The sequence below is a fragment of the Ambystoma mexicanum genome, chromosome 2q (genome assembly GCF_040938575.1).
Source record: "Ambystoma mexicanum isolate Mex_15411 chromosome 2q, UKY_AmexF1_1, whole genome shotgun sequence".
NCBI classification, from domain to species: Eukaryota; Metazoa; Chordata; class Amphibia; order Caudata; family Ambystomatidae; genus Ambystoma; species Ambystoma mexicanum.
The window spans coordinates 201,772,690-202,767,182 of NC_090924.1; the positions used below are offsets into that span (position 1 = coordinate 201,772,690).

General features: G+C 47.0%; 1 protein-coding gene across 2 annotated transcripts; it reads left to right on the top strand.

The window, feature by feature from the left end:
• Positions 1-38,514: 38,514 nt before the first annotated feature.
• On the top strand, positions 38,515-762,692 carry NTAN1 (N-terminal asparagine amidase). 2 transcript variants are annotated; one of them, XM_069647129.1, is made up of 10 exons: positions 38,515-38,674; positions 155,367-155,469; positions 204,163-204,228; positions 319,770-319,893; positions 383,265-383,338; positions 483,533-483,586; positions 542,781-542,834; positions 599,873-599,970; positions 652,702-652,815; positions 761,043-762,692. In XM_069647129.1, exons 1-10 carry the CDS (start codon positions 38,522-38,524, stop codon positions 761,220-761,222), a joined length of 1,020 nt encoding a protein of 339 aa, XP_069503230.1. In that variant the 5' UTR covers positions 38,515-38,521; the 3' UTR covers positions 761,223-762,692. The 2 variants fall into 2 exon arrangements, with proteins under 2 accessions (XP_069503230.1, XP_069503231.1); XM_069647130.1 differs by lacking the exons at positions 38,515-38,674; positions 155,367-155,469; positions 204,163-204,228; positions 319,770-319,893 and adding an exon at positions 382,514-382,628 and having other exon boundaries at positions 761,043-761,362.
• The last annotated feature ends 231,801 nt before the right edge of the window (positions 762,693-994,493 follow it).

Here is a 994,493-nt window from a genome sequence, read left to right on the forward strand (position 1 = left end):
AATCCATGATGTGAGGGATGAAGGAGAGAGCAGAATCGAAGATGACCCCAAGGTTTTTGGCTTTACAAGATAGTAGGGGTAGAGGGCCCAAGGAGGATGACCAGAGGGAGAAGGTTGGAGGGAAAGAGGGTGCAGGTGTCCAAATCAGAAGGATCTCTGTCTTACTGACATTAAGGCAGAGATAGTTAGCTGCACACCATGCCTGAATGGTGGACAGTCGGCATGAGAGAGGAGGAAAAGGGGGAAGTTTGAAGGAAAGCTGTACTTTGACGGAAAGCTGTACGTCATCGGCATAACACTGGAAATGAGGAGAGAAGGAGGAAATTAGGTGAGCAAGAGGGGCAAGATATACATTGAATAGCCAAGGTGATAGGATAGAGCCCTGCATCCTTTAATTCCTCTTTAAGGCCCTGATAAAACAAAACCGTCTGTTTCGTTTCTGGCCAATCAGTCTCAATTATAAGCCTATTGATTGGGTAACGTAAGAGACTAGGTCCCTCGCCCCCTGACGCAAGGCCAATAGTTCCTTGTCCTCTGTCAAAGCCACCTCCTGCCGATCAAACAACCTCCCAAACTCAGTAATGAACAAGTCTCAATTGTACAACATAGGATTGTCTTTTTGGATTAAGGGCATGGCCCATGCAGCAGCCTCTCCCGTCAAGTACGAGATGACAAATGCTGTCCTGGCCTGGGTGTTTTAAAATTCTGCAATTATACACAAAAAGTACTACTGGCACTGCCTCCAAAAATATTAAATACTTCTGAGGGTCCCCTATGAACAACTCTGGAGTAAAACAAAACTGGAAAGTGGTGTTCTAAAACAGGACACTCCTGCACACCTTGACCTACCTGTCTGCCGCACCGACTGGCTGTTTGGATACCAGACTCTCCCTTGATCAGTCACCCCTGCACTGCCTCTGGGCCTTCCATGCACTTAGGGGCTGTAACTGTAACCTAAACAGTCCTGTACTTTCTTGCACTTACTCAGAGCCGCGCTGCCAACTTTTGCACTTACTCAGAGCATTGCTGCCCCGTTTCCCCTTCCCTCTCCCTGACCCTTCTCCCCCTCCTTTCCCCTTGCTCTTCTCGTTGTCGTACTTGCACGATCTGAATGACACAAGGCCTAGGAAGATCGTTTCTCTTGTCCTCCCCTATCTTCCCTCCTTTGTCTTGTCCCGCCTAGAATCACTGTTGCGCCTAGAATCACTTGTGTACAGGTGCGTTGTAAATGACTTAACATATCACCTTAATGCTGTAAAGACAGATAGTCACAATCTCAAAAAAGTATATAGAAAAAAGCTTTTTATATTGTAGAAAAATGTATTTCTGCAGAGATTCATGTGAAGTGGTGAAGCTTCTTTACTTTGTAAAGTCGACTGCTCAACAAGTTTCGGGGACTATATCCCCTTGAGGAGAAAAACTGAAAATACAATAGTAATGACAAACTTAGACTGACTAAAAACACATACATGACAGGCTTATTGTTGCATAAACAGCAAATTCAAAAAGACCACCTTGGTCATCCATAAATGTAAACCCCAAACTTAAATGATTTAAGAATCGTGGTCCCTATTTGAAAAAGGAAATGAAATGTGTATATAGTAAGCCACCCACCCACCAACCAACAGAGTAGCAGACGTGGAGGAGGAAGTGGTGACTGGTGGAGGTCTGGTGTCTACAATGTCTATTGTTATTGGAGGAGGAGCACATTTAGCCTCCCAGTGCACATTACCCCGAGCGAAGTGCGGAGCGCGGCGCCGAGCAGAAGTGGAGGAGGAAGTGGTTACCGGTGGAGAGGTGTGGAGGGGAGACTAAAAGCAGAGGTCAGTAAGTTACCTGCATCCCCATTTGTGACTGTGATCGCGATGGAATAGAGGCTTCCGCCTGCACTCAAGGATCTTGATTCTCTCCAGCAGCACAATCTCTAGCACAAGCTTGAGTATCCGAGAGAGTACCCGACGGAATCTCACTCCTCTGAAGGCCCGAGAAGGGTTTGGGGTATGCCATTAAGTTTCCTCCTCCGTCAGCCCCACTTAACTTTCAACAACTGTACGTGAGGGAGGGACTAAGGCTTCATAAGCCGTCAGGTGTTCCCAGGCCTCCCCACCCCCTCCGTGCGCATTTGATCTGAATCTGCCTTGGATTGAGACATTGGCATTTGACCGCACAGCGGGTTATAGCTGCATCTGTTTATGGATTTTTTGTCTACTCACTTACACTTGAAGTATTTTAGCCCGTATAGGATAACTGGAAACAGATGCCATTGTAGGCCAATTCCTGGAATGCTTTTATAGTTTTATTGTTTTTAGGTGTGTTTTTGTTTTTTTAAGCTCATAGATTTTTACAAATGTTAAGCTTCCTAAAGTGCACTGTATCTGTATTTAAATTGCTACTAATATGGGAAAAAGGAAAGCTAGGGATGAGGGCAGACCGGGGAAACTGGCAGCAAGAGCAAAAAAACTCAAGCAAACTAAATGAGTGCAGGAACAAGCAAAAGACAAACCCCACCTCACACAACTTTCCCAGGACCTGTATGTGGAAGACATGGCTGGGAAAATTGAAAGTCGCATACTTGTCACTGAAAAGGCAATTTGGGATGCTGCCTTGGGGCTATGGGGGCACACCAAGGGTGGCATTAGTATTGACCAGAATATTTGCATGCATGGTTTGGGGAAAGGTCAGAGCCTGATGAACAAAGATAAGGAAAATGATGCCCAGGTAACAGTGCTAAGGGAAAGCGCTTTACCTGGTCAGGTAGCATCGGGTGTTACAGAAGTAGAAGCGGAGGGGGATGGAAAAGGCAAGGGAGAAGGTAAGGTAAGGTGGGGGGCACAGAGGGGTTCTGCTGTTGCTCATGTGAGACCCCGGCAAAGGGAATGTGTTGGGATTCAAATATCTCCGCTGCGGGAGAGGATGACAAGCTCTGGTTGGAATCCCTTCAAGACGAAAAGCTTGAGCCCTTGCAGCTAATATGAGTCGCTGCAAGCGTTCGAGTGTGGGATAATGAACACCCTGGCTATCTTGGATGACTCTATCAGAGATCTAAAGAAAAAAGTGATGGAAAGTGGTTTGGATAGGGCCAAGGAAAATGGTAAGGTAGCTGTGGCGGCTGTTGTGGGAAAAGAATCGGGGGTGAGGGGGAACAGGAGCATGCAATGGAAGTAGCAGGGCTATTAAAGCCAAATCCTGTATTAACTAACTGGTCAAGTTGGCGACACAATGATTGAACCAAGATTTACCTAGGGACCTTTGGAAGGTGAACATAGGGCTGGAAGGACTTTTGGGAGATGGAGGAGTGTATTGAACCTACTGCCCGCAGCTGCCCCACTTGTGGGGATTATCATGGGAGTAACCAGGCTACCCAAGTGGGGGTTTGAATCCACAATTTCGTTGATAAATAAGGCGACCCATTGGATCAATGTAAACTTGTTGGCACTAAGTATAGATCCCAGCCTCGTCTTAATGGCCAGAAGGGTAGGATGGGTAGGTTTAAAACAAAAAATGGTGGAGGGTGACTCCATTGTGGTCTCCTTTTCGGACCCAACAACTGTCAATTATCTGAATAACTCCAATCGCTCCCGAGGGCTCAAACCCAATGGCCATAGACTTCATAGTAGGCTGGTATCGCTGGATTTTTTCAATCCTTATACAGGGAGGGTGGCTGAACAAGTGAGTGGCCTGGGAGAGCATGCTGGGATGACGGAAGAATGGAATGGCGCCCATCTGCGGGGGACTCCTTATTTAAACTCTAGTAATAGACACATTCCTGGGCCCAGGTCCACCTCAATGTAGAATGACTGACAAATTTTAAAGAGTATAGGGCCAACCACCATGGGAGTCGAACTTGCTAACCTGTTTGATCCTCTAACTTTTTGCGAAAAGTTAGATTGATGGACGGCCCTCCGTCTTAGTAAAAAGGACCGTGGGGGGAAGTTAGGAGGGGGAGGGCGCCACCGGCACGGAAAAAGGGGTGGTTCCAGCTGCACCTGAGGCTGCCCCTCTGGTGGCAGGCCTGTTGTCATGGAACATAGCTGGGGCCAGGGAAAAATTTGAAAAGGAAGACCTTGTGGAGTTTCTAAAGTCTTACGATGTCATCCTTTTGCAGGTCTCCCTACTAGATGGGTTAGTATCCTATGGGATACGAGCAAAGAAAAACGCCAGAGGCAGATGCTTTGGGGGCATGGCTATTTTGATTAAGGCCTCTTTGACCTGCAGGGTAAGGGCAGTCGAGACAAACATGTACTACTGACAGCAGATATGTATTTTTCCTCCCTGGGGGGACCAGGTAGTGATTTTAAATCTCTATAACAGCCCTAATAAGGCAGAGGTGAATAGGTTGAAAAAGCTCAAGCTCTTTATCGACGGGCTATTAATGAATAGGAGGAGCAGCAAAGCAAACATTATATGGGGCAGAGATTTTAATCTCAAAATGGGTGTCGGACCATCAGCATTTCTGCTCGACCCCTTAGAGGATCTGTCACAGAATATCCCTAACCCTATAATGAAGGATGGGCGGGTATGCGCAAAAGGACTGCAGATGCGTATCTGGCTTACAGAATGGGAGATGTGTTTGGTAAATGGACGCATAGCTCCCGATATCCCGGGAAATCACACTTTTAACAATCATCTGGGCTCGTCTACCATTGATTATCTTTGCATCTCGTTAGAGCTGTGGGACAGGATAGAGGGCGTCGAAATGATGATGGACCCCGGTAGCGACCACAATCTAATCAGCTTGAAATTAAGTGGCATTATGTGGGGGTGGGCAGGTCCGCCAGATAGTCTTCCCTGTATGGTAAAAATGATTGATGTGTCCAATAGCCAGCACCCCCAGGGCCCTCCAGATTCTGATCACGGTCTACGTGGCCTTTATGAACAATCTAGGGCTAATATAAACTCCACGAAATCAGCCGGAATGGGGTGTGTGGAAAGGAAGAGGCTGGCAAAGATGCACCCAATGATATGCAATTGGGATGGTATTCCTAGAGACAATGAATTTGACTATCTAGGTGTAAGGTTCTCAGAGACAGTCACGGGCAATGCCCACATCAAAAATACAATCTGTGTAGATGAGCCAATATGTAGGAGGGATTTTGCGCTTTTTGCCCCGCTGTCAGGGTCAATCCCTGGATGTAGTCGTAAAAGTCTATGCAGCGCAGGCTAAGGCTGTGAATTTGTATGGGGCACCACTATGGGGTTTCCTTAAAGCACCTGAGATCCAGGCCAAGGAGAACAAGTGTTTTAGAAGGCTATTGGAACTCCCGGGATCCGCTCCCTGTATCTCTATCCATAGGGAACTGGAAATTGATTTCTGGGAGGACCAATGGGCCTTGGCACAAATTACTTTTTGGATATATCTCTGGGTGAATGAACATGCCCAATGTATGTAATTTCATCATTAGGAAGATTATGGCAAGGGGGAACTGAAGAAAAAAATCCCCAGGCTGGTTTTTATTGATGAAGTTCTGTCCTGAAACAATATTCGGACACTATTTCCACCTGACAATTTGTTGACCTCAGGACAAATGAGATCCTATAAACTAACTCTGGGCCGGGCAATGAAGGAGAAAAGGTATTTCAAAGAGTTTGCTACAAACTCTGATAGAGCACATGCAGTGATCAGCAGGGTGAATGAGATCCAGCCTTATCTCCTCTGGAGTTCTAAAAGGGGAGATCGTTGGCTGATCACACGTACCAGATTTTAGTGCCTACAGCTGAGGGGAACAGCAAAATGGTTGGGGGTATCCTGATACAACAGGATGCCTGGCGTGCAGGGCAGCTAGAGGATCTGAACCACCTCTTATTATTCTGCCCAGCATACAATATTGTTAGACGGTCCACTCTATTGCCGGTCCTTAGGTCATCCAATATCCACTCTTACAGGCCAGCAGTGTTTTTTCTACTGGCTGCGGACTCTGTTTTGATAGTGTGGGCATTATCCTTTTTGAAAAGAGCCATGTACCAAAGAAAGGGTATTTTGGCCCACTTGAACTAAACTGAATGTAATAATCCACGGAACATGCACTGGGCACTATAAACTGGCTGTTTTTAGTTTTTTCAGGTGTTGTAGTGTGTTTTCAAATTGTTTTTAGATTTAGATATGCACACTGCAGAGTGAGAAGAAATGGCAAATTCTTATATGTATTGTGTTTCCATTTGTATGTGTTTGATGGATGAATTGATCCAAATAAACAATACTGGCTGACATAAATATGTACTTCATGCCAGCACCACAGCTATTATACCAAGAACAACATTCCAAAAGTGAACACAAACTGAAGTTACCAAGACATATAAAATCAACAACACCCATGCTGGTGTGAATTAAAAGCTAAAAGAACACCAAAGTGCCCAATATTCAAAAACCTCACCAGCAGATTCAATCTACATAGCCCACGATCCTGACATCAGGCCAGAAAATTTAAAAGAAAGGAGGAGCGCCAAAGCTCATGGTTTGCTGTAAAAATGAAGGTATAACTAGGCTGCCGCTCTAGTTAAATGTAAACAGCAGAAGAAGGCTTTTAATTACTCAACTTGCATACTTGAATAAGGTTCACAAATCCTTCCGCTAAGCCACTCGATAGATCATGCAGAGTATGCTACCATGATCATCAACTACTCATTGAAAGCCAAATTCAACGTGACCATACCGATATCGGCATCCTTTCTTATCAATACTAATTACAGTATGTTTACACATGGCAAAAGTGAGAAACGCAGCCAGCATCTGAAAGTAACATTATAGGAAACTAATGGTGCCTGTCTGTGCTTCCGCGAAAATCATGCCTGCAGGGGCCAGTGCCCCCGACAGGTCAGACCTGCCCAAGCAACGGCCCCTGCAGGCATACTTGTAGTCTGGCGGTCCAGAAAGGGTACTGTTACGCTGCTACCAGCTCCCTTATTTCCAGACCGCAAGGCTTGTAATGAGGCCTAATGTATCACAAATCAAATTTATGATAATGAAGGTTGTTTGAACTCCCGGCCGAGGTGGTGAGTTTAACACACGTCTCCTTCAATGTGAGATGAATTGGTTACACCCATTGGACATGGTACAGCCCAACGGCATGAATGAGAATTTCAGATTGCATTGTTTTATATGAATCTGTTTGAATAAGAGGTGTGATAAGTCCATACCATGTGTTGCTTGTTAATTGGACACCCTTTAAAAAAACGTTTATATCAACAGAGGGGTATTGTGTAAAGAATCTTGGCAATGTCCATCTGTGTTATAGTCTGTATAATATGTTCAGAGCTCTTCTTTATTTTGATGAAATACTCCGTTTTCATTTTCGAGTGCAATGTAAAGGTTTGCTCCAATTGTTTTTACTGTGCTCTAAATTGTAGTGTAATTGGGGGTGGTAAATCAGAGAGAGAGTACTCATTGCTTTATCTATTTAGCATGTGTCAACATCTATATGTTCAAACATCAATCCTATTGCCTTTGTAATGAGACAAGTATTGTAACAGGGGTGAATATTAGGTGTGGATAATGTACAGCATGCACTTACTGATATAACTATCAAAGGTCTGCTTCATAGCCTTCTCTTTCCTGGGAATGTTGCGTTTTTATTTAATTATGAGGTACATGATTTAGATGTGGTCACCGTGGAATATGGATGATGCGTGTGAAAAAATACACATGATGGAAGTTGAATATTTGCATTGATACATCTATATTATAATAGACAATGTCTGGATTTTACTCCTTTCTTTTGAAAAAATAATTCTTCTGTAAAAACATTTCTTTACTTCTGCCATTTGCGGTCCATCATTGAATCACAGTATATAATTTTATGTTCAATCATTTTTATTAATATCTCTAAATGTTACAATTAATTAAATAATAAATAAATTGGTTAAATACAAGATTTTATAAAACATGTTACTACAATAGAGAACAATTGCTTGGGGGGATGAAATACATTGTTAATTATTATATTTCAAGGTTATGCTTATAAGATTGAAAATATTAGCAAAATGGGATAAGACTGCAAAGGGAGACGAACAAGAAAAACTTAGATACAAATAAAGAAAAGAAGAGTGATAGGGTGCTAGCACAATTCAAAGTAAGATCAGTATTTTACATTAAATATGATGTAAAGATATTCCATTTGGCATTAAATTTGGGTAGATTTTACAAGACAAATCATAAATTTGTTCAATTGTATGGAAAGTACAAATGGAATTACACTAAAAGATTGTATGTCAGTTTTTTCCAGTTTGAAGCAATAAGATGAAAGGCAATATAAACAAAACAAAATAAATCTGGTGAGGGGATAGAAGTCATAAAATGATTCACTAAAACACCAATCATTACATTGGATAACATTAATGGTTCATGAAATGAAACATATTTTGTAAACCGTTCCAGATTTATTTAGCAAAAGGAGAAGACAAATTTGCACTTGAATATAGTATGAATTAAATCAGCGGATGGGGAATGACAAGACCAGCGTACATTTGTGATACTATTGGAAATTCTTGATATCCAGAGTGGTGTTAGGTAAGCTGTATGTAGAATGAAATAGTATGATTGTGTTAAGTTAGCAGCAACAGACGTGGAAAAACATTGTTCCCATATCTTTACCCAAATATCTGGTGAAATTTGCAGATCCCAATCTAATTCCCATTGTGTAGTAGTTTTAGAGGTGGGACAGCTACTTTGTTTGGGTTAAGAATAGAATATAATTTTTGGCAATAAGGAGGAATAGCTTTTATAATTAAGTTCACAAAGGTGGTATATGTCTTGTGGTCAGAACGATTGAGCTTGAAATTAGCACATAATTGGGGGGAAAGGTATAGGTAAATTATTTAGGAAAAGATGTGTAAGCACGAAAATTCCTGCAGAATACCATCTTTGCAGCACATCATATTTAGGTCTGAACGTGAAGCTTTTGTTGAACCATAAAACGGCATTGGAGGCATCTTGAACAATGAACAAGCAAGATAATAGGCTATTCCAAGCATTTTTGAAGGTATATAAAAGAGGGAGTTGTTAATGCTAAGCCAAAGCCATGAAGATGCCTGAAGGAAATGAGACAAAGAGAGAGGGGCTATATATTTAGATTCTAATTTGATCCAGGTAGGGGCATCTGTCAAATTAGGTTAGTTGAATTGAAATACAATGATTTGTCATAATAAAAAGGATCGCTGATGTTTGGGAACATCCAGGAATTTAACCCTCCTCCCCCCGGCACCCCATTCTTTTTATTTGCTTTGAGTTTATTAAAAGCAATTTTGGAAGTGTTATTATTCCAAAGAAAGTTAGGCAAAAGATTAACAATTTTCTTAAGAAAGATAGTTGATATGAATAAAGGAACCATAGAAAGATAATAAAGGATAAAAGGGCCAAGTGCCATTTTGATGTAGTTAAGACGACCACACCAGGACAAAAACAGAGGAGACCAATTATTTATATAAGAATTTATTTTTTCTAAAATATAATTTTGGTTTAATGTTAGGGTAGAAGTGATATCTTTAGCTATAGGGATGCCCAGATATTTAACAGATGATAGGCACCATTTCATTCCATATAAGAGAATATTAGACCTTCTCCAAAAGTTGATTAATGGCAACATTTCCAATTTATCAACATTTATTTTGTATCAGACACTCTAAAAAATTGATCAATACAAGCCATAATCGCTGGTAGTGAGGTGGAGGGTACACATAAATAAAGAAGAATGTCATCCCACAGGCAGAGAATTTGATAGAAATGTCTTTTATAGGAACTCCCTTGATATTTCCATCAAAAGTAGTGCTTTGAAGGAAAGGTTCTAGAGCTAGGATAAATAGTAATGGGGATAAAGGGCAGCCTTGCCTAGTCCCGCGAGATATGGGAAACAATTGAGGAAAGGTATTATTTAAAAAGGTCTGGTAGATGGTGAAGAATAAAGAAGTGCAATGTATCTTGAGAATGTAGGGCTAAATCCATGCAATACAGATTGAAACATAAAGGGCCAAGAGACTCGATCAAAAGCATTCTCGGCATCAAGTGGAAGAGCGATAAGAGGGTCAGATGATTTTTGTGCATGAGAAAGAACATTAAAAAGAAGTCTAGTATTAGAAGAAGAATATCTACCTTTAATAAAGCCAGATTGATCCACATTGACAAGTCTAGGCATTATGGCTAATAGTCTATTAGCAATAAGTGTGGCAAGAATCTTAGATTCAGAATTTATAAGAGAAATGGGGTGGTCATTTTTAACAAAATAAAGGTCTACAATTAATAGAGCTTCTCAAAAGGTGCCTAGGCTTTCATCAAAATTTTAAAAGTGGTTAATTAACTCAAGGAGTTTAGGAGCAAGAATAGCTGAAGAGGAGCGCTAGAAATCAATAGGCAAGCCATCAAGCCCAGGAGCTTTACCAGTTTTAAGATCAAGAATAGATTTTTGAATTTCTTGTACAGAAATAGGAGCATCTAAAAAGGAGAGAGCAACAGGATTATCAGTCATTTTCTTGTTATTATGTAGAAAGTTGAGAAAATTATCATTACAAATAGTCTCATCAGAAGAATAGAGTTGAGAGTAAAATTCAAAACAATTATTATTAATTAGTTGGACTCGTAACTCTAGTACCTTGTTAATTGTTAAACGAAAAAACTATTATTACATCTATTATTTTTTTGAGAGAGGAAGCTAATAACTTCCCAGATTTATTAGACGCACCATCAAACTTAGCTTTTGTTCTCAACATAGAAGAGCATGCTTTATTTGTATTGTATATGTTAAACTCAATACGTTTTGAAAAGAGGCATTTAAAGGTAGCATCAGTGGGATGATTAAAATATGAGGATTCAAGTTGCTTGGTTGAGTGAAGTAAGTCATGAGACAGCTTATCATTTTGTTTGTTTTTAAATGCAACAAATTGTATAATGAAACCTCGTAGGGCAGGATGGTTTTAGAGTATGATAAGTTAAATTAGAGGGTAGGAAAAAGACAGAAGGGGACGGATCACAGCAAGAAAGGTAATAATAATAAACCTTATTGAATGATGTAGCAGTATATGTAAAATAAGAAAAAATTATGACCAAAGAGAAAATTAGATAACCATTAGGAGCTGCCTGTCATGAGATGACACCTTGAAAGGAGAGGCACAGAACACCCAGGAAGGGTTTCGGGTGGTTGTGCCGAAGTAAGGTGGACAGAATAATACACACACAGCTGAAAGTAATGAGAACGAAGAGTAGTCAAGTGTAGCAAGGAACAAGATACAACATAATGGATTCCCTCTAGGGGTGTATGCAGATATAGGAAAAGAGTATTCCACGAACCTTAGGAAAAACTCTAGCCTTCTGCACAGTTTGCTATAACAGAGGCCCACGCTGTTTGCTCATGGCTTGGAACAGCAGCTATGGGTGTCTGTAATGTAGAAACGAGACAAGGGAAGGGGCAGAGGTTGACTGATGGGAACCAACAGACAAGCTCTGTACAAAAGGGTCTACAAACAGTACAAGAGAAGATACTTACAGACAAATCCAGGAAAAGGAGGTTGATAGCAAACTAGCAGAAGGAAAAGAAGGAAAAGTCGTGTAACAGGATAGGATAGCAGAGGACAGTAAGGAACAAGGTTGAGAGCTCAGAGGAGCAGGAAAGCAATGAGCAAGCCCACAGGAGCAGGGCTGTAAGGTAGAGAGCCCAGAGTGAAAGGGCTTAGGGCAGCAGAGTAAAGCAGGCTGCACGGCAAGGAACCCAGAAGGGCCGGGCAGCAAGGATTGAGCCCTGAGGGGCAGGGCCGCTGACCGTAGAAGGTTGCAGAGGACTGTAGAGGGCTGCTAGGCCGAGAACCCAACGGAAAAAGGTAGGTAGTAAGCAGCGGAGCGTGATCAGCTGCAAAGTAGGAAGCCCAGAGGACAAGGGCTGTAGGCAGCCGGAGTGAGGCAGGCTGCAGAGCAGGGAGCCCAGAGGACAAGGGCTGTAGGCAGCCGGAGTGAGGCAGGCTGCAGAGCAGGGAGCCCAGAGGACAAGGGCTGAGGCTGGAAAGCAGCAGAGCGTGGTCAGCTGCAATGTAGAGAGCCCGGCAAGGCAAGGGCGGAGGCTGGAAGGCAGCAGAGGGTGATCGGCTGCAATGTAGAGAGCCAGGCAGGGCAAGGGCGGAGGCTGGAAGGCAGCAGAGCGTGATCAGCTGCAATGTAGAGAGCCCGGCAGGGCAAGGGCGGAGGTTGGAAGGCAGGAGAGCGTGATCAGCTGCAATGTAGAGAGCTCGGCAGGGCAAGGGCTGAGACTGGAAGGCAGCAGAGCGTGATCAGCTGCAATGTAGAGAGCCCGGCAGGGCACTGGATCCAAAGTCGGAGTAAGGAGGAACCGCAAACAAGATCCGTAGCTCAAAGCAACAAGGTGCCGGTAAGAATCCTAATGCAAGAGACTGAGCTCCTGCAGGCAGCAGCATTTATACTGCCCAGCCCAGCACAGAGGCAGGCTAATTGGTCGCACCTGGCTAAGCACACCTGTAGACAATCGGCCACCTCCCTCTCTGTTCCTGAGCTGGTGGAAGCAGAGGAGATCCCTAGGGATTCTGGGGATTGTTGTCATGATGCCTACCCCCGGAGCACCAGGCCAGACCCAGCACCCCCGGGAGCAGGCATCACGCCCTCGGGTAAAAACCCAGCGGCCCTTTATAGGGGCTCTTTGGACTCTGTCCTGGCGCTGTTGGCGCCAGGCTCATGTTGGACAATCAGCCCTGGCGCCATAGGCGCCAGGCTCATAAGGGGAAGTGTTTGGTGCACTTACCTGAAGCAGACCATGCTGCACACTCACCTGATGCAGACCATGCTGCATGACGAACCAAGCCAAATGAGGCTTAGGAGGGACTATTTTTCTGAAGGAACTATTTTGTTACTTGGGTGGGGTTGCGGAAGAATACTCACCTGGAACTTCTTCCAAGGCTATTTAAGCCACGCCCGGACAGCCACACGTGCTTCGCGTTGTTCTGCATCCCAGCAGCTGAACGCTCACCGTGTCTGCTCCTGCACCTGGACTCCAGCCACGCCCGCCTCGAACCTGGAACACCTGTAAGGAAAGAAGAGAAGAGAAAGGTGAAAACCAAGAACTTATTCAACCTTCTTACCTGCATCCGGAGTCTTCACGCCAGCATTCCTGAAGGAAGACTTCCATTTAAAAGCACTGCGCTGCTCGCTGCAGCGCAGCGCTTCACTCACCTGTTCCCGAGACGCCGCCCGGCTCCATCGCGGCTCTCAGCACCGGTCACCACATCTCTGCACCTAGGGAAGAGAAGAAGAGACAAAAGGTGAGCAAGGGAACACAAGAGGAAAGCCGAATTTTCAGCCATATTACTTACCGGCTTTTCTTGGTGAACCATTCCACATCTCGGGTCGGCGCCGCATCTTTGGCAGGTACCGCACCCCGGCCCCTATGGGGAAAGGACAGTAGACATTACTGGGGAATTATAAAGACATTTAGAGGGGTCGCCCTCATCACTAACTCACCTGATTTTACCACCGGCAATTTAACCCCTCAACGCATCGCCTTTGTTCTGCACCTGAAATAAAGGACAGATCACAGGTTAAAAACAACATAAAAGGAGGCTCACACTTGAACTTTTGCATCTTCATACTTACGGCGTATCGCTCAGAAAAGTCAAGTGGATTTTCCAGCGCCATTCTGAAACCAGTGAAGTAACTGGACGAATGCGCGCCCCTGCACCAGAAGCAGGATGGAGAGTTCATCCTTCCAAACCATAAGGTGAGCTTAAACCGGGGGTTTTGGAGGAAGTCAGAGAAGAACGAAGGGGGGAAGGGGGAGCAAGCACACTATTCAGCAGACAGTTAATCCCCTTTCTCATCTGCAGAAGGATATTCCTACGGGCCAGACAAGCAAGATTTGGGGGTCCTGTTCAATCGGTGGTCCGAATTCTGCGCATCACGCTTGAAGAGGCCACAGCAACCCAGACCAGACCAGTGCCTCCGTGGGAGCCAGTTGAGCGTTACAGAACGCAAAGCCTTCCTACAAATTCCCACCCAGGCGCTATGGAAACCTCTGAGACTGACCAGTTGGCTCAACTACTGGGGGAATTACGGGCCGAAGTACACGCCGCTCGTCAAGAGACTAATGCTCTCAGGAGGGAAGTGATTGTAACAAAGGAAAGAGCTGATGACCTGGCTAGACAGCTTTTGCAAGGTCAAGCTGGACAAACTCCTTTACCCGGTTCCGGAGGGAACCCCGCTCCTGTGCTTTCCAGTAACCCGGTGCAGATTAATCTGCCTGGAAACATGCCGCTGGCCGCACCCGAACGCTTTGCTGGGGACCCCAAATGATTCGCCATATTCATGAATCAGTGTCGTTTGCATTTCCTGTGCAGACCTGGGGCCTTCCCTAATGACCAGACCAAGGTAGCCTTTGTATTGTCATATCTCAGCGGCAGTGCTGCCGATTGGTCAGTTCCACTGGTAACTCAAGATGATCCGATTCTTCGTGATTTTCAAGGATTTCAAGCAAGCATGGAAAGGTTATTTGCTCGTCACTCCCAGGGGCAGGCTCTATATGACGAACTTCTATCTCTGCGACAGGGCAATCAAGACCTCCTTTCCTACATTGCAACCTTTAATAGACTAATTGTGGAAACTGGGTGGCCAGAGGATAAAAGAATCACGTTATTTTATCGAGGTCTACGCGGAGAACTTAAAGATGTCCTGGCCCAAGTTGTAAATCCGCCCCAAGAATGCTCAGAATATATAGACTTAGTGGTCCAATTGGATCACAGACTGCAAAACAGAAAAGCAGATCGGTCCAAGTTTGAGACCCGGGTGTTAGTCAAGACCCACGCTAACCTCAAGGGGGCTGAAGCCTCTGAGCCAATGCAAATCGGAGGAGTTAAAGGACCTTTAACTCAAAAGGAGCGTGAAAGAAGACGGCAGATGCACTTATGTCTTTATTGTGGTTCCTCTGGACACTTTCTACGAGGTTGCCCGGCAAGGCCGCCCAGGAAGGTGGTAGGAGCCTCTGATAAAATCCATGAAACCTCTGTATCGGGAAACGACCCCGCCCGACAAGTTAGGGGTCCGCTTGCCGAGCTTGAAAACAAACTCTCAGACCTCGCATTACATTGTGCTAATGGTCCTTGTAGATCCGGAACAGCCTAAGCGGTTGCATGCAATAAAGGCATACATCGATAGTGGGGCTATAGGAAACTACGTGGATCGTGAATTGGTCTCCAGGATTAACCTCCCTCTGCGTCCTAAAACCAGCAAAGATGTCATCACCACAGTTGATGGTACCGAAATTGCCTCGGGACCGGTAACACATTCCACAGCTGAGGTGACACTTGTAGGTCCGGACGGCCATCGGGAGGCAGTTGTGTTTGATGTAATCAAGGCTCCACAGATTCAGGTTATTCTCGGAATCCCTTGGTTAGAGACACATAATCCTCAAATTGATTGGCGAGCGAAGTGAATAACCTTTCCGGAGTGTGCACGAACCTGCTACCCAGAAAATCTGAAGATCAGTCTAGCATCAGTAACCTCTGTCTCCATGCAACTACCTCCGGAATACCAAGACTTTCAGGACGTCTTCCAAAAGGAACAGGCCAACACGTTACCTCCTCACAGATCGTACGATTGTCAAATCGATCTGGCGCCCGGTGCACAACCCCCTTGTAGCAGGATTTATGCCCTTACTGAGCCGGAGAATCTGCATTTGAGACAATATTTAGATCAATACCTAGCCAATGGTTTCATTCGCCCGTCAAAGTCTCCGGCATCCTCGGCATTGTTCTTCGTGCCAAAAAAAGAAGGCGACCTTAGAACTTGTATCGATTACCGCGCATTGAACCAGATAACTGTTAAAAATCGTTACCCTCTGCCTTTGATCCCTGAACTCCTTGACCAGGTGAAGGACGCTTGCATATACACCAAGTTAGATCTCCGGGGGGCTTATCATCTGGTACGAGTAAAAGAAGGCGACGAATGGAAAACGGCCTTCCGTACAAAATATGGACTATTCGAATACCAGGTGATGCCTTTCGGGTTGTGCAACGCGCCTGCTGCCTTCCAATTCTTCATGAACGATGTCCTTCGGGAACTCATCGATGTCTGTGTTGTCGTGTATATCGATGACATTCTGGTGTACTCCTCTTCGGAATCAGATCACAGAAAACATGTCAGGGCCGTCCTTGAGAAATTGCGCCAGCACAAACTGTTTGCAAAACTGGAAAAATGCATTTTCCATACCACCGAGGTTGAGTTTCTTGGATTCATCCTGACACCTAAAGGGGTCCGAATGGACTCACGGAAAGTGGATGCCATCCTCAAATGGCCATCACCTAGGTCGGTGAAAGGTGTCCAAAGCATGCTTGGTTTTGCCAATTTTTATCGCAGGTTTAACCCGGAATTTTCACGGGTGGTGCAACCCATCACTGCACTCTTGCGGAAGAATAAACGTTTTGAATGGACCGAGGAAGCTGAACAGGCCTTTCAGCAATTAAAAGCTAAATTTACGTCCACACCTATTTTGAAACACCCGCGTCCTGATCTCCCATATATAGTCGAAACCGACGCATCCATCTTAATGGGAGCTGTCCTGTCTCAGAGAGACCCCGAAACCAACCAACTGCACCCCGTAGCATTTTGGTCCAAAAAGTTCTCGCCGCCGGAGATAAATTATGCAATCACAGATAAGGAATTATTAGCCATTAAGTCCGCCTTTAAGGCTTGGCGGCATTATCTTCTTGGCGCCAGGCATACCATCACCGTGATCACTGATCACCGAAATTTACAATATTTAAAAACTGCCAAGGCTCAGTCTTCACAACAGCTCCGATGGGCTTTATTCTTTGCTGAGTTTGATTTTGTAATCACTTACCGACCCGGCTGTAAGAATGGCAAAGCGGACGCGCTATCTCGAATTGGAATGGGAGAAATGGACACAAACTCAGAACCTGTGCCGATAATTCCCGAACAAAGAATCTTGGGGATAACCACTTTACAAACCCTTGAAGACATTCAAGCATGGGTAAAACTATTCCTGAACTCTTCAGCCTTGCAGGATTGGATCAAAAGGGGGTCTGACTTTTCAATCAACGATGGCTTACCTTACTTCCAAGGATGTTTATTTTTGCCAGAAAAGGAATTGCAAGAACTGGTTATTTCCCGTCATCACGATACACTGATGGAAGGACATCCTGGCATTTCCAAAACAGAGGAAAAAATTAAACAACAATTCTGGTGGCCGTCCTGGCGAAAGGATATTAAATCTTTCGTGATGTCCTGTGGATTTTGTGCCCAAAACAAAGGTCAAAAAACAAAACCCGCCGGTCTTCTTCAACCCTTAGACATTCCACCAGCACCTTGGCACATCTTGTCACTAGATTTTATCACGTCCCTGCCCTCTTGTAATGGATACAATACTATTCTGGTTGTGGTGGATTTATTTTCCAAGATGGCCCATTTTATTCCGTTGAAAGGATTACCTTCAGCTTTTGTTCTTGCCAAGGAATTCCTCGAAAATATCCGTCTGCATGGATTCCCGTCCATACTAATCTCCGATCGGGGAGGCCAGTTTATTTCTCATTTTTGGAAAAAGTGTTGTCAACTGGCACAAATTGACGTAAGACTCTCAACCAGCCACCACCCACAGACCGATGGTCAGACGGAGAGAACAAACCAGACCCTTGAACAATATCTACGATGTATGTTGCACCAATCGGAGGGTAATTGGAAGGATATTTTATGGGTGGCTGAATATGCATACAATAACTCGATACACTCTGGAACTGGTCAGAGCCCCTTTTATACCCTATATGGACATCACCCTCGTACTTCAGACTTGGACTCACCTTTGAGCCTCGAAATGCCCGCAGTGGACCATTCGCATTCTACGATTATTCAAGCCTTCAAGGATGCTACTGCACACTTACAACATGCGAAAGGGAAATACACAAAGAATGCGGATCTGCATCGAAAGGAGGCGCCTCCATACCAAATAGGGGATCAAGTATGGTTGGCTACCAAACACTTATCGCTCAAGGGACCTTGGACTTTTAATCCAAGGTATTTAGGCCCTTACTCGATCAAAGCTATAATTAACCCAGTGGCAGTCAAGGTAGATCTACCAGCTAACATGCGGATTCACCCCGTTTTTCATGTGTCGCTTTTGAAACCAGTGCAACCAGGAACCAGATTAATAAAGCCACCAGAACCAATCCAGATAGATGGGGAGCCTGAATTCGAGGTGAAGAACATTTTGGACTCTAAGATCTCAAAATCAAAACTTTTCTATCTAATTGATTGGAAGGGGTACGGGCCTCAGGAAAGATCTTGGGAACCCAGCGATCACGTACATGCACCTCGGTTAGTAAAAAGGTTTCATCGGAATTTCCCGAACAAACCGAAACCTCCTGAGGGAACGACCTTGGGAGGGGCCTTGTGGGGGAGTGCTGTCATGATGCCTACCCCCGGAGCGCCAGGCCCAGCACCCCCGGGAGCAGGCATCACGCCCTCGGGTAAAAGCCCAGCGGCCCTTTATAGGGGCTCTTTGGACTCTGTCCTGGCGCTGTTGGCGCCAGGCTCATGTTGGACAATCAGCCCTGGCGCCATAGGCGCCAGGCTCATAAGGGGAAGTGTTTGGTGCACTTACCTGAAGCAGACCATGCTGCACACTCACCTGATGCAGACCATGCTGCATGAAGAACCAAGCCAAATGAGGCTTAGGAGGGACTATTTTTCTGAAGGAACTATTTTGTTACTTGGGTGGGGCTGCGGAAGAATACTCACCTGGAACTTCTTCCAAGGCTATTTAAGCCACGCCCAAACAGCCACACGTGCTTCGCGTTGTTCTGCATCCCAGCAGCTGAACGCTCACCGCGTCTGCTCCTGCACCTGGACTCCAGCCACGCCCGCCTCGAACCTGGAACACCTGCAAGTAAAGAAGAGAAGAGAAAGGTGAAAACCAAGAACTTATTCAACCTTCTTACATGCATCCGGAGTCTTCACACCAGCATTCCTGAAGGAAGACTTCCATTTAAAAGCACTGCGTTGCTCGCTGCAGTGCCGCGCTTCACTCACCTGTTCCCGAGACGCCGCCGGGCTCCATCGCGGCTCTCAGCACCGGTCGCCACATCTCTGCACCTAGGGAAGAGAAGAAGAGACAAAAGGTGAGCAAGGGAACACAAGAGGAAAGCCGAATTTTCAGCCATATTACTTACCGGCTTTTCTTGGTGAACCATTCCACATCTCGGGTCGGCGCCGCATCTTTGGCAGGTACCACACCCCGACCCCTATGGGGAAAGGACAAAAGACATTACTGGGGAATTATAAAGACATTTAGAGGGGTCGCCCTCATCACTAACTCACCTGATTTTACCACCGGCAATTTAACCCCTCAACGCATCTCCTTTGTTCTGCACCTGAAATAAAGGACAGATCACAGGTTAGGAAAAACAACATAAAAGGAGGCTCACACTTGAACTTTTGCATCTTCATACTTACGGCGTATCGCTCAGAAAAGTCAAGTGGATTTTCCAGCGCCATTCTGAAACCAGTGAAGTAATTGGACGAACGCGCGCCCCTGCACCAGAAGCAGGATGGAGAGTTCATCCTTCCAAACCATAAGGTGAGCTTAAACCGGGGGTTTTGGAGGAAGTCAGAGAAGAACGAAGAGGTAAAGGGGGAGCAAGCACACTATTCAGCAGACAGTTAATCCTCTTTCTCATCTGCAGAAGGATATTCCTACGGGCCAGACAAGCAATATTTGGGGGTCCTGTTCAATCGGTGGTCCGAATTCTGCGCATCACGCTTGAAGAGGCCACAGCAACCCAGACCAGACCAGCGCCTCCGTGGGAGCCAGGTGAGCGTTACAATTGTAGTTCCGAAGATGGCGAATAGGAATGGCCAGGAAAAGATGGTTATAGCCAAGTGCTTTGTGGTAAGTGTAGTTAAAGCCTCGCAAATGGGAAATAAGGTCCATATTGTTCGTAAATGTATGCGCCCATGGCGCAGGCATGACACTGCCATAGGCAAGAACAAGATGGCCCACTGTAGACCTATCAGCCAAACGGAGCTGGCTAAGTAAGAAGATCAACAAACTTGTCCATAACGATAAAATAGTGGTTGCACCACCACTTAATGAACAGGTTACAAATGCGGTAAAACAAAGAAGTAACTTTAACTGACTGGGGCCACCCCCTCTTGCTCAATTTACTTGACAGGAGATCTGGATTTGTCTCTGTTTGTCTGGGCTATCAAAAGAATTTGAAGGCGGATTATGATCAGATCTACTCCTAGAATGATGTGTGTTACCAAATTTGAACTTATTACGACGGGATAAGCTGTGAACATGGAGTGGTTTTGCAGGCCAGGGCCTGTTGTCGACGAAGACGCATCGCAGGATGAAGTGTCCATATTGGAAGATTGAAAAGACACTTCATCCTGCGATGAAGTGTCTATATCGGAAGATTGAAAAGATTTAATCAGAGCATATCATTCATCAGGATCTGAGTACTCTTTGGTGATGCTATGAGGTGGAGTGATGAGTATTCTTGCGGGTTGCAGTAGGCCATATTTAATGTCCAGAGTCTTCAAAGCTGGTCTCATGTCCAAGAATCTTTTTCTTTTGTCTTGCCTGGTTTTTGAGAAATCTGGAGTGATAAATATTTTATTTCCTTGGGAGGTTAGAGGAGATAGTGTTTTAGCTGCTAGGAAAATTTGTCGTGCTTGTTAATGATGCAGCACACAGGCAATGAGTGGTTCTGGGGATAATCTGTTGCTGGTAAAACGTGGTTTCATTCTGTGTGCCCTTTGAAATTTGAGAGGAGGGGAGAATGGGATATTCACAAGTTTAGGAAGCCACTGTTAAGAATAGAATGGGGTCATTCTGCTCTGAATTTTCTGGCACTTCATACATTCTGATATCATCTCTCTTCTGACAACTTAAATGCTCCTTGCCGAATGCAGGATCTAGTCGCCCCTGTGTCAACAAGAAATGAAAAAGTTTTGTCACCTATCGCCACCCCTATGCGAGGTTTCTCTGCAGGTTGGGTGTGATCGACAGGATGGGACACATTAAGTTCGTCTGTGGGCTGTCCTATTGAGTACATAAAGACATCTGATTCCCTGTAAAGGGGTTGTTCCCCACCATGGTAACTCCTCCCAGTTGTCCAACAGGAACAGTTGCCATGGAAGCCCATGTGTGCTGCTGCGTCATTGCTCTGCATTTGTACCAATTGCTGTGTGTTTCAGCGAACCTGTGGTGCTTGTAAATATTGCGGTACTGGTGCTGGCATTTGTGGTATCTGCGTTTACATCTGTGGTGCTTGCATTTGTGTTTGTGGCATCTGCTGGTGTGTGCTCTGTATATGTCCTTGCTGTTCTTGGTCATGTGTATAGTAGTCGTCCTGGTCCCCTTGATATGGCTGCTGGCCCGTGCTCCCCTATTCTGCTGTATCCCCCCTGCTCCTACATACACTCGAAATGTGTCCTAACTGCTCACACGTTCAACACTGTGGTGGCTCCCACCCTTGCCCTTGGAGAAACCCCATGAAAAATCCCCCTGGGCCCTGCTGCACCTGCTTCCCGTATCCCTGAAACTCTCCTGGAAAGCCCCTTTGGTTGTGATGCATCTGTGGTCTGAACCCGCGCCCTCTCAGTTGTTCCTCTCTTCCTTGAAACCCTTGTGATGCGTTCCCCTGCCCCATGAACCCTCCCCCTGTGGGCAGTGCAAACTGCTGTGGTTTTTGTGGCTGCTGCAACTGTCTCTGTGGGGTGGGGCTGATTAGTACCGCCTCTTCAATCACAGACTTCAATAGTTTATTCTGTAGTAGCTTTGCTTTGTCCATCTTCATGTCCTCTGCCTTTTTCTTGAGCTTCTCCTGCCATAGCCTACAATGGTGAACTATTGTTGTATTTCTGGCCATCCTCTTGTTTCCATTCCTACCAACTTCTTTAGATGTTTCTGGATGGGCTCTGGCAACTGCTGCACTAGTATGTAATAGAATATTAATACTGTTTTGTCCCACGGTTCTCGGGTTTCAAAGCACCAAAGCTCTTGAATCTCCTGAATATACTGCAAGGGGTCTTCGTCTTCCCTCATTTTCCAGGACATAATCGCTGCAATGTCCGAGGTGTCTGGGTATTGTCTCCTTAATGCTTGCCTATGGCAGCTGTGCAGTTTGCAAACGGCATAACATTGTGCACCGTGTTTTGTGTTGTTACTCCCGGGAACCCTGCCCTTTTCCATACATCAGAAGCAGCGTCCACGAGTATTGCCACTAGTAGTCCCTTTACGTCTCCAACTGCTAGCCTGTTTCCCGCTGTCATTCTTTCCATCTCATTAATCCACTTCCCAGCCCCTGCACTTAATGAGGGCAGCCTACACTTCACATTCTGCTTGTCTGCATGTTTCCATGGTACATACTGAGGTTGCTCCCATCCCCTCTCCAATAAGGGCACCTCCTCCCCATGCGTGCCTCTAGTCAGTCTGACCTGCCTGTCCCCTCTCTCACTTTCAATTCCTGCGCATACATCTATTGGTTCTAGTATGAGAACCCTGATGCTGTCGTCGTACCTCCTTGTTAACCTTCCCCTAGAGCAAGCTATGGCTGTTTTCCCCTTCTTTCGTCCTGGGATGTCTCTAAGCCCATCAATATATGTAGCAGCATCATGTAGGGTGTAAGTCATTTGCCAGCCGTGCCTGCTCATCTGAGCTGCCCCCCCTTCTCCTTCTGTCTGCATCCTGTGCTCCCATGTAATTCGCTTGTCTGTCCCTGTTGACTGGGATCTGTATTGCTCCCCCCTCTAGTCCCCACTGTTCCTGTCTTCATTGTCGGACCATGAACCCATGTTACGGCAAAAGTACTCTGTAAAACTCAGTCGCCTAGATGTCAAGTCCGTATTAGGCCTCATGCTGAGGTCAATATCTCTCAAGTCATACCTGCTTCCTACCCCCAGTCCCCTAGGCCTGCTACATCTCTTTCCGCTATGCCCCTACCCGTGAGCTTGTGCTATCTGGTTCTGTTTGTCTGTCCCCATCAAGTCTGTTGTTTCCCCTGTCAATTGCTCCTTGTGTCTTAACTGCCCTTGTTCCTTGCTCATCCTCCTCCCTGCGCATGCATTCCCTCACCAGTCTATCCAGCTGTAACTTCCTCTGTTCCCTCTCAACCAACTTGTGTTTTTCCTGCTCTGCTATTTCCCTTCGCCTCTCATATCGCTTCTAACTCCCCCGTCTTTCTGTCCCGTTGCTCCCACTCCACTCTCTTCCTTTCCTTGCGATCCCTTTCGATCCTTTCTTCTCTTTCCCTCTGCACCTGCTCCTTCTCCTCCTCCTTCCTTTGTTCTCTCTCCAGCTTTTTTCTTTTCTTCTTTCTCAGTCTTCTTTCTAATATCTCCTCCTGTTCCTTCTCCCTCCTATCTGCCTCATTCATTATCTCCACCCAATCTGATGCTCCATTGATTCCGTTCAAACCTTCCATTGCCTTAGCAGCCCCTTCTGCCTCTGTTTTCCCTTCCAGTTTCGATAGTATCTGTCCCCCTATCCACTCTTTCATGGCTATGCTCCGAGACCCTCCTTCGTGCCATTCTACGCCCCGCCGCTCGCCTCTCGCTCAATAGCTGTCTGCCCTGCGCCACTCCTCCTTTGTATATGGTGGTGGCTTATATGTTGGATTTGCGTACCCCTCTGCTGCTCTCAATTCCCGTATTGGGTACATTCTTTGCTCATCCTCTGTGTCATCGGATACTACACTCAAAGGGACATGGGGGGGAAGCGGAGGGGTGAGCCCCTGCCTCCTTCACCTCCTGCTGGCTCAGCATCCACTGACGCCTCGCTGCATCCTCCTCACCCTCTTGCAACATGCACCACAGTTTGAATATGGCAATGCATTTTGCTAACATCTTCCCCTTATAGGCACCCTGTATGAGTGTGAGTAGTGACTGCTGCATGTCCTTCTGCAAGGTGGCCACGGTTTAGTTCACTTTCCCTTGGTACTTTTGGAGCATTCAATGCTATATTTAACGATCTTTTCCTGGTAGGATGGGAGTGTCTTATACAGATGCTGTAGGGGTGTGTCAACCCCGCACTTCTCCGAATACATTTTCTTTCCTTTACCTGACCACAAGTCGAGGGTTTCGACAGTCCACTGTTGAGGGAGAAAGATACAATGTAATAACAATATTTTTCCGGTTACTACGAGCCGCTCTAGCTCCACAACTTATCAGGCTTGCTCGGTGCACCACCCCTTCATGAACTCACCATCAATGCCGCCTAAGGCATGTCCGCAATCTTGTGAATGTGCCTTCCGCGCATGTTATGACTTGCTGGTCGTGTAGATGGTGAAACCTCCGTCCCCAAGTACTGCACGGGCAAAATAGTATTATTAATGCCCGAGCAATCTTTGAGGCCACAGGTGTAGATTACTGTCAGCCTGGAACCAGGAACGCCGGAAGGACCCCCTCTGACCACTGCAAAGGCAAGCAATGAGGTTAGACAAGGAACCCGATTCCAATACAAGCAGTACAAGGGAACAGAAAAAGGCTTACCCGAATACAGGTGGCAGGTTGCCCAGGATGTGGTAAGTAGGCAGGGGTCACAATGGTCGACGGCAGAAGGCGACAGTTGTGACACAGGATGGCACTCTAGTTGGATGTCAATGGTACCTGAGTAGCAAGGAGCATGGGCCAGAAACAATGACAGGAGGAGCCTTAAATCAGTCCAGCAAACGATCCGGGGTCAAAAACCATGAAGACAAAGTCAGTTGCAAGGGAAGATCCAAACAAGTATCCAAGGAAAAGCCGAGGTAATCTGAGATTGCACAGGTACCAAGAAAGAGACGTGAAGGAGTCCGTGAAGCAGTCCGAGGTCGAAGTAATCCTGAAAACAATATCTGTGAAACACCAAACACTACTGATGAAAGCAGCTCTGAAGCGCTGGTTGAATGTCCGTTCACTCATTATGAACCCGCAGGTGCGATCACATGATACGGTCACGTGACAGCGTTCTGTATTGATGCTATGGTAAACACTTACTGGAGTTGGAACGCTTCCTGGAGACGTGACTCGTGTTCCGCGTCCTACTGCTCCAGTCAGGCTGTTTCCTGGTCACTTGATGACTCGCGTGCCAAGCCCCCAAGCTGCGCAGGCACGGTGTGGCAAGGCACCATGGCATTCGCCAAGCAAGGAAGGGAGACCGCGCAGGGTATCAGTGGAGTGCCCACTCGCCGCCGTCGGGAAGGAACAGGTAAGTGGGACGGGGTTGGTTTGGCAGCTAAAATGTGCAGTGCTAGCGGGGAAACTAACGGAGGCGTGACAGCGCACCACCGCTGGATCCACCTCGTCTGCCAATCCCAATTTTCCAATACTAGCTCCTCACCGTCTCATGCTCTCAGTGTCCTATGTGCAACCCTAGGGGTGACGTCACCAGTTACTAAGCAAGGTAGTGCTGACAAATCAAATACTGCACGCTCACTCTTATAGCATATTATTCCCAAAACACACACAAACCTACAGCTGTCTCCAGGCAGACTATACCAATATTCTCTTGTGATTGAACTGTACCCGCTGCGTCCCCTAGCGTCTCACTCCAGGAGACTTAGCCAGTCGACTCACCTTCCACAATCTAGGTCAGCTTCCCTCGCTAACCCTTATGGGCATACTGTTAGCTATGACTCAAGCTAAAACACCCAACCCACAGAAATACCACTATTTACATATCTTCTGTCATTCGTTCCCCTCGAGTCAATAGTCAAGGGTATTCACCAGAACCGTTTACCTCTAGAACCGAATGTGCCCTAAACATAGAAAAGGGACTTCTACCTCCACTCCTGTCCCTACTAACTTTGACAATATTATACAATGCTTTGACAATACTCAACGATAACTCGACATTACTCCACAATAAGCAATATCATCCTTCACACCCACAGTTGCCATTTGACTGGGTCAATACTTACATGCTGTGGTCTGCTGGCGCTGCTCGGCAGCCGTATCCTCCAGAAGATGCTCACTTCCTAGTCCTGGCATGCCTGGACTCCTCGCTGACTTCGGGCAGGATGATTTTCAAACTGGCTCCTGACAGCCTTTCCATGGGTACGCATTTCCCATCTTCTCAAAATATGCGAGGGCCCTGCAGCCTCTCAGGTTCTGCGGCGGAGGAGACGACCTTTGCCGGGGTGACGCAGGGAACCATCGACTCTGCTACCAACTTGTTGGGGGTAAATCTCGGGTATGCCAGAGCTATGCTGGGAGTTCGCGGACTTGAAGGGCCCAACTCCTTCCACCAGTATACATGGAGGACTCAGTCATCGGCAAGTCCAAACTGCGGTTTATTACAGCCAGAACCAACCGGGATCGATACAAGAATTCAGGAGAATTCCAGCATGTCACACAGTAAATGGTGCACATGCCAGTTTTGTCTAGAAAACACGCCACAGCTCCGTCCTCACTTGGGCCTCTCTCCAAAAACCTATTGCGGCGTGGGATGGGCCGTCAGGAGCATAATAACCTATATGAGTACATATACATGTTATTCTACTGGCTCTTACATGTCAGGTGGCTGAACTGTCCCTTCCCCAAAATCTAACTTACTACATTGTTGCAGAATGATGGGCTTGCCATTGGCTCTCTCACGTTGCTACCACCCCTACGGTACTAAACTGTGATTGGCTAGAGCCGACGTCCCCATGCCTGGGACCCAAAATGGTTCTCAGCTCACTGTGCACCTTTTCAAGGTGATGTGAGCGATTATGTGTCTGTATTGTAACTTGTGCGCACCACCTTTGCCTATGAGGCCATGTCCCGCTTGTCGCCACACTTGTTGCAGTCTGTGTCTGGCTGCCTGGATTCGGGTCTCCTTTCTCACCAGTGATCACTATTGTCTGCTTCAGCTGCATCACATGTTTAGAGACCATAAGATTGAGTTCTGCAGCTCCGAATTATGAGGATTTATTCCCTTTCTCTGCAGCTGGTCCCCTTGTCGTCTGAGGATTGGAATATCTCCATTTCTCTTGCCCTTGGCTGTGGGCTCTGCCTCACACGTCTGGCTCGCTGTGCAGCCTGAATCAGATCAGCTTGTCTCTTGCGCAATGAATTGAGGCCTGCTGTCATTTTCCTAAACTCTATAATGCGGGTTCTACATTGTCCACGTTATACTATATTCTCCATAGGATAGTCACACTTGGCTCTGTCAGGTCCTATAGGTGCTCCTGCAGTTCCGTAGAGTTATTCGCGTTTAAGCGCCTGCAAACCTTTTCTCAGGATCTCTTGTCTCTTGTCATTTCTGCGTGGCAATGACAGTATGCATATGTGTCTGTCCTCTAACTATAGAACTATACGCTTGTGTTCTTCATGTATTTCGAGTGTGTGTTTGTGTCGCGCTGTGCGGATTGCACGTGTGCTTCATGTCTAACGCTGCTATGTCGTGGTGTCTCTAATGACGTCAGCAACATGGCTTCTTAGTGCTTAGTCCAGGGTGTCCACATAGGCGTCTCTGACCATGGCCTGCGGCTCTTTATTCACCCATGGATACATTTGTACCGCACCTGGTCTGTATGGCTGATTGAGGGGATACCGCTCAGTGTATTTATCGATCATTGGTGCATTCGGAATTTGCCCAAAGTAGAATGGGTGGTTGTGATGTTTTCTGGCCTTCCGTCTTGTCATGAACTTGATGGAGGGGTGGTGGTCCCAGGATCCTGACTCCCACTTCAGGTGAGAGCATGGGTTCAGAACCTGGAGGAACTAGCGTCTGTGCGTGTTGTTTTGCATGTGGGGGTTTGTGCGAGTGGCCTAGTGCATTGTAACCGTATTGGGAAAGATTCAGTGCCTCGGGTGTGTGGTAGTATTTTATGTTGGTGTTAGTGTGTTGTGTGGGGTTGTGGTGGGTAGGGTTGTGTGCACTGCTTCGATAGTGTCCATAAGGGATCCAGAGTCACGGGTGGTCGTAGCTGTAAGATAATCCGGTATCTTGGGGTGTAGTTGTCCTGATGTTCCACAGTACCACCAGTAACTCCCATCCCCCCCTTGTGTGACATTCCCTAGTGCCACTTTTAACTCCCATCATGTCACTGGGCATTTCAGGGAAACGCTTCTGCACACTGCCAAGAGAGCCCATCATACCATTATAAGAGGGGATTGCTGGACTCTGTTGCTGCGCGCCTGGCGCTTGCATCAGCCCCTGCCTGCTTTAAATGCAGCTTATCTGAGACTTACAATATGGCTGCCGCTTAGGGCTGCTCTTCTACCCTCTATATGGCTGACAATATGCCCATTTGGACACTAAAGGAACTGCAGGCTAGTAGCAAGGGGGGGGGGGCTCTCCTATAAAAGCCACATCCATGCATCCTTCACTGCTTAGTGTTTTTCTGCCGTTCACAGCCTAATGCTTACCGCCGCTCCCACATCAGGAATCGCAGCTCTGAAAGAAAGAAACAAAGGCAAGTTAACATCAAGATCCACACTCAGTGCAATCGCATACTGCAATATAACGGATTACTTACCATGCGGAAAATGCCGCAATCCGCAGTGTTCACCCTGACGTTGCATGCATTTATCCCTGGAAGCAGCAGCAATCCAGCTCCTCTGCCCTCTTCAGTACTAGGTGCACAAACCTGCAAGACAAAGGGAAGAAATCAGAGAGGAAAAGACAAATGTGAAAGGGAAAGAACTGGCAGGCATCCTGCGCAAGTGAGAGGTAAACAAGAAAGCAAAGAGAGAACAGAGGCACGCCCCTGCAATGAAAAGCTAAGGCAAGGGCCTATTTGGGCAGAGCAAGCACACCCACCAGAGGCAAGAGACTCATTTGCTGGGGCAAACAAACTTTCGACAGGCACAAGAGATATTCCAGCTGGAAGCCCTAAAAGCATCCCACTAAGAGACAAAACTAACTTAAAAGCTACAAGCTAGAAGCAACAGCACCCCACACACCGCAGCAGGTCTGGGCATCGCCATTGAAGTAACTGGTGCGGATCGGACCCGAGTTCACCTGCTGAGTACAACAGGTGAGTCCAGTCTTCCGTGGGAGGGGGTAGACAGGACTCACCCATCCACTGTGACCTTATACCCATAGATACATATACCTATGTTTTGGTTTTAGGAACGTTATCACCAGCATCCACACATCCAGCAAGGTACTGGGCGTACCTGAGAGTGCAGCATCCAACAACGAATTCCCACTCCTTCGATTCCACACCCGGTCGTGTGTTACAACTGCCGTACACGGGAGTCGAGGGGAGGGGGTGTGGAACTAACATCAGGGAACTCCGGACGCTCCCGCAGAGACTAAAGGTAAGCGTTACTGTAGTTGCCTTGTTCATGCTGTTGTTCATGCTTTTATGGGCAATGTGGGTGGTTCACTCTGGGTGTGCTTCAGCATAGAGAGATACTTGGTGTAAACATATTATTGATCCTCTGATTGTTTATGTGTAGTGTTGCACATGCCACAGCGTCTAGCTGAAATTGTCTGTTCTACTCTTTTCCTCTCATATTTCAGCTCAATGTTTTCATGCATGTACTGCATAACGTTGATGGTGTTTTCTCTCTTACTCTCTCTTTCTCTCCATACATACACACACACCAACCCTTTTTAACCTGGGATTAGGGTGGAGTTTTTGAGAATGTATGGGCCAAATTAGGCATGCATCGCAGGCAGCAGAAATTCCCAGGGTTTTTGATTTTCAAATGTAAGCAGGTACGCATGTACAGTTCTTGGTATTCGTTGCCAGAATATGTGGTAATAATAAGGCAAGACATAGTGTGAAGTGAAGGGTTTACTAAGGAGACGCAGGGGCACACAACTAGAGGGCAACAAAGTGGCAGCAATCACAAATTGAATTTGAAGCTCGTGAGCAAAACACTCTAAAGAGGACTGCATCGGTACTGTACCGGTCCTCGAAAGTTTTAATATCGGACGATGCATCCTTTGCCCCACTGCAAGACTCATGGTGCCTCATTACAAGAATGGCGGTGCGGTAAAAAATTGGCAGTAACGGAATTACCTACACTTTTCCTGCACCACCATACTACGAGTATGGCGCTGGAGTGGGAGGATTTACCTCCAGCATCATGCTCCTGATAAATCCTGCCATGTGCGGAATTACTGCGGTGGTAATTACACCAGCGGTAATTCTGCCAAAAATGCCCAATGGACTTTAGAAAAATAGGGATTAGCTCTGCCAGTGCCACTTGTAATCCGGCAGTAATTCCGCCGGACCAAAAAGCGGTAACAGTAAACCCGTCGGGCGGTATTCTGGTGGATTTACCACTGAAATACCACCCAACTCGTAATCAGGCCCTTGTCGACATCTGCTTGATTTATTTCTTTTTCCATTCGCCAATATGCTAAAAGAGAAAGTAACTGCATTTCTCTGCAGTATGGCACTAAAATGAAATTGCGCTTCCCACGTGTAAGGTTTTAACAAAGCCGAATGCATGGTGACGTAAGGGGATGTATTAAAGCTCATCTGCGATTCTAAGGGCTTCACTTGCACTCCATTGGTTTGGCCAATGGATACAGCATGGCCTCTGATTAAGGAGCATTTGTGAGAGCTGGGTTTGAATACCACTTGCAATGCCTTTTTGGAATTGGCCTTTGTGGCAAGTCAGACATAAGAGATGAACAAGAAAACATGGTTCAACAAGTTTTATTAAAGAAAATGAAGCTTAAACTATCCCTATAGCTATGAACATGGGTTTTCCTAGTTTCACAAACATTCTGTCCTCTGTCCAAACCTATTATATCCTATCCTCAATCCCTACCACTTATAAACTAAATAACATCAATCTTAGCCTAAGTAAGTTTGCTCTCACTCTACTTGGCTTCTGGTTGCTGGTTTCTGAGCCCACCCAATTTTATCTTTGGATCTCTCTCTCTCTCAGGCTTGCTGTTACAGTCCTTTAAGTCTTCCACTCTTCTTAGAGAAGGTTGCTCAGGACCACCATGCAAGCGTTCTTATCAGTTCAAAATGTGAATCTCCACATTGGAATAGATGTTGCTCTAAACCTGTTCCTTAATTGCCACAACAATATCAATGAGTCCTGATTGTTCTGATTTCATATACAGTCTTTTTTTCACCACTACTAGGTCTCTTAACCTCCTCTGGCTTTTCACATCTTTCAGTCCGGCATGGACTATCTGGCCCTTCAGGGCATCTGGGTACGGTATGGCATTTTCCTCCTCGTGTGGTATTCTGTGGTTTAGCCCCTGGTGGGCTATCCAACCTCTCATTTTGTCTGGTTATCATATGGCTTTTACCCCATTGTGGAGTATTTTCTGGGTTAGCCGCTCGTGAGCTATCCGACCTCTCAGGCTGTTTGGTTCTCAAGATTTATTGTATCTGTGTGATTTGGCCATGGCATAATTGTTCGTGGCAGAATTGACCATAGTCGATTTCGCTGCAAAACCAATTTTGCTGCAGCCAAACTCTGCTAATCTATGCCCCATCCACCCCCCAAATTCATCCCCCCACCCCCACTTACCTGTTGCACGTCTGCTTCCTTCTCCTGACCCTGCAGTGTCAGTTCCGTCTCTCTTAAGTGGGTCGGTTCTGATGCCGCAGGGTCCCCTTTTCCCTTTTTTTTCGGACTCCGCCTCCAATCCTCAGCAAGCGGGGGACACCCCACAAACCTCCCAAGGCCATCAATACCCAACATGGGGAGCGGGGACACCCCTGCAACTCCCACGTCCCATGTTCGGTATTGATTACCCAATTTGATTGAATTTAATCAATAGACTGGTACTGGCCGAATTCAGCCAGATGTACCATTCGATCAATTAAATTCGATCGAAATCGGGGAGTACTGATGCATTCACCCCCTCGTGGATTATTTTCTGGGTCAACCCCTTAAGGGCTGTCTAGCATCTCAAGCCGTCAGATTCTCTGGTTGCATTCACTCCCTCTTGTGATTTTCTCAAGGTTAGCACCTCGTGGGTTGCCTTGGTTCCTCACTGCCCTCGTCCTGTGTCTTCCGATCTGCTGTGTACCTGTTCTCTTGTGGCAGTGCTAGTAGTGTAAGGTGGCCTCTCTGTTCGCTGCGGAACTGTGACTCTGTCATCTTTGTGGTTGGGTCTCCTCTTTTGGTGACTCCTGCCTGTGGCCGACAGCACTTTGGCGTCAGGGCAGTTGGACGCTGGTATGCTGCTCCGGCGGTGACTCGCTTCTCCCTTGGTTCGGTGACCCAGCGCTCCTCTCACTCTCCGCCTTCCTAGATGTGGCAGCGTTCCGTGGACTCTGGATTTCCTCTGCCCACCATGTTCTCTGCATGGTCCTACCTGTGGGCTCCTCCTGGAAGGGAGACGTGCACTCCTCTGCGCTCCAGCATAGGCTTCTTTGTTTCACCCTCAGGCTGACTCTCTCCGTTTCTGAATGGGTCTCGGGTCTTTTAAATTCTTTCCTGGAAGGAGAGACAATTGGTGACATTCTTCAGAGATGAGTGTTAACAGAACTGTGTCAGAAACCAAGCCAGTCACCTTTAAAAGGCCCTGCACATGATGACACTGCTCACTTCTCTTATATTCAAAATATACTTGGGACTGCGAGTTAAAGGGAGGTATGGTAGCAAGTTTTCTTTTTCCTTGTTCCCTATAAGAGGGGATGCAATCCACAGTGAGATCCTGCTTGCCCTGTCCCTTAGGGGGTGTTAAGCAGAGTGGGCTCACTTCCCTAACCCAAAGGGGTGGTTCCTCCTTGGAGATAAGGGACACATTCCCTGGATTTGTCACTGCTTGTGTTTTTATATGTTTTAATTGTATTTATTACATAATTAGATTTTAAGAAAGCAGACTGCTGTCTTCAGCAATGCAGTATTCAACTAACAATGGTAAATGCATCTTAAGTGGTTATAAGCACAGTACTGTAAGCTGTGAATAGTATTTGTATTTTTATTTCAATAGTCTTTTGTATTTTAATCGATCGAAGACAGCAAAACAAAAGCAGCAAAATACAATTTTTAAAAAGGCCAGTTCAACAAGGCCTTGGCTGAGAGTCAACCCTTGCTCAGAGGAGAACCCTCTCGCTGCTTCAACACCGTTACAAAGATAAAGTGCACAAGAGCATCAATTCATCTGCATACATCACAATCTACTCTCATACAAAGTGGCAATCGCTTTGCACCGTACTAATGCAAGCAAAGCTCATTGCCACTCCAAGAATCTTTCCGTTTCCATTACACGATTACAAAACTAACAAATACAACCACAGGGAAAGCACGTTTTGTTTTTTGTATGCATGTCTGCAACATGCGACTCTCTTGGTGTTTTGGAGTAAAACTCCTTTGATCCCTCATAATTGATAATGCAACCTAGGGCTGATGTGAGTTGTAGTCCAAAACATTGGCGAGCCAAAGGTCTATGGCCACAAGTGTGCTGAGAGGTGAGGAGATTGTGACATAGCATCTGTTCCCAAATATAGATCGGTCCTGTCTGGTGGGCGTGGCTCACTCAAACAAGCACTGTGATGAAGAGTTGGACTAGATTACCTGTAAATGATCTAGGCATTACAAACTACCTGTGAATAAATTGCCACCTGGCGCTGGCTGTAGGTGCTTGGGAGCATCTGAGGTCCCAGTTCAAAAGGATGTTTGGGAGGTCCTTTCCCATTCACTAGGAAAAACGTCTGAGACATCTATATGGTGCATAGATCATAATGGCACCATAACTTTTATTTTTGTGGCAGACATGGGTCCATCACTCAACATGGTGCGAAGTTTTCCGCCACGTTTTGGTGGGATTCATCTTAGCAGGCTCCTCTACGCGGAGGACCTAGTTTTAATAGATCTGACACCGGTGGGTCTTCAGCAGCAGCTAGATCAACTAAGGAAATAGATAGAGGAAAATTACCTCCAGATTAACACAGAGAAAACAAAGATCTTGGTGTTAGAATAAATATCTGGGAACCATGATCAATAACAGCAATGTCGAAACCCTGACAGTGGATTTCCTTCGTAGTAAGACCAAAGCTCTGGCGAGCCAAGCCACCAGAGTAAATATGAAATATGAACGCTTCACAGTGGTGCCGGTTTTAGACTTTTTAAAAATGAAAGTTTTTCCAACCCTCACTTATGTTGCAGAGGCAATTTTGAAAGTCCCGGATAACCTATGGCTCAAGCTCGAATGAGCATTTTGGAGGGACTTCCGATGTACATTATGCAAAGAGAACTAGGCACCCCCTCTCCAATGACAACACTGGAATGGAAGAGACTGACATTATATGGGAAGTGTCTCGGGGCCTTGAGGTAGGTATTCATTTCTTTTATATACAACGAAATAGGGAAATGCACCAACGGGCCATTGAAGGACTGGGTGGATGCTAACAATCTCAAGTTGAAGCATATTGGCTGCACTACGGAGGACCTATTAACTAACCCGTGCAGAGTAAAAACAAAACTATACAAGCTTGATTAGATCAGAGCCCTGGAAAAGGCTTCATCATACAAATTGTATTGGCAGGTGGATCATGAAGTAAGAAATGTGGGTACTTTCCCCAAATATCTGGGGAAATTCCCAAATAAAACAACTTGGAAACCAATTTATTTTTTTTTCTTCCAAACTTTATTTATTCAGTCACAATCATTATTCTGTTACAGTCGTGGCACAGTACCTCAATAATTGTATCACACACGCTTTACGGTAGCCACATTCACTTATTTAACCCTAGGTAGGGCCCCTACCTTTTCCATAGCCATTACATTCCACATTTTTGGTAACCTATTTCTACGGTCAAGTCAGTGTCAATTTTGCTCAGAGATTGGTCAAGTGGAGACCTTGAAGCATCTGCTGCTGTTTTGCCTAGGGCTGTCCGAGGTTAGAACTCTATATTTTGGTTCGTTGATCCGGGCCTTCCCATCATTGTGTCCAGAGGAATGGTTGGGCGCCTTGACAAAAGGCGATATGGTCTCTTGAGTCTGGTCATTTGTCAACTTTCTGAACAAGGTCCTTGTAACAGACAGTCTGTAATGGAATCCTTTGAACTGATGATCCTTGACCTTTCTGTGAATTGGTGTATGCCATTGAGAGTACATCATTTGAACCATGTGGGATGGAATAGCTGAAATGTAAATTGTAAACGTTTTTTTTTAATGAACTAATGCAAAAAAAGAAATTGTCATACTGGAGTTGTTGCCTCATGAAAATTCCAATGTGTGATTTCCCTGCTTTTTTCATTGTGAGGTTGCATAAAACATGCCTTGACTTGAACTTCAACAATCTCCATGAATATTCACTGCTCCACACCCAAGAACTGAAAGTAGGGTAAAACAGTCTGTCTATGAGTACACATTAAAATTTACAAGGCCCTTTGTGAAGACTGATTATTTCATAGGGAATTTGTGCATAACATTATCTCCAGACTGGGACTCAAGTATGTAGTCAAATTCTAGATAACACAATGAAGGGGTAGAGTAGGAGCTCCACAGTATCACATGACACGTTTCTTGGCCCTTACATAGCAGAACAGAAATAATAAAGGCAACCAATGTGGAGCTGAAACCCTAAAGGACCACTTAAAAAAGCTATTAATCTGTGTCAGAGTCACATGGGATGCCCCCTCCCCTCCGTCCGTCCGTCCCCCCCCCCCCCCCCCGAGTGGTGTCCCATTTCAATTGAAAAGGTGAAAGAGCCTGATGCAGGAGCTGTCGCTATGTAGCTGTGCCAGAATGTTGTCCTGTCCTGCTGGACATCTATGAATGCTGATTTGTGATTAATGCAAGGTATCGGACTGACAGCGCAGGACAATATTGATGAGCATTCTGAGATCTAAGCTGAAGCTCATGGGGATGGCTGGATACATGCCAATCCTCTTGATTTAGCCGGGAGACGCACACATTTTCTATGAAAAATGTTGCTTTTCTTTTACTTTTTCACTCCCAAAATATGCCTTACTCCAATGCAATTCAATGGGAAAATGTTATTCTCCCACTTTCTTAGACAATATCTCCCTCCCAGGTGATCCAAAATGTTGGCATCTATGCGGCTGGTGGGTGCATAGTTGTCAAGTTGTCCTACTTTGAGCCAGTCCTGGTACACCCCACTGTGTGCTTTGATTTGTAGTCTTGTGCAGGTCAGATAGCACAGCGAGCTGAGTGCTCATTTCTGACCTCTGTACGTAACCTGCTGATGCAGGTTTGAATCCTGGCTGGGCCAACTCAGCCTTTCATCCTTCTGGGGTCGATACATTTGAGTACCACACGTGAGTACCACACGTGAGTTATGATATCAACTGTTATTACCGCGCTTTGATGCCCTAGGGTTAGCCAGCTCTATATATAAACTGGTATTATTATTATACTTACAATGTGAAAAAGTACAAGTCCTAGTATGCATAGCTCTAAAGTCGCACGTTTTTCGCAAGAGTCACTGCCAAGCTCCTAACCAGTCCATGTAATTCAATGGGCTCTCATTCGCCTAAAACAAAATCATCTGCTTTCACCCATCCTGGGGGGCTAAAAGGTTGAGTGGTTTGCAGTATGTAATGGGAAAACTCACAACTCGCTTGAGGTGTCACACATAACGTAGTAATTTGCCAGCTATGTGGGTGGTCGCTCCTGTGTAGAGCTAAGAGTAACTGGGGACCCAAAGTAACTGAATGTATAATAAAGCTTCCTGGACTTCCCAAACTAAGAGGCTCACAACTGGTCTGTGCCTGGACTACCATTCATCTTCTCTTTGGTTACTTCACCTTGTCGAATGAAATGCGAAGTATGTTTGGGTTTTCTCCTACTATTTTTACAAATGATTGTAGCCTGTTGTGGGGGCTGGACCTTAGATCACACAGGCCAGCCGGGTCAGTGCTGGGGGCACCCAGCACACCAGGACTCTGCTGTGGTCACGCAGCTGAATCGTTGTATCGCCACGGTCACACTGACTTTTTTGATTGCCTGGGGCACCCAGACTTCAATGGAGCCGTGAGCACACGGATTGACAGTGTCCTGGGGGCACCCAGGTTACAAATACAGGTCCCAGATCAGCGTCAACCTGCAGGTTCAAAGGAGGCACGGACACTAGAGTTTCCAGGCATGGAGTCTGCCGCCGTAATAACGCATGTGCCTGCTGAGGCTCCTTTCATTGGGAGCCAGTCATGACACACACTCTTAAAGGGGACATCACTACATTCCTCCTGTTTCATAACAGACAAAATAAAGACAATATCAATGAACATTAAATAAATCAAGAGTCACAAACAGCAATACCTGGTCCACTTGGGAACCGTGGGGTAAAACAATAACCACGTACATTAAAAACACCTGCAACTGCTATTAGACCTCTTTACTTACTTTGCGGGCAATGGTCAGAGTCAGTGGACTACTTGTGGCATATAGGCAGTTCTAACAAACCCTGATGACATGCTAGGTTACTGGGCGCATTTTAAACATGCAGGCTCACAGCATCCGTGTGATGACTGACGCATGGGAAGCCAAGCGCCCCCCCCTTTTTTTAAGGATAAACACATGGTGTGCCACGTGTCACCAACATGAGCCTTAGCAGGGGCTTGAAGTCACAACAGGGTAAATGTTATAGCAATGACATATGAGACACAGTTCCGAACACTTCTGTTACATATTATATCTTTGGTCATGTAAATTATAGACACCTTCTAGTCGGACAGTTGATCTTAGGGCCGCACACACATCATGAGGGAAACTTTATTAAGCTAGCAAAGTGGGAACTTCCCCAACAGACGACACTGTGATCCGTTGCTGGATCCATTTTAAGCATGCAGATAATATGCGGGGTCACAGCTTCACATACACATAATTACTGTGACCACTTTGAGCACATCATTAACACGTAGGCTCACAGCACCAAATGTACAGCTTTACTGAGTCCTCTTTAGGCACTTGGGGACATGAAGGAAACCAGCTTGATTTCACACTGCATATACATGCCATCCCTCCCGATTTAGGCATAAACTACTGATTTTTCAATGATAAAATAGTGCTTTTTTTTTTTACTGTCTCCGGCCTAAAATAATTATAACCCCAATGCAGTCCTTTGGGAAAATTGCATTCTCCCAATTTCTGGTGTGAAATCTCCCTCTCAGGGGCTTCACAATATTGGCATGTCCGAGTCATGGTGTTCGGAGTCCACTCACTTTTATTAGTCCAAAAGAGATATAGGGGATCCTGCTCCCCTACGCCAGCAGGCAAGTCGCTCCTGTGTAGAGCTAAGAGTAACTGGGAACCTAAAATAACTGAATTTATAATAAAGCTACCTGGACATCCCCAACTAGGAGGCTCACACCTGGTCTGTGCCTGAACTACCATCCATCTTCTCTTTGGTTACTTCGCCTTGTCGAATAAAATGCTAAATATGTTTGGGCTTTCTCCTACTTTTATAAATCATCGTGGACCACCTCGCTTACGTAAACCGTTCTAACGCTGTTCTGTCCAGCAGCTACACGACAGTCTCCTCGTATTCTGAAATTATTTGCAGTCTGGTCCCTTAATCGAATTGTGTGTCATAGCTTGTAAACGTAGTCTTCTTTCTATAGCAATGGCATAGGCGCGGTCAGCAGTCTTCTGTCAAACGTGTATTTTTTTTTCTAGGCCCGCCGAAGGTGCGGCTTAAGCCTTTTGTTGTCAAATCCCTCTTCTATGTCTTTGCCCCACGCTCCTCCGCCGCTGCATCGCATGAATATTGAAGTCGGTGTGTCTGTTCCTGCTGACATGCCTCTGTTTATTGACCGTCACAGGATAGACTTATCGCAAACCGTTTCTCAGTTGCTAGAGGCGAATCCCCGCCTGCAGGTAGGTTCATGGGTTGGCGAATCTGTTAGCGGTACAAAAACGGTAAGCGCTGTAGCGGCTTCACGTGGATTTGTGGAAGATGTTGAAACTATTACTATAGTCAGGAATTGACATTCATTTTTTAGTACAAACTGGAGCTGCTCTCTGCACGGTATTGACATGCAGTGGCATGAACTAAATGTATAGTTGGTACGGTTCGTCATTTCGCTCTAGCCTGCTACAGAATGACTAGTCTTCCCCTGCTCCACAAGGTGAGTGGTTTGCACTGCTGACTGCATGCGCTGCGTATTTTGTAGCTAGTTCCTGCGAACCCCACCAGCAGGCATGCACCAGCTCCTTGCCTTGCATATTGAGATGCTGCACGTTTTACCCTCCTCTGCAGCTATCACCTCGCCGTCCCTCTTCCTCGTCCCAGTACTCATTGATGGCAACTTTTGATTTTCATTACGGGGCAGAAATTCCCATACCTATCCCCATGTCAAAACAACCAATTCAATATATTTTTTGTAGCAAGAATTGGAAATGAGCCATAGGATTTAAAGGCAGATCTAGACATATAACATTTAATTTCGTTAAGTCCTTTCTGCACTTGCACGTTCTGAATACTCACAAGGCATAGTAGGTAGGTTCGTCCCTCTCCCTCTTCCCACTCTGCTCTTAAATATTGTGTTGTAATGTATTTCCCTCCCTCCCTCCTTTCCCTGTGGGTGCCTTGAAACAGCATATTCTTATTAAATAAGTGCCTAACAAGCAAACAATAAATAAATAAAATAAACAACCAATAAATGCAACCAACATTAAAAACCTATTTAGAACAACCAATACACAACTATAATAAAAATACAATCAGATGCAGCAATGCTATGTCAAAAGAATCCTCTTTCTAATCATTTCATCTAAGGCATCCAGGAGACCACTCCGGGGGGTTAGTGCCCGGTACAAATATCCTTTAACATTAACATCCTTAATAAATCAAGCTGCATCAGACACACATTTGACATAGTTCCTATACATAAAAAGAGCTATAGCATCCATGCCTGTCCATATTTTATCCTCAATGAAATTAGGTCTTAGCCACTGTTTCCTTAGCTTAGTCAGAAACGTACAGTTCATTAAAAAAGTGCTTCAGATCTTCAACACAACACAAACCACACGATCAAACCTTCCCCAGACCAAGCCATGGCGCCCTTGTTCTAAGTGGTCACATGCTTAAACTATCCATTAAAATATATCTATGACGCTCAGCGGTCTTAATGTTTGTTATAGCGGGGGCCGGCCTGCATCGTTTTGGGCGTGGAAAACTAATATTTCAACTAGAGCAGTTTCTTCCTTTTTTTTCTCCAATGAGCTAAATTCCAACTCTACTGCTCTTTCTTTAAGAAGAAGCCTGCACTGGGTATGCGTTAGATGAACCAGTGCCATTGCGTTCCCCAGCCCCCAGTGTTTCATTAGACTAATCCCACTGTTTTACCAGCGCTTATGACCTTTACTTACATTACGCAGAGAGTCTCCCATTGCGTTAGTAATATTTGGATTTATCGGGGTATTTAACTGGGCATTCGGGAAGAATTCTAAAAATCTCTGTTTGTTGGGCTTGGAGTGTTAAACAATCCCCCGTTCATTTCACATAACATCCCCCGGAGCACTGGTGGGAGGGAGACCTGTGATCCTCTGAAGGCCAGAATTTAGCAGGATTTCCAAACACCAACAGGCGGATGCCCCCCAGACCTCTGTGCCATAAAGGACAGCCACGTTAAATTTTGACCCCATCACCAGGACACACTTATCCAAACGTTTCCCCCCAAATTGGGGATAATAATGGAGAAGCCCTCTTAAACCCAGAGCCGTGTGCTTGGCCACCGCATTTATATGACTTCACCAGTCTCCTGTTTTGGAGAAACTCAGATTCAGATACTTATATTCGTCCACCATGTCAATTATTAATTTGTTCAGGACCCATTTGAAATTTGACTTTCCTTTACCGAAGACAAGTATTCTTGTTTTAAGAAGATTCAATTTAAGGCCTTTTTCCAAGAAATAATTATAGGAGTACTCTAAACTCTTCTGTAACCCAACAGGCGTTTAATCCATAAGCACTGTATCATCAGCGTACAGTAGTGCGCTGAATTTATTACCATTTAACAATGAGTGATTAGACTGTGTCTGGCATTATGCAGATTAAAATCACAGAGAAATAGAATAAAAGCGGGGCAAGTGGGCAACCTTGCTTCACCCCTACTTTTGTCTTTAAGTCTCCTGAGTACTTATAATTATTAGCACACCTAAACGTGGCTGAGGTGTCCTCATAAAGCAGTAGAATTAATTGGAGGAGCCTGGGTGGGACCACAATCCTCCCTAGTTTTGCCCACAACAGTTTACGGATTATGTTCTCAAAGGCCTTAGTTGGGTACAGAAAAGCCACAAAGAGGCGATTCTTCCTCCTTCTTGTGTACTTCTCCACAATCATATTTAATAAAAAAACATCGATCGATGGTGAAGCCCTTGCGGAAGCTGCTTATATGTCTGGAAGTATAGAGTTATTCGTTGCCCACCCTTCCAATCGCGATGCCAAACACCCAGCAAAGATCTTATTAGAGGCATATAGTAAGGCAATTGGGCGGTAACAATGGGGATCAGACGTGTTGCCTTTTTTAAACTGAGGGATTTTTCTACTTGTTTTCTATGAAATTGGGTTTGAGGGTGCAAGTGATTAAATTAAAAACCTGCTGGAGGACTGTCGTCCACCAGTCCACTGCTATACTATAGGCTTCAGGTCTCTAACTGCCTGGGCCTGCTGCTTTACCCTTCTTAAGGCTTCTTACTTGTACTACAATTTCTTCTTGCGTGGATAGTGCCTCATTATAATCCTTAATTCCAGATTGAGAGCCTGCTTGCAATCGAGCCTCTAGATCAAAAAAGATCTCTTTTAAATGTGAGATCCAACATGCCCTGCATCACCCTCAGGACCTTCTTCAAAGGCTTTTGCAACCATCTTCCAACATGTTTTAGGATTGTTTTCTCTTACTGTCCTATCCTAATGGTATGATATGATAAGTTATTTATAACGTGCTTAATACCCAGAGGTTTCTAAGCGCTGACCCGGGGATCGAACCTGTGTGGCTGTGTCCTCTTGCTTCCAAAGCGAGCATGTTGCCGCTGAGCTATCCTCCCGAGAAATGGTCCCATTGTGCCTCTATAAATTGGCTCTTTTTAAATTTCAGTAGACTTCTATAGGATTTTTTTGAAGGGAGTGAAGATGACCTGGCGGGGTTCCAGTTCCCAGGGAGGTCAGATTGAGTGTCCTTTTTGCCTGTCTACATTCGTTATCATACCAAGGTGCATTTGCTCTAGTGGGACCCAAGTTATTACCTGTATCACCTGAGACATGAGGAACAATATTATAAATGTGGTCCTGCACAAGCACAAAAAGGTTCACCACCTCGGAGTGAGACTGCAACTCTAAGAGCTTATTACGTAACTCAAGGGTCATCCCATCTTGGAGCAGGGCTAGCATCTCAATATTCTCAATCCTTTGCATTGGATACGACTGAGTCTGGTTATGTCCAGATGCCACCTTAGCAGCAGTGGATTATGATCACTCTCTGAGCGATCTTGAGTCTAAAGCCACTTGGCTTTATGAAAAGAAAAACGGCTAAGCAGGCAGTAGTCAGTTAAGGTTTTCCTCTGTCCAGCCTTGAAGGTGCGATTTGGGAGCATACCCCTCAAACATCTGTCGTTCAGCTCCACAAAGAGGTATTTGACCATAAACGTGTCCATTAAATGGCACATCGCTGGATGAGCCCAACTTTACCTCTTTGGAATTCCATATAATTCTTCTACCCTAATCTTGTCTTGTGGGATTCCCATATTCTGGCCTAGCTTTGCATTAAAATCGCTGATTAATAATATATCATCTTCCTCGACATTTAGCTGGCCCTTGGGGTTGAAAAATTCCTTGTTAAACTTACTAGTCTGCATGGGTTTAGGGGGGGACATAGATATTTATCACTGTGAGTTTTTGGTCCAACAGGAACTTGCATTTGGAGAGTGACACTGCTAGAAAGACTGAGTTGGAGGACCATTCATGAGCTGTAAGGCTTAGTCACTAAAACCCTTCGACCATTTTCCCGTCACGAGCGCACTGCTTTTACCAAGACGATATTAAAGCTGGGGAAGCAATCTTTCATATATCGCTCATCAGACAACCATGTCTCCTGTAAACAGATCACATCATGCAGGTTAAGCCATTTGATACATTCAGCATCCATTAACTTTATTTTTTATGCCAGCGATGTTCCAGGTTACAATTCTTAAAAACGATCCATGAGCAGCCCCCCTGTAGCACATGTGAAATGTTACCCATTAAGCTAATGTTTAACAGTATTTGGGGAAATACAGGAGGCACGTTGGTAAACGCTTTCTTTTGCATGCCTAGAGATAGCACAACAAGGACGCCTGCCCATCTCACTAGAACTTTACGATGCGATAATGCTCCGTCTATCCATGGGAGGTAAAATAATTTAATGCGCAGAAATGCTACACATAATGAGGCGCTAAACGGTCATTGCTAGTTTCTAGCCACAGATCGTGTAAGGGGCAAATATTAAAGCTTACATCCGGAGACGATACTGTACATCTTGATATGAGAGCCTCTTCACAATTAAGCATTGCCTAATATACCTTTCTCCAGAGATGATCCTACTGCTTGACTTCGGGGGGCACCTGTTCCTGTTCACTGCTGTTGGCTTCAGTCGCGTGTTACTGGAGCTGCAGACGTGGAGTCCTGCTGGTACTCCTGCAGAGCTTGGGTGCCAGTTGAAGAGGCTGCAGGTGCAGCTGACCCAGATGTGCTGGGGCAAGCCTTGCTGTTGAATCATCGACCGAGGACAGGAGTGGGGCTGGAGGTTATATGAATGATTGGCAACTTTGTTTTGCTGACCTACACTTTTGCAGAATTGTTTTAACTGATTGTCTTTTTTTGTTTTTTTTCCCTCACTTTTTTAGTGCAAAATGCAGGGCCTTACCCTAACCTACCATCTGCATTTTATGGCAAAAACAATTGTTAAAAAGAATTTGGTGAAAGTGTAAGTCTGCGAAAGTAGGGAATACCGGGCTGGACCATGGCAGATTGGTCTCAGTGGTTTCCTTGGTCTGGTGATTAACCGGCCAGGAACTGGCGCCAGTAGGAGGGGTTGGGCTTTTAGCCTGCATGGGAGGTGGCATTGAAGGCCTCTATTGTCATGTTCTCCTTTAGAGCGGCAGTGTCCGCGTGGGTAAGATGGTCTGGTCTGATATGGTGATCAACCCCCAATTGGTGCACTGTGCCGCCCATCTTACGTTCGGCAGAGGCTGCAGTACAGCATAGGCCTGAGCCTGTCAAATATTTAAGGACACATAGTGCTGAGGTGGAAGAATGACTGCCTTAAAGAGAAAGGAGAAGTGGAAAAATAGGGAAGAGGCAGATGGGCTGTCTTCCATGGAAACTCAGCCCCAAAAGAGTAAGAAATGGTCTGGGCCCATAAAGAGGGCAATAAGAAGAGTAAGGACCTTTCTAAGAAAGAAGTCCAGCTAATTGTGAAGCCGGCTCTTCATGAGCAGAAGCAGTCCAGAAGAAGACGGAGGGATCCCTCTTCTACATCATCTTCCAGCACAAGTTCCTCCTCCTGCTCTTCTTCCTCTTCATCAGAAGAGGATCTTGACCCTAGAGGGAAGTAGTTGGACAGAGAGGAGGTTGCCAAGATACTTCTGCAAGTATCGGAATCCATGGGATTTTTTTTAACCAATATCTCCAGGCCCTTTCTCAGAACCTTGGATTCGCCTGTATAAGCATTTTCCTAAAATCGACCCCTCCCACCCCCCTGATTTCAGATATCAGGCACAGGGTTTTGAATGAGTGGAAGGTTTTATCTCTAAGCTTTATCCTCTCAAGGGCGAGACGTCTATGCCTGAATCAGTGAAGGTGGACTCTATTCTTTCCAGTTTAGTGGGAATGTCTCAGTGGCAGCGGATGAGACGTCCGTCTGGGACACTGTGGACAATAAAAAGGATTTGGCTCTCAGAAGGCTTATGCAGGTGCTTTCTTGGTCCTTTGAGCCAATATGTACGGTTCCTACACAGCCAAAATGGTACTCAATGGGTTCTAAAACCTTCAGGCTATTGAGTAAGGTAGTGAGTGTGCCCTTATTCTTGGAAAAAGGCAAAAACGAGTGGAATGACTTTCAGACATTTCATGTGATAGGGTTTGAGGAGCAGCGATGGAGTTGGCCATTTCCGGGCAAAGGTATGTGTTAGGAAAGATTTCATTTATGTGCAATTTTCCCTCTATTTATAGACCCCCCCAAACCTTTTGCTTGTGTGACTATCCTAACTTGACTTTTTCCAGTGGAGCCCAGCCTTCAGCTGAACTCCCCTGGGCGTTTACTCACTTGCTATGGGGAAACTGACACATCCTTCAGACTGTCAGTATTGGGAAACAATGTTTCCCTTAGTCTTTAACTATGTTGCTATTTCTTGGTAACTTTTTAACAGTGCACAATGTACCTTCCAGTACTGTGTGCTGGGGTCCCTTTTTGTTTTATGGCCCTAGACGCCCTCGAAGGATTTTTTATTGATTATACGAGTAGGCCTGGGACGAGCTGGTGGCAGCAGTTACTTTTCATAATGTTTTACTTCTTTTTACTGAGTTAAACTGCGTTTACGGCAAGGCCGTGGCCAGGTCCGAAAATGGACGGGCCACAAAGTCTTTTGTTCTGTCCCATGGCCATTTTGTCCCTTGCCTTCATCCAGGTCGAGTAACCTAGGTTTTCCTTATTTGGGCATGCAGCCACCCGCAAAAAACCTTCTGCCTGTCAGGTATGTGTGCCAAGGAAGAGGGCTGGGACTGTCTAGTCCCAATCCACACTACTGCTGCCAGTATGTCTGGAGTGCCTGAATAACTGAGATCACTATGGGCCGTGATTGGTCCACGTCTAGGATGCCTGCAAAAAAGAAGATCTTCTATTGGAAGTCCTTGATTTTGGCGCAAAGCTTATCTCGGATACGAGAAGGGGCTCTGCAGCCATTCCAAGTCCATCACCTGTGCTGTCACCGAACTACAGAAGGAGCCAAGTCTCCTACACAAAGAAATGGACTTATGAAACCGCTGGAGACGCTTTGGAAGGTTTTGGCACCCTTTGTCTTCTGCTGTCCCGTCGGACCCCTGCTTTCTTCTTTGTTCAAGAAAGCCTGCCAAGGCGCTTTGCCCCTTTGGAGTAGTGGGAACAACTCGTCTCGGCGCCCGCTGCTTCCCCACCAAGCGAGTCCCTTCGGAAGTGTTCCTGGGCCATCAAGCAAACTGTCCAGCTCTACCTCAGGGTAACCCGCTGCACCGCCGCCGTCTCGAGTGCAGACCAGAGGCTTGGGACATTGCTTGCTTGTGGTCCCATGCATTCTCCCACCAAGTTTTGCAAGCCTGGCTCTTCTGGGTCCCGAATTATGAGAAAGCGTAATGCTGCCCGCATCCACGATTCCTGTGTCACTACCTGGTGGTGACGGGCACTACAGATCCCCTGCTGTTCTGCTCTCCTGTCCCAGAAGCCAGCTACATCAGAATTTTCTTCATACCACCTTCGGAAGCTGAGAAAAGGCAACTGTCCCGTCACGGACAATCGTTCTCCACCGCAACTGCTGAGAGCCGGTGCAACGTGAAACTGCAGGACTCGAACCTACTAGCAACCTCAACTAAACTGGCAAAGTTTGTTCTGGATTGTCCCGATGGTCGGTGAGTACTTGCATAACTTACCGGTGGCGCCCTGGCACAGCCGAGTGTTTTTATGCGCGATTATCCCTTAAAGGTACTCGAAATTGGCTGTGTTAGCCTGCGCTCCTTAGCTATTCTCACCACTTGAATACTGCCTTGGCGCCAAGGGCAGGGCCTACTTGAATTGTGGGAACTTATTCTTAATTGCCTCAAGCCCCTTCCTGACTTGCTACAGCCCTACAAAGAAGACCCGCCTTTTGTTTCATCTGCACGATTGTGTGTTTTATGCACAACTGTACTGTTGAGCACAAGGCTGCCCTCTTCTTAGGGTCAAACTCCAGTTAGGCAACGAACTCTGAAGGATTACCTATTGCCATTTGTATGATAAACTTAACCCTTTCTTTGCAGGTTGTGGTTGTAGGTTCTAAATAAATCGCACTAGGAAATGTAATGTGTGTGTATATACTGTATAGATAAAGGATTGTGTGATATCTGTTTTTCTCATTGCTAAAGTTACTTTTTTCTATTTGGTCTGGCCGACAATAAATGTATAGATATTTTTCATATAGACTTGTCTAAGAGTAATTTGTGGTTTGTTGCTGTGTGTGCTCATTGTGGGCTTCCGATCACTCTCGCCCCTCCTGAGACTTAGTCTTGACCGCCTGCCAAATTACCTAGATTGGTCTGGCTTGTCTAGAAGGTTTCCCAGCTTCACTAAACCGAGGGTGACCTCCTAAACCTCTGCCCATCACGTCAGAGTTTAGAAATCCATTTTAAAAGTATGTTTACATAAGAGACTTTGCACAGATGGGCCCCAGTGAGCGATTGCACTGAAATATTCCTTTGAGGTTAGTAAAGTGTTTGAAGACACACTGGAGGAAAAGTTCCACAAGTTTCAAAGGCAGATACGCATGATGACAGGCTCCAGAAGGAGAAGAGGACCACAGGAGCTCAATAACCTCTGGATACCCCAAACCTGAGAGCAGGGATGTACCCAGACAGAACCAGGACAGTACAGAAGATCATAGATGGGCCTCGCTTCAACAAGGTTAAGGGAAGGTTTCTGCAGGACATTCAGAAGTTCTGACCACCACTGTTACCTTGTGGGGGGCATGTTTGCCTGTGACGTTTGGGCCATCAGGATGGTCAAGTGGGGGTTCAGGATGGCTTTCTCTCAGACTCTAGGATTACGCGGGACACTGTGGACACCATCACCACGCTCAGCAGCAAGAGGAGGGCATTGTACCAGAGCAGCCGGTAGCATCTGAAGAAGAGGGCCATAAAGCGGGTACCTGCCGACGAAGAAAGGCTGGGTTATTACTAAATCTTTGTGGTACCCAAGGACAAAAGCAAGTTCCATCTGATCATGGTTTTACAGGGTGTGAACAAGTTTATTCACAAGGCACCATTCAAGATGGTGGCTCTCCAGAAAGTCCTGCCATTCATAAGGGGATTGACTTACATCCATAGACTTACAGGCTGCTTATTGCCAAGTGATGATGTTCAGCAGAAATTCCTCTGGCTTACAGTTAAGGCGATGAACTTTAATTTCAGGGTTTTTGCCTTTTTGTCTCAGGTCAGCGCTAAGGGTCTTTACCAAACTCTTGGCTCGTCTAGTGTTCCTGCTACACTTGGAGGGTATATGGTTGTTATCCTATCTAGACAACTGGCTTGTCGTTTCGGAAGCCAGGACGGTTAAGTAAGTTCAGTTGCTGAATGTGACCCTGAGGGAAGGTATGTGTTGATCCATGGCACCCTCCGCGATAGGGAGATAGTCTTACTTAACATATACGGTCCAAATATTGATGACCCTGACTTCTTTTCTACACTATTTGAAAAAATGGCAAGCAACCCCACGGCCTACCTGATATGTGGCGGGGACTTCAACACCATTTTAGATGTACACTTAGACCGCACTTCATCTCAGCCAAGAGCACAATCCAAATCAGCACAACAGATACTCATTCACATGGCTGACTTAAATCTGAGGGACGCGTAAAGAGCACTAAATGTCACTAAAAGGGAATACACATATTACTCCACAGTGCATGATTTGCACTCCAGAATAGACCTATGGTTGGTTGCCAATGAAGCATTGAGCTGGGTAACAGGTGCCAATATTTACCCCAGAACATATTCTGACCATTCGCCAATACAGCTAACATTACAAATCCCTGAAATCACAGTGAACAGACCACCATGGAAATTTAAAGCAGCGGCCCTTCAAGACCTGGTCTACAAAACGACAATGGCCCAGCAAATACAGGAATACTTAGACATCAATGAGGGCTCCGTATCCAGTCAGGCAACACTATGGCAAGCATTTGAGGTTTGTGTATGAGGCAATGTCCACTGAATTCGGAGTCCTCAAGGATATCCGTAACAATCTGGCGCGCCTAAAAACACAAATTACCACCTTACACTCCCAGTACGCTCATTCCCCATCATCACAGCTGTGTTTGGAGATTAAAATTAAACTGGACGAATATAAAGAAGCGGCGGATCGTGAGATCCGTTACTTCGACAAACCGGCAGCAGCACGTCGATATGGGGAGAGTGAGTGCCTGGGAAGGCTACTGGCCAGAACGGTGCAGGCTGAAAGGGGCTTGACAACTATACCATGCATAAAATTGTCAGATGGTACGGAGAATACAAATGTTAAGGAAGCATTTTACGATTACTATAAACAACTGTACTCCCCTCAATGCAACACCACTGAAGAAGAGATAGACCAATACCTCTCACAAATACCAGCGACACTACTTGCTGGCGACACTAGGGAAGCCCTTGAAACCCCGATCACTGAGGCCGAAATTGCAGAAGCAATAAAAATGCTTCCTAATGGGAAGGCCCCGGGCACAGATGATCTTGGGGCGGAATTTTATTAAGAATTCAGTCAACTTTTAGTACCCAGATTGTACGCAGTATGGATGGAAGCCTAAGTCAAAGGGGAGCTACCCAAAACTACCAGGGAGGCGGTCATCACGTTATTGCTCAAGCAAGGGAAATCCCCGGAAGAATGCGGCTCTTATAGGCTGCTATCACTAATAAACACGGATGCTAAGATCTTTGCAAAGATTCTTGCAACCCGTTTAACCCCTTATACCCTACATGGTTCATGAGGACCAAGCTGGATTTGTTGTAGGTAGATCCACAGCCACGAACATTAGACAGTGCCACAAAATCCTGGCGACAATACCCGCAGAAACTCGGGCGATAGCGGTTTCCCTTGACATGCAAAAAGCATTTGATACAGTGTACTGGCCCTTCCTGTTCAGGGTACTACAGAATTACGGATTCGGCCCCAACATCATCAACTGGATTCGAATATTATACAGACACCTGTTAGGAAAGATTTCTTAATTGTGGGTAATTTTCCTTCCATGTGGCAACCCCTAAACTTTTTGCTGTTGTTTTCACCATGATCTAGACTTTGCCAGAAAAGTGCAGCCTTCTGCCGCACTCCTCTGGGCTTTCGCTCCATTCTTACGGGGAAACTGACATGCCCTTAAGACAGTCAGTACCGGGAAACGTTGTTTTCCGTAGTTCTTTTATCATGTTGCAGCTTTCGCACAACATGGCACAAGAGGGCACTGTAAGCTAAGTTACAGCTCTCTTGGGTCTCTAGTCTTCTACAGGCCCTAGACACTCTCTTTGGATTGTTAACGAACGGTGCAAGTGAATCACGGATGGGACTGGTGGCAGCGATCGTTTCTTTGTGTTTTGAGCTCCTTTTGGCTGGAAACACCACTACCATGTCGATCTCCTGAGTTCTCACGAACAAAGGGATACAGGAGCCAAGTATCCTGCAACTACGAGGCTGAACCGAGGAATCGCTGGTGACCCGCTGAAGGACTGCTTCTCTGCACTGCTGTCGCTTTGTGAAACCCTTTCTACCTCTGATCGAACGAGAAGGCCTGTACTGGTACTTCGACCCTTTAGAATAGTGGGAACAACTATTCTCTGCATCTTCACCATCTCCTGCACGTAAGCCTTCGGAAGTGTCTCTGGGCCATCCAGTGGACTGACCAGCCTACCCAGGAGTCTTGCTCTGTAACCGCCGTCAGGTTGCTGCTGTATTACGAGTCCTTGCCACTCTCACACAATTCGTACACTTGGCATTCCCAGGTCTGAAGTGAGCAGTGTACATTGGGCTGAAATAAACACGGCCGCTCCGTTGCCCTGCTGTGGTAACAAACTGTGTGGGTTCACTGCGTTTGGGACATCATCAACTCTAACTTCTGCTGCCCCGGAAGCTACACGACACCGAGACGTCCCCTGCTTGTATCTGAACCTGCCAGCACTGAAACTGATGCGGAGAAGCCTGGGTCAGCCTGCATCGGGGACTGGTGAGTAGCATCGCTAGGAACTGGTCGCCCTCCTGCAGTAGCCCATATCTTTTCCCTGCTGTGTCAAACAGCATGCCTTTCCATACTCGCGCTCTGCTTCTGCCCACAGTGGAGGCTGCGCTTGAGTCGCTGAGCTCTGTTCATCTTCATTTGTTCACCGAACTGAACTGCCCGATTCCCTCGAGGAGACTCCCCTTTGCCCGTTGGCACCCGCGTGTGCAGGTACTTTTGAGCACAAGGCTCCACTCTTCGTAGGGCTCGGACTTCCTTCTAGTTAGACCCAGTCCGCCTTCAGAGGCACCTAACTATTTTCGCACTGCCTGTTTTCCTCCCCATCTAGGTGGTCTGCACATTTCGTGCATCCAACTCGTTAGACTCGTTGGTAATTGTATATATATTGTATTTGATTGTGATGTGTTGGTTTACTTGAGTTTTATTGTGATTTCTCGCTACGGTCAATGTTACAAAGGCCTTGTAAGAAATGTGTCTATATTTTTAATATAACACCTGCTTGGAGTAATTTGTAAGTGTCCTTGCTTTGTGTGCTCATTGCGGGCTTTCAGTCACCCTCACCCCTCTTGAGACCTAGTCTTGACCGCCGCGATTGCTACCTTGATTGGTCTGGCTTGTCCAGATGTTACCCTGTTCCAAGAAACTAGGCTGGCCTTCTGAACCTCTGCCCCTCCAGGACAGAGTTCAGAAATCCATCTTAACAAATTGGTGTACAGCGGTGGGATACTACTGAAGGTATCCAGTGTTGCGCACGAGCGAAGGCATTTCAAGTTATTCCTACCAGGACACGTAGTGAATTGTCGTAGTATAACTTTTAAAAGGCCATAGTCCTATCTATCAGTATGGAAACATATACCTTGTTAACTTTGAATGCTTCTAAATCCGAAACATTGAAAAAGATGTGTGCGGAGAGAGGTGTCTCCTCTCAAGGCACCAAATTGGATATGATCCAAAGAATCGTGGCGTGGCAAGAAGCTCAGCTTGATGCTATAACTTCTGAGGACAGTGCGGGAGGAGGTGGGGCTGCTCTCACTGGTAGAACCAACGGTTCTGCCGCTGCACTGGTCCACCGCGACCACGAGGACAGGGAGGATGAGATGTCTAATGTTCCTCTGCCAGTGTTGATGGGGAGGCCATGCTTGAATTCAAGAAGCAAGAGCTGCTGTTTAGGCAGAAGGAGCTTGATTTCAGCATGGCCAGGCTAAAAATCGAACATGCAGAAAAACAGAAAGACCGGGATCGCCAGTTGGAACTGGCCAAGCTTCAGGTTGCAAATGGATCCAGGGGTCCTGGACATGGGTCTGGGGCCTCCTCTCATCCACGGTTTCCAAAAGATCTGCTCAGTGTGTATGAGGAAAAGAATGACATTATGGACTAGCTGAATACGTTTGAGTATGCATGTGAAGTTCAACAAGTTGACAATGCTGATAAGATTGCCTGGTTACTCAGCAGACTGCCCCATTCTGGCTGCAGTGCCATTATGGAAACGTCGAAGGCTGAGCGAGCGGATTTTGCAATGTTAAAGCAAACTCTCATTTTAAAGGTTGGAAAGACTCCTGCCCAATACTTACAACGATTCCGAGAGTAAAAGAAAAAAGAAGGTGGTACTTGGGTATCTTATGTAACCGAATCCTTAAAAAACTTGACTGGCTGGGTCGAAGGTTATAAGGTTTCTACCTTTGAAGGCATGATAAGTCTTGTCATGCTGGAACATATTTTTGCATCTTCTTCCCCGGAGCTTAAGGAGCATTTGGCCGATTCGAAGGAGATAGATCCTAAGAAGCTTGCCATTGCCGCAGATTTATGGGTGTCACATCGAGTGTCCCATAAGGACAAAACTCATCCTGGTAAGCAGAAGGAAGGGAAAAAGTCCAAAGATAAGGAGGGTGGGGAATCTGATAAATCTTCTTCTCAAAAGGGCCACAAAAAGAAAAATGAGGGTAAGGCACAAGAGAACTCACAGGGTAGTGGAGGTCAGCCTCCGAAACCGAACTCTGATTACAATAAGCCTCCCTATGTAAACAGACCCAATGGATCTTGTTTTGCTTGTGGAGCAACTGACCACGTGAAGGGGGATCACCGGTGTAAGGTTAAACCTTTGGGGGGTCCACTCCGCTAATCTGGCCTTCTCCTCCTATGAGGAAGAAGAGATTACAGGAGCATCCTTCTCCTCAGACTCCTTCCCCAGCGGGATAGAAGCTGAGGTAGTTTTAGTTTCCCTGGGTTCCTGGGAGCCTAAAGTCGCAGAGGCTTATGCTTGGATTCCAGATAATACCAAGCACTACTTTAAAGACAGTGTGCTGATCAATGGAGTAGCTACTCCAGCTCTTAGGGATAGTGGGTGCAGTCGAACTGTAGTGGATTCTACCTTGGTAGACTCAGAGGAAGTTGCCAGAGCTACTCTGATGCCCACTAAGTTGGCTGACGGCCCACCTCGCATGTTTCCAGTAATACCTGTAAATCTTACTTTAAATCAGGGGTGCACAAATGATTTTGACAGAGGGCCGAAAGTACCTTACATGAGGGCTATAGTGGGCCGAAAAGTAAAAGTGGGCGGGGCGGTAGGCGGGACATGTCAGGAGGCTTTTTCAACCACCAATTTGTATTAAACACATGGAAAAAGATATGTTTTTGAGGGGTAACGATTTTTATTGCATTTCAAACTTACATTTTGTACTACACATTTTCCATTGCTATCATTTATTTCGATTTAGTTATTGTATATCGTCTGTTTAATTAAATTATATATATTTTATTGACCCTTGATTGGACATTCCGTTATTTTGGACTGCTATAGTTTGCCGTTTGGGTTACCCAAGAGGAGTATGGCCTTCGTTGAGTCAGGTTTCCTCAAAAAAGCAAAGGATGTACATCTCCTAACTGTGCCTGTTTTAGCTTTATTATTGAGTTCACTCTTGGAGTGCAACACTATTCCCCATGGCTCCCATCCCCAACCAAACACTATGCCCCATGGCCCCCTCACCCCCAACCAAACACTATGCCCCATGGCTCCCATCCCCAACCAAACACTATGCCCCATGGGCCCCTCACCCCCAACCAAACACTATGCCCCATGGGCCCCTCACCCCCAACCAAACACTATGCCCCATGGCCCCCTCGCCCCCAACCAAACACTATGCCCCATGGCTCCCATCCCCAACCAAACACCATGCCCCATGGCTCCCATCCCCAACCAAACACTATGCCCCATGGGCCCCTCACCCCCAACCAAACACTATGCCCATGGGCCCCTAACCCCCAACCAAACACTATGCCCCATGGCTCCCACCCCCAAACACTATGCCCGTGGCCCCCTCACCCCCAACCAAACACTATGCCCCATGGACCCCTCACCCCCAACCAAACACTATGCCCCATGGGCCCCTCACCCCCAAACACTATGCCCCATGGCCCCTCACCCCAACCAAACACTATGCCCCAAACACACTCAAGCATGCACCCATACAGACCCGAACCCCCACCCCCCAACTCAGCACACACACACAAACATGCACCCATACAGACCCGAACCCCCCCAACCCCCCAAATCAGCACACAAAAACATTCAAATCAAAACATTCATGCACATCCGACACACATCCGACACCCCCCACCCCCGCATCTCAACATACACACAAAATACATTCAAATACAAACATTCACCCCCCCCACATCTCAACATACACACAAAATACATTCAAATACAAACATTCACACCCCCCACATCTCAAAATACACACAAAATACATTCAAATACAAATATTCACACCCCCCCACATCTCAACATACACACAAAATACATTCAAATACAAACATTCACACACATCCGACACACCCCCCCACCCCCGCATCTCAACATTCACTCAAAATACATTCAAACACAAACATTCACACACATCCGACACACCCCCGCACCCACGCATCTCAACATACACTCAAAATACATTCAAACACAAACATTCACACACATCCGACACACCCCCTTACCCCCGCATCTCAACATACACTCAAAATACATTCAAACACAAACATTCATACACATCCGACACACCCCCCCACCCCCGCATCTCAACATACACTCAAAATACATTCAAACACAAACATTCATACACATCCGACACACCCCCCCCACCCCCGCATCTCAACATACACTCAAAATACATTCAAACACAAACATTCACACACATCCGACACACCCCCGCATCTCAACATTCACTCAAAATACATTCAAACACAAACATTCACACACATCCGAAACACACCCCCCCACCCCCGCATCTCAACATACACTCAAAATACATTCAAACACAAACATTCACACACATCCGACACACCCCCCCACCCCCGCATCTCAACATACACTCAAAATACATTCAAACACAAACATTCACACACATCCGACGCCGCCCCCCGCATCTCAACATACACACACAAACATAAACCAAAACAAACCCGACACACAAACACAAACAGACCACTTACCGGAGACGTGCTGGAAGGCAGGTAAGCTGGAAGTCGCTGGAATCGTACTACGGCTGGCGTGGTCCAAGGCTGAAATACCTTCCGGCATCAAGCCTTATGGGCCACGCCAGCCGTAGTGCTGGCCCTCCATTGGTGCAGCACACACGCGTTACGTGGCTCGTAGGAGCGACGTGATGCGTGTGTGTGCTGAGCCAATAAGGGCCAGTGTTTTCACCGGCCCGGAAGACAACAAAGACTTTCCTAATGGAGGGCGGCCGAGGGCCGCCCTCCATTAGGAAAGTCTTTGTGCCTCGCGGGCCGGTCAAAAGGGCATGGCGGGCCGCAACTGGCCCGCGGGCCGTATGTTGTGCACCCATGCTTTAAATGGTACAGCAGTCAGGATTCCAGTGAGCATTCAGAGAAACGTCCCAGGAAAGGTCTTGTTAGGCAACGATCTCAGGGCTTTAGGGCTTGTAGGAGACACTGCCGACAGACCCTGCATACGGTCTCAAACACGGGCAGCATTGGCCAAGACCAATACGCCACCCCAGCCGAAGGGGAAACCCAAGGCGAAAGGAGTAAGAAAGTCAAGACGAGGGAAAGAGAACATTCCCCCGAACTCGCCTACCACTGCGGTGGAGGAAGTTGGTCAATCGCCCGGGCCTGACGAGGAGGTGGCGATGCCTGACGTATTTGACCCCAACGACCATCCTGAACTGAAAGACTTGTTAGTAGAAGGTGGTCCTGACAGGGAAGAATTCAGTAAAGGCCAACGTGAGTGCCCATCTCTGGAAGGCCTAAGGAGAAAGGCCTGTTCCCAGTTTGAGGGTGAACCTCCTGGGACGCATTGGATTTATTGGGAAGATGGACTCCTGTATAGTGAGCCCACAGAGTCTACAGAAGGCGACCATAGGAGGTTGGTGGTTCCCCTTGCTGTAAGACCCTTCCTCCTGCAGCTGGCGCATGAAGTGCCCCTTGCTGGTCACCTTGGTATTAAGAGGACCAAGCAAAGGTTATCCATGCCCTTCTACTGGCCCAAGATGGGGGTGCAAGTAGAAAGTCACTGCAGGAGTTGTGCCTCCTGCCAGTTATCTGGTAAGAGTGGCTCAACAATCCAAGCTCCATTGGTACCACTCCCAGTCGTGGGAATACCATTTGAAAGGGTAGGGATCGACATCGTTGGTCCCCTTGACCCGCAGACATCCTCAGGCAATAGGTTTATCTTGGTGCTAGTCGACTATGCTACCAGATATCCTGAGGCTATCCCATTGAAAACTGTAACTGCTAAGTCAGTTGCAAAAGCGTTACTTGGCATCTTTACTAGGGTTGGCTTCCCTAAAGAAGTTGTCTGACAGAGGCAGCAACTTTATGTCAAAGTATATGCAGGCTATGTGGAAAGAATGTGGGGTCACCTACAAGTTCTCTTCTGCATACCACCCACAGACCAATGGTCTGGTGGAACGTTTCAACAGTACGTTAAAGAGCATGATTGGGGCTCTGGAAGAACCTCAGAGAAGAAAATGGGATCTTCTTTTACCATGCTTACTGTTTGCCTACCGAGAGGTACCACAGGAGGGTGTTGGCTTCAGCCCCTTCGAACTTCTGTTTGGTCATCCTGTGCGGGGACCCTTAGCCATAGTCAAAGAGGGATGGGAGATGCCCACTCCCCCTGTTACTACCAACGTAGTAGATTATGTGCTGGGGCTCAGAAAACGGATGGTACTTCTGATGGGCTTGGCTAGTGATAAATTGAAGGCAGGACAAGCGCTGGTGAAACATTGGTACGACCAGAAAGCTTCCCTCATCAACTTTACACCTGGTCAGCAAGTCCTGATCATGAATCCCATAAGGCCTCGAGCTTTACAGGACAAATGGTCAGGCCCTTACACAGTGGTGGAGCCCCTGGGTGAGGTCAACTATTTAGTGGACCTTGGAAGGCCTGGACAGGCTCCAAAAATGTTCCACATAAATAGGCTGAAGGCTTTCGTCCCAAGAGTCGAAATCGCGACACTGCTACTGGCTTCAGATGTTGAGGAAGAGGAGTCCGAACCTCTCCCCGACCTGGTCCAAAGCGGTCTTTCAGATGGCTCCTTTTGAGGGTGTCCGAGTGGCCCCTCACCTGACTTCTGATCAGCAGGCGGAGGTGAAAAGTTTGCTTAGGCAGTTTTCCCCCGTTTTCACAGTCGCCTGGTTTGACACCTTGGTGCAAACATAACATAGACACAGGAGACAGTGTACCTACCAAAAGTAGGGGATACAGGATGTCAGACAAAGTATGGTCTTACATTAAGACCGAGGTCAACAAGATGTTAGACCTTGGGGTGATTGAACCCTCTAGTAGTCCTTGGTCCAGCCCTGTGGTTTTGGTTCCAAAGGCAGGCACTTCTGAATTGAGGTTCTGCATGGATTACAGGGCTCTGAATGCTGTCACCAAGACAGATGCAAACCCCTTGCCTCGAACAGATGAGCTGGTGGACACCTTGGGTGCCTCCAAGTACCTCAGCACGTTTGACCTCACTGCTGGCTCTTGGCAAATAGCTTTAGCAGAACATGCCAAGGAGAAGACAGCGTTTTCTACTCCAGACGGTCTTTACCAATTCAGGGTAATGCCGTTCGGGTTGAAGAATGCACCTGCCACTTTCCAGAGGCTTGTGAATCATGTGTTGAATGGGTTGGACGAATTCTGTCTTGCATATCTGGATGATATAGCAGTTTTCAGTGCCACCTGGGAAGACCATGTGAAACACCTCGGGATTGTGCTCCAGGCTCTTCAGAAAGCACACTTGACCATAAAGGCTAGTAAATGCCAGATTGGACAAGGCTCAGTGGTTTACCTTGGACATGAAGTAGGTAGAGGAAGGATACAGCCTCTTCCCAGTAAAGTACAAGCAGTACAAGACTGGCCTACCCCCACTACACAGACCCAAGTGAGAGCCTTCTTAGGACTCACAGGGTATTACCGCAACTTCATGGCAGACTATGGCACCATAGCTGCCCCTCTGACTGCCCTCACCACTCCGAAGAAACCCAAGAAGGTAACTTGGACCGACGAATGTGAGAAGGCCTTCAACGGCTTAAAAGAATCCTTGTGCCAGGCCCCTGTCCTCAGGGCCCCTGATTATCAAAGACCTTTTATTGTGCAGACGGACGCCTCTGACACTGGGATAGGAGCTGTACTATCTATCACAAGTAGATGAGAAGGGTAAGGAACACCCTATTGGTTTTATTAGTCGCCAGATTAAGGAGAGAGAGCTCAGATGGTCCACAGTGGAGAAAGAATATTTCTCTGTTGTGTGGGCCCTATGAAAGCTGAGGCCCTACCTCTATGGGACCCACTTCACTGTGCAAACTGACTATAAGCCCTTAAAGTGGCTGATGAACAAGAAGGGAGAGAATCCAAAGTTGCTTAGGTGGTCCATAAGTCTACAAGGCTTTGACTTCACTATTGAGCATAGGCCAGGTGTCCAACATAGCAATGCTGATGGGTTGTCCAGAATGTTTAACCGACCTGAACAAGAGACTCATCCAGGGGTGGATTAGTTCCCCCTGTCCATAGTCTGGGAGGGGCGAGTGTTAGGAAAGATTTCTTAATTGTGGGTAATTTTCCTTCCATGTGGAAACCCCTAAACATTTTGCTGTTGTTTTCACCATGATCTAGACTTTGCCAGAGAAGTGCAGCCTTCTGCCGCACTCCTCTGGGCTTTCACTCCATTCTTACGGGGAAACTGACATGCCCTTAAGACAGTCAGTACCGGGAAACATTGTTTTCCGTAGTTCTTTTATCATGTTGCAGCTTTCGCGCAACATGGCACAAGAGGGCACTGTAAGCTAAGTTACAGCTCTCTTGGGTCTCTAGTCTTCTACAGGCCCTAGACACTCTCTTTGGATTGTTAACGAATGGTGCAAGTGAATCACGGACGGGACTGGTGGCAGCGATTGTTTCTTTGTGTTTTGAGCTCCTTTTGGCTGTTTAAGCCCGTTTCTCGCGCTTAGCCCAAAATGGAGGCCTGGCTTCCAAAATGGCCAGACCACAAGGCTCTTTGTCCTGACCGTCTTGCCCCCTTCACCTTCCCCAGGTCGAGCCGACCCGGGGCCTTCCTTATTTGGGCATGTACTTTCCCGCGAAACACAGATGCTTTCGCGGGCTTCTACAGGCCTTGTGTGTGCCTCCAGGATGTGGGCTGGGATGTCTGGTCCCAATACACATCCTGGGTGCCAGAGAGTCTAGTGTGTCGTGAATGCCTGGGACCACCGTGGTCCGTGATAGGTCCACGTATGGTGTGAGTGTTTTGTGAGCAGATCTCCCATTGGGTCCTCTCCGTTTTGGCGCAAAGGGAACTGTGGATAAGAGGAGGCTGGAAACACCACTACCATGTCGATCTCCTGAGTTCTCACGAACAAAGGGATACAGGAGCCAAGTATCCTGCTACTACGAGGCTGAACCGAGGAATCGCTGGTGACCCGCTGAAGGACTGCTCCTCTGCACTGCTGTCGCTTTGTGAAACCCTTTCTACCTCTGATCGAACGAGAAGGCCTGTACTGGTACTTCGACCACTTTGGAATAGTGGGAACAACTATTCTCGGCATCTTCACCATCTCCTGCACGTAAGCCCTTGGAAGTGTCTCTGGGCCATCCAGTGGACTGACCAGCCTACCCAGGAGTCTTGCTCTGTAACCGCCGTCAGGTTGCTGCTGTATTACGAGTCCTTGCCACTCTCACACGATTCGTACACTTGGCATTCCCAGGTCTGAAGTGAGCAGTGTACATTGGGCTGAAATACACACTGCCGCTCCGTTGCCCTGCTGTGGGAACAAACTGTGCGGGTTCACTGCGTTTGGGACATCCTCAACTCTAACTTCTGCTGCCGCGAAATCTACACGACGCCGAGACGTCCCCTGCTCTTATCTGAACCTGCCAGCACTGAAACTGACGCGGAGAAGCCTGGGTCTGCCTGCATCGGAGACCGGTGAGTAGCATCACTAGGAACTTGTCGCCCTCTTGCAGTAGCCCATAGCTATTCCCCGCTGTGTCAAACAGCACGCCTTTCCGTACTCGCGCTCTGCTTCTGCCCACAGTGGAGGCTGCGCTTGAGTCGCGGAGCTCTGTTCATCTTCATTTGTTCACCGAACTGAACTGCCTGATTCCCTCGAGGAGACTCCCCTTTGCCCGTTGGCACCCACGTGTGCAGGTACTTTTGAGCACAAGGCTCCACTCTTCGTAGGGCTCAGACTTCCTTCTAGTTAGGTGCCTCTGAAGGCGGACGGGGTCTAACCTTTATTCGCACTGCCTGTTTTCCTCCCCATGTAGGTGGTCTGCACATTGCGGGCGTCTAACTCGTTAGACTCGTTGGTAATTGTATATATATTGTATTTGATTGTGATGTGTTGGTTTACTTGAGTTTTATTGTGATTTCTCGCTACGGTCAATGTTACAAAGGCCTTGTAAGAAATGTGACTATATTTTTAATATAACACCTGCTTGGAGTAATTTTTAAGTGTCCTTGCTTTGTGTGCTCATTGCGGGCTTTCAGTCACCCTCACCCCTCTTGAGACCTAGTCTTGACCGCCGCGATTGCTACCTTGATTGGTCTGGCTTGTCCAGAGGTTACCCTGTTCCAAGAAACTAGGCTGGCCTTCTGAACCTCTGCCCCTCCAGGACAGAGTTCAGAAATCCATCTTAACAACACCCCTACGCCAAGATTAGAGCAAACGGCACCCTAACGGACACCCTAGAATTACTGGGAGGCACCCGACAGGGCTGTCCGCTTTCACCACTATTATTCGCCCTAATGATAGAACCCTTGGCAGACATACTCAGGGCCCGCTACAGTGCACACGGATTGTGGATTGAGGGCAAATTACAAATTATAACACTATACGCTGATGATATTCTTCTGTATCTGATGAATCCGGATCGGGCGTTGGGTAAAGTCTTGGCAGAAGTTAAGTAATTCAGCGATTTTTCTGGCCTAAGGCTCATCCCCAATAAATCTGAGATTTTCCCACTCACAAAAACCACAGACTGCCCCAAGACATTCATGGACTCATTTGGAGCCCGATACATATCCAATATCTAGGAACATAAATGGCCAAAACCGCCCAACTGTCCCGTGCCTTAAACTACAACACATTAGCGGATACCCTATGCGTGAAGATGAAGCATTGGAGCGCCCTGCCTATCTTAATGATGGGGAGAATTGCCCTTATAAAAATGATAATACTCCTAAAACTATTCTATCTATTTACAGTACTGCTATGGCCAGGTTGCGCACTGCTCACAAAAATGAAAAGTGCCTGCATCACGTTTGTGTGGGGAGGGCATCCCAGACTAAGCTGGAGGACATTAACGGACACATACCCATGGGGTGGCTTGATGGCACCAGATGTAGAACTCTATTACCTAGCAGCACAGGCACACTACGCCGCTCAATGGGCCATGAGCTCACCCCAAGAACGGCACGCACAAGAATCCACTATAATACTACACAAACTGACGAGATCATGCCCCAAGCACCATAACTCCATCGACCCTACACAGGTAACGATCACGGCCTGGGCCAAAATTGCCAATATATTTGACACCGACAAATTATACCATCCAAGCATGCCAATTTGGTGTGACCCCCATATGCCATTCGCCCTGGATGGAGAGGTAGCTAAACACTGGAGTGCTAGAGGCATTGTTCAATGGGGACAGCTATTTCCGGACAAACGCTTTGTGACGTGGGAGGACCTCAAAGATATAGTGGGGAATCCAACCACACGCAAGTTACTGTACGTGCGCATAAAAGCAGCTATCAAAAATGCATGCCCCACCTTCCCAGAAGAGCCAGAGATAAACGTGGGACTGGGATATATATTCACAGGTGGAACGGGGAAAGTCACAGCTTCAACATTATATAAAACTATAGTTCGAACACGCCAAGCTGGGAATCACAACGCCAGAAATAAGTGGGAACGAGATCTGGGACAACAAATAGAAGACCACCAATGGACACACATATGCACATTGACCGAGCATGTATCATGTAATGCTAGATACAAACTGATACACTATAAAATAGTGCACAGGACACACTATACCCCTGCGAGACTCCGCATTTATCCCGCAGCGTCGGGAGGCTGCCTGAGGTGCCGAGCCGAAGATGCAGATATCTTCCATATGCTCTGGGCATGCATAAAACTGGAATAATACTGGGCAGGGATTTGCACCGCCTTGGGTGAAATGGCTGACCAGCCCATGGAATGGACGCCACGGTTGTGTCTTCTGGGCGCGGTGGAAAAGATGAACCCGACATGGCGGAGACTGCTGAACTTGAGTCTGTTAATAGCCAAAAGGGCAATATTAATGAGGTGGAAAAGCATTATACCACCAACCAAGGCGGACAGGGATATGTTATGGACAAATGATACAGAGGAGCTATATATAGACTCAGTACTACCCATGTCCAGACCCAGAAACATATGGGCTAGATATAAACAGTACCTATCAGACAAAGCTGAGACCGAAGACCCAGATTCAAATTGATTGTAAATGTGTATGATGGAATGATGAAAATTCTGAACATTTGTGTATGTGCTATACCTGTGTGCAATAATAAATAAAGTTTTAAAAAAAAAGTTAAGTTCAGTTGCTGAGAACTTGTCAGGTCCTGACACAATGGGGGGATCCTGATAAAGCCGAATAAGCCCCATCTAAAACCATCTTGGGCTGTGACCTTTTTTAAGGGCCTGCTTCGCTACAAGAGATGGGAGGGTGTTTGTTCCGGAGGTCAGGACCAGGAATTTGCAGAGATGTCAGAAGAAAGTCATCAGGGGGTACTTGGCATCAGCCAGGCAGTGCTCCAGATAAGATTTTGTGGTGGGAGTATTTTACTCCCTACTTTTAAACTTTGGGAGTGACAGAACAGGCAATTATGCAGCAGTAGCATACATCAATCACCAGGCTGGAACAGTATCCCGATCCCTGGCGGCTCTGGCATTGGAGATTGTTCACTGGGGATGGATGGTCACTTAGTATCCCTAGAGGAGGCTCATATCTGAGGTGTGGACAATTCAATGGCAGTCTTCTCAGAAGCATTTGTACATGTTCCCATGAAATGTCTCTACACCCACACACCTAACGGAACATATGACCCAGGTTTAGGACTCCAATTCCTGATCTCTTTGCTTCTCCAGAGACCACTCAGCTGGGGACATTGCGCTCCAGATTACCATCACAGGTGGTTTTGGGAGTGGTGCTTTGAGTTTGCAGTGGCCCAGGGGACTCCTCCATGCCTTTCCTGTGATTCCTCTGATTCACATTGTTCTGTAGAAGATCAGGTCCAGTCTCGTGGATCTAGTTCTGGTTGTGCCTTACTGATGGAGGGGTTGGTTTGTGGTTCTGCTGGAACTGGCAGTGCTACCAATGTGGTAGGTTCCCTCTTTGCCTCCTGCATTGAAGTTGCAGGAAGGTGTTCTGCAGGGGAATGCAGTTCGCTGGGCGGTCCGGAGATTCAAAGTAGTGGTTTGATGAACTTGAGAATTTCTGATCAGGTGTCCCTTGTCTTTGCAGAAATGTAGTTATCCAGCTATGGTCCATTGTTATGAGCAGCATTGGGCCAATTTCAGAGCCTAGTGTGAGGAGATTGGGTTGTCGGCACTAGTGTGTGGTCTTCCTTCAGTGTTGTAATTTGTTCAGGATGGTTTTGAAGAGGGTTTGTTTGTGACTTCCCTGGGGGCCCAATGGGCAGCCATTAGGGCCTTTTAGGGAGCAGCTGATCTCGTCCCCCCCTGCATGTGCGGGGACCTCCAGCTGGCCTCTTCCTTTAGTTTTGGCCTCTCTTCAAACGGGCCCGTTTGATCCCTTAGCGTCAGTTGATATCAAGTTTTTAACCCTAAAGATTGTTTCTCGTAGCCCTTACTTCTGGTCGCAGGTCAGGGGAAATAGGAGCCCTTCTCGTATCACAGCTATATATTAAGGTATTGCCAGATGCTCTTATACTGCGATCTGATCCAGGGTTTCTTCCAAAAGTTCTTGCCCAGATTTCATAGGTCCCAGGATGTTGTTTTGGTGCCTTTTTTTATCTGAACCCATTCTCCCCAGATGCATTGTTGGACATTCAGAGAACTGGTCTGAGTCCCTGTGACGGTCATAGGCTGCCAGGAAGACGGACAGTCTATTGGTGACTTTGTGACAGCATGGGGTGGCTCATAATTCTTTAGTGGCAAAAATGTGCAAGTGGGTCAGGTAAGTCATTTCCATGGCCTACAGAAAGATGGGCACATGCCCTCTGGGAAATGTCCAGGGTAGTTTCACCAGCGGTATGGCAGCATCCTGGGCAAATTCTTGTCGTCTGCCTGAAGGAAATATGCAGGGCTGCAATGTAGGATGACCCAAACACCTTTATCAAACACTATAGGTTTAATGTATAGTATGATGCTAATAGGTCCACTGGTGCAGGGGTTTTGCGTTTGTGGGTGTCATTTGAGACTTGGTTCCCTGAGTTTCGGTACAATAAAGTATCTATTGCAGCAGTAGTCTAGGTTGTTTGGAGTTGTTCTCATGGACCTCTCTTCGGATGCATTGGTATATCTCACAGTTAAGTACTTACTTAACTGGGACATGGCGGTAATGCTATGAACATTTATAGTTAATCTGCATTACTCCTAGTCCTAACTCTTCCTTGTCACAGTATTAACTTCCCATCCCACCATTCAGTTGTGGAGGGGCCAATGATCCTGGTGGGTAAATTAAAACTAGGGATTGTGGGTAAGTGGGAGGTATTTATACGTCCGGGGGGAGAGGTTAAGAAGTTGGTAGAGGGGTCCTCTCAGAGAGCATGGGGGCTAACAGGTAAGTACTGGGACAAGGAAGAGTAGGACTAGGAGTAATGAAGTTTACTGGTAAGTAATCATAGCACTATCTTTTCTGTACATTGGTCAGCAGATGGACTACTATCTGGGCTGGCTGAAGATGTTTGGGGACCCATTTCAAAATGTATGGGTCTCCCTTGCGTTCAGCTAGGGAAAAAAAAACCTGCTTCCATATGTCAGCAACAAAATTGTACAGATGTGGATTAGGCTTTTCAAAAGCAAAAGGACATTTTCAAATAACTAATTTCAAAATAATTGAGACCACTGAAAGCGATCACAACTTGCTTAAAGTGACTTGGATGCTCCCACACAGATTACCTCAATTTTACTATCCGCATGAGATAACAGTAAACAACGGCAGGAAAAGAATCAATTGGACTGTGCCAAAAATTGAAAATCTAAAATCTTAAAAATGAAAAAATCCATTCAACTGAAAGCAATAGTACATTGCCCAACCAGGGCTACAACCACTTTTGAACATTAATGGCAACTGTGCCTAAATTTGGTCGACCAACATTCAAACATAAATATTCCAGCGACAATTAAATGAAAACTTAGAAATCTCCCCTTTTTAATTTTTTTTTTCTTTTTCCTCCTTTTTAATTTTCTGTAAATATGGTGCTTTTAGTATATTTTGGCTAAGAATTGTCTTGCTAATTTTCTGTATGGATTATTTTTTTTTCTGTTTTTTATTTGTTCTTCTGTAATTTATGTCAAATTACAATAAAATATTTAAAAGGAAAGAAGAAAAAAAAAATCCAAAATGAGAATGGTGATAAAAAAAACAAGCTGAACTTTCCTGAACTGAATGACTAACAAATCTCTAATGCAAGGATTAAAATGAAGTATAAGAATAAAATCAAACAGCTCAAAGCTATGAGAATTCAAGAGAACAACAAATGCATGAAATATGCTCAAGCCTCTTAAGGCCAATGCGCAGATTTGGAAGCTTCTTAAAAATGGCAATGATGATAGTGTTCAATGTCAAAGACTGATGACCATCGGTGAGAAAAAATGGCATGAATATTATAAAACTTTTGTTTTCGGGCCCTAAAGCTAACACCATTGAAGCGCCATTGCTGAATAATGTAAAAGAGCTACACTTTGACCACCTGGATTTAGTGCTCCAAATAAAAAAGCTCAGCACATTTCGGGTTCCTGGCCCCGATGGCTTATCCAATTGCATCTTAAAACGTCCCCCTGAAGAATGGGCATCTGCCTTACAGCTAATTTATCAGAACATCGAAACTACTGGTAAAATACCCATCAATTAGAAACAATCAATAATTATACCATTGTTCAAAAACGGGGACAGGAACAACCCTACCAACTATAGACCACTGGCCTTATTAGATGTTCCCTGGAAAATCTGTGCTTGTTTAGTGCTTTGTGAAATGCTTTGGCTAAAAAAAGAAAAAAAGATATGGATTATAACCTATAACCAAGCTGGATTTATCTCAGGAAATGAAATGGCATTGCACCCAATCTGCTGATAGAAGCTGTGCTGAAAGAACCATCCATCACAGCCAAGACTCCTAATCGCCTTTGTGGACTTCAAACAGGTGTTTGATTCAGTCTCACGCTCACTATTGTGGGAAAAACAGGAAAACGCCCATTTTCCCCCTTACTTACTCAACTTAATGTGTCAGTTATACTCAAACACCTCCATAAGGACCAAGCTTAACCAAAATGGCTTACTGTCTCAACCTACCAACAGACAAAGGTCTCAAACAAGGGTGCATAATAGCTTCCATGCTTTTCAATTCTTATATAAGGGACATAACAAAATACCTGATGGCTAAAAATAAATTTCTGCCGAAATCGGGCCAAACTAAAATAGCAACATTGCTCTATGCTGATGATTTGGTCATTTTTGACTTAACCCCTATAGGCCTACAGAGGCAACTTTCTGCACTCTGAGTATGCCTGTGCTAATCAACTCAAAATCAATGCTAAAAAAACGAATATTATGAAAATGTATTCCAACAAAGGCAAACAGAAAACAAATCCTACATTTAATTGGTTCATTGGTTCTGAAACTGTATTACAAGACTCTGAATACAAATATCTGGGAGTAAACATAAACAATAATTGTCATGAAACCCCCTACAAACTAGAGATAAGACAGAAGATGCCACTGTTATCATCACAAGCCAAGATTGTACACATCAAATATGGAAAGTTTTCTTGCAAACCCATGTTACTATATTATAAACCGAAAGTAATCCCCCACTATCATCTATGGAGCTCAGTCCAAACCGCCACAATCCTATCCCAACTGAGAGTTCATTGGCGTTTTTTGGAAACGCGTATTACCAGTACCTATGTGCTTTCCGATTGCAATAATCGGGTATGAATTCGGCCCAACGTCTCCAAGAGGAAAGGTATGGTGGAATACATTACTCCTATATAGAAAATGTCTCATGTCGGAAGCCCACCAAAATTCCTAGATCCCTGCAATTTTCAAATCACTTAATCAAGACACATATAAACATCTTAATGAATGGAGAAATCATTGTCTGCTAATCATATCTACATATTACACAGAGGAGTCCTTGCTCATAATGAATTCTGGAAGAGCAAAACGAAAACTATTTCACATGGACAAGATAGGAACTATGGAAAATGTCAATTGTATAAAGCTTTCAAGATGTCTAATTTACATATAAAGTATCCTGATAAAATCTACCTAGCAAAATCATGAGAATGAGATTTAATTCATGGCCCACAAGATCGCTCCTGGTGGAACGGGCTAATGACAATACCATTGATTCTTCCTGCCGATTCTGTAAAAACAAGCTTCAACATTTATTACGTGGATGCAAAGATCTATCTGAAACTTGAAAAGACTTGTATCGAAGCACTTCATCGCTTATCTGAATGTGTCATACAATAATGCATGGAAAACAATAATAAATGCTGAATATGTCTCCTTGAACATAGCCACAATATGATTCCTTGACGGCATGAACCTATAGATGATTTGCAATGAACATAAACATCAATGTGGTTGTCTCAAACCTGACACATACTAGTTAAAATGCTTTTGTTTTAATCTAATTCCTTGTCTAATTAAGATGAAATGTTATATGAAATATAACAACTAATTGACATGTTTAGGAAATGCAATTAATCAAGTGACAATTTTATATGATAATGTGAAAGGTTTAAATGTAACCGAAACACATTTTAAATACATTTAAAGAAAAGGGCATTTGTTTTTTTGGGGGGGGACTAGCAATGACAATTAGTCCATTTTTTAATTTTGAATATTATGTGCTGGTTAGGTGCCACCTGTAAGCTGAAACTATTGCATTAGAGTACATATAAGAGAGGGATAGGATGTTGTCATGATGCCTACCTCCAAGGAGCCAGACGGGGCCCGGCACCCTCAGAGGCAGGCAACATGTATACTAGGGAAGTCCCAGCCACCCCAGATAGGGGCTCTTTGGACTCCGTCCTGGCGCCGTTGGCGTCAGGCTCATAAGGGATAACAGTCCTGGCACCATCGGCGCCAGGCTCATACAAGATATGGAAGGAAATGTGTTTGGTGCAAACTTACCTGGCAGACCATGCTGCAATTTCCTTACCTGGCAGATCATTCTACAACTTCCAGATGAAAAATGAACTACTTAACCACACGGGTGTGGCTGGTGGCAGGATACATACCTTCAGTGGAAGGATACATACCTGGGACTACTTGAAAGGCTATTTAAGCCACGCCCAGACAGCAAACCACGCTTCGCGTTGTTCTGCTCATAGCAGCTGGACGCTCACCGTGCCTGCTCCTGCTCCAGTCCTCGACCACGCCTGCCAGCATCCTGGAAACACCTAAGGATAGAAAATGGAAGAAGAAATAGGTGAAAACAAACCTTACCTGTTAAAGCTGCATTCCGGATTCAGCGCGCCAACGTTCCTGCAAAAAGACATCATTTTAAATACTCACCGCGTCGCAAACATCTCGGCGCACTTCTCTTACCTGCACGTGGCGCCTTCGGCTCTGCGACGCCCATCCGGATCTCCTGCAGCATTCCAGCACCTACGGGGAGACGAAGAGAAGAAGGCAAGGTGAGAAGGGGAAAATAACCAAGAAGCACTTACCCGCCAAGCTAATTCTTCTTACCTTCGGGTCGATGCCATTCCTTGGGCATTTCAGCACCCCGGCCCCTATTGGGAAAAAGCAAACAACACATTAGTGAATGCGAGAACCGTAGCAAACGAACTATTTTAAACTTACCTGCTTACAGGTCGGACTCAGCTTCTGCTTCGTACCGGCTCCATTTCTTCGGCATTCTCGAACTCCGGCCCCTAAGGAAAAAGAGAAAGGAAAAGACAGTAGTGGGCCTACACCAAAACTAACCTGAAATCAGGTTTTCGACGGAAACCGCCCTCAGCCCGGAGTCTTCCATTACCTGCAAAAGAGAAGAGGAACAGTTTAGACTCAAGCTTGCCATAAACATTTACGGTACTTACCGGAACAGACAAGCAAACCCGAACTTACTATCCAGTGACGTAACTGGATCCCAACGCGCCCCTGCATCAGAAGCAGGATGGAGAGCTCGCCTTTTCAATCCCTAAGGTGAGTCTCCACAGGGAATTACAGAAGGGTTGCAAGGAGGGTGAGAAGGGGAACGGGAGATCAACACAAAACCCGCAGAGTATTAACCCTTCCTTTTCGCTCACAGAAGGGTATTCATCCGAGCCAGACAAGCCGGATTTGGGAACCCAGCCCACTCCATCTTCAGGGTGCTGAACATCTCCTTCGAAGAGGCCACTGCCGTCCAGACCACGCCCACGCCTCCGTGGGAACCAGGTGAGCGTTACAGATGTTTGGTAGGACACCTAGCTTGTAGGTGTTGGCCGAAATGACTAGTGCTCTGCAGGAGCTAAAGTGGAAGAGTATTTGCCAAAATGCATACTCGGCTTCACACTACTTCTAAACCAGCAGTGAGCCCAATCATAAAGGTGAAATGGGCACAGCCCGAAAGATATGCCTCCTTTGTTATTTGTGGTATTAGCGGTTGAGCGCAGCTGTGAGCTGATGATGGGAGCAACCCAAACAACTTAAGTACAATGGCTCCAAAGTAAAAGTTCACCAAAATACTGTTTTGATCAAACAATAAAATGCTAAAAGTAACTAAAAACACAGGCAAAAACAGATCCCTTAATTGGCATAATGTCAATGCTCAAGAATGTCTTTGAGGAAAAAGTCAGAGAAGGGAAGGGGGACTTAAGTCATCAGTATTCTTGTCTTTGGGATGCCACAGTGTAGAGCCATGCTTTTAGAAGCTTCACGAGGAGTGATTCAGCATTGAGTTGGTGAGCTGTTAATTTAGTCCAACATGCAGTGCGGTGTAAGCAGCAATGGTGCATGGTACGAAGAATCTTGTGACAGGCAGTGTATATCCAGGTGTAGCACTCTAACGGTTCGATGCAGTAATCTGTGCTCAGAACTGTTTCTTTAGTTTTGTTTTTCTTGGAGGCTCTCTTTAGGTGCTTCAGGGACAAGGTGCAAACTTCTGTTCTGCACTCCTACGCCAGGGAGCTTGACTGGCGCCTACAGGGGATCCTTCATCCGCAACAAACCTGAGCCTGGTTCCAGTGCAGCCAGTAGATACTCCTTAGTCCATCAGCAGTCATGCCCAGTGTTCCTTTGGATTGATTAGGTTGCAGAGCTTTCTGCCTTGAGTGCCTTCTGTCTTCACCTCTCTGGCAGAAGACATTGGAATGGGCTGCACTCCCAACAGGTCAATATTTGTAGCTGTCTTCTCTTGATCCAAAAATGAATAAAAAAATGAGTGGGTATCTCTCTCCTTTTAAACGCAAAATGTCCACAGGGATTGGTCTAAGGAAAGCCTGCTGTAAGGGGGTCCAAACCCTGTTATAACAAGTGCCCTCTCCCTCATGACATCACACCCGAGTACCTTGCCCTGCAGGAAATGACGGAGGGGCGGGGGACAGGAACAAAGAACAGAGCCCCAACAGAAATCAAGATGTTGGAACACCTGTCTCCAGGCCTACTTCCCTTCTCTAGCTATTGTAACCCCAGCCAATACCCCATGCCTGTTAGCTTCAAAGGAACTCCACTGATCAGCACCCCAGTGTGAAGCTGGCTTTGTTATGTTAGTGCTGCCTTTGAAGCAGGAGACCTCCTGAGAGAAGCTTCAGCCTTCCTGCCTGATAAACAAAGAGGCTGCATCCTAGCTGTTGTTCCACATAGCAGCCTAGACACCAATATACATCAGTATTGTCGTAGCTGGCCCTGCTGACAGAGCTGACACAGTTGTGGTATCAAATTGCTGTAGCTGTATAATTGTGTGTCCTTAGAATGCTTCACCATGCCACAACCTGGCAAGCTTTTAATTAAAGATGTGCCACCAGACTGAGTAAGGCATACAATGAGTACAATGTAGATCTATAAGAGTAAAAAGCCACCTCTGCCTACCAGCAGTCTGGGATGCACATGTGACCTTTGAACCTGCCACCGGAGGGCTTAGGTATGAACATGTAGACTATCTGATCAAAGGCACATGTTTGCACTATAATTCTGCATGGAACATTTATGAAAGGGGGTTGATTTAGCAGGCCTCCCTTTCAGAAACCGAACTGCCTGCATCATTTTATTTTAATAACAATAAAAAGCCAGGCCTTTCAAACTGTATTAAAGTTGCTAATTCAGCGCCAGATAGGCGGGTGCACCAGCCATCTTCGAGAGTAAGCAAGGGGGGGGACTGGGCACCTTCTGGGGGGTGGGGGGAAGAAAAACAGGTACCCACACAAACTGCAGTCAGACCATAAAAGAAGGCCTCACGGGGAAAGGCGGGGTAGGGATGCATCGTGTGTACCATTGGCCGAAATGACCTTTGTATTATTAGCACAAGAGAGGGAAAAAATGTCCTAGGTAAACCCATTTAACAGGGATGCCCAAGAAACCACTCTCTGGAATGATCAACACCCTGCTTGCCAGGGGGGGGGGGAGACAGAGCTCAAGCTGCGTGTCACAGGCAGACGGAGACAACAATGGGTGTTGCCATTGCAGGGCGGAAATCCAATCTAGCGGGCACACATGGGTAGAGAGTAAGTGGATCAGAGCCAGTGAAGCATTCACATGGCCACAAGTGCCCATCGGCAGATGGCTGTGGATCATTTATGGTACGTTTCTGTGTTCCTGGGAGGTGGCTAGCCTTCAGAGTATCCACCACAAGGTTTGCGAAGGCTGTTCTCCAGCAGGTACCATATGAATGTCACCCTTCCCACCAGAATTAGGGTGTCTCCTGTTCTGTTCTCAATGGTGCTGACCAATGGCAGTATAATAAAGTTCTGGTGGTCAGCACAAATGTTATTTTACTAATTGCAAATTGTCACTGGGAGGGGTGAGAAGCAATGTGGCGCCACACGAGGAGGCGATGAGTTGGGATACCGTTAATCTATTTGCTCCAATCATGTTTTACTAACATTAGCACTAAGGAACTGACATAGCCTAGCCAATGAGATTCTTGGGAAACAACAAAAATACGAACATACTAAATTGCAAGTGTTTTTAAGTGTCTTGACCATTGTATTTTATCTATATAAATTGCTTCGAAATTTTGACACAAAGTTGCATTCGAATAGGCGCTTGTTTTTATACACCTCCTATACATAGATGTCACACTTGTGACAGGTAAAAACATGCTTTTACTGCAAAACAGCGCCATCTGTTGGACGTAAAAGCAACACACGCTATTTTACGATTCCATTTCAATGCTCAAATATGTGCCGAGGAAGCAGCAGAGCGACGTGCAGCCAGACTTTAGGATACATGGTTGCTAGCGCGGCAATCGCGTTCTGCAGCTTCTGATCTGCTTCGTTCTCAACAGAAAGAACGCGACAAGCTGAGAGTGGCTGAAAGACGTCAATGAGAAACAGCAGATCAGCATCAAACATGACTCCGGGCTCAGCAATCACGCATTTACAATCGCCTTGCATTCCGGTACAACCCAGCTGATGATTATAGTTTGAGCCGGCATGTTCTCATCGGCACCATGACGAAGTGTGTCCTTATTGCAAGGCATGGAGAAACGAAAGGAATGTGTCGCGCTGCCGTGAAAATTAAACTGCTTCAACTTGGAGAACCGCCAAAGGCATTTAAAAACTACCCACAAGCATTGTCAAATTAAACATTAGAAACGTGCGTTTTCTCTTTTCTTTCTCTTCCATTTAACCAGACTGAGCCACAGCCACGTGTGGCCGGAGACAGCTAGTAGTATAATGTTCGCTGTATGGACAGATGTCCGCTCTCAGCAATCGGCTCCAGTCTACTGTTTTGTTAGATTTGTGCTCTCCCAGCTGTAATAAACAGCGTTGCTTCTTGCCCGTGTGTGCTCCTTTTTGATTACAGCTTTTGTATGGTGTGATCGGAGCACTCCCGAGTACAACACCCTTGCAGCTGTCTTTCTGTCAGTGTTATATGGACTAGAACACACCCATTGTCTGACCTCTCATGGCCATGCTAATCCCTGTCATACCCACCCACTACCTGCCTCTCACCACCCAAAACACTCTTTCCTTGAATCTCTTTGCGCAAACTCTATCATGCAATAACATACTTTTTTATTAAGAGTTGCTAGTTTTATTTCTAAGCAGTGTTGTTAAAGTTAATGGCTTACTTGCCAGTATCTATTGTAACAAAAACATCTTACCAGGTGTGTCTCCAGTCACTTAATTTATAAGCATTGTGTTCCTCGCATCTGTTCCATGCACTGAAGTCCTGTTAAAAACAGGCGATGACAAAGCCAATAGTCTTGGTTTGTGTATAGAATTAGAATTGGCACTGCCTTCATATGCCTGGGCACCTGTACCATTTTACAGCTGTGCCCATCTTATAGCCAGAGAGTATCATTATGGTAGCGCCTTGAAAATGCCTATTCCATTCTTGAATAAAGAAACAAAACTTTATTCTTTTAAAGAATCTCCACTGCGATCATTTGATCACACAATCAATATATGGTATGTTCTTTGTCTGCTCGCAACACCACCATAATGGTCTTAAAGCACAGAGCATTATCTATTCAGAAGGGAATTGTGACCCCCACCTAGGGTGGCATCCAGACCATGGTCTGTGGGGAGAAAACAAAAACTGGGCGAAGCAGAGTGGGAGATGTCAGGGAGATAAATTGTATTGACTTAACATACAACATGTAGAGAAATTAAAACGTAAGGGTGAGTGGTTTTTAAAAAAAATGTCTTTATTAACATTTAAACAAACAATTCAACCAAACTTGCAGTGTGTACATTAACATATTCCTTATACATTGTTCAGTCGCGCCCACTGCTTCCCTTATCCCTTCCTTCCGTTATGAGCCTACTTCTACTAATATTCTAAGCTGCACCTTGTGATGGGGGGTTTCTATCTGTGAGGTCCATTGAGTCTGGCCCAGACCCAAATAGTTCTGCTCTCAGCAGTTTCCAGGTCATGAGGGTCTCAGTTTCCTCCTCCTCCCCAGCATTGCTGGCCTCCTGCCATACCGTAGTTTCCTGCTCCGTCCATTTCTGCAGATCATTCCACCACATCTACAACCTAGGTCTGTGGCATGTTTTCCACCCCATAACGATTCTTCTCTTCGCAAGCGCATATGCTAGGTCCTTCAGTTTGCTCACGTGCATGAGTTTCCTCTGCCTATGGAACCCCCCCAGCAGACAGGCCCACACATTATCCACCACAATCTTAATGCCCTTCCCTGCTAATTTATGTGCAACCTCCCCCCAGAAGCGCCCAATGACCGGGCAAGACCAGAACATATGTACCATGCCTGCGTTCTCCTCACATCTGGGGCAGGCCTGCCGTTCTGCATTTTTTTTCCAACATTGTTTTTATTGTTTTGGCATAACAAGCTATACACGTTACGAACAATACTGATTTTCACTTGTTATAGAGAAGAAAAAGCAACAAAAGAAAACATCGCAAAACATAACTGAGATATTGTGAAACATGAGATTTCATCGAAGTTAAAGTCCAACATGACAACTGGGGGGAAGGAGGGGTTGTCTAGGACTGAATGGGGGGGGGGACTGCTTTTTTTCAGCGTTGGCGAAGCGTCAAGGCTTCGAAATTCCTTTGTAGCTGGGTGTAGGATGGGTTCCTTCTATAGGGACTCTGTCTGCTAGGTTCGTGGTTCCAGTCTATTTAGTCTTTAGTGACTTGGGGATGTTCAGGAGTCTTTCCGCATCTCGGCCCTCGATTCTGTTCCCTTCTTTTCAGTCCTGGGTTTCCAACCAGCGCAGCGTCGGGGGGGGGGGGGGGGCGGCGGGCTGTCTCGCCAAACCAGGGAATTGCTGCACAAAGTCTAGGATGAGGGCCCAGATACGTTCAAATTTGGGCTTGTTGCCAAGTCTAATAGCCGTGACTTTCTCGGCTGCCACAATGTCCCAGCTTTTGGCCAACCACATTTGCGCGGACGGGCCCTCCGGATTTTTCCAGAGTCTGGCAATGGAGATTTTAGCGGCTGTGAGGAGATGGGAGCAGCGATCCGCCAGGGCGCCTGTCAGGGGGAATTGGCCGTCTCCGGTCGCCCCCAGCCACACAATTCCTGGGTCCCAGGGGATGGTGAGACCAGTGATTCCTTTGATCTGGTCCAGGACCTTCTTCCAGAATTGGGTAGCTTTCGGGCAAGTCCAAAATAGGTGGAACAAGGTTCCTCGGTCCAGACATCGCACTGGGCAGGAATGGCTGTGTTGCATTTGTTTAGAATTTGGGGGGTACGGTACCATCTGTAGCAAACTTTAAACGCACTTTCTTTATTAGTCACGCACTTTGAGCTCTTTTGTGCACGGGACCAGATGTGCTGCCATTCCTCGGGTTCAATCGGTCTGCCGATGTCTTCACATTTAAGCATATATGGTTCTTTTATCGAGGGGTCAGTCCTGTCCAGTATTTTGTACAGGGTGGAGATTTTCCCTCTCGGGGGGCTTGCTGACAGAGTGTGCTCTAATGCCAATAGCTCTCTGCTGCCGTGCTTCCTTACTTACTCGTTCAACATCCAGTGCCTCAGTTGTGTGTAACGAAACCTTTCAGTTTCCGGGATCTTGAACTTTGTTTTGCACTCCTCGAAGTTTAGTGGGCGGCCGTTCTCGAAGAAGTTTGCTATGGTCTCCAGGCCCCCGGTTCTCCACTCTGCGAACTGGTTTGGTGCGATTCCCGGGGAGAAGTCTGGGTTGTCCCAGACCAGCGTAAGGGGTCCCATAGTGCTCCTGCATTTCCATAGGCGGGCTGCCTTTCTCCAGCTGGCCACCGTATTCCTAGTTGATGGTAGTGGGCCCTCGTCTTGGGGCCCCTTGAGTTCTTTGCTGTGGGGCAGCCGTTCAATCAGGGTTTTGCTCCAACCTTCTTCAAACTGCAGCCACCGGGGGGGTTGGTTTGGAGCTTCCAGGAGAATGCTGGGGCCAGCTGGGCTGCCAAGCAGTACCTCGCCACGTCTGGGACCCCCAGACTCCCCAGAGCAGCACTACGGAGCATAATGCGTTTTGGGATTCTTGACTTCTTTCCTTCCCAGACGAGGCTCAGAATCTCCCCTTGTAGCTTACGCAGGGCCTTCTCCCGGATCGCCACTGGCAGAGCCTGAGCGAAATATAGCAGCCGTGGGGTTAGGTTCATTTTTATCGCCGTGATCCGGCCAAACCAGGAGATTTCCTGGTTTCTCCAGCGCCCAATGTCTTTTTTTCAATTCTTTGAAGAGTGCCGGGAAGTTTGTCTTAAACACCTTCTCTGTTTTGTTGGGGAGCTGGACTCCCAGGTAGCTGATACTGCTTTTTGACCAGGGGATCTGGAGCTCGGCTTCCAGAGTGGTTTTAATCTTCTTTGGGATGTTGATGCCCATAGCCATGGATTTGTGGATATTTACTGTGAACCCCGAGGCTGCTCTGAATTCCTCGAGGGATTGCCATAGGGCCCTTATGTATTCCGTTGTTCGAGTGAGCGTGAGCAGCACGTCGTCCGCATATAGTGCTATTTTGTATGACTCATTTTTGACCGTGAGCCCGTGTATTGATGGGTTCAGACGGATCCTGTCCGCGAATGGCTCCATTGATAGGGCAAAGATAAGGGGGGAGAGTGGGCATCCTTATCTCGTGCCTCTGGTTATTTTGATTTTGTCGGATTTGGCCTAGTTTAGTTGCAATCTCATGTGGGGACTTTGATAAATGGCTAGGACCCACTTTATGAAGTTTGGGCCGAAGCCGAAATGTCTTAGGATTTCCTTCAAGTACCCCCAATCCACCATGTCGAATGCCTTGTGCGCATCCAGGGAGAGGACTGTCATCTTTGAGCCCATCCTATTTGCTGAGTCTATGATGTTGATGGTTCTGCGGATATTGTCCTGGGTTCCCTGCCCCGGGATGAAACCTGTTTGATCCGGGTGGATGATCTCTGGGAGGAGTGGAGCCAGCCTGTTGGCCAGGATTTTGGCGAATATCTTCGCATCGTTGTTTGGGAGAGTTATGGGCCTGTATGATGTGCATCGCGTTCGATCTTTCCCAGGTTTTGGGATTAGCACTGTTATGGATTCGTTCATGGATGCAGTAGTGGAGCCAGTGGAGAGGAATGAATTGTAAAGGCTTGCCAGGTGGGGTGCTAGCAGGTGAGCAAACTTCTTATAGAATTTCGTGGTTGGCCCATCTGGCCCGGGTGTGGTATTCTTCAGCTGGCGGATTGTTTCGCTGATTTCTTCCACCGATATCGGGCCCTCCAGGTCGGACATTAGGGGAGATGGTTGCGGCTTTGGGATTGGGGCTAGGAACTGAGCGATGGAGGGGCCTGGGGTTGGAGGTCCCGCCATGATTTCCTCTTGGTGTTGGACCATTATCTTGAGCTTTTCTGGGTCTAGGTGGTGTAGAGAGCCGTTTTTATCGAGCAGAGCCTGGATATGGTTCCTGGTTTGGAGCTTTTTCAGTTTGTGAGCTAGGAGCCGGTTCGCTTTGTTGCTATTAAGATAGTAAAACTGTTTAGTATAGGTTAATGTTCTGGCGGCCCAGTCTGCCAGGTGCATCTCCAGCTCTCTCTTTGCTTTTTTTAGTTCACGGTTCGTTTTCTTGTAGCGTTGTTTAAGCTTGTTTTCCAGTTCCACTAGCCGCTCCTCCAGCTTTCGCTGCTTCAGCAGATTTTGCCACCTGAGTCTGCCTGTGCTGTCCATTGCCACCCCTTGGATCACTGGTTTCATGGCGTCCCACACTGTTGCCGTTGAGGAGTCTGGGGTTGTGTTCTCAGCGAAATAGTTTTGGATCGCCTCGGCGAGGTCAGAGCTAGCCGCTACGTTGGCCAGGATATAGTCCTCCAATTTCCATTGCCGCTGGGTAGGTTCTGAAGCTCCGTGGAGGAGCAGCGTCATCGTAACCGGCGCATGGTCTGAGATCGCAATGTGCCCAATTTGGGTTTCTTCCACACAGGGAGCAATGGCACTTGCGACTAATAAGAGGTCGATCCGCGAATACCCGCTGTGGACATGTGAGAAGAAGGTATAGTCCCTTTCTCCCTGGTTGCGCAGTCTCCAGATGTCTATAGTCTCGGTTTCCTGGAGGAATGGCTACGGATCTGCTGAAGTCTTCCCTAGAGGCTGGAAGCGTCTTATCCATATTCGGGTTTGGGGGAGGTTAAAGTCTACCCCGATTAGTAAGTATCCCGTGGAGAAGGCGGTGATGGTAGAGAGGAGGTTGCGGAGAAATTGGTCTTGGTCTTTATTTGGACCATAGAGTGCTACTAGGGTGATCGGCAGTTCGACTAGGAGGCCTTTTAGGAGCAGGAATCTCCCCTCCGGGTCTCTTTTGACGGTGATCCGAGTTAATGGCAAGTCTTGGCTTAACAGGATTGCGACTCCTTGTTAGGGAGAATTCTCTGTAAAGGCTAATTTCCCAAACCTAGTGAGTTCCCCCAGCAGCTTTGCTGGATTTTTGGGGTTTATTTTTTTCTCCTGCTAAGAGTGAGACTCTTTTTCTCCCACTCTTAGACATGATTTGAGGTGTTCCTTTGACTTTGTATGTGTTTTATGGGCTATGGGGTCCTTTACCCCATAGGGCTTCATGTGTTTTTGGTATGTGGGTTACACTGCACCCTCCATGCCGTAACCCAGGGGTGTCGTAGCGACCCCCAAACATAGACTTCATACCCTGGGACTGACTACTGTCTCCCAGGGCATGTAAAGTCACCATTGGCTTTACTAGTCTTAAATTGTGAACAGAACCAGTACAAATCATCCTATTGTGGACGTACTGGTCGGGGCAATCAAATTGCCCCGGGGTCTGTTGTTCGAGTGGGCACTGTCCAGTCCCCCCCGACCGAGTTTTGGCTGGTGACAGTGGATACTACTTTTTATATTCGACCGCGAATATATTCCTATGGGATTTTCCCATTGTTCGAGGCTACCACTTTTTAATATAGCCTCGAACATACCGCCGGTTTATTAAGTTAATATAAATTCACCGGTTGGTATTTTTTGCCGAAACTTGGTTCCAAAATGGCGTTTGTGTTCGCTTCTGTGACTCCAACCCAAGTCGAGCCCTTTGTTCCACTTTTTGGCAGGCTTCTCCACAGTGGTGCCACTCTGTCTGGGTACCACAGGGGGTGTGGGAGGGGGTTTAGGCACCCTGGACTGAGTTGCCTCTGCAACTCAAGTCGCACTCTTGTGTGATTGGCCCAAGTGGTGAGCCGCCCGGCTCATCACTTAGCATGTTTGAATGACAGCTAGGCTGAATGAATGGGGGTTTTCTGCATAAAAGCAGGGCTTTGGGGACTGGAACTTCAGAAGTCGCCACAGGACCTAAAGAATCTGAGGAGGGAGAAGCCAAGCCGACCTGCAACGACGACACCACCGGTGGAGCCCTGCTGAATCGTCTTGCCACTTTTCCCAACGACAGAGGAGATCTCCAGGCCGGAGAGTCTTCTTCCTTTGACTGGTGGGGATAACCAGTTTGCCCTTCTTTTCGCCTTCCTGGACCATCTCGTGGCCGCCTTGCCCGTGCCAAGCACCCCGGCAACCAGAATACCACGGTTTACCACTACCGCGATGAAAAGGGTAGTACCTTGTAACTGAGAAACTCTGCGGCTGGTTTCTTCCCTGGCAGTGCACCGACCTTCAGCTTTCCTCCACGTCGAGACTTCCTCTGGACGAAACACCGACTTGCACCCGATGCCAGGAACAACTGCCCCCGCTGGAGCTTTCTTCCCATTTTCAGGTACTGTGTCCCGCCTGACTTCCCTTGCGACAGATCGTTCGGGTGACAGTAAATCCTCGACTTTCTAACCTGGGTTAGCCTGGGGCCTGTTAACTAACTTTTCCTGACTTGATCTCAATCTTTTATGAACTATCTACAAAGACGCTTTTGGCATAACCCCACTGTGTGATCCTGGACACATTTCGCTTGCTCTCTCTAAGAGTGGGCCTGGCATTTGAACTTCCTTGCTCTCCAGTAGACTTTGCCTAACCTGCCTCACTGTGGTTCTTTGAAAAGTATTGAAATTTGTGTGCTTTCATAACTTTGCCTTTTCCCTCCCTTTTTCTATAACTTATTAGAGTGCCATCTTATGTTAAGCGCTCACCTCTGTCTGAAAATAAGTGGTGTTTCTCATTAAGACTTGTCTAATAAGTAATCAGGGTTGTATATATATATAATAGTGACTGTGTGTTGAAATTACTTACCTCTTTGTGTGCTAGTGTAATTTACAAGTGTGTCCTTAAATAAATAATTCTATACTTTTACACCAAAGCTCTGGTCAGTGTTTGCTTGTGCTACTGTATCTCTGTACCTATTGTGTATACGCTATATACTGCCTAACTCATCTTGAGAGAAGTCTGACTGCTCAGCCACAGCTACCAGGTAGATCTGGGTGGTACAGACTGCTACCAATTGGGTTTACTGCCAACACCTGTAGTCCTAAATCTTTTTCAGTGGTCCCTAAGGGAACTGCACAGGTTTCTGCCTAACACTCCTCTTTTTTTTCTGTGGGGCTGAGGCGAAGTAGCATTTCGGGTAGCGTTGAAAACGGATCCGCTTTTCATCCTCTCCTAACAGGTGGGTTTCCTGTAGGAAGACAACGTCGGCTGCTAGTTGGTCCAGTCTGTGTTCCGCCGACTTCCAATTTCTTGGCGCATTGTGACCCTGAATGTTCCAAGGCGTGATGGTGAGAGATTTGTTTAATGAACCCATCCTTTGAGCACAGGGTAATTCAGCTCATAGTCTTCCCTAAAGGTTGAATAGTCCGAGTTTCTCTGTGCCTTCTTACGACAGTCCCCCCCCCCTTATTGAGGAGCTCCCCTGGCCCCACCCCCCAGACAATAACAAGGTTTCCAGACCAGCCTTCGACCAACGGGGCAATTGGCCGGACCGGTATAACAGCTTCAATGGAGGCATGACATGCCTCTTCCGTTGACCAGTAAAATACAGGTTGAAAATATTCGGCCTTTGTCCAATGGCGGAGATGGAGCTCCGTTTCCGGCCTCGTGAGAGTGACTCGCCCCGGTTTAGGAAGGCAGATGGACCGCCTGGGAGGTTAGACTTGAGTGGCATGAGCGGGTAGTTAGTCCTTTCGGAGGAACAGCTCGGGCCAATTCAGTTCCGTTAACCTCTGTGTCAGTAATCAGTCTAAGGGGGAGCGCCGGGCCTCCCCCCCTGTGTCAAGGCTGTAGCTGGGGGGGAACTTCTTCCTTAAAGGTTGTTGTCTCTTTTTGTTTTGCTCGGCGGACCTCGGGGTCTGCGGCGGCCCGTCACCCCAGTCCATGACCCAGGGGGGCCTCTGTGGGGTCTCCCCGAGGCTTCCCCAGCCCCTTCGGGGATTTCCCCCTCGGCATCCGGGTTCATAAAGCGTTCGGCTTCCTTGAGGGAGGAGATTAGTCGTGGCTTGCCCTCCCAGTTGAAGATTAGGGCTGTGGGGAACCCCCATTGGTAGGTTGTTTTCCTGTCCCGTAGCCATTCGGAGAGTGGTCTGAGGGCTTTTCTTTTGGCGAGTGTGACTGCTGCCAGCTCCTGGTACAAGGATATTTCGGCATCTCTGAAGCCGATATGGGCTGAGCTTCTAGCTTCCCTCATGGTTTCTTCCTTAACCTTGTAGAAATGGACTCTTGCTACAACATCTGGCGGGGAGGTTGTGTTTAGTCTGGCTCTAACCCTGTGAACCCTATCCAATTCCAGGGGGGCTCTGTCTGGGAGCGTAAGTATGAAGCAGAATAAGTCGTTGACATAGTGGTCGAGTTCTTCTTTGGAGACAGAGAACGGGATTCCTCTCAGTCGGATGTTATTGCGCCTAGACCTATTTTCCGCTTCTTCTTGCTTATTTTCCAGGGCTTCGCATTTGGCCTCCAGCGCAGCGATTCTGTCCGCCACCTCTCCGATTTCGAAGTTTTGCTCAAACAGGGTTGTTTCTATTTCTTCTGTCCTAGTTTTGACTTCCCCTACTCTCCTGTCTAGTGACGGGATTTTGCCTTTCAATTCTTCTGTCCCTTTTTGGTATGACTTGGTAATGGCAGATAGGAGCTCCTGGAGGTCTGCTTTGGTGACAGTTTGGGCTGGCATCTCGGTATTGGGTTCAGGGGGTACTCCTGCAGTGTCGTGGCGCTCCCCTTTCTTCGTCTTCTCCCCCGTGGAGGCAGCCAGCAGGGTCGCTATGTCGGTGTGTTTGGGTGTTTTCGGGTTCCTGGACATTGTGCCTTGTATGTGTAGCGGGGGGACAGGGCCACCCCCTCCCCCCTCCGATGGCTGTTTTTAGTCTTGTTCACCAGACCAGACCTAGGGGTGAACTGGCCCGCCTTGTGGCTCTACTGTTAGGTGCTTAGCGTGATTGGCCGCTTTATTATGTTATTTTGTTGGAGCCCTGATGAGAAGCGGTCGGACTATCAGTCGTGTCCGGCTTGCCTCACTTCTGCAGGGGCTAGGGAGAATCGCCGGGCTGCGGGACAAAGGTTTGCTGGGCTCCACGGGGCCTCTGCACAGGATGAGGGAGGAGGGGCACAGCCTCCTATGTAAGTTCAGGTGAGGGCTCCGCTTCTGTGGTGGGCCACTGCCACTAGGGCACCGCGGGCCCTCCCCTAGGAGCTGGAGATGGGGAGCAGAGGCGTGGGCCCGTGGCAAGCTTCGATGATTGCGGCAGGTGGTGCCCTACCTTGCTTCAACTCAGGCACTGGCTCGTGCGGCACTTGGGGTACACTCCTTCCCAGCTCCGGGCTCCACAGACCCCGGGCTTTGTAGGGGCAGCTGCTCTCCACGTCCTTGCCCCCCTGGGAGGTGCCGGCGGCTACAGGACACCCGCGGGAGCCCGCCAGCATCCATTGGGCTTGCAGAAGGCGGAGAGGGGGGGCAGAGGACACCCGCGCTGTCCCTCTCTGTGGCAGACCTTCTTCTGCCGCTGCAGGGCCGGCTCCGCGCTCGGTCCTTCAGCGCTGTAGTGTTCCTAGTCGGAAGCAGCTCCCGCCGCTGGCCGGGTTGGCCGCTACCTGTTAGTGTGTCACTCTCCCGCGGAGGGTTGACGGGTGGCTCCGCCTCCCGTCCCCTTGACAGGAAGCGACCCCCCCCACCGGAGCGGATGCAGAGTTGCCGCCAGGAGTTGAGGGAGTTGAGAAATCGGGAGGGGGGCCACGGAGCACCGCTTTGACTCTCTCCGTGGTAGGGCTTCGTCCGCAGCAGGTGGCCGGATCTGCTCCCGGGCTCTTGGCGCAGTGCTGCCTGCTTGGGACCACACAGTGGGTTCTCGTGGAGGAAGGGGGACACCCACCGCACCACTGCTGGGTGCTGTTACTGCTGCTCGCTGGTGCGCCGCTCTCTCGTGGGGGAGTGCCGAGTGGCTCCACTGCCCTTCGGCTCGGTGGGATCACTCGCTGCTAGTTCCCGGGCTTACTGCTGCATCTCCTGCTTAGATCAGGCCATCGGCAGAAGGAGGGACGGACCGCATAGCACAGCAGGCCGCCATCTTGGGGTCGCGTTGTTGCCGCGTCTTCTCACCGGGCTGCACAGACAGAACTCGGTCCCCCACTGGGTTAGGACATCGAATTCGAGGCCAGAGCTGGAGCAGCCCCTGGGCACTGCCGGGCGCCGGTTTTGCTTCCTGGAACGTGTATTTTACCGGGGCATTTTCGGTTAAAACGCGGTCGCGGCCGGGAGCTCTCACCGGACCAAACCGCTCACCATGGCGCCAAGCCACGCCCCTGCCGTTCTGCATTTTTTAACTTGGCTATCCTCTGGGGTGTCAGGTACGCCCTATGCATAATATACAACTGCAACTGTTTAAGTCTTGCGTTCCTGGACACTTTTTTGTGATACCCTTGGGCTGTTCCTCCATCGTGGTACCCACTTCTTCCTCCCAGTCTAGTCTCAATTGTGTCACCTCCTTTCCTACTTTGGACATCATCATCTCATATATCCTAGATATCTCGTGTCCCCCTTCTGCTATGTCATATATTACATCTACGTTGGCGTCTATTTCTTCGTCAAGCACCAATTCCGACCACGTCCTCTTGATCTTCCGCACCAGTCTATGGTACGTGATATACTGGCCGTTGTGCAGCCCAGTTTCCACCCTTAATTCCTCAAAGCCTGTTATAGTGCCTTCTCGCCAGATATCTCCCATTGTCACTACGCCAGCCGGCTCCCAGTGATTCCTGATTATCACCCTCAGCTGCTCTTCTCCACCTGCCAGTGCCACTAGCGGTACCTGAGGAGAGCACGGGCATGGGTTGCCCATCAGTTGGCATGCCCTTTTCCACATCCTCCATCCCAGTAGCAACATCTTGGGGCGTCCCTCTAGTACAGTCTGGGGTAGCCAAATTATCTCCTTCAGGTAAAACAGGACACAGTCCTGTCTGAACAGCTTGGTTTCCGAAGTCACATCCTCTGAGAGCCATTTGGCAACATATTGTAGTTGACTAGCAACATAATAAACCTCATAGTTAGGCAATTTTATACCCCCTTTCTCGTAAGTGTTCTGTAGCTTCCAGAGGGCTACTCTATTCCGTGTCCCGTGCCACAGAAAGTCCCTGCATATGCCAGCCAGTTTACTAAAGAATTTCTTTGGTATCCTAAATGGGATATTCCCAAAGTAGTGTAGGAGCCGAGGCAAGACCACCATTTTTAACATTGCACCACGACCCATCATTGCTAAGGGCAGTTTTACCCAGAACCGCATACAATTCTCTATCTTAGAAATGGCTACTTCTGTGTTGCGTTTATGCTCTTCTTCCACCGTGTGATATACATCTATTCCCAGGTAGCGAAATGTGCTGGTTGCCCATGGCACCTGTAGCATCGGTAATTGTTCCAGGAGGATTCCTTTGTATCGACCCAGCGGGAACATGCTGGACTTATGAGGGTTCACCGCTATTCCGGACATCTCTGCATATCTACCCATCACCTCCAATACATATTGGAGGTTTTCTTCTGGATATCGCAAGTACAGTAGTATATCGTCTGCGTATAATGATATTAGGTGTTGTGTTCCCCCAACCGGGATGCCTATCATGTCGTATTGCTGTCTTAAGTAAATCGCTAGGGGCTCTAGGGCCAGTATATGGAGCATGGGGGACCATGAACAGCCCTGTCTGGTTCCTCTGTGCAGCTTCCATCTGTCTGATATCACTGACCCCATTTTGACCCTGGCCAGCGGTTCACTGTACAGCATTTTGGCCCACTGTAGGTACCCCGGACCTATCCCATACCCAGTCAAAGTCGCCAACAACCACGGACATTTTACCGAGTCGAAGGCCTTTATTGCATCCAGCGACACAACTGCCAGTTCATCCTCACTTACGTTACCGTATTCGATGACTCGGAGCCTTCTGAGGTTATTGGAGATGTTCCTATTAGGGACGTAGCCTGTCTGGTCTGGATGTATCAGTTTACTTATGACTCTCCTCATTCTAATGGCCAAGACAGCAGTCAGAATTTTGCTGTCTTGGTTCAACATTGACAGGGGTCTGTAAGAGCTACCAGCTATGTTCTAGCTTGTTTGGTCTGGGAAGTGGTATTATAATCGCTTCTCTGAGCGACTCTGGTAGCCTGCCTAACTCATACGCTTCGTTCAAATTATCTAACAAGGGGGGGAGCACTTCATCTTTGAATACCTTGTAAAGCTCGCTTGGGAGTCCATCAGCACCCGGGGTCTTACTAGTTGGCAACTGTCTCACCGCCTCTTCTAACTCCTCCAAAGTGATCAGTGCGTCCATCTCCTCCCTGTCCTCTGCGCTAATCTGTGGCAACCCTATGTCTTCCAGCATTTCGTCTATTAACGCGCGGTTATCCTCTCCCCCATCCCCATATAGCAGGCCATAATAGGTTGCAAACTCCCGATTAATTTCCTCTTGGGTATCCACCACCCTACCGTCTTCCCTGATTATCGATCTGATCGGGGACCTGGGGGTCTCACTTTTGTACAGCCATGCCTAAATCCTCCCTGGCTTATCTCCTCCAGCGTGCTGCCTCTCGATATACATTTTATAGTTAAGGTTGCATAGTCTTTCCCAATGCCCTGCCCATTTTTGCTGCAGTATCAGGTCACTGTCTGGGTTGGTATCATTTTCTCCTCTGAGTGCTTTTTCCAGCTCACCTTCGGCTTCATGTAAGTCCGCCAAAATCCCTCCCTGCAGCCCTTTGGATTTCACTATAGCCGCTCCCCGTATCACAACCTTAAAGGCCTCCCATAGTGTACCCGCTGACTCTACACTGCCCGTGTTCATCTCAAAGTAGTTAACTATCTCATCCCTCATGTCTTGTCTAAAAAGGGGGTCTCTAAGCGCCTCTGCCCTGAGGCGCCATGTCGGAATTCTCGCTCTCGGGGGACAGTATTGCCATCCAAGAATCAGAGGCGAGTGGTCTGAAAGGACCCTCACTTTATATTCAAATTGCGTGACTTCTGTCAATATATCTGGGGTGATGAACACATAGTCCAGCCTAGTATGTAGCTGCTGCGGGGCGGAATAATGCGAGTACTGCCTATCGTGAGGATGACATGCCCTCCATACATCTTCTAAACCAAAATCATTCAGGAGCGTCTGTAACGCTATGGCTGCTGGGGCAGGTCTATCTGATTTCCCATCTGACCTGTCCATGCTAGGGTTTAAAACGCAGTTAAAGTTCTCCCCCTCCCCCTCAAATCATTGCGCTTCCCACACACTTGCTAAGATTATTACACAGCGTTTTAAAATTTGTTGCAGTATTTTGGTTTGGTGCATACGTGTTTATGATACTTATTTCTCTATTCTCCACCAATCCCCTCACCATGAACATCCTCCCATCCGTCTCTACTGACGTCTGCACCAGTCGAAACGGGACGTGTGGTGCCACCCAAAGAATCGCTCCCATGGCATATGCCGAATAAGGCAAGCCCACTACTGTTCCTATTCCTATCCACTTGTTTTTAACTAACTCCATCTTGTCCCGCGTCATGTGCGTTTCCTGCAGCAGGGCAATACCTATATTTTGTCTTCGTAGGTATAGCATAACCCTATTTCTCCTCAGGTAACTATTGAGCCCCCTAACATTCCAGGTGACTATTTTGAGGTCCCCCATGATACATGTGTCCCTCTTCTCTCCCCCACTTGTGTAGTCCAGCTTCAGTTGCTTAATCCTTTCATATAGGCTTGCATCCCAATTCAAACACCCTCTAACTATATACACAACAACCCTTACCGCCTCCCTCCCACCTCCCTGCTTTTCCCAAACAACACCCTCCCCAACTGTTGCCCAGCTCTATCCCTGGATCTCAGGCACCCACGCATCTAGCCCTTTCCGGCAAAGCCTGTACTCGCGGCTCAGCAGGGTGAAGTCGCCCTAATGGCTACCTTACTACTAATTCACGGGGGTAGGCAGCTGCCATCTTGCGGCTCCTGTTTATTCTAAGTTTGCTACGCCTAGTGCTCCCGTGCTCGTTGCACTTTTATTCACTATATTCCAGTCCAACAGGGTCATAGAGTCCAAATGTTACAGGTTATCGATCAAGCATCTCAGTGTCTTACTAGGACTCCCCTCCCACGTATCCTCCCAATGTACATGATATAGTATCTTCACTTATCGTGCTCCTGGCGATCTTGCTCCTCATCTTGTCCCGGACAGCCCTGCAGGTCCAACCATGACGTTGCTTCCTCCGGGGTATCAAAGAACAGCGCTCTGCCTTTGTGCAAAACGTTCAACCTTGCAGGGTACAATAACATGTACCTGATGTCCGCTGTACGCAGTCTCTTCTTAACCGCCACGTAGCTATATCGCTGTCTTTGCCCCAACATAGTATAATCGGGGTATGCCGTGATCTTGGAGGAAGCTCTTTCTATCGTTCGCCCTTGCGAAAATACTCCGGGATCTTCTCTCTGTCTTTGTAGTTTAAAATTTTCGCAAGTATCGGCCCCGGTGGAGCCCCAGGTTGTGGTTTCCTCATCAGGGCCCGATGTGATCGCTCAACCGTGAACCCTTGCAAGAGCTTGGCTGCTCCTATCACTTGGAGGATCATGTTCTCCACATAGTCCGTGGGGTCCTGGCCCTCTTCTCCCTCCGGCAGGCCGACCAGCCGGATGTTGTTCCGTCTCGCCCTCCCTTCTGCTTCACTCGACTTTCAAGATTGGCGACCTGTTTTAGTACATGGACCTCTTTTGCATTATGCGTGCTTACTTCCGTGTTGGTCTTCACAGCGCTCTCCAGGCCACTGGTCCTTTCAGCCAGCGCTCTGACATCTTGTCGCAGCAGCGGGACTTCGACCCCTACTGCATCTATTTTGTTCTCTAGGACCGTCCGTAGTTCCGCCATTGCCGTGTCCCACTTTGAGCTTAGATCCGTTATGGCTGCTAGGACCTGCTGGTTTTCTCCGTCGGGGGTGCTGTTCCTGGAGGCCGTATCCACACTTTGTGCTGGGGTTGAGGGGGTCCGTTGTACCTTTGCAAAGGTGTCCATAGTAGGTTGTTTGTTCCTGGCCTTCAGCCCTTTCACCGACATCATGCAGTCTTGCTTCGTGTCTGATATGAGCTCACCAATGTTATCATGTCTTCACCAAATCAATGTAGTGCCGGGGCGCCCTCCTCAGTGGACTGCGCTGCAAGGCGACACACAAGGCTGCACTTGGAGTTGGCTTTGTCCTTCCATGTCTTTTCTTTGGACACTGCAGTCAATATTGCGATAGTTTACTCTCCGGGGCCAGTGGGCATACGCAGCTTCTCATACAGCACTGCCTGCGCACCTGATGCTGGGGTGCCAGGTTACATGGGTGTCGCTGTACTATGGCAGTGTTTCAACATCAATTTGCGTCCTCTCTGCAGGTCTTGGCCACTTTCAAGCCCCACAACGGTACATCAGTTCTTGGGCCCTTGTTACATGAGGGCTGGATCTCCGGTGCGCCTCGGGCGTTGTTTATCCCTGTGCCTCACGTGGCACTGCTTTCCAACAGTGCCACAACAGGATAGCTTGTCAGCCCGAGTTTACTGAGCCCCAAGGCAATGGGGGGAGCCAGTTTTAGGGCCTCTATTGTGAGAGGGCAGGCTGTTCAGTGCTCTTCCTACGCCCATTTCACTGCACCCTGTGTGGCACTCCTCAGCAGTATTCCCATTAAATAGCATGCCTTTCCTTACTTGCCGTGTGCTATAACAATGCTAGGGAATATTCCATAGCACAAGCGGCCCCCTCGCTCGGTGCAATTCGGCGCTCCGTTTTCATGTGCTCTGTGCATGCAGAAGCGTTCTGTATCACTGGCGTCCGGGGGCCCTGTTGCCGTCAATTACACTCCCCTTTGTTCTCACTGCCGCCCGCTGTTCTTGCTGCCAATTGTAGCGTTAATCTAGGTGCTGGGAGCTGCGCAGGCATGCAGCGTTTGGCTTCCATAACACAGATACAGTAACCGTTTCTAATCTTTCGGTCCGCTCATGTCACTACCATGTTGCTTCATGTGGTGGCTGGGAGCCGCGTGAGCGATCGGCGTCCGTCCATCTCTGCACCAACACAGTTACCAGTTACAATAATTCAATTTGTTCGCGCCTGGGAGCACCTTCCCGTCAATGTTGTATATTACGGCCGGGGGTTGCGCAAGCATTCGGCGTGTGTCCTCCGGAACACGGACACAGTAGCAACTTTCAATCTTTTGGTCCGCTCACGCTCGGGAGCACCACACCGACACTGCTCTGCATTAAAGCACAATTTGGAAAAGTTTCATCCGGCGGGTAGTTTCGTTTACAGTCCGAGTGTTTCAGCTGCTTTCAGGTCACCTCGAGGCAGCAAGTACGCTTCCTTTGTTGTCCGCCATCTTGACAGCGATTTATCCGCACAGGCGTCCCTTCAGAATTCCATTATCTCACAATTTACAAATGCGATGCATTTGTGTCCCAGGATACTCGGAGAGCATAGATTAAGACGTCCATATTTTCAGTAAGAGGCCATTCGTAACGTTTCTCAGCGTAATTTCAAGGATGGATGCCAGATCAACAGGAGCTGGACACGAAGGCACGTCCTACTCCATGGCTGGTTAGCCACGCCCCCTAAGAGTGAGTGATGGTGATTGTTAGGAAACAATTTATTTTTCAGTGTTTTGACCAGAAGAATATGTAATAAGGGATGAGAACTTCCCTTGTGGAACGGCAGAACTTTCATAGAGGCCGCTACTAGTATGTTGGTCGTGATATTTATTACTTTGTGATGTGGTCGATATATAGCAAGGAATTGGAAGAATTGTAGGAAAATTATTTTTGTTTCTCACACGTCAAGATATGCTTAACATTTTCATTACTGGGCTACAGATCTCCTAGAGAAACGTAATGATGATGATAATTTGGCTTTCTTAGTGAATAAGTGTATGCCCACAGCCTGAGCTTGTACCTGATCCTGTGTCAAAATCCTAACTGAAACAATGCAAGGGTTGTGTTGCTTTCCAATGATCAAGGGACACATTAATTGTCCTCTGAGCAGCAGAACAAAGCAAGGCACCCAACATGAACATTATGCTGCCTTTGTTAGTTTCAGACACAGCCCCCTACACTGAGCTGTGGGGATGTATTTCATTTGAAAAAGGTGAAAGGCCCCAAAGACGGTTCTTCCTACTAGCCTAGTGTTTTGGGGCCTTGGAGCTTTCTGCTTCTGCAGTCTCTGAGGCACATTGATACATTTTCCCAGTTCTTAACTTTGAGGAACTAGTGGAGCAAGGAGGTGGTGTATTCTGTTTGCTGGAAAATGATGAATTGGGGAGTCATTTTGAATTAAAAGCTCCTCTAGTGTGATATTTCAAGAAGCTTTTAGGTGCGCCACATAACTTGTGCAAAACCTACACGACCTGTCAATTGTAGCTTCTTTTTATCTAGGATACACTGTGTGAATTGGGCGGTTCAACTCATTAAGAATGACAGTTAAGTGAAAGCTAAGAGTTGTAAATCACAACGGAGCTCTGCTCGATCATAAACTCTAGGGACTGTTTTCATACCTAAGTGTGTTGCCTTGTCCAATTTAATTGTGTTGAGGTCTAAGAATCTACCCTGTCCTTTGGTCCGCTGGGGTTTACGGTCTCACTAACTAAAACCATTGCAGGCTAGTAATAATTTGACACTACTTTGCATATCTCGAACAGCATCTTTTTGCATCCTATGCTATCATGCAAACAATCCTCCTCCTATTAGCAACCTGTTTCTCCTCCATTCTTCTCTCCTTTCATCTCCATCAATTCTGTCCACATTTTCATGGCCATCACACTTCCGAAAACTGAAGATGGCAAATTCATTACTGGCTTGCAGCATGGAATGGGGCAACTCTGTGCATACGTGAGGTATGGTGTGTTACAACCATAACCTCGCCAGATTAGTACATCTTGACGCTGCCCATTAAGTGCCCCCTCAACAATGTGACTCATCAGTTCAGCCAGGCCGCTCGCTAGCTTGTACAGGATACAAAGTCTATTGTTCTCTGCTCAATACCACACAGTTTCAAGAGACTACTTATTGCTTATGTAGGAAACTGAACCTTGTCAGTCAGATTTTATTGAAAGACCTTCCCTAACAAATAACTTGGCTGTATTCTATGTGGTGACCTATTGGACAAACCAATGTTTACCAGTTTGAAATAATACTTTACAACAATTATTTACAAAGCCACTCTTTGATAGACTGGATGCACTTGGGATCACATACACAAACTATGCTGATGATACCCAGGTGCTCCTTCCCCTCACTGGGAGCTATCTCAAAGACGCTTCTACCCTTCAACAAATTTACTCCACAATCCAAGCCTGGGTGGCCACCAATGGATTATGCCTCAACGGGAATAAAACTGAAATCCTCATTCTCGGCCAAAAATCCACGCTAGCCAAACTGGGTCCGACCTATCAAAACTTCTGCATTGACAACTGTATCATCCCAGTCCTATCTTCAGTTAAAACGCTCGGAGTCCACATTGATGCTACACTATCTATGGATAAACAAGTTAGCGCCATTGTATCAGCCTCCACTCTGAGTACCAAACTAATCAACACCATAAAGCCGTTTCTAACAAAAGACAATTGCCTCTCCATTGCGAGAGCCACCAAAGGAGCTAAATTGGATTATTGCAACTCCCTCCTAGCTGGCACATCAAAAGAAAAACGTAGCCAGACTCCAAACCACTCAAAACAACTCTCTCAGAGCAGCTCTCAGTATTCCTAAAAGAAATCACATCTCTCAACCAAGAAAAAACGCTCACTGGCTACCAGTTAAAAACCGAATCTCCTTCAAGATTCTCTCCACCGCACACAAATGCATCAACCTAACGGCACCCTCTTACTTATCTGACACTTTAGTCAGAACACAATCCACTAGACCCGAGTAAACCAACCAACTCACAGTGCCACAAATCACCAGGGCCAAGGCAGGAGGACTAGGATTCCCCTATCTGGCACCTAAACTCTGGAACACACTACCCACAGCCCTCAGAGCTGAAACCTCTCTCCAGGCCTTCCGAAAAAATCTAAAAAAAATACACTCTTCAACTAGCTGCTAGCTCACTGTATGCACCTGCGCACCACTATGCTCCCTGCACCTATGCGCTACAAGCCACAATGCCATTTCATGCTGTATGTATTTACGTGACTACTGTAACTAAGATATGAACATCTACTGTAACCAGCGCCACAATGCCCACGGGCTGCTGTGCGCTTAACAAATGTGAATGAATGAATGAATAAATAAATAAATACACTACTGATAAGTGCATAGAATGGACCAATACGTTTACAGCTTTCTTCATGGCAGGCCCTTTCGACTATTCAATGGGGATGAATTGTACCAGAAGCACTCTGTTGATCTTGAACTTCTTAAATTACCCTGGCAGTTAGTGTTCTATCCTAATAACGCTTTCATAGATTTATAATCCCAAATTGTTTACTTGTAAGCAGTTTAGAATCAGTGCTGTTCTTTTGTAAACTATACCATATAGTTTAATTATAGCTTTTTGTGGCCTTGCTTTATTAAAATACTTTGTTACTCTGAATTCTACATACCCCACAGGGCTTGAAATTAAGATGATATAGTCGGGAGCTAAAAGTAGTTCCTTTGTATCCAGCATTCACCAGTGACCAGGAGCTACCAATGGGGAATGTGAAGATAGTGCAAACCAGTTTGTAAATCCAACTTCCACATGAGATGCACATATAATGTTTCGTCCATTTATTTATGACCCCTTATGCTTTAAATGTGGTATAGATGTGTACTAATGTGCATGTATAAATTGTCCTAAACACATAGTTTAATTTACACAGGTGTATTTGTTCGATATCAGTTGCCCTTGGGAGCCAAAATTAGCTCCTTGGAGCTGTTGGTATCAAGCTAACCAGGATTTTGTAGGCTCAAGCAGGAGTTAAAAAGCTCTGAGCTTCCCTCCTTTTTGAACCGTGCCCGGCTAGCCTAATGAGCTCTTTTGATGGCAATGATACTGACCACTACGTGAGCCAAGAAAAGATAAGTACAACCTGTTGGCTTAGGTGTAGAAGGTGACCCCGATACACTGGTCTTGGGGAATCCCCCACATATTGACTGCCTGGAATTATGATGCCCACTGATATTTTCGGACATTATCAAATCCTAAACTTGTAAGCTCCATGGGTCTCTAGAGAGTACCCATGGAGTTCTCTGGCACCAACTCAAAGCTTCCCTAGTGTTGTCTCAATCCATTTAAAATAGTAATTCAATATGTTGCAGGAATATTTCTGTAGTATATAAAGGAACCAAGATCATTTTAAACATAGCTCGATGGGCCCTAGAAATGATTGGCTGAGAGGACCAGTCTCTTACTTTCTCCACTAGTTTCAACAAAGTTTTATTACAGGTCCAACTTAAAGAACCCATCTTTTTCCATGCTGATTTGGATTCCCAGATATTTGAAATCTGGTGCAAACGGCCAATCTGCAATCACTGGTCATATCCCTACCCTCCCTTTCAACTGCGAGACTGGGACCATAACCAATAATTGTAGTGAGATGATGTATTAAAATCTTGTCGTTACGAAGCTACAGGACCAATTTCGTTGTCTCACATCATGTCAATTAGTTTGAAGAAGAAAAAAACCTTAGTTCCCTCAAACGTACCAGGGTTATGTCTGCATGTAAGGTTATCCATTCTTTAACTCGCTGATCCCCCTTCTAAGCCATTCATTATACAGTTGAACCTGCCCTACCTTCCTTTCAGGAGAAGGACGAGAGAATCACAGAGGTCTGCACTCTTTTATGCCTTTGTAAAGGAAAGCCTAACCATTTACATTCACTCAGTGACGGAAGACATTCTAGTCAATTCCAAAATTGCTATTTTGTACAATAGTTGTCTTCTACAGATGGATTATGCAGGAGGTTCCCTGTTTTATGGTATTTATTTTTTCTACATTTCGGTCTGTAATTATCCCCAATTATCTTTTTATTGTTTTTAGCTGCCAATATTTTTCTATATTATTCAAATGTATATTTCTATACTAACGTGTAGCAGTCCAGCATTCTTTTCAAATGTAATATTCCTACAACAATTTGCTTATACAATAAGCCACATTTTTACATAGTGCTTTCTTCCAGATGCTTCCTGCTTCTAAGTGCTTGGATAAGTCGTCTCCAACTCGCCAGTTTTCATCATTTAAACATGCTGAGGTGAAGCTATTTAACAGACAAGCACAACACACATGCCACACTTAGCTTTAAAAAAAATAGTTTAACAAAAAATCAAATTTAAAAACACATTGGGTACTGTAAGGAACTCATGGTGGCAACAGTAAAGACAGACACAAGTGATCACAGTTCAAGGGTGTTTATTTAACTGTATAAATGGGTGAGAAAAACACCTAATCTAAACTTGGGAGCAAGCTACGACCATCAAATAATAATAAAGCAGTCCTTGTGGCGTCTTGTCAAATAAAAAGGGCCTGTAGTAAAAAAATAACTATTGCCAATCCTTACCGCTAAATTACGAAATAGTGTGGGATAATGTTCACCAGAAAAGAAAGAAGTGTTCACAAAATGATAAGTCAGGATGGTATAGCTGGGGTCTCCCTTCCCCATGTTTTTAGCACGGGACAAGGCGGGACTCCTGAGCACAACACACAACTGGGCTTCTCCAGCACGAGGTTACAGTTCTTTTCAGCGATATCAGGACCTTCGGTGGCCAAGTCTTTTTCATACAAAGTCTCTTGCCTCCGAGGGCCTGATGGGTCAACAATAACAAAACAACAGTTCCTTGACTCTTTACCCTTGGATGCTCCTCAACCGGCCTCCGATCCTTCTTGAATGTTAGCCTGCTTCTGTTGGGTTCACTACGGCCTTTTACTCGCAATATTTTCACCTGTAGTGTTCATGAGTCTCAATGTCTTTTTAAACAACCTTTCACTGTGGACATTCCTCAGCCGGGTTCACTCTTGTCAACACAATGTTCACTGGGTTATTATGTTTCAAGACTTTCGATTGTACAAGGGGTTTTACTCGTCCCTTGTATGACCACTTTGACCACTTATGTCAGGCTCTCCTAGGGCCTCCTGGTATTTGTAGTTTCAGCAAAAGAGGACTAGCCAGAGACTTTCGAATGAGCACTGATGTGGCGCCGGACCACTCTGTAGCTGGTCGTTCCCTGTGCTTTAAAAGTTCAGTAACACAAGTTCTTTGTTCATAAGTTCTTTCATTTCATATCATGTTGCCTTTGCAACCTTTGCTCAACACAACCCTGTTTACACAGCCCTGTTTACTATCGGTTCTCCCTCCGACTCACCGGCTGTGCTGAAACCCTTGGTGTTTCTTGTCTCTGGAGTCAAGGACAGTATCACGCGTGTCTCCCCGTCTTGGTTATCAGTGCGGGAGGGTCCTGTGCACCGTTGACATCTGTTACACCACACACCAGCTGTAGTTCCCGGTCTTATGATTCCTTTCACTGAGGCTTTGCGGGTCTGGGTCAAAACGGGCAAGGGTACTTCCCTCTTTTTCGTCCTTTCAGGTCTCGCCGCCTTTCTCCTCCTTTTGAACTGCCGTCCTGGAATGGCTGTCTCCTCATGCGGTTTGCCTTGCTCAAAGTGTGCTCTCGTGCTCCACCTTTTATCCCTGTGGGGAAGGGAAAGGGCCATAGGGTGTGTGTAGTTACTGTCAAATGCGTGACTCTTGTGTTGGGACATGTCAGGTAAACGGCTCTGGTGTTAGTCCATTGTCTTTCATGGTGTAAGAAAGTGTTTGTGGCGGAAAGGGTGGCGTGGGGTAGAGCTTCTAAATATCCCACGGAGTAGGATGGGGAAAAGGTGTTATAAGGAAGGGGGTACCGCGTCTCATCCGACAGTGTCCCACTTCCACTCCCCGAAGACCCCCCATCCAGGTGATCCTCCCCCACTGGTCCACCCCCAGGAACTGAATCCAATAACGATGGCCGGGTCCTGGCCACCTGGATGATACACCTTCGGGGACTAGTGGGTGAGACACCTTCAGGTTTCTCACAGTACAAGAAGCTTGGCTCCCAAATCAAGTGTTCAAGACAGACGATGTTAGAAACTGTTTCGTAAAGACACCTGCCTGTATTCCTTGGCAAGTAGGTATTCACCGTGACAAAGCAAGCCCTTTCTTGAGTGCTAACGAGAAGACGTCACAAAGAGCAAATTGTTACAGGGTTAACTTGATTGTTCATCTTGATTGTTTTAGAGAAAAAGGTCCAGATTATACAATGCAAAGGCATCCCGAAGTAAGACACAGACAACCGACTTAAAGTTCAAAGCAAAATACATTATTAAATCCAATGTCAGGATGATAGAAGGCCTAACTGATTTTCCAACCTGAACGAAACTAAGGAAAGTCTGAGTCAAAGAGTTCAACTTAAGTCAGTCTGTGTCCAAAACCTATACTTTCCCTCACAACTAAAGTTATTCAATGTGTAGGGATGTCAAAATTAAAAGAAATAGTGTTAAACTCAAAGTTCAGAGCTCCTTCCAGCTCGCAGCTTTCTCTCAGCTCCTCTTTCCAAAGTATAAACAAGTTCCACGGAAGACTCTCAAGATTACCTTTCTCGTGTTCATGGCGATTCAGTTCAAAACCAATCCTCGGGGGTTCCCTTCCCCAAGTTACAAGCACCACTGTTCACAGAAAACAAAATGTGTTAAGGTTTGTTCTCAAGATCACATATGTAGCTCCTCAAGTCTCAGGGTTCCCTTCCCCAAGACTTAACTTCATCATCATCATCACCTAAAGTTCCAGAAGCAGCTCCAAAACGTTCCTCTTCTGCACTGCTTTCTCTCTCTACCTCCACTGCTGACCTACCTGCCTGCTGTACCAACTTGTTGCTTGGCTACCCTCCGAGTCTCACTGGGTACCAGGCTCTTTCTTGATCAGTCACCCTTGCACTCCCTCCGGCCCTACCACGCTCTAGGGAGCTGTAACTGTGACTCTATAGTACCTTGTTCTCCTTGCACTGCCCACAGCCGCGTTGCCCTGGCTTCACTTACTCAAGAGTATTGCTGCCCTGTTTTCCCCTCCCCTCTCCCTTGCACCCCCCCTTTCCTCTTGTGCTTCTTGTTCTCATACTTGCACGATCTGAATGACACAAGGCCTAGTAATATCATTTTTCTTGTGCCTCCCTTGTCTTGTCGCACCTAGAAACACTTGTGTACAGGCGCGTTATAAATTACTTATTATATCACAATGTATTTGGGCTTTCAACATTTAGGGCTCATTGGTCTAGGTGCAGTTGTCGGACCAAACGATCCGCCCATTACAGGTTCCCTAACTCTCAGCCTCTTGGCTTTGATGTGTGGATTCACAATCTTCTGGCTTCTCCTTATCAACCTCTTGGCTCTGCCACAGGTGTTGCACACCCTTTCCAGTCTTTGGCCTTGTCACACTGCTTTAATTCAAGTTTAAGGGTGTTTTGCTCACACCCACCTTCTTAGGGCTGTCTGTCACACTTGTGCCTTTTTCTGTAATTCGTTTTCCCCTGGGCATTTGGGTTAGTCACTTTATTTAATTGGCCCATGAAGGTTTTTATTCCATTTAACACTTTCAATGCTTTATTTTAGCGTTCCATTCAATTCAGTATTCGATAAGCATTAATGCTGCTTATTTGTAAAGTCCATTAATTTCGGTATTCAATAAGTATTGGTTTTGCTTGATTTTAAAGTTCCATTCACTTTTGTATTCAATGTATATTTGCAGGAGCGCCCCTGTGTGCGAGCGTCCTCCCCGACACTTACCTGCTTGCGGTGTCTCCTTCCGGCAGTTCCCTTGGTTTCTCATTCGCTGCTGAAGCTGGGAAACTCACCCTCTGCTAGCTCTGCTTGCCCTCTGCATGTCTCTCCCTGCACGTCGGCAGGCAGAATGCTTCTTTCTGGATGCGGACAGCATCCTTTCTTCTTGGTGCTCTCTCGCAGCTCCTGCTTCAGCTCCTCTGTAAGGAAGTCTCCCAAACTGGCAGCACTTACACAGCCTACTGGCTACGGGCTGTGTAAGTCTTCTGGGAAGTTTACTGGCATCCTGGCACTTTATCTGGTCCCACCACAGCTGCCTCCTCTGTAGCAAGGCCCCCTGCTGGGCTCTCCCACACTCATTGTTCTGCTCCCATGGTCTCTTTTTATTCACCTGCATCCCCTTGACAGGCTGCAGGTGTGAATCTCTAATGAGACTTGCCTGACCATAATTGAAGGGGCATGCCTGGCCCTCATAATCCTTGTAGCTATCTTCCTCGTCCCAGTACTAAAGGGTGTAGTGTTCATTACTCTTGGTTGCCTCTTCCTCGTCTCAGAACTGTCAAGTGTTGTATGTGGGGAAATGAGGGGAACAGCTTTACAGTGGGGAAGGGTCTGATTGATTTTCAACAGGATAATGGGGATACCAAGTCTCGCCTAAGGGTACTCCCAGTTCCTAAGGACCCTCCACTCAGGTGATCCTCCCTCGCTTATCCACCCCAAGAGTCTGGATCCAACGGACCTAGGAGTGAGAATACCCTAAGGTTTCTCACAACAAGCAATGTGTTTGAGAATGTGGCAATGTCATTTCAGGGCCCATTCCCCACTCACTGCCCTGGTTTGCTTTCAATTCTGCTTTGCACACAACGGTTATACATTGAAAAACCAGCACTTAAGAGACCTGTTAAGAGATTAGTATTTGCCAGGTCAACGTGCACTCTGGCTTCAAAGTCCTTTTGAGTTTCCCATGCTGCTAGTCTGTGCGGCCTTGTGCATCAAGCCATGACAGACCAAGTGGGAAGATATACTTTTCAGTTTTTGTATGGATTTTACACATAAAGACCGGAAACAAAATGATTTCGTCTGTATGTGTAAACAAATCTGAAAAACCAGAATCTGGAGCCCAGATTGTACATAAGAGTTTCATCCAAAAGTTCACAAACATATATTTCGATTCTAGATGGTCAATAGCCTGTTCAATTTCCAAAGAGACCATTGCAAGAGGATCTCCATGCCTTCAACCATCTCTAACACATGACATATATTTCTTGGGTTCTTCAGTCTCATTGATCTTTCTGGCACAAAACTATTCTGGTCACTGCGGTTGCTTTCTGGCAGTACCTTATCTTACTAGATAATTTGTAAAACCATGGTAATATAGAAAGCACACGAAAGTCTGACCTAAAATCCTAGACCACAATGTTCAGCATGCAATCTGCACAGTTTTGAGATGAAAAAAGTAAACATTGTTTTCCTTTTCTGGGCATATACTAGTGTATTTAGCTCTTTAAATCAAGACAACACATGTTTTTCCCGCAGTTGTTTTTTTTCAAGGTTACACACTCTGTTTAGAAAAAAAGGAGCAAAACAAAACACGTATTGAAAAGTGTTCTTCTGATCAACAATGGGAGTTTGCATTGTAATTGTGTTTGGCTCTGAAAAAAAGGAAGGGTGACTACATGACTACTGCTCTGAAGGGGTAAAGGGATAATTAATGGATAAAACTACTCAGCCCCACAATACTACGAAACCTGTAGCACTCCCAATCAGAGTTGTAACGGGAACAGCCGTCAGGTTTACCTCCTTTGCCTATTTAAGATTTCATTGCCTGTGGGCAGGCTAAAATTTTCAGGAGGGATGTGAGCTAGCAAAGAAGCGGACCAAACAACAGTATCACTATGGCATCAACATGAGTGCCCATTTAATGTTCTATAAAATGGAATTCTTTAATTAACCTAAAAATACAAACACTAATCAAAAATGCTATAAGCCGCCCATCTAACTGAAGACACTGCATAAGAGGAGCTTGTAATGAAAGGGGGCACTTTGGGTCTGAAGACAGGGTAGCACCGGCAAGAATGTCAACAGCAATAGTCTGTTGAAAAAATACCAAAAAAACACCCATTGTAACCTCTTTACCCCACTACCCTTTATTTAATTAATGGTCGCCGTGTTTTTCTGTTTTTGTCCACTCTGAAATTGACCACTCTGTTTTGTTTCATATATTTTGACTGGATACCTTTGCCATGCCATTCAGTTATAGCTCTCACTTTGGAAAGTGTCCATCCTTCCCTATGGTGGACGGAAAGCCATTCTCAGTTTTATAAATTACTGCAATTAGGCAGGCCAGCAATCAAGTCTGGCTAAACGTAATCTAGCACCAAGTAACTCTTTTTTGGCATACGTGCACTTCAAAAATGCAAAGTAAAGCTGAGTCCTGTGTTCCACAGCTGCAGGTACCATGGGGTTTCAAGATGTCTGATGCCGTTTGGCTGAAGCCAATGACAGACGTCTGTTTTCCTGCTTACTGACCATGTCAAAAGACCCATGGAATCCGGATGAAGTGGTCATCAACTGGTATCGGCATTGAGTGGCTCAGGAATCAGAGAAATGTGGTCCTGCTGCCATGTGCAGACGGACAACGAATTTGAGAGAACCTTTTTGGTGGAGAACTGACAATGAGCAGCTCACCAGCAGCAAGGTCAAGAAAAGAACCCTTACCAGTGGTTGGGGAAGGTGTGAGTGGGCAGCGGAAGAGAGATAGCAGCTACTAGGTTAGAGCAGAACATGCAGAGTGAGACCTGGCAAGTGGATCCACACGTCAGCGGACCTGAAGACTAGGAATAGGCAAAGCCCAGAATTGAGACTGGGACGGGGGTTCATGGACGAACACTGAAAGCAAGCAGGAGAAGCCGGGTGAAGACAAAAACTGAAGAGTTGCATCCGGAATCAAACCCTGAAGTAACACACTAAGAAAGGGGACACCAACAGAAAAGCTGCAGTCTAAAACTTGAAGTGTCTTCAGAGCACCTTTAATAAGGTGTATGCTTGCAATTTAAGTTCCTATAGCTTATTGAGAAGTAAAGCCAAAGTTAAACTGTGCATGCTGGAACTCTAGGGTAGAGTTCCTGTAATGTACTGAGAGACTTCAAACACAGAAGATATGATGTGCTGCATGCAAGTACTTGGAATGGGAGACACCAGATAATGTTTCGAAAGTGATTAAAAAGAATCTCTGCAGGCAGGAAGCTGGAGTTCCTAGAGCACATGGAGAAAGTGACAACAGTGCATGGTAGTGCTAGAACTCATATTTCGTGAAACTTCCAGATGCCAACAGAAAACCTTGCATCCAAATATTGACAAGAACTGGAAGGCCAGGATAACCAGTCCTTAAATGAAGAAAAAAAAAGATTCCAAGATGGCCACCGGAGAGTGAAGTCACACTTCCCTGTGCTCCGTGCCAGGCCGTAGTAAAAGGGGCAACAAAGCCAGCTGAAAAGTTATAAAGCAGGACGTTTCTCTCCCCGACATAGAAAGGAGTTGTGGAGAGCAGAGGAGTTGAAATATACCTCAACCCCCCCCCACCCCTCGCGGGAGCCGGTTGGAAGAGGAGCCGACGGAAGCTGCAACCCTAGAACACCAGAGAACAGCATGCTTGTGGCGGACAGCGGACCCCTGCAGTCAAGAGGGATTGGCGAGGTAAACGCAGCCGTCTCGGTGAAAGCGGAGACAGTGGGCCAGAAGTATGCAGAAATTGAAAGGTGAGCCGCCGGAGGGGCATGCAGCGAAAGGAGAGGGAAGAGAGGCGGAGGATTCCAGACAGTAGCATGGGCGAAACAAGTGAGACCGGGAAGAATGGAAGTGTGCGCAGGGCCCGGGGGACACAATTCGGGAAAAAATCGATCCCGCTGAGACAAGGAGGTCTGGGATCCCCGCATGCACGGTTGGAGATAAATGACTCAAGCCCCCAGGTGCAGATTAAAAGATAAAACAAACACCCGACCACAGCGATCCAAGCCCCTTCCCCTCCACCTGCCACAAGAGAAAGTAGCAGATCCCGGTAAGCCAAACCTGGATGGGGAAAATATCAAAGTAATACAATCAGGAAGTCCGGTGGTGAGGCCCTGAAACACAGAGACAGTCTGATATCAAAAGGGCCACTCAGTAGAAGGAGTAACTGTTGCACCACACACATGGAGCCCGGGGGCAACACATGGGACCTTCGAGGGACTGTCAGGCCACTGGGAACCCACATAGAGGAGCTGCATTTTAACAGCCAACAAAAGCAGCACGTGGGCCTACAAATTTCGGCAATAGCATATATAACTGCACCCTAGGAAGCCCCTGTAAAGCGCTGCTAGGGGGACAGGAGTCACAGGAGAACTGTTGAGGGCCACCAGACATACAACAAGACCTCAAGAGCAGTTGAAGGCCTTTTATCGTACTCAGATGCCAAGATTGAAAGAGAAACTGACTCCAGCATTACAGGGAGCAAATAAGGGCACAAAAAGGGGCCAACTGGAATGGTGCTGGTGGCAAAACCTCAAAGAAAATTCAGTAAGCGAGACAGAGAAACAACACAAGGGAGGTGAGGGTCCCCAGGAGAACAGCGACATGGCGCTCAATAAAAAAGACTTAAAGGACTGCCTTAAGGGTTTGGAGGAGAGGATGACGGCGACCTTTCAGGATCAAATGGCGAGCCAGAAAGAAGAACTAAAAAGTTCCCTGAAAGAGGTTGGGGAAGAAATCAACACCCTGGGAAACAGGGTAGACATTACGGGACAGGGCCTGTCCAAAATCTCCAACGCTGTTCGGCAGAACTCAGACCTGTTAGAGCAAATCACCACGGCAATGCACAATTTGGAAATTCAGGAAGAAGACCTCGAAAATAGATCCAGAAGGTCGAACATAAGAATCAAAGGCCTTGTGGAATCAAACATGGACGTAGAACTAAAAGTAATTGTGCAACAATGCTTCGCGAACCTCCAGAGGAAATTCGAATTGACCTCATAAATAGGGTAGGCCCCAAAAGGTCCAGACCAGGAGATAGACCAAGAGATGGGCTGGCAGTAGTACTGGCCTCATATCAGGAGAAAGAAAAAATCCTCTGTGCGGCAAGGGGACAGATGTCCATCACAATAAACTGATCTGGTCACAAGTCCTCCTGTTTCAGGACCTGGCAGCGACTACACTACAGAAAAGAAGAGCAATGGGTCCAGTGACGAAGGCACTATCAGATAACAAAATCCTCTACAAATGGACATTCACTTATGGCTTACTGTTCTCTTGGGATGGGAAGCAACCGAGGACCACTACATGCACCGAAAGCCTCCCAATCCTAGGGATGGAGGAGGTGGAGGCAGTATCCAGTGAGAATAGGCGAGGGGCCTCTCGGCAAAGGAAGAAACCATGGGATTGGTCGACCACAAGCTGGAAAAGGGGAGACAAACTAAAAGGCCCTCTCACCAAACTGAGAGGGGACGACGACCAATAAAGACCAGCAACGTAGGGAATCGGAAGAAATTACTCTTAAGAAGCACTGGGAGGGGGCGTGGCTAACCGCCATGTAAGAAGGACGCGTCTTCAGTCGGCTCCAGCGATGTGCCCAACATTTGGCCGCTAAATCAACATTTTGCCGCAGCAACCACTCCTGACTTTCACGCCAGAGGCAGGGGTCGGCTGGAAGCGCAGTCTGCCGAGGTTTCGGACGTCTGGAGGACTCCGCCGAAGAGAAACACCGTGGGCCCGGCGAAGCGATCCGGCGCGCAAAATGGCGGCGGTGATCGGCACTGATCGGCCTGAACACCAGGAGGCTTGAACCCATCGAGCTCCGCTGAGATCGGAGCACGCTTGACAAGGAGCAGGCGAGCTGCGGAGGGGATCGCTGGCGGTGCGTGGCTCTGGACCGGTCCTGGGTTGTGCGACCCGGGCGGCGGAGACCTGGAGAGGCCAGAGGAGGCAGCGCGTGTGGCGGTCCCGACGGAAGAGAAGAAGCGGCCTGCCCTCGCCGGGCCGGGTTGATCCTCGCCTGCGGCAAGTCGCAACCTACCCGCAGCTGTTGGACATCGGTGAAATACCCCACCAAGAAGTAAGGAGGGGGCGAAAGGGGCGAGGGGGCCCGGACTTCGTGGTGTGAAAGTTCTAGATAGGACGGGGAGGCCCTTCGCTCTACACAAGCCGAATACGGGCGCAGCCCCTGGCTGGGAGTCGGGGCAAGTGACTGACATACTTAAACACCCTACTCGAGCGACCACCCCAGAGGACCCCTTGATAACCCCGGAGACCCTCCACTTCAGTCAACACCTCATGGGCAGCAGGCGCGAAGGCTTATGCGAGGCAATGGCCACCAAAGGGCCCAGGAACAAACAGAGGCAGACAACAATGGAGACCTACGCTGCCACGGGGCCTGCGGGGGCGGATGCCGTTCCTGACCATGGAGCAGCGGCGAGCAACGGGCCCCTCGAACCCGCTAACTCCCAGCTGCTGGAAGCCATCATGACGTTACAAAAAACGATGGAGAGTAAAATCGACGCAGTTGCTATAGACTTAAACTTGCTAAGGCAGGATGTACGATCCATAGCGGGCAGAACCGAAGCGCTAGAGACTCAAGTTAAGGAAAACACGGAGGCAAAGACGCTGCTCCTCAAAGAGGTGGACATTCTAACTCAGAAAGTTAAGAATTTAGAAGACAGGGCAGAGGAGGCGGAGGGGCGCGCACGCCGAAACAACATCAGACTCATCGGCATACCGGAGGGAATCGAAGGGAACGACCCCACCAACTACGTGGAGAACCTCCTGATCCAGGAAATTGGAGCTGGTAACTTGTCCCAAGGATTCACCATTGAAAGGGCCCACAGATCCCTCGCCAAGAGGCCACCACCTGGAAACCCACCCAGGCCGATAATTGCCAAGGTACTTAATTACAGAGACAGAGAAACGATCCTTGCTTTTTCCAGGTCGGGCGGCAGCATAATCAGGAACTCAGTGAAAATCGCCATCTACCCGGACTACACCCTCCAGGTTCAAAGGAGCAGAGCCCAATTCATCCAGACCAAAGTTAGATTGAAAAACGCAGGCCTGCGGTACATGCTCCTATATCCCGCCAGACTGAAGGTCCTAGTCAACAATAAAGCCCATTTTTTCGATACACCTGCGGAAGTATGTGAGTGGATGGACAAGGAACAAATTCCGGACATTGAGATCGGACAGCGTCGACCACGCCGGTCGGAGCCCTGACCACGGCCACACTGGCCCTAAACCTGTCGACGACGACACACTGCATGACACTCTAAACGCGGCAACACGGAATCAACCGGAGCCATACTGAGGACCAACGGCGAAACATTAACCTGTTGAGCCAACCTTTCTTTTTTCCCCAGTAACTCTTTTGGGTGACTAACCCACCCGTAGGGCACCTGTAGACCTAGGTCAAAAGGAGCGGAAACGGGATAGTCAGAGGGGGGGCAACCCCACTAGACAGGTTTTATTGGTTAAAAGTTTAATGGTTCTATGTTCTGGGATCTCGCAGTTAAGGGGTCATGTTTGGGGACCCGTTGTTACAAAAGTCTTGAATACAATGAGGCAGGGGACACGAGGGGGTGAAGCCCATGTTGGGACCTTTAGTTTGACCACACCGAGACCACAGGAACACTTCTTAACAGTAATATCACTTGTAAGGCCTGGGCCCGAGCAAAGGACTATCTACAGATATCATGACACCCATGGCTGGAAGCATTAACGTTTTAACGTGGAACGTCAGGGGCTTGAATAGCTTTGTTAAGCAACGCCGGATATACACCTACCTGCGCAGATGCAAGGTGGGAATCGCCATGCTACAGGAAACACATTTAACAAAGGACAGACAAGAGGCTATGGCCAAAATATGGCGTGGAACCCTAATTGGATCCCCCTACTCTTCATACGCTAGAGGGGTCCTGATATGGATAGACCCATCCATTCCTTTTAAAGTAGGGAACACCAAGACAGACAACGAAGGCAGGATGGCACTGGTACAGGGGACCGTGGAAGGGAGGGAGATATGTCTGATTAGCACGTATGCACCTAACCATGACGCCACAGCATTCTTCCACTCCCTTTATCCCAGGATTGGCCCCTATGTAGACTGCACAGTGATTTGGGGGGGCGATCACAATTGCACGTTGGACCCCCTGAAAGACAGGTCCGACTCTAAGCACTCCCGCCCTTCCCCCCCAGCCAAAGTACTCTCTAAACTAATAACCCAACTGGCACTATGTGACCTGTGGAGGGAGCGGAACCCGGAGGAAAGAGAATATTCCTTTTTCTCCCCACCTCACAAGGTCCACACCAGATTGGACTATATCTTAATAAGCCAGGGGCAGCTTGATAGGTTTGGGGATGCACGTTACCTGCCCAGGGTGCTGTCAGACCACTCTCCCATGCAAGCCACCTGGGAGGTATACCCCCCTAGACCCCCAGTTCCCACGTGGAGACTTAGAGCTGAGGCCCTATTGGACTCAGCCTTTAGAGAACATATAAGAGACAGCACAGAGGAGTACTGGCATAACAACTTAGATAGCGTGGACTACATCGGAACAGCTTGGGAGGCTTATAAAGTGGTTATGAGAGGTGAGATGATAGCCACAATTGGGGGTACCCTGACGTCCATCACATCCTCCCTAGTGGGCGCTGAAAGAGAACTGAGGGTGCTGGAGGGTGGGGCAGACTCGACCCCGGAACATATACAGGAAATTACTGAATTGAGACAGGCCTGCCTGGCTCACTGGGAGTCGCTGGGAAAATTGAGCTTTGCTAAACATTCCGAAAGAACGCACGCACTGGGGGACAAACCTGGTAAACTATTAGCTTGGCTCTACAAAAGAGAAGTCCCCAGGTCACCCATTTGCTCCATACTCAGACCAGATGGCACCACTGCACATACCCAAGAAGAGATTAACTTGGTCTTCTCCGAGTTCTACCGAGAACTCTACTCCAAATCCCCGCCCCCCACCGACACTGAAATAGAGGATGCCCTGAGTAGCATAGTGCTACCTTCACTAGATGCCCAGACGGCCGAGGCCCTAGAGGAGCCAATTACCCCAGATGAGGTGTTAGCTATAATCAGATCCTTACCAACCGGAAAAGTGCCAGGCGCAGATGGCATGCCAGGGGAATTTTATAAGACATATGACGACGCCCTCGCCCCAATGCTAGCACGGGTTTTCAATGAGGCATATGAGCGTGGCACCCTCCCTGACTCCATGAGGGAGGCCATAATAATCCCTTTGCTAAAACCTGGGAGGGATGGAACAGACTGCGGGTCTTATAGACCACTTTCTATGCTAAATGTGGACTGCAAAATTTTAACAGCACTTCTTGCGAATAGGCTACGCAGAGCGATCCCCCAGCTGATCCACAAAGACCAGACTGGCTACGTACCGGGGCGCTCTATTACCGAAAACCTGCGTAGGTTGCACCACATCATATATGCCACTGAGCATAACCCCCGAAAATACGCGGTGGCGTCATTGGACGCCACCAAGGCCTTCGATTCGGTGAGATGGGAGTGGTTGTATGCTACTATGGGCAAAATGGGGATCGGGCCCGCCTTCCTGACATGGACCCAATTGGTCTACGCCTGCCCCACCGCCAGAGTGCGCACCAACAGGACGTATTCTGATAAATGGCCCCTTCACAGAGGCACCCGACAAGGATGTCCACTGTCCCCTATGCTCTATATTATTGCGGCTGAGCCGGTAGCAGCGTATCTCCGACAAGAATATGGTGACGGTGGCATTGAACTGGATGGGGTGACTCATCTTGTGTCCATGTACGCAGACGACATGCTGCTATACCTTCACAATCCAGAGCACCTCCTGCCCTACATACTAGAGACCCTAGAATGTTTTCATAAACTCACGGGCATTGGGATCAACAAGGAAAAATCATGTCTCTACCCCTTGGCTGCTTTACACAGGGACGAACTGGGATCCCTACCCCCACTAGACCTTAAATGGCAGCCGACTTCCTTCAGATACCTTGGTGTCACCATACACCGCAACCCCAGCACGGAACATATCCTTAATACGGTCAGAGCCAAAGACTCCATTGAAAAGTCCATGGTCTTTTGGGGGAAACTCCCTCTATCGGTGGCGGGGAGAGCGGGCCTACTCAAGATGGTTGCACTCCCACGTCTACTGCATTTCTTCACCAACGTTCCCTTCAACATTTCCCCCTCCTTTTTCAGAGACCTGAACAAACTTTGTAGAAGATTCCTCTGGCAGGGGAGTAGGCACAGAGTAGCGCTTGAAAATCTCCAAAGACCCTATGAGAGGGGGGGGCTGAAGGTCCCTAATTTCGAGCTGTATTACTTGGCCAGCCAGCTTAGACACGTGACACAATTGATGGCCGACGAAACCACCATTGACACCCGACTTCTCCAGCCAGCCCTGCCTACCTTGCTACTTAGGGACACATTGTGGGTTGAAAGGAAGACACTAGGGCATTACCCTTATCTAGTTAAACTGGGGACCCAGCTCTGGAGGCGTGCCTGCGTAACAGTGGGATCGGCGGACCCGCTCTCCCCGCAGATTCCTATCGCCGCAATCATGGCCAAACACCCGTGGGGGCACAAGGAAATACGCACCCTATGGGAACCTTGGGGGGTGGCGGTGCTAGGGGACCTCACCAGTGAACAGGAACTAATGTCGTTTATCGACCTCAGTGAGTCTACAGGCCTACCCACAGGCCAGTTTCTGCTTCACAGGGCAGTACTCCAAGCCATAAAGAAGAGATGGCCGGAAGCCGCAAACCAGTTCATAGAAAACGAGACCGTAGAGTCCATGCTTGACACTGCTGAGGGAGGCCACGAAACCTCCAGACTATATGAGGCGCTGCTGCAGGGCACAACCACAAACGAACTCAAATGCAAGAACAGATGGGAGACCGAATTGGGTAGAGAGTTTGAAGATAAAACATGGGAAAAGATAACCCACTACCACAAAAAAATATCTAGGAATGCCCGCCTACAGCTCATACAACTCTACATTACTAATAGAGCCTACCTCACACCAGAAGCCATATCCAAGTTCAAGGGAGCCACAGTCCAGACATGCCCCAAATGCAATACGCCAAAAGCCGGAATGACCCACATGTTCTGGGGTTGTCCCTCTATTCAAAGGTTCTGGGCCCAAGTGAAGGAAAAGGTAGCACATGCTGAAATAGTAATAGACATTCTTGACCCAGCAGCCTGCATATTGGGTAGCTATACGAGAAACAGCAAAAACAAACCCCTCAACAAGCTCAGGGACTTAATATACATAACGGCGAAAAGACGTATAGCTATGAGCTGGAAAAGCGCAAGAGGCCCGAGTGAAGCCTGTTGGTGGGCCGATCTCAAAAGATGGATAACGGCCGAGACTGCTGCGTGGGAAACCGCAATCCAAGTACAGAGATTAGAATCTAGTGAAGAACTACTCCGGTGGGTGGCATTAACTGTGCCGCTGCTCCACCCAGCAGCGCGAGAGAGCGCTTCGGAAAGCTCTGACAGTCCAGGTCCGTCGATGGTCTAAAACAAAGATTGGAGTTCTAACTGTGGTCTCGGGAGAAACGGGTGGGGAGGGAGGGGGGTATTTGTTTTAGGTTCCTTTGAAGTACTCACGTGGCATTGATCGACCATTGATTTTTGGTGTATATTTTGTTGTAAAAGTTAATAAAGAAATTTAAATAAAAAAAAAAAAAACTTTGGAGCCACTCGAAAAAAAAAAAAAAAAAAAAAAGAAGCACTGGGAACACATGGGGAAACAGCGGGGTGGGGAAAACGCATAAAAGCAGGGAGAGGGAAGGTAAGAGAGTCCGGCTGGTTTACAGGCCCAGAAAGAGGCGTGAATCGGGGTACTAATCGGAATCATTAGTAGGTTGGCGCAACCTTAGTTTATCCGGGATAAAACGTGGGCCGGTTCCCAAGTCTATTGCGATGAATTGCAGGATACTGAGCCTAGACCGGAAGGGGGGAGGGAGGGAGGTAGGGAGAGAGAGAAAAAAGGGCTTTCTGGGGGCCGGAAGGTGGTAGGGAATAGGGGAGCGCACTGGAAACGACAGGGGAGGCAGATGCAAGGGGACCAAATGTATATACACATTTACAGGAACAATGCCATTAAAATTCCTTCACATAACATACGGGGCCTGAACATCCCTGTAAAGCAGAAAAAACTGGGAAAAAATTAATAGAGAGGCAGCGGACATCATATTGCTACAGGAGACCCACATTAGAAGGGGAGACAGATCCAGGCTATATATACACCAGTTCTCACAAATATACCAGGCGAAGGCTAAAAATAAATAAAATGGCCGGGGTCCTGATAGGCCTCAAAAATACGTTGGGAGCCAAGGTACTCCACACACAAGTAGACCCAAATAGTAGATACATATTCATCCAAATTCTTCTCGAGAACAGGGTATTAACTATAGGAACCTTATATGCCCCCAATTCGGGACAAGATGCTTTTATATACAAGATCCTGGGAAAGCTAGAAAGCTTTGCAGAACGTGAGATACTCCAGACTGGGGACTTTAACCTAGCCTGGGACCCCGGGAAGGACAGTACTGGACAAGTGGCCAGGGCCTGTCGAACACCTTATGGGAAAAGCTTACAGCAATGGCACAGAAAGAACACTGGAGAGCTAAAAAAAAAAAAAATGGGAGTGAGGCAGGGTACACATGTTTCTTCCACGTTCATCGTACATTTTCCAGTAAAGTCTATGTCTGGGGAACTCCAGGGTTCTTGGGGTCATTGATGGAGATAGGGGTAGATCCGATCTCTCTGTCAGACCATGCTCCCATAAGAGTTCAACTAAGGGGTATTGAACTGCGTAGCCTGGCGTGGTCATGGAAGATGCCGAGAAAAAAACCATATGACACCGTAGTAAGAGAAACTTTGGGAGATATAATTAGAGATTACTTTGAATAAATAACACACAAGTGCCCCCCCGGACAATGTTTGGGACGCCTTTAAGGCAATGCTCAGGGTGGAAATAATATCTCTCAACGCACAAAGGTCCAAAGAGAAGGATATGCTTGAAAAGGACATTGAGGTTAAACTTATTGAAGGCCAAAGAGAATTAGCAGAAAAAAAGAACTAGGAGAATTCGAACAGGATAAAAGACATCAATAGACAATTAGAACTGTTACGGACAGACAGGGCAGAGAAAAAATTACTCAATCTTAAACAGCGATTCTATATCAAGGCAAACAAGGCAGACAGAATGTTAGTGAGATTATTGGGACAACAAAGCGGTAAGCGTAACATAGACGGAATCAAGTAAACAGATGGCACAGTATCAACAGAATCATCATGAACTCCTTCTTGATATTTTACAAACCGCTCTACTCCTCAGAGCGACCTCATCAGAAAATGATAAAGGAATACCTAGACAAGTTACAGATGCCAAAGGTGACCCTGGAAGATAGGGGAAAGCCCCTACAAAGGGAAGTAACGGAGGAAGAGATAGAAAAGATGATAAAGCTACTCCCAAGCAACAAAGCGTTGGGACCAGATGGGTACCCAGCGGTTTTCTACAAAATGCTATGTAAAGACCTTGCACCATTTCTAACGAAACTATACAATTCGTTCCGGCATAAGGAGAGAATAACAAGCTCTTATGTTGGAGGCGAAGGTGAACCTCTTTGGGAAACCAAAAAAGACTTAACAAGCTGCAGCTCCTACTGGCCCATTGCGATCCTGACAGACAGATTAAAAACCGTACTGCTATATGTGATGGGACAAGATCAATCCGGCTTTATTTCGGGGGGACAAACTTGGGATAATACGAGAAAGGTCATACACCTGATAGACAAAACAGAAAACAAACCGATACCGATGACACTGATCTCTCTAGATGCAGAAAAGGCATTCGATAGGGTAGAATGGCCATATCTTTTCCAGGCAATGAAACACATGGGGTTTGGACCACATTTTATTCAAATTGTAGAAGCGAATTATAAAGACTTATCGAAACGGTTATCCTTCAATGCACAGCTATCCAACAAAATACAAATGGAGCGGGGGACAAGGCAGAGGCGCCCTCTATCTCTCCACTTATATGCAGTCTATTTAGAACCACTTTTGGGTTCAATTAGACTAGACGAAAACATAAAAGGTATCCTGTTCGGAAGGGAAATACCTCTGCATACGCAGACGACATGCTGATGACACTGGAGGAACCCGAAACTTCGTTCCCGGCAGTGATGGCGTTACTGGGGGAACAAGAAAAAATCTTGGGGCTAAAATAAATATGGCTAGGTCAGAAATGCTAGAACTCAGTCTAACAAAGGAACAAACTACCGCTGTGCGCAGGTGTTCTCCCTTCAGATCCGCCGCTGGTAGCATTGCCTACTTAGGGGTACAATTAACCAACAAAATCTCTTTACTTTATAAAGCCAACTGCCGGGATCTAATCAAGAAAGCCCAAGAAGATTTCTCAAAATGTACTCCCCTCCGAATCTTATGGCTGGGACGAATAACAGTCAAAATGGTGACTCTCTCAGACTTGTATACAAATTTCAAACCCTCCCGATTGCAGTCCCGCCGAAATTCTTTCAAACAATTAATGCAATGATATCCAAATTCATCTGGCAAAATAAACGCCCCAAGGTTGCCCTAGACTTACTTATGACCCAAAGGCAAAGAGGAGGACTGGGACTACCAAACATAAACAGATATTATGAAGCAGCACAACTGAGTGGTGCGAGAATGGTTTACGGAAAGCAAGGAAAAGGTCTTGACCCGTATGGACAGGGTAGTAGCGGGGATATTATGGCTAGCAGGGAAAGATGCGCCACAGAGCGCCAGGTGTAGTGCTGTCCTCTGGACAACCTGTGACATATGGGATAGATGGCTAAATAAGGGTCATCTTTCAACCTGCCCCTCCCCATTTACTCCCATGTTTGGGAATCCCAGCTTCTCCCCGGATATGGAAAAGGGAAAATGTAGCCAATGGCGGAAACAGGGGTGCTTGAAGATAGGAGACATGGTGTGTGATGGAGAGGTAGCAACGTTTGAAGAATGCAAGACTCGTATTAGAATAAAAGAAACCGATAGATATGAATACACACAGCTGAGGCACTGGTTAAGGCAACCCAAGATACGTTGGACAGCGACCAAACAACTGATGAAATTTGAAACTTATGTAACCACACATTCCAGAGACAAACAATTAACATCAAACATATATTCGATTCTACAGCAATGTTCAGATCTTAAGATCTGGCCATACCAAGAAGTAGGAGAAGGTATCCCACGGGGAGCACTGGGAAGGGCTGTGGAGGAACATTCTGAAACTGACCCGGTCCATACATCTGCAAGAAGCATGGTACAAGATGATGCTACAATGGCACTACACACCCAGGGGCCTGGAAACATGTGTGGTGGGACTACCACACAGTAAAGAGATTTAACTGTCAGATTACTAGTATGATGCCTGATTTGTATATCCTATTCCTGGGAGAAAGCATATGTGGACTATTAGATCTGGAATTGCATTCAATATAGAAACCCCAAAAGAGAGGCTTGATGACAATACAGATAGACGCATGGCTGGTGATAGCCAAAAATTGGAAACAAAAAGATCCACCCACTGTGACGACCTGGCTACATAAACTCTGGGGTATAGTGGCAATGGAGTGGATCACATACCGGATATAAGGAGATGCAGAGAATGATAGGGGAGAAGTGTTCGATTATTTGAAAAGCGAATACATGCAACATTGGTGCCCACGAAACCTTAGAATACTGGACTTAAGCTGAACATATTTGAAAATCAGATACGGCCCCATAGAAGCACAGGAAACGAGTACGACGGCTGGACTTTATTTGCTAGGACACTGCATGAACCTAGGGCGGGAGCTGGGTGGTTTGGGGGTAGATTAGTGGTTGTAAAATGCTGTAAAAATGACAATAACAATACTTTAACGAAAAATAACTTTGGAAAAAAAAGTCAGAAGTCATTTTATTTTTTAGAACGACACCACTTTGCTGAAGTAATTTCATTGATTTGGTTGGTCATAGTTAATATAACTACCTCCATGGCCACTTTTCAGGTAAATCGCATAATTATTGTTTTTAGTTATTTTGTTTTTTAATTGACTTGCAAGATGGTGATAGGCCCTAAAAGAAACTTTAAAAGATCCCCCAATTACAAAATGGAACAGAATCCCTTGCTAGAATTGTCAGACATGCTGCAAGGAACGTGGGTGTTGTACTTTCTGTGGCATTCCAACATGAACATTTCTAATATGACTGCGGGAAGACTGTGCTGGAAGCAGCACAAAGACTGGAATCCTAAGGACGTGTTATCAGTTTACCGAAAGTACAATACCATATAGGGCGACAGCGGGCACTCTCTCACAAACAATGTGGGCACAGACATATGCCTATTCCCTCAACTTCTGATTAGAGGAGCATGTAAGGAGGTAAGCGCAAACATCCATATTCCTGATATTGTTGTTGTTGATTTATTTATGGCTTCTGATGGACATTTGGAGGAAATGCTGATCCAAGGGGGTACCATGTCGCCTCATGTATTTACTAGCTTTCAGTCTCCTAAAAGGAGAAGTAGAAGCAGACTTCAGACATATGCTGAACGTAACTGGAGGAGGACATAATCTTCTCTGCTCCAGTGGTCCCTACTGCAGTCCCAAATGAATTAACTGCATAGCCACTTGCCATTACTGCTGCACAATTTCAGAAAATAGTGGAAGACTCTGAATGCTGTGTGACAAGAGATTCTTCCCCCAAGCAAATATGTTTTGCTTCAGATCAATTTCCTGAACTAGAGGAGGTGGCTGATGGTGATGGCTTCAATTCTGATGTAGACTCTTCGGCAAGTACCTTTGAAAGGAATAGCACCCCACTTGAAGAAAAATCTAGGGCGGCAAGATGCTTCTGTTCCTTCCACATCCGAGATGGGAAATTCCCAGGTTGTGAGGACCTTCTAGTGGATATAAGCGCTCTTTGGTTACTGAAAAGGTATGGGGGACTTTTGTGGGGGATACCAAAATCCAGTCTCAGCACCCTCTTTGGTTACTGGACTCTGTTTTCTACAAGGTATGAGAAATATCATCATTTGCCATGAATTGGGAGAAAGAGAACATTAGGACGCAATCACTCTGATCTTAACTAAATGTATTCTGGGGTTCAAAAGGTAGAATCCGTAGTGAAAAAATGGGTACAACACAAATAGAATGGCCAAGTTTTGACTGGGGTTAGTACTGACAGAAGTAACAAGCACAGAAATGAGGATCAACCAAGAAAATCTCATTCACAAAACGTCCTCTCCTGCTGATCCATTGGGTATTGATGGGGTTGGCCTGTCACTGTTCCCCATAGGACAGGTTTCTCCAACCAGATGCTTTTTTCCCTAGAGCTCAATGTTCCTTCTCTCAAGCTTCTGGTTAAGGACTGTTTGGTGTGATCTCTATGGGCATTGCGACCAATTTAAGATTGAGATTCTAAGCAAAATAGTGGAAGAATGGAGGGATAAAACAAATTCAATGTAAGGGCCCAAATTAGAAGGGCGAGGCCAAGCCCCATGCTTTCCTAGCTCCTAGATATCCACCCAGGACATGGTTCTCCAAGTTAGTCGCAGGGATTTTTAAGTGTTCCAGCACACTTTTTAAATCTTTGTATTCACCTTTGTTTTTACCTTGGTGTTTGCCTTTATCCCCCACATGAGGTGGCAGCCTCAAAACAGAGACTGTTGCAATCCCTGCTTTGTACCCATCTTATCCTAGGGATTCTGTTTTCTAATACGTGTAGGAATTCTCACGCCTACCTGGGTACTTCTGGGTAGGTTTCCATCCACCCCTACCACAGTTGTCAAAGGTTTGCAAGATTTCTTAATCTGGGCTAATTGCATTGCAGCTGCCACGAGAGTCTTTCTGAGCATGAGCCCCCAAGCCAGCTTCTGCCCAAGCACATATTTCTTTTTTAAACTATTTTTAATAAATGGTTGGCACAAGGAAAATTATAACAAGAGAAAAATAATCACAGAAATTGTATACAGCGTATCACATATCGCATAAAAGGTACAGGATGGAAACTCATCCCCTCCCCCCTTCATTTCCTGCATCAAATTCCCTCTCAGGAATGTTGTCCCATTATGGGTTCCCAGACCGCAAATAAAGTCTAGCCAGCCTAGGCTTGAATTTTAAGACCGGATAGCTCTGGTCCTAATCCAGCAGGGGAGCCCATATGTTGAATTGGTGAAGTTTGACATCCTTTGCAGCTGTAACCTTTTCTGCCACCAGCACGTCCCACACTTTAATCCACCACAAAGAAAGATCTGGACCGTCAGGGGACTTCAAGCAGCAGGAAATCGTGATGCATGCAGCCAGCAATAACTGGGTAATAAGCTTCGCCCGCTACCCAGCTTAAGGATATACCCTTCACCCCGGGGGCCCCCAGAAGTAATGTTTCAGGACACATCGGAAGCTTTCTGCCAGTGATGACAGTGACAATGGCACCCCATAAATCGTGAACAAGTGGACAGTCCCACCACATATGAAAGTATGAGCCTTGAGCGCTGCATTTTCACCAACATGTGGGCACAACGGAGGACTTAAAATGATGGAGTTGAACAGGGGAATAATGCCGACGAAATAGGGGTTTTAGGGTATATTCATTGTTGGTCACACACCTGGAGGAAGAGTTGTTCCTGGACCAAATGTCTAACCATGCTCGATCCGCCAATGGGTGGCACAAGTCTGTCTCCCAACGGCTCATGTAAGATGGGCGCACAGTTAGCAGATCATCTCTTAAGAGTTTATAAAGTTTGGGAACCCTTCCAGGGCCCGGTCCCTCCGAGACGGTTAGCTTTATTGGGTTCAGAGCTTGTGTTGCATTCTGTTTAGTCTCTGGATGTGTGATCCATTGTCCTAGTTGCCATATGAAAACCTATCTGACTGCGAAAGTTGGAATGTCACTTTACAGTCTTCAGAAGAGCATGGGGGATCCCCCTCAAAAAGCTGAGTTAAAAGACCACCCCGACTCTAATTTCATGGATGCAAACCTGGAGAGAAGGCGGGGTTGTGAAAGACCGGGGAGAGAAGGAGCTGGCCTCTGGCAATCTTTTTCTGTTTCAGAGCCCCATCCACCCAGCCCTAAAGGTGACTTTCGTCAAGGAGAGCAAATTCTGCCAACATTTTCGTAGCATGTGGGAGACGTAAGGCAGGAAACGGAGGGAAATCGGGAGTTTAGACTGTTCAATCTCGGCCCACTTTGGAAGTGGAAGAGGGGACATCCAAATCAGGATGTGTGAAATGTGAGCGGCTTCCACGTATTTCTGTAAATTTGGGACCCCGAACCCGCCCAGTTGGCCGCCTCCCATCATCACCATCCAAGGAATCCTAGCTCTCTTGCCTCTCCAAATACATTTCTAAATCTTATGCTGGAGCCAGTCTAATTAGTTTTTTGCGATTTCCACTGGAAGAGACGAGCACATATACAGAAACCGGGTGAGTAAATTCATTTGAACTGCCGTAATACGCCCCATCAAGGAAATCTCTTGGTTCCCCCACCTTTCCCGGTCTTTTTCCAGCGTCTTAAAGAGGGGGAATGTGGGGTGGGGGGAATTGGCTGCAAATAAATCCTTAGGCGAGGCTGTGATCCGAACGCCCAGATATTCAATAGATGTGGCATCCCACCGGATTGGACAGTGAGATTGAAAAGAGCTAATGTCCTGTTGAGATGGACCCACCCCCAATGCCACTGATTCCCATAATTTATTTCAAATCCTGCGGCTTGGCCAAGGGACTGCAGCTCTCGAAGTGCCACCTGAAAAGGACGAATGTCAGTTATCGAAAGTAACACGTCATCTGCATTAAGAGAGACCTTGTGTAGAAAGCCCTGAATCATGACCCCTTGAATCGCTATAGTGCTGTATATCCACTGGGCCAAAGGCTCCACAATCAGAACGAATAAGAGAGGGGAAAGGAGGCATCCCTGCTGTTTCCCACACGTACTGGGGAATGGGGACATTTGATGCCCCTTACATGGCATAGGTTGCAATTTTTACAAGAGTCGGTGAATGGCAAGAGCACGCACATTTTGAGGTCGGTATCGAAGATTGGTGTCAGTTTTTAAAAATCCAAGTACCTCCGACCAGTCTTGTTTGACTTTCGCCTGATATCCCTGAATCGAGTATGTGATCCATTATAACGTGACAAAGTTCCAGATTCTATAAAGCTATTCGGCAAAAAGCAGTGGATCCTTCGACTTCCATCTCTGTGCTATTACTAATACTGAAGCCAATTGTAATACAACAAAGGTTATACATTTTTGTTTCGAACATCTTCACATGCTAGGTTAAAAAATCAACAGTAGGTTTGACTTCAAAGAGAGAGGCTGTGATACACCAAATATTAGTTTCATGCTCTTATCAATTTCTGCCCAGTATCCTGCCAAGACCGACATTTCCACCAAATATGCCCCCAGTCCCCAAGCACTCCACATTGTTGCTAGCAGTGTTCCGATAAAGAGGTTTTGATTTTGTGCAAGCGAGCTGGAGTATAATGCCATTGGGTTAGGAGCTTTATACCAAAATTCCCACAACTGAATAGAGCAGGTGTATTCAGGGATATCTTTCCATAGCCCTTCCCATTCATTTCCTGTGATTTGTAGTCCCAACGTTGGTTGCCATTTTGTTCTATAATGTGGGAGAGAATTAGCGGGACACTCCCTACTTACTGCCTGCTTAATTGAGGGGGCCAGGATCCAGTGACATACCTGGAAATATTGAAAGCATTCTGATTCATTCAGTCACATGTTGAGTTTGCATTGAACAAAGGATTTAGGATACCTTGCCCGAAACGTATCCCGTACTTTCATGCAACCTGCTTGTTTCCCTTTAGGGACAGCGCTGAGGGTCTTGGCTGGAGCGAGAGCTAGGCTTGAAGAATAGAGGTGTGAAAGGTGAGGGGAATGTTGTGAGTTTATATTGTTTTACTGCAAGGTCCCAAACATCTTCCACTAGGCCTGTGATCTTACTCTTGTGGATATTAGAGGGCGGTCTTTTTTAGGAAGCCATAGACTTTCACTTAATTGCGGTCCCGCATTGCGCGTTCCATCTGCAACCAACGTTTCTCTACGTCTACACCCCACCAGTCCATTACTATTCAGAGTTGAGCCGCTTGATAACATTTTAAAAGGTTAGGTAGACCCAGACCGTCTTTTTTTTTTAGTGGGAGTGGTCAAGACCTTGTATGCTACCCTGGGAGTTGTGTTATTTCATACTTAAGCAGAGATCCTTTTCCAAAGCATTTTAAAAAATGGGGGCGAACTCGAATTGGTAGTGCCTGTAAAAAATATAATATATTAGGAAGAATAGTCATTTTTATCACATTGATTCGTCCTAGCCAGGAGATCGAGAGTGGACCCCATTTCTCCAGTTGGTTCACAACCAATTTCAGTAGATGGGTGGGAGTTGGTTTCATGTATGTCGGCTAAATCGGTGGTTAGAACGACTTTCAGTAGCTTGATTTGGTTTTGTGCCAAACCAAATTGTGTACGAGCTCGCAGCGAGCATACCTCATCAGGGGGCAGTGATACGTTTAGTATTTATGATTTTGATAGGTTAATTTTAAACCTGCCACCTGGCCAAGTTGTCCATTAATCAACAGACTGGCTATTGGGGATTTATAATTTACCTTTATTTTCTCTATGAATTGAGGTCCAAAACCCATCTTGCCCATGACCTGAAAGAGAAATGACCACTCAACCCGGTCAAAAGCTTTTTCAGCATCTAATTATGCAGACTCGCTGGGATTCTAGGATGTGGCATGTGCGTCTGATGTTATCATGAGTCTGTCGAGTTTTTTATAAAGCCCGACTGGTCTGGGTGTGTAATAGAGGGGAATAATCCTTCTAACCTGTTAGCAAGTATTGTAGAATAGATTTTGGCGTCTAGATTAATCAGTGCAATGGGGCGTAGGATCCGCACCTGCAAGGATCTTTACCAAAATAGTATTATCTTTGCCTCCTCCATTGTGGCGGAAATACATCCTGATCTTGTGAACGAATTACAGAGATATACAAGCCTTGGTACTAATACTTGCCGAAACATCTTAAAGAATGAAGTGGGGAATACGTCCAGGCCTGGGGATTTATTTGGAGGTAGCGAGTCTATGACCCTTGTCACTTCTTCAGGAGTAATTTCTATTTCAAGAGAATCCTGATCTATTGCTGAAATCCGGTGGAGGGTGACTGTTTCTAAATAGGACCCCTGAGACTGTTCGTCTGGGCCTTCTGTGCAGTACAAAGTCATATAAAACGCATGGAATTGTGATATGATTTGCAGGGTCTCCGTTACTATGTCCTCTTCTGTGCGTAAGATCGACTAAATGGTTTGCGATGCTATTTTTTGGCATAGTGGTCTAGCTAATAAGCTGTCTTCCCTGTTAGCCTTAACATAGTAAAACTGACGCAGACGCAAGAGGGATTTTTCTGCCTTTTTAGCTTGATGTAAATTTAGCACACCCTTCACTGTTCTATATGCTTTTAAGATTGTTGGACCTGTATTCCTCTCCATTCTCACCATTATTTGTTGGAGTTCTGACTCGGTTCAATTTCTAGTGCATGTCTTTGCTTCCGTATATAAGCTGCCTTTGCTATAAGGATCCCACGTATCGTTGCTTTAAACGCGTCCTAGGTTATAGGTTATGTATACTGAAGTGTCGTGCGACTGATTCAAATAAAAAAATTCCTCTATTTTGTTATCAATTTTCCCCTTTATTACTGGGCGCTGAAGTATCTCAACAGGGAATCCCCAGGACCACACCCTCTGAGTTGTCCCTGCAATATCGATATCTGTAATCGAGGGTCATTGATCCGAGTGTTATTGGTTGACAAGTGACATGGGTAACCCTACCGAGAAGAGTTTTTGAGACACAGACGTAGTCAATGCGGGAAAATGAACGGTGCACATGTGAATACAAAGTATAACCTTTTGTTTCCCCCATGAGCGCTGCCATACATCCACCAGTGTTAGAATTTTGTTTTAGCAATGACAAGTGCATCAAACTGGTAGTCGTGCTCCGATCGTGCAAAGTGCTACAGGCTAAATTGAAGTCACCAAGCAAGATTATTTCCCCTTTGCTAAATGCTACTACTTGAGTAATTACAGACGTCAAAAATCCCTCTTGGCCCGTATTGGGAACATAAATCGAAGCCACCGTAAATCTTTTGGGGCCTATTCCCAAAACTGCAAAAACATACTGACCCTCTTTGTGAATTTTTGTTTTTAGCAGCTTACAGTGAGAGTTAGATTTCAACGCTAATAACACAGCCGCAACTTTACCCACTGCATTTGCCTGTAACACCACCGGATAATGTCGAAGACGCAATTTATTTCTGTCTATTACACGTATATGCGTCTCTTGAAGTGCCACCAAATCCGATTGGTGACGCCCTAAGAGAGCGTTGAGCTTTCTCTGTTTCGCCGGCATGTTCAGGCCCCTTATGTTAAACATTTTAAACCATCCCATTCGACTGGCAAAAACGTCAAATCAATGCAGTTTGTGTGCTCCTTCTGACCTAAGTTTGTCATCAACAAACACCATGTACAACCATCCCTACAACCCCCTCGCACCCAGCCTCACCCACCCCGTTTCTCCCCCCACCACCCTTCCCAACGCCAACTCTCCCACTATATACCCCCCATAGAGTTCCATGGTGTGCGCCCCAGTATCTAACATAGTCCGAGGCTGCTAACCCCAGCTGTGGGACCACTAACTCCCCAGGGCAACGTGCTGGGTAACCTAGCACCCCCATCTGTTACTTGAACAGAGATTCCAAGATGTGATGTTCCGACTCTTCCTCCAGATATTTCGGCATTGTATGGTCAAATTCAATGTATGCTGGCTACTTCCAATAATGTAATTTGCTCCGGATTAGTGATGGGGCCTCTTGGGCACGCCTTCCAGTCATCCTTTTGTTGCGCTTTTTGCCTTCTCCCTCAACGCGTTGCGGTCGTTCTTTCCCAAAGTTTAGATTGATGGGTCTTACGCCTAAACTTGGGTGCAGACGCACCTTCCACTTCCTCATCTACGATTTGTAGCAAAGCCATGCCGGAATCTCAGGAAGTGATCCTGTGCTGGTTGCCATCGAGAGAGAAGACCATTCCAAAGCGAAATGTCCATTTGTATTTGATCCATCGGGACTGTAATACTCTGACCACCGGCTGAATATCCCGCCTTTTTTGGAGAGTCATCTGGGAGAGATCTTGAAAAAGCTGGATCTCACTTCCATTGTAGGTGATCGAAGATTGCTCTCATGCCTTCCTTAAAATCTGTTCTTTTTGGAGATATGAAGAGCATACTGTAAGGACGTCACGTGGTCGAGCCCCCGGATCGTTCCTTTTTGGGCCGGTTCTCTGTAGACGATCCAGTGAAATTATAGGGGTCTCTTCGCATGGAAGCAAATCTGCAAATATACGAGTTATAGAGTCTTTTAATTCAGAGTCAGTAACTGATTCCTGTAGGTTTCTTAACAGGATGTTCGAGCGTTGAAATCTGTTCTCCAACTCCTCGTATTGCAATTCGAGGTTGCCCTAGATAACAATTCAATTGCCATATCCAATTGCTTACTCTTGTGTGAAAGTTCTTGAATTGCCTGCTCGTTCACATCTATCCGTTCGCCAAGAGTTGCTATGTCTCTGCTAAATTCTGACAATGATTGCCTGATTTCCATACTGAAGGCAGTAAACTGCCTTTGAAAGGAGGCTGAGAATTTGTCTTGGAATAATTGGAAGCTAGTTGTAAAGTCTTCCTTAGCTGCAGCCGTTGTAGTCTCTGTAGCTCTATTGTCTTCACCGAGATAGATAACCTTAATGCGCCTGTAGAAACTGTCTCTTGGCCCACTGTCTCCCAGAGTTTTTGTAGAGAATTTTGTTTACCGTGGGGGTCCATGGAGGGCCCCTGTTGCATGGGTTTCTTTTTTGCCCTCGGCATAAAATGGATGGTCTAAAGGGGCCGTGAGTCTGGGAGCAGAGAGTGCAGTAACGCATGTTGAGAAGTGTTGGAGAATTGAGCTAGACTGTACAACCTTAAGCCAAGGTGTGAGTAGCCTTGCCTAGTGAACCTATGTTTGGATATGTGCCTTTTCCTTCCCTCAAAAGCTGCAGTGTAGTTCAATCCATAAAAGGTTGTTCCAAAGTAAAGGCTGTATGAAGCCCAGCACAGACCTCTAATTGGCCCCAAAGTCAAGTATCCTTTAGTATACTGCACATGCCAGCAGTGCTTTTATGAGCTTCCAAGTCATTGACTTGGAGGTATGCGAGCCACTGTCCCTGCGGCTTATGATTACTTTTGTTTCAATATTGTCCACCTCAATCCAATGCTTCTGTCCCTACCGCTTAATCTATGCTGCTCCCACGGGCTTCAGAATGTTCCACGCATTAATGCGTTCAGCGGGAGGATGGGAGACTGGAGCGAGCGTTTATTTCTCTGCAAAAAGTCTCTCAATGGGGAAACTGGCACGCGCACAAAGTGCTCGCATCCAGTGAGGTGCCTGGGTCTCCGTATTCCGTGCCTCGAAGTGCGCAAGTACACCTTAGTGAAAACACTGGGCGATGGGCTACTTATCTGAGAGCGTCCGATATGCGCGGTGTGCTGCCCTGCCACCTCAGTGTTGATTGCAGAGTAAATTTAGGATTGAAATCCTTGGTTGCAATCCTACTGCCTGTCACCGCATCGGAGTGCTGCTATGCAAATAAATATAAGACATCCTCTCGTGTCCACAGGCTTGTTTTTGTGTAGAGGGAGAGGGCCGCATTCATTGTTGTAGGAGGAATCACCCGGAGAACACGTCCTCAAGGTGCAGCGGCCATTTTGGAATCGTGTTACGTTTTTTAGCTTGGTCTAATCTCCTCACCAAGAGTCGATTAGCTTTGTTATTTTTGGCATAGTAGGCTTGTTTCGTCATTAGCAGGGATTGGCCCGTCTCCTCAGCATAATGCGCCTCCAGTTTATTTCAGGCAGTACGGAGAGACCATGTTTTTTTCCCCCAAAAGTATTCCTGTATCGCTTTCACTACCCCATCCCTCAGGGCTAGGTCATTTAAAATCAGGTCATATAATCGCCATTGAGGTCTAGGGGTGGGCTGGGTGCCAAATTCTGACCTTCAAAAGGACCGGGGCATGATCGGAGATAATCTTAGGAGCAATAGAAACCCTAACAATAAATGTCATGAGTTGGAGTATACTAAGATTAGGTCTATACCTGACGAGGAGCGATGAATATGGGAAAAGAAAGTATAGACCCGCCTCTCTGGATGTAACCCTCCAAGAGTCCACCACCTCCAGTGATTTGAAAAGATGGAGGATACCCAAGGCAATCCTAAAATCCTTAGTTCAGGGGTCATGTGTTTTGTCTTTGATGGGGTCTGGGACCCCGTTAAAGTCACCCCAAATAACGATCTGGCCCTCCAAGAAGGGGAGGAGCGTAGCCTCTAGGTCTCCGAAGAATCGAGTCTGTCCTTGATTGGGAGCATAAATCGATACTAGTGACTACAACTGCCGAATAACATACCTTTCACTCCAATAGATCTGCCTCTCGAATAATGTCCAGTTCTCAAATTAGATATCCTTCGCCAGCATGATCGCCGTTCCCCCCCGCTTTAGTGCCACTAGAGATCAGAACTTGCTTGGGGGAATCTCTGCTCCGCAAGCGAATGTGATCCACAGGAAGACGAGTCTCTTGCAAAAAGATTACTGACCCTTCCAGATCTTTCAGCTCCTCTCCCTCCACCCCGCCCCTTGCCGGGGCCTCACTGAGGCGGATTCAGCTGGGGCTGAGCCCTTCATTCGGGAAGGCAGACCAGACGGCCTGGACTGAACGCAGGCCTCCTGACACAGGAAGATGGAGGTGTTGCACCAGACTAGCATATTGAAGCTTCCCTTCCTTTTTTAGAAGCATTATAGCGCCAAAATGTAACTGGTTCTCAGTTTTGGAGACATCCTTCCTAGAGATTCCCTTAATCTCACTCTTAATGTTCTTAGTTCGGGATCCTACGCTTGGCTATTAGGATGTATTCAGGAGTGTGACAGTACATCCACCCATTCACATGGCCAAAAGGTTAACACATATGTAGCTGTTGGATCCCAACACATGGTACCATTTCCCTGCAACAAAAAAGATAGTCCTCTTAGACTCGAGTAGTCCTGTAGATGTAGTTAATGTAGTAGAGTAGCAGTAAGATAGACTGAAACTAGTCTGATGATATGTCACCAAATAATCATGTAACTGGGATACTGTCTATATGGGGATCCAGTCAGTTGGTAGAAAGACATGTACATTTACAGTACTATATTTGAAGAATGGAGCTTGCATGAAATTATAGTCAATGAGAGAAGGCACTTGATTCCTTGTTGTTGAATGTTGCAACAAGAACATTGAAATATAATGTGAGCAAGAAAAAATGTAAGCAGTGTTAAACAGAAAAATAAGCACTTGAGAGGAATAGATCATATTTAAAATGTCACTTGTGGTTTGGATTTTTTAATGGTCAGACCCTGTTAAGTACTTCTCATTGTGCTAATGCATCAGCATTCCATTTGTCGTTGAGGGCTTTCATGGGCACACCCCCTAGGAGTTCACTGGTCTTGTCCATATCAATGAAATAAAGTTGATAAATGTTCTCCGAATCATGTGCTATGGACCAGTTTTCTGTCATCGGGTAGCTTGCATCATTGTTCCTTATTCCCCGCTATGGCTCCAAAATGTGTCAGTTTAGCAGTCTTTTGGGGCTTACTTTCTAAGTTGTGTAGCAAGCACATAAGTATTTTCACAACTTGTTAATCGGCAATTGATATGGTATTGACTATTGATGACCAAGCCTAGGGAAGTGCATTTGTATTTATTTGAAGAACAAGGATGCCAATCTTTGGCCACAAAGGGTGCCTGTACAATAGCATAAAGATGAGAACAAGTAGTGAGCCAGTTTATGATGGTGTAAAAGTATTAGAACATATATCTGGGAAAAAACATCAGAAACAAAATGTATATAGTATAGGTGATACTTACAAAGGTAACATTAACCCAAGAAGATAAGGGCTTCAGACTAAAAAGAAGTACTAATTAAATATACAAAATTACATTATTAAGCATCACTGGAGGCAGTGGTGGGGTCAGGTAGGGATGATGGGAGAAGAGAGCAGACAGAGCTCCCCCTTTGGCAAGTAAGTGAAGTTTAAGACAAGCTTTAAAGAGATCCATATTTGGGCTGGCTTTGATTGTTAGAGACAGTGCGTTTCATTGGAGCGGGACGAGCAGGGAGAGAGAGAGTGAGAGAGAGAGAGCGGAAGCAAGAGGATGCACAGAGAGGGTATGGGAGGGTGAGGTTGAGTGCAAAAGAGGTTCGGAAGGGAACGAGATGGTGAGTAAACTGAAATACAATCAGACCACTACCAAGGAGCAAGACCATCAATGGCTTTGTAGATTAGGAGAATGAACTTGAAAAGAGAGCGTTGTGCATTCAGATCCAACCAAGAAGTGACTTTGGAGGTTTCGGTGCATATAGAAAGACCTGTTGAACATGTGCAGCATTTGAAGAGGCTTATGGGTTTGATGGTGAGCCATCTGTAGAAGTTATAAAAGTAACATGTATTGCTACCCAGAAACTATACGCAAAATATACCAGGGATATTTAAATCAGTTGTGACATTAACACACATGGCTGCCAGGCCTACACGTGGGTTGTTCTAATACCACTATATTCTCTAAATCAAAAACTGAAACGAAAGCTTGAAATAAGTATTACAACGCTTCCCTGTCATCTCAAGCCCAGTCCCATTACATCTGACTCCAATCCCACAGTGGTTCTTGGTTAACACTGAAAACTGACAAATATAAACCCGGAAACAGTGTCCCTTCACAAGTACAGCAGTAGGGACATGATACAATCACTACCCAAACACTGGTTATGACTGCCTCTACAATCCTCCTCCATCCTGCTGGAAAAGTGTGCATTTCATCCTTTTTTCTTTTCTTCAAGTAATATGCCCATAAACCAGTTGTAATTCATATTGGTGATTCTTAATTAATATTGGTGATAACTTCTTTGATGGAATGCCATCTGTGAGGATGAAATAGCATGAGCTTTTTTGTTGGTTTTTTAAATTTAAAATTATGCAGGGAGATCAGTTTTTAAAAGTTGGGTCTGCTAATCTGGCCCCATTTTTTTCATAATGCTCAGTGCCGAAAAGCATAACATAAACCTGTAACTCTGCAGAGCCGTGTCTGAGACCTCTCAGCAGCTGTTTTCTAGTTTGGAAACATGGTAGTCACAAAGTGGCGTGTTCCTTTTTGCCAACATCTGACCAAAAGTCCAGCAGTCCGGGTCTGTCTTTAACCGTAACTTTCATTATGTAATTGTGTGTTCCCGTAGTGTGGTGGCTTATGAATATCTATATAATCTATCTCTGGTTTTGACATGGTCTTTGTCAAAACAAAGTTATACTGGACAAAACCAATTGGCATCATATCATTGTCTGCTGTGGTGCTAGTGACTCACTGACCGGGCCTTCTGTGCATCATCGTCTTGGAACTGGGTTTCACCCAATAAAAAACATTGGGGACCTGCCCATCTTTCTTTTTTTTATAAAGCAGTTAAAAATAACAACGCCACCAACAAGGTGATAACCCCCCACCTTCCGCCCCTGAACATTTAGAGCACAGCGCAGTGTATTTTCACCATTCCAACCTTAACCATTGTTGCCAAAGGCATTTGACCCGGGTCTCTCCTGTGTGGCACAAGTATTAACAGCGGCAATTAGTTCATCTCTACCAAGTTCTTGCAACAGCTTGTCTTACTGTTCATGGAGCCTTAAGAGGCCAGACCCCCATTGTTGCCAGTGTAAGCTTCCAGCTATACGTAGTTCTATGTAGTCTCATGGGGAGGGGGTCTCCCAGTTTCGCGGCTCCCACCCGGGGTAGGTGAGTTCTGCATCCTTTCAGCCAGGTCATTTTTAAAGGGGCCCCAGTATTCCTTTGGGCTGCTGGTGTTTGGCAGTAGTGTTGGATATTGCGATTCTCTGTTCTCGCACAAGTTCATGGAGTTCAACCATCTCTGGAAACATGGTGCTCTCTTTCCCTCAAGTCTTGGCAATTATAGATCTAGTCAGTGATGCCATCCCCAACACTTTCTTTCCGCTCGGGAACCACCCTCAATCGTTGCCAGCAGCCACAACTCTGTGGAATTGTGTCTTTGGGTCGTTAACATTTGAGACATGGCATGCTCGACCTTTTCCCAGAATGGTCTGATATGTGGACAGGACTAAGCGACATGAAAGAAATCAGCCTGATCTGGTGGGCGGGCGAGTAATAAACCTGATGCAGAAACTTAAAATGGATTAATCAGAGGCAGTTATTCCGGGACAGGTAACGGGTTTGCATGCATATGGCCTTCCATTGTTCTTCAGCTATTAACTTTCCCAGCGCCAGTTCCCACTTTACTCTATAGTTTTTCCCTTTGCATTCTTTCTGTGCTCTGATCAACTTGTATATAGAGGAGACCAGTTTCTTGGTGGTCAGTGGGGAAATTACATATTGCAGTATTGAGGAGGGCGCAGGGGCTCACAGGAAATCTGCACATTTAGATGTTCGAATCTCCCTTAGTCAGAAATACTGCAGCATAGTCACTGCCGTCCACTCTCCCTTAGCTTTTAAAGCGTCCCATGTAATGATGAACTCCCCGTTTTGTACAAGATCCCCCTGGGTTAGGACACACAGTCTGTCAAAATGGGCCTGGAATATTTTTTCATGGGTGATAGTGACACAGCGGACTTTAAATATGGGCAGATTTTGGGAATAGCAGGTTCCCTCCCCCACCACCCTGCACACCTGGAGCCACGCTTTACATCTGATTTCTACTGGTTGGATCTCCAGTCGCCCCGTCTTCCCCGGGTTTCCCCACAACAGTCGCTTCAAGTCGTTCGGGTACGTTATTGCTCTTTCTAGGTGTGCATGCAGGAGTTCCACAGTAGGGGACCACCACCAAACGGAATATTGTTTTTGTGCTGCAAGGAAATAAATATACAAATCTGGGTACTCCATCCCACCATGTTCGTAAGGAAGAGCCTGTTTACCCACCCAGGCAAGCCGAACCATCAGGTTTCTTAGACGGGACCAGAAGCTCGCAGGGGGCCATGTGGGCACATTGTTGAATATGTGGTGCAAATTGAGGGATTGGGGTATTCCACAGGGTTTGTTGGCGATAATTATACATCTGCACAAGTCCACTTTTATACAAGCACGCTTGAATCTACAGGGGGATTTATCTTCAAAAATTGTTACAAAAAAGGGGGTAAGACACGGTTGCATAGTTGCCTCTTATCTCTTCAATATGTTTATGCCAGATCTATGGAATTATATAATGAGTTTCTCTTTTGTAGCTCCAACGATGGGTGATCAAAAAAATCTGTGGACTACGATACGCAGATGCGGTTGTTCTGGTAGGCTGTACGGCAATTGGTCTCCAGAGATTGATCGATGCTTTTGCGAATTATGCAAAGGAGAATGATCTACTGATCATTTCTCTTGAAACCGCAGTAATGGCAATGAAGCCTACAAGGAAATGCGGCTTGGGAAAATTTAGGTGGACCTTAAACGACTTTGCATTGCCCATAGTGAAAGAACTAAAATATCTGGGCTTTCAATTTCGATGAAACCCAGCTACAGAGACTTATCTTGGTGGGAAAATGTGCCAACTATGTAGCCAAATGAAATTGATTTTTCATAGATACTGCGCATTTACCATTGTTCCTCTTCTTAAATTCTATAGCGGAAAGGTGATACCAATTTTAATGTAGGGATGGAACTGGAAACCTTGGTTGGAAAAATCAATTGGTCTCGGTTCGAAGGTGGATTGTGGAAAAAAAGTGCTTAACCTGCCACCTTCTTTGCCGATGTCAAGGCTGCGATATGAATTAGGTATTCAAACGCTAAGTTCACAAGCAGCATGGAGAAGAATTTCACTATACAGGCTAATTTTGGTTCCAAGGCAAAACTCTCTATATGTAGATGCCAAGAAACGATGGACCTAAATTCGAACTTGGTTCATCTAAACTCCTGTGATTCCTCGGAAAGGAATTGATTGAAAATCCACTAAAAGTAAACAAAAGAATGGCTAAATGTGATTGGATCGCTACAAGGGCTGCTTTTGTAGACAAAACATTTTTTGAATCGAAGATACCTTTCGAAAAAACTCTAGGTCAACTAGAGGCTTATGTCTGTAGGTTTCCAAATCAACATTGGCGAGCAAATTTCTTGCGATTTAGAATGAATTTAGTGGACACTAGTGATCTGTTAAGAATCAGAAATAATGGTCCTGTTATAGATAGAATTTGTAACCGATGTGATCTGAGGGTAAAACTAACTGCTAAACATTTGTTGATGAATTGTCCGGGCATGATTCCATAGAGAAATGAGTACTTCTCTTGCTATGTTCACAACAATGATTGGTTGGCTTCAGAGGAATTTTGCCTATGTCTGTGGGTGGCGGGGGGAGACCTTTCTTTGCCTGGAGGTGCTAAGATTTCTAAAAGATTGAATTATCAAAAATATTGTGAAAGCTTTCCTCTTTTGTTATAAATGTGATATATTTTAATTGAATATGTGATGTATTGGAGAAATTGATTGGATGACCTCTTCAACTTCCTTTTTCCTTTTTTTTTCTCGAATCGATTGCATGTATATTTTAGTTTTGATTATTCAATGAATTTGATATGTACATTTTATTAATATTTGTGATTGTTTGTGAAAAGTCAAATTTGGACGAAAACGCAATAAAAAAAAATGTATATTACTTTTGGAAGGATCACCATTTTGGCTAGGGATATCTGGGCAGCTTGGCAGATGGGTAGAAGAGTCCATGATCCCACTCTATGCTCTAGTATTTCAAGCGTCTTCACATAATTGTCACCATATAGGTCACATGTAGATGGGGTCACAAGGATGCCCAAATACTGTATACCCTGTGGACATCAATTGAATTTCTCACCCATATCTGATTGCTGTACCCCTGGAGTTAGAGGAAGTACCTCCAATTTGGACCAGTTTATTTGCAGCCCTAAAAGGTCCCCGAGCCTACTTATTTCCTGCACCAGCTGTAGTATATTTTGCCCGGGGTGTGTCACATGTAGCAGTATGTCGTCCGCATATAGGGAAATAATGGAGAGATGCAAATGAATTCTGATGCCATGGTGGGAGTGGTACACCTATATACAGCAGGCCAGCGGCTCAACAGCTAGGGTGAATAGGATTGGCGACAGTGGGCAGCCCTGTCTTGTTCCCCATGTTTAGTAAATGAATTCGGAAGTCATTCCGTTAATGTATACCGCCGCTCTGGGTGCAGAGTACAGCAATCCAACCCATTGTAAACAAGTTAGCTCAAGACCCGACCGGCAGAGGACCTCGAACAGAAATGGCCACTCCAGAGTCAAAGGCCTTCTCCGCATCCAGAGTGGCCAACACGATCGGGATCCCCAGGATTTACGTTGTGCATGAACATGAAGAGCCGCCTCAGATTATTTTGGGTGGACCTTCCCGTGATGAAGCCCGCCTGGTCTGGGAGGACCAATGCTTGCATATACGGTAGGAGTCGGTCAGCAACTATTTTAGCTAGTATTTTATTATCCATATTGATTAGGGAAAGTGGTCTGTACGAGGCTCAAGTTAGGGGGGTCTTTATCTGATTTAAGCAACACTGTCACAAGGGCAGTTCTGGTGGACTCTGGGAGGACACCCGAGGATCTCGCTGCTTCGTACATGTCCTGTAGGTATGGCAATAGAGACTCTGCATGTGCATTATAGAATTCAGCGGTTACCAGGCCAGGGCCCTTCCCGTTTGGGAGGAAGAGTATCGCGTTGCGGATTTCCTCATCCATGGGAGGGGCATTCATGCCCTCGCCCTGAGTTGGATCCTGCCAACCCAAAGATATTCTGTCTAAGTATTGCGCTATGGAGTCCTGTCCAGTGTTCCCCTGGGAAGTGTACAGGCGTTCACAGTAGTCGTGGAAGACACCATTTATCCTCTCAAGATCCGTACTAAGGGTCACGCGGAGTCCTCCACCTCAGTGATAGCGTCTAGTTGTCGCTCCTGTTTAATGGCCCAGGAGAGTGTCCTGCCGGGGCGGTCGCCTTCACCATATGCCATGGCATTTATAGGGTCTCCAATGAACCACTCCTCCCTAGATGCCAACAGGCCCATCTCGTCTCTCTTAACTCGTAACATAGTACGTACAGCTGGAGAATCGTGTGTTCCCTGTTGCGTTTCCAGGTCTTGGATTTCAGTCTGTACTGCAGACATGGACCTACGTAACACCTTTAGGACACCTCCCTCTTTGGAAATACAGCAGCCGTAATGTATACCTTAAACGCCTCCCATACCACCCCAGGGTCAGGAACAGAGCCCACATTGGCTGGACCTGCCCATCTTGAATTGGTTGCACCAAGAGGTCTAACAATGTGACGCAGTTCCCCCACTACCTTTTATCACTCATTGAAAGCTTGTCACTCCCTTTAGAAGACATGAATTCTCCTCAAGGGTGTAGCTGGGAACCACTGCTTCAAAGGCAAGCCCTATCAGGGACAATGGAGTGCCCACGCCAAGGTGGTAATTAACAGACTCTTTGATGTAGGCAGATGGGAGAAGGGGATGGAGTGGAGTAGTCCAGCAGAAAACTTTCCAGCAAGAGAGCAGTTCACCATCTTGGGATTTCTTAAGGCTCCTAAAACTCCTATACACCCCTACCCTCTGTAGAAAAGGCACTATGGGTATATCAGCAGGCAGAACAGTATACCCCTTTACATAAGGCAAGAAGGGAACCTATATGCTGTATAAGATTGCCTATTTACAGTGGTGAGACACGCAACCCCCACCCCCTCAACCCGTTGACACCTTTTTGGACTACTGAAGAAGGATTACATCTGGAACTTTGTTAGGGGTATAAACTGCTTCAAAGTGCTCCACCATAGAGGTGCAGACAAAGGCTTCCAAGGAAAGGGCAAGTCTTTTCCCTCAACCATCCCATAGTAAAATTTGAGGTGGTGTGGTGGTTGGACAAGGACTAGCAAGCTAAGACTATGGATGCCCAGGAACTTGCTCAATGGAGGTGACGTATGCTGAAAGAGTTCTTTAGTAAACCTGCTGACTTGGAATGCAAATGAAAGGACTTACCTTGCCCCTAGAGTCCCTGGATGCAGTCCCTGGCCAATAGGCCGCTCTGGACCCTGTTTCCAAGCCAGTCTGACTGACATTAGAAGCTTTTCAAGCTTGTACCAGCAGCCCTTGACGCATGTCTTTCGATCCGCTATTGAGCCACTGATTCAGCCCATCACCTGCCTGCACTCCTGCCATTTGAGGTGATGGCCATTGAAGAGCTGCATCACGTTGTTGGGCATGTTTGTGCAACTGATTCAAGAAGCTGAATCAACCCATTGCCTGCTGGTTATGACCCAATGATTTGAGCAGATTACCAAAACAGGATCGCACCACATCACTAGACCTCAAGCCGACTCGACCGCCTGCGATACATTGGGAACAACCAAATTGAAACGTCTCTACATAGACTAAACCATTTAAAGCGCCTAGAAGCCTGGCTTGACACCTACGACAAAAGTATGACTGTCCAAAACTAGGTATAACCTATCAATAACAGTAAAGCCTCCACCTTGAGCCTCATTACCTGCCTTTCTTGAGAGTACATGTGAAAATGTTTAGGGATCATGGTGTGAAATAGGACAAACAACTTCTGCAATACAAGTGCCCGTAATAATAAGCATTATATCACGAAACCTGGTTCTAAAATATCCTATATCTCGGATTGTATATCAATAAGAACTGTGGCATATTGTGGCAAGAAATCTTTCACATGGATTTTAGATGTAAAGGGTAATTACATTGCTGACTGGGGATAATGCCTCTATTGATGTGTTTGAGTTTTTCTGCAAGTTCTCTTTTTTTGTATTGGTGTATAACTGATGGTGGTGATCCCAAAGAGCTTGAAGGTCTTTAGGGATACGTGTGTGTTTTAGAAAAGTAGATGATTGCTTTTCAAGCTCGGTGTTCCTCATTTTCTAAAATAATGTCAGCCCTGTGTTTAAGCCATGGATGGGCACTGCAGTGAACCAGGAGGAGTCTGACTCGAGGACTTCATTTCAATGGTGTTTATTTAAATTGAATGGAAAAATACTGATCTGGCCCTATGGCTAAGCGGGATTTCCCTCCCTATAGAGTAAAACTAAAGGTGCTTATCGTACGTCAAAACAAAATGAGCCCTCAATCCAAAAACCTATTTACTATCTGGCCCTATCACTTTAGGAAAAAAGCAACACAAATGTAAGCCAGCTAAATGGCCTCTTAGTTCAGGCTCTGTCCTGCCAATGTTACTTGGATCTCTTTCAGGGTATTGGTCAAAACAATGTTCTTCACAATTCATCAAAGAAACGTCTTCAGCTCTCTCTTGAGGCTCCTCCAAGAAAACTTGTAAATCTTTATACAAACTAAATGTCTCAAGCTCTTTGAGTGGAGGGATGATTTTCTTAGTCATTCTCCACCAACCTGGTTGTTTCCTTTCTAACAGTTTTATGGCTTGGACAGACTGGTTGAACCCTGCAGTTTCCCTTCTTCTCACAGGTTGAAAAATGTCACTTAATTCCTTTGGGCTCTCCAGACTCCTCCGGCCCTCTGGCTTATTTAACTTTTATGGTTGTGTCTTTTGCCTCTGACAACTGCATTCTGAATTGTAGGGCTTACGTAACCCTCCTTGTCACTCTCTCTTCTTGCGTTGTTCTGCTCTCCTCCCTTCACCCGGGCAACCATGGTACCTTTACTGTCGTCGGGTGTGCTCCAGTGGAGTGGCGTGGCGTCCCATAGGGGATGTGGTGGTTCAGCCCACTCTTCAGCGTCACCATCTCGTAAGGATTTGCTTCGCGTATTCTTCCTGTCGCAACACACTTAGCAGGCCTTGCCTGAGAGCAGAGGATTCTTTCCTCAGTTGGCTGCTGGTCTCGGCATCTGTTTGCGTGCCCCAGGCCCACCACAGCTGCAGCTTGGTCACGCCACCAGGCAAGACGCTCTTCCTTCCGTCTCCTTGTCGGCAGTATCACCCTTTCCAGTGGCTGCCTCTCCCAGTCTCTCTTCCTGTCTCTCTTCTCTTTCTCCCTTTCATTCTCCCTCCCGCCCCCTCACCCTCTTAAATGCCACAATTGCCATTGCCTGCAGTGATTTGGTGTCTCAGCAGCTGTTGGAGATGTACAGGTGACCTTTGAGTCTTCCTTGTGGCACTGCACAGCTGGCACAGGGCGCACTTGAATTTTGGCTTGTAGCATTTCTTAAAAGGGTGGTCTGTATAGCAGACCTTCCCTTCAGAAACCGAATGACCTGCATCGCTATATTTTAATGTAAAAGCACAGGCTTTTTTGATTTATATCTTCACAGAAAGCAGCCCGCTCAGTCCTCCTCCTGTACTTAAGCCCATCAATGTGAGTCTTATCCTGTCCCTTCCCAGAACTTAAATATAGAAGAATGGCAAGCTTTAAAGTGGCCTTTTGGTTGTAGCCCGGGAGAGAACCTCGGGCTACAACCAAAAGGCTAGCTAGCCCTGAGTCCTGACAGTCCCGACATTAGCGTAGCCCCCGATCTTTTCCAGACCTAGCAACACCCCTGACTTAGGGGCTTGTATGGCGCGTGGGAGGGGGCGTAACAATGGGGTTTGTGGGGATGAGGGACAGGCATGCAGGGTATATAGTTCCACTAGTCCTTCTTGTGCACTTCGGCCACTGGTTTAAACCAGCTAGAGTCATTCAAGACTCCATAGAGAAGCCTCATGAGTCTAATCAAACAGAATCACCAAATGTCAGATTAGGCAAGAATCGGTTTGACGTAATTCGAGCCATATGTAGATGTGGATTTTACAAAAGGATGATGAAGATTGTCATATCAATTTTTAGCACCTCTCACCAGTTGCGCCACAAAAAACCTGCGCCCTATTCTCAAAGAAGTGCATATTCCGATGCTCCTTTTCACACCCTTTGCACCAAAAAGGGTGTGTTTCTGGCATTTCGAAGTGCATACCAAATCCACAAACTGAATGCTCTTTGAAATGTGCAGAAATTAGTCACATTCCCGTGCACATATTTGGTAAAGGCACAAGGGAATGCGTACATGACCGGGGTCATTGTCGACCCAGTCATGCATGGTTCTTTCGAATGTAACAGCAGTGACATGGACCCTCTGCTGCCCCACTGGCATTTCTATGACTCAAAGAGGGAAAGAAAAGCATTTTTCTTTTTTTTTTTTTAAAGTCACCATTCACAAAGTCGTTAAGGCTCGCCACTGTGAAATGCGTTGTTGGGAGCCTGTCATACACTAATGTATTATTTTTTTGTGAAAACTTTATTTTTGGATTTTGCATACATCCGGTATACATTTGCACCACCTGGGTCCACATTCAACAATACTAACTCGAACCCCCTTACCAGGCCGCTCTCTCCCCCCAATGTCCACCATCGTTGTTATACTGCTGAGGTGGGCCATTCACACGCACACCGAATGACAGACACAGGAGCCATTGCCTCTCCAACCTTCCCTTTATTCCTCCATGCTCTTACTGCCTTTCCCTTCCCTTGCTCCTCCCCTTCCTCCTGCCTCCCGCTCCCTCCCATAGTCCTGGGCTTCCTTCTTAAAGGGGCTCTGTCCTTTTTCCACTTACAACACCTCCCCCTTGCTTAACATGAGACTTCCCGGGTCACATTTGTTCGATGAGACGTTGGGGCCTCTTTGTGGCTCGGTGGGGCCTGCTTGGTTGCTCTTGGGTCTCTTCCCCGCTCTCTTGTTGCAGTGTTTCATAAGTCTTTGCTCTCTCCTCTTCCTTTCTCTCGATCTCTTCTCCTTTCATTGGTTCCTGCTCTTCAAAGTATAGCTCGTGGAGGAGGGAGTCCTTTGGCGTCATTTTGCCGTAGTTCTCTGTCATAGTTGTCACCTGCTCTTTGGGCACGTAGTCCTTCTTGTGGGTTACTTTGAATGACCTGTAGTGGACGTTGATGAGTGCGTGCTGTAGTGCTGTACGGTGACTGAGACGGCTGTGTCCTCTGGCGGGACTTGGTATCATGCGGATGGTGTCCAGCACTCTGCGGTCTCCTTGGTTTGGGTCACGTCGTGACTGTCCTTTGGTCTGTTCTGTCTGTGCTGTCCTCCATTGGGCGGCATTGTCTTGGGGTTTGTCTAGGGGGTATTCTTCCACTCTTGTCTGGTACGGTTGTCTTGTAGTGCAATTTTCTGTGACTTCTATTTCCCCCCCCTCGTACGATATTTCCAAGGGCACTGGGCGGTTGCGAAGCTCATAGTCCTCTGGCAGAACGGGTGGGGTTCTTGCGCCAAGTGCTGGTCCGTAAGGGTCGAGGGGGTGTGCATTCCTGAGACTTCTGGGTGGGCTGGTGTTCACGGCCTTGATGTCTTTCCTGATGTCTAACCGTGCTCTAGGTGCACTCGGGTCTCTTGCCTGGGGTGTGGGTTGGCATGTCGAGCTTGTGGGTGGTCTTGCCCTGCTCATTCTCTGAAGGTGGCCTTCCTGGCCACAGCGCCAGCATGTTCGTCCAAAGGCTGGGTATGGTTGTCTGTGGGTGTGTTTCCACCCTCGCCCGTGGTATTGTTCTGTGTCTGGGCTTTCTGGCCAGTGTCTTCTCGGTTTCCTCCTTGTCCAGGGTCGAGTGGGCTCAGAGTATTGCGGTCGCTCTTCCGTGAGGGCTGCGATGGCGTCGTGTTCCATTTTCCTTTCAATGGTGTCTGCCTGTACCTCAACTCTCTCGTATGTTTTTGCCATATTCAGTATTTTCGCTAGGGGTAGGGGCTTTATGAGAAGGTGTTTCCTGAGCGTTGACGAGGTGCACCCTTCTATGATCCTTAGTCTTATAGCTTCTTCATCATTGAAGTTGGCGAAGTCGCAGTCTCCTATCTTCTGCTGGAGACGTATGACGAACTCCCCAATCGATTCGTGTGGACGCTGCCTGTGTTGGTTGAATGCAAGGCGTTCGTAGTCTTTGTTGGATCCTGTTATGAGTTTGTCGTTTAGTGCACCGAGGAGACGTTGGTACGTGGTTTTGTCTGTAGCTGGGATTGTCTTGATGATGTCCTTTACCTCTTTTCCTACCAGGTTCCTAAATATGCTAAGTTTGTTTGGCGGGTCTTTGTTCCCAATTGCACCTACAAAGTCCTCAAATTCTTCCATCCACTCTTCCCATCGTTGGCCCTGGTCGTGACGTGGGTTTAATGTGAATGGGGCAGGTCTCCTCATTAGGCTTGCGTGAGAGGAGGGTGCTCCTGGTACTGGTGGTTGGGCATTGGGGTCCGCTGCATCCGGGGCCGACATGATGGTGTCGCTTGGTCTGCTTTCGTTAGTCGGGTGGCACGTGGGCGTTGGTCACAGTTGACTCTTGGTGCTATGGGTTCCTGTGTGGGTCTCACGTGGGAAGCACAGGCTTTCTTTCTTTTGTTGTGGTTTGGTTTAACTGTATGGTCTCTTTAAATGTTACGTGTGGGGAGACACGGGGTTTCCTTCTCCCTCGTAGCGTGGCTCACTCCTTTATTTTTGAATGTCACTTGGGGAGACATGGGGTTTCCCTCCTTCTTTGGCTTTGGGAGTCCCTTCTTTGTTTTGGTTTATCTCTGTCGTCTGTAGGGGTGTCACCCATGGGAGACACAGGGTTCCCCTCTCTGCTGTGGCGGTCTCTGTCGCACAATTGCTTTAATGTCACACGGGGAGACACAGGGATTCCCTTCTGCCGTAGCGTTCTTAGCTTCTTATCCCCTTGGGTGTCACGTGGGGAAACACGGGGATTCGTATCTTTCTTACTTAATTGTCCCTTGGGATGTCACGTGGGGAGACACGGGGATTCCCCTTTTCCGTATTGTAGTTTCCCCGTATTATTTTATGTGTCACGTGCGGGAGACACGGGGATTCCCTTTTGGTCGGAATGTGGTTTTCCCGTATGTGTTTGAATGTCACATGTGGAGACGCGAGGTTCCCTTTCCCCGACACCTTACTTGCTGTGTGGTTGCCGCGGGCCAGCGGGTCTTCTCGCGTCACGGTGTTGGCTCTTCTCTCCTGGGCGCACGGGCCCGCCTGGATCCTCCGGCGCTTTCTCCTCGCTTTCCAGGCACACGGGCCTCTCCGTCTCGAGGCGCACGGGCTTCACCTTCACGGCACACGGGCCTCCGGTCGATGACGGGCGCACGGGCCCTCTTCGTCCTCCCAGGCACACGGGCCTCTTCCTCTCGAGGCGAACGGGCCTCACCTTCTCAAGGCGCTCGGGCCTCAGCTTCTCAAGGCACACTGGGCCTCAGATCAGCGACGGGCACACAGGCCTTCCTCGGTCACTTCTGGGCTCACAGGCCCTCCGACAGGGCGCACAGGCCGCTGTTGGGCTGCGGGGCACACGGGCCCTTCAAGCTGCTGGGCACACAGGTCCTTTTCCTGTGTTCCTCTTCACTGCGGGGCACACGGGCCCTCCTCCGGAGCTCCTCACCGGTCTCTCTCTGTTGTGGGCGAACGGGTCCTCCGTCTCCTCCGTTGCTGGGCACACGGGCCCCTCCTCACTGCAGGCGCACAGCTCTCGGCAGCTGCCGGGCACACGCGGCCACCATTGGTTGCTGGGCTCGCAGGCCCGTCTGTCTTCACTGCGGGCTCTCGGGCCCCCGGACACAGCTGGGCACACGGGCCCCTGTTGCTGCTGGGCACCCGGGCCCTCCACTACTGCTGCTGGGCACACGGGCCCTCCACCACTGCTGAGCGCATGGGCCCTTCCCCACTGCTGGGCTCACGGCCAGGGGCTCTTCCACACTGCTGGGCTCACGGGCCCTCCTCCACTGCTGGGCTCACGGGCCCTTCCACACTGCTGGGCTCACGGGCCCGCTTTCACTGCTGGGCTCACGGGCCCACTTTCACTGCTGGGCTCACGGGCCCGCTTTCATTGCTGGGCTCACGCGCCCGCTTCCACTGCTGGGCTCACGGGCCCACTTTCACTGCTGGGCTCACGGGCCCTCCTCCACTGCTGGGCTCACGGGCCGTTCCACACTACGGGCGCACAGGCCCTCCGTTACTGCGGGCACGCCGGCCCTCGGTCACTGCGGGCACACGGGCCCCCGGATGCTGGTGGGTATGCAGGTCCTGCACCCGTACTCCTCCGTTGCAGGGCTCCCGGGCCCTCCGTCTTCCTGTTCTGCTGGGCGCACGGGCCCTCCATTATTGCTGGGCGCACAGGCCCCTACTGCTGCTGGGCACCCAGGCCCTTCTACCTCCCGCATGGGGTGTCACCCGTACCATTTCCTCCACGGCGTGGGACGTTTCCCTTCGTCGCCAGTTGTTATACTGCTGAGGTGGGCCATTCACACGCACACCGAATGACAGACACAGGAGCCATTGCCTCTCCAACCTTCCCTTTATTCCTCCATGCTCTTACTGCCTTTCCCTTCCCTTGCTCCTCCCCTTCCTCCTGCCTCCCGCTCCCTCCCATAGTCCTGGGCTTCCTTCTTAAAGGGGCTCTGTCCTTTTTCCACTTACAACAATCGTACACTCTGATTCATTTCCTCGTCTGAATTCCAGGTTCTAACTCCAGTGTTATTATCATAGTTCATACTCCCAAAGCCCTTCCTTAAACTCCAGAGGTTTCGGAATCTGATGTCTCAGTGCTGTTTAGTAAATATGTTATGTACGGTCCCCAAATATTGGGGGGCCGCGCGTGCAGTGGCAATGTTCTTATAAATTCACTGTCCATATCCTGACAATATGTAACGTCCTTTTTCCAGTCCCCAATCTTCGGTAGTGGGCCGCGGCCCCATGTCATGGCGATTCTCCTCCGTGCCAGCACCATGAGAAGAGCTGCCGATTTTCGTGATGCGGGTTGTAGGTATTTAGTGAGACCTAGAAGGGCTCCTAGTGGGAGTGGGGTCACCTGTCCGCCTATGATATCGGCCGTTATTTGTAAAACGGAGGTCCAGAAATGGTGTATTCCTGGGCAGCTCCAGGCAAGAAGGAGAAAGTCAGCGTTTGCTGCTGCACATCTTTCGCATTGGGCTGGGACTTCAGAAGTCGCCACAGGACCTGAGAATCCGACGAGGGAGAAGCTGAGCCGACCTACCACGACAACACCACCGGTGGAGCCCTGCGGAACCGACTCGCCACTTCCCGACGACAGATAAGATCTCCCGGCTAGAGAGGCTTCTTCCCCTGACTGGTGGGAACAACCAGTTTACCTTCTTCTCTTCGCACCCCACCCCGGCTTGTGGTCGAATTGCCCGTACCAAGCACCCCGGCAACCGGATAGCCACTTACCACTGGACCGTGAACTAAAGGACGCTCCTTTTACCTGAGAGCTCCGCGGCTGGTTTCTTCCCTGGCAGTGCAACGGACTCCTGTCTTCCTCCCCGACGAGATCCTCTCTTCCCCCGGACGAAGCACCGATTTGCATCCGCTGCCAGGAACAACTGCCCCCGCTGGAGTATTCTCACCACTTTAAGGTACTGTGTCGGCCAGGCATCCCTTTCTAAAGATTGCTACAAGGTAATAATAACCCCTTAACCTTCTGGACTGGGCTGGCCGCCTTGACCTTCTAACTGGTGCCTTTCTTTTGGTCCAACTCTTTTTGAACCTTTGCAAGACTCTTGTGCACTGCAACCGTGTGACCTTGGACACATTTCATTTGATCCTCTTAAAGTGGATCCGGCCTACTTAACTCTAACTTCACGGTTTTACTTTGCCTTCCTCTCTTGTTGTGTTCTTGTAAAAGTGTTGGGATCTGTTTCAATTTATTCTCTGCTTTTCTCTCCCTTTTAAAAACGAATTATTAGAGTGCCATCTACGTTAAGCGCTCACCGCTGTCTGAAAATAAGTGGGACTTTACTTAAGACTTGTCTAATATTCTTTTAAGGGAGTGTATATCTTTTAGTGACCATGTTTTTGAATTGCTTACTATTAGTGCCTGTGTGTTTTTCTAGATGTGGTTTTAAATAAATAATTATATCTCTTTTACACCAAGCCCTGGTCAGTATTTACTTGTTCCATTGTGTTCTTTTTGACCTATTGTGAATACTCTGTATACTGCCTAACTCTTCTTGAGGGAAGTCTGACTGCTCAGCCACAGCTACCAAGTGAATCTGTGTGGTACAGACTGCTACCAAGTGGGCTTACTGCCAAACACCTGTAGTCTCTTAAATCTTTTGCAGTGGTCCCAGAGGGAACTGCACAGGTTTCTGCCTAACACGCAGTCAGAAGTAGATGAATACATCGAGGGAGGTGTTCCCTCCTGTGTCCTTGGCCATTTGTGGGGTTAGAAATTGTGGCCATTTGTGGGGTTAGAAAGGTGCTCTCTGGGAAAAGGTCCCCAAAGGATTGGATTCCTACTTTATCTGCCGATTTAAGGAATACTTTTTCGTTCGTGAGGGGGATGCCAGGAATAAATTTGATTGGCAATAGAGGGGAGAATCTTATGGTGACTCCATATTTGTTTGCTATCTTTTTCCAAATTGCGTATGTGGATAGGACCGTGTTTAACGTTTTGTGTGGAACTGGGATATGACTGATTATGACGGCTCTTAACAGGTTGGGGGAGGCTAGGGCTCGCTCTACTTGTACATGTGGGCGAATTAGTTGGGTCGTGTACCAGTGGCTCAGGAACTGCGCCTGGGCCACCCAATAATATTTTTCAATGTCTGGGAGCGCCAGGCCGCCTTTTGACATTGGTAGTGTTAACGTGTTGTAGGCAACACGTGCAGGCTTCCCTGCCCATAACGGCTCTAAGATTAAGCTTTTAACTTTTTGGTCATTGGATTTGGGGAGAAGTAGCAGAATATTCGTAAAGAGATAGAGAAGCTTGGGAAGGATGACCATTTTCGTCAGGGAGGTCCTGCCCCAACGCGTTAGCGGCAATGATTCCCATCTCTGGATTCTTTCCTGCAGGGAATGTAGTGTGTTGACATAATTGTCTCTATATACCTCGTGGTAATTACGGGACATGTAAATACCTAGGTAGCGAACCTTTGAGTTGTTCCATTTAAACCCATGATCATCTATGAACTCAGTTGTATTCGGGGTCAGGGGGAACACTATTGATTTGGAGTGATTTAGTTTTAAGGCCTGACATTTTACCACATTTTATTACTTCGCGTATTACCGGGTTGAGATTGTCTTGGGGGTCGCCGACAAACATGACGTCGTCGGCGTACAGGGAGACAATTAGTATATGGGGACCTAGCTGAAGGCCCCGGTGGTGTTGGTCGGCACGTAGCCTCGAGGCCAAGGGTTCCATCACAAGGGCAAAAATAAGGGCCGAGAGTGGGCAACCTTGCCTAGTTCCGCGCTCTAGCGTGATGCTTGAGGATCTGGTGTTTCCCAGTGTGATGTATGAGCGAGGGTCATTATATAACAAGGATACCAACTTGATAAAGAAATTGCCCAAGCCCATTTGCCTGAGTGTTGCGAACATAAAGGGCCATTCTACTGAATCAAACGCTTTCTCAGCGTCGAGCAATACTGCTCTTGCCTGGTGAGTTGGGTCTCGGGCCTTGATGACGCCGAACAGTCTTCTGATGCCATAGGTTGTGCTGCGTCCTGGGATGAAGCCGGCTTGATCACTGAGTACAAGAGCTGGCATTAGAGGGAGTAGCCGTTTAGGATTTTAGCCAGGATCTTACTGTCTAAGTTGATCAATGGTATTTGGTAGGGGTTTTATCGCCTCCAGGATTTCATCTGGGGTCATAGGCGCGTTCAGGGGTTCGCAAAGATTCGAGTTCACCCAGTACAGTTCTGTGTCATTGAGGAACTCTTGTATTGATTCGGGGTCTGAGGTGCCCTTGGAACTATACAGGTTTTGGTAGAAGTCACGAAATGCGTTGGCGATTTTTTTTTCTTCTGTATATACCAGTTGACCTTGTGTGTCTTTGATGTATTCGACACGAGTTGGAGTTTTATCTATTGTTAATAGACGGGCTAACAATGCGCCTGGCTTTTGCCCCTCTCTGTATTGCCTGATCTGGTGTTTGCGGCCTAGGAATTTTAGTTCCCGCTGCTGTTTCATTGAACTTCAGAAGCTCTTCTTTTAATTCGGCCTAGGTACGGGGGTCTGAGGTTGTGGAGGATTGAAGCTCTAGTTCCTTCAGGCGCTGTTCACTACTGGACAGTTCTCTGCGGATGAGTTTTAATATGCCGTTTTCTTTTGCTAGGCATATTCCCCGCACGTAGCATTTCAATGTTTCCCAAGTAATACTGGCTGTGACAACAGAGTCCTAGTTTATTTCTATAAAGGATGTTATTTCTTGGCACAGTTCTGCAGCAAATATGGCATCTGTGAGCGAACCAGGTTTGAATCTCCAATTGAGTCCAGGTATAGTCGCGCCGGCTAGGGCGACGTTTAGTGTGACCATTGAGTGGTCTGAGAAGGATCGTGGTAAAATTTGACTCTCTCCCCAGTTGAACGGGCTATGGGTTGATGCCAAAATGTAATCTATTCGGGAACTGGTGTTGTGCACGGCGGAGTAGAAGGTGTAGTCTCTGGTGTCTTGGTTATGTTGTCTCCATGTGTCGGATAGATCAAAAGTTTGACAGATCTCTTGAACTTGTACTCTGGCTTTGGATGTATTTCCTGATGTATTGTGGAATTTATCGAGTCTGGGATTGATTGGGGTATTGAGGTCTGCTCCCCATATAATGGTTGTTGTTGCATTGGTCGTTCCTAGTTGGGTTATCACCCAGTTGAAGTTGTTTGGTCCGTCGGTGTTTGGAGCATAGGAGTTCACTATTACTACTTCTTTTCCAGCGATTATCCCTCTCACTAGCAGGGTTCTTCCCTCTGAGTCCTTCTTTGAGTCCTTCTTTGAGTCGATAAGGCTGAAGTTAGTTCTTCTATCGATTAGGATCGCGACTCCTCTAGCATAGGACGAGTAAGATGAGAAATACCGATGGCAGCCCTAGGATTTGGCCCATTGATGTTCTGATGAAGGCAGAAGATGAGTTTCTTGTAATATGGCAATGTGGATTTTGTGTCTTCGGAGGTATTGGATAATTCTCCTAGTTTTCGCTGGTTGGTTGCCGTCACGAATGTTCCAGGTGGCGATCTTGAACATTGTCAATTGGTTGAGGTTGGGTCGGGTTGGGACTCGCGGGTATGGCTGGAGTCTTGATTCATGTAGGAGGTCGGAGGTCTTGGTTTTTGCCTGGCTGGCGATTTGCTGCATAAGTGTTGTAGAGTGAGAGATTATAGGAGGCTCTGTAGAACTAGATTCCCTCCCTTGAATTGGCAACCCCCAACTGGCCCACAAAAAACAGTTCCTTGTCAACAGAACAGACAACATTGCTGTGCTTGGGGCGCTAGTGGCCCTCCAAGAGGAGGCTAGCTCCCTACCACTGATGCAATTTGGGTCTGTGGCAGTGATCTCGAAACATTGATGATTTTGGTATGCCTTTGTTTTGCGATTCACGTGGAGTGAGTTTTATGGTGGGTTTCTCCTCGGCCGTTCGCCCCTTTGTGGTCTTCCGTTGTGTGTGGCGGGCCTGCAGCCGGAACGGTCGAGGTAGTCACTGGTTTCTTCTGGTGTATTAAAGAACTGGGTTTTACCTTCATGCTGAATGCAGAGTTTCACCGGGAAAAGCATTGAGCATTGTATCTGGTTTTCTTGTAATCTGCGTTTTACGGCTGTGAACAATCTCCTTTGCGCCTGGACTGCTTGTGAGAAGTCTGGAAAGAATTGGACCTTGTAACCTTCGTATTGGAGATCACCTTTATTTCTGGCGGCCCTAAGAATTGCATCTCGATCCTTGTAGTTTAGCAGTTTTGCTATGATGGGGCGAGGGTTTGTTCCTTGGATTGGTCTTGTGTTGGGAACTATGTGGGCTCTTTCGACGACGAACAGCTTGGAGAGGGTCTCTGTTCCGAATAGATCTGTGCAAATCTTCTCCACATGTTCCTCCATTTTGGTAGTAAGTTGTTGCTCTCTAACTCCGACTATCCTTATGTTGTTGCGCCGGGAGCGACTTTCCAAGTCTTCGTTCTTAGCACTTACTACTTTCATTTGCGCTTCTAGTGAGGATACTCTTGAAGTTAGGGCTCTTGTTCCGTCATCGCGTCTGATACCCTCTGCTCAACTGCATCCAGCCTGTCTGCGTGTTTGTTCAGCCGGTGTTGGAGCTGGTCAACTTTAGAGGAGAGTGTATCGAGTTTGCTCCTCAGGCCCCCTATGCCTGCTTTGAGGTCGAGAAGTATTTCCCTGATGTGGAAGTCGTGTGTTTCATCTTCAACTTGGGTCGGTGCTTGAATGGGTGATTGTGATCTGCTGTTAGTAGGAGGCATTTTGGCAGAGGAACAGCTTTCAAAGTTCAATTTTCTTTGTGACTTGTCAGTTTTCCCCATGATCGGTGTAGATGTGGACGCTGATGAGCTTAGGGGACGGCGTGGGTCTGGCCAGGGAGCCTCAGCTGGATGGTTGTGATTATCTTGTGTTAAATGCCACATTATAACAGGCAGAGCAGGGCTCTTCGTCGAAGGTGCTGGTGCGTTGCCACCATGCTATTAATGCTTTGGGATGGTGTTGAGGCCGGGCCTCGGACTGCGCCTGTTATTCGTCTCCTGGGCGCAGTATTGGTGCCTCCGGTGGAATATGGCCTTCTTAGGTATTCTGCCGGAGACAGGGATGTGTGGGGGATCCGGGGTGATTTCTTTAGGTCTGGGCTGGATAGTGTAGTTGTGCGGAAGCCAGGCGCTGCTGGATTGCCGGGTTTCTCTGCTGTTGCTTCGTGATCATGTGTTGATGCGCAGATCAGTTATGGCCTTTACCTCACCAGCTCGCTGACCGGCGCGCCAGCGGTGGGTTCATGGGGTACGCTTGCCACTGTTTTTGGGCACCCGCGGTTTTCCCTATTTTGGGCCACCCACTCCGGGACTACTGCAGTGCTGAAGAACGTGCTTTTGGGTCATTCGGGTCGTGTGACCGCGACCCTCGCTCCTCCTGTGTATGTGGCCTTGGGCGCGGGGTTTCTCAGGGCCCCGGCAGATGTTAATAGATTTAATGTCACTTGAGAGGACCGGGGTTTCAAGTGGGTCTGCGGCGTGGGTGTATGTCTTTATGGGTGCGCAGGGCGCTCGTACCTTGTCTTCCGCTGGGCGCCGGTGCTGTTCTTCTCGCCCGTGCAGGTCTTTTCAGGCCTTGGAGGTCTCTGCCTGACACCGCGACTTCGCGCCCGCCGGCTCCACTCTGTGGATCAGAGCTCCGGCAGGGTGTGACCGGCGCTCCTGCGATGTTCCCTTCTGGTGCTGGTCAGTCCCGCGGTCGGCCGCCTCCAACCTGCAGGGTCCTCCTCGTCTCCGCCGGAGTCTGCTGCTCCATGCTGGCAGGGAGGGAGGGGGGGGGCTCTTCCCTTCGCCGGGCAAACGGTGGCGAGCCGCTGGCCGACAGATGGTTTGTCCGCTGCGTTTTATGTGGAATCGCCTCGGCAATCGATGATAGGCAGCAGCCTATTTAAATGCCACAGAGGCTGCGATTGATCAGTATTTTACGGGAGCTACACGGAGCTCACAGGGAGGCCGCCATCTTGGACGGCTCTCTAGCACCCTCTGTCATACACTAATGTATGCAAGGGAGCAGGCTGTTTCATCATTTGAACTGTCGCACAGACTCCCTGAAATGCACAGCCCCCCTTTTTGTGGTGATTCCTTTTTTTGTTCGTTTTTTGTTACAAGTGAGGAGATGTGCTTGTGCATCTCATCACTTGTGCCAAAAAGAGTTCACCCTATTCTCAGAGTGCGTGAATGTACGTATCACAGATGTCAATACTGAAATGCCCCTTTTCACCCTCTTTGTGCAAATAAGGGTGTGTTTCTTTACAGTGGTAACCAGGCCAGAGTATCTTCTGTGCATTGCTTCTAGAGGTGTGTGCAGAGGGCCTGCAAGCTGGTTCGCATCACTGATCCAGATTTAAATGAGCTCACCACTATCGGGGCAGCATAGGAACAGCCAAACGGTTTTCCAAGGTTGCAGGCAGTGATGATTCACAAAGACAGCATGACGGCACCGTCAACCCCAAAATGGCAGACAGGATCTATAAAACCCTGCGGCCCATATTAAAATGCTTGTTCAGGTAATTACAGCAATCGAAAGGAAGAAAAACCCAAACACCTGAAACTACTAATAGGAGAAATAGATACTCATAGAAAGGGGGTGGAAATCGGGAATTGTGACCCATCACATAAGTCGAGGAAAGTGCTCAGCCCAATCCCCTTGCAGTATTACCTCATTTAGATAGTATTTAACTCTTCAAAGGGGAGCTGAGACTTCAGATTTTGGCAAAGGTGCAATGGAGATCAAAGGAGAATATGCACACGCCCTGACCCCTAAAAGTGTAATGAGTATGTGCTGTCGGTACTGTCCTGGGAACCTAACCCAGTTGGGGTCTATATTCAAAACCATGTAGAAATCCAAAAGACTGGCCAATTAAGCTCAGCATTGCCTGATGAAGATAGCCCTAAAGGATGACTGCCCCCTGGCTGGTGAGTGAGAATTATGGCATTCCCCCAAGTACCCTGGCAGGGAGGCGCATTTCTATTGGTAAGGTATCCCCCAAAGGAAGGGTGAATAATACATTCTTGCCAGCTGACGTCGATTCCTAAGAGGAGTCAGGTAAGACCCACCACGGCTTTGGAGGGCCTGCTAAGGGCTAAAACCCTGCAACTGGGAACAGAGTATTAGAGAATTGGACTTGGACATTAGGACCAAGCACTTGTTTTATTTCACCAACCGTCCTGACAATTTTTTGAAGTAGTAAGGTTTAGAATCTCTTAGGATACAAAGGAGTCCACCCGACTCATCCCATCTCCGTGTGAAAAAGGTGTGCAACCTTGATCGCAGTGTTTGAACCTACACCATCACAAAGGCTCCTTGGAGAATTCCTAGCAAACTACTAATGAGACCGCCATGAAAGGAACATACAAAACGTAAAGCAGGTACAAGTGAGTTGTATGAAAATGCTTCCAGCTTTCATGGAAGATGTTTTGACTTAATCAATTGTTCCTTTAAAGCTACCAGAAACTTCCCTTTGCTATCAGAGACTGTAAATGCTTGGAGGTGCAACCACCTATCATTGTGTTTGACCTGTTGTCTTGATCTGCTACCTATTTCCGTTTAGGGATGATGGGTCCTATATTTGTCAGCGATGATTGAGGTGACCTTCAATTCGGCGTTCAAACAAGGGGTTGCAGGGTTAAACCTATTAGGTTATAAAAAAAAATTCCACTTTCTTCAAGTTCACGCTTGCAAATTGTTGTCGATCCTGTGAGAGGAATTAGTGCTTTTGTCTGGAGGTAGAGTGGGAAATATCTTAGAATTATTGGCTGTCCCATGTGTCCTGTGTTCATCGTGGCCTTATTTTATTTTGGTTCTCGTGAGCATTAATTAGAAAGCATCATCTGACGTGTACATTAATATATGGGATATATGCATGTACATTGCCACAGCCCCCACTGCTTTGAAGTCCTCACAATACTTTTAATTTGGTATTATACTAGATAACTAAATATTTGGCCTAGGAGGGCCTGTGGCTGTTGAGTATTTTACAGCTTCACAAAAACCCTAACAAGGGGGAAGAAATAGTTACTGGTAGAAGTGTGTCACAGTAATATTTTATGGCAACTGGGTACGAAATACCAGAGAATAATTATTTATCCTGACTGAGCGAAGTGGCATGGTTAACCTCTGCGAAGTGCTTGTGAAACTTGCCATGGGTTGCTGACGGATTGAGGGATGACCGCCAATTGTTATTAAGTAGGTGGATGTTAATTACTTCAATTAGCTATATTAGGAAAAACATGGATGAAGCCAGCCATAGACTGAAGTTGGGACCAGGCTACCTCTTGAATAAAAACAGATTTTGTCTTTGAAAGGTTCCTTGATGCTGTGAATCCCCCCTACGCAAGAGCGTTGGATCTCAGGTTTAGGATGGGCATTTGTGGGACAGCCTCATTTACAAAGTCATGGGACAATACCAGTATGGTTATTTGCCCCCTGTGTGGTGTAAGGAAGGCATGGTGTCAAAGTAAGACGGACACAAATGACTACACATTCAAGGGTATTTATTGAGCTTTGTCAAGGGTTGATAAAAGCCTATCTAAACCTAAATCTAAGATGGGAGCAAGCTACGACTCTCAGAATAATAATAATGCAGTCCTAGTGGAGTCTCATCAAAATAAAAGGACCTATACTAAAAAAACTATTGCCAAATCCTTACCGTTAAGTTACAAATATTGTGGGGTAATGTTCATGAAAAAGAAAGAAGTGTTCACAAAATGATAAGTCAGGATGTTCAGGCCGTTGGCCTCCCTTCCCCACGTTTTCAGCACAGGACAAGGTGGTTGACTCGAGCATAGCACACTGGGGCTTCTTCGGCACGAGGGCAAAGTTCCTTTATAAGAATCGGGGCCTTCTATGCCGAAATCTTTTAAGTCATCAAGTCTCTTGCTTCAGAGAGACTGATGCATCAAACAAATGAAATGTTCCTTTCCAAGTATTCACATAGGGTGATTCACTCGCACCCTGGATCCCCCTCAGCCGGGCTCAAATCCCGTTTGTACCACAAGCTTTTCTCGGGTGACTCACGGTTCACCCCGGATCCCCCTCCGTCTGGCTCAGATCCCCTTTTCACAATTAGTCTCCCTAAGCCGGGTTCGGACCAATTACAGTTCGTATTAGCAATCAAAGACTTTCGAATGTGCACAGGGTTTGGCTTGACCCATTGCAGAACCACTTCGATTTCACAGTTCCCAATTTTGCACTCTCAGTTGGATGCCTAAAAGAGTCCTTCGAATGAGCACCCATGTGGCGTGGGACCACTGTGTATATGGCACCTACCTTGGTTTCAAACGTTCAATCACTCCTTAGAGGTTCAATTATATTTGCGTCGCTCATCACATATGCTTTACACTCTGTTCTTTACAGATTTCTTCATACACTGTTGCTGCTTGCAACCTTTGTTCTAACACAGACAGGTCTGATATCAGTCTCCCCGACTCACCGGCTGTGCTGACTTTAATGAAGCGGCTTAGTTGCAGGAGCCAAGGGCAGTACCATGGCATCAATCGCTCTTCCCCGCCTCGGCTATCGATGCGTAAGAGCCCCGGGTACCTTCGACACACAGTGCACCTTTCTGCAGGTTCAATTCCCGCTCTTCTGTTTCTTAGGGGTTCGTGAAAGTAGCGGATTTCTTCCTCTGAAAAGGCCAAGGGCAATTCCCTCCTTGCAAACATTTCTGGTCTTGCCGCCTTTCTCCTCGTGTTAAACCGTCATCTCGGAACTGCTGCTTCCCCGTGTGTTTTGCCTTGCTCAGAGTGTGCTTTCATGGTCTGCCTTTTATCTGTGTGGGGGAAGTGTGATGGAAGTCAGGTGTGTATAATTCTCAGTAATTGCCTGACTCTGTCTGACCCTTGGGTTGGGGCATGTCAGGTATACGACTCTGGTGTTAGTCCATTGTCGCTCACGATGAACTGTCCGTGAGAAAGTGTTCGTTTCGGGAAAGGGGGTGGGGGTTGAGCTTCTAGGTATCCTACCTGGTACGATGGGGGAAAAGGTGTTACAGGGAAGGGGATACCGCGCCTCTCCCTTCGATGTTCCACTTCCACTCCCTGGAAGACCCCTCATCCAGGTGATCCGCTGGCACTGGTCCACCCCCAGATATTGGATCCAATAGCGCTGGCCGTGTCCTGGCCACCTGGATGACAGATCCCAAGGGACTGGCGGGTGAGACCCCTTCAGGTTTCTCACAGTGGCCTAGATGAGGAAACAGACCATTTTATGTTTTTCTATAACCAGCTAAGTGCCCTGAGAACTCTTTACTTGAAACCGATGCTTAGAGCGGCTTGCATTTGTTCAATTCCAGAAGCTGTAGCCTTTTGCAGAGGGACCTCGGACTTGGATGTCGTGCACTGCATTGCCAGATATATCCATCTGACATGGCTACTGTGAGAAACCTGAGGGTATCTTCACACCTACTCTCGTTGGATCCTCTTCTCAGGTGGCCAGGGAAAGGCCATCGCTTTTGGATCCTAAACCTGGGGGTGGAGATGCAAGGTAGGATCAGCTGAGGGGAGGGATTGGGGAGAGGATATTCGCAGACAAGTCATGGTATCCCCCTTTTCTGTTAAGAACCTATTTTACATTCCTCCTGCTTTTAAAGGTTGTTACCAATCACTTCCCATCATTTCCCCACATTCATATCACCATAGTACTGGGACGAGGAAGAGGCAACTAGGAGTATTACAAACTGACATGTCATTTCACCTCTCTGGTACTGAGACGAGGACGATGCCTGAGAACTGTTGTGAGGATCAGGCATGTCCCAATAACTATGGTCAAGCATTTGGAGATAAACGGAAAAATCAGAAGCAAGAACGTGGATCCAGAATGAGATTGAGTTCCAGCTGGTCAGGAGAGCGCAGTAATCCGAGGTGGAGCAGGCAGAATATGGGCCGGTGAAAAGGACGTTCCCTACTGCAAAGAAGCCAGAAAGACGTTAAGGCCAGACCGGGCCGCGAGAGGGTCGGAAGCTGTGCAGAGCCCTCTGCTGTGTGTTCCCTTTTGGGAGTAGGGAACACAGACTTCCCCGACGCATCCAACCACTGCAAGAGAGTCTGGAAGCAAGCACTGCTCGCTGGAGCTCCCCAGCAGACAGAGGAGCAAGCGAGAACCCACGGGTGAAACCAGAGCACAAAGAGAAGCGACCGTACACCAGTGAGTAACAGGGAAGGATCACTCGGGCCGGGGCGATCCAGGGGCATGGTGTGTGGAACGGCGAATGTCGGTCAAGTGAAAATACATGACAAATGGGTCTGGATACCAAACGGGAACTATTGAATATCGAACAAGATGTCAAGCATGTAATGAGTTTTGAATGCTGAACTGTCGAAAAGATATGAGAATGTCGTACGAATGAAACAGCAAATGATGTGCGTTTGCGAACAAGATACATTTAAAGAGATAGTATTTGCGAACAAAGTGAAACACGTAAAAAGCAAAATACTATTGGGTAGTATGAAAGCAAAGTGGTAACCAGTAAAGAAATACCACAAAGGAAAGGGTGTGAGAATCACATGTTGGTAAAGGCAAGAAGCTGTTAAACTGAACCAGAAGCACATGTGGACTTATGACACAGATACAGAAAGGAAACCTGTGTTGCCGAGGAGTTTCTATGGGAATGAATGAACTGCTGTAAAGTGCCAAGGGTTATTGGGCGGGCGACCTTTGATGGGTGGACCGTGTGGCCCAACAACGGCTCCTAGACAGCGGAACCCTTACTTTGAGCAAACTAAGGGAAGTCAAGAGGTTGAAACTGGTTGGCCTAAGATTGTTCAAGTGACAGAAAGAAAAGGCAAACTAAGCAGTTGATTTGACTGCAAATTTGAAGCCAGAAGCGCTGCCTACTTAGGGAAGGGTACCCCGAGATGCTTTGTGTGAAACTGTGTTGAACTTGGGGAAGGGAACCCTGAGGCCATTTGGTGGAACCTTCTTGAACTTGGGGAAGGGAGCCAAGAGCAAGCCAGAAGCTGGCAAAAGCCTCGAATTTTTGTTTAAACACGGTTTCTTTGGTTGCTGATATCCCTGCGCATTGTTTATCTTTAGTTGTGAGGGCAAGCATAGGTTTTGGACACAGAGACTTTTAAGTTGAAATTGCTGATACAGACATTTGAGTTAATAAAGATCTTTTGTTTAAACCTTGAATCTGTTGTCTGTCTTGCTTCATGATGCCTTCACACTACGCAGGACAACAATAATGACAAACTAGGCAGGTGGAATATTTGGGATTTATTTAATTCTTTTTTTACTTTGTGCTGCTTTGTGCTGCTTGAGGTATAAATGTATACCAGTAAGGTTTTTGTGTATTAAAGGGGCTGTGAGCATTCTCTCCCCTTTTTGTTTTTAAATTCTAGCATCATCCCATTTTATATTTTACTACAGTTTTTTATGGCATTAGTTGTCTATTGTTTAATGACACTTTATATGAAGATCCATTTGTATTGCATGCTTGTAGATGTATTATCTCAAATTAAATATGAAATCTCTATCGAAATAATGGTCTGAAATGTTAATGTAACTTATGAAATATATGCTCTGTGTTTTTATACATCATAATTACCTTCTGTATTTTGTTGTTTTTACAAATGTGTATCATATAGTTTTTGTAAACCTTTAATGCTTTTTGCTGAATAAAGTGTTTTTGACCGACTGACTATCCTCTTAGAGATTTTTAATCCTGAGCAGTACAGAGGTGAATGACCAGTCACTTAGAGACTTGCAAACTTAAGTAAGGGTACATAGGTTAATGTAAAACCTTTGGGAAACTGTTAAGTATTTGTCGTATCACAAATAAATGTTTTCTCTTATTGAAGTGAATTTGTCACACAGCAGAAACTGAGAAATGCTGCAGTTTACATAATCTAATTGACTTGATAGTTTCTGTGCTGGGTATCTATAGTGCATTGCTACTTTATTGCCTTCAACATGGTTTCTGATGTATGCACAATAGATTTAGAGTCACTTCACACACGCTTACTCTTTGGGTTCAGTGCACGCTCAGCAGCTTAATTTTTGTTTCTTTTGGTCGTTTTTCAGGAAGGAGCAAGAACTCTAAAGAGTAAACCTGCTCAGATTGTCGAACCGAAAGGTCTTCTTTATGTCCAGCAAAGAGAGTTTGCTCTAACAACCCCCAGCGATAGTAAGTATTCGTGACATCAAAAACTGCACATTTTGCATCCTGATGATTTACAACATAGTTCCAGACTACAATAACACATTTACCGTTCATGAAATTGTGCAGTATACTGGCTGTGTGGAAACCTAATGGAATTTCTTTTTTAAAGGATTTAGCCATTTCAGGGTCGGTATTTGCTGTGCAGAAGGGCCACTTGAGATTCAGATTAAGAGTGGGAAGAAGAGCAGCTAGGCAAGAAAGAGAGATGAGAGAAGAATTAAGGCCCTTAGTTGATATACCCAACGGGTCCACTACAGATCCTAAAGGCTGGGCGGGTGCAAATGGGAAAGTTGAGTGACTGGCACAGCAAAGGGATCAGGGTTGTAAACTGCCTAAAGGCCATATTCTGGATTGGATTCTGGTGATGTATGGGGGTGGGCGGGACAGAATGGAAATGGAAGAATCTGTGTTACTATTGTGACCGAATTTGAACTGATGCAGGGCTTGCAATCGATATAAAAAGTGTGACCTCATGTCTTTCATTGGGCAGTTTCAGGCACTTCAGGAAGTGGTCAGATTGGTTTTGGATGAGCTACAAGAAGATAAAGTTAACCCCCTCCCGCCCCCTGGAGTAGCACTCCAGAACAGACAAATTATCTGCACAGTTAAGCAAAGTAGATAAGTGAAGTGGACCGATTCACCCATGAATTAGCTGCACACTGTGTACACACCTGCAGAACTGGTACCAGAAAGAAAACATTTGCTTAACACATCTAAAAGAAAGTCTTGAAGTGTAAGGGTGCGTGCAGAAGTAAGGCTCGGACACAACGTGACATATTTTTGGGTACAGACTTTTATTAATCCAGAAAGGGTTGGAAAAGGCCTCTGTATCGCTAAAGCTGAGAGGGTATCCCTGCCTCAGAGGAAACTAGTGAAATTGTCAGGATGTCAAAAACCAAAAGGTTTGTCATGGTCGTGCCTCTGTCCTAACATTAACAACTTAAACCAACTGTGCAAGGATGATCTCTTCCCAAAGTAAAGTGTTCATGGTAGTCCCAACAAACAGAAAAGTTTGCAGTCTCTTGGGCAATCAAAAGTGATTAAATAAACAGGGTTCACAAGTATACAACTCCAAGGCTAGGGTTCTGTTCCTTTCCCCTAGACGTCTACTTTCATTCCTTTTAGGCTTCTGAGCCCTGTATCCTTTTAGGTAAATGTCACTAGGTAATTTACAAGGAAATTCTTCTCAGCTTCACAGTTTTTATCCCAGCTTCTTGGCACACTTCCATAACCCACTTACCTACCAAGCATAGGATTATGTCCTTTTCACTTCCAGAGTCTTTGACCTTCTTGTTCCTCGTTCCTTCAGGCCCTTTGCCTTTCACATGGGTGCAGGTCCCAAACTCGCAATGTAGGGTTGTATCTGCTTGGCGCCTCTTATTCTTGGTTTCTCATATGGGTGCGGGTTCAGGACCTGCACTTTGTGGTTATATCTGTTTGGTTCACTCTCCTGCCAAACATACGATTCCTCTATTTTGGTTATTCATGGGGTCCCAGACCCTCTTATTATTTGACTTTCAAACAGGTGCGGGTCCCAGACTGGCAGTCCCTTCCCAGGGTTCCAGACCCTCTTGCGTCAATCCCTTGCCTCACCCCCTTGCTTCACCGAACCTCCAGCCCCTCTCGTGTAACCTGCATACCTGTTAGCTTCTTCGTTGTAGGTACCAGCGTTTAGCGAGCAGCTGCGTTGCTTCTCAATGTTCCATTAGCGTTCAGGTGAGCGGCAGGGTCTGCAGCGACTCAGCAGATGTCTGACCTGCTCACAGGTGGGGTTCCCAGAGGTCCGTTTCAGCAGCAGCGCGGGTGACCCTTCTCGCATGGCCCAGGTTGTGTTCTCCTTTTCCTCCGTTCATGGCTTCATGTTCTGCTCTCGTCTTCTCAGCTCCCGCAGTTACTCCTCGGAGGATCGTTCTCCTTCTGCGTCCCAGCTGAGCTCATTTTATTTTCCTGCGCTGGTTTGCTGCTTTCGTTTGGGCCAATGACATCACGTGAGAAGCTAGACCGCTCACGCTGATCCTCCAAAGTGATCCTTGGTCACCTTCTTCTACGTCACAGTACTTTTTAAAACCAGATGCAAAGTACCTAGTTTATATTTGTCTTGTCCAGTATATTAGTGTGACTTATAAGTATGTAAAGGAGGACTTACTATTGGAGAAGGGGTTGGCGGTACTGAGGCACGGGTATACCGCTTCTCCTGAAAAAAAGACACTTTTCCCAACTTCAGGTTCACTTCCCTTCCCACTCCTGGTTTACTCTCCTACCATGATGTCACAATGTTTCACAAAGTTCATTTCTTCTGGTGGTTTGAGCCCCAGACCCACTCTTTGCCTGGTTCACTAACCTGCCAGGACCTTTCCATTCTCTAACTACTTTCTTTGTCATCCACGAAACAATCTTTTCTAAATATTGGGTCACCGACCCTTTCTCATTTCAGTCAATTTCTGCTTTCACTTCTTCCTTCCGATACAGGGTCCCAAACCCTTTTCCAGCACTATTTGCACTCAACACCAATTCCTGTTTTGAAAAGTTGGGTGACCAACCCTTTTCTAATATTGCTTGCGTCTGCATTAACTTCTTCAATGGTGTTACTTAACACGACACAGTATTCACCTAGTCGAGCTCCAGTAACCCGTTCCCTTTCTCTGGGGTTACTGGGCGGCTTCAGTGTTCTTGGTGTCTTCCCTTTTCCGTCTTCTCGGGTTCGCTGACTCAGCGTGCTTGCTGTGAGCCGGTAAGCTTTTGCTTTGCCCTCCTCTGCTGCGCGCAGCCCTCGCTGCTGCGGGCCCTTAAGCGGTAGGCTTTCTTTGGTTTGCCTTTTGTGCACGCTGTTCTTGTCCACCTCAGAGCAGCTTCTGCCAGTCTACTTGTCCTCTGTGTTCTAACCGGAGTTAGAACAAGTCACTGACAGAGCCAGCCTCTACCGCTCTCTTCATTCTGGTGTTCTCTCAGCTGTGTCAACTTTAAACTTCCCGGCACGGTCTAACTCTTTCCAAAGACCAGAACTCAGCGTTGGCTTACTGCTTCTGATCATCTTCATTACTCCACTCCTCTTCCTCGTCTCAGTACTCAAAAGGGGGTGGGTGAGGCACATACGGTGTTTGATTGCTGTAGGGTGGGATTTCTTCATTTATGCCACAATAAGACATGTATGCATGTTGCAGAGGAATATATTTGTCATTGGGAATTGTGACTGCAAGACTATTCTGATCTAGTGTTCTTCTGTCCCTCTGGAGGTTGTCTTCCCTTTTGTGGTCCTCCCATAGTTAGCCACCCCCAGGGCCAGAGTCGGGTAGCTTCTGCCTTTCCCTGGCCACATGAGGGAAGCTTCCCACCAGAGAATCAGTGATAATACTGCTAGATTCGTCACAGTATCTAGGTTTGCCCTGACTGTTTTGTCTTACAGCGAATCCTGAGAGCAATGTTCTGCTTGAGGGTAAAATTAGCAAATCAATTGAATCTAATAAGAACCTATTTTCTGATTGCTGTCACAAAATGAACATCTTACACTTATCTTGAATCCGCACAGCTGTGATGTACCTAGAGGTATGACCTTTCAAAGTGCCCTGAAATTGACTGTATTAGCATTTCTGAAATATTTAAGTCATCCCCCATTACCATAGATCACCATGAGATGAATGTAGGCACTGGCATGTGTCAGAGGTTCAGGGACCTAGCCCTGTCAAGAGGGGATGGGGAACCCTCTCAACCTGGGACAGGAGGCCTTACAGGGTGCTTGCTGAAGCCGGTCCTGCCACAAAAGTGGGATGTGGCAGTTGGGAGTACCCCAATCTAAGCCCCTTCTACCTGTGCCTGGCTAAAATATTGAATTACCACTTTTACTTGCCTCATAGCTGCTATGCAACATGCTAGCCCATGGTCTTTCTTTTTCTCTAGGACCACGAGTTCCATGATTCCTAGCAGTAGAGACCCAAGCCTGCAGCACACTGCAGCAGAAGAGTGGTGGTGACAAGTAGAATGGAAGATGAAGTTTGTGCAAATCAAACCTACAATCCAGATGCTCTACTTAATCCAGATGCAAACTAAGAAATTGACTGTACCTTTGGGGGGCTGCTATTCCAAGTTGGTGGGCCTGTGTATGAAAAGGGGTGGGGCTTAAAACCATTTATATGTTCTCTGATGAATGTAACCTGGCCTCAGGGAAAAAAGAAACCAATGGTTGGCCCAGGGAACTAGGTGAGGGGGAGAACCATTGGAAGGGGGGGACAATAAAAAGGGACAGAAAGAGTAGTGTGTGGGTAGTTTGGCAAGGGAGGAGAAAGCGAACCAAGACACCAGGCAGAGGAAGAAAGGTACAATGTAGTGTGGAGGGCAGAGAGCATGTGCAAAGCGAGGTATTGGTTAGTGAGAGAAAGGGGTACTTGGGTGTGAGAGTGCATGCAAGAGACTTAGTGAGGCTAAGAGAGACTGTAGGGGAGTGAGTGATGGTGGTGTGAAAGATGACTTGAAAAGTGAAAGGTGAGTAACTGTGGGAGAAGTTGTGGGTGGAGTATAGTGTAGTGGTAGGGAGGGTGAGTGGGACATAGTGGGAGGAGAGGGAGTAGAAGCAAATACAGCCGAGGGTAGACTTGCAGAGTAAAGGCGAGAGGGAGCATATCAGCGGGACAGAAAAGGGGGGAAAGGAAGGGAGTGACCGACGGACAGTTGCAGGAAGGGTAGGAGGCAGAAAGAAGACCGTTGTGAGGAATACGAGGGTCTGAGGGGGGAAGGACATGTGGAGCCTGGGCAATTGGAAGGCACCTATTCCAACTGAAAAGATCATTGTTATTCTCGTGGGAGGTTTAAATTGGATCCACCTAGGAAATCCCATAGTGAGACAGCTGGATAAGGCGTTTGCCTTCAGCACATAACAACTAGCCACTCGGCTATTAGATAGTGAGGGTTACCGTTCTCTCTGTGAAGACCTTCTCCAAAATGTTAACAAAATCCCTTGAACCATCTTCGAGAGTTGGTGTGTTCTCGAGGCCATCCGTGACACATCATCCTCCTGCTACTGGTGATGGAACTTTACCAATCTGATTGGCTGAAGGTCAAATACAATTATTGGACTTGTATTTTCCATGCCAACTAGTACACAGTTTTCTTTCTGTGACTGGATTCTCTGACTGCCATCAAATCTAAAGGAAGAATGTTTGGGATTCTCTGTTTCTGTATTTGCTTTATTTCCAACAGCTTACTTTGAAACTAATGGTAGCTCTTGCAATTGGTTGATGGACTCTAGGTCCTGTTTGTGTGTGTGCTGATTGGAAGGTTGGTACTTGATTGTGTTTTTTGTGTGTTGTAACTTGATATGCATGACCCAGGTCAAGCACACTACTTCTCCTGGACTCAGTATTTTTAAGGTTTAAGGCTCCCTGTTTTCCATTTGTACTGATTTTAATATAGAAATGCAGATGGAAATCATTCCTTTTCCTTTCAGCATTATTTGCAAAAAATTGATAAAAACAGAAATGCATGTTTCTTGGTGGGGACTTTAAGTGTCAAAGATGCATGGCAGGTCAATGGCTGTGCAAAGCAACATAACATAGGTTGAAAAAGTAATGTAATGGTTTCTTAATTTCTTCAAATAGATATGCAGACCTTGATTTTTGTGTAAGAACGCAGCTCTACGAGCTTCCCATTACAGTCGCCCAATTGCTAATGTGTTTTTTTTTCAGGTAAATACATGTGGAAAAATACTAGTTACAACTTTTCTTTTCATTAAAAAAATTGAAGTACAGAATGGCCCAAAAATAAATACGGATACAGATGGAAATGATACAAAAATAAATACCATAAAACAAGGAGCCTTATTAATGATGTATCAAAACAGCTGCCCACCTGCCCAAAAGAGACTGCTGCTAAAATGCCCTTGAATTGTTATCTATTAGTCTCGAGGAAGTGACCGGTGTAATGGCTGCCTTTCAAGGAGTTTCATAATGCAACATATACCACCACTAGAAGGGCTTTGCGCTTAAGGGAATGCCACACAATAAGTGCTGGCTTTTGATAATTTCAGTGGATATGCTGGGCACATAATTGACAATGTTTGGTAAAATAGGGGGTGGTCTGCTATATTACCTGGTTTCCTTGTTCGAATGGTGTATTAAAACATTTTGAAAGGAAATGTATTACTGATCTATTTTGTAGTTCGCTGCACCAGAATGAATGAAACGTGCAAGTCCTGCTGGTAGATGGTTGGCTAGGCTGCCACCGAGACAATACAGCCAAGGTGCAAGCAGGGAAGATAAGGGAACATCAGGGGCCACATGAGAGGAAAACTTGGAGGTTCTTCGTCTCCCAAAGCTCTTCTCTCGTGACTCATGGTCATGACCATATTGCCATCCTGCCATTGCAGGCATGTACTAAACTGTAAGTCTTCCTTTCTAGGTTCTAAATTCCCTTGTTATCTTGCATATGCAAATTAACAAGGGGGGTCCTGGGAGTCCCTCTGCCAGACATTAGTCCTGGTTGCGAGAGACTTACCCAGAGTCTTTAGCTCACTATCTTTCACAGAGAAGAAATATCCTAAACATATCAGTCTTTGTCCTGCCCTGGGGCAGTCCAGCACCGAAATGCTAGGCAATTCTCCTCTGGACAAGAGTACCAACAGCATCCCCAGACACGTGTTTCGGTCTGGTTGGACCTCATCAGTAGGGAGGAGCTGTGCCTCTCTAAGAATAGTGAGCAAGGGGTCCACGTCTGGATTCCTCTAGTAACTTAGGGTGAGTGCCAAAGTTACTTGCATATGCAAATTAACAAGGGGTGTCCTGGGAGTTAGTCTCGAGGAAGTGACCGGTGTAATGGCTGCCTTTCAAGGAGTTTCATAATGCAACATATACCACCACTAGAAGGGCTTTGCGCTTAAGGGTATCCCACACAATAAGTGCTGGCTTTTGATAATTTCAGTGGATATGCTGGGCACATAATTGACAATGTTTGGTAAAATAGGGGGTGGTCTGCTATATTACCTGGTTTCCTTGTTCGAATGGTGTATTAAAACATTTTGAAAGGAAATGTATTACTGATCTATTTGGAGGTTCTTCATCTCCCAAAGCTCTTCTCTCGTGACTCATGTTCATGACCATATTGCCATCCTGCCATTGCAGGCATGTACTATACTGTCAGTCTTCCTTTCTAGGTTCTAAATTCCCTTGTTATCTTGCAGACATGCCTCATATAGTCATGTCAAACATGGGATCCTATGCAACGTGACCTTGTGTTTGGCCATTAAGAGGGAACACCCAATATAGCTTGCTGATGTATGTAGAAGAAGAAAGAAACCATGACCAAAACTATCAGGCCCCCTTTAATGACAACTAGAAGCATAATGGCACAATCCACATCCTTCAAGGTGTATGTGGAGCCACTGGGAAACTTACTTGGACACATGAAATGCGCCTCGCTTTTATCAATACTCAGATCATAGTTTCAGTCACTATCATGCAAGGCATTATTTGTTAAAGGGACTTGCATTGGATGGCAAGTTATTTTAGATGGCTTGATAACAAAGTGCAAGCTCCTACTATGAAGCAGCTGGAAGAAAACTCAATCGGTCACTCTATCCATAAATGCTCATTTCCAAACCCTAGATGCCATTTGTCTTGACTGAGATATTATAATTGTTCATTTTAATTAAGGATCAAGCAGAGACATTACTGAAATACTAGTATACATCCGAGGGTCTCCTAAACCTCTAAGTCTACTTCCATACAGTACTCCAGTCAATGGTCCTCTCTGGCCTAGATTATGCTAGTCAAATTTTCACATAAAAAGAGGCCTGGGAGCACCTGTACCGAGAACAAACATGGCCAAATAACCTGATCTTTGTTAAGGTACTTTTCACTTAACCCTTCCAAAACACAACAGCCACTCTAAAAGCAGTCCAAAATACATTTAGTAGCTTCTTTTAAAGCTTTTGCTAAACAAATCAGCCATATCACCAGTTAGTGAGAAGGGTGACCCTTCCACCATCAACAAATCAAAAAAGATGTGGATTATTGCATTAAAGAACAAGGCAGCAGGTTCCGTGTGTAGTGCTTTTTTGTGAATCAAAGCCAAAAAGAAATGGAACACGTTCAGAATGAGTCTTGTTTTAAATGGTTTTGGGGCCAAGTAGGGCTATATCCCAAGTCATTTAAATGTCATAAAGAAACTGCAATGTAATGTCACATTATTATTGTTAGGGTATTTATTGAGCATGGACCTATCTTCAGGAAGCAACAGAGTGCTTTACAAATAATTAAGGGAAGGTTACAATGGAGCGGGAGAGCAAGCATCACACAGCGGGCATTGATTGACAAACGGGCCAGACCATGCAATCTGATAATTACCTTCCTTTTCCCCAGCCTCATGGGTTCTCCTTCTCCCAGCTGTTAGGACTGTTGGGGGTTGGTGGTCTATCTTGCGCCGCTGGCGCAATTGGACTCAAGTTAGCGCTGTCTTCTACAATCCCTCCAAGATGGCGCTGATGAATGCTGGTAGTGTGCTAGTTTCGATTGGCTTCCCAAGATGGACTCCGCCCATGGTCTCTCACAGAAACACTTATCAAGGCTGTGATCCACACACACCTCGCGTCACTTCTCCCCATAGAAGACGCATCGTGAGTTACCCATCTAGAAGGTACTGTTTCTATTTTCTATCTGCATGTACATCGTTCACGATCTCTATCGGATCTTTCTTTCACAACGCTAACAGTAACAGTGTTGGCGTCTTCGCTGAAGCCTCATTACAGCTCTCCCTTGCGGGAACGCAATCATGTTGCTTAGCAACGGTACAAAATCACTACTCTTCGTTGTATTTCCTACACACTATTGTATCTCAGAAGGAAGAGATCTTGCGTGTAGGTTCGATCGTTCTTCACGAAGACTGGATACACACGCTCTCCTTGTCTAGCGACAAAGATTATTTGAAGACATTTCAAATCCGAGTTACGGTAGCAACTCTCTCTCTATTCACTCTTTACTAACTCACACAAGATGTCCCAAACATTAACATTCTATTTCTGCCATACTGTAGGAAATCCAGCTCTCAACCCTGTATGCTGTTCCCAAGCTACCGACTCCCTGCTAAAGAACAACAGTTCCGCTATCTTGGTACGTACCTTCTTTTCTGGATAAATCGTCCATGTCCAACCCCACACATTCCTTAAACCGTCATGTTCATTAATCCTTTAGATCACCGCCATTTCAGGAAAACCTCCATGATAACTGGGTCCAAGTTCCTGAAGATTAGCGGTTAACCAGTCTCCTGGATTTGTGCATGCTCCAGCCATCTGCAGACTTCACCGACCAGGGTTTTGTTCCCCATAGGGTTTCTCTGAGGGTTCTTAGTCTTCTCACTCTGTGTTACAGTGGAGGAGTCGTAGGGCCTTTAGGGGAATTCCCACTTGCTTCTGTTTGCGGTCTGATCCAGGTTAGTGCATTAAGCTTTATTGAACCCATTTTACTTCTGGGAGTTATACAGATATAACACCAGCACACTCGGCCCCTTAACTTCTCACCTTTTGGGTTTTCCTTTACCAAGCCTCTTGTCTCCTCCATACTCCAGTATTCTGGGACTCTCCTCTGGCCTCTTGTTTCCTGCTCTCACCAAGCTCCACAGGCTCTGTGCCAGTCTCCAGCTCCTTTTCTTTCCAGCCAGCAACAAATGAGCTCTTCCTCCTGAAGGCTACTGGCTACTAACTGAGCTGTTGAGATATTATGGGGCTTTGACCCCTCTTAGCCTGCCTCTGGTGGAATGGGGATCGGGTGTGGGGGGTTCATTTAAGGTACTTGGGAATTGTAGTTCTCTGGGCCATGATGGGTCTGGACAGCAGCTGTCTGTCTGTCACAGAGGTATCTTGGTCTAGCGCACCTTCAGCACCCGCATGAGGGAAGTTGCTCATACCAGCGCTGCCGGCTCTGCAGTGATGCCGCTCCACAATTTTCTTAAAGGGGTCATAGTAGCTACTGACATTTTGTGAACAAGTGCCCTTTCGGAGACCCCATGTAACGCTCACCTGGTATCCATGGGGACGTCACTCAGCCTGTTCTGACCTCTTACGACCTCGAACCCTTCCCTGGAGGCTATTCGACTGGAGACTGGGCCTGAAACACAGGATTGGTAGAGTTTAACTCCATATTGTCTCTGTGCTTGAACCCCTTCTTCCCCGGGCTCCAACCCTTAAAGATCCCTTTGATCCACAGCTCACCTTCTTTTCTTGGATAGTGTGCTCTCAGTCCTGCTTTCAGCGCAGGGGCGTGTTGATTGATGTGGGCTCGTTGCTGCCTAGTTACTTCACTGGCAAGAGTCCAACAGGTAAGTATAATGAGTCTTTTGAACAGTTCTCTAACTTCGTTCCTTTCCTTCCTTAGATGATGGCCGGTGTCTGGGGATGGCGGCGTGCTGCTAAGATGAGTAGCGCTGAAGGTGAGTGAGAGCGCGATGCACCCCTTTCTTATTTGCATTGAACTGAGTTCTTTTTCTGTGTCTTTTAGGTGCCGCGACGTTTTCAGCGTGGATGCCGGTTATGAAGAACAAATGCGGTGGGTAAGCGCGTTATGCAGCGCCTCTAGATATTTCCACGCTAACCTGAAGTGTCTTTTCCCTCTTGCAGATGGATGAGAAGTTCCGGAGACAGAGTTCCCCCAGAGCGGCTGGGATTCAGGTAAGCGTTTGAAGCTCGTACAGTATTTAAAAATAAGCGAAGATTTGCAGAATGCTTACTAATGCCTTTTTTCTGTTCTTTTCCCTTTTCCTTAGGAAGCGGCATGCCGGGATGGGAATGACACTGCCGAAGATGCCCGCAGAACAGAAGGAGCGATGAATGATGGGCAGAAGCGCCGGAAGGTAAGGCTGTTCCTAACGGTGTTCTTGTTCTTGCAGGAGCTGAGCGCAGAAGAAAGATGCAGGCCTACTAGAGACCGATCCGAACACGGTGAGTGTCACGCTGTGTTAGGCAGAATCATGTGCAGTTCCCTTGGGGAACACTGCAAAAAGATTAAGACTACAGGAGCAGCAGTAAATTGGTAGCAGTCTGCACCACCCAGATTTACCTGGTAGCTGTGGCTGAGCAGTCAGACTTCTCTCAAGAAGAGTAGGGCAGTATGCAGAGTATACACAATAGGGCCAAAACACAGTAGAGCAAACAAACACTGACCAGAGCTTTGCATAAAAAGTATATAGTTATTTATTTAAAACACACTTTAGGTAATACACTAGCACTCTCAATGAAAAGTAATCTAAAACACAGTCAGGTAAGTATACACACCTCCCTTGATAACTATCAGACAAGTCAGGGTTAAACCACAACTATTTGTTAAGACAGAAGTGAGCGCTTAACCTAGATGGCACTCCAATAGTTTAGGTTAAAAAGCGAGAGAAAAGGCAGAACATAAAATAAAACAGTTCCCAACACTTTTAAGAGTTCAGAGCAGGGGGAGAAAGGCAGGTTATACTGTAGAGCCAAAGTTCATAGGCTTGGCCCACTTTAAAGTGAGCCAAGCGAAATATGCCCAGGATCACACGGTTAAAAGTGCACTGAAAGTCTTTGCAGAGTGTTCAAAAGAGGTTGGGGTGAGTCAGAAGATCTAGTTAGAAGGCCTGGCGCCAACCCAGTTTAGAAGCCAAGGGTCACCTTTAGCAATCTTTAGAAAGGGAGGCCAGGCAGGACACAGTACCTTAAAGAGGAAGGAAGCTCCAGCGGAGGCAGTTGTTCCTGGCAGTGGTTGAAGTTCATGGTTCCGACCAGGGGAAGAGGAGATCTCGTCGAGGAGGAAACGTGGAGTCGTTGCACTGCACAGGGATGAAACCAGCCGCGGAGTTCCCGATTAAAAGGTGCGGTCCTTTTATTCGCGGTCAAAAGTGGTGAGCTTGGCTATCCGGCTGCCGGGGTGCTTGGCACGGGCGATTCGACCAAGGGCCGTCTTTGGAAGGCGAAAAGGGTGAACTGGTTGGTCCCACCAGCTCAAAGGAAGAAGACTCGTCCAGCAGAAGATCTTCTCTTGTCGTCGGGAAAGTGGTGAGGTAGCTGCAGCAGGGCTTCACCGGTGGTGTCGTCATTGCAGATGGCTCAGCTTCGTCCCTCTTCGGATTCTTAGGTCCTGTGGCGACTTCAGTTCCAGTCCTAAAGGCCCTGCTTTTATGCAGAAAAACCCCCATTCATCAGCCTAGCTGTCAATCACACATGCTAAGTGGTGAGCCGGGTGGCTCACCACTGGGCCAATCAGAGTACAGTGTGACTTGGGTTTCTAAGGCAATGCAGTCCAGGGTGCCAATTCCCCTCTCCACCCTTCCTGTGGAACCCAGACAGAGTGGCACCATTTGGAGGGCTTCTGTGGAGAAGCCCGCCAAAATAGTGGAACAAAGGGCTCGACCATGGTCAGAGTTACAGAGACGGACACAAACGCCATTTTAGAATCGAGTTCTGGCAAAAAGACTCAACCGCTGATTTAATATTAAATAAATAAACCGGCGGTATCTTTAACATTGCACCAAAAAGTGGTGCGTTTAAAATGAATGGGAAAATCCCATAGAGAATATTCAGGTGGAATATTTTGCGTGGTAACCACTGCCACCAGCCAGAAACTTGACGAGGGGGGACGGGACAGTGCCCTCTCGAAAACAGACCCAGGGGTAATCGAATTAACCCTTACCAGTACTTCCACAATATGATGGTTTGTACTGGTCCTGTTCACAATTTTGGACTAGTAAAGCCAATGGTGACTTTACATGCCCTGGGAGACAGTAGTCAGTCCCAGGGTATGGAGTCTATGTTTGGGGGTCACTGTGACACCCCTGTGGTACTGCACTGAGGGTGCTGTGTACCACACATACAGAAAAACAGATGATACCCTATGGAGTAAAGAAGAAACCCCATAGCCCATAAGCACATCATAACAAGTCAAAGACATACCTCAAATCATGCCTAAGAGTGGGAGTAAAAGAGTCTCAATCTTAGCAGGAGAAAAAACAAACCCCAAAAATCCAGCAAAGCTGCTGGGGGACTCACTAGGTTTGGGAATTTAGCCTTATAAGAGAATTCTCCCTAACACGCTGCAGGTGCAGAAAACGCAAAGCATGTTTCTCAGCCTGGGTGTGGCCTAAATAGTCTCTGGGTATCCCAGGTGTCTCTGGGCTGAACCACACCCAAAAGACTAGACCGCACATGCAGTTCTGGGAACCGAAATATGTGGGGGCATCCATCTTGTCCCCATCAATGCACTATGTTATCCTATGGGAGTGAGTGAGTCTGGTGCCACAAGCGCCAAGTCTGACTCCAAGTGGGTCTTTGGAGGGATGGAGAGGCCCTCGAGGGCCATGTAGGTGATCGTGGCCTGGCTCCAGCCTGACATCCTGGAGGGCTAGGGACATGAGGGGCAGGAATCATGGCAGGCCACTATCCACCAATTCAGTGAGATCGGGCACGTCTTCATGGCAAACACAGATAATACATGTAGAAAGAAGATCTAACCAGGAAATAATAAACGTGACTTGCCCTCAATTCAACATTCTACCTACCCATAGAAAGGCAGAACCATTGATTGGCTCGTTGCCCACAATTGCAATATCATCTGCAAAGCCCCCCAATCTCTCGCATGGACTGACCATCTCCTCATTTCATTTGACATTAGCATTAACAACCAGAACCACAAACAGTGCCCCCCTGCACCAGCATGTCTGACCAGAAACAAACGCAACATTACCGCGGAAGCCCTTACACCACTGGTTCTCCCTATCCTAAATACGCTCCCCAACACTGCGGACCTCAATTTACTAGTAAATACTTACAATGACGCCATGACCAAAGCCATTGACGCCGTTGCCCCACTAAAGCTACGCAAAGGTAAACCCAGAGCTCATCTGAACTCTTGGTACACACCTGAACTCAAAATACTTAGAAAAAAGAAAGCGAAGATGGAAACCCTATGGAAAATGATTCCATCAGTGGAAAACAAAACCAATCTCACGAATATCTCCTCCCTTTATAAAGAAGAGATAATCTGCACTAAGAAGGAAGCCTACAACGTCAGAATAAACAATGCAGGATCCATTGCTAAAGAACTCTTCACCATCCTAAAGGAGTTAGAAAACCCTAACCCACCGACGGACACGTCCGTGAAAGACCAACCATGGTGCACGAGCATCCAAGATGCCCTTGCTAACAAAAGCACTGGCTTGCAAATGAAAATTGAGATCAAAAGACTACAACTTTCCAACAGTAACTCCTTCACCGCTAGCATACCTACTACCACTAACACCACCTCTGGCTTCACATTCAAAAAGGTAACAATACCAGAAGTCCAAAAAATCATAACATCCCTCAAACCGTCAAACTGCAAAGGGGACAGCTGCCCTGCACAGATCATCAAAGATGCAGCAAGAGACCTATCCCCCTTCATCTCTAAACTAATAAACCTATCATTCTCCACCAACTCAGTGCCCAACAACCTGAAACAATCGTGGGTTCTCCCTCTTCTAAAAAAACAATCTCTAGACCCAGCCATTCCCACTAACTACAGGCCTATAACCACAGTTCCTTTCCAGCTAAAAATCCTTGACAGAGTTGCCTACCTGCAAATTCAGGATTACTTAGAAACTAATCAACTGTTAGGATTGCATCAATCTGGCTTTCGACCTCAAAGTGGAACAGAAACCGCCCTTGTTGACCTCAAAAGTCAGATTGATGACATTAAAGACAAAGGTAAGCTTGCCATCCTACTCCTCCTAGACCTCTCAGCAGCTTTCGACCTGGTCGACCATAAAATACTCTGTAACCACCTCTCTTCTGCTGCCCATTTCTCCTCCTCTGCTGTCACGTGGATACAATCCTTCTTGGCCAACGAACCATGAGGGCTTTTTCTTCCGCAGCAGCAGCAGACCCCATCCCCATCACCTGTGGTGTCCCAAAAGGATCCTGTGTTTCCCCCATTTTATACAACATCTTTATAAAGCCTCTCTTTGACAAACTGGATCTTCTTGGTGTCACCTACACCAACTATGCGGATGACACCCAGATACTCCTCACCATCTCTGGCAAATACAGTGATGATGTCACCAGGATTAACAAAATCTTCTCCATCATTCAGGCTTGTATGGCCACACATGGCCTCTGCCTGAATGATGAGAAGACTGAACTTCTCCTTGTCGGATCACCTAATAACTTACAAAAACGGAGCCCTGACTATTCCAACATCATCATCGACGGTAACACTATCCCTGTCGCTAAACATGTGAAAACCCTCTGCTTTTATCTCAACGCCAATACTAACCTCACCAAACAAGTTAACTTGACCGCCTCAGCAACCGCCCGCGCAGGGAAACTAATTAGAGCCTGCAGAACTTTTTTATCCACTAATAGCTGCCTCACACTGGCTAGGGCTCTTACACAATCTAAGCTAGACTATTGCAACAGCCTCTACCTAGGTGCCAACCAATCTATAATCAATAAACTTCAGGTTCTCCAAAATAATGCGCTACGAGCAGCACTAAACATTCCTAGGCGGGAGCATATATCCGCCACCAGAATATCATGCAAATGGATTTCCATTCAACAAAAAATTGACTTAAAAACTCTTAGCCTCACCTACAAAGCCCTTAACCACCTAGCCCCTCCCTACCTTACCAACAAATTCACCATGAAACCGGCCATCAGAATCACTAGATCTTGCAACATTCTATGCCTCACTGTGCCCAGATTAACTTCTAAAAGAGCCGGCGGTTCTAGTTTCACGGTCCTCGCCTCTCAACTCTGGAACACCCTGCCCTTGAACATTAAATCGACTAAATCCTTCCAGTTATTCAGGAAACGTGTCATTGGGTGGTTACTGATTAAAAACCAACCTTAAGATAGACTTAGCCTACTACAAACTGTATATATTGTACATGCCTCACCTATGCCTTAACTGCAAGTTTTAACTACCTCTGTCTGTATATACTGTACATAACCTTACTAATGTACTACTGCAAATTTTATATATATTGTGCCTTGTAACTTCTCCTAAGCGCCCTTTTACTCCCGGGTCTGGAGCGCTATACAAATAAAATAAACAAACAAACAAAACAAACAAACCCAGCTGTGCATGACAGAAAAACAAGCAGAAGTCCTCATGTGAGACAACATTGAAGGAAAACAGCAGAAAATATAAACAAAATATACAAAAGTAATGGTAGACAAAATCTTATTGTTTAAAGCATATTCATAAAAAGTGCTTTTGGAACATTTGTGAAAATCTCCAGGGAACTCTGGAAGCCAAGTGGAGGCTAGATGAGACTAACTATTTTCTGTATTATACAGGTTTTGTGGTAAATTATGGCAGGTTTGTCTAGCTAGAAATCTATCAGAATAGAGTACAAACCAGGCATCCGTGTTTATGTAGCACAATTTACAGCTTGGGCAGTCTGGTCCTTAAAGTATAATGAATTGGATGGGTATTTTGTAACAATGTATCACTCTCTTAGGTTTGAGGAGTGGCATGCAAATACTTTTGTTTAGCTCATCTGACATGCCACTGACCACCTGCAAACCGCAAGTAAGTGATCACCTTTGTCTTGAGTACATTTTGAGGCTCTAGAAGTGTTCCAACAGAGTGTGGTCTTGGAAAGGCACTTTGTATTCTGGTCCTATCATTTGAATCTAACCCTTACTAGCACCAGCCTCGCCAAGATGTCCTACACACATCTGTAACTCCTAGCTTAATTTGAAGTCTCCAAGGCAAGCGTTACATGCCTTACAAAAACGGATCCAAAAATAAAGTAAAAACCCTCAACAATGCTGAGTACAAGAAGCATATCCAGTGTTGAATGTGTAATGCTTAGGTGCACTTTACCGTGACTGAGGAAAGGGGTGTACCATGGAGTTTGCCTTGTTAGGCAGCCAAGAGAGAGGAAGGAGGCTGCACTGTTTCTTGGGGATTGCTGCTTCAGGCAGCTCCCGCAGGGCAACAAGAGGACACCATCCAGATTAATAATGACCCAGGCCTCAATTGATGTGGAGGCAGCCGGTGTGAAGGTGAGGCTCGCGCTGGAACCCGTGTCATGAGAAAGCCATGGGCTGCGGCATCAACACAGCGGCCTGAGTGAAGGTGCGGCCCATCTGCATCTGGCAGAATGGCTTGAGATGGACTTTGTGCAGTGAAGTGTAGAGGAGCGGGCTGCAAGAGATTTAGCCTGTTAATGGGGTTGTGGAATAGAGCCAGGGCCTACCCATGACGCGTTGGACTGTTTGTCTCAGGACATCTGTGCCATTTTTCTCTACCCAGGTAGGCGGTGGCCTGATCAGGGACTGGAGAATCTGTATGGCACAACACCAATCAGAGTATGTGAAGCAAGAAGAGAGCAGCACTTGCGCAAGCCCGGGCCTGCCGCTGATCAGAGGAGGCGGATTGAAATATTGATACGCACCAACATGGGGCTGGCTGGGTGGGTCTGTTTGCCAAGCACCTCACTTGTAAATTTGATGTGAGCAGCAATGCTGGAACACGGATCTGCAATACGTCTGTGTTTCAATGGGCTTGACCACCAGCGGCTGGTTGTCAAGTATCTACAGCCACCAGCAGAGCAAAGGTTCACTGAGGACAATGATAAAGTCGTGGAGGGTTGGAGTAAATGGAGGCCAACTGCAACATCTGATTACTTGATTTGATGGTATACCATGTTGGTGTTCATTTAAATAGTAATATTACTAATATGTGAAAAGTACCATTTCCGGATTTGTTGTACTGTTTTATGATCGCTATCGTCGGAGCTCATTTGGAGCTCTAGGCATGCAAGATGGTTTGTGGTGTACATGGTCAAGATGGAGGTCGGTGCCTGAGCACCACATACCTGTCCCATCATTCCCTTCGCCCTCTGCTTGAGCGTTCAAAGGGGCACAGTCTGGGGTTGGGCATGAGACCAGGGTTCTTGTAAAACTGGAAGTAGATATGACACTGTGTGCACCATAACAATGATATACTGTATTTATTATTAGAATGCTTTTACTGTTATATGGTACAGGGGATTGACATCAATACAACCCCCTTGGGCAGAGTTGCAATGTCATTGCCTTCTAGTGAGCTCCGGATATAGCCAGTCTCCTTTTATAATTTGTACTTTAAATTCCAATGCAGGTCGCTTTACTTGCCATTTGCAGCTGATCTGAGTGTTTGTTTTTTTTTTGTTAATGGTCCTTCCTTGACGGCATGGGTCAGCCCGCAGGCCAATGGCAAAAACACCTGGGATACATATCGAAATACAGGGAGCAGTTTTGCAAAAACTGTGACAGTGGCTAGCAGCTTTCATAGCTATAGCATGTGCTCCGTTGTGTCTGTGTGAGGCTTGAGGAATTTGATGCAGCCAGCATGTCCTACTGGCAACGACCATAGTTTCAGACCTAAAAGCCCTGTTCCATTTTGCACATCTACACCCTTCAAATTTAGAGTTCTTTGTGTCAACCCTGAAACAGAAGCCGATGCTGGGATATATGCATTCTGACAGTGGCAAGCATCAGCAGGAGAACCCACCCTGCAAACCAGAGTAGCGGCTTTTAAGTGCACCACAAACATATGCAGCACCTTGTGTCGTACCAGCGACTTTGACTCTAGCAACTCCCACCCATGGCAGATTTTAGGAGCAGAAAAAGCAACTAGCAGCGTACCTTAGGCTCATCCCATGCTCCTGCCCCAAGCAATAAGAAGTCCCAGTACTGAAGTATTTCGGTCAAGATGGCAGCGTCCAGACAAGGAGAGCTGGCCCGATGCAAGCACCTGAAGGCGTGTTGCTCATGTGTGGGTTATATACTACTATGGCAAATCTCTACATAGTACCTGGAGGACTATGGATCAGGAACGAGGGAAGCCTCGGTTGGGGCATCAGTTTTCTGGGATTACTGTTTAAAACTTTGTGCCGACCATTATGTAATGACCATTATGTAATTTAAACATCAATTAAAACAAAATCAACAACTAAAGGGAGCAAATATTAAGCCCAACCTTCAAATAAAGCGTTATGAGAGAACATACCAATCGGGACAGGTAAAGCAAGATACACATTGGAAGAACCAACCCTGGGCCGGCTTAGTAAATCACCCACATGCCTAGCGCCGAGGAGAAGACTGGGAAAAAGCATACCTGCTTTCATCCGCTTCCTGGATACACTGGGAGAACAGTACCTTAGAAAAGGTAGTGCATTTGGGAACGGTTGAGGAGTAGTTACTCTGGCAAGGGTATGCCAGAGGGTCCTCCAGAAGAGGTGGTTCTGTATAGAAGAGGGCATGTAGGGACAGGCCCTAGCCTTAGAATTTGATAGAAGCTAGAATGCCTGAAAAGTAGGTGTTTCTTTGAGGAACCTGAGAAGGACCCCTGGCAGAAGGGTGAAAATATAGTATGTCTGAAGACCCTGTATTGGGGGGGGAAATGCCGATTTTAAATAAATGTGTGCTGAGTGAATAAATGGTTGTGACAAGACCGAAAGAATCCCAGGTCATGGAGAATACAAGGTTGTGGAGAGTCGTATGGGCATTCTGAGATAATCAAAGGTTGTGGAGAGACCTGAGGGCAGTTCAAAAGCCTGGAGGACATTAAAATGACTAAGAGAACCCAAGATTGTGGAGATATCCACAGGAAGTCATTGTTAATGAAGACTAATTAAGAGAATTATGCTGATTAGGAGATTCCTTAAAGAGATTTGAGAGAGTTGGCCTAAATGAAGAACTTGAAGTTGGCAACAGATCTTGAAAGTAGATGTATCAAGAAGAAAAGTGTGTTGCAACCAGGGGTTGGGAAATAATTCTACAATGAGTGAGAGCTGGTGGAGAAACTCATTGCATCCAAAGCTGGGGAAGGCCTAACAGAACTCTAATGCTGACCAAACTGACTCATGAAGAGAAGCCAATTGTGAGTAACCTGGGAAGGGATCAACATTTGATGTTTACTTGTTTCTTGGGTAGGGATAGGTTTATGAAAAAATGTTGAAGCCAAACTTGGAGAAATTTTTCATTGTAGGTTAGGGTTAGTGTGGAGGCCAATGCACTTATAATGAAGAATATTCAAACTTTCTGTTGGCCTTACCCTTTGAAGAATAGGTTCAAGAATGAGAATAACTAGATTAAAGTATTTGATGTTGCATGACCTGCTCAATATGTGGCACAGGGAGCATCTAGACCACCTCGTTTTGTTATCCGTTCGTTGACACTAGTTTATTGAGGACTTTCTTATTATTTCTAGGACAACACCCTGGTACATGTAGGCATTTAACTAGCCCAAAAACTGATATTTGCCACTCTTAATGAAGGCTCGATACAAATATAGCCAACTTCAGTGGTCTTCATTTCTTGGCATCGTCACAACCCTCACCCCTGACTTCCAGCAGTATGGCAAGGCCCTATGTGGGTTCATCCAGGAACGTGTTCTGGATTGAGTCAGCTGGTGGTAAATATGTTCTGTAATATTTCAAAAAAGGTAGCAGGCGCTCCTCTCCAGAAAGAACATGGCATGATAACCTGTTCTGAGATGAGTTTGCAGCACACGCTTTTTGCTCACCTTTCACAGATGGGAAATATCCAAGGAGGTCAAAGAGGCAATAGAGATAAAAGACAGCCCCATTCTAACTTTCAGACCCAGCACCCAAAATGTTACATCAGCAGGACAGAACAAAACTACATGTCCCATAAACCACTACGGGAAATGGAGACCAGGTGGGGGAAAAGATAAAATGAACAAAGGGAAGCGGTATAGGTACAGCCCTGTCATGCGGTACAGTGACAGATACCCACATAGCAGTACAGGTTGGTATGGACAAACAGTGCATGGAGCAGGGGGGAGATATGAAGGCAAGCTGGCTGCAGGTGTGGGACAAACGGTGCATGGAGCAGGGTGGAGGAGTGAAGGCAAACTGGCTGCAGGTGTGGGAAGTGGGCAGGAAAGGCGGGTGGAAGCTGAGAGGAGGGGAGGAGCAAAGTATGAGTTAAAACAAGCCCCGGGAAACTCATCAGCTGTCTATCATTACAGCAGCAGCCCTGGCCGGAGACCACAGAGGAGTGGGAGGAATCCCCAGGTGATGTACATTGGGCGTACTAGGAGGCTGAATGCTCGGCACCGCAGAGATCCTTATCAAGAGGCAGAGCCTCCACAAGGAGAGGCTCGAAGAGCGGCAGCGCCGGGGCACTACTGAAGCGGATTCACTGACTAGGAAAGTCTGGCCGTAAACCATTTTCAAAGGACAGTGTTTCCGTGGGTTTACCCTCTCTGTCTGTTTTTCCTTTTTTTCAAAACCCAGTTTGGACAGCTGGCGAAGGAATGGAAAGCTAGTGTCCGGGGAATGGAATTTATGTGACCTGATTAATTTTCTTTCAAAGAGGAGCCAAGCTTAAGAGGACATTCATGCGAACTCTGAATTGATCCACCCTTTTTCCGAGCAAGCCTGCTGAACCACATTTAAGCATGTATTGTTGTTTATAACGAGAGGCTGTGTAAACATTTAACTCAGCAATAAATCATACCTTGTGAACCCTGCATTCCGACTACAGTCTACTACTTTACAGTTACTTTGGCCCACTCCCCTCAACTGACAATTTGATGATCAGTAAAGACACTCATCTCTTCTTCCCGTGAGACTTTTCTTCTCCCTCCTTAGAGCTAATTTCCTTGCAACTTCTGCACTTTTCCCCTAACTATCCTATTCATCTACCTACCACCTGGTACAAACGACCTCCTCTCTGACCTGGACATACTACTTGAAACTCTCCCAGCTTATGTCCCTTCCATTAATATGGGTGACCTCAAATTTCTATTTCACTTCAAGGCATTTCGCTTGACCTTATCTTCCTTTCCTCTACTCTCACCGTCTCTGCTTTCTCTGTTGATGTTTCACCACTTGTTTATCCACTTCACTGTTGATGTGCCCATCTCACCTACCACACCATCTTCTATTGCAAAATTGGCCTAATAGTTCTCTATCTTTTCCTTTTCCGGACTTCTCTCTGAGCATGCCCGTTCAAGCTTGCTTCATTTTAATACTCTTTTTAATTAAGTGCCAGGGCCCAAATATTTTCTAGCGGCCCTGGGACACATCGGCCGGCAACTCCCAGCCCACTGCTGCCAACACCAATGATTGTTCCCCCACAGTGCCTGCATATTAAGGGTTAACGTTGCAACTCCCACTTGCTATTTTGGGTGTTGGATTCCTTCGCCATGGCAGATGTGCAATTTACAGATGCCAAACAACATAAAATACTTGTCTAAGACAAATGTTTAAGTGCTTCTTTAAACACATTATCATTGCTAACATTTTGCTCTTATTGTATTGGAACATGTTGACCATCTATCCAAAGAAAAACCAGCAAGCCTACTTTCCTAATAAGTTTAATTGATTGACACATGAAGGAAAAATTATTACTGAACTGTTAAACTTATCTGTCAAACATTGCAGTAAAACCTTTGTCTATGGTGTGATGACCAGGAATGAGATTTGGACACACGGGGTTCATGGTTTTGGTCAAAGACTTTTATTCAAGTAAAAGCCGATGGAGAAATGCCTCTCTGTCTCTGCACTAGAGGTGTTTCTCTACCTAAAACCAAAACTAAGGTCTTTCAAGGTCAGAATATCCAAAGTAAAACCACCCTGTGTTCAAAGTACTATTCTGGCCCTCACGCTCTAACAAAATATACAGTAAGGTGAAAGGGATAATATCTTTAGAGTTCTTTATCCCAGAGGGTGGTTGCCTTCCCCTAAATTTCTCTTCTATCTGTTGTAGATTCAAATATATCAGTTTCTTCAGTTTCTCTTGTTCCACAACACAATTGATACACAAAACAATCTTGTTTTTTGACCTTTCCTTATAAGACTACCTGGTGTACTCTCCTACCAGTTTTACTCAACCTCTTCTTGGTTTCCCACAGCCCTTTTACTAGTTATCGTTCTCAGGACCTCTGTTCCTGTACACTTTTCAGTTTGTCCATTGCCTGGTATACAGAGCTGTTAGGACTTTCTTAAATGCACGCTCCTGCACCTGCCTGGTATACTCTCCTGCAAGGACTGTCTCGCAACTTTCCCTTGCCTGATGCACCCTCCTTCCAGGGCTTTTCTCGTGTGCGCTCTGCACACATTCCCAAAAGTAAGAATTTCCTATGTTTGCTTTATCTGACACTGTGTTTGCCTGGAATGTTATCTTTGAAACCAGGCCTCTCGTAATTGTATGGACCTGGTCCGTTTCAGGATGTTCCTCCACAATCCTTCTGAATGGTCCCGACCAATGTCCTTTCCTGTTGTTCCGTTCCAGGCTGCTTGGTATGGCCATACCTTATGATCTGAGCATTCCTGAAGAATCGAATATGTGTTTGGGGTTAGTTGTTTGTCACCTGAATGTGTGGTTATATATTTCAAATTTCGTCAACTGTCTGGTCGCTACGTGACGTATCTCTGGCTGCCTTAACCAGTACCTCAGCTGCATGTATTCATAGCTGTCTGTTTCTTTTATACCTATGTGGGTCTTGCATTCCTCAAACATAGTTACTTCTCATTCCCACGTCTCCTATCTTACTGCACCCTTGTTTGCCATTCACTAAATGTGCTCTTGTCCATCCCCGGGGTGAAGCTAGGATTCCCAAACAAGGGAGTAAATGGGGATGGGCACGTTGAGACGTGAGCCTTCTTTATCCATCTATCACAGATATCACATGTTGTTCGGAGGACCACACTGCATCGGTATGTTATCTTGACAGGGCTTTTCACGTATGGGTATTGCATACACTCATCACTTTGAAAGTTCCTTGCTTTTGCTCTCTTTTCCCCTTAAAAGAAATGCTCAAATCTTCTTTCTCTCTCGTATATTTCATGGGCTTTCCTTGCAGTCATTTGCCTTTGGCAATATTGCCAAAACACTCCAGCGTCTGTCTTTCCCTTTCTGGGACTCACCGGCTCTTGCTAGCGCCGAGCCGGTGGCAGGCTTTCAGTGATTCTTCCCATCTCGCCACCTTCATTCGGTTTCTTTGCCTCTGGCGGTTGGTGCTGGGCTCTTCTGCTCCGTGCTGAGTGTCGGTAGTGTAACTACTGTCGTCCCCCGCCCACATGGGGATAGGTCACCGCCGGGAAAGGAGTGGTGACTCCATCGGATTCATAACAATAGGTTGATATTCATGAAGGGCATTCCTCTTAGGCAGTGTTTCTTTACCTGGCCTTTCCCCTGTGTTGATACAGCTGTCTGGTGACTGTGTTCTTGTTGCCAACCCAGACTAATGTTGTAGTGTTGCTGCGTGTTGCAGTAGTGGAGGAACTCCAGTGTTATGCAGGAGGACTGGAGGTGTGTGTCGGCATGTGTGTGTCGCGTGTGTGTGTGTCAGCACAAGCATCCAGCAGTGTCACCTTCAAACTCATTATCAATGAAAATGGATAACCACCACTCTGCTGTCTATATGGGTCATCAAGTTAATAATGATGCACTGATACATGGTGAAGAGAATATGCCCAGTGCTTGTTGTGTCACAACTGCTGAATAAGATTTAATAAAGTTGCCAAAACCCAACGTCATAATCGGACTGAGTAAGTCCCGGGGCTGAGCCCTGGCAAACACCCCCACAAATTCAGCACGGACTTGCTGCCACCTTTGACATGCAGCTTGCGCTGCCTTCCGTTCTTGCACTCAACCATGGATCACCTATGCCATTCAACAGGTGAAGACCACCATTTGTCCCACTTTCATCACAATATATAAGGACTCTCTCTCCTACTGTTCTTGATGCGGCCACATTCTTCTACTTCATCTATGTCCTATGTTTTCTCTGCTCTCACCCTTGCAAGCTGTTAATGACCCTTCAAGCTGTTAATAAACCTTCAAGCCATGTTTGACACCACCCTAATTAACTGCCTACCCTTCCAGGCCTTTCAATCACTTTGCCTGGCCTTCCCAGCCTCCTACAAGGTGGCCAGAGGCATACCCACCTTAATATACCTATTGCTAACCCTAGCCATTCTACCAACCTGTCTCCCTTAATACCCATCGCTCACGAATCCTCGATCGTGATTTTCACACACATGGTCAACTACCTCAAGCAACTCTTACTTTCTAACACTCGCAATTTCAAATTCCACTGAAACTGGAATTGTCCAGGTCTCTGACTTTTAAAACCACTGCCCTTCTATGACCTATCCTTGGCTGCCTTTACACTGTGGATCATCCCTTTCTCTTCCAAGCCCTTCCTCTCTTGGCTGGAAGGAATCTATGCTTGATTGGGTGGCCTTCTATGTACATCTGCTTGAACTCGAATAGCTTCTTTCCCATTCTCCTTCCAGTTGGCGTCCCACAAGAATCCATCTTGTTCTCTCCCCTCTTCATTCTCTACTCTTCTTGCCTGGGTAATCACAGTTCATCATTTGGCTTACATTCCCACCTCTTTACCGATATGATATCCAAATCTTTTTTTCCTTTCTTTTCTTCACCCTGGATATCACGGAATGCGTCACTGTCTCTCTGCCATAAATCACTGGATGGCCCTAAGATGCCTGCTGCTTCACTTTTCCGCTCTTACAGACTTCAAGGCTAACCCCACCCATTCTTCCCTCATCTCCTTTCCTCCAGACTCCCTCATGTCTTCACCAAAGACATTCAACCCTGCGGGTTCTATGTTTCCCCGCAGGCCGATTTGATCAAATCCCGGTTCACTGAGAATAACTGGGCTGCAGGGTACATTATTTCCCTTGTATGCCCCCTCCCCAACATCTTCCTATGCATGAGACACCCCTGTAGCCCCCATAATCTCTCCTGCACTCCTCCTCCCACTACTTACTACTTACCCTTTGTTCTACGGTTACACCCTGGTCCGCTCTCCGCCCGTTCTCCCTCCTCTCCACTATTACATTCACATACATATACATACAACAACACACACACAACTAGCCCCATTCCCCCTCCTTACCTTCTGTGTCTGTCTTTCTTCACTTCTTCGTTTCCGGCTGGTTTGTTTGCTGCAAGCAAACCGGATGCGCCGTATTGCACAGTGCATGGTTGCCTGTGAGTTTGTGGCAAACAAATCGTCTGGACAGCCCTGGGCTCCCCTTTGACATCAAAGTCAAACTTGCACATATCAGTACTGCCACAGCGTCCAGGATTAACCTTCTAAATATCAGGAAAATCTGCCTGCATCTTGTCAGTTGGCTAAATCTCTATTCTATACCTTGGTCCCGAGCAAACTTGACTGCTCTAGCCTACTCCTGGGCCTTCCCCTATACTCCTGCGTACCCCTCTACAAAGTATTAAACGGTGCTATAGACACCCTCTACAATCTACCTAGATGCTCTCCCATATCAACTTACTGGCACGACACTCGATTGCTCTCAATATGAAAACGCTCCCGCTTCAAGTTTCTACTTCTTTTCAAATCGGTTCACAATATTTACCCCCTCTACCTTGCAGACTGTTACTTTTAACTCTCCTTTTGAGCTGTATGCCCCTCAACTTTGAACAACCTATTGGTCCTTTGTGCCATCTCCCATTGCTGCTCCTTCTCACTAATAGCCCGTTTTCAAGTCTATGCTCAAGTTCCATTTGCAACCCAGCGTGCAGGCATCCCAAACACCACAGATTCCTTCTTTGTCTTATCGCCCTGCCTGTTCTACCTGATCATGATTCAAATGTAGATGTGTGCATTGCACATTTTGTGAATACAAGCCCAGATCTATAGGTTTATCATATTTGTGTATTGTTCCCTGTTACATGTCCTCTCTGTGTACTACTGCATCACCCCATCAAAAACAGGCTTGCTTTGATCAATAGTCACTGTAACTTTGTAAAGGCACCCTGCCCAGGAACGCTGTCTGCTGTCTGTAACGTGCACTATATGGAATGTCTTGTTTATTGTCTGCCAAAACCACTAAATAAATAAAAAGTGGTTGCCTGTGCAGACATGGCAGCGTTTGCCATCTGTGCACTGCAAGCCATTACACTCTATGTCCTCCCCATCCTTGCCTGAAGGAATCATTGTATCCAGGAAAAACAATTCCATGCTGCAACTCAGACAGCAGCGTGAAGAGAACTGAGGTATTGTAGACTGATTATCAACCATGTAGGACTGTCAGCTGGCCCCAGGGACCACTGAGCCTCTGTTACATGTGACCTCCCTACGTTGGTCCTCCTCCAGGGACTGTCTTGGAAAGTAACAGTGGAACATATGGTGTTGAATGGGGTTCAGGGGAAGATGCCACTAAGGACTCCCAGGTCAGGTGGGATGGGGTGTGGGGCGGGGGATGTCTCAATCTTTGGCTAAGTTGTGCTAGCCAATCTCTGTAAGGTGGTGTAGATGCTGCTCATTCAGGAACTAGTTTACAATCCCCAATCATTGAGGAAGAGCTCTGTGGAGAAAAGTGATCTAAGAATGGAAGCCTTCCATGCCCGTTTTCCCAAGAAGTGGGTAGGTTACATAATTCAAAGGCAGTGCTATTCTTAGGTGAGGAAGAAGGTTACAAGAACACTTAAGGATAGTGGGAGTCAAAGCATTCCCTTCAAAAGTCGTCTCTGACCTAAGCCCAGAGCAGAGAATGGGCCTGACAGCTGATTAGAAGAAGCTTTGATATGGCTGATTAGAAGAACCTTTGATAAGGACAGACTAGCGCTTCTTTCACCAAATGGTGGGGCAACACGTGGAGGTGTTCAAGTTGGCTTTAGGGGTGATGGCCAGCGAATTGATGAACAGGTGCTATGTTAGTCTGCCATGCATCATTTATGAGGTATGTTCTTTCTCCCTTCGCCATATGTTCTTGCTTACTGCCACTCCATTTACAAGCAGAAAACAGTCAGACCCTCACTATACTTATTCCCTTTCTGCTTGTAATATAAATCCTGTGATTCACTCTTATCGTTTCCCTGAATTTCATACTATGCTGTTGATTGGTTTAGCATACTAACGATAACGGCTCCAAAATTGCTGCTGTTGTATTTGAGGCATTAGATCATTATTTTGTTTCTTAAGTAGAAAAGAAAATACTACTTTTAAAATGTCCCCTCTTTTAAAGGTAAGACTGTGGGGAGCATCTGCAAGTATGTAAACTCCCCTGACCGAGGACCTACTGTGATTGTCCCATTTCACCACATGTTTAATACCTGAATTCTGATAATAAAATGGTATGCATTGGTTGCAGCCTTGGCTTGAAAGGCTGTTTGGGAGTTTATTCTGTTTGTTTTACGAAGAAGGAAACCAATCTTCATGTTCTATTGTGGGGTTGTTTACGTTGTTGTTCTCTCCTGTTCATATTGTACACAAATCATTGTTGTGAACCGGATTCTAATCTGCTAGAGGTTAAAGAGGGTAATGATTGGAATCAAGTGAGTGTAGGCCAATAGACAATTGCATCTAGAAAGCCTGAAACAACCTGAGTGACACTCCGATCAGACCCAAGAAAGGAAAAACCTCCACAAGATGGAATGTGTTGGGAGAGCCAGATATGAAGATGACATTATGACTCCATTACAGATTCAGCTTCGAATGAACAAGGAAAATATTCTTATAGCCAAGAAAAAACAGGTCTACTCTAATCTTTCTAGCAATATTCCACTGGAGCTGTTTAAAGTTCGTAAGGTACTCTTGAGCACTAAGTGGCACAGTCCGAATCCCTCTTCAGCAATCTCGCATAATATTTTGCAGACCTGGTCAGAGACCCCTCTCAACCTGGGGCAGGAGGCTTACATATACGTTTTTGTAAGCGACATAGATGGCATCATACATTGGCAATATTTGGTATGTTTTACAGATGAGGGAGGCATTCGCCCATAGAAAAATCCAACTAATCCACATTGGAATTAGGTTATTTTGCCCAAAAAGGTCAGTGAACTAAATACATTACCATGATTCATTCATGAGTGCTCGTTCTGAGAAGTACATTCTAGTTACACTTTTTGTGTTTGTCATTTTTTCTGACGGTGTTGAGTCATCAGCAACATATACATCTGAAGAAGGGGTCCTAGAAGCCCGAAACGTGTAGTGTGAAGTATTGACTGCATCCATTACGTCTAATTTATCAGATGTAGTGGAAATTAAGAGGATCAATTTATAAACGTTACTGGACTGTATTGATGATGCATGTTTTTTGAAAATTTCTTCTGAACAGACCCATCAAGATTGTGAACATCATAGACTGTGAATGATGTAATTCACTGTATATCTTATTGGAGCATATATCCAATAAGTATATGTACAAAAACACATGTTTTGTTCATAGTGAAAGAACTAAAACATTTGTTTATTTTACATATGCATAAGTAAATCAAATCTACTTTGAATTTGTTTGGAATTATTTTTGAAGAGGCTAATCCCTCGATTGGAGTGACCAGGTTTTCACCCCAGTGATTTCTGAGGTTTTAGGATTGTGATGTTTCCAGCTCTTATTTTGAGTAGCAAGAGCTCAACCTGGAGCACCATAATTAATTTGAATTTCTTATTAAACCACATTAGAGATCGTGAACTGTAGTGCACTGAGATTAACAGTTTATTATTATAGCGTCAGATCACGTCATCACAGTGGCGCTGGACGTTGCCGACACAGGGTTCCGGCAGATGGGGAACCGTGCCTGCCTTCATCACCAACATTGGATGAAGGCCACAAATTTCCGCCAGGAGGTGCAAATGAAGGTACTGGACATGCCTTTCGACAGAGATGACCGTTTTGGGAAGGTCGTTGACGATTCCTTGGTGGCCATCAAGGTGGATACGGAGAAGGCCTGTGCCCTGGGCACCCTCCAGCAGCACCGCTCTTCCTTTCGCTCCTCCAAAGGAAAGTCGGGCAGGTCTTCAAAAGGTTCTCCTCCTCGTAACCTCAGCCTTCCAGATCTACGACCCAGGAAGCCCACAGAGGCCATTCCTACGGGGGAGGAGGACAATGTTGGTTGCCAGCAGGGCAGGGTGCTGGTGCCGAATCAAGTCTGATCCGGCCAAGACGTTGTGGGGAGGCCGGCTGATGAGGTTCATCAGCGTGTAGGAAAAGGTCACCATTAACAGATGGGTGCTGGACGCTCACGCCCTAGGACACACCCAGGAATTTCAGCACAGGTGTCCGCGGATACCTCCGGTGGCCTGTCAGAAGCAGCACATCCCTCAGCTCTTGGAGTAAGTACGGGCCATGCTATGAAAAGGGGCGATAGAGCTGGTTCCCCAGCGACTCCGGGGCTCCAGAATCTATTCCAGATACTTATTGGTAAGAAAGAAGACGGGGGCTGGAGGCCCATTATAGACCTGCAACGTCTGAACAAGTACCTCAAGTCTCAGAAATTCAGGATTGTCACGTAGCTGCATATGCTCGGCCAACTGGAAAGAGGGGAGTTCTTGACGTCGCTGGACCTGGAGGATGCCTACTTCCATGTCCCCATTCACAGAAAACACCAGGGCTTTCTATGGTTCATAGTGCAGAGACAGCACTACCAGTTCAAGGCCCTACCCTTCGGCTTGAAGTCGACCCTGTAAAGAACTCATGGTGGCAACAGTAAAGACAGACACAAGTGATCACAGTTCAAGGTTGATTATTAAACTGTATAAATGGGTTGGAAAAACGCCTACTGTAAATCTAAGATGGTAGCAAGCTACAACCATCAAATAATAAATAAGGCAGTCTTAGTGGCGTCTTTTCAAATAAAAGGGCATATACTAAAAAGAAAATATTGCCATTTTCACAAAGAGTGTGGGATAATGTTCACAAGAAAAGAAAGAAGTGTTCACAAATAAGTCAGGCTGTTATAGCAGGTGATCTCCCTTCCCCACGTTTTTAGCACGGGACAAGGCAAGACCTTTGAGCACAGCACACTCCTGGGCCTTGCCAGCACGAGGTTACAGTTCCTTTCAACGATGCCAGGACCTTCTGGGGCCAAGTCTCTTTCCGGCAAGGTCTCTTGCCTTAGAAGGCTTGCTGAACCATGAACAATAATCAAAACAAAAGTTCCTTTGATAATCTTTCACGCTGGGTGATTGCTCTTCACCCCTTGGATTCCCCTCAGCCCGATCCTTCTTGCAACGTTACCCTCCCTCAGTCGGTTTCAACAACTATTCATTGCGTGTATATCACTGTATAATCACAATTTCCAGGCATCCCTCCGTCTGGTTCACATTTGCCATTCTAACAGAACAGGACCGCGAGACTTGTCCTTGGCCTCAAGCACTGGGATTGTATCTCTCCAGCTCTGAAATCCCTTCATTGGCTCCCAGTGGATGCAAGGATTACATTTAAAACCCTCTGCATTGTCCACAAGCCTTTCGGGGGCCTGGGTCCAAAATACCTTCAACTGTCCCTCCGTAAATACCTCCCCTCCCATGCCCTTTGCTCCTCTACTTCAAATTCTCTCCGGGTCAGTCATTTTTCAAAGAAACGAGCTGGGGGTAGATCTGTCTTCGGCTTGAGCCTCCCTTTGGAACAGCCTCACTGCCACCTTGAAACTTGTGGAGAACCATCTCCGGTTCCGGAAGCACCTCAAGACCTTCCTCTTCGCTTCTTCCTTTGCCCCTCTTCTGCCCTGCTGACCTGTTTTCTCTCTTGGCACCCTGCACCTGGCCACCCACTGTCCTTCTGGCCCAGGTACCTGCTCACCCTGCCTCCCTCCTGCACTGCCTCCGGGCCACCCATTGCACTGTGATCTGTATCTGTACCAATGCAGTCCCCCACCTTTCTTCTACACTTATCAGATATACCCTATATGACCAATAATGCACTTGCCACTTGCTGGCTGCACTACCATCTTTTCATTACCTGTATTTATTTATTTCACTTATGATTTATTCTTTTCTCTTCTCTGTTCTGCACTTTCCCCATTTCCCCTTCTCCATGCACTTGCATGTTCTTAATGTCACTGGGGCTAGTAAGATCGTTGTTATTTTTCTTTTTTTGTTCTCCCTTGTTCCCCTCCATTTGCTTGGTCGCGCTCTGAAACGTGTGTACGAGCGCGATATAAATAAAATATATCATAACACAGTTCATGATTCAATCATTTTATCAGAAAAAGCGGGTTTATTCCCTTCCCCTAGCTTTCTTTCGGCACAGATCACAAGACTCCTTAGGTTCTTCCTTTTAACTAAGTTCGGATCTCAGCCCCCAGTCGGGCTTTCCTTAAAGCCTCCAGCCATGCTTCACACAGTTTTCCTGTGTCAAAGACTTTCGAGTGTACAAGGGGTTTTGCTCTACCTTCGTAGGACCACTTTGACACATCAGACCAGCCTCTCCTAAGGCTGCTTGGTTTGTGTAGTTTCCGCCAAAATACAACCCAAAAGGGCTTCAGTCATAGTCCTTTTTCGAATGAGCGCCCTGCGACGCCTGAGCACTTTGCTTCTGAATCTTTTACTAGGGTTTCTTTAAAGTTCAATTACACAAGTTCATTGTTCAACAAGGTTGCCGCCTGCAACCTTGGGCACAGCACAGTTTTGTTTTACTATATGTCTTCTTCGTCTCACCGGCTGTGCTGAAATGCTGAAGTTTCTTGTCTCAGGAGTCAAGAACAGCAACACAGCAGCAATCGCTTCTTCCCACTTTGACTATCAGCGCGGGTGGACCCCGTGTGCCGCTGACACCTGTCACACCACACGCCAGCTGGATTTACCGGTCTTATGCTTTCCCTTTCAGAGGCTTCGCTGATCTGAGTTGCAAAGGGCAAGGGCAATTGCCTCTTCGTCGTTCCTCCAGGTCTCTCTGCCTTTCTCCTCCGCTTGAACGGCTGGTCTGGAATAGCTGCTTCCTCCTGCGCTGTTTGCTTTAGTGCTCTGCCTTTTATCCCTGTGGGGAAGGGAAAGGGCAGTCAGGTGTTCATAGTTATTGTTAATTGCCTGACCCTTGTGTTGGGACATGTCGGGTAAACGGCCCTAGTGCTGGTCCGTTGTCTAGTTCGGTGTAGGAAAGTGTTTGTGATGGAAAGGGGGGTGGGCAGGGTAGAACTTCTGAGTATCCTATGATGTAGGATGGGAAAAGGTGTTAAAAGAAAGGGGATACTGCGTCTCACCCATCGGTGTCCCACTTCCACTCCCCCAGGACCCCTCATGGTCTCGGAAGGATAGCTCAGCAGCAACATGTTCCCCTTGGAAACAAGCTGCCACGGAGCAACACAGGTTCGATCCCCGGGTCCGCGCTTAGAAACCTCTGGGTATGAAGCGCATTATAAATAACCTATCATATCATATCCAGGTGATCCTCCGGCACTGGCCCAATGGCCGTGTCATGGCCACTTGGATGACACATCCCCGGGGACTAGTCAGGGAGATGCCTTCAGGTTTCACACAACCCCCAGAGTGTTCACTAAGTGCCTGGCATCAGTGGTTGCCCATCTGCGTCTATGGGGGATTCACATATACCCGTACCTTGACGACTGGCTCATCCGGGCCCGCTCATGAGCGTTGGCCATCGAACTCAGAGGCGGCCGTCAAGCTGCTGACGGTTCTGGCATTGTCCAGCAATTATCCAAAGTCCTGCTTGACACCATCGCAAAACGTGCTGTTCCAGGGGGCCAGACTCCATACAGTGTCCTGCCTAGCATCACCCTCGGAGGAGAGGGTAGTAGCCATTCACAGGAGGGTGCAACGGCTGTTGTTGATGAAGACGACCACGGTGCGGACCATCAAGTCGTTGCTCGGAATGCCGTCCTGCATCTACCGCATCCGGCTCTGCAGGTTACAGATGCAACCTCTTCGGGAGTTCCTGGACACTCGCTGGATACAAGTGCCCGGAAACTTCGTGGACAAGATCACTCTGGACGAGTTCCGTTGGACGATAAGGTGGTAGGGCGTACGCTCCAACATCGCTCGGGGCACAGGGTTTCAGAACCCTCCATTCCAGGAAATGGTCACAATGGAGACTTCCCTGGAAGGCTGGGGAGCCCACAATGGATGTCTGCACGCCAGAGGCCTGTGGCTAACGGAGGAGAAGGATCTCCATATCAACATTCTGGAGCTCCGGGCAGTGTTCTGGGCCCTCAAGTCATTCCTTTGGTCTCTGAAGGGCAAGGTGGTGAAGATCTTCATGGACAACACCACCACCACAACCTTCTACATCAGGAAACAAGGCAGCACTCGATCCCCAGTGCTCTCCAGGGAAGTGCAGGAATTATGGCGCTGGGCCGTCGGACAAGAAATTTTCCTCTTCACCTAGCGGAAGTCAAGAACACCATCGCGAATTCCCTCAGCAGGGAATTCGCTCCTGCCACTAGTGGGAACTTCGGCAGGACCAGGTGGACCACATCTTCACCCCATGGGGCAGGCCCCAGATCAATCTGTTTGCGTCGGCGGCAAAATCTAAATGCCAGAAGTTTACCAGCAGATTCCACCAACCGAGGAGCCTGGGAGACGTGTTCTCCTTCCCGTGGGAAGGGATGTTTCTGTACCCGTTTCCTCCGTTGCCTCTCCTGCTACGAGTCATCAATACACTCAGTGTCCGTGCAGGATGATACTCATCGCCCCAGCGTGGCCGAGGCAGAATTGGTATCTGGACCTTCTCAGCCTGTCGGCCTTGCCTCTGATCAAGCTACCAGCGGTCCCGGATCTTCTCGCCAGAGAATGGGGTGTGGCCCTGCATCACAACCCAGGATCGCTCAACCTGAGGGCTTGGCTCCTGCAGCCCTAGAGTATGGTGGATATGAGTTGCCTGCCGACTGCAGGGAGGTCCTCGCCAAGGCCAGGGCGTTATCGACTTTGAAGTGGTGTCGGTCGCAGAGGTTTACCCATCTGAGGGTCATGGCACCGCAGATTCTTCCATATTTGCTATCCTTGGCCAAGGCCAGACTGGCTCATGCCCCCATTAACGTACATCTGGCAGCTATCTCCCACTACACGAGGTCTCCAGGAAAGTCTTCACTTTGGTTTCATCGACTCGACATAGAATTCCTCAAAGGACTTTTTCGTTCTTTCACGATGGTGAAGGCTCCTGCCCCGGCGTGGGAACTCAACGTGGTTCTGACAAGGCTCATGGGGGCCCTCTTTGAGCCGATGCATCAGGCCCCTCTTAAGTTCGTCTCGTGGAAAACTGCATTCCTTGTGGCCATCACTTCTGTCAGCAGAGTGGGTGAGATACAGGCCCTATCCTGCAAACAGCCATACTTTACTTTCCACGAATCAAGGGTGGTACTGCGGACGAACCCCTCTTTCTTGCCGAAGGTTCAGTCGGAATTCCACCTCAACTAACCTTTGATATTACCTGTTTTTTTCCCAAAACCTTCGTCACCCGGCTGTGAGGGCCTTGCACTCGGTGGACGTTGCTTGTGTCCTAAAGTTGTTTGCTTGAGGCGAGTCTGTTTCAGAGGTAAGAGTTAATTGCTTCTGTTGATCCTTGCCACCTCCCGTGGTTGTGTAACAATGTACTGTTGTGTATTTGTTATTCATGAGCATGTGAATCCATGCCAGACCCAATGCTGGAGAAGGAACAAGTTACTTACCTGTATCTATTGTTCTCCAGCATGGGTCTGGCATGGATTCACAAGCGAACCCTCCCTCCGTCCCCTCTGCGGCTCTTCTTTGTCATACTGCTACTTTACGTACTTATCAAATCTGATGATGGCTGCCAGAGGATGGGCTTAGGGAGAGGGCTGTCATTGGATGGGGTGCAGTATGACCCAAAGGAAAGTTATTGGTTTAGAGGAGAAATACAGTTTGTGAGTGAAGTGAAACTGTTTTTCTTTTTACTGAGAATTCCCATCCTGACAGGGTATATTCATGAGCATGTGAATCCATGCCAGACCCATGCTGGAGAACAATAGTTACAGGTAAGTAACTTGTTCCTTATCTTCCCCGATAACCTCTTTATGTTTGCTTCATGAGGTCATGTAGCTCTTTCCGTATACTTGTGGGCCTTGCCTTCTCTTTAATGCCAGCTTTATGACAGTTTTCCTTTAAATAGTTTCTCGCACTCTGGTTTTTACTTGTATGTCTCTTACATTCTTCAAGGTTCACAAACCCTAGGTTTTGTATGACCTGTAAGTGATCAAGAGTAAGACTCGGACACAGTGAGATGTTAAGTAAAACACTTATCACAAAATAATAAGGGAGTTGGGAGAAATCCTATCCCTAATCCTAAGAGGGGTTCCCCTGCCTCAAAGAAACTAAGGAATGTCTGTGTCAGGATGTTTAAGCAAAAGAGCGTCCTCCGTCCTGTGTCCAAAACCCCAAACTGACCCTTACACACTAAACACAATGTAAGGTGTAAAAAGGGGATTTCTGTTAACTAGGTACTTGTAGCTTTCTTTCAGAGTTCAAAACCTAAAGCTCTATGGTATTGAAAACAAGGAAATAAAAGTTCCACCAGGAAAGGGGTTGTCCCTTCCTTTAGATTTCTTCTGGTAGTTACAATGTCACTTTATTACAGTTCAAGGAGGAAGACTCTTCCCTTGAGTCTCCTTCAAATACACAGTTCTTTTAAATATTTAGTTTATACCACTTTGTATCTCAATTAACCTTAAAGGGGTATGGTTCTTCCCTTTTCCTTTAACTGTTACTCTTTTCACCCCTGGTGTCCTCTCCTGCCATGGTATTGCGACTTTATCACAGATCCTTCAAAGGGGTATGGGTCTTCCCTTTTGTATACGTTCTCACTGTTCCACGGTTTCAGGTGTACTTCTCTTCTCACTTCTGGTTTACTATCCTGCCAGGATATCACAATTGTGTTTCTTGGGTGTGGGTCCCAGACTTGCACAGTGCCTGGTTTACTCTCCTGCAAGGACATCACAATTATTTTTCTTGGATGCAGGTCCCGGACTCGCACCGTCCTGGTTTACTACTCTGCCAGGACTTTTTCGTTCTCTACTCACTCTTTCTTCCATCCAAGAAATAATGCTTTTTTCAGTATTGGATCACCGACCCTGTCTCAGCAAATTTCTTATTGGTATCCACTCCTCTTTTCAAATTTTGGATCACCAACCCTTTCTTAACACTGGTCATATTTGTGTCCATGATCTTTTCCAAGCTTTGGATCAGTGACCCTTTCTTCACATGGTTTGTATTCATATCAACCTCTCTCTCCAAGTATTGGGTCACCAAACCTTTCTTAACACTATTTGTATATTTCTCTTTCTCCCAGTATTGGGTCACTGAACCTTTCTTAACACTGTTTGTATTTGTATCAATCTATTTTCCAAGATTTGGGTCACACTGTTTGTATTTGTACCAGTTCCTCCAATTACTTGATTTGGGCTTTCTTGCGCTGTTAATGATATGTGACACTCGCTCTCAAGCACTCCAGTAAGCCACTTGCTCTCTCTGAGCTTACCGTGCATTCTTGTCCACCATCGCCTGCATATGTTTGGTATATTTCGATAACATATGCTCGCAATCATCATTGTCTGCAAAAGACTTGAGGATCTGCTGTAAACATGGTTTCAGCTGCTCCGACCCAATGTCCTTGAAGTTTCTACTCCAGACTTTCACATGCAGGTTCTCTTGCTGTTTAATTGGGGGGGGTCTAGCAGTATCTCGAAAGTGACCAGAATATGGGCAGGCCAGATTTCTTTTTACCCTTGATGATCGTAAGTTATTCGTGCAAATCCAGTCCAACTGGTTTCCCTGCTGGGTTGTGGGTTCATTGTTTATTACTTAGAGCCTAAGATGAGTAACTCAGTTTTTCCTCCTTTCAGCAGAGCTCGTGATGTGCCATCCAAGCCTGGATAACTGGATAAACATTGTTAAGGGCTTTTGAATCCGTCGTGTAGTCACCAGTGAAAGGGATGAGTATCTGGGTGTCATCAGCATAATTAGTGTAGGTGACGCTCAGATAGTCGAGAATATCAAAGAGTGGCTTCGTGAAGACATTATACAATGTGGGTGAGACACATGACCCTTGCGGGACCCCACAAAGGACTGGTGAAGGTTCAGCTGATGCGGAGGGGGAGAAGACCCGCATAGTTCTGTTAGCCAGAAAGGATCTGATCCAGGATGTAGCTTAATCGGAAAAAATGGGCCGCAGTTTTGAGGTGGTGTCAGAGAATTTGGTGGTTGACCAAATCAAATGCTGCCGATGGGTCTAACAAAAGTAGAAGGGCCATCTTACCCTTGTCATTGAGGTCTCCGATTTGTGATTTTAAGTCTGAGGGCAGTTTCTGTTTCATGCCTCGGTCGGGATCCAGATTGCCGGAGGCCAAGAAGTTTATTGGATTCTAGGTAACCCTGGATTTGTAAATAGGCAGCGCGGTCCAAGATTTTCAGTAAAAAGGGTTGCTAGGATTTAAGCTAGGTTTTTTTAATTAGCGCGATGGCCCACGCATCCTTGAGGTTGTCGGGGACAGTGCTAGATTTGAAGTAGGCATTGATAAAGGTGGTTATGAATGGGGCCAGGTCATGGGCAGCATCCTTGATGATGGGGGGTGGGGCAAGAATCACCTTCACAATTCAAAGGTTTAAGTTTTTTGATAATGTTTTCCACTTCAAAGATTAAGAGAGGTGAGAAGCAGAAGGGTTTGAAGGAGTGTGTGGTAGGTGGGATTTTGTTGGTGAGGTGGTCAGGTAGCGAGTCGGAGAGAAGGCTGCATTTCTTGGCGTTGATTTTAATTTGGAGTGCGGAGATTTTATCAAAGAGCGCTTTTAGGATGTTAGTACACCAGGCGGTGTCAGAGTTGCAATTGTCAAGCAGGGGCTATGGGAGATTCAAGTTCCTTTAGTATCTTGAAGAGCTCTTTAGTGTTGGATTCAGCCTGATGGATGCGCTTATTGTAAGTGTCTTTTTTTGCAGTGAATATCGCTTCTTTGTAGTTAGAAGAGGCTAAGATCAGGGAGCTTTTATTGGCATCCGTAGGAAGACTTTTCCAACATGCTTCAGCGTTTCTTTTCGCTTTACGTAAGTCTCTCAGGTGTGGTGTGAACCACAAATTGAGATGAGCACGGGGTTTAGGCTTCCGCAGTTTCAGTGGGGCTATGGTGTTTAGTGCTTTTGGTTTGGTTGTAGGCATCTACTAGTACTGTAGGGTCCGAGCAGGATGCTGATACTTTATTAAGGAGGAGAAGGATAAGCGAGAGCATTTTTTGTGATGATCTGACCACATACAAGGTGTGATAGACACTGTATTGATGCTACAATTCAGATCAAAGAGCCAATCAAGAGTTCTACCTTTGATATGGGTAGGTGCATGAATCTGGTGGGTAAATCCTAGGTCTGATAAGGTACTGGCAAGATCATGGACTTTGGAGTCGTTTGGATCTTGGAATCCAAGGTTGAGGTCTCCCAGTAGTATAATTTGGGACTTAGGTTTGGTATTGGGTACAAAGAGGGATGTAATGTCATCAGCAAAGGTGGTGATAGGCCCTGGCGGTCGGGATATAAGATGCATTGTGGCTGTTTGATTAGGTGATGTCTGCAATTTAACGGATAGTAATTCAGCTGAAGGGATCTTCTGGTTAGGAATGGGCCTGAGTTCAAGGGATTTTTTTTTAAGGATAAAAACAACACCACCGCCTTTAGCGTGGTTGGAGTTCCTATCGCATCTAATGATGGCATAATTATCCGGGATGGCTAAGGACAAGGAATGTCCGGCTGCAGCGTGTAGCCACGTTTCGGTAATGGGTAGGAAGTCGAGATCTTGGGTGATAATAAAGTCGGCAATGCCAAGCGCATGAGCAAGGAGGGATCTGGTGTTCACGAGTGCCCCTTTGACCATTGTGTCTTTAGCAGGGTTAGTGCTGTCGTGGAGGGGAATAGGGCGTCTTTAAAGTTTAGAGGTGTGGTGTGGATAGGCACCGATAATGCTGAGCGATTACCCTGGATATTGTGAGGTTTGGTATTAGTATGGTGGTGTGAGTGTTGGGTTTTGTTGCAGAATCTAGAACCTAGTCTGGAGTTCCTAAGGTGGAGCGCGACAGGCTAACAATAACAGGTGCAGTAGGTTGCGGGCAGTCGACAAGAATATAGCGTGCCTGACTATACGTTGATAGAGACAGAGACTAGGCATATACACATGCATCACAATGATATAGCACAGTTATGGCAAGTGAATGCAGACACAGAGATTAATCATATAAAGTCATAGATAGTATACAACACCTTAAGAATGTTGTGGGGTTGCTATTTCAGGAACAACGTGAACATCAGGGATTCAGAGTGAATCATTATGTGGTTCTTATCACTAAAATCATAGACATGTCAAGGTTATGGAACATAGTCAATATACACGAACATTCTGTGCGGTTTATAGTCAAAATCTCGAAAACAAAATCTCGAAAAAAAAAATATCGAATTTTTTTTTCAATGCGTTTTTTTTCGAAATGGGAGGGTTACCCCCCAACCCCCCTTTTTTCATTTTTTTTTAAATTTTACCCCTTTTTTTTACTTACCTGACCCCAAAAACATATATAAATAAATAAATAAAAAATTCGATATTTTTTTTTCGAGATTTTTGTTTCGTGCTTTTTGTCATTCGAGATTTTGTTTTCGAGATTTTGACTGACCACCATTCTGTGCATTGTTGTAGGTGAGACCTCTGGCGACTATTAGTTTGAGTCGGAATGGGGCGAGGAAATGTATCAAACAAACGGTGCAGGCTTGTGCATTGGGTCTGAGTATAGAGTGGGCAGGTAGGCCGGGACTGTGCATGACCACAGTGACCCAGTTGGCTTCGTAGGCTCTGACCGTCGGAGCCTACGAAGCCTGCGTCCCGTTAGCCGTTTAGCTACAGCTTTATCTTCCTTTGCTTCGGTGGCTCCAGCTGCCTATAGCATTAAAGCGGTGAGCTTCTCTTGGCCTGGTCTCTCTGCACGCCATTCTCGTCCGCCTCTGTGCTGCCTTCCACAGTGTGCTCACCTCCAGCGTTCCAACCAGCATCCACAAAAGCTGCAGTCTCTGACTTCCACTTGTATTCTGTACAGCTGTGTGTTTTTAAACTTCCCGGCATTTGTTAAAACTTTGCAAAGACTAGAACGTGACATTTGCTTACCGCTTCTGGTCATCCTCATTGTTCCATCCTTTTTCCTCATCTCAGTATTAAAAAAGGGGTCGAAGGTAAATAAGGTTGTTGGTGAAGAAAACTTGGGAATTCTTTATCTGCGTCACAATAAGCCATACAGGCATGTTTCAAAGGCCCATGGGTGTCACTAAGAATTACATCTCAAGGTTTATTTTTTATTTATTTGTTTATTTTTATTGGCATTTTATGTATATAACAAACAAGCTTTTCCTATGAAGGTTTATTTTGATTAAGTGTTTTCCTGCCTCTGGAGTTTTACGTCCTCTACATGGTCATTCAGCAAATGGCCACCACCAGGGTCAGAGTCAGGTAGCTTCTGCCTTTCTTTGTCAACATAAGAGAACCTTCCCTCCAGAGAATTGGTGACATTGTTGCTAGGTCCGTCACAGTCCTTATCCAAATTACGAGTCCCCCTCTCCTGTGTTTTTGGTATTGGATTCTCCCTTTTATGATTCTGTTTCCTTGACACCAGTAGTCGAAGTGAGCGGGAGCGGTGCTCCTATACTTTTTTAAATTACCCTGTACAGCTCCTATACTTTTATTTTAAAAAGAAACCGTTCCGGGATGGTTTTGTTTTAAAATAAAGTGTAGGAAGAAGTTGAAACCTTCACTTTCAGTGCACTACACTGAACGTTCCCTTAAACAGCAGGTGCAAGTTCCACTACTTCTTTTCGTGCACTTCGACCACTGCTTGACACACTGATTTCACAATACTTTTTACCCTTTGCAGTGGGCTCGCTCCTCTCTTCAAGTCTCTGTACCTGGAGATTTCTCCCAGGGTATTCAATTCCACTTGTTATCTGTTTCCCAAACAGCGTTATTTGTCACATTCTGTGTGGATTTCAGGTATCTCCAATTCTGCTCACTTAATGTTTGACTTTCCTATTTGTAACTTTGAGAGTTTTTTCTTCTTTTAATACATTGCCTGGGTAGCCTCCTGCCTCTCCCGTTCTCCCTGGTACATTTTCTGACAATGGGGAACCTTGCGGGCCTCGGTGCGCACTTCGGTATTAAGCTTCTCCGTTCCTCTTCTCTCTGCCTGGCCTTGCCAGCGTAGCATTCTCAGCTCCTCTGACTTCGGGTGCCGTCTACACGTGTGGCATGCAGGTAGATGACAGTACTTCCTTCTCTGGTGGTCTCTGCATCGTTTGTTGGGTGTCTCGCCCACCACAAAGCAGCCATGGTCACGCCACCACATTGCATGGATCTTCAGTCCCCGCTTAGGCAACAGTTTTCCGTTGCAGGATTCGTCGGCACCTCACTCTCTTTTCTCGCCTCTCCAAAAGTTGCTGGCTCTGCAACTTCATTCTGCTCCACCTCTCCAAGATGTAATCACGTATGATATGATATGACAACATTTCAGATAGTGCAAGAGCTAAAACATAGATAAGGAAGGCTGGGGGAGAGTGGGAAGGAAAGGGAAACAGACAGGCGACTACCGTACTAGGCCTGACGACATTTCTGGTAGATCCGGAGAAAAACAAAAGGTGAGGGAGAGGGGTGCAGAAAGGAAGGGGAGGAACAAAACAAGTGACTATCGTACCAGGCCTGACGACTTTTTAGATACTGCTGAAGGGGGAAAGTGAACAATTAAGAGGAGGAGGGAGGAGACAGACAAGGTTGCTATCATACTAGGTCCAGAGAGTAAGCCGTCAAACAGAATGGAGAAGCAAGAGGGGAGAGCGAGTACAATTGCAGAAGTCAGTAGTAACACATAATGTTACAAGCCAGGATACAAGATGACATAATGGGGCTTCCACTGTGTACCATACACTCTCTTCACAATAGCTACTCGTCCCAGCTATATTCACGTCTCTTTTTAAAGAGGCATCTCTTTTTCCTTGGTATGTCTGTTTTGTTCCCACATTGCCTGAAGCCAAACATAAGGATGACAGATTAGTCTTCATAACAGTTAGTCCCATATATGCAGATATGTTATTGGTTCTAGGGAAATCTTCATCGGAATGTGAGTCTGTGTCCCCTTTGGGGGAAGTCACTCCCATTGAGGTCCCACTTGCCCATACCCATAAGGAGGGTCTTGCAGAGTGGGATCACCTTCCTAGCCTCAAAGCGGGTGGCTCCCCCAGAGGAGAAGGGACGAATACCCTTTATTTGTCACAGCATATTAGGTATATCTTTCTGAAGTGCATTGGCTGATGAGACCTAAATCGCTCCCACACACAGACATCTGACAGGATAAGGGATAAGGGCCTTTAAATGGGTTTTGCAATATTGTCGTTGGGCAATAGATGACTATGAGCATGTAGGGGGTTAGCCTATGTCTGCCTCGGACAGGGTCAGCAATACTTATGCGCAGGTATGAGATTAGCAGGGGATTAGCAATTAGATCACGTAGGGCAAGGGTAATAACCTTAGCAATAATGTTAATAAAGATCACAAGTCTGGAGGGAACTTGCAAACAAGACATTGTATTACTCGGGTATCCATCAAGCCTCAACTCCTCCTTCCTCACAGACAGTCCAACCTCCTAGGCACATGGCTGCAGTCCATCAATAGCCTCACTTGCACTTCTCTATATGCTATCCAACCAAACACTCCAGCTGACACATTCCAATGCTCCACCCCTCTCCCAAAGACATTTCCCCACTCTGTATTTACCCAAACAGGCATAGTACTACTCTTCTGCCAAACCACCGTAGGCATTTCCCAAAAGTGTGACAAACTTGATTACTTATCTGCCCCTTTGAGGAACAACTTTCTTCTATCCGTACAATGCACCCAGAAACGCCACCTCTTACATCCATACCCCTAACTGTTGCATGGTCATCTTTCCTTTGGAGCACACTGATTTGGGCACAAATATAGTACAGCAAAGAGAAAGGTGAGATTGGGGAAAGGAGGAAGAGGATGGGCAAGGAAGGAGAGGAAAAAGAAATGTCTTGTGCTTTGGTTACTTAAATGAGAACCAGAAGAGCTGGTTTCCAAATCGGCTTCCGCACTTTACCAAAATTGTATATTCTGTGTTAATCATTAGAAGAAAAAAAACACCAATAACACACTTGCTTAATCCAAAAGTACTGCCTAGGATGGAAGGGATGTTTGTCTAATGCTAAACTGCAGACTGGTATTACAGGCTCTAATCGGACTTCCCTCTTCACCAACATTGTGTGATCTTGGGGATACATTACTTTAACTGTGTTCCATGTCCCTTCTCTGTCCAAAACAGAAATGCATAGAAATCATCTGAGCACAATAATAATGTTCTACAATAAATCTAAAACATTACAGAGGCGTAGTAAGGGGAAAAGACTAGTCTATCTGCAAACTTTCTAATTTTAGAACAAGATGATACACATTCTTATTCCAGCTTCTCCATTTGATCAAAACTTTTGATCCAGGGCATACCACCTAATCTTCTTTTTTATTCTCTTATCTATCAAGACTTACGTAACTGTGTGTACTGTATGGGGTTAGAACAAAAGAAATGCTTAGTAAAGATGTGGTTTAGTGGCGAAATCATATTTGTAATGCATGCAAGCACTGTGGATAGTTTTGAAATGCCTTTGATTTAGCAAATATGATTACTGATCAGTTGTCGGCATTGGGTCATTGGGAATTTGTACCTATTCTAGGTTCCTGTTTATTAACTTGCTGCAGCCTCAGTTTTCCAATAGTTATTGTTCAAATACCTGCAAAGGCCCGTCATTGCCCTTGACAGTGATTTGATTGCCTTTCCTGTGTTGTTATTGAGGGATCAAGGGTTCTGCAATGTCGCGTTCATGACCCCTATGGTCTTGGAGAAATAATGCCAATATTTTTTAAACTGGTTACAGCGCTTGTCTGAAATTATGCGATTGTGTGGAAATATCTTTTCCCCTCTTTTGAAATTTTCTTATTTAGGAATGCTTTGTAATAACAAACTGGCCATCAATATGAGGTGCTTTTTAAAGTAAAAGGTTTTGAAAGGAAGAATGTTTGGTCAAGTGCCAAGTTGGTGACTTTGTACCATAATATCTGGATCCTAATCTCATATTTTTCCCTTCCTTACCAAAGTGTGTAAATCCCTATTTGCCCATGCTTGCCACCTTCTCTGTCACTTTTTGTCCCCTTGTAAAATCAAATAACTTTACTGCATTTTAATGTGCAACTCTACATTCTATGGCCCTCATTACGACCCAGGCGGTAAGGGGTTTACGCCGGCGTAAACTTCGCCGACCCTTACCGCCTGAGTACGAGTTCCTGTAGCGCCATGGTGATTTTAACGCCTGCTTTTAGCAGGCGTTAAAATCCATGGCGCTAAGGGACCTTGTTGTTAATTACGCCACCGTAATTTACAGTGGCGTAATTAACGCCTTCCCCACTCCCATTATGCCCTATGGGGCAAAAATGGGAATGGGGAAGGGTAAATGGGGATTGGGGACTTACCGCCCCGCCAAGGTCGGAATGGGGCGGTAAGTCCGCCAACCACCATGGCGGAGTTGGCAACTTAGCGCCATGGACCATGGTGCTAATAGCACCATGGTTCTCCGCCAAGGTCCTAATGAGGGCCTATGTATTTTAAAGTTTTTAGGAGGCTATAGCATATCTTTTACATCTTTCATTGTCATTGTCTAGGTGTTGACACACTATGTGTGAGTTAAGTCATTAAAACAGTATTTTCTATTATTTATTTATTTGTACATGGATTAAAATAAACCTTTACAAATAGTACTAGCCAAGTGAACAAGATAACTTAACATTTTGTCATAAAAATAGCCACAAAACTGCTAAAATATTATACAACCCTTTACATTATGTTTAATCAAATTTTCCATTAAACCAGAAAATATAGAGGATAAAGGAAGAATTAATTACTATTTTATCATAAAAATGTAAGAGAATTGCTTTTATGGATTATAAAACTTGCAGTGTTGCAAAAACTTCACTACTGCCAGTTTTAATGACACAATTTCCATTCAGCATATTCTTCCACACATTCTCAGTATCAATGCAAGCTAACTTCTAAACAAATTTTCCCAAGTGTGTAATACGCAGAGATAAAAACAGTATTTATTTTTAATTTACTTAAACTTGCGTGAGGGGTAAGCTAGCAGTTGTATGTTTGCAGCCTTTGATCAGTCGTTGATCAGCATGAAATATTACCTACAATGTGGAAAATTGCCCACTATCCTAGTTTTGCCATTTTTTGCACAGTTGCATCTATATGTATGCTGATGATACACAGATGTTGCCAAGCCTAGCCTAGTTATGGCTTCCAGTAGTCCTTCACCAGCTGCACGACAGCAGTAAACAGCTGGATGGATTGCAAGAGACTGCAATGTAACTCTAGCAAGACTGAAACAATGATTTGAGCCCCCTCTCAGAATATTAAAAATCTTAGTTGCTGGCTGCCCGTTCTGTGGGTAGCCCCCTTTTCCTATTTATTTAGCTACAGCCTCCTCAGATCAGAGGGTAACTTTATTTCGCTAACCTTCTGGTGACCAAAAGAGGGGCACAGCCTAAATCACCCGAGTATTTAAATAAAAAGGTTTTTAAAAAATAGGTTTCCTTAATATATTTTAAAAAAGCTTATGAAATATGCCACTCTGGTACATAAGAAGCGCATGGGGACCCCCAGAAGTGACCTCTGGAAATATATGGTCATCAGTTAACAACAACACAGCTTGAAGGTGACATTCAACAGTTAATATAACTCCATGGCAGAAATGACCTACTACAGAATATTTGTGGCACTGATATGTTTATTGAATTGAAATGCATAAAAGTGTGTGCAACCTAGAAACAGGAAAGATCTACACATTCCTTATGCCTTTAATTTAACATCCTCTAAGTTCACCACCTGGCTGGATTCCAAAACAGTAAAAACCAGCAGGCACCTAAAGTTCCTAGTATAGTGCTCCCCGAACCTCACTGCTCTTTATGGCTTCTCGCTACATGCCTCACATCCTCAACTAGCACATGCTTCTGTAGTAAGAACTGTCACACTCTCCTTGACCTAGCTAGGGGTGTGGGGGCATGTAGAGGCAGGACACAGTGATTTTCTGGGCCACTGGTTATTCATATGCTAATCCGTTAATGATAACTTAGACTATGGGGCATCTGTGTGACCTTTTGTTCAACATTAGATGGGCAGATGCACCCACATTATCCTAGTTTGTTCTGATACATAACGTTAATGGATGTAAGAAATGCAGGGCTGATTAAGGAGCAGGTAGACTCTCATGCAGAAAACAGAAAATAATTGAGGGAGTACCTGTGGGGGGGCTTATAAGTCCTAGCTCTCGTACAGTATAACTAATAGTGGATGCATTGAGGGTTGGCTGTGATCCACACCATCTAACAACATACATTTGAGGAGGTGCTTTGGGGCCCAGCTTTAATCCACACCCTTTGAAACATAAATTAATGCTAGTATTTTTTTCTGCTGGGTATTTGAGTAGTGTTTGAGCAGTTCATAATCAGCCAGCCTATTTTAAGTTCGACGTTTCACAAATAATTCTGCCGAGCCTTTTTTAATTTTAGCTCATTCTTACTATAACTTCACCATAGGCTAACTCCCAAATATTCACTCTTTTCAAGGGTATAGTACAGCAGCTGAAACCATCTTTATAGTATGTTGTGGATTCCGTCCCCACCTTGGGAGAGGAATCCCAATTATGTTTTTTCAATGGAAAATCCCTTCGTCCTGGCACATATCGATGTACCTTAACCATGAACAAACTGTTAATTGAACCCTGAATTTGGTTGTCTGTCCCGCCTGTCAAATTTGATCAATTGACATCCTCTGATTGCTCTTATCAACCATCATTCTATATAGATCATCCCCTGTTGACCAGTTACTTTGTTCACCACACCTCCCTTTGAGGTGAGGAATGGGTCACTTTAGTATAGGGCAGGGGGGCTGACAATGGAATGCCAGCGATTTTACACCCCTGATCCAGGAAGTCAAGAGAATGTACCCGGTCATCTAGCACAAGACTCCTAAAAGAAAAAATTAACAGACCATATGCAAAACAGTCCTCAGCTACCTCCGAAATGTTCAGGGGATTAGATCTGTCCTTGCCCACCCCAGTCAAATAGTTTTGTTATATGGGGCTGGTTACTGACAACCACCTTTCACTGGTAGTCCAAATCAGTGAAATAGATCCGTCTTGCATTGCACAACTCTGATCCTAAAGAAAGCTCTGTCATTTTGTCTCCTTTCCACATTGTCACCTTGATGAAAGCCTATGTTGGCTTTAGGCAAGCCTATTGCAATGCAGTGTACCTCGCTTGTCTTTTGCCCTGTATACCAGAATCTTTGAAGGGTAAGCCCACTCAGCAGCTAGAATTCCCTTTAAGCTTCCAATCCATACCAGTCAAACTCTGGCACACCGCTGTTTCCATTAGATGCTGGTGGAAAGACTAATTTTCCTGCAAAGCAATCTGCCATTTTCACAAGGCCCTTTGTGCCTCCTCAAGACCTCCTCTTCAGACACAGGTTTACATTTTACAGGCCCATATCTTGCTCGGTCTGCCTGCATCTTATCCACCTCCCTTTTATACCCATGTTGGGGCGGTCCTGCCTTCACATTTCAACCCTTCGCCTCTGGAACAAGAGCAAAATACTTCCAAAAATAAAAGATTAATAGAACCTGTGAATCTTCATAAAAATACCCATTCTTACCCAGCTGAACATAACATAATCCAGGTGTACCGGGCTAAACCTGAATGTTAACTTGAGAGAAGTGAAGATTTGTTGTCTTTGAAGACAAACAGTTGTGCATGAAACATATGTAAATGTTGTCTAATCTGTGTTCTAATTGTTAAGCTGATGTAGCATTATAAATGTATAACAAACTATGGTATATTTTAAACAGGATCTGTGTCAGTCATTGGTTCTGAGGATGCAACAACTTGCCACATATTGGTACTCCGCCACACAGGTATGAGAAACCACAAGAAATAACCAGCTTCAGTGTGCAAAAAATATTGATAGCAAATAGCCAGCGCATCATAATTTCTTGTTAAAATGGCGAATTTGTGTGCCTAGTGAAATCTGTGTGCAAACTGCAGTTCAAAATGCCAAATATTGTCGGGTTCACTCAGCCCTTTACCCATTCGAAGTTGATTAAATACTTTTCCCTGAGTTGGATATAAGTAAAACCACATATTGTACCCTTTAGTAACAAGCTTTGAATCTTCTGTTAAGTGCTGCATAAAAACAGTTTTTGGTCTCGTTATGGATCAGATACTGCTTGTTGGTGGTAAATTAGAACTCCAACAAGAACATATTCCTGCTCCGGTGAGGGGGTTGGGGGGGCATTGCCCTTTGCCTCTTGCTAACATATAGTTGGCAAAAAATCCTCAAGTACAAAAGAGACTCGCACCCTCCATTTGTTTGCAAGGGCAGAGGCTTAGCTCATTATTACCCTCACAATGTGTTGTGTAGAGCATTGTGGCCGTACCCTAAGCCAGCGAGGATCTTTGCCTTAATTTTCTCATCCGCAATGAAAGGCCAGTTGGTAGACTGTTTGTTAAATATGCTATAACTCCAGTCCTGCTTCATGTTTCTTGATCTACTTTGCTTGTTTCTGGTCATTAGTGTTGTCTCGTTAAAGCATTGTTCCAAATGCAGAAGTTGTAGCTTAACCTGAATATAGCTGAGAAAAGTCATTTTCCCTTCCCGTCAGAAGAGTGAAGGTCCTTGTTAGGAAAGATTTTCTTTTTGCAGCTTTCACTCCATTCGCATCAATGGAACCCCACAACAGTTTGCTAGTGTTTGATTCATGTTCTGACTTTTGAAGGTAAGTAAAGCCTTTTTGCTTTTCTTTCCTTCCGTAGCTCCTCTACTTTGGGTCACTGAGCATTCCCTAGACTACAACTGCAGGGAGTCCCCGTCTCCCTTTATAAAATACCTAGTTGTTTTTAGACTGTACACATCCCCTTAAAGTGATGTGCAGCAGGGGTACTTTTGTATCCCTTTTACTTTTTCTTTTAGTAACTTTCTATTTCTTACACAGTGTGTCCAAGACTGGTTAGTGCTGTTAGTTTTTCACACGTGCACTTCTGCATTTTATAGCAGAATGCCATTTGAAGCAATATGTCCAATCACAACCCAACATGTTTTGTTACCAGCTGATCTGTAATACATTAGTCCAAAGTTCCAGACAGATATTTTAGATTGTCACCGACCTTTGGACTCCTGATAGCTGGTGAACAAATATTTTTCCTTAAATTGCACGACGTCTATTTTGGTGCTTCACCAAATTTTGGCCTTCTAAACATTTAAAGCAGAATTCACTGGAAGCGGTTTCCTCAGTTTGCAAACCTGAGGAAGTGGCTCAGTCTAAGCACTTTTCCTTTGGACTTATGGGCTTTCACCAAAAGTCGGCCTAGCCACTGTAAATTGTTTAAACAGTGGCACATTTATGTTAACCTGTGTGTACTGCTATATCCCATTCTGTTTTCTACATACTTGTAGGATATTCTATCTACTGAGTCAGCAGAATGCAGATTCCTCCTATTAAACAGTTCAGTGGAATATTGATTCTATTAGACCAAGAGGCAATTATTGTGCTTCTCTTTCTTTACTTCTCTTTTTAACAGCAAGTGAAAAGTCTAAACATACACTACATGTCTCTGAAAATATGGGCACTCTCCGTAGTTTACAACAAATTTGTAGCATTTTAACATCATCTGACATTGAACAGTTCAATTCTGTTGTGGCCTGATCTCCCGATGACCTCCTGTGCTAGCCCTTGAACTTCCCTTTTCTTCAAAGCAACTTGGAAATAAGTCCCAAATGAAAATAAGATGGCTGGCCTCAAATACTCCAAACAGTCCAAAAATAGGAGCCCTGTCCCCTGAAACATTAACACACAGCTCCCAACAGTAGGGATCTTCACAGCAAACATTAAGGAGATTGAGAACAACTCTGCCACTAAAAACTCTTTCCATACGTTGTGACAAACCCGTGGATGTTCCGTTTTCACCATGGGCTACCCCTTTGCATGAGAACGACGACGACTATCCTTGGGGGAATGCTGCATTCTGATAACACATCACCATTCCACACACACTCCTCCCCTGTCCACTTCACCTCTGTATCAGACTCCCTTATGTATGTTGGTAGGCTTGAGAACTCGGTCCCCTTTAAAAGTCCTGGGACAAGGAAGAACAGGAACTACCTAAATAGAGCCTCATTACCAAGTACTGAAATGAAGAAGATCCTACTATACCCAAGAGAGAGTTCTAGGATAGATATTGAGACAGCGAGAAGGGGGAGGAACGGAACCATGAAGATTACTTTTAGAATGAGCGGTCTAGTGGTTGCTGGTTACTCATTGGTTCAAGCAGAGTAGAAAAGGAAAAGAGACCCGGGAAGCAGTTGTCTAGTCCTCCCTGGAGGAGTGGCAGGAGCCAGCACAGTGCAGGAAGGTGGAAGGAAGCTGACCAGGACGCCAAGAGGGGATCTGGAAGGACCAGGGCCAGTCCAGAGTGGAAGGACCAGAAGGCAAACTGGCAGAGTGAAGCTCCCGTTGTTCCTAAAGCCTGGGAAGCGTGTGAAGGAAAAGCTGTGCTGCCCAGAGGAAGATTGAACTGCAGTGTTTCCGGGCAGACCAGAGCCCACTGCAAGGCTTCCTAGAGGTAGGGGGAGAACTTGGCTGGCTGGTGGGAAACTAAGAAGGTGCAGTCAGCATCTTCATTGGTACCTACTTTTGTTAGTTCTTAATTGAACGTTGGTTAACCACCCACCTCTGAGTTACAGTGTTCTGTTCCTTCCTACTCGTGACAGGACATTTCGGATCCAAAGGCATCCCGAGTGTATGCTGTAAGGGAGCAGAAGTAAGAGTCGGACACAAAACGCAGTATGATTCTTGCTGAAATTGTGTAGTCCCAGTGGCCGTTCACCATGGGCCTGGTGGAAAGGAGCAGCTGAATGCCCAATGAATGACACAGGGGAGAAGAGGCACCTGCCCGGTCCATATTATGGCAGAGTGGAGGTATGGCCCCTCTCCAGGGGTCGGTCGATTGTCGGCAGTGAGGCTGTATGAAGAGGAGGCGTGGTGTCGCAGGGGCCGGATCCCAATACAGGCGGCCCAAGCTCAGATGGTGGCAGAGAGGGAAGAGGCGGCTGGTCCCTGCTTGAAGGCGGAGCATGGAAGCCTTACACCAAAGCCTTAGCTTTGAAACATAAACTGGTTGACCGCGGAGAGAGGAGGAGGAGGAGGGGGGTTTCCGTGGCCTCATCGGCCATGTGTAGTGGAGGAGTGGCAGTGTTGGGAGTCTGCGGCCAGGCACGGGCAGGATGATTGCACTGCCTTGTGAACACTGAAGCCCTGCATGTGATCCTGGTTGTGGTGGGGTCCACCCGGCTGGCTAGTAGAGGTGGCAAGGCCTGCATCCCCCCCCCCCCCTCTTCAGCTCCCCTTCTGTGGCCTCATTGATGTCCAGACTGGAATGTACATCTCCAGGCCGGGCGGCCAAAAGAGGCATTGCCTTCAACAGCACACCTGAGTCAACAGACCGAGCGGCCATCGGACAGGGCCCCTCAGCATCTAAAGTGTGGGCACACAGGAACATCTAAATATGGCTAAACACCCCAAAACGGGAGACATCTTGGCACTAATGTCTGTGCTAGAGAATCTCAAAAAGCGCGAATTGTCAATTACCGGCCAGGTACACGTGGCAGAGATCATCCAGAGGATGCCCTGGCCACGACAGTGACCTGCGAACCCTATTTGCCAACCTCAAAGAAATACCGGACATTATGAAGGGTCTGACCAGCAAGGTCATGGCACTGCATAGCCGGCCTGGGTAAGCCGAACATCACATTAATGATCTTGAGAATGTTGCCTGTGAGCAATCATATGACCTCTCTAAGCTCACCAACAGTCGATGCCCTTGAGACAGTGCCTTGACAAAGACAATTTGTCGAAACACATGTTGGCTGAAGGGCTGAAATGTTTGACTGTCAAGAAAAATTGACAACAATTAATCATTAAAATTCTTTATTCTTTCAATTTACTTATGAGTACTCCACTGACAATTACTTAGGGTAGCGCAACAATCCAGACGCACCATTACACTTTAACTGTTTACCTTTGGGGTTGGGAGTAGAGCCTCAGGAATCTGGATGTGCAGCAAGCCAGACTATAAGTTAGGACGTGAAGCGCACTACTAGTAGGATCTACTTGAGCTGTTACGGATTTTGCACAGGCTCTTTTGCAACTCATGGGGGATCTGAACTTAATAGATACATAGAGGTTCCAACATGCAAAGGAAAGGGATTGCACCTTCTTTTCCCACATCCACAGGGGTTATTGCCGCATAGATCTGCTCCTGTTCTCTTAGTTTCTATAGTGTTGAGATCCAGCATAGGTATCGGGGGTGTCCGGTCAAAGGATCGAATGCGATGTCGCGCATGCGCGAGCCGCGCATGAGGAGCTAACAGCATCGGCTCCCGGCGGCCGCAATAATATATCCTGTTAAACCCCTGTATTTGTCGGATTACACCCGACTCCGGACAACGCAGAGGCAGCGGACCTACCCAGGCAGCGACTCCTGCAACCTGGAGCAGAATTGGACCCGAGACCACGAGTAACGTCCCGAAGTCCGTCAGCGCGAGCCTTGCCGCCATTGCTGGGCGGATGTGAGCGGCTGCTCCGCCCCTACCCCCTCGAGCAGCCGTGGCCTTGGGGCCCCGGGGAACGGGCGATCCTTGGACCGCAGCTGGCGATATCACGCCAACGGACCACCGCAGGGGGGACATCCTCTCCCTCCCCCCCAGCTGGAATTCAGAAAAGGCGGCCAGAAGCGGCTCCGAATCGCGGCACGACCGCGGCCGACATCCCGCGCCTGCAGCTACCGCGACCCAATCCCCTGGCGAGGGACGGCCAGACACCCGCAACACAGGGCGCCCTTTCAGTGGAACGAGAACAGGCCCTCCCCCCCCCCCCCGATCAATGAGACTGCAACGCCTGGGGCCGGGACACAGCGGGGAAGGAGAGAAGGCTGGGGGCAGTGCGGCGCTGCTTCCCCCCCCCCCAACGACATCGCAAGGTACGCGCAGCCTCCCCCGCCAACCCTGCAAACAAGTGGACAGTGTCCCGCGCTGGGGAAGAACACCTGCCTGCGCTGCCGGCTACACGAACCGGGATGAGGCACGGAGCTGGAACCCCTCCGCCCTCCTCCCCACCCCCATCAGCGAGACTGCAGCACCTGGGGTTGAGCTGTGGCGTGGACACGGGCAACGTGGCGCCGCGCTCCCCCAACAGCAACAACAAGGTACGGGCAGCCCCCCCCCCCCGATCTGGCGAATTGCATAACGGCGAACCGCACGAAGGAGGCGGCACATCCCACGATAACTACAGTATTGGGCGGCGGGGACTGAAGGCGCTCTCCCCCTCCCACCTCTATAAGCACCCGGTGCTGGTGTCGACGCCTGCAGCCTCACCCCCACACTGCGAAATTGCTCCAAGGCCCAGAGGACTGGCCATCTTTGGGGCACGATTGTTGGGGGAGCGAAGGCCCTTGATGCAGGGCTCATAGCCCCACAGGCATAAACCACTGGACATACACCCCACAAAGGGGGAATAACTGGCTGGTGGGATCACGCACTGAGACACCCCCCAAACTCTACTGGGCCATCCGAGATCAGGGGTCCTGGGTACCATTACCGCTGGGAGATTGTGCCGCTACCCTACAATCAACGGCCCACGACAATCCCGGAGGGGCATCCACACGGTCCAACCGGGCCCAAATCCTCATGCAAATTACCGACTGTGCCATGGGCAAGGACCCTGCAGAGTAAAATGGACCTTTACACAGTGGAGGCCCCCTCTCGCCAGGAGACACAAAACCTGGCGGAAGCAGGCAACAGGGATGAAACTCAGGAGCCCGAAGACAGTGAGGGCAGGGCACGTCGCAATAACCTCAGGATTCTTAGGATCCCGGAGGAAGAGGAAGGCCCCAGTGTCGAACTTTTCCTAGAAGACTGGCTGACTCACATTTTCGCTCCCAAGATACTGTCGAAATTCTTCTCTATTGAAAGAGAACATAGGGTACCCACCGGGCGACCTGCCCCAGGCGGCCCGCCCAGAACTATAATTGCACGCCTCCTCAACTGTCGGGACCGAGATGCTATCCTGCAGATGGCACGGGCCTCCGGTCCAATCACATATAATGGCTACAAAGTGGGGTTTTGCCCGGCCTATACCAAAGAGGTCCAAAAGGCCTGCCAGGGATTCGACTCTGTCAAGAAGAAACTTCACTCCTTGTCAATCAAGTTCGCTCTCTTCTTCCCGGCGATGCTCAAGGTCCATCACGAGGTCACGACCCACCTATTTCACAACCCCAAAGAAGCATGGGATTGGCTCGAAACACAGATCCTCAATGGGCCAGCGGCCTGACGCTCGCCTGCTGGACCGCCCGCTCGCAAACCCGGGCCCGGGCAGAGCCTGCCATCCCTTACTCAGATAGACCTGGAAACCGAATCGCTGCAGCGTCCCACCAAAAACACCACAGGGAACGGATGAGGTCTGGGCATCACAGAACGGAACTTGCCACGGGATACCACGGAAATTACACTATTGCCGCCGCCGCAGTCTAGGCACCGCAGTCTCAAGCGCAGTCCGGGTGACCCCACAGAAGTTACCACCCTAGTTCGGGTCATCCCGAGGAAGTTTAAGTTCACCAAGTTATAAGTTTAATGTTTGGGCGACAGGTGCTCCCAGTTTGGGGGGGGGGGGAGTACAGAGTGGGGGGAGTTTTGGGAACCCAAGTAACTGAATCACGAGACAAGAAGGCTGGAAGCCGACGAATGCAGGCAAGGTAAACAAACACTGTCTTTGACCTGGACCGTGTACGCAATTGTCTGCCAGTCATCTGGCACTTCAATGCGAGGCAGCCCCGGGATGTCTCCCCTGAGAGGAAACCGACATATGCCCCCGGAAAATGCGCAACTGCCACTAATCCTTCCAGACGTCCCAACAAGTGGACTCACGCAGATAGGATGAACTCCAACAAGGTAACCATACTGTCCTGGAACGTCAACGGCCTCGGCTCCAGCATAAAGCGGAGACTGGTGCTCCAGTACCTAAACCGACACTCACCAGACATTGCCCTCTTAAATGAAACACACTTGATAGGCACAAACACCAACTTTTTCAAAAGATCCAACTACTCGCATACTTACCATGCCGGATTCACGAAAGGTGCTAGGGGCACGATGATACTCGTTCACAAGCGTGTCCCTCTCCAAATTAGGAAGATCAGGACAGACCCCCGGGGCCGCTATGTACTGTTGCTGGCCGACATCTGGGGTGAGAAATGGGGCCTGGCAGCAATCTATGCCCCCCCCATGCTGATGAAAGAACTACTCTCCGAACTACAGAGCCTGCTCTTGGAAGAAGAGGCTGATATGTGGCTGATTGGGGGGGACTTTAATGAAGTTATGGACATCGCAGTTGATAGAACCCCTAGGAGATCCGGAACACGCCCCACCTCCACACCGCTCGCCGCGTTCGCCGAGGCCTTGGGACTGACGGACACATGGCGCTCACTTCATAGGGACGAGGCAGGTTTTTCCTTTTATTCGGGTGTCCACAAATCGTTCTCCAGGTTTGATTATGCCTTCATTCCCTGCAACATAACCCACAGGCTTCTCGACGCTGAATTCCTCGCGAGAGGAATTTCGGACCACTCTCCGCTCCTTCTAACCGTTAAAAACTCCTCTCGCCAGCCAGATCGTAATTGGTGCCTAAACGCATACCATCTGCGTCTCCCTGAAATTGCTGAGGAGCTGGAAAAGAAGACAACGGAATATTTCGAACTCAACGAGGGCTCCGTGGACTGCCCGATCTCGATCTGGGAGGCGTACAAGGCGGTCCTCCGGGGGGAGGCTATCTCTGCGGTTTCCGCCTACCAACAACATCAAGTCCAGAAGGTCAGAGAAGCAGAAGAACGCGTCTTGGAGTGTGAACGACAAATCCTAATACACAGCACCCAAGAAGCAAAGGAGATGATGCTCACGGCGCAAGATGCCCTTAGTAACTTATCTCTAGATAATGCGCGAACTGCTCACCAATTAGTCCGGAGCCAAATATATGAACGGGGCGACAAAGCTAACTCTGGCCTGGTTGGAGAGACGCGAACAAAGCAGGGGACACGTAAGGGCCATCAGATCTCCGGATGGAACACTATTGACCGAAGACTCTGACATTGTCGAGGCATTCGCCGCCTACTACCAAAATCTCTATACCCCACCCACCGGGAACCCGCCAGTTGAACCCTCACGTTACCTCGACAGAGTCGAGATCCCGATACTCCCACAGCACCAATCGGATCTCCTGAATGCTGACATCACCGACACTGAGGTGCAAGAGGCGCTGGCACAGCTCCAACCCGGGAAAACTCCGGGCCCCAATGGATTCCCGACAGGGACATGGAAATGCCTCGGTGGCATGCTCCCTACCCACATGCATCGCATGTTCCTACGCAGCAGAGAACTAGGAGCACTCCCCACAGACCTCAGGAAGGCATGCATAGTAGTCATACACAAGCCTGGGAAACCCCCGGAGGAATGCGCACCCTATCGTCCGATATCCCTGATCAATGGCGAAGCGAAGGTCCTCGCCAGAACATTCGCTAACAGACTACTGCAGGTGATTGAGACCCTCGTCCACCCAGACCAATGTGGTTTCATGCCCGATAAATTAACTCGAATGAACCTACGCAGAGTCCAATTGGCGCTGTCCAGGGCAAAGGAAATACCAGCCCCATTTGCCCTCCTGGCGGTGGACTTCGAAAAGGCGTTTGAGACTGTGGGGTGGGATGCCCTGTGGGAAATCATGGCTAGGATGAACCTGGGGCAGACATTTATATCATGGGTAAAACTTCTATATGCATCCCTGGAGGCCACGGTGAGGGTGAACGGCAGGTCCTCCAAATCATTTCCCTTGGGTCGGGGCACGAGACAGGGATGCCCACTATCCCCACTCCTCTTCCTGCTGGTCATCGAACCGCTGGCGATTGAGCTTAGAGCTAACTCCAACTGGACCGGTTTCGCTTGGCCGGGAGGGGGAGAAGACCGCCTTTCGCTCTATGCGGATGACCTGCTCATATACCTCAGTAACCCGAGCATCTCGTGCCCGGCTGTGCCTGTCAGGGAATATCAGTACTTTGCGGGCCTAAAGGTTAACAATGCCAAAACCATCTTCTTCCCGATTCAGGGTGGCGAATCTGCGATGCCGGAGATCTGCCCATACCATGTCTCTATCAGGGAATTTAGATACCTGGGTATACGGCTTGACCCGACGCTCGATTGGGTTCCTCCGACTTAACCTACAACCAGTAATTGAGCGGTTCAAGAGAGACACCCCCCATTGGCAATCGCTTCCCCTATCGTTAATGGGCCGGGCCATGCTATTCAAAATGATGACCCTCCCCAGACTGTTGTATGTTCTCCAGAATGCCCCATTCCCCATCCCCCGAGAAACCTTCGCACTTATTGGCAAGAACCTGCGCACACTGCTATGGGGGGGGAACAATCCAGGATTGCCCTTGACACGCTCCAGAGATCAGTATGGGAGGGAGGCATCGGTTTACCCTGCATACGCACCTATTACCTGGCCACACAGAAAGGAGCAGTGAATGACTGGATGCACGCAGACCCCTCACTACCACACACCCGTATTGAGCTCTACGCCACCCACGATCAACTCCCGGCGCTGCCCAAAATGACCCACCACATCCCGTCGCGCCTGGCGGGACGCACACAAACTAATCGGCTGGAAAGGACAGCCAACACTGATACAACCTATATGGCACAATGCGCTCCTCCCGGAAATAGTAAAAATAGGCTCCTTTGGTCACTGGCAAGCAAAAGGAATACACACACTAGCACATGTGATACAATTGGGTCGCCTCCTGGGCTTTGAGACTATGCGAGAACAATTCGACCTGGCACCCATGGACCGGTTTCGGCAGGCGCAACTGACCCACGCCATCCGCACCCAATTCCCTGACACGACGATCATACCCCCCTGCTCTCCCATTGAGACCAATAGTCTCCCGTAACACATCTCTTCTAAGGTCACCTCCAATCTCTATCAGGCCCTTAACTCGTTTGGGGCTGCACAGCTCGACGGGCTCAAGGCAAAGTGGGAAAGGGATGTAGGTCCCCTGGAACCTGAAGACTGGGTGGAAGCATTAATGTCCCCCAGAGAAATTGGTATAGAATCCAAGCTTAGACTAATACAGTTGAGGATCCTCCATCGCTCATACCATTCATGCGCCGTAATGGCCAGATGGGGAGGAATAGAAGACGGGACATGCCTCCGATGCAAAACTGTACCCGCCACCTTCTATCATATGATATGGGACTGTCTGGTGGTACAGGCCTTCTGGGGAGACTGTGTTAACACAATCTCAGCCGCTCTGGCGACACCAATCCCTAGGGATCCCAAGATGGTACTCTTAGGCATTGGAGGTGAAGTAGACCTGTCTAAATATGGGAAAATGTTTCTGGCAATTGCGCTGGGAGCAGGCAAAAGACTTATTGCAGCCAATTGGGGATCTTCCGATCCACTGAGCCTGAACCGTTGGAGTAACGAGTTGGACAGGTGCGCAGCCTCAGAGCACCGGATCTATAATGCACGGGGCTGCCCCCGTAAATTTGAAAAAGTATGGGGTAAATGGTTGGATGCTCACTGAGACCTGCGGGTGGGCGTACACCAGTAGCACTGCTAGCATTGATTGCCTGCCTTGTCCTATTGATGTCCTCGACCTCGTGGGCCCATGCTAGCTGTTATTATTGCCATATTGCCTTCATCCTATGTATGCCGATGATTCATGTCTCATTCATGTTCGTTTCTTTATGTTGTGTTGTTCAAACTCAATAAACAGTGTCGGAGAACCTGCGTGTTTACCGCTTACAGCTCCAAGTGTCCGTGGTGGATGAAAGATGCCCCCTAAAGAGATGATGAATTGTGTTTTTTGATATTAACTTGATGCAGGGGATGCCACTCAATACAGTCTGGGATGCCTTCAATCAGTTATAAGGGGAGAATTAATTTCAAAGACCACGCTTACTTCCCTTGTAAAAGAGAAGATTAGAAAGGGACGGGAAGCCGAGGTGAGCCAATGCAACTCATCCCTTGAGGAGAAGACCTCGCTTAAAGCCTAAAGCTCCCTCTGTAGTAAGCCTGTACAGCCTTTAGTAAGCTTGAGGCGCTCCTCTCAGATCGCATAGGGCACACAATAATTCACACGTGACAGTGATTTTACATTCATGAAAATAAAGCAAACCGACTTCTGCTGAGCTACATATTATAGAAAACCCAAAATAGGAACTACATAGCAGAACTACGGGCTAGAGAGGGCAACACACACTCGTCTGAAGAAGCAAAACTAGAAATAGCTCTCCACTTCTTTGCCCAAATTATGTCCGGAGATCCCCTCCATCGATTTGATTAGCAGGAATACCTACTCTAGCTATCTGAGGGGCAGAGAGCCCTACTGGAGGATCCCATAACATAGGAGATGGTGGGACTGGCCATCCAAAACCTCCTCCCCACAAAGGCCAGATGGATTCACCCCCACCTATTAGAAAAATCTTCAGGCCACACCTCACACAACATTGCAGCTTGAAACACTTGTGTATAAGCGCGTTATAAATTCCATATCATATCTTACCAAGCTGTTTAACTCTTTCCTGAATTCGGGAATACTCCCCTCATCTATGGCAGAGTCGGTTACTACCCGCATCCTCAAGCCGGGTAAGTCCCCATTGGACTGTTATTCTGATAGGCCCATATTGCTCTTAAAGATTGGCACAAAGATTTACAGGAGAATCCTGGACAACTGGTTAGCCCAGGGTTCTCCCCACACTCCTACATCCTGACCAGGCTGGCTTGGTTGTGGGCCAGTTCCCACATAATGACATCGGAAGAGCCACTAATCTTATTAGCTGGGCCACGCGGGAGGAAGTGCCTCTGGTTTTGGTCGGGCTAGATACCAATAAGGCATTCGATAAAGTAGACTGGGGGTTCTTGCTGGAGGCAATTATTGGTATGGGATTTGGCCCTAACTTCCTAGCCTGGGTTTGCACCCCCTCTTAAAACCCCTAATACTAGGCTTGAAATCAGCAACCGCCCCACTCCAAGGATTGATCTGACCAGGGAAGTATGCTGGGGTGCCCTCTCTCCCCACACCCCCTTCACCTGTTTATAGAGCCTTTTGCACCTAAAATTAGATCAATGGTGAAATCAAGGGCCTTGTAGTACATAAGGTCCCCCGTACAATTATACACAGACAATATTCTTGTGTTCCTAACAGAATCCAATTGATCTCACCCTGGTGTGATGGCGGAACTCTGATTTTGAAAAGATAGTGGGATTCTCAATAAACTGCTATAAGTCAAGCTTTTTAAACATATCGGAGGTGTACCTCGTGGTTAACACCTTGCGAGGCACCCTACCCTTGCAATGGGAGTCCTCCTGTCTTGACTATCTGGGAATCAGGCTATCAAAGGAGGGGGGGAATCTTATGTGCCACAATCTGGCTCCCTTACTTTTTTTTTATAAAACACTTTTTATTTGCTTTTTTCATAACAAGTAGAAATAAACAAGTCCAACCCCCCCACCCACATCTACTTGTTACCCCTGGACCAATCCCCATGAGACCTCATTCTCCTGCTTCAGCTCGCTAGTCCCCTCCCGCCTTCACTTGCAGTAGTCGGCCTCCTATATCTATTCCCCCTCGAGGGTCACTCTCACCCGCGTCATATCCTCAGTTTCCCTTCCCCTTCCCTACCTCCTCTCGCCTCCCCTTTATCCTGCTATTCATGGTCGTTTCAGGTCATTGGATTTTGCTAGATTGTATTTATTCCATGTGTCCCTAACCGCCTTGAACACAATTGTGATAACAATTCAGGCCCTCTCCGATGTGGTGGTAATCCTCCCACGCACCTCTTCATGACTTCTCCCTCTGGTTGTCCCCTTTCTAGAACCGCTTGCAGTTGCGCTGCTATAAAGTATTTCTCATAGACCGGTAGGCCCAGCCCACCTCCCGATCTTGGTCTCCGCAGTATTACTAGGGACACCCTCCCCCCCACTTTTTTCCATAGTAGCTCCCCTACTTTGCTGTCTAGCATTTTGAAGATTTTCTTCACTACGTATGGTATGTTGGCGAAGAAGTAAAGCAATCTCGGTAGGATCACCATTTTGCTTAGTGCCACTCTACCCATCGGGGAGAGAGGTAGGTCCTTCCAGAACTGAACTGAGTCCCCTACCCTCGACTGTGCCCTCCCTGTGTTGTGTACAAAGGTTTCTTCTATCTCATGAAATATCTGTATGCCTAGGTACTTGAATGATTCCGTTTCCCATGTAATCCCTACCGCCGGTAGGCCCTCCACGGGACACCCTTGCAGCCCCCCTAAAGGCAACAACAATGATTTTCCCTCATTGATTCAGAAGCACAAAATATGTCGGAAGGTTTTTTAGCACTTATAGGTCCATTGGGAGGTTCTCCTGCCGGTTGCTCACATGTAGAAGTAGGCCATCAGCATAGAGCGATACTATGTGCCTCACATTCCCTGGGTCGATCCCGGCCTTTCCTGTCGTAGGAACTCTGCCAGGGGCTCCAGGCCAAGAGCAAATAGTATTGGGGACGTCGCACATCCCTGTCGCGTCACTCTGCTTAGTTCCCATTTTCTGGAGACCCAGTCATTGGTTCTTACCATTGCTACCGGCTTGTTGTACAACAGGCCTAGCCACTTACAGAAGTTTTCCCCAAACCCAAATTCTTTTAGCACTCAGAATAACCATTTCCACTCCAGCAAATCAAACGCCTTCATGGCATCGGAGGAGGCAATCACCATGTCCTGTTTTCGCTATTTTATATAGTCCATGATGTGGTGGAGGCGCCTGATGTTACCCAGGATCTTCCCATCAATATTCAATAAAGATATAGGTCGGTATAACATACAGTCGAACAGGTCCCCCCCCCTCCTTTAGGATCACTGTTATTATGGCTTCCCTCATAGATTCAGGGAGGCTCCCCATCTCGAACACCTCGTCTTATACCGTCTTAAGCCATGGAGCTAGGAGATCTATGAATTCTGAATAAAATTCTACGGGAAACCCATCACTACCAGGCACCATGCCCTTCCTCATGGAGCGCATTGCCCATTTGATGTCCCCTTCCTCTATTGGGGCCTCCAGTTCTTCCCTCATGTCTCCTCCCAGTTTAGGTAACTGTATCATGTCCAGCAGGTCCTCCACATCCTCTTCCACATATCCCCTTTCACTAGTATATATTTTCCCCATAAAATTCTGAGAAAGTCTTATTAATCCAGTCCTGTGTACCCACTACTTCTCCCAATTTGGTCCTGATTTGGGTTATGACCCGCCTTGGATTTTCCAGCCAAGCCAATCATTTCCCTGCTTTGTCAACCTTGCCATGCAGTAGTACATCCCGTCTGCTGTTATCAAAGTGTGCCAGATCCGTTAGGGTCTTATGGTGAAGTGCTAGGTTCTGCGCCAGTCTGTCTCCAACCTGGGTACCCCCTGCAGCTTCCTTATCCAATTCCGCCACTTGCCCCTCCGTCTGTCGTAGTGTTTACTGCAGTCTCTTTCTCATCTCCACCATCATTGAAAGGCACATCCCTCTAATACTTGCGTTGAAGGCCTCCCAGAGTGTCGCCATCAATCTCACTGACCCTTCATTTAGCTCAAAATAACTTTGAATCCCCTTGCGTATCTGATGTTTGAATCCCCATCTTCTAACGCCTCTCTTTGCATGCACCACAGCCGTTGTGGGGGTCCCCACCCCAACCCCTCAATTTGGCCACCAGGGGGGAATGGTCATAGAGAGTGCGGCAAAAATATTCTGGCCCCTCAATTTGTTGAGTGTTCCCTTCCTGTCAGGAGGTAATCCTGGCGTGAATATGACCTGTGTATCCCCGAGTAATACGAGAACTCCCTCTTCTCACTGTGCTTTTCCCTCCATACTTCCACCAGGTCTAGATCCTCCATCACCTTGTAAAGTAATGCTGCCATGTGTTTTTTGCTGGGTCCCCTTCCCCCAGTTCCAACCAGGTGTGCATCTAGGTGACAAATGAAGTCCCCGCCCCCCCATATGATCATCTCCCTTCTCTACGCCCGACCATCTGTAGCACTAAGGGGGGGAAGTATTCCTTGTCCATGTTTGGTACGTATGTATTTACCAAACGCACTGAGCACCCCTCCCATGACCCCACCAAGACCACCGTCCTCCCCATTTCATCCCTCAGTACCTTTTCCACCTGTAGCAATACCCCTTTGGCTACCCAGATTAGCACCCCCCTTGTCTGTATTAAATAGGACGTGCCCACCACCTGTCCGCCCCATAATGTCACCAGGCCCACTTTATCAATGTGTGTCTCCTGTATCAGAGCAACTTGTATCCCTTGTCGTTTCAGGAATTCTCCTATATTCCTTTTATTCTGTCTCGTCCCCAACTCCTGAACGTTGCATGTTCCGATTTTCAGCCCTTCGGTCTCTCCCATCTTAGTGAACTAGTTAGTGTCCCCCAGTCACCCTCCGGGGTCCTTCTTTTCTAGGTTCTCCTCTCATCCACCTTGGTCCCTCTTCCAGAAATTCAATTTTCTTAATAGTGCTTACGTCCTGCTTCCCTGGTCCCCTTACCGGCCCTGTACCTTCCCGTGTTAGTCCCTGCCCAGGTCCCTTGGTCCCTTCTTGTCTCCCCTTCCAAACTCGCCTATCTCCGCATTCGGTCTCTTCTCAAGTTCCTTACTCCCATCCTGCACCATTAAATATTCCCTGAACCTCAACCCTCCCCAACTTGGTCCCCCCCCAACTCCCTTCCTTCCCTCCTTAATCCTTCCCCTCCTTCTCCCCCCCCGTAACTCTTCCCCTCCCCCAACTCCACAAACTGCATCTCTTGGGCGTCCCCTTGCCGGGTTCCATCCCGTCAACCGTGACCCACTAGACCCCCTGACTTGCTTATCCCACCTTTCCTCTTCTACTCGTGGGTTAGCAGCCAGGAGTGTCATCTAAGGGGTGTTCCACGTACTCCCGCTCCCACCCACCTATTGCAAATCCCCTCCTCTTACGTGTCCCCTTCGTGGCGAGTCCCCAGCCTGTAATCCTGGTCATCCCCGGCTACCCTCAGTCACCTGCCCCAGGTTGTGTTCCCCCGACCCATTCTTATTTTGCGTCCCCCTCCCCTACCCTGTGGTGCGGTGTCTAGCCAGTCCCACACTTCTGTCGGGGACGTACAGAACCATGACTTCCCTTCCGATATGATTTTCATTTTAGCTGGAAAGAACATCATATACTTTAAGTTCAGTTCTCGGAGTCAGCGTCTCTGTGCATCGTACGTTCTTCTCTGCCACTGTATTTCCAACGTGAAGTCCAGGAAAATACACAGTTTCGAGTTCCCAATTTCATAGACTCCCACTTTGCAAGCTTCTTGTAGTATAGCATCTCGGTCCCGGAAGTTCATATTCTTTGCTACCATTACTCTTGGCGGGCCTCCCGGCAGCGAAGCTCTGCCCGGCACCCTGTGGGCGCCCTCAACCGTGAAGAATTTGGACAGTCCTTTTATCCCTAGCACCTTCAGGATCAGGTTTTCCACAAATAACTCTGCACTGGATCCTTCTTCTCTCTCTGGCACCCCAACCAATCGTATGTTGCAGCGTAAGGAGCGGCCCTCTGCATCCTCCGCTCTTACTTCCAAAGTCCTGGTCGCTCCCACCAGGCCTTCCACCTGGTTTTTGAGGTGTTGGATGTCATCCTCCACCGTGCTGACCCTTTGCTCCACTTCTGTGACCCTTTCACACACCTTACGGAGGTCAGCTCAAATTAAGGATACGTCTACCCCCATCTTCTTAATGCTGCCTTCAAGGGATGCTCTGGTAGCATGGATCGCCGCCATCAACTTATCCAGGGTCACCCCTCTGTCTCCACCTCCTGTCGCACCTTCCTTCATGGCCCGGTCCAGCCCCTCCTGTCTTTACGGCTTGCCCTTTGTTTCCGTATACTTCTCCATCTTCTGTTGTTCTCTCACCATACTGGTCTCTTCTTCTGTCGGGAACGCTTCCGGTCCCTTGGTGGAGGTTTTACTTCGGTTGTGTTTCTCTGTTCTCTTTTTATCCCCAACTGGTATCTCCTCTCCAATGTGATTCTTAGTTTTTCCCATGCAGTATTCCGAGGGTTATTGTGGTGTGACCCCTTCTCCAGCTCCTGGATTGCTCCAGGCCACCCGTTCTGTCCAACCAGCGTTAGCCCTTTTGCAGCTGCCGCTGTTAGGGAGAATTCTCTGTTTAGGCTGAATTTCCTAACCTAGTGAGTCCCCCAGCAGCTTTGCTGGATTTTTTGGGGTTTAATTGTTTCTCCTGCCAAGAGTGAGACTATTTTACCCTCACTCTTGGACATGATTTGAGTGTGTTCCTTTGACTCTAGATGTGTTTAATGGGCTACGGGGTCTTTTACACCATAGGGCTTCATGTGTTTTTGTGAGATGGGTTACACAGCACCCTCAGTGCAGTAATCCAGGGGTGTCATAGTGACCCCCAAACATAGACTCCATACCCTGGGACTGACTACTGTCTCCCAGGGCATGTAAAGTCACCATTGACTTTACTAGTCTTGAATTCTTAACCATAACCAGTACAAACCATCATATTGTGGACGTACTGGCCGGGGCAATTCGATTGCCCCGGGGTCTACTAGTCGAGGGGGCACGTCTCCGTCCCCCCTGATCGAGTTTTGGCTGGTGGCAGTGGATACTACTTTTTATATTCAACCGCAAATATTTCTCTATGGGATTTTCCCATTGTTCGAGGCTACTATCTTTATTTATTTAATTACGATAGCCTTGAACATACCGCCGGTTTATTTATTTATTATTAATTCTCCGGTTGGTATTTTTTGCCAAAACTCGGTTCTAAAATGGCGTTTGTGTTCCCTTCTGTGACTCCAACCCAAGTCGAGCCCTTTGTTCCACTATTTTGGTGGGCTTCTCCACAGAAGCCTCCAAAGTGGTGCCACTCTGTCTGGGGTACTTAGGAGGGGAGGAGGGGGATTTAGGCACCCTGGATTGAGTTGCCTAGGCAACTCAAGTCGCACTCCGTCCTGATTGGCCCAAGTGGTGAGCCGGCCGGCTCACCACTTAACATGTTTGAGTGACAGCTAGGCTGAGTGAATGGGGGTTTTCTGCATAAAAGCAGGGCTTTGGGGACTGGAACTTCAGAAGTCGCCACAGGACCTAAGAATCCGACAAGGGAGAAGCTGAGCCGACCTGCCACAACGACACCACCGGTGGAGCCCTGCTGGACTGTCTCACCACTTTTCCCAACGACAGAGGAGATCTCCCGCCGGAGAGTCTTCTTCCTTTGACTGGTGGGGATAACCAGTTTCACCGTCTTTTCGCCTTCCCGACGCATCTCGTGGCCGCCTTGCCTTTGCCAAGCACCCCGGCAACCGGAATATCACGTTTTACCACGACTGCGAAATAAAGGGTAATACCTTTAACCGGAAAACTCTGCGGCTGGTTTCTTCCATGGCAGTGCAACAACCTTCATCTTTCCTCCAAGTCGAGATCTTCTCTGCCCCTGGACGACGTCGAGACTTGCACCCGCTGCCAGGAACAACTGCCACCGCTGGAGGATCCTTCCCACTTAAGGTGCCGTGTTCCGCCTGGCTTCCCTTGCCACTGACTGTACGGGGTAGATTTAGCCCCCGGCTTTCGAACCTGGGTTAGCCTGGGACACCCTGGCTAAACTGTTCTGAGCCTCTCTAAACTCTTTTCGAACTCTCTGCAAGACTTTCAAAGCCTAGTGTAACTGTGTGATCTTGGGCGCATTTGTGCTCTGCTCTCTCTAAGAGTGGGCCCAGCCTATGGACTTTGGCTCACAAGTGACATTTGCTCTTCTGCCTTGCTAAAAGTGTTCCTAAATCTTAGAGTGGTGTATTTTCACATATTCTGCCTTTTTCCCTCCCTTTTTCATGAATTTATTGGAGTGCCATCTATAGTTAAGCGCTCACCTCTGTCTGGAAATAAGTGGTGTTAACTAACACTGGTCTTATAAGGAATAAGGGTTGTATATATCATAATAGTAACTGTGTTTAGAGTGATTTACAAAAAGAGTGCTGGAGTGTTTCAAACAGTGTGTGTTTAAATAAATAATTATATACTTTGATACCAAAGCTCTGGTCAGTGTTTGCTTGTGCTATTGTATCTGAGTGCCTATTGTGTATACTTTGCATACTGCCTAACTCTTCTTGAGGGAAGTCTGACTGCTCAGCCACAGCTACCAGGTAAATCTGGGTGGTACAGACTGCTAGCAAGTGGGTTTACTGCTAACACCTGTAGTCCTAAATCTTTTGCAGTGTTCTCAAAGGGAACTGCACAGGTTTCTGCCTAACAGCCGCAAGTTAGGAACTACTATTCCTCTTGCTGCTCATGGCTCCAGCGATAAGTCTGTGCCCCCACCTTGTTCTCCTCTCTCCCCCTTTGTGCTCTGCACAGTGTTGGGGGGGGGGGAATAAGTGATGGCCCGCAGTTTGGTCCTAGGATGTCATGGCCATGGGCCGCTTCTCCCTGCTCACCTCTTTTCCTTGGCCCGGATCACCTTGTTGCAGGACACTTGCTGTGTTCCTAAATGTGGCCCAGTGCTTCAGCGCTTGACATGTCTTGTGGTGGAGTGGGATAGCGCCTCTTTTTGGTCCTCCTGGTCAATGCAGGCCCTCAGTCTAGCTCATCCAGCAGCACTCCATCCTGTGGTGTATTATCCTCTCCTGAGTCCTTCTGTTGCCCAGTCCGAGCCTTTTAATCCCGTTCCCAGCCTCAAACATTTCCCCTCTACCCGATCTGTACCAGGGGTTAGGAGGGGGGCTGCTTATCAGAAGTGGGGGGGGGGGGTTGGGAGAAGCGCATAGTTAGTCGCACTCCTGCTCCTCCCCTCTCTGTGCTCCTTGTCATATGGCAGTCCACCGACTCTGAGCCTCTTTATTTCATGCACTCATTCAGGTCACCGACGGTAGTCCGTTGGTCTTCTAGACCTTGTGCGTCGGGTGCAGCTCCCCTCCGTTCCTCTTCACTCCTTCACTGGTGGGCAGGTTCGGGCTAACCGATCGTCCCCACCCTATGCGCTATTTTGCTGAGCCCGCTCTCTTCGCATTGGTCTACCGTGCCTCTCGCTCACTTCCTCTTCACTGCTTGCCGTTGCTCTGTGCGGTTCTCGACCTGATATTTCGATCCCCCGTAGTGGGGAGGTAGTCCCGGTATCTCCGAATTCCACAGAGCAAGCGGGAGAACCACACCAGGTCTTTCTGGCCCCCCAGCCGTCTTGGAAGCCCCCACCTTCTTCCTCGATCTCTTCGGAGCAAAGTTGACTCTGCTGGGGCTTATTGTCTCAGAGCCCTCTCCGGAGGGCGGCACAGGCCCAACTCCTGATCGCTCGGGTCGCTGCTGGTGTCCACTGCGCCCTGTTAGGCTGTGGCGATGGCCATTTTGCCTCCATGTCGTGGTATCTCGCCTCTCATCTTCCAGCTCGATTTACCGCAGGTTGTACTCCACACTTCTTCCACTCCGGACCTCCTCACGTGGCTCCTGTTTGTCCTGCACAGATAAGGCTGCTTTTTGCACAGTTTGTGGGTTTTAATATCGGATTTCGGCTAGTGGAGCAGGAGCTCTGTGAAACTATGTGCTCATCGCACACTGGCTAGCCACGTCCCCTGCTGGCTCCCTTTCGTAAGCAACTTAGGGCAGACCTCAGGCACTGTGCCAATTAAGATATCGCTTGGATAGGAAGGTTACACGCATTGACCGCCTATGCGGCAGACAGAGAGACCACTGCTTGCCACCAGGCACACCGTAGACACATGGGATAAAGCACTGAAGAAAAAAGGGGTCGCTAGAGGACTGAGCCCCTCATCGCCGGTATTTCATAACCCAATTTCTTCTCCGGGTATGAACCCCCAGAACTTTCAGAACTGGATTGCGGGGGGCCTGGAATCGCTGGGGCAACTGTTTTCGAGGGGGGGGGGACCGCGCACGTTCTTACAATGCAAGGAGACCTTTCGACTTCACGAGACCGACAGGTTTTTCCCACATCCAGCTTCGCCATTGGTGCTCCCACCCTCAAACTCGCCTTGCAGCAGGCCGCCCTCCTACAGCGCTGGAACGAACTCTGATGGATCTCCCAGCCCGAGGTAAGATCTCTGCCCTACATAAACGTTTCCAGGGGGACTTCCTCACCTCTAAAACCCACGCCATGGCGCAGTGGGAGGCAGACCTAGGCCATCCCATAGAGGACCAGGCCTGGATGGATATATGGTCCCGGGCACACTCATCCTCAGCCTGCATCACCAACAGGGAATGTGCTTATAAAATATTGTTACGCTCGTACTATTCCCCCCTGAGGCTCCACCACATGAACAGTTCCCTGGACCCGGCATGCTGGAGACCATGCAGACACACGGGGTCCTTCCTCCACATGTGGTGGACATGCCCACAAGCCCAACAATTTTGGAAACAATGCTTGAATATCATTGAAGATATTACTCAAACGACGCTCCCCCTAGAGCCTGAATCCATTTTGCTGGGTGCTCCAATCCCGGGATTATGCCCTAGGTCGGGGGCCAAAGCCAAGCTCCTATCCCTATGCATTCTAGCAGGAAGAATAACAATTGCCCGCTCCTGGAAAGCCAGAGAGGGACCACTCCTGCCCTTCTGGTGGACCAAAATGTGGGATATCCTCATCGCAGAAAAGGTGACGGCGGCTACGGCAGGGACTCTTCACCGCTTTCAAAACATTTGGGGCCCATTTCTGGACTATGACCAAAAATTCCCAGCTCTCACATACAAGCCCCAGCAAGCTAAGCGGATCCTGTATAGCGGGGACACACTGATCCTTCTATTGGGTAGTGGCCAAAACGTGGAGGAGGAGCATATTTTCCCCTTGCCCACCTCTAGATTCATCATGCATTCCTTAAATGCTGCTAGACTCGCAATATCCCATTGCTGGAAAAGCTCAGTGGGCCCCTCGTTAGGCCTGTGGTGGTCCAAACTGTGGAGCACCTGGTCAATGGAGAGAATGTTCGCAATACTCCAGGGAAATATGCCAAAATTCCAGAAGGACTGGTCCCCTTTTGACACCTTTTGCTCATCAACACTGTCCAATGCCCACAGACCAAATCTGTTCCGATCCTTCTCTTTATTTTAAGCGTAATCTAGCCCTAACACACCGTGATAGAAAGTATTGTGGCCTTGTACTATACAATGTCTAAATTTTTATGTGCATGTTACTTTGTTTATGTGGTGTTGAAATTAGCCAATCCTGCGTATAAATATCGTCCTTATGAAATACTATTTCTGTTACGCCTTTGATGCCCATTGCTCAATCATGTCTGTTTGTTTTCCCCTTGGAAAATCTAAATAAAGTTGAGTTAAACAAAAATGCTGTTGATGCATACAGTGACAAGAACACCAGACAGACATATTATGTTAAAGCAAATAGGGCTGACCGGTTATTGGCAAGACAGCTGCGTAAAAAAACAGCGGTGTATTCTATTCAGTCGATTCTATTACCCGAAGGAAGTATAGTAACGGAAACCCCACAAATGATCTCGCAGTTTGATACTTTCTACTCAAATCTCTATCGTTCCGAAAACCCAGGTGAACAGTTCAGAAGAGGTATTTAGAAACAATTGTCCTTCTCCCGGATAGCGGTTGTGGACCGGCTATGTCTTAAAAAGGACATAACTTCAGAAGAAGTAGTTGGGGTTATAAACTCTCTTCCTCCAGATAAATCCCCAGGGCCGGATGGTTTTCCCGCGCTGTTCCTTAAAACGCATCGAGAAGTATTAGTACAGAGACTTGTCAATCTTTACAATACATTTATAGAATCCGGCAGTATATCTACAACTATGGAGGAAGCAAAGATAGTATTGTTCCCAAAGCCGGGTAAGGACCCTAGTAGATGCAGATCTTATCACCCCATTGCACTTATAAATTTGGACGCAAAAATATACTCGAAAATTTTAGCTAACTGGATGGTAGACTTACTTCCTACGATCATACATCCAGACCAATCAGGTTTCATACAAAACCGACTAACTCAAGACAATATTAGGCATGGCTGCCACATTTTAGAAAAGGTGGCGAAAAAAGAGGTCCCTGCTGTCTTATTGTTACAAGACGCCGAAAAGGATTTTGATCATGTCGAGTGGTAATTTCTTTTTCAGGCTTTGGTTAAGATGGGTTTTGGCCCTCAATTTATAGCTAGAATAAGAGTAAATTATAAATTTCCGGTAGCCCGTCTACTAATCAATGGACAACTCTTGTCTCCAATCGCTCTTCAAAGGGGAAAGAAAGAAGGATGTCCGATGTCACCATTATTATATGCAATAGGGTTGGAATCATTCTTGGCCAAGATTCGACAAACAAAAGACATCTAGGGTATAAAATTCGGGGGGGAAGCGCATAAAATCATGGCCTATGCGGATGATATGTTGCTAGCTTTATCTGAACCGGTATCTTCTCTGCCTGCAATAGAACGTGAGCGTGAGCTTGTGCAATATGGTGCGGTAGCAGGTTTAAAAATGTATCTGGCAAAGTCGGACATTTTGAATTTATCTCTCCCTGATTAGGAAGTATTAACACTGCAAACCCAAACAAAATTTGGGAGGCAAAATCCCAAATTATGCTGCTGGGTGTCAACATATCTCCTGACATAACAGGTTTATATGAGGCAAATGATCCTCTCTTATTCGAAACTATAACGAGACAATTAGCGAATTGGGGCCCATTGACATCTTGGTTTGGGCGGATCAACGTAATCAAAAAGTCCATCCTCCCCAAAGAACTTTAACTTTTTCAAGCACTCCGTGTCAGGGTTCCTGACTCGTTCTTCAAAAAACTTCCAAAAACAATATCTGGATATGTCTGGAACAATAAAACCCGAAGGGTAACATGAGATTGTAACCACTTCTATTAGAAAAGGAGGCATGGGCCTCCCAGAATTCGAGAAATTATACCAAGCAGCGCAAAACCGAGTAGTGAAAGATTGGTGGGAGGTAGAAGGGGAGAAAAGCTGGGGCAGATGGAACTTACATTGGGACATCCACAATTAGGTGAACTTTTATGGCTCCCTAAAAAAGATGACCCCCCAAATAGAGTAAAATTACGACTTTAGTGGAAGAGACTTGAGACTCTTCAGCCAAACAATATGGCCGAACGACTTTTCCTTCACCATCTACGCCACTTTTATTTAACACAGATTTTCCACCAGCTATGCATCCCCGTGCTTTTGTTAAGTGGAAACAAGTGGGCTGTACAAAATTGCGAGATGTGTTCTTTGGCAGACACCCTAAGCCTTTTGCTCAATGTAAATTAGAACTGGGACTAACTGAGGCTGAGCACTTTCAATACTTTCAGGTCGCCATTGTATACGTGCCCCATCAATTAAACAAGCGACCACCAGGGAGTTGACCTCATTTGTAAAATGTATAACCACAAATACAGGGAACAAGGCATTATTATAAAGATTAATAAACAATACCTCGCCCAACACTACCTATCACTACAGGGCAAGATGGCAATTGACGCTAGCAGAATGTATTACGGAAACAGAATGGGAGGGGCTATGGAAAGACAGTCCCAAGTTTACCAGCTCAATACAAACAAGGGAGTTCTGGTAACACAATGGCACTATACTCCGGCCTGTCTGCATAAAATGAAAGCATCAATATCTGAGCAGTGCTGGAGACAATGTGGTGCATTGGTAGATTGGGGGATTGGGGGTACATATGGTGGAATTGCCCAGGCCTCGCGGGATACTGGGTGGAAATTGATGTCTGTATGAAGCAAATATTTGGAGCGTTAAAACCTAGTTCAATTAAATCAAACTTACTGTTGATACTAGAATCAAAATTGCGACATAGCTCTAAACAAAAATGTATAACTTTTGTAATGTTACAATTGGCAACACTTTTAGGGATTGCACAGAAGTGGAAATCCAGAGTTCCACTGCAAATAACTGAATGGTTCTCTAGAATCTGGAATTTTGTTGCAGTTGAATGGCTCACATACACGATCCAAGGAGAACAGTTGAAGTTCTCTCAAGAATGGGCGGACGTACTCTCATTCTTACAAACAGACTTTAATGTTCGATACTGGTGACTCAATTGGCTCCATGCATGGACTAAGGGGGGGGGGGGGCATCCAGCTGAGAGGAGAAGAAAGGTGGGGAATTGTTTTGTCACTGTAAATCTGAAATGCTAATAAAAGGAATTAAAAAATTAACTTTGGAATCACTCACTCACACACAAGTGCTGCTTCTGCTGCTTTGCAGTAGTTTGGTATTCATAACTGTTCTCTGAACTACTTTTACTTCTACGTGAGCGTTGCACACTCGCCGAACGCATGCTTTCAACACACGAGCGGGGACAGAGCACTCCTGGGGCCACTGCCAGCTTGTGAACTCACTGAGTAAGACATGTGCCTTGATTCCACTCACCGCTCACAGGGCGTCTGCTGTGGTGGCTGATCGCGACCCAGCAAACTGCTTCTGTTAGTCCGCCTTCGCCCACACCACCTACAATTGGAGCTCCTCTTGCTCCTGAGGCTCTCTGGTGGACGTCAGCCACCTGAGACAGCCTCTTACATGCTTCCCGCTGTGCAGCCTCTGCAGACCAGGTCACAAGGCCAAACAAACAAACAAGGGGGCAAGATTTCCTCCTGCACACTTCCCGCCGTGCAACCTCTGCACTTCAGATTTCTGGAGAAGCACTCTCCCAGCACTGGCAGCTGATATTTGCCAAACAGTTGTCCCGGCGTCCTCTCTCTCCTCCAGCTTCTGCCTGGCCTGCCAACATGAGCCACGCTGCTTCTGGCTTCCGCTGCTCTTCACCAACAACACCAACTCTGGCCTGCACCTGAGGGGGCCTTTTAAGCCTCTCTGTCCCCCTCAGGTGTGGGTCATCTGCATTAATGAACTGACTACTCCTGCAACATTGTTTCTCTTCAGCCCTCTTCTTTGTCCCAGTACCTGGGGATTTTATGGGACTTGATGTCCTGAATGGAAAAAATCGTTTTTCCTATTTCTGTTTTACAATAAGCCATTAGAAGAGTGGGGCTTTGGGGAAAGTTGAACAAGAAGTTTCCCATTTTTCCTGACTTGCTTCCCCCCTCGTGTGATCCTCCCGCAGAACAACACCCCCAGGGTCAGGATCAGAAAGCATCTGCCTTTCCCTGGCCACATGAGAAAGGTCCTAAGCCAGGTTTTCTGGGGGAATTATTGCGATTCATCACTGGGCATTGTGGCTCTCCCTGCGGCACAGCTTGCTGATCAATCTCATGGAGGGATCCCGCTGCTTTTCTACTCTCCACCAGTAAGATGGTACTTGCTGAAGTCCTCCGCCCTCATTGCTAGCAGACCATTGCTCGGACACTAATGCTGCATTATTTGTCTGCTGCATATCTGGGGTTTTCCTTTGTCATTGTTGCTGCAACAGAGGTATTTTGTCTTTTGAAAACCTTATGTTCAGCCTGATGGTTCAAAATCTGAGGTGTGATGGTAGACCAGAACCACTGGACCCTGCTGTCAAAAGGAGCAACCTCTGAACCCTGACACCTGAACCCCAATGCAGCAACCAATTCCGAGAACCGGCATCTCCAGTGGTCCTACCTACTTGCAGTCATTGGTCTTCTTGGTCTGTGTTTGGGGCCATGCTACCCCCCCTATTTCCCATTGAGTTCAATAGTGTCACGCCGCCCAACCCGGGCTTGTTCCAGCCCACTTACCTGATGCGGCGTGCCACGCCTTGGAGGGTTTACCCCCGCTTTCGCCTGGGGGGTGCGGGGCGGTCCTGGGTACCGGTTGCTCCTGGATCTTCGGGACGCTTGGTCTCGCGCGTACGCGGTCGGCCGCTCCGGTTCCAGCGCTCTTCCGGGTTCCCGGGGCGGGGTACACGATGCTCTCGGCTCCCGGCCGGTTTGCGGCCCAAGCCTCGCTTTGGGCCTCCCAGCACCTGGGAAACAGCACCGCTTGCGTTCCAAGCCTCCCGGGTGTGGGAGGCCCTACTTAAGGAGCCCGGCGGTTTGATCAAACCACGTCTCAACGTGGTCTGACCGGATCGTTGTTTTGCTCCTGCCTTGACCTGAGTTCCGCTCTGTCCTGCCTGGTTTTTCCAGTCCCTTCTGTATAGACCTGCCCTTCCTTGCCCGGGTAGGGGGTCTCCCTGGTTCCCTTCTCCTTGCTCCCTTCCTGCTGGGGTGGTTCCCCCCTTCTCAGTTGTTCTCTGTTCTTCCTCTGGGTTCTTGGTCCTCCTTGGTTCCCTTGCCTTCCCGCCTTCCCTTGCATTCTGCTGCCTCCTGGATTCCTGCTCCTGGATTCGACTCGCAACTCTTCTTGCTCCAGTTGTCTGCAGAGAACTTCTAGCCAAAGACTATCAGGCTCCCCCTGTCAGTGCTTGCACTGTCCTGATGCCACATTAGTCAGGGGTGAGCTAACCTGTGGCATCGGGAGCTGGTTCACCTCCAGTCCAGTATCCATTTGGACGGGAGTTGGTGTCATGATCTCTGCTTCCAAAAGGTCAGGGTTTTCCCAACTCCCTTGGAAGCAGATCCATAACCCAGGTTCCGAGTGCCAACCAGTCCCAATTGGGACCTTTTGGACCCAGTCCTGGCGCCAGTGGCACCAGGCTCATAAATATGCCCAATCCCAGCGCTGGAAGCGCCGGGCTCATAATGCTTGGGTGGACTTACCTGCAGCAGACCATGCTGCTTACTTGCCTGCCAGTTGAGCCTCTGATCCTCTTCTGTTTGGAACTACTTTTCCTGTTGGGTGGGGCAGGAGCCACTCCCTAGATTCAGAACACTGGAACTCTTCTGGAAAGCAGGAACTCTTTTCTTACCTAGGCGTGGCTGTGGAAGGAGACACCTAAGCACTACAGGAGGCTATTTAAACCACACCCGATGGATGAATCTTGCTTTGCGTTATTCTGCATCCTCTGCAGCAGAACGCTCATCGTGTCTTCTGCATCTGATCCTGGGCCTAAGGAAAAAGGCTTACCATCCTGAATCCAGTCTTCAGCAACACCTATAAAGACAAGAAAGAACAGGTTAGCATTACGGTCTTCAGTGACAGCTCTTCACTTACCTGGTCCATCGGCTGTCACCAACGCCTCGCGCTGCATTCCGGCATCTGAAAGACAAAAGCTTACCAAGTCTTTGCACGCTCCGGAGGCCTTCGGCGCTGCATCCCGCATCTGAAAGACAAAACAAGGTGCGTTTAAAGACATTGGGGAACTTTAATACTCACGTGCCATTACTCCTTTCCACATCTAACCCAGTGGGTATTCCGGCACCCTGCAGCCGCTCCGAACTTGTACCTGCAAAATAAAAAGACAGTTAGAGCGCATCGTGAAGCAGGCAACAAGCGCTTACTTACGTGCTTCCAGGCACTTCTATTCATCACACGGGCTCCATCTTCAACTCACTTCAGCCCGTCATCCGCCATCGCCGGAACCCTGCAAAACAAGAAACATCATTACTAAAGACTTTAAAGACATTAGAATTACTCGAAACTTACCATTTGTGCAGTAAACGACGGACAGCAGTCCTCTGAAGTCAAGAGGCCTGCTCCCCTTATCCAGTGAAGAAACTGGTTACAGCACCCTGCCCCGAGGCAGATGGAGAGCACGGCGTTCACTTACCTAAGGTGAGAGCGTTAACCTTTGGGGTTCTACAGGAGAAGAGAAAGGGAAGAAGAGAGAGACGTTCAATAACCCAGTTCCTTAATCCCATATTTTCTATCTGCAGACATCTTACCCTTCGAATCAGACATACTGTGCACAGAGGTCCAGCCCAAAGAGCCAGCCGTGTGTTACACATCACCTTTGAAGATACGGTATACGCCCAGTCAAGACCGGCGCCTCTACGGGAATCAGGTGAGCGTTACAGAACGCAAAGCCTACCACAAAACTCCCGTCCAGGCGCTATGGAAACCTCGGATACCGACCAGCTAGCCCAGTTACTTGGGGAACTAAGGGCAGAAGTGCATGCAGCCCGTCAGGAAACGAACGCTCTAAGAAGGGAACTGATTATTTCCAAGGAGCGAACAGATGATCTCGCTAGACAATTGCTACAGTCACAAGCCGGACAGACCCCGTTACCCGCATCTGGGGGAAATCTTCCTTCTACATCCTCTATGAATCCAGTGCAGATCAACCTACCTGGGAATGTACCTCTGGCTCCGCCCGAACGATTTTCTGGTGACCCAAAGAGGTTTGCAGTATTCATCAATCAGTGCCGGTTGCATTTCTTATGCCGGCCAGCAGCCTTTCCAACTGATCAAGCTAAAGTAGCTTTCGTGCTTTCGTACCTTAGTGGCAATGCGGCAGACTGGTCGATCCCTCTAGTAAATCAAGATGATCCGGTCCTCCATGATTTTCAAGCTTTTCAGCTCAGTATGGAAAAACTGTTCGCAAGACATTCACAGGGGCAGGCCTTGGACAATGAGCTTCTTTCGTTGCGACAAGGTATTCAAGACCTTTTGGCTTATATTGCGTCTTTCAACAGACTGATAGTGGAAACTCAATGGCCTGAGGACAAAAGGATTACGCTGTTTTATAGAGGTCTACGTGGAGAGCTCAAAGATGTGTTAGCCCAAGTAGTGAATCCCCCACAAGATTGTTCGGACTATATAGACTTAGTCGTTCAAATAGATCACAGACTGCAGAACAGGAAGGCCGATCGATCCAAGTTTGATGCTCGAGTATTTTCCAAACCGCCAACTCCTTCCAAAGGAGTAGACTCCGGGGAACCCATGCAAATAGGGGGTCTGAAAGGTCCTCTAACACAAAAGGAGCGGGAAAGGAGAAAACAGTTGCAATTATGCCTCTATTGCGGAATCTCAGGGCACATTCTTCGAGACTGTCCGGTGAAACCTGCCAAGAAGGCAGTAGGAGCTGCAGTTACCAAAGTTACAAACTCTGAGCAGGGAAACGACCTCGCCCGACAAGAATAGAGGTCCTCTTGCCGAGCGTGAAAACCAGTTCCGTGACCTCGCATTTCGTGATACCTATGGTCCTCATTAGCCCTGATAATCCGGATCGATTACATGCAATTGAAGCTTACGTCGACAGCGGTGCCATCGGCAATTATGTGGATCATGAAATGGTTTTGAGGATGAATCTAACTCTTTGTCCCAAGGCTGTAAAGGACGTCATTACTACGGTGGATGGTACGGAGATAGCCTCCGGGCCAGTAACGCATACCACTCAAGAGGTGACGCTAGTAAGTCAAGATGGACACCATGAGAAGATCGTGTTCGATGTGATCAAGGCCCCTCAGTTTCAGATTATTCTAGGAATACCTTGGCTAGAGAAACACAATCCTCTGATCGATTGGCGAGCAAGAACGGTCCAGTTTCCAGAATGTGTCTCTACTTGTCACCCTCCACCTGGTGTTGCACTGGCAGCAATTTCTTCAGAGACTCCCCAGTTACCTCCCGAATACCTAGAATACCAAGATGTTTTCCGGAAGGATCAGGCTAACTCTCTACCTCCTCATAGGTCTTATGACTGCCAGATAGACCTGATACCTGGATCTACTCCTCCTTGTAGTAGAATTTATGCCCTCACCGAGCCTGAGAACCTTCACCTTCGACAATACCTGGATCAATACCTGGCAAATGGGTTTATTCGTCCTTCCAAGTCCCCTGCTTCTTCAGCTTTGTTCTTCGTTCCAAAAAAGGAAGGAGACCTTAGAACTTGTATAGATTATCGCTCCCTGAACCAGATCACCATTAAGAATAGATATCCGTTACCTTTGATCCCTGAACTCCTGGACCAAGTCAGAAAAGCATGCATATATACAAAGCTGGATCTTAGAGGAGCTTACCACTTGGTACGAGTAAAAGAGGGCGATGAATGGAAGACGGCCTTCCGCACCAAGTATGGGCTATTTGAATATCAGGTCATGCCCTTCGGACTTTGCAATGCCCCGGCCGCCTTTCAATATTTTATGATCGATGTCCTCAGAGAGCTCATAGATGTGTGTGTTGTTGTTTACATTGACGACATCCTCGTTTATTCTTCATCGGAATCTGAACATCGGAAACACGTGAAAATGGTCCTCGAAAGATTGCGTCAACACAAACTTTTCGCTAAGTTGGAAAAATGTGTTTTCAACGTGACTGAAGTTGAATTCTTGGGATTCATATTATCACCTGGCGGAGTGCGTATGGATTCAAAGAAGGTCGATGCAGTTCTCAAATGGCCATCACCATCCTCCGTAAAAGGTGTGCAAAGCATGTTAGGCTTCGCTAACTTTTACCGCAGGTTTATCCCCGAATTCTCTCGAATAGTCCAGCCCATCACTGCCTTGTTAAAGAAAAACAAACGTTTTGAATTGTCTACCGAGGCGGAACAAGCTTTCCAGGATTTGAAGACTAAATTTATCTCTGCACCAATCTTAAAACACCCTCGCCCCGAACTCCCCTACATCGTGGAAACTGATGCTTCAAGCCTTGCCATGGGGGCAGTTCTATCACAAAAGGATCCGGTGACCAATCAGTTGCATCCCGTGGCATTTTGGTCCCGCAAATTCTCGCCTCCTGAAATCAATTACACGATTACTGACAAGGAACTTCTGGCTATCAAGTCTGCCTTTAAGGCTTGGCGGCATTATCTGCTGGGGGCCCGACACACCGTTACTGTGATTACGGATCACCGAAACCTGCAATATTTGAAAACCGCAAAAGCCCAATCCTCTAGACAACTCCGTTGGGCATTATTCTTTGCCGAGTTTGACTTCATAATTACCTATTGACCTGGTACAAAGAACGGTAAAGCTGGTGCCCTTTCTCGGATGGGAGTGGAAGAACACTTGATCAACCCTAAACCTGTACCAATCATTCCCGAACAAAGAATTCTGGGTGTAATCGCCACAGAATCCATAGAGGAAGTTAAGGATAAAGCCAGGCAACTTGTAACTCCAGCAGACATACAGAATTGGCATCTGCAGGGAAAGGACTTTGCAGTAAAGGACAACTTATTGTATTTCCAAGAACGATTATACCTACCCAGCACAGATTTACAGAAAAAAGTAATCTCTTGTTATCACGATTCTTTAATGGAAGGACATCCCGGTATGGCCAAGACCTCAGAAAAGATCAAGCGCTACTTCTGGTGGCCGTCTTGGAAAAAAGATATCAGAGACTTTATAATGTCCTGTGGAGTATGCGCCCAAAACAAGAGTCAAAAGGAAAGACCAGCAGGCCTCTTACGCCCTATTGACATCCCACCTCGCCCTTGGCATACGCTTTCTATGGACTTCATCACCGATCTACCTCCATGCTCCGGATACAATACGATTCTAGTAATCGTGGACTTATTCTCCAAGATGGCGCATTTCATTCCGCTCAAAGGCTTGCCAGCAGCAGCAACTCTGGCCCGAGAATTTCTCGAAAACATCGTCCGACTGCACGGTTTTCCTTCGGTTCTAATTTCGGATCGAGGTAATCAATTTATTTCTCATTTTTGGCGAAGTTGCTGTCGGTCGGCTCAAATTGATGTGAGACTATCGACCAGTCACCACCCTCAGACCGACGGACAAACCGAGAGGACCAATCAAACTCTGGAACAGTATTTACGCTGCATGCTGCAACAAACTGAAAAAACTTGGAAAGACATCCTTTGGATAGCCGAATATGCCTACAATAACTCTGTCCATTCGGGAACTGGGAAAACCCCGTTTTTTCTTTTGTACGGCAGTCACCCTCGAACCTCGGAGTTGGATCCCCTCCAAGATCTTGAAACACCAGCAGTAGACTACCTGCATTCTACAATCACCCAAGCCTTTAAGGAAGCTGTTTCTCACCTTCAAAGGGCTAAAGAACAATACAAGAAAGGAGCAGATCAACATCGGAAGGAAGCACCTCAATATCAAGTAGGGGATCAAGTCTGGTTATCCACCAAATATCTACCTCTAAAAGGGCCACGCACATTCAACCCAAGATACCTTGGTCCCTATTCCATCACTACCATAGTAAACCCAGTAGCGGTCAAGTTGGACTTGCCCCCGCACATGAAGATACATCCGGTCTTCCACGTCTCTCTATTAAAACCCGTGCAACCTCAAACCCGACTAACTAAATCTCCAAAACCTATCCTAGTTGATGGAGAACTCGAGTTTGAAGTCAAAAGCATTCTGGACTCCAAGATCTCCAAATCTAAACTATTTTACCTAATTGACTGGAAAGGCTATGGCCCCCAAGAGAGATCCTGGGAACCTGCTGAATATGTCCACGCTCCTCGCCTAATCAAAAGATTTCACCAAACATTTCCTGACAAGCCAAAACCCCCGGAGAAGCCCGGTTTGGGAGGGGCCTTGAGGGGGGGTACTGTCATGATCTCTGCTTCCAAAAGGTCAGGGTTTTCCCAACTCCCTTGGAAGCAGATCCATAACCCAGGTTCCGAGTGCCAACCAGTCCCAATTGGGACCTTTTGGACCCAGTCCTGGCGCCAGTGGCACCAGGCTCATAAATATGCCCAGTCCCAGCGCTGGAAGCGCCGGGCTCATAATGCTTGGGTGGACTTACCTGCAGCAGACCATGCTGCTTACTTGCCTGCCAGTTGAGCCTCTGATCCTCTTCTGTTTGGAACTACTTTTCCTGTTGGGTGGGGCAGGAGCCACTCCCTAGATTCAGAACACTGGAACTCTTCTGGAAAGCAGGAACTCTTTTCTTACCTAGGCATGGCTGTGGAAGGAGACACCTAAGCACTACAGGAGGCTATTTAAACCACACCCGATGGATGAAGCTTGCTTTGCGTTATTCTGCATCCTCTGCAGCAGAACGCTCATTGTGTCTTCTGCATCTGATCCTGGGCCTACGGAAAAAGGCTTACCATCCTGAATCCAGTCTTCAGCAACACCTATAAAGACAAGAAAGAACAGGTTAGCATTACGGTCTTCAGTGACAGCTCTTCACTTACCTGGTCCATCGGCTGTCACCAACGCCTCGCGCTGCATTCCGGCATCTGAAAGACAAAGGCTTACCTACTCTTCGTGCGCTCCGGAGGTCTTCACACTGCATTCCGGCATCTGAAAGACAAAAGCTTACCAACTCTTTGCACGCTCCGGAGGCCTTCGGCGCTGCATCCCGCATCTGAAAGACAAAACAAGGTGCGTTTAAAGACATTGGGGAACTTTAATACTCACGTGCCATTACTCCTTTCCACATCTAACCCAGTGGGTATTCCGGCACCCTGCAGCCGCTCCAAACTTGTACCTGCAAAATAAAAAGACAGTTGGAGCGCATCGTGAAGCAGGGAACAAGCGCTTACTTACGTGCTTCCAGGCGCTTCTATTCATCACACGGGCTCCATCTTCAACTCACTTAAACCCATCATCCGCCATCGCCGGAACCCTGCAAAACAAGAGACATCATTACTAAAGACTTTAAAGACATTAGAATTACTCGAAACTTACCGTTCGTGCAGTAAACGACGGACAGCAGTCCTCTGAAGTCAAGAGGCCTGCTCCCCTTATCCAGTGAAGAAACTGGTTACAGCACCCTGCCCCGAGGCAGATGGAGAGCACAGCGTTCACTTACCTAAGACATCTTACCCTTCGAGTCAGACATACAGTGCACAGAGGTCCAGCCCAAAGAGCCAGCCGTGTGTTACACATCACCTTTGAAGATACGGTATACGCCCAGTCAAGACCGGCGCCTCTACGGGAATCAGGTGAGCGTTACAAGGATGGCGGGAAGGTGTGTTTATATATAAATGTTTATAATATAGCAAAATACGATAAACAGGAGTTACAATGTATTCTTGCCTAGACAGCAGTATGCTAAGTAGTTTTGTCCTAAATGGGAACCCGGCCATGCAAGAAGGAAGACTGCAGTGTCCTTTTTAAGGAAGAAGGGACCGTTTTGGATGAGCTATGCCAGTATCCAGTGACCAAGTAAACAGTATACAAGGCGCCTGCTTAGCACCAGTCTGGAGGACCTGGTAGCAGTTGAGGGACAGAATATACCGCTCAGGAGCAGAGTCCTTTGCCCCATCCTCACTTCTATACAGATTAAAGTTTGTTAACTTTACAAGACTAAGATAATCCCCTAGGTGCATTCAATCTGGTGTGAGCATAATTGAGGGACAAATTTATAATTAGGGTTACCCTTACAGGGACTCCCTTTCAGTGGTGACCCCCACGTGACCTCGGTCTTCCCCCATACTTTGCGAAGGCCTAGTCACCAGGGAAAGAGCCACACCCATCAATAGTGATCGGCCCCCTTAATAAAAAAAACCATCTATATTGAGCGACTTTAATAGGAGCCATTTGAAAAGAAATCCTCTCTGCTCACTGAAGCAGAGCGTGGCTCCCGAAAGACAAGCCAGCTTCGTAACGGAGTAAACTCGAGTGAACAACGCCCACGTGAGTATACTCTTGCAAGTGGTAACAACATGGGAACACGTATGTATGATATGGTGATGTGAATGATAGTATGGTGATGTTAACTAAATATTTGGCAATATGAATGATGTACAAGGTCAATGGAATAGATGGAATAGGACTTTTGGTGATGTATTATGGAATAGGACTTTTTGGTGATGTATTATGGAATAGGACTTTTTGGCGATGTATTATGGAACAGGACTTTTGGCGATGTATTATGGAATAGGACTTTTTGTTGATAAGGAACAGATTGGATAGGATAGATTGGATAGGATTTCCGGTCATGTGTTAAGGAGTAGATTGGATAAGAGGTTGGCTATGTATTGAAATTGTCACATTTCTGTTTGTCTCCTTTTTATAGTGGAAAAGGGAACTTCAGCATATAAAAGACTGAGATGAAAGGGTACCTCAATGTATACAACACTCAGATGAAAGGGAGCCCCAGCTTATAAGGATTGGGAGCTAAGGGATACTCCGCTATAACAGGTTGAGAAGGTAGTAACACACACAGTTGTTTTATGACGATAAAAGCAATAGGTGGTGTTACAAAAGTAGTTGCTCAGTATAAGGAAGGGCCTGGATTTTAGTCAATTTTTTGTATATTTTCTCTTGCTGTCTTTTGTGGTAAAAAAGGAAGGAAGGTGGATGAGTCGCGATGTGTGTGTAAATGTGTGAAATCAAAGTGGAGAAAATATAAGGCTGGTGGGAAAAAAGTGGGTTGATCTGTATTTTTGTGTAAAAAAAAAAAAATAGCTGCGTGTGCAGCATAGCAATAGGGTCTAAGTGAAGTATTAGTGGCGCGTGCAACATTATGGAGGAAGAAACTCCAATAAAAAACACATGCATAGGGTTCTGCCACTGTATTGTGACAGAATAAATAAACAATGGATAGTAGAAACAAAGGAAGCGGTGGGGGGTGTCCTGCTCCTGGCCAGAGCAGGGCTCCCATAACAGAAACATGCTAGAAAAAATGTCCACCTTTTTAGCAGCAAAATATAAATGGAACAAGTCCCAAAAAATATAATAGATTTTGGATCTTTGGGAATTATTCAAGGATATGGAAGATAAGGAAGGTGAAAAAAGAGATCCAATGTAAGGGGATATACCCTGTAACGCCTAAACCTGCAGTAGGGTATACAAACTCAGTCTATAAGCGTCCAGTGTTAGAGAGAGTGTCAGCAGGATTATCAGGATTAGCAACTGGGGGGGGGGGGGGCTCGAGAGCTTTTGCACCTCCATATAACCCATCCACAAATGCTAATATGCCCATAGCATTGGTGTACCCAGAGGGTCCACAAGTAGACATAGACAAAGAGTTAAGAGCATTGCTGGAAATGTTAGTCAGGTTACAAGAACCTGAAGAAGTATTACCAGAAATATGGGTACCAGTGCAGAAAATAGGAGATTGGAAGACAGGAGCTTTTTTGTTTAGATTTAACCGTGGGGCAATAAGGAATGTTTGTGTTGAAAAAGTTGATGGGCAGAGGGTCTGGACGGTCCTGGGACAAGAAGTAGAACAAGCAAGGGATAATGGAGGGGAAGATCAAGGTGGTAGAAATAATAAGGAGGCAGGGCAAGAAGGAGAGGAGGTGGCGAGAAACCCATCCCTGCCACAATAGGCAGTAAGCAGGGACGGACCAAAGAAGAAAAAAGGGGTAGATGACAAAATAGATATGCAGATGCAAGGAGTAGGGATAACTCAGTATGTGCCGTGGCCTCAAATGGACAAAAATAATTTGATTAAAGCTCTCCTCCAGCTTATAGCCGGAGCTAGTAAATCGATCTATGAATTTGAAAAACAAACAGCAGGGGTAGCCTTGGCACTAGGAGATGAGTCTACTGGTCACCAGAAGTGGAGACCAGGCTGGGTACATATGGGCAGGGGTGGGGTACTCTGGGATAATTCTGGCAGATAATGAACATGGTGGAGCAGCCTTTGATGAGGTAAGGGCAAGGGTATGGGATGCCCTGAGAAGGATGTACCCAAAAACCGTTGATTTACATTCTTTAATGCAGTGCACAATGGGTGATGATGAGGTCCCAGTTAGGTTTATTCCTAAATTACAGGAAATGTGGAGAGTTGAGATAGTACAATTTTTCTATTTTATTGTAAAGAGGGGACTACCAAAAAAGGTCCAGAAGGAAACTAGATAAAATTGTGAGAATTGAAGCCAAAGGGCGGACAGAGATACAAAGTATAATGGTCCACAATTGTTAGAGACTCAAAGAGCGGGACAGGGAGACAGCCCAGAAGTGGCAAACGTATGAGGCAAAACTAGTGGAAAAGAAACTAAATAAGGTTGTCGTCCAAGCACCAGTAACGGCACCGGTTCAGGGGGAAAGGACAGGAGACGCTCAACAAATTGGGAATGCCACAATTGCGGCACTATGAGGTGGAGGAGGACAGGGACAATGGGGTGGGGGACAGTACCACAGTGGCAGAATGAAGGAACACCAAGGGGAAGAGGAGAATTTCGAGGAGCAAGAGCAGGAGGATTTGGGAGGATAGGGCCCTGGGGAGGAGGATTGGTAACATCACAGTGCTGGTATAGCAGGAAATGGGGTCATTTTGCAAGGGAATGCAGGAACAGGCCTGGGATGGGATTTGATTAAGGGCCATCACCTCCAGAGCAGGGATCTCAAGGGCCTCAAGGAATGGGACAACAGCAATTTGGGCAAGGGGGTCAAAAATCAGTTCCCTTATGGGGCTGACAGGCAAGGGCAACATGGGCAACAACTACAGCAGGGTGAGGGAACACAGTTTAACAGGATGGCAGGGAGAACAGGCGCCCCATTCCAAGGAGTTACAATGATGAGGCGGCCCTTTTTCATTCCCCGAAACAAATACATATTCTGATTAAGACAGCCCACAGAGAGCACTCGCATGTCCAATCCTATTGACAACTGCACTCCCTGAAGGGCAGCCCTTGGAGGAAGAGGAAATAGGAAACGGGTAATTTATATTTATGGTACATTGAGGTGCAACTAAATCATGCATCATGGAGGGACATTTTCCATTATCAGGTAAAACTCTTTACACGCAGGGACTCTCTGGGGCTATTTCTGCAGTTCCATACACCGAGGAGCTGGATATAAAAGTGGGAGGGGAGGTAGTACGAGCCACCTTGTTATATTCAGAGTTCCCCTGTGAACTTGTTGGGCAGGGATCTGCTCAGTAAACTAACTATATCATTTACAGATCAAGGGGTAGTGTGTTCCACTCCAGGGATGTGTGTAGCTCGAGTAATGATACTAATCAATGCAATAGCAAGGGAGTCAGTAGTACATGGGGTTCCTTTGGTCCCAGATATATTTTTCTATGGTATTAAAGGTATTAGTTAAAGCAGTGCCTCCAATTGCGACAAAGTGTTGGCAAGCGCCTACAGATTTTATTTCCCAACCCATGGTTCCACCCGAGATGGTGGCATGGAAATATTGTCAATAGGTTTATAAGGACTAGTAGTATCAGACACAAGAGTAGTTCTGATTGGAACAGACCAGGATGGGTGCGAGTGGCACACAGTCCTATGTGTAGACCCGACAGTACAATTAAATGACATGACGGATAAGGAGTTATTTGAGCACAGTGAGCAAAATGGGTAGATTATTATGGAACTCTGCATCCCCTGTGATATCATGGTGCAGTATAGGGAGGTACAGTGCCCCCTGATGGCAGTGGTGACCCAGTCATTTTTATTTTTTGAGGAGGACATGCGATATGTGCCAGCACAATTATGGACTGTTAATCAACATGATGATGGATTACTGAGAGATAGTGTCCCCTGTACAAATTGCATTGAAGTCAGGTGCTTAGCACAATCATGCAGTATGTGGATGAATGGTTGGTATGTAGTGAAAATGAACATCAGCGCAGGATGGATTCTGTGGCATTATTGAAATTGCTGGCTCACGAAGGGTACAAGGCAGATACAAAGAAGTTACAATACTGCCAACAGGAGGGACTATACTTGGGACAACTCATTTTTGCAATGGGGAAAAAATATTACCAAATAGGGCGGCGGCAGTACGTGCCGCCCTTAGGCCCAGTACTGTGAAGCAAATGTAGCAGTTTTTTGGGCTTATGTAATTATTGTAGGGCATGGATCCTAGACTTTGCGGTCTATACAAGGCCACTGTTACAAAGTCTCAGGGAAGGACAGAGGACTTAAAAGTACATTTGAATAGACCGACAAAATCACTAGACTATTTGAGGACTTGAGCTATTTGCCCGGCCCCTGTTTTAGCAACTCCAGGTTATATACAGGAGTTTATTTATTTTCCCATTCTGATGAACAGCTCATGCATTGACGGAAGGATAGATACTATATGTTGATGGGTCATAAATAATTGCCCAGGTGACGGAACGGAGGCACACAGGGGCAGTAGTGGGGCACGGTAAAAGGGGGTAGAAATAGTGACCACCCCTGTAGAAAGCGAGATCACAGTTCCATACACAGCATTGCCCATATTACAACTGGAACATTATTACCTGGGAAACTGATCAGACCCAAGGTTAAAGGTCCATATGAGATGGTGTTCTGTACTCCTCTCGCTGTCCGTATGAAGGAGTTGATATTGGGAACATCTCTCGGATGTCTGAAGAGCACCTGAGACAAGGCAAAGTTTAGTAAGGGCATAGCTAAAGCAGAGACATTTTTGAGGATCCATGCCAGGGTGGTATGCAGTGGAAGACGCCTGAATAATATTTTTTCCTTTTTTTTCTTCATTTTTTATTGTTTTTTCTTTTTGTAATTTTTTTTTTCCAATTCTTTTTGATTTTTCAATTTTTTGAAGGTCCAGAACCCGGTCGCCCCTTGCGGGAAAAGGGTCTCTCTCTCTCTCTCTCTCTTTCTCTCTTTCTCTCTTTCTCTCTTTCCCTCTTTCTCTCTTTCTCTCTTTCTCTCTCTCCTCCAGGAACAAGCAAAGATGGCTGACCGACCACTCTTATGTAGGGATAAGTAACCATGACGTATGATTTATATAAGGGGTTGGGCTTTGACACTATTTCTGACATCCAGCATTTAGAAACATTGAATAGCTGGTACTCTGATATGCACATTGCAGGAAGGAATCTAATCAATGACAACATCTTTATGTTCAACAAAGTTATTTATAAACAGGAGCAAGGCACGGCCATGGGTGCTAGATTTGCACCTGTATATGCTAACTTGTTCATGGGACACTTCGAGCTCAATCATGCATGGCAACATCCTGCATTTGATGGAAACCACATTGTGTACTGGGGTCGCTATATATTGACGACGTATTAATGATATGGAATGGAGACAAAACAAAACTACAAGAGTACATTAAACATTCAAACCCAAACAGCTACAATATACAATTCACAGACAAAACTAGTTCGGACACAATTGAATTTTTGGACCTTAAACTCTATACAGATGGGGAAAAGATATTGACAGACCTTTCATGAAACCGACGGCAGTCAACAATGTGTTACATGCAGGAAGTAATCATGTTAAACACATTATTGAGCATATCCCTATGGGGAAATACTAAGAATTAAACGAAATTGTAGCACAGAGGATACATTCAAATTACATGTATTGGATCTTAAAGAAAAGTTCACTGAAACAGGATATCGAGTAGATGACTTAGAACGAGCAATAAGAAAGGCTGAGAAAATACCCAGGAACAGTTTATTGGTCAATAAAAGGAAAACAGTTAATAAAAATACAAATGTCAATTTTATTACCACCTACAAAAGTGAAGCATTCATTTTGAGAAAACTTCTTAGGAAACATTGGTATATATTGCATACAGATGAGACACTTAACAAACACATAGAAGATAAACCTATGATGGTTTTTCGGAAAGCTCCAACTCTAAAACAGAAACTAAGCCCAAGTCATCTTAAAGGAGAAAACACCAACAATCTAAGCAAGTTTTTGACAGTGCCGGCATCAACAGGAACGTATAAATGTGGCAGTTGCACAATTTGTCCAAATATTGAATGGAGTCAAAAAGATAATTCTACCAAATGGGAGAAAACAGGAGATCAAACAATATATCAACTGTAACACCAAATTTGTCATTTATGCCATCATTTGCGGTAAGAAATATGTAGGGAGCACCATAAGGGCAATGAAGATTTGTCTCCTTGAGCACCTGAGAGCCTTAAAAAATGGAGATACAAGATACCCTTTGGCGACACATTTTAGTCAAGTACATCAACTGTCAAAAATCAAAGACATTAAATTCTTGGGCCTAGAAAAAGTGGAGACACCGGAAAGAGGTGGAAATCGTGAACTACTACTACTTCGAAGAGAAGCGAAATAGATTTTTGCTCTAGACACATGCCAAACAGCTCTAAACACAGAGCATGAGATGGCCTATTGGCTATAGACAATGATTTTCACAAAAAGTCAATGCAAAGTAAATGAGTTTAGTTTGTGTGTTTATTATATGCAATGTATAGTCATTGTCCTTTCCTTGCGCAATCAAATCTTATGCCTCTTTTCTCCTTTCTTCTTGACAAACCACACATTGATACATAGATATATATGGGTTGCAAAAGAGAATAGGAGTATCACATTGAGAAATTAAATATTGAGGAAAACATTTGTGAAGAAATAAATTGTAAAAATTATCAATTTCAGATAGCGTAGCAATTTGTATGCAAGCTATGAATCTAACTATACCTTTTAGTGGACTAACATACAGAAATAGTATTAAATTTAAAAACTTTCGGATTTCGCTGAAACTCAAAACGAGGGACAGCACATGCATCAAATAGCATTAGCAATTTACTTTTACACTTCAAAACGGCCACAGTCTGTATTCATTTATGCAAGACCATAAGCGGCAGATTTTTGCACTTATAAATGGCCGCCGCACGTACATACAACACGTGATGTCACCACGTTCACATACGTGATGACGCCATGGACGCAGAGTATTAAATGGATACGGAAATTATAGAAACCAGCGCGAGTCCTGGCGTGGACTATCAAGCAATCGGACCAGATAGCAGGAAGAAAAGCTTAAAGGTAAAATCTTTTGGGTTAAAAAAATTGTTATGCTGAACACTTTAGCCTTTCTGAATATAACTTAGACTGCCAATTGCTAATAGGGAAAAGCGGCATGACAAACTTCCAGGCCTTCTTTCAGTGTAGGCTGCTAAATATTTTCTGGACGGTGGTTACAATATCCCAAACTGGGAAAAGACACATTCACAAAAATAAAAAGCAGTTTTAAATAGATGTTGCCATATCACATAGACAAGGGATATTACCCCTGTCTTCCCCAAAAGCTGACTGGATCCTCTGGCTTTTCTTAATAGATTTGCCACAAGAGGCTATATCTTATCTCTTCCAGCAGAAAACTGAGATTGAGATAAAGAGGATGACCATCCTCTAATCACCATTCAGAGGATAATTTTGAACAAATGGTGAGTGAACGCACGAAAATAAATATATTTGCCTACAATGTTGAAATACTATTTCAAAGTAAATATAAAATTGTGTACCTCCACTCACAAGGTTCCTTTTTCCTCTTCCCTTTCCTACCTTTCGTTCCTTCTTTTTGTACACAGTATCTCTCCTGATGAACCACAGACAACACTGTGGGGAAACACGTGTTGGGAGATAATGAAAGAGAAAATACGCATGGAGATAAATAATGCATGAGAACTTATGAAAAAGAGTTATGTGCAAGATACAGTTTTTTTGTTCTGAATGTATGAAATCAATACATTAAAATAACTAACTTTTGGAAAAATATGGAAAATAAAAATAGCAGTATTCGACAAACTGGATGTGAATTATAAAAAGAAAAGATTTGTGAATTTCTTTACATGGGGAGCGCACTCTGCATAAGTGCTATTCCAAGTGAAAACACCACAGTGATGTGCCCTGCAGATGGACTGATCGAGTACAGTGGAGAAGCAATATCCCAAATAGACTATGTGTGCGCAAATATGGTCCCAACACATCAAAAGCCTGACACGGATTGCAACAATGAAGAAGCCAGTTTGAGTGCATAGAGCCATAGACTCAATGAAGGAACCGTTCCTGGTGGTGCAAACACACAGTGCAACCACACTCTTGTGATCCCTGATATGATGAAAGGTATGGCAGTGGTGATGGATTACTACTGGGTTTGTGGCCAACAAGACTAATTGCACCTCCCACTCTCATGGAGGGGCAAGTGTTCACCGGCCACCCTGCACTGAGTGCTACTAGTAATCCTGCAAGAACACCTGAAGGGAGAAGAAATGCCTGTCGAGGTGCCAACAGCCACTCTAGCACCTAAAGAAGCTTGCAGATCACACAAGAATTTGGTATGCTGCCAGAAAAAGGACAATTTCAATGGTGGGGAAGAAAGAAGAGATCAAGCTGTCTCAAAGGACTGCTCCGCACTTCTCAGAGGAATACCTGATGAGTATCTGCCTTTTAGCTTAGCAGAGACTTTCTTTTTCATCTTTTTTGGCTCCTGGGGTACAAGCAGCTGCTGCACTTACCTTCCCCTGAAGGATGCTGAGAATGGGTCACTATCCCACATCATCAAGGCGGTGCACAATCTAGGTGTTCAAATGGGTGTCTAGTCAAATGGTCAACAGACAAATGGTCGACACAATTTGGTCAACAGGACAAATGATCAAATTTTTTTTTTAGTTATATATATTTTTGTAGGTTTTCGTTTAGGGGAAAAAAAGGGGTTTTAGCCAAAAAAAGGGGGTTAGGGGGACCCCCCCAAAAAAAAAAATTGAAAAAACTATAAAAAAAATTCGATCATTTGACCTGTCGACCTTTTGGTGTCGACCATTTGTCCTGTCGACCATTTAGATTCGACCCGTTGACCTACAACCGTTCAAATGAAGAAAGAAGGTGGAGTTCAGAACACAGATTGGCTATTGCTTGCCTTTGATTGGGTCTCGTCATGGCTGGGGGCAGCAGTAAAACTACTGGTGCCTGTGATCATGTTCTTCTTGGTTCTCTTGTGCACGTGCCAATTGGGTCTCCGATGTTGTGTTCATATAGTCCCTAATAGTGCAAAGATGATGGTATCAATTGGGGGATCTAAAACACCTTGCCATACAATAAACAACGAAACTCAAACTAATATTTCCGGGATTGTAGATATATCAGGTGGGGAGGAGTTTGTTACTGTAGAAGTAACGAAAGGGGGGAATGTTGGGGAGTAGCTAGCGCCTTGGCTAGCACCTTCCTGCACCCCCAGGTCCTTTAGAATTAGGTAAGAGTTCTCTAAGCACTATAGCACTGAGAAAGCTTTTTTCATGCAGGAATAATCACACAAAGGCATGGCCAGGCACTAACTGAAGAAAGTTAGTATTTATATATGAGGTGCAAATAACTATTTAGCTGAATACATTTGTAAAAATGTTAAATTGTAGTTTGTTTTTCTCAGAGCACGGTAAGGAGCTCTGTGCCAAAAGGAATGCAGCCTGTGCTAAAAAATAGACTACAGGCACTGCTGTAGTGTTAGTTTAGGCTGGTAGATAGCACGAGGTAACTCAGCAGCTGTGTCCTGTCCATCAAAACACCCAGGCAGGCTGAGGCTCATATACACAATGTAAAATAACAGAAAAAACAAGGTTTTAAGGAGAATTACTGGATCAGATATAATAGGAGTATATTGAGTGAAGTGTGGAGAGGATGACGGGAAGGTGTGTTTATATATAAATGTTTATAATATAGCATAATATGATAAACAGGAGTTACATTGTATTCTTGCCTAGACAGCAGTATGCTAAGTAGTTTTGTCCTAAATGGGAACCCGGCCATGCAAGAAGGTAGACTGCAGCGTCCCTTTTAAGGAAGAAGGGCTGTTTTGGATGAGCTAACGACAATATCCAGTGACCAAGTCAAACGGTATATAAGGTACCTGCTTAGCAACAGTCTGGAGGATCTGGGAGCGGTTGAGGGACAGAATATACCACTCGCGAGCAGAGTCCTTTGCCCCATCCTCATTTCTGTACAGATTCAAGTTTGTTCTCCTTGCAAGACAAGACTCTTGGCCTTAATTCCCTAGAGGGGTACATTCATTCTGGTGTGAGCATAGTTAAGGGACAAACTTGAAATTAGGGGTACCCTTACAGGGACTCCCTTTTCAGTACTGGGAATCTGACTTTGTACAACCTGAAAAAGGAGACTGACTTTTGGCTCTAAAAAAAATGGCTGAAGTACAGATTAAATGTTTATAGTTGTGAAACATATATGATACAGTTAGCTACTAATACTAACAGTGGTATTTTTGTCCAATATTGGTTACACCGTAAACAGAAACCAGATTATGTAGTAGCATATCCAAACAGCTATATAGTTCTTCAATAGTTGCTCTTAAAATGTAATGTTACTAACTTACTTGAGATATGTGGTCCCAAAATTGGTTTAAGCAGAGAGAAACAAATGTGTCGTCTGTTTGGCTGTCTGGAAATTGAGTCCATAAAGTGCATTCTAATGCACTGTGAAACCCTACATGAAATGGAAATTAAATGGAACATGTTGATGGAGGGAAAAAAATAAACTTGATGGTTTATATGCTCAAATGTTATATTAAATGTGTAGATATTTTAGATATTTTGACATATGGCCAGTTTTAACCTAAGAATGAATTTTATATAAATTGAGATTTGATAATGACCAATTGTGAACCATTGAATGTTTGATATGATTTTATAGTCTTACTATATGTCATGTCTGTATATACAAAGCCTGTCAGGCTATAAGTATATTATAATAAAAAATAAATGAAATACCAATGCCCCCCCCCGCACCCATCTCCTGCAGTGTGTTCCCCAAGGCTCATGTGTCTCCCCGATCTTCTACAACATTTTTACCAAACGACCCCTCTACGACCTTGACTCAATCAGTATCTCCTATACCAGCTACTCAAATCCTCCTTCCCCTCACAGGTAACTACTCCGAGGATTCTGGCACCTTAAGCACTGTCTACCAAACCATCCAGGCCTGGATGGCCACACACCTATATCTTCATGACGAAAAAACTGAAATCCTCCTTGTGCCCCCCCACGGTGCACCAAAATCTTAACCACCAATATGCATTCTACACCATTGATGGTATTTCCATCCCCGTCTCCCTGACAGTCAAGACCTTAGGAGTCTACCTTGATACCTCACTCTCTCTTACTCACCAAGTGAATGCCATTGCCTCCTCTGCTGCCCTCACCACGAAACTGATCAACGACTGCAGACCGTTCTTATTTTCTGACAGCTGCCTCACCATTGTGTGAGCCGTCATGGGCTCCAGACTAGTTTACTGCAACGCAACTTTCGCAGGCACCTCTACTTGCAACATTCAAAAGTGGCAAGTCATACGGAACAACACTCTCTGCGCTGCCCTCAACATATCCAGACGAGATCACATCTGTGCTGCAAGAAGAAATGCACACTGGTATGAGAACAGGTCACCTTTAAAATGCTCTTTGTCACTCACAGATGCCTTAGAAACTCTGCCCCCCTTACCTTACACAGAATATCACAAAAGTCCAGTCATCGAGACCGACCAGCTCTGCCTACTCTCACCGCCTCATGATGCCCAAATTTAAACAAGCTAAAGCTAGTGGCTCAAGCTTCCCAGTTATTGCAGCCAAACTTTGGAATACTCTCCCACCTGCCCTGAGAGCCGAGCAGTCTTACTGGACGTTCTGAAAGCTCCTGAAAACCTGGCTCTTCAATTAGAACACTTCTGGATCCGTCTACCACTGACACCTCTCTGACAATTTAAAACCTTGATCATACAACTTGTAATGCATTAGTGCACTATATAACCTGAACTGTTAACAGCGCCTTGATGGCCATGGGTTTAGCGTGCTTTATAAATGTAAAAATAAATAGACTCCACTTGACTGTTGCCTTGAGCCTTATGGAATCGTGTATGGGAACTTTGGTAACTGTTCTGAATCCCCTCTCTGCCCCTCAAGTATTTTAAACTGGTTACTTACCATGAGTTCTGGTTGAATATTCATTCCTAGGATAGGGCAGAACTGCTTATGTTTATTTTCTATGTGGTGGCGTGCCATATAATTTTATAAGTCTGATGACAACTCTTAACTTCCAGCCTTGTAAAAGTGTATTCCATGATATGAGTATTTTTACCTAAAGTGCGGATTGTGTCCGAGTTGGACACCTATGTTACTGTGTGTGTTGTTTGTTTCTAGGGCTTGTGAATATGCTTTAATTCACATGCTTTGCATAGGCCGCCATCTAATGTTTTTCTTCTGCCATTGGTTGGCCCCTTTGACACGGAGTACAGAATTATTTTACCAGCAACACCATTTTGCTGCATTGTTCAAAGCCTAGCATTGACCGACACTTAAGACCGAACAAATGGTGGAGCCAGAATCTTAATCCTTGTAGATTTCCAACATCAGGCGGACATTAGGGATACAGGAGGGTGTCTTTACAGTTATTGATAGGCATTTGTACAATGCCTCTATTCTCTTCTCCCACAGCCTCCCTCGGTTTTGATCCACCTCTGGTGAATACCCCTTTAAGTTCTGGCCCAGTTGTCACTCAAAGTTTCGTTGGAAGGATACACACCACACCGCATGAGTAACAAATGCCTTCTAAGGGACCATGCTGAAGATCGATACCACGCGTGCAAAACGTTCAAGCCCAAGACCCTTATGGAGTGTTGAACCAAGTGCTGTGCAGCTTAAGTCATGCAAGACGAAAAGGAGCCGAGAGAGGCCTCGAAAGTGAGAATACGTATCAACATTGATCCTGAAGAGCTGCATCATGAGGTGCCAGGGAGCAAAACTTGTCAGCCCTAAGCTCCAAAGGCTTGGCATCGAGTCACAACTGAGCGAAAATACTTAGCATACTAGCATACAAGAGACTACACACTTACACACGCCCAAACACAAGCTAAATTCTGAGGGCACCCGCTCCGAAGGTTTGGCGACAACTCAGAAAACGCAGTGTGGGCCGGGCGTTGAGCATAATCTGCGCAGACGGACAAAACCACAAACATTCCCAGTCGGTACAAGGTAAGTGGAAGAGATTGGGGCATGATGAGGGGCATCCCAAGATTCAAACATCTAACCCATACAGAGCACAGTCAGAATTGGGACATGCATAGATGGAGGGTGATCTCTTATCTCTTTAAGGGAGAAAAGGGGTCTACAGGAGTTCTCAGAGTCAGACAATTGGAAGGAGGGGGGAGGAGGAGGAAGTTTGGAATCTTGAAGATTTGAATGCCACTTGGTCCTCCCTAAAAGAGACTACTTTAGACAAACTGATCACCGAACAAAAAAGACCTGAAGACACATTGCCTATTGATGGCCATCAACACAAGATGGCTACAATACAGACAGATCCCCCTTCAGCGCCTCAGTAACATGACTGCCAAAATCTGGGGATGATGAGCATTATCAGCAAGAGCACCCTGCAGATGAGAATGATTCTATCAATTCAGAAGAATACCCTATAGTTTCCGTGGGATGATGACACCCCCAAGTTACATCCTCTCCAATGGAGTATCCGTTTCAGTACATGACTTTGCTGAAAAGAGCAGCTAGTAGGTACAGTATTACGGTGCACTAGTCTGAGGATTTTTTTGAAGACATCCTTGAGGAGACAAAACAGGGTCTCCCATTTCATTTCCTTGTTGAAATCTGTCAAACAACTGATTTTTCCCTTTCTACTTAAACCAGTAGCTACAAAAGCTATAAAACCAAGAATAGAGAAGTATAAGCAGTTTCCCTCTGACCTCTTAAGTCCGAGCCAACCTATTCCAGACTTGTCAGTCAATGCTGCCAGCAAGTGGTACAGAGCTCCACCTGCAATGACTGATCACCCTCCAAAATAGAGTAAGAGGGTTCATTATTTTGGGGGAGTTATGGCCACTTCAGCTGGTTTTATAATGTCGTAACACCAATGCCCCCACATTAGTGGCTGTGATGAATCCTATGGAGTCATCACTGATTCCCTGACAAAGATCTCCTCTCATGTGGCTAGGGAACGGCAGCCGCTACCTGATCCGGCTCCTGACCCTGGGGGTGGTATTATGAGGAAGGATCCCGTGGGAGGAGACGGCTGTCAGGGAAAGGTGGTGACCCTGTCAGGAGAGATGTGGTATTCTTACCTTCCAATTCTTGATGGCTTGTCACTATACAAGTCCTTCCTGTCATAAACCTTCCAAAAACCCTTCTTGCAAATCACTCTAGGCAAAACCTTATTCGTACCTCATAGACTAACAGACATTTAGCTTCTCCTGTCTCCAAGGGTTTTCTGAATATAAATTCTAAACAATATCACATTGGAAATCGTAGAAAACCTTAGGTACTGCAACGAGGAAGAGGAGAAAGGAGTTAATGTGGATCAGAAGAAACGCAAAGTCAAGCATGCAGGCTAGTTGTTTTGGGGTTTCCCGAGTAAAGATGGTATCCGCATTCAGATCAGGAGAACCGGAGAAGAAGGAAGCGCAGCCGGAGACGAATGAAGCAGAGCTGTGGCAGACAGCAGCATGCGCAAGGACTGTGCTGGAGAAAGCAGGCACTTCTACTCCGCTGCTCGCAAGCTTGACATACCAGTGTGGCGTGAGGTCAGAACAGACAACGCAGGCACAGTGAGAGAACTGTCGAGTAGCTGGCAGCAACAGCAGAGCTGCCGGGAACGCAGTTGTGCAGAGCAGCGGTGGACGTGCTGGCCGGTGAATGCGAAGCTGTCCGGAGAGCTGGAAAAAGGTCTTCAGTGCAAGAAGGAACGTTCCGAAGTGGGAGCTTCACCGCAGCAACGTGCCACAGGTCGATAATGCTCAAATACACTAGTGAGTCTGTCAAGAGCCATTGGGGGACCCCGGGGCATACCGACAGGCATATGAGTGTTACGCTCACCTGGTTCCCACAGGGGTGTCGATCGGACCCGGACAGCTGCAGTCTCCACCAACGTGATGCGTAGTGCAGAGATGACAGTCTGGACTGGCCCGCCTAATCTCGTCTGTTTGACCCGTAGTAGTATTCTCCTTCAAGTGGAGAAAGGGATTTAGCCACCAGTGGATTTTAGTGATGGCCCCTCCCCACTGTTCTCGTTCTCCCCACTAGTCACCTCCGATATCCCCTTTTAGTAACCTCACCTTATGTTTTTAAATGATGAGCTCTCCATCCTGCGTGGCATGCAGGGGCGCGTAGATACCAGTTACTTCACTGGTTTGAAGGTACTGGAGGAGTTCCGGAGGAATATTGACTCCGGGGTTTATAAAGTTCAAAGAGTTCAATATGTCCGATGTTCACTCTTGTTCCATTCCCTTGTTGAATTGCAGCTAAAAAAATTGTCTGGAGGCTGCTGATGGCGTTCAGGTAAGAGTCTGTATTACCCAACACTGTCCGGTAAAAGTTGCACGAGTTTAACTTGTTGTTTTCTCTCCCTTTTATAGGTGCGGCATAAGAAGATGTGGCGTATTAAAGGGTAATGCCCCCGGTGGTAAATCAGGTAAGCCTATGGTGGTAAAAGTGATTGTATTTGTCGGTTCTCTCTCGGCTCACCTTGTTATTCCTTTTGTTTTTCCCCAGGTGCTGGAGTTCGCCAAAGAAAATGATGGAGGCAGCGCCGAATCGGAAGATGCTGTGGACTGGTGAGTATGACGAGACGCTGCTGCTGGCGATGCGACGCGTGCTGAAGTAATGTCCTTTCAGGCTCGGAGACGTGCTGGATCCGGAATCAGGTAAGGAATTAAAATAACGTCCGTGGTCTAACTTTTTCTCCTTCTTTCCCCTTTTTCTAGGAGCTCCGGATTCGAGGCGGGCGTGGCAGAAGACTGGATGCTGAATTGCAGGCACGGTAAGCGTTACGCTGCAGAATGCAGAATAACGCAAAGCGTGTGCTGCTGTAGTTCCAGGTAAGAAGTTTCCCAGAACCACACCCGAGTAAAAAATAGTCCCTGTAATAAAATAGTCCCATCCTGGCCTCACGTTGGCTTGGATTCATTTGCAGCATGGTCTGCATGAGGTAAGTAATGTCTATGAGGCTGGCGCCTAAGGCGCCAGGACTGAACCCAAACAGCCCCCAGCCGGGGCTGCTGGGGTTTTAGTGGGTATCTGGATGCCTGCTCCCGGGACTGATGGACTCGATCCGGATGCCGGGGTTAGGCATCATGACAGCCCTCCGCCCCCCCACCCCCCCAAGGCCCCTCCTAAAGTTGTTCTTCCCCTTGGCCCTGGCTTGTCTGGGAAGTTCCGATGGAATTTTTTCACCAACCGAGGAGCATGAACGTGGTCGCTGGGTTCCCATGACCTTTCTTGTGGTCTGTAACCCTTCCAGTCGATTAAATAAAAAAGTCTTGATTTAACCATCTGAGAGTCCAGGATGTCCTTAACCTGAATTCAGGTTCTCCATCTATTAGGATGGGGTCAGGTGGTTTGGTTAATCTTGTTCCGGGTTGAACTGGTTTTTGAAGTGAAACATGAAAGACAGGATGAATTCACATATTAGAGGGTAATTCTAATTTGACGGCCACCGGGTTGATAATGGCCTTAATGGTGCAAGGTCCCAAATATCTAGGATTAAAAGTCTGAGTTCCTTTCAGAGGTATGTGTCTTGTGGCCAGCCAAACTTGATCTCCAATCCGATATGGTGGAGTCACACTTCTATGTTGATCAGTATTTTTCTTGAATTTTTCTTTTGCTTGTTTCAAATGTTCATTTGCCTCCTTAAAGGCTTGTGTAATAGTAGAGTGCAGATGGGTCACTGCCGGCATTTCTAAATGCTAGGGCGAATCGAGTTCTGAGGTTCGAGGATGATGTCCATATATGATATAAAAGGGGCTTTGTCCGGTTCCTGAATGTACAGAGTTATTGTATGCGTATTCAGAAATCCATAAAATATCCTTCCAATTACTTTCGGTTTGGTGAAGCATGCAACGTAGGTATTGTTCAAGAGTCTGGTTGGTCCTCTCCGTCTGACCATCGGTTTGAGGATGGTTACTGGTCGATAACCTTATGTCGATTTGCGCCAATTGACAACATTTTTTCCAAAATTGTGATATGAATTGACCACCCCGGTCAGAAATCAATACGGAAGGAAATCCATGTATTCGAACAATGTTTTCGAGAAATTCCTTGGCCAAAATTGAAGCGGAAGGTAATCCTTTTAAAGGAATAAAGTGGGCCATCTTGGAAAAAAGATCCACAATAACTAGAATGGTGTTGGATCCATTACATGGCGGTAGATCTGTAATAAAGTCTAAAGACAAAGTGTGCCATGGTGTGGGTGGAATATCTAAAGGTTGTAAAAGACCAGCTGGTTTTTTCTTCTGACTTTTGTTTTGGGCGCAGATCCCACAAGGCAGTACAAATGACTTTACGTCTTTTTGCCAGGTGGGCCACCAGAATTGTCTTTTAATTTTAGCTTCAGTCTTTGCAATACCTGGGTGCCCTTCCATCAGAGCATCATGGTAATTGGAGATGACTAGTTCTTGTAGTTCCTTGTGTGGTAGAAATAGACGCCCTTGATAGTAAGGTAAGTCATTGATGACTGAATAATCTTGGCCCTTTTTCACCCAGTCCTGCAGGGCTGCTGAATCGAAAAGTTGTTGGATTTTTAAATGAATATCTTCTAAAGTCTGTAGAGTAGTTATGCCAAGAATTCTTTGTTCTGGAATTATAGGCACCGGTTCTGGGTTCGAATATGCTTCTCCCATCCCTATTCGGGATAAGGCTTCTGCCTTACCATTCTTGCAACCTGGCCGATAAGTGATCACGAAATCGAATTCGGCAAGGAATAATGGCCATCGAAGTTGACGCGATGATTGGGCCTTGGCTGTTTTTAAATACAGCAGGTTCCTGTGATCAGTGATTACAGTAATGGTGTGCCTAGCACCAAGAAGAAAATGCCGCCAAGTCTTGAAGGCGGATTTGATGGCTAACAACTCTTTATCGGTAACTGCATAGTTTAACTCGGGGGCCGAGAACTTTCTGGACCAAAATGCTACTGGATGAAGTTGACCGGTTCAGAATCCTTCTGGGACAAGACAGCTCCCATGGCTAAACTGGATGCATCGGTTTCAACTACGTATGGGAGCTCGGGGCGTGGATGCTTTAAGACAGGTGCCGACATGAATTTCAATTTCAGCTCTTGGAAGGCCTTTTCAGCCTCTTCGGTCCACAAGAAGCGTTTGTTTTTTCGCAAAAGTGCTGTGATGGGGTGTACAACATGTGAGAAGTCGGGAATAAATCTGCGGTAGAAATGAGCAAATCCAAGCATGCTTTGTACCCCTTTAACTGAACTGGGTGATGGCCACTTGAGAATTGCATCCACCTTTCGAGAGTCCATTCGGACTCCTTTTGGAGTCAGGATAAATCCAAGGAATTCAACTTCTGTAGTATGAAAAACACATTTTTCCAATGTTGCATATAACGTGTGCTGGCGTAGTTTCTCGAGGACTGCACAAACGTGCTTAACATGGTCTGATTCTGAGGAGGAGTACACTAGAATATAGTCTATGTATACGACAACACAGGCGTCAATGAGTTCACGAAGGACATCGTTCATAAAATACTGGAAGGCTGCTGGTGCATTGCACAACCCGAAGGGCATCATGATATTCGAATAATCCGTACTTGGTAAGAAAGGCAGTCTCCCATTCGTCACCTTTCTTTACACGTACCAGATGATATGCCCCTCGGAGATCTAATTTAGTGTAGATGCACTCATCCTTTACTTGGTCTAGTAATTCGGGGATCAGAGGCAATGGGTATCTGTTCTTCACTGTAATCTGATTTAATGCGCGGTAGTCTATGCACGTTCTGAGGTCACCTTCCTTTTTAGGTACGAAGAATAAAGCTGAGGATGCAGGGGACTTGGATGGACGAATGAAGCCATTAGCAAGGTATTGGTCCAAGTATTGTCGTAGGTGAAGGTTTTCGGGTTCCGTAAGGGCATAGATCCTACTGCATGGAGGTTGTGCACCGGGTAGGAGGTCGATTTGACAATCGTATGATCTGTGAGGTGGTAAGGTGTTTGCCTGTTCTTTTTGGAAAACATCCTGGAATTCTTGATATTTCTGAGGTAACTGCACGACTGGATTAGTGACTGTGGCCAGACCTTTGTTCAAGGTCTTTTTCGGGTTATAGGTGTGTGCAAAATCCGGGAAGGTTATTCTCTTCTCTCGCCAATCAATACAAGGATTATGTGTTTCCAACCAAGGTATCCCCAGTATTATTTGGAACTGTGGGACTTCGATTAAATCAAACACAATAGTCTCTCAATGCCCATCTTGACCCAACAGTGTCATCTCTGTGGTGGAATGAGTTACTGGCCCAGAGGCAATTTCGGTTCCGTCGACTGTGGTGATGACATCCGAAGTGGTCTTTTTGCAGAGAGGTATATTCATCGTAGAAGCCAATTTTTGGTCCATATAGTTTCCTACGGCCCCGCTATCGATCTATGCTCTTACTGCGTGCATACATGATGGCTGTCTTGGATCAATAAGGACCATTGGTATGATTAGGTGCGAGGTCTGAGTGTCCTTCTTCAAGCTCGGCAAGCGGACCTCTACGCTTGTCTGGCGTGGTCATTTCCGAATCAGGCTCTGTTTGATTTCTATCAGCAACTCCGACTACTTTCTTGGATGGTTTTATAGGGCAATCCCGTAGAAAATGTCCTGAGGCCCCACAGTACAGACACAATTGCATCTGCCGTCTCCTTTCTCTTTCCTTTTGAGTTAAGGGTCCCTTAACCCCCCCGATCTGCATAGGTTCTGATGCATCTGTTCCTTTGGGGGTAAAATTGGGTTTAACCAGTACCCGATTCTCGAACTTAGCTCAATCAGCCTTTCTGTTCTGAAGTCGGTGGTCTAACTGGACCACTAAGTCTATATATTCTGCGCAATCCTGAGGTGGGTTCACAACAAAAACATCTTTGAGTTCACCCCGAAGTCCACGATGAAATAATGTAACTCGTTTTTCCTCTGGCCATCCGGTTTCCACCACCAACCTATTGAAGGTTGCGATATAGGTTAGCAGATCCTGATTACCTTGTCGTAGGGATAAAAGTTTGTTATCCAGGGCCTGTCCCTGTGAATGTCTGGCGAATAGTCTTTCCATGCTCAATTGAAAACCCTGAAAATCCCGAAGAATAGGGTCATCCTGGTTGACTAGTGGAATTGACCAATCCGCAGCGCTGCCACTAAGGTATGATAGTACAAAGGCTACTTTGGCTTGGTTGTTTGGAAAAGCTCCAGGTCTGCATAAAAAGTGCAAGCGGCATTGGTTCATGAACACGGCAAACCTTTTCGGGTCCCCAGCAAAACGTTTGGGTGGAGCTAAAGGAATGCTCCCTGGTAGGACCACTTGCACATATTGCTCGATGAAACGGGAGTTGGATTCCCCCCGAGTCTAGGTAGTGGTGTTTGCCCAGCTTGGCTTTGCAGCAGTTGTCGAGCAAGATCATCAGTGTGCTCCTTTAACATAATCAGTTCTCTCCTAAGGGCATTAGTTCCTTGGCGCGTGGAGTGCACTTCTGCCCTAAGTTCCCCTAACAATTGGGTTAGTTGGTCAGTTTCTGAGGTTTCCATTACGCCCGGGTGGGGATTTGTAGATATGCTTCACGTTCTGTTACGCTCACCTGGTTCCCACAGGGGCGTCGATCGGACCCGGACAGCTGCGGTCTCCACCAACATGATGCGTAGTGCAGAGATGACAGTCTGGACTGGCCCGCCTAATCTCGTCTGCTTGACCCGTAGAAGTATTCTCCTGCAAGTGGAGAAAGGGATTTAGCCACCCGTGGATTTTAGTGATGGCCCCTCCCCACTGTTCTCGTTCTCCCCACTAGTCACCTCCAATATCCCTTTTTAGTAACCTATCCTTATGTTTTTAAATGATGAGCTCTCCATCCTGCGTGGCATGCAGGGGCGCGTAGATACCAGTTACTTCACTGTTTTGAAGGTACTGGAGGAGTCCGGAGGAATATTGACTCCGGGGTTTATAAAGTTCAAAGAGTTCAATATGTCCGATGTTCACTCTTGTTCCATTCCCTTGTTGAATTGCAGCTAAAAATATTGTCTGGAGGCTGCTGATGGCGTTCAGGTAAGAGTCTGTATTACCCAACACTGTCCGGTAAAAGTTGCATGAGTTTAACTTGTTGTTTTCTCTCCCTTTATAGGTGCGGCATAAGAAGATGTGGCGTATTAAAGGGTAATGCCTCTGGTGGTAAATCAGGTAAGCCTATGGTGGTAAAAGTGATTGTATTTGTCGTCTCTTACTCGGCTCACCTTGTTATTCCTTTTGTTTTTCCCCAGGTGCTGGAGTTCACCGAAGAAAATGATGGAGGCAGCGCCGAATCGGAAGATGCTGTGGACTGGTGAGTATGACGCGACGCTGCTGCTGGTGATGCGACGCGTGCTGAAGTAATGTCCTTTCAGGCTCGGAGACGTGCTGGATCCAGAATCAGGTAAGGAATTAAAATAATGTCAGTGATCTAACCTTTTCTCCTTCTTTCCCCTTTTTCTAGGAGCTCCGGATTCGAGGCAGGCGTGGCAGAAGACTGGATGCTGACTTGCAGGCACGGTGAGCGTTACGCTGCAGAATACAGAATAACGCGAAGTATGTGCTGCTGTTAGGGCGTGGTTTAAATAGCCTCCAAAGTAGTTCCAGGTAAGAAGTTCCCCAGAACCACACCTGAGTACAAAATAGTCCCTGTAATAAAATAGTCCCATCCAGGCCTCACTTTGGCTTGGATTCATTTGCAGCATGGTCTGCATGAGGTAAGTAATATCTATGAGCCTGGCACCTATGGCGCCTGGACTGATTTCTAAGAGGAGCCTGGTGCCTAAGATGCCAGGACTGAACCCAAACAGCCCCCAGCCGGGGCTGCTGGGGTTTTAATGGGTATCTGGATGCCTGCTCCCGGGGCTGATGGACTCGATTCGGATGCCCGGGGGTAGGCAGCATGACAATGAGCAGAAAAAGATATTTGAAACTGACCAAGTGAAATACAAAAACAGTATTTAAACACATTTCCATACATGAGATGTCAGAATGGGGAAGGTTGGTGCAAGCATTACCCTAAGCAGGTGAATTCTAATGAGAATATAAAAAGGCAAAACTGGAACCAGTCTCCATACTTGAGATGTCAGTGGGGGGGAAGTTGGATCATGTAGTACCTCAAGCCAATGAAGTGGAGCTGAATTAAAGGACCGTGATCTTAAGAAGTCCTGGTGAAAAGGAACATACCAGGCAGTTAACATTGGGAGGCAAGATGCCTGGCAGCAGAGTATACCAGGAGATCTGTAAGACCCAGAAAGGGATTCCTGGCAGGAGAGTATACCAGGAGGTCCAGTAAAGTTGTATCAGAAGTGAGGCAAGATACCTGGTTGGGGGGGTATACCAGGGGATCTGTAAAACCCAGAAAGAGGATTCCTGGCAGGGTAGTATACCAGGAGGTCCATTAAAAGCTGAATAAAGAAACTCATTTACTTTTCAAAGTACATGGTAAAGAAGTATACCAGAAACATTTTGTTATCTGTGAAGGCATCATGAAGCCAGACACAGACAACAGATTCAAAATTCAAACAGAAATGTTTTATTAAGTCAAATGTCAGGATGGTTGAAGGCCCAACTTGCCCTTTACTAAGGTGGGATTTCCCTACCTAAAGATGAGTCAGAAGGTTCAACTCAAAAGTCTCTGTGCCCAAAACCTATACTTGCCCTCAAAACTAAAGCTAAACAATGTGTAGGGATGTCGGCAATAAAAGCAATAGCATTCCAAATTAAGTTCCGAGCTTCTTGCAGGTTCTGGCTTACTTTTCAGCTCCCCTTCCCCAAGTTCAAGGTAGTTCCACAAAGTCTCAGGCTTCCCTTTCCCAAGTTCAACTTGTCAACGTGTACTTATTCTCAAGCTTTCAATGCTCAAATATATCTCCAGAGCAACTTTATACTCCTTCTGGTTTCTTAATAGTCCAGTCAGATTGCTTTCTCCTGTTTCACTCCAGCAACCTCTTTGGCTTTCACAGTTGGGGTTTCCCCGGTCTAGGCACAGTTGTTGGACCACACAGTCCACCCATTGCAAGCTGCGCAGCCAGGAACCCTAAGCGCTCTAGCTCACACAGGTTCTTCTGTATCTGTGTGATGGTTCACACTCACTAGGCTTTTCCTTGTCAGCCTCTTGGCTTTGCCACAATGCGTTCTTTCCTTTGCCAGTCTCTTGGCTTCCACATATAGTTTGTGTTGTGGTGTTTTTGTTCTTTCACCACCTTGCTTTCATACTTTCTTGCAATCTTCCCTGCTTGCTTTCTGCTGCATTTCATGCGGTTCGTGCTTTGCTTTCAATGGGCGGTACATGAATTTCACACAAACTTATCAGGTCATAGCTTTGCCAAGTCTTAATTTAGTTTGGTATTCAATAACTGATCTTTCAATCTGCTGCTTGCATTTTATATTATTATTTTTCCTCTCAACCTGTTGCCTTGGGTTAATTTCAACTTGTGCATACTTTTTTATTCCTTCAGCATCTATATTGGTTTCCCTGCAGCCCCAAGGAGTTCTGCGGTACAAGTGCTCTTCCCCTTTCACTCATCGGTCCCTGCTGTCTCTTCTGGCAGCTGTGCTTTCGGCTTCTGCTCCGCCGACACGCTTTCCTCTGACTGTGTGCCCCGCTCGCACTTCACCTTCTCTCCGTATCTTGCCGGTTGATCCACTCTCTGCCGCGGACGCTGTCAGTAACCTTTTCTCTTCTATGTCCGCAGCTCCGGCTGCGGACCTCCGACCAATGAGGATCCCACACCTGTGGCCTTCTCGTGGTCTGGCAGCCCTTGCCTCCACAGCTTCCTGGGATCGTCTGCCGGCATCCTGGCTTTCCGGCAGGACCCACTTCGGCTGCCTGGTATGCAGGATTTTCACTCCAGGCACATCAAAATCAGCCTCAGCTCTCTCCTGCTGCTCTCTCCCCCTTTATACACCTGCAACCACTTGGCAGGTTGCAGGCGTGAGTCCATAAATGTAATTGCTTGGTCGTAATTAGTGGAACACTCGGGAGATGCGTGACCTTTAGAACACTCGGCAGGCCTCTTCCTCGTCTCAGTACTAGATTAGCGAAATTACTTACTAGTGTTCATTACTCCTAGTCGCCTCTTCCTCGTCCCAGTGGGTTGAATGAGGGGAAATGAGTGGAGAAGGTTTGCAATAGTCCCTAGGGGAGGAGGAAGGGGGAGGGGGAAGAGAAAGGGGCACGGGGGAGGTGGAGGTTGGTTCTCATAAGTGAAAGGGGATACCCTGTTTTGCCAGCAGACCTTCTCTTCACACTCCTCCTAGTGTTCTCGTATTTGTGTTAAGAAAGGAAGAAGGCATACTATGGCAAAAGGGAAAGTGCACACAGTTGCACTGTGAACAACTCTGAATCTAACAACGTATATATAATACCCAAGTCTTGTGTATATATGTAAAACCCAGGAACGTCAATAAGATAAAACAGTATTACCAATATAGGAAAAGGGATGTGGGGTAAACACTTAGGACCTCCTTATGACTGAAAGGAAAGTCGGCAAACTCTTTACCCACTATGCTCTTACAGATACTGACAGCGCTAAACCCACGTAGCGGGCAAGCAAGGACAGATTCTGTGAACTGACAATCTGTAGAATACTGAATAAGGCAATTATAAACAGTACTCACGAGGACCGGAAAGACCACTTGAATGTCAGTAATTTCACGAACCCTGTAGATCAAACAGGGACCCAGAAGGCTGTAAAAGCAAAGGGTTAAAGATAACAAAATACATAAACCCTAGTAAAAGGCAAGTCTGAATTGTGATAATAAATCGTGAGGATAACTAAAAGGGGAACACTCTGGAACTTGTAACAACAAAACCCACACCTAATAATCAATGGAAAATGAATGCAGAAGTGCAATGGAAAACATGGAGTGGAATAATAAATCGTGAGGAAAACTAAAAGGGGAACACTCTGGAACTTGTAACAACAAACCCACACCTAATAATCAATGGAAAATGAATGCAGAAGTGCAATGGAAAACATGGAGTGGAATAATAAATCGTGAGGAAAACTAAATGGGAAACACTCTGGAACTGGTAACAACAAACCCACACCTAATAATCAATGGAAAATGAATGCAGAAGTGCAATGGAAAACATGGAGTGGAATCTCAATAAAGTTGGATTAGGAGCAGGGAAAATGATATCACAAAAGGAAACCTTTCCCACCCAATCCAAGGAGAAAAGGCAGTAACTAATTCTACAAAAGTAAATAGTAATACATCATGCTTTTCAGTAACCAGGACAGCATAAAGGGACAGAAAACACCGGCAAACTGGGCTGCATCAAATAGTAAAGTACAGAGAAAGGCTGTCTGCAGACAGAGGAAGACAGAAAGGGAAATTCAGAAAGCATAAATCAAATAAGCGCATAAATCCGAAATCCAGGACAGAGGAACAGGACACAGGAACTAGTAACTGGGCACAAAGCTAGGAACAGGAACTAGGTACAAGGCATGGAACTAGGAACAAGGAACTGGAACTAGATACTTGGCACAATATCTATGAACAAGGAACTGGAACTAGGTACAAAGCACAGAAACTAGGAACAAGGAACTGGATATAGATACTTGGCTCAATATCTATGAACAGGGAACTGGAACTAGGTACAAGGCACAGAACAAGTACAGGAAACAGGGACTAGTCACAACAGGAACACTGCTACAATGACCAGCGCCGGACTGAAGCAAACTGAGGCTTTTAAAGCTGCTTAACGAGCACACCCCCAGGCGTGCTGCCTGCTGCACCTGCAGCCACAGGTGTTGCCTATCCTCCTCCCAGCCTTGTGCTGCAAGGGAGGAGATGATGCAGTGAGCCAGGCATTCGGGGAAGCAAGAGGTGAAGCAGTGAGCCAGGCATTCTGGGAAGCAAGAGGTGAAGCAGTGAGCCAAGGCATTCTGGGAAGCATAGTCATTTGATTTGAGTAGCATGCTGGCTGCCAGGGAGGAGGTGAAGCAGTGAGCCAGGCATTCTGGGAAGCAGGAGGTGAAGCAGTGAGCCAAGGCATTCTGGGAAACATAGTCATTTCATTTAAATAGCATGCTGGCTGCCAAAAACCAGGAATGGATCCGGAAGGGAAGTAACTGGGAAAATAAGGTTTTAACGCTCCCAATTCATCAGAACACTGTAGCATAGGGTTCGAAGGAAATGTCCAGTAAGGATTAAACCCCAGAACATGCCCCCAAGTGGCGGGGACGGGAACGAAGGGAGCGAGAACGGGAGCGAAGAGAGCGAGCCGTGACACTATACCCCCTTCCACGGCCGACTCCAGGCGGCCGTTACTCGCACAAAACATCTTCCTTCCATGACTGGAGCGCTTTGTCTTCGGAGGTGGCACTGACGAAAACAATGATCCACGGGCAGAAGCAGAAGGACTGGAATGAATAGAATCAGGCTGCAGTCTATAAGAGTCATAGGCAGGTTTTCGGTGAGGAAAGGACTCATGGGTTGAAGAAAGGCATGAAGGACTTGCAGGACCCGAAGTAGAGTTGGAAAGTCCAGGAAGCTCAGTCTCTGGGAGCGAACACTCATACATCATTGAGGAGGGAGACTGGCTGGTGCATGCTTTGGACAATGATAGATACTCTGGTAGCCCCCCTGCTGAGAGCGAACACACAGGAGGTTAGAAAACAGCGGATTTCAGACAATGTTCATGTTCAGACAAAGAAGGTGGTGACTGGTTCAAGGCCTGTTGTTGAGGGTGACCAAGGTTTGATTGCATTTGTTCCACACCTTGGGGGCCTGGAAGTCCAATGGGTTGTACAAGGCTGGTATTCCTGATGTCAGTCAAATGGCGACCTTGTTGCACGTGGGCTACAACCACAGGGACGTTTGGCATACCGATAGGAGTGATAGACGCAGTACTTGGTACATCAGGCACACTCGAAGCTGGAGCAATAACAGACACATCTTGAACTGCAGCAGTCATATCCTCCCTTTGGCTACTAGCACCCGAATGGTGCAGCAGTTGGGGAACCGTGCCCGTCCCTTCCTTCAGGCTCATGTGAGATCCGGCAACAAAAGGGCTGTCAAGCGGTTTATCCAAACCGGCCCCCAAATGTGAACTGTCCGGCCCGTTATCCTGGTTGGCTGCTTGTTCGATGTATAGGCCATGGCTGATGGTATCCGTCACGCTCTTGTAACACTCTAGGCAAGTCCAATGGCCTTGCATGTAAGGCTCTCCCAAGTCATGAACCAGCTTGATGTTTTTGGCAGAAGTCTCAGACTCAGATGTAGCATATGCGGGAGGTGCTAATTCTACAGACAAGCAGTTGGGGGAATTAGCTTGTGTAAAAGGCAGGCCTTCTGGTGATCCTCCTGAAGCATAGGATGGGCAGATTGGATGTTCATCCGTAATAAATGGCTGGGATTTAGGAGGTAGCTCTGAAGTAGAAGAATCTGCAACATGATCAAACAGAGCAGACAGGTTCACCTCCGATATTGGCAGCGAGGCTGAGCAGGATACAGGTCTTTCATGAACTGAAGCCAAACTAGCAGTAGGCTCTGGGACCGGAGACAGGCACTCAGGATGTGCTACCGGAGGCTTCATGGCTGAAGGATAAACTGCTGGATGAGTCACTGTATCTGAAAACAGGCATGCCAGAGGAAATTCAGAGGCTGAGGGCATGCAAGCTGGAGCCGTCTCGTTAGCTGAAGACAAACTTGTCAAGGTCTTTGGCTCTGACCACGTACATGGTGAAGGCTCTTGAGTGACTGGCAGATATAGCAATTGTTCATTGATTGAAGACACGTTTGACAATGATGACTGCAGAGCCGTGGACTGGGTAGTCGAAAAGTCAATAGTTGTAGAAGGACAGACTGAAGTCCCAGAAGTCGACAGACATATTTGTGGCTTAGGAATGGAAAGCACCTTTAGGGCGATTGACTCCATGACACCATTAACCAAAGACTGAGCTGGACCCATGCTGCACCTTTCCTTAGTGGATGACACAGAGTCATTTCCAAAGTCTCTGTTAATCAGGATTTCGTCAAGTGTCCATTCCTTTGTCTTAACTTCTGAAGGTGGCAGATTATCAATCAACAGTTCAGGAAGCGCTTGCCTGGTCCTTGTTTTAGTATACTGTGGAATGAGTCCATCAAAACAAGAATTATGTACTGTCTTTGATTGTTCATTGTGACAAACTTTGGCAGAAGGAGGAGTGAACACAGAGGTAGCATCGTTTTCCACATCAGCTTGAATGTTTACTTCAGTCTCAGCAGCTGGATCAAGGGCTGAACCTAAGCCTACAGTAATGACTGATTCTGTGTACGCAACCATTGTGGATTGTGTTTGAAATACAGAAGCATGTATGTGTTCAAACTCTGAATTATGACTGACTGCTACGGAGGAATTCTTAGGCAAAGGAGTAACTTGTAAATCTTCTACTAACAGCAATTCCTGACAAACGGTAGAACAATTGTCAGAATCTGTGCTCTGAATAAGTGCTGTGCAAGAAAGAGGACTTTCACTCCCAATAGGTTTTTCATATTGACAAGTATCATGACCTACTAAAACCTCCTCACTCAGAGATTGAACAGTATTCACTTCATCAACGGATAAAGTTTGAGGTGTAGTCAGAAAAATTCGTAAAGTTTTATTCTCCTCTAATAAACTGATGTATTCTCGTCTTAATTCCTCAAATTCAACTCTTAACATGCCCAGGCTTAACTGTACATCCCTATCAGTAGTCACAAGTGAAGACATGGTGGCATCGGGGCTGGAACCTGCCCTAGTCATCTGGACGTGTACTGATTGTACATCGTCGTTTACTGCTTGCAGGTCTTGTGATCTATACTCTCGCTTACCGACTTGGTCTGTGTTACCCTTAAGTAAACTACTGACATCAGACCTCTTGACATTAGGGACTACAGTAAGTACTTGTGCAGAGGAGTAAGCAGTTGGCTGAGGGCTGAAAACAGAAGTTATGTAATGAACCCCTTCATTCTTTATGTTTGAATCATGAAACTGTTCAATCTGAGGTAAAGCACAACCGGAATCATGGGGTTCAACAACAGATGTACTCATATTTAGTAAATCTAACAGTGTTTTATTTTCCGCTGCTAAGGCTTGTGCGGACATATCTGGATCAAAATTAAAAACAGAATTAGGATCAGGCAATGTATGATGGGCCAGGCAATGGGTAAAATATCTTGCACGTAAATACCCATTCGTGTCAAGGAGTTCATTTAAGTCTGGATCAGTGTTTTGATTATCACAGGCAAACGTAGTCAAAACTTTCTGTACACATTTTTTAGTAGCCTTGCTACCCTTCTTTCTTGATCTGGCCGTATACAAACGGGAAGAAGGGCTGGTCATTCTGTTAAGAAAGGAAGAAGGCATACTATGGCAAAAGGGAAAGTGCACACAGTTGCACTGTGAACAACTCTGAATCTAACAACGTGTATATAATACCCAAGTCTTGTGTATATATGTAAAACCCAGGAACGTCAATAAGATAAAACAGTATTACCAATATAGGAAAAGGGATGTGGGGTAAACACTTAGGACCTCCTTATGACTGAAATGAAAATCGGCAAACTCTTTACCCACTATGCTCTTACAGATACTGACAGCGCTAAACCCACGTAGCGGGCAAGCAAGGACAGATTCTGTGAACTGACAATCTGTAGAATACTGAATAAGGCAATTATAAACAGTACTCGCGAGGACCGGAAAGACCACTTGAATGTCAGTAATTTCACGAACCCTGTAGATCAAACAGGGACCCAGAAGGCTGTAAAAGCAAAGGGTTAAAGATAACAAAATACATAAACCCTAGTAAAAGGCAAGTCTGAATTGTGATAATAAATCGTGAGGATAACTAAAAGGGGAACACTCTGGAACTTGTAACAACAAAACCCACACCTAATAATCAATGGAAAATGAATGCAGAAGTGCAATGGAAAACATGGAGTGGAATAATAAATCGTGAGGAAAACTAAATGGGAAACACTCTGGAACTGGTAACAACAAACCCACACCTAATAATCAATGGAAAATGAATGCAGAAGTGCAATGGAAAACATGGAGTGGAATCTCAATAAAGTTGGATTAGGAGCAGGGAAAATGATATCACAAAAGGAAACCTTTCCCACCCAATCCAAGGAGAAAAGGCAGTAACTAATTCTACAAAAGTAAATAGTAATACATCATGCTTTTCAGTAACCAGGACAGCATAAAGGGACAGAAAACACCGGCAAACTGGGCTGCATCAAATAGTAAAGTACAGAGAAAGGCTGTCTGCAGACAGAGGAAGACAGAAAGGGAAATTCAGAAAGCATAAATCAAATAAGCGCATAAATCCGAAATCCAGGACAGAGGAACAGGACACAGGAACTAGTAACTGGGCACAAAGCTAGGAACAGGAACTAGGTACAAGGCATGGAACTAGGATCAAGGAACTGGAACTAGATACTTGGCACAATATCTATGAACAAGGAACTGGAACTAGGTACAAAGCACAGAAACTAGGAACAAGGAACTGGATATAGATACTTGGCTCAATATCTATGAACAGGGAACTGGAACTAGGTACAAGGCACAGAACAAGTACAGGAAACAGGGACTAGTCACAACAGGAACACTGCTACAATGACCAGCGCCGGACTGAAGCAAACTGAGGCTTTTAAAGCTGCTTAACGAGCACACCCCCAGGCGTGCTGCCTGCTGCACCTGCAGCCACAGGTGTTGCCTATCCTCCTCCCAGCCTTGTGCTGCAAGGGAGGAGATGATGCAGTGAGCCAGGCATTCTGGGAAGCAAGAGGTGAAGCAGTGAGCCAGGCATTCTGGGAAGCAAGAGGTGAAGCAGTGAGCCAAGGCATTCTGGGAAGCATAGTCATTTGATTTGAGTAGCATGCTGGCTGCCAGGGAGGAGGTGAAGCAGTGAGCCAGGCATTCTGGGAAGCAGGAGGTGAAGCAGTGAGCCAAGGCATTCTGGGAAACATAGTCATTTCATTTAAATAGCATGCTGGCTGCCAAAAACCAGGAATGGATCCGGAAGGGAAGTAACTGGGAAAATAAGGTTTTAACGCTCCCAATTCATCAGAACACTGTAGCATAGGGTTCGAAGGAAATGTCCAGTAAGGATTAAACCCCAGAACATGCCCCCAAGTGGCGGGGACGGGAACGAAGGGAGCGAGAACGGGAGCGAAGAGAGTGAGCCGTGACAATTTGATGCCTTTCACTTTTTTTTCCAGGCAGAGGGAAAAGGGTAGCAATATCCCACAAATGCAGATGGGACCAAGGGTTCATCATGGAATGGAAATGGGGGATACTGCGTCTCACCCAAGGACATCTGCCTTGCATTCCCCAAGTCTCTGCTACCCAGGTGATCCTCCCTCACATCTCCACCCCCAGGGTTGGGATCCAAGAGAGATGGCCCTTCCCTGGCCACCTGAGCAGAGTGAGGACGCCCTCCGGTTCCTCGCATATCCTAAAAAGAACTGTTATTGAAAGAGACAATTCTGAAAATGTTGCCTTCTTCAAAGAATTGTTGTTTGAAAGAGACACTTTGCCAACCTATCTAAATATCCAGGGGAAGGAAAAATCGCCCTCTGGATCCAAGAACTCTGCCCTGGAAATGACTGTTTTTGTTGGATTTATCTATTTTTTTATTAGCACTTTTTTGCCAAAATATAAATCTGATACATTTCCTTGCGCCCTTAGTTGTTCATTTCCTAGTGTGAGGGTCAAAGTAATGTTTTTGACACAAGGACAGTTTATGTTTGACAACGAGACACAGACTGATCTTTAGTTTTAGTTTCATAGGTAGGGAAACTCTCTTTTGGATAGAGACTGAAAGGCATTTATCCAACCTTTTTATTTTAATAAACATGTCTGATGCTGAAAACATTACAACTTTGTGTCTGCCTCTCATTCTGACCCCTCACATGGCACAGTACGATCATGCCCTGTGGGACGAAACTAGACCTTAACTAAAGACATATCAGATCCACTTCATCTAGCCTTCCAGAAGATTTTTCAGGAAGGGCAGCGAACTGCAAATACACATCAAGAATGCCCTTGACTCGGTGAAAACCACGGCCGTTGAGTGGCAAGCCATGGTTATCAAAAGGCATGCTTGCCTGTGTGGCACATGGTTTGACCCAAAAACGGAACCTGGCACATTTGCTGGATCCTGCTTTCCCATAGGACCCTGTGTGCCGTTCTGAGGGTCTGCCTACAATACCCAGGATCTTGCATGTAAGTCTGAAAGCCATTAGAGCACTATGATTGGCTCTGAGAGGAACACGTCATGCACTGCCTCTCTTATTCAGTCACCCCTGGGCTATTCAGCCCGAAGGCCTACAGCCAAGTGCCAAAAACAGCAATTGTTGACTCCCTGTTTGGGACTGTTGGAGCTGGTGAGCCCCTAGGGCCAGAACTCCTGCTCAAGCCAGGACTACACCAAGCTCACCCTTTACCAGACTCCTGCTTTTAAGCATAAGGATCCTCTCAGGACCAAGGTACATTACTGTTTTGGACAGTGGTCGCTGGTATATTCTTTTAATTGGTGGGGCGTATCTATTCCCCACAAATATGCCATAGCCACCGAGGGTGCCTGAACCAACCAAGTGGGGTTCTGGGAGATTTTCCCCAGAGAATGTATTTTTGATATTGGGTTAAAATGGTGCATAATACAACACACTCTGGGCCTCATCACGAGTTGGGCGTTATCTCTCCTGGTATATCGCCCAACTTTATTTGCGTTAGCGCCCACCCGTCCGGCGGTATTACTGGCGGATCATGGGTTAGGCACTAACCGTTACTCCCCATTCTCCATTGAGTCCATTGGACCCAATGGGGAATCTTTGGTGCAATTACTGCACAGTAATCCCGCTGGCGGTAATTGTGCCGAAAATGGGCATTTTTCTGGTGTGTTTACCCCTAGCTGGTGGTAGACACGCTGGACTCGAGATTAGGCGGAGTAGTAAATGCAGCGGTAACACTGTTACCGCCACATTTAAGGGCTACCGGCCAACTCGTGATGATGCCCTTTCTGTGAAACTGTGTAAAAAGTCAAAATGTTTTCAATTGTTTTTGTAGGGTAACTCATCCATAAATGCAATAGCTGCAAGTCACGGACAATGCACAAGAGCATTTCCCAACACATTTTCATGATGCCTTTGCCCACAATATATGCCAGTATAAAAACATGTTCACACTGGCTTTGCCCATACATTTCCATGCTGGCAGCATCATTATGTGCGAGAATTCCTACATAAGAACATACTCATGTCTACTTTGCAAATGATGGCAGTAATGATCCTATGAGAAAACATGTCCACACTGGCTCTGCCATTATATGGCAGTATCCCCGCAAACATACATAGGGCCTGATTCACAGAACGTTTTCCTATGGCATTGCACCATTATAACACACATCAGTGAATCAGGTCCATATTCCTGTTGTCTTTGCCTTTAAAAAGGCAGTGACCATAAGAAAACATCTTCTAACTGGCTGCACAATGTAGTCCAGTCTGGACACTTAATAAAATGTTTGTGTATGTGTAAGGTTTGCTAATAAACCAAAAACACAATTAATAATTAAATAAATAATACTTACAATGCTTCCTCTATCATAGATGCCCAGAATTAAAAAACATGCCACAGTACGAAAGGGCTAGACAGGCTGCCCGAAAATGCCAGTCTAGCGGGTTCATGAAAGACAGGATACATTTTTTTTACTGGGCATCTACGATAGATGCCCAGTAAAAATGCTTTGTTGTGCACCCCCATCTGCTCCCTGGCCCAGCGCAAATGCATGCACATACACATGCACAATACATTCACACACAGCAGTCACTCACTCGTTCACATGTGGATCCATACACCATACACTCACTAACTCATGCACCATTCTAATACATTATAATAAAAAACTTACCTGCATGCAAATCTGGTCCGGATTCAGCTCTGCCGTGGCCTCTAGAGATTTTCTGGCTCGCACATACACACATGCACTTCCCCAGCAGGCAATGCCAATTGGCCATGCAAGGCTGGGTAAGCAAAACTCCCCCGACCTTGCATGTCCCATTGGACATGCACAGCTGGGGAACAGAACCGTCAAAGGAAACCTGCATTTCCTTTGCTTTGATGTCAGGATAGGAGAGCTCCCTCAGATGCAACAAGCAGCTGAGGGAGTCTTCCTGGGTTGGAGTGGCTCCTCCATGATGGGAGAGGGTTTTGGTGGGTTAGCGCCCCCTCGCTCAATATGGAGGTGCCACCCCTGGTTTTGGGCCTGTTAACCCTATCCCCATTCTAATCCAACTCTGCACTAACACCTGCTTCTTCTCAGCCAACCCAGCCACCCCTTCCCTTTTCGGCCACTCACCTACCCTCTCTCTGGAGCTGCACCTTTTCTTATTTGTCTTCACTTTCCCATTTCTTCCACTCTCCATCATGCACCTTGGATTTGCTCCATTCCTCTGTCTACTCACACTTCTTCCCTTCTCTCTTTTACATCAGCCTCAACTCAGTCTAACTTCTGCCTTTCCTAGCCTCAGCTCCCCCCTTCCTCCCTGCACCCACACCCCTCAAACAAGAGGCTCCAGTTCTCCTAGGATCTCCAACTTTATCTATCCCCTCACCCTCTGCACAACACCTACTACTCTTCCTCCATCTCCTAGCACCCTTTCACTTGGATTCTGCAGTGCACAATCCTTTGGCAACAAGTCTTCCTACATCACTGACAACTTTGACTCTTACCACCCTCAACTTTCACTTCTTGTAATCAAAAAAATGTCTCTCCTCATAGTTCTGCTACATTAGCAGCTCTCCACGCTGACTCTTCTACCTTCTCAAAGTCTCTGCAACCTGTTGGAAAAGGTGGTGGTGTGGTGTTTCTTATCAATAATCAAATATCAATAAGGCCAGCAACACTGCCCCCATCATCACATCTTTTTCTTTGAAATATAGCATTAGTCAACTCCTCCCTCTTACGCCTCTGTCAATCCCCCTGGTCCTCCCAACTCCTTCTTCCCTGATCTTAAGCTTCTCCTCGAGTCCCTTCCTACCCACATCCTCATTGTCATTTTGGGGGACTTTAACCTCCCCAAGCCCTTTGCAGCTATCTGCCTTGAAATCAACTCAATCCTAACTGACCAGTCCCTCCACGACCAGCCTGCCCACTATGGTGGGAACTGCCTTGACCTGGTCTTTATCGCTAATTCACTCTCCTCCTCTGACATCTCCGATCACTCCATTGTTGATTAAGAGGCAATTCAGGCAGGACTTTCTTGTCCCTTTCTTTGATGTGGTGATGACCCCTCTTCTGTCGCTCTATTCTGTTTGCGCCTCTTCCATTGACCATGCCTTATGTGACTTTCACTGTGTAGTTGTGACTGCATTTGACCAGCACTATCCTGCTCGCTCATTCACACCCTACCTTCCTGTCGTCAGCCCTGGATCACCTTTGAAATTAAGAACCTCACAACAAACATGTGTCATGTCCTACAATGCTAGTACAAAAGTACCCCACCCTCCCTGTCTTCCCACCCCTCTCCAAGGATCAATCTTTGACCTCTGCTATTCCCCCTTTTTACCTCTGCACTGTTTCTTAGGTCTAAGGAAGCTGAGGCCCTAACCCTATGGGACCAGCTTCACTGTGCAAACTTACCATAAGCCCTTAAAGTGGCTAATGAACATAAAGGGAGAGAATCTGAAGTTGCTCAGGTAGTCCATAAGCCTGCAAGGGTTTGACTTCACCATTGAGCACAGGCCAGGTGTCCAACGTAGCAACACTGATGGGTTGTCCAGAATGTTTAGTCGACCTGAACATTAGACTTATCCAGGGGTGGATTAATTCCTAATTCCCCCAGTGCTTGGTTTGGGAGGGGCGAGTGTTAGGAAAGATTTTCCTTAGTTGCAATTTTCCCTCCATTAATGGACCCCCCCCAAACTTTTTGCTTTTGTTTGGCTTACCTAATCTGCCTTTTTTTCAGTAGAGCAAGCCTTCAGCCCTACGCCTCTGGGCTTTTTCTCGTTTGTTATGGGGAAACTGACACATTCTTCAGGCTGTCAGTTCTGGGAAACTGTTTCCCTTAGTCTTCGACTATGTTGCCATTTCTTGGTAACGTTTTACTATGTGCCAAGTACCTTAAATTACTGCGCATAGGGGGTCCTCTTGTTTTATGGCCCAAGCCACACGCTAAGGATTTTTTTGTGTTTGTACAAGTGTGCCTAGGATGAACTGTTGGCAGCAGTTTACTTTTAAAGTCTTTTTATTTCATTTTTATGTACCATAACGCGTTTGGCCATTTTGTCTCTTTGCCTTCCCCCAGGTTGAGAGACCCGGGTACTCCTTATTTTGGCATGCACGTGGACTCCTGCATGTCACATGTGCTAGTGCCCAGGAAGAGGGTTGGGACTGTTTGGTCCCAATCCACACTACTGGTGCCAGTATGTCTGGTATGCCTGAATGACTGGAACCACTGTGGGTCATGATTGGCCCACGCCCAGCGTGAATGCAAGAGAGCAGATCTTCCATTGGCTATCGCAGATTTGAGCGCAAAACGAATCTTGGATAAGAGAAGGGGCTCTGCATCCATTCCAGGTCGGTCAACTGAAGTTCACACCGAACTACAGAAGGAGACAAGTATCCTAAAATAAAAGAGCAGACCTGTGGAACTGCCAGAAATGTGCTGGAAGGTTTGGCACCTTGACCCTGTGTTGTCTCATCGGACCCCTGCTTTTGTATCGAACCTAGAAGGCCTGAAAGGGCATTTCGACCCTTTTGAGTAGTGGGACCAACTACTCTCGGCACCTCCTGCTTACCCTTGCAGAGAGCCTCTTCGGAAGTGTTCCTAGGCCATCCAGCGGACTGACCAGCTCAAACCTACGGTATTGTATAGGAGTGCCGCCGTCCTGAGTTGAGACTCGATACTCGAGACTTTGGGAATAACTTACTTGTGGGCCTGGGCACCCTCCCACCAAATCTCGTTGTCCTAGCTCCTCTGGATCACGATTTATGAGAGTGTGCCACATTGTGAGAATTTGCTGTCCCTGTGTCACCCCGCAGTGGGTGCCTTGCAGATCTGCCCCCCCCCCGTGCCCTGAGATGTGCATCACTAGAACCATCTTCCTTTCTTCTTCGAGAGCAGAGAAAGGGCTACTGTCCCACCACAGACAATCTTTCTGTCCTGCAGCTGTTGAGAGCCGGAGCAACTGGCAACGCATGGGTTAAACCTACTAGCGACCTGGGCTAGACTGACAAAGTTTGGCCCAGACTGTGTCGAGGGTCGGTGAGTACTTGTATCACTTATCAGTGGCCCCCTGGCACAGCCATTTGTTTTTACGCATGAGAATCCCTGAAAGGATAGCTGGGCTAGCCTGCGCTCCCCATCTATTCCCGAACTTGCTCTACTTGCAAGGGTAGACCCTCCTTGAATAATAGGGCTTTATTCTTCATCACCTCAACCCCTTCCTGGACTGTTGCAGCTCCCTGAAGAGGACCCACTTTCGCTCTTACGCACAACCCTGCTTTGCTAGCGCACTGCTCTACTTTTGAGCACAAGGGTCCCCACTTCGTAGGGCTGGACTGGACTGCATAAGTTAAGGACGACTTTGAAGAACTGCTTAATGTGATAATTGTGTTTACTTACCTATTCTGTTACAGGTTGTGGTTGTGTTCTCCCCCATATCCCCATTAGGCAAAACATATTTGTATATATGGTACATAGTGTAAGGCATGTGTGATAACTGTTCATTATTACTGTGGTCTATTTGTGTTTAGTTATAAAGGCCTATAATACATGTATTTTTGATATACACCTAAGAGTATTCTGTGGAGTTTTACTGTGTGTGCTCATATGTGGGCTTCCCATCACTCCCACCCTTCCAGAGACTTAGTCTTGACCGCCTGGCTTGTCCAGAAGGTTCCCCTGTTCCACTAAACTAGGGTGGCCTCCTAAACTTCCGCCCACCAGGTCAGAGTTTAAAAATCCATCTTAACATGCAAGGCATAAAATAAGCAGTGTTGCATTGCAATTTTTTATGAAATTCTGTCGATTTGCTAATTAAACTGACCCTTGTGTAGCACAGCTTGCTATTTAAATTACCCTATTCAATGAAAGCACAGCTTACCCTGCGTTTCTGTCTTGCCCTCAGGCGTCTCTCCACCCTAATGGAGAGAGAGTGCAGCAGTAATAATCTCCTCCACTCTTAAAAGTGCCAAAGTCCCGAGCGGCCACCGGGGTTCTGGCATGACAAGGAGTGATAACGTTGAGTGCCCCCATGTGGCAATAAAGATCACCCTAAAATTTGTGAGCTGAGCTAGGAGATGGACACTCAAAGCATTTGCTTACTGAACGATGTATTTTTGCAAAACGCTTAATGTCCTTTGAACTGCTCCAACAACGATTTTCACTTTCAACAAATGTCATGCAATTCCGGGGTGGATATGATCTCCTGGTACAGTCCCCGATAGAGGCCAACATCAACAATGAGCGGATCCCTAAAACGGCTATCTCGTCACTATATCAGGTTATTCTCAACTTCCAGTCTCATTCCTTTTTAAAATTAAGCAGAAATGGGAAGAAGATGTAGGTACACTGTAACTGGACAATTGGCAGGAAGCCTTGATGTGCCTGCTTGAGATAGCCATCCCAACTCGACTTAGGATAGTCCAATTGAAAACTCTTCACAGGGTTTATTATGCTTGTGATTTCCTCTTTAAATGTAGTCAGGTTGTGACTTTTTATTGTATCTGTTTATTTATTTGTGTCAATTCATGCAGACAGCTAACCTTTACATTTTGCAGACACTCCTCTCACTAATGTCTCACTTCAGCAGTCCACAAAAATACTGTATTGTTGCTTATATTTTGCTTATATTATGTCTTGGGTACAAATAACCTTTGGTGACATTAAAATTATTAGTACAAAATTGCTAATCAAATATGTTTGTTTGCTGATCAAGAAACTTTTAATTGGCAAACTCTGCTAATCAATTTTTGAAAACTTATTTATGCCTTGACATGCACTAGGAAGACTTATCTCATCCTGTGGCCTTCAGTCACCTTTTTGCTGATGACACGTAAATCTTTCTCCTTTCCCTCCTTTATCCCAGCCACCTCAGAACAGATTACCAACTGTCTCACTGCAATCAGTCAATGGGTGGCTCTCCAATGCATCATGCTGAACTCTTCAACTAAAGAATTCCTCTTTCTAATGCCATCCCCTCTCCTATCTACTTCTCGTCTGAACTTGCTCCCTCACCTAAAGCCTGAAATGTTGGTGTTGACTTTGATAGCAACCTTGGATTGCAACAATTCATCGCTACCACTGCTGCTCGTATTAACCTGCCCAACATTCTGAAAATGTGTCCTGTTCTTACTAAACACTCCTCAAAGTCTAATCTCCATCCTTGTGCTCAACAAACTTGACTACTGCTTAAGTCTACTCCCTGGTCCTCTCTACTCCTTCCTCCCTCTAGAAACCATCTGCAACTTTGCTACCCGCACTCTCCACAACCTGCCCAAATCCATTCACTGCTGCTTACGTACAACTTGCTGGTTGGCTTTCCATGCACAACCGATCCTTTTCAAGTTCCTTCTACTAGTCTGCATAATTATCCATGTTCTTGCTCCTAAGTGCCTATCTCGTTGTATCTCTGTTTACTCACCATCTCGCTCCCTATCCCCTGCCTCCTCTTGCTTTCGCTCTTTCTCCCTACTCCACTGGAAGCTGCCCATCACAATCCAATCCAGCCCAACTGTCGATCTCTTCAAAACTCGGCGTAAACATCACGTACTGACCATACCACTCCCTTTAATGGCGCTTAATAATTTAATTTAGCATGTTTGTGTAGTAGTCCTCTTTAGTTGAAAGCACTTGCCACTTAGTTTAATGTTGCCTTTGTAAATCACCTGTTTTGGTTAGATATTTGTTTCTGTTTGTCTTGTTCCTAGTATTTGCACCACTTTTTTACACCCTCATAAGCTGGCTCACCACTTTTTCTCATCTTTGTTCTATTGTACAGGAATCCTTTGCAGGAATGCCTCTGTCATCTGCAAATTAATTATTGTAAGTAATTTCTGATCGAATTTGACATCCCTGTTCTTCAAATAAATCCGAATATTGACAAGCATGAAAGAGTTCCCACACCGCAACATTTCTGGCTCTCAGTCACTTAATTGACGCCAAACGGATAGTCGGGTCAATCTGTTAGGCACAAACTGGTTGTCAGGCTAGACTCATAAAGATGGCCGACCTATCAGCCTGATCGACCAGTTTATAGTGGGGGGCATGAAGGAGGATTAACTGAGGTGAGGCCTCAGGCTTCACCGCTTTCATATTGGCATCCCTCCGTCGGGTTCACTCTTTCCAACCACACAGTTCTTCCTTTTTTCTCACTATGCAGAATTCATCTCCCTAAGCTTTCCAATTATATGTTGGTCAAAGACTTTCGTCTGTACAGGGGATTTTGCTAGAACCCTCTATGAATTATTATTATTATTATTATTATTATTATTATTATTATTATTATTATTATTATTATTATTATTATTATTATTATTGCCATTTTGACCTCCTTTCTTGCAGCTGTCTGACGGCCTTCTGGTATTGGTAGTTTCAACAAAACAGGGAATCAACCAGAGTCTCTCAAATGAGCACCCACGTGGTGCTAGAACTTTCTGCAGCTGGTTTTCCCGTAAGACTTTGACAGTTCTTTGAACTTCTCTCCGTTTGTCTTTTGCAACTTTCATTCAACACAGTTTGGTTCACGCATTTCACTTTGCTTCTTGACGTGTCACAAAATTAACTTTGCCTCTTAACATGTCAAAGACTTTCGATTGTACGAGGGGTTTTACTCCCCCCTCATATGACCCATTTGATACCTCACACTGGCTTTCCCCAAGGCCTCTTGGTATATGTAGTTTCAACAAACAGGTCCCGGTCAGAGTCTTTCAAATGAACGCCCACGTGGCGTCGGACCATTCTGCATCTGGGCCTTATCTAGGCTTTCTTTAAAGTTCAAAACACACACAAGACCTTTGTTCACTAGTCCTTGCATTCACAATATGTTGCTGATGGCAACCTTCAGCTCAACACAGTCCGGCTTACTATCGGCTCTCTCCGACTCACTGGCTGTGCTGAACTCTTTGGCGTTTCTTGTCTCTGGAGTCAAGGACGGTACCACGGTAGCCAGCATGCCTCCCTGCCTGGGCTGTCAGGGTGGGTGGCCCCCATGCACCATTGACATCCGCCACGCCATACACAAGCTGTATAGCCCGGTTTTATGATTCCTTTTGCAGAGGCTTCGCAGGTCTGGGTTGAAAAGGGCAAGTGCACTTCCCTCCTTGTGGTCCTTTCTGCTCTCACCACCTTTCCTCTCCATTTGAACTGCTGGTTTGCAATAGCTGTTGCCTCGTGCGGTTGACCATGCGCGAAGTGTACTTTCGTGCTTCACCTTTTACCCCTGTGGGGAAGAGAAAGGGCCATCAGGTGTGTGTAGTTGTCAGTTGCCTGACTTTGCCTGACCCGTGTGTTGGGACATGTCAGGTAAATGGCTCTGGTGTTAGTCTGTTGTTTGTCAAAGTGTAGGAAAGTGTTTGTGTTGGGAAAGGGGTGGGAGTAGAGTTTCTAGATATCCTACGGGGTAAAAGGTGTTACAGGGAAGGGGGTACCACATCTTGCTCGTCAGCGTCCCACTTCCACTCCCCGAAGACTCCTCATCCAGGTGATCCACCCCCACTGGTTCACCCCAGGAAGTGGATCCAATAGCGATGGCTGTGTCCTGGCCACCTGGATGACAGATCCCCGGGTCTAGTAAGTGAGACACTTTCAGGTTTCTCTCAATGGGCAGCGGGCAAAGTTGGGAGTGAGGTGGTGGCAGAGAGAGGTAGGAGAGGAAGTGTAATAATGGAGTAGGGGTCAGTGGGCTTTGGGGTAAAGGGATAGAAACAGGAAAGATGGAACATCAGGGAGATGGGTCTGGGGACCCATAAATGAAAACAAGAAATGTAATCTTTTTAGGACTTTAAGGGCAAGTCATTTCATTTCAACAACCACAAGGTGAGAATTCCACCATTTGAATATTTCTGGTCTGTCCGTTTATACTAATAACCAGGGGAAGTCGATTTATTAAGGTGATTGTGCAGAAGGACCAAAAGACATAGAACCAAATTTCCCATGAACATGGTTCACTGGTTTGGACGTATGTTGCACACATCCTCATCACAGTGCCTCATGTCCACCGCAACGCTCATCCTCGTTGCAGTCCCTCACCAGCACCCATATACCAGTTCCTTGTCTCAATCCATCATTACCCCTGGCATCTCTCCTCCTCACAGTCCCTTGTTACCCTTACTCCTGCATCCCTCTTCCTCATCACAATTCCTCATTACATTGCCCTTGCCCCAGCATCCCTCATCCTTGCCAGGATGCCTCATTAGCACTGTGTCCCTCATACCAGTCGGAGTCGCCAAGTACCCCGGCATTCCTCATCCTGGTCACAGGTCCCCATTAACCTTACCCCAGCATCTCTCATCCTCATCAGTTCCTCATTTATTCCTGGCATCCCGTACACTCTTTACATTCCCTCATTACACCTGGCCTCCCTCATACTCATCAGTGCCTCATTAGCCTTACACTGGCATCACTCATCCTCGTCGCAGTCCTCATTTCTTCACAGCATCCCTAATCCTTGTCACAGTCCCTAATTACCCTTACCTTGGCACCCCTCATCCTTGTCACAGTCCCTGCTTACCCTTACCCCAGCATCCCGTATCCTTGCCACAGTTTATCATTACCCCCTCAACCCTATTCCTCTTTACGGTCCCTCAATACACCTACAGGCCTCCTCTTCTTCAGTCCCTCATCACCCAGCAATCCTCATTTTTGTCACAATCCATGATTAACGCTGCAACTTTTGTCACAGTGCCTCATTAATCCTGCATCCCTCAGACTTGTCAGTCCATCATCATTTCTGTGCACATCCTCTTCTGATTCCTCATTACAAATACCAGGCACATCCTCGTCCCATTGCCAGATTACTATTACTGCATGAAACCTGATGCTGGTCCCTCTTTGCCGCATGCTTCCCGCTCCTGGTCCCTAATTCCCATACTCTCTCCTGTCCCTCATTACTGCACACACCATTGTTCTAGCCGAAAGCTCGATGGATGCCATTTTCGAGATTTTTAACACCCCTACACCTATACACGTTAATATTAAAAAATCAGATCAGCGATATTCAAGATAATACGTGGTAAAAAAACAGGAATGCATATTTTTTACATGGGCAGAATGCTCATAATGTGCATTATTATGAACTAACATAATCATACGAATAACCAGAATACTCAAGATCAAGCCCAACTTTTTTAGGCAGTAATCTTACTTGGTTTATTTTTTTCAGTTTGTATTGTTCTTGGCTTAATGCATCGGTGTTGTTTTAATAAGTGTACTTACTTGAATGGACAATCTATTGCTTGACAACCATTAGGTATGTTAACTGTACTTTACATCAGTCCTGAAATCTCCTTAGTCTAAGCCTTACTACTCCGCCACTCTACCAAGGGTTGTTTGGTTAGACATTGTGCCAATCTTGCAGGTCCACTAAAATTCGTTTCTCCCAACCCTACACCAGTAGTGATGCTGAAAAGCTCTCCTTACAGCGCTCCATGTAAGGGTTTGTGCCAGATTTACAAACTTGCTTTGTGTGTGAAACTGTGAATGGGACACCACTCCCCTGCCTTTGAATCGGCCAACTCTTCTTTGATGTTGCTTTTTTTTAAAATAAACTTTTTTAAATGTTATCCACCTGTGGATAAGAAAGCTAGGCAGCAATACAAAGTTTTGCCTTTTTTTCAGTGTAAAACGAGAACAGTATAGCTATTAAGGAGGGTTATATGGGAGTTGCTCTGCAACTACATGACCCTGCTTCAACAACTTCCTTTGTATTTTTAACCTCTATAATGTCTTTGGTATAATTGGCAGGATGCTTCTTAGGGTGTTGCTGTCCTCTTGACAACTCTCTTCTACTACTGTTACCATGGGAATAGGCCCCTTTGTTCCACAGTATGTCTACTACTTCAACCAACTTTAGGGTAAGATGCACTGACCGTATTATACACAAGTACACTTTTAGAAGTTCTACTCCAACTTGAATTGTAAGTTGTTTTAAAGACAAGACTCTTCGACCCCCCCCCACAGGTAGGCAAGGCACTCTTCTTTTCCTAGGCCATAAGAAAAGGGCAGCCTCTTTGCCTCTTCTGTCTTGTCTTATTGCCACCAATATAACCTGCCTCTGCTTTCAGACTGCTCCTCTTTCAATTTCAATAGTCTCAGCAGTACAGATTGTTGACTTAATCTTACACGCACCCAGCTCCCTTCCCCAGCTTTATTCACAACTTTGTGGTTCTAGTAGCTACCTCAAAGCTGTATTGCCACACTTCCAGCTTTGAATAGTAATGTCCCACTTGTATCAGAGGACAGTGGACATCCAACAACTTTAACAACCTCAGCATGCGGGTGAATAGATATTAACAGGGCTGGTTTCACCATAGAAATGATTCATCTACAGGCTTGGACGGTGCTTGTTCTTTTTGGCAGTTTAGCAACTTCTACATTTATTGAAGACTTGTTCTGGATGTTACAATGATTAATCTTCCAGATAGAAACAGATTTAGGTGCACGCGACCACTCTTTAAAGGGGATCTTTGACTTTAAAGACCCATAAAGGATTGTATACCCCTTTATTAACACAGAGTTATGCTCCGGTCAGGAATCACCATTGTTCACACGCAACTTCTCCTTGATGGTATCTACCTTGTAACACTTTGTGAAAGTCAGCTTTAGGTTCCTGAGTGATTTGGAAAGCATTCCCCTTCTTAATTGGAGACACGCGGCCACTCTGGTAACGCTTAAACAGTTCAGCGATGGAAAATGAAACTTTCTTTTAGGCGCGAGCACTCCGACTTGCACTAGAAGTGTGCGGGGTACATTTTCATTGTTAACAGTTCTCCTCACAGCGACAAATGACTTCTACTCGCTCCACTCTTAGGCAAGTTGTTATAGAGCTGGCAGCAGTTACCGGCAAGGGTTTTAAAGTGAACCTGCATACGGAGCTTCATTCACTGGCTCCAGGAACACTGCGTTTGTGGGTTGCTTCCACTTCCTGACTTAGTTTGCTTCTGGTAATACTTTAGGGACTCTTGGGAGCAGGTGTGTCTTTTTGGTCCAGCCTCAACCACAGAAAGTCTCCTGCACTCCCCTGTCCCTCAGCTTCCTTCTGTACATGGGCCTCAGATTGAAGCATGGTCATGGTTCTGCAGTCCCAGCCACTAGGCGCACCTGGGAAGACATTCAACCTTGGCACGTCTCTCCCAGTGCAGCCACGACAAAATAGGGTTTGTGCACACAGGAGTCTCCCAGGACTTGCAGGTGAAATCTGCTTTCCTCTTGCCCCGGCGTGCCAGTTTGCGAGGAAGTGAACACACTTCCTCGCAGACTGCAAGCCTTCTGCTACTACTACCAGCCTTCCAGCTCCTGCTCCAGCCTTCCAGCTCCTGCTCCAGCTCCATTCTACTTCTCCCTCCTGCTGCAGCTTTCTGTGCTTCTTAGGTCGGGCAATTGACTTCAAGTGCAGGCCCTTATTGTTAAGGGCCTGACCCTGGGAAAGACTAGTAAGTCTAATTGCCTGTCCTTCCTTTCTAAATGCCTCTTCAGCTCTCTTCTTCGTCTCAGTCCTATGGGATTCTGGGACATGTAGTTCACTTTAGTGAAATCAGGTTGTTCTACTTCTTTTATAGAATTAAGGGTAGATTTAATTCCCTAGTATTTTCAAAAAAGCGATTTTAGGTTTTAACATTATTAGAGGAAGAAGGTATAGAGAAGAAAACCTTTCCACCGTTCCTTGTAGTATACCTTTGCTATTAATCAGGATGTTTGTTGTTTGGGCATATAAAAGATTTGTTCTTGATGTAATAGGTTTGGGTTTTACCACCTCAGGTTTTACCACATTCGTTTTAACAGGACGCTGAATGTTATCCGACTGACAACAAGCCACAACCTTCGCTGACATGGTGGTAAGAGTATCCTTTTCAGAGGAAAAATACTGCCTCATATCCCACGGATTCTCCTCACTGCCCTGGATCCTGTCTCCACCCAGGTGATCCTCTCGCAGTACACTACCCCCAGGGTTGGGATCCGGAAGCGTCTGCCCTCTCCTGGCCACCTTGGAGGAGATTTTAGGCAGGGTTTTGGTGAGGGATCCGCATGATTCGTCACTAAGCTCTCTGCTAGTTGGCACTCCAGATTCCTCATCATCCACGACAGGCTACCCACTACCTGTGCTATTCTTGTGGCTTGCTTGACTATGTGACCTTTGCCCTTCATATCGGCTGTAAAATGCACTCTCTAGTAGTCAAACTTGCTCTAATTTGGCAGTAGTGCCGAGACTGATTAGAAGCTACACTTTGCTCCCTGGGTCCCGACACTTGAAATAGATCTACATTTTTAGAGTTATCTTTGAGGGATCTCTCATGCATAAATGCAATGTATTAATTAAAAACTGTAGCAACTAGAATGCGTGACAAATTACCACCACATCATTGTTGTATACAAGCATGGACATCCTAGCTAAAGCAAACTGGGGGAATGTTGACCGCTTTTTCTAGCATCTGTTGAAGAGCGCTTATGTGCAGGTTAACAGTAGGGCTGCAGGAAAACGCCCATGTATCACTCTCCATTCAACCTGAATAGAGCCTGTACATTTACAACCCCTTTCAGGCCTGAAGAAAGCCCCAGTGTCTTAATATTAATCAACAATTGAAGATTCCATGGTAACCCCATTTCATATATGACAGCCCAAGTAGATTTCTGAACTGCAAGATCAGAGGTAATAGTGAGATCATTGAAGCCCAAACTCTGATCGAGCTGGACATGAGGTCCCGGAACTCCATCTAATGGCCCGTGAATATCCTGCTATATTCTGATTTCCGCTACACCGACGATCGGGAAAGGTTGGGGAAGATTGGGTGAAACCCTCTGCCCTCTACCACGCCGGGGCTGCTAACACTGAGCGTGCGAGTACCAGGAGTCAGCGGCACGGCCTCCTGAACTACGCAGCCACCATCTTGCTGCCTCTCTGGGGAGGAAGCGTTAGACGCTGGAGGGACCATAGCTCGGTTCGGCTCTCTACGGCTGCAACGCTGCTGGAGGTTGCACCTAGAGCGCTATCAGGCAGGGACCACCGTCCCTCTTGAGGTCGAGGACCCGCGGCCAGGGGGAGGGGAAGGATTGCCGAGGTACCAGGGCATGGTGAAGTAGGTGGGCCAAGTATCTAGGCCCCGCACCTCAGACGCAGGAGCAGTGGAGAGTTGCGTGGCCATGCCTGTGTGACCATCTCTGGGTGTTTGAGGCCCGAGCAGGGCTGAAGAGTGGCCTCACCCCACTGCAGGGGTTAGAAAAGAATGTGTCGTCCTTACATTTGGACACGGGTGGGCGCACGTGTAGTAATGAAGCGAGGTGAGTGAGTCGCTGGGGCTGTGCGTGTCTGGACTTGCCTGGGAACCCTCTTCTGCTGAAGGTGCTCTGACTATTGGGGGATGCCTCCATCCTTTGCACACATCCTGTAGGGGGGGGTGGACAAGACACTTGTGAGTGGAGACGTGCATAAGGTGATGAAAGGGCAGCAACACCAGCAGAAGATGGATTTTTTTTTTTGGAGGCAGGGGGAGACAGTCCAAGGGGATGCAGCAGTTGGAGGTGATGAAGGTCCCCGCGGATGATGGGAGCGGTCACAATGGAGCAGCTGATGGCAGCCATACAGTAATCCCTACCTCTTTGGAAAGTAAGGTACAGTCTGTGGGCATTGATGTGTCCTTGGTAAGGGCGGACTTGAAGGTGAATAAGAGGGTGGCGAGATCGAGCAGTAGGTCGAGGACATGGAGGATGTGATTTTAGTGCTGCAGTACATAATTAATGCCCTCACCAGTGCCACAAGGTCCTTGGGAAACAGAGAGGAGGATGCAGAGGGTCACTCAAGGAGTTTCAATGGAAGTATCCTTGGAGTGGCGGAGGGGGAGGAGGGGCACAGCACCGAACTGTATCTGGAGAACTCATGTTCAAGGACTGCCCAAATGGTTCACTAAAGAGCAGGTAGATGGGGTCCCTGGGAGAAAGCCCCGGGTTGGCGCCTCCGCACATGCCGAGTGATAATTAATGCATTTCTCCATTTCCGGGTCAGCGATGCTGTGCTCCAGGATGCGAGAACACATTCGGCATATGTGGTTGGCAGTTCGAAGATCTTGATATTTCCAGGTTTTCATTGAGGAGGTGCAAAGACAGTGCAAATCGTATGACTCCGTAAAACGAAGACTACACGACCTCAACTTCAAATACATGATCTACCTGGCACGGTTTAAAAAGCGTTGACACAGGAGAGGTCCTTTTTCTTCAGTACTCCGAAGGAAGCCTGGAACTGGCTGGATGAAATGGAACCAAGGGCACCGGGCAAATGCAGAGGAGTGGTTTTCATTGCAGTGGTGGAAGTGGAAAGGCGATCAGTCCGAACCTGAACGTTCCTGGGATGGCACTAGCAGGGAGGGTGCTTGTGATTCAGAAGATACGATGGTACTACAGGATGATTAAACAAATTTTGCGATTGTGGAAAACTAGGAAAAAGCCGCAGGTGGAAGATTGGGTCAATGATATGCAGTTGTTATCAGGTTTTGAAAAGTATATGTATTATAGGAGAAATCAGGAAGAGATTTATTTGGATATCTGGTCACCCTTAAATGATTTGTATGGTGCGTAGAAGTGGGTTTAGTGAATGATATCTGATAGCTGCGTGTTCATGTGGGTTATGAAAAATATAAGGCATGCTGGGTGTGGGGTGTGTCTGTTTTAAGTGGGGTGCTTATTTTTTTTTATCTTCTCTTTTCTTCTTTCTCTTTCTTTCTTCATGTTTTCTCCCTCCTTTTTTCTTGGTTTTAGATCTTATACAAATTTACTAATTGTGTATAGAGGGTTGACGACAATAGGGTCTTGGTATGTTTAATATTCTCATTGGATAATTCTAATCTTTTAGGAATTACTTATTTAACTCATTGAAAGTTTGTACTTTCTGTAAATACTAATGTTAGAACTTTTGAGAATTGTTACCTATTGTTGATCCGGTTATATGTTTTATTGGAAAATATGAATAAAGTAAAAAAAAAAAGGGTTAGGGTTTGGGGGGGTGCCCTTGCTCGCTCGGGAGTTGGGGGGGTTCTGGGGGGTAACCGCCCAATAAATTTAGAGGAAGTTGGCCAGTGCTGAAATAATCTAAAGATTTCAGCACTGGGCAGCTTCCTCGAACGTTATAACGTTAGGCTTGTTTCATCAAAGTGTTTATATAACGAAACCCTATTCGATGGAAGGGTTTCGATGCATTAAACACCTTATGTAAGGGAATTCGATGAATCATTTTTCGTTGGAAATTATTTGATGCATCTAATTCTCGATGCAAAGAATTTGATGCAAAGACTATTAACCGTTCATATCCGGGGTCGCCACTGGTCTACCCCAGATATAGAACTGAAAGATAGAGTGGAAAAAATTGAAGATGGGGTCAAAGCACTTGACAATAACCAACTCCCAACCGATATATTGGTGATGCTAGTTTAAAGGAAATGGAAGCTAAAGAATATGACCCATCATTGAAAATGGATAACCTAAAAAGAAGAGCGCCAATGTGCAATATCAGCATCGTGGGTGTGCAAGAGCATGAGGGTGATAGGTGAAGGTGACCGCGTAGAACCGTGCCCGTTCTGTTTGTTAAAATTATAGCTGTTGTTGAAGTGGAAGGGCACACAGAGGTGCACTTTGCCATTTGGACAGCAGAGGGCAACCTAACACTGATAAATTGCATTAGCTGAGTACAGAAAAATACCTAAGTGTTTTATATATATGTATATATATAGATTTTTCCTTTATTCAGAGGTCGCGAAATGTATCAACTTCACCCACTTTATATCAGTGCACATGGGAACCAACACTTTTGAAGACTTGTCCTTACATTGACAACATTGCTCGTATTCAGTCTCATACTATTAGGACTCCTAAAACACAAAATACATAACTATTATGGTTTTGTGACAGCATGACTATGTATCTTGCCTTGAAAAAGCCCAGATGAGCGAAACTCTCGGCCATGTAGTTGGCAGTTTTGTTTCTGTTAATTGTGGCAGTTTTCATTGTGATTTATGAAAGAGATATATTCACAATTGGATCTGATCTTCAGTTATCAAGTCACTTACTAACATTTTCACGGAAAATGTTTCAAGTATCTATGTAAACTGAAGTAATCTTTGTCAGTTTATGATATTAATAAACTAGCAAAACTACAATTAAACCAAAACAGCTTTTAGTATGGAGCGATTGCCGTGGGGTGATTTTATTTTCACATACTATAGAGGTAGTTATGTTATGTTAATCAAGCTTGTAAATTGCTATGAGATGGACCCGTCTGGGTGTCTTGTGCCTGTGTGGCCCTGATTGTCTGTCGGGGCGTCTCAGGCATTTATGGAGTTAGGGGGCTGAAGGTTGGAAGTGATCCAGGGGAGGGAAAGGTGGGATGGGGATCAAAAAGGAGTGAGACAGGAGAGAACAGTGGTGTTGGCTAGGGAGATTACAAGGCTTGCTCAAATGTGCAAAGAGGACCCAGCAGTGACATGTGAAAGTGGGCATGGTGTAGATGGGGGTTGAAGGTTTGAAGTTCAGCAACCTAAATGTGAAGGGATTGAATATGTGGGGTAAATGGCAATGCTGGCTGGGTTGTTCAGTCAGGAAGGGTTAGATGTGATATTTGTACAGAAGACGAGATATAGACAGTGAGAGAAATTTGACGTTCTAGGGTGCATAGAGGAAGGGGCGATATGAGGCTCTGGAACATGCAGAAATGGATGAGTCAGCCTACTGTATAAGTAGTCTCTAGGGCTGGAGGTGATAGAGATTAAGAAGGTGCTGGGGGGGGCGTGGCCAGTGGCGATGTGAGAAAGGAGCGTTCCTCTGGATCTCCCAACACAATCCTTTTAAGAGATACTCTCGGTGCATCCAGATTTTTGGAAAGACCCTGAAATTCAGCCAGCAGCAATATGGATCAATAAAGGGGCTCCCTGTCATGATGCTTACCTCTAAGGAGCCAGGTCCGACCCAGCAACCCCAGAGGCAGGCATCATTTCCCCCAGGGAAGTGCCAGCGGGCCCAAGCTGGGGCCCTTTGGACACAGTCCTGGCGCCTTAGGCGCCAGGCTCATGTTGGACCCCTGTCCTGGCGCCTTAGGCGCCAGGCTCATAAAGCTAGACAAGTGTTCAAGTGTTTTAATGTGCACTTACCTGATGCAGACCATGCTGCTACATCCAGGCCCTCTTGAGGCCTGAATGGAACTACTTTACATGTGGGACTACTTTCCCCTGGGTGTGGTCGGGGAAGGATACATACCTGATCGGTGGAAGGATACATACCTGGAACTTCTTCCAAAGCTATTTAAACCACGCCCGATCAGCAACTCACGCTTCGCGTTGTTCTGCCCCTCGCAGCTGGACGCTCACCGTGTCAGCTCCTGCATCTGGACTTCAGCCACGCCTGTCAGCATCCTGGGTCACCTGCTAAGAGAGAATTGGAGAGAAAGAAGACCTTACCTGCTAAAGCTGCATCACAGAGACATCACTCCGACAATCCTGAAAGGGAAGACATCATTTTAAAAGCATTTCGCTTCGATCGCTGCAGCGCTGCATTTCACTCACCTTTCCTGGGCACCTCCATCTTCAGCAGCGATCATCCGGATCCGCAGCCACTTCCCAGAGCCTAGAGAGAAAAAGACAAGAACACAAGGTGAGAGAAGGAAGGGAATAGGAAAAGCTCAGTTTCCTTCTAAGACTTACCTGTTGGGTCATTCCCATTTCATTTCGGGTCCTGCCGCTTCCTGGCATTCCGGACCCCGGCCCCTATGGGGAAAAAAGACAAAGACATTGAATGAGCGAATGCAAAGACATTACCCGAACGCTCATCCAGAACTTACCTGTCCTTTACTGGAACTGCACGTTTCACTTCGGGTCGGCGCCATATCTCTGGCAATCCGAACCCCAGCCCCCTAAGGGAAAAAAGACATAAGCGTTAGCGCTTGCTGCAATAAGACAATGAACATTAATATTAAGCTTGAACTTTTGAACTTGCTACAGAACTCTTACAGCGCCTTACCTGAATAGTCAAGCTTATTTGAACTCCCATCAAACCTCAATCCAGTGAAGTAACTGGGTTTCAACGCGCCCCTGCATCAGAAGCAGGATGGAGAACTCATCCTTCCAGACCCTAAGGTGAGACTTCACGGGGAATCGAGGAAGGGTATCGTGGAGGGTTGGAAGGGAGTGGGAGGCTTGAGCATTATTCCGTCAGTGGGTAATACTCCATTTTCACGCACAGGGGAATATTCCTGCGAGCCAGAGAGTCCATCTTCAGAGCCCTGCGCTTCACCATAGAAGAAGCATCAGCACTCGAAGCCAGACCTGCGCCTCCGTGGGAATCAGGTGAGCGTGACAGAACGCGAAGCCTACCCACAATTTCCCACCCGGGCGCTATGGAGACTTCCGAGACAGATCAGCTGGCTCAGCTTTTGGGGGAATTACGGGCAGAAGTGCACTCAGCCCGCCAGGAGACTAACGCTCTCAAAAGAGAACTGATCCTATCCAAGGAAAGAACAGATGACTTGGCCAAAAGGTTATTGCAGGCCCAGGCAGGGCACACTCCTTTACCTAATTCCGGAGGTACTTCCACATCAATGGGTTTGAATAACCCGGTACAAATCAATCTACCTGGACACATGCCTTTGGCCCCGCCTGAACGTTTTGCGGGGGATCCCAAGAAATATGCCGTCTTTATGAACCAATGTCGTTTACACTTTCTATGCAGACCCGGGGCCTTCCCTAACGACCAGACCAAGGTAGCCTTTATACTATCTTACCTCAGTGGCAGTGCTGCCGATTGGTCTATTCCATTGGTAAATCAGGATGATCCCATTCTCCAGAATTTTCAGGGTTTCCAGGCCAGCATGGAAAGATTGTTTGCTCGACACTCTCAAGGACAGGCCCTTGATAACGAACTGCTATCCTTACGACAAGGTAATCAGGATCTCCTGTCCTACGTTGCCACCTTTAATAGACTGGTTGTGGAAACTGGATGGCCAGAAAACAAAAGGATCACATTGTTTCATCGAGGCCTGCGCGGAGAGCTTAAGGATGTTCTAGCTCAGATAGTAGATCCACCCCAGGTCTGCGCAGACTACATAGACTTGGTGGTTCAACTTGATCACAGACTTCAAAATAGAAAAGCAGATCGGTTCAAGCACGAAACCCGAGTACCGATCAAAACCCACGCTAACTCCAAGAGTACCGACGTATCCGAACCTATGCAAATCGGCGGTGTTAAAGGACCATTAACGCAGAAGGAACGAGAGAGAAGGCGGCAAATGCAACTTTGTCTGTATTGCGGGACTTCCGGTCACTTTCTTCGAAATTGTCCGGTTAAACCACCTAAGAAGGTGGTTGGAGCCACTGATAACGATTTTTTGACACCTGATTCGCGAAACGACCTAGCCCGACAAGCGTAGGGGTCCGCCTGCCGAGCTTGAAAACAAACTCTTTGACCTCGCATTTTGTCATGCCAATGGTGCTTGTGGACCCAAAACAGCCTCAGCTGTTGCATGCTATAAAAGCATACATCGACAGTGGAGCTATTGGAAATTACATAGACCAAATATTGGCTTCCAGGATTAAGCTCCCTCTCCGCCCGAAAGTAACCCAAGATGTCATTACTACAGTAGATGGAACCGAAATAGCCTCAGGGCCTGTAACGCATTCCACTGTTGAAATGACACTGGTGGGTCAGGATGGACATCGGGAAGCAATCGTGTTTGATGTGATCAAGGCCCCACAATTTCAAGTAATTCTTGGAATTCCTTGGTTAGAAACACATAATCCCAGAATTGACTGGCGAGCAAAGAAGATAAGTTTTCCTGATTGTGAACTAACTTGTTACCCAAGAAATTCAGTTATGGGTCTAGCCTCAGCAACTTCCACCCCTGTACAGCTACCGTCAGAATACCAAGAATTCCAAGACGTTTTTCAGAAAGAACAGGCTAACACGTTACCTCCCCATCGGTCTTATGATTGCCAAATCGATCTGGTACCCAATGCTCAACTACCTTGTAGTAAGATTTATGCTCTTACGGAACCTGAGAACCTACATTTGCGTCAGTATTTAGATCAGTACCTAGCCAATGGTTTTATTCGCCCGTCCAAGTCTCCTGTCTCCTCAGCTCTGTTCTTCGTGCCGAAAAAAGAGGGCGACCTTAGAACATGTATAGACTATTGCGCCCTAAATCAAATAACGATTAAGAATCGTTATCCTCTGCCCTTGATCCCTGAGCTTATCGACCAGGTGAAAGACGCTTGTGTGTACACCAAGTTAAATCTCCGAGGAGCTTATCACCTGGTGCGTATAAAAGAAGGCGACGAATGGAAGACTGCATTCCGCACCAAATTTGGGCTCTTCGAATATCAGGTGATGCCTTTCGGTTTGTGCAATGCACCTGCCGCCTTTCAGTACTTTATGAATGATGTTCTTCGGGAACTTATCGACGTCTGTGTCGTTGTTTATATTGACGACATCCTGGTGTACTCTTCTTCAGAATCCGATCACAGAAAACATGTTAGGGCAGTTCTTGAGAAATTGCGCCAGCACAGACTATTTGCAAAGCTCGAAAAATGCGTTTTTCATACCACAGAAGTGGAGTTTCTCGGATTCATCCTGACACCTCAAGGAGTCCGAATGGACTCGCGAAAGGTGGACGCCATCCTCAAATGGCCATCTCCTAGCTCGGTGAAGGGAGTTCAGAGCATGCTCGGCTTCGCCAATTTCTATCGAAGATTCATCCCGGAATTTTCCCGAACAGTCCAACCCATCACAGCTCTCCTAAAGAAAAACAAACGCTTTGAATGGACTCTTGAGGCCGAACAAGCCTTTCAGGACCTGAAAACCAAATTCACCTCTGCACCTATATTGAAGCACCCGCACCCAGATCTCCCTTACATTGTGGAAACCGACGCATCCAGTTCGGCCATGGGAGCTGTCCTGTCGCAAAGAGACCCAGAAACTTACCAACTACACCCTGTGGCCTTTTGGTCCAGGAAATTTTCTCCTCCTGAAATCAACTACGCAATTACCGACAAAGAGTTACTGGCTATTAAATCTGCTTTCAAGGCTTGGCGTCACTACCTTCTCGGGGCAAGACACACCATCACCGTAATTACGGACCACAGAAATTTACAGTATTTAAAGACAGCCAAAGCTCAATCTTCACGACAACTCCGATGGGCTCTATTCTTTGCGGAATTTGATTTTGTAATTACCTATCGCCCTGGCTGCAAGAATGGTAAAGCGGACGCCTTATCCCGGATTGACATGGAAGAACCCAATTCGAGTTTAGAACCTGTGCCAATCATGCCTGAACAAAGAATCTTAGGCCTAACTTCATTGCAAACTATTGAGGACATCCAAACGCAAGTAAAACAACTTCTAGACTCTTCAGCCTTACTGGAATGGAGTCAAAAGGGTCCTCATTACACCGTTAAGGATGACTTACCCTACTTCCAGGAGCGGTTGTTTCTGCCTAGTAAAGAATTGCAAGAACTTGCTATTGCCCATCATCATGAATCATTAATGGAAGGACACCCTGGTATCGCTAAAACGGAGGAGAAAATCAAAGGCCACTTCTGGTGGCCTTCTTGGAGAAAAGACATAAAGTCTTTTGTATTGCCTTGCGGAATTTGCGCCCAAAACAAGTGTCAAAAGAAAAGGCCAGCCGGCCTACTTCAACCCTTGGATATTCCACCGGCACCATGGCACACCTTGTCAATGGACTTTATAACAGACCTGCCTCCTTGTGCTGGTTACAACACTATCCTTGTAATTGTGGATCTATTCTCCAAAATGGCCCACTTTATCCCTTTAAAAGGTTTGCCTTCAGCTTCCACCTTGGCCAAGGAATTTCTGGAGAATATAGTTCGCATACATGGTTTCCCTTCCATATTAGTCTCGGATCGTGGAAGTCAATTTATCTCCCATTTTTGGAAGAAGTGTTGCCAACTAGCACAAATAGATGTGCGGTTATCCACCAGCCACCACCCCCAGACCGACGGACAAACCGAGAGAACCAATCAGACTCTCGAGCAATATCTTCGGTGCATGTTACACCAATCCGAGTTAAATTGGAAAGACATCCTTTGGATCGCAGAATATGCATACAACAATTCAGTGCATTCTGGAACCGGACAAACTCCTTTTTATACTTTGTATGGTCACCATCCTCGGACCTCTGATCTAGATCCACCTCTGACCCTGGAAATGCCCACAGTAAATCATCTGCATTTCACAATAACCCGAGCCTTCAAAGAAGCTGCAACTCATCTACAGCAAGCCAAGAAAAAGTATAAAGAAAACGCTGATTTGCACCGAAGTAAAACTCCTCCTTACCAAGTAGGAGACCAGGTATGGCTAGCAACGAAACATTTACCCCTCAAGGGCCCGCGAACCTTCAATCCCAGATTCTTAGGACCTTATCCCATCAAGGCTATAATCAATCCCGTGGCCTTTAAAATGGATTTACCGTCTAACATGCATATTCATCCAGTTTTTCATGCCTCACTTTTGAAGCCAGTACAACCAGGGACCCGACTGTCCAAGCCTCCAGACCCAGTTCAAATTGATGGGGAATTAGAATTCGAAGTTAAAGACATTTTAGACTCCAAGGTGTTAAAGTCCAAACTCTTCTATCTTGTTGACTGGAAGGGATATGGACCTCAGGAGAGATCGTGGGAGCCTAGTAACCATGTTCACGCACCTCGATTAATACAAAGGTTCCATCGGAGATTTCCGAACAAGCCAAGACCCCCGGAGGGAACAACCTTGGGAGGGGCCTTGAGGGGGGGTACTGTCATGATGCCTACCTCTAAGGAGCCAGGTCCGACCCAGCAACCCCAGAGGCAGGCATCATTCCCCCCAGGGAAGTGCCAGCGGGCCCAAGCTGGGGCCCTTTGGACACAGTCCTGGCGCTTTAGGCGCCAGGCTCATGTTGGACCCCTGTCCTGGCGCCTTAGGCGCCAGGCTCATAAAGCTAGACAAGTGTTGAAGTGTTTTAATGTGCACTTACCTGATGCAGACCATGCTGCTACATCCAGGCCCTCTTGAGGCCTGAATGGAACTACTTTATCTGTGGGACTACTTTCCCCTGGGTTTGGTCGGAGAAGGATACATACCTGATCGGTGGAAGGATACATACCTGGAACTTCTGCCAAAGCTATTTAAACCACGCCCGATCAGCAACTCACGCTTCGCGTTGTTCTGCTCCTCGCAGCTGGACGCTCACCGTGTCAGCTCCTGCATCTGGACTTCAGCCACGCCTGTCAGCATCCTGGGTCACCTGCTAAGAGAGAATTGGAGAGAGAAAGAAGACCTTACCTGCTAAAGCTGCATCACAGAGAAATCACTCCGACAATCCTGAAAGGGAAGACATCATTTTAAAAGCATTTCGCTTCGATCGCTGCAGCGCTGCATTTCACTCACCTTTCCTGGGCACCTCCATCTTCAGCAGCGATCATCCGGATCCGCAGCCACTTCCCAGAGCCTAGAGAGAAAAAGACAAGAACACAAGGTGAGAGAAGGAAGGGAATAGGAAAAGCTCAGTTTCCTTCTAAGACTTACCTGTTGGGTCATTCCCATTTCATTTCAGGTCCTGCCGCTTCCTGGCATTCCGAACCCCGGCCCCCTAAGGGGAAAAAGACATAAGCGTTAGCGCTTGCTGCAATAAGACAATGAACATTATTATTAAGCTTGAACTTTTGAACTTGCTACAGAACTCTTACAGCGCCTTACCTGAATAGTCAAGCTTATTTGAACTCCCATCAAACCTCAATCCAGTGAAGTAACTGGGTTTCAACGCGCCCCTGCATCAGAAGCAGGATGGAGAACTCATCCTTCCAGACCCTAAGGTGAGACTTCACGGGGAATCGAGGAAGGGTATCGTGGAGGGTTGGAAGGGAGTGGGAGGCTTGAGCATTATTCCGTCAGTGGGTAATACTCCCTTTTCACGCACAGGGGAATATTCCTGCGAGCCAGAGAGTCCATCTTCAGAGCCCTGCGCTTCACCATAGAAGAAGCATCAGCACTCGAAGCCAGACCTGCGCCTCCGTGGGAATCGGGTGAGCGTGACACTCCCCAGACCCAGAGGACCAGAAGACATGATCAAACTGCCGTACAGAGGCGTACTCTGTAGCGAAGCGCCAACACCGGCTGTAATCAAAATGGCAGACGCAACCGACTGAGCGCTAACACATCGGACTGCTGAGCCCACAGCAATGTAAAGGACCACTTAGGTCGTCAGTGGCCCCGGCGTCGCGCTCGGCAGTCCAAGTGAGGAAGGACTGCATTATCGAGGTGCGGGCAGGACGCAGGGAATCCAGTGAGAAGCATTAAGGGCACACAAAAGGAAAAGCACTGGTGTGCGAACATTGTCTAGCAAAAGGCTCAGAGCCAGTAGTGCTGCAAGCCCTCCAGCACAGAAATGCTAGTCGGATGCACGCAAGAAACGTGGAGACGGGACAAAGCCCGAGAGAGCCGACATACCAGTGAGTGCGTATTAAGGCTCCGGAGACTCACTAAGGCCAGACCGTTGGAAAAGAGCAGCGGCCCGAGGAGCGAACGAGAGGCCGGTCAGAGCCCCAGCGATGGCGCAGGTACACTGGAGAGAGCGGGATGTAACACGCCAAACTAAAGCACAGCTGGGAGGCCAGGCAAGGGGAGAGTATTAAAGGGCACCAGCCAGTGGCACTAACTGAAGAGGTGGGAAGATACTGTGGATATGGCTGGGGGGACCTACTGCAGCAGCCCAAGGACACAGACAGACGTGCTCTGCTATACACTCACTTAACAGCCCAAGCTTGCCCAACACCTTTGTAAGTGTACGCTGGAATCATGAGCTTTTATCTTGGGAAGTTTCTTCTATTCCTTCACTGAAAGGCCTAGTCTCCAATGTTTCTCCTATCCCAGTCCGACTATTGGCTTTTAGGTGCATTTCACCCTTCACCATCTGCTTTCCTTTCGTGTTTAGTGAAGGTTGTAATTCGTTCGGCGAAGACTGTGTGGTTAAGGTGTGTGATGGTTGAGGTGATTCATTTTTCTTTTCCTGTGCCATTTTCATCAACAATGTTAGAATCAATTTTCTGTCCTGCTGTTCCGCCTCCAATGCCACATGCATGATCCTTTGTACTTGATTTGCTGCCACTGCCTCTTGGTCTACCCTTGTCTGAAGTGCGATAATAAAGGCCTCAATATAAATTACCTTTGAATGGACCATTGCAAGTAGCGTAGCCTGATCTTTAAAGCTCTCCTGCATTGCCTCATATAATTTTAGAAACAGTGCAAGAGATAAAGTTAAGGCTGACATCAAACTGTTTTGAGCATTTAAGGTTGATGCAGTTAATGGTTTTAAACAATCCTGACGTTTTTTAGGCGATAAGACTGAGTTGTCCAAGGTTGTGAAAGAAGGAGCAGGTCTAGTTCTTTCCATGTCCATGCAATCTCTGTAGGTTGATCTTCGGTTTAAAGTTGTGGAAGACATCTGGGCCTTTCCTAGGTATTCCTTGTTAAACAAGACCTTGCACAATGATTTGTCTCCACCAGACTTCTTCTCTGCTTGTACTGGACTGTGCCTGATTGACAACTCTTCTCTTCCAGCCATTAAGGGCTGCTTAGTATCTTCCTCTTTTGATCGGTATAGTTTCTTTCCCAACAAGTCTTTGATGTATGCTATGTCTCTCGCCAATCTTTGCGCTGCAGGCAATGGTTTGCCTTCTGGCTCTGCCCCTTGTATTGCTCCTAGGGAAGGATGCCTCTTCTTGTCTGGCTGGAGTACAGAGTTATCTGAGGGTACCAGGCTTAGATTCTTCATCTTGTTTAAGGGAGTGGACAGAATGTCGCCTAGTGGTTTAGGATTTTCCAATACTGGTGTCTCTAAAAACTCTGGACTTTTAACTTCTAACATTTCATCATCAGTTAAGTCCAGCGTAGATGTCCTCTCCTTCTTTTTCTCTTTTATTTCCTTAAGCTGTGGCGTTAAATTTCCTGTTCCTGTTATGTTTGTATTAAGCAGTGTAATAAAACTGTAATAAAAGTGTTGTAAAAGTCTACAAAGCTCACCTTGACTGGTCGATGAAACCAAATGGGAGGACCAATGCAGCCGTGAAAGTTTCCCTGAGACAGCCCTGCCCTCTTCTACCCAGGATAAAGTAACCCAGGAGAAAGGACAGGACCGCCAGGGAAACCCTCTAATGGGAAGAAAACCCTGGTCGAGTCCCCCTTTGTCTGGATCAGGAGGAAGTTGAGGTGGAAGCTTCCCCGACGGATGGCAGAAAAGGATTTCACACGGGAGGCTTCTCCTAAGAGCACGGGAGAGGGAAAATGAGGAGGATGTCAGAAGAGGGAAAAAAGTAGAACAGTAAAGGGGAAGCAAAGTAATTCTCTCACCAACGAAGGAACGAAGTTGGAGGAAGACTGTTCAGAACTGCAGATCGGATGTATCGTGGAGCAGCGGGAGACTCTGGAAGGAATGGACAGGTGAGTAAGCTAATCGGAGAGAGGGGGGAGCCCTAAAAGGACTAAACTTACTCTAACGGAAGTCTAGGAGAGACGGGAAACAAACAGGTCTGCCGGATTGATCTGAATGAACAGTGTGCAGGCGAAGGCTGAAGGGAGAATCTGAATGAGGGGAGAGAACAAGTTAGGAGAAACGGAAGGTAAAAGTAGTTTTGACTAGTGGAGGTAAGTCGAAGTCTGCCAAAAGCAGAAGCGTCGCGAAGCACCGTCTGCTTCGAATCCGGATAAAGGATCACGTGAGCAGTTGGCCGTACGTCGAAGAGACGTGCAAAAACTGGACCGCTGCAGGTAGTACGGGGAATCTCACGGGCATCCATCTTGGAACTAACTGCTCGAAAGCAGAGTGCCGCACAAACGGGTATGTGCCCACACAGACCATTTGCAGCGATGTGTAACAGTTCCTCCCTTGTTGGCTTTAAATAGTTTTTCTGTGATCAAACATGAGGCTGTGGTTAAGGGTGATTATTTTTTTTTTCCCTTATCAATACTTTCACCAGGCCACTAAATTCCAGGTGCTCGGGTTTGTCCTCTTTCCACATCTGGACACCTTGTAGATCTTTTATTTCGAGGGGATTGGGTCCTCCGACGTATTCCATATCTATGACATGTAATCACCACAGCTGTGCTGCTTCGGAAACTTTTTTCGGCGTCTGCGTCCTGCGTCGATGACGTCGATGCGCTGTCGTCGAGGACCTCCTCCGACGTCATCCGATGTGATAAGTAGGACGCACGACGCCCGTAGCCCCAGTTCCGTTTTTTCCGCGAACGTGTTGCTTCGTGATTCTCGGTTCACGCCTCGACTCTTTGGAGTTCTGTTCTTCTCGGTTCTTCAAACCTGTTCGTTTTGTGACAATCCTTTGTGTGAAGATGTCTTCTACTTCGTCTTCGACCCCGCGTCCGGGTTTCAAGAAGTGCGGGCAGTGTGGGTCCAAGATGTCGGTGACGGACTCGCACGACGCCTCCCTCTGGTGCCTCGGGGAGGCCCACGACACGGATGACTGTATCGACTGCCAGTCGCTCACGTCCAAAGCCTTACGCGAACGTAAGAAGAAGTTGTCGGTAGGTCGGATGGCCAAGCCCCGGAAGTCGAAATCTGCGGGGCTTTCGACGGATGATTCGAGGGGTGACTCTCCGCGTCATCGTCGGAAGTCTCGTGGGTCTCCTTCTAGGAGTCGGTCTCGCCACTCCTCAGCCTCTTCGAGGCATTCTCGGAAGCGCCGACACCGGTCGTCTTCCAGGTCCTCTTCGGAGGACTCTGCCCGGCACGTCGCTTACCCCACCAGCCGTGCAACGCCAGAGGAATGGGCTTCCTTCGGGAAGAAAATGCTGGTGATTCTTGAGTCGCAGGGTACTAAGCCGTCCGCGCCCCCGAGTGGGGTCGGTCGTGAGAGGTCGAGAGACACCGCTCGCAAGAGTGGTCAGCACGAGTCACGGGAGAGGTCCCGTTCGGACAAGGAGACTCGTTCTCGATGTACCCGTTCCCGGTCCTCGACGCGTTCGAGACCGTGTGCACCTGTGAGGTCTTCGAGGAAGACATCGACGTCTGAGGCGTCGAGGGCGTCGACAGGCTTTCTCGAGGCTCCGGCTCCGAGGAAGTCGTCCAAGCCGTCGACGCTCAGGTCGTCGAGGGACACGCTCGGGGCTCTGGCCTCGAGGGCTGTGTCGACGCCGCCGATGCTGGAGGCGCTGCATCTGACGTCGACGCCGATCTCCTCGACGTCGACGCCGATCCTCTCGGTGCCGATGCCGGTTCTCTCGACGCTGGCGCCGATTCGCTCGACGCCATCAACGCCTTTCGTGTCGGAGGTACCCCGTGGCACGGGTGAACCCCCTAGGAAGGCTCTGGTTAAGAGCAAGCACTCTCGGGTGCCTTCTTTTCGCCACCTGGACTATATTTCAGAGGCGGATGAGGATTCTGATGGCCTGGTTCTCAGTCAGGTTCCAGATGAAATTGTCTCGGGCCATAGTCAGTTTGACGATTTGAGAGAGTCATTGCATGATGCAAGTGGACTGGACACCTCTCCGGAGGTGGAGTTTTGTAGGCCTGAGCCTGGCTTTCATGCCGATTCCTTGTACCGGCGCCTTATGGCTAGGGTTTCTGAGTACTTGGGATGGTCTGCTCCCCCAGGGGAGTTTGTGCAGGATGATCTGACGGACATCCTTGATGTTGGTCCCCCAACTGATCCGGTACTGCCGTTCCATATGGCTTTACAGAGAAGGATGGCGGCGGCTTGGACTGCTCCGGAGAGTCTCCCGGCGGTGGGCAGATCCTTGTCGCGAAAATACCGTCCAGCCAGTAGCGACCCCTGCTACTTGACCAGGGACCCCACTCCGGAGAGTTTGGTGGTGCAGGCGGCCACGGCCCCGGCAAAGCAGGCATCGTACCCTACCATCCCTCCTGATAGGGACGACAAACGTTTTGATGGATGGGCGAAGAAAGTGTTTTCTTCTGGTGGTATGGCGCTTCAGGCGGCCAACTCCATTTGTGCCTTGTCTCGTTTCACACACACTCTGTGGAACTGTGTTGCGTTAGCGGCTGAACATATTCCCAAAGGGGACCAACGGGATGGTTTCCTTGCTATGGTCCAGGATGGTAAGGATGCCGTGTGTGAGTCCGTTCAGTCGGGTTTGGACTTAGCTGAATGCGTCAGTAGGTCCATGGCGGCGAGCACCGTGATACGCAGGTTTGCGTGGTTGCGGAAGTCGGGGTTTGCTCCTGATGTGCAGTCCCGGCTCCTCAACATGCCCTTTGATGGTGAACACCTTTTTGGCAGCAAGGCTGACGAGAGCCTTGAGAGGTTGCAGACCTCAAAAGCTGCAGCGAAGTCGTTGGGCGCTGCAGTTCGCCAACCTCTGCCTTTTCATCCTAGGGGACAGCAGTGGAGGGGTGGTTCCTTTCGCTATTACTCGTCCTTCAGTATAGCGAGAGGAGCTGGCAGTCAAAGAGGCCAACGCAGGGGTACCAGAGGTGGACAGGGTACCCGTGGTGCCAAGGCCGCTCAGGCAGTTGCCTCTTTGCCCTCAGGTAACGCCGCAGCCGCTCCCACTCAGTCATGAGGCCATGTCCCATGGTTCGCCGGTTGGGGGAAGGCTGGCGCAGAATCTTGTAGAGTGGCAAGCCATTACTTCAGATGTGTGGGTTCTGGAGATCATAACCCACGGCTACTGTCTTCCTTTTCGACACAGGCCTCGCGACAATCCACCGGGGAACCTCTCTTTGCAGAGTCCGGATCCGCTCCTTGCGCAGGAAATTCAAGCCCTGCTGGAGAAAGGCGCCATAGAACTGGTGCCTGTAGCGGAGAGCAACAAGGGATGGTATTCCCCTTATTTTTTGATTTAGAAGAAAGACGGGGGATTGAGACCCATCATGGACTTGCGCGGTTTGAACAAACTCCTCAGGAAGGACAAGTTCAAGATGGTTACTCTCTCTCAAGTCCTCCAGGCCCTTCAGCTTCAGGACTGGTTGGTGTCACTCGACCTCAAGGATGCTTACTTCCATGTGCCGATCCATCCCAAGCACAAGAAGTACCTGAGGTTCGCGGTTGGCGACTCGCACTTTCAGTTTTGGGTCCTGCCGTTCGGATTGACCTCCGCCCCGAGGGTTTTCACCAAGCTCATGGTGGTGGTGGCAGCGCATCTCAGGCAAGGGGGGATTCACGTCTACCCCTACCTGGACGATTGGTTGATCAGGGGGAGCTCTCCCGAGCAAGTCCTGGATCATCTGTCCGTCACCTGCCACTCCCTTCACAGGCTGGGCTTCTCCCTCAATTTAAAGAAGTCCCATTTGACGCCAACGCAGCGGCTCCAGTACATCGGAGCAGTGCTCGACACTTCCCTGGGGCAGTGTTTTCCTCCCCAGGTGAGGGCTCTTCACATTCAGCAGATGGTGCACAAGTTTCAGCATGCCCAGACGCTCCCAGCGTTCGAGTTCTTGAGGTTGCTCGACCTCATGGCATCCTGCATTCTTCTGGTGCCAGAGGCTCGCCTGCGGATGAGATCTTTGCAGTGGGCACTCAAGACGCAATGGTCGCAGTCCTCCGGCAGGATGTTGGACCCGGTTCATGTGCTGCCCTCGGTCGCCCGGGATCTTCTGTGGTGGGCCGTCGAAGGCAACTTGATGAAGGGGGCTCCATTTTGGCTTCCCTGGCCGGAGGTGACGATCGTGACGAATGCATCCCTCACGGGATGGGGAGCTCATGCCAACGGGCTGACAGTCAGCGGTCGTTGGTCTCCGTCGGAGTCCAGACTCCATATCAATCTGTTGGAGCTGAGGGCCGTCAGGCTAGCCCTGAAGGCTTTTCTGCCGACTGTGCGAGGAAAGAGTGTCCTGATCCTGACGGACAACACAGTGGCCATGCACTACCTCAACAAAAAGGGGGGGCAGGGTCACTTCCTCTGTGCAGGGAGGCGATGCAGCTCGAGTTCTGGGCCATCCAGCAGGAAGTTTCGATCTCGGCAGTTCATCTGGCCGGAGACGAAAACGTGACGGCGGACGCTCTGAGCAGGCAGAGCACGATCTCTCACGAGTGGGAGTTGGCTCAGGAGATTCTCCTGGAGATCTTCGCCCTTTGGGGGACCCCTCAAGTGGATCTCTTCGCCTCCAGTGTCAACCGGAAGTGCGAAAGGTTTTGCTCGCGGGAATTTCCTCCGAAAGGAGCCTTGGGAGACGCGTTCGTGGTGGAGTGGTCATTCCCGCTGCTGTACGCGTTTCCTCCAGTCCCCGTCATCCCGCAAGTGCTGCGAAGGTTACGGAAGTTCGGTTCCCGGATGATCCTCATTGCTCCGGCGTGGGCTCGGAGGACGTGGTACCCGGACCTTCTGGACTTGTCCATCAGCCCTCCACGTCGTCTTCCCTACCGAGACGATCTGCTCTCACGGAAGGGGGGGCAGGTTCTCCATCCAGAGGTCAGATCCCTCAACCTTCACGCTTGGCTTCTGAAAGGTTGAGGTATAAGGATTGGGACCTCCCTGAAGACGTGATGGAGGTGTTGCTTTCGGCCCGAAGGCCAGCAACAAAGTCTCTGTACCGTTGCCGTTGGCGTAAGTTCTGCGACTGGTGCCGAGTTCAGAATGTGGATCCTTTTGCATGTGACATCCCCATGGTTCTGTCCTTTTTACTTTCTTTGGCCCACAGGGGCTTGCAAGTGGGTAGCATTAAAGGTTACCTGGCGGCGCTGTCCATCTTTAAGCGCTCGTCTGAAGAGTGTTCTTACTTTAAAATCCCTTTAATTTCACAGTTTCTGAAAGGGCTCACTAATGTGTTCCCTCCGTCACCTTTCCTGGTGCCCGGTTGGGATTTAAACCTTGTTCTTAAGTTTCTTATGGGTGCTCCGTTTGAGCCTTTACATTCTTGCCCTTTGAGGCTGTTAACTCTGAAAACTGTGTTTTTAGTTGCGGTTACTTCCGCTCGCAGAGTGAGTGAGTTACAGGCACTTTCAGTTAAGCCACCCTTCACTGTATTTAACAAGGACAGGGATGTCCTTAGAGTTCGTCCTTCTTTTCTTCCGAAGGTAGTGACGGAATTTCATTTGGCCCAGAAGGTTGTTCTTCCGGCATTCTATCCTCCTCCGCATCCTGGTAAGGAAGAGGAGAGGCTCCATAGGCTTGATCCTAGGAGAGCTTTAAGCTTTTATGTTTCACGCAGGTCCCGGGTCAGAGTGGACGATCAACTCTTTATTGGTTACGCTGGAAAGCGTTTGGGGCAAGCTGTGACGAAACAGACTTTGTCTCGCTGGATTATTTTGGCCATCTCGGAGTGCTACCGCTTGGCGGGTAAGGACCCACCGGCTGGCTTGCGGGCCCATTCTACCAGGGGTATGGCTGCATCTACTGCCCTGCAGAGGGGTGTTCCTATTCGCAACATCTGTGATGCAGCCACCTGGGCTTCAGTACATACATTTGTACGTCACTATTCCCTCGATTCCATCCGAGCACAGGATCTGGCCTTTGGCAAGGCGGTCCTTTGCTCTGCTATTTGATTGGCTATTCTAAATTTTGATTCTAAATTCTTTCCCTCCTCCTTGCTATGGTACTGCTTTGGGAGTCTGTCATAGATATGGAATACCCAATCCCCTCGAAGAACAAGTTACTTTCTTACCTGGTAACGTTCTTTCGATGGGATGGTCCGACGACGTATTCCATATCGCTCCCGCCCTGCCTTCCCCGCTGCAGAATTTCTTTGCGATTGCAGCTTACGTTCCGCAAGGCTTTGTGTCTGACTGGCAGTTGACTAGTGTCACACGTTCTGGGGGAAAAAAACTACAACTGAGGCTACGGGCGTTGTGCGTCCTACTTATCACATCGCATGACGTCGGACGTCGGAGGAGGTCCTCGACGACGGCGCATCAACGTCATCGACGCAGGACGCAGACGCCGAAAAAAGTTTCCGAAGCAGCACAGCTGTGGTGATTACATGTCATAGATATGGAATATGTCGTCGGACCATCCCATCGAAAGAACGTTACCAGGTAAGAAAGTAACTTGTTCATCTGTATGCAAGTCTGACTCTATCCCATGACTCCTTGGCGCTAGGGCCCCAAACGCCAGTGGGGGGGGTTTGCTGTGTATTTTTAATGTTGCCTTTCCTTCAGCAGAACGCTTGTTCTGCCTTCGGGTATGCAGGGGTATTGGTCCTCCCTCTCCCTCACGGGCCGACATATTCGGCAACAATCGCCAGCTAAAATCTAAAGTTGAGTCTCGGAATGAATAAAGTGGGTTATGTAGGGGATGGAAAAAGCACTGGGGCACCTTCACTTTCTTCGGGCTGTTCATTCTATGTAACAGTTTTTAATCTTGCAGACTTACCAGATCACTCAGAGGTCTTGCAAAAGATGCGGTAGTCGCTCTCTTCACCTTCCTGTGTCTGACACAGCGTTTTAACAGTTTCAGGAACCTCACGGCAAGGCAGTAGAAGGGGAGGAAAGACTGCAAGCAAAGTTTCCACAGCATTCCCAACACACGAAACACTGTCTCACTTGGGTCTCGTACCCATTCCACTCTTATGCAATATTCCTTCTCTACCAATCTGTATTACCTGGTCTGTCGCTCTTTTCAATTTCCCAGCTTCTCACACCGTGAACCGCTTTAGCAGTCTTTGACCCCAGAGTGCATCGCCCTCGTTGGTGTCCTTGCGTTGGGAGCGTTCTCTTCTATGTTCATGCTGGTTTCCTTTGCACCTGCCTCCGCTGTATGGAACCTACGGACCCAGGCTCCTTCCTCCCTCCTGGTCTTGGGGTCAGATGCTGGGCGCTCAGTCCACTTCTGTTCTCTAGTGGTCGTGCCACCAGGGAAGATTGTTCGCTTCCCATCTTGCTCCTTTTCCCTATTGGAGCCTCTTGCTCGGTCAGCGTACCTGCCTTGTAGCCTCCAGCTAGCGGGTCTCGTTCGGCTATGCTACCGCTGGCTCTTCTGCTTCCCGTAGCTCCAGCCCGCCAGGGCATATCCACAGAGGCTTGCCTCTGTGTACCATGGATTTTCCTCCCTCCCTAGGAGTCGCTCACAACGTAGGAAGTCTCTCTCCATTCACAGTTCGGACAGTGTTTAAATACGTCCTCACAGTTGGAAAAGGTGTGTCCTCCTTGCTTGGTGGGGGACGTTCAGATGTATTCCAGCATTACCTGAAGCCAACAGGGGAAAGGAGGATCACTGGTACTTGTAGTCCATATCTGAGAACCAATATGTTTGTCAAGTCCCATATAGGCAGATACTGTAGTCTGCTCAGAGAGGTCCTCATTGGACTGGGAGTCCTTGTCCCCGGGAGGGGAGTCACTCCCAGTGAGGTATCACTTGCGCAGAGCCCTAGGGATGGTCTTACGAAGTGGGCTCACCGCCCTAGCCTCACAGAGGGTGGCTTCCCTATGGGGAAAAGGGACGAATTGCCCAGATTTGTCACAAGTGAATGATTGAAAATGACACTTTTTTGATGTGCCCGATATGTAGTCATTCTCAATTGTTATGTTTTGTGCTGTTCTGACTCTTCCTTATTCTCTTGGCCAATTCCAGTGAAATGTTAAGCTGTCAATCTTTTTAAGACATTGGCCTTAATGCGAATTTGATAGTATTTACTGAGCAAATGCTGCCACTCATATTCTGTCTAAACCCATCTGACTACGAGTAGCACAATGGTGGTGTTAATCCCAGTTTTTGAAATCCATATTACTCCTTGGGGAATTTGGAGGAATTATTGCGGGCTATAAATCCTCAATTTTTTGGTGGTAAATTAGAGGAAAGACCTTGCTGAAGGGATTCTAAACATTCATTACCAAAGCTAGAATTTGGCAGTGACCATTTACCATTATTTTTTACCACACCACTGAACTCGTAAGGAGGTGCATTGTATTTTATCTTTACTGTTAAATTGTAAGTTTTTCTGGGTAAATGTAAGCATCTCAGATGGAGTGTAAAGGAGGTATTGGATACAAATAACAGTATAAATGGATGTAGTAGAATGTGTGTGACTCGAAGGATGGCTGTAAACGATAGAAAGGCATAGAAGTAATTAAAAATGTAAGTACATCAACATTTTTCCAAGTGTACAACCTTCAGAATTTATCATAACTGGTGCACCAAAGTACTTAGCAGAAAAAGATCACAATTTCCCCTGAAAAGGTTAAACTATATAAATGACATGAAGATGGTTACAATAATCCTAAAATTGCATAGAAAAGATAACCCAAATCTAACTGAAAATAAAAGAAAACTAGTATTGAAGTAATTCTACTCTCAGCCATTCCAGTCTGTTGTACATATTTTTACATGCTCTGTCTTTGATGTCTTTTTTTCTATGTCGCTTGCATTGACTTTACAAATTCTACCACTTGACCTTTTCTCATAACCCAATGCCCTAGCAGCATGCAGTGTGCCTCCCTTCCCCATTTCGCCATTTCGCATGGCTGTTGTTTTGCCTGCATAGGCCAGTTTATCCTATTGCTCTGTAGCTCCATGCGCAAATGTAGTGTGTCCAATGTCCTCTAGACCCTTATTGCCACTGCTTGTCCAAGCTAATCAATGTACACCCTTGCTTAAATAAAGAGTATAGTGTATCCATAATATATTGTCTAACAACTTCCTGTATCGCACCGGATTACCAAATCCTGCCTCAACACAGAAACTCAATGCACAGAGTTACTACTGCAAAACATAAGAAATCTCACCAACCCGAACAACCTCCTCCTGAACCGCTAAATCTAGACCATAAAACAGAACAACTCCCAAAAGCATTGCACTACATGAATCCTCATTGATTACTCCCTGCATCACAAACCGCACATACTGCCATTTCATGCTGGAGCCAGGATGATCAACCTGACCTGGTAAAGAACCTACTCCACTTGTTTGAGGACAAGTTCAACAATCAATACCTGTAGAGCCACAAAGAAACTGTTGGAATTATACACAAAGCCACTTCGACAGGCTACAAGATCAGGTTTGCCAACGAAGTAGCCAAGAGAGCAGTAGGAATTTCACTTGTTCACAGAGACTTCATCAGAGTTTAAATACCACTCTTTGACAAAATCCAATACTGTTAGTCACTCATCTTAATATGCTCAACTTCACATACTTCTAAACTAACCTTCCTTCTCTTATTAAGCCATTCAAACCTTCACAAAAGAAACAAGTCATCAAATGGTTTATTCCCAAGCTCAACTGCATCAAAAAAGAAGACTGAAAGTTAGAAAATCTGGAGAAGAAACTACCTTCTTACAGACACACTGGTGTACCATTAGCCTTACATATAGTACTACAAAGCGAAAACTATAAAAGGAAAAAAGACCATTATTATTCACACCTATTTGAATCTGCAGCACACGGTCAGAAGGAACTCTTCAAAATCCTCCAAGAATTAAAAAACCCAGCAGCCTGCAACGTGACTCCCACACCTATGCAGGAACTATGCTTCTCCAGCATGGGGTCTGGCATGGATTCACATGCTCATGAATATTCCCCGTCGTCAGGCTGGGAATCCTCGGTAAAGAAAAAATCAGTATCAATTTCGTTTCTGATCTGTCTTTCGTAGTAGTAACCAATCACTGATCTCTGCGTCATACTGACCACAGCCAATGACTGCCCTCTACCTAAGCCCCGCCTCTGGCAGCCATCTTCAGATTTTTACTGCACGTTCAAGTGTTGGGAGTCCTCGTGCTTAGCTCTCGAGCTTTTACTGCGTGTTTCGCGCTTTTTCAGGTGAATTTTCACTTTTTCGGTTAATCGAGCCTCAAGCTCCACCGTTTCTACTCCCGTTAACGGCTACCCGTTGCGGGATTTTCCTACGCCCCTCAAGGGTGAAGATTTTGTCGAATCAACTTCTTGGAGGATTCCAGAAGATTCGTGGCCTACTTCGAGATGGCCCAGGATGCGAGTTCGTCGCCCGGACCCAAACTGTTTCGCAGCTGCCCTGGATGCGAGCTGCAGAATGTGTTTAAGGAAGACGAACATTCGCAATGCCTCTACTGTCTTCATGGGGACAAGACTCATGTAGAGAAGGACTGCCAGTTCTGCAAGAACTTGTCGGAGCGGACCATGAGGGACCGTCGATCCCGTCTCGCCAGCTGGTTGGAGAAGGGCTCAACGGGTGAGAAGAAGAAGAAAGGGTCCGAGCGGGCTTCTAAGTCCTGTGCGGGCGCCCCGGCGACGGGGGCCCAACACCAGGCCAAGCGCCGCGAGTCCGCTGGCTCCGGGAGCGCCGAAAGGTCGGGCTCTTCGGTCGCCAGGCAGGGCGCACCTTCCCCGGCACCGTCAACCACAAGCCAGCGCTCCGGTTCGGGGAAGAGGAAGTCCGAGACCCCGGGTAAGCTTCGGGAGAAGCCCCCTCCGATCTCGGAAGAGGGGGAGCGAGGCGTCGCCCCTCCCCCGAAGGAGAAGGCCCGGGACGCACCTAAGGTGGTCAAGGCCCCTACCCAGCAGGCAAAGGCCTCTATCGAGGTGATCGCGGCGACTCTGGCCAAGCCGGCAGAGACCCCGCCAGCAGAGACTGCCTCCGGGACTAGAGTTTCCCTGTCGTCGTGGCCGCCATGGTGGAAGAAGCGAGGGGGGGCACGGTAGCCTCCTCGAGCTCGGAATCAGCCTCGGAGGAGGAACTGACCGAGGCCGTGAGGAACCTCGAAGTTCAATTCGAGAAGGTTCGATCCCGTAAGGAAGATCCTCGGGAGATAACCGAGGAAGACGACGATGGCGAGGAAGAGCAGCCTTCCCTTCCGGCGCGGCCGGAACCTAGGCCTCAGGATGGCTCGGCGGCCATTTTGTCTGCGATCCAGTCCTTATGCTCTGAGATAAGGACGAGATTCCCACGGCCCAGGCCGGAGGACCCGCAACCTGTCCCGTCTGGAAGTCCTCAGAACAAACGACGGAGGACCCAACCCTCTCCTCCGCTCGCCCCCGTAAGGCCTACAGTTCCCTCCTCATCCTCCCACAAGTCGGGAGATGACAGTGCGTTGTGCTCGACGACGGGTTCTGAGGGTGACGGTGACGACGACGGAACGGGTCTCCCGTCGCACGGGCCTCGCCGCCCGACGAGATTGGCTCATTCCACGCCATGATCGCCAGGGCGTCCGAATTGTTCCAGCTCTGCCCGGAGGAGCAGAAAAAGGAAGGTTTCCTCTATCAGCGCCGGGGGGCCAAGAGGAAGACTGTCATCGCAGTGCCTCTAATCGATGACATCTGGGAGGAGGGCGTGTCGGTTCTCAAAAACCCCTCCACGGCACCAGCCAAACGGGACCGGTACGAGAAGAAGTACCGGGTCCCCGAAACCGCTCCCCTGTGCCTCAGGGCCCAGCCAACGCCAGACTCTGTTGTCTCGGCGGCGGCGAAGAAGAAAGCGGCGGAATCAGGAGCCTCGACGTCGAATTCCCCGCCAGACGGCGAGGGAAAGAAGTTGGACGCCATGGGGCGGCGGGTCATATCGTCGGCGGCGACGACGATCAAAGCGGCCAACGCCCTGGCGATCGTGGCCCGTTACGACAGGGAGCTCTGGTTTAAGCTGGCCCCCATATTGGACTTCCTGCCGGACGACAAGAGGTCCGAGGCCCTGGAAATACTGCAAGAGGGCGAGGTGGCGTCGGACCACGCCATAACGGTTGCAACCGATATTGCCGATACCGGGTTCCGCCAGCTGGGCAACGGTGTTTGCCTACGACGACAGGGTTGGCTCCGGGCGACCGACTTCCGTCAGGACGTCCAGACCAGGGTGTTGGACATGCCGTTCGACGGCAGCAACTTGTTCGGGAAGGCGGTGGACGAATCCCTCCAAGCCATGAAAACGGCGACGGCCCGCGCCCTAGGAGCCCTTCAGCAACGACGGCCCTTTCGGAGCTCCGGAGGCAGACAGGGTGCCACCAAGGGATCCAGCGGTGGCTCGTCCTACCGCCAGGCGGCACGCTCCTCGTCTCAGGAGGCCTACAGGGGTCGCGGCAAGCAGGGAGCGCCTCGCCGCCGTCGGCAAGGTGGCCAGGGCGGCAAGGCCACCACCTCCAAGCAGGACTGAACCGGCCGTGGTCTCGGGCCCCCACCGAAGCACCCCGGTGGGAGGCCGGCTGACGAATTTTGTCGGCGTGTGGAAGTCCATCTCCACTGACCGTTGGGTGCTGGATACCCTGGCAAGAGGACACTCTATCGAATTCCTGAAGAAGTGCCCTCACGTTCCACCTGTGGCCAGGAAGGAAAATCACGTCCCGCAACTGCTGTTGGAAGTACGGGCGATGCTGAGGAAAGGCGCCATGGAGCTTGTCCCGAAGAGGCTCTGGGGCTCCGCGGTGTACTCAAGGTACTTCCTCATCAGGAAGAAGACGGCGGCTGGCGCCCCATCCTGGACCTTCGTCGTTAGAACAAATACATCAGATCACAAAAGTTCAGGATGGTCACCCTCCAGCACGTACTGGGACAGCTGGAGGAAGGCGACTTTCTATCGTTGTTGGACCTGGAGGATGCATACTTCCACGTTCCCATCCTCAAAAGTCACCGAAAGTTCCTCAGGTTCGTCGTCCAGGGACGCCACTACCAATTCAGAGCACTGCCGTTCGGATTGAAGTCGGCCCCCAGGGTCTTTACCAAGTGCCTAGCACCAGTGGCGGTGCGGCTGCGCTTCCGCAGGGGATTCACGTCTACCCCTACCTGGACGACTGGCTCATCCGCTCAAAGACGAGGGAACTCGCCGTCGAACACACTGCGAGGACCGTCCAGCTACTCACAGACCTGGGATTCGCCATAAACTACCCAAAGTCCCACCTGGTGCCGTCGCAGGTGGCCCGGTTTCTGGGAGCGAAGCTCGATACAGTGAGGCGCCTGGCGGCCCCGTCGGAAGAACGGACGAAGACCATTCTAGGCAAAGTGCAGCGCCTGCTAGCCACGGACGTGGCCAGGGTGAGGTCCATCAAGTCCCTCCTGGGGATGATGTCCTCTTGCATGTACCTGGTGCGCCTCTGCAGACTACGGATGCGCCCTCTTCAAGAATTTCTTGACGCCCGTTGGATGCAGGCGTTGGGCTCCTTCGAAGGCAGGGTCCCCCTCAAAGAGGTGTTCAGGCGGGCGATTCAGTGGTGGGGCGTTTGAGCGCACCTCACGGCGGGCAAGGACTTTCAGACGCCGGTGTACCAGGAGACGGTGACGACGGACGCCTCCCTGGAAGGTTGGGGCGCCCACACCGGAGATCTCCACGCAAGAGGCCTCTGGCTCCCGGAGGAGAGGCTCCTGCACATCAACATCCTGGAACTCCGAGCCGTGTTATGGGCTCTCAAATCGTTCCTCCCGTCGCTCAAGGGCAAGGTGGTGCGGATCTTCACGGACAACACCACGACAATGTTTTACATACGGAAGCAGGGAGGCACCAGATCCCCAGCCCTATCCAAGGAGGCACAGGATCTGTGGCACTGGGCGGTCGCCCAGGGGAAGTTCCTGGTTCCCTTCCATCTGGCAGGAGAAAGCAACACCATTGCCGACTCGCTCAGCAGGGAGCTGCGCGCGTGTCACGAGTGGGAACTGCGCCAGGATCAGGTGGATCAACTCTTCCGACGATGGGGCAAACCCCAAATCGACCTGTTCGCAACAGTGACGAACTCGAAGTGCAAGAGGTTCGCCAGCAGGTTTCCCCAGCCGAGAAGCATGGGCGATGCGTTCTCATTCCCCTGGGACGGCCTATACCTGTATGCGTTCCCTCCGTTGCCATTGCTGCTTCGACTCACCAGCCAACTCAAGAGGTCCCGGTGCAGGATGATCCTCGTCGCACCGGCGTGGCCGAGGCAGATCTGGTTCCCGGACCTTCTGGACTTGTCAACGTCCCCTCCCATCAGGCTGTCGGCGGACGCGGACCTTCTCTCCAGAGAAGGGGGCGCCATCTTCCACCACGACCCGGCGTCGCTGAACCTGCAGGCTTGCCTGCAGCGCTAGAGTTTGGAGGCTACGATATACCGGCCGATTGCAGAGAGGTTCTTGCAAAGGCCAGGGCGTCCTCGACTGTCAAATGCTACGGTCATAAGTGGAAGAGGTTCTCTATCTGGTGCCGAGCACAGAAGATCAACCCCCTACGGATTACGGCCCCTCAAGTACTGCCGTACCTGCTATCGCTGGCAAAGGCTGGGCTAGCCCATGCCTCCATTAAGTTTCATCTGGCGGCGATCTCCAGATATACCAGAACCACAGGACGGACATCCCTGTGGTCCCATCGACTGGTAAAAGAGTTTATGAAAGGACTGTTCCGGTCGTTCCCGCCGGTGAAGGCCCCGGCATGGGAACTTAACGTAGTGCTGACCAGGCTCATGGGGCCCCCATTCGAGCCAATGCACTCCGCACCGATGAAGTTTGTGTCGTGGAAGACTGCATTACCTCCGCGCGACGAGTGGGAGAGATCCAGGCACTATCCTGCAAAGCACCGTACTTGACTTTCTATGCCTCGAGGGTGGTGCTTAGGACGCACCCCTCCTTTATGCCCAAGGTGCCGTCGGACTTCCATCTTAACGAGCCCTTGGTGTTACCTGTTTTCTTCCCGTCTTCTTCGTCGCCGGCCGAGAGGACTTTGCACTCGCTGGATGTGGCTAGAGCGCTGAAGTTCTACGTGGACCGCACAAAGAGTTTCCGGAGGACATCACAGCTGTTCGTGAACTTTGGACCTGTGAATCAAGGCAAGGCTCTCTCGAAGTCTTCTATTTCCAGATGGCTCTCCGGCTGCATCATGCACTGCCACCGGTTGGCTAACCGACCGCTGCCAGGCCGTCCGAGAACCCATTCGACCAGAGCGATCGCTGCTACTACGGCGTTCTTATCTGGTGTGCCCCTGCTGGACATCTGCAGGGCTGCTACGTGGAGGTCGACGCACACCTTCACGAGATTCTACTGCGTCGATCGGGATTCCAGGGAGGAGTCCAGGGTCGGCCAAGCAGTGCTGCGGAACCTGTTCGCTTAAGGTGAACCTGGTGACGAGGTAAGAGATGCTTAATGTTGAGTTTTTTGTATTGCTTAATGTTGAGCCTTTTGCCACCCCCCGTGGTTGTACATGTGTGTACTGCTATTTATTCTTATATTCATGAGCATGTGAATCCATGCCAGACCCCATGCTGCAGAAGGAACAAGTTACTTACCTGTAACTGTTGTTCTCCAGCATGGGTCTGGCATGGATTCACATGCGAACCCTCCCGCCTACCCCTCTGCGGCTCTTCACTTGGTCATACTGCCTCTTCACGTGCTACCAAATCTGAAGATGGCTGCCAGAGGCGGGGCTTAGGTAGAGGGCAGTCATTGGCTGTGGTCAGTATGACGCAGAGATCAGTGATTGGTTACTACTACGAAAGACAGATCAGAAACGAAACTGATACTGATTTTTTCTTTACCGAGGATTCCCAGCCTGACGACGGGGAATATTCATGAGCATGTGAATCCATGCCAGACCCATGCTGGAGAACAACAGTTACAGGTAAGTAACTTGTTCCAACTCCATTGTAACACACTTCAGCATCAAAATCCATCAAATAAAAAAACACCTCGACTGGAAAGGACAACTGCACCAGACCCAACTACGCAACTCTACCGAAGGAGCAGCCTATCGCAACAGTAACACCCTCTTGTCCATTCACCACCTAGGACTTTGACTGCACGCTCAACCCAAGCAACCCCGCAGGCTCTCTGGAAGACCCAGGCCCACCCCAAACATCTACATGTTAATGAAGCACCCCAGATTAGCACCAGAATGTTTAGTCGTGCTCAATGCACCAATTGAGCGAGGGATGTCCCTCTTTCCTTCAAAGCAGCCTTCGCCAAACCTCTCCTTAAAAATAAAAAACACACAGGGTACCCAAACGGCCCAGAAAACTACCACCCAATCTCGAAGATGCCTTCCATCATCACAAAGCCTCGAAATGCATGTACCAACAGTTATTTGTTAGGACTTGATGGTCGCGAGGAACAAGAATACCTCCGTCCCTAAGCAACCAACAGCAAGATAATAGCCTCTTGCTGTTAGAGGATTAGGTCCACATGTGTAGAAACAGGATACCCAGGTGGTCCGGATGACTGCTGTAAAGGAAAAAGGGCAGGTAAGATCAAGAACACACAAGGCAATACAAAGCAGAATCTCAAGAAACAGGACTGTCACCTACCAGGGACCACTAGGTGGAAAGCCGGAATGGTGGGGTAATACCTGTTCCCTCAGTGGGCTGAGATCAAGGAAGCCAGGGGAGGAGATGAGAGTTGCCACACTGGATGCACCTGAGCAGAATGCTCCTGGAGTTAGGAACTAGGAGCACCAGGATGCCAAGAGTGGTCCGTTTTCAACTGAGCCAAAGGAGGTGACAGATACTTATCCAAAAAACAGTCCGCGGTCAGAATCCAGGAAAACCAGAAAGTACATGCACGGTACCAACAGGAAACAGCAAAGAAGTCCTTAACACGTAATCCGGGGTCAAAACAGCAGGTCAAGGCACATGAACGATGAAACGAGCTTCAGACGGCGTCAGCGAACAGCTGAGAAGCACTGTGTACCGTCCTGGAGTTCGTTATATGCTGGGAAGCAAATCACGCGATTTCTGGGGACGCGTTACGCGTCATGTGATCATTACATTGGTTGTTAGGAGCTTGAGAGTTGCTGGGTCCAATGTCCAATGGAGACGCTGTTTCCAAAAGGGGCATGGCCGTTGCCACGGTGACCCACAAAGCTGTGCTGCGATGAACAGGTGAGCCATTCTGCTGCTTTACATTACGGGCCGCAGGAGCCGCATTCCAGGATATGGTGATGATCCGGGTGTCGTGCAGATTTGGAGCCCGTATGAGCTGTCTGCTAGAAGCGGCCTGATTCTGCAGCATGTGCAGACGCCAGGGGAGTCGCCATCTGTGATAGAAGTGATGGCTCCTCACCTGACGTGCTCTCCGATGGCTTCCCCAACTCCTCCCACCAGCGGGAGATCTAGCCTTGTAAATGGGAATGGGGCGTGGTTGTGTACGGGCATTAACACCTGGTCTGGGACACGGTCGGGAATGGGCACATGAACGTGTGGGCATGACACTATTGCAATAAATTGAGTGGAACCAGAATCCATATTATACTTGATATGGAACATTTTCTAGAGCTATGTAGACAGTATTACCCTGTGCTCTCATCCTGCTTGACATTTCATCTGCCTTCAACACCATCAGACACAAGACCCTGCTAGAAAGACTAGAGAGCATTGTAGTAAAGGTTAATCGCCCTGTGCAGTATCTTATAATTCCTGATTGGGAGAACAGATGCCACACTTTTGGCCATTTTCTGATCATGTTCTCGCAACCTGACTTGAGGAGTACTCTTTGACTCCACCCTCTCCGCTCTTCTCATCAACATATACATTAACATGCTACTAAATCAAACTAACAAACCAGCCCTGCTATGTCAACTAATCGATTGGCACACAAATAGTTTACAAATGCCCTAAACAGGAACACCCTGGACCTCAGCAAGTGTCTCGGTCAAGCAGGCTCTTGGATGACTTGAAACAGCTGTAAGCTCAACCCAAACAAAAACAGAGCTTGTGATCTGCTGCACAACACCACCAAATCAATCCCCTGGCCAGACCCAATGGGCTCATACCAACTTCAACTGAGGAACCTTGTAATCGCAATGGGCAGTAATCTCGCATTACAATCACAACTTTAAGCTATCATAAAGAGATGCTTCTTCCAACTCTGTAGTATCTGACACACCATGCCCTTCCTTACCTTCACACACAGGATTTAGGCAGTCCTCACAGTAGTGCTATCAAGCCTAGACTAAAACAGCCCTCTACTTTAGACTCTCAGAATATCTACTCAACAAACCGAGTCCAAACATGCCACCCAATTGGCTCCTTTGGCTGAAAAGATGGGAAGACATCAAACCGGCATTCACACTCCCTACTAGCTCCCAATCAAAAGGCGGATTCACTTCATAACTCAATGCATTACCCACTGTGCCTTCCACGCTGGGAATCGGCAATCCATAAAAAGGAGAATCACAAACTACATACCAACAACCTACCTACTTCGATACAGGAACAATGCACTAGTAAGTGTGCCAAGCTTCAACTGGAAATGACAGAGTTTCCTCCTTCTCCCTCCTAGCATCTAGACATCTGCGCACAGAAGAACTGACTCTCAGAAATCCACGGAATACCTGGCTATGTGATATGAGCCAAACGCCAAAATCTGCTCAACTGACACCAGCACACGGCAGCACAGATATCGCAATCAATCACACCTCTAGCTGCAACAATACCATTCCAGTGGATGCCACCCCTAGAGTCTCACCCTCATTTGCCCCATTCTTCCTGCCTAACCGATTCCTCTCTAAATCTCACACTTTACACATATGCCTTTCACATGCAACTGAAGACCTATCAGTTGCTGCATCAAAATTAAGCAAGCTGTGACTAATCACTCCTCTTTAGCCCTATCACCACTCTCACCCACATGGATCTGGGTACTTCCGACCTGTACCCATCCACGCCACAGGTTTTACATCTGCCTTTACTGCTATTTCATTAACAAGATGTCCTATTCTCTTACATTGCCATGCGCAGCAAGGCCAACAAAAACAACAGAACGGTGTACATAACATTACATAATGGTGGTAAAACGTGTATAGATAGGTATGGGTACACTGGCTTCCAATTACCAGTCCTTTAGATAAAATCCTTTACTGTGAGACATTCTGGTGCTAAAACCTAAAATGATACTCCTTTCCTTAACAAGGGGCATTCGAGTAAATAGATATTCTGTAAAACCCAATTGATCCCATCCTCGTTTTGAAGTGATTGTTTACTTTAGAAGTGCCTTTCTCATCATTGTATCCATCCAAAGTATCTGTGAGATAACGGTCATGATTTATTGCATTCATTTTAGGCAGTGGGGCTGTTTGTCTAGCACATTGTGATGGAATGGATACGGATGCTGAGGTGTCAGTAATAATACGTTGCGTGAAGTCCTTTTCCAGCAAGTCGGGCGAAGGAAGGTCGGACGTTGGAAGGTGAGGCATACGTTTATTATTTTTCCAGAAATTCAGTAGGGCCAACACAATGGAACACAATTCATTGAACTATATGAATTTTATAAATCTTGCACCAAAGGTTCACCCTGCCATACTGTGCATTGTGCATGAAGAGTGAGGCAGGATCTTTTTCTGTACTCAAACTTTTGTGTCACGGTTTCTAAAACGCACAACTATTAAGTTCTCCCTTTTATCATTAAGGTTGACACTTTGCCCTAAAAGGCATGACTTCAGCTAATCAACAGTATCTGGTTAAGTGTTTCTCACATACCATTTTGATTTATATGACAGACTTGGTTCATCACATAAGTTGAATTTCATTATACACAGCAGCATTATTCTCTTTTTATATACTTTATTGTGCATTTGGTTAACAAAAACGTAAGCACACAAGAGCATAAGAAAGTTAAATCAATATATATTATCTCATAACATTATACATTGCATAATCACACATTTAATAAAATCATCCAGAGTCACTTTATGTATTTAAAACATTCAGTTAAAATTCCTATACATTAATGAATAAAGTCCTAATTTCATTTCGTATGTGTTAATCTTAAAATCAAATGCACTATATAATATCCTAGCAAACGCGCATTATATAAAATGTAAGTAGATTTTAAAAACGTGTCCCAGGTAATGTGCTGCTGCAGTAATCCCGATGGATTCTGCACAGTAAAGTGTTTTCCAAAATTGGTCTGTTTCTATGTGTTCAGTACGGTCCACAAAGTTCCCATATGCCGTAAAGTACTGAACCTTCAGCCCTGTGCAACTTGTTAATACGTGCCTATCAGTTTCGGTCTTCAGATGGCACAATCTACATTTTCTGTCTGCCAATTGAGTGTTCGTCCAGCCGCCCGGATATTCAGCTGTGGACAACAAATTAAATCAAAGGTATTATCTTTTTAAGGCTGGGCTCGACAATTTGGTGAGGTAGGTGCAAGGCGAGTTAAGTAGGAAGCCTTGTGTAGCAATGGTCCTGTATCTTTTCTTTTGTGCTAGCTTATCCAGGTTGTTACTTCTGTCCCAGTCTCTTGCCTTGAGTTTTAGGACCTGGTCTCTGTTTGGATTGTCCTCTATGAAGTTCCTAGTTATATCTAGAGAAGTTAATAACGGATAAGCCATAAGTTCGAATTCAATCATAAATTAATTGATCTGTTTATCAGGAGCGTTACTGGGTAGAATGCTCAAAAGTTTGTTAATGCTAGTTACTGGATACTTCAGTTTGAAGTATAATATGGTACTTTGTACCATCCAAGTGGTTACAAGTTAATAGAGTCCAAATTACTCTCAATGCGTCTACTGGAACTGTACAGGGTAAATTCATGATTGATCGCAGGACCTTTTCTTAAAAATTTTCCAACCATTCGGTTTGCTTCCAGGAGAGAGGTTGTAGTCCATAAAGCACTGCAGGTACAATAGTCAAACAATATATGGTCAGCAGACCTTCAATGCTATTCCCTCCTCTACAGCTCATGTATCTTTTAATAACCATCAATTTTTTCCAGTTCTTAAGAGTGATATACTTGTAAACAGGGTTGGTGGGATTGACTTTAATCGGAAAACCCAAGTAAATCTAGCTATCCACAACCATAAGTTTGTCTTTGCCCAGCCTCCAACTACGTGTAGGCGTACTAGGCAATTTCCCAGCTAAGCACATGATTTTAGTTTTTTTTTTTTATTGATTACCATATGATTTGCATGGGCGTATTCGGCTAAGGCGTCCAGTATGCGCTGCAGGCCTAAGGCGGTCTGGTTAAATATGATGGTATCGTCCGTGCATCCAAGCCACAAAATTGGTACCCCGTTAAGCCTCGTAGGAAATGTCTTACTCTCTCAAGGTAATCCGCCATGTCCGAAGTGTAAAGGTTATACAGAAGGGGTGCTAATACGCACCCCTGTTTCAATCCTTGATTCGTGGACATGAATCTAGTAAGTTCACCCTCACAGGTAAGGCGGATAGCAACCATAGTTTTTGTATGTAATAGTTTCAGAAAGTAAAGTAGTTGTGGATTAATTCTCCATGAAACAAGTTATCCCATAGTCTGACGTGATACCAAGTCAAAGGCCTTGCTGTAATCGATTAAGCAACCATAGATATTGGAATTCGGGGCATTTCTTGCTTGTGCCATTAGGTACTTTAATGTACATTTCTGATGCTTGTGAAAATGTCTAGAGTCTCATGCTGTGCATATAGTCCAAAATCTAGTGGTATTTGCGGAGTATTGTATCTTGTCTTTCGAGGATCGAAAGGGGACGTCGACATGGGCGTGCTTGTCCCTAAGGTGACGTGTAGTGTACCCAAAATCCTTCACGCATCGAGGTCCCTCAGATTGTTTTTTTACGACCAGCTAGCTGGTCACCTTATGCAGAGCTCGAAAAATTGCTAATATATATTTTTGTCCACGACCTCCGGTTGTTTTTATATTCATCACCCTTCATTGACGACTACTTTAGAACCAACGCAGAATACCGTGGAAGACAACTCCAGACTTCGGCGGCTGGTGCTCCGGTCAACGCTGTCGACCGAGTGGCCTCGGCACTCTAGCCAGGCCTACACAGTAGGGAGAGTGGGGTCTGGGACTCTGTTTTATGTCAAGAATGCTTTTCCTTCTCCCTTCTCTTTTCCCTTCTGGTTCTGCTGCCGCTATTAACCTGAGCTATGGACAGGACTCCTTTTAAATGTTGCCCTTCTTGCAACGGCAAGTATCCATGGAAAGAGACACACCGGAGGTGTAATAAGTGTCTACCTCGATATCATAACTAGCAGTCCTGTCGGTCTTGCAAGCTTTTACGTCCTAAAATGATAAAAGAATTGCGAGTAAAATGGTGGGTGGTCAACGCAATGCAGCAGGCCGAGAGTAGCTCCCCTTCTGACGCAGGCGCCTCGAGTGACGAGGAAGTAAGCGACAGCCGTGGCTCCGACATGGTGGCCATTGACCTATCTTCGGAACAAGAACCGGACATCCCCTCCTGGCAGGACATCGTTTCGGGATGCGGGTTGGTCCTGGAACCCATTTGCAAATTTATCGATTTCTTCCTTAAACCTCTAAGCCATAAAACTCCTACGTACTTAAGAGACACGATGGCGACCATATTGAAGTTTGAAAACCAGCCATTCAGCACAGCAGAAGAGTTACTTGTCACCATGGACATCAACAGTCTGTATACAAGTATACCACAAGACGCAGCGGTTGAATGTATTAGACTGCACCTCACCCACCACATGACTCAAAAAAGAGTCCCTACTAACTTCATAGTAGAATTTTTGGAACTGGCACTCACACACAACTTCTTTGAATTTGACGACATCTTCTACCTGCAAATCTGCTGCACTGCTATGGGTGCAGCATTTGCCCCGAGCATGGTCATTATCTTTATGGCAGAATATGAACACAACTACGTATTGAACACCTCCAACCCCTTCCTTGATAGCATCATATTGTGGCAATGCTATATAGATGACATAATCTTCATTTGGAAAGGAGAGAACAACATCCTCACTGACTTCTTCAACTGGATAAACAGCCGAACAGAAGATATTAAGTTCACCATGCACCATAGCAACGTGGAAACTAACTTTCTGGACCTCACAATCAGACCCCGGAACAACAAATTGAAATGCACTCTATTAAAAAAGGAGACGGACCGTAATACCACCAAAGCCATCACCCCAAAAACCTCAGGAGTAATCTACAGTACGGGCAATTCCTGAGAATCCGCAGGAATTGAACTGACATTAGGAAATTCAAAACACATGCTTCCTTATTGCATAACAAATTGACAGCAAGAGGTTATCTGAAAAAACTGCTAAAAAATACCCAAAAGAGAGCAAGATTTACTCCCAGAAAATCCCTACTAACCGCCAAAAACCGGGACCCTTCAGGAGAAGACATCATCACTTGTGTCACCACTTTTGGACCCAGCACAACCAAACTCAAGGGCATGATTAAAAAATGTTGGCTGCTTGTCCAACTGAGTCTACCAAATGAACCAACGCCCAGTATGGCCCTGAAGAGATCTAAGAATCTCAAGGATATACTGACACACGCAAGAATGAGCAAAAGCAGCACACGATCCTCACTCTGGAACCTAAGAGAAATTAAATGCCTCCACCCCTGTTGACAATTGCACGGCATGCAAATTTACACGTAAAATGACTTCATTTTCCATAGGAAGTAAGGGCTGGCAACTACGCCATTTTTCAAACGGCAAATCTCCCAATGTTATATACATAATTGAATGTCCTTGCGGCCTACAATATGTGGGACAAACCTCTAGACCAATCCATAAAAGAACCAGTGAGCACAGATCGAGGATCCGGTGCAAAAACCTTACTGCACCTCTGGTACCCCATTTTTTAGAATTTCATCATGGACCAGACAACCTCCTATGGTGGGTAGTGGATAAAGTACACAACACTAGCAACTCTGTTACTCACTGAATTTCAAAGAAGCGTGGTGGATGTTCAAACTGAAATCTATAGCCATCGGATTGAACAAGGTACATCAATCTGGGACCTGCATTTGAACCACTCTTTCTCCTGCAGTTCGCATGACACAGGCAGTCCTCTGAGGGCATCAAGATCCTCAGCATGTGAGCTACGCCCACACTGACCCCTACTTTGCCATCCCGGGCCGAGTGCAACCTGGCACTTCCTTAGTTCACACAGGGATGTGGGTAACATTGTGCCCCCTACACTTATTTTCACCACTCCACGTGTCTACTCCTTCTGGGGAGCCCTGCCTCCTGCTCGTGCAGCTACTGCTACACTTGCAAACCAGCTATGGGGCCAACTGACAATCAAATGAACCCCTTTTTGACCCGATCTTCGGATATTACCTTAATATCTACCTGCGCCCTTGCACCAGCTTTCCAATTCTACTTGCTAGATTCCTCATATACCGAGTCCTAGCGTTGCCATGACAGTGTGTTTCTGCACCCAACTGCGCATGCGCCTAGGAAAGTCTCTACTCTCTCCTACACATGCGCAGTCCCCGGCCAGACACAGCTCCATTAGTGCCTGTCTTCGCTGGGAAGCAGTTACCTGCCGCGACTCCAGCCGCACTCGCAAACACCGGGATAGAGACACCGCCTCTAAAGGCTACGGTACTTGGGTAAGCCCTGCTTGGCAATTTAGCCGCATTTACTCTGTGGTTGCTCTGACCTTGCTGAGCCATTCCAATGCTCCAATCACTAAACGCACTGATATGCTTGCTTTACAGCAACACGCTGCCCTTTTTCTATCAATGGACTCCCAGCTCAGCAGACTATGCTATCCACCTATAATGGCCAGCCAATGACCGGCTTGCCATCCAAAACGGGCATTAAGGTACATAGCCACCAGCTTGTTCCACATGATACTAGCACTCTTGCATATGTGACTTTATGAACATAGGCACTTATCCTCCACCTGTTTCTCTTGACTTTTCTTATCCTGGCACATCTCTTCTTCACCCTTTTAGTGCCCCACCTCCAGCATGTGAATAGGAGGACCCAAATCGGCATATCTACAGTGGTCATCACACCACTTTTACTCCACTTTCTAAGCCAGAAGACGTCTACGCTTGGTGCCACCATTGTTAAGGTCAGTGAAGGACCAGAATTGTCTTTTCTAGACATTACTTTAAATCTTTTTAATTCTGTGTATATACTCTCATGACACTCGGGTTGCTGTATGCACTTGATAGGATATCCCAGTACATCCTTCCCTTGTTTTAACTTGCCTCCCCCTCCACTTCTTGTAGGGGAAACCACATCTTGGCTCCAGAAGAAGGCTGTTAAACTTTGTAAGTCGAAACCTCTGAGAACTCCGGCACTATCTGATGCCCCTATGTTCCGCCTCATTTTGAACTTGGGATTGTGATTCATCCTCCTGACAGCGACCCACAACAAGGTCACCCTGTTGCCTGGCTCTGGTAGACCTCTCCAAGGTCATGTCTCCTAGACAAACTATATTAGTTATGCTCTTTCTAGGATGTCAAAACTATACAAAGCTTTAGTGTTTACCTTAGACACTAACATACAGTATCTGTTGCTCCATGTCAGTTTAGATATGTGCGCACCACCTTTTTTTGATATATGTTAAACTGCTTTGTACGTATTTACATTGCTTTGCACCAATTTGCCTAACTGCAAAAAAATAATAAAAATAGTGTCAGCAAAATGTGAAGCTGACCTATACCTCCAATACTGTCCGTTCATTTGTATCTTACACATTAGTACATTACATGACAAAAAGTAGTATTTTGCATGAATGTCTCTTATTGACCGAATTTGCATTATAATACATTGCAATCAGTAAATTATTACAGGCAGGACCCCCCCCCTTCGTTTGTATTTATTGATAGCCCATTATCCTGTCCCTTTATTGGGCCATCCCAGTCACGCTTTGAGGTGTCCGAAGCCTAACGGCTTTGTTGCGGTTTTCAGTACTGCCGTGACCTTAGGCGCTGACGCGCTCTTATGAGGCGTCTCAACCCTCTTATGAAGTTTGGTGCTGACGCCCTTCTGACTTGAGTGCCGGATGCATGCCGCCTAGGTGGTTGCAGGGAGGATGGCCCTGGGGATCGGTGGGTTCTGTTGAAAGTATCGGTGTACCCCTTGGCATCTGTGGCCATCCCAACGAGTTTGTTGAGGAGGCTCGGGGTGTTGTGTGCTTTCCTTTATGGGGGGGTGTGTGTGTCTGTGTGTGCGCGCGTGTGTCCGTGTGTGTGTGTGTGCGCGTGTGTCCGTGTGTGTGTGCGCGCGTGTGTCCGTGTGTGTGTGTGTGTGTGTGTGTGTGTGTGTGTGTGCGCACATGTGTCTGTGTGTGTGTGTGTGTGTGTGCGTGCGTGCGTGCGTGTCCGTGTCCATGTCGCCGGAGTGTATACTCCCCATAGCAGGAACTGGCGGTTGTGTCGGAAGGGAGGCAGGTTAATCGGGACATTCTTAAAAACACCCTGGATGCTGCAGAGACAGCGGGACGAACATTGGCCCAAGGTACCTTGCTAAAAAGGCATGCATGGTTAAAGAATTCGGGATTTAAGACTCAAACCCAGGCATCCCTCATTAACAAGCCGGTAGAAGAAACTAACCTGTTTGGAAAGGCGGTAGATGAGGCTTTAGAGCCTGCAAAAAAGGACATGAGACCTTAAAGTCACTAAACCAGATAACACAGAGACCCTATCAGCAGCAAAGGGGGTAGCTCTCGCCGCTCCTTTCGGGGACAATCTTTCCCACGTTCCCCCCACAATCAGTACGGAACGGGAAATACATCATGGTCCTCAGGAAAGGGGGCAGGTGCCACAAGCCAATAACAGCCAAGAGGACAGTGCTGTGGCAAAGTAGAAGTACCACCCCAAGAGGCTCCCGGGCATCAAATCAAATATTACTTACCGATCCAGGTCCACTCCTATGCCTCCCCAGTCGGAGGACGGATAACCTCATTCTTCCATGCATGGGAGGGAATTAACACAGACCAGTGGGCGCTCAAGACCGTCACCCACGGTTACTGTATAGAGTTAAGCCAACCACCTCGATACCGGCCACCAACGTCCAGATGCTTATTGCCAGAACATCTGAAGATCCTACTACAAGAGGTTGAGATCCTGCAAGAAAAGTGCGCGATCAAAGTCGTCCCCATTCTACAGGTAAACAAGGGTATCTATTCTGTGTACTTCCTTGTACCCAAAAAGGATCTGACCATGCGCCCCTTTGCTAGACTTGCACCCAGCGAACAAATTTGTCAAACCACAAAGGTTTTGAATGACAACACTGCAAGAGGTAATCCCTCTACTGACACAGGGGGGATTACATGGCAACATTGGACTTGAAAGATGTATACTTTCATATTTTAATGCTGCCAGCGCACAGAAAATACCTAAGGTTCATGATCGAGGACAAACACTATCAGTTCAAGGTCCTTCCCTTTGGCATTGCCTCAGCCCCAAAGGTATTTACAAAGGTGCTGTCGGTAGTAGCGACTCACCTGCGCAGGCAGTCCATTCCAGTCTATCCTTACCTCAACGACTGGCTAATAACAGGGGATTCTCACGAACATGCCTATCAAACACCCTAAAGACAGTTGATCTACTCTTTAGTTTGGGATTCTCAATAAGTGAGAAGAAGTCCAGTCTAGACCCCAGGCAAGTCGAGCAATTTCTGGGAGCTCTAATTTGGACAGAAGATGGCCTTGTCTTCTCCTCCAACGAGAGGGTTCAAAACATGATGTTCCAGATCCCTTACTATATAGCCAGTCACAGATAGGTTATTTATAACGCACATAATACCTAGCGGTTTCATTGCATTGACCCGGGGATCGAACCTGTGTTGCTCCGTGTCGTCTTGCTTCCAACGCGAACACGTTGCCATTGAGCTATCCTCCAGAGACAAAATACCTGACTCATCTACTGGACTGCACTTTCAGCATACACTACGTCCCAAAAGAAGGTGTCGTGGTCGAAGATCCCAGTAATTAAGGCATTTATGGAAGGGGTTAAAAGACTTCATCCACCAATTTCAAACCCAGCTCCTGGATGGGCCCTATGGGATCTCCCTTTGAACCTACGCATAAGACTAGCCTTAAGGCACTCAGGTTTGCATACTCACCCTAGGTTTGCGCCTAAATTCATTTCAAAGTTCCATGTGAACCAATGAATAGCTACCCACCTTCTTCCAGAACCCCACTAACGTGGCAGAAAGAAGCCTACACACACTTGATGTGTGCAAGGCAGTCATATATCATCTGAAAAAAACAAGACCACTAAGAGAGACAAATCAGTTTTTCGTTTCTGTGGCTGCTGGTAGAGAAGCGGACCCTGTCTCTAAGTCCGCCATCTCAAAGTGGATTGTAAACTGCATCACACTGTGCTACACTCTTGCCAAGAGAGATCTGCCCTTCAAGCCTAGAGCACACTCTACTCTGGGCACTGGGGCTTCCATAGCATTCATTGCAAATGTTCCTCTCGAATCGATTAGCAAAGCAGCAACCTGGAGTTCTATACACACCTTTACAAAACACTATTGCCTAGATACTCACTCTGGGTCTGATTCGCAGGTGGGACAAGCGGTACTAAGACATCTCTACTACTGTTCCTTCTCACACCCCACCTCCAACTCCTGGTACTGCTCGTTAGTCTTTGCACAGCATGTGACTCTAAGCCGAACAAGCATCAGAAGACATGCATAACTCACCGTAATAACATTTCTGATGATTGTATCTGCTTAGATTCACATGCGCCTACCCTTTCTCCCCGCTCGGAGTAGAAGGAACATAGACCTCTTACTTTTTCTCTCTCTATCTGTACTCACTCACGTTAGTCATAAGGCTCCCTCACCCCAGACAAAACACAGAGGGACCTCGAGGCGTGAAGGATTTTGGGTACACTACACGTTACGTTAGGGATAGTGTTACAAGCACGCCCATGTCGACGTCCCCTTTCGATCCTCGAAAGACAATATGCAATACTCCGCGATTACCACTAGATGTCCGACTATATGGACAGCATGTTGAATCTAGATACAATCATCAGAAATGCTATTACGGTGAGTAATGCATGTCATATTGTCAAGTGTTCCATGTGTCTTCCTGAACCCAGACTGATATGGTTTCACTAGTTCTTCGGCACCCAAGTATTTAGTTGTGTAACAAGAACACTTGAGAATATTTTTGGGCTTGTATCAAGCATGGCCAGAGGTCTGTAGTTAGTTGGATCACGCCTATCACCACTTTTATTAATTGGTATCAGTATCGATTTTGTCCAGCTATCAGGGAGCCTACCACTTTTTTCTATCTGCATAAACAATTCTTATAGCGCCTTAGCCGAAAAGTCTTGGTTTGCCTTCATGACTGCATTTGCTAGTCCATCCAGACCTGGGGCACAAGAAGATTTTAGTTTTTTTATTATGCTTATTAATGTGTCAACATCAAAATCTTCATCAAAACGTTTTGTGGTAAATGTATATTCTTCCCTAATGGGTTTGACTATGCCATCATTGGAGTATAAGCTTGCGACATAGTTAGCCCAACAACTCTCAGATACCCGCTGTAGTTCGGCGGGCATGTTACCAGCCAGATGTTCCCTATACATGGCCCAGAATTTTCGGTTTCGTTACTTCTTAATATTTTGTATAACAGTAGCCAGTATGTATTATTTAGGAAATGTGATTTCTCACCAAGTTTTTATATTGCGTGGATAGCAAGGTTAGCTGTACTTTTTTCTCATCTGGAATTAGATTCCTTTGTCTACGGAGGAAGGCTCTGGCTTTACAATATTTAATCTTAGTTAGGGAACTATTCGAACCTCTTATTTCACAATTTGGCTTGAAGTTTTTATTAATTGCTTTATTGGTTATAGTGTGAGTGAAATTTATCACTCAGGACGTCATCTATATATCCCAATTTTGTCTTTCTAACCAAGTATAGAGAAGGTTGCTATTTTTAAGTATGTAGTCATTGAATACTTTTGTAGTTCTTTCTGTCCATATTATCCGATTTCCAGTCACATTGACACTAACTTAAGTTTCAAGATAGGTCTTCTCAAATACGCGATCTATCCTAGTGATCCATGTGAGTGTTGCTTAATCACTGTCTGTGTTGTGGGCTATGTGGACTTGCTCATTACTTCTATACATTCTTAGGTTGGCAAACACATAGTCCAATGTTGACTTAGTCTGGCCATTAGACGAAGTATAATTACATTCAGGTTGGCTAGTACTGGTTCTTGGTAGGGAGATCCAAGAAATTCTGCCACCCTCGGTCTTGTGTCACAAACCTGCACTGGGCCAGTTTTGTGCAACTCCTTGAGTAAATTGTTCTGCATGGTAATATGCAAGTCATGCATGGTGTGGTCCCCTGCAATCAGTACTTTGGCAATAGGATATCTAGTATACCACTCTAAGAGTATAGTCCCCACCAAATGCTGAATTTGGTTTGAGACTAGACCATTTTGCGGGTCATAAATATTTATGAATAGTACTCGTTCATTGGTCTGATGGACAAGCAAAGAAGCAGATAGGAAATGCGTAAGAGAATATTCAACGTTAAACAGATAAAGGAGAATCTACTACGGGCACCAATAGCTAAGCCAACCGATGGTCGGCCTCTAAGTGAACTATGAGCATATTTATAGAGCATGCTGTACCCATCTATATTGAAATCTGTAGAGAGCCAGGTTTCCTGTAATAGGAAAACATCCGACTTGATTAAATAGGTGAGGCCCTTGGGTCGAATCAAAAACAATCTATTCCTCGTGTATTCCAACAAAGTCAGAGGAATGTTTCGCTGTCAGACTGCTGTTGTAGGTACAATCTTGCAGAGCCATTTGTGAACCATGGGTTTGGTGTATACATGTTTGGCCCTATGGGATGATGCTGCCAACCGTGAATCGCGCTCCAAGTATTTATTAATGTAAGCAGGTGCAGGTTGTAATGTTGCCATCAGTTGGTCATTCAATATGGGTGCGGCCTGCTTCCTACAGATGATTAGTCTGAAGCCCAGCGCCTCCAATTGAATAGAGCATGTTTTGATCATTGCAACCATGAGTAGAGATACCAGTTCAAGTAACACCCAATTAGTCATGCTGTCATACTTGGGGAGTTGAATGTGAGTTCTATCAGTAGAGCTAATTAATGACAAGTCACCAATTTGAGAGAACATTTCCTGTATGATTTTTACATTTAAAAACGGGCTGCGGTTCGCACAGGAAATCTCCGCTATCTTAGCCCATTTTCCCAATGACTTCACATCTTCGTCTGTGATGTTTTTCTTAAAAGCCCTTTGTATTGCTGCCAAATCTTCCCTCAATTGCAGAAGTTGGTCGGGATGCGAAAGATGCCCCTGGTTCTCTTGTTCAAAAAGCTGGTCAGTTTCCAGTATATCTTGTTGTGCGTGATGCTGGTGATTAGTTTCCAGTTTGGGAGCTAAAGAGGAGACGGTGGGGGCAGAGCGTTTAAGGTGAGCATTGGATGTATGCATCCATTGCTAGATTGGTCCATGGAGGCGTGCCTTCCAAACCATTCCATAGTTTGTTTTACCTGAATCTTAGGCATCGATATATGCATATCAGTACCTTGATTTGCTCCCCCAACATCCTCTGTCCGTTCAAGTCGACGATTGGAGTTATTCTTCCTTTTCTTAGCTCTGATGCATTTGGCAATTAGGCTCTTGTTACCAGTAGGCAGGATATGAGGGGGAATGTTAGCGGGTGTGATTTCTTTCGATGAGTAGGGTGTCTACGAAACCTCTTCATAGTCCCAATCTGATTCCTCCATAATGTTCTCTGGATTTTCCACCAATATTTCTTCATATGAGCTCTGGGACTCACGGTCCAATATGGCCGGATTTCTGAGCCCTGTGATTGTGTTTCCGTAAGCAGGGTCCGTCGGAAGCCGTGAGTTTTTCAGGATTAAGTCTACAATCTTTGTGAATATGTGCGTGAATTTGCTTTGTTCATTGGCTATGATTGCACACAGTGCCATTATGGGCACAATACAAGAGGTAATTGCATTTAGCTTTGATGTCATTTTGGCATGAGTGTTTAAGAGTGTAGCTCTCGGAGCCGAGGAATATCGTTCTTCTTCACTGTCTGTATTGCTCGAGAAGGAGCCAGACAGCTGCAAGGGAGATACCATTTTAGTCAAGTCAAGAGTGGCAGAAAGGTTTGTGCCTATAAGTTTGTCAAGTCCCGCCGATATCTGCGTAGGTCTATTTACATTTTCCAGGGAGTCGCGCTTGAGCCTGATGCACATTTTCGGCAGCAAATTGTTGCTGTCAGTTACAGGTGAAGAGTTAGCGACTAAAGAGTGGGAGGGAGAGGAGGCGACCACTGGGTTATTCGAGGCAGAGGCCCTCAACTCAACTTCAAGGAAGGAAGTGATTACAGGTTGGGTACCGGTAGCCTCCACCACTTTCTTCTTTTTGCCTTTCTTTGGTGTTTGGCTCGGGACTGCATGTTCACTTACCGCCACAAACTGTGGCACTGCATAAGCTGTATTTGCGAGCATTCGCTCACTTAATTTTGTGATTCAGGTGGTGTTTAATATGGCTTCGAAGGCTGTATGGCCAACGATCAAAGTGCTGAAAGCAATTAAAAATATGTTGAGTAAGAGTATTGAGCCCGATCTGCCACTGTCGTGGTCCAACAGGCTACCTCCGACACCTAGCAGAAGAGCAACCTAATTGGGCTAAAACTCAGTGTTTCAACAGGGCCAGACCTTTTCGATATTTTCTCATCAATAGAGATAGCGTAATCTGATTTCCGTGATACAAAGTACAAATCGGCTTACCAGTGCATTTGCGCTGATAATAGGTTTTTGTAGCTGCAAGCTACACTCCTGCCACACAAGGTTCCGCCTCCAACAGCAACCACTGAAAAAGTACTCGGAAGCAGTCCTCTCCCACAGCAGACCACTCACGAGCCACTCCCACCACCACGCTTTGCACGGAAAATAGGTTTTTGTAGCTGCAAGCTGCACTCCTGTCACACAAGGTTTCGCCTCCAGCAGCAACCACTGAAAAAGTACTCGGAAGAAGTTCTCTCACAACAGACCACTCACGAGCCACTCCCGCGCAGCGCTTCACACAGATAATGGGTTTTTGTAGCAGCAAGCTGCACTCCTTCCACAAGGTTCCACCTCCAGCGGCAACCAGTGAAAAATACTTGGGAGCGGTCCTCTCCCACAGCACACCACTCACGCGCCCCGCTTTGCGCGGATAACGGGTTTTTGTAGCTGCACTCCTGCCACAAGGTTCCGCCTCCAGCAGCAACCACTGAAAAGTACTCCGAAGCAGTCCTCTACGACAGCAGACCACTCACAAGCCACTCTCGCCACAGCAGTAGGTTTCAGTGCTGGGGCGTAATGGTTAATAGGAGACTCATGTAAGCCAAAATCCTGGGAAATGTTTGCAGAGGGCGCTCTCCCATAAGTGTCCGCTTTTAATCCTTGTGATCATTATGGTGTTGACCTCCAAGGTAAACCTCTCCCAAATTAAGCCAGCCGAAAGCTCTACTGCACTACGAGTAAAGACTTAAGAGAATCTTAATATCTGTGATGATGCAGTTTATTCATTTTATAACAACAAATCATAAATCACAATTTAGTGTGGCCCAACGCGTTTCGAGTATCAATTTTCACTCTTCATCAGGGGCAATGTGTTCTGTATTCTTAACATTAAATACAATTTCTGTAGAAAATGATTGGGCAGGAAGGGTTAAAAAACAACTGAAAAAACAGCGTGAATGCACGTTGTCGGGGAAAAGCAAGTTTAATTGCATACAAATGGCCGAAGGGGTTAGTCAGCTTCTTGAAGCTAAAAACTAACAATTCCTTCGAGTGAAGAAATGTAATCATCCCCTTCATTCTCTAATCCCATTGGATACATTTACTAAGCACAAGCCCCTTTCCAAGTAGTCTCATTCTAATAGGTCATTACATCCTGAAATAGAATTAGTTTATTAACTCAAAACATTTCAACAGTTAGCTTGCCCCATTTGTCAGAGAAACGTCAACCCAGTATGTGATGTGCATAGCCTCTATAAGATTACTTAAATTAGAGGGAGGAAAGTAAACAGTGACCATTCCTTTGAACCTCCTTATCCCCCCAGACGAGCTGGCATCCCAAATTGCTCCCTCTTAAATCATATGGCCTCTAGCACATTGTCCTGCTTCCTTAGAGTCCAGATAGACCCATAAAACACTGGTCAAGCTTTTCCCCTAAGCACCCATTCTGTGTATTTATTAACTAACCCCATTCCAAACCTCACAACCTAATCAGACTCCTCTAGTCATTCAACAATAGGACTTTGTTTTCTCAGGAAGTTTGTCCCTTGTATCTACACATCCATCTGGCCATAAAAACCCAACCTAATAGCAATTAATTCCGTCTTCGTCTTCAGAGACCATTTGGCCTGCTACGGCCTGCTTCACGTGGTTCACTTCCTCCCCACTCTTTGACTCGGCCATCCAAACTCCCAGAGCTAAAGAAAGTCAGCCTTTGCAAACCCAACATTCTGCGCCCTAAACAAGCCCTAATTACAAAAGGAATGCAATCTGCTTATGTTTATGCAGTGAAACTCATTACGCCCTAATATTCTAACAGTATCTCCAACCTAAGGCATGTCTTGTCCTAACATGTTCACGACATGGGATTGGTGCATCCCCTTACAATCACTTTCTCTATTGTCAGACCCACTTCTCTCACAAGCACATAGCTCATCGCCACCCGACTCTTAAGTGCTATGAAGTTAGAAAGTTGTAGATAACCTTGTTGTACTCACACTGCAGCCTACTATGTTGCTACATAATACAATCTAAAATGTATCCAAAAACTAAACACAAAGTAACACATATCAATTCCTCTAACTATACTGAACACATATTTGCAACCTTGTGTTCGTGCATCCCAATATTCCCCCCTTTAGTTAACTAATCTATTCTCATCTATCTCTTTGGTGAAATCTTATTTAGACATCTACACCCTACAAACATCGTGCATGCTCTCTCCACTACGAACGTACTCCTCCAGTGTACAAGACAAAGACAACAATCCTCCACCTGTCCCACAATCTACCAAACGCTCCACATTTAAATCAAATGGAGGACACAAAAGAGTACCTGGAGGCACAATCCGACTCATATTCATCCCTGAGTCTGTTTGCACTCCAATATGTTTTAAGATGGGAGTGGTCTTACCCGCAGACAGATTACCTGACATCATGGCGGCTGTTCTAGGTGGCTTGGCAGAACAGCATCTCAAAAGTACCTGACAAGAACAAAAAATGACTAGCAGAAAAACAAAAATAGTCACCAGCATCTTGATGAATCAGGCACAACCTAGACGGTACACAAGAAAACAGAGAATCTAGCCATGTATCGCTTTGAATTCCAGCCTCCTTTTCCATGGCTATTCGAAGAACACCGGTAGCCAGGAGGGAGGCAAAGAACACTTTCTGTTTTACTGAAAAGTTCATACTGTTCCAGAATGTTCTGCAAAGTCTCTGAAGCTGTTGATGATATATAATTACTCTATGTATGTCTCTGTAAAAAACCTAAAATGTTATGTCCTTCAGAAGTCTCTTGTCCATCAGCAGTTTGTAGGGGAGGGGATACCGAGGGCATAGATGTGGCTCACAGTGGCACGTTGGAGATGACAAGGTGAGCCTCAGGCACGACCAATATTGGAGAGTGGAACGTAGAAAGACTGTACACTCCCCACCAAGCTGATGGGAGCTGAAGATAAATCGGGTCTCTGCAGACCCAAAAACAATCCATAATTGCTTAAGTCCCACTGGCAAGGTCTGCAAGTTGTATAGTCCTGCTGCAGTTTTGAATAACGCCCACTGGTACAGTGCCATCGCTCCTAAAACACAAGGAAAAATGTGTCAGCAACTGGATCTTAAGAAGTTTTATAATCGCCATGCACACCTATTTTGAGTGTATATAGTAATGATTCAAAGTAGTTAAGTCAGAAATAGTATGTAATTTGAGGTGCAGGGGAGAAGTGCTCAGCCTTGGCATCTAGGCTGGAATACATACATGGAACAATAGTTTCCTATTTAAGGAAACCCGCGTCCCCTGCACACTATCAACCAAAGGCTAAAAGCCTGTATAAGAGTTTTAATAGGTACAGTCAGTAACCTAGTAGTTTTCACAGTTTTTAAATAAATTTCATTGCTTTGTTTAGCTCACAAAGCTATTCTTAAATCATCCAATTATTTCGTGACAACTTTTCTGTTTATCCAACAAACAGTAGTTTATTCATTTTATAACAACAAATCATAAATCACAATTTAGTGTGGCCCAACGCGTTTCGAGTATCAATTTTCACTCTTCATCAGGGGCAATGTGTTCTGTATTCTTAACATTAAATACAATTTCTGTAGAAAAAAGTAATAAATTATCTAATATGTATTCATGTTTATACTTTTGAACCACAACAAGGTACTTCATTAGTTAGATAGGAGCACGAAAAAATGGCATCATCGCATGTTTTCAAACAAATACATTAGCTTAAGAGATTAGTCTTGTAAAAAAGGATGAACTTTTTCACCAAATGCTTGGGAGCCTATTGAGTTTGTAGACAAAACCATCAATAGATTGGGAGTGTGATTAGTAACCTATTAAGGAAAAAATGGGGAATGGTGTAACAATATCTGTTCCTGTGCTATTTAGACATGTAAGAACTACAATGGTGACAAATACCAAGCACCCGTGGTGATATATGAAGTGTAGAATAATACCTAGACTCACTTAACGATGTCATGTAGGACACCACCAGTAGTATTTCAAAGGCATCAGTGCGTACTGGTTGTAGTATTCTAAATAAGGGAGAAATAGCATGACTATATTAATAAAAGAAAAGGTCAAGCCGCCTAAGAAAAGGTAGCCTTAAAGGATACTTACAGTACAAGAAGGTGACTGCTGGTAAGAGGTAGAGTATGGGCATTCTCCATCCGCACACGAATGCCGGATGAGAGTGGTATGTTTATTTATAGTCGCGAGTGACGTCACAAGCTCCAATTCTGATTGGATTTTAAGTGTAAAGATGGTCGCGAATGATGTCAACGCGACCAACCTCACATGAAATAATCGTGTAGAGTGAATCATGGGAATTGAAGTTTGTTATCCCATCGTGCCGTATGTAAAAAATGAATACGGCAGCATCTGCTAGAACGCAGAATGTGCTCTCCTACTGGGAGGCAATAGGTGGTAGTCCACCTCGTTTGTGTGTAGATGAATCTGAATGCGTATAGACGCTCCCTAGATACACTAAATGATAATTCAACCGATCGTGTTTGAGTGTTTCTGTATGTTTTTCAAGACTTGAAATAGTTGGAAAAAAGTGTTATTGCACATAATAAATGTCACTGTGACCATTACACAAGCCCTCCTGGAGATCATGTGGACTAGTGGTGGGAGAGTGGGCAATGTATGTCCACAACCTAACTAAGTGTTGTTAGTGGGATAGAATAAATATCTAACGAAATAATGATAATTTGGTGAGCAAGTAATAAAAAAACTCCAGAAAAATGGAGAGAGTATATAATAAACAAAACAAGACAAAAGAGACTCCCATGCATTTTTCAAATAATGGTATCAGTACACAAATCAGACTGTGCATCTAAATGAATCTGACCCATGAATGGGTGTACATTCTAAAAATCAAAGTATACACTTGTAATAATTGTATATGTCTATTATGTTCCATTTGAACCCAGAATTTGAAGGGTTTTCATCCTTTTTGGTAACAAAGTGTAGTTGGACATGTTACAAACTAGGGAACTTACTAAAAATCTATTATATTAAAAAACTGTATGGTATTACAAATCAGGGGTGGTCAAAGAAATCAACAAATAAATGAATAGGTACCATGGCTGTGTTTCCAGATAAGTATACAAGCTCACAAGAATGGACCCAAATAGTTTTCCTCATTTAACCCTAAGGGGTACATGGCATCTAGTTTTTGTATCCAATACAACTCTCTTTGGGCTAAGATTTTTTGGAGATCACCTCCTCTTGAGAGTGGGTGGACAACTTCAAGAACTAGCATTCTCATTTGTGAAATGGTATGTTTTTCATCTCGATAATGTCTGTAGACCGGTGACTTAACATTCTTTGTTCTTATATAGGATTTGTGTTCTGTCCACCGTTCTTTTACTTTCCGATTAGTTTTTCCAACATAATATTTTCCACAGGGACAACGAATTGCATAAATCACATTTTTGGTATCACATGTTGCATAGTCTCTCAAGTTTATTTTTTTGCCTGTGTTGCCTCAGCAACTGGATCTTAACAGGTTTTTCCTTTTGTTTCACCCATGTCAGTTTTCTAACATACATATTCCAAGTCTCAGAACACTCATTGATCTGTTCCACTGCTTTTTTGTTGAGCCCCCTCATTCCTTCCGCTTTGCAACTCATCATCCCCTGCTCCTATCGATTGTGCAAAAACAGAGCCTTCTAATTTTAGTTGAGGCCTTAAATTACATTGCACATTTTCCTGCTCCTTTCTCTCCTTTTGTGCACACTCATGTTTGTCAACTGATATGGCTGTAGCTGTGAAATACAGTGGATCTAATGCTACCTACCTACATAAAGTTCTAGGCATACGAGTACATCCTCTTTTTATTTTATTTTCTTAATTTTCCTAAAAGTCTGTAGGGGAAATTGCACATCCCTTTTGTATCCTCAAATCATTATTTTCTTGTGCTACCCGTGCTTGCAGGTCAATAACATGTACACTGGTGAGGCACTAAGGGGTGTTTTAGGGATTTTGAATAATAACTAGTTCTGTTAGTATCTTAGTGCTCACTATTTGCAAACAAACTGCTTCTTTGGCTACTCACTCTACTGTGTTGTTCCCTATGCTGGCAAATAAATGATTTCCTTCTATACTGTGCATTTCTCCACAGCCCCTACTATTGGGCTCTGGTACTGCATCTATTAGCCTTAGTAATAAAGTTTCATGTGATACTATGTGCCATTTCATCCCTTGTAACGTCCCCCATACGTCCTTCACGTTTTGGAAAACCTAAATACACTGTGGGTGTGACGTATACAGAATCTGCATGTACCAACCCATGTATTTGCAAGAAATGCTGCTGTGTTCCCCTGTTCTCATGGTGACATAATGGTCTGCTATATGCCTTTATCTGTTTCCTTTGACATATAGTACTGCCTTACTCCCTGTATAATCGCACCTGGCTTCAATTTGATCTTTACTGCTCTAATGCTTTTCAAATGTCCTGCATTATGCAGATTACTTATCCACAGGTGTGCTGGCAGTTTCAAGAGGCATTATTGCGGCTGCTGTGTTATTGTTTGTGCTAAAAGCATGGTATGAGGTACCTCCCTATTTTTACTTGTTGTCAGGCGAGGTATCTGGACTTCAAAAATTATTTCCCCTGCTTCACATTATGTTTTTCCCTCTGTGTGGAGGCTCATTGCATGATACATTGTGCCATTCAATGTGCTCCTCACCTGTTGCTGATAAGTATACCTGATCTGCTTTGGTAATTACTAATCCAACATGTACCGTTATACTCATTCCTGGTGCTCTGTCCATTTTTACTGTCCGTCTAAAAAAGACTGCGCTGGAATACATGATTTTTTTTTATTGTTGATGCCTGGCACCCTACCAAAATGTTTGCTCAATAACGAGATAAATATTAGTAAAGTGGGGAGCCTCTCCGTAGTATCTGCCCTCAATGTGTTTCAATCGCCACCCGTGCTCTGGAAAAACAAGTGGTTTAACGTTGGGCCCCCACAGTGCATTTAATCCATAATAATGCCTAACATCCACAGCAAAGTTACATTCCCAATGTATTCGCTAAACAAATACCTCCTGCAGTGCAACTGAACCGCATTGTTACCAGCGGCTACCTGTGTGCTCGCTTGAGCTTGGTGGCCTTCATTCGAGGCCCACAACCTTTGTGCCGTCTGTGCTGCAGGCGATCGAATACAAAGGAATACAGGGTAGACACCTTGTGTTGGCTAGCAGATAAACTAAACACAGACACATGCCTAACAGAAACAGGGGTAAAGCCAAACAGACCAAAATGGAGGCCTACGCCTGCAGCACAGATGGCAAAACAACATCCCTGACAGGTGAAAAGACTGTGCAGACTCCCAAACCCCTGAACACCATGGAGGAGGTGAAAAGCAGGTCCTCATGGCCATAGCAACATTGCAAACTTCCCTTGAGCGGAAAATTGATGGAGTCATCATAGATGTGGGCCTCCTTAGACAGGATGTCTGTGCTCTTGCTGACAGGATGGGCAGTGTGGAAAAGCAAATGTATGAAAACAAGGGGAGAGTTCTGGACAGCCAGGCTGAAGATGCAGAAGGAAGGGATAGAAGAAATAACATACAGATACTGGGCCTGCCAGAGGGGGAAGAGGGAAACGACCCCCGACATTTGTGGAAAACATGCTGCTACAGGAAGTAGGCCTGTGCACATTAACGCAGGGCTTCACCGTTGAGCACACACATCAATACTTGACCAAGAAACCGCACCTGCGGTGCCCCAGAGACCACTTATTGCCAGAATTATGTATTATAAGGACAGGGAACTAATATTGACGTACTCTAGGGATGGAGGCATTATCCAAAGAGCATCCACAAAATGGCCCATATATCTGGATTAATATGAATCAGGTACAAAGAGGCAGAGCCCAGTTTGGCCCCACTAAAGAGCGGCTGCGGCGAGCGGGCGGCAAGTACATGTTAATCTACCCTGCCAGGCTCAAGGTGCTGCACAACGGCAAGTCCCATTTCTTTTTTTTGTTGACAGCACGGAAGATGCACGCTCATGGAAAGATATGATAAAAGTGACCCTGCTCGAAGAGAGATGAGATGATGATGTATCATAATCGGGTGTATGATGGGTCAAAACAATCTTGGACATATTAGATAAGGGCGACAGTGGAACACACAGAAATGGGAGCAAGGAGTTTAGAAGCAGTCAGGAGCCTAGGCACAGTGCCTGGCGACTGACATCAATCAGTGTAGTTGTGCCCCCACGCACGTTGTAATTTAGAGTGGGTGCCTGTTTAATTGTACCCAGCTGCTGTATGCTGCAAATACAGAGTATGGGGTGGGTGCAAAAAGCAGAGACGCCTGACTATGTTGTATACTATTGAGTTTTTGTTTGTTATTGAACTTGTTTAGTTTGGGTTGCTTGCTTGAGATGCAAGCGTGGGTTATATGCTGGCTGCATGGATCTGAGTCTTCGGCTCTGGTTTTGATGATCTGCATACCCTCCTTGGTTATACAAAATGGAATGTGGTTGGTAGGCAGACTGGAGCCAACAATGCATTCAGGTAGGCGATGGATTGGGGGGATCTGAAACAATGGCTGGAGACCTGAGGATAGCCTGGAACATCAGAGGCCTCAACAGATTCATTAGCGAAATAGGGTGCACTCATACTTGCACAGGAAGGGGGTGGAAGTTGCCCTGCTGCAGGAAACACCCTCACGGCAGATAAGCAGAACACGATAACTAAAAAGTGGGGTGGAGTAGGATGCGGATCCACTTGCTCTGAGTACGCAAGAGGTATCTACATATGGATAGCTCCATCACTACCCTTTAAATTGCTGGAAACCAAAAGGGATGATGAGGGTAGAATGGTTTTGGTTCATGGCTTCTTAGAAAACAGAGTTGTGCATCATTAACACCTATGCGCCTAACCATGATGCCACTGGTTTCTTTAAGTCACTATATCCCAGGCTGGCACCTTTCAGGGGAGCCGTGTGTATCTGGGGTGGGGACTTTAATTGCACGCTCAACCCGAGGATAGGATGAATGGAGACCGATCAATGGCGAGGTTACTCGCACTATTCTGCCCCACGCAAGGTACACACACATATCGATTACTTATTAACGGGGCAGGAAAATGTGTGCGAGTTCACTGAAGCTGAGTATCGGGCAAAATTCCTTTCTGATCATGCTCTGCTATTGGTAGTTTGGCAGAGAGGTAGGAGTAGACTGACGATTCTGACAGGGAGGTTATGGGCTGAAGCATTACTAGATGAGCCATTCAAAAATCACATAAGAGACAGGACAGAGGACCTCTTTAAGTTCAACAGAAGTAGTTTTTGGAATCCTTTAAGGTTATCAAAAGGAGGGAAGTGATTGGCTAAGGTGAGTGGTCTTTGGAAGGACTTACTTGATAGTTTAACCAGGACTGAAGCTGAAATAGAAGGAGGAGAACACTTGGCCACACAAGGCATGTGATGGGCTGAAACTCGGTGCATTATTACAGACATGCATTGCAGACTGTGATAGACTAAGTATATTTGATTATTCCAAATACAACGAAAAACTGCATGAATATGGAGATAAACCGGGGAGGATGCGGGCATGGCTGCGCCACAGGTACATGAGAAAAGGAGATAAGCCCCATGAATGCAGAGAAACTTGGAGGGCTCTGAGTGCAATAAATGATACATTCTGCAGATTCTACTAATCATTTTACGGTACAGAAACGGCAGGTAATGATAGAAATATAGAAGAGGCTCAAACCTGTACCAACGGTGAACTCTCCACTTCTCAGTGGAGTAAAGAGGCAGACATGTTAGACGCTCCAATCACAGAGGACAAACTGAAAACTGTCATACTGACACTCCCGTCGGGCAAAACGCTGGGGGCGGATGGCCTGCTGGCAAAATTCTACAAAGAATTTGCAGCTGAATTAGTGCCCAGACTTTTGGAAACCTTTGAAGAAGCATATGAGCTAGACTTGCTACTGCAGAGCATGAGAGAGACCGTCATTGTGCCGATCCTTAAACCAAATAAATCCCTGCTGGAGTGTGGCTCATACAGACCCCTCTTAATGGTGAACTACGACTGTAAGATCCTGACTGCACTGCTCGGAATTTGCAGAGACTACACCACATCAAAGACGGGATCAGAGCAAATGTAGAACAGTATCTAGTGGACTCGCTCAATGCAGTTAAAGCATTTGATTCTGTTATGTTAAAACCCAGAGGTATTCTGTTCACTGGGATTGGCTATATGCATCGCTACAGCACTTTGGTATTGGAGCACAGATTCTTAAATGGTGAAACTAAATTATACAGTCAGTTGCGAGGGTGAAAACAGACAGCACTTATCAGCCAGATGGAACTTAAGAAAGGGCACCTAACAAGAATGTCCACTATCTCCAATGCTCTTCATTATTGCCCTGTAGCCCCTGGCGGAGTATCTGAGGGCGTAATATTTAGATGCTGGCATACCCGTAGAAAGGAACACACACTTTATATCATTATATGCAGACATGCTACTTTATGTGCAACACCCAAAAAAACATTTACTGTACGTATTTGAGGTACTTCACATTTCGCAAAGCTCTCAGCATTGCAGTTAGCTGCAACAAGTCATGTTTGTTTCTGTAAGCAGGGCGGGTTGGCATTGATAGCGATAGACTGCCACAGATAGAGCTGCGGTGGGCCATGGACACCTTTCGCTACCTTGGATTGAATGTATACCACAACTTCCAAGTCGCACACAAAATGAACACATTGTAGGCCTACGAAAGGATAGTGAAGTCAGTAGACTTCTGGGCTAATCTAAGCAGATGTCCTCAACAGGTTTATAACAAATCTGTCTCTCTCATCAAAATGACTTCAAAGAATTTGCCCTGATGAAGGACCATTACACTGGTTTGAAATGCATTGGCCTATTGTTGGAATTCTGCTTCTTCAGTTAAAATGAACTTTACAAAGAATTTAAAAAGCCACAAGAAAAACGCCAATTGGCTAATCTCTATCTGTTGAGATGGGACTTTTATCATATCTTTTGTCTCTTGATTGAATGAGGAAAACATTTATTAGTAGTCTTGACTACACAATTGGCGGACCCAGGTCTGATGGAAGTTTCTTCATCAGACACGCTTTTTTTCTGGGCTAAACTACCTCTGCCGGTAATGGGTCGAATGGCCCTACTTAAAATGGTAGTGTTACTGCGCTTGTATCATTTTGTAAATATAGTACAAGACATCCCTAAAATGGTCTTTCGGCACTCTGGATTACCAGATTAGGAGATTTATATTGGGAGGGAAGAGGAATAGAATTGCACTAAACACGATATGTAAAGATTATACTGATGGAGGTATTAAACTGCTGCACTTCGAAGTGTACTATCTGGCTGAGCAGTTGCATTTCGTAACGAGTTGGTTGTCGGACGAACCCCCGTTTGACAACTCTTGCAAGCGTCAGTCAAACCACACCACTTACGAGATACTCTAGGCAGGAGACTTTGGCATAGAACCTGAAAGTTATTAGACACAGTGGATCCCTACTCTGCAAACATACCACTAGCTGCAGTATATGGGACATACCACATTGTTGTTGGCACTATCAGAACAAATGGAAAATTAATGGTGTAATAACACTCAGAGACTTGTTCACTGATGGGATTTTCATGTAATTCCCTGAGGTGGTAGGAGAATATAATATACACAAGTGCTACTTTTTGACATATATGCTTATGATTAAAATAATTGAGGGGAGATGGCCCAGATTCCAGGAGAGAATGGAGAGGCACACTATGGTAGAAGTGATGTATGATGTGTTGGAAGGTGGGCATGTTGTATCCAGAGTCAATACTGAGCAGATTTAGTACTACAGACTTCAAAGTGCGAGCAAAATGGGAAAATAATTTGAGCAGAGTATTCACAGATGCAGAGTGGGCAAGAGCATTATTGAATGCAAAAAACGTGTCTGGGAACGCTAGATTCAAATTTGCGCAGCTTAATGTAATCAACAGGACATACATGATGCCACACCGGATCTCTCAGTTTCAGGGTGTGGTTAGACACGGTTGCCCCATATGTGATGAGAATGTGTCAGATATGCTCTGCATGTTCTGGTCTTGCCCAGTGATTAGAAGGTTTTGGTCAGGGATTGTGGATAGAGTGGTTAAGGGAGAATGCATGGTCCTCGGAGGCTTGGCTACTGCGACTGTTTCTACGCAGTCGCTCGCCCACGAATCTTACCAGAATGAAACACCTTATCTGTTTTCTGGTGAAGCTCAGGATAGCTATGATGTGGAAATGGGCGACGGGCGCCAAGGATCAAAGCATGGTGGAGTGACCTGAAAAGAGGGGCTTTGACGGAAACAATTGTCTGGCACAGGACTGTTGGGATCTTATGCAGGAGATCTTTAGGCCTCCAGATAGAGCTTGTACAAAGGGACACCCAAGGTAGATACGTCGCTCTGAAGGGAAGATTAAAGTCACGCTTGGTCACTCTCTGCTCTGCCTACGCCCCTAACCAGAACCAGTCACTCTACTTTGAATCATTATTCGACTTTCTGTAAGGGTGGTGAGAGGGCACACTTGTGTGCGGGGGAGATTTAAACATGGTAGCAGAACCCGATTGGGACTGGCACCCTGTACGACAAAACGCCAACCCGCCCAGCAGCCTGCAGGGAGACAGATTCCTAAGCCAACTGAGAGAACATCTCCTCATAGATTCCTGGCGCACAGTCCACCCTGGGGAGAAGGCTTTCACTTTTTACCCCCATCCCCCACCACACATATTCTCGTATAGACGATCTATTAGTGGGAGCCAAATGCAAGAATGCCATCATCAGCTCTTCTACAGAAGTCGTCGCCTGATGAGCTAAGCATGCTGGATGTAGATCTTGGACCTTCCCATGTAGTATAACGAAGATGGATCTGTAACAATCTACTCTGTAAAGACCCAAGTCTTCAAAGAAACTCTCTGACTCCATAAGAGACTATTTCGAGGCAAACAACGTGGGGGGCATGTCCCGAAATACGGTTTAGAAGGCAGGTAAAGCCACGATAAATGGTATTTTGATACTGAGGGGGTGGAAAAAAGAACATTCGGCTAAGAAGGGCAGAAGAACTCAAGCATGAGATCTCCCAAAGGGAACGAGACCTTCGCACATAACCGGCATGCACGGACACCACAGAAGATCAAATCAAAGGGCTCAGGGAAGAGTTAAAGGACATTTGGAATGGCAAGGCACTTACACAACTGAAATATCTCAAACAAACATTCTTTGAAAAAGGTGACAAAGCCCACACAATGCTCACTAACCGTTTATGCAAGCAAAGGGCGGATAGGGCAGTATACAAAATCAATGACTAACACGGCATGGCACTCGCCGACCCCCAAGAAATTGCAAAATGCTTCTTGAAATTTTACACTACACTGTACTCGGCAGAAGGAGACAGCTTGTCTACTGATATTGAAGGCTACCTAGCTAAGTTACCACGCCCGCCCATAACACGAGAATACTTGGACATGCTAAACAGCCCAATTTCCACCACAAAGGTCCAGGTAGCAATTTCCAACTTAAAAGCAGGCTCAGCCCCGTGGGAAGATGGCTATACGCCAGCCTATTACAAAACAAATAGTTACACCCTCATCCCCTTTCTCACTAAACTTTTCAATTCAATTTTAACGACTGGGCAAGCCCCCCCCCGATCATTTACTGAATCGATAATAATAGTGATCCCGAAGGACGGAAAAGACCCCTTAAAATGTTCATCATACCGCCCTATTTCCCTCATTAATGTGGATGCTAAGATCTACTCCAGTATTCTGGCAGCATGCCTAGCCCAAATCCTCTCCCAACAAGTCCACACTGATCAAGTCTGATATGTAAAAGGTAGGCAGAGAGCTGATAACATTCGCAAGACCCTAGACCTGATGGCTATGCCCAGTGCTGCCGAAGACTGTCCCATTCTGCTATCGCTTGATGCCGAAAAGGCATTTAACCATGTCGAATGGCCTTTCTTGCAAGCAGTGATGAAGTGGTCAGGCTTGGGAGAAACGTGGACTCAGAGAGCCAAAGCATTGTATCCTAACGCCTCTGCCAAAGTCTCAATTAATGGCATTGCCTCGAATCCCTTCGCACTGACACGAGGTACGAGGCAGGGCTGCCCGCTCTCCCCCTTATTATACGCCCTAGTGGTTGACCCCTTTGCCCAGACGATCCGATCTAACTCTTCAATTCACAGGATGACAAGGGGGAACACGGAGTACAAGCTGGCAATGTTTGCAGATGACATCCTGTTATACCTCACTCAACTGCTAACATCTGTCCCCGCCCTCTTTGAAGACCTACAAAACTATGGAGCGCTCTTGGGATTTCAAGCAAACATGCAAAAGACAATAGCAGTCCCCCTAAAACCAGACGCTGAACTCCCCCCTCACTTGGTGGCAAGATGGGGCTTCCAAGTGTGCACACACGCTATTAGATACTTGGGTGTGGACATCAAAGTCCCCCTAGCAAACCTTTTCAATGCAAATTACGTCCCCCTGTGGAACAATATAAAAGGTGATTTCAATAGATGAACCAAACTACCTCTCTCGTGGGCAGCGCGATTCTCCTCTATAAAAATGAACATTCTGCCCAGATTTCTGTTTCTTTTCCAATCCATCCCAGTGATTGTCCCTGACCTCTTTCTCAGGAGGTCAAGCGTACTCTTCTGGCATTCCTTTGGGCACACAAGAAACCCAGAATCCCATACACAACACTTATCCTACCGAAAGAGATGGGAGGCATGGGACAGCCAGACCTGACAGAATATTATCGAGCCTCCCAACTCCAGATCCTTCCAGTTCACCTATGTGAGAATCCTGAAAAGCAATGGGTGTCCCTGGAAAACACTTACTTCACACCAGTCACGCTAGGAGAATGGTTGTGGGTCCCCTTGTCTCTCATGTCCCGAAGGATACAAGAGCACCCGGTTATAATGGTATTATGGTCATTGTGGGGTCCATCCCGCTTCATGAAGGGTGTCACAACATGGCCGTCTCAACTCGACTGTCTCTGGTCTCCCCCCATATGCAATCTAATGAACAAGGTCTCTTGCTTCCAACCCTGGTACGAAGCAGGACTAATGAGAGCTGGGTGAATGTGGAAAAAGGGTACCTACATCTCCAAGAGTGAATAAAGAGGAGGCTCTGCACGGTATTACGATTCCCCCCTTGCTATACCTCCAATTGTGAAGCGTCCTCAGAGACCCACGTTGGGGCTGCTCCCTCAAACGCCCTCTCACATCATTTGAACAAATCCGCAGTGTACCATAAACCACCAAAGGCTTGATAGCCCGCCTATACAAAGCACGGATTACCACGGGTCACCTTACACGCCCCACAACCGAAACTAAATGGGACACAGACCTAGATCTTGCGGACCAACCAGAAGTGTGGACAGCTATACATAGGGCAGTATGGAGCTCATCGATATCTGTACAATATAAAATGCACGACACACGCCTGCTTACGAGATGGCACTAAACCCCTTTAAGACTATCTAAAATGTTCCCAGAATCCTCCCTGTACTGTTGGAGAGATTGCGGGGAGATATGGGATTACTGGCACCAATGGTGGAAATGCAAAAAAGTCCAGACATATTGGAAAGAGGTCCTGGGGTGGATCCATGCCATATATGGGATTACTAGAGTACTCACTCCATTACTAGTACTGTTTGGGGATGAATTGAATGGAGAAGATTCATACACAACGCTCACGCACATGCCCCGAAACTTGCTACTCGCCATGAGAGTGTGCCTAACAATTAAATGGAAAGGTACTACCCTTCCCTCGAAAAGAGAATGGCTAACCAAAGCTCACTCAATCTACGAAATGGAAAGCTTAACAGCAACGCTACTGGAATCTCACACTCACATAGACTTAATTTGGCTACCCTTTAAGGAATTTTACTCAGACTAGGACTCCCTCAGACCAACAGACTAACACTGAACTCTGCTGTCCCACACCTAACTTCCTTTAAAACCAAGCACATTTCATTGCGACCAATTCTGATCATACTGAATGCAATGTTATTGTTGAAACTCCGACATTACTCTAATGCAAATTTGGATGAGTGGGGGGAGGGGGGACAGAAGAGGGAGGGGGCTGGTGGGCATAGCGGGGATGGGAAGAAAGGAAACAAGTGTAGGTCTCACTATTGTTATACTTTCTCCGGGGAATACAGTGGACATTTTCCAAAAGGTTGTATTAGGAGATTTGAGAACCAACTACCTTCGGAAGAATAAAGCAACCTGTGAAATTAAGTTCAATTTAACCCTATCAGAAAGGAAAGCTATCCAAGAACTAAGAAAAGATGAAAATTTGACAGTCAAACAAACCGATAAGGGAGGAAAAATAGTACTCCTTAATACTGAAGATTACATTAAAATGGCAGAAATTCACCTCAAAGATACAAACTGTTATGAAAAATTAACAAGTCCAATTCAGAATTTAATTACATTATGGGCCACCAAAACAAAAAATTGAAATGAAGAAGGACTCCTAAATGAAGAATATGATTTTCTAAATATCAAATATCCGATTATCGGAAGTATCTATTTCCTACCCAAAATTCACAAAAAATATACAACACTACCAAGCAGCAGACCTATAACAAACAGTATAGGATCCTTAACAGAACATATTTCAGCTTACATAGAAACTCAGTTGCAACCTTTGGTGATGAATCTGTCATCATTCATTAAAGACACAAAAGATGTCATACAACAACTTACCCTTATAAATTGGGAGGCAGATTTTAAGCTAGTAACGTTTGACGTAACTGCTCTATATACAAGCATCATTCATAAAAAAGGCATTGAAACAATCAAATTTTTCCTGCAAACTAGATCATTGTCCTATTACCATCAGAATGAAATGATCTGCGAGATGTTGGATTTTACTTTGAACAATAACCTCTTCCTATTCAACAAACAACTATACAGGCAAAAACAGGGCACAGCAATGGGCGCATATTTCGCCCCGCTATATGCCAACCTCTATATGAGAGCATACGAACTACAACATGCATGGAAACACAGCTCATTCATTGCACAGGTAGTATACTGGGGAAGATACATAGATGATATTCTTGTAATCTGGAAAGGAGACAAACAATCTTTAAAGGAATTCCACAACTTTCTCAATAACAACGATTTCAATTTAAAGCTAACAATGGAAGAAAGTAACCAAAGGATACACTTCTTGGATTTAGTGCTTTATATTCATGAGGACAAAATACATTCAACGCTCTATATAAAACCAACATCACTCAACAGTATACTTCATGCTAAGAGCAATCATCCCATCCACATAATAAAATAAAAGCATTTGGTCAACAAAATCACTAAATTCTAATTCTTGTACAAGGTGCGCCGGTTGCATGACTATAACCTTAAAATATTTTCCAGTACTTTCTTTATGCATCCAAATTTGAGACCGCTACTATGAATCAAACATGTAACACTGTCTCACTTGTTGTAAATCCAATAAAATTCATTAAAATATATATATATATATATATATATATAACAGGCGGCCTTTGCATGGAACAACAAACATTATCAGTCACAGAAAGCAAATGATCAGTACGATAACATCATGGACCTGAACAGAAACATTGTGCACAGTGACTTCCACAAACACTTTTTTGTATATATAGGGCTTTCTTCTCCTCCGAAATGCAGTACGCTTTTCTAGTGCTTCTCCTCTTACCAATGGAACAGGTGGTATGTTGGAGACTGTAGCATCACTGGTGGAGGAGTGACATCTTAAGCCACACTGGAGTTATGGGGCATATTTATAGGGCAACAATTAATGCAGGGAGTTTGCCCCAACCCCCAATCAAAAGCAACACACCAATATATCTGTTTATATAATTCAATCTATCCCTGTCTAGGAACCATATCATACCACATAGATCCCTCACCCCTGTGCCATAGATAAGTCAAGAATCAGGCCGGTGTGTAGAAAGAATATATATTTATTAATGAATAGGAAAATAAAAATGTGTGCAAAATCACAAGTCGCGCCACCTCACTCTGTGCCCCAAATGCTTTTCTTTCCTAACAATTCACTTTTCACACACATTGAAAACTCCAGTTGGTTTAGGATATCACAGATCAGACTCTTTAACCCGACACCATGTACAGTTTTCCTTCTTGGGCTCTTTTCCACCCTGGTTACCTGCAAACACAGGTCTATTGTCATGATCTCTGCTTCCAAAAGGTCAGGGTTTTCCCAACTCCCTTGGAAGCAGATCCATAACCCAGGTTCCGAGTGCCAACCAGTCCCAATTGGGACCTTTTGGACCCAGTCCTGGCGCCAGTGGCACCAGGCTCATAAATATGCCCAGTCCCAGCGCTGGAAGCGCCGGGCTCATAATGTTGGGTGGGGCTGGAGCCACTCCCTAGATTCAGAACACTGGAACTCTTCTGGAAGGCAGGAACTCTTTTCTTACCAGGAACTCTTTTCTTACTTAGGCGTGGCTGTGGAAGGAGACACCTAAGCACTACAGGAGGCTATTTAAACCACACCCGGTGGATGAATCTTGCTTTGCGTTATTCTGCAACCTCTGCAGCAGAACGCTCATCGTGTCTTCTGCATCCGGTCCTGGGCCTAAGGAAAAAGGCTTACCATCCTGAATCCAGTCTTCAGCAACACCTATAAAGACAAGAAAGAACAGGTTAGCATTCCGGCATCTGAAAGGCAAAGGCTTACCATCCTGAATCCAGTCTTCAGCAACACCTATAAAGACAAGAAAGAACAGGTTAGCATTCCGGCATCTGAAAGGCAAAGGCTTACCTACTCTTCGTGCGCTCCGGAGGTCTTCACACTGCATTCCGGCATCTGAAAGACAAAAGTTTACCAACTCTTCGCACGCTCCGGAGGCCTTCGGCGCTGCATCCCGCATCTGAAAGACAAAACAAGGTGCGTTTAAAGACATTGGGGAACTTTAATACTCACGTGCCATGACTCCTTTCCACATCTAATCCAGTGGGTATTCCGGCACCCTGCAGCCGCTCCGAACTCGTACCTGCAAAATAAAAAGACAGTTAGAGCGCATAGTGAAGCAGGCAACAAGCGCTTACTTACGTGCTTCCAGGCGCTTCTATTCATCACACGGGCTCCATCTTCAACTCACTTCAGCCCGTCATCCGCCATCGCCGGAACCCTGCAAAACAAGAGACATCATTACTAAAGACTTTAAAGACATTTGAATGACTCGAAACTTACCGTTCGTGCAGTAAACGACGGACAGCAGTCCTCTGAAGTCAAGAGGCCTGCGCTACCTATCCAGTGAAGAAACTGGTTACAGCACCCTGCCCCGAGGCAGATGGAGAGCTCGGCATTCACTTACCTAAGGTGAGAGCGTTAACCTTTGTGGGTCTACAGGAGAGGAGAAGAGGAAAGAGATAGGGACACCCCAATAATCCCAGTTCATTAACCCCATATTTTCTATCTGCAGACATCTTACTCTACACGTCAGGCATACAGTGCACAGAGGTCCAGCCCAAAGAGCCAACCGGGTGCTACACATCACTTTTGAAGATACGGTAGTCGCCCAGTCAAGACCGGCGCCTCTGCGAGAATCAGGTGAGCGTTACATCTATAGAATACTTAAGATACCTAGCTCACTCCCAAAATACACTTAATGTATGGAATTGCGCAGCACCCTGGACATGACGGAACAATTTAACTTCACAATATCCTTTGCATGGGGTTTACTTTAAATAAAATGTAGCACCTTGAAACATGACAGGATCATACGCTCGTCAATAAACTTTAAGTGAAGTTTCAATTAAATAACATGCAACCTTTTTTTACTGACAAAAGCAATTTCACACATGCAGCGCTCTTTATTTACAATATCCCTGCACACTTGGCGATGCTGGCTGTGTTGGAGCACAACAGACTGTTAAAGACAAAATACTTGGTGTATATATTTGGAACCCTTTTTCCTCTACCACTAAGCAATGAGGAATCGCTTCCATCACTGGTCACTTTCACATTTTCTGCAGTGATGTGCTTTTAAATCGGTGACTTCAATCTGGTTAGCTTTGTAAAGACACTTTTCCTATGCCACAAACCCAGCTACTAAGTTAACAATGGAACTCTGTCTGCTTTAAGGCAGGGTCTGGGGAATAGGGAGCAGTTGGGAATTTTGTTTTTATGCACCCCTCGCTTTAGGGAATCTTGTGGTTGGCAAAAAGAAATAGGAGTACCCAATTGCTTTGACAGACTATATTTTTATCCACACTGGCAGCAATGTTAATTTGGAATTTCAACAAAATCACCCTGTGTCTACTGGCTATAGGGGAATTCATTAAATTATGACTTGCTAAGAAAATGCTAGGGATTTAGCATTTTCATATCGGGTGAGGGATTACCTCACCCAATAAATAAGGGAAAGGTATTAACTCAACTCAGTTCCCCACAAGACTTGGTTTTGTTGGACAAGTTATTTACATAGAATATATCTGGATGTTGTGCTCGGGAAAAGACACCACCTCCTGGATCATCTCATGGAGAAAGGACTGAGATCTGGTCAGACTCCAATCTCATTGATGGATTGCCTCCAGAATCCATCCCCTTGATTTGACTTTCCTTTTATTGATCCCAGTTTCTGTCTTTCCCTGGCTGTCTACCTCCCAGGCAATGTTAGTTCTCCAGCAATTTTTCAGTAGTCCCACTCAGGTGATGTCCGACAGCTCTCCCTTTTCCCATTGTGCGTCTCCTTATAAATCTTTAACCAAACCCCAAATTATCTAAATTAGGATTCGCCAGGTGATTTGCTAACTCTTCTGGTTGGACATCTATTGTCTACCCCCATTGCAATGATTGGTTCCTTTAGTTACTAAACATCATCCCTATGCGTTTTAACTCCACCGCCTTGAAAATGCATTTTGGACCGCTTCATTTATGACCTTAAAAATTACAACATGGTAAATAAAATTCATTTACAAATAATAGTCACAAACTTTATGTCCGAATGGCAGTTTTTTGTAATGTAGTCAACAAAGATGACTCTCGTCAACATGATATTTTCAATACAGATAGCTTATTCAAGCTATCATCTCCCCGAATCTCCACTTCATGACAATTTCTGGGAAGCTATCATCACATTTCAGCTTATAACTTCAGTTCCCAACGTCGTCTCAACTGATGGGTCTTCCCATAACCTGTTTAATGATATTTGAACCATTATTGTGCGAATTATGGTTCCTGAGATAATTGCCAAAGTATGATTCTCCATACAATCCTATGTAAAAATAATGACATGCATATTTTTCTTTTCAGTTAACTGGCATATTTTTGTTCCCAAGATATGTATGTAGGCCTGGCCTCTGGCCTTCGTTGACCTACACCTGCCATAATAGCACTTAACATTTCTTTCTCCCAGGGCTAATGCCCATCTGTCCTTATCTTCCTTGAGCAGAGGGTATAACTCTGCCCCCTCACTCATGTGGCAGTCTCCTGTAACTTGTCATTTGTCAGTTACATCCTGGACTTTACCAGGAATCTCATTTTAATTCTATGTATGTTTTATAGTTGACTTCCATTAACTGGGTCTTTTGTTTTCACAGTGGCCATCTGTTGACCTCATAAACCCTTAATCCGGCAGACGCTCCCCCCCCTTTTCTTGGCCTTGTGAGCTTCAAGAACATTGCCTGATATTCGAATAAGGGCAGGGAGAGTTGTGCAGTGTCTGGGCCTTCGAATCTCATGAGAAAATGTAATTTGGCTAAGCACAGTTTTTCTACATTCGCAGAAAACTGGTATTTTTGAATGTTAAAATCCTTTATACATTGACCCGTCTTAATATCTTGCATCAATCCATCAGTGTCCGACTTCACATTATAAATACATTTGAATGGTTCAGGCCAATGAGTTTCCTCTTAAACAGTTCCTTTCTACCCAAACTGCAAAGTCTATTCATTTCTATGGCAGCTTTCCTTTGGAAAGAATGCATTTCAGTATCTCAATATCCTGTAATGGAAAGTAGGCCTCATTTCTTTTCAGCCTTGTCATTCGCCCACCTAGTACACTGAATTTTAGTCTTCCTGTTTCTGACAACACTGTTGGTGGATTTGGCAGTGTTGAAATGTCCATGCTGGCCTTCCAGTCTGACGTGTCAGTCAGTGTGCTTTCAAATTTCAGGAAAGTATGTCTGCATTTGTAGTCCCCAGTCAGCCAGACGCAGTTTCCTTTTGTCCTTGGGGCTACATCTAAACCCCACAAATCCTTCCCTGTCCTTTAATCTCAAGACGTAACTAGTGTGAAAAGGGCAGGGAGGAGTTTTTTATTTTTCTCAAGTCACATTCTTCAATGGAGCACGTCCCGCTCTCTTCTTGCTGTGGTAGTGGGTGATCTGGTCTCCACGTCCTGATTTTGGGTTCCAGGGTTATGGAAAGTATCTCCTCCCTCTTTTCCCCTGCGTTCCTCTACAGGCTTCCCGGGGTCCTCCCGGGACTCTGCTTCTTCTGGTCCAGAGGCTGGAAGGAATAGGAGATCATTTTCTAAGGAGGAGTAAAAAGAATTGTTAAGCATTTTTGTTTGAACCTTATTTCCCCGTAAAACATTTCAGAATAAGACACATTGGGCCTTATCACGAGTTGGGCGTAGCCCTTAAATGTGTCAGTAACAGTGTTACCACCACATTTAAGGGTTGGCCCTATCACGAGTTGGACGCTAAAAGGGTTGTTTTACCTCCAGCTTTTTTCTGGAGGTGGAAATCCCATTTAGCTCCCTGTATTACCAATGGACCAAATGGGGAATGGGGATTTACTGTTAACACCCAACCCGTGATCCGGCAGGTGCTAACACACTTACAGTTGGGCGGTATTACAGCAGGATACTGCCCAACTTGTGATGAGGCCCATTGATTGTATTTCAAATTTTCAATTTTGAAACACTTTTTCCTTTTCTATCAAACATTTTCGATAAATATTTCATTTAATTACTCGCCTGTGCTATATTTTAGTTCCATCCTGGGAACGGATCTTACCTTTCATTACTCAGATGGTTTCCTGGCTCTAACTTCAGTGGGATCCTCAATCACTCTCAAAGCTAGTCTGGGGTGACAGCTTTTAAATTTGATATGGACCCATTTCTCTTCTGTCTATTCTCCTTTTGGGATGCAGATCTTAAAGCAACAGGCAATGTTTTGTCCACAATCTCAAAACTACTGCACCAAGGTGCAATACATTTCCGTTCCTTGGTCTGGTTTCTCTGGTAGTTGTACAAATAAACCTTGTCACCTGCCTCTTATTTCTTTTTGTGGTCTTCAAGTCGTAGAATGATTTCATCCCTTTGGCCAACTTCTCTAGGTTGCGCTGCAGATAAGCAAAAGCATGCTGAAGGTGCTTCCTTAGGTTCTCAATGCACTCACGAGTAGTGGATGTGTTAATCAGCGTCAGCTCTTGAGTTCTATAGAGCAGATGCTGAGGTAGCACCATGTTTTGGCTGGTCATAAGTTCAAATGGAGACATTTTAGTTGCAGAAGATGGTGTAGACCTGATAACCACCAGGACAAGTGGTAATCGAATGTCTCAAATGGGTCCTGAGTCAGCCAGAAACTTCTTCAGTATGCTTACAATTGTCTTATTATATCTCTCAACCCCTCCACTCGATGCCAAGTGGTAGGTGATGTGGAGTTTTCTTTTTACCCCTAGAATCTCCCACATCTTGGTCATCAACTCACTTGTAAAATGACTTCCTCTGTCAGACTCAAACCTTTGCGTGAAGCTGAAACGAGAGAAGATGTGGTTAATCATTAATGCAGCTGCTGTCTCTGCCTTACAATTCAGGGCAGGAAGACATTCTACCCATTTTGTAAACAAGCATGTTATGGCCAATATGGACTTGTTTACTCTAGAGGACCGAATCACTGGCCCGATAGAATCGCATTGCAAATCTGACCAAGGCAGTGTCATTTCCCTTTTTTGTAGCGGCGCTCTCTGTATGGGGGGAATTCGGCTGAAATTGTGCACACACAAGATACTCCTTTAGATATATGTTGAGCTCCTGGCCCATGTGCGGCTAGTATGCAACCTCTTGCAAGATTTCCAATGTCGTGTGAAAACCCCTATGACCGGCAGTGGCCGCATCATAGGTGTGCTTCAAACTCCGGCTACAGAATGAGGTAGGTACCACCCACTGGTCACATTCAGATGAGGATCTGCGTACCAACAAACTATCTTGGGTTGGAAACATTTTTGAAAATGTCATCAACACCCGGAGATCCTCTTTACCAGTATAATCCGATTCTGTTAAAGGAAAACTCACCGGGTCTTCAATGCATTGATAGAATTTTCCAATATAGGGTCCTCTTTTTGTGCATTAATCAAATCTGCATCCGGGGCATCTTTACTCCACTGAACTGAGAAGAGTTCACTGTAGGCAGAAGCTTGAGACCTGGTCACCGCTGTGACTTGAATTTCACCAAGCAGAGATTCTGTATCTATAAAATCCCTGTGCAGAGCTTCTGTTTTAGCCAGCTGATTAGCCAGGTAATTCCCAGTCTTATCCGGCCCCTCTATTTTGGAATGACATCTCTCTGATCTTTTTCCAGTATATGGTCCTCCCATTACAGATCACCAGATCATCAATAGACTGGATCAGTTTACCATGTTTTAATGGTTTGTTGTTAGCACAAAGCATGCCTCTATTTTTTTAGTTTATCAGATGTTCCATGAACCCATTCCTGACATAGTCGGAGTCTGTGATTATCACCTGTGAGTTGGTGGTGTACTGCAGTGAGAATGGCTTAATGTACGCCCATCAACTCTGCCACCTGACTACTTCTGGGTCCTATTTTGTAACCATCAGAGGGTTCAGGTGTATCACTAACCCAGGCATTCTTAATGCCAGCCACTAGCCTTTTTTCCTCGTTATTGCCAACGTGGTAGGAGCACCCATCCGCATAAACTGTGGGTATCACCTGATAAGTGTCTACTTCATAGTCCTTGTGTGGGGATGTTAGGTATGCCTCAAATTGTCTTTGCTTATTAGACTTTCGTCCTCAAGACAGTTTTCTTGAGCATAATCGTGCAAGTCTGCCAATTCAATGCGCTAGATGACTCTTCTTGTTTTGGCAATATCTGACCTCCACATGAAAGTCTTGCATGGAGAGAATGAATCCAGGAAGTAATTCTGGAATTACATAGTCCCACCCTGGATTCTGTCACTTTGTAAGTACTGCAAGGGTTGATGGGGAGTCTCTACGATGATGTGCTCCCACTGGATAAACGGGTGGTCGTTTTTCAATGCCCAAACCATTGCCAGGAGTGCCTTTTCGCACTAGTTTAATTTTTCCACCACAGAGGACAAAGTTTGGCTCTCGTAAGAGATAACTGTGTTGACCATGTAGTGCTTTTAGCACAATACTGAGGTCAGGCAGGTATCTGAAAACCCTGTCTCCAAATAGAACTTCTTGTTCTTAATGGGGTAAGCCAAACAAGAAGCTTGAGAAAGACTTCTTTTCAGTTTTTGAACTGCCTCTGATTGCTCCGGACCCCCCCTTGACTCCGGCCTTTAATAAATGGGCCAAGGGTCCAGTGACCTCTGCGTAGTCTTCAGTACACTTTCAACTATAATTAGTGAGTCCAAGAAAGCTTCTCGATTCTTGCAGAGTAGTAGGGTATTTTAATTTCAATAAGGCCTCCACTTTCTTTTTTGGGGGTTGAGACCCTTAGGGGGGATTTCGTGCCCAAGAAAGTTCACTCTGGTCTTACACCACTGTGCCTTTTAAAAGGGGAGTTTTGCTCTGGCCTTCAACTGACCAGAATATAGCGAACCTCTGCAATATGTTCTTGCACAGTTGAGCTCTTGATCAATAATCACCCACATAGGCCAGGTTTCCCCTTTCGCCCAAGTCAGGCTTATCCTTATGAAGGAATATATTGAACTCATTTCCGGAGTTTATACATCAAAAATGTGTTCAGGTCTACATATATTGTTGCCCCCCCCAAAGGTAAAGGCAACTTTGTATTGGTCTTCCCTACTCATGGGTACCGTCCAGTAACCATTGGTCAAATCAATGGCTCTATACACTTTTGACCCTTTGATCTACGCCAGCCCTTGGTCGATGTAGGGAATCGATGTAGGGAAGTTGCCATCTAGTTATGTGGACTTATTTGTTTAACTTTCTCAGGTCTGCACATAGTCTGCATTGCATTGCCCATTTGCTTTTAGTATCCCAGTACCAGGACCAGGTTGTTAAAGGTATAGTGGATCGGACTAATTATCCCACGGGATTCCAAATTCTTAATAATCTGTGTGAGTGACTCCATGGACGCGGGAGATAACCGTTATTGTTTAACGAATACTGGTTCCATCTCTGGGTCTGTGGAGATGTTGGTTGAATGGATAGATATACATCCACAGTCACATGAATCTACGGAAAAGAAATCCTGGAAGTCCAGGAACCCCATATTTCAGCTTCTGTATTTACTCCTTATTCTCACAGGCATCAGCGAGATTGATCCATTCCTCGACCATCTGCCTGAAACCTGGAAAGATCTTGGGCATGAAAAATATTAGCGGTATCCTCTAATTGTGTGGAGCATTCTCTTTTGATGGTGTTTACCTGGACATGAGGTTTCCTAGATTAGAGGTACTTGGTGTTGACTCTAAATACCACCTCGTCCTTCCTGATGTCACAGGTTACTTCTTCATCCCCATAAGGGCATGAAGAGTACACCAAGAAATTCTCCCCATGATGGGTACAAATCTTTTCTGGTGGAATACTTTCACTGCTGTCAAAACAGTTGTTCGGGATTGGCCAGATGGTTTAATTCCCTAAATCAATAGAATAGTGTTGGGCATCAACTGACATTCCAATAGTCCGCGCCCAAAGTGATGCTTTGAGGGTTGCTGTTATCCACCAATATTTGAATGGTATTGTGTTCTACATCCACTAAAGGTGTTGGATGTAAATATAAGCCTTGTTTTTGAAGGTGAGAGTTCAAGTTTATATAGTCTTCTTGACCGGGGCATAAAACCTGCCCTTTTTTTCCTGAAGTGTAAAAAGAAACAGTGAGTTATTTGCCAGCTCAACCGGCAGTCATTTTCTTAATATTGAGAGCTCTGTCACAGTTTGATATTGGGCTATTTTCTGTGTTGGAGATCGGGAACATGTAGGAGGGAATTTACATTTTGCAATGTGTGTAGTTGGGGAATCCTCTTTCTCCCCAGATTCTTGGCTGTACCCCTTTTTCTTAAGACAGTTCTCAGAACCTGTTTGTGGGGAGGATACATCTACAGTCTGTGCAATCTGACTCGCATGTTTGGGGTCTTGGACTCTCTCTATCTGGGTAAGTCTGCATACCTACCCCGTCAGACGAGCCTTTTTCTTTGGGAGGGATCCCACCATTCCTGAAAAAGAAGATTTGCTTACCCAAGTCCTCCGGGTATTCTTCTCTTTCAAAAGGAATGATCTTGTTTTCTTTCTCCACAAAATGAGTTTTTCTTCGACCTCTCCTACTTACCCTTTGTTCGTTGGGCCCCATTCTCAGGTACCTGTTGATTGTTGGACTTTCCTTCAGTCATTTCCCCTTTGGGCATCCAACCTGGGTGTTGGGGCATTCTGGGAAGCATGGTTAGGTTGAGGGTTCGATTTAGCCCTCGTCAGTCAATTGTTGGACCTGGAGCTTCAGTTGGGTAACTTTCTCTTGGTTGCAGGGAGGTCTCTGCTCATACTTCTGCTGCTCCCAAAAAGGGTAACTGTCCCTTACAGCGAAGTAGCTCGGGTATAGGACATTTACACCATCATTTTCAGTCCCGGTCTCCCTTCTCCTTGGTTCAGGGATCTGCTGTCTGGGAATTTAGGAGAAGGAGGAGGATTGTTCTGGAACTAACTTCTGATTTTGAGGGTATCTGTTGAAACAATTCAGGTTCCAGAACTAATACCAGCTCCTGGGCATCCCACATAAACCAGTGACCAGCTACCACTGGGGAACGAAGTGCTAGTACACAGCGTTGCGCAAATCTAAGTTCCACGTAAGATGCAATCTTACATTTTGTCTATTATTTATTACCCTTTAAGTTTTAAATATCCTATTGATGTGTCCTAATATTGATTTATAGACTGTCCCAAAAGCACACAGTTAAATTCACAGAGGATGTCAAAACACGGCCACGGTCTTGGTCCCTATGGCAACGCTGGCTGAGCTGCCACCGGTCGCATTTGCGTCCTCCAAGATGGCACTACGCTAGGCCCTCACGCTCCGTGTCATACACTTTGCTACTACTTTTTCTCTTCTCTTTCTACTACCTCTACTGCTCTCACCTCTCCACACCACTATTACTCTCCTCTCCACTCTACAACGTCTCCCCCCTCTATCCAACACCTACTCCCCTGTCCATACAAGACCTCTTCCCCTTTCCATACTACATCTACTTCTCACTCTGACTACATCCTCTCCCTTCAGTCACCCACCTTTCACTCTCTACACTCCCACTACTAATATCCCTCATCTTTCATGCACACTCAAACTGCAGCACCACTCTGTCCTACCAACCAATCCCTCGCCTTGCACACTCCTTCAAAAAGTCTCCTCCATGTTTCCCTGCTACATCTTTCCGCTGCCTGGTCTCTTGGTCCTCCTGCTCCTCCCTTGACCTCAGCTGAATTACTCGCATCTTCCTGTTTCCTGCTCTCCCTTTTGTCCCCTGCCCCCACCATTAGCTAGTTTCCTTTGCTGGTCACCTGGGCCAACTACTGTCCCTTTCCTTTGGGAAGGTGGCACAAACATCAAAGCCTTTAGAAGGGGGCTTAAGCCTAGCCCCTTTTTCGTACATGGGTCAGCTGGTCTGCCACCATGGTAGCCCATCAAAGTTAATGTACCAGTTCGTGTTAGGCTCTCCCGGTGGGGACATGCCTGTTCACCAAGGACACTGCACAGTGGCCCCTGCATGAGTGATTGAAATGTCCTGAAGTGGCAGGTCCCGATGGGTGCCCCTCGCCTTGTCTCTCCTCAGGGTGGAGTGAGTGTGATGCACTCTCCCTGCACTCTCCCTTACTCTGCTTCCTTGCACTGCACCAGCACTCTAGCTCACTCAGATCCTCACTGCTGCCAGGCTAGTTCTGTTTCTTTCGGCTCTTGGTTGTTTGGCGTCCTTCTCATATGGCAGTCAGGTGGTGCTTCTGCCAAAGCTGATGAATTTGTTGGCTCTACGAGACAGACACTGGCCAGAATGGTGCTTTGCAGGCATGGGGTAATACAGTGGTATTAATATCATGCAACCAGGCACAAGGGGAAGGGGTAGGAACTGGGGCCCTCTCAACTACCACACCCCGCATCTGTGAAAGGAATGGTACTGGCATTGACTCTGATAGGCCTCTCACCCCAAGTTGAGAGGGGTGCCTAACCCCACCTGACTGGGAAAAATCTCTGACCCTGTTACACACCAACACCTTTTCCTTTTGAGCCCCCCCCCTTCCTCCTCGTCGAGGTTTCTAGCAGTCTGTGGGTACCAGTACAAGAAGCCAATTTTCGAGCCGGATCTATTTTTCTCTAGAAATGAGTAGGGTTGATGTCTTTGTTCAGGGCCATCCACACCAATAGAGCATGATACGTTATTAGCCTGAATTTCCTTATGGCTAGATACTCTGTAAGAATGTGTATGGCCCACTTGATGACCAGGCACTCCATTGCTGTGTAGTTCTTCTGTAGGAAATAGCTTTCGGCTAATAAACGGAATCAGTTTCTCTTCCCACACGTGGATTTGGGAGAGGATTGCTCCTTGTCCTACTAAAGAGGCATCGGTCTGTAGTAGGAATTCCCTGTAAAGTCGGGCATGATTAGGACTGGATTTCTGCAGAGGTTTCAAAGGCTCATTTGGCTCGGAGGTCCCATTGCACAGGATTGGCATTGGTCAGCGTGTCTGTCAAGGTGGTGGCCAAATCTGAGAAGTATGGGATAACAATTCTGTAATACCCCACCAATCCTAAAAAAACATGTCTTTGCTTTTTTTTTCAATTTGTTTATTTATCAATCAACACACAGGAGAGCTTATACATTCACATTGCTTATAGCTTCTCAGAACATATAAGGCATAGAGTCCCCGTCTCCCGCACCATGCATTTCTCGGTGGGCACTGTTCTCGGGCCTCAATCGGTCTGGTCTGGTGGCGGCGACGGATCGTCCATAGAATGAAGGGCTCTCGCGATCAGGCACGGTTTATGTGTCAGGGCCGGATAGTTCTCGTCATAGTCCAGTACCAGCGTCCAAATGTCCATGAATCAGTGAAGCGATCCCGCTTTGGCTGCCGTAACCTTCTCGGCTATTAGAATGTCCCAGAGTTTGACCCAGGAGAGGGATATCAAGGGCACTTCCGCGGACTTCCAAGTGCGGGCCACCGTGATTTTAGCTGCTAGCAAAAACTGGGACACTAGGGTCGCTCTTCTCCCTGATCTCGGGTATGAGTCTGGCAGCGGGATCCCTAGGAGGACTTGCTCGGGCTTTAACGGAATGGTCACCTGGATGACATCTTTTATAGTGGCTAGGCAGTGGGTCCAAAACTCCTTCACTCGGGGGCAGGTCCACCACATATTGAAGTAGGATCCTGGGAGGCCACAGAGACGCCAGCAGTGGGGCTCTAGGGCCTGTTGGAAGTGATGGAGGTATGGGGGGGGGGATACTGCCAGCACAGAAGCAGTTTGTGGGCGCACTCCCAGTTGGTGTTGCAGCGGGATGCCGTGCGCGTTTTTGTCCAGATGTCCACCCACTTGTGGTCTTCTATAGCGTGCCCACGGTCCATCTCCCATTGAGACAAATATGAGGGCCTGGACTGAAAAGGGTCATCTTGTAGCAGTCTAAAGAGGGCTGAGATCTTTCCCCGAGCCGGTAGGTCATTCACTGTTAGCTCTAGTGGAGTAAGGGGTCTTGTGGCCGCCGCCCGGGTCTGGGGGTGGGAGCACCAGTGTCTGAGTTGGGCCTAGGTATATCTATCTGTCTCCGCTAGCTGGAATGTCATTTTACAGCATTCGAAGGTTAGGGGGGGGGGGAGTCCCCATCAAAGAGTTGCCCCAGTGTTGCAAGGCCTCCTGCGACCGAGTTCCTAAAGTCCTTTGGATGGGCTCCGGGGGAGAAAGCTGTGTTGAGGAAGATTGGAGAGAGTGCACCCAGGTCTCTTGGAAAGCCACAGTGTCTGTGTAACGCCCACCTGGTTCCCACGGGGGAGCTGATCTAGTCTGGATTACTGCGGCCTCTTCTAGCGTGATGCGCAGGACCCGGAACACCGATTGGACAGGACCTCCAAATCGTGCTTCCTTGGCCCGTAGGAATATCCTTCTGCAGATGAGAAATGGGGTTAACAGTCTGCGGAATGGTGTGCTAGCTCCCCCCTTCCCCCCTCCGTTCCTCTCTATTCCTCCAAACCCGGTTTAAGCTCACCTTATGGTTTGGAAGGTTGAACTCTCCATCCTGCTTCTGGTGCAGGGGCGCGCGTTCGTCCAGTTACTTCACTGGTTTTCAGAATGGCGCTGGCAAAATCCACTTGACTTTCCTGAGCGATGCGCCGTAAATATGAAGTTCAAAGTTCAAGTGAGGCCCCCTTTATGCTGTCTTTCTCACCTGTGATCTGTCCTTTATTTCAGGTGCAGAATGAAGGCGATGCGTCAAGGGGTTAACCTGCCGAGGTGAGTAGTAATGAGGGTGATCCCTCTAGATGTCCTTATCATTCCTCTGAAATGTCTCTAGTCCTTTCCCCATAGGGGCCGGGGTACGGTACCTGCCAACGGGGCGGCGCCGACCCGAAATGTGGAAGAAAAGCCGGTAAGTATTATGGCTGTTAATCAGGCGTTCCTTCTGTGTGTCCTTCTGCTCACCTTTTGTTTCTTCCTCTCTCCCCTAGGTGCAGAGATGTGGCATCCGATGCTGACAGCCGCAATGGAGCCGGGAGATGTCTTGAGGACAGGACAGGTGAGTGAAGTGTGGCGCTGCAGCGAGCAACGCAATGCTTTTAAATTGAAGTCTTCCTTCAGGGATGCTGGCGAGAAGATTCCGGATGCAGGTAAGAAGCTTGAAATAATCCTTGGTTTTCACCTTTCTCTTCTCTTCCTTCCTTGCAGGTCTTCCAGGTTCAAGACGGGCGTGGCTGTAGTCCAGGAGCAGGAGCAGACACGGTGAGCGTTAAACTGCAGAAGCAGAACAACGCGAAGCATGAGCTGCTGTCTGGGCGTGGCTTAAATAGCCTCCAAAGAAGTCCCAGGTATGTATCCTTCCCCAACTAGGTATGTATCCTTCCCTGGCCACACCCGAGTGAAAAAAATAGTCCCTATGAAAAAATAGTCCCTTTCAGGTCTCAGGGAGGCCTGAAGCGTGCAGCATGGTCTGCATCAGGTAAGTGCACAAAACACCTCCCTTTATGAGCCTGGCGCCTATGGCGCCAGGACTGAGTCCAAAGAGTCCCTATAAGGGGCCGCTGGGCTTTTACCCGACGGCATGATGCCTGCTTCCGGGGGTGCTGGGCCTGGCCTGATGCTCCGGGGGTAGGCATCATGACAGTCTGCGGGCCCATTCCCAAGCCTTTATCGATTGTTTTGTGGCAGTTAGTGTTCCCGGCCAGCTCCGTCGTAAGGCGGTGGGTAGAAACAGGAGGAAGCGAAGGGGGAGAGTGAGGCAGGATTGTTCAATCTCCACCCATTTCAGCCGCCCTGTGGCAAGCCCCCATGCTTGGAGGTGGGGCAGCTGTGCTGCCATTTGATATTTATGGAGGTCGGGCAACCCCAGTCCACCAAGTCTTGTGCTTGCCATCATCGATCTTCACGGGATGCGTGCTTTCTTCCCCTTTTCTTGACTTTTGGAAGTTAATGGCGAATCTCGATGCCATCCCGAAGATGTGGATTTCAGTCAGGGCCGCCCTCATGGATCCCTCGATGTTTGTAATGGTGAACAGCATGTCGTCTGCGTAGAGAGCCACTTTATGTTGCGTGGAGCCGGTCCTTAGGCCACTGAGCCGGGGGTTTTTGCGTACTCGTTGAGCCAGCGGCTCCATGGCCAGAGCAAAGAGCAGCAGGGACAAATGGGCATCCCTGTCTCATCCCGCATGTGAGGGAGATCGAGTCCAATAAGCGGCTGTTGACTCTCAGCTTGGTTTTAGGGGCCTGGTAGTTCGCGAGGATCATTTTCCGGAAGGTCGGGCTGAAGCTGAAAGCCTCTAGAGTGAGGCGCAGGTAAAACCAGTCCACCTTGTCGAAAGCTTTGGTTGCGTCTAACGCCAATAGGGCCAGTTGTTGGGAGTCCCGATTGGCGATCTCTATTAGGTCCAGTGCCCTGCAGATGTTCTTTTGTCGACCTGTGATTCATAAACCCTGTTTGATTTGGGTCTATGATGCTCGGGAGGATAGGTGCAAGACGATTGGCCAAGATCTTAGAGTATAGATTGGCATCCAAGTTCAATAGAGAGATGGGTCTATACGAACTGATTTCTTGGGGATCCTTCCCAGGCTTGGGGATAAGGACTGTGATGGATTCCTGCATCGTTGGGGTGACCGTTCCAGTGGCCACGAATGAGTTGAAGAGGTGGGCCAGGGGGGCCACTAACTGAGGCCGGAAGAGTTTGTAGAAGCGGGTGGAGAATCCATCCAGGCCTGGGGCTCTAGAATTTAAGCTCTTGATGGCTGCCTACACCTCCTTGGTCGTAATCGGCACTTCAAGGTCTTCCCTGGCCGCCGGAGTCAGATGCGGGAGGGTGCCTCTTGGATGTATGAACGCTGCTTGTCCGGGTTCCTTGGGGCCGCCGTCATTATTTCTAAGTGGTGGGCGGTCGCCAGCCGTAATTTCTCATGGTCTGCGTAGTGTATCACCCCCTGCGGGTCGCGAAGGCCCAGGATAGAATTTCTACTCTTCTCCTTGGCCAGTTTGTTAACCAGCAATTTGTTAGCCGTATTGTTATGAACATAGTACCATTACTTGTTTCTAGTTAGTAGATTCGCTGTGGCGTCGGCATAGTGGGCTTCGAGCCTTTTCCTAGCCATTTGTAAGACCCTGTAGGATTTCGGGGACCAGCCCTTTCTTTTGTGAGTGGCTTCAGCTTCCCGGACTTCGGCTTCCAGGACGGCACGGGTCGCTTGCTTTCTTTTGTGGAATGCGGTGCCTTGGGCGATCAGTTCTCCTCTGAGTACTGCTTTCATGGCGTCCCAGGTGTTGGCCGGGGAAGTGTCCTCGTCACGGTTTTCTGCAAAGAAGTTTTTAATTGAACTGGCGATTGAGTCTCTCACTGCCATGTCCCCCAGAATAGGGTCGTATAGGCTCCACTGGCGGCGAGGAGGGGGGTCCGGGTCATGGGACCGCAGGGTTAGTGTGACTGGGGTGTGGTCCGAGAGGATCCGGGGGCCGATTACCACATCGTCTGTGAAGGTCAGGATCTGGGGGGAGGTCAGGAGCAGATCGATCCTGGAGAAGGTACTATGCACGTACGAGTAAAAGGTGAAATCCTTTTCATCCGGGGACAATACCCTCCAGGAGTCCACAATGTTCAGCGTGCGGAACAGGTGGAGCAGGCCAGTAACCAACTTCAGATCTCTGGATGTCGGGGGGTGGATCTGTCCTTGAGGGGGTCCGGGACCCCGTTGAAGTCCCCTCCCATGACGACATGCCCGTCAATGAATGGAAGGGGGGAGTCCTCTAGGTCTTGGTAGAAGCCTTCTTGATGTTTGTTTGGAGCATACGCTAAAATGAGGGTATAAAGTTGACCAAGGACGGTGCACTTGATTGCGATAAAGCGACCATCCTGACATCGCAGCGAGTCCAGGCTTCAGGTCTTTTGCGAATAGGATAGCGGTGCCACCCTTCTTAGTTCCGTTGGAGGCGAAGAATTGTAACGGAAAGAGTCTGTTTCGCAGGCGAGAAAAGTCTGCTGGGATTAAATGTGTTTCTTGCAAGAAAGTGATCGAGGTCCCGTCGTATTGTAGCCTTTGCAGGATGGATTTCCTCTTCGGGGGGGGGGTAGTTCAGGCCTCTAATGTTCAAGGTGGTGAACTTAAGTTTTCAATGCGGGTGCTGGTTCAAGAGATTCGCTTGCTGAGGGGGGGTTTGGGGGAAGATTAAGTCAGCCATGGATGTGAGAGCATGGTTATTTCGGGTTCTCCTGTGGTTGAGGGTTTTAGAACTGGTTTCCAACGGGAGATATGAGCGTTCAACAACGGCCTCCAACGAGAGTTCCAAATTGCGACCAGGGGGGCCGATTTTGAACAATCGGCATGGCCCCTGGGCGCCCAGGCTGTTGATTGACTAAGCCAACATGGTTGAAAGTCTCTCCAAGGGTAAAGTGGTGGCATCCTCCTTGGAGGAGGGTATGGACCGCGTGGGGTCCGCGGCAAGTTTTAAGAGATTTAGGTGGTTCCAGTGCGGTGTGTCCTGTGCGGGCGTCCTCGCACGTCATTTAGGTTTGCGGTTCCTCTGTACTCTTGACCATGGGGCCCGTTTCGGCTTTGGGGAGGTTGTGTTTGAAGCCGGGCTTGTTCGGCCCAGGAAGGATGGGTCTGAGGTCCTAGGGGAGTCCGGACAAAGAATTGATGCTGCATCGTCAAGGTGGCTGATGGTGTGCGAGGTGCCCTTGTACGGAAATTGTAGTGCCGTAGGAAAGAGCCACCGATAGCGGATCTGCTGGTCACGGAGGAAGAGCGAAAGTGGCCAGAGCATTCTGCGCTTCTGGAGAGCTAGCGGGGAGAGGTCCTGGAAGATCTGTAATGGGGTGCCTTGGAATGAGAGCTCATCCTTCGAGCGGCCTTTTGCTGCGATGGCCTCCTTGGTGGTGTAAAAGTGGACCCTTGTAATTACATCCGGTGAGGGGTCTGTGTCCATACCCCGGCGAGGATGCAGTCTGTGGGTTCGATCCAGCAGGAGCTGGGCATCATCCAAATCTGGCAGGAGAGACTGGAAGAAGGTGCTGACTTATTCAGGGAGCTCCTTATCAGAGATTGAAGAGGCACCCCTCAGATGCGCAAGTTATTGCGGCGAGAGCGATTTTCCATGTCTTCCTGTTTGTATTCAAGGATTTCGGTTCTCTCCATTAATGACTCGACGGCACGTTGTATCTCAGCGAGTTGGAGTGGTCCGTGGTCAAGTCCTCAACCTCTCCAACCCTCTGCTCGATGCCGGCGACCCTTTGTTCTGTTTGCTCTAATTTGGTGGTGAGTTCCGTCATACAGGTTCTAAATTCCTATTTAATGTCACACATGAAGGCCTGGAGGTCCTCTTTGGTCGCGAGCGTCCCCTTGTCGCCAGTCGCCTTCTGGGGTGTAAGTTTAGGGGGGTCTGTTTTCTTTCCCCTCTCAGAGGCATGCAGCATGGTAGAGATGCTGATTTAGGGAGCTTCAGTGCTTTGGTCATGGCTCCGGGGCGAGGGGACGTCGTCCGGGGGTAAGCACTGTGTCCACGTCCTGCGGAATTTAAAAGGTGGCGGCCGGGTAGGTGTGGGGGATGGATAGGGCCGGGGCGTCCCAGGCGGATAATGAGGGCGGGCCCGGCTTCCACGTTCTCAGGGAGAGGTGAGGTTTGCCGTAGTGGAGCAGTACAGCAGGGTAGGGTGGCCGTACAGGGAGAAGGTGGCAAAGACGGGCACCCCCGGCTGTAAACGAGAAGAAGTGGGCAGGAAGCCAGGGGAGGTGAAACACTCCGTACTGGGAGTCAGCAATTGGGGGATTCGGGGGTCCTCTAAAGGAGGGAGGCCAGTGTGGTTCAGTGAGCTCTCAGGGGAGGTGTTGCAGCGGGCACCAGAGCGGCTTGGGGGGAAGGCTGTTAGCAGGTGCCTCTGTGCCAATGGGGGAGAAGGAGGAGGGATCCCCAAGGAACTTCAGGCAGGAGTAGACGGGGTCCGCCCCTTATGTTGTGGGGCTGCGGGGCTCACCTGAGTGATGTGTGTGACCCCCTCACGAGCCGGGGGCCACGTTGTAGCTGGAGGGCCTCCCCTCCAGGAAGCTGTGAGCGTTCCGGTGGTAGATGGGGGAGTCAGGGTCCCCCCCCTGGCAGCAGTAGGCAGGAGGTGGGCAGGGGTGCCCCAGGAACTGAAGAAGGCGTCGGTGCAGGACCGGGGTAGGTGACAGCAGGAGGTCCGTGAGAGCTGCTGGGATTCAGGTGGGGGCCGTCGTTGAGTTGACGGTGAGCAGGCCGCCGCCCCGAGGCCAGTCCAAAGCTTATGGCGCCGTGGCCACCGGTGATCGAGTGGATGGTGGAGGGCTGCAGGAGTTCATGTGGGGGCCGTTGCAGTGGTATGACTGTGAGCAGTCTGCCGCCCCCGAGGCAGGTCCAAGCCTCTAGTGTGGGCACCGGAGGGGAGTAGGCCCCTTCAGCAGACCCGAGCAGGGGCCTCCCAGGAGGCCTGGGGGGATGGGGGCTTTGTGCAGGATGAGGCCTTGTCAAGTCCAGGCAGGCCGAGGCCCCCAGAGGGCTACCGGAGCCCAGATCAGCGAGGGGCCCCCCCGCCGAGCCCAGAAGATGGGGGCTTGAGGGCAGCAGATGCCAGTGGAGCGTCCCGCTCCCGTAAGACGGTCCCAGGTGCGCCCGCTCCCCAGACAGTGGGCGATGGTGCTGTGTTGGCGGGTCCCGCTCCCGGGGGTCAGCTCCAGGTGTGCCCGCCCTCCCGGGTAAGTGCAGCAGCGTTGCGTAGGCTCCGGATCAACGTCAGAGGGCAGGCTGGGTGTCCCACGGCGCCGGAGCACAGCCTCAGGGGGGGGCAACCCCGCCACAATATGCCGATCGAAGCAGGCCTCATAGGCGGGCACCCCGCCACCAGATGCGGTTCAAGGGCCGGTGAGGGTTGCCAGCTGCCGGCTGAGGAAGAGTTGTGGAGATGCGGCTGCCATTTTGGGCTGGATTACAGACGCGGGCGTCAGTTTTCCCCCGCCGCGTTTTGACAGTTAGCAAGAGTGTTATGCTCTCAAAATGCTATCATCTGCGGGCCAGGACCTCCGAAGCCGGAATCTCGCCATTCCGTATAAAAGACCCGACTGGAAGCGAGCATAATAAGGCTTAGCCGCGGACCCATGCAGAGGCCATCAAAGGAGCTGCCTCGTCGCTGGCGCTCCAGGACACGCCCCATGTCTTTGCTTTTTATTAAGTGGTTGCATTCTGGACAGCCTATATTTTGCATGTCTGAGGCAACATATGTCTGTTTCCCACCTGAAAGCCAAGATACTTAATTGATGATTTGGCTATGTGACATTTTGTGGAATTCGTCATGAGTGCAGCCTTCCTGAGCTGATAACACACAGGGCCTCATTACGACCCTGGCGCTAAGTGTTTAACGGCGCCGTAAAAGGCTGCGGCGCCGTTAAACACTTAGCGCCTAATTACGAGGTCCCTTTGCGGGACCCGACCTTAACGGCTGGTTTTTCCAGCCGTTAAAGTAGGGACCCGCAAAGAGACTTTGGTGCTAATAACGGTACTGCAATTTGCGGTACCGTTATTAGCGCCTTCCCCATTCCCATTGAGCCCTATGGGGCAAAAATGGGACTGGGAATGGGGAAGGGCCATGGCAGCATGGGGAATTACCGCCCCACCAACCTCGGAATGGGGTGGTAATTCCCCATTCCGCCATGGCGGACAATGGCATGGACCATGGTGCTAATAGCACCATGGTCCTCCGCCTGGGTCGTAATGAGGCCCACAGTGTTTTATGTCCTCCTCCCAGGAGGAGCTGTTATCTTCCAGATGGGCCCAGGGACATTTTCAACAAGAGGTCAATGGTTGATGTGTTTACTGTTGAAAGGTGACAGGTGCCCTGTGTAGGCCGATGAAAAGACCGTAAATTGGAGGAGGCCTTCTGGTGTGGAGAAGGAAATCCTCAATTTTACCACCCTCTCTAGGGATATGATATGGCATTTAAAACGCATCTATACACACTGTTTCATACCTGCCAATACCCCTTTTTCAGGTCCATTGAGGATATATGTACTTCGGTGGGTCTCCATCCGCTCCTCCATTCGAGTCATAGGGTATGTGTCGAATTTGGAGATTCCTTTCAGTTTCATAAAGTGTACACAAAATCTCCCACTGTTGTCAGACTTGGGTAGAAGCACAATAGGGAAATACTGTTCACTCTTGGATCTTTCTATGAGACCCAGGTCCAGCATCTTCATCAGTTCTACTGACGATCGTCTTGTGTGCTTCGAGTAGACGGTAGGGTTTTAACCTGATGAGGCTTCTGGGGGGCTTATGGGATGTAGGATTTTATGTACCCTACCTCTTATTCATCCTAGCTTGGTTGACAACGCATCTGGTTTTATCTCCCTAGCAACTCAACCAGTTATTTGTGGCAAGACGTGAGGAGACCAGGTCATATGGTTAACCCATGAACCTTAGTTGGTAGAGGAGTCTCACTGGTGTTATTTTCATATAGGAACAGAAGTTCAGGATGACACTTCTCTCGCCATGTCTTTTAATTTATTGGTATTGTACAGCCAGGATGGCTTCATTCTCTCTGTCCGCTGGTCTTTGTGGGTTAAACTTGACACTACTTCCATGAGGATGTACAGTCAATGCCATCTCATGAGGAAGCGCTCCACCAGCCCATCAGTCTGAGGGTGATAAATTGTTGTCGCAGTGTCTTGATTTTCATTTGGTGTTTCATTTCCCCACAACAGTTGTGTAATGAAGCCCCTTCTTTGGTTAGTTAGGATTTCTGTTGGGAAGCCAACACTTGTGGACAATGGTATCAGCAACTTGAGGATCCGTATACCAGGTGACATAGTCAAGTATCACCATGATGTACTTGTATGTAGTGCTTGAGGGTTCCAGTGGCCCCACAATGCCCATGCTTATTCAGTAAAACAGGACCTCAATGATGGGAAGGGGCTCTTGGTACGTCATCTGGTGAGGTCTTTTGGCATGTAAGGCAAAAAACACACAACTGTTTCATTTGGGTGTACAATCAGGGCCAGTAGAAGTGTCCACCCATCAGTTTGGAGTGAGCCAATTCCATTGCAGCTTCCTGGAACTGCTTTTGGACCAGAAGATGAGTGGTTGGTTTTATCCCCTTTGAGTTCACATTGACTCTTTATAGGAGCCCCTACCTGTCATGAAATGTGGGTCTTCAGATTATGTCTTTGGATACTACGTTCATGTGGGCCTGTTCCAAAAGCGATCTGTTCTCTGGGCTTTGGGAAATTCTTTCGATGTGGGCCTGGAAGCTTCTGGGAACCACAAGTCATCTTGTCAGCCTTCGTTATCCCTCCAAACCTAGCTTCAGCACTCCCTCTTCAATATCTGGTACTAAGATATTATTGCAGACCATTTGAACTATGGGTTCACTGTCCTTTAAGATGTAGGTGATATTTCCCAGGTTGTAGAGGACCACCTTAACTTCTCCTGGGTAGTCCCCATTGATGACTACAACTCTGACATTTAAGGAATGTTTGTGGGCCAGTCCCGGTGTTGTCAAACCAACCCACCAGTTCCTTCTGGTACTCCCACCTTCAAGCCTGTCTTGACAGAACCACCACCTCCTCATCTCTGTATAGATCACATCCGGCGGCCCCTGGAGTGGCTCTGGAAGGATTCAGGCCGTCTTGGTCAGGTGAACTACCCTCTGCATCTCTCTTCACTGTGGGTGACCTCTGCATGAGTGTATGTATGATCCCATGATAACACCATGCGTCACCAATGGCCACAAGAACATATCAACTCTCGAAGATTGTTCACGTTTTTTATTTTCTTGGTAGTTAAGGGGCTCTCTAAGGGCTGTCCCTTTCTAACTAATCTAGAGACGGGCCGTCCCTCTCTAACCCAATCATTACTCAACCCCAGGATGGTCACTAGAGATTGATAACCCTTACTATCTAATGCCTGTCATATTAAAGATGATTGCAAAAACCAAACGCCTTATCTGTCAAAATCTCCCTCTAGGAACAATCTAGTTGGTCCCTGCTCTAAGATCCCCAAGATGACTTGGGTTTTATTTATGGTGCCTTTTCCGACACATTGGCCTAAAACTACCCCCCTCCCTAGGTCTCGCTGTCCCTCTCCCTTATCTCTGCCTGCTCCACCCTCTATCTCTCACTCATTCGCTCTCACTTGCTCGTTCTCACACACTCTTGTGCGCTCTCGCGCACACTCACTCAAGCCCACACTCCCACCTCTGTCCCTCAGATGTTCTGCTCTATAATGTCTGCTTCTGTCCTCTGATCTTACGTTTTACTATTCTCTCGCCTCTCTCTACTCCTCACCATTACTACTGCCCTTGCCACACTACAAGTACTGTCCTCGCCACACTACAACTACTGTCTTCTCCACACCCTCTCCCTTAGACACCCGCTTTCACTTCCCCATTTACCCTAGTCTCTCCCACTAATATTGCTCACGCACCCTCAAACTTCAGTACCGCTTTCTTCCACCAACTAATAACTCACCTTGCACACTCCTTCAATAAGTCTCCCCCACACTTGTTTGCTCCATCCTGTTCTGCTGGTCCCAAACAGGTATTGTTTCCATTCATCGAGCATTATTGTATATGCTGCAGCCGATCCCCTCCTTAACCAAGCTGTGAGGCTAATTCCTGCTGTGACGAATCTGAGGATGTTGTCCCTTATCCCCTAGGGGTAGACCTTTCCCATGGGGCTAGGGCGGCATGCCCACAGTACAATCGTCCCTCTGGAGGTGGTGCACCGTGGAAGGATCACATGGGAGAAGAAGCTCCTTTTGGGATTAGGGACGAGGATTCCCAGAGAATGCGGTATTCCACTGCTTTATTAGAACCTTCCTCCTTCACCAAACCAAAGTCTCCTTCCCTGTTCCCAGACAGCGTTAATATCAGCTATTGTGAGGCTACCAACCTAATATGTTAGAGCTGACCAGCCACCCTGGAAATACCAAATACTTGGCGGGAGAGTAAACCAATTCATGTCAACAGTGCATTGCAAGTCTGGGACCCGCACTCATATACGAATCGAACAATAAGAGGGCCTGGGACCCTGAGTAAAACAGAGATAGTCCATGAGAGGTCATAAGCTTGGTAGGAGAGTAAACCAAGCTATTGCAATCACACATCATGAGCCTGGGACTCGCACATACATGAGTTTGAAAATAAGGGGTCAAGGACCCTGGAAGCAAAAGAGACTGATCAGAAGAAAACCCATGCTTGACAGGGAAGTACATCAAGCTGGTATTATAAACAACTGCAAGTATGGGACTCGCACCATTGTGCAAATATAAAAGCACAGGTACATGTACCTAAGAAGATATGCAGTCTGGAACCCAAAGAAAGGAAAGTAGAACCATAAGGAATCCTCCAGGAGAAAGGAGCAAAACCCTAATCCTTGGAGTTATACTTTGTGGAGCATTTCTTTTGTTATTTTAATTACCCGAGACATTGGGAACTTTTCTGTTGGCCAGAGTTGTCATGACCACTTTACTCTGGGAAGAGATCATCCTTATACAGTTCATTTAGGTTGTTAGTGTTAGGGACAGAAGTAGATTTATGGTACACAACCGTAACTGACTTTTTATTTTGACATCCTGACATATTCACTAGTTTTCTTTGAGGCAGAGAAACTCTTAGCTTTAGGGATAGAGGGGCATTTTTCCAACCATTTGCTGGATAATAGAAGTTTATATCCAAATACATTTCAGGTTTGTGTCCAAGCCTTAGTTCTGCACCCTTACACTGCCCAAAGTATCCATAGGCTTTCACCACCATACTGCCTACACATGCTATGTATGATTTTGTTCTACAAGTCAACATGTGAACAAAAGAAACAGACAAATATCAAGGTCAATTCAAAAAGGCATTAGTATTTGAAGTCCGCCCCCATTACCTCTCCTTATTCAGAGGTGTGTCCTAATCACTTTGCAAATGCTGTACACACAAAGCCCTTCGAAGCATGTCACCACACATGCGGCCAAACCGTGCCATTCCTGGGGTAGTTTTCATCTAATGACACACAATGAAGTGAGGGGAGAGGTGCCTTAAGGCTTCTCTCTAGACCTATCGGTGATGGAGAAATCGGAAGTGAATCAAACATAGGTCAGTCGCCCAGACAACGGGTCTCCTATTGAGCAAAAGGTATGTCGGCAGATAAGACACACGGATGTTTAAAATGGCTAGTGCTGAAGGACTAAAGTGTTCTGCTAGTAGAGCTTTGCTTAACTTATTAGTAAAGAATGGTGTTTTCATTTTGAAACTGGTGATGATGATTCTGCCATTTTAAACATGAAAAAACAATAATTATGGTTTCTATTTCATTCACATTAGCTCCAATGCAGTGTGTACTTTTACCCATCGCTATTTTCTTATACACTGTGTACACAACCAATTAAATTGGGTTACTCCATACACTGAGCTGGCCATGTTGGGGTAATCTGGGAGGTTACTGAATGGAACTGCAGGAAAGTACTGTAGAAAACCGATTTGGCACAGATATGCAGGGAATCTCTGAAAGGACCAGGAGGGCGAAGTTAGGTTTCCGGGAGGACATAGAGCAAGCAAACACACTGCTGAATTGTGGAGTGGGACTGGAAAATGCTGTTAAGTGGAAGGAGACTATGGGCCTCATTACAACTCAGGTGTTAAGGGTTAACGCCGTTGTTAACCCTTAACGCCTGATTCCGATTTTAACGGCTGCTTTTAGCAGCCGTTAAAATCCATGGCGCTAAACCGCCTTGGTGCTAATTACGCCACCGTAATTTACGGTGGCGTAATTAGCGCCTTCCCCACTCCCATTATGCCCTATGGGGCAAAAATGGGAATGGGGAAGGGTAAAATGGGAAATGGGGATTTACCTCCCCACTCACCTTGGAATGGGGCGGTAAATCCGCCATCCACCATGGTGTAAACGTAGTTTACACCATGGTGGTAAAGTTGGCGTACTTACCGCCTGGGTCGTAATGACCCCCTATGTTATTGAGACAATAGGTGCACAGAGAAAATGACAGGGACAAAGAAAGCAGTGGGACGGTTTTAGTGCGGCCAAAGGAAGATAGCTGCCTGGACTCGAAGAGAAATGTAGCATTCAGAAGATGAGTGAAAGGACACAGGAGGAAAGTCCAGGAGACAAGCAGGGAGGAATGCTTACTCCAAGGACTTTGATGAAGTAAAGCAGAGCAGAAATGAGAATGGAATCTGCCAAGGGAACGGAGCAACAGTGGCAGAGATTCTGGTACAGAGTCTCTTTTAAGGCTCAAGCTGCTGAACCATGGCAGTTTAGTAGTGATAAGGTAAGTAATTTATAATGCGCATGTACACAAGTGTGTCTAGGCAAGGAAGGGGAGAGAAAGGGAGGACAAAAACAAACTATCTTACAAGGCCTTGTCATTCAGATTGTGCAAGTGCAAGGGGGAAGGGAGATGAGAAGTGCCAGGGGGATGGAGGGGGGCATGTGCAATAGGCAAAGCTCAAATAAGTGCCGCTGGGGTGGTCAGCTGTATGTAAATGCTAGGAGGCAGCGGACTGTGGGGTGGCAGATACAGTGCCAGAGTGTTCTGTAAGCCCGGAGGCAGTGCAAGGGTCTACTGGTCGTGTAGGAACGTGGTGCCCTTTAAGGTTCAGAGGGTGGCCAGGTAACCAGTTAGCGCATCAGACAAGTACATCAGCAGAGGAGAGAGAAAGCAGAAGCGAAAAGGAAGGTCTTGGGTTCCTTCCAGAACCTTAGGTGGTCCTGCTCAAGTTTGAAAGAGATAGGAAGGCTGTTCTAGAGGGAGGCACCAGCTGAGGAGAGAGATCTCCCCCCCCCCTCTCTGTCTGGAGAAGCGTGTGAGCCAGCCACAGGTGTAGGAGGAGGAGATAAAGTAGCGGCAAACGCCTCCACTGACACATGGTTCATGGGCCAGATAACGGAGAAGGTGGGTGGGGTCAGCTTCACATGGGGGGGTGGGGAGAAGAGAGCGTCAGGTGGAGTAGAGCAGAAAGTGGTCAGTGCAGGAGAGAGGAGTGGTGAGGGTTTAGAGAGGGGGATCTCTGAGGAGATGCAAACATCTTGGGTGTGCCTGGCAATGTGTATCAGGCCAGAGGGTCCAATAGAAAGAAAGAGTGAGTCACAGAGATTGCGAAAGAGCCCAGAGGAGTGCTTTGCATAACCCAAGTGACTCTGCGTAACACAGTTGCAGAAGCTTTCTTTATCATTCTTTTCCTCCCATGCTTGCCTGAGGTTATGTGGAGTGCTGAGTATCCCTAAAACCATTTAGCGTCAGGGTGAAAATACCTACAGTTTTAAAAAAAATGTATGCATACAACACAAAACCTACTGAGTGATCCCGTTGGTTTTCCTACATTGTTGTAGCCAAGAACAAATTTGATTAATTGAATATGTAGTGGGATCTCTGTTGCTTGAATGATTTCTATTTCCCAAAATAAAATATTGGTGGCCACATTGAATTGAACAGTTTTTTACTACCAAATCTTGAATGAAGTCCAAGGCCGCAATTCTAGACATCTAAGAGGTGTAATGGAGGCATGGTATTACAAGTATGACACGGACACAAAAGGTACAATTTGAAAAACCTTTATTCAATTTTCAGGGTTTGGAAAAATTACTATTTTGCACTATAGCTAGGATGGGAGTAGTCTCGACCATCAATTAATTAATAAATAAAACAGTCCTAGTTGAGTCTGTCAAATCAAAATGCCTATATTTACAAAACCTAATGCCTGCCATACCTCTTGTACAAAAAGTGTATGAAGGAGAATGTGTATTCAAAGGAAATTCAATATTCAAATATAAAGAATAAATGTGGCTGAGTCAGCTCTCGTCCCCACATTAGACAGCATGGAGTAAGGCGGTCCCTGTAGGCAGGATGACACACTCTGGCTCAGGTTCTTAATACAAAGGTGGTTCAAAACATATATCGAGGTCCGCTAGGCCTTCCATCTTAACATCTCTCTTTCCAGCTTTCAAAACACAGTTCAACAAAAAGTGCACGTCGGTCCCCCTTCAGTCGGGCTCAGACCTCTTAAAGCAAAAGTTCAAAACACTTGCAGGAGTTCCCTTCCCTAAGCTTAATTCATGTGCTTTAGGGGTTCCCTTCCCCTAACTTGTTACACTTCCAGTCTACCTCAGTCAGACTCGGAACGTTTCATGATGTCGACTCCTTTCGAGTGTGCGTGGCTTTCACTACACACCTCCACAGAACCACTTTGACTTTCCCTTCAGCTCACACTCCTGTGCTATTTGCCCCAGTGCTTCTTGGTCTGGGTAGTTCAATGTCATAAGCAACACAGTTCAACGTTCACCTTTTTACTCTCCCCTTTCCTCATGGTTAATTTTGATCACTTTGATTTTACAGTTCATTGACTCTATTGCTACAAACATTGCACATTTCACAGGAGAATTTTGAGTGGGCTACTTCCTTTTGCCGGACTATTCGTTACTCGGTATCGCTGGTTTCACAGCTATCGTTACTTCAAAGTTCATTCACAGGTCTGCCTTTCTCCGCGTCTCATCCACACACGCCCAGCTTTCAATTGTGCGATATAATGTTGCAACTTCAATCTATCCTTAACCCACACCGGTCTTTCATGTCGCTTGCCAACTCACCGGCTGTGTGCATTTCTTTCTTATCTTTACAGTTTTTCAATTCACGAGTCAAGGCTAGTACCACAGGCTTGGGCTCACTTCCCCACCTCTGCCGTTCAACCAGGAGGGTCGCTGGCGTCCTTGACACACAATGCAGCCTTCTTGTTTGGGATTTGGCCTTCTCCACGTGTCTTTCACAGCCTTTTAGTGGCAACAGCCTCCTGCAGGGGACTCCTGGGGTTCTCCACCCTCCGCTCTCGTCCCTCGGTCCATTGCTCTGCTCCAGTAGGTTCGCCTTTGCCCCGGAAGTTCTGCTCTTGCTCGTGTTCCACCTTGCTTATAGTGTGCCTCTATGTTCTGCCTTTTATCCATGTGAAGAGAGCTAATTGTTTTTGGATGTATGCACTTAAAGTCAAGTGCCTGACTTTGCCTGACCCAATTAGCGGGACATGTCCTATGCAATATGTAAGTCTGACGCCCCCTTCCTCTGCCCAGTGTTTGTGTGAAAAGTGGTGGGGGGGAGTTGGGACATCAAGAGAATCCTATGAAATAGGATGGGTTAGGTGTATGGGTGAGCGGCGAATATGGCGTCTCACCATTGGTCGTCTCACCCCCACTCCCCGAAGACCCCTCACCCAGGTGATCCTCCCGCACTGGATCGAATGGCGATGGCCGTGCCCTGGCCACCCGAGAGAGAGATCCCAGGGGACTAGTAGGTGAGGCACACTTGGTTTTCTCCCAGAGGATATTTCAGTTTAGAACAATGTCTTTTGGACATTCCTTCGTCAGTATTTCAGTAAATGATGCATTCCTTGTCGTGATGTAGGCGTGGCAGTCGAGTGGCTGGGCTTATTAAATATAACCCCATTAGGACCATAAATCATACTGTAAGCCATATGGATGATGCAATGACAAAGTTTTTACTGGCTGAGATGGAATTTGTGCACACTGACTTTCAGAAAAGCACAGCTGGTAATGAACATTGTGACAAAACAATGCTTAAATCTAACTTCTGTGACAATTTCAACAAACCGACTTTTCTCTTTTACTGCCACTTTGCTTGCAGACTCAGCCTTAGGCAGAAATGTGCTTGTACCAAGGAAACAAAAGGAACACGTCCTACAAATGTGTCTGTGTCGCAGTTCAAATATGAAAAGAAATCATGTTTCTCCAACATTGAGAAATATGGGGTTCTACGTACCCTTCTCCCACCTCAAAAAACAATAGCAAGAAAATCATTGGCAGGGCATGAGCCAGAGCCTTTATTTTATGATGGTGTTTTTCTTTTTGAAAATAACTCTAATGCTCGCAGTGGCAACCCCATATCCTGAACAGAAAAGATGAGAATTGTTGAATAATATAAGTTGCACTAAAATAAAACCATTAAATGAACAGGTCTATTGTCTGCTGGGTCGGACTGGGCCATAAAAATGTCTCGGGCACTAATGAAAAATTTGCCCACAGTTGCAAATGGCTGTTCATTCCTTTTGTGACACTGTTTGAATAGTAACCAAGTGGGGTGGGGGGTTTGGTAAAGTGTGATACAAATTGTGCATTTTAAAGAATATTTATTCAGCAACATTGGTCAAAACTACTAGCTGCAGAGTGAATTAATTAATTAAACGGGCCCAAGTTGGCCATAAAAGTGGCCCACTTTGACCTAAAATCTGGCACACACCAGCATTATGTGTTTTTGGTTCGCCCATGGACCTATGGCCCTTTAGGCCAGTCCGAGCCTGATTGTCTGGCACTCTGACAAGCTAACGTTTTGATACCAGCGTTGCACCGTCGGCCTAAATTGCCAACAGAATTTATCCACTGGCTTTTTCACATAGATCCAAGATACTTTGCTTACCAGCTTCTAAAGTACCAAAAGTGGACATGATGGAAACCTAAATCTATTACCCTACTAACAGCAACAGGTGACCTTTGTGTCCTGTGCTATGGTTCTAAATCAGCTCTTAACCCCAAACTGGGAATTACCACAAATTATTAATTGCATTGTAAACATTTGCTAAGTGAAAGTAAATCAGTTTTCATGCCCATAGGCATGGAGTCTTCCATTCATAAACCAAACTGGTCTTGGGGTGAGTGCAAAAACACATTTCCTTGCTCTTGGAAGTACAAATCTGAGACACTAAACAAGTATTAAAAAATGATTCTTTTTTTTTTGTTAGAGATGTGAGCAAAAGCCAGACTTCTTTTGTTTTCAAAAAACATGTGGGAACTGTTGCTATAGACATAACAATGAATTTTTATGATGCGTGAAATTATTACTAACCACATTTTGGAGAGAAATTAACAATTCTAGTATTGTATTATATCATAGTTGTCATTTATATAGCGCCATTTCCCCATTTGTATTGCCTCAATACGCTTTATGGTTGGAACGGCCAGGTATGGGAAATTCTAAGAGTTTTTGCTTTAAGATGCGTATGTGCATTCTGCCAGGATTAGGATTTAGGAGGGCTGGCTAGGCTCCAGTTAGCAACCCAGAGGACAGGCACGTGGGCAGGTGCTCCCGGTGGTTAAGATAGAGTGCTAGTGCAGAAGACTTGATGTGTGCCCAGTACAGAATTTGTCGTAGTTTGTCGCTGTATACCAATGGCAGATGTGTTGAGGCATGTCAGGGGTTTCAGTACGGACGGCTATTCAAGTAGCTAGCCAGGATTTGACACAGCTGCATTCTTTGGTGCATGGATGGGGAGCCGTGCCTGCAGCATGTGGCCATGGACGTGGTGGGATTTATACATAGCTTAAACTCGGACTGAGTTTATCTTCGATATCTCTTTCCTAGGCCTTCCAAGGTGATTGGCTGGTCTCGCAAACCAAGAACCACCTAGACTTGAGAACTAGAGCAGTGGGATAGATGCCTAAGTTCGATGCACAGCAGCAAACGGAAGAACACCTACATTTGGAGTACCTAAGAACACATAAGTTTGGAACACAGCAGTAAATGGAGGAATGCCTAAATTTGAGACTCCCCGGTGAGTGGTAGGGCTTTACTGGAATACAGTAATTGCTATAATCCTCACCCAGACCACACTTCTCTTATTAGTCGCTGCTGGTTGACTGTGGCAGGCTTCTCAGGCGAACACGGACAAACTCGGACTGGAGCTGGTTCTTTGCCTTGGGCCCCTTAGCCGAGGGCTACCCAGGCTGGGGCTGCCCGCTGTGTGTATCTTATAAGGGTATAGTGGCCAGTCGGAGGGTGGTGGGTGGGAAGGTAGGAGGGGAAGGTAGCAACTAGGAAGCCGAAGCGGATGCTGGCAGGGAGGGGGATTGGGGTGCGCGAGGGCACCAAAATAGATTTTAATTAACGCCAATTAGATGCTTTTAGCAAGGGGCACGAGGGCTCACTTAACCCAGGCATGGGTCCCTTTAAAAGTGTCTCCGGCGAGACAACGAGGGTGCAACACCCTTGCTAAATTAAACACTGGGCCTAGTGGCCAATCAGAGGGTGGTGGGTGGGACAGGTAGGAGGGGGAAAGTGAGCAACTAGGAAACCCGCCCTTGATGTGACATAAACCATTTGAGAAAATTAAACATCTGTATTTCTTTAAATTAATGAAAGAAACATTTCCTTTGACTGATTTTTAACAAATTTCATCTCTGTTTTTTAGGCTGGAAGTACACCTTGTTGGAGGTTTCAACGATGATAGGCGGTTATCTCAAAAGCTAACTAATCAGCTTCTTAGTAAGTGCACATTTTTGCTTTAACTCTTAACTCTGCAACTGTAAGGTTTAATCCTCCTGTGTGAAAAACCTGAAGAAGCACGCTGGAAGGCAGCTGCCAAGACCGTTCTCGCCAGTATTGCATCTTCCAGAAATCCACTTGCTTGTTTATGAAATCGGCACATTTTTGGACATTCATTCAAAGCATATACACAGTTTCTCAATTTTACTAGAGCACGCACTTTAAAGTTTCCTAGTGGTGGCACAGAGGCGATAGAAATCCCTCAACCCCACAGTGCCATGAACGATTGCTTCCTTTCCAAATGCCAAGATGTCATCGGCGTACAATAGTTTCCTTAGCAAGGTTATTTTTCAGAACTGAGGCACATAATGTTATATATTTTGAAAGAAAGATTGTGTTTTTCTCATTTTTTTTGTTTTTAAATGTGCATTTGTGCAGTATTATTTTTGGCTATAAATGCAGTTAAGAAAATTATGGTGTTTGCCTAAATCTCGTCTTTCTTTTCCTTTTTACTGCTGCACAGTAGTAAGTTAACATTTTCTTTCCTTTCGTTTTTTTTGTTGCTCTGAGTTTCCTTAAGAAATTTGATAGTAAAGGATCTCGGGCATTGAACTTTCTTGAGACAAATGGCATCTAGGGGCAATCATGACTAATGCATCTACTATCTAAGTGCTAACCATGGTTCTTCTAGATGTTTGGCCTTTTAAATCTTAAAGCCCAAACAAAGCATTACAGTTTGTACAACCTAAGATCTGTGTTTGGAGAGCAGGATGACCTAACTGTCATCCTCGGCTGCTTCCTGTGGCGAGGAAGTAGCTGACGATGCTGAAGAAACTTTCTTTGTGAGTTTGTACACAAAAAGTGTGAAATTCTGTTTTCGATGATAACATATAATTTCTTTTTTTGCAAGGGTATTCACATATATATATATATTTCTGAGGCCTGTGGATCTGCTTAGAATCATAGGCTGACATCTAGTGGAAGTTGCCGAGTATTGCACATGAAGTTTTTGAAGTTCGAAAAGGGAGTTCGACAGGGCATGACTGTAATACTATCCCTAGTGTGACATACCATGCAGTCATGATCCCTCACGTGTCGAGGTCCCTCAGATTATTTTTTGACTCCATCGTGGCAAGTTGTTATTTAGCGGAGTCTGTAGCTGTGCGCTACTTTAAAGTTAAAATTCTTCAAAAATGCCTCTTGTCTTTTGCGTTCGATGCAATAATTTGACGGCTGTTACCTAGAGCCTGTCGACGGCTGATTCCGGCATCCGACCCAGACGTCTGCTCCGACAACGGGCTTCAGCCTACACATGGCTTCGGCCTCACCAGTAAGGAGAGTGGGGGGACTGATCTTTCTTATTCAGAGAATGCATACCCCTAGTTTCTGCCCCTACTACCTTTGGCTTGCTGAATCTTTGTCTGCATTCAATTGTGGAGCGCACTCCCTTTAAGTTTTGCCCTAAGTGCAACAGGAAATTCCAATGGGTAGACAAACAAGAGTTTGTAACCACTGCCTTCCACGTGACCATCTTGAATCCTGTTGTGCTGTGTGCAAGCTCTTTAGGCCCAAGAACCTAAAGGAGCACAGAACCAAAAGGTGGCCGGCATACGCCATGTCAGAAGAGTCAGAGACCGCTGCTGGGATCTTCGAGTCAGACCACAAAGGCCAAGGCAGCCGAGACTCTGATTCAGAGCTCAAAGACACTACAGTAGAACGGTCTAGTTCCCACACACCTGTCCCCAGCCTCGAAAGGCAGTCGCAGCATGCAGTTATGTGGAAGGCCCCTGGCGATACCGGCGTACTCTCACACAACTCTTCCCATAAGCACCTCCCCTCCCCCAAACCGTCCTTTGATGACTCTGTCAACGGAGGGCCACAAACCGTCAGTTGGCACCTCTCAGCCCACCGACCTCACATCGATCGCGCCCACTGCGGTTCCACTTAAGTGTCTGCCACATGGTGATCCTGCAGACACTCCGGCGAAGGGTGCGCATAAACACTGCTCGACGGCTGAGGTGGAGAAGCCAAAACAGCCGTCCAAAAAGCACAAATCACACTTACACTCAGAAAAACACGAGAAGGAGCCATCTGCCACGACAAACGGGCTTCTCAGACCTCTGATGACTATGAAGAAGAATCCTCACCTCTGTCTTCCGCCCCCTCAACAAGAAGCACCCTAGGGAGAGCCTCAAGGACACACCCAAAGCCACTGTTCCGGGCGGAAGCACCTCCTGTGCCAAAGGTCACCCCTGTGGCACCAAGCTCCATCCTGTCTGCTACCCCATGGACAAAAAACAATGGGGATGCCTAATATCACAACTGGTTTTGTAGGCTTTGAACAATTAAACAGTCTATATTAAACCAGTCATGGAGAGGGGTAACCTCTTTTGCTCATGTACAGTCTCTTTACAAATATCGACTGGACATTCAATTAATTCAATTAACAAAATCAATTTTATTGTGTTATAGAAATTTAGTAAAATAAACACAATCTTAAAAAATGTTCCACATGAAATATATTTAAACAAGTGGCAACAAAGCACAATTCATTCTAAAAGAAAAACATAGTAAATTCTAAAAGAAAAAACCCAGACTCACCTAACACATTCTACTACCACTCATTCATACTCATTCTCCAATCTATTCATACGCTCCATCTTTTAGTCTCTAACCCTCTTTGGTTAGATGTGACAATTTTGCAGTTTAGATTTTTGTGGGTTTTAGATCTATTTCTTGATCAACCCATCTGTGTAGATACACATCTCACTGATCTCAATAGTCGGGGTCGAGGGAACAACTGTCATGCATGCTGGACGTGGTCCTACCTCCTACGCTCGTAGAACAGCTAGACCGTTCTATTCCAAATGGCGGTTGTTCGACAAGTTGCCGGGAAAACGACGTTTGCACTTTTCACGTCGCTAACTCACGTGTATTCTGCTTCGTCACGTGAACTACGGCATTGCGTATTTAAGCAGCGTGGAAACTTCACTCGCTGCTTCTGATCGAATCATTTGGCGTTGTGTAGCTGAACCTCCGGTCTGCATCCTTGCTGATTACTACAGCTACCTTTTGGCCTTCTATAGCGTGTTTTCCGCCACACGCTGATTCCTGGAGCTGTTTGGTTGCGTGTAAATCCACACGTTGTCTTCAAACGCGGCCGGCCTGGGCTGCGTGAATCCTGTTCGCGTGTAAATCCACACGCGCACGCTATCTTCAAACGCGGCTGGCCTGGGCTGCGTGAATCCTGTTCGCGTGTAATTCCGCACGCGCACGCTATCTTCAAACGCGGCTGGCCTGGGCTGCGTGAATCCTGTTCGCGTGTACATCCACACGCGCACGCTATCTTCAAGCGCTGCTGGCCTGGACTGCGTGAATCCTGCTCGCGTGTAAATCCACACGCGCACGCTATCTTCAAGCGCTGCTGGCCTGGACTGCGTGAATCCTGCTCGCGTGTAAATCCACACGCGCACGCTATCTTCAAGCGCTGCTGTCCTGGACTCCGTGAATCCTGCTCGCGTGTAAATCCACTCGCGCACGCTATCTTCAAGTACGACTGGCCTGGACTGCGTAAATCCTGCTCGCGTGTAAATCCACACGCGTATGCTATCTTCAAGCGCTGCTGGCCTGGACTGCGTGGATCCTGCTCGCGTGTAACTCCACACGCATATGTTGTCTTCAAGCGCTGCTGGCCTGGACTGCCTGAATCCTAATCGCGTGTAAATCCACACGCACACACTCTTTTCGTCGCGGCTGTCCAGAACCGCGTGTACTTTGTTTATACCCTAAAAGGAGCGCTATTTCCAACTCCTGCACCTGTGTTATTAACAGGGGGATTGATTCACTTCTATACTTTACACTACGTGGGAAGGAAACTTTCAAGGATAAGTGGAAGGTGACAGTGCACAGTACTTTGGACGCTATCCTGTGGTGCATCAACCCGGTATCTAGCGTGAGCCTCGTTCCGTTCGGGATAAGTCTCCCTTACTAATCTTCCCTTCCTTGTCGTTTGTTCTACCTTGGATTCCGCAAGAGACTCTGCTGGATTCATCTGCCCTAGACTCAAGGTCAGTGTGTGCATTCATAACATTTCCTATTCCATTATACCCAGGTTGGGACAGTTATTCATGATACTTTATTTTGTTCTAGGCTGACTTCTTATACCTTACCCACGCCCTTTCCAGTGATCCATCGCTCTGCCTGTTTTACCAGTCAGAGAGTTGTATCATTTGGAAGGTCTTAACTTGACTTCACAACTATCAAAACGCGTGAACAGGGATCCGGAAGACCCTACCACCTGTATCCTTTTAAGTACCGTATCCTTTTCAGTTAATACTTTGGTGCTTTCTGACAGAATCAGAAGCCATGGAGGGTACGGATCCTTTAGCTGTTTTGACTCAGTTGATCAGCGATTTGAGAAATGAAATGGTTACGGCACAGGACATGTTACGGCACCGTATGGACGTTATGCAAGACGCCATGCACGGTACTCCTCAGGGAGCACAGGTTCCAATGGCCACTGCATCTGGATCTGGGACCATGACACCCCCACAGGAAACTATTAATGTGGTTATGCCCACTCAGTTTCCCTTGGCCCCTCCGGAACGGTTCACTGGTGATCCCAAAACCTATAGAACCTTTGTTAACCAGTGCCACTCCATTTTCTTTGCCGTCCTACATCTTTTCCTGACCTAACCACAAAAGCAGCATTCGTGCTTTCCCATTTAGGGGGCACAGCTGCTGCTTGGGCTAACCCTTTGTTGGAAACAAATAGCCCTTTGTTGTACGACTGTGACGATCTCTTGGCTGCTATGAGTAAAGTTTTTGACATGCGTTATGCTACTCAAGCCATGGATCTGGAGTTGCTTAATCTACAACAAGGCAATCAACCTCTTTTGCCTTACATTGCCCGGTTCAATCAACTAACGGCCGAAACTCAATGGCCTGACGGCAAGAAAACGGCTGTTTTCTACAAGGGTCTTTCAGAAGAACTGAAAGATGCCTTATCTACAGTTCCGGTGGTTCCTACGGGATTCACAGAGCTGCTCGATTTGGTTTTACAAATCGATGCCCGAAGGAATGCTCGGAAAGGAGAGAAAAAGCCCTTCATGCAAGCCTCGGGGCGTTCAGAGACACCGGCAGTCCTCTCGAACGACCCCGAACCCATGCAGATTGGCGTCTTGAGAGGCCGTTTGTCCAATGCAGAACGAGAGAACCGAAGAAAGAACCATTTATGTATGTATTGCGGTTCATCCGAGCATTTATTGGCGACATGTCCTAAAAAACCCATCAAGCGTTCGGGAAACGCCAAAACTCGACAATAGCAGGAGTCCCTATGTCGAGTGTTTCATCGGACTCCAGTACCATTCCTAAACACGCACCCGTAATTGTTGAGGTGACGTTACGTTGTGGGGAACGAGAATTGGTTTCCAAGGCCATGGTTGATTCCGGAGCCACCAACAATTACATAGACATCACATATGCCAAGAACTGTTCCATACCCCTTGTAAACAAAAACAAACCTGAAACGGTTAATACCGTGGACGGATCTGTTTTGACTTCGGGTATGGTAACCCAGGAGACGGTATCTGTTCAGATGACATTATCGAATAACCATTCGGAAGAAATCATCTTCGATGTCATAGCTGCTCCGCAGTACGAGATCATACTTGGTCTTGCATGGTTAACCCTTCATAATCCCGCCGTTGACTGGGTTTCGGGACTGCTCCAGTATCCTTCGAATCATTGCAATGAACATTGCTTCACCAGTCAAGAGGTGTCAATCAAGCAACACATATTGGCCTCTCTGGTGGGAGCTCCAACTATCAGCGTGGTACATCAAAGCGACGCTACCATACCATGCGAATACGCTGAGTATGCTGATGTCTTTGACAAGGGCCAGGCAGAACAATTGCCTCCCCATCGACAGTACGACTGTCCTATTGAACTAATTCCTGGTGCCAAAATCCCTACAGGTCGTTTATATTCACTGACCCCAAAAGAAGACGTTGTGTTGAAAGAATACATTGACAAAGCTTTTGCGATGGGTTTCATACGGCCATCACAATCACCTGCTGCGTCTCCTCTATTCTTTGTTCCGAAGAAAGAGGGAGATCTAAGGCCTTGTATTGACTACAGGGCACTTAACGACATTACCATAAAAAACCAATATCCTTTACCACTGATAAACGTTCTATTGGATCAATTAGGTACCTCCAGTTACTTCACCAAATTGGACTTGCGAGGAGCATACAATTTAGTTCGCATTCGTGAAGGCGACGAATGGAAGACCGCTTTCAAGACGCGGTATGGTCTTTACGAGTATTTAGTGATGCCTTTTGGTCTGTGCAACGCTCCCGCCACTTTTCAATTCTTCATGAATGATATATTCAGGGACATAATGGACCAGTTCGTGGTGATTTATCTGGATGACATCCTGATCTATTCATCATCTTTTTCGGAACACGTCAAACACGTTTCTACAGTCCTACAAAGACTCAGGGAGAACCTTCTTTATGTGAAAGCCGAGAAATGCGTCTTTCATTCACAGGAAGTGGAATTCCTGGGCTATGACATTACCAATCTAGGTGCTCGAATGAGCCGTTCCAAGGTGAAGGCCATATTGAATTGGCCGGTTCCGCACAATGTCAAGTTATTACAGTCTTTCTTAGGCTTTGCGAATTATTATCGCAGATTTATTCATTCCTTCTCCAAAACAGTAGCCCCTTTGACGGCCTTAACTAGTTCTAAAGTTCCTTTCTGTTGGAACCCAAATGCCCAAACATCATTCGAAAAGTTGAAAGAGGCATTTACCACTGCACCCGTGCTTCAACATCCAGATCCAGATCGCCAGTTTATCGTTGAAGCGGATGCATCCAGTGTCGCTACTGGAGCGGTACTCTCACAAGTTTGCACAGAAACCAAGGAGGAGCACCCAGTGGCTTTCTTCTCTCGCAAACTTACCCCATATGAACGGAACTACACCGTCACTGAGCGGGAACTGCTGGCTATCAAGGATGCCTTCCGAGAATGGCGTCACCATCTTCTTGGGGCCAAACATCAGGTGTTAGTGTACTCTGACCATAGAAATCTTCAAGCATTTAAATCCATGAAATGCCTTACGGCCCGACAGGCCAGATGGCATGTCTTTTTTGCCCCATACGATTTCCAGGTCACATATCGTCCTGCCCGAGAACACGTTAAGTCGGACGCATTGTCCCGTATGAGTGAAGAGGCGAAGGAAGAAGCACAAGTACAGAATCAGTTGTTGGCAGATCATGTAATATGTAGTTGTTCTGTTCAACCATCCTTAAAAACCGAAGTACAAGAGTGGGTGAAAAGTCATCCACAAGTTATCCAGGATATGAATCTGGACGTACATAACGGTTTACCATTCACACAAGGAGTGCTCTACCTACCGACGTCTTCAACGCGGAATAAAGCCCTCAAGTGGAATCATGATTCCTTGATCGCAGCCCATCCTGGACGGAAGAAGACACTAGAACTACTCAAAAGATGGTGCTGGTGGCCGTCCATGTCAAAAGATGTCATAGATCATGTATCTACTTATTCTGTATGCATCCAATGTAAAAGCACTCCTGGTAAACCAGTGGGTTTACTCCAGTCCCTACCTGTCCCTAACAAACCATGGGACATGATATCTATGGATTTTGTGGTAGAACTCCCACCAAACCAGGAGTTCGATACCATATGGGTTGTAATGGATTATTTCACTAAAATGGCTCTTTTTGTTCCCTGTAATGGTTTACCAACCGCTGCTGTTCTGGCTGACCTATTCATCCAACATATATTTCGTTTCTTTGGTCTACCGTCAGTAATCATTACAGACAGGGGCTCACAGTTTGCGTCACGCTTTTGGAGAGCACTAACCTCTGCATTACTGATTGATGATAGGATGTCCAGTGCTTATCACCCTCAAACTGATGGACAGACCGAAAGAGTCAACTGCACTATGGAACAATATCTGCGGTGTCTGTGTCTGCAGTACCAATCGGATTGGCTCACGGTCCTGCCGGCAGCTGAATTCGCCTATAACAACTCCTATCATAGTGCCATAGGCACTTCACCGTTCTATGCGCTTTATGGACAGCACCCTCGATCAATACCTTTGGATTCCAGCTTGTCTTTGGATACTCCTGCCGCAGGCCGTACCTTTCGTGATCTGAAGAAATTACAGAGGAAGGTGAAGCAGCAATTGGAGCAGGCTAAAAGACGCGACAAGTTCTATGCCGATGCTCATAGAATACCCGCACCCGTCTACAAGGCTGGTATGAAAGTATGGCTGTCCTCTAAGCACTTGAGAATTCCGGGCAAAAAGAAATTATTGCCTAAATACATTGGTCCGTATATAGTGCTCCAAGTAATTAATCCGGCTGCTGTCCGTCTGGCTTTGCCACAACGATGGCGAGTGCATCCCGTATTCCACGTGTCACTCATTAAACCATGTTCTGAAGCTACTAGATTGCCTGTGCGGCCTGTTGCTATTTCTGTGCGGGGTTCGGATGAATACGAGGTACAGGACATACTGGATATGAGACTACGTTCTGGTAGGCCGTTTTATCTGGTGGACTGGAAGGGCTATGGTCCCGAAGATAGATCCTGGGAACCTCTTTCTAATATTCATGCTCCTGCTTTATTGAAGCGTTTTCACACGAGAAGGGGAGAGGTTGCCCCTTTGGGGGATGGCACTGTCATGCATGCTGGACGTGGTCCTACCTCCTACGCTCGTAGAACAGCTAGACCGTTCTATTCCAAACGTCGTTTTCCCGGCAACGTGTCGAACAACCGCCATTTGGAATAGAACGGTCTAGCTGTTCTACGAGCGTAGGAGGTAGGACCACGTCCAGCATGCATGACACCCTGGAGCATGGCCTTTGGAGTTTTTACGTCCCTTTAAACTGTTATGCTGTCTTATTTGAGCATGTTAGGCAAGATTATATGCAGTACCCTGTGGGAGACTGCACCAGCCTTGACCTCTTGGCAATAGTTAACCCAATCTTTGGTATAAGCATGTAGTACACCAGTTGGTCAGTGACTGAGCAGCCAGGCTTATCTCACGAGGGTCAGTGTGAGCAGTAAGTTTGTTGCACAGAGATTCACAGTGACAAGTATCCAAATAAACACTTGCACTCAAGGTTTCTTGATTAAACGATTATTAATTTATTTAATAGTCATTTGAGTAAGCCTTATTTAGAAGGGAGCAATATATGAGTAACACAAAAATATATTTCAAAATACACACTCTGTTTCTTTAAATCAGTAAATGCCCAGTTGGGATGGCACACAGATTCTTCCTACACCCTGTGGCGACTTAAATAACTAGGACACTGTGGACATTAATATATCACTGGTACATTTAGAGCAATACTGAGATTAGTGTCAAAAGGAGAAAATAAGGGAATAAAACGATGGTTAACAAATATTCTTAAGCATGTAAGTACTTTTTGAACCCTCCAATGCAAAGTAAATTAACTCTTTCCTGGGGTCGAAAGGCAAAGAACAAAGTCAGAGGTAAGAAAAGTCTTTCAGGGAACCAGGACAGCCAATGTTAGTTGATCAAAAGTCTAGGTGAGCTGAAGAACTTCTTGCAGGTAGGTAAAAAGTATTGCACAATGTTTTAGAAGTTTTTGTATAAAATGAAATCACTGTAGGGCCACAAACTAGGAGGCTTGTGAGTGGCAAAGCTGCAAGCAACTCTGCAAATGCCAACAAGGCAAGTCTCAACTGAGAACTAAGCAAGGCTACATGACAAGAGGTAAGTCCTCTTATGTTTACAGTACCTTTGGCTTTTGTTCCTGAGGTCTGCAGATCCTGTTGTTCCTGGGTCTCAGTCGTTGGGACAAGAGGGAGGACGTCTGGGGACTCCTGCACTACGAATGGAAGGACGGCGGCAGCAATGGGCAAACTTCAGATTAGCAGCACTTCTTGGTTTCACAGCTTCTTGCGACTCTCGCAAATAGCAAAATAGCAAAAGGTTCTCGGATACCACTATGGACTTTCTTTGCATCTGGAGTCCAGCACTCTATTTCGGTGGCTCAGGCTTGGTCGGTCCTGCTTCATGGGAGTCCAGAGGATCTTCCTGGAGCTTGGGTCCGACTTAAAAATGATGCTCTAGATCTGGTGTTCCTCTCCCTGGCAATTGGTTCCTGCAGCAGCAATCAAAGTACAGCCAGCTCTGAGAGGATGTCCAGACGAGTGCGCTTTGGGGTTGATTGGTCCCACCAATCCAAGGGGAGAAGTCATCCGTTGCAGGGCTGCTCTAGTCGAGGCGAATTTGGAGCTTCAGCAATGCAGCAGGGCGTCTCTTCCAAGTTCTTCGGATTCCTTGGTGCAGTGGTCGACTCTGCCTTCCAAGCAAAAAGCCTCACTTTTTATGCAGTTTTCCCCCATTCATTTGCAGCCTAACTGTCAATCACACAGCAGGGTGGCTGTACCTCCAGCCAATCACCTTTGGGTGCATTCCTGTAACCAAGGAGACTAAGCACAGGAAGTTTCGGGGACCTCCCTCGCTTCCTGCCCTACCAGACACGCTGGAGCCAGAGGCGGGCTTCACCAGTGAATCCCGCCAAAGCCAAAACGAACAAAGGGACCAAACCTGGTTTGGCGCGCAGAGTAAATCTCAAGAAGGACCTTTTCAACAAGAAATGGTGACAAAAGAAGACCAGTGCCATTTTGTACTACAGCTGCAATTCCATCCAGCGGTAGAAACACACAATGGTAGGAAAAAGTAAATCACTGCCACCAGCCATTAATTGTAGAAATGGTAACATAAAAATGTTACATTAGAAACTAGACAAAGGGGATACTAAGTAACCCCTCCAGCATCCTATCGTTAACATAGTGTGTGCTGGGTCTAGAAAGTTAAAAAATGTAAGTAAAGTAAATTTCTCTTCACTGCTTTTTGAAACCGTATTTTCACCAAGAGAAGGTATTTAAGCTTTGGGGAAATGCATTGATGGTGCTGTGTCACAATGTAAAGATGATGCCTTTTGAGTTTGTCAGACTCCACAGTCAAAAGAAACACAGAAAAACTCATAGAATTATAAGTACAAAGTCCCAAAGTTCAGCAAAAGAGCTGGGGGTCTCTAAGGTGAGAGGAATTTAGTACTAAACTGAAAATTCCCCCAAACAGAGCGGCACGTGTCCGTACACAGCTGTCCATTTAAGATCTTGTGAGCACGGTCCGATGCATCTGCAAGAGGACAGCCGTTGCTACAAAAGCCCTTTCCGGCGCAGAGCATGCACAGAAGTGGACGTAAGTGGTGTGCTGTGGTTGTGGAGAACTTTCCCTGGAACATTGCCTTTGAGTTTTTATGTCGCTTTACACCGTTATCGTGCTTTATTGGAGCAGCGCTCGACAGCCCACGGCTGTCACTTTAAGATCTTTTGTGCATGACCCGATGCACCTTGAGGAGGAGGGGCGTTACTGCAGAAGCTCTTTCCGGCACGGAGCGTGCGTGGAAATGGGCATATGTAGGTTTCTGTGCTTCGTGGGGGCCAGCGGGCTGCTCAACACACGTCAAGTGTTTGAGTGGCATTTATATTCGTTGACTGTACTGTGTAAATCACTGCTGATACTGCACTATCACGTTATTGCTTTCCCTTTGCCCGCGCGACCCAAAGGCTGTCCTTTTTCTTTCTGAGCTGCTTATTTCTCGTACATCACTGCCACTCATAATTGTTCAAATAATGTCTTTGTGGGACTCTGAAGATGGCGGCCATGAAGGGAGGACGCGCGTGAACTGCTTCACAAAAGGTGTAAAATAAAGCAGATTCTGAGTATTTAACGTGAAGCCAGCGGGAACACAACAACTGGAGGGCAGACTTCCAGAAGGGCTCTGCAGCGATCAACAGTAAGAAGAAGAGAGGAGATACTACTGAAGCGGGGCAAACGGACACGGCAGTGCGAGCAATGCCGGAGCGCGCAGGTGATTCCCACCGCCACAAGCTCTAAGACCGCACCGGGGAGGCGAGGCGAGCAGTCGAAGGCAGTTCTTACGAGATAACGAGCTTTGGGACTAGCAGCACAGCGGAGCGAGAAGAGGAGGGGGGGAACGACTAGGTTCTTCCAGGAGTGAGCACTACGGTTACACACTGCGGGATGAGGACAGGGCGACACCCCGTACAAACAGAGCAGAGAGGGATGCCCGGGAGGAAAGACTACGAGAGGTCAGCGGAAGAAAGCGGAGAACGGATCCAGGCTACGGGGGGGGGAGAAAAGATTGAGCTGCTCCATTCACAAGACTTCCCGACGCGGGGCGAAACGGACGAGAGCACGCCTTCAGAAGCGCTGCAACCGGGGCCATCAGACGCCTCTCACACAAGGTAAGGTGTGCTCCCCCGGCCCCTGCTCAACGGGAGCCAAAGCTAATCCTGAGCCCCGCAAAACGCGGCCAGATACCAGCCCAAACCGCTGCCACATTGCCGGGGCAGCACACAACATCAGCGCTCTTTGGGCGCACACGGATATAGTAGAGAGGAACTGCCCAACAGGGATTCTCTCGCATCAGACACACGGCAGAAATAAGGGAACAGAGGGATCCCGTCCTCCACCAATCCCGCACACTAATATTGAAGGATAACGCACACAGGGCAATTAGGCATGTATGGACGACCCCTAGCAGGAAGACCTAATTGAAAAGAATTTGGCTAGGCAAATAAAACAAGCAGACAAAGGATTGGGAAGGACTTCCATGCCTCCACCAAGTATAGCACTCCAAAGGCACTCCAATATCACGGCGCGGCCACCCCAGTGAAGGTCCTCCAAAGGTCGCCCACATTAATAGGCCCTGCTACGAGGGAGATGAAAAAGGGGGTCACCGGTCACCCCTAGTAGACCCTGACCCAGGCATAGTAACGACCCAGGATAAAGACACAGAGAAGACGCCATACGTCAGCGTAGGGGTCACAGGCCAAAGGGGTGCACAGGGCGTGACAGCCCTTCCCAGCCCTTAAGAAGTAGAGGTGCAACCCCCAAGAGGACTCAACAGATGCACAGACACCCCCCTTGAGCAGAAAAGAGAAGCACCGGGACCCTTCGTAGGGATCCACCATCTTACTATCAATGCCTCAGGGCCCACCGAATCCAAGTACGCTTGAGGGGAGTCTTCACCTCAGAGGACTGCACTCATGAAGGGGAAAAGCAGCAAAGGCCCCGGCGCAGACCCCTGTACTCAGACGAGACTCAAACTTGATACAGCTGTGGGGCACAGACCCAACAACCCAAGCGAAGGGGAAGGCACAAGGAATTCCTCGAACAAGGATGGACCAGCACACAACGTAAGCGGAGATGGCCAAGAAAGAGGACATGCAATCCTGGTTTAAGGAATTTCAGGAGCAATTCATGACCTCGGTACATACCCAGTTCGAAACAAAGAAAGAGGAAATGAAACGGGCAGTAAAAGAGGTAAAAGCAGACGTAGCAAAACTCTGGGAAAGAACAGACACACTGGAGAGAATAGTCCAAAATGAAGAGGAGGAAACTCAGCAAAATGAAGAAACCCAGGAGTGCCTGGCCCGCCTGACGCATAATCTAGAACTCCGATGTGAGAACTTAGAAAACTGCTCCCGTAGATCTAACATAAGGATCAAGAATATGGTGGAAACGGTGGAAGACAAAGACCTTAAAGAGGCAGTTCAGGTATTCAGAGACATACTCTCCAATGAAGAAGACACAGAAGTCCTGATAGACAGAATACACAGGGTGGGACTGCGAAGAACGGGCGAACCGGGTACATGTCCCCGGGACGTCCTGGTCACACTTGCCTCATACCCCCAGAAGAAGCAGATCCTTGGCAAAGCAAGGTCGATGGATCACATACAAATTAATGAAGTGGAAATAAAGCAGTTTCAGGGCCTGGCGCAGTCAGCACTGCAGAAAAGGCAGTAATATGGGCCCATTAATCAAGGAACTCGTGGCAAAACAAATCAGATACAAGTGGACCTTCCCCTTCGGGCTGGTATTCACATGGGAAGGGAAACAGCAGAGAATAACCACCTGCGATGAGGGCATACAGATTATGAACCTGCAGGACCAAGAAGGAGACTCGGAAAGACAAGAGGATAGGTCCAGGCCAAGGAGGAGACCCTGGGAATGGAAAACGATACACCAAAAGACAAGGCAACCCAGCAATAAGAAATAGCGTCACTTCAAAGCAGCTAACGGAAGTCAAATTCGGAGAAGACTCAGAAATCCCGCTGGAAACACACAGCAATAGCTTTGCCCAATGGGTACATGAAGATCAAGAATCCAAACACCACGCAGGAGACCGGGGGGGTGAGATAATCCTGGCGATACCCAATGGAACCTAAGTGGGGTTTAGGACCCCCCACAAAGTTATGCCTGAGTATGTTCAGGGCCTGGGGCGGAGGGAAGCACGCCCAAGCTATCATAGGATCCAGAGCCCTCCTCAGGGCAGTTATACATGGGGAGGGGATCTTGCAAGTTTAGGGGTTGTACAAAATGGGGCACGGGGGGCGTACCAGAAGGATTAACTTGGAGTCAAATAGGAGACTAGAGGATAATGGGAGAAGACCGGCTCCAAAATGAAAGGGATAAAAATACTAACATACAACGTACGCGGACTAAACACCCCGGTAAAAAGAAAAAAGCTTGAACACTTTCTCCATAAAGGAAAGTACAACATTATAATGCTACAAGCAACCCACATACGAGAGAAAGAGCAAGGGAAAGCCCGCCTGAGAGAGTACAACCATATTATACAATCTAACGTGCAAGAGAAGAAGGCAGAGTTTTTGCTAGCATTTCACAATAGTCTAAAGATACAACTTCAAAACACGCAATCGGACAAACTTGCGAGGTACATATTCGCAAACGCACAGATAGAGGGGAGATGTCTAACACTAGCAGGAATTTACGCCCCCCAACACGGGACAGGACGGCTTCCTGAGAGACACACTTGATAAATTGGAAAGGTTTGCAACAGGGGAGGCGATATTGGGAGGTGACTTTAACCTGGCATGGCACCTGAACATAGACAGGTCAGGCTCCAGAACACAGGGACTGGGGGCTCCTTCAAAAGCACTATGCAAGAAAATTGAAACACTATCAACAAAAGGGATGCACACATTTCTCACATAATTCGATGTCTAGAATAGACTACATATGGGTATTAACAGGGCTGATGGGCAATATCCAGCAGAGAGACATTGGAACAATCTCACTGTCAGACCATGCTCCCCTCTGGATGGAACTGACACTAACACAAAGGAGATCTGGGTTATGGCGATGTAAACTACCATCGGACATTCTTCTCAATCCCATACTGGGGAATGCGATTAAGACTAGTACAGTTGAGTACTTCGCACAAAATAATACGGCAGAGATGTCAAGGGAATCCCTATGAGAAGCCTTTGAAGCAGTCACGAGGGGGCAGTTTATAGCACTCAAGGTGACTAGGGTCAAAAAGAGACGCCAATGGGAAGCAGACTTAGAAGAGAAACTGAGAGAAATACAGGCCGAAAAAATCCAGAAACCCACGACCAAGCTGAAGAAAGCGTTGAAACATGTGCAGGGCCATTTAGAAACCCTTCGCACAAAGAGGGCAGGGGAACACCTTCTCCATCTGAAGCACAGGTACTACACTAAGGCTAATAAAGCAGATAAACTCCTAGTGAGACAGCTAAAAGCGAAACGAAACACGCAAACGGTAAAAAGGATAGTTAATAGTGGGGGGATTGCCCAGACCCGTACAGAAGACATTGAGAACACGTTCCACGAAAATTACCAAGCTCTCTACTCATCAGAAAACCCTTCAGCCCAGGAGCAAGAGGCATACCTAAACTCCATACAACTCCCGAGCATATCGGAAGCAGAAAGGCAACAACTGGACGAGGTAATAACACAGGACGAGGTAATAAAGGCCATCTTAGGTCTTCCCAAGAACAAAGCGCCTGGCCTTGACAGCTATGCCGCGCTTTTTTGTAAAACATGTATAGACTTCCTAACCCCGATTCTCACAGAATTATTCAATTAGTTCAAGGAGAGGGGCAATATAACCCCGACAATGAATGAAGCTAAAATATTAGTATTCCACAAACCAGGGAAGGACCCGGAATTGCCAGGCTCGTATCGCCCGATGGCATTAATCAACCTCGATGCGAAGCCGTACACAAAAATCTTATCTAACATATTATCGCAAGTGCTCCCAAAACTAATCCATCAGGAACAGTCAGGTTTCATCCCAAATAGACAAACGCATGATAATATAAGAGGAAGAATCCATTTAGTGTAAAAGATAGGGATCACTCAAACCTCAGCTATACTTCTCTCATTACGGGTCGAGTGGTCGCTCCTTTTCCACGTACTGAAACATATGGGCCTGGGTGAATCATTTATTAAGATGATTCAGGTCAATTATATCTCCCCCAGCATCCGCATAGCAGTAAATGGCAAGATCTCGAACAAGGTGAACATTGGGAGGGGAACTAAACAGGGCTGCTCCCTCTCCCTGTTGCTCTATGCGATATTCCTGGAACCCCTACTAACGCGAATAAGGGATTCAACAGCCTTCAAACGAATAGAGATGACATGAATCTCCCATAAGGTGGTGGCATATGCGGATGACATGCTGGTGGCTATGGCGGATCCAGAAAGGACTTTGCCGCTCTTACTGCAGGAGATAGAAAACTTTGGAGCGATAGCTGGTCTAAAAATTAATAGGCAGAAGTCGGAAATGCTAATATTAGCGGGAGATAGGGAAGCACTGCTACAGCAGGCCTCAGTATTGCAGCTAGACAGAGGGGTGACATATCTGGGCATTACCCTGACGGATAGACTAGACCGGCTATATAACAAAACCTTCCCACAACTGCTGGGGAGAATAAAAAGAGATGTAGACAGATGGAACCCCATATCCATCTCTTGGTGGGGCCGGATAGCCTCGGTAAAAATGACCATTCTCCCTAGACTTTTTTACTTCTTTCAAGCGATTCCAATTAAAATCCCCACTTCTTACTTTAAAGCACTGTCCAAATCAATCATGGCATACATATGGGGGAAGAAGACCCCCAGAGTGGCTAGACAAGTCCTCACAGTGCCAAGGCAAAGGGGAGGATTAGCCCTTCCACATCTGCCCAAATAACATTAAGGCTGTGCAACTGTGAATGTTGAAAGAATGGGTCTCTGGGACCCCACACAAGATCTGGGCCTCCCAGGACAGAGCGGTAGCAGCCACCCCACAAAAGAAAACTGCTCTGGAAAGGGAAACAGTATAGACATCCCAACCTCCAAGTTACTGAAGTTATGAAAACGACGTTAGAAGTCTGGGACAAAGCAACGAAAGAGGGCACGCTAACTCAAGATCCGGCTCCCTTCAAGGCCATGTTCCGCAATCCGGAATTCCCGACGGGAATGGAAAAAGGGCATATAGGAAATGGGAGGAAGCGGGTGCACCAAGATAGGAGATACGTTTCATGAACCAAAAAAACATATCCTTTGAAGACTGCAAATCCCTATTGGGCTTGACAATCAAAGATAGATAGAAATACGAACAACTCTGTCACTGGCTTTCGACCCGCTCATAAAACAAGCAATGACAAGGGAACTGACCCTGTTCAAACGCTATCTCACGACTCATTCAGGCTCCAAAAAATTGGTCTCAGACACACACAAATATATACCACACATACGGAAGAAGTCCAGTGTATATATATGAAGAGATGGGAAAAGAAAACGGGGCACTATATCCAAGACACACTGAGAACACATGTGGGGGGCGATCACTAAATGACACAGGCAATTCAAACCAGAGAGATGTGGACAAAGATTCTAGTCCAATGGCACTACACCCCGGAGAGGCTAAATGCAATGTACATACAGGTCTCTAATCTGTGTTGGTGGGGGTGTGGGCAAATAGGGGACTGGAGGCATGTATGCTGGGTGTGCCTGGAAATTCAACAATTCTGGGGGGATGTGAAAGCACAGATGCACGAGATGTTCAACAACACGGGCAAACTAGACGAAAGGTTATGGCTATGTGGGCTATGGAATCCCCGGGAGAAGCTCCGGACGAAACTGCAGAAACAGAACTTTATGGGTTAATAGCGGCATGGTTAGCAATAGCACAAAAATGGAAGCAGAAATCCCCACTGTCTGTCTTTGAATATTACAGAGGGTTCGGTCCTTTATGGCAATGGAATGGATCACGTATAAGATCCAGGGAGATCAACACAAGTTCAAGAAGGAATGGGGTACAATCCTTACATACCTTCAAAGTGATTACATGGAGCAATGGTGCCCGCACAAAATAAGCATCCTCGACCTGTTCAACTCATAGACAAGTGAACTCTAAACAGTGGTTATTACAAGAGTCATTAGAAGATCCTTCTGGGGAGGAGCGTGGGGGGTGGATGGGGGAAGAGGGGTGCTGATTGACTGTTTGTTTTGTTACTTATGTGCAATGGAAAAACCAATAAAAACATGTTTTAAAAAAAATAATGCCTTTGTCTGCTCCCTCTTAAAACCTTCGGAGCAATAACCTCCCGGTGCATCCATCAACTGTTTTGGCAATGATACTGCCAACAGGACCTCAACTCCACCTCCATCTTTCCTGTCTCGGGAGGATAGCTCAGGGGCAACGTACCCGCCTTGGAAGCAAGACGACACGGAGCAACACAGGTTCAATCCCTGGGTCAGCGCTTAGAAACCTCTGGTTATTAAGCGCATTATAAATAACCAATCATCTAGAACTGACAGGTTGTTGAGGATGGCAATTTCAATGACCCTGCATCAACTGCAGGATGTTCGAAAACCTTCTGAGCCCTTTGATCAGAATATGAACAATGTGGAGGGTTTAGTGCTGGAAGATATGACAAGTTCAATGATTTTTTATGAATACTTCCTCTGTCTTTGTAAATACCTGGAAAAGGCCCCAGAATCCCAGATCATTCAGGAATCTACAACAACTATCGTCAATGAAGGGCTAGCTCCCTCTGTTACATTGCCACAGCCCACTTCGGCCAACTATTTCCCTCCTAGAAACGTCCAACTGCGTAGAGACTCTAATGTTCTACTGAATTTGGATTGCTTAGGTCTCACGTCCATTTCAGCCTTGTAATGGAGTCTGTTCTTCGACTTTATGATAATATCAAAGACATTGTTCAGGAGAATGCTGCAAACACATGTGTATGAGCGCGATATAAATAAAATATCAATATCCATCGAAAGAAAGGGGTCATCTCTTATTGGAGCCTCATCCTCTGCTGTTTTTTGAGACTACTCAGAAAGAGCGACACTTGACTTTTCAGGACAATAACCAGAACTTGAACAAGCCTGACTCCATCAATAGTCCGACTCCCCTGCTTAACTGTAATTAGTGGCTTAGCTGTTCACCTGATCTCTTTGGAACAAAGAGTATTTCAGCCTCTCCCTGTGATAACTAACAGGATGAACTTTCCGTTCAGCATGTTACACCAGAGGCTAGTAATGTGAACGTAACAACTACGCATTCTGTGTACTTGTCAGCCGACAAAGAAAGTAGTTTGGGGTTGAAATGCATGATCAGGATATCAAAACAAGGAGCAACAAAACAATTTAAAAAAATGAAAAACCAAAGTAATATTAATAACAAGAACCGGTTCCCTAGGAAGTTTATAAGATCTTTGCCCCATGAGGACAGTATCATCAACCTAAATATTCAGCAGCCGGGGAACGTGATGGTTAACAATAGCAAAATTGCTGCTGAAATGATGACCAGCGATGCTGATGTTCCTAAGCAAAAAACTAAGAACAACGCTAAATGGGGTGTTGCAATTCAGAAATGCATTTGATCTTTCCTGGTTCCCCAATGCATCTTTGCCGATCCAAATGTAAGAGAAGATTTGGATTCTCTTGCGGGTACTTCGATCAGCCCTGATTCTCAATCATCTTTGGAAACTGCAAAGAAGGAGCCGCCTGGCTTGCCACGGGAACCAGTTGTGGACTGAGTACCCATCATAATTTACTGAAGTCACATTTTGTCAGGGTATCTGTGAATCCTCCCTCCACAGGAAGCCAAGTCTCGCCTATAAATTATAGCTTTGATGAAAAAGTGATTGGTTTAGAAAATATCATGCAAAATGGTCTAATGTACATTAATAGGTCAAAGCTATTACAAATGTTCAGTAAGATTCCAGCTCTAAGGCTTCTGCATACTGGGGACATCGACATGGTGGCTATACCAGAAAATGGCAAAGATAGGTGGATTGTCCATTTCCATTCCTTGATAGTTGCTAGTTTAGTTTGGGAACAACGTGACATTTTTAAAACAATGGGTTTTGACTTAATTTATTTTGTTCACTCCCAAACAAGTGTCCTCTTTTCTGAATGCCATATCGAGGAGTGCCCAGAAGACAGTTCCCACTACACCACCACTAATAATCAATTGAGACTTCAGTAATTAATACTTGGTCCAAAGGTCGGGCTACAGAATCAACATCGGAGTGGTCATGGTTGGCTGCATCATTACATTAATCATTTAACACAATTGGGCTCTTTTCGCATCTTTAGCGTGGAGGGCCTGAACTTTCTTTCATGGAATTCGTGTGGGTCAATAAATATTCTTAGAGCATCATATATAAAAGATACCTTCTTAGACAAAAGCATTGTATTAATACAAGAAACAATGTTGACATTGAATTGAAACTTGTAAGGTTTCCACACTTTTACCAAGGTGGCTAGTAAGGGTCCCCTGGGTAGACCCATGGGAGGGTTAGCTCTTGCTTTTTCTTAAATCTGAAAATGAACTATACTGACATTTACACAAAGGAGGGTTTGTTATCAGTAGAGGTTTCTTTGGCTGACTCCCCTTTCTTCTTATTAGTAATCAATGTATATTAGAACCAGCAAAGGCAACAACATGCCACCATTCGAGAGGATTTGGATGATCCTATGGTGAAATGGTTGGGGAAGGGTCCTCCTAACAATATAATAGCTGGTAACTTCAATTCCTCATGTGCAGTAGGTCCCAGCATGTGTGGGGGGAAATTAACAGGGTGATTCTGTTCCTAGAGGAAAACTATGTTTTTTGCTCTGGTCATCTGTCCCCCCTTTTATTCTTTGCTTGATGGAGAACTTGGCTGTAGTGATCGATATCCTATTTCATTTACTTTGCAAATTACGACAAATAGTAAGGATATTCAGCCGCTGTTGACTTCTCCGATTGTTGATAGAGGGGACACATTCATAAGATGGAATGCTTCGATAAGCATCATGTTTACGAAAGAAATCAGGGTTTTGTACTTCAAATGTTGAAAAACACAATATCTTCAATGATTTTACAGTCTGCATATTGAATAAGACCCTCTTGTATTGCTTGAATAACATATCTAGGAAGGGAAAGGTTGTAGCCCCGAAGAAACATTTACATAATTACGATGAGCGTGTTGTCGAGGCTAAGAGACACAAAAAAAAAAAACATTGAGAGCTGCAATTCTTGGATTTCGAGAGTCGCAGAACATTGAGTCTTCGCATTCATCAAAAATATATTACATAAACACACTAAGACTCCAACTATATCTTGAAGATAGTCAAGCTATCCTGACTTCTTTATCTGGTTGCCATAGTGGTAGATTTTGGGAGCTGACTGATAATCTTGTTAATGGAAATTGCCAGCAAGACACATGCACCATAAAGGAGGACGCATGGGTGAAGTTACTACCAAGAGCTCTTTCCTAAAAAGGGTGATTATTCCCCTTTGTCCTATGGCAATGATAAATATACATCGATCCAGGGCTTCAGTTGGACTAAAGAGGATGTCTATGTGGCTATAATGGGAGCTAAAGCCTCTAGGGCACCTGGCCCAGGTTGTCTTGCTCCTATTACTATTAAATCAAATCTGGAATTATGGTCAAATATCTATTTTATCTTCTTATGGACTTTTTGGAAACTTTGATCTTCCCAGTTTCCTGTTATACTTCTTACATTATTTCTATCTTTAATCAAGGAGATCGGTCTGTACCATCGAATTATAGACCTACAGCTAGTCTAAACTCACAAATTATGTGCTTCCTTAGTAAACCAGGACCTTAATATCTGTGTCGAGAAATTAAATCTGCTTTCTTGCTTCCAAATCTGTTTTATTGTATTATAGCTCATCTTTTTGCTCAAGTTAAAACAAGCGCTATTGGGACAGTTCACCTAGCCTTGATCGATACGAGCAGTGCTTTTGATCGGGTATTACGTGAGAGATGCTGGGCCAAATTACTGAAGTGGTAAGTTCCAGCTCCCTTGGTCCTGATTCTCTCTGCCTGTATATGAACAGCTCTTCTCAGATCTGGATAACAAAAGCGGATGCATTGACGAAATCTATCAGCACTTTTATTGGCTTACAACAAGGCACCGTGCTTGCACCCACTCTTTTTGACATATATCTGGAAGATCTAGAACAGATTTGGATGTCAAACACAACTAACTCTGTCCGATTGGGCACTTCTAGAATCTGCTGGCTTGCCTTTGCTCATGACTTGCTATTCTTAGACCTAACCCCTTTGGGTCTGCAGAGAAAGTCAACTATCTTTGCAGAATACGCGATTTCTAATAACTTGGTGATTAATGGGGCCAACTCAAAGATAATTATCTATATGAACAAGCACAAACCTTAAGTCTTTGCATTGGGTGGCAGGGGACACTAGATTGGAGAAGGGTGTCTTCTATGCGCTATTTGGTTTTACTCTTTCTAATACAGCTTCCCAAATTGATTATAAATCTAAATTGAGATCTAAAATACCACTCCTACTACACCAAATGAAAAGGTCTTTGTGAGATTGTCACACTTTTCACTACTTGCGATTTTGCGTTTTTATCTTGCCAACGTTGAACCCACTGTAATCTATGGTCTAGAGCCTCCCATTTGGATTTTGGTGATTTCCATAATATGGTACAGGGTGTTATATGGAAATGGGTATTCAATGTACTGCTTTCAATTCCGGATTCTATTATTAGACACGAGTTTGGTTTCATTTCGCTGTGCGCTAGGGACACCTGGAAAAAACTATGTCTATATTCAAAAATATTCTCTTCCTAATTCACTGGATACAGAATTTAGTGTTACGCTAAACTCACGTTCTGTTCCCTCCATTTAGGAATTCAGTGATTCTATGAATAGTATTTTGCCGAAGATCCTGTCTGGATGTGAGGAATTGGTTACCAATCCTATGAGAACAAAGAAACGTTTATACGATATGACTGGAGGCTCACTATCGAATGTCTAAGTTCATATGTGTACACAGAATATGCTGCCCTGATTATATTAGTATACATGCTTTGCAATCATTGTGCTCTAGGCTGATGGAAGGACATAGTATTTCATTGCTCTTTGTGTACATAGGTTCTTGGTTGATGTTATTGGACTGCTTCAAGAACAAATCGGAATGATTACTCTTTTTGCATCTTTGGTGTTATACATAATTGTTTTTATAGTTAATGTAAAATTGGATTTTATGATCGATTTAGTATACATTGTTTTATTGTTTTGCTGCATGTGTTTTTTCTTTCTCTTTTGTAAGACTTTGTGAAAGGTTTATCTAAAAACCAAACACAATTAAAAAAAGATTCTAAACATTTTTCTCACTCTTCGCTACCTGCAGCGATCTCCTCTCTTATCCACCCTCCTCTGTGTGCCTCTCTTTCTCCACCTCCTAACTTTTTCTTTCAGCGCCCACAATTACCTTTTTAAGGACCCTCTCACTCATTCACAAACTGCAACATTGATATCACTCCCTCAATCCCAAACAATGTTTCCACTAAATATTTTTCTCCAAGTGTAGAAATGGCTTCTTTTTGTGCACGCTTTATATTCAATGTGCGCAACTGACTGAACTAAGAGACTTTGTGAGCATGATAGTTAACTATCCTCTCTGAAGGGAGTGTGGATGGATATTCCCCTCTCCACAACCACTGCAGTAATTCACAAATCAGTGGAAAATATACCCTTTGCATTGCCTTTTCCAAAATATTGGCTAATAAGCATATTTTTCATATGTAGTTCTGGATCTCATACCCAACAGATGACTTCAAGATTTGCTGCAGTACCTAGCAAAAGTACTCCTGTGCAGTGAAAAATATATGGGCTTAATTGAGAGATTCATTTGTTGAGTGGCAAACACTGCCCAAAGGCAATGCAGGACATGTTTTATGCCACTGGGGGGTAGGGGTGGGAAGGCTTGTGTGTTACAAAGGGCAAATCATTTCTTATCATAACCCATGTGGTATGTGGTGGGTCAGAAGAACGCAGACTCTGGTGTTCCGTCTCAAGTTAGTTATTTATTAAATGAACGGTGAAAACTCCTAACTTTCCCTAACTAATAAAACGAACTAACTACTGTGCAGTGAGAGTCCAAACCAAGTTCAGTCTACTGTCCAAAATAACCTATACTGTCCCTCCCACTATTATAAGCACAGGAGAATGCCTCTCTTCTCCTGTAAAGCGGCCTTCACATCACATTCAATTAAATAGCATATTGTCAGATAGTTCTTGGCAACTGTCAGATCATACAGTTCAGATACTGGATTCTTCAGGATCTGAACAGTGTCTATTATTCGTTTTTTTTGCTTCTTTCCCTTTTATTCTCTTTTTCTTTCACTTTATTAGGGTTTACCCCTTCTCTTCCACATCCATTTAAATTGCTATTTTTCTCTTTATATGTACCCAAGATTTCTCCTTTTCTCAATGTCCTTTCCTTATCTTGGTTGGGACGAGTTTGCATGTCCCAATTATAATTGTTACTCTCTTCATATACTCTTGACCCTTGTTTGTTTGTTTGTTTGTTTATTTATTTCTATAACGCACCTGACCCTGAGGTATCTGGGCGCATTTTAGAGCAGGATTACAATAATTCAGTTAAAACATGTCATAAGTTACAGAATGCAGTCAGTATTACAGTTGAAACTTGTTACAAATTACAGAATACAGTAAGATACATTTCTCCAGCATGGGGTCTGGCATGGATTCACATGCTCATGAATATTCCCCGTCGTCAGGCTGGGAATCCTCGGTAAAGAAAAAACCAGTATCAGTTTCGTTTCTGATCTGTCTTTCGTAGTAACAACCAATCACTGGTCTCTGCGTCATACTGACCACAGCCAATGACTGCCCTCTACCTAAGCACCGCCTCTGGCAGCCATCTTCAGATTTTTACCGCACGTTCATGTGTTGGGATCCTCGTGCTATTGCTCTGGAGCGTTAGTGCTATTTTTCGCGCTTTTTCACAAAAAACTTCGATTCTTTCGGTCAAAAGAGCCTCAAGCTCCACCGATCCTACATCCGATCAACGGGGACCCGTGTCGGATTCGTCTGTGCCCCTCAAGGGTGAAGATTTCGTCGAGCTACACTTCGGAGGACTCCAGAAGCTTCTCAGGCCCGGTCTCGGAGATGGCCCAGGAGAAGGGAAGCTCGACGCCCGGAAAACTGTTCAGGGTCTGCCCTGGATGCCAGCTGCAGAACGTCTTTAAGGAGGACGAACACTCTTTCTGCCTTTACTGCCTTCATGAGGACAAGACGCACGTGGAGAAGGACTGTGCGTTTTGCGGCAACATGTCGGAACGGACCATGAAGGACCGCCATCAACGTCTCGCCAACTGGCTGGAGGGTAAAAGCCCGTCTGGCGAGAAGAAGAAGAAATCCGAGCGGTCTTCTAAGACCTTTGAGGGCGCCCCGGCGACGGGGGCCCAACATAAGGCTAAGCACCGCGAGTCCGCTGGCACCGGGAGCGCCGAACGGTCGGGCTCTACGGGCGCCATCAACCACGAGCCAACGCTCTGGGTCGGGTAAGAGGAAGGCCGAGCACCCGGCGAAGCTCCTGGAGAGGCCCCGGTCGAGCTCTAAGGCAGAGGAGGAGCGTGGCAGTGCCCCCTCCCTCAAGGATAAGGCGGTGAGCGCACCTAAGGTGGTGAAGGCCTTGATCCATCCGACCAAGCCCTCTATCGAAACGGTCGCGGCGGCCCTGGCTCAGCCTGTGGAGGCTGCACCAGTGGTGGCGACCTCGGGGCCCAGAATCTCCCTGCCTCCTCGGAGGGAGTCTTCTTTTGTGCCCATCGATAGGACCCCCGTGAAACCCTCTGTGGGGAAGAAGAAGGGGGGGCAGGGCGTCGTCGTAGATTCGGCCTCAACCTCAGAAGAGGAGCTGATCGAGGTCTTAAGCCACGGCCTAGGCGTGGAAGAAGGCCAGCCCGTCGGAATGGACCCCGACGCAGGTGACGACGACGACATCGTCGAGGATACCGACGGGGCCCCTGCTCGCCCGTCGGACTCCCCTCTGCCAGCGCCGCAAGACAACTCGGCGGCCATTTTGTTGGCCATACAGTCCTTATGCTCCGAGATAAGGACGAGGCTACCGTTACCGACGGAGGAACCTCTCCCGTCGGGGGATCCAGAACCGGGACCTTCTGGTGTTCCCCCTACCAAGAAAAGAAGGATCCATCCACCACCTCCTTTTCAACCGTCGCGCCCCGTCCAGCCCTCCTCCCCGTCCACCCGAGGGGATGATACGGGGACTGACACGGCAGCGACGGGTATGGACGACGAGGCATACGACGAGGACTTTCCGTCGTCGCCTCCCGCCAGGGCTTCTCCGCCCGACGAGATCGGATCTTTCCACTCCATGATCTCCAGGGCTTCCGAGCTTTTCCAACTCAAGAGGAAGACGGTCCTCGCAGTGCCTCTGTTGGACGACATTTGGGATGAGGGCCTTTCCCTCCTCAAGAACCCTTCCACGACGCCAGCTAGAAGAGACCGGTACGAGAAAAAGTACCGGGTCCCGGACACGGCCCCCCTGTGCCTCCGGGCGCAGCCTACCCCGGATTCCGTCGTCTCCGCGGCAGCCAGGAAGAAAGCGGGGGGGGGCGCGGCCTCCACATCGACTTCCCCGCCGGACGGCGAGGGAAGGAAATTGGATGCTATGGGACGTAGAGTCATCTCGTCGGCAGCGACGACGATTAAAGCGGCCAACGCCTTGGCTATCGTGGCTCGCTACGACAGGGAGCTCTGGTACAAGATAGCTCCCCTGCTGGATTTTCTGCCGGACGACAAGAGGGCGGAGGCCCTGGAGATCCTGCAGGAAGGTGAGGTGGCCTCGGACCACGCCATCACCGTGGCGACGGACATCGCCGACACTGGGTTCCGCCAGCTGGGAAACGGCGTTTGCCTTCGACGTCGTGGATGGCTCAAAGCTACGGACTTCCGGCAGGACGTCCAGACCAGAGTCCTGGACATGCCCTTCGACGGGAACAATCTGTTTGGGAAGACAGTGGACGATTCCCTTCAGGCCATCAAGGCGGATACTGAGACGGCCCGGGCCCTTGGAGTTCTGCAGCAACGACGGACGCCCTTTCGGAGCAGCGGAGGCAAGGGCGCCTCCAAAGGTTCCGGCGGCGGTTTCGCTTCCTACCGTCAAGCGGCCCGCTCGTCGTCGCAAGAGGCCTACAGAGGACGAGGCAAGTCTAGCGGACCCCGCCGTCGTCGCCAAGGAGGTCAAGGCGGCAAGGCCGCGTCCAAGCAGGATTGAACCGGCCGTGGGGTCGGGCCCCCACCGAAGCACCCCGGTGGGAGGCCGGCTGGCGGGCTTCGTCAGCGTGTGGGAGTCCATCTCCACCGACCGTTGGGTGCTGGACGCCCTGGCCCGGGGCCACGCGCTCGAGTTTCAAAGAAGGTGCCCGCGCGTCCCCCCCGTGGCCAGGAAAGAACTTCACGCCCCTCAACTTCTCCTGGAGGTGAAGGCGATGCTCAGGAAGGGCGCCATCGAACTCGTCCCAAAGGGGCTTCGGGGCTCCGGAGTCTACTCGAGATACTTCCTCGTGAAGAAGAAGACGGGAGGATGGCGCCCCATCCTAGACCTGCGACGTCTGAACAAGTTCATCAAGGCGCAGAAGTTCCGGATGGTCACTCTCCAGCACGTCCTGGGTCAGCTGGAGGAAGGAGACTTCCTATCGTCGTTGGATTTGGAGGATGCCTACTTCCACATTCCCATCCTAAAGGGGCACCGGAAATTCCTCAGGTTCGTGGTCCAAGGGCGTCATTACCAGTTCAAAGCCCTTCCCTTCGGACTACGGTCGGCACCCAGGGTATTCACCAAGTGCCTCGCACCGGTGGCGGCGCAGCTGCGCCGCGAGGGGATTCACGTCTACCCCTACCTGGACGACTGGCTCATCCGCGCCAAGACGAGGGAGCTCGCCGTGGTCCACACGGCAAGGACCGTCCAACTCCTCACGGACCTGGGATTCTCCGTGAACTACGCCAAATCCCACCTGGTGCCCGCGCAAGTCGCACTGTTTCTGGGAGCGAGGCTCGACACAGTGTCCCTTCTGGCCTCCCCGTCGGAGGAGAGGACCAGGACCATCTTGGGCAAGGTGCAACGGATGTTGGTGGCCGACGCGGCCAAAGTGAGGTCCATCAAGTCCCTCCTCGGGATGATGTCTTCCTGCACCTACCTCATTCCCATGTGCGGGCTCCGGATGCGCCCGTTGCAAGAATTCCTGGATGCGCGCTGGATCCAGACGACGGGCAGCTTCGAGGAAAGGATCAAGCTCGACGAGAGCTTCCGACGAGCGATACGGTGGTGGGGCACCCGCGCGCATCTGACGGCGGGCATGGACTTCCAGGCCCCAGCCCACCAGGAGACTGTGACCACGGATGCCTCCCTGGAAGGGTGGGGAGCGCACACCGAAAATCTGCACGCAAGGGGACTCTGGCTCCCGACGGAGAAGTCCCTGCATATCAACGTCCTGGAGCTCCGTGCAGTGTTTTGGGCCCTCAGGTCCTTCCTTCCGTCCCTCAAGGGCAAGGTGGTGAGGATCTTCACCGACAACACCACCACCATGTTTTACATCAGGAAACAGGGCGGAACCAGGTCCCCAGCGCTGTCCAAGGAGGCGCAGGACCTGTGGCATTGGGCCGTCGCCCAAGGGATTTTTCTGGTGCCGTTTCATCTGGCAGGGATAAAAAACACCATCGCCGACTCACTCAGCAGGGAGCTGCGCTCGTGCCACGAGTGGGAACTACGGCAGGATCTGGTGGATCGCCTCTTCCGACGGTGGGGCACACCCCAGATCGACCTGTTCGCGACGGCGACGAACACCAAGTGCCGGAGGTTCGCCAGCAGGTTTCCCCAGACGAGGAGCATGGGCGATGCTTTCTCGTTCCCCTGGGAGGGCCTGTTCCTCTACGCGTTCCCTCCTTTGCCTCTGCTAATCCGGCTCATCAACCAGCTCAAGAGGTCACGGTGCAGGATGATCCTCGTCGCACCTGCGTGGCTGAGGCAGATATGGTTCCCGGACTTGCTGGACTTGTCAGCGTCCCCGCCGATCAAGCTGCCGGCGGACGCGGATCTACTCTCCAGGGAAGGAGGCGCCATCCTCCACCACGACCCGAAGTCGCTGAACTTGCAGGCCTGGCTCCTGCAGCGCTAGAGTTTGGAGGATACGACATACCGGCCGATTGCAGAGAGGTTCTTGCAAAGGCCAGGGCGTCCTCGACTCTTAAATGCAACGGACACAAATGGAAGAGGTTCTCTGTCTGGTGCCGCGCACAGAAGATTAACCCTCTACGGATTACGGCTCCCCAAGTACTGCCGTACCTGCTGACGCTGGCCAAAGCTGGTCTGGCACACGCGTCCATCAAGATTCATCTTGCTGCGATCTCCCGATACACCAGAACCACGGGCCGGACGTCCTTGTGGTCTCATCGTCTGGTGAAAGAGTTCATGAAGGGACTGTTCAGATCGTTCCCGCCGGTGAAGGCTCCGGCCCCGGCGTGGGAGCTCAACGTGGTGCTGACCAAGCTCATGGGACCTCCGTTCGAGCCTCTGCACTCGGCCCCGTTGAAGTTTCTATCGTGGAAAACAGCTTTTCTTGTGGCCATCACCTCCGCACGACGAGTGGGAGAGATCCAGGCCCTTTCCTGCAAGGCCCCGTACTTGACTTTCCACGACACGAGGGTAGTGCTCAGGACGCACCCCTCCTTCATGCCCAAGGTACCGTCGGACTTCCATCTCAACGAACCCTTGGTGTTACCTGTGTTCTTCCCGTCGCCTTCGTCGCCGGCTGAGAGGACTTTGCACTCGCTGGATGTAGCTAGAGCGCTGAAGTTCTACGTGGACCGCACGAAGGGTTTTCGGAAGACGTCACAACTCTTTGTGAACTTTGGACCTGTCAATCAGGGGAAGGCTCTCTCGAAGGCTTCCATCTCCAGATGGCTCTCCGGCTGTATCATGTGCTGTCACCGGTTGGCAAACCGACCGCTGCCTGGCCGTCCGAGAGCCCATTCCACCAGAGCGATCGCAGCTACCACAGCGTTCCTATCTGGTGTGCCCCTGCTGGACATATGCAGGGCTGCTACGTGGAGGTCGACGCACACCTTCACGAAATTCTACTGCGTCGACCGGGATTCCAGGGAGGAGTCCAGGGTCGGCCAAGCAGTGCTGCGCAACCTGTTCGCCTGAGGTGAGCCTGGTGAGGAGGTAAGATGCTTAATGTTGAGTTGATGTGATGCTTGATGTTGAGCCTTTGCCACCTCCCGTGGTTGTGCATGTGTGTACTGCTATGTATTCTTTATTCATGAGCATGTGAATCCATGCCAGACCCCATGCTGGAGAAGGAACAAGTTACTTACCTGTAACTGTTGTTCTCCAGCATGGGTCTGGCATGGATTCACATGCGAACCCTCCCGCCTACCCCTCTGCGGCTCTTCACTTGGTCATACTGCCACTTCACGTGCTTCCAAATCTGAAGATGGCTGCCAGAGGCGGTGCTTAGGTAGAGGGCAGTCATTGGCTGTGGTCAGTATGACGCAGAGACCAGTGATTGGTTGTTACTACGAAAGACAGATCAGAAACGAAACTGATACTGGTTTTTTCTTTACCGAGGATTCCCAGCCTGACGACGGGGAATATTCATGAGCATGTGAATCCATGCCAGACCCATGCTGGAGAACAACAGTTACAGGTAAGTAACTTGTTCCTTAAGAGCATTATATTGCAAGTGACACAAGTTCTCTAAGGACACGTCACCAGTTGCAGAGCATGGAGCAAGGTTGAGCTATAGAAGATGGCCAAAGGGTTGGAGACCAATCGGAGGCCTTAGGGATGTTAGACTCCTGTTATCTTGATTGGTCCTTCGTTGTTAGCCAGGTGATAGATTTTCTCCTAAAGCTAGAGAAGGACTGTGGCATCTTAAGGGGGGGCGGGATTGTATTATGTATGACTAGGATGAGTAGAAGCGTTCCGCTTGTGATTAGTACTTTCCTCATACAATCTTGATATCTGATTCTGACTTGGAGGAGTAGGAGTGTTCATTCATGATTCTCAATCTCATCAGGCAATCTTAACATTTGATTTTGACATGGGACGAGTATTGGGCATGCCAGTGATGATGCTCACTCTCTTCAGACAATCTTAATACTTGATCTTGACTGGGACGAGTATGAGCATTCCAATTATTATCTCTGGTCCCATTCCCTGGTCTCCCACGCCCCTGTTACCTGCACTCTTCGAGGAAAGTTTCACCGGGGTTTCCTACTGGTCAGGACCTTATCCTTCTCTTTCTTCCATTCTTCGTTCCTTCAGCTCGTTCCGTGATACAGCAGGGCTGATGTGAAAAAACAAAGACGTATGAATACTATAGACTCCGAAGTGCAAGTTAAGAAGCACAGACAGACCCATAAAAACTGGGCCATTGTACATAGAGCCACACTTGCGCAGAATGATGCGGGGAGGATGCTGCTGGCAGTTTGTGAGAAAAATTCCCGCAATATGTGCAAACTTATTAATAATGGTGGTAACCGCAGGAAAGATCACACAATGGGTGGTGTAACTGAAGACGGTTGGGTCAGCCATTAATCTAAATTATTTGCGGGAGTGAATGCCAAATCTTTGATCCAAGATTCTCGAGACACAAAGGGCTGGAGCTTCGAATTTGATGCAACCGAGGCCAGTTCAATGATTCTGAGGCTTAGTTCCTCCCGTGCAGCAGGGCCTGACAGTGTTTCCAACTCTGTGTTGAAATGCTACCCTGAGGCTTGGCCGAAGTTTTCTGTGTCCCTGTTTACACAGGTGATGTTGAACAGGCAGGTCCCGGAGTCATGGTGGCGATGGGGTTGATCCTAAGAACTATCGCCCTATCCCCCTCTTGGATTCACTGGACAAGTTGTTTGCCTCAGTGGTCCTTCGCGACTTGAACGAATGGGCAACCAGGTCGGGAATTCTTGACCCCAGACAAACCGGATTTGTTGAGGGGGTCAGGACATCTCTAAATCTGTTTGCATTAAACCTTTTGAAGCAGAGGTCAAATGAAAATAAATCCACAGTATACATGGCCTTCTTAGATCTACATCAGGCCTTTGATGGTTTGGCTAGAGCCTGTCTGTTGGCAAAATTGGAAAGCTGGGGATGCCTGACAGAAATCTTGGAGGCTATCCAGTCTCTGTACACAGGGACATTAATACAGATTAGACTGGGTGCTGGGGGATTGATGTCTAGAAAGATCATGATTTCCTGTGGCCTTAAACAAGGCGGCGCCCTCGCACCCTTACTGTTCAGCCTATACCTGTCTGACCTTGGGAGCTCACAGGAGACCATTCGAGCATTCCCACCTAAGCTGAATGGTTGTGAGCTCCCCTGGTTATTCTATGCAAACAATATAGTCTACCTCGATCTGACAGCCATCGGTCTGCAGCACAGAATCACAGCTTTCAATGAGTACCTAACTAAGAATGGCATGAGGATGAACGCTAAACAATCACAGGTTCTAATCATGTCATCTGCTAGAAGAAAAAAAGGATGCCTTTTACGTGGAGGCTCAGGGAATGTTGGCTAGAGGTAGTTGAAACTATTGTATATTTGGGATTAAAAATGAACAAGAACATAAACGCAAGTGTCCAACTGGATTGGCTGAGAAATAAACTAAAAAATCAGACAAATCAGGAATCGCCCTCCACAGGCGCTATGGGGCCTTTTCACTTATACCAGTTCTCACCTTTTACAAACAGAAGGTGACACAGACTCTCCCATACGGAGCAGAAACACTTCTCAATTTAAGTGGAAAGGTGTGGCCCCTGATGGAGGGGTACTTTTGGCGTAATGTATTAAGACTCCCTAAGTCCCTGCGGATAGCCAATATTCAACATGAATTAAGATAACCATCACTGGCCTCCACAGTGCTTTGCAAGGAGATCTCTCTGTATCGGAAATGCATTATATCAGAGGGGCCCACTGCATTTGCCATACTGAGACCTTTGAGCAGTGTGGAAATGGCTTGTTTTCGTGCACGCTTTACATTCACTGTGTGCAACTGACTGAAGTAAGACACTTTGTGAGCATGATGGTGAACTATCCTCTCGGAAGAGAGTGAGGAAGGACGTTCCCCTCTCCACAATCACTGAAGTAATTCACAAATCAGTGGAAAATATACTTCTTGCATTGCCTTTTCCAAAATATTGGCTAAAAAACAGATGTTTGGATACATGGCTAGCCAAAGTACATGGGATACTGTCTAATTGTGGGGTGGATTCTGATCTGCTGAAGGGAAATCCACTTAAGGTCAAGGAGACCTTTGAGAAAGCTGATTGGATATACACCAGTGAAGCCAGATCCATCGATACATCGACATTTAGATAGTGGGTTGAAAAAAAGGGGCTGAATGATCTGCCACTCTACCTGTGTAAATTCCCTCTGCTTTTTATAGGGATCTCCTTTTGCTGTGTCATCTGAATGTTATGCCAACTAGGGAGATACAGTTCAGACGTCACCAGACTGTGGTTGAAAACAGATCCTGTAGATACTGTGAGAACGAGAACAAGTGGAATCACTCTTCCACATTGTGATGGAATGCCAGGCATTAACTGAACTTCGATCCCAAAACATGGGAGAACATCTGAAGTGGATTAGATCCCTATATATGGAAGAATGTTGGGACTGGCTGTTAATGGGGCAGAAAATAGGTTGAACCCTGGGAATGCTTACATTTGTGGACTTAATAATTGGCTGTAATGTGGAAACAATCCACAAGTTGGGCAATTAAGTCGGAACCCTTGGAGGAGGACATTTCTAAAATTGGGGCAGTTGGTAAGACTGCTTGATGGGGGTGGGGCACTATTGAAGTTTGACCTTCTTGGTTTTCCTTCCTTTTATCTGTTAAGAAAATTACTTTATTTCCCTGCCATTGTACAGTTTTTTAAAGATGGACGATTGTTGTTGTTTTGGAGAATTGATGGGATTTAAAAACTTTTAAAGGTTTCTTTTTTTTGTTACTTTGTTGTACTATTTTGAATACAATAAAACTTTTAATTTTAAAAAGAAGTGGTTTCGGCGTTATTCATGGACCTCCAGGTCCATCGTGACTTGCTTACGGTTTATGCCACCACCCTTCACTTACTAAGGTTTAAGATGCTTTGCTTTGAGCTTTGCTTATTGCGTCTTCTCCTGTCTCAACCTTCCCATGTCAGAGTTTATACACAGGCTTCTTTCCCCAGTTAGTCGCAGCACGGCCATGTTTCCTTCACCATTGAACTGGTTTGAAAACTCTAGCCCTCTCATTATGCAGGTCTCTGCCTCTCATATTTATGAGGAATTTTCCTGTTGTAATGTCTAAGTCCTTCGTCTCTGTTTGACTTACACTCTGTATTACTCTATGGGTTTTTTTCGTCCCAGTATTTATGTGGATGTTTCTCCATAGACATCATCAGGGTGTTTGGTTGACAATAACAGATATTAATCAGTCTGTTCTTCATGTCCTCTTTCATTAGATGCCACTGAAGGTGTCAGATTGGACACTACTAGAATTAACTGGCTCGCCTTTGCTGATGACTTGCTGTTCTTCGACCAAACCCCATTGGGTCTGCAGAGAAAGTTAAATCTCCATTAAATCTCTTTGCATAATAAGCGATTTCTAATAACTTGGTGATTAACGGGGCCAACTGGAAGTTAGTTATCTATATGAACAAGTACAAACCTTAAGTCTTTGCATTGGGTTGGCAGCGGACACTAGATTGGAGAGGGTGTATTCTATGCACTATTTGGGTTTTACCCTTTCTAAAACGGCTTCCCAAATCAATTATAAATCAAATTTGAGATCTTAAATACCACATCTATTAGCCCAAATGAAAAGGGTGGCCTTTGTGAGATTGTCCCACTTTTCACTACTTCTGATTTTGCGTTTTTGTCTTGCCAATGTTGAACCCTCTATAATCTATGTTCTAGAGCTCTCCCATTTGGATTTTAGTGATTTCCATAATAAAGTATAGACGTTATATGGAAGAGGGTACTCAATTTACTGCTTTCAATTCCAAACTCTATTATTAGACATGAGTTTGGTTTCATTTCGCTGAGCGCTAGGGTCACCTGAAAAACAACTATGTCTGTGTTCAATAATTGCACAAAAGAATTGAAGATCAGGGAGGACAACTTGCGCTCTGATTATAAGTTAATCAGTGACCAAAATATATTATCACACAAATCTACAGTATCAGAAAATGTGGTTTATTCCACATGGGAGCACAGAGGTACAGCCGACACATGTTTCGACCTCTTGTTCGTTTTCGAGGCTGTTCACAATTGAATTACATTGAAATTTTAAAAGAATTAATTACATCATTCAAATCAACACGTTAGGTGATTAATCATGCCATAAGTATGGGGAACCCAACGGTTTTGCCTTAAATTGAACACCCTATTCTCCAGCATGGGGTCTGGCATGGATTCACATGCTCATGAATATTCCCCGTCGTCAGGCTGGGAATCCTCGGTAAAGAAAAAACCAGTATCAGTTTCGTTTCTGATCTGTCTTTCGTAGTAATAACCAATCACTGGTCTCTGCGTCATACTGACCACAGCCAATGACTGCCCTCTACCTAAGCACCGCCTCTGGCAGCCATCTTCAGATTTTTAACGCACGTTCATGTGTTGGGATCCTCGTGCTATTGCTCTCGAGCGTTAGTGCTATTTTTTTCACGTTTTTTCTCAAAAACTTCGTTTTTTCGGTCAAAAGAGCCTCAAGCTCCACCGACTCTCCATCCGATCAACGGGGACCCGTGTCGGATTCGTCTGCGCCCCTCAAGGGTGAAGATTTCGTCGAGCTACGCTTTTGGAGGACTCCAGAAGCTTCTCAGGCCCGGACATGGCCCAGGAGAAGGGAAGCTCGACGCCCGGAAAGCTGTTCAGGATCTGCCGTGGATGCCAGCTGCAGAACGTCTTTAAGGAGGACGAACACTCCTTTTGAGGACAAGACGCACGTGGAGAAGGACTGTGCGTTTTGCGGCAATATGTCGGAGCGGACCATGAAGGACCGCCATCAACGTCTCGCCAACTGGCTGGAAGGGAAGAGCCCGTCAGGCGAGAAGAAGAGGAAGAAATCCGAGCGGACTTCTAAGAACTTTGAGGACGCCCCGGCGACGGGGGTCCAACACAAGGCCAAGCACCGCGAGTCCGCTGGCACCGGGAGCGCCGAACGGTCGGGCTCTACAGGCGCCAGGCAGGGCGCACCCTCCCCGGCACCTTCAGCCACGAACCAACGCTCTGGGTCGGGTAAGAGGAAGGGCGAGCACCCGGCGAAGCTCCTGGAGAGGCCCCGGTCGAGCTCGAAGGCCCCATCGGAGGGGGAGCGAGGCAGTGTCCCCCCCCTCAAGGATAAGGCGGTGAGCGCACCTAAGGTGGTGAAGGCCTTAATCCATCCGGCCAAGCCCTCTATCGATACTGTCGCGGCGGCCCTGGCTCAGCCTGTGGAGGCTACACCAGTGGTGGCGACCTCGGGGCTCAGAGTCTCCCTGCCACCTCGGAGGGAGTCCTCTTTTGTGCCCATCGATAGGACCCCCGTGAAATCCCCGGCGGGGAAGAAAAAGGGGGGGCAGGGCGTCGTCGTAGATTCGGCCTCAACCTCGGAGGAAGAGCTGATCGAGGTCTTAAGCCACGGCCTTGGCGTGGAAGAAGACCGGCCCGTCGGGATGGATCCCGACGCAGGTGACGACGACATCGTCGAGGGTGCCGACGGGGCCCCTGATCGCCCGTCGGATTCCCCTCTGCCAGCGCCGCAAGACAACTCGGCTGCCATTTTGTTGGCTATACAGTCCTTATGCTCAGAGATAAGGACGAGACTAACGTTGCCGACGGAGGAACCTCTCCCGTCGGGGGATCCTGAACCGGGACCTTCTGGTGTCCCCCCGCCCAAGAAAAGAAGGATTCACCCTCCTCCTCCTTTTCAGCCGTCGGGCCCCGTCCAGCCCTCCTCCCCGTCCACCCGAGGGGATGATACGGGGACTGACACGGCAGCGACGGGTACGGACGACGAGGTATACGACGAGGATCTACCGTCGTCACCTCCCACCAGGGCTTCTCCGCCCGACGAGATTGGATCGTTCCACTCCATGATCGCCAGGGCATCCGAGCTTTTCCAACTCTGCCCTGAGGAGAAGAAAAAGGAAGGATTCCTTTACCAACGGCGCGAGGCCAAGAGGAAGACGGTCCTCGCGGTGCCTCTACTGGACGACATTTGGGATGAGGGCCTCGCCCTCCTCAAGAACCCTTCCACGACGCCAGCTAGAAGAGACCGGTACGAGAAGAAGTACCGGGTCCCGGACGCGGCCCCCCTGTGCCTCCGGGCGCAGCCTACCCCAGACTCCGTCGTCTCCGCGGCGGCCAGGAAGAAAGCGGGGGGGTGCGGCCTCCACATCGACTTCCCCACCGGACGGCGAGGGAAAGAAATTGGACGCTATGGGACGCAGGGTCATCTCGTCTGCAGCGACGACGATTAAAGCGGCCAACGCCTTGGCTATCGTGGCCCGCTACGACAGGGAGCTATGGTACAAACTGGCTCCCCTGCTGGACTTCCTACCGGACGACAAGAGGGCGGATGCCCTGGAGATCCTACAGGAAGGTGAGATGGCGTCGGACCACGCCATCACTGTTGCGACGGACATCGCCGACACTGGGTTTCGCCAGTTGGGCAAAGGCGTGTGCCTTAGGCGGCGTGGATGGCTCAAAGCTACGGACTTCCGTCAAGACGTACAGACCAGAGTCCTGGACATGCCGTTCGATGGGAACAACCTGTTTGGGAAAACAGTGGACGATTCCCTTCAGGCCATTAAAGCAGACACTGAGACGGCCCGGGCCCTTGGGGTTCTGCAGCAACGACGGACGCCCTTTCGGAGCAGCGGAGGCAAGGGCGCCTCCAAAGGTTCCGGCGGCGGTTTCTCCACCTACCGTCAAGCGGCCCGCTCGTCGTCTCAGGAGGCCTACAGAGGACGAGGCAAGTCTGGCGGACCCCGCCGTCGTCGCCAAGGAGGTCAAGGCGGCAAAGCCTCGTCGAAACAGGATTGAACCGGCCGTGGGGTCGGGCCCCCACCGAAGCACCACGGTGGGAGGCCGGCTGGCGAGCTTCGTCAGCGTGTGGGAGTCCATCTCCACCGACCGTTGGGTGCTGGACGCCTTAGCCCGGGGCCACGCGCTCGAGTTTCAAAGAAGGTGCCCGCACGTCCCCCCCGTGGCCAGGAAAGAGCTTCACGTCCCTCAGCTTCTCCTGGAGGTAAAGGCGATGCTCAGGAAGGGCGCCATCGAACTCGTCCCAAAGAGGCTTCGGGGCTCCGGAGTTTACTCGAGATACTTCCTCGTGAAGAAGAAGACGGGAGGATGGCGCCCCATCCTAGACCTGCGACGTCTGAACAAGTTCATCAAGGCGCAGAAGTTCCGGATGGTCACCCTCCAGCACGTCCTGGGTCAGCTGGAGGAAGGAGACTTCCTGTCGTCGTTGGATTTGGAGGATGCCTACTTCCATATTCCCATCCTAAAGGGGCACCGAAAATTCCTCAGGTTTGTGGTCCAAGGGCGTTACTACCAGTTCAAAGCCCTCCCCTTCGGACTACGGTCGGCACCCAGGGTATTCACCAAGTGCCTTGCACCGGTGGCGGCGCAGCTGCGCCGCGAGGGGATCCACGTCTACCCCTACCTGGACCACTGGCTCATCCGAGCCAAGACGAGGGAGCTCGCCGTGGAGCACACGGCAAGGACCGTCCAACTTCTCACGGACCTGGGATTCTCCGTGAACTACGCCAAGTCCCACCTGGTACCCGCGCAAAACGCACTGTTTCTGGGAGCGAAGCTCGACAGTGTCCCTTCTGGCCTCCCCGTCGGAGGAAAGGACCAGGTCCATCCTGGGCAAGGTACAGCGGATGTTGGTTTCCGACGCGGCCAAGGTGAGGTCCATCAAGTCCCTCCTCGGAATGATGTCTTCTTGCATCTACCTCATTCCCATGTGCAGGCTCCGGATGCGCCCGTTGCAGGAGTTCCTGGACGCACGCTGGATCCAAACGACGGGCGGCTTCGAGGAGAGGATCACACTCGACGAGAGTTTCCGCCGAGCGGTCCGGTGGTGGGGCAACCGCGCGCATCTGACGGCGGGCATGGACTTCCAGACCCCAGACCACCAGGAGACAGTGACCACGGATGCCTCCCTGGAAGGGTGGGGAGCGCACACCGAAAATCTGCACGCGAGAGGCCTTTGGCTCCCGACGGAGAAGTCCCTCCATATCAACGTCCTGGAGCTCCGTGCAGTGTTCTGGGCCCTCAGGTCCTTCCTTCCGTCCCTCAAGGGCAAGGTGGTGAGGATCTTCACCGACAACACCACCACCATGTTTTACATCAGGAAACAGGGCGGAACCAGGTCCCCAGCACTGTCCAAGGAGGCGCAGGACCTGTGGCATTGGGCCGTCGCCCAAAGGATGTTTCTGGTGCCGTTTTATCTGGCAGGGATAAAAAACACCATCGCCGACTCACTCAGCAGGGAGCTGCGCTCGTGCCACAAGTGGGAACTATGGCAGGATCTAGTGGATCGCCTCTTCCGACGGTGGGGCACACCCCAGATCGACCTGTTCGCGACGGCGACAAACTCCAAGTGCCGGAGGTTCGCCAGCAGGTTTCCCCAGGCGAGGAGCATGGGCGATGCTTTCTCGTTCCCCTGGGAGGGCCTGTTCCTCTACGCGTTCCCTCCTTTGCCACTGCTAATCCGGCTCGTCAACCAGCTCAAGAGGTCACGGTGCAGGATGATCCTCGTCGCACCTGCGTGGCCGAGGCAGATATGGTTCCCGGACCTTCTGGACTTGTCAGCGTCCCCGCCAATCAAGCTGCCGGTGGACGCGGATCTACTCTCCAGGGAAGGAGGCGCCATCCTCCACCACGACCCGAAATCGCTGAACTTGCAGGCCTGGCTCCTGCAGCGCTAGAGTTTGGAGGATACGACATACCGGCCGACTGCAGAGAGGTTCTTGCAAAGGCCAGGGCGTCCTCGACTCTTAAATGCTACGGACACAAATGGAAGAGGTTCTCTGTCTGGTGCCATGCACAGAAGATTAACCCTCTACGGATTACGGCTCCCCAGGTACTGCCGTACCTGCTGACGCTGGCCAAAGCTGGACTGGCACACGCGTCCATCAAGATTGATCTTGCTGCGATCTCCCGATACACCAGAACCACGGGCCGGACGTCCTTGTGGTCTCATCGTCTGGTGAAAGAGTTCATGAAGGGACTGTTCAGATCGTTCCCGCCGGTGAAGGCTCCGGCCCCGGCGTGGGAGCTCAACGTGGTGCTGACCAAGCTCATGGGACCTCCGTTCGAGCCTCTGCACTCGGCCCCGTTGAAGTTTCTGTCGTGGAAAACAGCGTTTCTTGTGGCCATCACCTCCGCACGACGGGTGGGAGAGATCCAGGCCCTTTCCTGCAAGGCCACGTACTTGACTTTTCACGACACGAGGGTAGTGCTCAGGACGCACCCCTCCTTCATGCCCAAGGTACCGTCGGACTTCCATCTCAACGAACCCTTGGTGTTGCCTGTGTTCTTCCCGTCGCCTTCGTCGCCGGCTGAGAGGACTTTGCACTCGCTGGATGTGGCTAGAGCGCTGAATTTCTACGTGGACCGCACAAAGTGTTTTCGGAAGACGTCACAACTCTTTGTGAACTTTGGACCTGTCAATCAGGGGAAGGCTCTCTCGAAGGCTTCCATTTCCAGATGGCTCTCCGGCTGTATCATGTACTGTCATCGGTTGGCAAACCGACCGCTGCCTGGCCGTCCGAGAGCCCATTCCACCAGAGCGATCGCAGCTACCACGGCGTTCCTTTCTGGTGTGCCCCTGCTGGACATATGCAGGGCTGCTACGTGGAGATCGACGCATACCTTCACGAAATTCTACTGCGTCGACCGGGATTCCAGGGAGGAGTCCAGGGTCGGCCAAGCAGTGCTGCGCAACCTGTTCGCCTGAGGTGAGCCTGGTGAGGAGGTAAGATGCTTAATGTTGAGTTTGATGTAATGCTTAATGTTGAGCCTTTGCCACCTCCCGTGGTTGTGCATGTGTGTACTGCTATGTATTCTTTATTCATGAGCATGTGAATCCATGCCAGACCCCATGCTGGAGAAGGAACAAGTTACTTACCTGTAACTGTTGTTCTCCAGCATGGGTCTGGCATGGATTCACATGCGAACCCTCCCGCCTACCCCTCTGCGGCTCTTCACTTGGTCATACTGCCACTTCACGTGCTTCCAAATCTGAAGATGGCTGCCAGAGGCGGTGCTTAGGTAGAGGGCAGTCATTGGCTGTGGTCAGTATGACGCAGAGACCAATGATTGGTTATTACTACGAAAGACAGATAAGAAACGAAACTGATACTGGTTTTTTCTTTACCGAGGATTCCCAGCCTGACGACGGGGAATATTCATGAGCATGTGAATCCATGCCAGACCCATGCTGGAGAACAACAGTTACAGGTAAGTAACTTGTTCCTTATGTGACCATCCTCATAATTTAAGACTGAAGCATGCTCTCATCTTTAAATAAATATATACCTATTATGATTGATAGTTTATGCAGTGTTGTCCGTGTGAGAAACTCTATTACAATAGTGCACATAATGTTGAAATTCGTGCTTACCCTAGTCTCAGTGCAATTCACCTAAAAAATTATAAGTTAAATATATCAGTCCGAAAGAGATTATGGACCAAGTGTAATAAGGCTACTCGTGGGTAGTGATGTGTTTCCGACCACATACCTTATTAGAATGATCTGTCACTGGTCGGTGAATACAATGAAGTGTAGCGATGTCTTGCGGTTCAAGTTCCAATACCTGTCTCACCTATAACATGACCATTAATTATAATAAAATCCAGATATGACCTGGTTCAATGATTGATACATGAATGCACTATGGTCAAATCATACTAGTATAGATCACGAACTAGCAAAATGGACCATTGACTATACTTTTAGGAACTTATCAGCATCATATTCAACACATATTGATATGTTAAAATGTTTTCTGCAATTTACCCTGACAAACAATGTATGTCTCTTCAACGATCAGTATTATGTGCAAGTGAATGGAGTTGCCATGGGTGCCAAATTTGCACATACTTTGGCAAATGTATTCATGGCACAGTATGAGGAAACACATATTTACAATCAGGAAGCTTTTGGCGAGAATCTTATTGCTTGGAAAAGATTCATAGATGACATTTTGATTGTCTGGAAGGGATCACAGGAATCTTTCGATAACTTTGTATTACACACCAATAATAACACTCCTATGATGACAACACTTTAGTGCATATATACACACTAACTGTCGGGGAACTTCTCGTAACCCATAACTGATCACTATAACAAATGAGCTTTTAAATGGCACATGTGCTCAACTATCAACTATCAACATTTAACTAATCAGCCCCAGAAGGTAGGCCTCATTTTCTGATCGACCCTTGCCCCTTAAGAGAAGTGCAAAGTCTGCAGTGCCACCTTACCTGCTGCAGTCTAGTGCATTGAGGCAATCACAGGTACCACAGTGTTGTGGAATTGTCGAGATATTGGCAATCACCTGTCATGACTACGGGGTTCCCTCTCAAAAGAATTTCCAAAATTTCCTGGGTGGCCGCTTACAAGTCCTGGTCAAGGAATAGGTAGGGTGGGGCTCTTCCTCATCAACCAACATGGCCGCCTGATGTTACAAACACTAGATTGGGCAAGCGGTCTAGTTTTCTGTCACTCTGGAGTACTTAAGCCCCTCCCCCCTTGTTCAACGGCGCTTCGCGTCTTCAGCTGTGTCAGCGGACGCTTACCGCGGTTCATCCCTCTGACAGGAATTCCTCAGTTTCCCTTGTAATCCATAGATACCCTCTCTGTAGTGCCATGGTCATTGTTTTCCTGTTCCATTCCGCGGCAACAATTCTGTGAACTCTGTGTGGAGTTTGCGTTCGTCAGTGTGTGAGCTGGCGGAGACGCATTTCCTTTTGGTGTTTGGTTTGTGAGGAGATTTCGAGGCACTCATTCCTGTTCGGTCTCCTTCCACAGCAAGTATTCGTTACCCATTTTTTTCTTTATACCGATTTAACGGTTCCTAAAAGGCTAGTGCGCTGTGTACATTGTTCTTATAGGGTGAGTGTATGTTTAACCACCGTATCGTATTAGCCTTACGGAGCTAGGGGGTTGTGAGGAGATTTTTTGTTCTAAGAACAGAAGTGTTCCGTTTTTTCTGTCACAGTTAGGTACACTAATTCCACACATTAAGGTACATAAAAGGTTTAGGGTTGTGCACATTCGGTTTAGACACAGTAAGGTTTTTTCTTGTAAGTAGTTTGTTGCAATACCATTCCTGACTGGGTATATTTTAGGAGTAGCACCTTTGAGATATTTTTAGGATTTCCAGAGAACAACCCTTCCTCTTCAGTCACGGTTGTGTTGTTGAAAATAGGTTAATCTCTTTCCACCTCACCATAGGCATTTATTTATAACCGAAAATTCATATTGGGCAGTCTATCTTCCCTAGTTTTGACCCTTCTTCAGAACATGCACCCCTGCACAGAAACAGGATGGAGAGCTAACCAAATCACCAACTAAGGTAACGGAACTACACAGTTTTAAGAATTTGAACCTTTTAATATTTTCACTACATTAGAACTCTTTTCATTCATTTCGTGTGGTAATTTGTTTTTGTGGTATAGAAAGAGAGTCCAGTTGGGGTAGTGAACAAAAGATAACTGCGCACCCTGAGAAGTTCAGAATATCACGTGGTGTCCCTGAGGAGTCTAAGGTAAGCGTTACAGAACGCGAAGCCACATAAAAAAAATACTCCTCCTGGGCATCATGGGAACTTCTGAGGTAGACCAGTTAGCTCAACTATTGGGAGAACTTAGAGCTGAAGTCCATGCAGCCCGGACCGAAACCGGTGCTCTTAGAAGGGAACTGGGAATCAATAGGGAACGAACTGAAGAATTGGCTCGCCAGTTATTACAGAATCAGGCGGGACAGGTTCCCCTTCCCCAAAGTAATGCCCAAGCTTCCTCATCAACATCGCCCTCAGTTCCAGTCCAAGTGGTGATTCCAGGGAATATTCCCTTGGCCCCTCCCGAAAGATTCACGGGGGACCCAAAAAGGTTTGCAGTGTTTTTAAATCAGTGCAGACTACATTTTTTGTGCAGACCTGGCGTGTTCTCCACTGACCAATCAAAGGTTGCCTTTGTGTTGTCTTATTTAGGTGGTCATGCAGCCGATTGGTCCATTCCTTTGGTTAATCGGGATGATCCCGTGTTACAGAACTTTTCAGAATTCCAACGAGAGTTAGAGAAACTGTTTGCTCGCCATTCACAAGGTCAGGCATTGGACAATGAGTTACTGTCACTTAAGCAGGGCAATCAGGAGCTGCTTGCATATGTAGCCACTTTTAATCGATTAGTGGCAGAAACAAATTGGCCTACAGAAAAGAGAGTGACGTTGTTTTATCGTGGTCTGCGCAATGAGCTGAAGGATGTTCTCACTCAAGTTGTCAATCCGCCTGAATGTCTCACAGAATTCATAGATCTGACGATTCAGTTGGATCATCGTCTTCAGGATAGGAGGACGGATCGAGCTCGTCAGGACAGTCGACCCCTTGTAGTCCGTCCAAGAGAACCAGTGTCGAAGTCAGGATTGGATGTTCCCAATGAACCCATGCAGTTGGGCGGAATTCGAGGCCCTATTTCCCAAGCAGAAAGAGAGAAGAGACGACAACTACAGTTGTGTTTGTATTGTGGCAAGGCCGGTCACTTTTTAAAGGATTGTCCAGTAAAACCTTCACGGAAGCCTTTAGGAGGAATTAATCCGGATAAAAAAGAACAGACGGCGGAAAACTCCAGTGCCCGACAAGTCTAGAGGTCCGCTTGTCGAGCATGGAAAAGGTTGCAGCGACCTCACACTTCGTGTGTCCTATAGTCCTTTCTTGCCAGAAGAACCCCACAGAGAGGCATGCATTAGTTGCATACATAGACTGTGGGGCCATTGGCAACTACATGGATCAACATCTGGCTAGTAAATTGGGATTCCCTTTGAGGAATAAGTTGGAAGCTGAAAATGTTTCCAGGGTGGATGGCACACCTTTGGTGTCAGGCCCCGTAACCCAGTGCACTGACCCCCTCATGATGCTTTGCCAGGAAGGGCACAGGGAGAGGATCTCTTTTGACCTGATTCAAGCTCCTCAATTCCAGATCATCTTGGGAATACCTTGGTTGGAGAAGCATAACCCTGTGATCGATTGGTGTTCCCGGACATTGACGTTTAACTCCAAATGTCAGAGTATGTGTTTTTCTGCAGAAGGTTCGACAAACGCCAGGCAGTTTGAGATAACAAGCAACACCACTTTAGGTCTCATCGGTTTGTTACCAGTAGAATACAAAAGATTCCAGGCTATTTTTCAAGAAGAACGGCAGGCGGAAATTTTGCCCCCGCACAGACCATATGACTGTCAAATCGATCTCATTCCAGGGGCTCAACTTCCTTGCAGAAGAATTTATGCCCTCACTGAAAAAGAAAATGCGCATCTGAAGTCTTATCTGGATCAATACCTGGCCAATGGGTTTATTAGACCGTCCAAGTCACCGGTGGCATCTCCTCTTTTTTTTGTGCCCAAGAAGGAAGGGGATTTGCGAACCTGCATAGATTACAGAGCACTGAATCAAATCACTGTGAAGAACCGCTATCCTCTTCCCCTTATTTCGACTTTGCTGGATCAGGTGAAGCAGGCACGAATATTCACCAAGCTTGATCTTAGAGGTGCCTATCATCTCATTCGCATTAAGAAAGGTGAGGAGTGGAAAACCGCTTTTCGAACACGATTCGGGCTCTTCGAGTATCAAGTCATGCCCTTCGGGCTTTGCAATGCTCCTGCTGCCTTTCAGTCCTTTATGAATGATATCTTTAGAGAACTACTGGACATCTGTGTGGTGGTCTATGTGGATGACATTCTAATTTTCTCTGCGAACCTGGCGGATCATGTTAAGCACGTCACATCGGTGCTTCAAAGGCTCCAAGAAAATTCTCTGTATGTGAAATTGGAGAAGTGTCATTTCCATGTCCCCGAAATTGAATTCTTGGGGTTCATTCTATCTTCAAGTGGAATCAAAATGGATAACAGAAAAGTTGATGCCATCCTGTCTTGGCCTGCTCCAACTTCTGTCAAAGGAATCCAGAGTTTTCTGGGATTTGCAAATTTCTATAGGCGGTTTATTTCTGATTTCTCTCGCCTAGTTCATCCTATCACCTCCCTACTTAGAAAAAACAGGAAATTTGAATGGACTAATGAAGCTGATGAGGCATTTAAGAAACTAAAGGAACAATTTACTGCTGCACCTGTTCTACAACATCCGAGACCTGATCTTCCGTTTGTGGTTGAAACCGATGCTTCAAATGTAGCAATGGGAGCTGTGTTGTCTCAGCGTGATCCTGGCACCCAAGAAATGCACCCAGTAGCCTTCTGGTCTAAAAAATTCTCCGCTGCAGAATTGAATTACACCATTACAGATAAGGAGTTTTTGGCTATAATTTGTGCCTTGAAGGAATGGAGACATCACTTGCTGGGCGCACGACACACTGTGACCATCTTCACCGACCATCGGAACTTGCAATACTTACGCTCTGCACGGGCACAATCTTCAAGACAGTTACGATGGGCTCTCTTTCTCGCTGAGTATGATTTTGTTATCACCTTCAGACCAGGAGTGCGAAATGGAAAGGCGGATGCCTTGTCACGAATGGGTAACGGGGAAGAAGCCTATGTTCCGGTGAATCCTGTGGAGATAATTTCTGGAGAAAAAATCCTGGGAGTAATGAACACGACAGACTCTGCTCTTGAAGAATTAAAAATGGAAATTCAAAACCACCTTACGCAGGATGAATTGTTGAACTGGGAATCCAGAGGAGAAGGCTTTACTGTGCAGGAGGGCCTTCCCTTTTATCAGGAACGGTTGTACTTGCCCACGCCACAACTGCAAGAAAAAGTGGTTACCAACTACTATGACACTCTTTTGGAAGGTCACCCCGGAATCAAAAAGACCATGGAGAAGGTTAAGAGGTCATATTGGTGGCCTACTTGGAGAAAAGATATCATTCAGCATTTGAAAACTTGTGGTAACTGCGCTCAAAACAAGAATCAAAAAAAGAAACCTGCTGGCTTGCTTCTGCCGTTGAATGTGCCACCAACCCCTTGGCACACCATCTCCATGGACTTCATCACAGATTTGCCTCCTTGTGAAGGGTTTGACACGATCATGGTGGTGGTGGACTTGTTCTCCAAGATGGCGCATTTTATAGCATTGAAAGGATTACCATCAGCCTCAGTGCTGGCAAAAACCTTTTTGGAGAATATTGTGAAGCTGCATGGCTTTCCTACGGTGATAATCTCTGATCGAGGAAGCCAATTTGTCTCCAAGTTTTGGAGAAAATGTTGTGAATTGGCTAAAATCGATGTACGTTTGTCCACCAGTCATCATCCCCAAACTGACGGTCAAACTGAGCGAACCAATCAAACCTTGGAGCAGTACCTTAGATGTATGTTACATCAACTAGAAGACACCTGGCTGAACGTTTTGTGGATAACTGAATATGCATATAACAATTCTGTCCATTCCTCCACTGGTTTGAGTCCTTTTTACACCTTGCATGGTCGACATCCACGTACCTCAGTTTACGATCCACCGGAACCGTTAGAAATGCCAGCAGTAAAATCTCTGCATGAAAAAATCGCCACTGCCATAGCTCAAGCTCGAGAACAATTATCTGTGGCTAAAAAATCCCAGAAGAAATTTGCTGACGACAAAAGATGTGTTGCACTAGAGTATGAAGTGGGAAATTTGGTTTGGTTAGCCACTCGAAATCTGACCTTGAAGGGATCTAGAAAATTCCTTCCCCGCTTCCTGGGACCTTTTGCTATTGAAAAAATCATCAATCCTGTGGCCATGAAGCTAACCCTTCCAAAAACCATGAAAATCCATTCAGTATTTCACGTATCTCTTTTAAAACCTGTTAATCCAAACACACGAATTTCCGAAGCACCAGCCCCTGTAGTTGTAGATAATGACCAACTAGAATATGAAGTCAAGGCCATCTTAGATTCTAAGATTGTGCGTAATAAGCTATTCTACTTAGTGGATTGGAAGGGTTATGGCCCTCAAGACAGAACTTGGGAACCATGCGAGAATGTTCATGCCCCTAGGTTACTCAGAACCTTTCACCGCAACCACCCGTCCAAACCAGGGAGGGGGGAATTCAGTTTAGGAGGGGCCTTGGGGGGGAATACTGTCATGACTACGGGGTTCCCTCTCAAAAGAATTTCCAAAATTTCCTGGGTGGCCGCTTACAAGTCCTGGTCAAGGGATAGGTAGGGTGGGGCTCTTCCTCATCAACCAACATGGCCGCCTGATGTTACAAACACTAGATTGGGCAAGCGGTCTAGTTTTCTGTCACTCTGGAGTACTTAAGCCCCTCCCCCCTTGTTCAACGGCGCTTCGCGTCTTCAGCTGTGTCAGCGGACGCTTACCGCGGTTCATCCCTCTGACAGGAATTCCTCAGTTTCCCTTGTAATCCATAGATACCCTCTCTGTAGTGCCATGGTCATTGTTTTCCTGTTCCATTCCGCGGCAACAATTCTGTGAACTCTGTGTGGAGTTTGCGTTCGTCAGTGTGTGAGCTGGCGGAGACGCATTTCCTTTTGGTGTTTGGTTTGTGAGGAGATTTCGAGGCACTCATTCCTGTTCGGTCTCCTTCCACAGCAAGTATTCGTTACCCATTTTTTTCTTTATACCGATTTAACGGTTCCTAAAAGGCTAGTGCGCTGTGTACATTGTTCTTATAGGGTGAGTGTATGTTTAACCACCGTATCGTATTAGCCTTACGGAGCTAGGGGGTTGTGAGGAGATTTTTTGTTCTAAGAACAGAAGTGTTCCGTTTTTTCTGTCACAGTTAGGTACACTAATTCCACACATTAAGGTACATAAAAGGTTTAGGGTTGTGCACATTCGGTTTAGACACAGTAAGGTTTTTTCTTGTAAGTAGTTTGTTGCAATACCATTCCTGACTGGGTATATTTTAGGAGTAGCACCTTTGAGATATTTTTAGGATTTCCAGAGAACAACCCTTCCTCTTCAGTCACGGTTGTGTTGTTGAAAATAGGTTAATCTCTTTCCACCTCACCATAGGCATTTATTTATAACCGAAAATTCATATTGGGCAGTCTATCTTCCCTAGTTTTGACCCTTCTTCAGAACATGCACCCCTGCACAGAAACAGGATGGAGAGCTAACCAAATCACCAACTAAGGTAACGGAACTACACAGTTTTAAGAATTTGAACCTTTTAATATTTTCACTACATTAGAACTCTTTTAATTCATTTCGTGTGGTAATTTGTTTTTGTGGTATAGAAAGAGAGTCCAGTTGGGGTAGTGAACAAAAGATAACTGCGCACCCTGAGAAGTTCAGAATATCACGTGGTGTCCCTGAGGAGTCTAAGGTAAGCGTTACATCACCACACTACCTGAGATTTTGACATTGCCAGGTGCACTGGCCAGAGGAGTATGAAGGAAGGAGAGGGGGGGCTATGCGAGAGCATGATAGAGGCGGGGGCCAGGGGAGTAAGGAACCTTGCATGCCAGACAAATCCAGATCAGGACAGAGGCGCATCGGGGGAGACTACGCAAGCCGAGCGCCTCAATTCAGGATAGAGATGCAAACTAACAAACTCCACTAACAATTTCCCCTTCTGCATACACCTCTCAAACTCCAAACCAAACACAACCAAAACCTACAGCACAACAAACCGCACAAACTTCACTAAATTGCAACAACAAAACAAAAACACACATAGACTCGCACAACAGTACACAACGACTACTGACTGCCAACACCCCAGGCCCAGCCAACGGACCCACCGGGCTGAGGCCGCCAACAGCACATCACTGCTCTCTTCCACTTTTCCTGCTTCCTCCCACTAATTCAACCTCCCTCCTCTTTCAGAGCCGCCAGAGCGCCAGGGGACCACTCCGGTGGTGATAGTGTGCGGTACAAATGTCCTTTAACATTAACATTAACAATCGAATGGTGAAGTTCCTGGGCGCCCGAGAGTCAGGGAGTTTTATATCTCCTAAACTTTCTTGAACCCTTGGCAGGTTCTCTCTTCGGCCAGGGACCTATTAGTTTCCTGTGTGATTCCAAGGACAGCGGTAGTTCTTCCCCCCTCAACTCCACTTGGTCCCGCCGTTAAGCCTGGAAGTACACTGGTTGCTTCCTCAACTGAAACCACTCTCTATTCCTCATTTTCATGCTTGAAGGAAAGCGCAAATGGAAAACCCCACCTCTGCAGAATAATTGTTCTCCCCAAGGAAGGAAGGGACAAGCTTGAATGTGGCTTGTACAGACCAATCTCCCTGTTGAACGTCGATGCCAAGGTGTACGCTAGCATTCTAGCCAATAGACTGGGCAAAGTGTTACCTAAGCTCATGCACGACGACCAAGTCGGGTATGTAAAGGGGCGACAGGGTGCAGATAATGTCTGTTAGACCCGAGACCTGATCGCGTGGATCAATTCTGGAGACAGGGACCCTACCCTGGTCTCGGTTGATGCAGAGAAAGCTTTCGATCAGGTAGAGTGGCCATTTATGCTCCACGTTCTGAGGAAAGCTAACCTGGGGACTCATTGGATCATGGGGGCTCAAGATTTGTATCATAACACAAAGGCAAAAGTCATAGTTAACTTGGTGGCATCGCCCCTTTTCAACCTTAGCCGAGGGACCAGCCAGGGCTGTCCCTTATCATCCCTGATCTTTGCATTGGTTATGGAGCCATTGGCCCAAAGTATACAAAGGGATGCCTCAATCACAGGGATTAATATGTTTGGAAATTAATATAAACTTGCGCTGTTTGCGGATGATGTCCTAGTCTATCTGACACATCCGTCCCAGTCTATCGCAGCACTTCTGGCCATAGTGGAGGAGTACGGGTCCCACTCAGGTTTCCTTGTGAATCGTAGCAAAACAGTAGTCCTGCCTCTAAATAAGGGCCCCCCCCCGAGATACTTACACAGAAACATGGGTCCCGAAGCAGGCCCACAACAGCATTCCATACTTGGGGGTAACAGTGATGAAACAGCTAGGAGACCTATACCGGACTATCTACACTCCTCTTTGGACAGTGATAAAAAGGGATATCGAAATATTGTCAAAACTTCATGGGCAGGGAGGTTCACAACTGTTAAAATGAATGTGCTTCTGCAGCTTATCTTCCTTTTCCAGTCTCTCCCGGTAATATACTCCCCGGCTCTTTCCACGCTGAAATCAAAAATGCCTTCATTTCTTAGGGATGGGAAAAGGCCCTGGATCGCTTATAAAAACAAAGGATAGGGGGGGGTATAGCATACCCAAACATATACGAATATTACAGAGCTGATCAACTCAGGGTATTGCTGGACCACCTCATGGAATCAGAAAGCAAGCAATGGGTCCAATTAGAAAACGGTTATTTCACTCCAGTTACGCTGGGAGATTGGCTATGGGTCCCCCAGAAACTATTGCCTCGGAGAGTCCGGGAACACCCGATAATGGCGGTCTTATGGGCCCTCTGGAAAAAAAGGCCTGACATGAGGGGTATCACTATTTGGCCCGCTCCATTAAACTTCATCTAGGCTCTTCCAATTGGAGATCTCATAATAGACCCTATTTGTTTCCAACCACAATATGAACAGGGCCTAATCAGGGTGGGGCAAATGTGGAGACAGGGGTTTTTTCTGTCCAGGGAGGATCTAGAAAGCGCATTGCATAGCCAACACATCCACCCAATGTTATACCTGCAATTAAAGTATGCACTCACCGACCCTCGGTGGAACATGCAGCCCCAGAGGCCCCTTACCCCATTGAAGAGCATACTTGACAGGCACATGGGCTCCAAAGGGTTAGTGGCAATTCTCCAGCATGGAGTCTGGCATGGATTCACATGCTCATGAATATTCCCCGTCGTCAGGCTGGGAATCCTTGGTAATACCGCACAAGCAAGCCAGGTGGGAAGCAGACTTGGGATGGGAAGGGGAACAAGAGGGATGGGCCGCAATATACAGAGCAGTCTGGAGCTCCACCATCTCGGTCCAATAAAAAATGCACAACAGCAAGCTACTCGTGCAATGGCACCTCATCTCCCAGCAGTTAGCCAAGATGTATCCAGATACAAGCCCCTACTGCTGGTGGGGATGCGCACAGTTCAGTAACTATTGGCATCATTGGAGGGGCTGCCCCAACGTCCACATTTTCTGGAAGGAAATCCTGGGCTGGGTTCATGACAGAGAGAATTGAAAGATCAGTCACTCCCCTTCTGGTCCTATTCGTGGTGGAGCAGGTGGAAGACCAATATTTGGTCCTCTGCCACCTGCCCAGAAACATACTTCTACCAGCCCAGGTGTGATTGACTATGAGATGGAAAAGTAGCACTCTGGCGACGAAAACAGATTGGCTGCGTAAGGCTAAAAAAATCTATGACATGGAAAGCCTTACGGCCGCGCTATTGGAATCTCATGCACACATAGATTCTCAGTGGCTTCCATTTCTGGAGTACTGGGGATAGGAACAAGATGACGTCCACAAGCCCCACATGAGAAAGATGTCAAACCCATAGTAATGTGCCCTAAAGTATGCCCTTCTTGTTCATACAGTGCCTCATTATGTGTCTCTTCAGATTATTCCCGTAAGACCTGTGCTTCATGTGAATTGTTCTGTGCTCATGGTCTTGCTTCCTGTTGTTGCTCTTGGTTGATTGCTAAGTGTTTGGGGGGAGCGGGGTTAGGGGATAGGGGAGGGAGAAAATGAAAACTTAATCTCTTGCACTGGTTGCATTTGGCAACATTATGTTATGTTTGATGCATCTGTTGATTTACAATAAAATTCTATTATAAAAAAAAGGACGTGTTTCGATAAATCTTCTGTGGTGTGGGGAGGGACAGACAGTTGGGTTAAAGAAAGGCTTCCTCCATGCCAGAATACCACAGCTCCGTAATGAATCATTAATGGTCTCTGAAAGTCATAATGGCTTGTCACTAATGCCTGTTAAAGTGCTCTCTCTGTACCGCTACCGTGAGAAGATGGTTCTGGCCAGTACCTTGGAGAATACTTGAAATATGGCTTAAAAGTTTCCCTCATCTGGTCTCTACCTTTTTGGCTGCAAATGTAGAAAACAACTGACTGCTACTGTAGCATCAGCGCTAAAAGAACCATGGCTTTGGGTTTGAGAAAGTCTTATTCAGGTAAGATGGCTTTTAGCAAGGATTTAGAGTGACGGCATGGGATCGGGGGGCTTGCATGTTGGAGATACAGGTTGCCTTGCGATGGGGGAATTCTACAAGATATTTCTTTTGTTTTGCGCATGCAATCAGGGTTATTTTTGCAGAGGCCAATGGCGTACTCTCATGAGTGTGCCAAACCCCCACATTGTTTACCAAATGGCCAAGCTCCCAGGATTCTGCAGTCATGGGTTATCGAGTAGGGATATGTATTTGTACTATATGTCAGATCATTCCAAGAGGAAAGCGGGTCGTATGTTAAATCTGTACATTGTGCATCTCAGCATACACCTTGTATTGTTTTTTGTCATCCTTAAGACAAGGTAAACCATTTTCAGCTTGACGTGCCCACGAACTGTACATAAAATAAAGTGCGCGCGTTGTATTTTGTTTTTGTTAATGCACTACAAAGCGGTCCTTAATATTTAAAGAGCTAGAATCCGTATTCACATCCATGAGCATTATGCATGAATCTAGTATCCGTAGACACTGCCATGAGTATTATGCATGAATCTAGTATCCGTAGACACAGCCATGAGTATTATGCATGAATCTAGTATCCGTAGACACAGCCATGAGTATTATGCATGAATCTAGTATCCGTATTCACAGCCATGAGTATTATGCAAGAATCTCGTTTATTTACTCGTCCAGCAGCAAAGAAACATTTTTACATTAAAAGAAAAGCCTTTCAAATTAAAATTAAACAGTTTCTGATAACATGAAATGTGGCTCCATGACCTGCTGCGTTCATGACCTCTGACCCAGCCAATCAAAGCCAGACCCTAATACATAAAAGGCTGTTATTAGTTTTGTCGTCCTTCTTTGCTGCTCGTCACAGCAGAGAAGTATTCTTCTTTCCTGTGCGGATTACTCACGAGTGTTAGCTACGGTTGCTTATGAGTTTACTTTTGATTAGGCAGTTTGACTACAGTATATATGTAAACATATTCTTTGCTGCTGGAGGAGTAGATAAAGTAGATTCCTGCATAATAGGAGCCTCCGGCCTTGACATAGAATCAAACAATACAATTGTAACATGTGTTCTGTTACGAGTTGAGGGTCAACGCAACCAGAACCTCCTGCAAATATACATATTTGTGATTTATTTAGTTCAAACCAAGATTAGAAAATCAATCTGGGGGCACTTTCATTTTCAGCATTACCTTGCTCAGAAAGACGCTATTCACCAGGGCCACGTACTCCTCGAGCAGTGTCCGCCCCCCCCACAGGACAGGATTTCTTGAGATCACTCTGTGCCAGACTTTAAATAGTTTGCAGGAGTTCCACTGAAAAAAAGGATTGATGCATAGAAATCAAAATATAACAGGCATTTACTTAAGTGCTGTAATTTTGCTCCTACTTCGGAGCACGCACAGTTCCTTGGCAACATCAGCAGGCCAGCAGACGTGAGCGAGAGGGTGAAGGCCCAGATGGTGCAATGCCATACACTGCTCTCAAACTCCCCTTGCTCCTTTTACAGTTTACAGTTCCAATGTTTTTAGCGATAGTGGTGGCTTACAACACCAAATTTAAAAACCAAAAAGGTGGCCTTGCTTAGAGTGGCATTTGGGAGGAACTCCTATCATGTTTGCTGCACATGGCCTCCTCCCAGGGCAACAACAGGGGGAATGTGGCTTTACCCACTGTAAACTGCTGCTCATGGCATCCACCCGGGGGCAATGCCAGGCTGGCTGTGGCTCTCTAGGGTTAGAAAGTCTAGCCTGAGCTCTCCTCCTCTTCAACAGCTGGCGAGCCCTGAAACTGGTGTTGAACGTGTACAGACAAGGTAGGCGGGGCGGAGAACAGGGCAGAGGAGGGAAAGAAAGGGGTTTGGGGAAGGATAGAAGGAAAGATGATGAACATAGAAAGGAGATGGGCACGAAATTATAGGACTTCTGGTGTAAGAAAAAGAATATGGAAAGAGAGGAAAAAGTGCAGGAAGAGGAAGATGAAAATGGACCGAATTGCTGCACCTTTGATTTTGGAAAGCATAAACTCTGTAACGAGAGAGCAACTTAAGTTGCACTGTAGGAGAAAGAAAATGCATTAACGTAAAAAAATAAAATATCTCACAAGCTTAAAAAAATGGATTTGCGTGGATTGCAACACACACAGGACCTCATCATGACTTGGGCGGTAACGCCAGCGCTATTAGCAATTTGTAACAATCGCTAATGATGTACGATAATCCACTGTATTTCGTGCCATGGCTTTGCTTCCATCCCTACCTGTTGCTTCATTTGCCGTTGCACTGGCCCGTACAGTTCTTGACATAGAATATGATAAAATAGTGCTTCGGTTTTATCCCACGGTTCCCTCGTCTCAAGATGCCAACATTCTTGAATCTCCCGAATAAAAGCAACAGGATCTTCGTCCTCGCCCATTTTCCTTGTCATAATCGCACCCATGTCTGATATGTCAGGACATTGTACTCTAAGCGCCCACCATATATTGCTCTACAATTATCAAATGGCGCTTCGTCATGTGTCGTGTGCTGTCACAGTCTCATATCCTGCTTGTCTTCAAATGTCAGCTCTCTCCCCTAGGATGTCTGCTAGTAGGCCTTTTAGATAACCCACTGCTAGCGTCATTCCCGCTGTCATTCTTTCTAACTCACAAATCCATTTTCCCGCACCAGCAGTCAAACTAGATAATTTAGATTTGACATTTTCTTTATCCATTTGTGGCCACAGTATATATTGAGGTTATCCTCTGCTTTTTCTCTAATAATGGAAATTGTGTAAATCTTGGTCCACAATCATATCCACCTACACTTCTTGTCTTCCAGGTGGGGCTAGTTTCATCCGTTCGTCTTCGTCCTGGTAATGACTTTAATCTACTTAAATAAGGCAGGGATATTTCCCCTGCACTACATGACCATGCCCTTGGTCGTTCAGAATATGGTGTAGGTTCTGGCGTTTTTCTTTTGGGTCCTCTAAATCTTACTACTTTACCCCTCTTTCTATGTTCAGATCTACTGAACAGCCACATGTGTCCTCTTTTCGCGCTCTCTGGTTTTCTTCCTTCCCTTCATCTGACATCATTATACCCCAACTGGTAGGACTGTTATCCCTTTGCTCCTCATCAGGATCTGGTCTGCTTAAGGACAGAGTTCTATGCTTGTCCGTCATTACATCATCCAGTCTACCTCTTGTGTCTTTCGGTGGAGATCCTTCGATACTCCCTCGGGCCTTATAACGATCTTTCTCCCTCATTTGCCTATATAGATCCCCAATCCTTCTCCCTATGCCTTCTGCCTCATGCTCATCAGCCCATGTCTCTATTCTTGGAATCCCCTGCAGCTCCCTTCTGGGCTGTTGTGACCTTCTCTCTTCTTCCCATCGTTCTTGTGTTTCGATTAGTATTATATATCTATTAACAATGTGATCTACTGCATCATCCCTTTGTCCCCTACTCCTTCTCAATTCTTCACCCCTCCTTCTCATCTCCCCTTTCTCTTTTCCTCTCGCCTTCTTTGCAACCTACGTTCTTTCAATCTCTGCTTTTATTTCTTCATGTTTGTTTCTCTTCCTTTCTCTTTTTTCTGTTCTTCATACCTTCTTCATTCTTCTTTTGCTTCCTCTTTTTCCTTCTTTTTATATGCCCTTTCTTGTTCCTTTTTTTCCTGTTCCTCTCTTTCTTCGACATCGTCAATACCCTTTCCATCTAATTTGAGTAATAGGTCTTCCCAACCACTTGTCTGTGCTATTGTCACCCCGCTAGCTCTGTCTTTCTCTTCTTTGTGTCTCTTAGCTTCTTCTTCTTTCTCTATCTGCCTGTCCCTTCTTTCATCACGCTCTTATGTTCATTGCGTGTAGATATAGATTTGCGTTAATTACCCTGGCTTTCTTCCATGTTATCCTCACTACTATAAGCGGGGAGCTCATATATTGATATGATATGATAGTTTATTTATGTAGTGCCTATACACAATGTGTTTTAAAGCGCTTCAAAGCAAGGGAGGGAACAAGGGAAAATACAATGACATTCTTACAGGCCATGAACAGTAAAGATGTGAAATTAACTATCATACTCGGGCTGATGACATTTCAGATAGTGCAAGAGCTAAGAAGGGAGGGGGAGAGTGGGAAGGAAATGGAAACAGACAGGTGACTACCGTACTAGGCCTGACGAGATTTCTGGTAGAGCCGGAGAAAAACAAAAGGTGCGGGAGAGGGATGCAGAAAGGGAGGGGAGGAACAAAACAAGCAACTATCGTACTAGGCCTGATGACATTTCAGATAGTGCTGGGGTGGGAGGGATTATGGGGGAAACAAGTAGGGGGGGGGGGAGGAGACAGATGAGGTTGCTATCATACTAGGTCCAGAGACAATTCTGATAGAGTAAGTGCATAGAAGAAAGTAAGGGGCGGAGGGGAGAAGATAGGAAAAGGGAGAAAGGGAGAGGAGGAGGAGAGAACAGAGTAAGCAGTCAAAAAGACTGGAGAAGCAAGAGGGGAGAGCGAAAACAACTGCAGAATTCAGTAGTAACACATAATGTTGCAAGCCAGGGTACAAGATGAAGATGGGAACAGAATGATTCAGGGCCACCTTGAGTACAGGATGCAACGGAAGTCCAGTCTGAGAGTTGAGAAAGGGTGACGCACTGTGAATCAATGAAGTCCACAAAAGTCAAATCCAGCATTGGCCACAAGACGGTGATGGTGAAACCAGAATGTATCATAATAGACTCCTGTAGAAGTAGGCTGGGGGGGGCTAAGGGGAGCATGGTAGAAGAATCAAGCAAAACACAGGCAACAAGCAAAACGGGCAACACCTGTGTGCGAGAAGGGAACGGGGCACAAGGGAACATCACAGGTGGACCAGTGGTTGTGGGGATGGCCTGTGGGGGACAGAGGGAGTAAACACATGTTGGTACATGCTTACCTGCTGTCTGAGTAGGGGGTCGGACCCACGGGTCTGCCTGGTCCAAAAAGGTTCAAACAGGAATTGTCCTTTTCTTCGTCAGCCCTTCGCTTCGGACGCCCGGGCGAGAGACAGGCGAGAGATGTTGGATTAACATACGCCACTGCTGCTTTTAACTCTTTTATAGGATACATTCACTGGTTGTCTTCAGTTATACTATCGTTCTTAGGAGGAGAAAGAGGTGTTGTGGGTGTTACGTCTACCTCCTCATGCTGACTAAGCATCCACTCCCTCTCGGGTGAGTGTTCTCTCTCGCTTTGATACATTTTCCATAGCTTTAAAACAGCTAACCTTTTCTTTAACTTCTTTACTCAGTATGCAGCATGTAAGTATGTTGTCATGTGTTGCAATCCTGTTCTTGATAGAACCTTCTTGCGGCCAAGGCATGAACATTTTTCCAGCCGTGCCTTTTACCACTTGGCATGGTACTTCCTAATCTTAGGTGTGTATCTCGGTAATGTTTTGCACAAGTGTAAAAGGGGAGTATCCCCAATGATGACAAGTCGTTTTTATCTGTCAATGCTTACCAGTCTTTTATATTCTGTTATTATTTTGATTAATCACACCACAACAATCAATTCGGGCAAGCACCATCAATCGTCGCCCCCATTTCCCAAAAACAATTCTCCAATCTCGTTTTTATTATTGACAACATAAGAATCTTATTTTACTCTATTTTTTCAACTACTGCCCCCCTATGATTGATTGGCACCAGTCGTTTGATTTTAAGGTCTGATAATCAATCAGATGTATTACTATCGCTCTATAGTTTCAACCTATAACCTATATTATCAGAACTAATACAAAACACGTCAACATTTTACACTAATATTTTTACAACCCCAAAGAAATATGTGCACATACATTTTACATTTTACAATTGTCTTCCTTACTGTCTCTATTAGAAGTGTCTCATCTCTATTTTAGTCCATTTTGGAATGTGTTGCACATTCTTCTTTGGCTTAGCCGCAGGAATCACTTAAATAATACTCTGTCCCAGAGTTTGATACTGTCCCTTCTATTCTCCTTGAGATTAGGAAAATAGGTATCTCTCTTTAATCAAATGCTGTTACGTTCCCTAATATGTATACACATGCAATATGATCCCCCCTTTTATTTGCCACTTTCGATGCTTCTACTTATGTCCGTTTTGTTCAGCTCGTGCCCTTCGGTATCGACTCTTCTCCAATCGAGCACTTTGACTTCCATCCGTGGGGTGCCTTCGGGGACCGGACATGAATTTCTTCAAAGGGGCACCTGCCGACCGTCTCCGGCTACACATGTTTTTTCTCCCACTCGCCACAGGAAACTCTGCGGTCTTCCGGCTGCCAGTGTGGAAGACGTCAAGAATCATAGGGTCCGTAGGATATCATTCACTGGCAGTCCCTCCCATTAACCTTGCTTGGCAAAGCGGCCCAATTTAAGATGCTGACACTACCCAAATTTCTCTGTCCTGCAGAACGTCCCGCTCCCGATTCCAAAGAAGGTTTTTGTGGAAATAGAGGGATCCTTGAGAGGGCTCCTATGGGGCGGGGGGAACAACCACGAATGGCACTGAAAACGCTACAGCAATCAGTATGGGAAGGGGAATAGGCTTGCCTAACCTGCGTAGATATTACTGGGCAGCCAAGCTGGGGATAGTGAATGACTGGCTACATGGTGACCAGTCACTCCCGCACATCGGAGCGGAAAAGAATGAAAGGCCGGACACACAGACAGGCTCTGTATGGGGGGAAAAGATACATGAGGACCCTGCCCAAGCCGATGAGACATACATGCAAAGTGTGGGTGGAGGCTCACCAGGATATTGGGTGGGGCGGAAAACCGACTCTTCACCAGCCCATTTGGCATAACATGCACTTTGAGGAGCTGCTGAAGATGGGTTATTTTCGAGAGTTGGTTGGCGAAAGGAATAGACACCCTGGCGGATATAACACAAGACGGACGCCTTCGGTCATTTGAGGAGCTGAAGGGACAATATGGTCTACCAACAGGGGAGAGGTTTCGATATATGCAGATATCTCATTCCATGAAAGCCCAATTCCCCTCTCTGGGAGAAGTCCCAAGTAGTTCCCCGCTGGAGGCTAGCCTATTCTCAACGGGCATCCCTGCTAAGGTCACGTCCACATTATACCAAGTGCTTACGGTATTTGGGACCGCAGAGCTCAACGGCTTGCGAGAGAAATGGGAGCAGGGCCTGGGAAGGCTGGAACCTGAGGAATGGGTGGAGGCCCTGATGTTCCTGAGGAGGGAGGTGGGAATAGCGGCACTGCCGCGGTTAATACAATTTGACCAGATGGGGCAGGGTAGACAGCAACGCATGCCTTAGATGTGGTAGGGAATGTGCACAGATCAGAGTCTTCTGGGCGAAATGCACACAAAAACTATCCACTGTAATGGGGACTCGGGTCCCTCTGGAGCCCAAAATGTTATTGCTGGGAATATGGGTAAATACCTATTTTACGAACTATGGAAAAACTTTCCTGGCTGTAGCACTGGGACTTGTTAAAAGACTGATTACAGCATCCTGGGGCTCAGCGGAGCGCCCGAGATTAAGTCGGTGAAATGCCGAACTGGACTGCTGTATTGTCCTGGAAAGGAGAGTCTACAGAGCTAGGGGCTGTCAGGGAAATTCACGAAGATATGGGGGAAGTGGGAAGGAGATGACTAAATGGCCTGACAGCATGGACTGCCCAAACCAAACGCTGAACATGCCTGCTGCCAATGTACCTTGCTAGTCCCCATTGTTGGTTGCACTCCCATGTCAATACTAATAATACTAAATGGAATCGAATGTACCATGCATAAGTCATACGTTTGCTGTATTTTGTTTTGTTTTGTTATGAAAACAATAAACAGATTGATAAAAAGAATCCTATGGCCTGGATCTTGAACCATCCGCACCGCTACCAAAATGAGCAGTAGCACCTGGAGTGTATCAAGTGCTGGACGGGATTACCACAATAACTAATTTCAGGTCCAAATAACAAGACAGACTCAACGAAAATGACAAAGTACGACTTTATTATCAGTTCAATAAAGTAGGGAAATCTGTCAAGCATAACAAGTTGCAGCTTACACACTCTGAAATGCATTTCAGTTACACAAAGACTTTATGTACGTCATCTATGACTTCATCCTACATGGCAAATAGTACAAACCTATCGGCGGAGGGATAGGTTAACGGAACAAATATACCTATAGCTTTTTTAGGTTTTAGTAACATTGACTGGCCCTTATGAGGTAGGCACGCCTAGAACAACCTCTTACTACGTATAATACAGATAATAGTAGAATAATTGCAGCGGATTGGCTTCTGCAACAGTGCATGGTCCACGATCACATTGGCCATCCTGATTGGTTGGCACTCTCTTCCAACCTTGAACATTCGGCTCGTTAGCAGCACATAAGCAAAACGAAACCCAGGTGGAGAGAAAAATGTCAGACAACTGCCCACTTGGCCAATTAGCCTACCATCTCTCATCAGTTAGGCTCTAAGCCAAGGCCTGTTCTTTGTAGTTGACCTTGCTGACTGTTCTCTTCTCTGGAACTTTGAAGGGATTGAAGGTACATTGCTAGCTTCGTCTGGAGCATTATGAATAGGCCTTGTTTTCTGTTCTTGTACCACTTGTCGGGAGACCATGTGTCAATTTTATCCTCCTATTTAGTGCTATTTGATTCAATTATACTGGGCGCTATTACTCTCCTTGACCCCAAGAGACTTGATTGCTCCGTCTTGCATATGCTTTCTGCATCTTTGATTGTCCAATACTCGCAAATGTTTACTCCTTTGCCTAATCTAAGAGAAGTATGTCCTACATACATGGCTTATCGTCTTCAACTCCGTTTGCACCTTGCATTTGCTTCTTGCTGCAGCGTCCTTGATCCTTGGCCAAACAAATATTCTCTTTTCATATATGAATCTGTATTCCAGTGACTTGTTAGCTCTGCAGCTTTGGTCTCTTTCTTTGGGGTTTTTAGCTTACTTTGATCCGAAACCAACATCTGACTATTCTTCATGGCTACGTTACCCGTATTATATTTTCTACTGTAGCAAGCTTCTATATGTCTCATCTACCTTGCGTTTCTGCATATATACATCTACTGCATCTCTTCTCACTTATCTTCTCAGTGTATATGATTTCTTCATATCCACATGTTAGTTTACTTTGCTGCTTCAGTCACATCTCCATTCTTTGATTGTTCTTATATCATTTCAGTGTGTCCTCGTCTCTTTCAATCGTGATGTCACTTTACACCTGTCAGATTTTACTTATAGCTTCTATGTGCCGTGTTGTGTCTGCAGACTTCCTTCTACCACATCACTTTGGAGGGAGCATTCGATACGGTTGTCTGAGTGCATAACATCTTTCATATCTTCGATGTGGTATTGGGATGATACCAGGTATCATACAGAGTGCTTTCTTGCTGCTCTTCCAATATGACGGAGGTGAGGGGGTGGGCTCCATGAGTGACGTGAGTATCTGCTTCTCTACACCATTAAGTGTCTCGGCCGTGAATAGTGTTGTGTAATAGTGCGATATAATGCGCATTTTAGTGGGCTCATCCTCATGTAATGTGGCTCCAGTATCCCTCAAACCCACAATCGTGTTACTATTCCTCTGGGCTGTAAATTGATATGCCAGGATGCGTCAGGCCTTATTGGATGTGCTAAAGTAGAAATGCTTAGCTCTGAGCAGCTTATGGGAGATGTCGTCCACCCACAGGGCCTTCAGTGCTGCTGTCGCCACCTGTAACTATCTTTCTGAGGCTTGTGGAATCTGCTTAAATCACATGATGTGCATAGGCCGACATCTAGTGGAAGCTGCAGAGTATTACAGTTTGTTTTTCGAAACTCGAAAAGGGCCGTTGAACTAGGGCGTGCCAGTAATACTATCCCTAGTGTGAAGTCCACTGTACCCATGATTCCTCACGCGTGTAAGACCCTCAGATTGTTTTTTTCCGCCATACTTGTTTGAAGCATAGTTGGGGAGTTCCCTGGCTTTCAGCCATTTATCATAAATTAACCTAAAATTCCCGTTCCTCATATCCCACGTCGAGACTCCGAAGATCGACGCCGGTACTGGAGAACGAACAGCCGTTGAGACTGCACGACGGACTTTGGGCCTCGGAAGGCCTCTGGCCTCGGCCCGGCAAGTAGGGAGAGTGGGGGGGGGGGAGACATACTCACTCGTTTATTTTCCTACATACACTCGCCCGCTGCCAGATATTAACATATGGAGAGTACTCCATTTAAATTCTGCCCCAAGTGCAACCGTATGTTCCCTTGGGTAGATAAGCATAACACCTGTAATCTGTGTCTTCCTAGGGACCACCCCGAAGAAAATTGCAGAGCGTGTAAGCTCTTCAAGGCAAAGACACTTAAGGACCGCTCCACCAAACGTTAGGCCCACTACGCCAGGCAGCTCGAGGCCATGGACGCTGTGGGTTCCTTCAGTGATGGCAGCAACACCGCGGTATCGGACGGCGAGGGCACAGGGGTGTCGTTAGGCACCCAAGTGCAAGCCCCCGACCTCGGAGGACTGTCCGGCGGGGCAGTTATGGGGACTATAGAGCGCTACCCACACATCTCCATCTAAGCACACTAACCCCACCCGAGACTCGACACGCGTGTCGAGTGATCGGCAGAAAAAGGCACATAGAGAGCGGTCCGCAGAATCGGTGTCCTCTGGGTGCTCCAAGTCACGGTCACCCCATGACACACAGCAACCGTCTACGATTGCTAAGAGTGCCACGTTACCTAAGGTCACAGAGGTATGGTCGTCAGAAGACTTATCCGGCCTCCACCCCCAACAGCACATTCAAAGTCGACTCCAGCAGTTTGTTCTACGTCTGCCTGCGAGTCTCGACGTCCCTCCTCTAAATCTCCAGAACCTTGTGAACCCACCTCTGAATCTCGACGCCTGACATTGAGATTAGGAAGATTCTGGGAAAGCCAAAGAGTCAGGGAAATATGCCTCTACACATGGAAAAGGGGAGAAACGGCAGAAAAAAGATTCTGAACACCAGGTTCAGAAAGAGAAACACAAATCTTCTGAGAAGTCCAAGACCCCTGACCCTGTCACTAGGCCTAAAGTTGTCCCTCCCACTCCCCAGGATATGGGAATGGAAGAGGAACCACAGCAGGAAGTGGTCATTCCCAGTTCCAAAGAATGGAGCTCGGAAGACATCGACAGAGTGATGAGGAGAATGTCTTTTATGGCAAATTTTTACACGAAAAACCCAGATTACTTTCTGAGCTATCAGAATACCCCTGCTACCTCTACTCCTTCGGGATCCAAAGACCCTCAACCTCCTACTAAGAGACCCTGTACTGAGACTCCAGCTCAGGGCCTGATTTCATACCCATTCACCATTGAACCTTACCAGCAGCATGGTGAGGATCCAGAGATACAAACATTGGACGACCAGGCAGGGGTCGATTATTATGGAGACGATGAGGACCAAGATGAGGAGGATGAAGACGAGGCAGAGGCCTATAGTCTCGACTCCCCTATTCCCAAGGACCCATCGGTGAATGACTCACCTGTGGATAATCAGCCATTACTGAACAAGATCTTAGCTAAAGCTGCAGGCCATGTTCAGATAGACACTCAGGGGGCTCAAGAAGAGAGGGACTTTGCAGAGCAAATTATGGGGGATAGAAAATCCATTGCCCAAGCCATACCAATTCTGAAGTCTATTCAACGCAGAATTGACCCCTTTCTGCTTACCCGGGCAGTTAACCCAAGAATAGAGAAATTATTCAGGGCCGCCCCCTCTGACCCACTTTACATAAGGGGTCAGCTTAAACCCGACTCATTAGTGGTTACAACTACCAGGAAGAGGGCGGAGACACCTCTAGCATCCTCTGAAGCTCCCCCAGACAAGGAGAGCAAAAAGATATATGGGCTAGGAAGGAAAGTGGCTTCCACCTCCGCTTACCAGGCAGGAATTGCTAATACCACCACTCTGCTGGCAAGTTACAACTGTAACCAATGGGAACAGGTAGCTGCCCTCATTGCCTCCACACCTGAACCTCTAAAGGGCGCTCAAAACAGCCAAGGACGAATGATACCCTAAAGTCCCTTGGACAACTAACTAATAAACCAATGAGGGAATAATAATTTTCGTCGCTTTCGCGGCCAAATTCCCAGAGAGGGTCTAATTACTTTCAAGGGCAAGGAACATCATGGGGAGGCAACCAACAGGCTACCCAGGGTTTTGCCAGAGGTCAAAAGAGGGGCCGTGGTAGGGAGAGAGGCAGCCCAGGTAGAGGCGCTACACCTCCCAACAAACAGTGACATTCCGCTCCGGGTCCCTTCCCATGCATCCCCAGTAGGGGGGCGCATTTCCACCTTCACCCACTCATGCAAAGGGATCACCTCGGACAGATGGGTGCTGTCCACAGTGTCTGCGGGATACTGTATCGAACTGTTGGAACGCCCCTGCGACCATCCACCAAGACAGAAAATGCACTCCTTGGAGCACCAAAGAATCCTCCTCGAGGAGATCGTCATTCTTCTTGCAAAGGACGAGATAGAACTCGTCCCGGGCAACTAGGTAAACAAGGGTATTTATTCAATTTACTTCCTTGTGCCAAAAAAAGATCTAACAATGCACCCAGTATTAGACTTACACCCTGCAAACAAGTATGTCAAGCCTCAAAACTTTTGCATGACTACACTCCAATAGGTTATCCCCCTACTAAAAAGAGGAGATTACATGGCAACATTGGACATGAAAGATGCCTATTTTCATATTTCCATGTTCCCAGCGCACAGAAGGTTCTTGCGTTTCAAGGTAGACAGCCAGCACTACCAGTTCAAGGTACTGCCCTTCGGTATAGCATCGGCTCAAAGGGTATTCACCAAGGTACTGGCGGTGGTGGCAGCGCACCTACGCAGGGAGGCAATCCCAGTGTACCCTTACCTGGACGACTGGCTCATCACAGGGAAAACCCCCGTAATTTGCAGATCCAACATCCAAAGAACGATCGACCTCCTCTTCCAATTGGGCTTCTCAATCAACGAGAGAAAATCAAGCCTGGTGCCAAGCACCTCCAAACAGTTCCTATGAGCTGTCCTAAACACTCAAGAAGGGTTGGCCTTTCCATCAGAGGAAAGAATTTGGAATCTGTTACTGCAAATTCCTCAATATCAGTCCGGTCGTCAGATAAGGGTTCGCAAAGCGATGTGTTTGCTAGGCATGATGGCGTCATGTATTTACCTGGTTCCCCACGCGCGCATGCGACCCATGCAGGAATGGTTGGCGAAACAGTGGTCTCAGACAAGTGGTCAGTGGGACGATCTAGTGGTCGTTTCGCCAACACTAGTACAGAGTCTTCGCTGGTGGACAAGAGAGAACTTGTCAAAGGGGAAACCCTTTTTATGATCCAGAAATACAGGCCGTAGTCACTACAGACGCATCCCTGTCAGGGTGGGGAGCACGCCTCTTTCACCACACAGCTCAGGGCCTCTGGTCTCACACAGTGGCCAAGAATCACATCAACCTATCGAACCTGTCAGTGCAGATCCTAACGGACACACGTTCACAATGTTTTACATAAACAAACAGGGGGGCACTCGTTCGCCAAATCTGTCCAGGCTTGCCCAGAAAATTTGGATATGGGCACTCAGACGGAACATTTACCTGTCGTCTCAACATGTTCCAGGGGATCTCAATTCACTAGCGGACACTTTGAGCATAGATCCCCTCCCAGAAGAACACGAATGGTGTCTACACAAAGAAGTCGTAGGAGACCTCTTCTCACAGTGGGGTTTCCCCACTATAGACCTATTCACCACAAGAGAAAATAGACAATGCCCAAGATTCGCATCCAGGTTCCCCCAGCCAGGCTCCAAGGGGAACGCTCTATGGATGAACTGGTCAGGGATGTTTGCCTACGCTTTTCCACCAACCCCTCTGATGAGGAAGGTGGTCAACAAGATACATAGGGAATCGATGACGCTCATCCTAGTTGCTCCCATGTGGGCGAGACAACCGTGGTTCCCGCACCTGCGCAAACTGGCGGTGTGCGAACCCATCAGACTCTCGTGCTGGTACAACCTACTCTCCCAGCACGGAGGACAAACAGTGCATCCTCAACCCAACTCGATGAACTTGGCAGCATGGCTCCTGAAGTCATAGACTTTGGCCATCTCAATTTACGACAGAGATGTATGGATATCTTAAAAGAATCAAGGAAACCTAACACAAGACACTGTTACTTTGATAAGTGGAAAATATTTGTTATTTGGTGCCAGAATAAACAAATCAACACAGTTGATTGCACTCCTTCCAATATTGTCACCTACATGCTCCACTTACTGGACGCGGGGGTTGGTATTTAATTCGCTCAAGGTACCCCTGGCGGCGCTGTCAGCCTACACCACCTCCCATAACAAGGTGTCATGGTGGAAGGTGCCAGTTGTCAAAGCTTTTATGGAAGGGGTGAAGAGACTCCACCCTCCAATTTCAAACTCACCACCAGGGTGGGACCTTAATGTGGTGCTTGCTAAACTCATGGGACCCACCCTTTGAACCCATGCATCAAGCTAGTCTCAAACACCTGACTTATAAGACTGCCTTCTTAGTAACCATTACATCCATAAGAAGGGTCAGTGAAATTCAGGCTCCTTTCTTTACTGTTCATAAGGATAAACTGGTTCTAGGAACTCACCCGAGGTTCTCACCTAAGTTAATTTCCAAATTCCATGTTAACCAGTCCATCGAGCTACCGGCCTTCTTTCAAGAACCCAAAAGCTCTGCTGAGGTGAAACTACACACACTAGATGTGCGAAGAGCAGTCCTCTACTACGTAGACAAGACCAGACCACTAAGGAAGACCGATAAACTGTTTGTCTCCGTAGCTACAGGCAGAGAAGGAGATTGCGTCTCTAAAGGTGCCATCTCGAAATGGATAGTCAAATGTATCCAGCTGTGTTACTCCCTTTCAAATAAAACTCTGCCTTTTACGCCAAGGGCCCACTCTACAAGAGGCACGGGGGCCACTCTGGCTTTCATTGCAAATATACCCCTTGACACCATTTGCAAAGCAGCTACATGGAGCTCTATTCACACTTTTACTCAGCACTACTGCATTGACACTCATTCCAAGACAGATACTCAAGTGGGACAAGCGGTTCTAAGACATTTGTTCGTTCATGACCCTTCTCACATCCCACCTCCTTCTTCTAACACTGCTCACTAATGTATGCACAGCATGTGATCTAAGCAGATTCCACAAGCCTCAGAAGGGATACATTACTCACCGTAATCGTATTTCTGATGCTTGTATCTGCTTAGATTCACATGTGCCCGCCCTTCCTCCCCTCTGAGAGAAGGCACATGGATGCTTGTAGTCTTATCTATCTATCTGCTTGGATACTCTGTACTCACGCTACTCCTCATGCTACCTCATGTCAGAAAAACTACAATCTAAGGGTCCTACACGCATGAGGGATCATGGGTACAGTGGACGTCACACTAGGGATAGTATTACTGGCACGCCCTAGTTCGACGCCCCCTTTTTGAGTTTCGAAAAACAAACCGTAATACTCTGCAGCTTCCACTAATGTCGGCCTATGCACAGCATGTGAATCTAAGCAGATACAAGCATCAGAAATACGATTATGGTGAGTAATGTATCCCATATGTCTTCCTAGAGCCATCCCCTTTGTACTGGGTTTTCCACTTCTGCACCCTCTCCTCGGCCTGTCTCAGATGAACTGTTAAGACTCTTTTACGTGCTGAGGCCAGGCTAATAAGTTTGCCTTGTAGCGTAGGTTTAAAGGCATCCCACGCCATGGCTATAGGGACCGCCCCGTTCAAAATGTCTTGGCAATATTGTGTGATCTTCTCGGAGATAGTGGCGCAATTCTCTGCGTTAGCAAAAATGGATTTATTCAGTTTCCATAAATTAGTTTCCCTTATTCCCTGCCCAAAGGTGTCCAACTGTAGTGTGACAGGGGAGTGATCTGAGACCAGTGCTAGCTCTGTCGTGGCAGAGCTGGTCCCCAGGGGTAGGGACTGAGAAACCAACAAATAGTAAATCCTGAAATAGCTACAGTGGGCATATGAAAAGTGTGTAAAATCGTGGGTATGAGGATGTAGATGTTGCCACAAGTCTACCAAATCCAGGGGATATTGTTTTTGCTGCTTCTGACGCAGCAAACAGGCCTGATCTATCCATCCCGGCATCTAACACCACATTAAAATCTCCTCCAACTACAAGATACCCCTGTTGAAACTGGCAATGTGAGGGAACACTTGAGCATAGAAACCTTCATGTTGCCGATTTGGACCATAAATGGAAACCAGCATCAAATCTCTGCCCCCAACCCGCATATGAAACCCCAAATATCTTCCCTTGTGATCCCGGAGAACATTCATTTTCTCAAAGCCGAGCGGAATTAGCCATTAGAATTGCCACACCCACCTTCCTCTGAGGGGAAGAGGCAAAACATTGATAGGCGAACCATTTGGAGCGTAGCGTCAGCCATTCGTTCCTTAATAAATGGGTCTTTTGCAGTAAACAATTTTGGCTTATAACTCCACCAGTTTAGAGAGCACACTCTTCCTTTTCCTCCAAGTATTCAGCCCTTGGACATTCATGGAGACTATTTTCATGACAGCCATCCCAGAAGTGCAATCCACTATAAACGTGCCACCTACTCTAACAGAGGCCCCAGATGATTTGGGCCTCCCCAAGCTACGCCTTCCCTTACAGAACCATCTTTTGGTGGCCCCCACAACACTGTATGAACCATACAACAAAAAACATGCCCAAAAAGAAGAAACCAAAAAATAAAAAACGACCACATCTGGGTTAACCAACAGGTCAAAAATACCTGAATGTGGGTAGGTTCTGCCAATGCCCTCTCAACTGTTCATTGTCTCTAACAGTACGGCATATTAAAACCAACTCAAAACCACATATAGCAAACCATAGCTACCATAAGTGACACTTCACAATTTGGCACAGCCTTCTAAGCACCCCCACATATAGGCCATAAACCAGTCCCTTAATTAGCCAATGCCCTCTCAACTGTTCATTGTCTCTAACAGTACGGCATATTAAAACCAACTCAAAACCACATATAGCAAACCATAGCTACCATAAGTGACACTTCACAATTTGGCACAGCCTTCTAAGCACCCCCACATATAGGCCATAAACCAGTCCCTTAATTAGGGACTTCAGAGTCCCCACTTCTTTCCCTTCAGTCCATTTAAGGGTGCCTTTGATCCTTCTGCCTGCTTCTCCTCGAACAAGCCCTGGACTATTCCGCTGGGGGGGGACGATGGGGAGGGGGGCCTCTGGAACCATTTCCTCAAGGAGGTTCATTTCACATGCTGGGATCTTCAGACCCTTATTCGCTGCTCGGATGGTGGTATATTGGTGCTGTCCCCGTCCAGCTTGAGGATGCGAAATGGGTATTCCCACTCATATTTAATACTCTTACTTTCAGGCCATAGAGCCAGCGGTCTCAGCACCCTGCACGTTTGGATAGTTGTTTGTGCCAGGTCTTTGAACAATTGCAAGGGGTTCCTCCTGAATAAGAACCCTTGTGTCACTCTGGTCTTCTGAAAGATAAGCTCCTTACTTTTGATGAAATGTACTCTCGTTAACACATCTGGCAGGAGGTGCTGTAATTGTTAGAAATTAGAATAGAGTGCGGTTGAGGGTAAGATACGCTTTTGTTTATCCAAATATGTCCGGGAATAAATCTCGAACATACCCCTCCAAGTCCCTGGTCATTGACCTCCCTAGGAATCCCTCTGATGTGGATATTGTTACAGTGATTCTCTGCGTCGTCTTGTTTTTCATCAGAGGAAGTTCTGTGGACCTTCAATGCTGCTACCCTCTGTTCCAGCTGGTCGTAGGAGTTTGCCTGGTCGCAGAAAGCTGTCTCCAAGTCTCTCTGTCTGGATTTGGTCTGTTGGACATTCTGCGCAAGCTCCTGAAATAAGCCTTTCAGTTCCTGTAAAGTGGTGATCCTACCTTGAAAGGACTGGAGCAGCGGTGCATTGTCACCTTTTTGTGGCAGGTTGTGCATCTGAATCCAAAGTTGTGGCGGCTTCTGAGCTTACGGGGCCAACAGAGGTGGACTTCGGCTGTTGTTGCATCTCTCTGATAGAGGTTGCTGATTTCTCCTTGGCATTGCCCGTCTTCATGTTGGAAGTGTCTCCAGCTGCCCTGTAATGTAAGCCAAGACGACAGAGGATGCAGTGGCAGGGAGCGTGCTGTCTTAGGCGACCAATATAGCAGTGAGAGGGAGTACCAGGCCAATCGGGCTCTCCTGTGCAGGCTCCCCACCCTTCTCTCCCACTGGGACCAGTAATTGCCAGCACTGCGACCCAACCTCACAGGACTGTTTCAGCATGGGGAATCCACAAACAAAGGGCCAAACACAGTGTCCATTAATTTTACATTTTTTGTGTGCTTTTGCAGATGATGCCACCAATCCCTTTTCCTTGCTTGTTTTCCTTTTGTCCTTAAGTGAAACGTTTGTTAAAGAGAAACTGCTGTAAACATTGTCCCCCTCCCAGAGAGATCCTCTCTTGCAGAATAGGGACGACTGTGTTTCAAAGGGCACAGCCGACGAGAAAGCCCTTGTTCACGCTAAAGGCTGCTTGCACTTCCAGCGGGGCCTGCAATACGAGAAATCCTACTTTTCCAGCAAAGCACATCGGAGCAGTCTATCCGACTGGCCGCCGCCGTTCGGGGCCCTCATAACAGCCTGCTTTCAGGAAGCTTAACCGCCGCAATATGACTGGCAGATGATCCTTCTGATCAGCCCACCTGCTGGGTCCAGAGTCTAGACGCCGGTCATGTGTAGCTCGGGGAACACCATAATTACGCGGGTCCGCTGCTGGAGCAGCTCCTTACTTGAGCGAGGACTGCAGAGCCTCGGGAGCCACTCAATGCGGGCAAGCAGCATTGCCGATCATACAGGGCTCCGGGCGACCGTGTCCCTAGGTCATACAAACAGGTATAGAGGTGCGGCAGCCTCAGCTGGTGTAGGTGTGTGTTCGCCGCACTCTACAGAAGCACTGCCGCCTCGACGTTCATGGTGGCCATGATGGGGCGCCAGAGGCATGGACAAGGGGGGCTCTGTGCTCTATGCAGCCTTACCACAGAGTGCCAGCGCTGGAAAGGCGATCCTCTGGTGCCCGTGAGATTCCGACATTGCTGCAGCGAGTTTCAGTGTTATATCTGTGGGATGACGGGCTTCATTGCTGACGTGAAGGTATCCGGGCTGCAGAGCCTACAGGGCTAAACCACCATTAGACTCCAGCCAGGCCACGCCCCCCCCATCTTAGGCTCTTGTGAGAAACCTTAGGGTGTCTTCACATCCACTCCCCTTGGGTCCTCTCCTCAGGTGGCCAGGGAAAGGCCATCGCTTTTGGATCCTGACCCTGGGGGTGGAGAAGCGAGGGAGGATCACCTGGGTAGAGGGTCATTGGGGATTGGGGCCGAGATGTCCTCAGGTGAGACGCAGTATCCCACATTCCTCTTTCATGAAGAATCTTCTATTCCAGAAGTAGTCGTGGGATATTGCTATCCCCATCCCTTTATCAAAGAGAATGATAGGAGATATGATGCCTGAGAAAGAGGAGGAAAAGGAGAAGATTTAAAGGTGAGGTAGGAGAAACATGGTATCTCCCTCTCCCTATTGAAGACCAACCTAACCCTGCCCCAGCCTTTATAGATTACTGTAAAGTAGTCCCCCCTCATTTCCCCCCATTTTCCATCTGACAGTACTGATGAGGACGAAGCAACTAGGAGTAGTGAACTCAAATAACCTAGTTCACCACTCTAATACTGGGACAAGGAAGAGGCGACTGAGAGTGATGAACACTATAAACACATTTTACCCCTCTGGTACTTGGACGAGGAAGAAGCCTGCAAAGTACTGTGAGGGTCAGGCACGTCCCTTTAATTCTAGTCAGGCACACCCACTTGAGAATGCACACCTGCAACCTGTTAAGTGGTTGCATGTGTATAAATGGAGAACTAGAGAACAGTGCAGAGGGAAACCGTGAGGCTTGTGTTGGAGAGACCAGCAGGGGACCCCTTCTGACAGGAGGCAGCTGTGGTGGGCAGGAGAAGGACCCAGGATGCCGGCTGAGGTCCCGCAGGATCTGGGGAGCCCAAGATGAGTGAAGCCATGGGGCTCTCTGGTGTCGGAGCCTCCTTATATTGGAAGAAGCAGCTGGTGCTGCAAGCGATTGGGACAGGGGAGACGCCGTCTGCGTCCCCTTCAAGACCAGGGAGTTGCTGGCGTGTGCAGGAGTGCCGCTGTTGGATGAGCGAGGCTTGCAGAAACTGGTCCGTCGACCGGGGAAGCACAAAGAAGCAACAGAGGCCACTGCGGAGGACGCAGAAGCACCTGTGAGTGTTGGGAGTAGCTGCACAAGACCGGGGCCCTCCTAGCAGGCTGTGGAGAAATAACTATTGAGTATGATGAAAACTTGTATCCAAGCTGCATTATGCTTATGAAGGACTGACCTGAATGAAAGCTTGAATTTGAGCATATTGACTACTACATTGAATACAATTTTATGGGCGTAAAGCGACGTACTGAATTAAAACTAGAAACAAAGGCACATTATGCAAATTGAATATCGAACTGAATGAAAACTTGAATTTAAGCACATTGAAGATTTACTTGAACACAACTTTATGAGCCAAGCAAATATCAGCTGATAGCCAAAGGGAAAGTGCCTATGTGAAAGTAAGACACGGAAGAGAGCGCAAGTGTGAAAGATTGCCATAGGAAGGTGGGGAAAGGAAAAGACCATCTAAAAGTGAACTTTATGAACACGTGCAGTATGGCAAGGCCAGAGACTGGTGTGTGACAAGTTGTGGCAAAGCCAAGAGGCAAACTAGGAGAAGCCAGAACAGTGCAAACCTGCATATAAAGCCAATGAGCCAACAAAGAGGAGCGAAGGGAATGTGACTCTGAACACAGGGCAGTTACAGAGTGACGTAGGTGGGCTAAAGCGCCTAGGGATCCTGGTTGTGCGACCTGTGGTGGATGGAGCGTCTGGTCTGACAACTGCGCCTAGACCAGCGAGCCCTGAATTATGAGAACCAAAAACGCTGTGAAATTAACCAAGAAGGAACACTGCAAGTAACCTGGTGATGTAATCCAGGAGGAGGATCAGGCTGACCTCGAGTTGTTACCTTTGTTTTGAAAGACTCAAATCAGTACAAGTGGTGGAGTTAAAGTCTTAGGGGAAGGAACACTGAAACTTAAGGAACTGCAAGTATTTTCTTGAGAACGAAGTCTGAAGACCCTTTTCTTTTGTACTGCGTTGCTGTTACCTTGAACGGGAGAAAGGTAATATTGAGACATTAATGGAATTTTCTTGAACTTGGAGAAGGGGAGCTGAGAAGAAAGCTAAGAGTGGCAAGAAGTTCAGAACTTTAGGTTGATCACCATTTCTTTGATTATTGACATCCCTACACGTTGTTCAGCTTTAGTTGTGTTAGGCAGAATCCTGTGCAGTTCCCTTAGGGAACACTGCAAAATGATTAAGACTACAAGAGTAAGCAGTAAACCCAATTGGTAGCAGTCTGCACCACCCAGATTTACCTGGTAGCTGTAGCTGAGCAGTCAGACTTTTCTCAAGAAGAGTAGGGCAGTATATAGAGTATACACAATAGGGCTAAAACACAGTAGAGCAAACAAACACTGACCAGAGCTTTGTATAAAAAGTATATAATTATTTATTTAAAACACACTTTAGGCAATATACTAGCACTCTAAATCAAAAGCAAGTTAAAACAGAGTCAGGTAAAGTATACACACCTCCCTTAATAACTATTAGACAAGTCAGGATTAAAACACCACGATTTGTTAAACAGATGTGAGTGCATAACCTGATGGCACTCCAATAGTTCAGTTAAAGGGAGAGAAAAAGGCAGAGCATAGAAATAAAACAGGTACCAACACTTTGAGGAGGTCTCAGCAAGAGAATTAGAGGCAGTAGATACTGTAGAGCCAACGTTCATAGGCCAGGCCCACTTTAAAGGGACAAAGCGAAATGTGCCCAGGATCACACGGTTTAAAATGCACTAAAAGTCTTTGCAGAAAGTTCAAAAGAGGTTGGGGTGATTCAAGAAGGTAAAGTTAGAAGGTTTGGGGCCAACCCAGTTGGCAAGCCAAGGATTTAAGGGTCACCTTGGGCAAACCGAAGAAAGGGAGGCCAGGCAGGACACAGTACCTTAAACAGAGAGAAATCTCCAGCGGTGGCAGTTGTTCCTGGCAGTGGTTGCAGTTTGTTGTTTCGACCAGGGGAAGAGAGGATCTCGTCAAGGAGGAAACGTGGAGTCGTTGCACTGCACAGGGATGAAACCAGCCGCGGAGTTAGTCAATAAAAGGAGCGTTCCTTTTATTCACGGTCAAAGTGGTGAAGCTTGGCTATCTGGCCGCTGGGGTGCTTGACACGGGCGATTCGACCAAGAGACGTCTTTGGAAGGTGTTAGGGAGAATTCTCTGTAAAGGCTAATGTCCCAAACCTAGTGAGTCCCCCAGCAGCTTTGCTGGATTTTTGGGGTTTATTTTTTTTCTCCTGCTAAGAGTGAGACTCTTTTTCTCCCACTCTTAGACATGATTTGAGGTGTTCCTTTGACTTTGTATGTGTTTTATGGGCTATGGGGTCCTTTACCCCATAGGGCTTCATGTGTTTTTGGTATGTGGGTTACACAGCACCCTCCGTACCGTAACCCAGGGGTGTCGTAGCGACCCCCAAACATAGACTCCATACCCTGGGACTGACTACTGTCTCCCAGGGCATGTAAAGTCACCATTGGCTTTACTAGTCTCAAATTGTGAACAGAACCAGTACAAACCATCCTATTGTGGACGGACTGGTCGGGGCAATTCGATTGCCCCGGGGTCTGTTGTTCGAGGGGGCACTGTCCAGTCCCCCCCGACCGAGTTTTGGCTGGTGGCAGTGGATACTACTTTTTATATTCGACCGCGAATATATTCCTATGGGATTTTCCCATTGTTCGAGGCTACCACTTTTTAAAATAGCCCCCAACATGCCGCCGGTTTATTAAATTAATATTAATTCACCGGTTGGTCATTTTTGCCGAAACTTGGTTCCAAAATGGCGTTTGTGTTCGCTTCTGTGACTCCAACCCAAGTTGAGCCCTTTGTTCCACTTTTTGGCAGGCTTCTCCACAGAAGCCTCCAAAAGTGGTGCCACTCTGTCTGGGTACCACAGGGGGTGTGGGAGGGGGTTTAGGCACCCTGGACTGAGTTGCCTCGGCAACTCAAGTCGCACTCTTGTGTGATTGGCCCAAGTGGTGAGCCACTCGGCTCACCACTTAGCATGTTTGATTGACAGCTAGGCTGAATGAATGGGGGTTTGCTGCATAAAAGCAGGGCTTTGGGGACTGGAACTTCAGAAGTCTCCACAGGACCTAAGAATCCGAGGAGGGAGAAGCTGAGCCGACCTGCAACGATGACGCCACCGGTGGAGCCCTGCTGAACCGTCTCACCACTTTTCCCGACGACAGAGGAGATCTCCAGTCCGGAGAGTCTTCTTCCTTTGACTGGTGGGGATAACCAGTTTGCCCGTCTTTTCGCCTTCCTGGACCATCTCGTGGCCGCCTTGCCCGTGCCAAGCACCCCGGCAACCGGAATACCACGGATCACCACTACCGCGAAGAAAAGGGTAGTACCTTGTAACCGGGAAACTCTGCGGCTGGTTTCTTCCCTGGAAGTGCAACGACCTTCAGCTTTCCTCCACGTCGAGACCTCCTCTTCCTCTGGACGAAACACCGACTTGCACCCGCTGCGACTTGCACCCGCTGCCAGGAAGAACTGCCCCCGCTGGAGCGTTCTTCCCACTTTCAGGTACTGTGTCCTGCCTGGCTTCCCTTGCGACAGATCGTTCGGGGTGACCGTAAATCCTCGACTTTCTAACCTGGACTGGCCTGGGGCCTGTTAACTAACTTTTCCTGACTTAATCTCATTCTTTTGCGAACTTTCTACAAAGACTCTTTGGGCATAACACCACTGTGTGATCCTGGACACATTTCGCTTGCTCTCTCTAAGAGTGGGCCGGGCATTTGAACTTCCTTGCTCCCCAGTAGACTTTGCCTAACCTGCCTCACTGTGGTTCTTTGGAAAGTATTGAAATTTGTGTGCTTTCATAACTCTGCCTTTTAGAGTGCCATAACTTATTAGAGTGCCATCTTATGTTATGCGCTCACCTCTGTCTGAAAATAAGTGGTGTTTCTCATTAAGACTTGTCTGATAAGTAATTAGGGTTGTATATATATTTCTGAGGCTTGTGGAATCTGCTTAGATCACATGCTGTGCATAGGCCGACATCTAGTGGAAGCTGCGGAGTATTACAGTTTGTTTTTCGAAACTCGAAAATGGGCGTCGACACAGGCGTGCCAGTAATACTATCCCTAGTGTGACGTCCACTGTACCCAAGATCCCTCACGCGTCTGGGATCCTCAGATTGTTTTTTTCCGCCATACTGGTCGGAAGCATCTTGCGGAGTCCCCTGGCCTTAGCCATACTTTTGCTAATTATTGCAATTTAAAATTATTTATTGACATCCTTCCCCACCCCAACGTCGACCATCGACACTCGACGACGGCTGGAGAAGACATCGACCGTCGGCTGCTGCACGACGGATCTGGGCCTCGGAAGGCCGCTGGCCTCGGCCCGGGCCTAGTAGGCCGCTGGCCTCGGCCCTGCAAGTAGGGAGAGTGGGGGGTGGTACATACTCTTCACTCTTGGTAAATAGGTACACCTTATATATTTCCTACACTTACCAGCCCGCTGCCTCAAGGTGCGTATGGAGGGTACCCCTTTCCAATTCTGCCCCAAGTGCAACCGCAAATACCCTTGGGTCGACAGGCACGCCACGTGCAATCTCTGCTTGCCGAGGGACCACCCCGAAGCGAATTGCAGAGCGTGTAGTAGGTTTAAGCCTAAAACACTTAAGGACCGTTCGACAAAGCGTTGGGCCCACCACGCCAGGCAGGCAGCCATGGCAGCGGAGGGCGCCTTCAGCGATGGCAGCGACGCCGTACTTTCGGACGGCGAGGGCATTACGGCGTCGAAAGACTGCCGAGCGCAGGTCCCCGACCTCGGAAGGTTGTCCGCCAGGGCGGCTATGGGGAAGACCCCCGGCGACGCAAGCGCTACACACCCTACACACACTAAGCACACTAAGTCCAACCGAACCTCGACGACGTCGACTTCTCGGAAAGAGGCACGGATAGAACGGTCCGACGCGGTGTCCTCTGGGCGCTCTCGATCGAGATCGCCTCATGACGCAAGGCAATCATCCACTCTTGCCAAGAGTGCCTCGCTCCCTAGATTAACGGAAGTTCGATCGTCGGAAGACGAAGACGACTTCCACCCCCAGGCCGCGCTCCAGGAGACCGAGAGCGCAGTTAACACCAGCGAGGCCCCACGCTCGAAACAAGATACCTCTCCCGACCCTCGGCGCCAGGCGTCGAAAGTCTCTGGGGCCTCCAAGGGGCAGGGAAAACATTTTTCCACGCACGGGGAGGGAGGGAAACAGCGGAAAGCTCAGCCTTCCACTCCTGTAAGACCATCCTTCCACCCCAAGCAGACAGATAAACATAAATCTACTGGGACATCAACATCCAGCAAGGGTACCCTTGATAAGTCCTCTAAGTTGCCTACTAAAGTCATACCCTGTTCCAAAGAATGGTCCAGTGAGGACATAGACAGGGTCATGTCAAGGATGTCTTCCTTAGCTGATTTTTATGACAAAAACCCAGAACATTTCCTTTCGTATGACCCTCAAGGGGCCACACCCTCAGGCTCCTCTGATCCTATCCCCCTAAGTAAAAAGGCCCGGGTCGAAAGACCTGACCCCTTCGAGGTGCAGCCTTACTCTACTCCATACTCTACTCCACACCCCAGATACCAAGGACAACCTTTCCCTGAAGGGGACCAGGAGTTTACAATTATGGAGGAACGAACCGGGTCTGAATACTATGCGGAGGATGAGGACCTGGAGGAGGTAGAAGATGAGCAGGAAATTTACAGAGTAGATTCCCTGGTAGAGAGCGAAGCCCCAGTTACCGACTCGCCAGTTGATAACCAACCCCTCCTTAATGAAGTTCTCGCTCGCGCAGCAGAACATTTTCACATCGACACCCACGGTGTACAGGAGGAAAGGGACTTCGCAGAAGAGTTGGTGGGAGAGAGGAGGCCGGTCGCTCAGACCATCCCTATCCTTAAATCCATCCAACGTAGAATAGATCCATCCCTGGTGAATCCTAACCTCACCAGAGCCGTCAACCCCAGAGTCGAAAAACTTTTTCGGGCAGCCCAGTCTGACCCTCTTTATATAAGAGGTCATCTTAAACCAGACTCCCTAGTGGTTACCAACACTCGGAAGAGCGCTGGGACACCCTTATCAGGAGAGCAAAAGACTGTACGGGTTTGGCAGGAAGGTAGCCTCAACGTCCGCCTACCAAGCAAGGATTGCAAACTCCACCACCCTGTTGGCAAGTTACAACTGCCATCAATGGGAAGAGGTCGCGGCGCTCATAGCCTCTGCTCCTGAACCGTTAAAGGGCCAGTTGGCTCGGATCTCGGCAGAAGGGAGAGCCGTGTCTGGTTGGATATTAAAAGCAACTTTCGACGCTGCAGACAACGCAGGAAGATTGATAGCAGAAGGTACTGTTATCAAGAGACATGCGTGGTTACGGCAGTCGGGGTTCAAAACAGAAACACAGGCTTCATTAATAGACAAGCCGGTGGAACCAGATCTATTGTTTGGGAAAGCGGTCGAAGACGCACTTAAGAATGCCAAGGACGAGTACGAGACTCTCAAATCCCTTGGCCAGCTTACCAACAAACCCCCGAACCAGAGGGGGAACAGTAATTTTCGTCGCCCACGCGGCCAAAATTCACAAAGAGGCAACTATGCCCAAGGACAGGGTACACAATGGAACAACAACCAGCAGTCTACCCAAAGTTACAGCAAGGGTAACAAGAGAGGTCGTGGAAGAGGCAGAGGCAGCCCCAACAAGGGAGGTGGCATGCCTCCGCCAAAGCAGTGACGCTCAGTTCAGGGTCCCTTCTCACGCAACCCCAGTAGGGGGACGCATTTCCAACTTCACCCAGGCTTGGGAAGGGATCACCTCAGACAGATGGGTGCTGTCAACAGTGTCCACAGGATATTGTATAGAATTACTGCAGCGTCCCCGGAACCACCCTCCACGACAAAGAATACACTCCTTAGAACATCAGAAGATCCTTCTCGAGGAGATCGCCATTCTGCTAGAAAAGGACGCGATAGAACTCGTCCCAGGACACCAGGTAAACAAGGGTATCTATTCAACTTACTTCCTTGTGCCAAAGAAAGATTTGACAATGCGCCCAGTATTGGACCTACGGCCTGCCAACAAGTATGTCAAGCCCCAAAAATTACGTATGACCACGCTACAAGAGGTAATCCCCCTCCTAAAAAAGGGGGACTACATGGCAACCTTGGATATGAAAGATGCTTATTTTCATATTTCCATGCTCCCAGCGCACAAAAAATACTTGCGCTTCAAAGTGGACAGTCGCCACTACCAATTCAAGGTACTGCCCTTCGGGATAGCTTCAGCACCAAGGGTATTCACCAAGGTACTGGCGGTGGCAGCTGCACACCTACGCAGGGAGGCATTCCCAGTGTACCCTTATCTGGACGACTGGCTCATAACGGGGGAAACCCCAAGAATTTGCAGGTCAAACATTCAGAGGACTATCGACCTCCTCCACGAATTAGGCTTCTCTATCAACGAGAAGAAGTCAAGTCTGGTGCCAAGCACCTCAAAACAGTTCCTAGGAGCAATCCTAGATACTCAGAAAGGGTTGACCTTCCCCTCGGAAGAGAGAATTCGGAATATACTACTGCAAATTCCACATTATCAGTCAGGTCAACAAATAACGGTACGCAAAGCAATGCGGTTACTAGGCATGATGGCGTCATGCATTTACCTGGTCCCCTACGCGCGTCTGCGCATGCGTCCCATGCAGGAATGGTTGGCGAAACAGTGGTCTCAGGCAAGTGGTCAGTGGGACGATCTAGTGGTTGTTTCGCCAACACTCGTACAGAGCTTACACTGGTGGACAAAAGAGAATCTCGCAAGGGGAAAACCCTTTTACGATCCCGAAGTACAGGCAGTGGTAACTACAGATGCATGCCTGACTGGGTGGGGAGCTCACCATCTCCACCACACAGCTCAGGGTCTCTGGTCTCACTCAGTAGCCAAGAACCACATCAACCTGCTAGAGCTTCTGGCAGTATTCCGAGCGCTTCGGGCGTTCGAGCCCCATCTACTAAACTTGTCGGTGCAGATCCGGACGGACAGCACGACAGCCATGTTCTATCTGAACAAACAAGGAGGGACTCGTTCGCCAAATCTGTCCAAGCTTGCCCAGAAAATCTGGATATGGGCACTCAGACGGAACATCTTCCTATCAGCACAACATGTTCCAGGGGAGCTCAATTCCCTAGCGGATGCCCTAAGCAGAGACTCCCTCCCAGAAGAACACGAATGGGTCCTTCACAGAGAGATCGTAGAAGATCTCTTCTCTCAGTGGGGTTTCCCCACTATAGACCTATTCGCCACAAGCGAAAACAAACAATGCCCAGGATTTGCATCCAGGTTCCCCCAGCCAGACTCCCAAGGGAACGCCCTGTGGATGAACTGGTCAGGGATGTTTGCGTACGCTTTTCCACCAACTCCTCTCATCAGGAAGGTGGTGTACAAGATGTACAAGGAATCGATGACGCTCATCCTAGTTGCTCCCATGTGGGCGAGACAACCATGGTTTCCACACCTACGCAGGATGGCGCTGTGCGAGCCCATCAAACTCCCAGCCTGGTACAACCTACTGTCCCAGCAACAAGGTCAAACAGTGCACCAGGAACCCAACTCAATGAACCTGGCAGCATGGCTCCTGAGGTCATAGAGTTTGGGCATCTCAATTTACCACAGAGGTGTATGGACATCCTAAAATTATCCAGGAAACCAAACACAAGGCACTGTTACTTTGACAAGTGGAAAAGATTCGTTATTTGGTGCCAGAATAAACAAATCAACCCAGTTGATTGCACTCCTTCCAACGTTGTAACATACATGCTCCACCTGCTGAACGCAGGTTTGGTTTTTAACTCTCTGAAAGTACACCTGGCAGCCCTCTCGGCTTACACCACATCCCATAACAAAGTATCGTGGTGGAAAGTACCAGTAGTTAAAGCCTTCATGGAAGGAGTAAAGAGACTTCACCCTCCTATTTCGAACCCACCGCCAGGATGGGACCTCAATGTGGTGCTAGCTAAGCTCATGGGCCCCCCTTTCGAACCCATGCATAAAAGTAGTCTCAAACACCTGACTTATAAAACGGCCTTCTTAGTAGCCATTACCTCTATAAGAAGGGTCAGTGAAATTCAGGCTCTGTCAGTGCAGGATCCTTTCTTTATTATCCACAAAGACCAACTGGTTTTACGCACACACCCTAGGTTCTCACCTAAATTTATATCTAAGTTCCATGTAAACCAGTCCATCGAGCTTCCGGCTTTCTTCCAGAACCCGCAATGCTCGGCTGAGGTGAAACTACACACCCTTGATGTGCGTAGGGCGGTCCTCTACTATGTAAATAAAACCAGACCGCTAAGAAAAACAGATCAACTGTTTGTCTCCGTAGCTACAGGCAGAGAGGGGGATCGCGTCTCTAAAGGCGCGATCTCGAAGTGGATTATCAACTGTATACAGCTGTGTTACTCTCTTTCTGGAAAAACTCTGCCTTTTACGCCAAGGGTCCATTCTACTAGAGGCATTGGTGCCACTCTGGCTTTCATTGCAAATGTTCCCCTCGACACCATTTGCAAAGCAGCTACTTGGAGCTCTATTCACACTTTTACTCAGCATTACTGCATTGACACTCATTCCAAGACAGATACACAAGTGGGACAAGCGGTTCTAAGACACCTGTTTGCTCATGACCCTTCTCACATCCCACCTCCTTCTTCGGGTACTGCTTGCTAATCTATGCACAGCATGTGATCTAAGCAGATTCCACAAGCCTCAGAAGGGATACATTACTCACCGTAATCGTATTTCTGATGCTTGTATCTGCTTAGATTCACATGCGACCCACCCTTCCTCCCCTCCGAGAGAAGGCGCATGATTACTTGTAGTCTTACCTTTCTGTCTATCTGCTAGGATTATCTGTACTCGCGCTACTCCTCATGCTTCCTCATGTCAGAAAAAATACAATCTGAGGATCCCAGACGCGTGAGGGATCTTGGGTACAGTGGACGTCACACTAGGGATAGTATTACTGGCACGCCTGTGTCGACGCCCATTTTCGAGTTTCGAAAAACAAACTGTAATACTCCGCAGCTTCCACTAGATGTCGGCCTATGCACAGCATGTGAATCTAAGCAGATACAAGCATCAGAAATACGATTACGGTGAGTAATGTATCCCATATAATAGTGACTGTGTGTTGAATTTATTGACCTCTCTTTGTGCTAGTGTAATTTACAAGTGTGTCTTTAAATAAATAATTATATACTTTTACACCAAAGCTCTGGTCAGTGTTTGCTTGTGCTACTGTGTCTCTGTACCTATTGTGTATACTCTATATACTGCCTAACTCATCTTGAGAGAAGTCTGACTGCTCAGCCACAGCTACCAGGTAAATCTGGGTGGTACAGACTGCTACCAATTGGGTTTACTGCCAAGCACCTGTAGTCCTAAATCTTTTGCAGTGGTCCCTAAGGGAACTGCACAGGTTTCTGCCTAGCAGAAGGCGAAAAGGGCGAACTGGTTGGTCCCACCAGCTCAGAGGAAGAAGACTCGTCCAGCAGAAGATCTTCTCTTGTCATATGGAAAGTGGTGAGGTAGTTACAGCAGGGCTTCACCGGTGGTGTCGTCGTTGCAGATGGCTCAGCTTCTTCCCTCTTCGGATTCTTGGGTCCTGTGGCGACTTCTGAAGTTCCAGTCCCAAAGGCCCTGCTTTTATGCAGAAAAACCCCCATTCATCAGCCTAGCTGTCAATCACACATGCTAAGTGGTGAGCAGGTCGGCTCACCACTGGGCCAATCAGAGTAGAGTGCGACTTGGGTTGCCGAGGCAACGCAGTCCAGGGTGCCAATTCCCCCCTCCACCACATGTGGAACCCAGACAGAGTGGCACCATTTGGAGGGCTTCTGTGGAGAAGCCCGCCAAAAAGTGGAACAAAGGGCTCGACCTTGGTCGGAGTTACAAAGACAGACACAAACGCCATTTTTGAAAAAGAGTTCTGGCAAAAAGACCCAACCGAGGATTTAATATTAAATAAATAAACCAGCGGTATCTTTAACATTGCACCAAAAAGTGGTGTGTTTAAAATCAATGGGAAAATCCCATAGAGAATATTCCGGTGGAATATTTTGCGTGGTAACCACTGCCACCAGCCAGAAACTCGACAAGGGACTGGACAGTGCCCCCTTGAAAACAGACCCAGGGGCAATATAATTAACCCCTTCCAGTACTTCCACAATATGATGATTTGTACTGGTTCTGTTCATAATTTAGGACTAGTAAAGTCAATGGTGACTTTACATGCCCTGGGAGACAGTAGTCAGTCCCAGGGTATGGAGTCTATGTTTGGGGGTCACTATGCCACCCCTGTGTTACTGCACTGAGGGTGATGTGTAACACACACATAAACAATAGATGATACCCTATGGAGTAGAAAGAAAACCCCATAGCCCATAAGCACACAGAGTCAAGGACACTCAAATCATGTCTAAGAGTGGGAGGAAAAGAGTCTCACTCGAAGCAGGAGAAAAAAAACAAACCCCAAAAATCCAGCAAAGCTGCTGGGGGACTAACTAGGTTTGGGAAATTAGCCTTATAAGAGAATACTCCCTTACAATTTGTGAGGGCATGCACAGGTTTTGGACACAGACAGACCTTTAAGTTGAACTCCTTGACTCAGACTTTCCTTAGTTTTGTTCAGGTATGGAAATCCCATCTAAGCATAGAGCAAGTTTGGCCTTCTACCATCGTGACATTTAAGTTAATAAATATCTTTTGTTTGAACATTCTGTTGTCTGTGTCTTGCTTCATGATGCCTTCACACTCTCTTAAATTGCAGTGCATGTGCTTACGTTGGAAGTTGGAGACTAGCCCTGAATAGTCATTGATGAAACGTATCTTACACGCTAGTCGACTGAATAATCGTGGTTTAGCTGGCTCTCAGCTATAGACCCTAGGGACTGAAGCAGCAACCAGGTGTGCTAAATATGCTGCCGGTCGAAGCAAGACTATCCTCTCAAATTTTAGACTGCTGATTAAGAACATAATTTTTCCATTGGCTCGGGAACAACTTTAGATTGATCCCACCACTAAATCACACACTGGCAAATATTTAAAATTGCATTCTAGGCACTATGCCTATCCCCTTTACCTAATAGATTACCCCAATAACTGAATTGTGCATGAATAGATGCACATCAAGTTTAATTTAGTCAACACTTTGCAAATAGGATAGGCTTAACGGCTGATGCTAGAGCTTGTACATTGTGGTGATTTGGTGCTTGAAACCACGAAACATCTGATTGAATGCGAGAGCTTGGATAATATACGCAAATGTATGCTAGGGGCCCTTAGTCATCCAGCTATGCCATATGGTCTTGAGCTGATTTGGGACATGTTTTGCTGGTGAAACAACCTTGTGCTCTTGTACCATATGACAAAGCTGTGGCTGAACATCAAGTTAATACTCTATATTTTTCTCTGCTATCTTGGTTAACCTTTGGAGGTTTCTGAATCTGCACAAAACTTGTCATTTTTAATGTATAGAAAGTATGTCACTGGTTGGGGGACATTAATTATTATTTGAAATAATTGTATATTCATGTTTTTGTTCTTCTATCAGTAATGCCAATTTAGTTCAGTGTATTATTTATCTTGTGAAATCTTTCTTTATTTTTTATGTTTTGTATTTTTTATTTTTTACTACTGTATAATAATCCTTAATTGGCTGGTTTTGTACTAATAATAATAAAATAAATGTTATGTAGCAGGATGGTGATGATAGACCAGTTTTTGAGGCACACTCTGATCCGAGAGTCCCATAATATTTAACGCTTATGCAGTGTTGAGTTTGAGGGTCAGCACAAAATATGTCCTTCTTTTGCCAAATAGTTTTCCCTTTTAAACCCCCAAAAGAACCCAACGTGTGCCCAATCATTAAGGAAACCCTCCCAACCATTTCCCTGCACTTTTCTATGCCCATTTCATGCCAATCTTTACATGATTTTCAAAACCAATGCTGTGATAATTGAATATGGTTGAAGTACTACAACAATTATTCACCTGACATGGAAGCTCTTACTAATCAAAATATAGAAAAATCTTCTGTTAGGTAAACATCTTTGGTTTAAATGCAGATCTTCAGTATAAGCATTCAGAAATCTGAGCATGTGGAATTGAAGTATATTTCTCAGAACTTGAACCGCAATAGGGAAGTACTCGACAGGAAGCACACACATGAAAAATGCAGGCTGACCTGTTGAAGCTATATTTCTGTGAGGTTTCAAGGGATCAATGTCTAGTTCAAGATGCTGATGACCAGGTTTTGTAATGTGAATTTTACACTCTTCTCCATAAAGGTACTTACATTTCAAATTAGGGGTGGCTGCGACTTCCACATATGTCCAATTTCCCTTTAAAGCAATCTACAAACTAAGATGTTCGCTGCCCAAAATAGTAGAGACCAAGTCCCTTTACTACTTCCATGTTGGTAATCTCAGGAGAGGAAGCTACTGTGGGCACCAGAGACAAGGATATCGGGGTGGGCAAGATGGGGAAAAGGGGTTGGGGTGAAATCAGAGAATATCGGGTGCGGTGGTCACAGAGGAAGGGCACAAAGCAGATAATGGTGGACCTGCAAGAGAGGCACGGGATGCCGGAAGACAACATTGGTGGTTAATGCCAGATTCTACCCAGGTTCCTGGCCTCCTGACTAGCCAGTGACTGTCCTCCAGTTGCTAATGAGCATTGGAGTTGAATATTGCCGAGCAGCATCATGCTTTGTGACAGAGGCCAAGTCCCTCTGCTTGACCAATTGTTCGCAATGGCTCGCCAATATTCCAGTGTTATAACTGTGAGGGGTCAGAAATGAGAGACGGACACAGAGGTGTACTTTTCTCAATGTTTGCCATGCTTACTAAACAAAAAAGGGGTTGGGCTGGGATAAAGTCTATGGGCCTCATTACGAGGTTGGCGGTAATGGAAAAACGATTCCGGTACCGCTCCGGTATATTCTGACCCGGCAACCCGCTATTAGCGGCACCCTAAATAACGGTGCCTCTAATAGTGGCATGGGCGCATACGCGCGCCCCTTCGGGGAGCAAATACCGGCATGCCGGTAATAGGAGGACATCACAACCCATGCGGACATGCAAATACCGGCATCCAGAAGCCAGTAATCACGGGCTGCACGATGCTGGCCATACAGGCATCGCGGACCACCCGCAAACAGCAATCAGCAATCAAGACAACTGCCAGAGGTGCACACAATCACCACAGGTGGAGTCAATGGAGGCTGGGCCAGTATAAAATGAGCACACTCACACACCATACCCCTTCCAACACCAAAATGCTACCACTAGCTGTTGCAATCATGGCGTTGGAGGAAATGCCAATACTGCTACAACTACAGCAACAACACCAACTACAACAACAACAGCAGCAACAACAGGCAGCACAGAGGAGACGCAGGAGGAGAAGGAGGGTGAGACAGGCCCAGCAATTACCACCAGCGCAGCCAGCAGTGCCTCGTAGGCAGCCACCAATCCCTCGCATCAGACCCAGGCCATTCAACCTAACCCCTGAGCAGATGCACACCCTGTACCGGTTGGACCGGGACACCATCACCACCATAGTTGACATGATACACAACGACATTTCCAGCCTCATAGAAATACACACTGCCATCCCCCCGCTACTAAAGGTGGTGTCCGTGCTCCACTTCCTGGCCACAGGCACCTATCAACACACAGTGGGGCAGCTGCATGGCATTTCACAACCACTTTTTTCACGCATGTTGAACCAAGTGTTGGATGCCCGCCTGAAGCACGCAAGCACCCACATATCCCTACCACGGACTGCCCAGGAGATAGCCGACACCAAAGTAGGCTGCCATGCACTGGCAGGCATGCCCAATTGTGTTGGTGCCCTCGACTGCACCCATGTAGAATTGGTAGTCCCCCATGCCATAGAGGCAGTGTACCGCCATCGCAAGCAATACCACTCCATCAATGTGCAGATGGTATGTGACTCCAGCAAGATCATCTCACATTGCTGCGCCCGATTCCCCGGATCAACACATGATGCCATGGTGCTGCGCAACTCCACGCTACCCCGTCACATGGAGCGACATGCTGGACCACGTGCCTGGCTGCTTGGTGAGTTGCCCAACTGGCCCATGGCAGTGCTTTGGGGCACTGATGTGTAGGGATGCATACTCCACCTGGGTGGGAAAGGGGGGGATGCATACTCCACCTGGGTGGGATATGTCGGTGATTATAGAATGCATGCAGAGCTAAACACTCCTGACCTGAACCTCCCAAACAGAACCTCCCAAACAGAACATGACACATCACTGGCACACATTTTACCATATATGCATATCGATGACAACAAGTAAGAGGCACGACCAGGCCACCATGGGTATGACAAGCAATGCATGACTGAACATGATTGCAACTGTGCCAATGTGGCTAGTGTGACCATGCACAGTATAGAATACACAGCATGAACGGGAGGCTAAACATTGTCGTACCACCACAGTAAATCTGCCTCAGCATGCATTAATACACCCTGCATCTATTGAATGCCATCCAGACTACCACGCCTCATAACAGTATAGTATGGATCAACGTAATAATAATCTTGCATACGTACAGGGACATGTGCATGTCCACACCAAATAGCTGCGGCCATGATTGTGCATCCTGAAGGTGGCAGCTCAGAGTGACGCACACCTATGTGTATCTGGTTGCAGGTGATGGAGGATATCCCTTGAGGCCGTGGCTACTTACCCCTGTGTGGAAACCGCAGAACAGCCATGAAGAGGAGTACAATTGTGTGCACACCCGTACCCTTGTTGTGATTGAGCAGACCTTTGGCCTGTTGAAGGCGCGTTTCCGCTGCCTAAGCAGGTCTGGTGGGGCACTCCTATATAGTCCTGAGAAGGTGGTAAAGATCACCATGGCCTGTGTCATGCTGCACAACATGTGCGTCCGGAGAAATGTACCACTGCCACCTGACATTGACATGCATGCACCGGGTGAGGATGACGAGGATGGAGACGGAGGTGAAGTAGCCCCCCTGCCAGTACGTGATGCACGGCATGGCCATGCAGTACGCCAAGCACTGATTCACTAATACTTTTGACCCACAGGGACTATGATGGACATGTGTCACTGACACACTGGGTCCATGTGGTCATGCATACTGGGATTGTTGCAAGTCGGCCACTGAACACCGTCCCACATTAAATGGATATACACAAAATGAACAATGTTCAGCCATTGAATTTTTTTGTACACAACGGGTGTATTTGTTCTAACAGAGAAAAATGTAACCACTCACCCCAACCCGCAGTGAACTCCCAAACCCACCCAACAAACCCCAAAAAACCCCAGTGAACTCCCAAAACCAACCAACAAACTCCAAAAAACCCAGTGCACCCCCAAATCCACCCAACAAACCCCAAAAGTCCCCAGATGTACTCCATGAAATGGTCCCCTTCACCCACAACCATGTGTCCCACTCCCATTGTCTGGGCACTCTACTTCCTGGACTTTTTGTTGTCCAGGGGTGGCATCTCCGAGTGCCGTGCACTCCCCCGGGTCGACCGCACAGGGCTTGCGCGGACTGAGGATGCAGGTGTGGTGGCTGTGGATGTGACCGAGGCAGGTTCCACGCCTGCTCCAAGGCGTGGCCACTGCATATCGAGTAGGATGAAAGTGAGGACTTGGGTTACTGCCCCCAGACAGTCCCTCATGAGCACAGCCAAAGCATTTACGGCGGCTGTGTTCGCTGCGATGGCTGCTGTGGTCCCCGCAATGGCAGTTGCAATACCCCTCCTTGTGTCCTCACCATCGGCAATATACTGCCGCAGGAGATCCAACATTACCTCCTGTCCGGCCTCCACCCTCGACAGGCGTGACTCCAGGGTGTTGGTGGGAGCTGGAGTGGTGGGAGCTGGAGTGGTGTATGGTGCATGCACAGGGCCTACATCCTGGGTGCTGTCCTCCTCGAAGGGGCACAGGTCCGAATCCCTCAGGTCAGAGTCATGGAGGCAGGGATCATCACTGCTGTAAGTGGTTGAGGGCTCCAAATGGGGAGGGGTGGGCAGGGGGCTTGGAGTGGGTGTAGAAGTCACTACTGTGACTCCCTCAATCTCCACATTGGCATCTGAGACGTCCTCAGTGGTGGGTGGCGCAGGAAGGGACCCCCCTCCAACTGGTGTGGGTGTGTGCTGCTGGTCCTGATGTGTCAGGCACACTGGCAGCAGGTGTAGGTGGCTGTCTTTCCACCCGGTCAGGCACACTGCCTGTGGTTGTGGCCTGCTTGTCTGGCTGGGGGGTGGTGGTGGCGGTGGCCTTTTTCTTATGGTGTGATGTGGATGCCCTTGCGGTCTTCTCCTGACTGGCATCTTCCTCATCGGTGCCTGGGTGGTAGAAGAGATGCAGGTCATCAGTGATGGTGTCACATGCCAGAGGCATACAATTATGCTGTTCAATATTCATACATACATGCATCCATGTCTTCCAGGTGTCTCACTCTTGGTGTTCCGAGGGGGCATATTGGCATTCAATGCTTGGCACGTGGAATGCCGTTGATTTGGGGTTTGTGTGATGTGTTACATGGGCACAGTCCAGGTGCGTTGGCCGTGTGTTGGTTATGGGATTGGCACTCAGCATGCATTTCTGTGTGGCAGGGTTTGGCCCACAATCTGGTCTTGGATATGTTGATGTGGGTGTAGGGACATGCACTGCCTTGCATAGTCTCTCCTCCACATCGCTTGTGCTACGTCATAGTTTCCCATACTGGGATGTGCAGGGTCACTCGCCTCCTTCTGGGAATGATGCCGCACCCATCTCCATCTCTCTGAATCCCTCTATCGACTCAGGGTCGATGAAGCTGCTTGCAGTCTCCTCCTAGGGCATCAGCTTTGCAGGTGAGTGGGGACCCCCGCCTGTCGCCATGGCCGCCCTCCTGTTGCTTGACATGTTTCTCACCCTCAAGCGGAGGTCGTCCCACCTCTTGCGGCAGTCACGGACAGTGCATGGGGTGGTCCCCACGGCCGACACCTTCCGGGCAACCTCCTGCCAGATTTACTTTTTGTTAGATCGGCCTCACGCTTCATGTCATTTGCTTTCATGATGTCTGCATGTGCAACGAGAGTGTCCACCAACATGTTCAGCTCTTCGTCCGAGAAACGCTGTTTCCGCTGCCGGCGGGTGGTCTTCTGAGTGACCTTGGACATCCTCAGGGTGTTTCCACAGTGCACAAAAGGATTCGACTGGTGGTTTGGGAAGATTGCAATGGATTGTGTTTTTAACGATGGCCGCCAGCCAATTTCCCGTTCCGACGCGATGACGTTATTTCCGGGTCCGATTTTACGGGCCCAGTATTAGCATGTTGGTATTACCGGTCGGTATTTAGGGGTTCCTCCTAGGCGGTGGCGGTATCTGCGGGTCCCTTGATGCCGCTATCTGGGGGTTGGAGGGCCTTCAGCGCCATGCCGGTATGGCCGTTACCGGCATGGGGGTTCGCGCGTGCTCGTGCACTCGTAATCACCCGCTATTAGCGGGGTCATACGAGCACGGACCCGCTCGTTCCGCCATGCCGGTAATGACCCCGTTTTTACCGGGCTACTCGTAATGAGGCCCTATCTGTCCCTGTACTAACAAGGTCTGTGCCTGGCAAACTAATACTAAAGAAAGTCGACCTAGTGTCCAAAGTATATCTGACCCTCACTCTAACATATCCAACTAAAGTGTTCAAGGAAAATGTATCTGTTTCCAGTTCAATGAAAATGTGCAACAGTTCAAAATGATAACCTGCAATAAAATAATCCTTGTATCCAAGGTTGGACTCCTTCCCCAGGATCAGTTCAGGAAGACCTATGAAAATGTTCTGTTCCAACAATAGTCTATTCAGTTCAAGATAAACTGTTTCTTTCTTCCCACACGTCTCTCAAATTGGTAAAACAAATGTCTTTTCCATAGAACAATAGAACACTGGTTCAAAACCAAAGCAACAATTTCTACCACAACAACTTTCCTTTCAAGATGCCAAAAGTGATTACTCCAAAGAATGTAGCAACAGTCTTTCTTACAGAATACTCTTGTGAGAATGTCAAAGTCAGTTTCTCTTGTTCATAGTTCATCGCAATAGTAGAGCAAATAGTTTCTTTCCACCACACCCTTTTATAACACCAAAGTGATTCGCCTTTAAATAAAGGCTCCTCTCCCGGTTTACTCTTCTGCCAGGAAAGCTTTCTACTTCACACTGCTTGTTCAATTCCTGGTTCACTCTCCTGTCGGGATTGGTTTCCACTTCACACAATTTGTTCCATTCCTCGTTCACTCTCCTGCCAGGAATGGTTTCCACTTCACACAGTTTGTTCTGTTACCAGTTCACTCTCCTGCCAGCAATGGTTTCTACAACAGTTAATGTTTCTTTGATTGTGGAAATGGGATTCCCAAGTTTCCCCAAACAGACATGTCATGTGTGGAGAATTGTATCCCTGTGCTCTTATGTCTCTTCTCAAAGTCTCTCTTGGCTGTAGGCAATGCAGCTTCCCAGTTTCCCCAGAGTGAAATCTCATGCATGGAGGACTGTACCGCTTTAGCCCTTTTGTCTCTTCTTCAATCTCTCTTGGCTGTTGGCAATGTGGGTTCCCAGTTTCCCAGACTGACATCTCATGCGTGGAGAAATTTTACCCCTTCATCCCCTCTGTTCTACTTGTTTCGGAGTTCAAATTGTTTCCCCAAGTCTCTTTTAGCCTTCCCACTTGTGTCGGGATCCCAAAATCCGTTCGGTTGACTCACCAGATGAAAGCGTGATGTAACCGAGCACTGTTACCCGGCCGATTGCCCCATTTACCAAGAGTCTCTCGTGGCTCTCTCCCCGGCATCTCGCGTTGCCTCCAATGGAACTTGTTGTTCCTTCAGACCACGTCTCATTCAGTCTGGCAACTGCTGGCTTCCACCAGAGTCTCTCTTCTGGTATATGAAGCCTCCAGGTGGATGCCTGTGAGCATCTCCCTCCACCAGCGCACTTTGCTCTGGTGGGTCTGTCTCAGAGCATGTCTTCCATTTTGCATCCTCTGTGACTCTCTGCTCCTGCTTCCTCCGCCAGGCTATGATCGCCTCCTTCTCTCTTGCCACACTTCTATGCACAAGGTGCATCATTTTTAAATCTCCCGCACAGCTGATAATTATTAGAACTAGCCTGCACCTTTGGCTTGCAATTGTTCTGTTCCACATTAAACCTTCTCTCCTCCTCGTCCCAGTACAGTGGACATCGTGGGAACCAAAGTCCATAATGTTTTCACCCCTTTTAAGGCAATATTGTTGCAATTGTTGGTTGCACTTGAGTTTGTCATAAGCAGAAGATGTTATGTAAATGGGATGTACAGTGATATTATGCACAGGACTTTTGCCCATGAGAGAATCATCATATTCAGGGTACATTACATGCGACTTATGGATTTCTAAGGGGTAAGACTTATTCTGGTTAGGTGGCTTCTCGGATAAAGCTCTCTGTATTTTAACCTGGGATGTACTTGTGCAATGAAAACATGCCATTAAATATTTGGGAATTATAGGGTCATCATCGTCATAAAAAGAAGAATACTGGTGCTCCCAAGAGAGTCACCACTTCACCCCGACAACCATCTCCTCCCATGTGATCGTCATGGGCGTAATTATAGGATGGAACGGGGGTTTTGTCCCCCCCCAACTTTTGTGGCATGCCATTTTGTCCCCCCATCTTTTGGCAGGAGGGTTGGGGGCCGCATTGTGACCGCCGTGTTTCCCCACTGGTCACGTACCTACTGCCTTGCCTAAGTTGCAGTGGAGGTGCTGGAAGGAACGAAGATTTGAATTACACAGTCAGCCGCATTCCGGCTTCAACACACAGCAGGTAAGAGTAATTGTGATGCACCTGCGGCGGCGGCCTTCACCCACTTAATTCCTTATACGACCATGGCAGCGAGCAATAATGACACTCCCCTCTGTTCTGAAAGGTAAGCTTACTTTACATCTCAATGATATGTCCGTTATACGGCTATTCCCATTTTCTTGGCCCAGTGCATGTGATGTTAATAAAAAGCATCCCAGATAACGAGATGAGTGAAGCGTGTTGACATTAGTGCATCTTTTTAAAATGTGACTTGCATTTGAGTGGCTCATAAATCAAGAATTTCTGTCTTTATGATGTTTAGCGCTTTGGGTGTTTTTTATGATGGATAAAGCACATTCCACAGTTGTGGAAGGCGACAGCACCATAGAGAGCAATGCATCCTTGCATTCCGGGTCAATTACTTTTACTGTTTCTGACCCTATTTTATTGCAGCGTGTTTTCCACAACGTTGAAGCAACATTGTGGCATGGAGGGCTTTACATGTTTTTATATTACCATGTTCTCTACTGCCCCTTTCGGCACTCACACACACACGTGCCCGCACACACACACGCCACCTTTTCAATCCACAATGTCTTGCTGCCATTCTTCGTCTTGTGGGCCTCGCTGCTGCCCCAGATCTCCCCACATGCATCCTGCCTTGCTGCCCTCCATTGCTGCATTCCCTACAGCCAGTATTGTTGCCCCCACTATGTCCTCCGTCTTGTCCGCCTCGATGCCCCCCTCCTTGTTGCCCTAGGAGCAGCTGCTCCTTGGGGGGGTTTCGGCTTAATTAAATATCCTGAACGCTTACACCCTTTTACTGTACTCTACACAAGCCGTTCAGTGCCTCGTACTCTCACGGCCACCTGTCCCATTTTTCTTGAGGTTAACTGCCCCCAACCCATCAACCCTATGAGACTAGCGTTGTCTTCCTACTGTGGTACGTCTGCTGTTGAATCATCGTGCTGCAGAATCTGCAGGCCCCAGGCACTTAACTGTGTGATGTGCAACTGTAGTTTTACCACATAATAAACCAGGTCTGCCTTCAGCCACTCGATTTATAAGCACTATGCATCACCTTCATTGAAGTTAAAGTCCTGTAAAAACGCACATTGGCAAAGCCAACAGTTTCAGCCTGTAAATAATTATCCATTTGCCAGGGACTGCTATTATATGCCTAGGTGCTCCCACGATTTTGCAGCGGGTACCATTGATGGCCTGTTATTACCATTATGGCAGTGACTGGCAAATGTCTGCCTTTTTCCCCATGCCTACAGAAAAGCAAAGACTGTTGGCATTGCCAGTGCTTGTTTTTATTTGGGGGCTGTACTTTTGTGTGACATACAGTACAGCATGGGTGAGATTTGTTTGGCTAAACAGAGCCCAGAGAGGTGGGATTTCACACTTTCATTAAAAAGTGTAAATTCCATACGTGCAAACTGCTTTTTTTAACGAAATGCTTTACTTACTGCAAACACGCAGTAAAGTGCACAGTTCCAGTCCAAACGAGCACTGTGCACACGTTATTTAATTTCTTCTCGTCCTTCTCTGCATGTAAGAGATAGCTTGTTCTACTAACTTGAGGGGTGGGCACACTTCCCAGGGATCCACAGGATAGGCTTCTTGCAGGTGTCTAGTTGTAGGATCATATTGCAGCATATGGACCGGTTGTGTGTCTTGTTGATATGACCAACCTTCTGAAAGGTAGGTATAGGGGACCATCAGCCCTCTGTAGGCATTGGGTCCAGGCCATCAACATGCCAGAATGGCTTTCTCAGGGATGGCTCTTGTGTGTATCTGTGCAGCATTGTTTCTCCTCTCTACATGGGGTTAGGGAATGGAGCAGTAGCGGGGGCAGGAGTGGGTAGCTTGCTTCCTCTGTATCCATCCAGTGACCCAAAGGTAGACATTTTAAGTTAGTAGCCGGGCATAGTCACTGACCCCCTCAATTCTCAAGATGCACACAGCACACCATTTCTTACTTGCCATTACTCCGATTTCACTTGCCAATAACAACTGGTGAGCCACATTTTGAGGCCAGGGGTGACCTGTCACTTTTAGCATTCTGATAGTTCATACCATGTTACAATGTACAGTTTGTAATATTTTGATTTGCACCTCGTGTTATTGCAGAGTGCATGAGGTAGCAGACCATTTCCCCATCACCCTTAGAATTGCTGGCAATCCCTGTGCTTAACACTACCCAGTGGATCACCACTTTCTTTCGTCCCATGAAGTACTCCCTATTTGCTTACTTAGGAGCCATGCTATTTGTCCCCTGTGCATGGCAATGTAACCTGGTAGGGCACTGTTGCACAGGACTGTAGTCGTGTGTCAATCTTTTGTAGTGTGCACAATCGTGTGCCATTGTCTTGCCCACCTTGCTGGCTATTTGCACATTCAGCATGTTCAGCTGTTTCCTTTTATGGTACAACTGTAATGGGTGGCACCAAAGGCACATGGCTACTGTTTAATTCCCTTTTAGTTTTCAAAACGCGTTTCTCTATAAATATAGAATTTCGAAAAGTATGCCATTTTATTTATAAACTTTCCTTTTGCATGAAAATGCTGCGGGGGAACTCGAGAGGGCACTGCCGCTATGCTGGGCCCTTGTGAGATGAAGGACTTCCAGAATACTCTGCATCATAACAGCAATTTACTTCAATGTTTGGGCATATGACTTCTCTGTGTGAAAATGCTTCTTATTAAAGATGGCAGCAATATTACGAGCTGCAGCATTCCAATTTTTTTTTGGGGGGGGTGTTGATAAAATAGGATGCAAATTGCGCATTTTAAAGAATATTTATTCAGCAACACTGATCAAAACTATTAAACGCGCAGTGAAACTGGCACACTGTGACCAAAGTAACTGGCCAAAACCAGCCTTTTGCGTTTGTTTCAGCCATGGGCCTATTGTCCTGTAGGTCAGCCCGAGCCAACTTGATCAGACTCAGCCCAGGCCCCTGCAGCAAAGTGAGATCAGGGGAGCAGCCCCTGGGATCAGCCATCAGAGGTAAAAGAGTGGATTTAGACGTGTCCCCCTTGCTGCTGGCATGCAAGGAAGTAAGGTTTGTAAATAGCCTGCTGCATCCCATAAAGGCTGTATCAATTGCACTAGGACTGCCTAAAGAAAGGACTTTGGTGCTTAAAGCCAGCAAATTGACTTCGCATATAATAAGGGTATACTCTGCAAGATTGCATGTTGTCTTTCTTTTGCTTTTTTGAAGAAAAAATATAACACAAACAAGGGCGGTCTGAGCTATTAAAGCCTGACACTAGCCCCTTTCTTTCACAAAGTGCCCCTTTACACAATTCTCGCCCTACCATTTTCACAGTGTCTACTTTACTCACACACTACTCCATTCTCTCACAATACTCTTCCCCTGCTTACAGGCCCTCTTTAGGTAGAGGGGACTAAGGCTTTTTTACTGTTGTCAATGCACTGAACTCTGAAAACCAACAGTTATACGTTTCAGAAAACTGGCTTGTCTTTAGAATTGAATTTTAAAGATACCCACCAGTCTTATGAAAGTTATAACAGAGCGCATCGGCAGTGGACTCTTGTCATGTAATAGTTTAGTCTTATTCCTCAGTGCCAACGTCTGCCCTCTCCACACCGCCCCTTTCTTTCAGTTGTCATGATGTTGCCCCCCCCCCAACATTTTCAGCAAAGTTACTCCACTGGTGATCCTCCCTCAAATGCCACCCCGAGGGCCAGGATCAGGCAGCGGATGCCTTTCCCTGGCCACATGGGAGGAGTCCTTAGGCTGGGGATCAGTGATGACTCTGTGGGATTCATTACATAATGTAGCTGGAGCACGGTTGGCCAATAACAGCCCACCAGCCCGAGCCATGGTGGGCCCGTTGGAGTGGCACTTGAGGCAGGCATGGAACATTGGCTTATACTGGCAAATATAGGGCAAATATGCAATGAATTCCGAGCCTCCTGATTGGCTGGCCCCACACCCTAGGGTATAATGCAAAAGAGTCAAGTCGGTTTGCTCCATTAAGCATGGTTTACAGTGTGGGAAAAGGTGATCGTTCAAAGGTGTCACTTGATAATTTTCAAGTTCTAGTTTGGCAGTGTGGAGAGAGCTCAAGTATTCTGATAAATAAAAATGCAGATCATGTTTTTTTTTGTTTTATTAGTTTATTGAAAACCTTTAACACATTTCCAAACATTTGCTTTATACATGCTCTTCGCCAAGCCAGCCACAAGCAGTTGTTATACATATACCTATCCCAATGTGACGGGCTAATAATTCCTTACATACAATCATCACAATGTCTCAGTAAAAATTTCATTTAAAAACTTCACCAGCGCAAAGACTAGCGGCTGATTTTCACCCATTAGAAACTTTAACCACCATTCATCCACTGTCAGTGTAGGAGCTGTTGCAATAATGGATCCCAAGTACAAGGTGCGACGCACTGTTAGTCCTACACATGAGGTTATCAAATGTTTCAACATTTCAGGTTCTCCAGGTTTTAAGCAGAACCTACAAGTCACCAAACTCTTGGTCAATTGTTTCTGTGCCACCATCACCTCCCTAGTAGGATATAGATTAAAGCGCATTCACAGAAAATTGCCTCTGATAGCTGGACATGGGAACTTCTTAAAGTATTTTGGAACCTGCATTAGTGGCTTTACCTCCAGAGCATAATTACAGGAATTATATGCTGTCACTTGACCATGTGTAATTGGAGTACACCATGTTTGCCTTTATGTTAACAAAATGATGATTGTCTGGAGACTGGGTAAAACCTGCATTGATTGTTTTTTTTAATCATTGTTTATATGTGTGAAATGTATTTGTATGCATTGTCAGGCTGTAAAAGCCTCATTATAAGTTTGACAGTGCAAATTATAATTTGGCGGTGCAGGGAAAGTGGTGGTAATTCCGTTACTGCCACTTTCCCTGCACCGCCAAATTATAATTGTTTATACTTTTCAGAGAAAACGTGACAGATTCACCTACAGCTTGTTGCTGGAGGTAAATCCTCCACTTTACTCCCGGAAACTGGCAGCTTTACCATGCTGTAATTCCATCGACGGTAAGTCTGCCAAAAATCATTGTTTAGTGTCCTTCTCTTCGCAAGGCCACTGTGGACACTCCTCAATGCGGTTTGAGTTACTGCCATGACCCTTCTGCGTGTGTCTCTTTTTTTTTTCATAACTCTAATGGCTGCTTGTTAATTTTTTTCTTTTGGGCGAGCCTGCATGTGCTTTGCTGGCATAGAACCTGTAATTTGTGCGCTCGCTGTTCCTATGAGATCCACTCTAAGTTGGTCTGTACCCTGTATTTACTGCATACACAATTGCACTGGATAATGACATCACAGTACGAATAGATGTTTCACATCCTATCATTAATAGCCACAATTGCAGGATTGACTTGTCCAAAACATGGGGTACCTTCATATGCATTTGTATTTGTTTTCTTTAGATGCCTTTGACAAAGAAAAGGAAGAAATCCATTTGGTAACATTGTGTGCATCAGGTAATCCATGACTTTTTAACATTTTGTAAAACATGCATATGGTTATTTTGATAGTGTAAGTATTTATTATCCATCTTCCTTTCCCAACAACCTTTTATTTATAGGGGCATACTTTATTCCCTTAATGGTTTACCATATATTAGTTAGTCAGGCAAACGCCTTCCATCAATCTTATTTTTGTTGAGTTGGTGAGCATTTGCTTTGCTTGGCCTCCTTTTATAAAACTGCCTTCAAACACTGAAATTTAAAGTAATAGAGGAAGAGAGGAAGGGCATTGTGGACCCCAATCGCAGAGGCAAATGTACAGAGTAGAAGGATACGTTGTCTTTTACTTTCCACCAACATGCCAAGACGTCTGCTAATCCTGCCCGCTACCGCAAGGGATCTTATAACGGCAATCCAGCCTGATCCCTATCCCTGCTGTCCTGTTGTCATCTCTGAGCAATCCTGCAAATACAAGCCCAAAGGGAAGCCCCTCCACAAAGGGATTGTGGGTGCCTAGTGTTGTTTGTCAATAATGGCACATTTATATTGATTACTTTAAGCTCTTCTATCTTCAGTTCAACAAGAAGAAATCTCAGCGAGTTTAAAGACATGTCTCAGTAATATATGCAACTTTATTTACCCTCCCAAATTCTAAACAGTTGAGTTAATGTGTTCTGTTTCCAACAGGTTGTAGGTGAGGCAAGGCAGGACAAAAGGTCTCTGCCACAAAAGCCAACTCTGTTCAACTGCCAAGAGCAGCAGCAAGGCTACAGTTAGCAATGTTGCATACCAATATTGCCAAAGGAATAGCAGTAATGAAACCCAGCTTGTGGTCCAGCTACAGGAGGTGCCCCCCTCAAGCCATGAGCCCTCAGTGTAGAGATTATAGGGAACCCCGGGACACAGTAGAGGATGTGGAGCTCACTGTTACCACAGGCTCAAGGGAGGGAAGCACCTCAAAAAGGTTTTGCCTGGTGGAGAGAGCAGGCAGAGCTTTCCTTTACAGGATCCAAATGCAGCAATGAAGGCTTCAGTCAAAGAATTGCCTATCATTATTTGTCGTCTGGCTTCTATGGATTGAGGATCTAGTGTTGAATGAGGTCCTCCAGATATTAACAAAGCAGGACTAGGGACAGACGCAGCTCTCCTACCATTAGGCAAGCAACATTTAAAGTTGTAGTGGTCATGCAATCCAGGATGGCCAGCCAAACTCCATTTGTGAGATCACTCCACACTGAATGTGAATTGGGATCTATGTCATGTTTCTGCATCTGTGCCACCGGGTGGCGCTGTCTGCAGACCTGCGGGGTGTTTTTTACCATCTTCAGAAAATACCCCAAATTATTATTTAACATTTCCTTTCAAAAATCTGTACATCCGAACACATGGACTTCAATTCCTATAATGCACCTTGTTACAGTTCTCATTCCCTGGTTATTCCTATGCATCAGTCTTGAAACCACAATCCACAGAAGCCCTAGAGATCAGTGCTGCTTTCACTTTCCCAGGACCAGAAAGGGAGGAGGCAGATTACCTTCAGGTTTGCTGCTCCATGTGCTGCTAATTAGCTTGCCCCAGCTCAAGTCAGTATTTAAGCAGCTGCCTGCAGGGGTACATTACTCTTGCATTGAGTTCGCTCCCAGACCTTTGTGCCTCAAACCTCAGAATTCTGCTGTTTCCTGTTGCTGCCAGAACCCGCTCCTGTTCCATTGCGCTATGCTCCCTGCCTTGCAGCCCTGCTATTCTGCCTACTCTCCCCTGCCTTCTGCCCTGCTCCTCTGTGCTTCCTGTACAGCAGCCCTGTTCCCCTGCTTGCAGTCTTCTGTTCCCTGGTTTGCTTTTGCTTGTTCTGTGTCCATATTCTGTGTTACCTGACTTTAGCTTCCAAGTTTCCAGTCCTGAGTTTCCTCTTGTTATCTTTCTGCAGTCCTGCCGTTGTTATTCCAGTCCAGATTTACAGTTCCTTGAATTCCATGGTACCAGTCTGCTGTTCAGTCCTTGTTTTTCTAGTCCACAGTTTCAGTCCTGAAATTTCTTGTTCCTGGTCTATAGTTCATTCCGCTGTTGCTTGATTTTGGTCCTTAGTTGCTATTCTGCAGTTCCAGTCTCCTGTACCATTGCACTTAGATTATTTTCTATTTGCTTTTCCTCTTTCATTCCTGGTCTCTGTCCTGAACCTTGCTTACTTTGACTGCCTATTCTTGTCTATATATTTCTGTTACCGTTCCTGACGTCCCTTTGTTCAGAGTTTGGCTGCTGGGCTCCCTGCAGGCAATCTCTGCCCCTTCCTTTGTCTCGTTTTACTTGTAGTCTATAGGGAATTTAATGTAACAGTGTGTTTCGTTCTGTTCCCTCAGAGGGCATCCGCTGTAGGCTCTGGCTGGACCCATAAGTACACTCCGTGTTTGTGCGCTAGGGTCCAGACACACAAGCCATACTTGCTTACTCCTTCCATGGGACTGCAAGGTGTGGTGCCTGTAAAAGTAACTTACACAGAGACACTGAGCTTCCCTTATATCTGTGGGTAGTCTCTAATCCAACCTGTGTATACACCTCTAGTGGGATTCCTCATTATTTGTCCGTCCAGTGCATGGTTCCCATCCCTTCTTCACCATTGAGTTCTGCCCTTTCTTCCTGTTCCATTGTTCTGAATTACCTTGTCTATTCTTCCGTTTTGTTTAGCCTCATACTGTATGCACTTGCCTGTCCCCTTATATCAGCACAGCCACCCAAAACCTGCCTGGGTGCCCTGTGTAATTCCTGACTGTCCCTGGCAGACCCCTAATCCATCTCAAACCGGTCCCCATTCATTCCAGCTACCCCTTTTGAGCTCTGCGTAGGACCTATGAAACAGGAAACATACCTGCCTCAGAATCCAAGGACGATGAGAAACAAATCCAGGGATTCAGAAAGCGAGGGTTACACTAATGAGTTAGCCATTTTAGCAAGTACACAGCCACATATGGCAGCCTCTCCATACAAAATAAAGGTTCACAGTAGTGAATCATAAAAAAGGGATACACTGCCAATAGACTGTCTTAATCACACTACCTTGGTAAGAAAACCTACCACGGATAAAGGATGATAGGAAAGGGTCCCCCTGTACTGGCAGCCATAAGAACTAGCAGTACTACCAAAAATGAGAATTGAGAACAGTCCCCATGACCCGATAGTTATAGGAACTAGTCAGTGCTCTCCAAAGAAATGAGATATGGTAATAAGTAAGGTTAAAAATCAACCACACTTAGCTAAGAAAGTCAGGAGCACAAAGAAAAGCGGAACATATACTGGGTTTTCTTGTAGAATGAGTTCAAAAAGCAGCTAAAAGGAAAGTTGTTTCTAACTGGGAGAATGGAATGCAGGTGTACCGACAACTAAAGGTTTCTATGTCCGGTTGTATTCACAGCCATTTGAGCCAGACCCTACCCAAATAAAAGAATTCTTACTAGAAGCCAGGTTAGTGGCTCCTATGAATGTGGCTTGCTAGTGTGAGACAGTCACCTGAAGGTGTCTCCCTAGCTAGTCCCTGGGGATCTCTCATCCAGGTGACCAAGACATGGCCATCGCTATTGGATCCAGTTCCTGGGGGTGGACCAGTGAGGGTGGTTCACCTGGATGGGGGGTCCTGTGGCAGTGGGACACTGATGGTCGAGACGTGGCATCCCCCTCCTTTCAACACCTTTTTCCCATCCTGCCAAGTAGGATATTCCAAAACACTGCCCTCCCCTTTCCGATACAAACATTTTCACACAACACGGAAGACAACGGACTAACAGCAGAGCCGTTTACCTGACATGTCACAATACAAGGGTCAGGCAAAGTCAGGCAATTGACTAGAATCACACACACCTGATGGCCCTTTCTTTTCCCCACATGGATAAAAGGTGGAGCACCAGAGCACAAGACGACCAGGGCAGACCGCACAACATGAGAGTTAACTCAGCACAGCAGTTCAAGAGGAGGCAAAAGATGGCAAATACTGAGGTGACCAGGAGAGAAGTAACCTTGCCCTTTCTGATCAAGGCCTGTGAAACCTCTGGAGATGGAAACATAAGACCACGAACAATAGCCAGTGTGTGTTGCAACAGATGTCTACGGTACGCAAGACCCTCCTCTGCTGATAAGCAAGCAGGGGAAGGACGCTGGTCTTGGTGGTACCAACCTTGACTCCAAGGATAAAGAAAGGCAAGCGTTTCATCACAACCGGTGAGTCACGGGGAGAATCAATAAGGAACTGAACTGTGTTGAACGAAAAGTAGCCAGCGGTTAATTGGAACAGAACTGTTGGCTCTTGCTGAGAAAGCTCGAGCGTGTGCTGTGCTCCTCAGTCCCACCTTGTTCGTGCTGAAAATGTGGCAAAGGGAGACCCCGGGCAATCGAATCCAAACTTATGATTTGAGAACACATCTTTATTTATTGATACCCTATCCCACACTCTTTCTATAATTAGTTGTAAGAACTTGGCAATAGGTTTTTCTTAGTATAGGCTTGTTTTATTTTGCCAAACGCCACTAGGACTGCCATATTTTTCATTTGATGGTCACCGCTTGCTCCCATCTTAGATTTAGGTGTAGGTTAGGCGTTTTTCCACCCTGCATTCATTGTTCAATGAATACCCTTTAACTATGTTCACTTGTGTCTGTCTTTACTGTTGTGACCATGAGTTTCTTACATATGGTATCAGAAGTGGGATGTGACTCAATTGAAACTAATTGGGGAACCCTACAATTTCAAAAACATAGTCAGAGAGCCTCTATCCCTTCCATCGCCACCAAGGAAGCAATAGGGTTTGATATATGTTGCAGTAGGAAGCTACCATTACCCATATAGAAAGGCAAGCGGTTCATCACAGCCGGTGAGTCGAGGGGAGAATCGATAAGAAACCGAACTGTGTTGAACGAAAAGTAGCCAGCGGCTAATTTGAACTTTGAAAGACTTAAAGATACGATTGAGGAAAGAGGGGGAAAACCAGCAACAGAGAAATCTGGCACAACATGGGTGCTCAGGCAGGAAATTCCGGACGATTACCCGATGGTAGAAACTTATTGAACCAGAAGCCCTTGTGAAGGGGCGAAAAGAGGTCAAAGTGGTCATACAGGGGTCTTTTCAAATCCTCAGTATCGCTGAAAGTCTTTGACCTACAGATGATTGAGAAGCGAACGGAAATTAATCCCGCTTGGTGTAATAAGCGCATGAACAGTGTGTTGTAAAAGTTAGCGAGAGTGAACCCAGAAGAGGGAAACCGACAATCGGGAACGAAGCCTGAAGTACTTCTTAAAAATACATTAAGACTAGTGAATGTAAAGGTATTGGAAGACCAGGGTGACGTAAATTGTCCTGGGCCCCCTCCCACTGCACAATATACGTTAAAAACACTAAAACAACAAGCAAAAACAATAAACTAACCACTACTTCACCATATTCCCCCACCCGAAATATATTGGGCACAGGAATTCGAGCCCTCTAATTAAATGGAGCCCCTACTTCTGCATTCTCTTATCTGTTTTCATAATATTGCGCCATCTTCTTCCCTAGCTCGGAAAGGATTCCACTTCTCCATTTCTCTTCTCATATACTTATAATAATAATTTAAAAAAATAATATATATATATATATATATATATCTCCACCATGTGGTTTTTACACACTTTTCAACTCAGTCACACACCATTCTACCAAACACTCTCACCCTCTCTTCAACACATGCAAACCCACACACCTTTGCCCAATTCCTCATCTTTCCTCTCAACCTCCTCCCTTGTGTTTTCCTCTCGCAAGAAGTGTACTTATATTTGCATGTTTACCTGAGCTCTTCCGTCACAGGGTCCCATTAACGGCCTGCACAATCCTAGGAGCTGTGCCGCACTCCAAAGAGCGGACGTGAATTCTGTCAAAACGGCTCCTATACACCACTAAGGGTTGTGCACTTGGGACTGGTCGCAACAGGTGGGCGCAGCCCCTCCAGCTGTGCGGCCTGGTATCCTCTGTCTCTGCTGAAAAATCTTGGATCACATCAGGGTCACTAATTTGTAGAGTAGCCCCTCAACGCTCGCACCAGAAAAAATACAACCCACTAGGGAAAAAGGCCCATCACACTTCTTGCACGGAGAACAAGGTTTAATCTCACAAAAATACAAGTACGTGCCAGCAAAGAACTCTGTTTCGCGGAGCGCTCTGACAAAAACAGCATAAGCAATGAAGTAATGTATATCACATAAATTACAAATCCATGTAGCTGGTTGGTGCGACCCTATACACATATAACCTGCTCCATACGGGATGGCAGGCGATCGGTGCCAGCATCTTCTTCCACATCGGGTACAAAGGCTCTAATTGGCAATTTAGTTACATAATTCATTATTTCATAGCTCTACAATGCACCTGGTATCAAGTACATGAGTGAGGTGGATACTTTCGAGGCAGTGATAACTTCTCAGAACTACATGAACCCCTGCTCCATCCCAGACACGTTGGCGCCTCCACAACTTTCCCATCCTCAGTTTAAATTAAGTTACCTTCTCCCCTGGCACCTCACAGCACAAATCACATGAACCGATGGTGGGGGCATGTCAGGAGTCGCACAGGACACCCAGGTAGGTTTGGACGTGACTGTGCTGATGTAAGGTGGGAGGTAAGCACACACAGCAGGAAGCTACACAAGAATGAAGAATCAGCAAGGTAATTCAGAACGACAGAACAGGAAGAAAGGACGGATCTCAATGGTGAACAAAAAGGGATGGGAACCATGCAGTGGACAAACAATGAGGAATCCCACTAGGGGTGTATACACAGGTTGGACTAGAGATTGCCCCCAGATATAAGAGAAGCTCAATGCCTCTCTGTAAGTTACTTTTACAGGCACTACTCCTTGCAAGCCCATGGAAATGGGAAGCAGGAGTGGCTTCTGTGTCTGGACCCTAGGGCACAAACAAGGAGTGTACTTATCTGAGACAAGCCAGTATGGGTGCAAACGGAACCTACAGTGGATTCCCTCTGAGGGAACAGAACGCAACACACTGTTACATTTAATTCACTATAGACTACAAGTAAAACAAGACAAGGGAAGGGGAAAAGATTGTCTGCTGGGAAACCCAGCAGCCAAACTCTGAAGAAAGGAATAACAGAAGCACAAGTGAGGACAAGAACAGTAACATAAATAACTAGGACAACTAGGCATTCAAGTAAGCAAGGTTTTAGAAGGGGGAAAAGCAAGTAGAAAATAATCTATTTGCAATAATACAGGAGACTGGAACTGCAGAATGGTAATCGGGGACTGTAAATCTGGACTGGAATAACCAGGGCAGGACTGAAGATAGATAACAGGGAAACTGTAGCTCTGAAGTGGGAAAACAAGGGTAGAATAGAAGACAGACTACAAGGAATCTGTAGCTCTGAAGTGGGATAACGAGGGCTGGACAGAAGACAGATAAACAAGGAAACTGTAGCTCCGAAGTGGGATAACGAGGGCAGGACAGATAAAAGGAAACCCAGGACTGGAACCTGGAAGCTAAAGCCAGGAAACACAGACTGAAGGAAAGGAAGAAGGAACAGTAGGCATGGAGTCAGATAATAGGAGGTAGAGAGCAAGGGGCTGCAGACAGGAAACAATGACTGCAACAGAGGAGCAGGGCTGCAATGCAGGAAGCTCAGAAGAGCAGGGCAGAAGGCAGAGGAGAGTAGCAGGCTGCAAGGCAGGGAGCCCAGAAGAGCCAGGCAGACTGGGGAGCCCAGAAGAGCAGGGCCGAAGGAAGAGGAGAGTAGCAGGCTGCAAGGCAGGGAGCCCAGAGGAGCAGGGCAGAAAGCTGAGGAGAGTGGCAGGGCTGCCAGGCAGGGAGCACCGGCCACTGGAACAGGAACAGTATTTGACAGCAACAGGAAACAGAATATCGTGGCTCAAGGCACAAAAGGCTGAGAGTGAACTCAATGCAAGTGACCTGTGCTCCTTCAGCCAGCTGCTTCAAAGATCTGCGTGAAATGACCGAATGCAAAAGTCCGACTACTAAAAGTCTGACTTTCTTTCTTTTTTTCTCAGTTTTTGCGCACATATATATGTGGGGGGAGACCAACCACAGCCCCCACACCTTCCCCCTATATATTTGTATTAACTTTACCCCCCCACATATATATCTGCAGAAAAAAGGGGGTCAGAATTTTGGGGGTCTGACATTTTGCATTCAGTAATTTCATACAATACCTGCTTAAATACAGCCCTGCCCTGTGCTGAAGTAGGCTAATTAGCAGCACCTGGAGCAGCACACCTGAAGGTAAGCTGCCTCCTCCATCTCTGGTCCTGGGAAGGTGAAAGTAGCACTAATCTCTAGGGCTGCTGGGGATTGTGGATCCAACACTGATGCATAGAAATAACCAGGAAATTAGAACTGCTGCAAGGTGCATTATGGGAATTGAAGTCCATGTTTTCAGAAATACAGATTTCGGAAAAGAAATGTCAAATAATGATTTAGGGGCTTCTCTGAAGATGGTAGAAAACACCCTGTGGGTCTGAAGACAGCGCCACCCAGAGACAGAGATGCAGAAACATGACAGGCCACCCCGTGACCGCTCTCTGATCTTCCTGATCGTTCAGCCAATGTACAGTTTTGGGGCCTGGGGTTTTGGGCTGGTCAGTGCACTCAAATGCTTGTGTCCCGGGCTCAGGGGTCCCTGGCCGCTATAACTGAAAGATCTGGAATGGCAAAAGCCTTAAGCCCCTAGCCCCCTTCTCGTGGGATAACTCTTAAATGATCAACTCTGGCCCTCTCTTGGCCTTGCAGGGCACATTCCTTCTGAGTTACATGCGCTAATGGTAAGACACAATGGAGAACTGTGCATCTTCAATGAATTAACCTTCTGCAGGGCTGCCAGGGCTGCGAGCAGGAGACGCACACAAACCCTTCTAAACCTCAGGACAGGTTTTAAGCGTAGTGGCATAGCTATGGCACTAGGCCTCAAATATTAGTACCAAGATGCATTACATTTCCACTACAACCCAGTTTCTATGGGTGATTACCTTTCCCCCTGCATGCTCCCAGCTCCACTACAGCATCTCCTTGTATAACCTCCTCATCCTAAATCGCTGAGGGGCCTGAGACATCCGCCGCTGCCCCCCAACATTCCCCCCCTTTTGTTCATTCTATTTTAACGCTCTCCCTTGCCATCCTCTCATTCTCCTCATACCTCCATGTTCTTTTCTTGGGCACCCACACTCTACATACTGAACGCAAAGGTTCTCCCATGTGAGCGTACTGGTCCGGGGTGCAAGTAAGATGCACACAGCTCCCATCTCCTTCTAAGTCAACCAAGTGTTCCTCAGTTTTCAGGGTCTGTACCGCGAAGTGCACTGCTACCCCAATTGAAACCATCATCACCGCACTCTTAGGCATCCCTTTAGCACAGCATCGAAGCCCCAACCGACAAGTGCAGAAGATTACCAGCATGAACACCACCACTGGCACCAGTATCTTCACGACTTCTCCCATCCACGGAGCCCACAAGAAGAGATCATCGAACCAGTCACTCCTCTTATGAATCCCTGCTTCCGTCTGCATATGTTCTCAGAGCGTGTGTGCGGCCTCTATTATCTGTGTAAGAGACCCATTTGCAGCATTGTTTGGGGGTACGCAAGTACAGCAGGATTCTCCTATTTCTTTTTTTACAGACGCCCCCTTCCAGGTCATTGAGCAGATCGAGCACATACCGGTTCTGCAACGTCATTACCCGACTGGATTGGCTCTCAGTTCAACCTTAATCGCGTTGAATCCTTGTTCAGTGCCATTTGCCAGCTGTATCAGTTCCCATCTAACTACTTGCAGCCATTTGGCATTGGCTGCAGTTTGTATCCCTGGCACTAGCAGAGAAACAAAATATGTCTCTTCTTTATTGTACAGTCTATATTAATCAGGCATTTCTCGAAGCAGTTGAGCTGAGTTTTTCGACAGTATGTTTTCCTTTTTCCCTGGCAAAATCCGAAAGACGGGGCTGCAAGTAAACTCCCTGGTGTCATAGTTTGGTGTGCTTCAGGGACCACGAGGTGAGCCGAGTGAAGATTGGTCAGCAAGCATTTGCCCCTCCATGATGGTGGGAGGTGCAGGAACGCCTGCTGGCCACAGACCAAGTACATATCCATCACTGCTGCTGTTCCTTTCTTAAGGTCTGGAATGTTTGTCACATTGCACTTGCCATTTGTACCCACGGGGACATCGCCTGCATTATAGAAGCACAGTTGATATTCTTCTTGTTCCTGCACCTTCACTGGCTTCTCCTTTGCTTCAATCCATGTTAGATTGCCACGTGCTTCTCCCAGTACTCTTGACATGCTTCGTTTACCCTCTGAATCCCTTCTTTTCTATATCCTGTGAGTCCTCCTACCATACAGCTCATCAGTCTCTTCCCACTGATTGGCCAAAAACTTCACTCCTTCCAACTGTATGTATGGTCTTTGTAAGCACTATGGGCTTTTGGCATTCTAATTAATTATAATTATAATTGTTTTTTTTTATAACACATTTAATATCAAAGAGGTTTCTAAGTGTGGACCCGGTATTCAAACCTGTGCTGCTCTCCGTTGTCTTGCTTTCAAGACGAGCGCGTTGCCACTGAGCTATACTACCCGTGCCCATTGCGAGCACACTGCTGTTCATCTGGGTCCATCATCAGAAGGTGTATGCTGTGTGCTTGGAATGTGCTTCGCAACCTACTTAGTGCTAATGGACAAGACATTGGGCATCCCAGAGTGGAACCTCTTGCGGTATCAGTATAATACAAAATATTTTCAATATGAAATGCATCACACACACACATATATATATATTTCCGAGGCTTGTGGAATCTGCTTAGATCACATGCTGTGCATAGGCCGACATCTAGTGGAAGCTGCAGAGTATTAGTTTGTTTTTCGAAACTCGAAAATGGGCGTTGACATAGGGCGTGCCAGTGATACTATCCCTAGTGTGACGTCCACTGTACCCATGATCCCTCACGCGTGTAGGACCCTCAAATTGTTTTTTCCGCCATACTTGTCGGAAGCATTGTTGCAGAGTTCCCTGGCTTTCAGCCATTTGCTCATAATTTATCTAAAAATCCCTGTTCTTCCAATCCCACGTCGAGAGATCGACCCCGGTCCGAAGAACGAACAACTGTCGAGACTGAACAACGGACTTTGGGCCTCGGAAGGCCTCTGGCCTCGGCCCTGCAATTAGGGAGAGTGGGGGGTGGACATAATCGCACTCGCTTTATTTCCTACATACACTCGCCCACTGCCATTAGGTGACATATGGAGAGTACTCCATTTAAATTTTGCCCCAGGTGCAACCGCAAGTTCCCTTGGGTTGACAAACATACCACCTGTAATCTCTGTTTGCCTAGGGACCACCCCGAAGCTAACTGCAGAGCGTGTAAGCTCTTTAAGTCTAAAACACTAAAGGACTGCTCCACTAAACGTTGGGCCCATCATTCCAGGCAGCTCGAGGCCATGGAAGTGGTGGGATCCTTCAGTGATGGCAGCAACGCCGCCGTTTCGGACGGCGAGGGCACAGGTGTGTCGAAAGACACCCGAGCGCTAGTCCCTGACCTCAGAGGATTGTCCGGCGGGGCAGTTATGGGGAACACACCCAGCGACACGAGCGCTACCCATACTACTCACCTAAACACCCTAACCACAGCTGAGATTCGACACGCGTGTCGAGTGCTCGGAAGAAGGAGCCACATAGAGAGCGGTCCACAGAATCAGTGTCCTCTGGTCAAGATCGCCTCGCGACACACGGCAACCGTCCACAGTTGCCAAGAGTGCCTCGCTCCCCAAAGTCACAGAGGTATGGTCATCAGAAGAAGAATCCGACCTCCACCCCCAAGCTGCACGCTTAGGGTCATCTCCGGCAGCTCGTTCCACGTCTGCCTCCGAGTCTCGACGTTCACACTCTAAAGATACAGAAGCTAGCCTACACACCCCCGAATCTTGGCGCCAGGCGTCGAAAGATTCAGAGAAGGCCAGACCATCAGGGAAACACTCCTCTACTCATGGTAAAGGGGACAAACAACAGAAGAAGTCATCACATACAACTTCTGCACCCCAGGTCCACAAGGACAAACCTAGGTCTTCAGATAAAATTAAATCTAGGACCCCTCGCTCTGTCACCATGCCTAAAGTTATCCCTCCAACTCTACAGGATATGGGAATGGGAAAGGAACCTCAGCAGGATGTGATCATCCCCAGTTCCAGGGAATGGAGCTCTGATGACATTGACAGGGTGATGAGAAGAATGGCTTCTTTGGCTAATTTCTATGAAAAAACCCTGATTATTTTCTGAGCTATCAGAGTACCCCTGACAACTCTACTCCTTCAGGATCCAAAGACCCCCAGCCTCCCAGTAAAAGACCTTGTGATGAAACTCCAGCTCAGGGCCTAATTTCAGACCCATTCTCCTTTCAACCTTACCACCAGTATGCTGAAGACCCAGACATACAAATGCTGGACGACCAAGCGGGAGTCGATAATTACGGAGACAATGAAGACCAGGATGAGGAGGAGAAAGACGAGGCAGAGGTCTATAATCTAGACTCACCTGTTAACAAAGAACCACCGGTCACTGACTCACCTGTGGATAATCAGCCTCTACTGAATGAGGTCTTAGAGCTGCAGAGCACTTTCACATAGACACTCAAGGGGCTCAAGAAGAGAGGGACTTTGCAGAAGAGATCATGGGGGATAAGAAACCCATCGCCCAAGCCATACCAGGTCCATCCAATGCAGAATTGACCCTTCCCTCCTCACCCCTAATCTCACTAGGGCTGTCAACCCCAGAATTGAAAAATTGTTCAGGGCCGCCCAGTCAGACCCACTTTATATAAGGATTTATGGGTTAGGAAGGAAAGTGGCCTCCACTTCCGCTTACCAGGCAAGAATCGCCAATACCACCACTCTGCTGGCAAGCTATGATTGCCATCAGTGGAAGCAGGTAGCTGCCCTCATTGCCTCTGCACCTGAACCACTAAAGGGCCAGTTAGCCCAGATTGCGTCGGAGGGTAGATCGGTGTCCGGGTGCATTCTAAAGGCGACCTTTGACACTGCAGATAACGCAGGCTGGCTCATCGCAGAGAGTACTGTCATCAAGAGACACGCATGGCTCAGACAGTCAGGGTTTAAACCCGAGACCCAGGCTTCTCTTATCGATGCCGGTGGAACCGAATGTCTTGTTTGGCAAAGCAGTAGAGGAGGCACTCAAAACTGCCAAGGATGAATACGATGCCCTAAAGTCCCTGGGACAATTGATGAACAAACCCACGAACCAAAGAGGGAATAATGATAATTTTTGACGCTCACGCGGACAAAATTCCCAGAGGGGTTCCAGTTACTCACAGGGTCAGGGTACATCGTGGGGTGGCAACCAACAAAGTACCCAAAGTTACGTTAGAGGTAACAAAAGGGGCTGCCATAGAGGGAGATGCAGCCCAGGCAGAGGCGGTACGCCTCCCAGCAAACAGTGACGCTTCGCTCAGGGTCCCTTCCCACGCATCCCCAGTAGCGGGGCACATTTCCAACTTCACCCAAGCATGGGAAGGGATCACCTCGGACAGATGGGTGCTGTCCACAGTGTCCGCAGGATACTGCATCAAACTGCTGGAGTGCCCCCGCAACCACCCTTTAAGACAAAAAATACACTCCCTGGACCACCAAAAGACCCTCCTCGAGGAAATTATCAAATCTTCTCGCAAAGGACGCGATAGAACTCGTCCCGGGCAACCAGGTAAACAAGGGTATTTATTCAACTTACTTCCTTGTGCCAAAAAAAGATTTGACAATGCGCCCAGTATTAGACTTTCGCCCTGCAAACAAGTATGTCAAGCCCCAAACATTTCGCATGACTACGCTCCGGTAATCCCCCTCCTAAAAAAGGGAGATTACATGGCAACATTGGACATGAAAGATGCCTATTTTCATATTTCCATGTTCCCAGCACACAGAAGATTCTTGCGCTTCAAGGTGGACAGTCAGCACTACCAGTTCAAGGTGCTGCCCTTCGGTATAGCCTTGGCTCCAAGGGTATTCACCAAGGTACTGGCGGTGGTGGTGGCACACCTACGCAGGGAGGCATCCCAGTGTACCCTTACCTGGACGACTGGCTCATCACGGGGGAGACCCCAGTAATTTGTAGTTACAACATCCAAAGAACGACCGACAAACTCTTCGAATTGGGTTTCTCAATCAATGAGAAAAAGTCAAGCCTGGTGCCAAAAATCTCCAAACTGTTCCGAGGAGCTGTCCTAATCACGCAAGAGGGGTTGGCCTTTCCATCAGAGGAAAGAATTCGGAATCTACTACTGCAAATTCTTCAATAACAGCCCGGTCGCCAGATAAGGGTGCGCAAAGCGATGTGTTTGCTAGGCATGATGGCGTCATGTATTTACCTGGTTCCCCACGCGCGCCTGCGCATGCAACCCATGCAGGAATGGTTGGCAAAACAGTGGTCTCAGGCAAGTGGTCAGTGGGACGATCTAGTGGTCGTTTCGCCAACACTAATAAAGAGTCTTCACTGGTTGACAGGAGAGAACCTGTCAAAGGGGAAACCCTTTTATGACCCAGAGATACAGGCCGTAGTCGCTACAGACGCGTCCTTGTCGGGGTGGGGAGCACACCTCCTTCACCACACAGTTCAGGGTCTCTGGTCTCACACAGTGGCCAAGAATCACATAAACCTGCAAGAGCTTCTGGCAGTCTTCGGAGTGCTTCGAGCGTTCGAACCCCACCTGTTGAACTTGTCATTGCAGATCTTAACAGACAGCACGACGGCTATGTTTTACATAAACCAACAGGGAGGAACTCGTTCGCCAAATCTGTCCAAGCTTGCCCAGAAAATTTGGAAATGGGCACTCGGACGGAACATTTACCTGTCATCTCAACGTGTTCCAGGGGATATCAATTCACTAGCGGACACCTTGAGCAGAGATCCCCTCCCAGAAGAACACGAATGGTGTCTACACAAAGAAGTCGTAGGAGACCTCTTCTCACAGTGGAGTTTCCCCACTATAGACCTATTCGCCTCAAGCGAAAACGGACAATGGCCAGGATTCGCATATAGGTTCCCCCAGCCAGGCTCCAAGTGGAACGCCCTAAGGATGAACTGGTCACGGATGTTTGCCTACGCTTTTCCACCCACTCCTCTGATGAGGAAGTTGGTCAACAAGATGCACAGGGAATAGATGACGCTCATCCTAGTTGCTCCCATGTGGGCGAGGCAACTGTGGTTCCCACACCTGCGCAGACTGGCAGTGTGCGAACCCATCGAACTCCTGTGCTGGCACAACCTACTAACCCAGCACCAAAGACAAACAGTGCATCCTCATCCCAGCTCGATGAACTTGACAGCATGGCTCCTGAAGTCATAGAGTTTGGCCATCTCAATCTACCACAGACAGAGATGCATGGATATCCTAAGAGAATCTAGGAAACCAAACACAAGACGCTGTTACTTTGATAAATGGAAAATATTTGTTATTTGGTGCCAGAATAAACAGATCAACCCTGTTGATTGTACTCCTTCCAATATCGTCACCTACATGCTCCACCTGCTAGACACAGGGTTGGTATTTAATTCACTCAAGGTACACCTGGCGGCGCTATCGGCCTACACCACCTCCCATAACAAGGTGTCGTGGTGGAAAGTACCAGTGGTTAAAGCATTCATGGAAGGGGTTAAGAGACTCCACCCTCCAATTTCTAACCCACCACCAGGATGGGACCTTAATGTGATGCTTGCTAAACTCATGCCCCCCCTCGCCCCTTTAAACCATTACATCCATAAGAAGGGTCAGTGAAATTGCTTCTGTCAGAGCAGGATCCTTTATTTACTGTTCCTAAGGATAAACTGGTTCTACAAACTCATCCTAGGTTCTCACCTAAGTTCATTTCTAAATTCCACGTTACCAGTCCATTGAGCTACCGGCCTTCTTCCAAAAACCCAAAAGCTCTGCTGAGGTGAAACTACACACTCTAGATGTGCAAAGAGCAGTCCTCTACTATGTAGACAAGACCAGACCGCTAAGAAAGACAGACCAACTGTTTGTCTCCGTAGCTACAGGCAGAGAGGGAGATCGCGTCTCTAAAGATGCCATCTCGAAATGGATAGTCAAATGTATCCAGCTGTGTTACTCCCTTTCTGAATAAACTCTGCCTTTTATGTCAAGAGCCCACTCTACAAGAGGCATTTGGCCACTCTGGCTTTCATTGCAAATGTACCCTTTGACACCATTTGCAAAGCAGCTACATGGAGCTCTATTCACACTTTTACTCAGCACTACTGCATTGACACTCATTCCAAGACAGATACTCAAGTGGGACAAGCGGTTCTAAGACATCTGTTCGCTCATGAACCTTCTCACATCTCACCTCCTTCTTCTAACACTGCTCGCTAATCTATGCACAGCATGTGATCTAAGCAGATTCCACAAGCCTCAGAAGGAATACATTACTCACCGCAATCGTATTTCTGATGCTTGTATCTGCTTAGATTCACATGCGCCCGCCATTCCTCCCCTCTGAGAGAAGGCGCATGGATGCTTATAGTCTTATCTATCTGGCTGCTTGGATAATCTGTACTCGCGCTACTCCTCATGCTACCTCATGTCAGAAAAAATACAATGTGAGGGTCCTACACGCGTGAGGGATCATGGGTACAGTGGACGTCACACTAGGGATAGTATTACTGGCACGCCCTATGTCGACGCCCATTTTCGAGTTTCGAAAAACAAACTGTAATACTCTGCAGCTTCCACTAGATGTCGACCTATGCACAGCATGTGAATCTAAGCAGATACAAGCATCAGAAATACGATTACGGTGAGTAATGTATCATATATATATATATATATATAACACTGATTATCCATTTTATACCAAAATTACATAAATCCAGCACCAAGCCACCGGGCAGGCCGATAGTGGCATCAATTGGCTCCCTCCTAGAGAACACTTCGAAGTATTTGGACCATTTTTTGTTTCCTTTTGTTGAAACCCTACCATCATATACAGCAGACGTTTTGATGCAAATAGACACAATACCATGGAAACAAAATTATCTCCTGGTTACACTAGATGTGGTCTATTTGTATACTTGTATATTCCATGAAGACGGGATGGAAGCGATTAAAAGATATTTATCAACAAGATCGCTAAGTTTTAGAGAACATTCACTTATGTTGTTGGAAATGTTGACATTTTGTCTAACGCACAATGCATTTTATGTTCAATGGCCAGTACTATACACAGGTATGCGGCACAGCAATGGGGACAGCAGTGGCTCCTTCTTTTGCCAACTTGTATATGGGGGCATTGGAGGAAAAACTATTTGCAGACGAGACCATACAAATATATACCAATAAAATAATTCTCTGGAGACGCTATATTGACTATCTTTTTATACTGTGGGAAGGAACAACAGGCGAATGGCAAGATTTCTTTGAAATCATTGATATGATATGGCATTTGAATGCGCCTATACACAAGTGTTTCAAGGCGCGACGAGGCGGAGGGGGACAAAGCGAGACAGACAACGATCCTACTAGCCCAGGTGTCATTCAGATCGCGCAAGTGCAAGGGTAGGGGGACTGGAAAAAGTGCAGGGGAAGGGGAGAGGGTAAGTGCAGTACATGGTTAGTAGAATACAAGATAACTAATAGGGCCAGCTGGTGGCAAGTGCAAGGAAAGTGCGGTACATGGTTAATAGAATACAAGATAAATAATAGGGCCAGCTGGTGGCAAGTGCAAAGATAAGTGCCGGGAGAAGGGGCTGTAGGATACAGAGACAGTCCCGTAGTGCATGTAGGCAGTGCAAGGAAGAGTGGCTGGGCCAGGACATGAGATCGGTGAGTGGCCCAGTTGCAGATTCTGTGCAGGTTAAGTGATTTTAGCAGGGAAGAGAGGGAGAGAAAGCGGAGGCAAAGAGGAAGGTTTTGAGGTGCTTCCGTAACCGGAGATGGTTCTCTTAACATGCGAAATACAAGCCTGAAATTCACCGAGAACCATAGTGAAACAGAAGTTATTTTTCTTGACATCAAGATAAAAATTGTCAATAACGAAATCACCACAGAGGTATATAGAAAACCCACAAGCACAAATGTACGGTTCTGCATGCAGAAAGTGCCCATCCAGAAAATCTTAAAAACAGCATACCGTATGGAGAATTTCTCCGAATGAAAAGGAACTGTAGTGAAACATCAACCTTTGAACAAAATGCGAAAATAACAGCATCCAAGTTTCAAGCTAGAGGATATAAGAAGTCGACTATTAACAAAGCTTATATTCAGTGTAACAAACAAACGAGACAAGAAATCCTTACAAAAATCAAAGAAACCAATGACAAAAAGGGAGAAAATTGGACACATATGAAAGAAAAAATAAGATTTATCACTACTTTTGACAAAGGAGCAAGAAATGAGAGAAAAATGTTGGCAAAACACTGGCAAGTGTTAAGGGAAGACCAAGATATTCATGGGTTACTAAGTATCAATCCAACAGTAACATATAGAAAAGCCAAAACCATACAGTCAAAAGTATCTCCAAGTTTGTTTCAGACAAAAACCAAAATGAATTGGCTCTCAGAAAAATTCAAAGGCTTCCAAAAATGTGCAAAATGTAAAGCATGCAAATTTGGCGAAAATGTTAAACAATATAAGAACCCACGTACAGGAGGAAAAGTGGAAATTACAAAAACCATTCTGTGCAGCACAACATTTGTGATATATGTAATCAGTTGTAGCTGCAACCTCTGGTACATAGGAAGCACTAAATTGGAAGTCAAAATTAGAATTTTGCAACATCTGAGAGTAATTAAAAACAATGATCCGACATATCCTCTAGCGAAACATTTTTCAGAAGTACATAAAGGAAACATTGAGTCGTTAAAATATTTTGGCATTGATCATGTTCAACAACATCCGAGAGGCGGGGATGGAGAGAGACAGTTACGCCAATTGGAAAGTAGATACATAATTGAATATAATACAAAATCCCCAGGAGGACACAACAAGCATGAAGAGCTCTAAACATTTATAGGAGAATGAGTTTAAGGATCGCACATGTATTGTCTATTTCAAGAACAGATGTGATTGTGAGATGCTAGAGTGAAAATATGGACATTTCACAACAATGGCTTGCATTATGAAAAGAAAATCTCATAATGAATGGGGCTGCAAACTGAACAATTATTTGCATGATATCTAGGATTCATTAACTTTTTAAATTATGATGTATGTTTTTCTGATATGGTTTTTAGCAGGTGAGGTGTAGGTATATGCAATAATCCCGTGCACAGTATATGTTTTTATCACAACAATTTTTGGATACAATGGATCCCATAAAAACACTAGACCCTTTTGGTATTGAGAAGACAAGTATAACCTAGGCATGATAACAAACCGTGGTATAAAATCTGTGCACTGATGGTTTTTTGTACAGGGAAAAAAATGTGACATACATATAATATGTATTATGATATCTTAAGAGAACTATAGCAACTTTGCGCTTTATTATACTTATACTATGTTTGTGAACATTTTTTAGAAAGTCATTGCAATTCTGCATTTGAAATCATCCAAGGCACTAAGCACTTTACCAAATATAGTAAGCACAATAAGGAACATGCGTAATATTTCTTGAAAGTAAATGAATTAATATCAACTCCCATCACCAAAAATAGTGAGGTTAATCGGTTGCACCTATGGTAGGTCTCGATATAAAGTTACATGGATTGCAACAAATAACATCAAGCGGCATAGTAAATATCCTGGCAGACACAAATACTCATATTTGTATGCTGATTACTGCATTACTACAGATTAAATTTTGTGCATACATTACAAACATTCTAATTTAGCAAGCACGTAGCACTTTGAGTACCAGCACTTCACACTTTATTAGGGTAATAGCACTGAGCAATTACCTTAGTACCGCCACTATAGCAAAATGAATGTAGCACTGTATTGAGTACTAGCACGTTGCACTTTATTAAGGTAAAGTACTGAGCAATCAAATCAGTATAGCTACTATAGTAAAATGAACAATTTTTGAACAGCAATAATTGCATAATGATAGTTCATTTAAAATGAATGAGTTTGAATATACATCATATGCACAATGTAGCAATAAAATACATACATTTTTATATCAGCAAACAAAGGGATCAGAACATAACATGTTGATATTAGAGCCCAAGGGACATTCAACATGGCCGCTCTTAGAGGATAAGGAGAGTGCAATGAATTAGCAGTCTAGTGTTTTTAAACCAAGGAGAGCATTGATGAGTCATAGGTTGAATGCAAAGGAATTCCATTGTACCATTCACAATCTGATGAAGCCCAGTTTGGGTGAAACACGTAATTGTGTGTTTGTTTTCTCTATATGTCCACTTACTGAATAATAAATGACTTTTATTACGGAGAAGATGGCCAAACGTGATTGTTTGGATTCCAAATGGAGGAGTGCCGCTGTGAACCGCGAAATTGCAGTTCTTGTTTTCCCTATTTATATATATTTAGTTATGGTTAAGTTGCTGTTTCCATAGGAAGAGCTCTTTTTGGGCGACTTATAACTTCGCTCCCCCTGGACGAATCCTCACCAAACCTTGCAAAAAAAGGTATATGGCCCACTCTGAATTGTTTTGCAGAGTTTGGTGAAGTTTGGTCCGGGGGGGGGGGGAGTTATAGGGGGGTCCCAAAATGTATTTTTTTCCACATAGACTGAATGGGGGAAAAACTTTGTGCATGCCTACAGCCCAAGCCGCTGGACGGCTTTTCACCAAACTTGCGGCAGGGGCAGGAGCTTGGTCCCGAAAGCATGCTTTTGTAAATTTGGTAACAATACGTCCAGTAGTTTTCTTTAAAACGACCAAAAAGTATGTCTATAAAAATAAGTGATATCTATGTCCGCACCACGGACACACTTCCCTGTTCGCTCCGCAGACAAGAAATCGATTGGCTAATCCGTAGCGTCATGTTCGCGGACATGTGGCGCCTTCACTGATTGGTTGTGGAACAGCGTGAAGTGCGTTAGATTCTTTCGCTGCACCCGCTATGTTTCGTTTGTGTTTTGGTGTATGCAGACATCGGTGGTAACACATATAAAACAAGACACCATTGCTCTTGTTACACTTATGAAATACTGTTTCGGAAGGTGAGCGTTATGAGGCTGGGATGGGATATGGCAGCAGGTAGTCAAAAAGTGGTGTTTTCTTGTCACCAAAGTCATACAGTAAAGTTGGTGCTCAATATACTGTGAAGAATTACTGTGTCTGTGTTACAATGTATTTAGAATAATATTGCAGTCAGACTGGCGTCCTAGAGTTTCAAATCTGACCCAGCCACCTGCACTGTTTGATGGAAACAGCAGTTCTGCAAGTGTATGGGAGTAGCGGTTCTCATGAATGCATTCTCATATGTTGTTGCAAAGCGAGAATGTATTTGCCTTCTGAGTGAAGGTCACTTGCTTTGCTTTTTTAGTTGCGAGCTCAGTAGGCCCACGCATCCAACTGAACCATAAGGGTCACTTGTTTTTTGACCTTGAGCTAAAGGGAAAATTCAGTAAGAATGCATGGAGTGAAAGTTTGCAAAACATACCATTTGATAAGGTTATGTTTCAAAAATGTTTGTAATGCACATGAAATATCAGTGTTACTCACCGCTCCATATGCTGATTGGAGCCTGGGTAAGATGACCTCGCGGAGGGAGGTAGGATTTAACAGGTTCGGGTTCAGCCTCTGGGATTCCAGCTCCCCTGAATTCTGTGATTCAGGCTTCCTCTAAGAGGGGCTCTTTTCTACGATGTACCTCTCTGCCGTTTGAGTAAAAACCAGCAGAGATGTCTATCGCCTAAAAGAGCGGGAGAACACACACCGCCAATAACCAATGCTGCAAAGAAAACACAGTATGATTAGAAGCGATCAGGCAATATGGAGTTATTTAGGCAATCAGATATTTCTCCAAGTACCTAGACAATGGTTGAAGTGGTGTTAGACCTTAATAGATTTACCTACAAGAAAACCCAAAACTATGAGTATGCACAAATGATAACCACAAACTCACTATGACTGATACAATCCCCAACAGACCTGATAAGTGGGATTCCTAGGGTAAATGGGTACCAGTGGAAAGGGAAAACAACGGCAGGCACAAAACAACAAATGGGAAGGTTAGTAAGGAAGAATATACCCGGGCGGCACGAGGGTCGCACTAGTGACGGGATGGTGCATACACTGGAAAGTGTCACTACTATGCACTTGGTTGAAGTAGAAAAGGATGATATAGTTCCAGGAATCAACACGTATGAGAAAAACTGGTGATTTCAGGTAATGAACAATACAGGAGAATTGAATGGGTTACCTTAATTACACAAACACAGACTAAGTTGGTGAGGCAGTCTTGTAATGTGCAGCGTGGTACTCCGCGTAGGAAGATAGTTCAAATTGCGTGCGAAAGTACAGTGGAAATCCAGGGATAGTCCGAGTTCGGCAACAGGTTCACTGATGAAAATGGAGGAAAAAGAAAATGCAATCCAAGGACAATCCGAAGTCGGCAACAGAGTTAAAAAATCAGGTTTAAGGAACAGGCAAGGACAATCCAAGTAGACAAAGGTGGGTCGAATAACCAGGAAGTCAATTAAAAAGAGGAAAGGAACTAAAGCACTGGAACGGGATGAAACCGTAGGAGCGTAATGCCACAATTAGCAGCAACAAGCCGCTGAGTCCCTTCGGCTTTTATGGTGCAGAGGGGCGGAGCCACCTTACACGTTCTTTATGCACTGGACGTCTCAGCTGATGCGACGTTCTCTGCTGTACGGCCAGACGCCATGGCAACCGATACTGAAGCCACAACGAAGTTCTGGAACGCGCTTGCCCCCGTATGTGGCCACAAGAAACGTGAGGTACTGCAGGACGGGACCGATATGTAACAATCAGTGCATGAAGATTCTTTGATGCACATACATTGCTGTCTGACTCTACTGAAAACAATGGAGGCAGTTCATATCATGTAAGTTTAATTTTGACTCTACCTTATCAAAGGCATATAGTACCCCTAATGGAATACTCCCCCTCTCTCACGGTCAGGGGATGACCACAAATTTATATCATATAAAGGAGACAGTAATTATGTTCACCAATCGTATATTGATCTATACACCCAGTATGATATAAGAAATACCCTCCTTGTACTAACAGTCTTGGAAAAATAGACTTAGTACCTAGTTACTTTTTCACAGTATCAAAAAACATTTTATTTTAATAAGGTTTATCACAACCAGGTTTTCTTTATAAAACCAACTCTAAAATCAAACATTTTTTTCTTAAAATCGACCCAACAACACAAGGTGGACGGTAATACAGTACACATTTTTCACACACATCGATTCCTATAACAATACAAAACAGTACATCAACATATATATAACAAATTAAACACTTCTGATCTCTGAGTGTTATTAACCCAGGTTGTACAGTCCCAACATGTTTCAGTTCCTCTTTGCGCTCAATGCATGAACCTTCTTCAGGGGAAAACAACTCTGTTATACTTATTCTCCACCATGTAATATAGGGCCCCACAACGAATGTTTGTTTATCCTGACACCAATCCCTACAGAAAACACCTATTGAAATGGCTGCGATACATAGACGACATTTTTATACTATGGGAAGGAACAACGGTAGAGGCAGAACTTTTTGTTGAATGGTTGAATGTACAGAATCTGTTCTTAAAATTTACTAAAGAGATTAATACACAGGAGTTAAACTTCCTTGACATTACCATCTTTCACCTTGATGGTCTTCTTAAAGTAAAACCCTACAACAAAAGAAATGATAAAAATGCTCTCCTACATTTCTCCAGCCATCATGCTAATCATATCCAAGCCAATTTGCCCTTTGGGCAGTTTTTGAGGCTAAAGAGAAATAGTAGTTTACAGCAGGACTACAAAGAGAGTGCTGCTCTCTTGGCTAAAAAACTTTGCAGTAAAGGGTATCCAGCGAAGTTGGTAAAGAGATCTTCCAAAAGAGCCTTTAACAATAATCGAGAGGCATTATTGGAGAAAAGACAAAGAGATGACAAAGGCGATCGGATTGTATTTGTTAATACCTTTTCGAACCTATCATACAAAATCAAAGGCATCATAAATAAGATGTGGAAAAAAGTGTATAATGATAAATTAACTCGTCCACCACTGGTGGCTTTCAAGAAAAGCCAAAACATCAGAGAGATGCTCTTCAGAAATGATATATCCATTAAACAATCGACAGAATCCAGACAAACTACACTGTGGGGGCTGCCACCTGTAAAGGGACACTTCCCATGTGGAAAATGTGTTATGTGTGCTACTACCAAAGAAACTAAAAAAATAATGTTGAATCCCAATACTGAGTGGATAATGAATGAAATGACTAACTGCAACACCGAAAATGTCGTTTACCTAATCACGTGTCCCTGTGGACTGCAGTATGTAGGCAAAACGAACAGGAAATGCCCCACAGGGATGATAGAACATTGTAGTTGCATAAAAAATCAAGTACTGCTAGCACCGATGGTTAAACATTTTGTGCACATGAAACATTCCCACAAGGATTTTAGATGGGTGATTTTGAAGAAGATCTGTGGTAAAAATAAATCAGAAATAGATTGTAAGCTTATACTATTTGAACAAAAAATGATTTATAAATGTCAAAGTCATATCATTGGCCTCAATGAGGAAATAGACTGGCAACATACACAGTGATAAGGGTGCAACTGTGAGATGGTTAACCCCTCGAGAGATGCATTCTATTTCTATTTTTATGTGTCATGAAAACCAATGGGAAACATAAAGATAGCCAGTTATTGTATTTCATCACACTGGGTACCTTTGAAAATAAAATGTATTTGACGCCTTGAACTATGAAATGTACATGTAAAAATATGTTGGGGCAAGCCTTTAAGGTTCTAACTGTGTTGTAACATATATGCATGTTATTATTAAGCATGGACAGTGAGTTTCTCCATCATGAAATGTAGGGCCTTAACCATTTGTTGCACATATCTGTTCACACTAATTGTTGTAACTTTCTGATGTGTTCTTTTAGATGTGGTGGTGTGATGTTGGCATGACCTGTATTACACACAGACATTGATGTAGCCCCTGTACCTGTTGGGGCCGTGACGTTGGCTGTCTAGCTAGCGCAGATCCCCCCGTTACTTTCTTGTCCCTTTTCCATGCCCATGCCACTGTTAGGTTCGGCAATTCATTCAGCTCCTATTAATGTGCAGTCATTTTTCCCTTTGAAAATTTGAAAAATAAAAAGTATTCGTAACAGCGTACTTGTGTGGCCTAGTTTGAGGTTTCTACTACATTTATTGGGATACTTTGTAGCATCAAAGTGATGCTTGCGAGTGCCGGTTTTTATGTTTTTGAAACCGAGGGGGTTAGTCCTTTGTTTGTGGCATTGATACTACCGCTATTTCGTGCTGTCATTTCCCTTTTTTAAAAAATAAAAAATATCCGTATCAGCGAACGTACATGTCCTGGTTTAGAGTTTCCATTACATCTGTTGGGATACATTGTAGTATCTAAGCGTTTTCCGCGTGTGCCGGTTTATATGCCCATGAAACCGTGAGTGTTAGTCCGTTGTCTGTGTCACGGCCTCTGTGTAGGTATTGATATAACCGCGCAGAGTGTGCAGGTCGCGTGTATTACAAACCGCGTTTCACAATGATGTTGTACATTTGACGAACGGAGGACCAGTCGTTGGTGATTTCGGACCTATAATAGGTAATGGCGGGGTACATGGATAATTTGGTAGTGCGGATAGAGCTAGATGCAAGTAGACTGGAGAATATATATGGAGTTGTTGTTGTTGTTTTTTTATATAATAGAACACCTTGGCTTTCTGTTATAGGTTGGTCAACTTGGCAAGAATTTTTTACATATATTGGCGGCTTGGCAGGAGTACGTATATTACAGAAGAGGTACTTTTGAGTCAGATGTATTATCTCTGGTGAAGGGCTCAGCACTTTTGGAGTCGTGTATGGGTAATGAAATTGCAGTGGGACACGGCTATGCATGATATAGCTTGGCAAGCGTCCTACATTTTTTTGTATTGCACAACAGGGTGTAATAGGGTGCAGTAGGGTGCTGATTGCGACACGGTGATGGGTACCCGGTGTGGGAAGTAGTACTGATTGTGGCACGTTGATTGTGGAAATTAGTAGTGGTGTTTAATACACCGTGGCGTGGTGTTTGTTCCTTTGCAGCAGTGATCACAATCCAGGTTATTAAAGAACCCCCAAGAAGAATTGCTATAGACTTTACTAAAGGAGTCTGAGGTTATTCAGTTGCATTATGGCACACCATCACTACGGAATTCCTACTTGCGAGTTATGTAGTAGTTATCAATATTGGTTGATAGGGACCATTGGAATCCCGCATAATACATTGCATTTAAACAGCAATGATATTGTGGTGTAGCTATTAATGTTGAGCTATTTTTGACGTACATTTTGTGATGATGTTGATGTGCAGTGACACCCCCCATATTCTTGTGTATTTGACTATCTTAGGAGCACAGGTTTGAAGATTCCTTGTGGGGCCCTCTATTACATGGTGGAGAATAAGTATAACAGAGTTGTTTTCCCCTGAAGAAGGTTCATGCATTGAGCGCAAAGAGGAACTGAAACATGTTGGGACTGTACAACCTGGGTTAATAACACTCAGAGATCAGAAGTGTTTAATTTGTTATATATATGTTGATGTACTGTTTTGTATTGTTATAGGAATCGATGTGTGTTAAAAATTTGTACTGTATTACCGTCCACCTTGTGTTGTTGGGTCAATTTTAAGAAAAAAAAATTTGATTTTAGAGTTGGTTTTATAAAGAAAACCTGGTTGTGATAAACCTTATTAAAATAAAATGTTTTTTGATACTGTGAAAAAGTAACTAGGTACTAAGTCTATTTTTTCAAGACTGTTAGTACAAGGAGGGTATTTCTTATATCATACTGGGTGTATAGATCAATATACGATTGGTGAACATAATTACTTTCTCCTTTATATGATATAAGTTTAATTTTGACGACTGTACACCGGACCGCGTTTTGATATTTTATTACCACAACAACATTTTTAACAATATAACTGAAGTATTAACTTTCTGTGCAGTTGCCATTTTCTTCCACTTACGGAGAGTGCAAATTCTACGCGTTTGTAGGCTATGACTAGACTCACCCTTGTTCAACGCTAATGTCTAATGTCTATAAAATGTCATGTTTCACCACATTGCTTTGTGTATGACTTTGCACCTTCTTTTGGTCTTTTTTAAAATTATGAGGTGGAATTTTTTATTACTTGTACATTAATTTTGGCTTAGTGACTGTAGTACTATCTTTCTGTGTAGTCATTTTTTTTAACTTTTGGAGTGTGCAGATTTTCGCCGTTTGTAGGTTGTCACTACATTTACCCTTTTTCAACGCTAATATTTCTTTAAAATGTCATGTATGACCACTTCGATTTGTGTATTACTTTCCATGTTCTTTTTGTCTTTTTTAAAATTGTTTGGTAAAGGTTGGGTATTGATACGTGTTCTCTTTAATGCTTTTCGACCAGCTACATCCTGCCGTACTGTGCTTGCCATGGATTCCAAATGCCGAGTGATGGCTTCTTTGGACACCAGATGCTCGTGACCGGCTGTCTGTCGGTCACAATTTTGTGGGATGATCGCGCCGGCCCCCTTTGTCCATACGCTGAAGTGGCCATTAGTAGTAACATAACATCTTTTATGGTGGTGTAGGCCAAACGTCATGGCGACGTCTTGGAAATAACTGTGCGAACAAAGAGGTTGCTTTATGGAAAACGCAGACTTTGTGTATGGAGAAAGAACAAGGTGTGCCTCACCATTAACATTTTCGATGCCGCCCATAGAAACAATGTTACAATTTGATTGAAAATGGGAATAGTCCTATGGTCTCACACATTTTATTGTGAAATAAAACTACTTTACAAATTCTTAAATGTTAATGTTTTATTTTAAAAAAACAGTTTATTAATTAAAAATGTAACATGATACGTTGTACGTCACTGTATGTTCATTTTCAGGCTCTGCGGCACGGCACGTAGGTGCTTATGGTCACATTTGGCTACGTTGGACAGGAACGTCATCCAGAAAAGGTGTACACCATCAATGGGGTTGGTTATGTGACGAGATGTGGGAGTGTTTTCGTATTGCACAAGTGTCGTGATGTCGTTAAAAAACATAGCGCAATACGTTTATTGTTTGAAGGGTTGGCTGCAGCTATGGTGAGTGGGCAGAATGTCGGATTCATGGTATGAGCTCTTGATCCGCACAATGTGGTTTCTGGCCATTACCAGAAGGGAGAAAAGATAGGATTACAGTGCCCATGTCTACCTGGGACTGGCTTTGTGATAAAGTTGTTCCACATTAGGATAAATTTGAAAGGGAAGAAAAAAGTGTTTGTGCTAATATGTTAACAGGGTTTCCTTTTTGCTTTTTGCAGGCTGCCATGGAAATCGAAGAGGGTCCCTGAATGGAACAAACGCTTTCCATTTATATGGTGGCCATCTTGGAAAGGGATTTTGTTTTTAAATTGGGACGCTCCAGGCGTCTCAATTTGGAACCAAAATACCTCCTTTTTCAGACGCACTCATTACTGCTTGGCAAATCTACATTGTTAATAACATTCATTCCCCATTTTAGGGGTGGAAGTGTCCTTTACTGAGAAATATAAAGTAGATGAAGTGTATGCGTTTTTCTTTTTTTAAAATCTTTTTCAACTGTGAAAGTTGGTTCTTTAAAGAAACATTTACTTTGTGTACGGATGGCTTTTTTTTTTGGAAGCACAGCTCAGAAGGAAAGATGCGTACGGAAATGAGCAAAGAGACACCAAACAGTAATATGGGGGGTTAGGTGGACGGGCCAAAATGTTCTCTGTGTTATTTATAAGCTAGGGGCATTGTTTCTCATGCTGCTTCATTACAGCTTTGATGCTGTTTCTTGGGGAGGACGGATGATCTTAGCTCATGTCGTTTTCAGATAAGTACTACTTTTGCTAAAACTATGCACTGTGTACTGCATTGGGAATGGCTGTGCACGAATAGGTGTTGGAGCTGTGCAAGGGAAATGTTGAAGTTGAAAGTTCTACATCAGTAAAAAATGTATTTCCACACTGTCCACGAGGCATAGAACTTATTGGTAAGTGTGTACAGAATGTCGGACACGTCACCATGCTGTGCGCCAGCATATGGTCATGTGGCATTCTCCACAAGGTGTGCAATAAAGTCAGATGTTCCTTTACAATATGGTTACGTAGCACTACTAGAAACCAATGAAATTAAGAACCAAAATGTTGATGAAGGGACGTTATGGTTAAGGGGCACTACTAAAAACCTATGAAATTCACTAGCAAAAAACTTTGTTAAAGGAACGTTATGGTTAAGTTGCACTACTAAAAACCTGTGAAATTCACAAAAAAAAACTTTATAAATGGGACGTTATGGTTCGAGGTAAAACCGAAAAACCCCTGAAATTCGCCAGTTATGGTAGGCTAAGCAACCATAACTGGCCCCACCACTGTGCACTGCTAACACCAACACCCAGGACATCAAAGATGACATCACAAATGTCATTGATAACATCACTGATGACATCACATGTCTGGCTCACTCTTTTTTCCTTCACTGATATATCTGGGGCAATAACAGGCAGGAACTAAAAAGTCACTATACTATAGTACAAAGTACTATGGTGACAGCACAGATGACATTACATGTCTGGCTCCTTTTTTGTTCACTGACAATGTTAGCCAGGTGGCTTTCTTCACTGTCAGTCAGGAGTTTAAGAAGGTGAATATCACTACTACAGCACTGCATCTGATCTTTTCTTGGACCTTGCGAAGCTTCGTGTTATTCCTTGTTTCACCTTCCAGCTATTTTGGAACTTTGTATTACTCGTTGCCGACCCAGCATTCCGCTCCTGAACTTGGTACCCTTTCTGCTTTTCGATTCCGCTCCAGTATCAGACCTCGGCACGTTTACCGGTATTCCTTCTGGTCTTTTGATTTTGTATGAGTCTCTGCCCGCACTGCTACAGACCTCGGCACGTTTATTTGTATTTCTCTGTTATCTGATTCTGACTCTGGTTCTCCCCGCACCGTTATTGTCCTTGGACAGTTTACTGGAAATCCTTTTCTTTGCTGAACTGATTACTGACCTATCCCGCATTTGTTGTCCCGGTGCTCTTCGCTCCTACCACCCACCTGGCCCTACCTTTATCCTTTTCCTGCTATTTTCACTATCCTGAGTTCGTGCCACTGGGACTTGGACGCTGGTCAGTAACAAAGTGCCGTAACAGACACTAGTGCGACCCTCATTCCACCCGGGTTAGTCCCCATACTAACCATTCCTCCTTCATTGTGTTCTTTTCCCTGGAGTCTTCTTCATTCCTGCATCTGGACCGCATTCAGCTTAACTAATCTCCCATTGTCCTCACGGTAAGGCCTGCTTCCTACTGTTGTTTTGTGTAGGTGGGGGAGGTTTGACAATATTGTGGTCAGGTCTCTTAGAAATGTTTTCTCTTTCACTTTCAGGGCCCATATCTCGACAGGGACCTTCCTCGTCTCTCCTCCAAGGCTTGTGCGCTTGGCCATTCAGGTTAGTTAGTACCTTGTAAACCTTGTTTTTACCTGTTGATATTGGAATACATTCTGATTCAATTCTTTTGTTGTTTCAGCCTGGTGTCCTCCCGGCGTTACTACTCTCCCTTCCAAGTGATCTACCCATCTGTCCCTTGACTATTCACAGGCAGTGGGGTGTATCATTGGGAAGGACTTATTTTGAGGGGGAAAAGCGGAGCAGATCCGATATTCAGGGTGAAGTCTTTATTACTGGTTCTGGCGGGCCCTCTGAGTGAGTATCGTTTACATTGTGTTACCTGAATTGTTAAAACTGCTCCTTGTTTGACTGTTATTCGAACGGGTGCCACTCTATGTAAGAGGCCTACACAGTGGGCACTGGTTGTCCATAACCTCTCAGGAACCTGTGCTAGGTTGTTTTCAGTGAAAGGGGGTGCTGCTACAAGGGCCATCATGGCACACTGTACTCTACGGTATTGCACATTTATCTCACAGGTTATTCAAGCAGCTAGCACTATCTCTCCATCATCAACCCTCTCCTCAAACATGTCTGCATCCGTTACTTGTTTCAAGGGTACTGTTGGCTCAATGCACAATACGGTGCGCCACTCACACCAGTCTGAATCGTCCCAATTACCACAATCCTTTTCTCTGACACCACCAATCCTTGATATAATATGATAGGTTATTTATAACACGCTTAATACCCAGAGGTTTCTAAGAGCGGACCCGGGAATCAAACCTGTGTTGCTCTGTGTCGTCTTGCTTCCAAGGCAAGCACGTTGCCGTTGAGCTATCCTCCCGAGACAACTGAAATTACTGTCCCTGCCACAATCTCCGGGGTCACAACTGATCCAAAGATAAAATAAGATGGTATCCGCCAACACACGTTTCCAACCTGGAGCACTGTATTAAGTAAAACTGTAATCCCACACACGAACATATTGGTGTGAATAGGAATGTGCGAATGAGCACCTCCCCTCCAATGGCATATATTGTCATTATGGCTCTCACAGCACACGTTCCCGGGGTAGCACATACTGTTCATCGATCTGTAAAGGAGGTTGTTATATTAAGTTTGCTCAAGATGTCACGCCCTAACAAATTTACTGGGGAGGTTTCCGAATATAACAAAGGTGCACGCATCACTCTGCCTCCTATTTTGATGAATACACCTTTTGTGAAATGAACCGTTGCTGCAGCCCCAGTGAAGCCTTGCATGTCGAGAGTTTCACCTGATAATGGGAAGTTTCCTTCAGTAATGCATGATCTAGTAGCACCTGTGTCAACCATAAAGATAAATTGTTTATTTCATATCTCAGCGCCCACCAAGGGTTCCTCATCTGGGTGGGAAAGTCATAGACAGACTGGGCAAGCAATAGCTTTCTGTGGGCTGTCCTAATCAGGATATGTATTTGTACCTGGGAACGTGAAAGGGTTGACTCCCATGACGCTTGCTCCTCGATAATGCGTCACTGTCCATTAGGAACGGCATTGCTACTGCTCATTTGGGTGCCGTATGATTGGCCTGGCGATGCTGCTTGGGTTGGCATGCTGGGCAGAGCAGGCAACTGTGCCTGAGGGGGTTGTGGTAGCAACTGTGTATATGTTTGGAGTATCTCATATGGTATTGAAGTTGGCATCGGGGGCGCCGGAAAGGGTTGCTGCTGTGATGTTGGGAACGCAGGAGATTGAGTGTTTTATGACCTGTATATCATTAAGGGAGGTGTGTGATGTATGCCTGCCCTTTTAGCTACTATGCATTGTTGGTTGCATGTTTTTATAATTAAATAAATACTTTTTTCTAGAAGGTGGTTTGGTCGTGTGTACAGGGAATACTTTGTGACATGTTTTTTAGAGGGTTTTTTGCAGTATTCGACCCACTATGTACATGTGTTTTTTAATATATATAAAGCGCCACGTGGTATTCACAACACTCGCAAACCCACACACCTTTCCCCAATTCCCCCAACTTTCCTCTTAAAGTCCTCCCCCGTTGTTTTCACCCGCAAGAGGTGTACTTACATCTGCGTGTTCACCCGAGCCCCCCCATCATGGGGTCCCATTAATGGCCTGCACAATCCTAGGGGCTGCGCCATGCTTCAAAGAGCAGACAGTAATTCTGTCAAAACTACTCGTGTATACCACTATGGGTTGTATGCTTGGGACTGGTCGGTGCAGGTGGACGCGGCACCCCCAAATGTGCGATCCTCTCTCTCTGCTGAAAAATCGGAGATAACGTTGGGGTCATCAATTTGTAGAGCAGCCCCTCAACGCTCACACCAGGAAAAATACATCCCACTAGGGAAAAAGGGCCAGCAGACCTCTTGCAACGAGAACAAGGTTTAATCTCACAAAAATAAAAGTACTCCTCTGCCTCTTCTAGGCATTTTCGGAAGCGCCGTCACCGGTCGCCTTCCCCGTCCTCGTCGGAGGACTCTGCCAGACTGCGGATGACTTGTCCCACCAAGTCTTCATCACCGGCCGAATGGGCCGCATTCCGCTAGCAGATGATGGCGATTTTCGAATCGTTGGGCACTGTTCCGTCTGCGCCTTCGAGAGAAGCCGGCAAACAATCTAGGGCCACCGCTCGCACGCCTTCGGGCTCGGGCGGTCGGCGCGATCATCGGTAGCCGCCGAGGTCCCGATTGGACAAGGTTGATCGCAATAGCCGTGCCAGGTCCAGGTCCTCGACGCCCTTGAGACTGTCGGAACTTGTGAGGCCTTCTAAGAACGCATCAACACCATCGCCGTGTCCGTCGAGGGACTCTCTCGAGGCTCCGGCTCCGAAGAAGTCATCGGCGCAGAGGCCGTCGAAGGACACTCTCGGGGCTCCGGCCTCGAAGCAGTTGTCGAGGTCATCGGCGCTGAGGTCGACGTCAACGGCAATTCCATCAGCGCCCACAACGCCTTTTGAGGAGAATTTACTGGAGGTGGCCCAGAGGGCTGTGGAAACTCCGAGGAAGGCTCTCAGTAAGTCAGTGAGGCCTGTTTTTGAGCCCTTCTCTGGTCATCCCCCCAGGATGGATTTATTCCAGCCTTTGGATTACATTTCAGAGGTGGAAGAAGGGTCGGGTGAGGAGGGGGTTGTGCCTCCTGAGGTTCCTGATGACCTGTTGTCTGGTCACAGTCAAATGGAAGACCTACGTCAGTCCTTACATGACGCCAGTGGTCTTGACACCTCTCCGGAGGTTGAGTTTGGCAGGCCTGAGCCTGGTACACATGCCGAATCCTCGTATAGGCGTCTCATATCGAGGGTGACTGAGTACTTTGGGTGGTCTGCTCCAACTGTTGATTTTCTGCAGGATGATCTGATGGATATCCTGGACCAAGGTCCACCCAACGACCCCGTGTTGCCATTTCATATGGCTTTGCAAAGAAGGGTTGCAGCGGCTTGGACTGCTCCGGAGAGTCTCCCGGCAGTGAATAAGTTGCTTCTGAAAAAATAACGTCCAGCCAGTGGTGACCCCTGCTACTTTTCAACGCACCCCAGTCTGGAGAGTTTGTGGGGTATGGCTTTAAAGGCAGCCAACTCAGTTTGTACCTTGGCAAGATTCATTCACACTCTGTGGAATTGTGCATCTTTGGCGGCTGAACATATTCCCAAAGGGGAGGAACGGGATGGTTTTCTAGCCCTCGTCCAAGATGGCAAGGATGCCATGTGTGAATCCGTTCAGTCGGGTCTGGACATGGCAGACTGTGTCAGCCGGTCCATGGTGGAGAGCACCGTGATGCGCAGGTTTGCGTGGTTGCGGAAGTCAGATTTTTCTCCTGATGTGCAATCCCGGCTTCTCAACATGCCCTTTGATGGTGTCCGATCTTTTTGGCAGCAAGGCTGACGAGAGCCTTGAGGTTGCAGACCCCCAAAGTGGCAGCGAAGTCTTTGAGCGCTGCAGTACCCCAACCTCCGCCTTTTCGTCCTAGAGGACAGCAATGGAGGGGAGGTTCCTTTCGGTACTACTCTTCCTTTGGTAGATCGAGAGGAGCTGCCAGTCAAAGGGGCCACCGTGGGAGTACCAGAGGTGGAAAGCAAGGTACTCATGGTGCCAAAGCCGTTCGGGAAGTTGCCTCTTTGCCCTCAGGCACTGCCGCAGCCGCGTCAGCTCAGTCATGAGGCCATGGCCCATGGTTCGACGGTTGGGGGAAGACTGGCGCAGCATCTTGTAGAATGGCGTGGCATTACTTCAGATGTGTGAGTTCTGGAGATCATAACCCACGGCTGCTGTCTTCCCTTCCGGCAGAGTCCTCGCCGACAATCCACCGGGGAAACTCTTTTTGAAGCACCCGGATCTGCTCCTTGCACAGGAAATCCTGTCCCTGCTGGAGAAAGGCGCCATAGAACTGGTGCCTGTAGCAGAGAGGAACAAGGGATGGTATTCCCCATATTTTTTGATCCCGAAAAAAGATGGAGGCTTGAGACACATCATGGACTTGCGTGGTTTGAACAGGCTCCTTAGGAAGGACAAGTTCAAGATGGTTACTCTTTCTCAAGTCCTCCAGGCCCTTCAACTTCAGGATTGGTTGGTGTCTCTCGACCTCAAGGATTCTTACTTTCATGTGCCGATTCATCCCAAGCACAGGAAGTACCTGAGGTTCGCGGTTGGTGTCTCGCATTTTCAGTTTCGGGTCCTGCCGTTCGGATTGACCTCCGCCCGAGGGTCTTCACCAAGCTGATGGTGGTGGTGGCAGCGTATCTCAGAAAAGGGGGGATTCACGTCTACCCCTACCTGGACGATTGGTTGATCAGGGCGCGCTCTCCAGAGCAAGTCCTGGATCATCTGTACGTCACCTGCTACTCCCTTCACAAGCTGGGCTTCTCCCTCAATTTAAAGAAGTCTCAATAGACACCTACCCAGCGGCTCCAGTACATCAGAGCAGTGCTCGACACATCCCTGGGGCAGTGTTTGCCTCCCCAGGTGAGGGCTCATCACATTCTGCAGATGGTGGACAAGTTTCAACATGCCCAGAGTATCCCGGCGTTCGAGTTCTTGAGGTGGCTCGGCCTCATGGCACCCTGCATTTTTCTGGTGCCAGAGGCCAGGCTGCGGATGCGATCTCTGCATTGAGCTTTCAAGATGCAGTGGTGGTAGTTCTCAGGCAGGATGTCGGATCACGTTCAGATTCCGCCCTCGGTCGCACAGGATCTTCTGTGGTGGGCCGTCGAAGGAAATCTGATGAAGGGTGCTCCTTTTTGGCTACCCTGGCCGGAGGTGACGATCGTGACGGACGCATCCCTCACGGGATGGGGAGCTCATGCCAACAAGTTGACAGTCAGCGGTCGTTGGTCTCCGTCGGAGTCCAGACTCCATATCAATCTGTTGGAGCTGAGGGCCGTCAGGCTTGCCATGAAGGCTTTTCTGCCGACTGTGCAAGGAAAGAATGTCCTGATTCTGACGCACAACACAGTGGCCATGCACTACCTCAACAAAAAGTGGGGGGGGCAGGGTCACTTCCTCTGTGCAGGGAGGCGATGCAGCTCTGGTTCTGGGCTATCCAGCAGGAAATTTCGATCTCGGCAGTTCATCTGGCCGGAGACGACAACGAGACGGCGGAAGCTCTGAGCAGGCAGAGCACGATCTCTCACGAGTGGGAGCTGGCTCAGGAGATTCTCCTGGACATCTTCGCCCTTTGGGGGACCCCTCAAGTGGATCTCTTCGCCTCCAGTGTCAACCGGAAGTGCGAAAGGATCTGCTCGCTGGAATTTCCTCCAAGAGGAGCGTTAGGAGACGCGTTTGTGGTGGTGTGGTCATTCCCACTGCTGTACGCGTTTCCTCCAGTCCCCGTCATCCCGCAAGTGCTGCAGAGGTTACGGAGGTTCGGTTCCCGGATGATCCTCATTGCTCCGGCATGGGCCCGGAGGACGTGGTACCCGGACCTTCTCGACTTGTCCATCTGCCCTCCACGTAGTCTTCCCTACCGAGATGATCTGCTCTCACGGGAGGGGGGGTCAGGTTCTCCATCCAGAGGTCAGATCCCTCAACCTTAACGCTTGGCTTCTGAAAGGATTGGGACCTCCCTGAAGACGTGATGGAGGTGTTGCTTTCGGCCAGATGGCCGGCACAAAGTCGGAGGAAGTTCTGCGACTGGTGGAGGGTTCAGAATATGGATCCTTTTTCATGTGGCATTCCTGTCGTTCTGTCTTTTTTGCTTTCTTTGGCCCACAAGGGCCGACAAGTGGGTACCATTAAAGGTTACCTGGCGGTGCTGTCTATATTTAAGTGCTCGTCTGAGGAGTGTTCTAATTTTAAAATCCCTTTAATTTCTCAGTTTCTGAAAGGGCTCACTAATGTGTTCCCTCCGTCACCTTTCCAGGTGCCCGGTTGGGATCTGAACCTTGTTCTCAAGTTTCTAATGGGTGCTCCCTTTGAGCCTTTGCATTCTTGTCCTTTGAGACTGTTAACACTTAAAACTGTGTTTTTAGTTGCGGTCACTTCCGCTCGCAGAGTGAGTGAGTTACAGGCACTTTCAGTTGAGCCACCCTTCACTGTGTTTCATAGAGTTCGTCTTAGAGTTCGTCCTTCCTTTCTTCCGAAGGTGATGTCGGAATTTCATTTAAGACTGAAGGTTATTCTTCTGGCATCTTATCCTCCTCCACATCCTGGTAAGGGAGAGGAGAGGCTCCATAGGCTGTATCCTAGGAGAGCTTTAAGCTTCTACATTTCACGCATGTCCCGGGTCAGAGTGGACGATCAACTCTTTATTGGTTACGCTGGAAGGCATTTGGGACAAGCTGTTACTAGCATCCGAGATACCCAGAGCGAGTTGGGGGCAAAAATCACAGGCAATATGTTAGGCAGAGAGAATCGAAGAACACACATGGACAGGAATTCAAGAGTCAAAGGGCCGGAGCCAAAGTCAAATGACACCGGGTGCCTGTTGTCGAGGATCACACAGTCGGACAGTTCAAAATTCAACGTTGCCAAGAGTACTTCGATATTGTCAATGTTCGGAAGCAAAAGTTATAAGAAGGAGGGAAAAGTAAGGACAAACCTTAAAGTAGAGAAATAGGGATTTCTCCCAAAATTCCTCAAACAGGACAGAGTACCTTTCTCAAAGAACGAAGCTGGTGCCACGGCAGTTGTTCCTGTTGGTTTCCTGCAGACCCACGCTTTCCTGCAGCTTCAGCACAAAGAAGGATGATGAGGGGGTCCGCACCACACAGGGATTAGGCCGGCAGCAGCAATAATGAATAAAAGGTGCGCTCCTTAAAAACAGGAGAGGGTCTTCAGGTGGCTATCCGGACCACTACAGCAGTCTGGCTGAAGAAGATGAGCTGGTTATCCCCACCAGGCTCAAGGGAAGAAGACTCCGGACTGGATCGCCTCTGAGTCATTGAAGGGTAGCTAGCTCAGGACTGCAGCAGGGCTTCAACGGTACGGGGTAGTTGCAGCAGTCAACCTCTCCTCCACTTCTCGTTGGTTCCTTGTATTTCCAGTGGCAACTCTCTGACTTCCAGCCCAAGAGACCTGCCATTTATGCGAAAAAAACCCATTCACACAGCCTGGCTGTTAATCTCCCAGCAGGGGGGTTGTCCAGCCCGGACAACCACCTTAGCCAATCATGGCAAAGTGCGACTTGGATTTCCTAGGATAACCTGTGCCAGGGGGTGACTACACCCCTCCCTCACATTCAGCCCACCTAGACACCCAGGCGCCTTGAGGAGGGCTTCTAGGTAGAAGCCCGCCAAAAGACAGTGAACAAAGAAGGCAAACCTAGCTTGCCGCGCAAAGTAAAACACAAGAAGGAGTTTAACAAAAAGAAATGGCAAATAAACCGCACCAGAGCCAAAAGAAAAAGGATTTGGTCAAGCGGGTTTAAGGTTGAGGCTAACACAATAGCCTACAATATTACCACGGTTATATAAGATAACCGCGGTAGAAATTTAGGGTAGATACCACTGCCACTGTTAGGCAGAAACCTGTGCAGTTCCCTTTGGGAATACTGCAAAAGATTTAGGACTACAGGTGTTAGCAGTAAACCCACTTGGTAGCAGTCTGTACCACCCAGATGTACCTGGTAGCTGTGGCTGAGCAGTCAAACTTCTCTCAAGAAGAGTTAGGCAGTATGCAAAGTATACACAATAGGCACTCAGATACAATAATACAAGCAAACACTGACCAGAGCTTTGGTATCAAAGTATATAATTATTTATTTAAAAACACACTGTTTGAAACACTCCAGCACTCTTATCGTAAAACACTCTAAACACAGTTACTATTATAATATATACAACCCTTATTCCTTATCAGATAAGTCTTAGTTAACACCACTTATTTTCATACAGAGGAGAGCGCTTAACTATAGATGGCACTCCAATAAGTTTATGAAGAAGGGAGGGAAAAAGACAGAATATGGAAAGGTACACCACTCTAAGATTTAGGAACACTTTTAAAAGTCACTTGTGAGCCAAAGTCCATATGCTGGGCCCACTCTTAGAGAGAGCAGAGCACAAATGCGCCCAAGATCACACAGTTACACTAGGCTGTGAAAGTCTTGCAGAGAGTTCGAAAAGAGTTTAGAGAGGCACAGAAAAGTTTAGCCAGGGTGCCCCAGGCTAACCCAGGTTCGAAAGCCAGGGGTTAAATCTACTCCGTACAGTCGGTGACAAGGGAAGCCGGGCGGGACACGGTACCTTAAGTGGGAAGGATCCTACAGCGGTGGCAGTTGTTCCTGGCAGCGGGTGCAAGTCTCGTCGTCGTCCAGGGGAAGAGAAGATCTCGACTTGGAGGAAAGATGAAGGTCATTGCACTGCCAGGGAAGAAACCAGACGCTGAGTTTTCCGGTTAAAGGTATTACCCTTTAATTCGCGGTCGTGGTAAAACGTGGTATCCCGGTTGCCGGGGTGCTTGGCACAGGCAAGGCGGCCACGAGATACGTCGTGGAGGCGAAAAGACGGTGGAACTGGTTATCCCCACCAGTCAAAGGAAGAAGACTCTCCGGTGGGAGATTGCCTCTGTCGTTGGGAAAAGTGGTGAGACGGTCCAGCAGGGCTCCACTGGTGGTGTCGTCGTGGCAGGTCGGCTCAGCTTCTTCCTCGTCGGATTCTTAGGTCCTGTGGCGACTTCTGAAGTTCCAGTCCCCAAAGCCCTGCTTTTATGCAGAAAACCCCCATTCACTCAGCCTAGCTGCCACTCAAACATGCTAAGTGGTGAGCCGGCCGGCTCACCACTTGGGCCAATCAGGACGGAGTGCGACTTGAGTTGCTTAGGCAACTCAGTCCAGGGTGCCTAAATCCCCCTCCACCCCTCCTAAGTACCCCAGACAGAGTGGCACCACTTTGGAGGGCTTCTGTGGAGAAGCCCGCCAAAAAGTGGAACAAAGGGCTCGACTTGGGTTGGAGTCACAGAAGAGAACACAAACGCCCATTTTCAAGTTTCGAAAAACAAACTGTAATACTCTGCAGCTTCCACTAGATGTCGGCCTATGCACAGCATGTGAATCTAAGCAGATACAAGCATCAGAAATACGATTACAGTGAGTAATGTATCCCATAGTAGCCTCGAACAATGGGAAAATCCCATAGAGAAATATTCGCGGTTGAATATCAAAAGTAGTATCCACTGCCACCAGCCAAAACTCGATCAGGGGGGACGGAGACGTGCCCCCTCGACTAACAGACCCCGGGGCAATCGAATTGCCCCAGCCAGTACGTCCACAATATGATGGTTTGTACTGGTTCTGTTCAGAATTTAAGACTAGTAAAGTCAATGGTGACTTTACAGACCCTGGGAGACAGTAGTCAGTCCCAGGGTATGGAGTCTATACTGGGGAGTCACTATGACACCCCTGTGTTACTGCACTGAGGGTGCTGTGTAACACACATTACAAAAACCCATGAAGCCCTATGGAGTAAAAGACCCCATAGCCCATTAAACACATCTAGAGTCAAAGAAACACACTCACATCATGCCCAAGAGTGAGGGTAAAAGAGTCTCACTCTTGGCAGGAGAAAAAAAATAAACCCCAAAAATCCAGCAAAGCTGCTGGGGGACTCACTAGGTTAGGAAATTCAGTCTAAACAGAGAATTCTCCCTAACACTCGCCCCACCCCCCCTGAATAAGGGACAGGAGGATTTAATCCACTCCTAGATGAACCTCATACCTCTAGTCGATGATGTACATCCTAGAGAGTCATCAGCATTTTGATGGTGACACCCTGACCTATGCTCAATGGTGAAATCAAACCCTTGCAGGCAGATTGACCATCTCAATAGTTTTGGATTTTCTCCCTTCATTTGCATTAACCATCTCAAGGGTTGGTGGTCAGTCTGAATGAAAAAGTAGAACCATACAAGTATGGCCTAAACTTCTTCAGTGCCCACACAATAGCAGAGCATTCTCTTTCGATTGTTGCCCACCTTGTCTCAGGATCCTTCAGCTTACGACTGATGAAGCAAATGGGGTGCGCCCTACCCTTCTCATCCAGTTGGCTTAGAACTGCACCTATACCTACATTGGAATCATCAGTTTGTACAATTAAAGTTTGGTGGTAGTCAGGAGCTCTCAGTACTGGAGCTTGGCAAAGAGCTCTCTTCAGTTTTTCAAAGGCCTGATTGCACTCCTCATTCCATTTGACCTTTTTAGGGAATTTTGGAGAGGATATTGCATTCAGTGGAGAAGCTATGGTCCCATAGTTCTCAATGAAATTCCTGTAATACCCAGTGAGGCCTAGGAAGGCTCTCACCTGGGTTTGAGTAGTAGGTGTTGTCCAAGTTTGCACAACTTCAATTTTGCTGAGCAAAGGCCTTATTTCTCCACCTCCTACCTCATGCCCAAGGTAGACCACTTTACTTTGACCTATCTGGCATTTACTCGCCTTGATAGTCAAATTGGCCTGCTCAAGAGCCTGCAAAACATGCCCTAGGTGGTTCACATGTTCCTCCCAGGAGTGGCTGAAGACTGCAATGTCATCCAAGTATGCCATGCAGAAGTCCTCCATCCCAGCTAGAACTTGATTCACCATCCTTTGGAATGTAGCAGGTGCATTTTGTAATCCAAAAGGCATGACCTTAAACTGGTACAAGCCAACTGGGGTTGAAAATGCAGTTTTCTCCTTGGCATGGTCTGTCAAGGCTATTTGCCAATAGCCTGATGTAAGGTCACATGTGCTGGGGTACTTGGCTGCACCAAGTTTATCCACCAACGCATCTGTCCTTGGCAATGGGCGGGCATCAGTCTTGGTGACTGTATTAAGAGCTAGTATAGTCCAGACAGAATCTCAAGTCTTTGGATCCTGCCTTTGGTACTAACACAACTGGGCTAGACCATGGACTAGTAGAGGGCTCTTTTACCCCGAGATCAAGCATCTTCTTGACCTCCCCTTTGATATGGGTTTTCACATTTTCTGACATTCTGTATCCTCTGCTTTTGACTGGCAGACAGTCACCAGTGAGTATCTCATGCTGTCCCCAAAGGGGTCAAAACTGGTGAGAGTGAGAACAGGGAGGCAAACTGATTTAACATAGATTTGCACTTCTCTTGTTGCTCAGGTGTCAGATATGAAGAGAGATTGACTCCTTCAATTTTCTCATCTAAAGGTACACCTCTGAGGAGATCCGGGAGAGACTCACTCTCTTCTTCCTCTGCTGCTGAAGCTAGAAGCAAGGCTCCTACTTCAGGTCTGGAGACGTACGCTTTCAGTCGGTTGATGTGGAAGACTCTAGGAGCTTCCCTGGGTCTGCCCAGATCCACCAGATAGTTGACCTCTCCAAGTTTTCCCACAACTTTGAAGGGTCCCATCCATTTGTCTTGCAAGGCCCTCTGCCTTGTTGGGAGCATAACGAGATCTAGCTGGTCTTGAGTGAACTCACCCATGTTAGCCTTTTGATCATGCCAATGCTTGACCAAAGCTTGTCCAGCTTTCAGGTTATCACTAGCTTCTGCCATCATGTGTGACATTCTCCTTCGGAGACCTATCACATAGTCAGTCACTCTGACTGGCTTGAGGGGAGGAGCACCTTCCAATCCCTCCTTAATCAGGGGCAACGGACCTCTGACTGGATGGCCATAGAGAAGTTCAAAGGGAGAATAACCTACTCCCTCCTGAGGGACTTCTCTATAAGCAAAGAGAAGGCATGGCCGTAGAAGGTCCCACTTTCTTTTCAGGGGTTCCTCTAAAGCACCTATCATTCTCTTCATGGTTCTGTTAAACCTTTCTACCAACCCATTGGTCTGGGGGTGGTATGCGGTTGAGAACTTGCAAGTAACTCTGCAGGTCTTCCACATGGCTTTCATATAGTGGGACATAAAGTTTGACCCCCTGTTGGATATTACTTCCTTAGGAAACCCAACCCTGGTAAAAAATACCAAGGAGGGCCTTAGCTACAGCCGGAGCTGTAACAGTCCTCATAGGAATTGCCTCAGGGTACCTAGTAGCATGGTCTACCACAACAAGGATAAACCTGTTGCCTGAGGAGGTTGGGGGATCAAGTGGACCAACAATGTCAGTCCCTACCCTCTCAAATGGGACTCCCACAACTGGGAGAGGCACTAAAGGTGCCACATTATTGGAGCCAACCATACCAGAAGTTTGGCAGGTATGGCAGCTCTTGCAAAACTTATCTACTTCCGCCCCCTTTTTTGGCCAATAGAAGTAGAGTATAGAGCCTTTCCTTGGTCTTCTTGAAACTCAAGTGACCAGCCAAAGGAATCTCGTGGGCTAAGTGCAAGAACTGTTGTCTGTTTTCTTGAGGTACTACAAGGCGCTTGTAATCTCCAGGTTCAGACTCAGTTGGTTCACTGTAGAAGAGGCCATCTTCCCAGTGTAACCTATACTTCCCAGGCTCTTGTCCATCAGCCTGAGCAGCTGACTGGTGGCGGAGACCCTCCAGAGTTGGACATTCTCTTTGTCCCTTACGAAAAGCTGCCCTGCTGGGCCCACCTTCTCCCAGTAAAGACTGCAGCTCAGGGTGGTCCTCAGGGTCCAGGTCTCCAACAAGTTCTTGGCCTCCCACTAGCTCTTCTTCAGAGTCTAGTTCAACCACACAGGGTTGTACCTCCCTCTCAGCCTCAGCTGTAGGTGGAGTTACAGGTGTAACTGTGGACAACCGAGGGGAAGTCCTTGTTGGAAGCACTGGAGTGCTTGCTGCTGGCTTTTTCCTAGGAGTCTTGGGTTGCCCCTTTGTTCCTGATCTGGTAGTTACTGCAGTGAGTTGCTCCAGTGGTAAAGGAGTGATCTCTGTCATCATCTCCTTAGATAACCCTCGCAGGGTTTTCTCTCTTGCAGGTTTTGTGAACTCCTGTAATCTTTTACTAGGAGGTCTGGGGGTATGTGACACAACTCCAAGAGCTTTCAGGTCATTACCCAACATAACCCTACCTGGTACTTCACATTGTACACTGACGGGTATCTTTACAGCCATAGCATTACACTGGATGAGAACTGGTAACTGGGGACACATCTGCACAGGCCCTCCAGCTAACTTGGTGAGGCATTTGGGTGCCTTAGCAACATCCTCTGCCTTGAAAAATGATTCATCCACCACAGTTATGCTGGCCCCAGTGTCTCTACTGGCAGGAGTCTCCTGACCATTCACCTGGACACTGTCTTTATAGTACTCTTTAGTATTATCTGGGATAGAATTATACACATCTAAATTCTGTTGTTCCCACAACCCCAGAGAGACTAAAGAAACACTGGCTGAGACACCAATGGGTTCATCAGCTAGCAGTAGAAAGTTTCCACTTGCCATTGGGACTTCCTCTTCTGGAGCGAAGGCTAAGGAGGCAAATTGGATCCCTGAAGGTTTACCCTTGCGTCTGGGATCTCCTTTCACATGGTCAGTAGAGCCACAAACAAAGCATTTACCGAATGCCTTCTGGAATGGTGGCCTGTTCTGGCCTCCCTCTGGTTTGGCACCAGAGGGTACACTATTCTGCTGTGGTTTCCCTTGTGGCTTACCCTTATGGTTTTGTTTGGGGCCCTCTTTGGAATTTGTAGTATTAGAATTCTCATTGGAGTCCTTTGTAGGCTGTTTCCCCTGATCCTTTTTCTGAGTTACCCCAGCATCCTTGTGAGTGGCCCTGTTGGCAACCCACAAGTCAGCAGCCTTAGCTAGCGTTCGGGAATCTAATTCCTTTGAATCAGCCAAGTGCTGTCTGAGCTCAGGAGAGCAGGCATCATAAACTGACTCCAACATAAGAAGATTCTTCAAACCTTCATAAGTGTTCACTTTGTAACCCTTAATCCATCCCTCTAAGTTTTTCAACCCTTCACTCACCCAGGTAGCCCAAGGGGTACCATCATGCTTTTTGAGGGTTCTAAACCTCTTAAGATACTGGGAAGGGGTCTTCCCAAATCTAGCTATCAAAGCTAGTTTCACACATTCATACTCTTTCCTATCCTCCTCCCCCAACTCCATTACCACATCAGTTGCAACAGGGGGAAGCCTAGCGAACAACCAGGTGAGTAAGTCATTTCCTGTGATGTTCTGGAGCCCATGATTATATTCAAACAGAGACAACCAATCCAACACATCCAACTTAGGCTCATACATACCAACCAATTCTTTAGGCATCCGGGGTCTTTTAGGACTGGAACTTCTAGAGGAGCCAGAGAGAGAAGTATTTTCAACAGACAATTTCTTCATTTCTAGCTCATGCTTGAGCTCAATTTCCCTTAGCCTTAGTTCTTGATTCAGTTCCTGGTGTCTTTGTTCAGCCTGAGTATTCAGTCTCTTGAACTCTAGTTCAAGTTTCATTTTTTCTAGCTCAAGATATTGAGGATTAACTGTGGGACCTGGCAAAGGTCCAGTAGGTACAGCTGGCAGAGCAGACAGGCCTAGGGGGACAGTCACAGCAGCCTCACCCTCCTCTTCTGACTCTTCCTCAAGATTATCAACATTTTGATCAACATCAATCTCTATACTGTTATCTACAATTTCTGGCATGGTAGGTTCCTCTGAACCATCATCCAGACTTTGGTTAGCTAACAACCTTTCTATCAATTCCATGTTCTTGCCTTTAGTCAGGAGATTCTTATGCTTACAGAGAACTCTTAAACAATCAGCAGTTTTTGTATCAAGGGACTCTTGACTATAACTTTCCATAGTTAACGTGTTAGAAAGATTACTTTTTCAGTGCTAAGCTTTGTGGTTAGTTGCACTAAGGTATCCTAAAGCACTCTAAAATGTATACTCAATACAAATCCCACCGCTGTACACCAGTGTTAGGCAGAAACCTGTGCAGTTCCCTTTGGGAACACTGCAAAAGATTTAGGACAACAGGTGTTAGCAGTAAACTCACTTGGTAGCGGTCTGTACCACCCAGATTTACCGGGTAGCTGTGGCTGAGCAGTCAGACTTCCCTCTAGAAGAGTTAGGCAGTATGCAAAGTATACACAATAGGCACTCGGATACAATTTTACAAGCAAACACTGACCAGAGCTTTGGTATCAAAGTATATAATTATTTATTTAAAAACACACTGTTTGAAACACTCCAGCACTCTTATCGTAAAACACTCTAAACACAGTTACTATTATAATATATACAACCCTTATTCCTTATCAGATAAGTCTGTTAACACCACTTATTTTCATACAGAGGTGAGCGCTTGACTATAGATGGCACTCCAATAAGTTTATGAAGAAGGGAGGGAAAAAGACAGATTATGGAAAGGTACACCACTCTAAGATTTAGGAACACTTTTAGCAAGGCAGAAGAGCAAAAGTCACTTGTGAGCCAAAGTCCATAGGCTGGGCCCACTCTTAGAGAGACGAGAGCACAAATGCGCCCAAGATCACACAGTTACACTAGGCTGTGAAAGTCTTGCAGAGAGTTCGAAAAGAGTTTAGAGACGCTCAGAAAAGTTTAGCCAGGGTGTCCCAGGCTAACCCAGGTTCGAAAGCCGGGGGCTAAATCTACCCCGTACAGTCGGTGGCAAGGGAAGCCGGGCGGGACACGGTACCTTAAGTGGGAAGGATCCTCCAGCGGTGGCAGTTGTTCCTGGCAGCAGGTGCAAGTCTCGTCGTCGTCCAGGGGAAGAGAAGATCTCGACTTGGAGGAAAGATGAAGGTCGTTGCACTGCCAGGAAAGAAACCAGCCGCAGAGTTTTCCGGTTAAAGGTATTACCCTTTAATTCGCGGTCGTGGTAAAACGTGGTATCCCGGTTGCCGGGGTGCTTGGCACAGGCAAGGCGGCCACAAGATACGTCGGGAAGGCGAAAAGACGGTGGAACTGGTTATCCCCACCAGTCAAAGGAAGAAGACTCTCCGGCGGGAGATCTCCTCTGTCGTTGGGAAAAGTGGTGAGACGGTCCAGCAGGGCTCCACCGGTGGTGTTGTCGTGGCAGGTCGGCTCAGCTTCTCCCTCGTTGGATTCTTAGGTCCTGTGGCGACTTCTGAAGTTCCAGTCCCCCAAGCCCTGCTTTTATGCAGAAACCCCCCATTCACTCAGCCTAGCTGTCACTCAAACATGTAAAGTGGTGAGCTGGCCGGCTCACCACTTGGGCCAATCAGGACAGAGTGCGACTTGAGTTGCCTAGGCAACTCAGTCCACGGTGCCTAAATCCCCCTCCACCCCTCCTAAGTACCCCAGACAGAGTGGCACCACTTTGGAGGGCTTATGTGGAGAAGCCCGCCAAAAAGTGGAACAAAGGGTTCGACTTGGGTTGGAGTCACAGAAGAGAACACAAACGCCATTTTAGAACCGAGTTTTGGCAAAAAATACCAACCGGAGAATTAATATAAACCGGCGCTATGTTCGAGGCTATCGTAATTAAATAAATAAAGATAGTAGCCTCGAACAATGGGAAAATCCCATAGAGAAATATTCGTGGTTGAATATAAAAAGTAGTATCCACTGCCACCAGCCAAAACTCGATCAGGGGGGATGGAGACGTGCCCCCTCGACTAACAGACCCCGGGGCAATCGAATTGCCCCAGCCAGTACGTCCACAATATGATGGTTTGCACTGCTTCTGTTCAGAATGTAAGACTAGTAAAGTCAATGGTGACTTTACAGACCCTGGGAGACAGTAGTCAGTCCCAGGGTATGGAGTCTATACTGGGGAGTCACTATGACACCCCTGTGTTACTGCACTGAGGGTGCTGTGTAACACACATTACAAAAACCCATGAAGCCCTATGGAGTGAAAGACCCCATAGCCCATTAAACACATCTAGAGTCAAAGAAACACACTCGCATCATGCCCAAGAGTGAGGGTAAAAGAGTCTCACTCTTGGCAGGAGAAAAAAATAAACCCCAAAAATCCAGCAAAGCTGCTGGGGGGACTCACTAGGTTAGGAAATTCAGCCTAAACAGAGAATTCTCCCTAACAGCCACCAGCCATGTCGAAATGTTAAAAGAGCTAAACAATGCTCTAGGAGGTGCAGATAAAAAGGGTTAAGAGTTAACCCTTCCATCACTCCAGGTAAGATGGTGTGTACTGGATCTGTGGTTACATTTGACTAAGTAAAGTTAATGGTAACTTTACCCTTTTCCGAGGGACAGTAGTCATCTCAGAAATGGAGTCGGTGGGAAGTCAGAACGACAACCCTGTGTCACTGCACTGAAGGTGCTGGGTGACGCACACAAAGAAGGGGGCTACTGAAGTGGTGTACTTCACAGCTCACAATCATAAAAACAGGTAAAAGACACATAGCAAAATAGGTGTAAGAGTGGGGGAAAAGCTCACACTCTTACCAAGTGGAAAGAAATAACTCCAGAGATCCAGCAAAGCTGCTGAGGGACTCACTAGGTAAGGGAAATTAGCCATAGAATGGGAATTCTCCCTAACACACGTTCTGCGAGAAAAAAATACAACTGAGGCTAGGGGTGCCGTGCGTCCTATATATAACATCCGGTGCAGTCCACCCTCGACCGAGGCCCTTGAGGGACAGCGTATCGACGTCATTGACAAAGAACGCCTAAAAAGAATTCTGAGGCAGCAGAGCTGTGGTCATTACTGTCATAGATGTGGAATACTTCGAAGGAACATCCCTTCGAAAGAACGGTACCAGGTTAGATAAGTAACTTGTTCTTCTCCATACAGGATGCCAGGTGATTGGTCCCAGCATCTTCTGTCCATCTTCTTCCACGTGGGGATCTTCTTCTTCCGTCATCGGGTACAAGGGCTCTAATTGGCTATTTAGTTACACAATTATTTCATAGCTCTACAGTGCACCTGGTACCAAGGACATGAGCGAGGCGAATACTTTTGAGGCTGTGATAACTTCTCAGCACTATGTGAACCCCAGCTGCATCCCAGACACGTTGGCGCCTCCACAACTTTCCCTCCCTCAGCTTAAATGTGTTACCTTCCCCCTTGGCACCTCGCATCACACATCACATGAACTGATGGTGGGGACAGCCGTCACTGCTCTCTGATCTTCCTGATCGATCGGCCAATATACTGTTTTATGGCCTATGTCGAGGGTGGACAGTCTTGGGCTGGTCAGTGCACTCAAATGCTGGGTTCCTGGGCTCGGGGGTTCCTGGCCGATATGACTTAAGTATCTGGACTGGCGATGGCCTAAAGCCCCTACCCCCCTTCTCGTGGGATAACTCTTCAAAGATCAACTCCGGCCCTCTCTTGTCCTTGCAGGGCACATTCCTTCTGGGTTACATGCTCAGTGGCGCCAAACACCACTGAGTGTGCCCTAATAGTGTCACTGTGTTAAATCTTGCATCTAGATTGTATAAAATTTGTGCCCTAATAGCATCATTGTGCAGAATCTTACATCTAGACTGTGTTAAGTTTGAATTTAGAAAGTGCGCCCAAAATCATTTTCTGCCCTAATAGCGTAACTGTGTTGAATCTTGCATTTAGATTGTGTAAAAATTTGAATTTAGAAAGTGCGCCCAACACCACTGAGTGTGCCCTAATAGCATCACTGTTTTGAATCCTACATCTAGACTGTTTGAATTTAGAAAATGTGCCTAAAGCCGTCATTGTGTTAAAATCTTGCATCTAGATTGTGTGCCCAAAACACTGAGTATGCCTAATAAATCAACTGCCATCCCCTAAAAACCTTCCCTTGTTGAAGCTGCAATTACATAGCATCCCAACAACTTTGACTGTGCCCTAATAGTTTCACTGGCCTTTACGCAAGCTGCACTCCGTTGAACTTAACTCCAATAATAAGCTCCAACATCACTGTGTTTAATCTTCCATCTTGACTGTGTACCCAAATATTGATTGTGCACTAATAGCGTCACTGTGCTAAAGTTTGATCTTAGAAGTCACACTTTGCTGACTCTTCCATCTAAACTGTGAGCCCAACAACACTGAGTGGCCCCCAATAGCGTCACAGTGTTTAATCTTAGACCTAGACTGTATGCCCAAAACATAGAGTTCCTTATGAACTTCACTATGTCATCCCCTAGACACCTTTACTGTGTTGAAGGTTGAGTGTGCCCTAGTAACACCACTGTCTCGAAGTTTGTATTTAGTAAGTGTGCCCATCAACATTAGGTGTACCCTGACTGCGTGTTCCAACAACATCAAATGCGCAAAAATAACGCCACTGTGTAGAACTTAGTGTGCCCAACAAGCGTGTTGAATCCAAAGCGCATGCCAGGGTGATGTTACGACCAGAACGGATGTTACGGCCGGTGCGGATGTTACCGCTAGAGCGGATGTTGCTGATGCTGCGTATGTTGCTGATGCTGCGTATGTTGCATATGGTGCGTATGTTGCGTATGGTACGTATGCTACGGTTGGTGCGTATGTTACAGTTGGTGAGTATGTTACAGTTGATGCGTATGTTACAGTTGGTGCCTATGTCACGGCTGGTGCGGATGTTGTGGATGTTGCGGATGGGGCCGATGATACGGATGGTGCAGATGGTGCAGATGTTGCAGACGTTGCGGATGTTACGGCTGGGGCAGACGTTGCGGATGTTGCAGACGTTGCGAATGCAGTGTCGCGGATGCTACGGTTGTTACGGATGGTGCGGATGTATGCGGATGCCACAGTTGCCACAGATGGTGCGAACGCTGTGGATGGAGGTAACACCAGTTCACCAAGACGTTAACAAATATCTGTATCTCCTATATATGCTATGTACCTGTACCCATATTTATCTGTATCCCCTATATACCCTATCCATCATGCCACTTTACATGCGTATGTCGCTATGTACGTCCCACTGTCCTGCTCACGTGACTGGTCTTAGGCGTTCTTACTGATAACCACCACATTACACTACTATACTTACCCTCTTCTATACACCATCATTCAACAAGAACACAGCTTTACCCCTGATAATTCGGCCTAGCTGTTCACATATGAACATGACGGTGGGTGGTCATAATTTCGAAAAAAAAATGTCGACAGACAAAAATGTCGACAAAAAAATGTCGAAAAAAAAAATGTCGACTTTCGTTTTTTTAAATTATATATTTATTTTAGGGGTTCGGGAGTTAAAAAAAAAGGGAAAAATTAAAAAAAAAATTAAAAAAGGGGGGTTGGGGGGAATCCCCCCATTTTAAAAAAAAATGCATTGAAAAAAAAAGTCAGACATTTTTTTTTTCGACATTTTTTTTTCGATATTTTGACTTTCGACATTTTTGTTGTCGAAATTATCACTGTAAACCGAACATGACCCCACGAACACCTCATCACCCTAATAAAAACACAGCTAGCTGAAACACTTTCTGGCTAGTATAGGCGTTCCTCGGCCTAACACAGCCAGAACCCAGTCTGGGTGTCCACCCATCAGACTGAACACATCCAACTGATTTCTTCAGCACCACACCTATCGCTAAGAAGCAGCTACCATCCAACAGCTACACCAGCTGCACACATATCCAGCTCTCTCTCTCTCTCTCTCTCTGTTTCTCTTTCTCTTTCTCTCTCTTTCTCTTTTTCTCTCTTTTTCTCTCTCTCTTTCTCTTTCTACTGACTAGAACTACGGGTCCCGAGGGCGTTCAACCTACCAGCGCTTTGAGATCATACCAATGACACATAAGGCGCTATATAAATGCCAAGTAACATAACAATTGTCAGACTCAATGGATAACTCTCAATCTCCAATGAATTACCCTTCTGCAGGGCTGCCAGGGTTGCAAGAAGGAGACGCACATACACCCTTCTAACCTTTGGACGGGTTTTAAGCATACTGGCATAGCTGTGGCACTAAGCCTCAATTTGAAAATGGGGTCTAACTTCTAAAATGGAGTCTCATTCTGCACGTAATATTAGTACCAGGATTCACTACATTGCCACCACAATACAGCCTCTATGGGTGACCCACCTACATACTCGCAGCTCCCCTACATCTCCTTCCACTATCTCCTCTTCCTAAATCGCTGAGGGGCCTGGGACCGTTGCCCCTGCGCCCCAACACCGGTATAAACCCACTCTGATCTTCCCCGGGCATTCTTAAGAAAATTAAAGGATTGGGTCTGACGGATGCGTGGAGAATCCTACAGGAAGGTACTGCACTTTCTAGTCGCACGTACACCACACGTACTGACAGATAGTCCTTATTGGAGGAGAAGACATACACTATGATCAAAGAAGTATGACAATAGGGCAGATCTTGCTATCAGATCATGCGCCAGTAAGTTGCAGTATAGAGCTAGGGGATACTGAGAGGAGACATAAAACATGGAAATTGCCACCGGGGCTAGTACATGACCCAATCCTCTGGGAAGAAATGGCAGAGAGAATCACACAGTTCTTTGATGTAAATGACAAGTCAAGTACAGGGATGAAGTCAGGTGGGACGCTTTTAAGGCTTATGAAAGGGGTAAATTAATAGAATTTGCAGGAAAACTTAAGAAACTTAAAGCAAAACAAGAGGCAGAATGTGCATGCAAGGTGGCACAATTTGAGTAACTGCACAAACAGAAAGGTACACGCACACTATTGAGGCAACTACAGAGAACACACTCCCACCTGAAAGCCATGCAGCTGAATAGAGCGGAATTCAGTCTGCGACAGGTGCACCAGACATTATACTTAATGGGTAACAAACCAGAGTGTTTTCTGGCAAATCAGCTGAAAGCTAAAATTAAAGCAAGTCATAGATAAAAACAGGGAAAGGGGAATTGGTCAAAAAAGATAAACTGGAAGCTTTGAGAGTGTTTTATACCACGCTATATAGTGCAGAGCAGGGTGGTCAAGAAGCTGTGAAATCCTTCCTAGATAGAGTTTCTCTACCCAAGTTGACAGAACTCGAAGCAGAACTACTTGGTGCCCGATATCCACAGAGGAAGTCATGGATGCAATACATAATATAAAGGTTATGAAAGCCCCAGGACCAAATTGATTCCTCCCCATTTTTTATTAAACCTTTATGAATCAACTGACCCAGCCCCTGTCCTCCTTTTTCAATTACAATAAAGGAGCAGGCAGAGTTGCATCATCAATGGAACAGGCGATAATCAGCATTTTAAACACACTGGGTAGAGACCCAGCTCTATGTGGATCCTATAGACCCAAAGCTCCCCTGAATGTGGATGGCAAGCTGCATGCGTGGGTTTGAGCAAGTCGTTTGGAGGGGCTCCTCCCAAACTTAGTGGGGGAAGATCAGAGTGGGTTTATACCGGTGTTGGGGCGCAGGGGCAACGGTCCCAGGCCCCTCAGCGATTTAGGAAGAGGAGATAGTGGAAGGAGATGCCAGACCCATGCTGGAGAACAACAGTTACAGGTAAGTAACTTGTTCCTTAGTAAGCATTCAGCAAATCTTCGCTTATTTTTAAAGACTGTACAAGCTTCAAAAGCTTACCTGAATCCAAGCCGCTCTGGGGGAACTCTGTCTCCGGAACTTCTCATCCATCTGCAAGAGGGAAAAGACACTCCAGGTTAGCATGGAAACATCTAGAAGCTCTGCATACCGCGCTTACTCACCGCATTTCTTCTTCATAACCGGCATCCACGCTGAAAACGTCGCGGCACCTAAAAGACACAAAAAGAACTCAGTTCAATACAAATACGAAAGGGTCGCATCGCGCTCTCACTCACCTTCAGCGCTACTCATCTCAGCAGCACGTCGCTATCCCCGGACGCCGGCCATCATCTAAGGAAGGAAAGGAACGAAGTTAGAGAACCTGTTCAAAAGACTCATTATACTTACCTGTCGGACTCTTGCCAGTGAAATAACTAGGCAGCAACGAGCCCGCATCAATCAACGTGCCCCTGCGCTGAAAGCAGGACGGAGAGCACACTTTCCAAGAAAACAAGGTGAGCTGTGGATCAAAGGGAAGGGTTGGACCCCAGGGAAGAAGGGGTTCAAGCACACAGAGACAATAGGGAGTGGAAACTCTACCAATCTTGTGTTTCAGGCCCAGTCTCCAGCCGAGTAGACTCCAGGGAAGGGTTTGAGGTCGTAAGAGGTCAGAACAGGCTGAGTGACGTCCCCATGGATACCAGGTGAGCGTTACACTTGCCCTATAACTAAGATGGAAGTATCCTTGACTGTCAAACAAAATGAAAATACAGTACTAGTCAGTCCTTAGTCAAAATAAAATGGCCTTTACTAATACACATAATACCTGCCCTCTTTCTAATGTAATACATCTCTAAAGGGAATGTGTAATGCAAAAAAGGAAAATCAATGTTAAAAAAGAAATGTCAGTATGGCTGAGTAAACTCCCTTCCACACGTTTTGTAGCACGTGTAAGGTGGCACACTTGGACCTTGCGACACTCTCTGGCTTCGGACACAAGGATGCAGTTTGTTTCGTGGACCAGGGTTCACTTGGCCTTCCACGAAAAGTCAATAGTTTATCCGCTGGACCTCTCTGCTTTCTCTCACTCCAGCCCAGGTCAACTTTTGGCTTGTAATATAGTTCAACAAATGTTTGTTTCCTTCTGGTTACCACAATTCAGTACAGGTTTCGCTATGCCAGGCTCAAACCTTTCAATCATAATTTGTGGGGGGTTCCCTTCCCCAAAATTCAATCACACCTTCATAGGCTTCCCTCTGTCGGGCTCAAACCTTCTTTCAATTTCGCTGTTGAAGACTTTCGTAACTGCAAGGCTTTTTCTCTTACCTCGGCATGACCACTTCGACCTTCTTTCTTCAAACGTCACTTTTTCTCTCCTACACCAAAGCCTCTTGGTAAATGTAGTTTCGAGCACAGTGCTTATTTCAAAGTTCAAAGATAGCTCTCACATCCAGGTTTCCCTCTGCCAGGATTTATTTAATTATTTTTGGATTTGTAAAGCGCACTGCAGCCCTCTAGGCAACGAGGCGCTATAAGTATACTTAAGGAGGCTTGCTTGTGGGTTACAATAAGCGGCCCAATGTGTTAAGCTTAACAACATACAGTTATTTATACAGTTGAGTTACTGAGTACAATGTTCTACATCGGGATCATTTGGATCAAACCAAACAACAGTTTAAATCTTGCATCTCAGATTCTTTCTCTTCCCACCACTTCTACAGCATCCAGCATTTAACAGAGACTTTCAATTGGGCAATCTTCTTTTGCCGGACCACTCTTTTACTCTGTATCTTTAATTTACAGTTCTTTACAATGCTTTGCTTTCTCTCGCGTCTTATCAGCACATGTGCAACCTTCATTCGTCAGATACTGTTGCCATCAAAGTTTCATTTAACGCAGACCGGACTTTCATTCCTCTCATCAACTCACCGGCTGTGTTGATTCATTTTTGTCTTTCGCCCTTTGATCCTGAAGTCAAGGCTGATACCACAACTGCAGTTGCACCTGCGCAACTCTGCTGTTCACCCGGGAGGGTGGCTGGTATCCTTTAAACAGAAGAGGCTTGTCTCTTCTCTCCGCATGGGCTTCCTTGCGCAACCTTCAAGGCCCTTCGGAGGTAACGATCTCTCGCCGGGTGTCCAAGATTTCTCTGACCCTCGGTCTGTCGCTGTGGTCACCTGGTTCTCCATTGCCCTGGAAGAACTACTCCTTCTCGTGCCTCACCTTGCTCAGAGTGTGCAACAGTGTTCCACCTTTTAACCATGTGGGGAGAGCTAATAGGTACCAGGTGATTGTAATTAAGGTCAAGTGCCTGACCCTGCCTGATCTTATTAGTGGGACATGCTATGTTAATGAGATTTGTAACGCACACTATCACCCGAAGGCATGCTGGCGCGAGAATAGCACCAAAGGTGCGAGACATAACTGGGGACCTTAGAACAGCCATGTTTTCAAAGCTTTCCTGAATTTGAAATTATCTATTACGGCTCTCAGGTCAGCAGGTAGCTCATTCCAGAGCCGGCCGGCTGCATGAGAAAACGCTCGCTGACCGATGCGGGCCCTACTTATCTTTGGGATGGCCAGTAGTTTAGCATCTCCTGACCTCAAGGGTCTGCCTGGGACATACAGAGAGAACTTGTCCTAAAGATATTCAGGTCCTTGTTTAAAAAAAGCCTTGTGTACTAGACGCAGGGACTTGGATTGGACTCTTTCTGCCACCGGGAGCCAATGCAGTGCCAGTTGTCAATCATGTCCACATCATTAAATAATATACGGGTTCCTTCCTGTGGTTCACAGCATGCATGTTGTAGAATCTCTACTTTCTATGTCGTTTGCATTGCCTGGGGCAGGCATTCACACATATTCTGTGGCATGCCTTAACGGTCTAGTGTTTCTCTCAAGTAAGATACAATATGGCATTGGAGCCAAACCCCGCATTTAGTGGCTTCGAAACAATGAGCACCAGTGCAATTTTGTAACAATTGACTCTTAACAACTCAGGTGAGAGATTTTTCAAAATATATTCATAATATCCAATGTTCTTTCCCAGGGCTTAACAGGCATAACTTTGGTATGGCAAACAGTGTCATTCATTTAATTGTTGCCAATTGGCGCTACGTGCGAGAGGCATATTCTATCTGAAAGCACGCACCGCCCCCTTGTGTAAATTGCTGGGGCTGGCCAGTGTCAATTATGATTCTGAGAGACACTCGCGGGGGTCTAATTTTAAACAACTAAATGAATCCCTCTTTGGGGAAATTGACTGATCCTATGATGACAGGAAGCACATGGCCTGTATCCACTAAAAAAAATATTTTGAACAAAAACTGAACAGATGGGATTGGAGCATGAACTTTATTCATCTGGCCAAGTTAAGTGGATATGAGGCTGTGTCTCATGTTATCTATAGATATCGAAAGCCCCAGCCTTACCTGCTGTCATGCTCGGCACCAGAGGTGAGGCAGTTTATCTTAAGGCTACAGACAAATCAACTCTCTGTCCTGGCAATCACTGGCCTGCGTTTGAAGGTGCCGCGCGAGTCTATGTGTTGTTGAATATGTCAATCCGTAGGGGTGTTGGAATCAACAAGGCATGTCCTAACCCTTTGCCCCAAATTAGGACAATTATATATGTGTTCATTCGGGAAATGGGTCCACAACTACGAGTCAATAACTGAGATAGCTTTTTGGGATCTTTGTTTAAATTCCAAATCCCTGGAACTTCAGCTTGCACTCTTTAAAGTGTGGTCCTATGTTAAAACCTTGCTATCAGATTAAAACACGAATGGAAAGCGGCTATGGCCTGGCACCTGACTTGAGATTATGGAGAGGTCACCAATTACATACCGCAGGTGGAACTACCTCCTCACCCCCTACCCACCCTTGATTTATTAACCAACTTTAAGGCTTTCTATCATACTTGGTGAACATGTGTTTTGTAATGGTGTCTGATTTGAGGCTTGCCCTTTGGTATCTCTTAATAATAAGCTGTTGATGACATCTTCCCCGTGGACTGGAATTGCACAGACTGTGGAAAGTCCCATGTTTTATTGTGTTTGTGCTGTTCATGCTTTTATTGCTATTATTATTATTTTTATCCTGGACTTGATTGATCTTATTCCTATTGATCTGTTATTTATTGTCTAAATTGTTTGTTTGCTCGTTTGATTGCTACACTGATTTTATTGTCGTATTTGCATTTGTATTTGCCTGATTTCTATTTTGTACAGAGTGTTATTGTGACATAGGAATTTGTGTAAAATCCTAATTTAGGATTGTAAATATAATATTATGCCAATCTCCCCATCACTCATAAATAGAGTGCACTCTTAACAATCCCTATATGTGAGTGCAATTTCTTTGCATTTTGTGTTTATTAATCAGGTCCTTACCTACTGATGAGGTTACTGTTTCATCTAAGCACTTGAAATGTAAAATTGGCTCAATAGACTCAGAACTCTGCATAGGTGAGATGGCATACTTTTGCTATCCTACTTTAATTTAATATTGTTTAACTAGATATAGTGGGTAATAGAAATATATCCATCTACTAAAGTATTTAAATGTCTCTTCGATCTTATGTTGACATATGCAGATGCTACGCCAGTTTCAGCCAGTCGTTCAGTGATGAGGAAACATGTCACCATCTAGAACTGATATTCAGTATCCATTCAATTATTTCATTAACTGCAACCTGAATTGCCCCTGCTGAAAATACCTGCATTTCTGAGGGGATTGAAACATGTTGGGATGAGTATTAGACTTTTCAGGGTTTTGTGTAAACATTAACTGATCTGGTTGATGTCAGAAGTGTTAGTGACAGAAGAAGCACTGGGACTTGCACAAAAATATATTTTCACACACTTGTTCATGGTGATGTAATGAAATTGGAAATGTGCATTTTATTGTTCTGCATCACAATACATTGTTGTCACACACAATTATGATTACGATGTTGCTATGAATTAGACTTGTGGTTGCATTGTATTTATTTTTCATGTGTTCTGATATGCACTCATTGTTATTACGATGGTTGGTATGAGTAAGAGTTATCGTTTCATTGTATTTTTCTTTCATGTGTTCCAATATGCACTCATTGTAATTAATTTACAAATTACTGCATGTGCCAGAATTGTGGTAATGCTTGGTGTTTTGTCATTCACAGCTTTTTAAAGAGAAAAGTTTTTTGAATATTTATATCACTGAACAACATTTTCTATGTGTTTTATGTAAAATATCACTTAAAAGGGACATTTGTATTCATCACTTAGGTAAGGTGTAATCAGACTCTCCCCATTCATCTAAAGGTTTACACTATGGAGGTTTAGAGGTCTTATGTCATGTGTGCTTAATAGAACCACGCAATTTGTCATTCAAGTGACTTTCACCAGGTATTTGGTGGAACACTAGATACCTGGCAATACCACAGATTCTTAGGGATCCTGTTTGCAACATTACTAATTGCTAACTGGAATGTGCAGGCCTGGATGCAGCCTTCCTGCATGCCCTGATTACTGTGGAAACATAGTATGTGGACATCCGCGCACACCAGAGAATGTGTGGTTGAAAGGTAAATATGTAGAAAGACTATCTGCGATTTTTGTCTGCACCTGTCACAAGGACAATGATCACTTCAGTGGATTGAAATACCAGCACCATTCCAGATATATTTGCATGGTTGACTTAATGTGAATTGTCTTCTATACAGGTGTGCCTGCTTCATTTAAAGTTGTTTATATGACCAGATACATCTCCAGCTGTGCCAAATGATTCCTTGGCCAACCAGCTTAGGTCTGCCTCTTTGTTTCTGTGTTTCTGCTGTACATTTTGTTAACAAAACGTCAAGCAATGTATGTTCTTTTTCACATTGCAGTGTGCCAACTGTAAACCGTGACAGTGCAAAAAAGTGTACGCAATGTTTTTAGATATTGGTTTCTTTCCTACTTTGTTGCAGAAGTGAATGACAAGGTGGAAGATGGCATTCACCTTCCAATTATTTACGGGATTGGTAAGTACTTATTTCACATTTCAAGATGTTTGACGCTTTGACAACGGATGGTGCACAATTGCATTGGTTTTGATAAGAATGCTATTTGCACGATTTGCATTTTATCATTTATTTCCTCTATGTTGCAGCTTGCTGTGACTGAGATGTTCAAGTGGGATTTTTGTATTGCTCTGTTGTAGTAGTCTGCTGCAAAGGAAGCTCTGTGGGAGCCATTGAGTTGATAATTCCCTAGGACCCATTCACTTGTGTGTTGACTATTACTATGAAATCCCCGCCATCCTGCGTATTTGCTTACTGTGATAATAAAATAATATAGCAATTGCAAGATTTTCTTTTCTATCCACTCAGCAATTTCAAAATCAATACATGTTTTAAGTATATATAATTACTGGCATTTCTAACACGTAAGAACATAAAGAATATGTGGACAACACTTGAAGTATTCATAGCCACCCCCTCTGGAAATCCCAATAATGAGAGACACTAGAAAAAACAAGGAACCATACACTTATTAAATAAGGGTCAAGAAAGGGTCCCATTTGATGCCAGGTCTATCAGTCAGGGTGGCCTTAATCATTGCCCTTTTGTTTCACGCTTCCAGGGTCATTCAGTCAATCCGCTCTGGCTGTATAAGTTCAAAAGGCATGTATGCAGTCTTTCATAATCATCTGCCCAATGATAGCAAGGCCTAGATTCCACAATTTACTCTGGCGATTATTCACTTCTTTTGGGGATGTAGAGATCACCAATTCTACCTAATGTTATTGTGTTTAATATCGTTCTTGGCTGACATTTGCTTGGTCTCTTGGTGCTCTGGCATATCTGAAAGGGAGGGGGGATATGTGGTGTTAGTGGAGAAAGAGGTCAAATGCAATAGAGTTTTTCTCTTGTGTTGATGCGTGAAGTTCACAAGTACTATGCAGGGTTTGTTTGTAGGTAGTTTGTGTTGAGTGTTTGCAGTTGTATCTAGAGAGGAAACGTGTGTGCCCGTAGTGAGTGAATACCTTGGTCAGGACTGTGGCACGTGACATGGCTGAAGAGTTGTTGCCTTCTGATGTTTGGAGCCTGTCAGGCAGTGTTCACCCAGTGCGGGTGACTTAGCTGGTAGAATATAGTGGAATATACGATTTGAGCACGTTATTGCGGGTATAGTCATTGGAGACCTCCATGGGCCTTTGGGGCATCCATCTGCTATGGCTGCACCAACGCCCTGGTAGTGGTGCATGTTGGATAGGGTAATAGTGAGACCTGTTGAGGCACACCAAGAGGTCTATTGTTCCTGGCAGTGGGCAGTGCTGCCTTAAATCACAATGGAAAAAACAAGCAGGGGTCCTGGGAGTCCCTCTGCAGGACATTAGTCCCGGTTACGAGAGCCTTACCCTGAGTCTTCAGCTCACTTTCTTTCACAGAGAAGAAATATCCAAAACACATCCGTTTTTGTCCTGCCCTGGGGCAGTCCAGCACAGAAATTCTGGGCAATTCTCCTCTGAGCAAGAGTACCAACAGCAATCCCAGCCATGTGTTTCGGTCTGGTTGGGCCTCATCAGTAGGGTGGAGCTGTGCCTCTCTAAGAATATTGAGCAAGTGGTCCACGTCTGGATTCCTCTAGTAACTTAGGGTGAGACCCAAAGTTACTTAAATTATGCAAAAAACAAGGGGTGGTAAATCGCAATGAAGAAAGAATGAGGAAGCTATGCGGGAGCCAGCAGCAGTGGGTACCAAATACACATTGGGGTAAAATCACTCCATGGGTGGAATCCCAGGATGGATATCTAGGAACAGAACTACAATGGAACATATGGAGCAGAAATGCAGCAGGTGATTTACAGTCAGACATGGGAGAAAATTCACAGCAATGGTAGATTCAAATTGGGACCTCTAGGTGCAAAACTACTGTGGCACATACGAAAGCAAATTTCCACAGGACAGAGACCCAGTGGGACACCTAGAAACAGAAATGTCTTTGATATACTTTGGAGCAGAATGACAATGGGACACCAGGGAGAAAATGGTAGCATGACACATGGGAGCAAAATTAGAGTTGGGGAAATTGCTGTGTGTGAGACCTATGTAACTTATCTAGAGTAATCACCAAGACCTGATCAGTCACCTTCTGGGCCCTGTCCCAAATCTCCTTCAAGAGGGGGGGAGGGGCACACAACCGCTTCATGTGTACAAGGGAACCATTATTATCATATCTTCAGCACATGGGCGAGGAGGATCATCCCTCTTGTGCAGGCTTAGTGTGGTTATCAGTCTGATCAGGACCCCTGGCTAGGTGGTGCCACACTGCCACTTCTGGTCAGTGAGATGACCTACCACAGTTTGGCTGTTCCTGGTTGGGCCCACCCCCTTGTGCACTGCCCACTTACACTATGGGTGGTCGTAGATGTGTGCATCCCCCCACCCCAGCACAGCTGGCAGGTTGTTGGACTGCTTAAATCCCGATCCTGACCGGTCATTGTTGTCCCCACCCTTTTGCCTCCTGGCTCTTAATCTTCCCTACCTGGACTTGCTTACCCTGCCAACATGAGAGCACTGAAACGGTACACTGGCTATATTATGTGGCTCACCCTTTCCACAACCTCCTCCCTCATCCCAACTCCCAAGAGCAAACTGGGCCAGATATGTTTTGGGATTCTAGTATGCATCAATGTATTATTATGTATTCCCTGACGAAGACAGATTTTGGTGCAGCATGGAGGGTAGCTTCTGAGGGGAATCCAGGATTCCAAATGATTCACAGGCATTCACGGCTGGTGAATCTTTTCAGTGTAGAGCCCTAACTATTTTCCAAAATTAGTGCAAGTGACTGAGAGTAGCGAGGAAGCCCATGATAATGTTAGTCGGTTTGGGGGGGAGGGGATCCTCTGCTTGAGAAAATGTTTTAAATATGTGTAGAAATGGTGCCATATACAGCACCATTTTTGAGAAACATGGTGTAAAAAGCCATGCAATTGTTTTTCTAGGGTAATACATGAAAAAATCCTGTACATTCTATGTCACTAACAGTACACAGAAGCATTTTTATCATGAGGCTGCAGTCACAGCCCATCCATGCCAGTAATAGTCACTGTAGACCACTTCATAAAGCTGCAGCCACAATCTAAGCAAGTGTGGGTCACTAATATCACTATCATGAAGCTATGGATACAGTGTATGCTAGTAATGGTCATGGTCTGTAGCAAATCACTTGGGAAGACAAGGCCTGGTTAAGTAAGAAATAAAAGGGGGTGCATAATATAGAGCATTCAGCATGGAGGAGTTTGTGGAGTTTGGTCAGCTACTCCGTGAATTGCGAAGTGTCTTTATTAATACTGTTAAAAAAGGTTGATGAACCTGCAGCCTTATGTTTCCAACAAGATTGATTGTTCTTAATTATTTGTATTCTTGCAACTGCAAATTTGCATAATGTGCACAAAACTTGCCGCTCTCGCCCCACCGTACAAACACACGCATGCAATCTATTTACACTGCACACATATACCCAGGCAGGTAGCCCCCAACTCAATCACAGATATGCAAATACACGCTCCAACACTAAAATACACATACTACATGCACCAGGTAAAAAGTAACTCAAATGTCCTTTGCATGTAAACACATACACTATACATTACATCATTCAAGCACGCTTGCATACACAACAAACACATTTTTTTGTTTACTTACCTGTAGGCCTTCTCTTCTTGGAGCACGGAATGGAGCAGGCCAGCGCCGTGTGAACCAATTCAGCCAGTGGCATGCCACAAAGTAGTTAACATGGCGTGCTGGGCGCTACCTGGCAAATCACACAACTTGGTTGCTTGACAACATCTGGGCACTGCCAGAGAACACTGTCTGTGCGTTTAAAATAAATAAAAATGCAAAATGTAATGCAGGGACTCAATGCAACCAGTCAAAACCGGTACACCAACATACCAAAAAAAGAATACCTTACACTGCCTGAAACAGAAGTGGTGTACCAAGTAAATATGTACAGTTGGAGGGTATGGACTTGATTCTCCCCACTCTGTTCATCCGTGGCTGCAGTCCCCCTAGCTGCTCATGGGTGTCCTTACCCCATGCCTCCCTTGCCCACCATTTATTAATTCATAATGTAATTGAAATCCATTTCCGTGAAATGCAGTAACTTTGCCACACCACTATTGATGAAGAGGGAGAAACTGATCTTCAGACTTGCAACATTCAGATCTGTTACATGCAGGGAGAATGGGAGCAAAAAGAAGGGCACACTTGAGGGCCCACAGTACAACCATGGAAGACTGGTTACATTCCGATCAGGTAAGTGCAAGCGGAAGGGCAGCCAATAAGTGGAAAATGAAGGGAACACACAGGAACCCACAATACAACAACTTAAAGGAATCAAGTAGTTCACACATAAGGAACAAAAAGCATGATATAAAAGTAAGCCGGACAAGGAAGTAGAGGCAGCAGGGAATCCGTGATGTGTGAAAGGGACACACCAGAACCCAGCCATTCCTCAACAAGGGAAAAGTATGCAGACAAGGACCCCAGAAATGTGACTGTAGGCCTGAATAGAGAGCACACAGTCTGAGACTCAACGACCACTGAATGCTGTTACTGAGGCAGCACCACAGAATGCAGATAAGTGCAGGGTTCCGAGGCCAGAGACCAGGTTGGATGTGCACCTTGACCCCTAATAGATCCTGCAAGATGAAATGCTGGCCAGGGTAGGAGGAGGCAGGGTAGGATCTCACACTTATGGGTAACAACATTCCTTAAGGAGGAGAATATTCCAGACACAGGCATCAGCAGCACCAGGGGTTATGCCAGCCAAGCGTTATCTTCTTAGGACACCAGACAACTATACATTTTAAACTTCTTTTTATTTAGCTTGGCAGCACAGACATAGGCGAGCAACAAACTAAACAGGTACAATGCATTGGCAGTATAGATAATACAGGTATACAGGACCAACTTACAGTTTGATTATACACTTGGGAGATACACGCAGAGTGGGTGCGGGATTGGAGAGACAGCAGTTCAGGAAGGGGGACTAGAGTGAGGGGGGGTGGAAGCAGGGGATGTGGCTCCTGATGGAGTTTCCATAGCAGACATGTAGGATCGAAACTTAAGCCAAATGTCTCTGGGTCTCGAGTAAGTGGGCTGTATTAGGGACCAGGATTCCTTGGTGTCTGAAGCCCAGGTAACCGCCTTGAGCCATTGCGCGTGAGTGGGTGGTGTGGGCCGAAGCCAACAAAGTAGAATGGACCTCACTGCGAGTAACATGCAGAGGCCGGCCAGTTTTTTGGAGTCACGGCAGAGTTCGGGAAAGTCGTGGAAGAGACATCTCATTGGGGATGGAATGATAGGATGCTCAAGAATAGTTGACACGGTAGCACATACCAAATTCCAGAACTGGGCGAGGCGGGGACAGGACCAGATCATGTGAATATAGTCGGCAGTATCATAGCCACATCTAGGGCATCTTAGGGAGTGGTCATTAAGCATATGGTGGAGTCTGTTCGGGGTATAGTGATACCTGTGGAGTACCTTAAACTGGATTAATTTGAAGCGGGAGTTGAAGGACATCCTATGTATGTGTGCGCACATATGGGCCCAGCGTTCTTTGGTCACTTCCAGCTCAAGGTCATCTTCCCATGCGTATTTCAGTTTGGTGAATTCTGTGGTGGTCCTAGTTTGAACCATGGTATAGAGCCTGGATACTTTACCCCTCGTGGGCATGGGGGAGAGGTTAGCTCCGCAATTGCAGGGCCATCTGGCGGTATCGCTGGGAACATAGAATGTTTGCGTTTAAGGGTCTTTCGGAGAGATGAGTACTGAAGCCATATAGATGGGCCCTGTCTCAGGGATAGTGGGAGGTCTGGCCATTCAATGAAGTTGCCCTGCTCAAAGATGTCTCGGATCAACTCATATCCTGCCTCGGCCCATCGGCGCACTACGAGTGGTGGTACATGTGGGACCCCCGGAAGGAAGTTCCAGAGTGGGAGGTTACCGTGGAATGGATGGGCAGTGCCGAGTAATGTCCATACTTTTGTTAGGGCCAGGGACATACAGGTCACCGGGTCAAGTGAGCCAGGGACTGGGATAGAGGGATTTTTAAAAGGAGATACAGACCGGAGCTGGGAGCCAATATAAGGATTTCAAGACTGGATTGATGTGGTTACTGGGTCGGATGTCCAGAATGCATTGGCAATTATTTGCATCTGCAATTCCTTTTTTTGATTAAAAACTCATCATTTCTTGAACAATTGAATATTGAGCAATCGATTTCTTAATGCAAAATATTGTTACAACTTCATCAAAAATGTCACATACGGAAATTAAATGTACACAACCAAAGAGTGGTTATTAGGGTGCGCAGCTCACCCTGAAGGCTATTTAGCCTAGATCTCTTGTTCATTGATGCTGTTTTGCGTGCCCTGCACGCAGGCACTATACAGTGGGCTTCACTCCACTCATATTTTTATAGAGATTAATTGAAACTCCATCTTTAATTATTTAATCTAAGAAGAAACAAAGAGAAGTGGTGCCCACTCACCTAAGCAACCATGGCAGTTCTGCCAGTTTGGTGAAAAAACTGTTTGTTGAACTGGAAAGAATTATTGGTGAGAGCCATTTTTGTACACTATACAATTAATTCCTCTGATGCTCTCTAGGAAGTTCCCTGCCCAGGATTTCAGAGACAATTCTTGTGGCCTCCAGTTTGGGAATGTTTGTATGAAGTGACTGTTCCTGGTTGCCGGGAAGAAGTCCTGTTTGTCAATTTTCAAGTGCTCAGCCCAGTTAATAATTTGACTTGTGTCTTTGATGTACGGTTTCATTTTGGGGATGAATGGTCTTAAAAAAAAAAAGTCTGCATATTTTGATAGTGATTAAAGTAATGATCCAATACCAGAAGCAATTGGTCTGCCAGGGGGCCGCAATACAAATTAGTGTGTTTTTTTGGGTAAGGTGTAAAAGACCGGTGTGGAAGGTGCTGAAGGTGAAAAATTCCTTTTCTTGTTTACTAATCAGACCTTCATGATATGCCCCATCTATTTTCTCTGTTATGGTATTGGCTTTGTAGGACCAGATTGCAGGGGTTTATGACTTGTATTGTATTGAGTAATCTATGGCATTCATTGATGTATTTGGCCCTGTCAACTAACATCCAGGAGCTGTCCCTTGAGTCGTAGATAGTTGAAAACATTTTACTGCTCACCTACCCAACATCAGTTAGACTTCCTCAAGCTCTTTACATTTCTCATTTGAAAACAGATGACAGGCCCTTTCAAGACCGATCTCGGACCACAATTGAGTATGTCTCAATCCCAACTTCCCAACATCCGGCAGTTGACACCATAGGGAACTCAACTGTGAGGGCCAGGTAGATATTGCCTCATTAGAAAGTCCATCATTCCACAGGGACCACAATACCCCCACAGTAGGATGGTTCCAGATCTCCAGACTTGCATATTGTATTCAAAGGTAATTATACAAAACATTTTTTGTGAGGCCTACACAGAAACCCACATATTATTCAGGAAACTCGGATTTCATAGGTTCTTTGCCTAACCGTGCATAGTAGTGGTGGTTATTGGGAAAGGATTATATAATATTTTTCAGTTGGGAGATGTTATGCAGTAGACATGCAAAAATCAATGCACAATGAATGAATGTCCTGGAGCATTATCATAGAACTTTCTCCAGAGATGTACATATGGGTTCTTAAAGGCTTTTGGCTAACTGTTTCAGGAATATCTTTCAAGAGGCATCAATGAATTTTGGCAAGTGCCCTTGGAATGGGTTGGGGGAGGCGGGGTGATTTCCATCCATTGGACAATGTGCACATATTCAGCAAATTCTACAGACATTTCCTTGAAAACTTTCTCAGACAATAACTGAGTTTCTCTTTAATGGAAATTGCTACATAACTTCCAAGAGTTCTACAGAAACCTCCATAGAAGTTTTTCATATCATTTTCTGGGTCAAAAGATGGTCCACCCTATGAACATTTTTATTTTTTAGAATTTTTTTAGAGAGGCGATTGTATTAAAACGATTGCAAAGGTCAGAAGTGCAAATAGACCAAATGTCTTCCAATCTGTGGACAAAAGGTTGGTGTTCCTAAGGAAATAATGGATAAAATTTCCAGACAGGCAGGCGAGAAATAACTTCCTTAGGGTAAGGCTAAACCTACTACCAGTTGGGGAAGTGCTTGTACAGAGAAGACAAGAGGAAGACTCACAGAAATGATATAAAGTGTCTGAGAATCCCTTAAATCAGTCTCTGAGGCACTTGTTGATGGAATTTGAAGGCGCCTCGAACCTGAGATATTTGCTATTCAGGAAATATGTAAGAAATGATGATGGGTTGATCTCTGATTTTTTCTGGAACAGAATCCTCTCAGGACACGAAACTCTTCTGACATTTTCTGTGGTCGAATTTCTAAAACATTTTAGATTTATACATTAGGCCCTCTAATCCCCTTGTTAAAGGCCCCTCAAAATAAGATTGTGAGTAAGCATTGGAAAGACAGGATATTTAGCAATCATAAATAGCAGAAGGTATGATCAAGGTCTTCAAAAATGTTTATGGACAAATTTGGCTACAGACTTTGCTCTGCAGCTGCTGTATAGGTCAGCAGATTTGTTCATTGATACAAATTGTTTTATTGTTACGATTTGCATTTTTATGCTTTAATTTCTTGTTTTCATTTTGTAAAGGTTTTGTAAAACGAACACAAATAAATAAATAAATACATCTTTTTTTGAAATCCATAGATGAGATGATATGCCTGATTTTTACATGCAATATCTTGGAGATATTGCCATCAAAATTTTTCAATTTTTGAAGGGTTAAATAAAAGTATGGGAGACCCTCTACTGAAAACGAACATTGTTCAACTGGTTGTTGAAATGTATTCCAGTCAGGAGGGTCTAAAACCATGTTTTTTTTACTGTGTGCTTTACAAAGGTCAAATAACAATTTGCATATCAATCTGCTTCCACCCGTACGGAGTGTCAGTGTTCTAATGGGGTGCTAAATCTCTCTGTAATGTTAGTAATTGGGGAGGCAATAGTGCGGGCCAAGCCTTTATGACACGAGCAAAGTGATGCATTTACAGTGGGCAGTGCTGCCATTACCAGTCAAGTCAGTATGTTGCTCCTCTTTCACCTCACCAGGTGTTTATTGATATTAGCTACTTGGCAAAATATCCAGGGAGGGACAAAGATTTAGGTTTATTAAAAACAAAAAAGAAGCATTACACTCTGAGGAAAAAAGGCTAGGAGCATTACGTTTTCCCACAAGACTCTGGTGAGAGCAGTTTAGAATAGGAAAAGCCTCATTTCTTCTTTCACGGCAGCAGATGTGAGCCTGGTGAGGGATGGTGTGGTCTGTAGACAAGTGTTTTTAAATAATTCAAATACGGCAGGATCCAAGATGGCTGCCGGATCGTGAGGCTGCACATCTCTGCTCTCCGCTCCAGGCCATAACTAAAGGAGACAGAAGCAGGCGAATCAAAGCTACTAAAAAAGGTTATCTCGCCCCCAGAGTATGCGTGCGAGTTGCTGAAGTAGCTACATTCTCTGACGATGTCCCTCAACTGAATAGGGTTCGGACTGCGAGGTGAAGCAGAGTGGAGGAGGGCAGGTGCAAGAACCGACTGCCCGACAACCCCCCACAGTGGAACGCAGACTGGGAGGAGAGGAGGTAAACCAGCGGCCCGTCAGCTGAATTGGGCATGGATTGCGAGATGGAACGGAGAAGGGTAGGCGTGAGAATGAGCTGGCCGACAATCCCCCACAGTTGAAAAGCAGACTCGGCGGAGAGGAGATAAACCGGCAACCACACCGCGATAACAGCTGTCAGCAACGGCATAGAAAGTAGACCAGAGCAGCAGCGAGGAAGAGCAGCAAGGAGGAAATACGCTGCTTCGGACCCCGGAAGACCTGGAAGGTCGGAGCCGCGATGAGACAGAGCACACCCAGGGACACCAGAACAGAAGGTACGCTGTCGCATGTGAGCAAAGCTGAGACGGCACTGCGGAAACAAGAGATCCATGAAGCACGGAAGGTAGGAAGAAAGAAAAAACATTTGAGGCTAACACCTGCAGCACGCCGATTCCAGAGACTGAAGCAGGCACAGACAGGTGGTGTGTCATGTAACAGCCATAGTACCCCATGAAATTCTAAGTATGCAACGCGTGTGTTTTGTTTTAGGGATAAGCCTCCACACGGACGCCGAAGACTCAATCCTCCAAAACCGGAGAGTGCTTATTATAAGTCTGGAGCACACGCGGGTGAGAAGCTGGGATCGAACAAAGCAGAGGTGGCACATGTGAGGCTAAAGGGAAACGGAGGCCCATCTTAACAGAGTGGCGACATGGAGGGAGCAAAGAATAAAGAACTGCGGAAAGACATGGGAAATCCCCCTTTTTAAAGCACTGAAAATGTGACGTGCACACTAATTTACAAAAGGTGCTGGGAGAAACAAATAGTAAAGCACAGAGGGACAAGGGGTGGGCGGCGGTGAAGAAGGGGCAAAAGAAAGAAGCAACAGCACAGGCACCCTGACATATATCGCCCAGGAATACTGAATAACACAAACAGTAAGCACATCCCCCAACCCCCTCTGTACGGGGAGAGAGGTAGAACACCAGGGAACAGAACTGAAGAAGTGCATATGCATCATCTGCTACAGTTCACAGAATAAGGGGGAACAACTGCCAGACGCCAGGGACAAAATCGAGGAGTACTCCAGCAAGAGCAAAAAATAAAATAGATAGCACACAAGGAGGACAACTAGAACGCTGCTGGAGAAGACAGCAGGAAGACACACAGATATCAACGACGGAGAAGCAAACGGGGAGAAGAGACGGCCAAAAACCCCCACAACATGGCCTTAAACAACGAAGAATTGCAAGAGTGCCTGAAAGGAATGGAAAGCAGATGGAATTGTTTCAGGAACAGTTTGGGAAGATGAAAGAAGAGCTAAAACATTGTTTCAGGAAATCAGAAAAGATATCAATGATCTTGGGAACAGAGTAGATGGGACTGAGGACGGCCCATCGGAAATGTCGGAAGAGGTCAAGCAAAATAGTGTCCTACTTGAACAGATAGCACGAGCCACCCATAATTTGGAACTCCAGGCAGAGGACCTCGAGAACCGCTCGCAGCGGTCCAACATCACGATAAAAGGCCTGGTAGAATCTGTTCTAGATAGAGATCTCAAAGAGACCATGCAACAGTGCTTTAGTAGCTTATTGAATGGATCACAACCAGACGAAATAAGAATGGACCGAGTGCACAGAGGGGGGCCCAGGAAAAAAGACACGGGGCAAGACCCCGGGACGTCCTGGTTGCTCTGACCTCATACACTATGAAAGAGGAAATATTGAAAGCAGCACGTTCACAACAAAACCTAACAATAAATGGGTCCCAGATCCATTTATAACAAGACCTTGCATTAACCACACTACAGAAGAGGATGTCAATGTATCCATTCACGAAAGAATTGGTGGCCCAAAAGATTACCTACAATTGGACTTTCCCTTTTCGGACTCTTACTTATGTGAGTGGGCAAACACTGAATCACCTCATGCGAGGAAGGACTGACCCTGATGCACATGGAAGAAGGAGATGAACGAACGGACCACCTGACGAGAGCTAAATCCTCGGCTGAAGACACCAAAGGATGGGAATGGTGGATGGGCAGGGGCAAGAGGCGAGAAAGGGATGTAAAACTGACTGGCCCTTGAAAGAAATTAAGGGGGTAAACAGGATCAAGAACTTCAATGACAGATAAATGTGAGAAATATCGCGGGGGGGTAAGTAGTATTGAAGAGCGGGTAAATAATTCACTAGTCTAAGAGGGAATGAGCCCGGACGGAGAGGAGGAGGGGCTATCTTGAAAACCAAATCAGCGTATGGGAAATTCCCGGGTTGTATCGGACCCAACGCCCCCGAGTGACACCTGGAGGGGTCCAAAAAGACCCAGGTCATGGATGAGTAAAGGGAAAAGGAGTTGGGAAAGGGGGGAGGTGGGGTTGGGGAGGGTGTTTTGGGATTTGGGAATGGGTTTTGTATGGTACAAAGTGTTATTAGGTCCAATGGAAGTGAGGTTGAAAGCGGTAAGAAAGAGTAAATTTGTATCAAGTTTCCCTGAGCATGGCTGAAATGAATATTGTAACCTGGAACGTACAGGGTTTGAATATACCGACAAAACGCCTCTCGATTCTGGGGAGACTCATTGAACTCCAAGCGTCTATAGTGCTCCTCCAGGAGACGCATCTCCTCCCCAAGGATGAGCGGAGAATGTCACACAGAGCCTACCCCAAGCAATATTATGCTCTAGTGGGACAAAAAAGAGGGGGTTCACAATTTTAATAGGCACTAAAGTGGCCTTTAAAAAGCAATTTCTCTACTGGGTTCCTGAAGGAAGGGTCCTGGTTCTCAAGGGCTTACTAGGAGATCAGAAATTCACAATAATTGTGATTTATGCTCCTAATGAGAGGCAGGACCTCTTCCTGAAAAAAATACTTCAGAAAATGAGAAGCTAATGTGAAGGGGAGGTCATTGTTGGGGGGGGGGGACTTTAATTGTGTGATGGACCATATCCATATAAAACGCTTCCACCCACCCCTACAGACCAAAGGAATAGGCAGACACTGGGGAAATTATTTAGAGACCTAGAGGTCATGGATACATGGAGATTCTTTTATAATGAAGAAAGAGACTACACCCACTACTCCGCGGTACACAAAGGCTACTCAAGAATAGAAATTATGCTTGTCTCGTCAGCACTCGTACCCCAGGTGGTAAATATAAAAATTGGGGTTAAGTACCTATCCGACAATGCCCCAGTGGTATTACAAATTGAACCAAACAAAGGGACTCAGAAATACTGGAGACTGAATGAGCTTACCCTGAGGGACATTGCACTCAGAACACATATGGAGAAAGTAATTAACAATTTCTTTAACCAAAATTATAACGGGGAAACAGATTGGAAGATAGTTTGGGACGCAGAGAAAGCGGTAGTCCGGGGAGAATTTATATCCCAGTCCATGATTTATGTCAGGGGGAAGGCAGTAATAAGGAAAAGAATGGAAGGTGAAGTTAAGGAAGCGGTGGAAAATCACAAAAAAACATCAGACGCAAAAAACACTGAGGGTACTACGGAAGGTTAGGACACAGCTGGAAGCTCATGTGGCAGATTCCGCTGCACAAACCAAAATGAACACTAAACAAACATACTATACACAGGGAGGGAAAGCCAATCGATTCCATCGCCCAATTTAGGGATGAGCAAGATAAACCATGCACAGCAGAAGCTGACAAAATCAGAATCATGGAAAGATTCCACACGGATTTGCTGAAACCGGAGGGACTGGATCCCCTCCTTCACAATGGTAATAATCCTGAAACCTGGGAAAGATCCCTCCAGATTGTGCCAGCTATCGCTCTATTGCCTTACTAAATAGCGATGCTAAAGTACTTGCGGCCAGACTCATGAAGGTACTCCCAGATATAATCCATACAGATCAAGCGGGTTTCATTGTGGGAACACATACACAGGATAACACATACCGAGCCATAGACGAAATAGATTTGGGGACTAGAACAGGGCAAAAGTTTTCAATAGCGACTCTGGATGCTCGAAGAGCGTTCGACAGTCTAGATTGGGGATAACTGCGCAGGGTACTTGAGGCTTTTGGATGTGGGCCAGCATTTACTAAAATGATATTAACAAACTTCCAAATACCATCGACAAATTTCTTGGTTAATGGGCAAACCTCAGCACAGATTAAAATCTGCAGAGGTACGAGACAGGGATGCCTTCTCTCCCCCTTAATATTTGCTATGGCAATGGAACCTCTGGGGATCAGAATTATGCAAAACCTTGAAATTCAGGGGAGAATGAGTGGAAGAGAAACACTTAAACTTGCACTCTGTGGAAGATGTATTGTTATTTCTGAAAAACACCCAGACTTCGCTAGCTGGGGTGGATGGGTAGGTTACATGAATTTGCCATGGTTTCGGGATTCACCATAAATTATTCCAAGTCCAAACCCTTAAACATATCTGAACTTCCAGGAGACATTAGGAAATTAAGTAAGTAATACCCCCTGATATGGGAAGAGGAGAGTATAGAATACTTAGGGATACATTTAACGACAGGATATTAAGGACTACATGGGGCAACCATAATCCCATTGTGGAAACAGTTAAAGGAGGGACCTGCACAGATGGGACGCCCAGGACCTGTCCTGGTTCGCTCGCATAGCTGCGGTTAAAATGACTTTGCTCCCCCGACTACTGTACATGGTGAGCTCGATCCCAGTGGAAATACCATTGCGCATGCTTAAGTCATTACAGTCAGAGATTAGCTCCTTTATTTGGCAAAGCAAAAAACCTACGATACAAAAACATCTCGACATGCCCAACGCTTCTAGGGGGACTGGGGGTCCCCGATGTGTCAAGATATGTCTTGGCTGCTCTGATAGCGCCTATGCTGAAATGGGCTGCTGATGAAACACAAAAAGGATGGTGTCAGATAGAACAAAGAGTAATGACCATTCCCCTGAGAACTCTCCATGCCATGCGTACTGCTGCAGCTTGTGGAGCTAAGGGACAACTCCTAGAAGCAACCAAAGCATCACTAAATGGATGGGATCAGGCACTGAAAAGACAGAAAATATCCTGAGGCTTAGGACCATGCACTCAAATGGCTTACAATACAGACTTCACACTGGGACAGACACCCACATTTTGGGACACTTGTCTGGGAGAAACACCCCTAGCACTGGGAGAATTCTACAAAAATGTGATTTCCCCTTCTCTTTGAGGAATGTAAGCAAAAATTCAATATAGACAAAAGTGACCGTTGTAAATACGTACATATTAGGCACTGGATCACCCGGAAGGAGGTCAAAAAGGCAGGAACAAAGGGCCCAGTGGAACTAGAACTAACATTACAGGAAGGAGTCCAAACTAGGTTATCGAGACTATATAGATTGCTGGACAGGGCACAACTGGGGGATGAGCTCTTATACCTGGATAAGTGGGGAAAAGATGTTGGCACCCCCATTACAGAAGAAAAATAGGTGAAAATTTGGAGGAGGTCACATAAAACATCTAAATGCAGGCCCATTGAAGAAATTGTATACAAATTTTGCTATGGATGGTATTTTTCCTCTCAACGGATACATGGAATCAGTGCAGAGTATTCCCCTCTGTGTTGGAGATTGTTAGGCAGAAACCTGTGCAGTTCCCTTAGGGACCACTGTAAAAGATTTGGGACTGCAGGTGTTTGGCAGTAAACCCACTTGGTAGCAGTCTGTACCACACAGATTCACTTGGTAGCTGTGGCTGAGCAGTCAGACTTCCCTCAAGAAGAGTTAGGCAGTATGCAGAGTATACACAATAGGTACAGAGACACAGTAGCACAAACAAACACCGACCAGAGCTTTGGTGTAAAAGTATATAATTATTTATTTAAAAACACACTTGTAAATTACACTAGCAAAACAGGTGGTAAGTCATTTCAGCACACAGTCACTATCATATAAATACAACCCTATTCACTTATTAGACAAGTCTTAGTGAGAAACACCACTTATTTTCAGACAGAGGTGAGCGCTTAACATAAGATGACACTCTAATAAGTTATAAAGAAAGGGAGGGAAAAAGGCAGAGTTAAAGAAGCACACAAGTTTCAATATTTTTTCAAAGAACCACAGTAAGGCAGGATAGGCAGAGTTCTACTGGAGAGCAAGGAAGTCAATTGCAAGGCCCACTCTTGGAGACAGCAAGCAGAAGGGGTCCAGGTTCACCAGTGGGGTTATGCCCAAAGAGTCTTTGTAGATAGTTCGCACAAAAAGGATGAAATTAAAGTCAGGAAACGAGAGCTAGGTTGTCCCAGGCTAGCCCAGGTTAGAAAGTCGAGGCTTTACTGTCACCCCGAACGATCTGTCGCAAGGGAAGCCAGGCGGGACACAGTACCTTAAGTGTGAAGGAAGCTCCAGCGGCGGCAGTTGTTCCTGGCAGCAGGTGCAAGTCGGTGTTTCGTCCAGAGGAAGAAGAGGTCTCACCGTGGAGGAAGGATGAAGGTCGTTACACTGCCAGGGAAGAAACCAGCCGCGGAGTTCTCCGGTTAAAAGGCACTACCCTCCTCTTCGCGGTAGTGGTAAACCATGGTATTCCGGTTGCCGGGGTGCTTGGCACGGGCAAGGCGGCCACAAGATGCTCCAGGAAGGTGAAAAGAAGGCAAAACTGGTTATCCCCACTAGTCAAAGGAAGAAGACTCTCCGAACTGGAGATCTCCTCTGTCGTCGGGAAAAGTGGTGAGACGGTTCAGCAGGGCTCCACCGGTGGTGTCGTCGTTGCAGGTCGGCTCAGCTTCTCCCTCCTCGGATTCTTAGGTCCTGTGGCGACTTCTAAAGTTCCAGTCCCTAAAACCCTGCTTTTATGCAGCACACCCCCATTCACTCAGCCTAGCTGTCAATCAAACATGCTAAGTGGTGAGCCGGTCGGCTCACCACTTGGGCCAATCACACAAGAGTGCGACTTGAGTTACCAAGGTAACTCAGTCCAGGGTGCCTAAACCCCCTACCACACCCCGTGTGGTACCCAGACAGATGGCACCACTTTTGGAGGCTTCTGTGGAGGAGCCCGCCAAAAAGTGGAACAAAGGGCTCGACTTGGGTTGGAGTCACAGAAGAGAACACAAACGCCATTTTAGAATCGAGTTCTGGCAAAAAATACCAACCGGTGAATTAATATTAAATAAATAAACCGGCGGTATGTTCGAGGCTATAAGAATTAAATAATTAAAGTTGGTAGCCTCGAACAATGGGAAAATCCCATAGAGATATATTTGCGGTCGAATATAAAAAGTAGTATCCACTGCCACCAGCCAAAACTCGATCAGGGGGGACGGAGACGTGCCCCCTCGAACAACAGACGCCGGGGCAATCGGATTGCCCCGACCAGTACGTCCACAATATGATGGTTTGTACTGGTTTCTGTTCATAATTTGGGACTAGCAAAGCCAATGGTGACTTTACATGCCCTGGGAGACAGTAGTCAGTCCCAGGATATGGAGTCTATTTTGGGGGGTCGCTACGACACCCCTGGGTTACGGCACGGAGGGTGCTGTGTAACCCACATCAAAAACACATGAGACCCTATGGAGTAAAAGACCCCATAGCCCTAACAAACACATGGAAAGTTAAAGGAACACCTCAAATCATGTCTAAGAGTGGGAGCAAAAGAATCTCACTCTAAGCAGGAGAGGAAAAAATAAACCCCCAAAAATCCAGCAAAGCTGCTGGGGGACTCACTAGGTTTGGGAAATTAGCCTTACAGAGAATTCTCCCTAACAGAGATGATGCAGGGAATAGGGGACATTTACCATATGTGGTGGACCTGCCACAAGGCCAAAATATTCTGGAAGGAGATTCTGGGGCATATAAAAGAAATAACAGGAGCACAATTGCCAGACGCAGAACAGTAGTGATCTTATTGGGAGCAGAGATAGAGGGAGTCTACGCGGCAAGTGGCAACACAGCCACTCTCATTACACATTTACTAATGGCAGCACGAATAACCCAGCTCAAGGCTGGAAAACAGAGGAGGGCCTGGTAGTTGCGTGGTGGTGGGTAAAGATCTCGGGAGTATTGGCCATGGAGAAGGTGTGCGCGCTGAGAGCTGGGAAATATCAAAAATGTATGTGGACATGCCAACTGTTTCATGAATATGTGAAAGATAGGGAAGCACACTTTTACAAACCGTTACTAAAGAATGTGCATGTGATTTGAATCTGCCAGGGAAAGAACTAACGATCAAAATGGAAACCTCTTCGGAAAAGGAAACTCGGAACTAGAAATGCAGAACAATAATACTGGTAATATACATTGAGGTTGGGGGAGGGGGGGTTACGAGAAGTTAACGTGTTACGGTTATATGCTATGGACAATGATGTATAAAATCTCATGTTCACTACAGCTGTATGCTGAGAAACCTGAGGCCCTAAAGGTAACACTTAGGGAAATTAAAACAGCAGAATGGTACTAGTTGTAATGTCATTAAAGAGTGTGATTATGAGGAAATAAATAAAATTTATATATTTTTTTAATAATTAAAATACGGAGAGTCAGTGGGGTTCAGGAGGTGAACTGATGGTGTATGTGTGAGCAGCGCTGATGGATTCTGCCCACCTTCAAAGCAATCTGATTGGCTGTTCACTCAGAGCAATTCAGCAATAAACACCCATTACACAAGCTATGCTGGGCGGTAGTGGCATGGGCCAAAATAATAGCTCTGGGCGCAGCAAGGTTCTTCAACAAGGGTTCTCCTGTCATTACCACCCAGTACAGCCAGTGGAATGGGTGTTTATTGCGTTAGCACTCGGGGTTTGTTATCCAGGGGTTCTTAAAGCAACCTTTTGTCTCCAATAATAGATGCAGAGAGGGGTGGGGGTGGGGGGCACAACCAAAGATGGTAGACATGGAAATGGATGGCGGAGCTCCGTGCAGAGCCCATCTTCCATTTCCATTGCTCTCTGTGGCCATGGTGCAAGAAAACTGTGAGACCTCGACTGCAGTGGTAAGTGGGCCAAGGTGTAGATGGCGTAGCGAGGGCAGCGGCAGAGTGCTAGGTGGGTGAGTTGACGGTAGACTCCGGCAGGGGAGCAGGCGCAACTAGTGCATAGCTTCTTCAAAGGGATTGTGTCCTCCGACGTATTCCTCATCTTAGATATATCCTTCCAGCTCTGCTGGCCTCGGAAAATTTTTTCTCCAGAGGGCGCTGCACGTCGACGTCCCTCGAGTCGATGACCCTCGACAGCCGCCGTATCGACGCTCGACGTCTTCCTGCCTATAAAGGCCGCGCACAGCGTCCGTTGCTCAGTTCCGTTTTTCCGCGCTAACTCGGTGCCTCGGAATACCGTTGCTCAGTTCTTAGTACTATTTACTTCAAGTTATTCGAATCGTACTCGATGGCTTCCTCGTCGGAACCGACAACCCCTCGATCCGGCTTCAAAAAATGTCGAGATTGTGGGAAAAAGATGTCGTTGACCGATCCTCACAGAAATTGTCTGTGGTGCTTGGGAGCCGAACACCATTGTTCGGAGTGCGAGGACTGTATGTCCATGACAGCTAAGGCCCTGAAGGAGCGTAGGGGGAAGCTGGAGAAAGGTAAGACTTTTAAAGCTTCTTCTTCTCCGACGAAGTCGAGACATTCGTCTCCTCGTCACCATTCACGCTCCAGATCTCGGAGTGGGTCTCATCACTCCTCGAGATCGAAACACTCGAAGAGGAAACGTCGAAGATCCCCTTCTCCGTCTTCCTCTTCCTCTTCCTCTGTTTCGCCAAAAAGAATCCCTTGCCCCACAAAACATAGTTCCCGGGCTGAATGGGAGGAATTCAGAAAAAACATGATGAGCGTCTTCGAGAAAGCGGCCTCGACCCCCTCGAAGACTGCCGAGAGCGATGCTCTGGTCGAAAGACCCAAAGGTCAAAAACGCCGCGAGTCGCAGTACCCGGCGAAAGAAACCTCTCGAGCGCGTCTCGAACCCTCGAGTAGGACTATGACCTCCAAACCTTCCTCGAAGGTTCCGTCGACGCCGTCGACGAAGGTTCCGTCGACGTCGAGGTCTTCGACGCCGTTGTCGAAGGGACATTCGACACACAGGTCTGTCGACTCGACGCCGGCCTCGACACCGGCGTCGACGCCGAGAAAAGTCACGATGACCACACATCCTGTGACGATTACCAGACCCTCGACGTCGATGGCGTCGATATTGTCGAGTAAAATTCCAATTCTGTCGAGGTCCTCGAGGCCTCCACCTCTGTTTTCGACGCCACGCTCGAAGCCTTCGACGTCGACGACATCGACGCTTTCGAGGCCAATAATGACAAGTTCAGCACCCTCTGCCTTGGAAATGGGATTTACTCCCTTTATTAGTTCAGAACAATTGAGAACTATATCCTCAATTTTAGAAGAGGGTGATTTGTCAGAACAAGATGAGTTACAGGGACCTGTAACCCCAATTAGAGAGGAATTTTCCTCTGAAGAGCGCAGATTAAAGGATCTTCATGATTCTTTACATGAGGCAAGTGGTTTAGACACTTCCCCTGAGGTGGATTTTGCTAAACCAGACCCGGGGGAGCATGCTGAAACCCCCTACAGAGCCTTAATGGCCAGAATTACAGAGTTCATGGGGTGGTCTACACCTTCACAATCTTTCCAGCAAGATGACCTCACGGATATTCTTGACAAAGGCCCACAAGAGGATCCTGTGGTGCCTTTTCATAAAGCTCTTCAGAGAAAGATCATGACAAACTGGGAAACCCCAGATGTAATACCAGCAGTAAATAAAAAACTGTCTGCAAAGTACAGGGTATCTTCCACAGACCCAGAGTTCTTGTCTAAACATCCATCCCCAGAAAGTCTGGTGGTACAAGCAGCATCCTCTACCGACGTCAAGACGGCTTATCCTACTGTCCCACAGGACAGGGACGATAAAAAGTATGATGCTATGGCTAAGAAAGTCTTTTCAGCATGTAGCATGGCGTTAAAGTCTGTTAATGCTACTTGCACCCTTGCTAGGTTCAGCCATACACTTTGGGAGTGTGCTTCTACAGCGGCTGACTGCATCCCGGAGGGAGAAGAAAGGGATGCGTTCCTGAATATTATACAGGACGGTAAAGACGCTATGTGCGAATCCCTCCAGACGGGCATTGATTCGGCTGACAGTATCAGCAGAGCAATGGCGGCAAGTACATCAACCAGGCGGTTCGCTTGGTTGAGAAAGTCGGGTTTTGCCCCAGATGTGCAAGCCAGGCTCTTGAACATGCCATTTGATGGCTCTTCTTTGTTCGTGAAAAAGGCGGATGACAGTTTAGAGAAACTGCAAACTTCAAAAGCAGCAGCAAAATCCCTAGGAGCTGCAATCCGTCAGACTCCTTTTCGTCCCACAGGAACCTCTGCGAGGGGCAAGTCCTTTCGCTTCTACTCCTCATTCGGAAGAGGTAGAGGACGACCGGCTCAAAGGGGTCAAAGAAGAACTACCCGAGGTGGACAGGGTAGATATTCTAAAGCCGCAGCAACAGCAGGTGCCTCTTTACCATCGGCATCTGCATCAGCCGCCCCAAAACCACTCTGAGGACTTCCCTCACAGGACACCTGTAGGAGGCAGGTTGACTCAACATCTGGCGGAATGGCAGGCTATCACGTCAGATGCTTGGGCATTGGAAACAGTTGCCCAAGGTTACTGCCTACCTTTCCTACGTATACCTCAGAGTCATCCACCGGGGATCAGCTCTCAGAAAGCTCCAGATCCGCTCCTCTTGCAGGAAATTATAGACCTGCTAGAGAAAGGTGCCATAGAACCGGTACCTGCAGCGGAGAGGAACAAGGGCTGGTACTCCCCTTACTTTCTCATTCCAAAGAAAGACGGAGGACTGAGATCCATCTTGGACTTGCGAGAATTGAACAAATTCCTCAGGAAAGACAAATTCAAGATGGTCACTCTTTCTCAGATCCTTCAGGCCCTTCAGTTTCAGGACTGGTTGGTATCTCTGGACCTTCAGGACGCTTATTTCCATGTGCCTATCCATCTCAAACACAGGAAATACCTGAGGTTCGCAATTGGCAACTCTCACTATCAATTTCGAGTACTGCCTTTTGGGCTGACCTCCGCCCCGAGGGTCTTCACCAAGTTAATGTCGGTAGTGGCGGCAAGTCTAAGGAGGGAAGGGATTCACGTCTACCCCTACCTGGACGATTGGCTGATCAGGGCTGTTTCTCCAGAGCAAGCTCAGATCCAGCTAAATCACGTATGCTACTCCCTTCACAAACTGGGCTTCTCCCTCAGTTTAAAGAAGTCTCAAATGATACCATCACAGAGACTCCAGTTCATAGGAGCGATCCTGGATACTTCCCTGGGAAAAGCCTCGCCACCAGAGGTGAGGGCTCAAGATATTCTACAGATGGTTACCAAGTTCCAACTTGCCCAACGTCTCCCAGCTTTCGACTTTTTGAGGTTGCTAGGCCTCATGGCATCCTGCATTTTCCTTGTGCCAGAGGCTCGCCTGAGAATGAGATCCCTCCAGTGGACACTGAGGACTCAGTGGTCTCAATTCTCAGGGAGAATGACAGATCTTCTTCAGGTTCCCGGCAGAGTGGCTCGAGACCTTCAGTGGTGGGCCTGTCAGGAGAACATTCTGAAAGGAGAACAGTTTTGGCAACCCTGGCCGGAGATAACAGTAGTCACGGATGCCTCACTCACGGGGTGGGGAGCCCACGCCAACGACTTGACCATCAGCGGTCGTTGGTCTCCATCGGAGTCCAGACTACACATCAACCTGTTAGAGCTGAGAGCCATCAAACTTGCGTTGAAGGCTTTCCTGCCAGTTGTACAAGGGAAGAACGTCCTGATAATGACGGACAACACGGTGGCCATGCATTACCTCAACAAAAGAGGAGGCGTAGGATCACTACCCCTGTGCAGAGAGGCGATGCAGCTCTGGTTTTGGGCAATCCAAGAAGGAATCTCTCTATCGGCAGTTCACCTAGCCGGAGAGAAGAACTTGACAGCGGACGCTCTGAGCAGGCAGAACACAGTCTCCCACGAGTGGGAGCTAGCTCAGGAAGTCCTTCACGAGATCTTCGCCCTTTGGGGAACCCCTCAAGTAGATCTGTTCGCCACCAGTCTAAACAGGAAATGCGACCTGTTCTGCTCAAGGGAATTTCCTCCGAGAGGAGCTCTGGGAGACGCGTTCATAGTGGACTGGGAGTTTCCGCTTCTGTACGCGTTCCCACCGGTCCCTGTCATTCCTCAAATGATCAGGAGGCTGAGAAGATTCCGGCGAACCATGATCCTAATTGCCCCGGATTGGGCCAGGAGAACGTGGTACCCGGACCTTCTAGACTTGTCCATCTGCCCTCCATTTCGACTTCCTCTCAGAGAGAACCTACTCTCACAGAAGGGAGGTCAGGTTCTCCATCCAGACATCAAAACCATCAACCTTCACGCTTGGCTTCTGAACGGCTGAGGTACAAGGATTGGGACCTCCCTGATGATGTTATGGAGGTGTTGCTTTCGGCAAGGAGACCAGCAACAAAGTCTTTATACCGCTGCCGTTGGAACAGATTTTGCAGCTGGTGTAGAGAACAGAATATCGACCCATTTTCATGTGGTACACCAATGGTTTTGTCCTTCCTACTATATTTGGCAAATTCAGGCCTTCAAGTTGGCACAATTAAGGGCTATCTCGCAGCGCTATCTATCTTTAAGCGTACTGCGGAGGAACCATCCTATTTCAAATTACCCTTGGTAATACAGTTTCTAAAGGGGTTAACCAATGTTTATCCCCCAAGACCATTCCAAGTTCCCCTATGGGATTTAAACTTAGTATTAACTTTCCTGATGGGGACACCTTTCAAACCTCTCCATTCTTGTTCGTTAAGATTTCTTACCCTTAAGACTGTTTTATTAATAGCACTTACATCTGCTAGAAGGGTGAGCGAGTTACAAGCTCTTTCTTGTAAACCCCCTCATACAATCCTTCACAAAGACAAAGTTGTCCTACAAGTGAAGCCTAATTTCCTCCCAAAAGTAGTCTCTGAATTCCATATCTCTCAGAAGATTATCCTACCATCTTTCTATCCTCCTCCTCACCCGGGGAAAGAGGAAGAGAGGTTACACAGACTAGACCCTAGGAGGGTTTTAAGTTTTTACATTAGTAGACTAGCCAGGATAAGACAGGCAGACCAGCTGTTTGTAGGCTACGCAGGTCACAAGCTGGGGTTACCAATAACTAAGCAGACCATTTCCAGATGGATCATTCTAGCCATTCTGGAATGTTATAAACTGGCAGGGAAAGAGGCCCCTCAAAACCTTAGGGCTCATTAGACCAGAGGTATTGCAGCTTCATCGGCCCTCAAAAGAGGCGTGCCGATTAAAGACATCTGTGCGGCCGCTACATGGTCGTCTGTCCATACCTTTACACGTTTTTACAATCTGGATTCCTCCTCTAGTCAAGAGACTAGGTTTGGAAGGGCTGTACTGCATTCTATTCACCAATAGAAGACAGCGTGAAGTCAGTACTCCCTCCTCCGATAATAGAATACTGCTATGGGAGCCTATCTAAGATGAGGAATACGTCGGAGGACACAATCCCTTCGAAGAACAAGTTACTTCTTACCTTGTAACGTTCTTTCGACGGGATGTTCCTCCGACGTATTCCTCATCGACCCTCCCATCCATCCCCACAGTTTTACTTCCCTTGTTGTTGCAGCTTACGCTCCTTCAGGGTGATTAGTCTAGTACAAACAGTAATACTGTGGGCTACAAAATGGAACTGAGCAACGGACGCTGCGCGCGGCCTTTATAGGCAGGATGACGTCGAGCGTCGATACGGCGGCTGTCGAGGGTCATCGACTCGAGGGACGTCGACGCGCAGCGCCCTCTGGAGAAAAAATTTTCCGAGGCCAGCATAGCTGGAAGGATATATCTAAGATGAGGAATACGTCGGAGGAACATCCCGTTGAAAGAACGTTACAAGGTAAGAAGTAACTTGTTCTTCTGAATCCAAACTTGGATTGTTGGACTCCGCACAGGGTTTGAGTGACTGGTTAGCTGCCATACCTGCCCAGTGTGGTAATAAAGCCCTCTGGCTTTGACCCCTTGCCTCCATGACAGGCAGAGGCGTGGCTGAAATCTATTGGGGTCATCTTAACAACCCCAAGTTACATTGCTGTTGTTTGTTGGACTCTGGCTTCATTTATGCAAACTACCACTGTGCTCTAATTGTAATTGATCTTTCATCCTCATTGTGCGCCGTCCTCCTCCCCTGTAGCTTGGCCCACTGCAGCATCCTTGAACTCTCCTTGGGTTCTGTAGGTTAGGTTCTTGATTAAACAGTCACCTATTGCGCGTCCTTATTGCTGTTGGTGTAATTAATATGTTCGGGGATTGGAAGATTTCCTTCGCCCCTATGATCTCCAATTGTAGTTATACACCAATTAGTAGGTGATTACTTTCAAACTAGAGAGATCCAGGGATGGCGCTTACATTTCCTGCACGCGTACAATGCAGTAGCGATTATCCTCTGCAATTGTGAGCCTTCTGGATAAGTGTAACCCTCATCCACTATTACTGCCTGCTTTTTCTGCATCCCAAATGAGTGCATTTGAGTCTCCTTCGCCACTCATGTGAGCCCACAGGGCTGCTGCATGTGTCTTTTTGCATTTGGGCCATCAGTGTATAATGCCCACTCCTCTTACAATGGCTCCTTGGTAGACAACAGAATCAAATGTGGGTCTCTGTTACTGTTCAGAGTTTATCTGTCTCTCCAGGGACTACGTTTTCCCCCAGAAAGTGATGCTCAATGGACCTTTGTTCCCTGAACTCTGCTCTCATTCCACTATTTGTTCCATGGACAGTTCGTCATGTGATAATGTGAGGCTGGCATTCTGAATGTGGGCTGCCCAGCTCTCGGGTGACCTGCCTGGCAATTGCCAGTAATTGATTATCTCACCATTCAGAAAACCTACCTTTTGTCACAAAAACGAGAATTGAAGTTGTCGGCTCTTTTTTCCTTTCTGCTTCTAACCTGCAATTCCCTTTCAAACAATGGTAGTTGTTTCCTATAAACTCAATTACACATTATATCTTGTGTGTGCAGTGTTCTAAAAGGCACAGTAACACCAGTATGCCTGCATTAACACAGATTTACACCTGCTAATGAGTTTATAAACAACACAAAGGGGCAAAACCAGACCCAAACCTCGGGTGGTGCCTAACTTCAAATGTTATAGGAGGGGATACTTTTTGAGACTGTTTGGGTGGGGCAATTTTCTTGTGTGAGGTCCCTTCGCGTTCTTCCTCGGGGAATGTATGTGGCAACTAGTGTCAAATTAGCAGCAAGGGACGCATTTTTGCACAGGCTTGGAAATGTGTTATTTTGCATTTGATGGGGTTAGGAATTTTCCACAAAAAGGAACCCTTTCTTGGCGTCTCAAACCAGCAGACATCATTTATGTAAGCTAAACAGTTTAAGACAAGTGGCCTGGCTCATTTTAATTGCCTTGGAAGAATTCCCTGGGTTGGTAGGTAACTGGAGTCCTGTGTGGGCTTTCAGATGGAAATGTGTCCATCCAATCACCTACTCTTCCGATGCAGTAATCGTATTTCTCACAGACAAAGGTGGTCTGCTCCAATGATCAATCTTGCTGCATCCCTTTTCAAATAGCTTAAGTGTGATGCAATCAAATTGTTGCTGTTTACAAAAATAAGTTTCAAGCAGTATTCGCCAGGCCAATAGTAAGTTGCTGTGCTGGGGCAGCAGACTTCTGACAATGCTTAACAGCTGCATCCTCCCTCGTCCTCAAGAGTAAGGGCTTTTGAGCCCCGCCCCTGAATTTCAGGGGGTGTTGAAGCCGAAGTAGCCCAGTTGTGTTGTGCAGCAGATAACAATGTATATGCAGGAACACAATTGCTGTTAAAATGGCATATATGTTTCAATTAACACAAAGTGTGCGCGGTAACAAATATAGGTTTCTGTGCATCAATATGCTCGTGGATAGTATGCTTTCTCCAACTTCAAGATGTTTTATTGATCTGGGCCCCATCAAAGCCTTCCTGATCTGGGGGATTTTAAACATGGCTGTAATGAGGATAGGTTTTATGTAGTTTTAACTTGGAAGTTGGCTGTGTGTCATTTTGTCTGTAGCCTGTGTCAAGTGTTTATGACCGTAGGGCGTACTGCCCTGCTTTGCTGGCCCAAATGGATAATGAAACTCTGTTGTGTACTTGGATTTGAGTTTCTGGTGCTCATTTCCCAGAAAGGGTTTGTAGCTTTGGTGCATAGTGTTATTCATTTACTCGTGGTTGTAGTTGGTGAGAATCTGATTCCTGGATTGATTGGATAGGACATTTCATTGTGCTAGATTGGTGGAGGTTAAGCGAACATGTGTTTTACTATTGAAATCGCCTGTAGGGCTCCAAAATAGGCTCATATTTTCAGACTAAAGCCCCCGATTGGTTCTTAGTGAGTACAGTGTTAGTACTATTAAAGGTTTTTGGAACAGAACGGGACAGAGACAAATTTAAACCTTATAGTAAATAATGAAGGAAATAATTGGAAATTACTGTGAAGTTAATCAGTAATGAGTCGATAGTGTGGATTTGCAGTTTGTTCATGAAGTGAATCATCACTTGGTGTAATAAACAAATCAAAATCACATAGGGTGGCCATTACAGTTTGGCAACACTTCTGTTCGATTTACTGCCAAACTCCATTACCGGTACCGCCACTTGGTCCCGCAAATTTACTACTGGATTGCAAGTGTTGGTATGGCAGTGTTAGCCCCCTATTCATGGACTCCCATAGAACTCCATGGGGGATTTGGGAGAACTACCCTGGTGTTAATTTCGCCAATCTTAATTCAGCCCGTTTTTGGCAGTCGAGTGGCAGATTTACCTCCAGCATTAGGCTGGTAAATCCTCCACTAGACCACCAAACTCCGAATTTAGAAATGCAGTAAATCTATTGGTAATTCTTTTACCACCCAAAAAATGGTTTGTAAATGAATTTCTGTAAACATTGTACTGCATTGCCAAACTCAAAATGAACCCCCTGCTGTCAAAGGGAAGTGTTGAGAGGCATATGCACAGTGGAGAGTTGAGGTTTAGCAGTTGGGTTAGTGTGGCTTTTTTGGGCTTATTTCTTACCTTGTTCTTTGGACATTCGGCACTCATCGAGTCTCTCGCCGTGTTCTGTGAGCAGTGGGCTTGTCTCTGTGAGCTGTTTGGAGTTGAGGGTAGGAAAGAAATGGGGCCCCCTTGAGTTGAGAGGTGTATGGTATTGGGTCATCTGTGGGTTGCCAGGGGGTTGCCTGTCTTCGCCTTCCTGGGTATCCAGGGCTGGTAACCTCCCTTCGATTTGTGTAGCTGGAAAGTGAAAGCCCCCTTTCCCTTTAGGTTGAGAGGTGTATGGTATTATGATCGCTCGTGGGTCTCCATGGGGTTGCCTGTCTTCGTCTCGCTGGGTTACTATGGCTAGTTCCCTCCCTCCGAGTTATAGGTGGTCCCTGTCTCACTGGCTCCCTTCATGGCTTAATGCTTCCTCACCTGCAGTTGGGGTGCCTGTCCTTTGGCAAAGCCTAGAGTTGGGTGGTGGTTTGGGAGTGGGTATGTCCTGGTATCTCTGCCTCCCCAACTTCTGTGTTCCATGTGCGATCATTGTGGCCCATTTTTCAATCTTGTTTTAGTGTTACTATTCGTTTCTGTCCGATTGTTAGCTGAAGAGCCAGGTTTTAAGTGATTATCTGAATCTTAAGTGGTTGTTTGTATTACGTATTTCTTTTGCAAGTGAGTTCCATGTTTTGGCTGCCAGGTCCTCCAGGTTTATTTCTTGTGTATGGTCTTGGTTCCAGGCAGATGATGTTGCTCAATCTGAAGTTTCTTGTCAGTAGATAGATGGTTATCTTCTTTTGTAGGACTTCTGCCCCTTCACCATGAATAGCTCCGTGCGTAATGAACATCATTTAGAATTTAATTTGCTGTTTGATTGGCAGCCAGTGTAGCATTTTTAGCGCTGGGGTGATGTGGTCTCTTTGTGATGGTTTGAGGAGAAGTCTAGCTGCTGCGTTTTGGATACGTTGCAGTTTCGACAGTAGATGTTCCGGCATTCCGAGGTAAAGACTGTTGGCATAGTCTATCCTGGACATGAGTGCAATCATGGTCAGTGTTTTATGAGTGGACGCGGGGAGTGGTAGCATTCCTTTTATCATGTGTTGGAGGAAGAAGCATTTCTTGATAATTGCATTTACTTGAGGTTCTAGTGTCAGCGTGTTTTCTATTGGGACCCCAAGGTTTTTGACTATTTTTGATGGTGTGGGAGATGTTCCTAGTTCTCTGGGCCAGAAGATGTATTGGTTATTTTCCTCGTTTATGGAGACAATCATAATTTCTGTCTTGCCTGTGTTGAGTTAGAGGTTGTTCATGTGCATCCATTCATAGAGTTCTGTTAGGCAATCCTCCAATCTTTTGTTCTCTTCTTGTGGGTCTTTGATTTTATAGATGATCTGTGTGTCATCTGGGTAGTTGTAGCAGGTAAAGCTGTGTCTTTTGATGAGCTTGGTTAATGGGGTCAAGTAGATATTGAAGAATAGTGAGGATAGGGACAATCCTTGTGGTACTCTGCAGTCAGTGACTTGTGGAATGGATTTGTAAGGGTTTCCTCCAGACTGTTTCCATTCTATCAGTTAGGAATGATTTAATCCAGAACAGGGCTAGATCGGTTATTCCTATTTCTTCTAGCCTTTTGATGAGGATTTCATGGCTGACTGTGTCGAACGCTGCAGAGAGGTCAAGTAGTATCAGGGCAGAGTTAGTGTCAAAATCTGCATTGTTTAAGTCGCCCCATATAGATAAGCGTGCCGTCTCTGTTCCACTCGTGGGTCTAAAGCCGACTTGAGTCTGGACCAGGTGCTGGCATTTTTCGACATGTTCTTGTGCTGGTTTGTAGACCTAGGTTTCTAGCAGTTTTGCTGGGTAAGGAATGTTTGAAATAGGTCAGTAATTAGAGATGTCTTCCACTTCACCTACTGTGTCCTTGCGGAGAGGTTTGATGTCTGACGATTTGAAGGATTGTGGTACTTCTCCTGTTGTGAGTGACAGTTTAAAGAGGTTTCTGAAGTGTTCCAATGGTGTGTCCTGAGTGAGGATTGATTTGTAGATGTCTGGAGGGCATGGATCCATGGGGGAGCCTTCTTTGTTGCTATGTTTTTAAAAGAAAGAGAAGGTGCTATTTAGGGAAACCCTAGCACCCCCTGCACACCAATCTGTTGTTACCAGTCAAGAGTTACAGCATATATATATATAGGTCTACAAAAAAGAAATTTCCAATGTATTCAATAATCCACAAATTTGTGTGTATCTGTTTCTAGTTTATGCTTTGTAAATTTTCAGATCACACAAAATAAATGATAAATGAAATTTTGCGGGTGAAAACATTCAGTACAAGATAATTCAATAACGATGAGCTCAACGCATTTCGGCTATATCAGCCTTCATCAGGAGCAATAAACTTGATTACACTTGTATTCCACATTTTTCAGGAAGAACCTATGATTCAAATACAACATAATATCAGTAGTAAAATTAAATAAACATTCCACAAATTGTCAAGGTATCTCACTCACCTGTGTCGGGTAGTCATTCACCTGAATATTAGGACACTAGGGTCCGTGTGTCCAATAGGACAGGTTTTGGATTCCCAGCGGGTGTTGAGGTCCTAGACCTTCACTATGTAGTGAACAAGGGTGTGGGGGGAAAAAGGAGAGAAGCACTGTATAAGGACAAGGTGTCCATAGCATAAGGTAATATGGATGAAGGGATTTCAGGTGGGTTGCATACTTTATGAGTAAATCCTAGGTGGTAAGCGTAGTCCTAGACCAGAAGCAACCTCGGAAATGTGGAACAAGAGGCGTCGCGTCTAAAGGTTAGATTAGAAACACAATTTTTCAGACTATAGTCTATAGACTATTGCAATTTGGTCGTGGTGGTTCTAGAGTGCCTGGTGCCCTGTAAGATCTGGTGGTTGTCGCAGATTTTATTCTTGAAGTGGTCCGCAAGGTCGTTACATAGTTTCTGTGAGGGTACCGGTGTGTTGTTTTAGCCCGGTAGGTTTCTCATTTAGTTTATTTATTTTAATTGTTCATTTATAGCACGCTTAATACCAACGAGTGGTTTCTAAGCGCGGGATCGGGATTCGAACCTGTATTGCTCTGCGTTGTCTTGCTTCCAAGACAAACGCATTGCCGTGAGCTATCCTTCCCCTTTATAATGTTGAATCATTTTTTTTGGGTGCTTGCGGCTTTGGTTATTCAGTTGTCGTAGTATTTCTATTTTGCTTTTTTAATGTCCTTTTTGTGGGATCCGATTTGTCTTTGGTAGTGCGATTTTAATTTTTTATTTTTTTGTCTGGTCGTATTCGTTCCTGCATTGTAGTTTGTTTCTTGTTGTTCCTTTGCATGGCATTGAGGAGGGCTGTGAACCACTTTACCATTCCTCTCTTTCGTGAGGGGGTGAAAGGCTTTTCCGGGGAGATGCTGTTGATTGTTTCAGCGATCCATCTATGCAGTAGTTCTGTTTTTCTGTTGAGGTTGCTTTCGTCTAGGCTGTTGATCGGTGGTTTTGTGGTTTCAAGTTGTTCTGTTAAATTGCTAGCTTTTATGATCTTCCAGTTTCTTTTGACGATGGTAGGGTGTTTTTTGGGATGTTCAGCTGCTTTAGTTGGTAAGGTGATCACAAAAGCAGTGATGAGGTGGTCGCTCCAGTGTATCTGTATCGGCGGTGCAGTGGTGATAAGGTTTTTGTTGGCGAAGATTGTGTGACGCATGTGTCCTGCTGTGTGTGTTGCTCTTTTAACCAGCTGGTGTAGTTTCATTGTGGTGAGTTGCTCGGCTAGTGATTTTTGCGAGTTGACGTTTCCCCTCACCAAACCAGATGTTGAAGTCCCTGAATATTATCAAGTGTTCATGTTTGATGGCTAGGTTGGTGATTGCGTCTACGAAGGTGTCAATAAATGCTGCGTCATATGTCGGTGGTCTGGAAACCAGTATGTATTTGAGGTTTGTTTTGGGTTTTGGCAGTTGAAGCATTAGGGATTCACAGTTTTTGATGTTTAAAGGTTCCCCTGTTCTTATTTTCAGATGTTCCTTGTATGCTACTGCTAGTCCCCCTCTATTTTTGTTTCCTTTTTATTTGCAAGCACTTGAAGTTGTCAGGTAGACCGCTGTGAAGCGTGATTTTGTAGTTGTCGTCTAAACATGTTTCTGTGATGAATAAGATGTCTGTACTGCCGTCGCATAGCAGGTCGTAGATCTCTATAACATGCTTGGACATTGATCTTGCATTGATTAGGTTGCAGTGGATTTTTTTGTCATGGTTTTGCTTTTTTGTTAGTATCGGCTTTGTCTTGCAGCGGATGTGTTGGTCTGCTCCCATGTTGTTCTCCTGGTGTGATGGCTGTTCGGCTACATCTGTTTCGTCGTTGAGTAGGTCTGCTAGGTTGCTTGTTGGGTTCCTGATTTCTTCCGTTTCCTCTTTGATGAAGGTGTCCATGCGTTTTTGTGATATATGGAGTTAGGGTATTGGTTTGTTTCATTCCTTATAGGTGATTCTGGTCTTTTCCTGTGGGGTCTTGGTATGTTGTTGGTGTGTCTGGCATCGTTGGTGGTGGTAGTTGTTGAGGCGGGTGGTAGGCTGAGAGGTAAGGTGTTAGGTATAAGGATTTTTCTCTTATGTTTGTTCTGCTGTCCACTGTGTCTGTTGGTGTGCGTTCTGCACTTGTGACTGTGTCTGGTTGTTGCGGGACATGTTTCTTTTTGGTTTATTCCTTCTCTTGTTTTCCTTTTGCACTGTCCTGTTCTATTTTTTGGCGCATTGCGGCTATTGGTGGTAAGCGGGATTAGTTGTTTGTTTTTGTTGCAGAGGGGCAGTGGCGCTTACTGGGGGATTCCTTACCCTACAGCTCGGTTATCTTGTGGTGAGTGGGGGGAGGGGGGGTTCAAGCTTTATTCGATTTTTGGTATGTTATAGGGGTCTAGGTGGCTCAGTGGAGGGTTTTCGGTGTTAGGGTGATGTGGTAAAATGCAAGCACACCTAGATTCTAGCTTCTATAGCTCCTCAGAAAGTACGTTTCTATATAACTGAGTTAATAACCTCCTAGGTATGGAAGGCACCCCCCTGTACGCTCACACCAGAAAAAATGCAACCCCCTACACTGGTCCTGGGCACATAACAATGGCAGACTAGAGGTGAGGCACCCCGTACGCCTAGACCACCCCCCCGGACACCCGCAATGCTAGGAGATGGACACTGCCCCCTCAGGCACGTACAGCGGACCACCGTGCGCCCCGGCCCCAAGCTCAGCAGCCTGGTGGCCACCCCCACACCACAGACCCCCACCCAAGAAGCAACAAACGGTGCAGGCAACAAAGGGGTGAGCAAAAGGCTCACGAACCAGTCCTCAGGACTGCTTTACCCCTCCCCTCAAATAGCATAGGAACAACGGGCTGTCATAGCAGCCGGACCCCTGACATAAAGATGCCATTGAGGGCCTGAGAAGATGGCTTGCCCTGTTACCTGCTCGCCCGAGAGGCCTGCCTCCCTCACCCCCTCTACCCAGTTTGGACGCCAACGGTTGCCCAGCCAGCCTCACAAATTGTCCAGTGCTAACTGGTGCTGCAAAGGAACCCATGGGGTCCCAACAACACAAACTCAAAGAGCCGACGGACTACTGAATATCCTTCTCTCCCCCCACACAGTCCCACTCGCCACGACCCACCTGGAGAGGCCTCACCAGCCAGACCCCTGGTAAACGAGAAGCCACCAGTGCACAACGCCCGGCAGCACACTCATAGGCGGTAAGAGACCTACAGAGCCAACTGCGCCCCTCCCCCTCAACCCCTGGTGGCAGCAACACCTACGTCAGAGGGTCCATCATTCCACATTGACCTGAGTAACTCGCCTCAGGTCCACAACCACCGAAGAAGAAGGGGCCCAGATAAGGGACACCGGGTGTCCTGACATTGGACCCCTTGTGGGACGCCCGGGAAGCTCGATCAATGTATCGATCGATCGATGTAGGAGTGCCCACGCATTATTCTACAACCTCTGGCGCAATTCTCCACGGCACCAATAGTACCTCCTCAATACTCAGTAGCTCACACGGTCCTGACCGGACTGGCAAGAAGGACCAGTGCCACCTCCTACTAGTGACCCATACCGCAGTAAGAGAGCCTTGCTCGGCACTGACCTAGGAACCGAAGCAGGCACCCTAGCCTGCGCTCTTCCCGACTGTGCAACGCACACAATGGTCAAAGACGAGACCAAACGACAGGCCCTGCAAAGCAAAATGGACCTCTTCGCGGGTGGCATTTCACCCTAGATTCACACTGCAAACCCTTGGCACTGAGGGACCAAGTGAGGGAAATCAAGACTGCGCCATCTCTCTCACGGACGTCATGAAGGCGATCAGCGACTCAAAGACATCCCTAGAACTAAAGATAGGGGGCATGTCCGCAGAAGTGTCCTTCCTCCATCAGGATCTCCACAACTTAGCGTCTAGAGTCGGTGAGTCGGAGCAAAGAATATCAGACACGGAAGACATGCTCCAAGAAATGGAAAAACAGCTTGCTGCAATCTCCCAAAAGGTTGATCAACTCGTATACCGTGCAGAAGAAAGTGAAGGCAGGGCATGACGAAACAACCTAAGGATCCTTGGGATCCCAGAGAAAGAAGAGGGCCCTAGTGTTGAACTCTTCCTTGAGGACTGGCTCGCCCATCTCTTTGCCCCCAAAAAGCTATCTAAGTTCTTCTCTATTGAACGGGCGCACAGGGTCCCCACCGGACGGCCTGTCCCGGGAGCCCCACCACGGACGATCATTGCATGTCTTGTAAACTTCTGGGATCAGGGATGCTATCCTACAAATGGCCCGCGCCACTGGCCCCGTTACCTACAATGGCTACGGCCTTGGGTTTTACCCAGACTATACCAAGGAAGTCCAGAAGGCCCGCCAGTCCTTTGACTCTGTGAAGAAAAAATTGCACTCATTGTCTATCAAATACGCACTTTTTTCCATGCACTATTGAAAGTTCACCATGACGGGACCACCCACCTGTTTTACGCACCGAAGGAGGCATGGGAATGGCTGGAGACCCAAATCCTCAACAAGACTGGACCCCCCTGATCACCGCAGGGAACAACTGGACGGAAGCCAAGGCCGTAGCAGACCTCACCCCGTCTAACCCCCCTGGACCTGGAACCCGGGGCTGCAACACGACAGACTGAGGGAACTACAGAAAACGGATGAAGACCGCCACACCACAACCCGTGTGCTGCGATAGCACTTACCAAAGGGGTTTGCTACTAGTGGCCGCTGCCTTTAGGAGATGACCTTCACTAATGCAGTTCGGGCTACTGCCCACAATGGTTTGTTTTTATTAGGCACCCCGTTGGCGCTTGGTTCAGGTTACAGGTGCTTCTGGTTGGGGGCGAAGTACGGGGTGGAGGGTTGGGAGAGTTGTTCTTTTTTCGGAACCTGTTGATGCAATTACTCTTACTGCTCGAGGTAGGGCCCGGATCAGGTCAATTGGGGGTCATGGCGCGACGCTGTGAGGACAGGGAGCGAGTGGACGCAGGTGACATCGGCCCTCTGGGCAACCTGGGCCCCAAACAGGGTCTAGGAAAGGGACCTCTCCCCCACCCCCCCCTCTTGGCAAGCGTGATTACCACACACACACACTAATGGCGCACCGTAGCCACATGACACTCCTCAAGTGGAACGTAAACGGGCTGGGTTCTGGGGTGAAGAGGCGGTTAGTTCTCCAACAACTAAACAGATAGTCACCAGATATAGCTCTCCTGACCGAAACAGACCTCATGGGCACAAAATGCAAATTCTTCAGGAAGTCCAACTATGCAACCACCTTCCATGCTGGGTTTCTCCACTGGTTCCCGGGGCACCATGATCCTTTTGCACAAGAGGGTCCCATTCCAACTGAAAGGGCTAGATGCAGACCAGAGGGGGCGCTTTGTGCTGGTCACTGGCGAGATCGGGAAGGCCTCCTGGGGTATTGCGGCAGCTTCTGCCCCAGCCACTGATGCACAAATTCCTTAGCGACCTCCAGGAGGTAATGTTGGGGCAACAGGATGATAATTGGGTACTGGGTGGGGACTTTAACAAAGTGATGGACGTGTGTAAGGATAGAACACACTTAGGTAACAGGAATCCCGATACACACACCAAGCTCCACTCCTTCGCCACAGCACTAGGGTGGGTGGATGCGTGGTGCAGTCTTCACTCCTCAGAACAGGGGTACTCCTTCTTTTCCAACGCCCATAACTCTATGTCTCGCATAGAATATTTCTTTGTCCCCCAGGATATGGTACACACGCTGGAAACCAGCACCTGCCTAGCCAGGGGCATCTTGGATCACTGCCCCCTTTTGCTTACCATGAAACAAACAAAACCCCCATCATCCGGGAGACTCCGTGCATACTACCTGGGTGTTCCTGATGTGTGCCAGGCCCTCGTGCAAAAATCCACTGAGTACTTCTTCCTCAACGAAGGCTCGTTTGACAGCCCTGTAACACACTGGGAAGGATATAAGGCGGTGCTCCGGGAAGAAGCCCTCTCGCTGGTTACAACACATCATCAGCGCCAAACCATAGAAATCTCTGAAAAGGAGCAGGCCACCGCTAGGGGTGAGGAAAACTTCCTAACTTCCGGCACACCAGAGTCCAAAGAGGCTGTTAGGGAGAATTCTCTGTTTAGGCTGAATTTCCCTACCTAGTGAGTCCCCCAGCAGCTTTGCTGGATTTCTGGGGTTTAATTTTTTTCTCCTGCCAAGAGTGAGACTCTTTTACCCTCACTCTTGGACATGTTGAAGTGTGTTTTCTTGGTTAAACCTTGTGTTGAATGGGCTATGGGGTCTCTTACTCCATAGGGCCTCATGTATTTTTGTGATGTGGGTCACACAGCACCCTCTGTGCCGTGACCCAGGGGTGTCCTAGGGACTCCCCAACATAGACTCCATACCCTGGGACTGACTACTGTCTCCCGGGGCATGTAAAGTCACCAAAGACTTTGCTAGTCTTGAATCCTGAACAGAACCAGTACAAACCATCATATTGTGGACGTACTGGCTGGGGCAATTCGATTGCCCCAGGGTCTGTTAGTCGAGGGGGCACGTCTCCGTCCCCCCTGATCGAGTTTTGGCTGGTGGCAGTGGAAACTACTTTTTATATTCGACCGCGAATATTTCCCTATGGGATTTCCCATTGTTTTAGGCTAACACATTTAATTATTTATTTACGGTAGCCTTAAACATACCGCCGGTTTATATATTTATTTTTTATAACTCCGGTTGGGACTTTTTGCCAAAACTTGATTCTAAAATGGCGTTGGTGTTCGCCTCTGTAACTCTGACCCAAAGTGGAGCCCTTTGTTCCACTTTTGGCGGGCTTCTCCACAGAAGCCCTCCAAAGTGGTGCCACTCTGTCTGGGGTACTTAGGAGGGGTGGAGGGGGATTTAGGCACCCTGGACTGAGTTACCTTGGTAACTCAAGTCGCACTCCGTCCTGATTGGCCCAAGTGGTGAGCCGCCCGGCTCACCACTTAGCATGGTTGAGTGACAGCTAGGCTGGGTGAATGGGGGTTTGCTGCATAAAAGCAGGGCTTTGGGGACTGGGACTTCAGAAGTCGCCACAGGACCAAGAATCCGACGAGGGAAGAGCTGAGCCGACCTGCTTCGACGACACCACCCGGTGGAGCCCTGCTGAACCGTCTCACCACTTTTTCCCGACGACCGAGGAGAACTCTTAACGGAGTGGCTCCTTCCCTTGACTGGTGGGGACAACCAGTTTTCGCCTTCTTTCCGTTCTTTGAGGTATCTCGTGGCCGCCTTGCCTGTGCCAAGCACCCCGGCAACCGGAATACCACACGTTACCCCCATACCGCGAAAGTCGGTACCAACCCTTTAACCGGAGGACTCCGCGGCTGGTTTCTTCCCGGGCAGTGCAACGACCCTCTTCTTCTGCTCTTCAGCGAGAACTTCTTCTCCCCTGACCGACGTCGAGCCCTGCTGCCACTGCCTGGAACAACTGCCACCGCTGGAGGATCCTTTCCGCTTAAGGTACTGTGTTCTGCCTGGCTTCCCTTGCTACCGACTGTACGGGGTAGATTTAGTCCCCGGCTTTCGAACCTGGGAGTGCCTGGGACACTTTGGCTAAACTTTCTGAGCCACTCTAACCTCTTTTTGACTCTTTGCAAGACTTTGAATCTCTAACTAACAGTGTGATCTTGGGCACATTTTCGCTCCGGCTACTCTAAGAGTGGGCCCTGCCTAGTGACTTTTGCTCACCTGTGACTTTATTCTTCTTTAAGCCTATTGCAAGTGCTCTGGACCTTAGAGTGGTGTGTCTAACCCATTTCTGCTTTTTCTCTCCCTTTCTTGGAAACTACTAGAGTGTCATCTAACGTTAAGCACTCACCTCTGTTTTAATTAAGTGGTGTTTACTTAGAGTTGTCTAGATAGGAGAAAGGATTGAATCTACTTTCATTATAACTGTGTTGAAGTGCTTTTACTATATTTTTGCTAGAGTGTTTTTAACTTATGTGTATTTTAAATAAATAACTATATACTTTTGAAACCAAGCTCTGGTCAGTGTTTGCTTGTGCTATTGTGTTTTGGTACATATTGTGTATACTTTACATACTGCCTAACTCTTCTTGAGAGAAGTCTGACTGCTCAGCCACAGCTACCAGGTAAATCTGGGTGGTACAGACTGCTACCAAAGGGGTTTACTGCTCTACCTGTAGTCTTAAATCTTTTGCAGTGTTCCCCAAGGGAACTGCACAGGTTTCTGCCTAACACTGGTGTACAGCGGTGGGATTTGTATTGAGTATACATTTTATTGTGCTTTAGATACCTTAGTGCAACTAACCACAAAGCTTAGCACTGAAAAAGTAAAACCTCTAACATGTCAGTTATAGAAAGCTATAGTCAAGAGTCCCTTGCAGCCAAAACTGCTGATTGTTTAAGAGTACTCTGTAAACATAAGGATCTCCTGACTAAGGGCAAGAAAATGGAGCTGATTGAAAGATTGTTAGCTAACCAAAGTCTGGGTGATGGTTCAGAGGAACCTACCACTCCAGCAACTGTAGATGACAGTATTGAAATTAACATGGAGCAAAATGTTGATGATTCTGAGGAAGAGTCAGAAGAGGAGGGTGAGGCTGTTGTGACTGTCCCCCCTAGGCCTCTGCCTGCTCTACCTGCTGTACCTACTGGGCCTTTACCAGGTCCCACATTTAGTCCTCAGTACTTTGAACTGGAGAAAATGAAACTAGAATTGGAGTATAAGAAACTTAATGCTCAAACTGACAAAGAACTAAGGCTAAGGGAAATGGAGCTCAAGTATGAGCTAGAAATGAAGAAATTATCTGTTGAGAATGCTTCTCTCTCTGGCTCCTCTAGAAGTTCCAGTCCTAAAAGACCCCGGATGCCTAAAGAATTGGTTGGTATGTATGAGCCTAAGTTGGATGTGTTGGATTGGTTGTCTCTGTTTGAATATAATCATGGGCTCCAGAACATCACAGGAAATGACTTACTCACCTGGTTGTTCTCTAGGCTTCCCCCTGTTGCAACTGATGTGGTAATGGAGATGGGGGAGGAGGATAGGAAGGACTATGAATGTGTGAAACTAGCTTTGATAGCTAGGTTTGGGAAGACCCCTTCCCAGTATCTTAAGAGGTTTAGGAGCCTCAAAAAGCATGATGGTACCCCTTGGGCTACCTGGGTGAGTGAATGTTTGAAAAACTTAGAGGGATGGATTAAGGGTTACAAGGTGAACACTTATGAGGGGATGAGAAATCTCTTTATGTTGGAGTCAATTTATGATGCCTGCTCTCCTGAGCTCAGACAGCACTTGGCTGATTCACAGGAATTGGATCCTAGGAAGCTAGCTAAGGCTGCTGACTTGTGGGTTGCCAACAGGGCCACTCACAAGGATTCTGGGGTAACTCAGAAGAAGGATGGGGAGAAACAGCCTAAAAAGGACCCCAAAGAGAATTCTAATACCTCCCATACCCAAGAGGGCCACAAACAACCAAATAACCAGGGTAAGCCCCAGGGTAAACCGAATCAGGCTAGTGTACCTTCTGGCCACAAGCCAGAAGGAGGTCAGAGCAAGCCACCCTTCCAGAGAGCATTTGGACAATGCTATGTCTGTCAGGGTACTGACCATATCAAAGGAGATCCCAAGTGCAAGGGTAAACCTGCAGGGATCAGCACAGTCTCCTTAGCCTTCACTCCTGAGGATGAAGTACAGATGGCTAGTGCCCACTTTGAACTCTTTGCTGAAGAACCCTTGGGTCTTCAAGCTACTGTAAACTTAGAGCCTATGGGTCTGGTTAGTCCCCAGAATAGGGTTGTGTATAACTCCCTACCTGTTAACTCTAAGGTGTATTATGTGGACAGTGTTCTTGTCAATGGCCAGGATACTCCTGCCAGGAGAGACACTGGGGCCAGCAGAACAGTAGTGGATGAAAGCTTCTTTCAACCTGAAGATGTGGCCAAAGCACCCAAAGGTCCCACTAGGATGTCTGGAGGCCCTGTCCAAATGGTTCCTATTCTACCAGCCCTCATTCAATGTAACAACATGACAGTAAGGATCCCTGTCAGTGTTCAGGCTGAGGTACCTGGGAAGGTCCTGTTAGGGAATGACCTAAGAACTCTAGGAGTAGTGTCACATACCCCCAGGCCTCCCAGTATGGAGAAGCAGAACTTAACCAAATTGGCTAGAAAGGCTACCTTGAAGGACCCTTCTAAGCCTGTGGGACCCTCTACTGAGAACCCCACTACAAGCCCTGGTGTTAGTAAGTTGACCTCTAACCCAGGCACATTTCAGGATAGTATGCTAGGAACATGGGCGCCCCAACCAAGCTCCATCATTGTTCCCCTAGTCTCAGAGTCTCTGACTCCCCCTGCTTCTGAGGAAGAGGTGGATAGACCAACTAGGCCCCTATCTGGACCTGAGAGAACTGGTAATTCTCAGTGCTGGTGGAAAACCAGAAAAGAAAAGTCTAAGGCCAAAAACCCTCAGACTGTTGGACCTTCTACTGAAGTCCCCAACTCAAATCCTAATATTAGGGGGGAAACTCCTAAAATAGGTAAGGGTAGATCTAAGAGGAAGGGGAAGCAGGTACATTGCCTAACCCCAACCCCTCCAACCAAGAGGCCTAAGACCCAACCTGCTCCCACAAGAGAGGTGGTGAGGAACCTTGGAGGCCCCTCTAGATCTAAGGGAATCCTTTATAAGGACCCCTTGAAAAAGCCTAACATAGGTTCAGAAGTTGTACCAACTTCTGAGGGACTGGTCAACCAGATCCCCTATAACAAAAAGACTGATGTTCCTCAAAGGGTCTGTAGGTCCGTTAGCTTGCAGAAGAAAACCTTTGAGTTCTCCATTGAACATAGGTCAAGGTGTCACCATCAAAATGCTGATGGACTCTCTAGGATGTATATCATCGACTAGAGGTATGAGGTTCATCCAGGAGTGGATTAAATCCTCCTGTCCCTTAGTCTGGGGGGGGCGAGTGTTAGGGAGAATTCTCTGTTTAGGCTGAATTTCCCTACCTAGTGAGTCCCCCAGCAGCTTTGCTGGATTTCTGGGGTTTAATTTTTTTCTCCTGCCAAGAGTGAGACTCTTTTACCCTCACTCTTGGACATGTTGAAGTGTGTTTTCTTGGTTAAACCTTGTGTTGAATGGGCTATGGGGTCTCTTACTCCATAGGGCCTCATGTATTTTTGTGATGTGGGTCACACAGCACCCTCTGTGCCGTGACCCAGGGGTGTCCTAGGGACTCCCCAACATAGACTCCATACCCTGGGACTGACTACTGTCTCCCAGGGCATGTAAAGTCACCAAAGACTTTGCTAGTCTTGAATCCTGAACAGAACCAGTACAAACCATCATATTGTGGACGTACTGGCTGGGGCAATTCGATTGCCCCAGGGTCTGTTAGTCGAGGGGGCACGTCTCCGTCCCCCCTGATCGAGTTTTGGCTGGTGGCAGTGGAAACTACTTTTTATATTCGACCGCGAATATTTCCCTATGGGATTTCCCATTGTTTTAGGCTAACACATTTAATTATTTATTTACGGTAGCCTTAAACATACCGCCGGTTTATATATTTATTTTTTATAACTCCGGTTGGGACTTTTTGCCAAAACTTGATTCTAAAATGGCGTTGGTGTTCGCCTCTGTAACTCTGACCCAAAGTGGAGCCCTTTGTTCCACTTTTGGCGGGCTTCTCCACAGAAGCCCTCCAAAGTGGTGCCACTCTGTCTGGGGTACTTAGGAGGGGTGGAGGGGGATTTAGGCACCCTGGACTGAGTTACCTTGGTAACTCAAGTCGCACTCCGTCCTGATTGGCCCAAGTGGTGAGCCGCCCGGCTCACCACTTAGCATGGTTGAGTGACAGCTAGGCTGGGTGAATGGGGGTTTGCTGCATAAAAGCAGGGCTTTGGGGACTGGGACTTCAGAAGTCGCCACAGGACCAAGAATCCGACGAGGGAAGAGCTGAGCCGACCTGCTTCGACGACACCACCCGGTGGAGCCCTGCTGAACCGTCTCACCACTTTTTCCCGACGACCGAGGAGAACTCTTAACGGAGTGGCTCCTTCCCTTGACTGGTGGGGACAACCAGTTTTCGCCTTCTTTCCGTTCTTTGAGGTATCTCGTGGCCGCCTTGCCTGTGCCAAGCACCCCGGCAACCGGAATACCACACGTTACCCCCATACCGCGAAAGTCGGTACCAACCCTTTAACCGGAGGACTCCGCGGCTGGTTTCTTCCCGGGCAGTGCAACGACCCTCTTCTTCTGCTCTTCAGCGAGAACTTCTTCTCCCCTGACCGACGTCGAGCCCTGCTGCCACTGCCTGGAACAACTGCCACCGCTGGAGGATCCTTTCCGCTTAAGGTACTGTGTTCTGCCTGGCTTCCCTTGCTACCGACTGTACGGGGTAGATTTAGTCCCCGGCTTTCGAACCTGGGAGTGCCTGGGACACTTTGGCTAAACTTTCTGAGCCACTCTAACCTCTTTTTGACTCTTTGCAAGACTTTGAATCTCTAACTAACAGTGTGATCTTGGGCACATTTTCGCTCCGGCTACTCTAAGAGTGGGCCCTGCCTAGTGACTTTTGCTCACCTGTGACTTTATTCTTCTTTAAGCCTATTGCAAGTGCTCTGGACCTTAGAGTGGTGTGTCTAACCCATTTCTGCTTTTTCTCTCCCTTTCTTGGAAACTACTAGAGTGTCATCTAACGTTAAGCACTCACCTCTGTTTTAATTAAGTGGTGTTTACTTAGAGTTGTCTAGATAGGAGAAAGGATTGAATCTACTTTCATTATAACTGTGTTGAAGTGCTTTTACTATATTTTTGCTAGAGTGTTTTTAACTTATGTGTATTTTAAATAAATAACTATATACTTTTGAAACCAAGCTCTGGTCAGTGTTTGCTTGTGCTATTGTGTTTTGGTACATATTGTGTATACTTTACATACTGCCTAACTCTTCTTGAGAGAAGTCTGACTGCTCAGCCACAGCTACCAGGTAAATCTGGGTGGTACAGACTGCTACCAAAGGGGTTTACTGCTCTACCTGTAGTCTTAAATCTTTTGCAGTGTTCCCCAAGGGAACTGCACAGGTTTCTGCCTAACAGAGGCGATGATCACGGCCCAAGAAATCTTTAAGATCCTAGCATTAGACAATGCTAGGACTGCTCATTCAACCATGCGCAGCCAGATTTATGCCACTGGGGACAAAGCGGCAATGCCTTGGCTTGGCTGCAACGGCAGGGGAATACACGTAGTTACGTCAGGGCCATCCGAGGGACCGAAGGAGACCTGCTCCTCGAGGACCTAGACATTGCCAATGCCTTTGCAACGTTCTATAAAGCCTCTACGCCTCCAGGGAAACCACACCTACAGGGGCACCCCCTCACTGGCTGGACTCCATCGAGCTCCCCAGGCTCTCCGCGGCTCAGACCGAAAAGATGGAAGCGGAGGTCACTGAAGAGGATGTCGCTGCTGCTTTGGCCCAGCTCCAAGCTGGGAAAACCCCAGGCCCGAATGGCTTCCCAGTGGAAACTTGGCAGTGAGCTTGGGACTATGCACTGTATGCTGCTACACTCCTGCACTGATGGAATGCTTCCACACGACCTCAGGCAGTCCACCATTGTTGTAATTCCCAAACCCAGTAAACCCACAGACCTCTGCGCCTCATATAGACCCATTTCACTCATCAATGGAGAGACTAAAATCCTAGCCCAGGTCCTGGCCAACAGAATGCTTGGGGTCATCCGCTCCCTAATCCACCCGGACCAATTTGGGTTCATGTCGACTAAATCCACCAGGATGAATCTGCGAATGGTCCACTTCGCAATTAGCCAGGCCTCCACTATCAAGGAGCCTCTGGCTCTACTTGCAGTGGACTTAGAAAAAGCATTTGATTCGGTCGGGTGGACTGCCCTGTGGGATATTATGGGCCGCATAGGGTTTGGGCCTAAATTCATGGCGTGGGTCAAACTACTGTACAGGGCCCCTGAGGTGTGGTGTGGGTGAATGGGATCTCCTCTAGACTCTTCCCTCTGGGTCGGGGAACCAGGAAGGGATGCCCCTTCTCCCCCCTTCTTTCTGTACTAGCCATAGAGCCCCTCGCAATTTGGCTCAGGACGTCCCTGGAGTGGTCGTGGTTCACGTGGCCTGGGGGGCGGGGGGGGTGGCGGGTTTCCCTCTATGCCGAGGACCTGCTCATTTACATGAGCCAACCCCAAGGTCTTGTGCCCCGAGATCACCAAAATCCTTGCTGAATATCAGGAGTTTTGTGGGCTCAAAGTCAATAGGCAAAAGACGATCTTTTTCCCACTCCAAGGTGGGAACAACGTGATTCTGCGGCACTGTCCCTACTCAGTCTCCACCCAGAGTTTTGTCTACCTCGGCATTCGGGTTCCCTCCCACCCTGACGATTTTCTTGGGCTTAATCTTCAACCATTGGCGATCCGGCTTGAAGTGGACGTCACCTACTGGCAATCCCTCCTCCTGGGCATGCTGGGGAGGGTCGCCCTTTTCAAAATGCTTTCCCTCCCGAGATGTCTTTATGTCCTGCAGAACACTCCTGTTCACATTCCCTGCAAGACCTTAGCTTCCATAGACCCTATTCTCCGGAAACTCCTATGGGGGTGAAACAATCCTGCATCACCCTGACCACACTGCAACAGTCAGTTTGGGGGGGCTGGGAATACCCTGCTTTAGGGCTTACTACTGGGCTTCTCAGTTGGGGCTCTTGAATTATTGGCTCCATGCAGACCCGGCTCTGCCACATGTCGGAAACGAGACCCGATACATGGGCTAGAGAAAGCCCCTCTGGGTTATATACGGGACAGACACAATAGCGGCTGACCTCCCAGCATTGATACTACAAATACGGTCTGTGTGGATTGAGGCCCTCCAAAACATCGGGTGGGAGGAACGGGTGACGATGGCCCAACCTATGTAAGACAATGGGTATATCCCGGAGGTCATGACAATGGGCCGCTTTCCTAGCTGGGAGGACCGAGGCATACTGACATTATCGGAGGTCCTACAAGACGGACATTTGAAACCGTTTGAGACCCTACGAGATGAGTTCGGCCTCCCGCCGGGCGACATCTACAGATATATACAACTTACAAGCACCCTACATGCCCAATTCCCCGTACTCTCAGACATCCCCAAAAGCTCCTCCCTGGAGGTGAATGTCCTACAAGCTAGAACTCTGGCGAAACCCATATCCACGCTTTACCAAGCGATCACCGCATTTGGGGCCCGGGACTTAACCCGTTTGAGGGAGAGATGGGAAGGGCTGGTAGGCCCCCTCAAGTCGGAGGAGTGGGTGGAGGCTCGTTCCCTCGCGAAATAGGCATGGACTCCAAACTAAGGCTCATACAATACAAAATACTTAATCAGACCTATTACTCACAGGTGCCTATGGCTAAATGGGGGCTACTGGAGGACGCCGCCTGTCCTAAATGTCGTAGGGTGACAGGCACCTTTTACCAAATGATATGGGAATGTGAGGTCATTCATGGATTCTGGGGGGAATGCATTCATGAAATCCATATGATCCTAGATACGCCGGCACAGCTGGAACCTAAGGCCGCGCTGCTGAGGGTTTGGGGGGATGGTGAAAACTCAAGAGCGGAAAAAACATTCATGGCTGTTGCGCTGGTCCTCACCAAAAGACTCATAGCCACCACATGGGGTGCGAATGATGAACCCACACTGGGTAGATGGACTAATGCGATGGATAGATGTGCGTCCCTGGAGAAACGTATATACTCTGCCAGGGGCTGCCCAGGTAAATTCTTGAAGGTATGGGGTAAATGGACTGGCATCGCATAACTTGGGAACACCCAGAGCACTACTTGGGCATAATGCACCGACCCTGTTTCTCCCATGGGGAAGCCCCCCTGCTCCTCCCTATCAGAACTGTGTACCCAATTGGTGGAACTCGAACACTATGATGACCTGAACCACCGAAGGTCGCTTGGTGTATCCATCTGTCCCTCGCCCTTTTTGACTGGCCTACTGCCCTACCCAGCTTTATTTAAATATTCAATGTTTGTTGTTTGAGGGATGGGAATGCCTGTCCGAGCTTGTTGTAAACCAATAAAAATAATTTATCAAAAAAAAGAATCATGTATGAAATCCACAATGCACAAATCCGAAGAAATCCACGAAAAAGAACACGAAATCCACAGGAAAAACCAAGAAAAAACCCAAAAAACCAGCAAGGCATCAGATCAGGAAGCAGCAACACATAAATCCAGCAAAAAACCACGAAGGAGCACAAAAAAGTAGGAGAAAAAAATCTTTCCATAATCCAGGAACAAAGCAAAAAAGCATGATCGAAAACGGAAATCCAAGTAGAAGAAAAAATAATGAATCCAGGAAAAGTGACCATTCCAGCATCCACGAACAAAAAACAGATCCAAAAAACCACATCCACAGAAAAAAAATCAATTCCGAAAAAAATCAAAAGAAAAAACTAAACAAGAACTCCACAAGAAATGTCCTATTCGGAAAACGAAGGATCCAAAATGGCAGGGACTTATAACGTATACATACTTCAATGGAAACACATTGATACGTATAGAAAAAGGACGGCAGAGCGACACCAAATGGCGAAAAAAGATATCTGTCTTTGAAATATGTCAGAGTACTTGTTAATATTATAATACCAAAAATAGCTATATAAAATGCATTTTTACTTTAGAAAATGTCAGTATAGAATATATAAAAATATGTTGAAATAAGTTATAGAAAAATAAGTTAAAATAAGTTAAATGACTAAAACAGTCAGTTATATTTAAATGTTTATAATTGTTTGAAAAAAGCACTGTTTGATAAAAGCATATAAATTCAATGGAAAAAAATGCAATGAATGTTCATTTCGATGGAAAGGTGTTTCAATAAATACATTTAGATGGAAAAAGTCTATGGATCTTTTTTCGATGAAAACACTGTATACCCTTTTATATATCCTGATAATATATAAGACGCACCTAAATATATTTCTAAACCAGACATAGATATTGCAAAAATACCTGCTAAAAAATGCATTGTACACATATAGGATTATGAACACTTATACACACTACTACAATTATACTGTTTCTTAATATCTAGGGAGTGATTTGAGAACGATGGTTCCATATTATTTAGTGACCTGAAAAGGAACACATAATGCACACACAAAGACCGAGTGGAAGGAAGAAGGGATGAAAAATTAATGCAAGAGAAAGGGAGAGAGAAAAAGAGCGAGAGGAGGAGAGGGAGAGAGATGAAACTAGGGATGATGACAGACAGAGTTTGGGGAGGCTGAAGAGAGTTCAAATGTGACTGTAATAGCAGCAATGTGATATTTAGGAGTAGAAATAAGGACTGGCAGCAGAGGTTGGTGAACGAGGTAGATGAACACTACCAGCCCTTTAGGGCTTTTGGGCAATGTCTGGGGGGTTCTTTACAAACATCTGACAGGTGGATCCAGTATCTGAGTCCTTCCACCTTAACAGCGAGTGGAGTACAGTATATGACTTTGAAGGGTCCATTAAATCTGGGGCTTTCCCAATTGCAGACGAAGGCCCGCAAGTAGACAAGGTCTCCTGGCAGCAGCGGTTGGGTTGATGTCAGTCGTGGAGACAGCTGTGGCATCTGGCATGTCTTCTGCTCGGGGTGGTGCGATCTGTCGGCAAACACATTTTATGGCACGAGTTAGGGTGGTGAGGTACTCTTAGAACTCGTCACCTAAGGCAGCTGCTGCCTTATGGGCGTCTGACGCCTTTCTAATGGGGTACAACGGTGTATACATTTTCCGGCCAGTGATCACATCGCGGGTGGATAAATGGTGGTCTTTGCACATGCTGAAAAGTGCTAGGGGCAGGCAGTGCACCCAATTCCTTTGAAGGGTGGTGCAGAGTTTGGACGATTTACTTTTGAGGAGGCCGTTGATCCTCTCCACAACCCTGTTGTTCTGGGGGTGGTAAATCGTATACATCCTGTGCCTGATGCCAAGTAATTTAGTGATCTCTTTGAACAATTCATTAAAAAAGTGTGTGCCATTATCTGACCTTAAAATGTCACACACTCCCCATCTGGGGAACACACACTAGAAATGTGGCCACACATTTGGCATCCGGGTGTGTACAAGGTCCCACCTCCACCCATCGTTAGAAGGGGTAGACAACAACGATCAAGTATTGTGACCCATTGCATCTCTTGCGCATGTCCATGTAGTCAATTTGTAACTCGCGGGATAACGTTCCTCGTAGTGTGCGCAGTGTCATTCCTGTACTGAAACTTTGGCATGTGGTGCATCGAATGGTAATGCTCGCTGAATCTTCCTGAAGGTTTGGAACAAACTAATCCAGAAGGATGTCAGCGGCAATGTGGTGCTTGGAACTGTGGGAGGGGTGGTGTAATTGGTCAAATGCAACTGTTAACAACTCAGTCGGTATCACTGTCTTCCCAGAGCATTCTTGTCTCCATAATCGATCAGTTGGGGATTGCTTGCACCCTCGATTTACCCATAAGTGCTTTTCATCTTCTGGGGCTCTTCCCTGTCGTTCAATAATCTGTGATGTGTGCAAGGTATTGTAAGGGACGGGTTGTTTGGAGGTAGGTGTAGTGATCACATATTCTGTTGGCATGGGCACAGGGAGATATGCCGCGAGTTTGGCAGCTGCATCTGCGGCAGCATTCCAGAGTGATACCTCGTCTGTGTTGTTAGTGTGGGTGACACACTTGACGACCGCCACTACAGAGGGATGCGATAACGCAAAGATCAATCTGTCTAAATGCGCGGCATGCTGTACTGGGGAACCATCTGCCCACCTGAAGCCCCTCCTTTTCCATCATGAGAGACCGGCATGCACTGTTGTAGTGATGTACGGCGAGTCTCAATAGAAAGTCATGTGGTACCACTGCGAAGCTTTAAGCGTTTCAATGAGTGCAATGAGCTGCGCCGCTTGAGCTGAGTAATGCCTGGGCAATCTTTTTTGTATCAGTATTACATATTTGCTATCCACTAGTCGTACCACTGCTGTGCCAGAATGCCTGTCTTGGTCAACAGTTGCTAAACCGTCAATGAAGAGGCTCCCTCCCGCCCCCAGTGAACTGTCTTTTGCCTTGGGTATGTCATCTTCCTCTCCTTTGTACGTTACACAGTCATGTCTTGCTAAATTCTCATCTGTGCACATTTCTGTTATGAAAGTGGTGGGATTGACAGTTTTGCACCGTACAATGTGTATATTTCGGCTGGAGAGGATAACGTCGTACCCAGACACTCTTTGGGTTGTTAAGATTTGTACCTTTCTAGAATGGCAAACACTGCATGTTCAACGTATAGCGTGACAGAGCAACCCATCACTATGGTGTAACTTTTCTCTATGACAATCTCTCAGGCACCTGTTCCAAATCTTCCTGGACAAACTGGGTCGGGCTGCAAGGGCCATCAGAGGGTATTGAACTTTCCTGTACTCTACCATAATCTCACAGGATATCCAAATTGCCAGTACTATCTCGCCATCATCTGGCCTGTCCTCAAATAAATCTGCATCAGTCACCTCTGTCAGGGGTATCGTGGGGTCAATACAAAGTACTGTGCACCACTCACACTGATGTTGGTAGTTTCCAATCACCACGATGCGTTTATCAGAAACCATTAGACCCTGCAAGGAGAGTATAGTTCCTGGTGCCAACTCACGCGATGCAACTGGTTGAAAAATAATGTCTGTGGACACACGCCAACAAACCTTGCCAATCTGAGGTACCGCCTCCACAAGTACCGTTATCACATACACAAACATGTTTGGTTCTACCGGAATTCCACGGACCACCACTTCACTGCCCAATGCATGAATAATAAGCATGGCTCTGATTGCACACATTCCTTGCGTTGCACGCACCATGCCACTGCATGTAAAGGAGATTGTCATGTTCAACTTGCTGGGCTGGTCCCTGCCCAACAGGGTGACTGGGGAGCTTTCAAAATGCAACAGGCCGGCGCGCACAACTTCCCCCCATCTTAATTTCAACCTCCTTAGTGTATGGAACCGTGGAGACTGCCCCAGAGAAGTCATGTTTGTCGAGAGGCTGGCCTGACTGTGGGAATCTTCCCTCTCTGAGACATGGTTTTGTGCCACCCATGTCGACCATGCAAATGAATTGTTTATTTCCTTTCTCTGTGCCCACAAAGGGTTTCTCATCAGGGCGGACAGTCATAGATAGAACTCGGGACACAAGTGCTCTCTGTGGCTGTCCTAGTCAGGGTATGTGTTCGACCAGGGGAACGTGAACAGGTTGTTCCCCCATCACCCTCACTCCTGATAGGGTACGCTGTGCCATTCAGCACTTCATTGGGTGTGTTCATGTTATTGTTCCTGTGTTGGGGAATTGGTTGCTGTGGGTAATGCAGTTGTTGGTTAGTTTGGGGAGGTGCTTGTGCTCCCGGGGGTCTGGGTCGGAGCTGTATGTATGCTTGTTGTATGTCATAAGGGATTGATGTCATCCTTTGTGTGGGAATCTGTTGCATATTTTGGGGTGGTGGGTGGTAGTTATTCACTGTGTTGTATCCAAGTCATGGCCTGCTTCTACACTCCCTCGAAAAATGTCCCCACTTTGCGCAACTCCAGCATTGCGACAGTCGCACGCCTGCGCCTCATGGACCCATACTTCTGCCGAACCCGCCTCTACCTCCCCTAATTTCGCCCCTCCCACGCTGCTGACCTCCTTGTTGCTATTCTTGGGTGTAGAAATGCTATCCGCCTCCCCACTGCCCTTGTCCTCCATCTGGCCAAAGCGCTGCTATGCTGACATCTGCGTTCCCTTGTGCGCTTCCAATCGCCTCTGTTTGTGCAGGTATGGTCACCGCCCCTTGCATAACTACATTAGCTAATTTCCTCTGCACTAGTTTCGCCTCATTTACCTTTAGTTGCTGTGCTGTCTCTTTTTCACACTCCTTTATCTGTTTGCAATGGTGCAGTATTATACTGTGTATTTCCAGCCACCCCTTCGCCTGAATGCCCACAGTCTTGTCTAACGCCTTTTGTAACTTCCTTCGTCAAGCCTCTTTTGATCACAAAATAGAAAAGAGGAACTGACCAGTCCCAATGGTCCCCCGTCTCCGCTCTCCACAGCTCCCTAACCTTAATAATGTACTGCGGGGGATCTTCATCCTCGCCCATGACATGTTAATTGACTGCATGTCTGGCGTGTCATGGTAGGTGCGTTGAAGAGCGCCCTACACCTGTGCTCGGATGTTATTATGTCGAGTGCTGCCATGCGCATTGTCTAACCTCACTCCTGGGTATCCTGCTTTGACCCACACGTCTCCTGCCTTATCTCGTACTATTGCCACTTATAAACTTTTCACATCACCCACGGCAAGGGGCACACCTGCAGTCTGTTTTTCAAACGTGTATATCCATTTCCCTGCACCAGCCGTCAACAGCGGGCGCGCCTTTATCAAATTGTTTTTATCAATCTTTGCCAAAGGCACATACTGTGCTCGGCCTATGCCCTTGCGTATTGGCGGCATCTGTAACCCAGCTCTTTTCTCTATTTTTCTCTTGCCACTTCCCTTTTGTCTTGCCACTGCCATCTGGCCAAACCTCCTTACCCTTTCATCCCACAAACCTTCTACCCGTGGGGTTGTCTTTGGTGCCTGCTGCTCTTCCTCCTCCCCATCATCTTCGAATTCGTCCACAGTACTCCACCCGCTTTCTCCCGGGCCACCTGCTTCTCTGTCGGGCTTCATGTTTACATACCCTGTGCTGGCTGCTCGCTCATTCTTTTCTTTCTCTATGTGTACATCTCTTATTGTTGTGCTATCTAATCTAAACAAAATGTCATCCACTCTTCACTCATCTAAACCGTTCCCCTTTGCCTCACTCTGTGCTACTCGCAATCACGCTAGTTTTGGTTGTGCCATTTGGAGTGCTTCTTCTAGCTCCCTCTGCCCTGCGCACTCTGAAGGGGGAGCGGGAGCTGGAGTGGGTATATATGAGGGTGGTGGGACACAGGCCCGCGTAGATATATATGTTGGGTTAGAATACCCTGTCACTGGGCGTGTTGTCAATGGATACACCCCCTTATGTGTTGGTCGTGCCTCACTCCCCTCTGATTGCTCGTCTCCCTACTGGGTATTTTGTCCCTCCCTTTCATCACTATTTTCCACATCCTCGATCATTTTCCATAAATCTAGACTTTCCGTTTCTGCAGCTGCTTGCTTTTGTATTTATCAGCTAAAAATGCAGTCATGTCTTCCAGAATTCCCTTATTATGGCTGCCATTGCTCTGGCCTTGAACGGGGCATCCCCCCCCCTTGTGTCTCTTTTACCCACTGTTCATGATACCTTTTGATTTTATCCCTACAAAGTGGCAGAACTTTGTACATGTACTCTAGCGGAGTCTCCCCTCTCATTGCAGCGATTTTACGCATTTTAAAGTGCTCCTATTCTCCTAATTATGCGCTGCACATGCTGCAAAAATGTCAGTAAAGAAAATATTTGTTCCTGTCTCTTCCACCCTGTCAGCTCACGTTAATTCCCCACCCCCAGCCTTTTCACATACACTCAGTACTTCACTGCACTCACTCAAAACACAATACAAAAAAACACTGCCCCTTCTTGGGCTTCTGCCTCCTTCAATACATCATAAACTCTAAAAACAACAAGCTAAAATAACCACTACGATATCAAAGCCCACTAATTATACAGGGCTTCTACTTGTTTTCTTTTCCTCTGTTACACAAAAAAGTGGTACCACCATTTCCCCTCACTCGGGGAAGGCTCCCTAAACTCCTGTTTTTCCTTTCCGTCCTTAAAAATCAATAATAATAATAAAAAATACAAATCACGTCCTACACCTTTGTTTTCCATTAAGTCACATATCACACTCTTCCTCATATACCACACCCCTACTTGTTATCACTTGCCAGGGTATTCTTACATATGCATATTCACCCGAACTCCTCCACCACGGGTTCCCAACACCGGCCTCCACTCTCCTTCGAGCCACACCCGCTTCAAAGAGCAGACAGAACCTCTGTGAAAACAGGTCCTGTAAACCTTTGGGAATTACGTGTTTTGGGGACTGGTCGCTGAAGTTGGGCGTGGCTCCTCTGGAGAAGCCGCCTTGCAGCCTCCATCGGTGCAGGGGTTGCTGGGATCACGTTGGGGTCACCAAATGAAGGCACACCCCTGTACACTCACACCAGAAAAAATACAACCTGCTAGGGAAAAAGACCCAGGAATTTCTTGCAAGGATAACAAATATTTATTTTCCATACAAAAAGGAAAAGCGCCAACAAAGAACAAAGAAGGTTCTGCCTTTCGTCCGCTTGTGTGGCATATTATAAGCTCAAGGTTGGCCTAACAATCAATTATGTGCTGGTGATAACAATGTCATTCTATCATGGCTACACTTCAACTGACTGGCAGATACATAGAGGGGCTCGGGGGAGAGCTGAGGTCACCCTAACTCATCACTTCACTCGTTCCCAGGCAGATCAGCAACTCTCAAGGTCCTCCACCTTCGGTTTTCTGCTATAATTTAGACGCCACCCTGTACCTTGCTGCACAAATCACGTGAACCACTTGCGAAGGCGCGATAGCCTTGCCTTCTGATCTTAGTGATCTATTGGGGGGTGTAAAGGTTTTATGGTTGGTGGTCTGGGCTTGGATGGTCCTGTGGCATGCAGGGGTCTCAGGAAGAAAGTGCTGCCAAGCTATATTTCTCGTGCAGGGATTGTTGGGGGCAGGAGGGCCTTGCTATCTGTTCTGTTGGATGGTACTGCCAAGAGGCGTGCTACTACCTTCTCATGACCATGCTTGGCGCATTCCTCCCAGGGAGTGAGTGCCTGTAACTTCTGCAGAACAATGGAGAATTTCATTGACTCTGTGAGACCTGGTCAGGGTGGGGGTGGTGTTTGCGCTTATGCAAGGGGTCTGCTGCTAGAGCTTGGAATACTGTTAGCCGTGCTTGGACCTAAGTTCCAACATGGCTGCTAATTTCTAAGATGGCATCTACATTTGCATCTGTCTATTACAAGCTCTGGCTCGGCCACACATCTTTCGCTACATGCATCCCCCTCCCCTCTTCTCCCCGCATGGGCCCACTAGCGTTGATTTCTTATTCAAGATCACCTAGGGGGGTGGGAAGACTCTCTCTCCTCCCCATCAATATAGAGGAGGGTGTCGGTTTCAGAATACAATAGGTAATGAGAACACATCTAGAGCGTACCTAGATCTGAGTTGCCTGGATAGTGGGAAAAAGGCCTAGGATTCAAAGCACAACAGGTAATGTGAACATACCTAGATTTGAGTTACCTGAATAGTGGGAAAAAGGCCTAGGATTCAGAGCACAACAGGTAATGTGAACACACCTAGGTTTGAGTTACCTGGATAGTGGGGAAAAAGGCCTAGCATTCGGAGCACAACAGGTTATGTGAACACACCTAGATTTCAGTTACCTGGATAGTGGGGGAAAAAGGGCTAGGATTCAAAGCACAGCAGGTAATTTGGAACACCTGCCCAATAGTGCTTCTGCTACAGATGTATGTGTTCCCGAGGACGTGGTTTTACGGTGAAAGGTTAGTAAATGTGGTTACGCAAATATGAGCTAGTGTGATAATTGGGATAGATTCCAGCGGGGAACAGTGTTTGATGTCGCCTAGCTTGTTAGTTGCTGCTGGTTGACTGTGGCCTGCCTCCTGCTGACACCTGCAGACACCATCTAGAGCTGCCTCTGTAGGAGCTGTCCTTTGCCTCAGGGTCCTTCAACGCAGGGGTTGCAACGGGCAGGGGACTGCCCTAGCACTATGCGTCTTATTAGGACTCTGGACCAATCGCAGCCAAGAGGTGGGATTACACCACTGCAACCACACAGGTGGGTCGGGGAGGCTAAAGGGGCCAGCGGTCTGGACACAGCCAAAAAGGGAACACCATAACTAGATGCTCTCAGATGATATTAAAGCCTAATTTACACACAGCACAAGGGTCAAGCACTCCCAAACCCTAACGCTTACCTCGAGAAGCCAGCTAAAGTGATCTTGGGAAGCCGATTGCAGCCCTAGGCCATAGCAGGAGCTAGGTGGATTTTTTCAGTCAAAGCGGAGGGTGGGAAGGGAGGCGGGGCAGAAGGGGAATCTGGAAGCGACAATGCTGCGGGTTGAGGGAATGGAGTTCGCCAGTTGGCATAGTCTACTCTGGACATAATGAATGAGATAACAGGAAGTGTTGTATGGGTGAAGGAGAGGAATGGTAGGATCCTTTTTACCGTGTGCAGGAGGAAGAAGCATTTCTTGATTATTGTGTTTATTTGTGGTTCTAGTGTTAGTTTGTTGTCCATTAGGACTCCCAAGATTTTTGATTGTTTCCGATGGCGTCGGTGCTGTTCCTAGTGCTGTGGGCCATGGGATGTATTGGTTGTTTTCCTGGTTTTGGGGTATAACCATTATTTCTGTTTTGCCTGGGTTGAGTTTGAGGCCATTTGTGTTCATCATTCATAGAGTTCTTGTAGACAGTCTTCCAGTGTTGTGTTTTCTTCTTGTGCATCTTCGATTTTGTAGATGATTTGTGTTTCATCTGCATAGTTATAGCACAATGTGTCAAAAAGGAGAATCCAATTGCAAACAGATCAAAAGGCATGGCTCCTATTTTGCATTTTCCTGATTTTTGTAATGCAGCAAAGGACTGAAAACTGCAGAAAGGATTTGGGAGTGTTTCTGTAAATTATATTTCAAAGCTTAAGAAAGGACAGCGCAGTTGCAGTCCCTGCTACATAAGTACTTAAAGCACGTGGACTGTTGTCACCTCTTAAAGTAGTTTAACAACAAGTAAAAGGTGTTTTATTCATATTTAATAAATACGATGGTGCACAATACTCTGAGAAATGTTGTGCAACGGGCAGTGTTACAGATAGTGGAGCCAGTCTCTGGGCTGGGTGCCTTTACAAAGATACAGTGATGATATATGTGATACTAAGCCTGGTGGTGAGGGGGTGATGGACATGGGACATAAGAGACCATAAATATGGTATACATTTAGGCATTGAGACATTTTCATGAACGCAGTTTAGATAAATGCAACGTCAGGGTATGACTGGGCAGTTAGGGCAATTGGAGTCAGTTATGAAGGCCACTGGACAGGGTATCGGGTCTAGCTTGATCCTACTCCTAAATAGTTCAGTGGACTGGTTTGCTTGGAGGCCTGTGTGTAGAGCATTCTAGTGATGGGGTCCACTGGCGAAAGGGGCAGAAGCGGGAGGTGGTGCGATGTGGGCGGGGAAATGTAGGTTGCGGAGTGTAGAGCTTGCAAGGGAGTGTAGCAAGAGATGCAGTCGTCAAGGTAGTGTATTTTGATAAGAATTTGAAGAGTGAGCAGTTTTGCACTGAGAGCCACCCTGCTTTATGGCAGTGTGCTGAAGTGAGAGTGGATGTAGGTAGATAATAGCAGGGGCCTATGTCAAATTTGACTACTTTGTGACAGGGGCAGGAGATTACAGGGGAAGGTCAGGGAGTTTTGGCAGAGTGGCGGGTGATGTGTGAGTGGATAGTGTTGCTATTTAGTTGGTTAATCCTAGCCACTGTAGTAGTGGCAGTTATCAAGTGATTGCTTGAGTTTGCTGTCAAAGAGAAACCCAAGGGAGCCTGGAGTGCAGGAGTGGAGGAGGTCAGGAGTAAAGCAGTTATGGGATGGGAGAGTGGAGGTGGCCTTAGAACACAGGAGAAAGATGACCTGAGCAGGGTGTTTATTTTTTAGTTAATGCGCATCTTTTGTTAGAATCTTTCACTACACCTGTCACTGAACACCGTTTTTTTCTCCAAAGTGTTTTTGATGGATGTTTGATCAGCATCATCTACAGTTTTTCATATATTGCTTTCCAGCAGTGAATGTCAAGACAGCAGAGCTATTTCGTGCAACTTTTCAAGATAAAGGACCAGAAGAAGACTTGCGTTCAGCTCGAATATTTACAGGAGGATCAGTAAGTTTACAAGCATTAACAAACACCCTAGCTTAAGGTTGGGTAAAGAGCGAGGGAGTAATAGCGATGCACATATGTAGAGGGCATTTGTTGAATAATGTTGATTTGTGGATTTTGTAACTGGCTGCTACTGTTGAAATGCTGAGAAGAGCTGGGTATATGTTAGTTGTGCCTGGCTCTGCCATTTATCGTCTCGAAGGAGGTGAAAGGAGAACAAACGAGGTGGGCACCTTTGTTTGGGAAGATTTATTACATTTAATAATAGAAGCTTGTACCTCTGGAACTTGTCTGGGCTTGGCCATATTCTCATGTTTAAGGTGTGCCTTAGTCAACTATTTATCCAAGGGCAATAACATGAATAGCAGAGGTTGAAAGGCCCGTAGAGCTTGGACGAGTCAGTCAAATGTCCTGTGTGTCAGACTCATCATTTTTCCATCTGATGGAAATTCATAAGTTGAGCTGAAATTAATTATATTGACATGGGAAAACCTCAAAGCTGGCTGGTACATTTAACAGACATATATGACTGAGGTATGAATTTCTCTTATTTGCCAACTTTATGCACAGCAGAATGTGCCTGAAAATGTTTGACTTTTTACCTGGATCAGTATCATCATTCATTACAAGATCTGTTGGCCGTTTTGACTTTCCTAGGTGTCAGAGACTGGGCAATCATCAGGATTGTCTAAACAAGAGACTGACGTGGTGGCCCTGTTGTGAATTTTACTCATCACCCACTTAAAGCCAGGCACATCTTTTAATAATACAAAGAAGAGAGACACTCTGTCCTAACCAAGAAGAGAGCGCATATCCAATCCTGTGTCTCTGCAGCATCTAACAACTCGGCTGAACTCTTTAAAATCTGCAAAGAACTGGCCAATCCTGCTGCAGTCTCTACCTCTCCTGTGCCTTCCCAGGCCCTCTGTACAGCACTGGCTTCTCCCTTCATCTCTAAAACTCAGGACATCCTGTCCTCTCTCTCCTCCTAGCCTCTCCCTCCCCCACTCCCTGCTCTTCCTTTGGCCTTTCTGCCGCCTCCTCTCCTCCCTCCTTCTCTACCTTTCCCCTATTCGCCGCTGACAAGGTTTCTAGACAAGTCCGATCTATGAAAGTCTCATCAAAACAGGTTCACCCCTGCTCCTCCAAAACCATAAAGGACCACATTGACTCCCTGGTTCCTGCCCTAGCTGATTTCTGCAATCACTCCTTCGCCACTGGAGTCTTCCCATCTTCCCTGAAGCACTCCCTTGGGCACCCCCTTATTAAGAAACCCTCTGGCAACCACTCCTGCCCGGCTAACTATCGCCCCATCTCCATCACTCCCTTCCTGGGTTAGCTCCTGGAGAAACTGGCCATCTCCCAGCTTAATCTGCACACTGAATCTGTTGGTTGTCTTCATGACCATCAGTCTGGCTTCAGAGCTGCCAGAAGCACGGAAACTGCTCTCCTGAACATCTGTGAAGACCTGCTCTCCAACCTTGACTCTAACACCCCTTGCGTCCTCATCCTGCTTGATCTCTCTTCTGCCTTTGATACTGTCAACTCTACCATCCTGCTCAACCGTCTCCGTGATAACCGGGTATCACTGGTCAGGCTCTGGCGTGGCTGACTTCTTTGCTCCCTGAACGACACTCCCAGGCTCAACTTGGGTCCTTCCTCTCTGCTATCTTTTTCTCTGCCTGTGGTGTCCCCCAGGGGTCTAACATCTCTCCCTGGCTGTTGAACCAATACCTGGCACTCTTGGCCCACCGCATAGCTGCTCTCTGCTCCAACTTTCAGTGCTATGCGTATGACAAACAGCTCATCTTCAGGCTACCATTGGCCTCCTCCTCTACTTCCCTCATCTCTGACTGTCTGTCTGCTTTCCAGGAGTGGTGTGCTGCCAATGACCTCTGCCTTAATGCCAGTAAGACTGAGATTCTCCTCATCGGCACACCCGCTCCATCCTTTCCTGTAGCTCTCTGGCTGGCCTCTCTTGGCCCACTTCCTGCTCCCACCTGCAAGGCAAAAAATCTCGGGGTCATCTTCGACTCTACACTCTCCTTCTCTTCTCACATCTCTGACGTCTCTAAGAAGTCACACTACCAGCTACACCTCCTCTGAGGTATTCTTCCTTTCCTCTCCTTCCCCCAGAAGCTCACTGTCTCTAGAGCTCTGGTTCTCTCCAGGCTGGACTCTTGCAACAGCCTCTTTCTAAATCTGCCTGCTCCTACTCTCTGCCCTCTGCAACTTATCCAGAACAGGGCTGCGAGACTTGTACTTGGCCTCAAGCCCAGTGATTGTATCTCTCCAGGACTGAAATCTCTGCACTGGCTCCTAGTGGCTGCAAACCTCTGCATCGTCCACAAGGCCATCTGGGGCCTGGGACCTCAATACCTTCAACTCTCTCTTCCTAAATACCTTCCTTCTCGAGCTCTTCGCTCATCTGCCTCCAATTCCCTCAGGGTCAGTCGCTTCTCCAAGCAATGAGTTGGTGGTAGATCTTTCTTCGGCTGGGGCCTCCCTCTGGAACAGCCTCCCTGAAACTTGAGGAGAATCATCTTCGGTTCCGGAAGCACCTCAAAACCTTTCTCTTTGCGTCTGCTTTTTCTCCTTCTCTCCCTTGCTGATTTCCTGGCTGACACGGAAACTGCACTGGTTACCTGGCCACTCTCTGATCTCGGGCCCATGTCCACTCCCTCGCCAGTCGCACTCCTGCACTGTCTTCCTGGCAACCCCTGCACTTGGTGACTGTTTTCTGTATCCCTACGGTCCCACTTCCAGCACTTGACACCCGACGTCTGCACTTACCATTTCACTTGCCACCTGCTGGCCGTACATTTACTTATTGTTTAATATTGTCTTATCCCATGTACTGCACTGTCCTTTCCCCCGCACTTCTCCTCCTTCCCCTGCCCATGCACTTGCGCGATCTGAATGACACCTGGCCTAGTAGGATTGTTGTCTGTCTTCCCTCTGTTCCCCCTCCTTTGCCTCGTCGCGCCTCGAAACACTTGTGTATAGGCGTGTTATAAATGCCATATCATATCACTCCTGCCCGAAGAGAGTAGCTGATGGATAATCTCGGGAATTTGTTTCATGGCAGCTCTATTTTTTTTCTCACTCTAGTCTCAAGTTTCACAGGCTGAAATTATTTGCAACTGTCTTTAGAGTGTATGGATAACGGTACGATAGAAACGCTGGTGGGTGCGCGCTGGCTCTCAACATGTATTATTCCCAAGAGATATACCCTCTCCCGCAGCGTGACCAAATCTTTGAAGCTCTATCCCATTCTTCCACAGAGAAATAAGTAGATTGGTGTTAGATTGGCGAGTCGCGCAGGGCAAGCAAAAGTTATAATTTTCTCAGAGAAAATTGTGATAATCAACAATTAGTATATAAATTCATCAGATGAAAAACTCAATTGGCCCAATTGCAGGATTTATTCCAAAACATGTGGTAAATGTCTGCTTGCAAGCGACACATGTTTCGACCATGGGTCGTTCTCAAGGTTGCCATTGCATGCCCATATAAGTGTTTGGTTTGCAGGTTACATCATCACAAAAGGATGTGAACGTAGTGTAAAAATATCACAAACAGATGCTTATCAATGCACAGAACAATGTACAAAATAAAATGTCATTACATACCATGTATGTTGATAATCAACATGGTGGGCGAAGAAACACAAGGGACAGAAAAACATAGGACAGATAACAATTCCATTGTTCTTAAGTAACATAATTCATTGGTGGATATAACATTTTTGAAAAAAGCTGTATTAGCACTTCAATATCTGTGGATTATACTATATTATTCATCAACACTGTTGTGTTAATGGTTGCCATTCCATGGCGCGCCATACAGACATCCCCATTCTGGGCTTCTAGTTGCCCAACTGGCAATCTGTCTTGATAATATCTCCATTATTGGTCCAGTAAGATAATGATTAAGTGTAAATGAATAAGTTAGGCTGATGAATGTGATGTTCATTGTGGATGATGGGATAGTGATCTCATACATCAGAGAGTGGGCATAATAATGGAATATTCCTCCACAAGCTGTGGTTTGTTAGGTGATAATTGGTGAATGTGTTTGTAAGTGAAACTAAAATCTCCAACATGATAGCTCACCTAGGAATCGATGCACCGGTAGTCTCTTGAACTTTAACAAAAATTTAATCAGAATTCCATTAGAATCATGTGGAAGCGTTACATCGATGATATTTCTGTTATCTGGCATGGCACTCAACAAGGCTTTGACAGATATCTTCACATTTTAAATGACAACACCTGTGGTATAGCATTGGCAGGCCACTGCAGTGAGAGTAGTATTGATTTACTGGATCTTCATATCTAGATAGACCAGAATAAAATTGAGACCATGACATGTAGAAAACCTACAGAGTTAATTCCACATTACGTGCAGAAAACTGCCATAGGAGATCTACTGTGAATAGCATCCCCTCAGGGATATCCTCCGGGCACGGTGGAATTGCAGTAGTAAAGAACACTTTGAAAAATAATGTAAATTGCTTACAGAAAGAATTAAGAGAGGGGATACTCTTCTGCAACGTTAACAAAATCACTCAACAGAGCCCTAATCTTGGATAGAGACACAATGCTGAAGACCAACTTGAAGAAAGACACTAGCACTAATCAAGCAATAGATATAATTACACAAACTCTAAAGATATGATCTCGGATTTGAAACCACACATCACAAAGAAACCGACATTTGTTTATATACAAGCACCTATTATCATAGCTAAATTGTGGCCGTCTTTTCTCGACCATACCAATCGAGATATAACCAGTGGTAGCGACTGGCTACGGACTCTGAAAGGATTTCATAAATGTGGAACCTGCACCATGTGCCGGTATGCACATACTGACTGTGATATATACACACAATGAAATGGCTCGCAATTTGTCATCAAAGACTTTATATATTGTAAAACAACTCGCGTTGTATATGCCATAACTGTGTTTCTGGCAAACTATACATAGGTAGCACCATACGACACGTAAGAATCAGAATCAGAGAACACATAGCGAGTCTTAGCAGCCAGGGTCCTAAACTACGACTGGCTGTCCACTGGCAGACACACCATCAAATGCAAGATAAAAAAGGATCTCCAATGTATAGGACTAATGAAAGCCAAATTAAGCAAAAGAGGGGTAGACCTCAAACGTAAACTTAGATGAATGGAAGCCAAGTGCATATGCCAATTACAATGCACTTTGGTGGGCCTTAATACAGAACACAAAATGCATGTGTTCCTGTACTATAACTCTGTTGCAAAGACTATATCTAATCCCCCTTCAGATTATCGCAACACAGTTGTAAATCATGCTCATAATGAAATGTGTGTTTGAATTAATATATTGTGTGTTTTGTAACAAATAATATCTAACCTGACAATAGAATACCACCTCCTAATGTTTCTGATGGAACATATGCATGAGGCATCTGCAACATCCCCATTTGGGCGTAGGGCATCTGTCCATTACCAATTTATCTCATTAAGGTCAGCATAACAAGATGTGTAAAGTGAGTATACTGTTGCCAAATATTATCATACATATTAGTTCACCACACTTTCAGTGGTGATCATAACTACAAAATAACCATTTCACATCAACAATAAAGACAGATCCAAATTAACACCACTAACATTTATTAGGACTTTTTGATATTGTATTGATATTTTATTTGTATCGCGCTCGTACACAAGTCTTTCAGAGCACGACAAGGATTGGGAGGGGAACAAGGGAGAACAAAAGAACAATCTTACTGGGCCCAGTGACATTGAGAACGCGCACGTGCATGGGAGAGGGAAGGGGAAAAGTCCTTGGAAGGGGGAGAAGTGGAAAGTGTGGAGCAAAGAAAAACGTACATTTTTTTTTTAAATAGTAAAGGCAAGAAACAGTGGTAGTGCAGCCCGCAAGTGCCAAGTGCTGGGTTTAAGGCAGCAGAAAGGGTATGCCTGATAACGGCAGGAAGAGAAAAAAGGGGGGGACTGTATGAGTACAGAGACAAACCCCAGTGCAAGGGGTGGCCCTGAGGCAGTGCGGGTGGGTGGCAGGGTGAGCAGGTAACTGGGCCCGGAAGGCAGAGGTTAGGCCTGGTGCATGGTGCCGAGAGAGAAAAGAATCAGCAGGGGAGAGGAAGGGCGAAGGCAGAAGCAAAGAGGTAGGTCTTGAGGTGCTTCCGGAACCGGAGATGGTGCTCCTCAAGTTTCAGAGTTGCATGGAGGCTGTTCCATAGGGAGGTCCAAGCCGAAGACAGAAATCTATCGCCAGCTCGTTTCTTTGAAAAACGACTGACCCTGTGGGAGTTAGAGGAGCAAAGAGCTCGAGAGGGGAGGTATTTGTGGAGGGATAGCTGAAGGTATTTTGGAACCGGGCCATAGAAAGCCTTGTGGACAATGCAGAGGGTTTTGAATTTAATCCTTGCATCCACTGGGAGCAAATGGAGAGATTTCACGGCTGGAGAGATACGATCCAAGGGCTTGAGGCCAAGGACTAGTCTCGCCGTCCTGTTCTGGATTAGTTGCAAAGGGCGGAGAGTAGAGGCAGGTAGATTTAGAAGGAGGCTGTTACAATAGTCCAACCTAGAGAGAAACAGGGCTTGGGAGACAGTGAGCTTCTGGGGGAAGGAAAGGAAAGGCAGAGTATCTCTGAGGAGGTGCAGTAGGAGGTTTTCCTTTTTAGAGACATCAGAGATGTGGACAGAGAAGGAAAGTGTGGAGTCAAAGATGACCCTGAGGTTCTTGGCCTCGCAGGTGGGGGTAGGAGGACGGCCAAGGGAGGCCAGCCAGAGAGTGAGGGGAAAGGAGGGTGAAGGTGTGCTAATGAGGAGGATCTCCGTCTTGCTGGCATTCAGGCAAAGATCGTTGGCGGCACACCAATCTAGAATGGCAGTTAGGCAATCAGAGATGAGAGAAGGAGAGGAAGTGGCAGAGGGAAGCCTGAAAATGAGTTGTCATCAGCATAGCACTGGAAATAGGAGCAGAAAATGGCAATGCACTGGGCAAGAGTAGCAAGGTATTGGTTGAAAATCCAGGGTGGGAGGTTAGACCCCTGGGGAACACCACAGGGAGAAAGGGAGATAGATGATAGGAAGGACCCAATTTGGACCTGGGAGGGTCGACCAGAGAGGAAAGAGGTCAGCCAGGCCAGAGCCTTGATCGGTGATGCCCAGGTTGTTACGGAGACGGTTGAGCAGGATGGCATGGTTGACCGTGTGGAAGGCAGAAGAGAGATCGAGTAGGATGAGGACAGAGGGAATGTTAGAGTCCAGGTTTGAGAGCAGAGCTTCATGGATGTTCAGGAGAGCAGTTTCTGTGCTTCTGGCAGCTCTAAAGCCAGACCGATGGTCATGGAGACAGCCGACAGAATCGTAATGTAGGTTAAGATGAGAGATGGCCAGCTTTTCCAGAAGGCTGCCCAGAAAAGGAGTAATGGAAATTGGGCGATAGTAAGCCGGACAAGAAGGATCAGCTTTGAGTTTCTTGAGAAGAGGATGCACTGTCATGGGTATCAGGCAGGTAGTTGGGGCAATCTGGGAGGAGGCTTGGCAAGCCTGGCATAGGCACACAAATAACCCATAACAAATCCCTCCTTTCATTCCTTCCTAGTGTTTGTAGTAACTTCCTGGTTACCACTTCCTGTTGCCAAACAGGAAGTGCATGATAACTCATGAGCTCTCTAGTGTTTGGGTGTGGCTGGCTATATAAGCCACACTCAAGATTCTTCCAGTGCTTCGTGTTGCTTACTCTGAGCTGTATCAGCAACACACTTGCTGTGCTCTGGATCAGCCAGCATCTGCTTACCTGCTCCGGATCATCCTGCTTCTGCTTACCTGCTCCGGATCATCCTGCTTCTGCTTACCTGCTCTGGATCATTTAGCTTCACCTTACCTGGTTCTTACTCCACGCCGCAGCTATCTCCAGTCAAGAGGGGACTTCTACACCGGCCCTGTAAAAACAAAGAAGAACAGCATTAACACGCGCACATCAGAAACGCTGCGCATACTCGCCGAATCTTCCTGCGACGCTGGAATCCAGGTTGGTTGTACGAGCGCACAAACCCCTGTAAAAGAATGAAGAGACATTATTCATTGCGCTCGCTCCAATAACGCAGACGCTTATTTCACTGCGCTCTCTTTCTCTACACGGTGCATACTTACCAAAAGCCTCTGTGCAAACTTACCTAACCACCAAGTCTCCAGTAGCATTGAACCCAGACTCGAGGCGCTAATACTACATAATTTCTCCTCTAAGGGAAAGGGAGAGATATTACCAGGCGCTCTCGGATTGAAGGCGCTGCGCAAACCTACCAGCAGCTAGCTTCTACACGCAGCGCTACTCACCCACAAAAATACTGGCAAACAAAGACAATACGGACAATTTTGGACACTAAACATTCTCCACGCAACATTCACTTGTGGGAAGGACTTTCTAGCCAGTGAAGAAACTGGCGCCTTGAACTCTCGGCCTCGCTGTGAAGGCATAAAACAGCGTTTTGCATCTGAACTCAGCCTACAGACATTGGCACCAATCACATGATTGATTCGCGCCCCTGCAAATGCTGGATGGAGTGCACACCCTACTAAAGATCAAGGTATTCCTCCGGGTGAAACGGGGGAAGTGAAGACTCGGGGTCAAGGGAGGCTCGTCCATCGCTCCTGCAGAGACACAGGTGAGTGTAACCTGCACAAGGGAGTGCTTCAGTGGGGAGGGGAAGGCTCCTGAGGCAAAGGAGAGGTTGCAGACATCAGCAATGGCTGGAGTGAGTGTATCAATGTAGTCCTTGATGGTTTTGGAGGAACAGGGATGAACCTGTTTTGATGAGGCTTGCATAGATCAGACTTGTCTAGTGACCTTGTCAGGGGAGAAAAGAGTAAAGGACGAAAAAGAGGGTGGGGCAGTGACTGAAGGAGGGCCAGCATGCACAGAAGGAAAGGGGAGAGGAAGGGGAGAGGAGGAGAGGGTGGACAGGATGTCCTGGATTTTTTAGATAAAGTGAGAGGCAAGGGCATTGCAAAGAGCCTTGGAGGCAACAGGAGGGGTAGAGACTGCAGCAGGGTTGGCCAACTCCTTGCAGATTTTAAAGAGTTCAGCCGAGTTGTTAGATGCCGCAGAGAGACAGGCTTGAATGTGGGCTCTCTTCTTGGTGTCGACAGAGTGTCGTTATTGCCTTTGGAGCAGGCGACAGGCCAGTTTGTCAGAGGATTAACAAGAAGCCCTCTATTTCCTCTCAGTTGCCCTGCACTTACGTTTAAGTGTAGCTAGGTCAGAGTCATACCAGGAATTGCACTTGGCTTTGGACTTCAAACGGATCCTCATGACAGGGGCAAGAGCATCAAGAGTATTAGAAATAGAAGAGTAGAGCAGAGACAGGGCTGTGCCAGGATGTGAGTCAGCCAGAGGTGGAGGGGGTGGAGAGAAGGTGGTGGCGAAAGCCTCAACTGACACACGCTTCATGGACCGGATATCCGAGAAGGTAGATGGCAGTGTTGGGGTACGCTTGGCCTTGGGGGGAAGAGAGGGAGAGATGAGATAAAGAGAAGGGAATGATCACTCCAGGAGAGAGGAGTGGTCAGAGGGATGGAGGGGGGAGGTCAGAGGAGATCAAGACATCAAGTGTGTGCCCTGCAGAGTGAGTCGGGCCAGAGGGGAGGATAGAAAGGGAGAGGGAGTCGCAGAGGTCATGGAAGAGTACAGAGGAGGAACAAGGAGAGTCTAGATGGATATTGAGGTCACTGAGGAGGAGGAGTTGAGTGATAGAGGCCAGGAAAGAGGAGGACAGGTCCACCCACTCAGAGAGAAATGAGGTGATTTGACGTGAAGGCCATAGATAGTAGCCCTGGTAAGAGAATGGCTAGGAGGGAGCCTGCAGACAAGTAATTCAAAAGAGCAGTAGGTCTTAGTTGGAATGATAGAGGCAGGAATTCACTCGGGAAAGATCAGGGCTACACCCCCACCGGACCGGGAGGATCTGGATGTGGAGAGGATCTTGTAGCCATCAGAGAGGAGAGTGTCAAAGCTAGTGACAGAGCTGGCTGTCAACCATGTCTCAGTAAGACCCAGGACATCGAGGTCAATTTCTTCGAGGAGGTGGCAGATGTCAGAGGAGTGTTTGACAGCAGAGTGAGAGTTGAGAGTGGCAAGATGAAGAAGGTTGCCAGCCTTAAAGACCTTCCGGGAGGGGTACAGATCAGAGGTACGCCCTGCAGAGGAGAAGGAGCCCTAGGTGGGGCAGAGGAGGAGGAGGAGGAGGAGGAGGAGAGAGAAAGGGCAAGGTAGCCAAAGGGGAAGGGGAGGGGACAGCAGGAGATGAAAGGAAATTGATGAGGCGTGGGAAGCGCCTATCAAAGAGGAGGAGATTGGACTGAGGGCCTTGGACCATGGCGGTGCCATTAAGGTAGACATTAATGATGACTTTAGAGGAGTCGAAGGAAGCCATGAGAACTTCCCAGTCAATGCCACCATTAATGGGAGAGGAGGAGACGGGACAGAGCACAGAGATCATATGAAGAGTCCATAGATCTGGCAAAGGAACGATAGAATGTCAGTGAGGGCATGTCTGGAGGAAGTAGGTGTCAGCAATAGGAAGACCAGGGTTGGAGACCAAGATATCCTTTTTTAACTTCTTCCTAACAAACTTAGTGAGAAGAGAAGGATAGTCAATGGAGAAGCAATTGGAAAATATAGGAGAAATAGAAAGCGCCATGGGAGTGGTAGTGAGGAAAGGAGGAAGAAGGGGGTAGGTGTGGAACAAAAGAGAGCAGTGAAGTCACTGGGCCTGCAAGTTACAGAGAAGCAACAGTTTACAAGCAAAGTACAGAGAAGTGAGCAATGGACAGCAAAATGTGACTTTCAAACCCAAAGCAAAAACAGTAAAATGTGACTTTCAAACCAAAAGCAAAAACAGCCAAATGTGACTTTGAAACCGAAAGCAAAAACAGCCAAATGTGACTTTCAAACCAAAAGCAAAAACAGCAAAATTTGACTTTCAAAGCAAAAACAGAAACATGTGACTTTTCAATTGGGTTCATATGTTATCAAAGGGTTTTAAGAAGCAATGCGAATCGGTGTGACAACGTGGATGAAACAAGCAGAAAGAACAGTGAAAGTCAAAGGTGGTAGGTGTGAGTGCAGAAGGAGTGAACTAACCCATAGTTATGTAGGTGACAATGCCAAGGCAGTCTGGATTTCTTAGAGGGGTGAGGTGGCAGCATCATTGTAGTTAAGGTGCTCGGGAGCGGAGAGGACTCAAGTAGCAGGCAGGGAGCAGATGGGGGGCCTAAGGAGTGGGCCTTTGGGCCTTAACTTATTACGTTAATAAATGTGCTCCAATATCCACGAGGATAGCAATGATGCTGCTCACACTGAGTGTGCAGACATAACACCGTCCATGATTTTTTAGTTAACTACATCTTTAGAATGATCTCATTATAAACAATACAAGAAATAACAGGCATCGGCCAGGGATACCTTAATAATCATGGACCCGAATCTTTAACGATACGATCCATACTGAGAACCCAGCGCTCAACAATACTGTATTCAACAGCAATATTGTAGCGAACTGTATTTAACTCAATGGATGGCGTTAAACCTTTGACTGGCAATGTCCCGGCATACCCGAACATTTACAGACCTTGGCGTCCGCTATCGAGAGTAAAGCGTCCATCACCATGGCCATGATGTAATTCTGTACGTCATACGCTTGCCGTTTGTATAATCATTGAAACATCATGGTGCCTGCATGCGAGATGACAACGTGAGGCACTGGGAACAACCGTATTGAAAGAATTCCCACCCAGTGAGATAAAGTGGATCATTCGTATGATCAGATCCATCCGAATGCATCTATGCATTGCCCAAGTGTCATTCATTACAGACCACCAGCCACGCGGCCATTTGAGATATCCTTCTCTGGTCTTCTAGACAGCTAGTCACATATCGTCAAACGGCGATGGATACAACCCTGTATTTATTTATTTATTTATTTACATTCAAATATTTTGAGTAACCCAAAGCTCATTAATTGGCGAGTGATATTCTCACAATACAGAAGCTTCACAATGCCATAACCTTGTCTAATTATAATGGCATTCTGATGACTTTTTTGTTAAAGTTCAAAGACTACAGGCGCATCGATTCCTAGGTGAGCTATCATGCTGGAGATTTTAGTTTCACTTACAAACCCCTTCCACCAATTATCACCTAACAAACCACAGTTTGTGGAGGAATATCCCATTATCATCGCCACTGTCTGATGCATGAGATCACTATCCCATGATCCACAATGAACATCACATTCATCAGCCTAACATATTCATTTGCACTTAATCATTATTTTACCGGACCAATAATGGAGATAATATAATCAAGAAAGATTGCCAGTTGGGCAACTAGAAGCCCAGAATGGGGATGTCTGTATGGTGCGCCATGGAATGGCAACCTTTAACACAAAGTGTTGGTGCATAATATAGTATAATCCACATATATCGAAGTGCTAATGCAGCTTTTCTCAACAATGTTATATCCACCAATTAATTATGTTACCTTTATCCTGTACCAGTGGCCTGGTATGACTTTTCTATGTATTCTGGGGCACTTTGGGCCCACTTTGTTCCTCAAGGCACTCTGCCTCCAAATATTTAACCTGGGCTCCACATTTGCTGCACTGCAGCTGACTTCTATCTGAGCACCGACAAATGTGCTTTTACATAATTTTGCCCTTTGTTGCCGACTTTGATGCTGCAGTTTGAACAGCCTTCCAGCACGGCCACCCTGTTTGATCACCACCTACAGACAGTAGCCGGAGTTGGCCCTCGTGTTCAAAGGCCCGCATCTAAGGCCCCAGTCTGCTCCCTGTCCGCCACATGTACGCTCCCCACCCTGGTCACCCATAATGCTGTGTGCGCACCCCCCTGGTGGCCCGTGATGCTGCTGTGTGCCCCCCCGGACACCCGTGCTGCTGTGTGTGCCACCCCCGCAGAACGCCGTGATGCTGTGTGCCCGCTACACCACTCCTGGTCGCCTATGATGCTGTGTGCCCACACGCATCCCTTTCTTGCCCTTGATACCCCCTTCCGTCTCCCTGCATCCCATTCCCCCAAGTCCGATAGTGCCCCCTATTCATTTTTGCATTTGCATGTTGCGGCCGCTCTGCAACATGGGGTAGGCACCATGTATTTGCCAATGGCTGGACTTTCGCATCTGTGTGCTGCGGCTGCCCTGCAACTTGAGTTAGGCACCATGTATTTGGCCACTGCTTGACTTTCGCACCTGTGTGAAATGCACCTATTATGTCCCTCATACATACTCCTGATGTAGTTCCCCACAACAAGAGACAAGCTTTCCCAAGTATGTATTAAATATATCTATTATGTCCCTCATATGTACTGCTGATGTAGCTTGCTGTAACAAGAGGCGAGCTTTGCCAAGTATGTATTTTTTTGTTCTACCCAGGTCCAATGTATTCCTGGTCTGTAACAATTGTAACATGTTTGATTTAAGCACCATATTCTTAAGTTAAAGCGCCTAGATGCCTCTGGGCTTTGTGTGCTATATGAATACCAAAATAAAATAAATAAAATAAAGAACAATGGAATTATTATCTGTCGCATGTTTTTCTGTCTCTTGTGTTTCTTCGCCCACTGTGTTGATTATCAACATACATGGTATCCAATGACATTTTATTTTGTACATTGTTCTGTGCGTTGATATGAATCGGTTTGTGATATTTTTACAATACATTCACATCCTTTTCTGATGATGTAACCTGCAAACCAAACACTTATATGGGCATTTAATGGCAGCCTTGCGAATGACGGTTTTTGAATGAATCATGCAATTGGAACATTTGAGTTTTTCATCTTATGAATTTATATACTAATTGTTGATTATCACAGTTTTCTCTGTAAATATTATATATTTTGCTTGCCCTGCCCATTAACTGTGGCAGAAATACATTTCACATATTGCACATTCCAACTATTGACTTACAGCCTGTCACGCTCCCATCTGTCATGCACCACACTCCCACACATGCCCCGCAACACCTAAGTGCCCCATAGCGCTCCCAGGCCCGCTTATCCCTCCTCTGCTACTCACGTAGGGCGGGGGGGTCACATGAGCGGCTGGTTCCCCGTTTCCCTCTGGGCCGAGTCACCTATTCAGGGCGCGGCAGGCGCCATGCTCAGCCCCGATTGTACCCCTTCTTTCACTGGCAGTTACCGTGGCGCATTGGGGAAGGCATTCATAAATGATCGCGTCCGTATCACATGACAGTTGGTTCCTGGTCACGCGGTATGATTTCCCAGTCACGTGATACTGCTGCGTGTCACGTGACAAGGAAGCAATCTGTATTTAAGCAGTGACTCCCCGCTGCTCTTTGCTTCACAGCTGTTTCCTTGGAACTCTGTGCGCGGTTACTGTTTGATCTTGCTTCACAGACCTCACGACTTCGGAATTGCTACACAGACTCAATTTGGATTTTCCCTTCTGTTTTGACGTATTTCTCTTGTTTCACTGACCTTTTGACCTCGGAATTGCGACTCTGACTCCTTTGGATTAACCCTGCTGTCTTGGCGTTCTGCACCCGCTCTTTAGTTACCATTGACTAACTTCAGGATTGTTTTCACGGATCTCCTGGTTTCCTCCAGCTTCATCCACAGGTGGGCCAGTCAGTGTTTGCTACACACCGCGGTGAGCTCTCCCAACTCACCCTTACTTCCATCTGGTGTGCTGCTCACGTGTCCCCCACGGACCCACTCCCTAAGCCCTGTCTGGTTAGCAGCGACATCACTGCCATTGCTAGGTAAGCCAGTCATAGCCCTTCATGTATACTGTATTGCTTACTGTGATCGTTTGGTGCTAATTGGCATTTTGCTTTACAGCGGCCTTGGGGTTTCCAGTGTTCCGTGGTTCCGGGCTTCAAGCATCTCCCAGCTGTGGCCTCAAGGACTGCACAGAGAGTGGTGTTACCTTCTCTCTGTGTGGTACTTGTGGACGGAGGTCTCTCTAATCTTCACGACAAACAAGACTTGACACAGCCTTTTCTTTTCCAGCACAATTGAAAATACATAGTACATTACTGAACCTTTCAGACTGCATTTTGGGTTAATGTCTTCACTAGAATACAAAAAAGCTTAGTGCCTTTTCATGATCTCTCTGCTTCATTATAATTAGCATGTAGCAATGTGCTTGAATTATAATGAAAACGTAGCATGGAGAACGCAACAATTCCAAACAAGCACATACCTTTTGTTAAACAAACAATTATTTTGAGAAAATTCATTGCAAACAGCAGAACATACACAAACATGGGCTGCAAACACATCTAATGTTTATGTAAACAAAGAGTTTATGGCTGGAATTATTAGTATTAATCCTAACCTCTGGCATTGATCTGGCCAATCCTCCAGACCATCGCTCTTCATCTTGCCAAGCAATCCCCGAAAGAGGAAAGACCATATGCACACCAGTCTTGGTCCCACCCCAGAAGGGTCGGTGCAGCCCGAACTGCTAAATCATATCTATTCTGCACGGGACCACAAGTAACCCCAGGAATGTTCGGCCTCTTTGGGCATCATCAGTGAGGTATCGCTTGGGTCTCCAGGCCCGTGACCCATGTGTGGGCATACCCGTCCTCATCTAAATTGACTTCGACAAAACAAAAGAGGTGATGATTGGAAGGTTTCAAATTAATCATAACTTCTAGCATTGCTCTGGGCAACTCTCAATCCTATTGTTCTTCAGCCTGCCAAGGCATTCCTGAAAGGCTAAAGACCATTTGTAAATTGGGCTTGTTTCTACCTCAGATGGGGCAGCTCTACCCAAACTGCTGTTTGGGGGGAATCCTAGGTATGCCAGAGGGAGGCTAGGGGTCTGCTGACTTCAAGGGCCCAACACACTCCCCCGAATAAATGGAGTACTCAGTCACCGGCAAGTATAAACTGCAGTTTATTGAAAATAAAACAAACAGGGATCAATACAAGAAAACAGGAATTCTTTGGTACATCTAAACTTTCCATGGCATGCAGGTTGGACCCTTCCCCAAAAAACCTATCAGCACGAGGGATTGGGTATTGAGAGTATTACCACCTATAAGGGATCCTATAGGTGTTATTCTACTGGTCCTCCCATGTCAGGTGCCTGGCCTGTGCCATCCCCAAGAAAGTATCTATTACATTGTTGCAGACTAGTGAGTTTACCATTGGTTCTTACCCCTTGCCATCCATCCCTGGGTTTCTAAACTGTGATTGGTTAGAGCTGATCTCCACAGGCCTAGGACTCAATCAACTTCTCAGCTCGCTGTCCACCTCTTCATGGTGCTATGAACGATTTATGTATCTGTATTGTAACTTGTGTGTACCACCTTTACCTATGAGAATATGTTTATCACGTTGCGACACTTGTTGCAGTCTGAGTCTGGCTTGCTGAGTTCGGCTCCCCTTTCCCACCATGGATGGTTGTCCATTGTCTCGTTTGGCTGTACCACAGGTTTAGGGACCACAAAATTGAGCTCTTCAGTTTGCAATTATGAGGATTTATTCTGATTTTCTGCAGCTTGTCGTCTAGAGATTGGAATGTGTCCTCATATCTCTGGCATTGGCTGCGTGCCTGTCTTGCATGTCTTGCTCTCTGTGCAGCCTAAATCAGCTTTGTGCGTCTCATACTCAGTGGCACGAGGCCTGCTGTAATTTTCCTAACCTTTATAATGCAGTTCCTACATTGTCCATGTTATGCTATGTTCTCTATATTTTTGTCACACTTAGTCTTATCGGGTTCCATATATATCCCTGTAGTCCCATAGGTTTATTTGCGTTAAGCATCTGCAAGCTTGCTCAGGATCTCTTGTGCCTTGCGGTTCTGCATTACTGCTTTTGGCTAATGCAAGAATAATAAAAGCATTGACAGTATGTTTATGTATCTGTCCTCTAGCTATAGAGCTGTGTAGGTATGTTCTTCATGTATATGAGTGTGTTTGTGTGATGCGGTGCAGGGCTGCAAATGTGCTTCATGTCTAACGCTGCTGCATCGTGGTGTCACTCAGCACTGTGGCTTCTTGGGGTTCAGTAAAGGCTGTTCATATAGGCGTCTCTGACCATGATCTCCGGCTCATCCCCCATACATGTAAAGATTTGCATTGTATTCGGCCTGTATGGCTGGCTGAGAGGATACCTCTACGTGTACTTGTCAATCATCGGTGCACTCTGGATCCGTACAAAATAAGATGGGTGGTGGCGAGCATTTCTGGCCGTTCGTCTAAAGATGAATTTGGGGCTATGGAGGGGTGGTCTCGGGACCCCCTCTTCAGTTCCCCCCCTCTGGTCGACATGTCGACCACATCCTGATATGTTAAGCCTTTAGCTCTTGGTTGCCATATTTTCGTAATTCATCTGCGGTGTCTATAGTAATTCACATGATTGTCAAAAGTCCATTCCATATAACTGCACACTCCTTCCAGGTTGCACGACAACCCACTTTCCTTTGTAGTATTTCACATCGAATGGATTATCTAATTTTATTGCCTCAAGTGGGAATATTTCACTGTTTGCTATTCTCTCTCAGCTTGTCTCTTTCCTCCACTATTTTGTCTTTTGCGCCTCCTATGTTCACACCCATCAGTCTCCTCTGCTGTCTTTCGGCACTGGGCGATGCAAATCTTCACCACGCATAGTGTCACTCCTGCCAATATTAGTGTTCCCAATATTACCTCCAGCCCGTCTTAGCCATGACGGCATCCATGACCATCTGTATGCTATCCAGCTCTGGTCCTTTCTAGTCCCCTTGGCTTCTTCCTCCATCTTGGCGTGCATCTGAGATAGCTGGGTTAATGCCTCTGTCAGTGTCCCGTTATCTTCGTCATTGGCAGGTGTGAATATGCAACAGGAACTCCCAATTATTGCGCAAATTCCTTCTTCCATTGCTGTGAGCAGATCCAGAACGTATCTATTCTGGAGCGCCAACAACCTTACTGCTCGGAGCTCTTCCTTTATTGCGTTGAACCCACTCACTGTAGAGTTTATCGTCATCACCAGCTCCCACTGGGTAATCTGCAGCCACTTTGCATTCATATACGTCTGCACAGCTGGAACAAATGTTGCAAAGAACATTTGCGTTCTGCTAAATAGCCTGTGTTCTGCTGGAACTTCATCCAGAGCGGCTTCTGATTTTAATGAGAAATAGTTACTTCTTTTCACTCTACTTATTTTTGCTGGCCTTTCCCCTTTGCCCGTTTTCTCTCCTTCCATAGACCTTTTCTTCCTTTTGTTAGTGTCCATGTTTGGGAAGTAATCGAGCTTCACATCCTTTCGTGGCATGACCAATGAGGGCATACTGATGTGGGCCGACGAGCAAACTCCTCCCCAGTTGGGTGGCAGCTTCTTGTATGCATTGGATCTGCATGCCCAGTAGTGATCCATCAGTACTACAGTGCCTGTCTTCATCACTGCATGCTTTTCTATGCTTCGGCACCCTGTATTTTCTCCAATTCACACCTCACCATCATTTTGGTTACAGAGTGCTGCTGTTTTCAAGGGTATTCTAGGCATTGGTCCAGCTTAATTCTCCACCCAAGTGAGCAACTTTGCACTTGCATCCCACCGCTACAGGCACTTATAATTTTATTCTTGTACTTTATTCACTGGAGATTGTGAAAGGTCAGCGCCTTGCTCCCCACCACACCCACCCCCTTCCATCCATCCTCTGTGTATGCTTGACCATACACAAGTATTTGTGGTCTTTCCCAACACCCAGGTTCTCCCCCTATTTCCTTCACACTTGTCCATGGGCAGGGCAATGGTTTTAACGCTATAGTATGTGCCTCCTTTCTGTGGTCCATCAGTTATATATTGTATTGCTTCGTCTAACTGCCAATAATTGTTCATCATATCGAGAGTCTTTAGTTAACATTCCTCATACGGGAGCGTTGCTTGAGACATCCGTCTCAATGTTGCTGTTTTCTCTTGAAATCTCCCTTGAGTTGTTACCATCAGGCATTGAGCTCTTGCTGCTGGTATTTCAGTTGCTATAGACATTCTGGAGGCACTCATGGCATTGGGGATTAACGAGCAAACACGGTGGTTTCCTTACCTACTTTAGTTATGTGCTTGTACCACATGTTAGACACTCGAGCTGTGTTGGTGAGATAGAGTTACCCCTTTCATGTCTGTGTCAGCACTGCGCTTACCTCTCCTTAGTGTGCTTGCAGTGCTGTCCTGTCCACCTGACGTGCTCGTTCCACCTGCTGGTGTCGGGGTAATGTTAGTAGAGGATACAGCGCTAGCGCTAGCAACAAGCCAAATTCTCCAAAATATAAATGCAATGCTCCACTTGGAATAAAGAGACACAACAGTATAATCACATTTCTTATTTCACCCACCTTTACCTGTGCTGCTTGATCCTGGTGCAGCTTGAAGATATAGTTGCCTGCCTGAAAAGCGCAAAAATGAGCGTTATTGTGTTACTATCAAGTTAATATTGTAAGCTCTGTTGTTGATGGCAAATATAAACAACTGCTCCCACAGACCTCTAATTCCAGCTTCCCTCAATATGGAAAGAACCAAAGGATTTCTTTGTACGAGATGTGGGTACACTTGGGTTAGATATTCTATAAAGGCAAGATAGTATACTCTGGGTGAACTGTCCTGAAATCTGCTAGGTCTTATTACATGGTGGACAAATTGGGTCGAGAAAGTATCAGGGTAATAGTCAGCAGGTAACATAAACAATCATCAATTATCACAGTCAGCTTGCTAGAAGAATGTATATAGAGAATAAAATAACAAACAGTATATCCTCACTCTATGTATGTAGGTAGTCTGGTCCCTAGCTCAGCTGCCCTTGAGCGAGTAACCATTGTGTGTCCTCCACTCGGCAGTGCAAGTTCAAAATCGTTGTTTTGCTCCTCTTGCTGCTGATCGTTGGCTCTGTTGAACTCGTTGGGAGGTGAGGCTGCTGCTTGGTAGGGCTGGATGTCCGAGAGATGGTTTAAACAGTTTTTCCTGCCAATCTGACAGCTTTGTCTGCTATTGCCTCGATGATGTGGGGTACCGTGAATCTGGGAGCATCCCGCCTTGTCACAAAATTTCTGAGAAGCAATGGATCACCAATTCGAACATGGTTTTTTCCCCCAGAGTCTTTCAGTTCGTTGTCAGTGTTGCTTTGTCTGCTGTCTTCTGGGCCTCCCTGGTGTTGTTGTATCTGGCGAGAGATAAGAGGCACTAGCAGTTAAAGAAGTAATGTAATCGTACATCTGCATCGTTCAGTGCCCTTGTGGGAGGAGCCAGTGGGAGTTGCATGCGTCATCCCGTCACCACCTCGTGGGGCATTAAATGGTGGTTGGACCTAGGCTTATTGCGCAATGCGAACGGTGCAAGGGGTAGGCGGTGAAGACAGTTCCTTTTGTGCTATGCTTTGTTTTAGCTATTGCCTCCTTCAAAAGGCTGTTCAGGCGTTCACAGACCCCATTTGCTTGCGAGTGATGAGCACAAGAGAACTTATGCAATGTTATGTGCTTGAACATCTCATTGGCGAAGTGAAGGCCATTGTCAGACCGCAGGACTTCACACATGCCCCATCGTGTGAATACTTCTCGGACCAGGAACTTTGCTTCTCTGATAGCGTCAGAATGTGAACAGGGGCCTGCCTCAATCCATCGAGAGAATGGGCGCACAACTACTGTCATGTAGCGGGATCCTTGACACACTTGGATCATTTATAAGCAATTGTTTGACATGTAAGCAGTTCACTGCAGGACATACATTGAGAGTTGTGAGAGGAGCCATACCTCGGCCAGCCGGGCCATTTCAGAATCTACTGGCCGAGGTATGGCTCCTCTCACAACTCTCAATGTATGTCCTGCAGTGAACTGCTTACATGTCAAAAAATTGCTTATAAATTCAGTCATGTGTTCTGCCAAATTAGGACAGAACCATGTTTCTCCAATATGGGCAGCAATTACCTCTTTTCCTGTGTGCGTTGGATAGTGCAGCTGTGTCAGTGCAGTGTTCAATAATGCAAGTGGCATGGGGGCGTGGCCAGCAACAGAACTATGAGGACGTGAGTTCCTGGTGCTCCGGCGGCCGCAGCAAACAGCCTGAATAAATAGCCTGCTACGAGTGGCAAATCTGCCCAAAACGCATATCCTCCTGAAGGTAAGCACACATGAGGGGAGCCTGTGACATTAAAAGAATCGCCGCCAACCCCAATACAGCAGCCCAGACTGAGATATCCACACATTGGCACCCAACATGGGCAAGGACAAATCCAAAAGATTGATATCCCAGAGTAGGATAGATCAATTTACTACGCCGACAACTAACGGCCAGCTAGAACAAGACCAACCAGACACCATGGCAGGAACGGAGGGCACGATATCACTAAAGGACATCATGGCGGCCATAGCCGACTCGCGCGCCTCCATGGAGCAGAAAATGGACGGCATCAGCATGGACGTTTCCCTCCTGCGACATGACCTCCAGAAGCTGACCTCGCGCTCTGGTGAGGCAGAACAGCGCATATCCGGCGCGGAAGATGGAATAAGGAACATAGAACAACAGCTGGCCAGAGTCACAACACGTTTGATAACCATGGAGGAGCGAGTGGATGAGAGCGAGGGAAGATCCAGACGTAATAACGTTAGGATCCTGGGACTGCCAGAGAAAGCAGAAGGCCCATATATGGAGCTATTTCTGGAACAGTGGCTCACAGACATGTTTGAAGAAAACACGTTCTCTAACTTCTCCATTGAACGATCCCACCGTGTACCGACGGGTCGTCCACTGCCGGGCGCCCCACCTCGTACAGTGATCGCCAAACTATTGAACTATCGTGATCGTGATGCACTGATTCAGTCCGCAAGGGCGAAAGGCACTCTCACCTACAATGGATCCAAAATAGCATTCTTCCCAGACTACACCAGGGAAGTGCAGAAGGCTAGACAATCGTTTGACCCACTGAAAAAACAACTACAATCCCTCAAGTTGAAATACGGCCTGATGTTCCCTGCCCAACTCAAAATTTACCACGGAGGCACAACAGTCCACTTCACCGACCCCAGAGAGGCGTGGAAATGGGCGGAACAACACATCGAGGGAGACTGGACGACGACGAGGGGCAACAGAAACAGAACACCCTGTGCCCGGCCAGGTCCTGAACTGCCAGACCAACAACCACCTGCACCGGGAATCGCACCGCAGCTGCAGGAATAAGAGCACAGACTCCTGAAATATATGCGAATAGAAACACTTGAGACCCTACTATATGGGGTTTAAGGTACTGTATTTTAACTTAATGCTGAAATTGTACAGAGTAGCCACGAAGAGACACACAGCCAAGCGGCCAGCCCAGACGGAAGCCCCCCCCTTCCCCTGGTATGCCACCCTGTGACATCGCACCGGGGTATGTCCGGAGCCTACACACAGGGATACAACCCCGAAGAGTTTACTTGTTAGCGGGCTCACTCAGCTGCTGTTAGCTGAGGTTTGTTGTTGAATGTTCGGGCGACAGATGCTTCGGGTTAGGAGTATAGGGTGGGGGATGGGAAGTTTGTTTAACAACAGTTTTGTTAAGAAAAGGGTCCAAAGTTCAAATCCAGAACGCTTTGCCACAACACTACCAGCAAACGACATGTGTACACGGTGCTATGAGCCAGTGACTAACCCTCACTCTTCACCAAATGGCCTCCTCGAACACAGATGTCAGAACCCTACGACTCCTAACCTGGAATGTTAACGGGAAGGGAGGTGGAATCAAGAGGCGACTCATTACACAACTCCTGAATCGGCACACACCAGACGTAGCCTTCCTAACTGAGACCCACTTAGCAGGCACTACATGTAACTTATTCAAACGCACTAACTACAGAATTGCAAAACACGCTGGGTTCACCACAGGCTCTCGTGGGGTACTTATATTAATGCACAAACGTTTGCCCCTGACCATGGCACGGGTGACCCAAGACACTGGCGGCAGGTACACATTTATTACAGGAACACTATGGAACCAGACGATAGCCCTGCTCGGGATCTACTCGCCACCGACACTGATCACAACACTGCTACAGGACATTAAACCTCTGATCACGGGAGATAACTCAGACCTACTGATAATTGGGGGTGACTTCAACAAAGTCATGGAGGTGGGGATGGACCGCTCACACTTAAGAGGAAGAAACCCCACTGTCCAAACCAAGCTAGTGGCGTTCACCACAGCAATGGGACTGCGGGATGTGTTGCGCGATCTGCACCCGGACACGAGAGAATACTCCTTCCACTCAGGGGTACACGCCTCTTTATCGTGATTAGATTACTTTCTGCCGGGGCCAGAGATTCACAGGGCCGCAAAGGCAACTCTACTGCCGCGCGGCATATCAGATCACTCCCCCCTGCCAATTGAGCTCAACATGGCTAGACCACGTCCGCCCCCCTCCTGGCGCTTAAATAACTACTACCTAGGCCTCCCAGACTTTCTGGAGCAAATACAACAAACGGAAAAAAAATACTTTGAGTTAAACACGGGATCGGTGGATGATCCCGGGATCCTGTGGGAGGCACTCAAACCGGTGCTGAGGGACAAGATTTTGTCATGGTCTGCTGCACACCGAAAGAAACACCAACAGAAATTAGTAGAAGCCGAAGAGCAAGTGACCCAGGCTGAACTAAACCACCTGGCACTAGACCAACCGGAAACAAATCGAGCATTAACACTTGCCCAAAAACGCTTACAGAATGTTGCGCTAGACAATGCTAGGCAAGCGCATAAGACGATGAGAGCCAGAATATATGAGACCGGTGATAAAGCCGGCAAAATGCTGGCATGGTTAGAAAAACGCGAAATAGGCAGCGGCCAGGTCAGAGCGATTAAGATCAGAAGGAGATGAACCCTTACTGACCGACCGAGACATAGCCGAGGGCTTCGCAGCTTACTATACAGAGCTTTACAGGTCACCCACATCGCCTATCAATAGTTTGGTACTAAACAACATAACCCTCCCCACTCTCAACACAGAACAGCAGGCTCTACTTGAGAAAGATATCACAGAGGAGGAACTGATAGTGGCCATGTCGGAACTCCAGACGGGAAAGACACCAGGGCCAAACGGCTTCCTGATTGAGATGTGGCGTAAACTTGGTACGAATGAAATTGCCCTCCCCCCTACTGCGAATGTTCCTAAAGTCCAAGGAGCGAGGATGCCTACCGGCAGACCTCTGGAAAATCACGATAATAGTGATCCCCAAAGCAGACAAACCGCCAGACCTCTGTAGTTCATACCGACCAATTTCACTTATCAATAGTGAGACCAAAATACTAGCAAAAGTACTGGCCAACCGCTTACAACAGGTCATCACAACATTAATTCACCCCGACCAGTGCGGATTTATGCCGACGGTCGACCAGCATGAACATTCATAGGCTGCATACTGTAATAGAGAATGCGCCCACCACCTGAGGCCCCCTGGCTGTACTGGCGATTGACTTTGAAAAGGCTTTCGACTCAGTGTACCGGGAGGCAGTTTGGGAAATAATGGGTCAGATGGGGTTTGGTCCCCAGGTCCTGAGCTGGGTGCAACTCTTATATGAATCCCCCGAGGCACAAATGAGGGTGAATGGGTGCCCATTGCAAACCTTTAAGCTTGGGAAGGGAACCAGACAGGGGTGCCCACTATCTGCCATGATATTTGCCCTGGCTGTGGAACCGTTAGCAGAGGCATTGAGAACGTCACCGGCCTGGTGTGGTATTCAGTGGGAAGACTGGCGAGAGGATAGTCTCCCAGTACGAGGATGACTTGCTTCTTTACTTAAAAGACCCACACCACGCCTGCTCCACGATTGTAGACATACTAAACAGCTACGGTACTTTCAGTGGGCTAAGAGTAAACTGGCCCAAATCAACACTGTTCCCAATAGGCACCACAACTTTTATACCGCCAGCCAACTGTCCCTTTCGCTTAGAAACTGAGCAGTTTAAATACCTTGGCATACAAATTACTAACGACTTAAGCAAATATGTGCCAATAATCTCCACCCGATAACAACCAGATTCACAGAAGATATCAGGCACTGCGTCTCTCTCCCATTGACCCTACTAGGAAAGGCAGCATTATTCAAAATGATGGCTCTCCCACGTTTCTTATACATACTGCAAAACGCCCCACTACACATCCCAGCGAAAGAATTCAAAAAGATAGACAACGCACTAAGGAAACTCCTCTGGAACAACGGACATCCACGTATTGCGCTGGGCACTCTGCAGCACTGCATTTGGGAGGGAGGAATAGGGCTCCCCCGCCTACAGTCCTACTATTGGGCTAGCAAAATGGCAGTGGTCAATGACTTACTGCACGGGGACACCACATTGCCACACAATAGACTAGGGAACGCCAGAGGAGGCGCTAGACCTCAAACTGAACTCGTTTACAAAGCGATTCATAACTCAACCGCACAGTCTATGCTATCACACATTGCCCGAGTATGGAAAGACACACCCAAGTTCCTGGGATGGGAAGGGAAAATCACCCCACTACAACCACTGTGGAACAACAGGAATCTACCTGAGGTAAACAAGCTTCCGAGATGGCGTACATGGTTACAGTATGATATGAGTACAGTGGGCGATATCGTATAGGGGGGCCGACTGGTATCCTTTGAAACCCTAAAAGCCAGATTTCACCTCCCAGGCACTGAACGGTTCCAATATGCGCGGATGCAGCATGCCCTACAAGCCCACCTCCCAGCACTTGAAGACATGGCCGAAAGCACTCCCCTCGAAAGAAACATAGTTGAGGCAAACATTGAGACTATAGTAACGTCCACCATGTATAATGTAATCGCTTCCTTTGCCACCACCGAACTCGCCAGCCTAAAAAGCAAATGGGAAAGAGACATGGGACTTATACAACCGGAATACTGGGTGGGGGCCCTCATGTACCCTCGGGAGGTGGCCATTTCGGCCAGACTTAGACTTATCCAGCTCAAAATACTACACAGGATTTACTACCCAAGGGTGGCATTATATCGCTGGGGGAAAACAACTGACCCACACTGTCTACGGTGCAAGAGGGAGGAGGGAACCTTCTTCCACATACTGTGGGACTGCAACCATATACAACAGTACTGGCAAAAATGTTGCGATGAACTCTCACCGGAACTGGGTAGAACGATAGACAGAGTCCCGAAGCTACTCCTGCTTTGGGTGGAGGAGGAGGGAGAAGCATCTAAATACGAGAAGTTGCTCCTATCGACTACCTCAGCAATAATTAAAAAGAACATTACACAATTATGGGGTTCGGAAATAACACCGCAGTACGAACAATGGGTGACGGACGTCAACATATGCATTGCAATGGAACGGAGAGTATATACAGACAGGGGGTGTCCGAGGAAAGCAGACAAAATATGGAATAAATGGGAGGAAGCCCAATGACTGTACCAACCTGAAGAATGGATGATAAGGCACAGTGTACAAAAGTAATCCAATCTGGCATATAGCGTGAGATACAACGGACATTGCAAGACCCTTTTCTTTCCTTTCCTTTTCTTTCTTCTTTTCTATCTTGTTCTTCTTTCACCTGACCAAGGACTGTTTCAATGGTCATATAGGTTGAATGTTTACATGAAGAAAGTATGTTTTGCGATGTTAAGATGGAAAAAACAATAAAATGTGTTATAAAAAAAAATAATGCTAGTGGCATTACCGCTTTTCCTGTGGTGTTCTGCCGCAATAGGGCGTCTGTCGGAGGTACTGTACATCCCTGCAACTCCATAATCTGTGTTTCTGGTAATGCATTGTACCCTTCCTTCAGTACCATGTTCCTTACATAGTCTTGGGCATGTGATGCTGTCTCCATTTCTAGTGCTGGTTCAATTTATTATTATTATTATTATTGTATTATCATTATTATTATTGTGCTAGTTCATTTTATTTATATTAGTCCATTTCTAGTTCATATGCTGCACACTTTGCTTGTGAGTCTGCTGCTTCATTTCCCCTTGAGACAGGATAATCGCCTTGTGTATGTGCCTGGCACTTCACTATGGCTATCTGCGCTGGGTACTGTATATCTTCAATCAGTCTACCCAATAAAAGTGCATGCTCTAGAGATGTCCCATTGCCTCTCCTGAAAAACCTCTTCATCCATCGCGCCAGTCTTGAGTGTACTGTTGACTTCACATATGCAGAGTCTGAGTACACTGTCACTTCCTTTCCTTTGCTGTGTTCTAAGGCTAGTATTAGTGCCACTAATTCTTCTGCTTGTGCCCAATAACGGGGCGGTAAAGACACACTGGCCACTACCTTACTCATTCCATCTTAACTCGACCTTACCACTGCAGTTCCTGCATGCCTGACCCCATCTATCTGGTCAATTGTCGACGACCCGTCAATGTAAATCACGTCTTCCCCCACAAGTGCGTCCTCATGTACTTTGCGAGTGGCTTTCATATCTCACAGAAGGAGATGGTCTTTGTGGCACCGATGGTCACAGGCACGTATGGCAGCCATTGTTTCTCTCAAGATGGCGGCTCCGGCAGGTTGCGACATTCCAGCCTTGCAGTGGATGCCTGCAACCAAGGCTCCGCCCCCTCAGCAAAGTTCTGGTTATCTGCCGACATGCACAACGCTCGAGTGCGTTGCTACTCCTCACAGTCAGCGCTCCGTAAGTTCGCCCCTAGGCTTTACTACTTGCTACAGCTCTCATTGTTCGATTCTTACCCTTCTCTGTCTCTGTGTTTTCAAAGCTTGCCACCCGCTCCTCCGGAATAGGGTTTTTTTCCCCAGAGGGTTTCCCTGGAGAGCTCATTCCCTCCTGATTCATTTATCTAGGGAGAGGTAGAGGTTCTCCAGGTGGCCACTCATATTCAACACACACATCTACTGGAACAGGTCAGTGGGTGCATGTTTAGAGGGAGAGTATTATTCCTGAAAAGTCCAATTTATGCAACAGTTATTACAGTTAGCAACACCCAAAGATAACCAAAAGGATCGTTTTTACTGGTTTACAGTAAAAAACATTTTTTTTTGGGAATCGTATTCTCCCCCTTTCCTTTTTGCTCCTGTTGACATGGATCCGGCTCAGCAGCAACAGTTGTTAGTGGCAGTACAGTCATTGACGGCTGAGGTTCAGGCACTCAAACAGGAGAATGCCGTTTTACTGCAATTCATGGGGAGGGCTCCTAGCTGCTCGGAACTTCCTCCTGGGCCTCTGCCTGGGGGACGTTTTGATGGAGATCTTCATAAGTTAAAGGAGTTTTTGGAGTCTTGCCCGGTACAATTTATGTTCAAGTCTGCTTTTTTTCATAATGATAGGGATAAGGTGGGTCACATGATAGCTCAGCTCATGGGTCCAGCTCTAGCCTGGGCCACCCCGTTGGTCACGTCAAACAATCCAATTCTTGATTCCTATCCAGCCTTTGTTAATAGTCTTAAGACCATGTTCGGGAGGCAGGAAATCACGGTGTCGACTCAGGAACAATTGTTGGACTTCCGTCAAGGGTCACTTGATCTCATGACATATATTACTCGCTTCAAGCAATTGGCAGCAGGTACTTCGTGGGCAGATGACGCTTTGATTACGCTTTTTAGACGAGGCTTAAATGAAGACTTGAAGGACGAAGTCTCTAGAGTTCCGCGCCCTCCTAATTTGGCGGAGTTGATTTTGATGGTCATGCAGATGGATTATCGAATTTTGGAGCGGCGTCAGGAAAAGAAGCGACAGAAAGGTTTCAGGACTCTGCCGGATTATTCTACTACCTCCCCCAAGGGCGCTGCCCCTGACGAACCCATGCAGATAGGTGCGGCTCGGGGTCCTTTGTCCTCTGAGGAACAGATCTGACGTCGCACTTTAGGATTGCGGTTCCAAGGAGCATTCTATTCAAAATTGTCCTATCATTCTCTCTCGGAAGCAGGGAAACGCTCGTACCCGACCGTCAGGGGAACCACGGTTAGGGAATCAATGAGCGGTTCCCCTCCTTCATACATTTCACCCCACATCACGATGTCCCTGATGCCCCCATGCTGGTTCTTAAAGTCTCTTTTTCTTGTGCTTCATTGGGTATGATTGAAGTTCTGGCACTGGTTGATAGCGGGGCTGCTGGGAATTTCGTTGATGAAATTTGGGCTACTAAATTTGGGATTCCTCGTACTGCTAAGGCTATCTCCATTCCTGTGGAATCCGTGGATGGAAGTCCGTTGGTCTCGGGACCCATAAAAGAACAGACGGCTCCCCTCCAGATGACCATTGCTTCTCACAAGGAAGTCATCATCTTGGACATTGTCCGCACTGCACATTATCCCGTCATATTGGGATTACCTTGGCTCCGGCTACACAACCCGTATATTAATTGGTCAGCTGGGACATTTTTTCTAGATTCTGTTCATTGTCAAACCCATTGTTTTACTCAGGGTACTCTTGGTTTCCATTCTGCCTCCACTCACCCTTGTGAACGATCGGGAACGGCTGTGCTTAATCAGGTCCGGGGAATTCCTGAGCCTTATCAAGCCTTTCATGAGGTGTTCTCTGATGCTGAACATGCTGAACTGCCGCCTCATCGTCGAGACGACTGTGCCATCGAGTTGCTTCCGGATCAGCCTATTCCTTTTGGTCGCATGTATGTGCTCTACGCAAGGGAGAAGGAGGTTCTAAGGGAATACCTTCGTAAGAATTTGCACAACGGCCTTATTGCGGAGTCCACTTCCCCTGCTGGGGCGTCCTTGTTTTTTATTCCTAAAAAGGACACTGCGGAACTCCGACCCTGTATTGACTTTCGCGGTTTGAATAAAATTACTGTCCCTGACCGCTATCCTATGCCTTTGATCACTGACATTCTTGAGGCTATTAAAGGTGCAAGGATTTTCACCAAGTTGGACCTACGAGGGGCCTACCATCTCATCCGTATTAAGTCAGGAGATGAGTGGAAGACAGCATTCCGGACGCCCTTTGGGCATTATGAGTATCGCGTTATGCCCTTTGGGTTGTCCAACACTCCTGCTGTCTTCCAGCGTTTTATGGACCATCTTTTTTCTGACATTCTCCTTCATTCAGTTATTGTCTATCTAGATGATATCTTGTTTTTTTCTTCTCACCGACCGCACATGTTGGTCATGTTACTGAGGTATTACAGCGCCTCCGTGATAATCACTTGTTCTGTAAACTGGACAAATGTGAATTTCATCAGGACAGAGTAGCCTATTTGGGGTATATCCTTTCAGCTCAGGGTGTCTGTATGGACCCCAGGAAGGTCTCAGCTATCCAGGATTGCTCTCCGCCAAATTGTGTTAAGGATATCCAGCGTTTCCTGGGGTTTGCCAATTTTTATCGGCATTTTATTCCCAGGTTCTCTGAGATTATTCTACCATTGACTTCTCTTCTCAAAAAAGGGGTTCCCTTTCGTTGGTCCGGTGCAGCTGATGAAGCTTTCATCTCCTTAAAGAACTGCTTCATGACGGGGACCTATTCTTCATTCTCTGGATCAAGGAAGGAAGTTTATTGTGGAGTCAGATGCCTCCCATTTTGCTCTTGGAGCTATCCTTCTCCAGGAAGATGAACAGGGAGTGGAGTGTCCCGTCGCTTATATGTCTAAAACCCTTTCTCCGTCGGAGCTAAATTATACTGTCCTTGAAAAGGAGTTGCTTGCCATCAAACAAGCGTTTGAAGAGTGGCGACATTTACTGCTGGGAGCTCAATATGCTGTTGAAGTTCGAACGGACCATCACAACCTTCGGGCCCTTCAGCATGCTCAAACCTGGAATAGCAGACAAGCCCGTTGGGCTCATTTTTTTTCTCCGTATGAGATTGTGTTCACCTTCATTCCCGGCAGAAGTAACTTAAAGGCTGACGCCCTATCTAGGAAGGAATCTACTCAGTGGGCTCAATTCCGTGCTGAACCTTTATTTCCTAAGGCTCGTTTTGTACATGTGGTTTCCAACTTTCTCCAGTCCGTTGCCACTTTGGTATTGCAGAATACAGATCGTACCGCCTTTCAGGCCCTGGGTCTCACGATCAATCAAGGGTGTGGTTATCGGAATCGGAGACTGTTTGTTCCTACTGCTGGACTCCAGAAAATGGTTCTTCAAATGTGTCACGATTCGATGGTGGCTGGCCATCGGGGGGTCAGCAACACTGTGGAACTTGTACGACGTCACTTTTGGTGGCCTAATCTAGTGGAGGATGTGCGGGAATATGTGGCTGCCTGTACTATCTGTTTGCAGTCTAAGACGCCTCGATGTCCTCCCTTGGGCCTGCTCACGAAGATGCCTGTTCCGGTGCATCCCTGGCAGTTTATTTCCAGATTTTGTGGTGGATCTCCCTAATTCTGACGGATGCACTACGATTATGGTTACCATTGACTACTTCATGAAGATGGCTCACTTTGTGGCCCTGCCCTAAGGTACCTAGCTCGGCTCAGATGGCAAGAATCTTTATTACTCACATTTTTTATGTTCATGGCTTACCTGAGACTATTGTCTCGGATAGGGGTCCTCAGTATACATCCAGATATTGGCAACAGCTATGCAAGATTCTTGGCATTTCCCGTGCTCTAAGTTCGGGGTTTCATCCTCAAACAAATGGCCAAACTGAGCGTTTGAACCAGACTCTTGAAGGCTATCTTAGGTGCTATGTTTCGGCGTCTCAAGACAATTGGACTGAGTTGTTGTCCTTGGCAGAATTCGCTTATAACAATACCCGTCACGCCCCGCTGAGATCCAGTCCTTTTTACTGCCGTTATGGGTTTCCTTCCTACCTGCTTTCCTGTAGGGGTATCATCTGCGTCTTCATTTCCGGATGTTGCAGGGCTATTACAGGATATTCAACTGGGACATCGGAAGGCACTGGCTTCTCTTCAAGACGCTAAGGAACGGGTTAAACATTTTGCTGATTTGCACCGTACTCCGGCTCCTGTTTTTGTCCCGGGTGCCAGGGTATGGTTGGCTTCCCGATTTCTCCCTAGACATCTGATACCTTCAAAACTCTCTCCAAGGTACTTTGGGCCATTCCCTGTGCTTAAAAAATTGGGCGAGGCTGCCTATCGCCTGCAACTTCCTCCCTCCTGGTCTCGGATTCATCCGGTGTTTCATGTTTCGCAACTCAAAAAGGATGTGGTGGATCGCTTTTCTCGCCAATTGACTGTTCGTCCTCCTCCTGTTCTAACTTCTTCTGGTCCCGAGTTTGAGGTGGCTGGCATTTGTGATTCCCGTTATCATCGGGGCCGTCTCCAATACTTGGTGGATTGGCCTGGCTATTCGCCTGCGGAAAGATCTTGGGAACCGGCTTCTGCAGTTCATGCTCCCCAGCTGGTTCGCCGATTTTATCGCTCTCATCCCGGCAAACCGGGTACGTCTGCCCTTTGGAGGGGGCATACTGTTATATCTCACAGAAGGAGATTGTCTTTGTGGCACCGATGGTCACAGGCACGTATGGCAGCCATTGTTTCTCTCAAGATGGCGGCTCAGGCAGGTTGCGACATTCCAGCCTTGCAGTGGATGCCTGCAACCAAGGCTCCGCCCGCTCAGCAAAGTTCCGTTATCTGCCGACATGCACAACGCTCAAGTGCGTTGCTACTCCTTACAGTCAGCGCTCCGTAAGTTCGCCCCTAGGCTTTGCTACTTGCTACAGCTCTCATTGTTCGATTCTTACCCTTCTCTGTCTCTTTGTTTTCAAAGCTTCCCACCCGCTCCTCCGGAATAGGGTTTTTTTCCCCAGAGGGTTTCCCTGGAGAGCTCATTCCCTCCTGATTCATTTATCTAGGGAGAGGAAGAGGTTCTCCAGGTGGCCACTCATATTCAACACACACATCTACTGGAACAGGTCAGTGGGTGCATGTTGAGAGGGAGAGTATTATTCCTGAAAAGTCCAATTTATGACAGTGGCACTGAATGCCTCTGTTTTCTGCGCAGTCGTGTGCATAGTTACCTTCTTGTAAAATGTCTGCAAGGAAAATCGCTGGGTTGACAATTCTGCACCTTACCACCTTGATGGATGGGCTTGATAGTAACGCTTCGTACCCTGATGCTCTCTGTGTTGTCGGTGGGCTCTTTGGTTTCTACAATATCGCAAAAAGGGTGTGCTGCATGTACAGAGTGGTGTCACCCCCATGGTAATCCCTGCTGATTTCTCCACTGCGAATGCGGCGGCTGCCAAAGCTTGTTCGCACTGGTAGTGTCCTCTCATTACTGGGTCAGGTTTCCCACTGTAGCAGGCTACGGGTTTGTGCCCCAAATTTCTTCTTTGTCAGTACTGCCTTTATCACTACCCCATCAGTGTGTGAAAAAAGGAAAAATTCCTTTTTGTAGTCTGGCATCCCCAACACTGGATCTGTGCATATTGCTTTTTTCAGCTCATTAAATGCCTCAGTCAGTTCTGTCGTCCAGTTCATTATCTTGTGTCCCAAATTGCTGCATCTCTCTCACTGTCGTGGGTTTGGCTGTCTTGCGTATTCTCTCTGCCCTTTCTGGTGAGAACTGTCGGCCATTTTGTGAGATTGTTTGTCCAATGTACAGTGCTTCTTTTTAACAGTACCACAGTTTGGCCTTGTTCACCTTGTATGCTTTGTCAGCTAACAATGTCAGCATATGCACTGAGTCCTTTCTGCACTGGTCTTCTGTCATGCTGCAAATCAAAATGTTTCTACGTACTGCAGGACTGCTCTTAATCTGTACATTTCCCAGATCCATCTGGAGGACTCTATTGAATATAGTGGGTGATTTGCAGTACCCTTGAAGTCTTGTATGCTTCCACTTCCGGTTTTATACATAAAGGAAGTCGAGTCTTGTGAATCTGGGCGTAGTGGCACTGAGAAAAAATGCATTCTTCAAGTCTGTGACCGTGAAGCAGGCAGCTTCTGCCTGAAAGCTGCGCCAAATTGTCGCTGGATTTGGAACCATTGCTTCTACAATGTAATTAAGAGGGTGTAAGTCCTGGATAAAATGCCATGACCCCCCTTTTGATTTTTTAACTGGGTACACTGCCATCTTGCATGGGAATTCTGACGGTACTAGAATGCCTTGCTCCGCTAGTACTGTAATTGTTTCATAAATGCCCTCATCTGCTTGTTTTGAGAGTGGACACTGTTTGACAATGGGTAAGATTGCTCCTGGTTTGAGCTTTATCTTCACTCCCCCTATTCCTTTTAGAAGCACCACATAATAGGTACTTGTGGTCCATAGGATGCTAGGCACCTTGGCCAGATCCTCCTTGCAGAAGGATGGTGGTGCTTCCAGCGCCATTGCCATCCTCTGTGGTGCCTCTCTGTAGTGTATTCTCAACCAATAAGTCACACTCATCTCAAACCCAATCTCAGCCTCTGATCTTTTGTCCCTGAATAGCTCTTAGGCTGTTACTGTAGTCGGCCTGCACCCTTCTGCCACCGCAATCACTGCTCGCCATGGTTGTCCTGTGTAGTCCATACCATGGACTGCTATCCACACGTCTCTCACATCCACTGCCTCTAGTTATATTGGAACTATTGTCCCTTCTGCCTTATCCAATGGTATCTCTGGTCTGAACAAATACTCGTTTGGGACACGCCACATCTTCCCTGCAATCCCTGGGAGTCATGCAAGGGCAATCTCATTCCTGTACTAGAACAGCTCCTCGTCCACTGGCACCCCCCTCTGTACCTTCAGTCCATAATAGGCTTGAATGATCTCTTACATTGAGCATGTGTATTCCTGGTGTGGAGCACACTATCCCCTTGTCTGTGAATGAAATTGTCACGTTTAGTCTGCTCATAATGTCTCGTCCCAATATATTTACAGGTGTCTTGTCGAGAGTAAAGTAACGGCAGAGATAAGTCATGTTCCACTATTGAAATGGAAATATTGTCTGTGAAAGGAACCACTTCCCGAGCCCCAGAGAATCCTTGAGTATTCATGGCATAGCCTGACAATCTAAATGCTCTTTCTCAAATGCAGGACCTATTCGCCACTGTGTCTACATGAAAGGAAAAAAGTGTTGTCACCTATCGCTAACTCTATGCGAGTTTCCTCCGCAGGGTTGGGTGTGATCGACAGGATGGAACACATCAAGTCTGTCTGTGGGCTGTCCTATTGAGGGTATAAGGACATCCTGTTCCCTGAAAAGGGGTTGTTCCCTACCATGGTGACCCCTCCCAGTTTTCTAATGGCGACCGTTGCCATGGAGTTGATGTGGGACACTGTGCCGTTGTTTTGCTGCATGCTGTCTTGTACCTGTGGCAACTGCTGTGTGTTTCCTCGAATCTGTGGTGCTTGCAAATATTGTGGTACAGGTACTTGCATCTGTCAAATGGGTGCTTGCATCTCTGGTGCCTACTGGTGTGTGCTCTGTATCTGTCCTTGTTGGGGTTGGTCTTGTGTGTAATAGTCATCCTGGTCCCCCTGATATGCCTGCTGGTACTGTGTTCCCCAATTCCACTGCATCCCTGTGCTTCTACAAGCTCTCGAAATGTGTTCTATCTGCCTGCACATCCAACACTGTGGTGGCTCTCTCCCTTAGCCTTGGAACCCCCCCCCTCGCATAATCCCCTGGGCCCTGCTGCACCTGCGGCCCAATGTGTGTTAAAATACTGCTACTGTTTTGTCCCACAGTTCTCGAGGTTCAAGGCACGAAAGCTCTTGGATTGCCTGAATGTAGTTTAAGGGGTCTTTGTCTATCTCCATCTTGTGAGACATAATTGCTCCAATGTTTGATGTGTCTGGGTATTGTGTCCTTAATGCTTGCCATACCACTGTCCTGCAATTCGCAAACGTCGAACCGTCATGCGCCGTGTTCGGGGTTGTCACTTCGGGGAATCCCGCCCTTTTCCATACATCATCAGCCGTTGTAACGCTCACCTGACTCCCATGGGGGCGCTGGCCTGGTTCGCGCTGCTGTGACCTCGTCTAAGGTGATGCGCAGGGTTCGGAAGACGGACTGGACCGGGCCCCAGATCTGGCTTGTCTGACTCGCAGAAGTATCCTTCTGTAGGTGAGAATAGGGGGTTAACTGTCTGCGGGGTAATGCAATCGGCCTCCCACTTACCCCTCTCACGCTCCTCAAAACCCTTCTGTGCTTCCCCGTAGCGTCTCACCTTAGGGTCTGGAAGGATGAGCTCTCCATCCTGCTTCTGATGCAGGGGCGCGTTGGTATCCAGTTACGTCACTGGATTTTCGGATGGGTGAGAACCAAACTTGCTTGGCTTCCAGGTAAGTTTTTCTATAAGTCGTTCCCCTTGTGTCCACGCATTAATGTTCTAATGCTAATGTCTTTTTCCCCATAGGGGCCGCGGTACGGAATGCCGGGGAACAGGCACCGACCCGAGGTGAGCGGTGAAATCCTTGTGGATATCAGGTAAGTCTTTAATGAGTGTTTTGGTAATGTCTTTTCATTCACTCATTAACGCTGATGTCTTTTTCCCCTTAGGGGCCGGGGTCCGAAAATGCCTGGATGCGGCGCGGACCCGAAATGAAAAGGGAATGACCCAACAGGTAAGTCTTGACATGGAGTTTTAGCTTCCCTTTTCCCTTCTTTCTCTCACCTTTGTTCTTGTCTTTTTCTCCCTAGGCGCGGGGGCGCGACTGCGAATCCGGATGGTCGCTGCTGAACATGGAGGCGCCCTGTAAAGGTGAGTAGAATGCGGCGCTGCAGCGATCGATGCGATGTGCTTTTAAAAATAAATGTCTTCCTTTTCAGGATTGTCGGCGAAATGTCTCTGGGATGCAGATTTAGCAGGTGAGGCTTTTTCCTTCTTCTGTTCTCTTGTTCCCTTCCTTTGCAGGTGATTCAGGATGCTGGCAGGTGTGGCAGAAGTCAAGATGCAGGAGCAGACACAGTGAGCGTCCAGCTGCTAGATGCAGAACAACGCGAAGCACGTGTGGCTGATCGGGTGTGGTTTAAATAGCCTTGGAAGAAGTTCCTAGAATGTGTCCTTCCTCCAATCAGGTATGTCTCCTTCCCCATCCATGCCCGGGTGGTAAATTAGTCCGACAGGTAAAGTAGTTCCTTTCAGGCCTCAAGGAGGCCGGGGTTCTGCAGCATGGTCTGCATCAGGTAAGTGCACCCAAACACTTTCATAATGAGCCTGGCGCCTATGGCGCCAGGACTGACGTTTTCTATGAGCCTGGCTCCATAGGCACCAGGACGCTGTCCAAAGGGCCCCTATAAGGGGTTGCTGGGACCTTCCCCGGGGACTTGATGTCCGCTTTCGGGGACGCAGGGCCCGAGCCGGCTCCCCGGGAGCGGGCATCGTGACAGCACTCCCCCCCCCCCAAGGCCCCTCCCAAGGTTGTTCCCTCCGGGGGTTTTGGTTTGTTTGGGAAGAGTCGGTGGAATTTCCTGACTAATCGAGGTGCATGCACATGGTCGTGGGAACCCAGATTAGTATGGGTTCCCACGACCTCTCCTGAGGTCCGTACCCCTTCCAATCAATTAGGTAGAAAAGCTTTGACCTAAACATTTTTGAATCTAAAATGTTCTTCACTTCGAATTCGGGTTCCCCATCTATTTGAATAGGTTCTGGAGGTTTGAGTAGTCGGGTTCCGGGTACCACTGGTTTCAGAAGTGACACATGAAAAACAGGGTGAATTCGCATATTAGCTGGTAAATTAAGTTTAACCGCTACTGGGTTAATTATTGCCGTAATAGAATAAGGTCCCAGATATTTTGGTTTAAAAGTTCGAGGCCCTTTGAGCGGTAAATGTCTGGTAGCTAACCACACTTGATCCCCAATCTGATACGGAGGTGCTTCACTCCGATGTAGGTCAGCATTCTCCTTGTATTTTCTCTTGGCTTGTTGTAAATGCGTGGTTGCCTCTTTGAAGGCTCGGGTAATGGTAGAATGCAGATGTTCTACTGCGGGCACTCCGAGGTTCTGAGGTGAGTCGAGGTTTGAGATTCGAGGGTGATGTCCAAACAAGGTATAAAAAGGACTATGGCCAGTTCCAGAGTGTACCGAATTATTATATGCGTATTCGGCTATCCAAAGAATGTCTTTCCAGTTGCTTTCAGATTGCTGTAACATACACCGTAAGTACTGCTCAAGGGTCTGATTTGTCCTCTCGATCTGACCATTGGTCTGAGGGTGGTGACTGGTCGATAATCTTACGTCGATTTGTGCCATTTGACAACATTTGCGCCAGAAGTGGGAAATGAATTGGCTTCCCCGGTCAGAGATTATTATAGATGGGAATCCATGTAGCCGAACAATATTTTCGAGGAATTCTTTGGCTAGGACAGAAGCTGAAGGTAAACCAGGCTTTAAAAGCGGACTTTATGGCTAACAGTTCTTTGTCAGTGATTGCGTAATTAATCTCTGGTGCCGAGAATTTTCTGGACCAAAATGCTACGGGATGCAGTTGGTTGGTTTCAGGATCTCTTTGAGACAGAACTGCTCCCATGGCTAGGCTGGATGCATCAGTTTCAACGACATACGGGAGATCTGGACGTGGGTGTTTCAATATAGATGCGGAGGTAAACTTAGCTTTTAAATCCTGGAAGGCCTGCTCTGCTTCTTCAGACCATTCAAAACGTTTATTTTTCCTCAAGAGTGCAGTAATGGGTTGTACTATGCGTGAAAATTCCGGGATAAACCTGCGATAGAAATTGGCAAAGCCGAGCATGCTTTGAACCCCTTTTACAGAGCTAGGTGATGGCCATTTGAGGATGGCATCCACTTTTCTTGAGTCCATTCGGACTCCTTTGGGTGTCAGGTTGAAACCGAGAAACTCAACTTCTGTGGTATGGAAAACACATTTCTCCAGTTTAGCAAATAGTTTGTGTTGGCGCAGTTTTTCCAGAACTGCCCTAACGTGTTTTCTGTGATCAGATTCCGAAGAGGAGTACACTAGAATGTCATCGATATAGACGACAACACAAACATCGATGAGTTCCCGAAGGACATCATTCATGAAGAATTGGAAGGCAGCAGGCGCATTGCACAACCCGAAAGGCATTACCTGGTATTCGAATAATCCATATTTTGTACGGTAGGCTGTTTTCCATTCATCGCCTTCTTTTACTCGCACCAGATGATATGCCCCCCGGAGATCTAACTTGGTGTATATGCAAGCGTCCTTCACCTGGTCAAGGAGTTCAGAAATCAGAGGCAGAGGATAACGGTTTTTAACCGTTATCTGGTTCAATGCGCGGTAATCGATACAAGTTCTAAGGTCGCCTTCTTTTTTAGGCACGAAGAACAAAGCCGAGGATGCCGGGGACTTTGACGGGCGAATAAAACCATTGGCGAGGTATTGATCCAAATATTGTCTCAAATGCAGGTTCTCAGGTTCGGTAAGGGCATAAATCCTGCTACAAGGGGGTTGTGCACCGGGCACCAGATCGATTTGGCAATCATACGATCGGTGAGGAGGTAACGTGTTGGCCTGTTCCTTTTGGAAGACGTCCGGAAAGTCCTGGTATTCCGGAGGTAATTGTATGAAGGCAGAGGTTACAGATGCTAGATTAATCATCAGGTTTTCTGGGTAGCATGTTTGTGCACAATCCGGGAAGGTTATTCTCTTAGCTCGCCAATCAATTCGAGGATTATGTGACACTAACCAAGGAATTCCAAGAATAACCTGAAACTGTGGAGCCTTGATTACATCAAACACAACTGCCTCCCGATGGCCGTCAGGACCAATAAGGGTCACCCCAGTAGTGGAATGTGTTACCGGTCCAGAGGCAATTTCAGTTCCATCGACTGTGGTGATGACATCTTTGCTGGTTTTAGGACGGAGAGGGAGGTTCATCCTAGAGGCCAATTCACGATCCACATAGTTTCCAATAGCCCCACTATCGATGTATGCCTTTATTGCATGCAACCGCTTAGGCTTTTCTGGATCTACGAGAACCATTGGCACTATGAAATGCGAGGTCTGAGAGTTAGTTTTCAAGCTCGGCAAGCAGACCCCTACGCTTGTCGGGCTGAGTCATTTCCCGAAACAGAGTCTTCATGGTTTTTATCAGCGCTCCTACCGCTTTTCGGGGCGATTTTGCCGGGCAATCTCGTAGAAAGTGTCCAGAGTTCCCACAATAAAGACATAATTTTAACTGCCGTCTCCTTTCACGTTCCTTTTGAGTTAAGGGTTCTTTAACCCCTCCAATTTGCATAGGCTCAGAGACATCAACTCCCTTGGGGTTAGCGTGGGTCTTGACCAACACCCGGGTCTCAAACCTGGACCGATCTGTTTTTCTGTTTTGAAGTCTGTGATCCAAATGGACCACTAAGTCTATATATTCTGTGCATTCTTGGGGCGGATTTACAACTTGGGCCAAGACATCTTTAAGTTCTCCGCGTAGACCTCGATAAAATAACGTGACTCTTTTATCCTCTGGCCATCCCGTTTCCACAATTAGTCTATTAAAGGTTGCAATATAGGATAGGAGGTCCTGATTGCCCTGTCGCAGGGATAGAAGTTCGTCATCCAGAGCCTGCCCCTGAGAGTGTCGAGCAAATAACCTTTCCATGCTTGCTTGAAATCCTTGAAAATCACGGAGAATCGGGTCATCTTGAGTAACCAGTGGAACTGACCAATCGGCAGCGCAGCCACTGAGATATGACAATACAAAGGCTACTTTGGTCTGATCATTAGGGAAGGCCCCAGGTCTGCATAGGAAGTGCAAACGACACTGATTCATGAATACGGCGAATCGTTTGGGGTCCCCAGCAAAGCGTTCAGGTGGGGCCAGCGGCATGTTTCCAGGTAGATTAATCTGCACAGGGTTACTGGGAACCACAGGAGCGGGGTTCCCTCCGGAACAGGGTAGAGGAGTTTGTCCAGTTTGACCTTGCAAAAGCTGTCTGGCCAGGTCATCAGTTCTTTCCTTTGATATTATTAATTCCCTCTTGAAGGCATTAGTCTCTTGACGAGCGGCATGTACTTCGGCCCGTAATTCCCCCAGTAATTGGGCCAACTGATCAGTCTCAGAAGTTTCCATAGCGCCTGGGTGGGAATTTGTAGGATGGCTTTGCGTTCTGTAACGCTCACCTGACTCCCACGGGGGCGCTGGCCTGGTTCGCGCTGCTGTGACCTCGTCTAAGGTGATGCGCAGGGTTCGGAAGACGGACTGGACCGGGCCCCAGATCTGGCTTGTCTGACTCGCAGAAGTATCCTTCTGTAGGTGAGAATAGGGGGTTAACTGTCTGCGGGGTAATGCAATCGGCCTCCCACTTACCCCTCTCACCCTCCTCAAAACCCTTCTGTGCTTCCCCGTAGCGTCTCACCTTAGGGTCTGGAAGGACGAGCTCTCCATCCTGCTTCTGATGCAGGGGCGCGTTGGTATCCACTTACGTCACTGGATTTTCGGATGGGTGAGAACCAAACTTGCTTGGCTTCCAGGTAAGTTTTTCTATAAGTGGTTCCCCTTGTGTCCATGCATTAATGTTCTAATGCTAATGTCTTTTTCCCCATAGGGGCCGGGGTACGGAATGCCGGGGAACAGGTACCGACCCGAGGTGAGCAGTTAAATCCTTGTGGATATCAGGTAAGTCTTTAATGAGTGTTTTGGTAATGTCTTTTCATTCACTCATTAACGCTGATGTCTTTTTCCCCTTAGGGGCCGGGGTCCGAAAATGCCTGGATGCGGCGCGGACCCGAAATGAAAAGGGAATGACCCAACAGGTAAGTCTTGACATGGAGTTTTAGCTTCCCTTTTCCCTTCTTTCTCTCACCTTTGTTCTTGTCTTTTTCTCCCTAGGCGCGGGGGCGCGACTGCGAATCCGGATGGTCGCTGCTGAACATGGAGGCGCCCTGTAAAGGTGAGTAGAATGCGGCGCTGCAGCGATCGATGCGATGTGCTTTTAAAAATAAATGTCTTCCTTTTCAGGATTGTCGGCGAAATGTCTCTGGGATGCAGATTTAGCAGGTGAGGCCTTTTCCTTCTTCTGTTCTCTTGTTCCCTTCTTTTGCAGGTGATTTAGGATGCTGGCAGGTGTGGCAGAAGTCAAGATGCAGGAGCAGACACGGTGAGCGTCCAGCTGCTAGATGCAGAACAACGCGAAGCACGTGTGGCTGATCGGGTGTGGTTTAAATAGCCTTGGAAGAAGTTCCTAGAATGTATCCTTCCCCGACCACGCCCGGGTGGTAAATTAGTCCCACATGTAAAGTAGTTCCTTTCAGGCCTCAAGGAGGCCGGGGTTCTGCAGCATGGTCTGCATCAGGTAAGTGCACCCAAACACTTTCATAATGAGCCTGGCGCCTATGGCTCCAGGACTGACGTTTTCTATGAGCCTGGCGCCAGGACGCTGTCCAAAGGGCCCCTATAAGGGGTTGCTGGGACCTTCCCCGGGGACTTGATGTCTGCTTTCGGGGACGCAGGGCCTGAGCCGGCTCCCCGGGAGCGGGCATCGTGACAGCCGTTTCCCTGAGGATCGCCACTAAAAGGCCTTTTACTTCCCCCACTGGTAACCTCTGGCCCGCTGTCATCCTTTCCATCTCATATATCTATTTCCCAGCCCCCGCTAATAACGATGGTAACTACCTACATCTCACATTTTCCTTGTTGATGTGTTTCCATGGTATATACTGAGGTCGCCCCCCTTTCTTTTCGAGTAAGGGTATCTGTGTGAACCCTACCTCCCAATTCGCACTTCTAATCAGTCTGACCTACCTGTCCGCATTTCTAATGTCAGTGTACACGTCTATTGGTTTGGTTATGGGTATTCGGATGTCGTCGTTGGGTCCCTCTGGGATCCTCTCCCAGGAACATACTATAGCTGTGTCCACCTTCCTTGGGAGGTCTCTGAGTCTCTCTAAGTATGGTACTAGGTCATCAATGTTACGTAGCTTGTCCAATGACCGTGGTTTGCGCTCCTCCTGTTCCCCCTGCACCAGTCCATCTCTTCCATGCCACCCTCTTGTCTGTCCCTGTCCCTGTTGATGGAGGCCTACGCTCCCCCCTCTCGTGCCCACTGTTTCATCCCTCATTGTCGAATACTGAGCCCATGTTCCTGCATAAGTCATCTACAAAGCTCAGTCTTCTAGTGGTTGTCTCGTGTGGGGTTTCATGGTGGTCTCGATGTCCCGCAAGCCATACCTACTTCCTCACCCCTAGGACTGTTCTGTCCAGTTTATATGGTATTCCTGTCCTGTGTGGTCATGCTCGCCGCCCCCCTCAACTGTCATTTCCCCGATCCACTGTCCATTGTTTATTTAAAGCCCTTATTTGTATTTGTATTTTATTGTTTATATAGCGCTTTAATCCAAACCGCTTTACAGTTTAACATCACGGGAACATTAAACATATAACATAGAAGCAATAACAGTATATATGAGACAAACCAGAAAAACAGCATGTGGAACAAATTGCATTTGAGGAGGAAGAAGAATGGAGGGGATGGGATGGAAAAAAGGGAGAAAGCGTAGGGAGTGGTGGGAGTTAGGAGGGAGGATGGAGATCATGGGGAGACTGGGAAGATAGACGGACGAGGGAGAGGGTATTGGAAGGAGAGAGAAAAGGCATCAGGTAGGGGAGTGGAGAAGGAATGCTTTCATGGAGGAACGGAAGGAGGAGTAGGTGGAAGTGGAGCGGATAGTGAAAGGAAGGGAGTTCCAATGTTGCTCGCTCATCGTCGTCCTTGCGTGCGCGTTCCCATGCCAGTCTCTCCACCTGCAACTTTCTTTGTTCCCTCTCAATCAACTTGCGTTTCTCCTGCTCCGCTGCCTCCCTCTGCCTCTTGATCTACTCTATTTATTTTATTTATTTTAATTTGTAAAGCGCCAAACTGCCCTCGGATATCGTGGCGCTGTTAAGAAGGTTTACTTAGTTACATAAGTTCATTAGAAGGCATACATTCATACATGTTGCTTCATACAATTCCAATAAGTGCTTAACAGTGGTTACATAGATTGGTGGGCAAGTATGTGGTGCCAGGCACATCTTACACAGCGGCAGCTACATAAAGTTGCGTGGACAACATTGGTAGGCAAGAGCATCGTGCCAGCCACATGTTGCATGGCGGCAGCTACAGACAGTTGTGTGGGCAAAATTGGTATGCATATACAGGTGCCAACCAAAAGCTGCAAGGCAGCAACAACACATATACGCGTGGTCAAGGTCAATGGGTAAATACGTGGTGCCAGGCACAGAATACAGAGGAGACAAGCTACACATGGGTGCATGGTTAGTGTCAACATAGAATAGCACGGGGCCAGTCCCGTATTGAACGGTGGCAAGTGCATACTAGTACATAGGTTTCCAATCAACGGGCAACAACGTGGAGCAAGTCTCAAAGTATGGCGGGCAGCTACAGGTGACTAACGGGGGGTGCAGACATACAGGGGGCAGCAGAGGGATGGGGCAGCAGAGGGGTGGGGGGTGCAAACATACAGGGGGCAGTAGAGGGGTGGGGCGGTACATACATACAGGGAGCAGCAGAGGGGGGTGGAGGGCAGCGGGGTGTGCAGATCTACAGGGGCAGCGGGGGTTGGGGGTGGGCAGACATACAGTGGGGAGCAGGGGGTGGGGGGTGCAGACATACAGGGGGCAGCAGAGGAGTGGGGGGCAGCAGGGGGTGGGGGGGTGCAGACATAGAGGGGGCAGAGGAGGGGTGGGGGGCAGCTGCAGACATACAGGGGCGGCTGAGGTGTGGGGTGTGCAGACATACGGGGGTAGCAGGGGTAGGGGGTGCAGACATACTGGGGCAGCAGAGGGGTGGGAGAGGGAATCGGGGGTAGGGGGTACAGACATACAGGGGGCAGCGGAGGGGTGTGGGGGCAGACATACAGGGGGCAGCGGAAGTGTGTGGGGGCAGACATACAGGGGGCAGCGGGAGGTTGGGGGCAGACATACAGGGGGGAGCGGATGGGTGGGGGGCAGACATACAGGCGACTGGCGTACCATTGTGGACGGAGGTAAACAGGGCCTTTGTCGTGGGCCTTAATGCAGCTGGGCCGGCTCCCGCCTCCCGGTTGCCTTAATTGGCTTACGAGCCTCAAGCAACCAATGGGAGGGGGAGCAAGGCTAGACCCAGGCAGGAAGGCAGGGATGTAAGAATAGAACGGCCATATTGGAAGGCCAAAGTTATTGCCAAAGTTGCAGGGGTGCCACGAAAAAAGCCACAAAGGTGCTCAATGTGCGCAGCACAACATCAAATGTTCGGATTGAGCAGATCGCCGACAAGTCCATTTTAAATAAATGCATATTTGATGCGGATTCCTCTGGAAAAGTTACTGCACAACGTACATTTTCTAAATTGTGCCAGGCTTACCCCAGCAAGATGCGGGTGGTGATGCAGGCAGGGGCAGCCTTGGCAGCGTCGTTGTCATGGTCCCAGGATCAGCTGAAGAGTGAGCTCTCTTATCCTCCTGTCTCATTGCTCCCGCTCCTCTCTTCCTCTATCTGCGCTCCCTTTCTATTCTCTCTTCTCTTTCCTTCTGCACCTGCTACTTGTTTTCCTCTCCTCTCCTTTCCCTGTCCTCTCTCGCTAACCTCTCTTCTCTTTCCTTCTCCTTTCTGTCCATTTCCTCCATTATCTCAGCCCAATCCGTAGCTTCGCTGCTCCCCTTCAAACCTTCCATTGCCTTAGTTGCCCTCTCTATCTCCCCATCCGTCTTCCCTTCCAACTTCAGGAGGATCTGTCCCCGTATCCACTAATTCGTGGCTATGCTCCCTAGCCCCTCCTTCGCATCCTTCTGCACCTCGCTGCTTGCTCCTCTGCCAGTAGTCAGTTGCCCTACGCCTCTCTGCCCCTCTTCCCTAGGATATGGTAGTGGTTTACATGTCGGAATTGAATACCCCTCTGCTGCTCTTAATTCTCGTAAGGGGTACATCCCCTGCTTATCGCCTGTGTCATCGGAGACCATGCTCAGAGGTACGTGTGGGGGAGCGGAGGGCGGGGCTGTGGGTCCCTGCACCTCCTGCTGGCTCAGCATCCACCGACGCCTCGCTGTGTCCCCCTCGTCCTCTTGGAACATCCTCCAGAGCTCGAATATAGCCATGTGGCTTGCTAGCTTCTTCCCCTTATAGGTACCCTGTATGTGTGTCCGTAGTGATTGCTGCACATCTTTGAAGAAACTTCAGCACTTTGGACCTGGTTTAGTTAACTTCCCCTCGGTGCCTTTAGACCACTCTATGCTATATGTACATATCTTATCCTTATAAGGTAGGAGTGTCTTACACAGGTGCTTTAGTGGAGTATCACCCCTGCACTTCCCTTGATACATTGCTCTTGCGTTTACCTGACCTTTAATTGAGGCTTTCGATAGTCCGCTGTTAAGGAAGGAACACAATATAATTACGATGTTGTTAATTTACTATGAGCCTCTCTGACTCCACAACCTGTTAGGCGTGCTCTGCACACCTCCCTACCTCACAATCGCTGCCTTCTCAGGCACGCCCACAATCTTGCGCATGTGCCTTCCACGCACCTCCACTGGTCCACCTCGTTTGGCAATCTAAACTTTTCCAATGCTAGCTCCTCACCGCCTCGTGCTCTCCGTGTCCTATGCACAAACATACTGGTGACGTCACCACTTCACTAACCGCATAGTGCTGAGAAGTCAAATACCACGCACACAATGTTACAGGACGTTACCCAGAAATACACACAACCACAACACAAACCTCACAGCTGTCTTCCTGTCTCCTAGCAGAGTATACCTAAATTCTCTTATGTTCGATCTGTACCTGCTGCAAATAATACACCTCCTCTCGAGACCTAACCAGTCGAATCGCCTTCCGCAATCTAGGTCAGTCTCCTTGTTAAACCTTACAGGGATACCGTCATCTATGATCCGAGCTAAAACACCCAACCCACAGGAAACCACTATTTACATACTTCTGTCATCCGTGCTTTCGAGTCACTAGTCTATCTAGGTTGTTCACCAGAACCGTTTACCTCTAAACTCGAATGTGCCCTAGCCACATATGACTTCTACATCCGCTCCTGTCCCTACTACGATTAACGATGCTAAATAATACTTTGACAATACTCTACATACTCAATGATACTTCACAATACACGGTTGCTGTGTGACTGGGTCAATACTTAAACTGTCTGGTCTGCCGGCGCTGCTTGGCTGCCGCGTCCCCAAAGCTGCCACTTCCACGCACTGGTCTGCCTGGACGCCTCATTGACCTCGGGCAGGATATTTCCAAGCTGGATCCTGATGGCCTTTCTACAAGTACACAGTCCCCGTCCTTCGCGCAGTATGTGAGGGTTCTGCAGCCTCACTGTTTCGAGGGGATTGTGTCCTCCGACGTATTCCACATCTATGGAATAGATAGAGCTGTGCTGCGGTCATTACCCGTCATAGATGTGAATACGTCGGAGGAACATCCCATCGAAAGAACGTTACCAGATAGGGTAAGCAACTAGTTCTGCGGTAGAGGAGACAGCTTTGTGCCAAGTGGCAAAGCCAAACATCAACTCTGCTACTTTGTTGTGGGGGGGACTCCCAGGTATGCCGGAGCAATGCTGAGGGTCTGCTGACTTCGAGGGCCCAAAACCCTCCCCAGAATAAACGGAGGACTCCGTCCACGGCATGTATAAACTGCGGGTTAATATTGCAAATAAAACCAACTGGGATCAATACAAGAAAACAGGAATTCACCTTTGCCCATGAGAATATGCTCCTCATGTCGCAACACTTGTTGCAGTCTGTGCCTGGCTTGCTGGGATTGGCTCCACTTTCCCACCACGGATGGTTGTCCATTGTCTCGTTTGGCTGTACCACGTGTTTAGGGACCACAAAATTGAGCTCTTCAGCTTGCAATTATGAGGATTTATTCCGTTTTTCTGCAGCTGGGGTCGCCTTGTAGTCTGGAGATTGGAATGTGTCCTCATATCTCTGACCTTGGCTGTGAGCCTGTCTTGCACATCTTGCTCTCCGTGCAGCCTGAATAAGCTTTGCTCTTCTCATACTCAGTGGCTCAAGGCCTGCTGTAATTTTCCTAAACTTTTATAATGTGGTTCCTACATTGTCTTTGTTATTCTAGGTTCTCTATATGTTAGTCACACTTGGTCCTATCGGGTTCCATATATATCCCTGTAGCCCCCTGGGTTTATTAGTGTTAAGCATCTGCAAGCTTGCTCAGAATCTCTTGTGCCTTGCGGTTCTGTGTTACTGCTTTTGGCTAATGCAAAAATAATTTAAAAAATTGACTATATGTATATGTCCTCTAGATACAGGAAACCTCTTTACTTGTCAATCATTAGTGCACTCGGGATCCGTCCAAAATAAGATTGGTGGCTGCGAGCATTTCTGCCCCTTCGTCTCGACATGAACTTGGGCATGCGGAGGGGCAGTCTCGGGACCCCCTCTTCACTGCGCACTCCCATCTCTCGCAAGCAATGGTGGATATGTTTATTCCTCATTGGGCATCATTAGTGAGGTCTAGCTTGGGTCTCTATATGGGCAGGCTTGGAACCCATGTCTGGGTATACCCATCGCACTCAGCGTGACTTAGACAAAAGGTTAATTGTAACCTTGTTGACCGGACTCTTTGGTGTCTTGAACTTTCCCTTTTACCTTTTCTCCTTGCCTTGTAGTTTAGTATGTTATGTACTATGTTTGCTGTAGTATTCTGTTTTGTATTGGGACTTTTCCTACCCCCCCACATCAAACCACCACAAATTACTGATCTGCTGTGAATGCTCAGAGCGCTCTCTCCCTCCCTCGTTTCTTCCTTCCTTTCCACATGGGGGTGCCTACGAATCAACTGTGTTCAAGGTTGGTGCCTAACAAAAACAAGTAAATAAGAGTCCAGAAACATTGTGCTCTACCGTGGCCCCTCAGCCAAAATCATATTTATGGAGACTAATCAAGCAACTTTCCAATTAAGTTTAACTGTCACTCCTACGTCCCTCCCCAGTCACTCAGCTTGTCAGTGTTGTAAAGTTCTTTCAAATGCTATGTGCTGCTCAAAGTAAACAAACCTTACCCTATTACTTTAAGCGTTCTTGCCTTACCCTACTTTTTCTTTGGTACAGCCAAAGCCATTGACGCGCCGCTTTACATTTCATCAAGGGACAGTGTAAACTCCTGACATGCTCAAAATCAAAATATATATATTCTGAAGCAAATGAAATCTGGCGTTGCGGGTGGGTGGATGTGGTGGTATAGAGTGGCTTAAGAACATTTCTCCACAAAACATTCTAAGCACTTTTTTTTTTAGAGTTAAACATCACATGAAGACACACCCTGTACCTGACATTGGCCACCTTTTTGAAAGAATCGTGGCAAATCTATTTTCTTGAGAATCCACAATGTGACCTTCTCAAAATGGGATGAGCACCCCTCGCCTCAGGTGGGTGCTGGGGTGACGAGAAGCCCAGAATAGTCCCTAAGGGCGGGCGCAATTGAGAGAGACCCATTTCCTGTCCCCTCTCTCATTATAGACAGAATTGGCATATAGGTGCACTCCAGTGTTTTAAGGAAACTATTTGAAATGGTCTTATGAATGTAGGTCGGTGTGGGGGAGAGATTAGCAATGAGAAGAAACCGGTGTCCACTAGCCGTGGAGCACTCGCGTCCCATGCACACCCAATGTGTTTGTATAACAAACAGTAGTAATGATATGCTTGTATCAACAAGTTTAAGTAATAAGGTCAGTCGTGTTTTTTTTACAAAGAATTGTTATTGAAAAAAATGAAGAGTAAACATAGCATCAAATTCATACATGTATGTACAAATCACATTAGAATCAATTTGTCAACCCTTTTCTGATGCATATATTTTACATGAATTAATTCGTTTCTGCTCAACGCGTTTCGGGACAACCGTCCCTTCATCAGGAGCACAAGTTCACACTGTTTGTCTTTCATCAACCGTCACCAGGATCTATATTTCAAAAAAGAGAGTTAAGTACATTAGCTCTTGAACATTAATTGGTAATGTATATTGCATCGGATTATGCACTGTGTCTGTCTGTCTGTCATGTCCTATCCCTAGTCATTCACCTGGTAGAGAGTTGCTGGAGGATTTCGACAGTAAGACCTATAGTATGAACAAGGTCTGAATTCGCGTCTGTCATATATCTAGAAATGTCACGATATCTGTGTCTTAATGACTGAGCTCAGTCAGTCCTCTTACCTTAAAGGAGGTGTATGGGATGGCGTTCTATGTGGCTTGAATCATCGTGTTGCCTATGGACAATAATGCTCAGTCAGAAAATAGGCGATATGCATCGGATTCATCCAGAATGCAACGTTATAATGTAAAAAAGGCCATACCTTAGGTCAAAAGGGATTTGATAATAACGTGACGTGGATGCCTTCCTCTGAGTTCAGGTCGAGAGGTCGTGGCTGCGGGCCCAGTCCTATGTGGATGACGAAGGGCTTATATTAGGCTTGTGTCACTACTTAGTCATTAGTATACTGCAGTTCTCTCTACAGAAGCCTACCTTTGTGGAGCTTCTCAGATAGGTGAAGTATGGAAAGGGGTTCCTTAGTCCATCAACATGAGGCTTCTAGGTAAAGGGATCAAAATAATTAAGTAGGGGACCGTGGGTGTGCACTCCATCCCCACGGGTCTAATGGAAAAAGTGCGGATTACATCTGAACTGTGCTTTACCTCCAAAGAGTTCATGCCGCAGGAGCCATGTCTGTGTCATCCTGAGTGCGCTGAAAATATGGGGGGGGGGGGGAATTGAGGGGCACATAAGCCTGCGTTGCGGTCAGAGGAACTGTGGAAGCACCAGCAAGCATCCACACATAGGGATCCAACTCCTAGACCACCAGGGACTTGAGGGGGAACAACCCCCTTGCCCCACTTGGAAGTCTACCTCATTTGATCACGGCAGAAATGAACACAAACATTGCCTTCCTGTGCCGCCATGATGTTAGTTATGCAGCGAAGTGGCACAGAAGAAGTGCCTAGGCTTAAGGCCGGCTTTGTAATTTATTCTGCATTCAAACCCTTCTAGGTGGGAAAGATCGGGTCCAGATTGTCCAGGGAGAGTGTCCCAATCACCAGAGTAGGTGGGAGATAGAAGGAGCAATAGAAAGCAGGAAATGTAGGGTTATTTGTGTGACGTCCAAGGAGGTGGAGATAGAAGACTAACAGCCAGCAGGAGGGAGGGAGGGAGGGAGGTGCGACGGATTGTGGAAGCGATTTTGTAAAAAGGTGTTGGTTTTGAGTGGAAGTGGCACTGCAAGGTGAGCTTGCATGTTTGTGTGGCGAGGGAGTAGTGGAACTAGTGTGAGGAGTGCTTATGAAGAGAAAGGACTGTGTTTTAGTAGTGGGAGGAGGAGAGTAGTTGTGGGCAGAGGAGGGAAGTTGTATGTGGGGGGTTGAGAGCAGCAGTGTAGAGGAGGGAAATAAGTAGTGAAAAAGAGTAGTGGGGTGGGAGGAGAATTAACATGGAAGGGTGGAGACGAGAAGTAGGAGTGAATAATTTGAGGGATGGTAGAGTGCAGAAAGGATTAAGGCGATTTGGTGTAGTATGCAGAGTCTGCTAAGTAAGAGGTGAATGTGTGTGAACAAACTCAACTAAGCCCATTGAGTAAGTGAGGCGTTATTCTCTGTTAGACCACTAACCTTTTGTTTGAGTAGGCAAAGCTACTGAAGTAGAGTAGATAGCCTCCGCTTAGGGAAACATCAGTAGTAAAACTCATATTACGCAGTAGGGGTTACCGTTCAATAGCACTAGGGGTTACAGACTCTTAGGTTAGGGCGGATGGATGGCCCCCAGGCCCCACAAAAATACAAATAAATCCCTTGAACTGTCTCAAAGACTCCGTGATTTCTGTGCTACCTGTGACAGGAAATTCAAACATGCTCTCTTGGATACAGCTTTTAGTTAATTCCTCATCTCTTATATCCATGATCATAAGTCCTGTCCATTTTAGGACAGTTTCTTAATGTTTTGAAAAATCTATCTTTTTTGGCTTCCTTTTGTAATTACTATTTTTTACAGCCCCGTCTTCCATGCTATTTTCAAACGGGAGCGTTTCCCCCCCTTGTTGAAGAAATATCAGTGGTGGGATTTACATAGAGAGTTTTCACGAAATCACTGTTTTACCTTTTCCAGTTAAGCATCTTAAGAGATGTGCAGCACAGAAATTCCAGCTTCATCTTACAACTCAACTTTCACTTTGCAGCTGCCCAGATGGCCAGCCTTCATTTGCTTTGTGACTCCTATTTGCAGAGAACATGGAGGGAGTTGCTATCTGCTTGCACTCATGTTTCTCATATCAGTCTTTGATATGGTCAACCATGCCTTTGACATAGGTAGCTTTACCTTGTTACTCCCTTCCATCCTAGCTACCTTTCTTTGCTAACAGCTAGCTGCAGAAACATATAAGATTATAGTTAATTATTGACAATCTCTTTATTTCAAGTATCGCTGCTCCTTGTTAACTTAAAATAAAGATATACAACAAACATGCAATGCAATTAAAACACTTTTATTGAAATGACATTAAGGTTTTAGTCTAAGCTCTCAAATGTGCTAATTGAGGCCTCACAACCTGTAATTCGGTCACAGTGCATCACTGATAACGTCACATAAAACCGCTTTCTAAAAATGCAAATATCCGTTTTCCTGTAGTTTCCAGGTGTCTGCATGTGTTTCTCTTATGCAGTTGTATGGGGTCAAGGCAATGTGAACCTGTCGACATACACAGCGCAAGTATGTACATTTAGGTACGTTAAAAAATTATCGTGAAAGGTCAATTCTAATGTTTAAATAGAAATTCAAGCCCTTGAAACCAGTAGTTATATTTGTCATGTTTACAAGGCACGATTACTGATGAGAAAATGTTTTTTTAAAGATAGTACGCCGCATCCCTTTTCTAAGTTTTTGTTTGTCCCCCTTCTTTTCTTTTTTCAGATGATTACCATGTATGATGCTAAAACAGAACGGTTGAATATTGGCCCATATCTTTGGCGACCATTTCCACTTGCTGACTTTTGGTTGGAGCAGGACGATAAGCGAATATTACAGGTATGTTGTATTCAGTTTGCAGAGAAAATAATGTTTAGGATAGGTTTCACTAAAGGGTGTGCCTGTTAAAATTAATCAGGAACTTTGAGATGGTGGCAGGTGGGGAGAATGCCATATTTGTTAATATAATGCTGCCAATGATCATTGACGGGCAGCACTTACAATGATCAATATTATCAAGAATTTTTAATTTAAAGGGGGTTGTGTCTAGAAAGCGGAATCTTCTACTCCAAGCAATCTAGACAACCGCAATCTAGACAACCATGACATTGGGAAGAGGCAGTGATTTGAGAGATGGTTGAAAAGTAAATTCGACTAAGGGTAAAAACAAAGACAATGCTGAAGAAGAGCATCCCTCAGAAGCCACAGGGCAGCCCGTAGATAACTATGACAAGGGTTTTAGGGACCAGAAAACGAGTAGGGATAAAAAAGCTGAGAGCTAATGGGGCCTGTGGAATGTGGGAGCCTGCATTAACTGCACCCACTGACCGAATCTAGATCTTGGAACAGTCGGCCGGACCGCAGAAGAAAGAAAATATAGCTGTTTTGGTGCATGGCCAAGCCGTTGTCCGCCGTCATCGGCACAACACGCTCCTCAGTGTCATCCTGCACTCCTTACCCAGTCCATACATTGGCGATTGTATCCACGCTAGAGATTGCTGCCTGCTTCAGGGCTCTGGCACTGTATCGTGGTTGGCAGCACATGGGTTCATTCACGGAAGGGCCCCACCATGTTTTTTCCATCACGCCTGTGCTGTCACTAGGGCCTTTGACGTTTCCATGGCAATTGGGATGCAGTAAGCAGTCCCTGGCAGTGTCTTAAGTGCCAAGGGGAAACGAGCCAGGGATCATCAAGGGGGCATGGCATAACGTGGGCGTTGCCTGCTGGGTTGTTGGGCCATGCCCCCTCGACGAGCCCCGGATTAATGGGCTACAGGCATCCCTGTGAGGCAGCCCTTTGCAGAGATCAGCACCCTCCGCCCTGGAGGAGAAGGTGCTGATCTCTACATCTATTAACTAAAGGGATGCCTGGCGGGGGACAGCGCCACATGTTTTTAGCCTTAATGGTGGCGCTGCCCCTCGCCAAGCATTCCTTTAGCTAAGAGATGCCTGGTAAGGGGCAGCTGCACCATTCAGGCTGAAAAGGTGAGGCAGCTGAAAGCCAAGGCCTTTTTTTCCCTAAAGCATGAGCTTTAGACTTTAGAAAAAAAGGCCTTGGCTTTCTGCAACCTCACATTTTCTTCCATAATGGTGGCACTGGCTCACAGGCATCTCTTGTTTAAAGGGATGCCTTGCAGGTGCCTGCGCCACCATTATGGAGAAAAGGTCTTTTTTACTAATGCCCGAAGTTCTCACACATGAGTGAGAGCTTCGGGCTTTAGAAAAAACACCTTGTCCTCTAGCAGCTGTGGCAGCCAGGGGACATTAGGAAGCCCTGGCAGGGACCTGTCTCGGAACCACAGTTCTGAGCCTGCTGGGGTTCTGCCCCGGCCCACTTAAAGGCCTGGTCCTCCTCTTCCCTATGCTACATAACCAGCCCACACTTGAGGGAAGCTGTGTCTCAATTCTCCTTACTGGTTTCCTGCCCTTGTCTCTTGTTCTTCCCTAATTATTCTCTGGTCTCTGCACCTTCTCGGCTTCCTGCTTATTCTGTTCTGCTTAGCATGTTAGGTAGAATTTCCTTTTTGGATGTAATTCTCTCCACCCTGGACGCTTTGATTTTTTACCAGTTCTCTTTTTAGCCTACCTGACTTTTATATTGTGGAATCGGCACACCCCACCTTATGTGGAGTGCTGAGGGGGCACAATGTATCCCTTTTTCCACTTCTTCTGTAACTTTCTAGCTACAGTGGCAAGTCTATCTGAGTGGCTGGTGTGAGAAACCTGGTGGGTACTCTCACATCTAACTCCCAGGGTTCTTCTGTTCAGGTGGACAGGGAAGGGCCATCGTTTTTGGATCCCGACCCTGGTGGTGGACAAGCGAGGGAGGATCACCTGAGTGGAGGGTCCTTGGGGATTGGGGAAAGGGTGCTTGAAGGCAAGACATGGTATCCCCCCTTTTCCAACACTGATTTACCCTACTCTCCCTCAGCTTTTATAGGCTATTGGCATTCCTGTCCTACCCTCTGAAAGTACACCAAGTACTGGGACGAGGAAGAAGCCTCAAAGAGTAATGCATTACCGCCTTTCGAAACACCAGTATAGTACTGCGACGAGGAAGAGGGCTATGGAAGAATATTATGACTCGAACCAAACATATCCCATTAATGGGTCCAGGCAAAGTCAGGCAATTGAGTCTGATACCTCGCACCTGCAACCTGTTATTGACTGGCAGCTGTATAAAAGGATAAAGCCCCAAGAGCAATCAGTAGGCGTTGGGAGAGCAGCAGAAAGGAAGCCAAACCGAGCTGTTGGGGAGCAGAAGAAACCGGAACGCCAAGCCTCTGTAGTGAAGCAGAGAGAGGTTGTCTGCGGCAGGGTGATGAGAGAACTGAGTTCCAGAGGAGCTGACAGCAGTAGAAAAAGGAGGCTCTGTGAGCAGGCAGTCCCTTGCTGGCAGTTTCAGAGTGCTTGTCCCCCTTGGTGGAGAAACAGCCCAGAAGTGCCTAAGGGCAGAAATTGTGGAAGGGAAGAAGCAGCAAGAACACACAGAGCGACCAGTGAGTTTCAGTTCATGAAGAAACCCTGTGCGCGATTGAATGCAAGTGACTTGATACAGTGTAGCAGAATAGTCACATGCAGTCAGCAAATTGTCGAAAGTCTCCAAACGAAGGGGAGAAGCCTTAACAAGAGGACAATTGAGTGTCAAAGTGAACAATGAACTGAATGATGCGAAGGAGTGCAGGAAAGTTCAAGAATATGCAACATTTTATCTGAGTGACAGTGTATAACGAAAGACACACGTTTGAAGAATTCTGAACAATGGGCAAACCCGTTGCAAGTATGAAGGAAGGCTATTGTGCAGCAGAAAAGGGGAGCACACTGAATTGTGTGCAAAATAAGGAAAAGCAATGTAAAGTGGAGCCAATGAAAGGCTATTGTTACAGAACAGAAAAGGGAATTAAGAAATACAGAGAACTGAGTAATTGCTGAGAAACTTGAGTTAAACACAATGAGGAGAGCTTGGGAAGCTAAGGCCATATAGTTGCACGTTCTGTAATGGGTGGACCGTGCAGTCTATCAACTTCCACCTAGACCAGAGAGCCCCAACCAACTATGAAAGTAAGTAATGAGAACAAGAAATCTGCTGTTGAATAGTATGACGAGATTTTGAACTTTGGGGAGGAGAACCCAGAGTCCTGTTGAATACTGGAGAATAGTTGTTAAACCTTGTGAATCAAAGTGCTTAAAGCTCGGGGAAAGGAACCCTGAGAAATCCATTGAATATTGTAAACCAGAAGGCTTTTAGAGCTTGGGGAAGGAACTCTAAGAAATCTCATTGAACTTTGTGAACTAATATACTTTGAAGTTGGGGAAGGGAGCCAAAGAAGAGCCCCAGCAGAACTCTGTTCAGCATTTTACTTGTAAACACTATTTTTGTGTTGAGCTAGAAAATCCCTACAATCGGTTTAGTTAGATGTGAGGGCACAGACAGACTTTTGTTTTGGACTCATGGACTTCGACTTCCCTTAGTTGCATCAGTTGAGGGAAATTCCCAAATTAGAGATGGGGCAAGCTATTTCCTACACCATCTTGACTTTAAATAAAGAGGTTTACTGTTTAAAACCTTTGTTGTCTGTGTCGTCTCTTGATACCATGCCCGTCTCACACTGGTGGCAGTGGATATTTTCTACCAACGTTTGTGAATTTTACACACAGGCTGCACGCAGTCACCAGTGTGTCTGGGAGCACAGGAACCTGGGAGGACACCGAAACTCATCAGGTCTTTGTCCTCCCCTATTTCTTCCTAGATCCAGTTCTGACTGGGTGCCTGGCTGTCCCCGACCCAAAGTTTGAATGTTGCATGCATGCCGATTGGCTGGGTTCCTGCATAAAAGGCAAGGGGCTTGATGCCGAAACCTGAGTCAAGCACTGGAAGATTCATTATGTGAAGAAGAAAGAAGAGGACGTCTCCAGTGACCACCAAAGCCGACTCAGTAACTGCTGCTGCTCCAACCTTCTCTTCTGTGAGACAGGGAAGATCCAGATCGGACAACTTCCTGCCTTGGACTGGTGGGCCGAACCAGTCTCGGGATCAGCTATAGTTTGAGCCATCCCACAAAGTGATGCAATCTTCCAGGCCTGCAATACCTGAATACCCTGGGACCTCTGGCACTCCTGCAGTGCATCGTCTGTCAAGCGCAGATCTGGCTGCAAACTTGTAGGCATCTGTCTGGACCTACAGAGACTCCATCCTGATCATAGAAGTCCCCTCTGAAGAATGGAGGACCGAGAGAAGGAAGAAAGTCTGCCCGGTGATAACCGTCACTGCTACAAAACCTGTGTTGAGTCTCCAAAACAAACTGTCACGAAGATCATATGCTGGGCATCCCTGTGACTGAGTCTGATCCTACCAAAAGTTCCTCCTCCAGCCACCAAGGCCAGAGACCCGAACCGGAGTTGCTGTTTTCCCGTGGGGACCTGCCAGAAACATTGTCGTTCTTTATCGTAGAAGGTATTGTCTGTCTCGCGGGTACTTACCCGGCCAGTTGTGTTGCTGTTGGCTCCTCCTGAACTTCCTGAATCTCATTGGGGTGGACGTCCCAACCGTGTTATCCCGGGCCTAAGGACATCCGTCCTAGAGGCTGAAATCCTTCAGGTGGACTATCTAGCCCCCTGAACCTGTTGAATCCAATTCCATTACTTACTTGGTTTACGAAAAACACTTCTTCTGCTATTTGACAACTTGGTCAGTGTCTGACTTCCTTTGTTCAGCCGCCCACAGGTCAATGGTCCCCCAGTGCCTCCATCTGACTTTTGAGACTCTTATTCCCCAGATAGGGTTGGACTTCTAGAGTTTAGGCTTACACAAAGTTATCTACCTTACCAGTATTGCTGTTTAGTAAATGTTGATTGATGAATGATTTGCTAACCTAAAGCTACTCTTGATACTTACCTGTTTCTCATCTAAAGGTCTACTATTGAACTGAGTATATCTAATGTGTATACCGGTCTGTGTGAGCGATTTTTACTTACCTGAACTGTGGTGATTTTAACATTGTCCTAGTGTATATAACAAATAACAATATTTGTATATAACTACAGTGTGTAAGTGTTTCCTTGACTTTAAGTGTACTCAAAGGTCTTTGTACTCAATCACAGCCCTCCTATTCTAAGCCTGGCTGCTCGACCATAGCTACCAGACCTTTTGGGTTGTTCAGGCCAAACCTAAGAGTTTGAGCCCTGTACATCTAGGAGTCAGTCTTCTACAGTCCTACCATAGGTGGACTTTAATAAAACTCCCTAACATAGCCTTTATCCCTTTTGGACTGAGCCCTGATCCCTATCATGCCTGCCTTATTCTCTTTCTGGCTTTGTGCCCCAGACCTCTACATTACTGTTTGTCTGTCGGACTGTCCTAGACTCCTCCTGTCTTCAGTGCTCTATTGGGTGTTCCTTTCCATCGCTGACAGCCTTTGAATTCCACGGGTGACCTCATCATCCAGTCCACTTACCAGACATTCTATAGGCGCCCCCCTACAGTGCTTGTGCTGTTTCTGCACCACATAAATAGAGAGGTGCTGTGTTCTGTGGTGCAGGGAGTCTGTTCCCTCCCCTCATCCTGGTGTTGCCTTCTCAGGACTGGTGGGGTGTGGGGTTCCCACACCACACAACGCACTTCCAGGAAAAAGCTTCGAGCAGCCACTGTGGAGCCCTTAATCGTCCAGGTACACAGCTCAAGTGAGACGATCTGCTTGACAGCACGTCCAAAGAGAGGGGGTAATTAATCAACATAGAAATGAGAGTTATGTGGTGAGAGAGCACTCTTGAGGCAGCTGGTAAGTGTAAGACTTTGGGGGCAAAGAATAAAACCATGACTCTTGGTGCTTTGAAGGTGCCTCATACTGCCCACATCTTCCCAAAGAGTCTATGGAAAACATGGAAGAAATTTGGCCTACAAAAATTGAATACATTGAAGACGACAGGAGAACGAGCAAACCAGGGCAACAGAGCTGAGTCTCACTGGTCCTGCAAGTTGCTAGGCAGACTGGAAGCAGCAAATTACTTCTAATGTGGTTGCGGACAAGGGCAAAGCTACCGGGCTGGTAGAAAATAGAAGGAAAGTGGAAAAGCACTCAGATTACACTCTCCTCAAGGCACAGGACGACATAGATACAGAAACTGGCCAGGAAGAGTCAAAAGCAGCTGCATATTTTCCCAAGGCCAAGAGAAGACCACCCCTTGCTACTATTGTATGGAGGCAGGTAATTGGCACAAAGAGGCTGAAAAGAAGGGGAAGAAAACAGAGGAACCCCATGAGGCAGAAGCCCCTAACAGCAAGTTAAGTGAAATGGAGGACGAGAAGAGCACTAAGGAAGCCATAGAAGAAAGGGGTGGAAGGAAAAAAGCCCAAATATAAGCTAAGATCTGCAGAGATACAGTGACTAGTATGCATACAGGCACCACCAACACATAAGGGTGGAAGGCCTTATAAAGAGGGCAAGTAGAATTCACATAATTTAACAAGCAAATTTTAGTGCAGGTAGGGGAAATGTGAGAGACTGAGAAGGGAACACTGGAGCAGGGACGTCAGTGGGTACGCTTCAAAGCATAAGCTAAGAATCCACAGGCAACGTTAGTACAAAAGCCAGTGCAGAGTTCAACAAAACTATGGACCCTTCACCCTCTCAGACAAGGATGACAGCAGACATGATAGAAAGAGGCCAAAAACAGTTTGAGACAAAATAGGCAGGTCCATCCCAAGAGAATGTTGGTGTGTAGGAGATGACTGGAACACACGCGCACGCACGCACACACACACGCACGCACACACGGCGAAGCATAGAAGAGGGAAAATGTTAGAATGAGATAAATAGGGGGGCGTGGCCAGCAATGATGGTTGAGAATGCAAAGTCTTGGAGCTCCAGCCCGAGCCCCGGTGAACTAGGTATGCATTAAGATATACTTGATAATTATGTCCACATGAAGTGGATGCTCCCTGGCACCCAACGAGTCGATAATCGAGGTGAAAGTCAATAAGCTCTGGGAGTGGTTGAAGACACTGTGCTGAATGTCCAAAATGGCGATGGACCAGCTGTAAGCGAAACTTGGCTAGACAGGGGAACGGGAAGATAGTCTTTCCTTTCCCCCTCACACTTGGGTGACTACACTGAAACCGAAAAGATATGGGCGCCCCATACTCCAGGAACCCGAGACTTACACTGCCGATCCATGACTTGCGCAGTTTGGTAAGGAATCACAGCGCAATCCTAGCAGGAGGCTGGGAGGAGAATCCCTGAAGCAGCAGCGAGCTCCTGGTAAGATATTGATTGGCCCAGCCTTGCCGGTTTGAGGGGCAGCCTAGAGGTGACAGATACAAGACAGAAAAGGTACAAGCACCATTTATTGATTTTTGATTGAAGCCCAACATAAATGAATCAACTGACGAGTGATAGTCAGATTAAGTGAAAACAGATGATGCTCCCTGGCATTGTTTATGATGTGTGGACCGTCTTATTGCTCTTATAGCACAGACAGGCGGACATAGACTGTAACACTAATACTTGGATGGGTTTTGACTAGCACCCTTAACAATCTGAATTGCCTGGGTTAAGAAACTTGGCAAATAGCAGTTGAATTCAAATGATGGAACAACAACCTTCCCCGAGATCCAAACAGACCAAAATGGAAAGCTATGCACAGAACACTTTGTACAAAGGGGAAAGAACCAATGCAGCTAATAACCAGCATATTCTGGGCTCTCAACCTGTAAAATTTGTGGATGGACAGATTCTGGAGGCGTTTTGTGTGCACACCGTCACAGCCCAATGGTTATCGTGATGAGGTCAGTGGGTTATACATGTAGCCCTTTTAAGAAATATAGGCATTCTTTACCAATGCATTGCAGGTGGTGATTGTGTCCATCTCTTCATTAATTTTTAGGGAATGTTCATACGCAGGGTCAGCCCATTATCTCTTTCCTGAAGAAGGCAATTATAGAACAATTTCGCTGAAATGTCTCAACATGAAGAGGTGTTCCAACTCCCCGTTCGTAATGTAAAGGGAAATAATACTCCCTTCTGCACATTCAGTGGAGATGTAGACTTGGACACAGACCCTGAGGAGAAGACGGTGGAAAGCAATAAGACACACCGTAACTAACGTAATGTTGGCAAAATTTGACTCTTCACTTTCATGATATAAATACTTTACGGTTTAGTTATGTATGTTTTTGAGCCATATTCAGGAATAAGGTTTGTTTTTAGTATATGTTTTGTTTGTACATATCAATGTCATGAGAAACCTAGGGGTATTCTCCCATTTGGACCCAGAGAATCCTCTATTCAGGTGACCAAGGCACAGCCATCGCCTTTGCATCCAGACCCTGGGGGTGGACCAGTGCGGGAGGATCACCCATGTAGGGGAGACCAGGATCATTCTCATGGGAATACCCTAGGCGGGAAACGGTATCCCCCTCTCACCAGTTATCGACAACCATACAACCCCTCTGTCATTTTGGGGTATTTTCAAACATCTCCCCACCAACACACCCATTTTCGCATAATACTGAGAAGAATTAGAGGCATCCTGGAGGGGTGAGGATTGCCAGTGAAAAACCCACTAAGACACAGAAGACAAACTACAACACTCTGACAGCGGGCTGTCCCCTTAATGAAGTCTGGCAAGGTCAGGCAGACCCAACCCTAATCACACACTTGCTGCCCATTAACCTCACACAGGTGTATAAAAGGAGGCTGCTGAGAGAGAAAGGTCAGATGCAGTTGGAAAAGCAAGAGGGAGGCTGCAAGGCTGAGACAGGCAGAGGATCCCTCTTCAAATCCCAAACACAAAAAGCAATCTGGGAAGATTGTCAGGAGCTGAGAAAACAAGAGACTAGGAGCTGTCAGGTGAATCTAGAGGAGGAAAGCATGCAGCTTCGCTGGCCCAGTGAGAAGGAAGGGCTGCAGCGTGTCACAGGAGCCGTGCCTCCTGCGTGTTGGATTCAGGCAGCCAGGACCTTGCTGTTGAGGTCCGGACAATTGCTTGTTCCCTTGGGATCAGAGCCAACCCCAAGGATGTAGAGGGGCAGGTGGTGAGACCCTGACCTCATCCCCACGCCAAAGGACGGAGCCGCTGCCCAATGAGTCTGATCAAAAGAGAAAGTGAGAGAGACTGGGGCGAGTAGGCGGGAAGCGGAGCGCGTGAGAGAAGGCACCAAGTAAAGCGGGCAAGTGGCCGAACTCAAAAAGAAAGGTGAACGTTGATGACAAAATAAATGAAGTTGGTCCGAGCCTGGCGGAGGGAGACTAATTGAACATTGTGATAAGATGATCTGAGCCTGGCTAAGGGGGCTGCGGGGTGAACCGTGAATCACCCAAAAAAGTGATACCTGAAATAATTGAGCCAAAGTAACAGTGACCCTGTGTGAGTGAACACGATATCTGAAGTCTCTGTAAAATTAAAGCAAAGTCTCTGAAGTGAATGGAAGTGATGTGAACACTGAAAAGCAACAAAGCTAAAAGCCAAAATAGGGAAACCACTAGAGGAAAAGTGAATAGAATCCCCAAGAAGGCTTGTTTGAAACAGAACTTAATTTTTTTTTATTTTTTATTTATTTGTATGTGTTCCAAATGGAACTTTACAAAACTCTTAATCCTGTGTTTGTCAAATCTTGAATTTCCTCAGCCTAGCATTTTCAATGTTTCTTGAATGATCTTCACCAGGGCAATTTGCCACGTTGTTCTGTCACCTCCAATTAATCTAAGCCACCATTGGTTGGTATCAAGGTGTCCATTTACCCGGAAAGAATCGAGGTAGGCTGATCTTATCGTTTGGTTCCTTGGACATGTCATTAATAGATGACGTATGGTTTCCTTTTCTGCCCCACAGAGACGACATTCGCATGTATCTGAGATACCTCGGATGTGACGGATCTCGTTGGTTTCAATTAGGTTTAATCTTATCCTGAGCAAGTAATTCCGGGATGGTCTGTTAGGAAATGTTTTAATGTACCTCTGAAGTTCATTTACTTTGCACAGAGTATGTGGAAGATAGACTAGAAGTTTGTTAGCTGTTGCTTCTGCTTGAGTGTGGGACCAATCGAAGTTTTTGAGTTTTTCGCACACTCTGACTGGATTTGAGGTCAGGTCGTCTTCAGAACATGCGACTGAAGCCAGTAAGGCTAAGTTTTCCTCTCTCCATTTTGTCAACATGTTCACTGAAAAAGTTTTCGTTTCTTCAACTATCATTGTGTAAATGTTCTGGGCGTCCTGGGAAATACACTTTCGGTAGAGCAATATAGAGTTGATATTTACCGTGCCTGCTAGGGAAAGGAGACTAAGTTCACGAAGGATTGCCAGCATTGAAGTTGAGTTTGGCAGGCACAAGACCTTTTTCCAGAAAAGACCTTCTAGCTTTGGCCAAAGTTTTTTGGGAATCTGAGGCATGGTTTCTGCTCCGTATGTTATTGAAGGCACCACTTTTTTCTTATAGAATTCAATTGCCGCTAACTTTTTGATTTTTAGTTTCAGGCTATCTTGCATTGCAGTTTCAGTGCGAGAACTGTCTATGGTCACACCCAAATATTTGAATTTTTTTGTTCTTTCAATTTCTGTGTTTTCCAGATACCACTTGTATTTGTCAGATTTTTTAGGTGCTGATTCCAGAATTAGTATTTTTGTTTTGTCTTTATTAATTTGAAGGTTGTTTTCCACTGTGTAGCGTAAAAGGTTTGTTAATTGTCTCTGCAGTCCTATCTGGGTCTGATCAAACAGGACAAGATCGTCGGCGTTCATGAGCCTGCTAATATGTACCTTGGCCAATTTCGGTGGAAAAGTTTTTGTGAGGTCTTCTGTTTCTCCAAAGTCACCCATGTATGCTAAGAATAACTCGGGGGCAAGAGGGCACCCCTGTTTAACGCCCCTGCCCGTCGGGATTTCTGCAGAGACTTGTCCTTGGGGGGTTAGTCGCACTCTGACAGAAGTGTTTGTGTGCAGTGCTTTTAGCGGCAGAAGAATTTCTTTTGGACAATTCCATCCTTCGAGTTTTGACCAGAGTCGAGACCTGTCGACCAGGTCAAACGCCTGGGAAAGGTCGACGAAGGCCATGAAGCATCTGGATTTTCCTTCAAGGACTTTGCTCTTTAGAGTGCTAATGACAAAGATTTTAGCCGATGTACCGCCATTTTTTTTTTAAACCTGTTTGGAATCTGTCGTGGCATGGGGCAAGTTTAGCCCAAGTTTGCAATCTTTTCAGCAATAATGCCCCAAAAACCTTTCCGATACAATCCAGAAGAGCAATTGGTCGTAAATTCGAAGGGTCACACACATCCCCCCCTTTTTATAGATTGGGACGATGGTCGCTTTAGTCCACGAAGATGGAATAGATTTTGTTATTGCACATCGATCGAAGATCTTTTTTAGGAGGGTTGACCATTCTGTTGGATTTTTTTTAAGGTCCATGTTGGAGATCCCGTCTGGGCCGACCGCTCTGGAGTTTTTTAGTTTTTTTAGGGTCTCGAAAATATCTTTGTGGTCGTCGAAATTTAACCAACTCGAGGGGTCATTTTCGGTGTGGTCACCATTTTCGTTTGGTGGAGCTTTGAAGAGAGTTGTAAAGTGATCAATCCATTTCTGCTCCCCAATTGAGTTGATGATGGAATTTTTATTCAACGGGTTTGTAGATTTTATAAGAGACCAAAATTCTCTGGCTTTGTTACCACAGATCGCTTTCAGAACTTTTTCTGAATCTTGCTGGTAAAGAAGAGAGCAATGGTTTTTTGTCCAGTTTCTGTAATTTCTGGCGATTTCTGACAGCTTTTGCTCCTGTTGACTGGGCGATGTTTGCTTCAGTTGTCGCTTGATTCTTCAGAATTCCCGTCTTTTTAGAACCAGCTGCTCATCGTAACTGTTTTTGTGTATGATTTCAGAGGTTTGAGAGTTCTTCTTTTTTGTAGCAAAGGCCACGAGTAGAGGCACATAGTCTGGTTTGAGATTTTCTTCTGACAGACCCTCTTCTGAGTATCTTTCTGTGAGCAACCTCACAGCCGATGTTGAAAGTTTTAGGCGGTTTCCTTGGTTATTTACTTCCACCCCGTAGGGTTCGTCCTTAGCTCTCTGGAGTTTGGTCGACCAAGTTGTTGTTAATTGATTGTGGTCTCTGGCTGTTGTTTTGCGAACCTTGAAAGTTGTTATAATCTCTAAAAAAGGACGGGACACGTAGATGTAATCGATTGTTACTTTCAACGTTCCCTGTTCCAATGTCGGAAGACGGTCTTTTTCCTTGAAGACCATATCAAGGTTTAACATGTGTCGTGATGACATCAGCTTGCACCATTGCTTTCCTCTCTGAGCTGCAGCTATAGTTTTAGGGTTTTTTCCCTCTCTCGCGCCTGATTGAGTACATGTTATGTTGAGGTCTCCACAGATAATAAGGAATGAGACCAGACGTGTTGACTGAATTTCATCAATTGTGTCTTCCATCAATTGGATGAAGTCTTTCGAGTTCGTGGTAGCCGGATTCCATTAAGAATTTAAAATTGCCATTTCTGAGCTTTGCTTCTTTCCAGGTTCTTCAAGTTCAATAAGGACTGCCAGTATAGACAGATTTGTCAGCAGAGTTTCTTTCATTTTCATGCCTACGCCGTTTCTGCAGGCCACGAGCATGCCCGAGGATGGTCGGCCTAGTGGTCCCTTTTTTGCAGGAGCCAAAACTAGGTCATGTCCATCTAAGATTGGTTTATCGATGAGCCATGTTTCCTGTAGGCAGATCACGTCGCATGATGCTAGGTCCGCATCATTCTGGGTCGTCAGGTGTGTGTCGCCGTGTATATTCCAAGAGCAAAGTTTTAGTACAATATGAGGCGGGTCGGCTTGCAAGATGTCGTTGACGTGACTCTGCCGACCTTCGCATTGCTATTTGTTCAAGGTTTTTGAAAGTGCTTTTGGCAGCCAAGACCAGATTCACTGCAGTTTTTCTTTTAGTTGTGAAGTTTCTGTCGCTTTCGATCGATCTAAGTTTTTTGTTTGCAGCGCCGTAGATGTTCGTTGTTTAGAAGCTTCTTTATTCAACTGTTTCCGCAGGTTTTTGTTTGGGCTCGGATCCCTGTTTTTCCCACTTGTTGTGGGCCTCCCGCTTCTTCTTTGGGAATTTTCCTGCTCCTGGAGCGGTTTCTTTTTGTAGGTAAGATCCTCACTCTTTTTTCTTGTATGGCCTGGACTTACAATCTTTGCTGAGGCGTTTACCTGAGTTTCTCTGCGTTCAGCAGGTGACGATGAAATTTCAATCACCCTGTAGCCAAGTTCATATAGTTTCTCTGTTTCTTCAATTATTCGAGATTGTATTTTCTTTGAAGGAATGCACAGTTAAGTTTTTGCTCTACGATTTGAATGGTAGGGGTCCACTAATTTCAAATCCTCTGAATTAATCTGACGAAGCACTGGAATAAAGCCAAAGAGGGTTAAGACTCCTTGTCTACTGAGAATTACTTCGTCACGGTTTTCTGGCCGTTGTTCTATTTTTAGAGACCAGACGGTCTTTTTGTTGGAATTTCGTCCGTCATGATAAGATTCTATTTTTGATTTGTAGTGGGTTCTCCATAGGGGGTCCCTTTCCCGAAACAGATGTTCATTTGTACTTTTTTTATTTGCCAGACGGCGCGAGTCCTCCCTGGAAGAATTTCTGCCTCTTTCTCTATGTGTGGGCTTATGGAGAATATTTCTTCGTTCTTCCATGGTGCAAAAAGGTGGACTCTGTAATTCATCAGACAAGAGACTGGGCAGTATCTTTTCTTCTGCTTGTTCTTTTCTAGTGGGCATACTGCTTGGTGATTTCTCTTCCAGATGTTCACTGATATTCATTAGCTGGTCGTCCGCCAGGAAATCTTCGACTGTTTTTGGAGAATGGTTTTTTCTTGAGTCGTTTGGGATCTGGAAGACAAGGGAGGGTCGCTGGAGTGCGGAAGGACGGCCCTTTTTGGTTTGGTTCGCTGATATGAATGACTTCACTTTGTTCGTAAGTCACGGCGCCATTTTTGGTGGAAGAGTGGAGTTCACTGGTCGCTTTAGTGGTTGTCGATGAAGAAGTTGGTAGGCTTTGTGTTTGCGTGGAAGTAGTAGACCTCTCTTGGTCAAGCATATTTTCTCCTTTCCATTGTCCTTTTAAAGATAAGGTGTTTGTTTTCAGGCGTTCGTCCAGAGCAGTAATGTAGCCTTCAATGAAGATCAGTGTTGTATACATCATTGCCTGCATGGTAGTGTGGTCTTTCAGATTTTCACTAATTGATTCATATAACTTTGTGAAAGGCGCCAAGGCTATCGACACTGCGGACATGATTGATATGAAGTCTAGTTTCTTTTTTGCCGGCGAATCATTAAGAGCCCCTGGTGGATTTTTATTTGAGTTTTGCTCATTTGTTGTTGACTTTCTTGCAGAGGTGTTGTTGAAGGAATCTGTAGAATCCCGCCTGTCCCTACTTGATCTACCTCTTTGCGTTTCTCTCAAGTCCACCCCTTGGAATTGACCACCCATCCGTTTTCTCTGACCATTGATGTGGTTTGATTCTGTTATTAGGTGATAAAGAGGCCACAAGGGTTTTATCTTCATTTACCTTTTTCGGAGGGTGGAAGAGGACTTTTGGGGTCGGTTTTCGTAGGACCTTTGAGGGAGATGGCGGTTGGGCAGGCGGGTTCTTGTTCTGGGCCTGAAAATTGTCCCCATTTAATTGAGGGTTGGCTACCGGACAGTTGAGGGCCCGGGGTATCACACCTATAGCCTTTTCAGTTTGAGTCGCTTGAGTTTTTGGGGAGATTTGTTGCTTGGCCACATCCACACACAGAGCACTATTTTGTTGCGGGAGACGTAAGTCCTGCGTTTGGCCACACGACTCTGATGTTACTGTAGCTGATGGTTTAAGGGGAATCGTAGGTTTCAGGGGGGTGCTAATGGGGAAGTCAGTTTTCCTGAATTTCTGAGGTGGTTGACAGGAGTTTATGGCTTCTAGTATCTCGGCATCTGTAAGATCTTCTTGGGCACCTCTTGTTGTCGGGGCAAAAGCGGTAAAGAAATCCGTTACCAGGTTGGCTACTGGAGTTTTGCCTGGGTCCAGTGCCCATAGTTTCTTTATAGTTCTTGCCCCGGGATTTTCACGAGAATGTTGTGCCAACGGTTTCTTATTCTGGGTTTTTAGCTTTGTGTTTACTTTTTTCTTTTGTCTGGGTTTTTTCCCCTTCTTTGGTGATGCCATCTGGTTCCAACGTCGTTTTTTTGTTACTCGTAGTTACCAGCACAGGAATATGTGGTGAATCATGTTCCTGCGCCTTTTCCTGGTGTGAGAAAAAAGGGTCAGCCTCGTAGAGCTGTGATAGATTTTGTAATTTTGCTGGTGTCTTTACACACGTTTGTTTTTTTGAGTGTGTGTGAATCATGGCAGTGATTTGCACTGTATTTCCTTCTCTAACTTCTGTTTGTAGCGCTTTTTTAGATGTTACGGTAGGTAACAGTCTTTCTGTAGATTCCAGGTCTGAGGCGGGACTCCGTGCGGGGGACACCCCCACGAGATCTCGAGGCACCGACGGAATCGAGTGTGCTCGGTCCTTGATGCCGCCCTCTCCAAGTTGGAGTCCATCGCTCGCCGCGGCTCCATCGCTGAGCCGGCAATCGGCTCTCATCGCGGGCACAGCCGGGCCCCTCCCCTCTGGCTCACCACACCCGAACCTCCCTCCGGAGGAACCAGGGAGCGGGAGGGAGGAGGCGACGGGGGCCAACGAAACACTCGGCAGTGCCGCTGAGGGCTGTAGCACCCGTCCGGGAGTCCATGACTCAATTCCAGAACCTCCCCAGTCTCCGCCAGCTGCTCCTCCAGGCCGCCGGCCTTTGGCGATGGTAAGGATAGATTATTTGTTTTGTCTTCCACTAACAGAATGGAAATGTCTCTTTGTTTTTTGGGTAACCGTAGACGGTTTTTCTCGGAGGGACCCATTCCCAGTTTGTCAGTGGATGCTGTCAGACGAACAGGGGCGCTGCGTAGCAGGCGCCCTTCTTCCGGGTCCTGAATCTGAACCTCTTGTTTCCGAGGGCTTATTGGAGTTGGCAGTCCTGGCAGCCATGACAGGCAGGACTGCAAGACTGCCACTCTTCGCCACTCCACGTCCGCTCCCCGGAGGAAATGATGTTTTGAAGGAAACAGTAGGGACACGCCTCCAGGCGTGAACGTTGGAACACAGGGAACGAAATGAAAATTAGCGAAGTGAGCAGCAAGACTGCCACTCTTCGCCACTCCGCGTCTGCTCCGCGGAGGAAATGATGTTTTGAAGGAAACAGTAGGGACACGCCTCTAGGGGTGAACGCTGGAACACAGGGAACGAAAACGAAAATTAGCGAGGTGAGGAGCAAGACTGCCACTCTTCGCCACTCCGAAACAGAACTTAATGTAAAGAAGAAGGGATTGATCTTAAGAAATACAAGTACCAGAATGCAGCAGTGTCAGAGTGGTCATGTATGAGATTAAAGCAAAGCCATATAGTTTTGAAAGTCTCTGACAGGAAAGCAAAGTGAATCTGTAAGTAAGAAGGTTGGGGAAGGATATCCCGTTTCAATCGTGTAAGCCTGAAAGAGAAGCGAACTTAAAATATTATTTTGCACTCCATGGTATTCTACGAATAAGAGATTTTCAAGGGGAAAGACACTTTGTCGCAGAAGGCCCTGGTGTTTGTTCTGAAATGCCTCCTCGTGATGGAGAAGCCAATGTGTGTACTAAGCTTCAGTGTACCGCCTTGCCCCGTGCTGAAACGTGGGGAAGGGAGGCCATTGGCCTGAACATCCTGACATATCATTTTGTGAATACTTCTTTTCTTTAACGTAACACTGTTTCCTACACTATTTGTATTTAGAAGTAAAGATTGGCTTATTAGTATAGGCCCTTTTATCTTGACAAGACACTACTAGGACTGTTATTATTTGATGGTCGTAGCTTGCTCCCATCTGTAGATTTAGGATTATATAGGCGTTTATCAAACCCTTTTTTAAGTTCAATAAATACCCTTGAACTCTGGTCACTTGAGTCTGTCTTACTGTTGATACCATGCCTTTCTTACAATGTGCATATACATATTGATGTTAGCACTTTTTTGTGTAACAGTTGGTATGAGAGGAGTAGGTTTCATACTTTTCGGTCACATGTTGATTTTTTTTCACATGTTCACGGATAGGTATGAGATCAGGTTTTAGAAATGATGGTTGAACAACTTGATGATTATTTATGACTAATGACTTGTTTTTGAATAAGGAAACATTAATTGATTTAACTGTACAAATGAGTTGGAGACTGCTGAAATAAAGTTACCTATAGACGTACTTAAGTAAGAATAAATGAACCAAATGTAAGTCTGCGTTGCCATGATAGGGGAAGTGAAAGTAGATGTTACCCTGCTAAGACAAGATCTGAGATCCCTATCGAAGAGAGTGGGAATCTCAGAGAAACAAATCTCAAATAACTGAGAAAACCAGACACCTGCAAAACTTAATGACAGATTTAACAGAGGGAACAACAGTGCTCGGAAATAAGGTGGATGATGCCGAAGGCAGAGCAAGGCAAAATAACATCCGAATACTTTTCTTGCCGGGAGATGAAGAAGGCTCCAACACCACCAATTATATTGAGAATCTACTCCTTGTGAGAAACCTGAAGTTGTCTTCACTTCCTTCTCCCCGGGATCCTCTGCTCAGGTGGCCAGGGAAAGGCCATCGCTTTTGGATCCCGACTCTGGGGGTGGATATGCGAGGGAGGATCACCTGAGTGGAAGAGATTATGGGAATGGAAGGAGGGTGTCATTAGGTAAGACGCAGTATCCCCTGTTTAAATTTCATGATGAATCTTCAGTCCCTGAAGCCGTAATAGGGTCCTGTGAGAAACCTGAGGGTATTATCGCTTCCTTCTCCCCATCTTCCTCTATTCAGGTGGCATGGGAAAGGCCACCACGTTTGGATCCCGACCGTGGGGGCGAATATGCAAGGGAGGATCATCTGGGTTGAGGGTCTTTGGGGAGTGGAAGGAGGATGTCCTTAGGCAAGACACGGCATTCCCCGTTTCCATTCCATAATGAACACTCAGTCCCTGAGGCTTTTATACGGTACTGTCAAAACCCCTCCATTTCTTCCTTTCAAACCAATCATTTGGTAAATCCTCAGTGTCGAGAAACCAGGAAGAGAATAACCAGAAGAAAACCCCATTATATGGACAGAATTGTCCCACATTCACCTCCTCTGGTAAAATCAAGAGGACTGTGAATGCACCCTGCCCTTCATCTACCTTTGTAGGTTATCAGTCTTCCCCATTGTCATACACTCCAATTGCCCCATATGCATATTCCTTTAAAACTTGGATGAAGAAGAGGCAACTAGGAGTAATGCACACAACTCTCTGTTCAAACCACTTTGGTACTGGGACGAGGAGGAGGACTGTAAAGCACTACTATGAAGGTCAGGCATGTTCTATTGACGGATGTAATTCTGGTTAGGCAAAGGATTTTCACCTGCAGCCAATTAATGGTTCACAGGTGCATATAAGTAGAGGCCAGAGAGAGAGAGAGAGAGAGAGAGAGACACAGAGATCCAGCTGTCCAGGAGAGTGTGGCAATCCGAGGTGGAGCTGGCAGCTGGCTGCAGAAGGGCCAGTGAAAAGGGTGCTGATTACTGCAGAGAAGGCAGAAAGACACTGAGGCACGAGCGGGCCGCAAGAGGGTTAAGAGCTGTGCAGAGCCCTGTGCCGTGCGTCCCCCGTCGGAAGTGGGTGACACAGAAGTCTCCCAAACGCCACCAGCAGCTACAGCAGAGCTATGTTATGATATGTTATGTTAATAGTTTTTCACACTCAGAAAAGGGTGTAGGGCAACCAACACCAAAAAGGCAACCTGGCGCTAAAACTGAAACCAAAGATCACAAAAAAAACTCCAGAGTCTGGAGTAAGCTAGCGCGGCTCGCCTAAGCTCCCAGAGAGAGAGAGAGAGAGAGAGAGAGAGAGAGTCAGGAGCGAGTGAGAACTGGAGAGGAACAACGAAGCACCCGGAGGAACGGCCGCACACCGGTGAGTGATAGGGAAAGATCACTCAAGCCTGGGCACTCCAGAGGCATGGTATGTGTACCGAAAGATGCCGGTCAAGTAAAGGTCTGTAACCAATGGGTTGCGAGACCAAATGAGAAATATTGAAACGCGAACCAACAGCAAAGTATTTACCAAGTTATTGAATACCGAACAAATGAAAAGAAGTGTACAAGTTATATGAAATACTGCACAAGTGAAAGGAAAGTGATGTGAGATTTCCGAACGCATTGAAACGAAGTAAAAAGCCTTTTTTATTGAATGAAAGTGCAAATCAACTCTAAGCCATTGATGATATCCTGAAAAGCTGGTGAAAAGTATTACAGAAGCAAGTCACATGTTATCAGGGTCAAAGGGCTGTCAATGTGATACAAAAGTGTATATGGACTAATGACACTGTTGCAGAAGGAACTTGTTAGCAAGAAAAGCCAAGGAAAGTCACTGAACATAAGAGTACCAAGGGTTATTGGTTGCATGACCTGTGATGGGTGGAGCGTGTGGTCCAACAATTGCGCCTAGACCGAATAACCCCTACTTGGAGTGCACCAAGGAAAGTCAAGAGGCTGAAGCTGGTATGCCTAATAAATGTTCAAGTGACTAAAAGGAAGGCGGATAAAGAGAGCTGATGAAAAGCCTGAAAGGTTAAAATGTCGATTTGCTAAGAAAGTTGAATTGACCACGAATTGAAAGCCAAGAGAACTGTGTTGTCCTTGGGCAAGGGAACCCTGAGGGTATTCAGAGAACTGTGCTGAACTTGGGGAAGGTGTTAGGGAGAATTCTCATTTATGGCTAATTTCCCTTACCTAGTGAGTCCCTCAGCAGCTTTGCTGGATTTCTGGGGTTTATTTTTTTCCACCTGGTAAGAGTGTGAACCTTTTTACTACTCTTACATGTGTTTTGCCATGTATATTTCTACTGTTTGTTTGATCTTGGGCTCTGGAGCCACACCACTCCATGAGTCCAACTTTTTGTGTGTGTTACACAGCACCTTCAGTGCAGTGACACAGGGTTGTCTCTAAGACTTCCCCCTGACTCCATTTTTCTGGGGCTGACTGCTGTCCCCCAGAAACATGTAAAGTTGCAATTAACTTTATATAGTCACTTTAAACTGCAGACCCAGTACACCCCATCTTACATGGAGTATTGGAAGGGGTTAATTCCTACTCCTTTTGTCTGCGCCTCTTGGAGCTTTGTTTCGCTCACTTTAACACTAAGACTTGGCTGGTGGCAGTGGTACCTACCCTATCTTTTCTACCGCGATTATAGCATATAAACGTGGTACTGAACTTAAACCCGCTGGACCAAATACTTTTTATTTTGGCTCCGGTCGAGTTTTATCACCATTTCTTTTTGTTAAAGTCCTTCTTGTGTTTTACTTTCCGCGCCAAACCAGGTTTGCCTTATTTGTTCGCCGACCTTTGGAGGGCTTCTGTCCAGAAGCCCTCCTTTGGCGTCTAGGTGGGCTGAATGTGAGGGAGGGGTTTAGTCACCCCCTGCACAGGGTCCCCTTGGGGACCCAAGTCGCACTTTGTGTGGATTGGCTGAAGTGGTTGTCTGGGCCGGACAACCCCCCTGCTGAGTGATTGACAGCCAGGCTGTGTGAATGAGGGATTTTGGCATAAAAGGCAGGACTCTTGGGCTAGAAGGCAGAGTCGCCACTGGAACTGCAAGGAACCGAAGAGAAGTGGAGAAGAAGATGGCTGCTGCATTCCCGAGTCCCGGTGAAGCCCTGCTGCAGTCCTAAGCTATCTACCCTTCAACGACAAGAGAAGACCCAGTCCGGAGTCTTCTTCCCTTGAGCCTAGTGGGATCAACCTGCTCATCTTCCAAAGTCAGAGGATCCTATTCTTGGTCGAAATCGCTGCACACAGCTGTAGTGGTCCGGATAGCCATCTGAAGAGCCTCTCCTGTTTTAAAGGAGCGTACCTTTTTATTCACTGTTGCTTCGATGCAGCTGGCCTCATCCCTGGCTAGTGCAGATCGCTCCAGACGTCCTCCTTCTTGTCCCCACGACTGAAGCTCCAGGAACCGTGAGTCTGCAGGAACTACCAGGAGCAACTGCCGTGGCACCAGCTTTTCTTCAAACAAATAAGGTACTCTGTCCGACTTCGAGGAATTGGAATGAACCTTTTCCTCACCCAAGGCTTGTCCTTGTCTTCCTTCCCTCTTATAAGTTTTGCTTCCCTTTTGACAATATCTAAGTACTCCTGGAAACCTCGAATCGTGAACTGCTCTAATCTTGTGATCCTCGACAACAGGACCCCTGTTCCATTTGACACTGGCGCAGGCCTATTGACTTTTATCTACTTTTTAAAAAGTGACCTTTGATTCTATTTGCCTTGACAAAAGTATTGCCTATGATTTTTATCCCCAACTCTCTTGTGTTATTTCATGTGCTAAGTGTGTTTGACTTCGGTAACATTTCTTCTCGCGGGTACGCCTTTCTTTCGTAAGACCGAACTGTCATTAGTGTCAAAAAGTGATCGCGTATTAACCCACGGTAACGTTTTTGTTTCACAACACCGGTCTGTCAAAACCCAATGTACTTACCTTGAATTGTTCTGCACAAGGGGAACTGGTTGTGTGTAGTGTATTTGGAGTGTGATTTTAATCTAATAGAAGTGAAGTGTTTTATGAACAGATGGTTGAAAAATAAATGTATTATACTAGTCAGTGTTTGCTTGAGTCACAGTAATTGTAGTCCTTTGTGTAATCTCTACTACTGCTCATTTGTTCTTGAGATAAGTCTGGCTGCTCCGCTACTGCTAGCACTATAACTGTGTAGTACGGGCTTGTACCAAAGGTGAAATTGTACTACCACCTGTAGTCTTAATCTTGTCTAGTGGTCCCTAAGGGTACTGCACAGGATTCTGCCTAACAGAAGGGAACCCCGAGAACAGTTGTGTGGAACTGTGCTGAACTTGGGGAAGGGAACCCTAAGGTCTTTTTTTGAAACTGTGCTGAACTTGAGGAAGGGAACCCCAAAGTCCTTTTGAGGAACTGTTCTTACCTTGGGAAATGGGAAGCTGAAAACAAGCCAGGAGCTGGAAGAAGCTCAGAACATTCTTTTGAACACTTTTTCTTTGGTTGCTAACATACTTGCACATTACATATTTCTAGTTGCGAGGGCAAGTATAGGTTTTGGACACAGACAGACTTTTAAATTGAACTTTATCACACAGAATATCATTAGTTTCGTTAAGTAGGGAAATCCCACCTTAGCATAGGGCAAGGTAGGCTTTACTGACATTCAAGAAATAAACCAGTAAATCTGTTGTCTGTGTCCTGCTTCATGATGCCTATATCTCCTACAAGAAATTGGACATGAAAAATTGTTGCATGACTTCACCATCGAGAGAGCACATAGATGATTGGCAAAAAAGACCCCCACCTAGTCCACTCATAGCATAAGTGTTACATTACAAGGATAAATAAGTAATATTGAGATTCTCTACAGAGCGGAGGTCAAGGTAGAAGAGCTGCATCCAACCTGGCCATATCCCCATAGTATACGATATAGGTCCATAAGAGCAGAAGCCTGTTTGCGCTGGTTAAGGAAAGACTCTGTCAATACCACCTTAAATGCATGTTTATATAACCAACGAAAATGATTACACAATGGAAAATCACTTTTCTATTAATGCCCTGAGGAAATACACCAATGGATGGGTAAGAATAACCTGGACATGCTGCAAACGAGGGAAAAGAACAAATGTAGACTGAATCCTGATATAACATAAAGAGACCTTATGACTTCGAACTACAATTTGGGACTACATAATATTATAAATATGGACTGTGAAACACTCTTAGATACCCGAGGCAACAGCGTTGAGAACTATTCTACACTTTCACTAGGGGTTGCGGGCATCCAATGATGGAACCTTGGATCTGAGATGAAACTCACACAAACTCAATCCCTAATATTTCCTGAACTGGGATTACATAACATGGGTATTTTTGGAGATCCCTTTATTTGATTGATATTAAATACATACAAGTTAACCTGTAATGCATTTGGGATGCTGATGATGCAGAAAGGTGAGCCTGAAGTGAGCATGACCCTGTATAGAAAGATAGTAAGCCCACCATAGTGTGGGCCACCAGTGACTACTTTAGGAAGACACTAACCTTGTTTGGTGTGTTAAATGCAAAATACCTGTATCTCTGCCCATTCAGTTTGTGAGAATGAACACATTTTTTGGGGGAAATAAGGTGTAAAACTCAAATAGTCTTTGGTTATTGAGTATTTATCATTAGTACCCGGCGAGAGTCAAGCAGAATGCAACACGCATTCTGTTTGGCTCTTGCCGGGTCGTTACCCGGCAGAGAATTCTTTGATTCTCGGCCGGGATTCCAGCCGCCTTGTCCTTGGCGGGGGGCGTGGCAGCCCCTCAGCCAATGAGGAGTCTCGAAGTGGGGCCATCCCCGCTCCGAGCCTCCCCACGGCTGAGAGGCTGCCTTTGTCCCCTCGCCGGGGACTCGGGTAAGGATTTTTCCTTTCCTCCCTCTTCCCTCCTCCCTGCCCTCCCCACCCCACTTACCTTCTTGCTCCTTTGTCCCCAGTGGGGGACGATGGCAGCCTCCAGCCGTGTGGAGACTCGTACCGGGGGCCATTCCCGGTCCGCGCCTCCAAATGGCTGGAGGCTTCCATTGTCCCCTGCCGGGGACGTAGCTACGTTTTTCTTTTTTTAAACTTTTTTCTTGCCCTCCCGCCCCCCAACCCCACTTAACTTCTGCTCTATTTTTTTCGGGAGCAGACACGCTGGGAACACTTGTGTTCCCAGCGCGTTCGCTCCCGATGGCCGCCATGGAAAGGGAAAACGACTCTGTTTTCCCTTTCCCGGTGGCCATTTTCTTGGTCGTTTATTTATTTATTTTTTTCTGTCCCGAAACGCTGCAGCCTTTCGGGACAGAAAAAAATGCTTTTAGTGCCCCAGTCACGCAGATATTGCGGGCCGGGATACTAATAGCAATATGCTCCTCACGGCGGGAGCATCACTGACTCAGGTAATGCCCCGTGGCTTCCGTTTACTATGGGCCCCGGGGCATAACCTGAGTCGGTAATGCCCCCGCCGCTCGGGGCATATTGCTTAATTATATGTTTAAAGTGGTTAATTGCCTTGTAAATTTGTTCATTCTTGCCAAATGAATTACACCACTGTTGAGTACTCAAAAAATGACAGAATACTCAGAATGTGAAAGAATCATGGCCAAAGTTAGTTTGAAGTTTAGTTTATTTATAAAGCGCAGCCAGGCCCAAGGGCAACCAGGCGCATATTCTTAGATGTAGGTTACAATCTATCCAAGAAAAGCAAATTACGAATTTTCAAAATTACAATACAAAATACAAGAAATTACATATATACATCAGTGACATAAATTACAAATCGGTAGCAGAGCTTAGGTGAAAGGAGCCCCATAGAATCTGCGTGAACAGCCAGGATTTGGTATTATTCTCAAAAGTTGGGAACACCGGCTCGGTTCTGATGGAAATAGGCAGTGTATTCCAAAGTTTTGAAGCTAGGACAGGGAAGCTGATACCACCCACTTTTTGGAGTTTAAATCTGGGCAGGATTAGGCTGTGAGTTTGAGCTGATCCGGTAGGTCGTGGGGAAGTGTGGAGTGTAAGGCGAGAGGAGAGGAGAGGTAAGGTGGGCATTGCTGTCCAGACATTTGTGAGACAAGCCAATTCTTTGCTTTACCGCGAGCCAACGTAGATCAGATCTGACGTTGGAGATGTGTGATCGTCTGGGGATATTGAGAGCTGCCCTAATGGCATTATTCTGGATAGTTTGCAGTTTATTGAGGTTAGACTGGCTGGTCCCTAAGTAGAGGGCGCTGCAGTAATCGATTTTGGACATGAGTGTTCTTGCAAGTCTAATGCAGTTATGAGGGTTCAGAAAAGGTCAGCAGGCGGTGATAAGTTTACATGTATAGAACGATGCCGGCCTTACTGCATTTGTTTGTCTGTTTAGTGAGAGAGTGGAGTCCAGATAGACGCCTAGAATTTTGGTGTCTTTAGAGACCTTGATGTCATTACCATCAATGATGAAAGACTTGTAGACTTGGTCAAGTTTGTTAAGACGTTGAGAAGATCCTAGTAATAGGAGCTCTGTCTTGTCATCGTTGAGACATAGTTCGTGTTGCACCATCCAGGCCTGAATGACCAGATAGACATCATTCAAGGATTTGGTGTCGGCTCTGTAGTCACCAGTGATGGGAATGAGTATCTGGGTGTTATGCGCGTAGTTGGTGTAGGAGACACCCAGATAATCGAGCACATCGAACAGGGGTTTGGAAAACACGTTGTAAAGCGTGGGCGATACACATGAGCCTTGAGGGACGCCGCAATGAATAGGCGAGGGGTCTGCCGATGCTGTGGATGAGAAGACCCGCATGGACCTGTTGCTAAGGAATGAGTCAATCCAGGCATTAGCGGAGTCTGAGAAGTGGGCCGCAGATTTAAGATGCTGGCAAAGTATTTGGTGGTTAACCAAATCAAATGCTGCGGGGAGATCAAGGAGAAGGAGTAGCGCTAGCTTCCCATTGTCCTTTAGAGTCTCCATCTGGGTTTTCAGATCAATCAGAGCTGTTTCGGTGCCATGTTTGGGGCGGAAGCCTTATTGTCTTAGCCCCAGGAGATTGTTGGATTCAAGGTAGTCTTGGATCTGCAAGTAAGCTGCCCGATCAAGGATCTTGAGCAGGAACGGGACAGTAGTGATTGGTCTAAAGTTAATTGGTATGTTGGGGTGAAGCGGTGGTTTTTTGAGTAGTGGGATCACCCAGGTGTCCTTGAGGTTGTCAGGGACAATACCCGTTTTGAAGGAGGCATTTATGAAGGCTGTGATAAAGGGGGCAAGGTCATGTGAGGCTTCCTTGATAATAGGCGCCGGGCAAGGGTCACCTTGGCAGTTGGAAGGCTTGAGGTTATTTATAATTCCTTCTACTTCAAGAGAGATGAGAGGGGAGAAGGCAAATGGTTTATAGGTCAGGTTGGCTTCGTAGGTACTAGATGTCGAAGCGGTCAGAGGTTGGTCTGAGTGTAGGGATTTTTGTTTGTCTCTAATTTTCGTTTGGAGGGTGGCAATTTTGCCCAGGAGTGCTGTCTGTATATTAGTGCAGCAGTTGCTATCTTTGGCGCATGAGTCGGGGGGCTGCAGGCGCCTCAAGTTCCTTGAGAATTTTAAATAATTCCTTAATGTTAGATTAGGCTGACACGATGCGGTTATTGTAGGAGTCTTTTTTTCGCCTGCAGTATAGCCTCTCTATAGTTGAGGGTGGCTAAGAAGAGTCTATCCTTGTGGGCGTCAGAAGGGTGACTTTTCCAGCGTGACTCAGCGCTGCGTTTCTCTTTCCGTAGCACTCTGAGCTGTGGTGTGAACCACGAGTTGAGGTGTGCATGTTGTTTGGGTCTCCTGAGTTTGAGCGGGGCGATGGAGTTTATGGCTGAGAGCACAGTCTGGTTATATGTGTCGGCTAGGATGGTAGGGTCTGAGCAAGAGTCAGTGGCGTTATTAAGAGTAGGAAGGATGAGGGGGAGTAACTTTTCAGTGGTTATGTTCTTTTTATTTCTGGTAGGGATGGCTGGAGCGACGGGAGGCGTAGCAAGAAGAGCTGCTTCAATGTTGAAGGTGATGATGTGATGATCAGACCAGGCGCAAGGTGAATTGGAGAGTAGGCTGATGTTGCAGTTGGTGTCGCTTAGCCAGTCTAAAGACCGCCTTTTGATGTGGGTAGGTTCTTGTATATGATGTGAGAAGCCTAGATCAGTAAGGGTGTTGGCAAAGTCAAGGGCTGCAGGGTCATTAAGGTCTAGGTAGCCTAGGTTGAGGTCCCCAAGGATGATAGTTTGAGAGTTCGTTTTCGCTTTGTCAAGTATTAAGGAGGTGATGTCATCAACAAATGATGTGGGGGGACCAGGGAGTCTGTATATTAGATGAATGGTGGCCGTTTGGTTGGCCGTTAGAGGAAGTTTGACCGAGAGTAGCTCAGCAGATTCCAGGTTAGAGGTCGGTAGGGTTCTAAGTCCTAGTGAGTTTTTATGGATGAATGCAATTCCGCCGCCTCTAGAAGTACGGTCACACCTAGTAATGGAAAACTCCGGGGGGATAGCCAAGGAGAGTGCCGGGCCCGAGGCAGGGTTTAGCCAAGTCTCAGTGATGGCAATGAAGTCGAGCTCCTGGGTCTTAATGAGATCAGCAATGTCCAGTGCATGAGCTGCTAGGGACCTTGCATAGACCAAAGCCACCTTGATCAGACCAAAGTTGCTTGGTGATGCAATGTTAATCTGGGGAGCACTGAGGAGTGGGTGAGTAGGGAGACTGGGGGGTCAAGCTGGGCATCAGGGGTTTCGAGTTAATGATGAAGATACTAATGAAATGAGTACATTAGGATATAGTGATAGGAAGATGTTCTTTTTTCACCTTTCCCTCCATAGATTCCTAAGGGACTCCCAGTCTTTTTGCTTATTGTTTAACCCTGTGTTGATTTGTGAAGGTCAGTAAAGCCTTCTGCTTTACTTCCCTTGTCTGTTTTGCTTATTTTTATGAGACAACTGACAAATCCATAAGACTGTCAGTTCTGAGAGACTTTCCCTCTTTAGGAATTCTTGTATTTTTATAATTGCCCACCTCGCCTTACAGTGATGTGCAGTCAGGATACTTGGTACCCTTATAACTTTTTACATAATGGCTTTTTGGTTACTTTGACGATGTGCATAAGACAAGCTGGTGGCAGCTGTGTGATCTAAACCATTTTTGTGATCTTTTTCTCGTTCACTTTTGCATGTACCGCAAATGGCTAGTATAGGTAGCTAGCCCTCTAAAGTGCCTTGCCACAAGATTTTCGCTTGTTCTTTGGCCATCTTGTCCTTTGGCCCTCTTCCTTCTGTCTTCAGTCAGGAAATGCCATATATGGTAACCCTTTTCCCAGTAAAAGCTGCTGCTTTTGCGGGTAGGTGAACTTTGTGTGTGAGCCAGAGGAGGGGGCTGGGACTGTCTGGTCTCATTCCACATCCTCTGGCCTAAGAAGGTCTGTTGCTGGATGGATATGATGGGCAGTGGTTGTCCATGATTGGATAACCCTGGGCTGTTTGAATGTTGCAGATCCTTACCATTGGTGAGCTTGGGCTAGCTCCCAGCCTAAATCTTGGATAAAATAAGGGCTCCTGAAGCAATTTGACAGATCATCATTGGAACGAAGACTTCTCCGAAGAAGAGCAACCAACTGACGACCTGAGGACGACCCCTACAGATGACCAGCATTAACTCCAATGATTGGCCCAGGGAAGCCCTGATCTCAGAAGACCCTTATTGGTGCATCAAACCTTGGACCAATGGGAAAACCAGTCTCGACCTCTGCGTCAGATTCTTGCCTTGGAAGCCTTCGAAAGTGTCCCTGGACCACCCAGTGGACTTACCAGCTTCTTTTTGGGCTACCACATTGCAGCTGTCGCTGTTCTGAGCAGAGCCTTGCTGCTTACAGCATCTTCAGCGTTTGCCATGAGTCACCCGTCCTCACATTTTCAGCCTTGCCACGACAAAGGAAGCTGAGCTGGGGCTGCTTCTGTGTTCACCGCTGGATGATTGTTTGTCGACGCCTGACCGTGGTGACCTCCACTGGAACCATCCTTCTACAACCCATTGAGGGGTCGTGATTGGTTTTGCACTGCTGAGGTCTGCATCTTTTCTTCATTTCAGGGTCTTCTTCAAGAAGTTGCCCGGAACCATCTGAGGAGAACCGCAAACAGCACCTGACCGGAAAAGTGACCTGTTCACTTGTGATCCCTGGGCTCCACTCACCCAATCCAAGGACAGATGATTGGAGCCCCAGCGAATTCCAGAAGACCTGCAGTGTCACAGGGAAGAATCTGAGTCATTGGGGGTAAGTGAACATACCTGTTTCTGTCCCCCCTGTCTCCCATAGGGTAACATTGGGTGAAGAGTCCTTTTCCCTAAACTGCCTCTGGCCTGGCCTTTGGTCGTCAAACCTGGGCTAACAATCCATTCCTAGGACTTAACTTGGGATCAGGATAGAGTGTGGGGTACTTACCTAACTTGAAGTAAATACTTAACATTACTTTAAATAACTTTTCAATCACAACCACGGCCTACTGCATCAGTTCTGAAATACCTTCTCTGAAGAAAGCATAGTCGAACATGGACTTTTTGGGCACAAGGGCTCATGCATCTTGGGGCTGGTCTTCATAAGACAGAGGAAACTGGGTTTTTGATTATTCTATCTAATGTAACTGTTTTTCCTGCATTTAATTACCTGTTGACTACTGATATTTAATGAATATGCAATCGTGTGTGTGTGTGCGTGTGTGTGTGTGTGTGTGTATCTGTCTGTCTGTCTCACGTGAACAAGCACTCAGTTGAGTGTGAAAGGCGTTGTGTGCGGGTCGCGCGTACCGGCGTCCTGCCTCTGTTTTTGCCTTTTCTCCCCCAGCCGTAATTTAGGTATTTTTGTCTATTTTTCTGGTCATATTACAATATTTTAAGACCTTTACCTCTCTTGCGAGCTGTGCTATTTGTGGTTTTTCTCATGGATTTTGGTCTCTCAAACTGACTGCGCAGAGTGCGGTTCACTTTCTCCTCTCTTTTTGTTTCTATATATATATTTCTGATGCTTGTGAATCTGCTTAGTCAGACCCGGATCGGTAAGTAATTTTTGATTTGAGGCCGGGAGCCTCTAGGGGTGGTGCTTCTACCCCTTCCTTTGCCATGTCGCTGTCCTCTTGGCTGATATTGGTTAGAGGCAGCTACCCCCTGTCCTGAGGACCATGTATTTCCCGTTCCGTACTGATTGTGGGGGAAATGTGGGAAAGATTGTCTGCGAAAGGAGCAGCGAGAATTACCCACTCACTGCTGATAGGGTCGCTGAGTTATCTGACTTAGTGACTTCAGGGTCTCATGTTCCTTTTTCACAGTCTCTAAAGCCTCATTCACCGCCTTTCCAAACAGGTTAGATCCGCATTGTTAATGAGGGTTGCTTGTGTTTCCAGTTTGAACCCTGAATTCTTCAACCATGCGTGCTTATTCAACAAGGTACCTTGTGCTAGGGTTCTTTGCGCTGTCTCTGCAGCACCCAGGGTGTTTTTAAGAATATATATTTTTAAAAATATTTATTGCGATCTACGAATACAGAAGCATTATGGCAAAATGCAATCAAGAAATCAAACATTTAGATCAACAAGGTTGAGTTTTAACATTTTGAAATTTCAGATTAGAGGATCCACCCCCCCCCCCATCCCCAAACCCCCATCAAAGAGAGCAGGGTAAGAGGAGAGAGAAGGGAGTGGAAGAGTCAGGGACAGAAGGAGAAAGACAGTAAAGATGTGCCAAACTGTATGCAGGGGCATCTCCACCACTGGTGCCAATATGTGCAAACCTGTGTGCATCCCCTCCAGCAATAGGGGGAGATCCCTTCATACATTTTGGCCAGGTGTTTGGGGGGGGGGTTAGGTGCCACTGCGTTAGGATCCTACAGTTGTGCATTTTGTATTGCACTGCAATGGAGGACTTCCACACCGCTGTCTATGTGGCGTCCCAACCCTTTTGGTTATAGTCACAGCCCAGCTCCGAGTCCTACTTCGCTTTAGTGTTTGGGGTCGGGAGGTGTCCCCTCTCTATGAGCGCTCTGTATATGCTTGTTATGAGACCCTTGGTGCCTGTGTGCGTGTTCAGTATTTTTTCAAATGGGGTAAGAGGCTTTGCAGCTGGCCCTTCCACTTCCGATCTGTTAGGACACCTTTCAGCTGGAGGTATGGTAGGGTTTGATGCTCACGCCCGGCTCCGCATTTTCGAGTTCCTCTTTGGTCTGGAATGATCCATCCTTCCACATTTGGCCGGCTCTACCCAGGCATTGTTCGAACTGTGGCTGAAAGCGGAGGGGTTCTGAAATAGAGTCCCTGATTGGGGGGGCCCAGATGCAGCTGAGGGGCGAGGGCCAGGTCGTTACTCCGGCCATGCCTGAGTTTTCCTTGTTCCATACGGCCCATAGTGCCCCCAGCACTGGATGATCCTGTGCTTTGCTTGGGATCGCCTCTCGAGGGGCCCATAGCCACTCACCCACTGTCATTGGGGCAAAAAGACAATTTTCCAGAGTTACCCACTGTTTACTTTTGTATTCCCGGATGTGGTTCACCAGTATGCGTAGCTGTGCAGCGGCATAGTAATCGTGGATGTCTGGGTAAGCTAGGCCTCCCTTCTCTTTCGAGGGGATAATAGGGTTTTATATGCAATTCTTGGTTTCTGCTTATCCCAGAGCAATGCTAGCAGAGCATTTTTGGCCGTGTTCAAATATGTGCTGGGGAGTACGATCGGGAGGGATTGAAACAGGAAAAGTTATGGCAAGATGTTCATTTTTACTGCAGTGAACCTGCCAGCCCAAGAAAGGTTGAGCCTGCTCCAATTGTCTAAGTCACGTTGGATCACAGACCAGAGTGGCTTATAGTTGGCCTGATATAGGTCTTGTAGGTTTTTTGTGATGGTGATTCCCAGGTATCGTATGCTTGATCGCGAAGTCTGGAGACCCCAGGCTTGTGGAGCTGCTACTGTCTATCAGTCTCCTTTAAGGATAGGAGACTACTGTTTTGCTTTGGTTTATTCGGAACTGTCACAACCGCAGGTTCCTGGCGTTTATGGAAGAGGTGGAAATATGGCAGCCGTCCAACTGTGCCGCCACGTTGTGCTCCCAAGCGCTGTTAGCGGTCTAGTCCTTTCCATCATGGCCGCTGCCGAGTGTACTTCCCTGTTTACGCTTGGCGGCTCGGCGCGTTGCAACTTCTGTATCCTCTTCGTTGCTTGCGCTCCACAGTTCTCTCGCTTGGCGGTGTTTCCGCTCCTGTCCTATTTTCCTCTGCTTACCTCTCTCTTTCCGTTGTCTTCTCTTCTCTCTCTTGCCTGCGCCCCGTTAGTTCTCTTGGGCGCGTGGATTGCTCGCTTCCCTTCTCCTCTCCTGCCTTGCCTCTTTTGATTTTCTCTCTCGGGCTCCCCCCCCCCTTTTGATTCCATTTTGTGCCGTTCTCTCAACTCGCCTTTACTGAGCCCTACCCGCCGGTATTCCGGTCTCCCATATTCCAGCTGGTCTTGGTGTATCCTCTCGTTCCGCTGCATCGGATATCTACACTCCGAAGGGGTTTTTGTGCCGTAAGGCTTTTCCCCTTGCCTCACTTGTCTGTCGCGGGGGGGGAGTCACCGCTGATTCGTTCCCAAAGGGTCGCGGTGGCTTCCTCCCGAGGCCGACCCTATCTACACAAGGAGAGGAGGACTTTCACTCGTCGATCCCGTGGTAAGAAGTTGGACATCTCATCTTCATCAGGTGAGGAGGAAGGGGAATTTGCAGACTCTCAGGGTTCGAGTGGGGTGGACAACATAACGGAAAACCCTGTCGATACGCCCACAGCATCAGGCATTGTTGATAGCTTTCAACGCCAAAATACTGACATGGCAACTCCCCAGCAACTTCAAGAATTGGTTGCGGCTGTACAAAACTTAAACCTGGAAGTTCAAGCCCTTAAGACTGCAAATACCGCTCTCCAACAGAGAGTTACCGCCAGAGAACAGCAAGTCACAGATTTACCACCTTTGCCTCTGGTGTCAGGAAAATTCGACGGATCAGAGAAAAAAGTTAAAGAATTCTTGGAAGCTTGTAATATCCATTTCGCTTTCAGACAGAACGCCTTTTCCTCCGATCACGCTAAAGTGGGGTTTATGATCACACACCTGACTGGTAATGCCCTAGCGTGGGCTACCCCATTGGTGTCCCAGTCCGACCCAGTGCTACAGAACTTTGTAGCATTCAAGGATCTTCTCAAGCAGACATTTCTTCGCACTGAGAGCGCTCACCTGGCTAGTGAAGACCTGTTGGATGTACGTCAGGGTGGTTCTGACCTACTCACTTACATATCCTCCTTCAAAAGACTAGCTGCAGAAGCTGGCTCGCAAGAAGAGGCTCAATACACCATCTTCAGGAGGGGTTTGCGCGAAGAGCTGAAGGACGAGCTCGCTAGGATCCCTCGCCCCGATTCTTTCTCAGATCTCATAAAGGCTGTTGTACGGATAGACTTTCGGTTGACTGAACGGAGGAATGAATAGAGAAAGACCCGTAGCTCCAGCTCTTACCCCGAGACTCACCCATCGACCTCCTCACCTGCCGCTCGTCCATTCACCCGGGAAGAACCTATGCAAATAGGAGCAACCAGAGCGCCCTTGACAGCGGAAGAGAAGAAGAGGAGAAGAGAGGGCAGCCTTTGTCTATACTGTGGCTCCTCCACACACTTCTTGAGAGACTGCCCAGATGTACCCCCCAGACGTTCGGGAAACGAACGCCCTCGGTAGTTGGCAGGATGGACTACCGAGGGGCTTTTCCCAGTTCCTATGTCACTCTTTCAGTTACTTCTGCCCAACCCTCGGACGACCAACGTCTCATGGTGGTATCCGTCCAGCTTCAGTTCAGAGGAAAGGAAATGGAGACTCTGGCCCTGCTGGATTGTGGAGCAGCCGGGAACTTCCTGGACACCCTATGGGCCGACAAGGTAGGCCTTCGCAGGATAGCCAAGAAGGAAGACCAGAAGGTAGAGGGAGTAGATGGTACCCCTCTGTGCTCCGGCCTCATTACCCACACCACAGAGGAGGTACGGGTATCCATTCAACAACATACTGAAGTACTGAGCTTCGATATCATTCGTGCAGCTCATTTCCCAGTCATTTTGGGGATTGGTTGGCTCCGACGACACAACCCTACCATAGATTGGTCGGCCAATCTTCTAAGTTTTCATTCTGCTTACTGCCAGGAGAAGTGTCTTCCAGGACCCTTGTTCGAAAGCGTCAAGATGGGGTGTGCCCATGAGAGGAGCACGATCCATTGTATCCCAAGCTGTCTTCAGGAGTACGCCACAGTGTTCCAAGACCAACAACCCATGGAACTTCCTCCTCATCGACCTGAGGACTGTAGGATAGACTTAGTCCCTCTGGCTCTGGTTCCGTTTTGTAGGATGTATCCCCTTTCCTTGTCGGAAAAGGAAGTCCTTAGACGCTACTTAGATGACAACTTAGCCAAAGGACTTATCCGACCTTCCAGATCACCAGCAGGAGCATCTCTATTCTTCATTCCTAAGAGGGACTCCAAGGACCTAAGACCTTGTATCGATTACCGAGGGCTTAACCAACTTACCATCAAGGACCGGTACCCTATGCCCATAATCTCGGAGATCCTGGAGACCGTCCAAGGCTCAGTAGTTTTTTCTAAACTCGACCTACGTAATGCTTACCATTTGCTCCGCATCAGGACTGGTGACGAATGGAAGACGGCTTTCCGCACTCCCTATGGGCTGTTCGAATATCAGGTTATGCCGTTCGGACTGGTCAACGCTCCCTCCATCTTTCAAAGGTTTATGGACCGTATATTTTCTGATCTCTTGGGCCAAAACACCGTTGTCTACTTAGACAATATTCTGGTTTACTCCCGTCAGCCCGAAGAGCATACTCGTCATGTGAAGGAAGTATTACACAGGCTGCAGCGACATCATTTATTGGTCAAGCCAGAAAAGTGTGCTTTCGCAAAATCCTCCGTCTCCTATCTGGGGTTTATTTTGTCCAGCGAGGGGATCGCCATGGATCCCAAGAAAGTCGAAGCTATTCTAGGCTGGCCCTCCCCTTCGTCGGTCAAGGATATTCAAAGATTTTTGGGACTGGCCAACTTTTACCGGAAGTTTATTCCCGAATTTTCCAGACTCACTTTGCCTATCACCTCCTTACTAAAGAAAGCCTCCAGGCCCTTTCGATGGTCCAGGGAAGCCGAGGAGAGTTTCATCTGTCTGAAAAGAAGGTTCTGTTCTGCCCCTATTCTGAGACAGCCGGACCAATTGCTTCCCTTTATTCTTGAGACCGACGCCTCCGCGGGTGCGGTTGGCGCCGTTCTCCTACAATCAAATCAGGGCCAAGAACATCCCATCGCCTATTTCTCTAAGACTCTGAACCCTAGTCAGCTAAACTACTCCGTCATAGAAAAGGAGCTCTTAGCTATGAAACTGGTTTGTCTAGAATGGAGGCATCTTCTCCAAGGAAGCTTACATCCGTTCCTGATACGTACTGATCACAAGAACCTACAGATCCTACGTCAACAAGAGTGTTATAACACCAGACAAGCCCGATGGGCGCATTTCTTTGCACAGTTCCATTTTCTCATAACGTACATACCTGGTACCCAAAACCAGGTTGCTGACGCCTTATCTCGCAGAGATGAGACCTCTCTGGGATACGAGAAAGAGCTCATGTTTCCACATATCAAGATCATTTCCACTGTATCGTCTTTCTTGGAAGAAGTGAGGGAAAGATCTCTTTCCCCAGAAGAAACACTCTTGCAAGTGGGGAGGACTCCGGTGGATCAGAGGGACGGTCTGTACTTCACTCGAGGGAGGCTCATCCTTCCTTCACAGGACCTCAGAATACAAGCTCTCCAGTGGTGTCACAACTCGAAGGTGGCCGGGCATAGAGGCTTACGAGGGACTTTGGAATTACTGCAGAGATCCTTTTACTGGCCCGGTATGCGAGCCGATACTCAGGCATATATCCAGACCTGTCTGACCTGTATGCAAAATAAACATCCTACTCGAAGTCCCCTTGGCTTGCTTCAACAAGACTCGATTCCCTCAGGCCCCTGGAAGCATATATCCACAGATTTCATCGTAGATCTACCGGTTTCCCAGGGGTGTACCTGTATCATGGTAGCAGTAGACTCCTTCTCGAAGTTGGCTCATTTTTCCCCCTTACCCAGGATACCTTCGGCCTCCCTTATGGCGGAAGTCTTCATGAAAGATGTCTTCAGGTTGCATGGTCTCCCCAGAAAGATTGTGTCTGATCGTGGGAGCCAATACACCTCAAGATTCTGGACTGCCTTGTGCAGACTGTTGGGTATCGAAAGGGCCCTGTCCTCTGGGTTCCACCCACAGACTAACGGGCAGACGGAAAGGCTAAACGGGACCCTTGAGCAGTATTTGAGGTGTTTCATTAACCAACAACAGGATAACTGGGTTTCCCTCTTACCAACAGCTGAGTTCGCTTATAACAATTCTGTACACAGCGCACTTGGGATCAGCCCTTTCTTTTGTACGTATGGGTACCATCCTAAATCTATAGTACCCACCTTCTGGACTGAGACTCTTATACCATCCTTAGAAACCTCTCTTTCTAGATTAAAGGAAGCCCATAACACCGCCAACCAAAGTCTTCTAAAGGCCAACGCCCGTAACAAACTACAAGCTGATAAACACCGGAGACCTGTACCGGATTGGAACAGAGGATCCAAGGTCATGTTATCCACCAAGTTTTTGCCCCGCTGGGTACGTCCTTCTAAGCTATCTCCCCGATTTATTGGTCCCTTCGAAGTCCTATCCAAGATCAATCCAGTAGCTTATCGCCTCAGACTGCCTAAGAATCTTAGCCGCATTCATCCGACCTTTCATACCTCCCAATTACGTCCCTTCATATCAGGGAACAGAAAACAGAATACCCCCAGACTCCACACTTTGCCTGCTCCTACCTCTGAGGAATACGAGGTCTCCCACATCCGGGATTCTCGTTACCACAGAGGTCGCCTTGAATATCTGATTCATTGGAAAGGTTATCCTTCTTCTGAGGATACCTGGGAACCTCGGACCCATGTACATGCTCCCCGTTTGTTACGTCAGTTTCACAGGTTACATCCCAGCAAGCCGGGGGGAACCCGACTTCGAGGGGGGCATACTGTCACAACCGCAGGTTCCTGGCGTTTATGGAAGAGGTGGAAATATGGCGGCCGTCCAACTGTGCCGCCACGTTGTGCTCCCAAGCGCTGTTAGCGGTCTAGTCCTTTCCATCATGGCCGCTGCCGAGTGCACTTCCCTGTTTACGCTTGGCGGCTCGGCGCGTTGCAACTTCTGTATCCTCTTCGTTGCTTGCGCTCCACAGTTCTCTCGCTTGGCGGTGTTTCCGCTCCTGTCCTATTTTCCTCTGCTTACCTCTCTCTTTCCGTTGTCTTCTCTTCTCTCTCTTGCCTGCGCCCCGTTAGTTCTCTTGGGCGCGTGGATTGCTCGCTTCCCTTCTCCTCTCCTGCCTTGCCTCTTTTGATTTTCTCTCTCGGGCTCCCCCCCCCCTTTTGATTCCATTTTGTGCCGTTCTCTCAACTCGCCTTTACTGAGCCCTACCCGCCGGTATTCCGGTCTCCCATATTCCAGCTGGTCTTGGTGTATCCTCTCGTTCCGCTGCATCGGATATCTACACTCCGAAGGGGTTTTTGTGCCGTAAGGCTTTTCCCCTTGCCTCACTTGTCTGTCGCGGGGGGGGAGTCACCGCTGATTCGTTCCCAAAGGGTCGCGGTGGCTTCCTCCCGAGGCCGACCCTATCTACACAAGGAGAGGAGGACTTTCACTCGTCGATCCCGTGGTAAGAAGTTGGACATCTCATCTTCATCAGGTGAGGAGGAAGGGGAATTTGCAGACTCTCAGGGTTCGAGTGGGGTGGACAACATAACGGAAAACCCTGTCGATACGCCCACAGCATCAGGCATTGTTGATAGGAACCCTGAGTGCGATCCATATTCCTTAATCTCTTGTAGGAGAGCTGGGATCGATTGCGAAGGGAAAGTGACATAGGCCAGCACATCATCTGCAAACAAAGCAAGCTTGTATTCACTGCCATATCTGACGAGCCCTTTGATCCTGTCATTCTGCCTAATATTTTGGGCAAGAGGCTCCATGACCAGCACATAGACAAGTGGGGAGAGGGGGCACCCCTGCCTAGTCCCTCTGGCTAGTTTAAACTGTGCTGATGCAACCCCATTTACTACGACCCTCGCCTGGGTATGTTGATATAATGCTTGGACGCCCCTGATCCATTCCGAGCCCAAGCCCGCTTTGTATAGGATGTTTGACATGAATCCCCACTCCACCCGGTCAAAGGCCTTTTCGGCGTCGACTGAGATAAACGTCGGTTCTACTTCTGGAGTTGTAATAGAGGCCATTAGGTCTAGTGTCTTACAGATATCATCAGCACCCTGCCTTTCCGTGACGTATCCCGCTTGATCATTGTGTATCAGCCTAGAGAGCACTTTGCTTACTCTTTTGGCTAGGATGCTTGCATATATTTTGACATCAACATTTAGCAATGAAATTGGCCTATAAAAGCCACAGTCTAACTTGTCTTTCCCCTCTTTGGGTATGACGATAATCCTGGCCTCTGTGAAGGTGGGTGGAGCCATGCCCGTTGCCATGATCCTGTTGAACAGGAGCATTAGATATGGGGTTAATGCACCTTTAAATCTTTTGTAATACGCAGGGGTGAACCCGTCCGAACCCGGCACTGATCCTGCCTTTAGATGGGAAATAGCTTGCTCAACCTCCTCTGTTAATTGGGCCATTCATATGGTCTCGTTCTGAATCAGATAACTGTGGGAATGTGATTTTGGTCATGAATTCTTCGTAACCCTCTGAGGAAGGGTCAATGTCTGACCTGTTTAACTGCTCGTAGTATTGAGCAAAGCGGGCCGTGATTTTTTCGAGGCGGAGTTGATTTTTAAAACTGCTCTATCTGCTCTCTCTTTTCTAAGCCTAGCCGCTAGTAGCGTGTGGGCTTTGTCCCCTTTTTCAAAATACCTGTGTTTCACGAATCTTAGGTCAGTCTGCGCCTTCTCCATCCATATCTCTCTAAGCTCCTGTCTGAGGTTCCCGATTTTTGCCCTCGTTGCCGATGCAGTACCCTCCTCCCCCACCAGGGCTTTTTCTTTGGCTTCTTTAGCTTTCTTAACCTGGGTCTCTCTTAGGAGCTTTAATCTTTTAACCGGGGATCCTTGGGCTATTATAAGGCCTCTTATCGTGGCCTTCGCAGCCTCCCAGACTGTGGGGAGGGGGATTTCCCCTGTGTTGTTTCTTTTGAAAAAGTCCCGTATTTCGTCGTCTAGAGTCTCTCTAAAGAGTATATCCTTAAACAGCGTGTCATTGCACGTCCATCATTTGTCTACTGGTACGCCCTGACCCAGCTCAAGGTCTATCGTGACCATATCGTGGTCCGACCATCCCACCACTTCAAGCTGCTGCTGTGATTAAACATTCGAGGTGTTCTTACAGGAAGATCTAATCTATGCGAGAGTGGGTTTGGTGGGGGGCAGGGGGAGTAGAACGTGTAGGTCTTGCTCAGTGGATGAGTTGTCCTCCAATGCGTCGATTAGTTGATGTGCTGAGACTAGGTGCTGGAAAGATCTATTGTTTGGGGGCGGGGGGAGAGCGCCCTCTCAGTATGATTTCCAGTCCAAGGCTGAATCTGTTATCTGGTTAATGTCACCCCCGCAGATTAATAAACCCGATCTTACCTCATCTAGTTTTGCGAAGAGGTCCCTACTAAAGGGTAACTGCCGGGTGTTTGGAGCATATACAGAGCACAGCGTTACCTCCGTGGACCTAATGGAGCCCTGTACAATAAGGAATGCCCCTTCTGGATCTCTGCGTGTTTGCGATATTTGTAGTCCCATGGTGGAGCGATACAAAATACTCACCCCTCCTTTTTTTTCTGGCCCTGAAGCCCATATTGATCACCCCCAGATTTCTCCCCTTCACATCAAACTCTCCCTTTTGCTTAAACTTAGTTTCTTGGACAAAGAGGATGTCAGGGTTGGCATGCCTAAATGTTCGGACTAGCATGGACCTTTTCTGCAGCGAGTTAAGGCCTTTGACATTGAGGGACCCCACCCGAATCACGTCACCCCCATCATCTTTGATCATTGTGTGCGCTGTCTGAACATTGGCATTATGTGTTACTCTTTGATCCCTTGGCTTCATTTTCCTCATGCGCAAAACCTCATTTCCCCCTAAAGCGTGGTAGGGCCCCAGGATTCCTTCCCCCTCCCAAAACCTGTGATAGTGAAAGAGATTAAAGAAAAGTGGAAAAAGAGGAAGAAAGTGGAGGCAATCTCCCAGTGACCGTGGTGACTCCCTGAGCGTTAACATAGGGCCACACAACGGGTGTCACCCCGGTAACCCTGCAGACTACTAATACTTCATAACATCAGTCATTAAGCGAAAGCACACTGACAACTTTCAGAAGCGCCCAGCCCGGCTGCGTATTTCTTGTTTCTTTCTTCTTTTCTCTCCTCCTGACCGCCCGTCATGGGGTATTCAGCCTTTTAAACTTTCTTCTGCCTTTGGATCTGCTTCTCTGCCGCCACGGGCCCGAGGGCTTTTGTGTTGGCTCTGATGAAGAGGACATTTTTTCTACTTCAATCGCGTCCGCCTTCCCCTGCAGATTTTTTAGCACTCCGTTGGCTTCCCCCCTCGAGGTAACTCTGTATTCCTCGTTCTCGTAGGTAAAGACTAGAGCGAACGGGTGGTTCCATCTGTATCTTGTGTCTTTTTCTCGCAGCCATAGAGTGAGGGGGTGGCAGGCCCTTCTCTGGGCCAGGGTGGCGGCCGACAGAGCATGATAGATTCTGATTTTTGAGTCTTCAAAGTCTATTGTGTCCGACTCTCTTGCCCTCCGGAGGATTTCCACTTTATGCTTATAGTAATGGCATTTTGCTAGAACGGATCTTGGACCGCCATGCGGGCCACCGGCTCGGTAGACCCTCTCGAATTCCAGTTGTGGCGACACTGGCGGGGGAAGTATGGTTGCTATAAGGTCTTTGACGCTTCTCTCCAGCGACGCAGGTGTTTCTTTAGGGGTCTCCTTGAGGCCTTGGATCCTTATGTTTGCCCTTCTCTCTCTATTCTCCAAGTCGTCAACTTTCGCTTCCAGGTCCCGGTTTTTCTGTTCGAGCTCTTGAAATCGACCCTCCGTTCTCATCTCTATCATGTCAGCCGACTGTTGGTAGTTCTCAAGCGCCTCGACCTTGTCTTCTATCCTGTGGACCTTTTCTTGGAGAACACTCACCGTCATGGCCATGCTGGTTCTGAATGCATGGATTTCACCTAGCAAGAGACGGATATCCGCCTTTGTTGATGTCTCTTGATCTCTTCCAGGGATAGAGGGCTCCTCTTGGAATGGGGAGGTTGCCATGGCTGCGCTCGCCCTCCAGAATTTCAGCAACTTCTGGACCGTTGAGGGGGCTATTTTGGTGCGCATGCGCAGTGCAGTACACCAATGAACCTAATGGGAAGTAGCCGTGTCCTCTGCGTGCTTATGGAGAGTGTGCAGTGAAAAAGTCAAACAGTATGTATGTAGCTTAATAATGAAGTCTTAACATTTTTTTGATAAATCAATTTGTGTGTATGTCCATTGTCCTGTGGCGGAGATGTTTCTTTAAAAGATAGTTTTTGGAAAAAATGAAATTTCCTTGAATTAAGTTTGTATTTGTATTTGTTTATTTATAAAGCGCAGCCAGGCCCAGGGGTATACGGGCATACGTATTGTGGCATCAATACATTGTTCAGGGTGGAGAGAGGGGTAACCAATACCTCTCGTTAGCGGGGACCACGGTCCCCCGATATCCAGTTTACTGTGCTCACTGAAGGCTGCTGCTGCGGATCAGTGTCGCCGGGCCTCCATGATCCGAACGCACGATCCCCGCGTTCCTCTCTCACTGTGCTCATATGCGCTGCTCAAGCGTTGGGGAGACAGGGCGCCGGGTAGTGTTGTCCCCTCCGCGATGCTTCCTCCTTCATAGTTGTGGAGTCGGCGGATGAAGCTTGTGTGCCTTCTCCATTGCGGCACCGTGCTGAGGCAAAGTCGGACGGCGCCAAGCCTGGCTGCTTCCGCGCCTGGGTGTTCGTCGGTTGTAGGAGCCCCTGCAGAAGCTCCTGTGTCTGCCCACATTGGATGCTTTTTCCGAGGGCCTGACCGACTGTGCTTTTAAGGTGCTTCCGTGCTAGGCCTGCTCCGCCTCAGGCTGCCTGGTGGGAGAAGTGTGCGGGTCACACCTGGCCTTTTCTCCATGTCTCACACTGCCGCCAGGCGTCTCAATGGCGTGTCCGCGCTCTCTCACGGGGCGGCCTAGCCTCCCGGTTTCACTTGGAGGGTGGACTGGCGGTTCTTGCTCCCTTTTACAACGCTGACGGTGAGTTTCAGCAGCGTAGGAGCTGGGCAGGCTGTGGAATTTTGCCTTTAGCCAAAAGTTAACTGGGAGATTGGTTCTCAGGCTTCCATACTGCCTGTGCCCCCTGGTGGTCTCCTGTTATTAAGAATATTTTGATTCACCTGCCTCCCCTCCGACACAACAGCGAGCAAGCTTGATCGTGTTGGCTCTGGGACTTCCTGCAGGCCTTCCTGGAATAGATTCCACTGGGTGTCACTGTAACTAGCCAATAATGTGGTATTGTTGGCTATTCTTGTGGAATATGCTGCTGCTGTTGTAGTGCACCCCTGCTCTCTTCCTAGTTATTACCAGTAGGGAATCTGGAGTGGTATGTTTCCGGATGTAGAGTGGGTCTGTAGGCAAGGGGCGGAAAAGTTTCTCGACCGTGGTTTAACTGCCCTTGTTTGCGATGGAGTGAGCAAAGTAGGGGCGATACCCCTTTTGATGGAGTTTAGAAGAGGTATTGCGTGGCTTGCAGGTGGTTTCTCCTTCAAAATGTCCTCCACAAAGTCGGTCTCTTGCAGCGCCTCTTGCGTGGGAATCTGGAAGTGTTGTGCTGCTTTTTTCAGTATAGCATTGAATGCCACCTGGTCATTTATGGGAGATGCCCGTCTTATCAGAGATGTGGGAGGATCCATGCACAATGTGTCTGCATCAGGGGTATTGGTGGATGACAGCCATGGTGCTTCAACCACAGGTTGATCATCTCCCCAATCTGGGGAGTGGTCTATAGGTTCTTCAAAGAGATCCTCACCCTGATCATAATGGTCCTGAGGGGTCTCCTCTGGTTCTGTTAGATCAAACACCTCCTCATGAGGAGAGTGACTGGAGGTCCTTTGAAATGTAGACATAGTAGGATAGAGGTCTTCCTCCCTATGCCTTTTAGAAGTGATAAACTTCTCTGAAAAGTCCACACATTTTGAAAGTTTATTCATATATCCCTCAAACCTGTCCCCGGTCCATAAGGAAGACCCAGAGGGGTCTGCAGGCGGGAAGTGCTCTTCTTGGGAACCTGTGTTCTTAGGCCGTCGAGTTTTGCCTGACGGAGTCTTAGACAGGGGCTGGGAGCATTCAGTATATTCTTCCTGATCTTCTCGATGTTTGGACGTGTCCTTTGACGTGTCTCGAGGCCTATTTGCCGGCGAGATGATGTTTGCGAGACACTCGCGGACCTCCGGCATGTCGAAGGAATTTCGACGGCCCTAGCGGCTCCGTTGCGGTTTTCGACGTTGCTAAAACCTTAATCGCCGGCGCGCTCTTATGAGACGTCTCGGCGCTCTTATGGACTTTGGTGCTGACACCCTTGTCACTTAAGTGCCCGGACGCATGCCGCCTACACGGCTCCGGGGAGGGCCCCCGACCCTGTGGATCAGCAGATTCCATCAACAATATCGGTGTACCCGATGGTGTCTTTGGCCGTCCTGATGAGTCCATCGAGGAGGCCCAGGGGTTGCATGCTTTCCTTTGTGTTTAGTGTGTGCGTCCCTGTCGCCGGAGTGTACGCTTCCCATAGCAGAACAGGTGGCCTGCATGCTGGGGACGGATGAATCGGAGCGTGGTTGCTCCGAAGATAGTTCACTCTCAGCGCCTGTGGCAGCGCGGGAGCTACCTTCGGCCTACATCATGGCGTAGGCCGCCCACCGTTTAACTCGCCATTCTTTTATCATCTTAGGACGTAAAAGCTTGCAAGACCGACAGGACTCCTCGTGGTGATCTCGAGGTAGACACTTATTACACCTCCGGAATGTCTTCCCAGGCATACTTGCCTTTACAAGAAGGGCAACATTTAAAAGGTGTCCTGTCCATAGCTCAGGTTTATAGCGACATCAAAACCAGAAGGGAAAAGAGAGGGGCGAAGGAAATGCATTTTTGAAAAGAAACCGAGCCCCGAACCCACTATGCCTACTGTGTAGGCCTGGCCTGAGGGCCGAGGCCACGCGGTCAGCAGCATCGACCGGAGCACCAGCCGCCGAAGTCTGGAGATGTCTTCCGCGGTCTTCGGCGTTGGCTGTGAAGTAGTCGTCGATGGAGGGGATGAATAATACAAACGACCGCAGGTCGTGGACAAAGATATTATATTTTGAGCTCCACATAAGGCGACCAGCTAGCTGGGAAAAAAAAAACAATCGGAGGGACCTCGACGCGTAAAGGATCTTGGGTACACTACATGTCACGTTAGGGATAGTGTTACAAGCACGCCCATGTCGACGTCCCCTTTCGATACTCGAAAGACAAGGTGCAATACTCTGCGATTACCACTAGATGTCAGACTATATGCACTGCATGTGAATCTAAGCAGATACAATCATCAGAAATGCTATTACGGTGAGTAATCCATGTCATATATGTGAAATATGTTTTTTGATTACATTACTTACCTGTGATTTGTCTTTGCTTTGGGTGTTCAGGAAAGGCCTAGTAGATAATTGCTACAGAGTGCAGCAGTGAGTGTGGTTTGCCGCGGAACTGTGGTGCTCATCAAGGTCTTTCTTCAGTGGATACCTTTTGGATGCAGACCCTAATTTCAACATTGCTTAAAAACGTCCCCTAGCGCGATAGCGCAGCGCAGAGTGCGGCAGTGAGTGTGGTTTGCCATCTGGAGCCAAGGTGTTCAGGTGACTTATTTTTTTGTTTTTTCTCATTTTACTCTGACACATGATCTTTACCTAGCAGAGTTATCAGCATATACTAAGCTGAGACTGTGGGCTAGACTGGCATTTGAGCTGCTCGTTTGATTAATACCCTCTGTGTCATCTCTATATACTAAGCAGCGACTGCAAGCTAGACTGGCCATGAAGCTGCTCAGTTTACTAATGTCCTCTGTGTCCTCGCTATATACTAAGCAGCGACTGTGGACGAGACTGGCTGGTTATATTTTTGCTTGTAAACTTTCGGCAGGGCGTCTAATCCGTAATGTATTTATTTATTTATTAATTGTTGTATTTTAGTCCATAAAGAACTTTTACAACACTACATACAAATCATTAACAGAAGAAACAAAACGATAAAATTCATCATATAAAAATATACATATCAGTACTAATATACAAGACTTCTAATTAATATAAGCTGAAAATTCCTATGATTTTCATGTTAAGACATTTGGTTGTTTTTCAATTAATCACTTCATTGTAGTTAGAATAAATTATTCCAAACATTATCACCCATTCGCCATTTGTTTACATATCATTTGCCACTAAAGGACTCAAACAAACGCTGTACCACAGTCCAAACATTGTATAATGCGATAATCAACACTTCAGAGGAAGAATTAAGACACATGCTCCAGAAGTGGGTAGTCGCTCCCCATTCAAAGTTGTGATAATAACGACAGTAACAAGCCCTGTAAAGGGCCTCCAATTTTGGACATAATGAAAGCACATGTTGCACTGTCTCTGATGTGCCTGGTAATTGGTTAGTACGCATCAAAAGTCAAAATATCTGCACATTAGGACTAGGACACTTTAACAAATACAGCTGCGGGGTACAGTAGCTATACACAATACCTTCAAGGAAAGAATAAGGCCACTTAGGTGATTGATAGTGGCTTCCCAGTCTTTCATACAGGATTTCTTCTTAAATGACTTTTTTATTCCCTTGTATCTGCCACAGATTGATCGCTCAATTAACCAGTTCTTACTTAAATAAGACTTTCTGCACATGGCATCGTAAGAATTTATAGAGACAGTTCCCGGTTTTACAGTTATAACATTTTGGCCAATATCACAGAGCAACTCACTGGAGGGATGACACAAAGCCCTGAGGGGCAAGAGATCTCTCTGAAGAATCACCAAGGCTTTGAGAGATGTTAAACCAAACTCAGCTCTTATATATTGCATAAGGCACGACGAGGGAAGACCCAATATGGAACGCCAAAAATAACTTTCTATTTTGTCCAACCATAAAAGGTTTTCAATTGTAAGAGCCTCTAAGCCGTATGTCACCGCAGGAACAAACCATTGTTGATATAATATTAGGATACCCTTAAAAGAAAAACCAGCATATTGCGTTACATGTTTGCGAGTCATAAGTGTAATTAGTCTGGCTCTCTTAATCCTAGACTCTATTAAGGAGAGGTATCCTTGTTTACAGTCCATTTCCACTCGAAGATATTTGTAGACCTCGGTGTAATCAATCACACCCCAGCTGATATTCATAATGGGTCTATTCACTTTCTTGGATGAAATGCACATGGTTTTGTTTTTTTTTCAAATTGATTGTCATGTCATGTTCAATTGCAAACACACCAAGCTCCTCTAATATGGCTTTCATACCAGCTATTGTGTGATCAACCACCACAAGGTCGTCTGCATACAATAATGCAGTAATCTTAATCTTGGCGAACCTCGCAGGACAATGAGCCCGACTCTCAAGTCGTCTCATTAATGCTGCAGTGTAAATGTTAAAGAGCAGAGCCGCTAACATACAAGCCTGTTAACTAATCTATTTTAATGAGTTTAGTTAGTCTGCCCTCGTTATCAAGGTTGACGCAAACCGTATTATTTTGGTGAAATTTGCTTATAATTTCCAACAACCATTGAGGGCATTGAAAGTGGCGCAATATTTCCCATAATGTATTGCGGTTGACCCGGTCAAAGGCACTACTAAAACAACATAGGTTACATATATTGACGAATTGGATATAAGTTTAGCCTTGGTCATAATAGCGTCAAGAAGACGAGTGTTGTCAATACTGGAACATCCGGACCAGAAGCCAGATTGAAATGGGTGGAGAATTTGGTTGGCGTCAGCCCAAGATTGCAAGTGTGACAGTACAATAGAGGCAAAGATTTTACTTGTAGTGTCAAGTATCGATAAAATACGATAATTTATCGGTAGTTGACGCAAGCCTTCTTTATACACGGGTATCAATATAGACTTGGACCAGGAGTCAGGGATAGACTTTTCCTCGCATACCTTTTTATATAGCGATGTTAAAATATTAGACCAAGTGATGGGGTCATTTTTGACTGCACAGGAAGCAAGGCCGTTGGGGCTAGGGGCCCTAGAGTTATTAAGTTTAACAATGATGCGCATAATATCTTTTCTATTAAATTTAAGGGGCCAAGGTCCCTCAGAATTCAAAGTTGGTTCAAGAATAGCAGCATCAAACATAGTCTCAGCCAAGAAACCAGCCCACATAGATTCACCAATTGCATTAGGTGGCCGGGATAAATAATTTGACTTAATCTTATTCAAAAGTTTCCAAATGGAGCTATAGTTGCCCTTTTGCATGGTATTAATCAGTGTTTGCCATTTCATATTCAGTTTACCTTTACGGTTACGTTTGCACCAACCACTATATGCATTAGTTCATTTTTTCTTTCGGAGCAGATATTCATCCCAACAAATAGGTAACCTCTTTAATGCTCGCAATTCACGGCGATGAAGACGCCTCACTAACACCAAGTCTCTGTCATACATAGTGTGACAATGTTTCCCATTAGCTATATTGGGGTGCCCAGGTGCAACTGCTAGTTCCGTGGTCCATTGTTTGATAATTTGTTCAATATCATTACTATTAAGTAAGTCATTGATAGAAAGCGACATTCAAATTCTTTTGTTTAGCTTTCTCATCTTGGCACCATTCCATTTTAGACGGGTACCGGAATTAGATATACCAAGGTTAGTAGGACCACGGTCAGAAAGGCTGGAGATGGAAAGATTACGTTTAAGTTTAACGGGGACATGATCAATGTAGACAGAGGTACATACTTCAAAATCGCTGATATAGGAGAGAGCATGAATATTACGACACCAATAATCTAATGTTGCAGACTTATTGCCACTGGACCAGGTACGTTTTCCTGGAGTATCACTTATGGTCCTGCCATTCAATGGCCATATCTCCCAATCTAGGAAGAAATTAGACCAAGAACGCCCTCTGTCATTACTTTTGCTTTTATACATAACATTAGTTTGAGAAATATTATTAAAGGTCATCTTCATTGTCGAGGTCACACAATGCGCATTGAGGTCGCCCCCAATATTAACTATCTAATTTCCACTAATCATCAGCCAACTGGTTAAAAGTTCATCAAGGCTGTCGTGGATAGTATTCGTGCAAGCTGAGGACGGAGCATCATAAATGTTAACAAATAACATGTTAGGAGTATTTCTGCCCATTTTAGCCTTAACTTCAACAGCTAGTACCCATTCATTACCAGTTACTGTAGAAAATTCATTAGCATAGAAATCATGGGAAACTGCAGTTATAAGGCCACCATAGGGGCGCCCTTTAAGTCCCTTTTTTGCATGACGCTGAAAGATATGGTGGGAGTCTAAACGAAAATCATACATGAGCCATGTTTCCTGGAGCATCGATATTTCAGGAAATGGAATATCCAGTTCATACCCAAGAAAGTTTATGGAATTCTCCTGAATGCGAATAGGTGACGCAGTTGCAGGAAGTATACAATGAAGTCTAGAAGCTGCGTCAAACTGGCGCTTAGCTGGCTGCACAAATTCAAAGTCACAAGACTTAAGTATTCTAAGGGCAGGGATCTTGGTAAATATTTCAAGTATGCGTATTCTATTCAGTGGATGCTTAGTACACTTATCCGGCCGCTCACTAATAATGACAACTCTGTTGTTAAGTAGCTCTTGATTCGTTTTTACTTCTTCTGTTGACGAGTTGACTGCCTCACCAACAGAATTACTATAATTGACTTTGATGTGTCAGGGTGGCCACATGCTTCAGCTTCATCTGTCAAGGTGTCATTGGAGTCGGAATCTTCCTTAACTTTGGGTTCCTCCGTCTCTGAATGACCTTCAGAAATTAACCAGCTGGATAAAGTGCTGTGTTGGACCGGTTGCCTGTTCTTCTTTCTGTTTTCACGTTTGCGAAGACGTTTTGTTCTAATTTTATTATTCACCTTTATTGTAATAGTAGAATTCAAGGGCAAATGATCATTATCCGATGTTATATCGACACAGTGTTCAGCAATCGGTAACATCACTTTGCGTTTACCAAGTCTGGCTAGCTGTTTTCTTTGTTTACGTCGAGGATGTACATTAAGGGACTTTGATACGTTGTAAGAGTTGTTAGGTTCTATACAGGGTATAGGCAATGGCGTAGGAGCAGGTACGGTAGCCATTTCCACTGTGGGTTTTTGAATCAAATTGTCATCAGTGCCCGGCCGGGCTTCCATTTTTGACTGCATTAGAGATTCGAGCAGTAAACATTTTTTTTGCGTTTGGTAATAAGTTTGATCCGTGAATTTAATGAATCCGTAATATGACACACATTTACAACCTAAGAAGTGGGGTATTGGGGGACGACCTGAGAGCCCTAGAAGTGGAAGAGAACACGTGGTTTGGGAATAAACCCATCAACCATTCAAAGTCCATTATCAAGCCAGTGCTTACTCTAGTGTGCTAATCTCCGAGGGAAACTTCATCAAAGACAATCAAATCCCCTCGTTTTCAGGGTTAAATGGAAGGGTGGAAAGTGAAAATGAGGTAATGACTGTCTCCACACCAAACCATTTAGCTGTGGCTGATGTTTGGCCACAAACAATGAATACACTCTCACGGCCACCACCCTAAAAAATACCATATCTGATTTCTTCCGAGAGCGCAAGAGCCGGAGCCTTAATGATGTTGCTCAGATTGAACTCTGCGAGTTCGCTAAGCCGGAGAGGCAAGGCGATAGACTCAATAAAGCTCATCTATCTACCCCAAAGGCATGGGATGGAGTGGTGGAAGGCCAAGCAGATTTGCAAAGCTCTCCTGACACATCTTGTGAGCTAAACGCCATTTCAGTCTCCAGGACAGACTCAGTAGAGATGAATCAAAAACTAAAAGAAATCGAGTAAGGGGGAAGACGACTGAGAAACAATCCAAAGGATTCCCGGAGGATTAGTGTTAATGTAGTTACAACCTCCACACTGTCTGCTTTGAACTTCTCTGGTAAAAGTCTTTGAATCAGTGAGAGGTGAAGTATACCAGCATACAGGAATCCTCATGGAATTGACAAAAGACATGGAGTAAAGTTAAAGCACCTTAGTGGGTTAGAAAATGGGCAATACATTTGACCATTGAGGATGCCCTGGTACAGATCAAATTGGACTCAAAACAACAATCGAAAACATTGATGACTTTGCAGGGTAATTGGGAGGGTTTGAATGGTGAACTAAGATCTCTGAATGAGAGGATGAAAATGAGATGATGAAAGATATGATACTGGAGTCTCACTGCCAACACCAGAGTCATTGTAGACATGGAATGGACCAAGTAACCAAAGAGGATATGGTATACTTCGTGGACGACACGCCCCTCTCAGTGTCAACCATGGAGGAATTTGTGTGATTGACACAGATATCTTAGGAGGTTTATCAAAAGAATCTAAATACTCAATCACAGTCTACAGGGGAAAATAATTGTGTGAAGAAATCAACAGAGTTAAGTTTCAAGCCGAATGGGAAAACCAGGAAGAAACAGAAAAGACAGCCGAGTCAGTTGCTGGTGGAACCGACTGGTACACAGTTACAGGAGAAAAAAAATAAACATCAAAGAAATCAAAAGTCCCAGAAGTCTGAAGCAACACAATTTGTCTGTAAAATCAAGTTGACACAACTGTGTGAGAAAGATTTACCAATAAAGAGTAAAAGAGTAGAAGTGGGGAAAAACCGCAGAAAAATCCAACAAAAGTACCGGGCAGGCAAAAAAAAAGGCTGGGAAGCTGACAGCTGCCAAAAATATGGAGGAGCAAGCAGAGCCAAAGGCAATTACTGTGGGTGTCCAAACAGAAACACAACTGGAACCAAGATAGTTAGCACTGATCTTCTTGAGAGGAAAAACTATCAACAGGGCCTCCAAGGAAGATAACTTGGTTTCGGGAAAACCAGGGAGAAAACACCAGGGAGCCGGTTGCAAACACAGTAGTTGGCATCAATCTTGAGACGGAAAATGAGAAAGAAAAATCTTGCTTGGAAGAACACTGTACAAACATCCACAACTTAACACAACAAAATAGGAGTAAGGATTTATACATCGATTCAAGCCCAGAAACAATGTTGAAGCAGGGAACTCTGCATTGCAAATGTTCAGCTAATCAGATAGGTCAACAACCTACACATCAAGAAAAGAGACCGCAAGGTATACAGTCAAGGACGGTCCCTAAACTGTGGATGAAACGGGTAGCCGAGACAAGAATGAGGTCAAAGCCCCTGAATCGAAACATTATTCTATCCATATTCAAAAGTGTTCCAGACTTGTTCTATCTGTCTTTGGTTGACATTGAGTACATTCGATTTCCACATGCCAAATGTACAGACATTGTGGAAATCGGTATACAATCAATGTTGGGCGTAAGTGGTGTTTTGTAGGCAAGTGAAGAGTTGATGGAACAGGGTTATGAGGTTTCCCCTAAGATGCTGTATATAAGCAGTAGTAATGTAATTAGTAAGAACAACATGGAAATGGAAGGCATAGAGGGGAATGTAAATAAAAGTGATGCCAATAACGATAGACAAACATTTGGGAAACAGTTACTACAATCTGATGCTAAAGCAACGGTATGGGCCTTAACGCCAGACATCTTGATACAAATCTTTCAAAGATTGGGGTTGCCTGACAAGTCTCTCTAGCGAAACAAGAACAGAAACTGCTGGGTTGGAATATGAGGGGCTCCAGTTCCTTTACAAATACAGCAAAGAGGGAATATATATTTAAGCAATTTGCTATAATAGGTCTTCAGGAGACATGGTTAAAAATCAAGCTTTAAGGTGGACGAGTTCTCAGTCTTCCAGCAGCTGGCCATAGGTGAGGAGATGGGGAGACCTTCTGGAGAGCTGGTGACTGCATGCAGAAATTCAATCTTTGGTTTCTCAGAGCTTTTATGTTATAGAACACCGGGAATTCTGGCGGTGAAAACTGGGTTAACAGTTGGTACCTTTCATGAAGTGTGGAAGTGAGCAATCTATACTGGAACCCCTCCTTTTCTGCCCTTTCTGTTTTTCTGCAGTCACTCTCAGATCTACTTTTGAGCATTTATGTTCAGTTTCCTTCTTCCAGTATCATTTTATTGGGGGGGATCTGAATTCCCAATGTATCCATACAGGTGGTCTGGGGGGGGCGGGGAAGTGGAGCAAATGAAGGAACCAACACTAAATGGGAAGAATTGTTATTGTTTTCTGACAGAGTGGAACCTATTAATGGCCAATGGGAACATTGTGGGGGATGTACGGCCAGCTACCTGGAAGAGGGCTGTGTGGCATTCAACAATAGATTATCTCTTTCTTTCAAAGGATTTGTTTGAGCAATGTAAGCATTTCTGTGTGACAAAAGGGGGGTCCAAGTGATCATGAAATGCTCAAAGGCATTTTCTCGCAGCCAAATGAAATTTGGAAGGAATCCTATTCTGATTAATTATGTGCAAACAATGGGAATAACAGGGTTGTAAAATTTAACAGAGGGGGAATGGATCTAATGAATAATCTTAATAACATCTCAAGGGCCATGGGTGATAATGTTTTGGCCAAAATTTGCAACCCAAAAAGCTTTGTAAATTTTCTGTGGGACCTTAATCCTTTGGACAGGGAGGGTAAAAAATCACATCCAAGCATAGTCATCATTTTGATGGTAGGACCTGGGAAAAGAAGCGAGAACTGAGGAAAGCACTGCAGGAAATAAAATCAAAAAAAGAAGATGAGAATGTGTACCTGAGGGAAGTAAAAACATTGAGAAACAGTCATAGAAATTGGTCAAGATCGAATAAATATTCATGCATGTAGGGAGATGGTGAATTGATGCTAAGGGCGGTGGGTCAGACCAACTCAAGACATTTCTGGTCCTTGATTAACTCCACAGCGGTAGAGCAGAGTAATTCCCAAAGTGGTGTCATATAGGAAAAAGTATGGAAGGAGCATTTTCTAAAACTCTATGGGGCTGTCTTTGGTCCTAAGCATATCCCCTCAGAGGAAGTGACCTGGGAACTAAACATAACGCAAGAGGGGATAGAATAACTGATAAAAAATAATCCTCAACCTCTCGGCAGCTGGCCCTAACAGTTTGAGTAACCAAATTTTAAAATCTGATGTTAGCCTTTGGTCCTGCTTATTGGCAGTGCTCATTGGGGAAATAGTGAGCAACAAACACCTCCCCGAGTCCTGGAGGGGAGCCATCATCATCCCAATCTATAAAAAGGGAGATTGGGCGAATCCTATAAACTACAGACAAATCTTGCTCTTATATGCAGATAGGAAGATTTTTGCAAGTTTCGTACTCTTAGTTCGAGAATTGGGCAGATCAGAAGTGAATTCTATCAAAACATCAGGTTGGTTTTCGAAGGGGTCTCTCTACTTCATTAAATGGTTTGGTAATGAGCACAGTATGTAGTGGGTCATTTTTAAAGGGTGGCCCGACACTTTACGGTTTCTAGAAGTAATCCTCTATCCCAAGCCTTCAACACTGTTAACAGAGAACATCTTTGGGGTAAATTGTGGAACTGAGGTTTACCTGAATCCCTGCTAGTTATAATAGTTGAGCTACATAAGGATTCCCAACTCCAGGTTAGGCTTCATAAAAAGGGGAGACTGTCTAGTGCTATCAAGACAGAGAGGGGGGTAAGACAGGGATGTATTGTGGCTCCTTTTCTCTTTAACCTCTAGCTGTGAGACCTGGCAAAGAATCTAGAGGGGTCCGCGTTGACAAGTCCTAAGATTGGGAAGGAGAGGATTAACTGGATTGCCTACGCGGACAATATTCTGTTACTGTATTATACCCCAATAGGTTTGCAACGCATATTAAATGCTCTAGATGTGTATGTGAGGTTGAATGACTAGAAGATCAACCCTCTAAAATCTAAAATTCTGATATTTAAGCGCCCACTTAAGGTTGTTCACCCTTTAGATGGTTAAATCATCCCAGTTACAAAAGAAGTAACATACTTGGGGTCAATAGTGAGATCGTTTCCAACTAAAGTACATCTAGCAACACTGTTGGAGGGGAATATTCTGCAATTTGGGTCTCAAATAAAGACAATTATAAATACGTTTTGTAAATTGACCCCGGTCATCCAATACTATACTGGCAAGGTCATCCTGTCATTGTTATTTGGTTTGGATGCAAATCCACAGTCAAGATTAATGGATTGGGATAGACTTAAGTGTAAACTGTCGAAACGTGTATTAAATCTTCCAAACTGTGTCCCAATTTCTAGTCTGAGGTACGAATTGGGTCTTCACTCTATGAGATTATTGATGGACTGGAGATGGGTATCTCTGTATAGGCTGATCCTGGTTCCTCCAAAATACTCACTAGATGAGGATGTAGACTGTGCATTAGAGGGGTGTACCAATCGCTATTTGATTTTGTGAGATTCTGTCTCAATCTGTTGCCCACACGAGAAATCTTACACATTAGGCATAAGGGGGACAATATTTGCCCATTATGTGATGGAACTAGCAAATCCAACCATAAAACATCTCCTGAGTGAGTGTTCTGGGAAATTAGAAAGGAGGGTTGGGAGACTGCTGTTAGGCAGAAACCTGTGCAGTTCCCTTAGGGACCACTGCAAAAGGCTTAAGACTACAGGTGTTGGCAGTAAACCCAATTGGTAGCAGTCTGTACCACCCAGATTTACCTGGTAGCTGTGGCTGAGCAGCCAGACTTCTCTCAAGAAGAGTTAGACAGTATGTAGAGTATACAAGATAGGTACCAAAATACAGTAGCACAAGCAAACACTGACTAGAGCTTTGATATCAAAGTATATAATTATTTATTTAAAGACACACTTATAGAAACACTCCAGCACTATTATGTAAGCAAGTTCAAAACACAGTCACTATTAATATATATACATCCCTTATTCCTTATTAGACACGTCTTAGTTAACACAACTTATTTTCAGACAGAGTGAGCGCTTGACTAAAGATGGCACTCTAATAAGTTATCAAAAAAAGGGAGGGAAAAGGCAGAAATTAGAAAAGCACACAACACTAATACTTTAGAAGCACCCAGCAAGGCAGGAAAGTCAGTCTACTTGTGAGCAAAAAGTTCAGAGGCCAGGCTCCCTCTTAGAGAGAGTAGAACACCAATGCGCCCAAGATCACACAGTTTGACAGGCTTGAAAAGTCTTGCAGAGAGTTCAAAAAGGAATTGGTTCAGCTCAGAAAAGTTCAGTTAGCCAGCCTAGGGCCAACCCAAGTGGTAAATTGAGGGTTTAAGGGACACCCCACACAGACCGTTGCGAGGGAGGCCAGGCGGACACCGTACCTTGAAAGTGGAGAGGATCCTCCAGCGGGGGCAGTTGTTCCTGGCAGCGGGTGCAAGATGCGGCGTCGTCCAGAGGAAGAGAAGATCTCGACGTGGAGGAAAGCTGAAGGTCGTTTCACTGCCAGGGAAGAAACCAGCCGCGGAGTTCTCCGGTTAAAAGGTACTACCCTTTTATTCGCGGTAGTGGTAAAACGTGCTATCCCGGTTGCCGGGGTGCTTGGCACAGGCAAGGCGGCCACGAGATGATCCGGGAAGGCGAAAAGGCAGGCAAACTGGTTATCCCCACCAGTCAAAGGAAGAAGACTCTTCGGGATGATGATCTCCTCTGTCGTTGGAAGAAGTGGTGAGGCGGTTCAGCAGGGCTCCACCGGTGGTGTCGTCGTTGCAGGTCAGCTCAGCTTCTCCCTCTTCGGATTCTTTGGTCCTGTGGCGACTTCTGAAGTTCCAGTCCCCAAAGCCCTGCTTTTATGCAGAAAACCCCCATTCATCAGTCCTAGCTGTCACTCAAGCATTCTAAGTGGTGAGCCCGGCGGCTCACCACTGGGCCAATCACACAAGAGTGCGACTTGAGTTGCCGAGGCAACTCAGTCCAGGGTGCCTAAACCCCCCTCCCACACATCCTGTAGACCCAGACAGAGTGGCACCACTTTTGGAGGCTTCTGTGGAGAAGCCCGCCAAAATGTGGAACAAAGGGCTCGACTTGGGTTGGAGTTACAGAGGCGAACACAAACACCATTTTAAAACTGAGTCCTGGCAAAAAGACCCAACGGGGGAATAAATATTAAATAAATAACCTGGCGGTATCTTTAACATTGCACCAAAAAGTGGTGCGTTTAAAATGAATGGGAAAATCCCGTAGTAAATATTCCGGTGGAATATTTCGCGTGGTAAACACTGCCACCAGCCAGAAACTCGACGAGGGAGGACTGCACAGTGCCCCCTCGAAAAACAGACCCAGGGGCAATCTAATTACCCCTACCAGTACTTCCACAATATGATGGTTTGTACTGGTTCTGTTCCCAATTTAAGACTAGAAAAGTCAATGGTGACTTTACATGCCCTGGGAGACAGTAGTCAGTCCCAGGGTATGGAGTCTATGTTTGGGGGTCACTATGACACCCCTGTGTTACTGCACTGAGGGTGCTGTGTAACACACTTACCAAAAACCACATGAAACCCTATGGAGTAAAAGACCCCATAGCCCATAAAACACATTACAAAGTCAAAGGATATCTCAAATCATGTCTAAGAGTGGGAGAAAAAGAGTCTCACTCTTAGCAGGAGAACAAATTAAACCCCAAAAATCCAGCAAAGCTGCTGGGGGACTCACTAGGTTTGGGAAATTAGCCTTAACAGAGAATTCTCCCTAACAACTGTCAAGATTTGTCGATAAGGATTGGTGGTTAACAACGGTCCCCTTTTGGGAGATACTAGTTTCTGGTCACGAAATACTCCTGACAATGGAAACTATGAAACTGTTAAGATTTGCCTTCACATTAATCCGCAGTTAATCCTATCCCTCGGATGTGAAGAGGGGAGTGAACTCCTGGAGTGGGGATCGGACCCGACCGAGAACGAGCAGGTGTCTTGGCGGGCCACATTGGACTCCAAAAGGAGCCGACTGTGAGCAGACGGGCCGTACATGCCCCCCGGTCGCATCAGGGGAGGCGGTGGTGGCAGGAGTAGCAGCTGGCAATGCTTCTTTTGAAGACATCACAGCCCGGTTGCGTTGTGGCAGGAGTCTGCATCCCTTGGTGCGGAGGTCTACAGTGGTATCCGAGAGACCTGCGGGGATATGAGGACTAAGGAGTGGGCAGGGAGCCTGGTCTCTGCCTGCCACTCCACCATCCCCCTGTCGGCCCTCCACGACATGAAGCGAGAGCGGACCCTGACCCTGCTTCGGACAGCGGTGACAGAGAAGTGGGGGGAGTGCATACAATCCAGCCATCAGCACGGGTGAAGGCTGGTGCTGGAGAGCCCAGAGGGAAGTGGCGATGCCTGAGTGGACCTGGGACCCGTTGCTATACCTGTGGACACAAACAGCAGATAAAGACCCAGTTGGGGGCACAGGGAGAAGCGAACGGTGGGAACGCAGAGAAGATGTGCTCAATCACTTGAGAGTGACCCCCCTGGGGCAACTGGATCCCCACCTCATGATGCCAGTGGTAGGTGGTGGCGGAGGCTGCCCCTCTGCAGAGTGGTGGATAAGGACCGGCTAACCAGGAAGTGGCAGTGTGGGGCACACAGTTGAAAGAGCAGTGGAGGAGGGGGTACAGAGCCCCTGGTGACACCTTGGAATATTGAGCCATGGCAGGAAGCCTCACTAATCGGAGTGGAGGGAGGATAGCAAAGCCAAATCTAGTCCATAAAAGAACTGCCATGGTCAGGGGGCAAAGGGACCAAGGCCACACAGAGCAGCTTAAAATAGATCTACGAGTAGTCTCTGCAATGGTGGGCGAGGCAGAAGAACGGATTTGTTCATTGGACGACACAGTGAAATCTCTTAGCACTCAAGTCCAAGAGCTGTGCAGCAGAACACGCATAGCGGAGGAGAGAGCGGAAGATGCAGAGGGAAGGTCCTGGAGGGCCAACATTGGGATAGTGGGACTTCCCGAAAGAGCGGAAAAGGCCCAGCAATGGGCCTCTTCCTCAACAAATGTATTAGGCAAGAGCTATGTCCGAGAGGCCAACAAACTTCTTCTCTATTGAAGGAGCCGATAGGGTACCAGGCAGACCGTTCCCTTAAGGAGCCCCGCCGAGACCAGTGGTGTCAAAACTCTTCAGTTTCTGAGACGGGGACATTATTTTACAAGCGGCTAGGGCCCTCAGAGTGGGGAGTGGGAATGTTATGATCTTCCCGAATTAAACCATCCAAGGGCACCGAGCGAAGAGATCATTATAGGTGGTCAAGAGACAGTTGCTGGCTCATGACATCAAGTGCATGTTGATATTGCTGGCTAAGCTTAAAGTGATGGTGGGGGATAAAGCCTGGGTCTTACAAAGAACTTAGAGAAGCCTGGGAATGGATGGAGGCCCGGGAGCTACAGTCCATAGCAACCATAGCCTCAACAAACGGGCTGTATCCCAGAAGGACTGGTCAAAAGAGGCCGAAGGTGCCGGGAAGCAGGGCGAAATTGTATGGATCTCCCTTTGGAGTGCAGATTACAGGATTGAGGTGGGAGACAACAGGACAATCACTGAAGTTGACCTTAACAAGCTGGCAGGATTAGCTCTGTCGGAAAGGGCCCACGCGGCTCAGGTGGGGGACAGCCCTGGAGATTGAGCAACTGCAACCGAACAGCAGCGCACTGGGAGTGAATTCAGTCGGGGGGAGATGGAGGCCTGGGTTTTGCGCTCTACCGGCTTGAGGGAAACCCCGCCTGGAGGCATAGGCGGGTAACTTGCAGCGTTCAAGCTGGTGGGTTGTTCGGGTGGGGGTTAGTTTCCAGGGCGACAGATGCTTCAGAGTTGGGGAAGAAGTATGGCCAGAGGAGGTGGGAGGAAGGGAGGGGGTGGGAGGTGTGAGACAGGCATGATATCAAGAGATGGCACAGACAACAAACAAAACAGTTTCAAAAACCTTTGTTAAAGTATCATGATGGATGTAATGCCTAACTTGCCCTATAACTATGGTGTGGATGGCCATACCTAAAGACACTAGGGAACGTCAGTGTCTAAAAGGCCAAAACAAAAAGTCTCTCGGTGTCCCAACCTATGCTTGCCCTCACGTTCAACACCTTAATCATCATCAATAACTTTATTCGGGCGTAAGGCCATCAAAGTACAGCATAACACAATTAAATGACACTAATAACAAACGCCAGCCATTATATAAATGCATCACATGCACCCCCCCAATGCCCTAACTATGTCTGCAGGAAAATCCCTTCCGTAGTGAAGCCTGCATCAGCAGAAACCAGGTTTGTGGGCCAAGGGAGTTTTCCCTGTGGCCTATTCCCCAGTGGGACAGTGGTGGCACCAGAAAGCGCAGGCCCACGGGGGACAACTTGGGGGGGGGGGGGGAAAGCTTCACCATGTCCCCCATAATGCAATCTGATTTCTGTCTAGTCTTGGCCGGATTCTGGCATCTCCTATCGAAACCCAATATGCTATTTCCCAGACTTGGGTCTCGGAAGTCAATTTGTACACAATCGTAGGCACTTTCCACGGGTTGGGGCAACCTAGTATACATCAAAATGTTTTCCTGCGTCACAAGCAAGCAGCTCTGCACTGCCCGAAACCAATGCGTGCACTTATTCACAAGGGCCTCCCTGGATTCATTGGAGTAGCAGGGCAGTTTTGGCACTCTGTGTAAGTATACTGCCTTTCCTCTGCCAGGCCCTGGTCCCGTACCCTGTGTGGCAGTGCAATTTAATGGCACAAAACCTGTTCTACTAGTAGACTTGCCCAGGGTGGAATTTGGTCTACGGCCATCATTTTCTCTCCCTTTGAAGCTCAATGTAAGTTGGGGTGAAGTGGCATTCTGAGTGCTTGATGGAAAATCTAACTCTCTATGGAGTTTCGGAGGCAGGCACACATTGTTGGGCAGAGCACTTTTCACGTTTAAGTTTTCACTACATTCTTTAATGGGGCCATGTGAACAAGGCTGGGGATTGTGTCCTTGTGGGAGGTTACGTGATGGGCAAGTGGTGTAGTCTCCTGTCGCATCACATCCCCCTTTGTGTCCTTCTTCGAAGTGGGCATCTTCCACAAAGACTCTTCCCCTCCCACTCTCTTCCAACAATAATTGGAGAAGTGTTTTAATTGTTGCCAATTCAAGCAAAACAAGATTACATATACATATGTGGGCCCCAGTATCATTAGTGTCATCTCGTTTTGGGTTGATCAAAGGTACTAGCCCGGGGCTGTGGGAAGTGAGGGGGGACTGGGCAGGTAATACAAAAGGGGGGGCTCAATATCAAGGTTGATGCCACCATCGACTCCTTTTTGCTCATCTTGTAAGGGTGCATACCCAGGGGTATCATTGGATCGCTGACAAAAACCCTGCTCCTTGCCCTCCTTTCCCTCAATTGTGCTAATTTGATTAGCATGCTGCCTGATTTTTATCCTGCTATCTGCAGACAGTGGGACTGCCTCCCCACTCCGACATTTACAACAGACCCCATGACCTCAGGAATTGCAGTAGTATCAAGTTTGGTGAATGAAGGCTGATTGAAGGTCAATCCAGTGGGCCCAATGATGTCCGCTAAGCGGGCTGTAGTGAACAGGCTAATCGTGGCAAGTGATGGAGTGTAATTCGGCAGGAATTGTTCGCTTTCCATGGCTGCTAATGGATCTGGGGCATAGTGACACACTTTGTCTCCAAGAGCCAGTGGGTTGTCTTACCCTCCTCATGGACCTCTGCAACCTCAGGAACCTCTTTGTACCAGTCAATCAGCTCACCTGGGTAGCCCATGACCTTAATGCTCGGGCCTCGATCTCGCTTAACGACCTTACCCATAGTAGGATGTTCAGTGATTTCTCCCCTCCACCCCCTCAACCCCCTCCAGGGGTCCAAGCTTACTGGGATGTTCATGTTGCCAAAGAATTGGTGCATTTCGCTAATTAGTACATGGGCCTCCCCAGCTGCTCCTTGGTTACCATATTCTTCCCCAGGTCAAGTAACGTGCGAGGGAGGGCTGTCAGCATTTTTCTCCTCATAGTTATTATTTTTGTTTTGGCAAATGCAGTGGTATGGGCATTGGGGGCAATGTAGGCATTATGAGCAAATTCAGGAATGGCAGAAAAATTATTGCGGTCAAGGTGGATGGCTGAGCTGCTGAATAAGGCAATATGACCCGAGGAGGTGGGCCATTACCAGTCGGGTAATGCCCCCAGGGCCATAGTTGGCAGCCCGAGCGAAGCAAGGCCTTTAACAGAGCCCCAGGGGCATTACCCGACCAGTAATGGCCCCTCTGAGAGGGTCATATTGCCATTAGTACCCCGGCATGTCGTACCGGGGTACTAATTGCAATTTTTCTCGAGTCGAGAAATGCCACTGCAACCGTTTCTTGACTCGAGAAAAAAAAGCAAACAAAATGGCTGCCAGGGTTCTGGAAGAAGGGACTACGTGTAGTCCCTTATCCCTGTCCATGGCAACCATTAATATCTATGTGGGAAAAGGTAAACCAAAAAAATGGCCGCCATGGAAAGGGAGAAGGGACTACATGTAGTCCCTTCTCCCTTTCGCTGGCGGCCAGTCATGGGAAGAACTCTGGATGCTGCGCAGAGCTCGGTGCCTTCTAGGGCAGTTAAGGCCCGGGTGAGGGCCAATGAGCTTGTTTTACAAGCTCATTGACCCTCGCCGGCTACTAATGTGTAATAATATTTAGGAAGTTGGCTTTAGGTCCTTGCTGCCATTAAAGATCGATTAGGACCAGTTGTACCTCGTGTCCGGAACCCAAAGCATAGGGGGCTGCATGTGGGTTACCAGATGTCAGTCACAAGTGTAAGCCAAGCCGCTCACTTATTTATTTATTTATTTTGTATATTTGTTACACGCCCAAACCCTCAGGTGTCACGGCGAGGTTATAAGATAGCTTAGGAATTAGTCACAATCAAACATTACAGACAGTGCAATACATGACATAGTTTATAACATATTCACAAGAAAATAAATAGTGGCCTAAGTATTCACAACAGTGTCCGATGGAGGGGTCCTATCTAAGTGTGCTAATATTGGTTGAATAGCCAGGTTTTTAGCTGTTTCTTAAAGAGCTTGAAGGAGGATGCTTTTTTGATGGTGATGGGTAGGGTGTTCCAGTGTTTGGGGGCTAAAGTGGTGAAGCTGCTGCCCCCTGCTCTAGTGGTTTTGAATCGAGGGGGGTCCAGGAGGAGTTTGTCGTTGGATCTCAGTAATCTTGTGTTAGTTTTAGGATGCAGAGTGTTATTGAGGTAGGTGGGTCCTTTTTTAGTAATGCATTTGTGGGTGATACATAGTGTTTTGAAAATGATGCGGGCTTTGATGGGGAGCCAGTGGGCATCTTTCCTGGTCTTGGAAATATGGTCTGATTTTTTTATGCCTAGTGCTGCCCTCAGGACTTTGTTTTGCAGAAGTTGCATTTTGGCTAGGTTGGTGTTGGAGGTGCCCAGCAGCAAGACATTGCAGTAGTCCAATTTCGATAGGACCAGTGCTCTGGCCAGGGTGAGGCAGTTTGCTGGGGTCAGGAATTGTCGGCTGAGTGCGATTAATTTGGTAGTGTAGGCCGTGGAGGAGGAAAGTGCATTGATCTGTTTGGTCATGGAAAGGCTAGCATCGAGGTACACGCCCAGTGTTTTTACTTGTTTTGACACTGGGATATTGGTGCCGTCGATGTTGATAGTTGAATATTCTGGCTGAAGGGTTGCTAATTTGGCTGGAGCTCCTACGATGAGGACTTCCGTCTTCTCATCGTTAAGACATAGACTGTTCAAAGCCATCCAGTTTTGTATGATGACGTAAATTTTATTGATCGCTAACGTGTCCTGGTCATAGTTGCCTGTAAGAGGTATAAGGATCTGGGTGTCATCGGCAAAATTAGTGTAAATGACACCCATATCGTCGAGTGCTGAGAACAGGAGCTTGGTATATGCGTTATACAGCGTGGGAGAAAGGCAAGAGCCTTGGGGCACTCCTATGGGGACTGGGATGGGGTTGGCTGCTTCTTTGCCTATGGACACTCTGGAGGTGCGGTCAGTTAAGAACGATTTCACCCAAGCAGTGGCTGCCCCAGAGAAATTGAATTCATGGGCAAGTGAGTTACAGAGCTTGTCGTGGTCCACCAGGTCGAACGCTGCTGAGAGGTCCAGCAATAGGAGAATGCAAAGTTTCCCTGAGTCTCTAATGGCATCCATCTGGATTTTGAGGTCCAAGAGTGCTGTTTCAGTGCTGTGGTTGGGCCTGAAGCCTGACTGTCTGGAGCCGAGGAGCTGGTTAGATTCTAAATGGGTTTGAATTTGGTTGTAGGCTAGTTTGTCGATGATTTTGAGTAAGAATGGGACCGTGGTTATGGGGCGATAGTTAGTTGGAATGGTGGGGTCTAGATTTGTTTTTTTTAGAATTGGTGTAACCCAGGCTTCTTTGATGCAAGTCGGCACTGTATTGGAGTTGAATGAGGCATTGACAAATTTGGTGATGAGGGGGGTCAGGGTGGGAGCACAGGCTTTGACTAGTTTGGCTGGGACAGTATCTCCTTTGCAGTTGGATGCTTTTAGTTTGGAGATAGTATCGAGTACGAGATTGTGGGTGACTGGCGTGAATTGGAATGGGGGGTTGGAGTTGTCACTGGAAAGGGCGCAGGGGTTGGGGAGGGTTTTTTTTTTTGTAGCTAGGAGTAATTTTTTGGAATTGATTTTGTTTTGTAAAGTAGTGATTTTGGAGGCAAGAGCATCTTGGATGGTGGTACACCATTCTTTGCTTGTGTTTGTGGATGTGACGGTAGGGAGTGGATTTTCAAGTTCTCTAAGGATAGAGAAGAGCTCTTTGGAATCGGAACCTGCATTACTAATGCGGGCATTATAGGCGTTAGCTTTGTGCGAGATGATAGCTGATTTGTAGAGAGTATTAGCATCTTTGAATGCTTTGGCTGAGTCCGGGGAGGGGTGTTTATTATGGGCATGCTCAAGGGAGCGTTTTTTCCTTCTAAGGGCGATTAGTTCCTCATTGAACCAGAAGTTGGATTTTTTGTTGAGGCGCCTTAATTTGGAGGTTACAGGTGCTATGCTGTTGATTGCTGTGGAGAGGCATTTATGGTAGTACTCAGCGAGAGTAGTTGGGTCATTGCTGAGGGTTGAGTGGGTATCTAGCAATTTGTTCAAGGTGGGGTCGAAGTTCTGAGCTGTGAGCTTTTTGGAGTTTCTACTTTCGATGATTTCCATAGGTATGTTCTTGGGTGTGCAAGGGTCGTCACTAGTGATAGTAAATTCTATACAGGAGTGGTCTGTCCAATTCAGTGCGGTAATCGGGCCTAAGGTGATGTTGGTGTTGAGGGTGAGGATCCAATCAAGGGTTCTGCCCTTGGTATGGGTGGGGACATTGACATGTTGGCGGAAGTTCATGTCATTTAGTGCCATGATGAGGGCGGTTGCTTTGGTGTCTTGGTTGTCATTAAAACCTAGGTTCAGGTCACCAATAATGATACATTTCGTTTTGGGTTTGAGGAGGGGCGCCAGTATTAGTGGGATGTCTGTTTCTGGGTGGCTGTTTGAGCTAGGGGCTCTATAGATGACCACTATGTTAATTGTGGTGTTTACATTCAATGAGAGTTTGGCGAGTAGTAGTTCGTACCCTGAGATTATTTCAATGGAACTTGATCTGAGTTTGATAGTGTTTTTTGCAATGATGGCCACGCCACCTCCTGGAGTGGTGGTTCTATCAGATCTGAGAATGGTGTAGTCTGGTGGAATAGCTAATGCTAGCAGAGGGCCTGATGCTTGGTGTAGCCAAGTTTCTGTGATTACTAACATGTCAAGGTCAAGATCGGTGATGAGGTCATGAATATCAATGGCGTGGGCTCCAAGGGAGCGGGCATTGATGAGAGCATTTTTGAGACTAATGGGAGGGTTGGGCTCCTTGGTGGGAGTATTTATGGTTGGTGGGCCACATAGTGGGGTAGTTTTAGCTACCCTAGGCTGGGTGTGTATGTCGTTTGTTGTGTAGGCCGTGGGTTTGGGTGATCTGGGAGGCTGGGTCATGGTATTAGGGTTGCGGTGTGGTGGCCTTGTGCGAGCTCTTAAACGGGGTATTCTCTCGTCTCCTAGGATAGGGTGTGATTTACATTTTTTACCATTGCTTGAGGGGTTGAGGTGTGCAAGTGGATCATCGGTGATGATCGAGGTGGGGTGGTGTTCCTTACTGGTTGCGTGGGAATCCTTGAGCCTGGAGGAGAGAATAGAGGAGGATGGGAAGGAACTTATTGTAAGGAACTCATGGTGGCAACAGTAAAGACAGACACAAGTGATCACAGTTCAAGAGTGTTTATTAAACTGTATAGGAAGGTTGGAAAAATGCCTAATCTAAACCTAAATCTAAGATGGGAGCAATCTATGACCATCAAATAATAAGGCAGTCCTAGTACCGTCTTGTCAAATATAAGGGCCTATACTATGAAACCTAAAAAGCTGGGATTCCGGAGCAGAGCACACGCTTGAGTTGTCCCATCACAAGCCAACAGTTCCGCCCTTGGCCTTCGGTGTTTACGTTTCTTTTCTACAAAAAGTATCTTGCTTCCGAGGACCTTATGTATCCAAAATAATAAACAAAAAGTGTTCGCATGTATGTAAGTGATGCCTTTTCACCCCTGGGTCGCCCTCTTCCGGTCTCAGAACCTTCTCAAATATCAGCCTCCCTCCGGTCGGGTTCACTACGGCTTCTCAAAACAATCTCTTCTGTGACATTCACAAATCTTAATGTCTTTTTAAGCAGTTCACTGTGGGTAGCCCTCTGCCGGGTTCACTCTTGTCAACACACTATTTGTTGGGACTTCAGGCTTTGCACCCTTTTGATTGCATCCCTCCGTCGGGTTCACTCTTGCCAACTTTGCCAATCGCACAATTCCTTCAAGAGTTCTTATAATGCAGGATTCACTTCCCTTAGCTTTACGCTCTTCTGCCAGTCAAATACTTTCGACTGTACAGAGGATTTTACTAGACCCCTGTATGACCACTTTGACCTCTTTCTTGTACCTTTCCCAAGGCCTTCTGGTAATGCTAGTTTCAGCAATACGGTAATCACCCAGAGTTTCCCCGAGTGAGCACCCACGTGGTGCCTGACTCCTCTGTAGCTGGTTTTCCCCTCTCGTATTTGTACTTTCTTCAATTAGCCGCTTGCTAACTTTGTTCAGCACAGTTCGGTTTCTTATCAGCTCTCCCCTCAGCTCACCGGCTGTGATGAACCGCTTGGTTTTCTTGTTTCTGGAGTCAAGGTCGGTACCATAGTGGCAAGCGTCTCTCCGTGGCTTGCTTGTCAGCGGAGGAGGGCCCTTTTTGGTTGTGGCCGCCTTTCTCCTCCTCTTAAACTGCTGTGCTGGGGTTAGCTCTCTCGTCGTGTGGTCTGCCTTGCTCGTGTTGTGCTCCATCTTTTATCACTGTGGGGAAGGGAAAGGGCCATCAGGTGTGTGTGATTCTGGTCCATTGCCTGACTTTGCCTAACCCTTGTGTTGGGACATATCAGGTAAACAGCTCTGGTGTTTGTCTGTCGTCTTTTGTGGTGTGCAAAAGTGTTTGTGTCGGAAAAGGGGGTTCAGTATACTACATGGTAGGATGGGGAAAATGTGTTATAAGAAGGGGGATACCGCATCTCAACTGTCGAGAACTCCACTCCCCGAGAACCCCCACCTATCCAGGGGATCCTCCCTCACTGGTCCACCCCCAGGAACTGGATCTTATAGCGATGGCCATGTCCTGCCCACCTGGATGATAGATCCCCGGGAACTAGTCAGGGAGATACCTTCAGGTTTCTCACCTACCCTTCCTCCTTCCATGCGATGTAGCCACATTTGCTTCACTGGGGAACCGGAAAAGAAAATCTACATTTCCCTGGTCTTTTCCTTTTCGGGATTCCACAGTGAAACTATAGGGTTGTAGCTCTAGAAACCATTGCATGACCCGATGGTTGGAGTCTTTGCGTTGGCTAATCCAAACTAGGGGTGAGTGTTCTGTAACAAGTGTGAACTTTCATCCTTCTAGGTTGTATCTAAGATAGATTATGGCCCACTTGATGGCCAGGGCCTCTAATTCCAACACAGAATAAATTTGTTCAAGTGGGAACAGTTTGCGGCTGGTGAATAATATGGGGTGTTCCAATCCATTGCAAACCTGGGACAGGACTGCTCCTAACCCTGTAACGGAGGCATCCGTTTGTACGACAAATTCTTTAGAGAAGTTATCTACCTTTAGGATCGGGTTCTGGCATAGTCTGTTTCAAAGGGTTGTAGCATATCTCTTCCTCGTTATTCCAATGAAGTTTCTGGGGTTCAGCATTCTTAAGTTTATCTGTTAGACAGGCTGGTTTATCCGAAAAGTTTGGAATAAACCTACGGTAATATCCTATTCTCCAGCATGGGGTGTGGCATGGTCTCATGAATATTCCCCGTTGTCAGGCTGGGAATCCTCGGTAAAGAAAAAATTAGTTTCAGTTTCGCTTCTGAACTGTCTTTCTCCTAATAACCAAATCACTGGTCTCTGGGTCATATTGCCCCCAGCCAATGACTGCCCTCTACCTAAGCCCCTCCTCTGGCAGCTATCCTCAGATTTTTACCACACGTTCAAGTGTTGGGAGTCCTCGTGCTATAGCTCTCGAGCTTTTACTGCGTTTTGCGATTTTTCAAAGAGTTTAATCTCATTTTTCCGGTCCATCGAACCTCAAGCTCCACCGTTTCTACTTCCGATTAACGGGGACCCGTTTCGGAATTTTCTACGCCCCTCAAGGGTGAAGTTTTCGTCGTGTTCCGCTTCTTGGAGGATTCCAGAAGATCTTTGAGGCCTACCCCGCGTGGACATGGCCCAGGACAAAGGAAGCTCGACGCCCGGATCCAAGCTGTTCAGGAACTGCCCTGGATGCGGATTCCAGAATGTTTTCAAGGAGGACGAGCATTCTAGATGCCTCTACTGCCTTCACGAAGACAAAACGCACGTGTAGAAGGACTGTGCGTTTTGCAACAACATGTCGGAGCGGACCATGAAGGATCGACGTATCCGCCTCACCAACTGGCTGGAAGGGAAGAGCCCAGCGGTAGGTGAGAAGAAGAGGTCCGAGCGGTCTTCTAAGACCTTTGAGGGTGCTCCGGCGACAGGGGCCCAACAAAAGGCAAAGCACCGCAAGTCCGCGGGCACCGGGTGCGCCAAACGGTCGGGCTCCTCGGCTGCCAGGCAGGGTGCACTTTCACCGACGCCATCAACCACGAGCCAACGCCACCGACCGATGGGTGCTGGATGCCCTGGCCCGCGGACACACTCTTGAGTTTCTAAAAAAGTGCCCACGCATTCCACCCGTGGCCAGGAAGGAAAATCACGTCCCTCAACTGCTGCTGGAAGTAAGGGCAATGCTGAAGAAAGGAGCCATCAAGCTTGTCCCAAAGAGGCTCCGGGGCTCCGGAGTGTGCTCACGATACTTCCTCGTAAGAAAGAAGACCGGCGGTTGGCGACCGATCCTGGACCTTCGTCGTTTAAACAAGTACATCAAGGCCCAGAAGTTCTGGATGGTCACCCTCCAGCACGTGCTGGGGCAGCTGGAGGAAGGCGACTTCCTATCGTCGCTGGACTTGGAGGATGCCTACTTCTCCAGCATTGGATCTTTCATGGATTCACATGCTTTGAATATTCCCCGTCGACAGACTGGGAACCCTCTGTAAGCTTATAAAGCCTTTTCCCGTAGGAAAACGTTCGACACTTTTGTGTCCTATCTACGTCGTTTTGGGCCACGCACGCACGCCCCACTAGGACGTAGTGGTATAAAAGCCCCGGCCCCGCGGCTCCCTTCAGATTTCAACCGTCTCCAAAGTGGGAACACCTTGTGTATTTTCTACTTGGTTAGGTTGTGCTGTTGCGGTTTTTTTCTCCTAATGTCGGGGAAAGCGCTGTTCCGCCCGTGCGCTACGTGCGGACTAAAGAAGGTCTACGAGGGGGACGGACATATGGACTGCATTTACTGTCTGCACCCTCATCACTCGGCTGACAAGTGCGACATATGTAAGGGCTTCTCCCAGAAGACTCTTAAGGATCGGAGTCGCAGACTTGTCGCATGGTTGAACGACAGAGCGGGGGCATACCCGCCTTCGGAAGTGGGCTCCACATGCAGCGCGGCCTCGGTGTCAAAATCTTCAGGGGCCCCGCGCCGCTCATCGTCATCGGAACCACCGGTAAAGAAGTCGCGACCGGTGGACAAGGAATCGTCAGTAGGCCATTCCAGGGACTCTTCTTCGAAGAAGGCCTCTTCGTCCTCATCTTCAGCGAGGAAAGACAAAGAAAAATCTAAATCCTCCTCGAGCGGTCGTCATAGATCGACCTTGAGTCGAGAGACAGAGAAACGCAGATCGAGTTCGGAAAAGGCGGGAGCAACGCATAAGCCTGCGCGACCACCACCGTCGTCGACGGTTGGGAAGTCATCTACTTCTCTGCCGCCGTCGCAGTTAACATCAACCGGTCCTGGATTGCAGGTGACGTCGACGACGGGGCCGACTATTGCTTCGTCGACGGACACCCCTCAAGCGGCCTGGCGTCCAGAGGTCTACGACCCAATTTTGGCAGACACTCTTCTACAGCAGGAGGCTTTGTTGGTATCCTCGGGAGTCGAGGGTGAAAGGATAGCTGCCCCTGCAGACCTGGGGTTACAACTTACCACACCTTTCCCCGGGAGCATTCCGGTTTCTACCCCCCTGCTCAATCCGCAGTCGTTTTTGTCATCGGAGGTTTTGTCCACGCTGCAAACGCTGCTGAAGACACTGGATGACAGACTGCCCCGAACAACTCCTGCCAGGTCGGTCGTCGACGATCCGGGTCCGTCTCGCCGCCCTCCACCTTCAACCCCCGCGGCATAGCCTCCGGTGGCAAATCTCTCAGCCCCACGCCGCGAGGAAGGGAAACTGTTGGATTCGGAATCAGGCAGCAGAGCGTCGTCGGTGGTCTCCCTTTCCCCCTCCAGGGATCCGACTTGGGAGTCCGATGCGGAATTGGAAACCCCGAGGAGCCCGGCTCAGCCGTCTCCCCCAGACGATATCGGGTCATTCCACAACATGATGGCCAGGGCTTGCACGGAATTTGGCCTGGCCCAAGAGGAAGAAAAGAAGGACTGTTTTCTTTTCGACCACATGGGTAAAAGGAGGAGGTCAGTGTTTTCAGTGCCCATCCTAGATCATGTGTGGAAGGAAGGTCTTCAGACCATGCGTCACCCTTTCTCAGAGCCAGCGATGAAGGGTCGCCTAGAGAAAAAATTCAAAGCCCCGGACTCTACTCCCAAGTGCCTTTCCTCTCAACCAACACCTGACTCTGTGGTATCGGCGGCGGCGAGAAAGGCAAGGGCTCAACACAAGTGTACGACCCCTCCGGAAAGTGATGCTAGACGCCAGGATGCGTTCGGCAAAAAAGTCCTGTCGGTAGGTACTACCACAGTGAAGGCGGCCAATTCGCTCGCCATAGTTGCTAGATACGACAGGGAGATGTGGCATTGGCTGGCGCCCATACTCGAACACCTTCCAGATGAACATCGAAAAGCAGCTATGTTGCTGGTCAGGGAAGGTGAGGAGGCTTTGAATCACGCCATTAACATCGCGGTGGACCTTGCAGAGTCGGGGTTTAAACAAGTGAACAACGGCGTAGTTCTCAGACGACAGGCATGGCTAAAATGCACCAACTTCCGACCAGAGGTGCAGTACAAAGTACTGGCTATGCCGTTTGAAGGAGACCTCCTCTTCGGCGAGAAGGTCGACGAAGCCCTGAAGGGCATGAAGGAGGACTCGGACACGGTGCGTTCCTTGGGGGCCCTCCAGAGTGGTCGGAGTTTCCGGTCTTTTCGTCCCTTCAGAGGAGCATCGGGGAATTCCAGATTTTCATTGAGGGACCGACCCTTCGGTAGGCCAGCATATTCCTCTCAGGGGTACAGGCGAGCTTTGCAAGCGGCTAAACGTCGCTGGGACTACCAGGCCCCCAAGAAGAGAGCAAGTTACTCGTCGTCGACGAGGGATAAACAGAGTAAGGACCAGCAATGACGGGCATCGGAACGTTCTGGGGGGCAGAGTATCATGTTACATCAACGAATGGGAGCTGATAACAACAGATCAATGGGTGTTGGACGCTGTAAAATACGGTAATTCCCTGCAATTCAAGAGCAACCCTCCGCATATTCCACCGGCGTGTGTAGCTCAATCCCATCTGAGCGTGTTGCTGCAGGAAGTAGCACTTATGCTACAAAAAGGGGCTATAGAACTGGTCTCGTCGTCACAAAGGGGTCAAGGGGTTTATTCCCGATACTTTGTGGTGAAAAAGCCAAATGGAAAGTGGCGTCCCATCCTAGACCTGCGCGAACTAAACAAGTCGCTGAAAAACACAAAGTTCAAGATGCTCACGCTCCAGGAGGTGATCAGGTTAGTTCAAGAAGCGGATTTTCTCGAGTCTCTGGTCCTACAGGACGCGTACTTCCACATACCGATGTGTCGGCGACACAAGAAGTACCTAAGGTTTGTGGTAGGGCGGACTCACTACTAGTTCACAGTTCTTCCCTTTGGACTGAAATCTTCCCCCAGAACGTTCACGAAATGCCTGGCTTCGGTGGCAGCCTGGCTGAGAAGGCAAGGCCACCATGTATACCCGTATCTCGACGACTGGTTGGTGAGGGGATCCTCCCCGGCGTCGACGCACAGGAGTCTACAGGACACCATGAGCCTCTTGCAACGATTGGGGTTTGCAATAAACTTCTAAAAATCCTCGTTAACGCCGTCCAAAACCTTGGTGTTTCTGGGTGCACAGTTCGAGACCCAGTTGGGGTTAGTCAGACCATCCCTCGACAGGATCACCAGGTTCAGTTGATTGGCAAGTCAGTTGAAGATCAATTCCAGGCTGTCGGTGAGAAAATATACATCAATCCTGGGAGCTATGGCGTCCTGCATTCCTCTGGTGCCCAACTGTCGCCTTTTCATGAGGCCAGTGCAACAGTTTTTGGCGGACCGTTGGACGCAGGCTCAGGGCCTCTGGTCACACAGGCTGACCGTCGACGACGACGAGCTCCTATCAACTCTTCGGTGGTGGAAGAAAGTTCAGAATATTTCCAAAGGGGTACCCCTACATGAGCTGGAGTTCCGATTCACCGTGGTGACGGACGAGTCCCTAACTGGCTGGGGAGCGCACATGGGCACTCTGCAGACACAAGGCCGTTGGTCTCAGAAGGAATCTCTCCTGCACATCAACGTTCTGGAATTGAGAGCGGTCCGCTGGGCCCTGAGGGCGTTCCTGCCTCACATCAAGGGATCCACAGTGAGAGTTCTGATGGACAACACCACGGCAATGTTTTACTTAAGGAAACTAGGCAGCACGCGATCCAGAACCCTCTCCATCGAGGCTCAGAAAGTGTGGCACTGGCTCTAAAACAGGATATATCCATCGTAGCTCATCACCTGCCAGGAGTGAGGAACGAGCAGGCGGACTCGCTCAGCAGAAATATGGACCAGATTCACGAGTGGGAAATAGACACCGATCAATTGTCGAAGGTCTTCGGAAAATGGGGGCGACCTCAACTGGATCTCTTCGCCACGAAGGCAAACAGGAAGTGCGAGATGTACGCCAGCAGGTGGCCACAGAAGGATTCGGTGGGAGAAGCGTTTTCCTTCCCGTGGACGGGCAAGTTCCTCTACGCCTTCCCTCCGTTCCCTCGGATACGCAGGTACAGGTGCCGAGTCATCTTGATCGCGCCGTGTTGGCCGAGGCAACCATGGTTTTCCGACCTGCTTCATCTGTCAGCGGATCGCCCGATAGCGTTCCCGAAGGTGCCCAACCTCTTGTCCCGGGACGAAGGGACGGTGTGGCATCACAACCCGAGCAGCCTCAACCTCACAGCGTGGCTCCTGACTTTTCAGAATTTGGTGCCTTTAACATTCCCTCGGACAGTCGGAAGATATTACAGGCTTCGCGGGCATCATCCACCAACAAGTCTTACAGGTGTAAGTGGAGGAGATTCTGTATGTGGTGCCAAGCACAGGCAGGAGTGGAACCTCTGAGGTTTACTCCGGAACAGATTCTCCCGTATCTACTACATTTGGCGAACAGTGGTTTGTCTTTTTCATCACTAAAGGTTCATCTGGCGGCCATCTCCAGGTTCACAAGAGGGAGGAAATCAACACCCTTGTTTAGTGACAGGTTAGTGAAACACTTCATGAGAGGTTTATTCCGGACGTTCCCCCCGGTTAAGCGGTTTCCACCGACGTAGAGCCTTAACATGGTACTTGCAGGGTTAATGAAACCACCCTTTGAGCCGATGGCCACGTCGTTGATGAAGTTTTTATTTTGGAAAGTGGCTTTTCTAATAGCTATAATATCGGCTAGACGGATCTCAGAGTTACAGGCATTGGTCATAGACCCTCCATATCTCAGATTTTTCAAAGACAAAGTGGTCTTGTCAACAAGTCCTCGTTTCATCCCGAAAGTTCCTACGACTTATCATAAACATTCATCCATTGTCCTGCCCACCTTCTTCGCGACTCCCTCATCAGCTGCGGAAAAGGTCTTGCATACCCTGGATGTCAAGAGAGCTCTAAAATGTTACCTTCATCGAACTCAACAACTTCGATCTACGCAGCAACTCTTCGTTGCATATGGGCCTTCGGCAAAGGGGAAGGCAATTTCAAAACAAGGACTGGCCCGATGGGTCTCGTCGACGATTGCCTTCTGTCACTTAAAGGCGGGGAAACCGCTACAAGAACGTCCGAGAGCTTATTTGACCAGGGCGACTTCGTCGTCGACGGCGTTGTGGGCTGGGGTTCCACTGACAGACATTTGCAGGGCGGCAGCATGGTCAGTGCCCCATACATTCACCCGCCACTACTGCCTCGACCGACAGCATGCGGACGAGATTCAAATGGGACGAGCTGTCTTGCGACATCTTTTTCAATAAGGTAAGCCCTTCTCTTTGAGGAGGGTCTATGCTGGTTTGTATATGTATTTGTATAGGCATATAAATATATATATATGTACGAATATACGCATGGAGGTAAACGCGTGTGTTTTATGTATGCTTTTTTGCCTTATATAAATGTTACGCGGTGAAGTACTGTGGCATATTGTTAGTTTTGAATCCTATTTGATTATGATTTGCCTTTTGCAGGATGGGGTGGGTGCTGGATTGCATTTACACCTCCTCTATTGTTTCAAGTTCACTCCTGTGCATTCGATTCTAAGCATGTGAATCCATGAAAGATCCAATGCTGGAGAAGGGAATAGTTTCTTACCTGTAACTCCATTTCTCCAGCATTGGTATCTTTCATGGATTCACATGCGCCCTCCGGCCCCCCCAAAATGCAATCATCTTGTAATTTTTTGTTTCACCCCGTTCCACTTTGGAGGGGTCGAAATCTGAAGGGAGCCGCGGGGGCGGGGCATTTATACCACTACGTCCTAGTGGGGCGTGTGTGCGCGGCCCAAAACGACGTAGATAGGACACAAAAGTGTCGAACGTTTTCCTACGGGAAAAGGCTTTATAAGCTTACCGAGGGTTCCCAGTCTCTCAGATTCGTAGTCCAAGGGCGGCACTACCAGTTCAAGGCCCTTCCTTTCGGATTGAAGTCGGCGCCCAGGGTATTCACCAAGTGCCTAGCACCAGTGGCGGTGCGGCTGCGCCTACAGGGGATCCACATCTACCCCTACCTGGACGATTGGCTCATCCGAGCAAAGACAAGAGAACTCGCCGTGGGCACACAGCGAAGACCGTCCAACTGCTCACGGATCTGGGATTTTCCATCAACTTCTCGAAATCCCACCTGGTTCCGTCGAAGGTCGCACTGTTTCTGGGAGCCAAGCTCGACACAGTGGCGCGATTGGCCTCTCCGTAGGAGGAAAGGACGAAGGCCGTCCTGGTCAAGGTGCAGCGGCTGTTGGCCATGGACATGGCCAGGGTGAGGTCTAACAAGTCCCTTCTCGGCATGTCCTCATGCATCTACCTAGTGCACCTGTGCAGGCTGCAGATGCGTCCACTGCAAGAGTTCCTTGATGCCCGTTGGATGCAAGCAGCGGGCAGCTTCGAAGACAGGATCTCGCTCAACGAGACCTTCCGCCAAGTGATCTGGTTGTGGGGCACCCGCGCGCATCTGGCGGCGGGTAAGGACTTCCAGACCCCGGCACATCAGGAGACGGTGACAACGGATGCCTCCCTGGAGGGATGGGGAGCGCACACCGGAGATCTCCACGCAAGAGGCCTTTGGCTCCCGGAGGAGAGGTCACTACACATCAACGTCCTGGAGCGCCGAGCCGTGTTCTGGGCCCTCAGGTCGTTCCTTCCGTCCCTCAAGGGCAAGGTGGTGAGGATCTTCACCGACAACACCACCACGATGTTCTACATCCAGAAGCAGGGAGGCACCAGATCCCCAGCCCTATCCAAGGAGGCCCAGGATCTGTGGCACTGGGCTGTCGCCCAGGGGATGTTTATGGTACCCTTCCACCTGGCAGGACTAAAGAACACCATTGCTGACTCACTCAGCAGGGAGCTGCGCTCGTGCCACGAGTTGGAACTGCGGCAGCATCAAGTGGATATGCTATTCCAGCGATGGGGCAATCCCCAGATAGACCTATTCGCGACGGCGACGAACGCCAAGTGCCGGAGGTTCGCCAGCAGGTTTCCCCAGCTGGGGAGCATAGACAATACCTTCTCATTCCCGTGGGATGGTCTGTTCCTGGATGCGTTCCCGTCGTTGCCTTTGCTGCTGCGACTCATCAACCAACTCAAGCGGTCCTGGTGCAGGATGAGCCTCGTCGCACTGGCGTGGCCGAGACGGATCTGGTTCCCGGACCTTCTGGACATGTCAGCGCCCCCCCAGTCAAACTGCTGATGGACGCGGATCTCCTCGCCAGAGAAGGAGGCGCCATCCTCCATCACGACCCAGGGTCGCTGAACTTGCAGGCATGACTCCTGCAGCACTAGCGTTTGGAGGTTACGATATCCCGGCGGACTGCAAGGAGGTGCTTGCAAAGGCCAAGGGGTCCTCAACTCTCAAGTGCTATGGACACAAATGGAAGAGGTTTTCTGTCTGGTGCCGGGCACAGAAGATTAACCCTCTGCGGATTACGGCCCCTCAAGTGCTGCCATACTTATTGTCGCTGGCCAAGGCGGGGCTGGCCCATGCCTCCATCAAGATCCATCTGGCAGCTATCTCCCGCTATACCAGAACTCCGGGGCGCTCATCCCTGTGGTCCCATTGCCTGGTGAAGGAGTTAATGAAGGGACTGTTCCGATCGTTCCTGCCGGTGAAGGCTCCGGCCCCGGCGTGGGAGCTCAACGTGGTGCTGACCAGGCTCATGGGGCAGCCATTCGAGCCTCTGCATTCGGCGCCATTGAAGTTCCTGTCGTGGAAAACAGCATTTCTTGTGGCCATCACCTCCGCACGACGAGTGGGAGAGATCCAGGCCCTCTCCTGCAAGCCTCCATACCTGACTTTCCACGCGACGAGGGTGGTGCTGAGGACGCACCCCTCCTTCATGCCCAAGGTTCCGTCGGACTTCCATCTCAACGAGCCCTTGGTGTTACCTGTTTTCTTCCCGCTGCTTTCGTCGCCGGCCGAGAGGACTTTGCACTCGTTGGATGTAGCTAGAGCGCTGAAGTTCTACGTGGACCGCACAAAGAGTTTTCGAAAAGACATTACAGCTGTTTGTGAACTTTGGACCTGTGAACCAAGGGAAGGCCCTCTCGAAGGCTTCCATTTCTAGATGGCTCTCCGGCTGCATCATGCATTGTCACCAGTTGGCAAACCGACCGCTGCCCGGCCGTCCGAGAGCCCATTCGACCAGAGCGATCGCTGCTACCACGGCGTTCCTATCTGGTGTGCCCCTGCTGGACATCTGCAGGGCTGCTACGTGGAGGTTGACGCACACCTTCACGAGATTCTACTGTGTCCACTGGGATTCCAGGGAGGAGTCCAGAGTCGGCCAGGCAGTGCTGTGCAACCTGTTCGCCTGAGGGTGGGCCTGGTGTGGAGGTAAGAGATGCTTAATGTTGAGTTGATGAAATGCTTAATGTTGAGCCTTGCCACCTCCCGTGGTTGTGCATGTGTGTACTGCTATGTATTCTTGTATTCATGAGCATGTGAATCCATGCCAGACCCCATGCTGGAGAAGGAACAAGTTACTTACCTGTAACTGTTGTTCTCCAGCATGGGTCTGGCATGGATTCACATGCAAACCCTCTCTCCTACCCCTCTGCGGCTCTTCACTTGGTCCTACTGCCACTTTACGTGCTACCAAATCTGAGGATGGCTGCCAGAGGAGCGGCTTAGGTAGAGGGCAGTCATTGGCTGGGGGCAGTATGACCCAGAGACCAGTGATTGGTTATTAGGAGAAAGACAGTTCAGAAGCGAAACTGAAACTGATTTTTTCTTTACCGAGGATTCCCAGCCTGACGACGGGGAATATTAATGAGCATGTGAATCCATGCCAGACCCATGCTGGAGAACAACAGTTACAGGTAAGTAACTTGTTCCTTAACCAAGCTCTAAGATCTCTTTTGAAACTAAGAAATGGGTTGCCCCAAAAAAAGTGGTACAGCTATTTGTGGGGGACTAATTCTAGTAAAACATGAGATCCAAAAAGCTGTATGGAATTGTATTTAATCCTAGATCCTGAATAATTTTGATTTAAATCTTGTATCAAAAAATATCCTTATATATATGTAAGATCTCTTTTGGTCTTGGGTGTTGGTGTATCTAAAACTGCTTTTTACCTTATCATGTTGGGGTTGTACATTCCCATTCCCTACGAAGAAGCCAAGGTATTTTACGGCTGACTGGGCCAATCTGCATTTCGCTGGATTAGCAGTTAGGCCAGCGTTTCTGAGGGGTTTCATGATGGTATAAAGATGGAAGAGCTGGTCCTCCAAAGTCTTACTATAAATGACGATATAGTCAATATAAGCTCCCCAGAAATCAGAATAAGGTTGTAGGATTTGATCCATGAGGCGTTGGAAAGTGGCTGGTGCACTGTGTAAGCCAAAAGTAAGGACTTTGAATTGAAACAGTCCTATAGGCGTTTGAAAACACTTTTCTTTCCTTATCTGGCCCATATACGGGAACTTGCCAGTAACCTTTGGTTAGATATAGGGTAGATAGAAGGGTGGCTGCTCCGAGTTTATCAATTAGGTCATCGATGCGTGGCATGACATAGGCATCAAAGTCTGAAATAGCATTAACTTGACAGAAGTCTATGCTGAATCTCCAGGAGCGGTCCGGTTTAGTGACCAACACGAAAGGAGATGTCAGGATTCCATCTACATGCAGGCGTAGGGTTTTCACATACTCCCATTACGGCATCTCCTGCTTCGAGAATCCTTCCTCTGTATAACAGTCTCAGCCCTGTTTCCCTGTCAAGCATGTTTCTCTGGTAATGCAAGCCCAGACCGCACTGCCGTGGAAGTTACCATGGCGACTATGGAAGCCTCTGTGCACACGACATGACGCAACCGCGTATGCAGCAACCAATGGAAGGGCCGGGGCGAGCAATCATGTGACAGGCAATACATCAGGTACGTCACGTAATAAGTATCATTTTCGCCGGATAGCCAGTGCTTCTGATTAGAGGTGTTCCTTGATTTCTGCATTCCGATTGGTCTAGTGCTGATTACTTGTTGCTGACCAGTTTCTGCCTACCTGACCTCTGTCTTGCGCTACTCCCTTTGGTTGTTAGATGCTGGCGCTCTGACTTGGACTTCTCACGGACGTGTCTTGTTCTTTTGCCCTCTGTACCTCACTGCCCGCACCACGCTGACCTACTGCTACGCCCCTGGATTGATTCTGCCTGCCGTTCCTGAACTGACATCCTGCTCGTCTGTTGCCAACCGTTTCCATCCCTGGATTGCCATTCCGTGTTTCTCCCTAAAACCAAAACATCAGAGATGCTCTGCTGACTCCCTTCCACCCATTTTTGTACTTCGCTCCGCTCGTCAACCCAAAAGTGGGCACGGACTAGAGACTTTTCCTGAGTGCGTCCATCCAGTACGTTTCAGACGTCCTCGTGCTGTCAGGACAGGTCCCACTAACACCTTCCCTCTTCCTTACGTACGTTGATTTACACAGACCTGCACCTTCCCTGCTGCACCACTGACACATTCCCGGTAAGAACATTTCCTCTGCTCTAATATTCACTTCTGGTTATTTCCCACTGTCTAGTACTGATTCTTCAAAGAAGCAGGGGCGAGGCGCGCACTGCAATTCCTGGCCAATATATTAACTGAACAAATAATCAAAAACACTCACAGGGTTAAATCCCAAAGTGTCCAAAATATTCACAGGGTTAAATCCCAATAAAGTTCACAGGGTTAATTCCCTTCTTGCACTGTTGAACTCCTCCAAGTGCTTTCATATCTGCAATACTCATCAGGAAGGCTAGGTTGCCATTCAATTCAGGTGAAACCAATATGAATGCAGTTACAGTCTCTAGGAATTATGGTCAATGTAGTGAACACATTACCCTTAACAGGGCGAGGGGGGGGAAACCATGATTATGGCTCTCCAGTGTAGGGCAAAATAACCCTGGTGCTGCAGCCTCTGGAGTCCGGATCTCCACAAGTTAATTGTTCAAAGAAGCAGGGGCGATGCGCACACTCCAATTCCTGGCCAATATATTACCTGAACAAGTTTCAAAAAACAATCACAGGGTTAAATCCCAAAGTGTCCAAAATATTCACAGGGTTAAATCCCAAAAAAGTTCACAGGGTTAATTCCCTTCTTGGACTGTTGTACTCCTCCAAGCGCTTTCGTATTTGCAATACACATCAGGGAGGATGAGTTGCCATGCAATTCAGGTGAAACCAATATAAATGCAGTTGCAGTCTCTAGGAATTATGGTCAATGTAGTGAACCCATTTAAACAATTCAGTCTAGGGCAAAATAACCTCTGGAGTCTGGATTTAACCGTGTGAATATTTTGGACACTTTGGGATTAAACCCTGTGATTGTTTTTGAAACTTGTTCAGGTAATATATGTTAGCTAGGAATTGGAGTGCGCGCCTTGCCCCTGCTTTTTTGAACAATTAACTTGTGGAGATCCGGACTCCAGAGGCTGCAGCACCAGGGTTATTTTGTCCTACACTGGAGAGTCATAAACATGATTTTCCTCCCTCCCCCTGCTAACGGTATGATGTGTGTGTTGGAGTGGAGTCTTTCACTGGTCCCCTGAATTGTTTAAATGGGTTAACTAGATTGACCATAAATCCTAGAGACTGCAACTGCATTTATATTGGTTTCACCTGAATTGAATGGCAACTCAGCCTCCCTGATGAGTATTGCAGATACGAAAGCATTTGGAGGAGTACAACAGTGCAAGAAGGGAATTAACCCTGTGAACTTTATTGGGATTTAACCCTGTGAATATTTTGGACACTTTGGGATTTAACCCTGTGATTGTTTTTGGATACTTGTTCAGGTAATATATTGGCCAGGAATTGGAGTGCACGCCTCGCCCCTGCTTTTTAGTACTGATTCTTGCCTGTTCTTTTAGACATCCATCTCCCTGAGGTGGTATCACGAGGGGTCCCGTTACTCCACAACACAAACACACACCGCTGTCCCATCTAGGCGAGACAACACCTACCGCAGAGGTCAGATTCTTCCTCTGTCTTTTCCTACAACAAAGGAAGTTAGTGTTGTGTCTAATCGCTGTCCTCGCCTTATTGGAACATGTTCCTGTAGCATGTTCCAGCCTCTTTCAGTTAATTGATTCCATCTGTTATATTACACACCAGTGGAATACATTGATAGGAAGAATTTGTCCTCGACTAGCGAAGCATGAATTGCCCATTGGAATGTCCCCAAGTCCCTGGAAACATTCACACGGTGAGTCATAACAGGAGAGGACCATGGGCTTGAAGAAGGCTCGATAATATTGACTTTCAACATTTTGTTGACTTCCTCAATCACTATCTGTTTATGGAATTCTGGTAAGCTATAAGGTTTTAAATTAACCACTTTACCTTTGGGTGTTCTAATATAAATGGTTTGTGCCTTTTTACTCTTCCTGGTTTTTCTGAGAATACATCGGGAAACAAGTTCCCTACATCTTCTAGATCTTCTTGTTGTTGGATAGATAACTCGGAAGGAATTCAGTCAAAGTTATCTCTCTCTTCAGGAATCAGACAGGCTAGTATTTGGGTATGGGTGGCTGATGGGTTCTCCTTCCATTCTTCAAGAGATTTATGTGATATAAATGAACCTTCTGTTTTCTATCCGGTTGGGCTACTTTATAAATACAGGTTCCTGTTTGTTCTACCATCTGATACGGTCCATGCCACTTGGAGAAAGTTTGTTTTCTGAGGCGGGTAGGAGGACCAGTACTTTGTGTCCTATGGAGAAGGATCGTAAATGCACTTTTTTGTCATAAGCAGATTTTTGTTGGCTCTGCGTCTTTTCCATATGAGTGCAAACTAAGTCTCGAACCAATTTTGTATGTTCTCGCATTCTGGTGGCGGTTTGCGAGATAGGAATGGGGGCCTCCTCTCGTTCTTCCCAGGTCTCCCGGCGCATGTCCAGGATATCTCTGGGCTGTCTACCATAGAGTAGTTAAAAAGTAGAAAACCTGTGGAAGCTTGAGGGGGTTTTCCTTACGGCAAATAGTGTCCACAGGATCATTCGGTCCCAGTCATTCCCGTCCTTATATACCAGTTTTTGTAAAATAAGCTTCAGGGTTTTATTGAATCTTTGTACCAAACCATCGGTTTGGGGGTGGTACACAGAAGTTTGCAAGGTGGTAATGTGGAGTATATCTTTGACTTCGGGCATGAGCTTACTCATAAAATTCGAACCCAGGTCTGTTAGCCTTTCCTTAAGAAAGCCGACCCTGGAGAAATACGGTAGAAGATGATTAAGGATCTGCTGTGTGGTATTATTTCGCATTGAAAATGCCTCAGGATATTGGGTCGCATAATCCACGATCAGCAGGACATATTTATTGCTTAATCTGGATGTCTCTAGAGGTCCAATTATATCCAGACTGATTCCTGAAAAGGGGACTTCTATGATCGGCAATGGGTTCAGAGGGGCGGCTAATGGGATGTGCCTGCTTTCGCAGGTTTGGATGAAGGTCTTTATATCAGAGTGGATACCGGGTCAGTAAAACTTCCCACTAATATGCACCTGGGTTTTAGATTGTCCTAAATGCCCCCCGGTAAAATGGGAATGTGCGAGCTCTAGTGCAACCTTTCGGTGGATCTTGGGTGTTACCAATTGTGTTTTTACTAAACCTTCCGTAGATGTCTCTCTTCTATAAAGCAATGCTTTTCTTAAGAAGAAAAAGGGACTTTCCTTCTCTAAGCCTTCTCCTTCTAGAATTGCTTGTAGAAAAGCTTCAGTGAGAGCCTGATCATTTCGCTGGGCGAAGGCTAGGTCGGGATAGATGGTAGGCTCTTCTCTCTTCCTTTCTTCGATGTTAAGAGACTTATCAGCTTCCCCAAAGATTAAGTTACCTCTGTCTGTTTTATCTGGTTCACTTTCTTTAAACTGAGGAAATAGAGCTCTCTCCAAGATTCCCTGGGCAATTTGATCCCTGCCACATACCTCAAAGGGAATCTCACCATGATTCTGTAAGAGAAACATCACATCTGCCCAGAAGTCGGGATCGATAACGCCTGCGAAGAGTTGTATCCCGAACTTCCATGCTAGGCCAGATTTCGAGGCCAATCTTATGTAGCACCCTGGAAAGGGTATCAAAACTAAGTCTATAGGAATCATTCCTCTTTTCCCCAGGTGAATAACAGCTTCCCTACTGCTACAGATATAAAATCCTATTGATTCCTTGGTGGCGATGGAAGGGTTAGAAGCTCTCGAAGTGTTTGAAATTGTAGGGTTCCCCAATTTGTTTCAATGGCGTCACATCCGATTGCACAAAATGTCACCCATGGTGCAAGTAAGACAACATAGCCAAAGGTGAGCATTTGCCAAATTCCCCTGCAGGTGACTGTTACAACTGACGCTTCCATTACAAGTGGGGAGCTGACCTCCAGCCCTACTCCATTGAAGGTATGGGGGCGATTCTACAAGAACTTTACACAAAAGATTTCTACAGTATCCAGTGATAAAATCGGACCCTAAAATGCATTCACTGAAATGAAGCTCCAAGAGCAGTGCAGCATGACAACATAGGTGGGAAATTATGTTGCAAAGTGGGGTTAAGGGTTAAGTGAGAGGATGGTTAGAAGAGGGGTTTGCGAGGCCCCCTATCACCAAATGTTCAGTTGGCAAGGGGGTTGAGGGGGAAGGAGGAATGATCAGATGCCAATTAGAGGACTATCTGTTCCTGCCAGGCCCGGGGGGTCAGAGGGGCCATGCCCCGCAAGGCCAACCCCTGGCCCCCCTAGAAAAGGAGTCCTTGTCAGTGGTGGGGGGTTTTCTTTCTTTTTTTCTTTCTTTTTTTTCAAAAGGTTGAATGTATTTTACCTATATGCAATACAACAAATGTACAAAAAAGTTAACCGCCTCTGGGACCTCGGGAGAGGGGGGAAACTAGGTGGGGTAAAAACAGGCAGGGGGGTTGTGATGAGCATTCTGAAGAGCTGCACTGCAGGTGGCCCGGTCAGGATTTGTTTGCTTGCCCTGGACAGTGATTTATGCCCCACAGCCATCAAGGCAGAAATGACCAGGTATGTGGAGGGCCACTCACACCTCTAAGTAAGGTAGCACACTTACTCAAGCAGCCAGCCTACAACTATTTAGCAAGATGCTGCGTTGCTTTTTTAATTACACTTTTAATCTTTCTTACATTTCAAACAGGTAGCTATTGTTTCAAACCTATCTAGTTGATTTCTGTAATTTAATGTAGGTTTTTATGCGTGGGAATATAACTGTTGTTCCAATCATGCCTAATAAAATGGTTAACTGTAGAAAACAATAAATGGCAGGTGATGATGCTTGGACACAGATTTCTACACCAGGTGCATAACACTGCTGTGGACGCTGGCGAATTCCATTCACTGGAACACAAGATACCGCAAGCATGTTTAGGCCTTGTGGCCCAGAAGTTTGGGCAGGGCTGCTCACATTAGTGGCAGGGAGGCCAAGGCTGATTTGCAAATAACTGTATGGAAGCCTGACCAAAGCAATGTCAGTGGTTAGATTTATTCAGAGATTTACATCCATCAGACTAAGGGCCCTTACAAATTACATTCAGAGTATATATTCTGCTACATGAAATACTTGATTATAAGTGAAACGATAAGGTTGGGAGTACGAACATTTTTATTCTGGAGGGGGTAGTGTAGTAAAATCAAAGTGATTTGATTTAAGGCTTTGAATTGGGCTATTAGGTGCAAGTCAGAAAAATTGCATTGGACCACAGATAGGATGGAGAAAGGATGTTAGGAGGGATACACATTCAATGGACGCGTTTTGGTATTTACCCATCCATTGCCATTGTAAGGTGGTTCTCCTTAGGGGTGGGGGAAAGAGCAGCAACCTGTAAGAGTCCTGAGCCAGGGATACTACGCCTTACCGCACACATGTGCAAATGTGAACCCAGGGGGGATGGTTTAGGCTTTTCCCTATTGACAGCCCTGCCCTACTCGCTAGCCGTCCTATGGCTGGACCGGGTTAAATAAACAGACACAGCCTCATGTGATTTGGATAGAGTAAAACTCCTTATTTATATAACAGTAATAGACCAACAGATCTGCTCCTCTGTATGCCCGAGAAATATGGCATTTACAATGTCCTCTAGTTTAGTTTATACACGGACATTTAGGATTCATTCTATCATTTCTTCCAATAGTTCTAGTTCTCTTCACCCCCATTGTGGTTGCTGGGGGGCAAGACCAGTCAAGGTGGAGAAACCAATAAACAAATATTACAGTGGGAACACTTATGACTTAGATCAATCTTATTGGAGAACTACATAACTGTTTTCCCTTTGGTGGGAGTACCTTAGAACATCATCTTTCACATATGGTAAGTAACCCACTGTTTCACAGGGAGGTGGAGCCTTTGCGAGTAAGTTGATAGTTGCTAAATAAACAACTCTTTCACCTCAATGGGAGCATTTGTGAGTGGGATTATTCACATCTGATAAATAAACACTCTTTCACTTCCTATGGGGCATTTGCGAGCGAGGTTTGTCACATTTGATAAATTAAACACACTTTCACTTCATGAGCAGCATTTGCAAGCGGGATTATTCACATTTGATAAATAACCAACTCTTTCGTTGTTTTAGCACTTCCCATCAGATGCCGGCTAACATCTATGACCCCTCATACTGTGCGGACACCCATCAAGTAGTCCCCTGGGTCCTGAGAGAACACATCCCTCATGAGAGCCCCTCGGTGGGCCGGGCCAATATTGGCAGTCACCTAGATGCCCCCTGAAACACCCGCGATGAACGAAACTCCCAGCTTGGGAGCTCAGTGAGGTGGGATCTGAGTAGCAAAGTCAGGCGAGTGCCTTGACGCTACCGCATGTCTGACAAGAGCTGCCAGCATAATCCTGCTTCCAACGTACAGCAGTAAAACATAGAGAGGCCTATACAGGCACCCCTACCCTTGAGGTTTTCTCTAAATTCCCCCTTTCTCTAGCTCTGCTGACGAGAACACACCTCTGACTGTAGTATCCACAATATCCTGCTAATCCACATCCCCCTTACACTCTGACGTTCTCTTCATTTCAATGTGACAGGAAATTGACATATGCCGCTGTGAGGCAGAATCCATGGCAGTTCCCTTGGGGAGCACTACCCCAGATTAGGACCACAGGTGAGACCAATAAATCTCCTTTGGTATCAGTCCGTACCACAAAGATTTAGTTGGTAGCTGTGGCTGAGCAGTCGGACTTACCTCAAGAGGGAGATGATCAGTATTCAAGGTTGACACAATAGGTAACACAGTACTATGGAGCAAGGAACCACTGACCAAAGTTTTGTATTAAAAAGAGAATATATATTTATTTTATACACTTCTAAGTCAACACATAGATCACAGTTAATAAAGTAAGTTAAGTTTAGTCGAAAGAAAAGCATATACAACTCCCTATTCAATTGTAGACAAGTTTGCGGTATAGTGAAAACTGAGCAAAACGGCACAGTGAAAACCAACTACAAATGGCACTCTAACAATTCAACGAAAGGGAGGGAAAGTACAAGTCAAGTCGAAATATCCTCAGACACCCCTAGCAATACTTCCCTGAAGTTTGGTGGACAAGTAATGCACAGTAACACTTTAACCAAAAGATTAGTGAATGAAAACTGAGCAAAATGGCACTCCACAGGTTAAAACAGTAGGAAGGTAGAGGGGTTCAGAAGGTTTCAGTGCATCAACACATTTCTCATTGAAAACTTATCTAGTGAGAGCAGATCTAACAAATCAGCTTAAGTCAATAGGCCTGAGCCAGAGTCAGTGGTACAGGACCAAGAGCTTAGGAGCAAAAATGTTCTTGTAGCTGCAGTCAAGTCTTTAGTAGAAAACTCTTGAAGAGGTAGATGCAAGGCGAAAGACAATGTTAAAAGAGAGTGCGGCCGACCCCACAAGTAGTTAAAGGATTTCAAACACCTTTAGGGCTACCACGGAGAAAGGGCGGCCTGGCGGGACAATGTACCTTAAACGTGGAGAAGTGGCTTCTGCGGTGGCGGTTGTTCCTGGTAGTTCCTGCAGGTCGAGGGATCCAACAGAGGAAGAGAGGCTCTCGTCGTGGAGGAAGGTTCGAGTCGCTGCACTACCCAGGGATGAAACCAGCCGTTGTGCTGCCAAACGAAGTTTAAAAGGTAAGCTCCTTTTAATCGCGGTCCGGGTCGATAGCTGCCTGGCTATCCGGTCTCCAAGTGCGGCGCACTGTCGATTTGACCAAGGCAGGTCCGAGGATGCGATAGGCGAACTGGTTGACCCCACCAGCTCAAGGGAAGGAGGCGCTTCGCTGAAGATCTCCTCTCGTCGTGTGGAAGAAAAGTGGTGAGGCGATCTGGCAGGGCTTCACCGGTGGTGTAGATGCTGAAGATGTCTCTGGCTTCTCTCCCCTTTGGTTTCGTAGTTCCAGTGGCGACGTCTTACTCTTCCAGTCCTCAGGACCCTGCTTTTATGTAGAAAGAGACCCATTCATACAGCCTAGCTGTCACTCACACAGTGGAGTGGTCATCTTGGCGGGAGACCCTCCAGCCTATCAGGTTAGAGTGCGACCTGAGTTGCTGTGGCAACTCTGTCCAGGGGTTCTACTACCCCTCCCAAACAGGCCCACCCCAGACTCAGTGGCGCCGAAAGGAGGGCTTCTCGGCAGAAGCCCGCCAAAAGGACGAACAAAGGATCCCCGACCTGGGTTAGGAAAATGGAGTAAGACTCGAGAAAGAAGTTTTATTAAAGTTCTGGCAAATAAAAGCTACCGGAGTAAAGTTAATAATAAAATAGACCAGCGGTATGTTAGAGGCTGTCAGTAAAAGTGGTAGCCTCGAAAAATGGGAAAATCCCATAGAGAAATATTCGCGGTCAAATATAAAAGGTAGTAACCACTGCCACCAGCCAGAAACTTTGTAGAGGGGGACTTTAAGGTACCCTCTCGAAAATGAACAAAGGGGAAAAACTATTAACCCCTTCCAGTACTTCCATATTAAGATGGGGTGTACTGGTTAAGTTCATACAAATTGATTAGTAAAGTCAATGGGGACTTTACATGCCCTGGGAGACAGTAGTCAGTCCCAGGGTATGGAGTCTATGTTTCGGGGTCACTACGACACCCCTGTGTCATGGCACGGAGGGTGCTGTGTGACACATGTGCATAAAGATGGTTCCTATGGGTGAGAGAAAAGATCCCGTAGGCATTAAACACAAAAATAGCCTAGAACACACATAGCAAAAATGCCTAAGAGTGGGAAAAAGAGTCTCACTCTTAGCAGGTAAAAAGAAATAAACCCTTCAAATCCAGCAAAGCTGCTGGGGGACTCTATAGGTAAGGGAAATTAGCCATGAAATGAGAATTCTCCCTAACAGCTGCCCAGGCTGAAAGCGGCCAGACAATATACTTTTATAGTTCCAATGGGCGGCACTAAATTGCCGGCTCCGTAAACTTTTCCGCTCCTACCTCCTGTCACGGAGAGGGGAAGAGCAGACTCATGTCCGCTACCGTCTGCCCCATCGACTGGTGCAAACACACAGGCGCTACCAACCTGCGCCTGGCTGCCAACCTCACTCCGCTGCTCGCTTCCTCCATCCTGTAGAGGGGAGAACGCAAGCAGGCCCGGTACTGCCCTCAGTAGAACTCTGGAGGGCCGGGACGCCCTGTGTGTTCATGATTACAACGCTCTCTCGCTCTCTCTCTCTCTCTCGCTCTCTCTCTCTCTCTCTCTCTCTCTCTCTCTCTCTCTCTCTCTCTCTCTCTCTCTCTCTCTCTCTCTTTCTCTCTTTCTCTCTCTCTCTCTCTTTCTCTCTCTCTCTTTCTCTTTCTCTCTCTCTCTTTCTCTTTCTCTCTCTTTCTCTCTCTCTCTTTCTCTTTCTCTCTCTTTCTCTCTCTCTCTCTCTCTCTCCTACACTGCTTGCCCCGCTATATACAATCCGTGGTCCTGTCCACCTGTCCCCCCAGGGTGGGGAAACGGTGACAGCATTTTTGTTAAAATCACCTCATCGACGCTCCCATTCCCCCTGCGGGCAGGCCGTACCAAGTCCCCCGGGATCTAGGAAGAAGAAATACCTGCAGAAATAAAAACAGGACTAATATTACACACGTAAGCTCACCCTCCATACATTACAATGAAACTCTCACGCTGGCATGTATGTGAGGGTTTACACCCACCCCCCGGTCCTTCAAAACCCTTGTCCCTAAGGGTTTACATTCTCCCTAGGTACATACAATAGCATTTGACACTTCCCATTCCATAACATCGGTACATTCCAAAATTGTTGAGCATAACACATTGGATTAACGGATAACACTGTACAAGTAGTAGCCGGCACATGAAATCCTCTTCTGATGGCTTCCAATTGGTCTCCCGGAGCATCGTGACTCAGCATTCTAACCGGCCTGACCGCTCGTTGAGGTCGCCGCAGTTTGCCAAGTCCCTCTGAATGATCTTCAGAGGCAGTCTCAGGAAGTTGTATTGACTCAGGCGTCCCATCCTCAGTGACAGAGGCAGACCTTTATCCTCCCCCTTTTTCTTTTCTTTTGCATTGGAGGCCACAGACAGTACAGTATTTGTTCTAGCGGGGTGGAGGGCTTCCCCGTCGATTGTGTCCAGTGCTGGAGTTCAGGTGATCCTCTTACTGGGCGAAAGAGGGGCTTCACCAGCAGTCGGATCCATTTCCACATCATCCCCTATGGGCAAGAGATGATTTCGTGGAGGGTCTTCACATCCCTCGGGGTGCCTTTGTTTCTCAGTCGGAACACTGCCAACCCGGTCAACTGTCTCTCGATCAGGTATGGTTGCGATTCCCATTGGTCTCCCAGCTTGTTTCGCCCTCTCTTCCCTAAACCCGTGATGAGCACTCTGTCGCCGGGTTGCAGGTGGTGGAACCTGACCCTATCATCATACCTTCTCTTGTTTTGCTGTGCATTTGTTCAGGCAGTGGCTTCCGCTAGCTGGAAAGCTTTTGACAAGCTTTTGACAATTGATCCTGAAGGTCTCTCACATACTTGCGGTCATTTTCGGCGCCGGTCCCATCGAGGGAGGTCCCAAAACTCAAGTCTATGGGTAGCCTGGCATCCCTTCCAAAAATCAGCTGATACGGCGTGAACCCAGTGCTATCATTCCTGGTGAAGTTATAGGCGTGGACACATGTTGGCTCCACTTCAGCTTTTCTTTGGCACTTAGTGTCCCCAGCATACGTTTTCATCTCTAAAACTCAGGACATCCTGTCCTCTCTCTTCCTATCCCCTACCCCTTCTACCCCCTGTTCTTCCTCTGGCTCTTCTTCGGCCACCTCTACCCCATCCTTCTCTACCTTCCCCTGTTCTCCCCAGACAAGGTTTTTTAGACAAGTCTGATCTATGAAAGTCTCATCAACAGGTTCATCCCTGTTCCTCCAAAACCATCAAGGATCACATTAACACCTTGGCCCCTGCCCTGGCAGACTTCTGCAACCACTCCTTCGACACTGGCGTCTTCACTTCCACCTGAAGCACTGCCTTCTGCACCCCCTTCTTAAGAAACCCTCTACCGACCCGTCCTGCCCGGCTAACTATTGCCCTATCTCCATCACTCCTTTCCTGGGCAAACTTCTGGAAAAGCTGGCCATCTCCCAGCTTAATCTTCACACTGAATCTGTTGGTAGTCTCCATGAATCAGTCTGGTTTCAGAGCTGCCAGAAGCACAGAAATCGCTCTCCTGAACATCCGTGAAGACCTGCTCTCCAACCTCGATTTCAACACTCCCTGTGTTCTCATCTTACTTGATCTCTCTTCTGCCTTTGACATGGTCAACCATGCCATCCTGCTCAACCATCTCCGTGATAACCTATGTATCACCGATCAGGCCCTGGCTTGGCTGACCGCTTTCCTCTCTGATCGACCCTCCCAGGTCCAACTTGGGTTCTTCCTCTCCTCTATCTCTAGATCTGTCTCTACCTGTGGTGTTCCCTGGGAACTAACCTCTCTCCCTGGCTGTTCAACCAATACCTGGCACTTCTTGCCCACTGCATTTGCTGCTCTCTGCCCCAACTTTCAGTACTATGCGGATGACACTAAACTCATTTTCAGGCTCCCTTCCGCCACTTCTCCTTCTCTCATCTCTGACTGTCTGTCTGCTATCCAGGAGTGGAATGCCGCCAATGATCTCTGCCTTAATGCCAGTAAGACTGAGATTCTCTTCATTGGCACACCCGCTCCCTCCTTTCCTGTCAATCTCTGGCTGGCCTCACTTGGCCCTCTTCCTCCCCCCACCTGTGAGGCTAAAAACCTTGGTCATCTTCGACTCCACACTCTCCTTCTCTCCTCACATCTCTGACGTCTCTAAGAAGTCACACTACCAGCAGCACCTTCTCCGAGGTATGCTTTGTTTCCTCTCCTTCCCCCAGAAGCTCACTGTCTCCAGAGCTCTGGTTCTCTCCAGGCGGACTACTACAACAGTCTCTTTCTAAATCTGCCTGCTTCTACTTTGTCTTTTGCAACTCACCCAGAACAGGACGGAGACTTGTCCTTGGCCTCAAGCCCAGGGATCGTATCTCTCCAGGACTGAAATCTCTGCACTGGCTCCCAGTCGCTGCGAGGATTAAGTTCAACCCCCTCTGCATTGTCCACAAGGCCTTCTGGGGTCTGGGACCTCAATACCTTCAACTCTCTCTTCCTAAATATCTTCCTTCTCGAGCTTTTCGCTCATCCACCTCCAACTCCCTCAGGGTCAGTCGCTTCTCCAAGCAACAAGGTGGTGGTAGACCTTTCTTCAGCAGGGGCCTCCTTCTGGGACAGCCTCCCTGCCTTCCTGAAACTTGAGGAGAACCATCTCCGGTTCCATAAGCACCTAAAAACATGCATCTTTGCTTCTGCTTTCTCTCTTCCTCTCCCCTGCTGAACTCCTGACTGAAACGGAAACTGCACTGGTTACCTGACTACCTTCTGTTCTCAGGCCCAGGTCCCCTCCCCAGCCAGTTGCACACCTTCACTGCCTCCCTGGCAACCCCCGCACTTGAGTACTGTTTTCTGTATCCCAACAGTACCCTACCAGCACTTGACACCTGATGTCTGCACTTACCCTTGCACTTGCCACCAGCTGGCCGCACCTTTTACTTATTGCTTTTATTTATTCTATTTATTTTTACGGTCGATCCCATGTACTGCACTTCCCCCCCCTCCACTCTGCATCGACTGCGTACTAGTTCTAGTGTCCGTTCACTTCCCAAATGTCCATGTTGGTCATGGAGGGCGTGCAGGGTCAGGTTACGTAGTGAGCGGGGTAGCACAAGTCGGTGTAGGTGTCGACCCAGGATTTGGCTCTTTATCACGCCCCCTCCCTTCAGCACTAGCGACTTCCATTCATTGCGATATATATGATGATTTGGCAGGTTTCTTCTGTCTAGAGGCCCTGTAACACCGGCCTTTTTGCTCTGCAGCACTTCACGTATCTCCGGATCTTGCTTTTAATAAGCTATTTAAGTAGGATTGTTGGGTGATTAGAAATTATGGGGGTACAGAACAATGACTTTGTTATGCATTTCATTTCACTTTGTGTCTGTATGAGATTTTTTGTAAATTCTCAATAATTAGCATTCTGGAGCTTGTAGGCTTTCAATCAGGATGGGGAAAATAAATATACAATCACATCATTTTACTGCCACCTTTTCCACTCCACAGGACTTGGAACATTACCACCTATGATTGTAGCTTTACTGGTAAAAGCAAGCAGATTCCAAATGGTTAATTGTGGGTGAGATTATACATTTCCAGACACAAAAGTGAAGTGAAAAGGGGACTTTGCCTATGTTTTGCTATTTACTTTTCCAGTATTTTGTGAAAACAATTCAAATGTCCTGTAGGTGCCCTTTTGCAAAGAAGTGCAAACAGATGTGGTCCCCTGTACGCAATTTAGGATTCAAAACAAAATTACCCAATACTCGATTCTACAATGATGAACACATTGTCAAGTTGTTTTATCATGTGACTTGTGCATTTTTAAATAATCTGTATACAAAGGCTTAGGAGGATAGCTCAGGGGCAACGTGCTCGCCTTGGAAGCAAGGTGACACGGAGCAACACAGGTTTGATCCCCAAGTCCGCGCTTAGAAACCTCTGGGTATTAAGCGCGTTATAAATAACATATCGTATCATATCATAAATTAGTATTTTATTTGTATTGTTTATGGTTTATTACAAACCTTTACAAAAGAAGTTAGCAAAGTAAGAACAAGAAACTAAATACATGGAAAAAAGAAAAGTAAAGAGAACAATCAAATACAGAAACTTACAATAATAAACATTTCATTTTCATGGCTTACAATCATTGGTATAAAAGTATACAATTCATAACAATATTTTACTGTAGCAGCTATGCTAACTAGGGTACCATTACAAATTATGTAGAAAAAGTGACTTGTTTGCCAAGATTCAGAATTGTAATATTTTAGATATTTAAAACCAAACCTCAATACATATTTGTACCAACTTGAGCTGGGAAGATGTGTGGTCAAGTACCTACATCTCAGGGTAGGCTCAGATTCTGGCTTTACCACTTAACCAACATGTGTAATCTTGGGCAAATCATTAAATCTCACTGTGCGTTTCCTTCCAGAATTTGGAGGCCTAGAAGTGATTCAGTTTGAGGTATGAGCTATTAAAATAAAATATATATATATATATATATATTGGTTTAATAGATGGGCAGCGCAGGGGTCATGGCCCACCAAGGAGACATACACATACTGATCGAAATTGTGACATTAAATAGCAAAGCCATCATGGACATTTGCATATTATAAACAGGATGTAAACGGGTTTACTGTGATTTTAACAAATGAAACATAGAGAATGATATTTTAACGAAACATAAATAATGAAAAAATATCGATCATTTTGGTTTTTTTTGGGTCCCCCCAACCGCCCTGTTTCAACATTTTTAAAACCCTGCCCACCCCAACCCCCTGCCCACCATATGTAACCCCTTGTCCCACCCCCACATGTGTTTTATGTATTTGTTCATTATTTTTTATTGGTCAAAATGTAATTCTCCATTTTGTATTCAGTATAATCACTGGATATCATGTAAACGGTATGTACCAGACAATGATGTATAAGGGGTGGCAGGGGAGCGACTGCCCCATCCAACCGGGAGTGATACCAGGAGGCCAGAAACGCCCCAACCTCGCCTCAACCTGCACTGTCTACCTCCTGATCCCACTCTTGCCTGCATGATAGCACTCCCACACACCCTCAATTCAATTAAAATTAGCTGCAAAATTGCAACAAAAAATATTATGTTGTGCTTCAAAATGTCATTTTATAAGTAACAAAATATCCTATTCCTTGCTTCAATATTCATCGAGGTGAAGGGAGGCTGTCTTTCACAACAAAATGACTGGACCACAAGCACCTCCTACGTTGCCTCTTGGGAGTAGCCACAATGTTCAGGGAAGTTTTGTTGAGTGCACACTATCTTAGATGGAATAAGGACTAGGGGCCACGTTGCTCAGCCCCTGCAGATGAGGAGGTGGCATCATCCTGGATTCTCCCCAGCCAGGCCAAGAGGACATGGTGGGGGAAGTGTGGGGTAGGTGGGATTGATTGTAAATGGGAATGGTAGTCAGGGGGAGCTGATGGAAGGTGACGGGGTGATATTGTCACATTATTTTTTCTGCTCCTCTTTTGCACTGTACTTTTTTATGTCTCAATTATAACATTATGTTGAAAAAACATACACAACACTTGTCTTAGGGCATGATTAATTGGGATTAATCTCTCAGACTCTTGTTAAGGGTTCAGGAGTATGCAACTTTCATTTTGCATGCTTTGGCAATTGTTTTCCTTATGGAGATGGGGGATGGTATGGAAGATGAAGTGAGTAGCCAATGGTAGGTCAAAGTAGTGAGGGAGCTTATCGAAGGAAACAAAGGAGCAAATGGAAGAAGAGAGCAGAAGACTGTGGAAGGGGTACTGGTGAGCCTGTGATTTTGGAAGGACGAGCAGGTGGAAAGCGAGAGCAGATTTCCCATTTGAATAAACTGAGTCAACCTGGGCAAATCACCTCATGTGAGCAAAACCTGGTAAGGTGAAGAGACGGTTTAGGTGAACAGACGGTTTCCAGCTAGAGTCATACCTCTAAACATACAGCTCGAATAGTAGAAAAAGACAACTTAAAAAACATGTAACATTTGTTGCACTCATGACAGCGATTAACTACTCCCATCATAAGCTCCACACCCATTCCTCATCTACCTGGGACCATCTCTCAGCCTTGCCCAAGAATACCTTTGCCTTAAATCTGCCAGGGAGTGCAATACTAACAAGCATCTTTATCATACATTCAAGTAGTCTTGGGGGTAAATGTGTCAACCCTGGTCCTAACAACTTGGGTTGGAATCCAGGCTTCTGCACCCTATAAAGCAGTCTAACAGACTAAACCAAATTAAGGTCAAATGTTTTTCTCTGATCCTGGAAGATATTTCTTTCCGGATCACGGATCTGAGAAAAATTGGGCCCCCATGATCACAAATCTGGCACACCCAGATAGAAATGTCTGGAGCCGGGCACGGTTCTTGCACTATAACGGGACCGTGGATGGTGAAAAGTGAAAGGTGAAAATGGGTGTTGGAAGGGGGGGGGACAAAAACTGATCCATTTTGGGTAAGAATAGTACAGAATATGTAAATGCAGTGTATTAAAAAAAAGCAATCCGAAACTAGTTATTGGCATAAAAGAAAAAGTGTCTGAAGTGCTCTGTGAATTATTTAACTTTCATGTTATTCTAATTTTGATCACTAGATGGCCATCTGCCACCTTGAATGATCAGTGTGTATCTCTCACTGCAGTTATCTGCGGGAAAGTAAGCAATTGAAAAACAGAAAATAATTAAGGATTGTGTTTTGGTACAGTGTGATGTTTTAGGAGCGATTTTTTAAGGCCAAAAACGAGGAACGATATTTAGGGGGAAATATTTTTAAACCGTATTTTAACAGTTTTTTGGCATGAATATTATCACATACAACAGATTCCTACCGATATGCCTAGCATTTGGCACATAGCAAACAATGCTATAGGGAAAGCATGTCTACATAAATACAGACAGCACAACAGCAATGTTTTATGTTAACAAACAGGGAGGCTCACACTTCTACAATCTCTCCCAAATAGCACACCTAATTTGACATTGTTTCATAAAGAGTGAGAACAGTCTAGGAGACCATCTCAGCTGCCACAAGCTTTACAGAAAGATTCTCAAACGCATATTAAGCAGATGGGGGAACACCACACACAGAGACGTATTTGACAAGTACAAATATAAAACGCCAGAACTTCAGTTCCAGGATCCGACAAAAAGGTACAATAGGCAGAGCACCATTGGTGACTGTCGGGGTATTCAACTAGCCTTTTCTCCTAACAGCACTAATCTCTTGCTCTGCCCAACTGCCTAGCCAGTTCCCACCTGGCACTCTCCCCTACTCTTATGCAGCTAGAAACCTCAGCTCACAGCTGCTCTCCTTTCATCTGCCAAACTGTAACAGCAGCTCGCCACAACCCCCTAAATATTAGGAAAATCACTCTTGTTTTCTCTAAACTGGACTATTGTGCCAGCATCCTCTTTGGTCTCACCAACTGTGCTTTCTGTCCTCTCGACAAGATCATTAACTTCGCTACAAGGACTCTTTGAATTCCCTCACTTCACACCTATTTCCTTGTACCATCACCAGGCTGGTTGACTGATGATGCAAAACAGGGCCAGATTTAAACTAATTTTCCTGGTTCACAGATCTATCCATGGTAAGGCACCACTGTATCTATCCTCCTCTATCAAACTCTACAAGCCTTCTCGTAATCTCTGCTCTGCCTCCTTGCAGTCCCTGTGCTTCCTATCACGTCCGCTCTTTCCCTCTTCTTGCTCCACTTGCATGGAATTATCTTCCCCCGGACATCCGAGAAACAGTCCACACAGATTTGTTCAAAACCAAACTAAAACCCTACCTCCTTGCCTCAGAGTTACCCTCTTAACCTACGTCTCATCTGCCTGATAGCTAACATTTTCCCCTCACCTCTAACCTGCCTTTGTCTCTCACTTCCCCTGCCTCCATTCCAGCACTTCACCCATCATGATCGCATCCCGAGCACAGCTGGCCGTACTGCCTACCTGCACTGAAAAATGTCCAACATTGGTTGTCCTTAATCTATGTATGCCCACTTATGTTTTGTCACCGGTGACTGTTCCATTTACTTCCCTCCCCAACCTGATCAGAATGTCCCTCAAACACACCCCATTGTAAGAAGCTCACTGCTTATTGTCATAGCTAATTTCTTATCTATTGTATGTTCTTTTGTAATCAAAAGAGCATTGTTCCTCCTGTATATAAATAAAATGAAATGAATAAATAATCCATCCACAGAGTGTTGCCAAAATGTAAGAGGAGAGTTTAGCAATTAGACTCATCACACCAACCTGGGTGAGACCAGTCTGGCATCCACATCTACTACGCATGGCAGTTGATCCCCCATAAAATGTTTACCAAGCCCATGCTTGTTAAGCCAGAAACATAAACAAACTACAAACCCAAGCATGATGATGTTGGCAGGTTAGCACCAGAAGTCATATGGATGGTATATTTACAAATATATCCGAGATGCGCAGACAACCTTAAAGAGGAATGAAAGCAAAATAAAATAAACTGCTATTTCAATGAATGGAAGGGAGATGTTTTGGTGTAAAAGACATGTCATCAATCAGATACAATGTAGAGAGTCTGATGTAATCAAATACCTTCTGTATCTTCCCTACGAAGGGTTAGTGTTTAACTCAATCAAGGAACGCACCTCTGTGCCAGCTGCATATACCAGGTCACAACACAAGGTCACTTGTTGTAAGGTACCAGCAGTTCATTTTCAATGAAGGGGTAAAAGGAGTACACACACCAGTCTCCATCCCAGCATCATCTTGGGAATTCACCACTCCATTGCACAGGCTGCTGCAACCTACCTTTTTACACAAACGTTCATTTAAGTTGTATGGTAACTTTCGTAGTTGCACTTACCTTAATATGAAGAGTAAGTGAATTACAAACCCTTTCAGTAGAAGAACCATTTGTAGCTGCATACAAAGACAAAGGGGTTTTTAGAAAACACACCTTTTTCTCACCAAAATGCATATCTAAATTCCTCGTAAACCAATCCATTGAACTTCCAGCATCTTTCAAGAATCCACTTCTAAAAGCAGAAAAGAGATTGCATACTCTTGATGTTCACAGGGTGTTGATGTTCTACATGGAACAAATGCAAGCCATCAGAGAATCTAGCCAGTTCTTTGAAGCCTTTAGAATGGTTCAAGAGGGATACCTTATAAGAAATAACAGTCAGGAAACATGCACCCTGGACTGCTATGCACTTTCTTACAAAGAACTATCATCTAAGCCAGGGGCGTGGCTTGATGGCTACGTGAGGGGACGCATCTCTCCGGGGCTCCCGCAGATCCTCTACCGATCCTTGGAATTAAGGGAGAATGCGGGCGATATGGCAGATTAGCAGCACACCCAGAGACGCATGAAGATTCCGGGCACACACCGTGTGCAATGTGAGATGGATTGACGGTTAGTAAGGGAAGCTGCGGCCGAAAAAAAAAATAAGTCAAGCGCCTGAAACTGTGGGCACCCAAAATGGCGGCGGCACACAAAGGGTCATAAACTGACCAGGACATCAGTGCGGATAGAGATGGCCGGCACCGCTGGGGTGTCCGCTGCGGCTCTGCTGCATAAACACACCTCATTGGCGTGTGACCGGCACTGAGCTGGAGGAGGCTGGCCGTGCTGGAGAGAGGAGTGCCGACTCTGGAGGCTGCAGCCGAGGGGTGGAGGACCCCGGACTTCACTGCCGGGGACACACAGTCGAAGGAGGGGACAAACTATCCTGGGCTACATAGCCCACATCGCGAGTGGAGCTGGAGGCGGCCCTGGACTCGTGCACCCCAGATTGCGGACCCCCCGCTAGTATACAGCTTAGGGGGCCGCTTGAGTAGTTGAGCACTGGCTCTGGTCGAGGTGCAGCGGCAGTGAGAAGCCGGTGCCCGGAGGCAGCGCGTGCCGGGCAGTGCCGCAGGCGGCGAGCGCTTTGAAGGTGCAGCAGCTGCGGCGATGCCTGCTGGGCCAGGGCGGACGCTAGCGGGACGCTCGGTTGTGGAGGGCTCGTGCAGGGTGTGAGCCAGGCGGGCCGTGCAAGCCAGGGGTGTTAGCCCCTTTGAAGGCAGACACATACATGAGAGCCCCCCGGCGGGGACCATATGGAGCAGAGCTCCGACTGAAGCGCACCGACGTGAGGTGCGGAAAGAACGAAAGGGATGTCTTCCCCAAACGCAGCGGCTCTCGGAGACACAAGGCAGTGAAAAGAAGCGGCGGAGGTGACTCCGGAGGGGGGGGACGCTGCACAGGATTCCCCTTGCTCGGGGCTAAGGCTGGATTGCTGGAGGTGTGCCTCTGTGGGGGACCCTTTGGGAAAATAAAAATAAAAAGGGAGAAAAAGAGATGAAACTAAATCATTGAGACCAACAATAGTAAGAATAAAGACACCGCATTCCAGGAACTGTGCGCATGGTGCACAACACACATAAGCTGCCTGCATGGAAGCGAGCCGAGGAGGCCCCACTACCTATGAGTGGGGCGTGATGGCGCTAATACAGGCACTGGGCGGCACAATGAAGCCTGAGACATGGCAGTGAGCCTGAAGTCTGTGAGACACAGACGGACCCCAGCGCAGTAAGGGGTAGGAGGAGCAGAATCTTCCGGCCACCAGAGGCCAGCTGAATGGGAACAATTGGGCGCACATACGTGGGAGGACACAGCCCATTCCTAGCGGGCAGCAGGGGAGGTTCCCCAGCGGGGTACCAAGCTCTAGCCTCCGGAACAGTACCACACCAAGTAGACCCTCGCAGTAGAGGCGGCTGCGCCAACACACACGCGGGCGACACGGCATAATGTCGAACAAAACAGTAAGACCAAAGAGCAAGCAGCCCTCGTTGGAGGCTTATGCAAAGACATCACCCGAGGCGGAGGGAGCCCGGAGCAAGGATAAAACCACCACTGGGACAGAGGAGGCCCCGGGCACTATCCAAGAGGTGCTGGCAGCAATTGCGGACCTTAAAGTCGCCTGGGAGACCAAACTGGGCCTGGCTATGAACAAACTGAAAGTGGCATTAGATCTTAAGGTTGGAGCGGTCCAGGAAGATGTGAATCTGCTTAGACAAGATGTGAGATCGCTTGCAGAGCGCACTGGAAACCTGGAGAAGGATATGGCCCCAATCACAGCAGACTGCGCCACCCATAGATCGGAAATACATGCCCTGGTGCAGCGAGTGGGCAACTTGGAGAATAGAGCAGAGGAAGCGGAAGGACGTGCTAGACGCAACAACATCCATATAGTTGGCCTTCCAGAAGGAATGGAAGGACCGAACCCAACAGAATTTGTGGAAACCATGTTGCTGCAGGAGATAACCGGGGGGGCCCTGACCGAGGGGTTTGCGTTGGAAAGAGCGCACAGGGCTTAGACAAGAAAACCGCCCCCGCGGTCCTCTCCCAGGCCAGTAATTGCTAAAATTCTGAAATACCGAGACCGGGAAAAGATACTCAAATTCTTCCGTAAGGGCGGGACGATTGAGAGGGGGCCCGCCAAAATCACTGCATACCCAGACTATACCCTGCAGGTACAGCGCAGCAGAATGAACTTCGGAGCGGTGAAAAGAAGACTGCGAGAAACAGGTCAGAGATATATGCTGCTTTACCCAGCCAAGCTGAAGGTGTTCCACAGGAACAAAACTTTGTTTTTTGAAACACCAGAGGATGCCATGGACTGGCTAGAAATGCAGAGTCGCCCCCAGGAATTGGATTTCCAGACGGCAGCTGACGTAGATAAGTAACATGTGGCTCTGGCACCCTCGGTGAAAGAGCGCAAGACACTGGGACTAGAATATAGCACTGCATGGGACTCGGGCATGGTGCTGCTTAGACTGTATATTTTTGTAAGATCCGGCTGAACTGAATAATCCCAATCATAAGAGCGGGAGCCCCGGAGAAACGACCCTTGAACCCTCATAGCGTTACGCTTAGTAAGGTCACTACTAGCTTGGTGACGCCCCACGGGGCGCTTGTACTCGGAGTCTGGAGACAGGAACAGACGCGGGTGGGCCTGAGATCCAGGGATGGAGCTGGGCAATTGTTGGGGTTGGGTAGGGAGGGGGGAAAGGGGGAGTTGTGTGCAGTGGGGCGGAGTTGGGGAAGTTGGGGGGGGGGAATGAGCTGGATAGTCCGGGAAGGGCGGAGGGAGGGGAGGAGTTGTGTGCAGTGGGGTAGAGTCTTGGGAAGGCGAAGGGGGAGAGGGGAGTTGTGGAGGATGGGAGGGCTAAGAGTCGGACAATGGGTCATCAGGGAAGACATTGGAAGGGAAAGTGGAGGGGGAGTTCATCAAATAGATGGCGTAGGGTAATCTCAGAATAGCGACCTGGAATGTGCGGGGTCTCTATTATCTAAAACGCAACAAAGTGATGATGTATTTAAAGAGGATGCGCATTGACATAGCCTTGCTGCAGGAGTCCCACCTCACCAAGGAGAAGTTGGAGGTGGTCAGAAGAAAATGGAAGGGTAATGTCATAGGTGCCGCATACTCAGCATATGCTAGGGGGGTGATCACTTGGGTGGCACTGCACGTGCCGTTCCAGCTGCTCAGCTCTACAATAGACCCAGAGGGTAGAATGGTGGTGGTGGTGAGACTCCTGGAAAACAGGGAGGTGAATATTATAAATCTGTACGTCCCTAACCACGATACAGCGACATATTTCAGGTCCCTATACAACAAAATTAGCCCCCTGGTGGGTGGCACGGTGGTGTGGGGAGGGGATTTCAATTGCACCCTGAACCCAAGGACAGATACGTGAGATGATAATTCAGGAAAGCCGGCGCCAGCTGCTATAGCATTGAGGACACTAGTGACAGACCTCGGTCTGGAGGATATGTGGAGAAGGTTACACCCAACGGATAGGCAGTATTCACACTATGCAGCGCCACATGACCTGCACACCAGGTTGGATTACGTGTTTGTAGCGGCGGAGATAGCGGGAGAAATGGTGGGGGCCGAATACAAGGCCAGGGTATTATCCGACCACATACCATTGGTCGTGAGTGGCAACATCAACCCCCTAGAGCGCGTATCCCGACATGGAGGCTCAGAACTGAAGCTCTACAGGACGCGGAATTTCGAGAGGATCTGAGGGAGGCTATCGAGGAATACTTTGAAATGAACACAAGCAGTGTACCTTCTGTGGGAACAGTATGGGAGGCGTTCAAGGTGGTGGTGCGTGGGGTAGCCATATCAAAATCCAAGGGGCTCCAAGGGGGTATTGAACGGAAACTGCTAGAAACGGAAAAAGAGCTGGAGGGCCTTATTCAAAGCGAGGGGACCGCCCGATAAAGTGGCGTCAAGATAAAATACTTACATTTATGCTTGTAGCGAACTCTGGGACAGATTATGCAAATTAAATTATGGGAAATATACGGAGAGGTTACATGCAGGGGGGGATAAGCTGGGTAGACTACTGGCCTGACTATACAAAAATGAGACCCCCGCCGTTGGGTGATCAGAGAGGTCAGAGATGCGGAAGGTCGAATTTATAACACCCAGGAGGGGGTAAACGGGGAGTTCCTCAAGTACTATAGACGATTATATGAGGATACAGGAGAAGATATAAGCCAGGAAATAAGGGAAACAATAGAGGATATGGGGCTGCCTACCTTGGATGACCTAGAACGCGCAGACTTAGATGCCCCCATTACCGCTGACGAACTGGAGGCGGTGATCCAACACCTCCCCACATGTAAAGCACCCGGGTCGGATGGGTTACCAAGTGAATTTTATAAAACATACAAGCAGGAGCTACTCCAGCAGCTGCTGGCCATGTTTAATGAAGCCAATGAGCGGGGGGAACTGCCGGCGTCCCTCCGCGAAGCAGTGATCGTCCCGCTCCTGAAACCAGGTAAGCCGGACGTGGAATGCAGGTCCTACAAGCCCTTGTCCATGCGCAACCAAGATAGCAAAATACTTACGGCAGTGCTAGCCAACAGGCTAAAGCGGGTAATCGGCAAGTTGATACACCCAGACCAAACGGGTTATGTCCCCGGCAGAAATATCGCAGATAACCAGAGGAGGCTGCACCATATCATTGATCAAACTAAGGAAGACTTGGGCGAGTTGGCTATCGTGTCGCTGGATGCGGTGAAAGCCTTTGATTCAGTGCGGTGGCCGTGGTTGAAAGCGACCCTGAAAGGATATGGAATGGGACCAGGTTATACTAGATGGGTCCAGTTTCTATACAGCTCCCCGATTGCGAGAGTTAAAACTGGACCCACAATTTCAGACAAATGGCAACTCAGTAGGGGGACCAGACAGGGTTGCCCCTTGTCACCCATGTTATACATCCTGGCATTAGAGCTGCTAGCAATATGCCTGCGGCAACAATACGGGGAGGTGGGGATTCGTACGACAGGGGGCACACATCTGATATCACTATATGCAGATGATGTGCTTCTCTACTTGCGCTACCCGGAAGAAAACCTGCAATATGTGCTGGATGTGATGGATCGTTATGCCACCCTCTCGGGCATATCGGTGAACCCCGGGAAGTCCAACTTGTTCCCCTTGGGGAGGTATAGGAGCACCCCATCGGCGAGGCTATCCGTCCTGCAGATACCCTGGCAGACTGTAACATTCAGGTACCTGGGTGTGAACATTTACCACAAGATAGAGATAGAGCACAAACATAATACAGAGAAAGCGATTGAGGTCATCAGGAATAGCATGGCGTTCTGGTCTAGACTACCGCTGGCCATGATGGGGAGAGCGGCGCTACTCAAAATGGTCGTACTGCCCAGACTCTTGCACTTTTTTGTGAATGTCCCTTACTTGATTCCCAGACGCTTTTTTGTGAAACTCCATGGCATGTGCAGGGGCTTCATATGGGGCAACTCCAGGAATAGGGTGGCCCTGTGGAAGCTACAGAACACTTGTGATAAGGGGGGCATAAACCTGCCAAATTTGAACTGTATTACTTGGCGGCACAGCTGTTGTATGTGGCCCGATGGCTGTCTGCGGAGGACTCGGCGTAAGCCAGGCTTCTTCAGGGTGACTCAGCCCCATACTTTCTAAGAGAGACAGTGTGGATGCATAAAACTAAGATGGTGGTGAGGGGAGACTATTGGAGTGGGGCTGGTAAGTTTGGCGCAGAGCATGGAAAACGGTGGGCGACTCGGACCCGCCCTCTCAGCAAGTCCCGCTGGTGGCTCTATGCGGGGACGACCCCCAACTGTTTGAAGCAGTCTGTAGGTACTGGGAACCGGTGGGTCTAGCCACCCTCGGAGACATGTGGCAGGAAGGGGAAGTATTGGGATTTCAGAGGTTGCAGGAGGAGACAGGGGTGCATAGTGGCCAATACATTACATACATCAGGCTCCTGAAAAGGTTAAGGGGAAGGTGGCCTGAGACAGCACTAGCGTAAGAACCTGATGCCACCCTGGAAATGATGTATGACATCTCAGAGGGTGGACATGAAATATCTAGGATATATGAGCTCTTAAGATCGAAGGCAGAGAGGGAGCTACCCCAGCTGAGGCAGGACTGGGAGGAGGAGATAGGGGAACCCATGACAGATGGACAGTGGGATAGAGCTCAAAGGTACCATAAGAAGGTGTCCCGGAGTGCGAGACTTTAGCAGATCCAGCTGTATGTCACCCATAGAGCTTACCTGACCCCTGGAAGAATAGCCAGGTTTGGAGGCTCAGCCATACAGAAATGCCCCAGGTGCGGAGAGGAGGAGGCAGGGTTGCTGCAGATGTTCTGGGCTTGCCCAGAGGTACACAGATTCTGGGAAGAAATAAAGACGAAAATGGCCAGTGGGGGTGTGGTGCTGGATGTGGGGTCTGCTGGGGCATGCATGCTTGGAAATTTCCCCAGGCCACGTAATTTAAAGCATATCAACAAAATGAAGGATCTGGCCTGTATCCTGGCCAAGCGCAGGATTGCAATGTGTTGGAAGGCGGCCCATAGGCCTAGAGTGGAGACATGGTGGGCGGACCTCCTGAAATGGGCAGAAGCAGAAACTACGGTTTGGTTTGAAGCTGTCACCAGGTGGGGAGAAGAGGAAGTGGGTCCCCTGATAGCCTGGAGGCAGCTAATGACCTCAATGGCAACCCCTCACCAGGCCAATCAGGAAACAGAAGACTCAGATGAGTTGACAAGCACTGAGATTCCCGAAAATGCTCATACAGATGACACTGTTGAAACGGCTCGAGTTTGTGGGGACAGAGGGGGGAGGACGGGAAATGTATAATGTGCTGGCTTGACATTGATTACGAACGTCCTAAAAGTTGTAATGTTTGGAGTGTTGTTTTTTAAAAAAAAAAAAAAAATTGTTAAAAAAATTAAAAACTATCATCTAAGCCAAGAACACACACCACATGGGCCAAACAGGCAATGTTTGTTTTTACAGCTAATGATCCCCTAGATAATATTCATTAAACTGCAAACTGGTGTGTAGTACACACTTTCTTAAAAGAGCGCAAAGATATGCAAACCAGAGCTATCTCACAAGTCAGCAGTTCTGTGAAACATAGTTACCACTGTACCAACCACAAACCCCACTACCAGCTAATATGCATACATCATGTGAATCTAAAACAGATTCACAAGCCCCGGAAGACCACTGTTATTATTAATAGTCTTTCTGGCGGTTGTACATGTTTTAGAATTGCATGCACCACCCATCCACCTTTATTTTGAGGGACGTGAATGAATGCTAATAGAAGATATGCTATCACAGTATGTTTGTAGTGCTTTGCAATGAGGATTTAAAGAATCCTAGTAATGCAATGTTTCAGTATTCATGTATAATCTCACCTTATTTCACAATGTATACTGTGAGAAACCTGAAGGTGTCTCACTTACGAGTCCCCAGGGATCTGTCATCCAGGTGGCCAGGACACTGCCATCACTATTGGATCCAATTCTGTTCCTGTGGGTGGACCAGTGCGGGAGCATCGCCTGGATGGGGGGGGGGGTCTTCAGGGACTGGAAGTGGGGCGCAGAAGGGTGAGATGCGGTATCCCCTTCCTTGACAGCTTTTCTCCATCCTGTCCAGTAGGATACTTAGAAACCCCTGTCCCCTTTTCCAACATGAACACTTTCTCGCCCCGTGAGCGACAACGGACTAATCGGAGCAGTTTACCTGACATGTCCCAACACAAGGGTCAGGCAGAGTCAGGCAATTGCCGACAACTACACACCTGACTGCCCTTTCCCTTCCCCACTGGGATAAAAGGCAGAGCACAAGAGTGTACTTTAAGCAAGGCCAAACGCACGAGGAAGCAGCTATTCCATGACGGCAGTTCAAGCGGAGGAGAAAGGTGGTGAGATCTGAAAGGACTTCAAGGAAAGAGTTGACCTTGCCCTTTTCAACCCAGACCTGCGAAGCCTCTGAGAAAAGAAACATAAGACCGGGAATCACAGCTGGCAACTGGTGTGACGGATGTCAGCGGTTACTGGGCACCCTCCCGCACTGATAGACAGGGCGAGGAGACGTGGTTACCATTGTGGTACCGTCCTTGACCCCAGAGGCAAAAGAAACACCAACGAGTTCAGCACAGCCAGTGAGTCGGAAGAACTTGATAGTGGGCCGACTGGGTTAGACTCAAGGTTGCAGTGACATTAAGAAGATTAAGAGACAGAGGTCTTTGTGAATGAACTTTGTACCAGAGCCAGAGTGGTCCGGCGACACGTGGGGGCTGATTTGAAGGCCTCTGGCTGGTACCTCTCTCCTAAACAAGGAAGGTATTGAACTTTGCCATGCCTTTCTTACAATACAGAAGAGGACTTGAGAACGAACCCTATGAGCGTGAAGAGAAAACTCATCGAGCTTGATTGGATAACTACCCTGGAGAAAGCAGGGGCTTGTAAGCTTTTTGGAGACTTACCTCCTAACAGGAGGTTAAATCAGGTACGTGCCTATCTCTTAAAGTTCCTAAATAGATCATACGGGGAAACTTTTATGAGAATGCACCTCCGCCTCAACATGATTCAATCAAATGAGATCAAGGCAAACCGAGGCTCCAGTCCAACCAACGTTTGTAGATTCTGCTTGGATCCAGCAAAATTAGAAGCAGTTAAGCACGTGATGATTACCTGCCCAGGGTTGACTGGGGAGCGTGAACTGTTCCTCAAACAGCTTTTTTGAAAGTTCAGAACAATGGACGATGAGTCTAGATGGTCGGCATTGATTAATGGTGACAAAACTTCCTGGGTCATTGCTGCAGTTTCATTTATTTTGAAGGTCTTTCCACCAGGGAGTGGAACAACGTTGATTCAGAAACATTGATGATCAGAGCTGGGAATACAAAGAGAATATAAGATTCAAGAAATGAGGAACCACAGCGATCAGCCGTGGGGGTTGTCCGCCTATGCAAATGTATACGATTGGGAACTGAAAACTAAACCTATCATGATGAAAGTTTAATTTAACATGTAAAGTCGTCATAGTGAACCTCATTATTGACTGGCGGAATGGAGGATGGATTTGTTCTATTTTGTAAAAATTGCAATGCAATTAAATTAAAAAAAAATAATAATAATTACCCCACACTATTTTGTAGCATAGCGGTAAGGATTGGCAATAGGTTTTCTTAGTATAGGCCCTTTTTATTTGATTAGACTCTACTTGGACTACCTTCTATATTATTTGATTGTCATAACTTGCACCCATTTTAGATTTAGGTTAGGTGTTTCTCACCCATTTTACAGTTTAATAAACACCCTTGAACTGTGATCACTTATGTCTGTCTGTCTTTGATGCCATGCCTTTCTTACAATACAAAGGGAGAAAACAAAACAATCTGTGAACATACACTTGGATGATTATTTGGGAATAGCCTGTGCACATAGTGCAGAGTAATATTAGAGGAATGATTCCTATCTTTTAGTTTCAATAGACAGGTTATGCACCGGGCCAACCACCAGATGGTGAACTATGCATAGTATATGATTATAAAATGACTAGAAGCTCCATAAAGATTATTACTGATGAGTAATGTTCATATTTTCCTTGGATAAAAGTACTTAACAAGAAATAGTTCCTTTACCGCTGCCTGGACTGCTTCAGTCACAAAGTATGGTCTAGCCATGTGTACTCACTGCGAAATAGTTGACTAGAAGGCACTCTGCGGCTGAGTATAAGAAGGGTTGCTGTCTTTTGGAAATCTAGATAAGTCTATGCTGTCCCTAGTTCTTCCTGCTTAACCTTTAGCAGAAACATGTACATTTGCAGCAGCAATCTGAGGTTACGGATCCACGATAGGGCCAGTTGGTCTTGTGTCTGCCAAATGGGACCATTGATCAGTCATTGCAGTAGGACTGCCTGAAAGCATTTGATGTTCTTAAATGCGCATTGGATTGTCAATTAAAGAACTGCTTCTCAAAAGGACACCATTTATAATTTCATCTGTTCCTCTACTTTTCAGAACCTTTCCACATCTCCGCTGGCCGAGCCACCACATTTTGTTGCTCATATGAGGTCAACCTTGATGTTTTTAAAAAATAACCCAGTGCCAGAAAAGTCGATTTTCCCAGACAAGAAACCCAGGACGTACAAGAAAAATGAAACCGGACTGTGGGAAATAGCAGTGTCAGACATAGTCTGAAGTAAATCTGTGAACATATTCATGCGTATTTGTTCTGCCTAAAGAAAGGACTGTTATTTGCATTGAAATTTCTGTTTTCATTTACTTAACAATATTTTAAAAAGCTTATCCTCTATGTTGCTTATAAAAGGTAAAATGATTGTATTTGCATTCTACTCTGCCACATTTCTAAGATTGATTTGGGTTTTTGAACAAATGGTTCAGTGTATATACAAAGGTAAACCCATATATTTTACATATATATACAACTTTATCATGCTGTAAGCAGATTTGTAATGTCACACCCAAAAATGCTGATTTTGGTCCAATATTGAGATATTGTCAAAGATTTAGGTATATTTCATAGGAAGGGGCTTTATCACAGTTGAAAAGGGAAATGTCTGTAAATGAGCAGGACTATTAGCAATCCTAACTTCCGCCGAGGTGTTCAATCAACTGTATTGGTAATGTCCTACAGCCAGGAAAAAAAATGAAGTAAAATGCGAACAAGAAATTAAGGTTATGATTTCATAAAGCACAAATGGGTTAAGTGAATGCTTGGAGGTCATATAATGCTACAGCAAACTCTTACAGCTTTAAGCAAGTTGTAGTTTTCTTGTTATGTTTAACATCCCTTTGGTCAGTGCACCCATACACCTCTTTTCTTCCTTCTTACACCTCAAAACATTAGTACCTAATCGGTTTGGTACTTCATCTGCCTATGTGTGCCTTCTCCATGTGTAAAGATCATTCCAAATCATGAATACGCTCAATTCAATGGATTGATGACCTTCACAATGTACAAGTAAACATGCATTGTTGACCTGCTTATTTCCTTTGTTAACGCCAGAGGCATGATCAAATGTAGAGTACAGTCATTCAAGTAAAATTGAAAACTTTCAAGTTTCATTTATGTGTTTACAAATATGGCTCACTTAAGATCAGAGAATGGTCATACTGCAGTGACCATTGGGTCTTGTCATTCTGATTTGACTATGGTGCTTTATATAAATGTAAACAAAGGTTAATCTTTTTATCAAAATTTGGCAAATGTTTCTGACAAGATAGAGGTACGTATGTTTTGCATGATATTCCATGGTACTATCTGCAGTACAATCTCGAACAGCTGCGGCTAGTTCTAAGTTTCTTAATATACACGCCCCCTTCATAGATATATTACACCTTTAATGGACTGTTTTTTAATCATTCTTAAATCATGAAATGCACTTTCCTCCGCTTTCAAGAGGCATCTCATTTGGTAACCTGAACTTCATACATGCACGCACACCCTCAGACCCACCCTTCTATGATGTGATATTTAAGGGAAGTAACTTCTCCATATCCTTCATACATTTGTGTTCCATTTGGACTGTCCTACCAAGAAGAATCGGGTACAGCAGAGGTAGACCAAAACAGACTTTCTGGTACTGTTGCCAAATGTGTCATCCAATTTTAATTTGCCATTCACTGAATAAACACTTAAAAAAGTAACGCTCTTGCAAAGACGTGTCAGCATTTTAAATGACTACAATGTAGATATTTTTTTGCATACATTTGAGGTTGCCACTGTCCCAAAGTCAACAGCTCAAATGCCATCTCATAACTGATTAATTGCTTGCTCATAGTGGAGAAATATTTAGTTCACAGTTCATACATAAATAGTTGTAGCATGATGAAAGCATATTGCTGATCAGAAAAATGCTTCATGCTCCTATAAATGAGCATAAACATTTGTGAATAGATTCTAGTATTTACATGGAAGTACTAAAATCAGTCAATGAGTGGTTGTGTGATGAGTTTGATGTGGTGAAGCATACGCTCGCAACAAGGAATCTTGTTAGTTCATTAGGTGAAACTGTAACCTGACTGACCCCAGAGAGCAATCTGGGAATGCATAGCTGCCCGTCGATAAAAGGTAGAGCCTAGAGGGAGGTCTATGCAAGGCAAAAGAGATGCATACATAGGGGAAGAAATATCAGGTATGTGGGTCTTCCCTCGGAGTGCAATACTTGCATGGCTACATACCGAAGGACCGGTGAAGTGGGAGTAATAGTGGTATATTCTGATAAAACAATCAAAGTGTAGACATCGAGGGGAACTGTGGGTACCTCCACACATACAGTATGGATAGTATGATGGTAATGCCATGTCAATGCCTACTTTCACTTTTTCAAAAAACAACTAGTAATACTCAAAACCTACTACTAGATGGCAGAATAAGCATATCATGTCATTCTGAACAGGTACAAGTCCAAGAAAGACTGTTACTAGGTATGTGACGTTTATTTTTATTATTTTTTTTTTTTATTTGTGTTTAATCAAAAGTGATTTTTACAAAATGTGCTTTTTCGTGAACTTTCTCACAAAGTGGTAGAGTCTCTCTAAAATGTGCCCTCGTTGTCAGCTATGGCCGTGGCAGATTTACTGCTTCCAGTATTTTGTAAGTTGCTAATTGCCATTTTGTCTTGTCTCCTCCGATCAAGCGAGCTCAACACGTCGATACATCTGAAATAGTGAAGTCCGAGAAGATGGGTCTTAAATATCGTTCTCTTATGTGTTGGTTGCTGGCACATTTTAGAAGTAAGTGACGGATAGATTATTTTTCTGGTGTGCGGCAGAGATTGGATGCGGATTTGCCTCTAATTGCCAAAATCTCATTTGTCGGCAGCAGGTTGAGGCGAGCACGAAGCAGCAGGTCTCTCCCCTTTTTACATGGGAATTTATTTTTTAATGTATTCTTGGAGCTCATTCACTTTTTTGGTGTTTGAAGGCAGATGAGCTGTCAGTTTGTTTTTCTCTGCTGCTTCCAAGGTCACTATCCAATCAAGTTCTTTTAGTTTTGTTAGGATTTTTCTCGGGTTGTTGATTAATGTTTCTTCGTCGGACTGCATTAGTTCCAACACTTTGATGTTCTCTTCTTTCCATAGTGAAAGCCTTTTGATGCTGTTTCGTTCCATTTCTTGGTTAATTAAGTTGTAGATTGACAGAGGATCCGCCATCCGACATTTCCTGTATAACATTAATGTAGACTGTTCTACTGTGCTTTTTAGAGAAGGCAGACTCGGCTCTTGACAGATGGAAGCACCAGGCGTTGTTTGGTAAGATGAGCACTTTTCTCCAAAATTTTGCCTCCATTTTTGGCCAGATGTTAGTTGGTAGATTTATCATTGCGTCTCCTCCGTATGTTAATGTTGGAATCACCTTTTTTCTATAGAATTCTCGGACTGGGATCAATGAGTATCTACCACATTTTTCTATCTATGGCCCTGGCTTGTGCTGCCATTTTGTTGACTTTCAATGTTAGTGAGACTTGCATCGCTTTGTCTTGTTTTGTAGAGTCTAGTATGACCCCTAAGTATTTGAAGTCTAAGACTTTTTCAATTGGCGTACCTTCGAGGTTCAGTCATGTTTTTTCTCTTTTTCTTGAGGATGCCTCGAACGTCAACAGCTTTGTTTTTTTTTCGTTAATTTCCAGGTTGTTTTCTTGGATGTAGCTTTGTAAGTTGGTTAATTGCCGTTGCAATCCTATTGGCGTATGGTCCAGTAGGACTAGGTCATCCGCATAGAGAAGCCTCGTTATTTGAGTTTTGCCAAGTTTTGGTGGAAATGTTAGTATTTCTGTGTCTGAACTCTTGATGTCTCCAATGAATGCCAGGAAAAGAGCCGGAGCCAGTGGGCACTCCTGTTTTACACCTTGTGCTGTTGAGATCGGGGTTCACAGTAATCCGTTTTGATCCAAGTGAATGCGCATGCTGGTGTCGGTATACAAGGCCTTGATTGGATTCAACAGGGAGGGAGGACAATCACACGTTTTCAATTTTGACCAGAGTCTCGATCTGTCTACTCGGTCAAAGGCCTGTGTGAGGTCGATAAAAGCAATGAAGATTCTCGGCCCTCCTTCCAAGACTTTGTTCTTCAGCACATTCAATAGCAATATGTTGGCTGCCGTGCCTATGTTTTTCTTAAATCCGGTTTGGAAGGGATCTTCACAGGGAGCGTTTCATGCCCAGGTCTTGAAGTGATCTAATAGCATAGAGCCAAACACTTTCCCCATTACATCAAGCAACGCGATTGGTCGATAGTTCGCTGGGTCTTTTTTGTTGCCTTTCTTAAATATAGGTACCACTGTGGCTGATTTCCATGAGGGCGGAATGGTTTTAAGTCCACACATCTTCCAAAGATTTTGCTCAGAAGGCTCGCCCACTCCTTTGGGTTTGTTTTAGGTCCACATTCGTGACTCCATCGGGCCCTGGGGCTCTTGAGTTCTTCAAGGCTAAGATCCGTAATCGGATCTCGTCTGGGTCATCCACTCTTACCCATGGCCCGGGTTTGCCCTCTGTATGTGTGGGTGTTGATGTTACTGGAGCCAAGTACATGCCTTTGAAATGTTTTAACCAAGTGTGTTCACCAATCTCTCATGTTCAAATTTTTTCTTGGTGGTCAAAAGTAGCTCTCAGGGTACTCCAAAATTCCCTTGTGTTTCTGCCACTTATAATTTTAAAGATGTTTTTGGAGTCCTGTTGGTAAAGGTTTAACCGATGTGCTTTAACACATGATTTGTAGTGTTTTACTGCGGTTTCTGCTTCTTTCTTTGCCGCTGGTGTTGCGGTAAGTTTTGCTCTGCGTTGGATTTGTCTAAGCACACGACGTTTGTCGACCAGGGTTTTGTCGAACACATGTCTTGGAGGATTTCCACCAGTCTTTTTTGAGGATATAGTTTTTTGTACTTTATTAGTAGTGGAATGTAATCTGTTTCGTTAGCGCCTTTTGTGTCGATCATAGTGTTGAATCTGTTTTCTATGTCTGCGATTGACTCCTTTGACAATTTTAGTCGGTTCCCCTTCGCATTGATGACTATCTTAGCTTCCATGTGGTCGGTTGGAGGACCTATTGCCTCCCAAGTGGTAGAGAGAGGGATTTACCCATAAATCAATGCAATATACATTCACAAGGCTTCTAATTGAGTATGTAGAAAGCCCTTCCCTTTAAGTCTTGAAGAAAGATCTTCATTCAGTACAGTTTTCAAGAGGTTGAACGCTGTGACAGAATGTAGATGACTTGCTCCTAGGCTCCCACTCCTTGGAAGCATGTGAGGAAGACTCACTTGTCCTGTTGAAAGTACTTCTGGAAAAGGGTCACAGGGCGTCTAAAGACAAATTACAGTTATGTCTGCCCTGTGTGCTGTATCTGGGCCATAAGATTTCTGCAGGCGAAAGATATTTGGCCTAGGATTGGATTGCAGTGATCCAGAAAGTCTGTAAGCCCCTGACCAAGAAGCATATGAGGGGGTTCCCCGGGATGTTTAGTTTCCATAGGCAGTGGATCCTGGGATATTTATCCATAGTTAAGCCCCTTCAGAACATAATGAATGATTCGACCACAGAGCCTCTACCAATTTCTCAGGAAGCAGAAGATGCCTTTGTCACCATTAAGCAAGCACCTGCAATGGCTCCGGCTTCAGGTTCGACGGATTACCGTAAGCCCTTTGTCCTGCTTCGCAACTTGCACAACAAGTTTGCTCAAGGTATATTGTCTGTTACACAGTGATAAGCATCACTCCGTATCATATCACAATGCAGCTTTAGATCCAGTAGCTACAGCACTCCGAGTTTGTCTGCAAGCCATCACAGCTGCTGCAAAAAATGACTCTCTGGTACAAGGGCATCCTGTAAAAATGTCGGTTCCCCATGCAGTATTGTCATTACTGCTTAAAGGAAAGACACAATACATGTCGAACTCCTGCCTCTTCCAGCATGCGGTTTGGCATGGATTCAAATGGTGATGAATATTCCCTGTCGTCAGGCTGGGAATCCCCGGTAAAAAAACTGTTTCACTTCCACTTTAAAACTGTATTTCTCCTCTAAACCAATCACTGTCCTCTGGGTCATACTGCCCTCATTCAATCACAGTACTCTCCCTATGCTCCATCCCTGGTGGTCATCTTCAGATTTTTACTGCACGCTTCAGTGTTGGGAGTCCTCAAGTTGCTCTCTGAGCTAATTTCATGTTTTTTCGGATTTTCGTCCAAAATAGTTCACATTTTGACCGATTTTTGCTTGATCATCTTCGACGAAAGACAGAGACTGGCAGCGGGCATCCGCTACCGGCGAAGATCTTCATCCACCGTCGGATCGTCATCGAAGCTTCGCGAAGACCTGGCTTTGGACCTATTTGATGCCTTTCAGCCATGACTGAAGAGAAGAAGGAAAGTCGATGCCTCGTCAAACTGCGCAAAGAGTGGATTAAGAAACGTCTTTGTGGAAGATCGGCATCATAAATACTTATATTGCCTGCATCCGGACCACGATGAGGAGGGATGCGCGGTGTGCCGTGGTTTCTCGAAGAAAAACAAAAAGATTGCTACAGCAGATGGTCAGCGTGGCTCAAGTCAAGCAAGGCCACTGACTCAGCCCCAGGGGAGGGTCAAGCCTCATCTAAGACCGGCCAGTCTGAGGAGTGAACTCCCTCCATGAGGAGGTTAAGATCCTTTGAGGACTCCCCGTTCACGGGGGTACAAGAGAAGGCCAAGCGCTGCGGCATTAGCACTCCTAGGTTTGCCGCTGATGCAGGTCCTGAGTCAGGCTGGAGGCGATAGCCATCGCTGTCGTCCTCCATGTTGAGCCTACCAACGTGGTGGCTTCTTCGACGAGAAAGTCTCTAACATCGTCCAAATTTCGTGTGTCTCGGATAAGCCGACGAGGGAAAAGTCCAGAGAGGGCTCGTCGAAGCTGGCTAAGACCTTGCAGCAAGCCAGGTCAACACAGTCAACAACAGCACTGTTGACGAAAGCAGCGAGCAGCAAATCATCAACAAAGTCAACAACGTCCACAGTGACAGCATTGAAGGAGAGAGGGTCTATGAAGGAAGTTTCAGCCGCTCCATGGGTGTCCTTACCCCTGAGGCAAGATACAGCTGCGGAGGCGGCGACGAAGACGGCGACCACTCTGGGATCAGGGAAAGACCCGGCAGCCGAACAGACCCAGCAACCTCCTCCAAAGGGGAGAGAGAGGGACAATCTCTCCAGTGGACCTTTCCCAGTACGTGGACCAGCGGGCTACTCCAGACAGGCCGGAGCAGATCTACTCGAGTACTGACAAGGACAATGTTCAGCAGGACGATTGCTATACAGATCACAAAGGGTCCCCAGCTCGCAAGACGAGGCCCGTCAGCCCAGACCCTACACTGCTGCCTCTGTTCAACCCTAAACCTAGGGATGTGTCGCTGGACATTCTAATGACCCTGCACATACCGGTCACTGAAATCCAGCAGGACAAGGGCCTACTCCTTCATAGGACACGCAAGAGCCTCCGAGGCTAAGCTCGCCCAGCGAAAGAGGCCAAAGGGGGTGCTGGTCCTCGCCAACATCCCACTCCAACACTACCACCTCGTCGAGAAAAGACCCACCCCATAGCCCAGGCCCTGCACACCGACATGGGCATGGACACAGCTACCACGGCTATGGGCACCAACGAGGATAATTACTTCATCACGGCCAACAGGGAAACACTGCACGCAGACGAGCCCCATAGAGCCTCCCCACCCGACGAAGTTGGATCCTTTCATTCTGTCATGTCATGGTCCTCTGAATTGTTTCAGTTAGTCCCCAAGGGGATCAAGAAGGAAGGCTTCCTGTACCAACGATGCAAGTCGAGAAGGAAGACCAACATGTCTGTTCCCTTCCTGGACGACATCTGGGAAGAAGGCCTGTCTCTAATGAGAAACCAGAGTATGGCCCGACCAGGCAGGACAGGTTGGAAAAGAAGTACAGGCTTCCAGATTCAGCCCTTAGCTGCTTAAGTTCTCAGCCCTCACCTGATTCGGGGGTCTCGGCCGCAGCCAGGAAGCGTTCGGCGAACCAGTCATCGGTAGCCATGGTGCCTCCGGAGCAGGAGGGGAAGAAGCTGGATGCAATTGGCAAGAGGAAAATTTATACAGCAGCCTCTACCATCAAGGCAGCTAATGCCTAGCCATTTTGTCCTGATATGACCAGGAACTATGGCTCAAGTTGGGTCCTATTGTGGACTTCCTGCCCGAAGACAAGAAGGTCGAGGCACTGGAACACTTTCAGGAAGGGGAAGGGGCTTTGAATCACGGTAGCAGTGGGCTTCGCGGACATGGGTTTCCGCCAGATGGGGAACGGGGTGTCCCTGCGTCAAGGTTGGTTGAAGGCAACAAACTTCCGACCGGACGTTCAGACAAAGGTGCTTGATATGCCGTTTGACAGGGAGAACCTCTTCGGAAAGGCAGTCGACGAGTCTTTGCAAGTGATAAAGACCGACACAGAGATGGCACGCTCCCTGGGAACTTTGCATCAGCATATACGGTTGTCGTCCTTTCGCTCTTCCAGAGGAAAACCAGGAAGATCTTCTAAGGGTTATAGTACACTGTACCGACAACCTTCACACTCCTTCATGCAAGAACCATACAGGGGTCGCTCTCAAGACAGCGGTGGCATTGCCTGCAGGGCAGAGCTCTGAACCCCAAGCAGGCCTGAAGCGGCCGTGGCCTCGGGCCGCCACTTATGCACCCCAGTGGGAGGTCAGCTGGGGAAGTTTGTCAGCGCGTGGGAAAAGATCACCATGGACAGATGGGTGCTGTATGCTCTCGGACAGGGGCACACCTTGGAGTTTCAATGCAGGTGTCCTCGTATTCCGCCGATTCAGCAACATGAACAACATAGACCACAGCTTCTGCAGGAGGTGCGGACCATGTTGCAGAAGGCGGCAATAGAACCTGTCCCCCAGCATCTCTGGGGCTCTGGGGTATAGTCCAGATACTATCAGGTTCAAAATAAAACCAGGGGGTGGAGGTCGATCCTAGGTCTTCGTTGTCTCAACAAGTACTTGAAGTCCCAAAAGTTCTGGACATGCTCGGCCAGCTGCAGCAGGGAGATTTTCTAACGTGGTTGGATCTGGAGGACACCTTCTTCCACATTCCCATTCACAAGAAACGCTGCAAGAGCTTACAATTTGTTGTTCAAAGTCAGCATTACCAGTTCAAGACCCTGCCTTTCGGCCTGAAATCGGTCCCAAGGGTTTTTACGAAGTGCCTGCCCTGGTGTCGGCACATCTTTGTCTACAAGGCATCTACGTATACCCCTAACTGGATGACTGGCTGGTGTGTTCCCGCTCACACGCTCTGGCAGGCGAACACACATCGAAGACTGTATGTCTGCTGACGGAGGTGGGGTTCTCCATAAACTATCCGAAGTCTTGCTTGATGCCATCTCAATACGTACATGCTATTTCTAGGTCCCCGACTCAACACAGTGACGTGTTTGGCGTCGCCCTTGGAGGAGAGGGTGAGGGCCATAGAACGCAAGGTGCAGCGCTTGTCGTCGGTTCAGACAGCGACAGTTTGGTCCATCAAGTCGCTGCTAGGCATGATGTCCTCCTGCATCAGCCTTGATCGCCTGTGCAGACTTCACATGAGACCTCTCCAAGCGTTCCTGGATGCGAGGTGCATGCAGGTGTTGGGGAATCTTGCAGATAAGATCTCGCTCAACAAGGAGATCAGTCGGACTGTTCGGTGGTGGTGGGGGGTACGGCCACATCTCATCCAGGGAGCTCCGTTTCAGGTTCCTCCTTAGCAGGAGACGGTCACCACGGACTCCTCTCTAGAGGGAGGGCCCGTACCAGACAGTTGTATGCCAGAGGCCTCTGGCAACCGGAGGAGAAGAACCTCCACATCAACATCCTTGAACTTCGGGCCGTATTCTGTGCCCTCAAGTCTTTTCCACTGTTGCTGAAGAGCCAGGTGGTGAGGATCTTCATGGACAACACCACCACCATGTTCTACATCTGAAAACAAGGGGGGACCCGCTCACCAACGATTTCCAAGGAGGCCCAGGACCTGTGGCAATGGGCAGTTTGTCAAGGCATGTTCCTCGAACCATTTCACCAAGTGGGAGTCGAGAACACCATCGCAGACTCGCTCAGCACGGAACTGTGTTCTTGCCATGAGTGGGAACTTCACCAGGACCAGGTGGATTTTCTCTTCGGCAAATGAGGACAGCGCTAGATCGATCTCTTCGTGACGCGACGAACACCAGAGGTTCGCTAGCAGGTTCCCTCAACTGAGGAACACGGGAGACTTGTTCCTTTGGGAGGGCCGGTTCCTGTACGCCTTACCACTGTTTCCACTCCAACGTGTGATCAACACACTTGTACAGTGCCACTGCAGGATAATACTTGTCGCCCCACTGTGGCCGAGGAAAATCTGGTATCCGGACTTACATCTGTCAGTGGCCCTGTCCATCCGGCTGCCGCTGTCCCCGACCTTCTCGCCAGATAAGGGGGAGGGGGGGCGATTCTGCATCATGACCTGGAGTCTCTGAACCTGAGGGCATGGATTCTGCAGCCCTAGAGTTTGGAGATTATGCTTTACCCACAGAATGTAGGGACATCCTGGCCAATGCCAGAGCCTCGTCAACATTGAAGTGCTACAGGCATAAATGTAAACGCTTCTCTTTGTGGTGCCGGACTCAGAAGATAACCCCTCTGCGCATCACGGCTCTGCAACTTCAACCATACTTGCTTTCCTTGTCCAAAGCAGGCCTGGCTCATGCCTCTATCAAGGTGCATCTCACTGCCATACCCAGATACACCAGGTCCTTGGGCCGACCTTTGCTGTGGTATCACAAGCTCATCAAGGAGTTCCTCAAGCGACCCTTCAGGACTTTCCCTCCGGTGAAGGCCCCTGCCCCGGCTTCGCAGCTCAGTGTTTTGCTAAATAAACTCATGGGAGCACCCTTCGAACCTATGCATCAGGCCCCCCTCAAGTTTCCCTCGTAGAAGACGGATTTCCTCATGGCTTTCACCTCGGCCAGGCGGGTCAGGGAGATTCAGGCTCTATCTTGCAAGCAGCCTTACTTGTCTTTCCATGCTTCAAAGGTGGTACTCCGTACACACCCAACCTTTATGCCAAAGGTACCGTTGGAATTCCACCTGAACGAACCTTTGGTGTTATCTAACTTCTTTCCGAATCTGTCGTCACCAGCGGAAAGGGCTTTGCGGTTGCTGGGCGTTGCTCGTGCCTTGAAGTTCTACGCGACACGAACAAAGAATTTTTGGAAGACTTCTCGGTTGTTCGTCAACATTGGATCTGTAAATCAAGGAAAGGCCTTACCGAAAGCTTTCGTCTCCAGGTGGCTCTCCGGCTGCGTCATACACGGTCATCGACTAGCCAGAAGGCCGTAGCCATGCCGGCCGGCACTCCACCAGAGCCATTGCAGCAACAACAGCGTTTCTCTCTGGTATGCCCCTGCTCGACATCTGCAGGGCTGCTACGTGTATGTCCACGCACAACTTCACAAGGTTCTACTGCATCGATGGGGATTCCAGGGAGGAGTCCAGAGTCCGCCAAGTGGTGCTACGCAACTTGTTTGTTTGAGGTGAGTCTGTTTCAGAAGTGAGTGTTTATTGTTTATGTTGAGCCTTGCGACCTCCCGTGGTTGTGTATATGTACTGCTGTGTAATCGTTATTCATGAGCATATGAATCCATGCCAGACCCCATGCTGGAGAAGGTTTAAGTTACTTGTCTGTAACTATTGTTCTCCAGCATGGGTCTTGCATGTATTCACATGAGAACCCTCCCGCCTTCCCCTCTATGGCTCTTCTTGGTTCATACTGCTACTTTATGTGCTTACAAATCTGAAGATGGCCACCAGGAGTGGAGCTTAGGGAGAGGACTGTCATTGGATGGGGGCACTATGACCCAGAGGACAGTGATTGCTTTAGAGGAGAAATACACCCGTTTGTGTACTCTGGCTCAAGGTAGATCGGCTACCAACTCCAGGTACACCCACGGGGTGGTCCATGACTTCGGAATCCACTGGAAGCCGCCTGGATATTTAACTTCCACTGGCACCCCAATTATTGCATTGTTACTTCCTGCAGCTGTAGCCATTGTGAAATGTAAGGGGGCATGATCCTGCAGTCATTTACAGCCCAAGGAAATGGTTTAGCTGATGGTGAAGCTCACTCAGTGACCTTGAAAGGGCCCCTGGCTTCCAATGAATGTCTTGTTTGTGTTGCAGTTCCACAGGCACCTATCTGTTAGGTATCCACCTACCACTGGACTCCAGTCACGCACACAAGGTATCACAGGCTTTGCTAGTTCACATGATACTTCACAAACTATGAGTAAACACACACGCATCTCACCCAGACCTAGGGCAACGGCTAAGCGACTCGTTCTGCATAAGAACCTTTGCCGTTTTTCACCAAGTCATGATTTGCACTACATTTCCAGGAGGGTTCAGCCTACGGGACGTTACGGTCGTTCCTGGCGGTTGGCCTGGAAACTATGGTGCCTGTGATTGTTTCATCATCACGTTCGCATCCAGGTCATGTGATTTTGCACTACTTAATGCTCGATTGCCATGGGTCCCGCGGTTCTGATTACGCGGAAGTGTGCCTTGTTTCCTGTTTTTTGAACTTTGTGGATTTTCTGCTGCCTCGACTTCGGACTTTGTGTTTTGGACCAGTCTCCTGCCTACTCCTTGTCTGCTTTGTTTGCCTGGACATTATTGGAACTTTGGTATTTCGACCCTGGAATGTTTCCTTTGGATTTGTCTTGCTGCTCCCTTGTCTGCTACTTGTGCTGTTCGTTTCAATACAGTGTCTCTTGCTCTTTCCACGAACCACGGCGTACCGGACCTGTCTGACTCAACCTTCACTACGACCTTCCAGTAGAAGTGCTTGTATCCCAGTGCAATATCAGCCTGTATTCCGTTTCCCTCCAGTCGTACACCTTGGACTAGAGACTGCCTGCTTGGTGTGCTTCTGTTCGTCCTCGTTTCGTCGGGTTTCCCCATTTGGAATAGAGACTCTACGAAGGCGTCCTTGTGTCGTCGGGCACAGTTGGGCTGTTGCTACTTCGATACGGCACTTTACTTCTTGTTCTTCTTTGCTGACCTTCCTTGTGTCCACGGTAAGGTACATAATTCACATTGCACATATTTCTCGAACCTTTAGAACTTCCACCACTTATTCTGTTGTCTTTTGTTTGCTCTGTCACAGAATTAAGGAGGATAGTTTTCCCTGCACTTCTTACCAGCTCCTGTCTTCCTCCCATTAGAGGTTGGTTCTGCTACTTATAGTATTCTACAAACATATTGCTTTGTGCTGTTACTTAATCAGGGCGTTTTTCATAGGGTCCTGGAGTTGCTGGCATCACCTTGTGATTATCCTCTGGGCGTCTTCTGGGATCCTCCTGGCGGTTTGTGGATTTCCATCTTTCAAAGAATGCCTCAGACTGTCTGTTTTTAGGCGGCCAGTCAGTGGCATTGTTGGGAAGAAATCTTCGGCTACACTACGTGGTTAAGTAATTGCCGTGGATTTCTGACACTATCCCATCACTTTCCAATCTGCTGATTCTCCAGGAGCAAGCTCCTGAGGTTGAAAAGGTGACCTGCACTCAACGTAAATGTAGGCTTGTAGTTGACTCGCTGTGGCGTTCCCAAGACAGCTGCCTGGTGGTACCCAAGGTACTACTCCCCTATCTGGTCTGTGAAGCTCACTGCATGGCTCATTCAGGTAAAAGCACCATGATCACTTTCTTACACTGAGATTGGATTGCTCTTGGCTAGCTTGTATGGCCCAGAGTTATCATGAAAGGTGTGTCTATGCTTAACGCATAATATTGGGGGAGTGGTGCCCATGAACCTGTCTGCACGTCCTGTACCGGAAGGTCAATTTTTAACACGTGTAGACAGATTTCATACAGCTCCCTGCTTTTATGACATACACCTACTGTCTAGTCCTGGTGGATGTGTTTTCTCGGAGGCTTATCCTTGTAGAAAAGCAGACGCTGTTTACGTCAAACACAAGGTAATTATTCAGCAGTAATAACAAAACCGACACAAGACTAAACTAGAAAACATATATACAGTAACCAATGGCCAAAAGGGATTTTATTCCGTTCAGTTCCACAACCTGCAAAGAAAGGGGTTATACAGTGCGAATATCTCTGTGGCAGTCCTTCACAATTCAGACCCCAGCTAAGAGGCAATCCAGACCCTAAAATGAGTGGAGCCTTGAGCTCAAAAGTACTTTTGGTGCTGGCGCACGCGATCGTGCGGTTAAGTCAAAACATGGTCTCTTGAATGGGCTGTGGCGGCTCAGGAAGGTGGGTGAGGCAGTGAAGAATAAGTTAGAAAAATAGAGTGGAGACCACCCCGTAGTACCCAGTGCTCACTATTGCTTCCTGCCAGGAAGCTAAATTCATTCCTTTAGATCCGTTATTGATTGGTTTGTTTAGCTTAATTATCCGTTCAGAAAAGCAGTGTTAGGCAGAAACCTGTGCAGTTCCCTTAGGGACCACTGCAAAAGACTTAAGACTACAGGTGTTTGGCAGTAAGCTGTGGCTGAGCAGTCAGACTTCCCTCAAGAAGAGTTAGGCAGTATGCAGAGTTTACACAATAGGTACAGAGAGACAGTAGCACAAACAAACACTGACCAGAGTTTTGGTGTAAAAGTATATAATTATTTATTTAAAGACACACTTGGGATTTACACTAGCAAAAAATGAGGTAAGTAAATTCGGCACACAGTCACTATCATATATATATATATACAACCCTATTCACTTATTAGACAAGTCTTAGTGAGAAACACCACTTATTTTCAGACAGAGGTGAGCGCTTAACATAAGATGACACTCTAACAAGTTATAAAGAAAGGGAGGGAAAAAGGCAGAGTTAAGGAAGCACACAAGTTTCAATACTTTTAAAAGAACCACAGTAAGGCAGGATGGTGTCCGGTCATTTGGTCGAAAATAAAAGATCGAATGACCATTTGATCGAATTAAAATGCTCGAGAAAAAAAAGGTCGAATTTTTTTATTTATTTATATATATTTTTTTAGTTTTGGTTGCTTAAAAAATATTTTTAATAAAGAAAAAGTTGGTTCGGAAGGAACCCCCCCTTAAAATACAAAAAAAAAAAAGAAAAATTCGACCTTTTTTTCCGACCATTTTACTTCGATCAAATGGTCATTCGACCATTTGGTTTTCGACCAAATGACTGGTAACCAAGGCAGGATAGGCAGAGTTCTACTGTAGAGCAAGGAAGTAAATTGCAAGGCCCAGTCTTGGAGAGAGCAAGCAGAAGGGGTCCAGGTTCATACAATGGGGTTATGCCCAAAGAGTCTTGTAGATAGTTCGCACAAAAAGGATGAAATTAAAGTCAGGAAACGTTAGCTAGGTTGTCCCAGGCTAGCCCAGGTTAGAAAGTCGAGGCTTTACTGTCACCCCAAACGATCTGTCGCAAGGTAAGCCAGGCGGGACACAGTACCTTAAGTGTGAAGGAAGCTCCAGCGGGGGCAGTTGTTCCTGGCAGCAGATGCAAGTTGGTGTTTCGTCCAGAGGAAGAAGAGGTCTCGCCGTGGAGGAAAGATGAAGGTCGTTGCACTGCCAGGGAAGAAACCAGCCGCGGAGTTCTTCAGTTAAAAGGTACTACCCTTCTCTTCGCGGTAGTGGTAAACCGTGGTATTCCGGTTGCCGGGGTGCTTGCAAGGCGGCCACGAGATGCTCCAGGAAGGTGAAAAGAAGGCAAAACTGGTTATCCCCACCAGTCAAAGGAAAGAGACTCTCCGGACTGGAGATCTCATCTGTCGTCGGGAAAAGTGGTGAGACGGTTCAGCAGGGCTCCACCGGTGGTGTCGTCGTTGCAGGTCGGCTCAGATCTCCCTCCTCGGATTCCTAGGTCCTGTGGCGACTTCTGAAGTTCCAGTCCCCAAAGCCCTGCTTTTATGCAGCACACCCCCATTCACTCAGCCTAGCTGTCAATCAAACATGCTAAGAGGTGAGCCGGCCGGCTCACCACTTGGGCCAATCACACAAGAGTGCGACTTGAGTTACCAAGGTAACTCAGTCCAGGGTGCCTAAACCCCCTCCCACATCCCCTGTGGTACCCAGACAGAGTGGCACCACTTTTGGAGGCTTCTGTGGAGAAGCCCGCCAAAAAGTGGAACAAAGGGCTCGACTTGGGTTGGAGTCACAGAAGAGAACACAAACGCCATTTTAGAATCAAGTTCTGGCAAAAAATACCAACCGGTGAATTAATATTAATTAAATAACCCGGCGGTATGTTCGAGGCTATAAGAATTAAATAATTAAAGTTGGTAGCCTCGAACAATGGGAAAATCCCATAGAGATATATTCGCGGTCGAATATAAAAAGTAGTATCCACTGCCACCAGCCAAAACTCGATCAGGGGGGACGGAGACGTGCCCCCTCGAACAACAGACCCCAGGGCAATCTAATTGCCCCGACCAGTATGTCCACAATATGATGGTTTGTACTGGTTTCTGTTCATAATTTGGGACTAGTAAAGCCAATGGTGACTTTACATGCCCTGGGAGACAGTAGTCAGTCCCAGGGTATGGAGTCTATGTTGGGGGGTCGCTACGACACCCCTGGGTTACGGCACGGAGGGTGCTGTGTAACCCACATCAAAAACACATGAGACCCTATGGAGTAAAAGACCCCATAGCCCATAAAACACATGGAAAGATAATTGTAGTCACTTCGTTTGGAACATACTTGCATTGGATGAACAAGTAGAACCTTTGTTTAAAGAACTTCCCACCTTTGCCTACAAGAGGAGTCAGAATTTGAAAGACAAAGTTGGTTAAAACAAGGAATCTGAGGAAGAAAAAGGACACAAACAAAACCGGAACATTCCCGTGTTTGAACTGTTCTAATTGTGGATATATTCTGAAAGGGAACATAGTGAATCATCCACACACTGGAGAAAAAATAAAACTAAGACAGTTTGGGACATGTGACTCAGTGAACATAATTTACTCCATAAAATGCCCATGTGGGCTGTAATACATGGGACAGTCGACACGAGCAGCTAAGACAACAAGGAATGAGCACCGTTCGTGTATACAAACACACAACAAAACCTCGGCAGTGGCACGACACTGGGACGCCAAGAAACACAATTTGTCCCAGATAAAATTCCAAATCTTGGAAGTGGTGCAAAAAAGAGAGCCACACATGAATCTCCAACAAAGACTTGATCAGAGAGAATTGTTTTGGATTGATAAATTGGGAACTCTAACCCCAAAGGGGCTCAACGAAGAGATCAACTTTGCATGTTTCCTTTAATGAATATACAGTGTTAATGAATTCGTTTTTTGAAAATAAGAATGCTTTTCTGGGAATTGTGGTTACTTTATCACCTAGGGATGATACGCTTTGTGAATTTAGAGGCTACACATTAGCGAGCATTTACGTATACGGCTATTCCAATATAATGTAATAATGACGAATGTAAGGCCCATACAGTATGGGTTAAACACAATCTGTGATTAATATGTATTGCAATGTGACCCTTGTGCGATGTATGATAAACACAGGAAGGCTTGCATGCTGTGTGACATTCTCTCACAGAAAGCTATGACGTATAGTAGGCACACAGTAGGACTTGAGACACACTTTGTCCGTCCATTTGAGGACGGCGGATGAGTCGCTATAACCATGGAGGCTGCCCAATATAACTTCATACCCATGATGATTGAAGACACTAATGAAAAATATACCGTGATGCATATTTATGGACTCTTACAATCATGCCAACACAGGCGGTTGCCATGGAGGTCCCTTGGCCCGCCCCTTCGCGCACGCGTAGGGGTGGGACGGGAGGCACGTCCACTTAGTCCAATCCTGGACGATGGGCGGTGCCACGAACTCCATTGTAACGCCGTTAGGAAGCCTCGCACGGGGACGCGCGCATGCGACTCATTTTGCGAGCAGATCGTAAAGAAGCAGAATGGAGGTAAGACGCGCTACAATGACAGGGCATTTTGTTCGAACAGAGGTAGACTAGAAGAGAATTGTAGAAAGCTGATTATCCCTCTCTCCCGACAGGGACACTCTACTTACGTGTACTTACACAGGAGGTGTTTAGGATTGCGAAAGAACGGCTAAGGTAAAAATGCATGATTACGAGCACATTATGTACATTGCAATGAAGCATTGCTTACGTTACCATGGTCACTAATGAATACATTGGAATTTGTCCTTCCTTTTTCTTTTCACCCAACTACACAATGGGACTGAATTACCTGTGGGCATGCACACTTACATTCTATTTTTGTGATATGAATTGTGTTAAAATGTAGCCCTGAAGATGGTGCAAGGCACCGAAATGCATTGGCAAGAGCCGTATTGATTTGTAGAGGAATTGTGAATCCACTGATTAATTGTGTGATTTAAACACAACCACAACAGTAAAGATTTGAAAACGAAGGGACTACAATTGCTTTTTTGAGCTGCTTTTTTGAAACTGCTTTTCTGAACGGATAATTAAGCTAAACAAACCAATCAATAACGGATCTAAAGGAATTAATTTAGCTTCCTGGCAGGAAACAATAGTGAGCACTGGGTACTACGGGGTGGTCTCCACTCTGTTTTTCTAACTGCTGTTCTTACTATAAAGCCCGAGTGTCGTTGGGCTTTGTTTCAAACCGGTAGGCTCCTTAGAAAAGCACACATTTATCTGAAATAACAAAAGAAACGGCTTGTCTCTCCAAACGAAACAAACCAACGGTGGTGCCCACCTGTTTTGCATTTTTTTGTTTTAGTGAAGAATAAGTTCCCACTATTCAAGGAGGGTCTCCAAAAGAGGGCAGAATAGATAGGATAGCACAGGTTACCTCGATAAAGAAGAGTGGCCCTCAGGGGACATTTGTGCATGAAAATAAATGGATGCGCCAGGGGCCACCGTTAAGGGTTGCAAGTACTCACTGACCCTTGGTGCACTCCAGACCAAACTTCAGCAGACGAATCCACTTCGGTCGCAGGTTCAAATCCTGCAGTTGTGCAGCTCTGCGGCTTTTAGGGGCTGCGTTCCAGGAATGATTCTGTCGTGTGGCAGTGGTGAGTTCTCAGCTCCTGGTGAAGGGATCGGGCCAGTTCTGCTGCAGCGTGTCTCAGGACACAGGGGGGCACAGCAGCAGGGCACCCACAAAGTTCCTTCATCACAGCTGGGTGATACGGTGACTGCATATGCTCAGGTTCAGGCGTACTCTCCTAATTCCGGACCTGGGAATTCTAGGTGTATGAAACCCAGGAGAGTGGCCTATACCTAGAGCTTACAGTCTCCAAAGGCTCAGGTCAAAACTCGCGACGGTGGCGGTTCCAGGAAAAAGGTCCCGTACGAGCTGGTCAGTTCACTGGGTGGTCCAGGAACACTTACGAAAAGGCTCACTAACAGGTTAAGTTGGAGGTGCCAAGAAAAGTTGGTCCCACTATTGCAGCGGGTCGAAGCGCCCATGCAGGCCTTTCTAGGTTCGATCCGAAACAGGGGGTTCGACTGGACAACAGCAGGCTCAGGGTGCCAAACCTTCCAGCAGGTTACCAGAGGTTCCACGGCTCTTCTTCTTCGGTTCAGGATACCTGGCTCCTTTAATAAGTTTGGTGTGTACTCAGAAGATCGACCTGGAATGGGTGTAAGATGCCTTCTCTTATCCAAAATCTCCTTCACGCCAAAACGAAGAGACACCAATAGGAGATCTGCTCAAATACAGCCATCCCAGATGTGGACCAATCACGGACCACAGTGGTGCCAGTCATCCCAGCACACCAGACATCCTGGCACCCAGGATGTGTATTGGAAGTAAATAGCTCCAGTCCACATCCTGGGCACACACACAGAAGGCATGCAGAAGCCTGCGAAAGCTTCGGTTTGCACAGGAGTCTGCATGACCAAATAAGGAATTTCCTGGGTCTGCTCGACCTGGGGAAGGCAAAGGGACAAGATGGCCAAAGGACAGAACAAAGGACCTGATGGCATGGCCTTTTTAGGCACTGGCCACTGTCCTGGGCCAAACACGGTTTGGACCATTGAAAAGAGTTGAAAAACATAAAAAGTAATAGCTGGCACCAGATCTGTCAAAGGCGCATCTGTACATTCACCGAAAAATCCTTTGAGGGTGTCTAGGGCCTTAAAAATGAAAAAGGGACCTCAGCACACAGTACTGTAAGGTACTTTGTGCACTGATAAAATGTTACTAAGGAATAGCAACAAAGTGAAAGACTAAGGGAAACAAAGTCTCCCAGTACTAATACAGCAGAAGGCTGGGCTCCACTGGCAATTGTCAGGCTATGATGGTCAGACAACAGCAACAAGTTGGGGGGGGTAACACAACTGGAGGGAAAATCACCCATAAATGGAAATCTTTCCGAACAGTTACTGTGGCCAAGAAGTTGTTCGCTGCATTTATACCTGGGTTTGGATAGCCCCTCAGACTAGACAGTGACCAAGGTACTCATTTTACTGGTCATGTTATTAGAAAAGAGTGCAAAACCTTAGGAATAATTCAACAGTTCCATTGTGCTCATCACCTTCGCTCAAGCGCAAATTTAGAATGCCGGAACAGTGACCTCAAGTTGAGGCTGTCTAAAATGTGTAGAGAGACAGGGTTGAAAGAATGAATTTGGAACTTGTAGAGCGCAGCTTCGGCGCGAGGGTATCTTGGCGCTAGGGTAGCCGACGGTGAGGGACACAAGAGAAAGAATCTCTAGGGGAAAGGGAAAACTGCTCACCTGCTGAAAGAGAAATGTCTTCAGTTCTCTCCTAAATGCTAGATGATCCAGGAAGGCAGACGGGGAGTACGGGAGAGATTCATACCGGTGGGAGTGGCCACAGAGAAGGCCCTCCCCCTACAGTTGTCTTAACAATGCGGGGTACAGATAGCAACAGCTGATTAGCCGAACAAAGCTGTCTGGACGGAACATGTTTGATCAGTTTGTCATGCAGATAAAGAGCACCCGTTCCGTTGTAAGCTCTGTGAACAATTCACATAGATTTAAAGATAATCCATGCCTCTACAGGGAGCCAATGTAGGCTCCATAGTACGGAAGAGACATGGGCGAATTCAGGGAGACCCACTGCCAAATGTGCAGCAGAATTCGGCAGCACCTGCAGATGCTGGGTCAAGAATTTAGACTGAGCCAATAAAGTGGAATTACAGTATTCCAGCATCCTTGAGATGATTGTGGAAACCACAATACCACTGAGGTGGATCGGGATAAACTGGATCACCATTCTTAGTGTTCTTAATTTGAGATGGCCAGAACCACATCTGTACAGAGAGAGACGAGGCAATCTTAATTCCTAGGTTCTTAACCAAAGGAACAGGTGTGGCCAGCGGGCCTAAGGAAAAGGGCCAAAAGTCAGGAGTCCCCAAAGATTGAATGTTATCAGAGCGGCCCACCAGCATGACCTCAGTCTTCTCCACATTGAGTTTCAGCCAGTTGGCATTCATTCAACGGCCCACGTCAGATAGACAAGTCCTAAGACGAGGTTGCCACAGAGTGAGTTATGTTTGCGATCTATTAGCAACATTAACTGTGTATCATATGCATAAGCCTAGAAGAGACACCCATGAGAGTGAATTAATCTAGCACTGGCAACACATAAATATTAAAGAGTGATGGAGGGATAGTCGATCCCTCAGGAACCCCACAGGTGAGGGTAGAAGGCGCAGAAGAAAAAGGGGGAAGAGAGAGTATGCGAGTCAGATTAATGAGGAATGATTGAAACCATCCAAGAGCCAGACAACTAATGCCAATTTCTTCCAGGCGGTAACACAGAATAAGATGGTCAATATTAGGAAAGATTTCTTAATTGTGGCTAATTTTCCTTCCATGTGGCAACCCCTAAACTTTTTGCTGTTGTTTTCACCATGATCTAGACTTTGCCAGAGAAGTGCAGCCTTCTGCCGCACTCCTCTGGGCTTTCGCTCCATTCTTACGAGGAAACTGACATGCCCTTAAGACAGTCAGTACCGGGAAACGCTGTTTTCCATAGTTTCTTTATCATGTTGCAGCTTTCGCGCAACATGGCACAAGAGGGCACTGTAAGCTAAGTTACTGCTCTCTTGGGTCTCTAGTCTTCTACAGGCCCTAGATACTCTCTTTGGATTGTAAATGAACGGTGCAAGTGAATCACGGACGGGATTGGTGGCAGCAATCGTTTCTTGTGTTTTTGAGCTCCTTTTGGCGTTTTAAGCGCGTTTCTAGCGCTTAGCCCAAAATGGTGGCCTGGCTCCCAAAATGGCCAGACCACGAGGCTCTTTGTCCTGTCCGCTGACCGTCTTGCCCCCTTCACCTCCCCCAGGTCGAGCCGACCTGTGGCCTTCCTTATTTGGGCATGTACTTTCCCGCGAAACACAGATGCTTTCGCGGGCTTCTACAGGCCTGTGTGTGCCTCCAGGATGGTGGCTGGGATGTCTGGGCGCCAGAGAGTCTAGGGTGGTGTGAATGCCTGGGACCCCCGTGGTCCGTGATGAGGTCCACAGATGGTGTGAGTGTTTTATGAGCGGATCTCCCATTGGGTCCCCTCCGTTTTGGCGCGAAGGGAACCGTGGATAAGAGGGGGCTGGAAACGCCACTACCATGTCGATCTCCTGAGTTCTCACGAACAAAGGGATACAGGAGCCAAGTATCTTGCAACTACGAGGCTGAACCGAGGAATCGCTGGTGACCCGCTGAAGGACTGCTCCTCTGCACTGCTGTCGCTCTGTGAAACTCTTTCTACCTCGGATCGAACAAGAAGGCCTGTACTGGTACTTCGACCCATTGGAATAGTGGGAACAACTATTCTCGGCATCTTCACCATCTCCTGCAAGTAAGCCTTCGGAAGCGTCCCTGGGCCATCCAGTGGACTGACCAGCCTACACAGGAGTCTTGCTCTGTTACCGCCGTCAGGTTGTGTTGTATTCCGAGTCCGCAACACTCTCACCCGCTTCGTACACTTGGCGTTCCCAGGTCTGAAGTGAGAGTGTGCACTGGGCTGAAATACACACGGCCGCATCATTGCCCTGCTGAGGTAACAATCTGTGCGGGTTCACTTCGTTTGGGACATCTTTAACTCAACTTCTGCTGCCGCGGAATCTACACGACGCCGAGAGTCCCGTGCTCGCATCTGAACCTGCCAGCACTGAAACTGACGTGGAGAAGCCTGGGTCTGCCTGCATCGGGGACCGGTGAGTAGCATCGCTAGGAACTGGTCGCCCTCCTGCAGTAGCCTGTAGCTCTCTCCTCGCTGTGTTAAGCAGCACGCCTTGTCCGCACTCGCGCTCTGCTTCTGCCCACAGTGGAGGCTGCGCTTGAGTCGCGGATCTTTGTCCTTCTTCATTTGTTCACCGATCTGAACTGCCTGACGTCCCCGCAGAGACTTCCTTTTGCCCATTGGCACCCGCGTGTGCAGGTACTTTTGAGCACAAGGCTCCACTCTTCGTAGGGCTCGGACTGGTGCCTCTGAAGGCGGACTGGGTCTAACTTGTATTCGCACTGCCTGTTTTCCTCCCCATCTAGGTGGTCTGCATATTTCGTGCGTCTCTCTCGTTAGACTCTTTGGTATTGTATATATATTGTATTGAGTGTGATGTATGGTGGTCTGCATATTTCGTGCGTCTCTCTCGTTAGACTCTTTGGTATTGTATATATATTGTATTGAGTGTGATGTATTGGTTTACTTGAGTTTTATTGTGATTATTCACTATGGTCAATGTTACAAAGGCCTTGTAATAAATGTGTATATATTTTTAATATAACACCTGTTTGGAGTAATTTGTAAGTGTCCTTGCTTTGTGTGCTCTTTGCGGGCTTTCAGTCACCCTCACCCCTCTTGAGACCTAGTCTTGACCGCCGGGATCGCTACCCTGATTGGCCTGGCTTGTCCAGAGGTTACCCTGTTCCAAGAAACTAGGCTGGCCTTCTGAACCTCTGCGCCTCCAGGACAGAGTTCCGAAATCCGTCTTAACAGTCAATTGTTAAATGCCGTGGACTGGTCCAACAAGATGAGCAGACCCACTCCTCCCTGATTCACAACCATCGTGAGATCAATAGTAGAGACGATCATGTATTCCGTACCCCTTGCGGGACAGAACCCTGACTGGAATACATCCCGAATGCTGGAGTCCTGAAGAAAGTCTCGAATCTGGGGCACAACAACCGTTTCCGGGTTTATATGGCCTCAAGCCTTGCCCATGTTATTTTTTTTTTTGCCATGAGAAATAACCCCTCCAGTGTAAGAACAGACTGCCTGCTCATGAAATCCTCACTAGTCGCCCCATAAGAACGGTGCTGCACCCCCAGCATTTGCCCATATTTACAGTGTCATTCGAGGTTGACACCATGATAAGAAATGGTCGCACTTTGATTAAAACTGTTTGATCCCTTCATTCCCAGGTCAATGACGATTAATCCTGAACCGGTTACTGAACCTTACCATCCTCTACAGCCAGGACACTGGGTCCTGGGGGAAGGTCCACCAGCAAAAGTCTGCACTTCAGCCGAGGTGGCGTAGACCCTTTCAAGTTTTGCTCATGACAAACTCCACCATTAAGTGTGCGAGAATCCCAGCCTGGATGCATGTGCTGCATTACCGCAAAGTCACTGCCCAAGTCGACGTCACCTCTGCATCCACTGATCTTCCTCGGGTTGGCTCCAGTTCCCTTGCAACCACTGACACCACCACCACTGGTGATGTCTGAGTGTTTGCCGATGCCAGACTCTTCCAGGGTTCCTAGAACAATATCAGAAGGCGAGGGCACGGACCTCAATCAGTCAATATGTTCTTGTGCTGAATCAGGATCTGCAGCTTCTGAATCTTTTCCGAACATTAAGGTCTCTGCTGGAGCTGTTGTTAAAGCTCCTTCGTCAGGCAGTCAAGTCCCGGAAGAAACAATCCCGATTCAGGCCCCACTGTTGGTGTACCATCTCTCCAGTGTCTGACTCCTATGGAGCTCACAACACAACCAGCAAGAGGTACGCTCTGCAATCCTGTGGAAAGATACCAAGTCATTCGCCTCTGTATCTGTCCCCCCAGCAGTGATGAAAACCCCTGAGATGGTGGTGTGCTGGCAAAGGGTTGATGCCAATGCTGTTGATTCAGCAGCATCTGCAGTTTATGGCCCCTGCTGCTATCATTTGTTGATCATTCATTTTGTTACAATGAGCCCTATATTCATTTGGCTCTGGAATCTTAGATATTTGTAGTCTGAATTCCAAGTGTAGGTGGAACTCCCAATCAAAAAGAACTGTGAGTCGCAAATCATTTGGTCCAGTACCCAAGTTTTGGTGGAACTTTGGAACATTGATATGTACTTTGTTACATCTTCAGAGAGTCTGAAATCTTTGAACTGGAAGTTTGGTCTAGCAGATTTCTTTTGCCTGTATCCTGGATCCTACCAGCTTTCATGAACTGAAGTGAACTTTGTCTGCAAGCTACAACTATTGTCCTGAGAGTACGATTCGATTTCAGAACTTGGAACAAAATAAAAGTGGACCTGGCGCGTAAAATGTCTGGCTATATTTCTGTTCTTCTTGTTAGAATATTGATGTACTTTTGTTTCACTGTGACACACTTTTGGCACCACTTGCTGTGAGAGTGACGGTCCCCCTGCACATCCTTGGGTTCACAGTGAAAATACTTATTTACACCTCACTTGGCAGTATGCCTGCATCTTTAATGTGACCAATTGTTGGGCTTGTGCCCATTTGCCACATGATTTATCTTCCAGGTTTCCTATTGCACCTATCCCTTCCAATGGGGGATGGCTAGTTGGATCGCAAGTTGGTTACCCAGTCGTAGAGCTCAGTACCTTGCAGGGGTGCTCATTAACACTTGGGTTTTACTGGTCCTCCGAATTTCGCCACCCCAGGCTAGGCACGCATTAAACCAGCAGCTCTTCATCTTTCCTCCCCAGCCATTGGTCTCATACTTCACACCAAGCAAGGTTTTTTGTTCAAAGGAACAAGCAAATGTCAGTATAATCTGTCCACTGACTCTAGTGAAGCGGTTAATAATGTTACTTTTGCCTTTTAATATAATTTTTCATTATCCCAGTCCGGGTACACTACATATTCCGAAACGTACTTCATCCGTGGAGACAAAACATACTCCTGGTTGCCCATTACATTAATTGTGGGGGGGAATTATTACATGGGGTATATTCTGCCTGCAGTGCGTGTCACCCCTATTTTTCCTGCTCAGTCCCATCCTAAGAGAAGCACTGCCTGGGAACCTTTGTGGCAGGGATGGGATATTTCATACAAGCCCTTGGTATTAAGATAAATGGAGATCGTTTGACCCAGCTGTCTCGGCTAGTGGGCGATATTGCAAATGCCACTGCATCATCCTTGGCTTTGTTGTCCCATGTGCAAGTAGATACCTGAACTATGGTGCTGCAGGATCGTATGGCTCTAGATATTGTTTTGGCCACACAAGAAGGCATCTGTGCAGTTTTGAAGAGCGAATGCTGTACTTACATACCAGGTTACGCAAGAATATCACTGTAATCATCGTCCATATTCGTCATATTGCAAGTCTCCTTCACATTGGTCTCCAGGCCTCCTGGACCTTTGGGTCATAGATTGTCGGTCTACTGGGACCCTTGGGTGCATCTATTGGTTAGAACTTGCCTTTAGCAGTGGTTATAATTCTAAACCCGTCTTCTGTCGATGTAAGTGCCTCTGGTATCGGTTATGCAATACCTGGTCTGAATTTTCACCAGCTGCTCAAGTGCTTTACTGTCATGTTATTGAAGACATAATTTGTTATGACATGCCGGGATGTAAAGTTTGTTCTCTTAGAGATGTTCGTAATGAGACTGAAAGTATTCATAGAAGGCGACTTTGGGGGAAAGTTCGGGAATTGCAAAATGCTATCTACTCCCCTTGTATATTACCGCATTTTAATGTTGAGTAGGCGTGGCACACTGCCATGTTTAAACCACTATTTCTTGCTTGTGCGAGGTGGAACTGTAGATTGTATTGCGCATGTCATGGCCTTGAAGGCCCCTCGCCAAGCGTGTGGGAATGCTTGCCTTCACATCTCTCACTTCTGACATGTTTCCCTTTTGGCATATGTAAAATTGTTTTAGGCTCCTGCTTTCTTAGGAAAAGCAGCATTAGTAGACAGAAGTCCTATTGCAAGCGTTCTCGTCTGCCATATAGTGTGTGTGAATCTTTAAGGAGCGTATTCCCCTTGACTAACAATATTACGATATGCTGTCCTCCCTGATAACACTAACTAGCATGACAGATTGCAGCTGACATTAAAGGCTTGTATAATGAGGCTTTGTTCTCTGCCAGCAACATTGTTTCAAAGTGAGACCTTGCCCTGTTTGGACCACCCCTTCCATTGAAACGCATGTGTTCCTTTTGGTGTAAGAGAACGTGCACAAAAGGGCGGGGGGGTCTCCTTTGCGCCAATGTCTTGTGCTACCATTGGTTCTGTTTTTGTTATTGCTTTTTACTAATACATTATTTACTAATCCACTGGAATCGTGAGTGGTCATTTTTTCCATACCACCTAAACAGAAGAAACTGCTACTTCAATGAATGCAAGTGGTGTGTTTTGTTTAAAAGACATGCCATCAATCAGATGCACATCTACAGTCTAATATAGTCGAATACATGTTGTATCTTCTTAACAATGGGTAAATGTACAATTTACTCAAAAAACCAGCTCTCTGTGCCGACTACATATACCATGTCACAACACAAGGTCACCTGTTGGAAGGTACCAGCAGTTAGATTCCATGGAAGGGGTAAATAAAATTCACCCACATGTCCCCATCTCAGTACCAACTTGGGACCCTACTATTGTATCACACAGGCCCGTCCAACTCACATTTTGAACCATTGCACAAAAGCAAATCAAAGCATTTAAGTTACGAGGTAGCTTTCCTATTTTTTATATACCTCAGTCTAAAGAGTAAGTGAACAACAAACCCTTTGAGTAGAAGAACCTCTTGTAGATACACACAGAGTCAAAGTGGCGGTTTGTACCCATATGTGTCTTTCTGAGTTCCATGTAAATCAAACCATTGAACGTTCTGCTTATTTCAAGAATCGACTTCCAAAAGCAGAAAAGAGTTTGCATAAATTTGATATTCACAGATTTGTGATGTTTAACGTGGACCATCAGAAAAACTAGCCAGTTCTTTGAATCTTTTGTATGAGGTTAAGGGGTTCCTGGTAACTAAGGAACAGTTAAGAAACCTGCATACAGAAATGCTATGCCCTCTCATACAAATAACTACCCACCAAGCCAAGAGATCACTCAACAAGTTCATCAGAGGCAATGCTTGCTTTTATAGCTAAAGTACCACTAAATATGTTTTGCAAACTGGGGTTCAGTAAACGCTTTCACAGTGTATATACATGCAACCCAGAGCCAACTCACACGTCAGTCAGTGCTGCAAAACATACATTTCTGAATACCAAATACAAATTCCACTACCCGGGGGCGCAGCACTGCTTGCTAATTCGTGCATATCATCTGAATCTTAAACCAGTTCACAAGCCCCAGAAGACACACGTTGCATGCTATTATTAGTCTTTCTGGCGCTTGGATCTGTTTTAGCATCACTTGCGCCAACCAATCTCTTTTTATGGTCAGGAATTAATGCAGATATAAGATGTTTTTACATTTTTGTAGTGATTCACAGTGAGGATTTATAGTATCATAGTCCTGTTTCATTCTACATGTATAAGAACACCTTACCTCACATTTCTTACAAAGGTGGATAAACAATGGTTGGGTGTTCACTTACAGGATTGTTGGTAGCATGTGCATATAGAGTAGGGTAATATTAGAAAAATGCTCCGGGCAATGCCTATCTTGTAGTTTCAGTGGACAAACTATGTGTCAGACCAACCACCAGATAGTGGACTATGCATAGCGTATGATTCTAAAACTAATAGAAGCTCCAGAAAGACTTTTACTGATTCCGTCATATTCTCCTTGAAAAATGACTTTACAAGTAGACTGCCTTTACTACTGGCTGGACTACTTCAGCCAGAGCATAGTCTAACTAGGTTGAGTCATGAAGCAAACGTTGACTGCAAGGCTCTATGTGGATGTGTATAAGAAGGGTTGTAGCTTTGGAAACCTAGTTAACAGCCTATGGGGTCGCTGGTTGGTTCTTCGTGCATACCCTTAAGCAGAAACTTCTACCTTTTGAGGTTGTGGATTTGTGATGGGACCAGTTGTTCTTGTGCCCTAACAACATTTGGAGTTTTTAGATGCCCTATGGATTGTAAAATAAAGAACTGCTTTTTGATAGGACAACAATTATAACTTCGCCTGTTCCTCTTCTTTTCAGAACCTTTACACCACTCTGTTGGCCAAGCAACAAACGTTTGTTGCTAATATGAGGTCAACCTTGAGGTTTTATTTGAAAATAAATTTCCCAGTGCCAGGGAAATCTCTGTTCCCAGACAAGAAGCCCAGGATCTCCAAGGAAAAACCACGCCAGATTGTGGGAACTAGTAGTGGGGAACATCCTCTGAAGTAAATCTATTAAGAAACTCCTATAAGTATTTGTTTTGCTTTAAGAAATGACTTGTATCTGAATTGAAACTTCTGTTTTCATTTACTTAGCATTTTTGAAACAAGCTAAGCCTCTCAGTGGCTTGTAATTTTATTTTTATTAAAGTAAAAGGGTCAGAGAGTTGTATTTGTCTCTAATCGATTACATTTCCAACACTGGCTTAGATTGTTGAATAAATGGTACAGTGTACATACAGAGATAAAAAAAGTATATGTTACATATATGTACAACATTCTCATGTTGTAAATAGATGTATAAGCGCACACCCAGTAAATCAGATTTTGGTTCCAATGTTGAGATGTTGGCAGTGATTTAGGTATCCTGCAAAGCAACAGTCTTTATCACTGTTGAAAAGGGAAATGTTTGAAGTTAATGAGCAGGAATATTAACAATCAGAACATTAGCTGAGATCTACAATCAAATGTATTGGTAATAAACGTTAAGATTATGATCTCATAAAGCACAAATGAACTTGGTGAGTAATTGGAGGCCCTACAAAGTTGAGACAGTCTTACAGCTTCATGCAAGTTCTGGTTTTCTTTTTATGTTTAATACCCCCAAAACCCTTTAGCCAGTCCACGTATTCTCACCTTCTTTTTTTTAGCTTAATGATTTTTATTTATTGATTAAATAACAGAAAAAAATGATTCATAACAGCAACTGAAGGTTACAATGACTCTGAATAAGAATGATTCAGTACATTATAAAATGCATAAGGCATTAATATGTGCAGAACATTAGAAGTATTTAAATAAGTACAATCGAGCCAATATGGGCACATGTAGGTAGTCTGTAAAGGTCACATATACATTTCAGTTATATGTGAAAAAACAAATCATAGGACATACAAGGGACACATACAAGAGACTACACAACACGCAAGGGAAGAGACAAGAGGAGAGGGGGTAAAGAGGTGCACAGAAAATTGTCTAATAAGCTTCTAAGTTCTTCAATTTACAAATACAGAGAATAAAATGTGGTGAGAGTTGTAAGACTATAATACAATGAAACATCATCTATGAACCATGAGCTGGCATATTGTGGTAGTCTAAGTAGTTAATGAAAGGGGCCCATTTCAAGTTATAATTAGGCAATTTATCCACGTAGGAAGCCATGCAATGTTCCATTCTGGGTGTATGACAATCGTTGTTCCACCAATTTTTGCAGGAGACGTTTTGAAGTTGTTTCCAATTAGTGGTGACAAGTTTGATGACAATGACAATCAGAAGATCATATAAAGTTTTGGATGGGAGAGATATCATTCCTTTAACTGCAATGCTGCCAAGAAAAACAGCAGTAAAGAAAGAGGAATCTGAACTTTAAAGATGGACATCATATATTTCCACACATCCTGCCACAGCCGAATAACGTAGGGACAGTCAAAGAACTTATGCTTGTATGAGCCCGGGGAATTTCCACAAGACAAACAGTTCCCGTCGGCATGGACCCTAGATTTTGCAGTTTTAGGGGGGTAATGTGGGCTCTATGCATGAAGAATAGAAGGTATTGGGTAATATTGGCCGAAGAAGAGCCTTTCCTAATTATAGACCATAACAGAGACGATATATTGTCATCAAAGGTAGTGCCACAATCATTTTCCCAATGAGTTTGGACCATCCATTTTGACCTAGATGTTTCTGCAATATCTAATCATTTATAAGGTTTGGCAGCTTTGACATCAGGAGTGGTGGAGAGCAATTGTAACTTTGTGGTATCAGGTGATAAGACTCTGTTATTATGAGCTTGAAGACCATCAAGGCATGCATGAACCAATTTATTGTAGAAAGTCAAATCTGATAGGTGTAGCGAGAAGGATCTCCTAAGATCCTGAAATGATTTTATGGTATGATTATGGATAATTTGATCTATATATCTGTTACCTTTGGTAAGCCAGACCTTACGGAAAAAGATTCTACTATTGATAGTGACTGATTTATTAAACCACAGATAGGAAAGAGCTCTAGGGAGGGGGATTTAATTGATGGAAAAAGGAAAACGTTTAATGCAGAAATAGATACTTTGATAGGATTAGAAGAGATGGATGCTGCGTGATGAGAGATAAAAATGGTGTCTACAATATTGTGAGGAAGGGCCATTTGTTTTCCAGTTTACACCAGGATGGGAGGTTTCGGGTCTAACGAGGAGTACCAGAAGCTAGTTTGCTTAAGCAGGAAGGCCTGGTGACGTGTTTTAAAGTCAGGAAAGCGGACTCCTCCCTGTTCAAAGGGGGCTTTGAGTTTGTTGAGAGCAATTCTTTTAGCTTTTCCCCTACCCCAAAGAAAGTTGAGTAGGATGGAGTTAATGGATTTGAAAAGAGTAGTAGGTAGATGGACAGGAAGCATTTGTAGCATGCATAAAATAATGGGGGAAAGCATCATCTTGATATTGTCAAGACGTCCCCTCCAGGCAAGATACAGAGGGGACCAGGTGGAGGCAAGTTCGGAGAGTCTATGGAGTAGAATGTCAGTGTTAATTGTAATAGTACTGTTAATAGTGGAGGCAAATTGTATACCTAAGTATTTAAAGGAGTTACCACACCATTTGAAACCATAAATATCTAATTCATGTTTAAGACAAAAGGAGTTCAGGGGAAATAGTTCTGATTTGTCTCTGTTGAGTTTATAACCCGAAACTGCCCGAAGGATCCTGTAGAACAGCTAACAAGTGTGGTAGGTGCTGTTTAGGGTTCTTTAACAGGATACAAATATCATCAGCATATGCAGCAACCTTACGCTCATAATTACCAATGGAAAAAACAGGGATATCTTTGTTTTGCCGGATGAGTTCTAGGAGAGGTTCAGGAGATAGCATACATAAAATAGGGGAGAATGGGGCATCCCTGTCTGGTGCCTCTTTGTAGCGAGAAGAATTATGAGTTTTGACCATTGATGAATATGGAGGTTTTTGGGTTTGAGTAAATAAGTTTTACTAGTGAGATGAAGCCTTCACCACACTTATGCGATTTTAGGGCATTGAACATAAAATCCCAACTGACACGATCAAAGGCCTTTTTGGCATCCCTTGCAATGGTTGCATTGCCTTGTTTATCATTTCTATCTCTGGCAGTAATGTGTAGGGCATTCAGTAAAAGTCTGGCATTGGCAGAGATGTTTCTGCCCTTAACATAATCTACTTGATCAGGTTTAATTTGTGTGGAGAGGTGAGATTTTATTCTATTAGCTAATATTTTACTTTCTACATTAATAAGGGTCTTGGGCCTATAATTCTTAGGGAGATCAGGATCTTTTCCTGGTTTAGGAAGGGCTTCAGAAAAAGTACGTGACAAAAAACATTTGGATATAAAAGAGGAAAATAAGTTTTTAATTCTAGGGGTAAGCTGCTGTGAGAATATACAGAAAAATTATGTAGAAAGGCCATCGGGTCCTGGGGCTTTGCCTCTACTTAGTCCTTTGATAGCTTGGTTAATTTCATTAGTGGTAAGTTCTTGTCATGATGCCTACCCCCGGGGAACCAGATCAAGTCCAGCAGCCCCGGAAGCAGGCATCAAGTTATTCCAAGCAAGGCCAACAACCCCTGCTAGGGGCCATTTGGGTGCAGTCCTGGCATCTATGGCGCCAGGCTCATATGGAGAGTCAGTCCTGGCGCCATAGGCGCCAGGCTCATAGATTAACACTTACCTGATGCAGACCATGCTGCAAACTTACCTGATGCAGACCATGCTGCAAGAGCTCCAAGCCAAAAGAGGCTTGAAATGGACTATTTTACCTTGGGACTATTTTTTACTCGGGTGGGGTCGGGGAGGAATACTTACCTGCGACTACTTTGGAGGCTATTTAAACCACGCCCGAAGAGCAGCACGCACTTCGCGTTATTCTGCATCCAGCAGCGTAACGCTCACCGTGCCTGCAGTCAGCATCCAGTCTTCTGCCACACCCGCCTCGAGTCTGGAGCTCCTAGAAAAAGGGAGAAAGAAGGAGACAAGGTTAGAACAAGAGCAATACCTTTGATCCTTACCTGAATTCCCGATCCACCGTGCCTTCGAGCTGGAAGAAAGAAGTTATTTTATGCGCGTCGCCTCACCTGCTGCGGTGCCGCGCTGAACTCACCGGCCTTCGCAACGTCTTCATTATCCACCGCATGAGTGCATGTTCTCGCCGCACTCCGGCACCTAAGGGGAACACAAGAACAGCAAGGTGAGCCAAGGGAATAAATAGAGGCAATATTCGTTACCCTCCATAGACTTACCTAATTTTACCGCCGGAGGCATTATTCCCCAAGACTTCATACTTTCTCTCGGTGCCTTAATAAGGGAGAAAGCAACAGGTTACATACTGACATTATTTTATCGAACTGTGTTGGATAATACAAATCCTTACCTGAATATTACCGGTTGCCACGAGGAACTCTTTGCTAGGGTCAAGCTGCAACCTGCAAGGAATCGGACAAGAGTGAAAGTCGGACATTGGAACTTTTACGAACTACATACTTAGGGCGTCTAGCCGGAAATCTCATGTTCTGGAACTCACCAATTCCTTTGAACCAGTGAAGCAACTGGTTATCTACGCGCCCCTGCGCTCAATGCAGGATGGAGAGCTCATCTTTCCAAACAATCAGGTGAGACTATAAGAGGGGACATCAAAGGTGATCAGTGGGGAGAACAGCGGGGGGTGGAGAGTGTACGCTCAACTCCACGGGTGGTTAATTCCCTTTCCCCATTTGCAGATGAATATTCCTACGGGCCAAGCTAACGAAGCTAGGTGGGCCAGTCCAGTCCGTCATCGCGGCACTACGCCTCACGTTGGTGGAGACCACAGCTGTCCAGTTCAGATCGACGCCCCTATGGGAGCCAGGTGAGCGTAACAGTTCTCCCTCGAGATCTGCAAGATCTGTTATATTGTAGGAGTTTCTGTTAATATTACTAAAAAAGTTAGAAATGTTGGCTTCTGTAATAATAGAATCAGGGGTGTAAAGATCAGAATAGTATTTCTTAAAGGTTTCAATGACACTTGAAGGATCTGTAATTATGGTTCCAAAGGTATTCCTGATACTACCAACAAGAGTTTTTGTCTTTTTTTGCCTTTATATAGGAAGCCAGGGCTTTACCTACTTTATTCAACGCTTGATAGATTTTGGGTTTATACTTTAATATATCACCAAAGGATTGTTCCGTCAGTTTTTTGTTGAAAACTTAGAGAGGACGGTGCAGATGTCTAAAATGGAAGAGGAGGGATAGAATTGTTTTTCAGCCTTAGTAAGAAGCAAGTAAAGATTATCAAGGTCTTTTATGTATTGTTTCTTTTTCATGCTAGAATAGGCAATCATATGAACTCTAATGGCAGCTTTGAAGGAATCCCAGTTATTACTAACCAATGTGTCACCGTCAGGGTTGTCCTCAAAGTGTTGCTGTTGGAATACAGTAAGAGATGTGTTGAAATCCTTATCCTGAAGGAGACTGTTGTTGAATCTCCATCTAGATGATGGTCTTTTAATATCAGTGAGGTCTAATGTGGTGATAACAGGAGCATGATCTGAGATAGTAATATTTGAGATGTGGGAGTCAATTTGTAAGGGATTTGGTAGTAAATATGTAGTTGAGGCGAGAGAGGGTATCATGTGGAAGTGAATGCAATGTATAGTTGAAGTCTATTGGGTGTTCAAGTCGCCAAATATCAATAAGACCAGTCTCCGTAAGACATTGTTTGAAGGCTTTATGTGCTTTTGAATGAGCATTTGGATTTTCTATCCAGGAAGGGATCTAAGATGTGGTTCATGTCCCCACAAAATAAATACAAGGTTGGGGAAGTTGGATATAAGGATAATCTGTTTGATAGAGAGCCAAAAATCTAGATCGGGCAGGATGGGACTATAAATGCACATGATTGTGAGGATGTAAGATCCAATACACAATTTGACCCAGGCCCATCTTCCCAAGGTGTCAACATCTTGACCCACAATCTTATATAATTTTTTACTAATCGGAATAGCCAAGCCAATGTTTTTGTCCTCTGCTGCACTTGCTATTACATCCTTTACCGAAAAGGATTTGAGTTTCATGGCTTCCGGGATGGAGAGATGGGTTTCTTGCAGACAAACAATAGAGGGTTTAAGCTTATTTAGATGGGAAATGATTTTAGATCTCTTAATTGGGTGATTACAGCCTTTGAGAAGAACAGCACTGAGAGAAAATGGGTACTAGCGGGGCACAGGCTACCACACTAGTGGGTACATGTTAAGACTTGCAGCACGATGTGGTAAAATAAAAATAGTCAGGTACCCGATGTTGATGGGATGATGGGTAGAGAGGTATCCATGTTTTCGGTTTTAAGAGAGGGGATGAATGCTTTGAGGTATGCAGGTTCATCAAAAATTGGAGTATGGCCATTATAGGTTACCTTAAAGGAGCACACATGATAACGTCCATACCTAACCTTGACCTGTTTAAGCGCGGGCGATAGGAGAGAAACTCCTTCCTTCGTTGAGCAGTCTTCTTGGCGACATCTTGTGAAATGTAGATTCTGTTACCATACCATATAAGAGTTTTTCTCTTTGGTTTTTGATATAATGAGCTGTAATTGGGTGTATTCCAGTAGACAAAAAATCATAGTACGTGAAGAGCATTGCAAGGATGATGAGCTTTCTGGCAGAGCCAGTGCAGTGCGCACGTTGAATATTGAGGGGTATCTCTTTAGGTATATGTAATACCGGTGACAGTAGATTTCGAAGAAATTAGATAGCATCATTCCCCTCGCATCCCTCCGGAAGCCCTTTAATGTGAAGGTTATTACGCCTGCTCCTGTTTGCCACATCTTCATTATGTTCAGTCTTTTACAGATTTCTCCAATAGCAATACTCTAGAGGATATATCTTCCGCAAGGCCAATTCTGTTTTGCATTTCTGCTGTTCTTGTTTCGAAGACAGTCCACCTTTCGTCCAATTGTTGCAATTTCTGGTTGGTGGTTTCTATGAATGGTTTGAGGGACATTATTTCCTGTAATATGGTATCAATCGCAGGGTCCAGAGGTGTCAGCGGCGGGGGTGATTCGCTTTTTAGCCTTTTAGTAGTAGTAGCCCCTACTTGTGTTTCTTTTGAGGTTATAGGTAGTTTTTGGTTATTTTTCCCAGAAGCCGTATTCATGTGAAGAAGACCAAATAATGTGAGAAAAATATCAAAATGGGATAAGTCAGCCCAAAAAGAGTCAAGTTATGGGGTAAATATTAAAACACTTCCCAGAGTACTGATATGTTTTGATGTGTGAAGTTAGAAGAAAGCTACACCACAGATAGCCTTGTTATCCAGAAGAAAAAGCTGGTATTTTGAAAAGTTAAATATATTGACGTTGCGCTGTAAATAATGAGTTTCTCAACAAAATATCTTAGAATTCTGTTTATATTTCTTTATATTGTCGGCATCAACTCGATGGCGCTGTTAGAGCTGTTTATAGCTGACTAGGCCTGAGCCGGCAGATTGTGTGATTGCTGCGCCAAGAGCTTCCTCGCACGTGACAGGGGTTCGATGTCAGCTGCTACTGTGAGCCCTGGAAGATCACGCTGTCAGTATGTGAGATGCTGAAACCTCACACAAAAGGAACAGGAGACTTCCTATGAACTTGTTGTCTGCGTTGCTGAGTAAGAGGGACAGAAGAATAAATAAAATCTGCTGCAAGGTAAGATAATATTTTGGTGAACCGGAGCTACACGCTCAAGCTCACCTTCTTACCCCCCAAACTATTAACCTTTTTGGTACTTCACCTGCCTAATGTGTGCCTTCTCTCTCCATGTTTAAAGATCATTCCAAATCACGAATAAGCTCAATTCGATTGATCAAATGTAGAGTACAGACATTCAAATAAAAAGGACGACTTACATGTTTCATTTATGTAATCCAAATATGGTCCAATTGAGATCAGAGATTGGTCCTGCAATACTGCAGTAACCATTGGATCTTGTTTTGGTTTAGCTATACCCAGGAAGTCATTTACAAGTGTGTTTTATACAGATCTAAACAAATGTTGGCAGATGTTACTGACAAGATAGAAGTACTTATGTGTGTAAATGATATCCCATAGCACCGTCTGATGTACAATCTTGAATGTCTTGTCAGCTGGGGTTAGGTCTAGCTTGCTTAATAGGCACACACCCTTCCTAGATATATTATGATTTTTATTAGCTGTTTTTAAAATCAAGAAATACCCTTACCTCAGCTTTCAAGTGATATCTTCTTTGGCAACCTGAATTACGTGCGTGTGAGCGCACACCCCCACACCTTTCTAAAAGCTCATATTAAAGGGCAGATACATCATTATATCCTTCATACATTTTTAATCTATAAGAGACACCCATCCTGAATTCCTGCTAATGTCGTACCAAGAAGAAAGAAGGTGCAACTGAGGAAGCACAAATATAACTTTGTAGTACTGTGACACAAAATATTTGTTATCCAATTTTAATTTAACATTCACAGAATAAACACAATGTCTATGCACTTACGACTGCATGGTGGCATTTTAAATAACCACACGATACACATCTTGCTGGCATGATATAGAGGTTGCCACTGTACTAAGGCTATTGAGCTCTAATGCCATTTTACAATGAATGCATTAACTGCTCATAGTGGAGGAGGATTTAGTGCACAGATAATACAGAAGTGATTCTATATTAATGCCTCCACCTTAAGATAGCCCTGCCTACTCCAGGGAGCCTGCCTTCAGCAAGTTCTGATAGGCCTGCTAACAAAGAAATCAGAATAGAGATTGGGAGCTGTCAGGCTACGCCGGCCCCCAGCCAAGGACCACAGTCAAGGCCTTCTCCCAAGACCCCTTTCTGGCCCTGTCAGGCCACTGACAGCCACTTGCCGCCTCCTTATGGTATGTACCACTCTATTGTCCACCTCTCATTGTGAAATTATGTTTGGCATCCGTGATACCTATTCATACCTCCATCCTCCCCTCCTATTTCTTACCGAATGCTGCACCAATTATATATGCTGGTTCTGACATCAGCATTCAAAGCCGTATAATACGCAAGCCTTCCTCGCTGTCCACCAATTCTTATAAACTTCCTGAAAGAAATGTGCATCTCTCCACATGCACTATCCACAACGATCGACGTCCCGTCATACAGCTCTCGGTGTACTGTAGAAACTAGCGCCATTGAACAAGAACTGCACAGCTTGGATACACACCCAGGCTATGACTTGCACTCAAACTCTTTAGAAGTAATTGCCACACCCCAAGACGACATCCTAGTCAGCTAACATGGAGCTCCCCTGCCCAAGTATGGTTCCCCGTCCACCAGTCACCTTGGTGTATGCCTAAGCCGCCTACTAATGATGGCCCTATCCAGAAAGTCCCTCTGCGTCCCTGCTCTACGAAACTCAGATCTGGTATCCTAGCCTCCACGAATATTAGCAAAGCCTACTCCTTTGCATCTGCACAGGAATCCATCATAACCAAGACGGTCCTTGATACCCAGTCTTTGAACCTCGAACCTCGCAACCCTGACAGTTTTACAGGTATCGGCCCCTCGACCAATGATTACATGCCTATTGCCTTCGCAAAAACCAGCAAACCAGCCACTACTAACATAAAAAATGAACCCGTTGCTAAGCCTATTGCACCAACCCCTGCAAAGGTCACCAACACCTTAGGCAATAGCAATATGCCTAGCCATTACCTGAGCACTGATGCATCCGCCTTCGCAAGTGTGCCAGACAGCAGAGCCCCAAACAGATTCCTGCCTATAATCAAACTGTAAAGATGGCTTTACCGCAAGTCGCAATAATGCGCAAATTAATCCTAGGAGCAATACTGCATGTGCCTCTGCTAACATATCGACTGTAGGGGACATTGATCAGAGATTGATCACCACACCTACCCACATCTCTACTATAAATGTCTCCCGCGCCCTTCTGAGAAATAACCTCTTTAGCAATCCTGCAAGCATTAATGCTATCACCCCTAGGGCAAATCTGATTAAGCGTAACGCCACTTCAAATGTCTATATCATCAGCCTTCATGCATCTGTACCTACTGCCTATACATCTGATTGGATTAACAATGCCTCTGCATATGTACCTGCAGTTTATTTACCTGAATTGCATAACGATGCCTGTGTTCCTGAATTGCTTAACGTGGCCTGTGTACCAGAATTGCGTAACAATGCCTGTGTACCTGAATTGCGTAATAATTCCTGTGTTCCTGAATTGCTTAACAATGCCTGTGTACCTGAATTGTGTAATAACGCCTGTGTACCTGAATTGTGTAACTATGCCACTGCAAATGTACTTGCTGCTAGAGTTCTTGAACGGACAACAGTCCACATCCCTGAGGAAAATGCCTCCTGCCTCTGAGCCAGTGTCCATAAACCCAACACCCCGGCCAAAGCTTACAGTTATACGACTAGAATCCTTAGACCAAAACAACAGTTGCAGCACCCCTAATAAAGAAAACATTCCTGTGGACTGCACTTATATAACTGCTCCCACAACCTTGCCAACCACTAACCAAGAAACATTGCATCCACTCAAAGGTGCCCTTATCAACGCCAGATCCCTTTTGGCCCATGCCCTTGACATTTCCTACCTCATCATGCCCAACAATCTTGACTTACTAGCCGTCACAGAAACATGGCTATACGTGGCAGCAGACCCTTCCCTCTCCATCGCCATACCTGACAACTATACTATTTTTAGGAAAGAACAAACAAATGCCAAAGGAGGGGGGTAGGGGGGATGGCTATCATCGCCAAAAACTACTTATCCATCAAAGACATAAATAATTACATCTTCCAATCAGGGGGACTACTAACATTCAAACTGACCCTGACCCACACTCACCTTAACACTGCATCTCATTTACATACCTCAAGGCCCAGCAACATCATTTGAAGAGGACATCTCACAGCTCCTATCACTGGAGACCAAACCTTCTTCTAGAATTGTCCCGATGTGCGATATAAATCTAGGCTTCAACGACTGCACAGACACCTACAACTCAGCTTAACTAGCTCAATTGAAGCCCTAGGCTTCACCCAACTTATCACTGGCCCTACTCGCGACAATGGTTGTACAGTAGATTGGCTAATAGACCTCCATTGTAACATCAGCATTCCATCCAATGTGCCCTGACCACAATGTTATATAGTTCCCCATCCCTTTGACCAACCGTGTCTTAGCCACACCACCAGTCACTCTTGCAGGAAATGCCCGGACATCACTCCAGCCAGCCTGCTACCGCTGCTGAAGCCCCTCGCAGCCTACCAACAGTCACTAAAGGACCCTACTACAATGGTCGAACTATACAACCACGCCCTTCTAGCTGCTATTGAGAAGGTGGCCCCCCTGAGCAAACCTAAACCGCCAGCTCACGTTAACACATGGTTTATCCCTAACCTCAAGGCCCTTTGCACAACCAAAAGAGCAGCCGAGACCACCTGGAAAAAGCACCCTTCAGCCGCTAACAAAGAGCTTTTTGCCTCCCTGTCTAAAACCTACAAACAGCTATTCTTGTCAAAAGTAAAACGTACAATGACCAAATAGAAAAAGCAAGCTCGGGTTCCAGAGAGCTCTTTGTTATAACGCAAGAATTGGAATCACCAATTCCGCCACTACCCTACCACTCCATGCCCACCCCTTGGGACAATTTATTTTAAAAAAAAACTTTATTTATGACCGGTCACAGCAAAAATACAAGCATGCTAGTATGAAGACAGATACAAGTGTTATGTTAAGCATCTTGTTATCTGTTGTATAACCCACACCACCCCTCCCTCCCCCCAGTTCTTTTCCCCCGGGAATCTCCCAGCCCTGGCAGCTCCTCTGGCATGGTGGAGGGGTCTTCTATGCCCTTAGGAAGCATCTCACCAGCTGCGGCTGGAAGGTCAGTGCGGGGAGCTGGCTATTGTATTCCAAGAATGGGGCCCAGCAGTCCGCAAAGCGATGTAAGGCTTCCTCTTTTGCCGCTGTGACTTTCTCGGCCAGCAGAATCTCCCATACCTTGATCCACCACAAGGCAAGACAAAGATATCTTGTACTTCAAAGACCTAGACAGAAAACCAGGAGCACAGTTTAGGAACTCCTGGAATAACTACAAAGGACTTTATACTTTGGAACAGTTACTTGCCTTAATTGTATATGTAGTCTATGTCATGTTATAAGCATTTAACTTGCAGTAAGAGGGGATGCAAGCACTAATGAATGACTGTATCTCCCAAAATTCAGCTAGAAAGAAATGTTCCCTTTTTTTCACCTTTTTTGACTTTTTCTCTTTCCCTGAAACACAAAGTCGAAAAATGAATTATAATTGACATGAAATTAAGACTTTGATTTAGGCACAAGAACATGTATGAGATTTGATTTACACTTAAACTGAATTGTTTTCCACAAATTTCACATGATATAAGGAATAATTCTTGTTCTGTATGTTTCTTTTGATTTGTTTTTTTTTTTAATCAGAACATAATTTTTTCTCCTTACACGCAATATTAAAAACCTATTTGAATGTTTGTTTTGAGCTTTTTATCCCTCATATGATTAAGGTCACACATTTAAGAGAATTTGTCCCTAAATTGTCTCTAACTAGGAGTTAGGACAAGGAAGGAACAATACCTGACATCCACAAGCTAGTGGAGTGTCATAACCCAGTTAATGTATTTTAACTTTGAAATACGGATAGAGGCACGGATAGGGGCACACTTTTCTTTGATGAACTTGATCCACCACAAGGCCATGATGGGGCCTTCCTGTATTTTCCATTTGCGAGCTAAGGTTATTTTTGCCACCAAGAGTAGCTGAGTAAGAAGTTTAGCTCTGTTTCCCGCCTTCAGGTAGCAGTCCGGCCATGCCACTCCCAGCAGGATCACCTCTGGGTTCAGCGGCAATTGACAGTGGGTTATTGCTGCAATGGTTTGTAGCACCTCCTCCCAAAAAGCCTGCGCCTTCGGGCACTCCCACCACATGTGGAAGAAGGGCCCACAGGCACCACATTGTCTCCAACAGGTCGGGTCCAGGGACTTCTGAAAATGGTGCAGCCGCTCCGGGGGGTAGTACCAACGGTGGAGGCGTTTGAGTGCACATTCCTTGTTGGTTATACACCTGGAGGCCGAGTTGTTTCTAGTCCAAATGTCCACCCACGTTTGCTCATCTACAGGGTGTCCGAAATCGGCTTACCAGCGGGACATGTATGGAGGCTTGGCTGTCAACATGTCGACTTGCTTGGCGATCAGCCCCTGGCGCATGCCATCCTTTAGAGCGTGTTCTAGGGTGTGGATCTCCCTTGTGGCTCATTGTTTAACCGTTGGCTGCGAGATCCAGTGCCGTATCTGGGCATAGGTTTATCTATCCATCTCGGCTAGAGAGAAATGGCTCTTGCAATCCTCAAAGGTAAGCGGGCGCTGTTCTCAAAGAGTTGGGAAAGAGTTTGGAGGCCCCCCAGGTCCAGCCCCCAAAGCTTGCTGTGTCCATGCCAGGAGAGAATTCTGGGTTCCGGAGTATTGGAGGAAGGAAGCCGAGACCCTTGGGGAGCTGCTTCTTCCGCCGTGCCAAGGTCCAGGAGCTCAGGGTGGTTCTAGTGGAAGTCAGCAACGTTGGCCAGAGTCGGTGCGCCATGCCCGATGTGTTGGCTTGTTCAATACAAGTCCATTTGGGGGGTTTGCGTACTCGACCCAGGCAGCAGCGTTCGATAGTTGGGCCGCTACGTAATAGTTGTAGAGATTAGCCCCATTTAGCTGCTCCTGTCATTACCTTTAGCGAGATCCTGTCTCTGCCCCCTTTCCAGATGAATTTTGATACTTGCTTCTGTACCTGCATGAGGGGTTGTCTGGGGAGTTGGAACGGTATGGTTGAGCATAGGTACAGGAATCTGGGCAAAAGGTTAGTTTTTCATGCTGTGACTCTTCCCGGTAAGGAGATTTCCTGGCTCTCCCACTTCTTCAGGTTGGCCTCTATTTCCTTGAACAGGGGGGGAAAGTTTGCTGCATAGAGTTGCTTGGTGTTTGCCACAATGTGTACCCCCAGGTAGGATGACGATGTGATGCTCCATTTCAGCAGGCATGTTACTCAGAGGTTATTTATCAGCTCATTGGTCATATTTACCCCTAGTGCTTACTATAGTTGACAGTGAAGCCCGCCGCCTGCTCAAACGCTTCCAGTTTGGCCAGTCGCGGAAGGGAGGTCCGGCTGTTGGTAACGGAGAGCATTACATCGTCTGCCTACAATGATATCTTAAACTGCTCCCCCTTTAGGTCCATTCCTGTTATGTTGTCGTTCTTCCGGATTCTTTGTGCGAATGGCTCTATCACGAGAGGGAAGATTAAAGGGGAGAGAGGGCAGCCCTGCCTCCTTCCGCAAGAGAGAGAGATTGGGGCCGAAAGCTTTTGGTTCATCCTAAGGGCGAAGGCTTTTGTGGCGCCTAGGGTTAGTACCGCTAGTTCTTGTTCTTGGGGAGCCACTTCGATGAGGTTGAAGTCCTCCGAATGTTGTTCCCTATGCCTCTACCCCTGATGAAGCCCGTCTGGTCCAGGCCGATGATGGTCGGCAGCACCGTCGCCAGTCTGTTTGCCAGCACTTTGGAGTATATATTTGCATCTACATTGATTAGAGAGATGAGGAGCAGTCCTTTGGGTCTTTCTCTGGTTTCACAAGCATTATTGTGGTGGACTCCTGCATTGACAGGTTTATAATGCCTGATTCACACAAAAAATGAGTTTAGGAGTTCTGTCAAAGGGCTCAAGAGGAAGGGTCTGAAGAGTTTGATGAATTTCGGCACAAAGCCATCGGGGCCTGGTGTTCTTGGTTTCAGAGCTTTGATTACTGCTTCTACTTCTTCGGCTGCGATAGGAAGATCCAGGGTGAACCTATCCGCTGCTGGGACATGAGAGAGTTTGGCCTGTGTGATAAATTGTTCCTGATGCGAGCTTGAGGGATGGTGGTCAGTGTGCTTGTGAGGTGGGTCGTTGCTAGCTGCAGCTTTGCTTCTTCGCCATTCAGGGTTGTGCCCTGAGGGGCCCTCAAGGCTGTAATGAGATTCCGCCTTTGCACTTTTGCCAGTTTGCTGACCAAAAACGTGTTGGCTTTGTTGCTGTATGCATTGCAGCTTTGCTTTGTTCTGGTTAGCATCTGGGCTGTATCTTCTGCCTAGTGTGCCTCTAGTTTGGCGCAGGTGAGTCAAAGAAGTTTGGTTGCTTTAGGCACCCACCCTTTCTTGAAGTTTTTCTCAGCTGCCTCCACTTTCCCCTCCAGCTGTTCTTTCAACTTGCTACGTCGCTTCCGATATACTGCTGCTTGGCCGATTAGTTCCCACCTGACAACCGCTTTAATGTGTCCCATCTAGTTGCCAAAGAGGTGAGTTCCGGAGGGTTCTCCTTGAAATAGTTGTGAATCACTTTGGTCATAGCGTCACGTACTGCCATGTTGAGTAACATTGGTTCATGGAGGGACCAGCAGGGTGTTGTGGGGCGGTCGGAATCAAAAACCTGGGCTGTCTGGTTTATTGGAGCATGGTCGGAGAGAACCTTTGTGCCTATTTCCTCCTCGTCCGTGAAGGAAAGTAGTTGTCGGGTGGCCAGTAGCATGTCAATATGCAAGGAGGTGCGATGGGCGTCAGAGAAAAACAAAATGTTTGTGGCCTTTGAATAGGTGGCAGAGGCTCAGGGCGATCTTAAAGTATCTGGGCGAGTGGTAGTTTAACTTGTCCATTAGGGGGTAAGAACCCCCTCGAAATCTCCTCCTATGACCACCTGGCCTTCGAGGAAGGGGAGAATCTTAGATTACAGCTCCGCAAAGAAAGATTCCTGGCCCTCGTTCAGGGCATAGACCGAGACTAGTGTGTGCAACTGGCCAAATAGCCCCCCTTTCACTGCGATGTACCTTCCCTCCAGGGTTCTGCAGAACCTCTCGTTCCCTAAACTGCAAGCCTTTTGCAAGTAGGATTGTTGTGCCACCCTTCTTGTTATTTCTGGATGCCAAATATTGTTTCAGGAATGCTCTGTCACGCAGTCACGAGAAGTCCTCTGGGAGTAGGTGCGGCTCCTGAAGGAATGCCTCTGTGCTGTGAAGGTCTCATAGGTGCTGGAGGGTGGACCTACGTTTCTCTGGGGAGTTTAGGCCCTTGACACTCAATGTGATGTACCGCAGTTTCAGGTGTGGAGGGGGAGTCCTCTGTAGCTCCGCTTTAGTTATCGGGGGGACGGGAAAGGGTCGGGGGGACTTCTGCCTTCTAGTGCTGTACTGCATTTCCTTCTCTGCTGCAACCAGGTTTTTAACGTTTCCAGTTTGGGCCTGAACGTGGCCCAGGAACCGAGGAAACTGTTACGCTCACCTGATATCCAGGGGGACGCCACTCAACCCTGGCTGGAAGATTAGCACTCTCAAATCCTCTCCCTTGAAAGTTTGTTGGACGTGGATAGCGCCTGCAATACAGGAGAACTGGATATAAGGCTTAAATGCCTCTCTTGGATTGATACCCACCTCCCTCAGCCTCGAATACCTCCCTTAAGTCTAATCTCTCTCCTCACCTTAATATTAGGTATGGTGTGCTCTCCGTCCTCCGTCTCTGTGCAGGGGCGCATTGGAGGTGTGGGCGTTCTGCGACCTAGCTGCTTCACTGGTGCGTTGCCCCGTGTTCGGGTCCAGGCCTGCTGTGACTCCGATTCACTTGATGAGGTAGGAACTACTGTTTTACAGTCTTTTATCTTGCTCTTTTCCTCTTTTGCCTTTTTGTTGTTATGTCTCTAGTTTCTTTCCCTCAGATGAGTTGGAGAGTTTTGGCGTTGCTGTGCTGTATAGGATGAGAATCCCAGCAAAGTAAGTGAATGCGCGATGCGCAGCGCTTTCTTGCCTTTTCTTTTTGCTGAGCTGTGCCTGCGCAGCTTCCTTTGCAGGTCATTATGATGTTCCGGGCCGCTGTGATGTTCCGAGATCAAGGAGAGACTACACCTGGTAAGTGGTTTTCGTTGTCCTTACGTGGCCGTGAGTGAGCGCTCACTAATAATGTCTTTTTGTCTTTTTGAGGTTGCTGAAGCGTTCCGAAGATGGATGCGGCGTTGTGATGAAGAATCCCTGGATCGCGTGTATTCAGGTGAGCAGCTGGTGGTAGTTTGAAGATGGAAGATTCAAAACCAAAGCCAAGCTGGTACTTACAGGTAAGCGCTGAATAATGGTTTTCTTCTTCTTCTTCCAGACACAGGATTAAGCACGTGGCAGGATGCAAGAAACACTGGAGATCAGAACTGAACACGGTGAGCGTTACGCTGCAAACTACAGAATAACGCGAAGCATGTGCTGTTTGGGTGTGGCTTATAAAGCCCAAGTAAAGCAGTTCCAGGTAAAGTAGTCACAGGCCCAGCCACACCCGAAACACTAGAACGCATAGCTCAGTTCTTTGGAACTGAGCTATGTGAGTGCCTCCATGTTAACTGAAGTCCCAATCCAAATGTTGCCATTCACATAACAGTATGAGTCTGGCGCCAAAGGCACCAGGACTGGCTCCAAGAGAGTCCCTGATGGTGTTTTGTGGCCCTTGAGGCCACAATGGAAGCCTGCAACCTGGCCCCAACCGAAAGGCTGGTTTGGCCATGATGACCAGGGGCATGAATCGTGACAGCACCCCCCCCCCCCCCCCCAAGGCCCCCATCTCACGGTAGTTGATGATTTTGATGGAAACGTTTTACCAAGCGTGGTGTGTGGATTTTCTCACTTGGTTCCCATGTTCTGTCCTGAGGACCATATCCTTTCCAATCTACTAAATAATATAGTTTATATCTAGTGTATTTTTAATCCAGGATGTCTTTAACTTCAAACTCCGGTTCTCCGTCTACCAGTACTGGTTTTGGCGGTGTTGTAACTCGAGTTCCAGGTTTCACAGGTTTTAGGAGTGATGCATGGAATACAGGATGGATCTTCATGTTTGGTGGCAGGGTTAGTTTAACAGCTACTGGGTTTATTATAGACTCAATGGTGAAAGGTTCTAGATATCATGGACGAAAGGTCCGGGTTCCTTTTATTGGCACATGTTTTGACGCTAACCAGACTTCATCTCCAACTCGGTAATCAGGAGCCTTTCTGCGATGTTGATCAGAGAATTTCTTTTGTCTTTCTTTAGCTTGAAGTAAATGTCCAGTTGACTCTTTGAAGTCTTGAGAAATGGTTGTATGTAAGGTTTTCACCACTGGCATCTCCAGAGCCCTGGGAGCATCTAATTCAGAGGTGCGTGGATGCCTACCATATAGGGTATAGAAAGGAGTTTGTCCCGTGCTGGTATGCAGGGAATTATAATAGGCATATTCTGCTATCCATAGTAAAGCCCTCCAACCTTCTTCAACTTGCTGTAACATACAACATAGGTATTGTTCGAGTGTCTGGTTTGTCCTTTCCGTTTGGCCATCCGTTTGGGGATGATGGCTGGTGGATAATTGAATATCGATTTGGGCCATTCAACAGCACTTCTTCCAGAAGCTAGATACAAATTGACTACCTCGATCTGATATCAGGACAGAAGAAAAACCGTGTATTCGTACTATATGCTCCAGAAAGACCTTCAACAACTAACTCGGAGAGACTAGAGGAGTGATTTAACGACGCCTGGGCCTAACTCCACTGAAGCCTTCTAGACAATAAAAGACAAAAAGGGGCCAGCCGTCATTCTCCAGTATAAACTCAATCCTTTCTACCAATCCCCGGTCTGTGGACCAAATAGGTACCGAGTCATAGGTTGTGAAAATATTAATGTATAATTTCTTCAAAAGAAGCACACAATGTTAGTATCACCATTAATAAAACAAACATCGCATTAAAAAAGTGTAAAACCGAGTGCACTTTTCTAAAACATACAATACAAAACAATCATAAATGTTCAAAATTAGTCTAAAAAAAGAATAAAAACCACCTGCCATGGTGTAACGTGTACACCTCAATACTCTTGGCAACCTGCCTATACAAATCTACCCAGTACAATCTGTAATAAAGAACATAATATACACAGTGTATAGCAACACTATGGTTGCTAGCACCTCAGAATACTAACCATTACTTGTTTTCAGAGGTCACATATTAATGGTTTACCAGCTAATCGTCTACCCTTCTTACAGCTACTAGGGTGACTATAACCACTAAGTTAGTTGATAAACAGTACCTCTAAAGTTCAGGGTACTTTTATGCCCGACATGTTTCGTTCATACAAATTGTGACAATAATTACATGAATTTCTTCAGGGGATCCAAGATGCCCACTATACACATACAAAAAAACAAACAGGAAGCGTTATTAAACTGCCGTGGAGGTGAGGTCAATCAAAATGTTGAATCCACTTTCATTTGTGAAGACCTGATGTATACACAACCAGCTGGGAAAGGAGAAAGAACAAGAGAACACAGGAGAAGAAAACAGAACAGAGATCAGGATTATTCACATATCTCTATTCAACTTACTAGGTTAAAAATCACCCAAGTAAGACTTACCAGAAATGTCAACATGTAGTCAATACAACTTGGTTCTGGTAATGGGGGGAGCGTCTCATCTGTAGAAAGACCTTCGCCAGGCAGGATGCATTTGGAAGACCTTTAAAGAGAATGAAGTGTGCCATCTTAGAAAATAAATCTACAACCACTAGGATGATATTGAATCCTTGACTCGGAGGTAAATCCGTGATGAAATGGAGAAGTGTATGCCAAGGTGCGGGTGGAATTTCCAAGTGTTGTAGGAGACCAGCTGGTTTTTGCTTTTGAGATTTATTTTGTGCGCACACACCACAGGTAAGGATAAAGTGAATAATGTCTTTGCACCATGTTGGCTTGGGGTCTGTTCCTGGTGCTGCCCTGTGCCGCAATTCTGGCTATGTCCTTTGATGTGGGGGGTGTGAGTTGTTGTGGTCCCGGATCTGCTAATGGTCCAGGTCCTGTTTGGGGCTCAAGGTCCTGGTGCGCCTGACCGGTTTGGCAAGGAGTGCCTACCGTTTCCTCCGCTCAGTTGTTCCGGCCCGCTAGAGTGAGCCCCACTGCTCTTGAGGGGGGGGGAGAGAATCAGAAAGGCAGGCAACTGGGTCCCCCGCACCCGTAGTCTTATGTCGGCTGTAGAGTGGCAATCCCCTATGCTGACAGCTAAGTGGTGTGTCCTTATATGCTTTGCTTTTAGTAGCTCTGGGGCGCTAATACCAGGTACTAGGGCATCTGGGCCAAGCGTAGGAGGCCCATGGGGCTGTTGTGTAGGGCCCCCTTGTGAGCGGCAGGGTGGCCAAGTTGTGGGTTTTGGAGTGGCCGCCTGTGCTGAGTACTGGATTGTGGAGGCCCTGCTTGGGTTGCCCTTTTGCCAGGCTGTTGAGGGATTGGCCGCCTGGTTGCCAGGTCTCTCCGACCACGGGGTCTGCCAGGTGTTATGTGGCCCTTGGGGCCAGGCTCTTTGCTGTGGGGAGCCGGGGTCCGGCCTTACCTTTGGGCAGCTGGTGAGACCCCAGTTGTGCCACCGCTGCCGATGGGGCTCTCCTTTCTTGTGGGAGTTGTTGTCGGCTTCCCCAGTCACTCAGCTGCAGATCTGCAGATGTGTAGTCTCGTTGTCGGGAGCCGCCCGCTCCTCCGCTCCGTTATCCGCTGACGGCCGCCATTCTGGTAACACTTGTAGGTCCGCCTCAGAGGGTGCTCCACACCGCTTCAGCCCTCGCGTTCAGCACCAGTAGGCTCAAGCTGCTCCAAATGCATTCCGGAGCAGAACTGTCCACGTAGTATATGTGCAGGGAAGATTGCGGGCCACGGGGGTTCCCGCTTCATGGGCTGCCCCCTGTCATCGGGTGCCGGGTACCGTCATGTGGGCCCCGTCACAGTGTGCTCGGTCTCAGGATCGGGTGCCTCAGCTGCTGCCTCTGTTAGAACTCTCCCTTTCAAGGAGGGTGGGGTGGCGCCTCGTCGCCGCAGCAGGCGTCTCTTCCGCTCTCCCCCTTGGCACGTCTAGGTCGCTGCCATTATGAAATTCGGGAGCTTGAGTTGGCAATTCCCTTGCTGCCTAGTTTTCATGGCTGCTGCTCTTCGTTTTTGCCCTCGCTCTGGGGAACACCTCCCGGGAAGTCCCGCCACCTGTAGAATATCTCCAGTCACCATAGGATGCTTTATTGCGGGTGTATTTCCGCGGGAACTCGGGCGTCCCACGGAGGCTATTAACAAGGCGACCGCATTGCCGGCGCATTGCTGGCGCATCAAGCCACGCCACGCCCCGACAATTTTCTTAAAGACACCACTTGGTGCTCTAATATTCAAAGTGCCCTACTGGACAAAATCACACTACTACAATCCAAAATACTGACCAAAAGAAAAAATTATTAGCTGTTGAGTCACCACCTAACCCATCACCCTCATCACCCCTTCTCGACACTCCACGGTTTGAGTTCACCCCAGTCTCTGAGCTAGACGTCCTTAAAATCATAAAAGGCCTGAAACCGTACAGATGCCAAGGAGAAATCTGCCCAGCTTCAGTCATCAAAGACTGCGCTATGGAGCTAGTTAATTTCCTCACAAACCCTTATTAACAACTCCTTCTCTATCAGGATCGTGCCAGCAAACTTAAGATGCCTGGGTCCTCCCCCCTCCTCAAGAAGTCAGCCCTTGACTCGAATATCCCAACCAACTTCTTCCCCATAACGACAGTCCCTTTTTTGCTCAAAGTACTGGACAGAGCAGCATACCTGCAAATCCAGAAATATTTCGAAAGCAACAATCACTTTGGGCCATGCCAGTCTAGTTTCTGCCCAGGCCCTGGAACTGAATCTGGCTCTCCTTGACTTACAAATCCAAATGGATGACTTTAAAGACAATGGCTAACTTGCCCTCTTGCTTTTGCTAGATCTCTCAGCGGCCTTTGATTTAGTGGACCATAAATTCCTTTGCCTGTACCTATCATCAGCAGGCCACTTCTCCACTAATGCAACAGCCTGGATCTCTTCCTTTCTATGTAGCAAAACAATGAGTCTTCTCCTCTTCCGCATCAGCACTTCAGCTCCAGTCACTTGTAGAGTCCCTTAAAGCTCCTGTGTTTCCCCAACCCTTTACAATATCTTTACAAACCCTCTCTTTGACCTCCTCGACCCAATGGTTATCGCCTACAGCAACTATACGGACGATACCCAAATCCTCCTACCTATCACTGGCTGCTATGACACTGACTCCTAGGTACCTTGCAAAATCTATCAAACAATCCAATCCTGGATGGCACTACATTCCTTATACCTTAACAATGATAAAGCTAAGTTACTCCTTACAGTATCATAAATCATATTAGCACCCTGACCGTGGGGCCAGCCAATCAGGTGGCTAGGAACGTGGGCTTAAACCTCCAGTGCAAGCCTGCGTTCCATGCCACCTAATGGGCAGCACCCCACTGCCAACTTCCCCCCACCCTGTCCCGTTTTTGTTGTTTTGTTTAATCCCTCCCTCCCCCCAACTTGCCTTATTTCAGCTGCAGTGGCGCTCGCCGCTACAGCCGGACCTCCCGGTCTGCTCACACTGGCCGCCATGGAAACGGAAATCATTCTTCATAGACGGTATCGCCACCCTAGTCTCCAAAGAAGTCAAAACACTGGGAATTTATCTAGACTCATCCCTCTCACTAACTAGACAGGTAAATGCAATTATATCATCCGCAGCTTAGACAACCAAACTTATCAATGCATCCAGACCCTTCCTCACCACTGACAGCTGCGTAACAGTTGCAAGAGCCCTTATCTCCATACTCGACTCGACTCGCAGTCTCCACCTATTACAATATTAAAATATTGCAAGTGATCCAAAATAATGCTTTAAGAACTGCCTTGAACATTCCTAAAAAAGACCACATTTCTATAGCCAGAGGTGTGCACTGGCTGCCCAGCCAAAAGCGCATTGTGTTCAAAACTCTCACAGAAACGCACAAATGCTTTTGGAATACTGCACCCAGATACCTATCCCGGAAATTTACCAAAGCCCAATTCAACAGACCTACACAGGCTTCACAAGAACACCTCCTTACTATCCCCAGATTCAAACTTCAAAGAGCTGGGGGTTGCATCTTCGCAGTAATGGCCGCAAAACCATGGAATGCCTTAACGCTGCACCTAAGAGCGGAACCCTCCTTCTGGGGCCTCAAAACGTAGCTCTTTGCACTTGATCTTTAACTACCTGACTTCCCTCTAATCCCGATCAGAAAATGTATGCACATTGGACGCGCCATCTGTAGCAAGCGCTTATTCTCTATTAATGTGGCGTTCATCCTCCAGTCCAGGGGCTGTAACAGGGGATAACGGGCCAGCAGCCCAAGTTCGCTTGAGCCGATAATGAGGGATTTGGGCTGTTATCCCTCATTCCAGTCTCTGGAACGGGGTATGAAGGCCATTAGCACCCCGGGTTGCCAAAGCTGTAACCCGGGGTGCTAAAAAAAGGTTTTTCCTTCCTACAATGGGACGCACGTGGCATCCCACTGTAGAAAGGAAAATCCTTTTCCAAGATGGCTGCCATGAAAAGGGAAGGCGGCGCTTGTAGTGGCGGTTCATGCTTGCTTTCCTAGCCACCTAATTGGCTGGGTCCTCCCGCCCGGGTGTTAATGCCTATTCTATTCTCATGTCTTAGAAAGATGCACTTTCTGTAACCAGCGCCTGGATGCTTATGGGTTTGGTGCACTTTACAAATGACAAATACATAGACCTCATTTGTTTCCATTTCCTAAATGAAGAATTGAACATAGCCAACGATGTTTTGAATAGTTTGTTGTTTAAGCTCAACACTGGATTCTTCCCTGATTAAAATGTGTAGCAGCCTTGGTAACTACTGTAAGGTGAAAAGCAGCATGGTGGTCGCAAGCTGTATAACGTTAACTTCTTCTAGTAGTAGAGATGGTTATGTTAAGATTTTTTTCATACTGTGCCAGTCGCCACCAGGCAAGCCAGCAGGGCAGTCAGATGGTAAAGATGCAGAAAGGCCACAAGCATTTGAAAGATATATTCAAGGAAGGAAGGGATGGTGTTTGTTGTAGCTTGCATGCATATAGAATCAGTATAGAGCGATGAAAGCTTAGCGCTGATCAAAAAAATGCAAATGCTTAATACTCCTGTGAATTAACATATATTTCTGTGAGGAACAATATATGCTCGAAAATAAATTACTTGGTTTAATCTTGTAATAACACAGTTGTGCAGTACTTCACATTTACTGAGGTACTCGATGCCATTCAACAAATTGAATATCCAAGCATTCTTACAGACTGCTCCTTTTTCCATGAGAGCGAGATGGCAGAAGAGCCAGTGCAACATTATATGGTCACCTATTTCAGTAAAACCCATATTAGAAACTCAGGTAGTCTGATTCCTGATCATCCTAGCATGTCAGATCTGTTGGAGCAGATGGCGCAAAAGAGACGTCCCACCCGGAACGAGGAACACCCTCTGTCTTAATTGGCAAAGTCTAGAAAGGGATACAAACTGCATGGAACTGCTCCTATTTTTCTTGCAAACTGGAAGAAATCTTGTCCATAGCTATCAGCATCCACGTCTTAGACTACCACAAATGCAATGCAGGATTTCTTTCCACCTTTGGGCTATAGATGTTTGAGTGGCCATGAAGGGATTTAATAATAAGTGGGCCCGTCTTGCTGTGCAGAGAATAAGCCTGGCCGCGTCTCCTAAAGTAATCATTATGGGATCAGTGTTATATGGTTAAGCTGGTTAAGTATTTAAAATGCAACAAGATGTATTTCCAAACGTATTCGATTCATAGACTATCCCACCATATATATGCCATGGTACCTCTGATGTCACAACTCGCCCATCCAGCAGTGTCCCATCGGAATCGCGTAGATCGTCCGCTGTTATTGGTGACATACTTTGTATGCATTTTCCCGAATTTGTGTAGAACGTGAGGATCTATTGGCTCTAGACAAAATATGTAGCCACTTTTCTTGTTAAGGGTATCGAGTTTTATAGGCTTGAGAAATCACATGTTTTGACATGCCCACTTGCGTCGGATTTTCTAGTCGTGGCTGACTGTGAAACCTCTGTTTATCTCCCTTTTCGTGATCCAGGAGAGGGGTTGAATCTAGCAAAACCTTTTAGACTCCCCTATAATAAACTACCACTTGCGGGATTCAAAATCAAATCTAGAGGTTCTCTGTTTCAATACATTTGGTTTAAATGACTCAATCCACCCCTTTCCCATTTTTCAAAGTGTGCGCCCTTATGAAGCTGGTGTGAAATCGGGATTTGCGAATACCATGGTGAGCGAGGAAGGGAATTATGTAAATGTATACTTGCAAACCAGCTAATCTATTGCTCCGATGATGAGGTTGCCACTAAGTTAGTCCCAGTTGCGGCTGCCCTGGAGGACCGTGTAAGGCAAATGGCTTTCTGCAATCTCAATGATCCTCCCTCCTCAATGAAAACTCCTGGCTTTCTCTCCTGACATATGATAACCATTCAAATATCCCTCAGAGCTTAGTAGCTTTTATGAACCTTCTGATGGCCATTAACACTAAGCCCCCATTTGCAAGAGTCCTCCTCGAGATTTTCTGAGAGATCCTGAATTTTCATTGCATTCAAATAAAATGAAATTGTTTTGTTTGCATTTGGTGGGATAGCTTAGAAGGGCATCTATTTGGCAGAGCTGCAAAGCATACAGCAGCCGAAGTGGGAAATTCATGTGAAGACTTGCAGTTCTACCTAACCACGCAATCTCCAGTTTGTTCCATCTGTTCGAGTATCTCTACAAATAAAGCTGGCAATAGGGTTCATAGAGAATTGAAACTCTCAGTGAGCTCAATTCCTAAATCTTTTGTTGCCTGTTCTCAACAATTTGGGAATCTGCCTTTTCATCAATCACACTGGGGTTTTTCGGAAATATTTAGGATTTGGACTTTTCACACTTAATTTTAAATCCTGCTACTTTGCTAAAGGGGTCAAATTGCTGTAGTAGTCTTTTGAGCAAATGGTTTGGGGGTCTCACTATACAGAACACTTTATGCACAAACGATTGTTCTTGTTCATCCGACCATCCAGATCCACCCATACTATTCTAACATGTACTTCTTAATAATTATTGCCCATGGCACCAGATAGAGAGCGAGTATTAGAGGAAAAAGAGCACAGCCTTGACAGGTGCCTCAGGACAATGGAATCGGCTGGAAGTCTTCATTTATTGGGTTTATCGATGTTGCCAGGGAATGGAAGCTAGCTATGATAAATTTAGAGAAGTTAGAGCTGGATTCAAATTTGTCAAACCAGCTTGACTAAGGACCAATCAAAATGATTTCATGTTGTATTGGTGTCAAAGGCCAGCATAGTAAAGGTAATGGGCTGTTGTCTAGCAAAGGCAGATACATTAACCACTCTTTAAGTATTTGCAAAAGCCTATCATCGTGTCCTGAACCGGGTAAATCTATCCTAGCATCAATAACTCTAAGGGGTTACTTACAGGGCAACAGTATTTTGGGGTTGGGCTTTGATTGCCCAATACACCCCGATCTGGACAGAACTAGACCCAATACAATGCACAAATCGCTGGCAACACAGTCTCTAAAATAAAGCATGTCGGCCCTAGAGCTGATAGACGTGTGGCAGGAACAAAATGTTAATGAGAGAGGATACTCCTTCTATTCTCATCCTCATGATTCCCACTTACGCACGGATGTCATCCTGGTGAGCAGGGATCAGTTCACTAACTATAGTAAAGCAACCTATCTGGGGAAAACATTGTCGGACCATGCCACGCCAAGCCAAGATGTCCTGGGGCAGACAGCGGGGGTGATACCTACCTGGAGACTCAGAATGGAATCACTGAGGGATGACATCTGCAGAGAGGGGATACGTCAGGTCATTGTAGACTACTTCGAATTTAATGAGGGAACTGTGGAGGATAATGGGATGGTCTGGGATGCATTTAAAGTGACTATTCGAGGGCACTGCCTGGCCACTTCCTGCAGAATAAGATCCGATCTGCAGACACACCTATGAGACTCAGAGGACTGGATACAACTGGAAGGGAAATTGGTCAGAGGGTCTGCTTGTAAGGCAGAATTACTCTGGGAATTCATAGTGAGGGCTCGAGCACAGGAGTGAGTAGGGATCACATCTGTGCATCGAAATTATTCACAGGGAAGTGGATAAGGCGAACTGTCTTTTGGCCTGGCTTCTCCAAAAAAGAGGAACCAAGAGGTCCTATAACCCAAATCATTAAAGATGATAGGGACTTGGTCACAATAAATGGGTATTCCTACATATAATCCCCACCAAAAATATTGCCGTACATATGGTTGTTTGTCTCGCCATAGGCGATATTTTTGGGGGGATAATTTGTGGGAGCGTGGGTTGCGGGTTTTTTTTTTGTATCGCAATATTTTTATGGGGATATTAACACATGGAGCCAATAAATGAGGGTATTAACAGTGTTTTTCATGAATACTATACCACCTTGTACACTAGCGGAGAACCATCCAATGTAGAGGACATGACAGAGGTGTTGGATCAAGCCTTTCTACTGAAACTGACGGCTACAGTCACAGGTGAGCTGGAAGGGCCAGTGGTGGAAGGGGTAATAAGGGCTGCAATTGATTTTCTTCGGATGGGGAAACCTCCGGGTGGGGGATGGTCTCTCCACAGAATTTTATTCCACTTGCATGGACCTCCTGGTCCCCAAAGTACTAATACTTCTCCAGTATGGGGTCTGGCATGGAATCACATGCTCATGAATATTCCCCATCGCCAGGCTGGGAATCCTGGGTAAAAGAAAAAAGTTTCACTTTAAAACTGTATATCTCCTCTGAGCCAATTACTGGCTTCTGGGTCATACTACCCCCATCCAATGACATTCCTCTCCCTAAGCTCCACCCTTGGTGGCCATCTTCAGATTTTTACTGCACGCATCAGTGTTAGGAGTCCTTGTGTTGCTCTCCAAGCTAATTTCGTGTTTTTTCATAACTTTTTTGCTAAATAGTTAGAATTTGACCAATTCTTACTTCATCAACTTTGACGAAGGATAGAGACCGGCAGCGGGGCTCCGCTACCAGCAAAGATCTTCATCCACCGTTGGATCATTGAAGTCTCAAGAAGGCCAGGCCTTGGGGCCTACTTCGCGCCCTTTCAGCATGGCTGAGGAGTAGAAGGAAGGTCGCAGCCTCTTCAAACTCTGCGCAAAGTGTGTTTTAAAGAACATCTTCATGAAAGATCGTCACCATAAATGCTTGTACTGCCTGCATCCGGACCACAATGAGGAGGGATGCGAGGTGTGCCAGGGTTTCTCAAAGAAAACCAAAAAAGAATCGTACAGCAGACTGTTGGTGTGGCTCAAGTCGAGCAGGGGCTCTGACGCAGCCTTGGGCAGGATCAAGCCTCATCCAGGACCGGCCGCTCAGAGGAGCGTTCTCCCTCCAGAAGGAGGTCGAGACCCTTTGAGGACACCCTGAGTGCACGGGTTCAAGAGAAGGACAAGCTGTGGGAGGCTAGCTCCGTTGGGTTTGCCGCTAATGCGGGTCCCAATTCGGACAAAAGGTGTTCCCCATCACCATCATCCTCCACAGTGACCCTGCCAACAAAAGGAGCATCTTCAAAGAGAAAGTCGTTAACCCCGTCCAAACTCTGTGTGTCCGCGGATAGTCCGACGAGGGAAAAGTCAGAGAAGGACTCGTTGAAGGCAGCTAAGGCTTCAACCAAGGCCAAGTCAACGGAGTCGACCACAGCACCGTTGACAAAGGCAGCCACAAGCACTTCGTTTTAAGTCGAGGACGTCCACTGCGGCTCTGAACTGGAGCGGGTACGGGAAAGAAGCGGCAGCCTTCCCACGAGCGTCCTTTCCCCCAAGGTGAGATATGGCTGCAGCAGCAAAGGAACCGGGGCCAGAGAAAGACCAGGCAGCTGCTCTAACCCAATAGCCTCCTAAGAGGGAGAGAGACACTGTCCCACCTGTGGAGCCTCCCAGGTATGCAGACAGGCAGGCTACTGAGGTTAGACCGGAGCAGATCTACTTGAGTACCAAAGAGGGCAATGATCCACAGGATGGATGCTGCTCAGACCAAGGAGGGGGAGGACCTGAGGGAAGACCTCAGTCCCCTGTACGAAGAGGAGACGCATTACCCTACTCCGCTTACTCCGTTTACACCTAGACCTAGGGACATGTCTCTGGACATTCTATCTACCCTGCACACACTGGTCACCGAAATCCAGTAAAAGATGCTGCCATCAGGGCTGGCACCTACAGAACCTCAGAGGGTAAACTCTCCCTCACGGAAGAGAAAGTCCAAAGGGGGCACGGGTCCTCGGCATCATCCGACCCCACCGCCACCTCATCACGACAAGACTCCTACCGTAGTTCTGGATCCACACACGGTCACGGACACAGATACCATGACTACTGGTACTGATGAGGACAATTTCATTGCGTCGGACTGGGAGACTCCACAAGTGGATGAGCCCCATAGGGCCTCCCCTCTGGACAAAGTTGGATCTTTTCATTCGGTCATCTCGAAAGCCTCTGAACTGTTTCAGTTAGTTCCCAAGGAGACCAAGGAGGGTCTCCTGTACCAACAACCCAAATCGAGGAGAAAGACCATCATCTCCATTCTCTTCCTGGACAACATCTAGGAGAGGGTGTAGTGGGATAGATTGGAAAAGAAGTACACAGTGCCCGAATTGGCTCCCAGGTGCCTAAGGTCTCAGCCCTCGCCGGATTTGGTGTTGGGGAAGAAGCTGGATGCGATGGGCAAGAGAATCATTTACATGGCAGTCTCTACCATCACGGCAGCCAACGCTCTAGCCATTTTGTCCCATTATGACCGGGAACTCTGGTACAAGCTGGGATCTATCCTGGACTTTATGCCCAAAGACAAATAGGTTGAGGCACTGGAACTCTATTAGGAAGGGAGTGGCCTCGAATCATGCCATTACGGCGGGGGGTAGAAATCGCGAACACAGGTTTTTGCCAGATGGGGAATGGGATGTCTCTGCGCCGTCAAAGTTGGTTGAAGGCTACACATTTGCTGGAAATGCCCTTCAAATGGGAGAACCTCTTCGGAAAGGCGGTTGACGAGTCTTTGCAGGCAATAAAGACTGACACAGAGATGGCACGTTCCCTCTGAACTTTGCAACAGTGTCGATCCTCGTCCTTTTGATCCTCCAGAGAAAAGCCAGGAAGATCTTCAAAGGGTTATAGTACCCCTTACAGGCAGACTTCATGGTCTTCCACTCAAGCGTACAGGGGGCACTCTCAAGGCAGCAGAGGTCTGTGGCGGCGCCGCCATCAAGGCAGAACACCTCCCCCAAAGCAGGCCTGAACCGGCCATTGCTCCGGGTCACCACTTACGCACCCCAGTGGGAGGCCGGCTGGCGAAGTTCATCAGCACTTGTGAAAAGATTACCTCGGACAGATGGGTGTTGGATGCTCTCGGACGGGGGCACACCTTGGAGTTCCAACACAGGTGTCCTCATATCCTTCTGATTTAGTGGCATGAACTACATGGGCCACAGCTTCTGCAGGAGGTGCGGCCCATGTTAGGGAAGGGGTGATAGAACCCGTCACCTAGCGGCTCCGGGGCTTTGGAGTATGTGCCAGATAGTTTTTAGTTAAAAAAAAGACAGGGTTTTGGAGGCCGATTCTGGATCTATGTCGTCCCAACAAGTACTTAAAGTCCCACAAGTTCTGGATGGTCACATTGCAGCACATGCTCGGCCAGCTGGAACAGGAGATTTTCTGACGTTGTTGGACCTGGAGGACGCCTACTTCCACATCCCCATTCACAAAAAGTACTGCAAGTTCCTTGCGATTTTTAGTTTTGGGTCAGCACTACCAGTTCAAGGCTCTGCTTTTCGGCCTGAAGTCGGCCCAGAGGGTAACTATGAATCTGCAAAGCATCCACTTATACCCCTACCTGGATGACTGGCTAGAGCGTTCCAAAACCGTATGTCTGCTGATGGAGCTGGGATTCTACATAAACTATCCGAAGTCTTGCTTGAAGCCATCTCAGGATGCTCTATTTGTGGGTGTGCGATTCAACATCGGAGGAGAGGGTGAAAGCCATACAAGGCAAGGTGCAGCGCTTGTCTTCGGCCCAAGTGGCGACAGTGCTATTTATCAAGTCGCTTCTGGGCATATTGTCCTCCTGCATCAACCTCGTTATCCTCTGCAGATTGCGCATTAGGCCTCCAGGAGTTCCTGGATGTGAGATGGATACAAGTGTTGTGGAACTTTACGGACAAGATCGGCCTCACTGAAGAATTCCGAAGGGCGATACTGTGGTGGGGTGTGCAGCATCACCTCATCCAGGGAGCTCCGTTTCAGGTTCCCCCTTACCAGAAGACGGTCACCCTGGATGCCTCTCTAGAGGGGGGAGCCTACAACGGACAGTTGCACAACAGAGGCCTCTGGCAAACAGAGGAAAGGCACCTACACATCAACGTCCTGGAGCTTTCAGGCCCTCGAGTCTTTTCTGCCTTCATTGAAGGACAAGGTGGTGAGGATCTTCACGGACAACACCACAACCATGTTCTACATCTGGAAACGGGGGGACCCGGTCTCCGGCACTCTCCAAGGAGGCGCAAGACTTGTGGCAGTGGGTCATTCATCAAGGCATGTTCCTTGTTCCGTTTCACCGGGCAGGAATCGTTAACACCATCGTGGACTCGCTCGGCAGGGAACTGCATTCTTGCAATGATTTGGAGCTTTACCAGGAGCATCTGCTGTTCGACAAATGGGGTCAACCCCAGATCGATCTCTTTGTGACGGCAGTGAACACCAAGTGCCAGAGGTTCACCAGCAGGTTCCCTCAACCGAGGAGCATGGGGGATGCATTCTCGTCCCTGTGGGAGAGACAGTTCGCATATGCCCCCGCCCTGTTTCCACTCCTCTCACACTCAGACACTGCCACTGCAGGATAATACTGGTCGACCCGGTGGGCCGAGGCAGATCTGGTATCCAAACTTACTACGCCTGTCAGTGGCCCTCCATCAAGCTGCCACTGTCCCCGATCCTTCTTATCAGAGAAGGGGGCGATTCTGCATCACAACCCGGAGTCTCTGAACCTGAGGGCATGGCTCCTGCAGCCCTAGAGTTTGGAGGTTATGCTTTACCCGCAGAATGTAAGTACATCCTGGCCAGAGCGTCGTCAACATGTAAGTTCTATGGACATAATGGAAATGCTTCTCAATGTGGTGCCAAACACAGAAGATTACCCCTCTGCATGTCACGGCCCTGAACCTCTACCATACTTGCTTTCCTCGGCAAAAGCAGGACTGGCTCATGCCTCTGTCAAGGTGCATCTCACTGCCGTATCCAGGCACACCAGGTCGCCGGGCAGACCTTTGCTGTGGTCTCACAGGCTCGTCAAGGAGTTTCTCAAGGGGCTCTTCAGAACTATCCTGACAGTGAAGGCCCGCGCCCCAGCTTGGGAGCTCAATGTTGTGCTAACTAAGCTCATAGAGCGTCCTTCGAACCTATGCATCAGGCTCTGCTTAAGTTTCTCTCGTGGAAGACGACTTTCCTTGTGGCTATAGCCTCAGCCAGGCAGGTCAGGGAGATTCAGTCTCTGTCTTACAAGCAGCCTTACTTGTCTTTCCACGCTTCAAGGGTGGTACTGCGTAGACATCCCACTTTTATGCCAAAGGTACTGTCGGAATTCCACCTCCACCAACCTTTGGCGTTACCTGTATTCTTTTTGAATCTGTCGTTGCTGGCGAAGAAGGCCTTGCATTTGCTGGACGTTGCTCGTTGGTTGAAATTCTACGTGGCATGTACAAAGGATTTTTGGGAGACTGCTCAGTTGTTTGTCAACTTTGGACCTGTGAATCAGGGAAAGGCCTTGCCGAAGGGTTCCATCTGCAAGTGTATCTCTGGCTGCATCATGGACTGTCATCGACTGGCTATCAGGCCGATGCCAGGCCGTCCGAGAGCCAATTCCACCAGAGCCACCGCAGCAACAATGGCGTTCCTCTCTGGTGTGCCCCTGCTCAACATCTGCAGGGCTGCTAGTTGGAGGTCCATGCACACCTTCACAAGGTTCTACTGTGTCGCAACCAGTTTGTTTGAGGTGAGTCTGTTCAAGAGGTGAGTGTTTATTGCTTCTGTTGAGCCTTGCCACCTCCTGTGGTTGTGTATATGTTCTGCTGTGTAATCGTTATTCATGAGCATGTGAATCCATGCCAGACCCCATGCTGGAGAAGGTTTAGGTTACTTACCTGTAACTATAATTCTCCAGCCTGGGTCTGGCATGGATGCACATGCAAAACCTCCCACCTTCCCCTCTGTGGCGCTTCTTGGTTCATACTGCCACTTTACAGGCTTACCAAATCTGAAGATGGCCACCAAGGGTGGAGCGTAAGGAGAGAACTGGCATTAGATGGATGGCAGTATGACTCAGAGGACAGTGATTTGTTTAGAGGAGAAATACAGTTTTAAAGTAAAAGTTAAACTGTTTTTTCTTTTACTGAGGATTCCCAGCCTGACGTCAGGGAATATTCATGAGCATATGAATCCATGCCAGACCCATGCTGGAGAATAATAGTTACAGGTAAGTAACTTAAAACATTTTGGACTGGGCCGGAAAATAGGAAATTAGTCTACTGTGTAAAAGCCCCCTGGTGTGGGTGAAAACAGGTAGAGAGGTTTCCCATAGATGGCAGTTGGCGAGGGGCACATGACAGGATGCCCCCTATCTCCCATCCTCTTTGCTATGACACTAAAACTCCTTACAAGCATTTTACAAACCAGTTTTGGGAGGCAGAAATCACAGTAGATGGCCAAACCCATGTCATTTCATTATACGTGGATGACGTGCTTCTCTGTGTCCATACACTGAGTCTTCACATTCCTTACATGCTTGACATGATGGACCTCATAGGCAGACTATCAGGATTCTGGATACATATGGTCAAATCGGTGGCATTTCCATTGGGTAGCCTCAACTGGAAATTGGGAAGTGAGCTTCCGGAGGTAGGCATACAATGGGAAACATTCCTTCAGGTATCTGGGTATAGAGGTGCATCGCACAGTAGCCGACACTTCAATGGATTGCTTTTCTCCCGCAGATTCCTCATCTTGATAGATATCCATTATCCAGCTCTGCTGCTCAGAAACCTTTCGCCAGGGGGCGTAGTGGACCTCTACTCGGCCGTCGATTGCCTTGTCCGGCTCCCGACAGTCTTCTCTGGAAGTGACGTCCGGCGTCATATATATGGGATGCATTACTCACCGTAATCGTATTTCTGATGCTTGTATCTGCTTAGATTTACATGCTGTGCATAGGCCGACATCTAATGGAAGCTGCAGAGTATTACAGTTGTTTTTGAAACTCGAAAATGGACGTCGACAGGGCGTGCCAGTAATCCACTGTACCCATGGACCTTCAAGCATCGAGGTGCCTCAGATTGTTTGTTTCTGACATGAGGTAGCATGAAGTGTGCGCGAGTACAGGTGTATACAAGTAGATGGATATCAGAACAGCTCATAAAACATCCATGCACCTTCATTCAGGGGAGGAAGGGCAGGCACATCAGAAATAAGATTACGGTGAGTAACGTATCCCTTCTGAGGCTTGCGGAATTTGCTTAGATCACATGCTATGCATAGATTAGGGAGCAGTGTTAGGAGAAGGTGGTGGGTTGTGAGAAGGATCTGCGGCAAACTGATGTTTTAGAACCACTTGTCCTACCTGTGTATCTGCTTCTGAATGGGTGTCAATGCAGCGGTGCGGGGTTAAAGTGTTTACTGAGCTCCATGTAGCTGCTTTGCAAATGCTGTCTAAGGGGACATTTGCAATAAAAGCCAATGTAGCTCCTGTGCTCCTTGTGGAGTGAGCTCTTGGTGTGAAAGGCAGTGTCTTGTTTGATAATGAATAGCATAGTTGAATGCATCTGACTATCCATCTGGAGATTGCATTCTTGGAAATGTGGTCTCCCTCTCTGCCCGGTACTACAGAGACAAACAGCTGGTCTGTTTTCCTTAGCAGTCTGGTCTTGTTTACGTAGTAAAGGACCTCACACCCACGCTGTGGAGTTTTACCTCAGCCGAGCTAGTTGGATTCTGAGAGAAAGCTGGTAGCTCAATGGATTGGTTCACGTGGAATTTGGAGATTAATTTAGGAGAGAACCTAGGATGTGTACATAAAACTAATTTGTAACGCTCACCTGACTCCCACGGAGGCGCTGGCCTGGTTCGCGCTGCTGTGACCTCTTCTAAGGTGATGCGCAAGGTTCGGAAGACGGACTGGACCGGGCCCCCAAATCTGGCTTGTCTGGCTCGCAGAAGTATCCTTCTGTAGGCGAAAATAGGGGATTAACTGTCTGCGGGGTAATGCAATCGGCCTCCCACCTTCCCCTCTCACCCTCCTCGAAACCCTTCTGTGATTCCTCGTAGCGTCTCACCTTAGGGTCTTGAAGGACGAGCTCTCCATCCTGCTTCTGATGCAGGGGCGCGTTGGTATCCAGTTACTTCACTGGATTTTCGGATTGGTGAGAACCAAACTTGCTTGGCTTCCAGGTAAGTTTTTTGATAAGAGGTTCCCCTTGTGTCCATGCATTAATGTACTAATGCTAGTGTCTTTTTCACCATAGGGGCCGGGGTACGGAATGCCGGGGAACAGGCACCGAGATGAGAGGTGAAATCCTTGTAGAAATCAGGTAAGTCTTTAATGAGCTTTTTTTGGTAATGTCTTGTCATTCGCTCATTAACGCTGATGTCTCTTTTTCCCCCTTAGGGGCCGGGGTCCGGAAATGCCAGGATGCGGCACGGACCCGAAATGAAGAGGGAATGAATCAACAGGTAAGTCGTAACATGGAGATTTAGCTTTCCTTATTCCCTTCTCTCTCTCACCTTTTGTTCTGGTCTTTTTCTCCCTAGGCGCTGGGGCGTGACTGCGAATCCGGATGATCGCTGCTGAACATGGAGGCGCCCTGTAAAGGTGAGTGGAATGCGGCGCTGCAGTGATCGACGCGATGAGCTTTTAAATAAGTCTTCCTTTTCAGGATTGTCGGCGAGATGTGTCCGGGATGCGGATTTAGCAGGTAAGGACTTTTCCTTCTTCTGTTCTCTTCTTCTCTTCCATTGCAGGTGATCCAGGATGCTGGCAGGCATGGCAGAAGTCAGGATGCAGGAGCAGACACGGTGAGCGTCCAGCTGCTAGATGCAGAACAACGCGAAGCACGTGTGGCTGTTCGAGTGGGGTTTAAATAGCCTTGGAAGAAGTTCCAGGTATGTATCCTTCCTCCAATCAGGTATGTATCCTTCCCTGACCACGCCCGGATGGTAAATTAGTCCCACAGGTAAAGTAGTTCCTTTCAGGCCTCAAGGAGGCCGGGATCCTGCAGCATGGTCTGCATCAGGTAAGTGCACCCAAGCATTCCCAGAATGAGCCTGGTGCCTATGGCGCCAGGACTGATGTCTTTTATGAGCCTGGCGCCATAGGCGCCAGGACACTGTCGAAAGGGCCCCTATATGGGGTTGCTGGGTCCTTCCTTGGGGACTGGATGTCCGCTTTCGGGGATGCCGGGCTTGAACCGGCTCCCCCGGAGCGGGCATCATGACAGCACTCCCCCCCAAGGCCCCTCCCAAGGTTGTTCCCTCCGGGGGTTTTGGTTTGTCTGGGAAGAGTCGGTGGAATTTCCTGACTAATCGAGGTGCATGCACATGGTCGCTGGGTTCCCACGACCTCTCCTGAGGTCCGTACCCCTTCCAATCAATTAGGTAGAACAGTTTTGACCTAAACATTTTTGAGTCTAAAATGTTCTTCACTTCGAATTCGGGCTCCCCATCTATTAGAATAGGTTCTGGAGGTTTGAGTAGTCGGGTTCCGGGTACCACTGGTTTCAGAAGTGACACATGAAAAACAGGATGAATTCGCATACTAGCTGGTAAATCAAGTTTAACAGCCACTGGGTTAATTATTGCCGTTATAGAATAAGGTCCCAGATATTTTGGGTCAAAAGTTCTAGGCCCTTTGAGTGGTAAATGTCTGGTAGCTAACCACACTTGATCCCCAATCTGATACGGAGGTGCTTCACTCCGAGGTAGATCAGCATTCTCCTTGTATTTTCTCTTGGCTTGTTGTAAATGCGTAGTTGCCTCTCTGAAGGCTTGGGTAATTGTAGAATGCAGATGTTCTACTGCAGGCATTCCGAGGTTCTGAGGTGAGTCAAGGTTTGAGGTTCGAGGGTGATGCCCAAACAAGGTATAAAAAGGACTATGTCCAGTTCCAGAGTGTACCGAATTATTATATGCGTATTCGGCTATCCAAAGAATGTCTTTCCAGTTGCTTTCAGATTGCTGTAACATACACCGTAAGTACTGTTCAAGGGTCTGATTTGTCCTCTCGGTCTGACCATCGGTGTGAGGGTGGTGACTGGGCGATAATCTTACGTCGATCTGCGCCATTTGACAACATTTGCGCCAGAAGTGGGAAATGAATTGGCTTCCCCGGTCAGAGATTAGTATAGATGGGAATCCATGTAGCCGAACAATATTTTCGAGGAATTCTTTGGCTAGGACAGAAGCTGAAGGTAAACCTTTCAAAGGAATAAAGTGGGCCATTTTGGAAAACAAATCCACAATTACCAGAATAGTATTGTACCCCGAACAAGGAGGCAGGTCTGTAATAAAATCCATCGATAGGGTGTGCCAGGCTGCTGGTGGTATGTCTAGAGGTTGAAGGAGACCGGCTGGTCTTTTCTTTTGACTTTTATTTTGGGCGCAAACACCACAGGACATCACAAAAGATTTAACATCTTTTCGCCAAGAGGGCCACCAAAATTGTCGTTTCACCTTTTCCTCTGTCTTGGCAATACCGGGGTTTCCCTCTATTAATGTATCATGATAACCGGAAATAACTAGTTCGTGTAATTCCTTCTGTGGCAGGAATAAGCGTCCTTGGAAATAAGGTAAACCATTATCTATGGTAAAGTCTGATCCCTTTTGTATCCATTCCCATAAGGTTGTAGGGTCCAGGAGTTGTTTCACTCTGGCTTGAATGTCTTCAAGCGTCTGTAACGAAGTCATGCCTAGAATCCTCTGTTCGGGAATTATTGGTACTGGTTCTGAGTTTGTATCAGATTCTCCCATTCCAATTCGGGATAAGGCGCCTGCTTTGCCATTCTTGCAGCCAGGTCGATAGGTAATCATGAAATCAAATTCAGCGAAAAACAAAGCCCATCGGAGCTGCCGAGATGACTGAGCCTTGGCGGTTTTCAAATACTGTAAATTCCGGTGATCACTGTGATGGGATGTCGAGCGCCAAGCAGATAATGCCGCCAGGCTTTAAAAGAGGACTTAATGGCTAACAGTTCTTTGTCCGTGATTGCATAATTAACCTCGGGTGCCGAGAATTTTCTGGACCAAAATGCTACGGGATGCAGTTGGTTGATTTTGGGATCTCTTTGGGACAGGACAGCTCCCATGGCTAGGCTGGATGCGTCAGTCTTGACGACATAAGGGAGATCTGGACGCGGGTGTTTCAATATAGGTGCAGAGGCAAACTTAGCTTTTAAATCCTGAAAGGCCTGCTCGGCTTCTTCAGTCCATTCAAAACGTTTATTTTTCCTCAAGAGTGCAGTAATGGGTTGTACCACGCGTGAAAATTCCGGGATAAACCTGCGATAGAAATTGGCAAAGCCGAGCATGCTTTGAACCCCTTTTACAGAGCTAGGTGATGGCCATTTGAGGATGGCATCCACTTTTCTTGAGTCCATTCGGACTCCTTTGGGTGTCAGGATGAAACCTAGAAACTCGACTTCTGTGGTATGGAAAACACATTTCTCCAATTTAGCAAATAGTTTGTGTTGGCGCAGTTTTTCAAGTACTGCCCTAACGTGTTTTCTGTGATCAGATTCCGAAGAGGAGTACACCAGAATGTCATTGATATATATACGACAACACAAACATCGATGAGTTCCCGAAGGACATCATTCATGAAGTATTGGAAGGCAGCCGGCGCATTACACAATCCGAAAGGCATGACCTGGTACTCAAATAATCCGTATTTAGTACAGAAGGCAGTTTTCCATTCGTCACCTTCTTTAACTCGTACCAGATGATAAGCCCCCCCGGAGATCTAACTTGGTGTATATGCAAGCGTCCTTCACCTGGTCAAGGAGTTCAGGGATCAGAGGCAAAGGATAACGGTTTTTAACCGTTATCTGGTTCAATGCGCGGTAATCGATACAAGTTCTAAGGTCGCCTTCTTTTTTTGGGCACGAAGAACAAAGCCGAGGATGCCGGGGACTTTGACGGGCGAATAAAACCATTAGCTAGGTATTGATCCAAATATTGTCTCAAATGCAGATTCTCAGGTTCGGTAAGGGCATAAATCCTGCTAGAAGGGGTTTGTGCACCGGGCACCAGATCGATTTGGCAATCGTACGATCTGTGAGGAGGTAACGTGTTGGCCTGTTCCTTTTGGAAGACATCCTGAAAGTCTTGGTATTCAGGAGGTAGTTGCATGGAGGCAGAGGTTACAGATGCTAGATTAATCTTCAGGTTTTCTGGGTATCAGGTTTGTGTACAATCCGGGAAGGTTATTCTCTTAGCTCGCCAATCAATTCGAGGATTATGTGTCTCTAACCAAGGGATTCCAAGAATAACCTGAAACTGTGGAGCCTTGATTACATCAAACACAACACCCTCCCGATGGCCGTCGGGACCAATAAGAGTCACCTCATTAGTGGAATGTGTTACCGGTCCAGAGGCAATTTCAGTTCCATCAACTGTGGTGATGACATCTTTGCTGGTTTTAGGACGGAGAGGGAGGTTAATCCTAGAGACCAATTCACGATCCACATAGTTTCCAATAGCCCCACTATCGATGTATGCCTTTATTGCATGCAACCGCTTAGGCTGTTCTGGATCTACGAGAACTATTGGCACAATGAAATGAGAGGTCTGAGAGTTAGTTTTCAAGCTCGGCAAGCGGACCCCTACACTTGTCGGGCGGAGTCGTTTCCCGAAACAGAGTCTTCATGGTTTTTATCAGCGGCTCCTACCGCCTTTCGGGGCGGTTTTGCCGGGCAATCTCGTAGAAAGTGTCCAGAATTCCCACAATAAAGACATAATTTTAACTGCAGCCTCCTTTCACGTTCCTTTTGAGTTAAGGGTCCTTTAACCCCTCCAATTTGCATAGGCTCAGAGACATCAACTCCCTTGGGATTAGCATGGGTCTTGACCAACACCCGGGTCTCAAACCTGGACCGATCTGCTTTTCTGTTTTGAAGTCTATGATCCAATTGGACCACCAAGTCTATGTACTCAGTGCATTCTTGGGGCGGATTTACAACTTGGGCCAAGACATCTGTAAGTTCTCCGCATAGGCCTCAATAAAACAACGTGACTATTTTATCCTCTGGCCATCCCGTTTCCACAATTAGTCTATTAAAGGTTGCAATATAGGATAGGAGGTCCTGATTGCCCTGTCGCAGGGATAGAAGTTCGTCATCCAGAGCCTGCCCCTGAGAGTGTCGAGCAAATAACCTTTCCATGCTTGCTTGAAACCTTTGAAAATCACGGAGAATCGGGTCATCTTGAGTAACCAGTGGAACTGACCAATCGGCAGCGCAGCCGCTGAGATATGACAATACAAAGGCTACCTTGGTCTGATCATTAGGGAAGGCCCCAGGTCTGCATAGGAAGTGCAAACGACACTGATTCATGAATACGGCGAATCGTTTGGGGTCCCCAGCAAAGCGTTCGGGTGGGGCCAGCGGCATGCTTCCAGGTAGATTAATCTGCACAGGGTTACTGGAAACCACAGGAGCGGGGTTCCCTCCGGAACCGGGTAGAGGAGTTTGCCCAGCTTGACCTTGCAAAAGCTGTCTGGCCAGGTCATCAGTTCTTTCCTTTGATATTATTAATTCCCTCAGTAATTGGGCCAACTGATCAGTCTCAGAACTTTCCATAGCGCCTGGGTGGGAATTTGTAGGAAGGCTTTGCGTTCTGTAACGCTCACCTGACTCCCACAGAGGCGCTGGCCTGGTTCGCGCTGCTGTGACCTCTTCTAAGGTTATGCGCAAGATTCAGAAGACGGACTGGACCGGGCCCCAAAATCTGGCTTGTCTGGCTCGCAGAAGTATCCTTCTGTAGGCGAAAATAGGGGATTAACTGTCTGCGGGGTAATGCAATCGGCCTCCCACCTTCCCCTCTCACCCTCCTCGAAACCCTTCTGTGATTCCTCGTAGCGTCTCACCTTAGGGTCTGGAAGGACGAGCTCTCCATCCTGCTTCTGATGCAGGGGCGCGTTGGTATCCAGTTACTTCACTGGCTTTTCGGATTGGTGAGAACCAAACTTGCTTGGCTTCCAGGTAAGTATTTTGATAAGAGGTTCCCCTTGTGTCCATGCATTAATGTACTAATGCTAGTGTCTTTTTCCCCATAGTGGCCGGGGTACGGAATGCCGGGAACAGGCACCGACCCGAGATGAGAGGTGAAATCCTTGTAGAAATCAGGTAAGTCTTTAATGAGCTTTATTTGGTAATGTCTTTTCATTCGCTCATTAACGCTGATGTCTCTTTTTCCCCTTAGGGGCCGGGGTCCGGAAATGCCAGGATGCGGCGCGGACCCGAAATGAAGAGGGAATGAATCAACAGGTAAGTCTTAACATGGAGATTTAGCTTTCCTTATTCCCTTCTCTCTCTCACCTTTTGTTCTGGTCTTTTTCTCCCTAGGCGCTGGGGCGTGACTGCGAATCCGGATGATTGCTGCTGAACATGGAGGCGCCCTGTAAAGGCGAGTGGAATGCGGCGCTGCAGCGATCGACGCAATGAGCTTTTAAATAAAAGTCTTCCTTTTCAGGATTGTCGGCGAGATGTCTCCGGGATTCGGTTTAGCAGGTAAGGACTTTTCCTTCTTCTGTTCTCTTCTTCTCTTCCTTTGCAGGTGATCCAGGATGCTGGCAGGCGTGGCAGAAGTCAGGATGCAGGAGCAGACACGGTGAGCGTCCAGCTGCTAGATGCAGAACAACGCGAAGCACGTGTGGCTGTTCGGGTGGGGTTTAAATAGCCTTGGAAGAAGTTCCAGGTATGTATCCTTCCTCCAATCAGGTATGTATCCTTCCCCGACCACGCCCGGAGGGTAAATTAGTCCCACAGGTAAAGTAGTTCCTTTCAGGCCTCAAGGAGGCCGGGATCCTGCAGCATGGTCTGCATCAGGTAAGTGCACCCAAGCATTCCCATATTGAGCCTGGCGCCTATGACGCCAGGACACTGTCCAAAGGGCCCCTATATGGGGTTGCTGGGTCCTTCCTTGGGGACTGGATGTCCGCTTTCGGGGACGCCGGGCTTGAACCGGCTCCCCGGGAGCGGGCATCATGACAGCATTTGTCTTTCTGAATAATAAAGAAAGGGTCCTGCACCGACAATGCTTGCAGTTCACTAACTCTTCTTATGGACGTAATAGCCACTAAGAAGGCAGTCTTGTATGTCAGGTGTTTAAGAATTGACTTATGCATAGGCTCAAATGGGGACCCCATGACCTTATCTAGTACAACATTGAGATCCCAGCCTGCCGGTGGATTAGAAATTGGTGGGTGGAGGCTCTTTAACCCCTCCATGAATGCCTTAACTACTGGGATTTTCCACCACAACACTTTATTTTGAGAGGTGGTGTACGCAGATAAAGCCGCCAGTTGGACCTTTATGGAGTTATATACTTACCCCGAGTTTAACAAGTGGAGTATATCATTTAGAATGGTCGATGGAGTACATTCTATGGGGTTTATTTGTTTAGACTGGCACCAGATTACAAATCTTCTCCACTTGTCGAAATAACAGTGTCTGGTGTTTGGTTTACGAGCCTCTATGAGGATATCCGTACACCGTTGAGGTAGATTAAGGTGGCCAAACTCTATGACCTCAGGAGCCAAGACGCCAGGTTCAGTGAGTGTAGTTGAGGATGTACTGTTATTCCCCTGTGTTGGGTCAAAAGGTTTGTCTGGCACAGGAGTTTGATGGGATCACACATCGCCAGTTTGCGCAGATGTGGATACCATGGCTGTCTTGCCCACATAGGAGCAACTAGGATGAGTGTCATCTGTTCTCTGTGAATCTTGTTAATTACCCTGTTCATTAAGGGAGTCAGGGGAAAAGCATAAGCAAATTTCCCTGACCAGTTCACCAATAGAGTGTTATTCTTGGAGTCTGGTTGGGGGAACCTGGACGCGAGGTCTGGGCATTGCTTGATTTCTCCTGTAGCGAACAAGTCTAGTGTGGGGTAACCCCACTGTGAGAAGTTGTGATCTACAACACTTGAGTTTAGTTGCCACTTATGTTCCTCTGGTAGGGGATCTCTGCTCAGAGAATCTGCTAGAGTGTTGAGTACCCCTGGAACATGTTCGGAGGATAGGGACATCCCCCATCTGAGTACACATCTCCATATTTTCTGTGCCAGCCTGGACAGACTTGTACAATGTGTGTCCCCCTGTTTGTTTATATAAAACATTGCAGTGGTGCTGGCTGTTAGAATCTGAACCGACTGGTTTGTCAGCTGCGTTCGAATGTTGAAGTGCTTTGAATACTGCTAGTAGTTCCAGCAGATGATTTGATGATCTTTGGATGGGCTCCACACAATAACCTCCCGCTATTGACGATAGCACCCACTTGTCTGTGGTTATTCCCTCCCATGCGTGGGTGAAGAATGAAATACGTCCCCCTACTGGGGAGGTATGGGAGGGGCCTGTAGCGGGTTGTCATTGTTTGGAGGTGTTCCTCCACCTCTGGATGTGGAGGACCTTTCTCAGCCGCGTGATCTGCGCTGGCCTCTCTGGTAGCCCTTGCAGGCTTGACCATGGCTGTTATTCCATAGGAATTTTAACCCTGTCCGTAACCAGAGCTTCGTTGTGAATTTTGGCCACAAAAGCAATGAAAATTGGTTCGACCCCTCTGGCCTGGTGGTTTATTTATCAACTGGCCCAGAGACTTCAAGGTGTCTTATTCTTCCTTGGTGGACATGAGGGCGTCCTCCACCACTTTACCGAAAAGGACTGAAGGTTCCACTGGCATGTTAAGTAACGTAGCCTGGCTCTCAAGCTTAAAGCCAGATTGGCATAGCCTAGCGTGGCACTTGATTATAGTTCCCACAGCGATAATCCTGCCCGCATTATCTGCAGCATTGAGATTATTTTTAAAGATGCAGCTGGAAGTTGCCTTGCCGTCAGCCACCACCAGGTCTAAGTTGTGTTTAAAATGGTCTGGACCTGAAACTATTAAGGCAGTTATTTCATCCCATTTGTGGCAATTATAACTTGCCAACAGTGTAGAGTTGTTTGCGATTCTGGTCTGAAAATCCGCTGAGGTCGCAACTTTCCCTCCCATAGAGTAGAGCTTCTTGCTCTCCTTGTCTGGCGGTGCCTGAGAAGAGGCTAGTGGTGTCCTTGCCCTGTTACGTCCCTGTTACGTTGTCACCACGAGTGAATCGGGCTTAAACTGGCCTCTGATATACAGTGGTTCAGGAGGCGCTGGGCGAAACAGTTTCTCCAGTCACGGGTTAACCGCCCGAGTCTGGTTAGGTGTCTCCAGTGAAGGTTGGATTCTCCTCGGGACAGATTTTAAAATGGGGATGAATTGGGTGGAAGCCTTCTTATCTCCCAAAATATCCCCCGCAAAGTCTTTGGGCCTCATCACGAGTTGGGCGGTAACACCGGCGCTAATAGCGCTGGCGCTGTCTGCCCTACCGCCAAACCCACCGGCGCTATTAGCGCCGGATTACGGGTTTGGCGGATTTGGAATTCCCCATACCCCACTGAGCCCAATTGGGAATGCCCCATTCCCCATTGCGTTCAATGGGGAAATTTCGCGCTCATACCATTGGCGGATTTCCCACCGGCGGTATGAGAGCGAATTTTCGGTGGATTTCCCCCAGCTCAGAGCTGGGGAGAAATCCGCCGAAGCCCTGATTTGGCGGACCCTTAAATCCGGCGGTAACAGCGCTACTGTCATGATGCCTACCTCCAAGGAGCCAGGTCCGACCCAGCAACCCAAGAGGCAGGCATCATTTCCCCCCAGGGGAGTGCCAGCGTGCCCAAGCTGGGGCCCTTTGGACGCAGTCCTGGCGCCTTAGGCGCCAGGCTCATAAAGCTAGACATGTGTTCAAGTGTTTTAATGTGCACTTACCTGATGCAGACCATGCTGCCACATCCAGGCCCTCTTGAGGCCTGAATAGGAACTACTTTACCTGTGGGACTACTTTCCACCCGGGTGTGGTCGGGGAAGGATACATACCTGATCGGAGGAAGGATACACACTTGGAACTTCTTCCAAAGCTATTTAAACCACACCCGATCAGCAACTCACGCTTCGCGTTGTTCTGCTCCTCGCAGCTGGACGCTCACCGTGTCAGCTCCTGCATCTGGACTTCAGCCACGCCTGTCAGCATCCTGGGTCACCTGCAAAGGGAGACAAGAGACCTACCAGTTATCTGAACCACAGAGACATCACCAACGATCCTGAAAGGGAAGACATCATTTTTAAAAGCATTTCGTTACGATCGCTGCAGCGCTGCATTTCACTCACCTTTCCTGGGTTCCTCCATCTTCAGCAGCGATCTTCCAGATACACAGCCACTTCCCAGAGCCTAGAGAAAAAGACAAGAATAAGAGGTGAGAGAAGGAAGGGAATAGGAAAAGCTCAGTTTCCTTCTAAGACTTACCTGTTGGGTCATTCCCATTTCATTTCGGGTCTTGCTGCTTCCAAGCATTTTCCGGACCCCGGCCCCTATGGGGAAAAAAGACAAAGACATTAGATGAGCGAATTCAAAAAACATTACCTGAGCGCTCATCTAGGACTTACCAGATCTTTACTGGAACTGCACGTTTCACTTCGGGTCGGCGCCATATCTCCGGCATTCCGAACCCCGGCCCCTATGGGGAAAAGACATCAACATTAGCGCTTTGTTGCAAGAAGTCTCCAAAGGAATCTTCATTCATCACCTGAAAAAAGACAATGAACATTAGTATTTAAAGCTTGAACATTTGAACTTGCAACAGAACTTTTACAGCGCCTTATCAGTATAATCAAGCTTACCTGAACTCCCATCCAACCTCAATCCAGTGAAGTAACTGGGTTCAACGCGCCCCTGCGTCAGAAGCAGGATGGAGAGCTCGTCCTTTCAGACCCTAAGGTGAGACTTCACGGGGAATCGTGGAAGGGTATCGTGGAGGGTTGGAAGAGAGTGGAAGGCTTGAGCATAACTCAGTCAGTAGGTAATACTCCCTTTTCACGCACAGGGGTATATTCCTACGAGCCGGAGAAGCCAGAGTAGAGGGCCCTTCCTGTCCATCTTCAGAGTCCTGCGCTTCACCATTGAAGAAGCATCAGCACTCGAAGCCAGACCTGCGCCTCCGTGGGAACCAGGTGAGCGTTACAGAACGCGAAGCCTACCCACAATTTCCCACCCGGGCGCTATGGAGACTTCCGAGACTTACCAGCTGGCCCAGCTTTTGGGGGAATTACGGGCAGAGGTGCACTCAGCCCGCCAGGAGACTAATGCTCTCAAAAGAGAACTGATCTTATCTAAGGAAAGAACTGATGACCTAGCCAAAAGGTTATTACAGGCCCAGGCAGGGCACACTCCTTTACCTAATTCTGGAGACATTTCCACATCAATGGGTTTGAGTAACCCGGTACAAATTAATCTACCTGGACACATGCCTTTGGCCCCGCCTGAACGATTTGCGGGGGATCCCAAGAAATATGCCATCTTTATGAACCAATGTCGTTTACACTTTTATGCAGACCCGGAGCCTTCCCTAACGACCAGACCAAGGTAGCCTTTATACTATCTTACCTCAGTGGCAGTGCTGCCGATTGGTCTATTCCATTGGTAAATCAGGATGATCCCATTCTCCAGAATATTCAGGGTTTCCAGGCCAGCATGGAAAGATTGTTCGCTCGACACTCTCAAGGACAGGCCCTTGATAACGAACTGCTATCCTTACGACAAGGTAATCAGGATCTTCTGTCCTACATGGCCACCTTTAACAGACTGGTTGTGGAAACTGGATGGCCAGAAAGCAAAAGGATCACATTGTTTCATCGAGACCTGCGCGGAGAGCTTAAGGATGTTCTAGCTCAGATAGTAAACCCACCCCAGGTCTGCGCAGACTACATTGACTTGGTGGTTCAACTTGATCACAGACTTCAAAATAGAAAAGCAGATCGGTTCAAGTATGAAAACCGAGCACCGATCAAAACCCACGCTACCTCCAAGAGTACCGACGTATCTGAACCTATGCAAATCGGTGGTGTTAAAGGACCATTAACGCAGAAAGAACGAGAGAGAAGGCGGCAAATGCAACTTTGTCTGTATTGCGGGACTTCCGGTCACTTTCTTCGAAATTGTCCAGTTAAACCACTTAAGAAGGTGGTTGGAGCTACTGATAACGAATTAGTGACACCTGATTCGGGAAACGACCTAGCCCGGCAAGCGTAGGGGTCCGCTTGCGGAGCTTGAAAACTAACTCTTTGACCTCGCATTTCGTCATGCCAATGGTGCTCGTGGACCCAAAACAGCCTCAGCAGTTGCATGCTATAAAAGCATACATCGACAGTGGAGCTATTGGAAATTACATAGACCGTGAATTGGCTTCCAGGATTAAGCTTCCTCTCCGCCCGAAAGTAACCCAAGATGTCATTACTACAGTAGATGGAACCGAAATAGCCTCAGGGCCTGTAACGCATTCCACTGTTGAAGTGACACTGGTGGGTCAGGATGGACACCGGGAAGCAATCGTGTTTGATGTGATCAAGGCCCCACAATTTCAAGTAATTCTTGGAATTCCTTGGTTAGAAACACATAATCCCAGAATTGACTGGCAAGCAAAGAAGATAAGTTTTCCTGATTGTGAACCAACTTGTTATCCAAGAAATCCAGCTATGGGTCTAGCCACAGCAACTTCCACCCCTGTACAGCTACCGTCTGAATACCAAGAATTCCAAGACGTTTTTCAGAAAGAACATGCTAACACGTTACCTCTCCATCGGTCTTATGATTGCCAGATCAATCTGGTACCCAATGCTCAACTACCTTGTAGTAGGATTTATGCTCTTACGGAACCTGAGAACCTGCATTTGCGTCAGTATTTAGATCAGTACCTAGCCAATGGTTTTATTCGCCCGTCCAAGTCTCCTGTCTCTTCAGCTCTGTTCTTCGTGCCAAAAAAAGAAGGCGACCTTAGAACGTGTATAGACTATTGTGCCCTAAATCAAATAACGATTAAGAATCGTTATCCTCTGCCCTTGATCCCTGAGCTTATCGACCAGGTGAAAGACGCTTGTGTGTACACCAAGTTAGATCTCCGAGGAGCTTATCACCTGGTGCGCATAAAAGAAGGCGACGAATGGAAGACTGCATTCCGCACCAAATTTGGGCTCTTCGAATATCAGGTGATGCCCTTTGGTTTGTGCAATGCACCTGCCACCTTTCAGTACTTTATGAATGATGTTCTTCGGGAACTTATCGATGTCTGTGTCATTGTTTACATTGACGACATCCTGGTGTACTCTTCTTCAGAATCTGATCACAGAAAACATGTTAGGGCAGTTCTTGAGAAACTGCGCCAGCACAGACTATTTGCAAAACTCGAAAAATGCGTTTTTCATACCACATAAGTTGAGTTTCTCGGATTCATCCTGACACCTCAAGGAATCCGAATGGACTCGCGAAAGGTGGACGCCATCCTCAAATGGCCATCTCCAAGTTCGGTGAAGGGAGTTCAGAGCATGCTCGGCTTTGCCAATTTCTATCGAAGATTCATCCCGGAATTTTCCCGAACAGTCCAACCCATCACCGCTCTCCTAAAGAAAAACAAACGCTTCGAATGGACTCTTGAGGCCGAACAAGCCTTCCAGGACCTGAAAACCAAATTCACCTCTGCACCTGTATTGAAGCACCCGCACCCAGATCTCCCGTACATAGTGGAAACCGATGCTTCCAGTTCGGCCATGGGAGCTGTCCTGTCGCAAATAGACCCAAAAACTAACCAACTACACCCAGTGGCCTTTTGGTCCAGAAAATTTTCTCCTCCTGAAATCAACTACGCAATTACTGATAAAGAGTTACTGGCCATCAAATCTGCTTTCAAGGCTTGGCGTCACTACCTTCTCGGGGCAAGACACACCATCACCGTAATTACGGACCACAGAAACTTACAGTATTTAAAGACGGCCAAAGCTCAATCTTCACGACAACTCCGATTGGCTCTATTCTTTGCGGAATTTGATTTTGTAATTACCTATCGCCCTGGCTGCAAGAATGGAAAAGCAGACGCCTTATCCCGGATTGGCATGGAAGAACCTAATTCGAGCTTAGAACCTGTGCCCATCATACCTGAGCAAAGAATTTTAGGCTTAACTTCATTGCAATCTATTGAGGATATCCAAACGCAAGTAAAACAACTTCTAGACTCTTCAACCTTATTGGAATGAAGTCAAAAGGGTCCTCATTACACCGTTAAGGATGACTTACCCTACTTCCAGGAGCGGTTGTTTCTGCCAAGTAAAGAATTGCAAGAACTTTTTATTGCCCATCATCATGAATCTTTAATGGAAGGACACCCTGGTATCGCTAAAACGGAGGAAAAAATCAAACGCCACTTCTGGTGGCCTTCTTGGAAGAAAGACAAAGTCTTTTGTACTGTCTTGTGGAATTTGCGCCCAAAACAAGGCTCAAAAGAAAAGGCCAGCCGGCCTACTTCAACCCTTGGATATTCCACCGGCACCATGGCACACCCTGTCAATGGACTTTATAACAGATCTGCCTCCTTGTGCTGGTTACAACACAATCCTTGTAATTGTGGACCTATTCTCCAAAATGGCCCACTTTATCCCTTTAAAGGGTTTTCCTTCAGCTTCCACCTTGGCCAAGGAATTCCTGGAGAATATAGTTCGCATACATGATTTCCCTTCCATTTTAGTCTCGGATCGTGGAAGTCAATTTATCTCACATTTTTGGACGAAGTGTTGCCAACTAGCACAAATAGATGTGCGGTTATCCACCAGCCACCACCCCCAAACTGACGGACAAACGAGAGAACCAATCAGACTCTCGAGCAATATCTTCGGTGCATGTTACACCAATCCGAGTTAAATTGGAAAGACATCCTTTGGATCACAGAATATGCATACAACAATTCAGTGCATTCTGGAACCGGACAAACCCCCTTTTATACTTTGTATGGTCACCATATTCGGACCTCTGACCTAGATCCACCTCTGACCCTGGAAATGCCCGCAGTAAATCATCTGCATTCCACAATAACCCGAGCCTTCAAAGAAGCTGCAACTCATTTACAGCAAGCCAAGAAAAAGTATAAAGAAAACGCTGATTTGCACCGAAGTAAAACTCCTCCTTACCAAGTAGGAGACCAGGTATGGCTAGCAACTAAACATTTATCCCTCAAGGGCCCGCGAACCTTCAATCCCAGATTCATAGGACCTTATCCCATCAAAGCTATAATCAACCCAGTGGCCTTTAAACTGGATCTACCGTCCAACATGCGTATTTATCCAGTTTTTCATGCATCACTTTTGAAGCCAGTACAACCAGGAACTCGATTGTCCAAGCCTCCAGATCCAGTTCAAATTGAAGGGGAATTAGAATTCGAAGTTAAAGACATTTTAGACTCCAAGGTGTTAAAGTCAAAACTCTTCTATCTTGTTGACTGGAAGGGATATGGACCTCAGGAGAGATCGTGGGAGCCTAGTAACCATGTCCACGCACCTCGATTAGTACAAAGGTTTCACCGGAGATTTCCGAACAAGCCCAAACCCCCAGAGGGAAGAACCTTGGGAGGGGCCTTGAGGGGGGGTACTGTCATGATGCCTACCTCCAAGGAGCCAGGTCCGACCCAGCAACCCCAGAGGCAGGCATAATTTCCCCCAGGGGAGTGCCAGCGGGCCCAAGCTGGGGCCCTTTGGACGCAGTCCTGGCGCCTTAGGCGCCAGGCTCATGTTGGACCTCTGTCCTGGCGCCTTAGGCGCCAGGCTCATAAAGATAGACATGTGTTCAAGTGTTTTAATGTGCACTTACCTGATGCAGACCATGCTGCCACATCCAGGCCCTCTTGAGGCCTGAATAGGAACTACTTTACCTGTGGGACTACTTTCCACCCGGGTGTGGTCGGGGAAGGATACATTCCTGATCGGAGGAAGGATACACACTTGGAACTTCTTCCAAAGCTATTTAAACCACACCCGATCAGCAACTCACGCTTCACGTTGTTCTGCTCCTCGCAGCTGGACGCTCACCGTGTCAGCTCCTGCATCTGGACTTCAGCCACGCCTGTCAGCATCCTGGGTCACCTGCAAAGGGAGACAAGAGACCTACCAGTTATCTGAACCACAGAGACATCACCGACGATCCTGAAAGGGAAGACATCATTTTTAAAAGCATTTCGTTACGATCGCTGCAGGCTGCATTTCACTCACCTTTCCTGGGTTCCTCCATCTTCAGCAGCGATCTTCCGGATACACAGCCACTTCCCAGAGCCTAGAGAAAAAGACCAGAATAAGAGGTGAGGGAAGGAAGGGAATAGGAAAAGCTCAGTTTCCTTCTAAGACTTACCTGTTGGGTCATTCCCATTTCATTTCGGGTCTTGCTGCTTCCAAGCATTTTCCGGACCCCAGCCCCTATGGGGAAAAAAGACAGACATTAGATGAGCGAATTCAAAAAACATTACCTGAGCGCTCATCTAGGACTTACCAGATCTTTACTGGAACTGCACGTTTCACTTCGGGTCGGCGCCATATCTCCGGCATTCCGAACCCCGGCCCCTATGGGGAAAAGACATCAACATTAGCGCTTTGTTGCAAGAAGTCTCCAAAGGAATCTTCAGTGTATATTCCTACGAGCCGGAGAAGCCAGAGTAGAGAGCCCTTCCTGTCCATCTTCAGAGTCCTGCGCTTCACCATTGAAGAAGCATCAGCACTCGAAGCCAGACCTGTGCCTCCGTGGGAACCAGGTGAGCGTTACAGCTACTGCCGGATTTAAGGGTTACAGCCAAACTCGTGATGAGGCCCTTTGTCTTGATGAGTTTCTTGTGTTTGGATACCAAAGTGCTCAGCTGTTTTGATTAATATGTCATTATGGAAGGGCTGATTGTCCACTGGCGAATCAGGCACTGGGGAGTCCTGTTGAATCGGTGAGGCCAGAGTGTACACCTCTGCCTCTTCATCATAATCATCATCATCATCATAATAATGATCAGAGTGCTGATAGTCCTCATTATCCACTTCAGTGTCTGTATGAACGTCGTATAGGTCAGCTAGTACTGGTTGGACTGGTACTGATTCTGTACAAGACCTTTTGGCTGGGGGCTGGGAGCTGGAAGCCTCGGTAGTAGGAGGTGTAACCTGAAAGTTTTGGTAAACCTGAGGTTTTTTTCAAAGAAATTGGCCATAAAGGTCATTCTTGTCATTACCCTATCTATATCCTCAGCAGTCCATTGGGCCGAACTGGGGATGACCCCAGGATACTGAGGAGTAGGGACTTGTCCTAGGGGTGTAGGAGAGGATAGAGCCTTGTTCTGTAAGGCTTCAGACAAAGAACCCTCCTCTTGTGGGACAGAGAGAGTTTCCCTAACAGGGGTACATGTGTTTTTCTGAGATGTATCCCTATGATTAGGACCCTTGGAGGAGTATTTCTTGGAGTGCTTAGTCTTTGACAGGCTCTCTGGGATGTGTTTTTTGACTAAATGGGATAGACCAGTGTTTTTTAACCCTACCGCCGATTTCGACGTATGATGTCAACTTTTAGTAGTGGGACGGACCTCCGCCTCGTCAGCCGGCGTACAGCGTTCGGTAGATGGCATTTTAGGGACAGTATCTTTCGCTTTCCGGGTCCTGTCATGGGGCGATCGGGACCTCGAGTGCCCAGAGGACAGGGATTCAGACCTCCCCCGTGACGCCGTACTTGGGCCCTATGTCGACGATGCCGACTCATCGCCCCGGGATGTGTGTTTTCGTGGGGGGGTTAGTGGAAGTGCTTTTGCCACCAGGTGTTGTCCCTATAACAGAGCCGCCGGCCTGTCTCTTGGGGTTGGAAGCCTGCACTTCGGGATCTTCACTGTTCCCCGTCGTCCTCGCCTTCCGAAAAGGCGGGGACGCTGCCAGCACTGGAAGCTCCCTACACGTCAATGGCGGCCTCGGCCTGCATTGCAGGATTGGCCCAGCGCTTGGTACTTCGTTCTTGGGTTTGAAGAGCTTGCAGGCTCGACAATGCCCCTCATCGTGGTTGCGGTTTAGACACAAGTTAGACACTTTGTTTGTCTATCCACAGATACACAATTTAAAAGGTGTTCTATCCATGTTTGGGAAGGGCAGCCAGGCGAGGAAGGTAGTGGGTGGGGAAATGCATTCTACAATGACCGCCACCCCAACTCTCCCTATTGTAAGGGCTGAGGCCCAGTGCGACCTTCCACGGCCGAAACGCTCCATCGAATCTTGAATTCGTCCAACGGTTGTCTTTACCACTGCGTAGATAAACTTGTCAAAGTCGGAAGGAAAAGGACAGAAAGAGTAAATTATTTTTAATTTATCATAAGCAAATGGAATAAACCGAAATTGAACTCTGCGACAAGCGTCCGCTCACGATGGTGGAAAAAAACTATCTGAGGGACCTCAAGGCGTGAAGGACCATGGGTACAGTGGACGTCACACTAGGGATAGTATTACTGGCACACCCTGTTGACGTCCCTTTTCGAGTTTCGAAAACAACTTTAATACTCCGCAGTTTCCACTAGATGTTGGCCTATGCATAGCATGTAATCTAAGCAGATTCCACAAGCCTCAGAAATATATTATATATATGTATATATATTGTGTCTCTATGCCCCATACTTCAGTTCCTCTTTTATACGCACTTGCACGCTGCATCGGGAACATGACTCGAGTTTACTCAATATTTTTTTCTAACAAATTGTACATTTTTCGTCGAAAACATTGACGCAATGTCATCTCACAGGATTTTGGGCTTAAAGTGATGGCGCGATTGCAAGGCCAAAATGTTCCTGACCGACCTCCACGACTTCTGCCTGTGGAGTCTTGGTGTTAGTCACGACACGGAGGCCTGCGTGTCATGCACAAAGATGCATCCGAAGTCCCTATGTGAAAGGGCCGGGAAACTGGCTTTGGGCCGACCGTCCGCCAAATCTCTGGCGCAGTCTCTCGTCCAGTCTTCGGAGGCCAACCCCCGACAAGGGGAAGGAACAACATTGCAAGAAGACCAAGAAACTGTCCCATTCCAGGAGCCATTCCTCTTCTTTCCAGAAGAAGCAGCAGCACCACCGTCATTGATGCAAGCAGGGGCGTTGCTAGGGGGGGGCTAAGGGGGCTATAGCCCCTGATCTTTTGGTTATAGCCCAGGAGAGAATCTCAGGAGCTACAGCCAAAATACTAGCTAGCCCCCAGTCCCAACAGTACCGACATCAGCTTAGCCCCGGGTCTTTTTCAGACCTAGCAACTCCCCTGGATGCCGGGCCGACCACTTTGGAAGAGTGGGAACATTTTAAAACTTCTATGCTCAAAATGTTTAAACGGCAAGCTATTGTAGGTGCAGCTCTGGCCCCTGACCAGCATGCTTTGGCGGAAAAAGCAGAGCTCGTAGCTCTCTAGCCCGGGCTGGCCACTCTGTCAACACCGTCAACGTCAAAAACGCCTTTGGTCATCACGCCTACTAGGCATCAATCGCTGCAAGGCCCGCAGCGTCCATCGGTCGTCCAAGCGTCCCTCCACGCAGAAGGAACCATCGGCATCGAAAGCCACTTTGGCTTCAAAGCCTACTCCGTCGACGGTCAAGTCCTCGGTGCTGACAGTCAGCAATGGTTCTTTCGGGTCGTTACCGAGATCGGGATTCTTTGACTCGATGCAAACCAGTCATGAGCAACCTCAATGAGCAAGTTGACTCTGTTTACACGGGAGCTGGCAGCGTCGATTATTTTGATGACCAGGCTGATTTATTGGCCTTGGCTCAGGATGCTAGTGGCCTGGATACTTCTCCAGATCTTGAGTTGCAACAAAACCAGCCCTATACTCATGCTGTCAAGTTCAGGCCTGGTTGACAGGGTGGCCGAGCAATGGGTTCAGCAGTGGTAATGTGGCAGCAGGCCTACCTGAAAACGTCTGGCTTCTCTCCAAATGTTCAAAACAGGTTGCTGGACATGTCCTTTGAGGGAGACATGCTTTTTGGTCAGAAAGCAGATGAATCCTTGCAAAAGTTTAAGGAATCCAAGTTGGCTGCTAAATCACTGGGCTAGCGGCGCAGCCGGCCAAGCCTGCCTTCAGCTTTGCCTCCAGAGGCAGGGGCTATAGGCGTTACGTACCCTATGGCAGGAACGTGCAACTCCCACAAGTCATGCAGGGGTAGAGACGCTTCTCACACCTCGGAAGGGGCAGATGGGCCTCTAGAGGCCAACAAGCAGTAACAGCAGCAGGAACGCCCGCACCCTCTAAGCCACTTTGAATTTTCCCTCCCACTATGCACGGATTGGTGGATGGTTGGCAGGTAACCTCAGATGCCTTGGCCCTGCAGTTGATTCGGTGAGGTTATTCTTTGCCCTTTCTAAAGACACCACCGGACAGAACCCCACGTCCCCCAATCCAACCGGGACAGGAGATCCAGGAAGAAATGAGAGCCCTGTTGTCGAAGGGTGCCGTGGAAGAGGTACCTCCCGAACAGAGGGGATCAGGCTGGTATTCCCGATATTTCCTGTTACCCAAGAAGAGAGGAGGTCTCCCTCCCATTCTGGACCTCAGGGCCCTAAACAAGTTTCTGAGGAAAGACAAATTCAGGGTGGTGACGTTGAGAGAAATTCTCCAGGTCTGCAATGGCACTTCAACCCGTTGGAGTAGTGGGACTAACTACTCTCGGCACCTCCTGCTTAACCTGCAAACGAGCCTCTTCGGAAGTGTACCTGGACTGCCCAGTGAACTGATCAGCTTTTGCAGGACCTTGGCCTTGGAACCACAGCTGTCTGTAGTTTCGACTTGAGATTTTGGGAACCGTAAACTCTTGGTAGAAGGCACTCTCCTGCCAAGATTCATACACCTAACATTCCTAGGTATGGAATTAGGAGGCGGCTGGGTGCCTTGCTGCTGTGCTCCCCTGTGCCCTAAAGTGAGCTGCAGTGGAATTGGCCTGATCCCTTCTTCAGAAGCAGAGAAAACACCACTGTCCCACCACGGACTGAGGTCCCACAACGCAGCCCCTGAAAACCAGAGAGACGCGCAACTGCTGGACTCGAACCTGCAAGCGAACTGGACTTGGTCCGGAGTGCGTCAAGGGTCAGTGAGTACTTGCAACACTTACCGGTGGCCCCTGGCACATCCATAGACTTTTACGCATGAGTGTCCCCCAAGGGCCACTCTCTTTTGTTCGGGTAGCCTGTGCCACCAACTATTCCCGATTCCTGGAAATCACTCTGCCCTCTTGTGGGGACCCTCCTTCAATAGTGTAACTCTATTCTTCATCACCTCACCCACCTGTCTGAGCCACTACAGCCTTTTGAAGAGACCCGTGTTGTACTTAACCGCATGATCGAGTGCTCCCACGCTGAACTTGCTTTTGAGAACAAGGCTCCATGCCTCGTGGGGATTAGGTAGGGTTTGAGTTTTTGAAGGACTGCCTAAAGTATATTCGCACAGTCTGACCCCCTTCTGTTTCAGGTTGTGGATCTCTACTTGTTGAATATTACTTTAGACTAATAGTTACTGTATATATGTTTCCTAGTATAGTGTTTTGTTAGTATTGTTAATATTGCTGTGGTTTCATCTTGTGTTTGATTTAAAAGTCCTTTAATAAATGTATATGTATTTTTGTTATATACATTTGACAGAGTAATTTGTGGTGTTTACTGTGTGTGCTCATTGTAGACTTTCGATCACCCTCACCCCTCCTGAGACCTAGTGTTATATATACCTGACAGAGTAATTGGTGGTGTTTACTGTGTGTGCTCATTGTGGATTTTCGATCACCCTCACCCCACCTGAGACTTGGTCTTGACCGCCGCCAATGCTACCTTGACTGGTCTGGCTTGTCCAGAAGGTTACCCTGTTCCAAGAAACTACGCTGGGCTTCTGAACCTCTGCCCACTAGGTTAGAGTTCAGAAATCCATCTTAACAAATTGGTGGCAGAGGTAGGATAGAATCGAAGGTACCCAGTGTTGCGCACTGGTAAGGGTAGCCAGATTACACTTACCCAGGACACACAGTTGTAAGGATATATATAGTGACCTTAGTAGAAACTTAACTGTAAAGGCTAACAACGTATGTTAAAACATGGAAGCAATAGCTAGCATAAGCTTGAATTCTTCCAAATCAGAGACATTGAGAATGTTGTGTACCGAGAGAGGGTTATCCGCCCAAGGTACCAAAGGTGAAATGATCCAAAGGATCATGGATTGGCAAGAGGTTCAGCTCGATGCCATTACCTCAGATGATAGTGCAGAAGCTGGTGGGGCTGCTCTCACTGATAGTTCTAGCTGAACTGTAGCTGCCATCATGCATGAGATCCATGAAGAAGGGATGATAAAGAGTCTCAAGTTTTGCCTGTTGGCCCTGATGCTGAAGCCATGCTTGAATTCAAGAAACTGTTTAATCAGAAGGAGCTGGAGTGCAACATGGCAAAGCTGACAGTTGAGCAAGCAAAACAACAAAACGACAGGGATCACCAGTTGGAACTGGGCAAGATTCAGGCTACAACTGCCTCGCCCAAGGGATCTTGAAATGGGTCTGGGTCCTCCTCTCATCCACGGTTTCCTAAAGATCTGCTCAGTATGTATGATGAAAAGAATGACATCATGGACCGGTTAACTGCATTTGAGTATGCATGTCAAGTACAAGAGGTTGCTGATGCTGACAAGATTGTATGGTTGCTCAGTCGACTACCCCATTCTGGAAATGCCAAAGGCTTACAGAAAAGACTTTGTAAGATTGAAGAAAACTCTCATCTTAAGTTTGGGAAGACTCCTGCTCAATACTTGAAGAGATTAAGAGAGTACAAAAAGAAACAAGGTAACACTTGGGTGTCCTATGTTACTGATTCCTTGAAAAACTTGACTGGCTGGTTTGAAGGTTATAAGGTCACCACCTCTGAGGGTATGATATGTTTGGTCATGCTTGAATATATTTTTGCACCTTGTTCCCCTGAGCTTAAGCAGCAATTAGCTGATTCAAAGGAGATAGATCCTAAGAAGCTAGCCAGTGCAGCAGATTTGTGGGGTCACACAGTGTCCCATAAGGACAAGACTACACCTGGTAAGCAGGAGAAAGGAAAAAGAACACAGATAAGGAGCGTGGGGGATCTGATAAAACGTCTCCCAGAAGTGCCACAAAAAAGCAAGTGTAAGTCCTAAGAGAATGTTCAGGGTAGTGGGAGATTTACTCCCAGACAGACCTCTGGGCACAATAAGCATCCCTACTTCCCAAGACCCGGTGGATCTTGTGTGGCTTGTGAAGCAAGTGACCATGTGAAGGTGGACCCCAGATGTAAGGTAAACACCTTGGGAGTCCGCTCTGTGAGTCTGGCCTTCCCTTCCTATGAGGAGGAAGAGATCACAGGGGCATCCTTCTCCTCAGACTCGTTCCCCAGTTGGATATAATCTGAGGTAGTCCTAGTTTCCCTGAGAGCCTAAAGTCTCAGAGGCTTATGCTAGCATTCCAGATACCACCAAGCACTACTTTAAGGGCAATGTGCTCATCAATGGAGTAGATAATCCAGCCCTTAGGGATTGTGGGGCCAGGAGAACAAGTTAACTGATGGTCCCCCTCTCAAGTTCCCAGTAATGCCTGTAAATCTTACTATCAATGGTACAATGGTCAGGATTCAAGTGAGCATAAAGAGACAAGTCCCAGGAACGGTCCTGCTGGGGAATGATCTCAGAGACGTAGGTCTTATGAGTGACACAGCAGAGAGACCATGCACAAGGTCACAAACAAGGGTTGCCTTAGCCAAGACCAAGGCAAAGCCCAAGCCAAAGGGGAAACCCAAGGCAGGCTAAAAAAAAGCCAAGAAAGATAAGAGAGGGAAAGAAAATATTCCCCCAGACTCACCTACCACTGAGGTAGAGGTAGTTGGCCAAACACCTGAACCTGATGAGGAAGAGGTCTTCCCTGAAATTCTCAATCCACATGACCATCCTGAACTCCAAAGTTTGTTGGTTGAAGGTGGTCCTGATAGGGCTGAATTTAGTAAGGGCCAATGTGAGTGCCCATCTTTGGATAGCTAGCTTGAGGGTAAACCTCCAGGGAAGCATAGCATCTATTGGGAAGGTGGGCTCCTGTACGTTGAGCTGACTGAGTCTACAGAAGGAGACCATAGGAGGTTTGTGGTTCCCCTTCAATTAAGACCCTTCCTTTTGCAGCTGGTGCATGAAGTCCCCATTGCTGGTCACCTTGGCATCAAGAGAAACAAGTAAAGGTTAGCCATGCACTTCTACCAGCCCAAGATGGGGGCCCAGGTAGAAAGTCACTGCAGGAGCTGTGCCACCTGCCAGTTACCTGGAAAAAGTGGCACAAAAGTGTAGACTCCGTTGGCACCACTCCCAGTTGAGGGGGTACCATTTTAGAGGGTAGGGATTGATATTGTTGGTCCCCTTGACCCTCAAACATCCCCAGGCAATAGGTTTATCCCCGTGCTGGTCGACCATGCCACCAAGTACCCTGAGGCCATCCCATTAAAAAAGTAACTGCCAAGTCAGTTGCTAAAGGTTTGCTTGGCATATTCACTAGGGTTGGCTTCCCTAAAGAAGTTGTGTCTGATAGGGGCAGCAACTTTATGTCCAAGTACATGCAAGTCACGTGGAAGGAGTGTGGGTCACTTTTAAGTTTTCCTCAGCATACCACCCACAAACAAATGGCTTAGTTGAGAGGTTCAATAGAACCCTCAAAAGCATGATTGGGGCTCTGAAAGAGCCCCGGAGCAGAACATTGGATCTCCTTCTTCCATGCTTACTTTCTGCCTACAAAGAGGTAGCTCAAGAGGGAGTTGGCTTCAGCCCCTTTGAGCTTCTTTTTGGTCACCCTTGGCTATAGTCAAGGAGTGGTGGGAGATGCCTACTTCCTCTATCACTACCAATGTAGTGGACTATGTGCTAGGATTGAGGAAGAGAATGATCCTCCTGATGGTTCAGGCCATTGATATGTTGAAGGCTGGGCAAGCTCTGGTGAAACACTGTTATGACCAGCAGGCTTCCCTTGGCAACTTTACACCAGGCCATCAAGTCATGATCATGAACCCTATAAGGCCTAGAGCTTTACAGGATAAATGGGCAGGCCCTAACTCAATAGTGGAGCCACTGGGTGAGGTGAACTATTTAGTGGACCTTGGAAGGGCTGGACAGACTGCAAATGTGTTCCATGTGAATAGGCTGAAGGCTTTCATCCCTAGGAACGAAATTGCTGCACTGCTCCTGGCTTCAGATATAGAAGAGGGGGAATCGGAACCTCTCCCTGGCTTGTTCCAATGCAGTCCTTCAGACAGCTCCATTGAGGGTGTCAACGTGGCCCCTCACCTGACTTCTGTTCAACAAGATGAGGTAAGAAGTTTGCTGAGGCAATTCTCCCCCTTGTGTACCTTAGCTACTGGCTTTACACCTTGGTGCAAATATGACATTGACACAGGAGATAGTGTACCTACTAAAGGAAGGGGATACAGGATGTCAGATAAGGTGAGATCTTACATCAAGACAGAGGTCAACAAGATGTTGGATCTTGGGGTGAATGAGATGTCCAGAAGTTCTTGGTCCAGTCCTGTGGTTCTGGTACCAAATGCATGTACCTCTGAGTTGAGGTTCTGTGTGGGCTACAAAGCTCGAAATGCTGTTACCAAGACAGATGCACACCCCCTGCCTAGAACTGATGAGCTGGTGGATACCTTGGGTGCCTCCAAGTACCTCTGCACATTTGACCACAATGCAGGGTATTGGAAAATAGCCCTAGCAGAACATGCCAAGAAGACAGCATTTCCAACTCCAGCTGGCCTTTACCAGTTCAGGGTTATGCCATTTGGATTGAAGAATGCACCTGCCACTTTTCAGAGGCTTGTGAATCATGTCCTTAATGGGTTGGATGAATTCTGTCTTGCCTATCAGGATGATATACCAGTTTTCAGTGCCACCTGGGAAAATCATGTGAAACACCTCAGAATTGTGTTGCAGGTCCTTCTGAAGGCCCACTTGACCATAAAGGCAAGCAAGTGCCATATTGGTCAAGGTTCAGTGGTCTACCTTGGGCATGAAGTAGCTAGAGGGAGGATACAGCCTCTACCCAGTAAAGTGCAATCAGTACAAGACTAGCCTACCCCCAGCACTCAAACGCATGTGAGAACCTTTATAGGTCTCACTGGGTATTGCAGGAATTTTATGGCATACTATGGCACCATAGCTGCCACTCTGACTGCTCTCACAACTCAAAAGAAACCCTAGAAGGTCTATTGGTCTGAGGATTGTGGGAAGGCCTTCAATGGCTTAAAAGACTCCCTGTGCCCTGTTTTCGGGGCCCCTGACTACAAAAGGCCTTTTATTGTGCAGACAGATGCCTCTGACACTGGGATAGGTGCTGTACTATCACAGGTAGATGAGAAGGGCAAGGAACACCCTATTGGATTAATCAGTCGCCAGCTTAAGGACAAAGAGCTCAGATGGTCCACAGTAGAGACCACATTTTTTCTCTGTTGTGTGGGCCCTAAGGAAGCTCAGGCCCTACCTCAATGGGACCCACTTCACTGTGCAAACTGACCATAAGCCCTTAAAGTGGCTCATGAACATGAAGGGAGAGAATCCAAAGTTGCTCAGGTGGTCCATAAACCTGCAAGGGTTTGACTTCATCATTGAGCATAGGCCAGGTGTCCAACATAGCAATGCTGATGGGTTGTCCAGAATGATTAACCAACCTGAACAAGAAGCGCATCCAGGGGTGGATTAGTTTCCCCCTCTCCTTGGTCTGGGGGGACGCGGGGGGGCGAGTGTTAGGAAAGATTTCCATGTATGGGTAGTTTTCCCTCCAGTTGTGAACCCCCAAACTTTTATGCTTTTGTCTGACCATCCTAGCCTGACTTTTACCAGTGGAGCCCAGCCTTCTGTTGTACTCCGCTGGGCTTTTGCTCATCTTGTTATGGGGAAACTGATAGGCCCTCCAGACTGTCAGTACTGGGAGACTTTGTCTTCCTTAGTCTTTCACTTTGTTGCCATTTCTTGGCAACATTTTATCAGCACACAATGTACCTTCCAGTACAGTGCGCTGGGGTCTCTTTTTCATTTTTAAGGCCCTGGACACCTACAAAGGATTTTTGCTGAATGCACAAGTGTGCCCAGGACAGAGCTGGTGGCAGCAGTTACTTTTAAAGCATTTTTTTAAACCTTTATTTTAGGTATTTTACATAGAGAACAAACATAACAAAAACCAAACATAAGAAGGTTGCAACATAGACCAATCCATCTGCCCCCCAGCCCCCACCGCCCACCCTCCAGAATGCAGTCTCTACCCCCATCATCATCCTCCCATTTTAGCTTAAACCCCAAGAGCAGTTGGAATATGTTCAGCATGGTGCTGAGACCTCCCCCCCATGCCTCACCGCTTTTCATGGCGGCGAACAATCAGTCTGGCTAAGCAGATAATTCACCAAAGGAGCCCATATGTCTGGGGGGCGAGCATGTAATGGTAGTGTCTTAAGAAAGTCTGACTTAACATTCTGACAATATGTCACGTCGCGTAACCAGTGGTCTTTGGCTGGCGGTGACCCTTTTCCCCATGTCATAGCGATTCTGCGTTTTGCCAGCACCAGCAATAGACCCACTAGTTTCCTGACCATCGGTTGTAGGTCACGGGTAAATCCCAGTAACGCCACCTCTGGGCACCTGCTAATCTGTTCGCCGGCAATTGCTGACGCAATGGGTAGAACATTGTCCCAGAAGCCTCTGATAAATGGGCATTCCCATGCCAAATGTAAGAAGACGGCAGAGATGGCGCCACACCTTTTGCACGCTGGAGAACTGGAGTTGTGCTGATGATGAAGCCTGCTAGGAGTGATATAGGTCTGATGAAGAAAGTTAAAATGAATCAATTTGAATCACAAATTGAGTGCCACCTTTTGGGTCTTTTTCTGCATATATACCCATTCCCTTTCGTCAATGGTATGTGTTAAGGCCTTTTCTCATTGCACTTTTGAAGGTAGTGGTTGGTGAGTCGGCACAATCAGTTCCTTGTAGATAACCGAAATCAATTTGCCTTCTCCTTGTGCTAGTATGACTTCATGTAGTAGTTTCCATGTTGGAGGTCGTGGGGGAAACGTGGGGAGCACAGATCTGCGGGCCTGATGAAGCCTGAAGTATACAAAAATATCTAGTGCTGTGACAGAGTTACGCTCTTTGACTTGTTGGAGTGTCATCACGCTGTCCCCGATGAACCAGTCGTTTATTGTAGATATCTGTAATTTATCAATCAGTTGCAGATAAACAACTTCGGTGGTGATTGGCAACCCTGGAATAAACTTCGCTGGGAGGAGGGGGGGAGTATCTGCATGTGATGTCCAGCTTCTGGGCCATTCTCCTCCAGATCTCATATGTGATTAATACCACATTCATAGTTTGTAGAGGAACCAGCTGCTCTCCCATGATCACCGCTCTGAGGAGGTTGGGGGTGGCGAGAGCACTTTCCACTTGGACGTGAGGACAGACAAATTGTGTTGTTTACCAGTGGCTCAGGAACTGCGCCTGCGCTGCCCAGTAGTACCTTTCAAGGTCCGGGAGCGCCAGTCCACCTTCTCAACTGGTTGAATTAAGGTGTAGTACGCCACTCTCGCCGGTCTGCCTGCCCAAATCAAGTCCAAAATGAGCGTTTTTAGTTGCTTGAAGAAGCGTTACGGCAGTAGCAGGGGTATGTTCACGAAAAGATATAGAAGCTTTAGGAGTATGACTATTTTGGCTATGGAGATGCGGCCCCACAGTGTCAAAGGAAGATGTCTCCCTTGTGCAATTTTCTCTGTGAGTGATGTTATGACTCTGCCATAGTTATTGCTGTACGCTTTCTCATGCTTTCTGGATAGCATGATTCCGAGGTATCTGACGTTGGAGGTTTCCCAGCGGAGCTGGAAATCATCAGAAAATTCTTCTGTTGCAGATGTTAACAGGAATATCACTGACTAACTATTATTAATTCGGAGTCCTGAGTAGGAGCCGAATTTGAGAACTTCTCGCATTACGGGATTCAGATTGGTACTTGGATCACTCAGTAGCAGGGCCACATCGTCTGCATACAGCGACAGGATCAGTCTGTGCGGCCCGACAGAGATGCCTCTGTCTATGAATTTGCTACTCAGATTGGCCGCTAGGGGTTCCATGGCCAAAGCAAACAGCAAGGCTGACAGAGGGCAGTCTTGCCTGGTGCCCCTTTTCAATTCGATGGGATCGGATCTGGCGGACCCAAGAGTGATACACGTCTGAGGGTTCTGATACAGCAGTGAGACCAGTTTCAGGAAAAAAGGAGCCCAGGCCCATTTTACAAAGAACAGCAAAGAGGAAGGGCCACTCAACGGAGTCGAATGCCTTTTCCACATCCAGCAGGACTGCGATAGCTTGACTTGATGGATCCAAGGCCACCATTACACCAAATAGGCTCTGGATGCCGAAGGTCGTATTTCGTCCCGGTATGAAGCCTGCTTGGTCAGCCAGTACGAGTCCAGGCATTAATGGGAGAAGCATGTTGGTAAGGAGTTTGGCTAGAATTTTGTTGTCTAGATTTATCAATGATATTGGCCTGTATGAAGTGCAGTCGTCTGTGGGTTTCCTGGGTTTATGTATTAATAGGAGATTGGCTTCTCTTAGTGTGGACGGTAGGTGTCCCACTTCTGTGGCTTCGTTATAGATGGATAAAAGGATTGGGGAGAGTAAGGGTCCTAATGCTTTGTAAAATTCTCCTGACAGCCCGTCGGGGCCTGGCGCTTTTGAACTGGGTAGATCCTTTATCACGGCTTGAATTTCTTCAACTGTGATCTGTTTATTGAGGTGCTCTCTCATCTTGTCAGATAACCAGAACAACTCAATGTCCTCCAGGTATTCTCCAATAGGTTCAGAGGACTCTGTTTGGAGCTGTTAAGTTCCTAGTAAAGTTCTTGAAAGGCATCAACAATCTCTCCTTCTGTGTGGACCAATTCCCCTCGCCGGTTAAGGATGCCATCCCTCACTGGTGGTTTCCTATCTGCTGTAAGTATTTTTGCCAGGAGGGCTCCAGGCTTCTGACCTTCCCCATGCTGGCGTATACAATGGCCTCTGGATAGGTAGCGACTCTCACGCTCCGCATTGTCTCTAAACTTCTGCAGCTCTGTTTTTATGAGAGCCAGAGTGGCTTGATCCCCATCGAGGTCGTAGGTGCGTTACAGGTCTTTTAGATGGGTTTCGTTTTTTTGCAGGTCATTTCTGATCGTTTTTAGGACTGCGTGTTCCTTGGCAATGCAGATACCGCTCGTGCAGCATTTTAATGTTTCCCAGAGAATGCCTTGTGTTAGGGCCGTTTCTTGATTAATGGTCAGGAAAGACTCAACCCCCTCTTTCAGTGCTCAGCAAACACTGTGTCCTGCAGGGCTCCTGATTTAAATCTCCATGAGAAATACCTAGTGATATGGCCTGCTGGTGTAGCCTCTATAACCAGCAGGGAATGGTCAGAGATTGTCCTTGGCAGAATCTGGCACTTGCTCCATTGCAGGGCCCCAACTCTTGATACCAACAGGTAATCTAGACGGGATCCTATACCATGGACCCAGGAGTGGAATGTATATTCGCGAGTAGATCGATGCTGTTGTCTCCAGACTTCAACTAGATTGTATGTATCACATATTTCCCTGACTTGGGAGCTTGCTATGGACCTGTGCCCTGTAGTGGTGTTGGATCTATCCACTACAGGGTCTAGTACTGTATTGAGGTTGTCGTTGTCCATTCGGACCGTATGAGTTGACTAGGGTTATTTTGATTACTGCCAGGATACCGTGCACTAGTAGCGCTCTCCCCTCCGTATCCTGAGAGACTTTGATCAGCTTGAAGGTAACCCTCCTACTGATCAGGATAGCGACTCCTCTTGTGTATGATGAAAACGATGAGTAATAACAGTGGCATCCTCCCAGCGGGGCCCATTGATTCTCTGAGGATCGTGGTAAGTGCGTTTCTTGGATAAAAGCGATGTTCACCTTGTGCCTTCTTAGATAAAGGGCTATCTTCCTAGCTTTCGCTGGGGCGCTGGCTCCTCTAATATTCCACGTTAGCAGCTTGAATGGATGGCCAAGGTAAAATATTTAGTGATAGTTTGTTGATCTCTGGATCAGTTAGTGGTGTGGGGGTGTGCAATCGCATGACATCCTGAGGGTGACTGTGGTGGAATGGACGACGGTGGGCGGGCCCTGGGCCGGTGCAACCTTTGGAACCTATTTCCCTCTCCCTTTCACTCCCTCCCGATTGGGCAACCCCCAACATGCCCGGGAATGTACCCACCCAACTAAACAAATTAAGGTTTAACAATGCAGAGCGTGGGACGCTGGTGCCCTCCAAGAGTGGCTTCCCCTGTAAAGGATACATCATTGTTGTGCCCGCGTGGCACGGTCAGAGCCATCCATGACAGCACTCCAAACCGGAATCTCTAGCTTCACGGAGGGTCTTCACCGCCCCTGTCTCTCCTCTGTGGTCTGGGACTGGCCCGCAGAGGGCTGCAGCCAATGCTATCTCGAAAGGAGTTGGCTTCTTCGGGGGAGGTAAAGAACTGTGTCTTGTCTGCGTGTAGAATCCGTAATTTGGCCGGGAATAGCATAGAGTATTGTATTTGGCTTTCACGAAGACGGCGCTTCACACCGGCAAAGGCTCTCCATGAAGACTGCCCCACCAACGAAAAATCTGGGAATATCTGGATCTTGTGACCATCATATTGCAGTTCACCTTGTGAAAACAAAATCAAAATATTGAGGCTGAGTACCCCAAAAGGAAATACACCAAACACGGGTTACAAAGGAACATACAAAGTACTTTATTTTATACTGAATCCAGTTACGAAGAACAGAGCAAAAATCAGATAGCTATCGGCCCTCAGTGCAACACAACAAACTCCAGCGTAGTTCAGTGTGTTCAGTGAGAGACGCTGTACATTAGAATGCATTGGTCTTTTATACTCTTTGTGAGCACGATCTCCAGCCCTACTTCGGATTAATACTCCGCTAATACATCACCAATCTAGGGTTCATGCCAAGTCTCGCACATCCGCACATAACTGGTTTGCTTTTCATACATATATCAACAAGCCTACACGGCAACTGTGTATTCTTGGATTTCCCATGCAGGTCTTCTCAAACATTAATACAATGTAGTTAAACAAGTGTTCTACGTTCAGTATTTGAATACATTGTTCTTAACATATGCTCGCAGATTAGTTTCATTGCACGAGTAATCCTTTACACACAGGTCAACGAAGGACAAGGTCTCAGTTCACAACCTCAACAAGTGGCCTGCAGGCAAGTTACATATTAGCTACATACAGAGGTCAAGACGGCCATGTTGTATTTTGGAATGACATTGTCCACCATTTTAACTCACAGGGTGACTTTTACAAAGCAAACCTAAAATGACGGATTGACCTAAAATGGCGGCTTACATTGATTTTAAGGTCAGGACCTTGCAACACGGATTTCTTCGCAAGCGACTTATAAGCAGCTTGGCATAGGCCAATATACATATTTTATTGCAATAGGAGGCACGATATAATTTCTTATTTGACAAACCCTCCTTTTGGCCTATGCCAAGTGCTAAAACTACTTTGGATCTCCTTGCAAATAACTCCATGCATCATCGTCCATGCAACGTGTCAGAGACAAGTGAAGATGCCGAATTTGAAACAGCAGTTTCCGGATGCAAAACATTTGGAGAGTGTGGAGACAAAATGGCGGCTTCCCCAAGCCTCAAAGGCTCAGAGAGATTCTCTGACACACTCTCGGTGCTATTTACTGCTTTGGGATCGTTGTTTGCAGCATTAGCGAGGGGTTCTGTTTCTTCTGCAATGTGTGGCACTGGGTGAGGAAGTTTCTTAACATGGGACGCATGGATCCAGTTCTTTCTTCCAGAGACCCCCACCACTGTTTGGGTGACCAACAGGACCTGAAACGGGTCGCAAGGCAGGAAGAGCGCTCAAATGCCTTGATGAGCACCCAATTTCCAGGCCGTATACTGTAGCCCGGGACCTCCTATCGCACAGGTAAAGCTTCTCGTACCTGGTGATAAATCAAATACAGGTTTTTAGTCAGCTGGGTGCAATAATCTGAAAGTAATACATTTTCAACATTTCTCAATTAATTGCATTTAGGAAGGTTCCAGATATTGGCAGGTCTCCCCATTACCACCTCTAATGGAGAGAGCCCAGTCTTAGTTTGAGGGGTTGTACGCATGGATAATAACACGATCGGTAAGGCGTCCGGCCATTTTAGTTTGGTGCCTGCGCACGTCTTAGCGAGCTTGTTCTTGATGATGCCGTTGTGTCTTTCTACTAGTCCGGCGCTCTGAGCATGTCTGGCCGAATGGAACCGTTTGTCGATTTGTAACGCTGCACATATCTGCAGAATTACAGCAGCGACAAAATGTGGACCATTGACCGACCAGATGACTCTTGGTAGCCCAAACCGCGGGAAGTACTCCTTTAACATGGTTTTCGCAGTAGTCATGGCTGTAGCATCTTTAACGGGGAAAGCCTCAACCCATTTACTAAAAGCACAGATGACCACCAGCACATATATTTTATTGTCACATTGTTCCATTTCAATAAAGTCAAAGTGGATAACTTCAAAGGGGACAGAGGGTGGCCCAAAACTTCCCCTTGGAGTTACTGTCCCCTTTCCCACATTTTGTTGTAGGCAAATCATACAATCCTAGACATAGCGCTGGGCAATTTTTGAAATGTTGTCATTTGCCCAAACTTTTTCTAACATCTTTGTCGTTTTATGGGCACATACATGCGTAGGACCATGGGCCATGATGACCATCATCATTATATACGCATCAGGGAGTAGCCATTTCCCTTCAGCTATGTCTCCACCCAACATCCGTCTTCATCAAGTTTCCCGAAGCCTTCAGCCCACCTCTTGGATTCTTCTAACGTGGCATAGCTTGGATATCCCGTTCAGACCCAACACCCTCGTCCATTGCATAAGCATTTACAGTCTCCCTTGCAACATACATCTCTGTAAAGGGATCTGTAGCAGTTTGTCTAGCTATCTGGTCAGCGAAAGCATTCCCTTTCCCTATGTCATCTGTAATCTTTCGATGTGCTGCACATTTCATAACTGCTAACTGAGTAGGGAGCGCAAGCGCTGAGAGTAGTTGTACTATTAGGGAGCCATGTTGGATTTTAGTGCCATGTGAAGTTAGGAACCCTCTCTCTGACCAAAGTCTCCCAAAGTTGTGAAACACCCCAAAGGCATACTGACTATCAGTATATATGTTTACTGCAAGCCCTTCAGAAAGTTCACAAGCTCGGGTCAATGCTATAATCTCTGCAGCCTGCGCAGAGTTATGCGTAATTCTCTTGGTTTCCACGACCGTGCTTAATGTGGTGATTGCATAAGCAGCTGTGGATGTGCCATCCGTAAGTTTGAAGCAAGAGCCATCACAGAACAGCTCTCCTTGCGGATTATCCAAAGGAGTGTCTTTCAAATCAATTCTACCCTTTGTTTCTTGTTCGGTAGTATACAGTCATGTGACTCTTCATCGCCGCAAGTAGTATCTTGCGGTAAAGGTAGGAGTTCAGACGGATTAAGAACACAACACCTCTTAATTTGAATGTAAGGAGCAAACAAGATCAATTCATATCTGGTCAACTGCCCAGAAGTGAGGTGTTGCGTTTGGGTTCGGTTTAGAAGAACATCTACAGAGTGAGGCACCATCAGGGTTAGATCATGGCCTAGGACCATTCCCTCACTCTGTTTTACAGACGCAGCAGCGACAGCTTGCAAACATCTTGGCAAAGCGCATGCTACAGGATCAAGGGCGGAAGAAAAGTAACCACACGGCCTATTCTTCCCTCCATATTCCTGTGTTAATACAGCCAAAGCACATCCATCACATTCATGCATAAAAAACACAAAGGCCTTTTCATAGTTTGGTGTGCCCAAAACTGGTGCAGAGCATAATGCAGTCTTAAGCAAGTCAAACGATTGCTGGTGTTGCGCGTTCCACGACAATGCCGAAGAAATGCACTTCTTTGTCAAAGCCAACATCGGTTTGATCACTAGTGAAAAATTTGGGATCCACAACCTACAGTAAGAAGCCATACCTATCAAGGCTCTAACTTCCTTCTGTGTATTTGGGACAGACATGCCAGAAATGTGTTTTATTCTTTCAGGTGTCAATCTTCTTCCCTCCTTTCACAGGAGATAGCCTAAATAGGCGACCTCCTGGCAACAATATTGAAACTTTTTAAGCGAAGCTTTGTGACCATGCTTAGCTAGATGGATAAGCAATAACACAGTGCCCTCCTTACAGGCGCTCTCAGAGTCAGCAGCCAAAAGCAAGTCATCAACATACTGAAGCAATGTACAAGTAGAGGGCAATTCAAGGGTATCAAGCTGTTCTTTCAAAGCCCTACTATAGATGCTAGGACTCTCTGTGTACCCTTGAGGTGCACGAGTAAATGTGAACGAGCGTCCCCCTAAGGTGAACGCGAACAAGTATCTACTATCCTTGTGTATAGGAATACTTAAGAAAGCATTCTTTAGATCCACAACACTAAAGTAAGTAGCTGTAGCTGGAATCATGGTTCAGATTGTCGTCACATCACGCACAATTGGAAATTGTGGAGCGACGACTTTATTAATGGCACGTAAATCAATTATGAAACGGAATGGAAATTGCATTATCGCCTTTCTTGTACACGGGTAAAATCGGACTATTACACAAACTTCCCGAAATTTCTTCAATCACCCCGCGATGCACAAAATCGGAAACAATGCATTTCAAAGCTCGCTCGCCCTCAACGGAAATCTTATACTGGGGTATGCGTGGCAACTCGATTTCGTGTTTCAAAACTATCTTAACAGGTTCAATCTGTAAAACACCGACATCATTGTCGTCAACAGCCCATAAGCTCTCTGGCACATTAATGAATTCTGGCGGCAAAGGTCTAGTCAAGAATTGTGAGGCAGAAAATTGCTGTGGTGAAATCGTCAAGCGCACTCCATCAGAAGAACAATAAATCACTGCATTCAATTCTTTTAACAGGTTCAACCCCAGCAAGTTCTCTCCACAATTCAAAGTCAAAAGAAATGGACAGTGGTCCGTAAAGGGACCCAAAGAAATGGGTACCAGCGAAGAAACCAGACAAACAACTGCCGTGCCAGAAAACCCTACAGAAACATTGGTTTGCCCTGACAGTGGAATGTTTGGAACCCGTGAATGATCAATGGAACACTTCTGTGCTCCAGTATCTATCAAAAACGGATGTTTCCTATTTCCCACCACCATTTCAATTTAGGGACCTTTCTGATTGACGGGAATAGGTGTAGGTTCCAAACCCTGCTTCGGGCAATCCTAATGAAACAATGTCATCAAAAGGAAGCTCTTCAGATAAATATGCAGCGGAAGGAGGATGAAATATGTTCCTGATGTCCACACTCGAAGTCTGATTATCCAGTGAAAAAGGTTGCTGAGTATCCTGTGTAAACTGACCTCTACCATGGCCCCCTACACCCGGGCGACCGCTGGATCGTCTACCCATATTCCCGAATGTGTTATTCGACCTCTGTCGAAGGACGGGGAATTGAGCACGCCAATGACCCTCTTGACGACAATAGACGCACTGGTTAATGTTCACAGGACCCAAGGGCACATTCCCTTGCGGGACATACTGACCTCTAATCTGAGAACTACCCCCTCTGGGGCCTCTAACAATTTGCTGTACTAGCACTTTAGTCTTTAAATCACCTTTTTGTTTTTCAACTCTATCTTTTTCATTATTGACACGATTCTCGTAGTACTGAGCAATGTGCAGTACTTCGGATTGGGACTTCGCCTGCCAAGCGCTCTCAGAAGACATCATTTGTCACTGGATGTCAGGCAGCAATCCATGCACAAATTTGTCCACAAACAACCTTTTCCCAGACTCTGTGCCTAGGTCTGGTCCACTGAAATCCAAGAATACCTGTTCGCACCGATTAAAGAACTCGGTAGCACCCTCAGACTTTCCTTGGACACAGGCCGTAAGTTTGTCCCAGATAATTCTTTTCTCTGGAATTATGGTTTTTAATTTTGCAATAATTCTATCAGGCAAAGTCAATTTCACCTCAGGCGGTCATTCACCAGCTGGCCTTTCTCCATCTAGTCTAGTTATATTCACCCATGTATCTCCCAACCCTGGCACGTTGTCTATAGTTCTAACTTGCTTCCACAAATCTACGGGCAGGAGTACAGGGAATAACAAATCGATATTGCCTGAGGTGAACACTGAGGATTGTAAGACGGACTCTATTTCTTTATAGAATCCTGTCGGATTTTTCCTAATATCAGGAATAGATTGTCTAATAGTATTCACTTCCTGTCTTGAGAATGGGACGTGGACAAACTGCGATACATAATGTGCAGGAATGTCCACCGCGACTATACTCCGTGCAGCATCAGCCGCAATCTCAACCTTTGGGACAAATGTCAGAGGAACCTCTCTCATAGGCAACTCAGAAGTAGGTGACTCCGAACGCTTACTAAGTAAGTGGAGCGCTAAAGCAGTCGAAGAAGTGTCAAGTGAAAAAGCTCTCTTGTAAATACTCAATAACTCTGTGGGACAACTAATCTTTCTTTTTACACAATCATCCTGTAGGTACTCTATCATTACCTGTATCACTTTCCTCTGCATTTCTGGCGTATATTGACTAGATGTTTCATATACTTCAACTGGAGTTATCGACATATCTGAAATCCATCTAAGCGCGTCCTTCGTACAAATTCGTGCTGCCTCAGATATCGATTTACGACAAGGAAGGAACCGCTTCTGCACATACATACTTTCCCCCTCGTCATCCTCATTCTGCAACTTTTCTAACTCCTTTCTATGCCCAAATAACCTCTCGACATGCTCATTTACTTTCTCCACAGTGTCTCTAGAAAACGCTAAAGTGTTTAGATCCCTTAACCCTTGCGGGAGATCTGTATTATTTAATTTTCCCCACATTGCACATTAATGAATCCCTAAACCTTCAATAAAAACATTTTTCTCAGGAAAATGATCCATATTACAAAGTGTGGCAAAAACATTAGCTTGATTATCCCTCTCCATACAATGCTTAGCCCATGCAATCAAATCACGTTTCTTCTCTGGTGGTACAGTATTGCGAGTGACAACCTTTGACCCTGCACCTCGATCTACTACAAGCAGCTCAGGACCACTTGGAAGAGAGGGAGCAGGCAAATTCAATGGAGGTAATGTAACTGGTGCGATAAGAAGAGGTGGAGGAAGGGGAACATTAGGACGAGCAGGAACAACAGGAACAACAGCAGGTAGAGCAGGAATAGCAGGAGGAAGAGGCAAAGCAGCAGGAAGAGGAACATACGGAGGTGGCGCAGAGGCACCAGGCCTTCGTTCATTTAACAATTTGTCTATGAATTCATCGGAAGCATGGAGGTCTTTGGAAGGATAGATTTTCTGAATTCCAAGTGAGAAAGCCCTATCCATATTCCTAGTCGATTCAGAATGTTTATCTTGGTCATACAATAATGCATTTTCAGAGTTCGTTTTATGACGGCGCGTATGATTTTCTCTACTTTTAAGTTGCTGCAACACTTCTTTTTTCCAATTCTGCAAAACATCAAATGCTGCAGGTTTAGCCTTTTTCTTTAATAGAATTGACTCTAAGTACTCAATACGAGGGATTTCAAAACTACCATTGATTGGCCACTGAAGTTCGGAGGCATGTCTGGTTTGTCTGTGCCAAATGTCATTAAATACTATACTTCCAATGCCATGCTTACAGTACATAGTACATGCCGGCGTCCCCTCCTGTGGTGCGGGACTGCTAAATTCCAAAGATTGTCTATCGCTGCGGAACAAAGCCCTGAAGCAGGCAGACAATTTCCCAGGCATATCAAATTATTGGTGTTACCTGGTTAATAATTGTGTCTGCAGATACAATGCGCCAAATTCAAATTATCAGGGTTGAATTAAGAATCGGGTCACGACTCACCTGAACAAACCTAAGGAGGTCCGATCGGATTTCAAAGAATCTCACCTAACTAATCTTACCTCGTGTATGGTGATTTCGGCAAATCTGCCTGCCTTGATAAGTGGACCCTCGTCAAGATGCCATCTCGGTCCACAAGCTAATCGTCCAGGGATCGGGTTGTGCAGCGCTGCTGAGGTGTCGTGTCTCGTTCAGTGGGGCCCCTTTTTGTCACACCGTCCGATCCCGGTCCTATAGCCTGCGTCAACCTTCAACAATCCGGCATCAATCTTGAGGGTCCCTATTCGGGCGCCAACTATGAAAACAAAATCAAAATATCGAGGCTGAGTACCCCAAAAGGAAATACACCGAACACGGGTTACAAAGGAACATACAAAGTACTTTATTTTATACTGAATCAAGTTACGAAGAACAGAGCAAAAATCAGATAGCTATCGGCCCTCAGTGCAACACAACGAACTCCAGCGTGGTGAGACGCTGTACATTAGAATGCATTGGTCTTTTATACTCTTTGTGAGCACGATGTCCAGCGCTACTTCAGGTTAATACTCCGCTAATACATCACCGATTTAGGGTTCATGCCAAGTCTTGCACATCCGCATATAACTAGTTTGCTTTTAATACATATATCAACAAGCCTATACGGCAACTGTGTATTCTTGGATTTCCCATGCAGGTCTTCTCAAACATTAATACAATGTAGTTAAACAAGTGTTCTACGTTCAGTATTTGAATACATTGTTCTTAACATATGCTCGCGGATTAGTTTCATTGCACGAGTAATCCTTTACACACAGGTCAACGATGGACAAGGTCTCAGTTCACGACCTCAACAAGTGGCCTGCAGGCAAGTTACATATTAGCTACATACAGAGGTCAAGACGGCCATGTTGTATTTTGGAATGACATCGTCCACCATTTTAACTCACAGGGTGACTTTTACAAAGCGAACCTAAAATGGCGGATTGACCTAAAATGGCGCTTACATTGATTTTAAGGTCAGGACCTTGCAATACGGATTTCTTCGCAAGCGACTTATAAGCAGCTTGGCGTAGGCCAATATACATATTTTATTGCAATAGGAGGCACGATATAATTTCTTATTTGACAGCCTTTCTCTCTGGCTAGCCTGAGGATAGTGTCCCGCTCCCTGAAATTAAGGAGCTTCGCAATGATGGGACGGGGTTGCGCTCCTGGGATCGGTCGACTAGACGGAACCCTGTTTGCGCGTTCCACTACAAATAACTGGGAGAACGCTGAGTTTCCAAAGAGGTCCTTGCACAGCTTCTCTATGAGCTCCTCCATCTTGGAGGGGTTTCAGTTGCTCCCGTAAGCCTACCAGCCGAATATTGCTTCTCCGGGCACGGCCCTCTAAATCTTCGTTCTTGTCCATCACCACCTTCATCTGTTTTTCTAGTACCGCTACCCTGGACAAGAGTGACGTCGTGTTATCATCCAGATTAGAGACCCTCTGCTCTACCGTGTCAAGCCGTTCGCCGTGTTTGTTGATCCGGTGCTGCAAGAGGTCCACCTTGGACGACAGTACATCCATTTTAGAGTTGAGATTACCTATCCCTGCCTTGAGTTCAAGGAGAATTTCCCATATGCCAAACGTCGAAGGTTGTGGGGCTTCTTCACTGTGCTCCATGGCTGCAGATTGACACTGTTGTCTCGTTTTTTTTTTTTGCAATGGTGCCAGGCTCAAAGGTCAATCTGCGTTGCGATTTGTCTTTTTTGGCCATTCTGGACTGCGTTTGAATCTGCGCTGGACTGGGAACTGCTCCGAGGAGGGTATTGTAATAAGGCACCCCGATGGGAGTTCTGAAGTTTATTTTCTGGTGGGATGGTAGATTGGGCAGACTTTTTATTTTTTCCCAAGAGGAACTGTTCAGGGGAAGACACTTGCCTAGATAAGAGCCGCTAACGGGGCCAAGGCACCATAAACCCCAGGGTCCTGGATCTCACATGGCTAATGACTGGAGGGGCTTACGCCATAAGGTCTCCTTCGTAGAAAATGTTGCTGAGTATGTTTAATTAGACTCGTGGCGAGGCGTTGCATGCACAGAGTGCGTTGTTAGGTCTCGGGCACACTGTAGGGCCGACCGGTGGTAAAATATCGCCTTGCATGTGCTGCTGTCTGAATTGCCGGAGAATGCAATTGTCGAGGCTTGTTGCGGCCCCCCCACAGCAGAAAGGTGGGCCGCAGCAGGTAGAGAGACATGCACCGCCTGACTCCGGAGTGGCGAGGGGCCCGCAATCACAAACTGACTTCTTCTACCTGAGGGGGGTGGCAGCTCCGCTTGCTCTCACACCGCCGCCCCCGGGCCGCTGTTCATGTCCTCCCAGACGGCGTGCAGCTACGCACCGTCTGTGGCCTGCAACGCCTTGTATGTACTTTACTGCAGAAGGCCGTGGGGGATGGGTGCAGGATTGTCCATCGCTGGGGGACCCCCTCCTCGGCCCGGCCCCCAGAAAGCAGTCCCTCTAGCCTTATACCTCCGCCGCCTTGCTATAGATGGCAGAGAACGCAGGTTTTGCCCCTACCTGGCAGATGGTTCGCTGTCCGGTGGCTCCATGGCGCAGGCAGTCCAGGCCACTCTGACCCCGCGATCCAGTGCAGTGGCACCGATTCCCGCCGCAAGCCAGCCGCTCCCAGGGGGCAGGTATGTTGGGGGCTGCGCAGGCTCAGCTGAAGCGATGCTCTCTACAAAACGGCGCCACTGTCAAGTGAGTCGCAGACACCTCCAAGTGCTCTGGCGGGCTCCAAACTGCCTCCACCCCTGGCGTTCCTCTCCTCACCGGAGCTGCACCCGCGTGTTCTCCCCTCTGCTGCTCCGCAGTTCCTCTGTTGTTCGCGATTGGGTGGCAGCGCTGTTTTCGGGCCTAGAGCTCAGTGCCGGTCAAAGGAGGTGGACCCACCTCTGAGTTGTCTTGGGGCCTCGGTCTCTTCTCTGGTCCGAGCCGCCCTCTCCGGCCCACCGGCAGGGACTCCGGGGGGATTGACTGCCGAGCGAACGGCACACCAGCTTCACAGGAATTTCGGGGGGACTCCGCCATTGTCTGAAGTTGGAGTTACGATACTCGGCACTCTATTTGCAGGATCTTCGCAGGGCTACGCACGGAGCTCTCTAGTGAGCTGCCATCTTGGGTGGCTCGCTAGCGCCCTCTCACTTTTAAAGCATTTTTGACTCTTTTCAATGGTCCAAACCGTGTTTACCACGTTTGGCCCAGGACAGTGGCCAGTGCCTAAATTGGCCATGCCACGAGGTCCTTTGTTCTGTCCTTTGGCCATTTTGTCCTTCTGCCTTCCCCAGGTCGAGCAGACCCGGGAAATTCCTTATTTGGACATGCAGACCCCTACGTAAACCAAAGCTTTCGCAGACTTCTGCATGCTTATGTGTGTGCCCAGGATGTGGGCTGGTGCTGTCTAGTTCCAATACACATCCTGGGTGCCTCTAAACTTATTCCAGGTCGATCCTCTGAGTTCACACCGAGCTTAGTAAAGGAGCCAAGTATCCTGAACTGAAGAAGCAGATGCTTGGACCTGCTGGTGACCCGCTGGAAGGTTTGTTACCCTGACCCCGCTATTGTCCCATTGGTGCCCCCGTTTCTCATCGATCACAGAAGGCCTGCAAGGGCGCTTCGACCCGTTGGAGTAGTGTGACTAACCACTCTTGGCACCTCTTGCTTAACCTGCAAACAAGCCTCTTCGGAAGTGTTCCTGGACCGCCCAGTGAACAGACCAGCTCGTATGGGACCTTTGCCTTGGACATGCTGTCGTCTCGAGTTTCGACTCGAGATTTTGGGAACGGTAAGCTCTTGGTGGAAGGCATTCTCCCGCCGAGTTTCGTACACCTAGCATTCATAGGTCTGGAGTTAGGAGAGTCTGCCTGAACCTGAGCTTATGTGGTTCCCGTGTCTCCCCGCTGTGGTGACGAGCTTTGTAGGTGCCTTACTGCAGTGTCCCCCTGTGCCCTAAGGTGAGCCGCAGTGGAACTGGCCCGATCCCTTCCCCAGAAGCAGAGAAAATGCCACTGTCCCACCACAGACTGAGGTCCTGGAACGCAGTCCCTGAAAGCCAGAGAGACTCGGAACTGTTGGACTCGAACATGCAAGTGAACTGGACTTGATTGGCGAAGTTTGGTCCGGAGTGCGCCGAGAAGTTTGGTGAGTACTTGCAACACTTACCAGTGGCCCCTGGCGCATCCATAGACTTTTTGGATGTATACGATTTTGGCATTGGCACAATTGTTCATGGCCTAATTGACCACTGAAAAAGACAAAGGCGGAAGCCTTCTTTTTTGTTTAAGGGGGGCCTGGTTCTAAAAGGCAAAGTAGATTAAGAAGCAAAAGAGGGAAGAAAAACCAGGCTACCCCTCCCTTAGGCGTAAACGAGGTGGGAGGACCTATTTAAAAAAACTAGTAATTTATTTAAACTAGTTGTACGGAGTCACACTCAAATTTATACATATAAAACAAAGTTTAATAGAAGCAACATATTAAAAATATTAATCAAAAAGGGCAGTGCAATTGTTACCCCAAAAGAGAAAACAAATAGACATGCGTCTTAACATTGGCAGAAAAAACCAACTAAGATGATTTCAGATAAAAAGAATGAATTGATGTGCAGTACTAGATATGCAACACATTTTCACTGTCGACACAGATTTGGTGTTTCTAGCTTAGAGGACCGATTGTAGTGTTTGTCAGTCAAATACAGTGGTTCTAGACACTAAGGACTTGTTGATGGAAAAATGACTCCAAGCTTTCTTCAGGGCAACAAAAAGATATAACTAGATGTGCGAATGTTCATCTAACAACAAAAGTGAATGAGTTAAAAGAGTGTGATTGTGTTCATTCTTTTTAATTGAATGCAGACAAGAGTAGGTCTAAACCTCACCTTTGATTAGTGGCGTCTAGGGAGGCAGAAGTAGATACAAGAACTGTCTTGCGTTCAGCTTGTTTTAATCTCTGGTGCACATTGGCTACCTATAGTGGTAGAGACGGTCAATCAATGATAGTGGCATGAAGCTCTATTGATAACTATTATACAGTAAGCAGAATTGAATTACCTGGCGAGGTTGACTTGAAAACCACACAGGGCGTGTGTGCTCCACGATGAAGCACTGAAAAAACAGTAAGTTGAAGGGCCAAAGGGTCTGGCTGGGGTGAAGACTGTGGTGTCCAGTTGTTACACGAAGGACATGTGTCAGTGGGTCCTAGTAATTATAAAAAAGTAGTTGAAGCAAGGCATGTAACTACGCTGCATTGGCAGCATGTTTTAGAAAAACCCAAAGTTTCACTAAAACAGACAGGGGGGCTGTGTTGAAAAAGCAGTCTAATTAGACAGATTGGACGGTAATTATTGGAGACGTAGCGTGGCTGATCGCTGAAAAATGTATCAATCCAAAATGCATTTAACGCTATTTGTAGACAGGAGGGCTACGCCGGAGCGAATGCATCGTGTCTAAGTCGTGCAGTGCAGATCAGTTAAATATACAAATGCCAAATGGAGGAGCTCACCTCGGCGTGTATAGCTGTCTTCAAGGAACGAAGCTCTAGTGTCTTGGCTATTGCGCATGCGTGTTAGCACTGAGAGCCGATACATGTCCTCAATTGAAAAAAACTTTATTGAAGTTTGTAGGACCAGGAATGCACAGTATGGAACAGGGGCTGTTTTAAGATAGAAAATAAGAGTCCTCAAAACGTCATTTGTGCTTTTTTTCTCATGTTGGATGCAATAACAATGTTGATTAATCCCTCAAAACGAAATTTAGAGTTAGAACACTGGAAGTTCATTATTATTAAAAATGCTGCATTGGAGATGCAAGAAAATATAAATGTGTACATGGTATTTTGTAACAATAGAGATGGAGATCTGAATAGGAGGTCAATAAAATGGATGCACATGATTGATTATGTGCTGACATTGTGTAGTGGCCTCTAAGAACGACAGGACGCTCAGATAGGCCTTAACTGTCTTTATTAACAAGACAAACTGGTGGGCATAACTTGTCCATGAGCAGGGCAGGGGAGTTACTCACAGTTCAAGTCTGGGCCTTCCAGTTACTTCACTGGAGGCAAGGTGTGCTCATTGATGGCACACTGTGAGCTCCCAGAGCCCCCATGTGGCCTCCTGTGGCCTTGGACTTATGCCTTGGAAGCTGGACTGCAGAGACTTCTGTGGGCCTCATTTATAGTGGCTCCTTAATAGGAGCAGCGCTGTAAGCAGACCTATTGGTCTGGCACTCTGCCAAAATGTGTCAGCAAAGTTCTCTGTTGTTCTCTCGCGGAGTGCAGGCTCGCGAGATCCCGTTACATCTGAGATCTCGTGAGATCGCACTCCCGAGATCGCGCTCCCGCAATCACGTGACGTCCCCACACACCTCCTTTGCTGGAAAAAGGATAGAAGGTCATTCCATGACAAAGTCTGCAAACTTGCTAGGTTTCCTTTTCTCTCTCTGAGGTTTGCCTTGATCCGGAAACGGGGCAGGCTGCGGCAGCACTCTGGGGGAGGTGCAGGTGATTCAGGTTCCCCTTGTCTTGTCCTTTGCTGTGACTCCCTGAATGGAGTTGGGGAGTAGACACTTGAGAACTCGTCGCCGTAGGGTGACTCCGAGGCATCTCTTCCTGACTGGTGAGGGTTTTCGGATGGCTCTTGTTGGTATGCGTCTTCTCCGGTTTCCCAGTGTGGCTGCTCAACGGATTCTTTTCTGCGGTACAAAGTGTAAGGGAGAATTCTCATTTATGGCTAATTTCCCTCACCTAGTGAGTCCCCCAACAGCTTTGCTGGACTTCTGGAGTTATTTTTTCCACTGGGTAAGAGTGTGAGCTTTTCCCCACTCTTACCTGTGTTTTGCCATGTGTATTTCTCTGTTTTTGTGATTGGGGACTCTGGAGGATCCCACTTCAGTAGCCCCTTCTCGACCCCGGACTCCATTTCTGAGGCCACTACCATCCCCCAGAAAAGGGTAAAGTTCCCATTAACTTTACTTAGTCAATCTACCACAGATCCAGTACACCCCATCTTCCATGGAGTACTGGAAAGGGTTAATTCGTATCCCTTTTTATCTGTACCTCCTAGAGCATTGTTTCGCTCTTTTAACATTTAGACTTGGCTGGTGGCAGTGGTATCTACCCTAACTTTTCTACTGCGATTATATAAGATAAACGTGGTATTGTTCTTGGCTATTATATTAGCCTCGAACATAAACCCGCTTGACCAAAAGGTCTTTCTTTTGGCTCTGGTTGGGTTTATTCACCATTTCTTTTGGTTAAAGTCCTTCTTGTGTTTTACTTTGCGCGGCAAACTAGGTTTGCCTTCTTTGTTCACTGTCTTTTGGCGGGCTTCTGCTCAGAAGCCCTCCTCCAGGCGCCTGGGTGTCTAGGTGGGCTGAATGTGAGGGAGGGGTGTAGTCACCCCCTGCACAGGGTATCCTAGGAAACCCAAGTCACACTTTGTCATGATTGGCTGAGGTGGTTGTCCAGGCTGGACAACCCCCCTGCTGGGTGATTGACAGCCAGGCTGTGTGAATGGGGGTTTTGCACATAAAAGGCAGGTCTCTTGGGCTAGAAGTCAGAGAGTCGCCACTGGAACTACAAGGAACCGAAGAGAAGCGGAGAGACTGACGGCTGCTGCAACTACCCCGTCCCGGTGAAGCCCTGCTGCAGTCCTGAGCTATCTACCCTTCAACGACTAAGAGGAGATCAGTCCAGAGTCTTGAGCCTGGTGGGGATAACCAGCTCATCTTCTACAGCCAGAGGACCCTCTTCCTTGGTCGAAATCGCTGCACACTGCTGTAGTGCTCCGGATAGCCACCTGAAGAGCCTCTCCTGTTTTTAAGGAGCTCACCTTTTATTTCTCGTCGCTGCTGCCGGCTTCATCCCTGTGTGGTGCAGACCCCCTTCAGACGTCCTCCTTCACACGAAGCCCCAGGAACCGTGGGTCTGCGGGAAACCAACAGGAATAACTGCCAGGGCAATAGCTGCACCATTGGAATAAGGTACTGTGTTCTGCTCGAGGAAACTGGGTGAACCCCCTTTTTCTTCATCTCCAAGGCTTGCCCTTGTCTTCCCTCCTTCTTATAACTTTTGCTTCCGAACATTGAAAATATCGAAGTTCTTTTGGCTACGTTGAATCACGAACTGACGGTGTGATCTTCGGCAACAGGCCCCTGGTGTCACTTGACCCTGGCTCTGGCCCTTTGACTTTTGAACTCCTGTCTCTGAGTGTTTCTCGATTCTGTCTGCCTAACCAAAATATTGCCTGTGATTTTTGCCTCCAACTCCCTCTGGGTATCTCAGGTGCTAAGTGTGTTTTTGCCCCGGTAGCATTTCATGTCACGGATACGCTTTTATTTAGTAGACCGAACTGTCAAAAAGTGATAGCAAAAGTATTTGCGGTAACGTGTTTTGTTCGTAACACCGGTTCATTCAAACACAGGGTACTTACCTTGAGACATACTGTAGAAAGTGAATTGGTTAGTTGTATATTTAACATGTGTGTTTTTTTTTTTTAGGTTTAATAGAAGTGTTGTGTTTATTACGAATGGTTTAAAAATAAATCTACTTATATTTTTCTACCTGAAACCACAGTAATTGTAGTCCCTTTGTGTAATCTCTGCTACTGCTCATATACTCTTGAGATAAGCCTGGCTGCTCCGCCACTGTACTACTCTGACATAGCGGTACAGGCTTGTACCAAAGGTAAAACTTGTATTGCCACCTGTAGTCTTAATTGTGTGTAGTGGTCCCTAACACATGGCTACCCTTTCTAGATTCCATTTCCTTCCGTAGCTGGTGCACATGTGGTTCGACCCTTTCTCAATGACTTCTATGGGACTGCTGTATCTGGAGCCGGTCGAAATGTCTTTGTGAGGGAGACATATCTTTACCAGGTCGCCTTTGTTAACTGCTGTCTGGCGAGCGGCTCGATGCATGTCCCCTTGGGCCTTCATGCCTTCTTTGTTACGCTGAATACGGAAACCACATCTTCCATGTCCACATCTTCGTCAGCCCTCACTTGATGGAGCCAAGGTGGTACCAGTGTGGATGCTGCCCTTCTCCCTCTTAGCAGATGGAAAGGTGAAACGCCGGTGATGGCGTTGGGGGTGATGCGGTGGGCCGCCACAGCCTCCTTGACCGTCTTGTACGGGTTTAGGCCCGAGGCATGCGCTAGTTGCAGCGCACCTTTGATGAAGCGGTTCGCCCGCTCGACCAGGCCATTGGCCTGTGGGTGGTAGAGACTTACTCTCCGCTGCCGAATGTTGTTGAGGTTGAGGAATTTCTCCATCTCTGGAGAGACCAACTGGACTCCATTGTCCGTCACAATTTCCTCGGGGAGGCCTTTGCACTGGAATATGGTGGTGAGTGCTTCGATGACTGTGCTTGTGGTGATGTTCGAGGTGAAGTCGACTTCGACCCATTTAGAGAAATAGTCGACCGTGACTATCCCATATTTATGTTCTGGGGGCATGCTGTCCATGGGCCCAATGAAATCCAACCCTAGTTTGTGCCAAACCCCTTTGGGGACTTCGGTGGGCAGCATTTGGGCTTGTCTCACAGCCAGACGCTTGTCACTGTTAGTGCACTCATGGCACCTTTCGACCATTTGTCGTATGTCCTGATCCATGCATGGCCAACAGTAGGCGTTGCGTATCCCGAGTAGGGTCATCTTGCATCCCAGATGGCCTGAGTGTGCTCTGCACAGGATCACTTTTTGCGAATTCCGCTGGGTGGGATCACTTGGTCGCCTCTCAGAATGAGACCGTTCATGGTGGTGATTTCGTCGTTCACCTTCCAGTATAGACATAGGCCTTCAGGGATTGCTCTTTCGTCAGGCCACCCTTCGCGGGCCGTGGCTGCTACGCGCCTTAGAGCATTGTCCTGCTCGAACTCTTCCTGCCAGTGGTGCTCACTTAGGTCCATGGACTCGCCGTTCCTCAAGTCACCTATAGAGGCTACGATACATTCATCTTCCAAGAATGTGGTCCCAGGGGCGTTTTGGTTGAGGAGCCTGGACATGCAGTCCGCTTGCACGTTTTTCCAACCAGCAATGTGGACTATGTCGTATGTGTACTCTTGCAGTTTTGCAGCGATCCTGGCCAGTCTCGGGGTGGCAGTCTTGGTGCCGCCCGGGCTCAACATGTGAATGAGGGGTTTGTGGTCGGTGACCAGTCTAAATTTCATGCCCCAAACATAAGATCTCAAATAATCGACGGCCCAGGCACATGTCAACATTTCTTTCTCAACGGTGGAGTAATTCTTCTCCGCTGATGATAGGGCTTTTGATGCAAATGCCATGATATTTTCAGTGTCGACCTTCTTCTGGGCCAGGGTGGCCCCCAGCCCGTACGCGCTGGCGTCCGTTGTGATACAGGTGTCCCATTCAGGGTTGAACGGTTTCAGGCATGGTGCGTGTAGAATTCTCCTTTTGATTTCAGTCAAGGCTTCATTTTGTTCTGGCCCCCAGGAGTAGGCTGCCCCCTTCTTCAGAAGCTCCCTCATGGGAGACGTGGTTTCGGAGAACCTTGGGACGAATTTTGCATAGTACTCGGCTAGGCCCAGGAATGAGCGTAATTCTTCTCTGGACATTGGGGCCAGGGCGTCTGTAATGGCCTCCATCAGATTCTTCTTGGAGCTCACCCCTTCGCTTGAGATGCAGTACCCAAGGTATTCTACCTTGCTCACTCCAAAAACGCATTTCTCATGGCATAGATGGACGCCTGCCTATTGAAGCTTGCTCAGGACTGCCCTGAGTGCTTTGTCATGGGTCTCGTTGTCCTTGGCGTACACGAGGATGTCGTCCTGAAAGAATGAAACATTTGTGAGTCCTTTAAGTAGAGAATTCATCATCCTCTGGAATGCGGACGCTGCCGAAGACAACCCAAAAGGCATGCAAGTATATTGAAAGGTGCCGAACGGAGTGATGAACGCTGTCAGGGGGTGTGAAGACTTGTGTAGAGGAATCTGGTGATAGGCGTCACCCATGTCCAGCTTCAAAAAGATTGCCGCCTCTTTCATCATGAGGACAATTTTTCTAATGCTGGGGAGCGGAAAGCTATTGGTGACAACCTCTAGATTCAGGCTTCTCAAGTCTATGCATATTCTGAGGTTGTTGCTGGATTTCTTTTTAACTAGAATCACTGGACTCAACCATTCGGAGGATTCCACGGTCTCAATGGTTCCTTCTTCGACCATTTTCCGAAGGTGGGCCTCTAATGCAGGTCTCGCCCTGGCAGGTACTGCTCTAACTTTGTGTTTCACCGACACCGCATTGGGTTTCAAAAGAATCTTGTGGACAAAGTGACTCACTTTCCACGGGTTCTCGGAAAACAGGCTGGGGAACATCTCCTTGAAATTTTGCGCTGCTCCTGAGGAGACCAGGAGTACCTGTTCCGGAGTGCTGGGATCCAGTTTAATGCTGAGTCTGTGTTGATCGTCCCATCCAGCACCCCAGCCCAGCAGAGGTTCCCGAGGAGAAAGAGGAAGCGAGCGCGCCGAGGGACAGGGCCTGCCTGACCCCGTCCCAACAAGTGCCTGACTTGCCCATGCCGGGCGCATCGCGGCACGAAAGCGAGGCTAAACCTCGTTTTCACTACAGGAACCGCCGGCAGGCGGATCGCCGGCCAACCCAAAGGCCATCCTAAGGCCTGTTGTGTGCCACACACCCCCCCACTCCTAACATCCATCCTGAGGGGTGAGGGCAGGAGCCCCCCCAGCACCCCAGCCCAGCAGAGGTTCCCGAGGAGAAAGAGGAAGCGAGCGCGCCGAGGGACAGGGCCTGCCTGACCCCGTCCCAACAAGTGCCTGACTTGCCCATGCCGGGCGCATCGCGGCACGAAAGCGAGGCTAAACCTCGTTTTCACTACAGGAACCGCCGGCAGGCGGATCGCCGGCCAACCCAAAGGCCATCCTAAGGCCTGTTGTGTGCCACACACCCCCCCACTCCTAACATCCATCCTGAGGGGTGAGGGCAGGAGCCCCCCCAGCACCCCAGCCCAGCAGAGGTTCCCGAGGAGAAAGAGGAAGCGAGCGCGCCGAGGGACAGGGCCTGCCTGACCCCGTCCCAACAAGTGCCTGACTTGCCCATGCCGGGCGCATCGCGGCACGAAAGCGAGGCTAAACCTCGTTTTCACTACAGGAACCGCCGGCAGGCGGATCGCCGGCCAACCCAAAGGCCATCCTAAGGCCTGTTGTGTGCCTGTTTGGAGCCTCAGGAGCCAGGGGCCACAAACTCTGCCCGTGCTGCTCCAGGTAAGCCACCTGCTGCATAGAAAGTCTAATTTTACAGAATATTACTTACGCTCTTGCCTAACCTAACTTGTTGCCACCTCACACGTTCGCATATATCTCTGCTGCCCCTGCCTATGAACGTGCCACCTGGCTACACCCTAGAACACTTTACACTGTGCCCAGCAAATTGCGTTGCACTGCTGCTGATCGCCCATCTGTGCCTCTTCGCATCTAGATGTCTCTGAACTGTACCTACCCCCTTGTTAACTTAATCTAGGTACCCATGATCCTATGCAGTTGAGCCCTTTGGTCGCTAACAGATTACTTGAACTGTGTTGTGCCTTATGGTCGCTAACGGATTACTTGAACTGTGTTGTGCCTTATGGTCGCTAACGGACCACTTGAACAGTGTTGTGCCTTATGGTCGCTAACGGACCACTTGAACTGTGTTGTGCCTTATGGTCGCTAACGGACCACTTGAACAGTGTTGTGCCTTATGGTCGCTAACGGACCACTTGAACAGTGTTGTGCCTTATGGTCGCTAACGGACCACTTGAACTATGTTGTGCCTTATGGTCGCTAACGGACCACTTGCTTGCGCATGCCATTTTTCAACCTAAATGTGATTACTGTTCTTAGGTGAACCCCTTGCCTACTTGCATCTACTTGCACATGCCATTCTTAGCCTGAGTTGCGAATTCAGGTAAACCCCCTGCCTAACTACACATGCCAAACCATACAATGTACCTCAGCAAGAGCCAAACAACCACCCTACTGTATCTCCTCATACATATATTACACCTTACCACCTTCATTGCCACCATAACTATGTACCCTGCAGAAAATGCACCCTGTCCAACCCTAGAAAGAAACACTAGACTACGAGCCAGACTACCCCGTCTCTACGAGCCCATCTACCACAACAAGAGACCCACCCTGCAACACACCAAAATCCTCCCGAGCCACATCACACCCTGCTACAACTCCACCCTACCCAAACTTATCCCTATAACAATCCAGGATACACCCAACACTACCACTATATCCGGAGCGTTGATCAACGCCAGATCAATAATGGCCCACGCCACAGAAATAGCAGACACCTTATCCTCAAACAACCTCGACCTCCTAGCTATCACTGAATCATGGCTGCATGAAGCAGCAGGCCCAGCACTCTCAATAGCCATTCCAGAAAATTACCAAATAATCAGAATGGACAGGCCCAACAACAGAGGAGGCGGCCTAGCCATCATAGCTAAAACAAACCTCGAGCTAAGACCACTGCCTCAAGCACCTCTCAAATCCTGCGAACTCCTAGCAGCCAAACTACCCATCTCCAACTGTCGCACCTTAACCATCCTTCTAATATATAGGCCACCCGGCCCCATTGGCTCATTCGAAGCAGACCTATCCAGCCTCCTAGCCAACAACATAAAAGACACCACCCAAATATTATTGCTAGGCGACTTGAATCTAGGACTAAACGACCCTGACGACAAATCAGCACAAGCCATAGCCAACATGCTAGATGAACACGGCCTAATCCAAAGAGTGCTCACCCCCACCCATAATAAAGGTAGGACCTTGGACTGGATCGCCACTCTAAACTGCGACACCGTCATTACCAAAACCACTCCCCAGCACTGGACAGACCATTACCTCATTGACTTCACCTTATCTCTCAATAAAGAAGTCATCAAAGGAAAAATCATGGCACCACCACTACCCACTAGAGCAAAAAAAAACATAACCCCCGACAACCTCCTACCACTACTACTGCCAACCCTCAATGCTCTCCCCGATAATCTAAAACCAGAACTCCTAGTAGAAAACTATAACAATACCATAAAAAAAGGACTAGACATCATTGCCCCTCTAAAACTGCAAAAAAGCAAACAGCAAGCCCACCTGAACACCTGGTTCACCCCACATCTGAAAGAACTTAGACTGCACAAAAGGAAACTTGAAAGCCAATGGCGCAACTCCCCCACAGAAGAGAACAAATCACAACTCAAACTTTGTGCAAACAACTACAAAAAAGAAATACTACTCACCAAAAAGAAACTATTCAATGAAAGAATCGAAAAATCGAGCTCCAACACCAGAGAACTATTTGCTATATTAAGGGAACTAGAATCCCTGATACCCCCACCAGACAATATAATTAAGGATAAAGTATGGTGCACCAGCGTCCAAAACGCACTAACTAATAAAATCAAAAGTCTCCAAACCAAAATCGCTCTGAAAAAAGACTCTCTCACCACCAATGAAACATCTCCCAGCAACCACGATAAAACAGCCAACCGCCCAGGCCATAATCTCTTCAGATTTACCAAAATATCTATCCCAGAAACAGAAAAAATTATAGCCTCACTTAAACCATCTAACTGCAAAGGCGACAACTGCCCTCCCCAGATAATCAAGGATGCTGCTAGGGATCTAGCCCCCTTTATAACCAAGCTGATCAACGCATCTTTCTCCTCCAACACCATACCAAGCAACCTCAAAGAATCTTGGGTCCTGCCTCTCCTCAAGAAGCAAACCCTAGACCCCGCTATCCCCACCAATTACAGGCCCATCACCACGGTGCCATTCCTGTTAAAGATAATAGATAGAGTAGCATACCTGCAGATTCAGCAATATCTTGAAACTCACAAACTACTAGGCACCCACCAATCAGGCTTCAGACCGAAGCACGGCACCGAGACAGCCTTAATCGATCTTAAAACCCAGATCAATGAGATTAACGACAAAGGGAACACTGCCATGTTACTACTCCTCGATCTGTCGGCAGCATTTGACCTGGTGGATCACGCAGTCCTGTGCGAACACCTGGCCTCAGCAGCCCACTTCTCGAAAGAGGCTATAGCCTGGATCCAATCATTCCTGGACAACCGAACTATGAGGGTCTTCTCCACCCTAGCCTCAGCAGACCCCATTAAAATAACCTGTGGGGTGCCCCAAGGCTCCTGCGTCTCTCCCACCCTCTACAACATCTTTACCAAGCCCCTATTTGACAAGCTGGACAGACTGGGTGTCTCATATACCAATTATGCAGATGACACCCAGATCCTCATACCCCTTTCAGGCAACTACGCTTCAGATACGGCCTTGGTAAACAAAATATATCTCATCATTCAGGCATGGATGGCCACACACGGTCTATGTCTAAATGATGAGAAAACCGAAATCCTGCTCCTCGGATCCAATACCAATCTCAAAAAACTCAGTTCTAACTACAAGGCCTTCAACATTGATGGCAATACCATCACAGTGGCCAAAACAGTGAAAACACTAGGCTTTCACCTTGATGCAACCATGTCACTAAAAAAACAAGTCAACTCACTAGCATCCTCCACCGCCTACACATGCAAGCTAATTAGGGCAAGTAGAGCCTTCCTCACCCAAGCTAGCTGCATCATCATAGCCAACGCCCTAATACTATCCAGACTGGACTATTGCAACGCCATGTACCTAGGAGCCAACAAATGCATAACCAACAAACTACAGACACTACAAAACAACGCTCTCAGAACAGCCCTCAACCTACCCTCTAAGGAACACATCTCCAACAAAAGAAGAGAACACAAATGGCTTAAAATCCATGACCGCATCTCCCTTAAAACGGCATCACTCACCCACAAATGCTTAAACAACACAGCCCCCCCCTATCTCGCATCCAGAATAAAGAAAAAAACGTCCTCCCGCCCCACCAGATCGATCAATTCCTACTGCCTGCAAGTACCCAATTTCAGACAAAAGAAAACCGGCGGCAGCAGCTTCCCTGTCCTGGCAGCCCAACACTGGAACGCCCTCCCACTCCACATTAGGACTGACCAATCCTACTTTAGCTTCAGGCGAAACATCCTCACTTGGCTGCGGGCCAATGATCCTCACGACTAACCCTGCCATCTAATCTGATCATGCCAGTGCTATAACCTGACTACCATGTACAGCCTTAATTTGTAAATATGTAAATGCAACCGAACTGCCCCTATGCACAGTATTAATATGTAAACCTGTAAGCTTTCGCTCAATTATATGTATATATGCACATCCCACACAATGTAACTGTAAATGCAATGCTCTTTTTCTCATGCCTATCTTATTCTGTAACCAAGTTTTTATGCAATCCTATCTTCCTGACCTCTGTTGCGCCCTGTTACCCCTGGGTTTTGCGCGCTATACTAAATAAATAAACAAACAAACAAACAAACATCCAAGCACGGCTGGGCCTTTGGGTGAGAAGTACACTTTGGTGGTGGTAGACCTCCCTTTGAAATCAATCAGGGCTCTGATATAGCCCAGCAGGTTGAGAGTTGCACCTCTGAAGACCGTCGGTTTTTACCTGGTCGTTCTGATTTCCACTTGTGCTTGGCCCATCATTTCCTTATACGTGTCGATGGGGAGGATAGTGAGATCTGATCCCCAATCTGCCATGACACGTGTTTCCATTCCGTCCACTTTAATGTTGCAGTGGGGCTTTTCTCTCCTGGCGTGGAGGGCGTTGACCATGATGACTATGGGTTTGTCCTGTAGCTCGTCATCATCGCTTGAGGCGCGGTGGCCATCGACGCGGTAAATGGTTTTCTCCCACCACGTACATGCCAGAGCCACGTGACCAATGCGTCCGAACTTGGAGCATTCCTTATTCCTGGCGGGGCAGTCACCATCATTCGCCATGTTCTTGGTACTGGCGCATCTATAACATTTCGGCAGATCCTTTTGTCTGGGGCCTTTGTCTCTGGGGCTGTCGCAGGATTGCTTGTCTCTGCGCCCTCTCCATTGCAGCGCCGCAAGTTCTACACGGGCAGGTGGCTTCCTGCCTCTTTACGCCTGCTAGAGGTTTTTTCCTCTGCCCTGGCAATTTGAATGGCCTTGTCGAGGGTCACTTCTTTTTCTTGGATGAACTTGTCCTGCACTTTCCTGGAGTTAGTGTGAACGACCAGCATGTCGCAGATAACTTGTTCTGCGTTTTCGCCGAACGCGCAAAGAGAAGCCAGCTCCCTCATCCTGGTGATATAGTCGTCCACGGGTTCGCTCCCTTCTTGTTTACGGGTGTAGAACCTCAGGATATGTAGCACCACGTTCTCCTTATTGGTGAACCTCTTCACAATGCGACGGGTCGCCTCCTTGTAGACGTCGTCATCGACTACTGGTATGGCTGTTAAGCTGGCAAAAATGTGCTGACCTTCAACCCCCATTGCGTTCAGCAGCATCGCCTTCTTCCTGGCAGGGGCATATCCTGTGCCGCCCACAGCCTCCAGATACGTGGTGAAAAGGGACTCCCATTGCATCCACGGAATTGCCGGGGTTCCATGTGAAGGGAGAAACGCAGGGGGCGGTGTGGCGCCTTGCATGGTGGGCCCGTGGATCTTTTGGTATCCTCGTCGCCAATTATGTAGTGGCCTCTAAGGACGACAGGACGCTCAGATGGGTCTTAACTGTCTATATTAACAAGACAAACTGGTGGGCATAACTTGTCCTTGAGCAGGGAAGGGGAGTTACTCACAGTTCCAGTCTGGGCATTCCAGTTACTTCACTGGAGGCAAGGTGTGCTCATGGATGGCCCACTGTGAGCTTCCAGGGCCCCCATGTGGCCTCCTGTGGCCTTGGACTTATGCTGGAAAGGACTGCATCCCCATGGAAAGGGGAAGCAGGAGTAGCATATGTGTCAGGACCCCAAGCAAAACACATACACAAGACAAGCCTGAATGGGCCCGGCTGGAACACACAGTGGATGCCTTCAAATGCCACAAAGCATCACACATTTTTAAAAATATTTGTTGAAATAAATAATTATTTGCAGGGAAAAAAAAGAAAACCAAAAATGGCCATATATGACCCAGGATTTTGGGGGGCACCCAGGAGAGGGGAGGTACAGGGTGCACCTCAACACCCACATGTGTAGATGTTGAGATTAAAAAAACTCACTGGGCTCAGCGCCTGCACGGCCCGACCTATGTGGGAGATAGGTTGTCGTCGTCACCCTCTGGATGGAAATCAGAAGGTGGATGTGGCTCAGTTGCCTCACCACGCCTAGCCACGCCTTGCCCCTCAACGGCTGCAAGCATGCAGGTCTGGTAAGCCAGGTCTTCCATGGCAATGACACGTAGGTCAGCATGCATTACCTCACGTGTCACACGTGCTTCCTCCTGCAAGGTCTGACGTGTAAGATGGAGTTCTGCCTGCATGGCCTCACATGACAAACGGTGCGACTCCCGGCTTGCATGGAGTTGATCTGAGATGGTTCTTTCAAGCTGCACCATCCTGTCTTCTGCCCACCTACTCTCGTTCATCCAGAGCGCACCCAGAGTAGATCGGAGGGATTGGTGTTCCACCCTCAGGGCCTCACAGTGTGCCTCTGCTTGAGCATCAAGTGCTTGACGCAGAGCCACCATTTCAGCCTGGCGCGCCCTGTCAGACGCCGCCATGCCCAGCCTGAGTGAGCGGCACGTAGACCACGTAGCACGCTGCTGGAGCTCCACTTGCCTTACAGAGGGGAGGATGGAACGAGCCACACTTTCCATACCTTGAGGAATCATCTCAACTGCTCCCCCCTGTTGCTGTGCTATGGCAATCATGACATGTTCCCACTCAGTTGACCCCAGTGGCACACGGCCACCATGTTGCCGGACACCACACCTGCTGGGCCCAAGGAGCCTTGGTCCTTGCTGGGTTGGTCCCGCCCGCGGCTGCAGGACTGCATCCCTCCATCGGCCTGATGCCCCAGGAACATGGCCAACTAGTGTGGAGTGTGACCCTGCACCCGTAACCACCACAGGTGGACATTCCAACCCTGCCTGGCCCCCTACTGCAGGTGTCACGGACAGAAGATCATCCAACACAGGATCACTTACCGGCGACGACGCGTGATGATGCAGATCCGGCTCAACATAGTGGTCAGAGGATACATCAGAGCCTGACTTAGTCAGCTCTGGACACGATGGCCTGGAGCACCTGTGGGTTCTCGTGGGCTGCCACCCCACGACCACCACTGGTGCCTAGTTGTTGATGTGAACTGACCACCGTGTCTGGGATGACATCTTCCTCCTCTGCCGCCAGTGTGTCATCACCTGCAACATAAACAAAAGAAACATGAACACGCATGTCAGTGGCACATACCACACACATACAGATCACAACATTGACAGCCAACTAATGAAGCAGCCATGTCACAGGAAAGTTAAACCCCAACATGCATCCAGTGGCATTGCAATGCAAGGGTATCCGAAAAGCAGAAAAGGATGTGTGCAAAATATGAAGGCAACACATGTATTGCATGTTGCCCATCACCTGCATCACACACAACCTCTAGCAGGCACATATCCAAAGCAGAAATGAGAGATGGCAACAAAGAGATGGCACGTAGCATAAGCATGGGGGAACACACAAATAGCCACAGCTGGCAATCAAACCAAACACACCATGACACATGTAACATGCATGTTCACGTGCAGCACTCAACTACCATCAACTATGCAGAGTACATGTCACACAGGCGGCACCTACGCTAGTGCTTTTCTATACAGTGAAAGGAGCGACATGGGTACATACATGGCAGGTCACTATCACACAGCAGCATTGTGTTGGCATGTTGAAGGGCTGAACTTGGCACAGGAGTGAGTGTGTGCGGTGCAGTACATATGTAAGCCCCTCAACTTCCAACATCAACATGTACGTAGTGATGTCAATCTCCAAACATGACAGCAGTGTAAGGGCAATTGCAGCCATCATGTGCAAATGGCATGCACCATGTAGAATGGATACTGTGAAACACCCACCCTCTGGGCAATAGCAGGAAGGCACTGCAGGGCAATGAAAGGTTCCCCACAGAACTGTGCATTGGCAGTCAGTGTTGGCATGCGTCTATTGCATGTCATCAGTCAAATGTCACTACAACCGATGAGCAGTGGACATGATACAGGAAAGATGAGCAACCATCAATAGTACACCCATGCATGCAGAAGACACAACACCAGTTGAAAAGAGGCAGTGGGCCTGTAACAGGGGGAGCCATGTGCATGACACAGATGTGGACACCCTAAAGTCGTGCGTGATGACACAGAGACCCACAGTGAGCATGAAATGGCTGTCCAAATAACATGACACTTGGATCATCCCGGAGACATACTACAATGAGCAGGCGGTCAAGGACACCCAGGGGCATACATGGAATGCACATGGAACATGAATGTGCATATGTGTGCATGGGGAGCCATTGCCATCAGCGCAGTCAAAGTGAGACACACTGCACCAAGGACAAAGTATGTATATGACATGATATGACATCTCATCAAGATTGAACTCGTACACAAGTGGCTCAGAGCGAAAACAAGCAAAGGGAGGGGAACAAGGGAGAAAAGGAAATTAAAACAACAATCATACTGGTCACAGTGACATTGAGAACACGCAAGTGCATGGGGAAGGGATAAAGGGTTGAAGACCCTGGAAGGGGAGAAGTGGAACGTGCCAAACAGAGGAGACCAAAGAAGGAAAATGAAGTCCAATGATAGAATAGGCATTCAAAAGGTGGTAGTGCAGCCAGCAAGGCATTACCCAAATTGACCTTTTGCACAATTGACCTAATTACAGTGGTCCTAATTGACCTTCTGCACAATTGACCTTTATATTATTTTAGTTATTTTATATATGTATTGGGTTGGTTTTGGATTATAAATAATATAAGGGGATTGGATGGGAGGTTGCAGGGGTTTTTGGATTGGGTGGGGGATTGCGGGATTGCGGGGCTTTCCCCCGTATATATGTCCTAATTGACCTTCTAAATTAGATCAATTCTCCCGAGGTCAATTCTCCCGAGGTCAATTGTGAAAAGGTCAATTAGTATACAACCACCAGCAAGTGGCAAGTGCATGATCATTTGGATAGGGCAAATCTGATGAGTGCAGAAGAAGATTGGGGGACTGTATGGGTACATGTACAGGACCCATTGCAATGGGAGGCCTGGAGGCAGTGCAGCAGGGAGGGAGGGTGAGCAGGTACCTGGGCCCAAAGGACAGAGGGTGTGCAGGTGCACAGTGCCAACAGAGGAAACTGTTCAGCTGGGGAGAAGAGGGGCTAATGCAGGGCCAGAGAGTGAGGAGAAAGGGTGGCGAATGTGTACCGATGAGGAGGATGTCAGTCTTGCTGGCATTTAGACAGAGATTGTTGGCAGTACACCAATTTCAAGTGGCAATTAGGCTATCATAAATGGGGGAGAGAGAAAAGGTGGCCAAGGGCAGCCTGGAAATGAGTTGAGTGTCATCAGCATAGCACTGGAAGTCGTAGCAGAAAATGAAAATGCAGTAGGCGAGAGCTGCCAGGTGCTGTTTGTAAAGTCAGGCCGAGAGGTCAGACCCCTGGTGAACACCACAGGTAGAGAATGAGTTTGATGAAAGGAAGGAGCCAAGTTGTAGCTGGGAGGGTCACACACGCCAAACATACATGCCATTGAGTAACACGCATCAATACTCACCGGACGATGCATCACAATCCATCCTCTCTCCCAGTCCACAGATTTGTTCTTCCGAGATGAACTCTGCAGCGATCTTCTCATGCTGAGTTCATCCTCCTCTGGTGGTGGCCCACCACCAGTCACCAGAGATATGGAATAATTGGAGGCACTTTTGTTTTTTTGCACTGCGTCGGAGGTCATTCCAACGCTTGTAGCAGTCCTGAGCCGTGTGCACCTCGAATCCCATGGCTGTCACACCATCCGCAACATGCTGCCAGTGGACCCAATGCTAGTGATGCGTTGTATGGCACTGTGGGCCCACAAGCATATTGCGTTGGTGTGCCGACACGTAGTCCACAAGGAAGTCCAGTTCCTGCTTGCCGAAAGGCTTCTTCCTCGACGTGCCAGAGGCCAGAGCCGTGTCTGGGGTCCCAGCCTCTTGCGCAGGACCACGCTTCCTCCTTTTGGGCAGTGGTACTGACCCTGAGTGGCCAATGTGGCTCTGATCAGTGGGGGCAGTGGCGCTGGTGGACTGGACCAAGGCAGGGGGTGTTGGAATGAGGACAGATGGCCTGGCTTGGGTCTGACTCACTGCTGGGGTGGTGTTGGCTGCATCTGCCCATGCAGTTACCACCACCCGGCTGCTTGGGGCAGCAGATGTCATAACTTCCCCAGATACATGTGCCCCAGTCACAGCTACACTGGACCCACGTGACCCGCACCTCTGGACAAGATGGAAAGCATCCTGGGAGTCCTATGACCTCGAAAACGCTACGCGATACACAGAGGGAACCACAGTGGGAAAAATAGCATGTGCGACTCATCGCCTGCCTTGCGTGGAAAAGAAAAAGAAAAACACACGTGCATGTGCACGTAGGCAACACCCCGCCAAAAGAAGAGGCACGAACTTCAAACACTGTGAAGTAATCGCATGCGATTCCAGAAGAGTAAACACACGTGTCGGTCTCCACGAACAGCACGTACAGTGGACTGCTGGCCCGCGCTCACCTTTAACCCATGCTGAAGGCAACACCCGCACACAAGGCAACTCCCATGTCACTGGCGTGCTTACACGCTAAGGCCCTTTCCTTGAATACACACATTCACACGCAGACGTGCTGTTTTTGCATGTGCGGATGCACCCGTGCTGAGGAAAATGCCCGCGTGCGTAACGTCGCTTACGTGCTAAGGCCCTTTCCTTGAATTACACGCTGACGTGTTGTTTTTTCTTTTTTTAAAACTTTGTTTATTGGCAGAAAGTTAAGACAGGCATACAACAGGGTACATTACAGTCATCAGGTACGATCGCACAACATCGCGCAACGCACAGAGGCAGTGTACCTCCTCCTTAGGAAGAACATTTAGCTTTTGGAGCAGCCCAGCCAGGGCAAGAAGAGACACGAGTTAGTGACATGGTGTGGCGGAGCGTATTTGGGGAGGGGAGGCCATCCTCTCCGCATCGTCTCTATTATTCAGATAGCTGCGGAATTCTGTCCACACATTTCTGGGTCGCGATGTAGGAGGCAATGACCCAATGTATTCCTCCTCACACAATTGAGTCCAAGTAAGGGATTTAAGCCACATCGAGAAGGTAGGGGGGCTGTGCCTCTTCCAGTTTTGCAAAATACACCTTTTTGCGACAATGGCTCCAACATTCAAGAACTTAGCCATTTTCTCTGCACCTTTCCCCTCCCAAATTCCAAACAGTAGTGCAAGTGGGTTCACCTCCACTGGGGCCTCTATTATTTCGGAGAGTGCCTCCGCCACGGCCACCCAGAAAGCGTGAATCGCAGGGCATGCCCAAAACATGTGGATGTGGTCAGCGTCAGGAGATTTACACCTTGGGCATGTACAGGACAGGGCGCCAGCGAATTTCGCCACCCTAGCCGGTGTGTAGTAAAGCCTGTTGAGGAATTTAAATTGAATGCAGCGGAATCTGGCGCTCAGAGAGACTGTGCGTGTGTGTGCACACATCTTCCTCCACAGACCCTCAGGTATTTCTATTGCAAGTTCCCCAGCCCACGCCTCCCGGGGCCTGGGAGACCCGAACACCTTCTTCCCAAGCTGCATTTTGTACAGAGTGGATAGTACCCCCTTGGATCCCGCAGAGTTCGCAATGTACTGGAGTTCGGGTGAATCAGGGGGTTCGTTTGGATACGAGGGCCACATGGCCCGAACCGCAGCTCGGAGCCTGTAGTACTGAAGCATCGACGTGCTGTTTTTTCACATGCCAATTCACTCTGCATCAAGCTGGCCACGCAACAACACACAGAAGACCACACTCCTGCCCAGAAGGCCATTTTCCTGCCCCCCGGAACCCTAGGGAAGCCTCCTATAAGCCATCTGCTGCTGCCTGCCTGCTGCCAACAGTGCCCTGCCATTTGGTGCCTACACATCAGCCATCTGCAGGGGTTCAGTTGCTGTGACCACCCCTGCTGGAACAGAAGACTTCCGACTGGTGTTCCATCGCTCCACAGCCCAGCCCCAGGACCCAGTTGCCCACCCACACCTGCCTCGGGTATTGCCATGTCTGAACCAACACCATCTGACACCAGTGGCAACCCCCCAGCAGAGAGGCAGAGGGCTACCAGCTTCAGTGCAAATGAAGTTGGCATCCTGGTGGAGCAAGTCCTGGGGCATTATGATGACCTCTTCACACCATCACGCGCCTACAAGGAAGGACGGAAGAGGATCTGGAAGGACATAGTGGGTGCCATGAATGCGATATCAAACACGTCCAGAAGTGCTGGGAGGACTACAAGTCCAGGACCCTCAAGAAGGCCCGGCGCCTCTTGGAGGCAGCGGATGCAGTGGGGCGCGCGGGCCAGCTTACCACCCAGCAGATGAGGGTCCTGGAGTGCATTCGCCCAGTGCTTCACCACCAGATCCTCAGGATGCAGGCCCGTCTGGATTCGAGCAGTAAGTGCCCATGCATTCCCGTTTAAAACAGTGCATGTTGCAGTGTGGTGGTAGTTAGCTACTTGGCTGTATGTGTGACATGGGTCATGTATGGATGTGTGTGTGCAGGGACAGGATGGTGCTGCATGTGAGTCCAGTCAGGCGTGACCCACATGGATGGTGTATGTGTTACAATGCATCATGCGGAGCAGCATGTGGAATGCACACATGTATGCATGCCTGTGTCTGTACTTGGACATGTTTGGGGTGTTTAGAGATGGGTGCTGCTGTCATGGACATGCATGGTGTCCATGTCCGTGTGTCTGAGTAGTGTGTGAGTGACTGGTAATCGCCATGGATGCATGACACATGTCTGTGACGATGTGTTGATTCACTGATACAGCCTAGTCATCCTTGTATCCACTGTGTCTGGGGGTATACGGGCCCGATGCATGACCCTCCAGGGATGTGTGTGCATGTGATCAGCATGTCCCATGAAGCATTTGAGTTTCAACCCACCATTGGATGTTTCTGCGGTGCCTTGGACATGGATGCAAATGTTTGTTGCATGTGCCATGCCTGTTTCTGCATGTGTGTTGCCTGCACTGACCCCTGTGTTGTGGAGGGACATGATGGAAGTGACGTTTGACAGTGCCACTCATGTGCTATTGCTTTGTGTCTAGAGGACCAAAGTACAGTACCCTGATGCTTGTGTTCAATGTGTCCCTTTACACAGTGGCGAGTGAAGAAGAGGGTGGAGATGGCGCTGTGGAAGAAAGCAGCAGGGATGCCTCCACCAGCCGGCAACGCAAGGCCCAGTCACCCTCCCAGGAAATTCCATCATCCGGGAGCGAGGGGACTGGTGCTGCGTCCGCCACTACGGCTGCAGCAGAAGGGGCGGGTGAACCCCCACAGGGGCTTGCGACAGTGGAAGACGGTGTGGAGCCATCCAGGTTGGTGGTGTGTACGGAGGAGGAGGCCGCATCCAAGCTGCACATGGAGCCTGGTGGGGGTGGTACCACTGGTGCAAGTGGTGCAGTCCAAGGGCAGGGGCAGGAGGCAGTACAGGTCACCGCGGAGGGGCCTGTGCATGTCACTGTCCCTGACACTGTGACTGCATCACCATGCACCAGCAGGGATGCCCCGTCCCAGGACCGTTCGCAGGTAGGGGGGAGGTTCACGTCATCTGGCACTCCTCTACCTGCGGGCGTGGGGACCCGTGACAGGATCAAGTCCATCCTCATTGGTGTCGTGCTGCGCACACATGTAATTTGTGATGACGTGCATGCTTCCTGGGGGGACCACGCACGTCATCACGAAGAGACGTGTGCCAATGTGGCCCATTTGAGAGGGCTCGTGGTCGAGGGTTTCCTCAATGTTTCGCTCTGTCTTGCAGCCCTCTCCTCCTCTGTGCACACTATACGCCAGTCGTTCTCTGTGCCTTCTTCCGGCCCAGATGCCACCAGGGCCCCCTGTGGACCTGCCCCAACCAACGCAGCCAGGCTGGTGGAGATCCCATCCCTGCGACAGTCGGGAGTCGGAGCTCTAGCACAGGTGGTCACCCGAGCAACTGGATCCCTGGCAACGGACGATGTGCAGGCACATTCAAGCAGGGCACCTGCACGATGGCCCCGGGTGTTGCCATCTACCCGGAGGCAGTCGTGGTGGCAGCAGCAGGCAGCAGAAAGGCGGCGGCAGGTTCGATGTAGGAGGCATGTGGCCTCGGGGCAATCAACATCATCGGGGCAGGCATCAGCCGAGGGGCAAGAGGACCCCGGACTGGGAGTGTCTTCTGTGTGGCAGCGGTTGGGCCAGCAAATAGATGCAGAGGCTGCGGGCGGAGGGGGCATGTCTCAGGATGGTCAGGGCGGAGAACTCCATGCACCGGGCTTTGAGGCAGCAGAGGGCCTCGAGGAAACTCGCAAGGAGTTGCGGGATTCCATGGCTGCATCCCTGCGAGACCTCGAGGCCAGGGAACAGGCCCGCCTCCGGAACATTGACATGGAGTTCGATGATGTCCTGGCCCGGAACATCGCTAAATGAGCCGTGGAAATGGCCCGCCGCCTTTGTAAATAGTTATGTAGGTGTAGGTTTCCTTTCTCTTTTATTTTTCTTTGGGGTGCATGGACTATGCCCTGCCTTTTTGTAAATAGTTATTTATTAAGTAGATTGTTGGTTAGGTTTCCTTTGGATTGTTGGGCTCATGGACCCTTGAATATTCATTTGTATATAGTTATGGACCTGGATTTACTTGATTTTCTGACCCATGGAGGAATGTTTTGCTTTTTTTGGAACTTTGGATTTTGTTTTATGGACTGACGCTTTGGAGCCATTTTATTTTGGATTTTATTGTTTGCAGCCTTCATTTTTCTTGCTTAATTTTGGACATCCGGACATGGATTTATTTTTTTGTTTTCTTGTGTGCTTTCGTTTTATTCATTCAGTTTGGTATTTAATACATTTTTATTTTCTACTTTATTTGTGTGGTCTTCTCTCATTGGTTACGTGCATGTCACAAAGTGGGTTTTCTCAGTCATGGTCGCCATGAGTCAGGGCCTGCTTGAAGGTGCTCGTCACTCGCGCAAGGCCAATTGCATGTAAAACTCCCCGCTCACCACTCGGAAGACACGTACCTCGCTCGCGCCAGGACAATCGAGTGTAAAGCACACTTGCGTACCCCCATATTCGCGCACCCGTGTGGTGAGGAGCCACATGCACTCCCTGCAGGCAGTCCACACAAGAGGGGAGCCACCTACAACCCTGGACATGCCCCGCAGACAGCCCATCCACCCTCCCCATGCCCCACAGGTGTTAGGGAGAATTCTCATTGATGGCTAATTTCCCTCACCTAGTGAGTCCCCCAGCAGCTTTGCTGGACTTCTGGAGTTTATTTTTTTTCCACTTGGTAAGAGTGTGAGCTTTTCCCCCACTCTTACCTGTGTTTTGCCATGTGTATTTCTCTGTTTTTGTGATTGTGGACTCTGGAGTACACCACTTCAGTAGCCCCCTTTTTTTGTGTGTCACACAGCACCTTCAGTGCCGTGGCACAGGGTTGTCTTTGAGACTTCCCACCAACTCCATTTCTGTGGCTGACTACAGTCCCCCAGAAAAGGGTAAAGTTGCCATGAACTTTACCTACTCAATCTACCACAGATCCAGTACACCCCATCTTCCATGGAGTACTGGAAAGGGTTACTTTGTATCGCTTTTTATCTGTACCTCCTAGAGCACTGTTTCGCTCTTTTAACATTTAGCCTTGGCTGGTGGCAGCGGTATCTACCCTAACTTTTCTACCGCAATTATATTAGATGAACGTGGTATTGTTATAGGCTATTATATTAGCCTCAAACATAAACCCGCTTGACCAAATTGTTTTTCTTTTTGCTCTGGTTGGGTTTATTCGCCATTTCTTTTTGTTAAAGTCCACCTTGTGTTTTACTTTGCGCGGCAAACTAGGTTCGCCTTCTTTGTTCACCGTCTTTTGGCGGGCTTCTGCAGAGAAGCCCTCCTCTTGGCGCCTGGGTGTCTAGGTGGGCTGAATGTGAGGGAGGGGTGTAGTCACCCCCTGCACAGGGTATCCTAGGAAACCCAAGTCGCACTTTGCCATGATTGGCTGAGGTGGTCGTCCAGGCTGGACAACCCCCCTGCTGGGTGATTGACAGCCAGGCTGTGTGAATGGGTGTTTTGCGCATAAAACGCAGGTCTCTTGGGCTAGAAGTCAGAGTCGCCACTGGAACTACAAGGAACCGAAGAGAAGCGGAGAGATAAGACGATTGCTGCAACTACCACGTCCCAGTGAAGCCGTGCTGCAGTCCTGAGCTATCTACCCTTTGACGACTAGAGAAGATCCAGTCCGGAGTCATCTTCCCTTGAGCCTGGTGGGGATAACTAGCTCATCTTCTTCAGCCAGAGGTCGCCTTCGTGGTCGGAATTGCTGCACACTGCTGTAGTAGCCACCTGAAGAGCCTCTCCTGTTTTTAAGGAGCGCACCTTTTATTCATTGTCACTGCTGCCGGCTTCCTCCCTGTGTGGTGCAGACGCCCTTCAGACTTCCTCCTTCACCTCGAAGCTCCAGGAACCGTGCATCTGCGGGAAACCAACAGGAACAACTGCCAGGGCACCAGCTGCACCATTGGAATAAGGTACTGTGTTCTGCTTGAGGAAACGGGGTGAACCCCTTTTCTTCATCTTCAAGGCTTGCCCTTGTCTTCCCTCCTTCTTATAACTTTTGCTTCCAAACATTGACAATATCGAAGTACTCTTGGCTACGTTGAATCGTTAACTGTCTGACTGTGTGATCTTCGGCAACAGGTCCCTGGTGTCACTTGACCCTGGTTCCGGCCGTTTGACTCTTGAACTCCTGTCTCCAAGTGTTTCTCAATTCTGTCTGCCTAACCGAAATATTGCCTGTGATTTTTGCCTCCAACTCCCTCTGGGTATCTCAGGTGCTAAGTGTGTTTTTGCCCCGGTAGCATTTCATGTCACGGATACACGTTTAATTATTAGACTGAACTGTCAAAAAGTGATCGCAATCGTATTCATGGTAACATGTTCTGTTCGTAACACCGGTCCATTCAAATACAGGGTACTTACCTTGAGACTTACTGTACAAAGTGAATTGGTTAATTGTAGTATATTTTTCGTGTGGTTTTTAATGTAATAGAAGTGTCGTTTTTACAACAAATGGTTTAAAAATAAATGTACTTATATTTTTCTACCTGAAACAATGAGTCAGTGTTTGCTTGGGTCACAGTTATTGTGGTCCCTTTGTGTAATCTCTGCTACTGCTCATATACTCTTGAGATAAGCCTGGCTGCTCTGCCACTGCTACCACTCTGACCTAGTAGTACAGGCTTGTACCAAAGGTAAAACATGTATTGCCACGTGTAGTCTTAATTGTGTGTAGTGCTCCCTAAAGGCACTGCACAAGATTCTGCCTAACACTGGTGTACAGCGGTGAGGATTTGAAAGTAGAGTGATTACACTTAGAGGGCTACTATTGCTTCGGTTCAACGAACCACAAGGCCAACAACACTAATTCTATTTAACTAAGAAATCATGTCAAATATGGAAAGCTACCCTGAAGAGAGTATTTTACTCTATACTGCTGAGGTTCTGAGAACCATGTGTAGGGATAAGAATCTCTCTGGTAAAGGAAAGAAATCTGAACTGGTTGCAAAGTTAATGGGAAAAAGTCTGGAGAGTGGGTCAGAAGGACTTACCACTCCAGCAAATGTGGATTTTGATGTTTCTGATTCTGAGAGTGTTACATTAGAAGAAGTAGATGAGTCCTTGTTAGGAAACCCTACAACTCCTTTGCCTGCTCAGAATGCACAATCTCTGTCCACAGGGACCACCAAAGGTCCTACACTTACTCCTGAGTTTATTGCACTGGAGAAAATGAGACTTGAATTGGAAGTGAAACGTATTGATGCACAAACTGCCATGAAACATCAAGAGTTGAGGCTCAGAGAAATGGAGCTGAATCATGCACTAGAGATGAAGAAACTGTCTGTGGAAAATGCTTCTCTCTCACGAGTCTTCTAGGTCTTCCAGCCCTAAGAGACCCTGTATCCCAAAGGAAATGATTGGTATGTATGAAACTAAACTTGATGTTTTGGATTGGTTAGCAATGTTTGAGTACAATCATGGGATTCAAGGTATATCAGGGAATCAGCTGATTGCCTGGCTTTTCTCTAGGCTTCCCCCTATTGCAAGTGATGCTGTAATGGAGTTGGGGCAGGAGGATAAACAGGATTATGAGTGTGTGAAACTAGCATTAATAGCTAGGTTTGGGAAGACCCCTTCCCAGTATTTTAAGAGGTTTAGAAACCTCAAAAAGCATGATGGTACCCCTTGGGCTACCTGGGTGTGTGAATGTTTGAAAAACTTAGATCGTTGGGTTAAGTGTTACAAAGTGAAAGCTTATGAAGGTTTAAGGAATCATGTAATGTCGGAGTCTATTTTTGATGTCTGGTCTCCTGAGCTTAGGCAGCACTTGGCTGATTCAAAGCAGATAGATCCTAAGAAACTAGCTAAGGCTGCTGACTTATGGGTTGCAAACAGGACTACTCACAAGGATTCTGGGGCTACTCAGAAGAAGGATGAGGGGAAGCAGCCAAAGAAAGACAACAAAGAGAATTCCAATTATTCCAATCCAAAAGAAGGCCACAAACATAACCAGCGTAAGCCCCAAGGTAAACCGAATCAGGCTAGTGTACTGTTAGGGAGAATTCTCTGTTTAGGCTGAATTTCCTAACCTAGTGAGTCCCCCAGCAGCTTTGCTGGATTTTTGGGGTTTATTTTTTTCTCCTGCCAAGAGTGAGACTCTTTTACCCTCACTCTTGGGCATGATTGGAGTGTGTTTCTTTGACTCTAGATGTGTTTAATGGGCTATGGGGTCTTTTACTCCATAGGGCTTCATGTGTTTTTGTGATGTGTTACACAGCACCCTCAGTGCAGTAACACAGGGGTGTCATAGTGACCCCCCAGTATAGACTCCATACCCTGGGACTGACTACTGTCTCCCAGGGCATGTAAAGTCACCATTGACTTTACTAGTCTTGAATTCTGAACAGAACCAGTACAAACTATCATATTGTGGACGTACTGGCTGGGGCAATTCGATTGCCCCGGGGTCTGTTAGTCGAGGGGGCACGTCACCGTCCCCCCTGATCGAGTTTTGGCTGGTGGCAGTGGATACTACTTTTTATATTCAACCGCAAATATTTCTCTATGGGATTTTCCCATTGTTCGAGGCTACTATATTTATTTATTTAATTACGATAGCCTCAAACATACCGCCGGTTTATTTAATTATTATTAATTCTCGGGTTGGTATTTTTTGCCAACACTCGGTTCTAAAATGGCGTTTGTGTTCTCTTCTGTGACTCCAACCCAAGTCGAGCCCTTTCTTCCACTTTTTGGCGGGCTTCTCCACAGAAGTCCTCCAAAGTGGTGCCACTCTGTCTGGGGTACTTAGGAGGGTTGGAGGGTGATTTGGGCACCCTGGACTGAGTTGCCTTGGCAACTCAAGTCACACTCCGTCCTGATTGGCCCAAGTGGTGAGCCGGCCGGCTCACCACTTAGCATGTTTGAGTGACAGCTAGGCTGAGTGAATGGGGGTTTTCTGCATAAAAGCAGGGCTTTGGGGACTGGAACTTCAGAAGTCGCCACAGGACCTAAGAATCCGAAAAGGGAGAATCTGAGCCCACCTGCCACGACGACACCACCGGTGGAGCCCTGCTGGACCGTCTCACCACTTTTCCCAACGACAGAGGAGATCTCCCGCCGGAGAGTCTTCTTCCTTTGACTGGTGGGGATAACCAGTTTCACCGTCTTTTCGCTTTCCCGACGCATCTCGTGGCCGCCTTGCCTGTGCCAAGCACCCCAGCAACCGGAATACCACGTTTTACCACGACCGCGAAATAAAGGGTAATACCTTTAACCGGAAAACTCTGCGGCTGGTTTCTTCCCTGGCAGTGCAACGACCTTCATCTTTCCTCCAAGTCGAGATCTTCTCTTCCCCTGGACGACAACGAGACTTGCACCCGCTGCCAGGAACAACTGCCACCGCTGGAGGATCCTTCCCACTTAAGGTACCGTGTCCCGCCTGGCTTCCCTTGCCACCGACTGTACGGGGTAGATTTAGCCCCCGGCTTTCGAACCTGGGTTAGCCTGGGACACCCTGGCTAAACTATTCTGAGCCTCTCTAAACTCTTTTCGAACTCTCTGCAAGACTTTCTAAGCCTAGTGTAACTGTGTGATCTTGGGCGCATTTGTGCTCTGCTCTCTCTAAGAGTGGGCCCAGCCTATGGACTTTGGCTCACAAGTGACTTTTGCTCTTCTGCCTTGCTAATAGTGTTCCTAAATCTTAGAATATGGAACGATACACCACTCTGTCTTTTTCCCTCCCTTCTTCATGAACTTATTGGAGTGCCATCTATAGTTAAGCACTCACCTCTGTATGGAAATAAATGGTGTTAACTAAGACTTATCTGATAAGGAATAAGGGTTGTATATATTATAATAGTAACTGTGTTTAGAGTGTTTTACAATAAGAGTGCTGGAGTGTTTCAAACAGTGTGTTTTTAAATAAATAATTATATACTTTGATACCAAAGCTCTGGTCAGTGTTTGCTTGTATTATTGTATCTGAGTGCCTATTGTGTATACTTTGCATACTGCCTAACTCTTCTTGAGGGAAGTCTGTCTGCTCAGCCACAGCTACCAGGTAAATCTGGGTGGTACAGACTGCTACCAAGTGGGTTTACTGCTAACACCTGTAGTCCTAAATCTTTTGCAGTGTTCCCAAAGGGAACTGCACAGGTTTCTGCCTAACATGTACCACCTGGTTCCACACCAGATGGAGGTCAGAGCAAACCCCCATTCCAAAGAGCATTTAGGAAATGCTTTGTTTGTGGGTTACCTGGCCATGTGAAAGGAGATCCCAAGTGTAAGGGTAAACCTTCAGGGATCAACACTGTCTCCTTAGCCTTCTCCCAGGTGGATGAAGTACCTATAGCCAGTGGAAACATTCAGCTACTAAGTGATGAGCCCATGAGAGTCTCAGGTAGTGTTTCTTTAGTGTCCTTGGGTCTTTGGGAACAACAGAACTTAGATGTCTATAACTCAATCCCAGATAATACTAAAGAGTATTACAAAGATAGTGTTCGAGGGGATTGGGTCCTCCGACGTATTACATATCTATGACAGGTGATGTCCACAGCTGTGCTGCTTTGGAAAATCTTTGGCGTCTGCGTCCTGCGTCGATGACGTTGATGCGCCGTCCCCGAGGACCTCCTCCGATGGCCGACGTCACCCGATGTGATAAGTAGGACGCACGACGCCCACAGCCTCAGTTCCGTTTTATCCGCGAACGTGTTCGCTTTGTGAATCTCGGTACGCCTCAACTCGTTGGAGTTGCTGTTTTCTTTCTCGATTCGTTGAACCTGTTCGGTTTGTTTGTGGCGAGATCTTTTTCATCTTCGACCCCGCGTCCGGGCTTCAAGAACTGCGGGGACTGTGGGTCCAAGATGTCGGTCACGGACTCGCACGACGCCTGCCTCTGGTGCCTCGGGGAGGCTCACGATACGGACGACTGTGTCGACTGCCAGTCACTCACTGCGAAGGCCTTGCGAGAACGCAAGAAGAAACTGTTGGTAGGTCGGGTGTCTAAGCCCCGGAAGCCGAGGTCTACGGGGCTTTCGACCGATGACTCGAGGGGTGACTCCGCCTGTCAGCGGGTCGCTTATCCCTCCATGCAAGCGACACCAGAGGAATGGGCTTCCTTCGGGAAGCAGATGCTAGCGATTCTGGAATCGCAGGGCACTGGTCCGTCTGCTCCTCCGAGTGGGGTCGGTCGGCACCGGTTGAGAGACACCGCCCATACGCCTTCGGGCTCGGGTGGTCGGCCCGGCTCGCGGGAGAGTTCCCGCTCAGACAAGGGTAGCCGGTCTCGCCATGCCCGTTCCAGGTCCCGGTCCTCGACGCGCTCGAGACTGCGTGATCCTATGCCGTCTTCGAAGAAGACGTCGACGCCTGTGGCGCCGAGGTCGTCGACGATTACTCTCGAGGTTCCGTCTTCGAGGGGGTCGTCGACGCCGTCGGCGCCCAGGCTGTCGAAAGACACGCTCGGAGCTCCGTCTTCGAGGACTGTGTCAACGCCGCCGATGCTGGAGGCGTTGCAACTGATGTCGACGCCAATTCGCTCGACGTCGACGCCTTTTCTGTCGACCCCGGCGCCGAATCGCTCTGCGCCATCAACGCCTTTTCTGTCGACGCCGGCGCTGACTCGCTCGGCGCCCTCAATGCCTTTCGGGGCGGTGGTGTCGGAGGGGCCCCGTGGCACGGGGTTTGCCCCTAAAAGGCTATGGCTAAGGTCCGACACTGCTTTGGTCCGCAGAGGTCTTCCTCTCCCCGCCTGGAGTACATTTCAGAGGGTGATGAAGGCTCTGATGGCGGTCTGGTTCCGGTTCCGGATGAATTTATCTCGGGCCATAGTCAGTTTGATGACCTGAGGCAGTCACTGCATGATGCCAGTGGATTGGACACCTCTCCGGAGGTCGAGTTTTGTCTGCCGGAGCCTGGCACTCATGCCGATTTGTCATATCGGTGCCTTATGTCTCGGGTTACCGAGTACTTGGGTTGGTCGGCTCCCCCAGGGGAGTTCGTTCAGGATGATCTCACGGACATCCTTGATCTCGATCCACCCACTGACCCGATTTTGCCTTTTCATATGGCTTTGCAGAGAAGGGTGGCGGCGGCTTGGACTGCTCCGGAGAGTCTCCCGGCACCCCACCAGGAGAGTTTGGTGGTGCAGGCGGCTACGGCCCCGGCAAAGCAGGCGTCGTATCCTACCATCCCTCCGGATAGGGACGACAAACGTTTTGATGGTTGGGCGAAGAAAGTGTTTTCTTCTGGGGGTATGGCGCTTCAGGCGGCCAACTCCATATGTGCCTTGTCTCGTTTCACGCACACTCTGTGGAACTGTGTTGCATTAGCGGCTGATCATATTCCCGAAGGGGACGAACGGGATGGTTTCCTTGCTATGGTTCAGGATGGCAAGGATGCCATGTGTGAGGCCGTTCAGTCGGGTTTGGACTTGGCGGATTGTGTCAGCCGGTCCATGGCGGTGAGCACCGTAATGCGTAGGTTTGCATGGTTGAGGAAGTCTGGGTTTGCTCCTGATGTGCAGTCCCGGCTCCTCAACATGCCCTTTGACAGTGAACACCTTTTTGGCAGCAAGGCTGACGAGAGCCTTGAGAGGTTGCAGACCTCCAAAGCTGCAGCGAAGTCATTGGGCGATGCAGTTCGCCAGCCTCCGCCTTTTCGTCCTAGGGGACAGCAATGGAGGGGAGGTTCCTTTCGCTATTACTCGTCCTTCAGTAAAGCGAGAGGAGCTAGCAGTCAAAGAGGCCATCGTAAGAGTGCCAGAGGTGGAAACAAAGGTACTCGAGGTGCCAAGGCCGCTCGGGCAGTTGCCTCTTTGCCCTCAGGCAACGCCGCAGCTGCTACCACTCAGTCAAGAGGCCAGGTCCCATGGTTCGCCGGTTGGGGGAAGGCTGGCGCAGCATCTTGTAGAGTGGCAAGCCATTACTTCGGATGTGTGGGTTCTGGAGATCATAACCCACGGCTACTGTCTTCCTTTTCGGCAGAGGCCTCACGACAATCCACCAGGGAACCTCTCTTTGAAGAGTCTGGATCCGCTCCTTGCGCAGGAAATTCAAGCCCTGCTGGAGAAAGGCGCCATAGAACTGGTGCCTGTAGCGGAGAGGAACAAGGGATGGTATTCCCCTTATTTTTTGATTTCAAAGAAAGACGGGGGATTGAGACCCATCATGGACTTGCGCGGTTTGAACAAACTCCTCAGGAAGGACAAGTTCAAGATGGTGACTCTTTCTCAAGTCCTCCAGGCCCTTCAACTTCAGGACTGGTTGGTGTCTCTCGACCTCAAGGATGCTTACTTCTATGTGCCGATCCATCCCAAGCACAAGAAGTACCTGAGGTTCGCGGTTGGCGACTCGCACTTTCAGTTTCGGGTCCTGCCGTTCGGATTGACCTCCGCCCCGAGGGTTTTCACCAAGCTCATGGTGGTGGTGGCAGCACATCTCAGGAAAGGGGGGATTCACGTCTACCCCTACCTGGACGATTGGTTGATCAGGGGGAGCTCTCCCGAGCAAGTCATGGATCATCTGTCCGTCACCTGCCACTCCCTTCACAGGCTGGGCTTCTCCCTCAGTCCCATTTGACACCAACGCAGGGGCTCCAGTACATCGGAGCAGTGCTCGACACGTCCCTGGGGCAGTGTTTTCCTCCTCAGGTGAGGGCTCTTCACATTCAGCAGATGGTGCACAAGTTTCAGTTTTCCCAGACTCTCCCAGCGTCCGAGTTCTTGAGACTGCTCGGCCTCATGGCATCCTGCATTCTTCTGGTGCCAGAGTCTCATCTGCGGATGAGATCTTTGCAGTGGGCACTAAAGCTCCAGTGGTCTCAGTCCTCCGGCAGGCTGTCGGACCCTGTTCAAGTGCCGCCCTCGGTAGCCCGGGACCTTCTGTGGTGGGCCGTCGAGGGCAATCTGATGAAGGGGGCCCCATTTTGGCTGCCCTGGCCAGAGGTGACGATCGTGACGGACGCATCCCTCACGGGATGGGGAGCTCGTGCCAACGAGCTGACAGTCAGCGGTCGTTGGTCTCCGTCAGAGTCCAGACTCCATATCAATCTGTTGGAGCTGAGGGCCGTCAGGCTAGCCCTGAAGGCTTTTCTGCCGACTATGCGCGGGAAGAGTGTCCTGATTCTGACGGACAACACGGTGACCATGCACTACCTCAACAAAAAGGGGGGACAGGGTCACTTCCGCTGTGCAGGGAGGCGATGCAGCTCGAGTTCTGGGCCATCCAGCAGGAAGTTTCGATCTCGGCAGTTCATCAGTTCATGACAATGAGACGGCGGACGCTCTGAGCAGGCAGAGCACGATTTCTCAAGTGGGAGCTGGCTCAGGAGATTCTCCTGGAGATCTTCGCCCTTTGGGGGACCCCTCAAGTGGATCTCTTCGCCTCCAGTGTCAACCGGAAGTGCGAAAGGTTTTGCTCGCGGGAATTTCCTCCAAAAGGAGCCTTAGGAGACGCGTTCGTGGTGGAGTGGTCATTCCCACTGCTGTACGCGTTTCCTCCAGTCCCCGTCATCCCGCAAGTGTTGCGGAGGTTACGGAGGTTTGGTTCCCGGATGATCCTCATTGCTCCGGCGTGGGCCCGGGGGACGTGGTAACCGGACCTTCTAGACTTGTCCATCTGCCCTCCATGTCGCCTTCCCTACCGAGACGATCTGCTCTCACAGTAGGGGGGTCAGGTTCTCCATCCAGTGGTCAGATCCCTCAATCTTCACGCTTGGCTTCTGAAAGGTTGAGGTATAAGGATTGGGACCTCCCTGAAGACGTGATGGAGGTGTTGCTCTCGGCCAGGCGGCCGGCAACTAAGTCTCTGTAGAAAGTTCTGCGACTGGTGCAGAGTTCAGAATGTGGATCCGTTTGAATGCGACATTCCCATGGTTTTGTCTTTTTTGCTTTCTTTGGCCCACAGGGGCTTGCAAGTGGTGACCATTAAAGGTTACCTGGCGGCGCTGTCCATATTTAAGCACTCGTCTGAAGAGTGTTCCTATTTTAAGATTCCTTTAATTTCGCAGTTTTTAAAAGGGCTCACTAATGTGTTCCCTCCGTCATATTTTTTGGTGCCAGGTTGGGATTTGAACCTTGTTCTTAAGTTTCTTATGGGTGCTCCGTTTGAGCCTTTACATTCTTGCCCTTTGAGGCTGTTAACTCTGAAAACTGTGTTTTTAGTTGCGGTTACTTCCGCTCGCAGAGTGAGTGAGTTACAGGCACTTTCAGGTAAGCCACCCTTCACTGTATTTCACAAGGACAGGGTTGTCCTTAGAGTTCGTCCTTCTTTTCTTCCGAAGGTGGTTTCGGAATTTCATTTGAGCCAGAAGGTTGTTCTTCCGGCGTTCTATCCTCCTCCACATCCTGGTAAGGAAGAGGAGAGGCTCCATAGGCTTGATCCTAGGAGAGCGTTGAGCTTTTATATCTCGCGCATGTCCCGGGTCAGAGTGGACGATCAACTTTTCATTGGTTACGCTGGAAAGCATTTGGGACAAGTTGTGACGAAACAGACTTTGTCTCGTTGTATTATTTTAGCTATCTCCGAGTGTTACCGCTTGGCGGGTAAGGACCCTCCGGCTGGCTTGCGGGCCCATTCTACCAGAGGAGTGGCTGTGTCTACTGCCCTGCAGAGGGGTGTTCCTATTCGTCACATCTGTGATACAGCCACCTGGGCTTCAGTACATACTTTTGTACGTCACTATTCCCTCGATTCCATCAGGGGGCAAGATCTGGCCTTTGGCAAGGCATTTCTCTATTCAGCGATTTGATTGGGCATGCTAAATTTGTATTCTAAATTCTTTCCCACCTCCTTGCTTGGTACTGCTTTGGGAGTCTGTCATAGATATGGAATACATCGGAGGACCCAATCCCCTCGAAGAACAAGTTACTTTCTTACCTGGTAACGTTCTTTCGATGGGATGGTCCGACAACGTATTCCATATCGCTCCCTCCCTGCCTTCCCCGCTGCAGAATTTCTTTTGCGATTGCAGCTTGCGTTCCGCAAGGCCTTGTGTGTCTGACAGGCAGAAAACTGGTGGCACACGTTCTGGGAAAAAACTATAACTGAGGCTATGGGCGTCACATCGGGTGACGTCGGCCGTCGGAGGAGGTCCTCGGGGACGGCGCATCGATGTCATCGACGCAGGACGCAGAGGCCAAAGATTTTACGAAGCAGCACAGCTGTGGACATTACCTGTCATAGATATGGAATACGTCGTCGGACGATCCCATCGAATGAACGTTACCAGGTAAGAAGGTAACTTGTTCTTCTTGTGAATGGTCAGGAAACCCCTGCCATCAGAGACACTGGAGCCAGCATAACTGTGGTTGATGAATGTTTTTTCAAGGTAGGGGATGTTGCTAAGGCAACCCAAACACCTAACCAAGTTAGCTGGAGGCCCTGTGCAAATGGTTCCCCAGTTACCAGCTCTCATCCAGTGTAATTACATGACTGTCCGAATACCTGTAAGTGTGCAAAGTGACGTTCCTGGGAGGGTCCTGTTGGGTAATGACCTTAAAACTCTTGGAGTTGTGCCTAGTGCCCCCAGGCCCGCAGCAGAAGGAAGCAGGAGCTCACTAGGTCTCCAAGGGAGAGAACCTTGAGAGGCTCTCCTGGGGACATGATAGAGGAAACTAGCACCCTGTCAAACTTCTATGGCTCTTGACCCCGTAGTGTAGCCGTAGAGTCTTCAGAATAATACTCTTCCCGAAAGAACAATATACTAGAACAATCTAGGAAGGTTATTAAACAGAAGATGGACCACAGTCTCGAGTTGGCGTGGAACAGGATGTACAAGAAGACTTCCGAGACAAACACCAGAACAGGTCATCCCCTGAAGAAAAACACCAACAATCACTATGCAAAAATATTCTACCCTTGGAAACAAGATGACAGTCACCAACTAACCTGTGGAAAGCATGAAACTACAGGGGAGCCAAGGTAATGCTGGCGGTTCAAAATAGGAGATGATAGCTGCAATAGATATTTCAACAGATGAGTATCGAGTGATAGGAAAAGAAAAGAACGATATGTGCATAGAGCCAGTAGACTTACCAAAATCAGAATGCGTAGAAATCATTTACTGCACTGTGCTGAAGAAGTAACAAGACCCCTTCGGAGGGCACGAGGACGCCTCCCCTGAGGTGGCGAGTCTCTAGTTCCAGGAAAGCCACCGGACCCGACGACACGAGGACGCCTACCCTGAAGTGGCGAGTCTCTAGTCCCAGGTGCGCCACCAGACCCGACGGCACGAGGACGCCTATTGGAGGGGGAGTAGAGTGGATGACAACACAGAAAGAGGTAAGGTTCTGTTCCAAAGAAGAATTTGTTTAGCTCCTTGAACCAGAGAGTAACTGGATACAGTGGCCGGAGACTTGGTGAGCAGAGATCCGTTCAGGCTGACAGATGGATGAAATCCGCAGGCAAAATATCAGGCAAGGGCAAGAACTTGGAAAATCCGTGGAGCAAGCCGAGGTCTGGTAACCGGTGAGCAATAGAACCATTCGGGATACAAAAGCAGTCCAGGTAACGAAGCGTAGGTTCAGCAAGAATCAGAGAATAACAAGGACAGGCAAGGTCTAGGCAGAAAGCAGTAGTCAAAAGGCGTAATCCATGGTCAAAACAGTAAAACACAATCAAGGCACAAAAACCGTCAGATGCTTAATCAGAAGCACCACGACCCGTAAGCCGGCGGCTTATGAGGCTGCTGCCACGTGACTTGATAGAGCATGTCACGTGACCCGGAGATCCTGAACTCCGTACCAGTTTCCATGGCAGCTGGCTACGTTCCAGGAAACTCGTGCGTGCAGTGAGGAAAACCCTACGGGACATAAGAGTGGTCAAACACCTTGCTTTCCATGACCGGACACATAGAATATCATTGCCTCTTCTCAGATTCTTATGTGAGGAGGGAGGAGGAACTGAAGAGTGACAGCTTGCAGGTAGGCGTTTCCTAACAGTACCCTTCCCCAAAGAACGCCCCACCCTCCTGGCAGCCCAGAATTCAGAGACGAGTCTCGGAGCATGAACATTATCCACAGGTTCCCAGGAGCGATCCTCCGGACCATAACCAACCCAGTCAATCAGATATTGTCGCACTCCCCTGGAAACTCTGGTGTCCAATATCCTCCGAACTTCGTATTCAGGAGAACCCTGCACCTCTCTGGGACAAGGTTGCATAGGCAAATGCATCAAAGAAGTACAATGCTTAATCAAAGACACATGGAAGACAGGATGAACATTCCACCGCACTGGAAGCTGTAGACGAACGGTCACAGGGTTAAGCAGCTCCGTAACCGGAAAAGGACCCACAAAACGGGGCTGAAGAGTCTTCCGGCCTGGCATCTTCAGATGTTTGGTGGACAACCAGACCTTCAAACCTACTAGATACACGGGAGAAGGAGACCGGTGAGTATCTGCCAAGGCCTTGGCACTGGCCTGTGCGTGTAGTAAGTGTCGTTTGACATCGTCACGCAACTTAACCAGGTCACGGATGCAAACAGAGGCTGCAGGAGTGACCAACGGAGGAACGGGCGACAGTGGAAGAGACCGAGGGTGAAAGCCATACAGAGCATGAAAAGGAGATGACTGAGTAGAAGAATGCAGGGAATTATTATAGGCAAATTCTGCCATACCCAGAATTGAAAGCCAGGTGCCATGATATTGCAATGCAAGACAACGAAGGTATTGCTCCAGGGTAGCATTAATCCGCTCGGTTTGGCCGTCGTTTGTGGATGATAGGCCATAGAAAATCTGTCGTCAATACCCAGAGCAGAAGTGACAGCTCTCCAGAACTTGGAGGTGAATTGCATCCCCCTGTCGGATATTAAAATAGTAGGCAAGCCATAAAAACAGAATACGTTCTGGAGAAACAAATCCGCCAAAACCGGAGCTGAAGGTAGGCCTCTACAAGGCACAAAGCGGGCCATTTTCGTAAAATAATCAATTACGATCCAGAGAGTGTCATAACCCCTAATACCGGGCAGTTCAACAATAAAATCCATTGAGATCATGGTCCAAGGTAAATCAGGAATTGGAAGTGGACAAAGAAGACCCACGGGCTTACTATGGGATGACTTTCCTTGAGCACAGATGGCACAAGAAGTGGCATAGGTATGCACATCTTTGCTCATGGAGGGCCACCAATACCACCTCCTGAGGAGGTCCAAGGTTTTCCAGACGCCCGGATGAGCTGCCATCTTAGAATCATGACACCAAGCCATAGCTTAAGTGCGAATAGCGGTGTTGGGCAAGTAAAGACGACCTTGAATGTATGGCAAGTCTTGCACCAAATCCATGTTATAATCCCTAAGCTCCAGGGGGTTAGAGCGCACCCAGTCCTGCAACATTGTTTTCATAGAGGGTTGCAATATACATCCACAGACAACTTGGTGAGTAAGCACAAATTTGCTTTCAACGTCGGTATGTGGATTCAGTTCATGAATACGGGATAACGCGTCCGCCTTGGAATGCTGCGGGCCTGGACAGTAGGTTATAACAAAATTGTAGGTGGAAAAAAATTCATGCCATCTGGCATGGCGGGCAGTATTACCCAGTAGATGATGTCGCCAAACAAGGAAAGCATCCCGAACAGCAAGAAGTTCCTTTTCCGTAACAGAATAGTTTTTCTCATAAGAACTCAATTTACGGGAATGGAAAGCGACTGGATGCAGAATACCGGAATCACGACAAGCCTGTTAAAGAATAGCACTGAGTGCTACATCCGAGGCATCAGCCTCCACTATGAAAAGCAGATTGCGATCTGGATGCTGAAGAATCGTAGCAGTGGTGAAGGCTTTCTTCAAAAAGTCAAAAGCTTCCTGAGCCGCCTCATCCCACTCAAAATGTTGCTTACTGTTTGTCAAAGCAGTTAATGGGGCAACAATGGTAGAAAAAGAACGTATAAAACATCTATAGAAATTTGAGAATCCTAGGAAGGATTGCAAGGACTTCAGATTTTTCGGAACTGGCCAGTCCAGAACCACCTGAACTTTGGCATTACTCATCCTTATGCCTTTGTTGGTAATAACATATCCCAAGAATTCCATTGAGGAGGTGTGGGAAATACACTTCTCCAGTTTTGCATATAGGGGATTGTCCCGAAGTCGTTGCAAAACAGAACGTACATGGTGGACATGGGATTCACAATCAGGTGAAAATACAAGAATGTCATCTAAATAAATGACCACAAAGACATCCAACATGTGCCTGAAAACGTCATTAATGAAATGTTGGAAAGTTGCGGGAGCGTTACATAGCCCAAATGGCATTAAACAGTATTCAAATAAGCCATAGCGTGTTTTGAAGGCTGTTTTCCACTCATGCCCCTGGCAAATTCTTACAAGGTTATAAGCCCCTCGTAGATCCAACTTGGTAAAGATCTGTGATGACCCGAGCTGGTCGAGTAGGACAGAGATCAGTGGTATCGGGTACTGGTTCCTTACCGTGACTGCATTTAACTCACGGTAATCTATACGTGGTCTCAAGTCCCCCTCCTTCTTAGGTACAAAGAACATTGGAGAGGCCGCAGGGGAACTAGAGGGACGAATGAACCCAGATTTCAGAGATTTCTGTATATATTCCTTCAAAAGGGCATCTTCCTTAACTGTAAGCGAATAAACTCGACCGGAGGGCAGTTTAGCTCCCGGAACCAGATCGATAGGGCAATGATAAGGGCAGTGAGGTGGTAATATCTCTGCTCCGATGGGATCAAACACATCTCGATACGAGGCATAGACGTCCGGCAGATCAGTCATTGAAACAGCACCTATCACTGAAGCCATACTTAGAAGAGGTTGGCACGGGTTATCAGAGATAGGTGAGAGAGACATACAATTCTCCTCACAATATGTAGAACCAAAAAACACATCTCCAGACTGCCAATTAATATTAGGGTTGTGTTGAACCAACCATGGTAACCCCAGGATGACCCTGAACTGAGGGGCAGCGATAACGTCAAATACGATGATTTTGCTGTGACCTGAGTCCGTATTCATATACAAAGGGATTGTTTGTTCAACCACTAACCCGGATAGGAGCATGGTTCCATCCACAGCGTTAACATGTTCTGGTCTGGATTTAGAGACTAAAGGGATACCCAGATTCTGAACATATTGCGTATCCACATAATTTCCCGTGGCACCAGAGTCGAGCACAGCCTTAACTGCACATGCAGAACCATTAGGCTGTTTCAACTGGACCGGGATGGTAAAGGCCACCGAGACCATAGGGTCCTCAGGATTTGAGCACGGCAAACCGACCACTTCTATTGCCGGGCTTTCGTGTTTCCCTGTTTCTTTGGTTTTCGTGGACAGAGCCGTAATATATGGTCGGGAGAACCGCAATAAAAACACAGATTGTCTTTTTTGCATCGCTCCCTCTCATCAGGAGTCAAAGGACCTCGAACTGCACCAATCTGCATGGGCTCGGAACCTGCAGCTGCAGTAACTGGGACTTGTACTGGCACAGGGACATGAGTTTTCTTTTCCCCTTTCCGCTCGGAACGCCTAGCGTCTATTTGTAAGACCAAATAAAGAAGGTCAGGGAAAGCGGTGGGAAGAACAGGAACCGTGGACAAAATGTCCTTTAAAGAATCAGATAAACCCTTGTAAAACAGAGAGGACTTCTTCTCTTCCGGCCAGTTTGTGTCGGCCGATAACTGGTTGAACTTGGCTAGAGAGGAAAACAAAGGGGCATCTCCTTGAGTAAGGTTCAATAATTCTAAGTCAATGGCTTGTGACTTGTATCTAGTGTCAAAAACTCGACTCATCGCTGACAGGAGCACGTCACAGTCATACAACATATGACTCCCCTCCTCAAGTAAAGGGTTAGCCCAAGCTGCCGCGGTACCACCAAGATGTGAGAGGACAAATGCGGCCTTGGTTGTTGAATCAGGAAATGAGTTAGGACAACATAAAAAATGTAAACGGCATTGATTTACAAACGTCCTAAACACCTTAGGGTCCCCCATGAACTTTTCAGGTGGAGCTCGAGGAAACTGCGCTGTTAAGTAAACCGGCCCCTGTCCTGGGCTTATAGGTGCTGGGCCAGGAGTGGCTGCTCCAGATGCCCCAGCGACCGCGGGACTGGTGGTGGGTATGGCTGCCTGAAGTTCGTCCATACGCCGTTGTGTGGTGTTATCAGCTACAGCCATATCTGTACGTAAATCTGCCACCAGTTGCATGATTCCCGCAAGGTTTTCATTGAGGTCCATGGTAAGGCTTCTGATTCTGTCAGACCTCTATGACTCTTGACCCCGTAGTGTAGCCGTAGAGTCTTCAGAATAATACTCTTCCCGAAAGAACAATATACTAGAACAATCTAGGAAGGTTATTAAACAGAAGATGGACCTCAGTCTCGAGTTGGCGCGGAACAGGATGTACAATAAGACTTCCGAGACAAACACCAGAACAGGTCATCCCCTGCAGAAAAACACCAACAATCACTATGCAAAAATAGACTACCCTTAGAACAGGAAACAAGATGACAGTCACCAACTAACCTGTGGAAAGCGTGAAACTACAGAGAAGCCAAAGTAATACTGGCAGTTCAAACTAGGAGATGATAGCTGCAATAGATATTTCAACAGATGAGTATCGAGTGATAGGAAAAGAAAAGAACGATATGTGCATAGAGCAAGTAGACTTACCAAAATCAGAATGCGTAGAAGTCCTTTACCGCACTGTGCTGAAGAAGTAACAAGACCCCTTCCAAGGGCACGAGGACGCCTCCCCTGAGGTGGCGAGTCTCTAGTTCCAGGAAAGTCACCGGACCCGACGGCACGAGGACGCCTATTGGAGGGGCTGTAGAGTGGATGACAACACAGAAAGAGGTACGGTTCTGTTCCAAAGAAGAATTTGTTTAGCTCCTAGAACCAGAGAGTAACTGGATACTGTGGCCGGAGACTTGGTGAGCAGAGATCTGTTCAGGCTGACAGATGGATGAAATCCGCAGGCAAAATATCAGGCAAGGGCAAGAACTTGGGAAATCCGTGGAGCAAGCCGAGGTCTGGTAACCGGTGAGCAATAGAACCATTCGGGATACAAAAGCAGTCCAGGTAACGAAGCGTAGGTTCAGCAAGAATCAGAGAATAACAAGGACAGACGAGGGCTAGGCAGAAAACAGTAGTCAAAAGGCGTAATCCATGGTCAAAACAGTAAAACACAATCAAGGCACAAAAAACGTCAGATGCTTAATCAGAAGCACTGCGACCTGTAAGCCGGCGGCTTATGAGGCTGCTGCCACGTGACTTGATAGAGCGTGTCACGTGACCCGGAGATCCTGAACGCCGTACCAGTTTCCATAGCAACCGGCTACGTTCCAGGAAAGTGGTGGTGCAGTGAGGAAAACCCTACGGGACATAAGAGCGGTTGAACGCCTTGCTTTCCATGAACGGACACATAGAATATCATGTCCTCTTCTCAGATTCTTATGTGAGGAGGGAGGAGGAACTGAAAAGTGACAGCTTGCAGGTAGGCGTTTCCTAACACACCCCAAGTCCATAGGACTTACTTACTGCTATTGCAGGTCAGAAAGAGACAAAGGGGAAACCCAAGTCTGCCAGCAAGAAACCAGCAAGCACTCCTGTGCCCAGAAGGACATCTCCATGACTGTCGAAAGTCACCTCTGTGACTCCTCCACCCGCTGAGGCTGAGTGTGAGGTTCAACCCTGTATGGTTCAACTAGATACTGAGGAATAAGATCTAGAAGAAGATCTTACCCTGTTGGGAGATCTTGACACTGTTGACCATCCTGAGCTGCAGTCTTTACTGGCTGAAGGTGGACCCAACAGGGAAGACTTTAGCAAAGGACAAATAGAATGTCCTGCCCTGGAAGGTCTTCGCCTACAGGCAGCTTCTCAGCTCAATGGGACTGAGCCTGGGAAGTATAGGTTACACTGGGAGGATGGCCTCTTCTACAGTGAACCAACCGAGTCAACCCCTGGAGACTACAAAAGACTTGTAGTACCTCTAGTGAACCGACTCCAGTTTCTGCAGTTAGCCCATGAGGTACCTTTGGCTGGTCACTTAAGTTTTAAGAAGACCAAGGAAAGGCTCTCTCTTCACTTCTACTGGCCTAAGATGGGTACAGAGTTGACAAATTCTGCAGAAGCTGCCACACTTGCCAAACCTCTGGTAAGAGTGGAGCCAAGAATGTGGCACCCTTAGTGCCTCTCGCAGTGGTGGGAGTTCCTTTTGAGAGGGTTGGGATTGACATTGTGGGTCCTCTTGACCCTCTCACATCTTCAGGCAACAGGTTCATTCTGGTTGTAGTGGACCATGCCCTAGACTTCCTGAAGCCATAACTATGAGGACTGTTACGGCTCTGGCTGTGGCTAAGGCCCTACTTGGTATTTTTAGCAGGGTAGGTTTTCCTAAGGAGGTGATATCTGACAGGGGATCAAATTTTATGTCCCACTATGTGCAAACCATGTGGAAAACCTGTGGAGTCACCTACACGTTCTCAACTGCCTACCACCCCCAAACCAATGGATTGGTAGAGAGGCTTAACAGAACTATGAAGAGCATGATAGGTGCTTTAGAAGAACCCCCTAGAAGAAAGTGGGACCTTCTACTGCCATGCCTTCTCTTTGCATATAGAGAAGTCCATCAGGAGGGAGTAGGATTCAGTCCCTTTGAACTTCTCTATGGCCATCCAGTCAGAGGTCCATTGGCCCTGATTAAGAAGGGGTTGGAGAGTGCTCCTTCCCTCAAGCCAGTCAGAGTGACTGACTATGTGATAGGTCTGCAGAGGAAAATGTCACACATGATGGCTGAGGCAAGTGATAACTTGAGGACTGGCCAAGCTCTGGTCAAACATTGGCATGACCAGAAGGCTAACATGGTTGAGTTTACTCAAGACCAGCTTGTTCGTGTTATGGTCCCAACAAGGCAGAGGGCCTTGCAGGACAAATGGATAGGACCCTTCAAAGTTGTGGGTAAACTTGGAGAGGTGAACTATCTGGTGGACTTAGGCAACCCTAAGGAGGCTCCCAGAGTCTTTCACACCAACCGTTTAAAGGCTTATGTCTCTAGACCTGACATAGGAGCTATGCTCCTAGCTTCAGCTCAGGAGGAGGAGGAGAGTGAACCTCTGCCTGACCTCCTCAGAGGCTTACCTTTAGATGAGCAAGTGGAAGGAGTTAATCTCTCTTCCAGTCTCACATCTGACCAGCAGGATGAGTGCAAGTTACTGTTAAATCAGTTTGCCTCCCTGTTCTCACTTTCACCAGGCTTGACCCCTTGGGGCCAGCATGACATACACACTGGTGACCGTTTGCCTGTCAAAAGCAGGGGGTACAGAATGTCAGACAATGTCAGATCCCACATAAGGAATGAGGTCAACAAGATGCTTGATCTCGGGGTTATAGAGCCCTCTACTAACCCATGGTCTAGCCCAGTTGTGCTTGTACCAAAGGCAGGATCCAAAGAGTTGAGATTCTGCATGGACTATAGAGCTCTAAATGCAGTTACAAAGACTGATGCCCATCCTTTGCCTAGGACAGATGAGCTGGTGGACAAACTTGGTGCAGCCAAGTACCTCAGCACTTTTGACCTAACGTGAGGCTATTGGCAAATAGCCCTGACAGACCATGCCAAGGAGAAAACTGCATTCTCCACCCCAGCTGGCCTCTACCAATTCAAGGTAATGCCTTTTGGATTAAAGAATGCACCTGCTACATTTCAGAGTATGGTCAATCAAGTTCTGAATGGGACGGGGGACTTCTGCATAACATACTTGGATGACATTGCAGTGTTCAGCCCTACATGGAAAGAACATGTTGAACACCTAGGATATGTATTGCAGGCTCTTGAACAGGCCCATCTGACCATAAAGGCAAGCAAATGTCAAATTGGTCAGAGTTCAGTGGTCTACCTTGGACATGAGGTAGTAGGAGGTGAAATAAGCCCATTGCCTAGCAAAGTACAGGCTGTACACAACTGGGCCACCCCTACTACTCAAACCCAAGTGAGAGCCTTCCTAGGTCTCACTGGGTATTATAGGAACTTCATAGAGAACTATGGGACCATAGCTTCTCCCTTGAATGTCATCTCCTCTCCCAAATGTCCTAAAAAGTTCAGGTGGAATGAGGAGTGAAATCAAGCCGTTGAAGGTCTAAAGAAAGCCCTTAGTCAAGTTCCAGTCCTAAGAGCTCCTGACTATCACCAAACCTTAATTGTACAGAATGATGCTTCTAATGTAGGTATAGGTACAGTCCTTAGTCAATTGGATGAGAAAGGTAGGGAGCACCCCATTTGTTTCATCAGCAGGAAGTTAAAGGATCCTGAGACAATGTGGGCAACAATGCTTTGCTATTGTGTGGTCACTGAAGAGGTTTAGACCACACTTGTATGGATCTACCTTCATTATTCAGACTGACCACCAACCCTTGAGAAGGCTGATGCAAGTGAAAGGGGAAAACCTAAAGTTACTCAGATGGTCAATCTGCCTGCAAGGATTTGATTTTTCCATTGAGCACAGAGCAGGAAGTCACCACCAAAATGCTGATGGTCTCTCTAGGATGTTTGTAACCTACTAGAGGTATGAGGTCCATCCAGGAGTGGATTAAATCCTCCTGTCCCTTAGTCTGGGGGGGGGGGGGGCGAGTGTTAGGGAGAATTCTCATTGATGGCTAATTTCCCTGACCTAGTGAGTCCCCCAGCAGCTTTGCTGGACTTCTGGAGTTTATTTTTTTTTTCCACTTGGTAAGAGTGTGAGCATTTCCCCCACTCTTACCTGTGTTTTGCCATGTGTATTTCTCTGTTTTTGTGATTGTGGACTCCGGAGTACACCACTTCAGTAGCCCCCTTCTTTTGTTTGTCACACTGCACCTTCAGTGCCGTGGCACAGGGTTGTCTTTGAGACCTCCCACCGACTCCATTTCTGCGGCTGACTACAGTCCCCCAGAAAAGGGTAAAGTTGCCATTAACTTTACCTAGTCAATCTACCACAGATCCAGTACACCCCATCTTCCATGGGTACTGGAAAGGGTTACTTTGTATCCCTTTTTATCTGTACCTGCTACAGCACTGTTTCGCTCTTTTAACATTTAGACTTGGCTGGTGGCAGTGGTATCTACCCTAACTTTTCTACGTCGATTATATTAGATAAACGTGGTATTGTTTTAGGCTATTATATTAGCCTCGAACATAAACCCGCTTGACCAAATTGTCTTTCTTTTGGCCCCAGTTGGGTTTATTCACCATTTCTTTTTGTTAAAGTCCTTCTTGTGTTTTATTTTGTAGGGCAAACTAGGTTTGCCTTCTTTGTTCACCGTCTTTTGGCGGGCTTCTGCAGAGAAGCCCTCCTCTTGGCGCCTGGGTGTCTAGGTGGGCTGAATGTGAGGGAGGGGTGTAGTCACCCCCTGCACCGGGTATCCTAGGAAACCGAAGTGGCACTTTGCCATGATTGGCTGAGGTGGTTGTCCAGGCTGGACAACCCCCCTGCTGGATGATTGACAGCCAGGCTGTGTGAATGGGGGTTTTGCGCATAAAAGGCAGGTCTCTTGGGCTAGAAGTCAGAGTCGCCACTGGAACTACAAGGAACCGAAGAGAAGCGGAGAGATAAGACGATTGCTGCAACTACCACGTCCCGGTGAAGCCGTGCTGCAGTCCTGAGCTATCTACCCTTCGACGACTAGAGAAGATCCAGTCCGGAGTCTTCTTCCCTTGAGCCTGGTGGGGATAACCAGCTCATTTTCTTCAGCCAGAGGTCGCCTTCGTGGTCGAAATCGCTGCACACTGCTGTAGTGGTCCGGATAGCCACCTGAAGAGCCTCTCCTGTTTTTAAGGAGCGCACCTTTTATTCATTGACGCTGCTGCCAGCTTCCTCCCTGTGTGGTGCAGACCCCCTTCAGACGTCCTCCTTCACCTCGAAGCTCCAGGAACCGTGGGTCTGCGGGAAACCAACAGGAGCAACTGCCACGGCACCAGCTGCACCATTGGAATAAGGTACTGTGTTCTGCTTGAGGAAACAGTGTGAACCCCTTTTCTTCATCTTCAAGGCTTGCCCTTGTCTTCCCTCCTTCTTTTAACTTTTGCTTCCGAACATTGACAATATCGAAGTACTCTTGGCTACGTTGAATCGTGAACTGTCTTGACTGTGTGATCTTCGGCAACAGGTCCCCGGTGTCACTTGACCCTTTGACTCTTGAACTCCTGTCTCCGAGTGTTTCTCGATTCTGTCTGCCTAACCAAAATATTGCCTGTGATTTTTGCCTCCAACTTCCTCTGGGTATGTCAGGTGCTAAGTCTGTTTTTGCCCCGGTAGCATTTCATGTCACGGATACGCGTTTAATTATTAGACCGAACTGTCAAAAAGTGATCGCAATCGTATTCGCGGTAACATGTCCTGTTCGTAACACCGGTCCATTCAAACACAGGGTACTTACCTTGAGACTTACTGTACAACGTGAATTGGTTAGTTGTAGTATATTTTTCATGTGTTTTTTAATGTAATGGAAGTGTCGTGTTTACACCAAATGGTTTAAAAATAAATGTACTTATATTTTTCTACCTGAAACCTTGAGTCAGTGTTTGCTTGAGTCACATTAATTGTGGTCCATTTGTGTAATCTCTGCTACTGCTCATATACTCTTGAGATAAGCCTGGCTGCTCCGCCACTGCTACCACTCTGACCTAGTAGTACAGGCTTGTACCAAAGGTAAAACTTGTATTGCCACCTCTAGTCTTAATTGTGTGTAGTGGTCCCTAAGGGCACTGCACAGGATTCTGCCTAACAACAGGCATCCCATCACCCCTCCCCATGCCCCACAGGCAGCCCATCACCCCTGGACATGCCCCGCAGACAGCCCATCCACTCTCCCCATGCCCCGCAGGCAGCCCACCCACCCTCCCCATGCACCACAGACAGTCCATCACCCCTGGACAAGCCCCGCAGACAGCCCATCCATCCTCCCCATGCCCCGCAGGCAGCCCATCCAACCTCCCCAAGCCCCGCAGGCAGCCCACACCACATGGGGGACTTTTTCCTCGCAATTTACCTGCCGCGAGCGGGGTACACGTATTCTGAGGGGTGCGCAGGGAGTTTTACACACTAATTGGCTGGCGCGAGAGGGGTACGTGTATTCTGAGGGGTACACGGGGAGTTTTACATGCGATTTGGCTGGCGCGAGTGGGGTAGGCGTATTCCGAGGGGTGCGTGGGGAGTTTTACATATGATGTCGCTGGCGTGAGCAGGGTACGCATATTTCGAGGGGTGTGCGGGGAGTTTTACACGCGATTTCACTGGCGCGAGTGGGGTACGCATATTCCGAGGGGTGCGTGGGGAGTTTTACATGCGATTTCGCTGGCGCGTGAAGGCTGTGTGGCGTTTTTAGCACGTTTTCGTGGTTACGGGGATGTATGCTGGTCCACTGGCCTTTGCGCCATGTAGGAGATTTGTACAATTCTTTGGTGCACGGGGCGGGCTTGGGGGCGTAACTGGCGCTGCTACAGGGTCACTGTGCCACTCTGCGCCACAGCTGGTTATGGATGTAAGTATCCATGAATACGCTGTGCGTGAAAATGGGTTTTGGTGCACGCTGGTGCGCGCTTCCACTCTACGCTGCCCGCATGCGTTGCTTCTGCGCTAAAATCTATGAATTACCCCCGAAATGTCATTGTTTGTTGTGTCATGATAACGTGCTTATATGTACCTTAGACATGAAAAATAGGCGATATTTCTATTTTGCATTAGGTGCTCTGAGATAGAACCCTAAAAAGAGTTTGGTATTTTTTAGGGGGGTTGCAGCAGAATGGTTAATTAAAGAAAAGATTCCACTCTATTGAAATGTTGAGGCCTCATTTGACCGTGTCTGAGCGGTAAACCCACTTTTGTTCTAGGTCGACGAAGCATCTTGTTGCGGTCACCTCCTCTATAGGGATTTTTTACGGTCTCTATGATGAACCAGAAACTATCTGAATGGAGATGTGTTTTTGCTTTGAAATGGGCAACCATAGGTTTATTGTCTATTTCCTTTTTAATGCAGGATTTGTGCTCATAAATCCTTTGACGGATTTCTTGTTTGCATTTGCCTATATTTATTAAATCGCAAGGGCATTTGATGCCGTACACCGACCATTTCGTTTTACAATTGGTGAAGGACTTGTATTTCCATATCATGCCATTGTGGTTGATTTCCTTTAGGTCTTTTGTCAATGCACGAGCTGTGCATGTTCTGCAGCTATGATGGCCAATTACAGGTGGTAGATTCCACAAAGTGGTTTGGTTAGAAGTTGTAGGGCCTCATTACGACCCAGGCGGTAAGTTACCGCCTGGGCCGTGACTTTACCACCATGGTGTAAACTACGTTTACACCATGGTGGTTGGCGGACTTACCGCCCCATTCCGACCTTGGCGGGGCGGTAACTCCCCAATCCCCATTTACCCTTCCCCATTCCCATTTTTGCCCCATAGGGCATAATGGGAGTGGGGAAGGCGTTAATTACGCCACCGTAAATTACGGTGGCGTAATTAACTCCATGGTCCCTTAGCGCCATGGATTTTAACACCCGCTAAAATCGGGTGTTAAAACCTCCATGGCGCTAGGGGAACTCGGAATTGGCAGTAAGGGGTCGGCGCAGCTAACGCTGGCGTTAACCCCTTACCACCAGGGTCGTAATGAGGCCCGTAGGCTTTGATTCTTCGTAGGTATCAACAAGGCGATCCTTGAGGTTCCTACTTCCTTTTAAAGCAAATCTGGGTTTTTTAGGTTGAAAAGTGTCAGTTGTGAGGACATCCCAATGATGTAGTATCATCTTTCTAAGGGTGTTGCTGATGGGTGTGAAGGTTGTAACACATGTTAACTTGTCTTGAGGTTCTCGAATTTTTCGAGTCAGGCAAGATTATTGGTTGGTATTTCTTGCTCTCTTGCGAGCTCGTCTTATAATGTAGGAGGGATATCCTTTTTCTTTTAGACGTGTCGTCAAAGATTTGCTGGTACTGTCAAAATCTGTTAATGTAGTGCAATTTCGGCATAGGCATAAGAACTGGCCATATGGAAGGTTCTCCTTCAGTGCAGACGGATGGTAACTGGAGTAGCTCAGCAGGGTTTTTTTTATGATGTAGGTTTTCTGTGAAGCGTTGTTCTCACGTCCTTCGTATCAGATTTGTATATTTCCAGATCTAAAAAAGGAATGCTGTGTAGGCTTTCATATTTGGTAAATTTGATGCAGGGGTTCTGTGTATTGAGCCATGTAAAGAAGGCCTCCAATTGATCTTGTGTACCGCGCCAGACTGAAAAAATGTCATCGATGTACCTGTGCCAACAGATTAAATTGGCTGCAAATTGGTTGTTTTCATGATAGACTGAGGCATGCTCAAACGTGTCCATATAAAGATTAGCTACGTCTGGAGCAAATGTTGCTCGCATGCTGGTGCCATGGCATTGTTGGTAAAAAAATGAATGAAGACATTTTCTGTGAGTGCCAGGCGGATGCACTGAAGGAGGAAAGCAGTTGGAGGTTCCATATTGCTTCTTTTGTTGAGGTAGGTTCTTAATACTTCAATGCATTCCCTTTGGGGAATGCTTGTATAGAGTGATTCTACATCAATAGTCAGACTATGAACGCTTCGTGATGCTGTCCGCTAAACAGAAAGAGGACGAGACTTTGGACACTTTCTATGGGCGCTTGAGGCGCCTGTCGCGGCCTGTGCTTGGGGTGATGCAGAAGATATGATCAGGACTATGCTCATCCAGGCGTGTTCCTCAGGCAAGCTTAGGTGCCAAGTATTAAGGGAGCCCGGAATCACACTCCCACGCATCCTTGAACTGGGGAGGTGTCCGAGGCGAGGGCAGCTAGAATGGAGGCTGGGTTGCGCTCCATCAAGACCGAGGAGGTATGTGCGATGTGGCGCGGTGGCAGGGGCAACAGAATACCTGGCAGCGGTCCCCGGGATAGAGCCGGGAGGGCAGGGGAGGTGTGCCAAAAGTGTGGGTATGACCTGCCCTACCCAACGGAATGCCCCATGGCCGGAAAGACTTGTGGACGGTGTGGGCTGCCAGACCACTTCTTGAGAGTGTGCAAGGCGGAGATGCCTGTGTTGGTGCCGCGAGGCCCGGCCCGGCCCGTTTTCATTTGCCTGGGTCGACCGCCCAACGTCGCTCAAGTGGACCAGAGTGAGGAGGATGCTCTGGTGGAAGAAGCAGAGGAAGAGGAGGAAGAGAACATTTTCTTTGTCTCGAGTGTGGAGGTCCTGAGAGGAAAGAACAGGAGACAGCCAAGGTGCGTGGTGGAGGTAAACCAATCTCCAGTCCCGGTCCTGGTGGACACGGGGGCGTCCGTCAATGTAATGGCCCGTGGACACTATGACGCCATGGACCGGCCTCCCAAGCTGGTCGCACCCAAAGCCCGCATTTTCGCGTTTGGTAGTCTGGACCCTATCCCATTGGACGGTGTTTTTGTGGCGAAGGTGGAGCATAATAGATCCCAAATCACTGCACGATTCTACGTGACACCGGTGAGCACCAATACCTTGCTGAGCTGTGCAGCGGCGGAGGCCCTCGGCATCATCAATTTTGCATACTCCGTCTATCTTGAAGACATCAATGATTTGCTTGAGAAGTATGCCGCACTATTCAAGGAGATCGGACAGATGGCTGGTGACCCAGTGAGGTTACATGTCGACGAATCTGTGCAGCCCATCGCCCTGAAGCATCGCAGGGTACCTTTTCACCTTCGTGAATATGTCGACAAAGAGCTGGACAACTTGGTCGATCTCGACATCATAGAGAAGGTGGAAGGTCCGACCCCCTGGGTGTCCCCAATTGTGGTGGCACGGAAGCCTAAACAACCGGATGCTGTCAGAATCTGTGTTGACATGAGGTTGCTGAACAAAGCAATTAAAAGAGAGAGACACCTCACCCCGACGATAGACAATATCATTGCCGAGGTACAGGGTGCTCGCTTCTTTTCAAAGCTGGACCTCCGAGCGGGCTACCACCAGGTTGTCCTCCACCCCGAGTCGAGGTATATCACCACCTTTACTACACACCGAGGGCTGTATCGTTACAAGAGACTGAGTTTCGGTGTGTCCTCGGCGGCGGAGGTGTTCCAAAACATCATCCGGGGTGCCCTAGCAGATCTGGAGGGCGTCCTAAACATCAGTGATGATATCCTGGTGTTTGCCAGAACGGAGGTAGACCACCTGAGAGAGCTGGCGAAAACGTTTGAGAGGCTGCAGTCCCTGGGCCTCACCCTCCACAAGGAGAAATGTGAATTTCTGCGACCATCGATAGAGTTCTTTGGTTTTGTATTCAAAGAAGGGGGGTGTCACCTGACCCCAAGAAGGTCCAGGACATTAAAAGGGCGTGGCCTCCAGAATCTGTGTCGGATGTGCGGAGCTTTCTGGGTATGGTTACGTACTGTGGACGGTTCATCCAGAATCTTGCCTCCAGGTCGGAACCGCTCAGAGCACTGACCAGGAAAGATACCACTTGGAACTGGGGCCCGCTTGAACAAGCGGCTTTTGACGACATCAGGGGCGCCCTGGTAGCAGAGGACACCTTGGCATTTTTTGATCCTGCGTTACCAACAGAGATCATTGGCGACACCAGCCCGTTTGGCCTGGGCGCCATGCTGACGCAGATTGGCCGTGATGGGGGTGTCCGCCCGGTGGCCTATGCCAGCAAGGCGCTGTCGGAGGCGGAGCAACGGTACTCACAGATTGAGCGTGAGGCGTTGGCCGTGCTCTGGGGCTGCAGGCACTTCCGGCTCTATGTCCTTGGTCGCCCGGTGATGGTGGTGACGGACCACACGCCGCTGCTTCCCATCCTGGCGGGGTCGTCATCCAAGCCGCCAGCAAGAATCGAGAGGTGGATGCTCGCCCGCTTGGAATACGGAGTCACCCTGGTGTACCGGCCGGGGGCGAATAACGCGGCAAACTAGCTCTCCAGACACCCTGGGGTGCCAGGAGTGGAAGACCATGACACCGGAGCGGAGGAGGCCAAAGAGCATGTCCGGGTAGTGGTGGAGGCGGCCGCGCCAAATGCCATGCCCTTAGGGGAGCTTGAGATAGCTGCAGCAGATGAGTGCTTCAAAATCTTAAGGCACTCAATGCAACAGGGATCCTGGAAGCCGGTGCTGGAGGCCCTGGCAGGGCGTACTCAGGAGGCCAAAACGGGACTTGAGCAGCTATGGAAGGTCCGGGAGGAACTATCGTTTTCAACATCCGGCCTTCTGCTCCGGGGAGATCAAATTGTTGTGCCCCAGTCGAAGGTGGGGGACGTGATTGCCCTTGCCCACCGTGGTCACCAGGGCGCCGCCAAGACCAAGGCCCGCTTAAGGCTGAAAGTGTGGTTCCCGGAACTGGAGCGGAAGGTGGATAACTTTGTGGCGGGCTATGTTTGGTTACAGGCGGCGTCTCCCCTGCAGTGTGAGCCCGTCATAGAAGCGATGCCTCGGGGGACACGTCCGTGGAAAGTCATTCATGGGGACTTTGGTTCCACCACAATGGGCACCCACTTCCTCGTGCTGGTTGAAGAATACTCAAGGTACCTCGAAGTGGAGTTTGTGGAGTCAGTGGCGTTTGAGCACGTCGTGGTGGCCGTGGAAAAGGTGTTTGCGGCCCATGGTTTCCCACACACGCTGTGCTCAGACAACGGGACGGCGTTCCAGAGTGAACGGTTCTCAGAACTGATGGAGAGCTACGGGGTGGTGCACAGGAAGATCACGCCTCTCTGGCCAAGGGCAAACGGCGAAGCTGAAAGACTGATGCAGACTCTAAATAAGACCTTTAGGATCGCCCAGGGGCAGTCCCTCCAGAGAGACCTTTATCAGTTCCTGAGGGTGTTCTGTACCACGCCGCATGCATCCACCGGAGTGGCCCCAGCAGAAGCGTTATTCAAACGGTGCCCTCGAGGGCTGTTACCGGAGGTGGGAGAGAAAGAACCAGGGGTGATCGACAACCAACAAGTCGAGACAGAACGGCGAACAAGGATTGAGCAGGAGAACATCCGGAGGGGGCTTCGCCCGCAGCAGCTGGAGCCGGGTGATGAGGTCCTCATTCAGAATAGACACCCCCATGGAAAGCTCTCCCTACCGTATGAGCCGGAGCCGCTGGACGTCGTTGCAGTCAAGGGATCCATGGTGACTGCATCGGACGGCCGGTCTGCGGTAACTCACAACGTGAGCTTCTTTAAGAAGCTACGGGATCCAAGGACTGATCCGGACTTAGAGGTGGTCCCTGAGGACGAAGGAGAAACACCATGTCTGCCTGAGTCACCGGGCCGGGGAATGCCTATGGACAGATCACCCGTGCCGGAGGCGAGTAGGAGGTACCCCCAGAGAGCTGGGCGAGGGAAACCTGCTCACCTCTGCGACTACGTCTTGGGACATTTGTCTGATCATCCTGACGATGAGAACTGTTAAATAAGGGGAGCCAGGTGGATGTTAATAAAGGGGCATTTCAGAATAGGGCATTTGAAATTTTATAGGTGTAGTATGTTTTGGTTTGCAGTGTGTAGCTTTTGAGTGTTTGTTGTTTGTCCTCCCTAAAAAGGAGGAGTGTGGCGTTGCCCGATGAAGGGACATGCACGTGGCGGCGTGATGTTGCACGCCACCGCATGCAGCATAAATGGGGCGTTTCCCGGCTGCGGCAGAGCGACCGGGAAGCCCGAACCGAGAGGACGTGTGTGAGTGAGTCCTTTGGGGTCCGGGGCTTACGGACAGCGCCGGGGGTCGCAAGCAACCCCCAACAGCCCCCCTGTCTACAAATAGTATTTACTGCATTTTGGATTGATACATTTTTTGGAGATCAGCCGCGCTACGTCTCCAATAATTACCATCCAATCTGTCTAATTAGACTGTTTTTTCAACACAGCACTCCTGTCTATTTTAGTGCAACTTTGTGTTTTTGAGTTGTAAAACATGCTGCCAATACAGCGTAGTAACATGCCTTGCTTCGGCTACTTTTTATAATTACTAAGACCCACTGACACGTGTCCTTCATGTACCAACTGAGCACCACAGTCTTCACCTCAGCCACACCCTTTGGCCCTTCAACACTGTTTTTTCAGTACTCCATTGTGGATCTGCAATTCCACACACGTCCTGTGTGTTTTTCAAATCAACCTTGCCAGGTAATTAAATTCTGCTTACTGTATAATAGTTATCAGTAGAGCTTCTTGGCACTATCATTGATTGGCTTTCTCTACCACTATAGGTATCCAATGTGCACCAGAGACTGAAACAAACTGAACGCAAGACAGTTCTTGTCCCCACTTCTGCCTCCCTAGACGCCAATAATCAAAGGTGAGGTTTAGACGTACTCTTGTGTGCATTCAATTAAAACTAATGAACAGAATCACACGCTTTTAACTCGTTTCGTTTTATTGTTTTTAGATGAACATTCGCACATCTAGTTATACCTTTTAGTTGTCCTGAAGAAAGCTTGGAGCCCCCGAAAGTCATTTTTCAAACAACAAGATCTTAGTGTCTAGAACCACTGTATTTGACTGACAAACACTACAATCGGTCCTCTAAGCTAGAAACATCAAATCTGAGTCGACAGTGAAAATGTGTTGCATATCTAGTACTGCATATCAATTAATTATTTTTAGGTGAAATCATCTTTGTTGGTTTTTTCTGCCAATGTTAAGACACATGTCTATTTGTTTCCCCTTTTGGGTAACAATTGCACTACCCTTTTTGTTGAATGTTTTTAATATGTTCTTCTATTAAACTTTGTTTTATATGTTTAAATTTGAGTGTGACTCTGTACAACTAGTTTAAATAAATTACGAATTGACCTCGGTCAATTCAGGCACGAAGACAATTTTGCTGTGGCCGAATCGGGCCAAACTTAACCACCCACAATCCCCAATACACTCCCCCACCCACCCCCTACTTATCTTTTTGAGGTCCGCTCATCTTCTGGCCATTCAGTGTTGGATCCATCCCTGTTACACAATCGTTTACAATCAATGGAATGGTACTGGCCGAATTTGCCCAGATTTACCATACGATCAGTTTGGGTACTACTGACTTTTACGCACGAGTGCCCCCCAAGGGCCACTCTCCTTTGTTAGGGTAGCCTGTGCTACCATCATGTTGCTGATTCCTGGAAATCACTCTGCCCTCTTGCAGAGATCCTCCTTCAATAGTGGAAGCCTATTCTTCATCGCCTCACCCACCTTTCTGAGCCACTACAGCCCCTTGAAGAGAATCGTTTTGTACTTAACCGCACAATCGAGTGCTCCCGTGCCGAACATACTTTTGAGCGCAAGGCTCCACACTTCGTAGGGATTGGACTGGCTATTAGTTAGGGTTTGAGTTGTTAAAGGACTGCTTAAAGTATATTTGCACTGTTTGACCCCCTTCTGTTTCAGGTTGTGGGTCTCTACTTGTTGAATATTACTTTAGACTAATAGTTACTGTATGTATGTTTCCTAGTATAGTGTTGTGTTTGTGTTAGTATTGTTAATATTGCTGTGGTTTCAGTTTGTGTTTGATTTAAAAGGCATTTAATAAATGTATATGTATTTTTGCTATATACACCTGACTGAGTAATTTGGGGTGTTGTTTACTGTGTATGCTCATTGTGGACTTTGGATGACCCTCACCTCTCGTGAGACCCAGTCTTGACCGCCGCCAATGCTACCTTGATTAGTCTGGCTTGTCCAGAAGGTTAACCTGTTCCAAGAAACTAGGCTGGCCTTCTGAACCTCTGCCCACCAGGTCAGAGTTCAGAAATCCATCTTAACACCGTCCGGCCCGGAACATGCACTGAGACCGCCAGCAGTACCTGGGCACAAAGGCAAGCAGGCCTACGAAGAGAAGCAGAATGCAGAGGAACAAACCCGCAGCCCCTGGCAATACCTGCAAAGCATTCCCAGAGAGACAGTAATGGGAATAAGAGTACGTCTGGGAGGGGTCAGGAAAGTTTGTGACTGAGTCCAGAAGCAGAAGTAGTAGAAGAAAAAGTAGTTAAACAAACTGTGATACAATTCCCTAGCCAATTCCACAGGGATGTGGTTCTGGAGAGTGAAGGAAGACACAGGGACCTCTTCTTCATGCCAGTGGGGGCACGTTAAAGAAAGTAGGGAAAGCAGAGAGTGGAAGAAGTCATTGGAGGGAAATACAAGAGTTTTTGAAGATAAGATAGCCTGGAAGAGGCATACAGAGAACTGGGGAGCAAGCTAGGAGAAGGGAGACATTCTCCTAGCCCCACCTAGATCTTGTGGAAATTTGTTTCTTTTGGTTGTGAACTTTGTAACCTCTCTCCTTTGTTTGTGAGGCTTGGAGAATTTTGTGATGTTAAAACGCTGCACCTTGAGAGACTCATACCCAGGAGAAGGGAGTCATTATCCTGGATTTCAGAAATAACTCTTTTGTCTTAGATTAGGATTTGTGTTTAAATGGCAGGGATAGAATAGGAGTTTGGACTAGGACGGTGATCTTTTGATTTGGACTACATGGACTTCCTGACTGCCTGAGTTTAGTTTGAGGTAGCAAAACCACCTCTAGTTAGGGATAGGTAGGTCTGATTTTAACTTTAGTAATTAAAGGTTTGTAGCAATCACTATGCCACCACTTGGTCAGACTCCTCATTCCATGCTGTCATAGTACCCTACCAGCCGGAACAGGTGCAGTGAGCTTGAGGGACCGACAGGTGCCATGGCCTTGGTGGAGATGTTGAGTATCTTCAGCCTAAAGGCCTCCCTTTCCTCTGGAGTAGAGGGTTGAGTCAGAAATGGTACCTGTGGGGTCATTACCAGTGAGTACCTTGATCAGTTACTGAAAAAGAATGATGCCAGGAGGAACTGCTGCGCGGGTGGGACCACTTGTGGTGCTCCTTTTTCTTCTTCTCCTCCTTGCACGCTGAAGATCTATCCTCCGACCGATGCTCTGCACTCTGGAGTCCTGGAGCGAAATCACTTGAATTCACGTTTCCTTGTGGATAAAGGTAAGAAAGTGTAGCTGCCCATTCCCGAAAGGCCTTAGGATGCGTGGACTGGCATGACCTTCATTCCTGTGTGTCATGATCCTTCCCCAAGTCAGTACAAACAGATCGTATGCGAGTCAAATCCTGACATCTGTTTGCCACAATCCCAACAGGATATGAAGCACAAGGCCAAGGTGGGATTAGGCATGTCGTTGAAACGAAGTAGGTAGCGTCTTTCCGAAGTGAACAGAGTGCACAGAAAAAAGAAACTGAGGTCAGGGTGTGCAGTGCCTAGATATATATTCTGACCCTGACATGTCCAGCATGTGGGTGCATCAAGGTGTCTGGTGGAGCAGGAACGTAGCCATGCTGCGCACCCTGTTGGTGGAAAAGCTTCTGAATATCAGTTGTGTTGGGATACAAATCATAGAGGAGGAATCTGTGGGAGGAAGGAATCCATTAGAATTGTGTGGTACCCCACTCATTGCTTAAACTGCTGGACGGTTCCTTGATTGAAGTAGACTGCATTAGAAGCGGGAGTGAGAAGCACTGACCTGGTTCTCTCTGTCTACCCTTGCCAGTGGCCCGATGGTTGCAAGGTGGTAGTGTGTGGATGTCCTTCATACCATGGTGGTAAGGAGGAGTACATGGCGCTATACAGGGCTTGCCTTAAACATCTGGCTGGAGAGCAAAATCCTCCTGATGTTGACCCGGGTTATTTGGGGTAGACATGTCACTTTTAGATTCTTCGGTACACAACTCGCACAAAGAAAATGCAGCGCATGGGGCAAGATTTAAGTGGAAGAAAGTCCCAGCACTTCTGGGGATGCCAGCACCAGGCCTCCCTGCATGTTAACGTGGATGCAACAGATGAGATGGGATGTATTGCTTTACTTTGCCTGCATTCACTTCGCCATACATTGACTTCTTTCTTTCAGTTGTCCCTAGCATTCACTTCCTTACAGGGGGAGAACCCCCTCCTGTAACCGCTTTCTTTTCTACCCCATATTGTTCCCCTGTGCCACCTCTTGACTCCAACCCTAACCTAAAGATAACCATAACCACAGCTCTTGCCACCTTCGCAATGTGGAGATGCAGACAAAGTAAAGGCGTGAAGAAGTAAATGCATGACAAAATGAATATCTGGCAGTGAATGCAGACAAAGCTTTCTGGGTGAAGTAAACTGGATATACAGATGTGAAGATCCTCTACATAATAGAAGGTGGACACCCCAGAGAAGTGGTGTAGATTATGGGGGAAGTTCCTAGTTGTCTTCTCTGAGAAATTGGGCTGCTTAAGGAACTTCCAACATAAAGTGAGACTGAAAAGGGGCCTGGAAGCGTTTGAAGCATCCTGTGCCCATCCTAAAAGGGGCAAAGTTAAGAAGATTTTTCAGAGCCTAAACAAGGATGGGATCATTGAGGTGGTGGAGGTTAGTGAATAGATCTCTCCTTGATAGCGCAGAAGGAAGACAGACCATGCATGGCCCTCTGCAGCCTAAATGCAGACATTGTGGTAGGCGTATCCTTTCCAAAGATGATATATCTTTTGAGTGTGGTGGGGAAGCCAGCATTTATTCCATGGTAGACCTCCACACAGCGTAACACCTAATTGCCCTGCACCCAGAATGCAGCCTCTGCACAACATTTATGACCCCAGAAGGCATGTTGTTGTGTTCCAACAAATGTCCTTTGATCCAAACTGCGTCGCATGTGTCTTTTAGGGAGTCATACACAAGTTGCTTGGTCATTACTTGGTGGTGATGAGTTACCTGGCTGAAATCCTTGTATACAACTCCTCGAGAAGCACAAATCTATCATGATGCTGACAATTTTGCAAGAGAGCAGCAGGACAGTTAAGAGGGAGAAGACCAGTCACTTTTTTCCAGGGTAAGGTTAATTATCTGGACCATACCATTTCTGCTCAAGGAGGAAATCTAAAGACCTTGTGCGAGCCACTGAGAATGCTCCCACTCCTGGGAACTGCAAGCAGCTTAGATCCTTTATTGGTGTATGTGCATACTACTCTAAATGGGTTTCCACTTTGGCCATGATCAGATAAACTTTTCTCTTGCAGAAAGCTGTTTGATTTGAGTAGGGGGTTTAGTAGGCACGAAACTTTAGAGTTGTGAAGGGACAAACACCTTCAGCATGCATGACCCACCCTTTTGGCCCACGGAACCCCACCATCATGGTAGATGACAGTGCCTTTGCGCTGGGGCCGTAGTGACCCAAAACCTTGGGAGGCTTGGAGAACATTGCAGCTTTTGCATCACAGGTGCTCAAGGCTCTGAAGGAGCTCAATTATACAGTACTAGGCACTAGAATATGTGGAGCACTCATTTTGAGTTATGAACATAGCACAAAACTCTGTTGGGTCTGCTATCCAGGCCAGGAAGTGAGAACGTGTCTCCCAGACTAGAAAGGCTGGTCATGAGGCTTCTCGAACACACCATCAAAAAGACATTTCGCTGGTAGGAAAGATGTATGGTTTCCCCAAGAAAAGTAGCTATGAGGAGAAGAAGCAGACACTATGCTAGGAATGTAAGGTAATAGTGGTAGGTGTGGGGGCACTTGGCTAAAATGGTGCATGCTGAGCTACATACCTTCAATAGGTCCAGGAGGAGCTCTGCTTTGAGTGTAGCCTGGTATTCAGGCAAGAGGTGGTGGTTCCTCTACAGGGTGTATCAGGGGTCCTCTGATACCACTGTATAAAAAACGTGATCAAAAGGAGCACACACCGGGCAAGAAGCAACACCGTTTATTACAGCTGGGCGATTAGAAATCAAACCAAACAGTGGAACAGTACTGGTTGATGAGGGCTGACATCTGGGCATACAGCGAACATGCGGACATTCTTTTTTAAATTTTTTTATTCTGGTTTTATTGAGTTTTATCAAACAAAGTAAGTAAGATACAGATATCAATTGGAACATGTTACAACATAGTATATTGTGTCCGTCCATCCCTCCTCCAAGTGAACCGTAACCTTAAACATTAACTTGCATTTCTTTTCATCCCTCCCCTAACCCTGCGGAACAGAGTTTCTTCTCTTTAAGTCCACATATGTTTTGGGTGCATATGCATGTTGTATAAGGTACACCTTCTGTGTTATCATATTCCATTGTCCATGTTAAGCGGTAGTGAGACAGATAACCATCTATCCCCAGGTTACCCAGGCACACACAAGTTGTAGAGCATTTATTTCTGCATTTACATTTGAATCAACTGTCATTCCTTCTGTATTGCGCCCTGTGGGGGGTTGGGCATATACTCCTGTACAAAATCATTCCACATCAACTCATTTTGGGCTGCTCTCCCATGAAGGGCTGCAGTGATTCTCTCCCTTGTGTAAATGATTGTCGTAACACCAATCCACTCTCTTTTGCTTGGGACCAGATTCGCTTTCCATTTATTTACCAAGCAGGCACGTGCAGCAAGAAGCAAAGGGGCCACAATCCCATTTATTCTGCTCACTTCACCTTCACATTCTTCTGGGCCAAACAGTATTAGGAGGGGTGTGTCTCACGGGGGATCCCGTCTAACTGTTTGATCCAACCAAGGACCTCATTCCAGCACACCTAAACCCGGGGACATCCCCACCACATGTGCCAGTAGCTGGCCCTCTCCCCACATTGACACCAGCACAAAGGGCTCACTGTTTGAAACATTTGTGACAGTCTGTGGGGATCGTATTGCCATCTATGAAGCAGCTTGATGGCATGTAATTTATATTGTGCGGCGATAGACACTTGTGAGTCTCCTTTGCATATCTTTGCCCATATTTCTGCATCTAGCTCTCTGTTGAGATCTCGCTCCCACCTATGTTTTAGGTTAGCAGTTGATCCCTTCTCAGCATCTTAGAGTGCCTTGTACATGTTCGAAATCATACCTCTGGTCTCAGACATTGTATCAAGTAACTTCTCAAATGGGGTGAGGTCTGTCTGTATTTTCTCACGCCATTCTTTTCTCGTAAAATTGCCCTTAAATTGTAAAAAACGGAAGACCGGTAGTGGATGTATTCCCAGTGCCTCTTCCAGTTCCGTAATCATGAGAAAGAAACCACCTCTCCGTAATTGTCCCACCCTCACCCTGCATCATACCAAGATTGAAATCTCGCATGGTCAGGGATTTCCTCATGTACACCCGGTGCCCATATGTGGCTCAGTGGAGAAGGCCACGTGGTGACACCCTTCATATCGGCCCCCTCCCTCCATATTTCCCATATCGTACCCAGTATAGGGTGGGTTCAAAGTCTTCGGAGTAGTTTATTTCTAGGTACCCATAGCCATTCCGATACAGTGGCAGGGGTTAGGTTGTAATTATCAAGATTTACCCACTGTAAATCTCGCCTTCCTCTCGGGTGGGGAATCAGTGCCCTTAGTTGTACGGCTCGATAGTATAATTTAAGATCAGGAAGACCCACTCCTCCTTTTTCTTTGGGTAAAATGAGAACCTTGTATGGTATCCTCGCCTTTCTCCCCTGCTATAGGAATTTTAGAATGGCTCTTTTTACTTCACTGAAGAATGTCTCCGGGAGTTTCAGTGGGAGCATTTGGAACGGATATAAAAATCTTGGTAGACTCACCATTTTGACTGCATTAAGTCTCCCCATCCATGAGATCGTGAGCTTCTGCCATTTCGCTAAATCTTTATGGAAACAAGCTAGAAGATGGGGGAAGTTTGCTTCATATATATTCTCTAATTCCCTTGTAAAATTGATCCCTAAATAGCGCAAGGTGTTGTCCTCCATCACTAGGCCAAGTGTTGAGAGTGTGGTGGTATACTCGGGGTGAGTTTGTGTAATGGGAACAGTATGCATTTGGACCTATTGATTTTGAAACCTGAGAGTGTACCATATTTTTCTATAAAATGTATGGCTCTGGGTATTGATGTCACGGGTTTTTAACGTGGAGTAAGATATCGTCGGCATAGAGGGCTACCTTATATTCCTTTCCGTCTACTTGTAGGCCCTCTATCTGGTGGTCTGCTCTAAGTGTTTGGGCAAGAGGTTCCAGGGAGAGAGCGAACAAAATTGCCGAGGGAGGACAGTCTTGCCTCGTGCCTCATCCCAGGTCGAACTATCTGGAGTATTCTGAAATGACCCTGACGGATGCCTTAAGAGATGTATAAACAGCCTTTACCCCCTTTCTGAAGACAGGGCCCAGTCCGACCTTGGCAAGTACCGCTTCCAGAAGCCCAATTCAACCCTGTTGAACGCTTTTTCAGCGTCAATGGACAGGAGCACAGGGTTGGCTGACATTGTCTTTGACTAGTGAATTAAGTGGAGCGTCTAGCGCATCGTGTCCGCGCCCTGTCTCCCTAAAATGAATCTGACCTGTTCGGAGTGAATCAGTAGGGGCATGTGAGTCTCGTCTGGCTGCTAATACACGGGTGTACATTTTTGCATCAATATTGAGTAGCGAGATGGGACGATATGATCCGCATTGTTTGGGGTCTTTGCCTTCCTTGCGGATTATGGAGATTAGCACCTGCGAGAAGGATTCAGGAGCCACCCCTGTTTGCAGGATGTCATTTAATAGATCAACCATAAAGGGGAGGAGGGACGAGCTAAAGGTCTTATAGAATCATACCGTGTATGCTTCATTCCCAGGTGCTTTTCCCAATGGGAGTCTCTTAATCGCTCTTTCCGCCTCCTCCTCCGTGATTGGAGACTCCATCTCTTCCACTTTGTATCGAGGGAGTTTCTGCATGTCAACTCCCTGCATATATTGGTCTATTTCTGTTTCCTCCTGCACCATTTCAGATTAATATAGATGTTCATAGAATTTTGCAAAGGCCTCGGGAATCCTTACCGGGTCTGTTGTCTGAGCATCACCCCCTCCTTCAATGGCAGCAACCCACCTCTCTGCTTGTTGTCCCTGCAGCCTGGCTGCCAACAATGCGTCTGCTTTATCGCCCTTTTGAACATTGGTTTTATACTACAAAATACAATGGTCAAGAAACTTAGAAACAATTGCAACTCAACATGTTCATATCTTTGATGTTTCTCAAGAATCCCATTGTCTAGGCTACATCATATCCTTAGTGCTAAACGTATGTTAGTAAAGCGTGGTTAGAGCTAACAGATCAAAAGTATCCCAACTCATATCCTCCCCATGTGGCGCCACATTGCTTCTGGACACCCCAACCCACGGACACAGTTTGCAATTAGTAAAATAACATTTGTGCTGACTACCAGAACTTTATTATTCTGCCATTAGTCAGCACCATTGCGAAAAGAATACAAGATACCCTGCTTCTGGTGGGAAGGGAGACATTCACGCAGTACCTGCTGGATAATGGCCTTTGCAAAACTCGCAGTGGATACTCCGAAGGCTGGCCACTTACCAGGGACATGGAAACGTACCGTTTCATTGGTCCTACCAGGAACGCCATTTGTTCAGCTTCCCCTTGCCACAACCACCTGCCGATAGGCAGTTGTGACTATGTGAATGGTTCGCTGGCTCAGGTCTACTTTCCCTTTACCCCCAAGTGCCCGTAGGATTGGCTTGCCGCCCTGTCATTACATCACCCCATGTTGTCTTAGCTGCTTTGGTCTGCCAGTGACGCTCAGCTTGAGCTCCGTCCCCCTCCTCCCTGGCCTGTGGTGAGTTGATCATGTGTTCAGAGCAGGTTACCCGGGCAAGGCCCAACCTGGGGGGTTCCCTGCCAAATGTGTTTAACTGGGATTTATTCCCTATCTTGTAGTGACATACAAAGGTTCCCTGGGCCGATTGGACACACAGTGCATCCCTACCCCCATATTTCCCCAGAAGGCCTTCTTTCATAGTTTGAGTGCAGTTAATTTATGTACCCGTGCTTTTTCACCCTATGCGTTGCCCCACTCCCCCTTGCTTACTCTCGAAAGGTTGTAGGTGCGCCCCCTATCTGGTGCTGAACTAGAACCTTTAATACATTCCCCCTTCGATCAACATCTCCTTCCCACTCATTTCCTTGCCCTTTTCCTTGCACACCCATACCCCTGTGTGTGACCCTGTTTATTTCCCCTTTTTCTTCGTACCCGTCTAGGTATTCTCCGAACACCACTATCTTTTGCCCATCTGGTGAGCATTCGGTCCAAAAGTGCTTCGTAGTTCTCTAAATCTTGTGGGGGCGCTACAAATATTAACTCTACATCATCTTCACTCTCATTCACGTTTGGAGGCTCCTGACCTAATGCTTTACCAAGCTTAATTTTATTTGCTGACATAATGTAACAGGCTTTCCTCTGGTGGCAGTTGCACCGGCCAATGGCCGACCGACCGATGCAGATGGCAACGAGCACATGGGCATTCACTTTGAACATTGCTGCCAGTCAATCTGGGACCCAAGCGAATAATGAGTCAAGCCAGGTGTTTGATGGATTGTACTGAGTCTCCTTTAACATTCTTTCAAGTATTGTTTATATCTCCTCGACAGCTTCCGTAAGTGTCCCTTTTGCTGCATTGTTGGTGCGTATTGCTGTGCAACATGTGCTTCCGATCTTGTGACACATGCCTCCTTCCATAGCAGTCATAAGGTGCAATATGTAGCAGTTCTGTAGGGCCATCAGACGCAAAGCTCAGAGCCTTTCTCGAGCTGTGTTCAGTCCTTTTTTGGTTGCATTAGCCAATAGGAGCAGCTCAATTTGCGTTATTTGAATCCATTTCATGTTAGCTTCTGTTTGCACCTGGGGTAGTAGGAGCGAGCTGAAAAACAGAAGCCTTGCTAAAGAGTCTCAAATGGGGCGGTATAGTGTTCAAGCTTTAGGTGGATTCTGCTGAGATGTAATTGCTGGCTCTTTTCCTCCTTGTTATCTTTGGTTGTTCTCCTCGTGTCTCTTTTGCTTTATTCTTCCATTGCTGGGTGGATAGCCCATTGAATGGCATCACATATGCATGGGGCACCACCAATGCAGGGCTTTGGAGGGTCGCCAGTGCACATACTCCTCCTCAATTTGGTGGTAGCCCACCATACATCCATCACTGCCGCTGTCCCTTTCTGCAACGCTGCAATGCTCATCGTCCTCTCGCAGCCAGTGTTCATCCCCAGCGCCAACGTCCCATATGCTCTGAACACACAAAGAATACTGTGTGAGCAGTTTTATGTAGAATGGGCGATGTTTTTCATCTAGCCATGTTAAGGCATGTACACTAGTATCCCATATTCTCCTGCACCCGGCATCTATTGTCTTCACCACCCTCCCTTTTTGAACCCCGCCAACCGTTCTGTACGACATTGTACTATACCCCCTTTCCCATTGTGGTATACCAAGCCTTGTATTTGCATTAAGGGTTTGGTGTGGCACCATGGTATATTGTGTCCTGTTGAATCTTTACAAAATATTCTCTTGTGGGCTGTGACCACCTGTTTTCCCTCCTGCGTCCCTTCCGTATTGTACTCTAATATCATGCGCTTGGTAGTTTTACCCTGGGCCATGCTTTCTAGTTGTATATAGTTATCGGTGTACACTCCTCCCCCTCATTCATCCGTTTTACTTCTACAGTGTGCCCCTGGAATAGCCCCCTTGTTTTGCACAGAGTCATATGCATCAGACATCCCCCTTCCTCTACTGTCACCTCTTGTGGCAGGAATTGTTTTGGTGTCCCTGCAAGGTGTGGGATGAGTGAGTACACATAGCATGTGCAATGGTGGTTCCTTACCCCACCATTTTCATATCCTTATACCACAGATTTTCAGATGTGAGGTCCCCTCTTCCCCAATAACCCTATACAATCCTTCTATACTAGATATACTCCTTTTGGTGCATGTTTCCCTTCCACCATCAGCAGGCATACTCGTACTACCTCTATACATTAGGAACCAGAAGAGGAGGAGAAGACAAAAAAATAAAATAATCCAATCCTTATTATATTTACATCACATTTTGTTCTCCCATTTCACCTATTATTCTCTTGCCCGTCTTCTCTTTCATTTATGGGTCTTCTATAGAGTCGTATTGTGATACACTATGTCAATGACAATTGGGTAATACTTCCCTTTAGGTGGCGCTTCTCTCTTGTCTTACTGTTGTGCTGCTGTCATCTTTGCGGACAACAGACATATGGATCTATGCCCTCCTTTCTTTTATCTTCACCGCCGTTGGGGCTGCGTAGACAACTTCAGATGTACTGCAAAACCTGGGTTCCTTCCGCTACCTCACCAAGTTGCGAATGAGAATTCTGTTTCTAGGATAGAGCGGCTGAGTTTGCAGAAAGTCCTCCTCCTGGAGGGCACTTGTGTGCTCTTCACCGTTTGTCGGCCGACATGTAGGTTGCTGAACCTGGTGGGAGAAGTAGCAGAGCACATTTGTAATTTCAGATAAATACTTTTTCATTTTGTCACAGAGGATCTCTGAGTTAGGGTTAACATCCTGAATTTGCAGGAGGGACAGGTGCATGCATCTTCCTACACGTTACAATTTCGTACAGAGTGAAATGATGATCCGCACAGGGTGAGTTGCAAAGGGCAAAAAGAGCAAGGGGAGGCAAAAAAGCCAGTTTCAACACGGAGAAGAGGTCAGCTTTGGCCAAGCGTTAAGTAAGCCATTGAGCCTTTCAACAATCCCATTCACCTGTGGTCGGTATACTGTAAAAAGCTTGTGTTTTATCCCCAAGAGGTGTGTAATCTCATCAAAAAGGTTGTTGGCGAAATGCTGGTCATTATCCAACCTTATTTCTTCACATACCCTCCCTCACAAAGAATGTATGGAGGGTTCTGTGGCTTCCAGGAACAGAGATCCAGGCAGCCAGACCGCTCAATGTCTCAGAACTGGCGCAAGCGACAAAAAGAGGGGGGTAGGGGCTTTTTCCAATCCCTGTCCTCCGCGACAGCCTCCGAGGGAAAGAAGGCATGACATGCCCCTTCGGGTCCACGTGTCTCCAGTTGGGGGCAGGCTTGCTCTCCATGCACATTTCTGGTGCCAGAATTTCACGGACCCCTGGATCCTCTCCATAGTATCCACGGGGTACCGCCTACCCATCCCAGCCACTCCTCCTTCCGCTGTCATGGCCACAGGCCCCAGAACACAAAAACCACACCATGTAGTGATGGGGGCAATGGGTCACTTGACTCACTTATGTCCCTTTGGAACCTATAAACACAGGGGCCCAGGGTGGGCTCAGTCCTGGCACCTTCCAGGTTCATATAGAGATGTGAGCAGTAACACTTTATTTCAGTGCAGGAGTGTTTGTATTTTACAAGAACTTTCCAGTAGCTGAAAGCCTTTATTCCAGAGAACATCCTCATGTGCTGACCCATTGGGTGTAGCTCCCTAGACCTGGTCTTCATGTGCTGACTCATCGGGTGTGGCAGGCAGGCTGAACCTGGTGGGAATGGCTTCAGAAGCTCAGCTATATAAGCTGCTCCATCCTTAAGGCCGGTACTTTGCATTACTGTGCACTTACTGGGCAACCCTCCACACCATTGTTCCTCATCTGCCAAGCCATTACAGAAGGGGAAGGCCATATGCAAATCAGACTTGGTCTGGAAATCATACAGGGCACACGGAGCAAGGCTACCAGGGCCCAGTATAAAAGTAAATGGACCAAGTTCTGCCATTGGGCAGACTTCAAGGAAATCGACCCCCTGGCATGTACTTTGGATGACGTGCTCTCCTTCTCGGCGCACCTCACCCACTCTGGTGTGCAGGTGGACACCTGCCATACATACCTCGCAGTCATTGGGGCTTACAGGAACTCGGAGGAGGGGATTTTCTCCTCCTCCAATCCCATCATCAAGAAACATTTGACGGGACTCGCAAGGCTCTACCCACCCATCAAGAGGCTGCACCCCACGTGGGACCTTAATATAGTCTTGGTCGCACTCGCGCACAAACCGTTTGAGCCAATGACGTCCACGGACATCAGGATGGGCACCAGCAAGACGGCCTTAGTAGTCAGCCTTACCTCGGCTCGTAGAGTCAGCGAAATCCAATCGCTGGTCGCCTCCGAACCATATACTACCTTTCACAGTGACAAGGTAGTCCTGCAGTCACACCCAGCATTTCTGCCCAAGGTGCTGTCTGCTTTCCACTTGAACGAGGAAATAGTCCTTCCTGCGTTCTTTACCGATCCTAAGAACGAAGCAGAGAGAATGCTGCACTGCCTGGATGTCAGGCGTGCCCTGAAATTCTACTTGCACAGGACCAAGGGCTTCTGCACTGGCAGGAATAGCGGAATGACTTGGTGTAAAGGGGGAAGGTGAAGCTGGGGAACCGGAGAGAGTCCGAATGTCGGGCATGACAGAAAGGGGACTAAGAGTACTTTAGTCACTACGGTGAACTTATAATTTTGAATGGATTCCTTCCTCCCACAGATTTGTTATCTGTGACAGACTCCCTTAGCAGCAAGTGTATCTGGAGGAGACCAAAGTATACCACCTAGACCAGAAACCTCTAGAGACCCAACCTGCTGAAATGGGCATTGTGTCTCAAAAGGTAATCTAACCAGTAATGCTTTGCAAACGTGCGCAAAGAAGCCCACGTTGCCGCTTGTAAGATATCTAAGACCTGGACTCCTCTCTGCAAGACCTTCAGACACATACTTTCTAGCCAGATCATATTCTGAGATGTCAAGAACAATCTACCTTGACAGGGTCTGTTTAGTCACAAGCCTGCCAGCACAGGCACTGGTGTAACCAAAGAAAAGGTGGTCATCTTTCCAGACATCCCTCATCCGAGAGCCGTAGTAGCTGAGAGCCCACACAGGGTCCAGCCAAAGAAAAATGTGTCTGTCTTGTGAGGATGAGGTGGAGGAAGAAATGCAGGAAGCTGAATCTGAGATGGGTGGAAATCCGAGACCGCCTTCGAAAAAATAGAGAGTCTCACTCAACTTCACCACTTTGGAGAAAACAAAATAGGGAGATTTAACACTCACTCACCCATCTACCTGCTGTGAGGACGAACAGGAAAATCACCTTAAGGGTGAGCACTTTAATATGACAAGAAAGCACCGGGGCTAGAACAAGGGGCATTTAAGCAATGGCAAGAAGGGGGTTGTAAAATGATGGGGGACATGTTTCGGGACGGAGAGGTTCTCTCCGAGGACTGCAAGAGAGAATTCGGGGTAAGAGAGGGGGAGAGGCTTAGGTACGCACAGATACGGCACTGGGTTTTGAACCCCAGCTACAAACAGGCAGCGTCCAGGAACAGGATACAATTTGAAAAGTTCCTTTCGTCCAATGACGGGTCGAAGGGCCTGATATCAAATCTCTACAAAATTTTGGAGAGTGCACGAACCAGATAACACTGGCCGTATATGAAGGGATGGGAACAGGTCTTGGGAAGAGAGATAGAGAGAGAGGAATGGGAGAGACTATGGAGAAAGATCCCCAAGCTGGCAAGAGCCTCTCAATTACAAGAGGGGTGGTATAAGATACTGTATGGCTGGCACTACACACCGGCCCGTCTCCACAAGATATATCCAGAGACTTCGGGAGTCTGTTGGAGGGGGTGTGGGTTGGAAGGCACGGCAGAGCACATCTGGTGGAGATACCCCAAAATAGAACCCTTCTGGCAAGAGGTGCAAAAAGCGCAGGAACAAGCCTACTGTCCAGGGGGAACTAGATCTCCAGAGCAAATCATACTTGGATTTAGGGGAGATGTTGGGGAGGGGGGAACCTAGAACCCGTGAAAAAGCTAGAGTGGTCCTCACGCTTGCAGCTACGACAGTAATAGCGCAATGGTGGAAAAGCACAGAAGTACCTAGGTTGCAAGACTGGGTAAGGAAAATTTGGGAAATAGTGGCGCTGGAGTGGGAAACATATGCTACACATGAGATGCTCCAAACCTTTGCAAGTGAGTGGGGAGAAACTTTGGCCTTCCTCAGAGATGACTTTCGAATTGGGTGGTGCCACCAGCATTTAAGATTATTGGACTTGCAGTGAACCTCGATAGTTGACCCATGAGAGGAATGGGTCGAGGACAATGCGGAATCTGCCTCGGGGAGGGGGGGGGGGGGGTTCAGGGAGTGTTGGGGGGGAATGAGTTATTATGTTGTAAAACTGAATTTAATAAAAAGAGTTTGAAAAAAATATACAGATATATGACAAGAAAGTAGGGGCTTAAACGCCCACGCTGCAACCACAAACTGGTGTGGTGGAGACCGATTGCAAAATGTCCCTAAGAACTGAATAACTGTGTGCATAGTGAATTTTAAAGGCTGAGAAAGTGGCGAGGTACCACTTCACAGTGATAACCTGCAGGCCTGATATGGCCAAAGACAGCAAATAATCCAAGACAGGAGATAAAGGACAGGTTAAGGGGTCCAGATCCCTCTCCCGGCATCAGGCCAAAAAAATATGCTATCTGTAGGAATACATTGACTTAGTGGCAGGCCTCTGACCTGAGCGGAGCACAAGCACATCCAGGATGTTGTCCGACAAGTCCCACTCCTTATAGCTCAGCCTCTCAGTTCCCAAGCATGAAGGGTCAGGCTGCTGAGACTCGGATGAAATGCCCACCCATCCATTGCGAGAGCAGACCCACTCTACGTGGCAGGCACCAGGGAGGGCAGATGGACATGTCGAGCAACTCCAGGACCACATTCTCCAAGCTCTGTCCGGAGCGATCAGAATCAATGTGGACCCAGACAGACAAAGCCTCCTGAGAACAACCGTAACAACAGCGACAGCAGGAACACATAAAGGGCGTTGAATGGCCACTTGACCGTCAGTGCATCCTCCAGAGCTCCATGTCGAGGAAATTCCCTGGAGCATATCAACCCGCACTTCCAGGTCACACTGGAAGTGAAGAGATCCACCGGAGAGTACCTTATTGGGACAAATCTCCTCCAGAACTTTATGGCAGATCTCCCACTTGTGGGAGGCCAAAGTTTGTCAGCTCAAGTCATCAGTGACATTCTCTCTTCCAACAAGATGGGCAGCTGTCAGAGAGATGTTTTTCTCCAAAGCCCAGAACCACAGTCACATTGCTTCTCTGCAAAGTGGAAGGACCGCACACCACCTCATTTGTTGAGGTAGTGCATGGCCACTGTGTTGTCTGTCAGGATAAGCACATGCTTCCTTTTCACAGAGGGGAGGAAGGCAAACAGGGCCATCCAGCAACTCCAGCAAATTGATGTGCTTCAGCGCCTCTGAGGGTGACCAGAGTCCACTCACTGACAGGTCTGTCAGGTGAACGCCCCAACCAGTCAGCAGTACATCAGTGACCACCGTCACCTGCGGCCACAGGGGACAAAGCACACCTTTCAGCAGGTTGTCTCGAAGGGACCACCACACAAGGTCCCAAGTCACACGACTCAACACTTGCAGAAGATCTGATGTGTCCCTGAAATTGTAACCACTGGCAACAGAGGAGCCATCGAGGTGCCTACGAAAGGCTGAAGGCAGGACTCTGAGCTGGTAGTGATGTTGGGCCACAAAAATCTGAAGTACTTCCGGTGCTTCAGATGAACAGGCATGCAGAAATATGCATCCTTAAGGTCCAGTGACAACAACCAGTCTTGCATATCGAGTACTTGGAGAATCTGGGCTACAGTAACCATCTTGCATTAGTCTTTCTCAGATACAAATTCACCAGCCTCAGATCTAGTATCGGGTGCAAAACAATGTCCTCCTTTGTTACCAGAAAGTCCATTGTATACCCTTTCTACCTAACCCCAGCTCCTCTGGGACAATAGGGTCCAAAAGCAAGATGGATGTGTGAGGAAGGTTGTCCGGAGGGTGCTAAATGAATGGGAGACCACAGCCATGTTGAAGGACGTGCAAGGCCAAAGCATCGGACATGGTCTAAGGCCATTCCAAGCTGAACTGGGAAATCCTCCCCTCACTGGGGACTCGTGGCATAGGATCTCACAAGGGATTTTGCACCCTGGATGGCTGAAGGGACAGCCCCTGCTGCAGGGCCACCATATGGTATTTCCCCTTTTGTAATAGATTGGCATGAGAAGAACAATGGTATGGAAGGTCGCCCAGAGCAATGCCTGAGGACGTTTATTTTTACAAACTTTTTTTATTATTTGTTTTCCAACAGTTTTCATATACACGTACACACGAGATGTCATTTCCACAATATCTCTTTGTATGCTTGTACCCCAAAACTCCCAACCCTCCCAATTCTTCATTTGCACCCAATCCCAACTAAACACAACCAATAATCTAAGACCACAGCCTAACCTCCTTAAGAGTTTACAGAGTTTTCATTGGACTGTTTCCACATACTAAATCCCCCATATTCTTCCCTGTCCCATGCTACCTTCAGAATAACCGCTCTTGTCGTATATGTGACATATACAGGGAGTTCAAGGAGGCTTATCGTCAGGCGAACTGAACAATGTCTGTACCAGAGTATTCCGGGACATTACATCCACTGCACCCTCTCCTCCCCCTCTTTTACCACTTCATACCAGACCGTTGTCGTCGCTATTGACCATCTTTTCAAGTCGTCCCACCATATGTCTATGCATGGGCTCTGTTGTGACTTCCAGGTCATAGCGATCCACCTCTTTGCCGGGACCCAAGCCAAGTCTGTCAGCCTATTTTCTGGCCTAGTCGTCTCGTCGTACAAAAATCCCTAAGAGGCAGGCCTCTGCCATCCATACATATCTGGTTATTCCCCCATTTCCTAATCTCTGCTCCATGCCTTGCCGAAAAACCCTTATGACGGGGCAACTCCAGAACATATGCACTAAGTCTGCTTCCTTCTCCTTACAACATGGGCACTCTTTAATATCTGAACCTGGGAAACATGACAGCCACTTCAGTATCATGTAAGCTTTATGGAGAATATAAAACGGACTCTGTTGGAATCTAGCATTCCATTATATTTTTGGTGGGTATAACAATGCCTAAGACCATTCACCATCCGTTCATTCCCTTCTTACATATATAATTCCTTCCCTTTAGATGTATCGTTAGGAGTCGCTTCTAATAAGTCCTGATACATTCTGGACACCCCATGTCCCCCTTCCGATACGTCAAACAACAGATTTTAAAAGGTTTGGCCATCAGGTAGGTAGTGCATGTATTATTCCAGCATACGTCAAAAATTGCCCTTGATGCATTCCAGATTTATCCACCAGTTCACAAAACATTAACAGTATGTTCAAGGAGAGGGGCGTGGCTAAGTTGCCATGCAGTAGGACAAGTTTTCCAGAAGCTCCTGCCGATACGGAAATTATCCTGTGCAGAAATAGATGATGCAGTGTGCGTTTGTGCGCAAACTAGACACCATACACATAACGTGGTTGTGAATATCTGTGAGCAAGCTGAGATCTGGAGATGGCGAAATAAGAGAAAGCAAGCCGATAGACGTTTGTGGTCCGGCAAGAGCTGAACAAAACAAAATGGTGGATGCAGCTAGACAAAGGGCTGAGCAGTAACAGGGCAATGCAGCACAGAGGAATGGCTGGGAGTCACTGGTGGATGCATGCGACCTGACCGGAACCTGCATGCGGGTCCGCTGAGAGATCAGACCTAGTCTGGCCAGCAATAGTAATGTTACCAGCCTTTATACCAGCATACTTCACCAAAAAGGACTAGAAACAACACAAGAATTCCTAGAGACAAGATCTATCTCCTACAAAAAAGCAAAATGAAATGATACTTGAGATGTTGAACTTCACGCTTAACAATAACATTTTTCTCTTTAATACAGGCATCTTCAAACAAAAACGTGAGACAGCCATGGGAGCTAAATTTGCTCCCGCATATGCTAATTTATATATGGGTTCTTTTGAAATACATCACGCATGGCAACATCAATCTTCCAGTGACCTCAACCAGATAATTTACTGGAGTCGATTCATGGATGACATTTTAATCATATGGAAAGGAGACAGAAAATCACTTTGTGAATACCACCAATTTCTTAACAATATTCAATACAATCTAAAACTGACCATGGATGAGAGCGTCAACAAAATCCACTTTCTGGATTTAGAACTTTACATTCATAACAACAAAATTCACACCACACAGTATACGAAACCTACAGCAGGTAACAGCACTTTGCATGCAGAAAGTTATCACCCACCACATATTAAAAACAATATCCCGTATGGGTAATTTCTGAGAATCAAACAAAATTGCACAGAAAAAGTGGAACTACATAAACATCTGCAATATGCTAAAAATACATTTTTGACCAGAGGATACAAAACCGATCTACTTACTTCAGTGAAAAATAAAAGCAAAGAACGCAATAGACTGGATCTACTTACTTCAAAGTCACAAACTCAAAACAAGACGGCAAACCAAAGTGTTCAAACCATCAGATTTGAAACAACCTACAACACAGAAGCAAAATCCCTGAAGAAAATCTTGACAAAACACTGGAACATATTAGCTACAGACCAGGATCTAAGACCCTACTTAACAGAGACCTCGTGTTTAACGTTCAAAAAGGCACCAAATTTGAAAAACATCCTGTGCCCTTTGCATTTTGTGGAAAATAAAACCACAAAAGGTCATCAACTATGGTCAACAGAGAAACTGAAAGGTTTTCATAAATGTGGGACGTGCAATATGTGTGCTTTTACAACCAATGGACTAAAGGAATGCAGAAAAGCAGATGGCTCTATCTACAAAATCAAAGATTTTCTAAATTCTATGCAATTAAATGCATTTGTGCCAAACTATATATCGGAAGTTCAATCAGACCTCTCAAAGCTCGGATTTATGAACATATCCGATCAATCAAACTGCACGACATTCGCTATCCACTCAATAAACATTATCAAGAAAATCACAGAAATTAGGACATCAGCTTGATCAGATTTTCTGGCATTGATCAAGTTACCCTATCAAACAGAGGGGGCAGAGAAAAGCAAGTACGTAAAGTAGAAGCAAATTTGATTTTTTGCATGGACAGCTCAAATACTGGTTTAAACACAGATCAAGAATTATACCATTTCTTATGAACCAAATTGCATTAACAGTATTCTGTATTTTGAAAGCATTTGTTGGTTGTGCATGAGTATCAGCTATTCAGCATCATAATTATGAGGACTTCCCATGAGAGAATAGGTAAGTGAAACACATGACTTAATATGGAATTACATAATTGTGCTCTCAAATAATGGTAATTTAATTTTTCTGACTGTGCCTCCATTTTTATAACTATCCCATGGTGCAATATATTGATTTATTTTTTATTTTTCAGAATTTTTTGAAGTTCACACCAAACTGACTCTTTAAACACCCACAGGGTAAAAATATAGTCCGAAATGAAACATATTTTTTGGAATAAGACTGATAAAGCAGCAATTCATTAAGTTAGAGTAACTAGCATGGAAAAATTAAAAAAAACTACTAAAATTGCATCCGCTGTGCAAGGACGTTCATTACACAAACATGCAGCATGACGTCATCACGTCACGGAATACAAATAAAACGGGCAGATCATCAACATAATCAGGCAATTTTGTGTTTGAAAAAACCAATGGAAACTTACGTTATCTTGCCTCAAGTATCTACCTAAACTTAAAAGCCTCACAAAATTGTGTTAAAAATCGAACCAAATCACCAAAATGGCATCTGTCACATGATGATGTTCATCACGCGAACGTGCAGATGACGTCATCACGTCACGGCACGCAAATAAATAGCAGCCATTTTTTGCTCACAAATTGAGCAGTTCCAGCCTACCGAGCTTCAATCGACCGCCATCCGAACACAGGAGAAATCCAGGTTTTTGAATTTACATCTTGACCAAATTTAGACCTTAAGTTCTAATTGTTAGAATCTCTATTTCCAGAATTAGAATGATGCAAGACTCAAGGTTGTAATCAACTAAGAGTCTGAAGCATCTTTAACTAAAATTTCAGTATTAACATCCACATTACAAAAAAAAAATGTTTTTCATTGTGAGGTTTCTTTCATCAACAGGGTTTGCTCTTTACCATATGAGACTAATGCATTCAGCGACTTTAAAATTCTAATAAAATGATCATTAATTAAGTCGACTTTTCTTCACAAGCTGCTAACAAGCATTGATCAGTAAGAATTTTTCTTTTTTCTTTTGTTATATTTTCATTCAATACATACTACCAACACTTTTGGTGTGACCATTTATTCACATTTGATTATATGTGTTTTGACATGTTATTGCCCAAAAAATTGATTTCTTAGGCTAAGATGACAGTCATCAAGAAATTAATGTGTATATTGCACTTTTTGTTTACATTTTTTACAAACTACCAAAATCAATCAGAAAACTGCATTTTGTGCTTAAACTTACTTTGTGATTTTGTTCACATTGCTATATGCATATTATTTTTTCAGATAAAACTGCTTCTATCACAACGTACCTCCTGAAGAACCAATACAGTAAAAGTGGGGAAACACGTGTTGATGGTATAACATGTGACAATAACTCTTTTGTTTAATTTCATCTGTGAAAATAACAGATATTTACAAAACTGCATCTAATAAATACATTTTGGAGCGCCTGACAACCAGTGTTTGAACTTTTTCTTTGCAGCAATAGTAATGAAACAAGAAAACAGTATAAATGCCACTTCGGACGTGACAGCTGTGACACTGCCGTAGAACTCAGTGTGGGGTGAGTGGCAGGAGCCCCACACTGGTGACAGGCGCTGGAGAGAGAACTGCGGCGCATGCGAACACGGAGGGATGTTCCTCAGTATTGGCCGCATGTAAAGGAGGCAGTGCGGCCGGCACAGTCAATACGCTGTATAAAGCCTCATATGTAAGGGCAGAAGCAGCAGTGGCTACGACGACACCAGCGCCAGCACACACCGGCGCAGACCCCAAACACTGGGAGCCCTGTACCAACAGGCGGCGTGAGAAGCCGGCGAATAATGCGTAAGACAGACTATGGGACAACCAAATGCATCACAAAATACAATTTAACCACAATATGATATGGCATTTATAAATCGCCTATACACACGTGTTTCAAGGCGCGATGAGGCAAGGGAGGGGGAACAGAGGGAAGACAGACAACGATCTTACTAGGCCAGGTGACATTGAGATCAGCAAGTGGAGGAGAGGGGGGAAAGGGAAAGTGCGGGGGGGTGGTAAGAGGGAGGGGGCAGTGCAGTACATAGGATCAACAGTAATAATAAATAGAATAAATAAAATAATAGGTAAAAAGTGTGGCCAGCTTGTGGCAAGTGCTGGTAGCATTACAACCTGCCCTCACTGACGCATACCCCGAACATTGGGTGTGCAGGTGGAACAGGCGGCATGGAAAATCAGCGGAGACTGTCGAAGGCTGGTTGCAGGACAACAGAATAAAGCACTGCCTACCATAATACACGGTACAATGAGGCAGGCGAGCCCACATCAGAGGAAAACGTCCCTTCAGTGAAGACGATGCAACTCTGGAATTAAAGCTACATACTAGCAGGCAGATTGAGAGATACAAAATTCCCAGGTTCCTTATACTATTGAGCCCTCAGGAGCACTGACCCTGCGAAACGGTGGAAAAGGACGAATAAAAAATTCTTGCCTCAGAGCCGCAAGCAACATGCGAGACACCTAAGCAACCTATTCAGGTGCTGGAACAGGAGCGCATACTCCACAGCATGCTTGGGGACAGTCTCATCTTGGTGAAATACAGCACGTAATACTGAAATATCCATGGGGAAGCCACTAACCTACAAGTGCTAGAGAGGTCCTTGTGGAAGGAAGTTGAATCAATGCGGATGGACAATAGTGGACGCAAGGTGAGCACGGACCAAAGCGAATCAGGAAGAAGCGGTGGGGCCTGGAGTGCAAGCGCTCCAGGACAGTTGAAGGGCAGAAAGTCAGAGTGTTAAGCTGGCATCATTTATGCAAAAGACAGGGTAGGCACCCGCAGGGGCACTGGCCCTACTTAGAAGCCCATATTCAGGGCTGGAACTACATTGAAGGAGGAGGTACCAAGGGGAAGAACTGAACACAGAGGGCTGGCAAGAGAGGTGGAACAAGCTGCGATATAAAGGGACACACATCGATGGATGTAGTGCCATCACACAGCCATGTAGACAATGCCCTGAGCAAGGTTCCCGCAGTGATGGACAAAGGCACTGCATACCAGTAAAGTTCAAGTACCAGCAATAATCTGGGCTGCAGAAGCAAAAAACCCCAAGGTACGCACAAATCTTACAGTAGCCGGAAGGGGCCTGGGTACCAGGACAACCTAGGATAACACCAGAAGCAAGTAAAAGTAGTGTGTGTGTATGTCCTGAGCAAGATGGTGAAAGAACAGGGACGGAAAATCCCATGGTCACGAGAGCACACACCAATCACTAGATGAAGCCCGGAACCGTAATATGGGCACCACAAAACACATAACACAAAAGGTGACCGAACAGACACCGGCTACTGTGGCAATAAGAGACCACAGATTGAAGAGGGTGGAAAGATTTATGCCCATCAGAGGAGCAATTTGTTGACAGCAAGAAGTCAACATCGTAACCCTGTAAACAAGCATCAGCCCCCGACTGACACCTGCTGGGAGGCTTTAACAAAACAGAAAGGTGATGGCTGGAAGGTTTTGAATTAATCATAACCACGGGCAAAGCTCTGGGCAACCCTCCAGACCATCGTTTTTCAGGCTGACAAGCCATTACAGAAGGGGAAAAACCATATGCAAATCAGGCTTGGTCCTACCCCAAAAGGGGCAGTCCAGCCTGAACTGCTAGGTCACATCCCTTCTGCACGAGACCACAAGCATCCCCAGACATGTTTCAGCCTTGTTGCACGTCATCAGTGAGGAGTAGCTTGGGTCTCTAGGCCCGGCAGACTCGGGACCCACGTCTGGGCATACCCGTCCCACTCAGGGTGACTTTAACAAAACAGAAAGGTGATGGCTGGAAGGTTTTGAATTAATCATAACCACGGGCAAAGCTCTGGGCAACCCTCCAGACCATCGTTTTTCAGCCTGACAAGCCATCACAGAAGGGGAAAAACCATATGCAAATCAGGCTTGGTCCTACCCCAAAAAGGGCAGTCCAGCCTGAACTGCTAGGTCACATCCCTTCTGCACGAGACCACAAGCATCCCCAGACATGTTTCAGCCTTGTTGGGCGTCATCAGTGAGGAGTAGCTTGGGTCTCTAGGCCCGGCAGACTCGGGACCCACGTCTGGGCATACCCATCCCACTCAGGGTGACTTTAACAAAACAGAAAGGTGATGGCTGGAAGGTTTTGAATTAATCATAACCATGGGCAAAGCTCTGGGCAACCCTCCAGACCATCGTTTTTCAGCCTGACAAGCCATTACAGAAGGGGAAAAACCATATGCAAATCAGGCTTGGTCCTACCCCAAAAGGGGGTAGCAGTTCGGGCTGGGCTGCTACCTTCGGTGGCAGCAGCTGCTGACTGATTTGCACATGGCTGGTCCCCTTTTGCAATGGCGCAGACGGGCTAAAAAACGGTGGTGTGGAAGGTTGCCTAGAGCAATTGCCAGTGGTTTAGATTCATTCGAAACCTTCCACCCATCACTTTTGTGGTCAGTTTGTTTCTCCTTGTGAGAGAGGGTATGCCCAGACGTGGGTCCCTTGCTCGCTGCGCCACAGGGAACCAGGCTGCACCTCACTGAGGAGGTCCAACAAGGTCGAAACATGTCTGGGGTTGCTTGGTTTTCTGTGCAGAGGGGACCTGGCCTAGCAGTTCGGGCTGGGCTGCTACCTTCGGTGGCAGCAGCTGCTGACTGATTTGCACATGGCTGGTCCCCTTTTGCAATGGCGCAGACGGGCTAAATAACCAGTGGTGTAGAAGGTTGCCCAGAGCAATTGCCAGTGGTTTAGATTCATTCGAAACCTTCCACCCATCACTTTTGTGGTCAGTTTGTTTCTCCTTGTGAGAGAGGGTATGCCCAGACGTGGGTCCCTTGCTCGCTGCGCCACAGGGAACCAGGCTGCACCTCACTGAGGAGGTCCAACAAGGCCGAAACATGTCTGGGGTTGCTTGGTTTTCTGTGCAGAGGGGACCTGGCCTAGCAGTTCGGGCTGGGCTGCTACCTTCGGTGGCAGCAGCTGCGGACTGATTTGCACATGGCTGGTCCCCTTTTGCAATGGCGCAGAAGGGCTAAAAAACGGTGGTGTGGAAGGTTGCCCAGAGCAATTGCCAGTGGTTTAGATTCATTCGAAACCTTCCACCCATCACTTTTGTGGTAAACCTGCTGGGAGGCAGCAGGGTGGAAGTAAGACAGAGGGGGCCCACCCAGCATAGACCAGACCCCGTTGGATAAAGCACAGGGCAAAGGAAGGACCGGAAGGGGACGACCACACCAGTACAGACCAGGTCAGCCATGGCATCCAAGTCTCACAAGAACAAGGTGAAGCAGCCCATGTTAGACACGTTTGTAGACTCCCGCAAGCACCCGAAAGTACTCAACCAACAACCTCCATGGTACAAGGGGAACAAGCTCAAATGAAAGGAGACCAACAAGACCTAGAAGCCATAGCCGCTTTAAAGATCACCATGGAATCTAAAATGGACGCTATCAGCATAGACTTGAACCTTTTGAGACAGGATGTACGGTCACTTGCAGAACACACAGAAGCTCTAGAAAAAGAGGTGGAAGAGAATACGAGTAACTTGAAAGACAATTCCAGAGAAGTATCGATATTGCAACAAGTGCAGAACCTTGAAAGTAGAGCGGAAGAAGCAGAGGGGCGAGCCAGATAGAACATACAAATCATCAGGCTCACAGAGGGGTGGGGGAAGAAGAATCAAACCCGACTAACTTCATAGAAAATATGCTGCTGCAAGAAATAGGCTCAGGAACCCTCACTCAGGGGTTCACAGTGGAGAGAGCACATGGGCAATGCGAGGAAACCACCACCCGGAGCCCCGCCTCGGCCCATAATAGCTCAGATATTAAATTACAAGGACAGGGAAAAGATTCTCGAACACTTTCGCAAAGGGGGAACAATACAACGGGCATCTGCTAACATCACTGCTGGCCCGGACTACACCTTCCTGGTGCAGAAACAGAGGATGAACTTTACGGCAATCAAGAGGAGGCTACGGGAGGGGGACCTCAAATGTATGCTGTTGTATCCAGCCAGATTGAAAATCATACAAAAGGGCCGCACTATCTTCCTCGAGACCCCTGAAGAAGCACATTAGTGGATGGACACAGAAATTTTGCCAACTGATGCGGATGACCAAGCTAGAGGAGAAGGCGACACATCCTAACGTACTGTGCAGACACTGAAAAGCCATAAGGGAGAACGGCCATTGGATGACAACCGTGCACAGCTGCGCTACAGAAAAGTCACATGTGCTAAATTCTTTGTTCAATGCAGGAACCACCACTGGTAAATACCCAGTTCGGTACACACTGGGAGGAAACGTCCTACACCTGAGAATAGATTGGATTAGAGTGCCTCACTACATCACTTTACTGCATTGAGGCAAAAAACAGCACAAAATAAAATGGCTGCGCTGACTCCTATGTGCGCTAAGATCTCTAAACTGCGTTTTGTAACAACCAGAAAATGGCTGCACACCCTGTCACACACATTTTAGGTGGGGTGAAAGAGTAATCATTGCAGGAATGTGCCACTGTGCTCTGCAACCTTTAACATGGAGTGAAGTGAAAGAGGCAGCATTCGTTTGATGAAAACCCAAAATGTCTCTTTAAAATTACACTTTCCCAACCTTAAAAGTGCTGCTTGCCGCTAAATTCATCAAATTTCTCATGAACCACTGTGATTAAAAAGGCCCTGCAATGCCCAGGATCATCCTTGAGTCTCAGAGGAACCGGGCCTCATTTGAATGACAGCTCCTGTCAAAAGTATCTTTGGAAAAGCAAACTAGGGACTGTGTTTTAATTTACACTGGAAACGCGGCTAAAACTTTGCAAGTGTATCTAAAGAATCAGCTGTAAGAGAAAGACTCTAAACAGATGCCTGATACATGTATCCATGCTGCAAACAACTACAGCACTCAAGGAAAGAACTAGAACTGCACACAGTGTATATTTGCTGCAGAGGAAAACCGAATTTAAAGAAATAAGTTAAATGTGCTTTTTCCTGAATGAAGAGCAACATCGCCTATTTAAAAGTACATTGTTGTGTAAAGGCATGCTCATTTAGAAATGTAAAAATATTTCTTGAAGGTAAAAATACACCTATAAACTGTTTTAATTCTATAGGTTTAAAAATCAAGATTTAAAAGGAGAAAATCAAAGCTAAAACCCAGGCTGAGTTGGTAAACTATATAAAAAAAAACTTGCTCTGCCAATTGCTAGCCCTGAGAAAGGGTGACACCTCATAAACTGCTGGCACAGGAAAGGCTAATTGCTAGCTTGGAGGCTTTGAATACCCAGGACAAAAGGACTTCCCAAATCGCCATCAGACATTCGTCTTCGCTCCAGGCTTAGACAATAGCAGGCTAAGACTCTCACCTGTCAATTGGGAGGGGCAGTAAATTTCAGTCAAGAGAGAGGCCCCTCACCCTGCTTCAAAGGAATTGACAGCTGCTTGCAGTTGGGGAAAAGAAAATAAAACTGATAAGTGACAATAGTCTTCCTATTGGTTTTAAAAAGTAACTGAACTTTAAAGACATTTAACTTTGCAACAAAAATGAGGAAACATATGAAAAGTGTGTAGTCTTATGCTCTTTCTGTGAAGACTTGGTAGAACTCAGTTCTGCATAAGGAACAGAAGTTGTAAAGAATGACAGATTGTGGGGAAAGTATTGATATTGCAAACATAACATTTTCTACACACATCTTAGGAGTAAATGCGCATCTGTGTACAAAGTTGGGACATTTTAGGCTAAATCTTTCATGGATAAAATTGCCAAAATGTAGCAGAAAGGCAAAACCAGGTCCCACAGACTTGGGGTTTGGATTGAAATGTGACCCACAAAATATGTAACCTCTGCATCTGATTTTCTCAGAGGTTATAAATGCATACATATGTATTCATGGGAAAGCTAGATTTTGATTCCAGTAGCTAGGGGAGGTTTCTAGACATTGTAAAAGTAACACCATAAACATGACATCCTTTTCTGTGATCCAATCAGCGAAAAGCAAGGTGGAAACTATGCTCTTGCCCAGTCCTAGCATTATGGGTGTGGGTAGTAAGCCTGCCCCTGCCATATACTTTAATGATGTCATTTGGCATGATAAATAAGGGAAGCTCACAGCACACAAAGGACACTTATTCCTGACCTCCTTCCTGATTTCCTGCATGGCGTCCTGTTCCCGATTTCTTCATCCTGCTTGATCCCGATTCCAGATTTCATTGCAAAGCCAAGGCCTATGCATTTTCTTAAAAACTGTTTGGTTAATTTTAGGCGGGAATCCACAATTTTGCAAAGTTTTCCATATGTGATTTTTATTTTCAATTATTTTCAACCTTCCATTCAGATTCAAATAGTTTCCTTTTGCTCAAACTATAGCTCATGATTGTTAGTATCTTTCCAATGTTGTTCCCATAGAAATTTGTACTGATTTAAGGATTTGTGCACACATTCATTGTTTTACCCAGCCATTTGCGAAATGTCATTTTAAAGTGTAAGATTTCAAATCTGTTTATCCCTCTTGTTTGTGCAGGGAAGGTTGGATTTGAATTCTGTTTTCCATTCCTTATTCCTGATTACCTTCTGCTTCCTTATGTCTATTTAGAAGTGTTTGTTTGTGGGTTGAGGAATATTGCAGGGGGAAATTCTAACTTAAGTGCTATCTTTCCAAACAAAAATGTTCCTTTCTCTGGTGTTTTATATTTGTGTTGCTAAAGAGTGATTTTAAGTGCATTACATACCTTCCTATCTGTTATTGTCACCACATTGGTGATTGCTGCTCCCTGTTCAAAAGTATATGTTTGATTTGCATTTTAAATAAATAAATATTACCTTTACCAACCAGCCTGATTCCTTGTCCATTGTGACCCGGGGTATTTGAGAAGGGGTGTGATATGAGTGGTATATCACTCAGAATAGTGAACCTATAGACATAATAAAATAAGCATTTCAGCTGCGCACTGCATACTAGGCTTAGACCAGGGTGTACCGCCTGATTGTAATACTTAACAGATTTGGGGGCTCATCCGGGATCTTGAGTTTGAGTTACCACCCATGACAGTCTAGCACAGCAGATTAACCTGCAGGGTAGTGACACATTGCTTGGTTGGTGTACTGTGCTACACTGTACACGCACCTCCCAAAACAAATACTCCAAAACAGGCCTATCTGTAAAGGTACAATTAAACCAACGCCGAAATAATTAATAAAGAAATTGATATTTCCGAAATGGCGATCCCAGTGGAATTCTAAATGGCTAGTGGAGCACCTCCTGCAAACGCTTTTTGTCAGGGGTGAGGGGCCAGAACAGAATGAACATGTCTGGCTGCAGGAAATCACAGAACAGGTCACTGCCAGGGACCTGAATACATGGCAGGACAAGAGCCCATTTCATCAAGCTCTTAGTGAATTGTACATGGCCCCAAAAATTAAAGAGGAGCAAAGCAAAATTGCCAGAATTGCAGCCTACCTATACATCTACATAGGAGTGATCCGGGAAAAGCACGCTGAAAACATAGTTCTGGCAGAGAATCAAATTGAATCACTAGAGAGAATCCAGAATGAGCTAGACTCTGCAGAACAAAGGCTACTGAAGAGCCAAGAATTAGAGGCAGATCTAGAGATGATATCACAAAATTAAAAGAAGATCTGGCTGCCCTACAGAAAGAGAATGCAGAGCAAGACACCCAATAACAGGCACTAAAAGAGTAGTGTCAGGAAAGGGTTGACTCTCTGCAAGAGAGTCACCAGAAGTTAAATCAACAGATAAAATATAATAGGGTCTGTGTAGAACAGATAGTTACCCTACAAAATCAGACAGAAACCTTAGAAGAGGAAAATAATTGAATTATGAGAGACCTACACTCTCAAACAGAATTTGATGAGGAGTGCCAGAAATCCAGTGCCATCAAAAAACAAAGGGATGACCTGGCTGAACAGAGGGGTACCCTAAATCAGGAGAGAGAGACGCCTTAGGCCAGGAAGTAAGCCAATTAAAAACCGAGCTAGAGGGAAGAAAGCTAGCCCTCCAGGAACTCAGGAGCTCAATGAATTAAAGAAAGGTAACAGCATTTTTGTGGGTGGGCCAGAAGCACAGCCCATTCCCCATTCCATTTCCCTACCAGGCAACGTTATAACGCACGTTCCTAGAATACTTTGTCATTTGGGAAAAGTGTTTTGACTGCATTATATTTTGATTTCTTTGTCAATTCAGAAAGACTTGTAACTGCTTTGTTTGTTTAAGAGTTTTCCTTATATAATAAGTGCAGCGAGCAAGCACTCGTATTTTGTTTACTTTGCAACTTTGCTGCATTTCATTTTGGAACTACTGTTCCCAGGTGCCCTTGCCGCCTACATCTTGACACGTCAGGCGCTTTCAGCGCCGGCGCTTTCAGGGGCAAGCCGGTCTACGCCGGTCCACGCCGTCCGCGGCGTTCAGGGCGAAAACCGCTGCTCAATTCTGCACTAAACGTAAGTTTCCTCCGCACAGGCAACCATGGGGATGCTCCCTTTTGACAAGCTTACATCAGACCTTAGTAAACTTGCGCGCATTAACCTGGTCAAAAAAGCGGTGGACTCTGTCCTTGACCGTAACAGTCAAGACACTAGAGAACAACTCGCCATTAAAAGGCCCTCAAAAAAGGAAAAACCGTCCACTCACCCCCCAACAAAGCTCGACCTAAAAATTTGCCTACTAAACACACGCTCCCTCAATAAACACTCACAATGTGTTCACGACAAGATTGTTGACGAACAAATAGACATCTTCTGCATCACTGAAACCTGGCTTAAGGACCCCATCGGCCCCACCTGCGACATCGCAGTACCAGAAGGCTATTCCATCTTCTACTCTAATAGAGAAGAAGGACAGGGGGGAGGGGTTGCAGTCATTGCTAGAGACTACATCCACATGTTCCCAAACAGCATAGCTTGCACAGGCTGTGAAATACTTCACCTTAAACACACTCCCACGGCCAATAGTAGCCTAAACTTGATAGTACTCTACAGGCCTCCCACGTCCATGCCAGACTTTAATGACGAAATAACTCACCAACTTAACATGCTTAAAGGACCCAATACAGCCACTCTAGTGATGGGAGATTTCAATCGCTGGTACGATGATCCCAAAGACAAAGAGGCTAGAAAATTACAAAAATCCCTAAACAACATTGACTTTGAGATCAATAATCAAGAGCCCACAATGAACAACGGCCACCTTCTTGACTGGGTCATCTCTAACAATCTAGAAACAAGAGAGTTCAAGACGGAAGCATGCATATGGTCCGACCACTACAGCATATCCTTTCAGATCAGCCTACCCCTTCCTAAACCTAAAATCCCCAACAGCCCCATTCTCTCGACCTATCGGAATTACAAAAACATTGACAGGAACCATCTCATACACTGCTTGGCTGAGGTTGAAAAAAAGCAAGCTGAGAATGACACATGTGAAACCATGCTAGTAAATTTACTTAGTCACCTCGATAAACTTATAGACCAAGTAGCTCCCCTCCAAACCAAGTCAACCAGATCTATCCAAAAGAACCAACAATGGTTCTCCAAAGAACTAGCAGAACAAAAAAGAGATAAACGAAACAGAGAAAATGCCTGGCTTAAAGACCCCTCGTCAGCCAATAAAGCCCTTTGGAAAGAAAGTGAAACAAAATACAAACACATGATAATCATGGCTAAAAAAAACTTCTATAATGAACAGATTTCCACAGCAGCCAACTCCACAAGCAAATTGTTCAATATTCTCAAATCTATAGAAAAACCAAAAGCTATCACCCCTCCTTTCTTACCTTCACAAGAAGAATGCAACACTACTCAGATCGCCTTCTTCAATAAAATTGCCAAAGCCAGGGATTCAATTATTAACTCTTTGTCTAAGAAACAAATGAGAGACCCTGCCAGTCGAGATTTCAACACCAGGTATTGAAACCTTTAAATTCACAGAGATCAACAGTAGTGACATGATCAAGGTATTGACAACAATGAAACCTACGACTTGTGCAGAGAACATCATCCCTCCCAAAATAATACTGGATAACATTGACATATTCGCCCCCACCTTGACAAAGATCATAAATGTCTCCTTCAGAGATCAGAAAGTACCTGATGCCATCAAAAAGGTTACAGTAACCCCCCTGGTAAAAAAAACCCAATCTGGACCAAAGGGGCCCGAACAACCTTAGACCCATAACTAATTGCAATTTCATTCTCAAAATTATGGACAAAATTGCCACCATGCAACTTCAGACATATGTGGAGGAGTCAAACGCCCTCCACCCACAACAATCTGGCTTTCGACCCGCCCACAGTACCGAGACAGCCATGCTAGATCTCCAGACCAAAATGCTCGGCATTATTGACAAGGGTAAGACAGGCCTTCTTGTTTTACTCGACCTCAGTGCCGCTTTTGACCTCCTTGATCACAACCTACTCCAGGATGCTCTGAAAAAGTCCACCAATTGCTCTGATGAAGCCATCAGCTGGATAATGTCCTTCTTAAAAAACAGAATATCCAGGGTGCACTGGGGGGACAAGTTCTCTTTAGAAAAAGAAATCCTCTGTGGAGTCCCCCAAGGGGCAAGCATGTCACCATTGCTGTTTAACATCTACTTGAGGTACTTATGCCTAGTTCTTGACCATATTAATACCTACTTCACTAACTATGCTGATGATACGCAGCTGGTATTTGAACTAAGTGGCGATTATCAGAAGGACAGTGAGCAACTCAACACGATTTATAATTACGTGGAGCAATGGATGGACTCCAATTGGATGTGTCTTAATTGGAAAAAAACAGAGCTCATGATTTTTGGCTCATCATACGCCCGGGCTAAGTTACCTACATCCTACGCATCCTTTCAGATCAAAGACACACCTATACCAGTATTAGGCAAGGTCAAAACCCTCGGTATGATGCTTGAAGCATCCTTAGGGGCAGAGGCCCAAGCACAATACGTTAAGAAAAACTGTGCTTACCACCTCCGTCTAATAAAAGCCATCAGACCCTTCTTATCAGAGGAAAATTGCGCGACCATAGCTAGAGCCACCATCTTGTCGTGCCTCGACTATGGCAATGCCTTACTTTTGGGTGCCTCCAAACGGTGCCTACAAAGCTACCAAGTTGTACAGAACAACGCAGTAAGAACTGTGAAGCTTAAATCTAGAACAGAGCACATCAGCGACTCCAGAAGGGAGCTTCACTGGCTAAAAATTGAAGATAGGGTGCACTTCAAGACCCTAACTATTGTCCATAAATGCATTCACGGAAAAGCACCAACATACCTAAAAACGAGAATCAGACCATACGTTCCAAATAGAACACTGAGATCATCTCAACTCGGCAAAATTGCAATAGCCCCACATAAACTTAAAAGCGGCCTAGGCAGAGCCTTTCCGTCCCTCGCAGCCAATCTCTGGAACAACCTCCCGGACCACCTAAGAATAGAGCCTAATTACATCCGCTTCCGCAAATCGCTAAAGACCCACATCTTCAAATAAATTACCATACGTCCAAATTCCAGCTGGAGTAATCTCTGCATGTTTCTGTCCCGTCTCTGCTGTTTGTTCTTGTCCGTCTGTCTATCGTGTTCTTGTCTCTGCGCCCTGAGGCTCGCGAGCTACCGGCGCAATACAAATATTAAATAAATAAATATTAAATAAAAAAGAGTATGGGAAGCTACTAGAGCACATCAGACGGGTTGGAGGATGCTCTGGAAGGGAACACCCAGACCAAAGATGCTAAAACTCAGGAGGTGAGTCTCCTGCAGCAGAAATTGGCCTAGTATTCCCAGACCAGGCAGGAAGCACAGAGAGACAATGTGTTACGCTCACCTGGTTCCCACAGGGGCGATCGGACCCGGACAGCTGCGGTCTCCACCAACGTGATGCGTAGTGAAGAGATGACAGTCTGGACTGGCCCGCCTAATCTTGTCTGCTGGACTCGTAGAAGTATTCTCCTGCAAGTGGAGAAAGGGATTTAGCCACCCGTGGACTTTAGTGATGGCCCCACAACATTTCTCGTTCTCCCCACTAATCACCTCTGATATTCCCTTTTGGTAACCTCACCTTATGTTTTTAAATGATGAGCTCTCCATCCTGCATGGCATGCAGGGGCGCGTAGATACCAGTTACTTCACTGGGTTGAAGGTAATGGAGGAGTTCCGGAGGAATATTGACTCCAGTGTCTATAAAGTTCAAAGAGTTCAATATGTCCAATGTTCACTCTTGTTCCATTCCCTCGTTAGGTTGCAGCTGGGTCCAAAAGAATTTTGCCTGGAGGCAGCTGATGGCGTTCAGGTAAGAGTCTGTATTACCAAACACTGTCTGGTAAAAGTTGCATGAGTTTAACTTGCCGTTTTCTCTCCCTTTATAGGTGCGGCATAGGAAGATGCGGCGAATTAAAGAATAATACCTCCGGTGGTAAAGCAGGTAAGCCTATGGTGGCAAAGAGATTGTCCTTGTTGGTTTTCTTGGCTCACCCTGTTATTCCTTTTGTTTTCCCCCCAGGTGCTGGGCTTTGACGAAGAAAATGACGGAGGCAGCGCCGAGTCGAAAGATGCAGTGGACTGGTGAGTATAACGTGGCGCTGCTGCTGGCGAAGCGACGCGTGCTGAGATAATGTCCTTTTCAGCCTCGGGGATGTGCTGGGTCCGGAATCAGGTAAGGAATCAAATAATGTCTGTGATCTAACCTCTTCTCCTTTCTTTGCCTTTTGTCTAGGAACTCCGGATTCGAGGCGGGCGTGGCAGAAGACTGGATGCTGACTTGCAGACACGGTGAGCGTCACGCTGCTGGATGCAGAATAACGCAAAGCATGGGCTGCTGTTCGGGCGTGGTTTAAATAGCCTGCAAAGTAGTCCCAGGTAAGAAGTTCTCCAGAACCACACCCAAGTGAAAAATAGTCCCTGTAATAAAATAGTCCCATCCAGGCCTCACGTTGGCTTGGACTCATTTGCAGCATGGTCTGCATAAGGTAAGTAAAGTATATGAGCCTGGCGCCTATGGCGCCAGGACTGAGTTCTATGATGAGCCTGGTGCCTAAGGTGCCAGGACTGAATCCAAACAGCCCCCAGCCAGGGCTGTTGGGGTTTTAATGAGCATCTGGATGCCTGCTCCCGGGGCTGATGGACTCGATCCGGATGCCCGGGGGTAGGCATCATGACAGCACTCCCCCCCCAAGGCCCCTCCTAAAGTTGTTCTTCCCCTTGGCCCTGGCTTGTCTGGGAAGTCCCGATGGAATTTTTTCACCAATCAAGGAGCATGAACGTGGTCACTAGGTTCCCATGACCTTTCTTGTGGTCCGTAACCCTTCCAGTCGATAAAATAAAAAAAAGTCTTGATTTAACCATTTTATAGTCCAGGATGTTTTTTACCTCGAATTCAGGTTCTCCATCTATTAGGATGGGGTCAGGTGGTTTGGTTAATCTTGTCCCGGGTTCAACTGGTTTTAGAAGTGAAACATGAAAGACAGGATGAATACGCATATTAGAGGGTAATTCTAATTTGACGGCCACCGGGTTGATAATGGCCTTAATGGTGTAAGGTCCCAAATATCTAGGATTAAAAGTCTGAGTTCCTTTCAGAGGAATATGTCTTCTAGCCAGCCAAACTTGGTCTCCGATTCGATATGGGGGGGTCTCACTTCTATGTTGATCAGCATTTTTCTTGTATTTCTCTTTTGCTTGTTTCAAATGTTTTGGTGCCTCTTTAAAGGCTTGTGTAATAGTAGAATGCAGATGAGTTACTGCCGGCATTTCTAAATGCTGGGGCGAATCGAGTTCTGAGGTTCAAGGATGATGTCCATATATGGTATAAAAGGGGCTTTGTCCAGTTCCTGAATGTACAGAGTTATTGTATGCGTATTCAGAAATCCATAAAATGTCCTTCCAATTACCTTCGGTTTGGTGGAGCATACAACGTAGGTATTGTTCAAGAGTCTGGTTGGTTCTCTCCGTCTGACCATCGGTTTGGGGATGGTGACTGGTTGATAACCTTAAGTCGATTTGTGCCAATTGACAACACTTCTGCCAAAATTGTGAAATGAACTGACTACCTCGGTCAGAGATCAATACGGAAGGAAATCCATGTATTCGAACAATATTTTTGAGAAATTCCTTGGCCAAGATTGAAGCAGAAGGTAATCCTTTTAAAGAAATAAAGTGGGCCATCTTGGAAAAAAGATCCACAATAACTAGAATGGTGTTGAATCCATTACATGGTGGTAGATCTGTAATAAAGTCTAAAGACAAAGTGTGCCATGGTGTGGGTGGAATATCTAAAGGTTGTAAAAGACCAGCTGGTTTCTTCTTTTGGCTTTTGTTCTGGGTGCAGATGCCACAAGACAGTACAAATGACTTTACATCTTTTCACCAGGTGGGCCACCAGAATTGGCTTTTAATTTTAGCTTCAGTTTTTGCAATACCTGGGTGCCCTTCCATCAGAGCTTCATGGTAATTGGAGATGACTTGTTCTTGTAGTTCCTTGTGTGGTAGAAATAGACGCCCTTGATAGTAAGGTAGGTCATTGACAACTGAATAATCTTGGCCCTTTTTAACCCACTCCTGCAGGGCTGCTGAATCGAAAAGTTGTTGGATCTTTAAATGAATATCTTCTAAGGTCTGTAGAGTAGTTATCCCAAGAATTCTTTGTTCAGGAATTATAGGCACCGGTTCCGAATATGCTTCTCCCATCCCGATTCGGGATAAAGCGTCTGCCTTACCATTCTTACAACCTGGTCGGTAAGTGATCACGAAATTGAATTCGGCAAGGAATAAGGCCCATCGAAGTTGACGCGATGATTGGGCCTTGGCTGTTTTTAAATACTGCAAGTTCCTGTGATCGGTGATTACAGTAATGGTATGCCTGGCACCAAGAAGATAATGCCGCCAAGCCTTGAAGGCGGATTTGATGGCTAACAACTCTTTATCGGTAACCGCTTAGTTTAATTCGGGGGCCGAGAATTTTCTGGACCAAAATGCTACTGGATGAAGTTGACCGGTTTCTGGATCCTTCTGGGACAGGACAGCCCCCTTGGCTAAACTGGATGCATCGGTTTCAACTATGTATGGGAGCTCGGGGCGTGGATGCTTTAAGACAGGTGCCGACGTGAATTTCAATTTCAGTTCTTGGAAGGCTTTTTCAGCCTCTTCGGTCCACAAGAAGCATTTGTTTTTTTCGCAAAAGTGCTGTGATGGGGTGTACAACATATGAGAAGTCAGGAATAAATCTGCGGTAGAAATTAGCAAATCCAAGCATGCTTTGCACCCCTTTAACTGAACTGGGTGATGGCCACTTGAGAATTGCGTCCACCTTTCGAGAGTCCATTCGGACTCCTTTTGGAGTCAGGATAAATCCAAGGAATTCAACTTCTGTAGCATGAAAAACACATTTTTCCAATTTTGCATATAACTTGTACTGGCGTAGTTTCTCAAGGACTGCACGAGCGTGCTTAACATGGTTCTGATTCTGAGGAGGAGTACACTAGAATATTGTCTATATATACAACAACACAGACGTCAATGAGTTCACGAAGGACATCGTTCATAAAATACTGGAAGGCTACTGGTGCATTGCACAACCCGAAGGGCATCACCTGATATTCGAATAATCCGTACTTGGTGCGAAAAGCGGTCTTCCATTTGTCGCCCTTCTTTACACGTACCAGATGATATGCCCCTCGGAGATCTAATTTAGTGTAGATGCAAGAATCCTTTACTTGGTCTAGTAGTTCGGAGATCAGAGGCAATGGATATCGGTTCTTCACCGTGATCTGGTTTAATGCACAGTAGTCTATGCACGTTCTGAGGTCACCTTCCTTTTTGGGCATGAAGAATAAAGCTGAAGCTGCAGGGGACTTAGATGGACAAATGAAGCCATTAGCAAGGTACTGGTCCAAGTATTGTCGTAAGTGACGGTTTTCGGTTTCCGTAAGGGCGTAGATTCTACTGCATGGAGGTTGTGCACCTGGTATGAGGTCGATTTGACAATCGTATGATCTATGAGGTGGTAAGGTGTTTGCCTGTTCTTTTTGGAAAACATTCTGGAATTCTTGATATTCCTGAGGTAACTGCATGACTGGATTAGCGACAGTGGCCAGGCTTTTATTCAAGGTTTTTTTCGGGTAACAGGTATGTGCACACTCCGGGAAGGTTACACTCTTCTCTCGCCAATCAATACAAGGATTATGTGTTTCCAACCAAGGTATCCCCAGTATTATTTGGAACTGCAGGGCTTTGATTAAGTCAAACACAATAGTTTCTCAATGCCCATCTTGACCCAACAGTGTAATCTCTGTGGTGGAATGAGTTACAGGCCCAGAGGCAATTTCAGTTCCATCGACTGTGGTGATAACATCCGAAGTGGTCTTTTTGCAGAGAGGTAGATTCATCCTAGAAGCCAATTCGTGGTCCACATAGTTTCCTACGGCCCCGCTATCAATGTATGCCCTAACTACGTGCATACGTGATGGCTGCCTTGGATCAATAAGAACCATTGGTATGATTAGGTGCGAGGTCTGAGTGTCGTTCTTTAAGCTCGGCAAGCGGACCTCTACGTTTGTCGGGCGTGGTGGTTTCCCGAATCAGGCTCTGTTTGATTTCTATCAGCAACTCCGACTACTTTCTTGGATGGTTTTGTAGGGCAATCCCGTAGAAAGTGTCCTGACGCCCCACAGTACAGACACAACTGCATCTGTCGTCTCCTTTCTCTTTCTTTTTGAGTTAAGGGTCCATTAACCCCCCCGATCTGCATTGGTTCTGATGCATCTGTTCCTTTGGGAGTATCATTGGGTTTAACCAATACCCGATTCTCAAACTTAGCTCGATCAGCTTTTCTATTCTGAAGTCTGTGGTCTAGCTGGACCACTAAGTCTATATATTCTGTGCAATCCTGAGGTGGGTTCACAACTTGGGCCAAAACATCTTTGAGTTCACCCCGAAGTCCACGATGAAATAATGTAATTTGCTTTACCTCTGGCCATCTGGTTTCCACCACCAACCTATTGAAGGTTGCGATATAAGTTAGCAGGTCCTGGTTTCCATGTCGTAGGGATAGAAGTTCGTTATCCAGGGCCTGTCCCTGTGAATGTCTGGTGAATAATCTTTCCATGCTCAATTGAAAACCCTGAAAATCCCGAAGAAGAGGGTCATCCTGGTTGACTAATGGAATTGACCAATCGGCTGCGCTGCCACTAAGGTATGACAGTACAAAGGCTACTTTGGCTTGGTCGTTTGGAAAAGCTACTGGTCTGCATAAAAAGTGTAAGCGGCATTGGTTCATGAACACGGCGAACCTTTTCGGGTCCCTAGCAAAGCGTTCGGGTGGAGCTAAAGGAATGCCCCCTGGTAGAACCACTTGCACAGGGCTGCTCGATGAAACAGGGGTTGAATTCCCCCCCCCCCCCCAAGTCCAGGTAGTGGTGTTTGCCCGGCTTGGTTTTGCAGCAGTTGCCTGGCAAGATCATCAGTGCGCTCCTTTGACACAATCAGTTCTCTCCTGAGGGCATTCATTTCTTGGCGCGCGGAGTGCACTTCTGCCCTATGTTCTCCTAACAATTGGGCTAGTTGGTCGGTTTCTGAGGTCTCCATTACGCCCGGGTGGGGATTTGTAGATATGCTTTGCGTTCTGTTACGCTCACCTGGTTTCCACAGGGGCGTCGATCAGACCCGGACAGCTGCGGTCTCCACCAACGTGATGCGTAGTGAAGAGATGACAGTCTGGACTGGCCCGCCTAATCTTGTCTGCTGGACTCGTAGAAGTATTCTCCTGCAAGTGGAGAAAGGGATTTAGCCACCCGTGGACTTTAGTGATGGCCCCACAACATTTCTCGTTCTCCCCACTAATCACCTCTGATATTCCCTTTTGGTAACCTCACCTTATGTTTTTAAATGATGAGCTCTCCATCCTGCATGGCATGCAGGGGCGCGTAGATACCAGTTACTTCACTGGGTTGAAGGTACTGGAGGAGTTCCGGAGGAATATTGACTCCAGTGTCTATAAAGTTCAAAGAGTTCAATATGTCCAATGTTCACTCTTGTTCCATTCCCTCGTTAGGTTGCAGCTGGGTCCAAAAGAATTTTGCCTGAAGGCAGCTGATGGCGTTTAGGTAAGAGTCTGTATTACCAAACACTGTCCGGTAAAAGTTGCATGAGTTTAACTTGCTGTTTTCTCTCCCTTTATAGGTGCGGCATAGGAAGATGCGGCGAATTAAAGAATAATACCTCCGATGGTAAAGCAGGTAAGCCTATGGTGGCAAAGAGATTGTCCTTGTTGGTTTTCTCGGCTCACCTTGTTATTCCTTTTGTTTTCCCCCTAGGTGCTGGGTTTCGACGAAGAAAATGATGGAGGCAGCGCCGAGTCAAAAGATGCGGTGGACTGGTGAGTATAAGGCGGCGCTGCTGCTGGCGAAGCGACGCGTGCTGAAATAATGTCCTTTCCAGGCTCGGAGATGTGCTGGGTCCGGAATCAGGTAAGGAATCAAATAATGTCTGTGATCTAACCTCTTCTCCTTTCTTTGCCTTTTGTCTAGGAGCTCCGGATTCGAGGCGGGCGTGGCAGAAGACTGGATGCTGACTTGCAGACACTGTGAGCGTCACGCTGCTGGATGCAGAATAACGCAAAGCATGGGCTGCTGTTCGGGCGTGGTTTAAATAGCCTGCAAAGTAGTCCCAGGTAAGAAGTTCCCCAGAACCACACCCGAGTGAAAAATAGTCCCTGTAATAAAATAGTCCCATCCAGGCCTCACATTGGCTTGGACTCATTTGCAGCATGGTCTGCATAAGGTAAGTAAAGTCTATGAGCCTGGCGCCTATGGCGCCAGGACTGAGTTCTATGATGAGCCTGGCGCCTAAGGTGCCAGGACTGAATCCAAACAGCCCCCAGCCGGGGCTGTTGGGGTTTTAATGAGTATCTGGATGCCTGCTCCCGGGGCTGATGGACTCGATCCGGATGCCCGGGGGTAGGGATCATGACACAATGAGGCTCTCTGTGAAAAGAATGATGGGCTCCACCAACAAGTAGCAATGCAAGAGTGTTAGGCAGAAACCTGTGCAGTTCCCTTAGGGACCACTGCAAAAAGTTGAAGACTACAGGTGTTAGCAGGAAACCCAATTGGTAGCAGTCTGTACCACCCAGATTTACCTGGTAGCTGTGGCTGAGCAGTCAGACTTCTCTCAAGAAGAGTTAGGCAGTATATAGAGTATACACATTAGGTACAAAAATACAGTAGCACAAGCAAACACTGACCAGAGCTTTGGTATAAAAGTATATAATTATTTATTTAAAAACACACTTATAAAAATACACTGGCACTAATATGTCAAGCAAGTTCAAACACAGTCACTAGAAATATATACACCTCCCTGATTAATTATTCGACAAGTCTTAGGAAAAGAACACCACTTTTTATCAACACAGAGGTGAGCCCTTAACTAAGATGGCACTCCAATATTTATTTAAAAAGGGAGAAAAAAGGCAGAAATAGGAAAACACACAATACCAACACTTTTAAAGAACCACAGCAAGTCAAGAAAGGCAGGGTCTACTTGTTAGGTAAGATTTCCACAGGGCTGGTAAATCTTCCTTGCCTGGTTCAACTCCAGAACTTTTTGCTTTTCTAGTGAGATATTTTCCATTAATACCTCAGTGAGTGGGAACCTTTTTCCACACTCACCTGTCTTTAACTCTTTTTATGGGTGTCATTTTTAAGACTCTCCATAGTGTCTTTTTAAAGTTATCATGTCTAACAACTTATTAGCAATAAGTGCCTGTTGTTGCTGGGTTGCCCTAGGGGCTCCCCCTTTAACTTTCTTGTGCTAACCTTTAGTGAACTACAGTTCCCAAGGGTAGAAAGGATCTTTGGATCCCTTTTACATTTACTTCTGTGAAACCAGCACACCCCACCTTATGTGGAGTGCTGGGGAGATACAATGTATCCCCTTTCACATTTAAACTGTAACAATTCTGTTACAGTGACAAGCTTACCTTTAATGGCTGGTGGCAGTGATACCTTTTACTAATTTGGTGCACCTTTACCGCTTGCTGTAATCACAGCTGCAGTAAAGGCACCCAAGGGTGCTCATTTTTACCAAAATGGCCCCTGTCTTCTTTTTCTGCCATTTTAGTGTTTCTTGTCGTTTCTTGTTCCTTCCCCTGACATCCAGGGTGGGAAAATCCTTTGTTTGAGTTTTGTCTTCGGCGGGAGTCCCCTGGACACCCCGCCCAGGCTCCAGTCAGTCTGTAAGCACAGGAAGTGGGGGAGGGGTCCCAAACTTCCCCCTCCTTTGTCTTAGGTCTTCCTTCAACTGGGCCAAATCCCATTGGGGGGTTGGCTGTCCTGATTGGACAGCCAAACGCCCCTTTCTTGTAAAATGCGGGGAGAGAATGCAGAGGTTGTGTTGCAGTTCCTGATAAATACTGGAAACCTGGAAGCTGAAGTCATGTCGACCACTGGAACCAAAAACCGAAGAGGATGACGAAGGAAAAGCGGCGGGAACGATTTCCAGCGGCCGGAGAGCCTGCTTTGTAACCGGAGCCTGCTGCAGCCCTTCCTTCCGATCGACCTGGGGTCTCCGAAAACGACGACCCGAACCCAGAGCCTAGTGAGACCCACTAGACTCAAGACGACCTGCATTTTGAGCCATCCCACGGGTTCCTGCAACCTTGCGTTCTTGCAATACCCCAATACCCTGGGACCTCCTGCCACTGTGCGGTGCATGGTCTTCCGAATTCCGAATCTCGCTGAAACTTCGTGGGCATCTTGGTCTATCTCCAGAGACACGAATCGAGTCCAAAAAGTCCCCTCACAAGAGTGCTGGACCTTTTAAACGACGAGAATTCAACCGCGATTTTCTGTCTTCTTCTGTGCTCCTTGAAAAGGCGCCAAACCCGCAGAACCGCATTTAGCCGGGAGAGAAATCTTGCCTAGAGCCTTCTTCATCGATCTCTGCTGCAAAGTCCCTTCTGAGGTCTTGTGTTCAGTCTCCAGGACAAGGAATCCAGTGACCGGGTATTTGGCTGCAGTCCCTGAAGTTCTCCTGCTGCAATCTCTTCTTCATTGCTGAGGTACTGTGTTGGCTTGGGTATATACTTACCTTAAGCCTGTTGGGATTTCTGTGTAGTCCTGGGGTGTTTTCTGTGATTGGGAGGTCCCTCGTCCAGTACACCCAGTCCCACTGCTAGAATCCTGCTGGGGTGTCTTCTGCGAAGCCCCTGGACCCTCTTCTAACCCTAGAAGTAAAAGTACTCACTTGTTTGCCAGTTTTCCTAAGGAAACTCTGACTTTTGCTACTAAAGAACTTATTCTAACACTGCCTGTTGGTCACTAGTCCTAGTGACCCCCCTTCTGCCACTGAGAACACTCATGCTCTAAGGGAAAAGACTTTGAAGGGATTGGGACTTCTGCCTAGAAAAGAAATCAAGTGTTTTTACTTACTTGTGAAGAGTTGGTTGGTAACTGTAATTCTAAGAGTGAACAGTTACAAAAGTTCTTACTGATCTTGGATGTGTGATGCACTATTCTTAAAAGTATGGTTAACATCTTTCCTTCCTTAGCCACTGTTTTGCCAGTCTAAAAGAAAGTAGATGTGAAGGTATTTTACTCTCCTGTGATTAGGTTGTGCCTTTTTACAAAAGTAATGTGTTGGTTTCACCAGATTATTCCTGAAGGGTAATTGTATGAGTGTCCTCCAACTGTTGGTATCACCAGGTTAGTCCTGTAAGGATAACTGTATGAGTGTCCCCCAACTGGGTCTTGCTTCCCCTGACTTGCTGCTAGCCTGTCTTTAATAAGTCTACATTAGGTTGTTGCCTACCTAGAATTATCTATTCAGTAAAGTGTGACATTGGGTTTTACTTTCCCCTTCATTGTGAAGTTAAAGTAAGTGGGTTTTACTTACCTTGTGTTAGCTGTGTGCCATCCAAAACAAGTTACAAGAGTTATTGCTTATCTCCATCTGGGTTCCCTGATTTCCAAAGCATCTGTAATGATATATTACATCCATTAGGTTTAGCTCACCTGGTATAACTGTGTGTTATGACAAAAGTAGTTATAGGTTTTTACTGCACCTAGAATAAGTGTTTCACTATTCACCAAAAGTATATTGTCCAGTTGACTGTTTATGTGATTTGTTCCAAGAGTCACTGTACAACTGGAAGGGCCTACTGTCCTTGTATTACCACAAGTAATCTAAAAAGTAACCATTGGTCTTTTACTCCCAAAGAATAGGCTTGGCCTATACTAAATGTGTATAACAAGGTTTTGACTTCCCTAGAACTACTGTTAGGTGTTCCAAATAAGGTCTATACTTGGGTCTGTGTACTTTCAAGTATAGTGTTGTGTTTTATATTGTGATTTCATATAATGTTTCAGTATTTACTTAACCCCTAGATTTATCTGGGCCTACTTGTATTTAAATAAATCCTTTATTTTTATAATACATAGTGTTTCAGTGTTTCTTTGGATCATTTGTATTACAATTTTCACTTGTACTGTATCTACTGCCCTCTCTCCCTCCTAAGATAAGCCTGGCTGCTCTGCCTACGCTACCATGTACTCAGGTGGTACAGTCTTATACTAAGAGTGGAGTCTTGTACTGCCTCAGTTGAATGGTTTTACTAAGCCCTTAACTGGACTTCAGAAAAACTGTCCTAAAACTACTGTAGAGCAAAAAGTTCATAGGCCAGGCCCACTCTTGGAGAGAGCAAGGCGGAATGTGCCCAAGATCACACAGTTGAAGTACACTTTAAAAGTCTTTGCAGATAGTTCAAAACAGAGTTAGATCAGTTCAGAAAAGTTAGTTAACAGGTCCGAGGTCACCCCAGGATAGAGAGTCAAGGATTTACGGGACACCTTGGACGGTCTGTTGCAAGGGAGACCAGGCGGGACACAGTACCTGAAATGGTGAGAAAGCTCCAGCGGGGCCAGTTGTTCCTGGCAGCGGGTGCAAGTCAGTGCTTCGTCCAGGGGAAGAGAAGATCTCGACGTGGTGGAAAGCTGGAGGTCGTTGCACTGCCAGGGAGGAAACCAGCCGCGGAGTTTCCCGATTAAAAGGTACTACCCTTTTATTCACGGTAGTGGTGAAGCGTGGCTATCCGGCTGCCGGGATGCTTGGCACGGGCGATTCGACCACGAGACGATCCAGGAAGGGAAAAAAAAGGGCAAACTGGTTAACCCCACCAGCTCAAAGGAAGAAGACTCTCCTGGAAGAAGATCTTCTCTGTCGTTGGGAAGTGGTGAGTCAGTTCAGCAGGGCTCCACCGGTGGTGTCATCGTTGCAGGTCGGCTCAGCTTCTCCCTCTTCGGATTCTTTAGGTCCTGTGGCGACTTCTGAAGTTCCAGTCCCCAAAACCCTGCTTTTATGCAGAAAATCCCCATTCATCAGTCCTAGCTGTCACTCAAACATGCTAAATGGTGAGCCGGGCGGCTCAGCACTGGGCCAATCACACAAGAGTGCGACTTGAGTTGCCGAGGCAACTCAGTCCAGGGTGCCTATTCCCCCCCTCCCACACATCCTGTAGACCCAGACAGAGTGGCACCACTTTTGGAGGCTTCTGTGCAGAAGCCCGCCAAAAGTGGATCAAAGGGCTCGACTTGGGTTGGAGTTACAGAGGCAAACACAAACGCCATTTTAAAACTGAGTCCTGGCAAAAAGACCCAACCGGGGAATAAATATTAAATAAATAACCCAGCGGTATCTTTAACATTGCACCAAAAAAAGTGGTGCGTTTAAAATGAATGGGAAAATCCTATAGGAAATATTCCAGTGGAATATTTCGCGTGGTATCCACTGCCACCAGCCAGAAACTCGACAAGGGGGGACTGGACAGTGCCCCCTTGAAAAACAGACCCAGGGGCAATCTAATTACCCCTACCAGTACTTCCACAATATGATGGTTTGTACTGGTTCTGTTCACAATTTGAGACTAGTAAAACCAATGGTGACTTTACATGCCCTGGGAGACAGTAGTCAGTCCCAGGTTATGGAGTCTATGTTTGGGGGTCACTATGACACCCCTGTGTTACTGCACTGAGGGTGCTGTGTAACACACATACCAAAAACACATGAAACCCTATGGAGTAAAAGACCCCATAGCCCATAAAACGCATTACATAGTCAAAGGACATTCTCAAATCATGCCTAAGAGTGGGAGAAAAAGAGTCTCACTCTTAGGAGAAAAAAATAAACCCCAAAAATCCAGCAGAGCTGCTGGGGGACTCACTAGGTTTGGGAAATTAGCCTATACAGAGAATTCTCCCTAACAAAGAGCGAATCACTGAGACCAGTAAGGCCTTGATAGAGGAACAAAAGGCTCAAATTTTTGCTTATCACCAGAGAATAGGGGCTGAAAGAGAAAAGGTAGAGAGGGACAGAGCAACCCCTGATCCTAACATCAGGACCCATGTAGTCAGGGACTCAAACCCCTTCAATACCATGAACTCTGCCAGCTTCATATCCACTGGCCATGAACCAGGGGCCATGGGAATGGTAGAATTCAACAGAGTCGGGAAGATGGGACTGACAGATCAGCGCCCCCCAGAAATTGATGGACGGGTGTCCCTGTACAGATCCCCAAATGTTAGGGCTAACATCTCTGACCAGGAAGACTCCTATGAGGGGAGAGTCAGGAAACTGGACCCACAAAAATACTGCCTTCTAAAAGATCAGATTGTGAAATTTGGTGGGGAACTCCAGGAAATAAAGCCCAAAAAGAGTATCCTGAAGACCTCTATCAAGTTAGGGCAGTGGGGAAGGAGGGGTACTCTGCCAATCCTGGGAGCAGGGGAGAGTCAGGAGACTCTTCTGAGCACCACAGGAATAGGGAAACTAGGCCCCAACATTCTGCAAGCCCTTCTCAAGCTAGCAGAATCAGGGAATGCCTAGAGGATCAAGGAGCCACCTCCAGTAGCAGTGCCCCTGAGTCGGAGGACGAGTGGACTCGGGTGACTAAAACCAAAAAGGCAAACAAAATTAAGAGAGCTATGCAAAAAGATCCCCTTAACCCCTTAAGTGCCATGCGTATTTCTCCCCAGTGCCAGGGCCTTTTTTGGTGATTTCGGTATGTGGCCATTCAATGGCTTGTAACTTTTTTGTTACATGAGGTATCTTGGCCAAATTTGGCTCCTTTTTTTCCCACATGTAGGCGGTCGTAACGCCATCCAGGAATCTTAGGTTGCTGTAGGGGGGTGAGAGAAAATAAGCAAAAAGGGCGAACATTTTCGGTTTTTTAAAAAAAATGCCAATAAAATGATGTACAAAGAAGCCTGTGTCTTTTTCCTTGTAAGAGCTAGGAACGAATGGTTTGCTGTGCTGAATTCCCCAATATCCTGGCTTTCAAGAACAGGTTGAGTGGAAACGAAAAAAAACATTTTGATGTGGTTATCAACCGTTTTGTGAGAGGTAGGCGATTTTGGCCATTTTTGCCAATTGGACATGCATGGACGGAATGGAAGAAATGGGTAGGAAAGCCGAATTGGAGGACAGAAAGGCAAGTATTTCTGAAAAGGAGCCAAAATTCCAAGTTTTGGAAGGGGTGATTTGCATAGGTCAGGCAACAACTAGGTAGGGGAAACTGCCATAGATTGGGGGAAAAGCGGGAAAATGACCGAAAAAAAGGTATGTGTTGGACATGGTTGGCTTGGTACGGCAATGGCTTCTATGAATTTTGAGAAAAGCAATGCTCCGCTACATTCCCCCCGACTCTTGCAGTTAGGAGAGCACACATTTTTTGCAGTGTTTTACAAAACAAGCAATACCACAAGCCAAACACTGAGCCATGGTACACAGGAGTTTTACGCTCACGGCCTGAACAGACGCACTTAGCATGTGTAAATCGGGAAAACCAATGTGGTGAGGAACGGCAAGCATACACTTTTTGAAAGAGCACAGGCAGACCTTTTCAAGGGTAGGTGACTTGTACAGGTTACAAAAGTGTATGGTGCCTAAAGCAGCGACTAAATGGAGGTCACATTTGGGAAATGAAAGGGTTGTGTGACAAAGGCCACCAGCAAATGGGTCAAAACGTTATAAAAACCACACAAACACAACACATGGCCTACCGTCCCGCGTTTCCACAGGTGTCCCGATGAAAACGGTACCTCACATGTGTGGGTGCACCTACCTGGCTGCCAAGGGGAAAGCCTAAAACACAAGTAACCCCAAGTCTGTTTTCGGACCGGAATTTGAGACGCTCTGCCGACCGGCACAACATACAGATATGGGCCTCGGGTGTCCAAGCCACCGGGGAAAACAGGGAACCCCATGCATTTCCGAAAAGAGGACACCCGTGGGAATCCGCAGAGGTATGATATGCCCAAATCGCCCCACAATTTATTACCCAGACACCCCCGCAAAGTCTGAAATGTGGGAAAAAAACGCATTTTCTGCACATTTCACTCGGCTCACCCATCGAAACACGCCCCCAACAACACATGGCCTACTGTCCCGCGTTCCCACAGGTGTCTCGATGAAAACGGTACCTCACATGTGTGGGTGCACCTACCTGGCCGCCAAGGGGAAAGCCTAAAACACAAGTAACCCCAAGTCTGTTTTCGGACCGGAATTTGAGACGCTCTGCCGACCGGCACAACATACAGATATGGGCCTCGGGTGTCCAAGCCACCGGGGAAAACAGGGAACCCCATGGATTTCCGAAAAGAGGACACCCGTGGGAATCCGCAGAGGTATGATATGCCCAAATCGCCCCAGAATTTTTACCCAGACACCCCCGCAAAGTCCAAAATGTGGGGAAAAAAACGGATTTTCCGCACATTTCGCTCGGCTCACCCATCAAAACACGCCCCCAACAACACATGGCCTACTGTCCCGCGTTCCCACAGGTGTCCCGATGAAAACGGTACCTCACATGTGTGGGTGCATGTTAGGGAGAATTCTCTGTTTAGGCTGAATTTCCTAACCTAGTGAGTCCCCCAGCAGCTTTGCTGGATTTTTGGGGTTTATTTTTTTCTCCTGCCAAGAGTGAGACTCTTTTACCCTCACTCTTGAGCATGATTTGAGTGTGTTTCTTTGACTCTAGATGTGTTTAATGGGCTATGGGGTCTTTTACTCCATAGGGCTTCATGTATTTTTGTGTTGTGTGTTACACAGCACCCTCAGTGCAGTAACACAGGGGTGTCATAGTGACCCCCAAGTATAGACTCCATACCCTGGGACTGACTACTGTCTCCCAGGGCATGTAAAGTCATCATTGACTTTACTAGTCTCAATTTCTGAACAGAACCAGTACAAACCATCATACTGTGGACGTACTGGCCGGGGCAATTCGATTGCCCCGGGGGTCTGTTAGTCGAGGGGGCACGTCTCCGTCCCCCCTGATCGAGTTTTGGCTGGTGGCAGGGGATACTACTTTTTATATTCGACCACGAATATTTTCCTATGGGATTTTCCCATTGTTCGAGGCTACCAACTTTAATTATTTAATTCCTATACCCTCGAACATACCGCCGGTTTATTTATTTAATATTCAGTTTCCGGTTGGTATTTTTTGCCAGAACTCGGTTCTAAAATGGCGTTTGTGTTCGCTTCTGTAACTCCAATCCAAGTTGAGCCCTTTGTTCCACTTTTTGGCGGGCTTCTCCACAGAAGCCTCCAAAAGTGGTGCCACTCTGTCTGGGTACCACAGGGGGTGTGGGAGCGGGTTAAGGCACCCTGGACTGAGTTACCTTGGTAACTCAAGTCGCATTCTTGTGTGATTGGCCCAAGTGGTGAGCCAGCCGGCTCACCACTTAGCATGTTTGATTGACAGCTAGGCTGAGTGAATGGGGGTATGCTGCATAAAAGCAGGGCTTTGGGGACTGGAACTTTAGAAGTCGCCACATGACCTAAGAATCCGACGAGGGAGAAGCTGAGCCGACCTGCTACGACGACACCACCGGTGGAGCCCTGCTGAACCGTCTCACCACTTTTCCCGACGACAGAGGAGATCTCCAGCCCGGAGAGTCTTCTTCCTTCGACTGGTGGGGATAACCAGTCTGCTTCCTTTTTCGCTTCCTGGAGCATCTCATGGCCGCCTTTCCTGTGCCAAGCACCCCGGCAACCGGGATACCACGTTTTACCACTACTGCGAATCAAAGGGTACTACCTTTAACCAGAAAACTCCGCAGCTGGTTTCTTCCCTGGCAGTGCAACGACCTTCATCTTTCCTCCACGTCGAGATCTTCTCTTCTTCTGGACGACGCTGCAACTAGCACCCCACTGCCCCCGCTGGAGGATCCTTCCCACATAAGGTACCCTGTTCCACCTGGCTTCCCTTGTAACCGACTGTACGGGGTAGATTTAGCCCCCGGCTTTCGAACCTGTGTTAGCCTGGGACACCCTGGCTAAACTTTTCCAAGCCTAACTAAAACCTTTCTGAACTCCCTGCAAGACTTTTTAAGCCTGTTGTCATTGTGTGATCTTGGGTGCATTTGTGCTCTGCTCTCTCCAAGAGTGGGCCCGGCCTATGGACTTTGGCTCACAAGTAACTTTTGACTTTCCTGCCTTGCTTAAGAGTTCCTAAGTATTAGTGTGGTGTATTTTGCTACATTCTGCCTTTTTCCCTCCCTTTTTCGTTAACTTATTGGAGTGCCATCCATAGTTAAGCGCCCACCTCTGTCTGGAAATAAGTGGTGTTAACTAAGACTTGTCTGATAAGGAATAAGGGATGTATACATAATAATAGTAACTGTGTTGAGAGTGATTTACCATAATAGTGCTGGAGTGTTTCAATCAGTGTGTTTTAAAATAAATAATTATATACCTTGATACCAAAGCTCTGGTCAGTGTTTGCTTGTGCTATTGTGTCTGAGTGCCTATTGTGTATACTTTGCATACTGCCTAACTCTTCTTGAGGGAAGTCGGACTGCTCAGCCACAGCTACCAGGTAAATCTGGGTGGTACAGACTGCTACCAAGTGGGTTTACTGCTAACACCTGTAGTCCTAAATCTTTTGCAGTGTTCCCAAAGGGAACTGCACAGGTTTCTGCCTAACACTGGTGTACAGCGGTGGGATTTGTATTGAGTATACATTTTAGAGTGCTTTAAGAGACCTTAGTGCAACTAACCACAAAGCTTAGCACTAAAAAAGTAATCTTTCTAACATGTCAATTATGGAAAATTATAGTCAAGAGTCCCTTGCTACAAAAACTGCTGATTGTTTAAGAGTTCTCTATAAGCATAAGAATCTCCTGACTAAAGGCAAGGAAATGGAATTGATAGAAAGGTTGTTAGCTAACCAAAGTCTGGATGATGGTTCAGAGGAACCTACCATGCCAGAAACTGTAGATAACAGTATAGAGATTGATGTTGATCAAAATGTTGATAATCTTGAGGAAGAGTCAGAAGAGGAGGGTGAGGCTGCTGTGACTGTCCCCCTAGGCCTCTGTTTGCTCTGCCAGCTGTACCTACTGGACCTTTACCAGGTCCCACACTTAGTCCTCAATATCTTGAGCTGGAGAAAATTAAACTTGAATTAGAATTCAAGAGACTGAATACTCAGGCTGAACAAAGACACCAGGAACTGAATCAAGAACTCAGGCTAAGGGAAATGGAGCTCAAGCATGAGCTAGAAATGAAGAAATGATCTGTAGACAATGCTTCTCTCTCTGACTCCTCTAGAAGTTCCAGTCCTAAAAGACCCCGGATGCCTAAGGAATTGATTGGTATGTATGAGCCTAAGTTGGATGTGTTGGATTGGTTGTCTCTGTTTGAATATAATCATGGGCTCAAGAACATCACAGGAAATGACTTACTCACCTGGTTGTTCTCTAGGCTCCCCCCTGTTGCATCTGATGTGGTAATGGAGTTGGGGGAGGAGGAAAAGAAGGATTATGAATGTGTGAAACTAGCTTTGATAGCTAGATTTGGGAAGACCCCTTCCCAGTATCTTAAGAGGTTTAGAACCCCCAAAAAGCATGATGGTACCCCTTGGGCTACCTGGGTGAGTGAAGGGTTGAAAAACTTAGAGGGATGGATTAAGGGTTACAAAGTGAACACTTATGAAGGTATGAGAAATCTGTTTATGTTGGAGTCAATTTATGATGCCTGCTCTCCTGAGCTCAGACAGCACTTGGCTGATTCAAAGGAATTAGATTCCAGAAAACTAGCTAAGGCTGCTGACTTGTGGGTTGCCAACAGGGCCACTCACAAGGATTCTGGGGTAACTCAGAAAAAGGATGAGGGGAAACAGCCTAAAAAGGACTCCAAAGAGAATTCTAATACGGCAAATTCCAAAGAGGGCCCCAAACAAAACCATAAGGGTAAACCACAAGGGAAACCAAATCAGGCTAGTGTACCTTCTGGTCCCAGACCAGAAGGAGGTCAGAACAAGCCTCCATTCCAGCGAGCCTTTGGCTCATGCTATGTTTGTAAGGCCACTGACCATGTGAAAGGAGATCCCACATGCAAAGGTAAACCTTCAGGGATCCAGCTTGCCTCCTTAGCCTTCGCTCAAGAAGAGGAAGTCACAATGGCAAGTGGAAACATTCTACTGCTGGCTGATGAACCCATGGGAGTCTCAGCCAGTGTTTCTTTAGTCTCTCTGGGGTTGTGGGAACAACAGAATTTAGATGTATATAATTCTATAATTCTATCCCAGATAATACTAAAGAGTATTATAAGGACAGTGTCCAGGTGAATGGTCAGGAGACTCCTGCCATTAGGGACACTGGGGCCAGCATAACGGTGGTGGATGAATCATTTTTCAAGGCAGAGGATGTTGCTAAGGCACCCAAATGCCTCACCAAGTTAGCTGGAGGGCCTGTGCAGATGTGTCCCCAGTTACCAGTTCTCATTCAGTGCAATGATATGACTGTAAAGATACCTGTCAGTGTACAATGTGAGGTGTCAGGAAGGGTTCTGTTGGGTAATGACCTGAAAGCTCTTGGAGTTGTGTCACATACCCCCAGATCTCCTAGTAAAAGGTTACAGGACCTCACTAAACCTGCAAGAGAGAAAACCCTGCGAGGGTCATCTCAGGAGATGATGACAGAGATCACTCCTCTCCCTTTGGAGCAACATACTGCAGTGACTACCAGATCAGGAGCCAAGGGACAACCCAAGACTCCAAGGAAAAAGCCAGCAGCAAGCACTCCAGTGCTTCCAACCAGGACTTCCCCTAGGTTGTCCAAAGTTACACCAGTAGCTCCCCCTCCAGCTGAGGCGGAGAGGATGGTTGAACCCTGTGTGGTTGAACTAGACTCTGAAGAAGAGCTAGTAGGAGGCCAAGACCTTATTGGAGATTTAGATCCAGCTGACCATCCTGAGCTGCAGTCTTTACTGGCAGAAGGTGGACCCAGCAGATCAGCTTTCCGTAAGGGCCAAAGAGAATGTCCAACTCTGGAAGGTCTCCACCAACAGGCAACTTCTCAGGCTGATGGGCAAGAGCCTGGGAAGTACAGGTTACACTGGGAAGATGGCCTCTTCTACAGTGAACCAACTGAGTCTGAACCTGGAGACTACAAGCGCCTTATAGTACCTCAACAAAACAGACAACAGTTCTTACAACTAGCCCATGAGATACCTTTGGCTGGTCACTTGAGTTTCAAGAAGACCAAGGAAAGGCTCTCTCTCTACTTTTATTGGCCAAAGATGGGGGCTGAAGTAGATAAGTATTGTAAGAGCTGCCATACCTGCCAGACTTCTGGTAAGGTTGGGTCCAAGAATGTGGCCCCTTTAGTGCCTCTCCCAGTTGTGGGAGTCCCATTTGAGAGGTTAGGGATTGACATTGTTGGTCCCCTTGATCCCCCAACCTCCTCAGGCAAAAGGTTTATCCTTGTTGTAGTAGACCATGCTACTAGGTACCCTGAGACAATTCCTATGAGGACTGTTACAGCTCCGGCTGTGGCTAAGGCCCTCCTTGGTATTTTTACCAGGGCTGTGTTTCCTAAGGAAGTAATCTCTGACAGGGGGTCGAATTTTATGTCCCACTACATGAAAGCCATGTGGAAAACCTGCAGAGTTACTTACAAGTTCTCAACAGCATACCACCCTCAGACAAATGGGTTGGTAGAAAGGTTTAACAGAACCATGAAGAGCATGATAGGTGCTTTAGAGAAACCCCTTAAAAAAAAGTGGGACCTTCTACTGCCATGCCTTCTCTTTGCTTATAGAGAAGTCCCTCAGGAGGGAGTAGGATATTCTCCCTTTGAGCTTCTTTATGGCCATCCGGTCAGAGGTCCATTGGCCCTGATCAATGAGGGGTTGAAGAGTGCTCCTTCCCCCAAGCCAGTCAGAGTGACTGACTATGTGATAGGTCTCCGACGGAGAATGTCACACATGATGGCAGAAGCAAGTGACAACTTGAAAGCTGGACAAGCTCTGGTCAAGCATTGGCATGATCAGAAGGCTAACATGGTTGAGTTCACTCAAGACCAGCTAGTTCTCGTTATGCTCCCAACAAGGCAGAGGGCCTTGCAAGACAAATGGATGGGACCCTTCAAGGTTGTGGGAAAACTTGGAGAGGTCAACTATCTGGTGGATCTGGGCAAACCCAGGGAAGCACCCAGAGCCTTCCACACCAACCGCCTCAAAGCCTATGTCTCTAGACCAGAAGTAGGAGCCTTGCTTCTAGCTTCATCGGAAGAGGAGGAGGAGAGTGAAGCTCTACCTGACCTCCTTAGAGGCTTACCTTTGGACGAAAAGGTTGAAGGAGTTAATCTCTCCTCAGATCTGACACCTGAGCAACAAGAGGAGTGCAAATCAAAGTAAATCAGTTTGCCTCCCTGTTCTCACTTTCACCAGGCTTGACCTTTGGTCAAGCCTGGTGAAAGCATGATATTCTCACTGGTGACTGTCTGCCAGTCAAAAGCAGAGGGTACAGAATGTCAGAGCATGTCAGAACCCACATCAAAGGTGAGGTCAAGAAGATGCTTGATCTCGGGGTAATAGAGCCCTCTACTAGTCCATGGTCTAGCCCAGTTGTGTTAGTACCAAAGGCAGTATCCAAAGAGTTGAGATTCTGTGTGGACTATAGAGCTCTTAATGCAGTCACGAAGACTGCCCACCCTTTGCCAAGGACAGATGAGTTGGTGGATAGGCTTGGCGCAGCCAAGTACCTCAGCACATTTGACCTTACATCGGGCTATTGGCAAATAGCCCAGACAGACCATGCCAAGGAGAAGACTGCATTTTCCACCCCAGTTGGCTTATACTAATTCAAGGTTATGCCGTTTGGACTGGAAAATGCACCTGCTACATTTCAAAGGATGGTAAACCAAGTTCTAGCTGGGATGGAGGACTTCTGCACGGCATACTTGGATGACATTGCAGTCTTCAGCCACTCCTGGGAGGAACATGTGAACCACCTAGGACATGTTTTGCAGGCTCTTGAGCAGGCCCATCTGACCATAAAGGCAAGTAAATGCCAAATTGGACAGAGTAAAGTGGTCTACCTTGGGCATGAGGTAGGAGGTGGAGAAATAAGGCCTCTGCTCAGCAAGATTGAAGCTGTGCAGAATTGGACAACACCTACTACTCAAACCCAGGTGAGAGCCTTCCTAGGCCTCACTGGGTATTACAGGAATTTCATAGAGAACTATGGGTCCATAGCTTCTCCACTGAATGTAATCTCCTCTCCATAATTCCCTAAGAAGGTGAAATGGAATGAGGAGTGCAATCAGGCCTTTGAAAGCCTGAAGAAGGCTCTTTGCCAAGCTCCAGTACTGAGAGCTCCTGACTACCTGCAAACCTTCATTGTACAAACTGATGCTTCCAATGTAGGAATAGGTGTACTCCTTCGCCAACTTGATGGGAAAGGTAGGGAGCACCCCATTTGCTTCATCAGCCGTAAGCTGAAGGATCCTGAGACAAGGTGGGCAACAATCGAAAGAGAATGCTTTGCTATTGTGTGGGCACTGAAGAAGTTTAGGCCATACTTGTATGGTTCTACTTTTGTCATTCAGACTGACCACCAACCCTTGAGATGGTTAATGCAAATGAAGGGAGAAAATCCAAAACTATTGAATGGTCAATCTGCCTGCAAGGGTTTGATTTCACCATTGAGCACAGGTCAGGGTGTCACCATCAAAATGCTGATGGATGTTTCTCTCGACCACTAATAAAAAGAGTTTAAAAAAAAAAAAAAAAAAATGCTGATGGACTCTCTAGGATGTATGTCATCGACTAGAGGTGTGAGGTTAATCCAGGAATGGATTAAATCCTCCTGTCCCTTAGTCTGGGGGGGGCGAGTGTTAGGGAGAATTCTCTGTTTAGGCTGAATTTCCTAACCTAGTGAGTTCCCCAGCAGCTTTGCTGGATTTTTGGGGTTTATTTTTTTCTACTGCCAAGAGTGAGACTCTTTTAGCCTCACTCTTGAGCATGATTTGAGTGTGTTTCTTTGACTCTAGATGTGTTTAATGGGCTATGGGGTCTTTTACTCCATAGGGCTTCATGTGTTTTTGTGTTGTGTGTTACACAGCACCCTCAGTGCAGTAACACAGGGGTGTCATAGTGACCCCCAAGTATAGACTCCATACCCTGGGACTGACTACTGTCTCCCAGGGCATGTAAAGTCACCATTGACTTTACTAGTCTCAAATTCTGAACAGAACCAGTACAAACCATCATACTGTGGACGTACTGGCCGGGGCAATTCGATTGCTCCAGGGTCTGTTAGTCGAGGGGGCACGTCTCCGTCCCCCCTAATCGAGTTTTGGCTGGTGGCAGTGGATACTACTTTTTATATTCGACCGCGAATATTTTCCTATGGGATTTTCCCATTGTTCGAGGCTACCAACTTTAATTATTTAATTCCTATAACCTCGAACATACCGCTGGTTTATTTATTTAATATTAATTCTCCAGTTGGTATTTTTTGCCAGAACTCGGTTCTAAAATGGCATTTGTGTTCGCTTCTGTGACTCCAACCCAAGTTGAGCCCTTTGTTCCACTTTTTGGTGGGCTTTTCCACAGAAGCCTCCAAAAGTGGTGCCACTCTGTCTGGGTACCACAGGGGGTGTGGGAGGGATCTTCTCTTCTTCTGGACGACGGTGCAACTTGCACCGCTCCCAGGAACAACTGCCCCGCTGGAGGATCCTTCCCACATAAGGTACCGTGTTCCACCTGGCTGCCCCTGCAACCGACTGTACGGGGTAGATTTAGCCCCCGGCTTTCGAACCTGGGTTAGCCTGGGACACACTGGCTAAACTTTTCCAAGCCTAACTAAAACCTTTCTGAACTCCCTGCAAGACTTTTTAAGCCTGTTGTCATTGTGTGATCTTGGGTGCATTTGTGCTCTGCTCTCTCCAAGAGTGGGCCCGGCCTATGGACTTTGGCTCACAAGTAACTTTTGACTTTCCTGCCTTGCTTAAGAGTTCCTAAGTATTAGTGTGGTGTATTTTCCTACATTCTGCCCTTTTCCCTCCCTTTTTCGTTAACTTATTGGAGTGCCATCTATAGTTAAGCGCCCACCTCTGTCTGGAAATAAGTGGTGTTAACTAAGACTTGTCTGATAAGGAATAAGGGATGTATATATAATAATAGTAACTGTGTTGAGAGTGATTTACCATAATAGTGCTGGAGTGTTTCAATCAGTGTGTTTTTAAATAAATAATTCTATACCTTGATACCAAAGCTCTGGTCAGTGTTTGCTTGTGCTATTGTGTCTGAGTGCCTATTGTGTATACTTTGCAAACTGCCTAACTCTTCTTGAGGGAAGTCTGACTGCTCAGCCACAGCTACCAGGTAAATCTGGGTGGTACAGACTGCTACCAAGTGGGTTTACTGATAACACCTGTAGTCCTAAATCTTATGCAGTGTTCCCAAAGGGAACTGCACAGGTTTCTGCCTAACACTGCACCTACATGGCCGTCAAGGGGAAAGCCTAAAACACAAGTAACCCCAAATCTGTTTTCAGACTGGAATTTGAGACGCTCTGCCGACCGGCACAACATACAGATATGGGCCTCGGGTGTCCAAGCCACCAGGGAAAACAGGGAACCCCATGCATTTCCGAAAAGAGGACACCCGTGGGAATCTGCAGAGGTATGATATGCCCAAATCGCCCCAGAATTTAATACCCAGACACCCTTGCAAAGTCCGAAATGTGGGGGAAAAAACGCATTTTCCGCAAATTTCGCTCGGCTCACCCATCGAAACACGCCCCCAACAACACATGGCCTACCGTCCCGCGTTCCCACAGGTGTCCCGATGAAAAAAGGTACCTCACATGTGTGGGTGCACCTACCGGGGGCGCAAAAGGAAAAGGGTAACCCACTGGGAACCCCAAGCCTTTCGCCACTGCCCATTTTGTTCATGTGGGCAACCTACAGATTTAGGCCTAGGGTGTCGAAGCCAGCAAGGGAAACAGGAAACCCCATGCATTTCCCAAAAGAGGACACCCTCGGTAATCTCCCCCTCACGTAGCCCGGGGGTTGGATTACAGTTTTGCTCGATCCCTGCGTTGCAGGGATCGAGCAAAACAGAGTGCCTAAACCGACGAGCCGGCTCGTCGGTGGCAACCTGGAGCGCTTGCCACCGACGAGCCGGCTAGTCCGTGGCACTTAAGGGGTTAAACAGATCAAGGCCATTAGGAGTGTAATAACTCCATATCATAAAAATGCAAAGTATTCTGTCTGGGAACACCTAGAATTATATGAACAGATGATGGACACTTTTCATCTGAAGGACGGCCAGAATTGCATACAGTATGTGAAGTGGACATTCTCTCCTGAATACTCCAGTTTCTTTGCGGGACTGGAGGATCAGAACCACTCAAGATGGTCCTCTTACAGGGCGGCCATCTTAAAACATTTCTCTCCACATATAAATCCCCAAGAGGCCCGGAAGGCGGCCTACAATTTGCAGTGCGGGGAAGATCAGGCCACACAAGAATTTGTGCAGGAGCTCAAATGTGCCTTTGCGCAGACCACCAGGAGGATGCGCACAGATAGTTGGGAGTTCATCAACACCTTCTTCCATGCACTCCCCAAATATATAATGACCCAGCTGGTAAGGGACTTTCACAAGAAAAGATCACTGGACTGAGTCATAGAACAGGCGACCTGTATTTATGAGGTACAAAAACCTGTAGATAACAAAAACACAAACAAAAACCCCAAACCAGCCAACACCCCTGCTGCTGCTAAGGTGGCGGAGGTGAAGGCTGCCCCCATTTTAGATCTGGAGATGGGGGAGCCTAAAAATATACCTGTACAAAATCCATCCAGCCAAAGAACATGAAGGCCCTCAGGACAATCCCAGACAGGTGGTAGTCAGGGAGGTAATCCCACAAATGGGACCCCTAACCCCCCTGCTTACATTAGTCCCCAATACAAGGGTAACACACCCATCCTGGGGAATGTGTGGACTCCCCCAGCCCAAGAGGGGGATCCAACCAGGTAGGTACCACCCCAAGAAATCTCCCTCCTAACTTTCCCCAGGAGGGCAGTAATTCCCCAAATACCGGGTTGAGTTTCTTTCCCGGGTACCTTCAAAACTTCAACCTACAGAACCACGTTCCTTTCTTTCCCCACTTTCCAGAGCCCAGACAGCCCAATCCGGGAGAGGGGAGGCCAAGGGGGGAGGGTTACCCCAATTCTCCAAACCCAGGGTACTACAGGAGAAGGGATAGTTACCCTTCCCGGGATTCACCTAGGATGGACCCCAGACCCCTGTACCAGCCAGAACGGGTGTCTCAACTGGAGTGCCAGGTCCAGTACCTGTCCCAGAATCTCAAGAGAGAGGGCCCTCATCCTGCTTCAAAGGAATTGACAGCTGCTTGCAGTTGGGGAAAAGAAAAAAAAACTGATAAGTGACAATAGACTTCCTGTTGATTTTAAAAAGCCGATTTTGTAACTGAACTTTAAAGACATTTAACTTTGCAACAAGAATGAGGACAAATATGAAAAGTGTGTAGTTTTAAATCTAGTTTTATGCTCTTTCTGCGAAGACTTGATAGAACTCACTACTGCATAAGGAACAGAAGTTGGAAAGAATGACATATTGTGAGGAAAGTATTGATATTGCGAACATAACATTTTGTACACACATCTTAGGGGTAAATGCACATCTGTGTACAATGTTGGGACATTTTAGGCCAAATCTTTCATGGTTAAAATTGCCAAAATGTAGCAGAAAGGCAAAACCAGGTCCCACAGACTTGGGGTTTGGATTGAAATGTGACCCACAAAATATGTAACCTGTGCATCTAATATTCACAGAGGTTATAAATGTATAAATATGTATTTATGGGAACATTAGATTTTGGTTCCAGTAGGCCTCAAATTCTAAAAATCCCAAAAACCCAAGGGAAGCTTTCTGATCCAATCTGGCTTGCTACTGCTAGATGCATGCCTGCAAATCTTAAACTATCCATCCTACTTCGATTGATCCGACTGGTTCTGCTGGGGCGGGCACTGGGGATTTGGTGTTGAAGTCATGAATAAACTCCAGATCTTACTTTGTCCCTCCTTGGTATTCTAGCCGGAATGCTATAGTGATACAACTATAGTAAATATTTTCTTGTCCAAACTGAGTTTTTCTGTTTTTCACTGTCCGATTTTTCTAAAAACGCCTCTCATTCAACATTACATATCTTCCTCAGTTTAATAGCTAGAGACTTAATTTCAAGTCTGAATTATACCTAAGACCTACCTCCCAATCCAAAAACCGCACTCCAAATTTCACCCGTTTTTACTGAAAACCGCTTGGTTAATTTTGGGTGGGAATCAGCAATTTTGCAAAGTTTTACATGTGTGATTTTTATTTTCAATTATTTTCAACCTTCCATTCAGATTCAAAGTGTTTCCTTTTGCTCAAACTATAGCTCATGATTATTAGTATCTTTCCAATGTTACGCCCATAAAAATTTGTACTGATTTAAGGATTTGTGCACACATTCATTGTTTTACCCAGCCATTTCTGAAATGTCATTTCAAAGTTTTTCTCTCTTGTTTGGGGAGGGAAGGTTGGATTCGAATTCTGTCTTCCATTCCTTATTCCTGATTACCTGCTGCTTCCTTATGTCTATTTAGAATTGTTTGTTTGTGGGTTGAGGAATATTGCAGGGGGAAATCCTAATTTAAGTGCTATCTTTCCAAACAAGCCAAAAGTGTTCCTTTCTCTGGTGGTTTATATTTGTGTTGCTAAAGAGTGAATTTAAGTGCATTACATACCTTCATATCTGTTATTGTCACCACATTGGTGATTGCTGCTCCCTATTCAAAAGTATATGTTTGATTTGAATTTTAAATAAATAAATAAATATTACCTTTACCAACCAGCATGATTCCTGGTCCATTGTGATCCGGGGTATTGGACAAGGGGTGTGATATGAGTGGTATATCACTCAGAATATTGAACCGATAGACACAATAAAATAAGCATATCAGCTGTGCGCTGCATACTAGGCTGAGACCAGGGTGTACCGCCTGATTGAAATACTTAAAGTTTATTTTAGGATACTAGCGGTTACGTATCCTCTTGCTGCACTCTGAGCACCAGGACAAGTATCTGGAGCAGGAGGGAGACGCAGAGATGCCTGAGCACAAGGTATTGAGCTGGGCAATTGTTGGGGTTGGGGGCAGGAAGGGAAGTTGGGGTAGTTAGAGGGGAATTAGCCTATTGATCCACACGAGGTGGATAGAGTACATGCAACCAACTGGTAGAATATGTCAATGGGGGAACTTAAAATAGCATCCTGGAATGTCAGGGGATTGAACAGCTACATCAAACGAAATAGAGTAATCTCTTACCCGAGACGCCAAAAAATCGATATTGCTCTCCTGCAGGAGACACACCTCACCAAAGAGAAGCAAAGCACCCTAGCAAAAAAGTGGCGGGCACGACCCAGGTTTTCTCATATTTGGCATACGCTAGAGGGGTTCTGATATGGGTTCCGCCATCTGTTCCATTCAGAGCCCTCAAGAGCTTTCAGTATACAGAGGGCAGGATAATCGTAATACAGGAACTGGTGGAGCAAAGGGAAATCTGTGTTAAAATGTATGCACCAAATCATGATACACAGCCTATTTCGGTCATTATATCCTAGGATTAGCTCATACAGGGATGGCACATTGAAATGGGGAGGAGATAGTCACTAGTGGGATACAGAGGGAAACCCATGAACACGTTGCCAGTGCTAACGATTAGGTGCACATGTTCAGATAACTGGGAGTGGACATTTTTCATGATCCTAGGACAGAATACGTACAAAACACTCGGAAAACAGTAGACAGAACTGATAAATCCATGATCTTCTGGGCTAGGTTGCTGCTCTCATTAATGGGGAGAGCCGCACTGTTGAAGATGGTGGTGCTCCTGAGACTCGTTCATTATTTTGCTAATGTCCTGTATGATATCTCGAAAGCCTTTTTCAAGAGACTTGATATTATATGTTGGAGCTTCATGTGGCATAACTTGCGGTGCAGCCTAGCACTTGCAACACTTCACAGCCCCTATGAACAAGGCGGTATAAGAGTACCCAAGTTTGAAGCATATTTTGTGGTTAGCCAACTACAATTTGTGGCCAAATGGCTGTCCGACGAGCAGACCCAAGAGAGACAGCTGCTCCAGGCAGCATGTGCTCCATTCTTTTTGAAAGATGTAATATGGACAGTCGCGCTGCGAGACATGCAGCCTCCTCCGTTACTGAGGTTAGGCAAGGCAATGTGGCAAGGGGCTTGTCAGTTAATAGGGAAAGCAATGCCATATTCCCCCCAGATCTTGCTGGTGACACTTAGAGGGCAAGATGCACAACTGAGGCTAAAGGTGAGAAAGTACTGGGAACCACTAGGGGTGGAGACGGTAGGAGATGTGCTATGAGAGGGGAGACCAAAACATTTTATGGAACTTGCGTCGGATACAGGAATACTATTGGGTCAACATCTCACTTATACCAGTCTCCTTACTAGTCTAAGGCAGAAATGGTTGGGAACACAGGGAGAACTGCAGGAAAACGAGACAATAGAAACATTTTAAAATATTTCAGAGGGAGGGCATGACGTGTCGAGAATATATGATTTATTGATGTCAAGTACAGAGGATATGCTAGTACAGACGAGGTATAGCTGGGAAGCAGATTTACAAGTTCAAATGACAGACGAAGTATGGTACAGAGTGATGGCTTACCACAAGAAGGTGTCCAGAAACGCAAGGTTACAGTTCATCCAATTGTAGGTGACCCATATGGCGTATTTAACCCTGAATAAAATATCCAAATTCAGCAATTCAACAGAACAGGGAGTTGGAGGAATGGGGGAACACGCAGACAAATGTGGATATAGATTTTCACGTGAATCGATATGTAAGTCTGTAAGTTACTTTGTTGTTTGAAAATAAATCTCCGGAAAAAACGACAGAGGTATAAGGTACGGGACATTAACAAAATGATAACAATCGAGGAAGGGTGACTATCTTTATAAGTGCAATTCTTCCTGCTACAGAAAGAGGTCGTTTTTCCCAGAATCTGAATGATTTTTCTAATCCTAATTTTGCCCATAGTTTATTGTGCCGGTATGTTTCCTGCGTATCGTTCTAAATATCAATCCCTAGATATTTCAAGGTGTCGACCTTCCACTGAAGCTCTAGGCACAGGAGCCTGCTCTCATCGACTCTTACCCAGCTCCCTAATGGAAATATGCAGGATTTTTTCTTGGTCATCGTTATTCCCAAGAGCTCTGCAGAGTTTGTGAATACTTCTAAATATGTGTCTAAAGCCTCCTCAGGGTTTCTCACGTACAACAACATATCATCCTTGTATAACATGACGTGATGCGCTCCCCTATTTGGAGTCTTGTGTCCTTAAATTCCTTCCTCGGAAACACTGCCAGACCAGAATATACAACATGGGGGACAAGGGGCATCTCTGCTTCGTACCTCTTTGTATCGGGAATGGGTTTGAGATGTATTTACCCCTCCTCACCCTTGCAGTCGGCCTGAAGTATAATATTTGAACCCACTTCATGAAGCTTTTGCCTAATCCGAAGCTTTTCAAGGAGGCATTCAGCCATTCCCATTGGACGGACTCAAAGGCTTTGATGGCATCTAATGCTACCGCTGCACTATCCTCTAACGAGTCTCTCGTTCTATCTATGATTGCATGCAGGCGCCTCAGATTACCTGTCGTCGCCCTACCCTGGACATATCCTGTCTGATCTGGGTGAATCAAGGTTTCTATGACCCTTATCAATTTCTGCCAGGGCTGCCGTGAGTATATTTGTATCTTGATTCATTAACAATATCAGTCAATATGAATCACAGTGCGTCCAAGCTTTCCCAGATTTCAGGATTGGAATGATAATAGATTCCTCCATACTAGGAGGCAGAATGTCCATCTCATATGCCTCTTTTTTATTTATTTTTTATTTTTATTGTTGTGTTCTAAGTTTACAAAAAAACTTGCACAACATATACAGAAAATATACAAAAGTATACAAATGAAAATTAGAAAAGAAGAAGAAAATAATGTCAGAATACAAAATTTCTCATATAACTACTTAAACTCATAAAAATATGAAAAACCACCTTAAAGATATTTTTCAGCATACATCCTAACAAATACAAAAAACATAAGATACTAACAAAAGAAAATTATTTCATATTGTTAACATCATCCATTAAAAAAAGAAACTAGTAGTAGCTCATCAGATAAGGTTCTTTTTATCCAGTTCTGTAATTACTAGCATCAAAAACCCATTCAAGGCCAAGATCAGAGAAATGTTCATGCCCCACATGCAACTACACCAAAAAAGGTTAGTTGAGACTTCTGAATCTCTGTCTTTGAAAACACTCCAAACGCTTATCATCAAAATAAGGACACATGTAAACTATCTGTCTCAAGGTCTCGCAAGCATCCTTAGCACCGCAGAATCTACATTGGTTCTCAATATAGTTGGATGCCAACATTGACGTAGAGTCCTTCCGATGCCTGAACCTTTAAAGTATAGGCATCTGGTTGAGTCTAAATCGCATGCAATTCATTTGACCCTTCATGCATGGAAACCTTTGTAGATAGACTGGTATACATTGCCTAGCATGCCCAAAATTGGAATATTCCCTACAGGTCGAATATGTAGCAATACGATCAACAGTCTCCACCCAATCGGCCCTAAAAAGAGTCCTCTTCACAATCCCTGGTCGTTGGATGAGGTCTTTGTAAAGACTGGTAGGGGGTGTCTGTACTTCCGCTCTCTATATGGTAGAGGAGAGGCACAGAAGACCCCAGCCAAGATTCTCTATAAGGTAGCAATGGACGAGCAATCAAGGCCTAGCTTCTCAGGAGGTGATGCGGGCTGGTTCTTAAGTACAGTGTAGTCCCCGAACCCTCACAAAGGAATGTCCACACACTATTACCGAAAACACAGTCTTTATATAATTAATATTCAAAGGTATGTACACAATCACAATAACGCACTTTGTACTCGGAAATCAACAATGATAAATATATACAATTCTAAAGTGGTACCACCAATGTTATCGAATCTCCTTAAAGTGCATCAACTGTACGGTTAAAATGTCACACAGGTCAATAACGAAGATACCAGCAATAGAGATAGGAAGGAACGTAAGATGGTTGAAACAATAGGCAGAATGCTGGCCCCGTTACCTAGACACAGTTCTGTGTGGAGATCCCGCCCACCTGGGCAACCTGTAAAATAAAGATGTATAGCACAAGCCCAGTCCATATACTGTTCAATAGTCTTATTTCCTCCTATTAAGGTTTTACCCCCCCAATGTACCTGGTGGAGTAGAGTTCTCCGAAGATGAGACAGATCCTTTGGCGTTCGGTGTCGGGGAATCGACAGCCCTTCTTGAGTGCCCTCCCTTTAAGGCAGGAGTCACGGGTCGTCGAACGTCCGACGGAGAACAGGTTGAACTACGGCAATGAAGTGGCAGCTTCGTTCCTAGCGGTGCTCGTCGACGACAGAGCGTTGGCGTCCTGCAAGGAAGAGGCGTGCGGGGCACCTCGGTGACGATAGTTCTGGACCGCAAAGAGATGAAGAACTGTGGCCCAGCAAGGGCGTCGAGTCGTCGGCGTCTCTGTGGTTCTTAGGTGGCGCGAAACCCACCGGCGGATGCTCCTCGGCGCGTCGACGGTCGGGCGTTCTCCAGCGGGATAAAGCGGGCGACGATGCAGATGAGAGCGTTCGATGATCAATGAAGTTCTTAGAAAAACGGGAGTACGGCGGCTCCGGTCGGCGACGGCGGTCGTCGACAGTGGCGGACAACAGTCCGAGTGCTTCTCTTTGAGATTCCGCGGCAGTCCCCGTCTCGGGTCGGCAGCCTGTCGAAGGTCTGTCTACCAGGGAGCTTTGGCAAAGATCAGCTGGTGCACGATGGTCCCTCGTAGCTCGGGAAGAGGGCGCCTTACCAGGTCCTCTCTGGGTCAGTCCTTGGAGGCACAACAGCTTTCAGATTGTGAAGAAGAGCAACAGCAATTCTTCTCTTCCAGCAGGGCTTCAATGTCAAGCTTCAGTTACTCCAGTTACTCGTCGTAGTGGACTTCAGCTTCTGAACACGATTCCTAGCAGTGAGAGGTCCCCAGATATACTGTTGATCTCCCATTCATTCCGCTGGGTCACACTCAAGCATCCAATCACGACTAAGGGCATTCATGCAGGCAGGCAGCCAATCAGGCACACAAGGTATTCAGGCCATTCACTTCTCTCCAGAAACTCACAACAAGTTATGTGTATTGGGACAAGTACCGAGCCATTCAACACTTCAAGCTGCATTCATACCGGTTTCGGGCAGGGCTGTCTCAATCATTGTGTCAACCACCAGATACTAGACATCCACAACACAGAATGCATATTCGTCACACACTCTATTCACCCAGGTCCCACCCACAGGAGGTACCCACAACATACATCACTGGGAAGGCTCCAGCTAGTCTGGCCGGGCCTTCACAACACCACCATATATGGCACTTCCATCCAACAGCCAGTCAGGGGGAAGGGACAGAGTCAGGGCTTCCCAGGACTTTGGGAAAACAAGGTAATGGGTAATAGAAAGCAAGAGGCCGCAGGGGCCATTTTGTTTTCCATCAGGAATCAACTGATCCCAATGGCAGGGCCGGGGTATCCCAAAATGGAGGATACTCCGCGCACCTGTCAAATTCAGCATGGAGCTGCCACCAGCCCATACCCTGCTCTGTGGGCCACCCACAGGTGCCCAACAACATACATTAGGGGCACAGGGTTGCACCCCCACCCATGGGTGCCATAAGGGTATCCCTGTTACGCTCACCTGGTTCCCACGGGGGCGTCGACCGGAACTGGGCCGCTGTTGTTTCCACCAGCGTGACGTGTAGCGCCGAGATGACTGACTGAACTGGCCCGCTCAGCCTAGTTTGTCTGGCTCGCAAGAATATTCTTCTGCAAAGGAGAAGAGGAATTAACCACCCGTGGAATTGAGTGTCAACCCACCTTCCCCACTCCCGTTGTCTTCCCACAGATCACTCTTGATGTCCCCTCCTTAGTCTCACCTGATGGTTTGGAAGGATGAGCTCTCCATCCTGCGTCGACCGCAGGGGCGCATTGATGACCAGTTACTTCACTGGTGTAGAGGAATTGGTGAGTTCCAGTATTGACTCTAAAGTCCAATTGTTCATAAGAGTTCAAATGTCTGATCTTCACTCTGTCCGATTCCTTGCAGGTTGCCGATTAATCCACTTGAAGATTTCCAAATGGCACTTGGTAAGATTCAGGTAAGTCTATTGTGGTTTTCCCCTTAGGGGCCGGGGTACGGCGATGAAGCAGAGTTGACTGTGCCGACCCGAGATGAGGTGAGACCCCCGTGGTAAATCAGGTAAGTTTTGTGGGAGGTAACTGGTATTGTCTTTGCTTTCTCCCCTTAGGGGCCGGGGTACGGCGATGAAGCAGAGTTGACTGCGCCGACCAGAGATGAGGTGAGACCCCCGTGGTAAATCAGGTAAGTTTTGTGGGAGGTAACTGGTATTGTCTTTGCTTTCTCCCCTTAGGGGCCGGGGTACGGCGATGAAGCAGAGTTGACTGCGCCGACCCGAGATGAGGTGAGTACCTCCCGTGGTAAATCAGGTAAGTCCTTGGGGGTAGCTTGTATAGCCTTAGAGAGTCCCCTTGCTCACCTTGCTGTCTTTGTCTCCTTAGGTGTCGAAGGGCGGCCGCGAGATGGGGAGAGCGCGATGGAATGCTGAAGTAAGGCCAAGCAGGTGAGTTCAGCGCGGCGCCGTAGGAATGCGAAGCGATGCTTCAAAGACTTCTGTCTTTCAGTTCCGTGGCGAAATGGATCAGGATTCAGGTAAGGATTAAAGTTAAAACTCCTGTTCTAACCTTTATCCTTTTTTTCTTCTTGTTTCAGGAGTCCCAGGACTGAAGCGGGCGTGGCTGAAGACTGGAGCTCCTGAAAACACGGTGAGCGTTACGCTGCAGCAAGCAGAATAACGCGAAGCACGTGTGGCTGTCCGGGCGTGGTTTAAATAGCCTTGGAAGAAGATCCAGGTAAGTATTCTTCCACAGCCCCACCCAAGTAACAAAATAGTCCCTTCAGTAAAATAGTCCCTCCTAAGCCTCATTTGGCTTGAGTCTTCATGCAGCATGGTCTGCCTCAGGTGAGTATGCAGCATGGTCTGCTTCAGGTAAGTTATCAATAATGAGCCTGGCACCCATGGCGCCAGGACTGACCATCTTTATGAGCCTGGCGCCATAGGCGCCAGGACTGCACCCAAACAGCCCCTAACTGGGCTTTTGGGCATGCTCCAAGTGGCATGATGCCTGCTTCCGGGGCTGCTGGGCCTGGTCTGGTCTTCCGGGGGCAGGCATCATGACAGCACTCCCCCTCAAGGCCCCTCCTAAAGTCGTTCTCCCCCTTGGCCGTGGTCGGGAACCTCTTCACTAAACGAGGTGCATGCACATGGTCACTAGGTTCCCAAGACCTTTCCTGCGGACCATAACCTTTCCAGTCAATTAGGTAAAAGAGTTTTGATCTCACTCTTTTTGAGTCCAAAATATTCTTGACATCGAACTCGGGCTCCCCGTCTATGAGGATAGGTTCAGGTGGAGTGGTTAGCCTAGTTCCTGGTTGCACTGGCTTCAAAAGAGACACGTGGAAGACGGGCTGGATTCGCATATGAGCAGGTAGGTCGAACTTGACGGCCACTGGGTTAATAATTGCCTTGACAGAAAAAGGTCCCAAATACCTGGGGTTAAAGGTCTGAGTCCCCTTGAGTGGTAAGTGCTTAGTGGCTAACCATACTTGGTCCCCTATTTGGTATTGAGGAGCTTCACTTCTGTGCTGATCTGCATCCTTTTTGTATTTTTCCTTAGCCTTTTGCAAATAGATGGTTGCTTCTTTAAAGGCTTGTGTAATAACAGCGTGGAGGTGGCCCACTGCGGGCATCTCTAAATGCTGGGGTGAGTCCAAATCTGAGGTTCGAGGATGGTGCCCATAAATGGTAAAAAAAAAGGACTTTGTCCAGTTCCTGAGTGTACGGAATTATTGTACGCATACTCTGCGATCCACAGAATGTCTTTCCAACTCCCCTCAGACTGATGTAGCATACAACAGAGGTACTGTTCAAGAGTCTGGTTGGTCCTCTCCGTTTGACCGTCGGTCTGAGGGTGGTGACTGGTCGAAAGCCTAACATCAATTTGTGCCATTCCTCCAAAAATGTGAAATGAATTGACTGCCCCGATCTGAAATTAACACTGAAGGAAAGCCATGCAGGCGGACAACATTTTCAAGGAATTCCTTGGCCAGGATTGAAGCTGAAGGTATCCCTTTTAAAGGAATGAAGTGGGCCATTTTAGAAAAAAGATCTACAATAACTAGAATGGTATTGTAGCCTTGGTACGGGGGTAAATCCGTGATGAAGTCTAATGACAAGGTATGCCAAGGGGTAGGTGGTATGTCTAATGGTTGCAATAATCCAGCAGGTTTTTTCTTTTGCCCTTTATTTTGTGCGCAAATGCCACAAGACATGACAAATGACTTGACATCCTTTCGCCAGGTGGGCCACCAAAATTGCTTCCTAATTTTAGCTTCGGTTTTTGCAATACCCGGATGCCCTTCTATTAAGTTGTCATGGTAATGGGAAATGACAAGTTCCTGTAGTTCCTTTTGCGGTAAAAATAGCCGGCCCTGGTAATAAGGTAAATCATCGATGACAGAGTACTCTGGACCTTTCTTTACCCAGTCCTGTAGGGCAACGGAATCAAAGAGTTGGTGGATCTTGTTTTGAATGTCCTCCAGTGTCTGTATGGATGTCAGGCCAAGGATTCTCTGTTCTGGAATTATGGGTACGGGTTCTAAAGTTATTTCTGCTTCTCCTATTCCAATCCGGGACAAGGCGTCTGCTTTACCATTCTTACAACCTGGTCGAT

What these genes read in the sequence shown, in the direction of transcription:
- NTAN1 (XM_069647129.1), top strand. Translation starts at nt 38,522, where the DNA reads ATGTCTTTGCCCCACGCTCCTCCGCCGCTGCATCGCATGAATATTGAA. An exon ending in ATTGGTACTCCGCCACACAG is followed by an intron (nt 204,229 to 319,769) that starts GTATGAGAAACC and finishes CATTCATTTTAG; the next exon opens with GCAGTGGGGCTGTTTGTCTA. An exon ending in GCTAACTAATCAGCTTCTTA is followed by an intron (nt 383,339 to 483,532) that starts GTAAGTGCACAT and finishes TGTTTTCTTTAG; the next exon opens with ATGCCTTTGACAAAGAAAAG.